At 44.2% G+C, this 912500-nt stretch overlaps 4 protein-coding genes and 1 long non-coding RNA gene across 6 annotated transcripts in view; 4 read left to right on the top strand and 1 right to left on the bottom strand.

The window, feature by feature from the left end:
- Prkca (protein kinase C alpha) overlaps positions 1-81789 on the bottom strand; it is a 399975-nt gene extending 318186 nt beyond the window's left edge. Inside the window, exons 1-2 of the mRNA XM_032914268.1 lie at positions 81114-81789; positions 78287-78318 (exon numbers count right to left, since the gene is read on the bottom strand). Coding sequence (XP_032770159.1) covers positions 78287-78318; positions 81114-81286 — 205 coding nt within the window. The 5' untranslated portion in view covers positions 81287-81789. The remainder of the gene's footprint in view (positions 1-78286; positions 78319-81113) is intronic.
- Positions 81790-135790: 54001 nt separating this feature from the next.
- Apoh (apolipoprotein H) lies at positions 135791-149161 on the top strand. 2 transcript variants are annotated; one of them, XM_032912220.1, is made up of 8 exons: positions 135791-135953; positions 136342-136518; positions 137930-138026; positions 140006-140082; positions 142937-143125; positions 144797-144976; positions 147631-147828; positions 149007-149161. In XM_032912220.1, exons 1-8 carry the CDS (start codon positions 135890-135892, stop codon positions 149060-149062), a joined length of 1038 nt encoding a protein of 345 aa, XP_032768111.1. In that variant the 5' UTR covers positions 135791-135889; the 3' UTR covers positions 149063-149161. The 2 variants fall into 2 exon arrangements, with proteins under 2 accessions (XP_032768111.1, XP_032768112.1); XM_032912221.1 differs by having other exon boundaries at positions 135890-135953; positions 136486-136518.
- A 9969-nt stretch (positions 149162-159130) lies between these two features.
- Positions 159131-595938, top strand: Cep112 (centrosomal protein 112). Its single transcript, XM_032914210.1, is given in 26 exon segments — positions 159131-159265; positions 159268-159364; positions 167931-168044; positions 171389-171579; positions 175052-175224; positions 221114-221204; positions 222842-222919; positions 239951-239998; positions 240246-240323; positions 254607-254693; positions 265385-265484; positions 267564-267682; positions 269167-269310; positions 280172-280326; positions 280595-280724; positions 281358-281450; positions 283000-283059; positions 289441-289520; positions 329712-329847; positions 365549-365731; positions 413396-413626; positions 499536-499598; positions 505606-505755; positions 551097-551186; positions 592452-592553; positions 595861-595938. Coding segments are annotated over 26 exon segments (2922 nt in total). The 5' UTR covers positions 159131-159214.
- Positions 595939-661121: 65183 nt separating this feature from the next.
- Axin2 (axin 2) lies at positions 661122-690964 on the top strand. The gene is made up of 11 exons (XM_032912351.1): positions 661122-661496; positions 663439-664390; positions 671747-671887; positions 679756-679858; positions 682319-682459; positions 682612-683114; positions 683363-683557; positions 683830-684060; positions 684571-684666; positions 685966-686133; positions 689441-690964. The coding sequence occupies exons 2-11, from the start codon at positions 663576-663578 to the stop codon at positions 689565-689567; spliced, it is 2520 nt and encodes an 839-aa protein (XP_032768242.1). The 5' UTR covers positions 661122-661496; positions 663439-663575; the 3' UTR covers positions 689568-690964.
- A 174973-nt stretch (positions 690965-865937) lies between these two features.
- Positions 865938-867467, top strand: LOC116910165. The gene is made up of 2 exons (XR_004389139.1): positions 865938-866072; positions 867095-867467. It is a non-coding gene; the product is annotated as an uncharacterized LOC116910165 (long non-coding RNA).
- Positions 867468-912500: the final 45033 nt, after the last annotated feature.

Below are 912500 nucleotides of genomic sequence, written 5' to 3'. Positions count from 1 at the left end.
GACTCTCTGGGCTGGAATGATACACTGGGCAGCCGTGTTCATAGGGATGTATATACATATTCATGTGTAGGCAGGCAAATGTGCACATACATGCACTTACATGTAGAGGCCAGAGGTCAACATCTGGTGTCTGCACAACTGTTCTCCACCTTGTCTGAGTGAAACAGGAGCTTGCAGATGCCTGACAAGCCAGTCCCCAGGGATCCCCTCCCATCTCCACCCCACTGAGAGCGAGGATTATAGGTAATACCACTACGCTCGGATATTTTTTTCTTGTATGGATGCTGGGAGATTGAAATCAAGTCTCCGTGTTTACATACCAAAAGCTTGGTTTTTCGAGGAAACTAAGTTATCTCATATATTAGATTAAACTTAGTAAATATATTTCTTCCATTATGCTGATGAGGAAACTGAGTCGTCAAACAATTGCTAATGAGATGGGTGCCTTCAATGGAGGCATGTGAGATGGCTTCAGAGTCTACCTGTTGTTTGTAATTATAATATGAGGGTAAAGTGGGTCTTATAATTTATTTTATTTTATTTTTTACTTAGTCACTTTACATCCTGCTCACTGCCTGGTCACCCCTTTCCCCGCCCCCTTCCCCTTCTCCTTCGAGTGAGTGGGACCCCCCCAGGCACTATACCACTCCTGGGCATATATCCAAATGATGCTGCAACATCCCAGAAAGGCACTTGCTTACCTGTGTTCATAGCAGCCTTATTCGTAATGCCCAGAATCTGAAAACAACCTCAACTGGAGAGTGGATAAAGGAAAATGTGCTACATCTACAGGACGAAATACTATTCGGCTATTAAAACAAAGACAGCATGAATTTTTCGGGCAAATGGATGGAACTTGAGACTATCATCCTGAGTGAGGCAACCCAGACCCAAAAGGACATGCGTGCTGTGTACTCACTTATAAGTGGACATTAGCCATAGAGTACAGGGTACACATGCCACACTCCACGGACACGAAGAAGCTAAACAAGAAGGAAGGCCCAAGCAAGGAAGCTTAAAAATAACAAAAGTTCTACTGACTGAACCATCTCCTCAGCTACTGAAAATAGTTAAGTATTACTTTAATAATTCTCATCTGTTTCCTTCCAGACCCTAAAGATATGAGACTTAGGACATCTGAACATGTGTCCTGGAATCAGTCCAGTTTCCAGCACTGTCCGTTCCTAGCTATATCATCCCAAGGAAGTTATCTGAACATTTTAAGGTTTAGCTGTATCACCCATAAAATATAAACACTGATAGCATCTGCCCTGTATACTGACACAAATATTAATGATAGAAAGAAAGCCCAGGGGTTAAAGTAATGTATGTCAATGGTAGAGCAGCTGCCTATCGTGCCTGGGTTCAGTCCCTGGTTCCAAAAGAAATAAAGAAAAGAAAAAAGAAAGTCCCGAGATCCGAATCCTGGTGTAGAGTTCAAAGTTGTCAGTGATGAGAGGTGCTAGCTCTCTTGTTAGAGGAAATAGAAACACAATGCTCTAATCCTTGGCATTTAGACAATGTCACAGGGAACTCCTGCACTGTGAAGACTCCTTAGAAGATGCGTAGAACACACCACTCAGACTGTAGTGATGTTGCTAGGAAGCAGGCGTTGTTTCTGAGTCATGAACAAGGGCACTAAGGAGGAGAGCCTTCTTGAATGGGCCATCCTCCCTCCGTGACAAAGTACAGACCTGGGGACTTGAAGTTATAGCAAAGCTCTGGGGTTCACTAAGAGATTCAAGTCTTCAGCATAAAGAGCTTTCAGTCCTAAACCTAACACCTATGGTAGCTCCAGTGAGGGAGGGAGGGAGTGGGAGGAAAAGGAGACACAGACGATAGACAATCCACCTGTTCACCACTAAACCGGGCATTTCTCAGGAAAATATTTACTCTTAGCTAAACAAGGACTTCAAGAGACTAAAGCAAGTCAAACTTCCATGCGTCACCCTGGCTTCCTCATCTTAAAAAAAATCCCAACGAAATGGTGTATCTATCATCTATCAGATTTATTATTAGTTATTATTATTTATTTATTAGTGCCATCGAAAGCATAAACCCCAGCACGAGTTGGGCTTTGAGGAGAAAGGCACTGAGCAGGCCACAAGCAAGAATGTAAAACTGTGCTGTTTGGGGACAGTAACTTGGCAGCGTGTACCTAACACCCTAAGACCCAGTAAGCAATTTCACTTTTAACAATTTCTCCTGTGAAAATTAGATATTTCTGTAGACATTTATGCCAAGACGTGGTCATCTCAGCCTCACGTGGGAAGAAGCAACGGGAAGCCTGCAATGGAGAGCTTCGTAAAGGGTTAGATAAATGACAGAAGGACGCCAGGCATGGCGGCTCCTGTGTCTGTACCCCAGCTACTTGGACACAGAGGTGGGAGGGTCACTGTTCCCACAATTTCCAGATACACCTGGGCAACATGGCAACATACACACCCCCACTAAGGAAAACAAAGACAGAAATGAAATGACAACAGAACATTTATCAAGTAAAAATATTATATACCCAACCCCTAATTTCTAGGAAAATCTTTAAGAAATCGAGGAAGTACTCGTAAGTAGAAAAAAGAGGGGTAACACTGCATACAGTTTCATTATGAAATAGATGTATGGTGGTGCCCTAAAGAGAGAGTGAGATGCAAGGTTTTAAATGGCTTCTCCCCCTTTTAAACCTGCTCCAGAGAATATGTATTCATATCATACGTCTACACACGGGGGCAGGAAGGTTGGCTTTAAGACTTTTGCTTTGTATTTGCTCTTGCCTTCTATCACACACTCCTTCCTAAATTCATTCTCCCACCCCTCACACAAACACACATATACATACATGTACACACACACATAGGCTCACATGCATATCAGATATGTACACATATGTGCACAGGCTTACATATGCATATACATACACGCACACATGCAGATGTATACACACATCTATAAGCAGACATATGTGTATGTACACACATACATGTACACACATATACACAGGTACACATAGGTACACATATATGTACATACACATATGCAGATGTTCATATGCATATACACATGTGAATACACATGCAGATGTATACACATAACTTTCAGCCGACGTGTATATGTACACACACATACATGTACATGAACATACATAGGTACACATATGTACATACACATGTGCAGATGTGCATATGCATATACACATGTACACACACATGCAGATGTATACACACATCTACAAGCAGACACATGTACACACACACATACACACTAGTATTTTTCAATTGACTCCCTCCCAAGCCACCGCTGGATTTAGGCTGCACCTGAAACTTTCAGATAGAAGGAACTTCTACTCCATTCAACAAGTAGCATTCCACCCTGCCAAAAGACTCCAAATGAGTGGGAGGATTGCTACACTCGGTAACCGTATCTTCACATCTTAAATTAATAGCTACCATATTCTATGAACTAACAGTTTAAACCTGAATTGAAATAATGCTAAAAATAGCCCCGCTCCCGGGCCAATTATTTTTCCCAGTGGGAGACGTGTGGCTGGCAGGGTTCCTTCCTGTAGTGAAGGAGAGGGGCTGGGAGGCAGCGATCTATAATACCAAGGCTCCTGGGTGGGAAATGAGGCCCTGATAAAATGGGGCTCCGGAAACCCCAAAACACTTCTCCACGGTTTATGCAACTATTGAGGCCTTTCCATGGTTAGCTCTTGTAGCAGGGTTGGTGAAAGGGAAAATAAGAGAGAATCTGGAGGGGGTTGTGATGTCATTATTTTTATTTCTGCATTTTGGGGGCTAGCACCCTGAGTCCTGGGCACGCTAAGGACGTACTCCTGCTAAGCTATACGCCGGGTCTGAAGATTGTCCGCTGTAAACTGCTAAGCAATGGTAAAAATAACAATAACCCTGATTTATGGGTATACCAGCAATAAATAAAAGGCAAAATTCGTTAGCAGTAAGAACTGTTCCTTGTTTTCCGATGTTCACTGGAGCCAAAAGCTAACTCTTACCCCTCTGCCAGCTCCCTCCTGAGGCTGCACCACACCTGGCTTAGCAAACTCTGGGCTTCCTGATACTAAACAAGCACATTCCCGATGCCAGGATTTGAAAATTGCATCATATCTTAGTTCAACAACACTACTCCGGGCCATCAGATGGCTTGTTTTCTTTAGAACACTGTCTAAATGGCCCTGTGCTCCTCTGGGGTTCACTGGCTTACCACGTGACTTACCTCCACCCACAGAACAGAAGTCTCATGAGAACGGTGCTCTCCCGCCCCGTCCACTGCTAAACACTGCACTTAGAACCCAGAGGTGCCTGCTGCCATCCACTGACTGTGAGTGATGATTCAAAGACCAGCCAACATTAGTCACTTTCACCCCCGTGGGGACAGACTCTCTTCCGACCTAATAGTTTAGACATAAATCCTCCCTTGCAAAGTCATTCTGACCTCCCTAACTGCCCCTGTGTCCCCTTCAGGTCCCAGGGTAGGATCTTGCTGGATGTGGGATAAGCCCAGCCTCCCTCCAAACTCACTGCAGAATGACTAAGAACTTCTTAAAATGCTAAGACTTGGGGTTGGGGATTTAGCTCAGTGGTAGAGCGCTTGCCTTGCAATTGCAAGGCTCTGGGTTCGGTCCTCAGCTCTGAAAAAAAGAAAAAAAATGCTAAGACACTTTGTGGATGAGCAAAGGCCTCTTCTCCGTGCCTGCCTCCTCAGGTATCACTGGAACTGAAAGCCCCACAGTGACCTCCGTCACCAGGGTATAACACACATGTCTTCTGTAGCTCTTCACAATCCTCTCGGCCTCTCTGCCTGCAGACGGCCAGCTAGCCCTGGAGTCTCCTCCTCCCCATAGGAGTCTCTTCTCAGAACAGGGGCTCACCAGCCCCTACCAGTTCTCTGGAAAGCTCGTGTGTGCATGCATAACCACACGCTCTGCAGCATGCTGGGGGGCTTCCTGTGAGAAACCATGCTTGCCCACACTCTGCAAAAACCCAGGCTTAAGCACTACTTCCAACTCAAAGCAGTGATGGCCCACTCCTGGGTAGCAAAGGCCAGCGCCAGAGAACCCAGACGCAGAGTAGCAGGGCTGCACCAAGCGGCAGTCTGCCATTCCCCGCCATTCCCCGCACCTCCCCACTCCACAGACCTGCTGCATGCCTTTCCCCAGTGACAGCACCACCTGTCAGCATGATGAACAGATGCAGAGTGGTTTTACAGAGCATAGACGGGGAGGACTTTAGAAGCCAAACACGGTGCCTGGGTTTGTCAGGGGTCACCCATCACTTCCGTAGCACCCTGAATCTTACAACAGCATTGGTTCGTGTTCTGGATTACCTCAGTCTGAAGCGAGCTATTGTTATTTCCCTCTCACACCAGTATGTAATGTTTGTCTTACACAACTCCCCCACTGTTTAGCCAACAAAGTGCCTAATGGGCCTCCCGAAAGTGCCTGTCTCCTGCTGGTCTAGGCTGTGTATTTTTCACTTGAGACACATATGCATGTAGATAGATCAGAAAGCATGCTGTCCCCGAAGTGCCTCGGTGGGGCCTTCCGGCATCTTTAAATTGAACAAAACCCTCCATTACATACACAGTAGAAAGAGCTGAAGATCTGGCTGTTTGGTGTGGCCCGTATTTCCTCTTACATGTGGATGTACAGAATTCCTAAGTATAATTACATTAAGCCACAGCTATTAATATGCAAAAGTGTGCCTGTTTGCCATCCCAGGTCACTGAGCTCTTGTGAGGAGGCCCTGCTGACTAAACATTTCCCAGGTCCGCACAATCCCCTGCCTCTCTGCACATTAATAAACCTGCTAGTGAATGCATGCAAAATTAAAGGCACTTTTCCAGTGACAGCCCCTGAGAGGCTAAGGTAGTAATAAATGAGGTTAGTTCAGAACCACAGAGGACTCACACAGGCCAAAGCCCCAAATATGGTAAAGCTGAGTGAGCACTCCACAAGACAAGTGGCTCTGTTGCAAGGCAATACCTTTCCTGGTTACAGGCGCAGACACTGCTAGCCGCTGCCTGTACACACAGATGCACTCTGGTGTCCCCTTCCCACAGAAGCCAATGCTAATTGCCCAGTCTGTTGAAAAGCACATTTTCTTGTTGTTTCCCATGACAACACTTGGGTTGCCTTCTCCATTCAACATCGGAAGAGTACCTGCTTACAGGCCATTCCACCAAAGAGGAAGATCAGAATGTAATAGAGGGGTGTATGTGTATGTGCATGTGAGCGTGCGCGCACGTGTGTGAGATGCGTGTTGCATGTGTGTGTAATGTAGTATATATGTGTGTGAGTGAGCATGGTGTGTGTGTGGGGGGGGATGGGTGAGGTGTGTGGTGATATGTGGTGTGTATGTATTGTGGTATGTGTGTATGTGTTTAGTGTGTAATATGTATATGTGAGCATATTTGTGTGTATGTGTGTGGTATGTATTTGTGTGATGTATGTCTGTGTGGTGTGTGTATATTGTGTATAGTGTCTAACATGTATGCATGTGTGTTTGTATATGTGTTGTATGTGGTATCTAGTGTGTATATGTATATGTATGAGTAGGTATGTTTGTATATGTGTTGTGTGTGTAATATGTGTGTGTGGTGTCTAGTGTGTATGTGTATATATGAGTAGGTGTGTGTGTATGTGTGTGTATGTGTGTGTAAGTGTGTGTATATGTGGGATGGACCTGTGTGGTGTGTGTATATGTGTGTATGGTATATAGTGTGTGTGTGTACTTGTGTGTATATGTGTGGTATGTGTAATATGTGTGTGGTGTCTAGTGTGTATGTGTGTATGAGTAGGTATGTATATGTGTGTGTATGTGTGTGTAATGTCAGTGTGGTGTGTGTGTATATGTGTACGGTATCTAGCATGTGCACGTGTGTATATGTGTTGTGTATGTAATATGTGTGTGTGCAGCGTCTAATGTATGTATGTATATATGTGTATGTGTGTGATATGTCTGTGTGGTATGTGTGTATATGTATATGGTGTACAGTATATGTGAATGTGCATGCAATGTGTATGGTGTCTAATGTGTGTGTATGTGTGTATATGAGTAGATGTGTATGTATGCATGTGTATGAGTGTGTGTGTATATGTGTGCTGTGTGTAATATATGTGTGTATATGTGTATATGTATATGATGTGTCTGTGTGGTGTGTATATAGGTATATATGGTATCTAGTGTGTGTGCACTTGTGTGTATATGTGTGGTGTGTGTAATATGTATGTGGTGTCTAGTGTGTATGTGTGTGTATAAGTAGGTGTGTGTGTATGTTTGTACTTATTTGTAGTGTCAGTGTAGTGTGTGTATATGTGTATGGTGTCTAGTGTGTGTGCGCATGTTGTATATTTAATATGTGTGTGTCTAATGTGTGTATGTATATGTGTGTGTATGTGTGTGATATGTCTGTGTGGTATGTGTATGTATATATATATATATGGTATACAGTGTATGTGAACGTACATGCAATGTGTATGGTGTCTAATGTGTGTGTATGAGTAGGTGTGTGTGCATATATGTGTGCTGTGTGTAATATGTGCACTGTGTGTAATATGTGTGTGTGGTATCTAGTGTGTGTATGTGTATATATGTATGTGATGTGTCTGTGTGGTGTGTATATAGGTATATATGGTGTCTGGTGTGTGTGCACATGTGTGTATATGTGTTGTACGTTTATGTGTATGAGTGAGTAAGGGGGTGGTGTTTGGAGGTGTAGGAGCTTGTGAAGGCTGAGGTAGGCGTGCATATGGTAAATCCTGAGAGAAAAATTGGAGGATTTGCTCCACTGTCTTTCTCAATCCATTTAGAAAATTTCTAAAAAAATTAAAGTGAACTAACACAGAGTGGATGCTTACGATGGCTAATTTTGATTGTCAACTCAATGGGATTCAGAATCACCAATCACCATGGTAAACAGTCCCTGTGTGAGACTGTGAGAGATTATCTGGATGGGTCACCTGGGGTGGGAAGACACACTAATTGTGTGTGACCATTCCATGGGCTTGGTAGGGTCTCAGATTGACTGAAAGGGGAAAAGTAAGCTGGGGTCCAACAGTCATTGCTCTGTGCTTCCGACAGGGTGCTCTGGAACCAGCTGCCTAACGCTCCTGCAACCGGACCCTCTCTGCCATAGTGAGCGGAAGTAAACCATGCCCTCTCTAACAAGGAGAGTCGAAGTAAAACCCTCCTGCCTTAAAGACCCTTATCCAGGTATTTTTTGTCACAGCAACAAGACAGGTACTAATACAGTGTTCCATCGTTAAACGGGCCATTAAAAAGCTGGGGGTTTGTGGTTGTATTTGTTTGCCTCTTTGTCTCATCGGCCTCATGGCTGATGAAAAGGGGCTGTGGCTCTGGCTTTTCCTTCCAGCTGCTGCCGGGCACTGTGGTGGGCAGGGCCAAAGATACCGTGAGCCTGCCCCACAGGTAATAATATCTGGGCCATCTGAGAGGAGCAGATGGGATGTATAAGGAGGAAAAACGAAGCTTTCTTCTGCTCTTGAAGAAGGAGGAGGAGGTCACCAAACCATCCAAGACACATGCCACACTCAACTGTTTACAAGACGGAAGAATGGACCACAGAGCCCGTGGAAGTGGCAGGGAGACTTGCACCCTTTGATCTCCACATGTGTGGGCTGGGTGAAAGCAACCACAATGGGAGGGATCACGTGGTCCTCCCCTCTCTGCTCTCAAAGCTCCTCCCAGGATGCACAGCATGAGAGCGGCTGAAGAGAGCCATAAGCAGCCCCAGTCAGAACCCCCACGGTGGGGAGTAAAGGCACCTGGAGGTCCCCATAAGTATCTTCGGTTCCTGACTGAACACAGACCCACCTGACCTGTCCAGTGGGAAATCCCTTTCCACCATAGACACGGGTTCCACTAAAGTCCATGGCAGGGGCTGCTTTCATGTCTGAGGTTTTTGGGGTTGCCAGGTTCCCCCATCCTCATACCTGGATCCCCAGCTCCACAGAACTCCAGAACTGCTTCTGCTTTCATCCAGGAGAAAGGGCAGGCAGACCACCTCTAGCTTCCTCCTTCCATAAGGGCATGGGAGGGGACTGCCTACTCCCCTGGCTTGGCCACTTATATGGCCGGAGGGCAGGGACTATGAAGAGAGAGGCATCAGGGTCAACAGATGACAGAATCTATTTTATGGGGAAGAAAGAAAACTGGAGGAGAGAAGCCTGTGGAAATCACGATGAAGCCTTTCGGGGCTCTCATGAAAGGGTCACTGAGCAACAAGGGTTCATACGGAGGGTAGAAGGCATCGCCGAAAACATGAACTTGATAATCACGGGGAAATTCTGGAATCAAAACTCACAGGGCTCATCTCAGCCTTCTCAAGAGCACTCCAGCCATGCCGACAATGCAGAGAGGATAAAACACTTGAAGAAACAGTTTCATCCCCAGAACACCCAGGTAGAGAGAGAGAGAGAGAGAGAGAGAGAGAGAGAGAGAGAGACAGAGACAGAGAGAGAGACAGAGACAGAGACAGACAGAGAGAGACAGAGAGACAGAGAGAGACAGAGATGATGGTGTGTGCTGGAGAGGCAGGGACTCCCTGGCCAGTCTGGCTTAATCAGTGGACCCCAGACCAGTGAGAGACCTTTTCTCAAAAATAGCTCCTAGGTCATGCTCCACTGGAAACCAACCATGCCTGTGACCCTACAGGAAGGTCAAAATTAAAGGCCTCTTTTACTGAGCTGTCAGGCATCTCCACAAGTCCAGTGCTCTCAAAGCTATCTACCAAGAGTACCTCTCACTCACTCACTCACTCACTCCTCTTTCTCCTAGTTTTGCTTCTCATTGTGTGGATCGCCTAGGCCTGACCCTGTGGTGGGTCCTGTCTCACCAGGTCCTGTGTGCACAGACCTCAGTGTTACCGCCCACGCAGTGGCCGAGCCATCATTCATCAGACACTAGAAACTCATCTAAGCAGAACTTAGCATTTCACTTGTGCCCAACCCCTAACCCCACTCAGAGAGGGGGAAAATTAATCTCACAGTGTTTTCCCATTTTACTACATGCAGGTGTCAATCACCCTGCTGGTTTTTGACACTATTCATCAAACAGGATGTACGCGCCTATATGCAAATGTCAGGCAACATTAGACATGTAGGAGGTAACCTTTATTCTCAGCCTATACTGAAACAAAGGGGAGAATTGTAACTGCGGAGTGAAGACCATTTAGAACTCGCGTGCTGTCACCGATTCTTCTGTGGGAGAGCTGCTGGCAGAGCTGCCCCAGGCTTGTTTTCGCACCAGCGTTTCTTAAGCTGCATCATTCTGGACTGAGGTCAAACTCACGATAAGTAGAAGGAAGTAAAGACCACACTTGTTTTCAGGGCCCTTGTACTTCAAGAGTAAAACTGTTCCCAGCTACCACAAGAAGAGTCGCTCCAGATGACATGTGTGAAGAACTGCCAACACACTTCAAAATTAGCATCGCCCATGTCTTCGAGCTGAAATTACAGAAGTTCTGCATTTAGGAGTTTCTCTGACTGACATGCTGTCTGTGTGCAGCAGTGGCATAAGCAGCTTAGAGGCACCGACATAGGCGGATGGGAGAGCAAACCCTGTTCCAGGCGCATCCCTAGGCATGAACTATTTCACTGCTCACACGCGACCCAGTGGAGTGGGGAGAAACCTACAGACAGACAGAGCCATGCAGACAGAAATCTAGAAGCATAAGGGGCAGGATTCCAACCCAGGAGGGTGAGGATGCTATTCACTAAAGACAAAAATGCAAGCGAGTGGCTTCGATGCCTATCAGTAAGGACAGGATGAAACTACAGAGCTATTGGGCTTCTCTGCACCAGAATGAAGAAAGGTCTACCTTGCGGGTATGACAGAACGACTTGCAGAACCACAGGAAAAGCAGACTTAGGAGGTAGGCAACCAACAAAGAATGGGGCCAGGTGGGGAGAGGGGACAAAATGCTCTGTGACATTTGCAAAATGGGCCTTCAGTAAGGGAAAGGAAGTTTAAGACAAAGAAAAAAAAAGATTATGACTTTCTACCTGTTTGAGTTTTCGAAGAGCATGTATATATCTATGCACCTAAGATATGAATATGGTATCTAAGAAAGAGGAACATAACTTCAGGCTCCATATGAAAACAGTATGTATGACTGGTGGAGGCAACATCTTACTGAGCAGCAGAACCAGCCATCGGATGCACACGGCTTTACTTTTCCCAGTAAGCGCCCCATTCCCAGGAAGACAGCACAGAGCGGGTTTACGGGCATCAGGCAATTTAATCGCCAGATTTGCTCCCCCTTTATACTCGGCTCAATGACAGGCTGAAACGGGAAGGGGTGAGAAGCTCCAAAGTGTCACCAAGGGAGGTCGGAAAAGGCCTGTCCTAGATTCAGTGCCTCCTGGGGACAGTGATGGCCTTGCCTTGCCTGTATGGCTGCCAGACCTAGGCAGGCTCACCTAACCCTAGACCTAGACACAGGGAAGAAGTCCTAATCCGGGAACACCATTGTGCAAGGGGTTAGCAAGCTTTAAAAGTTAAGGACTCATGTGGTGGATGCCTCGAAGACTAGACTAGGCATCAATCTGCACACGCCATTGCTAAGATAAGGGTAATTCCATATGGTGAAGTGCAGAGAGAAGAATTTTCAACCACGACAAGTGATTTGTAAGTGTGCAGGGGTTTGTCCTGAGGGACAAAGACCCTTAGGAAGCATAATATGAAATTATGGTATTTTAATATCAAAGAACCCAACCTTCAAAAATCAGAAGGATGCTTTTAAATCAATACCCACTGCAGTTGGGCATTACATGGACAGGTGTACAAGAAAAATGAGACCCCTGCTTCTAACAATGCTGAGCGTGCAAAGTCCTGCTCCTAACCACTATCCACTACAGTGAGCGTGCTCACCATTGAGAAGGGGACGCAAGGCCGTGCTTCTTCCTGACCAAGTCTCCAGTGCCAAGCAAACTGCGACCTGGGCCAGCCATACCTCAAAAGGTGATAGCCAGCTATACCTCACTGCCATTATCACAACGGAGAATTATACTCCATGCCCATCACATGGGCACGCATTCGTTTATTCATGTTGAATACACAGCCACTGACCACTCTGCATGCCAAACATAGACACTGAGTATGCAATGGTGAAGAGAGCCAAGGGCTCCAGAAATAACCAAAATCAGGCAAGTAAATGGAGCCCTGACTTGTCCCCGAGGTTGTTTTTCCTCTGAACCTGAGTGGTTTCATATATTCTTTCTTAGAATTTGACCAGATTTCCCATGATGCTTCGGATGACTCTGGTTCTCTTAGAAGCTCTTCTACAAAAATTGAGGCTGTAATTTAGTTTTCTTAATAAATTTCTTTGTAGCAAGGAGAGGAACCATTCTACAAATACAGAATTATTCTCCTAATAACCCCTGCTGAGTAGAAAGACGGGGGTTTCATAATGACTTCTGATGGGCCTCGTGAAAATTAAAAGGACAGTGGCTCTCCCAACAGAGAAGCACTACTGATCAAAGAGGCAGCATATTTATTTGCCTGTTGAGTTGCCAAAATAAATAAATAAAAATGAATAAATCGGGTGTTTTTGTTTTTTTTCCTCCCCAAAACATTCATATTGTGCTCTGGCAAGTGCACAGGGAAACAGGAAGCTACTCATTGCTATTGACACTGTGAAAACAGTTACATGCCAACTGGAAATGTTTACAAAAAAAAAATACAATAACTTCACCCCTTCCTCAGAAGAAAATATGAACACTTGTAAATCCCATCCCCAAAAGTCACAGAATTAAGAAAGGGGCAAATGCACAATCATCGTGGGTCAGTCACGAAACAGCCAGCTAGAGTATTCATAGCACTGGGAAAAACAAAAATTGCAAAGTTCTGAATAATGTACAGCAATCTCTTTAATTGGAATATAAGGCCTAATGAATAGATCAAGACTTGATAGCCATGCACATAATTATGTGTAATACACAGGAAACGATGAAAGGCACCAACATGCTAACACAATTAGAAGTGGGGTCACCTGATTCCTGTAGGATTTCTGCAGACTGTGTCAACCTCGGCCCTGCCAGAACTCAGACCGAATGAATCGCTCTTGCATGGGGTCTGTGTACACAGAATCTAGGCTTTACCTCTAACTGCCCAGCACCATCAAAATGTCACTGGGAGTGGGGAGTGGAGAGTAAAAGCACTCTGGCTGACAACCACTAGGTTTAAGTGGTTTAATCTTTCTTTCTCCAGTCTGTAATATGTGCTTCTGTTTTATTACATATTAAAGCAATCCGTCTTGAAAGAACAGATATAAATGGTAATCACTGAGGCCGACATTTAATCATCACTCAGAGCTGAAACCCTTTCTCTGTTCAAGAACAGAGACGTGGATCTCTCTCTCTCGAGCACAGCATTAGGACAGTCCTCTGGCCACCCTGAGAACATGTCTTGGAGGAAAGTCAGCTTTCTTCACCAGAGTGACTCTCCCAGCAAACACCTCCTCGTCTTTCCTCTGCAAAGAACTGGGGGTGAAAAACACAAAACAGCCTCTCCCCTAACACCGGAGACCCTGTTCCCTGCCATGAGTTCAGAAGACTTTCTTCTCAGCTGGGAAAACAACACATGTCTCCTCCTGTCACCGGATTCCATATCAGATGGAGCTTCAGGTCCCTCCCTAATAACTGCTCAGCTGGACACTCAGTGGTGGGGGTGCACGTCTGTAATCCCAGCACTCGGGAGGCAGAAGCAGGCAGATCTCTGAGTTCAAGTTCAAGTTCTACAGAGTGACAGCCAGAGACAGACAGACAGACACACACACACATACACACCTGTCTAAAAATGGAGGAGGAGGAGGAAGAGGAGGAGGAGGAGGAGGAAGAGGAGGAGGAGGAAGAAGAAGAGGAGGAGGAGGAAGAGGAAGAGGAGGAGGAGGAGGAATGAAATACTATTTTGACTGGTCACATACTGTTGCTCTGACAACAGCAGGCCAGAGAGAAAACACATAACAACTAGAAAGTAAAGGGAAAATAAATTAAATTATTCCTAAGACTCCAATAAGCAAAGTAATGAGATTAAGAAACTAAAAGCACAGCAATGTCCTCATTTGATTTCAGCAATGTATATCAGCAAATCTGTAATTCTGTGGCTGTGTGCTAAGTAAGGATGTCTCCTGGCAGTTCTTCTGAGTGCTTGTAGAGTGGTCAAGATGAGAGTGGCTGGGATGATGAACAAACTGGCCTCCAACTCCCTGACGAACCTACGGGCTGTAAGCCCTCAGTCGTGAGCTCCAGGGTCCCCACCCTCTCTCCCTGCTCCCCTGTACCGAGGATAGAGACAGAAACCCAAGATATATATATATATATTATATATTTTTTTTTAAAAAGGACTCTAAAATGCCCCACAGCCATTTCCCACAATGCCTCAGGAGCTTGTCTCAAATTGTTTTGAAATGTCCTGTCACTTAGTGGTTCCTTTGCTTTCTAGAAAGCAGAGCGGCTGGGTTGGCAATCCTTTCCTCCCCGCCCGCCCTGTAAGAGATAACCAGGAAGTTCACACAAGGCTGCACTTCTACCCAAGTGGGAACGTACCCCGCTCGCTTCTGACTATCATCAACGCCGATACGCAAGACCCAGCAGCAGCTCAGTCCTGTTCTGCTCTGAGATCCTGCAAGCCCACTTGGCCACTAGAGATACAACGGAGACTTGGAATCTGAGATTTTATAACTAAAGGAGGAATGTAGTGTTCACCGATAGCTAGACGTGGCGATGTGTACTTGACATCCCAATAGTCAGGGTGCGGAAGCCAGGGAATCAAGAACAGCCTGGATTACAAAGGAAGGCCTTATTGGAAAACAAACAGAAGCAAGCAGTAAACATACATCACAATCATTAAACTAATCATAAAACCTGCTATGCTTATGGTTAGAATGCATACAAGAAATATTAGGATAAATGAAGGCGATACTTAGTAATGAGTACTAAATAGGTGTTTGCTAAGGGCTGGGCTCTAAACTTCCAGTACACACAGCAGCTCTCTAACCCTCCCATGGACGCTGTGAGGGACATATTACTATTTCACCTGGTTCACGAAGGGGAGCTCCTGGGGAAGCTGGAAGGCCGAATTAGCGAGTCTCTGATTCAGATTGTAGAAACTTATTTAAACACGGGAATTCACATAAGAGCAAGCAGACATCTAAGTCGTGTGCTTTCAAATGCTTCGATGACAGACTTGTTAAACAGTGCCCCAGGGGCAGCCCCAGAATGTTTGTTTCCTGTGTTTCCTGAATCGCTCACTGGGGGCCATGTCAGACATCTCCCGAAATGGGATGTCTGAGCAGTTAGCTCAATTTCAAAATAAAATTAATTTGAGATTGAACCTTTTACTTATTCTCACAGAAAACTAAGCCTATAATTTTGGGATCCTGTGACTAGTAATTTTAGCGACAAGACAGAGCTGAATATTATAATCCAGTTTAGAAAATGTAAAGCTGTTTTTGTCAGTGTTTACGCTTCCATAGCCCTGACAAAGATGATGTTAACCCTATTCTTCTATTTTTATTGCATTTCGTGTGCACACACATGTGCGTGCACGTGTACATGTGGTCCTGCCTATACCTCAGTGTATATATGGAGGTTAGAGAGTGGAACCCTACCACAAGGGTTCCCGGCAGTCAGACTTAGATCGTTACCTCTTCGGCTGCCCCTCAAGTCCAGGATGACATTTAAGGATAAAAATTAAACATACCTCAACAGTTGATTCAAAATGAATCACAGACACGAGTATGTATGACTGACGGCGCTTTAAGAGTCCTGGAGGGAAATGACCTTGGATTTGGTGGTGGCTGTTAGATAGGAAACCCGAAACATGACCAAGAAAGTAGATGATTTAGGGTTCATCAAAGCATCACTTGAGAGTACTGGTAAGTCAGGCATGGTGGGATCCCGGCACTCAGGAGGCAGAGGCAGGAAGATCTCCGTGAGTTCAAGGCCAGCCTGGTCTACATGGTGAGACATATCGCAATTCAAATAACCCAATTTTAAAAATGAGCACAGGTTTTTGAAGAGACTATTCTTTAAACACACACACACACACACACACACACACACACACACACACAGAATAAAAGCTGACCTAGGAAGCGCTCGCTCTCTCTCTCCCTGTCTGCCCTGTCCTCTCAGCACTTCTGAGACTGCAGATGAGGTTTAAGCTCTCCCTCTTAGACCACAAGCGCCTCCATTACACTGTTCCCACCTTGAGGTGCCACTCTGTGGAGGTGAGGAAGAGTTAATGGGAGAAAGGATGCGCATGCCCGGTACCAGGCCCTTAGCAGCCATTCAGGAGAGTGGCAGTTGTAATTATGTCATTAGACCCTTCCCAATGGCTCCCCACAGAGCGGGAATCCTGTTGCCCTTTAACAGGGTCAACCGAGACCTGTTTGCTCACTTGCCTAATTGCCTGGGGGTGGGGGAGACAGTGAGGTACAGAGGGACTGCAGGATGAGGGAGGAAATCAGATAGTCTCCTCCAGGCTGGACTGGTGCCATGGTAACCAGTAAGCAGCCATGTGGGCACCAGAGACAGGACACCGAAAAACCCACCCTGCCTGGCTGATGCCAGCCCAGAGGCTAGAGCTAGCCCGAGATAAATGATCTCTTGGGAGGAAACCACCCAATCGCAGCTTCAAAGAGAGCCTAGAACCATGATGGCACTCCGAATCGCTCAGTGACAACAAGAGCTGATAACAGGGGAAGGGGAGTGGGACCAGAGCTAAAGATGTGAGTTCCCTTTTAACCAGCTTCTCACCTACATCCAAGCCTTCAGCCCTGTCTGTGTGGCCCACATTCGAGACGAATTCACTCAGGGATGGAAGATTGTGAAAGAAAGCAGGAGAGAGGGCCCGACAGCATCTCCACTGCAGTCACCCCTCATTAGGATTCTTTGCCAGGTAATGAAGTAACAACTGGGGCTTAGGAGAAACTTGAGAACAACGAAACTCATCAAACTCCTTCCATGTGCATAGATGCTGAGGCTGTTTTGGTGTATATCCTTATGGGTCTCTGAGAAAGTCACCGTGGTATGTATTCCTTTACTGGTCTCTGACAAAGTCAATGCATAGCTGACAACCCTGGAGGGGCACAGCATAGCAGTGAGAACACCTGACTGGGACGCTCAGAGGGCTCAGCAGGTAAAGGCACTGTCGCCCAGCTGACAGCCCGAGTTCCATTCCCAGGTCTCACATGGCAGGAAGAGAGAAAAACTCCACCAGCCAGCCATCCTCTGATCTCCACATATGCCCTGTATAACATACCACACACCCAGAGACACATACACAGCCATATACACACACATTCACACATATTCACACACACACACTCTCACACACATACACAAACATGTATACACTCCTACACGGAGAAATGCACACACATACATTCACACACAGAGATACACACATACATTCTCTCTCTCTCTCACACACACACACATACACACACACACACACATACACACAGATACACACTCTCTCACACAGAGAGACACACACAAACAACTCACACACTGACAGATACATGCACACATACACACTCTCTCACACACAATATACACAATGCATACAAAAAAAAGTGGAAAAAAAGATCCTAAAACCTTGATGGTTTTTAGTCGAATGTAAAGGAGGATAAATGACATCTTTTTATCGTGTGCTAAGCTGGGGTGGAGACTTTCGGGAGGCTGCCTTGCATCTGAAGAACCACTCTGAGGGGCTGGAGAGATGGTTTGGATGCTAGAAGCACTGGTTGCTCTTCAGAGGACCTGGTTCCAGCCCCAACACCCACAGGGCAGCTCACAGCTGTCTTTAACTCTAGTTCAGGGGACCGGACCTCCTTCTGACCTCTGAAGGGACCAGGCACACTCATGGTACACAGATGCACTTGTAAACAAAACGCTAATACACATAACATATATCTAAAAATATTTTTAAAAGAACTTTTAAATTCTTTTCATTCTACTCTCATGCATTACATCTCAACCCTCCCCTCCTCACAGCCTCGCCCCATCCCCACCCTGACCCAGGGCACATCTCCTCTCTCCCAGATCCACCCCTGCCCCCACAGAGGAGCAGGCCTCCCGGGAACACCAACAAGCAGAGCATAAGAAGCTACAGAAAGACCAGGCCTGTCCCGTAACATCAAAGCTATACAAGTCAACCCAGGAGGAAGAAGAGGGCTCCACAAGTGTGCAAAAGAGTCAGAGACAGCCCCCAACACACACACACACACACACGTGCACACACACGTGCACATGCACACACACACACAAGTGCACATGTACACACACACAAGTGCACACACACATACATACACACACAAGTGCATATGTACACACACACACATATATACACATACCTGCCTCTCAACACCTTTTTGTTTTTCTCCTTTCTAGTTTTGTAGCCTACACATCCAGTTACCCCAACTTATCCACTTTTAAGGTGAAAAGTCTAGCAGCCCGTTCTTTCTTATTAGCCATTACCAGGAGCTGGGCCACTGGACTGTTCTCTTGCTCTAATATATCACCTAGCGGCCTTTCAAGGGCAGTGAGCATGAAGCAGGTAAGACAGCTCGAGGGCTGCTCCAGGCAGGACCTATTCTAGGGACTTTGCACATAGTGCTGGGTTTCATTCCTAGGACAACCAGTCATCACATAGCTGGGGCCATTGACACCCATGTCTGCAGATAGGAACTGGAACAGGCAGGGGGCGAATGACATGCCAAGGTCACAAATTAAACGTGGCAGAGCTGTTCCAGGCAGGTCTGAGACTGTAGATTAAGACCCTGTCTCAAAAACAAAACAGCAGCAAAGTGTCTTTGCCAATCTGAACTTCTGGCTAGCCTGTGCAAAAGTCTGGCTGGACCTCATCAGAGACTGTGGGGTGAGTCAGACGGATGAAGGCCTGGCTCTCTGCCGATGCTAACCTGAACTTTTCCTGGGTGTGAAAATGCAATCTTTCTAACAAAGATAAGGAAGCCTTCAAAGAATAACTACACAAATGAGTGAAACCATCACACATGCACACACATGCACACATGCATACACACATGCACACACACACACAAGTGCACATGCACACGATAATTTTTAAAAATAGAATCGCTAACTATGATGGTACACATCTGTAATTCTGGCATCCTGAAGCCTATGGTTTGAAGGATGGGGATTCTAGGCCAATCTGGAGTAATATCGAAAATAATGGCACATGGTCAAGCTCCTGTGAGGTACCAAAATTTGGTAGCTAGGAAGCACCAACCTCTCAATTGTTTACCAGCATGCCTCAAGAAAGCCTAGCCAACTAATTGTTTAATCTATTCTTCCCCCAGTGAACTAGTTATGTCTATATCATCACAGAGGCCAAAGAGCTATCCCAGGGCAATCCTTACCGTCAGAAAGGCTGTGGTCAAGGACAGGTGACAAGTCTGTGCCTATTGTCCAGCTTTAATGACTAATGTTCTTCCCCGCTTCACCTGTAACAGTGTCCTAGTTTGTATTATGAACTGCGTGTCCTCTAACAACAAGGTGCCTGAGAAAACAACTGTGGTCTCTGACAGGATCTAACTGGTCCCTTCTTAGTGATGCCTCCAGGCTGAGGGAGTCCGCTAGGGGTGGGGGTGCCAGAGAGCATTCATTTCCAAGAGGCTGTCTGGAAGCTTGGCTGGTACAGGGGAGGATGTTCAGAGAAGGGATAGAGAACCCAGACATGAAGGGGTAGTGGCTGTCGCTCCACTCATCCCCCCCATTCTCCTGGAGAAGAACAGACAGAAAACAATTTTATAAAGCTGACAGACTGTTTATGGCTGAAAGATTGCATAAATGAGCCCATGGATATTATGGAGTGGCTTGGGTCAATGTTTATAGATGAAATGAGGTCCTCGAGGCTCCACGTTAAAATGTTCCTTGCTTATTAATCCTTTATCCCAGCATCCATTTCCTTAATCTGATCAGCATCCAGCTGGAGTCGGTTTCGGGGAGTCAATTTAAATCACAAGAGGAGGGGAGGAGAAGGAAACACCTGCAGGGCTGTGGGCTCCTCTCAGATCTCCTGCTCAGTCCCGTCTCTCTAGCTGCTCTCTGATCAACCCTGCTATAGAAACACTATGGCGTCTTGCTCCCTGCTGCCTTTAGGTGGAGGTGGTCACTGTAGCTCACCGAGGAGTCAGACCTTAGAACTGACAGACCCCCCAACCCCGCACCTAAAGGGTCTCACCTCAGCCTTGCTCAGTGGGACTTCAGATTAACTCACAATTCACACACACACACACACACACACACACACACACACACACACACACACACACATGTGAATTATGGGTAACATAGCTTTCTGAATGAGCAGTCTTTCCTCAGTCACTCAGGAAGAACATGCCAGTAGAGAGTAAAATGAACCGGCTAGAACAGGATGTCTGGAAGGAAAGGGCTCAAGAATCGTCGAGTCAAAAGCACTCATCTATCACACTGAGAAACTGAGTCTAGAGGTTCTAGGTATCTTTTCCTGGGGCAGATGTTTTGGGACAGGATAGAGAGCAAGTCTCAGTCAGACCTCCACCTGTCTACATATTCTAAGGCCAACTGAACCAAGAAACTCAAAATGAATCCTCAAATTTTGCATTTATGCAAAATGGACTTATGAAAAGCTTAGCGTTTTCCACTGTGTGTTTACTCGTAGGCATCTCTCCTCATTTGAAGACGAACCCTTCCTACCTTTATACTGTGAGCAGGAAACATGGCCCCGAAGTTATGAAAAGAGTCAGCAACTGAGCCTAGTAGTTTGAAACACCCAAACGGGCTCCTGTAATTTAACTCAGGATGCACAGACTTCTGCAGGCAGCAAGAGTGGACAGTACTGGGGAGCTTCATCACCCTCAGCCTGTTCTGACAGAAGCCACCGGCCCAGTGCCACTGGTTGGGTTTCTGAGTTTATTTTACGAGCCAACTGCCCACCATGTTGAGTCTCTTTCAGGCAATGCCTGCCATTCTGTGCTCCGAGTCCTAAAGTGCCCTGCAAACACAGATGCCCCTTGCTGATGACTCCTTTAAGCGCTTGTTTAAGATTAGCAGGGACAGAGGTTACTGAATACCTACTATGTATAAGCTGGATAGTTTTATGTCAACTTGGCACACGAGATGGTCACCTGAGGGGAAGGAACCTCACTGTGATAGAACTACAGGGACGACTACAGGGCGTTTTCTTACTTAGTGATGTGGGAGGGCCCAGCCCATCGCGGGTGCTACCACCTCAAGGCTGGTTGTCCTGGGTGCTATAAAAATGTAGACCCAGCAAGTCACAGGACCACAAGCAGAACTCTTCCAGGGCCTCTGCATCAGCTCATGGCTCCAGGTCCTGCCCTGTTTTGAGTTCCTTCCCTAATTGTCTTCAATGATGAACTGAGGAATAGACGTCTGAGATTGCTTTTGGTCATGGTGTTTCATGACAGCAACAGAAACCCTAACTGAGACAGGGCCTGTGTTAGCACCATAGGCTTGTGAGTTCTGTCGTGTAGTTGGCTCTGTCCCATAGTTAGCAAATGAAGCATCTTCTGAAGCTGAATGATGAAAAATGTATTTGTGCTGTGCAGGACATAATCCAGATTTAAACGTGGTCTGAGACCAGGTCCTCGCTGTGCTGCCTACAGCCTGGCTATTTCCACCTAATCTAATCAGTCCCTCCCTCAGAAGGATAAAAGGAGGCAGAGAAGAAGCAGACCTTATGGAACTACTTTATCCCATTTTCTTACGGTGATGTCTTTTAGAATCTTACAGTAAATTCAGAGAAGGGTTGGGAGAGATGGTTCAGTTGGTAAAGTGCTTGTTATGTAAGAACGGGGACCTAATTAGGACCCTCTCACCCAATCTTAACCATTGAGCCATCTCTCCAGTCTCCCAGCACCCATGTAAAAAGGCCAATGCTGCAATGCACACTTGGAACCCTAGTGCTGGGGAGGTGGAGGCAGGGGGATTCCTGAGGCTTGCTGATCAGCTCACATAAAATTGGGCTGGAGAGATGGCTCAGTGCCCAAGAACACACTGGTTGCTCTTGCAAAGGACTCAGGTTTAAAATCCAGCATGCGCGTGCACACACACACACACACACACACACACACACACACACACACACACACACACAAATGAGAAACAGGTGAGCCTCAGACTCCACGTTTTATAGCTTGCTGTAGCTTTCACCGGGTACCTGTCTCTCCCTCGCATCTGCAGTTAACAGCCTCTGGCTTCCAGACCCTGGTTTTTCACCTGCCCTGGGAGCTTTTATTAAGTCTTTTATCCGCCCTGTGCCCAGGGGCTTAGCCCAGGTTCCCAGTCAGGGAACGGTTGGCCAGTAGCCCAGGCTCTTCTGCAGAGGGACTGAACAGCAGGTTTCTTTCTTTCTTGTTCTCTTTTTGTTTCCTTCAAAGAAATCAGATTCTCTGAACCCAACATGGTCCTGTTAAAAACTTATCAAACTCCCAAACTGTTTGCAAATTGCAACCATTTATGAGTGCCCTGCTTCTGGCACCTTGAAAGCAATGTTTTCAAAGGGTTTTACTTTGGTCCTGACAACATAATTACCTGAACACCGGAGAGGAAGGGGAGAGGGTATTCTGAGCAGATCCCTCTGACAAGGAAATGATGGCTCCCTAAAGACCAACCCCCCGGGATAAAAACCCCAATATACTTCTCAAATTATTTAGTGATTTGGGGGAATAATTTAAAATTTTGTTCGCGACGAAGTTCTATTCTAAAGACTGACTTCGTAATTGCTAAGTATCTTCTGTTTTCATATTAAATTATTGGAGTCAGTGACAATTGCTGCTGTCTACAAAGGACAGAGGGAAGAGTCCATCCTCTCTAGTTAAGATAATGACCAACAGGGCAGGTTAACTCTGGCTAGTTCACTGTCCCATCCAAAGTACACCGGACCTGGGAGTGAGGCCACTGGTTCTTCTTTAACCCCCCCCACCCCCATTTCTATCTTTCAGACTTTTGGACATTACTCAACTTTAAGTTTTTTCTATAATTCCTATGTGTGCTCAATTCAGTGAAAGGGTCAATCTGACCCTCTTCTGAGTTCGGCATTTATCGGATCTACAGGACAGAAAACTGGAGCTGGGGCCAGTGCTAGAAGGCTTGCCTCGTGCTCACTAGGACCTAAGCCTGAGCCTCAGTACTACACAGAGAAAGGAGTTGGGGGCTGAGAGCCAGGTGTAGAGGTGCACATCTGTAATCCCAGCACTTGGGAGGCAGAGGCAGGACGATCCCTTTAAGTTCTAGGCTAGGCTAGTCTTCACAGCTAGTTCCAGGCTGATCGGGGCTACAGACTGGGCTCATGTCTCAAAATAACAGAGATAAGGGGAAGGAGAGGAGAAGAGAAGCCAAACGGGTTCCAACTTCCAGTACCAGGGCCCGAAATACAAATCCAGACGCAAGTGTTGAGTTTTGTCTTAGTTAGTTTGGGCACGCTCTAGATGAGTATTTTACCATGTACAATACATGGATTTGCAACCCTGGCTATTGATTTTTAGTGAGCTAGTCAGCTGCATATCCCTGTGAAAAGGATCGCTGATATAGTTCTGGGGATGCAGTCTACTATGAGCAAGGAGAGAGGGGAAGTAAGAAAAGGAAACAAAGAGGAGCATCTTCGTTCCTTTCAGATTAATGTGATGGGACAAGGCAACTTACAGAAAGAGTTTATTTAGGGTTACGGTTTCAGAGGATTAGAGTCCATGACCAACATGGTCGCCGGCAGGTAGGCATGACACTGGAGCAGCAGCTGAAGGCTTACGTCTTGAGACACAACCGTGGATTTTTTTTAAATTGAAAAGCCTGACGCAGGTGACACACCTCACCCACAAGGCTACACTCCTAACCCTTCCTTCCCAAAGGCTTCTACCAACTAGGGATCAAGCGCATGTGAGCCTATGGGAGACGTTCTCATTCAAACCATCATGGGGGGAGGGAGGAAAGAAGGGTAGGAAGGGAGGAGGAAAGGGAGGAGGAAAGGGAGGGGAAAAGGAAGGGAGACTGGCAGGGAAGGGAGGAGGGAGGAAGGGAGGGAGGGGTAATTAAGTTTTCCTTTAAATACGCAGTCCCACCTGTAGCAAACTATGTTCGTATCTATTGAGGTGCTGGTAAAACCTTTTGGCATCAGACAGAACTTTTTCCACTAAAAAGCTACATGCTCCATTATGAATAACACACGTGAAAAGGCTGTCCGCACAGACATCTGGAGGGTCATGAATATGAAAGCAACCTCAGGCCACAGACAGACAGACACAGGATTTTTCCACTGAGAAGACACCTGAGAACGTGGGTTCCGTGGCAGACTTGCAGTCACTAAAATCCTAGGAATAAAGCAGACTTCAAAAGCACGGGAATCTTGGTCGTGACATGGACATGAAATTAATTACATAAAGATTTCCATTCCTATTTGTCTGGCCACTCAGGAAAGATGACGGTAACACCTACTTGGCAAACAATGAGAAGAAACTCAATGCTGTATTTCTTTCAACACTCAGTTCTCAATGACAATAAAAGCCACAGTTCAGGTAGCATTAAATGCTGAATAAATCATGTATGGAAGGCTTCGGGGTGCATTTTATACCTCTGCTTAAATGAGAAGTTATGACGAGCAGAGAGCATTAAACATTTATAAGCCTGTTTGATTGGTTCACGTACATTGAATAAAACCAGTCATGTTATCAGGAGGGTCTTCCTTTCAGCACTTACGGTAATACAGAGTTTGTTCCAGAAACCACAGCATGAGCAAAGAGCTAGTCGAGAGGCTGGGAAGATGGCTCAGTGCACAGAGTCACGTTGCACAAGCATAAGGATGTGAGTTCAGATCAACGACGTCTGTGTGAAAAGCCAGGTGTGGTGACATTGCAACCACGGAGCCAGAAGAGGTCCAAGACCAGCAGATCCTGGGTACCTGCTGGCTGTCCAATCCAGCCAAAATGTCGAGACGAGAGGTCAATATGCAATGAGAGACTGTCAAAAATATAAGGTGTACAGTGATTGAAAAAGGTATTCTAAAACTCAGCCTCCATGGGCATCCTCACAGGAGAGAACACTCTCTCTCTCTCTCTCTCTCTCTCTCTCTCTCTCTCTCTCTCTCTCTCTCTCTCTCGTGCAAACATGCATACACCACACACACATAAAGAAGTAGATATGACCATTTACAAATAACCAGACTCTAAGGGCAGAGTTAAATCAGAGCACAGCATGTGAACACATGAGAGAAATTGTTTAAGATGCACCGTTCCTTACCGTTCCTTGAATCGGGTGCTAAGGGAACTTCCAGGCCTTGAGTCAGCCATTCACACTCTCTCCCTTTCCTGCTTCTTCTAAGGGAGCCCTTAGGAAGCCAACAAGATGTGTGCTTTTTCCTTTTTCCACCTCTGATCTCTCCTCAAGGCATACATAATGCCAAGTATTCTAAACTTCTTGCTCAAAAAAATTAAAAAAAAATGCTAAAACCTTGCTGCAATAGGATCTCCTGAAAAATCTGTACTCTTAATTCTGGTTCACCTCCTTCCCTCTACCAAAAAGAAAAAAAAAGAAAAGAAAAGGAAAGAAAAAGAAAAAAATGCTCAAAGAATTCTATGTATAAAGAAGAATGTATTCTAGGAAAATCAAGATGTAAAGACAAATGCTACCTCTCTTCTCTTCTAATATTTGGGTTATATTGGTTTTCTTAACACGCGCAACTAACACTGTTCAGAAGCCTGGTGTGATTGGATGTAAACTTCTTCAAGTACAGAATAATCCAAAAGCTGAAAATGTTATCTGAGAGCTGTTTGGGTCAAATTATTAGAAGCTTTGCAGGAGACACGTGGTGGGATGCAGAGATGAGAGAGGTATCAAAGGTTTATGTGCGCATGAGAGAGGCCAGCAGCCAGGGAGAACTAGACACCCACAAGTCAGGGGAAGGCAACCCTCTTTAAGTCCCACAGCAGGTGTCCAATAAACTTGTTCTTGGGAGGGCACAGAGGAGACAGGTGACTTAAAATGCTACCTCTAGGGGTTGGGGATTTAGCTCAGTGGTAGAGCGCTTGCCTAGCAAGCGCAAGGCCCTGAGTTCGGTCCCCAACTCCGAAAAAAAGAAAAAAGAAAAAAGAAAAAAAGAAAAAAAAATGCTACCGCTAAAAGGCAATGTTGAGCAGCACAACAAGGAAGACTGTGTGGTGCACACGCCTCTGAGGGAAGAAAGGACCATGGCACACACCTCTGAGAAGCAGCACAGGGATGAGCCAGCCCAGTGACTGAGGGAGCAGGACCAGGCAAGGCTCGATGCCAAATGGCATGTAGATGTTCCATTTTGTTCATGACTACTGCCAGCTAACACGAGGACAGGACCACTCAGGCTCGATGGCCTTTGGGAACATTCTTTCTCTCTACAGTCCAGAACCAGAGAGGCACCATTTACAAGGGAAACAATTCAGTGAAACAAACATGGTCACAGATCACTGGGAGTCTTAAGCTCAATTCTTCCCTTCGTCCATTTCGGCTTTTAATCCTCATCCCAAATGAAATGGAAAGCTAAACAAAGAAACAGACAGGGACTGCCTTGGCACATGTGGTCATTCCAGACAGAAGCAGGAGGACAGGGAGCTTGAGGCTAGGCTGGCTACCTGGTGTACTCTGTTTCAGGGAAGACGATGACTGTATCTTTAATTCCTTCGATTGAGGAGAGAGGGAGATAGTAATGATAAAACCACCGCTCCTCTAAACTCCTTAAATCTTCCTCTTCATGGGCCCCCTCCCTCCTAAGCTCCTCTGGAGTTGACCGTTCTCCAGATCAACTAGTAGGACACCCGGGTTTGATCTGGTCCTACAGAAGCCAAGAAGCTGTGTTATCCAGTGCAGGAGTGAGCTTGTAGACCTTTCTTCTTCCCACAATATACGTGCAGGAAAGATATTGCGAGTACAGCCCACTCTGACCTTCCTCCTGCCTGCCTGCCTGCAGCTCCTCTCCAGTTTAAGTGGAGAACTCCCAGTCTCTGTGCCCCAACTCCCAGCCATCCCAAACAACCCAGAACATCTCATTGTCTGAGGGAGGATTTCTTCCAAGCCAAGACCCCCAGAAACTTCTGGTCAGGGCAAAGAACAAGGAGAGCATCCCAAAAGAGGGCCATACCTGTCATGCACACATGAGAGCATACTGGGGTGATCCCCACACTAATGGGCTGAGCACACAGCTACCGAGACCTGCAGACAGAAATTCCGCTCAAAGGTCCTTCTGTAGTCAGCCCCGAGACCTGGAAGGGGTCAGCCATTAAGTGACTTGCTTCTTGACATCATTTCCAAACCCACACTGAGACCTCACTCAGCCTGATAGAGTCTCACGGATAGCTAAATAGTTCATCCAAGGCAGCTTTCCTCTCTGATTCCCAGTACTGCAAAGTTCACACACTTAGGGGGGTTCTTAGTGATCAGGTCCAGTTGTACTGGACTAGGGCTACCACACTGAAATAACGGTTTTCCTGCTGTTTGAAAGTGATATGCAAATTCCCCAACTACATATCACTCCAAATAGCCCCTCGGGATCTTATTATAGTCAAAGATGCTCTCCCCATCACTGCTACTATTTTTTAGTCCAGAATTAAATGTAATGGGTTTTTAAAAAGCAACTGAGCTGTAAGACATCTATACTGTGCACGTCTTGGTTAGAGTTAAATGGTCAGAAGAACAAGAAACAAGTATTTATGTCAGTTGTTTGAAGAATAACAGTAACGAGCTTGCTCAGAGTTCTTTGATTTTATGTGCGAGTTTGTGCCTACTATAAATATTTCTATAATTGTTTTCCATTCCCAACTATTCAAGCAAAGCCTTAAAAAAAATCCGAACTATTTCTGATGCTGTCCTAGAGTGAGCTGTTTGCATTTGAGGACACAACTTACAGAGCCGTGTGTCAGTAGCCTCCAACTCGCCCACCGTAGGTGTTCAATCGAATAGGATCACTGTACTTGACCATGAGCTCCTGAGTGTCAGACCCATGCAGCCAGACTAGAATCTTCTATAAAGAAGAGGCCTCAATCTGGTCAATTCCCCATCTCCTGAAAGGTTTGGCCATTATATGATATGATGGTTCCTAAGGAGCCAGAGGAACCAGCTTTCTGAGTATCAAAGCCAGTGCTGGAGAATTGGGAGCTGTAATAACTTTTGGGTTTGTTTAACTTTGGACTCGGTTTGGTTCGTCAGTTTGATTCAGACAGTCTCACTGCGTAGTCCTGGTGGGTAATTCGCCACATGGGCCAGGCTGTCCTCAAACTGCACCAGTCCTCTAGCTTCCAAGTGCTGGGATGACAGACATGCGCTACCACACCCAGCAGTGACAGCATCTTGAAAAGGAACTTGCAGCAGGGAGGCTTTTGAGCTCATTTAAAACCTTATCATTCTGAGGAATTAGGTCCTCAGAGAATTAAAGTAAAGCAAGCCGTGGGCTGTTCATGATGGAAGTTGCTGCCACTCAAGAACTTTCTGGAAATTCATTGTTGAGAACAATCTTAACGTGCTTCTCCTCTAAACTGGGACTGGTGAAATGGCTCCTCTGGGGAAGGTGTTTTACTGGCAAACCTGATGACCTGAGTTCAGTTTCCAGAGTGGATGAGGTAAAGAAGAACACCAGAGCTCACAAATTGTTCTCTGGTCTCCGCCCAGGCCAGTGCCATGCACAAGTGTGCCATGCATGTGCAAACTATATAAATGTTAAAAAATTAATTCAAGTAACCAAATTCACATTTTTAAATGTTCTGGCTCTGAAGAGGTTCGTCTGGGAATGGTGAACTTTTAAAAGAATAAAATGCCTATACTGGATTTCCATTTTGGTTTTAAGGTGATTTGAGTAGGTCTGCCCCCCAATAGACTCATGTGTTTGAGTGACACTATTAGGAGGTGTGGTCTTGTTGGAGGGGGTGTGGCCTTGTTGAAGGAGGTGTGGCCTTGGAGGGGCATGGCCTTGTTGAAGGAGGTGTGGCCTTGTTGGAAGAAGTGCGCACTATGGGGGTGAGCTTTGAGGTTTCCATGCTCAAGCTCCACCCACTGTGGAAAAAGCCTCCTCCTGACTGCCTGAGGAAGACTTATTCACCTTTCACCTGGCTGCCTTCTGAGCACGATGTGCAACTCTCGGCTCTTCCAGCACCAAGTCTGCCTGTATGCTGCCATACTTCCCACCACGATAACAGACTGAATCTCTGAAACTGTAAGCCAGCTCCAACTGAATGTTGTCTTTTATAAGAGTTCCCGTGGTCATGGTGTCTGTGTGAACCCTAACAATGGAAACCCTAACAAAAACAGGTGAGTTCAGCTAAGACGCAAATAAAAACCAACAGCCAGAGGAAAACAAGGACTGTGTTTATAAGACGTCCTAATGAACTCGCAACACACTTTAGACTTATTTCCTCATACTCCCAGGTGAAACACTCCCTTCTCAGAATGTTTGTGTGTGAAACGCTCAGCAATCATCTCCCTTCGTAGCCTATCAGATTGCTTTACAATTCCAAGATTGACACAGTGCAGTGAGCACCTATGGAAAGAAAGCGGGAGAGTGTGCTATCGGTGTGACATGTGAGACGCTTTCTTTGTGGGTGGGGCTGCTGGGATTGTAATCACTGAATGCATAAACCATGAAGAGGCCCTATGGGAGCAGGTACAGGATGCCAGCATCCTTCTGGACATAGAAATATTAACTTTAAAAGATAGATAAAAGGGAACTGTTAGTAGTTTTTATGTTGATGACTAAACGAACAAACAAAAGCCATAGTACAATGAACTGTGTGGCAAAGAGTAAGAGAGCTCTGTGCGTGCGTGTGCGTGTGTGTGTGTGTGTGTGTGTGTGTGTGTGTGTATCTGTATGTGTGTGCCTGTGTGTGTCTGTGTGTCTGTGTGTGTGTCTGTGTGTGTGTCTGTGTGTCTGTGTCTGTGTGTGTCTATGTGTGTGTCTGTATGTGTGTCTGTGTGTTTGTCTGTGCATCTGTGTCTGTGTGTGTGTCTGTGTGTGTCTTATGTGTGTGTGTTTTGTATGTGTCTTATGTGTGTCTGTGTGTGTGTCTTGTGTGTGTGTGTGTTTTGTATGTGTCTTATGTGTGTCTGTGTGTGTGTCTGTGTGTCTGTGTGTGTGTCTGTGTGTGTGTGTCTTGTGTGTGTGTGTTTGTATGTGTCTTATGTGTGTCTGTGTGTGTGTCTGTGTGTCTGTGTGTGTGTCTGTGTGTCTGTGTGTGTGTCTGTGTGTGTTGTGTGTGTGTTTGTGTGTGTCTTATGTGTGTCTGTGTGTCTTGTGTATGTGTGTGTTCTTAATATGACATCAACTTTAGTCTAGAATCTTCGAGAAAGGAATTATATAATTTATATCCATTAATATGAATCAGTGAAAAAGGTAATTAAATCCAGCTAATAGCTAAAAATGACCTGGCTACTTCCAGATGTGGTGAAGAGTTCCTTAGCCTCATTCCTCAAACTGTATTTTAAATATTTACTTCCTTGTTCAGGGAAAACCTCAATGCAGCCCCACACTAAGGAACTTTCTAGCCTTAAACTCTGTGTGCACATCCACGAAAACAGACCCACGCCTGATACCAACAAATATATTTTCCTCAATTTCTTCCTTTCAGAATGCTCAAGAGATCCATTACAAATTGTAAAGTATTAAATGAAGGAGACCAAAACAAAAGATAATTAGTTTAGAGCTCTGCGATTCTAATTAATGTCATTAGGCTCTGTAATGCCTGTTACTATTTTCTCTGCTTTGGGGTTCAGCAGAAAGAATGGCTTCCCAGGCGACTGGGCTCCTAGCGGTCTGCTGTCCTCTCACAGGCTTACGACAGAATTTCTCTTCCAAACGAGGACATGATATACTGAGGTCCATGGCAACGTGCCCATGGAGCTTTACATAAAACTGCTTCCTTTAACAGTCCGTCATGATAACCATCATCCTCCAAGTCCGCACCACAACATGAAACAATTGAGAAGTCTTCATAGTCATCGTCTCTCATCCAATAACCACAAGCCACTGGGAGAACTACTCTTAGTTCTAGCGTTCCCCATTTAGGGATGACAAAAGTTTGACCGATTTGCTGTTTGTGAACAGTAGAGGCAGTAGTCACTCCTGCTCTAGCTCCACAACCCACAATGATTGCACACTCCACCCATCTTTGTGTTTATAAGCCTAGCCCTCAACAGCTGAGCCTTCACTCCACCCCTCCTGTACTGTCCTTAAGAGGTAAGTGCAAATGCATCCCTGTGACCTTAGCATTTGGGAGGTTACCTAACGAGTTCAAGTCCAGTTGGGGATACATGACATCCTTTCTCAGAAACAAACAAACAACAACAACAAAAAAAAAACAAAACCAAACAAACAAACAAATGTAAAAGATCAGAAAGATTCGGACTCTACTTGTCGAAATAACATCTTCGTAAGTCCTTCAAAAGGAAATATAGAATTGAGTCATCCGTCGTTATCTCCTACAGTTTGTTTACATGACTTATTGCCTTTACTGTGGGGGTGGATTTGTTAAATATTCCAGGTTAGCTTTGCATCTACAGATATCTAAAAGATGACATGAGTGACTAAGACAGCAAGGACTGTCCGAGACCCAGTAACTTAGATCACTGTTGTTCTGAGCTCTCCTCCAACTTACCTGAGCCCCTCCCAGAACCCTTCAGACCCCACCCCACACCCTACCATCAGTTTCTGCACTTCCTGTTTAGGGCTGACTCTTGAAAGCTGAGAACAGGAAGGAGAAGTATTAGTTGGAAAATCTATCACCTTTTAGCAACCCTGTTCCAAGAAAATCTTCACAAAATCCAGTGATTCTAAACCCAAAAGGTTGTATTTTTAAGCATAACTTTTTTTATTGTCACAGCAACCACTTTTAGCTTTCCAAGTCTCCGTCGCTTTTAAATGTTCAACTATACGGTGTTGTTTATAAATAGAAATCCGATTCCTCTAAAAAATAATAAAAATGCTCAGCGGTGCAGATCCATGGGGTCTTTGTGAGATTCCACCATGGTGTCCCTGACGCTGGTCAGGAGATACAGAAGGTGACCACACAGCCCACCAACCCCATCTTCGGACACTCGCGAAATCAACCTCAGATTCCAGTGTGGCAGGTGAATATGTGGACAGAGGGTTAGATTATCGGTTTTGATGAACATACGAACCACACCTTAGATGATGCTGAAAAGACTCATTCTAAAACAAAGCCAAAAATCAACCGGGTCAGATCATGCTGAAAGGAGATATCACCGTACGATGACCGTGTTCCTACGTGAAAACGGTCAGGAAGTAAGGAGCCAGGAAGGCAATATGGCTTGTTTCTTTAAGGTGTCTTCTGCTGAGAGTATAGTTCTGAAGCACTCACTCATATTGCTCCGACGACCTTTATGTTATTGCCAGGCAACAATAAATGCTGGGGGATCAGTTTGCTTAAAAGACACATATTGAACAGTTCAGAAAATTAGAGAAAACAACAGAAATAAAACCCTCTTCCATCATTCCACTGCTTTCAGGTTCTTCCAGTGCATGAGGTATTTTTTTTTTATAGCTGTAATCATAAAATGTAATTTACTCTCCTAAACGACAGGGCGCATTTTCATGCGCGTGTTTCCATATTCATCTGTTTGCCTCATCAGTGCACAGGGCTGGTTGTGCCTCAATGTTTTCGTCTGCAACCAGACATACGGAAGGCTTCTAGCATTTGGGCCTTTGCTTTTGAAGGTGAGCAACAGGTAGGTTTAACAAGCAATAACTCCGCTTCAGTTTTTAAGATGTGTGGGAACCTCGAGCAGGGACACAGGGCTTCAGACACACAGCAGGTTCCAAGAGTGACAGGTGCGCCTGCACACTAAGACAGGGCACCTAACAGCAGAGATTCAAAGCCAGCCACAAAGGTGGGGGGTGTAGGGAAGCCCCCTATGGCTGGACGGGCAGCTCCTAGGAGCCTAGGAAGTTCTGGTTAAATCTTCCTGACTGAGGAGGAGTCCCCTCCTCCTTTCCTTAGCACTTCCTGGGCCTTCATTAGCCCATACAGCAGGACATAAAAGACTCAGGACTGGCTGCCTGTCTGCTTCTAAGTGGATTGTGATGGGCTCAGACTTGGTGCAGGCCTTTCTGTGCCTGTAAACTACAGAGAAATAAAAATCAATAAGAAAGTTTGACCTGCAGGAATCCAGACAAGGCTGCGGTGAGCAAATACCATGAAACGCGTCCATCTCTCGAGTTAATCTGGTTGTGTATTTGGAAACCAGCACATACCAAAGGTGGCTTCATTTTTACTGTTTTCTCCCCTCCTGGCAACTAGGGTCCATAATGTGCTGGCAAGATGGCCAGCAGGCATAGGGAAGCAAGCCGCCTGAGGTTATGATGCTGAAAATCAGTAGGATGTAATCAGCAACAGCTACAATTAAAAAAAAAAAAAAGCCTGTTCTTCTCCTGACTACACTACAAGACATGAAGAAATACCACAGAAAGATAAAAAGGTATAAATGAAAATTAAATTTCTTCTTAGTCATCCTTTTGCAGGGAAAAAGATGAGCATTATTTTGTGTGCAAGGTGATAGCATCTTTCAGTGACTGCGGGACAAGGTTACTAGCATCCTGTTGCCTCTCAGCTGGGGAAATAGGATTAGTGGTCTTAGAGGGAAGGGCTTAAACTGATTAGGCAAGTAGGCAGTCCTCAGGGCATCCATGCCAGAGGGGAAAAGCAGCCCAGCCTCCTGTGAGCCACTGTCCTGGGGAGGAAGAGACCTGAGCCATCCATTCCGAGACCTGAGTTTGCAATCTGTAAGACAGCTCTCCATCTTCTGTGTTCAAAATCGACTCCAAATAGCAGCTGCCAGCCTCAGCGGGGCTAAAAACACATTTGGCACCCTACAAAGCCAGTTCAGAATAGGTACCGCCCATCTATCCATCCATGGACAAAAGCAACAACACTTATGAGGTACCTGCCTTATTAGGCAGTGTATAGATAGCAAGGGAGGACCTGGAGGTCTGTAGGAAGTTAAGCTTACAGGATTCATTATTCCGTCCATGAGGTAGGTTTGTAACTTATAAGGAAAGACAAACAAATTTCTCAACCTTGAGTCCTGATATGGGGGATGGATGGATTGAAGCAGCAGTGCCCAGAAGAAAAGGAACTCCAGAGAGACACACTGAGTAACTCAGGCACAGAGCCTGAGAACAAGTGCTCATGCCCATAACCCTGACCAAGAACTCTCTAGAAAAACAGACGCCACAATTTCTTCCATGCTGAGATAGAAGAATTGCTCAAGGTGGATTTCGCATGTTCAATGGCGAGCCTTCCTAGCTTGGTCACGAGGAACCCATCAGTACCGAACATCGTAGCTTCCTGATTCAGCGTTAAAAAAAGCCAATCACAGGGTTGGGGGTTTAGCTCAGTGGTAGAGTGCTTGCCTAGGAAGCCCAAGGCCCTGGGTTCGATCCCCAGCACCGAAAAAAAAGAACCAAAAAAAAAAAAAAAAAAAGCCAATCACAGAAGGTGCGAAGGCCACATCGGTTTAGGTAGACAGACAATACACAGAGAGGTTGCAGCAACTGAGGACAGTTAGAAGGCTGAAATGAGATGCTACCGTTTGCTTCAAGACTACAGATGAGGTCCACCAGTGACACAAAACTCAGTGAACTGCAGACTAGAAACCATCTTAACCCCTTCATTTCCAAATACTTTCCTTGTTCCTTTTATGTCAAGGCTTCGACTGTCAACTTGATACAATCCAGAGTCTCCTAGGGAAAGGAAAATTCAACTGAGGGGTTGTCTAGCTGAGAGTGGCCTCGTCTGGGAGACATTTTCTTGATTGCTAATTGATGTAGGAGGCCCACCCTCCTATGGGTGGTGCCATCCCAAGGCAGGAGGTCCTGGGCTGTGTGTGAAGACAGGCTGGGCAAGCCATGGGGAACAAGCTAGTAATGAGCGGCAGGCACTCCTCTATGGTTTCTGCTTCAGTTCTTGCCTTGAGTTTCTCCCCTGACTTCCCTCAATGATGAAATCTAACCTGTGAAGTGAAACAAACCCTTCCCTCGCCAAACTGCTTTTGGACATGATGTCTATTATCATAACAGTAGAAAACAAACCAGACTGCTTTCTATAAGAGAATTCCTCAGCGTTTGCAGGACAAGGGTCAGGAGGGAATCAAATAACCCATTCTGTAGGATTATGCTGGTTGGGTTATGGACACAAGACCTGCTGCTGAAGTTGGCAGTGGGCCTAAACGGAAGATCACGGGAGCAATCGGAAAAATTAAAACAGAAAGCACGATCAACAGCGAATCACCAAATGCTTAAGCCACAGTAAAAGGCGCAGAGTGGGCTGCTGTACCAGACGCCATGTAGGGCATCCGCCTTGAACCAGGGGACTTAGCTAGTTCATGCGGTTAAAGCTCCCAGCTGCTCTCTGCACCGCAAACAGGCAGGGGGCAACGATGAACAGCCATCTTTCACGGGCTAAAATACCTGAGAAGATACTAAGGACCCATCCCTGAAGGGCTGGCGTACATGAAGTATGAAGGGCTTGATAAAACTCTCATCTGTAAGAATAGCCTAGAACACCCCTCATTGGCTCACTCGCTCCCTTTCCCTTCACCACAAAACCCTGACAACACAGCTGGAGGGAGAACATGAACCAGATGCTCCTAGTTCTCCGTTTTGCTTGCTCTGGCCCCGTCCGTGGAAGTCCCGCTACTCTGGCCGACTTACTGTCTAGACACCCTGCAGCAGAGACCTCTTGGGCCATCTGCAGAGCCCACGCCTCACTACAGAGTCGAGTTCATGCCAGCAGATGAGTCCCTTGAGATGAGCTTCAGGAAGACGCCCGGAGCTTCCCAGAAAGAAACAGGAAGATGATGAGAAAGAAGGTAAGTAGTGGAAGGATGTTCTGTTTGGGGCCATGCAGGCCTGGTAGGCGGTCTCCAGACTCCTGAAACGGTTTCCACACTGCGGAATCCTACAGCAGCCCCCTGGGCTTCATTCGGTCCTCTGGCTCCCTCTGTGTGGGTTGCATTCATTGGATCCGGGTAGGAGTCTCATCCTTGAAGTCTCTCTCAGGAACCTGAACCGAGACCTGTGTCTGTTAGTACTAGAACTTGGCATCCAGCTACTCGAGAGCCGGTATTGTCGCTTTAGACCTTAAATAGGGGGGAAAAGCCTAGCGATGCCATAGAGAAGAGGCTGACAGAGAGGCAGAAGCCGGCAGGCCCCAGGCCAGCCGAGTTCTGTCTTCTCTCTGTGCCATGAGACACCCCCACAGTCTGGCACCAGGCCCTGCCCTTGTTCCCATAAACCACCCTGGGTATCCTTAAATGAATCCTGATTGTGCTGGCTTAAGTAGGCATTTATTACTTGTAATTAACAAGACATGGCCATAAGTTTAATCATTTAAAAGCTAGCTTCCAACGGTCTAGAACCCCAGTAGAACGGCTTCTAATGCACGTCTCTCCAGCATCCTATATTAAAATAAAGTACATGTATTGACAGTTTCAAAGTATGTGCTCTGGTCCCCACGGCCCCTTCTAAACCCAACCACATGCATGGGGTATGGGGTGCAGGGTATGGGGAGGGGGACTCAGGGAGTGTCCATACTGTCTCCCTGCTCAACGTTATGGCCTATAAAATCTAGCCTTGAGCAAAGGCTTTCACTTCTAATCCTCCCACTAAAGGGGCCTCTTACGGGCTGGAAGCGCAGACGCATGGAACCAGTGTGCGGTAAGACAGTGCACGTTGCAGCTCAGAAGCAGGGCCAGTTGAACTCAGCTGGCATTTAGGTAATACACGGCTTCTAGTGACTGCCACCTCTACCCCGTTAGCTGGCACAGTCCCATCGTCTGGGGGCAGGGGAGGCAATAAAAATTAGAACAGTGCTGACACGCTGCACTTTCCTGGCCAGGAAACCCGGCTGTACTCATTCAATCAGCCAGCACCTACCAAGGACCAGCTTTCTCCCCACGTCACCACGGTGGGGGAGTGGGGTTCTAGATGCTATGAAAGTTACACTCTAGCAATCAAGAAGAAATGGATACATCCACAGTGTCTAGAGCCTACAACCGGCTGGTTGAAAGGCTAGAGGGAAAGGACACTGTTGGCTCCACATGCTTGATAGAGAGCAAGCAGGAGAAGTCGCAGGTCTAGGAGCTGATGCAGACTCGTTCAACTCTAATGATTATCAAACAGCTGGCCAGGATCCCAAGTGTTCGGCATCCCCAAGATGAAAAGCCAGAGACGTTAATGCTTCATCTAGGTTTCTGTGCCTCTTAGGAAACAAAGAACCACCTGCTGTCCTACCTGTCCATCTCCCTCACAACCCTCTCTTGAGAGAACACAGATCCCTGGCCTCAGTGGGCCCTGGGGTGGGCTGGGCCGACTGGGCATGTCAACATGTGGTGGTAACCCTTGGAGCCCTTCCTCTTAGATCAGAAAGGATGGCGCTCACTGAACATCCAGACTCTTCCCAAGCCTCCTGAATCATGGGATCAGAAGTCCCCAAAGGACAGAGGAAAGAAAATAACTAAGTGGGGCTGTCACAATGTATCATGGCTGAGCTGTAAGGAGACTCCTGCCAGCACCTGAAAGGCCATAGCCCTGGGACACTGGCCCGAGCTTTAGTTACAATATCTTCTTTCACAGCCTGCAGTGCACACCCCAAGCTCTGATCCCCGAACCCCTCGACCTGCCCACAGACAGGCCCCTGGGGTGGAGGTTTTAGTTGGTTTTTTTTTTTTAAACCTCTGTAACTAAAGAAGCTGATGGACCCACATGATAAGAGCACAGTGGCCTCAAAACCCCAAGTTTCCAATTCCAGCAGCTACGGCTCTGTTTTCATGTTTCACGCGTAGCAGACATTAACGAAGGCCCTAAAAATAAGAGGCCGTGGAGGCAGCCAAAGAGACACGTAATACTCAATCAGAGCCTCTGTGAGAGCAGAGGGCGGACTGCAGCAGGCCGGGGGAGCCAGCCACATGCTTTCCTGCAGGAGGTATGAGTTCAGCGGAGGTAGAGTTCAGCAACCCTGGAAATCAATAACCTAAAGAAACTGGACAAGCAGGAGGCTCCAGAAAAGGACTCTATCCTATCAGAGCTACCCACAGGAACAAAGGATTTGCAGCCAGGGGTTGGGGAGGGTCGGGGGAGAAGCTCTGGAAGGATGGCTGGCTACTCTCTCTTTGAAGCTGGAAGGATAATAAAATCCAGGAGATGGAAGCCAGGCTCTTGGCAAAGTGTTGCAACAAAACAGCTCTGTTTCCCCAAGATGAGTCCCCCTGACAGGATCTGGATGAAGGCCGGCTACTTCATCAGTCCTGCCGGCCGCAGGAGTGATTTCAGCCACACTGGGACAGGCAGAAACCAGCTGGAACTTGAACTTGTCTCCTCTTTTAAAGTGGAGGTCTTGGCTGGATGTGGTGTCTCATGCCAGCACTCCTACTATTTGGGAAGCCGAGGCAGGCAGGCAGGCAGGCATTCAAGACCATTCTGAGCAGCAGAGTGAGACTGTATCTCAAAGACAGACATAGCTAGGGAGGTGGCTCAACAGGTAAGGGGGCATTTAGAGTTTACTGTACAGCCTGGAGTAATTACAGAAGCCAGTGACATAGAGACCACTGTGGGGAGCTTAGGGGGCAGATTAGTAGAATACAGGTGCTATGACAGGGAAAAGGGGTGAAATGGAGTAGAGGAGGGAAATACAGAGGGAGACAAGGAAGGAAGAAGAGATAAGTGAGACCCAGTGTATTTGAAAAGGCCATAAGGAGACACATTATTTTATAAGATGACTTAAATGCATATGTGTGTGCGTTAAATATATATTACATGCTATATATTACATTATATATAATAGATTACATGCGATATAGTAAATATAATTATGTCACAAAGGGAGCCTGCTCTCTCCTCTCACAATGTGCATCCCAGGATTGAACTCAGGTCACCACTTTGGCTCTTAGCTTATCCAGTCTTCACGTGAAAGGCAGAAATGTTTACAATGTGTCCACTGCCATAGACATGAGACACTTGTTAGAAGGCCATCTGCGCCAAGTCAGGGTGACTCTGGAATTATAGGAAGAAGGCAGTACGTATACTGTTCCCTGAGCACCGGGTGCTTTCTAGGGTGGCAACCTCAACACGTCACGGTCCACTCAGTGCCTGATGAATCAGGAATTGGTAGTCAGAACAGGCAAGCAAACCCAGGACACACTCTCAGTTAAGCGCCATGTTAAAAGTTCTCGCCCACTGTCTATTAGAGGGGGGCCTAGAATTTTCAACGGTATGGTTCCTTGGCTAATGTGCTGACTACAGCCTGGCCATTTTACTGCCTCATTATTCATAGGCAGATGATTCATTCATTAGATGACCCTAACCTTAAGCTGCCTTCCTCTCTGTGGTTTATCCCACTTCCAGATGCCATCCCCATGGCTTCCGTTCCAGGATGGAGGGATGCAAGCCAGTGTGACTGCACAGCAGTGACGGGCGGTCCTGAAAGACCATGGTGGCCATGGTGTACTCTTCTGGGCAATGCTACCCAACGGCTATGGTGATTCTCCTAGTGCCTCGCCTAAGTGTGCTTCAAGGACTGCGCTCTCATTCATAAATAAGGAGTTAGCCTAGCATGCGCAAGGCCCTCAATTCCATATTTGATTTCAGGACCTCAAAATATGTAAAAGTTTAGAAGAAAAACAGTGTGTTTCTAAATATGACCCACGGACCATTACAATTCCTCTTGAGCTGATTCTTAAGTGGGTCCTAGGATCAAAGTTAGGTCATCAGCCTTGGTTAAAGATTTGGCCGTGCACACACCCTTAGCGCTGAGCCATCTCGCCAGCCCCCAGTAGATTGTTCTGGAGAATCTGGCTTTTCCTATCTGCACACTAGCAGATAGGCTGCTGCAGAGGGCAATGGGGCTGGGACAGTAGGATCTTTGGCAGGAACCCAGGCACTAGCACCCTATTAACTGGGACGCTCTACCATTCCTGCCACGGACACCTCGCTTGGTTTTATTTGTAATGCTAATGTCATGAAAGGTCTTTATTTTTTTAGGTTTATTAATTTTTATTCTATATGTATGAGTAGTTTGCATGTATGTGTATGCACCACGTACATGCCTAGTGCCTGTCCGAGTAGCAGTAGATTTCTGGTTGTGGGGGATACGAAATGATACGCCTAATAAGCTTGGCTTCTGAAAATGAATGCTGTGGGCTGGGAATGTGGGTCAGTGACAGGAATGCTTTGCCCCCGGAGCGGAGAGTGTGGAGAAGTATTGGACGTGGGATGCACGTAGGCCGGGGAGAGAGCTCATAGGCCAAGTGCCTGCCCCATAAACACGAGGGCTAAGTTGGAGTGCAGCACCTGTGGAGAAAGCTGGCCGTGGTGGTGCGTCTCAATAAATCCCAATCCGGTGTTAAAGAGACAAGATGTGGATCCCTAGAGCTTGCTGGCCGACCTGCCTCATCCACTCCAGGAGCCTCAGATCCTAGCCAATGTCAGTAAGATCAGCCACCCACCATGCTTCCCTTCCCTCTTGGGCTTAAAAGCGCTGACACTAGTCTACAACGTAACCTGGCGTGTGGCTTTGATATCCATGTTTCCTCCATGCTTCGGTTTTCTGGAAGTTAAAAAGATCTCTTCATCCTCAGCCTAGAGGTTATTGACTAATTATTTACAATTATTTAATAAAAAGAATGAAAAGAACCTATGGTAAGGACTTTGCCTCTAGGGGATGGGGAGTAACAGTGTATAAAGCACTTCCGTGGGAGTGTGAAGACCCAAGTTCAACCCCAAAAACCACATGCAAACAAAGACGGACAGAAGGCTGGGCGGCACCGTGGCATGCACTACTCTCAGTGGGGGGAGGCAGAGCAAGGCAAATCCCTTGAGCCAAACGATCCAACTTAATCAACAACCTTGGAGTCCACTGGACCTCTGTCTCAGAAAACAAGATGGCTGACCATCCTAAAGAACAATACCAGAGGCTGAGCCTTTGCCTACTCCCTCTCTCTTCTCCTCTCTGTGTCTCTGTCTCTGTCTGTCTCTCTCTCTATCTCTGTGTCTGTCTCTCTGTGTCTGTCTCTCTCTGTCTCTCTGTGTCTGTCTCTCTCTGTCTCTCTGTCTGTCTCTCCCTCTCTCTTCCTCTCTCTGTCTCTGTCTGTTTCTCTGTCTCTCTCTGTCTCGCTCTGTCTCTCTCTCTCTGTCTCTCTGTCTCTCTCTCTCTCTCTCTTTCCACCCCATGTGTATATGCATGTGAGAGCACACACCTGCATGCTCTCTCTCTCTGTCTCTCTGTCTCTGTCTCTCTGTCTCTGTCTCTCTGTCTCTCTCTCTCTCTCTCTCTCTCTCTCTCTCTCTCACACACACACACACACACACAACACGAACACATACAAAGAGAGAAATCTACCAACAAACGGACAGTAAGCTGCTTTGTTTCTAGTTCTTCCATGATTTACAAACAAACAAACAAAATAAAAAACAGAAACAAAAAAAACAAAACAGCACTTCCCCCAGAAGTTCTGAGAGGGCCGGCCTGTAGCATCAGAAGGGGACCTGAGACCACCCTCAGGAGGCTCCTGCTGTCAGGAGAACCTGAGATTGCATGGGCTTCCTTACAAGGTTCACTAGGTGAGAGACTGCACATATTAACACTGCTCTAAAAATCATTAGAGCAGACTCAAGAGGAAACGGAGACGACCGCCCGTCAGTCACACAGGCCAGGCATGAATGACCACTTTCAGACCCGGCTGCCTAACAAGGGGTTCTAATTCTATCGCACAATTTTCACACACACACACACACACACACACACACACACACACGTGCACACATACACACACACGTGCGCACACACACATGCACACAGAGGGAGATGGGAAAGTCTAAGAACACTGGTGTGGGGAGAGAAGATGCTCACAAGGATAGCAACCTCAAATCTGTGAAGTGGGTTTGTTTAATCATTCTGGAATTCTGTGTAACTTTGTTACTTTCAAAGCAGGACAGGGCATAAGGGCTCCTAGGGGAATCCATCCACTCTGAGACAGAAAGTCATTTAATTTACAGCATGACCTGAGAGACAGAGGGAAGACAGAACAGGGTTCTTAGCCAGGCATATGAGAGGCCCTTTCATACCATACGACAGACTTGTGCACACTGTAGTATTCCGCTGTTCTTTGTTTCTTCCTCACTTTCTTGGGGCTGGGGTGGGGGGAGGGGCCTCAAACTTTCTACACAGCAGAGGACCTTGGACTTCTGATCCTCCACCTAGTGTCTCCCAAGCGCTGTTAGGATCCCAAGGGTGTGCCACTGTGCCTGATAGATAGTAAGAGAGAGGTGTGACTTGGGAGTTGAAGTTCCTGGAAGGAGGCCAGGCCTTTCCAAGGCTGACTGGCTGGTCAGAACTTCCATGAAGAGAGTGGAATGATGCAGATCCACAGCCTAATTGCAATTTATCTCGGGCACCCTCTTCAGCCCCACGAATAGCTGTTGCCCAACTCTGTGCCTGACCTAACATCCTGGAGATTATCGGGTGAAACCTTTGGAATCTATTTCCTTAGCAGACCACTGAATCTCTATCAACCAAAGGCTAATGAGGTTTAATCAGTTAAGGGCTGAGGCATGAAGCAGAGCGTCCCCACGGGGATGCACCCTACCTGCCCAACGTCCCCACTAATGTATTTGAAAGGTCTTGATTTATGACTTTCTTCATTCTGTTACTATTAAAATGTCATAAAATTTTATCAGGCTAACAGGGCGCTGGGGGTTCACACCTTCAATCTCAAGCACTCAGGGGGCAGAGACGGGCGGATCTCTGTGAGCTTGAAGCCAGTCTGGTCTACAGAGTGAGTTTCAGGACAGCCAGGGAAACACAGGAAAAAAAAAAAAAAAAAAACAAAAAAACCTGTCTAGAAAGAAACACAAAGTCAACCAAGCAAACAAACAAAAGTTACCAGGTTAGAGCATGGAATTTCAACTAACCTAAGTCTGTGCTCCTCTCAGAGCTTATTTGGGCCATGGCCACTCATATTTGGCTCCTATAAAGGGACAGCTCCATTGTTTGTTGGTTTTGTTTGTCTGACTTCTAAAGAAGGAACTCAGTCCCCTCCCAACCAGTAGAACTATTCGGTCAGAACACTGGCTGCAAGACCAACTTCTGACACTTTGTAACTAGTACTTACCGAGCCTTGGTTCCCTCATCTGAGATGGGGACACTAACACTGAGCAGGGGGTAAGTTAAAGGGTATGGCGACATACTAATACCATAACCATCTCTATCAGAAAGATTAAGCTTTGGGCCAGTGAAATGGCTCAGAAACCTGAAGACATTTGCCGACAAGCCTGATACTCAGAGTTTGACCCCTGGAACCCATAACTTGTCCTCTGACCTACACACACACATGCTCACTTCGCTCTCTCTCTCTCTCTCTCTCTCTCTCTCACACACACACACACACACACACACACACACACACACACACACACACACATGCACACACACACACACTAGTCAAATGAATGTTAAAAAATATTAAAAGCTAGTGTGTATCTGATAATTGCTAGAGAGGCAAAGCCCCACAGAGGCTGCTTTGGGGGATGGGGAGTGACAGCCCAGAGAAACAGCACCAGGGAGAGGATCAAACTCTCTTTCCTGAGGCTGACTAGGAAATTTCCATCCATCAGCGTTGTTCCTCGGCAATGTGAGCCCAAGACAAGTATTTATTGAGCGGTTTCTGCGAGGGAACATAATTAGTCAGTGGTTCTTAACCTTCCCTGAGTCATAGCACTCCCTGAGAAATACCAAAGGCACCTCTTCCCAGAAAATGCTGTTGAGAAATTAACAGAAAAAAATAAAATAAAATCAGGGCAGTGGTAAGGCCCCAAGAAGCCCGCCCTTAAATACCTGCTAAAGGCACAAAATGCCGGACGTTACAATGCTATTGATTTTGAAATGAAACCCAAGGTCACCTGCTCAGGCATGATTCAGATGTGCAAACAGCAAGCTCTTCTTGTCCATCCCTTATCTCAGTGGGCAGCAATTCCATCCATCCTGCTGCTCAAGGAAGAAGCTAGGAGTCACCGTGGACACGCCCTCCCTCTCAGTGTCCCCCATATACAGCGTTTCACTGAGTCAGGTCCAGTCTTCAGGTCCAGCCTCTCACATGCACCTCCTCTGCTCAAGCTGCCCTCGTGCAGGCAAGAGTGATTTGTTAGCACCTGACTGGTGGACTCAGACACAGCAAGAGCCTCTAATGGGCTCTTGCACAAGAAGTGGCATAAGCCAGAAACTCCTTCCCCTCAGGTACTGCTTCCAAAGCAATACCAACAAGCAGGTTTTCCTGCTAGAAGGAAGTCACAGCATTCTACCGTTGATAGCGAGGAGAGATGTGGTCCAGGAACAGCTGAGAAGATGCTGAGGACAGGCCTGGCAGAGAAGTGTGAGAAGCCAGCAAAGCATCTGCAGCCCCCTCTGCATCCGTCAGTCACCTCAGAAGCCAGGGCGGGGTGTGTAACCAGTATTCAGGATGGCAAACAGAACATTCTCTCCCTTCCCTCCTTGCCTCTAATTTTAAAAAATTATTAAAAGTATGAAAAAATGAGATAGGGAGATAGCTCAGTGAGTAAAATGATTTCCATGCAAACGTGAAGACCTGAGTTCAGATCCCCAGCATACAAGTAAAAGCCAGGTACTATGTTTCAACCTCACTGCTGAGAGTCAGATGAGTGGATACTGGGGACTTGCTGATCAGCCAGTCAAGGCCACAGGATGAGCTCCAGGTTCTGTAATAGACCCTGTTTCAAAAAAAAAAAAAAAAGTGGAGAGCAACAGAGAAAGATGCCTGGCATTGATTTCTGACCTCCATAGGCATACACACATGCACATATATGTGCACAGCACACACAGACACACACACACAAAGATAGTAAAAACATCTTTGCTATTACCAATAATCAAAATTATCTTTTGACATTGTCACATATTTACATTGTCACATGTTTACATCATTAAAAATTAAAATATTTACAAGGAGTTTCAGCACAGAGCTGAAAGACGAGTGCAAAGAAAGAGAAAAAAGTCCCCTCTAATGACAGCACACGGAAAAATATCAGCATTGGGCAGAAGCCACTCTAGACATCATCCTGCAGTGTGCAGAGGTGGCTGGCTGCACAGGTGAACAGGGACACTTTTATGAAAACAGTATCTCCCATGGTTTCATTTGCTAACATTTAATCTGTTTACTATATTAACATATCTGATATATTAATGTATTGGACATAAATATTCTTGACTCCGGTGAATCAAAACTAATGAAATTTAAGATTGAGAATGTTCATGTTCAACAAACCTGACACACTGGGCAAAAAAAACAAAAAAAAGTCCATTAGGTCTCAGCCTTACACAAAGAACCACAGACAGCCAAGTAAAGCTGAGAGCAGGAGAGGTGGCCCTCCCCAGGGGAGGGCACACTAATTTTCCAGCACTAAATAACCCTGAAAGCTTACACACAAGTTACATTATATGCATGCACCAGGTTATAGTTAAAGCTACAGATATCCACAAACACATGCACGAAATAATATTTAATATCAAGAGAGCCATGAACTTGAAGAAGAGTGAGGAGAGGTATATGGCAGTTTTTGGAAGGAGAGAGAAGGGGAAAGATGTGATTAAACTACGATATCAAAACTAAACTACAACAATAAAAAGATTAAGAGGTGTTGGGCTAGGTGTGTAGCTCAATGGTAAAGGGCATAGTTCAACACCAAAGAAAGAAAAGGACAGGGGAAGGGAGGAAGGGAGGAAGAGAGGGGAGGGGAGGGAGGGAGGGAGGAGGGAGGGAGGGAGGGGAGGCAGTCAGGCAGCTGGTGGATTGATTGATTAACCAATTGACTGACTGACTGATTGGCTGAAGGAAGGCAAAAAGGCAGGAAGGTAAGCAGCTGGTTGGTTGGTTGATTGAAGGAAGGAAGGCAAGCAGGCAGGCAGGCAGCTGGTTGGTTGGTTGACTGACGGACGGACGGATGGATGGATGGATGGATTGACTGAGTGAACAGCTTGGAACAACACTCTTTAGTTTTAGCAGAGTGGATGGACCACTTTAGGAGGTGTGTTATGGACAATGGCGTCCTGACCTGAGTTCTCTTCCTACTTCTACACTTTTCTACATGGACACTATTTCTACATCATCTCAGCTCCTCACATCCACACTCCACCCTTCCCTTTAACGTCCAATGCCTGGCACCTCCACATGAGGAAGCTGCAATGCCCCCTCAGCTCCAACATTCTTACCATCCACATTCCTTACTTTGATCCAGCTTTAAATTGGACTGAGCTTAACTCTCTCAAAATGGGGAGCATGGCCGATTTAGTCACTGCTTGCACCCTTAGTTCACCTTAGGGTGAACAGCAGGTGCTCCCAAGAGCTCGGCTGAATGGCTGAGTTTATCACCGCAAAACAGTGTCAAAATAGCTCGCGACCTTTGAAGCCATGTACAGCACATCTGTGGCCTATGTAAAATAACCATGTACAAAAGTTCTAAGGAAATAATTCTCTTGAAATCTTTATCGCAATTTTACAAGCTGCCTTCCTGTGTGATTATTTTTTCCTTGGTAAATTGCAGAGATCTGCAAGGTGGGCTTTTAAGGACAAATGTCTAGGTCAACACGCAATAAAAATGGATGTAGATACATAAGAGACAGGGAAACTCAACAGAGGATAACAGGTTCAAGTTCATTTTAAACCATAGCGGCTATCACCACGGGCTGGAACCTCATGGGCACGGTCAAGTTCCGAGTTAATTATTCATGACTGATGACCATTTATAACTCATCTCCTGAAGACAGCTCCTTGTATGTGACTCTTGCTCATAAAGCATACACTTCAGGTGGCTTACACAGTGATGTTCACACTTTAGCAAGCTTCCTTCAGGTGGGATATTCTGACCTGGTAAACACTCACAGTGAATGGCCCACCTCTTCAGACCTGTGCACACATTGCAGAACATGGCTCACTTAATCGTGTAGGTAGGGAGTGCTTCATAGCGAAAACAAGACATTAGACGTATTTTAATATGTAAGACTTTGTGCCTCAGATATTAAATGCAAGGCGGAAAATGTCACCTACGGGTTGACATAATGAGACTGAATTTGAAGAACTTAGTGAACATTTACTGTCTGTGAAGTTTGCTGGATCCCAAAACTTCTACATTAAAGAGTAGGAAAGTATCAGCTTTCTAGACAAAGACCTGTCACCAGCCAAGGCTTCAGTTTAGCATGGCATCAATCAACACACACACACATGCACTCACCCACACACAGGCTTACACACACATGCAAACACACAGACATGCACACACAGAGACACACACATGTGCATATACACAGAGACACATACATGTGCATACTTATATACACAGAGACACAAACACATGCACCCACCCACACACACACATATTAAAAAGGCTTATTTTCGTATCTCTGGTATTTATCCTGTCTGCAGGCATAAGGAACATCAGGATCTCACTGGTCTGCACACTTCTGATTACCACAAGACTCCTCTGAGGCTTTCCCTGATTCCACAATTCCAGATGCTATGCCACTTTCGATAAGAGCTCACTACTATGCACAGGCTCACTCCACCTTCTTTTGTTGCTTAGTTCTGGTCTGAGATGCAGTGCCATGCAGCTCAGGCTGGTCTTGAACTGCCTGTGTAGCTAAGGATGACCTTGAACTTCTAATCCCCCAGGCTCCACCTCTCAAGGGCTGGTATTGCAGGTCTACATCACCATGCCTGGTTTATGTGTTACTGGGGACAGAACCTAGGACTTCACGGGTGCTAGCTAGGTGTTCTACCAACTGAACTATACTCCTACCTTCTTAATTGCCAAATAATTTCAGCAGGATCATTGTTTCTGAGGCAAGAGGTGACTATAGCCATGGGAATAACTTCTGAATAGAGGATTTCTGAGGGTCCATATTGAGATGGGCTTAGAGACTTGAGAACTCCTTCCTATCATTTTAAATTTCTCTCTCTCTCTCTCTCTCTCTCTCTCTCTCTCTCTCTCTCACACACACACACACACACACACACACACACACACACACACACACACACATAGCACATAGCCATGATCCATGGTCATGCTTGCACAAAATTACTATCCAAAAACAACACCCCGTCTACATGGCAGAATCACTAAATTCCTGATGACCCTGTCTACTGTGAGGCCTTCCTGGGCATTCAAGACCTAAGCCAAACTGAGGCCATGTTCTTAAAGCAAGCCGACTGCCCAGATACCACCATGCCCAAGCTGCTCCACCCACCCTAAACCCATCCCCCAAGGCCTCCCAAACTGTCTGCCATTACTGAGATTGTCACCCACCAAAAGTCCCCTGGACTTGGCAAAGCAATGTCTACGACAAAGTCAAGGCCCTGCCTGTCATATGACCACAGAATGGGCCACCATTCCTTCCAGCAGCACCAGGGCTGCCAACGTCCATCCACTAAAAGCCAGTTTCCTTCCCCAACATATACCGACCCATATTACAATGTATGTCTGAGGAGAGTGGTGTCAAGAGAAGCTAAAACTTGAGTTGAGGCTTCAATAATGAACCTTTTAGATGGATGGAGCTCGTCTGTATGGCTTAACTCTCTTTTGTTATCTGTTCCCCCAAGAGGCTAATGCAATGCATAAACGAGATGAAGCTGTTTAGGACAGAATTAATCCACACTGTGTTTTCACTGGGGGTGGGGGAGAATACCCCCCAAAAAAAAGATCCTTCTGCAAAGTGCACGGCAGATGGTAGGGCTTACACATCATAGCCCATGCAACAGGACAATGTAATTAAACCTTTCACGTCCACCTCGATTGTATAATTTTGGAGACAGCATTTTCAAAATCTGACTAAGGTGGGCTCTTACTATTAGGTTATTTTGTTGCCATTTCCATGAAGCATTGAAGTCTTTCCTGGTGGCCTTCAGGAGCAAGCTGCCACTCTGCTCCACAACTGAAGACATCAGATAGGGTTTGGGATCAATGTGGCAAAAGGAAACAGCTTTATTAAAGGTCTTTGGGGATAAGGAGAGGGGGAGGGGGAGATCAACAGATTCTGGAGTTTCAGCCTCTAAATGTACTCCAGAACAGCTGTTTTGCTTCTTCCTAAGTTCCCTTCAAATAGTAAGGCCAAAACAATATTAAGGGCTGAAGCTGAATCATAGCCCAAATCTCGTCTCCTTCATGGGAAGGCTTATCCAGAAAACAGCCAGAGTTGGGCATGAAAAATGAATGCTGTGCATGCTACGATTAAATAATAATCCTTGCAGTGGGTGGGAGGTTTCTGATCCCGGGGAGGCTGAAGAAGTTCGGTATCGTATAAAAGAATTCTGCCTTTCGAGCGGTTTTCTTTTCAGACCGCCTCGTTTTAAAGGAGATGGAGGAGACATTGGAAACTGCAGAGGCTGTAAGGAAAGAGCTCTGGCCGGGCAGGGCCAGCAGCACACAGCTCTGCTGCTGTGTGAGGCAGTAAGGGCTGCCAGCATCCAAATGCCCATCCACTCTGCAACCCGTCCCCTTCCCCAACACGTACCAACCACTCTTCAGTAACTGGGGAGTGGCCCAAGAGAAGCTAGAACTGGAGTCAAAGCTTCAACGACGAACATTTTATAAAGAAAAAGCAAAACTGAAAATCTTAGAGCAGGCGATGACTGCGATTCCATCTGCCCTGAGCTCAGGAAGTACCCGTCCAAGGGGGGGATGATCCAACTTTCTGTTGAATCTTGTTACAGTCCACAGAAATTGCTTACCATAAATAGTTGTCAGTGTCCCAGAGAAACAGCTGTATGAAACTTCTGCCAGGAAGAGCCAATTAAAATGACAAAAGCGCCTTGTTTGTTAGTTACAATCCTGCGGCACAAATGTAACCTTTTCTCTCTCTTCCCACTGCAGCCCCACGGAATCACATCTGTCAAAGTACACGGGGAACTGCAGAATCTTGATGGTGTGAAGTGAGTCTGAAAGGCTGGAGAGGTAGTTCCCACAGGAGTGTGTTTGGCTGCCGTGCACAGCACCCGAGGTTCAATACCCAGCACCACAAAAAAAATCAGGTGCGGTGGCACACAGCTGTAATGCCAGACCCGGAGGCCAGGCAAAGGTCAGAATCCAAGGTCACCCTGGCTACTTGCAGAATTGAAGAGTAGCCCTGTGCTAGAGAACAATAACTTCCACCTCACAATTTTTTTTCTTTGATCTAAAAAACATTGAACAGCAACCCAAAAGCCTTCTCTGTTTAAAACTGTTGGGAGGGAATGTAGTGTCCACTCTGGTTGTTAGACGGCTGCATAAGGAAACGAGTCGAGAAGTCAGAAAGACTAACACAAGGACAATAAATATCCAGCCCTTGCTTATCCTCAGCCCTGGCCTGGCTCATCCGTCTACTTGACGATCACCGTTAGTGAAGCGGCAGTGGGTGCTTAGCTTAGGCCGATGTTCAGCGTGTGGCAGCCGGCCAGGATGTGCTTTCTGCACAGCAAGGCAAAAGCAGACAATTCTGGAAACTGCACTGAATTCTTCCTTCCAGAGCCAGGCAGTGAGAAGCTTGGTCAGCGACCAAAGAAAACCAATGTGTTCCGGTGACTGCAAGAGGACATGGCTGCTTCAGGAATCCTTTCAAAACCACTCCAGAAGAGAGGAAATATAAAGGGGAAAGCTACGTTGGAAAGGGTAGTCAAGAGAATCTTCAAAATGCCCTTAGGAGGGGCCAGTGAGATAAAGGTTCTTGTCGCCAAGCCTGACGATCTCTGGTCAATCCTCTAGACCCACACAGCAGAAGGAGAAAACCAGTTCTGATCTCCACACGTGTGCACAGGCACATGCACACGAACCACAGGAAATTAAAGAAGAAACTGTCATCCCCAAAGGCGTAAAAGGGTTAACTATCTAGGCTAGCCTACCTAGGAATCAACCTCTTTCAGCACTCAAAGTCAAAAGGTCAGCACCAATTTCTGATACTTTCTACAATAATAATAGTAATAATAATATAATGATGATGGTGATGATGGTGATGATGATGATGGTGGTGGTGGTGGTGGTGATGATGATGATGATGATGATGATGATGATGATAATGACAATCCTGAGGTTCATCAGAAAAAGATGGAATTGGCTCAACCAAGCTTAAATGTCCCATCCAGAACAAACAATGGGTACCCTTTTGAGATCTGGTAAGGTGGAGGAAGATTTTTTTACTGTTAAGGAGAGAGAGAAGATGATAAGCCGTTTGGTTACAGGGGGCAGATGTCAGTTTCTGTTCCTTTCCTAAAGTCCCTCAGCTGTCATCCTTTCTCTCAGGACACCGCCAGGCTCCTGTGTGGCCTCCATGTTCACTTTCTTGCTACCTTCAGGAGTCTGAGTGTGACTCTGTGGAGGAAATGGAAACAGAAGCCTCTCTCTCACAAAACAGGAGCCGCTAGTCTGAGGATGGAGGTGAACGACTGCTCCCATCCCTGGTCCCACTGAGGAAACCACGGTGACTCTGATTCCTAGAGCACAGCTGCTATGCAGACACGAGTCTGGTGCACTTGGGAAGTGGGGGGGGGGGACTACCTTTGCCATAGAGCGGGGGGGACTTTGGGTCTTAAGCTCACGAGCCCTGGCAAAACAGTGAGAGGGAAGTCTGATACAGGAGTAGCCTGCCCTCCAGACTTGCTGTAGTCTACAGGCGATGAGAAAGCCAGTGGGGCCACTCCCTTCTCTGCGGCCTTTAGATGCAGCACGCTTCCTACGGTGCTAAAATACACACAGACATGGAAGCTGAGTGTTTGGTGCTGGGCTTTGGGGAAGCTCAGGGGATAAAGAGTAAATCAACCAGAAAAAGATAAATACGACAAACATTAATACTGAAGGTTAATAATATACTGCATACAGCCTGCTTTAGTATTTATGATGGTTATGTAGCTGAGTTTGAAGAGAAATGCTCACACACACACACACACACGCACGCACACACACACACCAGTTTCAACCCAAGTACTGCATAAACTAGGTTAGGTGATATATGACCTCAACACTCAGGAGGATCAAAAGTGCAAGGTCATCCTTGGGCTACCTAGTGAGTTCAAGGCCAGCCTGGATAAAACCCTGCTGAAAGAAAAGGCTAGAAATGAATACACTAATAGGAAAGATGATGATGATGATGATGATGAGGAGGAGGAGGAGGAGGAGGATGAGAATGGTGAGGATGATGATGGTGATGATGATGATGGTGGTGGTGATGATGATGATGATGGTGGTGATGATGATGATGGTGGTGGTGATGATGATGGTGATGGTGATGGTGATGATGAGGATGATGATGATTTTAAAAGGTGGTCCTGGAAGGATGGGTAGGTGGTTAAGAGCACTTGCTACTCTTGCAAAGGGCCAGGATCAGTTCCCAGCCTCCACACGGAGGTTCACAACCACGTGTGACTGCAGTTCCAGAGACTCTGATATGCTCTTCTGGCCTTTGAGGGCATGGCACATACCCGCAGTGTGCGTACATCCGTGAAGGAAACACAGTCATATGCGCAAGATAAATGTAAAAGTAAATTAAGATAGCAAAAGGTAACAGGTGGTGAAATTCTAGAAGAAGAAATAGGAATGGTTGACATCACGGTCCCTTTAGTTCCCAGGAAGCTCCCGTGTCCCTCTGCACCCTCTCACTACCTGGAGGATCCCTGCGAGATGCCTCCATACCGTAAGCCTCGGCTCACAGACTGTGTCCATGCAGAAGGCTCTGTATCCACGTGTTGGCTTAGGTTAGGTATTACCAATGTTTGTCTCCGTGGCAGCAGGCTCACTCCTCATCTACTATCTCTCTGCCCTTTAACTGACGCTGCCCCTAGACCAGTGGTTCTCAATCTGTGGGTCTCGATCCCTTTAGGGATCAAACGACTCTACTCTCTCATGGGAGTCACATATCAGATGCTTACACTATGATTCATGACAGAAGCAAAAATTACAATGAAGTAGTAACAAAGTAACTGTATGGTTGGGGTCACCACGACATGGGGAACTGTACTGAAGGGTCACAGTGTTAGGGAGGTAGAGAAGCACTGCCCTAGACCACGAGTATAACCAAAGTATAATGTGCATCCATTTTGCTGGGTATAATGGTCTGTGTATCTAAAGGAGAGTATAGTATCTAGCAGGCTTTCAGAAAATTCGTTTAACACAGCGAAAGCCCTGGTTGTATTTCAGGCATTATTAATGAAAATGAGGAAATATTTACCACTACCAGTGGGTGTAGGCTCGGTGGCTGAGTACCTGCTGAGCATGCTCAAAGCCCTGGTTACAACATAAACATGCCAAACGATGATGATGGGGATGCTTCTGATACTAACTGGAGAGGACATGTGTGACTATTTCCACATCTGCTGATGGGGAAGTGCTTGGCTGAGATGGAATTTAATAATCTGAAAGTATTGTGATGAGAAGGATCAGGAGCCTTAAAACCAATGTAGCCCAGGGGTCTCACACCAAGGAGTCTCTCCTGAAGTTCTGCAGGCCCGCCTACTGTTCTGAGAACACCATCACCCGTCTCCAGGATGTTCGTCTTCCTGCGTTAAAGCTACCGTTAGAACACCAGTTTCTCATTTCTTCTTCCTCTCCCAGCCCCAGCACCACCATTCCACTTTGTCTCTATGCATCTGACAGCCTCGGTACCTTGTATGAACAGAATCACAGGGAAACCTTTTCATGAGTGTTGTGCCTTACGGGCCCATTCATGTTGTGTATGTCAGAGTATCTTTCCTTTAAAGGCTGAATAGCACTTTACACCTTATGCATTTAAAGCTTATCTCTCTTCGCCCACCCACTGTGGACACTCGATATGCTCTGCCTGCTGGGTCCTGTGGATATCACCACGGCTATGGGAATATGGATATTCACATAAGCAAGCCTCTGCTTTCGGCATGACTGCTGCACCATGGAGTGCGTATGTCTAACTCTGTGGAGAGCCAGCATACTGTTTTCTACAGCCGCCATGGCACTTTACATTCCTTACCGACAGGAACAGGAGAGCTCCAACTCTGCACAGTCCTCAGCATTTGCTAATGGGGAGACTGAGGTCCTAACTCCTGACTTTGCTGCTATTGTTCTGGGCTTTCGCTTTGCTCTGATTTCTTTGCAAATGGTCATCCCAGTGAGTGCGAAGTGCTCCCTCCTGAGGTCTCCATTTCCATCTCCCTCACTGAGAACCATGTGGGCATCTGGTCTTGTGTCCACTGTCTGTCGGTTTGGATACCTTCTTTGCAGAGATGGCTATTTAAGTCTTTCATCCAGTTTTTAATCAAATTGTATCATCATAACATATTCTTAACTAGTTAAAAACAGAATCTAAAATACATTTTAGCAAATATAAATATAAAATATTAATATATAAAATATATAAAAATGTTTTTATATATAGAACGTTTTATATATATAAAAATAATACACACACACACACCCCAGAAAAGAAGTGCAAGTGATTGACAGAGCCGGCTTCTGGCAGGGAGTGCAGGTGTGACTTTGTTTCCTTCTTATGCTTCATTTGCAGTTTTTCTAAACTGAGCACACATGGCTGCTTTAATCAGAGGGAGAGGGGACATAAACAAATTTTTAAAACCTCAGCCCAACCACAAAGTGAAGGTTGCAACAGACTGAAGCCTTTTTTTTTTTTTTTTTTCAATTAAGAACACCAACAGGAAGAAACATTTGATTGACCTCTGCTAGTCCTGGGCCAGGGCCAGAACAGGTGCACTCTGGCCAGATGACAATCCCAGGAGACTCTCCTACAACAAGGGAGCTCCACCCACTTCACTCCCAGTCCCTCTCCCCACCATTTACATAATCCAGGCTCCTTGTCTCAGGCCAAAAACAGGAACAAAGCGCCAGGAGCAAGAAGTCTCCCTTCTCCTTGCGGAGCCTGAAAACTACCCCATGGGGATCAACCTGCCAAGTGAAGAGAATTATGTGGCAGATAACTGAGCAGCCGAACAAGGATGTGCCGGGCAAGGATAGTGGGTCCAATCCTGGTGAGGCAAGCATAAAAAAGAAACAATGTGTTTAAAAGATGCTCAGAGAAACATTTTAAAAATGCTAATGATAAGGGGCATGGATGGCTGAGGGGTTAGGAGCACTTGCTGATCTTACAGAGGGCCCAGTTTCAGATCTCAGTACCCATGTCAGGCTCCTGATAGTAATCTGCGACTGCAGCTACAGAGGATCCAAATCTCTCTTCTGGCCTCCATAGGCACAAGGCATACATGAGGTGCACATGCGTGCAGGCAAAACACTGACAGAAATAAGATAAAAATAAATAAATACATCTTTAAAACACAAAAGATAACGGGGCATCACCAGAATTACCAGTCTCTTCTGAGAGATACTCTATTTCTATACCTTGATATAGATGAGATTGAGGGAACTTCTTTCCCCTGATATATTGTGAATAAAAAGATAATTGCTTTGCTATCACTGAATCCAAAAGGGAAACACTGATCAAACCTTCAACTATAAGAAGAAAAAATAAGCAATAAAAATAAGTGCTTTAACAAAACAGAGGTGATTGTGTGTCGAGCACATTGTGTTTGAGACAGTTTCCGTTACAGAGAAGCAACAACCAAGCAGCTATGCAGGGAACACAGTTGTCAAAACAACAGAAATGATGGTGACACGGAGGTAGCATGGAGGAGAGCAGTCTCCTCAAATACCCCAGTGCTTCCCCGGGATCCAACCCTTGCTACCACACTACCCCTCAGAAGGTCTCATGGCTTGCCCCGCCTGTGAGTGACAGATGCACTTGAGAGCCCAGAGCCTAAGTGCGACCCTCCACTCTCTCCTTCTCAGGCTCCTGAAAGATTCTGCCTCAAGCTCCGGCCGTGAGATTCTTACATTTGTGTGGAGAAGCTGCCACCACAAATTCACAAAAGCACATGGGCAGCAAGATAGAAGCAACCACCTGGTGTGTTGAACCTCCGAGAATCGGGGGTGTGTGTTATCACGGCACACAGGACCTTGTCAGCCCTGAGAAACGGGACAGAAGCAAAAGCGCATCCGACTCATTAAGCAGCATCAGTCACATGCAAGGACACAGCAAGTGCACATCAGAGTCCCGAGAGGACAGATCCAGAAGGGTCCTGTCTATGCCTGATCCTGGAAGCCAGGCCGAGGGAGAAAGTGCAGGAGCCTTGGACGGGCAGGCTATCCATCCGAAACACTGAGAGCAGGTCATCAGAAGGCATGGCTAAGACAGTCACAACCCAAGTTCCCTTTCCTGATAACTGGAGTCTGAGAAACAGGGAGTTGAAATTCCAAATTCTTGCTGACCACAGTGGCCCTACCTGGAACCCCAGCACTGGAGAAGCCCAAGTGGGAGGATCATACATGTAGGAGTAGCCTGGGCTACATTGCAAAGCCCTATCTTATCTTGCCCCTACCAAACACATATACAACACACACACACACACACACACACACACACACACACACACACACACACACACACACACGGCTTCCAAGTTATCCTAACAGCCATATCTACACATTACCACAAAGCACTAAATAAAGCTTTTGTCCAGGGCCATCTTTGTAGACACAGCCACTTGTTAATTTATGATACTTCCCCAGGGATTTGAAATATGGAGCAATTACTAACACAGACAAAATTCTTGCTGAGCAAAACCCCAAATGAATGGTCTGTCTGAGAGCAGAAAGAGGGGCAGTACCTTCTGCTTGGTTCCTACCCTGACACCCGAGTGGAAACCCACTAGGCTACACTCTCACCATCTCTGTAGACAGGCTGAGTCCCAAACAGTTTCCTGTTACTATTTCATGTTCACCTCAATTTATAAAATTCTATAATCTAGTTAATATCCAAGGACATGACCCCTCCAAATACATTCTCCTACAATCACCCAGAGGCCTTCTTAACCAAATACTTGAAAATGGGGCTGAGTCTCTAATGCAATATTCTAGCTTAACGAAATCTCTCAAATGCCGGCAAATGCTTACATGCCTCGCATTTTATCCAGCTGATCTCTCCTGATGGGATGGATAGATATTACAAGCGCATAACTAAAAAAAAAAAAAGAAAGAAAAAATAGTAATTAAAAAAATCCCTTTATGGAAAGACACAAATGTCATAGCTGAACGAATAAAGGAAGAAGCCAATAGCTGGATGGGTCGCTTCCTCAGTTGCATACAAAGGCCTGAGAAAATGGCCTGCCATGCTAGCTACTTCCTTCTGTGTTCATAGCTAAGACATGCAGAGAGAACCGGTTCAGTGAAACTGAACTCAGCCTGGGTATGGAATGCATGCAAAGACGAGATCTCAATCTGACCTCTTTCTTTCTAAAGAGTGAGGACCAGGGTCCCACTCATCCTTTCCAAGGGGCCCGACGTTCCCGGGAGTCAAAGAATTCTGGTGAACACTGTTTAGCTGAGCCTTCCTCAGAAACTGAGTAGGGAACTATCACGCAGACAGTTCTCATCTCCACTGCTTTTTCTGCGTCTGACCACAGTAAAGCTCCAGCCTCCACGGACCATGGGAACAGCTCCTGTCCCCCAAACCCATGCTACTATAGCCCCTCCTCCTTCCCTGCCTTCCTAACTTCACAGCCCTGGGTTTTAGTCCCGCCTCAGGGACCACGCCCACACACCGGTGGCCACGCCCATCCGCCTCAGTGGCCACGCCCATTCTCTCTTTTGCAGAATCATCTCCATCCACATCTCCCCTTTCCCTCCAGGTCTCGCCTAAGCACTCCGTCCTGGTACAAACATAAGTGCCCTTCTCAGCTCCAGAACCTAAAGGAGACCTCTGAAGCCCTCTCCTCCCACAACATGAAGGCCACTTCCTCTGTCATTCCACACTGCAATCCTGACCTTGGGCTCTGACCTCTCCTGCCCATAACCAATCCATCCTCATCTCCAACTGATTCACCTCTTAATAGAGGCTGGATTCGTTTCTCCATCACTGCCGTTCCAGCTTCATGAGTCCAATGTCTCAAAGGAGCAAAAAAAGCGGCCCCACGGTAGGTCACAACATCCACTCTTACCCACTGACGTTTAGCTCTTCATACAGAAATGGTGTGTAGTCCTTGCCAGGGTAATTCTGACCATGCCATCTCGTTGCTGAAAGCCCATTGGAGAATTCCCACAGCTCATGAGTTGAGGGACTGGGGCGCCTGTACGCAAGCTCTCCCACCTGTAAGGCCGGTGCTGCCAAACCCGGAGCCTTCCCTTACTCAGAGCGTCCCTGGTACACAGAATTGCTTCCCAGCCTTCACTGGGGCCTTTGCTGCTCTCCCTACGGGCTCCTCCTTTCTTCTGCAGTGGTCACTCCTTACCAATTTTTGAGGTTCACTCAGAGACTGTTCCCCTAAGTAAGGTTTTCCTGATCTCAGACTCAGCCTGCTTCCTTTGTTGTACTCCACCAACCCCATGCAAAGCCTTCAGCTATTTGTCCGGGTAATTATTAAATTTATGGTTAGGTTTGTCCCTAAAAGGATAACAGCAGAGCTCAGCTTTATCTCCTCCGTTTCCGGCATCAAACCCAAGGCCTTACTCATATGGTAATTTTGAAAACAGACAGTCTTCTGGGAGTTTTTAGACTTCATTCTGTGAAGCGAGGCCCCTGCAAATGTGTCATGTTGAAACTAAAATACAAGCTCGCCTAGTCGACTTCGAATTTGAGAAGAGAGGTGCTAGTGGGGGCATGGTCAAAACCAAAAGAATACGTTCAGAGGAGGAGCCTAAAGTGGCACAGACCAGAGATGGACAGAGGTTTACAAACGTTCGCTGTCTGAAGGTTACTCGAGGAGATGATGACAGAAACATCCAGAACATTCTCAAGCTTGGGAAAAGACTATGGCAGCCAGACTGTAAGTTCCACAAGTGTGGAGGACAGACAGACAACCACAGCACAGAGCAGCTGTCTCACAAACACACAGAACCCTCCAAACTCAAGCAGAAACAGTAGAGTCTCCTGAGTTAGACTTCAACTCAGTACAAACTCTCCCCCACTCTCCCCGTGTGCCACTGAAGCCATCGGTCTAAGATCTGCCGGGCATGACTACACTCGCTGTACACTACACCCTATATGCCAGGACAGGAAATTAAAAAGCACATTCCTACAGAAGATCTCCCACGTTTTATTATGTGTGCTGGGTATGGAAAGATAACGTCTAGACTCAAGCTGTCAGGATGGAGAATTTGCTTTAAAAAAAAAAGCACAAATCCATGAGGAATTTATCTTTAAGGTGGCTTTTTAAGGAAATGTAGCAAAATCCTTATGACGAGAAGAACAAAATAAAATTCATGATCAAGAACTGTTTCAGATCAGCTGGCATGGTGGTGCTCACCCCTAGTTCCTGCATCTGCGAGGCAGAGGCCAAAGGATCTCTGTGGGTTTGAGGACAGCCTGGTCTACAAAGAAGTTCCAGGACAGCCAGGGCTATTATGCAGAGAAATTCTGACTCGGGGGTGGGGCTGGGGGTGGGGGTGTCTATTTCAGACCAGCATGTGATGTAACCCTGGAGTATGAGGCAGGAAGATCTCGAGCTTAAGGCCAACATAGGATGCCCATCTCAAAACAAAACGGGTGTGAGGCGGGGAGAGGGGGCTGAACACTCATGCCATGGCCTCCCTGCAGAGGTCGGAGGACGACTTCCTGCAGCTGTTTCTCTCCTCCCACGGTAGGGTCCTCGTGTTTGAACTCAGGCTATCAGGCTTGCACAAGTACATCCTCTGCTCACTTAGCCATCTACGGGCAAACTCGGGCACACATTCCATCTCTCTGAGATACATCCATGAAATGACTGACCACAGTCCGGTTGTAAAATTAAATTAGGAAGAAAACATGTTAAGTGTTTAACACTGAGCCATATACAAGGGGGTTCTCAATTATAGGTACTATAATTACTCCCCATAGCCTGGGTGATCCCTGGTGACTAACGTGCTAAACAATTGATAGGTATGTGGAGGGAGGATGGACGGGACCCCAGCGTCACACAGAAGACCAAATATGTTGCACAAAGGACTGGCTTTAGGGTAGGAGAAAGGAGACGGATGGGGAAAGCGAATGGTAATCATTTTAAAGGTCAAATTTGCACAAATAGGATTTGTGCATGCAAAAGCATGCCGTCCTATAAACTCCGAGTAATCCTCGGGCTCTCTTAGCTAGCTCAAAGGATTGTAAGCAGGCTTTCAATAAATCACAACTACCCACCCCTTAGGCACTTCACCCCCCTCCCTGCACTCAGTCTTAGGAACACTGGCATCCAATGTCACACACACACACACACTCTCACACACACACACACACATACACACACACACGTCGTACACATACACATGCACACGCACACACACACACACACACACACATACACACACACACATACACACACACGGATGGATCCCAGAGCTTTACACATGTTAAACACACACCTGCCATGAGCTGCACCCCAGTCCTTCCACGTATTTGTAGAAAAAGCAATCTATGCTCCCACCATCCACCATGACTGGGGAGTCCCTGCCGTAAGGACGCTATTACTTTAACCTCTCTTGTGTTCCTTTCGAAATCAGTCGGAAAAGTCTATCTATTGCTGGCATTTATTTTTATTATTGGTGGCCCAGATGTTTCAGGGACGTCTAGAATGACTTCAGAGACAAAGGTCTGTAAAAGACTGAAAACCAGTACACAGCCCCAACGCCACACTTCAGCTGCAAGGGACTCACACAAACCTGAGTGATCAACGCTGGCTTAGACCCAACACGCGTTAGAAAAGCCTAACGTTTCACACGGTGCGTGCGAACAAAGGTAACGTGCAGAAGCGAGCGGGCGCTTTGTTCGGATTTTCGTGGTGGTTGGTTGGTTAGTTGGTTAGGTTGTTTGTGCATTTGCTTGTTAGGATTTTCATCTGAAACGAATTCGGTTCTGGCTGAAGGCCGATACCCATCAGCAGCAGTCTGTTAAAATGGGAATTTCAGAATTTCAGTGGTAACATGTGTAGGTGTTTTTGTGTATGTGTGTGTGTACATATGTCTGCATGTGTATATGTGTATGTATATGTGTATCTGTGTGTCTGTGTGTGTGTATTCAGTGTAGGTTCAGATACACAAATGTACAAGTTCACGTGGTGGCCAAAGAACAACCTTGAGTGTCAAGTCTCAGAATCCACGCACTGTTTTTAAGACGGAGTCTCTCACTGCCCTGTCACTTAGTGACATAGGCTAGACAGGTTGGCCCGGAGCCTGAGGCACCTGCCTGTGTCTGCTTCCCTAGTGCTGGGATTATAAGAATGCACCAATAACAGTGAGTCCATTGTTTTCAAATGTGGATTCTGGGGTTGAGGATTTAGCTCAGTGGTAGAGCACTTGCCTAGCAAGCGCAAGGCCCTGGGTTCGGTCCCCAGCTCTGAAAAAAAGAAAAGGAAAAAAAAAATGTGGATTCTGAGGATCTCACTCAAAAAAGTGTCCTCACACTTGCAGAGAAAGCGCTTTCCAGCTGTGATGCCGCTCTAGCCCGAGTGATAATATTTTTAGGAAAAACAATTGAATACCATCTATTTGTGCGTGAGAGAAGTTCTGCATTCCTATGAAGAACTGAGAAAAAAATGGAGGAGAAGCAGGTAAGCTAGCAGCGTGCCTGAGGATCTCTCCTTCCTTCAGAGGCGGTCACAGCCAGAGGGAGCTTGGGAAGAATATACCAGGGAGGACGAAGAGTCCTCTCCTGCCAGTGCCTAGAACATGGCATTGAGAGGGGATCTGAAGTTGATGTTGGAGCAGGAATGAGCAAAATCTGCCCCGGGTGCAGGCAAGAGCAGCCCATATCTGTGCCCTAACGGAGGCCAGATTCTCCGTTTGCGAATAATATGAGGGAAGAAGCTTGAACCGAAGCCAAGACTGCTTTGTTCCCAGCGTAGACTTCACCTCTCACATTAGAAAAATGTCTGTCATTTAATGGGTTAACACACACTGGCATTTCTTTATATTAAACGACAACAACCATAAACTAAAACAAACTCTAGTGCTCTGTGAAGTTCAGTCAAACTTACCTAGCCACACGCTAAACTCCTCACAAGAGGGCACAGGCAGCCTCTTAGACACCCCACTCCAATCCAACAGCTAACAGAGGGTCTTACACAGCAGCTCTAAGCCGCTAAGCCGCCAACCCAGGAGCAATCCACACTTCACCCTCCCGTGTTTGTTCCCTTTGCCTCCAGATGTCTCCTCACACAAAAATAACTCTAAAGTCCAATTTTGATCTTGTGCTGGAAATGAAAAGACAAGAACATTAAAGAAGGCAGTGCACACAGTCACGTGGGTGATGTTTAGACAAATAAATGGCTAGATAACAGTTGGATTAGAATTTCCCCACCGCTCCAACAGACAGACACACCCACACAGAGACACACCTCTTACCCGCAGACACACTAAGTTGCAGAGAAGTCAAATGAATGTATGTGTATGTATTTGGAAAGAACCTTACCGTGTGTTCCCTCACGCAGCACACAGTAGGTACGCCATGTGTCATGTTATTTATGTACGGGCAGGCTTACCATAAACCACTTTGACTTTATGAACTGCCCTCAATTGGGTATGCTTCATGGGATGGAAAATGTCCTATTGATGCTCTTTCCACATTAATAATACACATATAACAAACAGGCAAGGGCGTTATAAAGGCATCTTTAAAACTGTATGACCCAGCTTGACCCGAGCCTGATCAATGGAACGTCTGGATCAGGTTGCGACTTGCAGAAAATACAGAGGAGTCTCACAAACCAGGAGGCAGAGGAGCATCGCCAGCTCTACCTGAGTGTGCAAAGGTAAAATTTGGACTGGAGGAAACTCTACTGGGCCCCACATCTAGCCACACATTACTTCCAGTATTGCAGTGGAGAGGAGGGCGTTGTTGATTACAAGAGACCTGAGGGCATTTCCCATTATTTTTAAATGCATGAGATTAAAACGGCAGTGCAGGGATATGCGCTCAGGTGATAAAAGGAAACATAAGAAAATAGTGATCCTCCAAGCCTCAAGCCCCTCAAGCAGGGTGGGTCAGACGTGAGTCCTCTATTCCACCTAGGCAGGGGTCGCCAGAATGTCAACTTCACGATCCTTCTTTAAACCGGGCATTTGTTTTGTATGGCTTTCCCCGTCTGTGTTTTATTGTACAGTGAAAGGTTTAAATTGTGATCCAACGCTGCTCCCCAAGGAAACACTAAAGCTGAAAACTCCAATACACATGTAGCCATTTAACTTTAAATTTTAATGAATTAAAATTAAATAATAAAAAATTCAGTTCCTCATTTCAAGGGTTTACTAGCCAGATGGTATCTGTGGCTACCGCATCGTAATAATACACAATGTGGGTTTCCTGGTGGCACAAATCCTCTGGGGGCAGTCAGTGGTCATCTAGGCAAAGGGGGCTTTGCAGATTGCCAGAGATCCAGGGATCCCTAGGCCATCTCTGCCGGCAAGTACAGCAATTCCTAGTGGTTGGTGGCTTGCATCCCTATTAATTCTTGCTTACAGAAAGGACTCTTGTCGATGACAACCAGTATAAACTCACAGTGACATCCACCCAGCAACCACATGGACAACAAGCTGACCTCGCCCAGAGTAACTTTACTCTACTGCAGCTAACAGTGAGGTGGGGACAGGACAAGTCTGCATCAACACCAAGGAAAACATCTGGCTCCTGCCCAGATGTGCCTCACCCATACAACACTGATGACAAACTGTGGCCTCCAAGACTAGGGAGAAATTGGCTAAGAGAGAGTCTAAGAAAAAAGAAATGTGGGATTCCAAATGGGACTCTGGAACAGAAAACAGATATTTGTGGAAAATTTGAGAAAAATTAAAGGAAGGTTTATAACTTAGTGACGGGGCTGTGCTACCATTAATTTCCTGGGTTTGATCATTATACAGTGGCTAAGTCAGTGTTGGCACTGGGAAAGTACCAGGAGATGTAGAAACTCCCTGCCTTCTTTATTAAAAAAAAAAAAAAGTGTGTGTGTGTGTGTGTGTGTGTGGTGTCTGGGGGGAGAAAATTAAACTAATTTAGGGAAAGAACCCCATTTCTTCTAAAGTAAACAAAGAATTGGGAATGGTGGCCCACACCTGTAATTACAGAACTTTGAAGTTTAGACTCAGGAGGAACATGCTTTCGAGGCCAGCCTAGACAACAATGTGAGACCCAGTTCCCAAAAATTAATTAATTAATAATCCATGTAATTAAAACAGAGACTGGCAGGAAAGAACTCCAGTTAGAACTAGACACGGCTGGACCACTCTGAGACAAGATGTGCTTGACACAACCAGAGCTCATAGAACAAATAAAGGTAAGCGCCCTCTCACCAAGAAACACCCAAGGATTTCCCTGCCAGAAAAGAGAGCTGCATTACTAGAAAGGGAAGTGTGCTGGGGGAGGAGGCTTCCATCCCAGAGGGACACTGGAGAATTAATGACAGTGAAAGTATCAAGTTTTCACAGTTATTCCTACACACCTGATCTACAGTGATAATTTCAAACTGTCTTTAGAATATCTTCAACACAATCTTCCTCAGTTTCATCAGGTCTTGAACATGTTTCAAAGACTGTTGGAGTGATACAGAATGCCTAAGAGAATGCCCAGAGAACTCACCAATGAAAAAGAAAGAACTATCTTTTGGGAGTCATTTTTTAAATCATTTACGTTTTACTTAATTTAATGTGTGTGCACAGTGGCACACATGTGAAGGTTAGAGGACAATCAGTGAAAGTGAAAGTCACTCCTTTTCATTCTACCAGGTAGATACTGGGGATTGAACTCAGGTTCTAAGACTTTGCAGCAAGCACCTGTCTATCCACTGAGCCATCTTGCCAACCCTGGGGCTAATTTTTAATGCAACTTATAAATAAATCTAGCACATAGGAAACATCTTTTCCTGAGGAATATTTACAAGACTTTAGTGTTGTACTCAGCTTCGGCCAGAAAATAAATATTGGGAAATGCGTGAATAAACATTGTTGTTTCATTTATCATTGGATCTGCCACTTTTGTTTATTTTGTGTGGTTATTAGCTGCGTCCACAGTTCTGAGGTCAGAACCTCAAATCTACCACACAGAAACTGTAGGAAACAAAGGCTTAACTCTGCATCTGGCTTAGATTGTTGTCTAGAAATAACTTCCATTCTAAGAGGGAGGCAACTTGGAATACTGCAAGCAAAGCGACCAAACATAAATGCTGCAGTTTGTGTCAGCCTGTGAGTCTGGCTCAGAGGATGACTAAAAATACGTGCATCCAAAGATTAAGAGAACAAAACCAATTAATTAATAATTAATTAATTAAAATGCAAAATCACTTCTGGTGGAAGGTCAAGGCATGCTAAGAAACAAAGGTATATAATTCCAAAGGGAGTCTTTCCTTTGCCCATGAACTCTCAATATAGTACAAATTCAAAGGTCTCAGTAATTTTAATGAGTTATTTTAAATAGGGCTTTATATATAATTGCCAGACTGTTTATCTATAAACTATCAAAGTTAAACATAAAATCCTAATTTACTTGGAACTGCTAGAGTTAAATGAAAGCTGCGATTCTGTTCCTAGAAGGAACTGTTACTTTCCCAAGAAAGCTAGAGGAACCTGGGGCCTGCTCCACAAGCATCGCTCGGGCTGCTGGATGAGGTAGAGATGTTGCTGGGTGGACACCCCCACTCCTAGGCAGCGGCCTTCCTGACTCAAGTCCACATCCACTGAGCACAATACAGAGATGCATGAGTTGCTGGGAGGTAGGAGGACAACACAGTGGGTACCAGGAAAGGCATGGTACCGAGACTGGACACTAAAGTGTCCACCCTGTGTGCTTAGGCTCACAGAAAGCTACTTACCTCACAGAGCCAACATCACAGCTGCAAGCATCTGGGCTAGAATCTTTTTCTTCTTGTTGCGGCTTTGCTTTGTTTTGATACAAAGTCTCATGTATTCACACGGTCCATGACGGCCTCTAACTCACTATGTAGCCAAGCAGAGCCTCCAGCCTGCTCTTCTTTCGCTTTTGTCTTCCAGGTTTATAGAAGTGCACCACCATAAGTGGGCCATGGGGGAGGGGAACCAGACACAGGGTTTTATGCATGCAGAACTCACGCAGTCAAGCCATATCTCTAGCCTTACACTCCTTTCTTGATCTAAATTCTGTAAACTTGGCTCTCCCTGACCTCATGACTACCAGAATGGCCAAGGAGGTGAGGCGTGAACTTCTACGATGCATATGAATACAGATAGCCAACCCATACCACGCAAGCATGATGTCGTGCCTTTGACTCTATCCTACCTTAAGCAATATGAAAAGCCCATGGTTCATAAAAGAACCATCCAATTATTTCATAGTGAACAAAAGTCTAATCAAGCTGATATGAATATATCCGGGGGGGGGAAGCACATGTCTTTAAGCCTAGCACTCAGAAGGCAGAGGCAAGTGGATTTATATGATATCAAGATCAGCCTGGTCCACACAGCAAGTACCGGGCCAGCCAGGACTACATAGTGATACCCTACTGGGGATGGGGCAGAGTTGAAAGTCTAAGATAAAGTCACCATATGGCTTCAGAACAGTACAACAAAATGTAATATAATTTGGCAATAAAAGAGAGACAGGTGGAAAATGCATAAAAAGCCCAAGTTCATGATGCATTTCCTGACACTGAGATAAAACAGAGGCCATCAAACAACTGTCACCAATGGTCAAGTCTGCCAAAAACATCTTATGCACAAGGGAGGCAATCAAAATTAGTCTCATAAATATGTTATTCTTCCAGAGTCCACTTATATGTATATGTGTCTGTATGTGGTACATGCACATGTGTGTGCATACCCACTCAGGCATGCACATGTGAGGACAGAGGTGACCACCAGTCTTTCTCCATCGTGCTTCATCTCTGTTGTTTTGGCCGTGTCTTTGAAGCAGCATCTCTCCCTGAGCTACGCTTGCTGCTTCAGCGAGATTGGCGGGCAGGCCAACGAGGCCAATCTGCACGTCTACCACTCAGCACCAAGGTAACAGGCAGGGGCCACCACACCAGCTTTTACATGGGTACTGAGTATCTGAACTCAGGACTTCACCCTGAGCAATCTCCCCAGACCCAGGGTTTACTTTAAATGAAAAAAAGAAAAGAAAAAGAAAGAAAAGAATAGAAAAGACATCAAAGCATTCACAAAAGCATTAGCAATATGTCTCCTTATCATATTAAATGCAAAGTTGAAGCGAATGCCTCAGGGCTTCTGAGCTATGCAGCCTTGCATTCCATTCATTTAGTTCACCAAGCTGAAGCCTCAGCACATCCACCGCCCCTGCCGCAGTCCAAGAATTAATCTTCATAAGTGATGATTTTGCAAGGTAAACCGCATGGCCTGGCCATTGGACAGCTCTGTTCTCCATCCCCATACTAACTGGGAAGGGTCCTGGGCTATACACTTAAGTCGAGTAAAGTGGCGGCTTTAGGCAGTAACCTTTACTTCAGTTCTAAAAAGCAAGTAAATAAATCGAATAAGATATGCATGTTTCTAAACTCTTTATAACTACTAACCACTTGATTTTTTTAAAATCACATGTAGTATAGAGAAATAAAATATGAAAGCCACACTTTAAAACGGAAACCAAATGTCTGTCCACTGAGTTGTCAGATGGATGCCACCAGTGCAAAACTGGAAGGACAGAACACATGGAAAACTAGATTCGTTCCAAAACAAGTTTAGGATTATTACTGGACGATGGCTCCCAACATGATCGCTGTAGTTTGCACTCTGCCTATGGAATGCCAACTATGCTTTGTGGAATGGTTATGGCATAACAACGGAATTGAGAGGTACTTGAATTTAAGACAGAACAGGAAGCACTTTAAGGTCTGCTATATAGTATAGTTAGGAATCACTATTTACATTGTTTTCAATAGTAAAGCCCCATTTCTATTTCTAGACATTCTGCCTATGGGTCAGGTTAGCTCTGGCAGTTATAGGGTTATGGAAATCCACCCACCGGAGCCTCGAGTATTAACATAACATATGAAAAAGAATTTAAGCTGAGTTCTGGTATTTAACTTCATGGTAAATGGTTGAGGGATGAGACCCAGGACCTGTGTTTGCCAGGCAAGTACTCCACCTCTAAGCCGGATGCCTGGCGGCAGAGGTTAGGTCTGGATGTGAACTAAGTAAAGCCTCCATGAGTGCGAGCCAAGCTTTCTCCAGTCCCTGAGCCTTTTGTGTCTATTGTCATAAACAGCATCACAAATCATACTTCGCTTAAAAACCTGAAGGAAACACAAATGCAGTGAGATGAGGAAAAGGGATAGGCTACAGTCTGTATGACTTCAGCTGCAAAGAAAACACTGCCCTAGAAACCCACACTGTCACTCAATCTGCCTGGTTTCAGGTCCCAGCTCCACCACTCCCTGCTGGCACGATGGAGGGTAAGCTGTTTAATTTCTCTCTGCTCCAGTGTCCCTGCTGCTGGGCAAGGGTGGCACTGCCAGCTCTCCACAGGAAGAGCACAATAGGCACACATTGTAAGCACATATGAGCTCAGGAGTGGTGTTGTGCAAACTGCCATTTCTCCCTTGGGAGCTCGGATAAAAGTCCAGGTGAAAACCCAGCTTATATTTCAACCTGGAGCCCCAGAGCTCAGTGGTATCTCTTGCAAAGTTCTCTAGTATGCTGAAAATGCATCAGACACTAAATAATAAAGCAATAGCCAATGATATTGAACGAGGAAATAAATCTAAATGAACAGCTAGTTTCTAAAGTAATGCTGCCTGTTTTGAATATGTAAATGTTCTAATTATATTTTCCCTCCCATATCTAGTATAACTGAGTGTACCATATCCAGACCTAATTTCCATGGATCAAGAGCCCTAGACTTCTAAAGTGACTCTGTAATCAGTCTCCCAGGCTTCCTTACAGCCAGCAACAGTGTGAAGGCAGCAGCAAGGGCCTTTCCTACTTCGATACAATGTATCTTTCATAAGAAGCTACAATGCCTAATCTCCCCCACTATAACATTTTTCCGGAAACATAAACTAGACACAGTAAGAAGAAAAAAAAAAAGACACAAGAGGAAACAATGTATCCTTGCAAAACAGCCACTGTCCACTGAGTCAACAGGCACCAACAGCCCCATAAAGAGCTCTCTAATCTGCTCTAGGACTTGGCGGTTGGGACTGGTAACATCTTAAATAATACAGCTCTCGTCCTGGTGTGTTTTGCTATTAGAACACAAAAGTTACACTCGCCTACCACGCATCCTGCTACTATTTCCTAACCTTAGAATGTCTGTCCCGTCATCCCAAAGAAAGAAAATTCCACACACCCTCTAAGCCCAAATCTACAGCCATCATCTAGTATGTACAAACAGTATATGCTACCTTCCCACATGCTTCCACAATTAATTCATCCAGACCAGAATGTAATATTATGTACACATTAGATGTAGAGTCATGATTCAATGCTCTCATGGAGGACTTCTTGGGCTCCATGCTGAGTTCCTAGTACAAGCTTATCCGCTGTGCGCTGAACCGCTAGAATGGTACAGGGGCACATGAGAGTCCATGCATCTAAGGTACATGAATAAAGGGTACATTGGCTTTTGATTCTTCAACACCTCCACAAGCAAGTGTGGTCAGTGAGTGACAGAAACATCAATAAATGGGGACTTGTGAGAGGCAGCACAACCTTAGCTTAGTAACATGGCATATAGACCTGGGTTTGAGTCCCAGCTCCACCACAGTCAACTGTAAACGTGTATCAAAACCTTCTCCTCTGGCATATCTGTAAAACAGAAGCAATATAGCTTACCTCTTTGCAATTGTTGAGGCTAACTAATGTTCCAAGTAATTTAAGAAAAGTACATGGAACCATGCCTAATGTTAAAACACTACATAGGGGGAGGGGGAGGGGTGGTTGTCATTGTGCATCAAGCACAGGAAAATGCCCCTCTGTGGACCATGGGCAGCGAGTACTACACAGGAGTGATGAGATACATCAGAAGAGTCATGGTTGGGACTGGGGGTGCAACTCGGTGGTTGAACATTTGCATACGGATCACACTGGAAAAAAGCAGTTTGCTCAAGTCAGACCTAAACGGATCTCTAAGAGCCTATGTCCCGTATTCACATCATTAGTGATTTCTCAAGTCCTTATTAAAGTTGCCCAGACAAGACAGATGGACTTTGCATTTCTTACGATACTGAAAATAGAAATGTGTAGATACGGGGTACAGGGAGACAGCAGGAGAAGGCGGCATGAAAGATGGACTGTCCTTCGGCTGTCTTCCTTTGTGAACTTGCCCCTAAATAATTCCAGCTTTGTGCTGATGATTAATCAAGTCATTCTCCCTCTATTCCATTCTTCACAGAAACCTATTTCCACAAGTCATTTCCCCTTTATATAATTTAATAGGGACAGTTTTTTTTTTTTTAATTTGGTTTTAGCAATTTTAACTCACCCTAACTGTTAAGACTGTGTCCCCTCCCCTGTGTTTATGGCTTAACTTCCAGTCTCCTATGAGTTTCACGGTTTGATGGAAAACAAGAGTTAAAATGAAGGGTTTGCTGTGGAAAGTCTGAGAAGGGTGAGGACTGCAAAGACCAAGCCAGTCTAGTCCCAGGGAGGTGGCTTGGTGTTTCCCTTCATGGCATCATTCTTTCCTTGCCTACAAATCCAGGCTTCACAAGCACCAAAAAGAAATGGTTTCCAGTTGGCTGGGAGGAGTGTTTCCTCAAAACGATTACAATGTGAACCCAGGCCCCTGCCCCAGGCTGGAGATGCTCCCAACTCTCTCCTTCTTCACAGGAGATTCTAAGGTGCTTTTAGATAAAATCACCTAAAATGGGAAAACCGTGATAGTGACTAGCACCTAACGATGTTAGCTTTCTCTTCTTTCTATTTGAATAAACCCTTTAAAGCTGTCGCAATCCAATTACTGACATTTCATACCACCATTCTCATCCTCTCTTTCTCACCTTGAGGCTTAAAAAGCCTTTCAAATTTAGGAAGTTTAAAAATAGCAGGATCAATGTGGTTGGGCATGACAATGTGGGGTCAGCTATTAGCGATCTCAAAGTAAAACAGAACATTGAAGTGACGGGGCCAAAAGTGCCCTGAAGAGTGGCTTCGATTTCTCACCCTGGATTCAACACATCTTGCCTTCCTAATACAGCCCATAAGATGTCCTTGATTGTATTTGTGGCGGTAAGATGTATTCCTGGTACCTGCAGATTTCTCATAAGAGAGAAGGAATGTATGCTTCACTCCCACTGTGCTAATTTATTAGGGCCAGCAGTACATACAACTCTTTAGAGATGCAAACTGGATTTTTCTGCTCTCTGTTTTGCCTAGCTACCGAGTCCTCCGAAGGTTGGCATATCTTTAGATAAGAAGCTAGCTTTAAAAATAAATAAATAAATAAATAAACTCAGCCAAAAGTCGCTATCTTTCTGGTTATGAGCCTTTGTGTCATAACTTCTCTAATATTTATATAATCACACACCCAACAAATATTTACATAGTGTCTATAAAGTACCAGGCACTGCACTAACCACTGGGGACACACACGGAAAGAAGTCCCAATCCTGCACTCTGTCAGCAGAGGAAGAGCGAGGCAGAGGGGTGTAGTGACAAGCTCCCATGATGGGCATACATCTCCAGAAGGGCTGGCAGTTTGGGACAGGCCTAAGCTACACTGCGGCTAAGACTTAAAGTCACAGATGTCACCTGGTCAACTGCAGCTTATGATGGCCAGAAGGACCAGAGGACGAAGCGTCCGTAAGTGAAGGAGGGAGACGTCCATTGGAAAGTCTGACAAGGCAGGGAATAGCCGAGTACACTGAGGAGCTGCTGAGGTCTGAGCCGCACCCGGTCAGGGCAGCCCAGAGATCAATGTTGCTCTGAAACTGGTCTGACTCTGTAAAGAGACACAACCCAAGGGCTGCTGCGTCTGAAAACTTCAGTTTGGGTGAGAGTATCTGGGAGGGTGGAATTGCCATCAGAGAGCATGATGGAATCAAGAAACCATAAAACAAAAGGAAGGGAGCCTGGTTGTCAAACTCCTCTGCGAAAGTAAACATCTGTTAGGTCCCCGCTGCCTGTGAAGGGGGGAAGCACTCCACACACTACAGCTCTGGCTTCTGGTCGGGGAGGAAGCCTGTTCATCAAACAACAGAGCACTCTCACTCCCCAAGTAAAAGAGGGCCGCTCAGCCATTAATCAGAAATCTTTTGGGGGGGGCAGCAGGAATATCCGGCACCAGCTCCAGCCTGGCACCCCTACTTATAATAAACAATATACATCTTTACTGGAGGGGGGAGGTAGCTGAGAAGAGCCTGGGCTGCACTTGCCCTCCCCCTAAGCCCCCACTCCCCAGCCCTGCAACTTTCAAGTGCAAGCTGTGTAGCCTCTGACATTGACTCTGTGCGTTGTTACAAACTCTTCTGAGTTCCAAGTTAACACCAAGAGTTCACCTACAGGGGACTAAGGAGATGCCTTGGTAGGCAAAATATTTGCCACACAACCATGAAGACCTGAGTTCAAATCCCCTGAGCCCATGTTAGAAAGCCTGAAGCAGTACGGTACATATATGTAATCCTAATACTTCCACAGGGAGATAGGAGGTAGAGACAGGGGAATCTCTAGTAGTTTGTAAGCCAACTGTCCTGACACAGCACAGTGGAAAAAACCAGACTCTGTCTCAACAAGGTGAGAGACAGGAGCACCTTCTGAATTCATTCTCCTATCTCTACATGCATGCTACCGTATGGGCACAGCTCCGTTCACAATCAAATGTGCACACATAGATACACATGCACCCAGAGTTACACTTCTCACCAGGGATTCAGGAACCTATCAGAAAGGAGATGTCAAAGGGCAGGTCTCTGCTTGATAGGCAAACGATTACAGAAACCTCTGACACAAGTGTGAAGCCCATGGGCCGCTGGAGCTCACTCTAAGTTTTAGGTGGTTGAGTTTTTGTGCTACCTATAAGATGTGCTTCCCTCAAACCTTGTGCTGGGATTACCACTTAGTGGTCCTAGGTTTAATTCCAAGCACCACAAAACAAACAAACAAACAAACAAACAAACAGAGGCAGAGATTCCAGAGCATGAGAACAAATATTCCATTCAAGTTGGCCAAGCTCTCGATTGTGCTCAGTTTGGCCCTCAGCCCTTGTCTATCTCCTGGCACCTGGTACCCACACTACTTGGCAGATGAGGACAACTGGACGTCCCTTTCCTACAAGGCTGCCAATATGATCCCCACTGCCCCATTTCTGTTAAAGGTCAGTCTCAGTCTGGGCAAATAGCTAAGCTGGTAGAGAGCCTGCCTCGTATTTAATTCCCAGCACATAAACAAAGAACAGTGTACACACCTGTGATGCCAGCACCCGACAGACACAGAGAGGCAAGAAGATGGGAAGTTTGTAAGTCAGCTACATTACAAGTTCAAGGCCAGCCTAGTGTATATGAGACACTGTCTCAAAAAGGGTCAGCCTCCATTAAGTGTCAGTGTGTCTGTCTGTCTGTCTGTCTGTCTGTCTCTCTCTCTCTCTCTCTCTCTCTCTCTCTCTCTCTCTCTCTCCCTCTCCCTTCAGCTTGTATTGAAGATAAGTATTCTTCCCCCCACCACCACCTCACCCCACAATTTTCACTTTCTTAAGGAAATGCAAAACCCATCCTGGTCAGATAGGTTATTGGGGTTTTAAAATAAAATGTCACCAGCGCAGCAGAAGAAAAGCTGACTTTTATTACTGAAAAGTTGGAGCTTCAGAGAAGTCCCAAGTAAAGTATAGGCTATGATATGCCCGTCCCTAGCAAGAGACCTTCAAGATTCCTAACTGCTTTGCAGTGGAGAGATGCAGATTCATCCCTACAGTGCCCTGAGAACCCAGGGTTGGCCCTGCAGGGTCATGGACCCTATAGTTACAAGTCCAGCTGACTTCCAATGCTCCCTCAGGGATAAAGTTCATTTAAATGTGAGATACTAAACAAAAGAGAGAGAATGGGAAAAGGAGGGAATTTTCAGAGGCCAGCTAGATGTAACAAACGCCATGAGCTGAAGCCTGGCGCTTCAAACAAGCGGGTCACATTTTCCTCTCAGAGGTTGCTTCCACCGCTGTAATTAGAGACTGGCAGGGCTGTTGCTAACTCTGAGAAGGGGAAAAAAATGACTTGGCTCAGTCCCGTTTCCAGTAGTGAAAGTAGCAGATAGCCCCAGAGGACCAGGCTCTGTAAGAGCAGCACCAAGGACCACTGTGTCCTAAACACGTGATTTTGGAAGCAGCTGATGCAAGAGAGAATCTGCCTGGAGTCAGACCTCCTCGCCCAGCAGACTCAAACTCAGTGCCACCAATGCCTGGGCCACACAAGTCCACTTCCCTTTCTCTGAGACAAAGAAAAGAAAGAAAATGTGAGTGAGGACTGACTATCTGCTGAGGTTAGGAGGATGAAAAGAGCCCTAGAGTCACCAAGTAAAAAATACAGGAAATAGTAAGCAAAAATTCAAAAGGCAGTTATGAGCCTCGCCGCCAATCTTTAAGAGCTACAAACAGACAAGGTTGCCTTGCTCTCTGAAGACGGTAAGGAAGCTGTTTCATGGTGTCAGGGCCCACTGTGAACTTTTTTTTTCTTTCCCCTAGTATTTAAGGCTCTTGGTTCCATCTCCAAGACATCATCCAGAGAGTAGACTCTCATATGGGATCCTCCTGGTATTCAGGCCTGCTGATATCACTGTGTACCCACAATGCAATAAAACTAAGAATGGCACAACATCCACTTTGGGAGAGTGCAAATAACTCAACAAACACTTCTCTAGAAGTTTCCCTGAGTCCATTTATGTTGAATCTTGGGCCAAAGAAATAAACATAAGTGTTCCATGTGTCAACTGAACTCTTTCCTGGTGAAATAGGTTCAGCTTTTAGGGCTGAAATTAATTTATTAATTTAGTATCACAATTCTTATCATTCACCAAGCAAAATTATGACAAAGATATATTACCTGTGACATGGATATGTGACCCTTATTTACAACCTATGCAAAGAAAGAAGAGGAAGAGAGAGAGAGGAAAGACACAGAAGAGAGGAAGGGAGGGGGAGGGGGAGATGGAGGGACAGGAGAGGAGGAGTAGGGTACACCTGCTCCAATTACTGAACCTATGGAGCAAATCAACAAACTGTTTCTGTAGCTAGAAAATATTGTCATCAGGTAAGAAAAACCTAATGTACCAAGAATATAAAAAGCTTCAGGGCTAGGCATAGTGACATATGCCTTTAATCCCAGCACTCAGGAGGCAGAAGCAGAAAGATCTCTGAGAGTTCAAGGCCAACCTAGGTTTACATGGTGAGACCCTTTCTCCAAAAATTTCTTCCCAAACTCGGGCTGCTATTTGGAAGAAAGGGCTATCCAGCAGTGTGGATGAGAATGAGTTAGTCTCCTGAATAGGAATAACTTTCTAATAACCAGGACCAAAGGAGAGAAAGTCGAGACATCAAGATAAAATGTATTCCAAAGTGGTCAGGTGCTCAGAGAAACAGTGAATTTAAGGAGGCATTAAAAGCAAGGCAGGCAGGATAAGTACTGCTTGGGGAGTAAAAGCACTGCCCTAGGCAGAGCATCTTTCTTAATTAAGTTACCACAATAAGATACAATATGGCCACAAGAAGTCAAGCACAGATGACGCACACTAAACAAGATGTAGCAGCAGATAGCACTTCTAAATACAGTCATCCTTGAAAAGGTTACTGTGAATTAAAATGTGTGCTTGCACTAGGGGGATTCATTACTTAAAGCAATCAAAGGGTAAATTCCTTAAAACCAACAACTGGACATAAAGCACTCTTCTCTAATTAGTGTGGTTTGTAAAGCCATTTATCCATGTTTTATTGTAAATCTAGTAAAGAAATTCACAGAAGAAATACAAATGTCTACAGCACGTGGGGAGGGGACTTTGACCTCACTAATAGCCTGGGAGACAGAAGTTAAAAGTAAGGTCCTCTTCCCCTCTGACATTAGCAAAAGATAAAGCCAATTTCTATAGCAACCTCTCTACCCAGAGAGTGCTGGGAAGGGCAAGCAGGCTTTACATTCATGGTAAACCGCGCATTGGAGTCCTTTTGGACAGTAACTCTACAGTTCCCATTAAAAGTTAAAAAGCGGGGTTGGTGATTTAGGTCAGTGGTAGAGCGTTTGCCTAGCAAGTGGAAGGCCCTGAGTTCAGTCCCCAGCTCCGAAAAAAAAGAAAAGAAAAAAAAAAAAGTTAAAAAGCACATCTCCACACATCTGGGTATCCATTCTAGAAACACCTACACTGGTTCCCAGGGATGCTCTCTATAATGTGTCTGGGTGAACTTAGTAGTAACCTACATCCCTAGTGGAGGAGACGAGAGTGAATAGCCACTGTGTAGAGTCAGCCGAGGCTGGCTCACATAGCTACTTAGCATACATGGGGGGAAGCTATGCACCCTGCACAGATAACAGGAGAGTTCAAGCTCTTACAACTAAATATGTGCAAACAGAGACTAAATGGGTGTTTTTAAAAGACATTATCCCTGGAGGCAGGTAGAAAGAGAAAGAGGTGTACTATTTCACTTTTTAAACATTTTATGAGTATATTTTTCTTAAAAGAAATCATATAAAAGGGAGTTGTGAAGGCATGAGGCTGTTCATCTGAGATTCCACTGGAAGCTCAGCACATACTATGTAGGGAATCTCACAGAACTGGTGACCTTGAACCATGGATACCCTGTGATTTTACCCACAGTACCTGCTCTGACCAATGAGCTAGCAGAGACCCAGTGACTCTAAAGATACAATTTTAAAACAACATAACTATTTTCCCCTGGACAAGTTGAGGAAATTTGGTAACTATTTTTCTTGTAAGTTTCCATAGGCTCTGACTCAAACTGAAGCCAAAATCAAAATAGTAACAGACTTAGATCTCATTTGCATGTTTGAACTACCTAAAATCACATTCAAACCTAGACCCAAGCCTAATCTACAAAATTTAGGCCCAGAACTTGGAGAACCAAGGTCTTTCTTTCATCTAATTTAAAGGCTGACACAACACGCTTTCCTCTTTGTTTAAAATCAATATCCATTCATTTCCAAATGGAGCTCTCAAAACGACTCATTCAATCAGAGGTTTAAGCACATCATGGAATTAAGAAAGGTACAGTATTAATGATCATTATGCTATAAAATGTCCCCTCTCTAATACAGTGTATTAGAAACAAGGTCACCAAATTGAAAGTTTACAAAAAGATAATCAACTTAATAATACACCATCACCTGTAAAAATAGAAAATAGAAAAGCACATGCACACAGTGTCTTTCTCTAATGCACTTAATAAGAGACAGTCTTAGGACGATATTTTCCAGGCTAGAATGTACTTTCCACTTGCCCTAATAATAAACCTATGCCCAGATGGGAAATATAGCTCGAACTAAATAAACATGTTATAGACTATGAGCAGACAAGCCAGCAGGCGAGCTAGGGAACTTGAAACACCTTCGATAGCTATAAAGGGCTTATTTATCCAACCCAACAGATAAGACAGAGAATATAAAAAGTTAGATATTTGATGGCCGCACAGTAGTGGCAGTGCACAACGCAATTGTAGGTGAGGGAGGAAAACCATTGGAGCCTGCACACAGGAGAGCATGCATGAAATGTGTACTCAGGCTGGAGGGAAGGCACACTGCACACTGACACTAGAGCTGTCAGTCACCCTCACATCACTGACGTAATGTCAAAGTGTGCATACTTTGTTCATGGTGACAATGGGTGACCTACACAACTTTCCTGGAATTACATATAGCCTAAAACAAGTTGCCTCGAGTATCCGATGTAGTGTGTGTGTAGGGGGCGGGGGGGAGTTGGGGAAAGAAGTACCACATGAATACAAAGTGATTCCTTTTTATTTTCCTAAACACCCACACAAAGACAGCAGTTTCTGACAGCAATGTTCTCGGCAAAAATAAAAAAAGAAGGCTTTTGCTTTTTTTTTTTCAATGGAAAAAAAAAAAAGGCAGTCCTGTGTCCAGATTACTAGGTGATATTATGTTTTCTTTTCTTCAAAGGAACAAACTAACATCACTTGTGCTTTGAAAATATTATCTAAGTACCATGTCTTTCGGATCAAAAAGAAATGTTGACCAGAAGTACAGTTCCTGTGTGCGGTGCTCACGCCTGGATGTTTGGAAATGAAGCCCATCGAGGCAGCTTACCTTGGCACTGGAAGCCTTGTTTTCCAAACCCCCTGGAAAACAGAAAATAAGAACAAATATCTTAGCCTCCTTTCCACCGAGAACAAGTATTCTACAGCGTCTAAAAGTCGATGCTTGAAACCCGAGAGTTCCATTAAAAAAACAGCCCTAAGTATCTAACGAGATAACCATGTAAATCTGTCTGTAAAGGATTGCTGAACTGTTATCAAGCTTCTGTCTAGCTAGTCTTTTCTGCTCTAGGATTGGTATTTTAAATTTCAAAACAAGAACATGACTTCAAACTCAAAATTGTTGGCTACAGAACTCGGATGACACAAGGGAGCTTAAATTTTATGCTTTAAAATTGGGGATTGGAGGGGGGGGGACTTCCTTTTTTTTTTTTTTTTTTTTTTTCAGAGCTAGGGACGGAACCCAGGTCTTGTGCTTGCTAGGCAAGCGCCCTACCACTGAGCTAAATCCCCAACCCCAGGGGGAATTCCTTTTTAGTCCTGAAAACAAAGTAATTTTTTTCTTCCTAAAGACAATCAAAAAGTAGCTTGTTAGAACTTTGTTTCAAATAGTATGTGTCTAAGAACTGTCATAGAGTACCACTGTCTACATCTTATCTTGGCTGAAGGAATCCGATTAGAGGAAACATCTCTGCTATAGCGTGTACTTGAGATTATCTGTGGTCTAATTTTCATGGAGAACCAAAGTCTATACTGAGGCCATTCTGTTCTTGTAAATCATTTTAGAGAACTGACTCTGTAAGCACAGAGCCCTGACGTGGATATTTGACTACAAACACTGTTCCAACAGAACGAACTGCATCAAAATGTTCTCCGAGGTGGCTCACAATCTCTTGCTTTGCATAGCATTTTAACCTTACAAAGCACTCTGCATTCCTTTATAATTATCTTAATGTCATCGCCCTACCAAAAAAAAAAATCTAAGTTCAAATATTTTCCTTTAAAATACAATAAATACTGAAATTAAATTGTAAACCAAAGACTTATAGGAATCATAATGAAGGAAAACAGAGAAATTAAATCCACTGCAAGATGATCTTGGTGGGGGATTCCCAAGCCATCTAACTGGATGCTTTCAGATTAAGTGAAGCACTTGTGCTCCTGTGGACTACATCACAGTGAACCTGGTACCCAGAGTACCTCATCAGTTGGCGGGGGACTGATCCTCTGGACAGTGATAGTGGAGACTGATTAGTTAGCGTGGTAAAAATGTAAGTCCTTTTTCTAACGTATCTACTTCCTGTAGAAGTAATTATCACTCTAGCCCCTTTGAATAGACTCTCGTGGTTAACATGGGAGGCTGCAAATCACCCAACGCAATATCCTCCCTTTACCCGGATGCTAAAGTCATCTTAAGTAGCCTTATCTATGGTCACCCACTCCTTGAGCTGGATTGCTTCAGATGCTAACTACACTACAGAAACTATCAAGTGGTTGCCTTTTTCACCAAGGTGCACTTCTGAATGATTTCTTAAAAGGAAGGAAAAATTGGGCATCTTATTGGCACCCTGATGGTGGGGCTCCCCCTTTTAATTCTCTTCTCTGGGTGGATTCAGCGCCACTAGAGCCACTAGGATACCCAGTGTGTATAATGCTAGCCGGCTGACTGCTTGGTATCTAAGTGCACTTCACCCCTTATGGCTTCCCACCCAGGAGGGAGCTAAGGAGCCCCAGCCATAGCTCTTGCTTATAAGGAACTTTTTACTCCAAATCCACGGAGAAGAGTCAGAAAAAGCTGACACTTGATGTTCAAAGTCGTGGGAGGGGGGCTGGGAGTTCCCTTAGTTCCAGATCTCTAAGCATTGGGATGGGAGGGGCGATATTGACATTTTGAAAATCTGATGAAAGCTATAATTCTCTAAAAAAGTAAAAACGTAAATCTGCATAAATACAATCTTACCTAATTTTGCAGGCTCCAGAGAGATAGATCCCTGAGCCCCTCCTTCTATCAAGCCCCTCAGTTACCAAGGCTTGGCATTCAGTGGAAATCACCTGAGCGCTGACACCTTTAGCCATTACAGTATTTTTCTTAAATAAGCCCTCTGTCCTCATCAACTGGGTTGCAGGTCTAATCTCCTGTTGACAGGGTCTATTTTAAATGACTCCCTCTGCCCTCTGCCATTTGCCTGCTGGGTTAGCCCTCCTCCCCCACTGCAAGCTTTCAACAGTTTGCTGCCTTCCATCTCTCTCCCTCCCCACCCTCCCCCCGCTGGGCTCACCCAGAAAAGTCAAAGTCTCCGTGCCCAGTAGAAACAGCCTACAGTAGGCAGGGACCCAAGGTTCCAGCGGAGTCCCAGCCCGACGCGAGGCACAAACACTCCCCGGAACGCGCCCAGCCTGGCTCGCCAGCAAGTTGGAGCGGCTCGCAGCGGCTCCCCGCTACTCCGGGGCGTGTTTCTTGCGCGTCCCGGGGCCACTCTGCCACCAGCATTCTCTTTTCCCGGTCCCTTCGCTCCCACCGGGCTGCATTGGCCGCTCCGCTTGGCGACGGGAAAGACCCGTGAGCCTACCAGAAGCGAGGGGACCTTCTCCCTCATCCGAGTCACCCCATGCCGAACCATGAGTCCCTTCAGGGCAGGGCATGTGTGGCAGCGCCGGGCCATTTCCCAGGGAGTGTCCCGCGTGGGTGCGCGCCTGTCACTCCTGGCGAGAGTTCGGACTCCGGCCGGTCACTCTAAGTTCTCGGAGGAGTCCTGGCCATGAGAGTGAGGACGCGCCGGGGCTCAGAGACGTCCCCGAGCCCAAGTCCCCGGGACAAGGAGACCTGAGCCCCGAGCAAAGGTGGCTCCCGGGTCCCCCGGGCTGCCGCGCGCACCTACCAGATGAAGTCGGTGCAGTGGCTGCAGAAGGTGGGTTGCTTGAAGAAGCGGGCGATGAATTTGTGGTCTTTCACCTCATGCACGTTCTTCTGCCTCAGCGCCCCTTTGCGGGCGAAGCGGTTGGCCACGTCCTGAGACGCCGTGGAGTCGTTGGCCGGGTAAACGTCAGCCATGGTCCCCCCCAACCACCTCTTGCCTCCGCCGGGGAGCAGCAGCCGGGGAGGGCCGGGGTGGGCGGGGGCGGCGGCCGAGGTGGCGGTGCTGAGGTGCGGTGGTGGCGGCGGTGGCCGGGGAGAGCCGGGCGGGCGCTGCGCTGCTTGGAGCTGGGAGCTGAGCCGCTCTCTCTGGCTCTCTCTGGCTACCTCTGGCTCTCTCCGGCTCTCTCGCTCGCTGGCTGGCCCCACGCTCACTGACAGCCCGGCGCCCGGCGCTCGCGCTTCCTACTCGCGGCAGCAAGAGGCGGCCCGGAGCGGCGCCGCCCACTGCGCATGCCCGGAGAGCTAGCGTGTGTATGTGTGCACGCGCGCGCGCGGACTGGAGTAGGAGCGCGCGGGGCGGGGACGCGCGCGGGGCGAGCCTAGGGCCTCTGAGCTGCGCTGCTCTGCACGGAGCTGGACACGCGTACTGGGTGGGGGGCCCTTGTGAGCCGGGCCAACAGCGGAGGGCGGCGGTCAGGGAGAGGCCCTGGAGATGCCCAGCCCAGGAAGAAGCCGAGAGGGGCGGGTCCTTCTCCTCCACCGCCCGCTTCTTTTCCTCCCTTTTCCTCTGCTTCCTCCTCCCTCTTTTTTCTCCTCCTCTCCTTCCGCTCGTCGTGCCCGGCCTCCTCCTCTTCCCCACCTTCCTCCACCCACTCACGCTTCCCTGCTCTTGCTTTCCTCTTTCTGGGATGGAAGTTGTGCCCGGGAGGAACCGAGCACAGGGCACTCCCCTGATGCCACCCCACCCTTAGCAGGTACAGAGGTAGCTTGTTGTCTAGCTACCTGGACCCACCGGCATTTCGGGGTTTGTTGGCGTTTTATCAGCCTCTTACCCATTTAACCTTTCACCTGACGAAAATGCCATTCTAGTCGTTTATGCCACTAAAATGCCCAAACCCTAACCCTCGCTCAGTTTAGAGTCGGTAAAAGGGAGCGGTTTTGAATAACTGATCGCGGGCCCTCTTACCTACCTTCGATCTTTGACCTGCAGTTCACCTGCTTATTTTATAGATTTGTACGGCAGCCGTAATCGCCCTGGAAGATGCCAGAGAGTGCTTGCCCTGGTTCGTGATGTTATTCATTGACTATCAGAGCTGTAGTGCCGATGATGATCAGGCTCTCTTGATTTTCCATGTCCAGAACCTTAATTTAGAAATCATTTTGCATCCTAAGCTAATTGCTGAGATACTGGCAGGTGTAGAGTTCAGCCAGAACATTTGTAAATTACCAAGTAAAACTGCTCGTGAAGGAGTCGCTGGAATGGATATGTATGCAAAGGGCGTGCTGGAGGCTGGGCCACCAGAGCGCCTGATGAATATTTATTAGGTCTGCCTGGAGGATTCTAAACCTGGTACTGAAGCTATCACTTCCCAGCAAGAAGTTCATTGTCCCAATCTGCCTAGGGTGGTCTCGAACTCCAGGTAACACTCCTGTTGCAGCTCCTGGGTGCTGGAATTAGAGGGATGAGCCATCTCATCAGCTTCATTTATCGTTGAGTACAAATCCATCAAGACAATGTGCACTTTAACTTGGACACCAGCGAGTGACCCCCAGAGGATCAGGAACTTAAGAGCTCAAGTAAAGATCTTAAAAGAAGAAAAATCGTCTGAGATACTAGCTCCCAGCATATCCCGTAAACCATGAAGGACTATTCTTTTTCGAGAGGCCCTATTGGTGACTCTTGATGAAAAGATAGCTTCTACATTTAAACAAGTGTAGGAGGCTGATTGGCCATCAGTAGAGCAGGCTCTTCGCTGACCCATTTACAATCTGGTGAGCAAGTGTCTTAGGGTCACTATTGCTGTGACGAAACACCATGACCAAAGGCAACTTGGATAGGAAAGGGTTTGTTTGGCTTACGTATGTATCCTGAATCACAGCTCACTGCGAGAAGCTAAGCCAGGAGAGACCTGAGGGCAGGAGCTGATGCAGAGGCCATGCGAGATTGCTGCTTACTAGTTTGCTCAACCAGAATCACCGGCCCAGGGATGGCACTACTCACAACGGGTTGGGCCCTCCTCCATCAATCACCAATTAAGAAAATGCCCTACAAGCTTGCCTACAGCCCGATCTTATGGAGGGAATTATTTTCTCGATTGGTACCAGCTTGTGTCAAGTGGGTAGGGCTAGCCAGCACAGCCAGTACTGTTGGTGCTTGGTGCTATTCTATCTGGAAAGTAAATCTCAGCACTTCCAGGCCAAGGAGGCAAGGAGGGAAGGGTCAGGAGAAGAATGAAGAACACTAGGAAAATGAATGGAATTCTCAAAAACACAGAAACCAAAACCATCATGAGGGTCTCAAACCCTCCATGTTTAGTTGATAATTGTAGTTGAAAATGGGGCATGGTGGAACGAAGCCACAACCCCTCACCCAGCCATGTTTCATAAAGGCAAGCTTCTTTCTATTTCCCTGAAGCATGGAGGGAGAGGTGGAGAGGAATGGAGGGTGGGGTTGCTCGTGCATTCTTGAACACAAATCAAAATCAGACAGGCTGGGCAGCAGCCTGGCATCTTCTGTGCACGCATTGAACTGTGCATCGATAGGAGGGAAGCCATGTCTCTTCCCTTTCGAGTTGTGGCTTTGCTCTCCTTGCTTCTGCCCTGTGGGTGTGAGGAGAAATGGCTAACTGAAAGCCCATTGATTGCTAGCTGGGCTGAGTGTGATTGCATCAACTCCCTTCATTTACCCTCACTTGGCCCAGAGAGCCGTGCACCTGGAGTGGAGGACCGTCAGCTACTGAGCAATACAGCTGCATCGTGAGCATGGACTGATGGGAAGGGTTGGGTCACCATTCACCCATGCTGGCCACCCGACAAGATTCCTTCCACCGCAGGGTGGCCAAAATGGAGATGATTAAGGAAGTGACCTCCTGGGCTCAGTGCTGGTGACTATTTTTAATCTGTTGTTTCATGGAGAAGGTACCAGAAAAGAACTGAAGATGATGGGTGGGATGTGGCATCCATGCCCACCCTGATGTCAGTCCTCCTTGGAGAGGTGACAGCTACATCGTGGTGACGTAGCAGCTTGGTGCTGGGGTCAAAGCCGGGGTCTTGAATTAACGGTTTCAAACAAGAATGGTTTACTTCACATGGGTAGTCTTGGCTTGGAGGATACGACTTGCTCTGGGAAACTGCGCCCACTCTGCTTTCGACAGGGGCCATTTTCAAACCAGACAGTAGGAACGGCTTAAGCACTGAAATAGCCTGTCGTAAAGATGAGCTCGTCACTTGGGCTTTTTCGACGTACTGCGTAGAAAGCTTGGGGAAAGGTAAGATGGCAGATTAGGATATATAACCCAGCAGATAGATCTACAGCGATTAGGAGGTCTGGAAATAAATAGACTGGGGTCTAAATGAGAAGAAGACTGGAAGAGCCAGGGGCTGTTGTCAGACAAGCTTCCAGAGCCAGTGAGTTAGGGGTCCCCACTAGAGATGAGTGCCAAGCCTTCCAGACACAGCAGAATGGGAAGCAGCTAAAATCCAGGTCATATACTCCTCAACAAGGCATAGACCTCTGTCTTCTCAGGAGGAGTTCCAATGTTCTTTTCTAACTCACAGAAAGATACCATGGAGGTTAGTCGGGATCCCATTAACACTCTACTTGGTTCCAGCTTCTGGCATGTGACCTGAAAGGACCTTCGGGTCTGGCCTTTAAAAGCAAGCCTTCACCTGAGACCTCTCTCAGCACCCTCTGTCTCACAGTGTCATTATCACCCTGTGTCTCAAACTGAAGGCCAAAGCACCTTCCCCTTCACCCCTTCAGCCTACCCCCTCATCCAGTCTAAGAGGTGTCCTGTGTGCCCCTCATCCTGGACAGATCTTCTTGGTCCATTGACTGCAATATGGTATATGTCCAACATCCACTCTTTCCTGGACCTCTGCAGAACCACCCACCTGATCTTGCTTCTGGCCCCTTTTAAAGTTTAAGCTTCACAGGCAATTGTCCTTTCTCAGATGCCTCTGCTAATTCGTTTGTGTGTTTATGTGATTGTGTGTGTGGTATGTGTGCACATGTGCAGGGCACATGGATGAAAGCCAAAGGGAAGTTTAGGCATCCTGCTCCATCATTCTCCACCTTTTCAAGAGACAGGGTCTCTCACTGAACCTGGAGAGAGGCTGTCAGCCAGGAAGCCCCAGCAATCCTCCTGCCTCCACCCCACACAGTGCTGTCGTTACAGATGTGCCTGGCTTATTCGTAGGTTCCGCTATTCAAACTCAGGTCCTTGTGGTTGCACGGCAAGCACCCTTAGCTACTGAGCCATCTCCTCACCTACAGAATGTACCTGTTGAAAACTACTTATTTGTTTCGAATAGGTGTAAAGATGTCCTTTATTTATGGAGGAAGAGATAGAGATGCCGATTTCCCTTAAATTAAGCCATAAATAAACGTGGTCAAATGAAATAGGATGTTTTCCGAGGAAGTTGGCTCTGGTTTAAAAGTGATTTGTCCCTGAAGACTTTGAGTGCTGGAAGCTTGTATCTGAGCGTGGCAATGTTGAAAGGCACTGGGACTTTTAAAAGGTGGGGCTTAATGGAAGGCAGATAGTAAGTCACAAGCCCCACCCTGGAAGAGGATTAACAGAGTTCTTCTTGGATGCCATTAGTACTTGTCTGAGCAGGTTATTATAAACTTCAGCCACCACACGTGTGTGGTCCCTTTTACACACAGATGTTTCTTTTTGTGTTTTTCCACCACATATTCAGCAGGCTTCTCACCAGATGAAGCCATCCAACCTGAACTGTCAGCCTTGAAGACTAAACTAGAAAAACTATCTTTCTTTATAATGTATTTGGCCTTGGGTGTTTTGTTACGGCTACATAGGGTAGACTTGAAAATAATGTGTGAGCTAACTCAAAAGTCCAAATAAAGAAACAAGTGAGAAATCATACCCTAGAGGTAAGTGTCTTGGCCAGAGAGTTCTCTAGCAAGATTTCAAGTATCTGGGATGATAGCTCAGTTGGGGGAGTACTTGTCTGACAAGGATGAGGTCATGAGTTCAGTCCCCAGAATCCACAGAAGAAATGCTGGGTGTGGTAGCCTGTGCTTTTGTGATCCGGGAACTACAGATAGTGGGATCCCTGGAGTTCACTGTCCAAGCAGCCTAGGCAAATTAGTGAATCTCAGGCCCATGAGAAGCCCTGTCTCAAAAACACTTCGTGTCAGACAATGTCTGAAAACCAACACTGAACTTGACCTCTAACCTCCAAACACATACATCTCTGTTCACTCTCAAATAGGAGGCTTGCATACACAAAGACGTGTGTGAGAGAAGATTTCCATTTCATAGTAAGATAAATGTAAATTAAGGTCATTCTGAAGTCACACTGTGACTTAAGATTTGGGCATAGTTTTAAAATATGAGGAAATCATTGATTCAATAAAGGGATGAGGTGACCAATTATATCATCTATCATTGGTAGGCCCCAAAACTGTTACAGAACCTACAACCCTTAGTTTCTGTTTTCTGTTGCTGTGGTCAAATACTCTGGCCAAAGCAACTCCAGGGAGGAAAAAAAACTTTATTCTGGTTCACACTTCAAGGGCATGGTCTACTGTGGAGGGAAAGTCCAGGCAACAGAAGCTTGAAGCAGCCGCACACACCCCACCCAAACCCAGGAAGCAGAGAATACGTGCATGTGTGTGTGCATGCATCCTGCTCACTTTCTCCGCTTATACAATCCAGGATCCCAGCCAGGAAGGATGCCATGCACAAGGATCAATCTTCCCACCTTAATTAAGGAAATCAAGATAATCCCCACCGGCATGCCCAGAGGCTCATCTCCCAGGAGACTCTAAATCCTCTCAATCGGGCAATTAACCATCCGAGATCTGATAGAGAGAAATGTGGCAAGGACTACCGGAATCTGAACGACTCCGAATTCTTTGACCCAGCAACTCCACTTCTAAATGTGTGTCTGCATGGGCGAACAGACAGGCACACGGGGAGGCAGCATAGATATCGATATCAAGTTAGGAGACTAGTCAGATTGGCTATGATGAATTCATAAGCCGGCGATGAATTACAGCTATTTAAAAAGGATACACACACAGATGCAGAAATAACTTCCAGATACACGAGTGGAGAGGCAGAACCAGAAGTGTGTATGCTGGCACATTTTAGAGGATCTATCTAGGACTGGGGGTGTATTTCAGAGATTTCAGAGGCAGGGTTATACTTAACATATGCAAGGTACACACACACACACACACACACACACACACATACACACACAGGAGAATGATATGGAAAGGGAAGTGCATAAGCACATACATATATAAATATAATTTCAAGAATTTTAATGAGGCATTTCGGATTTAGAGAAATCAGCCTAGAAGTGACTGAGGGTGTTCTACCGTGTTAGCTAGCTTTCAAAATGCCAGAAGCTGCCCCTAGAACAGCCAGGGAAGAAAAGTCACCAAAAATCTCACCTAGCTCTGAGCCCTGTGAGGTACAGTAGCAACCAGCCAGCAAGACGTACCCACCATTGCCATGGTGGCATGCTTATAATGGGGTAACCAATCGCTTTCCGGTTGGATTTGATGCTCACCATAGAAATATATGCCTGGTGCTATAAACCTCATTAGAGGTCCATGGATGAGAAGGTCATGGGCTCCAGGGAAGAGCCTACTACCATTGTTTTGCCAGATGCTACTACCATTGTTTTGCCACATGGATACGGTGTCAAACCACCTGCGAAGTATGTGTGTTTAGTCCTGTAAATTTGTTAGCGTTGCTCTCTCTGCTGGTCCCAGAGGCTTCTTCGGTTGTAGCTGATGGTTAATGCGGGTTAATACCTGCTCAGAGTTCTGAGAATGAGTGGCTGTTGAGTACTGCGCCTCAGACAGGCCATGTAGATCACTTCCTACCCGTAAAGGTTCGGGAAACATTGGGCTGGAGAGTGGAGAGGAGTGCTGTTCAGTGCTGTTCAGTGCTGACTTCTGGACACGGCATCTCCATTGCACGACGGTTAGCTGCATGAGACCTGCTCAAGATGGGCGTGTGACATGTGGAGGTCATAGGACAACTTTGTGGAGTCGGTTCTCTTTGTCCATCCTTAAGTGGGTTCTGGGGAATTGAACTTAGATCATCAAAGTTGTAGGGCAGGCCCTTTACCTGCTGAACCATCATGCTGGTCCCACTAGTTCCTACTGACAGAATTATTTTGTCTCACACCATAGGGAACATTTACTCATTTGGGTGCAGAACATTGAGAAGTCTAGTTTAAAACATTGTCCCTTGGGGTTGGGGATTTGGCTCAGTGGTAGAGCGCTTGCCTAGCAAGCACAAGGCCCTGGGTTCGGTCCCCAGCTCAAAAAAAAAAACATTGTCCCTTGCCCCTCTCCAACCCTAGAGTTTCTTGGTGGCAGTGACCTTAACTCCTTTCTTATAGGTTGTGGGGTGTGAGTTGCCTATCTTTCTTCTTGTTTCTCCACACAGCCAGGCCACAGAAGTCAGTCAGAGAACCTGGACTCAAGTACCATCATCCTGTGCAGTTACTGGGTTGGGTAATCAATATCAATAAATTTCCCAGGCCTCTATTTCCCCATCTAAAAGCAGAGATATCTTCTAGCCAGCCCAGGATATTTCTAATAGAAAGATAGTCAGGTGATATATATGCATGTTTATTAAGCACTCAAAAAACAGTCATAGAAATTCAAGGTCAATCATCCCCAACCTGCCTTTGTTTAAGATTTAAGAAAGCTCAGAGCCCCCACCCCACCACCCATCACCTATCCTGCCTCTCAAGCTTCTTTCCTTCCATGACACTCCCAGTGACAACCAATTAAGAACAAGGAGAGGTCACATGGGTGGGATATAAAAAGACTATCAGTTCCCATTATAAAGGGACCCGGCTCATCACCTCTCCCAAAGGACCCCAGTGATTTCCTCCAGTTTCTGTCCACTCATTTAACAGAATGGAAGCAGGTACTTAAGTTATCTATGGCGTGTTCCCAGGCTACCTGGGGAGAAGTACCTGCCCTCGCATGATGATTCAATCCTCTAGCCTGAGCCAGTAGCCTCTGTCTTCAAAGAAATTTGCATAATCAACAAATTCACATTTTACTTTGCTTGTTGATTTGTTTTGAGACAGGGGCTCAGGATATAACCAGAGTGGCCTCAAACTTGCTAGGTAGACTGGCCTTGAACTCCTGGCACTTTGACTGCCTCCAGCTTTCTGAACGCTGGGATGATCACACATGTGATGCCAGCTAACCATTTTTAATGATTTTTAAAGTAGATAGATAGATAGATAGATAGATAGATAGATAGATAGATAGATAGATAGATGATAGATGATAGATAGATGGAAGATAGATAGATAGATAGATAGATAGATAGATAGATAGATAGCACTTGAAAGCCACAAACACTATCTGCTTGTGCTCCACCGTCAACAATGACCAACTCATTATGAATCCTCAGAGTAGTCGCCACCTCATCCCTTCATCTCTACCTAATAAAGCCTGACACAAACCAAACATGCCAGCCTGAAGTGCTGGCAAGCACCTGTGATCCTAGCCCTAGGGAGTTGTAGGGTCAGGAGTTCAAAGTCATCCATGACAAATTTGAGGCCAGCCAGGGTAGATGAGACTCTATCTCAAGCAACAACAATAATTAAACAAACAAACAAAACCACGTGTTTTGAAGCCTGGTTTAGTTTGGATGTGTTGTGTTGGCGTGGTGGCTAATTTTTTTCCCTGTGTCAATTAGCCACAACTTAGAATTACTCAAGAAGCGAGTCTTAATTGAGGAATTATCTAGATCAGATTGACCTATCAGCATCCAGGTGGGGAATTGTCTTGATTGTTAACTGATGTTGGAAGACCCGGTCCCATGTGGGTGGTACCATTCCCTAGGCAGGGGGCCTGAACTGTATGTGACAGGAGAAATCTAGATGAGAGAACGCAGGCAGCCTGGGTGCCTTCATTTCTCTCTGCTGTGGATGTGATGTCACTATCTGCTTGAGTTCCTGCCTTGACTTTGCTCAGGGATGGACTGTAATCTATGAGTACAAGCCAAGTAAACCTACTTCCTCTCTTAAGTTGCTATTGGTCAGAATGTTTATCATAGCAACAGAGAAAAAACTAGATTGTCGAGTACCGAAAGAGCAAACACAGAACAACTTCTACCAAGGAACACGAGACAGACTCAAATGAAACTTGCTGAAGTGGCTCGCCAGGTGTGTTTGTCCAACATGGCTGACAGATAACTCAACAACACACAAGAACAGTCTTCCCTTAGGGCCATTTCATAGCAGTCAATGGGATAATCGCAGGTTTGTTCCTCTGACGGATGCGTGATCTTACTTGGCATACTGTCTAACTCACAGTCCCGTCTCTGGTTGGTATGACCTTCGATCTAGAATGATAACACCTACCAAAGCCTTGGAGTCTGTTCAAATGTTGCATTAAGTGCGATACTAACAAGGAGGAAGAACATGAATTGTTTGCAGAGACACATCTATAAAAAGTGATAACCGAGCGCTCGCTCTACCCTCTGAGGCAATGCTAGATGCTGGACATGAAGAGTGATCAGAACTCTTTCAGGGCAGGGTGGTCCCAGCTTGCCAGGAGGAACTTTAAGGCAAGCTGGGGAAGTGGCTCCCTAGGTGCAGTGCCTGCCAAGGAAGCCTGGGTTCAAATCCCAGGTCTGGTGGAAAGCCCAATGCAGCCATGCGTATCCACAGCACCAACCTTGGAGGGGTGGAGGGTGATGGCAACAGGCAGATCCTAGATCCGTGGGAGACTTTGTCTCAAAAAATAAGGGGGAGCACAAGAGAAGAGAACACAGGGCCTTGACCTCTGGCTGCCATGGGCATACATACTCAAAACATAAAACTACGCCACACACACATACACACACATGCCAAAAAAACCTGAAGCTGACTGGGATATAGACAATGAGACCAAAGTAAAACTCTGTGTGTGTATATATATATCTTTGTCTGTCTGTCTGCCTGTTCGTCTGTCTGTATCTGTGTGTGTGTGTAACTATGTATATGTGTGTATGTCTGTGTATCTGTATATATCTGTTTGTATCTCTGTGTGTCTATGTGTGTAACTATGTGTATGAGTGTGTGTCTGTATGTGTCTGTATGTGTGGGGAGTGGGTAACTATGTGTATGCATATCTATGTGTGTGTGTGTGTATCTGTATATCTGTATCTCTGTGTGTGTTTGTGCCTGTATGTGTGAATAACTATGCATATGTGTGTATGTGTGTATATCTGTATATGTCTGTCCATCTCTGTATGTCTAGGTGTATGTATCTGTATCTGTATGTGTCTGTATCTCTGTGTGTCTGTCTATGTGTGTGGGTAACTATGTGTATATGTGTGTATGTGTGTGTGTATGTGTGTGTGTGTGTGAGTGTGTGTGTGTGTGTGTGTGTGTGTGTGTGTGTGTGTAGAGTCCTAGTAGACTCTAGATTGTGACAATTTGACAGTAAAAACTAGCCAGCACACAAGTTTTTTAAGCTTAATTAAAAGTTGGAGAGTTTACTTCAGTTCTAACTCTTTTAAGTTGTGAGGATTGCTCAGTGGTAGAGCACTTGCAAACTATGTGCAGAATTCTGGGTTCCATCCCCAGTAGTATACCAAAAAGACTTTAATTCTTTTGTATCTGATATACAAATATATCATATGTAAAGAGCACATGGATATATTATTAATCATTATTATGTGGATATAAGTGATTAAGCGTCGTAGAACTGTTTATGTGCATATTGATTTCCACATAGCCCTTAGCAGCTATGTCTCTGACTGTAAGTTGGAAAATGGCAAGAATAGTACTGTCCAACTGCAGTTCACCCTGTGACTATGGTCTACCACGAAGAATCCTTTCTGGGGTCAGCAAAATGGCTTAGTGGATAAGGGAGCTTGTTGCCAAGTGAATAACTTGAGTTCAGTCTCCAAGATCCACATGATGGAAGGAGAGAACCAACTCCCACAGGTTGTCCTCTGACTCCCATATGCACACTAAGGCATGTGTGCATATGACCACTTATATCAATATATATATAATATATATTAAATAAATATAAATATATATATTAAATAAATATATATTATATATTTATATAAATATATATAAATATATATTAAATAAATATATATAATATATATATTAAAATAACTTTATCGGGTTGTGGATTTTGCTCAGTTGGTAGAAGAGATGCTGGGTTTTATTCCTAGAGCCAAACACACCACAAACCTGGAATAACTGAGCACACCTGAAGTCCCAGCCCTTAGGAGGTAGAAGCAGGAATATCTTTTCCTTCACCAGCATTGCATATATGAAATACTGTGTCCAAAGAATCATTTTTTGGGCTAAGGGTATATATAACTCAGTGGTAGACAAGTTGAACCACTTGCCTGGTATGTGTGAGGTCCTAAATACAATCCAAATCACTGAAAAGAAAAAAAGAATAAAAATTATTTTATTTCAAATGCCATTATCACTTCCCCTAGAAGCTTTAAAAATTATTTTTGTGTATGTGTATAGTGTGTACACATGTTCATGTGTGAGGATACACATGTGCCGTGGCATGTGTGTAGAAGTCAGAAGATAGCCTTGGGTATCAGTCTGCACCTCCCCACAGCCCCTTGTGAGGCAGAGCCTCTCTTGTTCTGCTGCTATTCCTACTGAAGACTCGCTGGCCCAGGAGCTTCTGGGAGAATTCTCCTGACTCTCCCACCATCCAACAGTATGTGGTGGTCACCATTCTCAGTGCAGCCTCTCTGTTTCCTACGTGTGGATGGAGATGTGAGCCCTCGGCAGTTCCTGCCTCCAAGCCTCAGGTCCACCGTCATGGACGCTAGCCCACTGAAACTGGAAGCCCAGTGGGGGCCTTTCTGTTTATAAGTTGCTGGAACGACAGGTGAAATCTGTAGCATGTGGCTTTTGCATGGTTCTGGGGCTCTGAACTCACATCACCCGGCTTGTGTGGTGAGCTCCTTTGATTGCTGAACCATCTTCCCGGGCCCTCCACCATCTTGTTTTAAATGACAGTGCATCGACTATGCCTATTAATGGGTCTGATGTGTTTCAGCACAAGCTTGCAGCATACATGGATCAAGGCTGACTTCTCAGGTCTGGCCTTCTGCATCAAGTCCTTCCCAAACTTTTGCAACCGCTATTTGATACCCAAGTGGCATGTCCTTTTAGCTTCCGCAGATGAGAGGGAACACGGGGTCCTTGTGTTTTCACGTCTGGTTTATTCCACTTAATATCATACCCTCCAGTTCCATCCATCTTGCTTCAGATGACAGGACTTTATTCTGAATGAGGAAAACTTCGTTAGATAAAGAACGATGTTTTTACTGCTTGTCGTTATTTTTGCTCAAACATCTCTAGTGTAATTCGTGAAGAATAACTTGCAAGCTGAGCTTTAAAACTTACAAAGTGAAGACTTTTAAATTGCTTGCCTGTGCGTTTTTTGTTTGTTTGTTTGTTTTAGGACAGAGTTCTGGGTGTATGGTACCCAGTCTGGTCTTGAACTCACTGTAGACCTCAGGATAGCTTTCACCTCTCTATTCTCTACCTCAATTTCCCAAGTACTGGGTGGTCGTAGGTGTTCTTTTGCAACCCCTTTGTGGCAAACCTCTGTCTCCAAAACTATTTCTATTACAAGACATAATAGTAGCAAATTACAGTTACAAAGTAACAATGAAAATAATTTTATGGCTAGGGAACTGCATTAAAGGGTTGCAGTGTTAGGAAGGTTGAGAACCACTGGGTTACAGTATGAAAATATGGGACAAAAAAAAAAAAAAAAAAACAAGTTTGAGTTCTGGAGACGGGACTCCGGGGGTAGAGGGCCTGCTTGGTGTGCAGAAAGCCCTCTAGCCTCACAAAAAAGCAGACATAGTAACCCCAGCACATGGGAGGTAGAGGCAGAAGAATCAAAAGGTTCAAGGCCAGCCTGGGCTAGCTAGCAAGTTTGAGGCTAGCCTGTCTCAAAAGACCCTAAACAAAAGGTTTGATTTCATTTTTATTAAAAGATAAAATAATGAAAATCTAATATTTAAAAAAGAAAACCTGTCTCACCAAATTGCTCCATAGCCTTGAACAAAGTTAAAAAATGTATAACTTAGCCGGATACAGGGCAAGCATAATATCTAATATGAACTCTTCTTATCCAGAACCAGTGGCATCCAGGGAGGCTGGTGAAAGCCAAGTCTGACTAAATTATCTCTTTGCCCTCTGGACCAGTAAAGCATAGCTTCCTAATTTATAAATGCTGCCTTTGACAAATACCTTTAGCTGATGTCAGCTGCTTTAGCTCTCTATAGCTCACTTGACTAAATTAGTTTTAAAGAATAGCAAGGGAGAAACTGTGTAAGACAAGTTAACATGTATCTGATGCTTAACTATGTCTTGGAAAGAACATCCCAGGAACAGTTCCTCCTCCTCGTAAGCCTATTGGATTCAATCTACCAATCCCTGTTATGTGGTAGGTGAGAATACCCTGTCCCTTTTGACTGGTGAGAAAATTGGGGTACCATAAGGTCTCAGAGAATAGGCCAGCAGAACTGAGATCGAACCCCCACAACCGTGCCACAAAACCACCCACTAAACTGACTTGACATCTTTGGCTGACGCCGTCACCATCATCCATGCAGAACCTCCATAGCTTGACAAGAGTTCTTTACCCAAGCGGGTCCTGTCAGAGCAGAATAGATTATTTTCCCTCTCCAAGTTCAGCAGATCATTCGGTTACGCGTGAAAGCCACTGCTGACAGGATGTAAATATTGAGAGAGTTGGAGAGAGGCTGAGCTTTCCATCTCCGTGCGAGGACGGCTCGTGGTGATTGACTGAGCAGCTCCGAGAAGGAACAAACAGATACTTCCATGTGCCTTCTGAGTCACCCCCTACTTGTCAGCTCCTTCTTTGTTTGATACAGTGTGTAATTTACTTCAGAACAATTGGACGAGGCAAAGATGATAAAAGCGAACAGAGACTCCGGTAAGTCATCATTTGTTTTTCCACAATGTTTTAAACCCGGGGCTTCTGGAAGCAAAGAATCCTTAGTGAAGAAGAATATAATTTCTTGGGTTAGTCTGTGGTCTAGTGGTAGAGCAGTAGCCTGGCATCTCTGAGGATGTGGGCTCCATTCCCAGCACCAGAAAGAGGACAGAGGAAGAAAGGGAGAAGAGGATACTGTGAGCCTTTAGCATTGGTGGCAATTCTTGTGAGTGACAAGTATCCCTCTGCTCTGTCCTCTGTTGTCCTGCTGCTCCCAGAAGGATCCTGCTTTTCCTTTTCATGGTTGGACTTACAGACAGATCATGGCAAAGATAGATGTTATTATGAACAGTGTCAAAGGTTGGGCTGAAGTGATGGCTGGTAGATTAAGTGGATATACTACACTTGCGGAAGCCCTGAGTTCAATTCCCAGTACTTGTGACAAGTGGCTCCCAAATACCTGTAGCCCTAGCTCCAGAAGATGGTGTCCTCCTTCATCCGGAATCGACAAGTACCTGTGTTCGTGTGTGTGTGTGTGTGTGTGTGTGTGTGTGTGTGTGTGTGTGTTTGTGTGTATGTTTGTGGTGTGTGTGTCCTTTTGATTGTGGTGTGTATGTATATGTCTTTGTGGTGTGTGTGTGTGTATTTGTGTATGTCTTTGTGGTATGTGTGTGTGTATGTGTGTGCATGTTTGTGGTGTGTGTGTCCTTCTGATTGTGGTGTGCATGTATATGTCTTTGTGGTATGTGTGTGTGTGTGTGTATTTGTGTATGTCCTTGTGGTATGAGTATAATGTGTGTGTGTGTGTGTGTTTGTGTATGTGTGTGTGTATGAGTATAATGTGTGTGTGTGTGTGTGTGTGTATTTGTGTATGTCCTTGTGGTATGAGTATAATGTGTGTGTGTGTGTGTGTGTGTGTATGTGTGTGAGTATAATGTGTGTGTGTGTGTATTTGTGTATGTGCTTGTGGTATGAGTATAATGTGTGTGTGTGTGTGTGTGTGTGTATGTCCTTGTGGTATGTGTATAATGTGTGTGTGTGTGTGTGTGTGTGTGTATTTGTGTATGTCCTTGTGGTATGAGTATAATGTGTGTGTGTGTGTGTGTATTTGTGTATGTCCTTGTGGTATGAGTATAATGTGTGTGTGTGTGTGTGTGTATTTGTGTATGTCCTTGTGGTATGAGTATAATGTGTGTGTGTGTGTGTGTGTGTTTTGTGTATGTCCTTGTGGTATGAGTATAATGTGTGTGTGTGTGTGTGTATGTCCTTGTGGTATGAGTATAATTGTGTGTGTGTGTGTGTGTATTTGTGTATGTCTTTGTGGTATGAGTATAATGTGTGTGTGTGTGTGTGTGTGTGTGTATTTGTGTATGTCCTTGTGGTATGAGTATAATGTGTGTGTGTGTGTGTGTGTGTATTTGTGTATGTCCTTGTGGTATGAGTATAATGTGTGTGTGTGTGTGTGTGTGTATTTGTGTTTGTCCTTGTGGTATGAGTATAATGTGTGTGTGTGTGTGTGTATTTGTGTATGTCCTTGTGGTATGAGTATAATGTGTGTGTGTGTGTTTAAATGGTCAAATAACAAAAACAATGGCAAATTTGCTTTGAGGTTGTTACTTTTCCTCTATCATTCTTGAACACAGATTAGCAAATTCACTAAAATGACTTAAACTCGACAGTTCATCTCAGGTACAAAGTGAACCTGTAGAGCCTTGGGCAGACAGACATGCCTAGCTTGGTAGGATAGGTGTGGATAAAGTGTTGCCGTGTGATCAGCCATTGTTTCTCCTGAGGAGTTCGGTGACAGGCCATCAGGACAAATGATGCCGTGTGTGAAATCGAGATACAAACACAGGCCTTGCTCACTCTGTGCACTGACTTGTTGGACGAGTTCGCTCCATGAACCTTCTTCCCAGGCCAGCGGTAGAATCCTCTCTCCTATGGCTGGGACCAGGGGGAGCATGGTTCAAGGTTCTCTGGAATGAGTAGAATCAACAGGATGGGAAGCCAGCAAAACACAAGACCCCACCAAGGTGGAGAACTGAGGCCTAACTGAGCCCTGAGCTGACAGGAATGGAAGCTTGAGGAGGAAGGAGTTTGCGGAATGGGAAGGAGGAGCTAGAAGAGGGGATGCTCGTCTGGATTGTGACAGACTAGTCTCTCAGAACCTGCCTGGGAAAGAGTAGATGGAGTCTATGCAGGCAAGATGTCCCTGGGTGACCTCAAACATAGAGCCTTCCGACCTCTTCCCTCTCTAGCAGTTAATCCTTCCTGGTTGGTAAGATTTAGTAACAGTTCCATCCCTTGTGAGGTGGAGCTAGGGGAAGCTCCTTCCCGACTATAGGAGAGATGAAGAGGTTGGCAGGGTAGATGCCAGGGTGGCAGTCGGAGAAAGCCTGATACTGCTCTTTTAGTTGGACACTTCCACACGTAGACATTCCGGATGGTCTTTTCTGATCACCAACATTAAGCAGAAGTTTTCTCTTGCTGGGTCTTTCTCTACAACCCAACAACATTCCAAGTTGTCTGTGACATAATCTGGAAACTATCTTTTTATATTGAGCCTCACTGATGCAAGCTATATTAAAACCTTTATCTTTCCTACTTTTGCATATTTATATATTTGTGTTTTTTGATGGGTGTGCATGTGTACAAGCATGTTTACGTGTGTGTGTGTGTGTGTGTGTGTGTGTGTGTGTAATGGCATCTGGCATAATCCAGACCCATTCAATCCATGGCCAACAAATTTGCCTCGAACGCCTACTACATACCAGGCACTGGGGACATAATATTTACTAAAACGAATGTCCTTTCTTAGGAAACTTCCATTCTATTTGAGCTGAGCTAAAGTAAGCCATCAAAACCCCAAATAGAATCTTGTCCCAACCTTGCTCCCTCCTTTGTTTGACCAAATTCACACACTACCTCAGTTCCCAAAGCCGATCTTAGATTTCATTTGCATTTTAAATTCATTTTGGGCAGCCCTTAAACTATCAGTCTTTCTGGCTATCTTTATTAATTTCTTTAAAATTTATTTCGAAACAAGATTTTACTACGTAGCCTAAGTTACCTTCAAACTTGGTCTGTAGCCCAGGCTGCCCTAAAATTCCATACCTCTGCTTCTGGGCGCTGGCATTCCGTGTACGTGCCGGCGCGTGCCAGACTTCTTCCAGCTTTTTTGCAAACCTCCCCAGCACCCACAGGAAAGTGGGGGAGCCCTGGGAGGGCAAAGTTGCCTGTTTGCCCTCTCATCCTTCTGGATTTAATGAGGGTCTTGGGGGCAAATCCCATTTTTGGTTCGTGTGAAATTGGAGGTTGTCAGCCAGGCTATTAATCAGTCTCTGTTCCTTTCCCACCCACATGTAGAGTCTCTTAAAATAAGTGTACCTATATCCACTGATGTCTCCTCCAGTAGCTGGAAAATGTTAGGTTAGATTGAAGTGTCAAACACCATTTTAAAACAACCCTTTGATAATATAAAATTACCTAACAGCCACCAGCGTGCCTCGTGTTGCTTCCTATGAGGAAGGCATAAATGTGTAATTTTAAGGAAGGATTTGTAGAGTGTGGGGAAACCATCTCACGCTCTCTCTGAATACTGCAGCCCCGTTGTCTGCAAGAATATGCAAAAATAGATTCCTATTGATTAGAAGATACTGTACTAGGACCTCAGATGTATCTAGTTGGGGCTGGAGTCCTTGTTCATCTACCAAGCATGGGCCCTGGGTTTTAAGTCCCTATATTGGAAGCAGCTCTGCTTTACAAACAGGGATGCTGGGGCCGGAACCTCTCAGAAAAGAGCGCAGAATTAAAGTCTATGTGGCTTTCGCCCTAAACATCCAGCTATTCATGGGGGGAGAAAGGTTTCTCTAAGTTATTTTAGGGCCATTACCTTATCATTTCTCTTCATCTTTCATGCATGCCTGTGGCATAGAGAGGTAAAGCATAGAAACTCATAAGTCATAAGCAAAGCCTGGAACTCCCTGACACCCCTTCCTACTTCACAGGTCCTAACGGCTGGGGTGCACATGCATGTGGGAGCTAGAGGTCAATTTTAAGCATTATTTCACATTGTGTGTGTGTGTGTGTGTGTGTGTGTGAGAGAGAGAGAGAGAGAGAGAGAGAGAGAGAGACGAAGAGGGAGACGGAGGGAGGGAGGGAGGAAGAGGGAGGGAGAAGGAGAGGGAGGGGGAGAGACAGAGAGAGAGAGAGAGACAGAGATCTCACTATGTAGCCTTGCCTTGGCTGACCTGAAACTCACTATGTAGATTAGACTGCTCTTAAACTTGTAAAAATTCCCCTGCCTCGGTATCCTGAGTGCTGAGTGCTGAGTGCTGAGTGCTGAGTGCTGAGTGCTGAGTGCTGAATGCTGAGTGCTGAGTGCTGAGTTTAGTTGTGTTGTTGCTGCTGCTGTTTCGTTTGCTTGCTTTTGAGATACAATCTCTCCCTGGGATATGAGGCTAACTGGGCAGGTTAGGCCCATCTCTCCTTCCCCAGCACTGGGATTTTAAGTGCATACCCTGATGCTTGGCCTTATATGGAGTTAAGGGTTCAAATTTGGTCCTCATACCGGAATGGGGGAACACTTTACCAGCTGAGCCATGTCCCCAGCCTGAGGTTCCCCTTCTTTAAAGTACCATCTCCTCAGCAATGTCACACTAGGCGTCAAGCCTCCAACATACCAAGGACATTAAACAAACACCCTCACCTATCTGTCCCTCCCACCTCCAGAGGTAACCTCTACATCTGTTTTCCTTTTAAAGAAAGGTATTTGTCCTACAAGATGAGGTGTCAAGTCAAGTTTCTTTTAGAAGTGAAAGATAAAAGACTGTTAAGGGGAACCCTCACACACTATTGGTAGGAAAATAAAATACTTCTGCCATTATATAAAATAGCGTGGGGCCCCCTTTAAAGGCACCAGAACTGCCATGTAACCCAGGAATCACACTCCATCATGGACAGCCAAAGTAATGGAAATAACCATGTTTTGGGAATAGCTGGTCTCACAGGCTGTTTGCAACACCGTCCACAATGGATGAGATACTCATCAATCCAGTGTCCATTGATGGATGAAATAGAATATCGTTCAGCTGTAAAAATCACAATTCTGTTATTTGCAGCAATATGAATGGACTTGGAAGACATCATGTCATGTTAACGTGCAGTAAAACCAATACTGCACGAGCTCCGTCCTGTGTGGATGCTGAAGTTGACCTCACAGTTCCGAGACCCTGGTGGGTGGGTGGAGAGATGGAGAGAAGACAGTGAATGGGTACAAGGGTGTGATGGGGAGAATAAATTCCCATATTCTACAGCATTGTGGGATAACTCTGGTTAAAAAAAATGTATGTGCACATAATGGGTGCACACGTACTTAAAGGTACACATGCTAATATGTGCATGAGGAGGACAGAGGTCAACCTGGGCCATCCACCTTGGTTTTGTTTTAAGAGTGTCTCTCACTGAACCTGAAACTTGGGGACCAGCCTTCGTAGCTGGCCAGTAAATCTGGGTATCCACACATCAATTCCCTCCCAGTGCTGGGGTTACAAGTGGGCACTATGGTGTCCTAAGGATTGTCAGGAAAGTACTTTACCAACAGAGCCATCTCCCCAGCCTCTATTGGATGATAATTAGCTGAATATTTAGCATAGCCAGTAGAGAAGATTTGAATGTCCTCGATCCAGACATGACACATATCTGAGGCAAAGATGGACGCCAGGTCTGTTACCGTGGCTTAGTCATTACACGTCATACATGTGCCTTGAAATGTCTACCGGCCAACGGCCCTGTGTCACCCCTTCAGAAGTTTGCTCCACTTCTGATTTTAAACTAAAGGGTCAATCCCAGCTTATGAACACTACTAATCATATATAACAATTCATTTTTCACATTTCCTCGGCCTCAAAATGATTAATAAATATTTGTAAACAAAATGGGTTGCGGTAAAAGGAGGTTACCAAGAGCAACGGATATTTAAGGCCATCCTCTGCTACATAGTGAGTTTGAGGCCAACCTGAGCTACATAAGACCCTGTCTAAAAATGTGAAAAAAAAAGCTGATTCAGCTCAGTAAGGGGTATCTCATGAGAAGATAATAAATTAGCGTGTCACTGTAACTTTTGGCCTCTTCTGCTACATAAAATATAGTTTGTTGGGTGCTTTGTTGTAAAGACAGAATCACGTTTATGTAGCCCTGGCTAGCCTGGAACTCACAGAGATCTGCTTGACCTCTGCTTCCCAACACTTCAATACCAAGAGCTGGGACTGAAGGTACCGCCACCGTGCAAGACATAAAGTACATCATGAGAGAGCTCCACCATCAGTGGGAGAGCCTCACCGGATGTCAGACATTTAACCTGCCTGGACACACAGAGAGTTAACGACCATCTCCAAGATGTCCCTAGAACGTCTCCAAGTATTCATTCTATGTGGTTTTTTCCCCCCTTTTTATTCCCACTAATGCAACTGAGGGCCAAACCCACCATCACTTTTTTACAAGATGCATTCGTGCAATAGAGTGGGCAGGGTGATTCATGCCTACGGTCGATCCCTAGACCTGGAAAGCCAAGGCAGGAGGATTGCTATGGATTTGGGCTCAGCCTGGGATATATTGGAAATGCCAGGTGGGCTTGGACTAATAACAAGACACAGTTATAAAGCAAAACAAAACAAAGCAAAACAAACAAACAAACAAACAAAAACAAAAACAAAGCAAAACAAGGGAAAAAACCAACCAAACATAACAGATTGAAAAAGCAAGAACAGAAAATATCCAAGACTATTAAAAACTCTCCCGGGGCTAGCCCTCACCTTGCTGTGAAAGTTGCTACTCTGTCGTCTGCTGTCTGAGAGAGCCCACAAACAGAAGCATGTGGCATGGCTCCTGCCCCGGAGGCTCTGCCTGAGAAGCTGGAGGTTTGCCCACCTACACAGGCTTAAGCCCCCTGACAGCCCTCAAGCCTCGAAGGCCCTCCAGCTTGTCCTTCTGAGGATGCCTGCAGCCTGTGAGTAACACGCAAAAGAAAGGCCTGGACTTGAGTGACTTAGATGAAAAAAGGAATTCCCTGTCCGAATTCAGACTCCAGAAGCAATTGACCTTTCTCCTCCACCCATCCATCTGCTTAATTTGAGTGTGTGTGTGTGTGTGTGTGTGTGTGTGTGTGTCCATGGTATATATGTAATGTATGTGGGGCCAGCATCTTGTTGAAGAGGTCAGAAGTCAATGCAAAGTTCCTCGCCATATTGCTTTCTGTTTCATTCTTTTATTTCATGTGTATGGGTTTTTGCCTATCCGATGTCTGTGCACCACACTCATGCCTGGTACAATCAAAGAACAGAAGAGGACGTCAGATCCCCTAGAACTATAGTTACAGATGCTTGTGGGCTACCATGTGGGACTGGGAATCTAATCGGAGTCCTCTAGATGAGAAGCCAGTGCTTTTAACCTCTGAACTGTCTCCAGCGCTCTTTCTGCCTGCTGTTTGAGATAGGGCCTCCCTCTGAGCCCAGAGCTCATCAGTCAGCTGGGGGCTGCAGGGATCCGCCTGTGTGTGTACTGCATCACACTCTGGAAAACAGGGACCTGGGGTCTGGAGAGAGGGCTCAGCAAGATTACAGATGTGCACTACCACAGCTGGCTCCTGTCCTGCTGGACCGGGGCTGAGTGCAAGCGCTCTACCAACTGAGCTGTGTGGCCAGCTATCTATCTATCTATCTTTCTTTCTTTCTTTCTTTCTTTCTTTCTTTCTTTTTTCTTTCTTTCTTTTCTTTTGTTTGTTTTTGTTTTTTTTTTTTTTTTTTTTTTTTATTACTATTTAACTTGTTAACCAGCAGTCTTTCTTCTGAAACACTTGCCTGGTTCTTGCAGCTTCTCTTCCTCAGCCCCTGTCAGCTGTCCTCTACCCCAGACCAGCACTCTAGTGACTCCATCTTCCCAAAGGTCACAGCTCCCCCGTGACCCACAGATCACGTGAGTGCTCGCTTCAACAGCACACATATCCAGATCATGTGAATTTCTCCCCCCTCCCACCCCGTCTCCATTTTATTTTTTCTTTTTTAAAAATTTGATATTGTATTTATTTACATTTCAAATGTTATCCCCTTTCGGTTTGCCCTCTGCAACCCCCCCCATACCAGCCCCTTACCCTGCTTCTGTGAGGGTGCTTCTCCACCCAGCCACCCACTCCTACATCACCTCTCTAACATTCCATTACACTGGGGCATCTAGTCTTCACAGGACCAAGAAAGGGCCTCCCTTCCCACGGATGCCAGATAAGGCCCCTTCAGCTCCTTCAGTCCTTCCCCTAACTCCCCCATTGGGGTTCCTGTGATCAGTCTGATGATTGCCTTCAAGCATCCACATCTGTATTGGTCAGGATCTGGCAGAGCCTCTCAGGAGACAGCTGGATCAGGCTCCTGTCAGCAAGCACTTCTTGGCATCCACAATAATGTCTGGATTTGGTATTTGCATGTGGGATGGATCCCCAGGTAGGGCAGTCTCTGGATGGCCTTTCCTTCAGTCCCTGCTCCACTCCTTGCCCCTGTATTTCCTTTAGACAGGAGCGATTCTGGGCTAAAATTTTGGAGATTGCTGGCTGGCCCCATCCCTCAACCGCGTGCTCGGGGCCATGCCTAACCTCTGGATATAGACTTGACAGGTTCTCCCTCCCACTTTTGGGGTATTCAGCTAATGTTCATCCCTGTGCGGTCCTGGGAGGCTATTGCTTCTCTGGTATCTAGGACTTTCTGGTGGCTACTCCCAGTTCCCCATCCCCCATTGCTACACACCTCTGTTCACTTTCCTGACCCTCTGTACATCTCCCCCATTCCCTCCCATACCTGATTCTGCCCCTTTCCCACTCCCCTTCCTCTCTTCCGAGTGACTTTCTAATCGTCTGTGTGAGGTTCTCATCTCTCACCTCACAGTTCACTATTCCAGTAGCTTTCTAAAATACCAGTGCCACTAAGTGCCACCCAGTTTCGTCTGTCCCCTCCTGTTTTCTTTAGGGAGCTGTCTCATCCGGGCTGAAACACTGCACTTCCAACTGCTTTGGCAGCCTGGAAGTGGCGGGTAAGCTCTAAGCAGAAGACAAGAGAGCAGCCTGGAAACAAACCTACCAGTCAGGCTCTTTGGTGGCTTAAACTGAGCTTCAATTTCTAAAGTTCCTTTACCCCACCCAGCCACACCTTTAGAGACTGGGGATCAGTGAGGACATTCTCCAGGATAACTTGGAATTCTCCCATTTCGCCAACACGGGGATAGTGTAAGTGTGGAATAGATTGCTGTCTCTGTACGTTTTCGGATTCCCTAGAAAGTGAAATGCGAAGATGCATTCGGGGAGACGAGGTTTTCTGAATAAAACATTGAGAACGGTTTTTCGTTGCCTTTTCTGGCACTCGGGATGATGTATTCAGAGACTCCGAGGCTGCGGTGGGTAGGCAGAGGAGAGTCTGATCCGTCTTAGGAAGAACCACATTACTGGGGCTCCTCTTAGCTGAAGCAGGGTGGGAAGGCACAGGTTTCCACGTGGGCAAGTTTCGGGGCAGAGCTGAGAGGCCCGCGTGCTCTGTGGAGGTCCCTGGAAAAGCAGTAAGCCTGAATTCCCAGGCAGGGTTGAGACCAGACTCTGGGGGTGCGGGTGGGGCTTGAGCAAGGACAGGGCCTTGGAGTTGTTTGTTTAACAAAGTGAAGAGCCAAGGAGGAAAAGATCTGCCCTTGAAAGTTTCTGGGGAACGCAGGTGGCACCCCGCTCTCCTCCTCCATTTCCTCCCACTCCTCCCCCACGCCCCCCCCCCCCCTGCCCCCCTGCAAAGCTCCTGCCTCCCCCACCCCAGGGCTGGAACTTTGGGCTTCAACTACCCAGTGTAGCACAGTGTATCTCTCCGCGGGGACTGATTGTTTAGTGACACATCTTCCTGATACCTTGTGGTCATTCAACTGGCTAGGCTGGAAGTGTGTGCCAGCTTACTGAGTCAGCTGCTTGGAAGGACTGTTTTAGACACGTAATCCTTCTAGAAGGCAGTGGGCAGAGGGGTAAGGAGGCTTGCAAGCAGTCACACAAATTCCTGAGACTTTGAATAATGTCTCCTTCTCTTCTGAGCCTCTTCTGTTTTCTGGACAATAATTCAGGGGCAGTAAAACCTACCACCTTTGTGCTAAGGACCAACTGAGGTTGCATACTAACTATTAATTAATTAATTAATTAATTAAATTTCTTTCCTTTTTGGAAACAGGGTCTTTTTTATTCCCCGATGACCTTGAATTCTCTTTGTAGCCAAGGGTGACCTTGAACTTCCAGCCCTCCTGCCTCTACCCACTGAGTGCTGGGATTACGGGCGTGTGCTACCATGACCCCGGCTGCAAGGTACCAGAGACCAAACTCAGAGCTTCATGCGCGCTAAGCAAACACATTACCAGCTCAATGACACCTCCAGCCCCGAGGCTCTTATTAGAGCACCTGTCACACCTCAGCTACCAAAATCTCACCTCAGCACCTGTTAAATACGGGTTACGGGTTACGAGGTGCAAGCTTCAGAGTTCCAGACTCCATGGGTCCAGGTGGGATTTGAGACTTGGCGTTTTTGTCTAAGTCTCTAGCTGGACTTGCCACACTGTTCACTGTGGAACCAGCTCTTGAGATGTAGCCCTTTAAAGCATCCGGGCCCTTTCTGGGATTTGCATGTGGTTTTAGTGAGCTCCTAGACTCTTTTTATTCATGCGACAGAGTCTGTAAGTCAATGTTTTGATTTTTGTTTTATTTCCTTTTTTGCAAAGAGACTATTCACAACTATTCTGTCTTTCAGATATTAGCCTGCTCTTCCAGAAAATAGAAACATGTCTTTTTGTAGAAACAGTAACGACAGACCTAACCTTTCTTAAAATTTAGGGGGCGGGGCAGTCAGGGGCATGTGCCAAGATACTTATTTGGAGGTCAACGGACAACTGTGTAGAGTCAGTTCCCTCCTTTCACCATTACATGAGTTCCATAATTTACCTCAGGTCCCCAGACTTTGACAGCAAGCACCTTTACCCTCTGAGCCACCTAATTCTCCCCTAACATTTATCGAAAGCTTTCGTAAGTATAATCTGATCTATCTTCATTGAAACCTCATTCTGTGGCTCAGAGAAATCAATCGCTTTAGTCAGATTCAAACAGCTAGAGAAAAAGACAGAACCTGGACTCACACGGGGTTTCCCACTCCGATCGGCTATTCTTCCCACCAAATCCTGGTGTCTTAATTTTTCTCCGTTGCTGGTGTAGACTGCTTTTTTTTTTTTTTTTTCTGTTGTCGCTACATCTCATGGGTCTTGAATGAAGCAATCGATTCCCAGCAGTTTGAAAGTTTTGCGGTTTTACGGCCAGCACCCTCGGAGCAGTGCACAGCAGCATGTGGAAGCTTCTGGTGTTTTGTTTTAGAGCGTTTGCCACTGAGGCACGTATACTGAATTCCAACCAGGAGATGGCGCCTTACTTGTCCACAGGGATGATCCTTGCCCTAGAGGACTGTGTAAGAGGCAGCGCGTCAGTGCTGGCAAAAACAAGAAACAGAGGTGCGTGTTCAATCGACGATTGCTGAAAAGCAATTGGAAATTGCATTCTATCCAGGGAAAACAAGGAAAGCCAGCTGCTCGCCAGGAATGGGAAATTTACAGGAGTAGAAGCAAAAAAAAAAAAAAAAAAAAAAAAAAAAACAAAACCAGCATTGGCTTTCTTTGCGGTAGGATGGAGAGCCAAGAAGACACTCTTACTCCATGCCATTAGGGAATTGCTGCCTTGCCGGGAGGGGCACTGTAAGGCAGGCTTGCAGGGGGCGGGGAGGTTTAAGAGCACAGTTGCTGGAACCCAACAGACTTGTCTTCAGATCAGCCTGTCTGTCCTTCCCTTACTGGACAGCCTCAAGCAAGTCACCAACCTCTCTGACATCAGCCACGTCTCTGTGGCTGTTGTGGGAATCAATAGGTTAGAACGGGTTCCTGATAGCATCGCATGCCATCGACAAGATGCTTCTCTTCTCTGCTCATCCCAAAGACCCCCATCTGCCTTTACTGAAACTGGAGAGACCACCTCTCTCTCTGACGCCTGAGAACAGGTATGTGAACAGATTTGGAAACCCACAGTTTTCTAGTCAGTTTTAACTGTCAAGTTGACACAACCCAGAGTTACCTGAGACATGGTTCTTGATTGGCCATATCAAACTGGCCAGGGGGGAGGTCTGTGGAGGATTGATTTGATTTTTAATCATAGGAGGGCCTAGACCACTGTGGGTGGTACCATCCCCTGTGTAGGTGCTTCTAGGCTGTATGAGAAAGCTGGCCAAGGATGGGTCTGGAAGTGAGCCAGCGAGCGATATTTCTCCACAGCTTCTTTCTTTTTTATTAGTTGAGAGTTTCATACATGTTTTGATTATATTTACTACCCCCCAATATTTCCCAGATTCACCCCACTTCACTACCCACCCAACTTTGTGTCAAACAAAATAAAACAAACAAAACCCGTCAAGACCAATTCGTGCCGACCAAAATATTCTTGGATGTGTGGTCCTCCACTAGAGTGCAGTTGACTTACAGGGGGAGGGGAGCTACACTCTAGGAGAAAATGGAGAACCCTTCCCCAATGGTTTACGGCTGTCAGTCATTCCACAGCTAAGGGTGCCCACTCTGCTCTCCATGCTGGGATTTGGTCTGGCTGTGGTTTACAGAGGTTGGATCGTCCTATCATAACCATGCATTCGTATGTGTGGCTGCTCTGCGGCGTCCAGATGACACACTCTCTCCACCGTCACCTCCCCCATGATCTTAGCTCCAAGCTCCTGCTCAAGTTCCTGCCATCACCTCCCTCGGACACCGACTGTAACCTGCAACAAACCCTGTCCCCCTCTAGGCTGCCTTTGGCCAGAGTTTTTAATCACAGCAACGGAACGAAGCTGGAACACACAGGGTTTCATATCCTAATCATCATCTTATCTTGGACGGTCCACAGAAAGAACCAGAGGGATGCATAGTGGGAGTTCTGCTTGGGACTGTTTCCTCGAAATAAAAGTGTGGAAACTCAGACGGGCAACAAGAAGCACAGAGACGACTGAGTCTCGGAGCCGCTCACAGCCAGGTGGGTGCTGGGCTTCGTCTTGTTGGGGAATCATATAAGACTGGTGCATAACGACTGTCATGGTGTCCCTTAGAAACAGACAGGGCAGTTCCCAGGAAAATGAAAATATACAGCTACATAAAAGCTTGTACATGATATATATATATATATATATATATATACACATATATATACACATATATACACACATATATATGTATATATGTGTGTACATATATATGTATATATTTGTGTGCATATATATGTATATATATATATATATATATATATATATATAAGCTCAAGCCATAAAGTGCCAAGTAATGAAAACACCTCAAAAGTCTTTCAACAGGTGAATGAGTAAATAAACTGTGGTATATCTATACAGAAGGAATACTAGTCATAAAAAAGAATTGAGTGCCAATGCATGCTACAAACATAGGCGACCTGTAAAGTTATTAAGTTATATATAATATATATTATATAATATATATGATATATATATGATATATGTATATATATATGATAGATATGACATAACCCTGTCACTTTATGCTTACGCTTATACTAGGTGCCCTTTCCATTTCTGTCCGCCAGTGTAGCCAGGCGTGACATTATCAAGTCAGATACAGCAATATTTTCAATGCAGAAGCAACTCCCATAAGTGTACTCCATACAGCAAAGCTGTTATAGTACACGGTCCTGAACAGAGACAGCTCCTCTCTTTGTTCCTCTCTTTGTTCCCACTTGGCTATATTTCTGGAGAACGTCAATATTTTGGTTCATGGTTTCAGAGATTTCGATCCACGGTTGGCTCATTTCGTTAGTTTTGGTTCTGAGGCAGAACGTCACGGCTTGGAGCTCATGGTAGAGCAAAAGCTGTTCCCAACATGGTGTCTAGGACGTAGAATGAGAGAGGACTGGACTGAGAGTTCTTTATCTCCTCCAAGAGCACGAGCCTAGTGATCCAGCTTCCGCTCATTAAACCCAGCCTATTATGGGTTCTACCACCTCCCAATAGTAGAAGCATTTAAGTCCTGAATCATAACCATCATAGATCGTGTGAGTCAGATAATCACTGTTCATTTCCAAGAGGCAGTGGTCACCCTCGCCTGGGTTCGCAGGACTGGAAAAAGCTTCCCAACATTCCAACTAGGTCCCTGGCTAAGGAGTGAGCTCTCTCTGTGTCACGGGAGGGATCCAGGTACAGGCTGAACAACAAGGCGCCAACGCTAATTCTGATAGAAAGTTTATTGAAAGAGCTCCCCCAGCAAGGACGTATCTTAGGAGAGCCCTTGGGGACCCAGGGATAGCTCTCTGTGTTTAGGAGCCCTGAGATAAGATGGTAGCTGACCCCTAGGATCCCCAACCAATAGCAGAGTTCTTTGATTCTGCAGCTGAAGACTTATTCTCAGCCAGAGAGGTAAGTGCCATATCGTTTTTGCTCAACGTGCCTGAGAAGCAGCGGTCAGAGGCAGGCAGTTTTGATCACGATTGGAGCACTGAAGAAAAACATCGCAATGGCAAGCACTCAGACCCATTAACGTCAGGAGACTTTGTCAGCCTGGGGAAGGAGAGATACGAGTCATTTCCAAGTTTGCAGAAGTAGTGAGCCCCACCCTGGAGCTGGGCATACACCCATCCCACTCCTCCATCTAGGACTCCCTGGTTCCCATCCACTCCAGCACTTCGCTGGCAGGGTGTGGTCATGGATGTGAGTCGATGAAGAAGTTTAGGGCAGAGGGACTGGAGATGTGGCGTCCCTTAAGCTCACTTTTGCTTTGGATACAGGCCAATCATTCATGTCTGTGGGCACAGTTTGATTGATATCTTGATGTGTGCCCACAGGGTTTGGTGGGCAAAATACTTGCCAAGCAAGTGTGAGGATATGAGTTTGGGTCCCCGGAACCCACGTAAAGCCAGGCACAGTAGCATCTGTCTATCATCTCTGAGCTCCTAAGGGAAGACGATGGGTAGAGACAGGAGACTCCTCAGAAGCTTACAGGCCAGTTAGCCCAGCACAGTCAGCAACAACCAAGTGTCTCAAACAAAGGGGAAGGCAAGATCCAACACCTCAGATTGTCCTCTGGCCTGCACACAGAGACATAGACAGATAGACAGACAGACCGGCAGACACACACACACACACACAAAGGGAGTGGAGGAAAAGAACCATCAAGTACAGGTATTTTGCACACAGGTCATTGAGGTCATTAATTTTTTTTTTCTCTTCTACTAAGCTAAAATATTCAACATGGTCAAGTTAACTGTGGTCACCTTCCGTTCACTAGAACACCAATCCTCCTTTCCGACTGTAACCATACCCGCTGACCAGTCTCTTCCTATAAGCTTTCTCCCTCCACCCCACCCCCAGCCTCCGCTAACCACTCTCTACCCTTTGAAATTCTGCATTTTCTGCAAATGCCAGATGATAGAGGTTAGCCATGCCCACTGCCTGTCCTGGGGACCACACTGTGAACAGCAACAGTGAGGGGGATCCGGAGAGTAGATTCTGGAGTCCAGGTGCCAGAGACTGAATCCCAGATCAGCCACATCACCTTGGGCAAGACGCTTGGTTTCTGGGTTCTCGGTGCTTTCGTCAGAGAGAAGGGAAATGAGTGCTCATACTGGGCAGTCTTGATAGCTGCCTGACATGAGGCCCGGAGGCACTGAGCACGGTATCTGGAGTACAGGACCAACCCGGCTGACATTGATAAGGAGATTGAAGATAGGGCTCGATAGTGATCTAGAGTCGGAAGGACTAGTGCTGAGCCTGGAGCTGATCAATGCTCTAGGGAGGTGTGAGAAGCGAGCGGAATAATCTCAATCTTGGCATCGTCCGAAGGAGCAGAACAACAAAGTGAGCGTAGTTTGGCAAGGCGATTCCGTTTTGCTTCGTTTTGGTTTTGTATAAAGGGTGCACCAAGACCCCAGCTGGACTGGCGGGCACTCTTGGCCACGGTGGTTCCCGTCTCTCATCTCTGATATAGGTGGTTGACTGTGGTTCATTCTGTTGGTGGGAGCTCAACTTCACAGCCCTGACACAGTGGGCCGATCAACACGCAAGGGGTGAAGAAGGTCCAGAAAATGTGAATCCTTGATGGGCTAACAACCTCTGATAGAAAAATGTAGACATTAACTAAATAGAATTTAAAAATAAAAACCAAGTAACTACCTTTGAGGGAAAAGGAAATAACTAACCACCTTCGATAGGAAGAAACAAACGTCTTTTCTCACAATAGGCTAGGTCTTCTTCTCTCTCCCCATCTCCCTTCAAGCCAGTCCTCACAGAAACTTCTGCTGCTTTGTGGCCTGCATCTTGAGGGGGGTGCTTGTTTGGGTGGCACTGGAAGGTCTGGGACCCTCAGTGCTAGTAGGAGCCACTTAAGGGGCTCCCTTGCATTTGCTGCCACTGTACCTGCTCAGCCGCCAACCTTCCAAGTGCTACCCTCATGCTTCAGTCCGTGTGGAGAGGCCAGCCATAAGCCCATCCTGATTCCAGAAGGAACGCTCTTTGCTTCCCAAGGTGAACTCTCCCTGATCACTCAAGCAAGGCCCAACAGGAGTCTGAAGATGTGGGATCCTGTGGTTCAGGGGTGCATGCGGCACAGAACCCTATCCTGGGCCAGCTGGCCCATCTCGGTTGCCAGCCTCTTGAAGTATCTATGTGTCTCTGAGATGTCCCAGACTCTGAGAGTTCTCTAGCTCATGTTTTGTTTGTAATTATGGATGCCTGGTACAATCCAGAAACAAGCCAACAAACGAAAATCCTGGCTAGTCATTGGCCTGCAGAGGAACACAGATCCAAATGGCACCCAGAGTACATCTTCCTCGGATCAAAATGGCAGTCGTTAAGAAAACAAATAACCCCAAACGCTGATGAGGATATGAGGAAAGAACTTGTACACACTGCTGGTGGGAATGTAAACTAGTCAGCAACCACTGTGGAAGCCAGTACGGAGGTTCCTCAAACAACAAACAGGAGATCTTTCCTATGCCCCAGAGGTACCCACCACTCCCGGGTATTTACCCAAAGGACTCCAAGTGAGCACATTATGGCAATAAAAAAACAGCCAACAGAGGAAAGGCTTAAGAAAATGTGGGACAGGTACATCCACATAGCAGGAAATGTGTTAGCCATGAGAAAAGAATAAAATCATGTCATTTTTGAGAAGACGGATGACGCTGAAGATGACCCAATTACGCGAATTAAGTCAGTCCCAGAAAGACAAACGCCATATGTTTCCTCTCACTTACGCTTCTTAGATTTTATGCAGGTGCATAAAATCATGTTTGCATGTACAGCATGAAACAAAGTAGAGGTAAAGCTCTGTGAGGGGGGCGGAGAGTTCTAAAGGTCTCGAGAGGAGGAGGGGAAAGGGGCTACGAGTATATGCTCAACATATAAACATTCATAAAAATAAGTAAATTATTTAATAAATTAATTTTTAAGAAGTTTAAATCGTAATTGAAGGGGTTGGTGATTCGGCTCAGTAGTAGAGTGCTTGCCTAGCACGGTGGTTTGAATATGCTTGGACCACGGGAAGTGGCAGTTTTAGGAGGCATGGCCTTGTTGGAGTAGGTGTGGCCTTGTTGGAGGAAGTGTGTATGGAGGAAGTATTGGCCGGCTTTGAGGACTCCTAGTGCTCAAGTTCTGCCTTGTGCAGAAGAAAGAGCCTCCTCCTGGCTACCTACAGAAAACAGTTTCCTCCCGATTGCCTTTAATCAAGGAATAGAACTCTAGACTCCTTCTCCAGCAACAAGTCTATCTGGATGCTGCCATGTTCCCTGCCGTGATGATAATGGACTGAGCCTCTGAACCTGTAAGCCAGCCCCAGTGAAATGTTTGCCTTTATAAGAGTTGCCTTGGTCATGGTGTCTCGTCATAGTAATAAAACCCCAACTAAGACACCTAGCAAGCACAAGACCCTGGGTTCAGTCCCCGGTTCTGGAATATTATAAAAACACCCAGAGCCTCTGCTAAGTAGCTGAATCAATTGAGAGTAGCAAGAGTGGCCCAGATGGTGTTTGAACTTCCTCCGCAGCAGACTGCATCACATGAAAATGCATCCTGCTGAAGAAGGAGCCTTGGCTACCTAAATCTAAACTCCAGGCCCTCTTCATGGCGCTGGAACTGAGTCTGTACCTCAGAACTTCTGACCAGGCCTACAGGTAGCAGGAGGTCCTCAAATAGTAAAACTGAACCAGAAGAAACAATGTGTCCTAAAAGGTCCCTGGTGCTATAACAGAAGCACTAGAACCTGGTGATTATAAAGGTCAGAAATGTATTTCTCACAGTCTGGAAGGCTGTGGCGCTCAATGCTCAGCAGAGTCTGTATCTGGTCCTCTCCTTTTCAAGGTGGCTGCACCGTCACTTGGTAGCCAGGGTAAGTGCTGCAGAAAGACAAAAAGGGACCAAACTTTCTCTTGATCTCTTCTGTAAGACCACTGATCCTATACTGGAAGTAAGGCCCTCATGGTTTAATTACCCCTCTAGGACCCCAGCTCTTATTACTATTGCGCTGGATATGAGAGTCCAATATGCATTTTCAGCAGACATTGGAACTATCCCAGGATGGATCTAGAGTCTGAAGAACCCAAGGCCAGCTTGGTTTGAGGCAATGATACCCCTGAGGAATATAAAAGAATTATAACTACCCCCCAAAAGCCAACCTATTGCTTATTTAGCAATTTCCTTCTTTTTTTTTTTTTTCTTTTTTTCGGAGCTGGGGACCGAACCCAGGGCCTTACGCTTCCTAGGCAAGCGCTCTACCACTGAGCTAAATCCCCAACCCCAGCAATTTCCTTCTTAATCTGTGTGTGTATGTGTGTGGGTGTGTGTGTGTGTGTGTGTGGGTGTATGTGTGCGTGTGCCATATTGTGCTCATAGAAGTAAGAGAACAGCCTGGAGGTTCTGTCCTTGCCTTCCACTGTGTTCAAGACAGGGTCTCTTGTTATTGTGCTCTGCATACACCAGACTCTAGTCCATGAGCCTCCTGGATTTCTCTTGTCTCTGCCGCTCATCCTTCTGTAGCAGGTATGTGATTACAGATGCATTCCTGCATCTAGCTTTATGTGGGTCCAGACGCAGGTCCTGACACTTACATGGCAAGTGCCCTTTGAGCCATTTCCCATCTTTTTCTTGTTACCTTTACTTTTTCCCTCCCTCCTCCTCCTCCCATTTTATTCATTCATTCATTCATTCATTCATTCATTCATTCATTCAATGTATGCAGGTACGCTGTAGCTGTCTTCAGATGCACCAGAAGAGGGCACCAGATCTCGTTACAGATGGTTGTGAGCCACTGTGTGGTTGCTGGGAATTGAACTCAGGACCTCTGGAAGAGCAGTCAGTGCTCTTAACCGCAGAGCCATCTCTGCAGCCACCTCCCTTCTTTTTTCCTTCATTGAAACTAATTTTTTCTACTTTATAAATCAACAGTCTTTCTTTTTAAAGTTTTCAGATACAGTAAAATCTCAAAGTAAACAAAGAACTATCTTGACTTTATAACGCTGAATAATAACTGTTCTTCCTTATTTACGATAAGTAAATGAGATCATCTTTATAAGACAGAACACAAGAACCCTTCCAATTATTTGTGGTTAATTTCCCCTGGATTTTGTTACCTATAATAACTAAAAACATTAGATGCAAACTGCTCAAAGCAAACAACTTCCAGTTGTAAACTGCTGGCATTCTAAAGTTGCCTGGTGACGTCGAATGACAGCTATGTCTTGCCTTTTTCTGCCCAGGATCTGAGCGTCCCCTTGTCCAGTGTCTATATCAGCTGCTCTTTAGTCCCTGAGGACCTGTCTTGGTTGTCACACTAAGTGTCCCACTGTCACTGTTCTGTTCAAGTCACCTATTCACTTAACAGGGTGCAAGGAGAGTGACTTTCGCCAGTTTAGTTAACCGAGCATTGATTGGGGTGTGGTAGCTCACCCTACAGTGCCAGCATCGAGGATGGTGAAGCAGGTGGTTGCTGTGAGTCTGAAGCCTGCCTGGGCTTGACTGAGATCCTGTTTCAAGAAAGGGCGGAAAAAGCTGTAATTCTATCTCTGTTCTAGCCGTTCCTTCTATAGATTTTCCTGGAAACACTGCACACACTGTGGAACACTCTATATACAGTGACTTTCACAGTCACCATAATCTCATACCCATTAAAGCCATGGCAGATCCAAGAGTCATTGATGTTTATCCTTACAGGACATAGCAGGAGACCTTCGGTCTTTTTTAAGTTAACCTCTATTGTTTGCTTTAATCAAAAAGCGATACAATCTTAAAATGTTTAACAACGTTGTTACCTTTTTACTAGCGTTTGCTGTCTCTTTCCAGTCTGGCTGCTTTTGTTACTTCTGCCTCTTTTCACTGAGCTTCTAGATGCCTCTCTCTCTGTCTCTCTGTCTCTCATTGCCCTCATTCATCTAGACTTAGGCTTCAAACCTGCACAATCCAGCTTATTATGGCCGGAGAGAATCCTCGGGATAGACACATGCTTAGCCAGCTCAGCGCTGATAGTTCAGAGCTTTCTAGGAGTTCATGGAAGTTGGCAGTGAGGAGTCAGATACACTAAAGTATAAACTGCTTCTTACCGGTACAGGGAGTATCAACAAATGGCCCGGTTATCCTGTGTCCCTCTGTTTGATGTGAAAATAATAATAACAAATTCTATCCTGCAAGGCTGGGGAAATGCCTCAGTCAGGACGGCATTTGCCTTGCAAGCATGATGATTTGAATTTAGTCCCCAGAACTCATATTTTAAAAAAAAAAATTACAGACACACTGTGTGCTTCTGATTCCAATGCTGGGCCATGGGGACAGGTGGATACCAACATCTTATTGGCTACCCAGTTGCACTGGCTGGTTTCTGTGTGACAACTTGACACAAGCTAGAGTCATCAGAGAGAAAAGAGCCTCAGTTGAGGAAATGTCTCCCTGAGACCCAGCTGTAAGGCATTTTCTCAATCAGTGATCAGTGGGGAGGGCCCAGCCCATCGTAGATGGTGCCGTCCCTGGGCTGGGTGTCCTGGGTTCTATAAGAAAGCAAACTGAGCAAGCCAGGGGAAGCAAGCCAGTAAGCACTACCTCACCACCACTATCCTTGCTTTTTCTGCTCTGACTTTCTTCAGTAGTGGATTCTGATCTGGAAGTGTATTCCAAATAAACCCTTTCCTCCACGACTTGCTTTTTGGTCATGATGTTTTACCACAGCAATAGAAACCCTGACTAGAACACCAATCTAACCTAATGGGCACATCTAAGGCTAATGAGAGATCCTGTCTTAAAAAACTAGGATACGGTGCATGCAGAATGACATCTGAAGTTGTTTTCTGGCTTCCAGAGGCACATACAAGTGCATGCATGCATAATATATGTGCAAGAACACACACGCACATACACATACACACACACATACACACACATACACACACATACACACATATACACATACACATACACACACATACACATACGCACACACACACACGCACACACACACACACACACCACATCAGATTGCTTGAGCTTACACCAAAGTCTCTGATACAGTAGGACTAGGTTGGTGCCTGTGAATTTGCATTTCTAGGCAACCCTGATCTTGTCCCCGATGCTCACTTTGGGGTGGTGGGACTTCTGAGAACAGGACACAGGATAAGTTACCACACAAATCTCTGCTCATCCACTCAGAAATTGTGCTACTTTGTGGTCAACCATAGCTTCCTTCTCTGAGACATGCATAAAACATTTTTTTAAATTTCTTTCTTTCTTTCTTGAGACAGAGTCTCACTGTTATAGCCCTGGCTGGTCTGGAACTCTCTAGACCAGGCTGGACTTGAACTCAAGAGATCTCCCTGCCTCTGCCTCTCCAAGGCTGGGACTGAAAGTGTGTGTCATCATACCCTGCTACCTTTGTTGTAATAAATATTATATGAGGTGACAAGTGAAGACAGCCTAGCACTTAGGTCTTCATGAAGCTTAGTTTACTGCTTTGCGGAAGGGCCTGAGTGAAGCGCATCTCCTCTTGGAGGCTTTATAAGACATCTGTCACTTGCTCAGGAATAGTATAAATACACTCTGTAGCTAGTGACTATTGATCCAGGTACTTCATTAACTTCTTACCTGTATACCATTTAAGAACATGATATGTTGATTAAAAATTACCCTCCTCAACTGGCAACTAAAAGGAGGTCTTACAAGTGAAAATATATATTGAGTATATATAGTGAACGTGTGTGTGTGTGTGTGTGTGTGTGTGTGTGTGTGTGGTGTGTGGTGTGTCTGTCTGTCTGTCCGTCCCTGGGTCCTTTCTCCATTAGTGATAGGTAGGATGTGGGTATCTATCTGTACTCACATCTTAAAGTCCATTCACGAGTTGCAAAGCAGGGATAACTCTAATTGTATCTCTTCTTGTTCAAATAGCACACTCTCTGGGGAGGGGGAAATCAACCATCTTTCTGCTGTGAAATTGGTTTGCTGGTTTCCTGCCAAATGGAAGCCTTGCCACAGTAAATACATCGACTTTAATTATTCATTTCTATTTGCTTGAAGAAATATCCTTGCGTGACACACATATGTTCATGCACTTCCTCATTGCAGCAACATGACTTAAATAAGCCGCTTTCGCACGTAGAACAACTCCAAGGGGTTGTTCCCGCTAACTTGTGTTCTTTATACTTTTTGCACTCAGCTGAAGAAAAGGTAGTGCCTGGTAACAGGGAAGACGTCTGGAGCAAGACAGGAGGTGGATCTTTTCAGTGCTCCTTCAAGTAAATGAGAGAAACAGCACCGCCAGGCATTAGAGTTCAAGTCCTTAGCCAGCTTCACGGACTGACTCTCATAACCCAGAGGTTGTCTCTTCCTTCATTAGTTAAGGCGTCACAGTATACATATCAGGGGCTGTTCTGCCATCTGGTGTTCACGGAGGGAAACACACCCAAGCCATCACACAATAACTGGCCTGTGTTTTTCTTATGTTAGTGGTTAAGTGTGAAGTGGTCAGAGGCTCAGCTAAAGGCAATCCCTGAATCTCTGCCAAGTTCCAAGAGAAGGCAACGTGAGGCTATACACGAAAGTGAAAAATGTGCTCACTCTTGGCTGTGATTCCGATTTCATGAATCGGTCTCGTGTATGTTTTTATGCAGGCATGTGTAGTTGGGTGGGGCTCAGAGGACAACCTCGGGTGTCATTCCTCAGGCACCATCTACCTCATTCTTTTTTTTTTAAGACATGTCTCTCTGTGTCTTAGAACTTGCCTACTAGGCTAGAATGATTGACCAGGAAGCCTCAGGAATCCTGTCTCTGCCTCCCAGTGGTGGGATCAACCGTGTACTATCTTTTTTTTTTTTTTTTTTTTAATGAATGTGAGTTATAAAGATGAATCTCAGTTCCTCACATCATATAGCACACATTTTACTGACAGGGCCAACTCTCCAGCCCAAAATGTTGCAGACCGTGACTGACTTTCTTTTCACTGGAACTCTTCCTCGGAGTATCCGGAGGCTGAGACAACGCACCACTTCTGTCTTGCAAGAACACTTGGCTTCTAGGATCATCGCTTGTAATTCCTGCATGATGAGTTTTGTAAACTCCTAGCCCATTGTGACTTGAAAGCTAGCAACACAGCCGCCATTTTGAAACCTCAGAACACATCACGAAGACTGCTCGAATCTGTGTTTGCCCAAACCTCAAAACTGATCGGCCTCCTAATGATTTGATTTTCATTGTCCTTGATGTGGATGATGTTATCAGTAACCAGCACCATGTGGCCAACATTTAAAATATGGAGATTTCACAATTTTTCTTTTCTCCTTTTGATTATTGCTCCTGAGAGGGGCTGTTAGGAAGGGATACAGAGAATGAAAGGGGCCGGCCCAGCCAATTGCCTTGCTTGGCATCATCAGAGACACATGAACACCAGCCCATCGGCACTCTGATCCGATATAAATGGTTACGTGACCAATGGTTAATGATATCCTTTACGCATGGAAAGGTCTTATGTCAGCAGTATCTTTGCATACATGCCAGCAGGTGCCGTCCATATCTGGGCAGGGACCTCCCTCATGCTGAGACCCCTTCAGTCTTGAAAGGGACTCCTATTTTCCAACCGTAAAGAGCTGCCTAGAATCAAAAGACGGAAAGAAACTTGACACGTCTGAGGGCACGATGAAGGGGTGGGAGGAATAACCACCCCCTTAATGAGACCACACTGTGCACTCATCTGTGCTGACTTAAGACTCAGAAAGTCCAATTCTCTCCTCCTTCCAGCTCCCACCACAGGAGCCTCTCCGATTCCAAGCATGCCTGCCTGCTCTCGCCTTCCCTGATTCTAATATTGTTCCATTCCTTTGTATGTCTATCTTAGTTAGGGTTTTACCGCTAACAGGGTTTAACAGACACCATGACCAAGGCAACTCTTACCAAGGACAACATTTAAATGGGGCTGGCTACAGGTTCAGAGGTTCAGTCCATGATCATGGAGGTAGGAGCATGGCAGCATCCAGGCAGGCATGGGGCAGGAGGAGCTTAGAGTCCTACATCTCATTCCAAAGGCAAACAGGAGAAGACTGGCTTCCAGGCAGCTAGGATGAGGGTCTTAAAGCCCACGTCCACAGTGACACACTTCCTTCAACAAAGCCATACCTACTCCAACAAGTCTACGTCTCCTAATAGTGCCACTCCCTGGGCCAAGCATATTCAAACCATCACAATGACTTAAAAAATCATTTATCCATGAGACCAAGAACCTGTAAAGGGGATTCTCTGCCCTCTAGTGACACTCTTGTCAGTCTTAAACATATTGTTAAGGTTCAAATAATATAAAACAAGGGTGTGAGATTTTTATGCTTGTCAAAAAAAAAGAGAGAGAGAGAGAGAGAAACTTTATAAAAGCATCTCATGTTATCATCTCCGTGTGGAAGAAAGGAGAGTGTGGGATAGAGGAATTTCACCTTCCCTCGCTCACCCAGTGTGTGGAGCTCTTCTCTCTGCCTGCCCAGCCGAAGATGAGTCCTAAATATTGAACTATTTTGACTTGCTTAAAAAAAATCTGAGTTTGAAGAGATTAGAGCACTTTACTGTGTGGTAATCCTGATCTTTTAACTCAGGCTTAGAACACAGAGATAGCCGGGGCCTTGAGGGACACGACCATGGAATTAGCATTGGTCATGTAGGGAAGGAAAAAAGAATTTTCTCTCTACCCTTTATCCATCCTAATTGGAGCTTTCTGGGTAGATCGACAAGGAAATGCGGAAGTTGATTAACATGTACATCTCATGAAGGCATGAAGGAAACTCAAAGAGGTTCATCTCTCTCCAGTGAATGAATCTCAGAAGGAAAGGGTAAAGCTCCCGGCTTAAGCACCCTTCCTCTTCTGAGACAAAGAATGGAGAATGTGGGAGAGAGGTGTGGGAGAGACAGATGTGTAAGACGGCCCCTATGAATCAAATGTCAGGGCTGCAAGGCAGACTTAGACCATGCCCGCCTCAGTGTCCAGTGTCTCTAGTGATGTAGGCGCCCCTTCCTGGTACAGAAGAGGAGACACTAGAAAACAGACAAACCTTTATATTGTATATAAAAATCTCCTTAGTAAAGGTGACGCTGTGTCATAGTTTCCCAAAGTAACTACTTTACAATAATCCACTCTGGCTTGAATTCTTCCCTACAGTACTATTTGGGGTCCACTGTGTCTTGAATATCTTCTCTGGGCTCACGTGTTTGAACAGCTGACGGCCCCCTGATGGTGATCTTTGGGAAACTTCCAGAACCTTTTAGGAGGTGGACTCTTACAGTGGAAGGTTACTAGAGACCGGACTTGAGGATGTTTAGCCCCTTCCCACTTCCTGCTCACAGCTTCATGGCTGCAGATATGTGACCAGCTGCATCCTGTTCCAACACGTGATCAAAAAGTGGAAGAGTTAAGATACCCATATTCAAGGATGGCCCCGAAGATACAGGCTCTTGCTCTGCAAACCTAGTGCCCCGAGTTTCATCCCCAGATCTCCCAAGATTCATCTCCTGACATCAACACGTAAGCAGTGTGGCCACACTTCTATGCGCGCTGATCGTAATATATATTTTTAATTTAACAAGTTTCCGTATCCAACGGCTGGAGCTGATTCTCACCGTCTCTCAGTGACAGAGAACGAAGCACAGCTCTTTCCTTTCATCTTTTGTTCCTTTGGGCTGTCTAGTGACAAGTACCAGTTCCCCGGGCCTCATTAGAGCTGTTTGAGTGTGTGATCCGGGTAGGCATTTCAGGTATTTTTGTGTAAGACATCTGAGGTGTTTATATTAATAAGACTGTTAATGGGGGGGTACCTTTGAGCAAGCACTGCCTATGAGCCAGTTCCCTGAGGACTCAATATGCTTTCTGGTGAAAGGGAGCTTCAGAAATCAATGGTGCCTTATGTGGCAGCACATACCTTGAACCCCAGCACTCAGGAGGCAGAGACAGATGGGTCTCTGAGTTCAAGGCAATCAGAGTCTGCATGGTGGGCTCCAGGCCAGCCAGGGTTAGAGTAGTGAGACCCTGCCCCCAAATTTTTCTTTATTCTTGAGCATTTCACACATATATACAACAAAACATGATTGTAGTTACCCTCCCCTCTCCCCAACATCCTCCACGGTCAATGACAATTCTCTGGTTGGCTGATCAGAACTACAGTGATGTGAAAAGGTTAGAATTTTGCCAATTATCTTATCTGGGGTGGCTTAACCACCTGAACAGCTTTGCCTACCTCTGTGCCTAACATCCTGTGTCTAATAGATTAAAAAAAACCCTTCGAAATCTATTAACTTAGCAGACCACTAGCTTCCACCAAACCCCAGACTAAGAATGTCATAAAAACAATCCAAAGGCTAGAAAACAGCTTCCCCCAACTTGTAAGCACCTCTCTGATGTACCCACAACCCACAGCGTGTTTGAAGCATGCCTTTGTTTCTGGCTTCAAATTCTGTAAAACTGTAGAAAAAAAATTATGAACATGAAGTTTGAGGCAACCTAAATCTATGTCCCCAGACCATGGTCATTTAAAATGGCTCCAGAATAAACTATTCTTATTCCTTTTAAGGTAAGAGCTATTTTTGTTTGTTTCTTTCAAGTTGAGTTGACACCATATTGCCCCAATGACATGTCCTGTTTCCAAATTTATATCTTTGTTGTTGTTTTCTTCTTATAACTTATTAAGGGAAATTAGTACTGTGGAAATTAGTATATATTCACAGGAGCATGGGAAGCTCACCAGTGCCACACCCTTAAAGATTCTTCTTTTCCCAGTAAATAACTTTTGCCAATAAATAACTCTTCAGAACTGGGTGGGGCCTGAAAAGCACCCCTCCCTTTTATGTTGGAATTGCAGGATTGGTTGGCTGCAAGTCTTATGCCAGTAACCGAAGGTGCTGTGAACTTGTGATTACACTAACCATGCTGTCCGACAAGACTTTTCCTGGGGAAAAGCAACACATGTGTTTACTTATCCCAGATAGGGATCCCATGAGAGTCCAAAGTATGGATGCCGCCAAACTCTAACTTAGTGAACCAGTGAGGGGGTCACACACAGGAATGTACGTGTAGGGTTATTTATAGTTACAGAAATGTCTCGAAAAGAGCTTACAATGCTGGAAAACTGGTTCACACTGCACAGCCTGCAGGCAGCTCAAGGGGTTGGAGCGTCCCTTCCAGGTGGCTCAGCTCCTCTTTGTTTGGCCCGTCTCTGCTTCCTCCAGGCTGCTAGGCTTGTTTGAGAGTCTTTGCAGCTTCTCTTACCTGAAAAGGTCTTTCCTCAATAGTCTTTTTATATATTCTTGTGGAAGGAGGGGCCTAGTGAATCTCGTCAGTTTCAGGGGCTTCCTGAGCTACTTTGAGTAGTTTTCTTTCTATCTTAATGAGCCTCCCTAGAGGATGAAGAGCTTCCATATAGAAGAAAACTGCTACACAACACAACATCATGTCCAGAAGAAGTACCGCCTCCCATTCTCTGGAGAAGTTTCCTTCTGCCTCTCTTCCTAAAATCCCTAAGCTTTGGTATGGAGGGGAATTGATACAGATATCCTATTTCCAGCTGAGGGCTCAAGATCTCATTCTCAACATTGACAAATTATACATCTCTCCATTGACTTTCGTCCACTGTAGAAAGATGCTTCTTTGATCAAGGTTGAGGGCACCTCGGGTCTATGGATACAAAGATAAAATCTATAGGAAAGGAAGAAGCAAAACCAACCCTTTTTGCAGATGATCCTGTGGTGGAAACTCCCCAGCTGTCACACGCTAAGACCAAGAAAGTTCCCCAGTGCTGTGAGTACTTTGGAAAGCAGACTAACCGAAAATCATGCTTACTTGGAACTTAATAAGATTTTCTTGGATTTGTGTGTGTGTGTGTGTGTGTGTGTGTGTGTGTGTGTGTGTGTGTGTGTGTTTCCATTGTGAACTTTGCAGCTGACTGTGTCATGCCAGTATCATGTTGGATGCTCTTGCTAAAGAGTTGAGTAGAAGATGACTTTACTTAGTGATGAATTTACTTAGGGACACGCTGCAGTCTGTCTTATGATTTCCTTCTCTCCCTGCATTATCGTGTTCCTCTAATGAGTCCAGAACTCTGTTGTTGATCTTTTTTCCAAAAGATTTTATTTTCAAAATACAAACTTCACCTTGTACCCACCACTTACTGACGTCAAGATGAGTTCAAATTCATTCCCAAGAGCCTTTGATCTGGTTCCCACACCCCTCCAGTCACACTCTCTCCTGTGTGTCACCTGAACTCTTCTGCACTAGTGACACCCAGCTGTTTGCAGCTGCTGGGGTGCCCCATGCTGTTTTGTGCTCCTTTGTTTTGGCATGGCAGAGGTACCTCCATTTTTATCACTAGATCCTTTCTTGTGAGGAAACACAAGTACCTTGCCTCGCCTTTGTTACATCTATAACCTTGGCTCTCAGACTTAATAAACCACATTTCTTATAGTCATCATGTCTTTTTTTTTTTTTAATTTCAACAAGTCCAGTAAAGTATCAACCATAAAGTATAGCTCAGTAGCAGCTTAGGTAAGTGAAATTCAGGAAGTAATTAACAGGGAATCAGGGACTGAATTCCACAGAAAGGAGGGGTAGAAAGGAGCCTCCTTTTGGCAACAGAGGGATGTGTATGATGAACTCGAGGACTTGTACACAGCATAGGTAAACACTGGCATGCTGGGACTGTAGGTCTTGACCCTCACAGAAAATGGGTTCTGTTTTTTAAAATCAGAAGCTATCTCAACTGTCCTAGACTAAGACCCCAGGCCTTGATGCTTTTTAAAAGCACTGAGAGACTAATGTACAACACAGGTTAAGAATGGTTGCCCTACTCGAGACCCCTTATGAACAACAATGCCAAGCAACCAGAGCTTCCAGGGACTAAGCCACTACCTAAAGACTATACATGGACTGACCCTGGACTCTGACCTCATAGGTATCAATGAATATCCTAGTAAGAGCACCAGTGGAAGGGGAAGCCCTTGGTCCTGCTAAGACTGAACCCCCAGTGAACGTGATTGTTGGGGGGAGGGTGGCAATGGGGGGAGGGTGGGGAGGGGAACACCCATAAAGAAGGGGAGGTGGAGGGATTAGGGGGATGTTTGCCCTGAAACCGGGAAAGGGAATAACATTCGAAATGTAAATAAGAAATACTCAAGTTAATAAAAAAAAAAAAAAAGAATGGTTGCCCTAGATACACAGAGATGGTTTAAAACAGATATATTATATTTTTCCAAGGAAATTTATTTATGAAAAGAGGATCCCAGTAAACACATGAAGCTGTTTCTGTCACGTGTGTGTTCATATGTGTGCAGGTGCTTATGTGCATGTGTGTTTGGAGGCCACTAGTGTTGTTTCTTGAACTCCCCAATCTTGTTTTTGACAGAAAGTCTGTTACTGACCCAGATCATACTGATGAGGCCAGGCCCCAGAGATTCTCTTGTCTCCAAATCAGCACTGCCATGATTACAAACCCTATCATCGCATGGGGATTTTTCCATGTATTTATGCTCACGAAGCCCTAGAACATGCTGCCTTATCCCTCTGCAAATTGCCTGCATAGCCACTGGTAGCTTTATTATACTAGGAGCAAAGGTACTCAGGTTTTTCCTTTGAGGCCTTGTGGCCGGACATCAATGTGAAGAGACAACAGTGAGAATAGTTTTGTTTTAAACTCTAAACTATGGCTAACTATGTAGTGATATGGTCAAAGTCTCTGCTTGTGAAGTAAATAAAGTTTTGAACACGTTAAGCAATTGGTTCAATGAGACTTTGGACTCTTGAGTCCAGGGCTTTATCGCTTGATGTACAAACGAGGACAGGCAAAGATATAAAGTTTCAGAGTTCCAAACACAATGTTTCCTGTAAAAACTAATGCTGCTATGTGTTCTTCAACAGAAATATATCTGTATATCTATGTATGCCTACTTATGACTGGTTAAACGTAACATGAAAGATATAACACTAAGTCCAAAGGTTCAGCAGGTAAAGACATTTGCTGAACAAGATTGGGGACCCAAGTTTGATCCCCAGAGCTTCTGTAAAGAGAGAAAAAGAAACTGACTCACCAAGTTCACCTCTGGTCTCCACATATATGCCATGACACATGCATGCCCTTCCCTCCATCTCACATATGCACATACGTGCATGTGTGCACGTGCACGTGTGCACACACACACAAGAATAATAAATAAAATTAAGAATTTCCAGGTCTCTTGGCTCGTGCCTTTAATTCCAGCACCCAGGAGGTAGAGACAGTTAGACCTCTATGAGTTTGAGGCCAGCCTGATCTACATACTGAAATCTAGGACAGCCCAGGCTACATATTGAGACCCTGCCTCAAATAAAACAACAGCAATTCAACAATTCAACACAAACAATTGTAAATCCCAACAATTCAAAACAAACTCCCCATTTCCCAAAGTAACTCAAGGGTTTTTTTTTTTTTTGGTTTGGTTGGTTGGTTTTTGTTTGTTTTTGCTTTTGTTTTGTTTTTTTTTTTTCTGAATGGTTTTTCCATTTGCCTTGCCAAATTAAACTTTGATGTTAAATCCCAACATGCCTTTAAAATGTTATTTAACATCTATTACCGGCCAGTTGATCAGCTAGCCTGGGCTAATGTTTGGAGTGTAAGCTGAAGTCTATGGAGAGGAAGATGAACAATAGATGAATAGTTCTGTGTGTGTGTGTGTGTGTGTGTGTGTGTGTGTGTGTGTGTGTGTGTGAGAGAGAGAGAGAGAGAGGAGAGAGAGAGAGAGAGAGAGAGAGAGAGAGAGAGAGAGAGAGAGAGAGAGAACTGAGGCCATGCCTGTGCCATGTTATATATGTGGCTACCAGAGGAGAACTAGGCAAGTCAGTTTCTCTTCTGAAGTTACACAGAACAATGCATCCCAAACTGGATAATAGAAACCACTAAATGGTACCACCCCATGCCTCTCCCCTCAAAGGCTTTTTCATCAGCCCCACTAGTGTTTTTGGAAGAGCTCTGGGAACAGTTTGTAGCTCTCAGTCATATATTCAAGCTGTAAAGCGCTCAGGACTAAGAATCTTCATCATTTATTAATCGCCCAGTCAATCTCAGTGTTTAATTGTAGAAAGAGAGGATTATTTTTACCAGCCAAGGAAATAAAAATAACCACAAGCACACATGACACCCTGCCAGTCTGAGATTGGTCTAATTGTTTCTTCGTTTCTCGATTTCTGTTATTTCATGTTGATGAGAACTGGAGATAGGAACTGCCTAGGTGGTTTAGGATCCTGAAGAAAAGTGACCTGTTTTTTATTTTTGGTTTCCATTTTTTTTGTTTTGTTTTTTTCTTATCCAAAAGCTGGTAATGCCCTTGGGAACTTCAGGAGCTGGACACCAGAGATGCCCAAAGTGTTTAAGCCCAAATGTCTCTGGTTCCACTCGAGCCCAATGTAGGAGAGACACCAGAAGTTGGGTCTGGTTTTTGTGTCTCTTTTCCTCTAACGAGGACCCCTTTCCTGTGAGTGGGGCTGGAAGACTACTGGTGTGGGAACTGGGCCAACCAGTTCACCCTCTGTTTCCCTTCCTCCAGCCAGGAAAGCCTTACAACACCAAGGCCGTGAGGCTCAGCGGCACCATATTTCCTGGGACCCCTTGTGCTATAGAAGTTCTCTGTTCTCTCTTCCCAGTCCTCCTTTTCTTCTTAAGTATCCACCTATGGATCTGCAATGAACTTCTCTCTAAAACTTGTCTTCTGGCGCCCATGAATTTCATTTTCCCAACTCATAAGGCAAGAACCTCAAAGCCACCAGTGTGGGAAGGTTTTAGTGGTTTGAGTTCTGGGATGTTGTTGGCTCCCTGAGAAAGGCTCCACCTCTCTGGAATATACCCCAATCACATCAACATCATTCCCCTAAGTTCAGTAGCTGGTGACAGGAACTGGGAATTGGTTGAGAAAATGGGGAGGCAGGCCAAACACAATTGAGCAAATTTTATTCATTACACTCTTTTTAGGGATGGTACAAATAAAATTTGAGGCCTCATATCACTGTATGGCTTAAGAATAGCATCTTGAGGGACTAGAGAGATGGAGCAGTGGTTAAGAGCACTTGTTGCTCTTGCTGAAGAACCATTTCCTAGCACCAACATGGTGGTTCACAACGATCCACAACTCCAGATCAATGCCTCAAGCACTGGACATGCGTGTGATGCACATACACGAAAGTAGGCAAGACATTCACAGGCATAGAATAAAATAAACAAACCTAAAAGAAAACAAATTGAACAAAATCATAGCATGTAGCTTAGTGGTAGATGGGTGCTTAGCATGCACAAAGCCCTGAGTTCCATTCCAGCACTCAACAACAACTAACCAACTAACCAACCAACCAACCAACCAACCAACCAAAGAACCAACCAACTAACCAACCAGCTAACCAGCCAGCCAGCCAACCAGCCACCCAGCCAACCAACCAACCAACCAACCAACCAACCAACCAGCCAGCCACCCAGCCAGCCAACCAACCAACCAACCAACCAACCAACCAACCAACCAACCAACCAACCAACCAACCAACCAACCAGGCAACCAACCAACCAACCAACCAACCAGCCAACCAACCAACCAACCAACCAACTAACCAACCAGCCAACCACCAACCAACCAATCAACCAACTAACCAACCAACTAACCAACCAACCAACCAACCAACCAATCAACCAACCAACCAACCAAACAAACAAACAACCAACCAACCAACCAACCAACCAACCAACCAACCAACCAAACAAACAACCAAAACAACCAACCAACCAACCAACCAGTCAGCCAGCCAGCCAACCAACCAACCAACCAACCAGCTAGCCAACCCAGAATCTCTCAAACAGAATTCACTGAAGAATGTTTTAATTGATTAAAATCTTTGACAATTTCATGAATGTATATAATGCATTCTGACTACTGTTAGTCCACAACCCCTCTTATCTCCCGCCTCCTAAAAGTATTTTTTCCATGTCCACATCTTTTGTTTTCTTCCTGATCCAATGAATTTCACCAAGGCCATGCGTGTGACTCTGGCTTTGGAACTATCCACTGGAGCCTGAGGGCTCAGTGCTGGGTGCACAACTAAAGACAGTGACTGAACCCTCTCCAGAATCCAAAGGGTATTCAAGCAAACCACAAAAGGGTCATAACCTCTTGGTTCTTTTTGAAGTCCTTAAAATAAAATAATAAAGTTAAAACTTTTTAAATGATCTCTTAAGTACTTTATAGTACCTTTCACTTCAACCGTATAGGAAAGTTGCAGGAATAGGGCAAGAGGCTTCTATAGGCTCCAAGCCCAGAGATCTCCATTCAAATACCTCAAGCACCCCCTAAAGGCTTTTCTAGCAGAAGAGTCACACTGCATAATTACCTTATATCGCCCTCACCTCCTAACTTTTCTCTGCCCTTCTTAGTTCTCACCTATTCGAAGGGTTTGCAGGAACAGTCATTGTGCACAGTGCTCCCCAAACACAGCTATGCACAAGGCTTCCTTGTGGGCACAGTGTACTTTAAACATGGCTGGCTGTGCACAAGGCTTTCTTGTGAAATGACCCAGATTTTTCTGGCTTAGCAGGACTATTGCAGAGCAGATAGAGTTTTCTCATGCAAAACAAAATGGAAGCACATCGCGACAATCAGTGCCATCGATGGTCACTTTAACGTCGATCACTTGTTTATGGTGGTGTCCCCAGAGGAATCCCCCTTTCACCCCTTTGCAGTAATGGTTTGAGAAACATTTTTGGAACCTTGTGGATGCTTCAATTCTCATTCCACTTTGCATCCCTTAGTTTCACCACCCAGGGACATTTCTTGGCGGAGTTAAATATTTTTATGACTTCAAAATCCTATTTTTCATATTCCTACTATATTGCTAGTTGGCATCCTTGTGTTAGACAAAACTCCCTATACATTTTTAAATTTCTTTTTAAGGTTTAGGTTTATGCATACATGTGTTCCCCCCATGTGTATGCCTGTGTACCTTGTGTTTGCAGTACCCATGGATACCAGAAGGGGGCATTAGATCCTCTGGAACTGGAGTTAGCTAGTTGGCAAGTCACTGTGTGGGAGCTGGGAATCCAACTCCAGGTCCCTAGCACAGCCAGTGCTCTTAAGCTCTGACCCCTCTCTCTAGGCCCTCTCTCTGTGTTTTCTAGGAAGGAAGCATGCACTGGTTTGTAATCAAGTAAAGGCATGGGTCTCAAATGTTTAGTTGGATGAGTTTGAAGATTGAATGTACTGAAGTATAGCTACCTAAGTACTTCTACTCTTCTAGAATATGCTCTCTGCATTGAAACTCATCCATTACCCAACCTTGGTAAGCCCAGTCTACCCTCATGCATCTCTTAAGGCCAGGTCCCTCCCTTTACAGCTTCTGCAGCAAGATGTGCATCGCAACCTCAACCTTGTCCTATCAAATCAGAACCCTGGTGCTATGCAGGCAGCAAGAATCCTCTTTAGAATAACAAGAGGAGAGAGGCCATCATTATTTTATGGGAAAGGGAGTTCACTTTTCTCCTTGTCATAGAACACGGTGTCCCTCAGAAGCTTGGTTTGAGGATCACTGCCTGACAGGAGCATTTCTGAAGTAATCTATCTCCAGGAAGTTTTCTCTCTCTCTCTCTCTCTCTCTCTCTCTCTCTCTCTCTCTCTCTCTCTCTCTCTCTCTCTCTCTCTCTGTGTGTGTGTGTGTGTGTGTGTGTGTGCAGGACAGAACAAGATCACCCAACCAAGAAGAGCTTGCTGAAGAGGAATCAGCTGATAACATTTGAGTTTTCAGGAGACAAAGTAAGACAGGGGAGTGGAAAAATGTACTATAAAAGAGGGAAGAAATTTTGATTGGATGTTGGCATAGCAGGTATGGAGGCAGGCTAGATTGATGTGGGGCATTTTCCATGATTGGTTAGGGTAGTGGTTCTCAACTTGATGCTGTGACCCTTTGATAATAATTCCTCATGTTGTGGTAACCCCAACCACATACTTATCTTAACTGCTACTTCATAACTATAATGTTGCTACTGTTGTGAATTACATTGTAAATATCTGTGTTTTCTGATGGTCTTGGGCGGCCCCTGTGAGAGGGGTTGAACAACCCACAGGTCGAGGGTTAGGAGATCTTGGGCTTTCTCTTGTAGAACCAATTGCTGCAAAGATGTGCATTGTCTGGCTTCTTAAAAGACTGGTTGCTACAGAGACTTGGGTCATGGTTCTGTTGTGTACAATCCAGCCATTGTCCATAAGTGTACCCATGTCTCTTGGAGTGAATGGTGTGTTAGGGTGTGTGTTGTGGTAAAAACAAAAAAGCAGCAGAACGGTACCCTGGCATCGTTAGTTCTGGCTCCAATGGGCCATTGGAACTAGTGCTAATTTATCTCAGATTAGTCTCTCTCCCGGTGGCTCTCTGCTAGGCGCGAACTCTCGGGTTCCAGCGACCAGTAAAATCAGGGTTCCAGACGTCCAGCAGCAGTTGGCCTATAGCAGCTCCCTGCCACGGACTCTGCCCACACTTCCAGCAACAGCCCCTTGGTAGTTAAAGTATAAACCCCCAACTACCGGGTAAAATCAAGACTCAACAACCTGTAACCCAACAATCAGATTTATATGTTAAATTCTCAATCCACAATACATCCACACAACAAATTCACTGCCAATTAATAAAGATAGAAACAGCCCACCTAGACAAGATAAAATTGACCCAGTCCACCTGGATCTCGATCATCCTGTTCTGTCGTCTCCATCTTGACTTTTCTCTTCCTCTTTCCTTTCTAGACTTTTCCCCGCCTACCCTTCCTTCTCATCCAATCATAGGCTTTGCCTTATCCTGGACCTGCCTTGCTGCATGATGACATCATCCTACAGGTGTGTTAGAGAGCTACGGATGCAAGACTGCTCAAAGCTCTCCCAAGTATCATCAGCATCGTGGTCTGTTCCTCTTCTCCTACTTAATGGAGTTCTGATGTGATTTCATATCAACTTCCAGCCCCTAAAAAAAGAAACCCACCTAGATAGATATATGATGCAATATGTATGAATGAATGCTTTGGCATGAATGAATGAATGAATGCTGCTTTGATGAGAAAGAAGATTGAGGGGTCAAGAACAGCTCCAAGGTCACAATCTGAGCTGCTAAGAAGACCTTGTTATGAAGAGCAGCTAAAAAAGGTCAATTTGGAAAAAAATTAGCTCTTTTGTGACAGATGTCAAATTCAGTGTGGGGTCCATTAAAGTGGAGGGTAACTTGAATATATTCTTTAGACTCCCCTGTGTACAGACTGGAACACCATTTTACATATTTTAATTTTATTTGTGTGTGTGCATGTGCGTGTGTGTGTGTGTGTGTGTGTGTGTGTGTGTGTGTGCGTGCCTATATGGGTTTATGTGTACCATGTGTGTACACCTTTGAGGACCACAAGCAGATGCATGACCCCACAGAACTGGAGTTACACGTGTTTGTGAGTCACTTGATGCAAGTGCTGGGAACAGTACCTGGGTCCTCTGTGAGCACAGTGAGTGCTCTTAATAGAGGAGCCACTCCCCATGGCCCAGGGACATTTTAGAGACATGGAAATTGAGAACAGAAGATTGTCCCTACTTCACATGTTGAGGACACCTAGTGAAATAGGAGCTTCCAATTTTTGGTGTTCCATCTATAACATACCAAAACTCAGAGCAATCTAGAGAGAGAGAGAGAGAGAGAGAGAGAGAGAGAGAGAGAGAGAGAGAGAGAGAGAGAGAGAGAGAGAGAGAGCCCAGAGACATAGTAGAGCCTGAGACAGAGAGACAGAGAACAAGAGGTCCAGACAGTGCCAGTAATCATCAGGATTCTTTTCCTTTATTAGATATTTTTTTTATTTACATTTCAAATGTTATCCCCTTTCCCAGTTTCCCTTCCATAAACCCCCTATCCCATCCCTCCTTTTATGAGGGTGTTTCCCCATCCACCCATCCACCCCTTCCTGCCTCCCTTCCCTGACATTCCCCAACACTTGGGGGTCCAGCCTTGGTAGGACCAAGGGCTTTTCCTCCACTGGTGCCCAACAAGGCCATCCTCTTCTACATATGCAGCTGGAGCCATGGGTCTGTCCATGTGTACTCTTTGGATAATGGTCTAGTCCCTGGGAGCTCTGGTTGGTTGGTATTGTTGTTCTTATGGGGTTGCAACCCCTTCAGCTCCTTCAATCCTTTCTCTAACTCCTCCAATAAGAACCCCATTCTGAGTTCAATGTTTGGCTGTGAGCATCCACCTCTCTATTTGTCATGCTCTGGCAAAGCATCTCAGGAGACAGCTATATCAGGCTCCTGTCAGCATGCACTTCTTGGCATCAGCAATATTGTCTAGGTTTGGTGGTTGTATGTATATGATCTGGACATGGGTGGGGCAATCTCTGGATGACCTTTCCTTCAGTCTGTGCTCCAAACTTTGTCTCTGTATGAATATTTTTGTTCCCCCTTCTGAGTAGGACTGAAGCATTCGCACTGTGGTCATCTTTCTTCTTGAACTTCATGTAATTTGTGGATTGTATCTTCGGTAATCTGAGCTTTTGGGCTAATAGCCACTTATCAGTGAGTGCATACTGTGTGTGTGTGTGTGTGTGTGTGTGAGAGAGAGAGAGAGAGAGAGAGAGAGAGAGAGAGAGAGAGAGAGAGAGAGAGAGAGAGTGGGTGACCTCACTCGGGATGATATTTTCTAGTTCCATCCATTTGCCTAAGAATTTTATGAAGTAATTGTTTTTAATACCTGAATAGTGCTTCATTGTATAAATGTACCATATTTTCTATATCCATTCCTCTGCTGAAGGACATCTGGGTTCTTTCCAGCTTCTGGTTGTTACAAATAAAGCTGTTATGAACACAGTGGAGCATGTGTCCTTGTTATATGTTGGAGCATCTTTCAGGTATATGTCCAGGAATGGTGTAGCTGGATCCTCAGGTAGTTCAATGTCCAATTTTCTGAGGAACCTCCAGACTGATTTCCAGAGTGGTTGTACCAGTCTACAATCCCCCCCAACAATGGACGAGTGTTCCTCTTTCTCCACGTCCTTGCCAGCATCTGCTGTCACCTGAGTTTTTGATCTTAGCCATTCTCACTGGTGTGAGGTGAAATCTCAGGGTTGTTTTGATTTGTATTTCCCTTATGACTAAAGATGTTGAACATTTCTTTAGGTGTTTCTCAGCCATTTGGCATTCCTCAGCTGTGAATTCTTTATTTAGCTCTGTACCCCATTTTTAATAGGGTTATTTGATTTTCTGGAGTCTAAGTTCTTGAGTTCTTTGTATATATTGAATATTGGTCCACTTTCAGAATAGGATTGGTAAAAATTTTTTCCCAATCTATTGGTTGTCGTTTTGTCCTAATGGCAATGTCCTTTGCCTTGCAGAAGCTTTGCAGTTTTATGAGGTCCCATTTGTCGATTCTTGATCTTAAAGCATAAGCCATTGGTGTTCTGTTCAGGAAAATTTCCCCAGGGCCCGTGTGTTCAAGGCCCTTCCCCACTTTTTCTTCTATTAGTTTGAGTGTATCTGGTTTTATGTACAGGTCCTTGATCCACTTGGACTTAAGCTTTGCACAGGGTGATAAGAATGGATCAATTTGCATTCTTCTACATGCTGACCTCCAGTTGAACCAGCACCATTTGTTGAAAATGCTATCTTTTTTTCCATTGGATGGATGGTTCCTTTGTCAGAGATCAAGTGACCATAGGTGTGTGGGTTCATTTCTGGGTCTTCAATTCTATTCCACTGGTCTATCTGCCCATCTCTGAACCATACAGTTTTCATCACTATTGCTCTGTAACACAGCTTGAAGTAAGGGATGGTGATTCCCCCAGAAGTTCTTTTATTATTGAGGATAGTTTTCGCTATTCTGGGTTTTTTGTTACTCCAAATGAATTTGCAACTTGCTCTTTCTAACTCTATGAAGAATTGAGTTGAAATTTTAATGGGGATTGCATTGAATCTGTAGCTTGCTTTTGGCAAGAGGGCCATTTTTACAATGACAGACACTACCTCAGAGTAAAAGGCTGGAAAACAATTTTCCAAGCAAATGGTCCCAAGAAACAAGCTGGAGTAGCCATTATAATATCAAATAAAATCAACTTTCAACCAAAAGTTATCAAAAAAGATAAGGAAGGATACTTTATATGAATCAAAGGAAATATCCACCAAGATGAACTCTCAATCCTGAATATCTATGCTCCAAATGCAAGGGCACCTACATTCATAAAAGAAACCTTACTAACACTCAAACACATTGCATCTCACACGATAATAGTAGGAAAATTCACCATCTCACTCTCATCAATGGACAGATCATGGAAACAAAAAAAAAAAAACAGAGACACAGAGAAACTAACAACAAGTTATGAACCAAGTGGATTTCACAGATATCTATAGAACATTTCATTCTAAATCAAGAAAACATACCTTCTTTTCAGAACCTCATGGTAACTTCTCCAAAATTAATCATATAATCTGTCACAAAACAGGCCTCAACAGATACATGGAGATTGAAATAACCCCCCTGCATCCTATCAGATCACCTCGGACTAAGGCTGGTCTTCAATAACAACAGTAATGACAGGAAGCCCACATATACATGGAAGCTGAACAACGCTCTACTCAATGATAACTTGATCAGGGAAGAAATAAAGAAATTAAAGACTTTTTAGAATTTAATGAAAATGAAGGCACAACATACCCAAACTTAGGGGATACAATGACAGCAGGATTCTTTCAGAGGCAATTATGACCTATTTGTGCTATCAAGAAAAAAAAAAGTGCTATTCCAAGAAGCTCCCACCAAAGATTTCACAATGGACCCAGAAAAGTGGAGTAAATGATTGAAGAACGGAGTTCTCTCTGTCCTTTCCGAAGCACAGCAAGGTAGCTTCTGTTTACAGAAGTGAAGGTACACCCCGAAAGTGGTTTAATATTTAAGCACCTCTGTATTTGTGTGTCTCTCTTCAGCAGAAGACACTGCTTTGGAGGAGCTAGTGGGACCCATCCACAATGATTTCTCCAGCGCTCATCTTCTTCTCCGCCTTCCTCTGCCATGTTGCTATTGCAGGACGGAGTGAGTACTTCTTGCCTTGGAGAAAAATGATATCTCTGACCAATGAGTTTACGTTGGGGATCAATTATGACGGTTCTCAAGTCACAGTGGATGCTGGAGGAATAGCACCAAACTTACTTTATTCTCCAATATTGCCATTCTTAAAACTTGTTGGTAGGACACTCAGCCAAATTTAACCCCAGCACACTGACCCGTAACATGTTGATGACAGTAAGGTCTCCTTCGAATGGTCACTAAGGTCAGATGAGATCTTGCATGGGAAGTATTTGGTACAGAATTGGGTAGACCTACAATTTGTAAATGTCTTTCTCTTACATGCTAGGTGACCTTAAAACTGTGGATTGAGATTTTCTTTTTAACTATCTGGTTTGTGTCCTACTGTGTTCAGCCTGTCCGAAGCCGGATGAACTACCGTTTGCTGTGGTTGTTCCCTTAAAAACATTCTATGACCCAGGGGAGCAGATTGTCTATTCCTGCAAGCCAGGCTATGTGTCCAGGGGAGGGATGAGACGGTTTACCTGTCCTCTCACAGGGATGTGGCCCATCAACACCCTGAAATGTATACGTAAGTCTGAGATGCCTCTCCAGTTCTCTTCCCTTGTTTGGTTTCTGGGTATCTGGAGGGAAAAACCTTCTTCATTCTGCCCAGGGTGCCCAGGGCTGGGTGTAAGGTATCATACACACACACACACACACACACACACACACACACACACACACACACACACACACAAATCACATTTAGAGAAGCAGACAGCTAAAGAAAGTTAGGGGGGAGGGAGGAGAGGGGGAGAGAGGAGAGAGAGAGAGAGAGAGAGAGAGAGAGAGAGAGAGAGAGAGAGAGAGAGAGAGAGCAGGATCGATTGATGGAGAAGGACACATAACACAAGTTAAAAAAAAAAAGTGGAGAAGTGTTGCCAAAGAGACTCACGGGTAAACAGATGGGGAACGATCATGTCTTTGAACTTTGCCTCAGAATTGAAGCAGACTTAGTATTTCCTGAACTGAGTATAAATCTATTTAAATTATGTATATGTTTACGATGAAATATAGACATGTTACAATTTGACAATATAAATTTTATGACACATTATTTCATGGTAAAGGGTTGTCTTCATTTATTCCTTGGAACATGGCTTATGATCCTGTTAGCCATTTTTCTTAACACAGTGCCGTGTGCTTTAGTCTTCTGAGAACTTCCTAGGTAGCTGAGAATGGACCTGAACTTCCTACCTCTGAGAGCAGGGATCACAGATGTGAACCACTGCAGCCAGCCCTCAGCTTAATTTCTATTGTCAAATATTAAGCAATCAACCAGATTATTTTGGCAATTATATATGGTAGCAAAAATAGTGAGATGACACAATCAGAGCTCTGATGATTTTGATTATAGAGATATGACCTATATCATATTTATACGTGATCGTGCAAGTGATTCTAGTTTGTTCTTTATTTTTTTAAAATCTAAGTGAGTTTTCTGGAAGTACCAGGGATTAAATCTAGGGACCTGTGTAGGCTAAACATGATGTGTTCCACCTCCACACTCCTACTCCTTAAGCCTTTTCCATTTTTAATGGAAAAATCACTTTGAATCGGTCATGACTCTTATCACTAATAATGTAATTTCCAAATTATTTTTTCATAGGCTTTTGCATCATTGCAAAGAGTATATATAATTTTGTGTTTTTCCATTTTTAAATCTTTAAAGTGACTGTCTCTATAACCTTTATAATCTGTGTCTATTGGCTACATAATAGTTCAGTTGGTGGTTTAGTTTGCCTAATTAAAATAGTTCCATAACAATGACCGTTTAGACTGTTTAAATTCTGTTCTAAAGGCTATCTCAATACATCTATCATTCCTCCCTTCCTATTGCTTTCTCAGAACAGTTATTAGTAGTTACTGGATCAAGAGATTGAAAGTTTACAAATCTATACTTCAACAGAGATTTACCAGCCTTTCTCTTTCAATTGCAGCCAGAGTGTGTCCTTTTGCTGGAATCTTAGAAAATGGAGTTGTACGCTACACGACTTTTGAATATCCCAACACCATCGGCTTTGCCTGTAACCCTGGGTAAGGATCGCAGCGAGATGAAGCAGCTGGCAGACAGAGCACACATCCGGGTCCTTCAGCCACACAGCACAATTGCTCTGTATTTTCTCTCTAGTCTATGGGTTGGGCTTGCCGGATACAAAATACATTTAAGTTCTGCTTTTACCAAACATTGTGGTGATGTTGAAGGTGGGGCAAGAAGTAGAAAACATATCATCAAATGCTATAGGAGACCAGCACTCCGCCTTCAGTGCCCCCTTGCTAATCACTTGTAGGAGGAGACAGAAGGGAAGGGAGTGAACCTGGACCATAATTCTTTCTCATCTCTGGGGCAGCTCTTAGCATATGACTAAAATATAGTAGGAATGTGGCTGGGATTTTAGTTATAAGACCGACTGGCCAGTGTGGTAGGTAGTCTTTTGAAGGGATTCTGTGGAGAATACTGGAATATGGTGATACAGAACCTACTTCTCCTTTAAAGAGTGTTTTTCTTAACTACTGTTCTGTTGCTGTGAAGAGACACCATGACCATGGCAACTCTTACCAAAGAAAGCATATAATGGGGCTTGCTTACAGTTTCAGAGGCTTCATACAGTATCAGCGTGGCGACCCGTGATAGACAAGGTGTTAGAGAGGTAGCTAAGTTTCTACATCTGGATCCAAAGGCAGCAGAAAGAGAGAACCACTGGGCCTGGCTTGTGTTTTTGAAACCTCAAAGCCTACCCACTGTGACACACTTCCTCCAACAAGGCCACACCTCCCGATCCTTTCAAATAGTGCCACCCCCTGGTGACCAAGCATTCAAATATGTGAGCCCATTGGACCGTTCATACTTAAATCACCACAGATCTATTTTATCAGTTTTAATTATGTTTCTGTGTTGGTGTCTGTGTGTGAATAGATACACATGAGTGGATCTCCACAGGGGCCACTGCCTTTAGATACCGGTGTTATCTGAAGAGGTTTGGAGTTACAGGTGAGCTGTCCAACAGAGGCGCTAGAATTCAAACTCTGTCCATCTGCGAGAGCAGCATACTCTTGACCAGGGAGCTGTCTCTCCAGCCTGAACCTGGTTCTGTTGGTGCTCATCGAATGCAGTGTGTCACAGTCTCACATGTCACTTGTCATGCAATCCATCTGTTTTATAAGAAGTGACACCAAAGTGACACCGTGGAGACTTGGAAACCCGTCTGTGAGGGAGAAAGCACGGGTCACTCCACAGACATGCCAAGCTGCGGGTGGGGCTGATCCCAAAGGCCCCTGGACAGGGGTAGGGTGCCGGTGGGGGCGGGGCTTCGGTGAGAGTGCTGAAGGTTCTTTGGCAATGGTGGTATGCACTCTTTACACATATTCCTGTCAGTGGAGCTAGCGAGTACCACAGCTTGCTGCAGTCTGACATCCTGTCAAAGAGCTGGTTCTCAGCTTCTCTAGGGAGCTGACAACTCAGTCAACTGGCTGCAAATAAGGAGTTTAGGGGTATCAGCCTCTACATTCCCCAACCACGAAACCTCCAGAGATTTCTTTTCTCTTCTTCTCCTTTCTCCTTTCTTTTTTTTCTTTTTTTTTTTCTGTTCTCCTCTCCTCCCTCTCCTCCCTCCCTCCCTCCCTCCCTCCCTCCCCTCCTCTCTCCTCTCTCTCCTCTCCTCTTCTTTTCTTCTTTCCTTACCTGAAATCTTGACTAGGCCACCCCATGAGTCCTAAGGACAAAGGCCACTAGAAAAACAGCACCGTGAGACAGAAAAGAGGTCACTATATTGGGGGTATAATAGCATGTGACTCTAGTGGCAGCCACTGGGGAAACTGAGGCAGGAGGATCCCTTGAGTTTTCCTATTTGGCAACATGGTGAGTCCCTGATTCAAAACAAATTAATAGAGTTAAGGGTGGGGGGTCTCAGTGGTAGAATTTCTGTCTTCTCCATATCAGTTCAGTCCCTAGCACATTTCTAATGCCAGTGAGGGGGTCACTTCACTGGTTGATACATTACATTTTCCTTTTCCAGGTATTATCTGAATGGGACTAGCTCATCTAAGTGCACGGAGGAAGGAAAATGGAGTCCAGAACTTCCTGTTTGTGCTCGTGAGTCTGTGGGTTCCACTTGAGAGTTAAGGGACACGTTGGTCTGTCCAGTAATTTCCTGGTCTTAGTACTGTCAACTCCACAATCCAGAAACGATTTGTTCCCAGATAGACCCTCCCCTGCCCTGCCACACACACACACACACACACACACACACACACACACACACACACACACACACACACAGTCCTGATTCAGTGAGATAGATGATTGGTCTCTCGTGGGAATGCTCGCCTTGATATCTCTGTACTCTAGACAATGCAGCAGCCCACCCTCGAATGGCAGGCTAGAAGCATTTTACTTATGAACTCCTTTGTGTCTGTTGCCTAGTGAGCCAGTACCTGCTGTGTTTGCAAACTACAAAGCTCCCTCACTGTTTTGGCAAAGGGAAGGTCTGGCATGAATCCATCAGGGCCTGCCATAGTTTGGATAGGACTTGGGTGGGTTGGTTTCTTCTTCTTCTTCTTCTTCTTCTTCTTCTTCTTCTTCTTCTTCTTCTTCTTCTTCTTCTTCTTCTTCTTCTTCTTCTTCTTCTTCCTCCTCCTCCTCCTCCTCCTCCTCCTCCTCCTCCTCCTCCTCCTCCTCCTCCTTCTTCTTTTCTTCTTCTTCTTGTCACGTTGGGGGGGGAGCCAAGCCAGAGTCTTGCACATGCCAGGCATGGTGTTTTCTCTCTACCTTCTCATCTACACCACGGTCCTGTCACAGAGGACTTCTGCCAGCAGCGACTTCAGACATCTTTTCCTGTTAGTGCGTTCTTCCTCATTCATTAATGAGATAACTGGTTCCCATCTTTACCAAACATGAACTGAGGCTCTGCATGCTGCATTTTGAGCTTATAAGGCAGTAGTTCTCAACCTTCCTAATGCTGCAACCCTTTAATATAGTTCCTCGTGTTGTGGTGACCACCCCCCCCCGGCCATAAATTTAGTTCATTGCTACTTCAGAAGTGTAATTTTGCGGCTGCTATCTTACACCATGAATCTTAATGTAAGTATCTGACACGTGGGATATCTGATATTCAGCCCTCAAAGGGGGTTACAACCCACAAGTTGAGAACCTCTGCTGTGAGGCTCAAGGAGAGGATATCCCTGCCCCAAGTGAACAAATCTACGAATAGAGATAAGGACAGTCCTTCATAGCAAACTACCAAGTACCTGTATCATAAGAGCAAGGCCTTCATGACTTACTCATGACTTAAGCAGTCAGTGGAAACTCTGGGTCCATCTCCATAGAGACAGTCCTTTTCAGGTATCCTAGCTTGAGGTGTATATAACTCCAGTCTTTGACTAAGAGGCCCAGACCAGTCATGGATGTGGTCCTTTAACCTTTCAGGGACACTCGTCCCAGCAAAGTAGAAAACTTAAGTAATTCTAGATAAATCCTAACCAAATTGAAAGCAAACCACGAAAAGTATTTAAAGATGAATTGAGTTCTTTATCTACAGTAAGGCTCACCAAGGCTCATGTAAATCTCTCCCTTTTAAGCATCTCTATGCCAATTATGTAAATTAACTGTGTCTTCCAATTAGGAAGAGAAAATCTACTTTAAACTCGAGCTAATCTGAATGGCCGAGTCTCGTGCTTACAAGTGCATAGCAGTCACCAGGATTGACATCTCGTAGGTGTTAACCTGTAGATGCGGACTCAGGTACCTGGTGTGGTCTGAACTTTCAATAGGCTGCCAGGCCAGTCAATGACCGCTCTCTGAGAAGCAATGACTGTGTGTAGATCATGTTAGTCATGTTTTCATCAGCAGTGTCTTTATGTTAGTACTATAAGAGTCCCTGGATTTGTGGAAACCCTATTTACCGTCAAGGCGTGCTGATAAGCCTCTGCCTGTTCTCTGGGTTCCTTCATGTCTCCATGTGTAGCCTCCAAGTCTTCATTCCCGACTCAGGAGGTGTTTGTAGGAACAAAAACTGTACTAGGGGCAGAACTTGGAGCCATAAGCAATACAGAACCAAGGATCTCAGGGTAGTATCCCAGCAGTGTCTTCTATACATTCTAGAAACATCTTTCATGGTAGCCTTTATGTCAAAGACGTGCAGGACACTGGCTATAAAAGACAAATTAACTATGACAAGAAATATATTGCTGTGATTGCCACCTCTTCCTCCTTTTCCTCCTCCTCCTCTTCCTCTTTCTCTCCCTCCTTATTCTTCCAGTTGGCATAGTTTCTGACTGGTTGGCAATTTGATTTGACTTTTTCTTACTTGTCATCAACAATGGCTTGCTTTTACCCTGTGATCAAAGTTTTCACTTCTTCAAGTTCATTCTCATATTCTCTTTCATTCTGAAATGAGCGTATTTTAATTTTTAAATTATTTCCTTGGGGGCTGGAGAGATGGCTCAGTGGTTAAGAGCACTGACTGCTCTTCCAGAGGTCCTGAGTTCAATTCCCAGCAACCACATGGTGGCTCCCAACCATCTGTAATGAGATCTGATGCCCTCTTCTGGTGTGTCTGAAGACAGATACAGTGTAGTCACATACATAAAATAAATAATTGTTTAAAAAAGATCATTTATTGGCGTATGTGTAGAGGGCCAAGGATTATCTGTGAGAGATGGTTCTCTCTTTCTGCTACGTGTGTCTCATGGATTGAACTCTGGTCTGAGTGAGGGAGGCAGCAAATTATTTTTATGTACAAAGATATCCTGCCAACCAACAGAGCCTATCTATCTATCAATCTATCTATCTATCTATCTATCTATCTATCTATCTATCTATCTATCTATCTATCCATTATTTGAGACTATGTCAGGCTGGCATTGAACTCATACATACACACCTGCCTCTGAAGAGTGCATTTCAAAATCCCAGTTTCCATAGAGATGACAGCGATCTCTCTTTGCAGGCATCACCTGCCCGCCACCACCAATTCCTAAGTTTGCAGCCCTTAAGGAATACAAGACTTCAGTTGGGAACAACTCTTTTTATCAGGACACAGTGGTCTTTAAATGCTTGCCACACTTTGCCATGTTTGGAAATGACACAGTTACGTGCACAGCCCATGGAAACTGGACCCAATTGCCAGAATGCCGGGGTAAGTGGCTAAGACAAAAATAAGACAAAACAACTGGAGTAGCATAGAAACACATCTGTGAATGTGTCGAAAGTGCCGACTGCCAGGAACATTCCAAATTCCCTCCCTCAACAAACTGAAAAGTTATTTTGATTTTTGCTTTCTTTCTTTTTTGGAGGGAGCAGGTCTTTTGAGAGAGGATTTCTCTGTGTAGCCTTAGTTGTCCTGGAAGTTTCTCTGTAGATCAGGATGGCCTTGAACTCACAGAGATCTGCCTGCCTTTGCTTGTCAAGTGCCAGGATTAAAGGAGTGCCTGACCACTGCCCAGATGCTTTGTTCTGAAAAAGGGGTCACTGGTGTCCCTTGTGTCACTTTTCCTAGGGAGACATGAATAATGAAAGGCCGAAGAAAGATACCACCTGAGTCTAGCCTAGGGAATTAGAGGTTTATTGGCGTTATTACAGGAGAGTAGGCGAGGGGTTACATGCATATTCCGTGACTGACTCAAAGGCAACGCCATCACTGAAAGCCCACTTCCGCATGCGTGGGCGATGATATAAAAAGGCTGCACCCCTGCCGCTTTCTGCCCTGTGTGCGCAGGCTGCACCACCAGCAGGAGAGTCTTCGCCAGCAATTGCCACTAGTGACGCAACCCTGGGTGGGGGCCGTGTAGTTCCCTTTGCTTCTTGAGTTATGTGAGTGCCTTTCCTCCTTTAAGGAGGGGAAATTTCAATCCTGAAGGAAGTTCTATACAATAGCCTGGGCTCACCCTAAACTCCCGACGTAGCCTGAGATGGGCCTCTAACTCTTACCCTCCTGCCCCCCAGTGCTGAGATGATAGGTGTACGCCACACCACGCTGTGTCTACCGAGTGTCTACCACGCGCCAAACAGTGTGCATTGCACCCGGGGTTTTAAGGAGAATGAGGTCAGCTTCTGACGTGCAGGGTATTAATTATCTTGCAATTAACGGTCTGAAGCGGCATTTCCAGAGGTCAAGACCCTCGACGTGTGGGCTTTGGGTCATGAGAGGAAGTTAAAGGAAAGGTGTCACTTGCACATCACTTGCAAAGCCAGAGAGGCATGAATGGACTTGTGTCTAGTGACAGCTGGGTCACCGGCGAGGTGTCCCTGGAATTAAGGGATGCAGGTTTTAAAAACTGGGTTACGGTCAGATTGGTGGCTATGACTTTATAATCTACCTACATTTAAGAATCACTGCAGTGTTTTTTGTTTTTTGGTTTTTTGGTTTTTTTTTTAATCTGATTTATTGGCTAGAAAAAAAAAGAGACTTCTCTCCCTCTTCTTTCCTATCTACTTTTTACACTTGATCTTAGCCAAAAAGCCGAGAAGCGATTCCTATCTGCTCTTTAGATAGAAGTTTGTGATGGATGACACTTCAGGATGAAAACTCAAAGCCCAAAAGCTAAATTATTTATTTTTAATGTGTTTTCCCCTAACTATTCAGAGTTCTCTGAGTGTAAGAGAACAGGGATAGAATCAAGCACTGGCTACCTAGGAACTGCTTTTCGCTCACAGGAGCTCTCAGCGGCTCTGTGCAGTAAGGGAAAGACGAATGTGGCCTTCTTTGCAACTATCAGAAAATGCTAGAGTTACTAACAGTTTTTAAAATTTCTTTCTTTCTTTCTTTCTTTCTTTTTTTTTTTTTTTTTTAACTTATTACTTTTTTCAGAAGTAAAATGTCCCTTCCCTTCAAGGCCAGACAATTGGTTTGTGAATTACCCTGCAAAGCCGGTGCTTTCTTATAAAGATAAAGCTGTATTTGGTTGCCATGAAACATACAAACTGGATGGCCCGGAAGAAGTGGAGTGTACCAAGACAGGAAATTGGTCGGCCCTGCCGAGCTGTAAAGGTATGGAAACGTGGGTTAGGTCCTGTAAGGTACTGTGAGTGGACCACACTCATTCGCCAGTTTCTTGTTCTAGTTGATCTCCATTTGTTGCTCAGACTTGTTTCATGGAATTGACGTATAAATGCCCTAAGGATTCAAAGCCCACGGGGGATTGTCACCCTTAGGAAGGTTGCTTAGCACTCGGCTATAGGAAACAAGCAGGTTGTCTGTAAGCCTTGGTAAAACCGTGGAAGACCACGGTTTTTGCTTGTATTTTTTTAATTAATTAATTAATTAATTAATTTATGTATATGAGTACACCATTGCTGTCTTTAGACACACCAGAAGAGGGCATCAGATCCCATTACAGATGGTTGCAAGACACCATGTGGCTGGGAATTGAACTCAGGTCCTCTGGAAGAGCAGCCAGTGCTCTTAACCACTGAGCCATCTCTCCAGACCGCTTGTGTTTAAGTCTGCCCATGAGTACCCTTTTAAAAATATTTATCTTACTATTTTTAAATTTGTGTGTGGGCAGGTATGAGCGCAGGTGCCCGCAGGGATCGGAGCTGTTAGGTTCCTTGAACTGGAGTTAGCAGCAGTTGTGAGCCACCTGATGTGGGTACTGGGAACAGAACTCTGGTCCTCTAGAAGAGCATCTCGTGCTCTGAACCACTGAGCCATCCGTCTCTGCAGCCCAAGCATCCCACTCACCCCCACCCCCGCGCCCCGACTTCGGCTCTTTCTTGTCAAGGCTCTCTTGTTGCAAAGATTAATCACACCTCTAAGCTAGTTCAAGGAAACAGGCTTGTTATAATAACAAGAAAAATGCAAACGAGGACCTGAGATACAGCACATCACCATCCTCTCCCATCTCTGTGTCCCTTTCTTTGTCTGAACTCCTTGACTCTACGGAAGGTAAGGCATCCATCACCAGCTGGCTTCCCTTCCTTGAGATGTCAGTTTCTTTGGAGTTGGGACTCTGTTCTTGATCCTGTCAGTGCCATGATTTGCATAATGCAACAGTTATGCAAAGAGCAAGCGTGGAGCGCTCTATCTCTGCCCACAGTGAACTGTTTAAACAGAAGAGGAAAGCAGGCACGGATCCTAAATGATGAATGGCTGGTGCTATGGGCTGGAATATCTTAGAAGCAGAGTCTGGGCGAAGTGTTCAAGTGCAGTTGATTCATGAAGCCAGTGTCTCAGAAGAGAGCAGGACAGGGAAAGTAGGGTAGGTGTTGGCTCTCAGGCTTTGCTGTACATCAGAGTCCTGGCATTTGTGTGTGTGTGTACGTGTGTGTGTGCATGTGTCTGTGTGTGTTTGTGCATGTGTGCTTGTGTGAGTATGAATGCATGTGTGTATGGGTGTATGCATGATCGTGTGTGAATGTGTGTGCATGTGTGTGAATGTGCATGTATGTACATGCATGTGTGCTTGTGTGAGTATGAATGCATGTGTGGGTGTATGCATGATCATGTGTGCATGTGTGTGTGCATGTGTGTATACATGCATGTGTGCATGGGTATATGCATGTGTGCACATGTGTGAATGTACATGTGTGTGCATGCATGTGTGCTTATGTGTGTATACGTGCATATATATATACGTGTGTGTGTGTGTGTGTGTGTGTGTGTGTGTGTGTGTGAATGACATGGTGTTACTAGACAAAGAACCTTGGGAACTAGGTAGCATTGAAAGTGGCAGTAAGTCTTCCCCAGGGAAGAACCTTCTGTCCCCACCAACTGGTTATCCAATATCATGTGGTCAGCACTGAAATTATATACATACAAGTAACATCGTATGGGCTGAACAGGTTGTATTTATATATTGAGGAGTACATATGCATACATGTATATGTAAAGAAATTAAGAATGTCTTATTTTTATAGTGTGTGTGTGTGTGTGTGTGTGTGTGTGGGTGTATCTGCATGTCTGCACATGCACCATGACCTACACATAGAGTTCACATCACAACACATTAGAGTTGACTCTTTCCTTCTGTCATGTGGCCTGGGGAAGGACATTGCACTCAGACCATCGGGTTTGGTGGCAAGTATCTTTATCCACTGAGCTCTTGCTGGCCCTGAAACAAGCTTTTGGTCAGGAGACATTGTGAGCGGTTAGCAGGTTCACCTCAGTGGCTGGCTGATGGGTTGCTGATCTGCTCCATCACTGGGGCCTGAGTGCAGCTCAGTTCTGGTTTGCATCAAGGTCTCTTTCATAGAACCCAAGAATCTGCTGCTGTTCTGACCTTACACCATCCCAGAAGGGCAGAAGTGACAGAGAACATCTCCTGCCAATCACATTGGTATCACATATAACTCGTTTCTTGGGAGCCTCTTGTCTTGGCCTGTTTAGCTCAGTTGTGCTCCCCTACTAACCCAAAAGTTTGCATGCTTTTTTTGCTAATTGTATCATGTATTTATTTTGTGTGCACGTGCGCATGTGTATGTGGGCTCACATGCATCACGGTGCCTCTGTAGAGGTCAGAGGACGACTTGATACAGTTTTCTTCCTCTACCACATGGGTCCTGGGGATTGATCTTTCAGGTCACGAGGCTTGGTGGCAGGTGCCTCGACCCACTGAGCCAGCTCACTGGCTGGAAGTAAGTTAGATTATCTTTATCAAAGAATCCATGGGCCATTGTCCTGACTGCAGGTGCTCTCTCTTTCAGCATCTTGCAAACTCTCTGTTAAGAAGGCCACCGTGTTGTACCAAGGGCAGAGGGTGAAGATCCAGGACCAGTTTAAGAACGGGATGATGCATGGTGACAAGGTTCACTTCTATTGTAAAAATAAGGAGAAGAAGTGCAGCTACACCGAGGAGGCTGAGTGCATAGACGGCACCATCGAAATCCCCAAATGCTTCAAGGGTAAGGCTGCCCTGGGCAGTTTAGCTGCCACTCCACTTGGCCCCGGCTATGGCCAGCATTTAGGTTATGAGTGACTTTGAGAAGCTAAGGCTAACTGGCTACTGGGTTTTTAAAAAGATGAGTGATAGGGAAAACTCAGATGAAGCAGAGAGCTAGGATGGTGGTCAGCAAGGCCCAGCGATCCTCCTGTTTCCAGCCCTCACAAAAGTGGTGTCGCCATGCCTAGCATTTTACATGGGTGCTAGGATCTGAACTCTTATGCAGCAAGTACTCTTAACCACCGAGCCGTCGTCTCAACCCTGATCGATGGATATTTTGTGCATGGCATAGGATAAGTGCTCAACCCATGGCATTATCACAACTACAGATAGTTAGAACCCTAATGAGTAAGTTCTCACTGCCCAAAAGATAGAAGAGCTTTGGCTGCGAGGATGGACTGGTTGGTAAACTGTCTGTTGCACAAGTATAAGGGCCTGGGGTTTGCATCCCAGAACCTATTAAAAACTGGCTGGGTACTAAGCTTATAACTCCATGGTTGGGGTAGAAGAGCTGGAAGGTAGAGAGCCTAGCCAGTCAATCAGCGAGCTCCAGGTTCAGTGAGAAACCATGTCTCAGAAAATAACGCGGATAGATAGTGATAGAGGTAAACACCCAACTGAGGTCTAGCCTCCACCCTCTGCACGCACACAAGTGAGCACTCACGCACACGAGCGTGCACACACACGCTGGAAGAACGCTACTGAGACATTAATTATAAAATTGACAAAGCGTAATAGGCTTTACACAAATCAGTAGAGAAACGCCTAGAAAAGGTTAATCTAAAAGTCAGAATTTCATCGCTGTATTTTCTTCAGGCTGATTTTGCTTGCGGCCTTCAGACAGAGGCAGTGCTCTGGATTCCGCAGGGAGTAAATAAAAGGCGGATATGATTTCTCCCCCTTTTAATCTTGCCTGTCAGAGTTATATAAAACCTTTCATTTTCTCTTCTTGGAAATAAATGGCTTATCCTTGCCCATTTTTTTTTCTGCTCCCATCGCTGAGACCTCATACTAAACGATTTTATTCCTAGAATTAAATTTATTCAACACATGTGTAAGATTTATTTGATTTGGATGAGCTGTTTAGGTGATTTAAGAAATGACTGTCTCTCTTGTTTGTCTTTTCCCCTCCTCCCACAGAGCACAGTTCTCTGGCTTTCTGGAAAACTGATGCATCAGATGTGACACCGTGCTGAAGACATTTTCAGAATCAAAATTGAATGTCTCATTTGTATCTCTGCTTGTCTGAGGAATCAACTGAAATAGCAGAATAAACTACCGAGTTGCCTCAGTCATTACAGCGTGACCCGCACCGCATCATGGTTTTTAGCTATGCTAAGGGATCCACATACCCCAAGCATCTGTGGTGTCTGTCAGTGAAGTAGCAAGGTACCCACTAGCAGGGTAGCCCTGTTCCATTATAATACTTTTTACAGACCGGTTCATAGACCTCCAAGCCATTACGATCTATCTACTCATTACAACGACAACAAAAATGGTATGTTCCACAATTCTTGAGGATGGCCTTGAGATCTATATGGAAGACATGGTTCCTAGATAATTCTTTGAGTTTGAGAATCGTGGCAATAAAGGAATAAGCACGGCTTCCAGGTCTACAGAACTGGCCTGGAATACTTGATGCTGTGTTTACCTGAGGCAAAAGCAAGCAAACAAACACCCTTCCCTTACTCCTTATCATTCTAACATCTGGCTTTGGCATCCTTCTTCTGCCCTTCCCTTGTTCTGCTTTATCTGTTGGCTGAACTCACTCAAGACTCTCGCTCTTCCCCATGCCCGCTCCTACCATCACGAGGCTAGATCCCAGTTGAAATTCATGGATGCAGCAGACGTAGGCTCTCAAATTCTGTCAGACACTTCCACAAACTGTCTCTGGTTTGCTCACCTCTGCTCTCTTCAGTGCCTATTTCTTTCCTGGGTCCTCCTGCTGTAATGTGACCAAGCAGAGGCTTCATACTCCTGCAGCTGTACACTTGCATCCATGGTCCAAGGGGGCTCGGCTACTCAAGCTGGCAGCAGAACTATCACCCACACGGCACTGGTTTTTCCTGTGTGTACATTGCAAGAACTACAAGGAAGTGGAGCTTACATCAGGGTTCCAGAGAAAAGGAAACTGGGCGGGCCAGGCGATGTTTAGCAGAGCCATACTCTCTGAATATTGACCCTGAGGAGTCGCCGTGTGAAACTGTGAAGGCGAAAGCTAGGCTTTAGTCTCCCGGGATGTTGGAGATGCCAGGAACATAGGATGTCTGCAGAGGAAAGTGGCAAGCACCAAGTTGAGCCTGCCCCAGAGAAAAGTTACAGGCATTGCAAATGCTATGCCTACAGGGGAGGGATGCGCAAGTCTTTTGGAGCTCAAATCGTATTACTGCAGACTAATACCTGGTTGCTGGACACCGGTTTCAGAATTTACCCTTTATCCTGCTGAATGATGGTATTCCTTTGGGCCAATCTTTTATTATTCTTCCATTCCTTCCTACTAGAAGGAGAATATTTAGTTTGTATTGCCTGTTATTGTGTGTTTAACTTTCTTCTTGGTTTTAGAGCTCGCAGTTCACTGATTTAAGTCTAGGAAGAATTTGCACTTGGAGCTTTGGGACAGTGTTGGGGACTTCTGAAGTTTAGTTTGATGCACTCAGTATTAGGAGAGAGTTGGCTTGAGACTTTGTGGGGGCCAGGAGTTTCAGAATGTTACCACCGGAATGTGAAACATCCCCGAGTCTGTGTGTTTGAAAGCCCAGATCCCACTTCCTGCCATCGCTTTGAAGGTTTGCAAACTCTGGCAGATGGGGCCTAGTTAGCAGGAGGAGGTCGCAGAGGGCAAATTTTGGAAGTTATGTTGCTTTGGCTTCTCCTGTTGCCATGTGGACAAGCAGAGGCCTCACGTGCCTGCTGCTGTGCACAGAGCCTTTTGTCTTTCCCACCTTGATGGACAGAGATTCCTTTGAAACCGTGAGTATGAACAAGCCCCCCCTCTAGTCCCCCACGCATTGATTTTCCTGGGTATTTTGCTGCACTAAGAAGAAAAGTAGCTAATACAGTGTTCCAGGGTAATTAGTCAGAGCCGGCAATATACACCTGGCACTTTGTTACCAATGTATTTTCTGCAAGGAACGTCCGAGAAACACAAATGTCTGTTGGTCGTCAGATAAATGATTTCCCTTGCTTTTGCCATTTTACGCTTAAAAAAAAACCCCACCTACCTTTGCATTGTCTTCCAAGTTCATCCAATCCCATCTGCTATTGTTTGGTCATCTAAAGCTGAAAGTTCAAAGGAGAAAAACGGGCTGAAAGACATCCACAAAGTTTAAATTCAGAGTTGAGATGAAAAAAAAATTCATTTATGGAGAGCTGGTCCTGCCTCTCACAGGTTGCAGTAGTCAGAAGAGTAGGCCCACACCTCACCTGGGCAGCACAGCAGAGCAGGCCCTGGTGTGGGTGGGGGTATGAGCTGAGAGCTGGTCCTGTCCCTTGCTGGGTACAGCATCAGGAGACTGGGCCTGGCACCTTTACTGGCAGCATAGAAGAACTGGTTCTGGAGGTGTGGGTGAGGGCAAGTTGGCCCCAAAAGTCTGAACCCTCCCCCTTGCTGGCTCAAGCATTTGGGTGAGCTAGCTGGGGCAGTGCTGGAGGTCACCCTGGATGTGTGGGAGAGCTGGCATTGTGACCAGTTCAGTTGCCACGCATGTCCAGACCCAGGACTTTGACTTCGCCACCCCAATCTCTTCCTCATCTGTGAACTGCTGGATTTCATGAAAGTCCTGAAGATCCAAAGCTTCAGGGTCTCCATGACAGAGGGCAACAAGATATCCAAGAGGAGTCTTGGTAAGGATCTGTATTGATGGTGTAGCAGAAACCCGAGGCCTCAACCCAGACCAAAGTCTCATTGCAATGGATATTTGCAAGTAAAGGTGTGTAGATAAAAGGGTACACTGTGTGACAAACAGTGACACACTCCAGCTTCCACGAGGAAATGCTTTTTAATGTCTTGTTTATTTTTGTGTTTTGTTTTCTTTTGCGAGAGAGGTTGCAAGGGCAGAGGACAGATAGGAAGGGGAAGGGGAGATGAGTGGGACTGGGGTGCGTGATATAAAACTCACAAAGAATCAATATAAACTTTCAAAGTTATTCAGATTCAATCTAGAAAAAACATTTGCAGAAATTTCTGGATTTTTCAACCAAGCAACACCCAAGATATTCATTAACCTGCCCTTAACCAGGGGCAACTTGTTCGTACATTTTCTTATGCAATTAAATACATAGCTTCAACAGAATCCATTTAGAATTAAGACATTCTAAGCGCCGAGTACATCTCTCCTTCCTAAAACAAAAATATTGTAGTGACATTTTTTGTTTCATTTTTGTTGTGTCCCAGTTTTGTTTCTGATGTGATAAAAATACTCTGACAAAAAGCAGCCTAGGAGAGAAGGGTTTGTGTTATGTCACACCCATCATGCAAGGAAGTCACAGTTTCGGGACCTTGGTCACCTAACACAGAAGCGCCACAGTCAAGAGCAGAGAGAAATGAACACAGGCGTCTTTGCTTGTGCTCAATTCTTCTACTCTTACCCAGTTCAGGGACCCCTGCCTGGCGAACAGTGCCAACAACGATGGGCTGTCTTCCTGCATCAGTTAAACGAGATGATGCCCACAGACATAACCACAGGCCACCCCAATGCAGACAGTGTGCCATGGGGACTCTCCCCATGTACTCTGGGAAGTACTGGGTTAACAGTAAAAGCTGACTGCCCCGTGAGTGATCGGCAGACACATGGGAAGGAACACGTCCTCCAGTGGTCAGTTTGGAGCAGGGCACTCCGTAGCTCTATGTTTTCAGGCAACTTCTTTTTAAAGGAAGGATTTTCAGGTAAGTTTGCAGTTCCACCCTGCAGACCATTAGCAGGTAGAGTCTTGTCCTTCAGTCACCAATGTCTGTTGTCCTGGTACAAAGTGCAGTCTCTCTTGTTTCAAGCTATTTAAAAAGTTTTGAAATTTGAATTTGATTTTTATTAAATAAATTTATGTATATATCACTTAGTACCAGGCCTGACAACTGGAACACACACACACACACACACACACACACACAGAGAGAGACAGAGAGAGAGAGAGAGAGAGAGAGAGAGAGAGGAAATTATGAACAAGTTTTTCTCTGTATTATTGCTGCCTCCTAGTGGCATTTATTGGGTGTATTAGAGTTGTCTGAAGAAACAGAATTGATAGACTGAATACACACATCTATACAAACCTCTCCTCAGTAATGATGATAAGATAGTGATATTGGCGAAAATGGGATTCATTAGACTGGCCTACAGGCTGTCCTCTGGGGAGTCCAACAATGGCTGCCTCGTGATGCAAAGGCTGAGAATTTGATTGTTCAGTCCAGGAGGCTGGAAGTCTCAGCAGTCCTAGAAGATCCTTGGAGAGCTGCTGGTCGTCAGTCTACACTGGACTCCTGAAGAAGTTGGTCCTAATCCAGGCAAAGGAATGCCTCAGCAACTGGATAGATGAATTTTCCATGGAGAACAAGGGCAAACAGAGAAAAAGCAGAGAAAAAATGAAAATCTGGCTTCCTTCCAGATTTAGGGTGAGTGTCCTGCTTCAAATACTCGGTTTAGGAAAATTCCCACAGGCACGCCCACCAGCCTGGGTTTTGTGCCTACAGATACAGTAAAGTTAGCAGACAATAGAGCAGTCGCACTGGGTCTCAGTGTTCACAAAAGACGTGGGGAAGAAATTGAAATGTCCTCGTGTCAGGTGCTGAGCAAAATTTTCCATATGCGCCATCCTTGTCAGTTGCTCCGTAAGGAAGCTAGAGAAGTCGTCTAACTTCTGCCTCACATCGCGAAGGAGCCTCAGAACACAGATACCCAGACTTCAGAGCTTTGGTCTTTGACTGGAGGCTGTACATCCGGTTGAGGTCTGATCCCCCTCCATCCCCCCGTAGCTTGCTGGACGTAGCTGTGTTGGAAAGCGGGGGATTTTGCAGCCTAGTGTCCCCGGAGGGCAGGTAAGATCACTGTGCAGAGCAGACTGGAGTGTGCCTTGCTAACTGGTTGCTCTTTGTTCCAACACTGGCCAGGGTGACATGGAGACCTCTGGAGGCATGAGTTTCTCCAAGACGTTGGGTTAACAGGAATAGAATCGGGAATATTGCTTAGCTCTGGTTTAAATTAAGGAGCCCAGAGTACTGTACTAAAGGTAGTGACCTTTTCAATTGTTATTAATGAGGAGCAGAAAAAAATGCCTTTTCCTTTCTGTTCTCTTTAAACTTCACCCATTTGTGGTGAAATTTATACTTTTGTGGTCTCTAAATAGAAAGTTCTGAGTCATTTCCCATCCAATTTAAGGAATTTACTGGTTATGGGGCTGTTCTGATATCTGCCTTTGATATGTTCATATAACAACAACACAGGGATGATTCTCAGTATTTGGAAGTTGCTTCCCATCTAGATAGTTAAATCCTTTGAGATTTCACTCCTATTTTAAGAGTAGATAATGGTGGAACAAGCAAGATAGTTCAGTGGATAAAGATGTTTGATGCCAAGCCTAGTGACCTGGGTTTGACTCCCACAGATAGTTTTCTGACTGCTCTTCCCAAACATATATGATACATACATAGATACAGGTAATAAAAGCTAAAAAAATAAAAATGGCGAATCATGACTAAAATTTCATTGTACAAACTACCAGCTTTACATAAAAGGTGTACAGAGCCACCGATAGTTAAATTTTAAAACCATGGAAGATCTTTGTTAATCTGTCTTAGTTACTGTTCTGCTGCTGTGAAGAGACACCGTGACCAAGGCAACTCCTATGAAAGAAAACATTTAATTTGGGACTTGTCTGCACACATCATCATGGTGGGGAATATAGAGGCACTCATGGTGCTGGAGTAGCTGAGAGCTGTATGTGCTGATCCACAGGGAACAGGCTGAGAGACTGGGCCTGGCAGCCTGGGCTTTTGAAAGCTCAAGCTCCCCTGCCCCAAGTGACACATAGCCTCCAGCAAGGCCACACCTCCTCCAATAAGGCCACACCTCCTAATTCTCCCTGATAATCCTCCAACTGGGAACCACATATTCATATATATGAGCCCATGGGACCATTCTCATCCCAACCACCACATTATATCATGTCAAATTCCTCAAAGTGAACCAGGAGCAGAAGACATTCTACCAGACTCTAGAAGACTAAAAAGGGCTAATAGGAAACATTAACATTTTCAAAGAGTAGCAAATGCTAATTAAAAAGTGATATATTTTTTAAAGATAAAATTTGTACAGATCCAAAAAGCTGTTAATGTGACTCTGACACTCTCTCAGACTGCTGCATGTCTTACAGATTTGCAAAATAATATTAATGAGTAATTTGGGAGGAAGGCTGGATTGCTTTTTTATGTCCATTGAAAATCTCTTACATAGGCTGGAATGATGACTTAGTCAATAAAGCAAGTTCTTGAAAGCACAAGGTCCTACATTTGATCCCCAGTGACTATATAAAAGCCAGGCACAGTGACTTATAACCCCAGGATGGGGTCAGTGGGGGAGGGCAGGAAGTAGACACAGCATCTTGGGCCAGACAAGCCGCAAGTTCTAGATGCAGTGAGGGACTCTCTCAAAAAGTAAGATGGAAAGAAAGGCAGCTGCCATTGACTTCTGACTGCCACACGTACACACGTGCATGCATAAACACAACACATTCAAGTGCCTACATAACACATACAAGTACCTACATATATAGGAAATAAATCTCTTTTGTGTTTGTTTTTGTTTTTGAAGACAAGATTTCTCTGTGTTACAGCCCTGGCTGTCCTGGAGCTCACTTTGTAGACCAGGCTGGCCTTAAACTCACAGTGATCCTCCTGTCTCTGCCTCCCAAGTGCTGGGACTAAAGGTGTGCACTACCACAACCAGAGAAACAAATCTCTTATACATTGGCAACTAAGACTACAACAAAGATTTTCTTACCGAAATATTCTAAGAACCAGAATTAGTAACTATAGGAGAAAATTAAATTATATCCATATGATGGGATAATAAGGTTATGTTTAAAAATGATTGTGTAAAACAGAGTATTTGAACATATGTATAAATGTATACATGCTGACCTTGGCTACTTTTTAATGGTAAAATTATGTCAATTTTCTTTTTTAAACATCTCAGCATTTTCCAGTTTACCTACAATAGCATGGATAAAGATCTGAAAAAAGATGCAATTGAAAATTCATAGCTTAGTAAGTTAAAACTCCATCTGTTTGTAGCTAATTCTCGATTATTCCAAGAGTGGAAGTGATTGATGGTCCACTACAGTGAGTCAAAGTCTGTAACATTTAGTTTTGAGTCTTGTCTTTTCAGGGTGTTTATCACTCACACTGGACAAACTCACGTTTAAGGTTTTGAAACCTTGGCCTCAAAATACTGAAGAAAAGAAAAATGAGCCATCATAACTCTGATCTCCATTAATATTTTCCAAGAGTTATTTTTGGAGAGATTTGAGGGTAGATTTGAGGGAGTAAAATTCCTTCTCTCATTTCCTCTGCTATGAACTTGACTTAATTACATTTTTCCTTTGTTCCTCCCCCTCTGTGGAAAATATGTGATGTGACTGCACGTGTAAATGCACATTTGTAGGTAGGTAGGGGTGTGTGTGTGTGTGTGTGTGTGTGTGTGTGTGTGTGTGCGCTTGAGGGTTGATATTGGGAGTCTTTCTTGATCACTCTCTCCCTTATTCACATGAGGCAGGCTGTCTCATTTGAACCCAGAGCTTATCTGTAGGACTTGCTTCACTATCCATTTTGCTATGGGGTACTATCCACACCTTCTGAGTGCGGGAATTATGGGCGGGAACTACACCCACCTGGTAGGGGAACTGAGCCATGATCCTCACACCCAAACAAGCACTCAGTTACCCACTGGGCTGTCTCTGTGGCTGAGGTTTGTACGTGCATTTACTGGTACTACACGGTGTTTTGAGATATACATGCATTGTGGACTGAGAAAACTCACATACACATCGCTTTATGTACTTACCCATTTTACAAGGAGAGCACTATAGCAATATACCCTGAGTTGAATTTTCAAGAATACAATATACAACTCTCTCCTCCTCAAAAAAGGTCAAGAGGAAGAAGATGGCCCTGGTCCCACCATCGTGAAGTAGGAGGTTTAAAAAAAAAAGTGGCAAATCCTCTGAGAAAAGACTTAAGAAGCTCAGCATTGGACAAGATATCCAACGCAAGAGAGATCTGATCCCCTTTATCAAATAGCCTGATACATCCAGCTGCAACAGCAAAACAAACCACCCCCACCTCGCACACAAAAAACCTCTATAAGCAACTCAAAGTACCTCCTGCTATTAACCTGTTCTCTGAGGCCCTGGACTGTGAAACAGCTACCCAGCTGCTTAAGGTTACCCACAAGTGTAGGGCAGAGAGGAAGCAGGAGAAGCAGTAGAGGCTGCCAGCCATGCTGAGAAGAAAGCTGTTGGCAAAGGGAAGTTCCTATTCAGAGACCCCTGCCCTTCCAGGAGGAGCTTTTAAGGTCACTAATTTGGCAGAGAATAAGAAAGCTCTGCTCTTGGTGATTGCACACAATGTAGATGCCAGTGGGCTGGCGCTCTTCCTGCCTGCCCTGTGTCATAAGATGGGGGTCTCCTACAGCATCATCAGAGAGAAGGCCAGGCTGGGTTGGCTGATCCACAGGAAGACAAGCACTACTGTTGTCTGCACACAGATTAACTCATAAGACAAATCACGCTGGCTGAGCTGGTGGAAGCTATCAGGACCAATTACAATGACTGATAACAAGAAGATCTGCCTCCACTGGGGTGACAATGTTCTCAGTCCAAAACCTATGGTTTGTATTTTCAGGCTGGAAAAGGCAGGGGCCAAAGAACTTGCCACTGAACTCGGCTAATTGTACACTGCTAAATTTTCTGTACATAAATATAAAATTAAAATGGCCTTTCAAAAGGTTCAATATAGAGCTATGGCCCATAGTCACCACACTGAATGGTGACTATAGTCCTCTTGAATTTCTTTCTTCTACTTGGAAATCCGCATCCTTAGATCAGAAAACGCCACCTCTTACGAGTGGTCTCTGACTAGACTCGTTTCTGCATATGCGGGTTTTACAATCTGATTCTTGGTACATATGATCTGGATTGTGGGACATTCCTCATCTGCGAGTGTGTTCAAATATCCTTTGGGAAACCAAATATTCTTGAAAGCATTCTGCATTCTTTCCTCTGTAGCACAAACTGCCTCTGAAATAATGAGCAATTGCTGTCTCTTCCAGGGAGGTGGATTCCAAAGTGCACCTTGAAAGAATATGGTCTCCCTCTGGAGGCTGAAAACAACTAATTGCAAACAAGCAACTCCTCCACTTTCCTTAGGTAAACTTGAGAATAGGCTTCAAACCGTGCTTCTGTGAGGCTTGGCACCACGCTGAGTCAATCGCCAAGATTCTGCAGAAGGAATTCTGTTGTGAACTTAGGTGAAGAGCAGCGGCAGGCACGCTGAATTTCATTTAAGGGGGTGTTCTTTGCAATTTAAATTTTGTTTCTGTTGGTATTTTAAATCACCCAGTTCAGAGCTTCCAGAAACATACAAGATCAAAGAACACCACTACACAGCAATGTAGACAGCCCGAGGTCCTGGAGACTTCCTGGGAAGCGCGAAAATACATTCTTTCCCCCACTGGATGGTACAGAGTGGATTCTGTACAGAGTGGTAAACAGAAAGCTCTTTAACTTCAGTTCAGGATCTTGCAGGGTTAGTGTTTTCAGACTTATAATGGTTCTAAATAACAAATGAAAATATACTGCTTCATGTCGTGAATAATTCACCTCTGTGAGTGTGAGCTACCAAGGGTAAATTCTGCCTGCTTCGGACTTACTCATCGGTGAAATGTCTGTCTGTTCAAAAGACAGGCTTTTCTTCCAATTATTGTCCAGTAGTTCCATCACTTTTGAGTTTTTCTTGTTCTTTCTTCTCAATCTTTAAAGTGTTCACAAACTACTGAGTAAGAAGCCGGGAAACTGCAGCGTCCGTTGTGTAGTCCAGGGATCACAGAAGATTAAGCCTGGAAACCAACCGTTACCCGCAGGGTGGGCTAAATCACGCGCTGGGCGCCTGCGCACTGGCCTAGACAGTTACCATAGCAACGGAGCTGCTTGCTGGGGCCATTTCCCGGAGGGTGGGGAATAGCGAGGGGGGAAGTCTCCGCCCCTGGCATGCTAACTGCCCGAAGGGCGGAAATTCCCGCCCCCTCGGACTTGAGGGGTAGTGATAGACGTACCCCGGGGCGTCGCCATGGCAACAGAGTTGAATGCCAGCCGCAGCTCGAGGGGGCGGGACAGGCAAGCTTGATAGTTCCGCCCCCCCGGCTTGCTGGACGGCGGGCAAGGATTTGAAACCGTTCGGCTGTGGCGGCGGGGCGTCGGCGGCCGAGTGGACGGCTTGCTTGTTGGGGCGCCAGGTTCTCTCTCTCTCTTGTTTCTTCCATCAGTAATTCCCTCTCCCCTCCTACCGCCAGGTTCTGAGTGGAATTTTGCGCGGGATGGAGCCCCCGCGCGTGCGGGTTGGCCCGGGGAGGGGCGTCACCCGCAGGCCCGGGACCCGCGCTTGCGGCCTGTGTGGCGCGCGCCCCGGCGGGGTCAGCAGCCGAACGATGGCCAGGCAAAGTTCTCAGAAAAGTTTGGGCGGGCGGCATGGCAGAGCCCAGAGCCCTGAGGTAGGGGCTTGCGGTTGTGAGAAGAGATCTGTGTCTTGGAGCAGGTAGGAGAGCGGCCGGGGCCTGGGTGGGCCACGCCGGCGCCGCTCCCTTTGCCCACACCCGCGGAGGAAGTGACCTCCCGGAACTTGACCCTGCAGTTCTTAAGTCCCCTCAGACCAGTCAGAGGAGGAGAATCAGATTGCAGGCCGGCTCCGAGAAAGTCTTGACGAACAGTGAGCTTGCAAGGACCCAGCCCCAGTCCTGGCCCTTTGGGGAGACATACAGTGTTTGTAGTGATCCAGAGAACAAGTCACTAGGACAGCTGACCTTTCTTTTGTGTTCCAGACAGGGTCTCACTGTGTAGACCTGGCTGGTCTGGGATTCACAGAGATTCCCCTGCCTCTGCCTCCTGAGCACCCCGCCCCCCACACCTCCATCAGTGTGCTGATGTTTTTATGACTTGTCTTTACTATTTAAAGATAAATGAAGGTAAGATCGAAAAGGCAAGCAAAATGCCAGCGAACCCCATTACACAGTGACCACCTCCCCAGTGCCGAGCAAAGCAGAGAGGAGGATAATTTTTTCTGTGTTCAGGTCCAGCTGATTGCCTACCGGATTTGGGTCAGGTCCTTCACGCCGTTAAGTCCCAGCTTCAAGCCTGTTAAGGACAACGAAAATTGTTCCCATCAAGTTAGGTGCATTGGAGGACTCGCCGGGATACGGCTATGACACCCATAGCTGCACCCGGTGTCTTCTGGGAAGGCTTCTGTCAAAACAAACAAACAAACAACAACAACAACAACAACAAAAAACCAAATGTGTAACCCGCAAAAATCGTGCCTGGGTAACCCTTGTCGATTTGTGGACATTTTAAGGCTTCTGTATTACTCTGCACAATATACTTAAAATGTAATTTGTTGGAACAAAAAGCATTTTACAAAACTTCCAGGAATATATTGTGCTTGTCAAGGCGCATGCTATGCGGATGAACTGTGTTCTTGGCTTAGTTGGGTCTCATTTTGAAGGCTGTTAATATTGGTGGTTTGCTGGTGTTTTGCTGACTTCTGTGGCAGCTGAGCACCCTAAGAAGGTCTTAGCCCACTTCAGAGCTGTCCACAAAGAAACAGAGTTTTTAAAAAAGGCGAGACTGATGAGTTAAATACAGTATAAATACAGAATATATATACAAGAAGAGCCACCCAACTCTTTTATTCCTTCTGAGGAATTCCTTTTTATTTCTTTTGTATATATAGGAGTCACATTGTAGTTGATGTCAGTGAAAGGAATACTGTGAGTAATTTAATTCTAAACCAAAAATAGAGCTTTGCTTATTTTTTAGTTTTGTATTTTTTTTTTTTAAACTTTTTGAGATATGGTCTTTCTCCATAGCTCTGGCTATGCTGGAATTCACATAATGTAGACCAGGCTGGCCTTGAACTCACAGATACGCCTGCTTCTGCCTCCCAAGTGCTGGAATCAAAGGTATATGCCACAATGCCTGGACCTTATTTTTCCATTTTAATACCTTAAATTTAAAGTTCTGATGGATAGCATAAAAACCTTTTCAATAGCAAGACATAATTTATGTGCACATAATTTATGTAGCAGGAATTCCTTCAAAATTGAAATGTTAATTTATATTTTTTTGTTGTTGGAGAATGATTAGGGGCAAGGGAAAGCAGGTTTTTTTCTTCACCAGGTATCACTTCGGCCTTATTTTTGCGTGGGTATGGGCATGCACACAGATTTGGAGACCAGGGGTCAAACTTGACCTTAGATATTTTCAGGAACTGTCCAACTTTGGACCTAGGCTCCGCGATTAGGCTTAGCAGGCTGGCCAGTGAGCTCTAGGGAGCCTCTCCAGTGCCTCACTAGGCCAAGCTTCCTAGGTGGTTACTAAAGAAGCTCCCTCCTCCTTTAGTAAGCACTTTCCTGACTGAACTGTCTCTCCTCAGCTTTTGTTTTTCGTGATGTTCTTTGAGTACTTGATTTAATTATTACATATCCTGATAGCAATGCTGATAGTCTGTCTGCTATTCAAATTACTTTTTTTTATGTTGGAGATATTGCTGATTTACATGTAAACGGCTAAGTGGTCAGATATAATGGCCGTAAGAGCTAGGGATTTCCGAAGTTTAATCTGGGATTTGCGCAATTACGGTTTTGGTGATTCACTTAACTGCTGAATTTTAGTCTCCTCTTATATCAAACACTAACATTTCCACAAAGGTCAAAGGATTTATTGAGAATTAGTGATTATGAGCAATCTTTTTGCTTTGGCCACAGCAAACAACAGGCTTAGGCAGGAATTTGAGTACATGGACGTGGTGTAGAAGCTGGAGGCACATCTAGGGCAGAGCTGTGCTTAAAGCTTTGGATCTAGCAGTTTCCATTGGTTTATTTATCCATTTGAATAGTTGTTTTCAACTTTACTTTCTAATACCTAGTATGCTAGCGTACTATGTTTTATATAATATTATACTGTACTTTTACCAAGTACATAACCAAATATATTGTAGGAATTTAAAATGAGACAAACCAAACACAATGCCTCCAAACCAGTCAACTAGTCATAAAATCTAAATCAAGTTACTTGATTTATTTAGTTTTAAAAAAATTAGTTCATTAATTAATTTAATTATTTATGCAGTACTGAGAATTGAGACCAGGGTCTCATTTATGCTCGGTAAGTACTCTGCCACAGAGCTGCCTCCCCAACCCTGAATAAAGTTTAGTTTTACCATATCCTTTTTTTAAAAAAAAAATCTATTTATTTTTTGTGTATGAGTACACTGTAGCTGTCTTCAGACACACCAGAAGAGGGCATCAGATCCCATTATAGATGGTTGTGAGCCACCATGTGGTTGCTGGAAATTGAACTCAGGACCTCTGGAAGAGCAGTCAGTGCTCTTAACCTCTGAGTCTTCTCTCCAGCCCTCTAGCCATGTCTTAAAATTGAAAAACATTCCTTCCTCTGATACACAGAAAGTAGGATGGCCATTTTTGGCAAGTGGGATCGGGAACATGTAATATTCCTGTAAGAACTATTGGGCGTTCGGAATGGAAGCATTAAAACCCAATCATTTGGGGCTGGGGAAATGGCATCCTCTGCAAAGTGCCTGCTGTTCAAGCATGAGGACTTGAGTTTGGATCCCCAGCACTGGAGTAAAAGCCAGATGTGGTGGTGTGGATCTGTAATGCCCGTCACAGGTAGATTTCTGGTTCTTAATGGCCAGACAGCTTAGCTGAATTAATGATCTCCAGGTTTAGTGCGAAGCCCTGTCTCAAAAATTGATGTGGATTGTGATCAAGGATTACATGCAAGATTCCACATGACTGTGTACACCCACATAAACTTGTATGACCCCCAAACAATTTGTCAAAAAGGCAATTAGTCATAGGCAAGTTGAACATTGATCTGTTTATGCAGCAATCAATTCTTTGGCCCTAATGTACTTGATAACATTTGAGGTGCTTACTAAGGTGTAGTTACGACCCCTGCTTTCCAAGAGTCTCCCCCAGAAGTAGAAAATATGTAAATGATGGACAGATTTATAGTAAATGTAGTGACACAGATGTATGCCTTTTACAGTAGAAGAGAGCAACAGCGTGCTGAGGACTAGTACACTCAGCAATGACATGGGAGCTGCATTTATCTGACGCAGGTCTGTAAAGACACTCGCATCAGGAGCAGAACCAGGTCAGGGCTTGAAGTGTTTGAAGAATGGGTAGAAAATGGTGGTGACAATGGGGAGTTAAAGTGTCCATTGGTGGGTTTGTTTAGACAGGCAGAGTGGTAAGAGGTAGGCTTAAGTGGGAAGACATCTGCACAGCTAACATAGAGCTTGGAAAGTATCCTGTAGTAGGCAGTAGAGAGATTTTGAAATAGTTATGATAAGCTTCACTTTTTTCTGAGGTAGAGACAAGGCTCGTTGGAAGGCAGGTCATGGGGTCATTGTAGTGTACTAGTTAGTGGTGTTCAGGGTTTTATTTGAGTATAGTAAGAATAGAGAAGCTGGATCTCTGGGTGTCTTGTCCCTAAACTTAGTTGTTTTATGGAGAGTTTAGACAGTGGAAACCTTGACATGGAAGGAAGGAAGGTGAAATAGATGATACCACCAGGCATATGGGAAAATTGTAGAGTTTTCTTTGGGATTTACGACTTCATAGCAAACAGGACATTGTGGAATAGGTCCAGGAAGCTGTTGTAAATATGAGTTGGAATTTCAAGGAGAGAGTAGAGTTAGCAATACAATTTAAGGGTGAATGACCCAAGGAAACAACGTGTAGTTCTAGGACTGATTGTGATTGCCCAGCGAGAAGGGGGAAAGTCAGAATAAAAGGAGACTGAGGAAAGGCCAAGGCAGAATCTGGACTTAGTGTTGCCTGGAGAAAGGAGCCATTGAGAAACAGCCAAGAAATGCAGTGCAGGAGGGAGCGAGCCATTGAAGTCAAAGATGCATTTCTAGGCGTGGTGAGTTCTAAGGAGGGCGAGGTGCTGCAGAGGTGTCTGACAGGGCACAGACAGAAGACAGCTGTTTGAGTGTAAGAGTAGTGGATCATGGGGAACCCTGAGAGCCTTCAGTCCATGATAGAGCTGAAGGGAGGACGACGGAGCTGGAGCAGCACAGCCGACTGGAAAGAGGGAGGCTAGACTGGGAGGGCACCCAGGGGAAGGAGCCGGTGAGGAGGGATGGGAACTAGGGGAGGAGGTAACTGCTGATGAATGGGAGGAGGAGGGGGTGTTGCAGCCTGGGCTGTGGGAATGGAGGCAAGGCACTTCCGTAAGGACGTGTCCTTTCAGAGAGGGCTGAGCTGAGAGGAGAACCGGTTTACTAGGGCTCTTACCATCTATTTTTTATTAACTAAGTTTTTTCCCCTTAAACTGAGAGAAGAGTTTCATTTCATTAATATGTATATTAAGTTTTAAAAGTTGCTTTGTGGACTGAGGAGAAGCAAACTCTTCAAAGTTCCCATTAGCGTGGATGAGAGCTACCTAACTCCAAGGCACTGCCATCCTTCTTTGGTTGCTCCTTGGATAGGGAGATACAGCTTGGGGAATCAGGGGCTTGCAGTATGGCCAAGTGGGGAGAAGCGCTCCAAGGCAGTGAGGTGGAGGTGGGAGACGGAGGAACAGAAGGAGGGAGGCACAAGTGAGCACTTGGGGATACGGTGCTGATAGCAGATGGAGGGTTTGTAATGGGACTGGAAAGCAAGAGATGTAGCCAGGAGATCGGAGGTCCCAAAGAGGGTGACTTTGGGGGTTGAAGTTGGAGGAACACTAGTTGGGAGGTGGAGGCAGGGATCTCAGCCAGTGTTTTCCCTTCTAGGTAGTACTGGGTGGAGAAAATAAAACACACATGTATGTGCAGTAGTGGGACCATAGTTCCCACTCATGGCTGTGAAGGAGATGAGGTGAATCTGAAAGGCAGGACAGATGGTCCTTTTGTAGGGAATAGTTAAGCTGTGGAACAAGATGGCTTTTAGGGCAGAATAGACCCCCCCAGCCTACAGTTTATAAATTAAATACGTGACAAATTGGTTGTTATATATTATGTAAATATAGCCTTGGTATGGTAGTTCACATTTTAAGTGGACATATTGATTATGGATGCATTTTTCTTTTTTCCTTTTTCTTCAGTTTTGTGGTTTGAACTGATGCACATGAACATGTACATGCATGCATACACGCGCATGCATACACACATATACACACTTTAATTTTTTTTAGATTTTGTAGATTGAACCTAGGTTTCAGATATGCTAGACAAGTACTGTGTTCTCTATACCTTTTACCTGTTATCTGGAGACAAAAGTCTGTATAAAATTTCCAAGCTTGCCTTGAGGCCACACTGTAACCCAGGCAGGCATTGAGTATTCTGAGTAATGGCATTACATGCTTGTGTGGCAGGTAAGGGTTGGATGTGTGTGTGTGTGTGTGTGTGTGTGTGTGTGTGTCTGAGTGTGTGTGAGTGTGTGTGTCTTGAGTGTGTGTGTGAGTGTGTGTGTGTGAGTGTGTGTGTGTCTGTGTGTGTCTGAGTCTGAGTGTGTGTGTCTGAGTGTGTGTGTGTGTGTGTGTGTGTGTCTGAGTGTGGGTGTGTGGGTGTGTGTAGACCATTTCATCCTCTTTTTACCATATCTTTTGAGACAGAGACTTCCCTGAACCTGGTGCTCATCTGTTGTGTAGGTATACTGGGTGACCTGTGAATTCCAGGAACCCACCAGGCTCTGCCTCCATTGCAGGAGGATTACAGGCACCTGTGACTGTGCCTGGAAACTTTATGTGAGTGATCCAGACTCAGGTCCCCATACTTATAGAGCAATAAGCTCTTTAGTAACTGAGCCATCTCGACATCTTCTGGACATATTTTAATATAAGATATTTTGTTTCTGCTGTTGTCAGTTTTACCTCAATTATATATTTAATATATACAAAGAATATTTTTAGAAGTTTAAGGGGAATTACAGAATTTTAAGATTTTGGTATATACAGTGCACTGAATTTTCATAGTACAGATTTCTCAGTCTCTTCTGCAATTCATATACAGAACTGTTGGTTAAGCACCCCTAGTGGGTTTTTTTCTTTCTGACACTTGTTTCTCTCTATTCAGACTGTCCTTCACTAATGACCTCTATGAACCATTGACTCTTCTCACTACTGAAGTTTTTTTCCTTCCTAGGACTTCATAGCAGCGGACTTAGCACACAACCGTTTCCTCCCCTGGAGTCGTTTATTTATGTTGGTTTGTGTATTCATTCTTGGTTGCCATGTTAGTATCCATGATTACACTACAATTTGTTGGCTATTTCCATGGTTGATTTTTCTAAAAAGCTACTCTAAGTACCACATCTGCATTCTTTGTGTCAATATAGATTTTGCATTTTACTTGAGATTTCTTTGGTTGTATGGTAAGTGCAGGACTAGCTTTGAAAGATACTGGCAAGTTATTCCGGAATGTCCCTGTCATTTCACTCTCTGGCCAGCAATACACAAGCGTTCTGTGTTCTCCATCCTCACCAGCACTTTGCATCTCTCGCCTGCATTCTGGCTGTCCTCCTGTGGTGTTGGGGTATTGCAGTATGGTTTTGGTTGAACATATTTTCATGTGCATAATTGTCATTGTTTATATTTCTCTGGTGAAGGGATCAATGTTGTAGAAATAACGTGAACTGACACCTAGAAGTTGGACATGCTTGGAGGATTCAGTACTGTATTTGAAGTCGTGTATACAATCTGCAGTGACCCAGTAGTTGGTATAACCATCACTTCAGATTTATTGATTCCCCCTCTTTACTCTCTTTTAAAATATACAACCGATTGTTGTCAGAGAGATGACCCTTGCAGCATTTTTATTGCATATTCTCATTCTTACGGCTAAATGGTGAGAGTTACTCAGTTTCTTTATTAGTTGGAATTTCGTTCTGTGCTGGGTGTTGAGCCCAGGACCTCTCAGCACACAGCACTCACAGCTCTGCACACTCCTGCAGCCGCACATGCCCTCTGATTGAAGTTGTTTATGAATTCAGGACTTGCAAGCATTTCCCCCTGGTCTCTAGTTTATTTTCTCAGTATCTTAATAGAGTCTTCACAGATCAAAGTCTGAAGGACTTTTTTCTTTTTCCTTTTTGGTGTGTGGTATGTGTGGTACGACGTCCAATATTGTGTTACAATTTTTTATTTTATTTTTTTTCTTTTCTTTTTTTTTTCGGAGCTGGGGACCGAACCCAGGGCCTTGCTCTTGCTAGGCAAGTGCTCTACCACTGAGCTAAATCCCCAACCCTACAATTTTTTATTTTGTATATAATTCTATTTTTGCCTTAGTAACGTCACGGGGATTTTTTTATTTTCATTTTTTACAGTTTACACTTAGGTCCACTATTAATTTGGAGTTAATTTACATATATAGTATAGCATTATTGTTATAGCATTGTTATAAAATTGTCATTTCTCTTTGATTATGCCTTTGTTTAAAATCAGAGGTCCAGATTTGTATTGGTTCACTTTGTGCTCCCTGTCCTGTTTTCCTGGTCTGTTTGGTCTTGAGTACTGCAGCACATTCTACAATAAGGTGATCTGAGCCCTCCAACTTTTCGCCTCTTCAAAATTGTTGCTGCTATGCTGATTCTATTACGTTTTCGTACATTTTAGATTTAGCATGTCTGTATTTATAGCCAATGTGCCTGAGTTTTGATTGTAATTCCCTGAGTATAGCAGTCAATTTAAGGAGGACTGGTGTTTAATTGACACGTTTTCTTTAATGTATTTTAATCACAGTTTCATGGCTTACCTCACACAGATGCTTAATGCTTAATTTTAATTCTTTCACAGATAGGAGTCTGGAAATGGGAAGTGAAGAAGAAAAATGGGAGAAGCTAGATGCAGAATTTGATCACTTCGTGGTAGATATGAAGCCCTTTGTTCTAAAATTACCCCACAGGTCAGGTAAGATTGTTTTGTTTGAAATTTATTTGAAACTAGACTTTGACTTGTTTTTGAGATATTCTTGCTATGTAGCTCTGGCTGGACTGGTGTTCACTATGTAGCCCAGGATATCCTCCAATATATGGCAATCTAACTACCTCAACTTTCCTAGTGCTTGGATTATATGCATGGGCCAGCATATCTAGCTGAAGTTAGATTCAAATTAAAAATAGTATTATTTAATCTGACCTGTTATATTAGCTAATAATTATTTTATCTTTGCTATGACAAAATATCTGTCAGATGCAACTTAAGAAACCCATGGCTCACAGTCTGAGAGTAGGGCTTGTCAGGGTAGGAGGGCATGGTGGCAGGGGCTTGAGTCAACTGGTCACATTGACTCCACAGGCAGGTGGAAGAGAGCAGTGGCTACCCCTTCAGCCTGCCTTCCCTTTTATCCTGTTAGGGTCCTCCAGCCCTTGGAGTAGTGCTGCCCTCCCATAGCACGGCTCTTCCTCAGTTATATCTTTCTGGAAACACCCTCATAAACTCATCCAGGAATGTGTTTCCATGGTGAATCTCAGTATCTCCAATCGAGATTAACTGTTACACAAGTGAGCTGTCAAAATGGAACTAAACTTGCCTGAATTCTAGTTTTTACCACGGCTGTAGGATTGTTTACTTTGAGCTGTCCCAGCATAAAGAAAACTTGAGTGCAGTGTCCTCTAAACGTTGGCTTTACTCTGTTGTGATGCAGCGCCATGTCTCCTGAGGTAAAGCACGGGATCGTAAAGTTAGGGACTTCTGCCTCTTCACTGTCTTCCTCCTCCTCCTCCCTTGGAAATGTCATGCATTTCATGACGACACTGTTGACCTCTGATTCTGATTAATCTGTATGGTCAACTACAAATGATTTTTGTTGTGGTCCTACTTCTCATTTTTGTCCTATTATCTCTATATTTGGATGAGAATCTTTGTTACATAATAGTGATTCACAGATATTTAAAGCATTAACGGGTAGTTTAATAGAATTTAGGGGTTTAAGGTCATCTCTAAGCTGTGGGGTCATACTGACTGTGAGGGAAATTCAGGTTTGGTAGACATTGAGTAGGGAGTGTGGAGTGGGGCGAAGAAGCTATGGCTTCCAAGTTCTCATTTCCACGAGATCTCTAAGTAGACTTATATCCAAAGTGAGGTGCTAACTTAGTACTATAGACAGCACAAGGGGCTGCATTGAGAGGCAGTGTGACATAGAAATGATACAGTCTGCTCAGTCAGTGTTCTGGAGCCTGCAGCCTTTTCTGGCCTTCCCTTTAACTGCCTTCTGCTTCTTTTCCTCCCTTGCTGGTCCTTAGCCTTCCCTTTCTTCTGTTGTTCTCTCGTATCACAGCTTCAAGTCCCTTCACATGGGCTGACCAAGATGACTTCAGATAGTGTGTAATGACACATCTGTGTTACATCCTCTTCTGATAGTCACTACCTTTTAAAAATTATCACATATCAGTTGTACAAAATAATGGTTTCATGATGACATTTTCGTACCTGTTATGAACACTGTATTTACTTTGCTCGTGGCTGTTCCCTTTATTATCCTTTCTTGCCTCCCTCCCTACTAATGCTTTTCCTTATCCCTTCTCAGTTCCATGGCCTCTTCTTTTAAGTCTAGATTTTGTGTATGAGATAAAGTATGTGATATTTGTCTTTCTGAATCTGGTTTGTTTTGCTTAACATAATAATCTGTAGTTCATTTCATTTTCCTATAGATACCATGATTTTTTTTATATCTGAGTAAAATCATACTGTATAAACATAACATTTTTTATTCATTTTCTCACAGATGGACACCTACTTTGATTCCATAACTTTATAATTACTACATTTTACTTCTTTTTGGTCTTGCATCTGCCAGTTAAGAAATTTTATACTAGAATTTCCTATTATAAATGTATCTCAAATCAAACCATTCTCATATTTTGTCTTCTTTTAAAAATAGATTTTAGGTATGTAGAATTGCTTAAATATATCCTTAGGTTCAAACACATCGTCTATATGTAACATTCATGACCCTCTTTTACTACTTCATAATGAAGATGTAGGAACTCATATCCTTTTTGAGAACTAGAAATTTGTCCCAGTGCCTCTCGTCTTATAGCTGGATCTGACAGTGGGCTTGTCTTCCATTTTAATAGAGTCAAGCTCTCCACGAGTCAGGTCGTGCCGTAGTGTGTGCACCAAATACAATGAAGACGTCATTTGGTGTAAGACATGAAGAAAACACAGTTTCAACTACGCGCTCAAGCTTATCAGTTCCAGATCTCTATTTGCTTTTTGTATAAAGTACACTGGGTATTCATAAAGTTTGTTTGGTGGCCATATAATTTTCAAAGCAAAAATGCATACTTTTAATAAAAGACCTACCTCTCATACCTGTGGTGAGATTACAAAGTGGTAAATCCAGCCTTAGTGGTTTTTCTTTTTAGACAAAATAATAAATGAACATGACCTTTATAAGCCAAAAGATTAGTGATTTGTATAATATATGTAATCCACAAGTTGAGTTAGACTGACAAAAATATCAGAGTAGTGTTCATGAGACTTAACAAATCCTGTGTTACAGCAAGATAATACACTCCGTGGGTCATTATATGTGGATTAAACTGCTACAGTTTTAGGTAGATTTTTTTAAAAGGATAATTATTTCATGAAATTACACATAAATAGTACTCAATTATTTTAGAGATAGTAAAAGAAAACCTTAAATCAGCCTCAAATCCCTTGAAATTATTGGCTTTAATAGATAAAATGTTTGGATTTAATTTTGGAGATGATGTGTACTGCTTAGCAGTCAGAGACTGTGCTTTATTTCTGTGTTTATATAGTTAGGAGGTAGGAATGGTTTTTTCACTATGTCAAAAGTAATTTTATTGATATAAAATTACAACAAATTTTTACCTGAAAGCATGTTTGATAGTATTCAAAGATTTTTCTTAACTTTCAAAGATAGATTATAGGAGTTTTATTTTTATTAAAATATGTATCCACATTTGCGTTGCCTAACTGCAATAATAATGAAGGTAAACTCTAGACTGGCAGTATAGTCTGTTTTCCAGCCCACACCCATTTGTTGTTGTAAAGTTTTATTAAAATGTAGCCATTTGCTTGTACATGGTTTATTAATGCTTTCTTGGTAAGATGGCTAGAGTAAGCTAAGCCAGAAATCACATGGCCTTGAAAGGTTGAAGTTGGGCCCTTTACTGAAGTTGGCTGATCCTGCTCTAGATTACAGTAGGCGCTTATATATGCCTTTGTAATTTATGCATTGTCATTGAAACATTGGGTTTCACATAGTTCTTATGTACTTACAGAACGGCAGAGGTGTGCTCTTTGGATCAGAAAGCTGTGTGAGCCCTCAGGAACAGGAGCAGGACTCATGGGCAGGAAGAATCGAAACCTGTATGCAAAGCTGCTACTGCATATGCTTAGGCGCGGGGTCCTTGAGGGCCCTTTCACACACCGCCCTGAGCCAGGGACACTGAAAGTCTTACCATCATACATGGTAGGCACCGTCGACAGTCGTTTTCATGTCTGTAAAAGTGGGTGTGATTTAGTATCCCTTTGGGAATGGAAGTGATAGTGAGTTATGTGTGCTGCATCAGTTGTAAGTTAAGGCTTTTCTTCTCATTCATTTTTTCCCATTTTCACTAGAAACATTCTTCTGTTATATTTTATTCATTTATATTCCATTATATAGAAACAAATTTTAAAGCTGACCTTAATTACTTACTAATTTTCAAATTTGACTTAATAATTTAAATACTTCAGTAAATTATAGCTTATTAATTCTTTAATATATTATTTAACATATTATCAGTTTAATAACTATTGGAAGTTCCTTCTAGTTTGTTGAAACAGTAAGTTAGAATTTAAAAGTGGTTTTCTGTATTGCTCTAATTATTATCTCCTTTGTTACAAGGCACTTATTTTATAGCTGGTTGACGAATTGACCCTGTCTTGCTCCTTGTAAACATAAATTTGCCTATTTGTTTGTGTGTGTTTTAAGTATGATATCTGCCTAACTATAGTTGAATATATATACATACACGTATATAAAGTTCATATATACATATGTACGTATATATATGAACTTCAAAATTATTATATAGATTTGTCTACATTTTAGCAATTTCCTAAAGAAAGTCTGGTAACATGGCATACTGCAATCAGAGGATCATTCCTTTCGTTGGTGGCTGAATGCAAAAACTTTTAATGCTGTTATCTCTTGTAAAAGGAGTCACATACATTTTGCCTATGCCAAGACTATCAGTAGTGGGGAGAATAGTTTTCTCTATGTATTTGATTAGACATTAGAATGAATACATGAGTCTCCCTGTTATCTGTGAAGCTTTTACCCACCCTCTCATGGTTCCCAAAACAGCAGATAGAATGGAATTATTGGTTCTGTACTGTACTGACATCTAAGACAGCTACTAAATGGCTATGAGTAGGCATTGCCTTAGTCAGGGTTTCTATCACTGTGATAAAACATTATGCCTGTATGTAACTTGGGGGGGGGTTATTTTGCTTACTTTTTCACATCACAGCCTGCCACTGAATAAGATCAGGGCAGGAACCTGGAGGGAGAGCTGATACAGAGGCAATGGAGGTGTGCTGCTTACTGGCCTGCTCCTTGTGACTTGTTCAGTCTGCTTTATTTGGATTTATTTTTATTTTTTATTTCATTTAATCTTTTTTTTTTACACTCCAGATTTTATCCCCCTCCTGGTCCACCCTCTGACTGTTTCACATCCCATACACCCTCCCCTCCGGCACTGACCCCCCACCCCCATCTGCACAATGATGTCCCCTTCACTTCCCATCCCACCAGACCTGCCACTCCCTGGGACCTCTAGTCTATTGAGGGTTAGGTGCGTCTTCTCTGACTGAACCCAAACTTGGGAGTCCTCTGCTGTATGTGTGTTGGAGGCCTCATCTCAGCTGTGTATGCTGCCTGGTTGGTGATCCAGTATCGGAGATCTCGGGGGTCCAGGCTAATGGAGACTGCTGGTCCTCCTACAGGGTCATTCTCCTCCTCAGCTTCTTCCAGCTTTTCCCTGTTTCAACCACAGGGGTCAGCAACTTCTCTCCATTGGTTGGGTGCAAATATCTGCATCTGACTCAACTGCTTGTTGGGTCTTTCGGAGGGCAGTCATGATAGGTCCCCTTTTCTGGGCATACTCCATAGCTTCAGTAACAGTGTCAGGCCTTGGGACCTCCCCTTGAGCTGGTTCCCACTTTGGGCTGTCACTGGACCTCCTTTCCCTCAGGCTCTTCTCCAGTTTTGTCCCTGCAGTTCTTTCAGATAAGGACAATTATGGGTCAGAGTTTTTGACTGTGGGATGGTAGCCCCATCCCTCACTTGATGCCCTGTCTTTATTTTATGCATATGAGTACACTGTAGCTGTCATCAGACACACACATTACAGATGGTTGTGACCCACCATGTGGTTGCTGGGAATTGAACTCATGACCTCTGGAAGAGCAGCCAGTGCTCTTAACCTCTGAGCCATCTCTCCAGCCCTCAGTCTGCTTTATTATAGTACCCAGGACCATAGGGGTGTATTTCCTACAGAGGGCTTGCACCTTCCACATCAATCACCCATCAAGAAAGAGTCCTTCAGGCTTGCCGTGGGCCAGTATCAAACTGAGTTCTCTCTACCCAATTAACTCTAGCCTGAATCAAGTCAGCATAGAACTAGCCAGCATAATAGTGTGCAAATCGATCTTGTGGAACAGAGTTTGTGAGAGTTTATTACCACTCAGACTAGCACTCAATTGAAAACTTACTTGTGGAATTTCCCATTTACAGTTCAGACCGTGGTTTATTGTAGATAACCAATGGAAAGAGAAGCAGTGTGTAAGCAAGAAAACCATATTTCACTAAAGAAGAAACCATCCTCCATTCTATGTACAATAAGGGCCTGTGTTACTATTTTCTGAAGAGAAGCCCCTTGAAAATTTCTGTGTAGTTGGTTGTTATTCAAGCAGAGTTTTCTTCAGGAGCATATTATGCAGCCTGGCTCATTCAAATTAATGGGCTGTTATCCCTGTATCTAAAAATGGAATATTTTCCAAAGTATATCACATGCCAAGGTATGAATATGTTGTATCATATTTTTCCATTCACCATCAATCCCATAGAGTTGTAGGCAAGGACTTTATTTTACAGATGAAAATAAGAAGGCCTGGAGCTTTGCCTTGGCTGCTCAGGGAGTGAGCAGTGTGGTTGGAACCAACTCCCATGCTTCTGATTTTGTAGTTCTCACCTCACTGAGGGATAATTGATTTTAATTTTAATTTCTAGCACATCTTAGTTTTGATATTTTGTACTTAGTACTGATATTTTGTGTGTGTGTGTGTGTGTGTGTGTGTGTGTGTGTGTGTGTATGTGTGTGTGTATGTTCACATATGCAGATTAATTGATTGTTACAGGAGTAAAAAGAGTAAGATATTATTGTAAAAGTTTTCCATTTAACCATAAAGCAGTGGTACTCAACCTGTGGGTCATGACCCTTTTGATAAACTTGTTTCCAAAAATATTTACATTATGATTTATAACAGTAGAAAAATTATAGTTGTGAAATGGCAACACAATAATTTCATGGTTGGGGGTCATCATAACTTGAGGAACTGTATTAAGGGGTCATAGCATCAGGAAGGTTGAGAACCACTGCTACAAATCTATTAACACTTCCTTAAAGAAATAATTATCCCAGATTTACCTGCCGGTAATTTTTCTGTTCATTAGGTTTCTTCTATAGTAGAACATAACTGAAATATAATTATATTAACCATCTTATTTTAGTAGTTCATAATTTATTATGTATTGAATGATACTTTTTATATATTTGTCATTGAATTTAATTGAATATTTGAAGAGCTTTTGCCAAACTTAAAAATTGATGGAAATTTTAAGTGTTTTCTTTACAGTACATTTTGTAAGAATGATTTCTCTGATGTTTAAAAACCAGTCCATCTATTTTGATGAACCAAATTCAGCACAATCAAAAGATTCAAGCCCGGAGAAGCTGCCTGACTGGGTGATGGGTGAGCTGGAGCCGGGCGAGCGGAGATTGAATGACTCATGGCAGCTTTCTTCTGGAGAAGAGAACACACTGCTGCTGTCGGCAAGTGATGCCCACAGGTATGCCGAAACATCATGTTTGGAGTTTTTAAAAGTTAATCTTCTTCTGCAGCTGGCGCACATATTAGAGCTTTTTTCTTTTTAATAATAAGTATTTGGTTTACTTAATATTTTCACTAATGTTGAGTAGATGTTTGGTAGGTAAGAATGACAGGCTTTAGACTTTACTACACAGTTGCATTTGAAGCCATTTAATGAATATATTTTCTCTCTCTCTCTCTCTCTCTCTCTCTCTCTCTCTCTCTCTCTCTCTCTGTGTGTGTGTGTGTGTGTGTATGTGTGTGTTTTGTTGTTTGGAAAGTGTGGCAGAGAATCCTAAGTAACTTAACTATCTTAGGGTTTTACTGCTGTGAGCAGACACCATGACCAAGGCAAGTCTTATAAAGACAACATTTAATAGAGGCTGGCTTATAGGTTCAGGGCTTCAGTCCATGATCATCAAGGCAGGGAACATGGCAGCATCCAGGCAGGTATGGTGCAGGAGGAGCTCAGAGTTCTACATCTTCATCTGAAGGCAAACAGGAGAAGACTGGCTTCCAGATGGCTAGAGGGAGGGCCTCAAAGCCCCCACATTGACACACTTCCTCCAACAAGGCCACACCTGCTAATAGTGCCCCTCCCTGGGTTAGCATATTCTAACCTCCACACAACTACATGTTTTCTTTAGGACAGAATTATCAACAAAATGTAACATTCCGCACACATCCATGTTGCATCTTCTGAGAAGCACCTCTCCTTCCACACACCCCTGAGTGGTGCCACTGTTTTCATTTAATGAAATAAGAATATAAATGTGACCCATTCAATTGCCTTTGTAGTAGAGTATTAAACCTATGTAGACTTTTTCATACAAATAAAAATACACTTCTGCGTTATAAAAATGGACCAAAAGACTGTTATTATTGCAGTGTAATTTTTGGCCTTTAAGAAAGAAAGATGTAAATTTTTTTTATTAAATTTTGATTTTTCCTGCTGACATTTGAGTTTCTTGAAATGTTAAAAATATTGGACAATGTCAGTTGACATGTATCACACTTTATATTTCACTTCTGGTCATTCTCTTGGTAATTTTAATTTTATAAATTTGTTTCTGTTAACAAAGCAGACTTTCTTGTCCACTATAATTTTTTTGGTCTATTTCTTATTAAATGTGGAAATGTTATTCATAATTAGAAGTGCATCCACTGTAGATGCTGTCTGCTTGTGTGTCTTTCAGACTTGAGATATTATGAAGGGGAAGAAGAGTTGAACACAAAGAACCCTTGAAATAATTTATTAGAAAAAGGAAACAATGAAGGAAGAGTAATGTCTTCAAGTTTTCTTTTTTTTCTTTTTTGGATTTGTCAAAATTAGCAATCAGTTTTTTTTTTATGCTCCTTCTAAAAGTCTAAAAACCTGGTAATCTTTTTGTAAGCTAGCCATGGGGTCATACAGTATAGATAAGTAGTTATAATTGCTTACTCTGTTAATGTAGTGTGCTATTTTTGAGTTTTACACTTTTGTATGTAATAGTGAGCATGAACCTTTTTCTTTAAATATACTTTAAGATAGTGTTTTCCTGTTTTCATATTGTATCCAAAGTGCAGAGAATAATAATAGAGGGACCAGACGACTCAAGAAGGCAAGGGCTTCTATGTGTTTGCACAAGTGCTAGGTTTGGCAGCAGTGTCACTGGCCTGGGGCCTGCTGCAGTCCTGTGGCAGCAGTGTCACTGGCCTGGGGCCTGCTGCAGTCCTGCGGCTGTGACTGATGAGTTGTTTCAGATGTACAGGAGAAGTGCACACAGAGTTCTGTTGTACTAGCCGTGTACCACTGTGCACATGCGTGTGAAGATGGATATGTGCATCAAAGAAGAATTCAGGATAGGAAGGACTTAACAGGAGTCTAGGGGAATGGACATTTTCTTCTTTGGACCACAAGATAAATTTTGAGAAAAATACAGTGAAAATATTTTTTAATTATTTTTATTTATTTGTGTGTGTGTGTGTGTGTGTGTGTGTGTGTGTGTCTTTGTTGAATGTATGACATCTGTGGGGTGCCCATGGAACTGCCTAGAAGAGGGAAATGGAGTCCCTGAGCTGTAGTCATAGTCAGTTGTGAGCCTCCCAACTTGGGGGCTGGGATCCAAAGTAGCGTCCTCTGAAAGAGCAGCATGAGCTCTAAACTGCTGAACTCTCTCCAGCCCCAGTGCCAATACCTGTGTATCACCCAGTCACTTGTTTGCAAAATGAGAACATAACAAAATCTACACTTTAAGAAGTAATCTGTCCTTTGGTCCACTGTATTGGCTACCTTTTTTACTGCTGGGACAAAATATTTGTTAAAAGCTACGTAAGGAGGGGAGGGGCTTGTTCTAGTTAAGCGTGAGGGGGTGGAGCTCGTCATGTTGGGGCAGGTGAGTTAGCAGGAACATGAGGTGTCTGGTCACACCGCCTGTGATCAGTTTTCTACTTTTCTCCTTGTTACTCAGCCCAGCCCATGGGATACACTGGTAAATCTCCCCAGTTCAGCCTCTTTGGAAATCTTTTTACAGATATGTAATATCTGAGTATCTCCTGTGTGATTCCAAATCTCATCCACCTAACCATGATTTAGCTATCACTGCTATCTGTAACTTAAATGAATTTTAAGGAAAAATAGTTACTTGATTACAGGCATGTTATTGATTAAACATTAAGCAAATGAAAAGCTGTCTGATGCTCTCAATCCTATCCGTCCTCAGCCTCACAGCCTCACAAAAGTCTGGCATCCAAGCCTGTTCCGGTTACTGTTACGTCTTCCTGTAGACCCCATGACTCGCTTTTGCACTCCTCACATTTGTAAATATCTAATGTCTATCTTTTCTGTTGGAGTCCAACTTTTTTATTGGATATTTTTTATTTACATTTCAAACGTTATTCCCTCTCCCGATTTTCCGGCCATAAGCTCCCTATCTCATCCCCTCCCCCTTCTTCTATAAGGGTGTTCCCCCTCTCTAACCACCCCACCTTCCTACCTCACCACCCTCACCACCTACACTGTGGGGGGGGGTCCAACCTTGGCAGGACCAAGGGTTACTCCTCCTATTAGTGCCTAACATGACCATCCTCTGCTACATATGCAGCTGGAGCCTTGGATCAGTCCATGTGTACTCTTTGGGTAGTGGTTTAATCCCTGAGAGCTCTGGTTGGTTGGTATTGTTGTTCTTATGGGGTTGTAAGCCCCTTCAGCTCCTTCAATCCTTTTTTTAAGTTCAATGGTTTGCTGCTAGCATTTGCCTCTGTAATAGCCTCTCAGCAGACAGCTATAGCAGGCTCCTGTCAGCATGCACTTCCTGGTTTCATCAGTATTGTCTAGGTTTGGTGGCTATATGTGTATATGGGCTGGATCCCAAGGTGAGGCAGGCTCTGAATGACCATTCCTTCAGTCGCTGCTCCAAACTTTGTCTCTGTATTTCCTCGCATGTATTTTTGTTCCCCTTTTTAAGAAGAACTGAAGCATCTGCACTTTGGTCGTCCTTCTTCTTGAGCTTCATGTGGTCTGTAGATTGTATCTTGGGTAATTCAAGCTTTTGGGCTAATATCCACTTATCAGTGAGTGTTTGCCATGTTTTGTGTGTGTGTGTGTGTGTGTGTGTGTGTGTGTGTGTGTGAGAGAGAGAGAGAGAGAGAGAGAGAGAGAGAGAGAGAGAGAGAGAGAGAGAGAGATTGGGTTACCCCACTCAGGATGATATTTTCTAGTTCCATCCATTTGCCTGCAAATTTCACAAAGTCATTGATTTTGATAACTGAGTAGTACTCCATTGTTTAAATGTACCACATTTTCTGTATCCATTCCTCTGTGGAAGGGCATCTGGATTCTTTCCAGATTCTGGCTATTATAAATAAGGCTGCTATGAACATAGTAGAGCATGTGTCTTTGTTATATGTTGGGGCATCTTTTGGGTATATGCCCAGGAGTGGTATAGCTGGGTCCTCAGGAAGTTCAATGTTCAATTTTCTGAGGAACCTCCAGACTGATGTCCAGAATGGTTGTACCAGTCTGCAATCCCACCAACAATGGAGGAGTGTTCCTCTTTCTCCACATCCTTGCCAGCATCTGTTGTTACCTGAGTTTTTGATATTAGCCATTTTGATTGGTGTCAGGTGGAATCTCAGGGTTGTTTTGATTTGCATTTCCCTGATGACTAAAGATGTTGAACATTTCTTTAGGTGCTTCTCAGCCATTCGATATTCCTCAGCCGAGAATTCTTTGTTTAGCTCTGTACCCCATTTTTTAAAATAAGGTTATTTGGCTCTCTGGGGTCTAACTTCTTGAATTCTTTGTATATATTGGATATTAGCCCTCTGTTGGATGTAGGATTGGTAAAGATCTTTTCCCAATCTGTTGGTTGCTGTTTTGTCCTAATGACAGTGTTCTTTACCTTACAGAACCTTTCCTTTTTTTGAGGTCCCATTTGTCTATTCTTGATCTTAGAGCATAAGCCGTCGGTGTTTTGTTCAGAAAAATTTCCCCAGTGGCCATGTGTTTGAAGCTCTTCCCCACTTTTTCTTCTATTAGTTTGAGTGTATCTAGTTTTATGTGGAGGTCCTTGATCCACTTGGATTTAAGCTTTGTACATGGCAGTAAGAATGGGTCGATTTGCATTCTTCTACATGCTAACCTCCAGTTGAACCAGCACCATTTGTTGAAAATGCTATTTTCCATTGCATGGTTTTAGCTCCTTTGTCAAAGATCAAGTGACCATAGGTGTGTGCGTTCATTTCTGGGTCTTCAATTCTATTCCACTGATCTACCTGCCTGTCTCTGTACCAAGACCATATAGTTTTTTTTTTATCATTATTGCTCTGTAATACAACTTGAGGTCAGGGATGATTGCCCCAGAAGTTCTTTTATTGTTGAGGATAATTTTCGATATCCTGGGTTTTTGTTATTCCAAATGAATTTACAAATTGCTCTTTCTAACTTTATGAAGGATTGAATTGGAATTTTGATGGGGATTGCATTGAATGTATAGATTGCTTTAGGCAAAATGGTCATTTTTATTATATTAATCCTACCAATCCATGAGCACGGGAGATCTTCTGATCTTCCATCTTCTGATATCTTCTTCAATTTCTTTCTTCAGAGACTTGAAGTTTTTGTCATACAGATCTTTCACTTGCTTGGTTAGAGTCACACCGAGGTATTTTATGTTATTTGTGACTATTGTGAAGGGTGTCATTTCTCTAATTTCTTTCTTAGCCTGTTTATCTTTTGAGTAGAGGAAGGCTACTGATTTGTTTGAGTTAATTTTATACCCAGCCACTTTGCTGAAGTTGTTTATCAGGCTTAGTAGTTCTCTGGTGGAACTTTTGGGGTCATTTAATTATACTATATCATCAGCAAATAGTGATACTTTGACTTTTTCCTTTCCAATTTGTATCCCTTTCCCTGTATCCCTTTTGTTGTCTGATTGCTCTGGCTAGGACTTCAAGAATTATATTGAATAAGTAGGGAGAGAGTGGGCAGACTTATCTAGTCCCTGATTTTAGTAGGATTGCTTCAAGTTTCTCTCCATTTAGATTAATGTTTGCTACTAGTTTGCCGTATATTGCTTTTACTATGTTTAGGTATGGGCCTTGAATTCCAGATCTTTCCAGAACTTTTAACATGAAGAGGTGTTGAATTTGTCAAATGCTTTCTCAGCATCTAATGAAATGATCCTGTGGTTGTTTCTTTGAGTTTGTTTACATAGTGAATTATGTTGATGGATTTCCATATATTGAACCATTCCTGCATCCCTAGGATGAAGCCTACTTGATCATGATGGATGATCATTTTGATGTGTTCTTGGATTCGGTTCGTGATAATTTTATTGAGTATTTTTGTATCGATATTCATAAGGGAAATTGATCTGAAATTCTCTTTCTTTGTTGGGTCTTTGTGTGATTTAGGTATAAGAGTAATGGTGGCTTCATAGAAGGAATTTGGTAGTGCTCCTTCTGTTTCTATTTTGTGGAATAGTTTGAACAGTATTGGTATGAGGTCTTCTATGAAGGTCTGATAGAATTCTGCACTAAACCCATCTGGGATTTTTTTTGGGGGGGGGTTGGGAGACTTTTAATAATTGCTTCTATTTCTTTAGGAGTTATGGGACTGTTTAGATTGTTTATCTGATCCTGATTTAACTATGGTACCTGGTATCTATCTAGAAAACTGTCCATTTCATGCATATTTTCCAGTTTTGCTCAATATATGCTTTTGTAGTAGGATCTGATATACTTTTTTTTTTTAATTTCCTCAGATTCTGTTGTTATGTCTCCCCTTTCATTTCTGATTTTGTTAGTTTGGATACTCTCTCTGTGCCTTCTGGTTAGTATGGCCAAGCGTTTATCTATCTTGTTGATTTTCTCAAAGAACCAGCTCCTGGTTTTGTTGATTCTTTTGTATAGTTCTTTTTGTTTGTACTTGGTTGATTTCAGCCCTGGATTTGATTATTTCCTGCCGTCTATGTCTCTTGGGTGTATTTGTTTCTTTTCGTTCTAGAGCTTTTAGGTATGCTGTCAAGCTGGTAATGTATGCTGTCTCCAGTTTCTTTTTGGGGGCACTCAGAGCTATGCATTTTCCTCTTAGCACTGCTTTCATTGTGTCCCATAAGTTTGGGTATGTTGTGCCTTCATTTTCAGTAAATTCTAAAAAGTCTTTAATTTCTTTGTTTTGTTGTTTTTGTTGTTATTGACAACTAGCCTTAGTCCATTGTGATCTGATAGGATGCATGGGATTATTTCTTTTTTTTTTTTTTTTATTATTAACTTGAGTATTTCTTATATACATTTCAATGTTATTCCTTTCCGGTTTCGGGCAAACATCCTCCTCCCCTCCCCTTCCTTATGGGTGTTCCTCCCAACCCCTCCCCCATTGCTGCCCTCTCCCCAACAGTCTAGTTCACTAGGGGTTCAGTCTTAGCAGGACCCAGGGCTTCCCTTCCACTGGTGCTCTTACTAGGATATTCATTGCAACCTCACGAGGTCAGAGTCCAGGGTCAGTCCATGTATAGTCTTTGGGTAGTGGCTTAGTCCTGGAAGCTCTGGTTGGTTGGCATTGCTGTACATATGGGGTCTCGAGCTCCTTCAAGCTCTTCCAGTTCTTTCTCTGATTCCTTCAACAGGGGTCCTGCTTCTCAGTTCAGTGGTTTCCTGCTGGCATACGCCTCTGTATTTGCTGTATTCTGCTGTGTCTCATGAGCGATCTGCACTCACATTTTGATCATCCGTCTTGAGTTTCATTTGTTCTAGGCATCTAGGGTAACTCAAGCATTTGGGCTAATAGCCACTTATCAATGAGTACATACCATGTATGTCTTTCTGTGATTGGGTTAGCTCACTCAGGATGATATTTTCCAGTTCCAACCATTTGCCTACGAATTTCATAAAGTCATTGTTTTTGATAGCTGAGTAATATTCCATTGTGTAGATGTACCACATTTTCTGTATCCATTCCTCTGTTGAGGGGCATCTGGGTTCTTTCCAGCTTCTGGCTATTATAAATAAGGCTGCGATGAACATAGTGGAGCATGTGTCTTTTTTATATGTTGGGGCATCTTTTGGGTATATGCCCAGGAGAGGTATAGCTGGATCCTCAGGCAGTTCAATGTCCAATTTTCTGAGGAACCTCCAGACTGATTTCCAGAATGGTTGTAGCAGTCTGCAACCCCACCAACAATGGAGGAGTGTTCTTTCTCCACATCCTCGCCAGCATTTGCTGTCACCTGAGTTTTGATCTTAGCCATTCTCACTGGTGTGAGGTGAAATCTCAGGGTTGTTTTGATTTGCATTTCCTTTATGACTAAAGATGTCGAACATTTCTTTAGGTATTTCTCAGTCATTCAGCATTCCTCAGCTGTGAATTCATTGCTTAGCTCTGAACACCATTTTTTGATAGGGTTATTTGTCTCCTTGCTGTCTAACTTCTTCAGTTCTTTGTATATTTTGGATATAAGGCCTCTATCTGTTGTAGGATTGGTAAAGATCTTTTCCCAATCTGTTGGTTGCCGTTTGTCCTAACCACAGTGTCCTTTGCCTTACAGAAGCTTTGCAGTTTTATGAGATCCCATTTGTCGATTCTTGATCTTAGAGCATAAGCCATTGGTGTTTTGTTCAGGAAATTTTTTCCCATGCCCATGTGTTCCAGATGCTTCCCTAGTTTTTCTTCTATTAGTTTGAGTGTGTCTGGTTTGATGTGGAGGTCCTTGATCCACTTGGACTTAAGCTTTGTACAGGGTGATAAGCATGGATCGATCTGCATTCTTCTACATGTTGACCTCCAGTTGAACCAGCACCATTTGCTGAAAATGCTCTTTTTTCCATTGGATGGATTTGGCTCCTTTGTCAAAAATCAAGTGACCATAGGTGTGTGGATTCATTTCTGGGTCTTCAATTCTGTTCCATTGGTCTATCTGTCTGTCTCTGTACCAATACCATGCAGTTTTTTTATCACTATTGCTCTGTAATACTGCTTGAGTTCAGGGATAGTGATTCCCCTGAAGTCCTTTTTATTGTTGAGGATAGTTTTAGCTATCCTGGGTTTTGTTATTCCAGATGAATTTGCAAATTGTTCTGTCTAACTCTTTGAAGAATTGGATTGGTATTTTGATGGGGATTGCATTGAATCTGTAGATCACTTTTTTTGGTAAATGGCCATTTTTACTATATTAATCCTGCCAATCCATGAGCATGGGAGATCTTTCCACCTTCTGAGGTCTTCTTCAATTTCTTTCTTCAGTGTCTTGAAGTTCTTATTGTACAGATCTTTCCCTTGCTTGGTTAAAGTCACACCGAGGTATTTTTATATTATTTGGGTCTATTATGAAGGGTGTCGCTTCCCTAATTTCTTTCTCGGCTTGTTTCTCTTTTGTGTAGAGGAAGGCTACTGATTTATTTGAGTTAATTTTATACCCAGCCACTTTGCTGAAGTTGTTTATCAGCTTTAGTAGTTCTCTGGTGGAACTTTTTGGCATCACTTAAATATACTATCATATCATCTGCAAATAGTGATATTTTTGACTTCTTCTTTTCCGATCTGTATCCCTTGATCTCCTTTTTTGTTGTCTGATTGCTCTGGCTAGAACTTCAAGAACTATATTGAATAAGTAGGGAGAGAGTGGGCAGCCTTGTCTAGTCCCTGATTTTAGTGGGATTGCTTCAAGTTTCTCTCCATTTAGTTTAATGTTAGCAACTGGTTTGCTGTATATGGCTTTTACTATGTTTAGGTATGGGCCTTGTATTCCTATTCTTTCCAGGCCTTTTATCATGGAGGGGTGTTGAATTTTTCAAATGCTTTCTCAGCATATAATGAAATGATCATGTGGTTTTGTTCTTTCAGTTTGTTTATATAATGGATCACGTTGATGGTTTTCCGTATATTAAACCATCCCTGCATGCCTGGGATGAAGCCTACTTGATCATGGTGGATGATTGTTTTGATGTGCTCTTGGATTCGGTTTGCCAGAATTTTGTTGAGTATTTTTGCGTCAATGTTCATAAGGGAAATTGGTCTGAAGTTCTCTTTCTTTGTTGGGTCTTTGTGTGGTTTAGGTATAAGAGTAATTGTGGCTTCATAGAAGGAATTCGTAGTGCTCCATCTGTTTCAATTTTGTGGAATAGTTTGGATAATATTGGTATGAGGTCTTCTATGAAGGTCTGATAGAATTCTGCACTAAACCCGTCTGGACCTGGGCTCTTTTTGGTTGGGAGACCTTTAATGACTGCTTCTATTTCCTTAGGAGTTATGGGGTTGTTTAACTGGTTTATCTGTTCCTGATTTAACTTCCGTACCTGGTATCTGTCTAGGAAATTGTCCATTTCCTGTAGATTTTCAAGTTTTGTTGAATATAGGCTTTTATAGTAAGATCTGATGATTTTTTGAATTTCCTCTGAATCTGTAGTTATGTCTCCCTTTTCATTTCTGATTTTGTTAATTTGGACACACTCTCTGTGTCCTCTCGTTAGTCTGGCTAGGGGTTTATCTATCTTGTTGATTTTCTCAAAGAACCAACTTTTGGTTCTGTTGATTCTTTCTATGGTCCTTTTTGTTTCTACTTGGTTGATTTCAGCTCTGAGTTTGATTATTTCCTGCCTTCTACTCCTCCTGGGTGTATTTGCTTCTTTTTGTTCTAGAGCTTTTAGGTGTGCTGTCAAGCTGCTGACATATGCTCTTTCCTGTTTCCTTCTGCAGGCACTCAGCGCTATGAGTTTTCCTCTTAGCGCAGCTTTCATTGTGTCCCATAAGTTTGGGTATGTTGTACCTTCATTTTCATTAAATTCTAAAAAGTTTTTAATTTCTTTCTTTATTTCTTCCTTGACCAGGTTATCATTGAGTAGAGCATTGTTCAGTTTCCACGTATATGTGGGCATTCTTCCCTTATTGTTATTGAAGACCAGCTTTAGGCCGTGGTGGTCCGATAGCACGCATGGGATTATTTCTATCTTTCTGTATCTGTTGAGGCCTGTTTTTTGACCAATTATATGGTCAATTTTGGAGAAAGTACCATGATGAGCTGAGAAGAAGGTATATCCTTTGCTTTTTAGGGTAGAAACGTTCTATAAATATCCGTTAAGTCCATTTGGCTCATGACTTCTCTTAGTCTGTCTACGCCTCTGTTTAATTTCTGTTTCCATGATCTGTCCATTGATGAGAGGGGGTGTTGAAATCTCCTACTATTATTGTGTGAGGTGCAATGTGTGTTTTGAGCTTTAGTAAGGTTTCTTTTACATATGTAGGTGCCCTTGTATTTGGGGCATAGATATTTAGGATTGAGAGTTCATCTTGGTGGATTTTTCCTTTGATGAATATAAAGTGTCCTTCCTATCTTTTTTGATGACTTTTAGTTGGAAATTGATTTTATTTGATATTAGAATGGCTACTCCAGCTTGCTTCTTCAGACCATTTGCTTGGAAAGTTGTTTCCCAGCCTTTCACTCTGAGGTAGTGTCTGTCTTTGTCTCTGAGGTGTGTTTCCTGTAGGCAGCAGAATGCAGGGTCCTCGTTATGTATCCAGTTTGTTAATCTATGTCTTTTATTGGGGGAGTTGAGGCCATTGATGTTGAGAGATATATTAAGGAATAGTGATTATTGCTTCCTGTTATATTCATATTTGGATGTGAGGTTGTGTTTGTGTGCTTTTCTTCTTTTGTTTTGTTGCCAAGAGCGATTAGTTTCTTGCCTCTTCTTGGGTATAGCTTGCCTCCTTATGTTGGGCTTTACCATTTATTATCCTTTGTAGTGCTGGATTTGTAGAAAGATATTGTGTAAATTTGGTTTTGTCATGGAATATCTTGGTTTCTCCATCTATGTTAATTGAGAGTTTTGCAGGATACAGTAGCCTGGGCTGGCATTTGTGTTCTCTTAGGGTCTGTATGACATCAGTCCAGGATCTTCTGGCCTTCATAGTTTCTGGCGAGAAGTCTGGTGTGATTCTGATAGGTCTGCCTTTATATGTTACTTGACCTTTTTCCCTTACTGCTTTTAATATTCTTTCTTTATTTTGAGCGTTTAGTGTTTTGACTATTATGTGACGGGAGGTGTTTCTTTTCTGGTCCAATCTATTTGGAGTTCTGTGGGATTATTTCTTATATCTGTTGAGGCCTGTTTTGTGACTGATTATATGGTCAATTTTGGCGACGTTACCATGAGGTGCTGAGTAGAAGATATAATCTTTTGTTTTAGGATGAAATGTTCTATAAATATCTGTTAAATCTATTTGGTTCATAATTTCTGTTTGTTTCTCCATGTCTCTGCTTAATTTCTGTTTCCATGATCTGTCCATTGAAGAGAGTGAGGTGTTGAAGTGTCCCATTATTATTGTGTGAGGTGCAATGTGTGTTTTGAGCTTTAGTAAGGTTTCTTTTACGTATGTAGGTGCCCTTGTATTTGGGGCATAGATATTTAGGATTGATAGTTCATCTTGGTGGATTTTTCCTTTGATGTATATGAAGTGTCCTTCCTTATATTTTGATGACTTTTGGCTGAAAGTGGATTTTATTTGATATTAGAATGGATTCTCCAGCTCGTTTCTTGGGACCATTTACTTGGAAAATTGTTTTCCAACCTTTTACTCTGAGGTAGTGTCTGTGTTTGTCTCTGAGGTGTGTTTCCTCTGTGCAGCAAAATGCTGGGTCTTCTTTACATATCCAGTCTCTTAGTCTATGTCTTTTTATTGGGTAATTGAGTCCATTGATGTTAAGAGATATTAAGGAATAGAGATTGTTTTTTCCTGTTATTTTTGTTGTTAGAGGTGGAATTATGGTTTTGTGGCTTTCTTCTTTTGGTTTCGTTGCCAAGAGGTTACTTTCCTGCTTTTTATAGGGCGTAGTTTCTCTCCCTGTGTTGGAGTTTTCTATCTATTATTCTGTGTAGGGCTTCACTGCGGAAAGATATTGTATAAATTTTTTTCCTCATGGAATATCTTGGTTTCTCCATGTATGTTAATTCAGAGTTTCGCTGGATATAGTAGTCTGGGCTGGCATTTGTGTTCTCTTAGGGTCTGTATGCATCTGCCCAGGATCTTCTGGCTTTCATAGTCTCTGGTGTGAAGTCTGGTGTGATTCTGATAGGTCTGCCTTTATATGTTCCTTCACCTTTCCCCCTCACTGCTTTGAATAATCTTTCTTTGTTTTGTGCGTTTGGTGTTTTGGCTATTATGTGACGGGAACAATTTCTTTTCTAGTCCAATCTATTTGGAGTTCTGTGGGCTTATTGTATGATTGTGGGCATCTTTAGGTTAGGGAAGTTTTGTTGTATAGTTTTGTTGAAGATATTTACTGGCCCTTTAAGTTGGTAGTCTTTGCTCTCTTCTATACCTACTATCCTTAGGTTTGATCTTCTCATTGTGTCCTGGATTTCCTGAATGTTTTGGGTTAGGAGCTTTTTGCGTTTTACATTATCTTTGTTGGCTGTGTCAATGTTTCCGATGGTATCTTCTGCCCCTGAGATTCTCTCTTCTATTTCTTGTATTCTGTTGGTGATGCTTATGTCTATGTGTCCTGATCTTTTTTCTAGGTTTTCTATCACCAGGGTTGTCTCTCTTTGCGATTTCTTTATTGTTTCTATTTCCATTTTTAGATCCTCAGTGGTTTTGTTCAATTCCTTCACCTGTTTGATTGTGTTTTCCTATAATTCTTTAAGGGATTTTTTGTGTTTTCTCTTTAAGTGCTTCTACTTGTTTACTTGTGTTGTCCTGTGTTTCTTTAAGAGAGTTCTTTATGTCCTTCTTAAATCCGCCATCATCATTATAAAATGTGATTTTAAATCCAAATCTTGCTTTTCCGGTGTGTTTGAATATCCAGTATTTGCTTTGGTGGGAAAACTAGGTTCTGATGATGCCAAGTAGTCTTGGTTTCTGTTGCTTAGGTTCCTGGGCTTGCCTCTCGCCATCAGGTTGTCTCTGGTGTTAGCTTGTCTTGCTGTCTCTGACAGTGGCTTGACCCTCTTGTAAGCCTGTATGTCAGCACTCCTGTTTTCAGCAGGATCTGGGCACAGAGAGCTGTGGGACTGGTTCAGCACTAGGTGCAGGCAGCAAGTTCCTGCTGCTGACTGTTCTAGGTTCCCGAGGGCACTAGGCGGGTTCCTCTCGGGCCAGGAATGTGAGCAGAAGTGGTGGTCTCCCCTGAGCTCTCAGGATTCTTCTGAGATTCCAGCTCTCTCTCCCATGGGATTTGGGCACAGAGAGCTGTGTGGAGTCCAATTTCTTAAGGTAGGAATTGTGTGTCTCATATTTGTGATTTATTTTCGGTTTCTCATATCAAATGGAGGCATGTTAGAAATTTCCCAAGCTCTTATATTCAGGTGGGTTACTCATGTGCTTGAATGAAGGTTATTAGTCATGGCTACATATTTAATTCACTGTGCAGAGCGACCTAAGGTGCATGTATTGTAGCAGATATAATAGTTCAAAAGAATTACAAAATTGAACTTTTAGAAGATGTAGAGGGGAGGATAGACTTTACAAAATGGCAGAGGACACATAGCCATGAACTATAAAGATGTCAGTACACAGTGTGAGACACAGCACTGAAGGAGCCAGAGAGGACGTGCCAAAGGCCAGTGCCATAGGCTGATGCTCACTGAGGGTCAGAAGGCACTTCTCAGTATTCTGCACTCCTTCAATACTCATGGCTTGACTTATTTTAACATTTACATTTTATTTAAGCTTTAATCTACACAAATATTACTTAACAGATATTTGTCATTTTATGTACATGGAGACATTTAACAACTAAAGCTAATATTTGTTTTGTCTGAAGTTACAAAGATAGGTTTGAAGGCTGCCTCAATGTGTGCTTCAGTTCACCATGGAACCGAGGAGCCCTCGAGGCCCAGCTTTCACTTTCGCTCCTCCAATCATGCTCCTTTTCTCTGAGTGGTCATACTGTGCTAACGAAGAAGTTGGTATCTGTTAATGTTGACCTACTACATCTAATAACTTCTGTAAGAAATTGTTTTAAAAAGTTTAAGAGGCTTATAATATTTGACACATGTATGTTTTTATAGTGAATAATTTATTGTTACTTAGAACTGAAGTTTAATGCTGCCTCATAAATTTTACAGCCACTTCAACTTGTCCTTTGAAAAACCTCTTTAATCTTAAAAGATTTTCCCCCTTAGTGTTTCTTTTTTGATCACTTTATAAAACCCTGCTTTACTTAGACCTTTTTGTATGTGAAGCATTTCTAATGGCATTTTAGATTATGCTGTTTGTGCCCTAGCCTTTTTATATTATTAAAGATGCAGAGTCCTTTTGAAGCCTTTTTGTTAGGATCCCTATTCAGGAGAGATGACACCTTCCTTTACCTTTATTCTTTTGTAGGCTTGTAGCAGCCTCGCTTCATACTCCCTAGAAGGATTACGAGGCCACATTCTAGCTCTTATTATCATGCTTCCTTTTTGTCCCCCCAAAATGTAGCATGCATTAGTATATTTAGCATTTTACACCAGATAGTAACGGTCACTCCTCAGGTTCTCCTTTGCTTGCTCTTTTTCCCTCCATATTTCTTGGTTTACATTCACATTATTACCCATGTTTTCTTTTAAGACCCACTGATATAAAAGGTATTATTATCGAAATTCTGCTATTACATTTTTGTGTTTAGCATCTGGTTTTTTTCTTGACAAAGAAATAGTGTAGTTATATTTGACTTTAGCTGGTTATGACTAAGATGTTTCTAAGGAGCTCATCACCTTGTTTTTGTGATGGGTTGTCTTTAAGGTAGCCCTCAAAACTTGATTCCTGATATTCTTTGTCTAAGTCCCTCCTCATGGACATGAGCAGAGCCTGTGACTTGTTTCTGACCAATAGAATGTGGCAGTGGTGATGTCATTCCTGTGATTGCTTTGTGGGTCAACATGGTCTTCCTGCCGCAGCCTTTGTTGACTTTGAAGAAGTAGCCACAGGGAACTGAATGCCGAGCATCATGGGAACTGCGGGTCTTTCTGAAGTTGAGCCTCCAAATGAAAATACAGCTCTCAGCAAATCATGATTGAAGGCTTGTGAGGTCACAGCAGAGGGCCTACCCAGCTTCCTAGGCTTCCACAGAAGTATGAGAAAATATATACATAGTACTTAAAATCTCTCAGTTATTGATAGTACTGCGTAACCATACATGACAGATGCAGATTTTATCTTAGTGTAGAAAGCTGTGAATGCTTGTGGAAGCCTCCATGTAAAGTATGAAGAATGAAAAGCCAAGGTTTTTATGTTCTTTCTTTCCCACTTTCCTCACGAGAGGTAATACAGGATAATTTGGCACATGCTATTCCCTAATGGATACCTCATGTCTGTGCTCATGGGAGTAAGAAGTTATGAAGTGTTAGGGTTGCTTTGTAATTTTCTCTTTTTTTTTCACTTAGGTCTCAAAACCACTGATGCATAGTTTTAAAAAAGTATACTGCATTTCATTCTTTATAAAGATGCTTTGGTCACACCTTAATGCCTAGCTCATTGTATATCTTGGTTACAATATACCTGGGATTTGTTTTAATCAAGTATAAGGTAATGTGGAGACAGCCACTTTTGAAGAAGAGCTTGCCATTCAGATTCTAAGAGGAAGTACCTTGTCCTTCAGGGCTGTGTGGAGAGGCCAAGGTTTTGCTCAGGAGGCAGGAGCAAAGGGGAATGAACACATAGGTATGAATTAAAGCACAGATGTTAGGGTAGTCAGAGTTTTTAATGTGATTTCCATGAGATATTATGGAGGTAAACAACTTTGGCTGTTATTTTGGCCCAGCTCTTACAGATACCAGTTCATCAGTTATAGCATCAAGAATAGATATACACACTTTCCTGTGTCTTACACTATAATGGATTCCTAGAAGACGCATTGCTCTATTGGTGGGATTATTCATTGATTTAATATCTTGTAGGATGGTATAAAATGGTGTACATGGGCTATCTTGGGAAGATATTTAAGATATATAAAGTTCTAAAAAGTGCCTAGAGGTATAAAACACTTGTGTAAGGAAGTGTTTTAAAGAAATTGTGTGTGTATATGTGTGTGTGTATAGACTTACTGGATGTCACTTTTAGTGAGTGGGACATACCTGGAGTGTAGAGATAGAAGCATTTTTGTATACATGTTACAGACGTATATATTGCATATGTATGTTACATACATACATATATACATATATACAGTCAAATTGCCTTCTACAACACTAACTTTTTAAGGTGTTTGGGCATACAGAATTTTAATATTGGTGCTGAAATTAATACATTTAAGCAGATAACAAACGTGTCTGTAGCTGTAGCAGACCTGTATGTGGATTTAAACATAGGAATAGAAATTTCCTGATGAGCAAGCATTCCACAGATTGTGAATTCCACTTGTGTTCTCATTTGTTAAAGCAGGAAAGCCGAGTGAGGCCATTTGTGCCATTTTTGGAGTGCCCAATCTATTGTAGGTACTGTTCTGGACATGTCTTTTAATTATCTGGTTTGTTCATCTCTGTAAGCATGGGAGGTTGACAGCATCGCTCCTTTGTATCTGTGGATGTAGTAGCAGCCTTGGGAGCTCTCAGGGCTTTCCCAGCAGAGTGTTGTCTAGTATTGGAATGGGTTGAGTTTCTAGGACACGCTTATCTATAAGTAGCTTAGGCAAAAACATAGAAATTGCATTTTTAAAAAAAATAGTATTCATGTAATATGTGTCTGGGTGCATGCATTATCTTATGTGCAGTGTGCATGTAATACTTGTAGAGGCCACAAGAGGTCCCCAGTTAGGTCCCTAGGGACTATAGTTATATGTGGTTAAGAGCTGCTATGTAAGTTCTGTGAATTGAACCTGTGTCCTTTGGAAGAGCAGCCTGTGCTCTTAACTACTGAGCCACATCTCCAGCCCTTTTGTCTGCATTTTACTCTCTGCCATCCCAGAAATCTAAACAAATTCCTTTGTCCTTTGTTGTTTCTAGTTTTGCCTTGACTCAAATCCTACTTCTGATAACTTGGCAGCCATCTGTCCTCAGGCGAGTTCTCTAAACCCAAGTGTCATCATGTTGTAAGATGTGGTTGTCTGGGGCTGGAGAGATGGCTCAGCGGTTAAGAGCACCCGACTACTCTTCCAGAGGTCCTGAGTTCAATTCCCAGCAACCACATGGTGGCTCACAACCATCTGTAAAGAGATCCGATGCCCCCTTCTGGTGTGTCTGAAGACAGCTACAGTGTACTTATATATATAATAAATGAATAAATCTTTTTTTGTTCTTTTTTTCGGAGCTGGGGACCAAACCCAGGGCCTTGCGCTTGCTAGGCGAGTGCTCTACCGCTGAGCTAAATCCCCAACCCCTAAATGAATAAATCTTAAAAAAAAAAAAGATGTGGTTGTCTGGAACTCAGTGTTAGGACAAAGTGAAACGATACATATGGAGCCTTCAGCACAGGACTTACTGAGTATCAGCTGGGGCTGCTACACTGGTGGCATGGTGGTTGCTGTTGTCACAGTTCATTCAAGGACTCACTTGTCATAGTTCGACTGTCCTATGTCGAGAGCATTGACTGTTTTCGGCTTTTAGAAGTCCGCTTGTATTCTTCAAAATAAGTAAGTTGGTATCCGTGTGGGAAGGTTCTAGTGCAACTGCACGCTCTACAGAGGTTGTTGTGATGGTTCTTACTGTTCGTTTCTGAGACAGGAGCTCACGTGCCAAGGACTGGCCTTGAACTTGCCAAGCTGCAAAGAATGAGCTTGAGCTTCTTTCTGATCTCGCTTCTGCCTCCTGGAGTTTCAGGTGTGTGCTTATGGACTTACGTGGTCCTGGGGACCAAACCCATGGCCTCCTGCAGCTAGACCAGCACCCCAGCCTGTTCTGTCTCCGCAGCCCCCTGACTGGGGAATTTAAGAGCTGATTTGTAGGCGTGTTTATTCAAGGGAACAGTCCCACTCTTTAGGACGCAGTGTGGTGCGCTGGGCTGTACATACATTTGGCTGCTGTGCAGGTCATGTGTAGATGCTACTCATGGCATTCCAGTACTCATGTTCTATCTCAGAGACAAAATATAAAGCTGACATGTTGCATTCTTACAATTCTATGGAGAAGATTTTGAAGCTTTAAAAAAGTATTATTATTATTATTATTATTATTATTATTATTATTATTATTGTAATTTTCCAGTGAAATATGTTATCTGATAGTTTGTCTCAAGGCCTATGGAATATGGGATAGAACAAGGTGGCAAAGAATACCTATTTAATACCACTTATTTTTTAATGAAGAGTTTAATTAAAAGTTTGGTGTTACCATTGCTGGCTTTCTGTGTTGTGTGTGTGTGTGTGTGTGTGTGTGTGTGTGTGTGTGTGTGTGTGTGTGTGTGTGTGCATGTATATGTTTGTGCATGTGGAGGTCAGAGATGGATGCTGCGTCTTTCTCAATCCTTTTCTACTTTATTTTTTTAAAACAGGGTTTCTCACTAAACTAGGGTCTCTTTGCTGAGCCTGGAGCTCACTGCTTGGCTAGGCTGACCAGCTCGTAAGATCCCAAGATCTGTCTGCTAATACTTCCAGAACACTGGGATTTCAGTGCTACCTCTTCAGTTTTTAATGTGGTGGTAGGGATACACAGTCAAACCATCATATTTGTACAGCATGAAATTTACCCACTAAACCATCCCCCAGCCTTACTCTTTCTGCTTTTTTAGAATGAAATACTTATACCTGTATGTCATTTAAAGTTTTTAAATTAAAAACTGGAACAAAGGGGTTGGGGATTTAGCTCAGTGGTAGAGCGTTTGCCTAGCAAGCTCAAGGCCCTGGGTTTGGTCCTCAGCTCCGGAAAAAACAAACAAACAAACAAACAAAAAACTGGAACAAAAAGAGTTAGAGGATGCACTGGATAGATAGTTTCATATCAACTTGACACATGCTAAAGTCATCTGAAAGGAGAGCATCTCAATTGAGAAAATGCCTTTATAGTAGGACATTTTCTTAATTAATGATTGATGGGGGAGGGCCCAGCCCATGTGGGTGGTACCTTTCTGGGCTGGTGCTCTTGGGTCCTGTAAGAAAGCAGTCCAAGCAAGCTTGAGGAGCAAGCCAGTAAGCAGCACCCTCCATGGCTTCTGCATTGGCTCCTGCCTCCAGGTTCCTGCCCTGCTTGAGTTCCTGTCCTGACTTCCTTAATGATGAACAGTGATGTGGAGTGTGAGCTGAATAGAATACCCCTTTCCTCTGCACGCTGCTTTGGTTATGGTGCTGTGTTTCATCACAGCCGTCGTAACCCTAAAACAGAGACGGAAGGGGATTAAAGTTAGATAATCTCTGGCCTCTGATCACTGCTTCACAATGGAGGAAGCACACCACTTCTGCTTATTGTAGATGAGTTCAATTAATTGGTGGGAAATGTATTTTTTATCAGTTTATATCTCATTTTTATCATTTTTATTTTAAGTCTAGATTATTTAAAAATTCTAGGTTTGTTGAAACATGATATGCATACATTTCAACATATCAAATTTAGGCTAATTTTATATCAATTGGAACTTATCTTTTAACTTTTATTGGGTTAGCTAAATTACACACACACACACACACACACACACACACGCACACACACACACTTATAAGAAAGGACTTGGAGAGTAATTACCCTGCTTTAAGTGATTACAAGGGACTATAGTTTTTGCGTGTTTGCTTTCATGAGGGTTTTCCATGGCCTATTTGATGGTAGCTTTTAGTTTGGAATGAGGAATATAGTCATAGTCTGTCTTTATGGAAAATGTGCTTTGCTTTACAATGATCCTCTTCACATGTGGTTTTCAGGAATGTATTGTGGTGGAAAGCTGATATTCTCTGTGCCCTTTAAAAAGGTCTCCCAGTGTAGCTAGAATTTCCTTCACACATGCAGCTTACGAGCACAGCCAGCAGAGGGTGGTGGAGTACAACGAAAACCTGTTCTGTTGCCTGATCTATTTGAACATTTTTGTTTGGTTTTGTTTTGTTTATTTGAAGATTACTAATTTGACTTTTTTAGACTGTGTTACCACAAAATGGCAGTGGAATGTTTTACTTTATCAAACTCCATTCTATGTGTAGACGACACACTATAAATACCTTGTTGCCTGATTTGGGAGTAGGGACTTGTCAGGGAACTAGTCAGTACCTTTTTCCTTAGAGAATCTGACTGTTGGCAGAAGTGTGACTAGGATTCACATAGTGGAGGCTCTTAAGTATTAATAAAGAAATACTCACTTAAGAGTCTCTTCAGTGTTTGGACAAAGATACACTTGATTGTAGTTGTGGCCAATAGATGTTTTGTTTTGGTAACAGTGGTAACTTTCTGTAGCTGTGTTTCCAATGCAGTGTGTGTTTCTCACTATGGCTGTTACGTGCTTGAAGTGAGGTTGAGGAACTGAACTTTGCATTCTGTGCATGATTTTGGCCAAAAGGCTGCAAACTATTAAATTATACATTCTAGTAGATTTCAGTGGCTGTTTGCGACTAGTGATCACTGTGATGGACACTGTAGTTTTAGACCTGGGTCTTTTGCTGAGCCATTGCAGAACTTGACCTGTATGGAGAACCGCTGCTGTGTCCTTTGTGCAGGTGGAAAGTGGGTGGTGGCCTAGAAACAGTTCTAGGATTGGGTTCTGTGATAAGAGCTGGCCAGGTGAGGGGAGATCTTTGTCTGCTTCTGTGCTGTTTCTGGACATCCCCTTGGTTGATGATCACCCAAGAGCAGTACCGAGTTGCTCTTCCTTGGTCAGTCTCTGCCTTCCAAGAACCTGTCCCTAACAAAAAAGCCCAGCCTTTCATTAATTTATTTGGGCAAAACAACTAGTATTGAATAAATTTGAATACTTTGATATCTGACTATACCTTTGATAGAATCTTGTTTAGCTCTTGCTATAAGTGTGCTATGATAACAAGTAGTGAAATCTGTCCCTTAATCATAAAATTACATACTTCTCATTATTTCTCACTATGAATGAGTTAAATGTCATTCTTAGGATATACCAGCACAGGCCAAGTGGCGACACTTGGTCCCCGAGATGATGGGACAACTGTGAAGTGGTACTCATGCACTAGTTTCCCCAACTAAGTCAGTTTTTGTCATATTTTTCTTTTATTTCTTTTATAATGAGCAAAGCTTTATAACACCGTTTTTTTCTTATAAACAAGCTTCTTTTATTAAGATATTGGTTATTTTGATTTTTTTCTATAATAACAGAAAAACCAACTGTACTTACACATGTATTATAAACTTTAATTTTAAGGCAACTAGAATTGTAAGCCAGAGATATAATAAAACATGCTAATTTAAAGGTGTGTCAAATATACTTTGTATTTTAAGCTGTTTTAACATAGGGAACAGGAAATATATTTATGGAGTCATGTTCTGACTGTGCTGAGCACTTTTTTGAACAGTTTTATTTTTGTAAATACTGAGTTTTAGTTTATTTTAACCTTTATTTCCTTCCTTCATTTCCTACCCCTTTTGATGAAATATATTTTGCCAACAGGATCTTCCTACCTTCGATGTTTTTTCCTTTTTGCCACTGTGATAGTTTGTATATGTTTGACCCAGGGAGTGGCACTATTAGGAGGTAGCCTTGTTGGAGTAAGTGTGTCACTGTGGGCCTGGGCTTTAAGAGTCTCATCCTAACTTCTTGGGAGCCAGTACTCTCCTAGCAGCTTTCAGATGAATATGTAGAACTCTCAGTTCCTCCTGTACCATGTCTGCCTGGATGCTGCCATGCCCCTGCCTTGATGATAATGGACAGAACCTCTGAACGTGTAAAATAGCCCCAATTAAATATCCTTATAAGAGTTGCATTGGTCATGGTGTCTATTCACAGTAGTAAAACCCCAACTAAGAGAAATTAGTACCAGGAGTGGGATATTGCTGTGATAGGCTTAACCATGCTTCTGTTTGGAAGAATGTGGATTTGGGGACTTTGGCTTTGGGAAGCAGTGGAATCCTTTAAGTGGGGCTTAATGGTCTACCCTAGAAAGAATATGGGAGGCTTTGTTGCTGAGAGTGATTTGAACTCTGCAGATCTGGCCCAAGAGATTTCAATGGAGAATTTCAGTCTGGCATAAAGACTGTTTTTGCGATATTTTGGTGAAGAATGTGGCTAATTTTTGCCCTTGTATGCTTGAGGTTAACTATGTTGAAGAGATTTAGATTAATTCCTTTGAAGAAGAAAGTCTCAAGATAGCCTGGTATAAATTTTGTTATGTGGTTATCATAGTTCACTTTTATGAAGAGTGTTTTAATGAAAAGGAGCAATCTGAGAAAGGAAAAATACAAAATATGTGGTTCAAGAATTAAAGGGGCACCAGGAAGTAAAATGGAGCTGCATTCTGTGTTCTATGAAATAACAGATTAAGGGAGTTATAATGGTGGTATATACCATTGATACCAGGAGACAAAGCCAAGAAGATCTCTGAGTTCAAGGCCAGTTCTGGGTGAAAAAAAGCTTAAGTCTAGGTATGGTGGTACACACCTTTAATCCTCAGAAACAGGCATGTAGATCTCTGAGTTCAAGGTCAATCTACAGAGCAAGTTCCGGGACAGCCAATCTTAGGCAGTGAGGGAGTTGGAAAACAGAAAGCTGGTAAAAGGATAAGGGGGGCCATGTTCAGCCCCAGCAAGCAGCAGAACTCAGCAGCTTTGGCCACATTGCTCTGGCTTTGGAGTCCAGAATAGAAGGGACTACTTGGACAGTTGATACTGGTTAGCTAGAGCTAAGAAATTAGTGGTGATTAAGAAGAGACCAGAATCACTGAGGTGAATTCTGGGAAGTGTTTTCTGAGAGCACAAAGAGGTCATATTCCAGAGATAGCCAAGGTTGTACCTCGTGGTACAGCTGGACTTGGTAATATGTAAGGCTCACCCAGGTAGAACGGACTTTGAAGGTATGAAGGGATCATGGAGAACAGCTGAAACATGGCACTGTGAAAGGTCAGGGGAGGTCATTGGTGAAGGTGCAGCCTCAGTTGCAGTTGATGGCCCAGGACTGAAGCCGTCATGCAAAGGAGTTGAGGTTTGGTGCTGTGAAGGGAGCCTGTGAGAGACTATTAGTAAAGCCTAGTTGCAGTGGAAGACACCTGAGTATTAGAGATGCCAGTACCATGGAATGAAGACCAAGAACAGCGCAGCAGTAGAGTGGATCAACCTGAGCTTAGAGTGCTACAGAGAACAGAGCTGGAGAAATGACGTAAGCCCTTTGGCAGATCCCAGAAGATCATGTGTGGATCTCAGACATTGGAACAAGAAGCTGTGAAGCTAAAGTTGACTTGAAGACCCAAAGATGTCAAAGATGGGATACCCGCAGAGGAAAGCTGCTCTCAGGGAGTGCAGTCCAGGAGAAAGAAGTTTGTTGCAGTCAACAAAGATGAAAAGGGAGTTGGGAGATCTGAAGATGCTTTAATACCAGACATGGAGATGCAGAGTTTGGAGTTTGCCCAGTTGGTTTCTTGTCTTGCTTTGGGAATTACAGTTAAGTGATTGGATGAGTCTAAGAGACTTTGAATTTTGAACTTTTAGCATTTTTAAGACTGCTGTAGAATTTGGGGACTTTGGAAGTTGGACTAAATATACTTCTTCATTAAGCTATGGCTAGATATGGCCCTCATAGACTCATGTGTTTGAACAAGTCCATGGGGGCCAGGGAGTGGATGTGATGGTTTGCATATGCTTGACCCAGGGAATAGCACTATTGGGAGGTGTGGCCTTGTTGGAGTAGGCGTGTCACTGTGGGCGTGGGCTTTAAGACCCTCACCCTAGCTGCTTGGAAGCCAGTATTCTCTTCAGGTGAAGACGCAGAACTCTCATCCTGCCTGGATAGCCACTGCCATGCTCCTACTTTGGTGGTAATGGACTGAACCTTTGAACCTGTAAGCCAGCCCCAATTAAATATCCTTATAAGAGTTGCCTTGATCATGGTGTTTACTGTCTGCTGTTTACAGCAGTCCAACCCTTACTAAGACAGCCACCGAGTTTAGTCCTGGCTGCTTACTGCTGTGAGTTGGCTGTCACCCACTGGAACACTAGTAAGCTTTCTGACTACTATGAGGATAGTGACATCCCTCTCCTAGGATCTGTCACAGGTCATAGTCCTTCAGTGAGGAGTGAAGCATCTAACTTTTTAACTAGCTTTTCCTTTTTATTTCTAGTAACATTTTCTTGGAAAGTTAAAAATAAGCATGTTGTGGCCATTGGTTACTTTTTGTAAAAATGTTATTTGATGCTTTACTGGTATGAAAGATTGTTGCTGTTTATTTTGTAGTATTTTGTTATTTTGCAGTATATTCAAGACTATTCTGCAGGTCGTGTATGATATTAAACTGCTGCTCAGATGAGTGAAATGACATGCATCTAAAGTCAGGACTCATTATAGCCGTGTGATCACTTGTAATTCAGGTTATTCTATGGCTTACAGCTGTGCCACATACGCAAGTCACAGTGTGTGCAAACCATATGCCCTGGAAGTTTGGAGAAGGATGACAGAGCTAACACTGCTCTGCTCTAAGCCCAGTGACAGCATGTTCTGACTCTCTAACCTGGTGCCCTTCCCAGCTGCTGCTGCTTCTCTCTCTTCCTGAGAGGGAGTAAAGCACCGGTCTGTGTTCATGCCAGTCCTGCCTTTGCCTCTTTTTAACCCTGATTCCGTCTCCTCCAACCTCCTCCTCCTCTTCAGTTCTTCTTTTCATACACTGTATATTGAGATTTGCTTCTTCTTGTTTTCAGATTAATCATTTAAAAGTTTAGCTATAGTTAATTCTTTGTCTTGTGGTAAACCTTTAAGACCAAAGTGTACATACACAGCAGGGCACACAGAATATAATGCACATCACATTATAAAGCCTGATGGAGTTCTACACAATGAAAACCTTGATAGAATGACATCACAGACCAAGACAGAGAACACAGCCAGCTCTCCTGACCAGCCCCTCTACTGCTTGTTCCCCCTAAGGTGGGCACTACTATCATTATCTCACCAGAGTTTAGTCTGAAGTTTTTTTATTTTCTTGTTTGTTTGTTTTGTTTTTTGAAACAGGGTTTCTCTGTGTAGTTTTGGCTCTCCTGGAACTCTCTGTAGACTAGACTGGCCTCGAACTCACAGAGATCTGACTGGTTCTGCCTCCTAAGTGCTGGGATCAAAGGTGTGTGCCACCACTGCCCAGCGTCTAAACTTAAAAATCAAAACAAAACAAAACAAACAAACAAACAAAAACCAAAGAAACAAAAAAATCAAAAAACAATGCATATAGTATGTTTGTTTCATATTCAAGCTCCCTTTGCTCTGTGTTGTTATACTTAGAATAGATTTATTAATTACTATGTGAACACATCACTATTTATATTTATTCTTCATTGTTAAGCTTTTGGAGTATTGCTAGTTTTTATTTACTACAGATAATTCTCTTGTGACCATTCCTTTACAGCCTTTGCAGTATCTGTGTGTCCATATGCTTTGTGTTGTGTGTTGACTTAGAAGGGTAATTACAGCAAATATTGCCAAAGAGCTTTCTAAGGTGTCATGATAATGGATAGATCCACTAGGCAGATTGGAAGCATTCTGTGGTCTCCATCCTTGATCATACTTAGATTGTTAGTTTGTATTTTAATTTTAGTTTGGGGTTGTTGTGGATGTGTACTTTTAGTTAACATTGACCTTCATCCCTAAAGATTTTGAACATCTTTTATTCATGTTTACCGTTTGAATTTCCTCTTTGTGAAATTCTTGCTCCAGGCTTTACTGTTTTCTATACATAAAAATTGTCTTTTCCTACTCTTTATTTGTCCTTATAAATTCAGAATATGAAGTTTTTGTTGGATAGGATAGTTAGAAACATCAGGGGCTGGGAGACGGCTCCGTGGTAAAGCACTTGCTGCAGGAGCACAGAGAATGGAGTTCTGATTCCCAGCACCTGTTCCGAGAAACAGTGGAGAGTGTTGGAAAGCACACACCGTGGGGTACTGTGGCAGGGGGAGAAGACGGTGGACCTAAATGGATCCCTGGGGGTTTCCTGCAGCCAGTCTAGTCAATGGTAAGCCCAAGGTCACTGAGAGAAAATGGAGTGGAGAGCAGCAGAGGAAGGCACTGATGCCAGTTCTCCACTGGCTCACGTGTGCACCTGCAGACACACACACCACACACCACACCTCCCACAAACACCTTTTCTCATCTTGACAGCTGCACTTCCATCTACAGAGGGGAGGGTCTTACTGCATTTGATGTTGCCTTAACACTGTGTTTGCTTAGATAGTGTAAGGAACAGAACTTATTGGCTTACAATTCTAGGAGGCTGATAGGTGTCATGTCAAGATGCTGGCACCCTGAAAGAGCTACTTTGCTGTAAATCCATGGTAGAATTAAGAAGGGGAAAGGAGAGAAATAGAGGGGGGGAGAGGAGGAGAGATGGAGGACCTAAGCTTGCTGTTTTATAGCAAATCTATTCTTATTATAAGGACAAACCAACTCATGGCATAGATCCCCATAGCCTAATTACTCAGCTACATTAACTGTTAACATTATTCTAGAGACAAAAATTTAGCATGCAATTAGGAGAGGGAAAGCATTAAACTATTCGTTGAACAATAATTGTGGAATGTAGTTTTGTTAGAAGTGTCTGTTGTGTCTGTTTTTGTTTTGTATTAGAGATTTTCCCCCAAGATCATCGGAATGGTTATCTATGATATTTTCTAGAAGCTTTCTTGGTTTTGCTTTTTTTTTTAGATATGTGATCTGTTTGGACTTGATCTATATGTATGAGGTAGGGGTCATAGCTAATTCCCCGAATTATCACCAGGATTTCCATTGATCTAGCATTGTTTTTTGCTTTTGTTTTTATTTGTTTGTTTGTTTTTTAAAAGCCAATCTTTCCTCATTGCTATGTTTAATGCTGTTTTTTGGAAGTCAAGGAATTTTACTTGTGTGGGCTGTTTCTCACCTGTAGATTTTTCTGTTTGTCTTTGTGTTAATGCTGTAGTGCTTCAAGTGCCTGGAATTGAACCCAGGTCCTACTGCATGCTGGAAATGTGCTCCACTGTTGGTGAGCTATAGCTCTACCTGCTGCTATGGACAAGACTTGTGTGTGTGCATGTGCGTGTGCGTGGCGTGTGCATGTGCGTGTGTGTGGGTATGTGGAGGCCACAGGTCCATGTTGATTTTCTCCCTCAATTTTATAGGATCTAGAATCACCTTGGAGACACAGTAAAATTGCCATAGTGCTTCAAGTAGTTTAGCTTTAGAACAATTCCAGAGATTTTGTTACTGCCACTGTAGCTTTTCTTTTTCTTCAAGATTACCTGTATTCTTAGTCACTATTCTTTTGTTGTGAAAAGACACTATGTCCAAGGCAGCTCTTATAAAAGAGAACAATTAACTGGAAACTTAGTCCATGATCATCATGGTTGGGAACATGGCGCACATAGTGCTAGAGCAGTAGCTGAGAGCTATGTCCTCTCTACAGATAGAGGAAGAGACAGAGGGAGAGGGGGAGGGGAAGGGGAAGGAGGAGGGTGGGGGGGAGAGGCTAGGCTTGGGTATGGCCTGGGCTTTTGAAACCTCAAAGCTCACCCCCCAGTGACATATTTCCTCCAACAAGTCCCCACCCCTAATCCTTCTAATCCTTTCAAATAGTGCCATCCCCTGGTGACTAAGCATTCAGATACATGGTTTATGGGGGCCATTCTCATTCAAAGTATCACACTCTGGCAATTCTTGTTTGCATTTCTATATAAACTTTATAATTAGTTTACATTCTATTTTCTATACATACCTCTGATGAGAATTTTAATTAGAAATGCTTTAAGTATACATAGCAGTTTGGAAAAGATTTGCTGTTTTTTTATAATACAGAATTTTGCCAGGAGTACTAGGTAAGTGTTGGTATTCATTTTTATGGGTGTGTAGTAGTCTGTGTATGGTTTATATCTTGTGATTGTAATTTATATTCACTAATAGGGAATCGGTAGCATCTTTTTTGTGTATGTATTGAACATTGTGTCTTCCTGGAGACACCCAGGATATGATGATGAGGGACATGAAGAAAAACCTCAGCAGACATTTCCTACAAGCAACCTGTGGGAGCCACATAGGATTCGCTGGAGTCTAACAGCTCCGGAATCTAGATGGGCAAATGCTAGATGTTCTCTCGTCACATTTCAAGGTCGTCTCACTGGGCTCTGTGTTATCCTTCAGCTCCCCAAGTTATCCTTTCCTAGTTGAAAAATTTTCCTAGTCTGTCTTTCAAAAGCCTTTTTTTCCCTTCTGGAGCCCAGTGTCCATAGATATCTGCGCATTCCTTTTGGGTTCACACTATCGAAGCCACATCTAATCTCTCTTAGAGATATGTCATTTTCACCTTTTGAGTCTTGGCTGAGAACACTTGAGAGAAAACCTCAGTGAGCTTTAGAGAACTCGTGTGCCTGTGGAGCCGTATGTGAAGCACACACTTATCTTAAAGGACTCTGCGTGTGAGGGCTTGCATCGCCTGACAGCCGCTCCCCACCTCCTCAGTCTCACCAAGGGTTTACCTTGACAAGTCTGCCTTTTCTATCTGGGTAGTGCTCCGACCTTGCTTGAATGTCAGGTCTTAATTTGAGCTCTTTTGTTGGTGTGAGAAACTGAGAATGAAAAATTGTTTGTTTTAAAAGCTATAAGCCCCATGTTGGGAATGTCTTTAACATGTGCTTGCTGGAAATTGAAACCTTTATTTTTCTTTCCACATTTTATGATTCAGCTAAAATAAGTTAGTTGCATTTTAGTTTTTACCTAGAATTATCTTTAGTCTCCTGTCATAAAACTCATTAAAGATACCTTTTATTTTCCACATTAAGGTTATATTTGTCTTTCTGTCTCCAAACTGTGGATTGACCTTTTATTCTACACTAAATACAATTTTCTTCCATGTCCTTCCAGCCTTCTTCATGGTAGTACATAGACTCCTCCCACCTCTGCAAGGTGCCTGTCCTACTACTGGACTGGTTGCGTTAGGTCCAGTTGTTTAACTGCTACTAGGAACTAGTTTCTGTCTTGTTGGTATATAATTCTGTGATGACCCATCTTAAGGACTTAAAGGGCAATGACTTTATTGCTTTGTCTATGTGTTAACTGACTGGACTGAGTGGGACCACTCTCTCTTTTTGATTTGGCCTGCTCTGATCTAGGGACTGGACAGAGCTGTAATGTTGAAAATAGCTCACTCCTTCACTTGGCACGTTGGAGGTGGGACGGTTGGTGGTTGGCAAACTGTCTTGGCTCTGAAGGCTGGGGTCATTTTGTCATGCAGCATCAGTGTTTTCTCTTTTCATGTCACTTTTCCACATGGACTTTCCATGTGGTAGTCTCTTCTCTCTGCTAGGGCATTCGGACTTCTGACATGGATACGCAGCATTTCATTGGGTAAAAGTGAATGTTCCAGGGCCACCTTAAGGCTTTGACCCAGCACTACTGGAGTTTCAGTTTGGTGTGTTTTATTAAAGAAAATGAATCACAACCCAACCCCGATACAGCGTGGAGAGGCATACGAGGACACAGAATTCAGCAAGTGTGAAGCACTCCATTTGGGAGATTACTCATTACAGGGCCATCACAGATAAGACGATGTAACAATGTAGTTACTAAAGCCAGCATAAACCTGGCTTAAAGTTATGGTGTTGAGGCTGTGATACGTTTATGTGTGTACTGGTGTGTGCACAGTGTACCTGTGAATGGAGTAGATTGATTGATTGATAATAATTGCATGTGTGTGTGTCTGTCTGTCTGTCTGTCTGTCTGTCTGGAGCTCACCAGTTCAGCGAGACTGGCTGGCTGGTCAGAGAGCTAAGGGTAGCTGCTCATCTTCATCTCTTCCTCTCTAGCTCTGGAGTTACAAGTGGGCCCTGTGCTGGGGATCTGAATTCAGATCCACAGTCTGTACATTGGCTGGCCTCCAGCTGCCTTTGCTGCAATCTTTTTTGCAAATTGTTTCACATGTGTTTATAACTTTCTTTTTAGAATGTCAGGTATGAGTCCTGAAAGTAAATCATTTCTGCCTCCCTCCTCCACATGTCGTCCTTCAATTCATGACCTTTAATTATTGTGTTATGCATATGCACACTTATGCACATGTGCACACATATGTGTACACTGCTGAGTCATATATGTATATGTATACATATGTTTGTTTGTTTGTTTAGGACTGATCACTTGGGATTGGATAACCTGGGAAAGGCTCTTCCCTGGAGAAGACTGATTCCCTTCTCCCAGAAGCCACTAATTGTTTGTAGCTCTTCATGTAGGGTTGGGGGCTGTGAGATTCCTCCTGTGGCTGGTAAGGTAACGGGGTCCAGAGGACACAGCTTCTGAGGATGCTGGGAGCATCGTGGAAGAGGGTGGGAAGACTGTAAGAGCTGGAGGCCCTGATGTCTGCTCTGAGCTTGTTTCTTCTGTAGATTGCAGAGAAGCTGCACGGCACCATGGCCGTGCCCACTGCAATCTTTTCTCAAGAGCAGGATCTCCAGCTGAGTTTTTGGTTTCTTGGTGAGATTGACTGTGATTTCCTCTTCTCAGCAGTCAGATTTTACTATTTTTGGTTATCTCTGGAATCAAAACCAGACAGGCATTCAGTTTCCATCCTGTTCATCCCAGGCGAAAGTGGTGTCCAAAGGTCAAGGCTTCGGGCTTCCCTTCCCTACGCAGTCATTCTTCTTTTCTTTTCTCTCTCTCTGCCTCTGTCTGTCTGTCTGCTTCTCTGTCTGTGTCTCTCTTTGTCTGTCTCTCTGTGTCTCTCTGTGTCTCTCCTTCCCTCCCCTCCCTCCCCTCCATCTCCTCCCTCCCTCCCCTCCCTCCCTCAGCAATGTTTCTCTCCTAGCTAACTTCAGCTGTCAACTTGTTACAGTGACACAGCCTGGGAATCATTGGAGGGAGCTTCAGTGGGGTTAGCAGCTTGATCAGATTGGCCTGTAGGCACATCTTTGACACATTTCTTGATTGTAAATGGAGCGCCCAGCTTCTTGGTTGGTAACATCAGCAGGCAGGATGTTTCAGACTGTCTAAGAAAGCAAGGGTCAGAAGTAGGGAGCAAACCAGTAACTGTGGTGATTTCCATAGTTGATGCTTTAGTCCTTGTCTTCAAGTTTCTGCCTTGAGTTTTCCCCTTGATTCCCTCAAAGCTGGACTGTGACCTGAAAGTGTGAGATAAAATAAAAATAAAGATACTTTTGGTTAAGGTGTTCATCACAGCAACAGAAAACAAACTAGAATGACTTCACTCTAAGCTAAGCCTGTAGCCTGTAGCCCAGGCTGGCCTTGAATTCCAGGTGGTTTTCCTGCCCTGGCCTTTGGAGCTCTGGAGTTACAGGCGTGTCCCCACGCCCAGGTCTCTGTGTCATCTAGAATGCCGTCTCATTGCTATGTTTTAAAAATTGTATCAGCTTCTATTTTGCTTTCTCCTTTCGGAATTCATATCATTCCAGTATTAGAACTGCACTATTTTGATCACTGTAGCTTTGTCCTATATTTTGAAACCAAAAGTTTTATGTCTTGAGCTTTGCTAGCTTTTCTCCAGATTGCTTTAATTATATATGATCCTTTTGGTTCTATGTAGATTTTAGTATTATTTTTTATTTTTCTGTGAAAAAAGCCATCAAAATTTTGATGTGTATTGCTTTGAGTATTATAAATCTTTTAATGACATCAATTTTTCAAACCCACGAACATGGAATGCCTTTTTATTTATTTGTGTTTATAGTTCTTTCATTAGTGTTACATAGTTCCGGCATATATCTATTTGGTCACATTAATTTCTAGATATTCTATTCTATTTTGAGACCGTTATAAACAAGTTCCTCTCTTCCTTCTCTCTGAGTTCTCTTTCTCAGACAGGGTCTGGCTGCTGTGCGCACAGTTTGCATTATTCTTTTGCTTGTTGCCTGGCCCAGGCTGGCCTTGAACTTGTATTGCTCCTGCCCTTCCTGCCTCATCATGATACAGATTTTGCAAGCTATGTATCTTCAGGAGGTTTCATTTTACCTGTGTTGTCCAGTATGCCACATGACTGACAGCTGCACTCTCTGGAAACTTCCTCATTCCTGATAAACTGGTCGTGGCAGCTCTTCCTTGGCTCCTGGTTTAGTTGAGCCTCCCTTTGCCTCAGTGTCACTTTTTTGATCTTCTCAGAAGATTAACTCTTGTTGGTTTTTCTATAATCCTTATTTTTTTAATCTCTGCTCTAATCTTAATATTTTCTCCTATTTGTAGGATTTGGGTTTTTTGTTTTTTTAATATTTGAAGGTTTAAATTTAGGTTGTTGACTTGATTTTTCCTCATTTTTTAGATGTGTATAACTCTAAATTTTCTTTGTAGCATTGCTCTCACTTCATCGTGTACATTTTATTATATTGTAATTTTCAATTGTTTTAGTGTTTTCTAAATTTGTTTATTTTTTCTTTGATCCATTGGTTAAAGTGTGCATTGTTTTGTTACCCATTTTTGCACTTAGCATGACCATTCAATGAAGTGCTTTCTATGGTTTATAGTTCCTTTCTTAATTTCTTCTTTCTTTGCCTTTCTTTGTGATTCAATTGTTTTTGGTTGTGCAGTATGCTTGGATTGTTTTTATTTATATTTGATATATTTACTACATTAAAAATTATATTACTATGCAACTTGCATAAATCATGTTTTAGTTATGATGGGCTACAGCAGTCCATTTAACCACAGTTTTACTTTCTGCAGATTCAGTCACAGTGGACTGTAGTATGAGAGTTTTAGGTAGAGAATTCCAGAAATAAATCATCCAGATTTTTACATTGTAGGCAGAACGAAGAAGTCTTGTGCATTTGTCCCATCTCTACATGGATGCTCCTTGTTGAGAATATGGTGTGTTTGGTATGCCCAGTACTTTAGTACTGTGTGTCATGGTAGGATAGTACATACTGTCCACTGTTGAAGCGTCCACTGGGAAGGTGTTGGAAGGAAGGTGTTTATTTTAAGCCTGTGATAACAACTTTGATTAATACAAGAACTCTTTATTCCTATTCCCTCCACATATCTTATTAATGTTCCCATTTTTATATTAGATATTGTTAACAAATAATTGTAGCTTGTAGTTATTTTTAAAATTTATGTGTTTATACTGGGTTTGAAAATTACTTCTATATGAAAATTACATTAACGGACTAATCTTTATTTGCCTGTATGATTGTCTTTACTAATGGGCTTTACACTTACATGCTTATTCATGTTGCTAATTAGTGTCCTCTCCTTTGACTTGGGGAGATCCCTGCAGCCTTTCTTTTGGATCAGGTCTAGTGACAGTGCACTCCTTCAGCTGTGACTGTGGCTGCGAAATGCTTTCATTCTTTAGAGCAAAGTGTTGCAGGGCATAAAATCATGGTAGTCCATTCTTTCTCTTTCAGTCCTTTGAATATATCATGCAGTCTCTCCTGGTCTGTCAGGAGTGTGGTGAAGTCTCCTGGAAGCCTTGTGGAGGCTCCACTGTATATTAGTTAGTTTACTCTTTTTATCTCAGATCCCCGCTTTGTCTTCTGACAGGATGATTCATGATGTGCTGCAGCGCGACTCTCTTTCATTTGGCTTGTTTGCAATTCTTCAAGCTACATAAATCTGGATGTCCTTTTGTTAGCAGACTCTTGCACATAGTCCTGCTGCCCGTTTCTGTCTTTTTTCTATGTGTTTTTATTGGATTTTTTTATTTACATTTCAAATGTTATCCCCTTTTCTGGTTTCCCATCCATAAATCCCCTATCCCATCCCCTTCTATGAGGGTGTTCCCTCAGCCATCCACCAACCCCTTCTAGCCTCCCCACCCTGACATTCCCCTACACTGAGGGTCCAGCCTTGGCAGGACCAAGGGTTTTTGCTCCCATGGGTGCCCAACAAAGCCATCCTCTGTTACATATGCAGCTGGAGCCATGGGGTCTGTCCATGTGTGCTGTTTCGATGGTGGGTGGTTTAGTCCCTGGGAGCTCTGGTTGGTTGGTTGATAGTGTTGTTCTTATGGGGTTGCAAACCCATTCAGTTCCTTCAATCCTTTCTCTAACTCCTCCAATAGGGACTCCATTCTCAATTCAATGGTTTGCTGCTAGTATTCACCTCTGTATTGGTCAGGCTCTGGCAGAGCTTCTCAGGAGACAGCTATATCAGGCTCCTGTCAGCATGCACTTCTTGGCATCAGCAATATTGTCTGGGTTTGGTGGCTCTATGTGTATAGGCTGGATCTCCAGGTGGGGTAGGCTCTGAATGGCCATTCTTTCAGTCTTTGCTCTAAGCTTTGTCTCCATATCTCCTCCTATGAATATTTTTATTCCCTTTTTAAGAAGGATCGAAGCCATCTGCACTTTGGTCATCCTTCTTGAGCTTCATGTGATCTGTGGATTGTATCTTGGGTAATACAAGCTTTTGGTCTAATATCCACTTATCAATGAGTGCATACCATGTGTGTTTCTTTGTGATTGGGTTACCTTACTTAGGATGATATTTTCCAGTTCCATCCATTTGCCTATGAGTTTCAGGTAGTTGTTGTTTTTAATAGCTGAGAGCTGCCTTTCCTTTTTCAATAGAGCACTGCATGGTGGTCAGATGGGCAATCCTTTCATTCCTTATGCTTCCTTTATTTTCCCTCCTCTCTGTTTGTTTTGCTTCTCAAACTGGATAATTTTAAATGTGCTGATTTGAGGTACTAATTTTTTGTGCTCTTTATAATAAATGCTCTTGAACCCCCCTAGTTAATTAAAATTACTTATTTATTTGTGTGTGTATGTGTTTGGCTGTTATATGTGTTTGTAGGCCATGTTTGTATGTGTGTGTTGATGTGTGTGTGTGAGTGTAGGTGCATATGTGTATGGATGGTAGTATATGTATATATGAAGTCCAGAAGAGGATGCTGGATCTCTTGGAACTGGAATTCAGTGTTGTATGTGGGACCTTTTGTGAGGATAATCTCTTCTGCATTGTGTGGAAGTTGTCAATAAAAAGCTGATGGCCAATGAGCTAAGGCAAGATAAGAAGGTGGGACATCTGGGGGAGAAAGGACCTCTTGGATATAGTCAGGAATGAAAGTTTTACCCCAGACTCTGAGGAAGTCAGATGTATGAAACCAGGAGAGATATCTAACCAGCCATGGTAGCAGGCATAGAATAGAATAAACAGGTTGTAGAAGTTATAAGCTAATGGGGAACAAGCCCAAGCTTATGGCCTAGGCATTTATTCATACATAAATAAGCCTACAAGTGCTATTTGGGAACTGGGGTGCAGGTGGATAAGCCTGCAGTTGTAACCTTTGGCTCCTTAGATGTGTGATGGGATCAAACGCCAGTCCGAATGATAGACAGCAAGTACTCCTCACGCTGACCCCTCTCTCTAGACCTCCCTCTAGTTAATTTCTTAGTTCAGTTAGTCCCCATTTTTGTTTTTCTTTAAAAAAATTTTACATTCAATTATTTAAATTCTTAATGTTCAATGTTTTCAAGCCTATTGAGCATTTTGGTAATACTTATATATTTTTGACAGACTTATTTTCTTTGTATCATTTCCTTGGCTCAGGCTAAGCAGGCTAGCCTCAAACTCATGACAGTCCTCTTGTTAGTAGGCTGGATTTATAGGCATGAGCCAGAACACTGGGTGCAGGTTACTCTTAGACTCTTGTTTCTTAAGTATTAACTTCAGGAGATTCATTTCTTCCATTATTTGGACCATCGTACACAATCTTTAACACTTTGTGTTTGTTTCTGTATATGTGGAAAACAATCCTCTCTCCAGTTCCTTGGACTGTTTCTTTGATCAATGAAAGACCTTTAAGAATTAGCTGGAGACTCCGGTCTCCATCTCTGGTCTCCCAGAGCTAAGGCTATCACACAGCCCTACAGACCCAAAGCCCAGAGAGAGCTGGTCTCCCAGGAGTGCTTTCACTCCTAAGTTTACAGGTGAGACTCCACTTTCACTCTACTAACTGTCCAAAGAGGGACCTGCCAGGAGTGCACAGGGCACAGGAACCACGGATCAGCCTGGGACAGGGTCCTTCTGGTCTCTATCTGTGCTCAGAGCTAAGGCTGTCCCACAGCCCTCTGGACTCAAAGCCTGCCCAGAGAGAGCTGGTTTCCCAGGAGTACTCTCACTCCTACGATCACAGGCACACAGGCCCACAGGAGGAACACGTTCCAGTTAGAGACATCAAGACCAACTAACATCAGAGATAACCAGATGGCAGGAAGAAAGTGCAAGAACCACTTTGCATCATCAGAACCTGGTTCTCCCACTATAGTAAGTACTGAATACCCTAACACACTGGAAAGGCAAGATTTGGATTTAAAATGTCGTCTCATGATGAGGACTTTAAGAAGGACATAAATAACTCTTAAAGAAATACAGAAGAACACAAGTAAAGAAGTAGAAGCCCTTAAAGAGGAAAAACAAAAAACCCCTTAAAGAATTATAGGAAAATACAACCAAACAGGTGAAGAAATTGAACAAAACCATCCAGGATCTAAAAATGTGAATAGAAACAATAAAGAAATAAAAAAGGTAGACAACCCTGGTGATAGAAAACCTAGAAAAAAGATCAGGAATCATAGATGCAAGCATCACTAACAGAATACAAGAGATAGAAGAGAGAACCTCAGGGGCAGAAGATACCATAGAAAACATTGACACAATCATCAAAGAAAATGCAAAGTGCAAAAAGCTCCTAACCCAAAATATCCAGGAAATTCAGGACACAATGAGAAGATCAAACCTAAGAATAAAAGGTATAGAAGAGAGTGAAGATTCCCAACTTAAAGGGCCAGTAATTATCTTCAACAAAATTATAGAAGAAAACTTCCCTAACCTAAAAAAAAAGAGATGCTCATGAACATACAAGAAGCCTACAGAACTCCAAATAGCTTAGACCAGAAAAGAATTCCTCCCATCACATAATAGTCAAAACACGAAATGCACAAAATGAACAATGAAAGAATATTAAAAGCAGTAAGGAATAATAGTCAAGTAACATATGAAGGCAGACCTATAGGAATTACACAAGACTTCTCACCAGAGACTATGAAAGCCAGAAGATCCTGGGCAGATGTCATACAGACCCTAAGAGAACACAAATGCCAACCTGGGTTACTATATCCAGCGAAACTCTCAATTACTATCGATGGAAAAACCAAGATAGTCCATGAGAAAACCAAATTTGTACAACACTTTCCACAAATCCAGCCCTACAAAGGTTAATAGATGGAAAACTCCAACATAAGGAGGGAAACTATACCCTAGAAAAAGCAAGAAATTAATCTTCTTTCAAGAAACCCAAAAGAAGATAGCCACACAAACATAATTCCACCTCTAACAAAACTAACAGGAAACAACAATCACTATTCCTTAATATTGCTTAACATCAATGGACTCAAATCCCTAATACAAAGAAATAGACTAACAGACTGGATACAAAAACAGGACCCAGCATTTTGCTGCATACAGGAAACGAACCTCAGTGAAAAGGTCAGACACTACCTCAGAGTAAAAGGCTGGAAAAAATTTTTACCAAGCAAATGGTCTCAAGAAACAAGCTGGAGTATCCATTCTAATATTGAATGAAACCAACTTTTAAACAAAAATTATCAAAAATGATAAGGAAGGACACTTCATACTCATGAAAAGAAAAATTTACTAAGATGAACTCTCAATTCTGAACATCTAAGCTCCAAATGCAAGGGCACCCACATTCATAAAAGAAACTTTACTAAAGCTCAAAGCATACATTGCACCACACAGAATAATAGTGGGAGACTTCAAAACCCAACTCTAAACAATGGACAAATCATGGAAACAGAAACTAAACAGAGACACAGTGAAACTAACTGAAGTTATGAACCAAATGTATTTAACAGATATTTATAGAACATTTCATCCTAAAGCAAAAGAATATACCTTCTCAGCATCGCATGGTAACTTCTCCAAAATTGACCATATAATTGATCACAAAACAGGCCTCAACAGATACAAGAAGATTGAAATAATGCCATGCATCCTATCAGATCACCCTGGGCTAAGGTTGGTGTCCAATAACAACAAAAACAACAAAAACTCACATACACATGGAAGTTGAACAACGCTCTACACAATGATAACTTGGCCAGGGAAGAAATAAAGACATTAAAGACTTTTTAGAATTTAATGAAAATGAAGGCTCAACATACCCAAACTTATGGGATACAATGAAAGCAGTGCTAAGAGGAAAACTCATAGCTCTGAGTGCCTCAAAAACAAAACAAAACAACAAACAAAAAAACAAACAAAACTGGAGAGGTCTTACACTAGCAACTTGACAGCACACTTGAAAGCTCTAGAACAAAAAGAAGCAAATACACCAAAGAGGAGTAGAAGGCAGGAAAAAAAATTCAAATTCAGGGCTGAAATCGATCAAGTAAAAACAAAAACAACTATGCAAAGAATCAACAAAACCAGGAGCTGGTTCTTTGAAACAATCAACAAGATAGATAAGCCCTTAATCAGACTAACCAGAGGGCACAGAGGCAGTATCCAAATTAATAAAATCAGAAATGAAAAGGGAAACATAACAACAGAAACTGAGGGAAAATTATCAGATCCTACTACAAAACCCTATATTCAGCAAAACTGGAAATTCTGGATGAAATGGAGAATTTTCTAGACAGATACAAGGTGCCAAAGTTAAATCAGGATCAGATAAACCATCTAAACAGTCCCATAATCCCTAAAGAAATAGAAGCAGTTATTAAAAAAAAAAAAAAAGCCAAAAAAAGCGCAGGACCAGTACCGAATCCTATCAGACCTTCAAAGAAGACCTAATACTAGTACGCTTCATACTATTGCACAAAATAGAAGCAGAAGGCGCACTATTGAATTCGTTCTTTGAAGCCACAATTATGATTATACCTAGACCAGACAAAGACCGTATAAAGAAAGAACTTCAGACTAATGTCACTCATGAGTTTCGATGTAAAAATACTCAAAATTCTAGCAAATCAAATCCAAGAACACATCAAAAAGATCATCCATCATGACCAAGTAGGTTTCATTCCAGGGATGCAGGGACGGTTCAATATATGGAAATCCATCAACGTAATCCACTATAGAAACAAACTCAAAGGAAAAAAAAAAACCCACATGATCATCTCATTAGATTCTGAGAAAGCTTTTAACAAAATTCAACACCCCATCATGATAAAATTCTTGAAAAGATCTGGAATTCAAGACCCATACTTAAACATAGCCAAAGCAATATACAGCAAACCAGCAGCCAACATCAAACTAAATAGAGAGAAACTTGAAGCAATCCCACTAAAATCAGGGACTAAAACAAGGCTGCCTACTATCACTGTACCTATTCAATCTAGTACTTGAAGTCATCGCCAGAGCAATTAAACAACAAAAAGAGATCAAAGGGATACTAATTGGAAAGGAGAAAGGCAAAATATCCCTGTTTTCAGATGATATCATAGTATACTTAAGTGACTCCAAAATTCCACCAGAGAATGCCTACAGCTGAGAAATAACTTCAGCAAAGTGGCTGGATATAAAATTAACTCAAATAAATGAATAGCCTTCCTTTACTTAAAGGATAAACAGGATGAAAAAGAAGGTAGGGAAATGACACTTCACAATAGTCACAAATAATGTAAAGTATCTTGGTGTGTCTCTAATCAAGCAAGTGAAAGATCTGTATGACAAAAACTTCAAGTCTCTGATGAAAGAAATTGAAGAAGATCTCAGAAAATTGAAAGATCTCTCATGCTCGTGAATTGGCAGGATTGATATAGTAAAAATGGCCCTCTTGCCAGAAGCAATCTACAGATTCAATGCAACCTCCATCAGAATTTCAACTCAATTCTGAATAGAGTTAGAAAGAGCAATTTGCAAATTCATTTGGAATAAAAAAACCCCAGGATATGGAAAACTATCCTCAACAATAAAAGAACTTCTGAGGGAATCACCATCACTGACCTCAAGCTGTATTACAGAGCAATAGTGATAAGAGCTGTATGGTATTGGTACAGAGACAGGCAGGTAGATCAATGGAGTAAAATTAAAGACCCAGAAATGAACCCACACACCTATGGTCACTTGATCTTTGACAAAGGAGCTAAAACCATTCAAAAGATAGCATTTTCAACAAATGGTGCTGGTTTAACTGGAGGTCAGTATGTAGAAGAATGCAAATCGACCCATTCTTATCAGTCAGTACAAAGCTTAAGTCCAAGTGGTTCAAGGACCTCCAACATAAAACCAGATACACTCAAACTAATAGATGAAAAAGTGGGGAAGGAACTTGAATACATGGGTACTTGTGAAACTTTTCAGAACAAAACACCAATGGCTTATGCTCTAAGATCAAGAATTGACAGATGGGACTTTGTTAAATTGCAAAATTTCTGTAAGGCAAAAGACATAGTCAATAGGACAAAATGGCAACCAACAGATTGGGAAAATATCTACTAATCCTACATTTTGCTTTGCTCCATCCATATCACACTGCCAATGTCTACTCTCTGAGCCTGGCAACAATCTCTCTACCTGTCTAGTTCCCAAGGCAGGTTGCCACCATGCCAGACATATACATCCCAATTCTGTGATGGCCCAGTGTCTCCAGCTACCACCCACTCTCTTGAATTCAATCAGTCACATGAAATAACACAACACAATAACCTCTGATCCAACTGATAAGATATAATTGCCCACCTAAACTTACAAAGCCCTGTACATATCCAACCCTTAAGAATAGTCATAACAACCTGTAATGTGCAGAGAGGAATCTTAATATCTGCCTCAATGTTCTCTCGATATCTTTTTCCCTGTCTCCTCTTCCTCTCTCAAACTTTTCCTTCCTTCTTATCCAATGACAGGCCTCGTTCTATCTTGTACCTGCTTTCACCTGCATAATGACGTCATCCTACAATCTTGTTTACACTGGTGTTGTCACTGTACTTTGGATCCTCTGGAGCAGTAGAGTCCTGGCCCAACTTTTTGTTGCTTTTCTATTTGTGTCTTTTCCTCTGCAAATACGTTCTACTTGATTCCATTATAACATCAAAAACAGGTTAAACAAGTCCTTTGGGAAGCTCCTGAAAAAGTTTGATGATCATACTTATTCTTGTCTTTTCTTTCACTTCTTGTGAAACTGGAGCAGTAGAGTCCCCATGCATGTAGAGAGTTCTGGCCATACATTTGTGCTTACATTATCCAGTCCCTTAGGCTCTTTCCGCAAGACCAGAGTGTTAGATAGGTGTCCCAGTTTTCTCCCTCCCTGGGAGAAACTGATGTTTGGGTGATTTAGTTGTTAGTTCTGTGCTGAGCTGGTACTATAACTACCTACTGCACGAGTGGACAACGGTGTGCTTTCTAGCAATTCATAACCTGACACCTTTTAAGAGCTCAGATTCTGAGCTGAGACTGAAAACCAACTTCTAAGTATCATCTGGAAAATCAATATGGTGGTGTGCAACCTTTCTCTTTCCTCCTCACCCTGGGATGAAACTGGAGCTGGAGACCCAGTAAGTCCCCTCTACCTGTGTTAATGCATGTGGTTGTATTGTCGACTGTGCATGAGCCTCTTTTCTGGTTTCTCAGTGGCACACCCTGGAAATTGCTTGATGAAGTAAGACAGGAAGTCCTGAACTTTCCCATTCTACCATCTTGGTTGCATCAGTTCTTGTAGAAAGTTTCTTTTGTGGAGAACATTTAATTGTTTTTTTTTTTTTTTTGAGGGGGGCTGGCTTAAATCCTAGTAACAAAACACTGTTTAGCTTCTTATAGGTATAGGGCAAACCTACATTTCACTGGTATTTGAAATAGTTTGATGGGGTTAAGTATTTTAGCACTAGAAAAAGTAGAAGGGAGTATGTGTTTTCTCTAGTGTTGCTACTTAGCAATAGTAAGAAGCATGCCAGGGAAGCTTCCTGAGATACTCAGATTTTCTTTCTGTTAGCTTTGGCACCCAGAATTTATTCACCCCTTTAAGTTGGGCACATGTACAAGCATATTTTAGTTGTACAAGGATCAAGCCAGGCATTTTGTGTGCCTTGTTATTCACAGAGACTTGTAGTGTTGGCTTCCTCCTACTCATTGTCCCATTTGCGCTCTGGCTGATCGTTCCATCACTGCAAGTTTGACATTGTCTTTGTACATACCTAAGAGTTCAAGTTAGTTGTGTTTCTAGCTGAAGACAGCTTCATGGCATGGAATTAAACTTCTGTGCCTAGTATCCTGTTTCTCGTGCCAGTCAGATTTTAGCAATAATATCAAGCTCCTCCTTTAGTTGGCGTAGTTGCCTTGACAAGAAGTTGGTTTCTGCCATGTCTCTGCTTTCCTTGGCCTTCATTCGGGCATGTTTTAGGAGCTTCCTGTGAGCTCAGTTTTGGACATGTTCAATTGGAGGCAGTGCTGTTCAGTTTGCATTTGTCACGGAACTGGAGGCTAAGAGTGATTTGAATTAGGGTTGTAGATTAGGTAAACAAAGTTTTCCCTTGCTACTTGAAGTACCAACAGTCTATTGGTTAACCAGGGGAAGCAGGTAAAACTAAAACAACTGAGATTAAACACAGAACTCTAAGGTTGTAACATGTATGGGGAGGGGAGAGATAGATAGATAGATAGATAGATAGATAGATAGATAGATAGATAGATAGATAGATAGATAGACAGACAGAGAGACATAGAGACAGAGAGATAGACAGAGACAGGAAGAGAGACAGAGCAAAGTCTGAAGGATATCTCTGAAGCATAGGATGATTAAAAGTCATTTGGTAGTTGATTGAGAAATAAATGACAAGCTAGGGTAGGGATCTTTTCAGAAAACTTATTGTGAAGGGAAAATATTAATATTATTGCTTGGTACCTAGGAACAGCTACATATGAATTACTAGTCTGTCCTTTTATGCACGTTCCTGTGCAATAAATAGATAAATGTTTCAGGCCTCCTTTTTATTAATATTTTCTATGAGAAGCAGTTTTAATATTTAACCATTTTTCAATTTTTAACTATAGCTCCTTTTATGATTGTTTAATCAATTCTCAAAAAAAAAAAAAAAAAGAATAGGCCACTGCTTAGAGTATCAGGCTGTATCTACCAAATTTTAAATGCTTGTATAAAGTCAGGCATGTTGACTAATGAAGTTATTCTCAACATCTTGCTTGCCCATTTTTATCATTTTCTTTTAACTATTTGCACAGCTGGAAGCTTACAGGCATATACAAAATAAGTAGCTTTCTTCAGAACAGCGTGGGCAGACATCCAGCATCGCTCAGTAGCCAACCCACAGGATGCTATGCTGTCAGTGTTCCCATCCCAAACCCTACATTGCTTTAGCACTGTCTTTTTGATCTTGTAGTTTGTTTGCCTTTTTGGGTATTCATTGTAAACTTCGCCTTATTTATTTATGTAGTGTGTGTGTGTGTGTGTGTGTGTGTGTGTGTGTGTGTGTGTGTGTGAGGGTATGTGTGCTACATGATAGAAGCTAGAGGAGAAACGTGTGGAACGGGGTCTCTGTCCATCTGTGTAGGTCAGGGGCTCAGACTCAGGCAGCGCTTGCAGTGGGGGGTCTTTTCTGCTGAGCTGTCCCTTCTGTCCCTTTCAGGTGTTCTTATGACTTGAGGTTTGTGAAGGAAAGAAATTCTGATATAGTTTATGGTTGAATGTTAGTGATTTAAACTCAATATATAGAGGTCTCCCGACTCACCTTTGGGAAGTAAGTTTTGAGAAACTCTGAGTGTATTCAGCTGTGTGTATACTATTTTTCTGTAGGCCCAGACTGGTGATAATATTTAATGCATTGTTTATTTCTTGACTTTTCTATTTAATAGTTTCAGAATGTGTTTAGATGGGGTAATAGTAGCTGCAAAACCAAGACTGGTAGCGTGTGTAGCTTACTGGTCCATTCCCTTAACTCTCATCACAGCCATTGCTTGGAGTGTAGGTGTCAAAGCATGTGTGAGAGACTGGGCTAACTTGGAGTTTTAGAGAGTAGTCTTTTATAGGATGTTTTATACTAGAGAGGAGCCTTTTTGCTAACATCTAGTCGAAGATTTTCTCTTTTTTAGACTTACGTTTAAATTTTAAAATTTGATGTGTTTGCGTGTTTTGCCTGCATGCATGTCTGTGTAGCAAGTGTGTAGCCTGGTGTCCATGGAGGCCAGCGGAAAGCAGCAGATTCCTTGGAACTGGAATTATTCCTATGTGGGTTCTGGGAATTGAACTTGGAATAGAAGACAGATTTCTTTTTTCTGTTTTTTCTTTTTTTATTAACTTGAGTATTTCTTATTTACATTTCGAGTGTTATTCCCTTTCCCGGTTTCCGGGCAAACATCCCCCTAATCCCACCCCTCCCCTTCTTTATGGGTGTTCCCCTCCCCATCCTCCCCCCATTGCCGCCCTCCCCCCAACAATCTAGTTCACTGGGGGTTCAGTCTTAGCAGGACCCAGGGCTTCTCCTTCCACTGGTGCTCTTACTAGGATATTCATTGCTACCTATAAGGTCAGAGTCCAGGGTATAGTCCATGTATAGTCTTTAGGTAGTGGCTTAGTCCCTGGAAGCTCTGGTTGCTTGGCATTGTTGTACATATGGGGTCTCGAGCCCCTTCAAGCTCTTCCAGTTCTTTCTCTGATTCCTTCAACGGGGGTCCTATTCTCAGTTCAGTGGTTTGCTGCTGGCATTCGCCTCTGTATTTGCTGTATTCTGGCTATGTCTCTCAGGAGAGATCTACATCTGGCTCCTGTCGGCCTGCACTTCTTTGCTTCATCCATCTTGTCTAATTGGATGGCTGTAGATGTATGGGCCACATGTGGGGCAGGCTCTGAATGGGTGTTCCTTCTGTGTCTGTTTTAATCTTTGCCTCAGAAGACAGATTTCTTAACTGCTGAGCCATCTCCCTAGTTCCCAGACTTAAGGCATTTTACCTGAATTAGCATGATTTATTTTTAAATCAACAGCTTCTGTGTCCTGAGAATTCTTAGTTTCAAAATAATTGAAACTTTAAGCAGTTAGGAAGTTTTGTTATTTTATATATTCTAAGTTTTCATCTTGAATGTAACAAAACTTGTTGAGGACAAGACAGTGTTTCTTTAAGAATGTATACTTTATTTTCTCTTAACACTGGGAAAAAGGGAAAGGAAGAGAAAGTATTTAAATATATGTGGTTAAGTCCCACTTGAAAACAGCATTTGTTTGTAAGGAAGTATATAATCTTTATGTGGCATTTTACTTACGATTTAATGTAAATGAAATAAGGTGTGAAAGTACAAATGCTTATTTATTTATTTACTTATTTATTTACATGACTTTTTTTTTCTGTTGAGTGAATCATAATTGCTATGAACTCTCATGTCAAGGAAGAAAGTAGGTAATCCTAGATTTGGGTATTTTTTGTCCTTTGATTTTTCACAGTTTGACTGTTACTCTTTTGGTCTCTTTAATAGAGAACAGTACACTGGAAAGCTCCGAATGAGGTCCCATTCTGTGAGTCCAACTGATAGAGAAGACAGACAACACATTACTTCAAAGATCTGTGTAAGACTAGGTTTTACTTCTGTTTTTCTTTGTTTTAAAAAGAATCCCACCATTTGTTAAAGTTCCAATTAGTATATAAAAGTCTGAAGTTAAAAAATGAAGTGCAAGGTTGTGTGGTGGCGGCGGCAAATGCCTTTAATCCCAACACTCGGGAGTCAGTGGCAGGTGGATCTCTGAGTTTGAGGTCAGCCTGGTCTATAGAGCAAGTTCTAGGATAGCCAGAGCTATACAGAGAAACCTTATCTTAACACAAACAAACAAACAAACAAACAAACAAACAAGTGTGAAGGTTTTGGATGTCAAATCTTATGGATGTCAAAAAGAATGGTGTGATTCTGCTTGCTCTGATGCCGATCATTTCTCCTGGATGTCAAAGAGTAACTCGGAAACATCCTGTTGTTCCTTATTTAGTCTCTTCACTCAGTATATTAATTGAGAGATTAGAACCCCAGTGATCATACAATTAAAAGGTGGATTAATTTATGCTGTTGGAGGAAATGCTGCTTTTTAAATAAAGATAACCAATGTATATATTCAGATAAAATGCTGTTTGTATCAGTGTGCTGTGTGTAGCCTGATTTGAAGAAGCTGCGTAAGGGAGAAGTGTCCTTATGTGCAGTCATTATTACCTAATGTTGGCTGCCTCGGGGTGTGTAACTTTTGAGTTCCAAGGGAGACCATGTGTTCAGAAATAAGTCAACCATAAGGGATGACCACCAGTGAAGTCATCACAATTATTAAGGTTAGAAATAATAGAAACTTCTTACATTTTGTTGATAAGAAACTAGGGAAAGTCAGTAGACTATGGGGAACTGTGTTTCAGTGTAAATAATCATAGGTGGTTCCACCCAGTGTTCAGCACCAAGATTCTTCAAAAGCACAGGCCTGTTCTGTCAACAGAGCCCATCTCAGAAGAGACTGCAGGTCTGTAAGACAGTTGTTTTTTGTGCAGCTTGACCTAGAACTTCAAGACTGTTAGTTATTTCTCTGCATAGCTCATAGGCTATCTTTAATTGATTAGCTTTAATTTGGTTGATAAATGTGGAACACTATGAATTATGCAGGAGGAAAGTAAAGAGTTACCATAATTGCATTTTTATGATGTGAGTCCTGAGTTTATTTCTCTTTTTATACAGTGTATGAATGAGAATGAATTTAAGAACAAAGAGCTTCTTGGACATCAACACAAAACTTTCCTGTTAACTAATTTTAAGGAGAGTAAATAATTCATCTTTTCATGTCCCCTCCCTGCTTTCAAGCTCCTGTGGTACACCATAGTTGCAGCTTCTTGTAGAAAAACTTAAAGAGAAAAGTCTGGATTAATTTTCAAAATATTCTTTTGATTGTTTTGAAATCTAGTTACTTTGTGAACATATTGTTAAGGCGTCTCATTGCCGTAGCCTCTATAACGAACGTCATTGGTTAGAGTGACGACTGTAGCTCAGTTGTAACGCGATGCTCTCCTCTGAGGGCGGTGCCGGTACCCAGCAAGTGCACACAGCTGTCATGACTTCCAATGACTTACATTTTCTGTTGTTTTCTCTTCTTCCTCCTACTTCCCCCCTTTTACTCTTCCTTTCCTCCTTTGTTTTTTCCATTGCTTCCTCATTTTCTCCATTTTTTATTTTGTATTTCAGGAAGTTCATCCAGAAAAGTCTCCTATTTCTTTGGATGACAGTGACATTGAAGTTCGCTTGAACAGTTGGAATCTTGGGGTAAAACCAGTATTTATTTTATATGCATGTTGATGTTGTAGAATCATATTGTATGTAGAAAATATATTAAGTAACAATTCTATTCAGTGAATATTGCATATTAAACATTTATTCTTGTTATGGCCCTGAAAGAACTTTAAGTATGAGAAAGAATTACTTTAAATAAGAAAACATTCCAACAAAATGTAAAACGGTCCCTGTCTGTGGTGAGCTAACATTCTTGTTGATAAAATCAGTCAGGCACATACAATGGCTAAATAATAATTGATGTGATATATCACAATCTACCAAAGTCAGCAATGTGGGAGCACAGTAGGCTCGCATGTCAGTAACAAGGGCGCATCCTGTGTTCTGTGAGGGGCACATCCTGTGGGCGCATCCTGTGGGCTCATCCTGTGTTCTGTGAGGGGCGCATCCTGTGGGCACATCCTGTGTTCTGTGAGGGGCGCATCCTGTGGGCACATCCTGTGTTCTGTGAGGGGCGCATCCTGTGGGCACATCCTGTGTTCTGTGAGGGGCGCATCCTGTGGGCACATCCTGTGTTCTGTGAGGGGCGCATCCTGTGGGCACATCCTGCATCCTGTGGGCACATCCTGTGTTCTGTGATGGGCGCATCCTGTGGGCACATCCTGTGTTCTGTGAGGGGCGCATCCTGTGGGCATATCCTGTGTTCTGTGAGGGGCACATCCTGTGGGCACATCCTGTGTTCTGTGAGGGGTGCATCCTGTGTTCTGTGAGGGGCATCCTGTGTTCTGTGAGGGGTGCATCCTGTGTTCTGTGAGGCGTTGTTAGGTGATTTCCTCATTGTGTGGACATCAAAAATGGACATACTTAACCAGCCCAGATAGCCTAGGCCAATCTCTGTGTGTCACCCTCATGACCTAACCAAAAGGTGCAATCAAACAAGAGAGTATTTTTGGCACAATAGCACAGCTTTATTTAAAATAAATAAATAAACTTCATTCTGTTTTTTCCTAAAGAGGCAAATGAACAATTAGGATGTCTATGATATTACTTCTATGGTAATTTTTCAGTGCTATAATAATATGGAATCATCATTTTACAAGTGTTTCACTTTTCATGATATTATATGGCTTGTGAATGTGCAGTAGTGGAGGGGGAAAAGGGGTAAGAACATGAAGAAAGTCATTCAGATTAAAACAAACAAACGAACCTCAAGAAAGCTTCATGAATGAGTAGCCATGATAGGCAGATATTTTCATGTACAAATGCCACTAAGGACATAGATTTCTTTTCCAGACTCTTGGTCTAGTAGATAAAAGAATTTAAAAATGGACACCGAAGGACTGTAAGGATGATCAGTCAGTTGGAGTCAGAGAGGGAAAAGGAGCTCAGCACAGACAGGCGAGGCAAGCTGGAGATCTTGGCAGCTCTGTGGGTACGGAGTAGTGCAGCTTCAAGTCCGCGAAGAGGCAGGTCTGCGGTGCGAGGCCGTGCAGAGCTGCTCAAATGACGTTTAGAAAAGCCCCCTGTAAACCAGGGGCTCTGGACTACTGTGACTTATGGTCATCCCGGGGTGTACCTGGGAAACAGATGGTGTCAGAGCTTTTTCCCAGGGGCCCTTCTCACAGGGGAGTGTTCGGACAGGTGGGCAGGAGGAATGGAAGGCAACAGTAGCTATGACAGAAGGCTGCTAGTGTACGTGAACCGCACTGGTCATGTGAGCTTATGTTTCTAAGCAGTAGTTAGGGTTCGAGGGCTGGATTGTGTTTGCTGCTCAGCTGAGCATTTCGCTGTTTTCATTTGCTTTGTGAGACAGAGTCTCACGGAGCTTTGGTTGGTCTAGAACTCATTATGTGGACCAGGCTGGTCTTACACTCTACTTGTGGGGAGTCCTTCTGCCTGTACATGTCTGTGGTGAGATGAAGGTGTGTTCTGCCACACTGCTGGGTAACTTCATTCTCTGGTAGTAGCTATCGTGAGACCTGGGAGTTTTCTCTCTCTCCAAGTTCTATTGTTCATATATGCAGTTCATTTGTTTTGTGGACATTAAAAGGTATTTCAAATGATTTTCATTATGCTTTTTGCCATTTAAGAATTTATATCTTGGTACTGTAAGAATAAGAAAATTAATGTTACAATTATGAAAATCAGAGGAATAAAATCTCAAAATGTTAACACAAAGATTAACATTGTTACATGGGTGAGGCTCTGAAATCTATCTGAAAATATAAAGAATAAATGGTCTCTAAATAAAATCTTGAAGCATTGTTAGCACTCAGTGTTTCAGTGAACAGTTTGGAATTTTGATTGTAGGATTAGGTGTACTCTGTTGGTCAAGGTTTTGCAAATATTCCAAATTTGAACACTTCTGAGTCTGTACCTATTACGTAAGAGATATTTGACCTGATGATATTTTCTTCTATATGATTTTATAACATTTAAAATTTAAATAAAATTGGAATATATTATGAATTCTGTATGACTTATGGCTTTTGATTTTATATAAATTTATTTTTCTTTTGCATATGTAGTCCAAAATTGAAGTATTCTGCTTTTTCTGGACAGCTAAGTTCCTCTCAGTTTGTTGCCAATGTGAGTTCTGGACCAGAATTGTTGTATTCACATTCTGTTGCTTACATTAAAACTTGGTGTCATTCAGAAGGCTTGTGCCAGTTTCAACCAGCCACTGAGCTGTTCCTTGTCGCTCATCCTAGTCTTTATGAGATGCTATAGGCGAATGTAGTTAATGGCATTATGGAGGACTTGCTAGAGCAGATCGCTTGTCCGTTAGGTGTGGATAGTGCAGCCTGCGTTAGTGTGGTTGCTATTAGAAAAGACAGCGAGGACAAATAATAACAAAAGAATAAAGGATGCCCAGTGACTGACTGACAGCAGAACTAGTGAGTAACTGAAGGGCTGCTTCTGAGCAATGGAAACATTGGCTTGGTAGGTTAATTGACTGTCAGATAGAGGGACTTATTTTAAAACTTAATTTTATTTTAGACTGGTGGAGTTCAAAGAGATGGTAGGATTAATTGCATTATTAGAGACTTGGAGCTCATGAAATTCAAGGCTGCAGGCATGTTTTGGACTCACTGTATTGGAGGTGTTGCCAAAATGAAAGAACAGTTGTAGTTTCCGGAGAGGAGAGCGGAGGGTGTCTGGGTGATGGAGTGAACAGTTAGGAGGGGGAACTGGATAGGAAGTGGAAGGAATGCAGGTCTCCTGCTCACTTGAGGAGTAGGCTCGTCACAGAGAGAAGAGGAGTCGATTGGCGGGCAGGGCAGGCAAAGAGGAAGCCCAAGGAAAGCATCTCCTCTGTGAAGGGGTTGTTGCTGTTGGAGGAGTCCTGTTGCCTGCATGGGAGCAGAGCACAGGAAACCCGCCCCACAGAAGGACAGAGGCCTCTGCCAGGACCAACAGCAAAGAGGACAGTGAGCCCTGGCGCTTTTCCTTTAAACTTGCCTTCGCCCGGAGTTACTTGGAGCTTCGGATGTACATTACTTAGTGCTTTTTCCTGGTTATTTCACTATTAAGAGGATTCAGTATTTCATAAAAGAAAAATTTAAGATATCTAAAATATTTTGATGTAATGCTTTAAAACTAGTCTTGCTTGAGAATGTATTTTACTGTTTTGTTATTTGACAGATTTACACATTATATAAAACGGAAAGACCATACTTTCTTATAGACTTATAATGCACATATATTAACCAGGCTGACCTGTATTTCTTGATCAAATGGCGTGAACTGTTGAGTTTAGTGGAAAGCTTGGGTTTGTTTTGATTTCAGGTTCGTCTGTGAATGCCTGCTTGGTTTTGTTTTCTCTGTCCCCTAGAGTTGGTCAGTGCTGTGAGTGAGGGTACATTCTCTATGGTGCTGCACCACTGCCAGGGCTTCCTTCTGACGCAGTTGATATTCTAGAATTTGAATATTCTAGAATTTGTTAAGCACATTTTCTTTCCCTCAAAATATACTCTCTTTTACGAGGCATAAATTAATTTTTTTGTAGTATGCACTTCAAGAAGAGATTTTTAAAAGAAGTAGTAATAAGAGTTTTAACTTTCATTTTAAAAATATTTCACCTTTTAACCTTCAGTTTTGTTCAGTCTTGCTTGTGATTGCTTAGTTTTTCTCTTTTTTATTATTATGTGAACAAACTGTTTCGATAACCTTATCTTAACTTCTGGGCATTCTTTCTTCTTCCTGGTCAGTATATTGGTGATGCTCTCTCCGGAGTTTGATTTTATATTGACCCTTCTATGTCTACGTTTTCCTTTCAGGGTTCATATCTCCTTTCTGATTTTTTGTTCTTGTTGTTAAATTTTTGCCCAGATCTTTAACTTATTTTTATACTTCATCATTTGTTTTATGAAAATCCTTGTTGAGGTTGATGCTGATTCTTTAAATTAGGCTTGAATTCTTAAGTGTTTCATCGATTGCCACAGAGCAGCAGCATCCAAATAAACCAGATGTAGGAACAGAGTTAGAGTGAGATAAAGCCAGCCGCTTCCTTGGTACAGACGGTTGGGAGCTGCCGTGCCAGTGCTGGGAACTCCACCCGGTCCTCTGCAAGAGCAGCTAGTGCTCTCAACTGCCGAACCATCTTCCCAGCACCAATAAACGCTGTCTTATGGGTTTCTGGAATGTTTCTGTGCATTTTCTTTTCTAAGTGGAGTAACCTTAACACCCAATGGCAGTCACTGTCATAATGTGAAGGAGTAGGCACTCCTCACTCCTTCCCATAAAGCATTTGAGTTGCAGCAGGAAAATTGTGGTTATTACTGTTAATTTAAAAGAAAAATAATTCTTCATGGGAAGATCAGTTTCCATCTTAAAATTTTAGTTATGTTCACATTGGGATTGAGCTGATAATATTTGATTGAGTGAATATTCAGAGTTCTGTTGTTCTTTTCCCTGTTTTCTCCCATTTCTTTCAGGCTCTGTTCTATAAGTCCCCTCCAGCAATCTCACAGAAGGGACTGAGAAAGGCAGTGCTGGCATTGGTTCCTAGAGTTCCGTGAGTTGGGCTGGTGTTCACCAAGGACCATGTCAGCTCACTTACCTCATACAGCTTTATTTGGGCAATTCGATTTTTTCCCAATTATGTTAGAAACCTGCTTCTATCTTATGGATATGTAAGATTCAAACTTAAGGACAAAGGCTGCCTTAGGCTAACACCAGGCAGAATTTAGGATTACACCCTGTTCCAGGAAATGAGCTAACCGCCTTAGCAGGGATCCTTCACCACCCCCTCTGTGTGCCAAAGATATTACCCCACCAAGGGCCTCCAATGGATTCAAAGGACAATAGGCAGCCACCAATGAATTCTAAAGGTAATAGGCCCCACCAATGAGAAATAACCAACTCATGCTGTAACCTAAAGCCTATACCTGAAACAGTTTAAAGGGTGTGGGCCTTTGTTCTTCTGGGTCACCTCTGTCCCAAGTACAGGGTCACCTCAGTGCACTGGATCATTAAACCTCTTGCTTATTGCATCGATCTCCATCTCTGTGTCTCTGTGAGTGGGACCTCCCAAACATAGGGCTCAGAGGGCTTTTTTCGAGTCTTACAGATGAATCTTGGGGCAAGATCAAGATGAATATGTTAACATATTAGAGTTCTCTTTTTCTGAGATGTTCCCCGAATGAGTAAATCTATCAGATTTTGTGAGGAGGACAAGTCATTCTAATGAGAGTTTTAGGGGCATTTATGCAAAATTTTAACATTTTAGTAAGATAAATTCTCTGAATGTTTAAAACTGTCAGGAAATATGTACTCAGAATATTAAGATAATTTCTGTGTGGAAAAATATGAATTATTGTTTTCTTAACATTTTAGGTTTTCTAATTTTTATATTAATTATTACTCATAAAAGCAAACACAGCCATGAAAGTATTTATAGTACTTTTCAAGCCTACATTTAGGATGTGAAACTGTCTTAAAAGTTTTATTTGAGAAATTAAAAGTGAGTATAAACTTCCGTTTCATTCCACAATGATATAAACCTCTAGAGCCTAGGTCCTGTAATTGAAAGCTCTGAACAGACTGTGGAGAGCACCCAGCTAGGATGCTGAAAAGTCAACAAAGCTGGCTGCTGGGAGAGGGTCCCAGGGAGGCTGGGGCAGCACTACAGGGGTGGCTGCTAGCGGGCCCAGGTGTCAGTCAGTAGAATTGTTTTTTTCTCTGACTCCAGGGTAGGCAAAATGGGGGATTTTGTGGCAGGCCAAGGTTGTAAAATTCCACAGAGGAACTTATCTTTTTTGGCTAGAGTTCTAGAAAAGAGACTGGGAGAGCCAGTAACAATGCTTGCTTGCTTCCTTCCTTCCTCCTTGCTTCCTTTCTTTTCTTCCTCCTTCCCCTCCTTCCTCCCTCCCTCCCTCCCTCCCTCCTCTCTCTCTCTCTCTCTTTCTTTCTTTCTTTCTTTCTTTCTTTCTTTCTTTCTTTCTTTCTTTCTTTCTTTCTTTTTCTTGCCCTATTCCTCGTCTAGCCCAATTGAAAACAGTGTTGTGTCCCAGTGGCAGCAGATTGGGCCTGTGTGTCAGTGTAACCTGGGCAAGACGCCTGTGTTACACAAAGAATTTTCTGATGCAGGTTATATCTATTTCCCTTGTATTTTCTCTTTGAGAGTCCTCAGTCAATGGAGCTATATGATACTCTAGGTGACACGAAGTTTGAGGGATCTCAGCATTCTGTCCTGTGGGACTGAGAAAGAAATGCTCAGTGCTAATGTGTGGGGTGTCTGGGAAAGAGGGGAGGAGAGAATTCTTCATATAAAACAAGACTTGGCCTTACTCTAAGGCATCTTTATTAAGAACACACTCAGAACACTCACAGCGAAATTTTAGAGACTTGAATTACAATGCAATCTATTTCTCTATCCCTGGATGATACCTCCATGATAGCTTTGTAGTGACATAGACAATAGAATTGATATCAGCACTGTCTTCCACAGAAGGGGCGATGGAATTTATGAGTAGCTCTAACACCTGGCAGTTGTCCACTGAAAACCATACCACCTTCCTCAACATTTTGAGTCTTACAACCTAACTATAATGATCGTAATTATAACCTCTCAGATAAAGAAATCAAACTAGAGACCTGTAAAAGTAATGAAATGGGCTAGGACCATGTAGTGGCCAGGGTTCTTGACAGCATCCACATAGCTTGATTGGAAATTGAGAGAGCAGAGAGGACTATCATCTTCTTAGGCACAGCTGGGCATAATTATTAGCAAAGTATAAAACTATGTGTGGGGGCTGGGGATTTAGCTCAGTGGTAGAGCGCTTACCTAGGAAGCGCAAGGCCCTGAGTTCGGTCCCCAGCTCCGGAAAAAAAAAAACCAAAAAAAAAAAAAAAAAAAAAAAAAAGAATAAATGCTCATTCGGGGCTGGGGATTTAGCTCAGTGGTAGAGCGCTTACCTAGGAAGCACAAGGCCCTGGGTGGGTCCCCCAACCCAAAAAAAAAAAAAAAAAAAAAAAAAAAAAAAAAAAAAAAAAACTATGTGTGGTAGTGCATGCCTACAGTGCCAGCACTCCAGGGCTAAGAGTTCAAGATCATTCTTAGCTTGATTATGAGTTTGAAGCCGACCTGTGCTGTATTGTATTATGTCTTAGAAACAACAGCATATTTGGAAATTCCACAAATATTTGACAATTAAACAGCATATTCCTGAATAATCCAGAAGTAATTGGAAAACATTTTAATTTAAAAAGACTGCAGAATTTTTGTAATTGAACTAAAGTAGATCTTGATGGAAATTTTACAGCATGGAATACTAAGGACAGAGAAAAGGGTAGAGGAGTCTTATCCCTTGAATTAGCAGCATTAGGAGCTATACAGACATGCTCTCTAGCTAAGCAAACACAATTGATAAAAATGTTAAGACTCTCTGGAGATCATTCTAAGGACACAGAGTGAATGATTGTATACTTAATCAAGAAAACCAATATAGCTTATTAGAAACAACAAAACTCTGTGGCACTTGGGCCATGACTTTATTTCTCCCTGGTCCCTCCAGCTCAGCTTTATGAAAGTGCCATCCTTACTAGGTGTGACCAAGAAGACAGGAGTTCTCTCTCTTACTTCAATTTCCAATCAGGAGCTACTGCATGTCCGAGGGAATGGCATTCTGTCAGCATTTTGTAGCCCTTCAAAGTCTGAGTTAAAAGAGTAAGCTTCTGGTAAATGTAGCTGAGGGATGGGGTACAGGCTGCCTTTCTTTACTCAGCTCCCATTCAGAGGGCTGATATCATACCAAGGGAGGCAAGCTGAGAACAACAGAGGTACCATATAATGGTACCAGTCTAATGCAACAGTGCTCATATAATGGTCCAAGTCTAGTTCAGGGGCCAAGCAGGCCAGAGCTCGAGATCAGTTCTCATCAAGGACTCAGTGTACCAAAAACAGTATAGAGAAGATCAAGCCTAAGCAGGCTTAAGAAAACAATGGGGGTTTTGATGGTAAACTGAAGTAGATCTACAGTTAACAGAAACAAAGAATGGAAATACTCAAATAAAATCATTGTCATCCAAAGACAGTTATGTGCATGACCTACTGAAGAGTGACACCAAGTCTTTACAATGTGAGGGAAATAAATTACACACATAGTCTGACTAAGCTACTAACTAATTAAGCAGGTAAGTAACAGCAAGTACTTCTGGACAGAGGAATTGGCATCTGTAGTTGTTATATTGTAAAATATATGCTTCTCAAGAAAACATACAAGACATAACATTCATAATATCTAGTGACTTTCTATTAAGTCCAAATGCAAAGATTATTCATGCATAGACACATTGCTGTAAAAATATTGAAAGAAAAAAATCATAAAAGCAGAATGAGAACACAGAACAAAGTACTAAGTCATTAAACTGTCTAAAGAAACTAGAGCAAAGAGGGCAAGTTAACCCAGAGCCAGCAGATGAAGGAAATAGAATGGATTAAAATAGAAACATGTGAAGTCGAACACAAAAACATTAGAAGAAATAAATGAAACTAACAGCTGGATCTTTAAATGATGAATAAACTCAACAAGCATTTAACCAAGCTAAGAATAACGACCACAAAATAATAAGCTTGCCAATATTAGTACTGAAAAGGGAGATAGACTACAGAACCTACAGATGTTCAAAGTCAAGTAAGGAATTACTGCAGATAACCCTGTGGGCATAAATTTGACTGTAGATAAAAGGGGCGAGTCCTTCAGCAACCCAAACTCACCAAAAAATTTTTGAATAGTTCTACAGCTATTAAAGGCAATGAACTTGTAGCTAAAAATCTTCCACTAGTAAAACTCCAGTCCTAGATGGCTTATCTGATGCAAATAATGAAGCAGTTAAGGGAGAAATAACAATGTTCACAGTCTTTTCAACAGACAAAAACATCACATTCCAAATTATGTTGTGTGGCCAGTGTTAGTATCAAAAATGATAGGAAATAATATGGAGAGCTCATATTTAATAAATACTTTGATACAAAATATGTGAAGAATGCTTGCTAAGAAAATCTAACAGAAAGGCAAGGATGCTACAAAGAGATATAACGAGCGGCTGTCTGTTAGATGTTAGATTTAGCAAACAGTGGAAGGTGCTGAATGCTGAGGAGGAAGAGGAGCAACAGGAGCACGTGCTTTTCTGCTGAATGCGGAGTAGTGCTTTCTAAAGCTGGACACTTTCCAAATCCAGGGACTTCACACCCGTGCTTCATGCAAGGAAGATTAATGTGTATGCTCAAACCAACCTGCATACATAAATTTGTAAAGAATCCCCTCCTCTTTATTTTATAATTGACTAAAATGCAAATATCCCCAAATGCCTCAGAGTGGAGAATGGATGAACAGATGGCATCCGCATACATACGATGGAATTTCCCTCTGTGGTCCAAAGAACTGATAGCAGGTCGTACAAAAAGGGATGAATTTGTATGGCAGAGCAAAGAAACTTACTAGGCTACAGACTAGAACAGTACTTTTCAGATTTTAAAGGCTGAAGAAGAATTTGATTTCAGTATATACAAACTTTTAAGAAGTTCGAGCTCTTTGGGTTTAAAGATTATACCTGTGCTGATTGGTTTTGGTTTTGGTTTTGTCAATTTGACACAAGCAGTAGTCACTGAAGAGGAAGACATATCAACTGAGAGCATGCCTTCATCAGCTGACTGATTAGTGATTGAGTGGATGGGCCTAGCCCCCTGTAGACAGTGCCGTCCCTGGGCAGATGGTTCTGGGTTGTTCAGAAAGCAGACTAAGCCAACCGTGAGAGCAAGCGAGTAAGCAGAGGTTCTCCATGGTTTCTACATCAGTTCCTGAATCCATAGCCTGCCTTACACCTGCCCTGACTTTCTTCATTTTGGATTGCCACCGTGAGGGTGAGGAAACCTCTCCAGAAGTTGCTTTTGGTCACGGTGTTTATCACAGCAGTAGAAACAAAGTAAGACAGCACCATTGGATGGATTTGCTCAAACTCCCAGAATTGTGGAGTAAGTTGTAACTCACAAAACTTAGGTAAATGTTTTCTTTCTGAAGCTTATGAGTAGTCAGCCATGAAGTATGCTCTTGCCTTTTTATTATGTATAGAAAAAAAAAAAAAACAAAAAAAACGACCTACACATGTACTTTCTGTTTTTTTTTTTTTTTTTTTTTTACTATCATGTCCCCAAACCTGGAAACCTTTCAGAAAATGAATTTATGTTTACGCATATAGACTTTTTCCTTTTAAAAAAATCATTATTCAGTTTGTGTTATCTTTTGAAAGAAGTCAAGAAATAGCCAGGCAAGCATGCAATCCTAGCATTTGTGAAGCTGAGGCAGGAAGATTGCATGCTAGTCTAAGCTATAGAGTAACGCTGCCTTAAACAAAACAAAACACGACAGAGCAAAACAAAACAGGGGCTGTGAAGATGACTTTGTGGGCAAAGGCACTTGTCAAGCTTCAAGCCCTGAGTTTGATTTCCAGAACCCTCATGATGGAAGGAGAGAACCAACTCTCAGAGATGTCCTCTGGATTTACATACACCCATGAGTGCACACACACACACACACACACACACACACACACACACACACACACACTGTGGGGTGTGCATACACACCCACACATAAGTCAGTAAAGTTTAAAACATCAAAAGGAAAACTAGTTTTGACGGCAACCAACAGATTGGGAAAAGGCCTTTACCAATCTTACATCTGATTGAAGGCTAATATATCCAAAATATACAAAGAACTGAAGAAGTTAGACTCCAGAGAATCAAATAATCCTATTGAAAAAATGGGGTACAGAGCTAAATAAAGAATTCTCAACTGAGGAATACTCAATGGCTGAGAAGCACCTAAAGAAATGTTCAACATCTTTAGTCATCAGGGAAATGCAAATCAAAACAACCCTGAGATTTCACTTCACACCAGTCAGAATGGCTAAGATCAAAAACTCAGGTGACAGCAGATGCTGGCAAGGATGCGGAGAAAGAGGAACACGCCTCCATTGTTGGTGGGATTGCAAGCTGGTACAGCCACTCTGGAAATCAGTCTTGAGGTTCCTCAGAAAATTGGACATTGAACTACCTGAGGAACCAGCTATACCTCTCCTGGGCATATACCCAAAAGATGCCCCAACATATAACAAGGACATGTGCTCCACCATGTTCATAGCAGTCTTATTTATAATAGCCAGAAACTGGAAACAACCCAGATGCCCTTCAACAGAGGAATGGATACAGAAAATGTGGTACATTTACACCATGGAGTACTACTCAGCTACTAAAAACAGTGAAAACAATGACTTCATGAAATCCTTAGGCAAATGGATAGAACTAGAAAGTATCATCCTAAGTGAGGTAATGCAGTCACAAAAGAACACACATGGTATGCACTCACTGATGAGTGGATATTAGCCCAAAACCTTGGAATACCTAAGAAGCTCAAGAAGAAAGAAGACCAAAATGTGGATGCTTTATTCCTTTTTAGAGGGAAAACAACATACTCATGGGAGGAAATATAGGGACAAAGTGGAGCAGAGACTGAAGAAAGGGTCATCCAGAGACTGCCCCAACTGGTGGCTATTGCTTGATGACAGGAACTGCCTGCTGAGAGGAGCCAGATATGGGTATCCCCTGAGAGGCTCTGCCAGAGCCCTACTAATACAGATGAAGATGCTTGCAGCTAACCATTGGACTGAACAAGGGGACCCCAATGGAGGAGTTAGAGAAAAGAGTGAAGAAGCTGAAGGGGTTTGCAACACCATAGGAAGAACAACAGTATCAACCCCACAGAGCTCCCAGGGACTAAACCACCAACCAATGAGTACCTATGGAAGGATCTATGACTCCAGCTAGATATGTAGCAGAGGATGGCATTGTCCAGCATCAGTAGGAGGAAAAGCCCTTGGTCCTGTGAAGGCTCGTTTCTCCAATGTAGGGGAATGCCAGGGCATTAAGGTGGGAGTGGGGGGGTGGGTGGGAATGGGAGCATCCTCATAGAAGCAGGGGGAGGGGGGGTGGAGGAGGGGGTAAAGCTGATAACATTTGAAATGTAAATACAAAAAAAAATCCAAGAAAAATAAAATTGAACAAAAAAAGAACAGGAAAAGAAAACTAGTTTTGAGGTTGGAAAAATTATAATAGTTGATGCTTTGTTTTAAAAAGGAGATGACAATTTCTGAAAGTGCGAAGTATGGTTATACAACTTTTGGTTATGGAGTATTCATAAAGTTGATCTGATTGGAAGTAAATATATTGTCAGTAAATGACTATTTTAACAAAACGAGAAATTGCCACCAAAAGAATAGTTTCCTTTTATGTTTTTACCTGAGAATAAAAGTAAAAATACAATAAATATCAACATAAAATAGCCTTATAAAAGTGGTAACTAAAGCCAAAGAGGAATGGTGAACACAGGTGAAAGTTCTATACTGTGTCCTAAGTGGTACTGAGAATCAAAGATCCACCAGTGAGCCCATATCTACCCTAAGGAAAAAAGTCAAAGCAGCAGCAGCAGCAAGCCTAAACAGTCTAAAACAACGGGAAACGAGCTCTCAGCACATAGGAACCAACACATGGAGCATGTTTTCCTCGTTGTGCTGAGGTCTAAGTTGTCTCACAGGCAGCAGACAACACCAGTTCCTGCTTGTGTTCTGTTCATTTGATTTTTTTCCCTTCTCCTTGTCACTGGATGGTGTGTTTGTATATGTATGTTATTTAAGCCTGTTAAGTGATTGTTGAAATATTTTCGGTAAACTAATAATTGAATCTTCACATGCAGTATTATTTCTGTAGAGAAATATTGTTCTTAAAAATTACTCTATTTGTGTGTGGGCTCGTGTGCATATCTGTGCATGTGCATGTTTATGAAGGTCAGAGGACAACGTATGGGAGTTGGTTCTCCTGCCATGTGGGTCCCAGGGCCTGAACTCAGGCTGCCAAGTTTCGCTGCAGGTTACTTTACCACTGACCCATCTTTGCCCCAAACATTGAGTCCTAAAATATTAATAAGATCGAACCTTGAAGCACAGCTGATTTGATGTCGAAAGCCGAATCCACAGCTGCTCCCTTCATTCCTGTAGAGAGTTTTCCTATATTGTAATTAAAAAATATATTAGTGGCATTATTAGTAAATATTGTTTGATAATGTATTTCCTTCTAAAGTTCATATATCTGGTAAAGTGCTTTTTAACCTTTCTGGAAACAAACTCAAACTATTAGTCTATCAGAAGGCATTAACTTAGGACAATTTGGCCAAAACCTGAATAATTTGAAGATCTAAGCCAACAAAAACAATTTGTAATTCAGTGTGCCTGCTAAACAAAATAAAACATTAAAAGCCAGTTTTCAGTAGAGAACATTGAGATATCTGTATCACTGCCTAGTTAAATTATCATATATTTTATTATTGCTATTCTGTTTGCTTTTGAACAAATGTGCAGACGCCTGATGCTCACATGCTGTTGGAATTCAGTTATTTGGGGCTTTGCCTTTCATAGACTTTCATCTACATCAGTGTTTTCACATGAGTATGCTGTTGCTTCCATGCTAGACATTCTTTTTGTGGCATTCATTCTTGATGTATTTTGAGAGAACAAGAGGTTTTCTGAAAGAGCATGAAAGAAGTCGGCCTTAAGACTGTTTACAGATTGCTCCATCCAAGTCTATGCTGCTGCGGATTACAAAGTGGGAATCGTCAACTTCAAAGCACATCTGGCTGTTGTTACAAAATCAGAAAATAGATTGCTTATTTTCCCTAAATAGACTCAAGAACATGCTTTTCTTTGAATATTTCCCAAACTCAGTGTATTACAAATGAAGAACAACAGAATATTGTTACCAGTTTTCACAGTTGTTTGTTGCTTTTATGAATTAGAATAGACATTTTTCTTTATTCTCTAGTTTGCAAAAATAATTCTTAATAACAGAAGGCTTTAACTTCTTTATTTAATACTTTTAAAGATGAAGGGGTAGAATAAAACTTCTGTAGAGTTGAAATGCAGCATTGTAATTAAGTAAACGAATATTTTGTGTCCTCTTGGAAATGTAGAGTTGGGAAAAAATAAGTCACAGCTGGTTTCCTTGGCTTTTGGTTTTAAATCTAAACTTAATTAGAGCTTGAGCATCTTTGAGAATTATTTTTTTTCTTGTTTCCCCTTACTTAATTATGCTTCATGAGTTAGAGTTGAGTGTATGTGTTGGTTTGTGTATGCCTTTGAAGGACTCACTTTGAGTGCCAACTCTGTTTTCACACGTGGACTTTCAGACAATGGGTACTGAGTGAGCCCTCTGCTTCCTACAAGTTCACTGGGCACGTGCAGTCAGCACCTCCTCTGAGCAGTGCTTGAGTCACTGCCCTGGTGACAGGAAGTTCCTGCTGAGACTCCCCTGCTAGGCTTCTACACAGAAGTCCTGAGCCCTGGGGACTCTGTACTTTTTTGCTAATTCGGTTGAGGTTTAGGATCTTCCTTGGCTACTTTCATGTAGATCTTGGAGTTACCATTCTCTTTTTCCTCATTGTGATGTAGGCACTTTTCTTTGCTTCCATTGTTGGTCTGTGTGGAGGATAAGGAAACAAATTTCAATTCAGACTGGTTGTCAGTACCTTATGGCATCTAGTCTCTAGGTGAAGAAAATCACTGCCCATTTTCCTGTTCTAGGTACTAAAATGCATGTATTTTTCAGAGCCTGTCTCTTGTTGTACTAGACTCTTTGTTATTTTAAATTTATTACCTCTATTTCTTTAATTGATTATTTTAATCTTTCCTTCTTATATCAAATTGAAGTTAGATACCTTTACAATTATGTAAAATTTAGCCTTTTGAAAACAAGCTAAGATTTTTGAAGATTTAATTTAATAAGTTATATGTGAAAAAGCTTGTCACTCAACTGTAATTGAATATTTCAGGGTAAAAACACTTTTTTTGGTCAGTCATAATGTTCTTGTTCAGTTTGTGATTATTGGTGTAGTAAATTGTGAGTATATGATGTGAAGAAATTAGACTTTTTTGACAATGATTTTTAATTCTTATTTTATTTGTAAATGAAACGGTTGGTATAGAAATCTTAAAGAATTTACCATTAAGCATTTCAAGCAATACTTCATTGAAAGGCATAAATATGTGCTAGGAGAGAGAGATCCAAAGCTGAGGAGACAATATCCTTGTACTCCACCTGCCCAGAGGTGTGTGTAGGAGCACACTGCTCAGCAATTTGGGTGTTACCAGGACCTTTTATGTGAACCCAGGATATGTTAGAGCTGGGGAGAGGTGGGACCAAATGCATTGCCTTCTCTCTCTCCCCTTGCTTTGAGAAGATCACAGGGCACTGGAGTGGGTTTAGGAATAGACTTGGGAACAAAAGTTTTTGTTTTAGGATCCACTTTTTTTTTTTTTTTTTTTTGAGAAAATGGAATCGGGGCCATGAACAAGAGATGAGCATCAACAGTGGCACTGCCTGATGGGAGTTAATTTTCCTGGGGAGCCTCACTCTGAACCAGTGAGTCTCGAAGAAGGTGGGAGAGTGAGTGCAGCTCACAGCAGCTAGTGCTCTACAAGTAGTTCAGTGCCACTGGAGTGTAGCCGAGGCTGGGCATAGTGAAGCGGAAAGACAGACTAGGGAGCCTCACACAGGGATTCTATGTCCTCATCGATGCTGTTCGTTTCAGTGAAAGTGCCTTGTCCCTAGCATATCTAGGGTGTAGTGACTAAACTGAGATTTAAACAGTGAATCTAAAAGGTAGAAGTTTTAAGGTTGTCCCCCCCTAGACAAAGGTTCAGAGTAGAAGAAAAAAAAAACTGGTTAGGCCCTGGAATTGTATGTTCCAGGAAGCTTCTCCTAGGGCCATAGAATGGGTAATTACATCGGCTGGTTCGGCAACTCTCTCCCAGGAACTAGCTGACCATAAAGTTAGATTAAAATCTTAGAGAACAATCTTGAGAAGCAGGAAGCCTCTCCCAGGAACTAGCAGACCGTAAAGTTAAATAATCTTGAGAAACAGGAAGTTCCTCCTTGTGATTTTTCACTGGTATTCTCGACATTTTCCAATGACGCCCTCCCTACCCCCTTGGGTTGTGGTTTCTTCCTTTAAATTCCCTTCTCTTAGCTACTGGTGGTCGAACTCCACTGCCCCTGTGTGGGATACGAGTCTCGACCCCAGTGCACTGGTTCCTATCAATAAACCTTGTGTAAATTACAGCAAGGATGGTTTCACGTGAATTCTTGGGGGGTCACGTCATCCCGAGACTTGAGTGAGGGTATACCCGCTCTGGGGGTCTTTCAAATCCATGAGTGCTCAGAAGGTTTCGACTAAAACAGTCAGGCAGAGGGGCACAAGTTTGGCACTGTATATCATTGAAGCTTTGGGCAATGTAAGGTGTGTGGTGAGGAGTATTAGATGAGACTGAGTGTTTTGGGAGAGGGCGGAATGGTGTACTTAGGCAGGCACTCACTTCTTATGGAGGTTCTGAAATGTATATGTGGCACTTCAGAAAATAGACAAAACATTAAGATATACAGAAGAAATTTTTACATAGAAACATGTATTTTATTCAAATATCTCCAGAATGAATGTCTTTATTGTAATTTTTCAGATTGAAAATCCCCGGTACCTGAGACAGAAGCCTCTTCCAGTTTCTCTGGTAGGTGATGATTCCACTAGATATTTGCTAGGGACAGCTAACTATAAATATGAAGTTTAAAATTTATAAAATAATGTTTTGTTTATAAATTCCCCATTAGGAAGCATAAGTCATTCTAATCTTGCTGCTTAGAAAGTGAGCGAATCCCCTTCTTCTCTGAAGCCAGCATTCCTTTGAAATGAGTTTCTCTTTAAAGAATCCATAAACTGACCTGAGAAGTTTAAAATAGCTCTTGTTGTTTCTACAGATGACTCCAAAGGTCAGCCTGAGGAACTCTAGCAATCTTCATGATGATCATTTTCTCTCTCGAATGCACGAGAAAGAGGTAGGACTGTGCTATTTCTCACATGCCTAGAGTTAGCACGGTTGGTCTGTGTAATAGTTCTCAGACTCTGTGCAGATGTGATATGCAGGAGTAAGAGGTTAGTTATCTGGGCTCAAAACGAGGTCGTGGTGCAGACCGGGCTGGGTTTATAATTAAAGATTTCATTGTGCATCTCCCATCTTGCACACCCCAGCTCCACTCCACCACTAGGCAGAGGTGTGTTGCCGCATCCTCTCCTGACTTTCAAATTCTGATGGTCAAGAAATAGAGGCAATGGCAGTGTTTAGTAAATCCATGCACTGTCTCTAGCTACTTACTTGTAAGTTATCTTTATTCTTAAATCCTTACTAGTTGTATCCGTCTGCCTAATTGATCTTTACTGTAGCTGATACATGACACATGATAGTCTTTTTGTGATAAGAGTATTTGAGATTTGTCCTCAATGATACTGAGATGTATGGCATTCAGTTATTAGCTCTATTCCCATTCTGAGAATCCATGTAAAAATCAAGGCCAACACTCCTACTTAAGTGAGCCTTCATGTCTTTTTATCTCAGTCATCCTGGGTCTTAGGGCCACCAGTCTAGATTGTTTCTAGAATTCAGAGTTTTGTAGCTTTTAACACATTCTTCTGACAGCCATGTCACTGAGCAGCGTGTTGGGGTGTATCACCCGCAGATTTATGTAGTTGGTTCTTTCTTGTAAGCTGAGAAACAAAAGTTTCTGATGTGGACCAAGACATTTGGAAACCTGCTGTCCCTGAAAACAAGACACAGAGCAAACTGAAGATCACCTTTCACCTCAGCTGTCAGTTTTGAGAGAAAATAGGGTAGAAACTGCTGTTTTTTAAACAACAAATTTATTTTACTTTATGTGTGCGGGTGCTTCTTCTGCATGTGTGTGTGCATCATGTGTGTGCTTGGTGCCGGCAGATGTCCTAGTGGCACTAGATCTCCTGAGACTTGGATTTGGAGATGATTGTGAGCTGTCACGCTCTGTGGGAATCAAGCTGAGGGCCCCTGGGAGAACAGCAGTGTTGTTAACTGCTGACCGTTCTCTCCAGCTCTGAAACTGCTGTCTGAAAGATAATGAGAGCACATTCAACTTTACCTGTGCAAGGAATGCTGCATGCCTCTTACACCGAGTGCTAGCTAGGCCTTCCCTCCTACGGGTTCACAAGTTAAACCTAATATTTAAATAGAGTCAAATAAAGCGATTTATATAATAAATAAAAGAACTGGCTTTATAATAAAATATACCATCACAAAACTTAATAGATAATTGTACAAAGAAATTCCACAGTAAAAATTCGGCAGGCAGGAGCTGGCTCAGTGCCGGTGTCCTAGATGCTGGTGAGTGTTCTGATGGATTGTGTCCGAATAGAGTCTAACCTCTGCTGAGACGTTCACACAGAACACCCAAACAAACCAGGTATTGATGTTGGAAGAAATGAGGAAGAGACAGGAAGTCACTAAAGGAAACAAATGCCAAGACATGTAGAGAACTAAAAATAAAACAGTAGTTTCTAGTTATTTTATTGTTTCATATAATTTGTTTTATGTATGAACAAATTTTAAAAATCAAAATATCAAAAATTAGAATAAATTATGCAAGTAATATCTATCATTTTTACTATGTGATAGGTTCTAAAACAATTATTAAGTTTGGGAGAATTTTATGTATCTCTAATTCCTGGAAATAGCATGCAAGTGAATTGTTCTGTTATAAATTGGTATAACAGATAACTTGCCCAATGAAATATTTCAAATTTGTATTTTTGAGAGAAAGCTGCACTTGATATACTATTAAAAGAGAGCTGGTTCCCGGCATGGTGACTCATCTGAGCAGTAGGGAGTCAAGTCCTCCGGAAGGAGGGTGGTCACAACTTGCCTCCTAATGAGAATGATGGTTGTTTTATGAATCAGTACTAGAAATCGATTGGTGATGAGCCTTGGGATTTAGAAATAAAGTGTGACCAAACAAGTGTGTCATTCTGGTTTTGCTTATAGCGTTTTGAAAATTTCTGGCCTATAGAGAGGGCTGATAGTGCCACGCTTGAGGTTTTGTTAATGCTGTAGAATTTAAATTCCAAATAGGGCACATTCTAAATTTCATTCAAAATCTGTAGTTTGTAGTTATTCTATATATCAGACTAACTTTTGATTGCTTTTTGTATATTTGGTTTCTTTTGATCTGCTTTAAGCAGTTCATCAACATGCCGGGACGTTTCTTGGTGTTTGATTTTACATACACACAGTCCCCCCTTGCAGGTGTGTGGCTGTGTCTCATGATGTTATCCCTGCTGCTCCTAAGCTCTGGGCTCAAGCAGCATTCCTGCCATCAGCCTTCCAGAGACTTGTTGGCTGCACCTCTGCCCCTGGCCTTGCTGGTTTAAACTTGTGAGAGATGTTTGCTTTCAGTATCAAATACTAAGTTTTGTTTATTTCAAATAGGTAGTAATAAAAAGCAGCATTTTATCTAAGCGCACAGCTCCTGTATGAATTATGTGAATAACTGATTGAATAAAACATTTGAAAATTATTTTTCAAGGAGACATTGCTTAGCATAAAGTTTGTAAACATGAAGTGGAATAGAATGAACAAATGATACTTGCAGTTAATTCTTTATTCAGTCAGTTATACTTTAAATAAAGCGTCTTTACAACCAAGGAGACTTTCATGTTAAATGAGTCAGCACATTAGTTGGGTGTTCAAGGAAATTGTCTTCCAGGCATACGTATAGAGTTTAGTCAGGAAGGGCGTTTTTCCCTATTTATTTTAACTTGGTTTTCACTGTATAATTTATGTTGGGATCAAGTGGCTTAGATGGATACTTCAGTCTCAAAGCTCTTTAAAGCTACAAGATTGGGAGAGGAGAGTGAGCCGAGCACTGGTTGGTTTGGAGAATGGAAAAGGAACTGTAAAATGTACCGTTTTAAGAAGGCTTCTTGGTTCACATGCCCCACTGGCTCACTCAAATTTTCTTAAAATTTGGCTTCTTTGTTTATTTTCATAAGATGTAAAAACTTAATTTTAATATATAATATTTTATTACAATTATAATTATTATAATATATATTGTATATAATATTTTAATGTATATTTATGCATGCATACACACATTTGCTCAACATAAAGGAGATATATGACTATAATCATTCTCAAAGTATGTTAATTTATCATTAAAAATATGGTTACAAAATATTTTTTCAATAAACGTGAGAAGGTCCTCAAACGTAACGCTTTCTTTCTGGGAAAGAAAGTGTGTAAAGCAACAGAAAGGCACTGTAGAGTAGGAAACATTGTAACATAATGGAGGAGACCTTTGCTTCTGTCAGCAGAGTTCATTGTTGATTTTATGGAGGAATTGATATTTGAGCCAAGGTTTGAATCCTGTGTGTGATATTTTAATAGCCAGCTGAAGACAAGAGGATGAACAAGGCTGTGCTTAGTAGAGCTCTTATATCCATGGTGGGTGGGGACGAAGAGAGTGGGGGTCAGAGATGCAGAATGCTGACAACAAGACCAGGCCCTCTGGAGGCTTCAGGAGAGAACAAGACTTTTACAAGTGTACTGGAGGCACTTAAATCAGCATGCTTTCTCCGTTGGATTTGTATGGTGAAAGTCGGAAAAGAGTGGAGAGGTTGTTGTAACAGTTAATGTGAGGGTCGCAGAACCGTCAGATGAGAAACTGTAAGGTTGCTAATGAAGTCAGGCCTTCTGGGATTGAACTTGGTAAGTCACTTAGACATTGAAGAGGAAGGAAAAGAGGAGTCTAAAATACAGAACGTAACTGTTGTACATAGTGAGTACTGATTTTATTGATTGTTGAATTTGGTACTCTATAGGCACTCTATAGAAGGTGTTGAGGTGACAGTTGACACAGAGGAACTATGGCCTGAAGACAGAACTGTTATTCCTCTACAGCTACAGTTGAACAGAAGTGCACGTTTGTAGGTAGTGAAGATGAATACAGGACTCATTTAGAGAGAATGGCTAGCTTAGGTAGCAGAAGAATGGGAAAACTGCAGAGATAGATAGTATAGACATTTTCTAAGCTTGAATAGCAGCTGTCACAGAAGTCAAGGCAAGCTAGTGAAAGAAGGGGTGAGAGTAGTGAGCTTCTGTGTGTTGCTCAACAGTGAATTTCTTAGATAAGGTTTCTATTGCTGTGAAGAGACATCATGACCGTGGCAATTCTTCTAAAGCAGCTGTTACTGTTTCAGAGGCTTAGTCCACTATCATCATGGTAGGAAGCATTCAGTGTCCAGGCAGACGTGGCGCTGGAGAAGGAGCTGAGAGTTCTGGGCATCGCTTGAGCATATCAGACCTCAAAGCCCACCTCCACACTTCCTCCAACAAGCCACACCTCCTAATCGTGCCACTCCCTGAAGTCAAGCATTCAAACACATGAGTCCATCAGGGCCATTCCTATTCAAACACCACAGTTAAGGATGCAGCAGCTTTGAGATTTGGTTATCAAAAGCTCTTTGTATGAAAAATAGTAGATTTGTATGAAAATCATGGGCAATGCACAGAGAAGCTCACTATTTTCGCTCCCAGCTAACCTTGGCTTCTGTGATAACCGCTACTCTAGGTGGTCTCTGGGACCTTGACAAATGTCTCTCTACTGTCGTGATCTTGAAAGTGCTATTTTAATAGAGTTAAAAATACATTATGAAAGGAGTAAAGAATTAAAGCAGAAAATATAGAATACTTACAGAAAGTTTCATTAGTTAAAAATAAGAAATATTGTGAAAGCTCAAACATTTAAACAGCAGATTTCTCTATGAAACATTCAGTTGAAATTCCATAAAGTCAATTAAATGTCAGTTAAATAAAAGGCCTCTTCCAACAGCAGGCAGGGCAGGACAGGCATGCTTGGTATTTAGTGTGGAGAGAGGACAATGAGTATGTATTTGGGCCCAGTCTCATTCTCTCTCCAGTTGGCCAGGTTTCCTCCCAGAGAAATTTTAGACCACAAGGTTATTTATTTGGAGAATGTATCTTCTTGTCCTCCTTTGAGTTCTGTTTATATGTTGAGTTATTTAGAATAGATGAACCATCTTCTAAGAGCCATTTCATACCAAGTAACCTTATCAGCTGTACACAAACCCGTGAGTGTGAGTGAATCTAGACTTTCTACCTTCCAGTCGTGAAACCCTGAGCTACTGCTCTTTGTGATTTAGTTGTGTTCTGTACAGTTGAGATAATAAAGCACCTACTTTGGGAGATTGTTGTTGGGATTGAATGAAATTATGCATGCAGATCTCTAGGACTATACTTTGTTTATAATGTGTAATGAACCAGTTATTTTTCTTCTACACTTTTTCTATATTCTTTGTGGCTGGTAGTGGTATTGTTGCTGCTCCAGTTGTTGCTACTGTTAATGTTAATGTTAAGCCACAAAGACAAGTGTCTTAGTTAGGGTTTTACTGCTGTGAGCAGACACCATGACCAAGGCAGGTCTTTTTTTTTTTTTTTTTGGTTCTTTTTTTTGGAGCTGGGGACCGAACCCAGGGCCTTGTGCTTCCTAGGCAAGCACTCTACCACTGAGCTAAATCCCAACCCCTCAAGGCAGGTCTTACAAGGACAACATTTAATTGGGGCTGGCTTATAGGTTCAGAGGTTCAGTCCATTATCATCAAGGCAGAACATGGCAGCATTAACCTTATCTATTTGTTCCTCTAATTAATTATTGGAATATCGTTTGTAATTTTTATTTACTTTTTAAAAATTTTTCCCCTTTCCCAGCTAAAATTACCTATTTGTTCTCTTTTAAAAATATTTTTCCTGGGCTGGAGACATGGCTCAGTGGTTAGCAGCACTTGCTGCTGCTTTGGGTCCATGCCATACCTGATTCTTCTCCCTTGTCCATGCCTATAATTCAAATATTTTGAAGGTGTTCTGAATGTTCCTTTCTTTAATTTTTTCATATTTTTTTGCTTATTTTGTTTAGATCTTCCACTTTATCTTTGGTTTTTTTTTTGTTTTTTTTTTTTTGATGCTCAATGTTCATTCTTTTTTCCCCATTTTTATTAAATTGGGTATTTCTTATTTACATTTCAAATGTTATTCCCTTTCCCAGTTTCCAGACCAACATCCCTCTAACCCCTCCCCTTGTATACGGGTGTTCCCCTCCCCATCCTCCCCCCATTACCCCCCTCCCCACAAGAATCCCGTTCACTGGGGGTCCAGCCTTGGCAGGACCAAGGGCTTCCCCTTCCACTGGTGCCCTTACTAGGCTATTCATTGCTACCTATGCAGTTGGAGCCCAGGGTCAGTCCATGTATAGTCTTTGGGTAGTGGCTTAGTCCCTGGAAGCTCTGGTTGGTTGGCATTGTTGTTCATATGGGGTCTCAAGCCCCTTCAGCTCTTTCAGTCCTTTCTCTGATTCCTTCAACAGGGGTCCCGTTCTCAGGTCAGTGGTTTGCTGCTGGCATTCACCTATGTATTTGCCGTATTCTGGCTGTGTCTCTCAGGAGAGATCTACATCCAGTTCCTGTCAGCCTGCGCTTCTTTGCTTCATCCATCTTATCTAGTTTGGTGTCTGTATAAGTATGGGCCACATGTGGGGCAGGCTCTGAATGGGTGTTCCTTCAGCCTCTGTTCTAAACTTTGCTTCCCTATCCCCTCCCAAGGGTAGTCTTGTTCCCCTTTTAAAGAAGGAGTGAAGCATTCACATTTTGGTCATCCTTCTTGAGTTTCATGTGTTCTGTGCATCTAGGGTAATTTGAGCATTTGGGCTAATATCCACTTATCAATGAGTGCATACCATGTGTGTTTTTCTGTGATTGGGTTACCTCACACAGGATGATATTTTCCAGTTCCATCCATTTACCTATGAATTTCATAAAGTCATTGTTTTTGATAGCTGAGTAGTATTCCATTGTATAGATGTACCACATTTTCTGTATTCATTCCTCTGTTGAAGGACATCTGAGTTCTTTCTAGCTTCTGGCTATTATAAATAAGGCTGCTATGAACATAGTGGAGCATGTGTCTTTGTTATATGTTGGAGCATCTTTTGGGTATATGCCCAAGAGAGGTATAGCTGGGTCCTCAGGTTAGTGTAATGTCCAATTTTCTGAGGAACCTCCAGACTGATTTCCATAGTGGTTGTACCAGTCTGCAATCCCACCAACAATGGAGGAGTGTTCCTCTTTCTCCACATCCTTGCCAGCATCTGCTGTCGCTGGAGTTTTTGATCTCAGCCATTGTGGCTGGTGTGAGGTGGCATCTCAGGGTTGTTTTGATTTGCATTTCCCTGATGACTAAAGATGTTGAACATTTCTTTAGGTATTTCTCAGCCATTCAGTATTCCTCAGCTGTGAATTCTTTGTTTAGCTCTCAACCCCATTTTTTAATAGGGTTATTTGTCTCCCTGCAGTTTAACTTCGTAAGTTCTTTGTATATTTTGGATATAAGCCAAGTTGTACAATTGGTAAAGATCTTTTCCCATTCTGTTGATTGCCCTTTTGTCCTAACAACAGTGTCCTTTGCCTTACAGAAGATTTGCAGTTTTATGAGACTCCATTTGTCGATTCTTGATCTTAGAGCATAAGCCATTAGTGTTTTGTTCAGGAAATCTTCTCCAGTGCCCATGTGTTCGAGACTCTTCCCTAGCCTTTCTTCTATTAGTTTGAGTGTATCTGGTTTGATGTGGAGGTCCTTGATCCACTTGGACTTAAGCTTTGCACAGGGTGATAAGAATGGATCAATCTGCATTCTTCTACATGCTGACCTTTAGTTGAACCAGCACCATTTGCTGAAAATGCTATCTTTTTTCCATTGGATGGTTTTGGCTCCTTTGTCAAAGATCAAGTGACCATAGGTGTCTGGGTTCATTTCTGGGTCTTCAATTCTATTCCACTGATTTATCTGCCTGTCTCTGTACCAATACCATGCAGATTTTATCACTATTGCTCTGTAATACTGCTTGAGTTCAGGGATAGTGATTCCTCCAGAAGTCCTTTTATTGTTGAGGATAGTTTTTCAATCCTGGGTTTTTTTGTTATTCCAGATGAATTTGCAAATTGTTCTGTCTAACTCTATGAAGAATTGGATTGGAATTTTGATGGGGATTGCATTGAATCTGTGTAAAATGGCCATTTTTACAATATTAATCCTGCCAATCCATGAGCATGGGAGATCTTTCCATCTTCTGAGGTCTTCTTCAATTTCTTTCTTCAGAGACTTGAAGTTCTTATCATACAGATCTTTCACTTGCTTGGTTAAAATCACACCGAGGTATTTTATATTATTTGGGACTATTATGAAGGGTGTCGTTTCCCTAACTTCTTTCTCAGCTTGTTTCTCTTTTGTGTAGAGGAAGGCTACTGATTTATTTGAGTTAATTTTATACCCAGCCACTTTGCTGAAGGTGTTTATTAGGTTTAGTAGTTCTCTGGTGGAACTTTTGGGATCACTTAAATATACTATCATATCTTCTGCACATAGGGACATTTTGACTTCTTCCTTTCCAATCTGTATCCCACTTTATCTTTGAGTCCCAGGATTCTTCTTTCTGGTTTGATGCATTCTATTGTAAGGCTTCTCGCAAGTTTGCTATTGGAATATTGAGTTTTTTCAATTCAACCTACATTTCAGCTTGCATTATAGTCAGTGTTTCTATCTCTATTGAATTTATTTTTCAAATTCTGAATTATCTTTGTCATTTCATTCAGCAATCTATGTATTTGTATAATCTTGGAAATCACTCAAGTGTTTATTGTTATCCTCCTGGAGTTCAGTGAAATGTTTGCTTGTGTCTTCTTTACATTCCTTAATAATCCTTATGATTTTCTTTGAAATTCTGTGTCCTGGTGTTCATCTATGTGTTTCTCATTAGAGAACATTTCTATAGGACTAGTGGGTTTGATGAGGGATGTTTATCTTGGCCACTCACGTGGGCTTTGTTTCAGTGATTTGACCTGAGCATGTGGACTTATTTCTTTGGTTGTGTCTTATGTGGTATCTGCTTTCCTTAGATTAGGCCAGTGCAGCTGATCCGTGACAGGAGTGAAACTTGGCATAGCTGGCAGGGGAGCTGTTTAGTTGGTCTAGGGAAAGATGGCTCCAGGCCTTGGAGCCAGGGCTGTGGGTACAGAGACGGCAGTGGGCAGAGGGAAGGATGGTAGAGGAAGGAGGGTGTCACCAGTCAGAGGTGGCTGTCTAAAGCACAGTCTCAAAGGCCACCGACCTTGAGCTAGGCCAGTGGGCATAGAGGTTAGTACAGTCAGAGGGTGAGGGGAGGGGGATGGGCAAGGATAGAGGGAATGGGAAAGAAAAGATGTGGCTTACTATGCAAAGGAGTTTCAGGAATAGAGAGAGTTCCTGAGCTCCAGTGCATATGCAAGCTTTTACTACTAACTTTAATCATATTTCTTGGTATGGATTTATTTACATTTTTTGTTTTTTCTTTTTGTTAGTTTGTTTTAAGTTTGCTAGGTTTATAATTTCATCCTTTTATATTTCCAAATGTTTTTTTCTTTTATTAGGTTTTTTCAGTTTACATTTTAAATGTCATCCACTTTCCCGCTTCCCCTCCTGAATCCCCCTAAACCACCCCCACCCCTTGCTTCTATGAAGGTGCTCCCTCACCCACTCACCAATTCCCTCCCACCTTCCTGCCCAGACATTCCCCTACACTGGGGCATTGAGCCTTGACAGGACCAAGGGTCTCTCTTCCCATTGATGCCTGGCAAGGCCATCCTCTGCTACATATCCAGATGGAGCAATAGGTCCATCCCTATGTTCTCTTGGGTTGGTGGTTTACTCCTTGGGAGCTCTGGAGGGTCTGGTTGGTTGATATTGTTGTTCTTCTTATGGGGTTGCAAACCCCTTCAACTACTTTAGTCCTTTAACTCCTCCATTGGGAACCCTATTCTTTTTCAGTGGTTGGCTGCGAGCATCCACCTCTGTATATGTCAAGCTCTGGCAGAACCTCTCAGGAGACAGCTATATCAGGCTCCTGTCAGCATGCACCTGTGGCATCCACAATAGTGTCTGGGTTTGGTGTCTATATATGGGATGGATCCCCCAGGTGGGGCAATCTCTGGATGACTTTCAGACTCTGCTCCACATTTTATCCCCTTCCATATTTCCTCCTGTGAGTATTTTTATTCCCTCTTCTCAGAAGATCTCACTTTGGTCTTCCTCCTTTTTGAGCTCATGTGGTTTCTGAATTGTATCTTGGGCATTCTGAGCTTTTGGGCCAATATCCACTTATCGGTGAGTGCTTACCATGTGTGTTTTTGTGTGACTGGGTTACCTCATACAAGATGATATTTTCAAGTTTTGTTCATTTGCCTATGAATTTCATAAAGTCATTGTTTTTGATAGCTGAGTAATATTCCATTGTGTAGAGGTACCACATTTTCTGTATCCATTCCTCTGTTGAAGGACCTCTGGGTTCTTTCCAGCTTCTGGCTATTATAAGTAAGGCTGTTATGAACATAGTGGAGCATGTGTCCTTGTTAGATGTTGGAGCATCTTTTGGGTATATGCCCAAGAGAGGCATAGCTGGGTCCTCAGGTCCATTATTTCTGAGGAACCTCCAGACTGATTTCCAGAGTGGTTGTACGAGCTTGCAATCCCACCAACCATGGAGGAGTGTTCCTCTTTCTCCACATCCTCGTCAGCATCTGTTGTCATCTGAGTTTTTGACCTTAGCCATTCTGACTGGTGTGAGGTGGAATCTCAGGGTTGTTTTGATTTGCATTTCCTTGATGACTGAGGATGTTATACATTTCTTTAGTTGTTTCACAGCCATTCTATATTCCTCAGTTGAGAATTCTTTGTTTAGCTCTATATCGCATTTTTTAAAAAAGGGTTATTTGATTCTCTGGAATCTCACTTCGTGAGTTCTTTGTATATATTGGATATTAGCCCTCTATTGGATATAGGACTGGTAAAGATCTCTTCCCAGTCTGTTGGTTGCCGTTTTGTCCTAATGACAGTGTTCTTTACCTTACAGAAGCTTTACATTTTTATGAGGTCCCATTTGTCTATTCTTGATCTTAGAGCATAAGCCATTGGTGTTCTGTTCAGGGAATTTCCCCTGTGCCCATGTGTTTGAGGCTCTTCCCCACTTTCTCTTCTATTAGTTTGAGTGAATCTGGTTTTATGTGGAGGTCCAAGTTCCACTTGGCCTTGAGCTTTGTGCAAGGTGTTAAGAATGGGTCGATTTGCATTTTTCTACATGCTGACCTCTAGTTCAACCAGCACCATTTTTTTTTGGAAATGCTGTCTTTTTTCTACTGGATGGTTTTGGGAGAGGAAATTCTCAGGATTTTCTGTATTCCATTGCTATCTATTGTAATCTGCCTTTTATCTCAAGTCTTAGAGTTTTGAGTGTTTTCTCTCTAGCTTTTATTGATTTGGTGAAAGGTTTGTCAATTTTGCTTTTCAAAGCAGTAACTCTTCATTTTTTTTTGTTATTTGTTTCTATTTCTTTGATTTATGCTCTCATCTTAATTATTTCTGTTTACTTGGTTTGGGTCTTATTTGATCTTGTTTTTCATATGCCTTGAGGTATGTCATTGTTGATAGTTTGAGGTCCTCCTGATTTTGTCTGTGAACATTTAGAGTTAGAAGAACCGCCTTCATTGTATCTCATAGGTTTTGGAATCCTGTATGTTCATCCTCATTCAGTTCTGGAAAAGTGTAAATTCCTTTGATTTCTTCAATGATACCATCATTATTCAGTATCATAAAGTTTACTTGAGTTTGTGTATTTTCTGTGGTTTCTTTTGCTGTTGATGTCTAGTTTTATTCTATGGTCAGATAGAATATAGAAAGTTATTTCAATTTTCTTCTTTTGGGGTGGGTGATGGGGGAGTGGGACTAGCTTTGTGTCCTAGAACATGGGGACTGGCGGGAAGAATGCATGTTCTGTAGTGTTCAGGTGGAGTTGTCCGTAGAAGCCTCTTAGTTCCTTTTATCTCTGCTGACAGTCATCTTTGATGTTTGTTTGTTTCCTGCCCAGATGGCTTGTGTTTGGTGAGAATGGAGTATTAAGTCACTTACTATTACTTTGTTGATGTTAGTCAATCTCTTAGTATTTGCTGTATGGAATTGTGTCACCTGTGTCAAGTGTAGTATACTTAGAACTGTAGTGTTCTCTTGGTGGATTGTTTTCTTAATCAGTATGAAGAAACCATTGTCTCTCCTGAGTAGTGTTGCTTTGAAGTCTGTTTTCTCAGGTATCAGAGTACTTAACCCCACTTGTCTCCTGGTACCAGTGGCTTGAAATACCTTTGCCCATTCTTCCCCCCCCATTTTTATTAAATTGGGTACTTATTTACATTTCAAATGCTATTCCCTTTTCCCATTTCCTGTCCATCAGCCCCCTAACCCCTTCCTCTCCCCTTCTATAAGAGTGTTCCCCTCCCCACCCACCCTTACTGCCTCCCCAACAATCTCCTACACTGGGGGGTCCAACCTTGGCAGGATCAAGGGCTTCCCCTTCCACTGGTGCCCCAACAAGGCTATTCTCTGCTACGTATGCAGTTGGAGCCCTGGGTCAGTCCATGTATAGTCTTTGGGTAGTGGTTTAGTCCCTCGAAGCTCTGGTTGGTTGGCATTGTTGTTCTTATGGGGTTGCAAGCTCCTTCAACTCTTTCAGTCCTTTCTCTAACTCCTCCAACGGGGGTCCAGTTCTCAGTTCAATGGTTTGCTACTAGCATTTGCCTCTGTATTTGACATGCTCTAGATGTGTCTCTTGGGAGAGATCTGTATCCGGTTCCTGTCTGTCTTGGTAAGGCATGTCTCTCAAAAAGCAAAAAGAGGGCCTGTGCTTTCTTTCTACCCCAGTCAGTTGTTGTGTGTCTGTTGATTGGAGAGTCTAGTCAGTTGTGTGTCTGTTGATTGGAGAGTCTAGTCAGTTGTGTGTCTGTTGATTGGAGAGTCTAGTCAGTTGTTGTGTGTCTGTTGATTGGAGAGTCTAGTCAGTTGTTGTGTGTCTGTTGATTGGAGAGTCTAGTCAGTTGTTGTGTGTCTGTTGATTGGAGAGTCTAGTCCACTGACATTCCAAATTGTTATTCTTGTCATTTTGTTGTTAATTTTGTAGTGTCTGATGGTTTTTAAGGCCTCATTTGGTAAATACTTATCTTGGAACCCCCCTTTGCCCTGTAGCTTCTGTAATGTGTTTGACATTCTCTTCCATTCAGAGTCTTCCTTCCAGTATCAACTGCAGTGTTGGCCATATATTGGTCAGATATTGATTTAGCCTACTTTTGTCTCAGAAAGATTTTCCTTCTCCTAATACTGTGACAGTTCTGTGAGTAGGCAGTGAGTAGGCAGTGGAGTGTTTTTCAGACCTTGAGTGTATGCTTTCATGTCCTTCTAGTGCCTAGAATTGTCATTGAAAATTCAGGCCTGCCTTTATGTGCGACTTGGTCTTTCTCTCTTGCCATTTTCAGCGCATTTTGTATTTTTCTGAATTGTAAGTGTTTTGGCCATTGCACAATATGAGGGATTTCCTTTCCTGGTTCTGCTTGCCTCTGTTTATCTGGATGCTTGTCTATTTCCCTAGTATTGGACAATTTCTTCCATTATTATACTAAATATATCTTCTATCTTTAACATGGAATTTTTCTTCTTTTTCGTCTATAACTCCTAAGTTTGATCTTTTCACAGTATATCAAAGAGCTTGTATATTTTTATAGATATTTAAATTTATTGTTGGCTTTAACAAATGATCCATATCCTCTGAGTTAATGCTTATATCTGACTACTGTGTTTTACATGTGACCCATTTTATAGGTAAAGCGCTTTACTGAGATTTTTATTTGACTTATTAAAGTTTTTATTTGAGAAATCATTTGTTTGCTTTATTTTCATTCTTATTTGAAAGGAACAATCCATTTTATTGGCTGACAACCTACCAAGTACACTCCTTATTTTGTCCAGCCAGTCTCTGGACCCTCCTGTTTCTGCTGTCCCAGAGTTGGGATGTGTCCTGCCATGCCTGGTTTGATTGTGGCTATAACATGGACTCAGGATCAAAGCCATTCTTGAATAGCAAACACCTTACTGAGCCGACTGCTAGACAGTAATTTGCCATTTATATGAATATTCTTTCTTTTAAAATGTCATATTTCAACACATAGGCTAAAAGTATTTTGAAATGAGCAAGTGGATGTGAGCAAAGAGAAAACGTTGAGAGAGACTTGTTGTCATGGCAATACTAAAGCCTGAAGTCCTGTGTGAGTTTTCATGTGAGAGCAGGACACCACTATAAAATGGCGCTCTGCTAATCTTGAAAATCTTTCCCTTCAAGTTGGACATGAAGACAAAAATGATGGAAGCGAAGTTCTCTGAAGAGAAACTTAAGCTGCAGAAGAAACATGATGCCGAGGTGCAGAAGGTAGGGCTGTGTCATGTATGTTGTCTGCAGTGTCACTGCACTCTGGGGCTTGGGACAGGCCACACATCTCCTTCTGCCCACAGATTAGGCATTTGAAAATAGTGTACGTCATTAATGAAATTTGCTGAAGTAAAATCATATAAAAATTATCTGTGAACTCTATTTGTGAACCGTGACTATTTTTGTCCAGTTCCCCCTTACCTATTACATTACCTGTATTTTAAGACTGAATGTCATAGTTTTTACTAGATCGTTACTAGTGACTTTTGTGAGTGTGTTTGTGTGGACTTGTGTAGCTGAAGAACTTAGGAGCTGTTTTAAGACAGGACCTTACTGTATTCCTCAGCCTGGCCTCGCCTCATCTCTTCTTCTCTTGCCTTCTCAAGTAGCCGGGTGACAGGTCTGTACCCACAGGCTCTGCGCCATCCTTGAAATGTGAAGTGAAAGAACAGCTGTAAATACTATAGTTTGTTTTATCCTGATTGTTTCAGCTTTCTGATTCAGTTCCTGTTTTTAATTAATGAATTAACTAGTTAATTAATTAATTAGATTCAGGATCACATTGTTTCCCACCTGGCCTCCTGCTTGTGCTCCTCCTACCTGGGCTCCTGAGTGCCAGTGCATCTTGCTCTCCTTAGATTCAGAAAGAGCTCTTGCTCCCTCAGAGTGAAAACCCAGATGCCTCTAGAATAGAGCTTTTCTTTCAAATAAACTAAATTCTCCTGAGAGCCTATAATTCACAAAGCAACAGCAAAGCAAACAAGCAAACTCTTGGACTTAGTTCTGTTTGCTGTTGACAGCATGTAGTGTGGTCCTGGCACTGACTGACTGTCAGGCTTCTTTCTGAGTAGGCCTCTCAGATTTTGCTTTCCAATTTTTCAGTATTTGTCTATTTATTAGTTTATTTATTTATTCACTCACTTACTATATGTGTTATGAGCCAAGGATTCATAAAAGCTAAGGAAGTACTATACCATTCTTAGGCTACCGTCCCACCCACTTAAAAAGTATGTTTATTTTGAGTCAGTATCTGGATCAGTGTCTAGCCTGGGCCTTAAGCTTACTCTGTATTAGTCTCTCAAGTAGTTAAGTTGTAGCTCTGAACTACCAAGCTTGGACCCAATTTTTTAATATTTTGAATTAAATTTGTATCTTTCCTGGTGTCTCAGCAAATTCAACTAGCTTTGCTATGTAGAATTTTAGTTCATGCTATATTTTTATAATTATTAAACATTTTTGTGCTAATGATGTGTGTTTTAAATGCATGATGTTTGTACAAATAGAACATTTACACGTTATTGAAAAACTAAGCCTATGTGTCTGCTTCCCCAAACTGAATAACAAAGACAGAATCAGCTAGGCATACTAACCATAGCACTGGGGGCTCAGGCTGGCCTTACACACATCTGTAGTCCAGGCACAGCATGACCTCATCTTCCTCTTGCCTTGCTCTCTAGAGTAGCTGGTATGCACCGCCAGAGTAGTCTCCTTGGCTCAGAGAAAGGGATTCTGGCTCAAAAATTAAACAAAGGAAAACAGCAGGGCAGAGGCAGAAGACCAAGGCCACAGCATCATGGATGCAAGCATCTCTGAAATAGAAAATACTTTACTGTTAAGTCAAATATTCTTTGATTTATCCTGTGTGTGTGGGGAGGTTATGAGAGTGGGCATGCACATGCATTTGTACATGTGGCATGTGTTGTTTATGCAACATGTGTATAAGGGTGTATTTCTATTGCATGTGCCTATGAAGGCAAGAGTCCTATTTTGCATATGTCCCGCTATCATTTTCCAGCTCATTTTTCAGAGACACAGTCTTTTCTATTTTTTTGTCTAATTGAACATTTCTTTCTGTTTTCATTCTTTATAAATCCAACTAAAACAGTAAGTAGTAACAATGCCACACCCCTGGCTAATTGTGCTGTTTCATAATTTTCTTTGACAAATTTGTCTATAACTGGAGCTTGGTGCTTACCATTTTGCCCCCATCCCTAACCCCAGTTACCTTTTTTTTTTTAATCATCCTGACCAATGCTTGACAAGAAACATAGGGGAAAGGCTTTTTCCTTCTTTGTCTTGGCTTATCATTTTAGAGAATATTCTCTCCAGTAGTGGAGAAAGTTAGGGGGTGCATCTCTATTCCAGTGGCATTCAACAGCGGCAGAGTGCTTCCTATTTGTAGATTAGAAAGTAGATAGGACAAGAAGTGGGGTTGGGTTATAAACCTCAATACCTGACACCAAAAGCTCTTCTTCCTCCAGTGAGGCCCCATCTTCCAAATGTTCCAGTCTCTCAAAATAGTACTATCAGCTGAGACGTAGATGTTCATATACCTGAGTCTGTGGAGGGAATTTTATATACAAACCAAACATTCCAAATCTTGGGACCTAGGACATCATGGCCTTCTCAAAATGAATTCAGTAAAGCCTTAAACAATTCCATAGTCTCATAGTTCCAGTACTGTTCAAAAGAGCAAAGACCATGTCTCTTTTTAGACTCAAGGCAGTCTCTTAAATATAAGCCCTTTTCAAGGGAAAAGTTATATATTTTCAGCACATAATGTCATGGGATAAACTATTTTCATCCTAGAGTGAAGGAAGGGAGAATAGACCAGACCAAAGTAGTAGTGAAAGGCATCATGGGAAATACAAAGCCTTTAGCTCCATGTCAGGCATATGGGGAATGGGGTAGTTATGGGCTTCTTCCTTGCGTTTTGTTAGCTTTGCTTCTCCAGCTCAGTTGCCTGTAACATAGATGACCTCTCTCTTGGGCCATTGCCTGGTCTCGGTGACTTTCTAGGATTCTGCACAAGCCTTTGTTTGTTACCTCCTCACTCTTCATAGTTGCAAAACCAGCACCACATGGAGAACATCATGTCTTCATATTGGCTTGAGATGTATCCTGGATCCTTTGGTCCAGAGCTGAATTTCATCTGTATGTCTTTGAGCTTAAACCTGGTAAAAACACTTGGCTAGGTAACCCTGGTTTAGCTGGATTCCCTGCTAGCTCTCTGTGTTTAGTCACTGTCTTTTCAAGTGGGAAATTTTAGATAACTTTGCTTTGTCCTAACCCTGCTGCTCTGGATGTGTGAAGTCTTGACCACTATGGCTCCTTTCCTGTCGGCCCAGCACTAAATCTGTGCTTTCTCTCTACTGGCACTATTCTATTGAACAAATACACATTTTGTCCCCACCTGCTTTGTCCTCAATTTTAATTAGATTTACACTTTTTCTTTTTTCTTTTCTATTTTTTGTCTAATTGTACATTTCTTTCTGTTTTCACTCTTTATAAATCCAACTAAAATAGTAAGTAGTAACAATGCCACACCCCTGGGTAATTGTGCTGTCTCATAATTTTCTTTGACAAATTTGTCTATAACTTTTTAGTTAAGCTTCATGTATTTTCAGGATATGAGCAGAATGCAGCCAAGAATAGGGTTTCTTTAGCCTGCAGCTCTAGAGTCTTCCTCTTCCTTCCTGTATACCAGTTCCAAAGACCTAAGAACTATACCATCAGGCTTATCACAACAGTGACCTCACTTCATGGTCACAACTTATGCTAATTAATTTCATACCACTTATACCAAATACCTGAGAAAAAGCAGCTTAAGAAAGGAAAAATTAGGGGGGAGAGAGCTGGACCCAGTAGCGGCGGCTACTCCTGAGAACCCAAAGGAGACAAATGCTTTCTGCCCAAATTCCTGACCCAAGAGGAAATCACCTAGTGCTATCTGTGCCCCTTGGGCACAGGAACCTAGGAACAGTCAAAACCCTTTGGTTTCTGCCTGCGCCAAGAGTTGAAAGCCAGTCACCAGGAGTGCCTGTACACCTGATAGCAGAGCTCTCTGTTTCTAGATCCGGCTGAAAGAAACAGGTATACAGGAGTGCTGGCACACAGGCCTACAGGAGTGCTGGCACACAGGCCTACAGGAGTGCTGGCACACAGGCCTACAGGAGTGCTGGCACACAGGCCTACAGGAGGGCCAAGCCACTTTCAGAGACAGCAAGACAAGCTAACACCAGAGACAACCTGATGGTGAGAGGCACAGGAATCTAAGCAACAGAAACCAAGACTACTTGGCATCATCAGAGCTAAGTTCTCCCACCAAAGCAAATACTGTATATCCAAACACACCAAAAAAGCAAGATTTGGATTTAAAATCACATTTTATGATGATGATGATGGAAGATTTAAGAAGGACATAAATGAGACTCCCTTGAAGAAATGCAGGACAAGACAAGTAAACAAATAGAAGCCTTTAAAGAGGAAATACAAAAATCCCTGATAGAATTACAGGAAAACACAACCAAACAGGTAAAGGAAATGGACAAAACCATCCAGGATTTAAAAATGGAAATAGAAACAATAAAGCACAAAGGGAGATAACCCTGGAGATAATAAAAGGGAAGAGATCAGGAGTCATAGGTGCAAGCATCAGCAACAGAATACAAGAGATAGAAGAGAGAATCTCATGGGTAGAAGACACCATAGAAAACATCGACACAACCATCAAAGATAACGTAAAACGCCAAAAGCTCCTAGCCGAAAACATCCAGGAAATCCAGAACACAATGAGAAGATCAAACCTAAGGATAATAGGTATAGAAGAGAGTGAAGACTCCCAACTTAAATAAAGGCCAGTATATATCTTCAACAAAAATTATAGAAGAAAACTTCCCTAACCTAAAGAAAGAGATGCCCATAAACATACAAGAAGCCTATAGAACTCCAAATAGATTGGATCAGAAAAGAAATTCCTCCTGTCACATAATAGTCAAAACACCAAATGTACAAACCAAAGAAATAATTTTAAAAGCAGTAAGGGAAAAAGTTCAAGTAACATTTAAGGCATACCTATCAGAATTACACCAGACTTCTCACCAGAGACTATGAAAGCCAAAAGATCCTAGGCAGATGTCTTACGGACCCTAAGAGAACAAAAATGCCAGTTCAGGTTATTATGTCCAGCAAAACTCTCAATTAACACAGATAGAGAAACCAAGATATTCCATGAGAAAACCAAATTTACACAATATCTTTCTACAAATCCAGCCCTACAAAGGATAATAGATGAAAAACTCCAACACAAAGAGGGAAACAACACCTAGAAAAAACAAGAGAGTAATCTCCTTCCAATGAACCCAAAAGAAGAGAGACACACACAAGACACCTCTAACAACAAAATTAACAGGAAGCAACAATGACTAACCTTAATATTTCTTAACATCAATGGACTCAATTCCCCAATAAAAAGACATAGACTAAGAAACTGGATACATAAAGAGGACCCAGCATTTTGTTGCATACAAGAAACACACCTCAGAGACAAAGACAGACACTACCTCAGAATAAAAGGCTGGAAAATGACTTTCCAAGTAAAGGGTTCCAAGAAACAAGCTGGAGTAGCCATTCTAATATCGAATAAAATCAACTTTTAACCAAAAGTTATCAAAAGAGATAAGGACACTTCATATTCATCAAAGGAAAAATCCACCAAGAGAAAGTCTCAATCCTAAATATCTAAATACTCCAAATACAAGGGCACCTACATTCATAAAAGAAACCTTACTAAAGCTCAGAGCACACATTTAACCTCATACAATAATAGTAGGAAAATTCAACACCCCACTCTTATGAATTCGCAGATCATGGAAACAGAAATTAAACAGAGACATAGAGACTAACAGAACTTATGAACCAAATGGACTTAACAGATATTTATAGAACATTTCATCCTAAAACAAAAGAATATACCTTCTTCTCAGTACCTCATGGTACCTTCTCCAAAATTGACCATATAATCAGGCACAAAACAGACCTCAACAGATACCGGAAGATTGAAATAATCCCATGCATCCTTAGACCATGGACTAAGACTGGTCTTCAATAACAACAAAAACAACAGAAAGCCCACATATACATGGAAGTTGAACAACACCCTACTCAATGATAACTTGATCAAGGAAGAAATAAAGAAATTAAAGACTTTTTAGAATTTACTGAAAATGATGGCACAACATGCCCAAACTTATGGCACACAATGAAAGCAGTGCTAAGAGGAAAATATCATAGCTCTGAGTGCCTCCAAAATGAATCAGGAGAGGGCATACATTAGCAGCTTGACAGCACACCTAAAAGCTCTAGAACAAAAAGAAGCAAATACACCCAAGAGGAATATAAGGCAGGAAATAGTCAAACTCAGGACTGAAATCAACCAAGTAGAAACAAAAAGGACTATATAAAGAATCAACAAAACCAGGATCTGGTTCTTTGAGAAAATCAACAAGATAGATAAACCCTTATCCAGACTAACCAGAGGGCACAGAGATTGTGTTCAAATTAACAATACCAGAAATGAAGAGGGAGAGATAACAACAGAATCTGAGAAAATTCAAAAAAATCATCAGATCCTACTATGAAAGACTATATTCAACAAAACTGGAAAATCGGGACGAAATGGACAGTTTTCTAGACAAATACCAGCTACCAAAGTTAAATCAGCATCAGATAAACCATCTAAACTACCCCATAACTCCTAAAGAAATAGAAGCAGCTATTAAAAGTCTTCCAACAAAAGAGCCCAGGATCAGATAGATGGGTTTAGTGCACAATTCTATCAGACCAATACTATCCAAACCATTCTACAAAATAGAAACAGACAGAGCACTAGCCAATTCCTTCTATGAAGCCACAATTATGCTTATACCTAAACCACACAAAGACCCAAAAAAGAAAGAGAACTTCAGATCAATTTCCCTTATGAATATTCAATCCAAACATGCTCAATAAAATTCTTGCAAACTGATTCCAAGAACACACCAAAATGATCATCCATCATGATCAAGTAGGCTTAATCCCAGGGATGCAGCGATGGTTCAATATATGGAAATCCATCAACTAATCCACTATATAAACAAATTCAAAGAAAAAACCACATTATCATTTCATTAGATGCGGAGAAAGCATTTGACAAAATTCAACAACCTTCATGATAAAAGTCCTAGAAAGATCAGCAATTCAAGGCCCATATCTAAACATAGTAAAAGCCATATACAGCAAACCAGTAGTCAACATCAAACCACACGGAGAGAAACTTGAAGCAATCCCACCAAAATCAGGGACTAGACAAGGCTGCCTACTCTCTCCCTACTTATTCAATATAGTACTGGAAGTCCTAGCCAGAGAAATCAGACAACAAAAGGATGTCGAAGGGATACAGATTGTAAAGGAAGAAGTCAAAGTATCAGAATTTGCAGATGATATGATAGTATAATTAAATGACTGCAAAACTTCCACCAGAGAACTACTAAGCCTGATCTGTAGATTACTTTTGGCAAAATGGCCATTTTGACTATATTACTCCTGCCAGCAAAGTGGCTGGATATAAAATTAAAACCAATCAATAGCCTTCCTCTACTCAAAGGATAAACAGGCTGAGAAAGAAATTAGGGAAATGACACCCTTCACAATAGTCCCAAATAATATAAAATACCTCCGTGTGACTCTAGCCAATCAAGTGAAAGATCTGTATGACAAGAACTTCAAGTCTCTGAAAAAAGAAAATGAAGATCTCAGAAGATGGAAAGACCTCTCATGCTCATGGATTGGCAGGATTAATATAGTAAAAATGACCATTTTGCCAAAAGTAATCTGCAGATTCAATACAGTCCCCATCAAAAATTTCAACTCAATTCTTGATAGAGTTAGAAAGAGCCATTTGCAAATTCATTTGGAATAACAAAAAAACAAACAAAAAAAAACAAAACAAAACAAACAAACAAAAAAGGATAATGAAAACTATCCTCAATAATAAAAGAACTTCTGGGGGAATCACCATCCCTCACCTCAAGCAGTATTAGAGAGGAATAGTGATAAACACTTCCTGTTATTGGTACAGAGACGGGCAGATAGATCAGTGGAACAGAATTGAAGACCCAGAAATGAATCCACACACCTATGGTCACTTGATCCTTGACAAAGGAGCTAAAACCATCCAATGGAAGAAAGATAGCACTTTCAACAAATGGTGCTGGTTCAACTGGAGGTCAGCATGTAGAAGATTGCAAATCAATCCATTCTTATCACCTTGTACAAAGCTTAAATCCAAGTGGATCAAGGACCTCCACATCAAACCAGATAACACTCAAACTAATAGAAGAAAAAGTTGGGAAGGGTCTCGATCACATGGGCACTAGGGAAAATGTCCTGAACAAAACACTAATGGCTTATGCTCTAAGATCAAGAATAGACAAATGAGACCTCATAAAAATGCAAAAGCTTCTGTAAGGCAAAGGACAAAATGGCAACCAACAGATTGGGAAAAGATCTTTACCAAACCTATATCTGATAGAGGACCAATATCCAAAATATACAAAGAACTTAAGAAGTTAGACTCCAGAGAACCAAAATACCCTATTACAAAATGGGTTACAGAGCTAAACAAAGAATTCTCAGCTGAGGAATATCGAATGGCTGAAAAGTACATAAAGAAATGTACAACATCTTTAGTCATTAGGGAAATGCAAATCAAAACAATCCTGAGGTAGCACTTCATAACAGTCAGAATGGTTAAGATCAAAAACTCAGGTGACAGCAGATGCTGGCCAGGATGTGGAGAAAGAGGAACACGCCTCCATTGTTTGTGGGGTTGCAAGCTCGTACAATCACTTTGGAAATCATTCTGGAGGTTCCTCAGAAAACTGGACATTGAACTGCCTGAGGACCCAGCTACACCTCTCCTGGGCATATACCCAAAAGATGCTCCAACATATAACAAAGACACATGTTCCACTATGTTCATAGCAGCCTTATTTATAATAGCCAGAAGCTGGAAAGAACCCAGATGCCCTTCAACAGAGGAATGAATACAGAAAATATGGTACATCTACACAATGGAATACTACTCAGCTATCAAAAACAATGCCTCTATGAAATTCATAGGCAAATGGATTGAATTAGAAAATATCATCCTGAGTGAGGTAACCCAATCACAGTAAAACACACACGGTATGCACTCACCAATAGGTGGATATTAGCCCAAAAACTTGAATTACCGAAGATACAATCCACAGACCACATGAAGTTCAAGAAGGACAACCAACGTGCAGATGCTTTAATCCTTAAAAGGGGGAACAAAATTATTCATAGGAGGGTATAGAGGCAAAGTTTGGAGCAGAAACTGAAGGAATGGTCATTCAGAGCCTGCCTTGGGATCCAGCCCATATATATATCCACCATATATATATATATATATATATATATATATATATATATATATATATATATATATATCCACCAAAACTAGACAGTACTTATGAAGCCAGGAAGTGCATGCTGACAGGGGCTTGATATAGCCATCTCCTGAGAGGCTGAGCCAGAGCATGACAAATACAGAGGCAAATGCTAGCAGTAAACCGTTGAAATGAGAACTAGGTCCCCATTGGAGGAATTAGAGAAAGGATTGAAATAGCTGAAGGGGCTTGCAACCCCATAAGAACAACAATGCCAACCAACCAGAGCTCCTAGGGACTAAACCACTACCGAAAGACTATACATGGACAGACCCATGACTCCAGCTGCATATGTAGCAGAGGCTGGCCTTATTGGGCACCAAAGGAAGGAGAAGCCCTTGGTCCTGCCAAGGTTGGATTCCCAGTTTAAGGGAATGTCAGGTGGTGATTGGACTGGGGGTTGAATGGGGAGGGGAACACCCTTATACAAGTAGGGTAGGAGGGGATAGTGGGTTTATGGATAGGAAATTGGGAAAGGGAATAACATTTGAAATGTAAATAAAAATATCCAATAAGAAAAGGAAAATTATTTTGGCTTATGTTTTGTGGGTTATGATCTAGCAGCCATAGGGTTGAGGCTAAAACAAGAAAGATAAAGTAGAAGGCTACTAATAAAAGCACTAAGAAAAACTACTTTGGAATCTTTCTACGTTTTACTCAAAGTTGGTTTAGGGCGTATGGAAGTCTAGCTGCACTGTGAGATCATTAGCCTGGCCCACTCACTCCTCACTCTGGCTTTCTTTTGCACTCCTGGGTAACATTTTCTACTGTTTATTAACTTTCCTATTTTAGTTATTCCTCTTTTTAATTTGACTTCTTTTTATGCTAAAGTATAAAATAATGGCTATAGTTATTAAGTACTTAAATTTGAAACAACTGGTAAAATATAAATGGTGTAAAACTTATTAATGTTTTTACATTTTGAGTTCATTTTTTTTCCTGATTCACAAAACAGATAGATAGGAATGAAGCCTGTTGTAAATCATCATCTTGGACAAGGTCTTGGCTTTAAGCAGCAAGACAGTAGGACACTTAGGGCAGGGTTTCTCCATGTCTTCATGAAGGATGCTGCACCCCAGTGCAGAGGAGGGCATGAGCCAAGAGCTGATTTCTGATGACCTCACTCCACTACTTTATGACAGTTTAATTTCCAATCCATGTTTTAGGGATTCGTGTAATATATTATCCATATTCTTCTTAATATTATCTTGAAAATTCTAAACAAATATTTTAAAATTAGTTATTCTAGTGTATTAATATTTTATCAGTGTATATAAAGTAAATTTTTTTATTTAGGTGGAATCAGTTATGGGACTGATAGAATTGCAGAATACTGTGCTCACTTATTATATATTCTATACTAATTTTATGTACTGAAGTACTAGCCACTGTTTTTTTCAGATTTTAGAAAGAAAGAATAATGAATTAGAAGAGTTGAAAATCTTATACAAAAAGAAACAAACTGAAACCGAGGAGACTGTGCGAAAGCTTGAGAAGAAAGGTGATGGTGTCTGATGTGAATCTTCCAATACCTGTGTATATTTATTTTAATGATTTAAATGTAAAAATGTAAAATTACATTTCTGAGCTTCCAACAATAGATGAAATTTGTATGGACTTTCATGTAACTAGGTAAAGTAAGTTTCCTGCATGTGTGTGTGCGTGTGTGTGTTAAAAAATCTTCAAATATATTTCCCACTTATTCATTGTGAAGGAAGAAGAAAGCATGTAATTAAATTTTAAATTGGCTGCTATGAACCAAAATTAAAATTCTCAAGGATTCACAGCAAGATATCATTTTTTTTGTGAAATTAACCTTTGTTTGAATTTGATTAGTTGAAGAGAGGAATTTCTTGTGTTGGGGTAGGAAGGGTAAAATGATGAAGTGTGTGTGTGTACGTGTATATGTGTGTGTGTGTACGTGTATATGTGGCAATGTTTGACCACTGAGCACACAGGCTTGTGGCTGTCTGCCTGTCTGTGTCCTCCTCTGTAATTTTGCAAATGCTTTGATAAAGGCCTAGAATATCTGAGTCACAATTTTGGGGTCAGTGAGTGTGGAACTGAAAGGATTAAGGTCTGGTTGATGGCAGACATGTAGGCAATGAGTAAGAATGAGGGATAAAGGGGATTTCGATCTCGGCTGCTGCAAGTTTATTGGGTTTTCCCAGAGCAAACCTAACGTGGTAGAATGGATCATAATATCCCTGACAGTTTAGTGGGCAGTTACATGTGAGAATTAACCAATAACTTATGGTTTTTTAGTTTAATTTCCTGCTTTAAATGTTGGTTAAAGTGGGGCTGGAAAAATGACTCAGTGCTTAAGCGAGGACCTGGATTCAATTCCCCCCAGCACCACATGGCCACTCACCACTGTCTGTAACTCCAGTTCCAAGGAATCTGACGCCCTCACACAGACATAGATGCAGGCAAAACACCAATGCACATAAAGTAAAAATAAATTTTAAAAAAGAAAGGATGGAGACTCTTATTCACTTAAAAATGTTGGTGAAAGCGATTAGATATTCCTTCACTTTTTGTAGTTGTTACCAGTGATAGCTAAAGTATTTGATATTTCTAGATTTTCTTTCTCACTCTTTTTCATATTGGGAACCTTAAACATCCTTAAACTTAAAATTATTCAGCCTTTTTCCTTTTTAAAAAAGAAATAATGTTTTCTTTTTTATTTTTTTAAGAAAAGAAATAATGTTTTTTCTTTCTTTTTTTTTAAGGTTTATTTATGGGCAGGAGAGATGACTCAGTGGTTAAGAGCACTGGCTCTTCGTCCAGAGGTCCTGAGTTTGATTCCCATATGGGAATCTGGTAGTGTCTTTTCTACATGCAGCAGAGCACTCATATACATAAAAGAAATAAAAAGTTTTAAAAACCCTCATTTTAAAAAAGTTTTGTTTATTTTGTATTCAGTATTCTGCCTACATATATGCCTAGAGACCTGATTTTGTGCAAATTAGAGGGGTTTCTTTATTTTCAAAGGGAAGAATCTATTCGGTTAGTGCTTTTAAAAATTATACCCTGAGCTGACACTCCATGAGCACAAAATGTTCCACAAAAGAAGAAAGGTATGAAGGAGTGGGGGCTGGAACTGGTAGCAGACCATGAGCTCGTCCCCGGGGGCCCACAGAGACGGCGGTGTCCGCAGTGCCACTTTATGATGTGGAAGACACAAGAGATGGAGCCAAAGCAGCGGGATTACGAAGAGCCATTTTCTCGGTTAGAGCCTTTGGCCCATAGCCTTTAGGGGAGTAGAACTTCAGCATGGTTCCCAGCTGGCACACCTATGGGACCTGCTCTGTCGAGTGGACTCTTTAGAGTGACAGAGGCCATATTAGAGGAGAAATACTTGAGGGTAGCATGCTGTTTAAATGTTCTAGGGAGAGAATAAAGACTAATCAATTTCATCTATGCTTATAGAAGTGGCCAAAAAGCAATGAAATGAGAGGAGGTTTTAGAAAAGTAAGTTAGTGGGAAACTATCTATTAAATGTATCATTACATTTAGATATCAAATTCTAATATGGTTCCTAGAACTGGTTTAACTATAGTCCCATTGTTTTTGACAGTTCAGATCCTTATACGTGACTGTCAAGTTATCAGAGAAACTAAAGAGAATCAGATAACCGAGCTGAAGAAGATATGTGAGCAGAGCACAGAATCTCTGAATAATGACTGGGAAAAAAAGGTAAGCTCCCCAAGTCAGCCACAGGACTGTGCATGTGAGAGGGACATGCTAGCAAGAGCAGAAAACGCTTCAAACTTCAAGAGAAACAAAGATTGCTAGTGCTGCTGTTTTTGTATATTTTTACTTCAAGGTCTGTATTCTAGAAATAGTTTTTGTTTTAAAGTCATATTTGTGACTTATTGAATTAATGTTTTGCATTTTTTGTCATAGCCAATAGGTTTTAACTAAAATGATTATGGAAATAATGGTTTCAATTTGGGATTTGAATCATTTCTCTATTAAAATGCCTGGCACCACTATATAACCCAGGCTGAAGTTGATAGTTCAAACTTTGTTGGATGTGAGTAAAATCCCTAGTGGACAGTTCCTGCTTGCATGCACTGGGGAGGCATTGGTACAGGGCTTAGTGACCATCTTGGATCACTTTTGGTACTAGGTGTATCCCTGGTGTGAAAACAGCCTTCAGAAAATTGCAGATTCAGGGGTCAGATTTGAAGGAACGCTTCCAGTAGTCAGAACGGCCTGTATTAAGTCTGCAAAGCTGAAAGGTCTTCTGGGTGGCTGTCTGAGTATCCTCACTCTTCTTGAGACCCTTTCCAGTGTGGTACTGCATCTTGCCTGCTTTCTGCTTTCGGTTCTCACCAGGACCTGGCCTCCTATTCTTCCAGTATCTTCCTTGTCAGATGGGAATTCACATTGCCTTCATTAGCCTCTGCCCTTCTCTCTGTTCATGAATAGTGAGTCAAGGCATCTCTTAGACTCTTGAACTTCTTCGTTCCCCATCCCATGAGTGGCACTAGATCCAAGGATGGTAAGTTAGGATGAGACTCCCCGGAGGATGAAGGAAGGGATGGCCTGGTCTCCACTTTCGGTTTTGCTTCCCTTACCTCATTTCACAGTGTGTTTTTAAAAGCTTCAGCCATTTAAGCAGCATAACATAAGAATATTGATTAATTAAGACTCGCACACAGCACTTGTGATGTACAATCCTTCTTCATTATCAACCTTACTCTGTGTATTCCACTTGTAAACACCATCTTCGTGTTTGTTGTTTTATTGGTTATGGAAAGCCAAGCAAGTGTCTTGGGAATTTGCATAGGTGAGGAAGCGTGTCTACATTTGTATTGTACAGCGGAAACAGATGATACAGACGCTGAGTTCCAGTTCCCAGAAACAACAAGACCGTTAGTATGTGTTCTTCTGTTGGTATTTTGAAGACCACTGATAATATTGTTTAATTGAGAAATATATTATCAATCAGGCTTAGTTAGTTTCTACACAAGACAGGACATTTCTTTAATATTTGCCTTATCTATTGAAATTTTCTTTCAAGAAAACAGGAAAAATTGTATCCTTTTTGTATGGTATTTTTACTTGTGGGTTTTAGATTCTTTATAGATATAAATAGGATATTGAAAAACATTTATTGAATTTCAAAGTGACATATTCCACGATAGTGAAAGACTCTGGACTTCATTGTGCAGCTTCACAGTGCTGTAGCGGAAATGGAAAAGGAAAAACTTGAGCTTCAGAAGCAGCACACGGAGACCATTCAGGAATTGCTGGAGGACACAAATATGCGCCTGAGCAAGATGGAGGGGGACTACATGGTGCAGACGCAGTCCACAGTGAGTGTTGGCTTCTCCGTCCGACTTTGCACAGCGATCTTCCTTCCCATGCCTCATGCCTCCCGGATGTGTGCTTTCCATAAACTAGCTATGGAATTAAAGGAAGAGCGCTCCTGTCTTACAGTAGCCAGCAGCAGTGGGCAGGCCTAGGGTTCACTAAGAGCTCAGACCCGACTCTTCAGTGTTACCTACGTTTCTCAGTCTCTTAGAAATGGTCGCAAATTTTTTTCATTAACTTTTAGTTTAGAATTAATTATGTTCTTTTTAAAATTCTTTTAAACTGAAGATACAAGTGTTTTTTAAATATTTAAAGTTAGTGTGAAGGAAATTATAAGTATTACTACTCTGACACATTTTCTTAGTAGAGCATTATCTGAAGCACCATATATATACATCACTTGGAGAAATCTCAAATCCTAAACTGTTTAGAAGTCTTCTTAATGCTTTGAATGTTAAGTTTTCTCATTTTCATAGTAAAATAATAGGAAGTTTTTGAAAATATTAAATTGATATGCAAATGAAGTTATATAATAAGCTTTCAATATTAGTTGTTGATATTATCTTCAAAAATGCAACATATAAGAAGAATAGCGTTATATAAGTGGAAAAGGCAGATGCTAAGAAACTAATTAACACTGGCGTGAGGATAGGATTTTTGGCTCCCCTTCCGTGTAAAACTGACAGAAAAGAGATGAAGTCAGAAATGAAGATGGAAAAAACACAAGAGGTTCGTATAATTTTTGGAGTTTGTATTAGTTACATTTATGTCATTGTGACAAAATAACTTATAAAAACTATGCAAGGAAAGTTCCATTTTGGCTGACTGTTGCTGAGAGTCTGATGACAGGGAAGGCCTGTGGAGTTCACGGTGACAGGAACATGTCACAGAGGCGCCTTATATAACATCAGGCTAAGAAGCAAATAAATTACTGACAGACCCAGGATACAGAAACTCACCTTCAAAGTCATGGCCCTAGTCAGTCAGGTCCCCCCTTAAAGGCTTGACAGGCTCCTGAAACAGCACAGCTACCTGGAGACAAAGCTTTCAAAACATGACCCTGTGGGAAACAGTTCAGATTCAAATCATAACAGCATTGGAAATGCAGTGGAGAAGTCGAAATTGATCTGACAGGTTCAAGAACACCCAGGACGCAGAGAGGCTCTGCAGTCATCAGGCCTTTCAGCATTTCAGCAGCCTGCAATGCTGACATTCTTGGGTCTGTAAGCAGCAGCAAGGGTGAGGGCACAAGGACTGATCACAATGAGCCTACATTTGCATGTGGTTCAGATGTCTCCGATGCGACTTTTTTATTATTTTTATTGGATATTTTATGTATTTACATTTCAAATGTTATCCCCTTTCTCCCTCTCCCTTCCCCCCTCCCCCTCTCTCTGCTTCTATGAGGATGCTCCCATTCCCACCCCCCCACTCCCACCTCACCACCCTGGTATTCCCCATACTGGGGAAATGAGCCTTTACAGGACCAAGGGCTTACTATTGATGCCAGACAATGCCATCCTCTGCTACATATGCGGCTGGAGCCTTGGGTTCCTCCATGTGTACTCTTTGGTTGGTGGTTTAGTCCCTGGGAGCTATGGGGGTTCTGGTTAGTTGATATTGTTGTTCTTATGGGGTTGCAAACCCCTTCAGCTCCTTCAGTTCTTTTTCTAACTTCTCCACTGGTGTCCCTGTGCTCAGTCCAATGGTTAGCTGCAAGCATCCTCATCTGTAAAAGTAAAGCTCTGGCAAAGCCTCTCAGGAGACATCCATACCAGGCTCCTGTCATCAAGCACTTCTTGGCATCAGCAATAGTGTCTGGGTTTGGTAGATGCATATGGATGGATCCCCCAGGTGGGGCAGTCTCTGATTGGCCTTTCCTTCAGTCTCTGCTCCACTCTTTGTCCCTGTATTTCCTCCCATGAGTATTTTGTTCTCCCTTCTAAAAAGGATTGAAGCATCCATACTTTGGTCATCCTTCTTCTTGAGCTTCATGGGGTCTGTAAATTGTATCTTGGGTAGTCCAAAGTTTTGGGTTAATTTCCGCTTATCAATGTGTACATACCATGTGTGGTTTTTTGTGATTGGGTTACCTCACTCAGGGTGATATTTTCTAGTTCCAGCCACTTGCCTAAGAATTTCATAAAGTCATTGTTTTTGATAGCTGAGTAGTACTCCACTGTGTAAATGTACCACATTTTCTGTATCCATTTTGAGGGACATCTGGGTTCTTTCCAGCTACTGGCTATTATAAGTAAGGCTGCTATGAACATAGTGGAGCACGTGTCCACTATGAGCATATGTTGGAGCATCTTTGGGGTGTATGCCCAGGAGTGGTATAGCTGGGTCCTCAAAACGGAGAGAATGAGCAGCAACAGGATGCTGTGTCTCTATGGTCTCTTCCACAGAGCCACATTGTCCAACTTCTAACTCCTCAGAAAAAAGCTGGAAGATTTCCTGGAGAGAAGGAAGGCTCTGAATTTAGTGTAGTTTGCTAAGTGTGGTGGACAGATTCTTTCCCCCAGAGTCTGTGAAGTTCTTTGAATTCCTTGAATGGCAGGCTGTAAAGCAAGACTGCCCCACCCCCTAGAGACAATGAAAACCAAGTCACTCATAAGGAAGAGTGTCTGTGGCCTTAGACGTTTACTCGGTAGATGACAGTGGGGCTTTGCTGTTAGGTGCACATTAGAAAAAGATGTGGCTCCTAGTGCTTTCCAAGTGAATAAGTAGTTTTAAACACTACCAGACTCCTAGGTTTTACATACACTGTCACTGTGGTATTCCTAAAAATGTCATTTGTCATTGTTTTGAGGCCTTTAAATATTTTTCATTTGTTAGGATAAATGAATTCCTAGAAATTCTTTTTTTTTTTTTTTTTTACAAAAGATCTTCTATTAGGCCTTATTTTGTGTTCTCCATCTCCTTGCAATTTCTCACAGTTCTTTATTTCTGTCTATGAAAGCTTCTTATCTTACTCTAGTGTCGTCTGTCCATTCTTTAATAGATGTTCTGCTGATTGCATGCTACGCTTTACTTTTTTTCATGCCCAGTATTTTTGCTTGACTCTAAAAAAGCCCTTCTAACCAGTTTCTTGGGCCAGTGTATTATGAATGACAGCATAATCCACATTGCTGTCCTGGCATGTTTCTACTTCATGTAACCTGGAGTCACCTGAGGAGGAGAAACCGCAACTGCAGAGTTGTCAAGATCAGACTGTCCTGTGGCCATGTCTGTGAGCGGTTGCTTTGATTTGTGATAGCTCCGAGAGAGTCCAGTGCATTATGGGTGGCACTAACCCTAGATAGGTAGGTGTGAGGTATGTAAGTGGCTAAGTTGAGCTGGTGAATGAAATGCTAGCCAGCATCTCGTCATAGTTTCTGCTTCATCTCGTTTGTGCTCCTGCCTTGACTTTCCTCACTGATGGACTGTGACCTGGAAGTGTGAGCTAAGATAAACCTTTTCCTCATGTGTTGCTTTTGTCTGTCACAGTAACCGAAAACAGTCTTGTACAATTACACTGTCTTTAAAAATAAGTTTTAGTGATATCCCTTCCACAAGTCCCAGTTGCTTTGGACTGTGAACTCATGTCCTTGGGGTTTGTCATTCTGACTTGTATTCGGGAAAGTAGGAGATCAGGTTCTTCCTTGGTTAGTGAGAGCTTGCACTGTCTAGTTTCATGTCAACGTGAGAAAATCTAGTATTGTTTGGGGAGAAGCAACGTCCATTTAGAAAACTCTCCCCATTCGATTGGCCTATGAGCAGTCCTGAGGTGTGTTTTCTTAGTAATGTGGGAGGGCCCTGTTCACTGAGGACTCTGCTGCCCCTGGTCTGGTGACCCTTGGTGATCTGAGAAAGCAGTCCGGGTGAGCGTGAACAGCGTTCCTCCATGACTTGTGCATCAGGTTCTTGTTCCTGCCTGGAGTTCCTGCTCTGACTTCCTTAGTGACTGACCATGATGTAGCAGTGGAAGCAGAGTGGAGCGCTTTCTCCACAAGCTGCTTTCGATCTTGCTGTTTTATCTCAGCAATGCACAGCGAACTAAGACAGAGTTTGTTGAGATGAGGAGATGGTGAGCCTCAGGATAGAGGCTTCTGAAAGGCCCATTGGCAGTTTCTCATATGTAAGATGCAGGCCTCACCAATCCTGAAAGGAATATAGCTTTGAGGAGAGATGGCGTCCCTAGATTATAACAATCAGCTAATGGGCTTTAGGGGGAGAGTGGTCTTTGAATGAAGGAAGCCTGTAACTTCATCAGATTTATGCATCCTTTAAACTTGCTGAATTTTTTCCTATTTTCCCTACTTGCAGCTTTGTTTTCTCTTCCTTCTTTATCTCCTTTCATGTTCTTTTCTTTCTTTCTTCTTAGTCTCCTCCCCTTCATTTCCCCCTTTCCTGTTTCTTGTGCCTTCCCCTTCTCTTCCTGTCTACCTTCCCCTACTCTCATCCTTCCCGCCCCTTCTCTTTCTATTTTTTCCTATCCCAGTTCCTTCCCTTTCTTTTCCTTTGTTTGAAACAAGGTCTGGCTTTACCTCAGGCTGGCCTTACCTACTATGTTGATAAGGCTAGCCTTCAGCTCCAACCTCCCCAGTGCATTGTCAGAGTCCCGCCCTGTGTGTCGTTACACAAATCTCTCCCACAAGTGCAGGAGGCCTCACCACGGCCTTGCTGGACAGTTTACAGGTTAGCTTGTGCGCAGTCTTTACCTCTGGCTTGTTGCTTTGTTGTTGTCAGTGAAAGACTGGACTCTAACTTCATTGTTTTCACGTGGATGACTTGGTTTTCCAGTTTCACTTGGAGTCTTTCTTCCTCTCCATCTGTCTTGACTGTTGCACATGTAACTTCCCTTCGGTGCAAGTTTCCACTGCTTATGGCTGGCTCCTTTCTCTGCCTTTGCTGATGTCATTACTGTAGCTTATAGTTACTCTGGATGTTCAGTGTGGCAGTCTGTCTTCCGTGTTGCGTACAGGTGTCCTGCCTAAGCCCTTTTCTTTGATGGTTACCTTTATAATCTGCTCTCCACTCTCAGAAGAAATAGGACTTGGCGAACATCTTTTCTTTATAGTATCATTTATGATATTTTTTGATGTTTACTGTTAAAAGTCGCATACTTTTGGGGGCTAGAGGGGTTCTTCAATGGTTAAGAGCCCTTGTTGCTTATACAGAGGACCTGTGTTCAACTCTCAGTACCCACATCACAGCTCACAGCTCTCAGTATCCACATCGCAGCTCACAACTCTCTGGTACTCCAGTTTCTGCATGGGTACTGCACACATGTGGTGCACAGACATAAATGCAGGCAAAATACCCAGACACATTAAATAAATAAATAAAGCATAAAGAAATAAATAATTATATATAATTAAAAGATATACTTTTGCTATAAATATTTATCATAGATTTAACCCCTTATGGATACATAACAAAATACTTTTACAGTTTGTAAACTAGAATTAATATAAAATGTTAAGTAATGGTGGGAAACATAGTTTCTAAAAACTTATTTCAAAAGATATGTAGACTCAGGATTTGAAGAAAGGCTGCTTCTCTATTGTCATTATATTGTCCATTGTTTAAATTAGCATATGAGTAATTGCTGTCATTATGGTGTATCTTGCATGTTTTGTTTTTATTTACCCCCCTTCCTGTTGCCCTCCCTCCCTCCCTCATGCCTGTCCCTCTAGCTGTCCCCTTCCCTCTTCTCCCAAAGCTCTGCTGCCCTCATCTCTCTCTCACACACTCACACACACGTGCGTGAGCACACGCAACGCATGCACGCACACATGCATACACACTCATAATGTGTATAATGCTTCCTACTTAGAATCACTTTCCCGCAAATATTATTTCTTTGTCTTTACAGCTAAATAAAAATTAATATATAGTATACAAAAGTATAAGTCCCACTGTTTCTAATGCTTCTATCAAGGAAGACACTGATTAATATTTTGTCACAAGTACGTACTTACACATTCAGCTTAGGAAAAACAAACATACATATAAAAATAAATAAAAGTGGTTTCCTTGGCTCTCATATCTGAAAATGAAAAAAAAACAAAACAAGAATACATCTATACATACTTGTTATTAAACATGTAGAAGAGACAAGACAAAAAGATAGAAGCAGTCATTAAAGGTCTCCCAACCAAAAGAGCCCAGGTCCAGACGGTTTTAGTGCAGAATTCTATCAGACCTTCATAGAAGAACTCATACCAATACTATCCAAACTATTCCACAAAATTGAAACAGATGGAGCACTACTGAATTCCTTCTATGAAGCCACAATTACTCTTATACCTAAACCAGACAAAGACCCAACAAAGAAAGAGAACTTCAGACCAATTTCCCTTATGAATACCGACGCAAAAATACTCAATAAAATTCTGGCAAACCGAATCCAAGAGCACATCACAACAATCATCCACCATGGTCAAGTAGGCTTCATCCGAGGCATGCAGGGATGGTTTAATATACGGAAAACCATCAACGTGATTCATTATATAAACAAACTGAAAGAACAAAACCACATGATCATTTCATTAGATGCTGAAAAAGCATTTGACAAAATTCAACACCCCTTCATGATAAAAGTCCTGGAAAGAATAGGAATTCAAGGCCCATACCTAAACATAGTAAAAAGCCATATACAGCAAACCAGTAGCTAACATTAAACTAAATGGAGAGAAACTTGAAGCAATCCCACTAAAATCAGGGACTGAACAAGGCTGCCCTCTCTCCCTACTTATTCAATATAGTTCTTGAAGTCCTAGCCAGAGCAATCAGACAACAAAAGGAGATCAAGGGTATACAGATTGGAAAAGAAGAAGTCAAAATATCACTATTTGCAGATGATATGATAGTATATTTAAGTGATCCCAAAAGTTCCACCAGAGAACTACTAGACCTCATAAACATCTTCAGCAAAGTGGCTGGGTATAAAATTAACTCAAATAAATCAATAGCCTTCTTCTACACAAAAGAGAAACAAGCCGAGAAAGAAATTAGGGAAATGACACCCTTCATAATAGTCCCAAATAATATAAAATACCTCGGTGTGACTTTAACCAAGCAAGTGAAAGATCTGTATGATAAGAACATGAAGCCTCTGAAGAAAGAAACTGAAGAAGACCTCAGAAGATAGAAAGATCTCCCATCCTCATGGATTGGCAGGATTAATATAGTAAAAATGGCCATTTTACCAAAAGCGATCTACAGATTCAATGCAATCCCCATCAAAGTTCCAATCCAATTCTTTGTAGAGTTAGAACAATTTGAAAATTCAGCAGGAATAAGAAAAAACCCAGGATAGCTAAAACTATCCTCAACAATAAAAGGACTTCCAGGGGAATCACCATCCCTGACCTCAAGCAGTATTACAGAGCAATAAAAACTGTATGGTATTGGTACAGAGACAGGCAGATAAACTAGTGGAATAGAATTGAAGACCCAGATATGAACCTACACACCTATGGTCACTTGATTTTTGACAAAGGAGCCAAAACCATCTAATGGAAAAAAGATAGCATTTTCAACAAATGGTACTGGTTCAACTGGAGGTCAGCATGTAGAAGAATGCAAATAGATCCATTCTTATCACCCTGTACAAAGCTTAAGTCTAAGTGGATCAAGGACCTCCACATCAAACCAGATACACTCAAACTAATAGAATAAAAAGTGGGCACTGGAGAAAATTTCCTGAACAGAACACAAATGGCTTATGCTCTAAGATCAAGAATTAACTAATGGGATCTCATAAAGCTACAAAGCTTCTGTAAGGCAAAGGACACTGTTGTTAGGACAAAAGGGCAATCAACAGATTGGGAAAAGATCTTTACCAATCCTACAAGTGATAGAGGGCTAATATCCAAAATATACAAAGAACTGACAAAGTTAGACTGTAGAGAGACAAATAACCCCATTAAAAAGTGGGTACAGAGTTAAAGAAAGAATTCACAGCTGAGGAATATCGAATGGCTGAGAAGCACCTAAAAAAATGTTCAACATCTTTAGTCATAAGGGAAATGCAAATCAAAACAACCCTGAGATTTCACCTCATACCAGTCAGGATGGCTAAGATCAAAAACTCAGGCGACAGCAGATGCTGGCGAGGATATGGAGAAAGAGGAACACTTTTCCATTGTTGGTGGGATTGCAGACTGGTACAACCATTCTGGAAATCAGTCTGGAGATTCCTCAGAAAATTGGACATTACACTAACCTGAGGAACCAGCTATACCTCTCTTGGACAAATACCCAAAAGATGCTCCAACATATAACAAAGACACATGCTCCAATGTGTTCATAGCAGCCTTATTTATAAAAATCTGGAAAGAATCCAGATGCCCTTCACCAGAGGAATGAATACAGAAAATGTGGTACATCTACACAATGGAGTACTACTCTGCTATCAAAACAATGACTTCATGAAATTCATAGGCAAATGGTTGGAACTGGAAAATATCATCCTGTGTGAGGTAACCCAATCACAGAAAAACACACATGGTATGCACTCATTGATACATGGCTATTAGCCCAAATGATCGAATTACCCTAGATCTACAGAACACATGAACCTCAAGAAGGATGACCAAAATGCGGATGCTTCACTCTTTCTTTAAAAGAGGAACAAAAATATCCATAGGAGGGTGTAGGGAGGCAAAGTTTAGAACAGATCAGTGCCTGCCCCACATGTGGCCCATACGAAATAGGTAAGATGGATGAAGCTAAGTAGTTCAGGCTGACAGGAACCAGATGTAGATCTCTCCTGAGAGACACAGCCAGAATACAGCAAATACATAGGTGAATGCCAGCAGCAAACCACTGAACTGAGAATGGGACCCCTATTGAAGGAATCAGAGAAAGGACTGAAAGCTGAAGGGGCCTGAGACCCCCTAAGAACAACAATGCTAACGAACCAGAGCTTCCAGGGACCAAGCCACTACCCAAAGACTCTACATGGACTGACCCTGGGTTCTAGATTCATAGGTAGCAAAGAATAGCCTAATAGGGGCACCAGTGGAAGGGGAAGCACTTGGTCCTGCCAAGGCTGGACCCCCAGTGTACGGGATTTTTGGGGGGCGGTAATGAGAGGGTGGATGGGGAGTTGAACACCCATATCGAAGGGAAGGTGGAAGGGTTAGGGGGATGATGGCCTGGAAACTGGGAAAGGGAATAACATTTGAAATGTAAATAAGAAATACCCAATTTAATAAAAATGGAAGACAAAAATAAAAATTTGCAAAAAGTCTGTAAAATAAATCTAATAAACAGAATATAGAAAAAGAAGAAGAAAATACCCCTAGGATTAAAAAAGAAAGAAAGAGCAAAAGAAGGGTGGGGAGTACAACTTCAAGTGCTGGCCCAGCCTGATACTTCTCCTCTTCCTCAGTCTAGTCTGCCCTGGCATCCATAACACCTTCCTCACCTGTTTCAGACTGATTTATGTGTCTTTTCCGTGTTCTTAATGGGAGAGTGGTGGTCTCTATGCCACCCCCTCCTAAGCAGTATTACCTCTACTAGGCTTCTAAGGTGGGGTAGCCTTCCTGCTTTTCCTAGACATTGTCTCCTTTTCATCAGTTCCACGCAAGGAGGGCCACGAATCCCTTTGTTGCCACAACATAAAATTGGAGAGCAAAGGTCCCTTCTTGTTTGTGTCACACAGTCACTGTGCAGGGAGGTGGTTCTGAGTGCTCTCCGAGGGGAGCTAACTTCCTAAAGGAGCTCTCAGCTCAGCAGAGGCAGAGGGGATGCAGTGGGTCAGAATGGAGCTACACATGTTAATATTATACACATGCTGTCGTGTTAAAAAAATTACCAATGTGCTGTTTTTATTTTCACATATTTGGAAGTTGTTGCGCCAAAATTTACCTCACCAATTTATTCAGTTTTATAATGAAGAAAAGGTGAAATGAAGAGAGAATGTTGGAGTTTAACAGTGATGTTTAAACTTTATCTTAACTCTTTGTTGTGGAAAAACAGTAGGAAAGAAGAACCACACTAACCTTTTCCTACTTGCATTCATTAGAAGAGTGGTTGTTAAAATGAAAACCAGTTGTTTCTCAGCTAATGCTGGCTTAGTGCAGGTTTGAATAAAGCATTTAGAAGCTCATAAACACCTTTATTCAAGCCTTAAATGCAGTCCTGCCAAAGTGAAGAATTCAAAGTAACTTAAATACCAAATAAAAAGAGGCAATTTATTTGAATGATGCTTTTGAATACTTTAGAAAAATAGAAAACTCTTTTAAATGAAATAGAAAAATCTAACAGATGAAACAAATAAGAATTTATGTGATAAAATATTCTTACATAATTTCTAATGATGAATATATCATGTGGTACTCCTGCCATTAAAATGTGGAGGTATGGGTTTTTTAAAGTTTCCTGATTGGAACCTTAAGTGAAGAGGACAAACTGAAGTGTAATGAGGAGGCACAGAGGCACTGCCACGGACCTGAGGGGAGCGCCTCTCCTCTTCACTCTCACGGAAGGTCAGGCTCAGCAGACACTCCACGAGTGAGTGAGTGGTTGGATAGATGTAAACATGCTGGCAGTTTTATGGTAAAAAGGTGGTATGTCAGGTGGTGCTGGTACATGACTTTAATCCCAATAGTTAGGAGGCAGAGATAGACAGACCTGAGTTCGAGGCCAGTCTTGTCTACAGTGAGTTCCAGGACAGATACGGCTACACAGAGAAACCTTGTCTCAAACAAACCAACACCAAAAAAATTACTTTAGAGATTTGTTTTTACTAATATTGATTATGGCTTATTTGCTCTCATAATTCTAATATGTTTCTTCATAGTGCTCATGGGCACACATGGCTGAAAGGCTAGTGAGAGGTTTTCCTAACAGAGACTTGTTCTTTAGAACCACATGATCAAAGACCTGGAGGGCCGCGTGCAGCAGCTGATGGGAGAAGCCGAGAACAGCAATCTACAGAGACAGAAACTGACCCAAGAAAAATTGGAGCTGGAACGATGCTACCAGATAACATGTAGTGAATTACAGGAGTTAAAGACAAGGTAGTGCTGACGCTGTCTGTGGGCACCCTGACTCTAGGTGACCCGCCAGTCAAACTTTGTCATGACATTCTTATCTAAGCAGGATTCTTTACATATTTTTTTAAAAAAAAATACTTAAAAACATAGTGTTTGAAACGAGTTGATGAAAATATGGGTACTTCATATATAAAAATATATTTAAATTTAGTTGATTATTAGTTTAGTTGATGTCTATTTTAGAGATTGGTTCCAAAAATATAAAACATTGTTATTTATCTTACTGTTTTAGGCAAAACTTACTACATACAGAGAAAGAACATCTTGTAAATGACTATGAGCAAAATGTGAAATTACTAAAAACCAAATACGATTCTGACATAAACATCATACGACAAGAGCATGCACTTTCCACTTCTAAGGTATTGTACAAGTCGGTAGCTGCATTTGCACACATGGTCAGCCATGGGCTGCGATGTATCAGCCAGTCATTTCCATTTGAGATTAGCCCCTTCATTCTGTTCTTGAAACCACCAGACTTGAAAGCACGTGATGCCGTTTAGGACCCTGAAAACACTAAATGGTTCATAGCCCACACAGCGCTTAGTAGCAGGTTCTGCTTGATGCTTGCCTAAAGCACTAATGTTTTAAAGAAGGAATTCTTAGAAATGCTTTCTGAAGTGTTTCTGCACGCATATAGTAGTTTACTTTGAAATGTTTGTTTTATTCTATTTTTATTTCTTAAATTTAAAAAATTTCCATAAAAATTAAACTCACTTTTACATTTTCATAGCATTAAATACTATGCAGATTTTAATTTACATTTTTACTTCAAAATACTAATTTTGGTTCAAATGTTGCTCTAGAGACTGCTCATTTTGCTACCCCTCTTACAGTGTGCTTTAAATAGACTTAAGTTTTATATTGTCTTTCAAAATATCTTTTTACTTAAATCCTGACTAAACTTTCAGGGGTAAATGGGCTTTATTTCAAACAGAACTGTGCAGTGGTACAAAAAGTCAGTGCTCTGCCTTCTGTTCTTGCAATCCTCCTAGACATCTGTTGTGATTGAAGAGTTAGAACAGAACATCCATCAATTAAAACAGCAGGTCCAGGAATCGGAGCTTCAGAGGAAACAGCAAGTAAAAGTGAGTCCTGTCCTTTTACCAAGGTCACTGGGTCCAGTTCCTTTACTGTCATGATCTTCTGTTTATGAGAGTCAGTTAAAAATTACTAGAAAATCCCTTCTGGACATCGCCATTTCTGAGTTTATTGCTGGCATTTACCTAACAAATGAAGATACTTACTTACATGTAGAGAGTAAAACTCAGTTGATCTGAAAGATCTTTTTTGAGATTAGTTTAGAATTAAAATCCTTATTTTATTAATATTCCAAAAACCAAAATACAGAAAAGACAATTGAACAAATGTTTTTATGTAAAGTGAGCATTCTTGTAATCACTGCCAAAGTCTAGGAATAGAATTTTTTAGCTACCCCAAAAATTCTTAATTGGTTCTGCCCGATCCTTCCCACTGTAAATAGTCATCTTTTTATTCGCAGACTGGCATAGCTCACTGCCCTCATCAGAGAAGTGTCTTTGAGCTACATGCAGTGGTTAATACAGAGAATCACAACTGGTCAAAGAGTCAAAGTGTAGAATGTTCTTGAAATTTTCAGGAAAATAGATGAATTTGACCCTTGTAATATAAAGTAGGGCCACCCAAATGCATAAAGATAAAACCTTGAATGTGTTCCTGCATATGTATGGAGGTGATAGCTCATAATGTGTACATCTGTGTGTGTTGGGAGCATGGGTAAGAGCTAACAAACAAGAGAGGAGACCAATACATGGTAAAGATGGGGGATGGGAAGAGCAGGGTTGACACAAGGACACCTGGAGCATGAGAGGAAATAAGTTGGGAACTGAGAACAAGGGGACTGACGAACCAAGGAGAGGGGAAGTGGGGACGACGAAATTCTACTAATATATGGGATTCAGAAATGCCATAATGATATCTAACATGTTGTATGCTAATTTGAAGTGAAATTATTTAAATATGTTAAATATATAAATTAAATATTTAACATTTTTTAAGTAAGTCCTAATATTTATTATTCGGTATAATGTGCTTCAGGGCACATGTGTGAATAGGAGCTACATTAAAGTATATAAGTATGAATATATTATTTGCTGTTTTTTCTACATATCTTATTAGTATAATATGCCATCAGGTTTTTGTTTGATGTGAAAAAAATCTCTTATGTAAGTGTATTATTTTAGAAAGACCTCCCATTGAGGTTCTCAAACTCCACTGTCTTTCTTCCCTTTCTCTTTTTCTCAGCACTTTCATTTCCTCTCAGTCACAGAGCAGCAGGAGGAGGGAATGCAGTGGTTTCGGGGTTAGCACTACCATCTTGGCTTAGTTGCTTATTCCTGGTTTCATAATCTTAAGTGTCATAGTGGTCTCTAAGCTTGAGGACAGGGACACCCTCACACAGCTGAGGGCTTAGGTCTTGGTATAGAAAGCTGCTGGTGACTTTCACAGGGGCTTAGGGTTCTCTCAATGATAAGCAAATGACGTGTATGACTCCAGTTTGACATCCAGGACATTCACTGCTTTCATCACTGGATCACTCATTTTATTGACTCTAAGGTAATATAAAACATACTAAGAATAAACATTTGTCATTTACAGGATCAAGAAGATAAATTTCACATGGAGAAAAACCACTTAAAATACATCTACGAGGAAAAGGTAAATGGTTGGAAAACATAAACATTTAAAATAACTTAAGCAGGTAAAGGAGGCTGATTTAATAAAGTACCGTATTTACCCCATCCCTTCATGGACTGTTTCTTACTAACTCAGTCTCAGCTAACCGGTATAATCAATGTTTTCATGTGTATCAACAGCTTCAAGTTCAGTTATTAATCACACCAATATTAAAGCTCTAGTTTTATATTCTGTTGGGTGAGTGAAGACTCTCATTGACTGAACCTCTCATGAACAACTTGATGTTTTTATTTCTACAAGTTTGAAATAATTGGGACTTTTCATTGTATTCCTGTGTATAATCCATGTGATAAGAACCTCAAATCTGTAGTCAAAAACCCCAAAACAGTGAGGGCATCGACTGCCTGCAGCTTAGCGGCTTCTTAGCACTCAGAACCATGCAGTTTCTGAAATGCATTTTAATGTTCCTATTATCAGAAGTAACTAAAGGTTTTAATACTTCAGACAGCAATGTATAGATGTGTGACTGATATCTCAGTTCTGAAAATGGTTTGCTGTAAGACATGGAAAGTAAAAATAGTTGAAATAACAAAGTTTTTATTGATATTTTGGTCATTATTTACTTTTAATATTTACCAAGTGAATCTGCTTGTAAAATATAATACAAAATGAGGTTTATCCTTCCATTAAAATATTTAAATTAAAGCTAACCCTGGTATGTATTGTGGTATTCTCATTGTAACCATCGTTTTGCACCTCTAGTCGCTTAGTTGACATTGTTTCAGTGCTTCTACTGGACAAGGCACCGTGTCCAGTAACAGGGCGAGGCTGGGAGCTGTCAGTCACTCTGCCCTCCAAGAGCTTAACACACCAAGAGATATGTAGAGATACGATGAATAGTGTGTTGTGACTTACAAAAAAAGGATTTCTCCTGATGTATATTGATCTGTTTTTGTGCTTTTTATAATTGTAATTATTTTCTTACTCCTGCAGTTTTATTATAATTCATTGTAAGGTGTTTAGTATATTTATATCTACAAAATATTTAGGTGAAGCTTTTTAGTTTCTATTACTGAGAAATGCAGTTTCCTAAATATTTTGCTTGAGAAAGGGAAGAGAGGGGGAAAGAGAGGGGGAAAGAGAGGGGAGAGAGAGAGAGAGAGAGAGAGAGAGAGAGAGAGAGAGAGAGAGAGAGAGAGATTGACTGACTGACTACTGGAAGCCTTCTCCATTGTGTCAGGCACTGGGTTAGCCTGGCACACTGGGAGTACTATTCATCGTTGTTCCCTGGGTAGCCCTCTGGCTGCTCTTCCATTATGGACCCTTTTCTAGTCTTTTGTTCAGCTGTGGTCTGTGCCAGTTCTCTCCCCTGCTGGCCTGTGGAACAGGATGTGCCATTGTCCAGGAGCAAGGCACACTGAGAACTGTTTTGTGGAGAGACAGATCCAGATAACCTTTGCTTTTACTGTATTCTTTACTGTATTTTAGCCACCAAGTAATCTAAGGCTGTCAGCCTTTCTCCCTGGCAAATAGACAAAAGGAAGGAAACTTGAGAATTTGCTTTATAACTGGAGCTTAGGGAAAAAGCACACGTTTTAGCAGCCGTGAAAGATAGGCTTTGCCACCTCACAACACACTACAGAGCCAAGTAGTAGTGAAAAGTAGAGCAAGAGAGATTCATGGAGCAGAAAATGTGGTCAGCGATCACACGTCCTATCTGCTGGAATGGATGTGAGCTTTAGGTTTAAATGGAGAAGAATTAGGGTGGAGGCAAGTGGTATGCATAGTTAAGCTGTGGTCTGCTTGATCAACATCTCGGCTTTTGCTCTGCATGGTAATCTGAAGAAGTCTTTACTGGAGGGGACGGAGGGGACAAGCTGATTCCTTGAAAAAGCCTGCTCTGCTGCAGTTATGATCTCACTGTCGTGGATAACTCCCCTCTTTGGAGGTGCTTGGTCCTGCTAGGCTCTGTTCTCCTTGGAGTCCAAGGTTCAGAACAGTGACTGGAGACTATTTTAGCTCTTTCGTGGGGTCTGGAGCAAAGACAGTGAAGAGCAGACAGTAAGATCCCTCAGTTCTCTTCTTGTGCTTTCAGCTTTGAAGGACTGAGGTAAGTTAGGAGCACTGGATCCTGGGTAGATTTTCCTGAGTGGTGAACCCTGACTACTGCAGAGGTAAACGAGTCACCCCTGAGGAAAAGGAGACAGATGCAGGCCAGGCTTTCATCTTGCCTTCAGTTACCCTGTGAGTTCAAGTGGGGGTCAATGCATTCCTGTAGAAAGGCAGTGTCTATGTGTCTGTTATAATTTCATTTTTAACAGTAACCTGCTGGCCGGCTCTGTTGTAGTCCACCTTGGAAAGGAGAGCTGAAATCTCTGTTAGGCATTGCAACAGCAGTTACTCATCTTCCATGAGCTGTCAGTTGGCCTCAATTTTAAATAAATAACCAGAATACCCTTTGCTGTTTTCAGTTTAAACATGACTTGTTTAAAACAACAGTCTATAGAAGGAAAATACGTATTTGTTCATGTTGCATGTCACTGAGATTGTTTATGTTAAAGAAAAGTTCCTCAGTGTGTCACTTTTTGTTTCACAATTAATTCCATAATCTCCCCTTTAAATTGACATCTGTTCTTCTTTCTTTATTAAACCTGCTGTGATCTCAAGCCTTGAAGATTTGATGTCTCCTACCCCTGAGGGAATATCCTTCTGACAGCTCAGAGGGCTAACATAAATCTCACCTATGCCGAGCTGGGTAACTGGATAGCTAATGGGTGGATAGCTTTTGTTCTGAGTTACAGGTGTGCACATTCAGTGACTTTCCCTATAAAATGTGCTTCTGGATATCTGTCCAGAGGAGGAAATGCCGTCTGAATGACATTATTTCCTCATGCCAGCTCGAAAGCAGCAGGGTGGGAGCGTAGCATCCCACCAGTCTTTGAGGTGAAAGAAACAGCATCAGATGCTGGCCCTGATTTAAGCACACACATATTATCTCGTGGTCTTTATTGATCTCTGGTGGCTGTTGCCTGCTCTTCAGATCTTCGAACATCAAACAAATAACAGGCCATAAAGCTAACCGTCATTGTTTGATGAAGTGTGGTAATCTGCTAGATCAGGAAACTGCTGGAGTGAATGATTTTAGTAGTAAGGAAGCACCTGCCTCCTCCAAATGACCTGGTGCTTGTTTTCCAAACAGGCACGGGAGTAAAGAGTGATGGTGCTGTTTACCCAACGGAGAACATGAGGCAGACGCTCACACGCACAGGCTTACCCATGCTACACTTGACTTCTCCCCAAATCACTGTCCTAACTGTTAACAAATGTGAGTTCTGAAACACTACAGTACAGTTTTTCCAGTGCTTAGCATTCATTGTACTTTATATAATTATATTGAATAATTTAACCATGTTCACAGCAGTTTTATATGTAATATATTGGATTGTATTTTTAATTTCTACTGACATAATTTTCTTTTAAAAGGATAATTTTCCCAAAGTTAAAAGAGAAAAATAAATTTGTGTTGTTGTAGTATTTAATGAAGTCATGCATTGAGGTCATGCATAGTGTTAACAGTAGGCTGTGGAGATTAGAAGAGTTCAGAGGCAGTGTTTTCCAGCCTGCTGGCTTTGGGGCCAGCCCCAGCCCTTTGTCTCTTTGCTATGCCATGATCTATGGTCTTTTTCTCATTTATATGCTTCTTTTTTGTTCCCTAACTTTGGAGGACAGAAGGGAATATAAACCATATTTAGCATATGTTCAGTCAGTGTGCTTATACCTACTGAAATCAACTAATAGTAAATTCTCATGTTTAAGAATAAACTAGGTGCCTTAAACACCTTCAATAGTATAGTTTAATATTAATTATATATTGAAAAAAGTTTAGAAATAAATCATATTAAATTTTACTTCACATTACCTTTGAGCAACATAGCTAGTCTCTGTGTAAAAAAAAATGAAAAAGAAATAGAAATATATAAGTAGTTCTTAGTCAGTAGCACTATCTTTTTGTTTTTTATTTTTCTTTTATGTAAAAATGATTTATATAACATTAAAACACAAATATTAAGTTATAGTCTTCTATCAAAATCAGTATGCATTGATTACTTGCATGGTATTTAATTATATATTACCAACAAATATATGAAATATAGATCAAACGAAGGCATAATTTAAAGGGAATCTCAATCATGAGACACTAAAATAGTCTGTCAAGAGGAAACAAACCCAGAACATCCACTAATGACTGCTGTAGTGTGGGTCAGGGATGCTGGGCACTTAGTAACATAAGTGAGAAACAGCTTACAATGGGCATCAGTGCGTGCCTTCTTGACTGAAGGGGAGCCCTTCTCCCCCATCCTGAGAGTTCCCTCTGCCTTCAGAAATGGAGCTGATAGTCTTAGAATAATTAGTTTTATTAAGGTGCCACTCACTAACCCTCATTAAGTACACACATTTGAGATTTGAAAGAGTTAAGTGTGTGGTGAGCACTCAGGATGCTTGGCCTCCAGGGGCTGCTTTCTGAAAGGGCAGTCAGCCTTGGGTACTGTGCACACCATGACTGTTACTCGTACTGACCTTACGTAACCGAGATACTTAGAGTCTCCTATCTGACTCTGTAGCTGTGATGTTTTACATCGACTGAGCATTTTAATGTTCTCATGTTCACTGCCTGAAGTAACTCACTTTACCAGAAATCTTCCTGTGGCTGTTGCCCATCCCATCTGTGGAGGGCACCGAGACACAGCATGCTAAGTAAGTTGGGAAGTAGAGAGATGACCATTTAATCTTGTCCTGTCATTCTTGCCAAAGTTTCTTTCTGCCCCCCAAATACTTAATGAGCAAAGTTTGTTTCTATTCCAATTTAAGATTCTCACACTGTGCCAAGCAGAGTGATACATATCAAAGATCTATAAGAAGTGAGACAGCAGTTGAAGTCTGAGCCTGGGAAATTGTGAAAAGACTTTTTTTTCCTATGCAGAATAAAATAAATTTAGTGGTAAAAAATTTCAAGGTGAAGTGATCCTTATCATAAGAAAATAGTATTTATGAGATATTTTAAATTGATCATTACAGTACCAAGAAGTGGGGCTTGTGTCTGTTACTTCTCCTGGTCAGTCAGTGCCTCAGAATGCAGTCTTCTCTGCCTCTCAGTCCTGCCTTGATTTAGAGGTTTGCCGTCAGAGAAAGTAGTAGAGGCTTTTTGCTAGTATCATGAAAAGTTGCCTGTCCAGCCTCACTGCTAGTTTAAAAGAATATAGTTGATTTTACTAATTTTTGCCTTATACAAAGGGAAAAATTCAAGATAATTTTATAAAAAAAGAAAGGGCAAAAGCATGGGGGATTTGAGTTAAATAGGTCCCAACCGAACTGATTTAAAAAAAAAATCTCCTTTTGTCTAGTTCTGATGCAGTGTGTGACATGGTTTTAGAATGTGTGGGTGGTGATTGTATGTGGTGTGTGTGTGTGTGTCTGAGTGTGAGTGAGTGTGTGTGTGTGTATGTGTAGTGTGTGTGGGTCGTGTGTGTGAGTGTGGGGTGTGTGTGGGGTGTGGTGTGGTGGGTGTGGGTGGTGTGTGTGTGGTGTGTGTGTGTGTGAGTGTGTGTGTGTGTGTGTGTGTGTGAGTGAGTGGTGTGTGTGTGTGTGTGTGTGTGTGTGTGTGATGCGATTCTTGTCATTCTTTTTTGCCTCACTGTCCAGCGGATTCATGTTCAGTCCTATGGTGGTGGCTAGCAGGTCTGTTACTGGTATTTTCAGATAACAAATTGAGAGCTTTCTTAGCACTCAGGGAGGCTCCGCAACCTTACTAGTGTGCAGGTACAACCATAAGTCATTCACTTTTCCCTTTCTGTCCGACTGTTCACATTTATTTTCCATATTTTAAGATCACCATCATGTCCACATGGAATATCCACACTGCAGTTTTGAATGTGTGAAAAACATCTTTCACCTTCGTGGTTAGTGCCCTCATCCCACCCATTCAAGGGTTGCTACATGCAGGTGGGAGGCAGCCATGATGGAGGAGTTTGTTCCAAACTTGGTCAATGGATGCACAAATCACGCTTAGTGAAGGAAGATTTTATAATAGTTTTTCTATATCTGCTTAATGCAGATACACTATTTATCCTAGTCTTCTCAATCATGTAAGATTTCTTTGCTTGCCAAAGCAATTGTTGCTTTTTGAAGTTGATGAATACCAAGTCCTTTAGAAGAGAATCTAATTATTAGTGTTGAACTGAAAAGTAATATTAGAAGTAGAATATTAAAATTATTCTATGGATAATCAGGTTTTCATCATGAAATACATAAGTCTGAATTCATATCACAATGGATGTGAGATTGTTGGTTTTTTGTACTTGAGTTCCTTATCGTCTAGTAAATTTCACGAACTCTCTCATGCAGGTTTATGAATTGAAGAGTGAACTTGATAAAGAGAAAGAAGATGCTCAGAGGAAGATCCATAAATTTGAGGAAGCTTTGAGGTGAGTAAAAAAGGTAGTCACAAAATATTTAATGTTTAAAAAATTGCTCTTACTTGGGGCTGGAGAGCTGGCTCAGTGGTTAAGAGTATTAGCTTCTCTTCCCAAGAACCTGGGGTCTAGTCTCAGCACCAGCTTGGTAGCTAACACTTATTGTATAGCTTGGTATCTGGAAGATCTCATGCCCCTTCTGGACTCTGTGGGCATCGGATGCATGGGTGCACTGACAAACCAGCAGGCAAGACATCCATACAGATAACAACAATCAAGTTGAAAGCAGAATCAAGAAGCACGAGTTGCTCGTAGCACACTGAGAGCCAAGTTGACCAGACTGTGATGTTGTGCTCACCATGGCCACGGAGGGTATTGCCCAACGCTGCTTTTCCAACCTGGGTCTGTTTTCAGACCTACTCTACTGGTTGATTTTTGTTTTTAGTTGAAAAAGCAGTTCAGCTGTTCTTAAGTGATAGGAATGAGAGAAAATAGAACTTAGTGGTTTCAGATGCCCTCTTCCTCTTAAGTGGAAACACATTTTCACAAAATGAGCTTTAGGCCTTTGGACCTTTAGAAATCCCTGTGCAGATTTTGTTGGGCACTAGAGTGTTTTAGTTATTATGTTCACAAATCGATTACTCTCTAAGCATTGTTTAGAAGGGTTGTATCCCCTGACCTGTCATGAGAAGGGCCTGGCATTGGAGCCTGTCCCTCCGTCCATTTACATAGGTTGAATGAACTCTTTGACTGTGTTTGGTTTTTTCTGTGTAAGTTTTAGCTGCGACACACCGATTTACTCGGTAAATACTCAGTTATTACCATGTGTCAGGCAGTGTATGAAAGCACATTCCCAGAGGACCATAAAACCATTTGGTAGGTTACTTAGGAACTTTGGCAGCTGCTATACAGGCAGACAGGATTATTTCCCTGGAGGAAAGTCATCCTAGCACCTGATTCAAGGGATTCAGGAGAGGGGCTTCCTAGAGTTTGGTGTACCTACATGCTTTTTCTTTTCTGAACTTCCAACCCAGAGTCATTTACAGAACCACCCCAAAGGATCCCTCCTGTTAAATATGCTTCCCATCACAGTCTCCCTGAGAGCTGCTGCCCGGCTTGTCCCCTTGCTTTGCTGATTAATGAAAGCATTGGCTTACTTGCTAAATGAACATCTTAGGATGACTTATGTGCTGTGACATCACAAGAAGTAATGTTTCTATCCACACAAGGACTCATTGCTCATTTGCTCACATCAGCTCTGAACCACAGCCATGAAGGGGATCAAAAGCCAGCAGCTGCACTCCTGAGAGACACTGAACTGTCCTCTTACTAAGCTGTGACAATACTAACACTCACCAAGGGCTTGAAAGGATCATACCAAAACAACACATTTTACCTGCAGTTAAAATAAACCATTTTAGACCTTTAAGTAAAATTTCCTGGTAGATTCATTCCTCTCATCCCCTTGGCAGCCGTTGTCCCCATGTTGAACATTGGCTGAGGGTCTTAACAGTTTAGCACCTGGTACAGCAGCAGTTAACCAGATGGGAGGTAATAGAGGGAGTTACCATGAAGTTGGAACTCGAGAAGAAATAGCAGAAGCTGGCTATTTTCCAAATGGAAGTATTCTAAGCACGACGTTACCTGCTTTTGATCTAAGAATTGTGCTGTTGTGTTTGCCTAAGTATGATTTCATTTTGCAGCCTGTGATGTAAAAACTTGCCTTGACTTCTTGCAAGCTTTTTTCTTCAATAAATAGTCACAAAGGTAAAAATAATCTTGTGTTTAGACCATCGTGTCCTGATGTAATTATTCTTTCTTCATTTTACTTAATAATGGCTATTCCGTATGGGCAGGTAAATGGATAGTAGAAGATGCCAGAGGAGCTAGAAGTATGTGTATATAAGAACAGCATAAGTCATGAATTTAAAGCATGGAAGCGATCATAAAAAGACAGATTGCTAATAGCAGGTCTGTCAGAGCAGCTCTTTACCTGATTTCACGGAGGGTGGGGACATGGGAGGCTCTCCTGGGTTTTGGTCTTGTTCTGTTTGGAGATCCTGCCTGCCAGCCAGGGCTGGCCCGGTCACACTTCCTTTCCATTTGTGAGCTCTTTTTTTTAATTGGATATTTTATGTATTTACATTTCAAATGTTGTCCCCTTTCCCAGTTTCCCCCTCTCCTATCCCCTCTCCCCTGCTACTCCCTCCCACCCATATATACTCCCACCTTACCACCCTAGCATCTCCTACACTGGGGAAACCAGCCTTCACAGAACCAAGGGCTTTTCTTCCTATTGATGCCAACAATGCCATCCTCTGCTACATATGCCTCTGGAGCCCTGGGTTCCTCCATGTGTACTCTTTGGTTGGTGGTTTAGTCCCTGGGAGCTCTGGGGCGGGGGGGTCTGCTTAGTTGACATTGTGGCTCTTCCTAAGGGTTGCAAACCTCTTCAGCTCCTTCAGTCCTTTCTCTAACTCCTCCATTAGGGTCCCCGTGCTCAGTCCGATAGTTGGTTGTGAGCATCTGCATTTGTATTGGTCAGAATCTGGCAGAGCCTCTCAAGAGACATCCATACCAGGCTCCTGTCAGCAAGCACTTCTTGGCATCAGCAGTAGTGACTGGGTTTGATGTTTGCAGATGAGATGGATCCTCAGGTGGGGCCGTCCCTGGGTGGCCTTTCCTTCAGTCTCTGCTTCATACTTTGTCCCTGTATTTCCTTTAGACAAGAGCAATTCTGGGTTAAATTTTTGAGAAGGGTGTGTGGTCTGATCCCCCAACCAGGGACCTTGCCTAACCTCTGGATGTGGTCTCTACAGGTTCTCCCTCCCCTTTGTTGGACATTTCAGCCAATGTCACCCCATGGGGTCCTGGGAGCCTCTTGCTTTTCTGGCATCTGGGACTTGCTGGTGGCTACCCCAAGCCCCAGTTCCCTATTCCTCTTTGCTATACATCTCTGTTCAGACTCCTGACCCTCTGTATGTCATCCTCATCTCCTCTCATACCTGATCCTGTACCCCTTTCCCCTCTCCCTCCTCTCTTCCTCCCAGGTCCCTCCCCCCTCTACCTCCAGTGAGGATTTCGTGAGCCCTTAGAGTGCTTTTCTCCCACTCCGCCTCATCTTTTCAGATCCGCTCCTCCTATGTCTTAGTTCCCACACCTCAGGTCATTTGATTCTCTCACAGAGTTCATCCCAGAATTCCGTAACCACGTAGATGTATGCTGATTATGATGCCATTAGTGGGAAATTCTGTGACTTTATCGTGATGTAGTCATGCCAGAGACTTGAAGGTCTGGAGAGTCTTTGAGAAGATGGTGCTGATCCTGTTGTTAACCAGTTCAAATGGCCCAACTTAAAGTTTGCTTTGTATTTCGGCTTGCTATTTCAAAGCTATCGTTATTGAAAGGTTCACATCTTTGTGATCACGTATCAGTTACTTTTTCATCTCTGTGACAAGTATGTGACAGGAACAACCCAAGAAAGGGAAGACCCTTTGGTTCCTGGCTTTAAAGGTCCATTCTGTCGTGTCACGGGAGAGCAGAGCAGGTCACTGGATGGCAGGAGAGGAGGCAGAGACAGGAATGCCTGTGTCATGCTGGCTCCTGCCAGCCCCAGCCCAGGGGTTGGCATTGCCCACATTCAGAATCTCTCTCTGTATTCTGTTGGTCCTCTGGAGATGCCCTTCTAGACACACACAAGAACTCTTCACCGGCCTTGTAGGTGCCTCTCCACTCCGGGATATTGATAAAGAGGATAAACCATCAGAGACCACAGTCAGTATTTCATGCTGAATGTTAACTGGAGAGCTCATTGATTGGTTTCAGGATCTAGAACTACTCTAATGTTGCTGACTACTGCCATTCTGTATTTTGTTCTGTATTGTGATCATTTTTCTTTCCTGTTTCATTTTTATTGTAGAAAGTAATTTTAATACCTTCATGAAACTAAACATTATCTGAAACTATACTGCTAATGTCATGAACTATATGTGATTTATATTTTTCAATGATAAGAATACAGGAAACTCATTGACTAACAACTAGAAAAATGCTTAGTATAACAGAACCATTTAGTGTTACTGTCTGGAGGACTAATACTGCAAGACTATTTATTGCCTCCCTCTTTGGGGCAGTTAAACTTTGTCAGCATAAAAAGGAACCTGGGCTTGATCCCAGAACCAAAATGTGTGTATAAATACATGGGTAAATAAAAATCTCTCAGCAGATATAGATGGTATCTTTTACTTCATCCATATTTCAATATTCCCGTTGTTATCAAATTTGAAGCTACGTTGTGGGTATTATAAAAGTAATAAGGTAGAGTTTGAAGTAGTGCAGAAGTTGTCTGACGTATTCAGTGAGGTGTTTAGAAATCTTTTTGATTCATAACTTTTTCAAGGTCTTTGCAGCAAAATCCTTTTAATTTCTTTGCATTTTTAAAAGCACACATGAAATATACTTTATGCTAACACTGCATATATGAATTGTGACTTTCTGGTAGTACTAGAAATATAAAGTAGTAATTGATTTATCTCACAAACATAAATGTGAAGCAAAGAATCCTCATAGAAGATAGCCCATTGTCTACTGTCCTATTATACAGAACTCAAAAGTAGATACAAGTCATAGTCTGAGGAAGGGAGAATCAGAACCCAGACAACATACAATTGTGCACGTGTGCTTTTCTGTTGGACACAGTCTTCTATCAGGCTTTCAGTATAGTCAGGACAGACATGTATGAAGATAGCCCTCCGCATACACCCTGGATCCAACAGAGTTTGACTATTCAGTGCTGTTCGCAGAGGGTCTGAAGTGACTTGAGGAAGGCCTTTCTTTTCTTTTGCTCACTTCAGACACTGAGAGCACACTTGCCATGATCAGCCTCTTTGCCTGAGGAGAATCTATGACGTCAGCCCTCTAAGTCATACATCTGCATGTTAACAAAGGATAGATAATTGAACAGTTGTTGAATGTAAAGAAACAATGTGAGATGTTCTAGTGGCTTATTGGACTAAATTCATAGACAAATATATGTAAGTATGTGCACACACACAAAAGGATTTTCTCAAAGCAAGGTTTCTGCATCTGTATCTTTCTTGAAAATGTCTATTTTCACATGTTAACTGCCATTTCAATTAAGATTTCAGTTACACATAGAGTTAATTTGACAAGGTCTAAAGGGGGCTTTAAAGCAATTCATTTCAGAGTGTTCTTGAGTTTTGTTTCTATTTAAACCATTAAAAGCTTACTCTCAATGCTAGTAGCATTCAACCAATGTTTACCATGTCACCGAAAGCCTTGTATGCAGCTGTGTGTGTGAAATTAGCAGACGACCTTCTCTGCCTACTTTTTCTAGTTTTCTTTAAAGTTAGGAATTACATGAAATATCTTTTTATGTTACCTTTCCAACAAAATGAGCTATATATTGAAAACAAATAACATGCCTTCTCACTTAATGTGCACAGTATTTGTAATCTCTTAGTGAGTGGAAAAACAGTTTACCCCGAAAGTTATTTTCAAAATAAGTTATATTTTTGCATGTAATTGGAAAAAATTTTCTGTAAAGCTGTTTTAAATCTGGTTGCTTGTTTGGTGTTTTGAATCAACATTTATAGTATTAGTAGCAATGGAGATTAATCTTCAAATGGGAATGGTTTAAAAATATTGAAGCTGCAAAGTTATAATGTTTCTGTCCTTGTATTTATTAGGAATAAGTATTAACAGAATCCTAAATAATCGTGTGTCTACTCAAAAGGGGGCTTTAATTTCAGTGAACTTTTACAGAATTTTTTCTTCTCCCATACATTACATCCTGACTGCAGTTTTACCTCCCTCCTCTCCTCCCAAAATCACTCCTCCTTCATTTCCAGTATAAAAGAGCAGACCTTCCTTGGACAGCAAACAAACGTGGCACAACAAGTTACTTCATAGATTTCATATCAGGGCTGGATGAGGCACCCATTAGGAGGAAAATGGTCCAAGCACAGGCAAAAGAGTCAGATTCAACTCTTGCGCCTACTGTTGGCTTCTCCTCTCCTCTTTATCTAGTCCAGGGCCCAATCTGTGAAACGCTGCTACCCGCAGAGTGGGCCTTCCCAACCCAGTTAACTCAATGAAGAAAACCCCTCAGAATTATGTGCACAGGCCTGTCTCCTAGGTGATTCTTTGTCAAGTTGACGGTTAACCATCACACCTTTATAAGAAATTTTAAACTTATACTTCTTAAATATCTTCTAAGGGAAGTAGAATACTGCCACAATGTGAAAGTGGTTATAATTTATAATAATTGATAAAGATGTCATGCTGATTTTGATTGATTGAAATATATTTAATGACCAACTGGAAATATATAATAAAAACAATAAATCATCTTCTATTACTATTCTTCTTGTATATTTCTCTGTGTAGAGTATGCATGTGGGTGTGTCTGCATGTTCTGTTGTGGGGGCTCCTGTGTGTGTATGCTAGTTCACGTGCACATATGGAGGCTCATGTCGTGAATCTTCTTTGATCACTCTGTCTGTCTTATTCATCGAGGCAGGGCCTGGAGCGTGCCCTCATGGGCATTCTAGCTAGATAGTTGTTCTGGGAATCCCTTGTCTCTGCCATTGGTGGTTGGGATTACAGGCTGCTGCCACATCTGTCTGGCATTTCTCCGGGTGCTGAAGATGCAAATCTCAAGTCTCACACTTATGTGGCAAGTATTTTACTCACTGAGCCCGCTCCCAGGCATTTTCTAGCACTATGATTACCAATGCTAGTAACAGATATAAATCGGAAGGTATTATTCAATTAAAACATGACATATTTTTATGTCTAGCTATAATGTAACTTAACATAAATGAGTTGCAGAGTAAGAAGAAAATATGAGACAGTTCTAAAGTCATTCGGGACTCCATTTAATTACAATGAGAAGATTTCTCATTGATGGGTTGTTTCATTGTGGAATTACTGTTAGAGCTTATTATGACTGCCATTCAAGTTCTAGACTAATCCAAAGGGGAATGTTTTTTTTCTAACAGGAGGTTATGTTTAAGCAATCTGTCCTGGGTGTTTGAAAGAACTGTGCATATTGGCAGTGTCCACCGAGAAACTGTCAGTGCATTTATTAGTAGTAAAATTCAAGTGATGACTGCATTCAGTAGCCTGGCTCCTGCTGCATCATCATAGTTACCCTGAGCGTGTGCTGCCCCGGAGCCCTGCAGAGTGAGAAGCTGCTCTTTACACCCGCCTCTTCATTTTGAATTTTACAATTAGGTTTTGCAGAAATTCTGTAGGATTTTTTGTTGGATTTGTAATACTTTTGCTTAAACTGGAATATAAATAAAAACGTTATTTCTTTTCTATAGTGAGTATAGTTCTCCATTAATTTGACTTATTAAACATTTGAAACTATATTTCATATTTGTTTTATTAAGTTATATGTAAGTCCCTCATAGGTCACATTATTATATTTTACATTTTAAAAACAATTATAGTTTTAAATTTTGTATCCATCTGAACAGAGAGGCAGCTAAATATTGAACTGCTATATTTAGAAATTTTGTTTATTTATATCTTCAAAGTTTAAAAAAATTAAAGTAATTTACCTTGGGCGTGCTTTGTACACAGTAACTACACAGGGAGCAAATAAGTATAACTTTTTCTTTCTATTTCAGTTTTTATGGTGTCTCTCTCTTAACTTTTTGCTTTGTACAATGTCCAATAAAATCTTTCATTTCATCATGGATGTAATGGGCAAACTTATGGCAAGAGAGTCTGTTTGTCTAAAGGTTTTTGTTTGGCACATTGTGGCTGATAAAAGATTTGCTTGTTTCTAGTTTGTTTAGAGGTTGTTTTTGTTTGTTTTGTTGTTAATATTTTCCTTTGGTGTCTTACTAAGAATGACATTCTGGGTTTCATGTGTGCTTGACAGACACTTTAGCCTTGCCCTGATAAGAGTTTTTATATTTTTAAAATTCATGAATCGATGTTACAGCTCTCAGAAACATTCTGCCCAGTGAAATAATCACAGAACACTGTGAACATTTTAACATAAAATAATGTAAATTATGAAATAAGTCATATAAATGCATATATATGGTTTCTAATGTTACATTTTAAATTTCTTGGATAAATCCTCGTTGATCATGGTGAATGGTTTTAAAAATTTTGCTGGATCCAGCTTGCTAAACTTTACCCGGGATTTCTGTGACTGTGACAGGTTGGCCGGTGTATGGCTTCCCTTCTTCCCACAGAAAGAAGCATCTTCTGGTCCGTGGCAGCACTTTTTCAGTCTGTCTCGGACAGCTCTCTCTGAGAGGATACTGTAGTTTAGAGGTCTTTCATGAATGTACTGCCCGTTTCCGTGCATTGTTGTCTCTGGTAAGCTCATTAAGTCCCCAGTCTAAGTACCACAGCATGATATATCTACGTCCTTTTCCTTGGCCCAGACCCTTCTGCTGTACACTAGAATGTTCATTGACCAGCTTTATTTTTCTGAGTTACTTTGGTATTCATTAGTTTTGAGGGGTTCTCAAAAATATAGTCTAAATATAATTCCTTTATTAAATAGTTGAAAATATTTTCTCCCAATTTGGGACTTTTCATTTGATTTTTCCCAATGTGTAGCCATTAAGGCATATTTACATTTACCCATAGTAACTACTACCCTATTTTCTTCATACTGCGATACAGTCTGTTGAAATAGGAAGTTAATTTTCAGTCCTGGCTTATTTCTTCAGACTGTCTTCTTCATTCAGATGCCCCTCACTTTTTCTGTTGGATGTTTTATCAAGCGATTTTTGATGGTAAATTTTTTTATGAGTATATCTCAAATATTGTTCTCTTTTCCAGGTTCTGCAGTAGCTTTCAGGCTTCAGATTTTATTTTCTCCTTCATTACTTTATCTTGAATAAGCTAGACCTGATCTGGGTTAATGTTCCGTTTATTCAGAACACACTTGGAGAGCTCCTACAGTCTGTGCACCGTCCTGTGTTCTGTGCTATACAGTCTGGGAGTACCTTGTCTTACGTGTGCTTCATGTGGGCTTGTTTAATGTCTGTGCTCTTGTAAAGATCAACGACCAGATACAAACAGTGCTTAGTTGCCAGGAAGTGCTATGTTACTTGGGAAATCGCCTGCAGGTCTTGTTTCACTCCTGATGCACCTTTTAAGAACCTATAGTTTGAGTCTTTGATTTTTTTGAATGAATGTGAATTTATAGTTGTCAGTGACTCTTCAACTCATATTCTTACCTGATTTTCACATGCATCTTTATTCATTTAGTTGTAAAGTTTGCAGCAGTCTGTGTCTAGCACACCAGTGTCAGGCAGCCTGTACTCTAATCCAGGTGTTTTCTGGGATGCCTCCATAGTGCAGCCCCCACTACCAGATAGTTTAATATTTTTAGATGCAGGGCCTTTTATTTGAGAGAGATAGGAGATATCTTTCTAGCTCCAATTCTGATACCTAAAGCAAATTTCATCTGGTTTCAGGTTCAGCAGTACACATGGGCCCTTTTCTCCATCTGTTTCTAACCTCTGCATTTACTTACTGGTGTTCTCTTTATTGAAGGGTTTCACCAGCTTACTTATGTGATTCTGTATACTGCTATCAAGATGTTGCCCTTTATTTCCCATTCTAGGTATAATAGTGATCACTTGGGGAGATAATTTGAGAGATGCTAAGCAGATGCGCGCGCGCGCGCGCGCGCGTGCGTGTGTGTGTGTGTGTGTGTGTGTGTGTGTATGTGGGTGTGTGGGTGTGTGGGTGTATGCAGCTAGAACTTACCTTTGCCCAGAATTTTGGCTAGATTTCTGAATTCGATATGTGGTATGCTCCATGCTCTTCATACATGCATAGGTAAGTCCCTCTTATGTCGGTACCATCACTTTCAGAATCAATTATTGAGGTTCAGTGTAGATTCAATTATAGATTAGTTTGTGGCACTGAAATCTAGTTGCATGCTGACCTCTTCTTGACTTTGAAACTTGATTTCTTAAAATAAAGAAGTCCTTGATCTCAGCTTGCTTTGTGGTCTTTTGCTTCTTTTTCAAGAGGATATAGGGAAGCGTGTGGAGCGCGGTGACCTCCTGAGAAGTACTGCTCGGTTAGCTTTCTGCAAAATTAATAAGAGAATCAAAGGCTGACTCACCATCTCCCAAATGACTTTTTTTTTACTCCAGGAAAATCATCATATTCTCTGTTGCCACAAGGGTTCTTTGATTTTTCACACCATTGGATGTATGCTTTATTAATATAATAGACTGCAGACAACTCCTTCTGAGCTTTTATCTCCTAAAAAAATTGTTCTTGGCATCATTTGTTCACAAAGTGTATGGTGTAGCCATTGTCATTGCTGTTAGACAGTGGTTGGTCCTTCTCCGCTTCTCTGATCCTCTGACTCTAATTACACATCAAATTGGTTCCTGGTCCAGTCTCTCGGATCTGTGCCAAAATATTGTTTCTGATTTCATTAAGGTTCTTTTCTTAAACCCTTGGCTTCTGCATTTTCTTAATTGAAGTTTTTTATGTACCAGGCTGTCCATCTATTAATTGCTTCCTATTACAAAAAATACTGCATATTTCTTTATTTTTTAATTATGATGTGAAAATGTCCCCTAAGTCTTTCAACCATATTCATCATCTTAGCATTTATAGATGCGTAATTCTCCATTTTAGAACCCCTTTCTCAATACTACTTTAGGCCTCGTCTCCTTTACTTCTAAAGTCGATTTCCTTTCAAGTATTATTTTATTAATTTCCTCCGCCTCACCGCCCACCCCTCAGCCTCATCTGGTCAGCCTTCTTTCTTCTGGTTACCAAGACTGTCCTGCCAGAGCTTCTGCAGACTTCGATGTGGATTTTGTTGTTATGGCCTTGATCTTCTTGTGTTTTATGATTCAAACCATTCTCCATTTTCTTCTTTGCACTCAGTGTCCTCTGCACGTTCGTCACCCCTCATCTGGCTCTACATTATTTCCTTAGACACTGCAGTAGGCAGTGGCTTAATGACCATCCTTCGATACCATCAGTGCACCTCGAATGCGTGTGTCAGACATGGACTGCTAGCTTCGTTTAGTTTATGTCACTTGCTAGGAGAATATTTGATTTATATTTTCCATTTATATACCTCTGTTTTGAAATTCACCTTGTGAGAACTTGTAGGCTCATGCCTTTCCATGTCACTTCCGTCTGCGCTGCTGTCCCTTGCTGCTTCCGTAGTTTACAGTCTGATTTTCTTCTCTGTTCAGTACTTTCTCATCCATTCGAGCTTTTCAGCAGACATTACGCACTTCCGCACCTGAGGCTCCTTTCTTCGGAACACAGACTTAGTTTGTACCACATTGAATTAGCTGTCAACATCATGATATTTGAGGACCACAAAACTGATTTCTGGATATTTTGAAACAAGATCTGTGAGTATTGAGCCGTCACCTCTCAGGGGCACACGTAGGTTGCATAGTTCAGAGACAAGGTCATAATGAAATCACACTTACTTTCAAAAGTCACGATTGTTAAATAAACAATACACTAAACCAACAAACAGATAATAGGTTCATTTTTAACCCTTACGTTTGTAAACTTAAAACTTACACTTCAGGGTCGGGGATTTAGCTCAGTGGTAGAGCACTTGCCTAGCAAGCGCAAGGTCCTGGGTTCGGTCACCAGCTCTGAAAAAAAGAAAAAAAAAAAATTACACTTTAAAGTAGGTTAAAAGGGGAAGCAATAATAATTGTCAAACATTTAAAATGAGAAATAATGAAATTGTCACTCATCCAGTGTTGTAGACTATCTCTAAATTTCTTTCTAGACAGATATTAGATACACTTTTCTTTCTAGCTAGAATATAACCTAAACATGGAAAATTACAAAGTAATGCGAAGGGTGGGTATCATGCTGAAGAGGCCACTTACTCAGTGGGCATCAGGCTTGCTGTGCGAGCATGAAGACCTGAGTTCAGATTTTAGCACCCAAGGAAAAGCCAGGAACAGCAGCGGTCGTCAGAGGATGGACACAGGGCTCCCTGGATAGTCAGTCTAGCCAAACTCCCTGTCCCAGGGAGAACGCCCTCTCCTCTCCCAGGCACCAGTGAAACCGAAAATACAGAGTAAAGAATCACCAGAAATAATGTGAGAAGATAATAATCAGTGAGTCAAGGCTCCATAAGAGTAGTAAAGGAACGGCCGAAAGGCACAATTAATACATTAGAGGAATGAAAACAGTCAAGTACCATAGTCACATGTGAGGCATAATCTTTAGCTTATTCTTCTGGTTTCATTATTTGGCCCCTGTAGATAGTTTGTTTCTTTCTCTCTTTTTTGTTTTTGTTTTTCTGTTTTGTTTTGTGTTTTTGCTTTTTTGTTTTTCTGACAGGGCTTTCTTATGTAGCTCTGGCTGTCCTGGAACTGTCCTGAACACCAGGCTGACCGTGAACTCAAGAGATCCCCTGTCTCTGCCTCCTGAGTGCTGGGATTAAAGGCTTGCTCCTCCACCAGGGTCCCTGTAGGTATTTGAATTAGGAAGCTTGTTGTGCTTTTTTGCAGCTAGAGTGTTTTAAATTGTTTTACATGGATGGACGTGTGCTCTGTGTGTCTGGTGCTCTAGAGGCCAGAACACCACACTGGACTCCCTGGGACTGGCCATGAGTCTCCATGTGGATTTGGCTGTCAAGCTAAGGTCCTCTGGAAGAGCATCCAGTGCTTTTGTCACTGAACCATCTCTCCAGCCACTTAGCTATAGTATTTTTTTTAACTGTGTACTAATTAAGGCCAAATTTGTGTATCATAAATTACTTTAAACTGAGCAATTTGGTATGTTCACAGGATTGTACATATATTACCTTTATATAATTCCAATTAACTTTTAGCAGCACAAATAAAGCTCTGAATACACTACACAGTTACTATATATCATCTACTCTCCACTGTTCCACTGTTCTACCGTGGCCTTGCTTTGCCTGCCTGCCTGCCTGCCTGCCTGCCTGCCTTCCTTCCTTCCTTCCTTCCTTCCTCCCTTCCTTCCTCCCTTCCTTCCTTCCTTCCTTCCTATCTTGTCTGTTTATCTATCTTTTTGTGGCTTGATATTCATGAATGCGTATATGGCATAGTACATTCTGTAGTCTTTTGTGTCGGGTTTCTTTAACTTACATAATGTTCACAAGTTTCATCATAACTTTATTTGTTTGATGGATGGATAATATTACATGATGAACATAAGTCATAATCCCTTTATCCATTACTGTTGATAGACACTTAGATTATTTCTGCCTTTTAGCCATTGTAAATAACGCCACTGTACATTATCAAAGACAGTTGTTCTTTTCAGCTCTGTGCTTAGATGCTTAGATGCAGTGTGATTGGGAAGACAGGCTGTTCTGGTACCTGGCTTCTGTTCCTGGTCTTGAATGATACTTGGGCAGCTGCACAGCTGTGTCCTTTTACTCTAGATGGAGCTGCTGTAATAGCCTTCAAAGTAAAATGTCACTACAGTTATGTACAGGCTTTCCAGGCACTTGACAACGGCACTTTCCCTAATATGTTCAACAACATGACCACAGTGAAGCGTTGTTTCAAGCTCATAGCGTTATACCTAGGGAAGTGTGGCCATGTAAACAGTATTCCTGCTGGGTTGGGTTGTTGTCCTTTCTCTACTTTGGGTTGTATCACCCTCACTTTTATGTCATGCCCGATGAGCAGAATTCTCTGATGACTAGTGATGAAACCATTCTTTTTCAGTCTACATTTATATCTATCCATGTATAATCGTCATAATAAAAATAGTAAACTAAACCAAGCTATGACCATCTTGTTCCTTTAAGATTACAGTAGAATTGTTAGATGCCGGTCTCAGAATTAATCTGAATACATATTTATTATATATATTAAACAGGTTTTACTTTAATAATATCTAATTAATTAGTTCAGAATGTTATTTTTTTGCTTTTCTTGCACCAGAATTAACTGTGTTTTTAGGTTGATGTTAAACCTGAATTTCTTGAAGGCGCTACAAGAATTACTTCCCTATAGGTGGATGCAGTCGTTCAGTTCTGCATGCCCATCGCAGTGTGTGCAATTTCGTGTACCGCATGCAGCAGGTAAACGTTGCCTGTTGTGGTTTTGAAAGTTAGAAGAGTAGTACTAATGATAATGAAAGGAAGCCAGATGTTTACACCAGCAACTGAGATGAGATGCCAGTCATCAGCCATGGTGAAAGCAATGTTCATCTGTAGTTTGTTTCACACTGAAGAGGCCAAATTATGTAACACATCTGAAATTATGAGAAAACATCCTAGTGATGGTGCCTTCTTGATTATGGTGGCTGTTAGCTATCAGAAAGAAAATAGAAATCTAGAAAATATGTTTTGTTGCTAACAAATTTTCATAAATTATCTTTTGGTCTGATATTAATTTTAGTAGTGGAGTTCTTCCCGATAAAGCCCACAAGTTCCATTCTGAACACACTGGCTTATGTGTCAAATAGTTTTTTAATATAATTATCCCCAGTTTTGAGGATTGAACTTGGGGTCTCCTGTGTGCTGGGCAAGCAAGCACACTATCCCAAACAATGTTGCCTGTCCCAGTTTATTTTATGCAGAGTTGATTTACACAGAAGCTGTAAGAATACCCCTGTATAGACATGGAGAGTGTGTGGTGTGTGTGTAGAACTAAAGGATTACTAGGAGGAACCAAAGGGTGCAGAACTGATGATTCTGCTTCCCCGGAGGGCAGTGATTAAAGAATGTTAGCAGAGTGGTGGACAGACAAAGTGACAGTGCAGAAAGATGGACTTTGCTTAGTAGTAATTGGCGATAAGCTAAATACGAAGAAGGGAATAGAAATGAGAGCAGAAGAGAGCTGTCTCATCAATGGGAATTAATATTTCAAGATCATGAATTGTATGACATGTTAATGTCCAAGCAAGAGGTCAGGAGTATAGCAAACAGACATGACTGCCTGGAAGAAGGCTTTTGTCAGATAATTATAAGCAATAGATTAAAAAAAGTTCAGTACATCTAGCATTCAAAAATATGCCTTTATTTCTCTACTCAATTTCCTTTATTTTTTCCTAAATCATAGGTCTTGAAGTTTGGTGTCATGAAAGTTAATGAGGGTTCTTTACAATTGGTAACTGTTAAATTTTAATCCTCTAATTTTTATTACCTGATATAAAATTTATTCATTTTAATTGTAGAATACACAAATGTCAAGGAACTTTGAAGAAACTTCAGTAATTTAAACCATATATCTCTGTTCTTAGTGAAAAATGAAAACACCCCAAAGGAGGTTTTATGTGGAGTAAACGAGGTCTGGAAATGGTCTGTATTGAGACCTTAATGGCCTTTTGATGTCTGATTCTTTGATTTTGCCTTTTCTTTTTAAAGGGGTGCTATGTGATTATAATTAGAAACATATCAAGTTCTTTACTTGGGAGCTAATTGTTCCTTAGCTCACGCCATTAGGACTAATCATTTACTTCAAAATGGCAGTAGTTTGAAATGATACTAAAGAGATTCACCATGTTTAGTCAAGAATGCTCCAGTTCGTCATGAAGGTTTTATCGTGTCTATGATGTATACTCTTTTATTTTGCATGTTGTGGCTTTCTTGTGTATGTGTATATCATATATTAAATAGGCTTCATTTTAATAATTTCTAGCTAATTTGTTGTGAATATTTGCTTTTCTTGAAACTAGAATTAAGTGTATTTTAAATTTCACAGTAAACTTAAATTCGTCAAAGGCATAATGAGAATACACCTTAGTAGGTGGATAATGGTTATTCAATTTTGTATTCATATAATCATTTGTATTATCTTGAGAAAACTTATCCATATAATTTAGTAAGTTCCCAAAATCTGAGCATGGTTTTCTTTTTACAAATAGCTTTCTTGAATACCAGTGTGGTGGTAAAGGGGGCCCAGCTGTTCTCTCTTCTCCACTCTGCTGGACCATCTGAAACCAGTTTAGATCCAGAGCAGTCAAAGCTTGCAGTTGATTGTAAACATTCCTTAGCTCCAGTGAGCATGCTGATTTAACCCTCCCTCTGCGAAGCTTGCAGAAGAGAGCAATATGTGACCACCTTGCTTCAAGCAGAGAAAGAAATGTATTTTCTGTTAAGTGGTTCTTTGTAGAAATGTCATCGTAGAACACTACATTTCTTCTCATGAGGACACATGGAGTGTGATGGTCAGGGAACTTCTTACTGACAGAGACATTTGTGACACTGTTTCATACTGTAAGTTTAATGTGTAACGTGAGACTCCTTTTAGGCTTATTGGATGCTTGCTTCAGAATTCAGCAAGCTCATTTTAAAGCAGCCTATACGTTTGGCTTCTTGAGTTTTATTATAGTAACAGTTCCACTTTTACAGTGAAATGTGGTGAATAAGCATGACTGGGGGAGTGGAATCAGCTAATGGTGTAAAGCTGCACTTCACTTACTATTCACAGTAAACACAACAATACTGATGCCAAGTCTTCCGGAGTCTCCTGTGTGGTCATGTTATCTCCTGGGAGAGATGGAGTTTCAGAAATGAAGCAACTTGGCTAGCATCTCATACATGATCTGTTACTGAGCTGAGCTTCATACCTGGGGCTTCTGAGTCTAAATCAGTGCTCTTATCCAGAAAAAAAATGTAAATTTTACCTTCTCTGTGGTCAAAGCGGGTTTTTTGTTTGTTTGTTTTGGTTTTGGTTTGGTTTTTTGCCTGTTGTCATTGTTGTTGGAGACACGGTTTCTCTTTCTAGCCTGGTCTGGAAGTGTTATGTAGCCAGGCTAACTCATCTTGCAGATGATCTTACTGCCCTTGCCTTCCAAATAATGGGATTCTACTCTAGGCTTGAGTTACCACTCTAAACTTGACAAAATAGCTTTCCAAATGACTTGACTTCAAATTGTTTATAAGTATGTTCATTAACCCCATGTGAGTCCATCGTACCCCGGAAAGCTGCCCACTCCCTTCTCTCCTACAGCACACCTCCTTTTTTCTGCTCTAATTATTGGGCCTAGATTGGTTTCCAGATCCAAAGGGACCGGTTTGTTTTCCCCTGAGGTACAAAGACCTTATGTTCTACAGTTGATAAAGCTTTAGGACTAACAACTTTGGATGGGTTTGACTCCAAAGTCTCTCTTGTTAGCCACTGTGTCATACACAGTCCTCTCCGACTATGGAAATTTGAAATCTAAAAAAACTGAAATCGGAAGCTGAAAGCCTGAGAAGTTACTATATTAGCCATTATTTTTGTTTTTGTGGCAAAATAGAGAAGAACTTAGGGGAAACAAGTTATTTTTGCTCATGGCTTGAGGGTGTAGCCGGTCGCTATTGCCATGAACAAGAGGCTGCTTAGATAGAACAAGGGTCAGTGAAAGGAGAATTCCGGTGTTCTGTTCTCTCCTTTTTCCACTTTTATTTAGTCTGGATGCGCAGCCAGATTAAAGTTGAGTCTTCTCTTCTTTGTTTTAGCATCTCTGAGAAACTCCTCACAGATGTTCCCAGCGGTTTCTTCTAGATTATAAGTCTTGTCATATCGACAAGGAAGACTAACTTTCCCAGTTATCATGATGAAGATTCGTTAGTCAACAGCCCATATGGACTAGAGTCATACTGAAGTTTTCAGCAGTTGCACTGATGTAAGGGAACTGGGCAAGTGCAGCGTGAATCAGGAAGTCTATAAGAGATCCAGCTGTAGATGAGGGGCCTAGCGTACGACCTTGCATCTTTATAATATACAGGCATTTTATTCAGTTACTATGAGTTTGGGGATTTATTTAGTTGAAAGTGAAATTAAAAGTAGACTAACTATGGTGAATATACTATAATTGCCACATACATTACTTTTTAGAGGGATACTTTTTCTTGGAAAGAATAAAAATGAATTTTATTTCCCTTCCTTATTGAAACTATCACAGTTTATGGCAGGATATCATATCAAAGTATGAATTAATATGTGAATAGTTTAATTCTGTAGACCCCTTAGGAAGTTTAAGCTAGAGCATTTATAAATAAAATTAGCTTATTGCCACTTAATTTAGAACATGTTGGTATTTTGTTTTGTTTCTCCAGCATTTATAAACTTGTGTAAAATTTTAAATTTTTATAACATTTTTGATTTGGAAAAGATTAGAAGCTAATATGCAACACCCCCTTTCCTGCTAAATTCAGAACTCATTTTGGAAAGCAGGAGGTCAGGAAACCTCTCTGCATGAGCTTACATGTACTCACCAGCCCATGTTCAAAGCCTTCCCCAAGAAACCATGCACTGATGACAGGCAAGTCTTGAGTAGATAAGAAAGGAGCTGAAAACACAGTTCCTCTTATTTCTTCCAGAGTTAAGGGTTGTTAGGGTTGTGTGCAAAGAGAGGCAGGGAACTTTTCTTGCTGAAGGAGTCAAAGTGCTTATTGTGTAGGCAGTTTAATATAGAAAAATTGCAAAATCCAACACACATGTTCACGTATATATAATGTTAATGCTTTATAAGTATTCATACATTTAATATAAGAAAGAATGTCATTAGGATATATCTTTCCTTTTTCTCCAGAAATAAACATCTTTCTTTGTCACATTTTATAAATCTGCCATGTTTCTACGTAATACCCAGATTAGTCTTTACTTGAATCCTTTAAAATTTTTGATACTTGTTTTATTTCCTGGAATATGATTTGTCTTGATTAATGTTCTGTGTGCTCTTGAGATGGTTGTTTATTCTCTTGTGTTGTGACATGATGTCTTATGAATGTCATTAAGGTCAGGTTTACTGATAATTTATTCAATTTCTGTTTGTTTTCCTGTCTTATTTTTCTCTGAATTATTAATAATGAAGGATATTTAAATTGATAGTTCTATTTAAGCATGTGTTTGTCTTTGTAGTTCTGTAAGTTTTATGTTTTTAACTTTTGTTTCCTATTTATAAACTCAGTTGTTACTTAAGTATGATAAAATGACCTTGATAACACTCTTTGTTCTGAAATCTATTTTGTACAATATTAATATAGCCATTCTATCTGTTTTCTTTCCTTTCTTTTTAAAGTATTTATTTATTTATTTATTTATTTATTTATTTATTTATTATATGAAAGTACACTGTAGCTGTCTTCAGACACACCAGAAGAGGGCATCAGATCCCATTATAGATGGTTGTGAGCCACCATGTGGTTGCTGGGATTTGAACTCAGGACCTCTGGAAGAGCAGTCAGTGCTCTTAACCGCTGAGCCATCTCTCCAGCCCCCTCTATCTGTTTTCTTAATGTTGATAGTTTAAAAAATAGTTTTACTTTTAACTTATTGGAATCTTTCTGTCTAAACAGCATAAAAAGTTGGTTAATGCCTTCTCAATCATTTGGACAGCCATTGCCTTTTATTTAGGATATTTAAACCATTTATATTTAGTGTTACTAATAATTTTAAATTTTAAATATGTATATACATTCACCTGCCTGGTTCTGGCTTTTTGTTTTTTCTTTAAAAAAGTGACTGTATCTTATATTCACAAATTCAAAATTTGATAGTAAGATTTTGTGATAATTTTGACAGGGAAGGATATTAAAATAAACTTTCATTCCATGAAAAAAAAATCTTTTGAAAGGAGGTACTGCATGTGGCAATGATAAAATATGGGCCATAGTTAATTTATTAAGGAAAAAGGAAAATATAGATTAACTTTTGGGTTGATTAGTTGTTGGTCTTTATTGTCTTTATCAGGTACTTGCTGTCTAGAGGTTAATTCATGATTTAGCTTATACATTTTAAAGTTATCACAGTATACCCTCAAGTACTATCAGTCTAGTTTATATATAAGAATCCTATGATATACTATTGCTTTTCTCTATTTCTGTACTATGCATTGTTTTTGTTATACATTTTACCATTATACATTATAAAAAGCCATCATTAGTTTGCCTTATTTTCATTTGAAGTGAATTGTTTTTAAAGACAATTATAGAATGAATTTCAAACTAGTCTGTGTAAATACAAATCTTGATAATACTTTTATATTCCAATCTATATTGTTGCCTTTCAACTTGGAAGACTCTCTTTTTTGTTTCTAGGAATGCAGGATGTATCAATTTCATTTAGAAGAGGGAAGGAAATAATCCCAGGAGGCAGAAGGAGGGAGAGACCTGGGTGGTAGAGGGGAGGGAGGAACAGGATTAGGTTTGGGGGGTCAGGAGAGTAGCCCAGAAGGCCAAGAGAATTATTGGAGATAAGCAGCATAGAAGGTTTGGGGGGTAGGATGTCGGGGAGTGGGGGACCCTCTAGAAAGTACCAGAGACCAGGAGGTGAGAGACTCTAAGGACTCAATGGGGTTGACCTTAGCCAAAATGCCCAACAGTGGGAGAGGAAACTCAGGATAAACTTTAGTTTTATTGGATATTTTTTTTTCCTTTTTCTTTTTTTCGGAGCTGGGGACCGAACCCAGGGCCTCACCCTTCCTAGGCAAGCGCCCTACCACTGAGCTAAATCCCCAACCCCTTGGATTTTTTTTTTTTATTTACATTCCAAATGTTATTCCCTTTCCCAGTTTCCTGTCCATAAACCCTCTATCCCATTCCCTCTCCCCCTTCTATAAGGGTGTTCCACCCACCCATCCCTTTCCATCTCCCCGCCCTGACATTCCCCTACACTGGGGCATCAAGCTTTGGCAGGACCAAGGGCTTTTTCTCTTATTGATGCCCAAGAAGGCCATCCTCTGCTACATATGCAGCTGGAGCCATGGTCTGTCCATGTGTACTCTTTGGATGGTGGTTTAGTCCCTGGGAGCTCTGGTTGGTTGGTTGGTATTGTTCTTATGGGGTTGCAGACCCCTTCAGCTCCTTCAATCCTTTCTCTAACTCCTCCAATGGGGACCCTGTTCTCAGTCCAATGGTTGACTGTGAGCATCCAGCTCTGTATTTGTCACACTCTGGCAGAGCCTCTCAGGAGACAGCTGTATCAGGCTCCTGTCAGCATGCACTTGTGGCATCTGCAATATTGTCTGGGTTTGGTGGGTGTATGTATATAGGCTGGATCCCCGGGGATGGGGCAGGCTCTAGATGGCCTTTCCTTCATCTCTGCTCCAAACTTTCTCTACATATTTCCTCCTATGAATATTTTTGTTCCCCCTTCTAAGAAGGACTGAAGCATCTGCACTTTGGTCGTCCTTCTTGAAGTTCATGTGGTCTGTGGATTGTATCTTGAGTAATCCAAGCTTTTGGGCTAAGCATTTGAAAGGTATTGCTTAAGTGTCTTCTCTTTTCATTGCCATGGAAAGTCTGAATCACCTTTTCCTAGCTATTCTTTAACATTTTTCTTTCTTTTAGAGGAATTTTATTATCATGTAACTTGTATTTTCCTGTATATTGCCTGTATTAGTAGCTCTTGACTCTGTAGGTTTGTAAATCTTGCTAAGTTAAATGTTTGCTATTATTTCTAAAAAAAAATATGTATATCCCATGTCTTTCTTTCTTTTGCATACTCTAAATATAGACATATGAAGTTGCTGACAGTGGTCATGGGCTCTCTGACTTTCCCTTCCTGTGCCCCAGCTCAAGTTCCACTGCTACACCCACACCTCTGGTCTTTTTTTTAGTGGTGCGAACTGGTCTTTAATCCAGGCTCCATGCTTTTCACTGCATGTGCAATCCCCTTTCTAGAAGTGCAGATGGCACAGCCATTCCTAGCTTTAGCACAGACCGTTGTCTCCATTCCTCCCCCAGTCTGGCTGCTGTTGTCCCTCAACCTGACCTGTCTTTCTGTCCACACTTGTTCAGCTCATGGTCCTGGGGACCATGGGGAGAAATGCTGACCATCTTTTCTTTTCCTCGGTCTTGTTCCTCCTTTAGTTAACTTTATTGCCAGTTTCTTGTGTGCTAATTCTATGAGGTTCTGTCTTTATATTTGTATCCTTTCATTTAAATCAACTTAAATAATTATAATTTCTCTATGCATTTACTAAGCCCATGGTAGCTTATGTTTATTTTTTGTATTAATGCAATGCCTTTCCCCTTGAAAGCTAGTTAGTGGATGGGATGGGATACAACTAGTTCAGAAATGCTTTCCCAATGCTTAGTATTGCGCCTGGTATTTGATGAGTAATCAGCCTGTTAATGAGAGTAATTAGCAAATATTAAATGGCTTCAGATTAACTACCAAGCTTGTCATTCTACCATGTACTTTGTCAAATTTGGAAAATAAAATTTCTAAGATTCCATTTATTTATATGTTAAAATAATAACTTTCATAGCTATTGAAATTAAATGAAATAACATGTGGACTGCCCTAACCCGTAATGAGCATAGTAGGCTGTCTCTAAACGTGACCATGTGGTTACCCTGTTAGTGTTGTAGGCTGTAGACACACCATTCATTAAAGTACTAGAAAATATCTGTTGTCACACTGAAACCATTTCTCCATCACTCAGAAATCATCCTTAATAAGCTGAAGATGTCCCTCACACGATAAATATTGCATTTGTATTTGATAAATAAGGAGAAAATATGCCTACTTAAAATTTGATCTATTTGTGCATAGTGATGAACATAAGTGAGAATATTTTCCACCTACTTTGAAATATTCAAGTGCCCAGGGACAAGGCATGGATGATGTTTTTGAAGGGAATAAATATTTCAGCTCCACATTTCAGCCTTTTTTCTTCATTCCTTTGATCTGGCTTTGGTTTGCTTGTCATTCTGCTTGAATGACTTCACACTGTCTTTCTTCTTTCCCTGGTAACAAGAAATGGCTCTGTGCCTATTCCATAAGATTTAGCCTTGACCACTTTGCAGGAAAGCATATATTTCCTTATTTACTGACATAATTCTCTAAAATTAATTGTACGAGTTGAAATGCCAGTGAGCTCTATATAGATGACGTGTAATTTCAATGGAAGTTTTAATTAGCAGCTTCTTAAGTATAGGAAACAGAAAAAGGAATGGTTAGATTGGGGTTTGTTTTGAAGTTTAAAGATTAAAATTTTAAAGAATTGTTTTTTTTCATTGTAAGGGTTATTTTACTCTTTTTTTTTTCAGAGAGAAATCTTTTTTTTTTTAATATCTCATAAGTTTTTATTAATTAGAAAATGTATGATTTATTTTTTCATTTACACTCAGGCTTAGAAATTTTTTTTTTTTTTTGTATCTTGCTTTCTTTTTTTTTTTTTAATTATTATTATTAACTTGAGTATTTCTTATATACATTTTGAGTGTTATTCCTTTCCCTGCTTTCCGGCAAACATCCCCTCCCCCTCCCCTTCCTTATGGGTGTTCCTCCCAACCTCCCCATTGCTGCCCCCTCCCCAACAGTCTAGTTCACTAGGGGTTCAGTCTTAGCAGGACCCAGGGCTTCCCCTTCCACTGGTGCTCTTACTAGGATATTCATTGCAACCTACGAGGTCAGAGTCCAGGGTCAGTCCATGTATAGTCTTTGGATAGTGGCTTAGTCCCTGGAAGCTCTGGTTGGTTGGCATTGCTGTACATATGGGGTCTCGAGTTCCTTCAAGCTCTTCCAGTTCTTTCTCTGATTCCTTCAACAGGGGTCCTGTTCTCAGTTCAGTGGTTTCCTGCTGGCATACGCCTCTGTATTTGCTGTATTCTGGCTGTGTCTCTCAGGAGCGATCTGCATTCACATTTTGATCATCCGCCTTGAGTTTCATTTGTTCTAGGCATCTAGGGTAATTCAAGCATTTGGGCTAATAGCCACTTATCAATGAGTACATACCATGTATGTCTTTCTGTGATTGGGTTAGCTTCACCAGGATGATAGTTTCCAGTTCCAACCATTTGCCTACTTAATTTCACAAAGTCATTGTTTTTGATAGCTGAGTAATATTCCATTGTGTAGATGTACCACATTTTCTGTATCCATTCCTCTGTTGAAGGGCATCTGGGTTCTTTCCAGCTTCTGGCTATTATAAATAAGGCTGGCGAAATATAGTGGAGCATGTGTCTTTTTATATGTTGGGGCATCTTTTGGGTATATGCCCAGGAGAGGTATAGCTGGATCCTCAGGCAGTTCAATGTCCAATTTTCTGAGGAACCTCCAGACTGATTTCCAGAATGGTTGTAGCAGTCTGCAACCCCACCAACAATGGAGGAGTGTTCCTTTCTCCACATCCTCGCCAGCATTTGCTGTCACCTGAGTTTTTGATCTTAGCCATTCTCACTGGTGTGAGGTGAAATCTCAGGGTTGTTTTGATTTGCATTTCCTGATGACTAACGATGTTGAACATTTCTTTAGGTGTTTCTCAGCCATTCGGCATTCCTCAGCTGTGAATTCTCTGTTTAGCTCTGAACCCCATTTTTTAATAGGGTTATTTGCCTCCCTGCTGTCTAACTTCTTCAGTTCTTTGTATATTTTGGATATAAGCCCTCTATCTGTTGTAGGATTGGTAAAGATCTTTCCCCAATCTGTTGGTTGCCGTTTTGTCCTAACCACAGTGTCCTTTGCCTTACAGAAGCTTTGCAGTTTTATGAGATCCCATTTGTCGATTCTTGATCTTAGAGCATAAGCCATGGGTGTTTTGTTCAGGAAATTTTTTCCAGTGCCCATGTGTTCCAAATGCTTCCCTAGTTTTTCTTTCTATTAGTTTGAGGTATCTGGTTTGATGTGGAGGTCCTTGATCCACTTGGACTTAAGCTTTGTACAGGGTGATAAGCATGGATCGATCTGCATTCTTCACATGTTGACCTCCAGTTGAACCAGCACCATTTGCTGAAAATGCTATCTTTTTTCCATTGGATGGTTTTGGATCCTTTGTTAATAATCAAGTGCCCATAGGTGTGTGGGTTCATTTCTGGGTCTTCAATTCTGTTCCATTGGTCTATCTGTCTGTCTCTGTACCAATACCATGCAGTTTTTATCACTATTGCTCTGTAATACTGCTTGAGATCTGGGATAGTGATTCCCTCTGAAGTCCTTTTATTGTTGAGGATAGTTTTAGCTATCCTGGGTTTTTTGTTATTCCAGATGAATTTGCAAATTGTTCTGTCTAACTCTTTGAAGAATTGGATTGGTATTTTGATGGGGATTGCATTGAATCTGTAGATCGCTTTTGGTAGAATGGCCATTTTTACTATATTAATCCTGCCAATCCATGAGCATGGGAGATCTTTCCATCTTCTGAGATCTTCTTCAATTTCTTTCTTCAGAGTCTTGAAGTTCTTATTGTACAGATCTTTCCTTGCTTGGTTAAAGTCACCCCGAGGTACTTTTATATTATTTGGATCTATTATGAAGGGTGTCATTTCCCTAATTTCTTACCCGGCCTGTTTCTCTTTTGTGTAGAGGAAGGCTACTGATTTATTTGAGTTAATTTTATACCCAGCCACTTTGCTGAAGTTGTTTATCAGCTTTAGTAGTTCTCTGGTGGAACTTTTGGGATCACTTAAATATACTATCATATCATCTGCAAATAGTGATATTTTGACTTCTTCTTTTCCGATCTGTATCCCTTGACCTCCTTTTTTGTTGTCTGATTGCTCTGGCTAGAACTTCAAGAACTATATTGAATAAGTAGGAGAGAGAGGGCAGCCTTGTTCAGTCCCTGATTTTAGTGGGATTGCTTCAAGTTTCTTCCATTTAGTTTAATGTTAGCAACTGGTTTGCTGTATATGGCTTTTACTATGTTTAGGTATGGGCCTTGAATTCCTATTCTTTCCAGGACTTTTATCATGAAGGGGTGTTGAATTTTGTCAAATGCTTTCTCAGCATCTAATGAAATGATCATGTGGTTTTGTTCTTTCAGTTTGTTTATATAATGGATCACGCTGATGGTTTTCCCAGATATTAAACCATCCCTGCATGCCTGGATGAAGCCAACTTGATCATGGTGAATGATTGTTTTGATGTGCTCTTGGATTCGGTTTGCCAGAATTTTATTGAGTATTTTTGCATCGATATTCATAAGGGAAATTGGTCTGAAGTTCTCTTTCTTTGTTGGGTCTTTGTGTGGTTTAGGTATAAGAGTAATTGTGGTTTCATAGAAGGAATTCGGTAGTGCTCCATTTGTTTCAATTTTGTGGAATAGTTTGGATAATATTGGTACGAGGTCTTCTATGAAGGTCTGATAGAATTCTGCACTAAACCCGTCTGGACCTGGGCTCTTTTTGGTTGGGAGGCCTTTAATGACTTCTTCTATTTCCTTAGGAGTTATGGGGTTGTTTAACTGGTCTATCTGTTCCTGATTTAACTTCGGTACCTGGTATCTGTCTAGGAAATTGTCCATTTCCTGCAGATTTTCAAGTTTTGTTGAATATAGACTTTTATAGTAAGATCTGATGATTTTTTGAATTTCCTCTGAATCTGTAGTTATGTCTCCCTTCTCATTTCTGATTTTGTTAATTTGGACACACTTTCTGTGTCCTCTCGTTAGTCTGGCTAAGGGTTTATCTATCTTGTTGATTTTCTCAAAGAACCAACTTTTGGTTCTGTTGATTCTTTCTATGGTCCTTTTTGTTTCTACTTGGTTGATTTCGGCTCTGAGTTTGATTATTTCCTGCCTTCTACTCCTCCTGGGTGTATTTGCTTCTTTTTGTTCTAGAGCTTTTAGGTGTGCTGTCAAGCTGCTGACATATGCTCTTTCCTGTTTCTTTCTGCAGGCACTCAGCGCTATGAGTTTTCCTCTTAGCACAGCTTTCATTGTGTCCCATAAGTTTGGGTATGTTGTATCTTCATTTTCATTAAATTCTAAAAAGTCTTTAATTTCTTTCTTTATTTCTTCCTTGACCAGGTTATCATTGAGTAGAGCATTGTTCAATTTCCACGTATATGTGGGCATTCTTCCCTTATTGTTATTGAAGACCAGTTTTAGGCCGTGGTGGTCTGATAGCACGCATGGGATTATTTCTATCTTTCTGTATCTGTTGAGGCCCATTTTTTGACCAATTATATGGTCAATTTTGGAGAAAGTACCATGAGGAGCTGAGAAGAAGGTATATCCTTTTGCTTTAGGATAGAATGTTCTATAAATATCTGTTAAGTCCATTTGGCTCATGACTTCTCTTAGTCTTTCTACATCTCTGTTTAATTTCTGTTTCCATGATCTGTCCATTGATGAGAGTGGGGTGTTGAAATCTCCTACTATTATTGTGTGAGGTGCAATGTGTGTTTTGAGCTTTAGTAAGGTTTCTTTTACGTATGTAGGTGCCCTTGTATTTGGGGCATAGATATTTAGGATTGAGAGTTCATCTTGGTGGATTTTTCCTTTGATGAATATGAAGTGTCCTTCCTTATCTTTTTTGATGACTTTTAGTTGAAAATTGATTTTATCTGATATTAGAATGGCTACTCCAGCTTGCTTCTTCAGACCATTTGCTTGGAAAGTTGTTTTCCAGCCTTTCACTCTGAGGTAGTGTCTGTCTTTGTCTCTGAGGTGTGTTTCCTGTAGGCAGCAGAATGCAGGGTCCTCGCTATATCCAGTTTGTTAATCTATGTCTTTTTATTGGGGAGTTGAGGCCATTGATGTTGAGAGATATTAAGGAATAGTGATTATTGCTTCCTGTTGTATTCATATTTGGATGTGAGGTTATGTTTGTGTGCTTTTCTTCTCTTTGTTTTGTTGCCAAGGCGATTAGTTTCTTGCTTCTTCTAGGGTATAGCTTGCCTCCTTATGTTGGGCTTTACCATTTATTATCCTTTGTAGTGCTGGATTTGTAGAAAGATATTGTGTAAATTTGGTTTTGTCATGGAATATCTTGGTTTCTCCATCTATGTTGATTGAGAGTTTTGCAGGATACAGTAACCTGGTCTGGCATTTGTGTTCTCTTAGGGTCTGTATGACATCAGTCCAGGATCTTCTGGCCTTCATAGTTTCTGGCTAAAAGTCTGGTGTGATTCTGATAGGTCTGCCTTTATATGTTACTTGACCTTTTTCCCTTACTGCTTTTAATATTCTTTCTTTATTTTGTGCGTTTGGTGTTTTGACTATTATGTGACGGAGGTGTTTCTTTTCTGGTCCAATCTATTTGGAGTTCTGTAGGCTTTTTGTATGCCTATGGGTATCTCTTTTTTTAGGTTAGGGAAGTTTTCTTCTATGATTTTGTTGAAGATATTTACTGGTCCTTTGAGCTGGGAGTCTTCACTCTCTTCTATACCTATTATCCTTAGGTTTGATCTTCTCATTGAGTCCTGGATTTCCTGTATGTTTTGGACCAGTAGCTTTTTCCGCTTTACATTATCTTTGACAGTTGAGTCAATGATTTCTATGGAATCTTCTGCTCCTGAGATTCTCTCTTCCATCTCTTGTATTCTGTTGGTGATGCTTGTATCTACAGCTCCTTGTCTCTTCTTTTGGTTTTCTATATCCAGGGTTGTTTCCATGTGTTCTTTCTTGATTGCTTCTATTTCCATTTTTAATTCCTTCAACTGTTTGATTGTGTTTTCCTGGAATTCTTTCAGGGATTTTTGTGACTCCTCTCTGTAGGCTTCTACTTGTTTGTTTATGTTTTCCTGTGTTTCTCTAAGGGAGTTCTTCATGTCTTTCTTGAAGTCCTCCAACATCATGATCAAATATGATTTTGAAACTAGATCTTGCTTTTCTGGTGTGTTTGGATATTCCGTGTTTGCTTTGGTGGGAGAATTGGGCTCCGATGATGCCATGTAGTCTTGGTTTCTGTTGCTTGGGTTCCTGCGCTTGCCTCTCGCCATCAGATTATCTCTAGTGTTACTTTGTTCTGCTATTTCTGACAGTGGCTAGACTGTCTTATAAGCCTGTGTTTCAGGAGTGCTGTAGACCTGTTTTCCTGTTTTCTTTCAGCCAGTTATGGGGACAGAGTGTTCTGCTTTCAAGCCAGTAGTTTTTTCTTCTCTACAGGTCTTCAGCTGTTCCTGTGAGCCTGTGTCTTGAGTTCACCAGGCAAGTCGTTTGTAGCAGAAAAGTTTGTCTTACCTGTGGTCCCCAGGCTCGAGTTTGCTCACTGGGTGTTGCCTATGAGCTCTCCACGGCCTCAGCAGCCAGGAAGATCTGCATGCCCCCTTCCGGGAGGTTCCGTGCACCAGGGTTCCAGATAGCTTTTGTTTTCCTCTGGGGTCAGTACTGTGTGCAGCGTGCAGTCTCTTCTGGTTTCCCAGGCGTGTCCGCCTCTCTGAAGGTTTAGCTCTCCCTCCCACGGGATTTGGGTGCAGAGAACTGTTTATGCGGTCGGTCCCTTCAGGTGCGGTGTCTCAGACACAGTGGATCTGCTGCTCCTGGGCCCTCCTCTACGGGTACCCAGAGGCCGTATACAGTTTCCTCCTGGGCCAGGGATGTGGGCAGGGGTGGGCGGCGTTGGTGGTCTCCTCAATTTCAATGGAAGTTTTAATTAGCAGCTTCTTAAGTATAGGAAACAGAAAAAGGAATGGTTAGATTGGGGTTTGTTTTGAAGTTTAAAGATTAAAATTTTAAAGAATTGTTTTTTTTCATTGTAAGGGTTATTTTACTCTTAAAGATCATTTCTTGTGATTTTTAAGTTGTACCATGAAAATATTGATCTTTTTTACCCCCAGAGTGAGGGTTTTTGCTTTATGTATTTCTTTATACCCTTACTATAGGCATGTGTATTTTGCATAAACTATTATACAAAATGTTAAATGGCGCAAGCCTTTTTTATGGTTTTTTTTTGTTGTTGTTGTTGTTTTTTTTTTTTTTCTTTTTCTTTTTTTTGTAGCTGGGGACCGAACCCAGGGCCTTGCACTTCCTAGGCAAGCGCTCTACCGCTGAGCTAAATCCCCAGCCCCTATGGTTTTATTTTCAACTATACACACAAGTCAGGTCTTCTGAAATTAGGTTTTTTGTGGTTATGTATGTGTGTGTGTGTGTGTGTGTGTGTGTGTGTGAACACATGTGGGTATATGTACTTATGCATGTTGGAGGCTGGCTGCCATTGAGTTTTCCTCTATTACTTTACATCTGTTTTTGAGACAGACGCCCTCCTGAGTATGAAGCTCACTGGTTGGTTGGACTGGCTAATGAGCTCCACTGGGCCTCCTGTTTCTGTTCCTCTAGGCCACTTGCTCTGGGCTTAGAGATGCACAGCACTGCACTGGCATAGAAGTGGAGGTGCTAGACCTCCACACTCAGGAGCTAATGCTGTGGCTGAGCACCTTACTGAGGGGGCAGCCCTCCCCACCTGAGATTAGTTTCTATGGAGACTCTGCTGCCTCTTTGTGTCATTCACACTGTCACAAGCACACTTCTGTACACACTGTAGCCTGTGAAATAGTGCTGTGTTGTTTGATTTTCTTCTTTGTTCTTTCAATTTTTCCTGAGTCTGGCTGATGTTTCTCCAAGATGAGAGTCATTTCTTCTACTTATTTTACGGGATTTTTTCGGGGGGTTATATTTAATGAATAGATCTCAGAATTTGTCACTAGGATTCTTCTCTCAGCTTCTAGACAACAGCTGATGACCAGGAGATTTGTGACAGACCCACTTGTTTCGAATCTAAATTAAAATCCAACTGACTTGAAAGGATTTATGAATATCTTAGTTGAAAATCCATATCCTATTTATAACTAGCATTTCTTTAATATTAAAGTTTGACCTTGGGAACAGGGTTTCTGAGACTGTTAAATTCATGTCAGAAGAAGATTTTATAGAATTCCTTATGTTTGTTGCTGCTTTTTTTCCTTTTTTTTTTTTTAGCATTTTGATCTCCTGAAGTCTGAGTTCATAACTAAAGTGACTTCACTGATAAACGATGATTTGAGCAGATGCATCTTAGTCTAGGGGTGCTTGGCTCTACTAATAGTCTGGAAATCCTGGGTTTTATTAACTCAGACTTGCTCATGTTTTATTTATGTAGTGCCTTTTAAAGAAAGAATTCTGTTAGGGAATTTTTTAACCTGATAATATTATTTAGATGTCAAGTCACTGAAAATCCACAAATTAAATATTCATAGAAATAATATTGAATATATTCATATTTTCTTTGTCTGATTTAACTGTAAAAATTTTCTATACCTAACTCATATTTTGTTCCCCATAGTATTTTAAAGAAGTTTAAGAATATTATGTTAAATACCTTGACCACACTGCGTCTGATAATTGCAAACATTGTACTATTTTTCTATTGTTCCTGTGACAAATCCCTACAAACACATCGTCTTAAAGTAGTTTCAAGTTATTCTCTGCTGTTCTAGAAGTCAGCAGTTCACTATGAGACTTGAGGAGGTAAAGTCAAGGTATTGTGGATCCTTGATCTTGGAGAGAGCTTCAGGAGTAAGCCCCTTGCTGTGGACATTTTCTGGGAGGCTTGTGTTGCTTGGCCTCTGACCTTGAACCCATGGATTGTGTTAACTCTGCAGGTCAGTTGGGACAGTATTGGTATATTGTCAATAGTAAAACCAATACTGATGTTTGTTTTATTAGGCATTCCTTTCTGAACCTGAAGAATATCAAGTATGGTATATGCATTCCGCATGTTTTAAAGGATTTAGTAGATCCTGTGTGGATTGAAGTCTCATGAAGAAAAGGATAAAGAGTAAATTTTAATTATGCTAAGTGAATGGTATGACATTTTGACTGACTCAGTCTAATTAATTTCAGTTCTGATTGGCAGCCAAGAAGGTAGGTGATATTATTGCCTCATGAAAAGCTTATGCTCCAAGCCCAGATGGAAAGGAGTGGAGAACTCGAGCTGTTTTCTAGGCTTGTTTGAAGTTTTTTGTTTTGTTTTGTTTTTCTTGGAGTTTCCAGTGGGGATGCCAAGCTGGCAGCAAATGAAGTATAGTGTAATGTGAAGCCTTATGTGTTGGACCATGGCCATCGTTATCAAAAGTGCAGCTACAGAAATGTGCCAAAGGATTGTCAAATTAGGGTTGGCCTGCACATACAAACGCTAGCTTGTAAAGCACAAGACAGACCAAATGGTAGTCCATTAGTCCCCTGCATTTTATTGCCCTTTCTGAAATAATCATTCACTTCAGAGCATCCTTTAATCTGAGCTGAGTTGTGGCTGGGTAAGAATGCAGCTTCTTTTTTCTTTGTCCTTTATGTACTTAGATGAGGAAAATTTCATAAATAAATCACAGCTAAAAAGCACATTTCCTTTCCACCTTTTTATCTTCATGGAAACCCAGCTTTAAGGCATTTGAGTGATGCATTAATCCTCAGCTGCACAAGTCCATGGAAAAAAATAATCTTGAAAGTCACATTTTTTCTGTTTTGCCTCTTGTGTCCTGTACTATTTGGGGTCATGGTTGAAAGAGGCAGCGTTCTTCTGACCTCCAGGGACAAACCTCTGACCGTGAAGGCTTCACGTTTACCTCTGTCTCAGTAAGACAATCTACACTAAGACATAAAAATCTTAAGTGAGTGGAGATGAGTGTATGCACCACACTGAGCAGCCACACTGGTGTGCATGGGACAGACCTGGGGCAGCTAGCTCTAACCTGTGTGGCTAGAGTAGCCTGTGTGCTTAGAGTAGCCTGTGGAGGGTTGGGAACTACTCTAATGTCTAATCGCTCCCTACGATTACCATTTTTAAAACCTATTTAAAGATTTTAATTGTGTACGTCTGTGTGTGTTTGGAGGGAAATGTGGACATGAATGCAGGTACTCACAGAAGCCAGATGTGTTAGATCCTTCTGGAGCTGAAGTTTGGCAGTTATGAGCTACCTAACATTTTCAGGGAATTGAACCCAGGTCCTCATACCATTGAGCCATCTCTCTAGCCCCTTGTCCTTGCTATTTCATATTTTTAAAAAATTCTAGTCGTTAATCTAGATAAAAGTTGAGAATTAAGGGCATGGTTTAGCACAGAGAGCTTATTTGAACATTTTAAAATGTCTATAGAATATATTGATGATGGCTGAAGTTCATGATTTTATATGTTGAACTGACTTGCAAACTGACCTTGGTAGGCAAGAATGACAAAATGTGAAGAAAAGATTTATCTCATTAAATTTCAAGTGTTTAAACACATCATATGAATTCTTACACACAAATTAAAGATAAATTTCCAAATGCACATTTCGGTTTTAGGTTGTATTTTTTGTTGATTGATTAATTAATTTACTTTATATCCCAACTACATTTTCCCCTCTGTCCTTTCAGTCTTTCTCCCACACCTCCCTTCGATCTAACTCCTCTTTTTCTCTTTAGAAAAGGGGAGGGTTCCCAGGGGTATGAAACAGTTGATATCCAGTTAGAGTAAGACTAGGACCTTTTTCTCCTGTTGAGGCTAGATGAGGCAGCCCAGTCCAGGGAAAGGGTCCCAAAGCAAGCACCAGGGTCAGAGAAGGCCCCTACTCCCACTGTTAGAAGTCCCACATGGAGACCATGCTATGCTGCACAACTGTTACATATGTGCAGAGGACCTAGATCAGTCTCATTCATGGTCCTTGGTTGGTGGTTCAGTCTCTGTTAGGTTTTCTTGTGTCTTTGACCCCTCTGACTCCTACAGTCCTTCCTCCCAGTCTTCTGCAGGATTCCCCGGGCTCCCTCCACCTAATGTTCAGCAATGAGTCTCTCTGTCTGTTTCCATCAGTTGCTGGGTGAAGCCTCTCTGATGATGGTTATGCTAGGTTCCTGTCTGCAAATATAGCAGAAAATCATTAACAGTATCAGGGGTGGGCTCCCTCCCATAGCATGGGTCTCAAACAGGACCAGTCATTGGTTGGCCATTTTCTCAATTTCTTCCCCATCTTTACCCCTGCACACCTTGTAAGTAGGACAAATTGTAGGTTGAAGACTTTGTATCTGAACTGGTGTCCTGATCCCTCCATTGAAAGTTTTGCCTGTTTGCAAGAGATGGCCAGTTCAGGCTTCATATCTCTCATTACTAAGGGTTTAAGCAGGGTTCCCCTCATAGATTCCTGGGAGTTCCCATTGCCTTAGGTTTTCTAGCTCCCCCTAGAGATGTCCCCGCCCCATGACTCCTGATTCCAGTTGTCTTTCGCACTATTCTCTCCCTCCATCCTCCCCTCACCTGATTTTTCCTGCTCTCCCATCCAGTCTCCTTCTCCTCCACCCACTGTGGCTATTCTAGCCCTTCTTAGTGAGATTCATATGACCCCTTGAGTCTTCCTTGTTACTTAGCCTCTTTGGGTCTATAGATTGTAGCACGGTTATCCTTTACAGCAAACATCCTCATATAAGTGATACTATGTTTGTCTTTCTGGGTCTGAATTACCTCACTCAGGATGATCTTTTTTAATTCCAGTCATTTGCCTGCAAATTTCGTGATGTCATTGTGTTTAATAGCTGAGTAATATGCTCCATCGTGTAGATGTACCACATGTTTCATTATCCGTTCTGCAGTTGGGGGGATATAGGTTGTTTCCGGTTCCTGGCTGTTAGGATAGAGCTGCTACAAACATAGGTGAGCATGTGTCCTTGTGGTGTGGGGAAGCAAGCCTTGGGTCTGTGCCAGGAGCGGTATAGCTTGGTCTTGACATAGATCTAGTTCCAGTTTTCTGGGAAACTGCCAAATTGATTTCCAAAGAGGCTGTAAAAGTTCGCACTCCCACCAGCAGTGGAAGAGTTTTCTCCTTGCCCCACATCCTCGCCAACATGAGCTGTCGCTTGAATTAATCATTTTTGACATTGACAGGTATAAGATGGGCTCGCAGAGTCATTCTGACTTCATCCCCTGATACCTAAGGACGATGCACATTTCATTAAGTCGGCATTAGAGATCCCACTGTTGAGACCTAAGGACGATGCACATTTCATTATGTCAGCCACTAGAGATTCCACTGTTGAGAATTCTGTTTAGAGCTGCACCCCTTTAACAATTGGGTTATTTGGTTTGTTGCTCTCTAGATTCTTGAGTTCTTTATATATTTCAGATATTAGCCCTCTGTCACAGAAGGTACCGGTGAAGATCTTTTCCCGTTCTGTAGACTTTCCATGGTGTCCTTTGCCTCACAGAAGCTTTTCAGTTTCATGAGGTCCTATTTACTGTTGACTGTCGATCTCGGTGCCTGAGCTGTGGCTGCTCTGTTCAGGAAGTTTGTCTTCTGTGCTGATGTGTTGGAAGCTGTTCCCTTCTTCCTGCTCTGTCAGGCTTAGTGTATGTGGTTTTAGTTGATGTCTTCGATCCACATGGACTTAAGCTCTGTTTACATTGTTCTACATACAGACATCCAGTTAGACCAGCACCATTTGTTCAGGATGCTCTATTTTTTCCACTAAATAATTTTGGCTTCTTTATTAAAAACCAAGTTCCTTATGTATGTAGAATCTTTGGGATATAGAGAGGCTGCAGGATATCTGTTCAGGGCCTTCCAGTGTAATTCTAATAGGTTTACCTGTATATCTTACTTGCTCTTTTTCCCTTGTAGTTTTCAATATTCTTTCTTTGTTCTGTATGTTTAGTGTTTCTTTTCTGGTCTATATGATATTCTATATGCTTCTTCTATCTTTAGAGCCATCTCTCTTTAGGTGGGGAAAAATTCCTATGATTTTGTTGAATATATTTTCTGAGCCTTTGAGCTGGCTTTCGTCTCTTTCCTCTATTCCTATTATTTTTAGGTTTGGTCTTTTTATACTGTCCCAGATTTCTTAGATATTTTGTGTCAGGAAGTTTTAGATTTAACATTTTCATGGACTGCTGTATCAATTTCTTTTATCACTATACTTTTCTTACACTCTCTCCCATCTCTTGTCTTCTGTTAGTGCTGCATGCGTCTGTAGTCCTGAACATTTACCTCGGTTTTCCATCTCAGGACTCGCTCACTTTGTTTTCTTCCTTGATTCTCTTTCCATATTCAGGTCTTAAACAGTTTCTTCATTTCCTTTACCTGTTTGATTATATTTTCTTATATGTCTTTAAGGGATTTATTCTTCCTCTTTAAAGGCCTCTGTCATCTTCATAAGGTTGGACTTAAGGTCATTTTCTTGTGCGTCAGCTGTGTTGGAATATCCAAGACTTATTGTAGTAGAATAGCTGGGCTCTGGTGCTGTCATGTTTCCCTGGATGTTGTTGATTGTGTTCTTTTGATGGCCTCTAGTCTTCTGGGTTTTGGTATTGTTACAGATTTATGTGCTCATATCTGAGTTTATCTTTGTTAGGTGGGTGGTTTTTGGATATTTTTACCCTTAATTTCTGTTTCCTCTCTGGTCTTCTGGCCTGTGTGACCTGAGGTGCTAGTGACCAGCAAGTCTTTAGGTCTAGTAGTGTGTCTCTGCTGGGTTATTTGTGGCCTGTATGACCTCTGGGTTTTGGGTGCCAATGTTGCATTGCCTCTGGCATCCCTAGAACGGGTGTGGCTTCAGGGAAACAGAGATCTTCCAAAATTATAGGTTAGAGTATGGAGCTCAGGTGCTAGTGTGCACTTTACAGCTGTTGGCTGTGCTTTAAGGGAAGTTAGCAGGTATTCTGCATTGGGTGAGGGCTTACCTGGCGTCCCTGTTGCTGGCATGGCGTATAGGAGAGCAGGCAGAGTTGTGGGGTGGAAAATGGAGCACAGGGTCTGGAATGAAGTTCATGGCTGTTGGCTGTGCTTTAAGAGGAGTTGAGCCCAGGTCATAGAGTGGGGTCTTAGGTGTCAGCCTAGATTGTATATTTTTATAAAATTGTTAGTAGATTTTTCTTTGTGATGATTAAATGGTACATAATTTTGAACTATATGGTTTTAATATTTGATATTTTCAAATATTGCCTAATACTATTTTTCCATGTACAGACAGACCAAACATAGATAAGGCTTTGATGAATTTTCAAGAATTCACTTACATAAACTAGTCATTGTAATCTCTGAGCAATGGATAAGTAGCCTTTCCCCTGTCTAACACAACACTGTAATGGGGTCACCAGTTGCCAACCATAACTGCTTCCAACAACAAACAAACAAACAACGACAAAAAACTCAAATACCCTCTTGCTGTCCCTTAGGATCTTTTTAGCAGAGAACACCCATATTTCTGCTGAAGTTTAAATTGTAGTGGCTGACACAGTTTTATGACTTTACAGTCTTCCATGTAGTTTCAATATGCAAATATTTTAGTAGTCAATTTATTTGATATATATATAACAAAGCTGTGCATATAGCTAAAGGCTCTCTGATTTTTAGGTATAGTATTATAGAAAGTATAGATACACCAGACTGAATTAAATTTCCCATAGCCATCACAGTGCTTGATCTTTTATACAAAATGATGTCTTAGGCTCAGTCTTCTACATGTTATCAATCACTATTATCTAAGAGCTTATAATGTTAAGGGGGAAAAATCATTACTAATGTAAGGGTCTTGCGACTTAGAACTCTTACCTTGAAGATATTTGTTTTAAAACATGTTAGAAAAATAGTAAACAAAAAGATCTTTTTTCTCTAGTAAATATGAACACGTCAGGGCTGACGAGATGGCTCAGTTGGTAAAGTGCTTGCCTGCTGTGTAGGCATGAGGACAGTAGGTTAGTCCATAGAAAGCTGAGGAAGGTTCTCACACTTGTAATCCCAGCCCTAGGAAGGCAGAGCTACAAGGCTCCTCTGGCTCTTGGGCGGGCAGCCCAACCTGCTTGATGAGTTTCAGAGCAGTGAAAGACACATGAAAAACGGATGGTGCCTGAGTGTATCAGAGTTGCCCTTGGCGTCCCATGGGCATATTCAACATCAGCATGTGCATCTGCAACACAGTCCACTGTGCACGTGCACGCGCGCGCGCACACACACACACACTACATAAAATGTCACCTGAAAGGAAAGTTTCAGTGTTCTAGAAGTCTGTATCCTGTTGTGAGCAGTGTCTTGTCTTCAGCCAGATTAGAATGACTTTGATCCCATGCATAGTATCACATGCCTCCATGCCTTGGAGCAGTCTTAAACTCCATAGGGCATACTAAGGGTGGCCATCATTACAAAAGAGAGGAGAAGGGATTCCAATGGGAGATAGTGGTTTGCCATGGATGTATAGTGCAGTGACTACTGTTGGTGTAATCACAGGTAGAGATTACTACTGATATAATCACAAGTGTTGGTGTAATCACAGGTAGAGAGTACTACTGATACAATCACAAGTATCGGTGTAATCACAGGTAGAGAGTACTACTGATACAGTCACAAGTGTTGGTGTAATCACAGGTAGAGATTACTACTGATATAATCACAAGTGTTGGTGTAATCACAGGTAGAGAGTACTACTGATACAATCACAAGTATCGGTGTAATCACAGGTAGAGAGTACTACTGATACAGTCACAAGTGTTGGTGTAATCACAGGTAGAGATTACTACTGATATAATCACAAGTGTTGGTGTAATCACAGGTAGAGAGTACTACTGATACAATCACAAGTGTTGGTGTAATCACAGGTAGAGATTACTACTGATACAATCACAAGTGTTGGTGTAATCACAGGTAGAGAGTACTACTGATACAATCACAAGTGTTGGTGTAATCACAGGTAGAGATTACTACTGATACAATCACAAGTGTTGGTGTAATCACAGGTAGAGAGTACTGATACAATCACAAGTATCGGTGTAATCACAGGTAGAGAGTACTGATACAATCACAAGTATCGGTGTAATCGCAGGTAGAGAGTACTGATACAATCACAAGTATCGGTGTAATCGCAGGTAGACAGATGCAGAGGAGGATCTGAGGAGATAATAGACACAAAGTGTCCTTACACGAAGCAGTATGTTCAGTCAGCCCATAGGCAGAGTTGCTTAGATACACACATGCCATGCCCCAATCCAGGATGGAGAGGTGAGTGTACACTGAATGCAGAGACTGGAGAGTCCCGCTTACATGGACGCTGCAGGCCACTTTCCCCTGCTAATCTGTTAGCCACCGAGGCTTCAGCGAAGATTTGTAGTTTGGGATTAGTAAGAAAACTTGATGTTTTGATATAAAATATGTGTTTATGGGAAGCTTATACATGCTATATCTTAGAGGGATGCTTCCAACCTCACATCTGAGTAACTCCAGGAAGTTCAAGGTTGGTTAATCGGTTGGATGGTTTTTTTGTTTTTGTTCTGGCCTTTAAATCGACAGTGGCAAAAATGGTTTGGAAAGGTCTCTTCTGATTATGACAAAGTTCATATATTGATTCACATGAGTTAAATTGCTCTATCTCCCAGCATGCATCATTGTTAGTTAGTGATAGTCAGTGTTCACTGTGTGTGTGTGTGTGTGTGTGTGTGTGTGTGTGTGTGTGTGTGTGTGTGTGAACTTACCAGTAGGGAAGATGAGCCTCTAGTCCATCAGGAAAGCAGCTTGGTGAGTCAGCCACCCCTAGGAGCTCTGGAACTGATTTCCATCTATGGAGTCCTGGCATGAGCTCCCACAAGGAGGATGGTCTTGGAAGTGAGTGTAAGCACAGTTTCCTGTTCTAGAAAGGAAAGGATAGAATAACTTCACACAGGCTTACTGTGGAGATAAATGAAAATTGATATATGAAAATATTTTGCTTAATGCACAGAACCTAGTCAGAACTTCAGAATTTGAACTCATTTATAAACTAATGACTTCATTTTTTTATGTCACCATGGGATGAGGTCTACTGCTTTATGGTTCCATTTTGCCTGCCTGGTTTCAGTGTGATGTGCGAACAGATGGGAAGCACCTTTAGTCATGGGATCGCTGTGTTGCCTTGACCATCTTTAGGGCACCTGATGAGAATGTATGTCTTCCGGTCCAATGTCATTTCTAAAACTGTCCTAGAGTCCACACACCATTGCACTCACCTGCTTAGAGGAATCTGTACCTGTTACCACCATTCCAGTCCATGTCACACTCACTGCTAACCCGCTGCCCACATGCCTTGTCTCCAGCAACAACAAATTCTTTTCAGTTCTCAGTTCTTTTACATAAGTGGGATCACATGTGATTTATTTCATTACTGACTTACTTGCCTAAACAAACACTTTGAAGATTATATATATATTATATATGCATATATATGTATATATGTATATGATATATATGTATTTGATATATATATATATATCAATCACTGTATAGGTATGCCATGTTTTATATATTCACCACAGATGGAGAAACATAGTTGTGTGGCTTGTTTTAAGGGAGTCTTAGAGTGTAGTTATGCTTTTATCAAGATGTTGTGTGGTTTGTTCTTTCTCCCAGACAGATTGCCCAGTTATCAGTTTCTGAAAGAGAAGTTTAAGAAAACACAGTCTGAATTTTGTTCAAAAGAAAGCTAATTATTATTTTTATTGAAACTTAGTTCTTTTTTTAATTTTATAAAAATAATTTTAAAAAATTTAAATTAAATATAATTCCACCATTTTCCCTTTCCCTTTCCTCCCTCCACCGCCTTCTGCATCCTTTTCTTATGTAACTTGGCGCTTTATGAACTTTGCAGGGAGAAGGAGGAGCAGCTCAGCCGTGTGACTGAGGTTCAGAGGTTGCAAGCCCAGCAGGCAGACGCTGCCCTGGAGGAGTTTAAGCGGCAGGTGGAGGTGACCTCCGAGAAGGTCTACGGTGACATGAAAGAGCAGGTGAGACCAACTCACCCCAGGACACTGCACTGTGAGACCCACTCATCCCCACTGCACTGACACTGCACTGCACTGTGAGACCCACTCACCCCAGGACACTGCACTGTGAGACCCACTCACCCCCAGGACACTGCACTGTGAGACCCACTCACCCCAGGACACTGCACTGTGAGACCCACTCACCCCAGGAACACTGCACTGTGAGACCCACTCACCCCCAGGAACACTGCACTGTGAGACCCACTCACCTCAGGAACACTGCACTGTGAGACCCACTCACCTCAGGACACTGCACCAGAGACCCACTCACCCCAGGAACACTGCACCGTGAGACCCACTCACCCCAGGAACACTGCACTGTGGGGACCCACTCACCCCCCAGGAACACTGCACTGTGAGACCCACCCACCTCAGGACACTGCACTGTGAGACCCACTCACCCCCAGGAACACTGCACTGTGAGACCCACTCACCCCAGGAACACTGCACTGTGAGACCCACTCACCCCCAGGAACACTGCACTGTGAGACCCACTCACCTCAGGACACTGCACCGTGAGACCCACTCATCCCCAGGAACACTGCACTGTGAGACCCACTCACCCCAGGAACACTGCACTGTGAGACCCACTCACCCCCAGGAACACTGCACTGTGAGACCCACTCACCTCAGGACACTGCACTGTGAGACCCACTCACTCCCAGGACACTGCACTGTGAGACCCACTCATCCCCAGGACACTGCACTGTGAGACCCACTCACCCCCAGGAACACTGCACTGTGAGACCCACTCACCCCCAGGACACTGCACTGTGAGACCCACTCACCCCAGGAACACTGCACTGTGAGACCCACTCACCCCCAGGACACTGCACTGTGAGACCCACTCACCCCAGGACACTGCACTGTGAGACCCACTCACCCCCAGGACACTGCACTGTGAGACTCACTCACCCCCAGGACACTGCACTGTGAGACCCACTCACCCCAGGACACTGCACTGTGAGACTCACTCACCCCCAGGAACACTGCACTGTGAGACCCACTCACCCCAGGAACACTGCACTGACTGAGACCCACTCACCCCCCGGACACCTGCACTTGTGAGACACCCCCACCCCCCCAGGACACTGCACTGTGAGACCCACTCACCCCCAGGACACTGCACTGTGAGACTCACTCACCCCCAGGACAGGAACACTGCACTGTGAGACCCACTCACCCCCAGGACACTGCACTGTGAGACCCACTCACCCCCAGGACACTGCACTGTGAGACCCACTCACCCCCAGGACACTGCACTGTGAGACCCACTCATCCCCAGGACACTGCACTGTGAGACTCCACTCACCCCAGGACACTGCACTGTGAGACCCACTCATCCCCAGGACACTGCACTGTGAGACTCCCTCACCCCAGGACACTGCACTGTGAGACTCCACCACGCCCAGGAACACTGCACTGTGAGACCCACTCACCCCAGGACACTGCACTGTGAGACCCACTCACTCCCAGGACACTGCACTGTGAGACCCACTCATCCCCAGGACACTGCACTGTGAGACTCACTCACCCCCAGGAACACTGCACTGGAGACCCACTCACCCCAGGGACATTGCACTGAGACTCACTCACCCCCAGGACAGTGCACTGTGAGACCCACTCACCCCAGGACACTGCACTGTGAGACCCACTCATCCCCAGGACACTGCACTGTGAGACTCACTCACCCCCAGGACACTGCACTGTGAGACCCACTCATCCCCAGGACACTGCACTGTGAGACTCTCTCACCCCAGGAACACTGCACTGTGAGACCCACTCACCCCCAGGACACTGCCCTGTGAGACCCACTCACCCCCAGGACACTGCACTGTGAGACCCACTCATCCCCAGGACACTGCACTGTGAGACCCACTCACCCCCAGGAACACTGCACTGTGAGACCCACTCACCCCAGGGACATTGCACTGAGACTCACTCACCCCCAGGAACACTGTACTGTGAGACCCACTCACCCCCAGGCCACTGCACTGTGAGACCCACTCACCCCAGGACACTGCACTGTGAGACCCACTCATCCCCAGGACACTGCACTGTGAGACCCACTCACCCCCAGGAACACTGCACTGTGAGACTCACTCACCCCCAGGACACTGCACTGTGAGACCCACTCACCCCCAGGACACTGCACTGTGAGACCCACTCACCCCCAGGAACACACTGCACTCACCCCCAGTGAGACCCACTGCACTGAGACTCCTCACCCCCAGGACACTGCACTGTGAGACCCACCCACCCCAGGACACTGCACTGAGACTCACTCACCCCCAGGAACACTGCACTGTGAGACCCACTCATCCCCAGGACACTGCACTGTGAGACCCACTCATCCCCAGGAACACTGCACTGCTCTAAAGCTGCGTTGGTGCTGGAGAGATGCCTTAGCAGTGAAAGCACAGACCGGCGTCACAGAGGACCGGACTTCTTCCCACCACACGCTTTTCGCCTGTCTCCATGACAATTCCACTTATGTGTAGATACTGGCACACAGGCTTACATGAGTATGTGTGATTAAATATGCAAATAAGAGTTGGGCATAGTTATGAGTTCCAAAACTGCCTGTCTGCATAGCAGGTTCCAGGCCAACCAGCGCTATATGGTGAGACCCCTATCTGAAGAAAAAGAAAGCCCTGTCAGAAGTAACAATACAGTGGGGTCAGAGAGTAAGAATGCAAAGGGGTCTGAGCCTGCGATTCACCTTTGAAGCCAGAATGGTCACCTAAGAGTACTAAAGTCCATCTCAAAGTGTGGTAATGGCAGCAATGTTAATACAACAATGTATAATTGTATACATGTAGGAAATGTCCAAACATTAATTTTTTGTTTGTTTTGTTTTTGTTTTCCAAGATAGGGTTTCTCTGTGTAGATTTGGCTGTCCTGGAATTCACTCTGTGGACCAGGCTGGCCTCAAAATTACAGAGAACTGTCTGCCTCTGCCTTCCAAGTGCAGATTAAAGGCATGTACCACCACGGCCCAGCAAAGAATACATTTTTAAAAGAAAAGATTATGCTAGTACTAAAAGCTTTTATCTGTTATTCTCATTTTATTTGGTACATTTAATAATATATATTTGTTTAACTAGTATATAGTTAAACTATTTATGTTTAGCTAGTATATTTTAATGGTAAATATATTTTATCATTTGAAAATGATCACATTTTAATTATCAGCTCCTTGTAGTAAGTATCTTTAGATTGCTTTCTGTCATAATTAGGGTTTCTGTTGCTGTGATGAAACACTATAACCAAAAGCAACTTGGGAAGAAAGGATTTATTTTGCTTACATATCTATATCATTTTTCACCATCAAAAGCAGTGAGGGCAGGAATTCAAACATGGCTGGTACCTGGTGAAGGACCTGATGAGAAGCTCTAGAGGGACGCTGCTTACTTGGCTTGCTCCTCGTCACTTGCTTAGTCTACGTTCTCACAGCACCAAGGACTACTTGCGCATGAGTGTGGTCACACACATGGCTGGGCCCTCACCCATCCATTACTAAATAAGAAAATGATCCACAGACTCCATTCTTCTGGAGGCCTTTTCTCAACTGAAGTTACCTCTTATGGACTGACTCTGGCTCCTGTCAGCTTGGCGTAAACTCTAGGCTGCACATTGCTGAAGCAGCATGGTGTAGTTATACTGTTTCTCTTCAGCTGCAGGTGTCTCCCCTAGGAAAACCAAGCACACGTGAGTGTTAGAAATGGCCCTGAGCAAAGCCTACACGCGTCTGTTTGAAACTGCTTATTTTGATGTGACTTTCTCAGTTCTGATTTCCACTAATGCTGACTTGGGAGTGTGATTTGGAGGACTCCATTTTTCTGTTTTCAGCTTGTTCCCTAGGTAAAATCTTTGGGGACTTTGTGCTAGGCAGCAGAGACTATCCATCCTGATGCTTGGATGTGGGTTTCACTTTCTGTTCCACCCGGACCTAGGATGTGTATGTGGTCCAGATATTTCACAGAACTGATAGGAAATTCTGTTAGGCTTCAAATTAAAGGAGTAAAGAAATTACCAAAAAAGAAAGCTTGAGGCAAGAATATGTAAACATTGCCAAGAATTATTGGCTAGATATTAGGTGTTTGGCAATGCGTAGCCAATAGTAGAACACTTTAATAAAAGCTATTATGGTCAACTTTCGGGTCACCAAGTGCACTTAGAGTTGGTGGAACAATACAAACATCAGAATTTGTATTCAGTCCTCACAGTGTAAAGCCACAAATCTGAAAATGGCCTACGTTAGAATTCAGAAGAAGCTAAAAACCATATATCTCCCCTACAAATATATATGAAAAAGAATTGAACCTCTAAAACAAAATAAACATTCTATGACTTTCTATGCATTATGATACTGGTAAAGGAATGAGAACGATAATAGTGTTTTACAGTTTGGGAAGAAAAAAGTTACAATTCAGTTTAATCAATAACCAAGGGTTTTGTTCACTCACTAGATAACAGAAAAACTCCACATGCATGCACGCATGCACGTGTACACACACACACACACACACACACACACACACACACCTTACTTCTTTTCTTCAAAAACATTAAATGAAGACATTTTATCTAGAGATGAAGCACAAGCTTCCCACACATAGGGATGCCATTATCTAAACGGTGAGGCAAAGATCCATCAAAGTAGAAATGAATGTAAATGATGTTAAAAACCTTATTATAAAAGCGAATATGAAGTGAATGGAATTCTCCAAAGAAAGTATGTAGGGGTGTGTGTATAAAACTTGTATTTTATAATACACACACACACACACACACACACACACACACACACACACAAATTTAAACTTGAAAAGGCCGGGAAATTACTCAGTTTGCGCAGTACTTGTCACACAAGCATGAGGCCTGACGTCTGGACCCCTGACAACCATGTAGAAGCCATGCTGGGTCACACATTTCTGTGCTTCCAGTCCAGGGGCCAGATATGGGGAGGAGACAGACATAGTAAATCTCTAGAGCTTGCTGGCCAGCCAAGCTAGTTGAATTGGGGAGCTCTAGGTGCAGTGAGAGACCCTGTCTCAAAAGTGAAGTGGATGTGTGGCTTGAGAGGTGGTTTCACCATTAAGAGCATTAAGGCTCTGGTCAATTCCCGTCTCCCACATGGCGGCTCACAGTTAACTCTAACTCCAGTTCTAGAGTATCCAACGGCCTCTTCTGGCCTCAGAGGACACTGTACATATGTGGTGTATGTACATAAATATGTGGTGTATTTATGTCTATAAATGCAGGTAAAACATCCACATACTTAACAACCTAAGGCAGGAAGTAAGAAAGATACCTGATCTCATTGTCTATTTTCTGCTTGCTTGTGCACACAAAACAGAGGGATGTGAACACATACATTCCTTCCATTAGCAAATTAAAATGAAATCTCCACATTAAGCTAACTAAGATTAATAGATTTATAGGACTAGGAGAAATAGCACACTGATCCAACACTGGGTAGCCTGGTTGAGACTGTGAGTCTGGGTATCCCTTAGCCATGGCAAAGGGATTGGTGGATATTGAGAAGAGCTCAGTATATAAGGTTCTTTGTCACTAATGTGAAACTCGTATGATCCCTAAACCAAGGAAACATAACATAGAGTAACCTGGACCCCTGAAGCCAGGTACATAGCTTTAGCCCAGTACTCTGGAGGCGGAGGCAGGTGAATCTCTGTGATGTTGAGACCAGCTTAGTTTACACAGTGAGTTCCAGAGCAGCCAGGGCTACATAGAGAGACTGACAGAAAAAAGAGAAAGAGGGGAGACAGGGAGGGATGGAGGGGGAGGGAAGGTGGGAGGGGAGGAAGAAGGGCCAGGGGAGGGGAAGGGGAAAGGGCCAGTGAGATAGCTGATTTTGATCCCTAGGACTTGAGTTTGATCCCTAGAACCTCGAAAGAACACCACCACGAAGCTACCCTCTGACCTCCATACATACCCACCCATGATACACACACACACACACACGTGCGCATGCTCATTTTTAAAAAAAAATTAAAACTTGATTAAAATTTACGTTCTCTTTCTGTTACAATGTTTTTATTGGGTGTCAATCTTTTAAAATTTTAAGTAGAGGAAAACAAACAAGCAAAACAACGAAGACCAGTTCAGCTTTGTAAAGTTTACTTGATCATGGGTTTGTTTTGTTTTGTTTTAAGGCTATAGAACTGGGTACCATAGTAGAATAAAATTGGTTCAGAGTCCACAGCACCCCATCCTCATAGTGTGGTGAGTGGCCTCTATAACCAAAGAGCTAGGCGTGACTAACGGCTATTTCCTGACTGGTGTACTTCTGCCACTTTGCCTGCTGCCCTTTCTGGTATTGCATGGCGGCCTCCAGCCTGGGGTTGCCTAAGGCTCACTGTGCGGCTCCCTCTGCTCTGTGCTTACCAATGGCAGGTGGTCTCGGCTCCCTAGAACCTGCCTGCGACAACTGACACTGCAGATGGATGTTCCTTCATGCCGAATTTTGTTTAGATACGAATACTGGTTTAAACCAGTTTATGATTTCAGCAATGTATAGGCACTAAATCATTAATTATCTAGGTGCACATTTTCATAAGTATCTTGAGAAGGTAATTGCAGAACCTGAGAGGGAATATTGTCAAAGAATGGGAGCTGAGGACTACAGTAGAGTACACTCATGCAGTTGTAAATATTAACAGGTTAACTTTTTCTGCTTAATAAATAGTATTAACAGACCTAAATCTACAATATGCTCTTACAAAAGACACCACTGGAATAAAAATACCAAAAAATTTTGTTAAAAGTATGATGAAATTGTTTCACTTATTTTCAGAGGAAATGAAGAACTGTGTTAAAGCATCATACAAATTAGAATTAATACAAGCCCATAAACTAGAGCAAAGGGCTTGTGTTTGTGTGTCAAAGGCAGGACTGCTTGGGCCCCCCTTTGGAAAGGTGTTAGGAACACACAGAGAGGTCACAGTCATCATGTACGTTTTTCTCTGTCTTTTAGACTGCAGAGATGAACCTGATGAATTTTCTACTTTCTGCTGCCTAGAGACAGCACATTAAATTTTTACTCTTGTAAATCCGTTATGAAATTTAGTAGACCATACACAAAACTTCATTTTGTTTCTAAAACTTGACATATCAAAAAAGACGTTATTTACCACAATGTAATAAAACTGGAAATTCAATTTGAACTGAAACTCCCACGTTGACTTCACCAAAATGAAAGGGTTTTGCTCTCTGAAAGACTCCAATAAATTACAACAAAAGGAAAGGCTGGAGAATGGGGTAAGTATTTTAATTTCTACATTTCAAAGAATTCGAGTATAAAATATGAAAGGTATCAGTACAACTCAATAACAAGACAAGTAGCCCAATCAAAAATAGACAAAGACTCAGAGAGCCCCCTCCCAGAAGATAGACTAAGGACAGGTAGGCACAGGAAAGGTGCTGAACACCTCACTGATGAGATGCAAACCGAACCCCTGAACCCCAATGAGATGTCGCTCTCCGGATGGAACGGCTAAGGTGATGAGGATGAGCCGAGGATAAGGAGTGCCATGCAGCTGGATGGAGCTCTTACACGTGGTTAGGAAACACAGAATGGCGCTGCCATTGTAGAAGATTGCCAGTAAACAGCTACATGTACTGTACGTCAGGGATTCTTGTATTTATTGAAGGGAAGTAAAAACAAGTGTAGACAAGAACTTGTGCACAATTACTGACAGAAACAGTAATTCATATGCTGCTCAACAAACGAAAAGATGACCAGGAACTAATAAATAATATGCAGAGCCATCAAAAGGATTGGGTTGTTGATAATTCTCAACAAATGGATGTCTCCAAGCCTGTGGATGAAAGAATATAAAACCAGAAAAGTCTATACTGAGTGCTTTCTAATCACTGGTTCTGTTAGAGTGCTTTAGACCATGCTGAGGCCTCTTTAAATCTCACATCAACTGAATACCTTTCAGAGCCAGGGGCTTGTCTCATTCCTAGGGAACATTTATGTTATGTAAGGTGGAGAGTTTTCCAGCATGCTGAATTGTTTTTGATTGTGCCGCTTGTGTGACTTTGAGCCTTGGTGGTGATTTTAGTCACCCGCACCCAGTGACTGCAGGGACTCATGGGACGCTCCAGAACAGATGGTGTGGCTGGCCTCAGGAGCAGTCCCAATCAGTGTAAAGGACTAAAATGATGCTCAGTGTACTCTGTTAGCCACATTACTGTAATTTAGAAATAAATGACAAAACAAATCAGGGAAACACTCAAATATTAGAAAGTTAAACAATAGACTTTTAAGAATAATTCATGGGTCAAGGTAAAACAAAGAGAATATTTTGACCCGATCTAAAGCAAAAATTAGGACATATCAATTTTTTTTCAGTTCAGGTAAAGCAATAAATAAAGAAAAATTTATAGTTTGAAGCACCTATGTCTAAAGAGAAAATTCTCAAGCCACCACCCTCACCTTCATCCTAAGAACAGAGAAAAAGTAAGGCAAGTGTGTGTCTAGAGAGGCAGGAAGGACAGAGTGGCGAGGAGCCAGTGAGGGAGTCGGTGTGGGGAAGTGGACAGCGGTCAGGACGGCCCAGACGACGGCCCAGGACGGCCCAGACGACGGCCCAGAAACAGTACCAAAGCTGGCTAAAGCTGCACTAAACAAGTAAAGGGCAGTGGGTGCAGCTGGGCTGAGAGGAGAGAGGACACCACTGCGGGTTAATGAAACGTGGCATGCAGATAGAAAGGAAAAAAATTACTTGGTTATACCATAAGCGGCAGAAGTCCCCACTTACGATTTTTCTGCAGATAACATATTTACTTTTGTTACTTTCTACTTAATAAAAATTTTAAGGACATATTTAATAGCTCGCCCCACAAATTCTTTTACTTCACCCCTTCCTAATCTTCATCCCCTAGATTAAGTTTCTTTAGACTTTCATGTCAGTACACACAACACACACACACACACACACACACACACACACGCACGATTTTATGTCTGTATCTAAAATCAAAGATCCATAAGTGATTGACGTATAAGTCTGGCTTATTTCACTTGTAAGGCAATGGCCAATTGTATTTATTCTCCTGCAAACAGCGTTCAATCTTCTTCCTCATTCCCCTCCTCTTCCTCCTCCTCCTTCTCCTCTTCTTCTTCCTCTTCTTCCTCCTCTTCTTTTTTGCTATTAATTTTATTTATTTATTTGGCAACCCAGTCATTGTCCCCTGCCGGTCCACTCTCCCACAGTTCTTCATCCTATCCCTTCTCTCTGTCTGCAAGACGATGTTATCCCTTTCCTTACACCCCCAATCCGACCTCCTCACTCCCTGGGGCCTCAAGGCAGAGGCTTGCAGATTCTCCCACTGAGGCCAGCCAGGCCGTCCTCTGCTGTAAATGTGTCAGGGCCTCTGACAAGCTCCTGATGCTGCCTGGTTGGTGGCTCAGTGTCTGAGAGATCTTGGGAGTCCTGGATAGTTGAGACTGCTGGTTTTCCTTTGGGGTCGCCTTCCTCCTCAGCTTCCTTCAGCTTTTCCCTAATTCAACCACAGGGGTCAGCAGCTTCTGTCCATTGGTTGGGTGTAAGTATTTGTATCTGCCTCAGTCAGATGCTCTTTGGGCTTCTCAGAGGACAGCAATGCTAGGCTCTTATCTATAAGAACATTATAGCATCAGTAATAGTATCAGGCCTTGGAGCCTCCCCTTGAGATGGATCCCAAGTTGGGTCGGTCAGTGGACCACGTTTCCCTCAGTCTCGTCTTCGTTTTTGTCCCTGCAGTTCTTTTAGACAGGAACAGTCCTGGGTCATAGTTTTTGACTGTGGGATGGCAACCCTATCCCTATACTTGATGTCCTGTCTTTCAACTGGAGGTGGACTCCTTCAGTTCCTTCTCCCAACTGTTGGATATTTTATTATATCTCACCTCCCAGGTCTCTGGTACATTCTAGAGGGTCCCCCCACTTTCCATCTCCCACCTCCAGGTCGCATAGTTCCTACTCATTCTGCTGGCCATCAGGGCTTCTCTCCTGTTTCCACCTGGATACCTGATCATGTTCCTCTTTTCCCCTCTCCCACCCAGATCCCTCCCTCTGTTTTCTTCTCCCTCCCAAGTAGGATTGAAGCCTCACTTGGGCCCTTTTGCTTGTTAACCTTCTTGAGTTCTGTGGATTGTATCCTTGGTATTCTGTACTTTTTTGCTAATATCCACTTATTAGTGAGAATATACCATGTATGTCCTTTCGGGTCTGAGTTACTTCACTCAGGATGACATTTTCTAGTCCCATCCATTTGCCTGCAAAACTCATGATGTCCTCACAAGAGCTGAATAGTACTCCATTGTGTGAATCAACCACATTTTCTGTATTCATTCTTCCGTTGTAGGCATCTGGGTTGTTTCCAGCTTCTGGCTGTCATAGGTAAGGCTGCTATGAACATAGTGGAGCACATGCCCCTGCGGTATGGTGGGACATCTTTGGGGTACATGCCCAGGAGTGGTATAGCTGATCTTCAGGTAGATCTATTTCCAATTTTGTGAGGAAGCTCCAGATTGATTTCCAGAGTGGTTGTACCAGTTTACAATCCCACCAGCAATGGAGGAGTGTTCCTTTTTCTCCACATCCTTGTCAACATGTGCTGTCACCCGAGAGTTTGATCTTAGCCTTTCTGATTTGTGTAAGGTGGAATCTCAGGGTCGGTTTGGTTTGCATTTCCTGTAAAGAAATGTTGAGAGTCCTTAGTCATCTGGGAAATGTAAATGATGTCACTCTCTAGGGATGAACATGGCTCAAGTCTGTACATCACAGTTCTTTCTTCCTCTTTCTCTTGACATGCACTTGGCTTATTTTGTAAGTTAGCTATTGTGGCCAGTGCTGCACTACCCATGGAAATGCTGGGAGTTCTTGGGTGTGTGTGCCTTAGAGTGTTTGAGGTGCACACGTGGAGTAGGAGCTGCTGCACAGGACAGTTCTTGCTGTAGCCCGTTTGTCAGCCATAATCTAAGAAAGGGGCCATCCCATTCTGCCTTCCTTGTTGGCCTCCTCTGCTGTGCAGAAGCCTTTTAACTTCATGCAGTCCCGTTTGCCAACTTCTCCTTTTCCTTCCTGCCCTGTTGAAGTCTTCTTCATCTAGTTCTTGCCTGTGTCTCTATCCTGAAGTGTTTCCCCTGGTTTCCCTCCTAACACTCTCAGCTCCTACATTACAGTCTTCCATCCATTTAGTTGATTTTTGTGTGGGCTGAGAGCCTAGGTTCTAGTTTTATTTTTCTTCTACTCGTGGACATCCAGTTTCTGACATCATTTATCGACAAGGTTGTCGTTTATATAATGTATGTTTTTTGGCATATTTGTCAAAAACTAGGTTGCTGGACCTGTTTGTTTAGGGTCCTCTCTCCGGCTGCACTTGTGTGTGTTTCTGGTTTTGTTACTGTTGCTCAGTGGTGTTGTTTGAGAAAAGGCATTGTGGCTGCCCAGCATTGCCGTCTTTTCTCAGGATTGCTCTGGCAACCTCGGGTCTCTGTGCTACCATAAGGACTTTCAGGTTTGTTTTCCTATGTATGCGAGTAATCTCATTGGAATTTTGGTGCCGTTTGTATTGAGTCTGTGGTTTGCTTGTGGAAATATAAGCATTTTCATGACATTCTGTCCATGAGAGTATTTCTTCCTCATGTCTTCTTCATTTTCTTTCTTGTTGTTTTAAATTTTCCATTGTAGATATCTTCCACTCATTCGTTAGATTTACTGTCCAGTGTTTTATTTATTTTTAGGCTATTGTGAGATTGTCTTCCTGATTCCTTTCTTGGTGAACTCAGTAGGTGGGGGTGGAAAATTACTGGTTTTTATTTGTTGATATTGGATACAGCTGCTGTGCCAGGAGTGTTTATCAGTGCTGCAACACTTATGGTGCACCTTTGTTCTTCTGTGTTCTTCTGTGCTGTGTGCGGGTATGGATGAACCTTGTCCTCATTGGTATTACTCCCAACATCCAGGACTGTGCTGAGTAACAGTGGGGCAAGTGGACGCCATCACTCCATGCCTGATCTCATCAGAAGTGCTTCGTGTTTACCTGTTATAATATTACCTATACATTTGTTGTAGTTATTGTTCATCTTTATTGTCATGAGATATGCGTCTCTTATTAATTTCTTTAGGACTCTCATTATGAAGAGATCTATGATGATTTTTTAGAAATTATTGAAATGATCATAACATTTTCTCTTTGATTCTAATGTGACGGGTACATTTACTAATTTACATATACTGAACCATCTTTATGATTAAATCCAAATTAACCAATTCTAAATGACCTTTTAGATTTAATTATTGAATTTGAAAATTTTTTTCATTATTCACTAGAGATTGACTACTTATTTTTAATGTATCTATATGTCCTTATTTTGTTTGGGTAACAAGGTAATACCAGCTTGGCAAAATATATAGAACTGAAAGCCCTGACAACAGTATAATCTCAGGGACCATTTTTGTTATTATAATTTAATTATTTCATTTTTAAGATTATAATTACATCATTTCCCCTTCCTTTTCCTCTTTGCAAATCCCCTCACAAAACCCTGCCTGCTTACCCTCTTTTTTTAATTAATTCATGGCCCCTTTTTTAATTAATTGTTGTTACATATGTGTATGCGCACATTCATATATATACATTTCTATCCCTCTATTCTTTCTGGATCATCCCCTTCATGTCACCCTCCCAATTTCATCATTTCTTTGTCCCATGTCTTACTTCCCCTCTCCTTCATGACCCAGTGCATTCAGTTAATGCAGTCAGGGGTCAGGTCATCCACTGAAGCATCGTCAGCTCACAGAGCCTGCACTCATAAAGGAGACAGGGTCTCCCTTCCCCAGCAGCATTGACTCTTTAGGTTCTTAGCTGGAAGTTGGGGCCTATGTCTACCATCCATGACAGAATGTTGACTGGTTTCATCTTGTGCAGTCAACCACAGCTGTTATGATCTCATTTATGCAGCAGGCCTGCCTGCCATGTGCAGAAGACAGTGTTGGGACAGTCTTCCCTGACTTACAGCCTGTACAGTCTTTCCGCCCTCTTTCTGCAGTTACCTGAGCTCTGTGGACAGGTCATGTGACATAGATGCTCCATGTATAGGTGAGCCATCTTCCAACACTTGTTCTCTGAAGTTTGGCCAGTTGTGAGTGGCTTTATTTAACTGCAGGCCACTATACAAAGATGTTTCTCTGATGAGGACTGAGAGCTGCCTTACTCTATGGCTATAGAGAAACATATTTAGAAGGTAATAGTGTTGGCCTCACCATGGGGGCCTCTGAACTATCCAGCTATAGGTTATTGGCCAGATTAACAGTAACAGCAATGAGTTTCCTTTTGTGGAGTGGACCAGAAAGCACTTGGCTGCCCCCATAACGTACATGCCACTGTTGAGCTCATAGACATATCTCGCAGTGCCAGTGCAATCATAGAGTTCACACCTGGGTCTGACTGTGGAACCATTATTTTAATAACCTCACCCATATGTAAAATGAGGTGGCCATCAGCTGTGGAGTGTTAGAGATGACAGGTAGCATTTGGAGATTTGCCTTTGGAAATACCATGTCTGTTGGATCACTCCTCAGAGCATCTCTGTTCTGTGGTACGCCAGCCTCCAGTTTCCAGTCACACCGCACCTGCCAGACCACCATAAGAGTCCATGTGCTCCTACCTTCTTCTTCTCATGTCTCTGTGAGCTGATGAGCTCACACAGGGCCCTAAGTAGTGCATGCTTGTGGTATCCTTTTACTTTTCCACATTTCCTGGCTCCATGGCCTGCTTTCAAGAGAAGCATTTGCAAGCCTGGGTTGCTGGGTGGGGCTAATTCACACTTTTGAATACTAGTAGTGATGACAAAGCAGGATGTTCGTTTGGTTGTCTCTTGTTGAAGGAATGGTTTCTATTACATAGAGTTTCCAAGTAGAATCGGATTCCCGAGATAAGAAAGCCCTGCCTGTATAAACACTAAGGGATTCCATGTGCGATGGAATCCTTACAGCTGCTTTTTCACACATCAGTCAAATGATTCTTACTGGGGAACTTGAATAAATGTTAAACAAAACGCTAAAATATATGGGAATACATGCTAGATTAGAATCTCCCATTCAATTATTATCAATTATATAAATAGTATGTGACTGGTATAGAACAAAATCTGTATGAGAATAAAGCAGTAGATTCACCTAGGACTTAACGTTTTTAATCTCTATTTATCCAAGCATATAAATACTTATTTATTGCGCTTTCTAGCACTTTCTTTTCTTTTTAATCTGTATAGGTTTGTGGTGTGCATGGATATGTATACAGCTTTTGCATATATGTGGACATGAGTGTTATGGGTGCAGAGGTTTGAGGTTGATGTCAGAGGTCACCCTTAATGGCCCTGCCACCTTATTCATTGAGGCAGGCTCTGTCAATCAAACTGGAGTTTGCTGATGTGGTTATTGTGTTAGCCAGCATCCTCCGGGGCTCCGTTGTCTTGTGAGGCTGTACTCACAGGCGAGCTGCTTCCTCCCCGACATTTCTCCTCTTCACACTGTGGGCCAAGCACGCCAGCCACGGAGCTTTTCCCCAACCATCCTTTCCGGCATTTGTACCTAGCTGTCGACCGGTCTGTGTGTCTCAATGTTTTTGTATGTCTATGTATATGAGTCTTAAAATAGTTAGAGACAATTTCTTAGCACTTTTCTAAATATTTGGTAAATAGGATAACGTATATTTCTATTCTAAATTATATAACTTTGTAATTATACAACTTAGATTGTGCGTGTTATATTACTTACGATGTAATGGGACACAGCACTTTATTGGAGAAAGATGAGTTACTTTTTATGACTGTAGTTGATGGAAAATGCTATATGCTTATCCGTTGTCCATTCTTTCTTTTTCCTAGAACCAGGTTTCATTTAGGGAATGAGGAGTCATCCATTTAAAAACTCTTCTGTTACAGAAAGCGGTGAACATTTAATGCACTTCAAAGGAATAAGATGCAAATAGGGCAGTGAAGTTGCTACTGACAGGAATTTAGGCTTTCAGGAGTTCAGGGGGAAACGGGTTTGCTTTGGCTTGCATTTTGAGGTTCAGTCCATCACTGTGGGAAGGTGTGGCAGCAGGCAGGTAAATCATTGGTCACGTTGTGTCCTCAGAGTGCAGAGAAAGATGAATGCTGGCACTCAGCTTGCACTCTCCCTTTCCTCCTATTTATCTAATCTGGGACCCCAGCCTGGAAGATGATTTTGCCCACATTGAGGGTGGGTCTCCTCAGTCAGTTCCTGTGTAACATCACTACAGACATGCGCAGAAGGATGTCTTTTAGGTGATTCCAACTATAATATTGACAGCAAGGATAGATCATCATGCTCTGGCTTAAAAGAGGAATCTGAGCTAATCCATACCCTTTTTTCTTCTCTCCTTCCCTTCACCCTCTGCCCTCCCCTTCCCAGATGTCCAGAACTAAAGAGATCATTTTGCAACTGCCAGGGCAACGTTGAAACGCAGCAGCTGTGACCCTGACAGCTTTGGCCTCCTGTAGATGGTTACTCTTGACCTTTCTTACACTGGGAAACAATTAGGTCCCACGGTACACTGTGGAAGCCCCCGGTACCTGGGTTTTCTCTGAAGTATTCCTTCCTCTGGCAGGGAGTAAGTCTGTGGATCCCATCAGGAGGAGCCAGTGCCTTTACCACTTCTAGTCTTGCTTCCGGGGCACCAAACAAACAGAAGTGCATGCAGTCCTACTCCTGCTCCTGGGTGGGCTGCCAGACTGTATTCTTGGTTTTCTTGAAGCCAGAGATACACAATAAAGGAGCTCTTGCTTCCCTTTGGTTTTGTTTGAAGTGAATGGAATTTGGAATGATGATGTGTGAGGAAGCAGAGTCCTTTGTAGTTATGGCAACTGAGAACTCTAGTTTTAGATAAGCTTTGCGAGGCTTGTTTTCTATTCTACTTAAATTGAGGAGGAAGAATGGAGTGGGGTTTGGCATTCTCGGTCAGTGTTAATTTAAAGTGAAATATATTTCATTTTTACTTACCAGCCATTGTTATTTACTTTGGTTTTTCTTAACATTTGTATTTTTAAAGTCTTTTTTGTATGTTTTAATTATTTTCTATTCTGATGACAGACAATATTGCTTACGTACATAAAGTGCTAATTTTTATTTTATATCTTTACATATTTTCAATTTTAAAAGTTACTCACTTTTGATATTCTATCTGTACTGAAATAGTAAGGAGCAAGAATCTGTGTCATGTGAGTATTTATTTGTAAGGAACTACTAATCAGACCAGGTCCGAGCTCATCGGCCAGGTCCGTGCCCGTCAGCCAGGTCTCCACCTGTCAGCCTCTTACTCTCCTTGGCTTTTTACTTTGTTTATCCTTTCACTCATCCGTAAGAAAGCTTTCAGTCTCAGAATATGAGGATTTTGTTACTTCTTCAGTTCACAAGTCCCAGTCATGTGCGTTTACGGTGCGTCAGTTCGCGTCTTTCTGTCAATGCAGTTCGCTGCAGCAGGACAGCTAGTTTCTTCATAACCTCCCTTCTCTGTGGTAGCATGCTTGAGGATCCGAGTCTGTGCTGTCAACTGCAGCCCCTCCTAGTGCTGCAGATCACTGGGACACTCCTCTTTTGTCATTGAAGCTTGTCCTGGACAACACGTCCTAACGCTTTCCCTCTCCATGGTCTCAGTAGCTGCCATGGTCCTTTCTGTTCCATAAGCTTCACTGGGTCAGATTCTCCACATAGGCGAGGCCGTGCATTCTGTCTTCCTGAGCTCGCTTGTCTCGTTTAGAATGATATCTGATTGGTGCGGTTGCAAATGCCAGGTGCCCTGTTTTTTCCAAAGGCTGAGCAAGATTCTGTTTTGCATGTGTTATACACTACCCTGTATGCATGCCCATGAACATTTGGAAAGACTCATACTTTGGCCACTGTGAATGGCTCTACGTAAACATGAGAGTGTGACTATCTCTTCAACATATCAATTTCATGTCCATGGATAATATGCACAGTATTCGGATTACTAAATCAAACGATAGTTTTTAGTTGTTTAGAGAGCTCCATGGTTTTCTACAGTTACTGTGCTGCTCCATCCCCACGAGTATCAGAAATTCCCCTTATTTTGCTTTCTCATCAGTGTCTGTGTCTGGTAAGTAATGATCATTCTGACCAGTAGAAGATGCTAATTGTGGTTTTAATTTGTATTTACCTATTCATTGGTGATATTGAACATTCTTTTGATGAATCTGTTGGCCATTTGGATGTCTCCTTTGAGATACACGTTCAAACCCTTCTCCTGGTTTTAAATCTCTGTATTCTCTTGCTGTTTTGATGTTAACCCTTTACGAAATGTACTCCATCCAGGGTCAGCTGAATTGTCATAGTAGCTGTAAAGAAACTTTTGCTTTCATGTCTCTGTTTTGTTGACAGTTCATTTTGCTGCTGCACCAAGAAATCTTTGCTAAAACTAATGCCGAGAAGCTTTGCCCATATGACTCCTCCTAATTGTGTTACAGTGTCAGGTGTAATGTTTAAATCCTTCATCCGTTTTGAATTTATTGTATATTGTGCAAAAGAATCCAGTTCCACCCTCTTCAGGTAGACAACCAGTTCTCCAGACGCCATCTTGGAAAGGCTCATTAGCTGTGATCTTGGCATGCTCGGCTGACTACGGATGCGTGTCATTTCTAGACCCATGTCCTAGTGGTCAGTGTGTCTGGTTTTACGCCAGCGTCGTGCTGTTTGATTGCTGTAGCTTCCACGTCTGCGTTGGGTAGTGCGATGGCTTCAGCTCTGTTCCTTCGGCTCAGGTTTGCGCAGGCTCGCAGACGTCTTCTCTGTTCCTTCGGCTCAGGTTTGCGCAGGCTCGCAGACGTCTTCTCTGGCTCTGGTTCTTTGGGACTCTCAGGGTTCTTATACCCAGTTCTGTGAGAATGGTACTGGGAACTGGTAGCAATGCCACTGAATCTGTGGATTGCTTTGGTCGATATGGACATTTCAAAAGTATTGATTATTCTAACCAGAGAGCGCAGGATGTCTTTGTATTCAATTATTTTCATTGGTTTCTTTTATCGGCATTTTATAATTCTGATACATATATTCTTCAGCTATTCATGAAAAGTTATAGCTAATCATTAGACTTTGTTACAGGTGGCATTTTTTCTTAAATTCTTTTGTTGGTGGCATATATCAGCGCTCCTGGTGTTAGACTGCTGCTCCGTATTGGGCAACTTTATTGAGTTAGTTACTCCTCACAGTTTTTTGTGACATTTTTAGGGGTTTCTATTTGTAAGATCAAAGATGATTTTATTTCTGTTCCTGGTGGACTCTTTCTTTTTCTCAGCATCTCCTTGCTGTGACCTGGACTTCCAGCTATGGACAAAAGGGTGGAAGTTGACACCGTTGTCCAGGGCCTTCACTTAGAGGAAGGACCATCAGCTTTCCACAGATGAGTGTGATGCTAATTTGGTGATTAACCTTATTATTGTGTTGAACTACATTCTCTCTATGTCGCATTTGTCAAGAATTTCTAATTATAAAAATGTTGACTTTCAGCTACTAGTGGGGCACACTCCTGTAATCTCAGTAATGGAGACTGCAGCAGGGAGACCTGCAATTCTAGGCCAGCTTAGGCTAAATTTGAAAAAAGTCACATCTTTAAAGGAAAGAAAAAGACAGTGAGTTTTGTTTAATGCTTTTCTTTAAACTCTTGTGGTGGTTACATAGACTTTTTCTTATTTCCTTAGTGTATGTTTTATTGTAGTTATAACATTAGACCATATTCAGATGTATATCAGTTTTAATCCCTTCTTGAAATTATCGAAGTAAACTAAAATAGTCACCCAGTCCATTCTCTTCCCAGCCTTGCTTTTATCACAGATTATTGAGTTGTTTAAGGTTGGGGACTTTTAGAGATGGTCAAAATTTAAACTATGAAATATACGTTTTTAAAATTCTTTTGACTCTCACAGATGGAAAAAGTGGAAGCAGACCTAAGTAGATCCAAGTCTCTGCGTGAGAAGCAGTCCAAGGAGTTCCTGTGGCAGCTGGAGGACGCCAAGCAGAGATACGAACAGCAGGTTGGCCTTTCATTTTCATGATACCAGTTAATTTTTAATATGACTATGACTCCTCTTTTAATCATCTCTCTATCACAGAAATCTCTGTAAAATATAAGCATGACCATTGATATATTTGAAAATTTTAAAATAATACATTGTATTAAAACTCAGACAGAAGAGTTTTTAATATTCTTCTGAAGGCTATCTTGATGGTTTGTTATACTGAACATTTAATTGAAAACTAATAAAGTTAGTTTCAAAATCACAATAAGTGATTCCTGACTCCTTCTATCCGTCTATCCTAGAATGATTTACTCAGACATTACAGGCTAGAATTGGCACCTGGGGTCTGCAGGTCTCAGCCCAGGCTGGCAGCAGACAAGACTCCTTTGCAGAGGCATTCTAGATTTTGGCAGACAGTCACCACATGAATAGAAGTTGAAGTGACTCTGAAAAGTGAGTCAAGAGGAGGAGAGGAATATGGGGAATATGGGGAATATGGCGAGAGACTGCCACAGGCGGGCAGGGGTGTGGTCCTCAGCACGGATGGATGGGTCCTTCAGATCCCTGCCAAGAGTTCTCTGGAGCACTGTGAGGGGGCTGCCAGGAGGTCTCTGAGGCACAGCATTCTCAGCAGAAAACTAGGAATTATAAGAACCCAGAAAGAGAATGAGCTAGGTGACAAAGGTGACAGTAAGCCCAGGTTAGGCAAAACACAGAGAGAAGGTTCCTAGCTGTGGGAGCAGGGGAATTAGACCCAATCGATGGTGGAAGGATTTTAGATTTTAAAAATCAAATATTCTTTTCTTCTTTTTAAAGTCTCCCACAATATTGTTAACTACAATTAATTTTTTTTTATCTAATTTGCTTGTCCTTAACATCTGGAGAAGAATTAATTGGATTTGTAACTCAAATTAATAAATTTATTTCTAAAGATTTTTGAATCTTTAAATTTTAAAATAAAAATAATTTTTCAAATCTACTTTAAGCTCCATTAAGCAGGTACTATATCAAAACTAATTAATCCCTTATGATCATTGGATTTTATTTCTCTACTAATTGATAGCAATTAGTGGTTTACTTGAATTCAGTTAAAAAAAAAACAAAAAACAAGCCTGATCTGGTATGTGTCCTGAGGGATGTTGTTTTAATCTGAATATATTAGTAAAAATAAATGCCTTGGTTAACTTCTATAGGCATGGTATAAATTGCATATGCTTAAAAAAAAAAAAAGGTGCATGTGAATGAATCTTCTTTTGTTTAGAATCTGACAGTCCTGCTCCCTGTTCTAAGCAGGCAGCTCATGCCCTCCTTGGGAGAGCTGAGCTGTGGTCAAGGCTTTTTATCAGACTTTGCATCTTTTTATCCTGTGTCATTTGTTGTTGCTGTTGGTATTTCTCTAGAACTATAAAATTTGGCAGATAAGTTTGTACCTTAAATTGTTCTTTATTGAAAAATTGTCTCATTATCTCTGTTATTAATATAAACTCAGTATAATATTAATATTACATAATAATAATTAATACTAATATATCATTAATCCTAGTTGTGAAATGACCTGCTTAGAGTACCAGCCTAAATTTTGTACTAGAGTAGTAAGCAGTGAGATAAGTGGACTGGATTAAGTCGAAGAGAGGAGGAGAAGAGCCTCCCCTACAAAGTATTTACACATGTGTACAAAAGGTATGTGTGTGTGCATGTGTACATGTGTGCATGTGTGCGTGTGCACTTGTTTGATTGCTTATGTGATCATGTGTGTATGTATGTGTATGTGTGTGCATGTGTAAGATTATTTGGAGTAATAGAAAGTTGTAAATAAAATAAATATCACCAAATCTATCTGATGCAATACTACACAGATTTATATGCTATGTTGATAAGAGGAAAAACTACTTTTTAGAACAACTTGTAGATTATCTTATTTGTGTAAAATTAAAGGATATGTATCCATGTATAAATTCTGCAAAAAAAATTTTCATAAGACTACACATTTCTGTGGAGTGAGCACAGCCATGTAGGTTAAGAATATAATGACTTCAGATTGTCCCATCATGCCCTAGGTAGCCCACTGAACCTGAAATTAATAAATCAACCTGCCCATGACATGGATATTAAAGACAGCAATGCCAACAAACTGTAGAAACTATAGACATTTATATTATAGTACATCTTAAATGATGAATTCAACCTCCTCCACCTATCCGAGAGAGAGAGAGAGAGAGAGAGAGAGAGAGAGAGACTATGAGAAGCTCAAAAGAGAAGGTAAAGCATTAGGTTATTTTCAAGGTGCTAAATCTGGGTAACATGGTATTTTCTAACTGTATAAAATATTTAAATCAGATTTTTTAAAGTTGCATATTAGAAAAGTGATATAGCCAATTTCTGATAAATATGGAATGGCATCTAAAAGTTATTCTGAGACATGCCAACTTAATAATGCGCATTTCTTCTGGACAGCACTTGGCCTAATGAGCCATGAAGGTTATTTTCCATAATCCTAACGCTCTGAGAGAGGCTCCTTGGAAATAACACTAAAAATGGAGTACAGAATATTACATTAAGCAATGGAGGCTGGGCTGGAGAGTGATGAAAAGAAGGGTGAGGTGTGTACAACACACACTTTAGGAGAATAGTTGTCAATGTGATGACATTAAAAACTTTTAAATCATTTTTAGCAGGAAAATTTATTGGCCAGACGATATTCTCAGAAGTCAGCCCACAAGTTGCAGGTTTTTCCTATGAAACTTTATCCTGAGAAACGATAGTGCAGTCATGACTACACTTGTCAGCATGAGCATGCCCAGAGCTAACCAGCCAAGCAAGCTCTTTTCCTTCTTTGGCCTGGCAGGGGCTTAGGGAGAGCTTTTCAGGAGCTACCTGACAAGGGCCATCATGAAGGTGAGAAATATCTCGGTTAGGTGACAATTCACAGAGCCATCTTTAAATGATTTGTGTCAACCTCAACTGAGACAAGTAAGTGTCTAAATCACTTTAGAATCAAGCTTCCTAAAGTTGAGAATTCAGACAGGGAGTTGATATGTAGCAGAAAATCCCTCAATTTTATGAAGCTTCAAATAGGCTGGAATTAAGTAGACTAGTAAATGGGATTCAATATAAAACGTTGTACTTTGGTTTAGAATATTGGTTGCAGAATTTGAGAGTAAATAAGAGTAAAGATGATCAGAAGAATCAGAGACCAGGAGACTATGGCACCCAGGACCGCAGACAGTATTCTAGGACCATGCAAACAGCTCTGAACCTAGTCTATCTTATGTCATATAAGGAGTCAAAATATGGGTTCTGTTTATGTAGGACATTGACAAATGTGAACATGTTCAATAAGAAATTTCTAGAATGTAGCAAGGTCTGGAATTATGTCAGAGGGAACATTTAAAGGAATAGATTATCTCACCAAGAAAAGGCAATAGTAAATAGAATTGAGTTTCTTCCATTTTTCCTGTAGGCCCACAGCTCTCGGGGCTAAGCTCTGCCCTCTCTGTTCTGACTTCGTTTTCACTGTGTGCTCGTTTTCACAGTGCTCTGTTTTCACAGTGCTCTGGTAAGGCAGGCATCTTTATGTGTTCTCCCGTTTCTAGGAGCAGAATGCAAGGCAGGTCCAATTATAAATACATCACGGCGTAGTTCCATGTGTGAGTAGATGGCAGATCAGAACTGGAACCTGACCTGTTCTCGTAACTCCCACTCTAAACACTGCTGTGAGCTCCAGGAACAGGAATAGAACCGCGAGCTGATGGCACTGTGGCAGTTGGAATTGTTTCAAGGTGGCTCTCACTGGAAAACTATCCAGACATGCACTGATAAGTCTGTGAGACGGTTTGTTTTCCAGTGTCAAGCATGTCAAATACCTGTTGTGAGGACTGTGAAGATAGGTGTGCGTTTGGGACCGTCTCATTGTGAAGGTCCCTTCTGTGTTGAACATTGCGTGGCTTTCCGCTTGGTCTGGTCTCAGCCTCTCCTTGAGAGATGTAGACTTGGGGTCCCCTGGCGGACCCATCCTTACCAGGTTTACTCAGACAACACTTCCACCTACTTTCCCAGTTACCATTCAAATCGAAGTGTGACAGGTTTTCTACTGCTTTGCCTTACTTTTCTCCACAGATGAATACTTAGACCCTTAGCCACTGCATCCAAACCCTTTCTTCTCTCATTGGGGCAGGGCGAGCGCTGATGTGGTGAACACATATGTGAGCTCCTCACCTGCTTCCTGTAGCGTTGGATTCGCATGACTGCTTTAACAGAAAGCAGGCGGCTTTACTACTGAGGTAATATTCCCATTAAAACAAACAGACTTTCTGCTTTGTGAAAATGCAAAGTTCTCACTACTTTCTAACATGAAATTGAACATTTTAAAGAAGCTTTCACTTGCCATCTGCTTCTGACTGTGGCCTCAGGTCCCTGGGGGACACTAGTCATCTTTGCTGCTGCGGGAGTCCTGCAGTGGAAGGTTTCAGGAGCGCGTCCCCAGCCAATCCTTACATTATAATGAAGGAGCCAGCATTCAGGGGACCGGTGACTTCTGCTTTCTGAGCCTCAGTTTTCTTCTCTGGGCTTGGTTTTTGAGCTCCTCCCATTATAGAAAGCATCTTACTGGGAGCTATAATGATTTTAGAAAAGCAAAGGACACTATCCTGGGCCAAATGTAGGTACAAAGTGTACAGATGTGGAAGGAGAAACATCAAACACATGGAATAAATACTCACAAATATCCTGTAAGTCCTGTAAGCTTCCTCGGGATTTCCTGTCCCTTTCCTGTGTCTGCCGCTGGGACAGAGAGACAATTCTGCCTCTTCACAGACTTCACTCATGCTGGAAACAAACACTCAGCTAGGCATGCGAGGATTTCCTGAACCATGGAAATGTGTTTTTGACAATTTTATCTTACCACTCTTTAATCTTCTATTTTATATCTTCCCTTTATACTACAAAGCCTTTAAAGAGAAATGTTGTTCAGCAGATAAACAAGTGGCCACAGTTTTCAGAAAGAATAAGTGTTTATTGTTAGCGACTGTGAGAAACAAGCATGGGGCCGTCCGCTAGCAAGGTCATGATTTGAATGATTTGAAACAAAGCCTCTTGGCACCAAGCACAGTGGCAGGACAAGCTGGCCATTCTGCAGGACACGTAAATGGGAAGTTTTCAGTTAGGACCAGGTGGGACATTGAAGGGGGCTGTTTAATCTACACGGACTAGGAGATGGAGTGGAAGGGGGGAGAGAGAAAGAAGACAGCGAGACAGACACAGGGAGAGAGAGAGATTGCGATCCACTCATTTAGTCAGTGGCCTTCGGTCCTTACCACAGGTTGACTTGTTTGCTGGCTCAGAGGGACCGGGGCCTTGCTATACGCAGAGAGGAAAGGGTGGCATGGATGTCGGCAGATTAACACAGTTATGGTGGTTTTGTCACTAGAAGTGTGTCTTTCTGCGAGAGGGCAATAATGTTTATAGAGACTAGAGAATTACAGGGGAGAAATGCTAAGTTAACTGGATTACTTTGGTGGTTGCGAGAATGATCTAAAATTAGGGAAAAAATGTTTCTTCATTATTGAGGACCGAGATGTGTTTAGTGATGAAGAATTTGTGAGTCTCCCTGAAATATTATCAAAATGTACTTTCATGTGATTTTTAAATTTTAGATGTGTATAATTCACTGTGCGTCCTGTATAGCATGTTGCTAGTTTTCTCTTTGTATTCTATTCACTTTATGCTTTTTAGAAAAGCAAAAAAAAAAAATTCTTTTTGCTTAGCTTTTCTTTTACATTTGATTGTTTGTTTTTATTTCCAATGCCAGAATGGAACCCAGGGTTTCATGTATGCTAGGCAAGTTCTCCACCACTGAGCTATATCCTCAGATCTACAATCTACAGTGAATAGTTTTTCTTCTGGAACACATTGTTCCTACAGGATGAAGGATAAGAACTCTATTTCTAGCCATTAAGCTGTCAAAGTCAGAGATCCAAGTAGTGAGGCTCCCGGGCTTGGGCATGTGGACAAGCCAAGTGCTTGGGTTTGGAGACACGGACTTCGTGGAAGGCAAGCCTGCCGTCTGCCTTTTCTTGTATGTCATTAGGAGGTAGGGAGCAGCTGACATTTTCCCACCTAGATTAAAGAATGGTAAAAAGAATGTGACTTAGGAGGGCCAGGGTGAAGGCAATGACCGAGTATGGACTGTATCTGTTTCATTTAACAATGTTTCTCCCTGGGTAGTAATGCATTGTCTGTTAGATTAAAGTATGAGCTGGAACAGTGGTTCCTTGTTATAGTTTATGTCTATAGAGAAAAGTCCCTCACTGACCATTGTTCTAGTGGTTGGCCATGGCAGTCAAGAGTGTCTTGTTGAAACTCTACTGTGTTAAGGGAAGGTGGTGCCATCGTTTTCACCTCCACAAAGCTGTGATTGTGAGGGCAGGGTGCTTTACGGGAAGAGCTGTCTGTCCTTAGGTTGGCAGCAGAGGGCTGTGATGAACTGACACCTGACTTACATCTGAGGGAAGTGAAGGCAGGACCCATTGCCCAGCCTGAGCTGAGGGACCTGGGCTTTCCTAGTCTGGGGCAGTGAAGTCAGAAGGTCAGTCCTACCCGGTGCTACGACAGACTGCATGGAGTTTAGATTCCACTCCAAGTGCAGTGAGAAACTGTGGGGATGTTTGAGCAAGAGCTGCTGTCTAGGTTTGTTTGTTTGTTTGTTTTTTCAAGTATTTTTGTGGCCACTGTAGTGGAGGAAGGAAAGAAGCAGAGACATACAGTTGGGGATGGTGTTGGCAGTCTGATAAGAGACCACTCTCTTAGGGATTCTACGGCTGTGGTAAAACACCTGACCAAAACAGTTTGAGGAGGGAAGGGTTTATTTCAACTTAGAGTTCTACCCCATAGTCCATCACTAAGGGAAGTCAAGGCAAGAAGTCAAACAGAGCAGAAACCTGGAGCAGGAGCCGATGCAGAGGCCTTAAGGGGGTCTGCTTTCTGGCTTGCCTCTCGTGACTTGTTCAGCCTGCTTTCTTACAGAACCCAGGACCTCCTGCTCAGGGCTAACCACAAGAGGTTGGGTCTTGCACATCAATCACTAACCAAGAAAATGTCCTACAATCTAGCTTGGTTGGAACATTTTATCAACTGATGTTTTCTTCTTAAATGACTCTAGCTTGAATCAAGTTAACATAGTAACTGTCCAACATAACCACCATGGCTGGGACTATGGTGGAAGTGGGAGGCAATGACAAATGGTAATGGGGATCCAGGACAACAGGATTTGTCAACGCTTATGGAATGCAGACGGAGCAAGGTGGTTCCCACTGAGCAGCTGGAGGGACAGTTGTACCAGACGCCACAATAGGAGTGCAGACAGGAAGCACCAAGACTGAACCCAAGGTCATCACACGGTTAGAGGTAGGAAAGAGGGTGACAGCAACAGAGGAGACTTAGAAAGAGCAGGGCTTGACTGTATAAGGTTCACACAGGGTTTCCTCAAGGAAGGGGGACGTGAGTAGCCTTTTGTTTCAGGCCTTGCCAAGATGGGACGTTAGATGGAAACTGAGATCTATTACATTTGGCAAGTGGATCTTTAGCCAGCTAGTCCAGTTCTAGTTAAATGTGGGGACAAAGCCTGGCTAGTGCGGGTGGCGAGAGAACAGGGTCCGAGCAGTTCTTTTGAGGAACGGAAGGGGAGCAGAGAAATGAGGTGATAGCCACAGGTCTTGTAGGGTCAAGGGAAAGACTTCAAAACTGAAATAGATTCCAAGCATACTATTAAGTGAGAATGATCCAAAAGAACGAACAATGATGTGCAGAAAGTGATGGCTGTCTTGTGAGAGTGACATTTTTATGTTGTAAGAGAATTGGTAGAAACAGTGACTGGTGAGGAGTCGGCCTAGGCAGCAGCAGATCTGCCTAGCCACTCAAACTGTGGATGGGCACAGATCTCATAGGGGACAGGTCAGTCTGGTGCTGAGAAAAGTAAAGTAGCATTGTTCCATCTACTTGTGTGTGTGTGCGTGTGCGCGTGCGCGTGTGCGTGTGTGAAGGTCAGAAGTCAATCTCAGGTGTTGTTCCTCCTCTTACTGCTCTGAAGCTCCCCTCTTAGGCCTGCCTGGCTGGCAGTGACCACTGTGGATCCACCTGTCTCTCCTCTGCCCCAGCACTAGGATTACGAGTCTGCCACCCAGCACCTGGTTTTGGTTTCCATGTTCTAGGAATGGGACTCAGGTGCTCGTGCTTACACAAGCAAACCCTTTACCAACTGAACTATCTCTCCAGCCCGGATTTCATCTTTGTTTATTCCTGGATCCCACATTGTTCAATTTAAAATGATGAATGATTATGAAGTATTGTGGGTAAAGGAGGAGTTTCTAAAATTTGACGAGTCTGTTTTTTTTCCAATTCCATACTTAGTGTCAAATGTGAATGGTTATCCCAGTTAATATTCCTCCAATAGCGGTGATGTGTTTGATTAAGGAAGGGTATGGTTCATCTAGAACAGATGTAAAATTAACAGAAATGTAACATTAAGATGTGGTCCCATCCCAAAATTGAACTCTGCCTACAAAGGGAATTCTTAACTAAGTTTGCTTATCATTCTCACTTGAGTTGAGCATTATTGAAACAAGAAACGCTTCCTGAGTTTCCACTGATATCTGGCATAGAGAAGTAATAGTTATTTCTCAGCATGCTTTAATACATAGGATTATTTTTGCTAATCATCACCCCTAGGCCTGCAAGTATTATGAAGTGTTCAGTGAGAATCTAGGGTGGGGCCCAGTTGTAGGGCACTTGCTACTCAGATAGCATGGCTGGTGCTTCATTCATCAACACTGGGAGGAAGCGCTGATGTTAACTGTGTGAGAGACGCTCTGCCTCGTCGCAGTCAGACCTGCTGCCAGCCTCTGGCTCACTCCCTTGCATGTTGAGCAGCAGGACCTTCAGGAGGTTTCTTTTCCTGGGCACTGACAATTGACTGCGTCGTGCTGCCGAGCCTTCCCCATCTCCATAACAGTTACCATGTCAACCACATTTTAACACAGAACTTTCCTAGCTAAAATGGACTGTGGTTCAACAGGTTTTATGGATGGCTCTTTTTTCTTGTAGGAAATATTGAACCCGGGAGCCTCGTGGCAATCCACAGATGATAGCTTGTGTTTCTACACTGCCTTCCTTTTGCTCTTTTGCATAGGGGTGGCTAATGTGGTGCATGTTCGTATATATGGAGATTAACATACACTCGTGCATGTGGAAAAGATCAGGCTCATATATAGCCCTCACGGTTTCTCATTGCCCTGGGACTTGGCTAGCCTGGCTTGCCAGTGAGCCGCAGTGATCACCTGACTCTCCGCCCCAGAGTCGGGATTGTAAGCGTGTCTCCATGCTCAGCTCCAAGTATTGGGTGTTGAATGTAGGTGATCATGTTTGTAAGTTAAGCACTTTACCAGCTAAGCTATATACCCAGCCTTATTTAGTAAGAAAAAATACTTTCGTGCCTATTTTTTATCAAGATTTAGATGTTGTGCATAAATATTCTTAGAACCAAATAAATGGCGTATTAGAGAATTTAGCCTGGCCCTCCATGCAAAAGGATTCTTTGAGCTGTGCTTGTCGACTGTTTATACATATTCACCCCAGTAAAGGATGGAGAAGACCACAAGACCCTCATCTGACTACTCTCTCCTACCTGTTGCATGTAACTCTGGTGTGATTACTGTGGCCTCTTGGAGGGATAAGTTTATAGGTCAGAAAAGATTAGGAGAGGAGAGCTCCATATATACAGCTCTTGAGACCTTCATCCTTGTGTGTAAAACCTTTAGGGGACGAGTTCTCACATGCTTGTAAGTGTACCTTTATCTACATTTATTAGGAAGCCCAACAAATTCCTTGGTTCTTCAGAGCGAACATTCATGGAATTGTGCCCCAGTTTGCCATTGGGACCATAGGAGACAGGGTAGACATTACTTACTCTCCCCCGGAGCAATTTTTGTAGCAGTCACAAAATTATATCACACTGACAGATTTTTGTATCACAGTGTATTTTTACTCTAACTCCAAAGATACTGAGAGGGTTTATATGTTCTGAAGGAAAGTCACATTTAAGGAAGTCATTTTCTTAGGTAAAAAAGTAGCACTTTTTGTAGCATAAAATTATTTTTAAAGATGCCAACTCCTTTTATAAGGACATAAAGCTAGTCTAGTGAAATCATGCCAAACTCACGGTGAATTTTACCCTACTTGAGCTGAATGTCTAGTGCCCCAGAGAATGTTGTAGCTCATTTTAACATTTTAGATGTGACCTTTTGCATATACAAGTTTCCCAGAGCTATAACCAGATGATGATGATAGGTCTGTGTCTCAGGAATGGAAAGTAAAAAGATTCTACCTGCTTGGTGTGGACCTTATTCTATGTCTTTCCAGAAATATAAACGTAATACTAAATTTCATGAGCAAGAAATGAAAGTTTTCTACAGAGAGCCCTCAAGTAGAATGTAGCATGGTATTGAAATGTCGCCTGGTAATCCCTATAGAAAAAAAATCTGTCTTTTAATGACTAACGTCTTAGACTATCCCTTGAACTATTAGTGTGATGATCAGAACCCACTTAACTGCTTTTAATTTGTCATTTAAAAATGTAGATAGAGTTGGGAGATAGCTTAGCAGTAAAAGCTCTTGCCACCAAAGCTACTACCTGAGTCCAGTCCCTAGGACCCATATGGTGGAAGGAAACAACAGACCCCTTCTAGATAGATTTTAGTACGCGCTTCACCGCTCTTCAGCTGTGCTGACCTGTGGTGGCAGTACTAGAACTCCCTGGCAAAATGTTGGGGGAGAGTCATAAAATTGAGGAAATGAAAATACCAGGGTAGTTTGCCATTTAGCCCAGGAAACCTATCCCAGGAGAGGCCTAGATGATGATATTACCTTCTCTAGAGGCCCTCGTGTTGGTGGGAATGCTGATCCCATCAGGCAGCTCATGCTGCCTTGCCTTCCTGTATCCCAGTGGGCAAATGCAGGAGGTTTCTTTGGAACTGGGCTGCCTACTATTAGCCTCATGGTAGGAATAGAAAAGGCCATGCAATACATGGGACACCCAGTGTCCGAAGGAAGGCAAAATGATCAGACAAGCCTACAGATGAAGGGTCTCTCTCTCCCCACAGGTTCTCCAGTGATAACAGACAGAGCATGGTTTTCCAGGAGTAAGATAGACACAGAGCCAATGAGAGGAGTAATCGATCAACTTGCAGAACATGAGGGCAAAGTCCAGAGTTGGTGAACATGCTTTAGTTGTCTAGTTAATTGGAAAATCTTGGTCCTTCACCTAAACATCATATCTATGTGAGTTTGCAGACCCAGAAGCCCTTGCTTTGGAGAGAGAGAGTGAATGCCTTGTTAAAATTCTCTTGCAGCACTCTATGGAAATATTCCTCCAATGGGAGCTGTTGCAGCCTGACATGGGAGCTTAACTTCATTCAGAAGCTCCAGAAATGACATTGTTAATGATGTCACTACATAAATTTCATGAGGTTGACAAATTTAAGAATAAGGAGGTTAGAGATAAAAACAGATTTGTAGAACAGGACCATAAACATACTTGCCAGTTTTGTTTAAATGTAAATTTTAATTTTTTGTGAATGTTGATGGAAAATAAAAGAAATTGAAACATCATTGAAGTTTAGAAAGCTATTTCTTCATATAAAGGATGAGTTCTTAGGATGTTAAAAGAGTGCTGATTATGACACATCAAGTTTACGGTGCTTTAATTTTTTTTGAGGACATTAGATATTTCCTACTACAAAACCTCAAGTGAACTTGTGGAGAATTCTTTGCTGCGTCCGTCAGTCTGCCATCTATGGACTTACCTGTCCATTGTTGAGGTCTGTAATGTATACATATGATAATATATATTGTTCTGTGGCCCTTCCTGCAGTTAGAGAGAGAGCAGTGTCATTGCAGTGTGGGTGTGATGAGATCTCGTCATTGACCATCTTTGCGAGAGCTCACAGTGTGCTCACTTTGTGCTGGCCCAGCAATCACAGTGTGTAAAGGGTGGCTTCTCTGGGCACCACGCTCTCCGACTGTCCTCCCCCACAAAGCTTTGTGTGCAGTTTCACCTTGCCTTTACCTCTAAACATTACTTTTGGCTTGTCTCGTCCTCTCACAGTTTCTCAAACCTTACCTGCCGCTCTTACTGGATGGTTTGGTCTGAGGTCGCCATGTTTGCGTTAGCGATGACCCAGAGCCGTTCTTCTCAGTTGTGATTCATTTTCCTTGCTGTGCAGTGTGCACTTCTGAGATCTGAGTTTATTTCAGGGAAGTCTTCAGTTTTCATACCTGCACACTGCATAGTTTCTCTCTTTCCACTTTCTCTCCTCCCACTTTTCCCTGCACCTTTGCCATGATTTTCTGTGGCCCTTCGTGTCCTGGTGGGATTTTTCAGCGGTGCCGCTGACTGCTGCTTCTAATTTACATTAGTTTCCTGGTGGGTTTGTCTGACCTGTGCTTAATTTTTTCCATATCTTCTGGGTTTTGAGTTCTTCTTTCATTGTACTCATCCTCTTGTTAAACTTTCCCCATAGCTGTTCTTGACTTATAAGGTATATTTTCTCCTTAAGCATGAAGGGCCTTCTTTTCTCTTTTTGTTTTATTTGTTTGATCTTTGCTAAATTCTTTTATTTTTTCATTTATAAGTACTTAATTTTATTATTTTTACATATGTGTCTGTGTTAATGTATATCATGTGTGGATGGTGGTCCCATGAAGCCAGGAGAGCATGTGAAATCCCCTGCACTGAAGACAGAAGAGCTTGTGAGCCACACTTATGCAGGCTGAGATGGAACCCAGGTCTTGTGGAGGAGCAGGGAGAGCTCTTAACCATGAATCATGCTTTAACTCTCATTTTTTATTGTGGCACAATGTTTTATAGATGTCCAACCCTGTTTTAGCTGTCCCATGCCTCTTAGGAATTTGAAACTTTCTTAGCTCTTCGTGGGGACTGCTTTGGCCAGTCTTTGTCACTGTGCATCCTATGCCCCTTTGCATATACAAAGGCCTGGCTCTCCCCACCGCCGTGACTCGGCGTCTCACTGACCTCAGAGTTCAGCCATGTGGATGTTATCTGACTTTACAGCTTGGGTACTTCCGCAGTCTGACTCCTCACTTACATTAACTCTTAGACTTTGTCGCTCCGCCCAAAGTGTCCGTGAGTCCAAGACAAGAAAGACGCCGCTTGATGCTTCTCTGAGCACTGTGCTCCTGAGTAAAGGACCACACTCAAACAGTGGAGGACCACTCTTTCCCGTTCAATTGATACGAAAGGGCCAGGGTTTAGCAAAGCTTTGGTTTCTAACACAGTTCCATCTCAGTGATGTTCTTCGTGATTCTGAATATTATCTTCAAAATATTCCCAGAACATTTGGGCTTTTCCTGTGGACTCTGCATTTATCTGGAGAAGACAGGAGAATCTGACAGTGAAGAAACCTAGGCTGAGTCCAGAAGAGGCGTAGAACATTTAGAAGTAAGCTGCGTAGTCTGTAAGTGAGCAGACAGGCCTCGGCTCTTGCATTCACTAGGATTCACTAACCCTGATAGTTATTCCTTAAGAAGACTCACTGGGAAAAATATTATACTAACAATTCATCAACATCTATTTTTACAGTTGAAATTCTAGTAATTCTTTTCTTGTTTGTTTTTTTAAAGTGATGAAACACATTTGACCAATGCAGAATAATTGAACAGGCTATCAGAACCCTTCCGATTACTGAGGTTAGAAAGGCGTTGAGGTTATATGGGAGCAGACTATCACTACATTGTAGAAGAATTCAGCAACGTCATCCTGAGACAGTAGTGTTTCATGGCAATCTTCTCCATCCTCTGCCTCCGGACTTTTTTTCAGCCTCTCTTCTGCCCCAGGCCTCAGGGGTAGGAATATAGGGATGACACGGTTGTCTTATTCAAGACTAGGTATTGTTTAGTTACTCTTTTTCGAACTCTAATGGCATGTAAGTTTTAACTGCCACCCTCTACAAAACGCTCCCTGTTTCAGACCAAAGTTGCATCAGTCTGTGGTATAAACATTTAGATGGCTGTCTGACTGCACGTTCAATCAGGGAGACTATAGCATTGTGTTGCTTCCTTGGGCTCATGCCCTCAACAACTATAGCTTTTGGCTTGATCTGTGGTATAAAGTGTGTATATTCCTGCACAGACAGACAGGCGCGCACGCGCGCACACACACACACACACACACACACACACACACACACACACACACACACACACAGCAGCCTGCATGTACAAGTCTAGCCCTCCAACTTTTTATCCTGAACAGAGAGGTGCCTATGGAGTTGCCTAGCTCCTGGGGAGCAATCGACTACAAATGGTTGCTGAAGGAAGTGATGTCATTTTCTCTAATGCAGCCACTGGGGGACTAGGTGGGAAGAAGACAATGTTCAGAAGGAAGGGAATGGAGCATACCTGAGTAATGGGGTGAACATAATCACAATATATTGTATATATGTATGAAGCTTATACAATAAAGGGACACAAGCAGTTGGACGTCATTCATTACTAGTGGCCTTACGCTGTTTCTTGGCATGTCCTTTCAAGGGAATATTCTATAATTCTTCCAGTGTAGCCTCAGGTTATTTGGTTATTTATAAATATTTTGCTTTTTATCAATTTTAAGTCATACCCATTTTCCCAATTTTCAAGTTTTCAAAGACCCTAGTAGAATGTTCTATGCCTCCCTCTGCTTCTCCTTAGTGTAAAACATGCTTAAATAATTTTAATTAATTTTTTTTCCTTTCTTTTTTCGGAGCTGGGGACCGAACCCAGGGCCTTGCACTTGCTAGGCAAGCGCTCTACCGCTGAGCTAAATCCCCAACCCCTTGATTAATGTTTTAAACTTTACTATAACAATACTTGATACTGTAACACTGAGTAGAAATAATGATGTGTCGAAGAACTAAAGACATTCTAGTTCAATAATTAATACAGTTAGCTGCCGAAAATCGGCTCTAATAATGCTCACTTTTTAATTTCCCTCTTCTGTTGGGATTAATATTATAGTTGTGTAAATCACAGAATAAAACATACATTTATTTTAAGTAATAAAAGACTTTTCTTTACTACCTGGTGTACTGGTATATATTATGAATAAATGCATACTATTTTTTCTCTTTACTGGTACATTGGAATAATATAGGGACAAACACCCAAATTTTAAGTAAATTGACTAGAATACATCTGATGCAAAATGTGTTTTCTATGTTATTTACGTACTGTTGTAACATAGGCATAAGTGGGTATGTTCAAGAATTAGCATACATTTCTTCTAACTAATATAACACAATTATGAATAATTATAAATTTATTATTGGTTTCCCAACTCTAAAGTCACAATAAAAATATTTTAAAACATATGTTCTAATCTAAAAGCAAACTTGATTTATTTTTTGATTCTTATTTGCAATTAGGGAATGAAAGTTTTAAAATTCATAGAAAGATTACTTCTGAGGTTTAGTGTCTGTGCGTTCCTGGAGAAATGGCTGCTATAGCTTTAAGATAAGGTAGTCTGGTGATTCATTGCAGGAAACAAGATCGATTTGGAGCAGACTCCTACTGTTAGCTTTTTTGAAGATGGATTCTCACGCTGAAAATAACACAACATATTCTAAATAACAGCCCCCCACCCTGAAATCCACCAAAACTGAAGAAAAATCCAAGTGACTGTTCTTAGCAGCTGTGTGGCCTGCAGTTCACTGGGGAAGCTGGCTTCCTGCAGTCCCTATTCATCACCTGCTTCAAAGACAGCCTGGCTGGCTATAGTTTGCAGGCCAGGTAGGGTGCCATTGTGCACAGTCTGGGAGGATTAGTATCAAAGCTGCGGCAACCAGGCCCTTGGTCTCAGGCTGCCATTCAGTCTAGCAGGGAGAGGCTAAGACTGGCCAAGGTCACAGTCTCCAGTGTGGAGTGGACTGAGAAAGGACCCTGAGAATAGAACGCTTTTTATGAAATGATGGCGCAGGCTCGCGGCACAGCAGGTGCCCTTCTGGAGGACATAACATCTGTTTATGTTGGTGTACCGTGGCTGACAACGAGATAATAGAGCTTTGAAGTTTATCATTTTATTTTTAAGAGACAACTGTATATACAATAATCCAGATGCGTATTTAGCTCAGATCTTTTATTGGGAAATCATAAAGGGAACTGATCGACTTAATTGTTGCTTTTTACATTGTATATATTCAAGCAGAAAGCAAGGCGTACTGACTATTAACCGTTTACAACCATTGCTGATCAGTAATACCCAGTTCTTGGGGAGGAAATACCTAGTATTCAACAGAAATTGTTTTCAATGTTCAGACATCAGTGTCAACAGATTGCACAGGATTTCCTGAATATGCCACGTATCTTGGATATTAGTTGTTTTAGATAAAATGCTCCCCATCAATTGAATGTTTTAAGGGTGAGGTAATAATGACGCAAAAATAAAAATTTCAACTTGGACAAATTAGAGAAAAATTAAGCTGTACATGAGTTGTCATGACGACAAGGATGTTCTGTTGATGAACTGTCCTCCTCATTGTCCAATCAGATAGTAGAGCTGAAGCTGGAGCATGAACAGGAGAAGACGCACCTATTACAGCAGCATAACGCAGAGAAGGATAGCCTAGTCCGAGACCATGAACGGGAAGTTGAAAACCTGGAGAATCAGCTTCGCGCTGCCAATATGGAGCACGAAAATCAAATTCAAGAGTCCAAGAAACGAGATGCACAGGTAATTATCAATAATATTTATTAAAACGGGTGTCTATCTTAAAAAGTCATCAGCGTTTCATGTTTTCTTATTCTTCTTGATGCACGCTGTTTGATCATTTGCAAAACTGACATATAAATGTGATTTTTGTTCTCCCCGCCCCACCCCCGTTTGGAGGATGAATAAGGGCTTTAACTACAGAAACCACAGGTAGCCAGATTAAAAATCCCATGGCGCGCTATAACTTGGTCCCCTTATAATCTTGTCTCAGTTCCTTTCATGATTTTTTTTTAAAGGTATGCCCCTTACCCCTCCCCTCAGCCTTAGAAAATCCCTAAGAAATATATTAGCCTCACCCTGGCTTTTTGTTTTAATCTCTGAAGGCAATCAAGTAGCTGCTTTAATATTCGCCTCTCCTGCCTATTGTTGTTTTTCTCCATGATTTCCTCCATGATTTCCTCTCTGTTCGATTACCTTACTTGGATGGTAATTGATAAAAATGACTCCAGAGAAGTGCTCTTTCCCATCAGGTCTGTGGCTTTTTCCTGCACACACACACACATGCCTCCTAGCCCCCATCTCTGTAGTCCCTGTTGGAAGCCATTTGGCAGAATAACCCCCAGCTGTGGTAGCATTTGACTCTTCAAACTTATGGATGAAATGTGCAGTGTCAGCATGGAGAATTATCTTTATAAATTTCAGATGAAAAAATCTTATTGGGTATGTATTTTTGTGGTACAATACATTCTTTAGGGTCTATATAATCAAGGGCCTTTAGTATATCCTCTTGAGCAGATTGCTGTGAAATTTTATTAAAGAAAAATTTAGGAGCAATTGACAACAATAGAAAGATAATTTTCTTTCCTAATAAAACCATATCATCTAGTAGGTCTAAAGACCTCTTTTGCCATTGAAATCCAAGCATGCTAACCACACTAGAGTTAAGCCCTGGTTATCCCTCCTTCTAAACTAATAGAATTTCCAAATGGCAAAATAAATCTTGTGTTTAAGCAATTCTGTAATTACCCAAACATCACAACATTTCTAATTAAAGAAGATGTTAAGTTTTGAGTGGAGAGCAGCTGGCGGTAAGGCAAAAATGGGAGTTGGTTCTTTTTCATTTGACCTTGGTTTGTCTTGTTTCAGAGAGTAATTGGTACAATAGGAGTATACGTGATCAGATTTTCTGTCAATAATATACATTTTTTGGGAGCGTATGTTTCGATTGCTGTATGGTTATATGCCTACTAACAGGGGATTGTTATAATGCGCATGGTCCGAGACTAATCATGTGGTTTCTACAGAATTCGTTATATTTTTGCTATTAACCTCATTAGAACCTTTAGAAAATATATGCTGTTGTTTTTTTAAATTTTTGGTCATTTGATTTTTTTAAAGACTATTTTCGAACTTACGTTCTCCTTCAGACATAATGTTAACCTTACCATTGTCCTCCCATGATAAGGGATATGAGGCATAAGATCTGTTTGCATAGAAAAATTGCATAATAGATACAATAAAATCCATTAGTTTGCTTAATTGCTGACTATTTTGATGCTGTGGTGGAAAGCCGACACACTGGAGGCCAAATTTATAGGAAATCTTTCTGATTCTGCATATGCCGTATCTGCCATGTAGGGCGCGGTTCATCTGATCATAACAAAAGGGAAATTTCAGAACTATTATGTGTAATTCAACCATAGGAATGGTGCAATATGGCTGTTAACTGTGTTTATGCTCATCACAGTGGTCACTGTGAAGACTCTGACCGTTGAGGCACTTTGCTTTAGGAGAAGTCACATACTTTGTGTTTTTCTTAAGCGTTTTACTGATTGGGATTGCTGTCCTGGGAGCCAGTAAGCAGCGCAGACTTGGAGTCATTCATTTTTAAGCAAAGTGCAAAGACTTTGGTACACATTGTTACCTAGCTGTGTTAGTATAGAATTTTAAAGAACTTTTACTAATAACCACATTTTTAAAAATCTTATCGTCTACCAAAATACTAAAAATGTGTCTGGATAGTGCTTCCCTGAGGATATTAACTCAGTATCCTTCAGGTAGCTCCTTAAGTTTTATATTATGTCTTTTTATGATTGTGGCCTAAAAATTTAATATATGATACCTTGTGGTTACTGAATTCCATTCACAAATTAAAAATACACAAAATGGCTTAATGTTTTTTAAAATAGAAAATAAAAAAAAAACTCACCATGGTATTTAATGCAGAAAAAACCACATATATCTTAAATATTAGATTGTTTAATTTTTTTATTCTCAGAGAGACTTGGTTTTCAGCTAACATTTGGGTCATCCAGTTTAGCATTGGAGGCCATTTTGTAGCAAGGACCCTTTGCAGTGTTTGGCTAGCAGAACACCACTGCAGTGTCTGTTTCGGACACCATGGCTTTGTTTGCCGCTCTCGTCCATCAGATCCCGAGACTGAAGGTGATGTTAAAGAATAAATCATTTCAGCTTTTTCCAAATAAGTAGTATATTATATACTGAAAGACAATCACAACTGCACAGTTATCCTTCTCTGCGTGAGCCTTGCCGGTTAGGGACGTTCTTTTGGTGAATATGATTATAATTCTAACACATTACATTTTATCCTAGTAACTCCCCTTTTCTGTATAAGGATATCAATTGTAATACATTGAAGGACAGTCAGTCACCACCCTCATCTTATTAGTTAATTATTCTGTGTGTAGGCATCATTTTTCATACTTTTTACAACAGATATATTATTATGTGATAATTATGCTTGCTAAAATGTACATCAAATTTTGTCACCCTTGTTTAACATGTTTAGTCTGAATTTGTCTAAGATCATGTTATAGAAAAACATCCAGATTGGTGGAAATCAACACCATGATTTATTCGAGTATTTTTTGTTAACCAACACTCTTTCACTGAAATTAGAGAACAGTTTAATTGACTGAATCACATTTTAATATAAAGAAAATTTATAAGTATCGTCTTACAAAGATTTTTCTAGTATGGTAGTTCTATATGCAATTATGCATTGACTTGTGGTTGTTGGTTGTCCATTTAGGGTGATGACCTTTTAGAAATGTCTTATCCTTGTCCCTGGTTGGCCTGAATGGGAAGTGTACGTGAATACCAAAAGGCAGTTTATGGAGCCTTAGCGACTCACCCTAGAGGTGGTGTTACCACCTTAGAAGGTCCATGTGACCTGTTTCAGGATAGACTGATTGATAAGTCAGGGGAACTGGCAACCTCTGTGAGCACCCTCAGGAGAAAGTCATTTAGCAATGACTAAAAATACGTCAAACATGTCATTTACATGTGCACTATGGGTTTTGCATGACATTGGCATACTGAATGTTGTTAATTTCTTAAATGGACAATCGTGATTGTAATCATGATAAAACAACTTCTGTGTACTGAGTAGGTAAATCATCTTAATTTTGCTTTATTGATTACACAAAGAAGTTCTACCTATTATATTTTGACAGCATTACATTTTCTATTAATTTGCATGCTTGGGCACAAGTATAAATTCCCGTTGATAATTTGGATATGTATACTGCAATGAATTAAGCATGAATATAACTCTTTGAAGGTTTTTAAAGGGCTAATTGAACAATTTGTGTAACCTGGACCTGATTAGTCTGCCTACTTACTGACAGTCTTTGGACTTAGCCTTTTTTTATCAAAAAGTTTGACCTTTTAAAATATACATGCTACTTTCAAAAGTTGCTTATAGCAACATTTTAAAACAAATTCATACTTTATGATCAAAAATAATTGTTAAACCATAGATGATGTTAGTCACATTAGAAAATCTACACTTGTAAAAATTCTGTGGCTAAATGTAAGGTTCACCTGTGAGCGTGCTGGGAGCCACAGTAAAAAGGGAAAGAGGTTGAATACGTGATTCTATTCACAGTGAGAAAAGCCATCACTTTTCTCCCTAACCCTCATTTTGGTATAAATTTGTGATATGGGGCTGAGTATAAAACATGTTGGCATGTTTTTTGTAAATTTCATATTTTCCAGTATCAGGTGCAGGAACATTGAATCTTTGAGCATTTACACAAACTGTAGTAGTATACTTCATATTAATGAGCACACAATTCATTGTGATTTTTTTGAGAATATAATTTTTTCAAATCAGAGAACAAAACTACTACGAGAGATCTAAGTTTAAGTCACTATAAATCATATGAAAGAACACTGAGTTACCAATCTACCATATTCTAATGATGTCATTTTATTGTTGCGCCTGAATTCTAATAAAATATCTTGAAGTAACAGTTTAAACCAGGCAGGGTCTGTAAGTAGTTCAGAATTTAGCTAATTTCCAAATGCTTTTCTACCTTCCATTACATTCTGTTCTCTGAACTGACTGTGAAAAAATTATTATGTAGTAAATTCAAATGGTAGTCTATGCCAGGAATAAAAGATACTTTGTATCTATACTAAGTGATTGAAGTAGTGTTACATCACCAGTTTCTATTAATGTCATTTCCTGTATTCAAAAGCTTTTAATTCTTTGGGTCACACCAACCTTATTGCCTGGAAAACCCAAACTACGTGAGGCAGCTGCTGAACTGTCACCCTGCCTGCTCCTCCTCCTCCTCCTCCTCCTCCTCCTCCTCCTCCTCCTCCTCCTCCTCCTCCTCCTCCTCCTCCTCCTCCTCCTCCTCCAGTGGCAGTCACACTGCAGTGGCCGCCTGCTGCTCCAGCTGTGTACACACCACACTCAGCTCTTCCTGACAGACCCAGCTGTTTGTATAGGCAGAGTAGAGGAGAATTAAGTGGGTTTTAAGTGTTAAGAGGATTTTGCTGCAGTGCACAAAGTTTTTTCCAGGCAGTAGACGACTGGTTGGAAAGACTTTTTACATTTCATTTTCTTTGCAAAGAAAACATGACATTTAGGGAAGATAACTGATAAAAGCACACATTATAATGATCTGCTTTCTTTAGTTAAGCTCTGTCACTAACTGCTATATCCCTCTGTGCTTTCCTAACTACTACATTTTTTAAAAAGCCAGTGGGGAAAATTCCATATTATTCTAATACCATCCTGGATCATATAGATTTTTCCAAATGGAAGTGGTGAAAAAAAATCCTCCTTATATTTTGCCATACATACACTGAGGGGAAAGTCTCATTTTATTTGTATCCAACAGTGGTTTCTTTTACAGTGATATCAATAATGTACTTACTATTTGTGTGTTCTATAAGTTAAAATGAATATCTATTAATATGATTTAATGTAGAAAAATATAAGTGTATGTCATTTCAATTAAAGACAAACCTTAATAATTTAAAAGATTTCTAGATTTCTTTTTCCATTATAATTCTAAAATTGTTCATGTTACAAAGTACAAATATACTGGTAACTAAACCATAGATAAGTCATCTTCATATTGATCATGGAAAAAGGAAGTTTAAAACACAATAATACAAGCTGAAACAAGGTGATTTATAGTGATTCATTCCTAGAAGAATTCTATAGTGTATCTGTAGTTTTCTGCATATTTTTAAAATGGGTTAGTTACCATGGAAACCACATGCTATGATATGTGGTCCACTTTTAGATAAAGAATATTCATTTAAAGAGAAACCTTCTAAATAATAATGTATAAAGTATTCCTTTTGAATTAACAACCTGGTATCAACTAATAATGACTGCTTTTAAAATTATATTCTTTGTTCTCATTATATTTAATGGGTTTCTTTGGAAATATTAAAATTGCCCTTGAAAAAGAGTTAATTAAATGCTGGATACAATTTAAATACAGATTAGAATGGGATCCCTCTGTAGTGACCAGAGGTCATTGAACCACATAGATTGTTCCACCACACACAAAGGCATTAGTCATAACTGATGTCTTAAGTATCCAATAAATATATAATCAGGTTAGGTCAGCTAGAGATGACCAAATATCCATCATTTCATTTCATAAATAAGGTATGTGGAATTCAAGGACATCTTCTTGCCCAAGGGCACAGAACTAGCAAACTAAGGCTTCTTACTCTTCACCCACTGTTTTGATCTTCTTTTATTGGTTATTTTACTTAATTACATTTCAAATTTTATCCATCTTCGCAGTTTCCCCTCTTCAAACCCCCTTCCCATCCCCCCTACTCCCTGCTTCTATAAGGGTGCTCTCCCACCCACCTACTCCCACCTTACTGCCCTAGCATTCTCCTAAGCTTGGGCATCTAGTCTCCGCAGAACCAAGGGCCTCTCCTCCCACTGATTCCTGATAAGGTAATTCTCTGCTACATGCAGCTGGAGCCATGGGTCCCTTCATGTGTACTCTTTGGTTGGTAGTTTAGTCCCTGGGAACTCTGGGGTTGGGGGATCTTGTTGGTTGATATTGTTGTTCTTCCTATGAAGTTGCAAACCCCTTCAGCTCCTTCAGTCCTCCTAACTTCTTAATTGGGGTCCCCGTGCTTAGTCAGATGGTTGGCTGTGAGCATCTGCATCTATATTTGTCAGGCTCTAACAGAGTCTCTCAGGGTTCAGCTGTACCAGGTTCCTGTCAGCAAGCACTTCTTGGCATCAGCAATAGTGTCTGGGGTTGGTGGCTACATATGGGATGGATCCCTAGTTGGGGCAGTCTCTACATGGCCTTTCCTTCAGTCTCTGCTCCACACTTTTTTTCCTACATTTTTTTCTTCATTTGTCTTCCATTTTTTAATTTGGTATTTTCTTTATCTACATTTCTTTTTTTTTTCTAGTTCTTATTTTATTTTATTTTTTTCCATCTTTATGAACTTGGGTATTTCTTATTTACATTTCAAATGTTATTTCCTTTCCTGGTTTCCAGGCCAACATCCCCCTAACCCCTCCCCCTCCCCTTTTATATGGGTTCCCCTCCCCATCCTCACCCCATTACCACCCTCCCCACAACAATCACATTCACTGGAGGTTCAGTCTTGGCAGGACCAAGGACTTTCCCTTCCACTGGTGCTCTTACTAGGCTATTCATTGCTACCTATGCGGTTGGAGCCCAGGGTCAGTCCATGTATAGTCTTTGGGTAGTGGCTTAGTCCCTGGAAGCTCTGGTTGGTTGGCATTGTTGTTCATATGGGGTCTCAAGCCCCTTCAAGCTCTTTCAGTCCTTTCTAAGATTCCTTCAACAGGGGTCCAGTTCTCAGTTCAGTGGTTTGCTGCTGGCATTCACCTATGTATTTGCTGTATTCTGGGTGTGTCTCTCAGGAGAGATCTACATCCAGCTCCTGTCAGCCTACACTTCTTTGCTTCATCCATCTTATCTAGTTTGGTGGCTGTATATGTATGGGCCACATGTGGGGCAGGCTCTGAATGGGTGTTCCTTCTGCCTCTGTTCTACATTTTGCCTCCCTATTCCCTGCCAAGGGTATTCTTGTTCCCCTTTTAAAGAAGGAGTGAAGCATTCACATTTTGATCATCAGTCTTGAGTTTCATGTGTTCTATGCATCTAGGGTAATTCGAGCATTTGGGCTAATAGCCACTTATCAATGAGTACATACCATGTGTGTTCTTTTGTGACTGGGTTACCACACTCAGAATGATATTCTCTAGTTCCATCCATTTGCCTAAGAATTTCATGAAGTTATTATTGTTTTCATTGTTTTTAATAGCTGAGTAGTACTCCATGGTGTAGATGTACCACATTTTCTGTATCCATTCCTCTGTTGAAGGGCATCTGGGTTCTTTCCAGCTTCTGGTTATTATAAATAAGGCTGCGATGAACATAGTGGAGCACGTGTCTTTTTTATATGTTGGGGCATCTTTTGGGTATATGCCCAGGAGGAGGCATAGCTGGGTCCTCAGGTAGTTCAATGTCCAGTTTTCTGAGGAACCTCCAGACTGATTTCCAGAGTGGTTATACCAGCTTGTAATCCAGGCCCATACCTAAACATAATAAAAGCTATTTACACCAAACGAATAGCTAACTCACTTTTTTATGTCAGATCCTCATCTAAGAAAGTTTTCGGTTTCTGAAAGGTTTGGACATGGCAAAAAATGTGCAAGCTTGTACATGGAGCCTTGCCCAGAGCGGGAGAGACTCCCAGGTCTTTGCTTCCCATGCTGGGATTCTCTGAGCACTTGCAGCTTGCATTTCTTTTGGTGACGGCCATCCTCAGTGTTGCAGTGAAGTTGTAATGCGATAAGGCTGTCAGCTTCATGCAGTGAGGTGCAGTAGGTCTCTACATCTCAACAACACTAGTGTAGTGATTTCTAGTGCAGTCTGTGTACCTCACTTGGTCTCTGTGAATTCACTGAGTGTTGGCAGAAATTATCTTTGTGGAGAAGTTGGGTGAATATCTTCTTCCTTCGTGTCTTAGAAAGGCCAGTTTTGGATTTCTGACCCCATCAGTTCTGTAAGGGACATCCCTGAGGCCTTCATTTGTATAGTTGAGGTAATTTTTCATGACAGAAAGGTTGAAGCCAGAATGCAAGAAATGATTGTCGGAATGATGATATCATCAAATGTTCAAAGAGCTGGCAAATGGAAGCTTCGTAAGCTGTTTCGGGTTCCATGCCAGACTTACTGGAATCAGCTGGATCTGAATGGTATCTGACAACTGAGCCATTTTATGACAAACATGACAGGAGTTGATGGAAAGGAGAACTTATATCTCAAGAGGAAAGCAAGGAACTGCAGAAAGCATTTGAAAAATATCTTAAGTAGAAACTTTTTAAATAAAATCGGCCTTATTGATCCTAAAAGTATTGAAATCAGTATTAATGAGTTGAAATTTGAAGATAATACTTCTCATTTGAAACAAATAGCAAAGTCTGTTTTTTAAAGTTCACTTGTTTTAATAATTATCTGATTTGCGGACCTTTCTAATAATTTTGGACATTTGTGTACTCAACTGTTGGGAAATAATACCAGAAGTTGTAAACTGTTAACAATTAGACTTCCAGGGTTTGGACATGCATCATTTTTCCAATTCTCTCGTGTTTTTTCCCTTAGATTTCAAACCACATCCTGAAAGTATATGTACTATTTGAATATAAAGTAGTGATATTTTAGAGAATCAAGTTGTAGACACTGTGAGACTAGATCTCAGTCTTTTCCATTGCTTGTGGGGACAGTTGTAGTGCAGCAGCGGTCTCTAGACATGTGTGCACATCTTCCCAGTATACAGAGACCCCAGTGTGGGGAGATTTCACCCAGCAGGGCACCACCAGTGTGTTCAGGCCCAATCCCAGAACATGGGAATTTTCCAATGAGAAAATTACAGGTCTTTGAAAAGTTTGAAATGTGTTAGGCAATTTGTTTCTCGTTATCTTAATGTCTTGCATGAGCAATTATTAATGATCCTCAATTGCTCAAAGATTACTACTGAGGCTGGCACTTGACAAAGACGCAGGTTCAAATGTGGAGTGTCTGAGGTTCACACTGCAGTCAGTGCCTGTGCAGATGCTTCCAGCTGTGGTAGAACATGGAGCACCGTTCTAGTGGCATGCAAGAAAAAGTCATCACCAGTACCGTAGATGCTTTTTTCTGAGAATCTTCATTCATGTATATAATGAAATATGACCACATATTTTATTTCTTCCCTTCAACTTCCACCATATACCCTCAACACATCCGCTCCCAGCTTTGTGTGTGTGTATGTGTATGCATGTATATATGTGTATATATTACATATACATGTATAAATATGGTATCTGTATATTATATGTGCATATGTGTCTATACATAAACATACACTAAGTCCAATTAGTGCTGTCTACATGCGTGTGGGTGTAGGGCCAGCCACTGGAATATGGGAAACCTACAAGTAGCCATGCTCTCAAAGAATGATTTCCCCACTCGCAGAAACAACACACTGCCAGGATCTCCTCAGGAAGAGTGACAACTAAAGATTCCCCTCGTCTATCTATGCTGGAATTTTTCTGTCCTGATCTCAGATAGGTCTTGTGCAGGTAACCACGGTTGTGTGTTCAGGATTGCATTAGCCATGTCCAGGAGACAGTGTTACACACCTCTCATCCCCAGCCTCAGCTCTGTCTTTCCCTGGCCTTGCTGGTGGGTGGGACTAATACAGCTCAGCAGCCTGGGTCTTACTCTTGCTGTTCACCACTCCATTGCTGCTGCCTCTACACAAAGAAGCTGCTCTGAGTGAGGTTGTGAGAGTCACAGGCTCTGTGCTTAAAACGTGTGCATCAAGCACCTTGACAATGTGACCATGTAGTAAAGACCAGCCATGGGCTTTGACCAGGAATATAGTACCAGGCACAAAGTGCCCCCCTGTATAGCAGGCCTCAGATCTGATCAGATGGTGGTTAATTTTCCCATTGCCGTGGTGCCACTGTAACACCAGTAGACAGTCTTGCCTGGGGTATTGGTATTACAGCATGAAGAGTCCAGTGCTGGGTAAGTCCAGGGATGTCTTCTCTCCCCTAACCTGCAAAGCACTGTGAAAGCTAAATTGTTCAGTTCAGAAATATGAAGAGTACATCTCTTAAAAACTTCAATCATTACCTATTCCAATTGCTCTTTGAAACCACATTACTGTGCATTAATATTGAAAATGGAGTACCAATAAAAGCTATAGAGTTATCACTCCTCAGAGGACAGATACATCAAATTTATTTCTATGTAAATTTTTATATAAACAGTAGCAAAGATTATAAATACAGAATTTTCCTATGGCAGCAACTTTCACCTTGATTAATTATCCCATTAGGATTGTTTAACTACCTGCTCTGCCAGCCTTTGGGTTCTCGTGATAGTGAGATTGGAGGCTGGATGACTGAGGGGGGCAAAGCTACGGAGACACGATAAGATTCTTCTCTAAAGCAGTGCCATGGAGACAGTAGATCAGGTAGGGAGAGGAGAGACACCCAGAGCAATGGTTTGATGTGTCACTAGACATTGTGGTATTGATGCCACTGAGTTATGTGGGCATACAGGACTAATGTTCAAAAGAAAGTTCTCCATCACCATTAGAAGTAGCTTGAGGTTACAGGCATGGACTGTAGTGGATACCAGTGTGGCAGAAGCAGACGAGAACTGGCAGATATGCCATGCAAAAGGGAAGGTGGGAGAGATAGAAACAGAGGAATGGTTAAGAGAGAGAAGAAGAGAACTCTAAAGTCATACTTGCCACCTAGATTGCCGAGGGATTTGAAATGAGCACATAATTTAAAACAGCCCTAACCATACTAGGCATTTATTTTGAAACTCTGGGTGTACAACAGTGCAGTATACTGGGTGTACAACAGTACAGTATACTGGGTGTACAACAGTGCAGTATACTGGGTGTACAACAGTACAGTATACTGGGTGTACAACAGTACAGTATACTGGGTGTACAACAGTACAGTATACTGGGTGTACTGTGCCAGATGAGGATGTTGCCTCCATAATCCTGCAGGTAGACATGGATTTGGAGATTAAAGAGTCCTATAAGGAGCCAAGGAATAAGCTTAGATGGATGAAAGGAGCAACCTGGGCCATTAGTTCCTGAGGATGGCTTGGATGGTGAGTAGGCGTGTTAGTAACGTAGAGAACATCACAAACACCTCACCTGGGACTCCACTGTTGATTTTGAGAGCATCAAGGTTTCCTGTCCACATGGAACTTTCCCCAAGTTGGTAGCAAGAAAGGTTTTGCATCTCCACCAGATGAACATGCTTGACTGCCAGCATTACCCACTAAAGTACAAATCCAGATCTAGCAGGAAACAAAACAGGCTTTTTTGGGTGTCCCTACAAGCCAGAGTTTAAGGAGCCAAGCAGGACTCGTTGACAAGAACTGGGTGGAAGCCCTTCTGTGAAGGGTCCCGTCAGGCAATTTAGTAAGTGAAAGAAGAGTTCCAAATGAAGCAAGCGCTATTACCTGACTGTCCACATCTCTAATCAGATGATAGATAGAGCATGCCTTCCAGAGCTGGGGGAGTTCTTAAGAAGTGAAAACATGATATTGAACTGGAAAAGAGTTACTCTAGAGGCCATGTTGTAACAGTTTCTTGAATTAAATTTTTCTCATAAGCTGAAACCCATTATACTAGAAAATGAAAATGTTATTGTGTGAAAAGAGAATTGGAGGGGAAGGCAGAGGGTTTTACAGAAGGATGAATTTCTAATAGCTTGCCAACTAGAGGTTTGTCCAGAGGGTTGGGCATATGGAGATGGTGACAGGAGGCAGCATTAGGAAGATGCAGCCAAGCAGGGGGATGCTTTAAGGAAGCTTCAGTCTGTTTGAAGTTGTCACTAAAGCCATTCAGACCAAAACTATAGGCACCTAGAGACCTGGAAGAGAAAAATGGGCCCTTCCGTGGGAAAATAACCCTCAAATTTCCCTATCACAGGAAACTTAGGGGCAGGTGGGAGGCTGCTGGACTAACTGTTTAAGCTCCACGTTTGCATCAACTTTCTGTTTCTCAAGCATTCTGCTTGGCAATGCTGTTCCCTCTACCATGCCCCACATCCTACCCTGTCTGGAGAGCAGCTGCAGGGGGTGTTACAGAGCTGGGCTGTCAAAGCCGAAAGTTGTATCCTGTAGACTTTGAGTAGCTGTGGCCATGTCAGATTCCAGAAGCAGTGATAGATGGTGTTCACAAACTACTGCTTGTGAGGCAGTGGGAAATTTCAGCTTCTGCCTTAGAAAGATGAATATGTTCATTAAAATGTGATTTTGTTGTATACAAGAATATATAACCATTTTCAAATTCCAAATGGCCTCAGTTTTTCAATACATTATTTTGCTTGAGAATGTCTTCAGAGAGGGGAAAGCAAACCCGAACAATTCTTCTTATTTGTAAAGATAGGATTTGAACCCGACCCGCCTGCATCCCCTCCCCATGAACCCTTTTCTCACCTGTACGGCATGTAAATTATAGGGATAGCGATTGGTGGGAGATGTTTCTGCTGCTGCTCACTGGAGATTTGTGGCTAGCATTCATAGATACTGTGAGGGCAGTTTCACAGAGCAAATCAAGTTGACATGTCAGAACTCAGGGATGCATGGATGCCCTGAGCCCTTCTCCTGGATGTGAGCAGCGCGCTCACCAGCACTTCCTCTCAGTACCACACACCTTTCTGTTAAAGTAAGCTTAATGTCCAGTTGTAGTTGAGGCTGCAGTGTTTCCTCTTCTGCACTCTGTCTCCTCAGAACCCGATGGTGGCCTGTGGTTGTTTAGATTGAGCTCTGGAATGCTTTTAAACATTAATTTGCTTTGACATGACTTGTGCACAAATTAATTATTCAGGCACATATTGTTCAGAGTGCATGAAAAGAAGGAAGCCGTGGTGGAACACATCCTAACTAGCACATGTGAGCATGGTACAAGCAATCTGACTCTTAAAGAACAAAAGCTGGCAGCAGTAGCTTCTCTGCCTTGAGCCAGTCCCACAAAATTAGCATAAATATGTGAGGTAATCAGAAGAGTTTGGGACTTCCTAGCAAAGTGTCCTTATTCTTATCTAGTTCTGAAAGAATGTGAAATAAACTGTTCATTCAGCCAAGTATAAAAATATGTCTGCTATGCAGTTATCATCATGTGTCATTAATCTGAAAATACTGCAGAAGCTCTGACAAATTAAAAACACAAGGATGTGTCTGCAAGGGTTTCTGCAGCCATTACAAAGCTGCTTCACCTCTTAGGCGAGCTCTTTTATGGCAACTTCTTGCTCAGTGTACTGACATCTTCAAAGGCTTTGACATCTGTCGGCCTTTGAACTACCATTAAAAAATATTATCCCATTTCCATTCTTTTATGCCCATTTTTTTAATTATAGCCCTTCTTTCAAGTTGGGAACATGGTTGGTTTAAATGATGCTGTCCTTTCGTTTTCAGCCACCCAGCTGCGGTTTGAATAAATTGATGTGGAATCAAAGGCGGGACTTTAAAGGGAAAGGTTTGATGGACTTGGACTCGGAGCCAGATGAGGCTTTATGATGAGAAGGGTTTGATCCCAGCACAGGCACCGCCTCTATCAGCTGAACACTACAAAGCAGTTCATATACATAGGCTCCTGCGGATGGTCTAGTTTTTAACAGCACAGATCTCTTCAGGACTTGCAAATGTGGCATTAGCTAATATTCAGAGAGCTGATTCCCTTTCATCCACCAGAAGCTTATGATTATGGTACAGTTCTCGAATTGGAAATGAGAGCTGCAACACAGATTTAAGCCGTGCTGTCTGATTTGTATTCAATATACATGTCACTGCGGGACAGGCTAGTCTGGGCCAAGCCAGTTCAATACAAGGAAAAACAGTTTCATCATCTGAGATTCCTGGTCGGAAATATCACCAGCTAATTAAAACAGCAGTCCCATGACTATTAGCGAGGTGTTTGGCTGATTGGAGTCTCTTACTATTTGACAAGAAGGATTTGGAGACCAAGCCTCTCTGCTATTTCGTAGTCTTTTTGCAGTCTTAATGTGTGCAAGCCTGTTTCAGGCTAATGAAGTCAAATCGATAAACTCAAACTATTTTTAAAGGGAAAACAAATTTAAAACACTTACTTTGCATTAAATAGTTTTCCTTATCTGATTATCGATCTGGAAAAGAAGCCTTTGTGGCAGTGGATTCTAACTTTGTCCATATTCTACTGAATAATAAGCAGTACCTTGAGCCATGCAACTAAGTAATTAAGTAAGTAATTTAGGAAAATTATAAATGTGTAATGTAGATTCGAGTGCACTTTAAAGTCAAAACTGATCCTTTTAATGTTCTAGTGGTCACTTAGGATAAATAATAATTCATTAACACATTTTCAAGATAATGTGTACTTGTGTTGTATTAGTAATTTATAATCTATTTCCCAGAATAATATGAAGATTTGGTACTGTTTGATGATACATAACTAATAATGTAAAATTTTTCATGTTCTTAAAATAGAACTTCAACTTTTAACTATAAAGTAAACTATAAGTCACAGAACAAATTGTTGACGAGTATGATGTTAATTGGCAAAACATAAACTCTTTAGAAAAACTGTTATTGGTGGAAGTCAATGGGATGCCACAGAATCTAGAATTCTTTTTCTTCTCTCCTTCAAAGAAAGCATGGAATAAAACACTTGCAAGCAGACTTGTCAGTGAACACATTTCATCTAACTCACATTCTGCAGACACGCGGTATTCACGGGGTCACTCAGAATCTAGAGTTCTCATGCTGCAGTCCCCCTGCTTTGCCTTTAGACATCTTTAGCTCTGAGGGTCACTGCACTGTCTGCAGCCATGCCACCTTGCACCACAGTTGCTCCGGTGCCTGGGTTGTCCTCCCTGGACAACATCCTACCTAGTGACCTGGGTCTTCCGCTGAAGCCCTAGATTTCCTGCTGCTTCCTCCTTCTCATCTTTCTTTTTTTGCCACTAGCTCCATTATCATTCATTGCTGGAAGCCAAGCCCTTCGCTTTTTCTCTCCTCATGCTTCTAGGAAGTGGTCGCCAGCATTTCATTGATTTTAAGAAACAGAAATATGCTAAAACCTCCAAGTGCCCATCTCTTTTTCAAATATCTCTCGATCCGTGCCATTTTGTTTTGCCCTCTGCAGCAGCTTCATAGCTTTCTTTGCATCCACCTTAACTTGCTCATAGACATCTTCTCGTCCTGTCCAGAGGTGGATGGCGGTGAACTCAAACTGAAGCTGACCTTGGGGGCTTCCTTGTTTTTTTCCTTTCTTTTAATCTACTGTAAGTGCTATAATATTCAGAACTCCATGTAGATCCATGGACAAGATCCATTTACTTATACATATTGCCCTAGTCTAAACCTTCACATTTATGTTCTGACTTTCTTATTCTTTTAACAGCAGCATAATGATCTTTGGTGATCGCTTTGTATAGATACAAAATATCATTATATAAGGATCTTTCAGATACACATTGGATTAGAGAACTCTTTAGAGTAGCCCCCCTTGCTTTTGTTTAGAATAAACCCCCAGTTTCTCAGCATGCCCTGTACGTTCTCTTCTTCACGACCAGGTTCTGTGGCTACTTTTCTCATCACCCATTATTCTCTGCCATAGCAGATGCCAGCGTTTGATGTTTGTAATTCTGTGTGGTAGGTAAAACTTGCTTATTCCACAGACACACTTAAAAGGGACCTTAGCAATTTGCCTTACTTCTGTTTACCCTTTACCTAAGAGATTCTGTGTGTGGACCGTGGCCACAGCAAACATCTGCAAATGACTCTCTTAATAAAGGCAGATTCACAGTTGTCAGTATGACAGCAAAGCTACAGCATCTTTGCTCATTGGGGAAGGCCTAGCAGTTGAACAAGGGTGTAGAACAAGCAGCCACAGTTTGCTGTGCTCCTCGAGGAGTCACGGTTGAGTCTGGGCTTTGGTTGTGTGCTCTTTGCTGGGTTGCAGTGTGGCTGTGCTCACCATTGCTGTCTCTCCAGCTTTTACAAAAATCTTTAAATAACAGAGACAGTGAACCCATATCTGCTCTGCTGCTCCTAGGTGCATGTCTGTCTCCCAGAGGAGGGACTTCAGCTTATCTTTTTGCACCATGAGCACCTCCTGGAGGCCCTGGCCTAAGTATCCCTTCTTAGTCAGTAAATGTGAACCTAAAGCCATGAACTAAAGCAAGCATTCTAAAGGAATTAGTTTAGGTCTGAGCTTTGCTTCTTTCTATATTATAGTTCACAAACCCTTAGCTATCTAAAATATGCAGAACACATTCATTAAATCACCAACTAACAATGACTTCAGAGTACTGACTACCATCTTGGTAGAAAGATAAAATGAAAGAATATCTATCTGACGTGTGCTGAGGGCATCTTTAGTTAGGTTTAGTCATTGGATAAAATGCAAAAGTGAGTAAGATGCACTTAATCGTGACAGATAAAAGACAAAGGAGCATGAATAGAAAATAAGGTGTGGAGTACCGTTTTAAAAACAATGGACGTCTCTGTGCCATAGAAAAGAAAGCAGGGAACAGTGGGCATGCGTGGTAATTCTGCCTTGCTCTGTGGGCTCCATTCTCCTCGTGGATTCTTACACTCCGTACACCTTTCTTCCTTTAATATTTCCAACAAGTACAAAATTATTATACATCCATATAATTTCTCCCAGCAGAAGTTGCAACGCCAATAAGAAATAGGGACAAAGGTCCCCCATGCTGAAGGTCACAAAGACTCTTCAAGAAACCAATTCTGGTAAGATTCCTAGATGTTAAAATGGCACTCTGTATGGCTTTAAAGTGTTTTCAGTAGTTCGGATGGGGTCTGTATGAAGAATGTCTTTCATTTTGTGGTGTCCTTGTGATCATGGACATTGATGTGGTTTTGTCTTGGAGACTTTTTAGGTATAGCTCTGGTACATAAACTAAACTCTGTGTAGGAATAATGCTCACACACATTGAAGTGTTGCCATGCGAGGACAAATGTGGCAACTGTGTCATGGCGAAGAGCTGCGCCACAGGACCCTCACTCGTCCTTTTTATCCATGTCCAATGGGTATGATGTTATAATTAGGGATGGTTATTTGGCAAAGGACATAGTCTGAGATCATCTTCAAGAACTCCTTTAACTCTTCTCCAGGCAATAAATTAACTTTCATGGGGGAAAATAATAAGTTGGTTGTTTGAAGCTACGTCTGATGGCCAGAGGGAAAACATGCACACATGCTTGCATGCATGCATGTGTGCACCGCCCCCTACACACACACACACACACACACACACACACACACACGGCCGTTTTGTTGTTTTGCCTCTGAAGTTAGTGTGTGAACTTGGCTATGTCTATTCTTATAAAAATGACGTCAGCTAAAATGAAGTCCCACTGGCTTGCAGTGGCTTTTGATTTCCTCTTCCTATTTTTGTTTTCACAAAATGTTTGTAATTAATAATTAATTGTGTTTGAGATTGTGTTCATTTTGCAGTTGCTAAACACTGCTCTTTTAGCCAGTGACTGTGGTCTGAGTAATCTGTAGATTTTAGTACTTGAGTAAGAAAAGTTACGATAATTAACCAGCTGCAAGCACTTGCTAGATAATGGCTCCACATCAAGGACAGGGGGACAGACTGCCCTGCCCTCAGAGCCGTTTGCCCCTTTACAGTGAATGACTCAAAACCAGAGCCTGAGGCAGACAGCCTAGCCTCTGTCAGAGCCTACAGGCTCCTGAGTGAGGCCTTCAAGTTATCACTGCCCAAGAAGGGGGAGTCATGCCTGTGGGGCTGAACTGGAAAAGCTGTTTCACACCTCATCTGCCTCTAGGAGGCAGCTTCCTCTTACCCAACTTAAGTTTTCTGTTTTTAAAAATTACTGGCTTACTCTTAGTTTACATGTTTTATTTATTTTAAATGTATGGGTGTTTTGCCTGAATGTATGTCTGTTCTTCCTGTGGGAGCCTGGTGCCCCTGGAGGTCAGAAGAGGTTATTGGAGCCCTGGAGCTGGAGCTATGGATGGTTGTGAGCCACCACGTAGGTGATGTTATCAGAACCCAGGTCCCCTGCACAAGCAGCAAGTGCTGTTACTCGCTGAGCATCTGTCCACTCTCCACCCCAGTATTACTGCCTTCTCAAATGCTTTAATACCAAGTAGACTGTGATCAGACTCTTTCTACTGCCCGTCTAATCTAGCAAAGAGGCTTTGTTAAACTACTTAGCTTTTATTTGTTTTATTGTTGAAAAATTTACTGATGTCTTTGAGTCTTGATTTGATCTCTTTGGACATTTGCTGGCACCTTCCCGTGGTAGTAGTGGGTTAAGTGCCATGAGATGCCCACTGTCCAGCCTTCTTTCCCAATAGTAAATAATTAGATTTTCCACTTCTATTATTAACCCTACTATGCTAAATAATAGTCCTAAACTTGTGTATCTTGTTCTGGTAATGTTAGGCCTTTACCAGAGGTCCTCGTTTCTATCTAGGTTGAGGGCAGGAAAGCTGTTCTTTGTTTCTTGAACCTCTTCTGCTCTCTGTGTAGTCACTTTTAGTGTGAAAGTTGATAACATTTACTTTGCACTCACAGTGAAAGCGTGACTACTTATAGACAGTGAAAGCAGGTACACATACTGAATAGGCAGAAGCAGACAAATATCTGTGGGTTCGAGGGCAGTCTGCTTTACATAGCAAGTTCCATGCCAACCAGGGCTATTAAGGGAGATCTTTCTTTAAAAGAAAAGAAGGTGAAAACAGGGTCTGGTAGTGGAACATGTGTTTCACATGCGTGAGACCCTATGCTAGATCTCCAGCACCAATAAAACCAGAAACAATATGTAAGGGTTGTATTATTAGCTGGCAATTTTGAAATGGTTGTTGAACCATTACTTCCCTCTGTGGAATATTGTATTATGACCATTGGACCACTCACAGGAAGAAGTTTTTATACCAGAGACAGGAGATATGATGGCCTTGTCTGACTTCATCTGTGTTGGTTTCTAATCCCAACTTGGCATACCTAACAGACAGGTTCATACTCTCATACTTTTCCTTAGTGGTATCTTTCTTTTTCTTAAATTAGTTGATATCTGTCCTAGTTTGCATTCCTTTTGCTGTGACTAAACACCACCAAAGCAACTTGCAGATGAGAAGGGTTTATGACATCCAAAAAGCCGAGGTCCTCATTGCAGCAAGCCAAGGCAGGAGCTCACGCCAAGACCCTGAAGCAGGAGCTGAAGCAGAGACCATGAGTGATACTGCTTACTGGTTAATATCCCAGTATCCTAGCTGTGTGTGTGTGTGTGTGTGTGTGTGTGTGTGTGTGTGTGTGTGTGTGTGTGTGTCCCAGAGCTGCCTGCCCAGGGGTGGCTCTATGCACAGTAGACTGAGCCCTCCCACACCAATTGAACATGAGAAGATGCCTCATAGACCTGAATGTGGACCAAATTGATGGAGATGTTTTGTCAATTGAAGTTCTGTCCTCCTAAGTGACTTTAGTCTCTGTCAAGCTGACAAAAATTAACCAAAATACCATCACACTTCAAATGGACAATGTTACTTTTTAAGAAGACATGGAAGTTTTACAAATAGCAGTTGAACTATTTTTGGTTTTACTGTAGTTTAATTCACAGTGAGGAACAAATGTCTCAAATGTAGAGTTTTACTGGGACAGCTGTACAGAGACAGGTTGCAGAGAGAGAACATGCTAGACACAGGGGAAGACAGGACAAGCCAGAGAGTGGGAAGCCAGAGATTAGAACATAATGCCAAAGTTAGTATAAGGCCAAGCAGAGCAATTCAGTTAGAGGTTGAGAGAGAAGCCAGCTAGGACCAGTCAGCTTGAAGATGAGTTTGAACCAGAACAGCAAAGGTGAACAAGCCAGCCAAAGCTCAGAAACAACTAGAGAGGGCTAGCATAGTCAGCAGTAAGTCTCAGAGGCTGAAAACATTCTAGGCCTAGGTTAGATTGTATGGAGGCTTCCAGGACTAGGCCTAGGTTAGCAGACAGAGGCAGTAAGCCCTGGAGATAACAATTAATCAGGGAATAAAAGCTACTTTTACATGAAGCTGTTCAAAAAATTCAATCCAAATGTAAAAACAGAATTTTTCAAAATTAAAAGCAAATTGAAATATTTTCATTGGGAAGACTAAAGCAAAACTTATGTACTAAAATAGAATTGTGAACTAGAAAATTAATCTTGAGAAGCCAACTAGAATACAGCATGGAATCAGTGGAAAGCACGGGAAAGCAGGAGCTGTGATGTACGAGAGACGGAACATTTACCTTAACCTGGATTCCGAGAAGAAAACGAAGCCAGTGTGGTATTGCTGTGATTGGTTACTGAGAATTGAAAGGAATTGATAAAAAGAGACCAAGACACAAACCCTAGATGGACAAGGAGTAAACACTAAGCCCCACCTACAGACCTCACAAAGCACCAAATGCAGAAACCAAAGAAAGCACTTGAGAGCAGCACGGCTTCAAGAGGAGGGAATGAAACCCTCAGAACCAACTTGGAGCTCTGTGCTCAGAGCTACCCTGCTCCTGGTAGCAGGAGTGTCAGGAGGGCATTGGAGGCTCAGCGTGTGACTAAACCACAGAAAAACAAAACTAGTCCAGTGGCTGTTTGTAATGTAGATAAAGGCTGCCATTTGGGCCTTTAGAGGCTGTAGGCCAGCGCCTTGTTCAGGCCCTGTTCCCCGGTTCCCACTGTGTGAACAATGCGCTTGTGGAGGTCAGTGGTTAATTTGTGGAAGCTGATTCTCTCCACCACTTGGGTTCTGGGGCTTACAGTCAGGTCATCAGGCTCGGCAGTAATTACTCTGTCCCTGAGCTATCTCACGGTCAAGATGTTCTTGATAAAGATCTATGAGGGCTAACTCTTCCCACTGTATTTTAAATCTGGCTTCTTTACATCACGAGCATGGCTAAGGACATTTTAGAAGCAGCACTTTAAAATCATGTTGATACTCACTGCCATTTTTCTTCTGGGATGCGGCTCCGGTGGGTTGCCTAAGCTTTAGTGGGTGGCTGCAATTGCATGGACATGTAAATGCTGTTTACCCTGTAACAGAGAGATAGTTCCTTAAAATATTAGAGGAAAAATGACTTTCCCCCAGCAGCCATCAAATGTAGCATCTCCTCAGCTAGGGGTTCACCTCATGAGCCCTCCCTGTCCATAAGGAATGTTGCCGGCTCGATCTTGTCCAGGTCTTACACAGGCAACCAGAGCTGCAGTGAGCCTGTGACCATGGAGACAGCACTCCCTAGCACCACTCCCCAGCCTCGCTCCCCAGCCTCGCGCTCTTACTTGCTGCCCCTTTTCTAGGATGTTGCATAGGCGTTGGCATAGATGCCTATGTAGAGCGGAATGCTCAGCAGCCCCAGTTCCAGCATTTTTACCACTGCAGTTCTCTGCATTAATCACTGCCCCAGGCACAAAGCCGCTTCTGACCAAAGCTGAGCGCCGCACTGATTCACAGGAATAAAGGTGTTTAGAACCAACAGTCTCCCCAGCAGTGGGGTCTTCACCAGGTTTGTAGTATCAGGGTTCCTTCCTGTTGTGGAGGCTCCAACTCCATCAGAAGTGGTTGGACACTGTTCAGCAGGCTGGATTGTAGCTTTTAGGGTGCGAGTCTGTTTCCGACTTCTTTCCTGATGGCCTGCAGTGTGCTTCCGTCCACTAAGGAAGCTAGCCATTAGGAAGAAAGGTTTCAGTTCATTCTAGTTTCTTTTCTCCTATGTCCTTCAACCCAAGTGTGTTGTGTCTTCAACAATATGGTATTGCCATTCAGTAACAAGAGCAATGGTAATGTTGTTTTGAGGGCTCTGGGAAACTCACTGACCAACAATTTGTGGGGAAGTATCTCGCACTGGTACTGAGATTTTTAGGTAAGGAACCATGCCATCTGAGGAGCGCTGTTCACCCATGTAGCACCTGGCCTGGATTTAAATATGAATTTAAATATACATAGAAAGCATGTCTATAATATATACACTCATATATTATATTTGTAATATATATCTTATATATTATATATAAGTATATTTTACATGTATATATTTAAAGAGAGTATATAGACATATATAAGTATTTAAGTATATTATAGTCAGATTCCTTATTTAATTCTGTATACTTATATATATATTTACTTATATATTCCCTACTTAAACATATACACTATTTATATATGTATATATATATATGCAAAGTAGCTAAGTAGTAGATCTCCCTAGACTTCTCATGCATTCTTAGTTTTATTTAACCAGTTCACCAATACCTCCTCTTCTCCGTTTTTCTCCAAAGTACCTTTCAACATTATAAAAGCTAGCCAGCTTTCATCTCCATTGAAATTGTTATCCCCCTCCAAGTCCCTATTCCCCTCAACTTTCTTCTCCTCTCCCCTCATCCTCTCCGTGCCCCCTTTCTTGCTTGCTGACTGCTGCTGACCTTTCAACTTAAGTACACAGCTCTAAAATTTTGAAGCTAGGATCCAGAAGGAATAATAATTTGAAACTCTAAAAGACATGTTTGTATTTTTCCAATATTTTGTGTGTACTTTTGTGTATTGCATGCGCATATACATGCACATGTGTGAGGGTGTGCTTCCCTGTGTGTGCATGTGTAGAAGCCAGAAGCCAGTAGCCTTCTTTGGTTGGTCTCTCCCTGCGCCTGAAGCTCACTGTCTCAGCTGGATTGGTCTCAGCAAGTCCCAGGGATCTCCTGTCCTCACCCCTCTCTGGTGGGGGGAGGGACTTACAAGGTACAGGGTAACAACCCTGCCTTTTATGTGCTGCTGGGACTCAAGCACCAGCCTTCATACTTGCACAGAAAGCATGTATCTTCTGAGCCCTCTCCCCAACCTCATATTTTTTCTATAAAAACATGTTTTTATTTTATAGATGTAATCAACTGTGTTATCTTTGCTAGTTTATGAATTAGAATGACTTTTAAGTTCTATTGCTTGAATTTATTTTTTTCCCAAAGTTAGTTGTCTTGTCTTTACCTTGCACATCTATGTTGGCTTTTCTTATATGCCTACAATTGATGCTTTTGATTTATTTTTACAAAAGGCAAATAGTGTGTGTATTTCCTGTTGGTGTTGTAACAATTTAAAGCAAGCTCTGTATCACAGAACAGAAACCCATTATTTTACAATTCTGAGGGTGAGAAGCCTGAAGTTAATCTTTCAGGACTCAAATTGTCGGGAGAGCTGACTCCTCCTGGTTCTTTCAGGGGAAAATATATTTCTTCCTGCTTTCTAGCTGCTAGTGACCCAGAATCTCCTGATGGCTTCACACCATATTTCCTACCTTCTGCTTCTGATGTGGAAACAACTTCACTCTCACTGGACCCTAGGCTGCCTCTGTTACAGAGCCTTGTGGTGACATTGGGTCCCTGTGCAGAGTCCAAGAAAACTCCCCAACTCCAGATGAGTTATTTATTTAATTATTTTGAAACAGGATCACACTGTGAATCCCGGCTAGCCTGGAATTACCTATATACACCAAGCTAGCCTCAAACTCATAGGGATCTGCCTGCCTGGTGTGTGCTACCAGAGCCAGCCTACCTCAAAGGATTTTAAATTAACTTCCTAATGTCCTTTCAGTTAGACTATGGAGGTATCACAGTTATAGGTTCTGAGGGTTATAACATCAAATTGACGTCCTTGGAAGGAGGAGGAGGTCCTTACTCAGTTTTTTGCAGATGAGATACCAACAGCTTATTTGTTGTTTAAAGGGGCTTCTCTTTCTCTCCTAGCCCAGTGGTTCTCAACCTTCCTCATGCTGCGACCCTTTCATACAGTCCCTCATGTTGTGGTGACCCCAACCATAACATTATATCTATTGCTACTTCATAACTGTCATTTTGCTACTGTCGTGAATCATAGTGTAAATATCTGGTCTCAGTCCAACCCTGTGATAGGTTGTTCATTCCCCAGGGGAATCAAGACTCATAGGTTGAGAGCCCTTGTCCTAAACGGCCCCTTCCTGAGTGAGAACTCAGAATTCTGGAGTTGGGGTAGCTGTGTTAAGATTCTTTCCTTCTGCGCTGGAGACCCCATATGAACAACAATGCCAAGCAGCCAGAGCTTCCAGGGACTAAGCCACTACCCAAAGATTATACATGGACTGACCCTGGGCTCCAACCTCATAGGTAGCAATGAATAGCCTAGTAAGAGCACCAGTGGAAGGGGAAGCCCTTGGTCCTGCCAAGACTGAACCCCTAGTGAATGTGATTGTTGGGGGGAGGGTGGTAATGGGGGGAGGATGGAGAGGGGAACACCCATATAGAAGGGGATGGGGAGGGATTAGGGGGATGTTGGCCCGGAAACCGGGAAGGGGAATAACAATCGAAATGTAAATAAGAAATACTCAAGTTGATTAAAAAAAAGAAAGAAAGAAAGAAAGAAAGAAAGAAAAAGAATAGCTATACAGCACAACTCATAAATAAATAAATAAATAAATAAATAAATAAATAAATGTACAATCTTTAAAAAAAAAATTCTTTCCTTTTGAGTCCAAGATTGAGGGAGGCTTACTTTCAGACTGTGAAATCTACATCAGAACCCATGGCTTCCTCAGATTGTTTTCTAATTTTGTTTTAGGAAAGATCCTTCTGTTTTTGTTTTGTTTCTTGCTTTTCTTTGTCAGCTACAGTGTATCAGTTGGGACGGCTCCTTTGGTGATGTGTTGGTGTCTCACCTCTGCTTGGTTTTTTTGTCAGCTACAGTGTATCAGTTGGGCTGGCTCCTTTGGTGATGTGTTGGTGTCTCACCTCTGCTTGGTTTCTTTGTCAGCTACAGTGTATCAGTTGGGACGGCTCCTTTGGTGATGTGTTGGTATCTCACCTCTGCTTGGTTTCAGAGCCCAACCAATTGGGAGGCTGCGTAGTTGGCCGTAGGCCTGCCCACTGGAGCCCCTCCCTCCAGTTAGCTGGAGCTGTCAGTCTGGCTCCTCCTTTCAGGACCGGTCCTTCAGCTTCCTGCTCCCCAGAGAGTTGTGTAAGCTTCCCAGTTAGCTAATGTTTTCCCAAGGTTTTGTTTCTCTGGCTCACTTCCCTCATGGTTCTACAATTTTTTTCTAAAGATCTCCTGTTAGAAGTTTACAAAATTAATTAATGGTTACTAAAAGCAGACTTTAAAACCTGCTATGTTTATTCACTGTATCTTCTTTTTCCCATTCTGAGCTATAATTGACAAATAACTGTATATGTGTAAGTATAGCCTGAAGGTTTTGCTTTTCTCTTCTCCTCTCACTGTTCAATGACCACTGCTGTCTTAATCCAGCAGCTACTTAGTGCTCCTAGCATCTCATCCGTCAGAATATTTTCCCCTGTTCCTGTTGTGGAAAGGACATGTGAAATCTGCTGTACTCCAAGTACACAATTCAGTGTGGTTAGACACATCAAGTACATCAGGCTGACAGAATTGATCATCGTTTGTAACTGAAAACTCTAACCTATAATCAGCATTTTCCTATATCCCTCCCCAACCCCAGCCTCAGAAAACTCTCATTTTATCCTCTGCTTTTGTTAGGCTGATTATTTTAAATTTCACACAAATAATATACTACTTTGTCTTTTTGAGTCTGGCTTCTGTCACTTAGCCTGATTCGAGTATCCTCCGGGTTCTTCAATGTTGGCATAAACTGAGGGTGTCATTTGAGTCATATAGACTCCTGTAGAGATAGACGTCTTTATCTGTTCATTGTGGTTGTTTCCATGTTTTGCTGTTATGAATAGTAGGTAGCAAACATGGTTATGTAGCCATCTCTGAGGCCCAGACGTGGGATTCTGGACTCTGTTTCTCTGAGTATCTCATAATAATTTTAAGGTTTTAATCATTGTATGGGTGTGCATGCACAGTTGTGTGTGAAGGCTAGAAGACATCATCCACAAACAGTCCTCCCTTTCCACCGTTAGATCTGGGAATTGGCCTCAGGTTTTCAGGCTTGTGGCCCATGTGACTTTATGCAGTGAGCCGCCTCCCCACCAAGCACGGGGAATTAAACTTTGAGGTATGTGATAATTAGTGATGCTGGCATCTACCGGCCATCTTTATGTATTCTCTTGAGAAATGTTAATTCACGTTCTTGTACTGTTCTTCTTATTTGAGAGGTTTTTTAAATGAGTTGTCTGAATCCCCTGTACTATTTATTGTTTATTTCCCTTATCAAGTATAAGATTTACATATTTTATCCCATTTTGTAGCTGTTACCTCTGGCAGTTGTTTACTTACAGAACTTAAATTTTAGTTTGCACAATCCTACTTGTCCATTTTTGCTTTTGTTGCCTATCGCTTTGGGGTTCTATAATCTTGTACTATTTTAAATAGTAATTATATCTATATGTTTAAATTTGCCTTTTGGAATCCTAAGAAAATGCATTCATGATGATAGACACTATGTGTTGCCAACCTCAATATAAGTACAAATGACAAAAGTAAAAAATTACGAAGATCATGAAAATACATGTATGAATTTGCATGATAACACACTGAGTAAAGGCATCTGCCACCAATGCTGACAGCCTGAGTTCAATTCCCAGAACCCACATGGTGAGGAATCCCATAACTTGTCTTCTGACCTCCACTCCCTCACCCATGTGCATGTGTACGTGCATACATACATACACAGGCATGTGCATACACATGCACACAAGCTAGGTTACTAATACACTGATGTACAAAGTGAGAAGTAAGTGACAGAAACAACACTTCCTTTATTGACATTATAATGATAGCCAATAAAGGGATTAGTATTTACTTTATTGATATTAATAATGATAACCAATAAAGTAGCTGAATGGTGATGCAGTTGTGTTTTGGAGATGGTGGTAAGAGAGCAAATCTTTACAAGCTATCTGTCTTTTGTTGCAGAAAATATCAAGTAATGAATAAATTAGTAATTCCTAAAGATTATAAAGGCATCTTGATAGTTAATTAAAAGCATGAAACTTAGAGAGCAGCTTCTGGGATGTGGAAAGGAGCTGGGAAATCATAAAAAGTACTGCATTTCTCTGCTTTGCTTTTCTTTTGTGTCAAAACTAAAAGTATTCGAGTGAGAAATCTCATAAAGAAAATGTCTAACTATTCGATGACTGCATTTTTCTGCTCTCGGGTGGTCCTCACAATTGAACAGGTCTGGGCATTACCGGCTAGATAACTCATCGTGAGTGTTTAAATGGAAATTTGGAGATCAGAATTCTTCTTGTTTATCTCTCATGTTTTGAAATGCATCTTGTGTCTTGTGAAGCAACTTTGGGTACCATCACTTACTATTATTTTATAAGAACAGTGAATAAATTTTTTGTGATGTTGATGTAATAAAAATACATGTTTTAGGATAAAGAAGATGAAAAATTAGTAATAATCAGGATGAACAGGTAAGGCTCAAAGACAAACCTTGTATTCTCCAGAGTGTTGATCACGGGTGCTTGATCAAGTTGATGCTTTTAATGATACCCAGTAGTGAAGAGTCTGCAACATAGAAAGGACCCCGGGATCGAGAGCACGTTCAGGATGGCCATGACACAGTTGTCTTCGTCAGGAGTGAGAATGCGGAGAGATGGGAAGCACATGGGAGACTGAGCTGTCAGAGTAAATCAGTACGAGATGGAGTCAGCAAACTTCATAGTAAATCTTCAACATCCTGTTAAAGTGCAGTTTGTGATGCAGTAAAATACGAGGAAAGAAGTAAAATCACGTTCAACACAACTGCCTTCTTTCAGAGGTTTGCATGGGAAGCCGTTCGTTCTGGAAGATTGGAGCATGTGCTTTATCTAAGCAGTGTCGTTATTTTAGATTTCCTTACGATTTCTTCAGTGTTAGAATATTAGTTTAATTTATTTTATTGACTTTGCTGGCAACCATTTAAAACAAAAGCACAAACAATAGTGGCTACTATGTTTCAACAAAAGGTTTTTACCTTTCCCAATCACTTGAGTTTGAACCTCTGTACTGGATCTCAGTAAGATACAAGGCAAGATGCTACAGCTGGCTGGTGTGGCGCTATCAAATAGAGTACGGGTGCAAACTCAGCCATTCCTCAACTGAAACACATAACTTAACCCATCAAGACAGCGTTTCTGTGTGTAGCCCTGGCTGTTCTAGAACTCACTCTATAACTAGACTGGCCTGGAACTCAAAAGATCTACCAGTCTCTTCCTCTTGAGTGCTGGGAATAATGATGTACCACACGTGGCAAACCACCTTTTAAAGCCTCTTTTATGGTTTGGTTTTGTTTTTGAAATAGCAATCTACAGTTTGTTAGAAGGAATTCATCTAAATATGTGAAGCTGCTTGTGAAATTTTAATCATATAGAATATATATAAAAATACTCTACTAAATAATGTTTTTTCTAAAAATAGAGCTAGAAAGAAAGGTATTTGTTTAAGTGATGTGGTTTGTATTATCTGTTGGGATGGAAATCTCAGCTCTTGTCCAAACAAACCACACCAGGCCACACAGTTCCACGTGGAGAGGTTTATTGGGATGGTGGAGACAAGGGGGGAAGGGGGAAGAGAAGGATAAGAGAGAGAAAGAAAAGAGAAAGGGAACAGGAAAGGTCTGCCTTTTATTTGAAATGTGGTGTAACTGCTCCCAGGTGCAGGTGGGAGCTGAACCTAAGGTATGCTGGGAATGTATGGCTGATACCATGGCAACAGATGTGCAGGTGATCAGGTGACCAACATTATGGATACCGTTGTAGTTAACAGCAGCTACTTTGTAACGTACATTCAATTGTGAACATACAGATCTAGGAAAATTATGCCTTTGTGATGTATAAAATTACTATTTACCTAAATTCATGCCATTTCTTACCTAACAAACAACAAAAACAGACCAGAAAGAATCCTTTATACAATTTCCTACTGTTAAACTAATATGTACTTTCTAATTTCTTTGATCACATTCTTACTTAAGTCTCTGCTTCCTTGCTGGCTACTACTTGGCTTTGGAACTGCATAGAATAAAACTTAGGTCACAAATAGAGCTCAGTTTCCATGGCAACGTACATTTCTGTTTCAATACTTTACAGGTAGTTATTCATTTGTTACTTAGTTTTGCTGGGGGTGCATAAATGGTTCAATAAATGGCCTGAGAATAAACCCAATAATGCCAGTACTTTAGGAGTGGCAGAAGATAGGACTAAAGCCTGACTACCTAGCCTGGCTGTTGATCATTGGGCCTCAGAGGATGAGTTGATGGGTCAGCAATCAAATTAGATGAGTTAGGGAAATTTTATTAGATCCTGAAATCAGGGAAAGCCTCAAGAGTCCAAGTAGCTAAAACAAAAAAACAAAAAGGATATATTTCTAGACAGTCGAGAATCTAATCCTAAAATTAATTGGGAACAGTAGTCTTAATTGAGAACATTCCTAATGGCATGAATCTAGATCCCAGATCATTAAGCAAGTATCACATATGGAGGTTATATATAGAGTCAGGCAGGACAGTGACCACAGTTGGTCGCCGTGAGATGGTTTAAAGGCAAGGCCCTTTTAGCATGGTTTTGAGGGGATAATCGTAAGTACATGGAAAAGAACAAACTTGTTCTTGGTAGTAAAGGAGAGAGACTGGATGAAAGGGATTTTTGAGTCACTTGGTTAAAGAAATCACAAATGATGTCATAGATACTTGGTCGGGTCACTGCTCTGCACACTGGTAAGTACAGCGTGTGCCATGTATAGTAGTTCTGACAGCATTAGAACCTTGGTAAAGAGTGAAGATGGTCACACAAGGAGCTGTCTAAATGCGAAATACTTGAAATGAGCTCACACTGAATTGTATAGAACATGCCCATTGTAAATAGAGCTTATGCTTGTTAATAGTTAATCAAAATATCAGTATTAAAAAATCTCATAGGCCACTGTTAGAATTTCTGTTAATCTCTAAATTCAGTGTTTCTGTGGATTTTAAAAAATCTATTGGATTTATGATTTATGGCTTTCCCACTCTGAACATAACTTTCTCTTCTCAAAACCTTTTGGTTTCCATGGTACTGATCTAGGCAGCCTTTGTTCCTTAACTTTACATGTTGTACAGGTAGAACCAATGTGTTTTGCACTTACGTATTTAAATGTCTGAGATATACAAATAGACAAAACTGTCTAGTTTTATCAGAACTAAGAATATAATGTTGGAAAGATTTCAGTATTACCTCACAAGACATAGACTTAAATTGGCAATCGAAATCCTGTAGATTCACTTACAGTCTTTATATGATCTCATCATCTCAAGTGTGATCATGTCTTGGGTATCACAGTTTTAATAGAGTATATGTGCCACTGTATATGTGATGTAGCAGTACTTTACCTCTTGACTGTATGCTCAGAAAACAGTAGGAAAGAGTGGCTCTAAGAATGAACCAGGAGAGGTATTAGAATTGCAAGTAGTGTCAAGGTCAGAAAGCCTACGTGATTAAAACTTGTATGCTGCATACGTGTACTCAGTGACAGATGTTGTGGTGAATTTCCTACAGCCGTTTTCTAGTTATTTACATTGGCTTAGACCACTTAATTTCTTTCTGTATTAGGTGAATACATTCTAGGAGTATAGAAAGAAATTCAGCAAATAACAAGATCACGGGTAAACGCTGAAGCTACTGTAGTAAATGTAGCTGTTGCCCACTGTCTCGGGGCAGGTGTGTTAATGATGCATGCACAGAGTGCAGAGTGAGCACAGGGAGGTCAGCTGATTAGAATAGACTCTGATATGTATGTATGAATGTGTGTGTGTATGTGTGTATATATGTATGTATGTATGCATGTGTATGTATGTATATGTATGTATGTATGTATGTATGTATGTATGTATGTATGTATGTATATCCCCCCACCAGAATGGATTTCCTTCAGACTGGATGTTAGCTTAAGCCTTTTTCAAATTTCCTAGAAACAAATCTTCCAAGAAATACATTATTTTTCTTTCTTTTTTTTTTTCTTTTTCTTTTTTTCGGATCTGGGGACCAAACCCAGGGCCTTGCGTTTGCTAGGCAAGTGCTCTACCACTGAGCTAAATCCCCAACCCCACATTATTTTATACTAGAGAAAATGGAGGAATATAAATTAGGTCTTTGTACTATCTAGTCTATCTCTGTCTAGCACTTAGAAAGACAAGCATTGAAGTAATATATTTACTTTCAGATTATTCCTTGAGATAAGATTAACCTATTTTTTTCTGCTATCCACTTTAAAAAAACAGTTCTCAAAATGAAATTCTGAGTTTTGTATGTTACCAACTTAAAACTTCTGTGTATACGTCTGCCTGTGTTCCAACAATTAATGCATGGAGTGCACAGTGTAAGCGGCACAGAGATGGGAGGGATTGCTGTGCTTCTGACTGAGATGGTTGGCAGGCCTGCTTAACCTTTGTAGCAGCAGGACTGCTGCACTTAATACATTTTCTTCTACTTAGTTAAGCACACACATCTTTTGAGGTCGTTGTGTGGTTGACAATAGGTAACTAGTGCTTTCCAAATGATGTGAGTATACCATGCAGGCTGCTGGGACCACATGCAGTGTTCAGAGAGGGACTGGTCCTGAAGTAGCAGAATCCACAGTTCAGTAGGACGCTGCTTTCCTGGGACAGGATGGTGGTGTAAGTGACATAAGTGTGGAGATCTGGTTCCCAGTTACCTGAATGATGAATGAGTGACATTGTTTATAGAAGGAAGTTTGTAGCAAAGAAAACAATCTACCTGGAATTTGTTTTTTGAAAGTTAAATAGGTTGCTTGATACTCCTGGAAACACTGTCAGGACAATACTGTTAAGTGTTTTTAGGTGCTGTAAATTTTACCCATCTTCTGAACATAAGCACCTTCTATTCATTAGATGATGGTGAACCAGTTATGGATGGCATGTCTGTGGGGCATATTTATTTATTTATTTATTTTTACACTCCAGATTTTATTCCCCTCCTGGTTCACCCTCCAACTGTTCCACATCCCATACCTCCTCCCTACCCCCTCTGTCTCCACAAGGATGTCCCCACCCCACCCACCCCATCAGACCTCTAAACTCCCTGGGGCCTCCAGTCTCTTGAGGGTTAGGTGCATCTTCTCTGACTGAACCCAGTCCGGGGAGTCCTCTGCTGTATGTGTGTTGGAGGCCTCATCTCAGCTGGTGTCGGCTGCCTGGTTGGTGATCCAGTGTCTGAGAGATCTCAAGGGTCCAGGTTTATTGAGACTGCTGGTCCTCTTACAGGGTCACTCTCCACCTCAGCTTCCTCCAGCTTTTCCCTAACACAACCACAGGGGTCAGCAGCTTCTGTTCATTGGTTGGATGCAAATATCTGCATCTGACTCTTTCAGCTGCTTCCTGGGTCTTCCGGAGGGCAGTTGTGATAGGTCTGTGAGCACTCCATAGCCTCAGTAATAGTGTCAGGGCTTCCCCTTGAGCTGGATCCGACTTTGGGCCTGTCACTGGACCTTCTTTTCCTCAGGCTCTTCTCCATTTCGTCCCTGCATTTCTTTTAGACAGGAAGAATTATGGGTCAGAGTTTTTGACTCTGGGATAGCAACCCCGTCCCTCACTTGATGCCCTGTCTTTCTGCTGGAGGTGGGCTCATCATGTTTTCTCTCCCCACCGTAGGGCATTTCATCTAGATTTCTCCCCCACCCCAACTTTGAGTCCTGAGAGTCTCTCACCTCCCAGGTGTCTGGTACGTTCTGGAGGATCCTCCCAACCTCCTACCTCCCGAGGTCACCTGTTTCCATTCTTTCCTCAGGGCTTCAGTCCTTTTCCCCACCCAATACCAAATCATGTTCCCCTCGCCCCCCTCCAGCCTGTCCTCTTTCCCTCCCAGATCCCTCCCTCCCTCCCTCCCCCTCTGGACGCTTTCTTCCTCCCTTCCAAGTGGGACTGAGGCGTCTTCATTTGGGCCCTTCAGCTTGTTGACCTTTTTGAGTTCTGTGGACTGTATCTCGAGTATTCTGTACTTTTTTTGTCTAATATCCACGTATTAGTGAGTACATACCATGCATGGCCTTTTGGGTCTGAGTTACTGCACTCAGGATGATATTTTCTAGTTCCACCCATTTGCCTTCAAAACTCAGGATGTCCTCGTTCTTAATAGTTGAGTAGTACTCCAGAATTCCATTGTGTAAATGAACCACGTTTTCTGTCTCCATGTCCTTGTCTCTGCCCCTGTGACAGAGTGGGCATTCTGGGCTATATTCCAAGAGTGGTATTGCTGGGTCTTTAGATAGATCTATTTTCAATTTTCTGAGGAAGCTCCAGACTGATTTCCAGAGTGGTTGTACCAGTCTGCAATCCACCAGCAATGGAGAAGTGTTCCTCTTTCTCCACATCCTCACCAACATGTGCTGTCAGCTGATGTTTTGATCTTTGCCATTCTTATTGGTGTGAGGTGGAATCTCAGGGTCGTTTTGATCTGCATTCCTCCAATCACTAAGGACTTTGAACATTTCTTTAGGTGCTTCTCAGCCATTTGAGATTCCTCTGTTGTGAATTCTCAGTTTAGTTCTATACCCCATTTTTTGATTGGGTTATTTGGGTTTTTTGGTGGTTAGTTTCTTGAGTTCTTTATATATTTTGTATATTAGTCCTATATTGGATATGCAGTTAGTGAAGTTTTTAATGTATACATTTTTTCTTTCAACACGAAATTATTGAAGGTAGATACATTTGAGACTCATCATTTTCAAGTAAAATATTTCCACTTATATAATCCTATCTAAGTACAAATGTGTACAATAAGCATTTATTTCTTGGTTCTATTATTTGCATCATCATCTTGTAGACTTAAGTGCTCCTGTAAAATCAATGACTCTTACATTCCATTAACTTTGCGTTTACCTGAAATGACATCCTCAGAGTCGTGGAGATGGTTCCGAGGTTAAAGCTGTGCAAGCAGAAGGGACCAGCACAGGTCCACAGAGCCTCTGTGCTTTCTGTAGGCTCTGGGGCGGTGTCACCCCTATCATTCACACCTCAAAGGGCCCGGAGAAGGGATTCCTGGACAAAGGGGTCGCTAAACTCTGGGATTGAGCATGACTTTTAACTGCTGTTCAACGAGTGAGGGGAAGAACAATCGGGGAAACATTCTAGACCTCAACATTTTTTCCACATGCATGTACACACATGTGCTCATACACAGGTGAATACGAATACACACACATACACACGAAATGACGGGGGAAAGCACATTGGTATGGTTTTTAACTTATTTTCCTCAAAATCTAGTTTCAATTACATACTTTGAAATTTTTTAAAATAAGACAAGTTTAAACAACAGTTCTAGATTTTTATTATCATTACAGAGAACAAATGCAGCTGTGCTTGCTGGTCATGTGACGTGATCATATATTGTATTACTAATGAAGGTTGATCTTTCTCTAGAAGACATAGATTAATGAGGACCCTTTGTATTGCCCTTTTTCAGTTGATTAAAACAAAAGCCCTCTGTAGAATACTTTTTCCTTTGCAAGTAAAAGCAACATTTCTTGGCCTTAGCATTGGGGAGTGTGTTCCAAAGCTGCCTGTTTATTGTTCTAAAATTGTAGCCTATTAAAATTTCCCCTTCCCTCTGTGGTAAACTCTGTCTTCTCATTGATCATGTAATTTAATAACATCTTCATGAGCAACAGAACAGCACTATAATCTCATGCATACAATTCTTTCCAGAACTTTGCTTTTTAAAAGTGGATTGAGGGGAAATTTAAGTTTCCTCTCATCTGTAGAAGTTCCGAGTACACTGATATTTAACTGAAATACAGTGGGATCATGGTTTTCTTCTTATTTTCTAGGACTAGAAACAATAAGATGGGAGACTGGAAAACTCCAAGGTACTTTAATGCCTCTAGCATGCATGTTGAATTTGGCTATTTTAAACTTGTTTAAAGGTAAAGCTTCTGGTCCATTTCTAAGCACCTCTTGCTCCTTTACAAGCTTAAAACCATTTCCCACTTGATAGAGGCTCCGGTATTATCAGTACAGAAGATTTTTTTCGTATCAGTTAAAACTAGAGCAGATGTGGCCCGAGGAATCTGAGCACCTGCTATCTGGCCCACGCTTTCTTGTATTCTTTAATGTTTCTCTTTTCTATTATTATCCATTACGTCTACTTCCTGTGGCACCCAGGACAAACCTTTAATGTTTTATAGAGTTTCTGAAAAACAGTAGCATAAAAACAGGACTTTTATTCAGAAAGTCAAATAAAAAAAATACCACAGCTACGAATAATTTTTCAGGACTTAGTTTAAAATAATAAATTTCGAAAAATACTAAATCCACATGATCATCTTGTTAGATGCAGAATGAGCCTTTGACAAAATCCAACACTGTTTGGAGAACATCACAGAGGTCCTTGTACCCACAGATCTCCAGGAATACTGGGATGCCAAGTCTACAGGATTTTCTTTCGAATGGGAAAGATGTTTTTCCATGGAGAAAGCTGGGAGTTGGAGGTGATTAATAGCCCAGTGATCTGCATTATCCCTTGGGCCAGGGGCTCCCCCAAGCTCCCACAGCCAGGACCAGAGTTGGCTTAATAGCACCGATGACCTCTGTGTTATCTGTATCATGGAGACCAGGCCATTCTCTTCTTTAGGCCCCTAATAGCCCATCTTCATGGCAGAAATGACATATATGCTGAGTCAGGTTTTGATGTAATTATACTTTCTCATGCACTGGGCTTTGTATTACACCAAGAAACCTTTTTTCAACAAATTGTGACTGTGTTTAAAAATGTTGGGAATAAACTGCCTGGGACCAGACTTCCCAAAGTCTTGAGCCTGGTTAGAAAAGTCAATATGAATGGAGTTGTCTGATCACTTCACAATTCATTTTCCTGCCTGCCTGACACCACAGTTATTAAAACAGTTAAGTTAATGGAATTGAATTTAAAACCTGAACATAAGTTTACACACCCACTACCACCTTGACTTTGGAAATAATATACACTGGAGAAAAGACGGTATCTTCAAATCATCTGGTCAAACTGGATAACCACATAAGAGTGAAACTAGATCCCATATCTCACCCTGCACAAAACTTAACTCTAAAGTGATCAAGGACCTCAATATAAGACTTGATACCTAGAACCTGACTGAATAGAAATAGTGGAGAATGCACTGGAACTTAGACACAGGAAGTAACTTTCTGAACATGTTCTAGATAGCACATATAGTAAGACCAATTGATAATGGGACCACATGAAACTAAAAATTTTCTGTGCAGCAAAAATCCCCAGCATCATTCAAGTAAGGAGGTAGCCTATAGAATGGGAAAAATCCTTACCAATTACTGATATATCTGATAAAGAGTTGTTATCTAGAATATATAAAAAACTAAAAAGACTAAATATCAAGAAAACAGATAACCCAATTGAAACTGAATCATGGAATTAAACATGAAATATGAAATATAAATGACCAAGAAACACTTTTCAGAATGGCCAAGATAAAAACAAGCAACAAACAAAAAACAAATCACAGGGGGATGAAAGGAAGGGTAAGGAAAGGGGAACCTTCACACAAAGTAGCCCGGCCACTGTGGAACACATGTGGATGCTCCTCCAAGGCTGAAATTAGCTCTACACGAGGTCCAGCTGTAGCGTTCTTGCACATATATCCAAAGGACTCTGTCAGTGCAGATACCTATTTGTCCACATTCATTGCTAGTGTGTTCACAATAGCCATGACATGAAAGTGGGTGGCACTGAAACAGTCATTCTGAGTGGAGTATCTCAGACTCAGAAAGAAAACCTTTCCTGTCTGCTTATATACGGATGTCGGCTTTTAAACTTTAGATATCTGTGTTTCATTTGGATTACCCACAGAGGTTGACTACCTAGTAAGGGGTTATGGAGAAGAGGGAATCTTTCAAGGAAGGGGAAATAGAAAACAGTACTTTCAAAGGGGAAAGGGGCAAAACAGAAATGATTAAATGGGGTAGGGAATGGGAAAGGGGGATAGAGGGGGGAATATGTGAGAGGGATATTACTAACACCAGAGACTGTTTTTAAATCCATATAGAAGCCCACTACTCTAAGAACTTCCAACAAATCCAAGAACCTGTGGCTACGGAGGTCACGTTTCCCAGGGGAACCTATTATTATTTATTATTTTACTAAATAGTTACAGTGACAGAAGGGCTCATTACTGCAGCCATAGATGAGTGCCTCACTCAGCCCTCACCACAGAAACTGCTTGGAGCAGACAGCAGCTAATAAAAATGCCCACAAGAGGCCAAGGGGCAGAGGACAAGCGACTGTGGAGTTCTCAGTCCACTTGGGATTTCGGCGTTGTTGTTCTCCCCTCAAAGCCAAGAACCATTTGAAGGATGGGGTCGAAAGATTGGAAGATCCAGAGCTGTTCAAGAACGTCAAGGAAACGGTGTTGTACAGACACAAGGGGGCAGCTGAACATATGACCTCCCAACAATTGGGACAACATGCACATGACAACAATGACAAGGTGAAACCAGACACTGTCCCACCAAGGAGAGGAGAATGCAGTCATGAAATCCTACCATTAGCTGAAAGGCTATTGGCATTGGATAATTATTGGGAAAGACAGAGTCTAGTCAGGGGAGCAACACTTGCTATCAGCACAGGCCTGGGCAAGCCCCAGACCCAGGAATAATCAACCCAGACAGACGGACAGACAAAATGTGAAGTTTGGTGGCTATTAAGGAAGGAATATCTAGAGAAAATTTAGGAAGAGGTTAAAATGATCAAAATGTATTTTATTAATTTCAAAGAATTAAAAACATTGTTTTGAAAATATATTTTAACGTGGTAGGTTATAACCAGAAAAACCTGCTTTTTATTTTGAATGTTCACTTAAAATTGAGTTTTGAGTAATAAGCATATAATATATATATATAGTGTTATGTATGACATAAATTTATTCTTTGTGATACAAGTTGATATAATAAATCTATCCAAAATATTTTTGTTGCTATAGTTTTCAAACATATAGTATGACTGATTTTTTCATTTAGTATATGGCTGTAATCTGAGATCTGAATCTCTACTTTCAAAAAATCAATATTGTATGTTTAATAGTTTAATAGAATTACAAAGTGCTTTTGTATTTAATGGAGTGAATGTTCTAGATGAATAAGAGTATGAAGTTTTAGCTTATTAATCTCGATATAGAGTAATCATTAAGCAAATATATAATGGAAATATGTATTATTTATATTTTGATTTTAGAATTATTTAGTAATAATGATAAGTAGCATAAACTAATAACAAGTGTGGTGCATAGACAAGACACATATCTGTGTTTCTGATTCTGGTTATAGGGTTTTTTGTTCATGAGCCTGTCTAAGAAGCAGTCCTTCCTCCTCACCTGCCTGATACAAAAATAAAGGCCATTTCCCAAAATTTTCATTGTAAATAATACAAACTAAAACATTAAGATGGAAAATATATTCTAGTCAAGGTATGGTGTTATATAATGATTCTTAGTGTTAGGGTCTAAATAAAATGAAGGAAGTGGGGAATTTTTATGAATATCCATAGCAATTAAAAATTAATAACAATGGCAAGCACTTTTCTCTCTAAAGGACTTACAGGGTATATGTCTGGTCACCAAAATTTAACCCAAAGCCTCTATACCTATACATGCATTCTTTCACAGTGATGTTTATGTTTATTCTTACCCTTAGTTATTTTATGAATTCTTTCCGTTAAAACTAAAAGTAAAATTGCAGTGGGCGCGCACACAGCAGCTTGCCCTCCTTGGTACAGTGCTCACTGCCTGCAGTGTTGTATTGATGTTTGTCAACTGTGCCATTAATATGTCACTCATGTAGAATCACTACTCGAGTCTCCTCCGTATGAGGTAAAATGAAAGGGCCAAACACGTGAAAGGTAGCAATATCGAAATAAAAACACCAAACACAGGGTTGTTACAGTAAAACTGTATGCTTTTTCAAGTCACAGTTCATCTGTAAGATCTCATCCCATGGCACTTAGGACCACCTCTGATCTGTACTCCATCATGTATGTAAGAAACAGGTGTGCCTGAATTCTCTATGTATGCTGTCAGAAGAAGAATTTTCTTTTTCTGAAGAAAAGAAGAAGGAAGAAGCATTTGTTTTTTTATTTTGTTTTTGGATATTTTATGTATTTACATTTCAGATGTTATCCCCTTTCCCATCCCCCTTCCCCTGCTTCTGTGAGGATGCTCCCCCTGCCACCCACCCACTCCCACCTTACTGCCCTGGCATTCCCCTACTCTAGGGAAATGAGCCTTCACAGATCCAAGGGCTTCTCCACCTATTGATGCCAGACAATGCCATCCTCTGCTACATATGCAGCTGAAGCCATGGGTCCCTCCATGTGTTGTACTCTTTTGTTGGTGGTTTAGTCCCTGGGAGCTCTGGGGTGTCTGGTTGGTTGATACTGTTGTTCTTCCTATGGGGTTGCAAACCCCTTTAGCTACTTCAGTCCTTTCTCTAACTCCTCCATTGGGGTCCCCGTGCTCAGTCCGATGTTTAGCTGCAAGCATCCTTATCTGTATCTAAGAGTCTCTGGCAGAGCCTCTCATGAGACATCCATATCAGGCTCCTGTCAGCATGTACTTCTTGGCATCAACAATAGTGGCTGGGTTTGGTGGCTGCATCCCCAGGTAGGGCTGTCCCTGGATGGCCTTTCCTTCAGTCTCTGCTCCACTCTTTTTCCCTGTATTTCCTTTAGACAGGAGCAGTTCTGGGCTAAATTTTTGAGAAGGCTCCATCCCCCAACCAGGGACCTTGCCTAACTTCCAGATATGGTCTCCACAGGTTCTCCCTCCCCTTTGTTGGGCATTTCAGCCAATCTCATCCCTGTTGGGTCCTGGGAGCCTCTTGCTTTCCTAGCATCTGGGACTTGCTGGTGGCTACCTCCAGCCCCAGTTCTCTAGTCCCCTTTGCTACACACCTCTGTTCAAACTCCTGACCCTCTGTATATCATCCTCATCTCCTCTTATACCTGATCCTGTACCCCTTTTCCCCTCCGCCCTCCTCTCTTCCTCCCAAGCCCCTCCCACCCTCTACCTCCAGTGAGTATTTTGTTCTCCCTGAAGCATCCACATTTTTTCCACTGGATGATTTTTAGCTTTTTTGTCAAAGATCAAGTGATCATACGTGTGGTGTGTTCATTTCTGGGTCTTTGATTCTATTCCATTGATCTACCTGACTCTCTCTATACCAATACCATGCAGTTTTGTTTTAGTTTTTGTTTTGTTTTGTTTTGTTTTTTATCACTATTGCTCTGTAATATTGCTTGAGGTCAGGGATGGTGATTCCCCCAGAAGTCCTTTATTGTTGGAACTAGTTTTCCCTATCCTGGGTTTTTTGTTTTTACAAATGTATTTGTAAATTGCTCTTTCCAACTCTATGAATAATTGACTTGAGATTTTAAGGTTAATGCATTGAACTTGTAGATTGCTTTAGGCAAGATGGTCATTTTTACTATGTTAATCCTGCCAATCCATGAGCATGAGAGATCTTTCCATATTCTGAGATCTTCAATTTCTATCTTCAGAGACTTGAAGTTCTTGTCATTCAGATTTTTCACTTGCTTGGTTAGTCATACAGAGGTATTTTATTTTATTTGCGACTATTATGAAGGGTGTCATTTCCCTAATTTCTTTCTCAGCCTGCTTATCCTTTGAGTAAAGGAAGGCTACTGATTTCTTTGAGTTAATTTTATATCCAGCCACTTTGCTGAATTTGTTTATCAGCTGTAGGAGTTCTCTGACCTAATCATATAGCATGATGACCTCTGGTTGCCTCCATTTTCTGGTGACCGACATGACTTTATTCGTTGTCTGTCTGTGTTGATAGACTGCATTGTATTTACCCGAGCTGCTGTTTGCCAACGCTGTGTAGATTCTGCAGCTCTTCTGTTGTGAAGAAGTCTGCAGTAGATGTTGATATTCAAACACCTCTGCAGTGTGTTGGCTTGGACTGCTCAGACGGTATAGCTGAGACGTTAGGCGGGTACAGTTCAGTGTTCTGAGACGCTCCTGTTGACTTCCATAGTGCTGGGGCAATCCATATGCCTGCCAGTGTATCTATAAGAATTGCCTTCTGTCCACATACTTATCAGCACACATTTGTGACATGGGCTCTCAGTGTGGTTTGGGTTTCATTTCTCTGATGTCTGGTGAGACCGAATTTTTCATCTTCTGTTGGCTAATTTTGCTTTATCTTTGGAGAACTGGCTGCCCTCTTCGTTTGTCCATTTATTGATTTTGGTTGTTCATTTCTTCTTTGGGGGTGCAGAGAACTTTATTGATGGTATTCAAGAGAGTAGGGAGGGCTCCCTAGGCCTTTCCTAATATTATGGAGGTCTGGGATGGATCATGAGGGAGATGCTCGGTGTTGGGGGCCAAGTTGGGACAGGGACTCCTCAGCAACTGAGGACCTCTCTCTTGCTGTCAGTGTCCTTACTGGGGTGGGTGGTCCAGGGTTCCTTACTCCTTGGAGGCCGTGTAGGCCATGAGGTCCACCACCCTGTTGCAGTAACCATATTCATTGTCATACCAGGAAATGAGCTTTACAAAGTTGTCATTGAGAGCAATGGCAGCCCCAGTATCAAAGGGGGAAGACTGGGAGTAGCTGTTGAAGTCACAGGAAAACCTGGCCCTCAGTGTAGCCCAGGATGCCCTTTGGTGAGCCCTTGGATGCCTGCTTTACCACCACCTTGATGTCATCATAATTGGCAATTTTCTCCAGGGAGCATGTCAGATCCACAACAGATACATTGGGGATAGAAACATGGAAGGCCAAGTCAGTGAGCTTCCTGTTCAGTCTAGGATGGCCTTGCCCACAGCCTTGGCATCATCCGTGGATGCAGGGATGATGTTCTGGGCAGCCCCATGCCATCACGCCACAGCTTTCCAGTGAGGCCGTCCACAGCCTTCTGAGTGGCAGGGTAATTTTATTCCTGTATTCGTAAGTGATTTTGCTAGGTAATTTTATTTCTTCTACTGCCCCGTCATCTTTTATTAATATTGTACTCGCATTTACATTACTTTGTGAATAGTTTTGCCTTTTTCTGTTTTATGAGTTTATAACAGGTAGAGTGATATATATGATCCTTCAAAAATTTTAAAACTCAACCTAAAATATATAATCGCAGTATTTTCTTTGTGGAAAGATTTGTAGGTGCTAATTTATTTTTTTAATCAAATTGAATTTGCTTAGCTTTCAGTTTCTTATTTTGATATTTTGTATGTTGCAAGAAATGTGTTCATTTCATCTAAATTCTCCAAGTATTGTCATAATGTTTTAAAATCTTTCAACTCTGATAAATCTATATACCTTGTCCTGATTTGTAGTCTCAGTTGTAAGTCCATGTTCTTGTAGGAGACTTGGCCAGTGCTTTATTTTTGTCTCTAACATTGCTTGTCCATGCCTTCTTTTTGCTTCCTTGGTTAATGTTGCCAGGACTTGTTCTCCTTATCCAACTTGTTAATCTATTTTGCTCTATCATTGATAATTAGCATTTCAAATAAATAACACATCAAGACTCATTTTCCTGGTTTGAGTTTCATCCTCTAAGTTTTAATAGGGAACTTTATAATTATCAGTCATTTATAAACATCTTACTTAAATGTTTTGGATTCATTTGGGCTAGGAAATAAGAAACATCAATCAGAATTTGTAAGCTACAAAAATAGATAGAGTAAAATACTTTCCACTCACCCCCTGACCTGCTGTAACCCACCCTTTCATTCCTATCTAAAAAAGTCCCAGTGTAAAAAGGACCAATGCCCTTCACAGAGCAGGTCTAGCTCCTCTACATTCCCTTTTGGTTTTGCCTTCGTTAAAGCGAGCACTTTCAATTCTGAAGTGTATGGGAAGTGTCTTCGTTTGCTCCCATTTGGCCACTGATTGGCAGCTAATTCCGTTTCAGTGTCGTAGAGGATAGCCCTCTGCTGCTGTGTCTGTGATGCCAGTACTTTAACCTCATAAAGACATCTAAGTTCTATTCCGGGATGAACTTTCCCTGAGGCTGTGGGGTGTGGCCTTTCTCCCAATAGTTCCATGCCATTTGCTGTGTCCTCTGCTGTGCACTGTGGGTTATCTTGTCATGCTTTTAACATATCTTAAATTTAAGAAGATTGTTCCTTGGATCCTTTTTATTTCATAGATTTTGCTAATGTATCTAATAACAAGTTATCAAGGCCCGATACACTTCCTCCTATTTTTCCTCCAGTACACGTGTGTGTGTGTGTGTGTGTGTGTGTGTGTGTGTGTGTGTGTGTGTGTGTGTGTGTGTGTGTGTGTGTGTGTGTGTGTGTGTGTGTGTGGTGTGTATGTGTGTGGTATGTGGTGTGTAGGTGTGTGTGGTGTGTGTGTGTGGTTTGTATGTGTGTGTGCATGTGTGTGTGTGTGGTGTGTGTGTGTGGTGTGTGTGTGTGTGTGTGTGTGTGGTGTGTGTGTGTGTGTAGCAGTGAAGATCATTGAGGCTTTGTGATGCAAAGCAGTGATCATTGCTCTGTACACTAGCTCTTTGTTCTGAGGGTTTGCGTTTTACCTTTATGTCCACAGTACATCTATATCTAATTAATTTTTATGAAAAATGTGATGACTGTAGCTTGGCTCTTTTTTTTTTCCTTTTTTTTTCTTTGTTCTTTTTTTCAGAGCTGGGGACCGAACCCAGGGCCTTGCGCTCGCTAGGCAAGCGCTCTACCGCTGAGCTAAATCCCTAACCCCAGCTTGGCTCTTTTTTAATGTATATTTAATTGTTCCAGAACCATGAGTTTTGAATTTTTTCATTGAATGGCTTTCCAGGCTTTGTAATGGTCACTGGTAGTTTCTCTGGGCAATGTGCCATTCATCAGGCTATACGTGTGGTCCTCGCTCAGTCTGTGCGGTCTGTGCCACCCTTTATAGCAAGTCCTGAAATCAGGTGCGTGACTTCTTCAGCCCTGCTCACTCCTTCGTACTGAGTTGGTAACAGTTTCGTAACTGTAGACTGCTAGCAGCCCGTTTTGAACGTCTGGGATATTTTAAGGGCACCAATGAGAACAAATGTAGAAAGAGGGATCAGAATGCATTCCTAAAGTATGTCAGTGTGCCATGGTGCAGAATGAAATTGGAATTTAGGAAAATATGTCAGCAAAGTTCTACGGTGCTTATCATGCTTCTGTTTCCCTCTTCCTTCCCTCAGTCTCTCCTTGTTTTCCTTTTAAAAACTTTCCATTAAGTCTAGTTACAACAAACAAACTGATGTGGATGGGAAATGATGACGAGATGATACTATACTGAAGTGAATTCACACGCACAGTTGCCTGACTTTGTGGCATTGCCCGTAAACCTGCGACAGTCAAATCTTCACGCTGTGTGTACAGAATGAAGCTTGTTCACTGTATTCCTCTCTACTCTGCCTCTGACCTCTGACCTTCCAAGTCCCCATTCCCCTGCCAACCCCATCAACATCCCTAGTGACCACTGTGTTGTTCGCTCTATGTATTGGAGTCACTGACATTTTTCTATCTCGCATGTGAGTAAGGCGGTCCCGCGTTTTCCTCTTGTGTGGCTGGTCAGTTAGCGCCCTACTCTACTGGAAGATGCAGCCCATCCTCCTCCCTTGCTTCTCCCTGCTGGCAGATGTGCTGCTCCCTACTTCCCACTTTGAGAAATTCTCCTGTCTTCCAGCTGGACCCTGTTATCATCTTACTCCTCCAACTCTAATTAGGTTCTCGTGTATCCCTTCCATGGCTGAACCAGCTCATTCATTAGTTGTTATTTTCTGGGTTACTGAGCTGCAATGTGGCTGCTTTATTAAGCTCCCTTCTACTTTTACCTGTTTGCTTCCTCTGTGTTTCAACTGCATTAAATCATCCATTCTGTCTGCCTGCACCCATTGTCTTGCTGGTTGTGTCCCTAGCTCTTTAGTGAGTATTTGTTTTCTGTTTTTTCTGATTATTCTGGGGAATGGGGGAATTTGTACATCCTTCCCTTAACTCATCTATAGGGGTTCCCAACCTCAGTCCAGTGGTTGGTGGTAATTATCTGTATCTAGCTTGCTCAGCTGCTGGTATAGCCTCTCAGAGGACAGCCATACTAGACTCCTGTCTGCATGCACCACATAGCATTAGTAATAGTGGCAGGGTTTGGTGACTGCCTATGGAATGGATCCCAAGTTGGACCAGTCAGTGGTTGGCCATCCCTTCAGTCTCTGCTCCATTTGCCCTTGAATTTCTGGGTCAAAATTGTGGGTCACAGTTTTTGAAAGTGGGTTGATGTCCTCATCCTTCTACTAGGAGCCCTGTCTAACTCCTGGAGGTGGTCTCTTCATGTTCCGTCTCCCCACTGCTGGGCATTTCAGCTAAAGTCACCCACATTGGGTCCTGGAAGCCTCTCACATACAAGGTCTCTGGGACTTTGAATCTCTCTCTCTCTCTCTCTCTCTCTCTCTCTCTCTCTCTCTCTCTCTCTCTCTCTCACACACACACACACACACACACACACACACACACACACACTTATATATTTGATCATATCCACCCCATTCCCTCCCTCCAGTTCCTCTCAGACTCTTCTCTGTAACCCCTTCCCAACTTCATGTCCTCATTTTTTCTTTTAATAACAAACTGATCTCAGTTAGTACTGCACATGTGCACTTGGGTATAGAGCCATCCACTGGAGCACAGGCAACCTACCCGGAGCCATGTCCATGAAGAAAACTAAACTCCCCTCTCTAGCAGCCATCAGCTACCAAAGCACTTAAGCTTCCATGTTGAAATTTTGATCGTCTGATCTTGAACATTGCCTGATATTGTGCAGATCTTGTTCAAGCAAAAGCACAGCTGCTGAGAGTGTATGAACGCACGTTGCGGCCAGGTCACGTACAGAAGACCCTGGTTTGTAGCAGTCCTTTTTCAGTCTCTGGCTTTTACGGTCTTTTACCTCTCATTAGCTGCTTCTGCTGCTGCTTCTTGTTCATCTCGTTCTTCTGCTGCTTCTGCTTTTCTCCTCCTTTTCCTCTTCCTCCTTTTTTTTTTTAATTTTCAGGTCTCTGAGTGGCTGGTGTGTATATTTGAGCACACCTATACCACAATCTGCATGTGGGGGTCAGAGGACAATTTAGGTATTGATTCTCTCTTTGTACTACATGGGTTCTGGGAATTAAACTCAGAATATCAGGCCTGTGCAACAGGTACTTTATCCATCAAGCCATCTTGCTGTCCATAGCTTTCTACTTTTTCTTAGCATGGTAATAATATTTTGTACTGATGTCATTTTTGTTTGGGTTTCCCAGTCACAGGAATACTGGATTTTGCAATGTTTGTTTTAACTATGATGTCATAAATAAAACAGTTACTGAGGTATTTTGGGAAATGTTGCATTTATGCCTAATAGAAATTAAATGTTTTCTTTACTTTTACCTTTATATTTTATGTAATAAATTTTCTCTTTATTAATTTATTTTCATAAATATATAATGTTCTTTGATCATACTTTCCAAGATGGGGCAGCCAAAGCACTGCTAGGGAAAAATAAATAAAACTAGGGGTTTCACTCTACTTGATTTCAAGGAATATTACGGAGCCAGAGTAACAAAGCTAGCATAGGACCAGCACAGAGACAAATGTGGACCAGTAGGGCAGAAGGTACAGATATAACACAGGCTGCTGCAGGGCTTAAACCAGTGCTCATCTGGTGCCCTGGCAAAACAGGTTCCCTGGTCAACTTCCATTCAGCAAAGCACTAAATGTGATACATGCTTTTTACAAAGGCGTTTTTGTGGTATCCACAAGCTGTTACATTAATTAGGATAGTCACTGAATGAAGACAGAATCTATAAGCAAAAGAGGAAAGGAAGCTTCACTATGAAAGTAGTTTTTAAATGGGGTAAACCTTTTGTTTGGCAGCATTGTTTTCTTCTACTCTCATGAGGCGTAGGAATGGAACATTCATGAGAGTCTGGGCCTTTTGGGCAGGGAATCACTTAGACATCAACGTGCATAAACTTGGTCCACCAGGGGCTATGCCCAGAGTTGATAGTTGGGTGAGTCCTAAGAACTTGGTGTTGAGTATTGAAAAAGCAGGCTTCAGAAGAATACTCACAGCAGCACCGCATGTGTGTTATGAGCAGGTGAAGTCGGCAGTGTGATGGCGGTCATGGGAAAAGCAGGCCTCAGGAGAGTACTCACTCACAGCAGCACCGCATGTGTGTTATGAGCAGGTGAAGTCGGGCAGTGTGATGGCGGTGATGGGAAAATGGTCCTTGGGAACAGGGTTGAAGGACACAGACAGCAATCAACAAGGGCCCTGGGTGGGGACATGAGGACAAGTGAACATCTGACATGTATACTCAGTGGCCTGTGGAGTTGTCCCTTTGTGACTTCCCTCTTTATATCTCTGCCGTCTCTCCACTCTAGGTTATTGCTGACATGGAGGCCCAGGTTCACAAGTTGAGGGAAGAGTTGATCAATGTGAACTCCCACCGGAAACAGCAGTTGGTAGAACTCGGTCTTCTTCGGGAAGAAGAAAAGCAGAGGGCTGCAAGGGACCATGAGACTGCTGTCAAGAAGCTAAAGGCTGAGTCAGAGAGGGTGAAGATGGAGCTGAAAAAGACGCATGCGGCTGAGACTGAGATGACTCTGGAGAAGGTGAGGAATGTCTGGTAGGACTTGGGTGAGGCCACAAGTGCAGAGGTAAACCCCACTGTACCTGCTCTGGTGTTTCATCTCTGAAAGGTGGTGGGCATGGGTATACTCTTCAGACTTAGAGGAGCAGTTTGAATATTTACTGTCTTAAGCACTGCAGAAATGCTATACGGAACTACCTAACTCTACCCTGGACCTTATGGAGGGATTCTCTGGGTTGTCCCCTTTCTTAGGAATTCAGTACAGTGATAGATCGGTCTTGTACACTGTCACAGACCGTGTACTGTAGGGATATTTGGCTTTAGCTCTGAATTTTCTCAAGTTTAGAATGAGTTGTGCATTTTCCCTAAACTGTTGTATAATAGTTGTTTTTAGACTTCGTAGTTTCCCTTTAATAACACTAACATAAGTGACGATGTAGTCTCTAGGTTATTATTTTAGTAGAAATAAGTTCATAAATAAATTTCAATATAATATTTACACATTTGACTCAGATTATATTCAAGTTACAGTCTTGAATGTTCTTTTTAAAAGTTTAGATATTTATCAGGTAAAAAGTGAGTGGCTGTTCATCATAGCAGCTGTAATTGTTCCCTGAGCTCTTTCATTAATGCCAGTCTGTATAAAACTTGTAACAGATAATTTAAGAATCATCTAATTCTGTTCATTTTCTACTTCTCTTTTCCCTTTCTTTTTCTTTTTCAAGTAATGTTGAGCCCCGAAAGACTGCACACAAACACGCTAGGCAGCACTGCTCAGATTTCACAGACTGTGAGCCTAGGCCCTTGCCTTAGTGCCCGAATTCACATGGGAGTCAGATTTTAACACACTTTGCCCTTAGCAGAGTAGCTCTGAACTCACAACTAAGTAGTAAGTGTATTCTAAAGAGCTAAAAGTGTGCCTGGCTTCTCAGAAAACCAGTGAGGGTGCTAGTGTGGCAGCAAATGTGTCCAAGAAGAATCCAGAGAGGAGGCCTCAGGGCCCCAGCCCAGATCCTGAGGTTGCCATGGGCTTTGCTGTGACTATGAGAAGAAGTGGCTTGCATGCTTGAACAGAGCAGTGGTGAGTGGTGTGATCTGACTTACCACTGTGTGAAATGGCATCTCTCCATATACAGTGCGTGAAGTAGGATCTCTATAGGGACACTGTGTGAAGTGGGATCTCTCCATGGACACTGTGTGAAGTGGGATCTCTCCATGGACACTGTGTGAAGTGGGATCTCTCCATGGACACTGTGTGAAGTGGGATCTTTCCATGAAGAAAGTAGACTAGGAGTAGGGCAAAGGAAGAAGGGGAAGACCAGCAATAAAGAACTACAATAATCAAAACAAACCAGGAGAGGCTTGGGCCTAAGAATTAGAGCAGCAGCAGGCTTGGTTTTCTTTCTTTTCTTCTTCCTTTCTTTTTTTTTAAGTTAACCAGGGTATGTTTGAAAGGTAGTGCTGACAGGATTTACTGTTAGTTTATATGTGAGAGAACAAAAGACAGCAAGCCTGGGGCAGTCATGGTGAAGTCTGTGGACAGATGGAATCTCTCTTTGCTGAAAAGAAGAGCATGAGAGCAAGAGGCGAGGCCCTGAGGGGTCCAGTCAGGCTGAGGTGCCTGGCTGAGGAGCAGGTGTGCGGGATTTGGTGAGCCTGCATCAGAACAGTTCAGGTAGCAATGCTGGTGTCCTCACACAGTTAGCCGAGCTCTTGACTGTCGAGAGGCTGCTGGAGAGTAACTTAGAGAGTACTGACGAAAATAGAGCTTTGGACATTATCCTCAAAATGATCATCTTAAAGATTATGAAATAATAGACCACAAGACAAAAATGCATGTAGATGTATGGATATAAGTAATATAAGGGGAAATGCAAAACCAGAGGAAATTATTATCCATTGAGATGAAGATGCCATCTATATTTAAAAATTAGATATAAGCAAATTGAGGAATTCCTGACAAACAGATATGGAGTGTGGCATTCCAAGACATAGGAAAAACAAATTCAGTAGAAAACAAAACCATGTCCATGATATACAGGCAGATCCCAAGAGGGGCAGGTTGATAATGCTAGACTCTGGCTCGTGGAGCTTGGGGTCTTTACTACGTGGAGTAAGTGGCAAGAAGCCACCGGAGATGCTGAGGAACGAAGAGTCAGGATCTGGGGATCACTGGGAGAATCGGTCTGTCAACAACCCTTTGATGGCATAGCAGCAGATAGAAGGGTTGAAGGGAACTGGTCTAGCCCAGGAGAGATTCTAGAGGGCTTGCTAGAGGTATGTATGAGGGAGCAGAATGTCGCAACAAAGCAGAAAGGACATGCTTGTGAGTCGCTGCAGAGAAGGCACTGTGAGTCTTATTAAAGGCAAGTTAGCCTTAATCATTTACAAACATGGAAGGAGTCTTGACGCTGTGGGAAGCATGAGTTCAGTTAGCATTGTGTTGGACTGAGAGGGCGCCCAACCATGAGCTGTGGTGCTCACCTGCGATTGGAGGATATTTCTGGGCTCCTGAAGAAAAGGCAGGCCTGGAAAAAACAGATGTAGGAGTTGACTACAGAGAATGCCTGCCTCACAGCCTTGGGAGTGAGACTGCTCATAAGAAGGTGAGGAAGAAGGAGAAGCAAACAGACAAACCATGAGGTGGAGGGCACAAACATTTCAGAAGTTAGGAGGTAAGTGTCAAAGAAGGGTCATCAAGGTAGCAGAACTCTCTATAGAATAACTTTTCATGAAATGCCAAAAAAGAATCTTTGGAAAGCAGGCCTGTCAAGAATTTGACAGAAAGTCAAGAAGGTTGAGGGTTGAGGAGAGGTCACTGTGTTTGAAACTGAGAAGTCCCTGATGATCTTGGACAGCACACTGAAAATGACAGTGTAGAGGCAAACCACATTTGCCAAAGTTGAGTGGGCCTTGTGGGTGAGGGAGCCCTCTGTTGACTGGGAAACTGTGACATTAAAATCAGGAAGTTAGATTTTCAAAGAGCAGCAGGAGTGAATGCAGAGTGTCACTTTACAATGAGCACATCATGAGCATTCTGAGCAGGAGAGGGGACTATTGGAGATAATCCAAGCTGGAGACTGGCAAGTGATGACTGATGGCAGGCTCTCTGGCAGCAGCAGGGTATGCAGCTGAGGGCCACACCACCTCAGACCTCAGCCACAAGGGAAAGAAGCTTGAGATACCAACCTGTTTCTGGAGTATGCCACTCTCTCCTGCTTCTGGGCCCTGTATTACCACCTTCTGCTCATAATGTTGTATAGTTATCTAACAGCTGGTCTTCCTCCTCCTGCCTGCCCGGGAGGGTCCTTCCCCACATTCTTTATCTACAAGCTAACTTACTTAACTACCTCTTTTCTAATGTCTTCCTAGCTCATCTCATGGTATAAACCATGCTTGCATTTGTGCTTGCTTGTTTGTTCTCTATTTCCTCCAACCCACCAGAGTGTAAGTTCCAGGAGCAGAGAGCCTTGTTCAGTTCAGTCACGTACCATTGATGCTAGAGAAGCCTGGCACCTGGTGGACACTCAGCACTAGTGTATACCGTGTGAGGGTCGAGACATGCCCATCACTCACAGGAGAAGCAGAAGGAGCTTTGATAATGATAAAATCTCAATGATGGAACTTGAAAGGAACTTATAGGTAAAAAATCATGCATGTTGCAGAATCATATCTACTTGTGTCAGGAGTTTCAAGAAGCCTGGAAGTGAGATGCCTGGGAATACAGGGGATGCAGGACTATGTTCCATCCACAGGAGGGGTGGAGCAGTGTGAATGTGGAAGGATGGAGTTCCTAAAATGGACTGAAAATGTGAGTCAGGCAGGACAGCTGAAGTGAGCGCATCCAATTGACCCAACATGAAGCTTCTCCAGCATGCTGGGGTCACGGGCACAGAGAAGAGAGCATGCTGGGAATCACAGGCACAGAGAAGAGAGCATGCTGGGAATCACAGGCACAGAGAAGAGAGCATGCTGGGAATCACGGGCACAGAGAAGAGAGCGCTCTGAAGAAAGGGGAGAACTAGACCCTGTGCAGAACTAGGCCACTGTACTGTTTCAAAGTCTGTGGTAAAATCCAAGTAGTAGACTCTTGATCCTGAATTATTTGTCTTTCATACTAAGAAATGTTTTACTTAATTAGTAAAAACAAAAATTTAGCAATTTCAACTGTAAAAACTTGCCTGAACTAAGTCAAAAGCATACCTTGTGGAATATTACTTTTTAAAGCTCTAGGATCAAATATAGGGCTCTTCACAAAATATATTCATTAAGTGTTATATGAGTGAATCAAAGAATTCAGAATAGCTTAGTGTATGACAGTGTGTATCAATAAATTATAACTCATCTAAATTTGATTTTAATCCATTATAGATACTTTGAATAAGGCAAAATTTATCTTTGTATTCAAATATTCATTTGTGTCTCAAAAAATTTCCTCCATATTTCCTAAATAACCTAATCATGAAGCATATTTAGACATAATTTTGATATTTCTCTATAATTAATAAACATTTGAATTTCTTCTATGAAAATTTAAATCAGTACTAATAAGCTTGAAGTTTAGTTGCTAATCATTCTGCAAAGTTGCCAAATTCTTCTAACTCGATTATAAAGGTGAATGTAGTGTTGGAAGATGTTTCAGTGGTCAGGGCACTTACACAAATATGAGGACCTGAGTTCAAATCTTCAATCTCTCGCTAGAAATCCAGTACAGTCATTCAGAACCATAACTCCAGTGTTGCAGAGTAGAGAAAAGTGGATGAGCTGGGGCTCATTGGCTAGACTGCCAAGCTGTAATGGCTGCCTTAGGTCAGTGAAAGGCACTGACTGAAAGGAATAATACCATGATAAGACAGGACACCAGTTCGGTCCTCTGCATTAAGCACATGCACATGGGCATGCCCCACATGTGTGTACATACACGTGAAAGCTCAAATATTTGCTAGCAACTCAAAATCTAGTCAGAATCGAGATCTTACTGTTTACTGTAAATTTAGATTCAAGGAGATGCAGGCAGTAACTAGAATAGTATGCAGTCTAAGGAGTCCTGTGTGTAAGCCTGGATCCCTGCAGTAACACAGTATGAGGGTTAGAGCAGCCGAGTCTCGGGTCCTACCTACCTGTCAGCAGTGATCTCTTCCCTGGCCTTGAGTTACGGAAAACATGAAGTACTTCCACAAGGTCAAGTCCTTGAAGCAGAGAATCCAGGAGAACACACGATTGACGTTTGCAGAGTGAAAGTTGCTGTTTTACACTCCTAAAATCCGTCCATGCTGTAGGGCCCTCTGGGTGTTGAAGAGCAACACTGTGCTGATGGTAAATAATTTTAATGTCCATTACAGAAAACTCTTGAGCTACTTGAAATAAAGGATGTTTAGAAAATAGGAAGAATAAAGAATTGTGGGAAGCTCCTGTCCCTGACCCCCTGGGGTATAACCAGTGAGAGCAGCTGAATGTGTATGGGAATTAAGAGTCCAAGTTAGCTGCCTGAGACTCTTCCTGTTCTTCAGATTATGCTGAAGATTTGTCATTTGCCTTCTTTAAAATGATAACTTGTTTTATGGTATTTTATTTGTGAACATGGCATAATTGATTGTGTTGCTTAACTGAGATATTTGGGCTTTTAATTTTTTAATATGGATATTAGCATGTCCACAGATTTTTATCAACACTTTCAATTTTTCTTTCTCCTTAGTTAAAATTCCTATAAAATCATGAGGTCCTGTTGCAGTTCAGTAAGCTTAGCTTATCCTTCATCTCCCCTGTCGGGCATTGGTGTAGCTTAGTATGCCCTTAGCATTATTTGTATTTCCTTTATTATTTTACATTCTTGTGAAAAGCAGTTATCATCCAGAGACCGAATATTTATTTTTAATCTGTAGTATGTATTTTTCATTTTCTGTAGAATTGTCTGTTGGTGCTTGTCTGAGTCGGGGTTTCTATTCCTGCACAAACATCATGACCAAGAAGCAAGTTGGGGAGGAAAGGGTTTATTCAGCTTACACTTCCACATTGCTGTTCCTCGCCAAAGGAAGTCAGGACTGGAACTCAAGCAGGTCAGGAAGCAGGAGCTGATGCAGAGGCCATGGAGGAGTGTTACTTACTGGCTTGCTTCCCCTGGCTTGCTCAGCTTGCTCTCTTATAGAAGCCAAAACCATCAGCCCAGGGATGGCACCACCCACCATGAGCTGGGCCCTCCTACTCTTGATCACTGATTGAGAAAATGCCTTACAGCTGGGTCTCATGGAAGCATTTCCTCAACTGAGGCTCCTTTCTTTGTGATAATTCCAGCTTGTGTCAAGTTGACACACAAAACCAGACAGTACAGTTGCTTCTTTGGCAGTTTCTCTCCCTTATTTTTTTTCATAAACATATATAAACTCCTCCTTTTAGTGATAGAAGTCTTACCATTCTGGCAAATATTCTTGGTACATGCCTTTTAGTTATATGGTGTAGAAATGCTTTTATGCGTGTTGAGTCTAGTATTCCTGTCTTGCCCTTTTTATAAATGCTCACCTATAAATAATTGTTTTAAACTTAACTTTTTGATATTCTAAAATATATGGACAAATGATTTTCTACAATATACAAAATGAAAACCTCTTATGGATTTGACATACATTTACCAGGTTAGATCCCCAGTCTATAATTTTAAATGATACCTGAAGGATTATTCTGGAAATCTGCCAGCCTAAAGTCATTAAAAGATTCTGAGCAACAATTCAACATCTTTTTCAAATTTAAGAAATGTCTCACATGGCATAATTACCCAAAGCTAAGGTCATAGAAACTACTCAGACCTTTGAAATTTATAATTAAAGGATTAATATTGACTTATAAAGACATTGTCATTTTAGCTTTAAAGGGATTTCTAATTTCAGTTCTTTCTTTGATCTTTTCCCTGACTTTTTCCTTTGATTAAAATTTTTAAATTCAATATTGAGATTTGTATAAATTGATTGACAAATAACACCCAGGCTAATCTACATTATATCCTCCAGATAATGAACTTAGAGTTGTCCTTTTCCTGTGGGTCTATGAGTTGTAATGGACTACTATGGCACCTCAAGGATTTGTGGAAGAAAAAATTTCACAATGTAAACTTGGAAAATCTAGGAATGATACAGAACTCAGATACAATAAATTAGTATTCACTTATGGTATGGTGTGGATTGTGTGCATGTTTGTGTATGTGTGTGTGCTCACATGTAGGGCTAAATATGTGAGTGTAACTGCATTATTTGAATGTATGTAAGTACATTTAGAAGCTAGAGGTTATGGTCTGATATTTTCCTAGATTGCTCTTATATTTTGAGGTAGCATCTTTTGTCACACCCAGAACTCTATGTCTATATCACACCCAGATCTAGTCTGAGTACTTAGTTTGTTCTAGAAATTCCCTATCTCCATTTCCTGCCTGCTTGGATTATAAACAAACACTATCCTTACCTAGTTTTTACTGAATTCCGGGGATCCAAACTCAGGTCTTCAAGCTTGAGTGGCAAATGCTTTACCCACTGAGCCATCCCTCCAGTCCCTAAGGGCTAGAATTTTAAGTGTATGGGTGACTTCCATGGTAAGCCTCCTCTGAGTGCTGAACAAGTTATTTTGTCTTACTAAAAGCTAAGGTTTTTATCGTTTTGACAGGATACCAAGTCAAATATTTTAACTAAATTAGTTTATTATCGCCTCTGTAACATGAGGCAATGTGTTCTTCTTGTTTATTTCCTCTTCTTTTCTATCCCTTTTTGAACATCACTTCTCAGTTTCCTACTTTATCCTGTTCCTGTGAAGCACCTGTCCCATAGGAAGTCCCCTAAATCAACACCAGAGTCATTTCTGAGCATTCATTTATTAAACAAAAGAGAAGGGTTTCTTTCCGTTATGCTTTGTATACAAATGGTAAACATACTGAGAAGACATCAGGGGAACAGTGCTTTTCTCAATAGCTTCCAAAAAAGGAGAACCGCTAACCAAGCAAGTGAATGACCTATATAGTAAAAACTTTACAACAGTGGAGAAGCCATCCGAAAATAGGAGGATCTGCCATGTTCCTGGATCTGTAGGAGGAGTACTGTGAAGATGGCCATCCTACCAAAAGTAATCTACAGTTTGAGCGTGACCCCTATCAAATCCCTACAGAATTCCACACAGAAATTGAAAAAAAAAAACTGTAAATTTATCATAGAAACACACACACACACACACACACACAAAGTAAACAAAAAACAACAGGATAGATTGCTAGGTAAAAGAATCTTGATTAATAAAATAACATAACGGCTGGGGATATCACTTCCAGATTTCAAGCATTGCCACAGAGTTATAGTTAGAAAAACAGCAGGGCATTGGTGTAATAACGTCAGGTTGAAATAGAATTAAAGACCTGGACATAACTCCATATACCCACAGACACCTGACTGACTGATTGATTGATTGATTGATTGATTTAACAAAGAAGCCAAAAAATGTTCATTGGAGTAAAGACAGCATCTTCAGCACTGGCATTGGACAAACCTGATAGCTGCATGTAAAAGAATGAAAATAGAGGGGTTGGGGAGATGGCTCAGTGGTTAAGAACACTGACTGCTCTTCTAGAGGCGCTGAGTTCAATTTCCAGCAACCACACAGTGGCTTACAACCATCTGTAATGGGATCCAATGCCCTCTTCTGGTGTGTCTGAAGACAGCTACAGTATACTCATATAAATAAGTCTTTTTTTTAAATTTTGTATTAGATATTTCTTTACTTACATTTCAAACATTATTTCCCTTCCAAGTTTCCTGTCCATAAGCCCCCATTCCCTCCCCTTCCCCTCCCCCCTACCAGTATACCCCCCTATATATCCCCCTTATTGCCCCCATATTCCCCTGCACTGGGGGTCCAACCTTGGCAGGACCAAGCACTTTCTCTTCCACTGGTGCTCAAACAAGGCTATTCTCTGCACATATGTAGTTGGAGGCCTGGGTCAGTAGTGGTTTAATCCCTGGAAGCTCTGGTTGGTTGGCATTGTTGTTCTTATGGGGTTGCAAGCTCCTTCAACTCTTTCAATACTTTCTCTAATTTCCCCCAAGGGGGTCCTATTCTCAGTTCAGTGGTTTGCTGCTAGTATTGACCTCTGTATTGGACGTGCTCTGAATGTGTCTCTCAGGAGAGATCTATATCTGGTCCGTTTCAGCATGCATTTTCTAGCCTCATCAATCATATCTAGTTTTGGTAGCTGTATATATATGGCCACATGTGGGTCAGACTCTGAATGGCCATTCCTTGAGTTTCTGTCCTAAACTTTGCTTCCATATCTCCTCCTATGGATATTTTTTCCCCTTTTAAGAAGGAGTGGGAACATCCACATTTTGATCATCCTTCTTCTTGAGCTTCCTGTGGTCTGTGGATTGCATCTTGGGTAATTCGAGCTTTTTGGCAAATATCCACTTATTAATGAGTGCATACCAAGTTTGTTTTTCTGTGATTGAGTACCCTCACGCAGGATGATATTTTCCAGTTCCAACCATTTGCCTATGAAATTCATGAAGTCATTGTTTTGATAGCAGAGTAGTACTCCATTGTGTAGATGTACCATATTTTCTGTATCCATTCCTCTGTTGAAGGGCATCTGGGTTCTTTCCAGCTTCTGGCTATTATAAATAAGGCTGCTATGAACATAGTGGAGCATGTGTCTTTGTTGTATGTTGGAGCATCTTTTGGGTATATGCCCAGGAGAGGTATAGCTGGATCCTCAGGTAGTAAATGTCCAATTTACTGAGGAACCTCCAGACTGATTTCCAGAGTGGTTGTACCAGTCTTCAATCCCACCAACAATGGAGGAGTGTTCCTCTTTCTCCACATCCTCGCCAGCATCTGCTGTCACCTGAGTTTTTGATCTTAACCATTCTGACTGGTGTGAGGTGGAATCTCAGGGTTGTTTTGATTTGCATTTCCCTGATGACTAAGGATGTTGAACATTTCTTTAGGTGCTTTTTGGCCATTTGATAATCATCAGCTGAGAGTGTTTTGTTTAGCTCTGTATCCCATTTTTTAATAGGTTATTTGGCTCTCTAGAGTCTAACTTCTTGAGTTCTTTGTATATTTTGGATATTAGCCCTCTATCAGATTTAGTGAAAACTATACTCACAATAAAAGAACTTCTGGGGGAATCACCATCCCTGACTTCAAGCAGTATTACAGAGCAATAGTGATAAAAACTGTATGGTATTGGTACAGAGACGGGCAGATAGATCAGTGGAACAGAATTGAAGACCCAGAAATGAATCCACACACCTATGGTCACTTGATTTTTGACAAAGGAGCCAAATCCATCCAATGGAAAAAAGATAGCATTTTCAGCAAATGGTGCTGGTTCAACTGGAGGTCAACATGTAGAAGAATGCAGATCGATCCAGTCTTATCACCCTGTACAAAACTTAAGTCCAAGTGGATCAAGGACCTCCACATCAAACCAGATACACTCAAACTAATAGAAGAAAAAGTGGGCAAGAGTCTCAAACACATGGGCACTGGGGAAAATTTCCCGAACAAAACACCAATGGCTCATGCTCTAAGATCAAGAATTGACAAATGGGACCTCATAAAACTGCAAAGCTTTTGTAAAGCAAAAGACACTGTCATTAGGACAAAATGGCAACTAACAGATTGGGAAAAGATAAGTCTTTTTTAAAAGGAATGAAAATAGATGTATATATATATATATCACCATGAAAAAATTTAACTCCTAATGAATCAAGGACCTTAACATAAGACCAGATATTCAAAATCTGATAGAGGAATAGGCTTGAACATTCATAGTACAGGAAGAGGCTTTCTAAATAGGACACAGTGCAGGCACTAAGACCAACAGTTAATAAATAGGATCTTGTGAAGTAGAAGTTTTATGCATAGTAAAGGATACCGTCATCAAGGAAAGACGTAGGCTAGGGAATAGGAAAAGATCTTTACCAATTAATTAAACACTTGGCAGAGAGTTCATACCTAGAATATACAAATAACTCAGATTGCTTCCATATTCGTTGTGCAAAGGGTCCATCTTACCCAGTGGGACTGCCAAGCTCAGTGCTAGTGGGAGTCTCAGACGGAGGTAAAGCAGGCTGCTGTCTTCCACAGGGTTGCATGTTCTCTGTCTGCTGCTCTCCTACCCTCTGCCTCTGCAGGAAGTTAAAGAGCACTCTTCTCCTCTACAGACCCTGGGGAACAAATCAGTAGCCCCTGTCCTTGGAAGGTATAGGCCAGAGGACCAGGAATCCCAAGTTCATGCTTAACTATGTAATGAGTTCAAGCCAGTCTGGGATACATGAAAGCTTACCTCAGTACAAAACAAAACAAAACAAAACAAAACAAAAAGGTCCTGAAGTATATGTGAGTGAGTGTTTAATTTTAAATTAAGCATTGAAGTTTATAAATCAGAGAATCCTCATTATTCTCCAGCCTACCTTTCTAAGGTTCTGGTAAAACCACTTAAAAATGAGGAATCTGCCCTTCATTAGAAGTCTCTGTTTGGGTGCCCATAAGTGAGGAATTAATAGCTAGAATAAATGGAAATCTTTTAGGTTAATGCAGTAAAACATTTTGTTTTGACTTGGGAACTTACTTGAATTCATTTTTTTATCTTCAGGTTTTAGTTCAAATTGAAAGAGCTGCCATCAAATAACAGAAATAAGCACTTGTGGGTCATGCACACAAAGTTTTTGATTCTTGGAATGTTTAAGATTAACACTAAACTGAGTGTCTCTTTTACTTCTATGCAATGGACCTGAGAAGTACCCATCTCCTTGACTGGGACCTAGTCCTTGGCTAACATGGCATAGGTCATCAACACTTCAAAGAATATATACCACTAGAAATGATCTTAATTGTGAACACTTTTTGAATTCAATGAACAAAATTTATTTACATTTTTATAACCTCATATACCACAAATCACATGGCTTTCTTTTCAGGAATGCAAAGATGGTTTGATATCAGAAACAGTTAGTGTAAGTCACTATATTAATAAGTTCAAAGAAAAATTTTTTACTGTTCCCTCTGTAATAGAGTGAGACCAAGTAAGTTTTTGTAAGTAAGTAAGTAAGTAAATAAATAAATAAATACATAAAATCCAGTGATAAACTAGACACAGCTTTTATTTCTCTCTCGTATAACAGTCTGGAGTTGTTAGGTGACTGCTGTAGAGGAGCCAGAAGAGGCAGGGAATACTGCTGTGAAAGATCACCTAAGCACCTAGTTTCTTGGTGCATATCTCTCACCCCCATGTAGTGAGTCATCCCCGCATCAAAGGCTGTTTTCCAGCTAGTGAGGAAAAGTAGTCAAGGACAGTGAGGAAACTAGTAATTTCCTTTTACGGAATTGTCGTAGAATTTTCCTGTGTAGTTCTAAGCCACTGACAAAAACTAGGTTTTAGGATTACAGCTAAGAAAGCATGAGTCCTGTTGCCTTGCACAGTGCTAAAAGGCAGAAAGATGCTATCATTGGAAGAGGAAAGAGGATATAGGATATCATAAAGGAATAAGGAGATGAGGGACAACATACCCCCCTTCACACACACACACACACACACACACACACACACACACACACACACACACACACACACACTCTTTCTGCATTTGATAGCTGTGTTGTATACAGCCCTGGTTAGTTAGGGTAAAGCAGATATCCTGTCACAGTTATCTAACAGGAACTCTCGGCTGTAGGCTGTGATTTATATAGGTGACTTACATAATTTTAAGTTGTCTAATGTAACGATACAGATTAATATCTCTGAAGTACCAGGAACAGAACCATTTAAACTGCATGCCTATACTTCAGTTCATTGAGATGAAGTTGTTATGGGCCATGTCAGTGTCTGGATAAAGGGATCACTAAAACCTGAACGGCCATTTGAAGACCCCGAGGCAAAAGGCAGAACTTGAATGGCCAAGGAGCAGCTTGAAGCAAGAGTGGTGTGTGACAGAGAGGACTAATTGGACGGGACACCACCCGAGTTCCAGAACACTGATCTGTTCTTCATGGGAGACGAGGATTTGGATTTGACTCTGAGTAAAGGGAGACATGAGAACATTTCTCCTTGAAGGGAAAATCTAGCTGTCTGAGAACAATGTAGGGAGCTAGCTAAGAAGCTCCTTTGGTCATGCAGGTGACAAATGTCAGTGGATGAGACCAGAGTGTAGAAAAAGGCGGTCAGATTCTAGGTGTATTTTGAAAATAGACACATCATGGTACACACTGCAGAGCAAGGCATGGAGAAGTCCCCACAGAAAGGCTCACACATGTGAACATGTGGAATGTATGGTTGGTGACACTTTGTGTGATTTTCTGTCTTTCTAAATGTATATTATAGGTACTTTGTAAGCTGAACAGGGATATTTAGGAGTCACTGTTTGTTCATATTGTTCCCTGTCCCAGCCCTGGGATAGCTTCACCAGTTTCTGACCTTTCCACTCTAGAAGATCAAAATCATGGAGAAAAGAATGTGCTGGCCCATAGGCACTATTATGTGAAAACAAGCAAGGTGATTGTGATGTCACTGAGATGAGGGATTTCTCAGTAGTGTGACCCATAGATGTAAGTCACTTGTCAGGGTAAAGGCACATTGAAGAAAGGCACCATAGCTTTGCCTGCTCCATAGCCTTATGGTGTTGTCAGGCCCTGGAACTAACAGGGATAAAAGAAAAGAAGTGGAATGCCCCAACAGCCAAGCAGGCAGACAGAATGAGACCCCTGAGGAACACAGGACCATCCGTCCCGAAAGAAAATATGGTAAGAATGAGAAACAGATACCTCAATGTCTGAAGTGGGGATTTTTAAAATACCCTAATTCTCTTAATAACCTAAATTAGACACACAGGTGATATGAACACAGCCCTCCCCATTAAAAAGATTAATTTTAGTGGGAGGGAGGCTTAATATTAGAAACAACCATCCTTACATTTAACTGAAATTAAAGTCATCATGTAACTTTGTTGGACTGAATTGCCTTGGAAACATCTAGGATGGCGTCTCAAAGTCAAGAGTGAATGGAAGTAATTGAGCAGAATTTTCTAGAAATGATAGGTTGTAAGCTAATTGTATTTACCTATTACTTAAATTTTTACAAAGTGCCATTGCCCAAAACAAAGTTTTGCTACAGTTTCATGCCTTTTGGAAAAATATTTGCATAATACCATTTCTTTTTTCTACCCTTTCTAATTTTTTGCATTTACTTTCATTAAATGAATATTAAATTGTATTTAAATATATGACAAATATAGCATTTACAATTTTATTACATAGTATTTTATCACCATAGCATTGAGTACACTTAAGTTGTGTGCAGCGGTTGCCATTTTCATCTCCAGAACACTTCATTTCACAAAACCAAATAGTCTTTTTCGAACAATAATTCACCATTAATTCTCCCCAGCCCTTGCTAACCACGACTCTAATTGTTTCTGTATATTTGACTCCTCTAGGTGTCTGGTACAAAGGAATCATTCAATAGATACCATTTTGTGACTGATGTATTTCACTTGATACTGGGGTGCCATAGCTTGTGTCAAAATTCATTGTGTGGATAGACCACATTTTATCTATCTTTATATCTATTTATGGACATTTGGCTTGCTTCCACCTTTAAGCAATTATTAATGATTTGATGATGAGCATGGTTCTATAAATAACTACTATGGGTTTTGTGTTTAGTTTGTTTTATAACAAGATCATCTACATGATACAACAAGCTGAAATATAAAGGAAGATATAAAAGTATAAATATATTTCTTGTGACACAGTCATTTTACTATATTACTGTAGCTAGTCTTTGCTACTTTGTGGGTTCTTTTCTTTCCCACCATTCATCTTTTACCCCTATCACTAGATAAGAGAGAAAGGAGGCTAGAGAAGAGTGAGACAGAGACAGACAGACACACACACACACACACACACACACACACACACAAACACAGACGGAGGGAGGGATGGAGGGAGGGAGGAGGGGGAGGAGGAGGAGAGATAGAGAGACAGAGAGAGAGAGAGAGAGAGAGAGAGAGAGAGAGAGAGAGATCACTGAATCTAATTTCTCTCCTATTGTTTCTTCTTTGACCATGACTACTAACAAACCTCAGCCAACCCCGTGAATGCCTATTCACTAGCCATGCCTATTGTGGCTCTATATTATATACTACACATGCCTGTTATATACTCTATAAAATGTTCCCAGAAGTCCAAACATCACACAGTCTAGCAACTATCTGCAGCTGGCAGAACCATGCTTCTGCTAGAGCACGAGGCCAATCATAGTCAGCTGCTGCAGACAGTCTAAAACAGCCCACCTCCTTACACCTTGGAATAAAACAAAAGCACATTCTTCCAATATTTCTGTGTGTTTTAAAGAAACCAAAATCCTAGGATCCTCAAATCTGTCATTTCATTCTCCCTACCTTCTGTTTTAAGCCATTAATTGTGTTGTGTGTAGCAGGAAATTAGAAAGAGACATTTAAAATGAAATAAGCGGTTTCTAAATTAGTGACCAAGGTTTTCAGGAAACTTCTGCTCAATTCTAATCGTTACCTGTTTCAATGGTTTCATTAGCTTTTTATCTCCTGCAGATATATAAACAAATACTTACCCCAATGGAAAATTCACACTGGCTTCCATTCTGATGTTAACACATCCTTATAATATATAGGTTGATTTAATTCCACGTGTTTTTTTCTATAACACAATGTCTCTCTGCTGATGTTGTTCCTTTCTCATTACCATTCAGAAAATTTAAAGTTTACAGAGCACTATTAATCTATCTCTAGGGTTTTTATTTTTTCTCTTTCTCGCATGTTACTCCTTGACTGAATTGACTCATAATTCTTGCTCTGAGGCCTCGAGACAAGGCCCCAGTGCTGTTTCCTGATGGTAAGAAATTACTTTGAAAAACTCTCTTGAAACCAGAGCAGCCTTTGCTGCATTGCATACGCTCCCCAGAAAGCCCAGGCATTCTTTCTGTTTGAGATTTAGGAAAACCATTGCCCCTAGAAATGGCTTGTTTACTTTTCCTGCACAAAATACTGTATTTCTTGTAGTTTATGTAGTTAGTAGGCATTTTGAGATCTGAGGCTTCTGATGTGGTCCCAGCCTCTTTGCAAATGATTGTATTTCCTGTGATGGAAGCCCCGGGCATCTTGGTATAGCAGGCCTCTAGCTATAGCTTGACATATTATATTAGCATGGAACACTTTGGAACCAGTTTTGTGCTCATCCATTCGTACATAGGCATTGTTAGCACCTTTAATACCCTTTTTACATTCAGTATTCACACTTTCAAATGCCCAGGATGCTCTTAACACTTGTCTGTCATCAGGGTCTAATATTGGCTTTCTTACGCTGAGATTAATCTTTGTTAAAAACAAACAAACAAAAAGAAAAAAACCAGTGAAGGCCTTATACAATCTTTATAAACAAGGTGGATGCTTTCCCAGTCTCAACTTTGCCCCAAGCTCTTAAAGCCACTAAGCGACATTGTTCTACAGTAGTGTCATCAAGTTGAATCTGATCTTGTACTGTCCTTCACCCAGCAACAGATCTTTTACTATATTCGTTCCCCTTGCTCTATTTTGCTGTTCAATATCTGTGGCTTCTTCCCTCCACCATGTAAACCATTGCAACTGCAAACTGGCCTCTAGTACAGCTGTCACTAATCCCTTCAAGTCTTGGGAAATAATTCTATTTTGAGTAGCCCAGTTATTTAGAATTTGTTTCACATAAGGCAAGTGCATCCCATATGAAATCATAACCTCTTAAAATACCTCATATCAATCATTTCTGTAGGATGCTATTCTATCTCATCATAACCTTGTTCCACACTATTAGCAGGCTTTTGGTGAACAACTACTGAAAACTCTGATCGTGATCTCATAACCCTGGGCTGCCAATCCTCCCACTCTGGTGGTGAGATTGGTTTGATATAAGATTGTCCTCTTACGTTTTCATGGCAAAACCATACTTTTTCTCTGACTTGACTGCCCTCCAGCAGTTTCTTTCTGATTTTCCTCCTGCAGGAAACCCCTACTTTGTTACTCAGTCACCAGGACAAAGCTTTTTTGCTCTGTTTTCTGGTGTTCCTTGCTTTTCAGGTGCTTCCACTTTACCCAAAACCTCTCCAGTTGCACCAGAAACTACAGCCCTTTCAGAAAGAGTAGAGTGACCCCTTTTGTTTTCCCATTTCATATATATATATATATATATATATATATATATATATATATATATATATATATATATAATTTGTTTCTTAAGCCCCTGCATTTCACCCACAATTTTCTAACTGCTCAGCCATTCTTCCAAACTTTTGAAACAATATAGGAAAACAACAACAACAACAACAAAAACCCAGAAAATCCCCTCTGGGAGGAAAAGATATCCTAGTGGTAGCAGCTGCAATAAATTTTTTATGGTGTCCTTAAAAAAACAATCCTGCATCCTCTGTCATTTTCTATGTGGCATTTGAAATCAAATTATTCGTCTTTTCTTTATTTAGCCCAACATTTAGGCACCGCTCGTAGCTGGTCTTTGCAACTTTGTATGTTCTTCTTTTCCCTAATCTTTTTTTTTTTTTTTCGGAGCTGGGGACCGAACCCAGGGCCTTGCGCTTGCTAGGCAAGTGCTCTACCACTGAGCTAAATCCCCAACCCCTCTTTTCCCTAATCTTATCCCCACCCCAGATTCATCTGCTGGCACTAGACTGGAGAGAAGGAATAATGGAGGGGAAGACAGACATTCTTGAATCTAATTACTTTCCTTTTGTTTCTTCTTTGATCATGACTACCTCAATCAACCCCTCTGAATGATCACCAACCACACCTATTCCAATAGCATTTATATACCCTCTAAAAAGTTCCCAGGAATCCAAATGTTACACAGTTGCAGAAACTATCTGCAGCTGACAAAACCATGCTTCTGATAGAGCATGGGACCAATCATAGTCAGCTGCTGTGGTTATTCTGTGTAATATTTCTGTGGTTCTTAAAGAAACCAAAATTCAGAATTTTCAAAACTTACTGCATATTACTTTCAATCCATGAACATAGGATGACTTTTTTATTTAAAATTTTTCATACAATAAATTTTGATCTCATTCTTTTTCTTTCCCCAACCCCTCCTAGATCTTCCCTATACCCCAACCCATCCAACATCATGTTCTTCCTCTTTTTCTCTTTCTCAACAACAAAAAAGCGCACACACCACCACCACCACCACAACCACCATCACCAAAACTATAGAATCCATTTTGTGTTGATCAACTACACGTGACCATGAGACTGACCTGGACTGTGATACCCAGAAACATTGCATTGGAGAAAACCGAGTTTCCCTTCCCCAGCAGGGATGGATTACAAAGAACATCTTTGTTAAGAGTGGGGACTTGTCTGCTTCTCTTCCTCTGAAGTGGTATTTTTCTGGTTTAAACTTGTTAAAGTCTTATGTATCCTGTGAATTCATATGTGTATCAGTTTTGTTGTGTCTTGAAGACAATTTTTTTTGGAGTTATCCACTAATTCTGGTGCTTACAATCTATCTGCGTCTTTTCCATATAGATCCCTGTGCCTTGAGGGGAGGAATTTGATAAAGACATCCCACTTAGGGCAGAGCACTTCAAAGTTTCTCACTCTCCGCCATTGTCTAGTTGTGGAAGTCTAGTTAATTACCATCTACTGTGAGAAGCTTCTCCGAGGAGGATGGAGTGATACTTTGATCTATGGATATAGAAGTATGTCATTAGGAGTCGTGTTATCACTTTGTTCCTTTAGCAGAATAATAGTAGTACATTTTCTCCTAGGCCCATGAACTGTCTAGTCTCATGTTCTTGGTCATGTTAGCAGTTTCAGGTATGGGTTCGATCTCATATAGTGGGGCTTAAAAGCAGACAGGAAAGTGCCTGCTTATTCCCATAGCATTTTGCTACTATTGCACTAGTGTGTCTTGCAGGCCAGTCTCTGTCATAGATCATAGGGTTTGTAACTGGGTGGTACTGATGATTACATTCTCCTTGGGTATTATGCAAACCATGAGTTCCACTCAGTGAAGGGATGAAGCTTCTATTTGGGCACCAGCTCAATTTTTCCATGTTTAATGACATAAGGAAGTGGTGTTTCTGGCAATAGGGTCTTACAGTCAGGTTGTAGAGCCTTTACAATAGCTCGTTATGTTGTGGGTATGGCAGGGCGTCTATAATACCCAGTTGACCAAAGACTCAATAATATAGAACCCATTCCTGGCACTTGAGATTTTACTTAGTGGCTTAAGATATCTAGCTGGGGCATGTTCTCCCCACGGGAGGGCTTTTCAACTTCTAGTATATTCTTTAATTACTTTTTTCAGTGTTTTAAAATTTTTATTATAGATGTCTTTCATTTCTTAGTTATCTTTATTATGTATTTTAAGGTATTGTGAATGTCTTGTTTTCCTTATTCTTTTCTCACCAACTACATTTTGTATGCTAATGGTTTTTTAGTCCTACTTTACTGAAAGTGTTTATCGGTTCTAGGTATTTTAAAGAAATATTTAGGGTCACTTATATGTGGAACCATCTCATCTAGAAATTAATGATTTTCTGTTTTCTCTATATGATTCATTTATTTTTCTCTTGTATTTCTCTAAGACTTCAGAGACTGAATTGAATAAAAATGGAGAAAATAACCATTTAAATCTTAGTCTTGATTTGAAAAGAAATGCTTACAACTTTTGGCCATTTAGGATAATGTTGGCTATTGTTTTGTCATTTACAATCTTTATTCTGTTGAGATTTTTTTCTGTTCCTGTTTCTTCTGTGTGCAAAGGCATTTTATGACTCTCTTCAGATGATCATGTGACTCAGCCTTCAGCTTACTCATGTGGTGCATTATAGTCATTGACTTACTTATATTGAAACATCCTTGCATCCCAGGAATGGAAACCATTTGGCATGATAATTTACCTTTTTGATATGTAGTAGAGTTAGGTTTGCAAGTATTGTTCTGGATTTTTTAGAGATTTTTTAATGTATACATGTGGATGTGGATATGTACATATGAGTGCAGGTACACAGAAGTTACAAGTGCTAGATTCCAAAAGCTGGAGTTAAAGTGGTTATGAGCCACCAGACACAGGCGATGGGACCTGAAGCTCTCAGGTTCTCTGTAAGACTTGTATGTGCTTTTAACCACTGAGCCATATCTTAGCCAATGTTGTAAGTATATTTTATTCAGAATTTCTGTTTCTATGCTCGTCTAGGAGATTGTTCTAATATTTTCCTCTTTGCCATGTTTTTATCCTTTTTGTGTATCAGAATAGTACAGACTTTAAAAAACAAATTTGATAACACTACTGACTTTCTTTTTTAATGGAATTTTTGATGATTTTCTGTGTGAGCATTTCTAAGGTTTGGTAGAATTCAGCAGTGAACCCATCTTGACCTGGCCTGGTTATAGTTGAAAAACTTCTATTACTGCTTTACTTGCTACAGATCTCCATATCCTTTAGGCTTAATTTTGGTAGGCCATATGTATCTAGAAAGAAATTGATCTGCTCCTTCTGTTTGTTTTTTGAGACACTAGGTAGTTTTGGCTAAACTGGAACTCATCCTGTAGACCAGGCTGACCTCAAACTCACAGAGATCTGCCTGCCTTGCCTCCCAAGTTCTGGGATTAAAGGGGCGCACCACCATCAACCATCTGATCAATTCCTTCTTTAATTTCCAATTTATTGAAATTGTTTTCTAAATCATTGTATGTCACTTTGATGATAACAAATTGATGAGATTTAGGATCCCTTGGAGACAAATATCTGAGCATGTCTGAAAGATTTCTAGACTGTTATTTGAGGTGGCTAGACATCCTAAATAGGGGCAATATCATTTTGTAGGTTGGGATCCTGGACTGGATAAAAGAAAGAATAATGAACACAAGTGTGTATTTACTTCTCAGCTTCCACCTCATGCCCTACCCACTGCTTAACATGATTGCCTGCAGCTCTGATGTGAACCAACATAAACCCTCCTTCTTTATACTGTTTTGCTCAGGTAGTGTGTGTGTGTGTGTGTGTGTGTGTGTGTGTGTGTGTCCTCCCATTGATGCCTGACAAGACCATCCTCTGCTACATATGCAACTGCAGGCATAGATCACTCCATGAGTACTCTTTGGTTGGTGGTTTAGTCCCTAGGAGCTCAGTGTGTGTGTGTGTGTGTGTGTGTGTGTGTGTGTGTGTGTGTGTGTGTGTGTGTGTGTGTGTGTGTCTGGTTGATGTTGTTGTTCTTCCTATGAGGTTGCAAACCCCTTCAGCTACTTCAGTCCTTTCTCTAACTCCTCCATTGGGGACCCAGATCTCAGTCCAATGGTTGGCTGCAAGCATTCTCATCTGTATCAGTAGGACTCTGTCAGAGCCTCTCAAGGGACAGCTACATCAGACTCCTGTCATCATCCTGACTCTTGTCTTGGCATCCACAATAGTGTCTGGTTTTGGTGACTGTGTGTGGGCTGTATCCCCAGGTAGGGCAGTCTCTAGACTTCAGTCTCTACTCTACACTTTGTCCCTGTATTTCCTCCTGTGAGTATTTTGTTTCCCTTTCTAAAAAGGACTGAAGCATCCTGAAGCATCCATACTTTGGTTGTCCTCCTTCTTGAGCTTTATGTGGTCTGTGAATTGTATCTTGGGTATTCCAAGCTTTTGGGCTAATATCCACTTATTAGTGAATGCATATCATGTGTGTTCTATTGTGATTGGGTTACTTCACTCAGGATATTTCCTAGTTCCATCCATTTAGCTAAGAATTTCACGAAGTCATTGCTTTTAATAGCTGAGTAGTACTCCATTGTATAAATGTACCACATTTTCTGTATCTATTCTTCTGTTGAAGTACTTCTGGGTTTTTTCCAGCTTCTGGCTATTATAAATAAGGCTGTTATGAACATAGTTGAGCATGTGTCCTTGTTACATGTTGTAGCATCTTTTGGGTATATGCCCAGGAATGATATAGTCCTAAGGTAGTAAGTACCATGTCCACTTTTCTGAGGAACCGCCAGACTGATTTCCAGAGTGGTTGTACCAGTTTGCAATTCCAGCAACAATGGAGGAGTGTTCCTACTTCTCCACATCTTTGCCAGCTTCTGCTGTCACCTGGGTTTTTGATCTTAGTAATTCTGACTGGTGTGAGATAGAATCAGGGTTGTCTTGATTTGCATTTCCCTGATGACTAAGGATGTTGAACATTTCTTTAGGTACTTCTCAGCCATTCAATATTCCTCACATGAGAATTCTTTGTTTAGTTCTGCAGCCCACCTTTTAATGGGGTTATTTGGTTCTCTGGAGTCTAACTTCTTGAGTTCTTTGTATATATTGGAATTTAGCCCTCTATTGGATGTAGGATTGGTAAAGATCTTTTCCCAATCTGTTGGTTGCTGTTTTGTCCTAATGACAGTGCCCTTTGCCTTACAGAAGCTTTGCAATACAATGAGGTGCCATTTGTTGATTCTTGATGTTAAAGCATAAGCTACTGGTGTTCTCTTCAGGAAATGTCCCCCTATGCCTATGTATTCATTGGTCTTCCTCCACTTTCTCTTCATTTAGTTTCAGTATATCTGGTTTTATGTGGAGATCCTTGATCCACTTGGACTTGAGCTTTGTACAAGGCAATAAGAATGGTGCGATTGCATTCTTCTACATGCTGACCACCAGTTGAACCAGCACCATTTGTTGAAAATGCTCTTTTACCATTGGATGGTTTTAATTTCTTTGTCAAAGATCAAGTGACCATAGGTGTGTGCATTCGTATCTGGGTCCTCCATTCTGTCCCACATATCTGCCTGCCTGTCTCTGTACCAATACCATACAGTTTTCATCACTATTGTTCTGTAATACTGCTTGAGGCTAGGGATGGTGATTCCCCTAGAACTTCTTTTATTGTTGAAAATAGTTTTCCCTATCCTGAGGTTTTGTCATGCCCAGTGAATTTGCAAATTGATGAGAGTGGGGTGTTGAAGTCTCCCACTATTATTGTGTGAGGGGCAATGTATGCATTGAGCTTTAGTAAAGTTTCTTTTATGAATGTAGGTGCCCTTGCATTTGGAGCATGTTCAGAATTGAGAGTTCATTTTGGTAGATTTTTCAGTTGATGAGTATGAAGTGTCCTTTCTTATTTTTTTTTATAACTTTTGGTTGAAAGTTGATTTAATTCAATATTAAGATGGCTACTCCAGCTTTTTTCTTGGGACCATTTGCTTGGCAATTTTTTTCCAGCCTTTTACTCTGAAGTAGTGTCTGTCTTTGTCACTGCGGAGTGTTTCCTGTATGCAGCAAAATGCTGGGTCCTATTTATGTGTGCAATCTGTTACTCTGTCTTTTTATTGGGGAATTGAGTCCACTGATGTTAAGAGGTATTAAGGAATAGTGATTGTTGTTTCCTGTTATTTTTGTTGTTAGAGGTAGAATTGTTTCTGTAGCTAACTTCTTTGGGTTTGTTGAAAAAAGATTAATTTCTTGCTTGCTTTTTCTAAGGTGTTGTTTCCCTCCTTGTCTTGGAGTTTTCCATTTATTATCCTTTGTAGGGCTGCATTTGTGGAAAAATATTGTATAAATTTGTTTCTTTCATGGAATATCTTGGTTTCTCCATCTATGTTAATTGAGAGTTTTGCTGGATATAGTAGCCTGGGCTATACCTTAGGGTCTGTATGACATCTGCCCTGGATATTCTAGCTTTCATAGTCTCTGGAGAGAAGTCTGATGTAATTCTGATAGGTCTGCCTTTATATGTTACTTGGCCTTTTTCTCTTACTGTTTTTAATATATCTGTCTGTGTTTGTACATTTTGAGTTTTGACTATTATGTGACAGAAGGAGAATCTTTTCTAGTCCAGTCTATTTGGAGCTCTGTAGGCTTCTTGTATGTTCATGGGCATCTCTTTCTTTAGGTTAGGGAAATTTTCTTCTATAATTTTGTTGAAGATATTTACTGGCCCTTTAATTTGGGCTTCTTCATTTTCTTCTATACCTATTATCCTTAGATTTGGTCTCCTCATTGTTTCCTGGATTTCCTAGTTGTTTGGGGTTAGGAGCTTTTTGCATTTTCTTTGACCGTTGTGTCAATGTTTTCTATGGTAGATTCTCTCTTCTATCTCTTGTATTCTGTTGGTGATGCTTGTATCTGTAAATCCTGGTCTCTCTCCTAGGTTTTCTATCTCTAGGGTTGTATACCTTTGTGATGTCTTTATTGTTTCTGTTTCCAGTTTTAGATCTTGGATGGTTTTGTTCAATATCTTCACCTGTTTGGTTGTGTTTTCCTGTAATTCTTTAAAGGATTCTTGTGTTTTCTCTTTAAGGGCTTCTACTTCTTTACTTGTGTTCTCACGTATTTTTTAAGGGAATTATTTATGTCCTTCCTAAATTCCTCTATCATCATCATGAAATGTTATTTTAAATCCAAATCTTGCTTTTCTGGTGTGTTGGGGTATCAGGACTCCCTGTGGTGGGAGAACTGGATTCTGATGATGCCAGGTAGCCTTACTTTCTGTTGCTTATGTTCTTGTGCTTGCCTCTCGCCATCTGGTCATCTCTTATGTTAGTTGGTCTTGCTGTCTCTGACTGGACCCTATCCCTCTTGTGATCCTGGTTTTGTTAGGATCCAGCTGTCTCTGTGATCCTGTTATTCTGTGATTCTCTGATCCTGAGATCCTGGGTGTTACAGAGGTCTTGGGGGTCAAGCTGCCTCTGGGATCCTGAAATCCTGGTGTGACCAAGCTCCTGAGATCCTGTTGTGTCAGAGCTCTTGGGAGTCAAGCTTTCTCAGGGTGTTGCAGGAGTGGGTGAAGAGCCATAGCCCTGGGTTTGCTCATGGCACAGGTGCAAGCTGGAAGGAACCCGTGCCTCTGGCTGAGCTGTGTTTGAGTTTCCCTGGTTCCTGTGGTGGTCCCAGTAAAGCTGGGTATTGGGAAAGATGTGGTGGCCTCAGCTGTGATCTTGAGTGTGTCAGAACTCCAATGCCCCTGGTTGTGTCCCATCTCCTAGGAGTTGAGCTTCCTCTGTTATCCTGTGATCCTGGAGTTTCAGAGCACATGTGAGTTGGGCTCCCTCTGGGTGTTGTAAGAATGGATCCATCACCCCAGGTCTGTTCCAGGTCCAGGTTCAGACTGGAAGAAACCTATGCCACTGGCTCTGAGGGGGTTCCTGTGTCCCTGGATCCTGGAGGACTTAGTTACTTTGGGTGTTGGGGTCTCCTGTGATCCTTGGCATTTCAGAGCACCTGGAAGTCTGGTTTCCTCTGGATGTTATGGGAATGGGTGCAGAGCCAGTGCCTAAGACCTGCTCAAGGCACTAGTTCAGTTGGTCAGGTATTTTATTCCTGCAACTGTTAAAGTGACTAATACTCATGTGATTACTTAAAAATGACAACATTATATATAAAAAGAAGATAGGAAAAGTTATACTTTTAAACCCCTGTATTTAAGTTACAGATTATACTTTAAGTATTGAAGTCATTGGTATTTTGAAAATTTAAAAAATGAAAATGTTATAAAAATTTTAGATTGTATTTACATCTGTTATATTGTATTCATTTTGGTTACTTGTGAAGGTTTATAAATCACACTTTAGAAATCAAACTCAGCATATTTTCTTTTCTACCATCCAGTCAAATGTACTAATTTCCCACATTTAAAAAATTAGCATTTTTAAAAATATTCTTGTGATATTTGGCATTCTCAGTGAATTAATTCTTCTAAATATTTTTAGATATTGGTTTGTTCAATGAGAATTCTTCAAAGTTTTTGAGTCCCAAAATTGTAGGAAGTTCCTATCTGTCTCTTAAGTTAAACTCTTCTAAATTTATTTTTTTTTCTCAAGTGGTTGCTTAGAGCACTAGAGTGTGTTTGAACTTTATATTCTTCTTAAAAAATTTTTTACAGTGTTGCAATTTTTCGCCCCCAGACACACACACACACACACACACACACACACACACACACACACACACACACACGCAAAATGCCAAAAAAGACTTACTAATATTTACACATATGATATACATACCCCACAGTTCAGGTTGAACTGACTGAGTCTTGTGACTGCATAGCCTGTAGCACTGTATTTATAATTAGTAGCTCACCCAGGTGTAGAATATCGTATTACATTTCTCTGTGTTTCAGAAGGTATTACAAATTACTATTGAAAAAAAGAAGAGCTGGAGTTTAAGTGTGTACAGATGTGAATTTTGGCTAGCAGAAGTATATTTAATATTCATCTATGGTATTTTTTGGCAAAGAAAATACGTTTGTTTCTACTGCATAATTTTAACAGATCAATAGACATCCTCAGAACATTCTAAGGAAACAACCCAGGGTCATGGAAAATACCTCATAAAATATCAGTATCTTTGAATCTGATTTTTGAAAGTTGGATATATTACTGGTTTTCAAATGGGAATTTTAGCAGATTTCTAAATGAGACTTTAAGAATTTGTAGTTTAGTCCTATATTTCTCAAAATTATAATTTTACATAATAAGGATTAAGGTGTTTTTAACCCCAGCTACTTTATTAAAGTGAAGTGATGGAAATACATATTCCTAAGTAGAAGAAGTGATCATAAGTTTCATGCATAAATGATAACTAATGGTCCATTCTGCATTGTATTTGAAGTTTAACAGCACTCACAGAGAGAGGTCATAAGTGGCTGATGTTAACCCTCAGATACCTATTTTTTATAACAATTTATTAGTAGATGAGTCAACATATATTTTAGCAGTATTTACTGTATACTTTCTTCAGCTCTGAAAAAGATCACAAAAGTTAAGTAACTTTGTCATTGATTAATCAGAGCTTTTCTTATTCTTGTGAAAATAAGACATAGCAATTAGAAAACTATATAATGTGCAAGAAAATTCTACATCAAAGTAAGAGCTGGGGATCAGAGGAAAGCTATAGTGATAAATGTGTTTGAAGGGAGAACAGGCTTTAATGTGCAGCATTGAAAGACATTAGACTTTAGGTGTTTCCTATGTCTGGAATCTGTGACCTTAAGGCTAATTGCAAGAAAGTCAAGTAGTAATTGTTTATGAAAACCTCACTTATTTTAAAGACTACTGTGACTTACCATTTTAAGAGTTTGTTTTTACTTACTGCAGACAGTAGTACAAGTGCCTTTCTTATAAGCTTCTCTTATCTTAACATCTTATTTGTGCAAATACAGTTACTCAAACCAGGAGACTGACCTTCTACTGTGTAAAGTTATGAACTTTCCGTTGTAAGATGTGGTGTTGGGTATTTCTCATTGATGTGACTAGCTACTGTACAGAGCAACCAAATGGAAGGATGATTTACTTTGTCTGTTTATAATCATGACAGAACATATGGTGGCACACGTCTGAGGCCGCCGATTATGTGGTATCTGATCCACGAGCTAGAGCATCACTGCTCAGTTGTCTTCCTTCTTTTTCTCTTCATATTTGGTCCAGAATCTCAACCTAGGAGATGGCATCACCCTCATTCAAGGTGGGCTGTCTCTCCCCATCTTATCCTCTCTGTAAATTCCCTCAAAGGTGTAGCAGGATTGTCTTCTTGGTAATTTTAAATCCAGTGATGCTGGCAATGATGACTGACCATCACAAGTCTACCCTCCCCATCTCTGGTTGACTCCCGTCACATTACTTTTTTACCCTAAGCTTCCATTCCTTGTCATCAAAGATGAATTGTTCTCTCATAGTAAGACAAAATGCATCCATCTTACTTGTAAGATTCTCCAACAACATAACAGATCTAACAATGTTTAAAGCCTAGAATTGCGGGCCTGGAGAGATGGTCCAGTGCTTAAAGAATATGTTCTGCTCTGGCCAAGGACCCAAGTTTGGTTCCCAGCACCAAACTTTCAGGGGAATTTCAGCTGCTTGTAACTCCCATTCCAGAGAGGCCTGGCCTCTGCAGTTACTTCTGTTCACACGTTCATACCATACACACATATACACGTGTGTATTTTAAAAAAAAACAGAAGCTTATATTTCAAAGCTTAATGCTCAAAGTGGTCTCTTAATGTGAGCCCCTATAAAAGAAAAACTTACATCATAGACTTCCAGTCTTCATTCCACAGAGTAAACTTTTCCATTCCAAAGAGATATGGAAAATAACAAAATCAAACAAAACAAAACAAATATGATTGAGGCAAAACAGAAACCTATTAGGGCAAACCAAACCCTCCAGCTCCATGTCTGAAATCTATGGCTCATGATAGGATATTCTGGACACCATTAGCCAAGGATAGCCCTGGCAGCACACATGCTCTCTCTCGATCCAGCTCCGTGTCCTTGGTACAAGACCCATCTTACTGGCCTCTCTAACATCCTAGCATAGCCATTGCAACTGAGGTTTCTCCTTTAGGAAGTCACACAGTGGGCTCGAGGCCTCTCTCCCCTGAATCAGAAGCTTTCACACATTGCCTGGTCTCAGGTTTTCAGGTTCTTTGGTGCAAGCCTCTACTCCTCCACTCTTGAAATTTGTGTGTGAAAGTCAGCACCAAGTTGATTGTTGTTGGACTTTTCTGCCAGTTTATGGTGTAGCCTGTGTCCCTAGTATTATAACTGCGGTGGCCTGTGAGCCAAACCTGGGAAAACACTTTCCTAGGGAACTGGCTTTCTTGGTGGTATTCTCTGTTCAGTGTCTCCTTTCCAGTTACTGTGTGTGTTTTAAATCAACTCTTTATAGTAGCATTTGTAAAGAGAAGATACGCTTAACACAAGAGTCAGAGCAATAGACTTTTAGAAGATATTAGTTCTACTTCTCGGACTTGAAAACACTACAGAAAACTATATGGTGAGGTTTCACAAAGAGGATGAGTTATTTAGCTTTCTCAGAGTCCTCACTGAACACCATTTATCTGTCTGTCTATCTGTCTATCAGTGTGAAAACAGGGTAGGTTTTGCTTAAACTTAACTGTTTAGAAACAGTGATCTTATAAGTTATATGGATTGTGAGATTTTGTTGAATTAAAATGTAATAAGCAGATAGTACTTTGCTCAATAAAAATACTCCTAGGTCAGTGAGATGGCTTACCAGGTAAGGGCTGCTACAAGTCTAACAGCCTGTGTCTGACCCACAGACCCCGCTGTGGAAGGAGAGATTGAACTACCACAAGTTGTCCTCTGTTCCCCACGTGTGTACATGTATACTTTTCCAAATAATCAGGCAACCAACACACATCTGCACACACAGATACATGTACACATTCACACACACATACATATGCATACACATGCACATAACACACATTATGCACACATCTGCACATGTATGCACACAGCACACACATATGAAGACAATGATATCAGGAAGAAAATTAAGAATTTTGAAAAAATTACATCTGTGCTATTTGAATGCTATTGTGCAAAAGAGCTAAGACCTTGTTATATGGCATTTTTCCTGATGTAGACACTTTCCTCTTAGATCACTCTAAAGGAAATTGCATAGAGATGCCCTCCAGGTAACCTTGTTTTAAGATAATCCCATATTAACCTTGAGGAAAAAGGGATAACAAAATAGAGGTTTGTCTTCCAGATGTAACTCTTGCGGGTTTTTGCTTATTGGTTGGTTGGTTTGAGTTTGCCTCACGCTTTGCTCTGACAGCTGTATCTGCTGAGAAGGGGGATTTGGGGGAGAGGATGGAAGAAGGTACAGAAGTGCTCAGTGCCCCCCACAGGTTATCCTTTACATTTGTCTTATTAAAAAGCTAATGCTATCCTCTTTAAAAATACAGCTTTTGATCTTGTACAGTGAAAGCATTGTTACACAACAAAAAATTCAAAATGTCAACAGTATTTAAATCAGTGGTTACATGACAAAGTTGTGCAGTGCCAGGATTGGTACCTGTAGGTTTAGCATCACCTCTGTTAGAGGACAAAGGAAATGCAGATACATCTTCACTGGGTCCTGATGGTGTCTGAGTCGCTGGGTTCTTTGCAAGTTGCTGAATTACAAATTTGACCAAGTTATTTCATATTCAAGTAAAGCTTTTATTAAGTACTAACTACATGAGCAGGGAATTATAATAAAAACTGAAGATGCAACAAAAGAAGTCATTGACCAACACCTAAAGGATTAAAATAGATTTTTATACAACTTTTAAATTACAATAAGCTTATATCTTATAAATATAGCCAGTGAGATACTAGCTCATTCCATCATGTCTTAGGTCAAATTGGCTAGAAATCTTACTCAGAGTAATTGGGCTCAATTGGAAACGACTATGGGATTCCCATGTTGTCCAACTTTATTAGGTTATAAACTGAAAATAAAACAGTGTAAAGTTTCCGAGTACTGTTTGGACATGTTTTAGCTTCCCTGTAGTATCTAATAAGTGTGCTTAGGTGTCCAAGGAATCAAACAGCACTTTAGTCCAGAATCCAGACATTGAGACTGGTGTCTATTTTTAAATATTCTGCAAGACCTCAGAAATCAAAGCAGGAAATCAGATTGGTTGGGTGTTAGAAACCTAACTGATTGTCAGGCACAGTGGTGCAAACCTTTAGTCCCAACACTTAGAGGCAGAGGCAAAAGAAGGCATGGTGCTGTGAGTTCAAGGCCAACCTAAACTACATAGCAAGTTTCAGGACAGCCAGGCCTACACAGAAAGACCTGGTCTCAAAACAAACAGAAAAGAAAGAAAAAGCAGAAGAAACTTACTTAATCCCCACTATCCCAATGCAGGAAATAGCACCATTTTTGACAAGTTATTGGAGAGATTGCAGTTTTATAAAAGACATGCTTACAAGATTTACACAGGCATAAAAGGAAGCCAGGTTTTCCTTTCATTTGACAAAGAAAAGAATGAAGTAATTCAGGAGGCCATTTTGTAATCTTTCTCAGTAAAATAGCTCCTAGTTCTTTTAGCTTCACATTTTCACATCACCTTTCAGCCAGTGATTTGTAACAGTTTTACATCAGGTAGTGTATTTGTTTTGCCGTACTGATTTTGTTCTTTTGTAACGCTTGGCTTAACTGGCCACCAAATGAAATGAAGAATATGGATGTGTATGTGAAATGTCTCCATGCTTGAACTGATTAGAAAGCATCCCCTTGATTAGTTGTACTTTTAGACAATCTCTAAGTTTATACTGTATAAAAAATTAATTAAATATACGCACATAATTTACCACTTATATCTTCACAACAGTATTCATAATTGACATAATAAAAGAGGAAGGAAATTTTAGTTATTTTCAGAAATCTGTCAATGTCTGTATTCAAACAATTGGTAATATTCTATGAAAGAATTATAAAGTGCTTCCATGCCCTTTAGAGAATTACCCTAGGAATAATAAATGATTGTATGAGCAAGTTCATTTTAAAGAAGATAACTATAATGGTATATTCTATAAATATACCATTTATAGGAAATCATACTAATTCAACACAGTCTGCTTCAGAGATTAGTGGAGAAACACTTCTTTTTTTGGGGGGAGGGGGGTATTCAGCTTACACTTCCAGATCATACTCCATCATTGAAAGAGGTCAGGACAGGAACTCAAGCAGGGCTGGATCCTGGAGGCAGGAGCTGATACAGAGGCCATAGAGGGTGCTACTTACTGGCTCGCTCCTCCTGGCTTTCCTATAGAACCCAGCACCACCAGCCCAGGCATGGGGCCACCCACAATGGGCTGGCCCCTCCCCTATTGAGCAGTAATTGAGAAAATGCCTTACAGCTGGACCTCATGGCGGCATTTCCTCAACTGAAGCTCCTTCCTCTGATGACTCTAGCTTTCGTCAAGTTGAAACACAAAACCAGCCAGTACACCAACCTTTCCAGCTTCTTTTTTTTTTTTTTTTTTTTTTTTCTTTTTTCGAGCTGGGGACCAACCAGGGCCTTGCGCTTCCTAGGTAAGCGCACTACCACTGAGCTAAATCCCCAGCTCCTCCAGCTTCTTTTTAAATGACCGAACACAGACTTCCTTACCACATCTTACTTGCCCAGCGTCCCTGAGATCTAGTACTTTTTGAGTCTGAGCACCGTGGCCTCTGAAAAGGCTGTCTCAGGCCCACGGGCCATGCTGTATTTGGGATTTCCACAGTGGGTGTCTTCTTGCATTGCTGTTTGAAAGGCACCTTTGCGGGGTGTGGTGCACCAGGAAATGCTCACAGTGTTAAAGTTATAGGAGAAGCAACTTGGAAGGCATTAAAATGGCACCGGACTTGGTGTGTTACCCTTCTTGTTGCTGCAAAAGCAGCTCCTGGTAAATGAAACTTAAAGAGGTAGGATTCATTTTGGCTCTTGGTGTGAGGGACACAGACCATCAGGACAGGCAAAGAGGGGCGCTGGGGGTGGCTGCGGCTTCCGCAGTAGAGCAGGAACACTGAGTCTGCAGCCGGGAAGCTTCTGGAGATGAACGCTGGGCTGAGCTCAACTTTCTTTTTCTTTTAATTTATTCCAAGGACTCCTACCCATGGGGTGGTGCCACGTGGCCACACTTCCTGACTTACATCATAAAGCTCAGCATTATACCCTGACGAGAAAACTACACTGATATAAGAAAAAAACAAAACAAAACACTCTGCATTACAGGCACAGATGATCCTTAACAAAATAGCACAGTCAAACCCAACAGTATACAGAGTGCATGATGATTTGAATGAGGATGGCCCCTAAAGGCTCCTGTCTTTAAATGCTTGGTGCTCAGTTGGTGAAACTGTTTGGGAAGGATTAGGAAGTATGGCCTTATTGGAGGAGGTGTGTCGGTGGGTGGGATTTGAGGTTAAAAAGTCTACCCCAGATTACAGATATGATGCTGCCCCAGTGCCATGCCTGCCTGCTGCCATGTTCCCCATCACTGTGGTCTTGTAACCATTAGCCCCAAAAGGCATTTTTTCTATAAGTTACCTCAGCCACGCTGTCTTTTCATGACAATAGAAAAGTAACTAAGACAGAAGGTAAGACAGAAGGATAGCTGATCAGAATACAAAGTTGGTTCAACAATTAATACCATATTAACTGAAGATCAAATTATTTCAAAAGATGCAAAATAAGCCTTATATGAAATATAGCTCCCACCCAAAGAGAAAATAAGAAGACAACTAGAAAAAGAAAATTCTACAATTAAATTTTTACTTAGTGGTAATGAAACTGTATTTCTTCCAAAATCAGCAGCAAGGCGAGGATCTTCACCTCCACTGCTGTGTCACAGTTCTACTAGCCAGTCTGAAAAAGCAAGGGGAAAAATACACACACATGACAAAGGAAGAAGAGAATTTTTTTATTGACAAGCAAAATAATCTAATATGAACTAATCTAAAAAACCCACTTGAACTAATAGGTAAACTTACTTACAGGTCATACTGTTAACTTGTCAATACACAAAATCCCCTATACTCCTGTGCACTGGCAATGAATAATTTGTAAGTAGATCGTGAAGTCATTATCATCATTTATAGTGGAATCACAAATTATAAATATTTTTACAAGCATGCTGGTACATTCGAAACTACAAAGCTTTCATGATATAAATTAAAGAACTAAATAAATGAAAAAAAATCATGTTTATGGGTATGGAACTAAATTAGTTATATTATTTCTCCTATGTTGATCCTTACAGTCAGCAGAGGTCCAGTCTAAACCTCAGCAGGTACACATGCATATGCATACATGCACACATGTGCGCACGCACACGCACACACACACACACATACACACATACTCACACACACACACTGAAAATGGCTGTAAACTTTATTTGAGCATTAATTGTTTCAAAGGTACAAATCTGAGGGATCATATTTGCTGACATTGTGACTATAGAGCTGTAATCTTCAAGAACGTGTCACCAGGGTGAAGGTAAATATACCAATGAAAGAAAACTAAACAGACTTTCACACTTCTAACTAACCGAGTTTTTCTCATTGCTTTTGATATTAAAAATTTAAAAAAAGGGAAGGAAAGGGCAAGAGAGAGATCTAAGATAATAGGTGTGAGAATAGTCTTCCTATAGATATATAATACTGGGAAAATGAGCCTTAACTTTTATCATAGGCTTATGCAGAATTCAAGTTAAAATGAACCATGGTTCTAAACATAGTTCAAAATTCTAGGAGAATACACAGGAAAGCTTGCTAGTGGTCTTGAGTAAGCAGAGCACTTCTTTCGTATATAACATGTGACACATGGAAGAAAAGGATGACAGAGACAGACTTCATAAAAATTAAATGTTTTTGTTCTTCCCAGACATCCAGAAGGGCTGTAAAGATGGCTCAGCCATTAAGGCCTAGGCCGACTGTAGGAAGAGTACAGACCCTCACAGTGGGAGCAGGTCCAGGCCAAGAGGGAACACACAGTGTGTGCCTGACAGTGGCTGTGTATTCCATGTAGAAAGAACTGCTGGGGCTCAGTGAGACATGTTTAAAGATGAGAAACTGTACCCCAGAAACTATACCTTGGTGATGGAGGAGCTTTAAACAGTGTTTTTGTGAAATTCATCTTATTGGACTAAACTGAACACTGAAATTAGTGCAGGTTGGACTCTGCAAAGGCCTTTAAAAATGGAATCATAATTACATTCAAATATGGTTGAGTAGATAGGTATCAGTTCAACTAGGTGTCTGAGAAGGAGCACAGGCCAGCCCATGTGGTTTAGGGAGCAGCATTCTGTGGTTGTCATTGTATTTGATACTAGACTCTGCCCTAATTGCCCTCAGTGACATTCGAGGGCCATGTTTATTGAATCGTGTCTTGATGGTCCTGTAAAGGCTTACCTTTGTCCTCACATCAAGCCCATAAGGTCAAAGGCTTAGATGTGCTCAGCGTTTGGAGAGCTGGCGTTCAATCTCAGTTTGCCAGCGTTAGCTCGTCTGTTAAGCACATGGCAGCAGTGTGCATGAGGACCAGACTGAGAAGGGAAATAGAGGACTCTGAGAACAGACCAGAGCACACAGATAGATTTTGAAGCCTCAGAGACTTCCCTGAGGAACTAATGCTTACACCACTTGTTAACATTAAACCCATGTGCAAGGAGACGTGTGTGCTGTAGCAAAGCCTGTCTGTTACCAGCCACAGCTCTAGACAGGCAGCTTCCCTAGGATCCTGCCGGTCTCTTCTGTGGCTTCTGTCTTTGCAGACTTCAGTTTTTCATGCTTTCTCATTCTGTTCTGTTTCAAGGAAAGGCTTATTTGGTGGATAAAGGGATTTATGATCTGGGTATAAGTTTACAGATACTTTTTTAAATACCCCTTTCCCCTTGTCATTTCTGCCTCAACAATTTAGTGAAGAAATGCAAGGTGTTTTGTAGAAGTTTTATTAGAAGTTGACACTGTCAACGAATGATTAACTGCATTTTTAAGGTCAGATACTCCAGGTGTTCAGGTTAGCTCTTCATTTGTTCAAAGAAACTCTCAGAAAATGATTGACATAAATTAAAAGAGGTGACCACCCATAATCTGAATCTGTTGGCCTCCTGAACTTTTGTGCATTTCCATGTGTCAGGCACCTTGGTGTGTTACCCCTTAAATTCTCACAACTCTTTGAAATGACTACTGCTGAGGCTCTGGGACATTAAAAAGCTTGCTCAGTACAGGCAACTATAAGGGGCTAGTTCTGCATCTTTCCTTTAGAAAACCCCGTGAGGAATTGCTGGGGTCCCAGGCCATTGCCAGCTAATCCAGACATCTGTTAGCTCCAGGAGGTTGCCATTAGCAAAAGATAGACGCTCCTCCTGAAGGACAAGTATTCTATGAGTACGTGAGAACTTGTTACACATTCTCCATTCTCCAAGCCAACTGTGATAAGGGCCCCACTCCCGCAGTTGCCGTAGTGCCTTTATACACCAGCTCACTACCCTTTTTCTTGGTTCCCCTTAGTTGACCTTTCAGCTCTTTTTTGATGACCCTAGACTTAATCTAAGATTCTCTTAACTTACGAGATCAGTCGACTTTTCATGGGCTCTTGCCAAGATTCATCTGTAATGTGCTGTAGGCCACCTGGGTTCAGGGGAATGATCACCTGTGGACTATTTTAATCCTTTTGTTCTAGGTTTATGATTTATATTTTAGTTTACACTACGATTTTGACTTCTCTGTAAATAACCTTTCTATTTCATAGCTTTAGAAAAACAGTAATTGATTTGATTTTCAATCCTAGCAATTTTTGAAACAAGTTTCTATTCCTAATAAATTCTGTAGAAATGTGCTTGTTTTTAGTAATACTCTCTTTAAATATCATTCTGATATCTGTGGAAATCCATGTCAGCTTAATAGAAATGCATGCAGGTCACTGCATTTAAAAGCTGTCAGAATATGTTATCATTGTCTTTGACAGATTAGCGTGTTGGTTTGCAAAGTTGCTTTTTTTTCCTAAATAAAAATGGTTTTGTTGTTGTGTTGTAATATTTTATTTTAATCTAGTTGTATTGTGGTAGAGATAATATGTATCAGGAACCAAAAATAGTTGAATGAATCTTCACTTAGAAATGGATGACTGACTGCTTTAGCTGTCCTCGTCAGCCTCATTACACTGCCGCTTTCCATAGCTGAGCAAAGTGTGGCTCTTGGCTATTGGGTCCATTTTGATGGGTAGAAGTCATTCCTATTCTTTTTAAACTTTGAACCATCTATTAGGAAAAATGTCATTTTTAAACATTTACATGTTCGGGAGAGCAAAAGTCTAGAGATTAAGATAGTTTCAATAAGTAAAATTGCTTTTGATACATATGGTTATGATTTTAAGCAAAAATGACAGAAAGTTATGCATTCACAATGAAAAGAAAATAAAAATTACATGTGTTTTAGGAGTAAAGTACTTCAATTCAGAGCTGCAGACCAAAACAGAAGCATTCTATTATTTTAGAAAAATCTACATCTATTAATTTGGTTTTCATTTTAAAATAGGATACTGGGAGATAAAAGCAACTAATTTGTTTCATTCAAATAAATGACACTACTGAAATGCCGGTGTTAATTCACACTCGTGTGTGTAAGGCTTCTGTGTCTATAGCTTGTATGGGATGAGTGTGGTGTAAAAGCCATAACCACCATCATTCCTTAGCATCAGGCCCCTGTGTGTGGCTGTGCTCCAGAGTCCTTGAAATTCCCTGTAGCTGTGCCACCTTCCAGTCTTAGTTTTGGGCATTCCTCTGTCTACCCGTCCTGCTTTTATCTTTAGAACTTGTACCTCCTCTCCCCGGCAGGTTTCTGCCCTGTGGGGCACACAGTCCATTAACTCTCCATTTTTCTCTTTGTCACTTGCCTCCTCTCTGCCTCACAGCTTGGATGCCATGACCTATCACTGCAATCACTCAACTTCCTTGCCTCTCACCTCTTCGTTGCTAGCAAGATCCTAACCTTGATTAAATCAAATGCTCACGTTCTGTCCCACTGTATCTGAGCAGTTAAACACGATTCAAGGGGAGAGACATGTTAACTGTGCTCAGTCAAGCTCAGGGCCAAAAGGCTGAGAGAGACTACAGAGTTGGTTCATTCTGCTGCTATCTGAAGCAATCCTCTGCTTTCCTTCTCAAACCTAGTCCTCCTTTGAGACGATTACCTGGGTGTCATTGAAAAAATGGAAGCGAACACCAGAGACCATCTTATCAGTCAACCCAAGTCTACTACCTCATTGTGTCTTCTCCACACAGTCTGCTCTCCTTCCTTTAGAGCCAAGGGGACTTGGCTTAGGAGGTGTGCTTCTTCCTGACCCCTGCATTGGTATGTTGTGCTTCTCTACCCTGTCCAGTAGCCATCCTTCCTCATCTGTATTTCTTCTTTCCAAAGTCATTAAACTATGGAAGCATGTATTAAAGAATTGCTCCATGCTAAGTTAGGGCTGACAAGACGGCTCAGGGTGTAAAGGTGCTTTCTTTGCAAGCCTGACAATTTGATTTGGTTTCTAGAACTCAAGTAAAGGCAGAGGAAGATAGCAACTCCTCAAAGCACCCTCCCTCTGTGTTTACACCATGGCATGCACACATCCCACACATGTCACACATGCACATACACATAATAATAAATAATAAAGTTAAAAATAAAGTATCAAATTTTGCTTAACTATATTGAGGTGATAAACTGACCCCCAAATTTTCAGTAGCATAACAGAACAAAGTTCTCTTGTTAAGTTAATATCATTTTATAGATTAAACCGATTGTATATTGATCATTTGATTAGTTAATGCTTCCCAGATTATAGAGTGTTGATGGGCAGAAAAACTCCATTATCTTACCTAAGGGTCATTGGGTGGCTGGATAAGAGACAGTGTGAAGAAACCATGCCAAGTTCTTTGTGCATTGACCTAAAGTGACACATTCTACTCAAAGCCTAAGTTAGCAGGACTAGACAGAGACTGTCCTTGCAAGAGGGCCGGAAACTATTTGGGAGGCAGCTGCAGAGCCAGATAGTGCCTGCTCGGTTTGCAGCCATGCTCTGCTGTCATCCGCCCTGCCCTTCCTTCACTGCACTGGCTCTGTTTCTTCTCACAGCAGCCTTCTGAAAGACCACCTTCTCACTTCCTGTCCCACTGAGCTCCTCCCTTCATCAGTGGCAATGAGGTCCTTAGTCAGTGCACAGAAACATTGGTCTGTCTGACCAATGCCCTGAACTAAACAGGACGATTAGTCTTCATCTTAACTGACCCCTCAGTCTTCTGGGCCCACCTGGTCACCACCCTCTCTAAAGAACTCCATCCCATCCACTCAGCAGCAACCTCTTCATGAGCCTCTCTTTGATCAGCTTCACCTACTCTCGAGCTTCACCTCAAGTGGCCCTGCCTTATCTTCACATATCTTTAAGGTTTCTTTCCTCACTTGTTGAGGTAGCATGCCCAGTCTCAGAGCTTTAATTGCCATCTACAGGCTGGCACTGTCCTGATGATGTTCAGTTTGGGTCTCTAGTCCTTTTCCCTGAGCTCCAAACTTGTGGACCCAACACTCTTCCTGAAGTGTTGCTGTGAAATGTACTAGGCCTCACCCATTTAATCGCTCTAAAAGAAAGCCTTTGATTCTACAGAGCTCACAGAGGTCTGCTGGCCTCTGCCTCCCAAGTGCTGGGAGTGAAGCGTGCCCTCCACCACTTGGCTGCTTGCAGTCCCTCATGCCACCTATCAGAAAGTCCTGCTGATTCTTCAGACTTCACACATAACACCAAACCGCTCCCCGTCCTTTGTGGCATTATCACCCTGGTATGACACATCATTAGCTCTGGACTGGACTGTTAAAGTGGCTCCTACCCAGTTTTCCTGCTTTCACCATTGCTACCTTTGACAGTTTATTTGCACATCAACCATGTTTTGGAAATAGAAGTGATCATGTTATTTCCCTGCTCCAAATCTTCCTGTGGCTTCTCTTCATTTTAAGAGGAAGATAGAAATTCCTCTTTAACCTTTATCCTCCAAGTACTCGGCTCTCCAACTTACCTCCTCCCTCTTTTCCTTCACTTACAAAGTCCAATCAAGCAGTTCCGTTGCCATTCATGACTGGGCCAAGCTGACCCAAGGCCTTTCTGCTTTGTCCCTGTCTGGAGTTCTACCTCATCGCTCAAAACCACGGACTCTGCATCATACTGCTGCCTGTGCCGTCACTGTGCTGTGATAGCCTACCTTTTTCGTCCACATAGTTCTCAATCATTCGAATGTTTTTATTTGGGATGAGGGTCTTGTGTAGATCAGATTGGCCTATCACTACCTCATGAGTGCTGGAGTCAAAACCTGTCCCCCACCCCTCACCCCATGTCTGGCTACATTTCTCAAGTCTTAGGTTTTACTGTTGTAATTATTTTTACTTCTCATTGGTTGTAGATTGCGCTGTCTTTAGAATGCTGGCTGGGGTGTGATAAAAGTTGTTGACTAGACAGCTGCCTAGATCTTTAATGTTCTCCCTAAAGTGATACTGAAAATGTTTCAAAAAGAATGATCCTTCAGTTTTGATTTCACAGGAAAGTAATACTATATAGAATAAAAAAGTAAAATATTTATATGCTTTTACATAAAATATGTGGCCTAAATTTTTTAAAATAATGCATAGCTGCTAAAAACGTTTGGGAAAGGGATTTGCTGTGATGCAATGATAGAAGACGCTTCTCTGTGAGAGTTCAGTTTTGATTTGGGGCAAATCAAAGTCATATTTTCTAACATCATGTCTTGATTAATTCTGATTATTTTTTCAACAAGATATTGTTTGGATGAATTTCAAAGAGATCACTCTAAGCCAGGTGAGAGGAAGTACAGAAATACTTAATATGTCAGCTGTTTTCCAGGAATAAAATTTCCCATGTGTCATTTTCCATGTTACCTCTATGTGCTCGTAAGAGTTCACCATTCTAAATGATATTTTTTCTGACATCCTTTACATGCTAGCCTTGTTCTTTCAAACAAAAAAAAATGCAAAAGTTATCAATCCACATCAATATTATAGTACAACATAAGAGATTCCCTGTAACAAATGTGGCTTTGGTGATCCCTCCAGCTCTTGGTCCTTTCATAATTCACCAGCCCTTCACTTGCCCTACTTCATGCTGCTGACAACTGCTTTCTACTTGATTGACTTTTATAATCCATCCATGGGCAGGGCAACCCTTACTATCACCAGAGTCCTGACAACTCTAGACCACTGCTGAAAGACTTTTGTACTAGTGATAGAAATAGTGAAGTACTTAAAAACACATTAAAGTGATGATGTAGATGAGAATTTTATATCTTTAAGGATAGCTCATAAAGGACTTGCCTTTTGATAAATGGACTGGGGCCTCACACTGCATAATCGTGTTTACTATAACTCAACAGAAGTTGAAGATATGGCTCCTATTTAGGATGGCTGTAAGTCCTAGTTTCAATAAAAATTTATTTTATATCCCAACATCATCCCCCTTCCTCCCAGTACCCCCCACTGCAGGACTAGGCACATCCTCTCCCACTGAGGAAAGACAAGACACCCAGCCCAGCTAGGGGAATGGGATCCACACAGGCAGGCAGCAGACTTAGGGACAGCCCCCACCTAACTTGTTGGGGACCCACATGAAGACGAAGCTGCACTTGTGCTATGTATGTGCAGGGGCCTAGGTCTCGCCCATGCTCTCTCTTTGGTTAGTGGTTCAGTGTCTAAGAACCCCCAAGGGTCCAAGTTACTTGACTCTGTTGGTCTTCCTGTGAAGTCCCTGTCCTCTTCAGGTCCCTCAGTCCTTCCGCCAGCTCTTCCACAAGACTTCCTGAGCTTTATCTAATGTTTGGCTGTGGGTCTCTGTATCTGTTTCCATTGGCTACTAGGTAGAGCCTCTCAGAGGACAGTTATGCTGGACATCAATAACTATTTTTCAGAGTGAGTGTGTGTGTGTGTGTGTGTGTGTGTGTGTGTGTGTGTGTGTGTGTGTACTTGTTTATATACATACAGAAGCTAGAAAATAACCACATGCTTTTCTTTAGGAATCATTTGCCTTTTATTCACCATAAAGACAGAGTTGCTCATAGTCCTGGATCTCAGTAAATAGTCTGGCCTCAGAGCCCCAGATCTGCCTGTCGCCGACCTCACGTGTTGGGATAATGAGCGCATGCATAACACCTGGTATTTTTCAAGCTCAGATCCTCACACTTGTGAGACTGACTCTGCTGATGGACCCATTTCCCCAGAGGCAACTCTCTCCTCCATAACCTTTTTAGAGACATCTCATAGAGCCCAAACTAATCTAAACTCAAGATGATCTTGAGCTGTTGATCCTCTTTATTCTTCCTGTTGAATGCTAGCACTCCAAGTGTGTACCACCAACTCTAGTTTTCTGTTGTTCTGGGATGAACCCAGGATTTGTACATGTTAGGCACATTCTGCTAACTGAACTGCATCTCTAGCCCTTTTCACTCTGATTTTTAATATCAAGTGTTACCCAACTGTGAGTATAAATATATATATATATATATATTACATTGCACATACATATTACATATAAGTATATTTTAAATAATTTGTAAGCCATCATAATTTTTTTCGCTTGTTTTCAAATATAGCTCTTTGTAATTTAAATTTAGATAAGGGATTTTTATATGATGTCATCAAGTGTATACTTAGTAGAAAAAAATTAAATTGATTATGTTAAGTAAAAACAAATATGAGTGAAATATTTCCTCATGTCTCTTCTAGAGATTTTGTATGATACAGTGATCCAAACATATGTGCCGAGTGACTAGATTTATTTACCTATATTAACAAGGAAAACTATCTGAATACCATTTGGTTTAAGTTTTGGGGCCGAGGTGCCTCAGTGAATAGCACATGTGATTAGCATGTGTCAGGCCCTGGGTTGGATTCCCAGCCACAAACAAAACAAGCTTCAGAGACAGAGTACAAAAGTGTCGTGAATGTGGAGGCATTTTTTAATTTTGTGAAACATAATTCAAATCCCTCTTGTGTTTACTTAAGCTAACGTATATTTTGGCTTTGATAGACCCGATAAAACGTATTTTTAGAAATTTTAGGTAATTAATTCAGCTCTTTCTAAGCTACACTGAGAGGTTTGTAAAGGTGCAGATTGTTCCGTGGGAGCCCTGGTGTACGCCCCTTTCATCCCGGCCGAGTAGCCAGTGAGTCATTGCAGCTCAGCGCCGAACCCTGAAATCAAAGCACATCCCTTCTTGTGGATTAGCTTGCATCTAGGGTCTGTAATCCGCAATAGCATTTAACTTTATTAAATTTAATTCTGTGAAAATTCAAACTTAACAACACTTCTCAGTATTTCACAAAACTGCTGTTTCCATTTGGAAACTAAACAAAACCCTAAGACATTGAACTCAGCGAACATTGCCTAAGAAAAGTCAGTGAGTGTAGCTAAGAACTGGTCATAGGAATGACCTAGAAAATATCCTTGAGATAATATGAGAGATGATAGCATGAACAGGGGTTTACTTTTTGGGATATCATGTGGCACTTGACTAAACAGTGCAGTAAGCTGTGTTTCAAGCAAAGACTGTAACTCAATGCATTGGGAGCAAGGGCTGCCTTGGTAGATGTGAGGTCATTTCACACCTTGTTTGGCTTCACCTGGAAGCATGAATGCGAGACACTTTTAATTTCTTGACACATTTTTCTACTTTAAAGTGATAAGCAGGATATGATGGTATATACCTGGATTCCCAGCACTTAGGAGGCAGAGGCAGGAGGACTGCCATAAGTTTGAGGACATCCAGGGCCACATAGAAAGATCAAAGGATGAGTGGTAGGGAGAGAAATGGTACTATTATGCACATACCAAGATACACCTCTGCTAGAATCTTCTGTCTTTCATTTGTTGTTTCCCTGGTCAAATGCATAATAAAATTATTACAAAATAATACATCCTACTGGGGTTGGGGATTTAGCTCAGTGCGCAAGACCCTGGGTTTGTTCCCCAGCTCCGAAAAAAAGAAAAGGAAAAAAAAATAATAATGCATCCTGACTTCAAACCATAATATTCACGCTTAACCATATTGTAGGCTGAGAGTTTAGGAGTGGGTTTGAAGCTGGTTCAGGATAAATCTTGCCTAAGATGTGTTGTGGCTGCACTCAGAAGTTAGTCGTTGCCAAGCTTATCTCAACATCCCACCTGCGCTCCTGGTCCTTGGGCAAGGAAGCTACAAATAGCTGAACTTCTCGCACCTCCATCGAGATGTGGCCCCTCCTGATAGCTCTCAGGATAGGTGAGTGTCTCCCGTGTTGGTTCACTCTTCACAAGCTCCATGTCCTGGGACATAAACCAAATGGAATCTACATCATCTTTTGAATGAACCTTTGAAATAAATCTATATTATTTCTGACCCTCTTTTAATTATGGTTTTGTTCTACCAAAGTCAAGCAATGAGAATGCCTCATGGAGTATAGAAGGAAGAGTGTACTCATCTCTTCAAAGTGCAGTCTGTTATACAGATGAAACTTAGAAGTGACTAGAAAGTCAGGCATTGCCCACTACCTAAGCATGTCTACCCATGAGATCCTGACGGTTGTCCATCAGCCGAGCATGGACTTCAGTTGCTACCTGTGACAAAGAAAGCAGACTTTACAGTACTAGTTCAAAAATGGCTCAATAAACAGTGACACAGCATAACTCCCCAAGAACAGCAAATAACTAGTGGAAGGGAGAAGAAATCACATTTTCAGAATTACTGTTATAATATTCCAAATGGCAAGTTTTCAGTCAAATAATTGTGAGGCACGTGAAGCATCTAGTGTAAACTTGGGGTGAGAAACACGGGAATCAATAGGGCTTGTCCCTGAGGAGCCTACTCTACATTTAAAGAAATAAAAGGAAATTTCTGAAGAAATGAAGGTCAGTTAGTCTGCTGGTATAGGACATTAACCCTAGCTTTTCAAGAGACCAAAGCAGGAGGACCACAGGGCTGTAATCCTAGCTACTAAGAAGGCTGAGGCAGGAGGTTCAAATTTTGAGGCCTGGTACCTACCTGAGCAACTTCGTAAGATTCTCTCGCAGTAAAAAGCATGGGGGCACAGCACTGTTCTAGAGAGAGCTCTGCCCGGCATGCACAGGGTCCTAGATCCAATTCAATACTCCAAAAACTAGACAGAAAAAAAAAGATTTCTCATCAGAAATTAACCAAGATCCTGCATCAGCAAAACCCACCCTTTAGAATAAGATACATAAAAATGTTGCCAGCATAAAAAGTGAATTTGTCAGTCTCTTACCAGACTTGTCTATAAACTAAAATTATAAAGATTTTCAAAATAAACATATTGTAAAATCTTCATTACCTTGAACAAAGCAACAGTTATTTATATATTTCAGTGATTACAAAAGCAATGAAAGAAAATAAATTAGGTTCCACCAAAGTTTAAAGCCTCTGGGATTCAGAGACTCCCAGTGCTGTAAACTGAAACATCGCACAAAATAGAGGAAATACTTAAAAGCTTTCTGTGTCGTAAAAGTCTGATATATACTGAAAACAACTTTACAAAGCAACATCATGGATAACATAAAAGTAAGCAGAGGGTCTGAGTAGACTTCTCTCCAGGAAAACCAACTGGAACAAGACGCACATCTAGAGATGCTTAGTGTCCACGGTGTCCACGAAATGCAAATCCAAACAGGCAATAAGTGCTCACACCCACCAGGACACACGTGCTCTGTGGTAAGGTCAGACTCTGGGGAAAGTGTGTGGAGAAGTTACCCAGATACTTTGACCACCAGAGTATCAAGTGGTATAGCTTCTTTGGAAATAGTTCAGCAGTACCTCAGACATTTTAAAGGCTTACCACAGGACTGGGCGCTTTGCTTCATATATGTATTCCAAGAGAACTGAAGACACAGGTACACAAAAATGGATATTCATGTTCACAGCAGCATGATTCCCAACAGTAAAAAGCAGAAACGACCCAGATATCCCTGTTCTGATAAGGTCACAAAATGTCATAAACCCATGCAATGAAATAGTATTGCTATAAGAAGGACGGAATACTGATGGGTGCTACAATGTGCTAAATCTTGAAATTGTAATGGAGAGGAAATAGCTAGTCAGGAAAAGTGACATATCAGACGCACCCTTTATATGAAGTTCTGTGAACAAACTCACAGCAGCAGGAAGTAGAGCAGGAACGTCGGGCAGCGGACTGTCCTGGGAGGCCTAGCTGTGGGCGGTTTCTTTTAGAATGAGGAAGAGGAGATTTGGGTACTGGTGAAGCCCTCGCAGCTCTGAAGTCAGAGCGACTGGGCTTTGTTGTCTTCGGGATATTTAGAGTTGAAAATGTAAGGCAACTTGTGAGACTGCTCTTATGTCTAGACAAAGGCAATGTGCTATCATCACTTTCTGAGGGGCACAGATGACTGCTGTCCTCAGATCTGCCAGGACCTCTTCTACCTGGTTCTCTGACAGGGAACCCAGAGCTGAAGCTCTGTCCTCAAGAATCATGGGGTGGGGTGGGGAGAGAGTACACTCATGAGTCTGTCTGGATGTCAGGAAACTTCGCAGTAAGGGGGATAGTAGGGATTCACAAAGCAGTTTCTTTTTTGGTTTTCTACAACGTGGATTTCTAAATGTTAGACTAGCCTGACTTTACGTCGTTTTCTTCTCGAGACTGTGGTTTCCTTAGGCCACAGCATCCTAGCCACTGGCAGCTTTTAATGCTTGCCACTGTTCCCTGCTCTTCTGTCCACTTCCCACAGTTCCGAGGTTTCATTTCCACATCGAAAGACTGTTTTACTCCTTGCTCACAGGCCTCTAACATACCCCACGATGTCCATGATAAAAACTAAATTCCTTGGCTCAAGATTCCTTGAATTGGCTTAAACCTTGAATTGTTGGCCTTTATGCCAGAGGTGGGTGGGAGGCTAGGTAGAGCAGTAATGAGGTGAGTCTGGGGTGAAGTCCAGGGACTGCTGCCAGCTACATTCACAGCTCCCTATGCCAGATCGCAGCTGCTTGTCTGAACTGTCAGGGGAAGTGTGCTTTAGTAACAGGTACTTACATAGATCTTTGTTGGCTGCCAGAGGCCGTGGGAGTTGAGCTTAGAAAACATTTTCTCTTAATTTCACATCAAGTTAGAAGTGACAGGAGAATGGATGAGTCAAAGAGACCTTCATTTTTAGGAAGAGACATTTGTATTATAGCTTTGGAGAGTCAATGGAACTTAGACAGCGAGTTCTTGCCTCTGCAAGCAAGTAAACTATGAAAAAGAGAACAGATGTGCCTGTGTTCCAGGCTGCTGGCAAGTCTGGGAAATTATAAAAACTAGAGAACAGTATGTCTGTGCTCCAGACTGTGGGCAAGTCAGAGTCAGCTGAGCTCTCTCCACCTGTTACCTTAAGGGCAGAAGAGTCAAAAGAGTGACACACGCACACACACACACACACACACACACACACACACACACAGGGTGGGGGTGGTAAACATGCAGGTTCTTACAGGAATCTGAAACAAGTTTTTAAAAAGTACCTAGAGTGAGAAATTCCTTTGATAATGGTAAAAATTGTATTTTTCTGCCCTATTTTTTAAGCCACGTCAGTAAGATATAGATATGGCTTGTTGTCAGCAGCGCCAGACCACTCCAGACGCTTACTACTGTACAGACTGTAAGTGCAGTCCAGTGCTATTCTAGAGCAGTGTCCAAACCTTGTCTGAGCATCAGAATCAAAGAAAAGCAAGTCGTTTTCCCCCCAGACCTGTTCTCCATGCGCCTCTGGAGATGGGAGGTGCCAGTGCACAGGCAAAGCCACTGATAACAAGTATGCAGTAAGAGCCAAATAAGTGCATGCTTACTAATTCACAGGAATTCTTTTCACTTGAAGTTCAGACCTCAGAATGAAGATGGACGATTGGCATCTCCACACAGGCAGGTCAGATTTGTCTTAGAGACTTGTCTTAGAAAGCCCAGAGACTGGTCTAGCCTAGGTTGTGCAGCCTCCTCCACTGGACCCATTGAATTTATATTCCTGTCCCTACTGTAAAGTGGGCGTAACTTTAGGAACTTTCATTTATTTTGTACATTTGCACATGTAGCTATAGACATTAAATTTCTCTCTTTAGAAAGAAAACGCAGGCAGAGAACTGACTCGGTAGGTAAGCACACTTGGTGCTCTTGCAGAGGACCACAGTCTAGCTGACAGCACCCAGAGGCTATCTGTCACCATCTATAAATTTAGTTCCAGGGAAAGTACCCTCTGCTGCTCTAACAGGCACAAAGAACACATATGGCACACATTAGATATATGCAGGCAAACATCTTATACATAAAATAAACATAACTCAAATGTGTTAAAGAAAACTGACTTATATAATAAGAAAACTGCTAAAATCTTAAAGATCAGAGAAATTTCAAATTGAAAGAGGTCTGGTCTGATGTTAATTGTCTGATTGCAGATTCCTGATAGAAAGCTTATGTCAGTGAGACTGTAGCTAGTGACTCCTCAGAGGAGGCCTCATCCCATTGCCTTCTCACAACTATATATACAGTGCCGAGTTACCTCATTTCTTCCCATGGAGAACATGAATGTAATGTACTTTGTAAAGAATCTTCTGGATTCCCATGTTTCATGACCCTTTACTGAGTTGAAATTAAATGTAGGAAATTAGTATTTTTTGTTGAGAAATGGGCATCAGTCTATGACTGGTCCCACATTGTTTTAATGAGAACAAAAGCAAGATGTTCCAGAATGACTTGCTTGCAGCTACAAAGCATGTTTAAGGAATAAAAATCTCCTTCATTAAGAACATAAAAAAAAAAAAGAATTGTTTTTGAAGTTCTTAGGATCGGCTTGTATAAGCATCATTGTAAACTGACACTAAAGAGCCCCCATTATGATCCGTATACTTTGGTGCCAGGAGGGTTTTTTTCTTATGGTAAATTAGTAAGTTCTGTCAGCTGCTGGGCTGTCATGCAGAGATACAGTAAATCACATTACATTTTGTCATGGATTACACAGAGCAATAAATTTGGGAATAAAGATCAAAGCACTTCTACAATCACATCTGAGTGTAGGAGGGATGTTTAACTTGTAGAAAACTGATTTAGGTGAAACTGTTGCAGTTTTTGTGTGAATTGGAAATGAATTTGAATATTTGGTTGAAATTGAATGAGGATCAAACCCCAAAATGGCTTTCCATTTGAGTAGTTAGTCTGGAGAAGTCTGTTCTTAACAGAACTGCATGACGTAAATTAGATAAATAATTACATGCTGAGAGTGGTGGATTCAGTGAAAACTTTATTTTCTGGTTTTACTTGCTCTTATGATTAAACAATGTGTCCCATGTCTCTGTGTTCGTGTTCAGGAGGACAGGTAATTAGTTAAATAGTGCTGTAGTTATTATGCTCTGTGAACTGACCCGGTTGCTTCTGACTGCATATAAAGCTGTTTAAAGTGGATCTGTTTAAGCTCAGAGCAGCAGTGAGTAGATCCTGGTTGTTAATGTGTCTATGCCCACTACAGAGACTCTTGTGGTAATCAGAATTGATGATTGTCTCTTGTTTAGGAAAACCAGTCTCAAGTGGTTGGGCTTTTTTCAAAGAAGAATCAATGTAGCAGGATTTATGTAGCAAAACCAACAGGCAGAAGTCACAGGTTTTATGAAAACTGTTGTTCCTATACTATTATTTAGAAAAGTGGTCTCTGTATATGTCCAGTTAGTAGAACAGTGGTTCCCCTGTTTGGAGGACCATCAGACAACATTGAGGAACACGTCATACTGTTTCCTTAACCAAGAAGCTTCATGATTCCAACTGAGGAGATTCAGAAACTCAACAGTGCTTTCCTTTCTCCCCAGCAATGTTTTCTTTCCTCCTCATTCTAACCCGTGAGAGTGTCTGTGAGCAGATGCGAGTTTACACGTGATGTCCCAAGATTTTGGGCCCTTGTTCTGTGTGTAGCCTTCTGCTGTCATCCTCTTTTTGATCTTTCTTCTCTTCTGAAATCTAGAAGGTTTGCACTAATGCTGTGATAAATCAGACCAAGGTTAGACTCACACAAATCCCTACCAGAAAACCATATGAAGGTTAAGACCACACCCCCTTTCCAAATGGACTCATAACAAAGTATACGTGGGGTATGGATCTGACAGCCAGAGGTGCTGCTTTTGTTCTGAAAGGAAATAAGGGGTCACGTTGTGTCTGTGTGTCAGCTACATCCCAAACGACAGTACTAAGACAGAAGTGGTATTGCTGCCAGGGCCTAAAGGAAGAGCCCCACAACTGGAGAACTCTGCAGACAAGCATGGGGATGGTATTGGTGAGCCCTGAGTTCTCTAACATGCTCTTTTTTGGGGGGTATCTTTGAATAACACTGTGGTGCCTCCCAAATCCAATTGAGAACATCACTATAAAAACAAAAAGTAGATCGCTCTTTGAGAGAGTGACCTAAACCCAGATGGGTGGAAATTATGGGTCTTTTTTTTTTTTTTTTTTTTTTATTATTAACTTGAGTATTTCTTATATACATTTGAATGTTATTCCCTTTCCCGGTTTCCGGGCAAACATCCCCTCCCCTCCCCTTCCTTATGGGTGTTCCCCTCCCAACCCTCCCCCATTGCTGCCCTCTCCCCAACAGTCTAGTTCACTAGGGGTTCAGTCTTAGCAGGACCCAGGGCTTCCCCCTTTCACTGGTGCTCTTACTAGGATATTCATTGCAACCTACGAGGTCAGAGTCCAGGGTCAGTCCATGTATAGTCTTTGGGTAGTGGCTTAGTCCCTGGAAGCTCTGGTTGGTTGGCATTGCTGTACATATGGGGTCTCGAGCTCCTTCAAGCTCTTCCAGTTCTTTCTCTGATTCCTTCAACAGGGGTCCCGTTCTCAGTTCAGTGGTTTCCTGCTGGCATACGCCTCTGTATTTGCTGTATTCTGGCTGTGTCTCTCATGAGCGATCTGCACTCACATTTTGATCATCCGTCTTGAGTTTCATTTGTTCTAGGCATCTAGGGTAACTCAAGCATTTGGGCTAATAGCCACTTATCAATGAGTACATACCATGTATGTCTTTCTGTGATTAGGTTAGCTCACTCAGGATGATATTTTCCAGTTCCAACCATTTGCCTCTTAATTTCATTGAAGTCATTGTTTTTGATAGCTGAGTAATATTCCATTGTGTAGATGTACCACATTTTCTGTATCCATTCCTCTGTTGAAGGGCATCTGGGTTCTTTCCAGCTTCTGGCTATTATAAATAAGGCTGCGATGAACATAGTGGAGCACGTGTCTTTTTTATGTTGGGGCATCTTTTGGGTATATGCCCAGGAGAGGTATAGCTGGATCCTCAGGCAGTTCAATGTCCAATTTTCTGAGGAACCTCCAGACTGATTTCCAGAATGGTTGTAGCAGTCTGCAACCCCACCAACAATGGAGGAGTGTTCCCTTTCTCCACATCCTCGCCAGCATTTGCTGTCACCTGAGTTTTTGATCTTAGCCATTCTCACTGGTGTGAGGTGAAATCTCAGGGTTGTTTTGATTTGCATTTCCCTTATGACTAACGATGTTGAACATTTCTTTAGGTGTTTCTCAGCCATTCGGCATTCCTCAGCTGTGAATTCTCTGTTTAGCTCTGAACCCCATTTTTTAATATGGTTATTTGTCTCCTTGCTGTCTAACTTCTTCAGTTCTTTGTATATTTTGGATATAAGCCCTCTATCTGTTGTAGGATTGGTAAAGATCTTTTCCCAATCTGTTGGTTGCCGTTTTGTCCTAACCACAGTGTCCTTTGCCTTACAGAAGCTTTGCAGTTTTATGAGATCCCATTTGTCGATTCTTGATCTTAGAGCATAAGCCATTGGTGTTTTGTTCAGAAACTTTTTTCCAGTGCCCATGTGTTCCAGATGCTTCCCTAGTTTTTCTTCTATTAGTTTGAGTGTGTCTGGTTTGATGTGGAGGTCCTTGATCCACTTGGACTTAAGCTTTGTACAGGGTGATAAGCATGGATCGATCTGCATTCTTCTACATGTTGACCTCCAGTTGAACCAGCACCATTTGCTGAAAATGCTATCTTTTTCCATTGGATGGATTTGGCTCCTTTGTCAAAAAAATCAAGTGACCATAGGTGTGTGGATTCATTTCTGGGTCTTCAATTCTGTTCCATTGGTCTATCTGTCTGTCTCTGTACCAATACCATGCAGTTTTTATCACTATTGCTCTGTAATACTGCTTGAGTTCAGGGATAGTGATTCCCCCTGAAGTCCTTTTTATTGTTGAGGATAGTTTAGCTATCCTGGGTTTTTTTATTCAGATGAATTTGCAAATTGTTCTGTCTAACTCTTTGAAGAAATTGGATTGGTATTTTGATGGGGATTGCATTGAATCTGTAGATATCGCTTTTTGGTAAAATGGCCATTTTACTATATTAATCCTGCCAATCCATGAGCATGGGAGATCTTTCCACCTTCTGAGGTCTTCTTCAATTTCTTTCTTCAGTGTCTTGAAGTTCTTATTGTACAGATCTTTTACTTGCTTGGTTAAAAGTCACACCGGGTATTTTATATTATTTGGGTCTATTATGAAGGGTGTCGTTTCCCTAATTTCTTTCTCGGCTTGTTTCTCTTTTGTGTAGAGGAAGGCTACTGATTTATTTGAGTTAATTTTATACCCAGCCACTTTGCTGAAGTTGTTTATCAGCTTTAGTAGTTCTCTGGTGGAACTTTTGGCATCACTTAAATATACTATCATATCATCTGCAAATAGTGATATTTTGACTTCTTCTTTTCCGATCTGTATCCCCTTGACCTCCTTTTGTTGTCTGATTGCTCTGGCTAGAACTTCAAGAACTATATTGAATAAGTAGGGAGAGAGTGGGCAGCCTTGTCTACTCCCTGATTTTAGTGGGATTGCTTCAAGTTTCTCTCCATTTAGTTTAATGTTAGCAACTGGTTTGCTGTATATGGCTTTTACTATGTTTAGGTATGGGCCTTGGTTTCCTATTCTTTCCAGGACTTTTATCATGAAGGGGTGTTGAATTTTGTCAAATGCTTTCTCAGCATCTAATGAAATGATCATGTGGTTTTGTTCTTTCAGTTTGTTTATATAATGGATCACGTTGATGGTTTTCCGTATATTAAACCATCCCTGCATGCCTGGGATGAAACCTACTTGATCATGGTAGATGATTGTTTTGATGTGCTCTTGGATTAGGTTTGCCAGAATTTTGTTGAGTATTTTTAAATCCAATGTTCATAAGGAAATTGGTCTGAAGTTCTCTTTCTTTGTTGGGTCTTTATTGTGGTTTAGGTATAAAGTAATTGTGGCTTCATAGAAGGAATTCGGTAGTGCTCCATCTGTTTCAATTTTGTGGAATAGTTTGGATAATATTGGTATGAGGTCTTCTATGAAGGTCTGATAGAATTCTGCACTAAACCCGTCTAGACCTGGGCTCTTTTTGGTTGGGAGACCTTTAATGACTGCTTCTATTTCCTTAGGAGTTATGGGGTTGTTTAACTGGTTTATCTGTTCCTGATTTAACTTCGGTACCTGGTATCTGTCTAGGAAATTGTCCATTTCCTGTAGATTTTCAAGTTTTGTTGAATATAGGCTTTTATAGTAAGATCTAATGATTTTTTGAATTTCCTCTGAATCTGTAGTTATGTCTCCCTTTTCATTTCTGATTTTGTTAATTTGGACACACTCTCTGTGTCCTCTCGTTAGTCTGGCTAGGGGTTTATCTATCTTGTTGATTTTCTCAAAGAACCAACTTTTGGTTCTGTTGATTCTTTCTATGGTTCGTTTTGTTTCTACTTGGTTGATTTCAGCTCTGAGTTTGATTATTTCCTGCCTTCTACTCCTCCTGGGTGTATTTGCTTCTTTTTGTTCTAGAGCTTTTAGGTGTGCTGTCAAGCTGCTGACATATGCTCTTTCCTGTTTCTTTCTGCAGGCACTCAGCGCTATGAGTTTTCCTCTTAGCACAGCTTTCATTGTGTCCCATAAGTTTGGGTATGTTGTACCTTCATTTTCATTAAATTCTAAAAAGTTTTTTTAATTTCTTTCTTTATTTCTTCCTTGACCAGGTTATCATTGAGTAGAGCATTGTTCAGTTTCCCGCATTATGTGGGCATTCTTCCCTTATTGTTATTGAAGACCAGCTTTAGGCCGTGGTGGTCCGATAGCGCATGGGATTATTTCTATCTTTCTGTATCTGTTGAGGCCTGTTTTTTGACCAATTATATGGTCAATTTTGGAGAAAGTACCATGAGGAGCTGAGAAGAAGGTATATCCTTTTGCTTTAGGGTAGAACGTTCTATAAATATCCGTTAAGTCCATTTGGCTCATGACTTCTCTTAGTCTGTCTACGTCTCTGTTTAATTTCTGTTTCCATGATCTGTCCATTGATGAGAGTGGGGTGTTGAAATCTCCTACTATTATTGTGTGAGGTGCAATGTGTGTTTTGAGCTTTAGTAAGGTTTCTTTTACGTATGTAGGTGCCCTTGTATTTGGTGTAGATATTTAGGATTGAGAGTTCATCTTGGTGGATTTTTCCTTTGATGAATATATAGTGTCCTTCCTTATCTTTTTTGATGACTTTTAGTTGGAAATTGATTTTTATTTGATATTAGAATGGCTACTCCAGCTTGCTTCTTCAGACCATTTGCTTGGAAAGTTGTTTCCCAGCCTTTCACTCTGAGGTAGTGTCTGTCTTTGTCTCTGAGGTGTGTTTCCTGTAGGCAGCAGAATGCAGGGTCCTCGTTATGTATCCAGTTTGTTAATCTATGTCTTTTTATTGGGGAGTTGAGGCCATTGATGTTGAGAGATATTAAGGAATAGTGATTATTGCTTCCTGTTATATTCATATTTGGATGTGAGGTTGTGTTTGTGTGCTTTTCTTCTCTTTGTTTTGTTGCCAAGACGATTAGTTTCTTGCCTCTTCTTGGGTATAGCTTGCTTCCTTATGTTGGGCTTTACCATTTATTATCCTTTGTAGTGCTGGATTTGTAGAAAGATATTGTGTAAATTTGGTTTTGTCATGGAATATCTTGGTTTCTCCATCTATGTTAATTGAGAGTTTTGCAGGATACAGTAGCCTGGGCTGGCATTTGTGTTCTCTTAGGGTCTGTATGACATCAGTCCAGGATCTTCTGGCCTTCATAGTTTCTGGCGAGAAGTCTGGTGTGATTCTGATAGGTCTGCCTTTATATGTTACTTGACCTTTTTCCCTTACTGCTTTTAATATTCTTTCTTTTATTTTGTGCGTTTGGTGTTTTGACTATTATGTGACGGAGGTGTTTCTTTTCTGGTCCAATCTATTTGGAGTTCTGTAGGCTTCTTGTATGCCTATGGGTATCTTTTTTTAGGTTAGGAAGTTTTCTTCTATGATTTTGTTGAAGATATTTACTGGTCCTTTGAGCTGGGAGTCTTCACTCTCTTCTATACCTATTATCCTTAGGTTTGATCTTCTCATTGAGTCCTGGATTTCCTGTATGTTTTGGACCAGTAGCTTTTCCGCTTTACATTATCTTTGACAGTTGAGTCAATGATTTCTATGGAATCTTCTGCTCCTGAGATTCTCTCTTCCATCTCTTGTATTCTGTTGGTGAAGCTTGTATCTACAGCTCCTTGTCTCTTCTTTTGGTTTTCTATATCCAGGGTTATTTCCATGTGTTCTTTCTTGATTGCTTCTATTTCCATTTTTAATTCCTTCAACTGTTTGATTGTGTTTTCCTGGAATTCTTTCTGGGATTTTTGCGATTCCTCTCTGTAGGCTTCTACTTGTTCTCTAAGGGAGTTCTTCACGTCTTTCTTGAAGTCCTCCAGCATCATGATCAAATCTGATTTTGAAACTAGATCTTGCTTTTCTGGTGTGTTTGGATATTCCATGTTTGTTTTGGTGGGAGAATTGGGCTCCGATGATGCCATGTAGTCTTGGTTTCTGTTGCTTGTGTTCCTGCGCTTGCCTCTCGCCATCAGATTATCTCTAGTGTTGCTTTGTTCTGCTAATTCTGACAGTGGCTAGACTGTCCTATAAGCCTGTGTGTCAGGAGTGCTGTAGACCTGTTTTACTGTTTTCTTTCAGCCAGTTATGGGGACAGAGTGTTCTGCTTTTGTGTGTGTAGTTTTGTCCCTGTACAGGTCTTCAGCTGTTCCTGTGGGCCTGTGTCTTGAGTTCACCAGGCAGGTCACTTGCAGCAGAAAAGTTGGTCTTACCTGTGGTCCCGAGGCTCAAGTTCGTTCGCGGGGTGCTGCCCACGGGCTCTCTGAGGTGGCAGCAACCGGGAAGATCTGCGCTGCCTCTTCCGGGAGCCTCCGTGCACCAGGGTTCCAGATGGCCTCCGGTGTTTTCCTCTGGAATCAGCAATGTGTGTAGAGAGCAGTCTCTTCTGGTTTCGCAGGCGTGTCTGCCTCTCTGAAGGTTTAGCTCTCCTTCCCACGGGATTTGGGTGCAGAGAACTGTTTATCCGGTCTGTTTCCTTCAGGTTCCGGCGGTGTCTCAGGCAGGGCTCCTGCCTCACCTGGGCCCTCTCCCACGGGAGCCCAGAGGCCTTATACAGTTTCCTCTTGGGCCAGGAATGTGGGCAGGGGTGGGCAGTGTTGGTGGTCTCTTCTGCTCTGCAGCCTCAGGAGTGCCCACCTGACCAGGCGGTAAGGTATCTCTCCCACGGGTTCTGGGAGCAGAGAGCTGCTGCGGGCCGGGATCCGCGGGTGTGTCGAAATTATGGGTCTTAATTCACACTGCCTCTGACCAAGGAATAAAAGGAGCTGAAGACACTCGAGTTTAGAGCACTCTGAACCAGAACAGAGTAGGCCATCATTGAAGTTAGGTGAGCTCCGGCTGCTTCATGTTGCGGGTAAGGAGATATAATCTGTTTATTTGGTACCTACAAGGCCTAGGCCAGACGAGCCTCCAAGGATCCCATGTAGTCACAGTCACATCTTCTGTAGTCTTACCATCTACTCTTGCCCTCATCCCCATCCCAGCATAAATACATGGTAGATCTTTGAAATTGGCCCTAATCTTTATCCTAGTTTATGTGAAACCCTGTTTCAAGTTCTTCCAAAACTGAAAATGGCATTCTCCTTGAGGGCACACATGTCAAGAATTGTCCTTGTCTGGAATCTCCATTTCCCACGTCCTACATTGCATTCTCAAATCATGCTCTTTATGTAGCAAACTTTCTAATCTCTTTTCTGGGATTCAAATTGCAAGCTCCTCCTACAGGCAGGGATGGGGAGGGAAGCGTCTTAATTTCCCTGAACCCCACTGTCACTTCAGCTTCTGCTCTCCACTGAGACTCCAGTGCCTCCTGTGGTGCTCAGGCCATGAAATGAGAAGAAATGTGACCATGACCTCCACAGGCACAAGATGTGCACCAGTGCACAGACGTACGTACAGCAAAATACTAGTACACATGATATAAAAGAAAATTAAATCCCTCCAGGATAACCAGGGCTTCATAGACCCTGTCCTCAAAAGCAAACAAATCATTTTTATAAATAAGCTAAAACTTTTAATGAAATATATATAAAATGGAGTCTCGTATGAAGACCATGCAGGCCTCGAACTCATGACTCGATGATGTGTATACCTATGGTGGTTAGAGTAGTCTTTGTCAGCAGGTCAAGAATCACCTGAAAGGGAGCCTCAAAAAGAGACTCGGGTTGTCCTGTGTGCATCTCTGAGCATTTGTCTTGAGTGTGTTCATTGAGGTGGGCAGAGCCACCAACTGTGAGTGACAGCCTTCCTTAGGCGAGGAATCCTGGATTGCATGAAAGAAGCGAGCGGATAACTAGTGTGCACTCTCACTCTCTCCTGACCGTGGGCAGAATAGATGCTGCTCGAGCTCATAACACCCTGCCTTCCCCACCGTGGCGGACTGTAACCGAGTCTGAGAGCGAAAAGAAACCTTTGCACCCAAGTGCTCCTCTCAAAATATTTTATTATAACAGTGGAAAAAACCAAGACAATATTCATAAAAACTGAAAAATATATGTGTATGTGTGCATGCGTGTGTGTGTGTGTGTGTGTGTGTGTGTGTGTGTTTCCTGAAGAAGTGTCCACAAGAATTTTACAGTAGCACTGTTACTGTTAAAAGTGAAAACAACTTAAGTGTTCGGTGTTAGTTTCTGATCACCTTGACTTAAAGAAGAAAATATTTCACATGTGTCTCTATCTCTAAGGCCTCAGGCTATACTGACTAGCTTTGTTATTACGGGTCCTGTGGTGAGACAGAACATGATGGAACATGGTGGAACGGAGCTGTGCACTGCACGGTGACCAAGAAGCAGAGAACTGTCTCCTGTTCCCGTTTGCTCTGTCCAAACCACCTGTCCTTGGAAGGTACCGCCCACATTGAGGATATGTCTTCGTCCCTTGGTCATCTCTTTAGTAGCTCCTCAGTACTTAAGAATCCAAGCAAGATGACAAGGACAATGAACCCTCACATTCATTTCCTGTAACGTGGATAAAGGCGCTGTACCCATACAGTGGACTTGGCAATGGAATGGCATAGTGATCAATGTGCTATCACAGATGGCTCTTGGACTTGGGCTAAATGAAAGAACGCATAGTCCATTTACAAGTACAAAGTTGGAGAGCCCATTGAGACAAAAAGTACAATCATTGTCTCCGGTGTCAGAGGGAGAAAATGGAAGTGACTGTTTTTGTGTATCCAGCTCAAAGAAATAGCTCTGTGAGTATACTAAAACTACAGAGTTGTACAGTTTAAAGTTCCCATTGTAAAGCTGTTAAATAGGAAATCTGACTGCTATGTGTGGTTGAGGGTATGGAACAAAAAGCGCTTCTGTGGAGCGTGTCTACAGTGCTGCTCGGGAGATGACCAGGCATCCTGGGGAAAGCCAACTGTCTAATTTATGAAGCGTCATTTCAGCTACATAACACAGGCTCTTTAAACTCAAAAACACGACTTGCCCTGGACTGTGGCTCACCAGGAGAAAATCTAAGAGCCCGAGTGTACAGAGGGATAAGTGGATTTCATCTGTTCACATAATTGTTACGCAGCGAAAACAAGAAAAATGCAGCTTCAGCTGTGACATGAATAAATCTTATAAACAATGTTAAAAGAACTGTTGTAGGCAACGACACAGAGTAGTTGTTGAAACCAAGCTAAAAATAGTAAAACAAAACATGTTAGAGATGCTTACACACATGCTCACTTTTAAACAATAAATAAAACATGGGATAGTAATTAGCTCTCAGAATGGAGATGATGAGAAGGAAGTGCTCATAAATGCACTTAAACACTATATACTCCAGCTGTCTTACTGTTTTCAGAGGGCTTGTGGTGGGGTTGTGTGCCTGTGTATATATATATGCATGTTCACATACTCTGTACATACATGTGTGTGCCTGTGTATGTATATGCATGTTCACATACTCTGTACATACATGTGTGTGCCTTGTATGTATATGCATATTCACATACTCTGTACATACATGTGTGTGCCTGTGTATGTATATGCATGTTCACATACTCTGTACATACATGTGTGTGCATGCGTATAGAGATCCAAACCTGACGTTCTCTTCCTTGATGATTCTCCACATATTTCCTGAGGCATAGTCTCTCACTCAACCTGAATTTTACCAATTCAACTAATCTGGCTACTGTGGATTACAAGCAGTCTTCGCACCTGCCTGACTTTTACATAGATTCTGAGGGTTTACTGCGTCTCCAGAACTAAGTACTAGGGTCTTCATAATGCATGACCATCTCCTCAGCCCTAGGATGCTTCTTTAACCTCAGATAATATTATACTCCTTTGTGCATATGAACTATATAATTTTAAATTTCTCAGGTTTAAAACAATTGATTGACATTGTTGGAAGCAGCAGAGTGCCCTAGCCCTAGGGACATGACAGGAAGAAAGTTATTTCCCCAGTGAAGAAGCTGAGGCAGTGTTTCTCGTGGACTCGGAGTGGAAGAGTGAACTGGGAGGCGTAACTGGAAGCCACCCTGACTGATGTCCGTGGGCAGCTTTCCTAGCAGGCCGTGCTGCTGTTCAGCTTCTCTGAGCTGAGTAAGTCCTGTCTTGCTTTGACTTTAAACATGGAAGTGCAGCCATGCCTTGGAGCTAACATTACTCAGCCATTCACCTCTAAATCTCAGTCTGTCAAATGCTCCTTTTGATCACTCTTGCCTGGCCTTTTATTTCTTCCATTTTCTCACGCATAAAGAACCTGGACCCTGTCCTCATTCCAGTGCCGACTCGCCGCTCTCAGATGCCTTGCCATCTGAACTTCTACCGTTCTTATGGTGATGCACCTCAACTACACTCAGTCGTTATTGTCCACTTGATGTGCGCATTCTATGGAATAATGTCCAGGAAAGCTCCATGATTTGCCATGGTCACACCACCCAAGTTGCTTGAACTTCAAAGTCAGTACAGCTAAGAGCCAGGCTCAAGTGCGTACCACTTGGCGGTAGTTGTTGGTATAGTCAATCAGAGCGGCTCGAATGTGTGGAGAAGGTGGCTGAGTAGCTTTTAGGGTCTGGGTGGGGGGTTGGGAAATCAACTACAGAGTGACATCATCAGCTGGACACACTGTTTACTTGCACACTGAGCGAAGAATAGGCATCATGTCCATTGTTGTCAGCCGTCTCTCTAAAGGAATCAGCTCAAAGATTCGAATTATCCTGTTATCTAAAGATGACTCCAAGTCAAAGTGACAAGTATGTCATCTCACAGGGGGCCTACTGATTACCTCTGTTTTGAACAAGTAACCAAAATGGAGGATTTTTCAGTGTAAGTGAAATATTCTTGAAATTTCTGAGTATCCCAGGTTGGGATATTAAGACCCTAATTTAGCGTTAGCTTGGCACTGTGTATTATTATCTAATCTATACTTGAATTGCTGCCACTTGATCATGGAACCATTTTAGAGTTTGAAGGAAATATTCTACTACTGAAAACAATGTGCCACATATCGTAACTCGTGTGAAGTATGTTAAGTACATTTAAATGTATATTATGCTTGCAGATTGCCCATGTTAATATTTGTTGGCCTACATTTTCACACATAGGCATGTGAACATCAGAGGTGGAAATCGGGTGTCTTTATACCTCTCTTCCTTCTCACTGTACCAACTGGATAGACTGGGGAGTTACTCATTTCTGGGGTTCCCTTGCCGCTTCCATCTCCACACTAGGGATACCGGCACAAACCACTACCCCTGGGCTTTGCCTGACCGCCAGAGGCCCTGACTCGGTTCCTGGAGCTTACACATCAGGCACATTGCCAGCTGAGCCCTCTCCCCAGCTGTATGCCTGCTAGATTTAGCTAACTACAGTAGTCATTTTCTATTGACATTTGTCAAATCATTAGATTTTGGTGTAAAGTATAACAGTGTCAAAGACATGTAAAAACATTACAGGAGGTAGAGATTCTTAAAATTAATTGGCCCCATTTCCATTAGGTCTTTGATGATAAATTCTTTTTTGCACATCAGAGAATAGCTACCTCTTCCCTAGAGCAAACTAAAGCTTCCTCTCCCTTTCCCTTATTCTTAAAGTTTGTATTCCTGGCCAACTAATAAATGAGTTTCAGTTTCTGTGGCCTTTGCTTCAGTGAGCTTCTCTGAGGGTGAGCTTTGAAATATGATTAAATCTTAATTCTTTAACTGTTTCCATAAGCTTGTTTCACAGTTTGCCTTCTTTTTCAATCAGTGGGGAGAGAAAATACACATAAATCTTACGTGATCATGTATGGATATTAGCCATCTGAATGTGTGCTTCAGTGGTGAAAACATTAGTCCTCAGTTAGCAGTGTCCCGTGTTAGTTAGGTCATCTCCCATAAAATACACATTATTTTAGCCCGAAGTATTGGGCACAGTGACTAATTCTATGTAGTCAAAAAATACATCAAATGCTAGTTGGTATATTCAGAAGTAGGGCCAAATTCAGGAGTGGCTCTTCTAAGAATGAACAGTTAATATTTACTGAGTAAACACTCAGTTGACAGTAGCATTGAGAATACCATAGCCCTTTCCATAACCTAGTTTCATCCTTCTCTGACAAAGGGCTTGCCCTCTCCATGGTGACTCTCCGAGCCCAGTCCCCAATTTCTGACCGTAGGCAAAGAAACTAGGACAACTGAGTGTGCTGGAAGTTAGTCAGCATTGAGGGCTCATTGAGGAGGGGAAAATGGCATTTGCACTAGCTTACCATATGGGCATCTAAATCTAAGGACAGAAAAAGACAACAGTCTGTAATTCGGGAATATTTTCTTCTAATTGTATCAAAGTGCTTATCCTCGCCTCAGAATAACTTAAAATCTTTTAAAAGTTTAAGATGTATCCACGGGAACTTTGCTCTGTTTTTACTGCTGTCTTTCTGGCATATAATAGGAAGTCAACAATTTTTACTTCTCTCTGTTGCCTCAATCGCCAGTTTCAAAAAGGGTCTTTAAAATGAGAGCTCTTGCCATCACAGTCCTGCTGGTCAGCTAAGGAACTGATCTTGAGGAAGGCCATATGCAAAGTAGGATGATAAAGTCAATGGTGGGTTAAGCCTGTTTTCAACATTCATTGAAAAGTAGTGTTTGATAAATGCAAAGCATTGTCTTATGAAGTAAATGACAAGCAGGACTTCATTACATTAACTTTTTCTCTATTCTTCTCTCATTCACTGAACCCTGACCTTAGCCTTTCCTCACTCTCTCCTCTAAGTCCCCCACCTCCCTCTCCTGCAGATCCGCTGCTCTTCCATTTCCCTTCAGAAAAGAACAGGCCTCCCAGTGACGTCAGCCGAACCTGGCTAACAAGATACAGTAAGACCAGGCACAAGCCCTCATGTCAGGGCTGGATGAGGCAACCCAGTGGGGGTGAAGGGGCCCCATGAGCAGACCAAAGAGTCAAAGATATCCCCACCGTTAGGAGTGTCACAAACCCCAGCTGAACAACCACAGCATGTATGTAGAGGGGCTAGCAGACACCCATGCAGGCTCCATGGTGGCCGCTTCAGTCTGTGTGCTCCTAGGAGTGTTGCTCAGTTGACTCTGAGGCCTTGTTCTCCTGGTGGCCTCTGGCTCCTCCAGTCCTTTCTCCCCCCCCTTGTGTGGGGTTCCCCGACTCTGCCTAGTGTTTGTCGTATTAGGTTCTACCCTAGGTCCTGAGCCATCCAGCTTCTGGATCCTGGCCATCCACACTGTGTGGGGCTTGAGCTCAAGTTAGACCCTCCACTGGTTGGCCACTCTGACAAGCTCTGAGCCACCATCGCCCCAGTGTAGGCAGGACAGGTTGTGACAGATCATAGGTTTGTGACTTAGCTGGTGTCCCTAAGTTAGCCAAATGTTATTCATGTTTGTTTTTTTAAAATAATCAACTGATGTTACAGGACTTTTCCAAGAGAGACATAAAAATTTATTACCCCTCATAGGGCACAGACAACAGATCAAAGAAGCAATTCCATCTGAGTCCAGCTTAGTGAACCATGGGTTTTTGGATTGGGGTTACTGCAGGACTATCAGAGAAGTATTACCTTCATGGATGTCAGTGAGAAGCACACCGAGCATGAGTGACAGCTTACAAAGCTGTGTCGCTGAGCCATGTACCACTTGCAGGCTCAGGGCTCCTCTTCCCCAGCAGGCGTCACTGCTTCCGAAGTCACAAGGAAGAGCCTTTTGCGTCTTTCAAGTTACAGAAACTTTCTGAGACTTGGGAAAAAGTGGTTTCCTGAGCCCTGAGTAAGCTTTGTTCACTTCCTGTATCTTAAAGAACCTTTCCCTAGGATTAGATGTTTAAATCTGGAGGAAAAGGCTACACAATTTTCTTTAAATATTTGATAAATATTGATTAAATATTGATAAATGTCTTGCATTTATGCCATATGAAACCAATAATATTTACCAGGATCAAAAATAACAGACACCTTTCCTCGCATTTTTTGCCCAGTTCCCATTTACCTTAGGTTCTTTCTCATCCCCTCCTCAGCCACACAAGGTGGATAGAAAGGAATAGCTGAAGTGGAAACTTAAGGGTTCTTTGGAAAGTCGGTTGGATAGTGTTTGCGGGGGCAAGCACGTGAAGGAACGTTTAGCTTAAACAGAGTCAGGAGAGATGTTCTGCTAAGCAAGCAGATGAAAGGACACGTGATGAGGGATTCTTTGCTAACGACATTCATCGTGTAGTTAAGCTCCATTTGTCGGGACTCCATAGAGAGAAGTGCATCAAAAAATTTCTGATGGTGTTGGACTGATTGACAGAGTGACATCAACTGAGACAGGACACTTGTGCTGAGACAAAACCTATAGAGGACATGTGATGTTAGCGAGAGTATAAAAGGACTCAAGGGACAGTGATGGGGAGCTTGGCTTACTGGTACAGCTAGCTATGTAACACTTGTGGGTCGCCCATCTTTGTTGATTTTCACTTCCCTGAGAAAGGCAAAGCCAAGAACTTCTCCTGATGTTCCTCCCTGTTTCCTCCTGCTGACTGGAGGCTGAGGCATGGCTCTGTCTGCTAGGTAGTACTACTGATTCCTGTTTGCCATCCGGACTCTACCAAACTGTACTGCGGGTGTATCCACGAATTTGCTGATTTCCAGACAACAAAGATGGGAGTTACTCCAAAAGAAAACCTTTCTAAACAGGTCCACTTGCCCATATCCTTTCTTTCCCACTACCTCTGGTGAGTAGTGGACTAAAAGGGAAGTTAAAGTGTTTAAAAACCATCATTAAAAATAAGGTTTAAAAGATTAGTTATAAATAGCTCTTCTCCAAATTCTATTTTTTAAAGTTTTACCAATTTACTCCATCCACACCTCCTTTACCCATTAGTTCATCAATATTTTTCATTCAAAACCACTGACAGCAAAGGAATGAAGCCAAGATAAGTGTCTGGAACCTGTTAAGATATGAAAGATGTCCCTAAAGCCCACAGAAGAACCATTCATATTGTCAGGACTCTGAATATTAAAGGATTACAAAGAACACCTTCTAGAGATGCAAACAAAAGTAATGTTGGTGTTTGAACTGCTCTTTATGGGTTGGTAAGATGAGGGGGAAATGGCAGAAAGGCAGACTCAAAGCACAAAATATGGTCTAGAAAACTCTATTAAGACATACTACAAAATGGATTTTTATTCATTGAGTAATTATTGGCTGCAGTTGGTCTTGAGCTGTATCAGTGGTCAGACTAGGCAATGGTTTCTGTCCTTGAAGAGTTAATGTTCTGGTAAAACAAAGGTAGAATTCAAGGCTGTTAACAGAACAATGGTGTGGACTCTGTATCATCAAAGACATTGCTGTAGGAATTGTCACTGAGATCTAGAGTAGACTAGAGACAAACTAAATATGAATTTGAGATGAGGTTGAAAAATGAAATGGTGAGAGTGTTAGAGACCAGTTCTGGAGAAAACGGATATGTCTTAATCCCAGAAGAGGCTCAGAAGAGGTTCTGTTGTAAATACACAATAGGAGTAGACCTTTCCAATTTGATGTTATTTTCTTCTTTGGAACTATGTTAAAATACTTGAATCCTCTTCTACAAAAGAAATAAAAAAATTCTCCATAAAACATAAGGGAATGTCATGTAATCTTACACCGTATGCATGGCCCCAGATGAGGAATGGCCATGAAGTGTGGCGGACTTCATCTCTGAATATGTACTTTGAAGATCATCTAGCCGTGGTCTGGGTGGGGAATAGGCTGGGAGGCTGATAAGTGCCTGGAGCACGATACCTACTTTCAACCTCACACAACTGTAGAGAGCTTTAATTTTGAGGTTACCAGGGTATGATTTAGATTGAAAGGTCTAGCAGGCAGGCCATCAAAGCAAAGTGGAGCCGAGTAGGAGTGGGTGGGGAGCCCTTCAAAGCTGTGACACCAGGAAGCATGTGACATCAAGCCTGATGGCCTGGCCCTTAGACCAGCTGTTTTGTAGAAGTAAGATCCTGGCAACTTTGGGATTATAGAGGAAGCATACTTCGCAAAGTGAGTTGTCATTAATTAATTGTGTGTCTAATGATTCTGATTGCTACTCAATTCCATGGCTGTAGTTAAACTGGTGTTATCATCACTTTGTGGGGCATTTACTTTTATTCTAAATCTATATGGTGAGTTAGTAAGCTTCTAAAGTAGATTTTGGAGTAATGTCTGTGCACAGAGTTGTGACGTAATACAAAGTGGGGAAGCTGATCCAAATCTGATGATGTGCTATGCATCACCTTTCTTCTGTCTTTTTATTCCTTATACAGTGGCAGTGACTAACCCTATAAAGGTGCCACCCTGTCCCTGTTTGCCTGCATGAGACTCAAAAGCATTTGTCTTCTATGTTCCCTTCCATGCTGCATAGGGTAAGATGGCTGGGCTGGGTCCATCTGTCTTCTGCCTCTCATCAAGCCTAAGGCAGCTTGCTGTTGCTTCATGTTCCTCCAGCCCTGTAGTTGACCAAAGGATGGTTAGATGTTAATTCAGGCTTGGTAGGAAGGAGTCTCAACCTCAGAGGCACAGCCTCTAGTCCCACCCACTTACCACATCAAGGATACTGGGCACCCTCACAGCCTGTAATAAAGTAACTTTTGTCTCTCCATTGTTGCTGCCGCTTTCATTCATGTCTCCTAAAGAAGGGGAGACATGATTGATGGCAGGCTAGGATCTAAGCTAAGCATCAGTACTGTAACCCTCAGTGAGAGCACTGTCACAGATCTGGGATCGCCCGCTCAGACGTTAAAAGCGTTCTGCCATTTAAGTTCTGTTTGAGTCACCGTTTGACTGTGTGGCAGTAGACACTCAATGCTTTCCCTCAGCTCCATTACCCCATGCTTCCCTAGGACAGCAGGTCAGTCCCAGTGGCCGTCATGAATATGATGGATGAGCTGACAGCCACTGTGAAATTGAATGTGACTTTAGGCTGCCAGCTTGTGTCCCTGTTAGCCTTTCTTCTTCTTTGAAAGACCACAGAGCCAGAATTCTCTTTGCTACAACCATGCTGCTCTCAGACAGTCAGGATTTGGATGTTCTTCCTGCTTGGGAGGAGAAGTGAGCTCCTGGAGAGCTATGACCAGAGTTCTTAGTGGCTGCTGAGACAACTACCAAGCCTCTGTCTGCCCATGAAGTTAGTACCCATGCCAGTGTCACTAAAAAGACCAGGCCCCTTCTTCCTCAGAGGAACCTTTCCTACATAGGCTTTCTGGTCTTTCCTCCTCTCCAAGACTTCTCTCCGGGGTGAACACATGAACTTCTTTCAATAATGAACCCACAGAGAAGCGTCTCAGTCTGTACGCGTTTTCTCAGCCTGGAGACTTTTGTTGTCTGAGGTTTGGGGAAGAAGTAGAAGCAGGATCTATAAAGACTGTCTGGTAGACTTTTGTACCGGGGCCCAGTGGGCCAAGGTCATGCTGAAAAGCAGCAGTTGGACTCCTTTGATTACACTATAGCTTACGGTGGAGGCACTTTGTTGTGGGTTGTGAAGGCCTTCAAAGTTAGGAGGTTTAAAACTTCAGAATGTCATGGAACATGCAGAAACATACAGCACAGGACACTAGAATGCCCATGTTGCTGCGCTGCAGAGTGAATAGCAAGAGGCTTCTTCGCCCTGTGCGGGCTTCTTCCTTAGTTTCATACAATAAGCATGCACTTACAGTTTTCAAAAATAGCTTGCATAGTAATTTATATACCCAAAATATATGTCTAAAAAGATAGTTTCTTATTACATTTATTTTGTGTTTTCTGTTTTCATGCCTCACTGTATAACCTTGAACATATTTTCTAAGTCATCTCTTGGTTTCAGTGAAGTTAGCAAGAGCTCCTGTGTGAGAACCTCTATCTGTCAGTGTTTATAAAGTACTCAGACTAGGTTTCCATGGTGTAAAAAATGAGCGTCCTGTGGATGCTGTTGTAGTCACCACTGTCCTTTACTACCTAGCGCCGTACCACAGCCATCCCTATCAGGTATCTCCTACTTCTCCCTCCTGACATGCAGCGTCTTAGTGATTCACTGTCTCCTCCCCAAATGCACTGAGGCTTGTACTTCCCTGCCTAGCACAGAAGAGAAACTAAGGAGACGTCTGTGAGACTAGTCATGTTCACAGATGTGTGTCCAGATCTCAAAAAGACCGTGCCTCTGTATGTGCGCGCACTGTAGCGAGTGTGTCTGGAGGAGGAAGGCCAGTCGGTCAGTGTAGAAGACAATATTCCTGGTATGAAAGGAAGAGAAGCTGGGCGTGGGCGCTTTTAACCCTAACACTCTAGAGACAGAGACGAGTGGGTATCTGTGAGTTTGAGGGTAGCCTGGCCTACAGAGCGAGTCCCAGGCTAAGCAGGGTTACTTTGAGAGGGTGTGCGAATGAGAAACCCTGACGTTTGGATATTTTCAATACTGAGAATACGAGCAAATCAGCATTACTAAAACAGCATACCTCTTCATTTACACACACACACACACACACACACACACACACACACACAGGTTATGATGTGATTTCTACTCATGGCTTTTATGCAAAATTCTGAATGTAATTCATATTTCTTTTTTGATGCATCACAAGTAAAACCACTCGGACTTGGATGTAATTGTTTTGTGAACCTGTGTCCTCTCATATGAGTGTATGTAACAAATACAAGGATCTTGGGGGTTTTATTACTTTATGTGAGTCATTTTGAATTATTTGTAGTTCATATTATTTAAGAGAATCAAGTACTTTGTCTAAATTATGAAAAATTTATAAATGTTTTTATAATATTGTCTTACAATACAGTAATTTCTATAGAATCTGATAGTGTTCTTTTCTCCCATCTGATATTGGCAATTTTTATCTTTTTCTAATCCATGTTTCAATGGATTTATCAACTCATTCTTAATTTATAAGTTTTTATTTTATTGATTTTTTTAATCTTCTTTTTCTGTTTCTGTTTCATTAGCTCCTGCCCTTCCGTTTTATTGGCTTTGTATCTAATTTGCTATTTTTTTAAGCTTCTGCAGGAAAGGCTTATCTATTCTGTCTTAGATCTTCTTTCTTTACTAATAAATAAATTCAAATCGAACTTTATCTAAGTACTAACATAGCCAAAGTCCACAAATTAGTCTTTAACCCTAACGTTGTCACTTATTTCAAAGCATTTTACAATTTCCTTTTAAAATTCTTTGACTTATAGATCACTTACCTGTATATAATGCCCTTCAAATACTTGGGGCACATCAGAAGCATTTCTGTGACAATGTGCTCAATTTCTTTGTATCAGAGAGGGGCTCTCTATGAAATCAGTTCCCTTTAAACTTCTCAGTTGTCTTAGGCCAGGAACATGGTCTGTCTTGATTGTGATTCAGCTGGCTGGTAGTAATTTTCAGGTTATCTTTGTCCTCACTATTACTCAGCTATTGATATCGATTACTAAGAAAGAAATACTAAATTTTCTTTGGTTACAATTTATAAATTTGCCTATTAGTCCTCTTGTTCCTACCTGCCTTTGCTTCGTATGTTTTGAGGTTCTTGAAGTTGGTATCTGCTTATTTAGGATTGCTGCATCACTGAATGGATTAAAGTTTTCAGTTCTTACCTCACGCAGCTCCTTGGTCCTTCAGTTGCCATCTAGGCTCTGCAGTATGTGTGTTAGTCACAGCCAGCATTTACCTACTGTTAGGCCAGTTGTATGGGGCGGGCAGGCGGCCCTTCATAACCGCGTGCTTCACTTCTCCATTCGTTCTCCTGTTTCTACAAATGTTATAAACCTTGCAATGTGCTGCTTTTTATTAATGCAACTGACATTCAGTCTGTGTTTGAGGAGACTTTAAAATAAGGGCATTTTGTATTCATGCATGTACTTTCTATAGCCAATGCAATTTGTTTGTTTTAGTTCATGCAGGCTTCTGTTCGATGTCTTTGTGTTTCTAAAACGGAATGATTCTTTCAACCATTATGTATGTGGAGGGGTGCACATGAGTGTGCAGATAGGGGACGCACGCACACATATGTCTTCCTCCATTGTGCCCTACCCTGTTGCTATTTAGAGACAGTGTCTCACCAATCAAGAAGTTCACCGCTTTGGGAAGGCTGGCCAGCCAATAAGCTTCTGTGAACCATCTGTCTGCAAACACCATACCTAATGTTTACATGGGTGCTGGAGTTTCCACCTCGGGTCCTCCTGGGTGTAGAACATGTGTTCTTAACAGTGGGCCTTCAGCCCTCCAGCCTTCTGTGTGGCAGCCTTCTGTGTGGCATATACCGCTACTGATGAGACTCAGATTTGTTTTTGTTAATCTGTTCTTCAATTTCAGTTTGAAAGGTCATTTCCATTGTGTGCCACTTTAGATGAATGCGTCCCTCAACTTTCATGGCTCTCTAATTTGTATGGTGAGTAAGAACTTGGTCATTATTATCTTTCCACTGTATCTGTTTTCTCTGGCTGCTGTGAGGGTAATAGCTTTATTTCTTGTCCTTTCAGAGTTATCGTGCTATGCCTTGATGTGGTTTTCTGTGTTTCTCTTGTATTGTGTTCAATGATCTTCTGACTTGTGGTTTGGGGTTTCTTTTTCAGTTTGGAAATCTTCTAGCTATAGTATCTTCAAAAATTGTTAGCATTTTTTCTCCATCTGTACTATAATAATTATGTGGATGTGATGCTGTCTCAGAGATTATTAAGACTATTCATTAAGTTTATCTTTTGACTCTCTGGAAATAATTTAGATATTATAAATTCAATTTCTTGTCAATTTAAAGTTTCCTCTCAGGTATAGAAGGTAGTCGAAGGAGCCACTCAGTCTGTTGAGTTCAGACCTAAACAAAGTAAAAAGTCAGCAGCCTTTGTTCTGTGTCAGAAGTGACCTCATAGGGAAAGTTCCTGGTCCAGATTTTGGAGAATGAACATGGGGAATCACAATGTACCAAAGCAAATCCTACCTAGAGAAACCTACCAGAGCCAGTGTTGGTAGGACAGCTTAAAATGGGATTGGTGGATGATAGGGACTTGGTCAGGGGAAGTCTGGAAGATAAACCTCTGGTGAATTTACCTCCAAAAGCTTCACCAGATTGGCACAGTGAACACGAGAGGAATATCTATCTATGCTCATTATAGAGGTGGGAGGGTGACCCTTCTGATACAGCTGGGCATTCTGGTACCTTAAACCAGACCTTCCTTCTTAAGGGGCAGTTTTACCAGAGCCCAACCTAATGGAGATCTCTCAGATCCTACGAAACCTAGAAGAAGGGAAGTGATCGACACTAGCCCATTCCAACCTTCTGCATGGGGAAAGAGAAGTGCACAACTCCAGTTCCCTCCAGCCACCCTGCCTGCCCTGAGACGAAGGGGCTGGGAGACACCAGTGGGATTCGTAGCTCAGTGACACAGTAGATTTTCTGTTGTCCTCTCCAAAATTGAAGTGATTATGCAGTGAAAGGAAAACAAACAAGGAGATCGTTATTGTCCACACGAGAACATTCTAGATGGGAGTTGGGAACTTGAGTGAGAAGGCAGAAACAGGAGGCTGACAGCTCTAACTCCTCACCGCTTCAGGCCAAGTACAGGCTCTGGCGGATTAGTCAACTAAGAACAGATGGCTGATGATGGAGTAGCCGGCAGCAGGATTGAAGGCAGAGCAAGCCCTAGAACTGGAGCAGCAGCTTACTGCACCCAGGATTCTCATTAGCTGTGATCTCCATTCCTGGCTGCCATTTAAGTGACAGCAGGGACCTTCCAACCCCTACACTAGAACCCCCAAACACTTTCTCCCCAAGCAGACCCGTGCCATACTGTAAAGGACTTTTAAAGATTTATATTAGTTTTAGCTTTGTAGTCTCCCTGGAACTGGAGTGTTATATTCAGTTGTAAGATGCCTAGTGTTGGTGCTGGGAACTGAATTTAGGTCTTCTACACGAACAGTATATGCTCTTCCTTAAACCCTGAGCACCGTTCCTGCCCCTGTGAGGGACTTTTATGGAAAAAATTTACACCCGAAATATAGTATCTGGTTATCAAGAGAATATCAGACAGTATAACCAAAGACAAAAAAAATCAAAAAACAAAAGACAATTTGAAGAAACAGCAAATATTGAAGCCAGTTTCAGATATTGAAGCAAGATTTGTAATTAATTGTAATTAATCAGATCAATAATTTAAAACAGTTATGTATTAACAAATCTAATAGACAATATATATAAAGAAATGAGCATTATAAACAAAGTGGTTGCAATTCTAAGGGAAAACAAAAGACAAAAATGCTAAGGCTGGAAAACACAACCTGAACTGGGCACGACAGCATATACATGTTATCCCAACAGTCAGGAACTAGAGCAGGGATATTGACAGCATATACGCATTATCCCAACAGTCAGGAACTAGAGCAGGGACATTGAGTCAGGAACTAGAGCAGGGACATTGAGTTTGATACCAAGCTGGACTTACACAGTAACCCTTTTCAGAAAGGAAGTAAGAATATCTTTAATGAGTTTATTGGTATATTGTAAAGAATTAGTAAAGACCTGCTGAGCTTGGAAGATCTCAAAAGAAATGTCTAAAATTGTAAAGAAAAGAAAAACAATACCAACACCTTTGGGACAGCACAAAATGCCTAAAATTTGCATAATAGGGCTACAAAAGAACAGGGAGAAAGAAAGAGGTATTAGAGGAAATAATGACTCTAAATTTCCAAAATTAGCGTCACCTACAAAGCCACAGTTCAGGACGCTTGTAGGACATTACTTGGAATAAATATAAGCAGTAACTACAGTGGACATATTGACAACATAAGAAATCAAAAGTAATTGCTAAGATGTGAGAGTGATCTGAATGCAAAACGTCATAATGTTATCAGGACTGATTGCCTCATCTGGCTGCCTGTGAGAGTAGCCTCTGCCTCTCTCATTGATCCGTTTGCCTCCTGAAGCACATGCTTGGTCAAAGAGCATGCCTTCTTGATAGGAGAGGACCGCTCTTTGGCCAGATGTATACTGTAGCTGAACTCCCCTGCTAGAATATTCTAAGAAGTTCTCAATGGAAGTTTTAAAGATGCTAGGGGATGAGAAACAAAGATCAAAAACAGTAACCATATCCTCTTTCTAAGAAATCCTGCAAGCATAAAGAAACTATGATAAAATATTTAGAGCACAAAGTGTTGAAAGAAAAATCCTGCGGAAATATGAAATTCTTCATTTTGAAAGTTAAGGAGAAATTGTTTCTCAGACAAGAATTAATGAAGTCTGCTGCTTTTTACAATGGAGCCTTTCCTTTAAGAAGTGCCAAGGCGCATTCTCTATAAGGAAGGAAAGCCTGTGGGTCAGAACGTGGATTGTGTATTAGTGGAAGAATACATGAAATAATTCATAAGATGTTTGTTTTGTTTTTCCTTGAGCCAGAGTTTCACTGTATAGCCTACCCAAGTTGGCCTTGAACTCATGATGTCCCACTTACCTCATCCTTCCAGGTATTGGAATCACAGGCCTGTGCCTGTGTCGCCAAGCTCATCTTAACAAAGGCTTTTAACAGATTCAAAATAGCAGTAGCTTCAGGTACTCAATCAATACTTATGTATCATATTTGCATGTGAAATAAATAATAATTATTTATAAAAAATGGGTAGGCAGAAAAAGTTGGAATTATTTTGTTATTGTACAGTACTAGCTACCTATGAAGTGATATTTGAAAGAATTTATTATAAGCTCTAGGGTAAAAATTCAAAATTATGTTTTAATGTAATTGACATGCTAAAAAGGAAAAAACATGGAACCATACAAGATGTTCAGTTTAAACCACAAAAGATAAAAAGAGTGAAAAAGAATATGAAAAAAGGAATCAAATAAAAAAAAACAAATAGTTTTGAATGGTAATGACCTAAATATACCAATTAAAAGGCAGAAATTGTCTGGGCAGGCCAAGATAAAATGCAGTTATATGCTTGCTTTCTACAAGAAGCCTGCCTTGTATATAATTCACATATAGAGTAAAAGCAAACCAACGGAGGACGATATGCCATCCTGATTTAATCAGAAGATCTGTTATGTTTTGAGTAGACTTCAGAGCAAGGAAGGTTTTCAGAGATAGGGGCATTATATAATTTCAAGAGAATAAGTCCTCCAAGAACACAGAGGAATCCTAAATGTGTATGCCCCTAAAGTAGGTCATTGAATATGTGAAGAAAAAGTGATCAAACTCTGAGCAAGAATAGATGAGTCCATATATTATATTTGGAGACTTCAACACCAGCTGTGGTAACAGAAATATCCGGTAGACAGGAAAATCAGGATATAGTTGAACTTTATGAAACCATCAATCAACTGGCTATAATGAGCATCTCTGAACCACTTCTGTAGCATACGCTAGACCATAGCTTCTCAGACTGAATTGTGATTCTCTGTGGGGTTATCTGACTGAATGAGAGGGGCATACTCTAAGCCATAGCTTCTCAGACTGAATTGTGATTCTCTGTGGGGTTATCTGACTGAATGAGAGGGGCATACTCTAACCATAGCTTCTCAGACTGAATCGTGATTCTCTGTGGGGTTATCTGACTGAGTGAGAGGGGCATACTCTAACCATAGCTTCTCAGACTGAATCGCGATTCTCTATGGGATCATATGACTGAATGAGGGTCACAAAAAGGTTGGCAACAGTAAAGGTTTCTAAACACACCAAAATAATTAATTCAAAATAAAGCACAGAATGGACTAGTGTGTTTCTGGTAGCATTTGTGTGTTGCTCATTGCATGTGTTTGAATGTGTTTGCATCTGGTGCCATGTTACATGTGCTTGCATGTGTTTCTGTGTCTTATGTGTCTGCATGTGCTTACATGTGTTGCATGTGTTGTATGGAACAACCTCACTCAGCCTTGGTTCTCAACACTGAGCACACACACTTAGTATGTGTCTTAGTTGGGGTTTTACTGCTGAAAACAGACACCATGACCAAGGCAAGTCTTCTAAGGACAACATTTAATTGGGGACTGGCTTACAGGGTCAGGCTGGCCGACAGTCCAGTGTCATCAAGGCAGGAACATGATGCGTCCAGGCAGGCATGGTACAGGAGGAGCTGAGAGTTCTACGTCTTCATCTAAAGGCTGCTAGCAGGATATTGACTTCCAGACAGTTAGAATAGGGTCTTAAAACCCACACCTACAGTAACACACTTACTCCAACAAGGCCACACCTCTAAATAGTGCGCTTCCTTGGCCAAGCATATACAAACCATGACAGGATGGTATCATACCACAGAACACCAGTGAAAAGAGCCCAACACAGCTCAGCTCAGCTTCCACAGTGTCGTACATTGTGAAGCTAATGGGTTTACTGCACATGCAAATTTTCTGCTCTTCAACGAACAACAAGGTTAATTATGGAGAACAAAGTGTTTCCTATTGTCATTCCTTATCATGTGTCAAATTAGTGCGTCTTTGAATGAATTGTTGTAGAATGTTTGATTTTTAAAATTGCTATTTGGAAAACAAGTGAAGTGGGTTGCATCCTAATGCTCAAGAGGTAGTCAGGGGATCAGGAACTCAAGACGCACAGGCTCACATAGGGGACTCAAGGCCAGCGCTGCCTACACAAGACCTTTCCAGTGTGTGCGTGCGCGTGCGTGCATGTGTGTGTGTGTGTGTGTGTGTGTGTGTGTGTGTGTGTGTGTGTGTGTGTGTGTGAAACATCATTTGAATAATTCTTTCGAGTTTTATAAGACTTAGTAGTAGAATATTTGCTTAACACGTAGAAGAGATTGTTTTTCTCTCTCCACTGCAAAAAAGCAAAGGGAAAGAAAGAAATCCTCACATAATAGTCTCAGTTGGTCTATATTTTTTAATAAATTTTTGAGATTATAGTATAATTACATTATTTCCACTTTTCTTTCCTCTCTTCAAACCTTCCCGCGCACCACCCCCTGTTCACTTTCAAATTTATGGCCTTTATTCTTTAATCATTAATGGGTGTGTATGTGTATATGTGTACTTGTCATGTATGTGTGCAACCAAAATATAAAAATACAACCTGTTGAGTGTGTATAAAGTTACTCGTATGTACGCCTTCAGGGCTGACCATTTGGTACTGGATAACCAATAGGTGTGCTTTGTCCTGCAGAGTACCTCTGACCTCATCATTCCTTAGCCGCCTGTAGTGCTGTGTCTAGGGTTAAGGCATTCCTGAACGTTCTTCAGTCCACATCAGCAAGTCACTTGTGTCTTCTTGTTGAGTTGTGTTTACGCAGCCATGTTGGCGAGACGTCATTAATGCTTCTTCTCTGACATTTCCAGAGAAACTGTCTCATGACGACTGATGCCCTCTGGCTCTTACCAGCTCTCTGCTCCTTCTCCACAGACCCCTGAGCAGATGTAGAATAGGTGTGCCTTTTTGGACTGGGCTGCACAACTCTACATTGTGACCGCGTGTGGATTTCTGTAGTAGTGTCTTTTGCAGAGAGAAGTTTGATTGATGGGGGTGAGAACTGGAGTCGTGTGTGGCTGTAAGTATAAATATTCAGAATGTAGTCAGGGATTGTGTTGATTTAGTAAAGTGGCAGTTGTGGGTTCTCCTCTAAGATCATGGCTTCCCTAGCTCTGGGTAGCTGGCTAAGTTCCCAGTACCAAGCATGATTTCTCTTACTGAATGGAGCACTATAGCTTTTAAAATGACTCAGCGGGTAATGGCCCTCCTCTTCAAAAAAGGAGGCATTAGACTGATATGAGTTAATCATAAATTCTACCAACATGTGGGGAAGAGGCTATATTGATCCTCTGTGGTGTTTTTGTAAAGTTAGAAAAGGACAAACTATTCCCTAATACACCCTGCTAGGTCAGCTTGACCCGGATAACAAAATTGTACCAAGACTCTACAAGAAGATGACAGGACATACCTCTCAGAAGAAGCAGAGGTTTTAAATTAAAAGAAAAAAAAAAAAAGACAAGTCAAAATCCAAAATCGACAAAAAACAAAACAAAAAAAGGAAACAAACAAAAAACCACACCTTGACCAAATGGAATTTATTCAAAGTTGTACATGACTTGAGTCAATATTTAAAAATTAATTAAAACAATCAAATATAAAAATATAAAGAAAAAATCATGTAAATCATATTGAGAGATGACAGAATTCAACATTCATTCTGGGGAAAAAAAAGTTCCACAAACTTGTGTGTGATGGTTCATCTCACTTATCAGCTGGAGGGCTCAGGGGCCAGAGGTCTGTCAGCACTTTTTCAGAAAAGATGGCTAACAGAGGAGAGGATCCTCTCCCCAGGCTGGGCAGCTCCTTCAGCTGGGTGACCCCGTAGGAAGAGGTGCTGGAAGGCTGAGTGCCGCTTGTCTGCCTGCGGACATTTCCCCCTTAATGCTGCTGCCGTCCCTCGCCTGAGTCAGAATTTGCTCCTCCCTGTCCTTCAGGTGTGAACTAAAGGTTAGTAAACTCCCTGCTGGTACTGAGGCATCCAGCTTCATGGAGTGAGCGGCTCCTGAGCTCTGAGCATGTGCAGGGTGCAGAAGGCCACTGTGGACTGCCTAGGTCTGTCCTTCATAAGCTGCTATAGTAAATGTGCTTTGATAAAACGTCTGATTGTTTCTTTAATTCCCAAAATTTCTGGTTTTGTTTCAATTTCCATTCCTTGCTGAATTTGCCTTCTGTCCTTTGTGGTTTCTCCTCCCATATGCTGTTTTCTTTAGGAACTACCTTCTCAAAGTCTCAAATAGAACCTCTTAATTCAAACACTAGATTATATGACTATTCTTTGTGGTCAATCCTTTTCAAAAGCAAAATTCCAGAGCCCATAATATGGCTCAGTAAGTAAAGGCACTTGCTGCCCAGCCTGAGGACCCAAGTTCTTAACCCAGAACCCTCATGGTGGAAGTAGAGAACCAAAGTTACCTTCTTACCTTCACATGCCCACCATGGCTTCCATAAGCCCACAGAGTCAGAGACAGATCATGTGTATACAAAATAAATAAAATGTAAATTTTTAAAATGTTGGTAGCGTTCTGAATTCGTTCACAGATCATTTCAGCTGAGTGGCTATGGTGTCCATTCTAGGATAGGATAGGATAGAATACAATGACCTCACATTCTTTGTGTGCCTTGGTTGTGTGTTGTGTATCTGTTAGACTGGATATGTCTCCCAATTTTACATTGTCCCTTCATCATCCTCCATTGTGTGGCTGTTTGTTTCATTTTCTGTGAGTCCCCTTATGGGACTCTTTGCCTCACTTTGTGTTCCCTGAAGCTGTTTGGGGAGGGGGCTACCGTGGTGCTTCCCTGACTTACCGGCAGTGCTGGTTTCCTAGCTCTAAGAAACCTTTTAGTACACTTGTTTTTAAGAGTAGATTGTATCAGTACTTAAGTAATGGAATAAAGAAGCAATGCAGAAGGAAAGAAGACAGGATGCAGTATGAGATGGGTGGAGTATGGGTTGGAAGTAGCAGTGAGACTATATTAGATGTTCAAACGTCGGATTTTATGTAGAACAGTCCGGGGCTGTCATGAATGCGACATAGAGGTTTAAAATACAGTAGGTAACATTGTACAGAATTATAAATGCTAGTCAAATAGAAACTAAACTACTACAATGTTAGAAAGACATTTCACAAGACACAAGTGCAACACTTATATATTATATGTATATCTATATATAATGAAAAGAAATATACATGCAAATAACCAACAAATACTTTTCATCCAGTACACACTCTAGGGTTTTTGTTTTTGTGTTTGTGTTTTTTAGTATGAAGGAGAGTTTCCCAAGGCCACAGCTAGGTGAAGTTCAGAATAGAGACAGTTGACGCTGCCTTTTGTTGAGGCTGGGGGATGGCTTCCCATGCTTCACGTGGAGCTATTGCGGGCAGGACTGCAGTCTGGTTACATGGCTTGTGAATGTACACATATTCCATCAGCCCTCTTCCCCAGTGGAACCCCAAGTACTCCATAGTAATGGAGGTAAATGTCAGCTCTAGAAAGAACATCTACCAAAGTCCCATGGGTAACATTTCACTCATGACTTGAAGTGTCCCTCTGTAACACCAACATGGCTAAGAAGTCTCCTTTGAGCACTCTTTCAGCATCATGCTGCCGGCTGTTTTAGATGATGCAGTCAGACAGGAAAAAGAAATAACTACTCAGATAAGGGAGGAAGAGATAGGGTAGGTTGGCTCAAAGAGGATATGATGGTCTTTGTAGAGAATCCAACAGAACTAGCAAAGCCCTGGGATTAATAATCAAATATAGGAAGGTCTCAGGATGCAAGATTCACATATAAAAGTCAGCTGCTTTCCTGGATACAGCAATGAGAAAATGGAATTTTAAATTTACGACATAATAACATTTACATAGCCATCCTCCAAAATTAAATACTTAAGTACAAATATAAGAATATAAGAAAATATGGAGCAGGTTTATATGTGGGAAACCACAAAGCCAATGACAAAAAGCAAAGAAGCTAGTCAGCCAAGGGAGAGGACAGCTGACCTCATCTGCCTCCGTCCCTGGGCCACAGGCCTGTGCTTACTGATGGCCAGTCTCCTAAGACTATTTCTCCAAAATCCTGTTGGGTTTTATAACTTTACCATTTACCTCATCTTGGTCAGAGTAGAAACCATGACTCTTACCTGTGTTCCACAAGTGTGTGTCTTCTCCTATTTTTTGTTTTTGTTTTGTTTTGTTTTGAGACATGATCTCTGTACATAGCTCTGGATGTCCTGGAACTCAGTATGTAGTCCAGGTTGGCCTCAAACTCAGAAATCCACTGCTTCTGAGATGAAAGGGACCTGTCACCATGCCTGACCAAATGTGTGCTTGTATTTGGAAGTAAAGAAAGTGATTTTTGAAGCTCAGCTGGTCTGCATGTATTTTAAATTAAATATGGTTGTGAATTCTCTCAACACTTTATTGGTAGAGTGGGTACAGTTTTACCAGGATGGTCAGATATGCCTTCACAGTGCTTTAAGAGATTTCAGAGAGGGGACTGAGGAAGTAAATTACTTCCCGAACCTATGTGAGTCTGACACAGTCACATGTTGCCTATGAAGACATGAGATGTGGGGACAGCTGAGTGGAGCTTACAGGCCAACTTGCTTCGTGTGGGCAGTGTGAGACCCTGTCCCAAACAAGATAGAAGGTCAGGACTCTCTGACCACCACTTACAAAGAACCCTGAACGAAAAGGTAGCACACTAACCCTGGGCCATTGACACTGATAAATTCTTTCTCTACCAGAGAAATGAGCAATTGAAGCAACATTTAAGTAAATAAAGGCAGGTTTATTGGGAAACTGTTCTCAGGCCTGGTTTGCTGGTCTTAAAGAAGGAGACCAGGGAAGATGCTGTGGGGAAGGAGACAGTGAGGAAGGGAAAGAAAAAGAAAGTGCACCTCAGACAGTTTGAGAGGAAACTGGGGGATTCTGGGGGATTCTGGGAGATCCTGGAAGCCAGGTCCACTTTGGTAGGTCAGATATTCACCCCTGGACCTGAAACCAAATGGGCACCTTTGAGAGAGGTCTTGGGACAGGTGAGGGGCCTGCTAGTGTTTGTTTTTTGTTTTTCTTTGTAAATGAGTTTTGTTGTGTGGGTTTTCTGTGGGGGATACCTGGTTCCCACTGCCATATCACTGTTCATCATCTAAGGAAGTCAGGACAGGAATTACAACAGGGCAGAAACCCTGAGGCAGGAGCTGCTGCACAGATTTTCTTAGAAACTGCATAGGGAGGGGGGACCAGCACACTGGGCTCTGGTCTGGGAGTGACCTAGAGAAGCAGCCTCTGAAGGCAGAGGACTAAGTATGAGGGGGAAGTGCATGGCCAGTCACTAATGTGGGCACTGACAAGGGAGCCAGTGAGAGACAGGGCAGCAGGCTCTACAAAAAGGCTGTCTGTAACCATGGTGGGCTTTCTCTTCTGTGGGTTTGGTTTGGTTTGGTTTGGTTTGGTTTGGTTTGGTTTGGTTTGGTTTGGTTTGGTTTGGTTTGGTTTGGTTTGGTTTTTATCTGTTCAGGCCATGCTGAGGTGGACTGAGGAAACAATGGTTTCACATAGAAAGTGCTGCCTATAAAAGTAAGGTTTGTTTTTTGTTTTGTTTTATTGAAAGAAAATACTGCTTTGTAAACTAGGCTGGTCTCAAATTTAGGATTCTCATGGCTCAGCTTCCTAAAATCTGAGGTATAGGTGTGCTCTGCCATGGGCAACTTCTAAGACTTGGTTTGAAATACTTAAATCTTAATTTTATATATAGAAATGAAATTTACAGTCAGCACTACCTTGAGAATAGAAAACATCCAAAATGTTTTAAGGCCAGTTTGCATGGTAAATTAGCTTTTAATTTTCAACCATTCTTACCAAAAGCATTTTAGACTTATTTCAGGGGGTTAAAATTCACTGTGAATTAGATTCAGAAAAACAGTAAAATCCTCAAAGGGTGATAAATTAATTTTGTCTTTTCAGATATTCTGTCTCCAGTGTACTGAGTCTTCTCCTCTATGCTATTGGCAAGTTCTAGAGGTGTTTGCACAGCACAGGCCAACCTTGCTTTAAATTCAACATTGGTAATTCCAGATGTCTCCTAGAACCCCCGAGACCTGCCCTGCTCCCTGTCTTGTCTAGATGGCCGCTCTACGTCTTTCCCCACTCCTCACCTCCCAGTGCTCTCCCTCCTTCTCTTACCCAGCCAATGCATCTTTCCTCCTATTTCTTAGAGAAAGCATCAAGAACCTCTGTTCTGGGCATCTCCTCCCGAGGTCTGCGTTAGTCTATGGCAGCTCTGTCACAGACCCCACACACTGAGGGGCACCATTCCCTCACACGTGCCCTAGAGTCTGGAGGCCAGGACTCTTCTGATGGAACCTGCCTGACTGGTAGAGCTTTCTGCCCACTGCATGCTTACCTCCATTCCTCCTGGGGAGACGGGTGGGGAAGGGAGAGAGGGGAAGAACGGTTAGATGTATTATCTGTTCTCCCCTTCCTTGTGGCCTCCCCTTAGTGCCTTTTTAAAGGCTCTGTCTCCAAATTACCTCTGAGCTTCAGCCTATGCTGTGCTGGGACACAGTTCAGATATGCCTTCAGGATCTAATGCCTTCCCTCATCCACTGGATCAGTACTCCACTTACCTCCTTCCTCCGCAGTGCTCGTCCCTCGTGTCTTTCTTTTTAAAATTCTGACAATTATTTCTATCCCACTGCAGTGCCTACTTCTGCGTTCTCTCGAGCTCCTCCTGACCTGCTTCCATCCCTTGCGTTACACCGACATTTTCTTTTTCCACATCAGCAGTGAGCACTGTGTGCCTGGTGTAGGTGAGCGTCTCTCAGTCCTCACTGGACATGACCTCCTGCAGCACTTGACAGCTAGACCTCGAGCTGGCCTTCATCCTCCACATGGCTTCCTGACTCCGTGTTCTTCTAGTTACCTCTCCCTGTCCATGTCTTCCTTTGCTTTCCCCTCGTTGTCTCGCCTCTGGAAGTCTGCAGTGCCAGGGCTGAATATACTTACACCTCCTCCTTTTTGGTGTCTACTCAGTGTCTTGCAATCTCACGCGGCAGCGTGATTTCATACACTGTACATCTCGGGACGTTCTTGCTTTGTAATTGTAGCCTACACGTCTACCACAAACTCAAGACTCAAACACCCAGTCACCTCAACCATGATGTCTAACACACATTTCTGAGATTAATAGTTCCAAAATACTCATTTGATCTTCCTCCCAAAATCTATTCCACTCATGGCTTTTTTATATCACAAGTAGTAACTTCATTTTCTACTTATTTAGGACAAAAATCTTATTTTTTTAACGTTTGTATATGAGTGTTGGTATATGGTGAGCTTACACCATGGTATGCATGTGTATGGATGTATGTTGGTACATATGGTAGGCTTAAACCATGATAAGCATGTGGACACCTTGTTTGAATCTCTTGTTGTTGTTGTTGTTGTTGTCGTTGTCGTTGTTGTTGTTGTTGTTGTTGTTGTTTTGTTTTCGTCGTCGTCGTCGTCGTCGTCGTCGTCGGTGTTGGTCACCGTGTACAAGGAGCTGGTTGGCTTACAGGATTCCATGGCTTCTCCTGTCTCCCTTTCCTATCCCGATGTAGGGGTGCCCAGTGTTTAGCTGCCACACACACCAGCTTTATGTGGGGTCTGTGGCCTGAACTCAGGTCCTCACACTTGTACATCCAGTGTCTTCCCCAGCCCCAGAAGTCACTCTTGCCTCATCTCTTTACTTCAGTCAGTGCATCATCAGTCCATTCTTCTCTCAGGCCTTTTGCAAAGTCAACCTGCGTCTCACCCCCCTTTGCATTATTTGCTGCAGCAGCTAAATGGCCTCTTTGTTTGATGCTTGCCCCCAACAAAATCTTGAGTGATCTTATTACTACCTAAAATAAATGATATGTTCTCCTATACAGAAAACACTTCAGGAACGTCCCCTGTTACTCATATTAAAAATGAAGTTCTTTGCAATCACATGCAATACCTTAGGGACCTGGTCATTTTCTCTCTCAGAGCTCAGCTCTGTCAGTGCTTACTGTTAGCTTACTGGCCCTGCACTGGGCATTTGTAGTCTGTGCTCCCCCAACTCAGGGCCCTTGTACCCATGACTTCCTGAGCCTATCAGGAGGTGTTCAAGAACTTGTGTTTTTTACATTACAAACTTCCCTCTACCTTTCACACATCCCCCTTTTCCTTCCTTTATCTTTCTCATGGACAGTCAGACCATCACTTTTTAAAGAAGCAGAGAGAGATTCGTCTGTGCCTTATGCACTGTTGTAGCCCTAGACTGGATGGGTGACTTGGAGATCTGTCAGTGGAGGAGCGCGTCTAGTTTGTTCGGGTCAGCTGGCCACAGGTCCTACAGAGAACTGCAGCTAAGACACAGCCTGAAAAGGAAATTGGTCTTCACAGCACTGCAGTTAATTTTTAGGTTCTCTAGTGGGCAAATATTTTTAAAGCACTTAGAACAGTGCTTGGCACATGGCACGAGCTCTGTGTTTATTTTAAAAGCAACAAATACTTCATCAAGCATTTTGTGATAAGTAACATTAGCAGAATATGAACCAAAACCAATAAACCTCAAGAGGTTCAAAGTGGCCCTGATTCTGGGATGGAAAGTTGCTGTGTTAGTCACAGAGCGAGGATGGAACAAATAGCAGTAGTCACATGCTCTCGACACACTTGAACAAAGTTAGAGTATAAACCGGATGGGACAACAGATGTGGGGATGTGTGGAGTAAGCTGCAAAGAGTTGTTTTTAACTTGAACCCAAGAAACATGGTTTTGAAAGGATTGCTTCAAAAGTAAGGGGTAGGAGATTGCACAGGAAAAGGCTGGGTGCTGTCTATGTCTCCACTGCTAAGCAAGCACTTCTTAGCAAGCACTTTGTAGGGATGGGAGCCAGCCCTCTAGGATCTCACAGGGATTTTCACATCAGCCTCAGTGCTGTGATTAGAAGAACCTGCACAGATTGCTCCCCCATTCCATTACGATAGCCAAATAAAGAAACCATTTGCTGACTGTAAACACAGTAGACAGCACTTGCCTAGCTACCTCCACGTCTTGAGGAAGTACCATCAGAGCTGAAAACTGAGAGGTTGGTGATACAGCTCAGTGGTACAATATGATGTAATGTAATGTTTGTAATGTAAAGCATGAAGCCCTGGAGTCATTTTGGGGGTTTACTTGTTTTTAATATAACATGATTTTCATTGTTTGAGAATTTTATACATGTATAAAATGTGTCATGACCGGGCTGGAGAGATGGCTCAGTGGTTAAGAGCACCCGACTGCTCTTCCAGAGGTCATGAGTTCAATTCCCAGCAACCACATGGTGGCTCACAACCATCTGTAAAGAGTTCCAATGCCCTCTTCTGGTGTGTCTGAAGACAGCTACAGTGTACTTCTATATAATAAATAAATAAATTAAAAAAAAAAAAGAATTAGTTTCTCGGGGTTGGGGATTTAGCCAAGTGGTAGAGCACTTACCAAGCAAAGGCAAGGCCCTGGGTTAGGTCCCAAGCTCCAAAAAAAAAAAAAAAAAGAAAGAAAAAAAAAATGTGTCATGACCAAGTCTACCTCTCATTTCCAACCCTGTAATGCTTCCTGTGTCTCCTACCACTGTTCCCTCCCAATTTTTTCTATTCTAATAGTGCTGCCAACATGTGCCTGGGTTTAGGGTCATCACTGGAGCATGGAACCCATTCTATGCTCCCCAAAGAAAACCAATTCTTCTCTTCTTCGCCATCAGTTGCCAACAGTTCCTCAGCTAAGGGCACAACTGCCCGATACCTCCCTCCCCGTCTGCCTGCTGGGATTTGTCTAGATTGATCTGGTGCAGATCTCGGGCCTGCTGGCAAGACACTGAGTTCACGCTTAACTGCCAGTTGTGCCCAGAGAACAGTTTCACTCTAGTCATCCACCTCTCCTGCCTTTACAGTCTTTCTGCACCTTCCTCCTGAATGAGCCCTCGGCCTTGGGACAAGGCATGTGACATAGTCCCATTTAGAATCCCTGGGTTTGAACAAAAGCATGAAAAAAGAAAGAAAAGGCATGGACTTATAGTTTGGGCTGAATGTTAAAATAGCTACAGAATTTGACATGCGTGTGAGTGTGTGTGTGTGTGTGTGTGTGTGTGTCTGCATGTGTGTGCGCGCGCGTGACAGATGTTAAGTTTCAGCTCAGTCATTTTTTGTGCTAGGAAAATGGTGTTAGGCAGGTTACTAACACTCTTTGTGCCTCAGTTTCCTCACTCATAAAATGGAAGTTCACAATGATGCTGTTTCAAAAACAAGAAAGAACCCATAGAAATTCCAGCTATGTTGCCAGTTTTTTCTAATCCCATAGAACATTAAAGTGAAAGTTTAAGAAACTCTAAGAGAAATCAATTCAAAGATATGGAAAATAGAAACAGTGAAAAGAGATGACAAAACAGAGGCAGGCGGATGGATGAGCAGACAAGAGTACTAGCTAAAGCCCTTTCCGAAAGCCGAGGGCCTATGTGCTTGACTGGGAAAGGGCCCTGGATAGGACAAGTCACTGAAGCCTTTCTGAGCACCAAGGAAAGCATGAAGATCCCAAGCACTCCCAGAGAGCAGGAATAGGGTCACATCTAAAAGACCAAGGCTTGAGTGGCAGGAGTACAATCACGTTCTAAGCAATGTGGACTTAATCTGGGAAGGCTACCCTAGTTCCAGGATAGAAAACTCTTTGATTTAGATATATTTGTCACTTCAAAAGATTGCTCTTGTGTGTTCAGCCAAATAGGGGCTCAACTCTGCTTAGTGGTTTGAACTTTTCACACCTGCATTTGTCTGAGAGCTTCTATTTTCTGTTTCAGCTAAGGTGAAAAGTATTCAATTTACCCCCTTCCTTCCCTTCCTCCTCTGCCAGTTCCCTGTCCCATTTGTCTCTCTTTCCCTTCCTGTTCTTCATTCTCCCTTCCTTTACCTTTGAGCCGTCACACTTGCTGTGTCTATTTCTGTCTCTCCTTCTCCCTTTTTCTTTCTATCCACAGAAGTCTTATGTTTGTCTAATAATTGGCAGGAGAGATCTTTTTTCTTGCTTGCTTCTTCAGTGATGAATAGTTGGCATCAGATCAAAGGCGAGCCCTGTGGTTTTCTGGCTGCCCAGAAGGGCGGCGCAGCTGGCACTCATCCCAGCGCCTGGTGATAGGCATGTGGAAGAGATACCAAGCTCACAGGTCACTGTGTGTGTTCATGTACGTGTGTTTTGCAGGCCAACAGCAGGCTGAAGCAGATCGAGAAAGAATACACTCAGAAGCTTGCCAAATCTTCCCAGGTAAGCATGAGCCAAAGACACAAAAGAAAACAATAAATCCAAAACAAAAATGCAGAAATGAAACCAACAAACACAACAAAACCTTTGTACTTCAGAATTGAATTGGATTCTTGTCAGTTTTTCATGGATGAGTATGCTATTTTTAGTAGATAAAATGTTTTTAATATTTTAATCTTATTAAATTAGGAACAATCGTGCATATTGAACCATTTGAATCAACATACTACAGACACACACCTTCATGTTCACACACACACACACACACACACACACACACACACACACACACAGATGTTGTAAAACTAGCTAGCACACCTGAACAAGCCCAGGCCAAAACATATTTCACACGGGCAGGAGATACACACCTACGTCTGTGACGTAAGCAGGTTGATAACATCTGTACTTTCCTTTCTTTTTTTTTTTTCAATATTCTAACTCGTTGCACCCATGAGCTAGCTTGTTGACTAATTCAAAATGACATCCAACTCTAGGTTAAGTCATAAGCTCAGCGGCTGGCTTCTTCTGGTGGGTGGGAAAGACACTGGCTCGTTCCCTCCAGCAGTCTTCCTACAAGGGAGACCAGCAGTTCACATCAACCTCTGCTCCAGAGTGGGTGCCTGCAGATGCTTTTGCTGCTCGAGTTGATCCATTTCCCATAGCTTTGGTTAGGGAATGTCAACCTCTGGAGTTCTGCGAGTTCTCCTAGAAGAAGTAACCAGTGGTTACGTTCATTCGGTAAATGAGTAACTAAGCCATTTAGTTTTACAGTTTTCCTGTCTAATGAGTTTAAGATGGCATTAGTGTCATTGCCTGTATGCAGTGGCTTCTAAAGTGAAACTCAGGAGACATTTTCTGAGGGCCTCACAATAGGAGCAACAGAACAAATGGACACAAACCCTGTGACTCACTCACTCTTCCTTACTGGCTGCATTTTTCCAGTTGAGAAAACAGAGTTAAGGGCAGAGGATGCAGCCAGCAGTAGAGAGTAGAAAACGGAGATCAGAGAGATGAGCTCATCGGAGTTAGCAAGTGACTAAGCCAGGACTCAGCCTGGATCTGACTTCAAAGTGGCAGTCTTGACCTTTGACATAGCAGTCTGCCCCAGTGCTTCACCTTCCTAATTCAGCAAAACTTTGGATGTGGTTATCAGGAAATGTCAATTCTGTAATTATTTCCAAAATGGGCATATTATATAATTCTCATGCCACTAAGAAAAACCAAAAGTCTTCAATTGAATAGTCATAGGTGTTTATATGGAAGAGGATGATGACATGGCTGCCGTTATTCCAGCCTTTCAGGAAGAAATGCCCTTGTCATTCTGCTGAGATTGATGCTTACAACCAGCTGAGAGAAATGTTAGCACTCCCGAATTAGAGGTTAAACAAAAACATGAAAAATTGCTTTGACTTACTTTGCTTTATTTGAAATGAGGGATACAGAGAGTGAAGTTGGAAGTTGGCTAATAAAATGCTTAACTTACAAGGGTGTAAACAGAAACTTTAAGCTGAGCTACCGGAATGTGTGCAGAAGTCTGATTAGGTGACATTAAAGCAAATTAAATGTTAGCATATAGGAAAGCCCGGGTGTGGAATCCACAGGCTGGATTGGAAGACTAGACAGTCGTGCCACCTGTGTGTCCTTGAGAGAGTTTACCGGCCACCTTTGGAATTCAGTTTCCTCATTAGTCAAGGGAAGATTATCACCTACCCCTTACGACAGTTTTAACTAGTAAGTAAAACTAATAGCCAAGCAGTGTCTTGTATGTACTAAAACATTCAATAACCATTAGTAACCTTAGTTGTGTGGATATTGCAGTAGGAAAAGGAAGAAGTCAAGGAGAAGGTCTAGAGGAAAGTGGAAATTTTTTCATCAGATACCATGCTCTGAGGTGTTTATAGACTGATGAAATTTCTCTACAAAAGTTGGAAATGTGCAAGTGTGCTACTTTTCTTCAAGACATTAAGGGAAAGGCCGTGGGAAACAACCAGTAACTATCACACACTGTAATCATTTCATAAACTAAAGATCGATTGATGCCAGAAACACACACACTGAAGGAATGTCAGATGGAAGATAGCCTTATTCTGATAACTGTGCTCGTCTCTGCCCATCTCTGATACAGTGAGTATTTATAGCCATGAACTGGCATTTGAAAGCATTAGGCTACAGTGCCAGTCACTGCTGAGAGACAGATTATGTTTAAATGAACATTTTTTAAAAACACAGAAGCATGGGCTGTTTGTGCCTTCAGATGCCAGTTTGTTGGAATCTGCTGCTTATCTCTTCAAGCTCCTGAGTGCCAGAAGCAAAGCTGCTTCAGTGTGTTTATTGGGATTTAAAATCTCTCTCTTGAGAGCAGTGCTAATGCGAATACATTACTGATGGGCCCATTGGCGCTCAAGAGAACAGCAGTTTAAATTTAGAAAATATTTGAAATCTTTTCCTCCTGTAAAGGAAGTTACTTGATCGTTGAGATTGTAGCAAGCTTTGGACCTAGTAGAAAACGTGCACTTAACCCCAGCACACTCAGAGGCTGTGCCCCTCACGAACCACACAGCATTCATCATAGGAGCAAGGGGGCATCATCTCTGGCAGGGTATTTCTCTCCGTCACATATTAGACAGAGACCTTGCTTTCTCAATCTTCTCAGTTCAGTTCCCTACTCTTCAGATTCCAAAACAAGGTCTTAGTTTCCAAAAGTATTCATAGCTGAAGAGGACCCGCTGCCAGTTGAAGCCGCCCACTGCCGATCAGCCCTCATCACTCCCCTGGCTTGCTTCCCTCCACAGTGCAGATTAATGCCCCAACTGTGGCCAGGGGCCATGCCAAGAAGTCGAGGGTAGCAAGGGTCTCTGCCTTCCTGCATTTTGTGAGGAGCCCCAGTTCCCTCTGTCTTTTTGGTTTATGTTGGCTATTGAACTTAGAGAAAGAGTTTCAAACTGTACCAAAATCTGGAAAAACGGTAGAATGATGTAGCCTTTAGATAAGATCCTAATATCTGTGTAAAGTTTCATTGCTTAACCATTATTAGCAACTATTACTGCTGTCATGGGTCAGGCTGCTTATAGCACCCTCCTGAAATAGCCCTGTCGCTTGCCAGAGTGTTAATTTCCCATATCTACATGAAAAAGTCGTAATCCACTCCTTACTCTGAAGTGGATACAGGTTGAACATTTAGTGATATTTTGTGTTCTTTATGATTCTACCCGAAATGGACACTCCCAATTATGATTATTTGTAATAAATTCTTTTTTTTCAGAAATTTTTTACTATTATTTATGGACTAGCTAGACTGTGTCCATAGTTTTCCAGGCGATGATCGTTTCTTATTTACCGTTATAATCACTACTTAAATACTTAGTGTTAGTGATCTAGCAATGAGCTAAGGTGAGGACACATGTTTTCATACACTCTTAAGTCTACAGTGAGTAGATGTGTCTGTTGTGTTCCTTGGCTACACTATGCTTGTTAACCCAGTGTTCTGATTACCTCTTACTCTGAAGTATTAAATCCTTTTGGTGCCAGTCATTCTACCCACGTGTCTGACCACAGTGTTTCACTCCAGTGTCCTGACATTTTCTTATGCTACCTTTATGAGCTTTGGAAATAGCTTTCCAAATATAATCCCATTTTCCCCACGCAAGTCTTTATTTCCCTCCCCTCCCCTCACTAAAGAATGTAAAAGCAAGTGTGCCTTCCTTGGAACATTGCATATATACAGTTCCTTCCCAAACCTACACTCATTTCTTTTTGTATGCATTGTCCAGAATCTTTTTTTTTTTTTTTTTTTTTTTTTTTTTTCAGAGCTGGGGACCGAACCTAGGGCCTTGCGCTTGCTGGGCAAGCACTCTACCACTGAGCTAAATCCTCAACCCCCAGAATCTTTTAAAAATTAGGAATATCTTGGTCTTGACCCCTTAAAATCATTTGAAATATCCCAAATATTTTTGTTTTCAATCTTAGCTACTAATCTCAACTCAACTTTTTTTTTTTGAGGCAACATCTCATGTCCACGTTAGCTTCAAATTCAACATGTAGCTGACATTGTCCCTGAACTCCTGATCCTCATGCCTCTACTCGCACTACTGATTTGCTCAACGCTAGTATTTTAAATCTATTTTGCACTTTAAAAGTAGATTACATGTTGTGGTAGATACACAAATCTATACATGTGATAAACTTGCATAGAACTAAACACACACTACAGAGTTAAACTCCCACTTCTATGAAACTGTGACTTGCTCAACTCGAGACATTGGCTCTGTGTTCCTATAAAATATCAATTTTCAATTTCATGATAGGTTGAAGAAATCTGGCTTTCTTATCCCTAGGTCCCCCACCCTATAACCAGGAGCTGATCCTTGTGCGCTTCAGTGTTAACATTTGCTCTGTAAACTTCACTACTTCGTGGAAGTGCTGTGAAGTCATCGAACAGATACATTTGTTGGATAGACGCAACATTTAAGCAAATTTCTCAAAATAGATGAACACTATTCTGAAGTGAATCCCTCCACCCACTGCAGAGGAACATTAATATTCTCATACTGCTCTTAGGAATTCTATCCTTTCAAAATAATCTTAATGTTTGATTACATTTTAAACTTTGTTACAGCAAATTTATACATTAAGCATGAACAATGTTATTTACATCCATTGTAACAACTAATATTTCTTAAGAACTTAGATTTTATGGACTTTCATATAGTTGGGTTTTTTGGGGGTTTTTTTTGTTTTTTGTTTTTTTGGGTTTTTTTGTGGTTTTTTTTTTTTCCTTTTGATGCTGTGCTCCTGTTTTGTGGAAAACTGAAATCAAGAAAGATAACTCAGCCCAATATTTCTCCCCAAGTACATTCCCTCTCAGAGCAGTATTGTGAGCTCTGATACAGCTTCTCTTATTCCCTCACTCTCGAAATGGAAAGGAAGCATCCCAGAGTGTCCAGTGTCTCCTCATGAGGTGCTCATTTGAGAAGCTGGAGGGAACTAACACTTAGGAAAGTGTGGAGAAAGCTGCAGACTCTGTGAAAGGGCACGGTTTGAGCCAGAGTAAACTTCGTGCTTGTGCATAGTTAAGAAGGAGACAACCGATTTGGAAGTATGAACTTCTCTTTGATGCCAAAGTTTTATTAAAACTGAAACTGGCTCACTGGAGGATGAAGCTGACCGTGGGCTTCAGCTCTTACCTAGCTCCATAGCTGGAAACCATCTTCAACAGGGTAAGGTATCCGACCTCACTTTGTACCTGCTTCATCATTTTGAAAAGAATAAACTATTCTTATCTCACAGTAGCAAATAATATAAAAATCTTTAAATCTCAACACAATCCATAAACATTAGTTAATACCCAAAGCTTACTGAGTGGAATTGGGTGACCATGAAGAGTGAACTTAACTCAGCTTGCTAGGAATTTGTTGGTGGTGGTGAGTAGGAGGTGGGGGGGGTGGGGATAGGAGGTGGTGGTAGTGGGGGTGGTGGATAGGAGGTGGGGGTGGAGAGGAGGGGGTAGGAGGTGGTGGTGGTGGGTAAGAGATGGGGGGTAGAAGGTGGTGGTTGTGGGGTAGGATGTGGGGGTAGGGAGGTGGTGGTGGGTGGGGGTGGGGGGGGTGATGGGGGCTGAGGGAGTGATAGGTGGTAGTGGTACAAAGTCTTACAAAAGTCAGACCAGCCTTTCTCACTCTTAAGTTTATTTCTTAGTAAAATACAATCTGATGCTTTTCATTTTTTTGAGATCACAGATGTTCTTTCTTCTGATGAGTAAATATTGTGGAATGTTAGAATGAAAATGTCTTCCAAATATATTTGGTTCAGCAGTTGCTCACCATTCACAGTTTTATTGGAGTCTCTTCTTGTGTGGAATTTGTGCATTATCCTGAGTGATATGTTAATTGAAAATGTTCAGTTTGTGGACTAGAGGTTTGCCAAATTCATTCTTTTGTTAAGCATAAATACCTATAAAATAGACGCCCCTCGCTAGAGAATTTGAAGTTACAGCATGCTGTTTTCATTTTAGATCATAGCAGAACTTCAGACAACCATTTCCTCTCTGAAAGAGGAGAGCAGTCGGCAGCAGCTTGCTGCAGAAAGGCGGCTCCAGGATGTTATACAAAAGTTTGAAGATGAGAAGCAGCAGCTGATTAGAGATAATGACCAAGCAATCAAGGTAATCTGAAGACTGCAGCAACCGGGGTACCAGCTGCTTTAATGTAATTAAAAGGAGGCTGGAGTCCCAGCAGTGGGCAGATGGACGCAGGTATCTGGCTTGCTCACACAGCCTGCAGTAATTCCATTCACTGGACTCTACCTTTGATGTAGCCGGTGACTCAGGCTGACTTCCCTCCAAGAGATCGAATGCCAGCATAAAAAGTCAGTTTTGGCAAGCCCTACCCATTCATATTGAACAAATATTTGAAAAATACCTCGTCTTTCTCTTGAGAACTACTTTGGAATTGTCTCTTGAAATTAGAATGAGTGTTTAGCCCAGTGCTAGCACATCCAGAAATCAGGTCCCATTTACACTCCGCTCTTTGCCCACATCCTTTCATCATGCATCAGACCATGAGCAGTAGTATCTGTCCGGAACTGGAATGCCAGCCATCTGATGTGCTCTGACATAGCGCAGTCTGACTGTTGCTGCTGAGAACTTTGGCTGTTTCTAAATGGCTTCAGAGAACCAGTCACACCTTAGCAACAGAGAGCTCGCTGGACCTGAGCTTCTGGGTTAGAGGCAGTTAAAGCTCAAAGTAGCTTTGTCCTTGGCTTCCTAGCAGCGGATGCTATTGTAAGTGTCTGCATCATGCTGCGCTTCATCTGTGAGGAGCAGCATCTGGAAACCTTTATAAATAAGGCTGGAAGGAGAACAAAATTGTTTTAAAGGATGGCCAGCAAAAGGTTATTTTTCACTGCCTTTGCTATAACAATACTTAAAGCATGTAGAGTAAGCATCGAGAGCAGGGAAAAATGTGCTGTGTGTGTGTGTGTGTGTGTGTGTGTGTGTGTGTGTGTGTGTGTGTGTGTGTGTGTAACTTAAGCCTAGATGGTACTGAATTTATTTCTACTTGTAACCCTCCATGGGTTATGAGACAAAAAAAGAAAGAAAAGCCCATTTCCTTTCATGCTCTGGCTGCTGAGTGTCCACCTTCCTTTGGCCTCTGGCCTTTGAGAGCGTCCATCTGCCAGCCCCTTCTCTGGATACCCCTTCTCACCGCAGTCTGTGCACTAGCCTGGTTCTGTCTCCTGTCTCCGAAGCACGACCTAGCTGTAGAGTTTGTTTAAACTGTTTCAGTTACATAAAAGTTTCCTTTTAAGTGGGTTTCTCTTCCGCTTATATCCAAATAACCAAGTGGTTGGTAATTTTCAATTTTCAAATAAACAAGTGGATCCCATTTATAAGCAGGAGAAGGCATGAGTTAGGTTACCCCAGCAACCATCCTAGCATTGTTTTTAGAGAATTAAAGATACCTTGAAAGAATTGTAAATAGGACAATTACCCATTTTTAAATATTTATTCTTATAGTTTTAATCCATTTGCATGATAAAAGGGAAAAGCCTTTTAATCATAACTTCAGACCCATCCCAAATCACAGACTGAACTTAAAAATGGCAGTCGATATGTATATAATGTGCATAAAACATATGTAGCTTTTTTCCCTGACAATACCAAATTACAGTTACAATACAGTTAAAAAGCCAAGTGTGGTGGCACATTACTGTAATCTAAGCACTTTGCTAAGGCAGAGGGAATTATGAGTTCAAGGCCAGCCTGAGCTTTATAGCAAAATCTTGTCTGGGGAAAAAAAGAAAATGGGGAATTAAAGAAAAATGAAAATGCAACAGTAGTGGAAATACAATTCAGTTTGGGATCTGTTACTTAGTATGTAGAGAAAACATTGTTAACCTACCTCCATCAGCATCGCTATAATTGATTTATTGGCAGTCGCTTTTTTGACCCTCCCCCACACACACACAATAATAATAATAGGATATTAATTTAAGTGGCACTGTGTTCTGGCTTCTCTAACAAATATTTTCATTTATTTTTGTTCCATTACATCACTTAGCCCTTAAAATTTGTTTTGCCTGATTCATACTTTTTATCATCTGTAACTTTTGGAAACTAATCACATGAAACAACAAAATTAGCAAATGTCTTGACATCTATACATATAGCCCAAATTAACTCTTATTTGTCTATTCATGTCCTCCTCAATTCTCAAAAAATACAGAGGGGAAGGTACATCCAAAGACAGGCCTGCAGACTATTGACAAGGAACAATCCCTTTAATTTTCCACCGACCTTACCCCAGTTCCATGTCTAGCACTTAGCTCGTGGTCATAGACGTTTCCAGGAGAGTTCTCTCTCCCTCACTGAGCTTCCAGCTCTCAGGCAGCTCTGAGAGGAGGCAGCACTTGGGAGGCCAGGCTGAGGGCACTGCAGTGCTCTGCCTCAGCCCAGCTTCTGGAGGCCTCTCCTCTGTCTCCCTCTTGTCCGTCAAAGCTTCTGCTCCTGAATGGATTTTGGAGCAAGAGTAAGCACCATTCCTGTCAACTTAGTCTGAGCTTGCTGGATGTGCGGAGGAGTCTCGGTCACCTCAACACTTATGGCAGCCCCTGTGGGTTTCCCCAGTTCATCTCCCACCCATGCCCTCTGGTCCTCCAGTCCTCCAGCAGCTCCAGGGCCTTGTGCCTTCTCGGCTTCCTTCTCTGCCTCCCCCCTTGCTCACACTTTAGTTTCCCCAACTGTTAAGGGAATCTTTTAAGAAATGGATTTACTGGTCATAACTTTGGGGGGGTCTGATTGGATAACCAGACCAACACCAAACTGGTTGACAACTGGTGTGCAAGGTTCAAGACGCGGTCTGATTTCCTAGAGAGCCTAAGCCGTTTTCCAGTGTTCTGCCTTCCCTCGGTGTCCTTACGCCAAATCTCCGAAAAAGAATGAAGTAACCAAATGCCAGGTGGGGATCCTTACTCCACTCTTCTGTCTGTCTGGATGACGGAACACATCTAAGCATTTTACATTCTAATTACACTGAGGGCTCTATACATCCAGTTGCAGATACAGGGACATCTGTAGATAATTACAGAGAGGTGGAGCCACCATGAGACTAATTTTCTGGAAGCCAGTACGTCTGTCTGAAGCAGCAGTTAGCAATGGTGTATAGGCAGCAGGATGCTAACTGTGAAACCTGCTCCAGCACTCAGTGTGATGAGCTGAGCTTTCTCAAACTGAGGACCAACACTAGAGATGATTAGTGAACCTGGTGCCTGCCCCTGAGCTAACTGGATTTCTGTGGGCACTTAAATCATGCTGTAGAGAACATGTGAGGGAGAAAGTGGTCTCAGGTCCACTGAGGACACCCATGCATGCACTGTAGCTTGGTAAAATACTTTTGATAATAATCTGACCGTGCTCATCACCATTAAATTGCTTAGGAGGCCTGCTTAGCCTTTGACCCAATTCTAGAATTCACCCCAATATGGATGATTAAAGAAACATTCTTTGCTTTAGTCATGAAATGCTTGGCCACGGTATTGCGCTGTTCTGTCTCAGGCACTTGTGACGCCAAGCATTCTGTCTCCCCCTCGTATCTCTACTGTAGGAAGGAAACTGAACTCCTGTCATAGAAGGCAGTTTAAGCACACTGAAGATGTTCACAGGTGCTTTACCAGAAAAACTCAGGTTACAAAGTTTGTACATAAAGTTAAACATGTCTGTCAAGAGTATGATTACATATCAGAGCTGACTTCCTAGATAACTCTGAAAAGTAAATTTGTAGTGAAATTATTTTTATTGTATTTCACGTGTATGGGTGTTTTCCCTGCACAGTGTCAGGCTCCACATTCCTGTCTGGTACCCACATAGGCAAGCAGAGAGCACTGAGTGCCGTAGGACTGGAGGTGCAGGGGAGTGTGTGGGAGCTGGGAATCAAGCTGGGACCTCTGGAGGAGCAGCACGGACTCTTTACCACTGAGCCACCGCTCAGCCTGTGAATCGTCCTGACGTATTTGAGTTATAGCATCACTAATACAATAAAGGCGATAAAATCTTTACCACTTACTGCTTTATCTCAGTTATCTATTCTACATCTAAAACGATACCTGCAGGAAAGATTATCCCTGGGGCTGAGAAATGAATCAGTGGGTGAAGCCACTCACACGGGGCCTGGTGACCTGAGCTTTACCTCTAGAACCCACACTGTGGAAGTCTGCTGCCCACAGTGGATGCCATTGCTTCGGTTCATGGTACATTCCCTCCAATGATGGATGAGTGAGGGTAATAATACTTTTAAAAAGATTATCTCTGATGCATTCCCAAAATCACATCAACTTGATGGCTTATAGCAATAACTTCATTCTATGCTTAGGGTTCTAGGGATCTAGAATCAGGCAGGGAGAGAGGTGGCTCCTTTTCATGCAGTGCATCGGTGGGTTTCGTTTAGGAGAAAGCTTGACTGTGGCTAGGGTACCTGAGATTTAGCCTCCTCCCTGAGTGCACAGTGGTCAGACTTTCTCTCGGCAGCTGGTGTGGCAGACGGAGCCCCAGAGATGTGTGGCAGAACCTGCACTTGGCATGAAGCTGCACTAGGAAGATGCAAAATCACTCCCACCACATTCTGCTGGCCAAGACAGGGTGCCAGGCCAGTGCTGAGCCAAGTGAAAAGAAGTAGACTCTTTTCCAGTGAGGACGGCAGGGATTATATGGTCAAGGTACAAGTCATAGCCATCTATGGGAAGCAAATGGAGTGTTAAGTGAGTGTGCACTGTTGACATGAGCACCACCATGTCCCAACTCCAGTGCTTCAACCATGGCAATGGCAAGGCCTTGTCCACAGCCAATACAAATGTGGACAGCGTGTGCAGAGGGTATTCACCACAGCTGTCGCCTCCCAGATGACTGTGGGACTGTGGGACTGTTGACACCGTTCCCCTGCAGAGACCCCTACCAAGATTAGCTCACCTGCCTCCTCCTGCAGCTTCATAATAGACCCACCTCCTGGACCAGCTGTGTGTGTGTGTGTGTGTGTGTGTGTGTGTGTGTGTGTGTCTATCTGTCTGTATGTATGTATGTCTCTGTCTGTCTGTCTCCTTTCATCATTCCCCATGTCAGGTCAGATCAGTGCCAGAGACCTTCAGGTCACAGCAGTCATTTGGTACCAAGGGTTTAGTTTCACCATTCATTCTTCAATTGTATAACAGCTCTGAAAACCCACTGTTAACTTCACCATAAAGTTACATCTTTTTCTTTTTTTAAGCAAATTTGTTTGGTAGTTTTGTAAAAATATGTAATTTACACTCATGACAAATCCTTCAGAATTTCTTTTAAAAGTTAAAAAGTTTTTCAAGTCATCCCAAATGTCACTAACCAAAAATAACCAGGATAGAACCAATGCGGACATCAGTTCAGATACGCTGTTACACATAAATGGGGGTTAGGAGTTGGGAGTCGGGGAGATACAAGTAGATTCATAGTGAATCCCATTTCAAATACTGCTTGTTTGTTTGTTTGCATGTTTGTTTGTGAAACACTTACCTTTAATCACTCAGGCAAAGAGAAGGGAAAAGTAAATCGGAGTGTTGAACTATGGAACAGAGTTGATGACATAGGGCTGAGAAGTGGCTGCATTTGCACGTTCTCCTCTCCACGCCATCCCTTCCTGCCCACTCACTACCTTGGGTGGTGGGTGGTGTTGCCCTTCCCACTCTGTTCGGGTCAATGATGCTTGGTCGTGCTTAGCCACACCCTTTAATTCTCATGCTGTACGGATGCAGTTGTGCACTGTGTCTTTCCCTCAGCACCGCAGTTCTAGAGCTCCTCCTTGACTTGGTGCTCAGTGACAGGTGGCTCTCAGCGGTCCTCTCCTCAGAATGCTACTGGCCAGGCCTTGCATTTGAGACGTGTTACACAGACAATATATTTTTGCTCACCTCTTCTTCCAGTGTGTAACTCACCCATACAGTGTTTTGGGGTTTATTTGGCTTTGTTTTGGGTTCTAGTTTTTTAGACAGGGTTTCTTTGTATAGGCCTGGCTGTCCTAGAACTCTGTAGACCAGGCTGGACTTGAACTCAGAGACCCGAAGTAGGCTTCCTCTAAAGTGCTGAGATTAAAGGCATGCACCTCCATGCCCAATTTTCTGTAACTTTAATATTGCTGGAAGGAAGGCTGGAAGGACCTAATGTTCCTCCATATAAATGACTGTCATTCGTGAGGGACTCCTAAAGAAGGCTTTCTCAGGGAAGTTTGGGTAATCCAGGGTGTATACAGATATTAAGGTGGTCAGACTTGATTGCAGATACGTTTGAAGTGTAGTGATCTCCTCTGTGGAGAGAACTGGCCTCTGCTCTTTTCCTCCTGTCCTGTAGCTTGAGGGAAGGGAAAGGAAGAACGGGGATGGGACGGGAGGCGTGCGTGTTGTGGAGCTGGCTGCTCGCCCTTGGACAGTTCGTTAAATCAGTCTTTCAGGGTTCACGTTACCAAGCTGCAACAGGTTGCTTCTGCTTCTGTCCCCCTGAGCTCAGACTTATTCCCTCCTGACACCCAGGAGGTAAAGAAAAGGTTGTCTGCCCTGACAGAGCTGCTGCTGTCCTCACCTGCACTACCTCTTCATCTCCTCCTCCCGTCCCACGAGGTACACAGTGGGGCTCCACAGTCCTTGTCTCTCCAGAGGTGAGAGTGGTAATGAGAACACTTAGAATCACAATCCAAAGATATTCTACAGACGGTGCAGGCCTGGACCACTGTGAATCTCTCCAGAGTGTTCCAGAGTCATCCTTTACCCAAGCACAGGCTTTTGATAGTGTTTTGTATTTTATCAACATTACTGCTCTTTATTTCTGTTAGTAAATCTTGGATAGTTTCTGCTTAGGTTTGTGTGGGTTTTGTTTTGTGTTGGGCCTTAAACTCATGGCCTTCCCCAGTCTGCCTTCATGTGATGCCATCGAGCTGGCCCCTGAGCATCCTGTCTTTGCTCCCGTTTACTGACTCTATTGGTACTAGAAGGAAACTACCAGTGATCTGAACTGAAAATCCTGACTGATTTTGTTATAACATCTAACAAGTAGCCGGTGTTGGTCAGCAGCTGCTACGATGATAACAGTCTCCCAGACTCAGAGGTTTTTAATAATAGCTGGTTTTCATGCAGTGTGGCCGTGGGACACTGGCGGAGGGTTCAGGCACTGTTGGTGTTTGACTCGGGTCTTCAACTGGATATGGCTGACTCTACATCTGTACCGTCGTTTTGGATTTGTGGCTGCCTGGGATGTGGCTGGGTTTGTGGCTGCCTGGGATGGTCGGTAGATCCCAGAAATACAAGATGATGAGTGCAACTGTCTCTGCAGCCTCCACTCGCTTGTGTCTGCAACTCTGGGGCAGGGAAATTATATTCCCATTCTCAGGTGTCTGTCAACTGTGGCTTTATAATGTACTGAAGCTGGTCTCTAAGCGCTTCTGTATTTCCATAGCAACACCTTCCCAGGTCCTCTAACTTACAAATCCCTCATTTCTGTCTCTAGTCTCTCCCTCTCCTCCTCCTTCCTTAACACTTAGTAATAGTTTTGTGTGTGCCATATGCAGGCCTCTTGTCTGTGCTGTCCCTGATGATCTCAGCCCTTCATGGGAACTTCCACACAAATGAATTTTCAATTTTAAGTTTTTGTGCCCTGAACCTACAACCTTTGTTTACATGTTTATTTTTCTGATAATTTATTTGACCAGGGTCTTCTTAAGTAGCCCCTACCTCAGCCTTCTAAGTATTGGGATTGAAATACTGGGCTGCCACACCCTGCATTGGCCAGCATTTCTAGTCACCACTAACATCTCCATTCAGATGGTCCACAGGCAGCTCAAAGGAGACAGCTTATGAGACTGAATTTTTCTTCTCTTGCTCTACCCAAGCCTAAGCTACTCTCCTTGTGCCAGATATCTGAATCAAATCACCGTTGTCCACCTCATTACTCGGGTTAGAGCCCTGGAAACTTGACAGGATCCTCCTCTGCCCTTGTCTCTCATAAATCAGTCCTCAGGACAACTCCTCAGTATATGTGGGCACAGCTCATTCCACACTCACTAGCTCCTACCCTTCCTCAGAATGCACCCTCCCTGGAGTGACTGCCCACAGAGCTGTCCCTCACACCGATGATGCCACAGCCGTTCTAGAACACCAGTGAGCATGGCATTTCCAGCTTCAAGTCCATCAGTAGCTTTCCCTTTCCCTTTCCCTTTCCCACAGGCAACATCTTTTTTTCCCCATCTTTATTAACTTGAGTATTTCTTATTTACATTTCGATTGTTATTCCCTTTCCCGGTTTCCAGGCCAACATCCCCCAACCCCTCCCCCTCCCCTTCTCTATGGGTGTTCCCCTCCCCATCCTCACCCCATTACCGCCCTCCCCCCAACAATCTAGTTTACTAGGGATTCAGTCTTGGCAGGACCAAGGGCTTCCCCTTCCACTGGTGCTCTTACTAGGATATTCCTTGCTACCTATGAGGTTGGAACCCAGGGTCAGTCCATGTATAGTCTTTGGGTAGTGGCTTAGTCTCTGGAAGCTCTGGTTGGTTGGCATTGTTGTTCATATGGGGTCTCGAGCCCCTTCAAGCTCTTCCAGTCCTTTCTCTGATTCCTTCAACGGGGGTCCCGTTCTCAGTTCAGTGGTTTGCTGCTGGCATTCACCTATGTATTTGCTGTATTCTGGCTGTGTCTCTCAGGAGCGATCTACATCCGGCTCTTGTCGGCCTGCACTTTTTTGCTTCATCCATCTTGTCTAATTGGATGGCTGTATATGTATGGGCCACATGTGGGGCAGGCTCTGAATGGGTGTTCCTTCTGCCTCTGTTCTAAACTTTGCCTCCCTATTCCCTCCCAAGGGTATTCTTGTTCCCCTTTTAAAGAAGGAGTGAAGCATTCGCATTTTGGTCATCCTTCTTGAGTTTCATGTGTTCTGTGCATCTAGGATAATTCGAGCATTTGGGCTAATAGCCACTTATCAATGAGTGCATACCATGTGTGTTTTTCTGTGATTGGGTTACCTCACTCAGGATGATATTTTCCAGTTCCATCCATTTGCCTATGAATTTCATAAAGTCATTGTTTTTGATAGCAGAGTAGTACTCCATTGTGTAGATGTACCACATTTCTGTATCCATTCCTCTGTTGAAGGGCATCTTAAACTTGATCTCCTAGAAGAGGAGGCACAGTATCTAAAACTGCTGTTCTGGGGTTGCTCCCTGTCCTTCGGTTCCTCAGGGTCCAACTGTTTTCATAAGAACACAGACACATCTCTGTGTGTGCATTTCACTCTTTGCACAGCAGCAAACTGCAGAGATGAGACTGCTGGTCCCAATCAGCCATCCTAGTACTGATTTCCACATGCACATGCTTGAAACAAAGAGGAAACAACCAAATATCCACCTTATTATCTAGATCTTGAGACACTTTATAATAATGGGAGAGCACATCAAACCCTTCTGCCACCTACTGAAGCAGGGCGGGTGTGTCAGGGAAAGGCAGGTCTGCACCCACTGTGGAATGCACTCTGTTGTTCTGAAAGGACTGACAGCCTGTGTTTGTGCACACTCTAGTATCTGACATTTTCTAGAAAATCAATGAAGTAAGCCTGACATGCCAAGGATAACAACTGACTATATTGTTGCTAATAATAACATTTGCCCTTTCAAACAGTAAGTTAGGATTTGGGAAAAATTGGTATCGCTGTTGTGAGTTTGACAGCTTGGCAATGCCTAGTTTTCTGATGAGATCAGTGACTTTGCAAGTGGTAGGAAAGGGGTAGGGAGAGAATGGAGCATCTCTAGTTGAAAGAGTCATCTGACTCATGATTCATTATACCATGTATTTCAGATGATCAATCCCTGATGTTACAAATCCCTTCATGACTAAAAGACTCATCCAACGCATAAAAGAGACCAAAGGATTTTAATGGGCCTACATGCACAGTTCATGCATGAGAGTTGCAGATTTCACATTGCAGGTAGCTTCAGAAACCACCACTTGCTGCCGTTTGGTATTACATAATAGCAAAATGCTCCAGTCATTGGCAGGGCTGCTGAGAGACCCCTCTGCCCTTTTCTGACCAGCTTTCTGTGTGACTGAATTTCTTTTCGTGTTTCATTGGGAGCAATGTTTTTGCAGGAGTTTTAAATACAGAAATAGATGAGTCCAGTTCCCCCTGTTCAAGAGATTTGTAGAAATATAAAACACCCACATATCTCATTGATTTTTTTAAGCTCAAAAATAAACAATTTAGGATTTGGAGAGATGACTTAGTAAAGTAGCTGCTAGGCAAGCTTGAGGACATGAGTTCAAGTGCTCACTCAGAAGACCGGGCACAGCAGGGGTGTCTGTAAACCTGGTGGGGAAGGAGAGGAGCCAGACAGATTTCTAACGCTCACTGGCCAGGCAGTCTCGTTGAGACAGTGAGCTCAAGATTCGGTGAGAGAGCCTGTCTCAAAACCTGAGGTGGAACGGCTGGAGAGAGGGCTCGGCGGTTAAGAACACCAGCTGCTCTTCCAGAGGAGCTAGGCTTGGATCTCAGTACCCACATGATGGCTCACAACTATGTACAGCCCTGTCCCAGAAACGTGATGCATTTTTCTGGCCTTCTTGGGAACTATATACATAAGGCATATAGACATACATGCAGACAAAATACCCATACGCATTAAATAAATTTATAAAATATTTAAACCTAAGGTATAAAAATAAATTACAGTGGAGAGCAGTCAAAGAAGACACCCTCCACACATGCACATGTATGCAAATGGTCATTTGTATTAAAAATAGTCTTTGTATGTTCACTCTCAGTGAGTGTATTTCTACTATTTTAAAGCCAATTAAATGTTTTAATACCTTATTAGTCTTAACTTCTAATGTATCAATAGATATAGTCTACATAAACAAAACTTCTTTGAGGTTATTTTTATTTTCAAGTTAAATTTTAAATTTATTTAAGAAGAGTATGAATTATTCAATAATTTTGGTTGTGAAGCTTAAATGTATATTTTTTGGGCAATCACTGTCTTATAGTGCCTTTGAACCATATATAATATAGCTTAGAACTATTCAAAAGTTAATTTTTAAATACCTATTACATTCTTAAATATTAAAAAGCTAAATAATCCATATATTTTTTAGTTCCTGGTTAAACACAGGCCGTTTTTATTTGGACAGTGCAGTCCACACACAGTCACTGCAGGCGCACAAGGGTGCAGTGGGCCAGGCCATCGATTCGAGGGAGTCGGTTGCTATTCTTATAATTACGCCCCGCATACCCTCACCATTCGCTCTTGCTTATTCTCTGGTTTAGAATATACCAAGCAGTGTTTTAAGGGCTCAAAGTATTTTCCATGCAACTTGAAAGATTTCTGTCCACTGAATAGAGGATCTTTTTCAACAAGTTTTAAAATGAAGTGAAAATTGGGCAGAGGCTAGAACTGGAGGGAAGCAGGGTGAGCCCCTGAGAGCTGCTCGTGTCCCCTGTGCTCACTCCCTCGCTGTCACCGCTTCTCCTTCCTCGGAAGCAAGGTCAGAACTGCCACACTGGGACCGAGCCTGTCTTCTAGGAAAGTGGCTCTTGGGCTTCTGTTCGCACAAGTGTCCCCCCTTTTGAGTTAGCAGGCAAGTCTTCCTGGGTGGGATAGATGGAAAGACTCCCTTCTAAGCATCATTAATTCTAATTCAGGGGGCACAAAGAAAATGCCACTTTTTTCTGTGTCTTTAGGACATGCACACAGGAAAAGCAAGAATTAAATAACGAACAGGTCCCTAAGAAAGCCATCTGAGGCTAGGCCGAGATTTCTTTCTGTGTCTCAATGCTACTAAAACCCCTCAAAGAGGCTTGTAATTTTATTCTTTGGAAATTGATTCATATAAGCTCTTAGCACAGTGAGAACTGCCCAAGCTTATGAAATATTCCTTTTTCCCCTCAAGCCTTCTGGTAACACAGAGCAGATTTCTCGGTGTCCTACTGGCAGACGACCTTTTCTCGTGAACTCCAGTCAGTGGCCAAGAGAGAGAAGCATTGGTTCTTTAAAAGCTCTTTTCTATGCCTACAAGCAACATTTTTTACAATATTTCTCCTTGATATGAAATCTCTGCTTGGACATCTGGCCTCACAGTGAGAACTTTCAATACTCAGGCTTCAAAGAGAGGACTTCGCTCTGGTGGTGCAGAAGGGCCATAGGAATGTTCCATAGTAGCCTGCAGAAGAGTCCCCAGCGTTTCCTCAGACGAACTTCTGTGAGCTAAGTGGGTAGTGCCAGCTAGCACTCAGGAACTCGTCTCTAGCTCACAGCCTTCTGTAGGAACTCCCCAGGAGAACATAGGGTTGCTCTTCAAGGACATATAAGGCAGAGAGTACTCTAATAGATTCTGCCCGGTAAAGCAAGATGTGGCACAAGGTTTCTCACATGTGACATGTTAAGTGAAAAGAGGACTTCTCAGGGTGTGGAAAGGTGCTTAAGGAAGGGAGCCCATAAAGACCACTTGTTAAAATAACACAATGACCCTATCACCTTGTTGAAGAACATTTAAAAGATCTAAGTTCCTTTATCATATCTGTTCTATTACCACAAACATTTACCAGCTCATCGCCATAAGTTAAACCTGAGAATCCAGTGATATCACTGGGTACTAGGACATTGGTTTCCAGGGAAGCAGCACTCATTTATCCAGCAGACTTTTAACACTTCCACCAGAGGATACATAGTAAATGCATGTTCTTGAGAAGCTCAGAGCCCGAAAGTTATTAAAAAAAAAAAAAAAAAAAAAAAAAAGAACCGAATCAGATTTTACAGGCCCACATGTCCTATTCTGAATTACCAGAAGTCTAGAAAGGCATAAATTATTTTCTAAAGGCTGTGGTTAACATACTTAGCAACAGATCTGCCTGGTGCTGAGGGCATTTATTAGAGATATTAATGCATTAATGTTCATTTTTGTTTGTATCTAAGGATGGTGTGTTGTCCCAGTTGCCCCCTGGGGAAGGTATACTATAACCTCATGGATTCTGCAATATCTGGTTTCCACCCTGAAGATCTGTATAGAGGGCTGACTCAGTACCACAACGCCCCCAAACACCCCAGAGAAAAGGAACACAGTCCGCATGGACTGCTCACTCTTTTTAGGGGTCACAGAAGAGGCAACACTTAAGTCTTCAATGGAGAGGGTATATGCACAGAGCCCATGGATGTATGCATCCAAGACCACCTGCCCAAGGGCAGCAAGCACCACCTATGGCAATACCATACCAGTTGCTAATCACGAAAGTGCCCTACAGATTTGCCCACACACAGTCTGATGGAGGCATTTTCTCCCTTGATGGACCTCTTCCCAGAGGCTCGTGTCAAGTTGACCCAGGATCTAACCAGGACACTACCTCTTCATAGTAACCATCATTCATCCTATCTCTTGCAGCCCAGGATTTGTTCCTAGAACAGCACGGTGGCCTTCTTTTCTCATACCTCATGCCTCACGGCTAACACAGCATCCAGGGGTTGTCTTAACACCAGTGATATGCTGACGGCAGTCTGCATGGCTGAGCCAGCTGTGGCTCTGCTGTCAGAAGCCCTGCAGTAGTGCATGCTGGTTACTTCCCGAGACGCAGGTGTTAAGCCCAGGTATGCTGCTGCCGCAGTTCTCTGAGGCCCCCTTCTTTCTTGATGAAACAGCAGGCAAATGGTTGTGCATCCGGATGGACCCACTCTACCAGGCCTCTGCAGCTCCGAAGAGCTACCATCTAACCTCTTGACCTTCTCTGATACAGGTTTCACTTTACTCTTATTTTTCCCATTTTTAAAATCTCCTTTGTAATCCGTATAATACAGAAACTTTGCAGAGCAATGTGGTACATGTTCTCTAAGTGTTTTAGAGAAAGTGTTTCTGTGTATAACCATCTTTCTGGTTTTACGTGCCATTTGACTCTACCATACTATTCTCTTTCCCAACCAGGTTATCAAACTTCCTGTAAAGGGATGGATGGTAAAAGTTACTGGCTCTGTACACCGCACACAGTGGCACACTGCTAACCGTGTCGTGGTAAGAGGCAGAGACCGCAGTCTACCAACAGTTGGCTGTGAGGGCGGGGTCACTGCTGTGTTTGGTGAGCTGGCTGTACTTGCAAACCCCTGATCTGTGAGCTCACTGCACTCTTGCTGTCCGTGTGTGCTCACAGGACACTCTGGGCTTCACCTCTCCTCCTCACTACCTCTGGGACATCAGTCTCCCTTCTTCTGTGGAGATGATCTTCAGAAGCTGCAGCCTGGCTCACGGCTGGGTCCTGGATCTTGCAGAAACTGTGAATAACCTTCTTGGGCGTGGGGGAAAGGTGCAGCGCTATGTCAGTCAGAGACGCAGCACTGAACTCCCTTCCTCTCTACTGGCTCTCCCTCTCCATCCATACAGCTTTCTCTCAGACTTCCTGTTTCCCACTAGGAATGTGGAGATCACGGCTGTCCTTTTCCTTTCACCGCGGTTTCTCTTGCTTATCACCAGAGTTCTTAATCTCTTATTGTCTGACGTGACCCTGTTCAGAGCATTCCTTGATTTGCGGTAGTTTTAAAGCTGCCTCGTCTCCGCTGACAGCCAAACTCTCAGGGACATTTCAGGGTGAAAGAAATCTACCTGTAAATTCTTAAACGACTGTGGCATCCTACATTCCAAAGAGCGCTCAGAAGTCAGTAGGAAAATACGAGCAGCCCATTCCCCCAAAGAGCAAAGGATATGAAGACCGATCACAGGCAGAACATCAGTATTTAGCAAACATGAAAAATGTGCTCATTCTCATTCATGAGTAAAAAGAAAATTAAAATCAAAAGTGTACTTTCAAGGGTCCAACTACCATCAGATTTGCATAAATTTGAATTTGGAAAAAACTCAGAAGGTAAAGGTTGAGGAGTCACGTGGGCTCATGCATCATTAATGGGAGGAAACTCAGAATAGCCTAGAACCTTGGTCCAGCAGGTCCACAGACAAGAATTCATCTTCTAGATGTACTTGCAAGTGTATTCGATGTCTTTTCAGTATTTCTAGAGCAGAGAAATGGAGAAACAACTGATAATGTGCCTGTACAGTGACACGCTTACAAAGTGGGTGCTGGTGGGGTGCGCCAGCACTGACAGTCTGACATTAAAGCAGGAGGGCCAGTGTGCGGTGAGCATAAACCAAGAGAATGCAGAGGTCGCGCTATCCATTCAGATGAGTAACCAGAGGGGCCCGGGCTTGTTTCCTCGTGTTGTAACGATGTTTTAACCTCTCAACGGTGGCATCTTACCAAATGATCAGACCTCAAGATCAGAATGTCCCTCGGTTGTCAAGCCGTGCGGCCTCCTCCGGTCACATGATGCCCATGTTGTCTTATTCAGACTGTCTGACCACCCACAAGCATGTGCTCTGTGCCGACACTTGCTTCTGAAGCCATCCTCCTCCTGCCACAGCGTCTTCCCTGGTAGAGTGCCATATTAGCACAGTCGCTCCAAGGCCACCCCACATTTGTGGTGAAGCAGTGCTTAGTGCCCAGTGCGTGGAGACCCTTCATCCTGAAATGCCGCTCTACTAAAGGTCCTGTGCCTTTCATGCCTCGTGATTCCAGTTCTACACAGTAAAGGGCACTCAGAAGACAGCTCTCGACTGACTTATAGAATAGTCCTTAGTTAGTAAACATTTTTTACCTGTAGGGGATCAGTATTGGCCCAGGACACCCCAAGATCAAGTTCTCAGCATAGATTTATTTGCCCCCAGAAGATCAAAGAGTAGAGAATAAAACAAAGAAAGGAGATAGAAGATAAGGGAGGAGGGGAAGGGAACAAGGGAAAGGGGGAGGGAGTATTCATGCCGGAGGAGGGACAAAAGATTGCCTCTGGAGAGAGAGGAGACAAACATGGCCCATAGGAAAATGGTGGTTTATAAAGGTACAGGGGGAAACCCGTGTTAGGATGAGGAGTTTAATTTTAATAGGGTGTGTTAATCAAATGAACCAAAGGGGGTTTTGATTGCCGGACTTCAATACTTCGATAGCTGGCCCTGGTAGTCAGCCTCAGGAGGAGGAAGTGGCCACATAAGGGGTAGACCTTGGGGCTGGTTCACTTTAGGGATGTGACCTAATGGTTTTTCCACAAGGCTGAGGGGAGAAGGGCGAGGACTGCCAGCGCCATGCTTGTTTTGCTTGAGCTGGCCAGAGTCTCTTCAGTACCTACGATGACTTTTGTAAAGGCAGCTGTAACTACATCAGTCCTCTTCTGGGTTTCATGGAAGTGGAGGGGCTGGTAAGATGGCTCAGGGGTAAGGGCACTTGCCACTAAGGCTGACGACTTAAGTTCAGTTCCCTTAGGACCCACATGACTGGAGAGAACTGATTCCACAAGTTGCCTTCCAAGCTGGACGCGCACTATGTCATGCGCCCATGCTAATATGTGTGTACCCTAGCACATGCTCTCATCCACACATGTGCGCCCACATAAATGAAATGTAATGATTAATTTTGAAGAGAAGATAGTATTCACACCTCCTTTACCCTACAAATTTGCAGTGAAATCATGAGTTTAGTTAGCAAACTAAACTGCAGACATCCTTGATGTGTTAGCATTTTTAACTGCTTGAAATAACTCATATATGCTATAAATATAAAACATCACAAATCGTTCATTTCTAACAATCTGGTGAGGATCTTCCCACTTGAAGGATTAGGAAGTAGAATTTGGAGGGAGATGGGAAGAAGATGGCTGGAAGAACTATAATAACCTGAGGAATAAACGTGAAGGCGGCTCCAGGGATGGCATGGAGAGCCCTGAGGACAGCAGGATCACCTCTGCGGAAGACAGGAGGGGTTAGGTTGACTTGCAGAGGAACCAGGCTGGAGCCCGTACCTGCTGGTGGACTTGAGTTCAGACAGAGCTTACACACCTGACTCAGCATGGAGACGCTGAGATACATGGCTACTGTCAAAAAGGAAGCACAGAGCATGGGGACGTAGGTTGTGTTGCACACTTCCCCACCAACAAATGCAGAACTAATATCTAGAGATGTATTCATTTGTGAGGTTGCACAATACTAGTGAGGAAAACTAGGGTGTTAATAAACAGTTCTAGTACCATGCCTACTTCTGCACAAATGTGCTTTCTAACTCAGGAGAAATGGCTCAGTTCTAACTCATGCTTTTATACATTATACAACAGGAAATGATGCAGCTTTATATGAAATTTTCTAAGGAACTAAATCAGAAGCAATTAAACACACAAATTGTATAATATTTTACGCGGATCATTTTTTTTTTCAAAAATCATATCATTGGAAAATCAATTCAGTGAGTCCTGCCACCCAAAAAGAGGAAAATGGGGTTTCAGAGGGGCTGTCGCCATCACAGTCGCCACCACAGCCGCCTGACAGAAACGAAAGCTTCGGAGCCGCCCAGGGCTGGGTGCAGGGCCGGGTGCAGGGCCGGGTGCAGGATGCTTTCGTGTTGGAAGCACAGAAGAAAGAGAGCTCTAAAAACAAAGAAACTGCCCCTGTTTTTTTTTTTTTTTTTCAAGAGACTTAGAACCCTTTTCCTTTTATGTCTCTGTCACTTGCTCCAGGACTCTTCCTAAAGCCCTCTAACCACCTACATAAATATTCATATGGCTGTTCAACATCTCATTAATAAAACAAGATTTGGTGGTAAAATGTTTCAGAGTAACAGATGATTTGCATCTCACCCTTGTTTAACTTTAAATCTCAAGCAATTAATAAATTAGACTCGAGAGCTTTTTAAGAAGTTACTTGTACATGCACCACAAATTGCATTATTTTTATGTGTAAATAACGATGAAAGGGGAGATTGTTCCTTTGATGTCTATAAACTACACTGTAAAATATGCAGAAACATTCTTGAGTTTAGTTGGAGCCAAAACAAATAGGCTCGTTCATCAAACAAGGCAGCAGCGCTCTCAGAAGCCTGCGAGATCTTCCTCCTCTGCAGTGGCTTTTTCCATCTTTTATTCTCTTGCCATTCCTAGCGGCAAATTCATTCCAAGTTCAAAAGTGATGTTAGTCGGCATTTCCTCACCCAGAACACTGATCTCTTTGCGGATTCCTCCTGATAAAATTGGCTTCCTAGACCAGGCTCACCCGAGCTCAGCTGGCCCTTGGCTTTCCTGCAGTGAGTCATCCTTGTCCTGGAAATCCACCATTGCTCAGATACTGAATACTCCAGACTTTAATGGACACTGATGTCCCTGCATGAAATGTTTACCTCCTCTTCTCCAAGCTGACTTATTTCATTTTAAAATTCATACCCTATTTGTTTTATTCTGTACACCTCGCACATTGGAGGCTAGGGGTTAATTGGGGGTGGTCAGTTCTCTTCTTTTGCCATGTGAGTTTAAAGACTCGAACTCAGGTCCTCGTGCTTAGCAGCAAGCACGGTTACCGCTGAGCTGTCTCGATGGCCATCATTTGTTTTTAAATTGTATCAGCAGACTTTTGTTTACAGACTCATTGAGTTGGGCCTCATCCTTTCTTTGGTGTGGTTAATAAATGGCACCTCTGCCTGGCAGTGGAGGCACATGCCTTTAGTACCAGCACTTGGGAGGCACAGGTAGGCAGATCTCTGTGAATGTGAGGTCTATAGAGCAAGTTCCAGGACAGCCATCTACACTCTCTATGAGGCTTGACAGTGGCCCTTCCTCCATATGTCCCACCTTGCCTGGTTTCAACCCTATTGCCAGTAAGTCTGCCTGTTCACTCCTTGGCCTGGTGCCTTTTTGAGAAACTCCGACCTGCATCTCTGATCTCTTCAAATAGCATGCTTGTCGTCAGATTCTGTGTCCCACTCTGGTCAAGGTTTTATTCAGAGTCTCTTCCTTCTTGATGGCAGCTTTCTAACCAAATCCCCCATCCCTCTATCCTTGGACCTCACTCTTCCCAGCTCTTCCATAATTCCTGTCTATGTCTTATGAGCAGAGCACTAAGTAGATGAATTTCTCTGCGTCTGTTTCGTTCTCTTAATGAAAAGAATCTTAGGGAGTTGACCCTCTGACCTCCCTTTTCCTCTCTCCGGTCTCTCATTTCACAAGGGCAGATCTTGAGCCTTGCACAAATCTGATCCTTTGAGCGTAGCTCTTGGCAATGTCATGTCTCCAATCTGAACTCTGAAGCCTTTGCTCAGTCACTCATTCAAATATACATGAGAATTGAGATAGTGCTTTGACCAAAATATATGAGTTGTGTGACACTGTCTACAGTGCTTCCTGTGACTTGGGCAGAACCTCTTCTTATCTTAGCGTGGAATTTGGGCGAGCCATTTCTTCTGTATACTAAGAAGTAAGTATCTCCTTCAATAATTGGCTGTGGAGGGGTTGGGGATTTAGCTCAGTGGTAGAGCGCTTGCCTAGGAAGCGCAAGGCCCTGGGTTCGGTCCCCAGCTCCGAAAAAAAGAACCAAAAAAAAAATAATAATAATAATTGGCTGTGGCTTTTTTGTGATCCTTCCTCCTCAACATCCTCCCCTTTCTTCTCCTCTCCTCCTCCATTTTCTTATTCATAAACAGAATGTTGAAGACCAACTTAGGAAAGAGGTCATACTTTGAAAGGCAGCTTTCTGGATAGTTCATCGAATTTAAAGGCCATTCCCAAGGAAGGAAATGCTAATCAATAATGATCTCTTGCTGGCTCCCCAATGTGGACATTCCACAAAGACTTAATGCCAAGATTGACTTGCAAAAAGCCTGAGGAATTTGTTTTCTAAAACGAAACCAATTATTCTGAGAATTCAGTTCAAATGACATTTTTTATGATGTCAAAGGATCAATGTGTAAATAAACAAATCAATATAGCAGTGTTCTCTGTTTTCAGAAGAACCAAAAAATGGTAGCCTGAACAGCACTCTTTAAGCAGTTGACAGAGCTGATGTGTCTGGGAAACCCAATCTTCTCAGGACTCCTGCCTCTTCATGGTTCTCAAGCTTTAGAGGAAAGCTCCGGATTACCTTGGATGTGGTGCACTAAACAGAGACCTGGGGCCTTACTATCATGGAATCTGGAGTCGTACTACCTGGGTTCAAGTCTTGGCTCCCCTGCTTAGAATCTATGTGCCTCAGGCTGCTTACTTAATCTCTCAGTGTTGCCATCTCCATAATGAGAATAAGAACTAAGCTTGTCTTGTGGGAATTGTGAGAATTGGGTGAGTTAATGCTTAGAAGACATTTTAACAGTGCCCTCCAGTAAGTAGGTCCATAGTTCCCCCACACACACACAGGAAAACAGCCTGTGTGGTCAGAGCTGCCCCATAATAACCCATATTGGATACATATTTCTTGATCCTATTTCCTTTCTACCTACTGTGTATCCGTAATCCCTGATGATTCCTTACTGCTTTTCTGTCCTCATCGTGCTATAGAAACTGTTGGTGATATGTCCTTGTCACTGAGTCTGCACAGCCATCTGCTTTTGCCAGCTTGACTCTCCTGCATTGCCTGACACAGTGGGCCCTCTGCTCTGCTGGCAGCTTGCTTTCTGTCTGTTTCTGGGCCTCTTGGTCTCTCCTGCTCCCCATCTGCTGCTCAGGTAGACTGTGTCCGCTCCCTTCTCGTTATTCCTTACAACCCACATACCCTATCTTGCCTTTCTTCTGAGACCTGCAGACATTCCTTCTTTCTGACACTGTGTTCTGGACATTTCTGGAAACTTTCTAGATCTGATAGTGTTCTATAGAAGCCCGGACCCCAGTAGGCCCCAAACTCTATCAGACTCTTATAAATATAGAATATTACCCACATGTCAGTCATGGCCACCCATGGAACCCTTCAGCCTCAGCCTTCCTCTCTCCTCATCACCACATGCTGGCAGCTACCCAGTCCCCACTGCTCACGTTGGCTGGTCCTCCTCTCTGTAAGACCTTCAGGAAAGTTCCAGTGCACCTGTTTCTAGGCAAGCTCCCACTGCAGGCTGCCCCTACAAGTTCCCTTCACACACATGGAAAAGTACTTCACTGGGTCTCCAATGGCCTTGAGGATGCAAATGTGGCCCATCTGCATCCTCAAGGCTTTCCTGTCCCACACCGGACACAGTCAGCTTCCTGCTCCCCCTACTTCCACAAGACTGATCTTTTAGATGCTTTTCAATCCATAAGCTTTCTCTCATTCCAAGCTGACAAATGCTGTTTCTCATTGCTTTGCCTCCTTCCTCTCCTGTCTAACTCCTAGGTTGTCTGCAGTCTCTTCTTAGACATCTCTCTCCAGAAAGACTTCCTTAATCACCTGGCCTCCCAGCACTGGCTCGGGCCACTGTGTGCTGCCTTTGATCTTCTGATCTCACCATGCACAGTGTCATGGCTGCCATTGCTTCTTTGTGACTCAAAGTGGCTCCTGAGCTGCCGGAAACAGGGTCATAGATGTTACCTGGGTAGACAGTGCACCACCAAGTTTACCTAGGTTTGGTGTCCACTTTTGTGTGACATATAAAGAACAATGAAGGCCAGAGTTGATCTGAGAAAGTACATTTTAAAGGGCGTGTTTTGGCATGTCATCCTAGGCACTTGAGCTCTCTGGGCAGTGGCACTCACTATTTTGAGTGGTGTTGGAGCTTTAGTGGATGCATAGGTCAGAAGTAGATCACTGGGAGATGAGTCTTTAAAGGGATAAGGCAGGCCCTGGTTCCACCCAGCTGTCTCTTTCCCTTCACCAGAATCATCAACCCATCATCCCTTCCTCACTCTGATAGGCTGAAATCCCATGAAGTAGTAAGCCAAAATGGCGCATACACCCTTAGCTGGTTCTATTAGGTATTTCATCCCAGTGATACAAAAGTGCCTAATGCAAAAAAACTAGCACATGCACAAAAGGCCTGTCATAACCAGCCCTACCCTTACCACCAACCTGCCTGCCCCCTCCCCCTCCTCCCCACCTTTCCCCCTAACCCCTCTCCTGCTTACCCCCCTCACCCCTCTCCTGCCTACCCTCCTCACCCCTTCCTACCTGCCCCCTTCATCCTTCCCCTGCCTACCTCCCTCACCCCTTCCCTGCCTACACTCTTCCCCACCTACCTCCTCACCCCTCCCCTTCCCTTTCTTTTCCTTCTTACTTTCCTTCCTCTTCTCTCTCCAATCTCACTGAGTTCTTCCTATGGAAACATCTGAGGAAATTAGGACTAAGGGAATGGCCAGCCTTTGAGGCTTTACCTCAAGATAAGAACATTTTAGTTATTCCTTTCTTACCCTCAGTCCTTAAGCCTTCTAGAAGCTCTGTGGGATTGGAATGTCCTTTCCTTTCTTTTGATATTTATCCAAGGTTTTAAAAAGTATGTTGAAACTATACTATTTCAGGATGTAAAAATTCCTTTTGTTTTATCAATTAACTCCCTTAAAGCCTTAAATGTAGAGACTTTGGGCTGAGCTCTATCCCCTCAGAGAAAGTTAAACAATGGAGTTTAGTGTGCACTCATTAAAGGAACAGGGTGTCAACAGTATGATGCGAAAAGAGTTTCTTTGTCCAAACTCATCATTGAATATATTCTACATAAATATAGTAAATATATTACTACAAATAAATATTTATATCACTATAAATGTAGTAAATACTTGACTGGATATAAAATAGTAAATGCTATGCATTTGATAGCAAAATACTACAGTTCGCTTGAGCTTAGGCAGAAGGCGTGGGGTTTATACCCATGTTATGCTTGGTTATGTATGGTTTGTTGTGGAGAACTAAATTTTAGATCAGTAGAGAAACAGCAGAAAAATATGGCTAAAAAGATGAGTTTTTCTACTTTCTGTGTGTTTTATGGTGTGCGCCTGTCCCTTTAGGTGATTGTCAGTGGTCGGGACTATTCAGTTAGCTCTCCTGCTGTCATTTACCCTGAGCCACCGCGTCTGCTTCTGCCAGCTTGACTCTCCTGCAGCACAGACCCTCTGGCTGCCAGCTCTTCTGTGGAATAGTTTATAAGGAAAACAGACATGGATAAGCCTAGAAATAAGAATTCAAGAAAAGAAAAATGAAAATCAGTACTTTGTATTTATTATATAGCATCTTTAATACATGTAATATAGTAGGAGATATTGAATTAAAATATATACTTTCAAATATCTGTTTGTAAGTTAAAGCCTGCAGCCAAGAGAAGGAACCAGGATTCAAAGCTCGGGGAGAAACTGCTCATCAAAGAGAAAGAAAGAAAGTAGGGACAGTGGTTATAATATGGCATTTCTGGAAATAAGCAAATAAGTTTCGAAACCTGACTTTTGTTCTGTTTCCAGAACCTTTCTCTCTCCTGAGTCTCACTGGGCCCATGTCTGTGAGATCACGGCAGATTAAAGGGAGTACATGTGTGCTCTGTGCAGCCCACCCAGCTGCCTGCCTGAGGCACAGGGCATCCAGTGAAAGGCTGCTTCAGGGGGCAAGGCCAGTTTTTAAATTCATAGCAAACACTTTTAAGTGTGATGTGGTTACAAATCCTAAAATATACACATTTTTTTAGCTGAGTAAATTATATTCCCCAATGAGAGCCCAGTCATAAAGGTTAGCATTTTCTAGGAATTAAAAAAAATGGAACATGTAAATATAAATTTACGGCAGCTGAGAATGTCTCTAGGCTTGGATCCTTGGCACTGTTTAGAGCCTCCTACCTTTTAAAGGCTCAATATACAAAGTTTTATTTAAAGGTTATATCATAAAATAGATAATTTTCTAGAAGTCAGACGCAGTGAGTTTCATACCCAGTGCATTCCTAACAGGGTGTCAGAGCCCCACAGTTCACCCTTTATGCCATTGTGCCTTCATACTGGCTTTTTCCTTCACAGTTGACTTAGTCACTGTTCTGTGGCTGTGAAGAGACACCGTGACCAAGACAACTCCTATACAAGAAACCATCTCATTGGGGGCTTGCCTGCAGTTTCAGGGGTACCCTCATGTCAGGGGCATGGCAGACAGGACAGGGCGGTGCTGGAGAAGTAGCTGAGAGCTACACGGGGACCCCCAGGTTGAGGGGTTTGGGGAGAAAGAGAAAACTAGACCTCAAATGGGCTTTTAAAACCTCAGAGCCCACCCCCAGTGACTTGCTTCCTCCAACCAGGCCACTCCTACTCCAGTGAGGCCACACCTCCTAATCCTTGTAATGCTTTCTAACAGTTCCACCTATGGTGGCCAGGCATTCAGGTAGAGGAGCCTCCTGGGACCATTCTTATACAAACCACCACAGTCGGCTCAGCTCCTTCTCTTGTCTGCCATTGTCCTTGTACTTTGACTTGGTCCCTACCTACACTGCTGCAAGGAGAGAGGTGCACTTGGTTTCCCAAACTCTGGACACATTTCAACAGAAATGGCGTTAGAAATGCTAGGTGGGTCCCATCCTACAGTTACTATATACAACATTTGAGGCATACAAAGGTTAAATACTTTTTTTCCAGGTTCATTTCTTCTCCAAAAAGTAACTGTTGACTTGACTCTGAGGATCCCGCTTTGGCTGCTTTCTCATTCCAGCCTCTTAAAAGACCAGGCCCATGCCTGTCGCCTGTCACCGGTGCTCTCGCCGTGCATTTGTTTCTTGTTCTGTGCTTTCTTCCCTTTCCCAGTTTGATATTTGGCAAATGCTACACACTCAGTAAATTTTTGCTGAATGATGAAATGGATTTGTATTTCGTCTGCCAACCATGAGACCACACTCTCAGACGTGAGCAACTCCCTACATACTTTGAGTGTTACCAGCAGCAGGAATGACTAGGAGCATCCACTGTTGTTGAAGTGGTGACCGTGCTGATGGTGACGGCAGAAGACAGCAGTTATGATCTTCCTTCCACTTGGATCCTCTCTCCTCCCTCCCTCCATCCACTACCTTAAAGTTCTCTCTCGGGATCTCTGAATGTATTTTCTGCTCTAGAATACCACAGTATTGTTCCCTGTCTTTCTGTTAACAAATTCATCCATTCCCACTGCTCACAAGCTAACAACTGCAGAAGAATCACAACTTGACCTCCTGGCCCTCATATCCTTTCAGATACCAAAATATATGTAAATATACATGTATGTATATATGTATGTATGTACAAGTATGTATTGATATATCTATGTGTATATATGTATATACATACATACATGCATGCATACATACATACTGTCAAGGAGTATACTGCTGAATAAATACATACCAGGAAGAAGTATGCCTGTTTATGTATTCATACCTATCTATGTATCTATGAAAGGAATTATGTTGGAGCTCAAGGGTCACAATTCTTGGTGAATTTTGCAGCTGTGGAGAGTGAAAACAGCTGGGTTTGGAGAAAGTCTACCAGTAGGGTGCACTGGGTGCAGAGGGTGGTTAGTGTTTTAAAAATAATATAGAGGGTATTTGCAGAATTTAGTCAAAGGGCATATTCAGAGGTTTCTTTAGAAAAGTGACCAAAAAACTGTTTTACACAAAGACAAAGAGGTCATTTGGTTATTCTTCAGCTCCTTGAAGATGGACTTATAGAAGTAAGAAAACAGTTTGTCAGCATTGAAGGAATGAAATGTTTACAGTTGGCTGCCTTCTGTCAGCTCCTGTACCTAGAGGCTGGCCTCTCACCCGACCCAACCATATTCTCCCCTCTCGCTGACACTGGGGTCTCTGTTGTAAGGCAGCTACAGTGGTAATGATCGAGGCTTGGTTAGGAACCAAGCAGTGCACTGCTTCCTTCTCAGCACAGTCCCCTTGAGCTTCAGGACCCTGAACCATATTGCTCACATCTGGGATGGCCAAGGATCTGAGACACATGGAGACCAAACCAAATGTGAAAGACTACCTCTGACTCGAGCATTTACTTTGCTGCCAGACTTCTTGAAGGGTGGAGGTGTGGTAGCAATTCCAGCCCATGTCCCTAGGCATGACACTGGGTGACCAAAGGCATAGTTGTATGTCAGCATTGCTCCGAAGCCAATTCACCATTCTCACTGCAGTGGAAGTTTTCAAGATGTACAGCACGTGCAGTACCAATAAGACCTTCAGTGTAGTTTCCCTCGATATCATCAGAACAAACAGTTGTGGCAGATCTGGAGGGTTTAGATACAGTTTGAGTTAATGTTCTCATCACTGGCAGCCCTTCCTGGAAAGACGTATCCACCACTGAGGCAGAGTTTCCCCCCAAACCATGCTCACTGCAGATCCAGGAAGAGGGGTGTTAGACTCACGGCTTAAACAGGACGTCACCTTGCCCACAGCATGCGCCATTTTGTCTTCTTCCCAGTGAACGAGTGTGGAACAGGAAGGAAGGAAGGAAGGAAGGAAGGAAGGAAGGAAGGAAGGAAGGAAGGAAGGAAGGAAGGAAGGAAAGAAAGGCAGTTTGCCATGTGTCATTCCACTCTTAGGCCTTAGAAGCAGAGCACCTATCTTCACATCTCCTCAGCTGTGTCAGGTGCCTCAAGAAGAGACTGGCCGTCAGGCCGGAAGAACTTTGTCAAGGGCGTAAAATGAAGTGGGTTTGTGAGCACAGCACTTCCTTAAACTTATTCAGGCATCTCGTCATCCCGTCATCCCGTCATCCCGTCATCCCGTCATCCCGTCACCACAAACCATTTCTGAGCCTCATACTTAACAGGCTTTGATGAGGGCATTGTATGAGGGTTACTGTATCCTAAATCATGGCTGGCCTGTTAATACAACAAAAGCTTACTCTGAAGAGGAAAATGAGGAAAGGAAGGAAGGAAGGAAGGCAGGTAGGCAGGCAGGCAGGCAGGGAGGGAGAGAGAGAGAAAAGGAAGGAAGGGAAGGGAAGGAAGGAAGGAAAGAAAGAGAAGAAAGAAGAAAAAGAAAGGAAAGACTGTATTTATGAAATATCTTAATTTGCTGTCACCTAAGTACATCTGTTTGGAGCCAGTCTGCAGCACGATTTGGCATAGCTCCTAGGATAATTTCTAAATTGTTCTTTAGACAGTATAGGTTTTCCTAAAATAGCTCTATTTAGGTTTTCCTATGCTCTTGTTTCTAAAGTTAATATAATTTGTGTCCTTTGCAGACTTGGACTTGGAGTTGCCTAAAATGAAAACAACAATTTCAGCAGCTGTGTAACAACTCTAGCTGTATGAGCAGGCTCTAGTTGTCTGCATACCTGGTCCCCCCTCAGCCATCACTAGCTGCTGGAAGGCCGGCCGCTTGAGTCTCTCTCCTAGCATGGATCTCTGTAAAGCTACCTAAGCGCCCAGGTTCTGGGCTCAGAGAAGAAACACACATAAGAAAAGTGAAAATAATTGGTGTGCAGAGATTATAGTGTGGTTCGTGTGGTCAGGACTTTGTGTTTCCCATTTATTTTGTGCCTCATCTCTGCTCATTAAAAATAAGAAAGGCGTTTTTAATGATCAGGGCTTTTCCTGCCTGACCCAGCCTTAGCCAGTTGAGCCCAACACAGGTGACTTGGGGCACTGACTCAAGCTTCATTACTGGTATTGTACCACACTATGCACAGCCATGTACCCCACCGAGCCCCTGCTCCAAAGCGTCTCCGGCAGAACCCACCTACACAGAGGACAAACTTGCTCACATCTTCTCGTCAAAAGCAAAAATTAGAGCAGGGCCCAGACAGTCCCAGCCCAGCTTTCTTTCTAGTACTATTCTGGTCACTATTTACATTTGCTGGTGAGAAAACAGAAGGCTTTTTTTGTTGCGCAAAACCCTTTTGAAGCCCACAGCACAGCAGAAATTACATGTTTGTGTGAGCTTTGCTGGTTGGGTGGAAGAGGGCGGTCACAGATGGTGGTGGTGCCGAGGTCCTGGTCCTGTTTGATGTTACTCCTGCTAACAATTTTAATATGCCATATTTCAAAATTAATTGGGACTATTCGTGCCTGAGATATAAGCCATACTGGACAGCATTTCTCCAGGGTGCTTTCCACCTGACCCAGAAATACAGTGCTTCAGTTTCTTCCAGACCTAGAAGAAATGAATGTGGGGGTGCTTATTTTTACCGTATCCTTCAACTTCTGTATGTCATGTCCATGAATTATGAAAGAAAGAATTGTCATAATTGCCCTATGGAGGCAGGAACCATTTCTTTCTCTGTTTCCCTTATTTTCAGCATCTCCAGTGTTTCTCTGTTGAGTTCTGTGGGCATCTGGTAGCAGTTAAATGAGCTCAGAGTGGCAGTGAGGCTCTTTCTCAGTGCTCAGACTCTCAGATGTTGGTGAGAGGGTGTCATTGTCCCTGCTGAAGGAAGGGATGTGGGAGGGCCCTGGGCACCCAGCATTGAACACACCCTGGTGCAAATTAAATTAAGCAGCAGGGTCTCTGGGGTGTGGGTTTTCTCTTGTCTTGCTTCCACCTCTGCTTCACTGTGTTCAGGAGTCACAGTCTTCGGGTCATGGGGCAGAGCAAGGTGCAGGTAACGGCAGTGGAACATAGAACGGAGGAGAACCTGTTCTGGATGGAGAGGCTTGGGACAGCCTCTCTGCCCTCTTGCTGTTTATTCCATGGCTGTAGCAGGGGCAGAAAGGGAAAATAGGAATCTGTGTTTAAAATGATCCAACTGCAGTTTTGATGAGCACTGCGATGCATTTCCAAAAGGCTCGAGAGTCCTTCTGTGCCCATTACTGTACAGTTAGGCATACTTAACATCCAGTACTCATGAGAAACATAGTAACAAGTACTTAACAAAAGGAAAAGGTAGTGCACAGTTGCAGATGTAGCCAGCCACTTCTGGTTGCCCTGTGGCGATCGAATAACGGTACCTGTTGAGCCCCTGTGTGTAACGCCGTGGTTTTCTGTGATAGACAACAGTGACACTGTTACTGCTGTTAGTCCTTTACTGACACTCCCACAAACTGGTATCCATGGAAGTTTGAGTGTCCAAACTTGTAAAAGTGACAGAGGTGACACAGCCATGAAAACTCAGCCAGGAAGACTAGAAAGTACACACACAGACTCACTGCAGTGACATCGTCACCTCCACACTGGCTCTGCAGTGACATCGCCATCTCCACACTGGCTCTGCAGTGACATCACCATCTCCACACTGGCTCTGCAGTGACATCGTCACCTCCACACTGGCTCTGCAGTGACATCGTCATCTCCACACTGGCTCTGCAGTGACATCGTCACCTCCACACTGGCTCTGCAGTGACATCGTCACCTCCACACTGGCTCTGCAGTGACATCGTCACCTCCACACTGGCTCTGCAGTGACATCGTCATCTCCACACTGGCTCACACACCTTTATAATAGGGAAGTAGAGTCGTGTGACAGCTGAACTTATGCTAACACATTGGCAGGTCATTTTCTCCAACATCTCACTGGCATGCACGCAGAAACAGGTTCTTGGAGCTAAACAGCCAGTGGTCATACTCACTGCAGGGGAGAAAACAGGGTACTGGGTGCCCAGACCACTCCTCCCAGCGAGCCACAGGCTCACCCAATGGTGTCTTTCCAAGCAATTAACTACCATTGCATCACCGTTACATCACAGACATCCAGTGGAGACTTTCTTCTTTTGTCCTGTTTTATGGCTTGACTTGAATTAAGTTTCAAATAGAAGACTTCTTTTTCCACTCTTTAGTGCAAGACTGTCTCTTTGAGGCCCAGTTCATGATGGCTAAGACCAGCCAGACAGCATTCCTGGTTTAGAAAGGTAGAGAGACACAGAGGAAGGTGAGTCAGGATAGACAGCACAGCTTCCATTGCAAAGAAATCTACCTCACACTGCCGTGTGGCCCGCCACAAGCCTTTTCTCAAATGCTGGCATCCCTCAAAATCCCGTTTTTCCATAGAAGGTTCTATGAACTTCCACTCAGGGTTTGTAGTTAAGTGTCTTATGCTGCAGTTCCACATGTACAGACAGGCTGCACCAGAAGCTAGGACTAGTTTATACATGCTGTCTAGGACAAGTGAAGTCACAGAAATGCAACATATGTTGGCCCCATTGCTTCCTTGCTGCAGTGCCCAAATACAAATGCTACCAACTCTCCCTCACCTCATTCCAGTGAGCATTTCAGATAGAGAAGCATGTCGTTCCACAGAGTTAAATGTAATTAGTGAGAAAATCAAGGTCAGACAGATAGGGGAAATGCTACGGAGCCAAGAGTAGGTGTAATAACCATGCCAGTCATAAAGTCTAAAGTTGCCGAGAGTGGCCATGCCCATCACAGTTGAGCTTCATAGCAGCTAAAGACAAAGGACGTAAGTTAGAAACTAAATCAAGGTCTTGGAAACACAAATGCCTCTCTGTGGCTCCAGCTGCTCCTTTAATTCTGCTCAGTGGACGCCGCTCTTCTTTGCCCCTGGTGAGGACTCAGAAAGGAGCCTTGGGTTCTCAGGTCATTCGGCCTACACTCACTTTAAACTGCACAGTCTGAATCTGTTGGGTCATTCGCAGAAAACTGACTGGTTCCTGGTTAATCTGAGGTGGAACATCCCTAAAGTATTCCAGAGTGCCACTCTGCAGCTTGCGCCAGGATACTGCTGCCTAAGGCCAGCTCCAAGGCCTCCCAGCTGAGATCAGGGGCCGGGGCCACGGGAGGTTTTCTCCAGCAGTTTTGCTCTGAAAGCAGGAGTTGGCTTTTGCTTGCTGGGAGCATTCCCTAGATGACCAGGGCTTCTCACACTCCAGGATGCCAGCAGGTCGCCTGAGACCTTCCATTACGATACAGCGGTTCTTAAAACACACACTGAGTAACAGGGATATCCTCTGTGCTTGGGATCTAGAAACCTCTGTAGGTAGAGAAGAACTGTTACGGTCTCAGACAAGCCAGGCTAGGAAAGACCCTTAGCAACCATGTGTAAGAGAGCTTGGGAAGCAAAGGAAGGTGCTTTAGGGTGGGAGGACCTTTATGGTACAGCAGATTCCCAGCAACATCCCTACATGAAATCAGCCTCAAGCTGCTCAAGGCCGAGATGGACAGGGCTCGATGGAAGACGTTGACTAGCGCCAGTAAGACTAGTCAGTTGGACCAGGGCTAGAGGCTGTTGCTTAACCCGGGGTCTTTTTTGAGGTACTTTGTATTGCATCTTGGTGTCTTTATCTCTAAAACAGCTGGGCATACCTAACAGGCCATGTGATAATATTCGCAGCAGCCCAGCACACTACCAAATAACAGTGATGTAGTGAGCTTATATCTCCTCCATTCCTACCCCAAAGCTGGACTCGCCAGTCTCTCAGCCAGTGATTTTTGCTTTTAGGGCTAAAGACTCTGTTACCTATTTATCATATCCCCTTGAAAGAGCTTAAGTTTTCAGTTCAGTAAGTTGAAACGTAATGATCTTCCCGTGCATTCTTCTTTGGCTTAGAAAAGATCTCATGGAACACAGCAAGAGCATCTTTGTTCTGTTCCAGCCCTAGGAGTGGAGTGGGAGTAGGACTCCCTCAAGGCTATTTCGAATAACCCTCTCCATGAGGACCAATGAGATGTACCCAAGTGAGGACTGTGTCTCTGAATACAATTTTGAATATTTACGTACTGTGATATCTATCTTACAAATACTTTTGACACTTTGCTCATTAATCACACTAGACTTTTACTGCAGAAAATGTGGTAGTTCGCAGTCTTGCAAGATCCTGAAGTTCATATGTCACATCGCCCACTTACAGGGGGAGTGTCACTTTTTGAGCTTCACCTGCAGAAAGTGAGAAGAATGAAGAGGCCCTCATCCAACAGGCAAAGAGCAGTTGACAGGGAGAATAGTGGCAATCTGCCGAAGTCTGGGAAGGCAGGTTGAAGATAAACATTGAGTGGTCCCAGGGAAGAATAAAATGATCAGGGATCATCATAGAAGAGAGGGTGGGAAGATTGTACAAGTCAGAGGTCAAGAAAGACCAGAGAAAAACAGTGTCTTCTGGACAGGACAGGAACACTGTACTCAAGAACGCTCAGCAGCTGTGTGGCCTGCATGAGGTCTGCACAAGACCAAGCCGATCAGCATTCCAACATGGAGCAGGGAGGGGCTCCTGACCCCCACCACCACTAGCTGAGGAGCTATTAATTGATGGACCCTGGGGAGGGAAAGTCAGTTTCATTAAGGGAATGAACCCTGGGGACAACCATATTTCAGTGGACAACACCACACCCCATGACAATATGGGCAGCAAATTTAAACTCAGTGGATTATTCTTTTTGAGAATTTTGGAGAGGTGGGAGTTGATCTGGCAGAAGTTAGAGAAGTAATAGAAGGTGAATATGAAAAAGCATTGAGTAAAATTCTTGAAGAATTCAAAATATATTAAAAAATACAACTAGGAGGATGAGGTCAATGGACACCAAACATCCAGTCTAATCCCTAGTCAAAGACAAGGGGGACCCAAAGTCCCTCAATAAGAAGCCACGGAATGGCAGTCTGGGACACTTTAGGTATGTTATACTCTAGAATAAATTGCTTCTAGGAAGCATTCAGAAATCTCTTGAGAACGACCCAACAGATTCAGACTGTTCAGTTTAAGGTGACTGTAGGCTGAGTGACCTGAGAAACCAAGGCTCCTTTCTCAGTCCTCACCAGTGGCCAGAGAAGAGCAGCCTCCACTGAGCGGGATGAAAGGAACAGCGGGGCACAAAGGTTTTTATGGGTACACCTGAGTCCCCAGGTTCATTATGCCTGCTTTGTATGCTTAGGGGGAAAGATGTGGAGAAGAAGACTTTGTACTAATTGCGTTATGTCTGAATATAGTGATTAGGCAACTTCAATTCTCTTAATTTTTTTTTTGTTGTTGTTGTTGATATTATTTTTTCTAATTCCTGTGTATTTTGTAATCCAAAGTGAAACACAATTTTAAAATTGATATTAGTCCAGAAACAGGGTTTATCTACCAGTGGTATACCAAATGGCCTTAGCTGTTCAGAAGTTGGACTGACAAGCAGTGCTAATAGTACATTGATAAGGAAACATAACTATAACAAATTAACTAGGAGCAAGAGAGCTGGCTCACAGTATGTGAGGGTGCTTGCCACAAACCTGATGACCTAACTTTAATCCTTAGACTCTACAGGGCAGATGGAGAACCGAGTCCAAGGAGTTGTCCTCTGACCCCTGTACTGCCCCATGGCATGTACACATACAATAAGTAAATGCAATTCAAAACTAGATTAGTTAAAATCAGATTTCCACATGAGGTCTACTTTAAGATGCCAAAAGAGTTTTGTCTGTCTGTAAGAGAAACAACATTGTATTTTAAGTCTGAGATGTTTGGTTTGGAACCATTTATTTAAACAAACAAACAACCCACTAGATTATAATTTTGTCAGAGTTTAGTGGTACAGAAAGCCTTTCAAAAGTTAAGGTTTAACAGATTTTGAATAACATTTGTAAAATTTGGGCAAAACTACTAAGAACCAGTTGTATTTTTGCTTAAAAATAGGTTTTGAGCTCAGTGTGGTGGACCACTAGACTCCCACCTGAGGCAGGAGGATCACGATTGCAGTCAGCCTAAGCAAATGCTCATTTCCAGAACACAAAAGGTAAAGACTGGTCTAAGAAACCATGTACCTTCCTGCAGTGACTACCGCCTACATTAGATCTTGTGCTGTCCAGGGAATCTTAATTTACTTTACACATTACCAACTGTGATTAAAGTTACTTCAAAAAGTGTTAAAACATTAACTTTTTCTTTGTGAAAGACATGTTTATTATGCAATATCATTGCTAAAGGAGAAAAAGGCTTACATGGCCAATCCAGTAATTTTTTTTAAAAAAAAAAAATCTAGTTAGAAACTTCTGAAATTTTCATCTAAAGCAAGCAATACAAACCACATCAGAAGCCTCAGAATTTCATCATGAGTGCAATGCTTACTCTGTGGTTAGGATCATAAGCATTCGTGATCATTGTTGTACATTCAGACTCGAAAGTGCATGCATGTGTTCTTCTCTCACTCCGTGAATTTCATTTCCCAGAGTAGCTCTTGAAAACATTACCTTAAAAGCTGTTTGTTGCCAAGAACGTCACTACTCATGCAAATAACAGTGGGCAGAACAATAGATGGTGTGCTCTCCACTTGTCATAACCTAGGATCACAAGGGAAAAGGGTCTCAGTTGAGGAATTATCTAGATCAGTTTGTCAGTTTGGTCTGTGAGTATATCTTTGGGGAATTGTCTTGATTATTACTTGGCTAAGCCCACTTTGGGTAGCACCATTCTCTAGGCTGGGCCATAAACATATGAAAGTGAGGAGAGTTAGCTGAACGAGCAAGCAAGGATACCCACATGCACTTATTTCTCTCTGCTCTTAACTACGGACATGATGTTACTGGTTCCTTGAGTTCTTGCCTTGCCTTTCCCCTCAGTGATGGACTGTAACCAGAAATCACAAGCAGAACAACCCTTTCCTCCCCTGTGTTGCTCTTTGTCAGGATAACACAGCAACGGCAGTAAAATTAGGACATATACTGGTCACCTGGGACTATGGAAGGACCAGAGCAGACTTGACAGGAAAGATTGCTCTATGAGGGAGATGTTGAAAGTTAGATGGAAAAGATGTGTCAAGGGAGAAACTAACTATAAACTGTGCAACTCATGCTATAGATAACAGAATGTACAAGTTGTTCTTACTGAATAAAAGGCTTCCTGAGCCTCTGCTCAGCCTTCCTTTGCAGGACTACTCAGCCCCTGCCACATGGACTGTGCCATCCTTGCTCAGCTCACCCTGTTTTCTCTTTGTTGATCTCTACAGTGTTATTCCTGGGAAACAGTTCCTCCTCCTCCTCCCTGCCTATTGCCTGTCAAAACTAGCTGTTCCTCAAAGCTCTTCCTAAGACTCTCTTGCCATCATACCAAAACCCCATGCCTTTTTACTGTGTGCTGGACTTGAGCACCTATCTTCAACATCTGTCAAGATTTGACCACATTGAAGCTGAGGCAGAAAGATTGCTGAGTCCAAGGCCAGCCTGGGCTAGCTACTTAGAGAGTTCTAGAACAGCTTGGTCAACAGAATAAGACCCTGAGTTAAAGCCCATATTTCCTTTCTTTTTCCTCTCATTTTATGCTAACCTACACTGAAGGAAGCTACAAACATCATTTTTCCTTGTGTACCCCCAGAATTCATCTGAGAAAACATGGTTCACACAGTCCTCAGTCTCATTGTCATACCCAGGAAAATTAAGCTGTCCTTTAGCCTTATTTATTACCTGTTTCATAGTTAAGGGTCCCCATTGACTTCAAATTGCCACTTTATGGGCAACTTGTCTGAATCAAAATCCAAACAAGATGCAAACGTTGCATTTGATCTTCATCTTTTATGTCTTTTTTAATCTAAAGCATGCCTTTCTTTGCTTTTGTGCCATGACATTGACTTCTTGCAGAAAGCAGGTCAGTTGTCCTGCAGAATGTTCCACATTCTGGATTTATCTGCTTCCTTCCTTGTGGTGTCTTTGAACCTCTTTCTCTGTTCTTCTCCTTCCTTTTGTTCTCAATTGGCAGCTTAAGACACTTACTGTGCCCTCCTGCCTTTTGTCTTTATCACGTGGCTTGTATGATAATGTCAGCTGCCTAAAAGATATGACCAAGGCTTAACCCACTTTGTGCCTCCCATATAATATCGAGCACATCCTATATGTACTCAAAATTTTTAAATGTAATACGAACTTAATGTATTCTTACTGTATTCTTAGAATATATTTCACTTATTCTTAATCTGAAGAAATTTACATTAGGGGTTAAGTTGCCAGAGAACTCACTACCTTAATGTAGGTCTCCGTTTCTTGGTTTATAGCGAAAGAATTCCATTCACCCGGACTTAAAGTGCTACATTCTCATAGTTGAACATTCTGAAATTTTGGAGCATCATAAAACACTTAAAAAGAGATTTCCAAGACTCTTCTGGCATTCTTCCTGAGTCCATACAGAAGTGATTTTAGAAATCAGCTGGGTGGTGCTTCCAGCCTGAAAACTAGGTCACTAATCATCTTTCTGATCAGAAGAACTGAATTCTGCTTAGTAGTTCAGAAACCAAACGGCTGACTATAAAGACAATCACGTGTTTGCTCTGTTGTTGATAACTAAGTGCAAACTGAGCTTTAATAACTAGAAAGGAGTGGGAGAAACTTCAAAAGGTTGCATGATAAATGTTTTTGACAATGTGTCAGCTGAACATTAAACAGGATCTTTGTAAATCCTCTCATTCTAAGTGCTTTAAATGGAAAGTTTTAAACTTCTTCCCTCATAAGTATGGGCTCCAGATATCCGAGAATCCTAAGGTTAAAAAAAGAACAACCCTTTCCTGACATAGATGATTTGCATCTCCTGTGTAAATGTGGGGGGATGGGAAGCAAGCACACCTCAGGCTCTGCCTTGCCATGCTAGGCGTCTCTCTCCATCTAAGCATGCGTCATTGCTGTTCTGAAACTGCTTCATTTATGACACGAAATGGCCATGTGTGCAAACCATAGAAACACTAAAGAGGGAGTACGACATAATACATTCCCCTAGTGCTGTTCTCCAGATTGTCTGGGTGAGTACACTGCCGCTCCTCACAAGGACAAAATGACCTCTGGTAGAACTGGGTCCTATGAAAGCTTTTGGTTGTCGTGTTAGCCAAAGGAAGTGAATACACATGGGAGAAAAAAAAGACCTCCTATTTTTGTGTGTGTTCCCTCTCAAAACACCACACACACACACACACACACACACACACACACACACACACACACACACACACACTTTCATGTGACCCAGATGGGAGAGGCACAACTGAGTCAGATTTTTATTTCCTGCATCCATTTTCATTCTCCTAGAGATGCACTTCCACCCTTTCTGTGGAGGGACACCTGTCTTCCCTTATCATTTCCTAACCTGGAGATGGAACTAATTTTATGGTTCATTATGGTACAAGCATGTGACTCAACCTGCCAGTCAGAACATCCCGTTCTTCTGTCCTCTGGGACAAGCAGGGGACCTTACGAGGGCCAACTGATCTCTGATTTATTTCCGTGGAGGAGGGGTGTGTGTGTGTGTGTGTGTGTGTGTGTGTGTGTGTGTGTGTGTGTGTGCGCGCGTGTGCATGTGTACACACTATGGCCTTTGACAGTTCTTGCATTGAGCCTCACTTGAAGCAAGATCCCTGTTCACTACCACATACATAGGTTAACGGCTCCATGAGCTTCCAGGGATTCTCCTGTCTTAACTTCCCAGCTCCCCACAGGAGCATTGCAATTATAAAAATGCCACTACACCTGGCTGTATGGTTTGGGGGATTCAAAACCAGGTTCTAATCCTTGCACAATAAATAAGCCCTCTAGCCATTGAGCCATTTCTTGAGCCCTACTCAAGTGTTTTAAATAAAAAGCCATTTGATCTTTACGTAGCTGGTTGGTATTACCAGCACAAACTGCTACTATAGGGTAAATAATAATTGTCCAAGCATCTCAGAGATCACTTTAAAGATTGGGAGAGGAAGTTGTTCCCCTTATGAAGCAGTCTATACAACAAGAGGAAGCAGATGAAATCCCAAAAGCTGAAGCATGGGTGTGTTGTAAGCGCACAGCCTTAACCAGTAGCCTGAATTTTCTTGAATCGAGATTTGAGACGTATCCTGGGAAAACCCTTGAATATGGGGATTTTAGATCAAATGTGTGAATGGTTAACATTGTAAGAAAATTGAAATTTAAATGAATGGCCGATGGGTCTACTCCCTTTCTTGGGCTTGTACAAAAGAGTGGTGGTCTCTAATGATCTGACATTTCTAGTGATGTGTACTCTGTTCTGCAAAGGGCGAACTCAAGTATGTGCGTGGTGAAAGCACTGGCCAGAGGAGGAAATGCCCTGTGCTCCTAAAATTCCCAAGCTGTGGTGCTTAAACTTGATCCTGGATTTTACCACCCAAGATAAGAACTTGTTCACAAGTGAGGCTGCCTGAGAAGGAGAGGGGCGGATGTGCTTTGAATTTCCTGGGTAGAAATAGACATGAGGACTGTCTGTCAGTGGTCCGCTGTGTGACAGGAGCATTGATGAGGTGTGTTGAGGGATTCCAGCCTCCTTAGATCATCAAAGTCCTGGAATAACATGATTTCTTTTCCTGGAACTTCTCTGAAGACCAGGAAACACTTAGCTTTTTTTAAAGTGCATTTTTAAAGGAAATCCTATAGGGATTTTAAAGGACTGAAAATAGATGTGAGAAAGAAAGGGGGAAAATTTGTCTTATTCTTTCCAGAAAACACCATTTTTGTTTTTCACATTGTCCATAATATTTTTGTTTAGTGTTGAATGGGAGACCTAGCAGGTTCACAGTCAAATGCTGTTCTTACACGTGTGGCTTAGAAACAGCACTAAAGGGGAGGGGAACACCCATAAAGAAGGGGAGGGGGAAGGGCTAGGGGGATGTTGGCCCGTAAACCCGGAAAGGGAATAACACTCGAAATGTAAATAAGAAATACTCAAGTTAATTTAAAAAAAAAAAAAAAAGGAACAGCACTAAAGTTTTTCCTGAGAGGAAATTTAATGTACGTGCAAAATAGCATATGTGTTGGATTAAAATCCCCCAGCATCCTCTTTTCCTCACACCAGTGTCACAAGGCAGACTGATTATGAAAGGTTTTTAGAAGTGGTTTCTTGGAATGCAGGAGTGTGGGACCGGAAACGTGAATGTCACCATGACAGGAAAAATGATACCAAGTGTCGGGGATGCTTCAGTGGTCCCCACAGGAGTTGGAGCTCACTGTAAATCTGTAGCTGAGTGCTGCCCCATCCCTCACTACTTCATGGTTCATCTCTTCAACTTCGAAGCTATGAATGAAGCGACACTACAGGAGACAGCTTGAGTGGCATTTCAGCCAGCAAACTCTTGTTACTTTTGTTCCTAGACTTGGCCTATTTAAATATTTAGTAATACAGCAGGAGATGCAGTGGCCTCCCTCCATAGCCAATGAAACCAGCCCATTAAAATGTCACATTCTGCCATCATGGCACCTTTAGTAGCCCTAGCTGTGCGTCTCCCCACATGAGTGATAGGGCTTGGCCTTCTTCCTTTGTTTGTTTATGATATTATTTACTAAGATAAAAATAAAGAAGGAAATCAAGTCCAATCTTATGCCCCACTTGTATTTTATCTTAGCCTGAAGTTAGCAATATTAAAAAGAAAGATGTCTATCGGTTCTGTGTCAATTTGCATGTCAAAGAAAGCCTCCTCCAAGGAGACCACATCAGCACCATTAGAGCTGGGTGTGAGTGAGTCGCATAGACAAACATGGGCATCATTACATAGGCAACTAAGTTGAAGGGAGAGTCACCCTCATTCCCCATTTGTCACCATGGTTTCTACACTAGCCAAAGACTGTCATTTCTGCCTAAGATCAAAACTAAAGGATATATTAAAACTATATAATAGTTTACAGACTTTAACGATAAACTTTAAAAATCATCTTTCATGTTTCAAATGGAAAATACACCACCACTAAAAACGAAACCCTGAACTTCACGTTTACCTGAATTGGAATACAAGCAGACCTCTGGTCTCTAGTTGTCTTCTCACGAAGGAGCAAAGCATAGTCTAAGTCAGCAGAGCGGGTGCCTCAGGTGTGGTGGCTCTCAGTGCTTCCAGAAGCAGGCGTATTGGAGGCCAGCGCACACTGCTGATGGTTCTGTTTGCATTTGCAAGTAACTCCCAGTTTCACTTGAGGTTTTTATGTCAGGATGAGAAAAGGAGATGAAAACGGTGTTGTCATATTGTCGTGATGACAACTTGGAGTACATTCTGAGACAGCCAGGAAGGGACAGTGGAGGCACGACACTCAGGCGTCATAGGCAAGGTCAGGGTTCTCTAGGAAGACTCTGGACACAGTCAAATGCTGTGCTGTCAGAAAGCTCTATCTATGCCAAGCTCCTGGGACATTTTCTTTTTGGAATCACTATTCCATGGTACTCTCTTCCAATGAGCTTTTTCTTTATTGAATGATTTTTAACTGCTCTGTGATTGAAATAAACTATTGTTCCATTTATTTATGATTAGAAGGTATGGATCTACCCACTTCCTCCTTGTTTAATTAATTCACAGCTATATGAGGAACTTTGGATTTACATACAATGGCACATATGTTCTTACTACATGGTTTACAATCTAGGGAGTGCCTCATGCTAAGTTATGGTCGCTAACGTCATAAAAACAGCATTGAGTATTATAATCCCGCCTCCTGTCCCTGGACAACCCACCCAATGGGAAGGCCTGGAACACCAGTCCTTCTCCTTCTCCTGAAGAGCCCTACAGATCCATAAAATCCTTCACACTTGGCCTTGCTCTGATTGTTTCCATGTTTTAAACAAACAAAGCAACTTTTCTCCCAGGCCCCTCACTGCTAGGGGCACACCCTCATTGTGCGTATAGAGAGAATTATGTCATTTACATTTTTCTTCTATAACATGTTCTCCTTTGCTCCCTACCACAAAATACCAGAACAATTCTGCTCTCTGCCAAACTGGCCTACAGAGTAGTTAAAAGCAGATATAATTAAAGAATCATCTCTTTAGTGACGATACCAGCTGACAAAGCAGAACTAACACAGAAGGAGTAGTCCTGCAGGATACAGACTTAAATGTTCGCAATGAGGATTGGTTTCCTATTTTTGACCTAAAGGGACATTCTGTTCTTCAACTTCTTGAACTTTTCTTTTTTTCAGGAATAAGCTAAAGGGGTGTGTGTGTGTGTGTGTGTGTGTGTGTGTGTGTGTGTGTGTGTGTGTGTGTATGCCACGTGTGTATGCAAGTGTATGTGACTATGTGTTTACAAGTGTATTTGCTCAAGTGTAGGTGAGAATGTGTATGTCTGAGTGTGTGCATATCATATGTGTGTACACGTGTGTACATGTGTGTATGATGTCACAACTGGTGGTTTCTCAAAAACAAAAAACAAAAAACCACAACTTAAAAGAAACCCCACTGGTTGTACATTCTGAAAAGCTGTGGTCATTTCCCATGGTCTTCTATGTTATAATCAGAGGTTCAGATTCAAATAACAATTGTTTTAGAATATTCTTCTGGGAACAGTTGCCAACAGAAACCATCATTTTCCTTTCATGTGCTACACTTTAATTGAGAAAGAATATTTTTGGCTTACTTTTCAATTTTTACAATGATTTTTTAATAGATAATAAAAGTCATTTCAGATACAACTTTCTCTGATTAACCTCTGAAAAGATTTTTGTGCTTTACATTTTTTAACTATGAGCAAGTTCTAAGCACTACTGGTTTTGAAAAGCAGATGTAATTGGAATTCTATCTTGATAATAATGATAAAACCTGGTGGGCTGAGGAGACTCCCTGTGTGGGGTGTGAGGACAATTCCATTTGACTTCCCGCACTGTCTCACCGCTGCCTCCCACCCTCCTGATCTCACAGCTCTCTGTGCTCCGTTTCCCTCCCCTGCCTGCTCTGCTTCGTGGCCATCATGAAGCCCAGGTTCAGGACACTCTAATTTGCTCGTTTTCCCAGACAAGGGTCCCCCTGCACATGGCGTCTAAGAAGCTCTCTATCCTGCTCAGACCTAACTGTCAGGTCACCTTTCAGCTCAGGGGGCTGTGACTAGAGTTACTGAGCTACAGGGCTATGAGCGTCACACATTGGTTACTCTCCGTCACAGAGGCTGGACCTTCCGCCATCAAGACCTCAGCAGAGGGGGTGTCCGTGAGACTGCAGTTCGTCTCTCGGGCGGCTGTACTTGACTAGCCTCCTTTTTAGCATGATTCCAATCAGTATGGCACACGAGCACCCAGGACTGGAGCCACAGCCATTGTCCCAGGACCCTTGTGTAACATCTGAGAAGCTCAAACTGGTACCATTGCCTTGGGTGTTAGGATTTCCATGTATGAACTTATTGGATATAAATATTAATATCACAGCAATGGGTCCTCCTTGAAGTCCCAGTAGCACTTTAAAATCAGCATGTTAAAACCATACTGACCCAACATTTCTGAGTTGCTATTCCCAAAATCCTTGACTCTCGTGGTCAAAGCCCTGAGATAGCTAAGTCCCTCCTCTCTCCCAAGCCGCCTTTCATGGTTCTACCACCTAAGTCTGCTTCTCCATAGCCACAGCTCCCACTCAAGGTCTTGTATTTGACTATCCATCCTGAAACAGCCTTCTTCCTTCCCTTGCCTTCACTGGGACAATTAGTTCCTCAGAATTCAAAAGAAAAACACAAATAGACGTGAAATGCTGCCACAAGGAGAGAAGCACATTAGCCTCAGGCACTGGCATTTGGAGGTAACAAGTGATTGGTGAAGTGAGACCAGGAGAATGGTGAGGAGAAGAGGTGTGGAGAGACTGGCAGGAGGAGACACCGTGCAGAGTATGGGGCGTACTAGTGAAGGGGAGACGCAACCAGGAGGAAGGAAACAGGCTTTCCTTTAAGACAGGGGAAATGCACACGTTTATATTTTTCTGTGAGTAAAGCAAAAACTGGAAAATAACCCACTTTTTTGTGACAGAAACCAGACAACATATGAGTATAATCACCACTATGTGTGTGTATGTGTACAGAGATGGCTGTGCATATTACAAAATATAATATGAACATAGATACAGTCTGTATTTCCAAACACAAGCCTACCACTGGTTAAATGTGCCTGATTAAGGACCGCCAGAAGCCCTGATGGTTGGAACGGACTTCCTTAGGGAGTGGAACTCCACCGTATACGACTCAGTTCCCTTTACATTGCAGTTTGGCAGTCACCTGTGCCAGGCATTGGCCTGGCCAGGCACTAAGCCTGCGGAAGTGACAGGGATCCCACAGCTGTAATCATCTGCAGCCTCACACAGACAGGTATGATAGTTCTCTTCAACAGCAGGTTGGGGAAAGCCCAGAGGAGTCCAGTGAGCTCTGCCCTGAGTTTCAGAACAGGGTAGGTGAGACAAAGAAAAGAGAGAGCAGGCACAGAGAAAGAGGTGCAGGGCGCAGCCTGGACATTAAATTTGAAGTTAGAGAAACGTTAGTGCCAGCCCAGTGCCTCCCTCCTGGCCATGGGGATTTGAGCACACTGAGCCCCCATGATTTCCTAAGACAGAATGACTTGCTACAAAGATCTTCATGAGAGTTGTAAATACAGTCCCCACCCCCACCTTAGCTTGTTATTGATGGTAACAGTGGCCCCGGCACAGCACACCAGCCCCCAGTCTTCCTCCATGCTACTAGTCTAAGGCCCTGTTAGCTGGACTGAGGAAGTCAAGCTAGATCACAGAGGTGGGGAGAGCAGCCCCAAACGTCAGTGGGCAGACATGGCCATTGGATTGGGGTTTCAGAAGGTCACTGGCAGTAGTGAAGTGACTTAGCAGCAAAGAGCTGGACAGGAAAGTGTGTGTACATTTTCTCCACAGCAGAGGTTGTTACTCTCCACAGCCATGCCATTTTATCACACCCTGTCTCCTGAGAGCCATCACAAGTAAAAGAATGCTACAGAACTGACAAGAATGGGAACAATCTCCTCTGTCTTTTTGGAATCAGACCACAATAGTATAAGACGAGATAAAAACTTGAGGTTTCCAAGCTCATTCCCAGACCTAGTCAGATTGTAAATTCACAATGTTTAATATCAAAAAGACCCTAAAACCATATATGCTCATTTAAAATCATCTTACCCTTTAAATTGAAAGTGTTTAATATGAGGTCTGCCCACGAGCATGCTTCATACAATCTCTACACTCTGAAAAAACGTCATAACCATGCTTTTTCCTTTTTGGAGAGTGACCATGTATATAGCTTTCATTAGATTCTCAGAGAGGGAACCCAACCCCCAAAATAAAAACAATGGTTTTCGTGTGTGTGTGTGTGTGTGTGTGTGTGTGTGTGTGTGTGTGTGTGTGTGTGTGTGTAGAAAAGCCTAACCTTGTGTTGAAGTGTGTGTTGTTGCTGGGTTTTTTGTTGTTCTTTCTTAAGACAGCGTATCACACTATATACCAAGACAACCATGAATTTATGATCCTCTTGCCCCAGCTTCCTGGGTGCTACAATTACAGGCAGATGCCACTGTTGCCTCATACATTGAGTTTTAGTGAACCCTAAATTAGACATTACACCTGTGGCACTTAGATATATGATAGGCATTTTAGACATATATGCCAGGCTGAGCTCCAGGGCTTCTCCTGACACCTGCCCCATCTCTTAGAACTAACTGGTCAGACTCCTCAGGGGTCCTCATTTATTCTCATGCTCTGGACCTAGCTCTTCAGGACCATGACCTCTACCTTCAGAATCTACCTGGAATCCAGCATTTCCTTCACCAGTTGATTCTACCCTGTTCCAGTTCTCCATCACTCTTTCCCAGGAAACCAACAGGTCCTGGTCAGCCTCTCCACACCTGCCTTGCCGACGTCCAGTCTGCAGCCAAAGTGGTGCCTACTCAGAGTCCTCCAGCAGCTTCCTACCTCAGTGGAGCCTAAACGACTCCACTGACCTGAGACACTCACTCCATTTAGCCTGAGACCGCATTGTTCCACCTCTTCTCCATCTCTGCAGTGACCTCTGTGGCTTCCCCAGAGCTTTCCCATATGCAGTGGCCTCTGCCTTAATGTAAGAACGGCTTTCCTGGCGATCCGTGTGGCTATATTCTCCCCGCTGGTAAATATCTGCTCAGATAACCTTTCTTGTGCCATCCATCTTAACATTGTAACTTTTCCCCGGAATAGCCCCTCCTCTGCTGTCATTTTCCTCTTCACTGACCAAGGATGTGTATCTCGATAATTCTTCGCTACTTCCCCAGCATTGTAATGTCGGTCTGGGGAATCAGGAGGGTGTCTTTGTTTCTCCTGACTGTCACGATCTCGGCATCATGCAGTAACAAGAACTGGATGAACCTGGTTTTTACATTACCATCCCTGCTGTTACCATGCCATGCCTTCTCTTCACTACAGCTTTCTGTGCATTGGCTCCATAAGAGTACAGCACACCATACTGTGCTCTGTCCTTCCTAGTCTACTCTTCGCTTACAGTGATCCAACTGCGGACGGACGGGAGTGGCTTCTAGCCTCCCCATATTAACCAGGATCTGCTTCTGACAGCTACTTGGCAACTGAAAGGTCCTCTCTCTCCACAACTTGCAAAGTCTTCAAATTCCACACCATCCTCTCAGTTTCTATGGAGATTGATTTAAGTTTGCTATAAATTAATAATTATAATCTTTAAATGTCATGTTGACTAGATGTCACAATACCTACAGATTTTGATGCTTTTCATTGTTACACTAGTAGGGCTGCTTTCATTAAAAATGACTTCCTCCCTTATCACATGGTTGGAGCCCTATGCTGGATAGGAGACATTTTGGTAATAACTGAAACTTGCTAGTTTGTCTATTTAATACATTAGGACTTCTTTTCTTTTCTGTGGCTTTTTGGGAATTTTGAGACAGGATCTTGGTGTATAGCCTAGACTTGTCTCAGCCTTTTCAGATTGCAGTCATGTGCCACCACACTCAGCCACATTTGCAGGTTTTCATGCTAGGTACTCCTAGCTCAAATGCTGTGGGCGGAGCACCCAAAGCCTGGGCTTCTGTGCCTGCGGAAATCTTGGAAACAAAGTATTAAGCTGGGACCTGAGGCCTGGGTGATGCCAGTTCGTGAGGCAGGGCTCCAAGTGTGCTAATTTCTGATGTTGCTTTTATTTTACTGTTTCAGGCTTTACAAGATGAGCTAGAAACCCGCTCTAATCAGGTGCGAAGTGCAGAGAAAAAGTTACAGCACAAAGAACTGGAGGCACAGGAACAGGTAGGTCCTTTCCGCCTTGCTTGTTCCTTCCCCAGCTCAGGGGCTGCTTCCTGTGCCAGCTAGGGCCTCTGGCTTTGAGGACAGAGCGCCCACTGGATGGTCAAAACCGAGGACAAATGTTACCACTCAGAACAAGAGGTCCAGGGATAATGAAGACTGCATCTCTGACCTTCTGGTGGCTCTCCCTCCTTTAGTGGCTTAATTCTCAAAGCAATTCCAAGATGGCTGAAGCAACACCACATATCCTACCCATTCTGCACTCTCTGGATACACAAAGTCATCAGTTTCTGGAATCTTGTGAGGGGTCAGGAACTCTTAGACTCACTTCTGCCTCTTTTTATTGGCAGCAGCAGATCACTTGCTTGACCTAGCATGCCCAATCAAAGGCTAGAGGACTGAGATACGCCCAACTAGCCAATCAGGACTCACCAGCTGATGATGAACTTAGACAAGGAAGGGAAAGAAAAACACAGAAGTAGAAAAAATAGATATGGAGTAGGCATCTGACAGTGTCTCTATGCCATCGTTTAAAAATAAGTGGACATACAACTCCATAACATAAATGGACATTATTTAGTTAACAGACAAAAATCATGTTCTCTTTTCAATCTTGATGTTCTCTTTCTTTTCATTAGGTTAATAAAATAAGCCATGACAGTAGCCATTAACCTATTTTATTTTCAAATGACAAGCTTATTTATACTCAACCCTTAGTTTTAGTGAATTATAGTACCTGGCCATGTTGACCCTTTAAAAGCTTTAGCAGTGGACCAACACAGAGCCTGAGTGTTGGTGAGATCCAGGGGATACATTGTCCTCTGCCCCTGGGTACAGTCTTGCTACCCTGTCCTTGGCGTCACCAGACACTACCCACAAACCACCGTGAGTGTTGCCACATGGCCATACCTCAGCTGTGCCAGGAAAGTTCAGTACAGGATCTCAGGATGGGTTGCTTTGATTTTTGGAAAATATAAGTGTTCCAGTCTGGTAATGGAGGCTCTGTTCATCTCTGGAGATATTGACAGAAAGGGGCTCAAGGCCAGGAATGTGGCCAAATGGTATGAGTTCTAACAGTGTCTGAGTTGTACAGTTGTCAAAGGCTTCCCCAGGTTCTATAGCTTATCTCTGCATTCTTTTAACAGACTCATCAACCAAAAGGTTTCAGTTAAGTTCAGTTTATCAGCTTTTGTTCTTATGGATAATGTTCTTAGTATCAATCTAGAGAACTTGTTTCTAACATTAAATTTCAGATTTTCTCCTTTTTTGCCTTAAAGTTGTACCATTTTTTTAAAAGTATATTCAAGGATGTGATCTATTCTGTTATTTTTTATTATTTTACTTATTTAATTTACATCCCACTCACTGCCTCCTCCCAGTCAGCCCTCCCACAATTCTTCCTCCATCCCCCTCCCCTTCTCTAAGAGGGTGGGGCCGCTGGATATCCCCCAACCCTGGCACATTAAGTCTCTGTGAGGCTAGGTGCATCCTCTCCCAATGAGGCCAGACAAGGAAGCCCCTCTAGAAAGACATATCCCACATTCAGGCAACATCTTTTGGGATAGCCCCATTCTAGTTGTTCAGGGCCCACATGAAGACCAAGCTGCACTTCTGCTACATATGTGCGGGAGGCCTAGGTCCAGCCCGTATATGTTCTTTAGTTGATGGTTCAGAGTCTGAGGGCCCCAAGGGTGCAGGTTAGTTGACTCTGTTGGTCTTTTTATGGAGTTCCTATCCCCCTGGGGGCTGCAATCCTTCCTACTGTTCTTCCATAAGAGTCCCCAAGCTCCATCCACTGTTTGGCTGTGGGTGTCTGCATCTGTCTGAGTCAGCTGCTGGGTGGAGCCTCCCAGAGGACAGCCGTACTAGACTCCTGTCGGTAAGCATAGCAGTATCATTAATAGTGTCAGGGACTGATGCTTGCCCATGGGATGGGTCTCAAGTGGGGCATTTATTGGTTGGTCATTCCCTCAGTCTCTGCTACACCCCTATCCCTGCGGTTCTTGTAAACAGGATAAATTTTGGGTCGAAAGTTTTGTGGGTGGGTCGGTGTCCCTATTGCTCCATTGATGTTTCTGCCTGGCTATAGGAGGTGGCCTCTTTAGGTTCCATATCCCCAATGCTGTGAGTCACAGCAATGGACACCCACGTTGACTCTTGGCTACTTCCTTTACCCCAGGTCTCTGTCTCTTTCTGGGGATGCAGGTTTCCATACATTCTCATTCCCATTCCCCTCCCACCCCCTCTCCCTGCCCCCCAGTTCCCTCCCTCCATCTGCTTCTTATAACTATTTTACTCCTCCTCCTAAGTGAGATTCAAGCATCCTTGTGTACTTAAAAGTATTAAGAATCCAGGCATAAGGTTTCTACCTGGTTTAGACCATTTATGTCCCTGGATGAAGGACACACACAGCCTCCATGTTTTTAACATGCCTTAAGCATGCCACAGCTGGACAGCTGCCTGCCCTCCATGCAGTTAGAACCCATTTCCCTGTCAATGACCCCAAATTACTATTTATTATGTTTCATCTGGACTGCTCTCTCTCTCTTTCTCCCTCTCTCTCTCTCCCTCCCTCTCTCCCTCTCTCCCTTGTCCCTCTCTCCCTCTCTTCTTCCCTCCCACTCTCCTTCCCTCCCTCCCTCCCTCATGTTCTTCATCAGCTTCTTCTTTTTCTAGTAAAAAATATTTTAAAAGTCCAGTCCCAGGGCCTCATTTTGCCACATCCTTACTTGTACCTTCCTTCTTGTTTAGCTTCTTTGGGTAAATGGAATGTAGCATGGGTATCCTGTATTTTTTGGCTAATATCTACCGATAAGTGAATATATACCATACATGTCCTTTTGGGACCAAGTTACCTCATTCAGGATGATATTCTGAAATTCCATCCATTTGCCTGCAAAATCCATGCTGTCTTGGCTTCAATAGCTGAAGAGTATCCCACTGCATAGATGTACCACATTTTCTTTATCCATTCTTCAGCTGAAGGACATCTACGTTGTTCCCGGTTTCTGGGCATTACGAATGAAGCTGCTGTGAACATAGCTGAACAATGTCTTTGTGGGACGGAGGAGATCTTTTGGGTATGTTGCCCGGGAGTGGCATAGCTGGGTCTTGAGGTAGAACTATCCCTAGTTTTCTGAGAAACCACCAAATTGATTTTTAAAGTGGTTTGTACTCCCACCAGCCAAGGCAGAGGATGCTCCATATCCTCGCCAGCATGAGCTCCCTCTTGAGTTTTTAATCTTAGCCGTTCTGAGGGGTGTACGATGGAGCCTCAGAGCTGTTTTGATTTGCATTTGACTTTGAACATTGCTTTAAGCGCTTCTCCACTACTGAGAGTCCAATCTTCTCCACTACTGAGAGTCCAATCTTCTCCACTACTGAGAGTCCAATCTTCTCCACTACTGAGAGTCCAATCTTCTCCACTACTGAGAGTCCTCTGTTGAGAATCTTCTCCACTACTAGAGTCCTCTGTGGAGAATCTTCTCCACTACTAGAGTCCTCTGTGGAGAATCTTCTCCACTACTGAGAGTCCTCTGTTGAGAATCTTCTCCACTACTAGAGTCCTCTGTTGAGAATCTTCTCCACTACTAGAGTCCTCTGTTGAGAATCTTCTCCACTACTGAGAGTCCTCTGTTGAGAATCTTCTCCACTACTGAGAGTCCTCTGTTGAGAATCTTCTCCACTACTGAGAGTCCTCTGTTGAGAATCCTCTGTGTAGCTCTGTGCCCCATTTTAATTGGTTGCTTGGGTTGCTGGTATCTAACTTCTTGAGTTCTTTATATATTTTGGATATTAGCCCTCTGTCAGATGCAGGGTTGGTGAAGATCCTTTCCCAATCCGTAGGCTGCCTTTTGTCCTGTTGACAGTGTCATTTGCCTTACAGAAGCTTTGCAATTTCACGAGGTCCCATTTATCAACTGTTGATCTTAGAGACTGAGCCACTGGTGTTCTGTTCAGGAAATTGTCTCCTGTACTAATCGTTCAAGGCTTTTCTCCACTTTTTCTTCTTTGAGATTTACTCTATCTGGTTCTATGTTGAGGTCCTTCTTCCACTTGGACTTGAGTTTTATGCAGGATGATAAATATGAATCTATTTTCATTCTTCTACATGTAGATATCCAGTTAGACCAGCACAGTTTGTTGAAGATGCTTTCTTTTTTTCCATTGTATGGTTTTGAATTCTTAATCAAAAATCAAGTGACCATAGGTGTGTGGGTTTATTTCGGGGTCTTTGATTTGATTTCATTGATCAACATGCCTGTCTCTGTACCAATACCATGCAGTTTTTATCACTACAGCTTGAGGTCAGGGATGGTGATTCCTCTGGAAGTTCTTTTGTTCTGGATTATTTTGGCTATCCTGGATTTTTTATTTTTCTTTATAGTGTTGAGAATTGCTCTTTCAAGGTCTATAAAAAATTGTGTTGTGATTTTGATGGGAATTACATTGAATCTGTACATTGATTTTAGTAAGATGGCCGTTTTCACGGTCTTAATCCTGCCTATCCATGAGCATGGGCGATCTTCCCATCTTCTGATACCTTCAATTTCTTTCTTCCGGAACTTGAAGTTCTTGTCATACAGATCTTTCACTTGCTTGGTTAGAATACACCAAGGTATTTTATATTATTCAAGGCTATTGTAAAGAATGCTATTTCCCTGATTCTTGGCCAGTTTATCATTTGTATAAAGGAGGGCTACTGATTTTTTTTCCTGCATTCTACTCCTCTTTGGTGTGCTTCTTCTCCCCAAACCCCTCCAGGGCTTTCAGGTGTACTTTTAAATTGCGGTTATGAAAACTTTCAAATTTCTTTATGGAGGCACTTGGTGCTGTGGACTTTGCTCATAGCCCTGCTTTCACTGTGTCCCACACATTTGGATATGCTGTGCCTTCGTTTTCATTGAATGCTAGAAAGTCTTTAATTTCTTTATTTCTTCCCTGACCCAGAGATCATCAAGTAGAGATTTCTGGTGTTTCTATTGATGTTGAAGTCCAGCTTTAATCCATGGTGGTCTGTCTGATAAGATACAAGTTATTTCAGCTTTCTTGTATCTGTTGAGGCTTGCTTTGTGACAGACTATATGGTCAATGAAGTGCTGAGAAGAAATTATATTCTTTTGTGTTGGAGTGAAATATCCTATAGGTGGCTGTTAGGTCCGTTTCATTCATAACGTCTGTTAGTTTTATTATTTCTATGTTTAATTTTTGTCTGGATGATCTGTTAATTGATGAGAGTGGGGTATTGAAGTCTCCCATGATTAATGTTTGGGGTTCAATATACAATTTAAGCTTTAGCAATGTTTCTTTTACAAATGTGGGTACCCTTGTGTTTGGGACATAGATGTTCAGAATTGAGGTAACATCTTGGTATATTTTTCCTTTGTTGAGTATGAGGCGTCCTTCCCTGTCTCTTTGGATTAATTTTGGTTGAAAGTCTATTTTATTACATATTAGAATGGCTACTCCAGCTTGCTTCTTGGGTGTTTTTGCTTAGAAAGCTTTTTTCTGCCCTTCACTATGAGATAATTATCTTTAGAGGCGAGGTGTATTTCTTGTATGCAGCAGAATGATAGATCTTGTTTTCACCTTCATTCTGTTAGCCTGTGTCTTTTTTATTGGGAAATTTGGTCCATTGATGGTGAGAGATGTCAGTGACCAGTGATTGTTTCCTGTTATTTTGATGTTGGTGGTGTTAGTGTGTTTGTGTTTGTGTGTGTGTGTCTCCCTTTTTTTCTCATATGGAATTACTAATTTCCTGTGTTTTCTTGGATGTAGTTATCCTCCTTGGGTTGGAGTTTTCCTTCTAGTATTTTTTGTAGGCTGAACTTAGAGATAGATATTGTTTGAATTGGGATTTGTCTTGAAATATCTTGTTTTCTCCATCTATGGTGATGAGAGTTTTGCTAGGTATAACTAGGTTAGCCTAGGTCGGCATCTCTGGGTTTGGTTTTGTTGTTGTTGTTGTTGTTGTTTTTGTTTTTTGGGTTTTGTTTGTTTGTTTGTTTTTAGGAGTTCCCAGGTATCTGTCCAGACCCTTCTAGATTTTAGAGTCTCTGCTGAGAAGTTGGGTGTAATTCTGATAGGTCTGCCTTTGTATGTTACCTGAACTTTTTCCTTTGCCACTTTTAATTTTCTTTCTTTGTTTTGTAGATTTTCTGTTTTGATTATTATGTGATGGGAGGAGTTTCTTTTCTGGTCCAGTCTGATTGGTATTCTGTAAGCTTCTTACATGATTGTAGTTATCTCTGTCTTTAGGTTGGGAAAGTTCTATGGTTTTGTTGAGAATATTGTCTGGGCTTTGGAGCTGGGAATCTTCGCCTTCTTCTATCCCTATTATTCTTAGGTTAGGTCTTCTCATGGTATGCCAGGTTTCCCGGATGTTTTGTGTCAAGAATTTTTTAGATTTAACACTTTCTTTGACTGATGTATCAATGTCTTTTACTTTATCTGCTGTGCGTGAGGTTCTCTCTCCATCTCCTGGATTCTGCTGCTGATGCTTGCCTCTGCTCTTCCTGTCCTCTTCCTTAGGTTTTCATCTCCCTCAGTTTGTGTTTTCTTTATCGCTTCTATTTCCACTTTCAGGTCTTGCACAGTTTTACTTGTTTACTTCACCTGTTTATCATGTTTTTCTGTACGTCTTACAGGCATTTATGTGTCTCCTCTCTAAAGAATTCTACCTGTTTAATTGTATTTTCCTGCATTGCTTTAAGGGATTTAATCATTTCTCTTTAAAGGTCTCTATCATCTTGTTAAGATTAAACTTCAGACCATTTTCTATGGTTCGGCTGTGTTGGGATAACCAGAGCTTGCTGTGGTAGGGCAGTCGTGCTCTGAAGATGTCATACTGCTCTGCCGTTTGTTGATTGTGTTCTTTCGGGGTCCTTTAGCCATCCGGATGGCTTTTTCCCTGGATGTTGCTGTTGTTGTAGGTGTTGGGAGGAGGGTTAACCTCAATGGTCCTGGTGTGGCAGGCCTCTGATGGGTATCTTGGGCTGTGTGGTTCAGGACCTGTAGACCTATATGGCTCAGGATCTGCAGGTCTCTATGGTTCAGGAGCCTCAGATCTGATGAAGATAGGCAAAGTGGTGGGGGGAGAATGGAGGGCCACCTGGGCAGTCAGCCTGCTCAGGGCAGCTTGGTGTGCACAGAGGACTCAGCCAGCAGGGAAGATGGCTAGGAGAAGGGAAGCTCACTGGTATGGTTCAGGATCCACAGGTCTGATGAAGGTGAGGTGGGGGAGAATGGGGCCTGGGTTAATTTTTATAATATTAATGTAATAAAGTTAATTTTTTAAGAATTAAAACTTACTGCATGACATGACTTCCTATAATTTCTTGCCATGCCATAGTGTCTTCCCTGTAGAAGCTATTTCACATAGATACTTCTGTTTTCATAAATTCATGTGTGTGTGTGTGTGTGTGTGTGTGTGTGTGTGTAGTGTAGTGTAGTGTATTATATGATTATATGTTGTCCTTGGCATACAGTTGAAAACAGGTAAGATGCTCTGATTTAAAAAACACCCACAATTTCCGAATGTATCCAAGGGACAGACATTGTGCTAGAAGCATTTAATCTTCTCTGTGCCCGAAGAAAGTCGGCCCTGCCATCCTTATGGCACCAGTGGCCATATAAGCCCACACTTAGTGGCTGTATCAAACACGTCACCTGACTTCTAGCCCTTTGTTCCTACCGTGACGACTTCACAGTCCATGTCTATTCAGTATAAGAAAGGAAGAAACAAACAAGCTGGTGCTGGTTCCAAATCACAGACTCCCTGAGGGTGACAGGAGAATAAACCCGGATGTCAAAATGCCCGTGACAGTAGCTACTGCCATTGACCTTTTACTGGCGGAGCAATGTGCCGGGCAAAGGAAGTGAGCTCAGGGCAGACTTGCTCTTCAGTGGGAGTACAGTGACAGGCAGGCCCAAGCAGCGTGGGTCTACTTGTGCAGAAGGTCACCTGACAAAGGTCACCTGAGCACAGTTCTCTGTCCAAGACACTCGTGACAAAAATAATTTAAAAACAAGCTTGTCAAAAACACAAAACTTTCTGGAGCTCCCTAGAGGGCTTCGGCCTCTCCACTTTGTGGTAAAATGTGACTTCAGGTAAAACTTTGTTGACACCACTTAAATTCATGGCAAAACTTCACACAGAAAATTCCATAATATGTTGAGAGTTGGGAACTCCAGAAATCCCAAATGCACAATAGGGAAGGATTCAGGAACTACTCTCAGCCTTTTCTTCTTGACTTCTTTTTGATCATCAAAGTTGCTTTCATGTCTGCAGTGACAATGGCTTTAGAGTGTTTCTTACACTAACCCCTGATATCTCCCATTAGGGTACAGTTTACCAAAGACACATCGGGAAATACCCACAGGTAATGCTCAGCGTTCCTTAGTCACTGCCACCTCAAGGTATTAGCTTCTTTCCACAAGTTTCTAGAATGTAGCTGGAACAGAAAGGCCAGGTGTTTCAAGAAAAATGAGTAACGAGGAATCTGTACTTAATAAATCTTAATAAATAAATAATATTCATCTGTAACTTAATTTAACCTTTTATCAAAATTTGACTCATGTTCCCCCTTTCAGTTGATGACCCCAAGAGAATCATTCAAAAGGACTAGGGCTCCCTTGGTGATGGCTTCCTAGGGTCTGCTTCTGCATGGACCTCTGGTATCTGAAATGTTGACAGCATCCTGATAGGCCTTGCCTTTTCATCACCCATCAAAGTGGCTACAGTAGCAGCAGCTGGCCCTACATCACCAACCAAACAACTGAGCTGAACGTAAAACAGCTACTTAGAGCTTTCTTCTTTTTCTTGTCGACTAAATATTATTATCCTGATACTAGTTGCATAAAAAACCAAATTGAAACTGGCAGAATTACAAAAGACAATTTCCTAGGCTGCTTTTTATAACTTACTTGCTTTTTTAAAAAAAAAAAAAGTTTAAACTGTCTCTGGTTTTCATTTAAGAAAAATTCCTGTGTTTTGATTTTACAAAAACAAAAAATGAATGAGGCATTTTAAAAGCTCTGTTTTTAATTAAAAACAAAAGGCTGCTTCTCACCAGGTCTTGATGGGTGGTATCCTTTATGCCCTGGTGCCATCGGCTCTTCTCTTCTCCCCACTGGCAGATCAGCAAGCCAGGCATAGCTGCAGAGAGCACACCTCCATCAGGGCGTCCAAAGGAAACCCTGGCCCACATGTGCAGAGAACTAGGATGAACATTTACTAGTTCCCTAAGTTAATCTTACAAAACTGTGATCCACCCTGTAATCCTCAAATAGTGAAGTAGTGAAATAAATACACCATTGTATATATCCGCACCAGGAGTTAGCATTGTTTCCAATCCCAGGTAAGACCTGGGCAGTAGACCCACAACTGCAGGAAAGGGTGAGCGAATGGAGCTCCAGCAGACTTCCTCCTTGTGCAGAGAAGCGCTCCAGAGACTGTGCTGCGTCTGATGAGTGGTTCTGAAGTTGATGACCCAAGGAGGGCTGGGTGTGCTCCGCTCCTCTCTGGTGTTCTTCTATCGCTCCAGCTCAGGTATAGAGCAGAACGTTGTGGCTAAAACCAAAACTCATCTTTGGGACCAAATGTTTTAAAATTCACAAGGAGAATAGATTATTAAACTGATAAATTATGGAGAAAAGAAGGAAAAAAAGAGATAATCTAACCTCTTACTTGGTATTTTTAACACTGTGTAAAGCATATTTTTCTAACAGTATCATGAAACAGTGTCAGATTCTGCCCTATTACAGTGGGTTCCAAACACATGTAACAAGCCCCCTGTTTCAGACTGGTGATCTGAAAGTTGAAAACATAATTAGCTTTCATATTGATTTCATTGATTTTGCCAGTGGCTAAGGAAAGATTTTATTAGCTCTCATGGTCTCTTGATACATTGTTGACTTTCTCCTTTTTCATATTTGATTTCATTGACCACTTTGTTTCTCAGAAAAAAATATTTTAAATAAGTTAGCATTTCAAAGCCAACACTTCAAAGACTTCCTTATTAGTCATCTTGTGTGCTAACCGCGTGAGGAAGAGGTACTCTTTTCCCGCCTACTACTGCTTCATATGTTCTCCCTACCTGGTGGTGAGGACGGAGCCCAGAGCCACTAAGCCATTTTAGTCCTCACAGGCACTGCAACCAAGACAATGCCAGGTCTGAGAAGACGTCAAGACAGATGATGGTGGACCCTGCCATCAAGGGTCACAGTACTAAGAAGCTGATGTCTGTGTGGACTTCGGGCAGGGACTCAAAGTGGGGGTTTGCTTCCACAAGGCTGCGGAATAGAAAGAGCAGGACCCTGTGGCCACCTCACATCCCCAAGGTCCCTGGGAGAGGAGGGTGAGGAGGATTCAGACAGGAGAAGGTTGGACTCCCAGGCCCTGGTGACAGGGTGTGGTCTCAAGAGAACCAGGAGCAAAGCAGCTCCTTCCATGGCTGTGGGGAGAGAGCTAGCGCTGCCTCTCCAGAAGCCTCCAGTGAAAAGCTCCTGGCTCCCACCTTCCTACTGCCAAACTAGCTTTGTGGCCAGCCTTTCTGATTGCCATTGCTCCTAATAGTATGTGATGTGTCCAGGTCTAGACTGTACAGGCACAGGTAGTCAATAAGCTATTTTCAATTATGTAATTTCTAAAAGTCACTCACCCCTTACTTGTCAGTCATAGTTTTGTAGGCCCAGCTAAACATACTGGTTAATTCAAGAGAGAATTTAATGACCAAAGCCAGTCTCAGTGGTGACTATGTGCTTATGTCTGAGGGTGTCCCAGAGACCCCATCAAGACCCAAGGAGAGGAAGTGATGCAGCAGTAAAAGCATTGTGGTTCTCACCCACCCTTGTCTCTACAAGCCTTACGTTATTGGTCAGGTCCCTTCCTCGTCCATTAACTGTTCTTCCCACAGGGTTCTTGGTAACATCAAACAAGATGGCGATGATAAAACATGCACCGCAGTGTGCGCAGTTAGCTGTTCATAGCAGGGGAGGGGGCCTCTGAGCTGGACACTAAATGAACCGAGAAAAGGCATTCCAGTCAGGGAACAGAATGGGAGGAGTTGCGAGCAGAGCTACTCTGAAGTGGTCAGAGGATGCTAAGTAATGTCTTGGTCAGTAAAGAGGAAAACAGGACCAGAACACTGCTTTCATTCATTTGTCAACAGAGAGAGAGAGAGAGAGAGAGAGAGAGAGAGAGAGAGAGAGAGAGAGATCTGCATTGTCACTGGCTGCTCCTCACTAAGCACAGGTGTGTGTCAGGGTAGTTGGTGACCACTCTTAGGTGGGGTGCTCGGGGGTTTCAGTCATTGTCAGCACTGGAGACTTCGTTCAAATGGAGAGCGCTACACAGTCTCGTTTAGCTCTTGCAAAGATTAGTCAGTAACAGTAGATGGGAGATCCATTCGGACATTTTAGCATTGAAATGCACATTGCAAGGTCTAAGAGAAACATGAAAGACTTGATGTCACAAAGAATGGAAAGGGTAGATAGGAGGATTTACTCACAAGGGAAATTCCTCAAACACAGATGTGGAAGTGGAAGTAAACGCTGTATCAAAACTAGCTAAGGGGTGGTTGTTGTTTTGTTTGTTTTTTCTAATGACAAGATGACACGATAGACTACTATGGTTATTTCTGAGACGTTAGGATCAACACTCAAGTGGAAACATGGAGTTTGAGAAGTACCAACTCCAGAAAGAGCCCATGTGCTGTGAGCATGAGTGGGAGTGCAGCAGAAACCCACAGCAGGGGCGTGGGTACCAAGAGGCCCTGAGCGGCCATGGTCAGGACCAACTCAAGGGTCTCAAGAGACAGGCAGGTACGAAGGAGTCAAGTGGGTGTAGAAAGATAGGAACTGCATTCTGTTGGATAAGGACTCCCACTTTATGACATCTGCAGACCATTTGGATCACTCTGTGGAAGCATTGTTGTTTCAACCCCATCCTGAACCTTGCTTCCCCTCCGCCCCCATCCCCTTCCCCTTTCCCTCTGTCTTCTGTGCTGTGTAGAACTTCTGTAGTCTCCATTGAAGGTTTTCCCATCCAGCTTCCTTGGATGCTGACTATGCGCTGAGGGTAGGACTATGTGTGGAACCATGCTGGGTCTGTCAGCACTTAGCCCTTTGCCCACACACGCAGTGCTCTTGAAGTGTGATGGGAGAAAGGAAAAAGGAAGGAAGGAAGGAAGGAAGGAGGGAAGGAAGGGAGGGGGAGAGGATTCAGAAGACAAAGCAGGAAGGAAGGTTAACAGCATCACATGCTATGGGGAGTCTAAAGCAGAGGAGTTGGTCTAAAGCCACAGGACTTGGCTCATGGCACCTTTAGTGTAAGCCTCCTGAACATACCCTAGGTAACTCTCTAGGCTTCTGTCTGTCTAGACTTTTGTGAAAATACTACTGCAGCTCCATCTGATGTGGTCATTTCATTCGCTAAGATCATCCATGGCTCCTCGAAACCTCTGGCCCTCAGTTATTCCCCAAACATTCGAGCACAAAGGTTGGGAACCAGGGAAAACTAAGATGGAGATGCCAGGACCCTCTGCATACTGCCCTCCTGTCTGCTCACCTCTGAAACACGGCAGATCTTCCTCCTGAACTTCTCTTAAAAGAGCATCTCAGGAACCAATGAGATAACTCAGCAGATAAAAGCACTTAGTGGTCAAGCCTGATGACCTGAGTTCTATCTCTCCAGCACAATGGAAGGAGAGAAGCGACCTCAAAATGTTGTCCTCTGATTTACACATAAACACACACACACACACACACACACACACACACACACGCACGCACGCACACACGCACGCACAGAGAGAGAGAGAGAGAGACAGAGACAGACAGAAAGAGAACACTATCTCACAGCAGACTCCTGCCCATGCACATAGCATACACACCCAATAATAAGAAAATATGTTTAATGTCCTGAGCGATGCAGGGTGAAAGGACATTCAGGAGTCCTTTGTCATTCTGCTTCTTCCTTCTCAGGTCCGGGAGATGGAGGGAGTCTGGGCTTTTAGTGTTAAGTGGCTTTCAGGTGGTGACAGCATGGCACCCCTACAGTGTCTCATACCCTTCCACCTGTTGCACCCCTACAACTGCTAGGGCCTGTTTTTCCAAGAAGTCTGCTTGCCTCCCACAATGCTCGGTGATATGCCGGGGAAACGTGGGTAGAGCAGACCTCAAGTCGGTGTGTTCAAAGCTCTCAGTTTACAGCATTCTTATCGTTAACCCCCCCACCCCCGCATCATCACGGGCAGCCAGCAAATCCATAGAGCCCAGTAAGGACGGCCCTAAAGAGCCGGAGCTGTGAAGACAGAAAGTCGATTAAGCAATAATCGTGACAATTGTTAAAAGGAAGAATTGGTCTTCTACAAATTTCCAAGCCTTTAATTTCCCCATTTTCCATAATGGATTTTAAAACTTCCCAGTCTTGGCTGCTGTGGGCTAATTCATCTGCAGTGAACTCTATTTGAAAGTACTAACAACACTAAACTCTGCTTTCTCCCAGAGCACATTATGAAAACAGGAATAATAATTGCAACAGAAATATAATTCAAAGGCTTTTATTGACTTTTCATGTTTAATGGTTATTATTCTGGCTTGTTTCAAGTAATTTTAATAACCACAGTTTATTTACAAAATTGAGACTGCTTCTTTTGTTCCTGTGCCAGCAAAGTGCATTTGTTCCCAGACAGCGGGCTGAGGCTTCCTCCTAAGGCTGGGGTTGTTATGAACGATAGAAGCGCATTTAGTTTTGGCCACATCTTCTCAATGAGCTTGACTAACGTGTGTCTCAAACACTTGAACTCGGTGTCAGGACAATATATTTTTATGACAATACACATCTCAGAATGTTCCTTATAAAGCACTTTGTCCGGGAGACGTCAGTAGTGAGGCAAGTCAAGCACTTGTCCCTAAACCCCTCACTAAAAAGAAAAATGTTCACAGCCATCACAGTGGTTTTGAGGCAAACCGAAAGCTGTCTCCTGGTGTGAATATGCTCTGTGTTTCCTCCTTCCTTTCCAGAGTCTCTTTGTTTTGAGCCTCAGTGGACCTATTGTGCTGGGGACAAGAGAGGGGGCGGGACCCCTGCTGTGCTTGCTGCGTGGTTTTAATCCTGTGCTTTGCTGACATATCAGCTGCAAGTATCAGCCCGGCACCCACCACACCATTGCAGCTGTTTGTCCAGAGAGCATTTTCTGCATTGCTGAAGTGGCTCTGTCCTTGCAGCCCCAGCACTGCACGGGCTCCAACGTGGCTCTGCGAGGCTGTCTGTCTAGGCTGGTGCTCATTTTATGCCCTTCTAATGAAGTAATTTGACGATGTTTTCTCACTTCTTTTATTAGATAGTTTGGGTCTAATTTTAGAACTTTTTAAGACATTTTTTAATCCTCAAATGATTTATTCCAAACCAATAAATATAGAGACTTTAAAAATTATACAGCAGAAACAAAAACCAAGTTGCTTCTTTACCATCTTTTAAATTCAATGGGTAAGAATTGTGAAACATTCACCTTGATATGGAATGGGGTCTCTCAGGACGATGGGAAGGAACCTATGTCCCTGAGCCCCACCTGATCAAGGCTTAAGTTTCTGGCGGTCACATAGCACTGAATTTCTGGAGTGGAGTGAACAGTTGGGAAGAGGAAGTGAGGGAGAGGTAAGCAGAGATGGTGCAGAGGCTGGGGTGAAGCAGCCTGATGAAGAAAGACAGCAAGGTGTTTGGGGACCACCTACCCGCCTGTGTGCTCAGAAGAGAGAGCACCCAGCACTCAAAAATGCCACCAACTCTAGTTCCCTTTTCACCTTAGTGCAGCCAAAAAAATCTCCTTTTCCTGTCGGAAAAAAAAAGCCATCAGGAGTAGAGGCTATTGAGGTTGACCAGCTGTGAGTCAGCTAAAGTAGAAGTAAGGATCAGTGAACCGTTTGCAGGCAGAGGCTGCGATGCATTACTAAGTCATCAAGGATCAGGTACAGTGGCCCACGCCTTTAAAGCCAGCACTCGGGAGGTAGAAGCAGGCCGATCTCTATGAGTTTGAGGCCGGCCTTGTCTACATAGCAAGTTCCAAGCCAGACAATGAGATCCTGCCTCAAAATAATCAAAAAGGAATGGAGGAAAGGATAGATGGATGGATGGATGGAAGGAAGGAAGGAAGGAAGGATGAAAAAGAAAGGAAGGAAGGAAAAGAAAAGAAACACTAGAAAGGGAAAAGAAAACTCAATGAGTGGGAGCATGTAATACTCTAACAAAGAAGTTGCACCCGTGTCTTGTGGCTTATAGCCACCTATAACTACAGTTCAAGGAAATCTGAACTCCTCTGGCTTCCATGGGCACATATCCTTGCACATACACACACACACGGGGGTGGGGGTGGGAGGGGGGAGAGAGAGAGAGAGAGAGAGAGAGAGAGAGAGAGAGAGAGAGAGAGGAGAAAATAAAAGTAAAATCTTAAAAAAATCAGGATAATTACAAGTAGAAAAATAGTATAAATAGTCAAACACTGAGTTAGATAGGGGAAAAAGAGCTAGTAAAGAATATAATATCACAGGCATGATTAAGATGTTAATAGTGGCCTGTTTTGAATGAAACTGCCTAGTACTTCTATAGACATGGCAAGAAAGCTTGCTTATGCTGTAAGGGTTCCTACTACCAAGGAATCAGGTAGTTAAGATCTCCACAGGTTTGTGATGAAGGGGCGAGGAGGTGTCCTGATGATTGAGACAAAGAAGACATTTTTGGTACTGACCTGGCAAAGGTGTCATGAGCTCTTCCTATACCGTGGGAAAGGCACAATGTGGCTCTCTGACCCTGTTCTCAGAGAAGCAACAGCAGCGGAGGCCGGGGGCTCCAGCCCTGCACCCTGCAGGAACCAAAGCAGGAACTCAACTTCCTGCTCTGCCCTTCAACTTCAGATTTTACGTGAATGGATGCAGTCACATGAAAGAAAAAACAAATACTAGTGTGGATGATCTCTAGTGTTCCATCCAGTACCTATGATTTTGAAGTTCTGTATGACTTGGCAAAGACAGAAATCACAGGATGCCATGATACTCAAGGACAACTGAGAAACCTACCACACTTTACCACACACTCAGCAAGCACCTGCCGCGTCATGGCACACGCACTACCAAGCCTTTGTGATGCCTTTGTGTACACGCTCCACAGTTTTCCACATTCCTATATGAACCTTAGACGGGAGGGTTGGGGAGATCACTAAAGCAGTTGAGTGTTTGCTGTATAAGCCCGAGTTCAGATCCCCAGCGTCCACATAAAACAGCCATGCGCTGTGTATTGTGTACTTCAGTACTGGAGGCTGAGACCTGGTATTAATCCCCAGTACCAGGATATCCAGTACCTTCTCCCCCCTTGCAAAGTCACAGACATAAATGCAACACAAAATATTCATACACAGAAAATAACAAAATAAAATATTTTTGGATGTACTTGCCAGAGAGCTGAGAAAGTTCAGAAATAAAATCCCTGCCTAGTGGCCTTGGGTTTATCCCTCAGTCTCATTCTGGGTCTGTAATCTTTCATGTTGAAATATTTTTAACAAGTTGTAAATATTCTATAACAAGTATAGTATTACTGTGTGTGCACATCTACATGTGTGTCTATATGTGTGCCTGTGTTCATCTTGCGTCTGAGGAACCCTCCAACCCTGTTTTCTGAATCTGTAGTTACTCTGATTACTTTTTCTTTATCTAGCTTCTAGCTCACTAATTTTCTTCTTAGCTGTATCTAATCTACTAGGCCCATCTTAAATATTGATTATATTTTTCAGTTAGAATTTCTACTTAGTTTTTTTTATTTTTTTTAATCTTATACCAAAGTTCAAAATCATTTTCCTAATTCTGTTGCACATATATCTTGATTCTTTTAAAATATGTGTGTGATCGCCATAACCTAAAGCAAAGTTGGGCAGGGTCATTTAATCACTTTTCTTTTGAACTGGCTGAATTGAGTGTCGATGCTTCATAGGGAGCTTTGTAGAAATGATTTAAGATCTAGGATGATGTTAATTTCTTCCTGAGAGAATTGACATTTGTAGTCAGGTAGCCGCAGTCTCAATCTGGAATAACTCCACTTCATTTTCAGAGACAGAGATGATCTAAAACCAGACTTTGTCTGTTTCCAAGTCAGTCACTCCTACTCACAGAATGTAACCTTTTGGCATATGCCCAAAGCATGGGGTTTTACCAGACCCTCCCCCTTAGAAAGTCCCAGACTGCAATTTCATGTGTGAGAGACTTAAACCACCTATTCAGTTTCCCATCCACAACTCTAGACATCGGCCAAGCCCACTACATGAGCTGCTCCCAGTGCCAGTCCTGGCTCTACGTGATCTTGGCCGGATTCTTCTCTGCCCAGTCAGTTCTCTAGGGATCTGAAGCAAACTGGGAAAGGATGGTCTAGGGGTCCATCGCTCACAGTGTGAGCCCAGCATCTGCTCTTCTACCTAATGCTTCCCTCTCCTTTCCTAGTGTGACCTATTGGAGCTTTAAAGACATAGTCAGTACATCAAGGATCTGTTAGTTGTGTACATTGCACGTATTCCTAGTTGCTATTCTTTTAAGAGGTGTGTGTGTGTGTGTGTGTGTGTGTGTGTGTATTTGTATGTGTGCACTGAGAAAGAACTTAGTCTTTACCTATGCTCAACACTCATCCACTGAGCTGTATTCCCACCTCCCTCCTTTTGCCTGAAGGTCTTGCTAAATTGCCCAGGCCATCTCCTTGCTTCATCCTAGGAAGTCCACTGAGTAGCTGCGACTGTGACACAAGGCCCAGCTGTCTTTCTCTAGGTGACTTTTTAGATGATTATTTAGGAAGGCTCTCTGATCCAGGTAATGAAGTACAGAGCTCTGGTTGGTACGTTTACCATTTACTATATACCTGTGACGTAAGGCTGTGAGAGACAGAATGGTTCTAGTAGAGATGATTTTCTTAATCCCTGAAATCTGTAGGTGTGATTAAAGAAAAAAGACTTTACAAGTGTGAGCAAGGTAACCTTAGAAAGAGATTATCCCAAGTGCTGTGCCAATCCAAACAGAAGACTACTGTGGGCAGAGAACTTCCTCTGGCAGAAACAAAGAGCAGGGCAATAGGGCGTTCATGGCCAGGGGCAGAGGGGGCAATAGTACAGCCGGCCAGAGTGCTGAGAAAGGCCAAGCACAGCATTCCCTTTGAAGACCAAGGGGACATCAACGCATACAGCTTTATGAGGAGGAGCATAGGCCTCTGAGCTGACAGCCAGCAAGGAAACGTACCTGTGAGGAACTGAGCTTGCCCACAACATGCATAGGCAAGGAAAGAGTGCTTTTCAGAGGCTCCAAATAGGACCGTGGACCAGATTTTTGCCCTTGTGATACCCATATCCCCAGCTGATCCCCTCAGACTTCTGACCTGTAGAACTATCAGATAGCAAATTCATGTCAGCAATGACTATCAGGTCATTTGTGATGATAGAAAATTAATATAGGAATGTTACTTTATTAGTATTATTTCCAAATAGATAGTTATTAATATCATTTTTGAGACATAATTCCTACATTTAAGAAAAAAAGGCATCTTTATCAAACATTAAATTTGCTGTATAAATGTGAATCTATTTGGAACTCTTTTCCTCTTTCTCACTTGTTTATCTCGTGCAGATCCCAGTTATATGCTACAAGTGCTGAGGAACACTGCTCGGTTCCAATCCCAGCTCTGTCGCTCCCATTGTAGATCCTCCAGCAAGCAGCTCCACTTGTCCCTTCCATGTCCCTACCCTGAAAGGGTTAATGCCCACCTCACTGAGTTTATGTGCAAGCCAGCTCAGTTCTATGGTTGGAAGAGCACAGATGTGGAACTGACATCATCCTGGGATGGCTCCTCCCTGCATTGTCTTGATTACTCCCAGGCCTTCCTCTTTGTGTACTTCATGATCTAAGCCTCCGGAGTTTCTTTTCTAGAATCCCTCTGATGGGCTGACTGGTATAACACTGAGTTTATGAATTATTTTAGGATAATCGGTGTCTTTGCAATATTGACTCTTCTTGTCATGCCCTTCACAACTCTGCATTTTATGGGCTATTCTTCAGTACGCTTCAGGCCAGCTGACCTGTGTCTCCAGGTGGAGGTCTATTTATACTAAATTGATTTCAGCTATTGTGGAATTTTCTTTTTTCTTCTGTGGATTTCCCTTATATTTTCTGCATGGCTACCACTTACACTTGAGGGAAGTATTCAGAGTTTTTGCAAAGGAAGTTTTTGAGTTATTACAAAGGAAGAGAAAGAGGATGTCTTAGTTAGGGTTTGACTGCTATGAACAGACACATGGCCAAGGCAAGTCTTATAAAGGACAACATTTAATTGGGGCTGGCTTACAGGTTCAGAGGTTCAGTCCAGTGTCATCAAGGTGGGAACATGGCAGCATCCAGACAGGCATGGTGCAGGCAAAGCTAAGAGTTCTACATCTTCATCTGAAGGCTGCTAGCAGAGTACTGACTTCCAGGCAGCTAGGGTGAGGGTCTTAGAGCCTCACTTAATAGTGCCATTCCCTGAGCCAAGCATTACAAACCACCACAGAGGAACAAACAGACAAATAGACCTGTGCTATATAAGCAGACTCAGTCTGGTATTCAGTTTTAGGAGTTTTCACTATGTCTGCTGAGTTTTCTAAGTAAACGTTTCCATTATCCCAACTAGCACTGTTTCCCAGCTCAGGCCTGCAGCGTGGCATCGAGCCTCTATTCCATTGGAATAGTGTCCTTCCTAAGGGCTTCTTTTTTTAAAGAACAAAAGATTTTACTTATTAGACTGGAGAGTTGGCTCAGTGGTTAAGAGTATTTGCTGCTCTTCCTGAAGACCAGGGTTCAATTCCCAGCTCCTACATGTTGGCTCACAACCATCTGTAATTATAATTGCAGTTCAACAGAATCCAATAACTTCTTGTGGCCTCCATGGTCCACATACACATAGTGCACAGATATACATGCAGGCAAAGTATCCATACATGTAAAAATAAATTAATAAAAATTAAGACTTTATTTCTTTTTCATTTGTGTATGTGTGTGTGTGTATCTGTTTTTTGCCTGAATATATGTCTATGCACTGCATACTTGGGGGAGGGGGGATCAGAAGAAGGCATTGGATCCCCTGCTGGGAAATGAACCCACATCCTCAGGAAGAGCAGCCAATGCTCTCAACCACTGAGCCTCTTCCTGAGGGTTTCTAATAGCTACCATTTAGGGATTTTAAAACATCACCTTTGTTATAAATACTTGTAAGAATATTTTCTCATTTCCATTAAACTAAGACTTCTTTGGAGCAGAGAATATATTGTAGTAAGAATAACACACACATGCGTATATATCTCATAAATACCTATGTACATCATAAATACGTCGCCTCACAGCCATCTTTAGCCATATAGGAGATGAACAGCTCCTCTCGTGCTGGCACGGGAGCTCCTACCAACAAAGACACAGAAAGCTATGGCAGGTGTAAGGCAGGAGCCTCACTTCCTTCAGCTCCTCTTTCTCAGAGGGACCTTGTGGCCCCTTCCTCTTGTGCCCATCATGGAGTCTCAGACACGGAGCAAAAGGCTATCTCCAAAGTACAAGATTCTCCCTACTTAGAAGCTAAAGAAGTGTCTTCCCCACTGCATAATCGCACGTACCCCTGCCCAGCTCCCCTGCTGGAACTCTTGGACTGTAGCATCGAGGGCTGTCTGTCTGTCTCAAATAGGGTTTCTGTTGCTGTGAGAAGACACCATGCCCAAACCCAGCTTGGTGAGAAAAGGCTTGGTTTCATCCCATAGCTCGTAGCTGTTCATCATTGAGGGAAATCAGGCCAGGAATTCAAGTTAAGTGAGCACACAGAGCTTCATTCCCCGAGTGGCCAGACTCATAATTCTGAAGTAGGTTCTACTGAACTTTCATTAACTTTAAAGTAGCTTATTTTTTAGGATCTTACTGAACTTTTCTTTTATTGGATATTTTTTAATTTACGTTTCAAATGTTATCCTGTTTCCCATTCATAAACCCCCTATCCGATCCCCCTCCCCCTTCTTCTATGAAGGTGTTCCCTCCACCCACCCCTTCCCACCTCCCCGCCCTGACATCCCCCTACACTGGGGGCAGGAGATCCAGCCTTGGCAGGACCAAGGGCTTCTCCTCCCATTGGTGCCCAACAAGGCCATCCTCTGCTACATATGCAGCTGGAGCCAAGAGTCTGTCCATGTGTACTCTTTGGATGCTGGTTTAGTCCCTGGGAGCTCTGGTTGGTTGGTATTATTGTTCTTATGGGGTTGCAAACCCCTTTGGCTCCTTCAGTCCTTTCTCTTAACTCCTCCAGTGGGGACCCCATTCTCAGTTCAGTGGTTGGCTGAGAGCGTCCGCCTCTGTATTTGTCATGCTCTGGCAGAGCCTCTCAGGAGACAGCTATATCAGGCTCCTGCCAGCATGCACTTCTTGGCATCAGCAATAATATCTGGGTTCGATGGCTGTATGTATATGGGCTTTTAATGAAGCTTGCTGAAAATTGACTGCGATCAATGTAAGAATTGTGTTGGTTAACCTCTTTTTCTCCCCTTTTTCTTTGGTACTAGAGAGCAAACCCATGTACTCTAGCATGCTTCAGCCACTGAGCTACAACCCCAGCCCTGTGGTCAGTTACCACTCCTTCTTCACAACTGTGACATTTAGGAAAATCTGAACTGGGGAGAAGGTGAGGTCAAATGAAGCCTGAAGAACACAGCAGGTGTTATAAACTTAGCACTGTTGTGGAGTTCAGCTTTTAGACGGGTGACTCTTCATGATAAAACAGTTTACAGTTTATATAAGATACTGCCACAAACCAAAACCTCCTGGACATAGCAGTTTTGAGGAATTTTTAAAATTGCAACCATTACAAAACAAACAGAAAGTAGCAAGACAGTGGCACGTTGCTGTCCTGCCAATGAGAGAGTCCTGCTGTGACAGCCACACCTGCTAGAGTCTGATTAAGGTGCACTTTGAAATGGACAGAGTGCAAACGGTTTTGAATCTTCTTTTAAGTATCAGTGTCTCTCAAAGGACATGCACCACACTAGAGGGAGAAACGAGTTCTTTTGAACACTTACAAACAGTTACTGAACACCTACTCTGGGCTAGGTTAACATTGTTGACTGGTTCTAGAAGATGCACACAAGAGTCTTCCTCTGAAGGGTGGTGACCTGGAAGAGGCTCTTCTAAGTGAGCTTGCAGTGTGCTCCTGACGCGGGATATCCCGGTTTTCTTCCTCTCAGAAGCTCCCTCTACCCATCTCTTTATTGCTGTGGACTTTGCCTGCCCTGTGGTCTCTGCTCCCCACTGCCTCCAGCTGTTCCTTCTCTCTGCCTTGCTGATGTCACCTTTCCTCCTTGAGGGAGTTAATGTGGTCTCAGTCATGTTATCCCCTTAACCTTAGCTCTCACTCACGTCCCATCCCAGGCCACACCTCTTTGCCCCTCCCACTGACTCAGCATTACTAGTACTCAGTCTGGTACTTGAGATTTAACTTTAATTTCTTGCTTCAAAACCCAGGTTTCCAGGGAGGCCTCTGTGTGAAGGCTCGGTATCATGACAGTTTGTTTAAGGAAAAAACTAGTCAGTACAGCCAAACAACAGCACTGGTCTTCCCCTCATCATGTGACTTTTAAGACAGACAGATGGAAGGGCCATCTGCCTTTCTCCCAAAATGACCCCTGCCCGACCCCTAATGGAAAGTAGAATTATAGGTCATAGTAGGAATATTAGAGAACAAAACTTTTATTTTTCAATTGGATTTTCTATTGTAATTTACACCTTGAAATGGCTAAACATTAGACCTTCCCTGAAGAGTTTGCTAGGAGAACGTGGGTTGAAAAATAAAACAATCTTTCTAAACCACCACCCAAGGTGTATGCATGGGCTGGTCCATGGCTCCAGCCGCATATGTAGCAGAGGATGACTTTATCTGGCATCAGTGGCAGGGGAGGCCTTTGGTCCTGTGGAGGCCAGATGCTCCAGTGTAGGGGGATGCTAGAGTGGTGAGGCGGGTGTCTTCAGGTGGATAGAGGAGCACCCTCATAGAGGCAAAGGGAGGCGAGATGGGAGGGGGGTTGCAGAGCGGAAACCAGGAGAGGGGACAACATCTGAAATGTAAATAAATAAAATAACCAATTAAAAAAAGAATTAGATATAATCAATAATTATCTTAAAGAAATATATGACAGTTATGAAGATCAAATTGTTACAAAAAACATAAATTGAATTATATTTTTATTTTGTATATCATTTTTATTGCTGTTTTGGTTTTTTGAGACAAGAACTCACTATATAACCCTGGCTGACCTAAAACTTTCTAAGTACACCAGGCAGGCCTCATACTCAAAGGTCTGTCTGCCTGTCTCCCTAGTGCTTGGATTAAAGGCATGTGCCACCATGCCCAGCTATATGCATGTGCCACCATGCCCAGCTATATGCATGTGCCACCATGCCCAGCTATATGCATGTAACAACAACTTTAAAAAGAGGTCATGAATTTGAAATAGAAAAAATTAGGGTATACGGAGGGCTTGGAGGGAAGAAATGGGAGGGGGAATGATACAACTATATTACTATAATCTCAAAAGAAATAAAAAGTTTTAAAATTAAAAAAAGAGGGCTGGAGAGATGGCTCAGTGGTTAAGAACACTGACTGTTCTTCTGGAGGTACTGAGTTCAAATCCCGGCAACCATATGGTGGCTCACAACCATCTGATGGTTGTGAATAAGATCTGATGCCCTCTTCTGGTGTGTCTGAAGACAGCTACAATGTACTTTTATATAATAAATAAAAATCTTTTTTAAAAAAAAGAATCTTGGGTGTCGGAACATGTTATAGAAGACGGAAAGACCAGCAATGCTAAGCCATTGAGGCCAAGGAGAGCATCATTTGACAGTTCATGTCAAGTGCTAGCCTAGCGTCAGACAGAGCCTGTCCAAACTTGTCTTTGGCTGAAAGGATGGGACACACTTCAGGGACTGATGGGCTGTATCAGATTGTATCAGACACGCAGAGGAAAGGGCGTCCTCCAGTTCCACCCAGGACAGACGGGGATGGGCCTGTGCTGTCAGAGGGACTCCAGCTCTCAGTACAGGTAACCCCAGCAATGTCGACCCTAAACAGCTACATGGAGCCAGGTAGCGTCAGGGTGGTTCTGTTGGGTTGCTTTCTGCTTTACCCTGTGCTCGTGTTATGAATTATATAAACATTTAGTTCTGCAGAGGATTTCCCAGGTGAAGGATATCAAAGTCATGGAAAGAAGAGCAGTGAAGTCCAAGTCACTGTGGTAATGAGGTCTCAGGGATGGGTAGAAGGTCCCCAGCTTAGCTCAGAAGGCCGGCTCAGCACGTGTATTGAATGGCTGCTCATAATTAAAAGTACCCTGAGACAGTTGGAGCAGACAGCACGGTGTTTCCAAGGTGTGAGTTGTAGACAACGTAAACACAAACTAAAGAGCAAAGAGCAGCATTTCCACTGCTATTGGTTGGTTTGAACAGGGTGTGTCCTTCCCAGTGCACACAGGAGGGCCACAGGCTGGCCCCGCTCTGGAGGGCAAGCAGCTTGCTACTGCACCACCAGCTGAACTGCTAGGCTCCCGGGTGATACCACGTCTCTGTGTAGTTTGTTCTTCTAGGTTTTAGATGTTTATGTTTATACTGTGTATACAGACCTTATACTCTGATCTTTTATATTTTTGGTTGTGAGCCTAGTCTTTAACAGCTGAGCCATCTCTCCAGCCCTTATACTCTGATCTTAATCTGCCTCCATTTTAACCTAGTTACATGTGAGAAATTAAAATATACTTGTACTTAAATCTGTTGACCACTCTAAAATGCCACTGCTCTTCTTTAGCCTCTCTGAGATTCCTCTCCAAAGCGTATGTTTGTGTGCATTTGTAAGAGGGCTGTGTTTAAAGCTCATAGTCTTGATATAGTAACTTGTAGATGTACCAGGGACAGGAATATAAAACTTTCCCTTCTTGGACACTACAAAGGATGCATAGCAGTGACCATCCCTGTGTCAGACACCAGCTCAGGAATTGTCATCTTATCCCCTCACCATTGCTCTCTCTGTAATTCACCAGGCTTCCTTTTGGTTCTCTGGACATTTTCCCAAGCTTGTTCAACCATTAGCCTTCTGGACTTCTGAGTTTAAGTACTGTCAGATCAGATTTAAATCACATGTTAAGGCTTGGTGGGTCCATCATTGTCCTCAATTTAAGAAGCATTATAGAGGTCACGACATTGCTACAAAGAAGGTGGCATTAATCCTTCCCCTTATAAAAAGGAGCACCATGGTGTGCATTACACCAAAGGAACCAGCCCCACCAGCGTGGAGCCCAGGGCCAGCAGCTCATCCCCCAATCCCAGCTACAGCCTTCCAGGGACGGGGAGTGGAAAACCAGATGTAAACTGTTTTTCAAATCCTCCTCTGACTTAGCATTAAATTTCCCTTGGACCAGATGCCTGTGTTTAAATAATGTCCTGAAGGAGCCAAAGAGAAGAATTAGTCATCATGTTTCATTCATATAAAATCTGAAATAAAGGAGAGAAAAGTACAAAGACTCCAGAGCACCTTGAGCGTGCCTTGCCAGACTATCATGATTTATAAAGAATGTCGCCTCAATTACAAAGCTGCAAGTGCAGTGTGCCGCTCTCTAATCACAAATCGACGGTCCCAGTCGTTATTAGTGCTTTTCAGGAAAAACAAAGCAAGCCATTCGAATTTCTTTTGCAAAGCAGTTGGTTTTGTTTTTGGTAGCTTGAGCACTTCTTTTTTTAAAGTGGCTCTGCCTTAAGCACTCCCATTTGCTACTTTTATTGATTTACATGTTACTCCCTACGGTTAATTCTTTGATGGCCTGCATCAGGTAAGACACACAGCAAATAACTGACCCTCCTGTCTTTGCATCAACTTATTTTCCGTGGTGTCCCCTGGGTACTTCCAACAGCTTCCACCAAATGATTGTGATTGGGCCCTGAATGGTACCAGTCATTAAGATCAACAGCAGTACTGGCTTTCCAGACACAGGCGTCCCACAAGATAAGTGCACACACTTAAACTAGAGGCCGTGAGCGTCCCGCAGTAGAGCGGGTCCACCGAGCTTTCTAGTAAAGGTGTGCTGCTGTTCTTTACTCACTCTCTGTAGCAAGCACATGACAGCAATGGGAACTGGACCGGAAGACCCCGCATCAGAAGATTTTAGTGTTTGGAGCCTAGGTAAAGGCAGCAGGGTCAACAGGAGGAAAACTAGCTCAGGAGTTCCATTGAGTGGGACAGACGAGCATGGAAATGGTGAGGCAGCTGAAAATGTGAGCGTGGGTTTGGAGATGCAGCATTAGGGTTCAGCTGCCTTACACTGAGAGGTTCTCGTTACCTCACGGAGGGGTTGGTTGGGTCAGCCCATAGCGGGCGAAACCTAGGCTCTTGGCAGGGAACCTTGGCCCCAGTCAATTTATTAGAAATAACTGCTTGAAATTCAAGCCGGTTTAAGCAATGAGACATTTTGACTCGTGTAACTGAGCACTGTTGGCTTCAAGGGAAGCCTAAGGCGATAGTTCAAATTCTATGACCAAGAGCCAGTTTTTCTTCATTTCTTTCCTTTTCTGCCTTTTCTTTTCTCTTTCCTCAGCTTCCTTCTCTTCAAGCTATCTGTCTCAAAGCTGCAGGACGATTGCTCTCAGTTCTTGGACCTATTTTCCCAGATTCAGATCAGCAGAAGAGAGAAAGTTCCCCTCCTCAGAAGCTCCTATAGATGTCCTAGGCTCATAGACCCCAGCAGGCCCTGAGCAGTGAGTCAGGAGACAGAAGTCCTGTCGGAGAACTGATTGACGGCAGCAAAGTAGCATGTGAGTCACGAGGCCACAGCACACCCAGTCTGCAATTGTGAGGAGTCCAGTGCTCTCCAGCAGCAGGAGAGAGGCTGCTAATGGCCCCCTTCTTACACAGCTCACCTCAGCAGCTTGATACGGCTGGGCCTAAAAAAGACAGTGAGGAGCTCAAAGTATTTCTAGCCTGTAATGAAGCATTAAGATTGAGAGATGGTGTGGACCAAACTTGTTTGTGTCCCCACACACACACACACACACACACACACACACACACACACACACACACACACACACACACACACACACACACACACACACACACACACACACACACACACACACACACACACACACACACACACAAAACACACACCACCACCACCACCACCACCAGCAACAGTATAGCATTTGGGGCCGTCATGATGAAATTCGAGCCTTTCTAAGAAGAGACTGGAGAGGAATCTTGTCTCTGACTTGTGAGGACCCAGGAGGAAGACCTGCAGCCCCTAGAACTGTGAGAAGCAGGTTTATGGTTTGATCTGCTTCCATTTGTGGCATTTTACCACAGCACCCAAAGAAAGTAAAGGTGGAGGGTAGAGGGTGTGTTGCCTAATCCTTTGTCAACTTGACCCAAGCTGGTTATTGGGGAAGAGAAACCTTGGCTTAGAAAATGCCTTCATCAGATGGCCTGTAGGGAGCCCCCTGGGACATTTTCTTGACTAATGAACGATATTGGAGGGCCTGGCCGACTGTAGGTGGTGTCACCCCGGAAAGGTTGTCTAAGAAAGCCGGCTGAGCTACAGTAAGTAGCGTTCCTCTGTGGCTCCTGCTTTGGAGCCCCTGCCCTGACTTCCTTGTTCCCTGGCGGTTTTATCATCTATGTCACCATCTAGCTCTGTCACTTCATCAAAATATCACCTCAGTTCTGTTCACCAACCCCTTCTCCCCACTGACATCTCTGATCCCTAAACTCTTTGTGTCGGATGAAATGGCATCTTCTCGGCCTCCTCCAGTATCCACGAGACGTCCTGAATCAGAGCTGTCATCCTCCCACTCCTCGCTCAAAACAGACGGTGCCAACCCATGCATCTGAGCCCTATGCCCACTCTTCAAAGTTCTTCTCATTCCTCACTCACCCTGGGCATCACTGGGCTAGCCTGCGCTAGCCACACTCATGGCGCCTTAGTTCACATCTTTTCCTTCACCCAGAACTCACCATCCAAGTGCTACTCCCTTTTGGGGGCACACCTCAAGACTCACCTCTTCCCTTAGATTTTCCAACCAATTCGTGATCCAAAGACGATTTCCTTCACCCAAATTTCCAGTCTATTTACACTTTCCCCAGAGCTGGATGTGTAATGTTTGTGGATCCCTTTTGTTTTCTATGCAGAGTCCAGCCTAATTCTCCTCACCCAGTTGTTCAGCATTGATCAAGGAAATGAAGAGGGGTATCCTGTCAAGTATCCAATTGAAGGGGTGTAATGGTGGGGTCTCCCCTGGCAACTCCACCATCCTAGCCATTTTCACCAGACCCAGATACCCGTCTCTACCAGTAAACTAGGATGAAATCGATTAAGAAGAAGAATATATCCCCAAAGTCCCAAGATGTACTCACAGGCCTCCATGTCTGAGAGCAGCCAGCCCACCTGACCTGCTGCATTGCCCACCGGATCCTGATCCAACCACCCTGGCCTTATTTTCTCCTACACTTCTTACAGCTACCACACGTGAGCCACAAACTAGCTCAAGCTATATTCTGTGTAGACTGAATAAGAAACTTCAGAACGCCTAAGGAGTTACAGTTCCTTCAAACGTTTACTTTGCTTTAAGGAGCAGCTAAAGTACAGATTAAACTAAGTTCATAATACAGCAGTTCTTATTTCAAGATCACTGAACATAACAAACATTGCATAAGCCACCTTTGTACTGGGTCTTGGGCTCACTTGTCTTAGTCTTAAAACTCTTCCTATGACAAAGAGGAAATATAATTTAACTCATCAAAAGAAAGGAGAGAGAAAAAAACAAAAGCAAAACAGGTTTTCTCAAAGCTAAGGTGAAGGAAAGTTAGTATACCATAATACAAAATAAAATGCTATCCTTAACCACCATCCCTGCATCTTAGAGTTTCTGCTGCCAATGTTGGTTTGAAATGCATATGCAGGATAAAGAGAAAGAATTAATTCACTGTGGAGTCCGAAGTTACCAGTTCCCACATGACAGCCACACAGGCCGAAAAACATGGAGAGTGACAATATTTAGAACTTTTTCTTCCCCTAGTTTTAAATAGTGAATCTTTCACCATTGAAGTCAAAGAAAAAGCTACCCAGTGAGGCTCCCATGGCCCTTAGCCTCCACTGATCCTCAAGTGCTTTTTGCTTTGTCGATTCTGTAGCCTGAATTCAGACATCATTAAAATTTGTTTCTAGATTTCAGTACAGTTTTTAATATTAAAGAAATGCCTTCAACTGAAAGAACAAAATATGCCTGCTCTTTATTTGACCTTTGTTGGTTTGATGTGTTTTTAAAAGATCTGGGCAACCGTTTTATAAAGAATGCAGAGACATTCCTGAAAGAGCACACAAGTAGACAGGATCATGAAATAAAGATCAGCCAATGAAGCCTCTTGCTCAGTCTAAAGCTGAGACTCTCTCTCCCGGTGCAGTCTCTTAAGGCTGCCCTGGCATTATCAAGTCAAAAGCAACGTGTCTGTTGATGGCTTTCACTTTCATTACTGGCTTCCTGAGGCCGTTTCCACCCTATAGCCCAGGATATCCTAGAACTGACTATGTAGCCTAGGATGGCCTCAAGCTCATGGTCACCCAGACCAAGTCTTCCAAATGCTGGAATTACAGGTACACCTATACTTACATCTTTAAAAGTAAGGTCCTAGTACCTATCATACTCTCATACTTCTGAGTAAATCTAAGTCTAGTAAGCCAAGTTAGTATTCATTACCAGTTGATCTAACTTGGAAAAATACAAACATCGTCCTCTCTTAAAAGAGACTCCCCCTCACCTGGAGCAGGTGATTCAAGAGGCCAGATGCAGGGGGATGTTCTGCTTCATGTGCACTCCAGCTTATAGAAAGTAAAAATGCCTCTATGCTGGCAAAAACAATCCATATAATTCTTTCAAACTTCAAAGAAATAACGATTTAATCTTATTTACTTCTTAAATACCATTGATCTCCAGTTAAACACAGAACTTCCCCTTAGGGAACTCGCATTGCTAGTAGAAGAAAGGGGTATGCAAATCAATCATTACAATAGTATGTGACAGTGAAGTAAAAGCAGAGGCTTCAGGGTAAAGAAGACCTAGTTCCCGTTCCCAGCACAGGTACTAAGTGTCTTTGGATGAAGCAGTGACTTCTCCAGCCTACTGTCTTCACTACAGCTGTCAGTATACCCTGGGGAGTTTTCAGGAAGGTTCCATGAAGTATAAAGTTTCCATGAGAATGCAGCAAGTTACCTAGGACTTAGAAAACACATTTCAGTCATCTTCACTGTGACAGTCATAGTTGTGAGATGATCCAAACACCAGGGCATCATAGTAGAGGGTACAGTCTGTGAGCATGGAAAGTTCTCTCGCTACTTGAGAGGTAGAAAGGCATAGAGGACTCAGAAGAATAGACAGAAAGTCTTGAAAAAGTAGTCAAGACTATGCTAGGAAATGTCATTGCGGGGTTGGGGATTTAGCTCAGTGGTAGAGTGCTTGCCTAGCAAGTGCAAGGCCCTGGGTTCAGTCCCCAGCTCTGGAAAAAACAAAAAAAAAACCCCAGGGCCTTGGCTATGCTAAGAATCTGGGCCTGAGCCAATAATGAACCAGAGATGGATAATTATGTTAAAAAAAAAAAAAAAAAAAAAAAAAAGGGGTTGGGGATTTAGCTCAGTGGTAGAGTGCTTGCCTAGCAAGTGCAAGGCCCTGGGTTCAGTCCCCAGCTCTGGAAAAAACAAAAAAAAAACCCCAGGGGGAAATGTCATTGCTTGAGCATGAGGCTGGGGAGGTGGGCTCAGGTTATGATGACAGTTTGGATGATGTGGACAGAGGAAGTAGTCTTTAACCTGGAGCTAGAGGAAACCATTGTTGTGTTTTTACTTGAGTGTGACAGATCAGATCAACATCTGATAGATCAGTGAAAGAAGAAAAAGCACAGTAAGGTTTCTGTTCCTATCCTGAGGATCAGGACATCAGTCCCTAATCAGAAATCATGAGTTCTTCCACTTCCTCAGAACAAGGAGGCCTGGGTATGAGCGCAGTCCTAGCTATCATCCCCAGCCTGCTTACTCCTGACCCCATCCCCCAAGCAAAGGAAGCCATGGGCATGCCCTGTCCTGCTCCTCCTCACTTCCTCAGCAACAGCCTCTCCTATGCCCATCCATCTGGAGGATCCACTTAGTCTTCTGTGCCCAAAGCAAATGTCACCTCCTGGGAGTTTCCGTTATCCCTCTTATTTCATTATTCCTGATCAGGCCTGTTTCCAGAAGGATAGATAGAACATTTGGAAAACGCTGTGCTCCCAAACTTTTAACTAAAGGCAGATCCTCTTCCCTGTGTTGTACAAAAGTGACTGGCCCGTGCCTTTATCCAGTGACTGTTTACAATGGTATGTTGAAGTTGGCTGCTGTGAGGTTGTGGATTTCTGTTCCATTTAGTGAGGAGGTAAGGGGATTCCTGCACAAAATCCTCATTAATGTTAATTGGAGCTGCCTAAGTAAGTCCTGGGTGCATCAGTGAGTCAATGGCTGCCTTTGTATTCTTGTTTTGTGTTTTGTATAGGATACCATATGCCTTCTCAAACATAAGAAGATAATTGGTAATTTGAGGGAGAGGTTTAACTTCTTTATAACTGTCAAGAATTTAAATATGCAGAAAAGAAAGAGCAGTCATAGATTGCCTCTTGAAAAATGCCTTTAAATCAGGTCAAAAATCTCTGACTAAATCAGGTATTCTGAATGAAAGTTGACTAGCATTTAGACAGGGACCTTTTATTTTAAGTTTTGCTTCAAAACAGGAAATACTTTATTTATCAAGATTGATCCCATCTTAAAACCCCTTTATTTCTAGCACCACTGCTCACCAAGGTCTCCTGTGAGTAATGTGCCCCCTAGGTCGCTGTTTCTCCTGTGTAATGACATTCAAGGCACATGATAGACAATCACCAGGATGTTGTTTGGGTTTTGCTGTTGTGTGTATTTGTTGTTTGCTGTCTTTGGTTTTGTTTTATTTTTTGCCTCTTTGACCTCTCAGTTGCATCTGTGACCTGCCTGCCCCTGTTTTTTATGAGACCCCAAGCCATGCACTTCACTGTCCAGACACATATGCCCATCCTTCCTCTGTAGCATTCCTGGCGCCTCTTGCTTCCCTCTCTCCTCCATTCTAAATGTGGATGTCTCCGTGGAGTCCTGTGCTGTCCTTCCTCAGTCAGAGAGCACTTCCATTCTCAACTTCAACCCCCTCTTCTAGCTTGTAGCTGTTAAGTCTCTACTTCTGGCTGTCCCCATGTCCTGTACTCATACTCCCTCATGACCATGTCTCCAGAGCATCACACAAAGGCAAGGCAGCCCCACATATGTCATTTTAACACCACTTCAGGCCAACTTCACCTACTGACCACTCTGTCCTATAGTAGGTGCCGTGTAGACACTAGCTAAGGTGTAGACTCTGCTTTCACTGCCTCTTGCTGTTCTCAAAGCCACTGTCAGTTTCTACTCTGTGACCTCGGAGGTGACATCCCTGGGGAGATGACAGTAGCAGCTACCCCTGGGATCCCAGGCTAACCCTCTTGTGAGACGCCTTCACTGTAATTCTAGCTTCATTCTTTCCTCTCCTTCCTTCCCAGTTAGCAGAGGACAGTGCGGGGTTAGGGATCGTTTCTCTCCTCTTCTAGCAGCAGCTACCGCTGTGAGCCATTTCCTTGTTGGCTGTAATGATATCTTATCTTTCAGATTTTATGCAAAGATTTAAAAGTATTTTTTACAATCTGTGTGTAAGAGTATATGTCCAGTGCTTCTATAGTATCTGGTATGTAACAAATATTTGTGAATGCAGTTTTCTTTCACTCTCTGAACTTCTTCCTGATTCATTAAATCTAGCCCTGTTGGCATGACCTTTATTGCCCATCACAACTCCAAGGTCCCACTACTTACTCAGCTGTCCGTTTAGCCTCTTGCACATTTACTGTATATCAACTGTTCTGACCTACTTCAGCACCCAAGAATCAATGGAATTCCAAGCTCCCCTCAGCCACACTGAACACCAGCTTCAGCCTGCAAGTCTTTCAGGGTCCTTTACTAAAAGTCATTTATGAACTTGAGGAGTCTTCCTCCATCTACTCTCCATTTGCTTTTAGATTTTAGATAACAGAAACTACCTTAACAGGAAGTCTAGTCTTGACCAGCTAGAACTAGCACTCTCTTAAGAAGATCAGACTCTGTAAATAGAAGTAAAAGTCACTATGTCCCTCCTCCAACCTTTATTGTTCTCAAACCTTTTCTGAGCTGTGCTTTATACAGTTGAGAGATCATTGACCTCTAGCTCATAGAGACTTGACTCTCCAGGTATACAAGCCCTTCAGTGTCTACCTCCCAGCATGCCCTTCAGTGTCTACCTCCCAGCATGCCCTTCAGTGTCTACCTCCCAGCCTCCATGCATCATCCTCATCTCCTCTGCAGATAGCACTCCTGTGCATAGCTGGGGTCTTTAAGACCCAAGTCAGCCTTTCATGGAGAGAGGGACGTGCTCACAGGACACGCCAACCTAGGCGAAGAAGAAACATTGAGAGTGATATTATTAGGAAAAGAAACATGAAAAATGAGAACAGAAAGAGAATTCTAGGCAGAAAAGATCTGGCATTTTGTCACAGAAGAAAGAGGCCTGGGTCATCTCCTGTCACCCCTCTGTAGAAAGTCTGATAGTCGTGAAGGCAAGGCTGGGTGGAAGGAAACTGTGGATGAAACCAACTCCGCCTTCCCCTCCTCGAATCTCCAAGATCCCTTTTGATCTCAGCAGCTCTGTAGGCCTGGGTGTTTGCCTCCAACTTTCTCAGCTTTGAAGCTGGCCTACTTATTAATAGCCACTGTGCTGATTAAGAACTGCAATTCCATGATGAAAGAAATACTCTTTGTATTTAGGGAGAGCTTTTGTGATTAATTTACCCTAGACTTTCTGAGGATCCTGTCATTTTCCGATAAAGACCGACTTAGCACCAGCAGTTGTGGGAACAGAGGATTGGTTTCATTCAATAGCAGCCACCATATGCCAGGCACCATGCTAAGCCTTGGGGCTTCAGCCATCAGCAAAATTAACACAGCCTCTACCCTGTGCCACTGACAGTTTATATAGTTTAGGGAGTAGCCAGCCACCTTTGTATGAAGAGCCAAGTTGCAAATATTTTCAGGCTTAGGAGCCATAGGGGCCCTGCCGTGACTATTAAATTCTGCCCTGGTCACTCAGAAATAGCCTGTGTTCCAGAAACACTTTATTTACCAAACTGGCAGGTAGCCAACTTGGTCTGCAGAATGAAGTTTTGGTTTGGTTTCAGTTCGAATGGGTTTGTTTGAGTTTTTGATTTTTATGTATTTGTTAAGACAGCTCTCTCTATAGCCCAGGCTGACCTCGAAGTCTTAGCGATTCTGTCTTAGGATCTTGAGGCTGGAATGACAGGCGTGCACTACCACACTGGTAAACATGCAAACTGAGATTCACAGACCTTGGTCTAATGGATGCACCATGTATGATGCGAGTTAATATTTGCTTGTCTGCATTGTTTTGTTCTAGACTATTCCAATCACAACTGACAAAACCTAGAGTAGCTCAGAAAAACCCCAGCTTCGGGAACAGTCTGTTAAAGAGCCCGGGTTCTCGCTCTGGTTCCTGCCCATCTTCCCTGGAGTGGCTTTACCGCAGGTCTCTTTTTCACTCCACTATGGCAAGACAGCAGTGACATTACCAACATCCCCCGGGGGAAGGCTGGTGGATGAGGTCAGAGAGCCCATGCCTTGTGCCGCTCGTCAGTTTGGGTGCCAGGACTTGGATCATGTGCCCAAGCCTTAATCAGTCATTTGTGACATCACACTCTTCTCTCCAACCTTGGGTGGGACAGAGAAGAGAGAGGAAAGATGAATTCCAGTTGCTAGAGGACTGGTAAGTGTACAGCAACGTAATGTGTCCCTGTTGCTCACCAGGTGAGACGCTGCCAGCTGCTTCTGGTGCCGCATATAGCCATGTGCAAGCACTCAGTGAGGCCCAATTGTACAGCTTATATGCAGCTGCCTCAGATTTTAATATGCATGTATAATCTTTCATGGCCTCAATGTTTATTATGTATTTGAATCTTTGGCTCATGAGCAGGCTTGGGCAGTTACTAGTCAATTTCTCTTTGAACATCTTGCCACTCTCACATTTTCCTAAGAGGGTTATCATTCTAAGCAGCCTCAACAGGCCTCCATTTTCTTTTTAATGTTAGCGAATCATTTGACTTAGAGCATTTAGCAGTAATCAAAGCACTAGATCCAAATGACTGTTACTTTGAAGCCACCATTCTTTCCATAGGACCAAAACACTGAAAAGGTCACCATTTCCCAAAACTATCCCATGCTACCTTTTAAATATTGAGGTTAGCAGCTGCTTAGCTCTCCAGCCACTGGCTTGCCTGCAGGGTTGGGTGGTGTCTGGCCTAACCAGGAACTGCTTCCCTCCCTCTTGCTGGAAACTGGTCCCTCTGCACAGGCAAAGGAGGACTTCCAGCGGCTGCACGCAGGGAGACATCCTTTAAAACAAAGAGCCCAGAGTGTACTGCAGAAAGAGCTGGGAATGAATATTTAAAGGTTAAGAAAATTATGGTTCTTTTACGTTTCACTTTATATTTGAGATTCAAGCCATATGCGCTGTGCTGCAAAGGGAGCAAGCACCCTTCCTAAAATGGATCTTCCTTGGCAGTTGCTGTGGCAACACAGCACACCTTAACCCCGATAATGATGACATTTCTTAGAAGGCATTGCATTTTCTCTGCACTGCAGTTTTTTGTTTTTTTTTTTTGCATCATCTTTTACACTGTTTCTTTCATTTTTATTCTTCAAACCAGAAAGTCAGACATGTAAGTTCTAAATTCTCACTCCTCTAAAGTGCCAATGCAGAAACTTCTTTGCTATACAAAGACAAACCCTCTGCATTTCTGTTTATATTATCTCCAATAGCAGGTAGCTAACCTCCCTTCCTGTGCCCTGCTCCTGCCTATTCCTCTGGCCTGCCCTTCAAAAGCCCCGGAAAGCCTGCCCACCACAGTGCTCACTGTGCCTCCGCCCACCGTGGTGCTCACCCATGCCCCTCTCTTTAAAAGCACAGTATATATTGTGAGCCTGCGTCTCCTCCTCCTCTCTTCTACCCCCACTGTGATCCACACACCAGTCACAGTCTGTTTGCTTTACAGCCTTCTGATAAGCCAAGGACGGGTTCACGAGCAAATCAGTCCACAATGACCAAAATCATCAGTTCTTCTCCATGAACCTCCCTGTGTTTCTAATTGGTAGAAATACAATCCAGAGATGGAGTTTTAAGTTGACATCCTTCCCTTAAACCCAGTCACATGGCATCAAATAATGCCACTTACAGACCCAAGTTGTAGGCAGAGACCTGAGACAATCTGTCCATATGGACTGAATGCCTGCTTACACACATGTGGTGAGCCCTCAGTCCTCAGTGAATTTGCAGATAGGACTTTTGGGAGCTAATTAAATCAGGATGAGGGCCTATGTTATAGAAGAGGAAGAGTCGAGAGCTCACTGTCCGATTGTATGTACACAGCAAAGAAAGACATGCATGGACATCACCAAGGAGACGCTCTTTATACACTGGGCCATGCAGCCTCTGATCTCTGACTTCCAGCCCCCACAACTAGCTTTCTTACCATTAACCTAGAAGAGAACCCTCAGGATCCAGAGGGTGGGGGCAGACGCAGCAGCAAACTTCCCTGAAGTAAGAAAGAGTCTATGGGGTTGGGGATTTAGCTCCTAGGAAGCGCAAGGCCCTGGGTTCGGTCCCCAGCTCCGAAAAAAAAGAACCAAAAAAAAAAAAAAAAAAAAGTCTAGCGCTACAGAGATCTCTCAGACGGTAAATGCACTACCCGAGTTCAATCCCCAATACTCGCTAAGAAACAGAAGCCTGATGCAGCGGTCCACATCTGTAATCACAGCATGCCTGCTCTAAGATGGGAGACAGAGACAGAGTCACCCACATACAGACAAGGAAGCCTGGCATAGCACAATCTGTCCTCTCTGCCATATGGGGACATGGGGATCAATGCAGATCATCAGACTTGGTGGCAAACATCTAACTAGCCCATCCCACTAGCCCATCTGTATGAGTTACATGTGCCAATTTTACCCTTTTGTCAAATGCTGTATGTCCATCGAGCCCTTTGATTAGGTCAGTTCTGCCTTCTCTTGCTTCTTAGTCTATTGTAAGGGAGGTTTATGCCATAATCAACATTGGAAGAAATGTCAGGAGGCAGAAAGGAGAGAGTGGTGTAGCAGCACTCAATGTCTCATGGTTGGCCTAGAGGTTTATCTCATTATTTCACACCAAATCCACTGAAGTATTTAGCTTTCATTCTAAACCTGACACAACTTGGAAATGTGTATTTAGGGAGATTTATAAATCTCTTATTTTAGATTAATAAGTACAGCGCAGTATAGATTTTTGTCATGTTCAAATCTTTAGTATGTTAAATTTTTAAAGCAATAGGACAGTAAGGGGAGTGACTGAGAAAAGAGCTTTCTCAGTGGTTAGAGTACTGGCTGGTTTTCCAAAAGACCCGAGTTTAGTTCCTAGTACCCACAGGGCAACTCATAGCCATCTTTCCATTCTTGGGGATCTAATGCCTTGTTTGGCCTCCACAAGCCCCAGTCACACACATGATGCACAGATATACATGCAGGCAAAACAATCATGCACATAAAATAAAAATAAACCTTTCTTATATGGATACAGGAAGGGTATCAGTTGTGCATGCCTGTCTCTCCTATGCTAGGAAAGACAGAGGTGTGTAATAAAGGACGCTATTCTAATAGGCTGTGACTTCCTTTTCCTTTGCTGGTACAAGAAATATTTTAGCATTTGAAATGATGTATTAAACTATAGAACAGAGTATATAAAAATAGGTGCCAGGGCTGGGCTTGGTGATGCACGGCTTTAATTCCAGCACTCAGGAGGCAGAGGCAAGCTAGTCTCTGTGAATTAAAGGCCAGCATGGCTACAAGTTGAGCTCCAAGCCAAGAATAAAAACATAATGTCTAAAGTTTTTCATGATTTTTATTAAAGCAACAAGATTCTGCTTAATATAATGATGCAAATGCAGAGTAGTAATATTTTTCTGATGGGAAGTCTCTCTCTTAAGTGAGGTCATTTTACATTTTCCAGGGGCTCTTTTTAATTCACTCAAATTCCCTGAAATTATAAGACAAAGTATGAAGTTGCAGTACGCAGAAATACATGGATAATCACTAAATGTTGAAAAATGTCTGGGATATAAGCAAATAAATAAATATAAATTTAAAAGAGGAAAATCTCACACACTGAGTTTTAAAAAAGAAAGACATGGGTGGGGAAAAGATTTCAGAAAGAAATAAAGTAGAAGTGAAGCATTTTTATACCCAGCCAAGTTGCCCTTTACATATCCTAGTAAGGAGGCAGACCTTAATAGAGATGCACAAAATAAAGCATTTTAGTCCAGTTTTTAAACTAGAACGCAAAATTTCAGGTGTTGACGAAAACTATTAGCCTAAGAAATCTCAGCAAATGCTGTCCAAAAGACATGGTTTATAAAGTGTATATTTTGTTTTTCCCCTGGACACATATGTTCATATACATATGCATATACACACAAATACAAATAACAATTTTTTAAAAGAAACTTATATTATAAACTTTTATTCTTTTCCCTTACATCCCTTTTTACCTGAGAGATTTTATGTAACATTAGTTATATAGATATGTAAAATAGATATACAAACATTTACCAATATTAAATCAAAAATAAATTTACTTTAAAACAAGTCTTTGGTATACATGTAATTTTACCATTTACTAAAGACAAAAGCAATTTTACATACTAATGAAATAGATGTGATTATTTACTTGCATATAAATAGTTCTATCTTTGCTAAATATTTGATACAGCATGATATAGAAAATCCTCTTATGTTTTTCAAAGTATCAATTTTTTTTACTTTATAATAGTCAGTAATGAGAATTCTCACCCTATCAGAAATTGCTGGAAATTCTATTTTAATCCTAAGACAAAATTTGTTAATGATTTTTCATGAAAGTCAACAACTGGACAGTTTTTAAGATCAGACATTCTAACCCAACACAGTTTAAAGTATAGTAAACTGACAGGCCACGTGGCTTAGCAGGTGAAGGCTAGTGGCGGGTACCATGGCAGTTGGCCACCTCAGTTCAGTATCTGGAATCCAGATAAAGGTGAGAGGAGACAATCGACTCTGCAGAGCTGTCTTCCGACTCTACATATGGAACATGGCCTGCACCCACCACACTTACACATGAAGAAAGGGTCTGTAGGGTTAGAGAGATGTTTTAGAGGTTCAAATCACTGGTATCCTCCAGATGACCGGAGTTCAGTTTTCAGATCCCATGTTGTAAGCTCAAAACCATCTGCAACTCCAAGTCCAGGGCCGTCTTCTGGCCTTCATAGGAACCCATGCGCAAGGGTTATATACTCACACAGACACACTGCACATAGATAAAAATGCATCTGTAAAATATCTTTAAAAATAATGTTTTCAAAGATACTAATTTAATACATGCTGAGGAATGACAATAGTAAAATACTAAAAGTCTTTGTTTTCTGTAATCAAATCATTGTATCTCTGTAAGAGCAGAAGACTGTATGTGCAGTGCAAACACTGCATATGACAGCCTTGACTCTGAGCCGTTGTTGTCTCCGACAGTGTTGAGGGACGCTGGTGTGATGTGCAAAGGGTATCTGTTATGTGTTCAGAACCAGGGCTGCAGGGGTCAAGAGATGCAGCACAGGCAAGGGCTGCCCAGCGCACCTTAGAGGGCTTGAGGTAATGTTACTGTTGCCAGATTTTGGTCTGTTTGTGTGTTTGTCTGTGTGTTTGTGTGTTTGTTTGTGTGTTTGTCTGTGTGTTTGTGTGTTTGTCTGTGTGTTTGTTTTCCACGATCTCCTCTGAGATCACAGGTTAAAAGCGTTGCTCTCGCACAGCTGCCAGGGGACTTAAGGTGATGGAAATAGTCGCTGTAACACATGTCTTCCTGAACTCATTTAGTGAAAGAAGAATTGGACTTGCAGGACAGTCAGTGACTTTAAATTAATCCCAGCAAATCTGTAGGCCTGCCCTGCCCTGCCCACCTGAATTCAGGGGTCGCATGCATTTCCCTGGTGTAACTCTCTGTTTCCAGTTGTTTGATGGACTGTGGATAGGGTTCCCTGCAATTCAGCTTTAGCATTATGTTAACTCACACAGAATGCGTAAAGTCAGTGTTAAAATAACGTTACGTCTTAGGCTACAGGGAAAAGGGCTGTAGGAAGCCACTGCTATTTGTACATGCACATTCGTGTGATACCCAGGCAAGTCTTCCAAAGCTGTCACTTCCACAACCCTCATTTATCCTTTAGATCTTGAAGGTTAATAGAGCCACCAGTGCCCAGTGATGGGCACACCACCATTCCGTCATGTTGGAGGCTCGGGGACCCTGCTGTGCAGATCCCACAGCGTTGGCATCCTCAGCACCCCGTGAATCCCCCAGTAATCTCAGAGAATGTCAGTCAAACCAAAGGCATGCTATGAGTTGTCCCCAACTACAATGAAGTCCTGTCATCCTGGTGCAGAAAAGGCCTCAGGGTTGGCACAGGGTTGCCCCGTAAGCAGAGATAAAAGAATGGTGTTTTACTTAACAGAAAACTGAAAACTGTGCTAACAGGGACTTGCCCTTTTTGAAGATTCATTTGTTTTTATTTTACGTGTGAGTGTTTTGCCTCCATGAAGGTGTGTGCACCATGTGCGTGCCTGGCGGAGGCCAGAAGAGGGTGTGGGATGCCCTGTAAGTGGAGCTGTAGAGGCAGTAGTAAGTCTCACATCCGCACTGGGAGCTGAATCTTGGCTGGATACAAGAACTTCAAGTGAGCCACCTTAGTGAAGAGGGATTTAAAGAGAAAAGGAGTATCATTCCAGGGTCCATCTGGACCAGAATCTCATGCTCAAGCCAGGCGACTTACCAACGTATAAAATTCTTTAGTTCCATGCCATGTTATTAGATACTTTCTGACAATAAAGGTAGGAAACTGTTTGGGGTAATAAATATTTTTCTAAAATGTCTCAAATTCAAAGCAGTCATGTGTGGTGTACAGACGATATTTTTCCATTTTAGATGATGTACATCCGACAAGAATATGAAACAAAGTTCAAAGGCTTGATGCCGGCATCTCTAAGGCAGGAGCTCGAGGACACCATATCCTCCCTGAAGTCGCAGGTAACTCCCGGAGCAGAAGACTGTTCTAAGGTGTAGGTGGGGCCCGCATTCTGGAAAGAGCTTGCCAACAGCCCGATTATGCCTTGCTACCGGGAATCACTGTGATCCCGTTTCCCCATCCCCAGCATGAGCTGGCTTCTCTCCTGAAACTGGGTCAGGTGTGGCAACTTTGATTCATTCACAGCCCAGTGCCGTTTCACCTTTTCTTCTTGGTTCAGGGTCCAAAATGCCATTCTGTGGTGCACTGCTGGCTCCTTGCTATGCTAAGGTACAGTGGGACAGAAGTGTCACTAATTTAGAAGCATTTTCCTAATGTTTTATATGGTTTTCAAAGGTATATGCTTAAGGCCAAGGCAAAATAACACGAAAATATTCAAACAACTAAATTTAATGATCCTTACTGAAGTACGTGGTTCTTAAAATGTAAGTTGAGAAATGAACACTTGGGAACTGAAGCAAGAGGATTCCAAATTCAGGGCCAGCCTGGACTACATAAGGAAAATCCTTTCTCAAAGCAAAAGAACAAAGAACCCAACATACTTCTGTACTGAGTGTTGTTTAAAAGACTGTTTGCTTTTGTTTTTGGTGATGGGGGTGGCTTTGGGGGGTAGGTTTACCCTGTAGCACTGGCTGGCCTGGAACTCATCCTGTAGACCAGCCTGGCCTGGAACTTCAGCACTGAGATTAAAGGTGTACCCCACCATGTAGTGAGTATTTTAGGTATTTTTGTATGTTGGCGGGTGTTTGTTGTTTTGGGAGTGATTTTTTGTTTGTTCGTTTGTTTATAAAATGTCTCTATATAGCTCTTATTATTCTGGGATCTGCTGTGTTGGCCAGGCGAGCCTCAAACTCACAGAAATCTGTCTGCCTCTGCCTTCCTAGTGCTGGGATTAAAGGTGTGTACAACCACATCTGAATACTTATGAGTTTACAATTCCTACGGGAGGAGTCTTTCGTAGTCCCATTTCCAACACACTGGGAAACTCAAGATATACAAATTCATGTCACCACCTGGGAAGGGTTTCTGCACCCTGAATGCTAAGGACCGTACCTAGTACATACAACTGCTCATTAGATAATAAAACAACCAGTGTAGCTTGGTAATACTCACACTGAGTGTTTATAATATGTAAAACTGTATGGAGCCAAGCACCGTGGGGCACACCTTGAATCCCAGCAGTAAGAAGACGGGCAGCTGGATCTCCGTGAGTTCAAGGCTAGATTGGTCTACATAGCAAGTATCTGGCCAGCCATGGCTACCTAATACGGGGAGGGAGGAGAGAGAAAAAGAGTATGAAATTTGTTTGGGGGCAGACTGACCTAAAATTTACAAGGAAACATAGGCTGGTTCCAGCTCCTGTCAGCCCTGCCTCAGCCTCCCAGGCTTGCGCCATCATGCCAACCTGAAGCAAATTTGAGGTGATTCTTCTCTAGCTCCCTCAGTGAGCTGGCTGCAGTGAAAAGCCCTTTCCCCCAGTCCTTCAGAGGCTGCTCCTCGACTCCGCTGCTTGCCTCTGCATGTGAAAACAAAGGATGGGGCAGAACACAGTGTAAGGGCAGTACTGAATGTGGCTTCACTGGAGAGTGCCCATGGGGTCAGCTGGGAGGGCCTGACACCCTCAGAGGAGGGAGATTCGTATTCTGTTGGTGTGGGGGAGGGGAGAAATCCAATACCCACCTGCATAGCTTCTGTTATCGTTCATATCATTTCACTGTAATAAAAGCTGCTTCAACCTCCTGAAACTGGATGTTGACCCGGAGAGAGAGAGTGCTGCCAGCTGCATGAGGGCCTCAGAGTTGGCAGCTGCACGGAGGAGTCGCAGGCCTTAGAGTGAGCAGATTTAGTTTGAAAGCACAGGTGCCTGTGTTTTTGAAAATTGTTGGAATTCCAATCGATTGCAATGCAGGGTGGGGGAAGGAAGTTAAAGCAGTATGATCCCTGCATCTGTCAAAATTATCAATTGTCCTGTGGCTCGTGTGAGCACTCGGATGACATGAAGAGCCGGTCGGTCGCCATCCGGCGAGCAAACCCAGGGACCACTGTGATACACATCCACTGAGCAGGCTGCGCCTTCTTCTCTTTCCAGCTCGCTTTCGGTTCTTCCAGCTGTACTCTTGCATAACTATGCCTCAGAACCAGCCGTTGCCATGGTTTCCGCTCAGACCAAAGAACCAAGAGTAAACAGTTCTGAGCAGATCAAATGCCCCTGACTCTTGATCACATTGAGCCATAGTTAAGCTGTCCCCAAACTGTTTTTATGTGGTTGGATAAGGTGTTTGGAATTGATGCCTGATATATAGGTGTCATTGATCCCATAGACATTTATACTGCAAAGTAGTCACATGTACTATAAAGACCTCATTGAAGAAATCATGCCAGGGCAATAGCTTCTGTCCCCCAGCCCTGCACTCCATGGTGGTACCTACTGTGAAGCCTGTACTAGGCATTTGCTGAGAGGCACAGCTCATCACTCCTAACCCTGGGAAGCAACTGTCCTGAAGCCCATTTCACAGATGACACAGCAAGAGCTGAGTAACCTTCCTAGGGCCTTAGAGGCCAAGCCAGGGATGGAAGTGGAGTTGGCCTAACTCCAGAAAAAGCTCAGACTCTTTCCACTCCCAAACCCTGTCTAACCTCAGGGAATCCCCAGGATGGATTTGAGGTTTCCAGAAAGCAGTAATTTTCTTTTCACTCACTCATTCGCTCATTAAACAGCCAGTGCATACCAGCTACATGCCCAGCCCTGTAAAAGAAGCTGGGGACTGGAGATAGGCAGTCGTCCCTCTCCTGAAAAACTGACAGGTTTGGGAACAGCCATGGAAGCATAACCACAAAGCGGTGTGAGGAAGTCTAGAACATCAGGTGCAGAGGATAGGCCTCTGGCTTGGGACTCAGCAGGGCCTATGTGAGCAGTTGGGAAGCAATGGGAGGGCTGACTTGTGAGGCAGCAGCCGGGGACAAAGAGACTTTTAGTCGATGTTCCAAAGTGAGAAATGGCCCAGGCCAAAGGGTGACAGTGTGAGTGATAAGGTGGCAGTCGTAGGAAGGTCATGAGGAAGGAGGCAGGCACAGAGACAGAATGGCACCCAATCAAGATGGCCGCTAGGACACAGCTTATAGTTGGTTCTGTAGCCTTGGGTGGATTTTCGGTGGGGACAGAATGTAACCAGATACAGGAAAATGCATCCTTAATATTCACTTCCTCCTAGTGTTATCCAGGAGATTGTCTTAAGTAAAATCCTAGCATAGTGTGTGTGTAATGTTGACATCTGCACTTCCCTTCTCTCATATAAGATGTCTTTCTAGGTCAACTTTCTGCAAAAGAGAGCATCTATCCTTCAAGAAGAACTGACTACCTACCAGAGCAGAAGGTATGAGCTGTGATGAAATGCCTTCTGGTTAATTTGTGCTATATACCCCTGGAGTCCTTTACCTTGACCTGCAAGACTTCACTGAAATGTCTAGACACAAGATAAGTCTTGAAAGGAAGACATTTTTAATGAACAGCTTGTCTTTCAGAAGTCACCCACCTCTTTAATCACAGAGCTTAGATTCATCAGACCAAGATTCGGGAATTTCAGGGTGTGGCAAGTAGGTAGGGACCTCACCTGGGCAGTCGGGCAAGGTGTAGTCTTGAAGCCCAAGTGTGGACTGAAGGAGACATCATCTTCCTTTAAGACTGGCATGACGCAATTCTCTGTGATGGCTCACATCTTCAAAGTCCCATATCCCCAGGGGGTTGGCACTGTTCTCCCGACCAGAATAAGGCAATGGCTTTGTGGTGTTAAACATTCACAGAGATGGAGTGTCCCAGAGTCCAGAGCTGTGAGATGCAGGAGACCTTCCTAAAGGTTCCCAGTGATATCACCGACCAAGGTGATGTTTGCTGATGGTCCAGTTCAGTCAGACAACTTTGCTTTCAAGTGCAGTCACAGACGGAGCTGCTCCCTTGGCATCACAATAAAAGGAATGAGCTTGTGAATCATTTACTTTTCAAAAGATTCTGTGTGCCCAATGATGATAAGATCAGTTGCTTATAGGCATAGGTGATGAAATTTTGAGAGCAAATACCCTTTTGAACCTCCAACTCCTTCAGAATTGTAACACGTTTTACAGTTGACTAAAACCCTAACTCGGAGTTTTGATTTCCAGGTAACTGAGTGGTATAGTGTGATATGTGAAAGTGATCGGGGCTGCACTGAGGACGTCATCCAGCAGGTTTGAAGATTTGGATATTGTAAACTGTGAGATCAGTGGCTTTTTTTTTTTAATGCTTAAGTATAATTAAGATCATAAAAACATGCATCATCCAGACACTGGGTTGGCTTTGTTTGTGTCTACCTAAGTTATGTCTGACCATCTCCTTCCTGACCCCATGTTTGTACTGGAGTACATGCTGAAAACTGCTGATGTTGGAGGAGTTGTCTGCTTGTGGTATGCCTTGGTGATGCTTTGCAAGGGTCTTACAAGTTGTGAATGATAAGAATCACGATTGTAGTATCATATCAAAATGCTTAACTTGTTCATGTTATCCCCGTGTTCATTGTTCATATATTAAAATGTCATTTTTATACTATTCCGTTTTCTTTCTACATTTTATCTCACCTCATCTGCTTAGTATGGCATATACATGGTATTTTCCCCCCAACAAATACTGATTACCTCAATTTTTGCTTTGGAGGAAAATACCTCATACCATGTCAAACATCAATTCATAATTTCAGCATGAAACGGTTGTCCAGCATCAGATGACTGGGTCATACTTGTGTGAGTCTCCAGTCTGGCCCTGGGGCTGCAGAAGTGTGGGGTGGGAACAAAATGCAGGCAGCTCTGGTTTCCTGTTACTTTCTTGATGTCTCCTTTGTGGCTGTTGCTTTGATTGTCACATCTGTCTATGATCCTTAAGCAATTGGCCCACATTTTGAGGACACAAGCTGTGGGCAAGCCACCACGCCTGTCCTTTGCTCTTGTTTGTCTGCAGTGTGCTTGCTCTTATGAATGGTGTTTAAACCTGGGTTTCTTTTCCCACATCAAGTCCTGCCCTGATTTGCCAAGGAAATTCTGGTTGCAATTGCAGAGATTCTCTGGTTTCATTTGAGTGAGCCTGGGCCTTCTGAGACACTGAAACTGTGGGAAGTGGGAGGGGTGGGGCTGCAGTCACCTGGTCTACTGTACAAGGTCGGGGAGAGAATTTATATTTATTCAGCATTCTTGTCTCTTTCCCATGCCCAAATATGCCCATTGCTTGCTGTCCGGGATTAGGTGTCCTTTCTTGTTACCTTGTCTGAGACATGGGGAAGATAAGAAAACCAGGTTTTACAGCCACTTTCAAAGCCATCAGTAGGAGGCTGGCATTGTGCACTCAGTCGTCTTTGTGGAACCACCAACCTCCTGGTGCCTCTCAGCTACCCTCCTCCCCAACACCTTCTCCAGGGAGATAAATTTGTGTCCTGCGAATGACCACACAGGTTTTGAGAATATTCACATTAAGCAAAATCATAGCCGCTATTAAAGCCACCTAGCCAATGAGGACAGTTGATACTCAAGGAGTGACTTAGCACTTGGGACAAAGAAGGCCGTATGCTTCTGTGCTTCTGTGGGGACCATGAAAAGCAGGTTGAGGTCAGACGATTTCAAGGTTATTAGTGGCATGAAGTGGAAATACTTTCTGAGTTGTTTTGTTTGCTGGGATTGGAACTCCCACTCAAGAATATTTGTATTTCATGAGTAAATATCAGTAGGCGTTTTGGAAGCTTGCCTGCTGTTCTTTCTTTTCCTTATTTCAAGGGTTATGAAATTACAAACACTGGTGAGCCTCTGAAATTACCCAGATCCCATTTCCCATACAGTGTGCCCATTAGCATGTCTAGGGTAAAGTGGGCGAAACTTTGGGTCACTTTGATTGGATGTGATGGGAGTGGGGAGCTGACCCTAGTGGTTTTGCGACATTCTCTGATAAAGGGAAGAAAGAAAAATGGCATTTGGCGTGTGTGAAGAGCTTGACTGGGCACGGAGCACGGTGACTACTGAGACAGAAAGCGGATGCCCAGGAGATGAGTGATAAGCACTGCAGCTTAGTATAAAATCCTCTAAGAGCGCAGCCTTCCAGTTGCTCATGAGTGCCTAGTTACGTCGCCAGGTATCATTGCTGGCCGCCATGCTTGAGTTCTCACTTGTGCATTTCCTATTCCAACTCCTCGCTGTCAATAGGACAGGGGCTGTGCTGTTCTGCAGGGGTCGGGGAAGCTGCAGGGCAGTGGGCAGTTGCGTCACCTGGCATGGATCATAGCTCCTGTCAGTTCTAGTTCCCCAGCACTGAGACCTCTTGGGAGTCTGACCCTGATTCTGCAACCTCCCCACTCACCAAAGAACTCCACAGAGGGCAGCCATCAAGGGAGACAGTGGAGAAAGAGGAAGTCTAAGACAGAGGGAACAGAGGACAGACTTGCTTCATAGACTGCACAAAAGCATCGGTGGTGGCAAGGTGGCCAGAAGAGAGCGACTCGTGAGCTGGGCTCATTCTGTAAATGCCGCATATTAACAGTGAGCCGTCCGAAATCACCATGTGCTTACAATGGCAAGCAGCCTCATTAAAGGAGTCTGTGGAGGAAAGTGCAGAAGGAAGAACTGGGAATCTGAATTAACAATTAACAGCATCCTCATTGAAGTGCATCACCAGCCAGGAAAGGCAGGGTGCCTGTGCTCTCTGTCTAAGGGTGAACAGAAAGGTAAAACATCAAAAATGCTGCGAGAAAAGTTTCAGAACACAAGGTCATTTGAATTCAGTTTCCTCAAAAGAACTCTGTCTTCTGAGCTTTCATATTTTGTTCAGAAAGGTCGCCTCTTTTAAGCCTTGTCATTAAAGACAGTTTGCTCTTTAAAGTGAATTATCAAAGGGTATAGAAATTGCAAGTTACTGAAACTAAAATGCATGATCAATTTTAAGTCTGCTAACTAAAGCCTGCTTAAATTTGGATGTGCTTTTGTGCTGGCAGCCGCTTTGATAAAACCAGGAGAAGATACGTGGTTGGCCAATTCAAAGTAGGGAAGGAGATAATTAGACAAAACTTTCTCAACTCTCAGAGTGGTCCGTCCCAGCCTTAGAGGCTTCCTCAGGAAGCTGTGGCAGAGACCCTAAATGACGTTTGAGGAGCGAAGCCGAGTGCTCCAGATTTACAGGGTGAATGTTAGCCTTCTTCATGTATTGTTTTAAAAGCAGAATCAGACTTCAGGTCGTTTGCCTCAGACAGAGGGAAAGAATTGAAATCAGTGTCATGAGACCAAGGAATTCGTAATACTGGTTCCTTCCCCAGGATCCATGGCAGCTGGAAACCTCGATCCTCAGACACCTCAGTTCTAAGTCGAGGTTTCCACTGGGCAAACATTTTTACATCAGAGACCTAAATAGTGCTGTAGATGTTGTCATTGATTGTCACTGAGAAAAGGCAGCTTAGTCTAGTCTTAAGGCTAACAGAGAACCAGATGAACTCTTTGGAGTCTGAAATTTAAGACGAGGTCTGGTGGAGCGTGGCAGGGAGCACAAGGGCCTCATCATGAAACAGCAGGGCTACCTAGGGAGACCCTGGCTTCATCTGACTAGCCAAAGGTAGTGACCTGGATAAAGCCACTTTGCCCACAGTCTGTCCCTTAACCGAGGAAAAGAATTGAGCACAGGCGTGGGGTGACGTCTGCAGTCTGTGTCCTTGGTGATTCTCTTTACCTGCTGGGCCTCACGTCTGTATCTAAGACAAACCATCATATGTGGTGTGACTACCATTCCCAGCGACATCACTTCAACCCTCTCATTTGGTGTTTCTCAGACTGGCAAGGCATGACAGTGCACGCCTTTAGTCCTTTAGCACTTAGGAGACATAGGCAGGCAGATCTCCGTGAGATCTAGGCCAGCCTAGTCTACAGAGTGAGTTTCAGGGCAGCCAGGCCTCCACAGAGAGACCCTGTCTCAAACAAAAAAAAACAGAAACAAAACACAAAATAGTGTTCCCCAAACCAGTGTCCATCAAGGTCTGTTTGGTGTGACCTATCTCAAAATGTTCTGCTGTCCCATCTGACAACTCTGCCATGCTGTATTCCCCACATGAAGATTCCCACGCTTTCCCTGATCAGCTAGTCACTGACTGGTTCCCGATTATCAACTGGTAACTGATAACAACAGGTAAGCCCAAGCCTGGTGGCATTTGTTATAAAACTCTAGTGTGTGATCCCCCTTCAGGCTGGCTGCTCGCACGTGGGTTCCCAATAGTGCCATCAGATGCAGCTCGGAGGGCAGTCACTGGAAACATGAATATGAGCCCACAGTGCTCCCTCAGATTCAGGAAGCTAATGCTCCCCATTGACGAGGTGAGGCAGCTGCTTAGAGCCTTCTGATGGAGCAAGAGACCAGACAGACACCAGAAGCCACATAAGCTCTGGGCCTGACACCAGCAGCACTTCCACTGTATTCCACCAAGGACAGAGCCTGTCTGGAGTCCTGCCCAGCTCTAGTGTAAAGGACAGAGCTCCAGTGAAGGCAGAGCCCCTGTGACACCTTGACCCTGCCATAACCTTCGGTTAAAAACAACAAAAACAAATAAACAAAAAAACTGTTTAATTCTCTTTAACCTGAAATTCCCTAAAATGATTTAGCCCACATAACTATTCCTTTTTATTTAGATTTTGGCTTAAGCTTCTGCTGAGACCTTGTATTTTATTATAGATTTCTATGAGATATTGATATCTTTTATTATAGAGTTCTATGCGATATTGATGAGAGAAATCCCAAACAAATTGACTAGTTTTTTTGTTTTTTTAAGTTCCTTGCTATTTAAACCTCCTGCTGATGTGTGTTAAATGTCTACAATCACAGGTTAAATTGAGGATTTAGAAGTGCATTCTGGGAAGCCCTGAGTTTGGAATATTCAGTCAGGTCATGTTCTCTTCTGTGGGTCTTTTCAATGATGGAAGCAACTGTAGTTTAATCTCCACGCCCTGTCTGTTATGTCCTGTGTATTGTAGCCGTCTTAGCCTGTGTATTATTTTAAGGATCTGCCAGAGCCCATTCCCTCTACTTGGGAGGGCTTTCCCTTCTTCTGGGGGAGTCTCAGGCACAGGGAAGGGTGTGCGTTTGATGAGACGTGAGTGGGAAATTTCCTGAACCACAGATCTTAAAACTACTCAGCTAAATTGAACATAATCCTCTAGATAAACAAATGAATCCGCCTCCTAATGGCCCCGTTAGCTTTCACCCCACACTCCACGGCAGGGGAGCCCCCTGCTTGTGCTGCTGGGCCCCTCTCCTGTATCTGACCTCTCAGCTGAGCCTGGGTGGGGAAATGTGTGTAAATATGTAAACAGAGCCAAGTACAAGGAGGCAGGCTGCCTCTGATGTCTAAGTCCTCATCTTCCCACACGCTGCAGACCATCGGATGCTTCCTGGTTGCAGAGTCAACCCAGTGAGGCTTTAAGAACATCAAAGGGTCGACTTGACTACAGTGAGTAAGTGAAGCTAGAGAATTTGGGGGTGAAAGGAAAAATAGGGGGAAAAAATCACCACTTCCTTCGGAAGAGGGAATATTCTCTTGGCAAGACAATGACGAACTCTGAGACTCTTTTTAAATAAATGTGTTGAGATCCACCAAGACTTCTCTGGTTTTCTGAGTCTCCCAGTTTTGCTCCATGCCAGGTGACAGAGGCTGTCATTTGCTTGCCATCAACCCTGATGCAGCTTCTCAAGTTGCATGTAAACTGGTCCTTGCCTGGTTTCCCTCGAACACCTCGCTATTTCCCAATGTCACAGTGTCACAGATGTGTGAGAAACCCTCTCCAGAACTGGTCGTTTGGCCCATCAGTTACCATTGTGTCTGTAACAAAAATATTTATCCAAGACGGCCACCGTGGTGACTGTGTGAAGCCTGGCAGTGCTGCCCTGTCATGTCTCCACCTGCCCCTTCTGAGTTAAGGATCTCTGGTAGCAGTTGGCTGCCTAGAGTGACATTTCCTGCAGTGTCGGGGGAACCTTTCTCTGACAGAGTTCCCACTTGCATTATCTTACCATCTCCTGCATTTTTATTTATGCGTTTAAGCCTGTGAATTTGGAAGCTGCTAGCATGGAAATTGGGTGTACTTAGGATTTTCTTTAAAATTGCTTTCTGTGATCCCATTTGGATTCTCTCTCTCTCTCTCTCTCTCTCTCTCTCTCTCTCTCTCTCTCTCCACAAAATTTTAAATCTGTACACCTTCAAAGGCAAATTTTCTTTATAATGCCCCAAATCTTTCTTTAAATAGGCCAATTAAGATAACAAACCTAAGGAGCCCTCCCACTGCTGGCCCCTGCTGTTAGATACTTCGCCTAAAACTATATCATGTTCACGCTCTGCCTTTTTATTGATAGAAAAAAAAGATTAATTGGCCTTATCTCCCTCTCGCAGTGTAATTGTAGCCTGTGATAGCACCTCTAACTGCACTTGAGCGCCACTCTTCAAAACTTGAATAATTTGCTCAAATGTTTAAACATTCTGCAGACCTTTGCTGAGGGTCTCATCTTTCCAGACTTGGTTATAGGCGCCATGCAAGGATGAAGACCACCTTGCCAACCAGCTCCTTGTCCACACCGAATTTCTGACCCACTGGGGAAGATAAAGTAAATACATAAAGGAAAAAGAAAGCCCATCTGTCACATGGCGGAAGACAAAGGGAATGGATTAACTGATAGTCACTCTCCAAGTCAGAACTAGGTAGATTCCTTAGCTTCTCTTGAGTCTCGGCTTCCTTATCCTAAGTCTGGAGGAGAGAATTCTGGGCAGAGGGTTTGCCGCCAAGCCTGACAACCCTAATTCAATCTCTGGAACTCATGTGGCAGGAGAGACCCAATTCCACAGCTTGTCTTCTGAGCTTCAGATAAGCATTGTGGCACAAGCTCACTAATGTACCTACACACACACACACATACACACACACACACACACACACACACACACACTAAATAATAAATGTAAAAATAATTTACTGCAGAACATGCAGATGGAAGGAGCTAGTTGTAGCACGTCTGTAATCCCTAAGGCAAGAGGACTGAAAGTCAAGGCCAACACCATGGACTTCGTGCTAAGACCTGATCTCCAAAGAGATGGTGGAGCAGAGCCTAGGCAATTAGCTTATCTGGTAAAGCACTTCCAGGACCTGGGCTCCACCCAGAGGACTCATTGGAAATGCCAAATTCGGTGGCATGCCCATGTGATCCCATGGCTAGTGAGGCAGAGCAGACAGAGGCCAGGACTCTCTGTCTAGCTACTCTGTGAGTTCCAAGCCAATCAAGTGTAATAACACTAGAGGCTTTCCTCTGGGCTCCACATGCATTCACACGTGTGCCTAAACATACACACCCCCAAACACATGATCTTGCATACACACATATACATAAAAAGATTAAATGAGATGACCCATTTTTAGAAGTCTAGCATGTAATAAACTTTAAGTAAATGAAGCCTATTTTTACTTTATGCTAATCTCTAATTTCATAATTATTATTTATATACGAGAAAGCTAGAGCAAAGAGAAATCTGGAAATTTGCCCAAGGCCACTTACCTAGTATGTGGTAAAAGCAGCAAGTGGAACGCCTGTGTCCTCAGTCCCTCGTGTCTGCTTTTTCCACTGTAATGCATTGCCCATGTGGCTGAGGGAAAATTCGGTTTTATAAGCGACAGGGGCAATTAAGGAAAGGACCCTTAAATGGGAAATGACTCCATGAGAAGCTGTTATGAGCCCAGTCTGGCAGCAACATGAGGAGGACAGGAGAAAGGAGACAAGAGGCTGGAGGCACAGGAAAACTAGGGGATGCCTGAAGTAGTCCCGTAAATTGGCCCAGGTCTCCTGGGGGAGAATGAGTTCTCTGTGAATGGAAAGTGAGTGACTGACTCCACGGCTACTGTGGCACATGAATGAATGGGACGGTTGTGGAAGACAAAGAAACATGTGATCCAAGGGTTTCACCTAAAAGATGTGTGCCAGGGACTTGAAAAGGGGAAAAAATGACTTCGGAATAAGCTTTTTCAGGTGGCCGGAGGCCTGCGTCGGGCCCAGGAATGTGCCAAGTCCCACCATCTGAGTTAGATTGAATTAGGAAGCCATGGTTTCCTCTAGAAGGGAGAAAAATAGTTGAGAGAGAGAGAGAGAGAGAGAGAGAGAGAGAGAGAGAGAGAGCGAGCGCAGCAGTGTGGTTCAGTAGGTGGAGTGCTTGCCTTGTTTGCAACAAGTACCTGGTTTAGTCCTCAGCACTACCTGAACCCGGTGTGGACCCACAGCTGTAAGCACTGGGGAGGTACAGGGAAGGAGAGCAGTTCAAGTCATCCTTGGCCACATTGTAAGTTCAAGGATAGCCTGGGCTACATGAGAATGGAGAGGGTGAGAAAAGGGAGAAAGAGAGGAGAGGCTATTCCTTGTGCAGTGACAGTAACAAAGGTTTGTAAAGGAAAGGCCTAGTAGTAAAGGTGGAGGTGGCCGCAGGGTTAGATAAGGGTAGCCCTTTAACCGTGAACCCTGAGTGTGGCTCATCTGCAGTGAGGATTCAGAGTGAAAGGTGTGCTGTCCGCCACTCCTGCGCTGTCTGGGATTAAAGGGGAGGGCGGGGGACAGACCTCTAGCTGTTCCTTCAGGGTCTGAGGCAGGTTCCTTCCTCGGACTGTGGATGGCAATGGCCCCGCTCCTCCCCGGAGCTCCGTGAGGGCGTCCTGAATTATTTATGAAAGTTCACAGAAATGTTTTAAAGCTCAGCTCTTCTTTCACCCTACGGTCTGAGCAAGCCATCCCTGTTGTACAGTGACTAAACAAAAGTAGCCACTTTGCAAGCCATCCCCCCGGGTAAATTGTGATGACTAGAATTGACCCTCTGTGAAGGGAGTTCCTCTGCAAAGCCTAGTCAAATATTTTTGTTTCTGATCCTTACTGATAGGAAATTCTGGAATTTTCATTGGTTTGCAGATATTTTTATTCTTACCACCACTACCAACAACATGTCAACTTTAACTTAGTATTTAGATAGAACTCGACCTTGGCCTAGTACACTTAATCAAGAAATTATACACTTCCACAGCTAGCGCCCTTCTCTGAGAGCACAGGCAAACGACAGGGAGCACATATTTGTGGTAAAAAAAAGATGGCATAAAAACAGCAGTTTGGGGCCACAGCGTGGCTTCGCCAGTAAAGGTGCTTGTTGCCAACCCCGACAACTTGAATGGGATTCCCCAAGACCACATGGTGGAAGAAAAGAATCTACTTTCGTGAGTTGTTTTCTGACCACCATATACATGCCATTGGATACACACACACACACACACACACACACACACACACACACACACTATTTTTTAAATTAAAGACTGTATAAAAATAAAGAATACAAGGGCAAGTATAGAATTTTACTATTGAACACCAAGAGACTAAACAACATTTTGAAAATGAAAATTGTCTGGTGTATAGGTCAGTGTTAGGAAAACTAACAAAAATGTACAAGGCCCTAAGTTAGCTCCCTGGCAGGAAGAAAGAGGCAATGGGAAGGAGAAAGAGAGCCTTAAACTTAGGAAACCTTGGAGATAGAGGTGAGACTGTAACTACACAGTAGCATTTGGATTCCATAAAGTTCCTGGGCAGATTCTGTAAATTCATATGGAATCTGGCTTATAATATCTGAAAGTCCAAAATGTCTTTTCCTTATTTTGTAAAAATGTGGCACCAGCATTTCTTTGATGCCAACCCTTAAAGTTACCATTGCCGTGGAAGAAAATCAGGGGAGACGTGGCTCACCGTCAAGCAGCTCTGATTATGGGCTCTTTGTCGAAAAGAAAGGGACAGTGGCCTTTTACTGCCTAGAAAAACTGATCATTTGAGTTGTGTTGGGGAAAAAGAAAAAAATCAGCAATCATTTTTGGTTTGCTGAGTGTACCTCCCACACAGAAGGAATCCTGCTTTTCCTGAGGCCGTGAGCTATAGGGAGGACCTGGTCAACCCAGACAGCCCCAGAACATGGATGCGGAAGCCTGCTGAGGCAAGGCTTCTGCTGGGATTGTCAACAGCAGTGACAGTGGCAAGTAGCTGGCAAAGACTGAGGGGACATGTCACCACAGGGATAGTAGTTCTGTTTCAGTAATAAAACATGTACCTCCCTGGCCAGGAGATGGCAAGGCAGAAATAAGAACCTTAAAGTATGTCTTATGTGGGCATTCAGCTCAGCAATCCCTTTGCAGAGACACCAAAAGAAAGGGTGTGATGGTTTGTGTGAGCTTGGCTCAGGAACTGGCACTATTAGAAGGTGTGGCCTTTTGGAGTGGGTGTGTCACTGTGGGTGTGGCTTTAAGACCCTCATCCTAGCTGCCTGGAAGCCAGTGTTCTGCTAGCAGCCTTCAGATGAAGATGTAGAACTCTCAGCTCCTCCTGTCTGGATGCTGCCATGCTCCTGCCTTGAGGAAAATGAATTGAACCTCTGAACCTGTAAGCCAGCCCCAATTAAATGTTGTCCTTTTAAGAGTTGCCTTGGTCATGGTGTCTGTTCTCACAGCAGTAAAACCCTAGCTAAGACAGAATTTGGTACCAGGAACTGGGGTATTGCTTTGATAAGCCTGACCATACTTTTGTTTGGAAGAATGTAGATTTGGGGAATTTGGATTTGGAAAGCAGTGGGATGCTTTAATTAGGGCTGAATAGGCTATTCTAGTAGGAATATGGAAGACTTTGTTACTGAGAGTGATTTGAACTGTGTGGACCTCGCCCAAGAGGTTTCAGTGGAGAATTTCAATATGTGCCCTAAAGACTGGTTTTGTGGTATTTTGGTAAAGAATGTGGCTACTTTTTGCCCTTGTCTGAAGAGTCTGCCTGAGGCTAAGGTGAAGAGACTCAGATTAATTGCATTGGCAAAGGAAGTCTCAGAAACACCCATCATAGACTTTGTTCTCTGGTTAAGTCTCATGAAGAACATTTTAAACAAGCATAACAAACTGAGAAAGGGCAAATATAAAATATATGGTTTGAGTATTAAAAGGGCATCAGGAAGTAAAGTGTAACTGAATCCTGTGTTCAAGGAGATAACAAATTATGGGAGTGGGGCTTTGGGACAAGATCCTACCTAGCTAAGTTTAGATCCCAACACATACCTTTAATCCCAGGAGACAAAGCCATGCAGATCGCTGAGTTCAAGGCCAGCCTGAGACAGAGAAAGTTCTATGTGGAGAAAAGCTTAAGTCCAGATATGATGATACACACCTTTAATCCCAGGAGACAGGCATGCAGATCTCTGAGTTCAAGGTCAATCTACAGAGCAAGATCCAGGACAGCTGAGCTTAAGCAATGACGGAGTTGGAAAAGAGGAAGCTAGGGATAATGTAATAGACAAGGGGGCCATGTTCCAGCTCCTGCAACTGACTGAAAACAGCAGCTTTGGCCATGTGGCTCTGGCTTTAGGGTCCACAATACAAGGGACTACTGGGACAATTAATGCTGGTTAGCTAGAGCTAAAACATTATTGGTGATTAATTAGAAACCAGCATCATTGAAGTGAAATCTTCTGGGAAGGGTTTTCTGAGAGCACAAAGAAGCTGTGTTCCAGAGAAAGCCAAGGTTGTACCTCGTGCTGCAGCTGTACTTGGTAATGAGTAAGAGTCACTCAGGTGGTACAGGTTTTGAAGACATGAAGGGGTCATAAAGAACAGCTGACGCTTGACACTGTGAGAGTCCAGGGAGAGTCCAGGGAAGGCCATTAGTGAAGGTGCAGCCTCAGTTGCAGTTGATAGCCCAGGTCTAAAGGGGGCATGCAGAGGAGGTGAGGCTTGGCACCATGAAGAGAGCCTATGAGAGGATATTTGTAAAGCCTAGTTGCAGCAGAAGACCCCAGCATAGTGCAGATTCCAGTACCATAGGACGGTCACCAAGAACAGCAGCAGCAGTGGAGTGGATCAACCTGAGCTTAGAGTGCCATCAGAGCTGGAGAAGTGACACTAGCCCTTGGGAGGAGCCCAGAAGATCATGTGTAGATCCCAGACATTGAAACAAGAAGCTTGCCTTGGAGGACCCAAAATATTTGAGATGCTAGAGCCATGATCTATCTACTGAGGAAAGCTGCTAATGGGGTGTGGAACCAGCCCAGGAGAAAGAATGTTATTGTAGTCAATAAAAATGAAAACGGAGTGGAGATCTGACATTGACATCAGACACGGAGATGCAGAGTTTGGAGTTTGCCCAGCTGGTTTCCTGTCTTAATTGGGAATTACAGTTAAGTGATTGGATGAATGTAGAAGAGACTTTGATCTTTGGACTTTAATATTGTTGAGACAGCTATGAGGGCAGTGGGGCTTTGGAAGTTGGACTAAATGTTCTTTTTTTGTTATGCTATGTTTACATATGGCTCTCGTAGACTCATGTGCTTGAACAAGCCTATGGAGGCCAAGGAGAAGAATGTGATGGTTTTCATATACTCAGCCCAGGGAGTGGCACTGTTAGAAGGTGTGGCCCCTGTTGGAGTAGGCGTGGCCTTGTTGGAGTAGGTGTGTCACTGTGTGTGTGGCCTTTAAGACCCTTACCCTAGCTGCCTGCAAGTCAATGTTCTACTAGCAGCCTTCAGATGGAGATGTAGAACTCTCAGCTCCTCCAGCACCATGCCTGCCTGGATTCTGCCTTGACGATAATGGACTGAACCTCTGAACTTGCAAGCAAACCCAAGTAAATTTGTCCTTTACAAGACTTGCCTTGGGGTTGGGGATTTAGCTCAGTGGTAGAGCGCTTGCCTAGCAAGCACAAAGCCCTGGGTTCGGTCCTCAGCTCTGGTCATAGTGTCTGTTCACAGCAGTAAAACCCTAAGAGAGTGGGATTAGGCATGGACTGGATCTTTCCAGCAACTGGTATCCACTCATCTGCCAGACGGCACCTGCCAGGAGCAAACCGAGAGATGCTATGAGTAATCGTGAACTTGGCTGGACTCTCCCCACTCAGCAGAACAACCCATCCTTCAAACACAAATGGAGAGGGTTTCAGCCCAGGAAAACTATCACAATGACATGTTCAAAGTTTGGCTCCTGGAAACGTGTGTAAAGTTGAGAGTGTATTTCTCATCCTCTGAAGAGGGTTTAGGCAAAAAAAAGAAATACAGTCTGGTTTTGCATTCACCTGACTGAAATACAATGTAAAGAATTCCATTTTACATACTTTCGCTATGATATAATTTTGACTTGATCATAATTGTTTTATCTGTACTAATAAAGTAACTATGCCTCTTAGGACAGTGGAATGTTATTTCCTGCCTTCTGACTACTGAGAAGAGGAAGGGTAATTCTACTGTGTCTTCGGACGCATCATTAAATCATTTATTATAAAAGAATAGCTCATGCAACTTGATTTAAGCAAGTGTGTATGTTGATAGCCAGGTTCATTCGCTCCACTTTGGTTAAAATAGCTCTGACAGTAGACACTCAAACTGTGCTCACCATCCAGACGGGGAGGCAAGAAATAATGACTGGTATTGTCAAACTAACAAACTGTATAGTGCGAAAATTTCAGTGCTCAAGGTAATGTCACCTGCAGCTGACACTGGTATACACAGTCCTTGCTGCTCCGCTATTGGAGTTGTTTCATTCCCCATTTTAGGATCATTTCTTAACTTCAGTAAAGCCCCACCCCCACCAGAGTGGGTATTTAGTGTGGCCTGCATATCTCTCTGTCCACTCAAGCTTGAAGCAGTAGTCCTAAATCCCATGACTCCTGAAGGGGGACAGGTACATCATCTTTTTAATAATTCCCTTTTTACTTTTAAGTACTAGAGGGGTTTTCTACCTCAGCATATCTAAGCAAAATAAATATGATGTGTATGGATTCTCAAATCTATGAAAGGATGACGAAAAAAGCCACAGTTTGGGAAATAAATCATTTAGCCAGAGGAAACTTCTCATTCGATTATGAGCACAGTTTTGAAGGATGGTAAAAAGTTATTTGAAGCCAGTAGAGGGCCAGTTGCTGGTGCTGAGAGAATGGGGTGGGCTGATTTGTGAGGGCGGGCAGAAGTGTCAGGACTTGGGTGTAATCCCCACATGCCAGGCAGCAGTGGGAGCTGACGAGCCAGTTCTGTGCTAAACACATAGGAACATGAAGGCAGCTCTCGGCACCAAAGCTCTGTTTCATCTCCTCCAGAAATGAACCTGTTGTTTTGATGTCAAAAGGACAAAGGAAGGCTTAAGGACCTATTGAGAAGTTCAAAGAGCAAAAGTCAATGAAAGAGGAGCAAAGGAAGCCTTCCCGTGTGACAGAGACCACTGGGTGGGCCTCTGCAGTACCTGGTACCTTAAACCCACAGAAACGGTTTTCTAGGGACGACTAATTTAGAGCACAGTTTCAAGGCCCTAGGAGCCATGAAGAGGAGCAGCACAAAGGTGCTCTTCTCTGTCCCACATCTCCAGCCTCGTATTTTTAGAAAACTTGGTCAGCTCTGCTCATAAAGGAAAACCTTCAAAAAGGAGCATAAATAACCTGGTTTTTAATTCAGTTGTTGCTTCTGCCTACTTACTGTGCTTTTATATTTATTTTCGAGGCCACTTTTTCTTTTTTTAACATTACAAATTAAGTTCGCGCAAATGAAGTAGTATTTGGTTCTAGGAAGGTACTTACAGGGGGGTAAGGGTGTGGCTCCTTGGTAGAGTATGTGTAACCACACCTTGGGTTCAGTCCACAGGCCCACAAAGCACTTGGGGGAGGCTCAGTAACCAGTTACCTTACCTCATGAGTCACTTGGCTTTCTAGTAAATTCTAGACTAGGAATTATATATACTTCCTTCAGCTTACGACCCACCATGTAAATCTTTTGTACCAATAATCCAAAGTGGAAATTTACCAGACAGATAGAAAGAGCAAAGTTGCTGAATAGCCCAAGTAAATGTCTTTTCTGAATCAAGGACTTTCCAAGAACATGTCCAGAAGATTGATTTCCTAAAAGTAAATTATCAACTGGCCCGTGCACCTGTCCAGAATGGTTGGTTTGAGGAGACTGATTGGATGAGGACATGAGCTGTCTGCAGTCTCAGGGCATAGCAGTTAACAACTTCACAAACAGTAGCATAACTATGTCTCTCCTCCAAGACCACAGCCAATGCCCTGCCCCCACACCCTCGCTAGCACACACTGACTAGAAATTGAGTGACAAGCCTAGGCCTCCAACCCAGACAGAGGAGACAATCACCTTCCTCATCCTTTGTGGAAACAGAGCCTCCCACATTGTGTGGCTTGCCTTACCACAGGTATGCCCGCCATGTCCAATTCCCTAGCTCTTCCACTTAGAGGACCTGCTCATGCTCGCACCCTGATTACCCGTCTTGACTCCATAAGAATATCATACGGTGCTTACTTTCATCCAAGATTCAGCCTGCAACCAGGTGGAGTGCGTGGCTATGCCTACAGTTGCCAAATTGTCCAGTCACAAATTTGGGCATGATCATAATTATGGAATGGTCATGGTTTCTCCTCTCTCCATGGTGGAGTGAATGATTCTGCATGGGGGCTGTTCTTCCTTTGGGGTAGCTTAACCTGGAAACCACTACACAGCAGACTTTAAGACTCGGTAATTCATACCATGTATATCTAAGACATCCTCTGTAGGTCGACCCTGGTTCCATGCCTGAGATGGTCACCATCTAGTAGAGAAGAATAAAATAGCATATAAATGCCTGCAGTATATACTGGTTTGTTTGTTGTTGTTTTGGTTTTTTCATATAAAAGTCTCAACTAAAAACTAGGAGAAATGTTCTGAGCTGAGAGGCTCCAGGAGGTGGGTAGCAGTTCTCCAGGTTTCGGGACACAGGACACTGTACTGGAACAGTGCCAAAGACAGACATATGACACCTTAAAAACTGTCCCCTTCACTATTAGCTATGCAATAAACAGGACAAAGAAGTCCTCTTAACTTAGATAGACCTGTACCCATCCCATCAGTCTGTGAAAAGCTCCCCTATGGTAGAAATTGTTTAATCTCATCCTGAGGGGTTCCTACCCCACCTTAGACCATTTAGTTCCTGGATAAAAGACACACACAACCTTTAAGACATGCATTTATAATGTCTTAAATGGTACAAGAGCTGGGCAGATATTTACCCTCTGTGTTATTAAAATCTATTTTTAATTGATAACCTGAGTTATTACTTTGGGCTGCTCCTAACTCCAATTGGCCAGCCCTCATGGCCACATTTTTATGGCTCACCTAAACTTATGGTGACTTCTCCTTCCCCCTCCACCTTCTCCTCCAACCCCCAAATCCTAAACCCCACCTATGTCTCTTCTGCCCACCTACCCCAACATCTTTATTTACCAATCAGAAACACTTAGGGACAAGGTTACACAACGTCACTTGGTTCTACATGCAGATTATCTGGTCTCTGGGGCAACCAGGTCTTGGGGACCCAATATTAACATTAAATACAAACAACACCGGTCCAACCCACTACACCCTCCTCGCCCTCCTCCTCTCCCCTCCCCTCTCTCTCCATCTTCTTAGAGCAGGAGCAATCAGAAAGTCCATCTGGAAAGGGAAGGGGCTATCAGGCCTCTCCAGCTACCTCCACTGCTCAGTTCTGAGAGTGTGAGACTGTGCCCCTGCCTACTGTTGGCATCTGTGAGCTCCAGCCTGGGCACCCATGACTGGGTATGCGCCACAGCTTCCGGCTTGAGCCTCCACTTGCTCTCTCTTCTCCCTGCAGATCAGGTCACTAAATAAATTTGTATACCAGATCTAAGATAAGCTATAGGCATTTCAACTAGACACCCAGCTCAGATGAGGGTCATTTTGCCATAGATAGGGTCAGCATTCTCTCTTGGGACTGTAGAGTAGAAAGCAGCAGATTTCTCTTTAAAGGCCCAGGCTTAAGTATTTTATGCTTCAGAACATGGATTGTGAGACAACCACTCAGATTTGTGGTCATAATGTAAAAGCATCATGGAGAATGTATGTCTTCAATCCAATAAAACTTTATTGACAAAACCATGTGCTTGACAGGCAACAGCTAGCAGAGGGCCTCTTGGCTTTTTTACATGCCTTTAGTTAAGAACTTCTTATGTTCATGGAATCTGTCAGTTGCCAAGAGCCTTTAAGGACACTTCTGGCTCCCACCCTCTGTGGAGCGGAACCCTGGGTGGTTAGATGGAGGATGAGTAACATGCTCGTACAGCGGCCTAATTTCCCCCTCTCACCACGTCCTGAGCTTGACTCACCTAAATGCTAGTAGAGAAGTCAACTGTTAGGGGCTGGGAAATGCCTTAGTGGATAAGAGAGCTTGCTGTGTGAGCATGAGGACCTCAACTTGACTGACATCTGAATTTAAAAAAAGGAAAAATATAAAATCCAGGCACAGCCTCTCTGCCTCCCATTTCACCATCCGTCTGAGGGGATTACAGGGGGCTCACCACTGTGCCTGGCTCTTATGTGGGTTCTGGGGATCCAAACTGTGGTCCTTGCACCCTTAAAGGAAGCATTTTGCTCTCCAGCCATGTCTTCCTCCCTACTACCCTTTTGGTATCAAGGCAGGATTTCTCCGTGTGGCCCTGGCTGTCCCGGAACTCACTCTGTAGACCAGGCTGGCATCAAACTCACAGAGAATCCACCCACCTCTGCCTCCTGAGTGATGGGATTAATGTACCACCACCACTACCCTGCTCTCTCCTTTTTTTTTTACCTGATGAGAAAACTGAGACTCTCTTCAGGTATTAAGATTTTTAAGAAATCAAAGACCAGATTATTTGCCCAATTCAGTCTAGAACACAAATTCTGGGTCCTTCACCCCACTGTTTATCCCACAGCATACCATAGTCACACTAAACTTACAATCAAAGGACCATGCCTCCCCAACCTTCATCATTATCATCATCATTATTATTATTATTATTATTATTATTATTATTATTTATTTTTTTATTATTATTATCATTATTGTCATTCTTGCCTCACTATCCGTTTACAAGTTAATTTCTTCAGCGTTTGATGTGTCTCGTGATATAGTAAGGTTCAAAGGCTTCACCCTTAGCTACCCTGGAAACAGTGTTTGTTTGGAATTATGCTATATGGCAACAAAGCCTAATTTCATAAACCATCTGATAAGACATTTATAGGGGAACAACACTTGGCCAGAATCCCAAAGAGCCTGATGTTGGGCAAGAGTTTGAAAAATGGGGTGGGAATCGCAAGTGAGGAGTCCTGGCCTCCCTTCCAAATGGTTTGTGTCTCGGGTCACAAGCAGTCCCCTTCTTTGCAAAGAATCTGGGTTTTCCTACATGTTCTCCTAGACAGTGGGGAAAGAGTCCAGGAAACAGCCACCACATTCCAACATCAGCCACGGTCAGCTGATGAGGAAACGCTTTCTCTGGAATTTCACGTCTCTGCTATTATTTCAAAAGGTGAGCATAGCCAGCCACTTAGGAAGGCCCCCCTTTCTCTTGAAGGTGTGGTCCCTCCTCCCTCCAGGCCTGCAGGTTGTGGTTCTGGGAAATGAGAGGCAGCAGGCTGCATTGGGTAAACCCTTCTTCTGTATCTCCCAGTACTTCTGTAACTCTGAGATTCCAAGACAAAAGCTTAGGAAACCGATAAGTAGCTATTCTGAGGTGACTGGGGGATAAAATGTGGAGCAACCAACAGCTCCTTGATGTCCAACCGGTGAGACTGAGTGTCTCACTCGAGGCCCTATTGCCGCCATGCCGTGGGCACTGAGGATCCGGTCTCACATGGCTGATGCCTCTGCTTCTCCGTTGCAGATGGTGGATGGGATGGGAGTGGTCGGGTAGTCTTCTGAGCTGGGGCTGCAGAGGGAGGCAGAGCTGCCTGCTCTCCCAGTGGGGTTGTCCCTGTCCCTGTCTCCTTTTTCATTTGTAAAATAAGATGCTCTCATATAGCAGCATGGCCAAGTCATGTTCTTGGCCAGTGGCTTTCGGATCCCTTAGAGGTATGCAGGTGGTAGGATGACTTCAAGATAAGCCTGGGGTCCCCCGCACCCCCTTCACTTACATAGGTAAAAACAGGATTTAAACCATTGTTGAGAAAACCTAACCTTAGTCATTGGCTGAGTTTACTCTTGAATAAGACAAAACCTGCGAACTTTGAAACAGAAAATGCTCACCTGTTGAACAATGATGTTGGTCCATTTTCAGAGGGCAAGTCCCCGTGACAAGCATGGCTCCTTGAATCCTCACTGTGGCCATTGAGGACAGAGCCCACTGTCTCCTCTTTACAGGTGAAGAGATGTGTCCTAAGGTGGTCTGGGTGGTACAGAGATCTGATGGAGGCTTCTGCTGACTATGCAAGAGGGAACATTAGATCCTCTAGGAGCTCTTAGATTCATACCCGGCTCATTGAATCACAAGCTCGGGGCTATTTAAAGTTTCTTTACAGCACTCAAGAAGCAGAGGCAAGCAGATCTCTGCGAGTTTGAGGACAGCCAGAACTATACAGAGAAACCCTGTCTCAAAAAAGCAAGTAAACAGGGGCTGGAGAGATGGCTCAGTGGTTAAGAGCACTGGCTGCTCTTCCAGAGGTCCTGAGTTCAAATCCCAGCAACCACATGGTGGCTCACAGCCATCTGTAATGAGATCTGATGTCCCCTTCTGAAAACAGCAGCAAGTGTACTCACATACATAAAGTAAATAAATAAATCTTAAAAAAAAAAAACAAGCAAACAAACAAATGTGTGTATGTTTCTAGTGAGAAACACCCAGAGAACCTTCTAATCCCAGGCTTAATAGAGATTTATCTGACACTCCTCTAAAGAGTGGATCAGCAGATATCTGGGAGGTTGAAATTCCTGTCTGTGCCAAACATGGCCACTAGATGAAGCCTGCTTGGCACCCTGAAACATTTTCTGGTGGATGAGCAAACATTTCCTTTGCACCATAGGATGAGGTTTCCTATGAACTGTGGACTGGGACATGTCTTTCTCAACTGTTTATACTGGAAAAATAGATCTGTGAATTTAAGTGGTGTCTTCTGGGCTGCAGAAATGGCTCCATGAAAGAAGTTCTTGCCACACGAGCATGAGAACCTGAATTCAAAGGCCCAGAACCTGCACAAAGCCAGGCATGGTGAGGAAGGAGGCAGAGACAGGAGAATGCCCGGAAACACGCACGCCGACCAGCCAGGAACACACCATGGCGAACAACAGAGACCTTGTCTCAAAAGCCAGACGGAAGGTGGGGGCTGCCACCCAAGATGGTTCTCTGACCTCCATGAATGTGCCATGGCAAGTGCGCGTGCACACACACACATACACACGCACGCACACACACACACCTGTACACCGTGGGTACATGGCTGCCTTAGCATGAGCAACAGGCACCTGACCTGCTCTAAGGCTCGATGCCAACCAGCATGAGCTTCACTACCAAGTGGTGGCATCTTCCCTACAGACATTAATTGCTCTCTTTGCCCCTTGCTTTGGGAACAGATCAAACATGTCCTTAACCCTGCCCCTCCCAGCATCTTCCACAAGAACCTTCTCCCCCACACTCCTTCCCCACCCCATCTCTCCTCGAAAGTTTACTTATTAGGACAGAAAATTTGCTTCATGTGGATATGAAAGGCTGAAGTCTAGATCTACATGTACTGTGCTGGGCTGGAGCCTGACACTGGCAAAGCCCACCATAAATGATAACAGGGTGATTGACACAAGGGGATTTTTGTTGTTATGGATTTGGGATGTAGTAGAGTGCTTGATTAACATGTTCAAAGCCCTAGCGATCCCACCTCCCCAGAAAACTAAGGGGGGTGGTGGTGCACACCTGTAATCTGCTAAAGGCAGAAGGGCCAGAAGTACAAGGTTATCCCAGGTAACAGGGCAAGTCAGGCTGGTCTCGACTACATTAGACCCTGTCTATAGATAGATAGATAGATAGATAGATAGATAGATAGATAGATAGATAGATAGATAGATAGGGTAGGTAGGTAGGTAGACAGAGACAGAAAGACACAGAGACAGACAGCAGGGGAAGAAAGAGTTTGCTTCAGTCACATCTTGAGTATACAGTCCTGTTATGGTATTGTGGCTGGAGTGTAAGGCATCTGGTCACATGGCAGTCACATAGTCAGGAAGCAGAGTTGGATGTTTATGCCTAGCTTGCTTTCCCTCCTCCTCCTCCTCCTCCTCCTCCTCCTCCTCCTCCTCCTTCTCCTCCTCCTCTTCCTCCTCTTCTTCCTCTTCTTCCTCTTCCTCCTGCTCCTCCTCCTCCTCCTTCAACACAAGGGGGAATGGCACCCAAATTCCGCATGGACACTCCCTCTTCAGGTCTTTCATCTTTCCGAAAACATCTCCATAAACACACCATGTTTCCACGGTGACCCATACTACATCCAATGAAGATGAACCTTCCCAGGGAAGCCATTTACTTCCCTGTTTTCTCTCTGCATTGGTGCTCCAGCCTTCCTCATGACCTTTGAGTCTTTCTGCCATTGTCTTACTCATAGACGGGCAAGTACTAAATCCAAAACCCTCCTGCCATCCACCCTTCCACTTGAGCTTTTCTGGTTACTTGGTCACTCCCAGCTCAACTTGGGACTGGCTCATTCCTGACCAAGGGGTAGTAGGTGCTGAGTGACCTGAGGCACCCACTCTTCCTACCTAACCACCTGATTAGAGCCAGGGCAGCCTACGGATCCAGACACAGCTTCCACCAGCTCAGCAACCTCATGAGTTGAGACAGACTGAAGCTAGTCCCCTCCTGATATGGTCATAGTATATCAACCTGACATGGAATGGTATTGAGCCTAGCCCTACTCTGTACCCCTAGTATGATATCCCCTCAATTTAGGATATTACAGTCTCATTTCAGGATGAGGAAAGTCTAGGTTTACTAAGCAACTGTGTCTTCCATCAAAAACCCCCAAGAGTCCTTTTGGCAGTCCCCTTCATAACTCCTATTCCAACCTCAGTCTGTCTCCACTTCCATTCTAGAGCATTGCCTTTCTTTTTCCAAATGTAAGGCATCACTCCCTGGCCTCAGGAATGTTGTATAACAACGCATTGAAGTAAGAATCATATCATAGCAGCTGCGCACCTATGATCCCAGCATCCAGAATGCAGAGGCAGGAGGATAACCATAAGTTAGAGGCAACCTGGCAGGGCTAGATATTGAAACCCCTCTCTGGAGCAGCAACAGTCCATTCTATCATCCAGTTCATTGCGTCTCTGAAATGACTAGAGAGAAATTATGAAGTTTTTCTGATTTAAAATCAATGGGAAGGCTGGAGAGATGGCTCAGTGGTAAAGAGCACTGACTGCTCTTCCAAAGGTCCTGGGTTCAAATCCCAGCAACCACATGGTGACTCACAACCATCTGTAATGAGATCTGATGCCCTCTTCTGGTGTGTCTGAAGACAGCTAGTGTATTTATATATAATAAGTAAATCTTTAAAGAAATCAATGGGAGTTTTCAATATTTTGTTTTTGAAGAGCAGCAAATATTGCATTAGACCAATGCTGTATGTAGCTAATTGAAATGTCTCCCCTTCAGTGGAAACATTGTCATGGGTGACCCAAGAATTATGATCCCCCGCTTACAATAAGTGCCCTTTGGTCATGTGGAACTGTCCAGTGTGGGCATAAGAGTTTGCACCCCTCAGGCCTCTCTGTGAGTTATTCCCCACCGTCTGATCCCTTGGTAAAGTGGAAGGGCTGCTCCCAAAGACCATGAAACCAGAGGTGAGGCATTCTAGCTAAAGGGACCACAAAATTACATCATATTTGTAGACAGAAGCAAAGCAGAGCTGGTGGCCTCTCATGATACCTTCACGCCTGAGCTAGTCAGGATGGCTAGCGGGAAGACAGTGTCTATGGCCTTCATGAAGGGAACATTGTCCCATGTTCACAGAATGAGAAAATTGCAGATCTGAGCTCAGGCTGACCTGGAACCATGGTCTGTTGATTGATCCATTGAATTAGTGGACAACTAGAATCCCTTTTCCTAAAAGAAATGGCTGTACAACTATTGTTGAGTTCCAACCCGGCACCTGAGAGGGCAGGCACAGCACCGGATCCCAGGGGTAAATCGACTGGGGTGTGAGCTCTTGATAGTACGGCTACTGAACAGAATACAGAAAATCAGGGGCCGCTGCAGAGTGATTGGCAGAAGCACCTGGGGGCATACAGTTGCTGTTCGTGAGATATGGAGACTTAACTGAAAGATGGCAAAGTAGTCAGGAGCTTGGTGGAGTGTGATACTTAGATCCCCACTCCACGTTTCTTACCCTGTCATGTCTGTGATGTGCACAGCACAGGGGGCACATGGTAAGCGATGGCTTATTATCTGCCCATTGTCACTGCCACCACTCTTCCCCTAATGATTGACACCCAGGAAGTCCAGGAGCCCCTTCCCTCAGAGGACACAGGCCTACCTGAGCTGAAGCTGATCAATTGATGATTCTTTATGCCGAGTAGCCTTTTGTGTGACCAGGACTCTGGCCTATACAGGACTTAACTCAAGCCAAGGTCGCCCTGTAGCTTTCAGGACTCCATGTTTAGTGAAGTCACAGGGACCCTTCTGCTCACTATAAACCACAAAGAAGTTGGAGTCCTTCACAGCGCTGGAGCTTGGAACCACAGGGATCCTGGAAACACAGACAGGGTCTCCTCAGCCATTTGGAGAAACTGATGCAAATTATGAAACTTCTACCATAATACCACATAGCTGGATTAGACGTGCTCCTTGTTTTGTATATGCAGTACTAAGGATGCCAGACGTGAACTCTTATCCCTGGACGAAAGCTCCAGTCCTAGGTGCTGTTTTTAATGTGTAGGCCATCTCATAGGTGGTTGTGTTTCTGGGTGAAATGTTGTTGCCATTTTGATGAGCATGTCACCTTGTGAGCTCTTTGAGCAGGGACATGAACTGGAATTCAGATCAAGTCAACATGTGTCAGCCTTTCACTTGGCAAACCTTGTTTTCTTGGCCCTGAGAGCTGGGTACAAATGCTGTGATCTTTGCCATGAGCATCCCTTGGACTTAGCCCAGTTGCATCCCCCACAGATGCTCGGGAAGTTTCCAAATAGAGGCTGGGGAGATGGCTTATTTGGTCAAATGCTTAGCATGGGAGCATGAGGACATGAGTTGTCCTGGGGGGAGGAACAAAAACCAACGTGGTGATAGATGCTGTAACCACACTCTGGGGTGGAAGTAGCCCTGGGGCTTGCAAACCAGCAAAAGCCAGCCTCATCTCAGCAATGAGTTCCAAAGTGAGGGACCCTGTCTCTAAAATAAGGTCTTCTTAGCCAAGGAGTGGCACCTGAGGTTGGCTTCATACTCGTGTGTGTGAGCATGTGTATACCCACCCCCCAAAGTACCCCAGGTGTCTCCTTGAATGACATTTTCCTTGCAGCCACCACCTCCACATACATTCACAGAGACAGCCACCAGGCCAGCTGTTCCAAGGCATGAGAATCACTGTCAAGCCACAGTCTGTGTTGTTAGTCTTTGAGGTAAAGAAAGATGTTCATTAGATAAAAGATCAAGATGTAAAGACCAGGAAGACGGCTTCAAGTTCTACTTCAAACAATTGGTGTGCACTGAACTCCTGATCTAACATAATGGTAATAAACTTGACAAAAAATGATTTTAGAAACCCAGAGGCGAGAGGCTAAACCGAAAAGCACCCAACCTTTGAAAGAAGAGAGCCATGTTTATAGCATCTTTCATTTGAGGACAGTCAGTCTATCCTACATGGGGAGATAAGAACTCAAGACACCATGGATAGCAAGCTCCCAATTCTGCATATGAACGTCCTTTAACTCCTTGGATGACCCCCGAACTGTTGACCCCTGAACTGAGTCGCTGTATGAGAGACCCCAGGAGCTGGAGCTGCAGAAAACAGTAGATGAAAATAGAAAATGGAAGTAGCTATATTTAATTGTGCTGAACACACACATACACAACACACATATACACGCCTTAATATCCACCCACATATACACACCACATACCGCACACACACATAGTGTGAAGTTTTGAATACACCAAGTGAGTTTCCTTCTTCCAAGTGAGCCTTAAGGATCTAAAATCCAGTCTGTTTCTATGGTGTTTAAAAAGCATGCACTGTAGGCTGCAGGTATGTAACTGTGCTCGACGGTAGAGTGCGTGCTTAACAGGTGTAAGGCCCTCGTTTGAACCTTAGCAGCACCAACAAAGCAAAAGTGTAGCAAATAAACAACACGGTACGCAGGCTGAGGCAGAAAAAAAATGTGACTGTGAGGCCAGCCTGGGCTACAAAACAAGCCTCTCTCTTAAAAAAGGAAGAAAGGAAGGAAGAAAGAAAGAAAGAAAGAAAGAAAGAAAGAAAGAAAGAAAGAAAGAAAGAAAGAAAGAAAGAAAGAAAAGGTGAGAGAAAAGAGGAGATTTTCAAGCCATTTTCATAAATGTGTTCAAAGACTTAAGGGAAAATATAGTCGTAATGAACTTTAAAATGATGAATCTCTGAGAAAAAAAATAAAAATTAAGGATGAAGGCCCAAGGTCTAAGAGAAAGGTTTCCCTCAGTGGCTTGACAACAGCAGGTCGGAGGGAGTGAAAAGTCACCCCTTTTCAAGACAGACGAAATTTCCTGCAGTAAATGGACAGCGTTTTCCATAGCTTCTGGAGTGATTACATATGTGTGATTATGTAATGTGTAAGAGAACACAAGGGACAGGAGCATGGGGACAGGAAGGTATTGGAAGAAATGGCAGCTGAACGCTGCCATGTGGGGAAAACCATCAACTTACAAAGACAGTCAAAGAGTCATCAACAAAACAGTAAATACGACAAAGCAAGCCACGCTAGAGGCCTCAGAGGCTGGCAGAAACCACCAAACTGGAAAGGCACGAGGAAGGAACCACGGCTACAGGCTACGAAGGATTGTGGACTTGCAACCAGAAACACTGGCGCCCAGAAGGCAACTGGGCATCCGTGAGCCACAGGACAGAGATCACCTCAGAAACAGCTTTCCCCTTTGTGTGTCCGCGTGTGTGCATTCATGTGTATGTGTGTGCATGCATACATATATGCATGTGTGCATGTGTCTGTGTGCATGTGTATCCATCTCTGTGGTTCTATGAAATTGTTCACAGATGTGCCCAGTTTTCCTCAGGCTTTTCCTTTGTTTGATTGTTTTTTGAGACAAGGTCTCATGTTAGACCCTATGCTGCTCTGGAACCCCAGGCACTCTTCCTCCTCCAGCCCCCCAAAACCGGCTGACAGGCGGTTTGTTTTTATTACAGCTGTTTGTCAGCGTCAGGCATTGTCTACTTTTAGGTCTGTTTTTGTCCCTATGTGGTTCCTATGTTTTGCCTGTGTGCCACGTGCAGACCTGGTGTCCACAGAGGTTGGAAGAGAGTGTCAGATGCCCTGAGACTGAGGTTACAGACTCTGTGGGTGCTGGGAATCGAACCTGGATCCTCTGGACGAACAGCCAGTGAGTGCTCTTAACTGTTTAGCCATCTCTCCAGCTGCAGGACATGGTTTCATAAAGAAAAATTTGTGATCTGGTTAAGAAGACCAAGGAAGTGCAAAAGAAAACAAAATACCTTAGCTAAGGGGTGATTTTCAAGCAGAACAAATCGCAAAGTTTATGTGCAGAGTTTAATCGATTTATATATGCCGGTCAATATGTGATCATCAGTCTAAGCTGTAAACCTTACCCTGGAAGGTCTTTAGCTGGTGCTCAGATCAGTGCTGTGACTTCCAAGGGTTAGTTTTGTCTCACAGCCCATACAAACAGAACCATGCAGATACCCTTTTGAGCCTGGCTCTTTTGTTCAACATAACAGCCGTGAATTGTATCTGCGTTTGTTTGTATTAGTAGCTCATCCCATTTATTGCATGTAGTAGTAGTCTATTTATAAATTTTCATGATTTATATTATTTTTATTTCTATATAATTATTCATCCTTGTCTTTCTTAGGCTTTTACTGCTGTGACCAGACACTATGACCAAGGCAAGCCTTATTATAACAGACAATATTTAATTGGGGCTGGCTTACAGGTCAGAGGTTCAGTCCATTATCATCAAAGCAGGAGTATGGCAGCATCCAGGTAGACATGGTGCAGAAGGAGCTGAGAGTTCTACATCTCCATCTGAAGGCTGCTACCAGAATACTGACTTCCAGGCAGCTAGGATGAGGGTATTAAAGGCCACACACACAGTGACACCCCTACTCCAACAAGGCCACATCTACTCCAATAGGACTACACAGTACCACTCCCTGGGCCAACCATAAAAACCATAATATTTGAGTCCCTAGCCTTCATTCACTTGTTCAAACACATGAGTCTATGGGGGCCATACCTAAACATAGCATAATTCAAAATACATTTAGTCCATCTTCAAAAGTCCCATAGTCTATAGCCATCTCAACAATGTTAAAAGTCCAGAGTTCGAAGTCTCTCCTGGGATTCATCCAATCACTTAACTGTAATCCCCAAAGCAAGACAGAAAGCCAGCTGGGCAAACTCCAAACTCTGCATTTCCGTGTCTGCTGTCAAAGTGGTCTTCAAATTCCCACTCCTTTTTCATCCTTGATGACTGCAACAAACTTCTTTTTCCTGGGCTGGTTCCACTCCCTGTTAACTGCTTTCCTCAGTAGATAGACCACGGCTCTGGCATCTCAAACATCTTGAAGACTCTCCAAGGTAACGTCAATGTTACAGCTTCTTGTTTCAATGTCTGGGATCCACACATGACCTTCTGGGCTCCTCTCAAGGGCTGGTGTCACTTCTCCTGCTCTGCCCTCCATGGCTCTCTAAGCTCAGGTTGATCTAGTCCACTGCCACTGCTGTTCTTGGTGACTGTCCTATGGTACTGGAATCTACAATACGCTCGGGTCTTCTGCTGCAACTAGGCTTCACCAGTAGCCTCTCATAGGCTCTCTTCATGGTGCCAAGCCTCACCTCCTCTGCATGACCCCTTCAGTTCTGGACCATCAACTGCAACTGAGGTTGCACCTTCACCAATGGCCTCTCATGGCCTCTCACAGTGCCCAGCCTCAGCTGTTCTTCATGACCCCTTCATGTCTTCAAGACCTGTAACACGTGGGTAACTCTTACACATTACCAAGTACAGCTGCAGCACGAGGTACAACCTTGGCTTTCTCTGGAACACAGCTTCTTTGTGCTCTCAGAAAACACTTCCCAGAAGATTTCACTTCAATGATGCTGGTTTCTAATTAATCACCAATAATGTTTTAGCTCTAGCTAACCAGCATCAATTGTCCCAGTAGTCCCTTGTACTCTGGACTCTAAAGCCAGAGCCACATGGCCAAAGCTGCTGTTTTCAGTCAGTTGCAGGAGCTGGAACATGGCCCTCTTGTTCTATTACATTATCCCTAGCTTCCACTTTTCCAACTCCTTCATTGCTTAAGCTCAGATGTCCTGGATCTTGCTCTGTAGATTGACCTTGAACTCAGAGATCTGCATGCCTGTCTCCTGGGATTAAAGGTGTGTACAACCATACCTGGATTTAAGCTTTTCTTCACCTAGAACTTGCTCTGTCTCAGGCTGGCCTTGAACTCAGTGATCTGCTTGGCTTCGTCTCCTGGAATTAAAGGTGTAGATCACCATGCCTGGATCTAAATTTAGCTAAGTAGGATCTTGACTCAAAGTCCTACTCCCTTAATATGTTATCTCCTTGAACACAGGATTCAGTTCCACTTTACTTCCTGGTGCCCTTTTAATACTCGAACCATATATTTTATATTTGCCCTTTCTCAGTTTGTTATGCTTGTTTAAAATGTTCTTCATGAGACTTACCCAGAGAACAAAGTCTATGATGGGTGTTTCTGAGACTTCCTTTGCCAATTCAATTAATCTGAGTCTCTTCACCTTAGCCTCAGGCAGACTCTTCAGACAAGGGCAAAAAGTAGCCACATTCTTCACCAAAATACCTCAAAAACAGTCTCTAGGTCACATGCTGAGGTTCTCCACTGAAACCTCTTGGGCCAGGTCCTCACAATGCAAATCACTCTAAGTAACAGTCTTCCATATTCCTACTAGGATAGCCCATTAAGCCCCACTTAAAACATTCCATGGCTTTCCAAATCCACAGTCCCCAAATTCACAGTCTTCCAAACAAAAACACGGTCAGGCCTATCAGAGCACTATCCCAGTCCCTGGTACCAACTTATGTCTTAGGGTTTTATTGCTGTGAACAGACACCATGACCAAGGCAACTCTTACAAAAGACAACATTTAGATGGGACTGGCTTACAGGTTCAGAGGTTCAGTCCAGTATCATCAAGGTAGGAGCATGGCGGCATCCAGGCAGGCATGGGGCAGGCAGAGCTGAGAGTTCTACATCTTCATCCGAAGGCTGTTAGCAGGATACTGGCTTCCAGGCAGCTAGGATGAGGGTCTTAAAGTCCACACCCACAGTGACACACCTATTCCAATAGGGCCACACCTTCTAATAGTGCCACTCCCTGGGCACTATACAAACCATCACAATCCCCTGATAGATATTTAGGTTGTTTTAGAGCTTTTATGGTTTTTATTGTACATGTCTTTTAATGAACATGGGCAGCCATTTATCCTAAACACATTTAGAAAAAGAATTACTGAAACCTCGTACATGTGTTCATGTAGTTTTAGTAGATATTACCAAACAAGTTTCCAAAGTGGTTGAACCAATTGCTTTTCTACCAAAAATGGATCCTGAGTTTCTCTTGCCTTAAATCCTTTTCAACACATGCTATTGTTGTTTATAGTTTTTTGTTGTTGTTGTTTTGTTTTGTTTTGTTTTGTTTTTTCATGTTAGCTCTTCTGGTGGATGTCCAGGGTTAGATCATGGTGGTGTTAACTTACATCGCCTTAGTGAAGAGCCGTTGGAAATGAAGAACCGGGCGTGTGTGTCAGCAGCCGGTATCCACTCAGTGTGTGACAGAACTCGGTGTCTGTTGGATTGGAGGGAGTGCTCTCTTCCTGGAAGCTCAGCTTGTCAGGAACATGGGATAGACCTGGAGTGAGAATTGGCAACTGGGCAGATATGGAGCTATCCCCAAAACTACAAAGAAAGGAATAACTAATTAAAAACGAATGAATAAATACTTTCTTAAGGAAATGGAGCTGCCCTACCAGAAAGCGCTGCCTTTGAAACAGAGGTATCCTGCCTACATCTTTAATCCAGGCGACAAAGGATTGAACATTGTCCAACTGCCCTGCACTTCCTAACTTGGCCACTGGCTGGGGGTTGCCCTCATACACTGGCTCTGGGAGGGGAAGTAGCTGTCCATGGTCATTAAACCAAGATGGTGGCAGGACTACCTCAGGTCACATGGCAGGCACTCAGGCCCACCCTGTTGGATCACAGCAGCTTGTTGCCAGGTGGCAGATTTGTGGGAGGATTTGCCTGGGGAAGGACCGCATTTCTCCCCCACCTCAACATTAATCACTTCTCAAGCCGCCAGCCTATTATGAGCTGCATTCCTCGACGGCCAGTGTTTTAATCAGGCCTGCGCTCTCCTGGAAGGCTGGAACACAATGTGCGGATTCACCAGACAGGATTACAGAAGGGGCTTTTCTTCCCTGCGCCGGGGCGAGGGGTTTGTGTGCATTTCTGCTCCAGTGCAGCATCTCCAAGGAGGTTTTCACTTTCTAAGAAGGATGCTACCCACTGAGCTATTCAGAGTGGGTAAATGAGAAAATGGGTTAATAAAATACATGCCAGAGAGAAAGAAAATAAGATTAGAGGGCTGATGTTTAGGGCGCGGGTGCTTTGCTGGGCCCAGAAAAAAAAAAATAGAACAAGATGATTTTTTTTCTGATCCAAAGGACACCATGCTCAGAACATCACCACTAATCCAATTTCTCTATTCTCTCAAGGATTCTACTCTATAAAAGTTCAGCTCTCAGACCAGTTCCCAGTCCCAAAGACAGGGCTTGACTACAGGACACCATCCGCCCTGACACGAGTGTGCTGCGTTCAGTGTTGTTTTCGGTCCTAACCATGGATTTAAGGTTTCTCACCTCAAATGGTTCCAGAACTATGAGCTCATGCTATAGAGTAGTGTTTCTCAACCTGTGGGTCGCGACCCCCCAAAGCCTGTCAAAGCCACAGATATCTACACTACGATTCATAACAGTAACCAAATTACAGTTACGAAGTAGCAACACAAATAATTTTATGGTCAGGGATCACCACAGCATGGGGAGCTGTATTAAAGGGTCACAGCAGTAGGAAGGTTGAGAACCACTCACTGCCTTAGAGAAAACACTGGAAGTTGCCTACAGGAAAGTTGACCTGGAATCCCAGCACTCTTTGGAAGGCTATGGTAGAAAGATTGAGCTCTAGGGCCAACCTGTGCTAGGCTTTAAGCTGATGATACATCATCCAAGAAGTATGTATGTCCAAGTCGGCAGCCAGCACCACATGCCGGCTGCTTCGGTGAGCAGGCGATAATAATCTTTCTCCCTAACGCAAGGAGAGGAACGCAAGCTATGGGGAAGGAAGTTGAGAGCTAAGAGTTTCATCCACTAAGACTTTCCTGCAAACTTTCAAGCTGAAAGGTTTTTGAAGAGTTTCAAGCATGTTTTTTGCAAAGACGTTAAAAAAAGAAGAAAGGTTAAATATAAAAATTGAAGTTTGGCAGGCAGTATTCCCCGAACTCAATGCATTGCTTGTGGTATTTTGAAAAAAAAAAAAGAAAGAAAGAAAGAGAAGAATTCTGCTTTGAAAATGTCATACACCAAAGAAGTTTGGGAAGTTTTTTTCTAGAGGAGCTGACTCCGATTTAGCTGAATGGAAGGCTTGACTCTCCTTTAAAGCCACTGCTGTTCCAAACGCTGCCTCTTTCTGAGAACAACAGAAGACCTACCCTACAGGATGTTCCAGTAAAACAGGGTAGGTGGGAAGACATTTCCATTTCAATGGAAAACTGAGATAATTACAAAAAAATGCCAAGGCACTGAGGCTCATACCCAAACAGCTCCTCAAAAGCCGAGGGGACAGGTGCTCTTCAGCGGATCCCAGAAAACTCCCCAGTGTGACATCACGTGATTCACAGGAGCCCCACAAAGGCAAGGGGCGTCTGGGTAGAGTTGCCAGTGTCCATCCAGTCAGTGTGGCTGCTTTAGGGAGAGCAACAGGGCCTATATTCTCCCATCCCTCATGGCCATGCTTCCCCCTTCCTTCACAGTGCTCTCAGAGACCAGAGAAGGTGCTGGCTGTCACGTGGCCGACTTGTCTCCCTTGGTGTCACGGGACAGGCGTGGAATGGTACTAGTCGTGGTCAGGTGCTGGGGATGTGGGAGCAGGGCTTTCCCAGGGAAGAGGACGACGTAGCAGAGCAGCTTTGTGACGGACAGTGCAGTCTGCTTCTGCACTTGGGCCGTTGCTCACACCCAGAAACAGCAACTGCCCCTCCCACCCCGTGTGGATCAGGTCGCCTAGAGTATATCCGACTGCAAGGGGCTTTGGAGATGATTCCGTCCACCTCCCTCACCATATGAGAGAAACTGATTGACAAAGAGTTTAAATGTCATGGGCGATGGTAGCCCACAACTCTAATCCCAGCACTCTGGAGGCAGAGGCAGGGGGATCTCTGTGAGTTCAAGGCCAGCCTGGCCTACAGAGTGAGTATGAGGACATCCAGGGCCACACAGAGAAACCCTGTCTCAAAAACAAATGAACAACAACAGAAGCACTTCAGAGGCCTGGCCAAGATCCAGCAGCTAACAGTGATGAGGCATCTTACTGAATTGCTTGGGTGGTCCCGACACAATCGTTCCCCCTTCATTTTAACAGCTCTTCATCCTAGCACAACACTTCTCACACAAGAGGTGTTCCAGGACCAATACCGGAAGCAAACAGGCAGTCAGAAAGCTATCTGCTTGTCTCTCCCTCCAGACACCAGGGCTAACACAGAAGCACACCATGTGCAGGGTCTAGCAGGAACAACAGAGAGTGAATCCTTGGGCAACTTAAATTGCAAGGCCAGAGCCACTGATGGTGCGAACCTCCCTGACTAATTCACTCTACACAGTGCATCCCCTTCTGACAAGGTTTGATGCGTCAAAACCATCTTCTGGCCTGTCCTATCTCCCATGTCCTACCATGAGAGAGTAAGCCCCACCTGTCGTTTCATGCATTTGAATCACAGAGTTCAGAACATCTAGGAGGACAGAAGGTAGCCCATTCATACAATTGCCTGGTCATATCAGATCCCCCTCAGGCAGGTAGTCCATGGCATGTTCTGTCAGAAGTTGACAGCCTGCTAGGGTTGGACGCCTCCCAAGTTAAAAATGTCTGGTTCACTTTCATTTCCTGGTCTGTTGATTGTAGGGTCAAGGATCCACCCATCTGAAACTGGTTTTCCCTCTTTGGGCTGTCTGCGATGCCTAATAGAATTGGGCTGCATTTCTGTTCTCAACCAGGAGGTGTCGCTATTCAGTTCAGTCCCCTTAAGTTTGGTACCTGTGTTCAATAAAACTCAATATTCCATTTAACAATCCCTTTTTTTTTTTTAAACAATCCTATGCTCTGTAAAGCAAAGGACACTGTAATTCTGTTTCCTCCACCTTCTGTGGCCCCAACAGCAATTCTTTAATGGTCCATAACCACAAGGTTGTATCTGTGCCTAGGGCTCCTAGCAGCATGCTGGAACTGAAGCGGCAAAGTGAGCAGTCCCTGTTCTCAGAGAGGTCACAGGCTGCAGAAATCCATCCTGACCTGCTCTGTTCTCAGAGGAGAATTAGCAGGAAAATAATGACTATTCTCATTGCCTGCCACAGTGTACTAGAGATGTCCACCACCCCCTAACATCCACAGCATCTCCAAGCCATGACTCATCCTCTCTCCCCTTACAGCCCATTAGACTGAAGCGTAGAGAAACTGCTTGACTTGTCTAAGCAAAGTTACCTTCAGACTGTGGGGCAGAGTCAGGCGTAGGCTCAGATTACACCTGATAGATAAAACTGCCAGCCCCAGCCAGACAAGACAGCCATTCTGTGAGCGCTGTCCAGGGCCCGTTCCTGCTTGAGGCCAAGTGCTGGTGAAAACTTATTAAGAAAATGTCCCTGGCCTTGGGCTGTTACAGCCCCGCAGCAAAGCCACCCTGAGTAGGAGCCTGTCCCTGACGAGTCCTCTCATCTCTCACAAAGCTTGCCTCTGAAAGCAACATGAAAGATAAGCCTTTTTCTAGGTTTCTAAGGTAAGATTTCGGGTTTGGCCTGCAGCTCTTGCTGGAAAAATCTCTTGGTAAATTCAGGTTTAACTCCAACTACTGATTAAGACCCACTTTTCCCAACTGCAGAAATACATCATATAAACAAACCAACCCCTCCAAGACGCAAAGGATGCGTTCCCAAGAAAGCTATGGTCAGTGACATTCAAGCCACCGAGTCCCTAACCCCTAAAGTGTTCAAACCCCCCACCCACCCTGGGTCCCCAGCCCCTGCTAGCCCACTGCACTGCTTGTTACCCAGTCGGGTCCAGCCTAAATTGCACATCAGAAGACAGACTTAGCTTTTCCTGAACCGATAATTAAAAATATTTTATGTGTCCTATCCTCCTGTTGGGAGGTGAGAACACCAATGCATTCTCAGAAGCATTTTAGAATAACCTGGGGCATTTGCAAACTCTTTTCAAAATCAGTCCCTCCATAATGGTTTCTCCCCCTCCTGCTGTAAACATCCCCAAGCATCTTACTTTGCAGTGTGCAAAGATTAGAAAGGCGCTCTCAGGTGGAGGAGCACGCGGTGAGGAGAGATTAGGACGATGCCCGATGCCCGGCGTGGGCCGACTCAAGCTTAAGGTGCTTTTTAAATCTTTTCATTTCGACGCAGAATGTTAAGCATTCCGAGTCTTGGCAGGAAGGCAAATGAAACCCTCCGGTCCAACTCCAACTCCCTCCAGGGCCTACACAAATCACATTATGAAGCAGCCTTTTCAGATCTGCAATAATTATGCTTAATTCGAAGATGTTTGTTTTCTGTTAAGCTAACGTTAGCCTTCACGTTAATTGGGAGCAGACACATCCCAGACTCTTGAGCACCTTGGCCTAAGAGATTATTCGTGAGCATCTCTGTGAGGAGTGAGAAATCTTCACAATCCGGGACAACCCCCCCCCCCCCCACCCCCACTCCCTTATCCCCCTACCCCCCATCCCCCCACCCCACCCCACCCTACCCCATCCCCAGCTCCCCAACAGTTGTTTTAGCAGTTTACATTTCTAAGGCTTCTCATTGGCTGGGCCTGAGCACGTGGGTCTCTCAGCTGGCCAGCCCCTCTCAGTCTCTGTTCCAATCCTCCTATGGATGGGTGCACCCCATGGTTCACTTTGAGTGGCGTGCCCACGTCTGTGACCCTTCTGCCTCCTTTAAATCCAAGAAATGGAGGAGTGACCTAAAAGAAATGAGGGCCGAGGCTTTCAAGGATTACTCTCTCAGAAAAAGTTCAGTCCCTGGGAGAAAAGAGCCCTGGGCCTTTGGAGAAAGTATGAGAAACATTTTGATCTTTTCACATAAACCTCTTTACTTTTCCAAGCCTGCTGCCTTCACCCCCTCCCCCTCGCCAGAGTGCTAGCCAGCTGAGTGTGTGGATAAGAAATAAAAGCCCCAAGACTGGGGCCATTTGGAAGCAAAACCCCAACGGGCTCCTTTCCAATCGGATATCCTAAGCCTCAGCCTTGAGGTCTCAAAGCAGTCTGTCCTGCCCGGCGCGGACTAGGGGGCCTGCTTCCAGAGAGCCCTCGTCCACAGAGCACTGAAATCCCAGGTTCCCGAACCCAGGGTGGGGGATTCTGGGTTCCCAGCTCCAACAGCCAGCAGACCTCGCTAGTCCTGCTTGTCTGACCCCTCCCAAGTCTCCTGGACTGGACATCCAGCGCCCTCAGCTCTGTGACAACATTACAGAAGGAGCCTTTGGCTTTGTGGTCAAAAACTTTGTCAGGGCCCAGAGCAGATGGAGAAAGGAACTTTCCAGATGTTGAGCACAATAAAGGGAGTTTTTATTTTATTCTTTCTTTTTATTTTTTTAATGAGGATCGGGAGAGTCGTAACAGGGCAAAACGTGAGTTTGGCAGCCCTCCGCCGGCCGGGTGTGTACTGTGTGTGCGGCGTGGGGGTGCGGGCTGCGGGATCCGGGATCCGGGGTCCGGGGTGGGGACGGTTCCTGCACCGGCAGCCGGGCGAGTTGTGCCTCGTTCCCGGGGTAGCTCTTTGCACCTTCCGATGCCACTGCAGAGAAAGGCTCTTCCTCTGGCGTTTTCATCTTCCCTGTGTAGACAAGCGTTCCAAATGGGATTAAATGAAAAGGAGAAGTGAAACATTTCCAACGTTAGTTAGCGCGCGCACACCGGTTTTCTCTCACATGCCCCCCCCTTTTTTTTTTACAGAGAAGCGGGCAGCATAATGATCCTGAAACAGCCACTGCCTCCGGGAACCCAGATTTTTGGAGGCGGGGGAGGGGGTGATGTTTTTCCTGCTAGCTACGTTCCATGTGAGCCTGACTTTTCCTTCTGGTAGGAGAGGCCAGGATGAAAGTTCCTCCTCCTTATGCAGCCTCTTGAGGGACAGATCGTTTTAACAAGCCATTTCCTGGTGCGTGAGCGCTGTAGTCCCTTGCCCCCTTGAAGTGTCGTGCACCATCTCAGACATCAAAGCCCTAATTAAATCCATTCTTTAATTGTGTCTTTTGCTTCATTAACTTTCTCTCCTCCTTTGATGAGGGCTGCACCTCTCTGATCGGGCCCCAAATTATCGCTCTCTCTTCGTTTTCCAAAAGATCTGAAAATTACTTGCCGGATTGTTGTTGTTTTACACACACACACACACACACACACACACAAACACACACACACACACACACTCCTTTCTTTTTGCCTTTTTATGTTGAGGACAGAGTCTTCTGCCCCGCCCCACCCCCCATCTGCCCTGAGTCAGCTCCCAGTTGAAGGGATATTCACACCTTTTCCCCGCCTGGTTCTTCTGTTCTTATGAAGTTTCCATTGATTATTGTCCTGAAGTTCCTTGGTCCAGTCATAGATAAAAGGATAATGACTTCAAAGGGAAGACTTAAGAGTTTAACCCCAAGCTAAGAGAGTGGACAACTAGGTAATTGAGGGTAATAACCCATCACAGACTTGCTTTCAAAGGATCGCCAGGCTCAACTCTCAGGTGGCTTTAATTTTATTAACATTTGTAGCCACCGACTTGAGAAGCCGGTCTGGAGTCATTATGGGTTTCAGAGCTTCAGGTAACAAACACTCTGCCTGGCCCAAACCTGCCATCAATCTGGGACCCAGCGAGCGCTTCCCGGATGCGCACAGCAGCGACGGCGGCCGCAGCTCTTCCCTAACTCTTACGCGGCCCTTGGGGGGAGGGGAGGAGATCTAAGGTTCCGCTGAGGCCCACCCTTTGGCGACCGCAATCTAGAATTCAGATCAATGAAGAGGCATACAAAGAGCGAGGTCTGGGAGGGGAAAGCACTGTTTTCTTTTCTCTGTGGGTGCTGGAGGGGAGGGCCTCGGTCTTCTTGAAAATTTCCACCCAAGTCTGGTGCCTCTCTGGGGACAGAGGTGGGAAGCAGACTTCAACGCTCAGGGACTTCGCTTCTCCCGCGCATCTGAGATGTCCCTGGCTCCCTCCACAGAGCAGCAGACCCGGTGGCCAGGTCAAAATCTTTATCTTATGAATGAGAAGATAGTGTTTCAAACAGGTGAGAGGACTTTGCCTGGAGCCCCCAAATCATCAGCAAATTGGTTGCATTGCAATTCCTTCTCCCACAAGCAGATAAGGCAGGGGTGGGGGTGGGGGTTGGAGGTGGCCGCATTGAACTAGAGAATTGCCCCAGGGAGACCCAACATTCGTGAACAAAGGCAGCAGCATCCTGGTCAGCCTGTCAGTCACTCCCCTGCCCTACACACCTGTATGTGGCCCTCAATAAAGGGTGGGGGGCTCCTCCTCTCGGTCATAGCGACTCTTTAGGACCCCGCCCTTGATTTACTGCGTTGGCTGCAGAGCTCTGAGCTCCCCATTCTTCTGGGCTGGAGGGAGATAGTCTTCCAGGTCACTGAAATTGCCAGGCCTTCCCAGTGAATGGCCTCGGGCAGTCCTTTTGGCTGTTAGAAGTTTAACAAAAGGCCTTTGAAATGGACTCCACACTTGAACAGCTGCCCTGGGCAGTTAAAGCCTCTTGCCTGCGCAGGCTGCAGGGCAGGACTCTCTGACCTCCTTCCTGGCTTTTCTATTGGGGGAGGGGCTGTTCCTAGAGTTCTTCACCCCTGCCAGCACACCTCTGGCCACCCACCCTTTCTCCTAGGCTTGCACAGAGCACGTCCTGAGTCCTCCGGCATGGCCCGGAGCTGGCACAGTGCAGGACAGCTAGCGAGACTTCATACATGTTTGCAGAGGGCAGGGGTCTGTGTTCAGGTCTCAGAGGCATTGGGCTGAGGTCTGGCAGGTCTGAGACTATTTCAGGGTCTGGTTCAACGGCGGTCCTTCCTCCTGTTCCCCCCCAAACCTCCCAGCCTTCATTAAAGAAGTACGAGGGCTGTCCTGGCAAAGGTCTGTGCAGGACTTCAAACTACAATGGGAACTCCTGGAGTAGAATGTCATACTTGGCCCAAGGGGAGGCCATGAGTCCTCCGGAGACCCCTGTAGGCCCCCCTACCCCAGTCCTGCAAATGTCCCCTGCTCTGCATATCCAGTCCTTTGCAGAATAACTGTCTTGGGAAGCTAGTGACCCTTTGGTTTTAGCACTTCCCAACACCTGGGATCTAATCAGCTGGTCAAGCTTGCTCCAGCCCTTTCTCCCTCCCTCTTCTTCCTCCCCCTCTTCTTCCTCATCCCCCCTCTTCTTCCTCCTCCCCCCCTCTTCTTCCTCCTCCCCACCTCCTCTTCCTCTTCTTCTTCTGTTTTCTGCCAGGGATGGAACCTACAGTCTTGTGCAATTCCAGGCTATGCCACTAAGCTCCATCAGGTCGTCTTGAAGTTGTTGGGGTGCCCGCCTCACAGTCTTCCTGTCTTGACCCCCCCAAAGGCTGGGGTTACAGATCCATGTCACCAGACCCAGCGTTTTGTTGTTGCTCAGAAAAGGACACTCGGTTCGACCAGCTATTCCTGAACCATCAGAGATCACAGTATCCCCTGAAAAAGAACTGGGACCCTGTGGCTGTTGAAAGGACTCCCTGGGGCTGGAGACCTGCTCCATGGTGAAGGACACACACTGCTCTTTCAGAGGACCCAAGCTTGGCTCCCAGCACCCATGACAGGCAGCTCACAAACACCTAGCACTCCAGCTCCAGGATCCCATGCCCAGATGCCCTCTGGCCTCCTGGGGCACTGCCCTCCTGTACTCAAACCTATACCAAATGCACACATATTTACATAATTTAAAAATTAAAGTCTAAGAAAGAAAGAAATCAAGCCTGAAACCACTCGTACTGTGTGTATAATAGAAAACACACCTCTCCTTGGTTGGTCATTTGTCATTCACCTTCCAGGACTTTTGGGGGTGTTTTGTTTTGTTTTGTTGTTTTGGTTTGGTTTTGGTCTTTTGAGACAGGGTTTCTCTGTGTAGCCTTAGCTGTCCCAGAATTCACTCTGTAAACCAGGCTGGCCTCAAACTCAGAAATCTACCTGCCTCTGCCTCCTGAGTGCTGGAATTAAAGGTATTGCCACCACCACACAAAGCTTCTAGGAATTGCATGTGTGTGGACACATATATGTTTATGTGTGTGTGCATGTATATATACACACGTGTATGTGGAGGTCAGAGGCAGGGTACCATCTCCCCATGGGATCGGCTTGTGCCTGCCTCCCAAGCACACTGCCATGCCTAATTTGGTTTTAGCATGCCTGCAAAGCAAGCACTTTGCCAGCTTGCTATCTCTCCGTCATAGCAAATTATTCCTGTGATATTTGCTTGGTCAGTTCCCGGCATTCCGTTTGATTTTGAGAAATTATGGTGGATGGTGGTCAGCGTAGCCCACACAGGGGAACGTGGTGTGATGTGTTCCAGAATCAAATGAGACTTCTAAAATGCCCATCTGACAGTCTGTACATGCACAGCAGTCTACGTACTCAGAGAAAGGACAGCATGGAAGTCACCAGAAATACTCTCAGGACACTGTGTGCACATAGCCTTCTGCGTGCTCTTACCAGAACTCCTCGTCAGCAATGATGCCGAGGTCAGGATTCTTGTCTCTGGGACAGAATTAGCCCATGTAGGAAACTGGAGGTTGGGAATGTAAGCATTACCTGCCTTTTATTTGTATGATGTCCTAACCCAGGATAGTTCAGAGCTGTGCAGTATATTAAAAGGAGCCTAGATATTGAAGTAAGCTACCCTCGCATTTAGCTTTAGCCTCTCTCTCTCTCTCTCTCTCTCTCTCTCTCTCTCTCTCTCTCTGTCTCTTTCTCTCTCTCTCTCACACACACACACACACACACACACACACACACACACAGCACCACGCAGGACATCTGCATGTATACACATATGTGCATACCTGCATGTGGAAGCCAGCAGTTAACTTCCAGTATCTTCCCCATTCACTCTCTAGCTCATTTCTTTTTTAAAAAAAAATAAGTTATTTTATGTATATGAGTCCACTGTAGCTGTCTTCTGACACACCAGAAGATCCCATTAAGGATGGTTGTGAGCCACCATGTGGTTGCTGGGATTTGAACTCAGGACCTCTGGAAGAGCAGTCAGTGCTCTTAACCACTGAGCCACCTCTCCAGCCCCTCTACCTCATTTCTTGAGGCTGCCTCTCTCACTGACTCTAGAGCTAGACCCAAGGACCAGCAAGCTCCAGGGATTCTCCCTCTGCCTCCCAGTGCTTACATGATACACGGGCTGCCTGCCTGACTCTCTGTGTGAGCACTAGGGATCTGAGCTCCAGTCTCCTTTGGGCAGCAAGCACTTTAGAGACTGAATCATCTCCCCAGCCGTCCCATTTCTCCCTTTGGAGATAAGATCTTGACTGGTCTAAAATTCATGACCCTCCTGCCTCAGCCTCCTGGGTTCTGAAGTTATAGGCATTCTGGGTCATACTTTGACATTTTGACTGACTGGCTCAGCTCGGCCACACCTCAGAGCCTTTAGGACTCAGCTTGCTCAGGAGATGAGTACTGAAACACAGCCGGTCATCACTAATCTGACCTACTTGGCAGGTGTTCTGGGAGAGAGAGGAAGCTGGACCTTGCTCTTGGAAGGTTTTAGGGATCAGAGCTTTTGGCAAAGGCAGCTTTGTCATCCAGCCGGATGGGAACTTCAGCAGAAGCACCAGGGAAATCCCATACAATCTGGAGAAAGCCACAAGGTCTCAAACCCCTTACTCAGTTTTCCACAGGGAGGTGGGGCTCTGGATCTGACAACAGGGCAGATCTCACAGTTCTGCCGACAAGTGACAGAGGGTTCCGTGAACAATTCAGGGGGTACAATCAGAATTCTGATTCTTGCCTCCCAATCTTGAGGGCCCAAGACAAACAAGACATGACTAAGACATAGACTTGGGTGTTTATTTAGAAGGGTACATATCAGAGGGTCCGCCAGGGTGAGGTCTGGCTGCTGTAAGGATATCAAGCAAAGTGCTTATCTCCCAGGAGCAAGATGGGGGCTTCCTACCTCCATGGTAACAGGAAAGAGATTAGCTGGGAAGCCAAATGGTTCTGGCTGACCTGGCCCTGGAGGGTGGGGTAGGACTCATGGTGAGCCTGCTGTGTGTGACGTGCTGAGCTGGGTGGACAGGGAGCTGGCTCTTTGAATGGCTGCCTTTGATCTCTCTGGATCCTCCAGTCTGAATCGTAACTCATATGCTTGTGATTAATTGCATCTTGGGTGGAGGCCCCATGCCTTCCTGATATCTGTGGCTACAGAGAAGATCCAAGGTCTCTGTCAGCATCCGGCTTTCATGCTCAAAGTCCAGTCAGTGTCACTTCTCTTTCTTTGCATGAAGCCTGCCACCGCGTCTTTGGCCCCCAGAGAATGGGAAGCAAACATCGCCTTTCCTCGTTGCTTGCCCTCGCCTGACATTACTCACATAGGATGTGGGGTATGATGTGGGTTTACAACACGCCTCACACATTCTTGGAGAACTTGCCCAGACTGGAATCCCACTTTTCATCCTTGTAACTAACAGTCAGAAGGGTGTGTGGGATGGGCAGAGCCGTCCTGCTGGAGGAGATGAGGAACCCTGAGTCACTGTGGACTGGGCTCGGACCTAGCTCCCTGCTCCCTTAAACATCACTGGTGGCCTTTGCATGGGCTCAGTGCAAAGCCCTACGGTAGCTACTGATGTGGTTCCCAGTTCACTGGGGAGGTCAGTACAGGGGCCAGCACCCCCATCTGTGCGAAGGCCCTTGCCCCGTCCCACCGAGGAAGTCTCTAGAGCTACAAGCTCATTGCAGTCCTAGAAATGGAGCTGGTATGCATGGCCTGTTTGGGGATTTCCTTGACTGCCATGTTTGAAACCCATTGTTTCTTCCCAAGCACCCATTCCCGGTTGGGTAAGCATGACTGAGGTTGATGTTCATGGGAAGCCCCTTAGGCAGTCTCGTAAGGGTGGCAGACTCCTGTGGGGCTCTGTTAAGGACTGCCTGCCCCCTTATCTCACTCTGTCGTCATGCTTCGGATCCTGCATGTATGGTGGAAGCTACTAGAGTCTACTTAGCCTGCAGCTAGAGAGAGCACTGAAGCACCTGTGCCCTATCACCTCCCCAGGGTGGTGACAGACGCTAGTGTGTGAGCCTCTAGCTCCCTCATCCCCTGGGGAACTGCTGTCTTAGATGTGCTGGTGGGTGGACCAGAGGTACCCTTGTGAGATTGTCACGTCCTATCGGCCTCCTGTGTTCCCTTCTTCTTCCTCATCCCTTGGCAGGTCCTTACTTTTTCCTTCTGAGACCATTTTCTAGAATTCACAAGGTATCAGACCCCCAAGGTCAGTTTCTGGGGAACCCGAGTTGCGGCAATCAAATACAAATATCTGAATAGCATCTCAGACCACTGTAAAGGACTCCCATGATCCCCTATTCCCCGAACCCTATCTCATTTAACCCCGCCCTACACTCCGGCAATAGAGAGCTTCCAGAAGCTCACCTCTGATCATGAAGCACCCCACTGCCCACTGTAAGGAAATTTATCCGGAAAGCCAAGACGGTGCATAATCCTTACCAAGCTCCGGTCGTGCCAAACTCCACTCCTTGCCTCTTGTGCAGCCTGCAGTGTGGCCGTCTGTGAGCTGCCTCCCACCCCCACCCCCATTAAGGCTTTGCTCAAACTGTTCCACTTTCCAGAGGTTCCCTCAGGCTGGCCAAGGGCTGTCCTTGACCTTTTGTCCCCTTATCCAGGGTGGACTCAGGACCTTTCACGCCCCAGAGCCCATTGCCACATTAGTCACTGCTACCAAGTCGTCTGGATTTCTGGGCCCATCTCTTGGACAAGGAGGACTCCTGTAGGCTGAACGAAGCCCACGATCACCACTGTCACCACCCATGAGCCAAGGCCAGTGCACCACATGAGGCAGACACCTACTGAGGGGAGTCGGGTGAAACATGGAATTATGGGTTGAATGCACATGGCGGAACCCCAATCCTTGGGAATGAGGCCTTCGGAGAACAGTAGGCCAGTGCGATGGGGTCAGTGCCCATACAAGGCACAGTGTTGGAAGTGGCTCTCTCCGTCCGCCATGTCCACAGAGAGCCAAATTGGTCATCACCTTCATCTTAGACTTCCAGCTTCCAAACTATGAGAAATAAATTCCAGCTGTGTAACCCAGCTAGACTATGACATTTTGTTATGGACTGCAGGCTAATGACACAGGAGTGCAGACAACCCAGATAGGTCTACTTCTGCATACCGACCCACGTACCTCTACTAAAATCCTTCCTCTAGGATGTACCCAAGGCACTGCTGCTGTCGTTTTGTGTGTTGTGAGAGAAGAAGCAGATATCTCTGCCCCTCAGTTTTATCTATATGTAATGACGACCCCACCATCCAACTGTTTCAAGATTCCTCAGTCCGGGCTCCTCTAAACCCCCTTGGGCTAAGCTGCAGTCCTTTAAAACTGACCCGCAGAGTTTCAGCGCTCCAGATCATGGACTTACTGAGAACTGCCCAAGGCCCCCGGAACCAGATAGTAAGGGCTGCCCACACCAGATGCTCTCACCCCACCAAGCCACAAGATTCTTGTTTGGGGTCTAGATTTTATGCATCGTTTGCATGTGGCATATAGAGCCGGCAGGAAGGCAGGCGTCCCCCAACAGTAGAGTGTGCTCAGCAGAGATGAAAGGAGAAGACTTTCCAGGCTGGGGATGCTAGCTTTACTTTTCTATGCCAGGGCCACCATTCTCCGTGTTTCCTTGGGGTCAGCTACAGGGCAGCAAACACACACACACACACACACACACACACACACACACACACACACACAGAGAGAGAGAGAGAGAGAGAGAGAGAGAGAGAGAGAGAGAGATACACACACCACATGTGCACTCACACACATACATATGCACACATGCCCGCTCACACACATTCACATGCCCGCTCACACACATACACACTTGCTCGCACACACGCGTGCACACACACACACACGCACACACGCACACACATACCCTTTCTGTCCTGGATAAGGAGCAGGAAAAGTAGGATGTCTTGGCCCCTAGCCTGCTCCATCTGCAGCTCCCGAAGCCAGCATCTCCTGGGGCCCACAGACTCCCTGGTGGCGCCACCCGCCCTCCCTAGCACCAGCACATTGGCCTTGCTTTTGCTGCCCCTGCCAGCAGCTGGCACTGTCTTTGCCAGGAACTCTTAGCTGTGGTCCACAGCCAAGGCTGTGTAACCTCTTCACAGAGGGAGAAGGCAGGGCTCTGCAACCCCTGCAGAGAGAGAGGCCCAAGGGCTCCACAATTTCCCAAGAGCATTCATTGTTCCGTAAGAGACACGCTCAGGGTCCTCACAGAGAGCTCCCAGGGGCCGGTGAGGAAGGGCTGGAGAGGCAGAGGCCTTGGCGTGCAGGACGCTTCCAGGCAGACGAGCTGGGGGGATGAGCAGAAGAGTTAAGCTTTGGGCCCAGGCCGCAGTGTTCAATTGCCGCATTTCCTGTTGATGACATTGTTGCCTTCCTGCAACCACGGACACATGTTGCTTTCATATGTCTCACTTCAAGACATGAGAACACTCGCTGGAAACTATGCTTAATAGCTAAACTCAAAACACTTGCTGCCCTTCTGCTGGGCCGGTATGCTATATTCTCTTGTGAGGTGGTTGGGTGGTGATGCATGTTTTTCCCAGTCACCATTTTCAACCCAGTAGAGAGAAGCCACCCGCTCCCTGGCTAACAGCCCCAGGCCTATCTGCTACTATGGTACATGTCTCTTCCCTGGAGGAGGCTGATGGTTCACCCAATAATGGTGGCCGGCCAGTGCCTCCCAACTCCCCTCTGTCCAGCTCCTTCCCCACCTCGTGGGGGAAAGGATACCTGATCAGAAGCTGGATGGCTAGGTGGGGTCTCCTGGATGTTGCTGGTCCACTGACCCCACACCTGCCCCTCTACTCATGCCCAATGCTGCCAGGCTCCTCCTCCATGGCTGGATCTTCTGAATGGAGCCTCTGGAAGCCCTGGTTAGAACATGATGGAAAGCCAGTTGGTTAGAGCCAGGCCCATCCCTACCACTTCCCCGGGGCCAGAACAGCACTACCAATTGGCATCATCTGCAAAGCACACAGTAGGTCTGTTCATGGAGGAACCTGGAAGATGACTACCTGCCCCACAAGACCACGGACTATTTTCTCATAAAGAGGCCTGAGCAGAGAGCTGAAGAACTACCACAGCCTAGTTCTACAAGATGAACTCCTGGGCACCTACTGTAGCCATTTTCTTATTTCACCCTTCTTTAATAAACAAACAAACAAAACAAGAGTAATTCATTCCCATTTAGCAGTTGGAAAAACTGAGGTTTGTGAAGGCTGAGCAAATCTGGCAAAGCTCATACAACATTTTTGGTGGCAACACTAGAACAAAAAGCAGAGACTCAGGCCTCCAACGCCAGTTTTCTCTGACTGCAGAAGAAAGCCAGCCCTCTTCCCAGAAGCCAGGGTGGAGACCTGGGAGGAAGGACAAGGTGCACTGGGTCTGACTGACCTGACACCCTCCCTAACCTGCTTCAATTCCTTCCCTTATTTTGTCAGCTCTTGGCCTCTTCCACTCAGAGTGTGGACAGTTAAGAAGGACGCTCCCCGGAGCTTTGGGCAGGGACTGACAAGATGGCACAGCAGGTAAAGACGTTCGCCGCCAGCCCTGACCCCCGGACTCCCGTCCCTAATACGCTCTTGGTGAAAGGAGGATGACTCCTGTGTGTTGTTGACCTTTGACCTTCACCTCCAAACACATACTGCACACAGACACCACAGCAAAAAATGAATGAATACACACCAAAAATGAATGGTTTTGAAAATAGCTAACGGCAGCCTGGCTCTACGTGCTCTGTCCAGAGGAAGAATGTTCAAGGCCATCTTCTGCCTTTTTCAAGTCCTTCCATCTGGCCAAGAATCTGAATAGCAGGAAATATGGAGAACACAGACTTCACGGAGTGCCCAGGAGATAGCAATTCTGAGATTCAGGACACTTTTCACACTCTCTGTTCAGGTTAAGTACATGTATGTACTATGTGTGTGTGTGTGTGTGTGTGTGTGTGTGTGTGTGTGTGTGTGTGTGTGTGTGTGTGGTATGTGTTTGTGTGGTATGTGTGTTTGTGTGCTGTGTGTGTTTTGTGATGTGTGTGTACGTGTGTGTGTGTTTGTGTGGTGTGTGTATGTATGGTGTATATGTATGTATGTGTTTGTGTGTGTATGTGTTTGTGTGTTTGTGTGGTGTGTGTGTGTATGGTGTATATGTGTGTATGTGTTTGTGTGTGTATGTGTTTGTGTGTTTGTGTGGTGTGTGTGTATGGTGTATATGTGTGTATGTGTTTTTGTGTGTATGTTTTTGTGTGGTGTGTGTGTTTGTGTAGTGTGTATGTACGTATGGTATATATGTATGTATGTGTTTTTGTGTGTATGTTTTTGTGTGGTGTGTGTGTTTGTATGGTGTGTGTGTGGTGTGTGTGTGTTGTGTGGTGTGTGTATGTATGGTGTATATGTGTGTATGTGTTTGTGTGTGTGTGTGGCATATGTGTGTGTGTGTGTATGTGTGTGTGTGTGTAGTGCTAGAAAATATATAGGAATCTCAAGTCCACCAACTACAGTCTAAGAATGCGGTCAACACGAGGCAAAGGACATCATACTGCTTTTCAAAGACAATTCCAAACTGGACATGGTGGTGCACTCCTTTGATCCCAGTACTCAGGAGGCAGAGGCAGGTGGATCTTTGTGAGTTCAAAGCCAGCCTGATCTACAAAAGAAGTTCCAGGACAGCCAGAGTTGTTATACAGAGAAACCCTGTCTTAAAAACACCTGAATAATTCCAAGTGGGACAGGACCCTGTTGTGGAGGGAGCATTGACTGGGGTGATGCCGTTACCCTAAAGAGAGATCCTGGGCTGCACAGGTTCACGTGGGCCTTGAACTGTAGTTCCTCTGAAATCCAGGCTAAAAATAAATAAACAAATAAAACCAGGCCAGGTTGATTTTAAACGAAGACCATGCCAGCCTCACAAGAGAGGTTCTTCAGCTTCACCATGGTGTGAAGGCAAATAGGTGCAGCCAGCACTCTTCCCTGTGAAAACGGCATTCAGTGGACCATGTGAGCTACCCAGCGCCTCGCTACAGAGACGCTTTGTGCTCCACGGTGCTGAGCAGCTCTAGACAGACAGAAGTTGTGAGCACAGGGTAAGGGAGTCAAGACGTCAGCTACAACCTGACATGTTGACACATGCCTATAATTCTACTCCCAGGGATGCTGAGGCAGGAGGATCACAAGTTCAACCCCCGTCTGGGTGGTGGGTGTAATGCAGTAGGTCATGTGTATTTGATGCATTTTTGACTTGGGATTTTTTAATTTAGCACAAGCTTGTGCTAGAACTCCATTGAAGGCTAAGGAGCATTTGTGTTAGGGTCTAAGAAAACATCCCAGAGACCGGAGAGGTGGCTCTGTAGGGAGAGTGCACATTGCTCCTCTGGAGGACTAAGTTCGATTCCCAGCATCCACATCAGGTAGCTCACAGTTGCCTATAACTCCAGCTCCAGGGAGGTCTGGCCTCTGGTCTCCATGGGTACCTTCAGTCACACACAGACAAACGTCTCCACAGACAAACATGCAATTCGAAAAATATAGAAAGAAACATTTAATTTCTTTTCATTCAAAAGAACGTCCCCAAATGGGAGGGCCACCCAAAGGTTCTGTGGAGTCCCCCTCTTTGGTGGTCTCTTATTAAAAATAAGATGATGACATAGACATTTTGGAAAGTGTAGGGTGATACTTGTCACCTGCAAGGATGTCTGGGACTCACTCGAGGTACAGCATGGGAGACGGAAGTGCGTTGTAAGAATAAAGTCCCTTGATGGGAAGTTGGAGACCCAGAAAGGCTGAGCCAGGCAGTCACCCAGGGGCATGGCTCCCCCCCCCACCCCCTTTCTCTTCTTAACTCCTGTCTCTTCCTAACCTCTTCAAGCTTGTCGTCCCCAGATGCATGCATCCATCCATCCCACCTCACTCTGGTCCCCTTCAGCCGCCTCCGCCCTTTGGAGTATAATATCTTTGTTTTTAAATATTCATATTTCTGAGCCCCCAGAAAAGATCAACCCAGATCATCCCCATAGACTCGTCTACTCAATGTTACGGTGCTGGCCAGAGTAGAGTAGAGTGCTTGTGAATGACGTGGCCAGAGGCAGTCCAGTCAGCTGAGTCTGAACAGGAGTGGGCCACAGTGACAGTGTAGCCATTATCTCTCCAAGAAGCGTGCCAAGACAAACATTAAAACCAAGAAAAAGCAAGGCGCCACTGGATCTTCATTTCTGTGTATTTCGCTTCATTCGGTTATAGTTTGTATCCTGCAGTTTGGAGCACATCTCAGGGCATTTCCTCCACAGACAGCTCCACTATTTTTCTAATCACTGTAACATTCCTATAACTACCTGGGAAGTGCGGGTGACTTGCTTAGGCAATCCCTTACGGACAACCCTGCATTTCTTTTTTGTTTTTAAAGATCTATTTATTTATTGTATATAAGTACACTGTAGCTGTCTTCAGACACCCCAGAAGAGGGCATCGGATTCCATTACAGATGGTTGTGGCCACCATGTGGTTGCTGGGAACTGCTCAGGACCTCCGGAAGAGCAGTCAGTGCTCTTAACCACTGAGCCATCTCTCCAGCCCCAATCTTGCATTTCTATATAACCTAAACACTTGGAAACTTTTCAGGAACATTCGAGATGATATCCTGGGCTCACTGGAAGCTGGGTCCTTTTCATAAGTGGGAATATGCTGGCTCCTTGGAATAGGTCACAGGGAGAGAGGGAATGGGTGGTAAGCCCCTGCCTCTTATTATCGGGGGAAAAAAATTTCATCGTCCTTGTTTGTTTGGTTGGGCTTTTTGAGACAAGGTCTTACTTTGTAGCCCAGGTTAGCCTGGATCTCACGGCAATCCTAACTCAGCCTTCCATGTGCTTGCACTGCAGGCACAAACCTCCACTTGGAAGTTCCAGAACTGAAAGCTAGTCCCGAGGCCACGCAGACTAGCACTCTCCCTTCCGGGGCCAGTCTCGGGCGACACCAAGACAGCACAGGCTACAGATATCATGCAGACATGGGCAGGTGGTAGCCCGCCTCCCGTCCAGTGAGCCTGCCTCCCTCAAAGCTGAGGCCTACAGAGGGAAAGGAGCACGAGGAGACAGGAGCTGGTGAAATGACTGGCAGAGCCGCTGATATCCAAGCCCTTCCTCATCGCTGATGAGGTCCAGGGTGGCCCTAAACGGCCTGAGTCACAGAGACAGCAGGAGCCAGGGCTGGAATACAGGCCACTGGGCCCAACCTGGGTAGTCACCACGGTCCTGATTATACACGCTCACGGTAGGAACACGTAACCAACTGGAAAAAGTAAAAACACTTCCTTATGTTTTTGGCCCCGGTCCTTAAAAACAGCAGCTCGGGGGCTGGGTTTTGGAGCTCATTTGGTAGAATGCTTGCCTGGCATGCACAGAGACCCGGGTTCTAGTCCTAGGATGATCAGGAGTTCAAGGTCATCCTTGGCTAGTTTAGGCCAACCCGAGGCCTCAAGGACAAACTGCTCGTTTCACGGGTTTGCGTCTACGTCCTGCCACTCAGAGAAGAATGTATGCTAAGGCTGCAGCAGGGTCCTAATGAGTCTCTTGTCTATGAAGGAGGGCCCAGGATGGGCAGTCATGAGCCCTAACCTTCAAGGCAGATGAGTTCTTAATAGCAGAGCCCATCCACCCAAGGAGGAAGGACATTTACGCAATAGTTCCTCCAGTTCCGAATGCTTGCCCTAATGCTTGCCCTACCCAGGGCGGCATCGGTTCTAATCCTCTGTCTTAGGGAGGCAGTTGGGGGACCTTGAACGGCTCACATTTCCTCTCTGACCCTTTCACCTTTGGCCAGTGGCTGCTGTCCATCTTGTACAAGGACCGAGAGGAACTGAGGAACCAGCTCGGGTATAGGATGGACACGGGATCACCTAAGGACCCCTGTGTGCTCCGGGGGGCCCTAGGCTGGGTCGAGTACTCTGCAGCCTCCATATTGGCATCCCTAGTGTTGAGTAAGGCAGTCCACACTGGACTCTCCGGACTGCATCATGGACTGCATCATGGGCCGCATCGGGCTGCCTCTGTAGGATGGCCTAGGCTACAGCTCAGAAATGTTACTTGACAGCAGTAGTGTCTACCCCGGGGAGTGGCTGAGAGGGAAGGGAATGAGGTGATTTGTAAGGCCAGCCCACCGGAAGCATCTCTTCACCTTAGCTGTCCCTACTGGGCTATTACCTGGAACCTTCTGTGGCCTGTGCCTTGCCCTTGATCCGTGCACCCCTCTGTTGTCGCTCCCGCCGCCGCCACCCCCTTGCTTCTCTTCCTTGATCCTCCTCCCCGTGAGCTCTGAAGTAAGGATTCAAATATCTCGTAGGGAGGGGGAGAAGGGAGGGACCAGGCTGTCTGCTGGTAGCCCTTGAAGCTCTTATCAGAAGGGAACTGCTAATGACTGTGTCTCCGGTTTATGCCAGCTCGTCCCACTCCTTTATGGTCCTTTTACTGCTCCCTCGGCCCGCAGGTTCAGACAGGGCCGCCGTTTGTGAGAGAAGATGGCGCCAAGGACCGGAGCAAAGTTGGCCTCAAGGACAGAGGGCTCTGCTGGTGGATGTGACTTATAAGCCTCAGACACACCTTCCCTCTGAGCAGACTGCAGAGCGGTCAGCTTAGAAGACTCTGGCTACACTGGTTCCATCCGGGACCACACTTACTGGGCTGCATTTGCTCGCCCTGCCCAGGGCTCCAGGTTGCTCCTTAGGTCGGCTTAACACAGTCCATGCCTCTAGTCACTGTTTGCAGGGCCAGCAACTGAACGGTCCCTATTCCTACTGTATTATCTCCGTGCCCAGGGGTGCTTGGTGTGCAGGAAACGTAAGAAGGTTAAAGGTCGCTTTATATAGGTAACATTTTCATGAATCGGTTATTGGTCCTTACTGCTACTTTATGGACCGAGAAACAGATGCTGAAGAGCCACACAACTAGGCTTGGGTTTAACTCAGTTTTGTGTGGCTTGTTTAGCGCGAACAAAGCCCTCGGCCCCACACTTAACACCAGATAAACCATATATGATTGGGATACATTTGTAGTCCCAAGGCATGCACGCCCAGAAGGTGGGAGCAGGAGAATTTCAAAGTTCAAGGTTATCCTCAGCTACATCATAAGTCAAGACCAAGCTAGGAAACATGAGATCTACCTCAAAATGATAATAGTAATAATAGTAATAATAATAAATAAACGGACATACCACTTAACACAACGCAAAAGCCATGCACATGGTTGTAATGCTGTGTTGTTTGCAGGGAAGGATAAAGACAAGAAATAAAACCTTCACGTTGAACACAGACACAAACTCGTTTCCAACCTGGAATATTTCCCACCTGGGACTGGCTCCATCCTAAATACAGATCGTAAGCACGCTGAAAGCAGAAAGGTCTCCTCCGCGATCATGGCTGCGAGCCGTGGGGGTGGGGATGGTGCAACTCCAAGCTGGAGGCAGGCAAAGCATGAGAAGGCTGGCAGTATGCCACAGAAAGATAAAATGGAAGCCAAGAGCTCCCCCGCCTTGGGAAGCCACTCACTCACTAGCAGGAAGCTGGGAACTGGCCGCTTCCAGGAAGTGAAGTTGCCAGCCGGCTACGGTGGCCCATATGCCTTTGGTCCCAGCACTCGGGCAGATCTGAGTTCGAGGGCAGCCTCGTCTACAGAGCAGGTTCTAGGACAGCCAGGGCTATGCAAAGAAACCCTGTTGGGGGGGAAAGGGGGGAGAGACTGTTCCCTGGGAACATCATGTCTGTTTGGACACCACCCCTTCATCACTTCAAGCTACCCTTTTATTTCCACTTTAAAGTGAAGGGAAGGAGGGGGGATCCCCTCCCACCACCCACAAAACAAAACAAAGTAAAACAAAACACCCTGGAGGAGTATCCCTAGTGGGGAAACAGAACCCTGCCAGGATGACACCCTCAGTTTTTGCTCTTTTTCTCTTTCTCTAAGATGGCTAATCCCAGCCTAGTGTCCCCAGAACATCGGCTGGGCCCTAAACACCTCACTTTAACAGCCAAGCTTCCCAGCATTTTACACCAGGGAAACCAAGGCATAGAGGAATGGTGGGGGCTCTGCACAGGGGCTCCCATGCATAACCCTGAGCCCCTCTGCTGGGCACAGAGTTACATTTTCACACAAAGAAAGTACCTCCTGCCAGGTGTGGGGTGCGGTGCTGGGGCAGAGGCAGAAAGATGGTGAATTCCTTAATCTCAACAATGAAAGGAAGGGAAGGAAGGAGGGCTAGCAGGAAGGGACCACCTCCTGGGCTCACATTCTCAAAGCCAGGGCTTCTCGGCTTTCCTAGGCTGTGACACTTTAACACAGTTACCCACGCTGTGGTGACCGCCTCCCCCGCAACCATGACACTGGTTGGTTGCTACTCCATAACTGTTAACTTTGCTAGTATTAGGACTCATGATGCAAATACCTGATATTCAGGAGGTGACCCCTCCGGGACCCACAGGTTTGAGAACCACTGCTCTAAGCCTTCTCAGAGTAGCCTTGCCCATTTCTAGAGGGTTCTAGAAAAGGCAGCACTTCCTCTGGCCTGGGCTCTCTGGCCTCTCCTCAGCTTCTCAGGGCCATATCTGGTGCCCTTCTAGTCCACCCCACCCCTTACCCCTGGCATACACACACACACACACACACACACACACACACACACACACACACACACACCAAAATTGGCCACGGGGTAATTGATGGTCTCCTTCACACCCTCACCCAAATGGCAGGCTGCAGGGGGCAACCACGGCTCCAGACTCCTTAGGAAATGGCCAGGCCAATCTTTCGAAGAACTACCAGCCTAAGAATGTTCGGGTCCCCCACCTTTTCACCTGCGCCTTCAGAGGAGGGGATCCCCTCCCCCGCTTCCAGAGAAGGTTTAGGGGAAGACAGGAAGTCTGCTTTTGTTAGGGTAGAGAAGGGCAAGACTCTAGGGTTAGGGAAGGTCACGTCAGTGAAAGATGAGCCCAGTTTGGGTGAAGCAGGTGCATGACCTTCCCCAAGTGGGTGGCCGCCAGAGAAAGTGGAACTAGACCGGAGACCTCCAACGTCCTACCCAGCTCACACTCTCTCCCTGGGTGGTAGGGCTTTACTGTGGGGCATCTTCCTCAGTCTTGACCACGACAGGCGATCCAGCAGCTGGGGGTGTCCCCAGGGTGCCCTGCAAGTATACGGCACCTGGCCACCGACCCGTCCCTCCCCCACCTCCTGGGCAGGGAGCCGTCTGACACCGGGGCCTCTCACCTCTGTGCCTCGGGAATGTCCTGCAGACTCTGATCCCTCCCTAGACCGGGCACGCCCACAGGGAGGGAACTTCCTCACCACACCTCCAGTTCCCCGGTGACCAAATTCTGGCTCGCAGACCCAGGATCGTTGTCTGAGCTGTGAACTAAACGGAGGACTCTTGGTTTTACCGAGGCAGGCAGAGTTAGAACACCGAACACATCGATTTCCAAGTCTGTAGAAAGGGGCCATCCACCCTGGCGAGAGGGAGCCAGTATCGCCGGCTAAGCTTCTCTCGCCACCTTGCCTTCCTCGCCAGTCCGGCCCCAGAATTCCTTTCCTGAAAAGCTGGGCACACTTGTTTATGTTTATGCCACTTAACCACCACCCCACACACACCCCCACCGCCACACACACAACATCCTTTTAATGCCGGGATGACTCGTTGAGCAAGGTTTTATAGTTTCAATAATTAGTCTATTTTTTTTAATGCCCTAAAGTTATCTGTGAAATTATTTTTTGAGGAAGTACAGGAGGTCAGGCTCAGCGCACACATTTATGAAGCTAATGTTTTGGCTAAGAAAACCAAGATGTTCACCCATAGGGACCTTGGGACAATTGTTTTTTCTCCATTCGGAGTATGCAGTTTGAAGGAACTTATTCTTCTAAAAAAAAAATCATCAAATAACAAAGGCTTCCTCAAAGTCTTCCTGGGCCACGCCCAGCTCCGTCTCTGCCTCTGACTGGCACTCGAAGTTGTTTTCCCTAAGATCATCAACCCAAGTATTAGCACTTCCAGCTCTGTTCTTAACACTGCATTTAAATCAGAGATACCCTCCTTAGCATCTTTTGTTTCGGGTCCAGCATCCCTCCAGTGAGATCAGCTCAGGAGTAGCTGACTAACAATACCCACCTTCTAAAACTGTAGGTTCTACCCCTCCGAGGAGTGCAGTTCCACGAGGAATTTAGGCAGAGGTGGGGTTTGAATGGGCTCCCTCCCGCTCTCGTAATCAGTGCGATCTCCAAATGACTTGGTTTTCTTTTCATAATCTCTTTGGAGAGTTCTGATATACTTTATAAAGGTCCAGAAGAAGCCTTTGAAGAGCTTCAAACACACTTTAATTGTTGCCAGGTCACACTGCAACCCACCCCCACCCCTCCCCCCCCAGTGTTCGCTTATCTAATAAAAGTACAGGAAGGGTTCACGCCCCCAGTGTGCCTTGCAACCTGGCTCTTAGCTTTTGCAAGATGAGCTGACAGGGCAAAAGTCTTATCTGAGAGATCTGAGCGTGCCGCTCCCCTCCCTGAGGGATGGGTCTCAATCTGTGGCTTCAGAGTCTGGGCTTGGCTTGCCTGCTCAGGGTTTCCTGTGAGATTGTGAGTGGCTGGGCCTGCAGGGCCTTCTCAAGGCTTGGCTGGGGGCTGGCTTCCAGATCTCTCACACGGCCGGTGCTGCGAAGGTTGTCTCCTAATCCCACTGAAAATATTACAGATAGACGTTACATTTTGGAGACACAGTGGGGGAGTGCTTTTCATGCCGGCACTGTGAGGTAAAGTCAGACAAATCTCTGAGTTCGAGTCCCATTTTGTCTACACAGAGATCTAGGCCAGCCAGGCTACACGGTGAGACGGTCTTTAAAAACAACAAAGCCATCCACAACCGTTTAAAACCTAATCTCGAGCAGGGACGTTCCATTAGTCCTTCTACGTTCTATTTATTAGAAGACAGTGAGTAATTCCCACCTATGGTCCAGGGATGGGAATTCCACAGGCCTTGGATGCTAAAAAGTGGAGATTGAGCTTAGAAACAGTACAGGGTTGGTCCTAAGGAGCAGCCACTAAAGGCTCAGCTTTGGCAGCTCCCCTCCCCGCAAGATGAATTCAGCACAGAGGCCAGCATCAGTTCTCTCACAGCATTCACTAGCCATTAAATATTTCCCATAATGCGCTTGCCCACAACCGACTTCTCTCACTGCTTGAACCTTATGCCAGGCACCTAACCCAGGATGCAAGCTCATAAACCCAGGTCTGAGACTGGCCCCAACTGAGTCCATGGGACAGAAGAGTTCAGGGCCCGAGTGCTGCAGGAGTTATGAGGGTAGGCATCTCTCCGGGCCCAGGGGCACCTGTACAGGACAGGAGTGAAGAAGCCAGAGAGTGGCTGGCCACTCAGGGGATCTTGAAAAGGAGGGGGAGGGGAAGATATGAGCCACATGGTGAGAATGGAGAGGCAGGAATGGAGCTGTAGATCGCCCAGAAAGGCCCTCTTGGGGCGATGTTCAGGGTTGGGGCCTTACACAAAGGTACAAGGTATAGGTAGACAGGGGAGGATTTGAAACCAAGGACGGACAAGGCCAGCTTTAAGTTGTGTAACGCACACTGCGATGGCAATATGGAGTGGGAGATGAGGTGCAGGCATGGAAACCAGTTAGGCGCTGTCGGTGCGAGATGTCGAAAGCCATGGGAGTGGCCGTGCATGTGGGAAGGAGAGTGACAGGAGATTTTTAGGGAGTGCATCCAACAGGATTTGGGGTAATGAATGGAGTGTTTGAAGGAGAAAGACCAGTCAAGACCTGGACCGCCTTCCTCAAAGATGTCCGGCTCCAGTGAGAGGCGTGGTGGAACAGTGATATGGGTCTGTTGTTCTATACATCACATTCAGTTTTCGGATGTTAAGTATGGAACCCAGGTCTCCTGCCTGCTGGGCAGACACTGAACTAACCAAACCACACCCGGAGCTTAGCTCTGTCCTAAGTTTGTTAAATTGGACAGAACTATGGCTGGCTTAGCCAGATATGATGGTGATGAACTAAGACCGTGAAAGATGTTAGAGTAGCAACTTCGGAGACCCTGGGCTTTGTACAGTTCAAGGGACTCTCCCGAGAAGCCTAGGGACAGAGACCCCAGTGAGAGGAAGAAGAGGTGTCTTTAGTTAAGGGAGGGGGGACAACGGAGAGAGCTTCTGTCCCAAAGGCTCATGGCTTCACAAGTAGGATTTTTCTTCTATTCTTTCCTTTTTTTTTTTTTTTAAAGACAGTTTTACTGTCTGGGACTGCTGTGTAGATCTGGCTGTCTTTGAACTCACAGAGATGCCCCTGCCTCTGTCTCCTGAGGCCTGGACCAACATGCTCAGCCAGATTTTTTTTTTTTTTTTTTAAACAGCTTGGAAATGGTTTGCTTGTGAGAGAGACTATAATGGGCTCACCAGACCAAGAGAGGAAAGGCAGTGTAGACCCACTGAAAGGAGCTTGGCAAAGCCATCTACTACCTCACTCAGTTACACCCAGTCAGATGAGAGGTGGGGGTTGGGGCCCAGCTCCACCGTTGGCAGGTTAGGTAAATAGACAGAACACAGGGGATCAGATGTAGACACAATTCTGGGACGTGGAACAGCAACACATCTAGAAGGTTCTAGATTAGGTTGGGATTCTGTAGAGCAGTCTGCCCTTCCATGCCGAATCCTTCAGTGCCTCATGGAACACGGCCAGCCAGAGTACTACAGCATACACAGTGAACCAAGAACCAGCCAAGAGTCAGGAGGTGCTGGTGCTTTAATCCCAGAGCTTCAGAGGCAGGTGGATCTCTGAGTTCAAGACTAACCTCGCACACAGAGTGAGTTCCAGGACAGCCAAGCCTACACACAGAAACCCTGTCCAGAAACAAAGAAACAAACAAAAACAGCAAAGTCAAGCTCATCTTATTTTTACTCTCCAGACCTTTGTTTAAAATTAGCAAATGGGGGGTTGGGGATTTAGCTCAGTGGTAGAGCACTTGCCTAGCAAGCGCAAGGCCCTGGGTTCGGTCCCCAGCTCCGAAAAAAAGAAAAGGAAAAAAAAAAAAAAAGAAAGAAATTAGCAAATGGGGTCACTTTTAACCCCAGCACTCGGGGGGTTGGGGGGGGGGGCAGAGGCAGACAGATCTCTGAGTTCAAGAACAGCCTAATCTACAAAGAGTTCCAGGACAGCCTGGGATACACAGAGAAACCTTGTCTTAGGGGGAAAAAATAGCAAACAGGGACTACCGTGGGGGGTTCAGGTCCCCTGGAGCTGAAGTTAAAGCCTTTTGCAAGAGCAGTGTCAGCATTAAATTCTGAGCCATCTCTCCAGCCCTCTTCCTCGTTGATTTTCAGATTGTTGACATCTCCGGTTTACAAGTTCAGGCCAACTTTAAAAAGCCAGACTCTTAAAACCATGAACAGGAAGCTGCTGAAAACACTCAGTGGTCGGTTCGTAGACTTACCTAAGCACAGCCCCTTCCAGACAAACTCGATTAGCATCTGGGAGTTTAAAAACGTTATCTTCTGAGGTTTCTTAATCTAACCTATCCATTGATAAATTAGCTTCTCTAACTTTCTCAGAAAAACCACCCTTCCCCCCTTGTGGCTTCAAAGTCCTCAGCATCCATGTTGCTTCCTCTGCCAGGAGAAGAGAGGTAGGGAGAGCGTCAGGAAGTTGGGTCCACGTTTTACTCCGTCTTCCTCTGGGGCTGGTGAGAGGCTCCCCTTCCTCAGGTGGGCCCTGCCCACTGAGATGCCCCTGGATATAACTGCTTCCATGAAAGACTTTGGAGTTACGCAGGGGAGGCCGAAAGACCTGAGTTCTCAGGGTCAAGCAGCTGAACGAATTGCACTTTGGAGACATTTCAGACTGCACTTTTAGGAAAGCATCCCGACCTCTGTCTTGAGCCTGCTGTGGAAGCCCTGCTGTTAGTGGCTCTCCCCTAAGTCTCCCTCCCATGGTTTGGGAGGAACAGTGCTGCCAACAAGACTTCCGAGAAACTAACATACGTCTAGTATGGACGTGATGATTGACTTAGGGTGTCACTGCTGTGAGCAGACACCGTGACCAAGGCAAGTCTCATAAGGACAACATTTAATTGGGGCTGGCTTACAGGTTCAGAGGTTCAGTCCATGATCATCAAGGCGGGAACATGGCAGCATCCAGGCAGGCATGGTGCAGGAGGAGCTGAGAGTTCTACATCTCCATCTGAAGACTGCTAGTGGAAGACTGACTTCCTAGGCAGCTAGGGTGAGGGTCTTAAACCCACGCCCACAGTGACACACCTACTCCAACATGGCCACATCTCCAAATAGTGTCACTCCCTGGGCCAAGCATATGCAAACCACCACAATCGTCCTGGGCAAATCTCTTCACCGTCTGTTTGAGTGATTGGCCTCGCCTTTTTTAAGTGGAGGGTTAGATTAGATGATGTTTGAAGAGTCGCCTGAGCTGGATGGAAAAGTGTTGCTTTATGGGGTGTAGGGGTGTGAGTGGATATTCAGGCACACATGACAGAGATCAGAGGTTAGCAGTAGGCACCTTCCTCAGTTGCTCTTCACCTCTTTTGAGGCAGGGTCTCTCAGTGAAGTTGGAGATCACCTATTAGGCTAAAGTTGACTGGCCAGAAAGTTGTTAGTTTTACAGATTGCACTGCCATGCCCAACCCTTTTGTTCTTTTACATTTAGTGTGTGTGCGTGTGTGTGTGTGTGTGTGGGTGTATGTGTGTATGTGTGTGTATATATGTGTGTGTGTATGTGTATGTGTGTATGTGTGTATGTATATGCATGTGTGTATATGTATGTGTATGTGTGTATGTGTGTGTATGTATGTGTATGTGTATGTGTGTGTGTATGTATGTGTGTGTATGTGTATGTATGTGTGTGTATGTGTATGTGTGTATATGTGTATGTGTGTATATGTGTATGTGTATTTATGTGTGTATATGTATATGTGTATATATGTGTGTGTATATGTGTGTGTGTGTGTGTGTGTGTGTGTGTGTGTGTGTGTGTAAAGGATCTTGCCCAGGATCTCAATGGGTTCTGTTCATAGAAATCAGGTTGTCAGACTTGGGGACAGGTACCTTTTATTCACTGAGTTCAGTTACCCATTCACACAGGCTTCTAGAGGATCCCCATCCTTGTGTGACAAGCATGTCACCAACCAGACCATCTCTTCAGCCCTGTTGTTGTTCTTCTTAGTACTGGGTAGGACAGTCTTTGAAAGATGGCGGAAAGGCAAAAGATCCTATATTAGAGTTACTTCCCATCTGTTTCTGTGGAATGCTGTCTGTCCCAGCAGGGAGGGTATAAGACACCAGGTGGCTAGTCACACTGAGGCTAGTCAGGAAGCAGAGCTAATGACCGTTCTCAAGGTAAAAAGGGGAACCCTCCTTTGGTCATCTTTATTCGCTCTGGGACGCCTGTACATAGAAAGGTACCACCCACATCCGGGCTGGGTCTTTCTTTCTTAATGAACCCTTCTAGAAACAGCCTCCCAGACTCACCCGAAGGTGTGTCTACAAATCCGGTTAAGTCGACCAGGAAGATCAACCACCACTGTCTCCTGTGGCTTGTCTTCTACAAGACCTCCTGTGGTCAGCTTCCGGGGTCATTATTGACTCCTGACTGGATAATATTTTTCTTCAGAGGTTGAGCGGTGTTAGAGTTTAAATAGGAAATGCCCCCAAGTGTTTTTGAACACTGGCGCCCCAGCTGGTTCCCCATTTGGGGTAGCTATGGAACCTTTAAGAGCGACGCATAGCAAGTGGAAATAGATCACAAGTAACAGCCCTTTGAAGGTAAAACTGGGTCTTGGATCTTAGCTCTCTCTACTTCCTGCCCGGCTGTGGTGTGAACAACTACTACACATTCCCACCACATGAACTCAGCGACTTCCTAGCCGTGATGACCTGAAGCCCTCCGAAACTGTGAGCAGAGATAAATCTTTTACCTCTCAAGTTGCTTTTGTCGTGCGCCGTGCTGCAGAGACACAAAGGAGACCAATAGGAAAGTCTCTTTCCAAACCAGAAGCGCTCTGTCGAGGGAATAGGGTAACTGCGAAAATAACCATTATGGGGCTGGAGAGATGGCTCAGTGGTTAAGAGCACTGGCTGCTCTTCTAGAGGGCTGGAGTTCAATTCCCAGCAACCACATGGTGGCTCACAACCATCTGCTACTCCAGTTCCATAGGGATCTGATGCCTTTCTTCTTCCTTTCTTCAGTGGCATCAGAAATGCATGCAGGCCCAGGACCCTTATTAGTAAAGCTAGGAGAAGATCTTGAAAATCGAGAGGTGAAAAGTATTGAATACATACAGACTGCCACATGTGTGTGTAGTATGTTCTCATTGCCTGCGTTCACTACAACCTTCCCGTGGAGCACCACCTGTCTCTAGATTCATAAATAAACGGCACCCGGCGTGATCAGCTAAGCAGCCATAGTTAGCCGCGTCTCCCTCTTCTCCCCCTCAACAAAGGAACATTGTGTAAGGTGGCACTTTTCCCCGAGGAGGAGGAAAAGTCAGAGTTCCTGGATCTCAGAGCAATATCCCGGGTCTCAGCCACTCTAGTCCCAGCTGGCCCGGCTTCCCCTGCACAATGGTTTCTGTGAAAGCTGCCATGGGTCAGGGATCTGGCCGGATGCCTCCCATGGAGCAAGCCTTCAGCCTTGTTTTCTGGTATTCTAGGATTTCAGCCCAGGACAGAATTCCAGAAAAGGACCCCTCTCTGCTCTATTAAACTGGTCTACACTTAAGCCAAGGGGACTGTCTATCCTCTGTGAGATTTTGCTTTAAAGGGGGGCTGGAGGGGGGTGGCGCGCTGAGTGAGCATGTGCAGAAATCCATCACCTTGCTTCCCAGTTTCCAGGCAACCACGCAGGATGACAACAAGTCACATGATAACGCTGCTGCCAGGGCGAAGAGGAAAATGGCAAGCTGCTATCTTGAGGAAAGGGCTGGGGATGAGCGAAGGCCTTCGGATGCTCCTCTAATAATGTTAGCAACAAGTGAGTCGAAGACCCGGCACCAGAGAGGGCTTCCAGCCTCTCAGGGCTCTCCCAGCCTCTCTGGCTGGATACAAAGTGTTCCTGTGTACGTGAAGTTGGGTGAGATGCTAGAGACCGTAGAGGAAGTTGTTGGCCTGAGGTGACCCTAACACCTGCTCTGGAAGCCCAGCTCCCAGAGGGGTTGTTATGGAGAAGATCCCAACCACAAGGGACTCCCCAGGCTGCACTTCCGCTGCCCAGCCCTGGGATAATGAAGGAGCAGCAGAGCTCTCTGGTTTAAAGGCAGCCTGTGATGACTGTGGGTGGCTGAGGGGCAGTGAGGGGTCAGTGGGGACAACTTGGAGGAAAACCACCCATGAAGGCCCAGGTTCCACTTCCTTTGTGAAAGCCTCCTCTTTTTCTGAACCTTGTTTATTTTGATTTGGGCTGGTTCGATGATTCTAATGTCCCCTCTCCCCTACCCCCAGAGGAGGGGGGCGGTGAGTCAAGAATCAGGAGGGTGGGGAGTGGCTCACATGTGTACAGCTCTGGGTTTTTACATTGTAACTGTGTCTATGAAGTTCATGCCTCTCTTACACTTGTTTCAGTCTGAGGACCTCCAGGTAACAGGTTTTGTTGAGGTCCACTGAGCAGGTCTGCCTTTGGTCCAGGATGCCATATACCATCTCAGAGCTGGAAGACAGAACTTAGAGCCACCCAGTGTCCTCACACCTGGTAGCTGTCTCCAGATACAGATGCATCATGGGAACACACTCCCTCTGGTCTTCCCAGGAAGGACCCCATTTCACAGCCAGGACTGCTGGCTTGATCTAGGTTGGCTCCTGGTTGCCAGGCAAGCCAGGTGCACTGACCATGGACACAGAGAAGGGTGACGTGACCGCCGGGCCTTCTTTTCTAGGCTATGGAGTTTGAGGCCTGAGCTGTGAGACTTCTCTGGCCTTTGAGTATAGCCCGAGATTTTTCTCCAGTAGAACATGGTGATGACTTTCTCCCTTTGAACAGTCGTGTTTCTCACCTGTTTCAAAGTCCCCAAAGCAGAATGATTGTCCTCCATTCAGTTTTAAGTTAAACAAGGAAGACAAGTAGGTTGAGAGCCAAAACTGTAAGCCAAGACTGTAGGTTGAGGGCACTGTAAGGCCAGGGCCCTGCTTCTCACTTCTTTCCTTTCTTTGGTTTTACTTCTCTGTGGGCTTTGCTATTGATATTTTATTGTTGCTGTTCTGTTATTGCTTTGTTTTTTAGAGAGAGAGAGAGAGAGAGAACATGTGTGCTTGCCTTAGGTAGCCCAGGCTGGCTTCAATTTTACTACGTTGGTCTTGGAATTCTCATTCTATTAGCTCTACCTCTGGGGTGGCAGCCATGTGTCACCATCTCTGGTTTATGTGGTGCAGGGGTGGGGGCGGACCTATCAGGCTGCATACTCACCTCCATCCTCCCCCCCCCAAAAAAGCTGACAAGTTTATCAGCTCATCCATGGAGAAATTCTCTATGACAATAGATGGATGAATAAGTGTTCTGGGCTTATGGTGTATTTTTTTTAAGGCCTTATAAACATTTTGGGGAGAAGGTGGGAAGGAATTCAAAGGTGACAGTGGGGTGAATTTTTATACTTTAACACTGCGTGTGTGTGGGAGACATTCCACGGCTGTTTAATAAGTAACATATGGGATGGTGGCAGCCTTTTGGAAGAGTGGGATGGGCATGAATTTATTGGGGAAAGAGGTCCATGTGTGTGCAAGGAAGGTTCGGAGTGACTGCAAAATTGGGGAACTGAGGGGTCTGTGGATACAAATTCACACCCCCATTTTCACCCAAACACAAACTATTTCTATATTAATGCAAACATATACTGGAGCACAAGTGCGCGCCTAAAGGCGCGCGCGCGCGCGCGCGCACGCGCACACACACACACACACACACACACACACACACACACACACACACACACGCAAAGTCATGCCTTTTGAGTTTCAGAGTATGTCCTAAGAATTGGCCAGCAGATCCCGGGGCTATAGCTTCTACCAGAAGGCCCTCCCAGTCAAAATTCCCAGGGAAATTTGAAAAAAGGTAGGAACGTGTTTGATGGAGGGGGTTGGGGGGTGCTTTATTGCAGTTCTTGCAGTGGCCAGAGAGCCACAAGAAACCGGCGTTCTAGAGCTGGAGAGCGCTAGGCAGGCAGGGGGAGGAGGCATGAGCAAAGAGGCTGGAGAACTTGAAAGATGAAATCAGAACTCCGGCCGAGAACACCCCGGGGCCGCCCGTAGCCGGCGGGGGGCAGACGAGGGCCAAGGAAGGGTTAACGCGGGAGCTGAGTGTGCGACGGGGGCCGGGCCGGGGCGGGGCAGAGCGGGCGCGCGCTGTCCCTTTAAGGCGGGCGGCGCGGGCCGGCCGAGAGCCGCTGTGATTGGCGCGGCGGGATCACTGGCTCCCTGAGCCCGGCCCGGGGGAGTCGGCTGGAGCCGGCTGCGCTTTGATAAGGTCCTGGCAACTCAGTAACGGCCCGAGAACCGGGAAATAAAAATAAGCCGCCGATCGCGATGGATTTGGGGGCCACCCGGAGGCCGAGGCGTCCGCCTCCCCAAAGGAGAGCTCTGCTGTAAAAGGTGGGGTCGGAGGCTTAGTCCCGCCGCAGCCGCTTCCAAGAAACCTCCGTGCGGCCGGGGGCGGTTGGCAGCGGGGCGCGGGGCCGCGGGAGGGGGCGGCCGGGAGCAGGCCGGGGTAGTAGAGGGGTGCGGATTGCACGGCCCCCAAAAGGGGCGCTGGAGCGCGCTGGGCTGGCCCGGGTGCGGCTCGCATACCTCCCTTCCAGGACCGTGCGCTCGGCTCGCGCCTTTGAAGTGCACAGTTAAATCCACAGCGCAGTTTTTGTTGGAAGCGCCCGGAGGACATTTGGTGCGCCTAGTGACTGCTGGAAACTGGACCTGGGTTGAAAGCCGGCCGGGCGGGGGCCGGGGGCGGCCGCGGCGGGGGCGGAGGCCCACTCGGATCTTTTGCATAAAAGGGGCAGCGGGGCGCACGATCTCCCCCCCCTCCCTCCCCGGCGCAGAGCTCGCTCTCGCCTCGGGATCGTTGTTTTCCGCGCACCCCCTCCTCCGCCTCTGCGAGACTCCTCATGTTCCCCACGCCCGGGAGGGCCCGGGGGGGGCCCGGGGTAGCCTCTGCGAGTCCAGCGGGGGACCCGGGCAGGGGCCCTGCCCGCGGCGCCTGCGAGGTCTCCGCAAGGAGTGCGCCAGCGGATCAATGGTGAGTGCCGAGGCCCCGGCGGTCCGGCGGCCGGCGCGCTTTGATGTGCGGGGCGGCGCTTTGAAGTTGGCAGGCCGGCTATTTCGGGGCGCGCTCCGGGCCCGCGCGGAGGGGAAGCGGCGGGCTCGGCGCCCAGCGCTCCGGGGGGTTTGGCCGGGCGGCCCTGCGCGCGGTGAGCTGGAGTCCCCTCCCCTGCTCGGGGTCCGGGGTGGCGGGGGGCCGGTCAGGGAGACTTCTTCAAGTGGCGTCGGGGGCGGAGGCGGAGACGGGCAGCTCGCCCTCGGGGGTCGAGTCGCCGTGGGTGTGGATGAGTTGGGGTGTGCGTGTGCACGCGAGTGCTTTTGGAAGGTGGGATAAAAGGGTGGCGGCGCCCCCCGCTTGCCCTCCCCGCCCCTCCCCCGCCCCCTCCTACTCCTCTCCCCACTAGTCTCCCCCTCCCATCCGCGGGTTGGTGCTTAGGTGCCTGGAGCTCTGGCAGAGGCTCAGTCTGAGGGTAGAACCGGCCGGAGCCCAGGGCGCTCGCGTCCCCTCGCCGCCCCTTTTGCGGAGAGGCCGAGACTCCGCGCGTCGCCATTTCTAGACTAGGCGGTTGCTTTCCGTGCCTTTTTCTGCGGGAACCTCTGCGAGGCTTGACACCAGGGAGTTACCCCGATCCGGGCTCCGGGGTCTCCGGCCTCGCTCCTGGTGGACGGCGTACCGGGACTCTGGAGGCGTTTGTTTGTAGTTGGGCCGGGGAGGGACGGGACAGAAGGGGCTCAGAGGAGATGAGAGCCTGGCGGCCTTCATCTTCCAGGTAACGGCGTCTCGCCACCTTCTCTGCGCCCCGGTGCTTGGCACTACCCTGCCCCACCACTTCGGGTTTGTGCCCAGCCTGGCGGCCTGAGCTCCGGGACTGGGGCGGGGTGCATCCACCCAGACCCGGGGTCTCGGGCAGCTGGCCCGGAGTTTCTCCCTGTCCCCCGGTCCACCCCTCCTTAGTTTGATCCTTCCCTGGCTAGGGAGAGCAGCTTGTTTATTGGTTAGATAAGACTTCTTTTCTTTTGGAGAAAGACTGGCTTGGGATCAATGTAGTTTGGGATTCTTGGCACAGGCGGTAGTAGCGTGAGAAGCCTTCTGATCCGGTTTTGTTGGGTTCGTGGCTCTAGGAGGTGGATTGGGGAGCCGGGGGCGGCGGGTCTCGAGGTTTCTTTTCTCTCTTTAAAAGTTTGAAGATCAAAGCCTCTTACTTAGTGAACTGTTTTCTGCTTTGGGAAAGCGAAGAAGACACGAAGTGTAGACTGAGCCACGTTTTTGGAGAGTCTTGAGTATAGGCAACATCGTCTGGGATCGGGGGTAATGGGGGGGTGCATGCGGAATCCGCGAGTTGCTGACCCCCTTCCCGCCGATGCTGGGCGGGCTTTTTTCAGGCGGGGATCTTCTGTAAGAAGTGGGACGAGGGAACGCAGAGGGAGGGGTGGGTGGGGGAATGGGAACCAGATGCCGGGGAAGGGCACTTTGAGAACTCGAGTTATCTGTGCAGAGCAGTGTGGGGAAGTTTACTGAAATTGGTTTCACCTGCACGCAGCCGGGCGGCTGGCTTGCGTGCTCTGGTTGTCGTGGGAGGGGGTCCGGCTAGGTTGCCCCAAGTGTCCCTGGGCCTCGTGAATGTGGGGAAGGTTGTGTCTTACACCTCCCGTGTCACTGTTTCTGCCTCACCTTCCCCCCTCCCGCCCCCCAGCAGCCCCCCCCCGCGGAAAAAGTGTGTGGGGAGCTCAGATTTCGCCTTTGAAAAACCTGTGTCGGATACTTGAGATGAGCACCTCGCGGATAGCTGGGTTGCTTGATTTGAATTTGAGGAGTTGAAAAGCCTGTTTACTTTCTTGCTTTGATGTTGGGTAGATCTGGTTTTGATTAGATCAATACCCTTTTCTCTCTCCCACCTCCCCCCTCCTTTTCTTTCCAGAGAGGAGGCTCACATGAGCCCCTGCTGACTTAAGAGAGACCAAGCCGATTGCTGAGAGGAACTGGAAGAAGAAAAAGGAGGAGGAAAAAAAAAAAAGCCAAACAAAACCCAAACTCAGTGAGACGCTCTCCCTCACCATGAGTAGCGCTGTGTTAGTGACTCTCCTTCCAGATCCAAGCAGCAGCTTCCGCGAGGATGCTCCGCGGCCCCCGGTTCCGGGAGAAGAAGGGGAGACCCCACCGTGTCAGCCTAGCGTGGGCAAGGTCCAGTCCACCAAACCTATGCCTGTCTCCTCTAACGCTAGGCGGAATGAAGATGGGCTGGGGGAGCCCGAGGGGCGGGCCTCCCCAGATTCCCCTCTGACCAGGTGGACCAAGTCTTTGCACTCCTTGTTGGGGGACCAGGATGGTGCATACCTCTTCCGGACTTTCCTGGAGAGGGAGAAATGTGTGGATACCCTGGACTTCTGGTTTGCCTGCAATGGGTTCAGGCAGATGAACTTGAAGGATACCAAAACTTTGCGAGTGGCCAAAGCAATCTACAAGAGGTACATTGAGAACAACAGCGTTGTCTCCAAACAGCTGAAACCCGCCACCAAGACCTACATAAGAGATGGCATCAAGAAGCAGCAGATCGGCTCGGTCATGTTCGACCAGGCGCAGACGGAGATCCAGGCGGTGATGGAGGAAAATGCCTATCAGGTGTTCTTGACTTCTGACATATACCTCGAATATGTGAGGAGTGGGGGAGAAAACACAGCTTACATGAGCAATGGGGGACTGGGGAGCCTAAAGGTCTTATGTGGCTACCTCCCCACCCTGAATGAGGAAGAGGAGTGGACATGTGCCGACCTGAAGTGCAAACTTTCACCCACCGTGGTTGGCCTGTCCAGCAAAACTCTCCGGGCCACAGCGAGCGTGAGATCCACAGAAATGGCTGAAAACGGATTCAGGTGAGGCTCTGACTGGGCTGGGTTGGGGGTGGGGTATCTCCCCCCACCCCCCAGTGGGGACGGGCTTGGAGGATGTCTTCTGTCAGGGCGGGTAGGTGGATGGCTAGGCTGGGGAAGCAGATAAATGTTGATGGAGAGCCGGGACTTCTGGCTGGGGACCCTTTGATCTTACGTTTTGTTGTTGTTGGGGTGTGTGTGTGTGTGTGTGTGTGTGTGTGTGTGTGTAGGGGGCGTTGCAATGTACGCACAGCTGAGTACCTGCAGCCTTCCACTGCTAACTTCAAACAGTGGCAAGCAGTATTAATGTGGTGACTTCTTATCCCAAGCTGTCGGGAGGGAGAGAGAGGGAAAAGAGGGAATGTGGATGCTGCAGCTTTTGATGCCTCTGAGTCACTAGACCCACTAAGCGCCAGTTTGGGAAAGGGTCATTTTCACCGCTACTCATCAAAGTAGAATTACTCTGGCTTGGGGGGAGGGGCCGCTGGGCTGTGGCGGAGGAGGCACGGGGGAGGGGAGGAGACAGGGACAAACGTGCACCTTGGAGGGATGAGTGGTATCCATCTCACTTCATGTTCAGAGCCAGCGGGCAGATTAGCAAGTTTGTGGTCCCCTTTGTAGAATTAGGTATTTCCCAGGGAGGAAGACTTCTGACTAACTTGGGGAAGGCCCCGAGACTTCCTCCCACGAAGGAGACTTCACTTTGGAGTCTGCTGGCTATTAATCCAGCTTTCAAATGCTGTTGAGCTCCAGGGTCAGACCTCAGTTGCTCAGTGCTGATAGAGAAGTGTGGGTGTGTGGTGGCGGGGAAGGGACTGCCCCCCCCCGACCACTTTCTCTCTTTAAAGCTTCTAAGACAAACTGCCCATTATAGATTTAGCCAAGTCTCAAGGTTCTTGGCCTTTGCAAGCAACTTCAGACCTGTTAGAATGCGTTTCTCCGTTCTCCTTCTTCTCCAGAGATTCCCCCAAAGAGGAGTGCACCTATTAATTTTAGTCTGTTGCTTGTGACATGTGGGGCGGGAGGTGGGGGTGACACCAGATTGCTATCTGCATGGCTTTATTCTTCTTGTCCCTGTGCATTTCTCTGTGTCAGGGACCCAGGATATGTGTTCTGCACACAGGTTCTGGAGATCTCGCCGGCTTCATGGGGCGTGGTCTCCCATGCCCCGAAGCATCGGGAGGGGGCAAGCCCCCATTGCTGCTCTGTGGGCATGCATGGTCTTCAGTTTTGACTGCTGTGGCAAGTAAGGGAAGGACTTGCTCTCTGGTCACCAGAGGGCGCTCTTGCAACTTTGGAAGCAAACTTAACCAATTTTCAGACATCTGGTCTACACCTAAACGGAACTGGCTTGGGTTTTTGAAGGCAAGCATAGGGTCGCAGGAGGGAGTGGTTAGAGGCACTGAGCTTGCAGAACCAGGCTGTTGGGGCTGGGTACAAACAGGCACCTGCCTCTGTTGTCCTGCTCCGTGGCAAGGGCATAAAGTTCGCTATTGGTCTCCGCACCCTCCAGCCTGGCAGCCAGTGACGAAGAGTCCTTAAGGCCCTTGGTAAGGCTGCTTCTCCACAGTGGGTCTTCTGTGGCTTCAGTGGCAGGCTCAGAGCGTCACCTTTGTAAATAGCACAGGGCAGTTTCCGAGGCCAGCGGTAAGAAGGCACTCTCCAAGCCACACTGTGCCTGGACTCCTCCTTGTGGGTGGGCAGCCTAGGCGAAACGTTGAGCTGCCTCTTCCCAGAGGCTTTATTAGGATGTAACCAATGTTAAGTTTGCAGAGTACTGGGTCCCCAGGGAGCAGTGTCCGTTGGGCTGGGAACTGTGAATGTCACCGATGAGTGGATAACAGCTCTTGAGTGACCCCGTTAGTTAGCTTCCACACTAGATCAGCTGTGCATCCTCTCACTGTTAGGTTGGAAGGAAACATTTACCTGGACACGCCCAGATGGCCCTTACTTCTTTTTAACACGTGCGAGCTCTCCTTCTAGTCTGGTACTGTGTCAAGTTCCAGGCCTTGTCATAGTAGCATCCCTTGTTTTGAAAGTTCCTCAGCCTCACGTCCCCATCCGTCAGGTAGGTGGGCACTGTCTCTCCCGTCCATGTCCTAAGGTTGTTCTTAGGATCAAAATAATAAACATGAAAGGCTTTTTGTAAAGGGAAACATTTTGAAAAGATGCTAAGTGTTATAATTAGTATAATTAACGATAATAATTGGGTCTCCGAAAAGGGCAGCGAGGTTAGCACACAGCCGTTTTAAATAGTAACTCTGAGGGTTTAGCCCAATTCTTCATTATAATGTTTTAGAGGCACCCCCCCCCCTCGCTACTTTCTGAGCATTTAAAAGTCTGCCTTTCAGCATATTCTTGGAATGCAGGGACCAGCCCCATTCCCCCCCCCTTAGAGTTGAGGCTCCCCTTCTCCCATCTGCTCATGGCTCACCCAACCCCCCCAAACCCCCAGGAGCCAGGCTGAGAAAGTTACCCAGTAAAGTGTACGAAGCACCTTGAACCTGCTGAGGGGCCGTCTGCCTCAGCTGCACACAGTCCTCTTGGCCACTGGGGTGCCCAAGGCACCGGCCAGCCTTCCAAGCCAGTGTTTATGTGGGCACTCAAAGGAGCCGAAGATTTTAACGACTTGTTTGTACCCTCACCGATTTGGTGTCGGGTTTAATATAAATAGTAGGGCGGAAGAGCAGAATTTACCCTTGGAGGGATGGGCTCTGGTTTGTGCGTGGTCGAGTGGGATGCCCGGGCACTTGATGGTCTCTATAAATAACTAAGGGCACAAGTGACCTGGTGGTGGGAGCGTGTGACCTAACCCCTCATACAAACAACACCCCCACCCCCAACCCCCAGTGTTGAGGTGTGTCAGAGATGTGTGAAGCCAGGGCTGCTAGCTAAGGCGCTAGGCCCATACTTATTTTAAGAGGGAGGACAGTGTTGAGCATACAGAGAGCTCCCTGTGTGCACCCCTTTCTGCCCTGGCCTTGGGCAGGGTTCATCTGCTTCCTCTTGGGCCTTCTGCTCTGGCCTGGCTTAAAATCCCAGGGGCCCAGCAGGACTGTCCTGTGCTGGCCGCAAGGGCTTTCTGTTCTCTGAAAGAACTCGCTGATGAGGCCCGTGTTTTCTGTGAGAAGACATTGGACTCAAGCTTGGCTTCAATTATCACAGAAAATGATGCCACAGGGAAGCTGTGCTGAGAACAGTGGTCAGCAGTCAGAGGACGAAACGCCAAGGAACGCAGCTGGCCAAGAGTCACTTGCCAGGCTTGGTTACAGAAGACACTGACCCCTCACCATCCACCCATTCCTCCATCCTGCCTCCCAAAATAAGCTCAGCCTCAGAAGGTGGACCCTCTCGTTGCTCTCTTGGGAGAGGGTCCTCAGAAAGGGGTTCTGTTGACTCCCCCATAGCTATGGAGGAGCAGAGGCGGCCCCAGCATTTCCTCGAGAGATGCGAACTGGCCAAGCACACACACACACACACACACACACACACACACACACACACAAACACACACACACACACTTCCTCCCCTCAGGAACCATGAAGCCCTGTCAGCTTGTCAGCTCAGTGGCAGAGTGGCCAGTCCACACAGTGCGTACCACCCCAAGCCTCGGAGCTCTGTAGGAACGCAGAGACATTGGGTGTCATCAAAGCATCCGGGACAAGTAAGGTGGCACGGTCCAGTCCCCCACCCCTTTTTAAGTAATCACTAGAAGACAGACAGCCCAAACCAATTTCCTTAAAATTGCGTGGCACTTTGGAGAAAGTTCTAAGCTCTTCAAACTGAGTTTCTGCTGTGTATCTCCCCACCACCCTGCCTCTTTCTCCGCCTGTCTTGTCATGGTCGTAGCAGTATCCAAGCGCTTCATTGCAGTCAACCGAGTTAAGAGCAGTGTATTCCATTTTTAATGACCGATCACACAGTAGCCCTCTATTTTAAGTGGAGGGAGACAAGTTTATTTTGGGAGTCATGTGCGAAAGGTGCGCGTGCGCGCGCACACACACACACACACACACACACACACGCCCTCAGGGTTTGACTTGGGCTTCTTTTTTGTTTCGATGGCGAGGAAGGAATTTCTATTGAGTCATTTTCTCCTCACAGAGCCTGGAGTATAAGTCTTAGATCTGAGACACTGCTGATGTGTTAATACCACCAAGATAGCAAAGACGGAGGGGAGGGAAGGTGTTTGAAGGCTATTTAAGGCCGCTTTCACTGGTTTGATCTCACGCCATGCCTCCCGAAAACCTTTTCAGCAACTCATTTGATGGATGGAGGCCTTTGAAGGAGGCTCAGCCAAGATTGGAGCTCCTGCCACGGGGCCACCCCCCTGCGTTTGGTGTTGGGGATACACGTGTGAAGGCAGGTCGTACCCCCACAGAGCACGCAGTCTGGGGCTCAGGACATGCTTTCCGCTGTGATACATGCTAAATACTACAGGACTGAAAGGGGGAGAGGTTTGGGGGGGACACAACATCTCTCCATTTTTGCTGGCACTTGGGAACTGGGAGTCCTACTCGGGCTCCCCCATTCCAATGTCCTTGCCTTTAGAAGCTTCAAGGCAAGTGGCCACATTTGAACTGCCCCCCCCACTCCTGCCCCTGGCACCTAGGGGAGCTGTTCCTGCCCCCCATTAACTAAGTCAACACCAGCTCTAGGTCTCACCAGCTGTAGTCTCTGACGTCTGCACCCTATCATGAGTGTGCAGACTGTATGCACCACTGCATTCCCAAGGGGGGGATCCCTGTGACAGGCCCATCCCAGCAGGGGACTCCAGGCTGCTTTAAATAAAGGCCTGTCTCTGTCCCCTCTCACCCCACACGGTGCCTGTTGTTTCCGATTCAGCCTCTAGAGGCGATGGTGAGCAGGGACTCACTGTCTTCCTGTGCTCCCTCCCTGGCCAGGAACCTGGTGCCACTGGTCGCCCCCTCAGTCTTCTCTGGCCCTGTGCTCTCCATCCCTCTTACCATGGGTGACTGGGAACCCCAGAGTGAGGAGGGCAAGCCGGTGAGGAACAGGCAGTCTTAAATTCTCATTAAAAAGTACTGGGAAGTGACAAGTCTCCCTGCCCCAGTAATAGGGCAGGGCCAGCGGCCTAGGGGCAGTTTAGAGCCACTCGTCAAAAGTGTACGGACAGTTCACACGTAGCACCCCTGGCTTGCACTTGCAGGATTTATTTCTGTTTCTGAGTGATATGTCCAGACTCTCGCAGTGGGTCAGAAACGTGGCCCCAGCCAATGACGTCCTGCAGCTCTCAGTGGGTCTCTGGTCAGTTGGTCCTGATGCTCGGCTTTGTTGGGCCCCTCGTAGGATGGCTGTAGAGATTCCGGATAACGGGCAGCAGCTGTCATGTGACCACGGAGTAGCCCTGTTCTGGGTGCCAGGGGAGCAAGGAGGTCCTCCACCTCAGGTCACTTGGTTCTTATCAGCATTTCAGAGTAGAGGACACTAGGCGAGAGACTCAGGGATCCAGATAGAGCAGAAACTCTTTGAGTAGGGCTTCATTTCCCCTTCGTTTTCTAGTTTCACTGCCACATTGAAAGCCTCACCAGAATGGACAGTGGTTCACTCCTGGGCTTCTGTTTGCACTCCCCCCAACCCCGCCTCCCTCCAGTCCAACCCTGTGGCCCTCTTGGGCCCCCATGTTCAGCTAGTGATTACTGCCCGTGATACTGTCCCCCAGACTCCTGACCCCTCTCTGTCCTGTTAGGATAGACACTGGCCTTACCAAAAAGGCCTGCATGGCCCTTGTACCAGTCTTAACTAGTATAACTAGTTTTAGCCTAGCTGGTTAGAGCCCACCCTCTTCTCAGTCTGGAGAGGACTCTGCAGTCTTCCCTGCCCACTGTATTGTAAGTGTCCTGAGCCGTCTCAAATTCCCGCTCATCTGACACGATGCACCTGGTTCCCTCTGTCACCGGGGCCATTTCCAGCTGGCCTTGCCTAGAAACCTCTCCGTCTTACCCCTGCCTCGAACCCTACATTCTAGAACGTTCTAAAGCATCATGTGATAGGCAGAGAGAGGCAGAGCGAGAGCCCACCAGTCCCAGCTCTGCGGAGTGGTTACCGTATGCCTGGCACCACTCAGGGTCTCATCCTGAACATGGACACTGCACCCCGTGCCTTCTGCCTGAGAGAACGCTGCTCGATCTGATAGGCTTTCGGCAGCACCCAGCCCCCCCCCCCATGACCACCCCTTACATTATGGTGACATGTCCCAGCCAGAACCCGGGTGCCAGGAGCCCGAAGCCCAGCATAGTGCAAGGACAGAAACTTGGTGAGCAAGAACAGATGGCTGCCCATGACCTTTCCTAGGCCCCTCTCCTCTGCCAGCCCCACAGTTCTCTCTGCAGAGCAGCTGCTGCGGGCTGGAGTGTGTGTCTCCTTTTGGAGCTCTTCCCTCTGCAGTTCAGGTCTGCTGCCAGCTAAGCAGGACTGTTGCCAGGGGCTGGGTAAACGGAGCCTCCTGCAGCTTCAGGCTGACCGAGGGTCCTTCCCGCAGCGGCCTGCTGACCTGTCTCCCCTCCCCCTGTCTCCCCTCCCCCTAACAGAAGCTCCTAGCTGGCGACACAAGTGGAATGCAGCCCAGGAGGAGACGGGCACGCTGGTGTTCTGGGAGGAGATCAAGAGAGGGGAAATGGGGACCCACAGGCCACTGAGACAAAGGGGCTGGAGACCCTCAGAGGAGGGGCCGGGCCTGCCTTGGACACAGCTGCTCATTTCAGTCCTGGCGCCTTAGCCAGCCCTGAGGGAAGGCAGGCCATGGTGGGCGGGAAGGGCACGGTAGGCACGGTACCATGGCCACCACTGGACACCTGAGTGTCTGTGCCACCTCCCTGGCTCACCGTAGGCTTGGGTCAAAGGGGGAAGGCTCACCCAGGCCTCTAGGCTTTAGCGTCTGTGGACTAGGCTGGCAGGCCTCAGATTACGGGAGTTATTCCTGAGCCGGAGAACTGGCTTGGGTGCAGTGACCAGGAGAAGACAGACAGCTGTCTGCTGTCTTCTTTCAGCCTCACCCCAGTCCCCAGTCCTAGAACACGGTCCTAGTCTCCAGGCCTGCCACAGTCAGTCCCTGCCACTCTGTGTGAGCACTGAGGAGTTGGTAGCATTCCCTGGCATCCTCTGCAACACGACTCCGGAGGACCCCTCATCTCTTGAGGGTTGGGGAACCCAGCCCAACTCCTCTCCAAGGGGAGGGCGTCTATTGTGTCCATCTTCCCAGGCTTGCAACAGGGCCAGGACAGCACGTTGACACGGGCCAGATGTGGGATTGTTCACTGCACCATTCTGGGGTCGCCTGATGGCCTGGGTTTCCAGTGGGGATCAGTGACCACGGTCCTCTTGTACTTTCCCCATAGATCCTTCAAGAGAAGCGACCCGGTTAATCCTTATCACGTAGGTTCTGGCTATGTCTTTGCACCAGCCACCAGCGCCAACGACAGCGAGTTATCCAGCGACGCGCTGACTGACGATTCCATGTCCATGACGGACAGTAGCGTGTAAGTATCCGGCGTCCCTCTCACGTGGCGCCCTGGGGAGCGGCGGAGGTGGGGGGGGGCGGCTGTCATCTATCCTCACCCAGCTTTGCAGAGCCCATCTCTGAGTGACCATCAGTTTCCTGGGCGGGATGTGCTGGCCTTGATGCTGGTAAAGAGTAGCCTGGTGCATGGTGGTCCGGGCGGGTTCAGCGAGATCCTCGAAGAGACAGCTGGGGTGGTGTCCTCACTGGAATCCAAAGTATATAGTGGAAGGCTAGGATGAGCGTCTGGATTTAAGTGTGAAAACCATCTTCTTTCTGGTCATGCTTGTGGGAGAACCACCCTGCTGGTCCTGAAGTGAAGTGTGCCCCCTGCAAAGCCAGCAGGCAGAACACAGGACATTATCACGAGGGTTTCGTTTTAGTTTGGACTTTTGAGACAAGGCTATTAAAGGCAGGGAGCAGAGAGCCAGACCCTCTCCAAAGGGCCAGCTGCCTACATGTGTGTGAGCTTCAGTGCGCACTCAGGCCTGTGTTGATGACGTCCCGAGTCTGTGCCAGGTGTCAGGGACCCGAGGAAGGGACCCTTCACAGGACTGTCTGATCTCAGACCCTTGGCCAACAGACGGCTTTGATAGATATTTTTAAAGCAACCCAAGTCATTGAAGTGGTCCGACGAGGTCAGCAGACTGTCGGGCAAGGTCATGCTTTGAGTTGTGGGTCATTTGAAGTGAAGTCAGAGAGATCTGTGTGGATAGACAGCCTCAACTCTCCATGCGTCTCAGAGTGGAGTTTGGGGTGTAGTGGTGGCCGCAGTGCCCTCCTTCTGGCTACCCTTTGGTGTTTGATTCAGCAGAGTTGGGGTAGAATTTGGCCTGGCCAAAACACTCAAAGGCTTTTCTCACCCAGCACCCAATTGAGAATCGGTATTTTCAGAAAGCCCTTTGAAGCCTTTCTCCCAGCAAGCGTTTTAGATGAGGATTTCCCCCCCGCCGAGCGAATGACCCTGAAAGACAGACCGCCCATTAAGCCAGCGCTGCTAAATTCTGGGACACTCTCTGAGACTTCACTCATTTCAGCTTCTTAAAACTGAACTGTCCATTCTCTGAATGTTTGAAACTATCTGGCTTCTGTTGGCTGGTGTCCTGTAGCCTGGCTGGCCGCACCTGACCAGTTGGAAAGCTGGGAAGGTTAGTTTGGGGCTCTCGACCCTAATACGCCCACCCGCCCGCCCCTGGTCAGCTTTTATTGTGTTACTTCAGCCTTTCCCTGTCAGTAAAGTGACCTATTCTTTAGCGAAAAGTTGAAGTTATTTATTTAAAATAACTTATCCTTTTAGGTGTGTGTGTGCGTTGGTGTTTTGCCTGCATGTGTGTCTGTGAGGGCGTCAGGTTCCCTGGGACTGGAGTTACAGACAGTTGTGAGCTGCCATGTGGGTGCTGGGAACTGAACCCAGGTCCTCCGGTAGAGCAGCCAGTGTTCTTGACTGCTGAGCCATCCCTCCTGCCCCAGTTGAAGTTTAAAGAGAGGACGTCATTTCGGCATGAGTGAGAGTAGGGTGCGCATCCATTGTTCAACCACCAGGAATGAAAGATTTCAGAGCACTGGTTCCTGCTTCATAATCGGCCGAGCTCCTCAACTGTCCACACAGGGTGTGGGGAATCCGTCGTCTTTATTTTATGTATCCGAGCGTTTTGCCTGATGCATGTCTGTGTGCGCGGTGCTCACGGATGTCAGGAGAGGGCACCAGATCCCCAGGAACTGGTGTTAGGGATGACTGTGGGTGCTGAGAACCTAACCTAAGCACTGAACCCCACCTCGGCAGTGTCCCCCACCTCCTACCCTCAAAGAACCCCCTAAGACCCACATTATTCTTTAACAGACCTAGTTGTGTTGTTCTGTGTTTTGTTTTGGGGACTGGCTCTCACTATGTAGACCAGGCTGGCCCCTGAACTCACAGCATCCTGCCTCCCAAGTGCCGCGATCAGAGGCATACGTATGCTACTCTATCTGGCCCTAGTGCGCGTCTTTGTAGCTCGAAAAGTTATACCAAGGTGGGTTTCATGATGTTTTGTATTTTGTAGGTCTCGGGCCGCGAGGTTGTGTAGGACCAGCGTCCCTGTGCCTAGTGCTCCCATCTCTCTCTGCTGTCCTGTTTGCTCTCAGGTCTGGGCTCGGCCTCTAGGAGCCATTACTCCTTCAGGACACAGTGGTTAAGGAGCAAGCTGGGTCTGAATGAAGGCATTGAGGGACTCTCCAAAGTCCGGCGCCCTTCACGTAAGACCGCGGGGCTTCTGTTTGGATTTCTTAGAGACTATTTTTGGCTTGCTTCCTGGTCCTTGGCTGAGTTTCAGTCCTCATCACTGAGGTGTTATTCTGGGTCCGTGATGAGATAACTTGGGTGTGGTCCCATGCTTGTTTCTGTCTGACCTCACAGGACCCGATGATCGGGATGGTAGGCAGTGACCGAAAGCAGGCAGGAAGTAGCATCGGGAGTCCCTAGCCATGGCAGAGGCAGAACCCAGACCCAGAATGGATGTGGCGCCTGCCCTGCTGCGCCCTCCTCGTCCACCATGAGACGTTAGTGAAATCAGTTGTCTTTGAGGCCTTTAAACCTCCTTCCTTTCTTTCTGTTGGTCACTGATCATAACGATTTGTTTTCTCAGTTGGGGGAGGGGTCCCTCCCAAATCATTTCTTCTTTTAATCCTTATTTCCAAGGATGAAAAGGCCTCACGTAGCCCAGGCTGGTCTTGAACTCATTGTGTAGCCAGAGATGTCCATGGCTATCTGCCTCTATCTCCTAAGAGCTGGCATTATAGTTAGGTGAGGTGCAGGAGTTCACACCTGGGGACTTGACAGTGCTAGGCAGTAATCATAAACCCAGCCCTCCAACTCATTTAAACATTCCCATTTCACCTAAAGCACTTGGGGACGGACTTAACTCCTCTGAGGCCCAGACAGACCCTAGGGAGCATGGGGCCAACAAGGGCCACCTGAAGAAAAGGGACAACAACCTGTCACTTGGCAGCTTTTCTGTTCGGGCCCCTGGTGGCCTGTTCTTTGGCCTTGTAACAGGACGTCATGTCATGGTGGGTAGATGTCAAATAAACCAGAAAGTCAAGAAAAGGTATTGTGAGTCTAGGAGTTCGAGGGTCCGGGGTATCAGCCCAGAGCCTCCCAGCCAAGCGGGCGTTCCATCAGATCCCTCCTCACAGATGTATCCACTCGTGCACGGTCGGACTGACTAAAAGCACAGTGGGCATCAGGGTTTCCCCCAAGGGCTCCTGGGATTTATCTGGAGCAACCTTTGGGGGTGTGGCGAAGGGGTCCTCACGAACAAGAGCCCCCCTTCAGGACTTGCTTGTGCCTAGAGCCTCCTGCGGGTGTCCGGCTACATTCAGCTGCCAGGAATAGGGTGGTCCTTCTCCCCCATCCCCGCCCCTCAGGGTGATCCCCAGTCTCCTGCTCAACAGACTTGGCTTGGGGTGGTGTGAAGCACTCTCTGGTCAGCCCCAGAGTGTGTGTGATCTACCCCGTGTTGGGCGGTCACCCCGGATTCCCAGGGCTGGGATTAGACCCCTCCACCCCACTTCAGAGCTCTGCCAACTGTGGGCCTTGTGCAGATGAGAGAGCTAAGTGAGAAATAAAGTGTGTGTTGGGTGGGGGGGATGGAGAGCAAAGCTGAACCGTTTCAGCCCATTGTCCCCTGGGGAAGCTTAGAGGGGAGAGGGTAGCAGGCCCCTTTGAAATGTGCTTGCACGAGTGAATGGGAGCTCCCCATCAAGCATGAAAGAAGAGGCCTGGCTGCTTCTCCTCCTCACAATGGCCTGCGTGGGCTGCTGGGGGCTGAGGGGCTGGGGAGCAGGGCAGGCTGCCCTGCTGCGATCTGGGAGGGGACAGGGACGAGGGGTGTGTGTGTGTGTGTGTGTGTGTGTGTGTGTGTGTGTGTGTGTGCGCGCGCGCGCGCGAGCGTGCGAGGGGAGGGGTCAGGCAGCTTTCAGTAGACTCCAGAAGGTTGGAGTTCATCAGACACAAGTCGGGGAAGCAATCATCTCATTTGCGACAGAACCAATTAAGTCGCCTTGGGCCTCTGCAAGAGATCTGGGTAGGGGCCGGGCGGGGCTGGCCAGGCCCTGGTTCTTCCTGGGACCTGCACGGCTTGGCCTGGGTGCGTGCAGCCTCCGCCCAGAGCCCAGCGCTAGTGCAGACTTTTCTTTTGCCACTAAGTAAAAGTCCCTCCTAAAGAAGGCTGCGGGGTTCGAGTCTCCACTTTAGGCCCCCCACCCCCACCCCCAAAAGGCTGTTTTATGAGCTTGCTACTTTGAAACCTGCATTCTGGGAAGGAGTGGCTCTAATTTCTAGCCCCCTCCTTTGAAAGTTACTGCCAGACTTCCAGCAAAACCTTAAACCCGAGGCCTGGGAGGAGGCCATGGGGCCAGGACAGAAGGAGAAGGACAGAGTACCTGGTTTAGGGAGGGGGAGCCTGGGAGTAGCTGTGCTTTACTCCCCAAGTTCAAGGACCCTCGACAAGGGTACCAGGCTTCTCCATCTCGCCTTTTTGTGGGGAGCCATTCCTGTGATCGGGTTTGGCTGCATTCAACTGTAGCTTACTTCTGATCTGTGCGTCCCCCACACAAACACAAGACCACTTTTCTCCGTCCCCACTCCGGCAGTTGTTGGTTGATTTATTATTTTTATTTCCTCCTATCTTAGGTGGTTGGGGGGGGGGGTTGGTCTGACACTGGGGAGTGCGTCCCAGTGAACTTCAAATATCACCTTATCTTACAAACCATGCTTTTGATGTTGGCTGTGATCAGAGGCCGCTTCAGAGTGCCTGCCAAACGTGGGCACACGCGTGCGCTTACGCCTGCTGTTTCAAAGCCACCGGAAGAGGTGACATTCAGGTTAGGTCAGGCACAGTGGAGTCAAAGGGCTGAGCTAATTGGCTCGCCTTAAATGGCAGCTAAGTGGAGTCTACACTTCAAAATCCGTGCGCCCCAGAAACAGCTGGGCCCAGCAGCAGGCTCGTTAGCCAAAATGTTTGTAATTAAAGGAGACCGTAGAGAGACCAGAACTCTGGCGCTCTTCAGCCCAGGGTTATGAGCAGCCCGGACACTGGTCGTAAACTTCTGGAGCCCAAACAGAAGAAAGGAGAGGCCCCTTGTGGAATGAGGGGCTGTTTTGGAAGAAGATCCCTGGCTGGGGGGAATTAAAGCCATATTTCCAGGAAGACGTCTCTAAGCCTCTGACTTCTCCAAGCTAAAATTCCCGCTTTGGGTTCTGGGCAGAGGTTGCCTTTCCTGTGGCTGGGTCCTTCACCTGCACTGGGTGTTGTGAGAGGGCATCTAGGAAATCACTTACTCCTCTTGTGGGTCGCTCTGGCTGTCACCTGCCTCCCACCCCTACTCCCTACACACACACTCTCTCTCTCTCTCTCTCTCTCTCTCCTACCTTATATGGAAAAAGCATACAAAATACAAAGGCCTCCCCACTGATTTATATCTGAGAGGAAAGAAAGATGGGTAAGATTGCCGGTGCAGATGAAGGGCAGAGTTGAGGGGGGCGGCTGGGAAGCCTCTCCTCAGACTCTATCACGTGTACATGTGTGTGGCTCAAACTCAAGTCTTCACCACTTACAGAACCACCTCACTGGACTCTTGAACCCTGTTACATCTTATTCCAAGGTAGGGGTGTATGAGTAGCCACCTCCCACCATGAAGACCCCAGAGGAAGAGCTGGTCATGAGAGATGTATGGTCACTCATGAAGATCTGGGACAGGAACAGAAAAGCCTTGTGGGTGACCCCGACCCGGCATTCCCTCAGCCAGCGAGTGCTAATGGTGGAGGATGCTGTCTGTCTGTCTGTCCTCTCATAGTCTGTCTTCTTACAGCGTCCTGTGGCTTCTTGAGGCTTAGGAGCTGGGACCCATGTTCAGACCATCAGGTGCTTGGGTACCAAAGGCAGGCTGCTGAGTTAAGGGTATCTGTTCTAGAGGTCAGTGGTGGCTTGCTTGGCTTGGGGTGGCTTGCTTGGCTTGGGAGCCCGAGGTACTATTTCTGGTCACCTAGAAAATGTCGTTCTTTAAGGTCCCTGTCAGAACAAAACCTGGTGGCATGTCAGGTGTTTACAGTAGCACCTGAACTTGATCCACAGGAGCTAGAAGCTCCAGGCTGTAGTCCCTGGTCTTGGGTGTGCTGGTAAAGAACCCCAGATTACTGTGGAGCTTAGACAGTTGTTCCAAGGTGAGAGAGCAGAATCTTTGTAAAATTAGCTTTAGATGCAACGTGTTGCTGGACTTAAAACCCGTATAGCCCTCTTCATCTTCAGGGGCCTTGTCAAGTGAAGTCCTTGGCAAGCCAGATACTTACCAGTTTCTGTCCGCTTCTTTTACCTCCTGGAGCAGGACAGGCAACTTGAGCCACGCCACGCCCCCCTTCGGAACTTTCTTCTCCCCACCTCCCAGTATCCCTTGATGTAGTTACCCCCTCCTCAGTGCTTTCAAGGTTGGAGTTAGTCAGACTGTTGGCCTAGTAGGAACTTCACTCAGGGACCCTGTTCTGTGGCCCAGGCCATCCACCTTCCAGAAAGGAAGTTAAGATTCTGGAACATACGGAACCGCAGGTCAGCCATTCCTCCTGGCCGCTGTTTAGACACTCGACTGGCACCTTCCGCTGAGATGAACAAAACGCCAGAGGGAAGGGAAGGGAAGCCATCAGACCGTAGTATTTATTTAATATTTAGCCTAGTTTTAGTATCACAGCCACAGAGTGTGGACGCTTGTGACCCCTGGGGTCTCTGGAGGGGATATCAGTGGGAGAAGTCACACCTTGGCCATAGCACTCCTAAGTCTGAAACACATTTTTTTATTTTGTTTTAAAATGGTATTAGCTCTTCATTCTTCCTTCCGCTTGCTAAGAGTTTTGTTTTTGTTTTTGGTGAGTCAGGGCTTCCTAAAGAGTGGGTCTGGAACTCCAGAGTGGATTAAAAAGAGTGGGTCTGGAACTCCAAGAGATCCGCCTAGGATCAAAGGCTTGTGTTGTGTCTCACGCCTGGCCCATGTCTTGTTTTTTAAACAGATTGAAAAACATGGGCCTCAGAAGCTCACCCAGTTGGCCATACCCCAATTTTAGATTGCACACCCTCCGTCCCTACAAGACCCTCCCCCCTTATTTGTACCTTGTCACAATGGCTGCCACTTTCGACCATTTGTTTTTGCACACTACCCTGAGACACTCTACCAGGATACCAACCCCTTAAGAGGAATGGAATCTTCCGTCCCTCTTGCCCAGAGGGAAGGTATCTAGGTGGTGTCTGAGGCGTTGCAGATACTTGGGTGTTTGGGTGAGTCTTCGGTGCCTCGCAGGATGGGCTTTGCTCTTACGTCCTTACATTCTGTCTCTTGGAGTCTCTGTTGAGATGTTGATTTATATACAACCACTGACGAGAGAAAGTTGGACCTGCTGACTTGACACTGTTGACATTGGACCTGACTGAACTTCCGTGCACCTTCTCGAAGAGGTGGCTGAGCCCCTAGGCTCGGTTCCTAACCTGACCCTACAGCCTTTTACCCTGGCACTGTTCTCCCAATTTAGACCCATAACAGTCTAGAAGGACCAAAGGAGCCCACGGCTCTTTACTTGAGGACACATAAGCCGGCCAGCATTCCAGCATCTTGGGGAGAGCCATGTTTGCTGCGGGTGGCAGTGGGCGGCAGGGTCTTGGATGGGTCTTTCCCTATAAGATTGCACCCGGAGATGCATGGCTCACTCCCAGGGAAGCACGTGCGTGGCCTTTCCCATTGGCAGAATCTCAGGGAGGGTCGTGCAAATGATGTCACGCGCCGAGATCACCTTGGTGAGCCTGTGTGGATTTTTGTCTTTCCCCTTAGAGATGGAATCCCTCCTTACCGCATGGGGAGTAAGAAACAACTCCAGAGAGAGATGCACCGCAGTGTGAAGGCCAACGGCCAAGTGTCTCTACCTCACTTCCCGGTGAGTATAGACGACAACAGGACACGGTTTGTGAGGCCCTAAATCAGAACAGGAGCTGGGAGGTGGGGGCAGTGCCTGAGATCTGCTGGAGTGAAGAGACCAAAAGAAATGGCCGGACTGAAGATATTAAATGGCTCTTTTGGGTGTGTTAGGAATGGAGTGGCATTCCTGAATCAAAGAACAGACTGCATTCCTGATAGACTAGAAGCCCCCTGAGGGCAGGGAGCTTCAAAGGAATCATTCATTCATTCATTCATTCATTCATTCATCCATCCATGCCTGGTGTATATGCATGAGCTCATTGCCTCCATATATGTGTACCATGTGAATGCAATACTCATACATGCCAGAAGAGGGCGTCAGATCCCCTGGAACCGGAGTTACAGGTGGTTGTGAGCTGTTGTGTGGGTGCTGGGAATTGAGACCGGGTCCTCTGAAAGAGAAACCAGTGCTCTTAACTTCTGATGCCTCTCCACAGCCCCAGAGTTTTGTCTGTTAGCGTCTGTATCCGGACCTGCTACCGTTCCTGTCACAGACAGGTGTTCACTAAGCGTGAAGTGGATGAGTTGAGGAGAATCTCAGTGTGTTACGTCCTTCTGCCCTGCTCACCATGGAAAGAAACTAACCTCCCAGGACACTCTGTCCCTTGTACAGCTCGGTCACTCACTGTCCATCTGTTTCCTTGACCATTTTACTAATGGATCCCCCAAGAGGAGAGCTGAACAGTCTTACTGTCTCACGTTCCAGATCTGGGCTCTCTTGAGCCTGTGTCTGATGAATGTGGATGGGCAGGGTGTCTAGAATGAGGCTCCCTGGAGAAACCTCCTCCCATGGCTGAGAGAGGGTGGCAGGTCCTCTGGGACCATCCCAAGCTCAGTACACATCCCTGAGGGCAGTCAGCACAGCTCACCCAAGAGCTCTCGTGCTCTCCCAGGCCTGGCTTTCTTACAGCAGCCAGTGTCTCTGTAAGGCCGTCTTTCCTGGCAGCTTCAGACAATCCAGCTGGTTCACGTGGCTGTGCTGTATTCAGAGAACTAACACATCAGACTTCCAGTCCCAGGTCACCCGAGTAGCATTACAGATTGTAGCTCTCCTTGGGAACTCCTGGCACAGACAACGGCAGACTTACCTTGTCTAAAACTAGCATATTAAGATGGCTTTGGGGAGTGACTTCTATGATTTCCCCCACCCCAATATTATAGATGACAAGGATAGTTTATTGGAGAGGTGGGGTATGTGTTAATCAGAATTCTATTCCCCAAGTCTATGCACTGGCTGATTTTTGTCTTGGGTTGTGCAAATCAACGTTTGAGAGAGAGAGAGAGGAGAGAGTGTGTGTGTGTGTGTGTGTGTGTGTGTGTGTGTGTGTGGGTGTGTTTCCCAGAGCCAGCCTTCCTAAGAACAGCCATCTACACGGGGGCCTTTGCCCCCCACCCTCCCTCCCCGCTCACTTGGTGCGGCTAAATGGTTGTTGTGCTGAGGGAGGCTGGCCCTTCAGCCAGGGAGAGCAAGTTGGCTTTCTGCTCTCCCCCACCCTGAAAGAAAAAAGGCAAAGCAAGGGGGGGGGGAGAAGGAGGAGAAGGAGGGAGGAAGAAGGAGGAGGAGGAACAAGTGGAGAGGTGGGGAGGGCAGAGTGGGGGGCGAGATGACAGAGAAAGGACAGAAAGCCGGGCGGTGGGGGTTCTCGCTGCTTGCTGCTCTTGGCAGGCTTTCCCGACGCCTTTTTATATTCCGTACTTGGTTTGGAGATGTTCCGTTTTCCCTTGATAGATCAGCTTCAGGCAGCCAAGCTCAGCAGTGCTCTGCTGCTAGCCGGCAGCAGCTTTCTTCATTTTCTGTACAAAGAGGAGGAGGAGGGGAGGAGGGGGGAGAAAAAAAAAAAGAGGGAGATGGAGGACAGTGTTGAGACAACACTACCTCAAAGGTGCCCAGTGTGAGGCCAGGAAATAAATTACCACTTCTTCTCTGATCTGGGGCCGGTGACTCTCCCCTCCCCCCTGCCTCTTTTCCAATCTTTTTTTTTTTTTTTTTTTTAATTTTCAACTCCCTTTCTGTTTAGATTCTACTTTTTATTCCTTGAGTTGGTTTCTCTTCCCCTCCTCATCTCAGAGGGCTGCCTTTTTTTTGATGTTTGACAACAGTCTTTGAAGATTTTCTACTTCAGAGTAGCTACTGATGGGCTGGTTGTACTACAGAGAGAACAAGCAGGGCCTCTCGGAGTGCGACCAACTGCTCCTGCCCAAGGCAAACGCTGGTGGGGACCATGGCTCTCCATGAGGCCACAGAGCCGGTGCATAAAAGTCCTGAACGGCGCAGGCCGTCTCGCCGTCCGCTTTCCACTCAAACACAGGGACTCGGCACACATCCACGGGCCCCACAAGGTCCACCCGAGCTGGTATGGCCGGTGCCTGCCGGGCCTGCTAATGGTGCCCGTTTCCTTCCTCCTCCCCACACCCTCAGAGAACCCACCGCCTGCCCAAGGAGATGACGCCCGTGGAACCTGCTGCCTTCGCCGCAGAGCTCATCTCCAGGCTGGAGAAGCTGAAACTGGAGCTGGAGAGCCGCCACAGCCTGGAGGAACGGCTGCAGCAGATCCGGGAGGTAAGGACCAGCTGTGGATCCTCTCTACCCTGTGCATGTGCACGCACACACCTGCACGTGCACACGCGTGTGCCAACCCAGGGGCACATGAACCTGGGGAGCAGAGGGATTGCTTTCTTGTTCACCTCCCCCTCTGGGTCCTCTGTTTCCAGGATGAAGAAAAGGAGGGGTCTGAGCAGGCCCTGAGCTCACGGGATGGAGCACCGGTCCAACACCCCCTGGCCCTCTTACCCTCTGGCAGCTATGAAGAGGACCCACAAACCATCTTGGACGACCACCTGTCCAGGGTCCTTAAGACCCCCGGCTGCCAGTCCCCTGGTGTGGGCCGCTACAGCCCACGCTCCCGCTCCCCCGACCACCACCACCACCACCACCATCAGCAGTGTCACGCCCTTCTTCCAACTGGGGGCAAGCTGCCCCCCGCGGCTGCTTGCCCGCTCCTCGGAGGCAAGAGCTTCCTGACCAAACAGACGACGAAGCACGTCCACCACCACTACATCCACCACCACGCCGTCCCCAAGACCAAGGAGGAGATCGAGGCAGAAGCCACACAGAGAGTACGCTGCCTCTGCCCTGGAGGCACAGATTATTACTGCTACTCCAAGTGCAAGAGCCACGCGAAGCCTCCAGAGCCCCTCCCTGGGGAGCAGTTTTGGTAAGTGACCAGGATCCCGCCCCAGAGGTGGGGCTTCCCTTCCAGCCTGAGTCCTGAGCAGGTGTGAAGAGGGTCCGTGGGGTCTGCTTTAGCCTCCCCGAGGGGCACGCATGGGTGGGAGTTGTGGTACGTACGGGGGCCGCTAGGTGCAGTGGAACGGCCCTCAGTCTACCCTCATGGGGTTGCCCAGTTCCAGGAGCCTTGGAGTTTTAACGAGGTGTCTGGATCGGGTGTTCTTTCTCCTGCAGTGGCAGCAGAGGTGGCACCTTGCCAAAACGGAATACGAAAGGCACAGAACCGGGTCTGGCACTGCCGGCCAGGGAAGGAGGGATGTCCAGTGCAGCAGGGGCCCCTCAGCTTCCTGGGGAAGAAGGAGACCGGTCACAGGATGTCTGGCAGTGGATGTTGGAGAGTGAGCGTCAGAGCAAGTCCAAGCCCCATAGGTAAATACCACTCCCCAGGGCTCTGACACAGAGGCCACGGTGTGGGGGCAGCCTGTGGAAAGCAAATGTGACTGCCCTGCCACTTCGGTGCTAGACACTGGGCCGAGGAGACCACAAAAATGTCATGTTTTGGCAGCGACCCCCCCTGTTCGTGTTATGGTAGAGTTATTTTCTTCTCTCTCCCTCAGAGGAGAATAGACAAGTTTCTGTCGAAGTCACATTTTCCAGTTTTCCTAACCCAGTTTTTCTCCTACCCTTCCTGTCCTGTTCAGTACCCAAAGCATAAGAAAGAGCTACCCGCTGGAGTCTGCCCGCGCGCCCCCAGGCGAACGAGTCAGCCGGCACCATCTGCTGGGGGCCAGTGGACACCCCCGCTCAGCGGCCCGGGCTCACCCATTTACCCAGGACCCTGCCATGCCTCCCCTAACCCCACCCAACACCTTGGCGCAGCTAGAGGAAGCCTGCCGCAGGCTGGCCGAGGTGTCAAAGCCCCAGAAACAGAGGTGAGTGGAAGGGAAGGGCAGGAGGAGCTCAGAAGAGGGTGGGTTTGGAGATGGGGAAGGGAAGCTCTGGTCTCTCAGACTCGCCCAGGGAGGAATTGATTGCTTCTGGTTGAGCCAATCTCCTTTTCAGCCCCCATAGGTTGTTCTCTTGGGTCCTGTTCCATTGTTAGAGTTCAAGCAGGGTCTTCCAGGCAAGGCAATCCTACAAGTAGGATGATTTCCTTGTAAATCCCATTCCTTACGTGTCCACACTCCACGTGAGGCATGTTAGCGAGCACGTGTATAGCCGTGACGGGGAGAGTCCTGAGTCCTTTGCCGACACTAAGATGGCCCTGTTGTGGGCTGTTCCAGAATATCCTTGAGCACAAGGTCTCGTTGGGTCTCCGCAGGGAGGGAGTTGGTTTGGGTCCACATCTGTTTGGGAGGCCAGAGTGGTTTCTCTCTGCTCCCCGGTTACCGCAAGGGTGAGGGCCTACCCCCTAAGATTTCTCCACCCTCCTCCACCCTCAGGTGCTGCGTGGCCAGTCAGCAGAGGGACAGGAACCACCCAGCCACCGGTCAGGCAGGACCCACGTCCTTCTCCAGTCCGAGCCTGGCTCCGGAAGAGTGAGTGTCTGCCTCTCCTGCATACTCGGGCACTCGGAGTGGCCTTATATTCTGGGGATGTCACTCTCCAGAGTGGGGTGTGTGTGTGTGTGTGTGTGTGTGCGTGTGCGTGTGTGTAATGCCATATTTGAACCGACCTTTGCATCCACACTTAGCGATGAGCAACGTGAAAGGCAAACCTTGCCATTAGTGAGGCTCACGGGACATCACCTCCCAAGGATTCCAAGTCACAACACAGGGTCTCCGGGAGGAGGAAGGGACACAGTAGTCAAAAGTTAGACGTGAAGCCGCTGTCAGAAGGGTAGAGGGGCCGAATCTGGAGGCTCGAGTTACTTTGTAGGACTCGGGAGCTAGCAGAGTTGGACGAGTGTTCGTATCCTCAAGAAGCAAAATATTCTCTGCTTCCAACATCCCAAATTCCCCAGAAGTTCACCTCCTTGTCCCAAAGTGGGACATGAGCCTTGCTGAGAATTTGCACTTGGAGAGGGGACTCTGAACCCTGTCCTGTCTGCAGGATTTCAACTCTGCCAGTTACAGAATGGTCCAGATAAAGTTCTCTTAGCAGCGTCATCCCAAGCCGTGACTGACGTTTGAGGTCCCGAATAAGGCACCTTCCCAGATCCTTTCCTTGTTTTAATTGGTTAACCTCAAGTCCACCAGCTGTCAACACTGGTGGCTTTTATAAAAGCCACTTCACAAACAGAATAAGTGGCACAGTTAAAATGACACTGGGGCCGGGGCTGTAACTGAGTTGGTAGGGTGCTTACCTACCATCTACCACGCACCAAGCCTTGGGCTAGCTCCCTGGCACCACAGAAGTGGAGGTGGAGGCGGGGTGTGTGACCGTCCGTAATCCCTAGGTCTCTGAGGTGCAGGAAGGAGGTTGTTTGGGGCCAGCCTGGGATCTGTGAGACAGGCTGTCCATCAGTAATGTGGTTCTGCGGGCATGACAGGTAGGCCTTCAAGGCATTTGAGCGCACACTGTCCATAAGGAACCCTGGCCTGGGATTGCCTCCACGGTATTCCCCGGTCTCAGCAAGCCTCATGGGGGCAGCTTCCCAAGACTGTCTCTTCTCTGGCCTGTACTGGTGAGCACTTTGCTTGCTAGCCAGAAGGAGTCCTCCGCGCACCCTAGATTAAAGGCACTGAGGGATATATGGTATCAGTTTACCACCAGAAGACAACCGTCCGTCTGTCACGGGCGGCCCTAGGCCTCCTTGGCAGACCTCATGCTGTGTGGGTGTCAGCGTGTATCTGCTTTGTGAGGCCGGGTTTGTGACACCTTGATTCCATTTTCAGTCACAAAGAGCCAAAGAGACTGGCGAGTGTCCACGCACTCCAAGCCAGCGAGCTGATTGTTACCTACTTTTTCTGTGGAGAAGAAATTCCGTACAGGAGGATGCTGAAGGCGCAGAGCTTGACTCTGGGCCACTTCAAGGAGCAGCTCAGCAAAAAGGGAAATTACAGGTAAGGGTCCCGCCTGCCGCTCCCTTGTCTGTCTGCTCTGGAGTATGCTCAGAGCTCGAGGACCCAGCCCCCAGAGCGCCTTGGTCTCTGCAGGCCTCGGATGGGTTGGAGACATTGCTGCTGTGGGTCTAGGGTCCTCCTTTTGCCTCTCCCCACTCGGCTCTAACGAGAACAGCTATGGGGAAAGCTGAAAGGGAATGGTTCTCTGGAGAGCCAGCCAGGCCTTCTCTTCCAGGTGAACAAGACTGAGGACCAAAGAAAGACACAGCCATTTGTTTATTTAACCATGAGAGCAGTACCAGGCTATGTGGTGGGGGCTCAGCCTGAAGTTGGAGGCTCCCTTGTCCGTTTGGGTTGGGAATTGATAAGGGAGAGCCCAGTCAGAGGCCATGTTGGAAGCTCAGAAAAGCAGAGCCCAGGGCCAGAGTCACCAGCCCCTCTCTTGCTCCGTCCGCCCCACCAGGGTGATGCCTGGGTTTGGCAAGTTACCTGTAGGAGCAGTGTTTGTCAGTAACTAAGAAGGGGCTGGGCCTGAGGGCGAGTAGGGCTGGCCAGGGCCCTCACTGGGCCTGGGCCTCACTGTCCTCTCCCTGATGCCTGGCCTCCACATTGGCCTTGTCAGGAGAGGATCCCAGAGCTAAGGATGAAGAAAGCCATCTATCTCTGAAGCATTTGTTAGCCTTCTTACCAAGGCAGGGGGATGGCTTTTGTCTTTTGTCAGTTCACTTAGGGCTCGGCCCTCCCTGGGATTGTAGTGTGTGTTCCGCCCACTGAGTCCCAGTCACAGAGCACCAGGCCTGGACAGTGAGGCGAACAAGACAACCAAGGCACATGAGGAGATGCCCATTGTTTAGCTTCCTATTCAAGAAGTGTCCCCTCCCCAGTTGAATGTCCTAGGCTCTAGGTAAAGGGTGCAGTCCACATGTGTCTGTCCCCAGGACCCAGATGTGAGAGGGGAGAGTCTGAACAATGCTCAACCTCCAGGGTGGGCCCTGGCTCCTCAGGGAGCCTACTTGAAAGATCTCGGTGTGTTGACCCGTCTTCTCTCCTGGGCCCTGTGTGACTACACCAGCCATTCTGTCATGGAGTTCTTTTGGTGGCACCAACAGTGACCTTTTGCAGGGAGAAAGACCAAGACCCCCGCAGGTGACAGCTTCCTGGGGTGGCAGGTGTGCAGCTGGGCATAAGTCATTCTCTGTTGACGAGGCCATTCTGAAAGTTATCAAAGGGTCTGGGGAACAGGCCCGGCTGCTGCCTTTAATCTTGACAGAGACACAGGTGAAGCTAATTACAACGAGTTTGCCCCTCCAGGGATTCATTTTGATCTTGGCTTTGACTCGGCCCAACTTTGAGGAGAACCGCAGGTGACCTTCAGGGGGCGAAAGTGTCACAGTGCACCATGTAGGGGCCTACAGGGAACAGCCTCATTCAGCCACTCTGACCACATCTGGCTCTGATTTTTTTTTTCCCCCCCTAAGGCACATTTAATAAGCCTGACTTTGAAGCTCTGGCCTCCCCTTTAATGCACAAAGACTTGCACAAATGATCCCCTCTCAAATTCTTTCCTGATTGGATCAGGCTGCCGGAAGGCCCTCCCACCCTCCTTATCTCTGCAGTTGGGCTTGGTGTCCTCCTAGAGGTGGGGGCTGGGGCATGAGAGTACTGTGTCGGTCTCCCCGCCCTCAAACCAGGGCCGTGACCCCCAGACCCCATCCTAATAAAGGATACCCCAGTGAGGCTGGGCCTGTGGAGCCAGGACCTGGGCCGCATTGAGTAATCTCTCCGTGGCAGGAGTTCAGAAAGCAAACAGTCTCCCCAGACATGCCAGACGCCACCGCCGCCTTCGGTGCCAGATGTCAGAAGGAGGCAGAGTTTGCCACATGAAGCCTGGTGCTGTGGAAAACCCAGTTCTCAGAGAAAATGCGGGCGGGCTAGGCAGCGTGTTTGAAGTCCTGGGGGGTTGGGGCTCGGGAATGTAGCCTCCGTCCCTGCTGGAAGAGGTTGCAGCTATGGAAAAGGTCACTGTGCTTGCCCAGAGGTGCTATGAAAGCCCCAGCCCAGCTTGGTAGCTGCCACTGGGATCGGAGCTGGGGACCTCAGTGTTGGTGCTCCCTTCTTTTTATTGGGAAAAAGGAGCCCCTGGCCTTCCTGGCTCTCCCTCCCTTCTACCCTCCCTCCCTACTTCCCCTCCCCTCAGGCTTCCCCTAAGCATCTTGGCTTCTTTCATACGCAATGCCGACACCCTTAAATGGCTGTCCCTGGTTAGGCCCCCTTCCCCTCCCTCAGCCTCTCAGTTCAGTTCACCTGCTCTAAAAAGGAACGACGGACACAGCTCTCATCAGGGGAGAGCTAATTTTTCTTGTTTCCCAAGAGAAAGTACAGAAATGAACCCTCAGCCGTAAACACAGGACAGGATTTTTATGATTTAGCAGTTCCACGGTTCCATGGGGTGGTGACCTCCTCCCTGGGAGTGGCCTTTAAAGGCTGGAAGGTACAATCCCCAGCGAAAGCTTAATTCAACTCAAGGGGGTCCTTGCCTGCTAGGGACAAGGAAGGTTGAGGCTTTGTTCTCAGTCCTCTGAAAGGCTTGGGTAGGCAGAGCGTGAGGGTGTGAGGGGCTGTCGTGTTTGTTTGTACAGTCAGGCAGTCCTTGAAGGAGAAGAATGTTGGAGAGGGAGAAGAGGAGCTTTTAATTAAAGGCAGGAGGAGAAGACATGAGTGTTAGACCCTGGCAAGGTAGGGGGAGAGGGGGCAGCCATGTAGGGACAGAAAGAGAGGGAGGGTTCCATGCCCGCTCCACACAGATGGGTCCTGAGCTGTCCCCGCCCACCTCCCCTTGGGTTGGTACTTGGGGTGAGTGGTCTCTGGCCTGAGCAGTCCCGAGCCAGTCAGCCTTCCACTTCTACAGGCTGAGCAGAGTCCCAGGTCTCTGAAGGGATCTCCCTGCCCTGCCTCTCCATCAGAAATGAAGCCTGGGCCCTTGCTCTTCCCATTCTCCTCCCTCAGAAAGGGGGGAAGGAAAGTGTTGGCAGGTGGCAACGATTCTGACTAGAGAGAGACAGAGACAGAGAGACAGCGAGAGACAGAGAGATAGAGAGACAGACAGAGACAGAGAGAGAGACAGAGAGAGCCTGGCCTTCCTGCCCACCGAGTGCATCCGCCTGGTCCATGTGGGCAGGCGGGCTGCCCTGGTTAGTCTGGGGTGAGCCATGGTTTGAGGGACACCTGTAAGCAAGGATGCCCAGCGTGGTTCTCCATCGGCAAGAAGAAGCTGTCTCAACAAGCTTTCTTTCTTGTCTCTCTTAAGGTATTACTTCAAGAAGGCGAGTGACGAATTTGCCTGTGGAGCAGTCTTTGAGGAGATCTGGGATGATGAGACAGTGCTCCCCATGTACGAAGGCAGGATCCTGGGCAAAGTGGAGAGGATCGACTGAGCCTCGGCCTCCGCGTGCACCGCCGCGTGCACCTCCGCGTGCACCACGGAGCCGGAGCCCAGAGAGACCTGTCTCAGGCCTACACAACAGCCATGAAATATTTTGAAGGAAAATGAAACCAATTAAGAAGACAAAGCCTAGGGAGGGACTGGCCCCTGGGCCTTCAGGAGGGCGGGGGTGGCTGGTTTTCAATATCCACGAGCTGGGTACTGAGATCAGAAAAGCCCGAACTATTTATTCAAAACATGACCACTCTGGGCTATAGAAGATGCTGAGTGCTCGAGAGACTGCCATACATAATAGATGGCTTCCTAGGGATCTGAAATCCATAGACTAAGAGAAAACTGTGTATAGCTTGCCCGAACAGGAGTCCTTACTGATATTTATTGAACAGTCGATTCCCCTACCCCTACCCCACCCCCACCCCCAACCCCCAGTTTATGCTGCTTTAAACCTGGAAGTGAGAGAGAGAAGTTTGGTTTGCTGTCTATGCTTAAGAGCCAAGCCGGGAACGCATTAATCATTTCTTCGTTAACAGAGGAATCCGCTCTGCATGGCATCTCTCCAAGTGAAGACAGGCTTCTTTACAAAAGAAAAAAAAATATATATATATATATGGTGCCCACCCATCAACACATGCAGAAGTCGGTCACCCCCACCCCAGCCATGCTGCTCTGCTTGTCACAAGTCCTGAGGGGTTGATTGTGACAGCATCCTCACCACTTTGGGAATGGGACCACCCAGAGTGGGGGCGTGGGGGAGCCTTCACCCCGGAGCCAGAGGCTACACCATCCCCGTAGCTTCCACTCACTGAGTCCTGGAGCCCGTCACGGCCCTCTCCATTCGAGCTTCCGCCTCTTTAGGAAGCGAGGGTCCCTTGTTCTCTTTTAAAACCAGTCTCTAGACTACGGCCATCAGGAATCTGCCCTCGCCCACCTGACCCGGCGAGGACAGGGGCAGGCACCTAGCAGCACCTCTCCTCCGTTAACCTTCCCCTTGGCGCTCGCTTGGGTTTGTGTTAATCTGTATGTCCTGTTTGCCAGCGTTCCCTGTACTATAAGCCCATGTATAGCGTAGGGCAGAGCGTTAAGAACCCACTGGCTAGTGCTTGACTTGGGAATCAGTACAGTACCTGTACGGCACGGGGACCGCTCCGTGTGCCGCCCTATATTAAGGGCTCAAGCTCTCCCTTGGTTTTTGAAAGGGGTTTATGTATAAATATATTTTATGCCTTTTTATTACAAGTCTTGTTACTCAATGACTTTTGTCATGGCATTTTGTTCTACTTAGACTGTAAATTATACATTATAAAGAGTTCATTTAAGGAAAATTACTTGGTACAATAATTATTGTAATTAAGAGATGTAGCCTTTATTAAAATTTTATATTTTTCAAAATGTCGGCCTCATCTTTGGATTCCCCCACCCAGGGCGGGTGTAGGACCAGAGAACCCATTTTGTACAGGAATGTCTGGGCATGGCTTTCCCTTGCTTAAGCTTGGCTCTGAGGGGCCTGGAGCCCGCATAGAAGCACGGTTAAGTTGTACAGGGCCTGACCGAGGTCGTCTTCTCGTGGGGCAACTGTGTTGGAGGCTTTGCCCTCACTCCCTGCGTGTCTCCTGCCTGGCAGAGTGGTCTTCTCAGTGTTGGGTGAAAAGCCTCTGGGAATGGGTTTGTAGTCAAGGGATGGCCATCCACCCTGTCTGTCCTGGGATCTGAGGACCTCAGATCATCCTCAGGCACCGTCTAGGTTCTGGGCAGGTCAAGTGTTGGCACCAAATCTGAGGTCCTCGGTAGGAGGGAGAGGACAAGCTGGCCATTTGGTGGACAGGTGTTACATGACCGTGCACATGAGCTAGCCTCTGCTCACCCCGTCATGTGTTCCCCACCTGCGCAGCTCAGAAAGCCAGGCTGAGGCATTGGACAGACGAGTCCACTTGAAGTCCCACAAGGTGAACTGTTAGGAAGTCTAACGATGGGCTAGGGTGGTAAAGCTTGGTTAGGCGTGAATAGGCCCAGGGTTCCGTCCTCAGCAACAGATGGGGCGTGAATCTGGTGGCGCTTGGTCTTTTCTTGGCTTCCTGTTGCTTTTTCGGGCCATTAGACTTACCAGTGGGTCGCATTGGACTTTGGTCCTTCTTGTCAGTTAGTTATTGTTGGTTCGAATGGAAGAAGATGGATCCATATGTGATGCTTCCAGTGGAGGTTGGAGGAGTAAGGGATCCTTCTGGAACTTTCTAAGAAGGTGAGGGAGGCTCCGTATGCCCGAGCCAGGTAGGCATGGAGGTTTAGGGCTGGTCAATTGCTCTACATCTTCAAGCCATTGATTCTGCCATTGAAGAGAAGGTGGAGGCAAAAAGGGCTTAAGGCCCAGGGTTGAGTCCCAACACCACTGCCTTCTGGGTGAGGAGTATAGCTGGGTTGGTCAGTCAGGTAAGAACATTAACGTTACACAGCCTCGAATTGTCAAGTGCACAAGGTTACTAAGCGCATCAGTGGCAAGATTGTGCAATTAGAACTTCTCTCTGTGTGTGAGTCGTATCTGTACTTGTGTGCACACAGGTGCAATTCCGGTGCAGGCGAGACGTCAGGTGTTCTGCTCCATTAGTCCACCTTCTCTTGAGACGATCCCTTACTGAACTTGGAGCTCTGTTGGCAACCAGCAAGTCCCAGCCATCCTCCTGCCTCCGTTCTTCACGGTGTCAGGATTACTGATATTTGTGCACATACTTGGCTTTCGAACTGGTCACTGAGATGGGAACTCAAGTTTTCACGTTGCACAATGACCCACTCTGACCCACTGAGCCGTCCCTCACCCTGCATAATTAAGGCTGTGTGATTACCGGATGCCTTCCTCTGACCACGACAACCACTGTGTTACTCTGACCGTTCTCTAGACTATTTTATGTGTGTGAGGATGTATGTGCACCACGTGTGTGCCTGGTGCCGAGAGGTCAGAAGAGGGCATCAGATCTCCCAGGACTGGAGTTGTGGATGGTTGTGAGCCACTATGTAGATGCTGGGTACCCATCCTGGGTCCTTTGTAAGAGCAGCCAATGCCCTTAGCCACCGAGCTGCCAGCTCTCCAGCTGATCTCTGACTATGATAAAAGCATCTAAGTGGAGTCACGCAAACCATATTTATCCTGTGACTAAATGTGGCCCCTGGGACTTACCCATGTCACACTGACATCTCGTTTTTCATTGCTGAGTAGTATTCCACTGTATGCACATACCACATTTTCTCTACCTTGTCACACAACAGTGAGCACTTAGGCTAATTCCATATCCTGGCTCTTGGAACCAGTGCAACTCATCGAGATCTTGGTTTTAATACCTTTTGATACAAGTCTCCAAACGTGAATATTGCTTTTTTCTTATTTAAAGAAATTCCCATGCTGTTTTCCAAAGTGGTTCCACCATTTGCTTACCAATACTTGACTTTTTTTATTTGTGCACGCGTGTGCGTGTGTGTGTGTGTGTGTTCACACACGTGCATGCACGTGCTTGCATGCATGTGTGTATCTGTATGATATGCATGTGTGAGTGTGGCACGTGTGTCATAAGTGAGAGGACTGTGTGCATGTGAGCATCTGTGTGTGTGCAGATGCATGTGTGTTCAAGCATGTGTGTGCATTCTGTACTTGTGTGTGTGTGTGTGTGTGTGTGTGTGTGGTAGGCATGTGTATGTGTGGCAAATGTACCATAATGAGTGAGGGACAGTGTATGTATATATATGTATGTGTGTTTGTATCTCTGTGTGTGTATGTATATCTGTGTATGTACGTATGTGTGTGTGTATCTGTGTATGTATATGTGTGGCATACATACCATAGTGAGGGACAGAGTGTGTATTTATGTATATGTGTATGTGTATGTGTATGTGTGTGTATGTATGTGTGTATGTGTATGTGTGTGTATGTATGTGTGTATGTAATACACATGTGTGTGTGTCACATGTGCCATGATGAGGGAGAGAATAACTTAGAATTCAAGTCTCCTCTTCCAGCTGTTATGAGGCAGGGGTCTCCTTTGTCGCTTCCATGTGGCACACTCCAGGCTGACTGGCCTTCAAGCTTCCAGACAACTCCTTTGTGGCCACCTCCCATCTCCTTAGGAGAGCTGCCACTGCAGAAGCAGTGCACGGCACCCAGCCTTGTTTGTTGAGACAGGGCCTCACTGTGTAGCTCACCTGTCCTGGAACTCACTGTGTAGACTAGGCTGGCCTCGAACTCAGAGCTGCACCTGCATCTGTCTCCCCAGCGCTAAGATTAAGAGTGTGCCATTACATCTGGCACTCCCAGCTCTTTAGTTCTGGAGACTGAACTCAGGCCGCCATGCTTACCTGCTGAGCGTCTCTCTGGCCCTTTCTGGTTTCCTAGCAGCTACTCTAACAGGTATGAGAAAGCAACCTCATTTACATGTCCCGGAAGGTTGGTGGTATCAATCTATCCTATTCCTATTGATGATTTCTACGTCTTTGGCGAAGTCTCTTTAAGTCTTTGGAACAATTTTATTTTAAAATTTATTATTTTTATATGCATGTGTGTTTTGCCTGCATGCATGCGTACCATGTGTGTACCTTTGCTGGTGGAAGAAGGCATTGGATGAACCAGCATGTTCTACGGGAGCCTCAGGGAGGGGCTTCCAGGGCAGTTCCAGCTCCATTCCTCATGTTCACAGTGTGTGGTGTCTTCAACAGAGGTTACAGCTTCATGCTATGGGAGGCAGACAAGGGCAATGGTCTGTACTGGTTTTGGGGGCCCTTGAACCATCCCATCCCAACCAACAAGTCAAAGGGAGGCTCAACATGACGGCCATTGGAGAGAGTCTGTTAGTCTGTGGTTCTGGTGTAACTCTATTCAAACTGTATATGTGTGTGTTTATGTACACATGCATTTCTAAGAGCAGGCTTATAAAAGGATGTTTCCTTATAGCTTTCGAACATCCATCATGTTATTGAGCCCCAAAATTCCGCCGGAAAACTTCTAGAAATGACCACACTTTCAGCTATGCTGCAAGAGACAAAACTTTAAGACAAACAAATGAGCAAGCATTTCTGAGTACCAGTGACAAGCAGATTGAGGAAGAGGTCATGGGAGCACACCTACTCACAATAGCCTAATGTATATTATATATGATGCATATTATAGTATTATAAATATGTATTATATATTATATAATATTATATCATATTATGTTGTTTATTACATAATAATTATATTATTAATTATATTAGATATATTATAGAAGATAGATTATACAATATATTACAATATAAATTATATATATATATATATATGAATAAGCCTAACTGAGGGGGCAAAAGAGCTCTACAGTGAAAAATTTAGATCTTTGAAGAAAGAGACAGAAGAGACTTATAAGTGGAAAGACCTTCTATTAATTGGCAAAATTAATAATGTAAAGATGACCATTCTACCAAAAGCAATTTACAGAATTAATGCATTAGCCCCAAATCAAAATCCTATGACATTCTTCACAGAAGTAGGAAAAGCATTCTAAGGTTCATATGGAAGTAGAAAAGGTCTCAGACATCCAAAACAATTCTGAGCAAAAAGCACAATCCTCTAGAGATTACCACACCGGATTTCCAGTTATATCCCCGAGCTACAGTAACTAAAACAGTATGGCACTGGTACAAAAACAGATATATGGATTAATGGGGGAAAACAGAGGCATCATAAATGCATGATACCACAGCCCTCAGATCATTGACAGAGATGCCAAACCGCACAATGCAGGACAGACAGCACCCTCAACAATCGGTGCTGGGAAACCTGGGTGTAGATGGGTACAAGAACGGAATTAGACCCAGATCTATCATCTTGCACAAAACCCTAACTCCAAAGGCCTCATTCTGAAACTGGAAACAAGGAGACTACTAGAAGAAACATACACAGTACGACTATGTGCCTCAGGCAGGAGGTGACTCTCTGAACTGGACGCCATTCATTTAGGAATTCAAGCCAACAGTTGACAGATGGGTTGCACAAAACTAAAAAGCTTTTGTAGAGCCCAGGATGCAATCAGTCGAACGAAGAGGGAGCCCACAGAATGGGAGAGGATTTTTTCCAGCTATGTATCCAATACAGGATTAATATCCAGAATAAGTAAAGACCTAAAATAAAAATAAATAAATAAGTAAATAAATAAATAAATAAATAAATAAATAAATAAATAAGAAAGATTAAGAAAAGGGAGGGACTCAATTTGAAGAATGGGCTACAGATCTGAACAAAGAATTACCGGAAGAAGTAGCAAACATGGCTAAGAATCATAACGGCACCTGAGTTCTTAGCGATTAGGGAAAGGCAAATGGAGACAACTGCATTTTTGCAATGATAAAGATCAACAAAACAGCGGACCAGAGCTGGAGGGGCTGGAGGAGCAGTGGGCACCTCGCTCCCTGGTGGGGTTGCAAGCCTGTGCAGCCACTTTGCAAATCACTGTGGAGTATGCTTGAAAAACTAGAGCAGACCTGCCTGCCCTATGACCCAGCTGTACCTGTTCCTTGTCATATGTCCAAAGGACCGGATACCCTACTCAACAGACGCTGGCTCAGCCACATTCACTGATGCTCCATTCACAATAGCTAGGAAATAGGAAGCAACCTAAATGTCCTTTAATGGATGAATGAATAGTATAGATGTGGTCTGTAGATGCTATGGAATACAGAGATAGAATATAGGAAACTTTACAGATGAATGGATGCAACTAGGAAGGGGTACACTGGGTGAGCTAACACAGACACAGAAAGACAAACTCCACATGTCCTCTCCTGTTTGTAGGTCCTGGTTCTGAACCGTTACGTGTAATTATATGACCTGTAGTAACCATAAAAGCTAGGGAACGAGAAAGGGACCATGAGGGTAGAGAGAAGGGGCTGGGCTGTGTGCGTGCGTGCGTGCGTGCGTGGACATGGATGCTATGAAGTTAGAGGGAGGGAGAGCTTTCTTAATCTCCACCCTGCGTATTTTAATGTGTAATATTGTAATTACTTAATTGCTTACTAATGTACTCACACAGCAGGAAGTAAATTTCACTAGTGTACGGATAACACGTAGCCGGGCACTTACCACTTCATAGGCACTCGCTCAGTTAACGCTGATGAAATAGAAGCAAAGCAAAAAATTGTTTATGGGCATAGCACCTTGGCATCGTCCTTTTGGATTAAACACATACCATATGTTCGTATTGTTTTGTAACATGCTGTTTTCATTCAATAAAGTTGTTGGGCATGTTTCCATAGCAACAGGAGCCTTTCTGGATCACTCACAGGAAAAATTAAATGTATTTATTTAATCGTTTCTGATGGGATATTGATGTAGTTTCTAGTTTTTGTGACTCTGAGTATAACTGAATTGCTAAGGCTAGATCTTCCTGAATTTCACCACGACTCCCACCACACTCACGGCTAATGGTCTCTGGCATGAAGGTTTCCCATGTAGAATTGTCAAACTGAAGAAGGTCCTTTGAGGACTTTGCCCACATCCTGCCAGGCTGTCTGAGGTGGTGACTTTTTGAATCTCCTCTCTTGCACCAGTCTTGCACTGGTTTTTGCCGTTGGTTGGAGTCTCCATTCTGATATTCAGGGCTTTGCACCCTGGGCCAAGCTCCTCTTTGTGGTCCTAGACTGGCATTGGCTTTCTATCCAAGGACCCTCTCATACCCTTAAGTTGTTGCCAGTCAAGAATGCATTGAAGGCACCTCATCTACTGGCCAGGTGCTCTGCAGGGATCTGGTGCTCCCTCTGCGCTTGCTGGCTGACCTGGAGCAACTTCTATTTTGAGGATTGAGAGTCTATGGCGCTAGCCCAGAAAAACACAAGTCGGAAATATGAAGCAGTTTTTACTGATTGTGGACACACCCACACCCTTAAAAAGTGAATCGCAAAAGAAAAAATAAATTGTAAGATGAGGCAGGAAGACCAACACACTCAAGGCCAGCTTGGGTTATATAGCAAGACCTTGTCAGAAAAAGAAGGGTATGGGAGGGAAAAGGAGAAAGAGGGGAAGAGAGGAAGAAAGAGAGGGCGGGAAGGAGAAGGAGAAAGGGAGGGAGAGGAGGAGAAAGGGAGGGAGGGAAGGAGGAAGGGAGAGGGAAGAAGAGAGAGAGAGTGAGAGGGAGAGAGAGAGAGAAGAAAAACTAAGTTGATCCAAGGTCAAGATATAAACAGGATCATGTTCTCAGAAAGAGGTGGAGGAAGAACCTTCTGCAAGGACCCTCTGCCCCTTCCAGCTTCTCCCAGCTTCTCCTTGGTCTGTGGTAATGCAGTTTACCCTCACATGACCCCTCCACGTTACTTCACATCTTGTCATCTTCCCTCTGCACATTCTGTCTCTGTGTCTGGCTTCCCAGGTTTTGAAATATTTACTTTCGGTGTAAGTGTGTACACCTGAGTGCTATCCATGCACAAAATGTGTGCAGGAGCCCTCAGAAGTGAAAGACGGGGTTAGACGCTCTTAGAACTGAGGTTCCAGGGGGTTGTGAGCCTCTGCGTGGGCTCTGGGGGACTGAACCCAGATTCTCTGTAAGAGTAGCCGGTGCTCTTAGCCTGTGCCATCCGTCCATCCCAACAGATCCCCTTGTGTGAAAACACAAGTCATCCAACTACTGCCTATCCATCCGGTTGGGCCGTCTAGAATCTATAAAGACTCTACTTCCAAATGAGGTGGATTTCTTAGGGGGAGAGAGTTAAATCTCATTGTTCCGCTGTGACAAGAAGCCACCACGTCATCTGTCTCCCTGCTGTTTTGACCTCAAATTGGGGGAAAACAGAAGAAAAAAAAAAAAAAAAACAGTCCAGTGTGATCCTGAATGCCAGTCTGTGAGTTCAGGGTCAGTATGGAATACTTAGTCAATTCTGAGGGTACCCCTGTATTACACACAACATCACTCCTAGGAGAAAGACTCCCCTCCTACCCATCCTTCCTGTCTGTCCATCCTCCACACTAACCAATACCCATCAGAGCCCATGAAGGTAGCTTTCTTGAGCATCTCCATTCTGAACAGTTTTCCTTTCCACCCAGGCAAGGTCAAATTGGAAAATGGTAGACTTGGACCTTTCCACTTGGTGTCCACAAAGGCTGAACATGATGGAGGCAAGGGGACATGATTGCCCCTCCACAAACCATCCCCATGACCAGGATAGAAAATTCTGGAACAGGTCCCTTGGAGCACCATGGAATCCTGAATTTCTGTCTCTGAAGACTTCTAGGGAGAGCATTCAAAACCGGGGGTCTCCTTTGTCACCCGGAACTTTTCCAACCTTGAGTTACATGTCCTCGGGCCGAGCTGTCTCTTCTGTCTAACTAACTGAGGGAAAGGGATCCACTGCCTGGCACCCCCTTGTGCCAGGTCGGAGGTGGGGGGATTTCTATTGGGATCTTTGTCACTAGAGTCTCAAGTCTCAGTTCCCTCCAGTCAGGCAATGGGTGTGTGGCACTGTTTCCACCAATGTCAAATGTTTTGTGGAAATCCCTCATGGAAATGTTTTGTGAATCCTTGCCGAGCACTTGGCCGACCGTAGACAGTGAGAAGCAATTAGTCTTCCTGTCAACTTGGTTTGTCAACATGAAAGGTTGGGGGGGGGGAGGGCGGACGGCGATGCTGGCACAGCCTCCAGATGACACCCATTTCTTGGCAAGGCTGAGATGGCCACAAGGCCTTTGTTGTTCATTCATCCAGCCTGAAAATGCCCCGGAGGTGAGGGAAGGGGAGGGGTCTGGGGTGGGGGAGGGCCACAGCTGCTATGCATCTGAGCCCTGCTTCTGAGCCCTGGCCAGGTCCAGTGGGATGCAGACCCAGCCTCTGCCTCACCCAACCCTTCTGTAGCAGCCGGGCTGCATCAGCCACCTGCTTCCAGCCAGCCCAGAGGCAATTGTCTGGACTGAGGGACAGCCGGTCATATGTGTCCACCACCCCCAACACCCCTAAAAATGAGACAGCGAAATAAATGGAAAACTGCTTGTATTAGAAAGTTTGTTTTAGTGTGTTTTCACACGGGTCACTTGGGAATTTTGATCCGGTAGTTTTATTTTCCTTTGACTCTTCCCCCAAATAAATGGCCATGGTAGAGAACTTGAATAGCACACAGAATTTAATTTCTTTTTTTTTTTTTTTGGTTCTTTTTTTTTTTGGAGCTGGGGACCGAACCCAGGGCCTTGAGCTTCCTAGGCAAGCGCTCTACCACTGAGCTAAATCCCCAACCCCAGAATTTAATTTCTTTAAAGGCCAAAGAAGCACACCTGTGATCTTATAACTCTAGGATGCCAAATGGTAACACCGTTCACATTATCCTCCCGGCGTGTGGCTTACTGGATTGCTCAGAAAAGTCAGTTAAGATGCTCACAAATTTCCAGGAGGACTCTGTCCCCTGCAGATTCTTCTTGGAATAGGTGGGCATCATGGTATTACAGAATTCTTTGTGATGCCTTCAGCGCTCCAGAGCTGGGACAAAGCACAGAGCCTCATGCAACTAGTTAAGCTCCCAACCGTCTTTGTGGCCATTTCTGAGCACAGTCTCTGTCATGGCCCAGACCTGCCTGGACTCTTCCCTCCTCTTCAAGTAAGAGACAGGACAAAGCCCCTCCTACTCAGAGGCAGAAAGCAGGCTTAGGCCACAGTGAGCTCCAGCTTGAGGATCTGTAGCTGTGTGCCAACCCCTGGGAGGGGAGGGAATTGGCTTGGAGAGGGAATCAACTTGGTGTTCTGTCTGCCCTGCCCCACCCCCTGATCACCTTTGGGCTCTTCCAGGACTCTCCTGCTGTTCTGGTTTCCTTTGTGTTGCTGTGACAAACACCATGGCCAGAAGCCACTTGGGGAGGAAAGGGCCCATCCTTGAGGGAAGTCAGGGCAGGAGCTCAAGCAGGAACTTACGGTAGAATCCGAGGAGGAAGAGTGTTCGCTGGCTCAGTCAGTGGCTTATGCTCAGCCAGCTTTCTTGAGCATCCCAGGATCACCTGCCCAGAGAATTCTCTCTCTCCTCCACAACATGGGTTGAGCGCTCGTGTATCAGGTCAACAGTCAAGACAACCCCACACAGACATGCCCTCTGGCCAATCTGATATGGGAAACCCCTCAGGTGAGACTCCTTCCAAGGTGACTCTAGGCTGTGTCGCGCTGACACTTAACACTAACTAGTACTCTGCCAAGCCATGCCTCTGCTGAGTATAAGACTGGCCAAGGTCTTCTTCCTAGTTTATATCCACCCTGTCACCAGCAGCAGGGCAGTCTTCTGAGTCCCCTTCTTTTGAGAGACTCTACATGACACCACAGTGACACGGGGTTTTAGAACGCCAACCTGCACGTTCTCATTCTGGGGTAACAGCACCTCAGTTTTTGTCCAGGGAACACCTAACAGCTACAAAGATGAGCGCAGGACCAGTTAGTTAGTCTATCGTTTTTTGTTTATCGTGATTGGCTCATAGATGGACATGTGACTTAAGCTGGTCCAATGAGAGTCAGCCCTGGGACTTTTGTAGGAATTCCAAGAGTGAAGTCGTAACGTTTTATTATATTTATTTATTTGTGCATGTGGAGGTGGGTGGGTGTGCCCTGTGGAGACCAGAGAACAATCTATAGAACTATTTTCTCTCATTTGGCTGTGTGAGTCTCAGCGATCAAATTTGAGTCCTCAGGCCTGGCAGCAAATTCCTTTACACAATGAGCCAGCTCCCCCTCTTTCTTGTTTGAGACAGATTCTTACTCTGTAGCCCAGGTTGGTCTCAAATTCGTTATGTAATCTCGGTCAACCGCAAAGTCACTGCAATCCTCCAGCCTCAGCCTCCTAAATGCTGGTTTACACGGATATACTGCAGCACCCGGTTCCTGAAGTGGCCTTTTCTCCCAGGTTATTAACGTGTAGAGTAGTCTGGAGTTTCCGGCGTGTGGTCTAAAGAGCAGCCCCTTGAGGTTGACAGGAACAGACCCACGAGAGGGGCGATGGGGGAAAAAAGACCCTTTCCTGATACATTTGAATCCTTGGTTTCAACTGTTCTGAAAGACAGTTATTATTAAAGCTTATTAAGTTATTACTATTAAAGCTTATTATAAGTCAGCTTGGTGTGGGCTTTGTTGTTGTCTGTCTTGGTAACTGTTCTGTTGCTGTTCTATTGCTAAAGAAGCATTTAATTGGGACTCACTTACAGTTTCATAAGTTTAGTCCATTTTCATCACGGCAGGGAGCATGGCAGCACACAGGCATGGTGTTAGACATGGTGCTAGAGGAGTAGCTGAGAGTTCTACATACAGATCCACAGGCAGCAGAAAGAGTCACAGGGCCTGCCCTGGGCTTTTGAAACCTCGAAGCCCACTTCCCAGTGACACACTTCCTCCATAAGGCCACGCCCATTGCAACAAGGCCACACCCCCTAATCCTTCTCAAGTAGCGCCACCTCCTGATGACTAAGCATTCAAATATATAAGCCTATAGGCATCATTCCTGGTCAAACCACCACATTGCTTTATCATGTCTAACCTGAAGAATTCTATCAATATGGCTCCAGTCCTGAGGTGGGATCTGTTCTTAAGACTACTTTGGTTCTCACAGAGTCCTTGTCCCTGGGGGATGAGTATACTTACTGGCTGGTCCAAAAGTGGAAAGGAGGCTTAAGAGGAGAAACTGAAAAACAAGATGGGAGTGATAAAGGGTTAGATAACCCAAGTTTGAGCCACAGAGGGCACCATGCTCACTCAGAGGTGGATAACAAAACCCTAGGATGGATCACAGGCTTTATTTAAAGAAACCTGGGAGTCATGGTAACCACACAATGGCAGCATCAACCTCATCCTCTGAGAAATGCTGTGTGCCTGCATGCTAGAATGGAACACAGATGTTAAAGATACAGCCCCTCACTAGTGGGGGATCCTGGTTGAGAGGGCAAAGCTTTGACTGGAGCCTGTTGGAGACTCCAAGGCCTGTGCCTGACTGGGTCCCCAAGAAGGGACTTTAGAGACTTGAAGCAGTCTGAGAATGATCAAGAGAAGACACCCTAGACAAAACCAAGAGAACATGAAAGACCAAAGCTGTAATTCCTGGGTTCTTCTGAGTTAGGGTCTCCACGATGGAAAGGTCCTTCACCTTTTTTCTTGAAATGCTGGGTCCTGGGGTCCTAGAAGGCTTGGCAGAGGGAGAGATGAGAAACCAGTGGCTGCCAGCTAGCTGCCCCTCCATACTCTTCCCCTCTACCCCACTCCTGGTTCTTTCTCTTCCTTCCCCACATTTCTTCCCTCCCACTCCTCTTCTTCCTAATATTTTTCCTATTTTCTTTTCTTTTCATTTCTCCCCCACTCCCTTCCTCTCCCTTCCCCATTTCCATTACCTCCTTCTCTCCATTTCTCCTCCCTTCCCCACCCCTCCTCCAGCCAGTCTCCCTACCCTCCCTCCCACTCCTCCCCCATTCTTCCTCCATTTTAATTTCTGCCCCTGCCTTTGCTAGGGGTGGCCGCACAGAGAAAGGGCATAGCCCTGGCCTCTGCCCTCTAGTTTATTTTGGCCAAGAGGTGCCTGGGTTACACAAACCCATTCACCTCACAGCTCCAGAAGGAGCCTCGCAGTGGAGAGGCCTCCACTGCAGCCCAAGGCGAGGGCCTAGAGACCAGGGAGCTCAGAAAGAAGGGAAAGCCACACATCAGAACTCCAGTGCGGGTCCAGCTGATTTTCCTGTTATTATTTTTCTCTCTTGGGGGCCACAAGCAAAGACTTCTGGGCTTGGAGCCTTGATTCCCACTCCCCTGGCAACCCAGCGCTCCCGTCCAACCTGGAGTGATTAATTACCAAGGAAAAGAATGATTTTTTTTTCCCTGAGAATCCATTTAATTATTTGATTGCACAGTAACCAGAGAGTGTGAGAGGCCTGTAGCCAGAAGGGACTTCAAAGCAATACCTTGATGTTGCTGAGTGGGGCATTAATGGGTTCTGAAGGCAGGAGGCTGCTAAAAAGCCGGGAAGTATTCAAAGCCTACGATCCTGCCAGCAATCGCGAAAAATGCATAAACACAGGAATGCTGTGCCGGAGAGGGAAGGAGAGTTCAAAGGGACTGCGAGAGTTTTCATGTAAAGTTTAGAGTTTAAGGCGTGACTGTTGGCTACGGAGACTCAGCGTTTGAACTCTTGTTTATTAAAAACAGTTTCCCAGCCATTCAGCGGCTTCCCAGAGACAGCCGAGCAAAGCAGAGCCTTTCAGCGGGGAAGGTTTAAAGGCAGCATTGATTTCTACCTGGGGTTGGCCCCTCCTGTTCTTTTGTGTCTTCTTTTTTTCTTTCCCTTTTTCTTTTTGGATCAAGTTTTTAGAAATCCCACTAGCAGAGGGAGCCAGCAGAAGGAGGGGAGAGAGAGAGAGAGAGAGAGAGAGAGAGAGAGAGGAGGGAGGAGGGAGGAGGGAGGGGAAGGAGAGAGGGAGGGAGAGAGAGGGAGAGAGAGAGAGAGAGAGAGAGAGAGAGAGAGAGAGAGAGAGAGAAGACAAGTCTCCTTCACTCTCTTTTTTGGGGGTGCTCAAGCTATGCTAATGGCGATCCTCCCTCCCTTGGGTCCCATAGGCGTTCTAGGGGCACCGGTGTTCTTTGAAGGGCCAGAGCCTGGAGTCTGGACTCTGGCCGCCTTCCTCTGGCTGGCCCAGCAGGGTTGCTGGCTGTGGGCCTCTGTAGCTGTCTGTTCTTCCTTGCTTCCTAGGGTTCCAGGAGAAGGCCTGTCATTTTTTTTTTTTTTTTTTTTTTTGTGGGCTCAAATTGTCTTGTTCACCTACCCAGGTGTACTTTCTAAGTTCAAGGTCACGAGGCAGGTTTTTTTCTTTTTAATTACTTTATTTTATTTTATTTTATTTTATTATTTTTAGGGCAGTTTCTCCCTGCTTCCCAGGCTAGCCTCTTGTTCTTTAGCCCAGGCTGGAATCCTCTTGTGCTAGGAACAAGTACTAGTTCCCAGGTACTAGAACTGTAGACGTATACCATTATACTCAGCTCAACACTACCTTGATGAGGAAAAAAGGAAAAAAAAATCACATTTCAAAGATGAGTTAAATCATTCTGCAAGGTCCCTGTAAGCCCTAGAAAGCTCTACGGCTCCCACCTCTAAAGCCCCTGCTTTGCTGGTGTTGACTGAGCCACCCTTGGGATATCTGGTCTTAGTCTTATGGTAGGAACTACAGTTTGCCCTATGAGCTAAGCTGGCCCCCAGCAAACGGGAGATGGCCCAGAGTAGAGCCAGTACCCACAGTGAGCCCTGAGTCCTTGCCTTGGTCCCTTAAAAAACAAAGGCGGAGAATGTGCTGCCACAAGCCGCACAGGGAGTGGGGTTTGAACCTTGCTGGGGCTGCCAGAGACTGCCTGTCAGACAGAAGGCCTTCCCTCCTTCCTTCGAGAACCTGGCTGAGATCAAATTCACTTCTCTCTTACTGGGTTTCACTGATGACCAAGAACAGTTCTGTGTGTCTGCATGACGGACGGTGTTGAATTCCCTGGAGTCACAGAAGTTCAAGGTCAACCAGCAGAACGGACTACATCAGACCCTGTTGGGAAAATAAAGTAAAAACAGGGCCGGAGAGAAGGGCCAGCGGTTAAGAGCACTCACTGCCCTTCCAAAGGACTCGGATTCAATTCCCAGCACCCGCCTGGCAGCTCACAAGTCTAACTCCGGGGACTCCAACGCTCTTGCACAGACACACAAACCCGTTCTTTGTCTTGTGCAAGCACTTGACCAGCTGAACTACATCGCCAGCCAAAGAACGTGTCATTGGATTAATTAGCTAATCGATTAAGTGCATTCGCAGCTCACAGGAACCTTCGCTCTTGTCCGGTAAGAGGAAGGGTTTAGAGTGGCCTTCTGACTCGCTGGGTCTCAGTGCTCTAAACTGTGTATGTACTCCAGGGACTGCTGACCTCCAGGTTTCTGGGGGGTTGCCCAGTCCCTGCCTCCTGTCTCACATTAGGAGTGCCGAGATTACAAATGCAAGCAACTGCCTCGGGCTTTTTACATGACTTCAGGGTGGGGGTGGGGGTGGGGGTGGGGGTGGGGGTGGGGGGAATCAAACTCAGATCTTCCAGCTTTCATGTTCTCTTCCTCAACCACATCTCCCTTGCTCCGAGAGCAGGTTTCTAAAGTAAACAATTTGTTTTATTCAAACTGAAGGCCCAGTATTACCAAACTACTATTTTCTTTTAAACTACTATCCATGGAGTCCCACCAGGCTACCTCCCCACCCCCACCCCATCCCGTTTCTTTTTTCAATAGGAAGATGGATCTTCGGGGGTAGTGGCAACTGTCTCTTATGACCTAAGAGGAAAACTCATAAATTCCAAACCACACTGTCTCTGTTCACACCCATGGCTCCTCTCTTTGGGGTGGGTATGAGTTTCATTTCCCTCTGAGTCAGAGAGGCTGTGCGCTGGCGACCTTGACCAAGCTGGTCTCCAGAGGAACTCTCCTGTCTTGGAGCATCTACTGATTTCCATGGTATAAACATTCCCACGGTCATCAATTTCAGGCTACCAACCTCAGACGGCTTAGAGGAGTTGTCCACCAAGACCTTCCCAAGGGGGTGGCTTGTTCTAGCGCACGCCAGAACAGGATTATAAAACTCTTGTTTCTAAGTCGTGTCTTCTCTTCGATTCCTCTCTCCCAAAAGTTTGCTGTGTTCTTGGAAGGGCAAAGAGCCTTTGGGGTCTGCTGGAGGACCAGGGGATGTAAACAGACATGAAGAGGGCAAGCAGGGCTGGTCAATGGTTATTACGCAGCTGTTTTCTTGGCTCTACGTAAGTGACGTCAAACCGCTGTGTGTCCGCACATGCGCATTTGTAGGATAGCAGGATACGGAAGCGCTATTGCTTGACCAGAAGTGTTTGTTTCCCACCTCTAGTTCTGTCCTCCTCTGATTTTAATTAGGAAACACGGATTCAATTTTATGTGACGTGCGGGCTTTCCCCACCATAACTAAGTTCCCACCCTGTGAAAGGCTCAGCCTTACTACTTAGAAATCCACTTAAAGGGGCTCAGGGACAAGCCTCAGTTGGTAGAATGTTTGCCTTGAGCACAAAACCCTGGGTTCAATCGCCACCACGATGCAAAACGGCTACAGTGAAAATCCTAGTATTCTCGTCATCATAGCATCTGAGAGGTAGAGGCAGGAGGGTCAGAGGTTCAAAGTTAACCTGGGATCCCTGAGACCCTGTTTAAAAATGAACTCTGCCTTAAGGTAATTTAATCATGACCTTTTCATTACGAGCTGAGTGGGGGTAGCGAAGAATGTAATTTAGAGAGGCTTCCAGAGCTATTTTCCTAAGCATTAGTTTTATTGAGATACAATTTATGTGAAATATGATGTTTCCTCTCAGGGGCGGGGAAATGGCTCAGCTGGTAAAAGTGCTAGTCCTGTGTAAACCTGGCAGCCCAGGTTCTGTCCTGGCAGTATGTCCAGGGTCGTGCTGACGAGGCTCAAGGGACACCAGCCATAGAAACAAGAGAGACCCTGCCTCAACCACACAAGGACCAACCAAAGCCTGAAAGTTACCCTTCAACCTCCGCACCCACTGTGGCCGTGGCACGCGAGCACCTGTGAGCACACACACACTCAAAATGTTAAACCCATTTTAAAATGGCGTCTCCTTTGACCACAGTCCAGACGTAGAACCTGCCTTTCACTCAAGGCCTGTTGCAATCAACCCTCACTTTCCCACCGGAAGCCAGAAACAATCACCAAGCTGCTTCCGGTCACTGGAGTCATTTATCGCAGGGTTTCCAGCCTTATTGACTCCTTGCTGTGGAATCTGCCTTGTGTACTGGTGAATGGCTAGCATCCTCCCTGGCCTCTACACAGCCCAACCCCGATTGTGTTCACAGAAAACTGTTCCAGACATTTCCAAATACTATCCCCGAGGAGGGGCAAAACCATCGCCGATGAGAACTGTAGAGTTTCCTATAAATGAATCACACAGTCCATACCCTTTTTGTGGCCAGCTTGTCTTGTTCAGCGTGCTCTGTGGGGCTCATCTAGGTCCTTCCATGTTCACGATTACTGCTTATTAGCCCACTGTATGGATATACTATGATTATTTACTTGTTCCTTTATTGATGGCTGGCTTGCCTCCAGTTTAGAGATGTTATGAACAGAGCCGTTATTTTTAGCCAGACGTCTTCATCCATTGAGTTACAAGCCTGGATGGCCACATGATTTCACTTAAGAGTGAAGTCATGGGGTTGTGTGTTTGTCTCCAACGCTACATGAACTTGCCAAACTGTTTCCCTAAGCCGTTACACCACTGCTCACTTACACTGGCAGGTGTGGAGACGTGTGCACTCTGGTTGTTCTAACACCTCTCTATCATTCTCTGTGATTAATTGTAATTATAAACACTGGGTTGTCTGTGGTGAGCATTGAGTGGTACTGGCCAGCATCGAGCGAGTTCAGACATGAAGCTATTATCTCCCCCATTCACTAAAAATCTTTTCTGTATGTGCAGTTTTGGTCTGTTATATTTCTATATATATTATGCCATTTTGTTCATTTCTACCTCGATTTCCGTGGGATGTTGATTGGAACTCACTTGAATGTATAGATCAATTTGGACAAAACCACTCTGATTTGGGGGGGTTTTCTGGGACCCGAACTCGAGTTCTCAAGCATTTCAAACAAGCATTCAACCACTGAGCTACACCCCCAGCCCCAAATCTATTTTTAAATTTTCTAACCCTGAACACAGCTTATTTTATAGTTCACATATACCTTTAAATTCTTTCATTGGTATTTTCTCTTTAAACATGTTTATTTATGTGCACGGATGGGTGTTTTGTCTACATGTATGTCTGCATACCACATGCATGCAGTGTCCAAGCAAACCAGAAGAGGGCATCAGATCTCCTGGGACTGGAGTTGCAGATGGTTTTGAGCTGCTACGTGGGTGCTGGAAACCCAACCTGGGTCTTCCGGAAGAGCAGCCAGCACTTTTTTTTTTTTTTTTTGGTTCTTTTTTTTTGAGCTGGGGATCGAACCCAGGGCCTTGCTTCCTAGGCAAGCGCTCTACCACTGAGCTAAATCCCCAGCCCCAGCAGCCAGCACTTTTAACTTCCAAGCTACCTTTCCAGACTCATTTTTTTTAAAAAGATTTTTTTATTTATTGTATATGAACACACTGTCGCTGTCTTCAGACACACCAGAAGAGGGCATCGGATCCCATTACAGATGGTTGTGAGCCACCATGTGGTTACTGGGAATTGAACTCAGGACCTCTGGAAGAGCAGTCAGTGCTCTAAACTGCTGAGCCATCTCTCCAGCCCCATTTTCTCATTTTTAATATGCATATGTTGGGTTTGATTTAATTTGTCCATAAGTACATTTTAAAAATAATACCAAGGATCACATTTTCCAATTATATGCTAGCATGTAGATGGAAGATTGATTTTTTTTTTTATATTTTTGGTTGTGAGCCTATCCTTTAATAGCTGAGCCATCTCTCCAGCCCACAGACTGATTAAAAAAAACAAACAAAAAAGCAAAAAAACTATGCTGAATTCCCTTATTATTTCTGTACAAATAAAAACCTAGTCAGCCATGATGGAGCCCACTTTTAATCCCAGCACTTGGAAGGCAGAGGCAAATGGATCTCTGTGAGAAGTGAGCTCCAGGTCATAACTATGGTACTGTGGTAAGATGTTACAATAACTTCAAGTCATCAAGTTTGTTGCTAAAGGTAAGAAGATGGTGGACACCCTTCATCTGTTTAAAGATGCGCCTGGCTATTTCTGGCTTCCTGAGAAGTTTTACCATGAGTGAAAATTGCACTTCATCAAGTCCTTTTGATATAGCTATCAAGTTGAACACATATTTAAAATCTGTTTATGTTCGTAATATGATCGTAAACATTGATTCTTATGATATATACATAATTGATTGCTACTTTATTATATTTAGTTTTCCTTTGTTTCATTTTTATCCCTGGCTGGCCTGAAGCTATCTTCTTAGACCATAATGACCTTGAACTCAGAGATCAGCCTGCCCCTGGCTCTACCTCCAAAGTGCTGCTATTGAAGGTGTACCACTCTGACTGGCCTGTGGTTGATTAAGGGTTAATTACCTTAGAGGTCCTTTCTGTCCTGATGTACTATCTATTTAAATCATTGTGAGGTTTAATTGCTAAGATTTTTATGTGAAAATTTTTTTTTTTTTTTTTACCCATTTTGGCCTGTGAAGTAAATAGAGAAGTGTTTATTTGTTTGTTTTATTTTGTTTTCTGAACAAAATCATGGCTCCTTAAATGTTGCATAGAACTTGCTGGTGCATCAACAATGTAGCTTTCCAATTATGTCTTGTTTCTATTGCATTTACTTATTTATTTGTGTGCACAGGCATGCACATATTCCACAGTGGCCATTCACAGGTATGCACAGAGGCTTGTCTCCTAGGCGATTCTAGATTCTGTCAAGTTGACAGTATTTACTTTCAGAGCAATGTAGCTCAGGTTGGCCTTGAACTCACTATGTAGTCCAGGTTGGCTTCAAGATTCACCTCAGTGGCAATATACATCTGTTACTCCAGCTCTGGGCAAGTGAGGGCGGGCCAATCCCCAAGCTCATGCACAAGTCAGCAGAGCAAAGCCATGAGCTCCAGGTTCCAGGAGAGACCCTGTCTAAGGGATTTGATGTCCAGTGCTGACTTCCAGCTTCATGCTGCATTGACTCAAGCACGTCCACATCCACAGGAGATCAACGAACAGAACTGTTAGTAGCTGGCTGTGGTGCACTTCTACAGTTCCTCCATCACTTGGGAAGTAAAAAGCAAGGCATATCAGGAGTTCAAAGCCAGCCTCACCTACTTAGAAAATTCAGTTAGTATGGACTACCTAAGGCACTATGAAAACCCCGCCAAGCAATCAAAATACCAATCAATTCAATGAACCAACCAATCAAAATCTCTCTCTCTCTCTCTCTCTCTCTCTCTCTCCCTCTCTCTCTCTCTCTCTCTCTCTTTCTTCTTCTTCTTCTTCTTCTTTTTCTTCTTCTTCTTCCTCGTTTCTCCTTCTCCTCCTCCTCCCCCTCCCCTCCCCTTCCCCCTCTCTCTGTCACACACACACACACACACACACACCTGGAGAGATGACTCAGTGATTAAGAGCACTGACTGCTCTTCTAGAGGTCCTGAGTTCAATTCCCAGCAACTACATGGTGGCTCACAACCCTCTGCAATGGGATCTGATGCCCTCTTCTAGTGTGTCTGAGGACAGCAACAGTGTACTCACATACATAAAACAAATAACTCTTTTTATAAAAAGTGAATTCCAATGCATCAAAAAGTTGTGTTTTATTTTACTTCTCACACTTAAGGTACAGGGTATTTCTTTATGTTATTATATATTCCTTGAAATAATCATTGCTGTTTGCTGCAGTGTATCCCTTCCGATATGCTCATGCAAAGCTATACTAGGTTGTTTTCCTATTTTCAAATGTTTGAGCTGTTCTTAATTTTAAAATTATTACAAAAAACTCTGTGATTCATGTATTTACATCTGAAGGTAAGAATATAGTTTCAATTATTTTCTTAACAGACACCCCTTAAACAGGATCTTCATACCCACTGAGCCTCCAACACTCAATATTTTTACAAGTTTCAAATCAAGGTTTGGTTCTCCCAAATCTTCACAACATTTAGCATTTTTTGATTATTTACATTTTAGAAAAATATTTAAGTGGTCAAAGAGATAGCCCAGAGGTCAACAACACTGGCTGTTCTTGCAGAGGACCTGGGCTAGATTCCCAGCACCCATAAGGCAGCTCACAACCATCCGTAACTCTAGCCCTAGGGGATCTAATGCCCTGTTTTAGCTTGTGAGGGCACTGTACTCAAATGCACATAACTCCACCCCCACCCCGCACATTCTTTTTAAAAAGTCTTTAAATAACAGTTGGACACAAGCTTCTTTGCAAATTAACCCAAAATCTTTAAAGGAAAGAGAAAAGAAGGGTTGTCTGCTGATCAGAACAAGAGTAGGGAAGCTGGGTGTCACAAATGATTTCCATCTTGGGGACACACACATCCCCACTCCTGGTTGTATTTTTGAAGAAAGCTAGAGAAGGGAGAAATCCCATCATCTCTTTCCACCTAAGAAATGATGCTCCAGGAAGAGGGAGGTTTAAGAATCTCAGGGATGGCCACCTCAGCCAGACCTCAAACCAAACTCTTCACTCTCTTCTTCCTTCTTTCCTTCCCAGTCACTGGTAAAGTCTGCAGAGTGAGGCTCCAAGTTTCATTGGACACTATAATCTTTCCAGAGAAGCAGCTGTCATAGGAGGAAGAGAGATAACATGTATAAAGACCTACATACACCTCCTCCTCATATATATATATATATATACATACACATATATACATACATATATATGTATATATATACACACATACATACACACATACACATATATGTAAATTCATTTCGGCCCCACAGCCACTGCAGCTATTGTGAGACAGTGTCCATCCATATCCAAGGCTGCTGAGATGATAGGTGAGAGGGTGGGAATCAGGACAGCAACAGACAGATTCATTTTCATAGGATGGCTGTGCGCAACTCCTAGACGCAGGGATCCGGCGAGCAAAGCGCATGCGCAGACCAAGCCAGAGCGAGGTCTTTCCTAAGCCGCTGGAAAAGTTAACCAAACAGCCTCCTACCTTACCATCTCTGCCTCCCTTCTCTCTTACCTTCTTTTCTTTCATGGTTTGCTCTTTTTGAAACAGGGTTTCTCTGTTTAGCCCTGGCTGTCCCGGAACTTTCTTTGTAGACCAGTTTGGCCTCGAACTTGCAGCGATCTGACTGCCTCTGTCTCTTGAGTTCTGGGATTAGAAGTGTAAGCCTCCACCAACTGGCTCTGTTTTGCTCTTTTTTGAGATAGGGTCTGACACTGTAGCCTGGAACTCACTATGTGGCCCAGGCTGACTTTGAACTCAATATCGAACTGAATATCGAGATTACGAATGCATGAGCTACCCCCTTCCCTCCCCTCTCTCCTTTCCCCTCCGAAGCTCTTCCCTCCTCTCCCCTCCCTTCTGTTTCTCTCCCTTCTCTCTCCCATCTCCCCTCCCCCTCTCCTGACAGCTTTAACTGTCAACTTGACCCAGCCTAGAGTCCCTGGGGGGAAAAGACTCTCAGTGGAGTAAGTGATACAGGTTGGCCTAAGGGCACCATAAGCTGAACCAGCAAGCCGTGCTCCTGCCTTCACTTCCCTCAGTGACCCACAAAGGTAAGCCAAAGGCTGTTCTGGAACCCCCTCTGGAGATCAGGCTGGCTTCGAACTAACAGATCTGCCGGTTTCTGCCTCCTAAATGCTGGGATAAAGGTGTGCACTGCTATGCCCATCCCCTTTTAAACTTCTTAAACATTCTTACACTGTTTGATTGATTGGCTTTTTGAGACAGAGTTTCTCGGTGTAACAGCCCTGGCTGTTCTGGAATTGGCTCTGTAGAGCAGGCTGGACTTGAACTCACAGAGATCTGCCTGTCTTTACCTCCTGAGTGCTGGGATTAAAGGTGGGTGTCACCGTTGCTGCCTCTGCTGCCACATGGTTTGATTCTTTGAGACTACGTTCTACTGAATTTACTAGGCCGGAATTGAACATACTCTGTAACCCCAGCTAGCCCTGAATTTATAGTTCTCCAGCCTCAGCCTCCCAAGTAATAAGACTACAGGCTGGACAAGCAGGCCTGGGATGTTTTCTTGACAGCCATTCCATCATCTACCTTTGAGACAGGAGAGAGCAAGGTCTCCCTCCACCTTCACTGTCTGCATCCCCCCAGAATAGGGGCTGAGAGTTACTTCACACAGAGGTTCTGTCTCATTGGAGGAGTCTTCCCCCAAGTAACCAGATTAGGGGACAGGAGACCTGTGTACCTAGGGGGTCCCACCTACCTGTCAAAGTCAAGCTGGTTCCCCTCTAGCAGAAGGGGCCACCGGCCATGTGGGCGAGCCTCTGGCTTTTGTCCTCTGTGGCTGTCTCACTTTGCTGAGCTTCTAGGCCCAGAGCAAGGGTGGCAGGAGGTGCTGCCTTTGGGATGGACCAGCTGACAACCCAGCATACTCCAAGACTCCCTTTGTGCTGGGTGGGGTGGCTAGGCCTTCCCTGGAGATCTTAGCAGTCCAGGACCAGAGAGCCACACAGCTTCTCGCGAAGCCTCAAAGCGTTCTTTGTTCTGCAGCTGAGGACCCAACCTTTGGCTGGTTGCTTGGAGGCTGCTGGGAGATTCCCTTAGTGAAAGAAAACGGGGTTTGGATGGAGATCACAAAGAGAAGTCAGTTCTTTGCTGCTCTCCGCTGGAGAGAGGCTCTGGCCACTTCCATTCTGCCGCTGCCTCTGCTGCTGCTGCTGTTTTTGGAAGAGCAGAAGCTGAGGCAAGTCTGCTTTTGGTGTTAGCCAGCACAGTAGCCCCAGGGAGCCTTGGAATCCTTGACACCTAGGTCTGCCCCACAGGGATTTGGACTTACAGGACAGGTGGGACTTCCATGGGGTTCCAATGTGGCGTCTGATTTGAGGACCCCTGGCTTATACCTGAACTTTACTTGGTAACTTCTTCCCATGATGGCAGGGCATTGATGCCCCTCTTCTCCTGGCAGGGAGTTCAACAAGGACCTTTGTTTAGTTAATGTGAGGCTATACTGCTGCAGGACTGTAAGCCTGCATTTCCTCATCTGGAAGGTAGACCCAGTGTTCTTTCCAAACAGTTGCTGTTCTGCTCTGAGCTGCTGTCCCAAGTGCTTTGTGTGAACTAAGCCACTGGGTCCTAGGAGACAGGTACTATCACTACCCCCGCATGTCAGGCAGGGAGTAAGAACACAGGAGGCAGTGGGAAACCAGCCCAGGATCCTGGAATTGCCTGGCCTGGGAGGCTGCCTGCCTGGTGTTCTTCGTGGGCTTCATCACGTACTGCAAGAGTGTCCTCTCACCAGCCGCTAACACCTGTTACTGTTAGCTCCCCACTCCACCCTTCTACCCCAGCCTCTCCCTCTTCCTTCCACCCCCTCCAAACAACAATACTGACTACCGACAAGGGTGGCAAATGGGTGGCAGGTGGGGGGGGGGCTCTGTAAGTTAAAGGTCAGATATGACTCCTTCAGATGTGGTTTCTCTCATAGGGTCGGGTGTTCTAGCCTGTCCTTCTTCCCTCTCATTGATGCCCTTCTGGGTGAAGTCCCACGTCTCTTGCTTTCTTCTTCCCATGGGGCCCGTAGGCATCTCTAGATGGGCTTCTCGGCATTTCAGCTGACACGAAGTGTGCCCAGAGGTGAATGACAACCGGCACCGTTGGAAATCAGAGTGGGAAACCTTGGCTTTGGGAACACTGGCTAGCCGGAAAGACTCACAGCCTAATTCCCACTGTTGTTCACAGCTAAGCTGTTCAGGGAATGTGGGTATTCGCCAGTGGTGGTAGCGACAGTCCAGGGATCCGGAGACTACATTAGAGGTAGTCACATTTATGGGACGTCGTTGGGAGCAGAGCAAGAGGCATCCAGGCTGAGGGAGGAGTGTGGCGAAGGCCGGGATGTGGAGGAACTAAAATGTGCAGGAATTCAGGATGTGTGTTGCAGCATGGGACTTACGCAGAGAGCGGAGCCGTTGGGATGAGGGAGTCTGACCCAGGATCTCACATACTTGAGGACTTGGTATTTCCATCTCACAGAATGGGGTTTCACATTGAAGCTGTAGCCTCCTTAGTGAATCTTGAAGCTAAGATCTTGAAGCTAAACTTCTGGCATTTAGATAGAGTAGAAAAGGGGCCAGGGGCGTGGTTCAGCGGGTAAAGTGTATGTGTGAAAGTACAAGGTCCTGAGTTCAAGCCCCAGAATGGGCACAAAGAGAAGCAGGACACAGAGTTTGTAATCCCAGCATCAGGAGGTGAAGACAGGAAGACCCAGTACCCGGGTAGCTTCTCCTTAGCTCCAGTCCCTCGAGAGACCCTGTCTTGAAGAGGTGCATGACACCTAATAACCAACGCTAGGAAATTGTCCCCTGGTCTGTACATGCATGCATATATGTGTCTACACGCCTGAACACATGCACAGTAGGAAACATAGACGCATTGTATATGATAGTGGGAAGAACGGTTTTGTGAGACACGATCCGAGTTCTCTGGTACTGATGCTTTCAGGACTAGGCTGGGTCCCTGCAGAGGATGCCTTTCCTTCATGAGGGTGGCTCTGCCAAGGGTCCCTGCATGAAAGAGGCCCAGGGCATGCTCTGGGGAACCCCCTGGGCAACTTGTGATGGACTGTCTGGGTACAGAGTGGGAGGGGCCGCAGTTTGCACCTGTGGCTGCTGGCATTTCCCCGAGGCTGCCTGTCCTTTGAAGGCTTAACTGCGACCTGCTGCGGCAGCTCTTGCTGAGTTGCAAAGCATTTGAGGGGGTGGGGGCGAGCAGGAGGACTCTCTGCTTAATTAAAACAGGGAGAAGTTGACTTGAGGGACCTTTACTGGGTTTTGATCTGGGCTCCTGCTCTCTCTGCCGGTTCTCTAACTTGACGGGGGAAGAAAGCTTTTTCCTGCTCTTTCTTCTTCAACCCTTTCTGTCTTTCGGAGCCCTGGCAGGTGCTGCTGGGCATTCTGCCCTCCTCCTCCATCTTGAAGGGGCTGGACTCTGGGTCAGTTGATACACAGGTTACTACTTGTTGAAAGGGGAAGGTCGTCTGGTCATCCACTTCAGTGACCGTGATCTTGACCTCTTCAAGGGTTTTTCAAACCATACCTAGTGTCCCTACAGAATGACGTGGCAGACTCTCATGGCAATTCCAGAGAGTTTCTGTGTTGCTTGGCTAAAATGAATAATCACAGTGGCCTGTGAATAATTTCCCCCAGAACCTCATTCCTCACCTGTGAAACAAGTAGTGGAGGGGTGGGGTGGGGGGCTCCAACTGAGGGCTAGGCTCTCTTACCAGGGTAATTTGGCTGACCAGATAGACTAGCTGGGTTTGTGGACATGGTTAAGTCTTTCAAATATAATATAGACACAGAAAGTCAGGGTCAAAATCATCCACTGACTGTCATTTGGGGAAACACTCTCTTGCTTACATCACACAACAAATAGATCAGTGTCATACCTGAGCGGAGCTGCCTGGCTGGATTTATAGCTGAGCTCTCCAGAAATAAACGTAAGAATATATCCAAGGGATGTGTTTCACCTGCCCTTCACTCCACGGAACATGGAGTGTGCTCATAGTAAGCTGTGTGCGATCAGCCGACCTAGGGACGAGGGCTTAGGGCAGAGCAGGGTCCTTTTCCGAGTTCTTCCATTTTTTTTTTTTTTTTTTTTTGTTCTTTTTTGCCCACCAGTGATGACTGCTAACATGCAGGTCTCCACTACAAAGGAGCCCGGAGCCATCTGTTAAACAAGGGGCACCTCAGCTATTGGTTAAAGCTTGAAGAGGGAAGGGAGCAGTCAGAAGCTAAACACTTGAGTAACAACAGTAGGGGTTCAACCCAGGAAGCTACTGTCTGGTGGTTTCCAATGAAAAACAAACACTTCCACAAACCTCAGCCTAAAACACCTAAACGAGAGTTCCCCTGAGGCACCAATGTGGATGTAGCAATACCAGCAGACTCATTTGACTTTTAACAACACCCTTGTCAATGAGGCAATGCATTAGGGTGAACTCCAAAGAGTTGAACAGGGAGTGTCTAACTCGGGCTGCCATGCTGGTCTACTTGTTCCTCAGATGTTGGCCCTACCTTAAGGAGGCAGAGCCCAATTAGAGAAAGTAGGTTACTGGGGCAGCATCCTTGGGACTATATCTTGTCTTGTCCCCTTCCTACCCCAACCTCCATTATGTGTTTCTTGTCCATTACTAAGTACTCTCTGCCACACACCCAGCTGCCATAATGATTCATCTTATTTCAGGCCTCAAATGACTAGAGCTGAGGACTGTGGACTGGAACCTTTCAACTGTGAGCCAAAATAATTTTTTTTTTCTCCTTTCAAGTTGTTTTGTCAGATATTTTGTCACACTAACCAAACTTGTATAATCCAGGGAGAAGCAGGCTAGTTCTCCGCTGGTGCTGCCTTCAGGGCTAACTTTCCCATGAACTTTGTGTGCTCCTTTCTTTGGGACCATGTCATCAAGGCCACGTGAACTGGGAGTCACGTGAAAGACAGACAACCCCAGTGAGTATCAGGCCCAAGTGCTCTGAGCTTGGCCCAAGCTTTCAAGGCTGGTTTTCATGTTAACCTACAATTGTCCACGCTAATCTTAGTTTCCTGAATTCTTCCAGTGGCCAAAGCCCGCTGTTCACAGAGAATCAATCCTTTAGGGCTGGACACACTGTCTGGGAACCATGTGTGAGTTCATTTCTTCTCACAATGTTAGGTCCAGTTTTCCACACAAGTCTCCGGGGCTCAGAAATAAGAAGTCAGTCACCTAAAGTTCACACAGCTAGCAAGTGATGTAGTCAGGACTAAGGGAGCCACTGTGGGGGCAAGGGTCGTGAGAAAGCATGCCCTTATTTCTAATTGGCTCCTAGCAGTTAAGAGGCAATTGGGTTTGTGGGGTGGGTCTACAGGTACATTGGGAGTGACAGTTTACAGGATCTATTTAAGCTGGTGGCCTCCTCAGAGATTAAGTCATCAAGTCCAGTGAAGATGAAGAAGGCTTGGCTCCTGCCAGGTCGGGCATATGGGAAACTTATTAGTTATTTGGTTCATTTGGTATAACCAAATACTGAGAAGAAAACAATAATTTTGAGGGGATCACGGTAGAAGGGCACACTGGTGACTTCTTCCTTCAGTAAGGCTTCACCTACTGAGGACCAAGTGTTTAAATACCTGAGCCCACATGGGGCATTGTACATTCAAACCATAATAGCCAGCAATAGGAGGGACCTGTGTATGGGAAGAGAGAGTAGGAGCCAGGGCCAAGGTATATCCAGGCCTGGGCTTACCTGGGAAGCTGAAGAATCTATGGAGAGACCCATTCACATTACACTTGGGAAGACCCAAATTTCGGTCTCAGCACAGCCTCTGACTAGGTGTGTTTGCTTGAACAAATTCTTAAACATTTCTGAGTCTCAGGGCTTTGGGATGTGGGAGGAATGGAGACTACTTCATATATAGAATATACTCCATAACTTGCTAATTCCTGTCTCCACCTGCTCCCAAAATGACTTCACATTTGATGAGTTGGGTGTGTGGAAGCTATACAGTCATTTGTGTGTGGCTCTACACATACACACACGCACACACATGCACATGTGCACATCTGGAGGCTAAAGGAAAATCACCACTGTGATGGCTAGTTCTAATTGTCAACTTGACAATAATCTAGAGTCACCCGGGAGGAGAGTCTCAGTGAAAGACTGTCTAGATCAGATTGTCCTGTAGGGGTGTCTTGATTATTAATTAATGTAGAAAGACTCAGCCCACTGTGGGCAGCACCATCCTCTAGGCAGAAGGTCTTGGACTTTATAAGTGTGGAGCAGTAGCAAGCACACATGAATTCATTTCCTCTCTACTCTTGACTGTGGATGTGACTAGCTTCTTCAAGTTCCTGACTTGACTTTCCCAAAGTAAGACGTGGTAACCTGGAATTATAAAGTTTCTTCTTAATGTCAATTCTGTCAGTGTATTTTTTTTTTATCATAGTAACAGACAAAACTAAAACAGTCCTTCATCTTAATTTCTTTGGGATGTATTTATTTATTTATTTATTTATTTATTTATTTATTTATTTATTTTGCCTGCATGTGCACTATGTGACTAGTGTCCATGGAGGTCAGAAGAAAGCATCAGATACCGTGGAACTGAAGTTATAGATGGTTGTGAGCCACTGCATGGGTACTGGGAACCTCACCATGACCCCTGACTAATGTACTGCCCGTGATATGATATATTAAGAGGTACAACATTTAGGTGTATGGCTGTGCTCATAAATGGAATGTTTACTGTGATGGCTATTCTTGGTTGGCAACTTGACCACATCTAGAATGAACTAAAACCCAAGTGACTGGATACACCTGTAAGAGCTTTTTTTTTTTTTTTTTTTTTTTTTTTTTTTTTTTTTTTTTCAATTAAATCATTTTGACATGAGAGGACCTTTTTAATCCAGAGTTTTGAAATGGAAAGAGCCACGTTTAATCTGGGTCACACCTTATACTGTCAGCCTATACAAAGCACACAGAAGAAGGAAGCTTTTGCTCTTTACTTGCCTTTACTCTCCTGGTAAGTTCATTCCACACTGGTTTTTAGGGCATACAACTTTAGGACTTTAGGGCATGTGCTGAAGACCACATGAGACATCCAGCATTGTGACCTGAACAACTACTGGATTCTTGGTCTTTCCATTGGCAGACAGCCATTTTGGACTAGCTGGCCATAGCCCATAATTTATCCTAATAAATCTCATCTATCCATCTATCCATCTATCCATCTATCCGTCTATCCATCCATCCATCCATCCATCCATCTATCCATCTATCCATCTATCCATCTATCCATCTATCTATCTATCCATCTATCCATCTATCCATCTATCCATCCGTCTATCCATCTATCCATCTATCTATCTATCTATCTATCTATCTATCTATCTATCTATCTATCTATCTATCTATCTTTCTATCTTTCTATCATCTATCTATCATCTATCCACTGTCTACACATTCTGTTCTGTAGAGAGCCCTGACTAGTACAGTTACCTCTGTACCAGAAGCTATAAGGAGGTCTAGCCACTGGATAGAGAAAGTAACAGGCAGCCAACGTTAGAGAGACAACAAGCTTTCATCACACTCTGAACATGCTGGCACCTGGATTTTGGACTCTCTATCCCCTAGAACTATAAGTAAGAAATTCTTGTTTATAAACCACCCGGCCTAATTAAAGTAGACTGAATAGACCAAGGCAGTCACCAGAATGAATAAGGTAGGTTTCATGGTGTAGACGCCTTCTGACTACAACTTGAGGGGTGAGGGAGATGGCTCAGGGAGTGGGGTACTTGCTAAGCAAGAATGAGGAACCGATGTGGGATCCGTAGCGCCCATGTTAAAAGCCATGTGTGGTGGCATGTGCTCCGTTCCTGTAATCCTGGCACCGGGGAGGAGAGACAGGAGGATTCTCTGGTAGTTGGTGGCCAGCCAGTGTAGCCAAAGCAGTGAGCTCCAGTTTCAGGAAGAGACTGTGTCTCAAAATGAGAGGAACCGAGGAAGACACCGGAGTAGACCTCTGGTCACATGTGCATACACACGCATATGCCCCTCCCCAAACATGAATATGTACATAAAAATAAATGAATGAATAAATAAATTTAAACAAGATGAAGGAGGGGGCTGGATGGCTGGAGGAGATTCTAGGTAGATGCAACGGCCAAGGGGAAAGCCCCAGGGACTTCTTCCGAAGAGATGGCAGGTTGCCTGAGAGCGGGGGAATTTGATTCCCTTCTAAACCTAGTACTTGCCATGCTCGGTATAGGGTGGGAGAAGGCCCTTGAAGTGTTTGCTGCAAATTGGCCCCTTTAATCTCCTGGTGCTGAAGTCAAGGGTAGCCAGCATGGAGGGTTGTGTCGAAAATCTCTGGACGTGGTCTCTAATCTAACCCTGAACCCCGTGGGAAATAGGTCCCGGACTCAGGCACTGCTTTTTCCCCTGCATCCCATCTGCGTCTTTCCCTGCATCCCTCTCAGGCAGCCCACAAGCCACATGTGGCTGTCCTCCGACTTGGAGTCCTTATCATGGCTCCCTTTTATGTTGGTGCCAAGCTAAACATACTTGGGGACTGTTATGGTTTTTTTCATATTTCCTCATGAGTCACTCTCCCCGACTTTTTAATCATCTCTCCCCTTGTGAATGGCTGGCAAGAGGCAGGGGCCCAGTTCTCAGCTTGGAGACAGAAATACGCTTGGCACTCAGGCGAGGGCTGCGGCCAGATGGTCTCCCACCCACCTCTCCTAGAGCTTGGGCCCCGCCTGGGGACATCAGGCTCAGGGCCACCTGCTGGGCCCGAGTGCCTCCTGCTCTGGCTTGTACAGCTTCTCTGGAGGGATCTCCAACCGACTTAAAAATAAACTATAACGTGTCCCATCTTTCAAAATAGCTAGAAAAGTGGACCTGGCATCGTTTTTTTTTTTTTTCCTTTTTGTGAAGAAGCATAAATATCTGAGGTGACATAAGGATTATTCAGGTTCAACCACCGTGTGCTGTGTGCATCTGTCAAAGGATCACACTGTACATCTATGTGTTCATTAAAAATAATGTGTCTGTGCCTGACAAATGATTCACACGGCAAATGTCCTCAAGCCCATCTTGGTGCCAGTCTGCTCTCACCAAGGCTGCAGAAATGACCAAGTGACGTCCTTGTACTCGAGAACTTACATCATCTGTGGAAGCTGCCTCCCTGTGAGGTTCTTGTTGCCCGGATGCCAGGACTTTGTAACCACTACAGAAATACCGTGGTGCCGAAGCAGTAGATTGCTACTTTATGAGCAGACCTAGTTGGGCTTTCCCATACATTTTTTATAAACTTTTCCCTTACTCTCCTGCTGGAAAGAGAACAATATAAACAGGGAGGGAAGGAAAGAAAACTCAATTTCAGACTGGCTTGAGAAAGGGGGGCCCGGCTTTGTGGGGCAGAAGAGAAATTCCACCACTCCAGCATTGGCTGGAAATCTACTGTGTTCCATTCAGGCATGGGGTTGAGAGCTGGGACTCGAGATGAAAAGGGAAAGAAAGAATTAAGATTGGGACAGTCAGGTACTTTTAAGGTCATTCTTGGTGTGGGCTGCCAAGAAGGGGACAGCATGGGGGGTGACAGAGAGGGAAAGGTTTCCGGAACAAGAACATCGGGGACAGGGTAGAGGTGTAGCTCTGTAGGTAGAGTGTTTACTTAGCACTCTCACTAGCTGGGTTGGATCTTCAGCACTGCATAAAGCCAGCATGGTGGTATGGATCTGGGATCCTCGCACTTGGGAGGTGGAAGCAGGAGGATCAGAAGTTCAAAATCATCCTTGGCTACACAGTGAGTTCAAGGCCGACCTGGGCTATTTGATCCTGCCTTAAAAAATGTCGAGTGGCAGACAGGTATGGCTTCAAACCTTGACTCGTCTTCTTACCCAGGATAAAGCCTTAGCTAATTAGACTGGTTGAACTTGAGGACTTTTATGTATGAGATGGACTGACAATGTCAGCCTCACCTGTTGCTTGCCAGAAGGAGTTGATGATCACGCACCTTCTCTGCAGCTCTGAGTGTGGTCAACAGGACCACAGCACCTGCTTCCCCATATCTGTGAGAAATGCAGAGTCCTAAGCCAGGACCAACCCCTCTGAAACACTTAAGATCCCTGGGGGGCCGTAGGTCTGAGGGGATTGTGGTATCTTACCTCTATTATTCAGAGATTTGCCTGCCCCTGCCTCCCTGAGTGCTGGGATTAAAGGTGTGTTTCCTGCTAGGTGTGTGGTCACAGCAATAAGAAAAGTGACCACAGTCTCGGCCCTCCTGAGTGGCTACAACAAAATACCAGAAGCTGGTTGGACTTCAATTTCTTGTAATTCTGGAGGTGTTGTGATACTGCCAGAACCCGGGTGTTGTACAGCTCTATTTTCTGAGTCAAACACCTACCATCTTTATCAGATCCGTGTGCATAGTACTTGTAAGAGTTTATCGTGATGGGGCCTGTGGACTGTCGACACCCCTTCGGAAGAGGGAGTGTGGAGGTTCATCAGCCCCTAATATTCTAGCCACTCCTTCAAGCCATTTGTATGTAATGTATGCTCTGCCCTAATGTGGCCTTGGGGTCTTGGGAAGGGCTCAGCTACTTGGGGACTTGGGAAGGACTCAACTACTGTTCTATCGCCGTGAAGAACCAGCAGGATGAAGGCAACTTATGAAAGAAAGCATTTGATTGGGAGTTGGTTTCCCGTTTCAGAGGGGGAGTCTATGATCATCGTGGCGTGGAATATGGCAGCCGGCAGGCATGGTGCGGAACAGTAGTTGCGAGCTTACATCTGATCCACAAGCATTTGGCAGAGAGCATTAAATAGTCCTGGCATGGGCTTTTGAAACCTCAAAGCCCCCTATGCCCTACCATGCTATACCTCCTAATCCTTCCTAAACAGTCTACCAAGTGGGAACCAAGTTGATTTATATGAGCCCATGGCAGTGGGGGGGTGGGGTCATTCTCATTCAAACAGCTAGAGTGTATAGGATATGGCTTGGGAATAGTGCTGAAGATCAGAGAGTGGGGACCCACCAATGAAGAAGCTAAGGGGAAGCCCTCAACCATTCTAGGTGAGGACTTTCTAGTGTGGCCACATTAGAGTCAATTAACCACATTACTATTGGTAACTCATCTATATTTTCCACAAGCAAGCTGAGGAAATTCATTGGTTTTTCCAGGGTGATCTTGGGTGGAATTGAAGTTTGGCTTGTTGTTGGAACCTTAGGAAGAGGAGGGTAGATTTCGTTAACATCTATTCCAAGAAGGAACTGTCTCACATAGTGGATGAGTTTGTCTCTTACCTTGTTGGTGGATAGGAAACTGTTACAAGGTTTGTCTCAGCCAAGGTGGTATTCAGTGCCTCTGGGCTCTTCTTCTCTGTGGTGGGTCCCTTCAACAGTGACTCAGTTGCTCTGGCATTAGGAACTGTGCAGGCATTCATAACGTGCCCTTTGGGAACATCCCACGTGCATAGTGTTTGAGACCTTGACCTGTTGTGGATTACAGTCAACAATGTTTACTTGAGACACATGGATATCCAACTTCTAACCAGTAGGGAGTGATTAGCCTACCAAGCCAGTCTTTCTAGAAACGTGTCCTGAGACCACCATGGTGATGTCCTGTGACATGCAGCTACAGTGAAAAATCTGTGTTACCTTGTGTATTTTACACTGAATGGGTTCTGATCTGGGGTCTGCTTTCCAGTCTGGAATCCTAGGAATCTTTCGAAGGAGAGAAAGACGATTTTTAATCATGCTACCCAAGAGCAAACATGATGACCAGAGACTCTAATGCCCAAGAAAGCCAACCTATAAGATGCAAGATTGGATGTCTAGATCCAGGCTACTTATCTAAATATTTCTGAGAGAGAGAGAGAGAGAGAGAGAGAGAGAGAGAGAGAGAGAGAGAGAGAGAGGAGGCTAGAGGCTGCTACTGAGTCTCATCTTCAACTTCTTTCCACATTATTTTCCAAGGCCGTGTCTCTTTCTGCATCTTGAGGTCACCCATTCAGCTACACTGGTTGTCCAGCAAGTTCAAGGTTCCTGCTGTCCCCACTGCCCCTTTCCTGGGCACATACATGACTGTGCCTGGCTTTTCAAGTGTGTTCTGGGCAATGAAGTAAGGTCTTCATGTTTCTCTGGCAAGCACTTTATTAACTGAGCCACGTCCCCATTACCTGGAAATCTTTGAACTCTAGAGCTTTTACCTGTCAAATAGGGTTCATGACTTCATATCTTTATCTGGTCCCTGGGCCACTGAGAGAGCAGCTGAGAAGGGCAGGGGACACTCTGAAGAACGTAGCAGCAGCTGGCCCATGCAGATCGGACGTGACAAACAGCAGTTTGTTGATCGAATAGACTTATGAAGCCTGGGGGAGGGGATACCCTCAGCTCTGTGGGACCACACAAGGGCTGCCCTCAGGTGGCACAGAATGAGCTAAGAAAGCAGAGAGTGAGCAGCAGACCTTGTAGTCGTAAGAGGGCGAGGAAGCCCGGTTCCCATGAGAGAGCGTGATCCGTTTGCTTGTGTAATAGCAGAGTCAGAACTGAAACTCACTGCTCAGGGCTAAGCTGGTACTGCACCTGGTCTCCTCAACCCTTGAGGATGCATGGGGATGATATTGGGAAGGGAGACTCCTCAGCACCTTCCCAGTCTTTCTGGATGTCACTTGAGCCTTGCTTTTCAGTCCTGTTTTCACAGCAGGGACACCTTTTGGTTTGTTCTATACTCTGGAAACCACACAGGATCTCCTTACCACACACACATCCAAGATCCCTTGGTTCGTGTGGAATTCAATGTGCTGTCTCATTCCAGGGTCTGAGCACCCCCTCTCCCCCTCCCCTCACATGATACAGATTTTTGTAAGAGGAGGTATGTCATAAACATAGGTGACCAAAATTTCTTTATGAGCTATGACAAATTCAGTTTACTTCTCCTGATACAGAGCCCGAGATATGGTGGCCGAGTTCCCAATTCCTTAGCACGTCAGGCTTCCCAGATGGCTCTACAGTGGTTCAGGCTCTAGACTGGAGGGTACAGCTATTTGTTATCACCCAAACATTTGGGTCATTATTTTTGTCTTCTGCACAGGTTGATGGCTGAAGCGTGGGGCTCAGGAGAGCAGTGGTAGCAAGAAGGGTTCTTGCTCTAAATTGAAGTGCCTGTTGGTCTTGTTAGTACTGGGTGGTTAATGCTTAACTTTGGACCTGCATATGTGTTATATGTAAAGTCTCAGCACTGGTCTGTTAAGTGATGGAAAGTGGAAAAGTCCTGTACAAATACACACATGCATGTGAAGACCCAGGACTCTCGTATGACTGCACAGAAAGAGGTACAGCTCTGAACGGCAGCCTTAATTTCCTACCCATTTCTGTTTAACACGAGGAAAAGAGGCCTTTAATAGCTCTCAGTCTTTAGTTGCAGGTCAAATAAACACATGTGCACTGGCTCATGCCTGGCGGAGGGCTGTTTTTGGAAATGAAGACAGGGTCAGCTTTGTTCTCCCAATCTCTCTCTGCAGAGCGAATCAATCCTAATGGTTTTAAATGACACTGATCGTGTATTGCTTCTGGACTTGTAATCTGCATGGGACTCAATGGGGAAGTCTGAGCTCTGCTCCATGGGATGTCTCCTGGATTGTTTGGGCAGAGACTGGAAGGGGCTGCTTTCAGGATGGCTGTCAGATAGGCATTGAATAACTTGGCCCCCTACCACCGCTACAGACTCCTCCATGAAGCCCATGTCTCCTCAGAGCACAATGGTTGTGAATGTCTTGAGGCAGAACTGTGTGGAAGTGGCATTGTACCTATGACCAAGTCTTAGAAATTAGTGAGATATCTGCAACATTCTAATCACATGGGTAGACACACAGAGTTGCAAGTTTTGAGGGGCAGTGATATCTCTGTGTCAAGGCTCTGGAAAAACACATGGAATGAGAAATAAGATATCTGCCCTGAGCAATCCCAAGTACCATGTTAAGCATGGCTTGGAGCCTGGGAGTGTTGGCAGCAAAGCTCATTCTCTCTCTGGTCCCTTGCTTCTGGTTTCCTTGAGTATTGTTTTCTTTCTTTTCTGTGTTTGCAGACTATCCTTTTCTACTCTTTGGTTCCCATGGTGGTTTTGGATGGGCGTTTATATCCATCTGGTTTCTGCTGAGAGGGACTCTCTTGATCACAATTCCCAAGAGAGGGAGCTAGTACTGAGGAGATGGCTTGGTTGGCAAAGTGCTCATCTTGCAAGCACGAGGATCCAACTTTGATCACGGCCCTCCTGTAATAATCTGGATGCACCTGTAATCCTATTGCTAAGGAGGTGAAAAGAGGTGGATTCTTGGGGCCCATTGGCCAGCTAGCCTGGCAAAATTGGTGAGCCCCAGGTTCAGTGAGAGACCCTGTCTCAAAAACTAAGGTGAAAAATGGACCAAGGAAGACAGGCATTGTCAACCCTGGCCTCCACATGCAAGTGCGAAGGTGTATGCACACACATGTTCACATACATACGCATATACCACCAAAAGTATGAAAGGGGCTGGGAGAGAAAGCATGCTTATTGGATTGGCTTAGATCTGATTAGAGTCTGTTTCCAGACCAACCAGTTCTAATTGGTATCATTGTCATGAAGCAAAAAGCAGGCCTGTCAGGAGCATTTCCATGAAATGGTAGGCCTTTTCGGTGGATGATGTAACAGGGACCTAAGAGAAGGACAAATCACAGACTCTTAATGCTGTTGACCTCTCTAGGATGGCTTTGATATGGGTGGAGCAGAAATGAGGGTGTGTGTGTGTGTGTGTGTGTGTGTGTGTGTGTGTGTGTGTGTGTGTGTTTATGAGGAGAGCATATGTTGTTCGTTGCCCTTATGAGATCAAACAGGAAGAAATGGCCTTAATTAAAATAGAAGAATCTTTGACTAGACTTTGATGGATCTGGGTGAGACCATCTGGTCTACCCCTTCTGTCTTCAGTCAGTAAAATAGTCATGTCCTCAGATGAGAAGATTGAGCTGTAATTAGCAACTGGCTGAGACCAGACAAGAACCAAGCTCTCTTGCTACTTGGTCTGATTTTCTCCCCTCCATGTCTAATCGTCTTAGTATTTTGAACAGGATAACAGTATAATGCAAGAACTGTTGAGGATTTATGGGACAAAATCAACTCAGACAAACTTAAGAGACTTAAGGGGGAAAAATCAAAGAAAAGAAAAATAAATCTAGCTCAGGCATGGCCATTTTCTGGGTCAGGGGATAACTTTCTCTTATGCATTTACTAACCAGGATGGACAGTGCTTAGCATCTAAGAGGGAGAAGACCAGCATGTTTGGAGTGGCATGGTCATAGACTCGGTTCAACACTGTGAGAGTTGTTCCCTACTGTGTCTGTGCCATGCAGGACAGGAACTGCTAGCTCATATATGACTGGGGATTAAGACCTCATGATTGTGTGACAGGTCCTTTTCCAGCTGAGCCCTAGCTCCTTCTTGGGAACTGTGGCGACGAGACTCACTCCAACAGAGGCCTTAGAGTTGTGGCTCAGTGAGTAAAGGCACTTGCTGCCACACCTGACCACCGGAGTTCTCGATCCTCACACGGTGGAAGGAGACCAACTCCTACAAGTTGTTCTCTGGTCTTCGTATGTCCCCTTTCCCTACATTACAAACGTAGTGCAAGTCTCTTTCAATACAAAATGGAACTAAGGCTGAGATAAGGTCAAAGGCCAGAGGTGGAGCACTTACTCACCAAGCGTGTGCAGCACCTTGGGAACGAATCTAACCATTTTAAAGAATTTTATAAACTTTATTATCAAATGGAGTGCGTGTGCTCTGCTCTATCCACAGAGCGAGGCAGTTGTATTATTACCTGTTTGCCGTGGATGAGTATCGGTAGCAGTTCACCGAGGCCACCGTCAAAGAGCAGACTGCAGCTGGCCTGCATCTGGTCTCCTTTCTTGTACATTTACCCTTCCTACCATGAGATGACCATCTGTGGCTACGGCAGCTCTGGGCAGTCCCTCAGAGTCTCCTCTTTTGGAGTCTGAGCTGGCGATGTGAAGATGGTGTGTGGAGCAGTTTGTCAGGGAACAGAATTACGTCCTACCCGGGCGCTAGAGAAGACGCAGAGACAACTTGCCTGCTTATGCGGTTCAGGGCCTGCTCTTTCCTTTTCGGCACTGAATTACATTTGACCTCAGAAACGGGACTGGGGACTGTTCTAGAGTTCTTGTGGGGACCCCCTTTCTCACCCACTTAACGGTTCTTTGAGTAAATCCCTCTTATGTGTGACAGTTCAAGTAAGTTCTGGATACTTGCCAGTGTTACCAAAGGCATGGTGCAGTTAGGGTGTGGGCAGATAAGAAAGAGTTGACTGCTGGGCAGGGATAAAGACGAGGAAGGACATGCTTAAATTTAGCACTCCTTGTGAGACACCTCTGTCTGTCTGTCTGTCTGCCCTTAAGAAGCTATCAGTATCTGGAAGGAAACATATTTGCCTAGCTGAAGGTGGAGGATGGACTAGCCGATCCTATTAGATGTGGTACTTACTCAATGGCCCATGTGCCAATAGGTGCTTGACTGGAAAGAAAACGGCCCTAGGTATCTAAATGATGTCATTTGATGGCCTTTAGCTTCCTGGGGTGTTTGCTGAAGTGTAACTAGTCTTGTGTTTGTTAAAATTCTTTTTGTTTCTATGTGACAGGAACTAAAGTGAACTCACGAAAACGACAACCAAATGCAAAAGAAATTTGCTGTGGTCTGGCTCAAGAAAGGCCACATCTGGGTCAGGGAGCTCAACAGTACCTTCTAAGGCAGTAATAATTCCCTGTTGGATCTGCCTAGGACAGTAGCCATTAGCCATGTGTGGCTTTGAACGCCGAACTATGGCTAGTGTTACTGAAACAAATTTTGAATTATGTTTAGTTTTAATTTACATTTAGTTTAAATTTACATTTAAATAGCTACTTGTGGTGACTGTCACATCAGATGGCACAGACTTAGGTGCCCAAGTCATACTGTCTTAGCAGGATATGCTTTGATTGGCTCTCAGCTTCCATGATTGGGTCTGAAGCAATTATTTTAATTTTGTGTGTGTGTGTGTGTGTGTGTGTGTGTGTGTGTGTGTGTGTGTGTGTGTGTGTGTGTATTTGTATCTGTGAGTGCAGCTACCTTCAGGGGCCAGAAAAGGGTATGAGATCCCCTAGAGCTGGAGTTACAGGCAGTTGTGAACTGCCAGACTTTGGTACTAAGAATCGAACTTAGGTCCTCTGGAAAAGCAGTACATGTTCTTAACTGCTGAGTCATTCTCCAGCAACTTGATTTTATTATTATCATTAATCATCATCATCATCATCATCATCATCATCATCTTAATAAGAAAGCTAGCCATGACTAGACATGCTGAATAGTGACTTCTGTATTTCTTCTTTGTATTTCAGTTTGCAGATAGAGATAGATAGATAGATAGATAGATAGATAGATAGATAGATAGATAGATAGATAGAATAGATAGACAGACAGATAGACAGAGAGAGAGAGGGACAGAGAGAGACAGAGAAAGACAGAGAGACAGAGAGACACAGAGACAGGTAGAAACACACACAGAGAGACAGAGAGACACTGAGTAAATGAAATCAGAGAACTGAGTCCAGTTTTGGAGAGAGGCCCAAGCCTGTCAGATAGTTAGACATGAGCTATCTAAAAATAGAGTGAAGGCTGATTAATGACTGTCTTTAAAATAGAGATCAAACCCAGAGGATGTTCGGACAAGGCTGGCGTGTTCTCCTCAGGGACTTCGTGCTTCTTTAGAGACTTGCTCAAAACGGAGTTACCCAAGAGTTTGGCCCGAGTAACTGTCTCATGTAATGCCTGGCTGCAGACACTGGGGATTTAAGGGCTGGCTGGCTTCTGTCTGGTCAGCGTCTACAAGTAACTGTCCTCAACCTACTGAGACCCCTTGAAGGCCAGGACAGGGTGGACCAGCATTCCTCGCTTTGGGGAAGCCTGTCCATGTGTGCTAAGCTTAGGGCTTGGCCAAGGTTGTGCCAGGCAGTTAAATGTCAGGGTACTGGAATTATTTATCAGCTTCTACACGTTATCATTTTGTGTAGTAGACCTTTGTTAACAGGTCGAAACAGGAGCGTGGAGGCACCTGATTCTAACAGTTTACAAGAAATCACAGTTTATAAGTGGAGAATGGAGATTTGAAACCTGACATTTGATGGCTTGCCTACTACCCACGGTGCTCTCATTATGGCCACAGTCATCCCATCCAGAGACAATTCCCACCTCCATGTTTTATGTGCATGTGTGAGGTCAGGAATGTCTAACCACAAGGTATATGGGAATCGGGAACCCCAGATCCTAGCCTGGGCTCTGGGGTTGTTATTCATCCTCTGTGAGAGTGGTAGTGTATTTGGCTTGCCTTAGTCTAGCCACTGCTATATTACATGCTGGGCCATACACTAACCACTTTATATGCATTTCCCTCTCACCCCCTTCTTTCCTCCCTTATTTTCTCCTTCCCTTCTTGCCCCTCTCCTTCCCTCCCTCTCTCTTTTCCTTCCCTCTTTCCTTTCTTTCTTGAGATAGGTTCTTATGTGTCAGAAACTAGCCTCACACATGCCGAGGTTATTCTTGCATGCCAATCCTCCTGCCTCCACTTCCCAGATGCTGGGCCCACAGACCTTTTCTCACACTACACACATTTTCTCAATCTAAGGACACCGGGGACACATCTGGAATCACCTTAACAGTCTACGAAGCAGCGGGGTCTGAATTCAACGCCGAATCTTTGGTTATAAAACAAACAAACAAACAACAAACAAAAACAAAAACAAACAACAAACAAACAAACACTCTCTCTGCCCAGGGTCCCTCTGATTGGCAATATGATGCTCATATAAAGTAATAAGTCTGAAATAGGTCAGGGCTATCTTTGGGCAAGTTGTGGGTACACACAGTGTTGTCAGTATAACTTGTGGGTCATCTCTATTAGAAGGTACTCAGAGACGTTCTTTACAGATGAAGTGGTACATGGGCCAGAGAAACTCACTGTGGTCAGTTAAACTGTTGAAGGGAAACCTGAGTGTTCCGATGGGCTCCGTATTCCATCTCCTCATCACCCCACCCCCCAGTGGAACCGGACAGATAAGGAGGAGTGTGTTGGTCTCCAGGCTGACTGCAGCTACTGTAGAAGTTTACAGTCGCTCTTTCCCTCCCCACTCATAGTAGGTTGCTTTCTGGTCATCTCCTGCCCTACCCATCAGTTTTCTATCTTGAGGCATTCTCTGCTGCAGAAAGAATTCATTTTGTCCCTTGAGGACACTAGTCCCGGTATAAACAGTCTCTGATAATAAATGCTCTTTTCCTTTTCATGGGATAAAAGTCTCCCCGGACGCTTTCAAAGTGAGAAGGATGTTGTGTGAACATTATGCAACTGAGAATTCTGAGCAGTCAGAAGGGCCTGATTCCCATGGGCTTCCAGGCCCTTCTAGAGGGATGCAGGACCTGGCCGAGCAGGTGGGAAGAGACTGGCAAGAGGGTTAAGTATAGATTCAGCATCCAGGGGTAGGAGAGGACATCTTGGCGTCTGTCAGCAGCTCTTGGAGGATACTCCTAGAAGCTGGGGTGGCTTTACCTGGAGCACGGGGGCAGCCTGAAGTGGGTAAGGCATATCCAAAGAGTCCCCACTGGTGCTCTGCTAAGTCCAAGCCTGGAAAGGAAGCTCTGAGTGCTAAGAACGGTCATGGCCACTGACCTGAGCTAGAGGCTTTCAAGCGGAATGGATGGTCCTTCCTCTGAAAACAAGAAGGCGGTATCCAGATGCTTGTTACTAATCAATAGAGCAATCCTCTGTTCTGAACTTGCTTTGCTCTGGCTTCAGCATCCAATATTGTGTCTTCACAGGTGGTCCTTAGGAGCATGGGTCTCAGGACCAGGCATACCACAATTACTTCTTGTTATTTTGGGATGAGTTCTTCATGGCTTCATTTGTTCATGTATGATATACAGCACTTGGAAATCTTAAGGGAGATTCATTTTCTCTCAGTTTCTGTGGGTTAGGAATTTGGGGTGAACCCTTTGGGTATGGCTGGCTCAAGACTGTTATAAGAAGGTGAAGGATCTGCTGGTGGTCCATTCATGTTGGTAAATCAGTGCTGGCCATTGAACAAGCAGCCTTTGGCTCTTTATCAGGTCACCCTTCCCAAAGGGCAGTGTGAGTGTCCTAAACACACAAGAGTGAGTTTTCCAGAGTTGGTCATCTCCAAAAGCAAGGTAGAAGCTGCCATGGCTTTTATGAGCTGTCTCTGAGTTCGTGCTCAGCTCCACACTACTTCACTGGTTATATAGGTCAGCCATATTTGATGTGGGCAGTTGAAGAATATAAATGCAGGGAGTTGAGGAATCCCTGGGGTCATCTTGGAATCTGGCTACCCCATCCTCTCTTGAGGTTCATTTCTTTTTCGTAGTATTGTAGTTAGTGAAAACTTCACCTCAAGTTCCTGCCAAAGAATAGACACTGAACAAACTGTTACCATCTTTCATGATCTCCATGGAATTTCCCATCCATGATGGAAGGGGTTGTTACATTGTACTTGCCCTGGGTACTTTGCACTTACTAATCTGTGAACTTTTCATAACAATCCCAGGAGGTAGACATTATGGTTACATCTTCTTTATAAGAGGAAGCTGAGGCCCTGGAGATAGTGAGATGGAAGAACAGTGTCAACCCATTGGCCTGACTTCCCATCCAAACTCAGCTTAGCTCGAATCTGAGATGCTCCTACTTTGAAGTCATTGTGGAAATCTGTCCCCACCAACCCAGCATCCATCACCCCCACCCTGTGTTATGTTCATCTAGATGGAGAAATGAATCACAATAGAAACCCATAGCTTGCCTACCTCCTCAATTTGTGATCCCCAACAAGCATCTCTCCCTCTTGATTTTCAGACTTCGATATGATTTGGAACTTAAATGTCCCCTGAAGGCTCTTGTGTTAATGACTTGGGCATCAACCAGCAGGCTTTGGGGGAAGTGATTGGATTCTGAGAGCTCTGGTTTAGTCAATGAATGGATCCTGTGATAGATTCATAATATGGCAGCATTATTGAGAGATGAAGCTCATTGAAAGGAATTTGTCACCACTGAAGGCATGCCCTGCAAAGACATACCTGTCCCTATCTCCTGTCTGCCGTGAGGTGATCCCCCTCTCTCCACCACATGGTCCCACCATGACACTGTAGCTCATCATACTCTGTCCTGAAGCCAAGTGACCAAGGACACAAACCCCGAGAATCATCACCCAGACATTTTGTCAAAGTAACCCAAGGTGACAGACACAAATTCCTTGTCTCTGAAGTAAAGACACGAGTCACATACAGTCTGTTGAGGGGAGGTGAAATAAGAACCCATGAAGCCACCAATCAAATGACGAAAGTCAAGGTAGTCAGCCCTCATTTGTTTGGAGTGGCTGACCCTTTCCACCATTTTGTCCCATTTCTTGGAATGGGAACCACCCGGATATCTTCTGGTCATTTAGAGATAAGGCTCCAAAGGAAACTCTCACTACCCATCACCAAGGATTGCAAAGCTTGACCTTGGGCTTAGTGGTTAACCCGGACAAGCAGCTGGATGTAGGGAAGGGGGCAAGAGTTGGGAGAGACCCTGACCCAAGTTTCTAGAATTCTTTGTTGATTGGTGGATGATAGTGCCCTAGAAGAAAAGAATAAGGTGGGCTAGCTGTCAGCACAGGGGATAGGTGTATGTCCTCTGCACATTTCTCTTTCTCTTTAACCCTTGCTGCTCCCTGATCTATGACCGAGAGACCACATTGGTGTAATTTCTGTTCCCACTCAGCTTCCTCCACCACGCTCTGAGACGTCTGCACTTGCCCATGGAACAAAATTCACAGGCTTCTGCTGTGGAGTCAGCTGGGGTAATGTGTCTAAACTCAGTTGTCAGGTCATTCTGGAAACTATCCAATGAGACACTGTTTACTTAACACAGTATTCAAAGCTAACTCATCACAAAAAGACCCGATAGACATTATTGAGTCCTACTCAATGTCTAGTGTGTTAGAAAGTATGAGAGCAGGGTGGGATAGGCTGTGGAGGGGCTCAGGCAGCCTCCCTCTCCCCTCTCTCTCTCCTCTTCTTTCTTTCCCCCATAGAATCTCAAAAACAAAGTGTCCTTTTCTTTGGTTAGACAGCCAGTTGCTCCAGGCCTCAGCAAGGGCAGCTAGTCTCCTGGCCTCCCAGTAGGAATTGCCCTGGAAGACAAGGCCCGACTATGACCTTTCACCTTTTGACCTCTGGGTGAAGGACCATTAACCAAACTGCTTTCCCCACTCCTTTGTGGAGGATAGTCCTTTGTCCAGCTGTCCTCTAAAAAGAAAACGTGTGGAGTGATGGCTTCTATCCCCAGGCTGTGTGTGAGCATGGGTTGCCATTTTTGTTTGCATAGTCGTTTATAATTTATAAAATCCTTTCATGTGTGGGATCTCATTAGGTCTCCAGAGAGGTTATGTCTCTGGCTCAAGGTCACCCAGCTGGCAAATGGCCAGACAGGACAGGCTCCCAGGTCTTTTGATTTCCCAACTTTGCCTCCATCTCCATTTGAGCTCTGTGTCAGTGGCAGAAGGGGTTTGGGAACAATATACAAGGATGATTTTGATTTGTCCCATTTCTGTCCCACATTTTTTTTTTTAACTAGGCAGGCTTTCTATCTAAAACAAGAGGAAGAACATTGCTATTTATATTCAGCCAGTCTCTTCACTCGATGTGTTACATAAGTTATCAGATTGGTTTCAGTTTTGTTCCCATGGGAAACTCATGAAATGGGCATTCTTTGTTCTATGAAGAAATCTGTCTGACGGCCAGGAATGCACCTACAGTCACATGGCTGTTGAGTGGGGAGCAGGGACTGGTATCTCAATCTCCTTAGAGCCGTGAAGCCTTTTCTTTTCCTATCACTTTGTCTTTCTCTGGTTGTGGGGGTCTTGTAGACACAACTCGCTCAGAACAGTTTGTGTGTGACTCTGGGGGTTCATAGTTTTCTACAATAGCAAGATGGACATAGGGTTTGGAGGATTTAAATACAAGTTTAGGGTGGGCTCTGGCTATGAAACCCAGCCAACATCTTCTCAAAGCAAAGAAACACCAGTGAGAAGTGGGAGTGGGGGTCCCCTGGCCAGCAGGCGACTGAGCCTGTGCTGACTGATGTCATAGTAACTGTCTTCCTCTGGGGAGGCTGGCAGAGGGATTGGTCTGATGTTGGGAATGGCTCTGCTTTTTCTATTTCTCTCCATATTTCTCACTCACCTTCATCAATCTAGAGGGAACAAACTACATCATAGGCTTTAGGAATATATTCTGCCATGCTCATAGGAGGGCACCAGGCTCTTCTTCTGAGTCACAGGCTGCTTGCTACTCACACAGGGACATGGGTCTGAAGGAACAGCGCTGGTCTCTCTGCTGTTCTTCGGCAAGACATTCAATTCCTAAGGCAGTGAAAAGTCTAGAAATGGCTGCCAGTGAAGACAGGTCTCTCAGTCTCTCGGCAACACCAAATCTCATCTAGCAAATCTGAAGTGATTAGTCACTTATGGTAAGATAGGGAAGGGACCCATTTGTATTAGTTTGGATTCAGTTCAGTAACAGATCCACAGTGATGGTGTCTCAGCCAAGATACTACTTATTTCTCCTTCCCATGAATGTCCAGAGGAAGATGGTCTAGCATTAGTGTGGGGATTGTGAGCGAGAGAGCCCTGAAGATCAGGTCCTTTTTAGTTTCTTATGCATGCCTTTCAGCTTAAGATGGCAGCCGTAGCGTCCACTGTCTCCAAGACGGCAGAAGGGAGATGGAAGAAAGGCAGAGATGACACATCAGTTTCCCTCCTACCTGCTGCTTATTCACGGGTGCCACGGGCCAACCTTCATCATGACCACACTTAGGGAGGCTGTGGCTAAGAAGTTGTAATTGTGGGGTTGGGGATTTAGCTCAGTGGTAGGCGCTTGCCTAGGAAGCAAGGCCCTGGGTTGGTCCCCAGCTCCAAAAAAAGAACAAAAAAAAAAAAAAAAAAGTTGTAATTGTGTCTTTACTTGGAAATAGACTAATCGCAGATGTAATTAAGTCAAGATCCTATTGGACGATGAGTTCAACATGGCTGGTTGTGTGAGAATGACAGATATGCAGAGTACGCCATATTGCTGGGAAATCAGAGACCAGGGGAATGCTGACAAAATTAAGGAGTTATGCGGAAGATCCAGCAGCTAGGCATACAGTATGGAGATCTCTCTCTCTCTCTCTCTCTCTCTCTCTCTCTCTCTCTCTCTCTCTCTCTCTCCTCTCTCTCTTTCTCAGCCTCTATAGGAACCAGACCAAACATATACCTTGAGATTGGCTGTCTACCCTCTAGAACTGGTATAAAACATTTGTGCTGTTTGTATGGTATTTTGTTATGGTAGCCCTAATAGGCTCGTGCAGAGGCAATGGTTTTTATATGTTTTTTTGTGATGGAAATGTCTTTCAGTGACTGGAAGCTATCATTCTCAGGAAGATGTAAGCTTTGGTTTCCCTTACAAAGGGAGTGAACTAATGGCCCCGTGGTGGCTGTTCTTTGGTTTTATTAAAGTCATCAAGTTCAATGCAACTTTTATCAACCCCCATTCCAGTGTTCCAGGCACCAGGCCAGATGCATGACCCAAGGAAACCAGATAGGACTGAGAAGAAAATCAGAGTATGGGGGTAGGGGTGGAGGTGGGGACTACCATCTTGGTTCTGGGCTCCACTACTTAAAGTTGAGATATTTCTGGTCACTGGCTACCTCGGTACCTTGGCACTGGGAACACTGAGCAGAGCAGCCCGGGATTCTCAGTTCTTCTGCCAGGCGAGAGTCCGGAGTTGAGGCTGATGTGAGGAGATCAAGTCTTCTCCCAGTGGGTGCTCAGCCAAACTGTCTTGGTATTTGAGTTACTCCATCTGCGGCTGCTTATCTTACTGGGTCAGAGCATGCTACAGCTGCAAAAGCCAAGTCCCAGTGCACTCAGGGGCTGGCTGGAGCATCTTGTTCACAAACTCCTGACTCTAGTGGCAGATCACCAACAAGTCTGTGCAGGGCTGAGAGTGTTTTGTTTCCATTTTCAGGCATTGGTCCTGTCACCCCAGCTTCATGGTTATCTCTACCTACAGTGTGGGGGCACATATCTCCTGGGAGGACACAGATTATCTTCCCTCTCCCATCACCAGTTAGTTCTAGACTCATACAACAATAAGACCCAAACTGACCAATTGAGCAGTGAATAATGGCTTTTTTCTCCTATTATGGTGCTTCCTTTCTTCTATCCAGTGAATATCATTTAAGTTTGTATAGTTTCTGAGACCAGCCCGAGCTAAGAGATATATTTTCCTATGCATCAATTTAAGATCATTACTGCACCAACATGGCATACCAGCTTTTACACATGTGCACCATCAATATAACATGAGTTAAGATGAAACAAAGGGCCCATGTGGAGTCTTCATCCCACCACTATCGTTGAGATATATTATCTGTATAGGGGGATATAGGGAGGCTCTTACTGTAATAAGGAGGACACATAAACAGGAAACAGGTCAATTTCACTTGAGTCAAGGTCCTCAAAGATTAAGGTATAAGGGTTGGGTGTCCACAGGGATAGGGTGATAAGGGGGCAGGAAGGAGTTCTCCTCTGGATCCAAGGGGGATAGTACTGCTGGCTTACGATTCTTTGGTGGCTTTGTCCCTTTGATCTGTAAAACCACTGGGGTAGGAGGTAGGAACAGTTTCAGCCAAGGGGGAGGGCTCTCTACCACATACTGCTAGACAGTGATGTATGTGACCAGAATGTCCAGGATTTCCATACGCAATACCTTTAACCAAGTAGATAATAGGGAAGTAGAAAGTGCCTCCTTCTGGCCACCCCACGTTGAAAGCTTTCCTGCAAAAAAAAAAAAAAATCAGTCTCCCCTACTATACAGTTAAGCCCAAATTCCCCAATAGGCATTTGAAGTACTTGAAGTGCGACTGGACTTCAATGCATTCCAGTGGAGCTTGTAGTCTGCTCTATGGTTGTTCTCAAGAAAAAAAGAATGAAACACAAACACAAAAACACAAAAAACAAGCCTGCAAGGATCCAGAAAAGAAATCAAAAGGAAGCTGATGGCAGCCAATCAAAAAAGTGGGTTCTGCCAATCAGAAGGCTCCTGCCAGTCTCCAACAAAGCCTGTGTCAGACTGGTGTTCTCTGACTCCAACTGAAAGGAGTTCAGAAACAGCAGCCTATCTCTGGAGTGGGCGCCATGACTGAGAAGAACCTGTTAGCATCCAGGAAGAACTGGGTTGGTTGGTTCCAACTGAAGGAGTCTGGTAAGTATCCTCTCAACCCCTCCCCCTCACCAGGAGGGAGTTAATGGCCTGTCTCTCTCACCTCTATTGTCCTCCAGGTTGTGCAGACAAAAGAAAAGAAGTCACCACACACTGAACAAGACAAAAGACTACTCAGAACATGACAAAGATAAGACACACACAGCACAAAGAGGCATGTCCCCAACTCCTGATGGATCAGCGGAGAGTCAATTGATCTTTAAAAAATACTCTACTATCAAGTCAAGGGAAACCAAAGCATTTCTGGCCAATGCACCAAATGTAAGGGTTCAAAATTCACTGAAGGAAGACCCCAGACTCAGATAGTATAGAAAAACAAAGAGCTTTAATTGTGAAGAAACAACTAGCATGCTAGGGTCACCATCACTTCAGAATGGTAACACAAAGGCATTTGAGCCCCTTTTATAACAGAATTGCTTAATTGCTTCTGAGATTAAAAACTAGAACATATTCCAAAGGGTTATACAAACCAATAGCTGAAAGTCATAAGAAGATATGCATCACAGGTGCAAAGATAGGAGATTAAAATATTGACTGGGTTTATCTATACAAAATTTCAAGGACAGCTTAGTTATGGTTATTTTCCATGAACCTGTAAGCTAGGAACAAATGATGAATGTTTAGCCAGATAATTACTCCTGGTGGATTGCATATCGACATTATCTGTTATAAACTTCTTATTCAATTTATCACCTGAATTTATGTGCAAACTCGTAGTGAACTTTTACCATGTGATCACGCACTCTGAGATTCATACAAGTGCTGAGAGCAGAGACAGGTCTCCCTCCCCCTTTCTTCCAGAAACTTAGAGCAGCTCAATTCCCTGTAGATATAGAACAAAGGCTGCTTTACCTAGACTCCTGCTGTTTTACTATGAGATGCTAAACTAGACACTGCAGCTTGTTGTCTCAGAGAACCCAGACAGGCAGATTAGCTGTGGAAGCAAAATATCTTACACTTAGGATGGGTAGCAAGTGGTCTATGGCCTAGTTTCTGAATGGAAACAAAATGGGATACAAAGGACCCTTCAAAGGGAATTCCTTAGACTGCCAGTAACAGCATAGAGCTATGTCTTTATCCTTGCCACAACTGACAGGGACACCAGATACTGATACTTGCTTGAGACTGAAGGACACTGTTCCCAGCTACATGTCCCTTCCTCTTTCATTCCTGGATGGTCTTGAGCAGGAGATAACATGCATGGTTTCTTGCTTTAATTTGGGACAATACTGAGAGTTCATTCAGGTTCCAGTGCTTTCCATAAGGTGAGCAGAAGCCTGGTCAGCAGTCATACTTGAATCCTTCTCTCCCTTTATCCTTCCTTCCTCTCCTCTTTCCAGGAAAATCCTCTGATGGTTTGGTGTTCTGTTTTGAGCTACTTTATTGGGTTCTTTTATTTACTATCCTTCCAACCCTTACCCCTTCCTACTCTCTTCCAAACCCCCACACTAGGTAGGAGAGAAAGAAGGTTAGAGAGGAAAGGGGCAAAGTCTTTCTGCTGATTAGGATGTTGAGTTCTTTGGGGCAAGTACAATCTACGTCAAGATATCCAACTTCTTCTTCTCATCTCTTTGCTGACTACCACATGACAATCATGGAAGCACAAACCAGCAGCAGCTGGGGGAGCATCAGCCCCTCTCAGGACTCTGGTATTTATACCCTTTGAAAATTTCCCAGAATCCTAAACCTCACACACTGGTCGAAACTATGTGCAGCTGGCAAAAATCACACCCTTGCTAGAGCATAAGACAAATTGCAGTCACCTGCTATGAAGCAGCCTCTTATCCTACACCTGGGATTAAAGCAAAAACATACTTACATAACATAACTGGGTTTTTAAAGAAACCAAAGTTCTCACTACATGCTGATACCTCAGGGACCCCTTTTTAGGCAATGCCTTGTCTCACCATCTATGCATAGAAGTCGGACTACACAGTGAGACTTAGTTAACTTAGGATTCCATTGAAAAGACATGAAGCCATTCTTTAACCACATTTTTGAATTTTTGGATTTAAAATGTGTGTGCACATGTGTATGTCTGTCTGTCTTCACATATGTGCAGGTGCATATCCATGTGTGGAGAGCTCTTGGTGCCGCTTCAAAGATATTGGCAAACATTTGACACTGGGCTAGGACAAGAATGTAGGCTCAAGGTTTTGATCATCTTGGTAAGCCCCTGAATACTATGGGACCTTTGTTTATGCCTTGTTTGTTCCTTGACTACCTCATTTATTTTTTGGAGCTGACTCTGTTCTTTGCATGTACCTTGAATGATATAAAAGCAGACTGGGAAAAATTAAGCTCATTTCAGCATTTGCTGGGGTCATACTGTAATGTTGTCTAATCCTTTTTTTTTTCTTTTTAATCCCTGATCCCTCCCTTGAGACACGATTGACTGAGCAGGCTTGGTAGAAGCCAGAGGCCAATCATGAGTTTTACCCCTCAGATGCTCTCCACCCTGTTTTTGTTGAACCACAATCTCACTAAGTAGGCTAAGCAGTCAGGTCAGCATGTCCCTGGGACTCCTCAGTCTCCATGTTTCCATGCTTGGATTGCAGGTTCATGCTGCTGCACACAGCTGTTTACATGGCTTGTGGGAGTTGAACCTGTGTCTTCCTGCTTACATGCAGACACTTTAGTGACAGAGCCATCTCCCAACCCTAGCTCCCCCTCAGGAATCTCAAGATGAGCTGCTTGCTTGGTACAAAAAGCATCCTATCTTGTCTTACAATTTGGTAGAAGAACTAAAATATCCCAAGATACATGGACATGAATCCATAAAGCAGATGCACAAGTGCATGTATGTATATGTATGTATATGCATGTGCAGATGAGTGTTTATGTGTAGATGCATATGCACATGTGTACACACATGTGAAAGCTATAGTCAACCTTGGTTGCCATTCCTCAGATGACATCCATCGTGTTTTTGAGACAAGGTCTCTCACTTGGCTTGAATTAGTTAATTAGGCCAGTCCGTACCATACCTGGCTTTTAGAAATTGTGTGTGTGTGTGTGTGTGTTTCTCTTGTTTTTTTGAGAATTTTATGTGCTTTGATCAATTCATACTCTTCCCAATTCCCCTCAGATCTACCTGCCTTCCTTACCTACCAAACCTTGTGTCATATGTTTAAGAAAAAAAAAATCAAACCAACAAAAACCAGCAAGTCCAATTTGTGCTGCCTAAATGATCTTGAGTGTATGACCTTCCATTGTAGGGTGGTTGATTTATCAGGGGCTACACTCTTAGAGAAAACCAACTCCTCCCCTCCCAGTAGCTGTTAATTGCCAATAGTTCCTTTGTTAGGCAGGGGATTATGCACCTAACTCCCCTCTCAATGCTAGGATTTGTTCTGGTTTGGGTGAGCACAGGTCTTGTGTATGTTGTTCTAATCACTGAAAGTTCATATGAGTATCTGCCCTGCTGTATCCAGAAGATACTGTTTTCTTGTAGCCATCCACTGTGTCTGGCTCCTACAATCTTTCCTCCCCTTCTTCAGCGGTAATCCCTGAGCTTTGAGAGGAGAGGGTGTTGTATAAATGTTCCATTTAGGTCTGAGCATTCCACAGTGTCTTATTCTCTATACTGCAGCCAATTGTAAATCTATGTGTTCATTACTATTACTGCAAATAGAAAACATCTCTTATGGGGTTCGAGAGATGCATTACTTTTTTGGGTATAATGATAAGCTATTAGGAATCATTTTAAAACTACGTTCACTTAAAAATAATAGTAATAGGTCCCCCTGAGCCCTAGGCCATGACCTTTATCGCCATGGTTCTTGGCTTGATAACGATGCCAGGTATGAGTTTCATTCTGTGGAATGGAACTTAAATCCAATCAGAAAGTGGTTGGTTACGACCATGATGCTTATGCCACTGTTGTGCAATGAAATCATTTTCCAGACAAGTCATTATTGACCCTCACAGTTCCAGAGTTCATAGCAGGTTAGACTGATGGCTATTTATCTCCTCCTATAGAGTGCATAGAACCTTCTAGTACTATGAAGGCCAGCCAATAGGAATGAAGCTTCCAGATCAGTACCATCCTATATCCCCTTTTCTACCCTCCACTCCTTTGTGCCAATTTAACCCATTCTGATCACTATTCCTGTTTAGTCCTTTATAGCAATGCATTCTACCTGCACCCTTCTGCCTCCCATTTTCAGTTAGGGATCCCGGATTCATTCTATCACCACCCACACCTGGCTTTTAAAAAGTGAGTTCTAGGGATCGAATTCAGGTTCCCCTATGAGTACTTTACTGACTGGTATATTTTTACTCAACAGAAACTGGAAACAAAGTTTGGGCTGGAAAAACTCAGTTAGATCGCTCCCATCACCTAGAGAAACAACTCTGAGTTTGCTGGCTGAGGCCAGAACTGGCCTCCAATTTCAATACAGGGGAACTCTAAGGGAGAAAGTTCACAACTCACTGAGGAGCAATTGGTGCTAAAATGCTTGATCCTCAGGGTGGGATTAGGGAACGAGGTGTTTCTAGTCCAGTCAAACAATCTTGATCGGCAAAGTGTTATGCAAAGCAAGTGTCCTCTCTGTTCAGCCCGTCCTGCTCCAGAAGAGCCAAGCTAGGCCCTTGGGGAATCAGAGGATGATCCATCTGCTCTTCCTTACAGTGAAAACATAAAAAATTAAGAATAATAAAAATAAAATTCTGGAAGGTATGACTCAAACAGACCTTTCATAAAGAGGCCCATTGCTGAGCACAAATGTCCCAGAAGAGGCGATTTGAAGGCGGTCCTGATCTGAATGCCACTTGAAGTGTTGGGCCATTGTGATTTTTGAACGGGCCCTACAAAAGGTGCTTTTCAACTACAAGAGAGCAAGAAAGGGCCAGACAGTGTCTTCATTGGGAGGGAGGTGAGTTTCAATTATAAATACCGATCTAAGGCATTAACGTTTACAAATATTTCTTTTTTTCCTATCCTTTTGGGGGGAGGCATGCTTTTCAAATTTTAAGTATTGTTCTAAGGTATTTTTTTTTTTTCGGAGCTGGGGACCGAACCCAGGGCCTTGCGCTTGCTAGGCAAGCGCTCTACCACTGAGCTAAATCTCCAACCCCGTTCTAAGGTATTTTAAAAAATTGTTTATTTTGTGTAATAAGTAGTGCGTGCGCGTGCAAGCAAACTCCCGGATGCCACAGTGCGCACGTGGAGGTCAGAGGGCAACTCGTCTGAGTCGGTTCTCGTGTTGAAACTCTGGATATCCGTCAGGGCAGGAAGTGCTTTGTCCGCAGAGCTACCTTGCAGGCCCTGATCCAGAGCGTTTCTGGAGAATATGATGAGTATTCAGCAGCCTTAGCTTAGATTTTTTGATTGTTCGCTTTGCTTTGTTTTTAAAGCCTAGAGCTCTTCCAGAAAAATGCCGGAAAACCAGAAACTCCGGTGAGCTGGAAGTTAGCTTCCGGGAGACCCTTCCTGAGGCTGGTTCTCGATCGAGGACGGATGCCAGTGGGCTGTGTCTCTTTCGAATCCTTGTTGGAGGTAGGGCCTGGGCAGTGATGGGTCTGCCTTTGGGAAGTAGTTCCAGTCTCGCCCTTCTGGAGGGAAGCCTTGCTTGCTATGGACTGTAGTAACCAGCAGGCTGATCTAAGCAGGTAAATGCAATCGCTTCCCAGCAGCCACCTGCTTTCTCTCCTCTGGGGTTTCTTTCTAGAACATTCTACCACCAGCAAAACTGGAATTGTGATAGACTTCTTGCCTCCTTCCCCTGGGGCTTGGTGTGGTCTCAATAGAGGCTCTGTCTTCCCCTCTCCAGAAGGAGATTTACTTCTTGGGGGAGCTCCCGTGTGCCTGGCCTAAGTGCTATGCCTCCAGTTGGGTCCCTGAACTCCAGTAGGTGATTCCTCTGTAGGCTCAAGAGTTTTGCTTCTAGAACAAAAGGCGTATTTGGTATGTTTGGAAGTAGCCCAGTGGTCTACAGAACACTTCCTCACAATTCTTGTGGACCAGAGGAAATAAAAGAAGTTCCCGGGGTTGGGGATTTAGCTCAGTGGTAGAGCGCTTGCCTAGGAAGCGCAAGGCCCTGGGTTCAGTCCCCAGCTCCGGGAAAAAAAGAACCAAAAAAAAAAAAAAAAAAAAAAAAAAAAAAGTTCCCAATTGCTTGATGTGGTTATGGCCTTAAGGATTCACAGCAGCCCTGGGTTTCCCTTCTCATCCTTTATGGCTGATAATGTTAATTGTTACTCTTCTGCACAGGCATGCTTTTCTAGAAAGTGAGTGTGTGTGTGTGTGTGTGTGTGTGTGTGTGTGTGTGTACATGTGTGTGTGTGTGTGTATGTGTGTGTTTGTGTGTGTGTGTATGTGTGTCTGTGTGTGTGTGTGTGTGTGTGTGTGTGTGTGTGTGTGTGTGTGTGTGTGTGTGTGTGTGTGTGTGTATATATATGTGTGTTTGTGTGCTTATGTGTGTGCATTTGTGTGTGTTTGTGTGCTTGTATGTGTGTGTTTGTGCTTGTGTGTGAGTGCGTGTGTGTGTGCATGTGTGTGTATGTGTGTATGTGTGTGTGCATATGTATGTGTGTGTAAATGTGTGTGTGTATGTGTGTGTGTGCGTGTGTATATGTGTGTGTTTGTGTGCTTATGTATGTGCGTTTGTGCGTGTTTGTGTGCTTGTATGTGTGCATTTGTGCTTGTGTGTGTATGTTTGTGTGTGTGCATTTGTGCGTGCGCACAGGCGTGTGTGTATGTGTATGTATGTATGTGTGTTTGTGTGTGCATTTGTGCGTGCACACATGCATGTGTGTATGTGTGTGTGTGTTGTGTGCCTGTGTGTGTGTGTGTGAAGTATGATAATAAGATCCTAGGCTTTTGCGTTATGATACATTGCCTGGAAGATCTGGAGATCCAGCAACACAGATGACTCTGGTCTGGAAGGCAGAGCGGTTTGCCTTATGTGGCACAGTGGGATGTGGCTAACTTCTTTAGAGTGGGGTTCTTTACAGTGGAGAGTTATGCAGGCCGTGGGGCTCACATTGTAGAATCCACCTGTTCTAGTTGTTCTGGAACCTTCTGGGCTTCTGCACTAAACGTTCGACACAACCCTTTCTGTTTGGCCCTGGGCAATAAAGCTGCACGCTCACTTTCTCACCAGCCCTGGCTTCCACATCTGTCTGCATGAAGGTCCAGAGGTGGGCAGCTCTTCTCCTGAGGAGGCTTATGGAGCCCAAGGTTAGCTCCATTTGAGAAAGGAGAAAAATGTTTAGACTGGTGCTCAGAGACCAGGGCTAACCTCTGTGTGTGTGTGTGTGTGTGTGTGTGTGTGTGTGTGTGTGTGTGTGTGTGTGTGTGTACAGGTGCAAATATATGTGTACAGGTCAGAATTGACATCAGGTTTTTTTCTTTAACCATTCTCAACCTTCAATATTGAAGCAGGGTCTCTTGCCTGAACACAAAGTTTGGCGTTTGGCTGGTCTAGTTAGCCAGTTTGCTCCTGGGGAATCCCTGTGTTTCTGCCTCCTGAGAACTAGGATCACAGGTGGGCTACTATGCCTGCAGAGCACTTGCCAGGACCCGAACAGTTCCTCACGCTCATGTAGCAAGAACTTCATCCTCTGAGCCACTTTCCCGAATTCTACTCACACCTGCCACCCAGGCTTACCCAATGCGCTTCCTAATGCCCTCCAGCCACAGGTGGGTGGTGATGGCAGTGCCAATCGCTGACCCCTGTTACAGGTGCACAGACACATTTATTTTTCAGAACACCACCACGAGGTGAGTCCGGTAATAAACCCATTTCCGTCTTGATCTCGGAGAAGTTGAGACATGGCCAGGTGGCAGAGGTTTAAGCAGAGGCGAGCCAAAAAAAAAAAAAAAAAAAAAAAAAACAAAAAAAAAAAAAAAAAACCTCCCTAAGGTACACTGCAAATGGGGTGTTGACTGCCGTTTGCAGGGTAGGGCACTACTGCTGATGGAAAGGGCATGGGCTAAACTACCCCAGATGAGGTGTTGGGTACACTATCATATATTTAACACACCCCAGTTCCAACCTTGTGGGGTTCTGTTCCAAATCATGACCAACTCTGTTTATTTAATCCTCACCATTACTTCTGCCTGCCCCCCCCAGGAAGGCTCTTCTGTAACCCAAAATACCCTTGAACTCCTTAAATAGCTAGGATGACCTTGAACTCCTTAAATAGCTAGGATGACCTTGAACTCCTAATCCCTGCCTCACCCTTCTGAGTGCTGGGGTAAACACCACCATGTAGGGCTTTACCTTTGCCCTCTAACAGTTTCTATAAATGAGTTTCTCAACTGGAGGCAATTTTGCATAACCCCAGGAGGAGAGCTGTTAGCAAGATTGAGTGCTGGTTTTGTAACTGCTGCATAAGCTAAGGTTGGACCTCTGGCCCCAGGAGACGATACCCTTATGGATCTAAGTTTTCTGCCTTTAGAAAAAAGGGGTACGTGGTAGAGACCTGGGACACTGCTAAATCTTAACTCTAGAGTAGAGTCCCCCCTCTAACACAGGACTATCTGGTCACCAAGTTGTTGGTCTAAGGGCTGAGTTCTAATGTTGTTCCTCCATGCCCTGGGATGGCCAACCCAAAAATGCTGGTCTCGACTGCGCCGTCCTTCGCCAAGATCAGACTGGCGCTACTTCCCTGCATGCCTACACTTTGTTCCCGAGGGTTCTTCCAGAGATTTAGATCTCCTTCCTATACACTGTTGCAGGCAGCTGCATGCCTCTGGCAACAGCACCCCACTTTGTTCTGGTTTGTTAAGACAGGGAACGGGATTTTACAGTTATTGCCCATGAAAGCCCCGTAAACGGCATTTGCAGGCATTAGCGGGCCCGGATTTGCCAGCTCGATAAGCTCAACTTTTCTGGATGACTAATACGCATGCCCTCTAGGGGGTAAGCATCCAGCTGCAGAGCAGGCCTGGCCTCAGGCAGACCAAGATCCTTTGAAAGACTCAACTAGTCAAACAGGCATGGCGTTGTTTGTGGGAACAACTCCTAGCTTTTGCTAACTTGTTCTGGGCGAAGGCTGGCACCTGCTGTGGGGCCCAAGACCCATTCTTTTGCCTTAGTATTTGCTCCTGTTTCCAACCCCAAGGGATTTGGAACAGCTGAGGCTAAGGAGGTCAAACCTTACATGACAGGATTCTCTTTAAGCAGGACTACAACACTCACAGGGCCCGGGACAAAGTTACAATACGGAGGACTGGAGAGATGGCATGGTGGTTTAAGAGCACTGACTGCTCTTGCACAGGGCCTGGGTTTGATTCCCAGCACCTACATGACAGCTCACAGCCACCTGTATCTCCAGTTCTAGGGCATCTGGTGCCCTCTTCTGGCCTCTTGGACATCAAGCATTCGTGTGGTAGGCATCAGGCTTGCACAGATATACATGCGGATATATCATCCGTACACATAAAACAATAATAGCGATACTATGGGGCTCCACGTTCAAACGTTATTAATGTCCACATGATTAGGCAAATGCAAACAAAGCTTGTTTTCGGTCCCACCTCACTCAAGTCAGAACACCTGACATTAAGGAGGTCAACGGCAACACCAAAGGCTGCAGAGGATATGGAGAAGAGAGCCCTAGTCACTGCTGGTGGGAGCATAAAGCAGTACAGCCACTGAGGATATCAGCATAGGGTTCCTCCATCACGACCAGGAGCAAAATGATCATAGAATAAACCTGAAGGCCCAAGCCGGCACATTACAGAGATGTATGTGCATCTGTGTGTATCCTAGGAAACAGAAATGACCCAGATGGTGGTCAACAGATACGTTCTAAAGTATGCATATGTAATAGAATTTCATTCAGTTGTGAAGAAAAGGAAAATCATGGCATTTGAGGGGAAATGGACGCAACTAGCATTTATCACGGTAAGGAACGTTACCTGGTCTCAGAGATAACCCAGACGCAGAGAGACAAACGCTGTACACCTCTGTCCTCGTGTACGGATCTTAGATCTTAATTTTTAGATGCGTGTTGGGGATGTCTATAGGTCATGAAACCAGAGAGGGAATCATGAGAGGGCACAGAAAGGTCTGAAGTAAAGGAAGAGAATGAGAACAAGGAGGATCATAGAATACATGTGACGTGAAGTATGTAGAAGGTTGTGTGTATGGGGGAGGGGGGAGAGGGGCAAAGGCACCCAGCATAGGGTGGGCAGAGGGATGGAGGAGGGAGCATGAGGATCAGCAAGAGCAAAGCAAGTGATGTAAATGTCACAGTGAACTCTGCTGCCCAGTGTGCCAATCAAAATAAATAAACAAAAGGCCAGGCGGTGACGGCACACCTAATTCCAGCAGTCAGCAGGCACAGGCAGGCAGAGGTAGAGGCTAGCCTTGTCTACACAGTGAGTTCAAGGGCAGCCAGGGCTACACAGAGAAACCGTGCCTCAAAACCAAACCAAAACCAAACAAACAACGGCACCAACCAACCAACCAAAACCAGAACTACTTCTCGTGGTACCATCTAGCCAGCCAGTCACAACAGGGTGAAGCGTAATATCTCCTTTCTAGTCACCTGCTGACAGAAATGCACTGGTGCGGACAGGGAATGCAAGCTTCGTGCTTTTCTCTGAGAAGGGTATGGCCCCAGAAGTAGCTGCTCATGCTCTGGGTTGAAAGTGGGAGGGTTGTGTGGTCTGATTCAATGGGAATGACAGATGAGGTTTTCCCATGAAGCAAGTTATCCTGACCCACAGCAGAGTGTACCTGACATTGAGTAAAGGCGATTATTTTTTTAAATGTTTTGTTAATTCTTTGTCAGTTTCACATCATTCACCCTAGTCCTGCTCATCTCCCTATCCCCCTGCTATCTGCCCTTTGATCTTGACACACACACACACACACACACACACACACACACACACACACACACACACACAGCATAGCAAGCATCTCATCATGGAAGCTGTACTATATCACAGCATGTCCCACATCCCTCTGTCCACACACCTTCACTTGCAAATGTTCATCGCAATGAGTCATTTGTCTGGTTCAAAGTCTCTGGTTTCTGTGACATCATCAATATTGGATCCTCATCAGCTTTGGATCTGCAGGACTGGCCCTGAATAAGGTTATTCTTGTTATAGACCAAGCGTCTATTTGAGGATGCTGTGGAGGCCAATCTGAGTGTTCTTAACTTGGTTATTGTATAAAAGGAGACAAGCACATTCCTGGACTGACAGGTCCTACTGAGCCTTGGCAGTCGGGGGCTCCAAAAAGCTAAAAGAATCTGAAAGCGGTTCGGTCTCCCTAAGGAAGATGATGTCCTCCAGTAAACAGTCAGAAAGTCCTTAAAGAAAGATGAGAAGCCCAGGACCAAAGTGCCCAAGGTTCAGTGTCCTGTCCGTCCACATGTCCTGCAGCACGCACACTGTGTACTGCTCTGAAAAACAACACACTAAGGGAAACCAGGAAAAGGCTGTAGAGTAAGTGAAACCATTGGTCCAGAGAATGAAGAAAGCCAAAGAAAAGCACCAGGAACAGATTGCCAAGAGATGTAGGCTGTCCTCCCCGAGAGCTTCTACATCCAAGTCTGAATCCAGCAAAAACAAGCCTTTAAGAGTCACAAATGAATGATCAGACATTGAGGGGGCGGGAGGGGGGAGGAAGGCATTTATTTACTTTTCTGTAACTTAAAGATTACAATTTTTCCTTCTTTTATTTCGACCAAGTTGTTTATAATGCCCCAAAGTACTTCTGTGTGTTATCAACTACTGAATTGTTTTAGAAGTAGCGCTGAAAGCCGACACAATGTAGCACGAATGTTTATCACCACCACCAGAAGAAATGACCGTGAGATACAATTACACTGGCTTCTGGAGTCAGAGCCAAGCATGCGTGCTGCTTCAGAAATGAGAACAGAATGAATGAAACAGTTCCTGTAAATGGCATTACCATTCTCAGAACAGTGAGCAATAAATGATTAAGACGTTTTGCAACTCGAGGGGCGAGGCTGGGGAGAAGGCTCAGTGGGTAAAAGCATGTGCTTCCTCCTGAAAGCACGAGGACCCAAGTTCAAATCTCCAGCACCCATGTAACAAGCTGGCATGACCGTGCATGTGCAGGAACCTCAACACTGTGGGAAGAACAGAGGCAGGAGGATTACTGGGACTGGCTGGCCATCAGCCTGGCTCCAGATTTGGTGAAAGACCTGTCTCGAGGGAATAAGGTAGAAAGTGATAGAGAAAGATCTGATGATCTCCAAGGGTGTGCATGTGTGTGAACCGCACAAATGCACATACAGTGTACACACGTGCACACGTTCCTGTGAAACCGCCTTTGCTTTTGCATTGTTTTGTGGCCAGGGTCTATATGACTAAGATTTACTGTTAATATCTCAAAACAGCACACACACACACACACACACACACACACACACACACACACACATGCACATATGCACACATGCACACATGCACGAACGTCTTGGGGAGGGCATTCCTATAGTTTAGATTGGCCGTGAACTCCATATGACCTAAAGCTTCTGCTCCTATCTCTACCTCCCAAGTGCTGGGGTTGCAGGCATACACAGTCATGCCCACTTTTATGTGGTGGTGGGAATTGAACTCAGGGCTTTCTGCCCGCTAGACAAGTAACTCTACCAGCTGATCTACACCTCCAGCATCTCAGTGTAGTTATTAAAGTATTGCTTTCCCATTATCAACTCTGTCCTGGCTCAGGCAAAGTTACTTCAAAACTTCTCAGTAACCTTCTAGGTGTCTATTCTGATATAATGTCATACAAAGCCTAGATATTTATGTCATTTAATTTGGGGGAAATAAAATATCAATAACCTTTCTTGTTAACTATTTTAATTGAGCTTGGGTTCAGATCCTAATCTCAACCCTTGATATGTACAGAAAGGGTTACATGTCTGCTATAGAGCCAAGAAGGGCTTAGAGGAAGCATGCTGTCTTCTCAAGGGCACCTGCAGGTCAGTAAGTAGCAGAACTGGGAGATTCATGATGGAACAGTTGAGTTTCTACCTGGGGATCAGTTGCCCCAGCTTTTCTGGAGTAAGAACATTCTTTCAGTGCGAGATCTCTCATTTTAAAACTGGGAAGTCAACTGGACATGGCGACACATGCCTCTAATTCCAGCACAGGAGGTAGAAACAGGACGATCACTGCTGGTTCAAGGGCAGCCTGGTCTACATAGTGAATTTCGTCTATATTGTGAATTTTGGGCCAGTCAGGACTCCACGGAGAGACCCACCCCAAAACAAAACCAAACAAGGGCATAAACAAAAATCAAGAACACAAATCAGGACGAAGTGGTATTCAAATTTGGTAAATCCAGTCTCCCAAACCATTCAGGATTCATGAATATTTTTGAAAAATTAACCCTATGACTTCTGGCCAATCCTTTGTAGGGTTGGACTGTCCTTAAATACTAAAGGAATTTTCATCATAGCTGGGGCTTAAGGCAATAGGCTCAGAGCAAGAACGATCCTTACATAATATCAAGTATCCCCCAGTGAGATGAAGCATTGCTCTACGGACCAAAAGCAATGTATAGATCCTGCCCATATGCCAGAGAGATCAGGAGCAGGGACCACAGGACCTCTCAGTGTCATCCTCCTCAGCATCTGTCCTCTGCTGCTTCACTGCAGCCAAGTTGATGACTCTTCCTTTTGATTCACACCAGCGCATCTGCGACCATGATGTCTTTGAACTGTGGTATGCAAACCCCCAAATCCTTCACCCCGAGAACTTCTGCCCTTCTCTGATTGTATCCCAGGCATTCCCATTGCCTAGAAAAGAATGGAGGGTTCATTAGAGACTGGCTACTTGTCGTCGAAGGAAGATGCTGGTGACCTTAAACTTAGCAGCCAGGCACCTCCACCATGTCCCCTCCACAGTTGACTCTGGTCACATCGTTTCACCCACTCCATGTCCTTCAGCCTTGCAGTTATCTGACACGGTGCATGGTGCACGGAACAACGCGGCCACAGTGTTCACTCAGTGCTTCCGCTGCCGAGTCTCTTCCACTTCATTATGAAGCTGCTCTTGGGTTGGCTCAGCTCTAGCTGGAGACTGACGGCCAGAATGGCAGCAGAGACTTCTTGGAAACTGAGAATCATTATCACCATGGGTTCATGTCCTGGCTTTGCCCTGTGCTGTCTGAGTAGCCTCGGACAGGTTACTTACTCCCCTTCGTTGTCTCTGCTTCCTCATCTCCAACAGGAGGATGGGAGCAGTCCTCAGGTCCTAGTTGTTCATCTATGCACAGCCTTTTACGCAACCTCAGTGTGAAGAATCCTCAGGCCGTGCCAAGTCCTGTTCATGTCCCTAGCTGGATGCCTGCCTGAGGTCAGTCATCCTCACCCGACTTATATCAGGAGACCTTCTCTTATGGCTGACATGGTCGCCCTTTGCCAGCCTTCATCTTTCCCCTGTGTGAACCTGTATTGGGTGTAGAGGGACATGGACAGCAACACCGACTGTGGCCCCAAGTTGAAGGTTCAGACCCAGTGCACCATGCTGCCCGCACACGGAGTATGCTTGGCTTTCCTAACATGCTGCTACTTAAGTTCTTCACGTTAGTTTCCTTTTACCAAAAGATTTGTTTCACTTTCTATTTATGTATATGTCTGTATGTTTGCGTACATGTGTGGGTGTCTGTGGAGTCCAGAAAAGGGTGGTGGATCGCCTGAGGCAGGAGTCACAAGCTGTCGTGAGCCACTTCAGTTGGGTGCTAGGAACTGAAAGTAGGAAACCTTATCCGCTGAGCAGTCTCTCCAGTCTGAGCATTAATTTTCTTAATGAAAAATTCCATTGACCGTGACAGTACAAAGTCTTACTCCCTTTGCTTAGTTGGAATTATTGAATTTGGATCAATTTGAGAAGGTTTTCTTACTTCCAAGGGCTTCTTGTGACTCAATCCAGGCTATCAAATGTTGTTAAGGAGAAATCCTGCAGATCCACCTCTGTGAATGGATCAGCGTCTTTTTATATAATGTCATCACGGGGACTGTCGACAGGCCCTGTAAAAGTGTTTGAAAATTCGTTCCCTAGGGCAGATTAAATATTGCTCTTTGTTCTTGTTTTTTATTATCTCCACTGGCTTAGCTCATCCTTTCTCCCTGAACAAGGTATTTCAGCTCAGTCCCTGTTGGCTTCAGCACGAATTCTAGACCAGATTTGAAGCCCACACAACTTGGCTGCTAAGAGCCCCTTGGAGCCTCTAAGACTCACAACTCAGGGTTCCTAGCACGCTCAGCAACCTTGAAAGTCCCCTGCCACTGTTACCCAGAACCTCCCAGCCATGTCTGGCCCTCAGCCTTGTAGATCACAAATGGCCAAGGACAGCTATGAGAGTAGTCCAACACAAATCCACAGTCAGCAAACATTTATGACAACTTTTTAAAAAGAACTTGATCGACAGGTTCTTAAGCATTGCTTGGTAGCCTCAGACTCAACCCCTCACTTCAGGCAGACGACACTCCGGACATTTAATTCTTTGAGGAAACCCAGGTTGCCTGACCTCTCTCTCTTTTTTTTTTTTTTTTTGGTTCTTTTTTTTTTTTTTGAGCTGGGGACCCGAACCCAGGGCCTTGCGCTTCCCTAGGCAAGCGCTCTACCACTGAGCTAAATCCCCAACCCCTGCCTGACCTCTCTTGACCTCTTGCTTCACACTTACACACTTATCTAATGCTTGACTCCCTCTCTCCTTTCCCCTGCAGCCCTCAGAACCCTAGGGCAGTCCTACCCACTGCTCAGAAGCCTCAAGGGTCACACAAACAATTCCAAACTTTTTACTCTTTTAAAATAACAACAGTCTGAGCTAAGCCCCAATTCATCCCTCCATCCTAACATCTCTCTCTCTCCCCCCCCTACATTCTTTCCTTGCCAAACTTCATAAAACAGTCATCTCTGGTCACAGAGGCCATGTCGTCACCTCCCGTCCATCTGTCCAGTAATCGTCCGCTGGCTGCTGGTCTCACCATCTCACTCACATGCTTGCCAACCGGACTGAGGACATCTCTGTTGTGAAATCCAGTCAACACTGCTCTGCCCTTATCTCTCCAGGTTTCCCAAAGGCTCTGATAATTAGTCTCCTCTAAAAGCTTTCCTTCCCTGGCAACTCGGACATCCTCTCTCCTGTTTCCTTTACACCCTCCCGTAGCTGGATCCAAGACTGTGCAGGTGATCTGTTTCTCGTTCTGTGAACTGCTCCCCAAGAGGTGCTCTCAATCCCACAGCTCCAATGGCCACCGAGTTTGCTCTCATGGGATGCTCAGGGTGCGTCCTTGCTCACTGTCCAACCTGGGCTGCTCCTAAAGGCTGGCTCTCTTGAAAGCTTTAGGCTGCTGACTTCTGTTGTATTCCTGTGCTCCATGAATCTCAACCAAGCTCAGAACATCTCAACATCCTTTTCTTCTGGTCCCCATGCCCCTTCCCTGGACAAGGTGACCAGCCTCAGATGCAGTTGCCCCTGGTTGCCTCTGACTCTGTTCTTCACGGTGGGTCTCCCACATGCCCTTTTTTTTTTTTATGTCTACCCAAGTCACCCTCAAATCTGAGCATTTTCCTTTTCATGTCCACCCTCCCTCTCTGGTCACCATAATTTCGAGGGTGACTTGAACAGCATCCTAGTAAGGCAGCTGCCTTCAGATGGCTCACCTGCAGGCCTTGACTGTCGTACAACCTATAGACATTAATATCAAAGTCCATATCCACTTCTGAGGCCAATCGCACTGCAGGGTGAGGTGGAATGAACGGCTCTGCTGCCATTTAAGCCTTCCTAGACTCGTAGGACACACTTGCTAGAGCTCTCCACCCTGACTTCATGAAAACTCTTTCCATACCCAGCTGGGTCCAGAAATGGAAGCCACTCCTGAGCTTCACCCCAGGACCTGCTCACTTGAGTCTCCCCTGAATGTGTAGCTCTGGAGGCAGGACCTGTGTCTTCTCTGTCAGGTTCTGAGATTGGCAAGTGCAGGGAGGCCCTGGCATCTGGGAAACGGGCCAGCAAACAAACATAAACTATTGATTGAATAAATTCAACGGCGGGAAGGTTTACAACTGTAAACATTGGCTTGAGTCATACAGAATATGAGATAGCCCTAACCTCAAATGACTTCAAGTTATTCCACCTTGGGACAATCTCTTTGTGGGATTCTGGCCTTCTCTGTACCCAGCAGACGTGAGACAAAGTTCAGTTTTATTTTGTTCTTTTCCAGATTTATTTTTTGTTTTCTGTGTGTATTTTTTCTTGCATGTATGTACATGCACTACATGTGTTCCTGCTGCCTGAGGAAGTCAGAAGAAGGCATCGGATTGTTTAGAACTGTGGTTATGAGTGGTTGTGAGTCACTCCATAGGTGCTGGGAACCAAACCTTGGTTCTCTTCAAGAGTGTCAAACGATCTTAATTTCTGAAGCCATCTCTCCAGGTCTAGACAGAAATTTTTTTAAATTTAATTTTATATATCTATTTGATAATTCCATACACATGCATGATGTGTTTTTATATTTATTGGCTTTAAAATAAATTCTTTTCATACAATATATGCTGATCATATTATTTCTGCTCCCATAACTTCTCTCAGATCCCTATATCTCTACTTACCCAACTGTCAATCTCTCTCTCTCACTCTTTCTCTCTCTCTCTCTCTCTCTCTCTCTCTCTCTCTCTCTCTCTCACACACACACACACACACACACACACACACACACACACACACACACCTCAGAAATAATACAAAAAATGGAGTCTGTTTTGTGTGTTGGCCAACTATTCTTGAGCATGGGACCTGCCCTGGAGTGTGGTGGATCAACCTAGCGTCACACTATTGGAGAAAACCCATCTTTCCCTTCTCCTAGCAGGTATTAATTGCACATTGGAAAGAGCTTCTTGGTTAGGGTTGGGATTTCATATCCACTTCCCCTTCTCCATGCTGGATTTTGTCAAGCTTGTGTGGATATTTTTTATATGTTATCCCCGTGAGTTTATTTGTGTATCACCCATCCTGTGTCTGGAAGATGCTGTTTCCTTCGGCTCACCCTCCACCTCTGGGTCTCACAATCTTCCCTCTTCCTCTTCCACATAGATCCCTGAGCCTCAAGGAGAGAGGTTTGATAAAGGCATTCCGTTTAGGGCTGAGTGCGCCAAAGTCTCTCACTCTTGCAAGTTTTTCTGTCATTAGTCTTTGTGCAAGTTACCATCTCATGCAAGAAGAAGTTTCTCTGGTAAAGGCTGAGTGAGGCACTGAGCTACAGCTGCAGTAAAATATCACCCAGTAGGTTTTCCCCTAGGCCCCAGGCCTATAGTCTCAGGTGATTGTCCATTTAGCAATGTTGGGTATGAGTTTCAACTCAGAAAGAAGGCCCCAAAATAAAAGAAAAGAGAAGAAAGGAGGAAAAAAAAGAGTCACTGGTTGCTTCCATTCTTGTGCCACTACTGTATCAATGTATTTTGCTTGTAGGCCCCAGGGTCCCATCTTCTTTCTTATTTAACCCTTGTAGTTTCTTTACAACACAGTATTCTATTTCCCTCTCATTGGAGGAATACCTCCTTAACCCTGGTTCTTGACTAGCTACCTAACTTTTGTGGTTATTCCAAATTAAACACACCTACCTAAAGCGTAAAACCTAACATCTACACATTAGAGTAAACATGCAATGTTTGGCTTTCGGGGTCAGGGTCACCTCATTCAGAATAATTGTTTCTAGCTCCTGTCCGTTGACTTTCAAATGTCAATTTTCTTAACAGCTGAATAATATTCCATTGTGTAGCTGTATCACACTTTCATTATCCATTCATCAGTTGGTAAATATCTAGGCTGCTCCCAATTTCTGGTTATTATGAGTAAAGCAGCAATGAATGTGGATAAGCAAGTATCTCTGTGGTTGAGTTTCTGGAAAAGACTCTGTAGGGTCCTTTGGGTTTGTTTCCAAGAATGATATCGCTGGATCTTATAGTAGATCAATTTTCAGCTTTCTGCCACACCTCCTATGAATGAAATCACTATGACATACTGATTTCCATAGTGGCTGTACCAAATTATATTCCCACCAGCAATGAGTAACTATCCCCCTCTCTTGCATCCTCACCAGCATCCGTGGTCACGTATTTAATTAATCCTGGCCGTTATGACTGGAGTGAGATTAAAAAAAAAAATCTCAAGGTGGTTTTTATTTGCCTTTCTTCTATGCCTAAGGATGTTGAACATTTTTAAGTTTTTCTCAGCCATTGAGAACTGTGTAGTTCTATATCTCGTTTTTTAAATTGGGTTGTTTGTTTTGCTAATCGTTATTTGTTTGGTTATTTTCTTAAGTCTTCATATATTTTAGATACAAGCCCTCTGTCAGATATATAACTGATAAAGATTTTTTTCCCACTCTAGAGACAATTGCTTTGCTCAAATGATGGTGTCCTTGGCTGTGAAGAAGCTTTTTTACTTCATTAAATCTATTTTCTTCTATCAGATCAGGGCATTTAGTTTTATTGTAGGGCAATTTTATTAATCTGCTCTGAGTTCCCAGAGGGTATCATGTGGGTCTTCATGTTCCTCTGGATTTCTGAATGAAAGACATACCACACATGCCAGTTAAGTTTGATATGCCTTGATTATGGTTCTGCACTCTTAAACCTCCCCAAAGATAGCAAACACTCCCCTCCATTATACCTGAACTGACACCCTCCAAATCTACATTTTGTCTTTGTTGCCCTATTACCTTCTGGATATCCCCCCCCAAACTCCTGGTAGGGCTGCTTTCCATTTCTACTACATTTCAGCTGTTTCACCCTCCTCTCCATCACAGCATGGCCCATCCTATGCTCCTCTCAGAGGGATTCTTCGTCTCCCTCCCTGTCCCAAGTCCAGCAATCTAAAAGTCCCGCCTCTGTCTGCCCTGCCTTGCCATTGGCTGCCGGCATCTTTACTTACAAATTGGAACCAACTGGGGGACAGTGTCCCTCAATGTCTTACCTGCAGCCACCCGTGTAAGCAGTTTTGGGAACCAAAATTAACAGTACAATGCAAGCAGCATTAGGCCAAACCCACTTCATTTCCCCCTTTCTGTCCAATTAAAAAGGCTCTTTTCTCTCAGACATAAATTGAACACAACCATAACAATTATGTAAATTACAAAGTGTGATATACAATTAACATCCAGCCCGTCATATGTGTCAATTAGATAAAGTACTCTACCATCTATCTTAATTTACGTTCTGACTTTAGCTTGTATTACTGCCTGAAAACCATCCTTTCAAATCTACATCATCTTTCTAATACTAAAGACCTTGAGCTTGACTATGAGACTATAACTGGACTTCAACCCTAAGAACAAATTATTACCTGAATATATAGGAAAGACAAAAACATAACTTCTAAAACTTAAACAAATTGTAGAGACAGCTGACTACCTGGACAGCCCCTAATTTCTTATAACATTGGAGCATCTGTCTTTAGCCTTGAACAGACCTTGAAATGAAGCAGGAATTATGAAGGACTACTTTGCTCTGTCTTGGCAGAACTAAAATGTCAACTATCCCACATTGCGGATCCTTTCCTGGATAGGGCAATTTTTGTCCAGTGGCTACCTTGCCATAACTGGAGTAACTCTATATGGAGGTTTGGATGCTCAAATCCTTCTCTGAAGGGCAATGGGGAAGCTGTCAGGAGCAGACATGGCTCATTGTCAAGTGATCCTTAATAATGAAATTACATTAAATGTCACATTCTGTGGATTTCTGATATTCTGAAGGCTATCTAGGTTAAGTATATCTGAACTATTAAACCTTAACTACTCTTAGCCATTTCTATTTGAATAAATTGAAAACACTTAAATCAGAATCTAATGTGAGTTCACTACCTGGCCCTTAACTTGTGTTCCCTAGTCATCTTAAACAGTTTGTAAGAGCAGCTATTAGAAGGACTGGGTCAAAACCTTGTATTTATAAATGAGTTGCATAGACACAGTGCCTCTGAGTTTTTTTTGTTTGACTTCCTGACTCACTATTTCATTTTGGCCTTTTAAGTGATTCTATTTCTTTGTTAAGTCCTACTTTCATATGTTGAACTGTTCTCATTAATTACTTCAATTTCTTTGTTTGTGTTTTTCAGTCTTCACTGAGGCATTTCATATCCTCTGTAAAGTCCTCGTACATATTAATACTTGATATTTTGAAGTCCTCATCTTGGGCTTCAGAATGGCTTTTCTTGGGTTTTATTGAGGTAGGGTTGCCGGCCTCTGGATGACACACGCTGTCTTGTGTTTTTGTGCTGGGATCTAGGCATCTGGAATTATTGTAGTGAGAATTTTTGACTTCCTTAAAAACCCGGTTCTGTTTTGTGGCTATGCTTTTGTTTTAATCCCAGGTGTGGGATGCAGGGCTGCTTCAGTCTGTCCACAGCCGTTCACCATGATTGTCTCATGCTCTAGAGGGGTGTGATTTTTGCCAGCTGCAGATAGTTTAATTCTGGGGACTCTGGAGAAGGTACGAATGTGAGAGCCCTGAGAGAGCCTGTGGTGGTGGTTGCTCCCCTTGCTGCTGCTGGTTCCTCCTGCTGTTGCGTTTGCTGTTTGCTGGATTGCTGGACTGCTGGATATCCTGATGATGAAGATTGGGCTTGCCCCCAAGGAACCCAACAACTCTAGCAGGAGGTAGCCTATAGAGGTCTATGTCCCCTTTCTCCTCTAACGGTCTTTCTTTCCTACCTACTGGGGTGGGCATTTGGAAGGAATTAGGGTGGAATAAGTGTTAGAAGTGAGTAGAGATATAAGAACCAAATAAAATAATAAAACAAATATGCCAACGGTGTTGCTTGGTGTAGATATCTGGTTTCGCCTTCACCAGGTGGATGTCTGGTTATTTGGTTAATTTGCCTTGGTCCGACGGATTGTAAACCAGAAGAATGATGCTTTGTTTTTAGTCTTGGGTTTGTTCTGGGTATTAGGGTTCAGACGGTCTGATCTGAAGTTCTGGTTGGAGCTCTGGTTCGGGTTCCAAACAGTCCAAGATGGATGCAGTGGTTGGCTGGGTGGTAGGCTAGTAGGTAGGGGAAGGAAACTAATTCTGAAGTTCTAAGTAAGACTTGGGGTCTGGTTCCACGAAGAGTGGCAGAGACAGGCTTAGAGGCTCCCTGCCTCTGGTCACAGGTAGCAACAAACCTGAAAGGAATTGAGATGAGCTAGGGGGAGGGGCTAAGGTAGGCAGACAGCTGTGTGGCTCTTGGTAGAAAACAGTTTTGTGGGTTATCAGAGGATTTAAAAGAATGCAGATGGGCTAGCCGGACTGAGTGCCTTGGAACGGTGAAGAATACAATATAGTTTGACCTTATCCACTCCCCAATCCTCCTTGCAACGTCCCCCAGACCCCCAGGTCTCCCCCTGTTTCACACACTCTCTCTTTTTCATAATAACCCACCAAGTTCAACTAGAACTACTCAAATATGCATGGGTTCAGGGCCACTCACTGGGGCACGGACAGCCACAAAAGAAGCCACACACCTGAAGGAAACAGGCTCTTTCTTCCTCAGGAGCCATCGGCAACCAATCGCTCTCAGCTCCCAGCCCCCACCCATCCTTGCTAGAAATTTGACTGGCTTGGTTTTGTGCAGGCAGCCATACAGATTTTGCAAGTTCACGAGCGCAACAGCCTTGACATCTCTAGAAGACACAGGCTGCCCTGTCCTTTCTGACTTCTACCCCTTCTGTCTTTTGTCATCCTCTGGCTCCTTTTGGGATCCTTTTGGTTCCTTGGGGGAAAATAACCAATGTTCCCCAAGCCCGAGTGGCAACGTTTTAGGCCTCTGGTAGGTGCATGTGGCTTGGCCTGAGGACGGGGAGCCAGAGTCCAAGTTTGGGCACAACGATAACCAGACTGGACCCGATGCAAATCAGTCAACCTCCTTGACCTTTGTTTCTGCCTGCGTGAAATGCCGATTAAAAACAGAAGCAGAGGCAGAAAATAAAACACAAAGCCTCGAATACAGAAATAAATGCAAAACGGTAAAGCCTCTGGTCAACATTTGCAGAACGGCATGGCGGCAAGTTTCTTTCTGAGAGAATTAAGGACTAATCGATCTCATGAGACATTTTGAGCTAATCTTTTCCCCTTAAGGCTAAGTCTCTTCCTAAACCTTAATGAAGTGTGTATTCCTCAGAGATAACAACCAAGCCTTGTAAACTCTTTTTTTTTTTTTTTTTTGGTTCTTTTTTTTCGGAGCTGGGGACCGAACCCAGGGCCTTGTAAACTCTTATATCCCTCCTTTCCCCAGACACTAAATGGTCAAAAAGAGATGTCAATGGGTGCCCCCTACTCAGCTGGCATGGGCTACTTATTTTTAAAATACTTTTGTAAATAAAAGATAGAAAAATTTGAATTTAATTAAATTTTAGTTTTTTCTCTCTCTTTCTCTCTCTTTCCATTTTCTGAGACAAGGGTCTCATGATATAGCCCTGACTAACCTGAACTTACTGTGTAGCCCAACCTGGCCACATCCCCCAGATATCCACCCATCTCTGCTTTCTGAGTGCTGGGATTCAAGATGTGCACCACCATGCCCAGCTATTTAAAAAAAAATTATAATTATAATTTACTTGTGTGTTTTTGGAAGGGACGGCATGTGGTGGGTGTATAGAGGTCAAAGGTCAGTTTGTGGGCGATGGTTCTCTCCTTTTACCACATGAATTCTGGAGGTCACACTTGAACCACCAACCTTTGCCATTTTTATTGGCCCCTGGACTTTATACCTGGCGTGCGTGTGTGTGTGGTGTGTGTGTGTGTGTGTGTGTGTGTGTGTGTGTGTGTGTGTGGGGTGTGGTCTATGACACTGAGCTGGGATAGAAGAGTAAAGCAAACTCAGGTATGGAGAGCTGGGCTGGGTCCATTTCCATTTTAAAGTTGTACCTCTGCTTCTTCTCTGGAGGAACACCCGTCTTCTACTCTCAGTTCCTAATCTGGAGATGGACTTGGTTTTATGATTCATTCTGGTATAGGCATGTAAGTCAACCTGCCAATCTTGTTATTCTGCATTCTAGAATGGGCAGATGACCCTATGAGGGCCAATGGCCAGTGAATATTTGAGATCTAGTGTGTTTGTGTGTCTGCGTGCGTGCGTGCGTGCGTGCATGCGTGTGTGCGCGCGCGTGTGCGAGTTATGAAGTGCCTGCAGAGACCAGAAGAGGGCACCAGATCCCTCTAGAGCTGGATTTACACGCAGTTGTAAGCCGCTTTACTTGGGTACTGGGAAACGAAGTCAGGTCCTCTGTAAGAGAATCAAGTGCTCTGAACTGCTCAGCGGTCTCCTCAAATCCCCGCAGGCCAATAAATCTTGAGGAGCCTAGGAAATGAAACTGTGGAGACGGACATATCTTTCCGTTAGACTCAAACATGGGAAAATCGGCTTAAATTTGGCCACAAAGTCACCACATGCAGCCGGAGAGAAAAATAAATGTGGTGTCAGACAGAGAGAGGGGGGTCCTGGTGACATCTTCATTGCTCTTGGAGGGCATCATACCTGAAGTTAGATGGGTCTTGGCTTCTCAATGAGTGGCGTCAATAGGCACCCTCTTTTGCCTGTCATTGTAAAGTAGGCTCTTTTCTTTTCAACTTTTAAAGTGACATTTTGTGTGTGTGTGTGTGTGTGTGTGTGTGTGTCTGTCTGTCTGTCTGTCTGTCCGTCTGTGCATGCGTATACAGGTGGGCTTGTGTGTCATGAGTGGGCATGCATCAGAAGACAGCTTTCAGGGCTCAGTCTTCCCCTCCACCATGTCCTGGGGATCAAACTGAGGCAACCAGATTGCTGACGGGCACCCCACAGGCTGAGCCACCCTGCCAGCTTTGGATTAAGCTCGGTATGATCTGTACCCAGTGATGGAGAGAGCTCTGCTTGCAAGGCTGAACCCAGGGCAATAGAACACTCATCTCACTGCTGACTTCCCTGGTGTCTGTGGAGAAACTGAGAGCCAAAAGACCACTAGGAATCCAGCCGCTACCTCTAAGACTATTTAAAGGGAGAGACCGGCCTGGGAGACCCTTGGGAAAGTCTTTTAACCCTGAGGTCCCAGAAATGTACAAACACACTCAAGGACTGTAACCCCACACCTTCAGTAATGCTGAAAAAAAAAAAACACCCCTCATCTGGATGTGGGTCAACCGCCAGCCAGCCCTCCACCGCTGGCTTGCTTTGGTGTCAAATTGTAACCTTCCTCTTTCATCTTCCCCAGCGATTCCTTCTGTTTTTCATTTCTCTTGATTTCTTTCTGTGGGCTTTTGATCTGTTTTCTATTGTTATCATCCAGGCATTTCAGGCCTGAACTTTCCAAGTTCTGTAATCCAACCATAACAACATCTGGGATCTGTGGTCGTGGGTTAACATAAGCTCCTCTTCATGCATCGGGACCGGGCTGATTGTTTTCTATCTTGTTCCACGAAGCTGATTTCCCTCCAACCCCGAGCCTTGGGATTTTCCAAGGAACTTTCCAAGGTGGGCAGGACACCATGAGCTCTCGGAGGAACTGGCTTTGGTGTTTCACCTTGCTTGTTTGACGCCTCTGGGTAGGCTTCACACGCTGTGACAACCGACTCCTTGGAAGGATACGTCCAGGTTTCAGAGATCCCTTCTGGGCACCCAGACATGGGTTAGGTCCTCTAGATGTAGCTTAAATGACAGCTCTGCCCTTCTTATGTTGTAATTTAATTAATTGATTAATGGTTATGTTTGGGTTATGTGGCATGTGTCTATGTGTGTGTGTGTGTGTGTGTGTGTGTGTGTGTGTGTGCGCGCTAGGATGTATGTGAATGTGGATGTCTTAGTTAGGGTTTTACTGCTGTGAACAGGCACCATGACCAAGGCAACACTTATAAGGACAACATTTAATTAGGGCTGGCTTACAGGTTCAGTCCATTATCATCAACTCGGGAGTTATATGTTGTTTATGTTGGATTAGGTATTATACATAATACAAAGATCACTGAAAATACACAGGAAGATATGCGTAGGTTTATGTGACCGTGATATTATTTTATACGAGGCACTTAAATATCTCTAGAATATGGTGTCCTTGGGGGACCCACAGATGCCAGGAGCACCTGCCTGGCAATGGTTGTCTTAGCTTGGGTATTTGGTTAGATAGGTCACCCCATAGACCACTTGGACTCTGGGTGATCCTGTTCATGGGGCCGTTATTATTTTCACATTATAGCTGAGGAAATGAAGGCTTGGAGAATCCAATACCAGGGTCTTACTCATCTTCCCTCCTCCTGATCTGGAGTAGAGAGATGCATTGTCCTCATCTCTGACGTGGGCACCACCTCCTCTCCATTTCCTCACCAGAGTTGCTATGGCATCTTGGGCCACAGTGTCACCTCCCGGAACTAGAGAGTAAAAGCTGTCTGACAAATTGTGGAACTGTGGTCACTTACCTGTGTCAGCCAGAGCTCAGCAAGAGAGCAAAACAAAGTCTAAACAGCGCCACCCAAGGCAAAGACAAAGGTAGGGAAGACTGAGAGGTAGATGTAGAGGCCGCTGGGTGGTCCCAGGGCTACCTAGGGCCACCCAGGGCTCCCCAGGGCCATCACAGGTCCCTTGTCTCAGTGTTAGGACCGGCATCCCTTGGCAGAGGCACATGCCTCCGACAGTGCTCTGCTTTTCCCGAATCCCAGCAAAACGTATTGGGAGGTCTTCCTGGTCCACTTGCAGCACATGTGATCTCTCGCCTTAGGACAGTCGTGATGGCTGGGCCAGCTCAAAGTCACCTTGACATGAAGGGATAGAGTCATCTCCACCCGGATCACCTTGATTTGGGCAGCATGGTCATGATACAGTCTGAAAATTGTCCATCTTTTCTACTGTGTGGTCCTGTGCACCCAGGGCTTGGTTTTAAACTATGATGCTATGACCAAGTTTGGCTTGGTCCCCTTAAGTGCATAACAATGAAAATATCTGTATTCACTTATCACTCACAGCAATTCTCATGTCAGCAGCAGCTGGCCCACACTTTGGTAGCTATTGATCTCATTGATCTCAACTAATCTCACCCTTTTCTAGACAAGAAAACACCCCCCGCCCCCGGCAAAGCTAAGTGCTTCACACAAGGGCGATTTGAAGGTGACAGAGATGGGACAAGAGCCTGATTCCACCTTTTCCTCTGCTGATTTTTATTTCCTCAAAGGAACATGGTTTGTTATCGCTCTGTCTCTTGCCAGCTCTGTGTCCTTGGCTGTTACTTCTTTTTTTCTGTGTTTCCATTTGTATGATGCATGTGGAGAGAAGGGGGCAGTCATAGCTCTGTCTCAGAAGTGCTATGAAGATTAAATTAATTCATATAAGCTGCTTAGGTCAAGGCATGGTAGGTAAGTAGGTACAGATAGGTATGTATGTAGGTAGATAGGTAGGTAGGTAGGTAGGCAGGTAGGTAGATATGAGATAGGTAAATAGGTTGATAGGTAAATAGGTAGATAGGTAGATGATAGATAACAGGTAGATAGATAGGTAATAGATAAGTAGATAGGTAGATATGTAGGTAGGTAGATGATAGATGGTAAATAGGTAGATAGATAATAGATAGGTAAATAGGTAGATAGATAGATGAGAGATAATAGGTAGATAGATAGGTAATAGATAAGTAGATAGGTAGATAGTTGATGATAGGTCATAGGTAACAGATGATTGATAGATGATAGATGACAAATGGATAATGGATAAATAGATGATATATATTAATATGACAGACAGATCTATAGATAGATGATATAGAGGTGACAGGCAGACAGAGCATAAATATAGTTGCCAAACAAACAGGATATGTGTTGTTGTACCAGGAAGGGGGTGCTTATAGTTTGTAGTCTCTGGAGGAGGAGGGAATTCAGAGTGTTCGGAGGAGGCTTACTCCTAAACCAACCAGCTGTGGCCAGTGGGGTGCTGTTAGATGATGGGAAAATGGTTCTACTCACAAAAGTTACGTGCAAGGGTGTGGAGACATAGGTAAAGGGAGGGAAAATGAGAAAGTTGAAGATCCTAGCCCCTTGGCCTTATGGGATTTGCTCTCTTTGATGCTGGAAACAGCATCCATTGTGTCAGTGTTGAACTCTGTATGAGTGTGTGCAATGTACCTAGTATGTGGGCTTACATGTGTGTAGGCATGCACGAGGTTCGTGCAGGGCTAACCTCGGATGTTGTTCCTCAGGTGCCGTCTGTCTTATTTCTTGAAGCAGAGTCTCTCATCAACCCAGAGCTCACCAATTAGACTAAACAGCCCCCAGGACCCACCATCTTTACCTGCTCAGCCCTGGGATTGCAAGAGTGTGCATTGGCTCTGAGGATTGAACTCGGGTCTGGCTTAGCTATCTCCCTGGCTCCTGAGCTTGAACTTTTGAATGTCTGGAGGCAAGTGGGGGCAAGCAGTAAAGGGCAATAGTCTTCTTCATTTATCAGGAAATAGCACCAGTAGCTTACAGATCAAAAGAAACGAGCAAAGAGATGTTTCCTCCTGATGTCTTTCACCAAAATGAAAGAACAGGAGCCTGGAGATTCTGAGGTTTTTCTTTAGGGGGCCATGGGCCACAGGAAAGAGGAGGAGGAGGAGGGGGGGAAGGGGAGGAGGAGGAAGAAGAGGGGAGGAGGGAAGAGGAGGAGGGGGGAAGAGGAGGAGGAGGAGGAGGAGGAAGAGGAGGAGGAGGGAGGGAGGAGGAGGAGGAGGAGGAGGAGGAAGAGGGAGGAGGAGGAGGAGGAGGAAGAGGAGGAGGGGGAAGAGGAGGAGGAGGAAGAAGAGGAGGAGGAAGAGGAGGAGGAAGAGGAGGAGGAGGAGGAGGAGGAGGAAGAGGAGGAGGAGGAGGAGGAGGAGGAGGAGGAGGAGGAGGAGGAGGAGGAGGAGGAAGAGGAGGAGAAGGGGGAGGAGGAGGAAGAGGAAGAGGAGGAAGAGGAGGAAAAGGGAAGAAGAGGAGGGGGAGAAAGAAGGGAGGAGGAGAAATATTCCTGGAGAATGAAAGAATTGCAAGCTGCCATCAAAGCTGAGGTGAGGTGTCTGAGGAGAACTGAGAACTTGTACTGGGCATTGCTTTCTGAGGCCCAGTGGGGTGCAAGGGGACCCATGCCTGACCAAAGATCCTCCCTCCCAGGATGCCTCCTTTGAGTTGCTCTTCTGACTGAGAGCTATGTTCGGTGCCTAGCCGACATCCTGTATTGGCTGAAAAACACACATCCTGGCTCTGCAAACAGACGGAATGTCCAATTGTTTCCGGTCATTGTTACTATGTAGCGTTTGGGTCAGAGCCGGTCAGTGTCAGCTGGGCAAAACACAGTAAAGTGACAGAATCCTTTAATAGACTTTTACCACTTGTTATCTTTCATTTATGAATCTCATTCTAGCTAACAGATGTCTGAAAAGGCCGGATTAAAAAAAAATGACCCGTGCTGACGCTATACACAGAAACAACGGGTGACAGTGTCATCCACTGTATTGCAATAGTCTCAGAAGTTTTTCTGTGACTCAGACAGGCTGTGAGGTTAGTGAGACCAAGTGCAACTGAATTCTAAGGGGATTCTTTGCTAGGAGGTTAGTCCTGTTAGTCTAAAAAAAGAAAGAAAGGAAAGAAAGAAAGAAAGGAAGAAAGAAAGAAAGAAAGAAAGAAAGAAAGAAAGAAAGAAAGAAAAGAAAAGAAAGAAAGATGAAAAGAAAAAAAGAACTCTCCGTATTTTGTCTTGTCTGAGTTTGTCAGCATAGTTACTGATACAAGGGCCATTTTAGGAGCAGGGACACTGGGCTGCAGGACCTTGTTTAGATTTCCTTGGTAGATAGGTGGCTCACAACCTCAGTCCCAGGGGATCCCACGCCCTCTTCTGGCCTCTGACAGAACTGCATGCACGCGGTACACATACAGAAAGGCAAAACACATACATTAAAAAAAAAAGAAAGAAAGAAAAGGTAATTTTTTCCCCACCAAAAGCAGGGACTTTCTGGACATGACATGGGTTCTAGTTAGCATTTTATCACTGTGGTAAAGGCCGTGACCAAAAGAAACGTGGGGAGCACAGGGGTTATTTCACCTTACATGTCCGGGTCATAGTTTATCCTAAGGGAAAATGGGAGCAGGATCTCAAGGCAGGACCTGAAGCAGAGGCATGGTGGTCTGCTTACTGACTTGACCCCCTGGCTTGTTCAGCTGGCTTTCTTGTATGACCCCAGACCACCTGCCCAGGGGTAGAACCACTCTGCTGGGCCTTCTCACATTAACACTGACCTGGAGAATGTCCCACGGATTTGTCTATAGGCCAGTCTGATGGAGGTGTTTCCTCAGCTGATGCCTTCTCAGATGACTCCAGATTGTGTCAAGTTGACAGAAGTCTAAGACTTTGACGTGACCAGCACTTAATGGCACCTCCTTTTCTGGTGACTTCTCTCTAGATGAGAAGCCACATAGAAACTTGGATGTCCTATTTAGGGTCCCCGCAGAAAGTGTAGCAAGAGCGCATGCATAGTAACTTGTTGGTGAGGAGGTGCTGCTCTTTCTCTTTGAATTAACGTCCCTCCTCCTTAGCCTCCTCCGCCCTTTAAACCAGAGGGTTCAGAGGTAGGGAGAATGTACCTATAGAGACATTTGATAACGCCTAACTTGTAGGCACGTCCAACCTCTCTCACTGTGTGTGTGTGTGTGTGTGTGTGTGTGTGTGTGCATTTGTGAGAGACAGTGAGAGAGAGAGAGAGAGAGAGAGAGAGAGAGAGAGAGAGAGAGAGAACACATCTGTGCTTGTTCATGTGGAGGTCAGAGGTCAGCCTTGGCTATTGTTTTTCAGATCCCATCCTCCTTTCTTTCTTCTGAGTAGAGTTTTCTGCTGGCCTGCAACTCAGTAGAAAGCTCAAGGGACACACCTGTCTTCATCTCTCCAGAGTAGGGGGTTACAAATTCATGCCAACACATCCAGATTTTGAAACACGGGTTCTGGGCATAGAATTGCGCTACTTGTGCTGGCGAGCTGACTTCTTCTTAGACTGAGCCATCTATCTCCCTAGCCCGTATCCATCCTGGGGAGATCACAGGGCAAGTTTGCCATCTATAAAACGGCACGCTTAAGAATTGCATGAGTCACTTGAAAGAAATATCAAAAGGCCATCTCACTGTGTTTTGTGCTTAGTTTCATACCTGAGCAAGGCTGTATGCAGTTTCATAAGACCCATAAGTTGGATACACATGATGAAGGCATCTTTGATTATCACAGCTGAAGGGCTGCTACTGTCCTAAGGTAAATAGAGACCAAGAATATTGTTCAACACTTTATAAAGCACAGTTCTCCCTGGGCAAAGACAATTTCAGTCCCTGGTGCCACATACTAGCCAGGTTAAGCAGTGCTAACTTAGGGCGACAGCTGCAGCAAGAATAGCAGGAGCAGCAGAAGCAGCAGGAGTAGCAGCAGGAGCAGCTGGAGCAGCAGGAGCAGCAACAGAAGCAGCAGTAGCAGCAGGAGAAGCTGGAGCAGCAGGAGCAGCAGTAGGAGCAGCAGCAGGAGTAGCAGGAGTAGCAGGAGCAGCAGGAGCAGCAGGAGCAGCAGGAGTAGCTGGAGTAGCTGGAGCAGCAGGAGCAGCAGGAGCAGCAGGAGCAGCAGGAGCAGCTGGAGGAGCAGCAGGAGCAGCAGGAGCAGCTGGAGTAGCTGGAGCAGCAGCAGCAGGAGCAGCTGAAGTAGCTGGAGTAGCAGGAGTAGCAGGAAAAGCAGGAGCAGCAGGAGTAGCTGGAGCAGCAGCAAGAGCAGCAGGAGCAACAGCAAGTTGGGAAATGCCCAAACATATTAGAAGAGAACTAACAAGATATTTAAAAAGTTGTTTACATCATTCACATTGTGCATACATATATGCATGTATGAACAACACAGTGTGCGTGTGTAGGTCAGAGGAAAACTCATGAGACTTGGTTCTTTCTTCCCACCACAACGGTCCTTGGGATTAAACTCAATCAGGGTTGGCAGCAAGTGTCTTTACCCATGGAGCCATCTCACCATCCCTCAAGTGGGATGTTTAAAAGTCTCCCCCATTCCCAAGTGCCCTCCAGAACTCGGTGGAACCCCTGATGCACAAGCAACAGGAAGAAACACGTTTCGTTGTTCCCAGCATCCTCTAAGAGAGGCCGCTCACTCGATTATCCTGGATTAGCCCTGATTTGCTTTACCTTTGGGCCTGAACGTCTCAGGCACAGTTAAGAAGACTTCGTTTATAACATCTTCTTGCTAATGAATTCCGGCCTCTCTTCCTGAGCAGATTTGCCCATGGTCTCTGGGACAGAGGACACCTGCCAAGAGAGGAAAGGCTACTAGCAATCATTGTGATTCTGAGTTACCCGGTTGCAAACTCCTTTGAGTCCGGTGCCAGCCTTGGCTAAATCACTGTCCCCTGAACAAATGCTGTTTAAAAACCCAGAGGCAGCTGTGGGGGAGCACAGTCCAAGATGGCAGCAAGGACAATGAGCCCCTGCTGGCTTCCCGCCCGCTGTGTTTTGATCAGCCAAAGGCTTGATTCTCTGTCCCTTCTGTGTGGAGCCAGATGAAAGCCACCGTGGGCAAGCATCCTGCCTGGGATGAAGGGGTGTTTACTCACAGAATGTCACTGCGGACAGCCTCACCCAGGCCTCCAGCAAATGGCCAGACCTGGAACCGTTCGGAGAGGACAAAATGGATGAAGCCAACAGGGCGGCGGCTGCTGGTGCCTACCGGAATGAGTCGGTGGTGGGGTAGCGCTGGGTTCCTGTGCCCTTGGTTTGTGTCATTGACAGACCTAAGGTCAAGGTGGGGGTGCAGGGAAGGAGGCATGAATGGGGGGGGGAGAGAGAGAGAGAGAGAGAGAGAGAGAGAGAGAGAGAGAGAGAGAGAGAGAGAGGAGAAAAGGAAGAGAAGGAAGAAAAGAGAGAAGAGAGGAGAAGAGGAGAGAGGAGGGCTGAGGAGATGGCTCAGTCAGCAAAGTGCTAGCCAGGCATTCATGAAGATCTGAGTTTGAGCCCTAGCATCCATGTACAAAAACTAGGCTTGGGGTCAGCAAAATGGCTTCATGGGTGCTTGCTGCCAAGTCCCAAGGCCTGAGTTCAAGCTCTGGGACCCACATGGTAAAAGGAAAGAACCAACTGCAAGTCCTTTGACCTCCACATGTGCACACACACACACACACACACACACACACACACACACACACACACACAAATGAAATTCAACAAATGTGAGCTTGGTGGTACCCGTTTGTGATCCCAGCACTGGTGAGGTCGCAACAAAAGATTCTGGAGTTCACTGGCCAAGAAATCTAGCTGAATCGGTGACACCTAGGCCAACGAGAGATGGCCTCACAATCACGGTAGATGGCACATGAAGGGGCAACCCCCAAGGTTGATCTCTGGCTTCCTGTTCACACATCTGCTCCTGAACACACGAACATGCACACATCCACATATCATACACACAGGGTGGGATGGGGGTGTAGGGGAGACCATAATATGTAGAAGGCTAACCTGGGCGGGACACAGAGGGGCTTGTCACCAAACAGTGACCCATCAAGCTCTGAGCCCAGAGAAATACAATGCTGCCCACGAGCGCTTCCTTAATCAGCTGTAGCCACCCACCTGCCCTGGCCAGGATCCTGATCTGTGTCATTCGTCCAGGCCTGACCATGCTTCTGTTAAGGCCACTGGAACCTTCCTCCCTTTCAGAAAGACAGAGTGTCACATTCTTAAACCAGGTGAAACGGTAGAGCTGAGGCCATCCCTCTGTTATCAGGGACCCAGACCCCAGAGCTGCCTTCTACAGGAGCCCAATAGTGCATTCATCTACTCTAGAGAACAAGGTACCAGCCCAGAATGGAAAGCCTCCAAAGAAAGGTTCTGCCATCCATCCAGTTGCGAGGCGGCCATGACGTCTGTGTGAGGAGCTGGCCAGCCGCCACGGGCAGAGCGGAACAGTGCAGAAACCCCTTCCTTCCAGGCCTGTGGCTGGAATCTCCACTCACCTCCACCAGTCCCCTCATTAGAGAGATTCAAAGGGGCTTTGGAACATTTCCTTCTAACTCAAAAGCATCAAAGAGGGCATGCCCATAATCCCACCAATCAATCACACACGCTATTTACATTCCTCCACGGCCCCTTCCATTTTTCATCTGTATAAATACACGTTTTGTGTATTTATAGTTGTGGGGGGGCATATATACTTCATTTGGCGTCACTTCCTCTGTACCCCCCACTCCCAAATTGCTACCTAGTTTCAGTTGCCCACTTCTAACACTGAGGTAATCACACTGATTTTTTTTTTTAATGTCCCAGTAGAATTCAATGTTTCTTTTGCTTTTAACTTCTTGTTACTTTTTGTTATTATAAAGATGTAATAAACATCTACATACAACTAAGGGTTTTTTTTTCCTTTCTACTTTGAGTTATTTCCCTGGCATAGATTCCCAGGGGTTGGCGTATTGGGTGAGAGGGAATGAGTGTTTTTATAGCTGCTAATATATATGGCCAAATTATTTTCCCAAAAGGATGTATCAGTTTTCATAGTTGCAAGAGATGTAACAGGAGACAGACTTAAAATTTTTGAGATTGAGTGTAATAGCTCTTTTCTTTTTCCCACTTTTCATGAATTTCAAACTCAAAGCTACTCTCTAACTCAGCTTCCCATGGTTTTCATGAACAAATACTGGTTTGGGTTTGTTTTTGTTTGGTTGGTTGGTGAGGGGAGACAAAGACTTACTATGTAGCCCAGGCTGGCCTTATATTTATAATCCTCCTGCCTTAGCCTCTCTCCAAACCCCTGCCCAGTGCTTGAACTATAGACGTGCTCAGCCACATTCAGTTAGAATGCTATCTGAACCTCTCAGTCAATCTCTATAGTCTGTCTATAGTCTCCTTCCTATCCGTTCTTTCCTCCCTCTTTTTATTCCCTTATTCCCTCTCTTCCTCATTCTCCCTCTTCCCCCCAGAAAGGACAGGGTCCCTCGTCAAGCCTAAGCCAGTCTTGAATTTGTTATATAGTCGAAAATGACCTTGAATGGTCTTACCAGCCTGCCTCCCCCCATCTCCCATATGCTGAGATTATAGACCTGCATTTATGAGGCGCTGGGATCAAACCCAGGGCTTTGTGTGTACTAGGCAAACGGTCTACCAACTGACATTCTACTCTGAATGTTTGTCATGCACGCTCTCTCTCTCTGCTTGTGTCTTTGCACTTCTATGGACCATTATCAGAGGAGGCAAACAACAACGTTGGTTAGTAAGAAAGGACTTAAAGAAGACGTGAACTGGAGACTGATGAACGTGGCTGCAGCCAGATATTGAGATGAGATGGGATTCAACCAGAAGATGTCCTTTGTGTGTGTGAATGTGAGTGTGTGTGTTGTGTGTATGTACGTATGTGTGTATGTACATATGTGTGTGTGCCTATGGACACACATATTCATGTGTGCACAGCTGTGCATGTGCACACAGAGGCCAGAGGTCGACCTGAAGTATCGATCCTCTGGAGTTGTTCACTGTTTATAAAAACAGACGGGGTCTCTCACAAGACCCGGGGCTTGCTTATTAAACTAAGCTGACTGAACAGCGAATTCCAGACCTGGGATTACAGACGCACACTATGTGCCATGCCTGGCTTCTCACATGGGTGCTGGGGACTGAGCTCAGGTCCCCACGCTTTTGAGTAAGTACTTAACTAACTGAGCCATTTCCCCAGCCCAAGAATTCAATTTTCTTTTCTTTTTTTTTTTTTTTTTTTGGTTCTTTTTTTCGGGGCTGGGGATCGAAGGAATTCAATTTTCTAACAGGGTGCAGGCAGGATGGTGGGGGCCTTACCTAACACCAGGACATAAGAGAAAATGACCAAAGAGATGTGGGTCCTTAGGGAATTACATCTGTGGTCACAGGAAAGAGGGTAAGTTTGAAACCTTGGATTTACATTCAAATTCTACCCCTCAGGAGCTGCATAAAGCTGGCATACTAGTCCATAGGACTGTAATCTCCTTTTCTGAAAAAAACTGGGTGAAAGTGTATGCCTGATAGAAATGGCGTCAGGGTTAACAGGTTGAAGGAACTAGGCAGCTAACTAGCAAGAGAATGTAGGCTAGTGTCATGATGCCACAGTGTGATCGCTAATCTCGGTTGTCAACTCACCTGGGAGAGGGAAACTCAGCCGAAGAATTGCCTCCAACAGATTGTCCGTGGGCATGGCTACAAGGGCATTCTTTTGATTGACAGTTGATGTAGGAGGGCCCAGCCCACTGTGGGTGGTATAATCCCTAGGCAGGTGGGTCTGAGCTAAGAGAGAAAGGTAACTGAGCAAAACAGAGGGAGCAAGCCAGCAAGCAGTGTTCCCCATTGGCCCATTCTACCGTAGGTTGATCAAAGGATTACAGTGACAAGGTACTTTTCTTCTTTCTGTTTTCTTTTGTATATGTGTGTGGGCATGTGGATGCCAGAGGTTAATCTCAAGTGTAATCCAGAATGCCATCCACCTCTTTCAATATGGGATTACAGTGTGCCTATTTGGTTAGATTGACAACTAGGGATCTTCTAGTTTCTGCCGCCCCTAGTGCTGTGGGTAGCAGAGAGCCTGGATTTTTCACATGGCCAACCTTTGTCCCCAAGCTTGCGTAAGAAGCGTTTTACTGATTGACCTACCTCTCCAGCCCCCAAGTGAATTATCCCTTTGAAAGTCTGAATAACTGAATATCATAGTCTCTAGAACCAACTGTCAATACCACCCTCGATCTGCTGATTGGAAGATTCAAATCTCTTGTCACTGGACACTTGATCAGCAACCTTCTGAGAGGTGGGTAGGAAGCTGATGGAGAGAATATGGACTAGGAGCTCCAGGGAAGGATGGTTCAAATGTAGCCCTGCCATTCCCTGGCTCAGTGCTGATGCACAGTCATTCAGCCACTCCAAGTCTCAATTTCTTCGCCTGTCAAATGGGTTAACACGGTACCTTCCTCTGTGGGTGGCTGTCTAAGTTAAGGCTTTACTGCTGTGCACAGACACCATGACCAAGACAAGTCTTATAAGGACAACATTTAATTGGGTTGGCCTACAGGTTCAGAGGTTCAGTTCATCATCATCAAGATGGGAGCAGGGCAGCCTTTAGGCAGGCATGACTCAGGCAGAGCTAAGAGTTCTGTACCTTCATCTGAAGGCTGGCAGTGGAAGACTCACTCCCAGGGAGTTGGGATGAAAGTCTTAAAACCCACACCCACAGTGACACACTTCCAAGTAGTGCCACTCCCTGGGCCCAACATATTCAAACCATGACAGTGCTTCTGAAATGGAAGTCTTATTATGCGTGAAACTCACAGTAGGCATCTAATCTAGGAGCTAAGCACGTTCTAGTTCTTCATAAAGCAACTTGCCTTTTAGAGGGGCTGAGCAGGCAGGCAGGCAATGCTTTCAAAATGACATCTTCTTGATGTCAACATAACTCCCCCATTTACACGTGGATTGAGCCAATGCTAAGGCTACTTGGTACAGGTGGTGCCCCCTTCAATAGTTGATATGAGTGTGGCTTTCCCTTTGCAATGACCGGTTTAGGATGGAGGTGATCATCTTGACCCTTTCACTTCCTGCTCTTTCCGTGGGCATGGACTCTGGAGTGACGAATGAAGACAGCTGCCTGCAGTGGCCAAAGTTCTTGCATTTAACACAGAGACTCAGTTCTTTCTATTAGGATTAGACTTAGGGAGCAGTTGGTGGTATTTGGAAGGACCACCCAGGCGGATTCTCCCTAGCTTTGCCACCCGCTCCATCACACCGGCCCAGCATCCTCCTCTCTCTCTCTCTGAAGAGCTGGGTCTTAGGCAATGAGGCCCCTCTCGGATTCCCTAAGTGAAGCATGGGAAATTATTGGAATGGTCACAAGAGCAAGATGGGACTGGGAGAAAGGCTTTGCTTGCCAAGTGCTTGCCCATGATGTCCTGAGGCAGACTCCAAGGGCTTGCTGGTCTACCAGTCTACTGGCCTAATCCACAATAGGAGATACTGACTGAGGAGGAACAGCACCAGAGGTTCCTAAACGGCACTCTGGCCTCTGCATGCTACCCACTAGCACATTCAACACACACACACACACACACACACACACACACAAAGAAAATGTTTTTTAAAGGTGGGACTAAGATCTGACACAGTGGTTCAGCTTCTGAACCGGCTGCTGTCACCCCCACCTCTGATCTCAGATCCCAGCAAGAATGGACTTGCTGGCTCTAAGCCAGTTAAAACGCCAGGTTAGAGTTTCTTTGGAGACTAGGGGAGAGTCACCGCCCTCCACTTCTCTTGGATGAAGCTGCTATGGGGGCGTTAGTGGACTGTGTGTGCAGCTTCTATGACGGTCTCAGCCACACTCCTAATTAATCCCCTGGAATCCTGGGCACTTTTTCCTCCTGTCCTCAGCTCAGAAGAAGGTGTGTTAATGACTCCTTGCCTCCGAGTTACCAAATGAGCCCTACACCCTCCACTACCGCTGCTGGAATGGGCCCGTTTCCTTTGATCTCCTAGGGTTCTTAAACCCAACAGTTGTGTGTCCGAACATCAATAGAAGTGGGCTTTTAAGCTTCCTCTTTCATTATCTTTTTCAAAGATTAAAAAAAAAAAAAGAGCAAAAAAGGGGAGGAAATGTCCTTAGCTTTGTAGATGAGGCAATGTTTTTTCAGTAATTTCTTTATCTGATGTCATCAGATCAACAAAGCTGTTTATTAATACAGAACCCACGCCTGCCTCCCCATTTTAAAGATGAGTCCTCTTTATTTTGGGTGAGAGGATGAAACAGGGTCTTCCGTACCCAGAATGGCCATGACTTCCCTGTGTAGCTGAAGATGACCTTGAACTCCTGATCCTCCTGTCTCCCTATCTCAAGAATGTCCTAATGACAGGTATGCACAAACATGGCTGCTTCCAAAGGTGGCTTAGTCCTAAAAATGAAATACATCTCAAACCGTCCTATGGACGTGGCAGTGTGCGTGTGTGCATACACGCACCAGTGTGTGTGTGTGTGTGTGTGTGTGTGTGTGTGTGTGTGTGTGTGTGTGTGTGTTCCTGCCTTGCCCATGTTGTGGGTGAGGAGTGGTATCTCCGGTTACAAGCTTTGGAAATCCTGAGGGGTCTGAGCAACTCTGCAGATCAAGGATGAGACTCAACCTTTCCCGGGATCTAACCTATTTTTCAAAAGGGAACTTTCTGTTCTTGGCAGTGTGAGGAGAGCAGACTTCTAGATTAGGATAATTAAATATCTGACCCGTGACTCCTCAAATGCCTGTGGCTTCGTAGGCTTTGATGTGGGCAGCTTCCTGTAGGATGGAAAAGTACAGCTTCTTCCCAAGGCCCTCGGCATTGGAGAGGAGGCCAGGCCAGCAGGGTCTTGAAAATAAGCAGACAGAGACCCTAGGCAGAGTGAGGGGCAGGGAGAATGGGAGCCAGCGTGAGCCCTGCCGGCCCGGCGTCACTTGGCTGGTGCACAAATCGTAAAGTCTGGCTTCCACCAAGCGCCACAGTCTTATCTTGAGTCTTCCAGACTCATACGGTACCTCCCTGTGCTCCCTCCCATCGCACGGGACCACTCTCCTACCTTGAGAGGGGTTTCCACCTCCTCCTCTGTATTTAACTGCCAATCATTCATCTGCTCCATTGCATGGTTGGGATAAGCTAAGGCTGCGTCAATAGCCCGTGATAGCTCAACGCTGGACACCACAAGTCTCTGCAACAATAGCCCATGATAGCTTAATGCTGGACATCACAAGTCTCTCTTTTGCTACTATACCCATCACACGGCTCTGCCTTCCTCAAACCAGGGAAATGAGCATAGAGGTGTGTGCTGGCCTTGCCTACAAGAGTCTTGCCTCATTTCTGTCATCATCACATCGATGGATACTGGGCACTGTATCCTGATACAATGTTTAAATGGCCTGTCGCTGTCCACTCCTTGGGACAAGGCCAGGCAGAGGTGGCCCCTGCTGCTACCACAGACTCTGCTCCTGGATGCTCCGTGTTTACACAGGAAGCCAGGTGTCTACACAGCCATCCTTTACATAGTGAGTCCTGTGCCATGCTCCATGAAGGTGCTTCTGACCAGCTAAGTCAAGATCTTCTGATTTTTGCCTGCCCTGCAGAGCAATCTGGGAAAGCATTTATGACCACTGAAGGGGGGAGAGGCCCAGATATCATGCATGTTGTCAAAGGTTGTATGTGGCTTAAAAGGAGCGATTGTCCCCCGGGGAAGTTGCTGGTCTGTTAGGAGACTGGGTAGGGTTTTGGATGATATTAAGGGGACAAGAAGGGACTAAATAGAGATTCCTAGAGCTGATGCCAAGTGTGTTAAAAGAGTAGTACAATTTGTTATTCTTTTTAAAGTTTGACGAAAACCATAGGATTATGAAATTCAAGATGATAAAAACACATTTTTTTTCCTTTTGGCCAGACTCTAAACTAAATATAAATTCTTCCTTCATACTGTTTTTTTTTTTTGTTTTGTTTTGTTTTGCTTTGTTTTTGACAAGTTTGCTTTGTTTTCCCCTTGAACTTATTTAAAAAAAAAAATCAGACAGCAATAGGAACTCGGCACAGCAGATGGTGGGGTGAGGAGTTTCGGATAAGCTCTGGCCACCTCCTGCCTCCCAGGCATGGAGCCCAGCTGCTTCTGCCAGAACTGGGGGCCTCTGTTTCTACTGGGCAAGACAATGGTCTGAATGAAGCCCCTTGGTTGTTGGTGGGGTGCTGTGAGCTGGGAAACCAGCAGCATGAAGTTTTCTCTTCTTTCTGCCTGGCAGGATATACGTTCAGGAATGCCTCAAACACAGTCAGCCCGGGGCATCTTCCAAGGATGCTCAGTTAGGCAGGGAGGGGGCCGGGTAATACGGTGTGCACCATACTGACAAAGCACCGGCCTCTTTACCGGCCTGCAGGAGACAGAGGATGCTGCCTTGCGTGTGCTGTTAGCATTCTGGCTGGGGGTAATGTCGGGGTGGAGGTCCTAAGAACAGCAGACTTGAATCTGGCTACAGAAGGCTGTCTCCAAGTTACCCTCCAGATGTCTGCGGAGAGAGAATGGGTCCAGCCGAAGAACACGGAAGGCGAAGTTGGGGAAGGGTGTGGAGAAGGACAGGGATTAAAGGTCCAAGTCAGCAGAGTTTTGTCATAAGGTCACGAGGCTTCAGGAGACAAGGGAATGGAACAAAGTACTGACGTCATTCTCCCAACCGCTCTTCCTTTGGTCTTTCATAATGCTCCTTGGAGATGCCTGAATGTTCCGTCTGTCTCTCCTCCCATGTCATTTAGGAGAGACTAGTGATACTGGGGTAATAAACGCTTCCTCAAGTCGTAACGGCCTGACATAACAACACCCATGCTTCCCAATTTATTTCACAAGGCCCTCAAAGGCACGGCAGGTGCTGTGGAATCACTTTCCACCAAATCAAAACATTCTTCGAGGGAGGAAGGTAACTTAGAAGACTAAGGACACTCATAAAACTTACAGACCCCCAGTGGGCTAGAAGGTCACAAGATCCACCGGGATCCTCCCCGCAGTTCCATAAGAGTAGACATTTCCTTTGGTGGAGCTGCCTGCAAGCCAGGAAGGGAGCTCCGGGGTGACAGCTTTCATGGGTTGTTGCCCATGCTGGGCTGGCGCTTTTGACGATGCAGCTGCCTTTGAGTCATCTCTGCTTCTGTAAGGCATCTCAATAGCTCGTCCGCTCACTGAGCTAGACTCAAGTAGAATTACGTTCTAGCATCGTCTTTGGTGCCCTATCTGCGGTGAAGACAAATAGATTCACACCTCTGGTCAAAACAGCATGTTCTGCTAGAGTAAAAAGAGCCAATGTTGTCATCAAGGCCACCACACCAAGGGAAAGAGGGACCCGAAGGCTCTCCCATTGAAGTCTAATGCTCCAGCAAATACAGATACAGGCAGAAACCTAGAAATGTTGAAACTGTAACCCAGAGTTTTCCATTGTCTCCAGCACTTCATGAGGTCTCGTTTTATGAGAGAATTTAAGAGAGGGATCCTTTGGGATGTAGGATGATTCTTATCTTTACCCATAAGCACTAATAGAAGAGGACATCTTTAAGTTTTCAGAGCTCAGCATCTCCAGATGAAATATGGTTAAGTACAGAGCTCCTGGAGCAGACCGGTGTGTCATTTGGTGGTCTTTCCATTCTCTTTCTTCTCTATGGAAAATTGTATTTTTCAGAAGTGGCCCAACAAAAGCTTCCATCTCATATGCTCTTCTTTATAGAACTGCGGGGGCCCATGTCCCTTCTCTTATGTCTGGGAAGACCTGTATTCACTCCCTCAACCAGTAGGCTAAGGCAGCGTGGCTATGTGGCTTCTGAGGTCAGAGCTTGAAATGACCACATGTGTCCACTCTGCTGTCTGGAGATGCTTGTTCTCAGGACCCATGAAACCCAGCTGCCAGGCTGTGAGGAAGTCCTCACTAGCCCATGTGGAAAGACCACATAGAGAGCCAGGTGTTGATCAACAACCCAGTCAAGGTCCCAACTGACAGTTGTTGTCTCCCTCTTGGTGTGTGGGATACCTTTAGATGATCTCTGGCCCAGGTGGCAAGCATCTTTGGCTCTCCAGACTTCCCACTCAAGGCAGCAGACAGTTTGGAGCTGAGACCACTGACTTCTCGTGCTCAAATTGCTGTTCATAAATGTCAGGATGTAAGGGCCGAAACTGTATGCCATTATTTGGGGATGGTTTGCTCCACAACAATAAAATAAATGGATATGCCCCTTACATGTTGACCAGAGAATGTAACCATCCTGGCCTTTGCATACAACAGCCAAAGGGCAGAAGGTTGGGGCAGTTCAGATGGAGCTGAGAAAGAGAGGCAGAGCCCATTCTGCAGGAGGCTGGGGACCACAGAACCCTAAGAAGTAAATAATGAGAGACCACAATGAACAGCGATAGTCTTTGGCTGGTCACCAAGAGAAGGCATCTCCTGAGGCAATCGGCTGGCTCGCTGTGGTAGTTTTATACTCAGGACAGGAGTACAAAGAGAGGCCAGCAAACCGTGAGCCTCGATAATTAAAAGCAATAAATCAAATCCACACGCTCTTAAACACATTCCGTTCACCTATCATGACACAGCTAAACTCCAAACAACCAGGAAGGTCTGACCCTTGGACTCTTTGCAGTTCTTTGCTGGAAGATGCTGACCTACAACTCCACGGACCGTCGCTTCCTGGACCGTCGCTTCCCATCCCAGTCCTGCCTTGGTATCCTCGATTGTAAGACGAGGGTCCGCCTGCTGGCTGTGATGAAGAGGAGGAGGAGTGAGAATTATGTGTTGGCACGGAGCGGTTACTCAATAAACAGAGATGGTAATAATAGGACTTTGACTTTAAATATTTCAAGTGCTATCATGTGAGCGAAGACTTTGATCTCCTTCACGTAGCTCCAGGGTGTATAATTAAGAGCAGTGGTTAGAACTTACAGGAAAAGCAGATTTTGGTTCAACCTGAGAAGGTTGTTTTGTAACGGACATGCGCGTGAGCAGGGAGTTGGGGTGGGGGTGGATGGAAGAACTTTGGAGCAACGGTGGAGTGTGGCTCTCAACTTGTGGGCCGCAACCCCCTTAGGGTCACTTATCAGATATTCACAGGACTGTTCATAACTAGCAAAGTTACAGTTATGGATAACAACAAAAACGTCTGGTGAGAGTCATCACAGCATGAGGGACTGCATTAAAGGGTCTCAGCGTTAAGGTTAAGACTCACTGGTGGAGAGGAAGTTCATTCCTTGGGTGAGAACTGGATTAGGAAGCTGAAGTTAACTTCTAGGACTGGAGAGATGGCTCAGTGGTTAGGAGCTCTTCCTGAGGACCTCCAGTCCCAGAAGATCCAACGCCCTCTTCTGGCCTCCCTGGGCACTGTATGTATGGTGGTATACAGACATATGTGCAGGGAAAATACCCATGCACATTAAATACAAATAATATTCTTAAGGCTTATTTTTTACTGGATCCACATGAAAACTACCTTTTATGTTGGGTTCGAATTTGTGTTTTATCCAACGGTGTATCTTCGAGATGCAAGTACCACACTATTCTACACTTTAACCTGCAGTGTTCAGGGATTGTGTGCCCACAACTAACCTTATATCATGAGTTCGATAGAAGCCTGGAAAACCTTAAAAGATCAAAAATCTTAAAGAAAATCTTAAAATAATCAATCTGCCATCCTAAGCTGTCAGAATATGTGGGACATTTCTAACTAAAGATAGTAAGACCTAGGGAGGGAGGGGAAAGGGAAGGAACAGAGTTGAGGAGGGGGAGGGACATAGGAAGGGGGAGGGGAATGGAAGGGGAGGGGGAGGGGCATGGGAAGGGGAGGGGAAGGGAAGGGGAGGGGAAGGGGCATGGGGAGGGGGGCATAGGGAAGGGGAGGGGAGGGGGCATGGGAAGGAGGGAAGGGGAGGTAAGACAAAGGTAAGAATGTATTGGAAGGATGCTGAGGAATATCATGGAATCTGAAGAGAATCTAAGTAGCCCATTGGGACCAGGAAGCAGACAGGACTCTGGCCACCTGAAATTGGGAACTATGACATTACTTACTCCATTTTCTCTGAGCTTTCCTGCCCTGGCTTCACCCTTCCCTCTCTTTCCCAATCGACTTTATTCATGTGGACCCAGGCTATCCTGTCTCCACAGATTGATGTCCTCAGCCAGCCTACCCTGTCTCCACAGAGTGACATCATCCTGCTTCCGCTACAGACAGCCTGGCACTCTTTCTAGCTTTAGAATCAGGCAGTTCTCAGCAAGGTGCCATGATTAGCCCCTACTGGACAAGGCCTGTTCTCAGCCAATCAGAATGAAGCTGTATAAAGTGCTTGCTCCCAAGATGCTCTGGAGCGGAGAAGCAGGATGGGTGGGTTGGACGGTGCTTGGACCTCTGACTGAGGGACTGGTAGGATGTGTTCCCTCCATTGAAGCTGGTTCTCGCTCCCTCCCTGAGGAACCCTTTGTTTGGAATGGGGGTACTCTTCTAAATGGGCTTTATAGAGTTAGAGAGATAGTTCAGTCAGAAAAAATGTCTGCCTCACAAGATATAAATTTGTAAAGGGTCTAAATTCGAGCTCCAGAACCTATGTAAGATACCTGGTGAGGTGTTTGTCATCCTCAAGTTGAGGAAGCTTAGAAAAGGGGTTCCCCAAGGTTCGCTGGCTTTCCAGTCTGGCCTATTTGGTGAGCCCCAGGTCAAATGAGAGACCGTGATTTAAATCAGAGGGATGGCATTCCTGAGTTGACACCTGAGGATGCTCTCTGGTTTTCATAAAATGTCACACACACACACACACACATACACATACATACATATACATGCACACACATACACACATACAAATACACACACATACACACATACACACATGCATACACACATACAAATACACACACATACACACATATATAACATACACATACATACATATATAACATACACATACATACACATACACACACATACATACACACATACAAATACACACACATACACACATATATAACATACACATACATACACATACACACACATACACATACATATACACACACATACACACATGCATACACACATACAAATACACACACATACACACAACACACATATATAACACACACACACACACATATAACATACACACACACACACACACACACACACACACACACACCTATTGCCAACACCTAAAGGTTTGCCGCTCAAACCTTGTCAAAGAAGTAGACTGTTTTTACAATGAGGGAACACAGTAAACTTGGAGTCCAAACGGGCTTTGCAGAGAGGCAGGGCCATTCTGACTACTTTCAGGCCAGGGGATGTTTTCACAACGGGTCATGTCCTGACATCAAAGAGACCTCTCCTACTCTCCCGCTGGCTCTCCTCCTGTCCTCAGCACCTTTAATTCCCACCCTTCAATGACATTTCTGTGTGGGCAGCGTCATCCCTAGAGGCTTCCTCAAGGTTCAACCCCTTCTGGGTCTCCACAGGACACCCCTATGTTTATCCTCACAGGGACCCTCCCTCTGTGATCGGCTAACAGTCTAGAAATTGGGGAGGAGCTCTTTCTTAAGAAGAAGGACCCAAATGACAAATGCAGCATTAAAAAGCAAGACCAAATATTTTCAAAAAATGATTAAACAAGCCACAAAAATATAAAATTTTAAAAGTTGGCAAATAATACAGGTTCTTAATGAATTTTCCTAAACTTCTTGAATGCTTTTCCGATATTTTGACTGCATGCTTTGTCTATTCATCATTCAAAATGATTTTAATTTTAGTTTAATTAATTAACTAATTAATGAATTAATTTTGAGACAGAGTCTCATGTAGCCTAGGTACCTAGCTTTAGAGTTGCTATGTAGCCCAGGATGACCTTAAACATCTGATCTTCCTGCCTCTACTTCACTCCTCTGTCCCAAGTACTGGGACTGCCTGTGTGTTTCACCACACTCAGCTGATGGTGACTTTTAAACGTTTATTATTTAAAAAAACACTTTGCCTATATGCATATAATGTAAATACATTCTGGAACCAGGACCTGGGAATGCATGGAGACCAGAGGACAGGCTTGGGGGTTAGACCTTGTTTGAGACAGATCTCTTGGTTTTCTCCTAGACTAGCTGGCCTGTAACTTTCCAAGGCCCTGAAGGTACCAGCTTGTCTATCTTCTATCTCAGAAAAGGCCTTTGCTCACTGCACGCCCACAAACAGCCCACCAGTGCCTGCCACCAGTTGAGACATATCACAAGAGAAAACCAACCAGGCACAGACACCAATAAACCACACCTATAAAGACTGTATGATATGCGACCTACGAGTAAAGAGCCAACTTCTGCCAACAAGGTCTCATAGACAATTTCCATCTGTTTCTGTCAAACGCTGGCGCTTGCAGCCTATGCCCACTTGCGTTGGAGGGAAATGTAGTTTTGACACAAGTGCTGACCAATATTTTCATTCATGAAATAAGAGGAGAAGTGCTGTGCCCAGGGATACTCCTTGTTGGCGACGTCATCAGTGAATTTTTGCTGAATTAGATAATAGCTTTTGAATGATAAATTCTCTGTCTTTCTGTCTCTCTGTCTCTCTGTCTCTCTGTCTTTCTCTCTCCCTCCCTCCTCCCTCCCCCTCTCTCTCCCCCTCTCTCTGCAATTAGTGACAGAAATGATGTTTTCTCTATCACATCCTTTAGTCTAGATGTCAGTCGAGCAGTCAATCAAGTCTTGACCATTAGCGTCCGCCCATTCCCGTGGTATAAACACTCCTGGCATGGCTGATTCCAACAAGCCCTTGGATATCTCTGAGCGGAGAAACAGGAAGGGATAACCTTCTGTTCGTGCCATGTAACATCTCTACCACATGGTAAAGAACCTGAGAGCAAGAGGGCAAAACCGGGCAAATTCTCAGTAGTGAGACATTTTGAGTTTTTATTCCTTTGTTTTCAATACAATTCAGTTACCCATAGTAAACCTAATTTTGAACAGTGGCTTTGTTTCACAACTGGTTTACTAACTTCCTGAAAATTTAATAACCGGGGCTCGCCAGCTAGTCCTGGCTGGTCTCAGCACACCATAGGGATGTCCCAAGTACTTCACAAGAGACTTTTATGTAGAGGAGGCACTGAAAACACGTCATCTGTCTGATAAAAGGATGTCATTGTGTGTGTGTGTGTGTGTGTGTGTGTGTGTGTGTGTGTGTGTGTGTGTGTGTGTGTGATTCTCTGAGGGCCCGGGCAAGTCTCCTACCCCTTCTTTCCAATGCAAGAGGCTATTAATGCTGACTTCATAGAGGTGCTGGGAGGGTTAATTAAGGTTCGCTAAGTGCTTTGAAATCCGTGGATGAAAGGCCCAGTGGGGAGAACTTTATTATTATTATTCTCATGCATCAGTTTAAGAAGTATATGATGATGATACCCACCTGGTACTTTTCATCTTCAAAGCGTTCTCCAGACATTAGCCAATTAAACGTCACACACAGTTCCCAGCCCGGTCAGTGGGTGTCCTCCATCAAGGAGAGTGCTCAGAGGAGCGGGTGACTCCTTCTGCCCCTGGTCTCCAGAGAGTTGGGGACCAAGCGAGGTCTCAGTCCCTCCCACTGTGTTCTTCCACTTAGGGGTCTACACTGGTCTTTACGGCCTTGGTTCATCCTGGCTTGCGGATGTCAGTAAAGCCCACAAGGCTCTAAGGCTTAGGGTACATTTTTATCGCTTCGTAGCTTTGCGTGACGCTGCCTACCGATTAGTCTTAGATGCACTTTTTCACATTTCAAAAAACGACACAAATCCCCTAGATCTACAGTGTGCACCTTGCAACTACTTGAGGACTGTAGTGCAGTTGAAACCGAGTCCCTCCTTACTGACCAATGGGATGAAAGAACGCTGACCACGTGCCATCTGCCAATGGTTGTTGAAACACGCCGTGGCTACTCCTTCGGTGCCTGGCAGCGGCCTTGTGGCTTATTTCTTGCCATTTTAGAAAGAGAAAACGCTGCTCCTCCCGCTCTCATTACGAAGAGTAACGCGTGGTCGGTGTGTTACGTAGAAGAGGCAGATAATTAAAAGGAAGGCCGAGCTACAGCGATCCAAAGTCGCAAGACTCAGAGATCAATGATAACAGCATGTGGCCATGCTTGATTCCGAGTTGTTTTTTTTTTTTTTTTTTTTTTACCTTAGAGACATTTCCCTCTGTGGTTGTAACAAGATCCCATGCCTACTGTGAGAGACTCTGCAAGCCTGGGAACTTCTACAGCAGTCAACAGCAACCACCGATGACCCCATAGCCCATAGGGGATGGGGTTAAAATGGATATTAACTCGTTAATGGATTAATTAATTCAGAGCAGAGCTAGGGATTGAACCCCGATTCTAGGTGTTAGGCAACGCTCAGCCCCTCAAGCTTCATCCTCTGCCCTTGACTATTATACTTTTCTATGAAACATGTCAATTATAAATAATAGATTAAAAAATCTACAGATGACTTCTAGACTACAGATGGCTTTCAATTATGTGCCCACTAAAAGTATTAAAACTTACTTTATGCATACGGTGTCTTGTCTGCCTGTTTGTCTGTGTACCACATGTGTGCATGAGGCCAAAAAGGACCCCTTAGGGACTAGAGTAACAGGTTGTTATTAGCTACCGTGTGAGTACTGGGAATTGAACCTGGGTCCTTTGGGAAAGTAGCCCACAGTGCACTTACACACAGCATTTCTCCATCCCCCATGTGCCTACAATTGTCTTTACTTATATCTGGAAATATATGCATTTATATTTGTGACTATATGCACCCATGAAATCAGAAACATTAAACATGATTGGTTTTCCCAGACTTTGAATTTTAATTTATATACTTTTTTCCATTAATTTATTCCCATTTACATCCAAATTGCAGCCCCTCCTTCCTCTCCTCCTCCCAGTCTCACCTTCACAAATCCCTCCCCCACCTTTTTCTCAGAGAAAGGGAGGTCCCTTTGGGTACCAACTCATTCAGGGACATCAAACTACATCAGGACAAGGCACATCCTCTCCCACTGAGGCCCCACCAAGTAGTCCAGCTGGGGGAAGGGGATCCAACGGCAGGCAACAGAGACTGAGACAACCCCTCTCCAATCGTTAGGGGACCCACATGAAGACCAAGCTGTACATCTGCTACATATGTGTAGGGGACCTAATGCAGTCCCTGTATGCTCTTTGGTTGGTGGTTCAGTCTCTGTGAGCGCCCATGGGCCTGTTGCTCTGTAGGTCTTCTTGTGGTGTTCTTGATGCCCTCCGGCTCCTTCAATTCTATCCCCTATTCTTCCACAAGACTCCCCGAGCTCCACCTGATGTTTGGCTGTGGTCTCTGAATCTATTTCCATCCTCTGCTGGATGAAGCCTCTCAGAAGACACTGAGGCTAGACTCCTGTCCACAAGCATGGCAGGATATCATTAATGGTATCAGGGTTTGCTCTCTCCCATGAGATGGGTCTCAAGTTGGGGCAGTCATTGGTTGGCTGTTCCCTCAATCTCTGCTCCGTCTTTTTCACTGTGCATCTTGTAGGCAGGACAAATTTTGGGTTGAAAGTTTGTGGATAGGTTGATGCCCCCTTCCCTCCCCTGGAAGACCCACGTGGCTACAGGAGATGGCCACTTCAGTCCTCATGTCTCCAGCCACTAGGAGTCTCAGGTAGGGTCACCTCTACAGATTCCCAGGAGTCTCCCCCATCCCAGGTCTTCAGCTAGTCCCAGAGATACCCCCAACTGACTTCCATTCTTTCTCCCTGCCCCCTCCCACACCGGATCCCCATCCTTTCTCACCCTATCCCCTGCCCAGTTCCTTCCTTCCCTCCACTTCCAATGTTCATTTTATTTCTCTTTCTGAGTGAGATTCATGTACCCTCCCTTGGGCCCTCCTTATTGCTTAGTTTCTTTGGGTCTGTGGATGGTAGCATGGTTATCCTGTTCTATATGGCTAATATCCACTTATAATTGAGTATACACCATGCATGTCTTTCTGGGTCTGGGTTACCTCACTCAGAATGTTACTTCGTAGTTCCATCCATTTGCCTGCAGATCTTATAATATCTTTGTTTTTAATAGCTGAACAGTATTCCATTGTGTAAATGTACTACGTTTTCTTTATCCTTCTTTATTCTTTATTGTTTATTGTTTCTTTATTCTTCCATTAAGGAACATCTGGGTTGCTTCCAGTTTCTGGCTATTATAAATAAGGCTGCTATGAATATAGTGGAGCATCTTTTGGGTATATGCCCAGGATTGATATAGCTGGGTCTTCAGGTAGAGCTATTCCCGATTTTCTCAGACCCTGCTACATTGATTTCCAAAATGGTTGTACAAGTTTGCACTCCAACTAGCAACGATGGAGTATTCCCTTTGCTTCACATCTCTGCCAGCATGTGCTGTCGCTTGAGTTTTTGATCTTAGTCATTCTAATGGAATCTCAGGTAATTTTGATTTGCATTTCCCTGATGACTAAGAATGTTGAACATTTCAATTTTTTCTTGGCTGTTTAAGAGTGCTCTGCTGAGAATTCTGTTTGGTTCTGTACCACATTTTTTTAATTGGCTTATTTGGTTTGTTGGTGTTTAATTTCTTGAGTTCTTTATGTACTTTGGATATTAGCCCTCTGTGAGAAGTAGGACTGGTGAAGATCTTTTCCCATTCTGTGGCTGCCGTGTTGTCCTGTTGATGGTGTCCTTAGCCTTGCAGAAGCTTTTTGGTTTCCCAAGATCCCATGTATTGACTGGTGATTTTCCTGCCTGAGCAATTGGTGTTCTGTTCAAGAATTTGTCTCCTGTGCCAATGTGTTCAAGGCAGCCCCCCACTCTCTCTCCTATTAGATTTAGTATGTCCAATTTTGTGTTGAGGTCTTTGACCCATTGGACTTGAGTTTTGTGCAGGGTGATAAATAAGGATCTTTTTCCATTTTCTACACACAAACATTCACTTAGACTAGTGCCAATTGTTGAAGATGTTTTCTTTTTTCCCATTGTATGGTTTTGGCTTCTTTGTCAAACATTAAGTGTCTATAGATGTGTGGGTTTGTTTCTGGGTCTTTGATTCTATTCCATTGATGAATCTGTCTGTTTCTATAACAGTATTGTGCATTTACTATTATTATTATTATTATTATTATTATTATTATTATTATTATTATTATCACTTTATTATTATTATTCTGTAGCACAGCTTGAAGTCAGGGGTGATGATATCTCCAGAAGTTCTTTTGTTGTACAGAACTGTTTTAACTATCCCGAGTTTTTGGTTTTCCCATACAGAGTAGACTATTGGTTTTTTAACGGTCTGTAAAGAATTGTGTCAGACTTTTGATGGCAATTGTGTTAATCTGCAGAGTGCTTTAGGTAAGATGGCCATTTTTACTGTGTTAATCCTACTGATCCATGAGCGTGGGAGCTATTTCCATCTTCTGATTTCCTTTTCAGTTTCTTTCTTCAGAGACTCAAAGTTCTTGTCATACAGGCCTTTCACTTGCTTGACTAGAGTTACACCGAGATAGTTTATATTATTTGAGGTTATTGTACAGGGTGTTGTACAGTTGTTTCCCTACTTCTATCTCAGCCAGTTTATTGTTTGTATAAAAGAAGGCTACTGATTGTGTTAAAGTTAATTTTCTATCCAGTCACTTTGCCGAAGATGTTTATCAGCTGTAGGAGTTCTCTGGCAGAATTTTTTGGGTTGCTTATGTATACTATCATATCATCTACAAATATCAATACTTTGACTTTTTCCTTTCCAATTTGTATCCCCTTGATCTCCTTTAGTTGTCTTATTGCTCTGGCTAGAACTTCAAGCACTTATTGAATAGGTAGGGAGAGAGTGACAGCCTCGTCTTGTTCCTGATTTTAGTGGAATTGCTTTAAGTTTCTCTCCGTTAAATTTGATGTTGGCTATTGGCTTGCTGTCTGCTGCCTTTATTATGTTTAGGTACGCACCTTGTTTCCCTGATCTCTCCGAGACTTTTAACAAGAAGGGGTTTCGGATTTTTATCAAAGGCTTTTTCAGCATCGAATGAAATGATCATGTGGGTTTTTTTTCCTTTCAGTTGGTTTATATGGTGGATTTTTGTATATTGAACCATCCCGGCATCCCTGGGATGAAGCCTATTGATCAATGGTGGTTGATATTTTTGACGTGTTCTTGAACTTGTTTTGTGAATATTTTCTTGGGTATTTTTGCATCAACATTCATAAGGGAAATTGGTCTAAAATTCTCTTTCCTTGTTGATTCTTTGTGTGGTTTAGGTATCAGGGTGACTGTGACCTCCTAGAATGAGTTTGGCAATGTTCCTTCTGTTTCTATTTCATGGAGTAGTTTGAGAAGTATTGATATTAGATCCTTTTTTGAAAGTCTGGTAGAATTCTGTGCTAAAACCATCTGTCCCTGGGCTTTTTTTTCCTGGTTGGGAGAGTTTTAATAACTACTTCTATTTTCTTACCAGTTATAGAATTATTTGAGTTGTTTACCTGAGCTTGATTTCACTTTGCTAAGAAAATCATCCATTTCATTTAGATTTTCCCAGTTTTGTGAACACAGCCTTTTGAAGTGAGCCTTGATGATTGTTTGAGCCTCCTCAGCGTCCGTTGTTATGTCTCCCTTTTCATTTCTGGTTTTGTTTATTTGGATACCGTCTCTCTGCCTCTTAGCTAGCTTGGCTAAGGATCCATCTATCTTATTGATTTCCTCAAAGAACCAGCTCTCGTTCTTGTTGATTCTTTGTATTGTTCTCTGTTTCTAATTAATTGATTTCAGCCCTAGTTTGATTCTTTCCTGCCATCTACTTCTCTTGGGTGTGTTTTCTTCTGTTTTTTTTTTTTTAGTTTAGTTTTGTTTTGTTTTGTTTTTTCTAGAGCTTTCAAGTGTGCTTTTAAGTTGCTAGTATGAGAGCTCTCCAATTTCTTTCTGAAGGCACTCAGTGCTATGCACTTTTTTCTTAGCACTGCTTTCATTGTGTTCCAAAAGTTCGGGCTGTTGTGCCTTCGTTTTCGTTGAATTCTAAAAAGTCTTTAATTTCTTTGTTTCTTCCCTGATTCAGTGGCCACTCAGTCTCCATGAGTTTGTAGGCTTTCTGTTGTTGGATTCCAGCTTTGATCTACGGTGGTCTGATAAGATGCAAGGGGTTACTTCAGTTTTGTTGTCTCCATTGAGGCTTGCTTTGTGACTGACTACATGGTCAATTTTGGAGAATGTTCTTAGAGGTACTGAGAAAAAGGTAGATTCTTCTGTGTTTGGGTGAAGTGCCTTGCACTTGCTAGGCAAGCGCTCTACCACTGAGCTAAATCCCCAAACCCTTGGGTGAAGTGTTTTATAGATACCTGTCATGTCCATTTGATTCACAACCTCTGTTTCATTATTTCTATGTTTAGTTCTTGTCTTGATGACATATCTGTTGGTGCGAGTGGGATGTTAAAGTCTTTCACTATTAATGTATGCGGTTGGATATACGATTTAAGCTTTAGTTATGTTTCTTTTACAAATGTGGGAGCCCTTGTATTTGGGGTATGGGTGTTTAAGACTGAGATATCATCTTGGTCAGTTTTTCCTTTGATGAATGTGAAGTGTCCTGTCCCATCTCTTTTGATTAATTTTGATTAAAAGTTTATTTTATTAGCTATTAGAATACTCCAGCCTGCTTCTTGGGTCAACTTGCTTGGAAAACTTTTTTTCAGCCCTTTACTCTGAGGTGGTTGTGGAGGTTTGGTTCTTGTATGCAGCAGAAACGAAGGATCCTGTTTTTGCATCTATTCTGTTCGCCTGCGTTCTCTCGTTGGGGAGTTGAGTTCATTGACATTGAGAGATATTAATGACTAGTCATTGATATTTTGATGGTGGTGGTGGTAGTGTGTGTGTGTGTGTGTGTGTGTGTGTGTGTGTGTGTGTTTGTGCTCGTGCCTCCCTTCCTTTGGTTTGCTGGTGTGGGGTTATTCATTTCCTGTGTTTTCTTTGATGTAATTAGCCTCCTTGGGTTGGAATTTTCCTTCTAGTATCTTCTGTAGGGCTGGATTTGTGGATAGATATTGTTTAACTCTTATTTTGTCGTGGAATATTTTGTTTTCTCCAGCTATGGCGATTGCTGGGTGTAGTAGTCTGAGCTGGGGCATCTATGGTCTCTTAGAGTCTGCAAGACATGTGCCCAGGATCTTCTGGCTTTTAGAGTCTCTGTTGAGAAGTTGGATGTAATTCTGATAGGTCTGCCTTTATGTGTTACTTGGTCCTTTCCCCCTTACAGCTTTTAATATTCTTTCTTTGTTTTGGACATTTAATGTTTTGATTATTATGTGGCAGGAGGATTTTCTTTTCTGGTCCAATCTATTTGATTTTCTGTATACTTCATAAATACACACACACACACACACACACACACACACATTTTTCTCTAGGTTAGGGAAATTTTCTTCTACAGTTGTATTGGAAATATTTTCTGGGCCTTGTAGCTAGAAATCTTTTCCTTCCCCTATTCCTATTATTCTTAGGTTTGGTCTCGCCATAGTGTCCCAGATTACTTGGGTGTTTTGAGTTATGAACTTTTTAGATTTAGCATTTTCCTTGTCTAATTTTTTGATTTGTTTAATTGTGTCTTCTCTGCCTGAGATTCTGTCTTCTATCTGTAATATTCTATTGGCCATGCTTGAGTCTGTAGTTCCTGGTCTCTTCCCTAGGTTTTCCATTTCCAGGGTTGCCTCAGTGTGTGTGTGTGTGTGTGTGTGTGTGTGTGTGTGTGTGTTTGTGTGTTTATTGCTTCTATTTCCATATTCAGTTCCTTGGCAGTTTTATTCATTTCCTTCACCTGTTTAATTGAATTTTCTTGTATTTCTTTAAGGGATTTATTCATTTCCTCTTTAAAGGCCTCTATCATTTTTATAAAATCACATTTAAGGTCGTCTTCTTGTGCTTCAGCTGTGTTAGGGTATCCAAAGCTTTCCGCAGCAGGATAGCTGGGTTCTGGTGGAGCCATATTGCCCTGGCTCTCATCCATTGTGTTCTTATGCTATCCTTTGGCCATCTGGTTGTCCCTGGTGTTGGCTGTATGTTCCTGATGCCAGCAAGGCTTCTCAGGGAGGCAGGCAGAGTCTACCAAAGGGTCTCAGGGAAGAGGATGCTGCTCACCTCTACTGGCTATGGCCCAGGTGGACCTAACTGGCAGGGGATTGGTAATGGATTAGTGGGGGAGAGATCTAAACTGGATGTTTCTGGACTTCCTTCCCCCACAGGTCTTCTTGGGAGATCAGGGAGATCCTTGGGTCAGAAGATGAAGGCCAGGGGACAGCACACTTCCAGTTTTAGCAATATCTACCAAAGACAATTTATGTATCATATATATTTATGTAGACATCACCAGACACTGGGGAGAGGGTTTAGCAGTTAAGAACTCTTGCTGATCTCACAGAGGACCTGAGTTTAGTTACCAGCACCCACCCATATTAGGCAACTTATAACCACCTGTAATTTCAGCTCCAGGGGATTTAAAGCCCTCTTCTGGCATGTATTCACACACTTATGTACATACACACACATACACACACACACGTGTACACATGCAGGCACATTCATACATATACACACACGTTAAAAAATAAAAGTATCCATCAATAGAGCTGATCTCAGATGTATGATCCATACATACATCCATATGTAGATGACTGGCTTATATGTGATTGGCTCTAGTAGACACTTCTGAACAGCTTACAAATTGAATATACACTATCGACCAGAGCCACCCCTACATATATCATGCATACACACTGTACATTACACATATGCATAGTACACAAATATGCATATGTCTATATATTTTGCACTTAATCAGCTCAAGGAGATATGCTGGGCAGCTTATAGATTTTATTTCAATCAGTAGAAATTATGTGGATAAACACCTTGTGTTTATAGATAAGTGGGTGGTTTTAGAACACAATAAATATAAGACCACATTACTTCTAGTCTTAGCATATAATATGGTAATTTGTCTGCTATGACAGAGTACCACAGACTAGGAAACTTAAACGGCAGAAATGAATGGGATGGTTACTGCCGGAGACAGGGGGTATGAGGGAAGAATTCATTCCCAGGCCTTCTCTTTTGCTTATCAATACCTGTCTCCCTTGTGTATTTGTCTATAACCAAATTTCTGCTTCAGATAAAAATCCCTAGTCATGGTGGATTTGGAACCAACTTTATAGCCTCACCTTAGCTTAGTCAATTCTTGGTAGATCCTATCCCCATATATAGTCACCTGGAAGATTAAGGCCGCCAAACCTTCTATGTTGCTGGGTTTGTGCTTGGGAAAATGAAAACTGAAGTTCTACCCATGTGCTTGCATGTGTATGCTGTATCATACAAATGTAGACACACACACACACACACACACACACACACACACACACACACACACACGTTGGAACTAACTTTTTTTTTTTCAGAGCTGGGGACCGAACCCAGGGCTAGGCAAGCTGAGCTAAATCCCCAACCCGGAACTAACTTTTTAATTCTGGTCCCTCTGGATGTTAGAATGAATTATAAGAAGTAAACTCTTTTTTCGAACATCACCACAGTTCCTGTGCTGTCTGGTGGCTTCCTAGAACTTCATTGCTTTGACGCCAAGAGAAGGATGGCCTTCTTGAACCACGGGCCAGCAGAAAGTCATAGCAATAGAGTTTTAAGGTTTTCTTCTGTTTTCTAGTTGCTTCTGCTTCCACACGCTCCTCTGAGAAACCTGACCTGAGTTCTTGACAAATTCTTTCTTTGCTCCCAAAGAACTTTTGCTTGTGTTAGATTTGATGAAAGGACAGGCATTGGTAGCTACATCAGCCTTCAAATGACATCCCATGATCGCTGACACAAAATCCAGAGGCCCTAGGTGTTGCTGAGATCTCACTTCTGCACCAGGCAGGATGCCTGGCTGGGCTGGGCTTGGTTCACCTATCTCGGTCCACGTCAAAGTCTCTCATACACTCACTGCACACAGAGCTCCTGCACAGTTTGGGGTGAACTCTGAAACCGCATCCCCCACATGTCCTCATGTTTTCCAGCTCCTCAAAGTCTGTGTGTGGCAGGGCATGTGTCTCCGCCAAAGCCTTTTTACTTCTTAAAGATTTTATTTTTAATGAATATGAGTCTTCATAGGCAAGCATGCAGGTGTGGAAATGCAGGTACCCACAGAGGCTGGAAGGGAATCCAATCCCCATGGAGCTGGAGGTCCAGCCACCTGACATGGTGCTGAGAACCGAATTTGGTTCCTCAGCGAGAGTAATAAGCGCTCTTAAACACTGAACCAACTATCCAGTGCCCAACTGTGTGTGTGTGTGTGTGTGTGTGTGTGTGTGTGTGTGTGTGTGTGAGAGAGAGAGAGAGAGAGAGAGAGAGAGAGAGAGAGAGAGAGGGGAGGAGGGGGGGGGGGGGGAGAGAGGGGGGGGGGGGAGGAGAAGAGGGAGAGGGAGAGGGAGAGAAGGGGTGATGTGAGCCACCCGTAGTAGTTGACTCTCTCCTACCTCCACATGTGTTCCTGAGAATCAAACTCAGGTCAGCATGTTTGATAGCAGGCTGTCTTTTTCTTTTCTTTTCTTTTCTTTTTTATTAAAGATTTATTTATTTATTTTATGTATTTGAGTACACTGTCACTGTCTTCAGACACACCAGAAGAGGGCATCGGATCTCATTACAGATGGTTGCGAGCCACCATGTGGTTGCTGGGAATTGAACTCAGGACCTCTGGAAGAGCAGTCAGTGTTCTTCACCTCTGAGCCATCTCACCAACCCCTTTTTTTTCTTTTAAATCCATCTTGCTGGCCTGCCCTCCCCAACTTCTATTTCTGTAAAGTTTCTACTCACCAGAAACTCCGCATTCTTCACCTCATCCTGCCCCCTGAACTCACCGTTTTTGTCGAAGCTAGAGGCTCGTTGGAGAGCTGCCCTTGTTGCTATTGCTGCTTCCCATAGTCATCCTCTCAAGGGAATAACTTATGTGAGGGGAGAGAAACTTCAGCTGCTGGACTCAACCTCTAACCTGCCCTGGGCATGCTCCTGCCCAGCCCGCTATACTCCATTGAAATGCATTCCTAAGTAACACTGCTTAGACCCCGGGGAGTCCTCCTGAATAGCTGAAGCAAGAAATGTGACATCTGTGGATGTCAAGTGTCCGGAGTAGCCACTGGTAAGCTTGTTTTTCCCTGTGGAGATCAGACAGTAAATATTTTTGAGCTTGTGAGGTATGTGGTCTCTGTCCCAACGACTCCATTCCGTCACCGTAACCCGGAAAGCAGTGTCAGACAATACATAAACAAATGCTCATGGCCGTGTTCCAATAAAACTTTATTTACAAAAACAGAGTGCTGGCCCAATTTGACCCGAGGGCTGTGTAGCTTGCCATTCGTGGTTTGTGCCCTTGGAATGGGTCTTCCTGGAGCCCAGTGGCTCAGAGCGTGACGACGGACCACAATGGAGACAGCCCAGTTCCATCAGGGATCTGCTGCGTGACTTTGGGCAAGTCACTGACGGTCTCTGGAACGCTTTGGTTTTCCCTTCAGTAAATTATGGGGTGGATCTGCATCAGAGGCTGCAAACTGGCAATCCGAGGTTGTGTCTGGCTTGCAGATGTGTGTCACTTGGCCTACGCAGGAGCCAAGACATTCTGAATCCATTTCCAACATTTCAGATGGGGAGTGTTCATATGAAAATCCAGATTTCTGGCTACTCTTGAAATAATCAGAGAATCTGGCACCCCCGGACCCACAATCCCTTGGGGCAGTCCTTGGCCACGGCTGAGTGCAAGGTCTGGTGGCCCTGGTGGGTGTGCACCCTAACACAGCAACCTCCCCTCTGACAGGTTTCAGCTGCTCATGCTGACTTGACACCTAAGTATTTGGGTTTGTGACCCCTTAGGAGGCCTCTGTGCCTTTGAGTTTAGTAATCCAGTGTCTTTCACTTAGTCCAGACTGGCCTATCCTTGTGGTGCAGTGGGTGTTTGTGTCCCGCGTTGGCCCTCAGTCCACGGTCCTTGCTCGACAGCCAGGTTGCCATTGGAGGACGATCGTAACCCACAGCATCGTGCTAGCCAGCACATAGCCCTTTCTGGTGCCATGTCTAGCTCAGGGTGCATGACAAATAATTCAGAGTAAATCCTGGTTTTGTTTGGGATGCTGCCATCCGAGGGGCAGGAGAGTGAGTGGGAGGACTTGGTTTGACTCGGTTGGCATTTCTGTTCACGTGCGAGAGACCAACTTTTCAACCCATAACTACCGGCGGGAACCTGTAGATTGATCCCCTAGCCTCTTGCATGTGTTTCACAGTCTTCCTGAGTTTCCTGGTATGATTAAACCTCTGTTGTCTTCGGTGGTCCCTTACCGGCTCCTTGTGTTAGCTGCCTGCCATTCCCTGACCCATGTCACCCACCTGCCTCTAAGAGGGTTTCGGAGCCATCTCTCAAATAAACCACTTATACTAGATGCCTAGTCTCAGCGTCCCCGCCCCTCTGTAGGGCGCCCTCCAGTGGTGAACAACGGTACTGCGCATGCGCAGGTTTTGCACCTGGTGTCAGTTGGCCAGTAATATGCTAATGAGGGCGATGCCATGCTAGTGAGGGTGATTCATTCCTCTGCCAATCCTGGAGGACAAGTAGGGGTGATAGGGGATGACAGTGGGGTGATAGTGGGACCCGTGCCTGCCGAATCCCTGAAGGATTATTAGCAGACTGTTGTGTATATAAGGCGAGCGCTTTTGCTGCTCGAGTCCCCGTATCAGCAATGAAGGTGTCCTGCAATAAAGGCTGTTGACAAGAATCCAACGGCGTTGCGTCTTCCTTGCCGGACGAGGTGGGCGCAACACCCCTCCTCCTCCTGATTTATTTATTTATTTATTTATTCATTCATTCATTCATTCATTCAATATATGCAAGTGCTCTGTTGCTCTCTTCGGACACACCAGAAGAGGGCATCGAAACCCATTTACAGATGGTTGTGAGCCATTGTGTGGTTGCTGGGAATTGAACTCAGAACCTCTGGAAGAGCAGTCAGTGCTCATACCATCTCTCTAACCCTCGGGGTCCTGCTTCTTAAGACACTCAATGTATTTTTTTTCAAATTAATCATTTTATTTGTTTATATTTCAAATGTTATCCCTCTTTCCGGTCTCCCTTCCACAAAACCCCTACCCCCTTCCCTTTGGTTCTATAAGGTTTCTCCCCCACCCATCTACCTACTCCTGCCTCGCCCCTCTAGCATCCCCCTTCTCTGAGGCATCAGACCTCCACAGGACCAAGGGCCTCCCCTCTCACTGAAGCCAGGTGTAGCACACATCTGCTACATATGTAGCAAGAGCCGTGGAGCCAACCCATGTCTACTCTTTGGTTGGTGGTTTAGTCAGACACTCAGTGTTTTAAGAATAATGGCAACACATTATAGAGGGTGGAGAAAATAGTCAAGAATCCTGAGTCAAAGGCGATTTGAATAGCTGGATCACACCAACCCTGAAGCCCACATCACAGTCACAATTTTTATTAGAAGGTCCAAGAAGTTACCTTGGTGTTTAGGCTGTCTTGATAGGGGTTTTCTACTATTTCCCCTACACAACCTATCTGCTAAAAGTGCCATAATGAATACCACAGGAAATTCTTAATCTAAATGGATTATATAGTCTGTATAAAATTCTGTCCTAATGAATTAGGCAAAATTCAGGACCAGAGACATATTTTTTATGGATTTTTTTCTAAGTTGTCTAATCGCAATGATCTTGGTTTGATTGTGCTTGGGATATCGTGCACCTGGAAAGTTCCACACACCCAGTGGACTTTCAGCAACTGCCTTTTAAATACACCCTATTACAAAGAGCATGGCATGGTGAACCGTTATTAAAAAAAAAAGGTGGTTGCCAATGTCAGGACTGCCACTGATGGTCAGTTCACACACGAAGGAGCTTGGCAGTGTGTCCTGGGAAGGCTGACCTATCCGGGGGAGTCTGAGTAAAAGCAGTTTCCCTCCTAAATGGAGGCACTGGGCATTGGAGGCTCCTCTGCCTATGATCTCTCTACTCTGTCTTTCAGAGCATAGGAATCACTCAGCTACTTGTGTATAGGGACCTTAGAGAGAGCAGCGCCTCCCCCGCCCCCCCCCCCTTTAAACGTGAGTGTCCAGAGAGACCTCTTTGCTCACCCAGCTTGTTGCTGGAGAAGAGCCGTGGCTTAAAGTTCTGTTACCTAATAGTATTGGCTTTCCTCAGGGCCAGCTTTCTCTGGGGCAACATATCTAGAAACTTCCAGTGAGGAGCAGACATGGGGCTTGAGGGTTTCTCTTTAAACGAAAGAATGTAAGATTCAGGGGGGAAAATTAAAATATTTACAGAAAGATTCCTCTTGATCACTACCTGGCTTCCCTCCTCCGCTAGAACATTCTAGAACTTCAAGCACCTGCCAGTACTCAAAGGAGCTCAGGTTAGTGGGTGGTCTTAAAACCTAAGCCCCGTTCATTATTCTGCTTCTCAAGTGAGACAAATGGGGTGGGGGGGACTGCTTACATGCTCCCAGCTTCCAAATTCCCGCTTGGAAAATATTTACAACACAGTTCAGTTCCAGCCTAGATGGCTCAGAATGGAGGCTGGCGTCCTAGAGTCTCCCTCACAGGTTGCCTTGGTTACCTGGCATCTTTGATCTCGTGTGTGTGTGTGTGTGTGTGTGTGTGTGTGTGTGTGTGTGTGTGTGTGTATGAGAGAGAGAGAGAGAGAGAGAGAGAGAGAGAGAGAGAGAGAGAGAGAACAGAGGTCTGTACCACAGAGCTTGCAGTGAACACACGAAGGACAGGCGTCTCTGTGACAAGGCACGGGGCAGGGAAAGAGAGGACATAGGGCCAACTGGAGGACAGACAGGACTGTCACAACATCCTGGTAATCTTCTAAGTGTGTGTCTGTCTACAGGGATATGGCTGTAGAGAACATACATGAGGACTTTCCATGTTCATAGTCGTTAACACTGAGAGCGCACCTCCTGGTGAGCAAGCAGAGGGCACTCAGTACGTTTGAGGCTACTGTTGCATAGTCCTCAAACAAATGAAGACAGTCGCTGCGTGCCTGTCATGTGATGGGAGCCTCGTGAAATATGTCACATGTCCAATCTCTCACTTCATCTTTGTCCCAGGCCTTGGAGGCTGGAGGTTAGTCATCTCATCAAAAAGGGACAACAGGCTTAGAACTCGCCAGGATCATCAAAGTCTGAGTCTGGGCTCCTACGTATACTGTCTCCCAGTGTGTGACTCCAGGAGGAAGAGATGTGTAAGTAGTGTGTCAGAAGTAAAGCTGGGTGGTGTTGAATTGACTGGGGACATGGTTTTCTCTCCACCCAACTCTTTTGTCATGCCATGGATCTCAGCAAAGGAGAGAGCATCAACCTGAGGCTCAACATCTCTCTAATCTGCTTGTCCCCCCGACCCTCAGACAACAAAGATGGAGATCCAAGTTCAGAACTGTCCACTGAAACAGCGCCCAGGGTCTGACTGAAAACAGTTAGCTCTTATTTTTGTCCTTATAAGTTATATGCCCTTTGCAGTCTTGCACATACAACCACACAGAAACAAAGAGGACGTCACTTTAAAAGAAATATTTAAATAGGATTTAAAGTAGTGGCTCTTAGTTTTTCTGATGCTGCAACCCTGTGATACAGTTCCTCATGTTGGGGTGACTCCCCCCCACTCCCACCCCCAACCATAAAATTATTTTAGTTGCTACTTTGTAACTGCCCTTTTGCTACTGTTATGAATTGTAATGAAGACATCTGTTTTCTGATGGGTTAGGTTTTGAAATTCCTACATTTTAAAACGAGCATTTGAAAACATCGGAAGAGTTTCAGTTTTGTGATAGTTCCAAAATAAAAATACATCTTTAAGTAAAATACTCCTGTTTCAGCTCCCCCACCCCCCAACTGTGAGGATACAAAGTAACTGTGGCCTTGTCCCTCCTCAGAGTCCAGGGATGGAGCGTTTTGGAGTGGGATAGACCAGAACCTCTTCTTTCAAGGGACCAGCTGGAAATGCTTGCTTGGTTCTGGGAAGGAGATTCAAGAATCAATGTACAGAAGAGATGGAAGGGTGAGCCAGACTCTGGGATTCATCTGGGGAGAGACTCACAAGGGGGCAGGGGAGGTGGGGTCTACCAGAGCCTGGGGCTGGACACTGAGGACAAAGACTAGGGAATGATAGCACCTGACTTTAGGGCTGAGGAGCCACTCAGGAAGGTTCTAGGAGCGTGATGAAGCCATTGGCACATGCCGATTTCTCTCTCTCCATGAAGTTTGGTAACAATGACTCAACCCAGACCAGGGCCGAGCTAGTCAACCTTTCCAACGCAGGCCCCATGGCAAAGGACAGCTTTGCTGGGCTTGACTGTGCAAGCATCCTTCAACTTGGGCAAGCAGCACCACTTACACTCTTGTATCTTTTGCTAATCAACACAAAAACCATGTACTTATAATCCTGGCACTGGGGAGGTGGACACAAGTAGACCCCATCGGCCAGCTAGCCTAGCTGAATAGATAGGTTCCAAGCTCAGAGACAGACCCTCTCAAAACCTAAGACAGAGAGTAACCGAGGAAGACACCTGACCAACCTCTGGCTTCCATCCATCCATGCAGAGGTGTGCAAGCATACATGTGCACACCTATGTGCAAGTCCCCCACACAAACACACAGGAATGCACGCGCCATTCCTAGAAACCAACCAGGTCTGCTCATAGGTGTTAGCCACCAAAGTGTAATACATCCAAAATAGTGATGTCATCCTTACAGTCCCCATGGTCTCCTGGAACTTCTACTCAGTGTGTCATGGGTCAGAGAGCAGGAAGTGGTCTTTTTCTAAATTCAGACTCTGGTCATTTCCTCACACAAAACCACAGCTAGTGTGGGCCCAGTTCCATTCACAGACCAGCGGAACTCAGGCAACATCTGCTTGGTGCATGTTCTTGGCATTGTCTTACTGTGGGTTGAGTAGCAGCGTAACTGGGAAATGTGTCACGTGCTATGACCTGAAATATTGTATTTAGGGTTTTTTTTTTACCCTAATTAATAAAGCTGCATCATTCGTTTCTCTAAACAGGAGTGGGGGTTGTAAGCTACAATTAAATATCATGTATGTTTGAACTTGGAAATGAAATCTCAAACTATTTCCATTTTAACTCTTCAGATGAGTTGAATTAAAGTGTGTCTTACAGCTGTAAGGTGAGATGCGTGGAAAAGAAAAACCCACAGTGTCAAAACATGGTGGGTGTGAATCAGAAGTTGTTCTTGCAATCAAGGTGGAAATGTAGAAATAATGTATACAGTAGATACAGAGGCTGGTGTGGAGATGAATTATCACCTAGACCAGAAGTAGGCAGACTTTTCTACAAGAAGCCAGACATTGGGTACTTTTGGCTTGGAGAAGGTAGCGTGTCATCTTTATGGTGGATACATGGCTTTGCCCATCAAATGAAAGCATAGCATCTATGTTCATGGCTTTGTACACCGTTTGCAGACCCTGAGATCTAAATTATATACAATTCCCCCCATGCTGTGCAATACTATTTCTCTTTTAAATATTACCCAAAGTTTACAAATACAGAAACCGTTTATAAATCATGAGCCATCATAACTTGCTGTTTGAATCGATAACCTTGAACTGGATGTTGCTGTCATCAATCGAGTGGTGATCAACTCCAAAAGATGGATGTAGATGACACTGGAAAGAGACAGGGCCATATGAGGAAGGAAGGAGATTGCTTCAACTACTGGCAGTGTTTGGCTTCTTCTCTTGGCCGTGGTTACATACATGTCAACACCGTAATTACTCATGAAACTTCGTAGTACAGCCTAGGTTTTCTTTCACGCCTATAAAATGCTTCATAATGCAAACATTTGAAAACAGACAGCATGGAAATTAATATATTAATCTATTAATATATTAATTAATATATTAATTAATATGAGGGTGGGGACAGCACTGCTGTGATGACTCAGTTGGTACAAGCCTACGAACCTGAATTCAGATCCCACATCAAAAGTTTTGGGAGGTGCTTGTAATCCCAACACCAGAAAGGCAGAAACAGGAGGATACCAGAGCTCGTTGGCCAACCAGTCTGGCTAATCACCGAGCTCCAGGGTCAGTAAGAGACCATGTCTCACAAATGAAGTGGGGCTGGTTGAGAAAGACAGTCATGGCTAACTCCTGCATCCAGATACACGCACATGCATGTACACCACCCCCGCATGTGCATACACTCCAGCACATACAAGCACAGAAATGAGCTTTTCACCAATTGGGCAATTAGCAAACATTATTCATTTGACTTCAGATCGAAACCCAGTTGAAAGCAACTCATTTGTTCATTTTCAACACGGTTAAGTTTCATGTATGATTTCTATGGGGCGGGGAGAGAAAGTAATTCTGCGGCTATGTTTTACAATGAGTGTCTTGTCAACCCTCTCCAGTAGAGCAGTCCATGATGCTAGGAATGCTCTACCTATCCACATGGAGGCTACTGTATCCAACAGGGCAAGGATTATTTGCCTGTTTCTATTCTAAATGTAGATTCAAGTTCCAATCTCAACTGCAACATTGGGTAGCGACATGACCTTAGGCAACGTGGGTGGTTTCCCGGATCGTCCTTTCTTGTTGCAAAATGAGTAAGTTTACTTCGTTGCCAGCACCACCACCACTATCATCATCACCATCATCACCATCATCACCATCACCACCACCACCATCATCATCATCATCACCATCACCACCACCACCATCATCATATCATCACCCTCATCACCACTATCACCACCACCATCATCACCATCATCACCATCATCATCACCATCATCATTATAATCATCATCACCACCACCACCATCACCATCACCACCACCACCATCACATTACCACATCATCATCATCACCACCATCATCATCACCACCATCATCATCACCACCACCACCATCACCATCACCACCACCATCATCACCATCATCATTACCATCATCATCATCACCATCATCATCACCATCATCATCACCACCACCACCATCACCACCATCATCACCACATCATCATCACCATCATCACCATCATCACCATCATCATCATCATCATCATCATCATCATCATCATCATCATAATGCCTTCATGACTGTGGAGCTGAGAAGACTAAACAGGAAGAAGAGCTGGGCCAGTGAGATGCCTCAGTGGGCAGAAAGTTTAGCGCTAAGCTTGATGACCTCAGTTCAACTCCAAGAACTCACACGGTAGAACAGGAGTGATTCCTGCAGATTCTCCTCTGACCTCCACATGCACGACGTTGAGCATGCATAGGTCTGCGCTCAGTTTCTTAATAAAGTTTCCTTTCTAAATATGTCCATCCTTAAAACGATCTCTCTCTCTCTCTTTTTTACCTTTGTGAGCGTGCACCGGGCACGTGTGTATGTGCCACGGCGCGTGAGTGGAAGTCAGGGGACATCCTTGAGAGTCCGCTTTGGTCTGCCATCTAGAGACAGGGTCTCCGGCACTGCATGCTCTAGGCAGGGTAGCTTACAAGCTCCCAGGGATCCTCCTGTCTCCACTACCATCTCCCTGCAGAAGTGCTGGGATTCCAGACGGATCTGTATCTGGCTGTCTCCAGGTTCTGAGGACGGAAATTCAAGTCTTCAGGCTTTTGTGGCAAATGCTTCGCCCACGGAGCCATCTTCCCAGCTGCAAAGCGAAAGAGGAAACCAGGGCTCCAAAAGCTAATAAATGGCAGAGCTGGACTGTAGTCCCATCAATCCAGGTTTTCATGGACTGCTTTGAGTTGCCAATGGACCCGATGTGGTTATAGAGCAATCAAAGCCCTCAAAACTTCGAGGAGTGGCGTATTCTATTCATGTAGAACAGCCTTGAACTCTCCTGGGTGTCTCTCTGTGTTTATGTGGAAAGAAACTCGGTCCTTAAATGCTGAACGAGTAAATGAATTTAAAGCAGTGTTAACAGGAAGCTGCCTGGAACCCCAAGTCCTATACACTTGCCCATGAGCCGGGCGGCCTCCCCTCTAGCAGGAACTGAAGTTAAAAGGCAGGAAAAACGAACCGCTGAATCCTAGTGACAAGCAAGCTTTTAAAAATTGACTTTGACAAGCTTGTTTCCCCTTGAACTTTTCCCAGGCCGGCTTTCTCAGAAAGTAATGACACTTGTCCTGAAAGTCATCCCAGAGTCTGCAAACCGCACTTGGCCTGCGCACGTTCCTAACGGGCGGGCGGGGTGGAGTTGGGGGGGTGGGGGGTGGGGATTAAAGCTCCCAGGGTTTTAAAGACTGGTGTTTATGACTGTGTCCTTAGTGCTTTGATGTGTTATCCTGGATGGATGGCGCAGCCAGCCGCATTGTTTGTGGGAGTGATTGAGTTTTTGTTTTATCAGATTCCTACACAGACTATCAGGGTGGAGAGATTACAGCGAGTGTTTGGAATTCGGATGGGTTGGGTTGCTAGTGGTGTGGGAATTTGTCAAGCTTGAGTTTTGCTTGTGGGAGTTGGATGCTGGGTCTGGGAAGGGTCTGGGGCAGATGGACCACTGGGGACTCAACTCCTCGACCCCGGGGCCCCATCGGCATGACTCTCACGTAGCCGAGATCCTAGACATGTGGAGAGCCCGAGCCAGGCATAGTCAGGACTCTGTTGGAGGCCAGAGGGCCAGGGAAGAGATGAAAGGGACAGACTGTCTCTCTACAAAGCACAGAATGCTCCCGCCCCCCAGCTGCTCCAACAAGGAGCGGGAGGGTTCTCGCGATGGGCGTCTTGTTGGCTGATTCAGCCCCTAGCCTCAAGTTCTGGCATATGGCATTCTCCTAGCCCAGCACTGACCCTGCCTACTCTGGCCACCAGTGTCTGTCCCCACGGCGCAGTGCCCTACCATGGTAACCACTGAGGAGGGGGGCGCTTGCCTTGCCTCGTCTGCGGACGGCCTGAGGTGGATAGGCTACAGGCCGAGCGCCAGAGGGTCCCCTCCCTTGCTTTCCTCAGGCTCTGAAGCAGAGCTGGAAGCAAAGCCCCAGCAGGTGAGGGGCAGAAAAAAAAAAGGGTATGGAGTGTGGGGAAATCTTCACCCAAAGCAGGTGTCCTCAGCCACAGTCTTCCCCAACCCCCCGCCCCCCACTTCTGCATGCCCGTGGAACCAAACAAGCCCCGGGTTAGCCAAGAGATGTTGAATTTGGTTGGAAGTACCTCAAAGGGAGGACTTAGCGCCGCAGTGACTCACTTGGATCCAAACTGTGCCAGACCCAATTTCTGAGCAGATGACCTTTTCCCTCCTGACTCCCCCTCCCCTGAGGAGATAGAGGGCAGGTGGCCCATCTGTCCTTTTACCTCTGCGGTCATCAGCTGGGAGAAATTGAATGGGGGGCGTTTGACTTGCAAATGTGAGGAACCCTTAGCCCAGCTGGGAGGTAGAACAGAGTCAAGGCTGGCCTGGGGGTTGGGGGGGGGGTGGGAATAGGGTGTGGTGGGAAACTGTGTTCCTCTCCTCTGGTACCTCTCTCAGCACCCGGCTGAAAACCCAGCCTCGACACATTTGTTTTCTGCTCCCTGCATCTCCAGGCTTTTGATGAGCAAGGACCTGTAGGTTTACCCAAAGGGGAAAGAAGACCGGGGGTTTAAGACTTATTTATTTACCCAGAGTGGAATATTAGAAATAATGTTGGGTACCTAAGTCAGCACCCCAGTGGCCGCGCTAATTTTGCAAGTGTACTTGGACATCGAGGTCAGGCCACGAAGCCCGACACCCAGGTGACACTAGTGGGTTAAATCATCATTAGGAGCACAGGTGAAGGAGTTCCAGTCCTTGCTTGGCTCTGAATGTCGGATACAGTTTCCATCTCGGATTTTTTGGGCGGGGGGGGGAGGGGTGGTTTCGTATATACATTGAGATCAAGGTCAACATTAAAGTAAACCAACGTCAGATAAGCTGGCCACCTTAAAATTAGAATCCCCTAAAAAAAATGTAGGGTAAAGCAGCCTTCTATCCAATGAAGGGATTTTTTTCCGTTGACGGGAGAGGCCGGGACTCGACAGAGACTCAGGGCAGTTGTTGAGAGTTCTTTGATAGGGGCCCTTAAATGAAAATTATCAAATGGCTGTTTAAAACATGCACCCTTTTGTTTGATTAGCCCACTGCAGATAACCTTTATTAAACCTGATCTGAAATTACAGGCGCGGCCGGGTGCCCCTTTGATGCTGCGGCCGTCTTGCTTCCTGTTTATAGACTGCTGCACGTTGCACCCGGAGATAAAGCTTTTCTGAGGGATATTAAGACATAAGAGTCCCTTGGCTATTTGCTGGCACTGTTTTGATGTTTTCTTGCTCTCTAGAAATTAGCATATCCTTTTCAAAGGCTGTCTCTGATGAGGGTAATCCTTTGCCATGATGTATTTGCTGAAAGTCATCAATGATAGTGCATTGTGGAAGGAGATGACACTTAAAAGCACGATCCTAGATTATTGATAAGGAAGCAACTTGTGGAACGGCTGCTCTTGGCCTCTCTGAAACATTACGTCGACGCCGTAAACATACTGGGTTTGTATTAATGAGGATTTAATGCTTCAGAGATTTTTAAAGAGACTTGCACGGAACGACTTTGCAAAGGGGAGAGCTAGTGGGGAGCAGGCTTAACATTTTCGCTAATTTTACCAAGTTAAGTTCAATCAAAACATGTTATGGCCTCGAAAGTAGGAAGCGCTTAGAATCCTTTTGTTGGCGCAGCTTGGAGCTGATGAATCAGAACAACAGCATGGAACAAATTTAGGGAAAAGGCTTCTTCTGCCCACATGCCAAGAATGTTTTTATAAAGAAAACAAAGCAAGGGACAGGGAAAAATGACAGGAAAGCGGAAGAAAGAAAGCCGCACGGTGGTGGGGTGGTGGTGGGGGACTGGGAAGGAAGTGGAAGGAGGAAGAGAAAAAGGAAAGAAGGAGAGGAATCAAGGAAAGGAATAATAAAAAGAAAATAAGAAAGCAAGAGCACGAGAGAAGAAACAGAGGAGGAAGGGAAAGAAGAGAAAGAAAAAGGTCTGAAGGAAGTGGGGGGAGGGGAGGGAAGTAAGAAGGAAGGAGACAGAGGTGGGGAGCTGGAAGGAGAAGGAAACAGGGAGGAAGAAGGGAGGGGGGAGGCAGGCAGCAGGCAGGTAGGAAGGGGCATTCTATTGACCTGCATGTTCCTAGGTTGTACAAGGAAAGAGTTGTAGCCAGACTAAGCTCCAAAAGCGCTTTAATCCATCTAACATGAAGCATTCTATAGATCCCTTTAGTTTATACTTGGTTCCCCTAGAAGTTTAAATTTGCAGGAAGCTGACCGCTATTTCCCGGACACCCGCTGCTTCAAAGCAGCACTGTCTCCAAACTTACTAACCTGAGACAGACAGTTCTTGAATTCGGGCTCTTTCTATGGAGAGCTGGTATCATGAGATTTCTCTTGGGAGTTACTGGAAAGTATAGAGGGGAGTGTGCAAAGTCCTGGCTAAAGGATGCTTACCACCTTCCCAGTGATGCCCACCCTCCACTGACCCCCACCGTCCACCGACGCCAAGCTAGCAGCTAAGACACCCTCAGCAGGAATTGCTTCTTAGAAATCTGTGTGCTTAAGAAGAATGAAACGTTTCAAATGGTCAGCCTTCTTTTGTCTGCTTCCCTCGGCATTGAACATCTGTGGGCTGGTCTATTTAAAGATCCACAATCTTTTCTTAATTAAGGGCCCATTGTTCTTGGGCTGAGGTTTTGAATGTTTCTCACTTGGACGTTTGATTCCAATTTCATAACTGGAAGGCACAGAAGGGGGCGGGACATAGCTTAGAGGTATCAAGGCAAAGGATGGTAAACCGGAGTAGCCCTCTGGGTACTGAAGCTTTCTGGGGACCCTTTTGTGGTCCTGTCCCAAAGGCTACATTGGTGTGGATTTACTTGTACAAATTCAGACCTAAGATGGAGACCAGGAGAAATTATTATTAGATTGATCATTAGCCCATCAATGCTCTTTAGTACCTTTGAATCCTCTCCTGGGTGAACATACCTGCCACAGGTGTTCTTTTGTTATGTGTGTATGCATGTGTGCATATTCGTGTGTGTGTGTGTGTGTGTGTGTGCAGGTACACGATGTGTGCAGATATACATGTGCACGCGTGTATTGTGTACATGTGGCGGTCTGAGGACAGACAACCTTGGGTGCTGTTCCTAAGTGCTGACTGCCTTTGGTTTTTTTGGTTTTGTTGTTGTTGTTAGAGACAAGGCCCATTCACTGGACTGTAACTCACCAGGTAGCTTGTATTGTAGTCTCTGGAATTCAACAGTCTCCACTTCTGTAGCATGGGGATTACAAGATAACGTGTGTGTGTGTGTGTGTGTGTGTGTGTGTGTGTGTGCGCACACACACACACACACACACGCACGCTCATGAGCATGCAGAGGTCAGAGGCTAATGGGTTTTGTTTTCCTTAATCACTTTTCTCCCTTAGCTTTGAAACATAATCTGAAGAGCATCGATACAGCTAGGAAATGACCACTGAGCTTCAAAGGGTCCACTTGTCCCACCATCCCACCCCAGCCCACCCCCGCAAGCCCCCAAGCGCTGGGATACTATATGGGGGGGAGTGTCACCACTATGTTGTCTTTCTATTTCAGACTCCTCAGGAGCCATTCCTAACGTGACTCACACAGAAGCATTCGGGAGACAACCGGGCCTGGTGTACAGGTAAGAAGTTCAGTCGCTCGTTCTGGGGCTTTCAAGGGCAGTAAATGATCTGTGTGTGGCTTCATTCATTCACCCATCATGATATTCAAGATGTCAAGGCCAAGCTAAAGGATTCCATGGGCCAGTGTCTGCGGACCACACCCTGCATATCCTGAGCTTGTGTAGGCTACCCCACCCCGTAGGCCTTGACTACGTTGTGTCTCTTCTATTAGGAAGAGGCTGCTTGCTGTTGCCAGGATGGAGCTGGTAGAAAATGGCGGTGAAAGAATAGAAAATCTTGACTCAGTGTAATCAATGGCTTGGGACACATCCAATCTATTGCTATAAAAGTTCCCAGGTCTTCACAAGCTACAGACTGATGTCACCTTGATAGCCGGGGCAGCTGTGATTCATTATACTGTGTGTGGGTTGTAACTTTGACAGTGACAGCTCATTTTAATTTGCCCGTGAGTAACTTTTCAGAAAGAAGGACAGAGAAAGGGAGAGGAAGAAATTGTGAGCAAGAGTAGTGTTACGTGTGTGAACATATCAAAAATGTTTCTACAGTTTTTGTCCATTTGTTGGTTTGTTTGGCCACATTAGTAACTGAACTTAGAGTCTCGTGTATACCAGGCAAGAACTCTACCCCTGAGCTACGTTTCCAATTCCTCTTGTATTTTTTATTTTGGGACAGGAGCTTGCTAAGATTCCAGGTAGACATTGAGTTTGTTAACTCTGTCTCTTGAGTAACTGGGATTAAAGATAATGTGTCAATAGACTTCCTGCTAGTATATGTGTGTGTGTGTGTGTGTGTGTGTGTCTGTGTCTGTGTGTCTGTGTGTATGTGTTTATGTATCTGTGTGTGTGTCTGTGTGTGTGTTTGTGTATCTGTGTGTGTATCTCTGTGTATGTGTTTGTGTATCTGTGTGTGTATGTTTGTGTGTGTGTCTGTGTGTATGTGTTTATGTATCTGTGTGTGTATATGTGTGTGTGTCTCTGTGTATGTGTTTGTGTATCTGTGTGTGTATGTGTGTGTGTGTGTGTGTCTGTGTGTTTGTGTTTATGTATCTGTGTGTGTATATGTGTGTGTGTCTCTGTATATGTGTTTGTGTATCTGTGTGTATGTGTATGGATGTGTGTGTGTCTCTGTATATGTGTTTGTGTATCTGTGTGTGTATGTTTGTGGGTGTGTGTGTGTCTGTGTGTTTGTGTTTATGTATCTGTGTGTGTGTCTCTGTGTATGTGTTTGTGTATCTGTGTGTGTATGTTTGTGTGTGTGTCTGTGTGTTTGTGTTTATGCATGTGTGTCTGTGTGTGCATGTGTGTATGTATTTGTGTGTGTCTGTTTGTGTGGATGTGTGTGTGTCTGTGTGTATGTGTTTGTGTATCTGTGTGTGTGTGTCTGTGTGTATTGTATGTGTTTGTGTATCTGTGTGTGTGTGTGCATGGTATGCATATGTGCTTGTGAGCTTGTGTATAGGTGTTCATGTAAAGTCCAGACGCTAACATTGAATGTCTTCCTATCATTTACCACTTCATTCATTCATTCATTCATTCATTCATTCATTCATTCGAGACAGGGCCTCTCCGTGAACCTGGGACTCACCAACTGGACTAGACTGACTGGCCAGCAAGTCCCAAGGATCTTCCTTCTCTGCCTTCCATCTATTGGGGTTACAGATTTGGACTACCATTCCTAGCTTTCACATGCTTGTGCAACAAGCACCCTATCAACTGAGCCATCTCCCTAGCTCCCTGCAAGTAGTCTTTATAAAAGACAATCAATTAATTCTAAACCTGCCAGGAGACCGTTTCAATAGGTCAACGCATGATGAGGAGAATGAACCGGAAGCCATTTATGTTCACCTAATGGTCATGGGATGAAAGCTCCCGAGAAAATCCAGCAGTAGATCTCACTACAAAACATGACAGGACACTTGTTGCACACAAGGTATTGCCATGTGGCACACCCAGCAATTAACTCCCTTACGTGTAATAGAATTTATAAATAGAAATATTAACAGGGCAGCCTCTCGGGGAAGGATCATGGTATTCACAAAAGCACTTTATGGGCCTAGAGTAATAGAATAACCAAGTTCGGACATAAAAATTGTCCCAGGGCAAGGGAAACTGACTAAGGCAGCTTAACGGTTTTTTTTCAGAATAGTAAGCATTTCTTCAACAAGTGTCCACATCTGTACACCACAGGTAACTTCAGAAAGCCAAGAGTGTGTGTACCACTGAAGAATGAGAAAAGATAAATATGGCGTGACTTCAAAATAATGACAATCAAGGGTTTGGAGGATGGCGTGCAGTCGGCAATGTGTCTGCCACGTAATAAACGCATGCACGCGAGCGTGCACAAGGTGCTTCCACAGGGAGGCGGGAAGAAGCTAGAAGCTTGCTGGGGCTCACAGAGGATCTGTATAAAGACACAGGGGGAGGGAATATCTGCTGTGGCTTCTACCCCGAGCATAATTGATGTCAGACTCAGAGGAGTCCATGGAAAGAGGAGGAAAATGGGTCCCTAGACAATCTGGATCACAGACGGATGCTTGGTCCTCTTGTGGTCCTACTTCAGACCCTTGACTTGATCACTTGAACTCACCTCCTCTCTCCATTCTTCCACACACAGCACAAGCTTCTAGAAGAGTTGGGAGAATTTTAATTCATTTGGGCTCATCAAGGACATGGGGGTGCCTGGGTAGGAGTGCAAGGTCCACGGAGCCACAGTGGGTTTGTTGAATGGATGTGCTGGTAGACCAGTAGGCTGGTCCGAAAGCAGGATGAGTTCTAGTATGGTCATGGGCGGGGTCCTTCACCATTCTGCTTTCTCATCTGCACAATCGGGGTGCTAACTTCACCGGAGCAAAGGGGAAGGCCAGGGTTCACTCTGGCTGGCTTTGTGCTTTCATACAGAGGGCTTCTTCCCACTGTGACTCTCCTGGCCTCTGGAGAGGCCGTTGTTGGCAGGAGTCCCATGGGACTTTCTGGGAGACTGGGTACCAGCAATCGGACTCTTTTGTACACAGAATTCTGTTTCTTGGATGGTGCGATGCCATAGACTGGGAAGGCTAAGGCAGAAGGACTACAAGATCAAGGCTGACCTTGGCAACTTAGAGAGTTCAGGAGCAGCCTGGGTAGTTTCAGTGAGCACCTGTCCCATAATAAAAAGTGAAGAGAGAGCCAGGGATATAGTGCAGTGGTAAAGCATTTGCCTAGTTAGTATGCACAAGGCCCTGGATTTAATCCCGAGAGAGAGAGAGAGAGAGAGAGAGAGAGAGAGAGAGAGAGAGAGAGAGAGAGAGAGAGAGAGAGAGAGAGAGAGAACATGAAATAAATTCTTTTCTTCTCCCTTCTGGTCATTTCTTTTTTTAAAATTTATTAAATTATCTATCATCTATCTATCTATCTATCTATCTATCTATCTATCATCATCATCATCATGTGTAGTTCTCTCCTGAGTGTGGATTCTGGGGGTGAAACCCAGATCTGTAAGACTTAGATGGCCAGCACCCATACTGAGCCAGACTCCTTTGAAAAGCCAAAACTTTAGTCCTTTGGTCTGGAAGGAAGAACCCAGTGAGCTCTCTTCTTTTCTTAGCCTTTGCTAGGATTCTTTCTCAAGTTCCTGTCAAAAGCAGCTAAAATGAATTTGGTTTGTTACACAATTTAGCACATCTCCCGGGGCCCAAGGTAGGCACCCACATGGTGCTTATGACTGTGCACTCCTGTCCCTTGTCTGGCAGTCTCAAACATGTCCCTCTTCTTTCTTCTTACTTAAGTCAAAGCACACACACCCCCTCCCCCAATCTTCCCCACTGGCCTCTACTGCAGACAGTTTCCCCAGAAGGTCCCACAGGGTCTCAGAGCAGGACACAGTATGTCCTACAGCAAGGTCAGGTAGCCTGCTTCCCACACACCTCTCCTGGCCTTGTCTGTCAATCGCCTCCCATGAGGGTGAGGCTGTTCTTTGGGAGCCTTGAGCCTCGGAGTTTGACACAAAATCAAAAACCTAATCGCTTTTTAGGAAGGAGAGAAAAAAAAAAAGCAATCTCAAAGTCAGACTTGCAGAACAGCACACACAGGCCGCCCCAAACCAAAGAAAGACACAAGAAAGTCTTTCCCTTCCTTTCAGCATTGGAGCATGGTAATTATGTAACTTTCTCCCTCCCTCTCAACCACATCTAAACAAGGGTAGGCAGCTGGAGCCGGTAGCCGGCATTTCACACTCCAAACCAACCCCCCGACTGGAGTCTTCAAACCTGTTTCAAAAGTTTCCTTTCAACCTGGACCATTCAATTCAGTCTTTCTTCCTCGCCTTTAATCCATGTACCTGTGGCAGTCCTCTGCGGAGGAGAGAGGGAAATCAATGAGTCACCTGCCTACATGCCAGACTCGGGGAACCAGCTTGAAAGGGACATCATTCTCTCGGTCTCCCTTCGGCTGCCAGGAGCACTTGACTTCACAAGGGAAGAAAGCACGCTGGCACTCTGCAGCGGACAGAAGATGGGGGTGGGGGGCTCATTTGATAGGAGACTGACCTTTCCCAAGGGTCTTGGTTGAGTTAGGAGGCTTGCTCTGCGCTCACAGCAGTATTCTGTATGGCCGCAGATTTTGATAGCTCCGTTCTCATGATCCAGATTTACAAAGGCAGTGCAGTTGCTGCCTGGCTGGGTCTAATCAAACGTAGTGTCTGCTGGGTCTTTTGGGCAAGTGCACCTCTTAGCGATGTTACAGTGGTGTGGTTAAGGTGGCTATTCTAGATTAAGGGGGGAGGCAGAGGCAGGCGGATCTCTGTGAGTTTGAGGCCGGTCCAGTCTACAAAGTGAGTTCTAGGACAGCCAGGGCTACCCAGAGAAACCCTGTCTCGAAATAAAACCAAACCAAATCAGATTATAATCAGTCTCTCCAGTACCTTGTCTCCCAGACAGTCTCATGTAGTCTAGGTTGGTCTCCAACTCACAATGTAGCTAATGATAATCTTGACCTCCTGACCTTCCGGCCTTCCCCTCCCAAATGCTAGCATTATAAGCGCAGGGGGCAGGTTTAAGTGGTGGTGGGGATCAAAGTCAAGGGATCTGTGCTTTCTAGGTAAGCCTTCTACTAGCCAAGCTACAAACAAGACCACCTTTTCCTTTGTCTCCCACCATTGGTGTGTGTGTGTGTGTGTGTGTGTGTGTGTGTGTGTGTGTGTGTGTTTACAATCTTGTGTGTAACTCCAGGTACATCAGAGGTCAGAGTTCAATAACAGGTGTTCTTTCCTAATTGTCCCTCTTGTTAGTTTTAAAAACAGGGCCACCTCCTGTTTTGGCTAGACTGGCTGGCCACTGTGCTCCAGGAATCTTATCCCCCTCTCCGCTCTGGGGTAACAGATGTGTCACTGTATCCAGCTCTATAAATGGGTTCTGGGGATCGAACTCAGATCCTCACGCTTGTGTGACAAGCGCTTTACTGAATCATCCCTTTAGCCTCTTAAGTTATGTTTCTAAGGCAGCTAAACTTTTCCTAAGAGGGAAAATTTGCACTCTTCTCAAGCTCCATTGTTGCCTTGAGCTCCTGGCTGTGAATTAAGCTGCAGACATTTGTAAGAACACAGGCCTTCTCTGCCCCATTCCCCTCTCCCTTCCTCCTCCCCCTCCTCCCCTCTCAGCTCAGCGCACAGTGCTTCCCTTCTTCCTGTAGCCACCTCTTCGCCCATGTCCTTTGTAAAGCTACAGACTTTTCTGGTGGGATAGCACCTTCTCTCTTCCTCCAGAGAGCCCGATGGTGGTCCCTGCCTCCTCTTACCTGCGGTGGGAACTCCCTTTACCACCTGCCTGCTTCAGACATCTGGGTTCTCTGTTTTGCTTTTTGCCTGGGTGTTTCTATCTCATGAACTCCCGGGGGAGAAGATCCCAGCTCTGTCATTTTCTGAGTTCAGCTTTGATGATGGTGATGACGTGTCATACCCTGAAGGGAATCTTAGCTTTTGATGAGCATAAGGGGTTTGCTGTTGACAGAGGTCGGCAGCCAGCATGGAATTCTCGAGTGAGGACTCTTCTCCCCATCCCACCCCCTGAATACTGCTTCTTATGCTTTGCTCTTGTATTTTCAACACAGGGTCTCACGAAGCTCAGACTCTCTACCCCCTACTTGTTCCAGTCAAAAATGACCTTAACTTCTGATCCTCCCATCTGTTTCTCCCAAGTGTTGGGGCGGCAGGCATGTACCCCTTCTTGTTTATCTGGTATCAAACATCAAAGTGAGGGATTCATGCACTCTGGGCTAGCACTCTGCATCTGAGCACTTCCTATTGCATTATTTATTCTTCCAAACCATTCCCTCTGAAGCCAGACTTCTGGGATTGCTTGGCCACCTTTTTCTTCTTCGTTTTCTTCATCTTCTTCATCTTCGTCATTATCATCATCATCATCATCATCTTCTTCTTCTTCTTCTTCTCCTTTTTCTTCTTCTACTTCTCCTTTTTCTTCTACTTCTCCTTTTTCTTCTTCTTCTTCTCCTCTTCCTCCTCCTCCTCCTTCTTCTCCTCTTCCTCCTCCTTCTCCTCCTTCTTCTCCTTTTTCTTCTTCTACTTCTTCTCCTTCTCCTTCTTCTTCTCCTTCTCCTCCTCCTCCTTCTTCTCCTTCTCCTTCTCCTCCTCCTCCTTCTCCTCCTCCTTCTCCTCCTTCTCCTTCTTCTCCTCCTCCTTCTCCTCCTCCTTCCTTCTTCTCCTCCTTTTTCTTCTTCTTCTTTTACTTCTTCTTCTTCTTCTTCTTCTTCTTCTTCTTCTTCTTCTTCTTCTTCCTCCTCCTCCTCCTCCTCCTCCTCCTCCTCCTCTTCCTCCTCCTCCTCCTTCTTCTCCTTTTTCTTCTTCTACTTCTTCTCTTTCTTCTCCTCTTCCTCCTTCTTCTCCTTCTTCATATACTTCTTCTTCCTTTCCCTTGGGCAAAATCATTCTTCATCTCAAGCTCAAACAGCACTACCCAACAAGCGCACCAGCCAGGGTATCTAAGTGGCCATTGTAGTCTTGGATTCTGGGCTTAACTTTCATCCTTCCTATTGTCTGTCCCTTTGGTCCAGGATGATGCATGTATGACTAAGGAAGGTGGGTTTCATTGTGATAGTAAAGGAGACCCAGCTGGACACAGGGCATCACACTGACGTGGTTCGATTCCATCCCTGGAAGATTACATGGCTGTGCCAAAGCTTACTCACAATTCTTCACCCCAGTCTTGGTCTTAGAGTGGGAGGGATGTGCTCCCACCTTTTGATTGTTGGACTCAGCGACATCTGTTTCCAGTAAGGAGTTGCTAGTGGGTATGATATCAGCAAATTAAAAATGTGCCAGGCACGAGGCAGAGCTCACCGGTAGAGCACCCCACCGACCATGCATGCATTTTAAGTCCAGGGTTCAACTCAGCATTGTAAAAAAAAAAAAAGAAAAAGAAAAGAAAGAAAGAAAGAAGAAAGAAAGAAAGGAAGGAAGAAGAAAGAAAGAAAGAAAGAAAGAAAGAAAGAAAGAAAGAAAGAAAGAAAAGTGAAGTGCTTATACACTAGACTGGTCCTCTGGTGTCTCTGCTTTTGACACAAGAAGAGAGAGCATGCTCCAGTGAATTATGAGTGCTTGGCAGGACTCCAGAATGGGCACACATTGAGCAGATCTGAGCCCGGCCTCTGATGAGAAGCCAAGCCTGGCTGTGCCAAAGCCAAACCCTCCCTAACTGTCCAAAGATGGTGAGAAAGGATACACGGTTTTTATTTGAGGGTGTTTTTGTTATGTAGTAGCATTACGTGGCTGTAGCTAGTTCTGACTGAGGGTGGAGAAATATCCCTTGTATGGAGAATCCACTCAGTTTGTCGTGACTGAGTAGGATGGTCTACTGGGTTCAGAAGGACCGCCAACTTGAGCTCAATGTGAAGAGTTCTGGAATTGATTAGTTATGTCTGCCACAGAAAGAGTCACAGTGTTACAATTGCCACATGGTTTCTGTCCTATATTTAAACCTATTCTGGTGAGTTATTTTGGGGCTTCCCAAAGACAGCCCAGAGCACAGGAGTGGGGTTCACTGGGAAGTACTCACACACAAATAGGAGCTCATGACATATTCTCTTACATTTACACGTTCATCTCTTGGACTATCAACAGTTTTGCAGGCGCCCCAGGCACCAACAACTTCTTGGGGGAAAATTATTTCCTCTGAAAATAATAAAATCAAATCAGTGAACAATTAGCTTCTTTACTAGAGAATAATGAGGTCTTTCTTCTTTCATATTTAAATATCATGATGGGGTACCTGACTTGACAAGGGGTTACATAGCCAAGATTTCAGTTCCCACTTAGTTTCTTGCCTGGGCATTTTTGTGTAGGGCAAAAGCTGTACCCCCGTGAAAAGTAAGCAGATCTACCACTGATTTAAACAAACAATCAAAAATGAAAATTTAGAGACTAGGATGGGAAGAAAGTTCCGCCCCTTTGTGGTGTCAGCCATACCCATCTCCTTTGCTTTGGAGTTTGAAGGACTCACTTCAGCGCTTATGGACTCTAGACCCATAAATTGTGTATATTCTGGAAAGTTAGAGGAATGGTTTAGTTAACGGTAAGTCAGACTACTGCCTGACTGAGATGTTCTATTCTAAAAGAGGCAGCATCTGCCCTGCTGTTTCTCCAAGTGTTGGAAGCAAGAAAACAGTAAGGTGAGAACCAGCTTCTTCAAATTCCGCCCACTCTTGCTTCTTAGGTACCTTGAAAAGACAACCGCTGTGGAAAAGGGGGTCTTTTTCTGGAGGATAACAGAAAATCCAGGCAAAGAGATCTTGGGAATTTAACTGCTGGGGTTTGAAGAGCTGAATATGAAGTCACATCTGGTTCCATTTTGCTTGTGAAATTATCTCACACTGACCAAGCAGGTCCTTTCCCGAGTCTATAAATACAGAAGACACACATACACACATGGGTGTTATCAAACGGTACTGTGCAACACTGAAGTTGGCTACTTCACTGTGCAGTGGAGAAGGAGGGCAGGCCTCTCTAGCACATGTGTTTCTCTTTATTGGGCCTGGAAGCAATCATTCGTGAAGACTGCTACTTTATCTCTAGAGGAAGACCATCCTAGAAGAGGTATCATGTTGCATTAAGACCAATGTCATGGTCAAACCTGCAGTGAACAGGAAGGCACAGAACCCTGACTGCCCACATGATTTAGGGGAAGCACTGTGTGTTAACGACGGAAGTCCTGAGCCCTGCCCCACCCAAGTCCTGATGTGCTCTTTTGAACGAGGTCTCTAATGTGCTGACCATATGTGGACTTGGAGCCAAAGGGAATGGGCTCCGTGGGATTCTTTTTTTCCCAATTATTTTTAAGTTTCAGAGTCTTGATGCACTTTTGCTACCTGGTTCCCACTTCTCAACAGTTCCTGGTGGGGAATGCACAAGAGATGAGAACTAGAAATCAAGGGGAAAGCCCCAAGCCTTAGCTGGGATGAGCCTGGAAGCTGCCCCAAATGGAACCAGACAAGAGCAGATGAAGAAGGAGGAAATGACCCTGTCAGCTGGGTATTTGACTGAGATCTCCTCAGGCAGTGTCATTCCAAGGGAACACAAGTCCGTTTCCAGATGCGGTTTCCCACAGACCTATGTGAGCAAAAGGACCTGGGAAGTAGAGGAAAGACTGAGCAGAGGGACTGCAGAGCAATAAAAGATTATGAGGGGGAGAGGGGCCGTGAGATCACTTCCCCGACTGCCCTGGTACTCCCAGCTGTTCTCATGATAGGCTGAACTATTGAAGGAGAGGCTCCCGGGACACCAGGGTGCACAAACCATGTAACAATGGACCACAAAGGAAGATTCCTGTGTCAGGGGTGAGATTTGTATCCAGAACTAATTCTACTCCTAAACTGTGGTGTCTCGGAACTTATAGCTCTTGTGACACATTTTGTTACTGAATAGTCGGATACCTTGTAACATTCTGTAACATTCTTGTAACAATGGCAGACTACTTGTGGGATTTTGGTCCCATAAGGTTACACTGCCTACTGGCGTTGTAAGCTATCTTAGTCTGAGGATGTGATGACGCCATATAAGCCCTGGGCAACCATAACACAGACCACTCCCTTGTAATTACAAGGTGGGAACTGTGGAAAGAAATTAGTTTATTAAAGCTCAGATTTCCCTGAAAGGGTCCTGGTGGGAGATTTGGAAGAAAGAACCTGTTTTATAGGTGTGGTGCACTGGGGGTAGCACTGGCTTATTTTTCCTTGTTTCTTTGGGTTGGTGATGATATGTGGGAAGCTTAGAGCAGAGTTCATAGCTATCTGGCTTGGGGTGGGTTGCAAGTCAATGGAGCCACTACAGAGTTGCGCTGGTCTCTGTGACTCACAGAGCAGCGATATTTGTCCATCCAGAAACCCTAGACGTTATCATTTCCCCTGATGTGGAATAAGAGAAAACTATGAACTCTGCCGCTCTTACTCCACACCTATGCTAAGGATAGCTCTGAGGGTCTTGGCGTTAATATTATTTATGGCTTTGGGTGTTTGTGTCTGCATACAGCAGGTGATGTGTGGAGGTCAGAACTTATAGGAGTCTCCTTCTACTATGTAGGTTCCTGGATTGAAATCCCATCAACCTTCGGGTTTGCCAACAAGCCCCCTTCACCCGCTGAGCCATCTCTTCCTTTGAAATATTACTGATGTTGAGACAGAGTCTTGCAATACAGCCCAGGTTGGTCACAGACTTAGGATTTTTCTCCCCCAGCCCCCTGAGTGCTTAGATCACCAGTGTAGCACCATCTCGCTCTCTATCTCTCTTCCAAAAAGATCTAGAAAGGACTGAGGAGTTCATATTTTTTTCTGAGGAGGAATTATCTTACGCTTAAAATCTGCCAGTTTTCAAGACAGTAACCTCTGCAGTGCGAAGTGTCCTCTGCCTACGAACACAGCAGAAGCCCAAAGACAGGGAGCAGGCAGAATAACAGGCGCAGAAAGGCAGTATCAGGAAGAGCTCTGTGCCTTGGGTGAGGAGCGTAACGTGTGCCCCCACCTCTACAATAACCAATGTCCTTGCCGTTCCCACCCTCCCTCTTGTCTCCACTACATGCCTCAGAGAGGGATCCCTAACATGTCCCAGTCCAAGAAAAGCAGGGCACTGATGTCTGCCCGGATCCCAAACAGCCCTGGGAACTTGCTGCTACTCCAAGAGGAAGAAGTAAAGTTTAGGAGACCTCAGTGCTAAATCCGCAGGGTGTTACACTTCACTCCTCTCGCCTTTTATTGGCACGACCTGGAGAATACAGATTCAGATGAACTGCAGGTGTCTAAGAAGAACTTTGATTTTTCTAAACATTTACAATTCTCTTTTATGTATACAGTCAAAAAGGGGGCGAGGAAATCGAAAATGTAAATCTTTCAGCAAATGCGTGTGTCAGGGAGATGCTGGGTGCCCTTCAGAGTTGCACATTACCTGAAAGCTTACCCAGAGAACAAAGAGGAGAAAAATTTCCAAAGAACTCTGGTCCCTGGTACTATAGAACCAGGAGCAGAGGTGGCTCTCAGTTGGGAGGGGCCGGGCCACCGACGATCAAGGGCAAGTCTGAGTCTGGTGTAGCAAATGAAGGCTGAGGAGAACTGTTTATGAGTCCTCTGTCTCTCCTGGCTTGGGGACTGTGCCCTTAAGGGTACGTGGTTCTTTGTATGGTGTCCCTAATAGAACCTTCCTGAGGATGTCCTTAAAAATATAGGCCTAGGGAAAGTTATACGATGTATCACACTTGCTCCCCCCCACTCTTTTTCTTCTGCTCCCATGTTCTATTCTAACAAAAGCAGTTCATACTGTGTAAATAATCAAATAGAAAAATTTATCACTATCATTGCTAGGAACACGTTTAAGTAGAACCGTATAAAAATGTGCACAAGGAAAACATGGGGGATTGGGGATTTAGCTCAGTGGTAGAGCGCTTGCCTAGCAAGTGCAAGGCCCTGGGTTCCGTCCCCAGCTCCGGGGGGAAAAAAAAAAGAAAGAAAGAAAGAAAGGAAAACATGGACCAGCATGAACAGGGGAACCTAAAGAGGGAGAGATCCCTTTGTTCTTGGAGCACCCTATTAAGAGCCCTCGCTCCCTAAATACTTCTGAAAGGTCACTGCAGAATGCATCAAAAATCTCAAAATCTGTTTTGGGGGCCAAATAAAAACAAGTAGAATTGTGTTGGAACGGTGACACACTGGGGACTGGGGGATCCTTAAAAAGGGTGGAAACAAGGCAGCATTTGCCTTCATAGATAATAAACCACATTATAAAGTAGCAGTGATTTAAACAGCGTCCTACCAGAAAGGGGAGGGCGGGATAGTGGAACAGATTTAGAGTTTCCAGAATTATAGCCATGTAAATCTCACAATACAGTGTGTGATAAAGGGCATTTTTCAAACAAGCAAGGAGAAAAGATAATTTATTGAATGTGTTCAGGACAACTGGCTAGCTGTTTAGGGGGAAAAAATGCCTTCGCCACCCCCCCAAATAAATTCCAGACGCTCTAAATGTGAAAAATAAAGTCACACGAGGTTTACAGGAAAGTGTAGATGAAAAGTCGCATAATCTTGAATGGAAATTTCTAGCATGGCAAAAAAAAAGAGCCATAAACCATAAAGAAAATGATTGGAACATGTGGCAACATAAAAATTAAAACCGTCTGCGCAGCAAACACTGTCAAGAAAATGAAAAATAAGACACGAGCAAGAAAAAAAAATGTAGGGCACATGCCAGAGGGTTAGTCTCTAAGATGAACATCTCTGTACTAATCGGACGCCAGACAATGGACTAGAACAACATGAGCCTTCACAGTCGATAAAGTGGCTTCAAGCCTGGGTTGTCAGACAAAACAACATTCGAAACACACTCGCGCACACACACACACACACACACACACACACACACATCGCAAGGAAAATGTATTTCTTGTTTACCTAAAACTCTAATTGAGTTGGGTAGCTTCTATTTTTAGGGGCTGGGGCTGGAAACCCCAACTCTAGGCACGTGACTAGAGTTGGTCCTACAGTTAGTGAAGGAGAAAGAACTCTTGACTGACCTCTCTGACAATGGTTTCCTGGTCCACCAGGTACTAAGCATCCAACGGAACAGCGTGTGTACTACTTCAGAAAATGATCAGCCACACGGAGCCCCCCTCTTCTTCATACAAGACTCATACATGAGAAACCAGAGGTTCACAGAGACAAAGTTCCTGGCCCAACTCCACTCAGCTAAGAGGACAAAATCAATGCAAGCATTCTCTACCGGATGACTCTATTCCCTGTTTGTGCCTTCCCTGAGTCCGCCGTCTTTACCTTTAACTCTTGGGTCTTACTGAATCTGGTTACCCTATCTCTGTCCCAGGGCACCGACCCACTACCCTTCTTATTAATGCTATACCAAGTGGCAAGGATCAACCCCATCAGCATTGGCTGTAAATCTTGGTCATGACCTTGATAGGGAATTAAAATCAGCTAAGAAACTTTGTGATCTTCATGCTCCAGTCAGAACAGGCCAACTAACCTAGTAGATAGGGTGTGTGTGTGTGTGTGTGTGTGTGTGTGTGAGTGTGTGTGTGTGTGTGAATGTATATCTTTGTGTGCACATGTCTTCATATGACCATGTGCACGTATGTGTGCATGTGTGTCTGTGTGTGTATACATGTATGTGTGTGAATGCATATATATGTGTGCCCATGTGTGGGCGTGTGGGGATCAGAAGTTGATGTCAGCTGGCTTTCTCCATTGCTGTCCACATTACTCTTTGAGATAGGCTTCTCACTAAACCTGCAGCTCACTGTTTGGCTAGGCTGACTGGCCGGGGAGCCCTTCTGATCCTTCTCATCCCATCCTACCTGTGCAGTGGTCACCGATGTCACAGTCATGTCTGGTGTCTACGTGGATACTTGGAGTTGAGCTCAGGCCTTCATACTCATAAGCAAACAGTTTACCCAATGAACAATGGATAGTTCCAGAAATCAGTAATTTTTTTTTTACATTAAAACTCCACAGAACGTTTTGACGTATAGCTGTAATTGGCAACAATGGTGAAGAAGTTTCCATGGAGACCTTGTCTGGTGAGACTATCTCACCCAACCACCTCCCCTTTCAGAGTAGATCATGCTAAGGCCCAGAGAAATAAGAATGGCTCTGCATAGAAGGGCCAGGCCTTGAGAGAGGCAGAAAGGACGACAAACATAGCCTGCTGCCATCCTAATGGCTGTGTTTAGAAAATTTTCAATTTGTCCCCAAGCACAACTTCTCTTTTAACCATAAGAAGGACCTGGTTTAAGGAAGGATTAAGGGGCAGGTACAGGGGCATTTGACATCAGCCTGTATCAGTTAGTTGCATTTCTGTTGCTATGACCACATTGTCTAATGGAAGCAAACTGAGGGAGGGAAGGACTTATGTTGGCTGGAGGGTTTAGAGTTCTCATGGCAGGGGAGTCTGGAGGCGGTGACTGAAGGTGCAACCGGAGTATGTGTGGGAGGCTCTTCACTGGGAGGCTCTTCACGCCATAGACTAAGAAACAGTGCAAACAGCAGGAACCACAGGCAGGTGCTACCTTCAAAGTCCCTTCAAATTAATCCTCAAAGGCAGCCCTGCGGGCATGGGCTATTCTACCCCAGTGAGCTCACACCCCCACACCCTGAGTCTGTGTCCTCTATAGAGTTTAAGTTCCCAGTATACTCAGCCCTTTAGAAGGTGATAAATCTAAACCAATAAGCTGACATTGTCTTGGGCTTTAGTCACTGTTGGCTGCTTATCCTTGGGGCATTCCACTTCTGTTTCCTCTTCATCATTTATATGTCTAGGAAGTCTTCTTGGGGGCTGCAGAGGTGTCTCAGTAATAAGACATTTGCCCTGCAAGCTCAGGGATGTGACGCAGAGCCCCAAACTACATGTAAAAGTAACATTGGGCATAGTGGTGTGTGCTTGGAATCCCGGTGCTAGAGAGGTGGAGAAAAATAGATCTGGGTCTCACTGGGCAGCCAATCTAGATGAATCAGTGAGTTCTTCATTAGTGAGAGACCAGAGACCTTTTTATGTGTGTTGGGGGGGTATTCGCCCCCGTGGAAGAACACCGAAGGGTATTCTGTGACCTATAAAACACACACACACATACACACACACACACACACACACACACACACGAGAGAGAGAGAGAAACAGAGAGAGACAGAGAGAGACAGAGAGAGAAGAGACAGAGAGACAGAGAGAGACAGAGAGACAGAGAAAGAGACAGAGAGAGGAGAAGGAGGAGGAGGAGGAAGAGGAGGAGGAAGAGGAGAAGGAGGAGAGAAACAGAGAGAAAGACAGAGAAAGAGAGACAGAAAGAGAGAGGAAGAAGAGAGACAGAGGGAGAGAGAGGGAGAGAGAGAGGAAGAAGAAGGAGAGAGAGACAGAGAGACAGAGAGAGACAGAGAGACAGAGAGAGACAGTGAGAAAGAGAGAGAGAGGAAGAAGGAGAGAGAGACAGAGATAGAGAGTAAGAGAGAGGAAGAAGAGAGAGACAGAGAGAAAGACAGAGACAGAGACAGACAGTCACACACACACACAGAGACAGAGAGACAGAGAGAGACAGAGACAGAGCGACAGAGACAGAGAGAAGAAGAGGAGGGGAGAGATGCCTAATTGAGCTTATCTAGGTGCAGTGGTTTGTCGGTGCCTGCACCGACAGTGTGTGAGTATCGGGCGTAGGTCTGCGGGATTGAAATAAATCAAGTACACAGGTCATCCGTTTTCAGCGAGTGCCACCAAGGCTTTACTGAGATCTCCTTATATACCCCAGGCAAAAGCGGAGGAAGGTAGGTGAAAATCCCCAACCAGGAAAACAGGAAAAGTCTATGTGGTGAAAGTTCCGGCCCAATCAGGGGCATAAACAACTTCTTAACAACAACAAGCAGGAAGGCTCAGTGGGGAGGAAGGGTGCCATGGAGAATCCCAGCCCCAAATCAGGGGCTAAGAGCAGCTCCCAGAGCAGCTCCCAAGGGTGTAAACAATTTCTTGCTATAGCAGGCTAAAAGGCTCAGCGAGGGGGGAGGGAAACACCAAGGTAGGGCCCAACAGTGGTTCTCAGCCTCTGGGCCTCTACCCTTTTGGGGTCATACATCAGAGACAGCCTGCACATCCAATATCTACATTATGATATATAACAGTAGCAAATTTACAGTGATGAAGAAGTAATGAGATAATCTTATGGTTTGGGGTCACCATGACATGAGGAACCGTATTAAAGTTTGCTGCATTAGGAACGTTGAGAACCATTGGTCTAGGGCCTGTGGCCAGAGAGTTACAACCAGTGGTCTACGAAATGCCAAGGGCTCCAAAATTCCAGAGGCCTGTGAATGCGACTGATACCAAGTACATCTCTGTTTCCAGGAACAATGAGATATTCTTTCCATGAACAAGAACACCTCTTTCTTTTCATAGATGTCTATGGGTGATTGGGCCAGGGCTTCAGTTACAAACATGGACAGCAAACCACAGTATCAACAGCAGCATCTTTTACTCCAGAAAAAACAAAAAGATGTTTTCATGTTTTTTTTTTCTTTTACAGTAGTAGCAAATATCTTCCATGGTTATGTATACTCAGTGCTACGACTTTTAAATTGTGGTAGGTACTAAACCCGGCTCTACAGTTTCTTAATGTACTCAAAGGTCTTGCGGTAACTGTGTATTTCAAAAAATATTTTGATAACTGTGTCTTCGGGCTAATTGGCCTCCTTTGTCGGCGTGTGTATTTTCTCTTCTGCTTTAAAACTATTTAAAGCGTCCAAGAGCTTTATTTTGGGAAGAGCTCGGTAGAACAAAAACACCCCCAGAATCCTTGTATTCTCATCACTGGGATGTGGGGGAAGCACGTAGCTGTGGACATAGTCCCTCTGAGCTCGAGTTATATCAATGGCTCGGAGCTTTTGGAAAGTGGGTCTCTTAATGTCAAGCTCACTCAGGATGAATATTTGTCATCTTGGGGGTAGCTCCTTTATTTTGAGAGTCCAGCTTCCTTCCACAACACTGCCATCTTTGTTATGGGACTGAGGTTGTGGAACCTAGGGCTCCTCGCATGCCACACAAGTGTCTTAGTGCTTAGCTACACGCCAGCCCAACCAGACAGTCTGAAAGTGCATGGCGTATTGAAGCAGTATTGTTAATAGCAAGCGTGAGTCAGTGCAGTGGGCCACTTGAGAAGTGGGAAATCGTCGGAAAGGGAAGTTCCTGCTGTCTGTATCTCTTAGGAGCCAGCGACTCTCTGCTCTTTTCCCCCGTATCTGCCCAACTTTCTCTTTTCTAACTATCCTTTCTTCTCTTACTGCTCTCCCATCATTCTCAGTACCTATAATTCCCATAATTCCTAGTGCCTTCTAGCCCTGAAGGGGCGTGGCGTTCCAGCTTCTTGCTGCTCACTTCCCTTCTAGGGTCTTGTACATGCCTCTGCCATTGCAGGCCGGTAGACCCATGTGATTAATCCTGGCCAATGAGCTGTAAGAGGGCGGAGCTTGCGCCATTTGCCTGTTTGAGCGCTTAGAGGCCAGTATAAGCCACTTCTGTGGTTTCTTCTCTTGCTGAGACAAATCCTGAAGTTAAGACAATAGTTTCGTAAGATTGCCAAGCCTCTGTCAGCCAGGAGGTCCGAGTGAGTGGAAGGAACAGAAAAACTCATTTTCTGTTGCTCCTCCAACAGCCTTCCGTGGCCTGTAATGCGAGGAATGGGCAGGCATGCAAGGAATAACTCAGGAGTATTTTATTTTATTTAATATATTTATTATATACTTTTATTATGTTTACTTTAGAGTTATTTACTGTCACAGCAAATCCTATATCTTCCTAACAGGCTGGCTTCTATGTAGTTATAAATCATCAGGAGGAAGCAACTCTGGTCAGTTGTCTACCTCAGGTTCAGTCAGACACATGTCAGAGTCTGAGTTCATTTTCTGATGCTATCATGTAATATCTTGTACTAGGTTGCACATAATGGATGTAATTTTTTTTATAGTTTAAGAGGATGGGAAGTTCAGGATCATAATGCCAGCATCTGGTAGGGGCAGGAAGCATCGTGTGAAAAGAGGGAACGGGCTGTGTCTTCATCTAATGCTAATTACCTCCCAAAGACCTGACACACACACACACAAAGAATACATGGATTTAGGGATTGTTTCTAATAAATGAATGTGTGTGTGTGTGACACACAATAACCTCAGGTATGGCAGGTATAGTTCCTTAGACATTGCCTATGTTTATTTTGTTGTTTGTTTGTTTGTTACAAGGTCTCTCATTGGCCTAGAGCTTGACAGGTACGCTAGTGTGACTGGCAGTCAATGTGACCAGCAGGGATAGCTGTGGAAAGCAACCTCCCCAGCCCTGGGATTATAAGCACGGGCTGCCGTGTCCAGCTCTGGGTCCTCATGCTTGCACAGCTACCTCCCCAGCCTCATTACATGAATTTTAAGGGGACACGTTTGAACCAGACCACTGGAATGAAGTTGAATCATGACCAAAAATGTTCCTTTCTTTCTGGCCGATGAGTCTGTAGGGGTGCATTGTTATGAAGGGAGGAGGCACCCAAAGTCTTCAGTGAGGCCCATGGCCATGATCGAGGGAAGGGGGCTATACTGCCCGGGAGTTAGAGTTGTCACAAAAGTTCATGATAGATGTGCACATAACCTGCATTTGGGGTTTCTCAACAGTGACACTGTTGACTCCCACGCTGAATAGCTTTAGGGTCAGAATCCCGGTTCTGTAGAGTGAAAGGTGATGAGCAGTGCTCCTGGCCTCCATGCAGGTCTGTTTATGCAGAGTGCCTGTCCCAACCATGGAAATAAAAACTGTCTTCAGACATAGCCAGATGCTGGGGACCATCACACTGTAACTTCAGGACTGGTCAGATTTAAGAGACACAATCCAGTTGATTTAATTTATACTTCTACTTGCGAAGCCACTTTTTCTTCTACCATCCCCAGGTTTTTGATGCATAAATTAAGACCAAAGTCTGTGGGTGTATCTCATTGGTACAGCCCTTGCATGCCCAGGGCATGTAAGACCCTAGATTTGATTCCCTGAAAAAGTTACAAAAATCATATTTTAATGTTAACTTATCCTGAGGGGAACATCACTATTATTCATTATTTAGGTCTCCAGTATTTTACCTCTGTCTCTGTCTCTGTCTCTGTCTCTGTCTCTGTCTCTGTCTCTCTCTCTCTCTCTCTCTCTCTCTTTCTCTCTCTCTCTCTTCCTCCCCCCTGTGTTTATCGTATGTGCATATATGTGTCTGTGTGTCTCTCTGTGTTTTCCTCCTTTCTGTGTCTGTGCGTATGTGTATATGTTTGTGTATGTGTATATTTGGATGTGTATTTCTTTGTGTGTGTGTATCTGTGTCCGTGTGTGTGTCCGTGTGTGTGTCTGTGTGTGTGTGTGTGTGTCCGTGTGTTAGCTAGAAGCTGATATCAGAACGTCTTCTTCCGTTGCTTCTCCACTATATTTTTGAGACAGAGTCTCTCATTCAACTTGGAGCTTGTCATTTGGCTGGTGAGCATGTTCTCCTACCCCGGGACTGGTGTTACAGACACACACATACCCAATATGCCCTGCTCTTTACATGAGAGCTGAGGGTCTGAACTTAGGTCCTCAAACATTCGCCCATTGCTTATTTGTAAAACAGTTTTCTTAGTTAGCAGAGCAGACGACACCCATGCAGTAAGCACTCATCGCTCATTGCTGCTGAGAAAATGGCCACACAGGACACCATCGGGAGCTCCTATGGAGACAGGGGGGTGGATGGAGACCTTGTGGTTAGGCACGGAGGAAATGACTGCCCATCCTCACCCCACATGCTCTCTCTTTCTCTTTGGTTTTGTTTTCAAATGAATCACAGCCACCAAATTTAGCTTCTCCACGAGCCTCCTTGCCCTTGACGTTGTCAGAACCTCCCAGGGCTTCTCGACTTCCTCGTTGCTGCTTTAATTAGAAGGCTCTCCTCTCTGCTCTGTCTCAAGCAAAAAAAAAAAGAACTCGAAGGAAGGAGGCCTCTACCGAGAGTAAACATAATAGGCACCAGATGAAAACAGTCACCTAGCGAATGAGATCCTTGGAGGGCCTCTGGTGTGAGTCCAGTTCAAAGTGGCTGCTGGCTGACCAGTAATTAGCTTGGTTGAAATCTGCACAACAGACCTGGGGAACTACAAAGGGCAACTTTGGGGAATGTGCTTCTGCTCTTTAAAGGACCTTGGTGAGAGGCACTGCCCAGCTCTCTCCTGTGATCTTGCACAGTGGAGCTGAAAAGTGGATTAAGTCAGGGAACCATCAGCTCCGTGTGTGCTCGCACACAACACATTTCTGCACAGCTTTGTGTGCTTATTCCTTCTCTATACGAAAAGGCCCGCTGACCTCCGTGACCTCCCCTACCTCAGACTCAGAAGACACCGGTACGCTACATTTTGACTTTAAATGCAAAGGAGAGCTTTGGAAAGACCAGGAATTAGCTACTTACGGACTGAGGGACCCAAAGAGACCTGAAGAAGGAAGGATGCGCCTGAAGGAACTTCCTGATGTCACTGAGACCTTGGGCTCCTGTTTGGATGCACAGGTGGTTTGATGGGGCAGTGAGAGGGGGGTCAGGGTCTTTCTACCCATCCCTGATTGGGTTCCCTGTCTGAACCGTGTGCTTTTCTTCTCTTGTCTATGTCCTGTCAAATGGGATTGAAGACCTGCTGTATGGAGATGGTGACCCTTGAGTCTTCCAGAGCTTCTATTTAATGACAATAAGGGGACCAGTTTCCCAATCATCTTTCCTTCCTTTTCTTCAGCATATAGTACCAGCGAGCCCTTCATCTTTTCCACAGCTGCTTCCCAAATGGAAAAGATTAAAATGATGCTGTAAAGTTTGTTCCAGGTGCCCCAGCTCTACCTTGGGGGTGGGGGGGATGAGCGTTTACTCTAAATCCCTGATGTCCTCGAGGTTGTCTTGATCGTAAGGAAGGAACCCAGACTATGAGTCTGTCTTCCATAAATGTAACAAAATACCCGAGGCTTGCTACTTTGTAAAGAGAAGAGGTTTCTTTAGCTCACAGTTTTGGAAGACTGAGAATGTGATGCTGGCTTCAGCTTAGCTGTGTTGGCAGCATCAAAACATGGCAGATGACACTGTGGTGGGAACATGTAAGAGGGAGAGAATATCCAGCAAAGCCAGCAGGATTCCTAGGTCAGCCCTGCTCTTCATGATAACTAATTCATTTCATAACTTTAGCATTAATCCTTTCTGAGGGTAATACCTCCTGATAGAATGCACCTCTTTGAGTTCTCCTACGTCTGAGTAACATCACTCTGAGGCCCATGATTCCAACGCATGAATCTCTGAGGGACAAATTGGAGCCAAACCATAGAACATACTTAAACTACTGAGGTAGCAACATTTAACATTACACAAGAAACCACAGAGACGATGGCACTGACTACAGGTTTGAATTGATCCAGAAACTTAAACGCTGCCAAGATTTCCTCATTCCCAAACTTAGCCCTTCATGTCTGTCTTGTTCTCCACACTGGCCTCATCCCTGCCTGTTGTTCAAGAAATATCCCTTACACAACAGGAACAGAGCAATAGAGCTGTGTACCAACAGCCCCAGAGGCAAAGAAAAAGTAAACCTCTCAATGCTTGTAGTCAATCAGGTCCTACAAAAGGACTCTGATTGGGCTAGCCTGGATCACAATTCACCCCAAGACAGATCATTGTAGTTCAGGGACTAGGCTCTCTGATTGACCATATTAGAATGTCAAGTTTTTCTTGAACCTAGGGTAGGCCACCACAATCCTATGCAGAAGGTGTATTGGGGGACAGAACAGGTCTATAAAGGAAGTGGGGAGCTGTAGTCTGAGAAAAGGACCAAGGAACGTGTGCATGAGACTCGTGGGTACTCACTTCCTCTTTGGCGGGTGTAGGACATGGTTAAAATCATTGCTTGTGCTAATGATAGATTTATGCATGTGGTTTATGTAAATCAGCAGTAACACCAGGGATGGGTGATCAAACTCTCTGATTATCAGTGATTAGATTTCCTCCTATTGCCTGATCTGCCTTGAGTCTTAAGAGTTAGTCAGACTGTCCCAGGCCAGCACTGGCAGTGTGCAACACCCAATAGATGTTGTGAATGTTGGTTGTCCTGGTTCCCAAAAACACAACCTTAGTCAGGGCTGTTTGAGACTCTTTGTCCCCCTCCCCCAAATTACAAGCTTCAGTGAACAATTCCACATGGACCAGAAGTGAGCCTTTCTCATGATGGTGGGATTACATGACAGGACGTGAGGCTGTGATTGGTTTAAACCCATCCAGTGGTGCCTGATGGCAGGATCTGACCCCTCATGGGAGAGCATGTCCGCTCCTGGGAGATCCCATTTGCGACCCCAGTTCCTGAACATTCCTGCGTGTGCCTCAGTTCCTCTATGCTGTCCTAACAGAGGGAAGAACCCAGTGTGCTGACATGGGCCACTAAGAACTAAAGGAGCAGTGGGACAGGCTGGGAATGGCCAGAGCAGGAAGGAGATGGGGGCAGAAGTAGACATTGGTGAGAGGGTGCTTGAAGGAGCCACAGATGATGACGGACAGCCACGGTCAGATGGCACAGCCAGTGGGCTCAGAGGCAGGGCTGAGAAGCATAGTACATGTAGAACTAAGAGTCTTGATAACCAGTGTATGTCTGGGAACTGTAACCATCATTTCTCTTACACCGTGAAGGCTCATCCCCAGTGTAGCCTGAGTTAACACTTCCTTCCTTTGGATGGTCGGACAATATTTCTTCGTCTGGGTATCCATTGATAAACAATGGACCAGTTGTTAGGAGTTGATAGTCATTTGGTAGAAATGGAGGTCGACTCCACTTCCGAGCTGTTATAGATAACGATATTAGGAATATTCACGGGTAAGCTTTCCTGTGGATGGGGTTTCGGCTCTCCCGCATACGCTTCCCCAGTGTAAGTGCCAGATCCCAGGCAGAGCCTTGTTAGAAGCAGCTCTCCCTTTTCATGTGAGACGAGAGGAAAAGCAGAGCTGGGGTGGGGCAGTAAAGGGTGATGCCCTCTGTGGCCCCTGGACCACCTTAGCAGACATCTATTTTTAATATGAGACTATTAAGGGAGACAGGAGGAGTCCTGCCTCAGCTTAAAAGTAAGCACAGGTCCATGGGCCTGGCTCTGTGTTCTCATTGTTTCGTTGGATTGGAGGACAATGACGTTTGACTTTTCCCATATGACTCTGACTCTGTGGGGGCACAAAAGAGAATCATCCCTGTGAGGAAGTGAACCTTCAAGGAGACCTACGGTGGACTTCCCACTGAAGTCACCAGAGACAGCTCAGGACCTGCTGTCCACAGGAAGGTGGGGGAAGAACTCCCTCCAAGGACCTTGATTGGGATCTTTCTGAAATGTTGGTACAGCCTGGGCATGCTGGCATAAACCTTTAATTCTATCTGAGTTCATGGTGATCACAAACTACATAGTGAACTCCAGGTTAGCTAGGCCTAGACAGTCAGACCCCGTGTCAAAAAATAAGACATTGTTTCAGGGGATAGGGAGATGGCTAACTGGGTCAGATCATTGGTTTCACAAGTGCGAGGACCCAAGTTCAAATCCTCAGCACGTGTACATTTGAAAACAAACGGGCTGGGCGTAGCCATACGTGCATCTGTAAACCTGGAGACAAAACCACTGGGACTTGCTAGCTGCCAGCCTAGTCCCAGGGTTGGTACAAGGCCCTGTATCAGGGTAATAGCGTGAAGAGAGCTGGAACAGGACATTTAACACCCTCCTCTGGCCTTCACACGTACACACATCCACGCACACACATCCACCACTCACACATCTATAAGTAAATGAAATAAAACCTTAGTTCATGCTTTGGGCCATGGCGTTCCTATATATGCCCTTCAGCACGTTTGCCAGTTGTAAACAAAGCAGAGGGGACAATGACTAGACTCTAACCTTCAAATCAAGGATACTCACGGTTACTATTCAAGGCATCAACTGTCAGGCATGAGTATATAAGTCAGCCCTCCCCTCCCCACTGTGTGTGTGTGTGTGTGTGTGTGTGTGTGTGTGTGTGTGTATGTGTGTGTGTCTATCCGCCCGTGTCTCTGTGTGTGTCTATCAGTGTGCGTGTTTCTGTGAATATATGTCTTTCCCACTCTGTGTGTATGTGACGTCTGTCTATGTCTGTGTTAAAACGATGGGGCTTTTCTCTGTTAGGAAACAGATTTCCCTGTATTTGTGGTAGCATTCAGGTCTCCATCTGAAAGAACTTGGGGTCACCATTCTGGTAGAAGGGAGACTGGACAATTAGCCTTGAAACTCTGCTTTCAAGACCCTAGATTCGTTGGGGCGCGAGCGCTGGGTTACTTTGGAGAGGAACCGACAGAGCTGGGGAGTGCCCGTTGTATTTTCTGTCGAAGTGTAGAGCCCAGACCCAAACCAGCAATTACTCTTTTTCTCTCATGTTTCCCACTCAGCTGCTCAGTGTCCTAACTGAATGGTGATTCCTGCTGGTGTCCTGGCCGAATGATGCTCTAGCCCAGTGTCCTGGCCAAATAGTGTCCCTCCGAGTGTCCTGGCTGAATAGTTTTCCTCCCAGGGTCCTGGCTAAAGTGTCCCTCCCAGTGTCTTGGTTGAGTAGCACTCCAATATCTGCTGTCTTAGCTGAGAGATGCTCCCATCTCTGCTGGCTGACCTGGCTGAGTTGAGAGCCCAGGAACAGAGGAAGGGTCTCAATGAGTCCAAGTTAGGGACCAGCCCCACCACAACCTTATCTGAGCGTGGCCACCAATGAAGTATCTAACCATGGGAAGCAACTTCTGTGTCCGGTTTATACTCTTTATGAGACACGGTCCTGTTCAGTTTCAGTGGTGTGCACTGTGAACAGATAGGATAGGACCGGAAGTCTGAGCAATGTCCCTGAGATGGCAGAATAGGGAGAGGTCTTGGGCCAGGGGTCAGGAGTCTTGGATCCTCTCTCAGCCAATAGTGAATATTGGCCTCAGACAAATCTGCTCATTGGTTTCTTTAGCCATAAATAGAACTATTCATCTAGATGTATCTCAAATTAATGATAAAATATACACAAAACCACTGGGATAGGCTAATGGCAAAAGTAAAATCCGACCAGGTTTTAGTGCTGGTGAAGGTGGGGTTGCTGGGGGTTGCCTGCAGGATCTGCTGGGGTCTGGGAGACCCCCATTCATAAAAGCAGAAACCAAACTCACTGGACTGCACAGGTCGGCTTAGGAACGAGAGGACAATGGCTTTAGTGGTAGGAGACAGAGGGAGAAGGGGGTGTTTCTATAATTGTGACCTCGGGAGGATTCTAAGGAAAAAAAAAAAAACAAAAGAGGAGGGCATTCATTAAGAGAATATCAAGAGAATATTTTAAAAGGATGTGGCTGAGTTACAAGCTGGGGAGCACAAATGGCATTGAGCCTGCCTGGTCTCCCAGGGAAGCTGGCTGGCCCCCGGAGCCCGGGAAAGGGAGGACGGAGACCTGGGGTTCCCATGGCTCTGCAAAGCAGGCTCAGCTTCACAGATGGCCATTGTTCTTGACACCCCTTTGTTGTTCTTTCCCAAGCGCCAGGCAGGTGGAAACTGGGGGAGGCACGGGCTACCCAGAGATAAGACCTTTTTATGAGCTTCCTGGTTTAGGAGCGAGGACCTTCTCCAGCTGGTGAGAACACTGGCTGATCTCTGCTTGGCTCCTTCTGGGAGGATGAAGCTGTCCGGCTGACACTGCAGGGCTGCCACTCTCCTTATGGAAGCCCAAGGGACAGAAACATTAGCTGTGGTTGCTGTTGTCATCCCAGGCAAGCATACACCCAGAGAGACAGCACACTGTCGCTTTTGGAACTTAAACAAATAGGCCACTCCCGAGGTTTCTCTGGAAGCTTCTGAGTGCGCGAGGGAAGAGGAAGGTGAAAGGGATTAAAAATAAAACCCAGTGTCACGAGTTCAAGACCTGCCCGAGTTACATATTTAGTTCTAGACCCATCTGTGCTTGTATAAGAAGAGCCTGTCTTGAAAATTTCAGGAGAACGTAAGGAGGAAGAGGGGGGAAGAGGAGGAGAAGTGTGAAGGAAAATAGCTAAAAGAATTTTTTTTTTAAAACAGCCTTCAATATGCTTAGCTATCAGGGAGATGCGAATTAAAATTGCTTTGCCATTCCATCTCCCTTTAGTCAGAATGGCTGTTACCAAAACAAGTGGTAACAGACGCTGGCAAGAGGTGAGGAAGGAGGGAGAGGACCCTCCCTCACCGACGGTAGGAGTGCAAACCTGCACATCAGAATGGAAATCAGACTCGCCTGGATTCCCAGGGTGTAGACCCGAAGGACTGTAAATCAGCGGAGCATAGAGTTCTCTGCACATCCATGTTTACTGCTGTGCTATTCACAGTACCTAGGGAAAGGAGCCAGCCTAGACATTCATCAGCGGATGAACAAAGACAGCGAGGTGTGTACACACAGTGACATTTTATTCCGCACAGAGGAAAAGGAAATCAGGACGTTTGCAGGAAAACGGATCAAGCTGAAAATCATTTTTAAATGATAAGCCAGCCTTAGACACAGACTACGCACGCACTCTCTCTCATATGCACACCCTAACTTTAAAATTACAGAGGGAAGGGCATTCTCAGTCCGGAGAGTACCTGCCGAGCATGCAGGAAGCACTGGGTTCAAGCCCTAGCACCACATAAACTTTAGCACAGGTCTGTGACCCAGCACTTGGAAGGTAGAGGCAGGAAGGTTAGGAGCTCAAGGTCATCCTTTGCAACCTCTCAAATTTGAAGCCAGCCTGGGATACATGAGATTTTTGTCTCAAAAAAGTGTGCATGTGTGTGCATGTGCACGTATGTGTGTGCACATGTGCCATGCCTGTGTGTGCATGTGCATGTATGTGTGTGCACATGTGCCATGCCTGTGTGTGTGCGCCCATGCACGTGTTTGTGAGTGTATGTGTGTGCGTGCGTGTGCGTGTGCATGTGCGTGTGTCTGTGGTGTGGTGTCACTACAAAAGGAGCATGAGACAGTGGAAGAAATTTCAAGGGATGGGAAAGAGAGGTAATGGAATACAGATGGCATGAAAGCCGAAGGGGAAACTATGGGGCGGGGGTGGGGAGGGAGCAAGAGGAGCAGCCAGAGTGGGGGCAGGGAGCACAGGGATGGGAAGTGAACGGCAACAATGTATATATAACACACAAGTGAAAATACCTTAAGGAAGCCCGTGATGTTGTATGCTAGCTTAAAATTAATTTAAAAAAAGCACTTTGTGGAATTAAACAAGCAAATAGACAAAAATTCTGAGAGAACAGCCACATAATTTTGCATAAATTCCAGATACACAGGAGTAGGCCTTCTGGTGAGGCCTGAGGAAACTTCAAATGAGACGGTTTGAAATGTCCATACTGGCTTCCATTTCCTGAGCATAAATTGGTAGTGGGATCTCAGGGACAATTCTATTTCTAGGTTTTTATGTATTTTTTTTTTTTGGTTCTTTTTTTCGGAGCTGGGGACCGAACCCAGGGCCTTGCGCTTCCTAGGCAAGCGCTCTACCACTGAGCTAAATCCCCAGCCCCGGTTTTTGTGTATTTTTATGACAGTTATTTATACAGAAGGAGGCGCACACACAGAGTACAGGTGTGTAGGTGAGAGAACAAGGAGTCCACTCTCTCCTTCCGTGTTGTGAAACTTGGGGATTGAACTCAGGCCATTGGCCTTGGCGGCAAGCACTCCTACCCACTAAACCATCTCGCAATCTTTCTAGTATTTGGAGGGACCTCTGTATGCTGCCCCAAGATGGCTTTACTAGTTAGTATTCATACACAGCAGCTGTGCCCAAGAGCCACGGACTCTTTCCAGCTCCACCGACATTTGTTGTTCTTGGTTTGGTTTTGGCCCAGTTGACAACAGCAAGATAAAGTCACACTCGCTTTGTGTCACATTCCTGCGTGATTAGTGATATTCAGCTTTTACCGCTCTCCATATCCTTGTTGGCTAATCTTCTATTCCCTTTTAAAAACTGTCTAGTCGAGTCATCTGCCTATTCTCTGTTGAGTTGTTTAGTTCCTTAGAGCTTCTTGATATTAGTCACTTGTAGATAAATAGCTCGCAAATATTTTCTCCCACTCAGTAGGTGGTCTTTCCACCCTGTTGGCTTTCTCTTTTCTGCACGGAAGCTTTTTAAACTAACTAGGCTCTTTTCTGCCACTTTTCGCTTTTGTGATCCATGTTTTTAGGGCCATATAAAAATATTCTTGCCTAAACCAGTATCCTGAAGGATGTTCCCTTCTTTCCCACTCTGAGTAGGTTCCATTGGTCTGAGTCTTAAATCTGAGCAGAACATTCTCTTGGCCCCTCATTCCTCCATGTTGTCGTTACGCTTTTTTGCTGATGGCTTGGGCACTGGATAAACTAAGAAAAAAAAATGTCTTGCAGGTAGCTGTGAGGTTGATGAAGGGTTTACTATCCAAACAGAGCCCTAATTTGTGGGCGGAGCATAGGACCCTGCTCTCATGAATGTGAGTGCTAAAGAAATAAAGTTTTATTTACACAAGCAATAGGGCCAGTTGTGGGCCAGGGGGTGAGGGAGACCAGCGACAAAAGAACAAATTATAAAAATGAGACACTGTTAAGTTCTGTGCAGAGAACAAGCAGTGGGGGCATTGGCCAGTGACTGGTGCTCACTTCCGGTCTCTCACGGGAAGGTGACTTTTCAGACGGAGATATGCATCTGAGTGGTACATCTTCCTCTGTTTCTTCTCTGAAGAATGTGAAGATGAGAGGCGCCTGATCATGTGCTCGTCTTTCATTTATACAGATACTTACCCATTAACAGTCAAAGGAGCAGGCAGTCACCGTGGGTCACCTCTTGCTCCTTCTCACTCCTTCCTTGTACCTGCCCCACTGCCTACCTGCCACCCCCGCCCCATGCCATGCACCCCCACTCCGTCTGAGGAGTCTGAGTACAGGACGTTGTACGTAGGAAACGCACAGTGCATGTTGGAATTTGAAGGTGCGGGAGGACGCCCAGAGCTCGGCTGGCCTCAGTCTATCCATTCTGTGATCCGCTTTCATTCCGTTTCTCAGAGGAACGTAGAAGGAAGGAAGCCAGTGGAGTGAGCACTGGGCTGGAATCTCTTGGCCTTTAGTAAGTGTCCATCCGGCTGTTGCCAGGTCGTGCTGATGACGTAAGGACCCCAAGACCGTGGGTAGTCTCACACCTTGACCCGTATCTGCAGTGTGCCAGCTCTCTGAGTCTTATTCACCTGGACCACTTCCCTTCCACACAAAAGAGAATGCTCAGTCATTTCCTCAAAACAGTAGTATTTATTTAAAGGTACTTAAAGCCATTAACTGTTGCTGTTATTGTTTGGGGTGGGGTGGGAGTGGTGGCTACGACGGTGTGAGTGTGTAAGACAGAGAACAACTTTCAGGAGTCAGTTTTTCCTCCCACTGTTTGTTATTGGGGTTAAGCATGGATTTTCAGGTTTGCACAAGTTTAACCACTGAGCTACCTCTCCCCCTCCAGCCTCTACTTCTTATATTATTAAAATTCTTATGTATTAAGGGACTGGAGAAATGGCTCAACGGTTAACAGCACTTGCTGCTTTCTCAGAGGACCCAGGTTCCGTTCCAGCACATATGTGGTGGCTCATAGCTGTAACTCCAGTTCTAGAAGACCCAATGCCTTCTTCTGGCCTCCTCAGGCACTGCGTGCATGCGGTACACAGACGCACATGCAGGCAAGACACCTATACACGTGAAATAAAAGTAAATAATAATTAATTAAAATATTAAAAATTAATACATCTTTAAAAATCAACACACTGACATTCTTCTGTATTAAAGCCCCGCCCTCTGTCCCTCCTGAGGTAGCTGCATGTCCGGGCGGCTCTCCCTGCATTCCTGCTGGGGATCATAGAGCGCCGTCCCTGTCTCCTGGTGCACCTGTGGGACTGTTTCCAAAGTAAACTCCCAGGGATGGAACTGTGGCGCAGTGTGCTAAGAGCAGGTGCAACCTCTCCAGATAAGACACAGGGTTTCCCACGGAGAGACGTCACTCTAACCACTTTCTCCATCCTGACCGTGAGGAGCTCAGGCCCAGGTGGGCTCCTGATTGCCTTCTGTAATCACCATACAGGAGACTTGTCGGCTTGTTAAAAGTAATGGTAAATTCCTCTGTGAGTGCGTGTGTGTGGTGTGTGTGTGTGTGTGTGTCTCTGTGTGTGTGTGTCTGTGTCTCTCTCTCTGTGCGTGCGTGTGTGTGGTGTGTGTGGTGTGTGTGGTGTGTGTTTGTGTCTGTGTGTGTGTCTGTGTGAGTGTCTGTGTGTGTGTGTGTGTCTCTCTCTCTCTGTGTGTCTGTGTGTGTGTCTGTGTGTGTGTCTGTGTGTGTGTGTGTGTGTGTGTGTGTTCCAAGGATTGAGCCCAGGACCATAAACGCTAGACAAGTGATCTACCACTGAGCTTCATCTGCAGCTCCCTTTACATCTGTTTTTCAGACAGGGTCTAAATAGCCCAAGCAGGTCAATCCTCCTGCCTCAGCCTCCCAAGGAACCAAGACAGCGTGCCTGTGCCACAAAGCCTTGTACATAGAAGTGTTTGAATTCCATTTTGGGGGAGACAGATATGCTGCTTACAGCACAGGACACGCGTGGAAACCAGAAGTCAAGCTCCTGGGGTCTGTTTACTCCCACCGCCCTGTGGGTCCTGGGGATTCAGCTCTGGTTATCAGTCTTGATTATAAGTGCTCTAACCTTACGTCCATCTCAACTTCAATGTAGACTTAATTCAGATGAACAAGGATGAACACACAATGAAGCGTTTGGTTTCAGGCAGAGGGAACACCCTGGGCGGGACGCACTCTCTGGACAGTCTGGATAGAACGCTCTGAATGGGACTCTCTACGGAAGCAAGGCCATTGTGCATTTATGCCCTGCCCTCCATGTCACGTGTCATGGGCTCCCCATCTGGTGGTTCAACAAAAGGGTAGGGGGGCGTATTCATGCATGTGTGGAGGCCATGCGTGTGGCTCCTCAGACACTCTCCTCCTTTCCACTGTGTCTCTGAAATTGGCCTGGCGCCTTACACTGTTTGGCTAGCTTGCTGGAGCAGTGGGATCCAGGTTAGGGAGGGAACAAACCTGCTTTTCTCCGTCAGCTCACTACTGGAGTTACAAATGCCTCACCCAGCCTTTTAAAGGGGCTTTGGGGGAATCGAACTCGGATGCTTTTGCTCGCACAGGAAACTACATTATTGACTGAGCTATCTCCCCAGCTCTAGGAAGTACTTGTGAAAGTCATGTCTACACTGAGCAGGTACCTTTCCTTATCACTGTTCCCCTAGAACAGTGCAGCCTGGCTGCAGTTTCTATGCCACTTACTGTGTGCTCTGTGCTATCTGCAACCTAGAGATACGTCAAGTGCACAGGAGGCTGCATGTAGGCTCTGTGCCAATCCACCGATGCTTGTAAGGGCTTTCTTTAAGCATGTCTGGCTTTGGGTATCTTTGACAGATACTGGAGCCAGTTCCCAGAGGATATACAAGGATATACAAGAGTAATGTATTGGGGCTGATACCCAGACAGAGGGGGATCGTCTTCAACCTGAAAACAGATAGGGTTTCTGACTTGTCACGGGGCTCTGCATAGCAGGAAGCAAGATACTGGGGTCAGGTCCCACTTTCTAAGCACTGTGTTTCGGGGACCTTTATCTTCTCATGTCTCCCTCCTCTGCTGGCTGCTGCTTTATTGGCAGCCTGCTGAGACCCCCTAAAGGTGAGCCCTTGGCATCTTTGTCTTTACGTTTTTACCGTAGCCTATCTTAGCTGGATCATCCCGGCATTTTAATTCTGAACGGTAAGCAAGAGACTACAGCTGTGCTTTTTCATTGTGGTTGGTGGTGGGGTTTTGTGGTTTGCTTTGTTTTACTCATAACGATGCGGGGAGGAATACAGATTCATACATGTACGAAGAGGGAAACAGAGGCCACTGTTGACTGCAGATGGGTCTTATGTTAGTGTGCGTGAATGGACAAGGGTATACTAGTGCATGGGGGGCCGGGGAGTCCATGTAACTGGCCTTCTTCAATTGCTTTCTACTTTATGTGTTGAGACAGAGTCTCTTGTTAAACCCGGAGCAAGCCCGATCAGCTAGACTAACTAGACAGTGAACACCAGGGATCCTCCTGTCTCTACCTCCCTCGACTGGGATTACAGCCAGATGTTAGCACACCCAGCTTTTCAAGTGAGTGCTAGGGTTCCAAAACCAGGTTCTCGGGCATAAGTGACAAGAACTTTACCAATCAAGCCACCTCCTTGGCCCCACTTTTATTTTGACTTTAATACAGAGTCCCATGCACCCTAGGCTGGCCTCAAACTTGCTAAGTAGTCAAGGATGGCATTGAACTTCCGGTCCTCCTACCTTACCTCCTAGGTGCTGGGATGGGGGCATGCACTGCTACTTCTCGTTCCAAATGGACTTTACACAGAGCATCGACCGAGATGAGTCTTAGTAAACTTACTTCTGGAGATGAAATCTTTTTTGAGTGCCCACATAGGGGCTTCAAGGTCAGGCTGTCTTCAACTGTGTTCATAAAGTGTGCAGAGGAGTTTTCATTTTCTGACTGGATTTCATAGTGCCAGGGAATTTGCGAACCGTTTCCTGTAGCATTGTTTTATTATACGGCCATAACTTGATGGGAGAGGAAGACAGATTGCCTTCAGTTATGTGGAATGAAGAAATGAAGCCCAGAGAGGCTGACAGAATGACTGTGTCTTTGAACTTTTCCCTAAGCATGTGGTGGGATCTCCTTTGTTGAGATCGGGTGTAATGATGGCCGTGACCAGAGGCCCCATCTGCTTAAACTTGCCAGGGCTCCAGCCCAGGTGGCGTATGCCTGTAGTGTCAGAATCTTGGGAAGCTAGGGCAATGCATGCATGAGCCCAGGAATCGAGAACCAGCCTAGAGTTAGGAGTGCCTTCTCAAGAAAATAGTAACCGTACCTGAGCATAACACTGGGAGGCAGAGACAGAGTATTCCTTATAGGCTTCCTAGTCAGCTTAGCCAACTGGTCAACCTCTGGGTTCAGTAAGGGACTCTGTCTCAAAAAATTGGATGGAGAGAATTTGAGGAAGACATTCAACATCTTCCTCTAACCTACACACATGCACACACACACACACACACACACACACACACACACACACACACAATCTTTCCTAGTTAGAACCTCTATCTCGCAAAGACAACTGAAGCATTTCACTGTGGCCTGACCCCAGTAGTATCCTCCAGAGACCTTTGCCAGTCCACAGAGAAGCCATGAGCTCCATAGCAGCCATCACGGCATAAGAGAGGGGAGCCTTTTAGCCTACCACCTCACTGTGATGCTCAGGTGTATGTTCTGTGGCTGCAGGTAAATACCCCCAAGGTAAACAACCCCCGCTGCAGCTGCCTTCGGGGAGATGTGCACTTCAGAGATAAGACCATCCGCCCCTGTTTTATGATCCTAGTTGCTGAGAACAGGATGTTCACTCACAAACACACCACCCCGGCCCTCCCAGACTCCTGTGCTGATTAAAATGAAACCCTTTGCTTATGAACTCTCTCTCTCTCTCTCCTTGCAGAAGTAAAGCTCTGGGAGTCATTTTCCCCCGGGGGAGAAAATCTAATTTCTGGAAGGTATGGTTTTCCACAGCAGGCTGCCATGTGGTTTAGACAAATAATGCAAAAATCTCCAACATCCCGACAAAGAGCCCGCTCTCATTATAGGACAGCTTTTTAGTTTAGTTTAGTTTATTATATCATACTTCATTTTTTTTCATCCTGCTAATAAATTTTGGCTCCTTCCCCCACCCCCACCCCTTAACTCTAATATCTTCTGTGGTACAGAAAAGTAAGTCTGAACTGTAAGCTAGACCTGACCTAACTACTTATTAAAAACACTAATATGCTTGACGGCTTTGAAGTCTGCCGCACAACAAAGGGAGCGAGTTAGTCTGGGCCACTGTAATCCATGGTTTGTCACTAAGTTATGACACCCAGCAGAGCCGTGTGACAGTGCAAATCAATCACCCCTCGCGCTCTGCGGGGCCTTCCCTGCCTCCCCGCAGAGACTCTGCAGTTTAATTAGCTTCCTTCACACCACCTCAGTGTACATCTGCAGCTTCAGCAAGAAAGAGACGCGGAGGAGGACGGGTTCTTGGAAAGTGGGGGCCATAAGAAAGTTCATATCGTGGAAAGGGAAAAAAAAAGTCTGGAAGAAGAAACATCAGAGACCTTTGTAGTTTGGGCTTTAGATGAGTTAGGCCTGAGATACACAGGCGTGGGGTCCCCGGTATTGTTAAATTCGGACTTTCAAAGCAATGGCGTGCAGCCTTTGCTGAAGAACTATCAGATGGTAACAAATGGTGGTTTTTTTCTTCTGGGTAGTCTACGTGTGTTTTTTTTTTCTTTTTTGTTTTTTCCATTTTTCTTCCTTCCACTCCAATGCTGCTCCTTTGGTGGCTTCTGCAAGAATTCTTTGCACCCCAGTTCTCTGGAGCCCAGCGGCATGAAGGAACGAGGCTGCTCGGTTTCCACAGAACTGTGGACGAATTCCTGTGGGCGAATGGCCCTCCTGAGGGCCAAGGCTTGCTTCTCTGTTCATTTCACTGCAATAAATAACGTCAGCCAAAGAAGAAAGCAGAAACGAGGCCGGGAAGTTGAGAGTCATTGACAGGGACTGCAGGGGTGAGAACAAATCAGGGCACCGTGTCACATGCAGAGTGACACTTTTGTCCTGGCCCTGGGGGAGTGGGACAGATGAGATCAAACTGATCCTGCCTGGGTCGGGGGTGTCCAGATGCTGCCTGGTCCCTCTGAAACACCGTTTACTGATGGAGGACGGCAGAAGGCAGTGGGGCAGCTGTTACGGCCCGCTGGCCTCAGCCGTGCTGATTTAAGGCAGTCAGGGAGTGATCTTTCACCTTTGAGAGTTCGCTTTCCTTGCTCGGTTTTAAGGAAAGGGTAACACATGGCAGAGTCCAGGAGGGTTCCTCATGTCCCATTGTGTCTGTGCTATTCAGGTGACAGGCTGTGTCTCCTACAGGGGGAGGGCGGAGGGTCTAATGTGTTCAAGGATATGTCTTCGTTCATGCATGTGTACATGTTCACGCACGTGTATATGGAGACTCGCCATCCGTATTGGGTCTCTTCCTCAATCACTCCCTTCTCTATTTTTTTTTTTAGAAAGGCCCTTTCTGGAGGTCTCTGATTCTGCTAGGCCGGCTGGCCAGGAAGCCCCAGTGATTTAGAACTGTCTGCCTCCGTCTCCCAAGCGCTAGGTTACAGGGGCACACACATGCCGCCTCTGTCAGACGGAACTCAGATCTTCCTGCTTGCATAAAAAGCATGAAATGGGCTGAGTCTCCCCAGCTCGTGGGAGAATGTGTCCTTCCGAAGGATCTCCCAGGCACTCCTCCTCCATAAACCAATTGCTACAAACTAACAAGATGTGGGCAGCGGAGCGATGTTGCTTTTCCTACCTCTCATTTTAGTACATCCTTCGCAACATCTGTCACATCCCCTTGGCACCTTGCAGCTGGTGAGCGGTTGACTCAACTGCATCACTGTTGAAGACGGTCTGGCCAGCACACTCCTACTTCTGAGCTTCCAGGAGATGGCAAGTAGGAGCCTAGCCTGCAGAGTTTTCTGCCCCACATCAGAAGGTCACATGGTCGTTGCTAAAGAGAAATGAGTCGATAAGCCATACAAAGACAAGATGCATATTGTTCACTTAAAAGAGGCCAATCTGAACATAGGCGACACAGTACACGAACCTGAGTTCTTTCTGACGTTCTAGAGAAGGCAAAATTGTGGAGGCAAGGAAAAGTTCTTGGGAGATGGCTTACTTAGTAAAGAGCCCACCTCCTGTACCGGAGTGGGGGCTGGGTTCTGATCTCTGGTGTCCGCATAGAAAGCTGAATGTGGTTGGATCTGGGAAGGAGAAGCTAGAGTTAAATGGCCACACAGCCTAGTGAATCAGTGAGAGATCCTGACTCAAAAAATTTAAGGTGACGAGCAATCAAGGAAGACACCCACTGTTACCTCTGGTCTCCACAGATAGTTGCACATACACTCGCCCCCCACCCCGCACACCACACACACACAAACACACACACACACATACCATACACACACATACACACACCACACACCTACCACATACCATACACACATACATGCACCACGCACACCACACACACCATACATACACACACCACATGCATACACACATACACCATACACATCATACATACCACACACATCATACACACACACATACATGCACCACACACACCACACACACCATACATTCACACACCACATGCATATACACATACACCATACACCCCATACATACCACACACATCATACACACATACCACATGCATACACACATACACCATACACATCATACATACCACACACATCATACACACACACCACATGCATACACACACACCATACACACCATACACAAGATACGCATACACACCATATACACCATACATACCACACACACACCATACACACCACACACACACAAACACCATAGACACCATACACACCATATACACACACCATACACATCACACACACACAAACACACACACACATACACCATACACACCATATACACACACACAAATATCACAAACACCACACACACACACGAACTTATGCAATTGCACAATACTACACACACACTACATACACCTGCATACACATACACACATGTACATACCATGCACACACACACCACACATGCACACATACCACACACACACACACACACACACACACACACACACAGAAAGAGAGATCAGGCATTGTCAAGAGCTGGAGAAGTGCAAACAGGTAAGAGAGCCAAGACATTTGTATGTATTTATAATATTAACATTTTAGCAAATTCATGAAATAATTGATTTTATCACAACATTTTCACACACATCTTACTATTTGCTTGCATTTACCTCTCAGTACCCTTCCCTCGTCCCCACTCCTTGATGGGGCACAAGGTGTGTTTTGGACAGCAACCCTCCTATAAACCATTAAATTTATATGAGTTATCAGCACAGCATGAGCCTTAATGGGAACCCTGGTCTCCAGCTAATGACGGTGCGTCCACACGTACCATCTGTCCCAAAGCTATCACAGGACTGCGAGCTGGGAGTGACAGAGAAGGAGAGTGGTGGGCGCAGTAGAGGGACGCTGCGGCTTCTACCCTTGTGTGCGTGCGAACTTAAACTGTTCAAAAGAATAAAGTCTGTTAATTAAAGTTTGTAAAGGTCAAGGGACAAAAGGCGCAAAAGCAGGAGGTAGGGGAGAGGAGTGTGAGCCTGCAAGCCTTCTCTCCCTGTGAGGTCTGTTTTGTAGCTCTTTGCCAGAAGGGAGCCACCAAAACCGTCCATTACCTGCGAACTGTCTTTGCCTCTAGTAGCCGGCTTCCTTCTGACTCCCTTTGAGCGTTTAGCAGCAGTGGTCCCGTGTGCGACACCTGAGTCCAAAGGATGACCTCATTCTCTGTGACCTCCATAAGAACCGAATTTCTTACGATGGGTGGATGTCAGCAGTGCTTTAATATTCTGAATCAGTCCTTACTCAGGGCCGTTAAGACAGGGTCTCACTATGTAGCCCAGGCCGACCTCAAATACTGGTGTTCCCACTTCTTCCTCCTGTGGGTTGAACCTACAGATGTGTGCCGTGGTGCCCAGATCTTGAATCATGATGTGTGTGTGTAAGTGCACATACAATGTGTATGCACACACGGTATTTGTACAGGTGTTTGTACAGGCTTACCCATGTGTATTGGGGCATTAGGTATATTCTTCCTCCAGTAATATATAGCTTTGTTTTTTCAAAGACAACTTCTCTCACCTAGACATGGAATCTAGTCTGTCCAGCTTTCAAGGCTACCTGTCCCTGCACCTCTAATACAAAGACGGTGTTATTAGCATCCATAGTGTCATTAGCACCCGGCACCATACCTGTCTTACTTAGATTTTGTTTTTATTTTATGCATTTGAGTGTTTTGCCTACATCTGTGCACATGTAGTGTTGGGAACCTGTAGGGTTGGTGTCTTTATGCAGGACTGGCACAGGATGGGTCAAGGCCCATGACTGGCAGTAAGAAGTAAGGTGGGGACAAAGTTTTTTAGGGCGGGAGAGAAGAGGAAAAAAGAAGGACCATGATGGAGGCAAAAAAGGATGACCCAGATCCCTGTTGTCTTAAATGACCATAAGTAGTTATGAATTTTTCTTAAGGAATGGATTTCTATGGGTCAGCTTATCTGGGTGGGCGGTTTATATCTTTATCAATTGGTTGTGAGTTTATTGTGTAGATATATTGTGGATTGAGAATTTAACATATAAGTCTGATTGCTAAATTACAGCTTATCGCGTCTTGATTTTAACGGGTTGTCCTGAGTTTATACTGTAACTACCAGGGGGCGTTGCGTCGCTGGGAGTGTGGGCAGAGTCCGAGACAGGGAGCCATGATGGACCAGCCGCTGCTGGGATCTCTAGAGTCATGATTTTACCGGGTTGCGGGGACCAGAGTTCCCGGTTGGCAGAGAGACAGCCGGGAGAGGTTGGCTAGCATGGTTGGGAGGGCGGGGGGGGGGGGGACGGAGAGACCGCCTGAGGATAGCTAGGGGTAACGCGGCATGGTGCCACACTAGAACCCGCTGCCTCTGAGATGAGAATATCCCGCAGATGCCGTGTGACCCTACGGTGCCGGCGCTAGCGCGGGATAAAAGACTACATTTATTATGTATTACTTAACCGCAACAGGAAGCAAACCCAGGTCCTCTGTAAGAGTAATAAGTGCTCTTCCCCATTGAGCCATCCTTCCAGCCCCCATACCTGGCGTTTTGCATGAATGAGTTCTAGCGATCAAACTCAGGTCCCCTTGCTTGTGTGCCAAGACCTTTGGATTCTGACGCATCTTCCCAGCTCTGAGTCATCTTTTGAAGTGCGCAAAGAAAATAGCCTCCAGTGAAAGCTTTGGTATAACATTTCAGGACAGAAACTATCCTTAGAGGTTAAGTGAGCCGTTTGCAATCACGCGGTAAAACCTGGACAGAATCATCACTCATTTCAGGACTCCCAAATTCCTATGAGCTTCTCATGGAGTCCCCTGCTACTGATCTCTAGGAAAAAGGGGTGATTGGCTGAACTTTCTTTCAGGAGGCCAAAGTCGTCCTGTATCTGTTATTCAGGACTATTTAATTTTATTAAGTCTTAGGGATCTCTCTGTGCCTCCATTTACTTCTTCATAAAACTCTTCCAACACAAGCCCAGATTCATTTTCTTGTCTCCAAAATTGCAGTAGTACTGGGGACAGAAACCCTTGCAAAGTAGAAAGTGTCCTCTGCAGACTAATGCCACCTTTGCTTGAACCTCCTCCTGCCACAGTGGAGAGGGACCTCCAATATGACATAGCTGTGCCACTCCTGGCTATTTATCCAGATGTCTCCAAGTCAACACACCTCAGAGACACGAGCACATCGGTGTTTCCTGTGGCACCATTCACAACAGCTGAGCAGCGGAAGATAGGTGTCCAGCAGTAGAGGAATGGTAGGATGTGGTTTGTGGTGGTTTGGAAGGAAGATGGTTTCCTTTAGGCCCCTGTATGTGAATGTTTGGTTCCTAGTTGGTGGACTGTGTAGGAAGGACTAGGAGGTGTGGCCTTGTTGGAGGAGGTGTGGCCTTGTTGGAGGAGGTGTGGCCTTGTTGGAGGAGGTGTGGTCTTGTTGGAGGAGGTGTGGTCTTGTTGGAGGAGGTGTGGTCTTGTTGGAGGAGGTGTGGCCTTGTTGGAGGAGGTGTGGCCTTGTTGGAGGAGGTGTGGCCTTGTTGGAGGAGGTGTGGCCTTGTTGGAGGAGATGTGTCAGTGAGGGTGGGATTTGAGATTTGAGGAGGGGGACCATACCAGACCCAATCTTGCTCTCTCTCTTTCTTTCTGCCTCCATCTCGAAGATAAGATATAAGCTCTCAGCTACTGTCCAGCACCATGCCTATCTGCCTGCCTGCTTGCCTGCCTACTGCCCTGCTCCCCACCATGGAGGCCATGGGCTCACCCTCTAAAATTGTAGGCAAGCCCCCAGTTAAGTGTTTTCTTTTATTAGTTGCCTTGGTCATTGTGTCTCTTCACAACAATAGAAGAGTAACTAAGGCAATTCTCAGTGAATGCTGCTGTCAGTCAGTGACTGAGTGACAAGCACCCCCTGCCCTAGTTTACTTCCTTTTGCTGGGATAAATGCTCTGACCAAAATCAGCTTGTGGAGGAAAGGAATCCTTCATCCTAACAACTCTCACATCACAGTCTGTCACTGAGAAAAGTCAGGGCAGGAACTTAAGCAAGAATACTGGCAGGAACCGTGGAGGAATTCTGGTTACTGTCTTTCTCCCCATGGCCTGTTCAGCCTCATTTCTTATACAACCCAGAACCACCTGTCTAGGAGTGGTGGCATGGTCCACATTTATCAAAAAAAAAAAAATGCCTTATAGACATACCCACAGGCCAATCTGATGAAGGCAATTTCTTAATTGAGGTTCTTTCCTCCAAGAAGATTCTAATTTGTTTCAAACTGACAAAAAAAAATTAAAAAAAAAAACAAAACAAAAAAATGGCACTCCCTCTATAGCCAACTCATTTCCTGGGGGGATCAGATGTATTTATTGTGCCTCAAACTTTTGAATTTTATAAATGTTTCTATTTTAAAAAATGTTTAGCTTGGCCACTGTGCATACCTTTGACCAGTTCTCAGAAGATTCCTAGGCTGTAAAGAATGAAAACACCGGAGACTGGTGGGAAATAACTTGAGTTGTCTATAGTGGCCTCTATCCCTGCATACACACACACACACACACACACACACACACACACACACACACACACACAAGCCTGTTGATGCTGATCGTCTACTTTGTTTCCTTTGAAAGCCAACCATTGCAAAAGTTGCTACAATAGGTGAATGTGTGCATGTTGCCAGTATTTTAGTCATTTAGTAACCTCCAAGCATGGTTCACCGTGAGGCTTTCCAGATCTTTCCCCCAAATTCACAGGTGCCTACAGGCAGAGAAAAGAGCTTGTATCATACTGACTCAGGTGGGCTCTCTCCTTCCCATTTTTCTTCCCACCTCTTGCTGTCCTTGGGGAGAGCTGTCACCATGGAAGCAGAGAACAAAGGGGTCGGAAGCTTGGCATTTATGTACCCAAAAGTCTAAGAGGGAGTCAAAAGATGTGAGCCTCCTTCTTGAAGAGCTTTTCCCCACCAGCATGGCAGAAGCAGAGGGAGAAGGGGAGGTAGAAAACTTGGGTCTGATAGAGACAAGCTACACACACACACACACACACACACACACACACACACACACACACACACGCACATCCACTTTGAATTTGTCTCTAATGGACTGCAAAGAAACACAGGGCACAGTGACTCCTAGAGGCTTACGTTGAAGAATCTGCCAACAGCGGGGCTCTGTCGTCTACTCCCTATACCGGAAGCAGCTGCTACAGGAGCCCTTAGTCCCCTAGTATGACAGAAATAAAGTATGACTGAGGACGGGGTACAAGGGCCCGGAGGAGCCACTGAGGAGCCCAGGGTTCTAGATAGAAGCAAGAGAGGCAACCTCAAGGGGTCTTGCCACTGTGAATATAGAGACTCCGCACCAGCTAGAAGCAGGGTAAGGAGACCCAGAGGACACCACACAGGGATGGTGTCTCCCACCACACTCACACAGCACATGTGTGAGCCCCCGCTTGAGGTCAGGACTCAGAAGGCTATCAGGGGAGTTTCTGGTAAAGATTGACACCTCCAAGCCACTTCCCTCAACACTCAGACTCAGCTCTTCTCTACGCACTTCTCTGTGCTCCTTCCCAACGGTGTATGCTGTCACCTAAGGCAAAAGCAGGAGGAAAACTGGGTTTCCTTACAGCTGATTTGTGCTACCTTTCTTGACACTGGATTGTCTTACAAAGTAGTCATTTATTTTGAATGCCTGACCACAGTTTGAGTAGCCACAGTATGTGTAGACATACTCAGGAATCCTCTTGTTGCATAACGCATAACATAGGTCCCTGGTCCTTTGGGAGTTGTCCTCTGCAAGGTCCCCTCCCCTTGCCTTTTACAAGGCAACAGCCCCTCCCTTAGGCCCAGTTTTTAAATTCTAAAGAGTAGCTGTACCTAAATGATTAAGATCATGACTGGTAAGTAATCCCTTTGGCTTACAGAGCTGATAAACTAACAATCGAACAATAATCACAGAATGTGTGGCATTCTTGCTAATTCTTTAGCTCCCGTACATCGCGGACACAAATCACTTAAACTGCAGTCAGATTACTTGCAGAAAGTCTCTGTCTATCAGAGAACCACAGAAACTTGTCACAGGAGGTTGAGGCCCATGTAGATAGGCATCACCATCAGAAAAGAAAAGTAGAGATAACAATTTTAGGACAGTGCTTCTCAACCTTCCTGATGCTGCCACACTTTAATACAGTTCCTCATGTTGTGGTGACCCCAGACCATAAAATTATGTTTATTACTCCCTCAAAACTATAATTCTGCTACAGTGATGAATTGTACTTTAAGTATCTGATATGCAGGAGATCTGACAGGCGACCCCAAAGGGGTCACAACCCACAGGTGAGAACCACTGTTTAGAGGATATAGAACACAGTCTCCTGGCCATTTCCCTCTGCATGACCCCAGGGACCCCTTGGTGTATGTCAGGTTTCCTAGGATGGAGTTTTGAGAATGATAGTTCCTCCTCCAAGGAGCCAACCTTGCGGAACATAAAAAAGCAAGCTTGTGTCCTTCCCACAAACTCTCTTGTCTTAAGTGTTGGCTTTCTTGGTGTAAGTAGTCAGATCTGGGTCTGCTATAAATACATATTTGTATGTCATCTTGTGACTTGTTTCTTTAAAAAAAAAAAACCAACAACAACAACAAAAATAGGTTCATTGTGAATCTCCGTGCCAAAACCACAGACCCAAGCCATACCACAAACCTCACTAACCCTGGATGATTCTTCCCTCCTCAGCAAAACAACATTTGGTAACCGATTCTTTACACACATTCCGCAATCCATTAATAGTTTTTGCTGGTTTGGTTTTTGAGGTTTATTTATAGATTGAGTAATGTCGGATATAAAAGAATGTATCTGTTTGCATTTGGTTTCTTTTTTTAATTTAGAAAGAAAAGCACTCCATATATATATATATATATATATATATATATATATATATATATGTGTGTGTGTGTGTGTGTGTGTGTGTGCACTAGAATGTGCATGACACTGTGTGTGTGCAGGTTAGAGGGTAATCTGTGGGAGTCAGTTCTCTCCTTCCGCTATGTGGGTCCTGGAGATCAAACTTGGTGTACAGGCTTGACAGCAAGCACCTTTGTTCATGGAACTCTTTTGCTGGCCCTCCATTTGGCTTCTTGTATTTAACGACGCTACTTCTGTGAGACTTTATGTTGCAATGGGCAATTAAAGCTATTCAAATTACCCTGTTGGCAACATGCATTCTTTGCTGCCCACTCCAGAGTTCTGGGTTCCTGAATGAAACACACACACACACACACACACACACACACACACACACACACACACACACACACACACACACACACGGCCTTAAATTTTAATATGCCTCAAACAGCTCAGTGACTGGGTCACTCTCAAACTTCTACATGGCTAACACTCCCCTCCCACACTTTTGAGTTATTACTTACTAAAATCTATAGTCTATCTTTGTTTCCCTAGGCCTGATGGGGGGACTTGTGGGGCGGCTTTTCTCGGGCTCTTACATGATCAGTATGTTCCGTATAGGAGGGCAGGTGTTAGCCATAAAGACACTTGAGAATGGTCCAACCATCGAGCCGTTTAAGGCATATTGAAATTTAAGGCAGCGTGTTTTGTGTTTGTCTTTCATTCGGGGACCCAGAACTTTGGGGCAGGCAGTGTACTCTGCTACCACTGCTGGGGCGATTTGAGCAGCGTTAATGGCCTACTGCATGCAACACTTATGTATTAAACAGCGTTGAGTCTTCATGGTCAAACAGCATTCCATTGTGTAAACACAACTGATGAGAAAATCTGATCTACTTCTGACAAGCACGTGGTTTCCTTTCACTTGGGTACAGCATTAGTAATGTTCTTGAAAACAGGCGCATGTAAGTTTCGTGGTGCGTATACTCTGTCAGCCTTACCCTTAAGAGTAAAGCCGACCGTGGGCTGTGCCTGTCTTCAACCTCATTAAGCAACGCTGAATTATTTTAAGTGATTGTAATAGTTGACATTCTTACAAGGCATGAATAAGGGTTCTGGTTGTTTCATATTCTTTCTCTAAGATTTATTTGTTTTTTAATGATGGAAATACGTGTGTGAAGGCATAGGTGCACCTGAGGCCAGGAGAGTGTGTCAGATCCCTTTGGTGCTAGAGTTACAGGTTGTTGATGTGGGTGCTGGTGGGTGCTGGGAGCTGAACTCGGGTCTTGCAGTAAGAGCTCTTAACCACGTGTCTTCGGTTACCTCAGATTCTTTTAAGTCATTGATATAATTGATTTTTCTTAAAATAGCTGTTTTGGTGTATATGTAGAAATGAGTCATGGAGATTTTTAACTAGCACCTCTCGGTGACAAATGAAATTGACTCACCTGGCCCTGCACTCCCTGGGGGGTTACTGTGATTGGCTCCCCTGCCCCCTGGGGGTTGCTTGTTGTTTTAAGCACGTTTCCACTTTTGTAAGCTACCTGCATTCATCTTGGAGCATTTTTCAAAGTTTTTTTCTGTAGTTCCTGATTTTGTGCTCTAGCGTACGTGTTCTTATGTATTTTGAATCAAAGACTTTGTCGCTATATTTCATGCAAGTGTCCTTTCCCTCCACATGCCTTTTCTTCTTGCTTTCTGATAATGTCTTTGAGGGGTAACAGGAATGTTCTAAGTTTTCAACTGTTAACTTTCACCTGTGTTAGGCTGAGTTCTCTGTTAAAAATACCTTTGTTTATTTCCATTATCCAGAAGGTTTTCCCCCACCCCATGCTTGGATCTAAATTCTACCTAAAATTTGTCTTCATTGGCCATAGGAACAAGACTCAGATTAGCTTTATTCTGGGGTTGGAGAGATGGCTTGAGAGCATTTGCTGCTTTTCCTGAGGACCTGAGTTCAACTCCCCACCCTCATACCTAGTAGCTCACAACCACTTGTAACTACTCTAAGTAGTCTGATGACCCTCTTTTGGCCTCAGTGAATACATACCCTTCCCCCGGCCCATACACACAATTAAAAAATAAAATGAAGCTTAATTTATTCTGTTTGGAGATCCAACTGGCACGGCACTATTTAAATGGGGTTATTATCATTTTCCCATTGTTCTGTGGCATTACCTTTATGGCAAACCAAACGGTTGTATCGTATATATAATGGTTAATCCTGTCAACCTGATTGGTTTGGGAAGTGGCTAGGTCAGGAGTAAAGCATTGCCCGTGTCTCTATGGGTGTTTCCAGAGGAGATTAGATTAAAAGGGCTCTGACCAAGTCAATGAATTAACTGTTAATTTTGATGAATTCATAATTATAGGCATGCTATGGAAGGCCCGAGGTGAGGTAAGAGCTGGAGTTTAGTTGGAGCACGTAGGTGTCTGTGCACGTGTCCTTACGGAGCTATTCTTTGCCCTGCACACTTCCTGTAAGTCCCTTCCCGCTGCTTCTCGACAACCACGGTGTGAAGGGTTCAGCTCTGCTATAACTTCCTCATCGCCACCATGATGAGCCGAAATGTCTGATGCCACGAACATACACAATCCTTATCTTCAAGATGGCCTCAGATGTTTTGGTTTCAAAGAATACAGACTTGACTAATACAGCATGACTCTGTCCTTTCTGAATCCTCTGATATTTTGGTCCATTATCTAACCCCCTTACTGTTCAAATTGCTGTGGTTTATGTCTAGAATGTTCCCTAAAGGACATAAGTTAACGTTGACCCCAGCCCTTAGTGCTACTCAGAAGCATACCAGTCAGTGCCTTTAACGCTTGGATCATGTTGTCCAGTCAAAGGGCTTGTCTTAGTTAGGGTTTCTATTACTGTGAGGAAAAAAAAACCCATCATGACCAAAAGCAACTTGGGGAGGAAAGAGTTTATTTCAGAAACTCAGGTCAGAAGCGTGGAGGCAGGGGCTGATGCAGAGGCCAGGGAGGAGTGCCTCTTACTGACTTGCTCCTTCCTCGTGGCTTGCCCAACCTGCTTTATTATATTATACAGGACTACCTGCCCAGGGATGGCCCTGTGCACAGCGATCTAGGCCCTCCCTGTCAATCACCATTGAAGAAAATGTACCACAGGCTTGCCCACAGAAAATGCCCAGCATTTTCTCAATCGAGATTTCATCATCCCAAATAACCCTAGCTCGTGTTGGGTTGACTTTCAAACCGGCCAGCACTGGGCGCATGTCCTTGAAGAGAGTCGTCAGACTCTAGCCCCTTTCTCTTCTACTTCCCCTGGTCAGCAGCAAAGCCAGTATTTTGCTTCACCACAGACTCCCCACCGTCTGTCTGGCTTTCCCACCAACGTCCTAAAAATCAAAGGGCCAACCTCGTCACAGTCTGAAACGTGTACAACTGTGAGCCGACAGAAACCTTCTCTCTTTCTAAGTTGATTGTTTCAGTGGTGGAAATCTCACTAGCATAATCAAGGCCACATGTCGTGTGTGTGTGTGTGTGTGTGTGTATGTGTGTCTGTCTGTCTGTCTGTATGTATGTATATACATATGTATGCATGTATGTATATATGTACATATTGACCAGAGGTCATCACTGAGCGTTTTTATCTCTATCCACCATGTTTTCGGAGGCGTACTCTCTTTCAGACCCTGGAGCTCCCTGATGCACCCACACTAGCTGGCCAGTAGCTCTAGGATCTTCCTGCCTCTGACTCCCTAGAGCTGGGATCACAGGTGCACACTGCTGAGCTCAGCTTTTTATGTTGGTGCTGGGGATCCAAATACAGGTAGGCCCTTCTTTGCATAGCAAACACTTTACAGACCAAGCGTCTCCCCATCCTTACATGATCTTAATTAGGGCAGTTGATACCTTCACGGCAGCCTGGCAGCCACCTCCTTACATTCTGTTGTTCATAGTTACCTTCGCCCTCGGATCTGTTTGCATTCCAATATAAATTACAGGAGCCTCTTGTCAATACACACACACACAACACCATTTAAAAAAAATGGGATTGCATTGAAACCGGAACTGAGATCTTTATAAAATGAACGCTCAATGTGCTGTGTTTTATGTCACCTTGGCCCAGGCTATGGTTATCTGAGAGGGGGGAACCTTAATTGAAAACAAATATCTCCATAAGATGGGACTGGAGGCATTTTCTTAATTAGTGATTGATGGGGCGGGGCCAGCCCATTGTGGGTGGCGCCATCCCATGTCTGGTGGTCCTGAATCTTATAAGAAAGCAGACTTAGCAAGCCATGGAGATCAATCTAGTAAAAAGCATCCCTCCATGGTCTCTGCATCAGCTCCTGCCTCCAGGTTCCTGTCCTGTTTGAGTTCCTGCCATGACATCCTTCAGTGATGAACTATGATGTGGAAGTGTAAACCAAATAAACCCTTTCCTCCCCAACTTGCTTTTGGTCATGGTGTTTCACCATAGCAATAGTTACCCTGACCAAGACACTCAGTAAATATGTAATTTTCTATGACTAGATTACCTTTAATTTCCCTTAGTTATCTCTTATATCTTTTATTTTTCTTGAACATTTACCAGTTCTAAGCTTACTTGAATATTTACAATTTTATATGCTTGTAAGCATAAATTTTAAAAATATTTGTTATTTTTAAATATTACTTATTCTTGACTGGAGTGGTGTGTGTGTGTGTGTGTGTGTGTGTGTGTGTGTGTGTGTGTAGCAGGCAGAGTCTTTCTTGTTTCTTCTACTGCACAGTACACCAGGCTAGCTGGCCTGTGAGCTTTTACTGTTTCGGTCTCCCATCTCACTGTAGGGATGCTAGGATAACAGAGGCAAGCCATAGCTTCCTGCTTTTTGCATGAGTTCCAAAAGTCTAACACAGATTGTCAGCCTTCCATGACAAGTGCTTTTGCCCACTGAACTTTCTCTCCATCCCCAAGGACACTGGTTCTCAACCTGTGGATCACTTTGGAAGTCATGACCCTTTCACATGGGTTGTCTAAGAACATTGGAACACACACACACACACACACACACACATACATGCATATATATCATAATATATTGCATAAAACAATGTATATAGTTACATATATATGTAATATGTTACATTATATATGTATATTACGATTCATAACAGTAGCAAAATGAAGTTATAAAGTAGCAACAAAAGTGACTTTAGAGTTGGAGTCACCACACAGTAAGAAACTGCGTTAAAGGGTTGCAGCGTTAGGAAGGCTGAGAACCACTCTCTAGAAGTTTTATTTTCTAATTGTTGTTGAGTTACATAAATATAGTTAATTTTGTATGTTAAAATTCTACCAAAATAACTTTCTGAGTTACTGCTCTTTTAGCTTATCAAGCTTATTGGCATTGATTCTCTATGCTGTTTGCAAATAATAATCCCTAGAATCATAATTTGTTACATTGAATCACTGCGTTCTCACAGGAATGCTGGGTAGAAGTAACTACAGCAGGCACTCCTAGCTTTATTTCTAAGGAACAGACTTCTACTTTTTAGTGATAAGTGGTTACAAATTTTGTAAAGTTCTGTTCACCCATAGAGACAACGTGACTCCCCTGCTCACAGGATCAATTACATTGGTGAGCTAACTAGTAGTAAACAGCCCCTACACTTACAGAAAAAATTGTGTTATGATACATTATTATTTTTGAAAACTAGGTCTTTGGAGGTGGTTTTCCAACCTAGTATATGGAATTTTTGTCTTGGGGATGGAGAGACAGCTCAGCAGGCAGGAGGCCTGGCATCCTGCCTCTGCATAGGACCTGGATTAGATTCTCAGTACGCACGTCAGCTGGTTACCAACACCAGACATAACTCTAGCTCCAAAGGATCCAATGCCCTCTTCTAGCCTCTGAGGGCACCTGCATCTTGGGCACGTATGCAGATTCATGAGCACATACCCCTACACACACACACACACACACACACACACACACCCCTATACACACACACACCCACATACACACACCCCCACACACACACCCACACACACACACCTCAAACACACACACACCCCCACACACACCCCTACACACACACATACCCTTACACATATCCTTACATACACCCCTACACACACATTCCTGCACACACCCCTACACATACACATATACTCCTGCACACACAATTACCCCTACCCAGACCCCTATCCACACTCCTACATACATATAGGTAGATTGATTCCTACACACCTATACACACACCTACATATATACACATTCCTACATATTTATACACATACTCCTGCATACACACACACCTATACACACACTCCTACATACACACATCCATATACCCACACACCACCACACAACTACACACACAAACCTATACACACACATACTCCTGCAGCACGCGCAACACACACACAGACATCTATATTATATACACGAACATCCTTACACACACACAGCTACATTATACACACATACACACACACACACACACACACACACACACACACACACACACGCCCCTAAATAATAGATTTAGAATTTGACTCTGTTCATGTGACATAGCAGCCTGTAATTTTCCATTTTACACATGCCTTGTTGGGCTTTGGTATCAAGTTTATTCTGTCCTTAGAAATTAAGTTAGAAAGCATTGAGTTTTTCTTATTTCTTGGAAGAGTTTATGAGAAACTGGTGTCATTTCTTATTTGAATGTTGAACATAATTTACTGGTGACGCCATGTGGATCTGGGACTTTCAAAATCTTGGCATTTCTGTATCAAAGATTAATTTTAAAGAAGGGTTTAGGGGTAGAGATATTTTGTAATTCTTCTAGTATCAGTTTGGGTAAACCAAATTTTCTAAAATGTTGTCCATTACATTTAAAATCTGTTGCTATAGTTATTCTTTATTTCAAAGAAAAAGTCTTTGAGACTGATGCCTAGCCTGGCCTTGAACTGTGAGAGTCTTCCTCAGGGGATCCTAGACATGTGCCATGCGCATAGTAGGTGCTCAAGAAAACATCTGTCTGATCCTCAGCGAACACAAGGCATTGTCTCCATTTCATGGAAAAGGAAATAGAATACAGAGGCTTATTCAAGGTCACACTGGGTCAGAGGGGCTCAGAGCCAGGACTCCTAATGCCCAAGGCCAGTCCCACTTGCGCTACCCAGAATAAACAGCTTTTTGTGGTGGCCCCCGCACCCCACCCCTGCACTCCCCCAAGTTTAGTGGAAAGACAACATCCCCAAAGAGCCTCTCATCTCCCGGCCTCCCCTTTGTGTGTGCCTCCTGCCCCTAGTGGCAACTCTCCAGCACTCCTGTCCCTCATCGTCCTCTCCCCAAGGAGGCTGACTCATCTGGATCCCAAGCAAAGTTCCCAGACTCTTCCTGGGGAGCTGACCAGTTCTCTGATCACTGTGGCGGGGAGAACGAGCTTCCCCCATCTGCAGAGCAGAAAGTAGAGTGCAGCCAGCCACTCTTGGGAGTGGATGGATGTCTGACGTACCCAAGGTATCGCTTTCAGATGGAAGATTTTTGCAGCATGAAATGGTTTGCCCCTCATAGAACCCTTTTTTTTGGAAAGCCGCAGGTCCTAAAAGGGGATCCGCTTAGGCAGTCAAAAAGCAGATTTTTTTGGTGGTCTTTTTTCCCTCTTTTCTTTATTTTTAACCTTCTGCTTCTAACTCCACCAGTCTGTGTCTCTCCCTTACCCCTGGAGCTTTCTTTTCAATACTGGTCATTCGTGGAGTCGGCTCTGCCCTCTCTGCTTGTGACTGGTGGTTGGGCACTGCCGCCTCCATCTAATGAGGGGCCCTCCAGGCCCGGCTGCCCTTGTGTTTGATACCTGGGGAGAGGATGTGCAGGCAAGGAGCTATTGGATCAGAAGGGCCTCAGTGAACAGACATCACAGCCAAGCTCAAAGAGGGCAGGAAGTAGAACAAAGAGCAAAAACATTTACAGAAGTGCAACAGTGTAACGGGGAGAGAGCTCGCAACTCTAACAAGGTCAATGGCGATAGGGAAAGAATTGAAAGGAATTGCTGAGGGGAAAAAGAGAGAGAAAGAAACCTCAAAAAGAGGCTGAGGACTCCCTGAGTTGGGCTTGCTGGCCAGCTCCTAGAACATTTTCCTTGATATCTTCCCAGGAAGCCCCGTTCCTCCAAGACTTCAATACACTGGAAAAGTTTGTGCAACCGGCTAGAGGCGGTTCAGAAGCTGTGAGTCACCAGCAGCGGTCTGTGTGTGTCTGCTTTCAACACCGGCTTCCTCTGGGACCACATCAATGGAGCCTTTGGGGTTCTTTGGCATGTGAGCTCTCTCCTCTCTCTTCTCTCTCTCTCTCTCTCTCTCTCTCTCTCTCTCTCTCTCTCTCTCTGTGTGTGTGTGTGTGTGTTTTGTGGGCACGTGTGTGTGCTGGCCAGCCTATGTTAGGGGAGTATAGTGTATGGGGCTTCTGTGGCTGCCAAGAGCAAAATAAATGAGTTGAGAGCATCATGTGCTTTGGTCTCTAACGTTGAAAGAGAGCAGGGAGGAGCCACTGGAAAGCCATACTCATCTCCCATAAGTATAAAAGCATACCAATACAAGCAAGGTGCAAGGGTCTCGGGTTGAGGGGGAGTGCATGTGTGGTTCCATGCATGTGTGTGCACACACGTTTGGTGGCAAGGGATCACCATTGTGTGTCACTCCTCAGGGTGCTAGCTGCCTCGTTTTGGAGAACTTGAGCATTCATCTAGGCTGGTTGGCAGGTGACCCCAGAGATCTGCCTATGTCTCTCCAGCACGGGGGTTTCAAGTGCCCTCCCTCACACCTAGCTGTCTTTCATGGGCCCTGGGGACTTGAACTTAGGACCTTGTACCTCCAGAGAAAGCACTTTACAGAGAAAGGTTTGTAAGCACCCTAAGTCTCAGTTAGTTCATCTATAAATGGGTTACAGTGTCGTCTCATTGCAAGTTGATCTGAGACCGAGGCCCAGTTTGCAGGCCACCGTTCCCCACAGGAATGTTGAAATAGAGCTGCTACTGTGTCCCGGGTTCTTTGACAGCCTGTTTCTCCTGAGACTTTGAGAAAGGCACATACCCTTGAGACCTGGATGTGCTGTGCGCACCACCTTGTTTTATAGGCTCTCTGTCGGAAATATTTTAATTGTGCTTCTGTTTGCCGTACAACGAATCTTAGAATTATTTTCCTGTCCCTTCTGTTATGAGTACTTTATATTTTGAAATTGTCCTACCAAAATATCCAGAGTGCAGGCTGCCCCATGTGGGCATGCATTTCCTTCCAACCCAACACATAACTTACATACATTTGTTTACTGCTAGTTGACTCCCTCCCAAACTCTGGAATATAAATGCATGAGGCTAGGTTATTTTTAAGTATATATATATATACATATACATATGTTATATATGTGTGTGTTTATGTATATATACATAAAGTTTAGATTTGTAGAACATTTGTGAAGATAATAGTCTTCCTGTACACTCCATACATGCTTTCTCTTGTTGTTAGCCTCTTGTATTATTGTGGCTGTCATATGCCAACTTTTTTCATGTTATAAGGCTATGTAACTTACAACAGGAAGAAATTTATTTGTGGGACCAGAGGCTGAGCCCTGGTCGTGTACATACTTGGCAGGTGCTGTACTGCTGAGCTCTCTCCCATCCCTGAGGGGAAGAGGTTTATTTGGCTCATAGAGGAGGAAATTGGGAAGTCCAAGGGCGTGACAACAACATTATTTTTTTGGTTGTTGTTGCCTCATGGTAGAACGCAGAATGGAAATGAGGACCTGCAGAAGAAATGCAGTGGGGGAGAGAACAGCTTTCTTTATAGCACAGGCTCTCGTGGTGACTAACACACTCCTTACATGATGACATTAACCTGCCCTTTCATGCATGACCCATGACCTAAATACCTCTCATAGGCCCCACCTCCCAACACTACCACATTGAGGGATCAAACTTCCAACACATGAACCTGAGAGATACATCCAGACCATAGCTTGGGCATCTCCCATGGTTTAAAAAAATTTTATATTACTTTAAAATGTAGGCTTTCAGACTCCATTATCTCTTCCATAAGTTCTTATGTTAGCTGACTTTCTATTACTACAACAAAATATTTTACGTAATACATTTATAAGGAGAAACAGCTTATTTGGGCAAAGAGTTGTGCAAATCTTGACCTATGTTTGAAATTTCTTCTGGCCCTGTGGCTGAGATCCAACACAGCAAGAAAGAAAGAACTGTGGGCTAAGTGCTTATAGCATGGCAGAAAGAAGAAGGAAGAGACCAGTGTCTCATAGGCCCTGAAAAGCATCTCCCCAAACACCTAAAATTTCCCAGTAGATCCCTCTTAATGGTTTCCACCACCTTCAGGCCAAGGTCCAGAGAATATTAAAATCCAAACTGTAGGGCTGAAGAGATGACCCAAGGAACAAAGCGCTGGCTATACAAGGTGAGGACCTGAGTTCAGATCCCTAGAACCCACGTAAAATCTGGGCATGGCTGTAGACATCTCTTACTCTTGCACTGACAGTGGGGTAGGGTGGACAAGTGGATTGAAGGGGCTCACTGGCCAGCCAGTCAGCCTAGCCAAAATGCCAACCCCCAGGCTCAGTATGAAAGCCTGTATCGAAACACAAGAATGATTGAGGAAGACACCCAGTGTCAACATCTGACCTCCACATATATGCGTCCCACACACATGTATCTGACATACCTGATGTTTTTCTCATGGTTATATAAGAGTTCCAGATTCCCATAACAAAGACCAGAGGGGGAAAAAGTGCTCCTATCCTCACCCACAGTGTCATGGCTTTATAGAGTCCTTAGTGAGATAAGGTTTGCCAGGTGTTGGACAAGGTTTGGCTCTGTGGCCCAGGCTGGCATTGAACTCCCAACAATCCTCTCAAGAATACAGATGTGAGCCACCAAACCTAGCTACCAACTTTTGGAGTCTGAAGCATCTTTTATTTTGAATTTTTGGATTACGGATACTTGACCTGAGTAATGTCAAAGCAAATACGACAATCATATGTGAAACTCTAAAAATCAGAAGGCCTTCTCATCCTAAGCAGTGCAGAGAAGGTGCCCACAATCTATATAAAATCTCACCCCTCATCTTCTGCAGGCTACACACTGAGCACATCCATTGAAGCCCTAAGCCCCAGGGTCTTGGAATGCATGCATGCTAAGAGAAAGTCTTTAAAGGAGGTCATCAAGCTTTGTGTAATGGGAAGTGGTTAATACAGTGACTCACGCCTGGTCCAAGGGCAGAGTGTACATGTCTGGGGCTGCTCTGCCATAAATGGGACATCTAGATCACATACTCACCTGCCAGCACTCAGGAAACACTGCGGAAGAGTGGGTGGAAAGACTGTAAATGCCAGAGTCAGGGAGGACTGTGGCAATCTGGTGTCTTCTAGACGTGACCAGACTACTGTGCTCACGAACTCCCAACTGCTGCAGCTGGTTGAATAAGACCTGGATAAGATCAAGCCAGATGACATTCCAGCATGAAGGGGAAATATATGAGCCTCACTGCTAGCTGAGGAGCTATGGGACATTGGTGAGTTCTAGGGCAGTCTATTTCCCTTAGGGGTGTTGTTCTTGGTAGGTTGACCGTATTCCAGTGAATGGTTCCACGTCCACACACAAGTGAATAGCATTGACTGTGTGCAGAGGGTTTTTGAGGAAAAAAAGAGAAAGAAAGAGAAGGAAGGGAGTGGGGAGCGAGCAAGAGGGGAAGACAGGAAGACAGGAAGACATGGATATGCAGTTGGGCATATGGCATGGGGAGTCTAAGATGAGTTAGCAGGAAGGAGTAGGGGTGAATAAGATAAAATTACATCGAATACGTGCATGAAATTCTCAAAGAATAAATAAAATATATTCTTAAGATATATTCTTAAAAGGTAATCAAGTCAAATTGAAGCCTTTAAGATGAGTCCTGAGCCAATACAGCTGTTGGTATTACAAGAAGTAGAAGTTGGGCTGTGTAGTTCAGTTGGCAGTGTTCTTGTCTACAGAGGACTCAGAAGGCCTCCACCTACCCGACACTTGGCTATCAATTTTCCAGACTCAGAATTGTGGGGGAACCTGTAGTTTCCTCTAACTACCGAGTCTATAGCTGTTCTTTAGGGCAGACCTAGGAAACTAATGTCCTCAGGGTAGTAGGTTTTCTAGGCGTGTGGCTTAGTATTATCTTATATGGGGTTCTTGTGTCTTCTTTAAATTATTCATCTAGTCGTTTTTATATTGGTCTGGACTCATGAAGATTTAGTTTATGCCCTAGGTTAAAATCCTCTGCCCTCTTCATATCTCAGATTACTTCTGCCTTGGCCAGTGCGAGTCCTTTCTCATCATTTCTTATATACCTGTTAGTCAACCATCAATTCCTGCATGGTGATTATGCGCACAGGAACCTTGTCCTTTTGGCACAGGAGGAGACATCCTTGGCTCCTCTATCCTTTGCCCAAATCCTAGAAGCCATCCTTTCTCCATGGGTCCCCAGATCCTTGCATTGAGAAATGGTGTTAGAAACCCCAATCCTGGCTCTGGTGTTGCTCACTGAGCTCTCTTTGCTTCTAGGGCTGCGTCTTCAGAACCTGCCACAAACTCAGCAAATGTCTTAATGAATTAATGATTAACAATCATGCCGTCATCCTTCACCATCCCAGGAATGGACCTGACTAGGGCTTTGAGGGAAAGAAGAAAAGACAGAGATTCTCAGAAAAGCTGGATCAGGCGGGCTGGGCTCTCTGAGGGAGACACTGCAGCACCTTTGTGTGGATAAGGTTGAACACTGTGTAAAGATTATCCTTGTATCATTCAAATGTTGATTTCTGTGCCCCCCATATCTGGTTGCCATCCTTATTCTGAGAATCTCCTGTCTTAGTGTTGTGTAAACATTGCTCCCCAATTACTCCATGATTGATCAATAAAGACGCTGATTAGCCAATGATTGAGCAGGGCAGAGGGTAGAGCCAGACTTCCTCTCAGCCAAGGAAGGGCAAGGAGAGAGCAGAAGTGGGGATTCATGATGGGGAGAATCCAGGAGACACCATGAGAAAATACTGGAGCCCAGAAAACCAGATCAATACTAAAATGTAAGTATCATGGGAATTTTGACTGGGAGGATCAAAATAGAGTAATACTGCTCAGTTGCTGTGTCCTTAAAGCTTGTTAAATAAATACAATAATCCAATCCCAATTATTTGTGAGCCAGCTGGGTTAAGAAGAAAACTGTGAAACAAACTTACCAAAAAATGCCACTCACACACCTCGGAAGCACAGAGTGTTTACTATATATAGTAGAATACGAGGGTAGAGTTATTACACACAGTTGAACACAGAGACAGGGCTATGACATACAGATAAATAAGGAGGCGGGGTTTATGGATACAGAGACAGATCAAGGGGACACGCTTAGCTAATCTTGGTGAGAAGCAAAGTTATAACCATCCAGGGAGGAAGCTACGGTGGACATTTTCTGTAACGTTATCAACACCTGGTGTTGATAACCTAAGCCTGCTTGGGGTGGCACCGCCCACAGCGGGTCGGGCCCTCCCACGTTAATCATTAGTCAAGAAACACCCTACAGATGACCTGATGTAGGCATTTCCTCCACTGAGGTTTCTCTGGGTCAGCTTGACAAAGATCTAGCCAGGGCCACATGCATTCTCATCTAGCTCTTGTGTACCCTCCAATGTTCTTTAAACCAACTTTAGACTACTCGTAATACAGAACGCAAGGTAAATGCTACTAGAAAGCTATCCTGTTGCGTTGTTTGCAGAGCAAGAGTCCAGTGCTGTCGTAAGTCTTTTTTAATTCGGTATTTATTTAACATATAAAATTAAGATCACTAAAATGTCCCTTTCCTTCATACTGTTTTCAAAATCTGTTCTTTTAAAAATTATGTATTATTATTTGAGAATGTTGTATATGGGTATACTGTTTTTAATCACTTCCTCCCACCCCCACCCCTTATACCTGACTTCCCCTACACCCTCTCAACTCCATGTCCCTGTTTTACTTTAATAACTCACCGAGTCTACTTGCTGCTCATAGACACATGGATGCAGGGCCATCCGTGGAGCACCAGCAGCCTAGGTTTGAGACATACTCCTGAGGAAAAGAGACTCCTTACTTTTCATCCAAGGCTAGTTGAAGCTCCAATGTGGAAACCACAGCTGCAGTTGAGAGGACTACACTATTGTCTTTTATATTTCAATTATACATAGACGGTATCGTGAGTCATAAAACACAATTCACTTTTTGAAAACCCTGATAAACTGAGAGAGCTCCTACTTACTACTGCTGCCATTGTAACGAGATCTATTTAGCATAGCCTCTTCTACACTTGTGGTCCTACCAAAATATTCCGTATCAAGAGATCCTCCCCTTTCCAGTAGTGTTCACATCAATTTTTAGAGATTTTATGTTTATGGTGACTCGCCCTTGCCAGCCCTGCTGCTGTGCTTTCAAACCACACCTCTGTTCCTTTTCTTACCTTTTCCGTTGGCCCAGATCACCTTTGCGGCACAGAGTAGATGTGTGAGGCAGTGACGGAAACCGTCATTATGTCATTTGCTGTTTAATTTTTGTTGATTTTCTCCTATTGACATGTCCTGCCTGCATTTACATGTGTGTCACATATGTGCCCAGTGCCCTCGGAAGTCAGAAGACGTCAGAACCCGTGGAACTGGAGTTACAGGTTGCAGTGAGACGCTGTGGGACCTGGGAACCAGACCCGAGGCCTCTACAAGAGCAGCAGGTGCTCTTAACCAATGAGCCATTGTGTCAGCCCTCACCTGTGATTTTAAAGGAAAATACAATGTTCCAACATTAGGCACGACTTATTTACGTGTGAAAAATAATAGCATTAAAATTATTACACGAAAGGAAATTCCTGTATATTACTTATTTGTTTATGTTACATTTATCCACTATTTTATTTGTATTTACTAAGTTCCAGTGGTGACTTTAAGCCTCTTACTATGCTGGGCCACATGCCTAGAACCACACTTTTAGGCTGCCCTTTTTGCTAAGTAAATCTTGTCACTTTACTATTTTTTCGTGCATTTGGCATGCTAGTATTTTGAATATTCGCAGTACCTCTTTTATGTTGTTACCATGACTGTCTTACTAGAATCTTATTAAGTAAATGTCGTATGATAAACTGCACATACTTACATGTACTTTGCTAACCCTCAACGCTACGTGTCTATCATCCCTCAGATTTTCTTACCTGCCTTTATGTTCCGGTTTTCCTTCTTCTCTGCCCCCATCCCTCCTGGTCCCCACGCAATCACGAATCTGTGATCTGGCCCCTCTACGTCCGTTTGCATTCCCTAGAATTTAGATTCACAAAAGTCCCATGGTAATCTTTCTTCTCGAGTTCTTTTGCTCAGCATAATTATTTTCATATCCACGTATGTCACAGCAGCGCTGATAGTTTATGTTTATTTCATTTGAATGTGTGTGTGTGGAGAGGGAGAAGAGGAAAAGGGAAGGGAAGGGACTTTACAGGTCTGTAGAAAGAGCTAACAGGTTCCTTTAAACTCACCCTGCCACTGAGTCATTGCGTGTTGGCCGTATTTTAAGTTATACTAAATAAGCAATGGAACACCATTGCATAGGAAGTCAAACAACATCCTTGTCCTCGCTGTATTAATTCATATTCATTATTTCTTCCTCCTCCTTCACCTTATTTTTCTAGACAGTCTCACTATGAAGTTCAGGCTGGCCTCAAACTCATAGCAAGCCTCCTGCCTAGGCTACCCAGGTTCTAGGATTACAGACGTAAGCCTCAGCACTTAGCTAATTCTTTAGGACAGAGGAGTCAAGTAATCACACCAAACTGTGTAATACCAACCTGAGGTAAATGTTTTACCAGAAGCAAGTAGGATTTGCAGAAGAAACTGAGCCTTCCTTGTGGAGGTAACCCTCCATCTCCTGTGTAAACAGATCACCAGGAGAGCAAGGAGGTCGGCCATGAGGTCGCTACAGCAGATGACCAATGGGTTTCAAATGGATTTTGGTTTCCATACAATTTTTGACAAATTTTATTGTTGTTTGTTCTCCGTTGATGGGGATTGAATCCAGAGCCTCGGACTTAATAAACAAGTGCTGTGTCACCAAGCTGTACTCCCAGGCCTTAGCACATTTTAATTGTATACATGACTGTTTAAGACAGAAATGCAGTTTCCCAATCTCTTTAGTATTTGGGTGAGACCATATGGCAAAATTTCCACAAGCAGATAAAAGTGCTGTGGGCATCTCCCTGGAAGTTTCTTTATAAATTATTTTGTTGTTGCTGTTTGTTTTTGTTTGTTTGCTGAGACAGTGTTTTCTGTAGAGTTCTGGCTGTCCTGAAACTCACTATGTAAACTAGGCTTCTCTTGACCTCATAAAAATTCTCCTGCCTCTACCTCTAAAGTGCTGAGATTAAAGGTGTGTTCCACCACCACGCCCAGCCAGTAAGCGTCTTGAAACAGGAGGCTGTAGTCCCTGAGAGGAGGGAGGGAAGGGAGGAGGAGAAGAGGAGAAAGCAGCAGCAGCAGCAGCAGCCTGCAGGCTTGGTTGTCTGGAAACCAGCGGTGTCTTTGTATCACTGTATTAATTGTGTTTCTGTTGAAGTGATACAGTTGCCTGAGAAAAGCAACATGAAAGAAAGGGGGTCTGGCACCTAAAGTGTAGCTTGGGGTTGGGGTAAATATCAGGTTGCACTCTATCATTGCAGAGAAGTCAAGGCAGCAGGAACCCGAAGCAGCTAGTCTCATGAACAGAGCCAAGAAGAGAGAGCAGGGCTAGAGAGATAGCTCAGTGGGTAAAGGCGTCTGCTACGGGAAGGAGATAACTGGCTCCCGTCAGTTGTCCTCTGACCTTCAAATGTTGCTGTGTGAAATGTGCTCTCACACACAACACACACACACACACACACACACACACACACACACACACACTAAATAAATACAATGTGAAAGAAGGTAAAACTAGAGAACGAATGAAATGAGTCTGCTTTGTTCAGCTCAACCTTTTCACTCTTATGCAACCGAGGGTCCTTGCCTAAGGATTGCCACCCACAATGAATAAACCATCTATCCTCTGTCAAGATAGTCTCCCACAGATATGTCTACCAACCTAGATCATCCTTCACTGAGACTCCCTTTCCACATAATCCTAGGTTGTGTCAAGAAGACAATTAAAGCCAACCACCATAGGCTACTTACCAGAGTTTTCCATGACAGCAGTAAGTCCTTTGCAGTGATCCCTGCATATCTGTAGGATATGCATGTCCAGAGCCCCTCTGAAACCATGAATAGTATTGAGTCCTGTATATTCTATATTACTTTTTGTTCTGTAACAGACATGCTTATAATAAGGTTTAATTTATAAGTTAGGCACAGTATGAAATTGATAATAGGCTGGAGAGATGGCTCAGAGGTTAAGAGCACTGAGTTGCTCTTCCTGAGGTCCTGAGTTCAATTCCCAGCAACCACAGGGTGGCTCACAACCATCTGTAATGGAATCTGATGCCCTCTTGTGGTGTGTAGGCATACATGCAGGCAGAATACTGTGTACATAATAAACAAATCTTTTAAATGTTAAAAAAGAAATTAATAACGAATGATAAAATAGAATAATCATAAAAATAGACTATAAAAGTTATGTGAACGTTCTCTCTCTCTCTCTCTCTCTCTCTCTCTCTCTCTCTCTCTCTCTCTCTCTCTCTCTCTCTCAAAACTTCTTATATTCACAATGCACCTTGTGCTCAGGTGAGCCGGTGTGATCTAATGTGAGAAGCCGATGAGGTGACCTGAGGGAAATGGTGTAGGGGTCGTGATACAAGCACTGTGTACTGTGTCAGCAGATGTGATAGTGCTTACTGGGAGGGTAGAATATACAGCGTGGATATTGATCAAGGGGACACCACATTCCAGGGGTTAAAAGGGTGGGCGAGCCTGAGACTTCATCACGCTCTCCAGAATAATGGACAATTTAGGATTTATGCTATGCTTGTTTCTGGAATTTTTTCATTTAATATTTTCAGACTGGAGTTGGTTGTAACCAGGTTACCTAACCTGGTTGTTACCTAAACCAAGAGGGTGGGAGGATGTAGTCAGTATATCCTTCAATGCTATTTTGTTTCTATTTTGTTCTTGTTGCTTTGGGTCTTTTCTCTCTACAGCTGGATCAAGTCTTACCCTGAGTCAGCATCAAATCTTCAGGAAGTGGAAGAGATAGATTCCAGGAGCTGACAGGTCAGTAGGACAAAAGTGCCGAGGCTAGCCCTTTGCTCTTCCATTTTGTAAACAAAGCATCTAGTTCACTTGAGCTCCGTCAGGAGTCCCATTGATTGATTTCCAAGTGAAGTGTCGACTGCCTGTCAGATATGTCCAGTCCGTTGCCTATCAGCTCATGCATCCAAGGATAGTTCTGGGTACGACCTAACACATTTATAGATGACAGCACCGTGTTGCAATGTCAAAGGGTTGGACAGCCCGTGCCTGGTACTGTGCTAGACTTTTATTAGACCCTTGAATCCTAACAAGACCGAGACATTGTAGCGTTACCCCACTTTTGACAGCGGAGGGCATGATGTCTCCCTCAACAGCCGAGTCCCAAAGTCACACAGCTGTAGGCACCTGGGCAGAGACTTCAGACCTTTGTTTGTTTAATTTCAAAGCTCCTTCCCCTTTCTTTTTTCTTTTTTCTTTTTTTCTTTTCGCCTGCTTGATGACTTCCACCCCGCTGTGGTTCCTTCTGTTGAGAAGTCTCAGAAGTAAATAGATAGTCTGGGCTGATTATTCTCAATTTGATGATTTGTCAATCTAGCTCTAGAAGAGAAAAATAGACAGAGTCGGGTTGTTTCCTCCCCTGTGCCAGCCCACTCCCTGCCCCAAGTCATTCTGGACTTTGCTTAAAAATAGTTGTGACTGCTCATTTAAAAGCCATGCTGCTGCCTTCCTGCCTCAAATGGGACACAGGCGTGTTTGGGAAAGGCAAGATTCCATAAGAATAAAAATAATGGTTTTCTGTGTAGGATAGACACATCAGGAAAACTTAACTGTAAGCTCTGCCCAACACCTAGAGAGGCTGGGATGTCAACATGACCTGAACTCGCCAGGAGAGATTTCTCTCCGCACCAAACAGAGCCAGGTAGGTCTGGTGGTTGAAGCCTAGCTTGGAAGTAGGATAGACCCACTCTCATGGTAACAGCCCTTCTTGTTCACTCACAGCAGGTAGGACTGTGAATGCTGTGCTATCAAGCATGCTAGTAGACACTGGAGATTTTAAAATATGAGAATTTTCTCAATAGGCCGTTTGGAAGAGGGGTAACAACTTACCGTTACAGTGTGTGGTGATAAAACGAGCCGTACATCTGGAGATACTGGTAGAACTGTTAGGAAAAGGGAATAGAGGGATGGCTTGGCCTACCTTGTAAACATAAACACCTAAATTCAATCCCCCAGCACCCACAGAAGTATCACCCTGTAAAGCTAACACTGGGAAGGAAAATACTGGGAGAGCCTTAAGGCTTCCTGGAAAGCCAGACTAACTGAATCATGATCTACAGGTTCAGGGAGAAACCCTGTCTCAAAATATCAGGTGGAGATGCAGTTGAGGAAGACACTTGACATTGATCTCTGGCTTACACACAGACACGCATGCACACATACACACACACAGGCATGGACAGACGACGATGATAATAAAAAAGGAAAAGGAAGTCAATACTGTTCTCAAGATTGGGCATCTTCTATTGGAGGCCATTGGGATAGCAGGTATAAAGGCTTTTCTTTATAGCCTTCCTGCTTGTCACCACTAGTTTGAGCGGCCAAAGGGAGCAAGGAAGTGTGTGTGTGTGTGTGTGTGTGTGTGTGTGTGTGTGTGTGTGTGTGTGTGTGTGTTGACATGTCAACATTTGGTGGCTTGCACCCAGAAGGGTGATCTCCAGGGCCACCGGTCTCTGACTCTGCTGTACTTAACCAAGGCAGGTATCTTGAAATCCAGGAAGTCTGAGGTGGCACCCTTCCTCATTCTGTCTGCTTCCTCTCACAGGAAGTCGGCATGCAGAGTTTTCATACACAACAGAAAGTATCTCTAGCTTCTAACCCCTGCTGGACTCAAGGTCCCTCTGGCAATGAGTTTTGGAAATGGGAGTTTTGGAGGGAGGAAGAAGGTGGGCAGGGAGCGGGAGTCTGTGCAAGCCATTGGAATGGATTTACCTCATCCATGTCTTAACACTTTCTAACATCCAGTATTCCTACACCCAGTCCTTCCTGTGCCTCCACCTGACTTCACATGGCCTTTTCTAATTCCAGCTTTCTTCTCTCTGTGTGTAAACATGTGTGTGCGTGCATGTGTGTATAATGTGTATGTGGAAGTATAGACCAGCCTTGGCATCATTCCTCAGTGCCATCAAACTAGCTTTTGAAGTAAGGAGTCTCCTTTTTTCCTGGATTACTCTAATAGGCTAGGTTGACTGGCCAGCAAGCCTGAGGGGTATACCTGTGTCTGCCAACCTAACACTGGCATCACACTTGTGTGCCACCACACCTGGCTTTTTAAATGTGGATTCTGGGTAGTCACACTAAGTCCTCATGCTTGGATGGTAAGGACTTTACCAGTTGAGCCATCTCCCCACCTTCTTCCTTTATGGGTCATGTGATGATCCTGGGATACTTGGGGCATGCAGGATAGTCTCATCTCAAAGTTCCCAATTTACTCATTCTCACCGTCTTTCCTGTGTTAGGCAACGTGTTCTTGGGTTCTATGGGTTTGGGTGTGGACTTTTGGGGCTGATATTTTTTCTGTCAACTTCAGTAAATGTTTAATAAGACCAAACTAATAAGACCACTGGTTTAGTTTCAGATGCATTCAGGAGGCATGAGCAGGGAGGCCCTTTTCTCAGATCTTACTTGAACAAGTGGCAAGGGATTCCCACAATGGCAAAGCATGGAGTTCGGAAACAAAACAGAACAGAACAACCCACAATGAGGGGCTGTCCCCTCAGACTGTGAGCTGAAATAAACCCTTCCTTCCTTACCTCTGTCTTCCTTCCTTCCATTTTTATTTTAATCCTTCTTTCCTTTATTCCCTCCCTCCTTCTATCCTTTCGTTCTTTTTTCCTTCCTTCATTCCTTAGTTTGCCTTTCTCAGGGACTTTGTAACATCAATGGAAAAAGTAAATGATGCAGTTTCCTATAGTCATAATCCCTCTCTCTCTCTCTCTCTCTCTCTCTCTCTCTCTCTCTCTCTCTCTCTCTCTCTCTCTCTCTCTCTCTCTCTCTCTCTCTCTCTCTCTCTCTCTCACACACACACACACACACACACACACACACACCAACATTATAAATAGTGCTATAAACCAAAGGTGGAAACAACTCAGGTGTCCATCATAGACAAATTGTAGTCTGTACAAAAGTGGAATATTATTCTGATTTTGAGAAGTAAGGAAATTCTGACCTATGCTCCAGTATAGGTGAACCGTGAGGACATTTTCTAAATGAAACAAGTCAGCCTCAAAAGGACACATGCTGTAGGAGCTTACATATAAGTTCTCTGGAGTAGCCAAATTCATGAAGGGGGGAGGAAGAGGAGGAAGAAAAGGAGGAGGAGGAGAGGAGGAAAAAGAGGATGAGAAAGAGGAAGAGGAAGGAGAGGAGGAGGAGGAAGAAGGAAGAGGAGGAGGAAGAAGGAAGAAGGAAGAGGAGAAGGAGGAAGAAGGAACAGGAGGAGGAGGAAGGAAGAGGAGGAGGAAGAAGGAACAGGAGGAGGAGGAAGGAAGAGGAGGAGGGAGAAGGAAGAGGAGGAGGAGGAAGGAGGAAGAAGGAGGAAGGAGGAGGAGGAAGAAGGAAGAGGAGGAGGAAGAAGGAAAAGGAGGAGGAAGAAGGAGGAGGAGGAGGAAGAAGGAAGAGAAGGAGGAGGAGGAAGGAGGAAGAGGAGGGAGAAAAGGAGAGGAAGGGAGGAGGAGGAGGAAGAAGGAAAAGGAGGAGGAGGAAGAAGGAAAAGGAGGAGGAAGAAGGAAGAGGAGGAGGAAGAAGGAGGATGAGGAGGAGGAGGAAGGAGGAAGAAGGAAAAGGAGGAGGAAGGAGGAGGAGGAGGAAGAAGGAAAAGGAGGAGGAGGAAGGAGGGAGGAGGAGGAAGAAGGAGGAGGAGGAGGAAGAAGGAAGAGGAGGAGGAAGAACAAGGAGGAGGAAGAAGGAAAAGGAGGAGGAGGAAGGAAAAGGGGGAGGAGGGAGGAGGAGGAAGAAGGAAAAGGAGGAGGAGGAAGGAAAAGGAGGAGGAAGAAGGAGGAGGAGGAAGAATAAGGAGGAGGAGGAGGAGGAGGAAGAGGAGGAGGAGGAAGAAGAACAAGGAGGAGGAGGAGGAGGAGGAGGAGGAGGAGGAGGAAACCAGTGGCACCTTCACAGTCTGTAGACAGTGGGAAATGAGAAGTCTATTTGATGGGGAGCATTTCCGTATGGAAGGTAGGAGGGAGATGGGGAGCAGTAGTTGTGACCTTGCCCAACAGTGTGAGTACAGTTAGTCACCATATGCCCACTCATGGATAAGACAGTATATTTCGGGCTGTGTTTAGTACAATGTAATCTTTTATACTTGTTTCAACAGCCAAGTCTAACACAGACTATTCTGCTCTGGATGACGAGATGTAAACACACTTCGCAGAGAGCCAGTCACATAGCAGAGCTGAAGAAAGGGTACTCCCATGGCTGGTGTCAGGTAAGGACATCATTCAGGGCTGTGTGGCAGGCCATAGGACAGGGGAGTGGGGGGGGGTCGGTGCCACTGTGAGTTGGGTGAGGAGAGAGCGAGTGGGAGGCCGGTGGGCTCCATCCCTTCCTCGCTGCATGTTTCTAAGGCTCTAACTGTGTCAGCCTGCTGAGGACCAAGGATGTCAGAGAGACCCGGGTCACTCTTCCCAGAGTTGGTCTCTCCTATTCCCATCCTGGGATCAAAGGGACCCTCCCCTCCACAGGAACCCCTTGTTTATTTCCCCAACTTCCTGATGACCTAGTTTTGTATCTCTGTGCTTTCTTCCTCCTCTCCCAACCTCTGGTCCATCCCACTCCAGCTGTGTTGGAAGGAAAAGGCTCTGACCTTCCATTCCAGATGGTGGCCCCTGGGCCACATGCCGGTGGGAGCCTAGCCAGGTCCTTGCTCCCTGTTAGCCTTTATTCTGTGTCTGTGGGGGATCACAAGGATCAGGGGCAGGAGTGTTTCTTTGTTCTTCCAACCTCCCTGAGTAGGGTCCCTCCTGGAGCTGAGGCAATCGGCCATATGTTTCTCTCTTGGGAAAAACAATCTGAGTTTATTCTGATCATAAGCGATAAGTGCACACACACAGTGAACAGACTTGGATATTACAGAATGCAAACAAACAAACACACACACACACACACACAAAACCCCACCAAACCCAAAACACCAACACAACAAAAAAACTACTCTTAAAGAATGAGCCATATTGTCTTATATGAGAAAAGTCATCGGCATTTTCTGAACATAGGTGTCTCTTGCTTAGCATGTGGACTTGGTTCTATAAAACCTTATCCCTGTGTGCCCCCAAATCTGGGAAGCTCGAATCTCATATCAATGATATAATATTGGCATATAACCTGGCCCTTCCTGGTGTGCACTTTAAACATGTCCAGATCACTTATAATCTCTGATACAATGTGGAAGCTATGTAAATAGTTGCTGTATTATATTGTTTGGGAAACAGTAATAATAAAAAGGGCCCTTCGGTGCTCCACACAGACATGATTTTTTCCCCAAATATTTTCCCCAGTTGATTGAATATACACATGCAAACCCCACACATTTGGAGGACCAGCTGCTCCCTCTCAATCTGTTTATATCTATCTGGCTGTGCATGGGGGGGTGTATTTTTATCATTCGTATATTATATACACAATGACAACATACTTAATAACATAAATAATAAGTACTTGTAATATATTTGCTCATATAGGTCTGTTCTCTTAGAAACTGTTTACTATATCTTTCTGTCTGTCTATCTGACATTCTACCTGTAATTCTATCTATCTATCTATCTATCTATCTATCTATCTATCTATCTATCTATCTATCTATCTGTCATTCTACCTGTCATTCTATCTGTCTGCCTGCCTATCTATCTATCTATCTATCTATCTATCTATCTATCTATCTATCTGTCATTCTACCTGTCATTCTATCTGTCTGCCTGCCTGCCTATCTATCTATCTATATCTATCTATCTATCTATCTATCTATCTATCTATCTATCTATCTATCTATCACATGGGTAGTAAGTATTATGTTGTGTGTGTATGCATGTTTGCACATGTGGGTGTATTGTGTGCGGGCGAGACGGTGAATGTGGAGGCCAGAGGTAGGCATGGAGTATCTTCCTTGTTAACTCCCCACTTTATTCCCTGAGCCAAGGTCTCTGGCCAAACCCAGAGCTCACTGCATCTGCTAGTCTTGCTAGCTAGCATGGTCCTTTGTCTCCACCTTCCCAAGTGTTGGGATCACAGGCAGCCTGGCTTTGACCCGAGTACCAGGGATCTGAACCCTGGTTCTCACGCTTGTACAGCAGGCACATCAACCACTTAGTTATCTGCCCGTGCCCATCAGAGCTGCCTTCTTGTTTTAATCAGCAGTGCATTGTCATGAACACAGCTCCTTGCCTGCCATGAATTGCTTTTGGCAGGACCCCTCGCTCTCCTTTCTCCTCCCTCTCCTCCTGTCTCCTTAGTGCTGGGGATGGAACCCAGAGCTCCTCATTCACCCTAACAAGTGCTCTAACACCCGTTAGAACTAGATTCCGAGACATGCCGTAGGCCGTCCAATGATTGTACAGAACTCTACCCTGTGGACAGTGGTTCCTGAATCCCTTGAGTATTTATAAGGATTCCCCTGTTAATGGCAGGAACTTTCGTGGCCATGTTTTATGAAAATATGAGCCGAAAGAACCGGGTAGAGAAATCGGGGAAGAATCTTCCAAATGGGTAAAGAACATGTATAAGGTTGGAGTTTGAAATGAACATCAGGCATCTGGCTCCTGGGGGAAACATCTTTCCTGGTGGGCTGGAGGGGAGATAACTTTTGTAGGTGGAGTGAGAGCCACCTTGGGCTATCGGCCGTCTTCCTTTGTTGTAGAATGGAATTGGGGTGCATTAATAAGGCATGGGCAGTTTTGTCCTAGCAGAGCTGAGCCGCAGTAGCTATTGGGTTATATCCAGGTATAATCAGATATATCCCTCTGTTGCCTGCTCCTTATTGGCTCCATGCATCAAGCATTTACCCAGGATGCATAAGTGGTATTTTTCTATGTAGCCAATCACTCAAAGTGGAGCAACTTAAATGACAATAAATATTATCTTTCCTGATTTCTCTGAACCATGATTTCCAGAGTTTGGTTTGGTGGTCCTGGATCAGGGTCCCACATGAGACAGAGCTCATGAGGTCATGTGACACAGACTCAATTCAGTCTTCAGAATCTGCTTCCACTCATGGGTTGGCAGGATGCCCCAGTCCCTCACCGTGTGGCCCTCTTCAGAGGCCTGCTTGAGTGTCTTTACAACATGGTGACTGGCCTGCCCTCAGTGGGCTGAGATGCAGCCAAGACAAAACAAGAGTATTTTGGTGACCTTGCCTGGGGAATCACACTTGTCATTTCTGTAATATCTTACTCACCAGTGAGTCACCCTCATTCATGTTGGCCCCATCAACCGTGTGCATGGATGTGATTATCAGAATCCAGGGATAACTGGGTACCACCCCGGAGGCTCTCTGTTACGATGATAGGCCAGGCTGAGTGCTAAGGACAGAAGTGGAATGAGATGGTCTTGCACCCGGGAAAATGATGGTGATGTGCACAACTGTGGTGACATTCCATCTCTGGTTGAAGGTCACATTTATGGTCTGGCGATAGAAATTGTCCCTAGCCTACAGGCTAACTCCTGCCTGCTGTGAGCATACATCACTGAATTGCTAACCTGGACTGTTTGTGATGGACAAAGTCAATGTTCATGTTTATGGTCTACAGGTTATTTCTCTCTGTCTCTCTGTCTCTCTGTCTCTCTGTCTCTCTGTCTCTCTCTGTGTGTGTGTGTGTGTGTGTGTGTGTGAGAGAGAGAGAGAGAGAGAGAGAGAGAGAGAGAGAGAGAGAGAGAGGTTTCACTCTATAGCCCATGCTGACGTTTTAACTCGTCGTATAAACCTAAGCCAGCCTCAGAGTCAAAAGTGTCCTCCTTCAGCCTCGTGGATGCTGCAGGGATTACAGAAATGTTCTATCGTGCCAAGGATAATGCTAGTTCTTAATGCAAAGGCCATTTGTTTTATAGCAGGATATTTGGTGCAAAGAATCTGAACTCAGTCTGTTGCTGGGGTTCTGCACCTCACCCAGAATCTGCTGACTCATGCCCCGGGGGTTCTCGCCTTTGTGACACTTTCTAGAACAGACTTAGACCTCCAGGACCGCAGGCAATCACCTGGCACTCCAAGATCCCCTCTTTCCTTTGGGACACTAGAATGGACTTTTCCTCCAGACACTGGAAGACAACGTTGTATTTCAATGTTTTGCGTAGAGATCCCAGTCCATTCTGAGAGAAGAACTGTTTCTTACGTTTTAGAATGGAGAGTGTTCTCATGACTTGGTGAGGAAAGTCACCTTTGTGGAAGTGTGGCTCACTGAGCTACATGAGGCAGAAAAAGAGGAGGTGTCTCCTGAGGTCCTTGGTGGAGAAACCCCACCTTTGAAACTGGTTTGTCTTGTTGACGTCTCCTAAGTCCCCACTGGCCTTGGCCCCCTCCTCCTTTGATACAGTGTTCCTTACAGCCCAAGTTAGAAGTTCGTACGTGGCTCTTTAGTTTTAATGGTTTCAAATAAATAAATAAATAAATAAATAAATAAATAAATAAATAAATAAATAAATAAATAAATAAATGTATGTCACAGCTAACTCTCACCTGGGCCTTTTCTGCATCCCATCAGCTGTGTCCCGAGTCTCTAATGGCCACCCATTTCACAGTCAGATCACTTCCATCCTGCTGCTCCCAACTTTCTGTCTACAGGGGTGAGGTAGTCCTTCCCCAAATCTGAGACACATTTGTACAGTGTCTGAAGGGTTGACTAAACTCTGGCTCTTTGGAAGGTCTTCTTCTTCTTCTTCTTCTTCTTCTTCTTCTTCTTCTTCTTCTTCTTCTTCTTCTTCTTCTTCTTCTTCTTCTTCTTCTCCTTCTCCTTCTCCTTCTCCTTCTCCTTCTCCTTCTCCTTCTCCTTCTCCTTCTCCTTCTCCTTCTCCTTCTCCTTCTTCTTCCTCTTCCTCTTCCTCCTCTTCTTTCTTCTTCTTCCCTCCTCCTCCTCCTCCTCTTCCTCCTCTTCCTCCTCTTCCTCCTCCTTTGGTGTTATCTGAGACATCCATTTGAAACTCCCCAGATAGCAGAGCCCAGGAGTTACAGGCCAGGACTGCTGCTCTCTTAGAGAGGAGGAAGCCCTAACATCTTTAGCAGATCACTCTCCATTTGAATTGAATCCCTTTGCCCTCCTTGCTGCAAATCTCTCAGTCATCCATCTCTGAGCTTTCCCAGAACCAAGGGCACAGCTCCAGCTGCTGCTGGCCCCAGCAGAACGGGATCTGTTCCCCCTGGTGAAGCTGAAAATTCCTTCTCATCTTGGCAACCACATCTCAACGATGTGTGTTTGCTGATCTGTGGGCAACAGAAACTCTACAGCATTTCCCCTCTTACCACATGCTTTTGCTAAGTCATGTGTTCTTGTATGGATCAGTCCCTGTCCCCCTCACACCCTGCCCAAGGACATGATCTAACGTTTGTTTACCCCAGTGCTCCTCTTGCATAACCCAACCGTAGTCTCTGTCTCTTGAAAGGATTGAGAATCGAGAGTTGGCCATTCAGCTGTCTCTCTGGCTTTGGATCAGTAATCAATTTGATCCTCATACTTTCTGGAGTTTAATCCAAGTCATTGATAAATATGTTGAATAGTAGTGGACACATGTCACAGCCCCGTGCTACTGAAAATCTTTCTGGGGTCAGAGTTCACATATTGATGGCCTGGCTGCCAAATGAGGCCTGCAGATGTGCTGTGTTCGGAGTGAATAATATTTTATGTTTCTTTTTTATTTTACCTTTGAATTAGTGGCCAACACTGGATTGTTTTTTTTTAAAGCTTCTCCTGAACGATTGAAGCTATGTCAACACCAGAACCACAACCCAACAGCTGGAACAGCTGTATACAGTTATGTAGGCTGTAGACCGCACACTCTACCTGGGACTTGTGCGATGAGCACATCTGGTAGTCGATACACAGGCTCTCCACTTGGCCTCTGTCCCAACTGTCCCCTGTTATCGGGCACAGAGCCCACTCCTACTTATTGACGATATCTGTCTCATTCCTGAAGGTCTCCATTTAGCAGATTCTATATCCTGTTTATCAGCATCCTTTGGGTACAATCTGTCAGCCGGCCATAAATCTAACTAATTGCACCATTTCCCAGGCCCTGTAATCTCCCTGGATTTTATGAGTGCCTTTGCCAGATGCCGTATAAAGCTTGATTATTAGCGTCCATCGCATGTCCTTGGCGTGCTAGGCTATTAGGACCGAGGGAAACGGAACTGCAATGGCGTAAGCCTGGCCTGCTCTCAGGAATCTGTGTATTTACTTCGTGAGGAACCAAGGCACTCTCCTGAAAACATTGTTTTGGGACCTTGGAATTGAACCAGGCATTTGTAGTGAATCCACAGAGCAAGCATGCAGAGCGATACCCTCCATCCTTTGGAGCTCTTAGAGAGAGGCTTTACTTCCCTTCCTTGTCCAGGTCCTTTGGCTATTCTCTGTAAGGTCTAATTGGGAATCATGCCAGCAGCTCATCTTAGAATCCTTAAGATCGAATCCCATGGCTTCAATAGTCTGTCTACTAGAGCCAGTAAGTATTCCCTGCCGGTCTCCAACTGCTGCTTCCTTGTCAATATCCTCTGCTCCAGTCAGGCTGAAATCCTCCATAGTCATTCTCTTAAGTGTGACTTCCCTCTGTCTTCACAGGGGCCATTTGGACCCCTAGGACCATCATCAGGGCCACAGGTTTACAAGCTCTCAAAGGGCTTTTCAAGTTACCCTCCCTGCTTATGAATAGTGTCCAGGACTCCAGCACCCTGCTTCCGGATGCATGATTCATTGTACAGTCTCTAGGAACCTCTTGAATCTGCAACATGGAGGACCTCTGCTACTGCATGTTAATCAAGACAGCATCAGATGCTAAGTAACCCCCAAGAAAAGAAAAAAACGAGGTAACCATCGCTTCTTGACACGAAGTCAAAGCAGGCTTGTGCAGTCAGTCAGCTACTGGCTTCACCCAAATGAAGACACAGGGCTCTCTCCCTCCACCTCCAGGCTGTGCTCTCTTCAAACCTGGCTACCTGGAGGTCCCCACAGTCGGGCTTTGAGTCCCACCTCTTCTGTGGCAGCAGCAGAAGAGGCTGCTAGTGTTATCTGACTGCAGATCCAGTAAGCAGAGTAGGTGGCAATGACCAAATAGCTAAGTCTCGTGAAGTTTCTCTATACTTTGAAAACCACTTTCACCCACGCTAGCTCATGTTCTCCTTTCTTTAGTCATCCAGAATACATCAAGCACCTACCGCATACCCCAAGATCTGAGGTGAATGATCCTCTATATCTCCTCTTTGCCCCCTGAATAGCTAGTGACACTGCTGCTCTTGTTTCCCTCTTCCAGGAGTTCCCCTGGCTAAGCTGATGAGAGCTGATGCCTGCCACCCATACTGTGACTTGGCCCATCTCTTGGACTACGTGGTTTTAATGTCTGTGTTGCCACAATTTTTTCCCTACACGTGGATCCTATTGCCAGACACTGTGAGAGCCACCAGGGTCACCACAGCAAACAAGAGAGAGTCCCTTTAAGGATCTGCAGGTGCAACAGATCCTTTCGTTTCGACTTGGAAGCTGTTGAGTCTTTCGAAGTCAGAGACAAATGGGTTGCCTGAAGTAGTACCTGAAGTGACCAGTACAGGGAGGCTAGGGGAAGACCTCCTGCTTGGGATGGTGCACATAAGACGACAATACTGAAAACTCCCCTGGGGCCAATTCCAGAAAGACAAAAATCCTGAAGAGCAAATAGTGAATCATGGTGTCTGGGCTGGATCCTGTCCTTGAGTCTGACACAGTGATGAACTCTCTAGGCTCCCCTGCTTGAGGGGTGTGGAGCTGAGAGGCAAGCGGAGACTCCCTGTCTGGGCCACCCACTTGGAAATCACACCTCATGGTTTGGCTTCAAAGTTTCAGCCCGTTCCAATATGGTGAAGTTCTTTCTCCTCTCAGACTTTCATGCTGTGGACCCGCTGGGATCCCGGCTAAATGAAGTTCTGAGCACTGGTTATCAAGTTACCAGCGCCTTCCTTCATGTGCTTTGGTTCTGGTTCTAAGTAGTGTGGCTGCAGAAAGGGTTCCATCCACCAGTCATGGCCAGCACGCATGGCCAAACATACATTTGGGGATATCGGTCCTAGAGCGTCTGTGACCTGGGCTTGTCTCAGGCCAACCAGAGCAGAAGGAGACAGACAGGGCTACACGTTGTAGTGATGGTATCCTATACATTAAGGGATGGGGTCAATGGACCTTCCAGAGGTGAGGCCTATAGGATTTATTCAGATAAAATGGATTAAAGTCACTTGTAGCAAAAAGGTTTGATGTTCAGAAACATTTTTTTTTCTTATCACCCCAAAGACGTATGTATGCTATAAAAAGATTTGCTGAGAGAAGACCCAAGAATCCTTTGTTGTCATCTTTCTGCTGGCCGGCCAGTTCTGTGACTGACAAAGACCCAAGAAGAGAAATTCAAAGGAGGAAAGATTTATTTTAGCTCATGGTCTTAGAGGTCTCTATACAGAGTGAGCTAGCTCTGTGCTGAGGTAAGGCAGCAGGAACAGGCAGCTGAGAGATCGCACCATTTTACCACAAGTGCATGACAGAGCAGGATAGTGGGAGGGTGTGGCGGGACCCAGATATTCACTTTACAACAGCCAGAAAAGAAAAGGTAATGGGAGTTGTCTCTTCCCAGGGCACATCTCCTAACAGTCCCTTTAGCCCTGAATTCACCTAGGGGTCAACCCATAAATAAAGATAGAACACTCATGACCCAGGGGTCCCTGATGAATGGCTTTACCAACTGGGGACCCATCCTTCAACATATGGGCATTGTGTATTAGCTAGTTTCCCGTTGCTGAGATAAAACACTGTGAGCAAAAGCGCCGTATGGAGGAAGGTGTTCATCTTGGTTTAGTCCAGACCGGTAATGGTCTCCCAGGATCAGGAAGCATGGTCGCTAGGGCCAGCCATGGCAACAGGAGCAGAAAGCACCTCTTACCACAGGTGTGAAGCAGGGAACACAAGCTGGCTGTAAAGCAAGGCCACACGCTCTCAAACCCTGCTCCCAGCGACACACATGCTTCTCCCAGCACGGCTGCACCCCCTAAGCCTTCTCCCCATTCCTAAACAGTGCCACCAACTGGGCACTAAGTGTCCCAGTTCCCAGGCTTATGGCTGAGGCTTTTCGCTCACATAGACAATAGCAACAATCACTTAACTAGAGTTGCTGTCAACGGCGCGATCTTCCTACAGACCGATTTCAACCTCCTTCCCCTCGGCCTCAAATTCATATGCAGAATACATTTCACAAAATGGAACTGTATTTGGAGACAGGGCTTTAGAAAAAAAAATTAAATGGAATGAGGTCATGGGGTGGGGCTCTAACCCATAGGATGGGCACCTTTAAAGGAGGAAGAAAGTTGGGTGTGGTGGTGTAAACCTAACACTCCCGGGAAGCTCCAAGCCAGCTAGCCTTGGTTACAAAACGAAAAAGAAAAAAGAAAAGAAAAGAAGAAGAAAAAAGAAAGAATGAACCTCAGTAAAAGTGCTTGCCTTGCACACACATGAAGCCCCTGATTTCATGGCTAGCATTGCATAAACCAGTCGTGATAGGGCATGCCTGTAATCCCAGAGCTCAGGAGGCGGGGCCAGTCGTGATAGGACACGCCTGTAATCCCAGAGCTCAGGAGGCGGGGCCAGTCGTGGTAGGACACGCCTGTAATCCCAGAGCTCAGGAGGCGGGGCCAGTCGTGATAGGACACGCCTGTAATCCCAGAGCTCAGGAGGCGGGGGCAGGAGGACTGGAAGTTCAAGGTCCTTCACAACTACAGAGTTCGAAGCCAACCGGAGACTCTGTCTCAGGGGGGAAAAAGATGACAAGAACTCGAAAGAGAATAAAGAAGCAGAGATCCGTCTGAGCACATTCACGCATGCGCGCGTGCACACACACACACACACACACACACACACACACACACACACGCCACACACATACAGATAACACGAGACACAGCAAGAAGATGGCCATAAGCAAGGAAGAAAGTCCCCAGCAGGAAAAGTCAGCTGACACCTTAATCTGGGAGTTTTCAGCCTCCGTGCATGAAAGAGTAACTTCCTGCTGTTTAAGCCACCCGTGGTCTACTACCGTATCTTGCGATAGCAGCCTGAGCCTCTATCCCCTTCTTCTACGTGAATGCTTGTGTTTTAATTACCAAATAACATTAGCTCCGCACGCATCAAGCTGCAGATGGCCTTTTGTCTTAATTGTAGTTTGAATTGTGTTCTCTGGCTAAGTATTCTTTTGCGTGTCATAGGTCCTGGCTCATAGTATGTCGCATGCTAAATACTCACACATAAACGTGTGTACGTTCTACGCTCAACGTACACAGTTGAATAAAGGCAGTTCAGCATCTACAACATATAAGAAATATTCAGGGTTTTTTTGGGGGGGACATCTAGGGAGTTTAAAATTTCTCATCAATACGGCAAGTAGCACCCATGTCTAAATTCTGCGTGTCTGTGTGCTTCTATATGAACACATCCTTAGGTGTGCAATGCACACATTTTGGTGCAATGTGTATGTGGTTTTAATTGCCCTACAGAAAAGTGGCATTTCTTTTTACCCACCCCTAGCTTATGGGGCTGTTCCCACATGTTCAGTCACTCTTAGCTTTATCCTTTTTTTTTTTTTTTAATCCAGAAGGGCAGGGTGGCACATGGGGTTTCTTCGCTCAGGTACTTGCCCATTTTTGGTGAGCCTTAGCGGGGCTGATGCCAGCTCATCCTTGCTTGTGGTCTAACCTATCCTTTGGGTGGTGATTTCAACGTATGAGTCACCAGGACTCCTTCCTGGTTTTGTTTGAATGGTCCTCATCTGTGGCCTCTTATGAGATTTTTCTGGTGCATTCTTCAATGCACTGGCTGGGTTTGTGTGTGTGTGTGTGTGTGTGTGTGTGTGTGTCAGCACATGTGTGTACAAGAACACAGAAAGGCCAGAAGAGGGTGTCAGACCCCCTGGAGCTGAAGTTAACAGGTTGTTGTGAGACACCAAAGGTGCTGGAGGGCACCCAGTTTAGGTCCTCTGGGAGAGCAGCAAGCTCTCTCCGTCCACACTGAGACTTCTCTCCGACCCCGCATGAGGATCTCAAGAAAGAAAAACAACCCTGCCAAAAAGAAAGGGCTCGTGTTAAGGACATTAAACCCACGAGTATGAGTAAATGGCAATGTTTCTTATCCTGGAGAATCTAGTTATGGGGACAGAGGCTGGGGGGTGGCGTAACCCCTGTTTCAACCCCCTCTTATTAATACAGAAAGAAAGAGCAGCGGAAAGACCACCGCCTCTACGCTGTCAAACAGAAAAAACGCCAGATTTTAAAATGTTCAGACTTCGGATTCCTTAAAAGGTAACTTTAGAAAGCTGTCCACCCACCCATCAAAGAGGGGAGCCGTTTGAAGCCGCCCCCTCCCCAGTCCCTACCCGCTGATTATTCTGGAAAATATTATATTGACATAAGCCTATAGGACACAAAGGCTTCTCAGCGTTTGGGTGCAACCCTGTACCTATCTTGCACTCGTACAGATGGGCAACTTTGAAACAATCAAATGCATTAGAAGCTTCTTAATGAGCCGCTATCGGAACGGAAGCACAGCAAACTTCAGACAAGTGCTTTTGTGGAAATCCCGTCGTCTTTGATCCGGGAGAGTCACGGCAGGGTGGATTTATTTCAAGTTTATTATTATATATTATATTTTTTTTGGCATACTGGTCCTCCCGAAATATTGGGAGATATCTTTCTTAGCAAGATGGTGGGAGACCACAATGGTGCCATCTCTTTTCATTTATCTGCAATTTGACAGGAGTGCAGTTTATTAACTTAAAAAGAAGCAGAGACATTATCTGAAGCCTGGTGACTCTACTGGGGATTGCTTCCCTCTTGTACCAGTGGGAGTCAGCGACATTTTGAACTTCCTCACCATTAAATGCCTTCATGAGTGGTGGGAGAGCCTTTACAAAGAAGGCTGCTGCATTTATGATGTAAATTCGTTATTTTGACAGTCTTTGAGATCTGTCATATTCACATCCAATTTAATGCCTGGCCCAAAAAAAAAAAAAAAAAAGTCCCTTTTCTTTTAGAACACTTTAAAGATTTTCAAAGCCGTTTTCATGTACCAAGCTATTGTTATGCTTAATACATCCTGAAAGTATTTTAGCAAAGGAACTTACAGGATTCTGTTTTAAGTCATGTTGAGTTTTAAAACATGGCAGTCTTCAAATAGGCTTTGACCAGGCTACCTCTTTTAGAGAAGTTAAAAGCTACCCTTGATTTTCTTGTATACAATTAGCCAGCCCAGATGCGCTCAGCCGCAGAGGCGAGCCTTGGGAGCTGCCACATATGTCACCGCATATATGGGGTCACGGGCTTTTCTGGACTGTTGTCTGTGAGTCTCCTACAGTTGTCTTGGGATTCTAGAATACACCTGGTGCTCCAACCGGAGGACCCTTTGCCTCCCAGAGAAGCCAACCACTGTTAGGAGGTGGACGTCATCATCACAACTAGAAGCAGTCCTCTGGTGTCTCCAGGGATGCTGCCGAGAGTCCTAGGATGTCCGGGTCAGCCCTCTGCCACAAGAAGCGTTCATCTGTGATGCTGAGGTGGTGGGAGGAAGACACAGAGGCAGGCAGTGCAGGTCTCTGGCCCCTAGGTCTACACGAGCTCTGCCCAGGTCTATGCACCTACCTAGAAAACAGAGATTCTCAACCCCACTCCATTCTTACTGAGACAGGTTCTCAAAGGAGGAGCCGTGGGATCCTGTAGGAGTCAGACGCCTGCCCTCACTGTGCACCAACTCTGCTATAGTTAGTACACTAGTGAGCATCCGTCGAATGTCACATAGAATCCTGGGCATTTTTTCTTCCGAGTCTCTGCCTTGCTTGGAATGATTAACTTCTACTGGGCACACCATTTTAACAAGCTTGCTTTTGGTTTTCTGAGTTTGGGATATCTTAATAATCCTGTGGCTGGCGGAGGTAAGGGTCCTGTCTGTGTTGAATGAACAGCCAAGTATAAGGAGAATGGGTACAAACATATACGTGTGTGTGTGTGTGTGTGTGTGTGTGTGTGTGTGTGTGTGTGAGTGTGTGTGTCTCAGTTGGTAAAGTGCTTTGTCTTGCAAGTATGGGGACCTATATTCTCTCCTCAGAACTGAAGTTTTAAAAGAAAAGCCCGGTGTGCTGTCCCTGCAAGCATAATTTCAGTGCTGGGGAGGCAGATACTAAAGGACCTCATGGAGGGGAACGGGAGGGGCTGGAGAAACGACTCAGTGGTTGAGAGCACTGACTGCTCTTCCAGAGGTCCTGAGTTCAATTCCCGGCAACCACAACTATCTGTAATGGGATCCAATGCCCCCTTCTGGTGCGCCTGAAGACAGCAATAGTGTACTCATAAAAATAAAAATCTTTTTTAAAAAGGGGGGACACCTGGGGCTCAGTGATTAGCCAGCTAGCCTACTTGGCAAAATCTAAGGCCTTGAGAGACCACATCTAGGAAAAGAGGGTTAGTGGTGCCTAAGGAACATCACCCACAGTTGACCACTGAAAAGTACACACAGATGCACTTTTGTCCAGTAGATCCACCACCCTCCGTGCATCCGGGAGCTGGTGTGTACTTCAATGCCAGAGGTATATGCAGAGAAGGGGATGAAGGTGGATCACAGGCAGCAGCCAATCAGAGCAGACAGCACCTCAGCTGCAAGGGCAGGGACTCAGAGACCCTCTACTGGGCCCTGAATTAACTCTTCGGTGCCTGAATTATGGGGAGGCCTAAAAGGCACCGTGGTGGGGCAGACTAGCTAGGCCATCTGGCAGCACTCAGAAAACTGTAGGCTGTGATTGTTAATCAGCCATTGCCCCAGTGCGGTCAGCCCCAACCAATCAGCAATCAGCAAATACTTGCTTTAAAAGATGTCACTTATAAGGAATATACGAGGACGTTTTTTCTTGTCTTCTTCCCTAATGATACAGGACGACAAGAGGAGCATTTGTAGTACGTTAGGTATCGTTCATGCACTGCACCTGGAGAAAAGGTGTGTCTAGGATGGGCATGAATTTTACACAAATACCAAGCCATTTTGTATAAAGAGCTTGTGATTCTTCAGGCTTTGACATTCCAAGATGTCTTGGACCAGACCCCCCTGGAGTCCAAGGAATAACTATTTTTCAATATTCTTACCACCAGTACTAGTATGTACCTCAGGACCACAGCCTTGGGTACATCGCTGGAGAAATGATACTTAAAATTGGGTGTAGACAGTAAGCAGCCCCTGGGGTCTTAATCAAACTCCAGTTTACTTGGTGTATTAGTTATTTCTTCTTATCACTTTGACCGAATACCTGACAAGATGCCATTTAAGAATTGGGCTTGGGGCCTAGAGAGATATAGCTTGGCCGCTAAAGGCTGGGCTCACAACCAAAAATATAAGAATCGGGCTTGGTGGTGCATACATATTATCCCAGCACTTGGGAGGTAGAGAAAAGAGGATGGGGAACTCGAGGCTGGTCTTAGATATGAAGGGAGGAAGAAGAGGAGGAAGAGGACAAGAATCAAAAAATAACCGAAGGGAGAAGGGATCTACTTTGCCTAGATTTGAAGGGTGCAGCCCATCACCATAGGGAAGCTGGGCAGTAGAAGCGTGAAACCACACGCTCACAACTCAGCAGACCGGAGTGCGCAGATGGGGCAGGAAACAGGCGATCCCAGTTTGCTTTCTGTCGCTGTGATAAGACACCATGACAAAAAGCAACTTGGGGAGGAAAGAATTTATTTCTGATTCATAGGTTACAGCCCCCATAAAGGGAAGTCAGAGCAGAAACCTGAACTAAAGAAGAGAACATGAAAGAACACGGCTTACTGTTCTCTATGGTCTGCTCGGTTTGCTTTCTTATATATCAGGCGGGACCACAAGACCAGGGGTGGCCCCACCCACCTTCAGTGGGCAGGACCCTCAAGAAAATGCCTCACACACACATCCATAGGTCAGTCTGGTGGGAGCGTTTTCTCAGTTTACGTTCCTTCTTCCCAGATGACCCTAGATTCTCTCAATTTAAGAAACAAAGAACAAAACAAAACAGAACTACCCAGCATGCCTCACCAAACTATAACCCTGAAGGTCTGCCCCGTCTAAGATCTACTTCCGCTTCCTCCAACCAGGCTCCACCTCCCAAAGACTGCGCACCCTCCCAAAACAGCACCACCCGGCAGGAAGTCAGATGTTCAAACATACGAGCCTGCAGAGGGCATTTCCCATTCGAGCCATAACGCCAGGTTGCAAACTGGACTGTGGAAGTCAGACCGTGGCGGTGACAGCTCAGCATCTGCCTGCAAGCAAGTCTGTCTCCAAGTAGGCTGTGCCCTGGCTGAAACAGAAGTCGTAGGGATTGTCCCTAAAATTGAAGGACATCCTAGATCAGGGAGTGGATGTACGTGGTTGAGCACCCACACCCCTGGGAGTGGCAGATGAGTAGCCAATGAAGGAAGTTTGGGTTCTTTTTCGGTAGAATCCAAAATCCGAACCTCATATTTTTCACCTCTGTCTCCCAGCCAAACCAACCTCCTCAGGTTCACTAATCCCCACGAGTGAGAGGTATCAGTGGGGGCCTTGCTCCTTTATCAACTGGCAAGATATTTTCATCTCCTATGAAGGTCTTTCTGCGACTCTCCTTCAAAGCCCAAGTTTACAGATGTCTTATCGCGTGGTTGGGGGTGGGGAGGCAGAGTCCAGGAAGCCAGGGATAGGAGCTCAGGTGCTCTCCTCAGCCTAATCCATCCAGGCGATCAGATCAACCTTCACTCAAGAGATCTGAAAGATCTCTCCTACAAAGACAGATGAAATCCTCCGCTTCTTCACTCACCAGGATCCAGGCTGGCAATTTCTGAGGCAGAGAACCGTCCTTTATGGGGTGTTAATTACTGGATCTCTCTCTCTCTCTCTCTCTCTCTCTCTCTCTCTCTCTCTCTCTCTCTCTCTCTCTCTCCATCATCACCATATGATCCCCCACAAAGGTCTTTGCATGAGTGTGTGGTTAGGGTCTTTCTTTCACCTGTCTGGAGTTGCGTTGGGGATGGGATGGCATGGCCAGCCAAGGGTGGGTTTTTACCAAGCCCTTGCAATTCCTTTTGTTGCCTGTCATGACGAAAGTGCAAGCATATTATGGTGAACTCTGTTTACCGTGATTCTCCTGGAGAAAGGAAGTGTTGCATTCCAGAGACTCAGGAAGGCTCAAAGGAGGAGGCTAGTGAATGGAGAAGAGGCACCGAAAGGAGCTGGTGGTGGGTGAGAAGGCAAAGTCCTCAACCCCAGCCCTGAGCCGTGCACATGCTCAGGGACAGAGCCACCACGCTGTGGGCTTCTGCTTGGCTTAAGTGAGGCCTGCTTGGAAAATAACCAAACACTCAAACAACTTTGGAACTTGGCCTAACAGACTTGGGTCAGCTTCAGAACGGCACATACCACATAAACCACTGTAACAGTGTTTAGGAGGGAGAGGGTGCCCCACAGTTTGGTTAAACCATGGGGTACTTCCTCTCCAGAAAGCATATTTAATCATGCGTAAGTATAGGTTTCTTGTGGCAGGGGACCAGTCACTATCATCCTTGCCTTTCCCACAGAAGGGCCTGGCTTTCTCAGTGTTGATGCCTCAAGAGTTAGAGGCTTCCCCAAAGTTATGGGGTTCTGCCTGGCTTTGCTGCACAGTGGGAACTTTCCTCTCTTTGAAGTGTCTGCATTTCTTGATGGAGCCACTGGGTGTAGAGACAGTGTAGGCTGGGCAGAGCCCAGATTTTGAAGGACTTGCGGATACTGTCTAAGCTGCCCCGTGGAATGAGATTCAATAGCTCACACCCCTGACTTTGTTTCTATCCAAGGGGTCTCCCAGGATGCTGGCCCACTTCCTGTTCCAGTTTCCTTCTTGTCAAGTAGGGATAACAACAGTGGCTGCCTCCTAAGCTGAATTGAGGACCAGATAAAGGTTTGTTCATGAGAAATGCTTGCAAGAGCGATAGAAGCCAAGTGCTGTAATCCTAGCACGCGGTAGGCTGAGGCAGGAGGATCATGAGTTCAAAGCCAACCTGGGCAGCTTAGCAAGACTCTATCTTGAAGTAAAAAGCGAAACTAAAGGGATGTCTATTATAAACATGGACTTCGGGTTCTGGCTCCCCAGTAACCCCAACAAGAAACAGTGCTGGCACCAGCAGGATGACTTTATCCAACAAGCTTGATAACCTGAGTTCGATTGCATGTTCTCCCATAGCAACAGGAAAGAATCACTTCTGTAAGTCGTCCTCTGACCCCCACATGTGCACCGTGACACGCGTTTATCCTTACATCCCCACAAAATAAACATTTAAAGAAACCTTTCGAGAATGCTAGTATGCGGAAATCCATAAGACATTAGCAACCATATTATTCTCCTCTTGCCTGGCACCCCCGTCCTTGTGTCTTATAAAAGGGGACAGAAGTTCACAAAGGCCTTCAGCTCAGTGGCCCACAGTGAGAGCAAATGGGGCTCACCCTCGAGAATGATGGAGGGAAGGGCCCTGGGGTGGGGGTGGGGCTATGCACAGTGACAGAGGCCAGTCTGACCTTCATCTAAGCAGGGTGAGGCCATCCTGATGGCTTCCTATGGCCCGTGTCCCATGTCAACAGCATGCTCAACTCAGTAGAGTTTATCTCTCTGTCTATGCCCTTATGCACTCTCCGACATGAGATACACAAACCCCCCCTTACATCCCTGATGAGTCCCTCAGGCTTCCACCTCTGTGTGTGTCTCTCTCTCCACAGAAGCTAACACCATCTCCCTGGAGCAAAAACCAGTGTTCAACTCCCTGCTGGAACCGCTTCTGGAAAGTGAGACCAACGCCTTCAGACGCTTCCCTCATGAAGCCTCTTCATGTGTGCATCCCTTCTTGCCACAGTTGGCCACTTCCTTGGCTTGATAGGCTCCATCTGGCCTCTATGTCTTCACCTTGCAGTACCAGAAGTTCTGCTTCTCCAGACTGATTCTTCCTTCCATGTCTCAGCCCAAGTGTTACCACCTCAGAGTCTGACTTGCCAGGTGCCTGTACCTTCTCTGTGTGTGTCTGCCTTGCGCTCTATGAACTTCAGCCATGCCTGTGTATCTCCATCTTAAAGTAAGCCATAGGTGCCTGTGCCATATGAAAGCAAACGCTTGTCATCTGCTTGTTTGTTGTTTAAACGTACGGCTGCCCTCAAAGTTCCTCAAGTAGCCAAGGATGACCCTGAACTTCTGATCCTCCATCCTCCGCCTTCCAAGTGCTGGATTACAACATGGACCGCCATTCCTGGTTTAGTATTCTTAAGTGAATGGATAAAATACTACCTTGCAACCATCCTGTGGGTTCTGTGACGTGTCTTTGACTTAAGCGGGGAGACTCACAGCCATGTCTGGGAACTGCTTGACTCTATCCCAGCAATTTAGATCCCCTGAGCCTTGGAGTCTTCATGTGTGAAATGAGCGTCAGCTAGCCTGTCCTCCATTTTGGGGCAGGGTCAGCCTAGTGGTGGTTTGCAGTTAGCGCTCACTACGTACTCACTGGTTGGTGTGGGATAACAGTTGGTCCCAACACTTCCCCTCTCAAATACCAATAGTCTTCAGGTCTCCTGTTGATGACTTTCCCAAACCCTGAATTAACTGCAGCCATTTTACCTGCAGGGGAAAACCTAACTACTGGATAGCAGGCACCAATCTTAGGGTTGGTGGGCTTGCGGGCTAAGAGCAGAGGGTTCAAGAAAACTGGCCCCAGATATACTCGAGAGTAAGACAGGGAGGAGACAGTCCGAGGCAGGATAGTCTCCTCTAATGGGATTTTCACAGACTCGCCAGCATTGCAAACACTGACACAGAGGCTTATTACTATTTTAAAGCTTCGGTCTTTTGCTGGGCCATCTCCCGGCTACTCCAACCCAGCTAATCCTGCCACAACGTCCCCCCACGTGACTAGGTCTACCCCTCTGCTCCACTGTGGTCTGTCAGTTCACCTCCATGTCCAGAATCTTAATTCTTCCCAGAGTTCTCTATCTCTGCCTAGAAGTTCTGCCTTCCACTTCCTGCCCAGCCATTGGCCGTCAGCTTCCTACTAAAGCCAATCAGAAACAATTCTAGATTGCATAAGTCAGGTGAAGAAGGAATAAATACACAGGAGTCCAATGATGGCCATTAGCTCTCTGCTGGTACAGAATTAACACGTGAATAGAGAGGGACACAAATTTGCACGTTGTACCGCGACAGAACACCACGTGTCTTCCACCCCAGAGACCACAAAGGCACCAAGCTCCGATCTTGCAGGCAGCAGGTGGCAAGGCTAGACCTGGGCCCTGACTCCTCGAAGCTGAGGATGGGACGGTTTGAAAGCTGCAAAGGGACTGTGACAGAAAAGTAGGCAGAGCTGGGGCAGAGCCCAGCTCGGAGGTGACTTGAAAGGTGAAAGGCTCCACTTTCAGTCTAGGACCTGGTTATTCACCCCATCTCTGTCACACACACACACACACACACACACACACACACACACACACACACACAGATACATAGACATACACACACAGACACATAGACACATACACAGACACAGTTACATACACATAGACACACACACACACACACAGAGATACATAGACATACACACACACACACACACATAGACACAAAAACACACATAGACATACACACAGACACACACAAACACAAAATAGATACACAAAAACACACATAGACATACACACACACACACACATAGACACAAAAACACACATAGACATACACACAGACACACACAAACACAAAATAGATACACAAACACACATAGACACACAAACACACATAAACACACAGTAAACACACACATAGACACACACAGATACATAGACATACACACACAGACACATAGACACATACACAGACACAGTTACATACACATAGACACACACACATACAAAAACACACAGACACACATATAAACACAAAATAGATACATAAACACACATAGACACACAAACACACATAAACACACAGTAAACACACACACAAATACACACAGTTACACACATAGACACAAACACACACACACAAAAACACACAGACATACTCACAAATACACATACATAGACACAAACACATGCACAAAAACACACATAGACATACACACACACACTAAACACACATATAGACAAACACACACATACACACAAACACATACATAGACACACTAAACACACACATAGACAAACACACACAAAAACACACAGACATACATACACACATAGACACACAAACAGACACGTACACAAACAGGCACATACAGGCCCACAACACACACATATACACACAAACACACGTAGACACATACACATAGACACAAACACACACAGAGACACACAGACACACAAACACATGGGTAGACACACACGTAGACAAACAAACACATACACACACAGACACACTTACACACAGATACACACACACAGATATACACCCAGACACACACCCACCAGACTCATACAGACACACATAGTCTCTCAGTCCCTCAGTCTTCCCCCACCCCTATTTGCCTCAAGTGCCTCTACTTATCCTAGGTCACAGCCCAGCCTGACCTCCAAGAGGAGCCTGGGGATGGCCGAGGTCACCTTGACCATGTTCCCGACGAACCTCCCTTGCTGTGTCGGGCTTGGGCCTCCTGCTCCAGGCCTTATCTCCACCATCACCTGCGTCACACAGCGGCTGCCTGGATTAAAGAACTCAAGTTGGGAAAACACTTTGAACTGCACGGATGAAAGGCCTCGAAGAAGAGTGTTGGAAAAAAGCAAATTAATGAGCCTCGGAATAAAGGGCCACTCTCTGAGAAGTGGTGCCAGGAAAGTCCCTTGACTTCTCGGAACTCCTGTCACCCTTCAATTCACAATTTCTGCAGCAGCCGTGTTTGTCGGACCGCCCCAACTCTGCCTGCTCACCCCCCTATACACTTCTGAACAGGACGCAAATCCCCCTTGCGCCCCCTAAGCACATGGGATTTCTGTGGACTAAATAGGGCAATGGTGTTGACCTTTTCCTGACTTAGAAAAAAATACCCATTAGAAGACTCAGCCTCCATTCACCCATCGAGTTCAGGCTAGAAGACTCTGGGGAGACAAGCATCAGTGGAAAGAGACAGTGGAGAAGAAAGACCTCCATCCAATGTTTGCTGAGGAAGGAGACCTACGGGGTCATTTTTCCTTAAAGCATCTCAGAAGGCAAGGTTGTGTGTGAACCCGCACGCGTCAGGGTGCGCGATGGGCAGGGCAGGGACCAGGAGCAGGCAGGGGGGGGGCAGGGGCAGGGGCAGGGGGGCAGGGTGGGGGCAGGGCAGGCAGGGGCAGGTGCGTTCTGGGCTCTGAAACAGGTTCCTAAGGGACAGAATAAGTGTTCTGCTGGGTAGCTAGGAACCCGGGTGTTCTGTGCCCTCCTGGAAGGGTGTCTCAGGATTGTCATCCGGTCACGTTGGGAATTAAAGTACAGAGCAGGCAGATTATAAGCCCCCCCTTCCAGAGTTGTCTGGACCGACAGTTTTTGGTGGGGATCCCAGCCGAGCACCCTTTAACTGGGATGGAGGGTGAAACATGGTAGAGTGTAAGGGAGGAGGGGTGCTGGGCTGGGGGGACTCATGGTCCAGTCGAAGTCACCAAGAGCAAAGCCAGTGGAAGCACTGACCCATGATTCTAGAAGAGTTCACCTTGCCGGCAATCTCTCCTTCCCTTCATCTGAAGTCCAGAGTGCTTGGTTGCATTACAAATGTCAAGAAGTAGAGGCTAGGAGCTGGAGGGATGGCTCAGCGGTTAAGAGCACTGACTGCTCTTCCAGAGGTCCTGAGTTCAATTCCCAGCAACCACATGGTGGCTCACAACCATCTGTAACGGGATCCGATGCCCTCTTCTGGTGTGTCTGAAGACAGCTGCAGCATACTCATATACAATTAAAATTTAAAAAAAAAAGTTGCCCTGTGTCCCCACACACAAATAATAAATAAAAAAATTTAAACAAACAAACAAACAAAAAAGTAGAGGCTGAGGGGGAAAGCTGATGCTGTCTCTCCTCTGGATTAATAAAAGCTTCCAGAAGAAAAACACTGAGAAGTTGAAGCCCTTTGCTGATGACCTAGATGGGACATCTGTATCTATGGCAACACCAGAGGCACAGGTGGACGGTGCCTAATTGTCTGAACACAGTTCCTCCCCTAGTTCTTCTAAACTCCATGTTTCCTTCAGTATTCCAGTAGGGAATCAGGGCGCTCCAGGATGTGGGAAGCAGAAAGGAGGAGTTCAAAGAGAAAATAGAAGACAGAATGGGTTTTTAAAGAGGCCTCCTCTTAAAAGGGCATCATTGAGCAGGGGTGGGGCCATGACTCAAGGGGTAAAAGTCTATGCACGCCTGAGGACCTAAGCTCATCTGCTCAGCACCCATCTCAAATCCAGGCATAGCAGTGTACCGCCGGTGCTGGGGCACAGAGGCACATCTCCAGAGCTCACACACCAGACGGTCTGGCCACACACAGACACACACACGAAAATGTCTGTTCTTTGAAAATACATGACAGAATATGAAGAGGTAAAGAGGTACTGTGTGTGTGTATATGTGTGTGTGTGTGTGTGTGATTGTGTGATTGTGTGAATGGATGGATGTTTGCACCTGTTATCCCACTTGCTTGTGGAGGCCAGAACAGAATATGGGTGTCTTCCTCTGTTCATCTCTACCTTATTACCTCAAGATAGGATCTCTCACTGGACTGGAAAGTCACATGTTTTGGCAAGGCTGACTGGTCAGCAAACTCTCTCTATCCACCTGTATCAATTCTCCAGTGCTACAGTCACAGAAATGCTTCTCCTCCTCTTCCTCCTCTTCCTCTTTCCCCACCCCCTCCTCTTCCTCCTCATCCCCTCCTCCCCTCCCCTCCTTTTCTCCCCCTCCCCCTGCCCTCCCTCCTCCTCTCTTCTTCCCCCTCCTTCTTTCATATGGATTTCAAGAATTTAAACCTAGAAACAGAGGAAGAGTAGATGGGGAGGGATGAGGTGGGGGGAGGATAGGGGAGATGGAGAGGAAAGAGAGAGAGAGGAAACAGAGGTCAGGATGTAATATATGAGAAAATAAATAATTTTTTTTTAAAGAAGGAAACTAGGGGCTGGAGAGATGGCTCAGCGGTTAAGAGCACTGATTGCTCTTCTAGAGGTCCTGAGTTCAAATCCCAGCAACCACACGGTGGCTCACAACAACTATCTGTAATGTGGTCTGATGTCCTCTCTTGGTGTGTCTGAAGACAGCAACATTGTACTCAAATACATGAAACAAATAAGTCTTTAAAAAAAGAAACTAAAAAAAAAAATACATTAGATTCATTATCATCTATACAAAAACAAAAGTAAAGAAATAATTTGAACCTGGGTGCCCATGCTTGCACGACAGGGGCCCTTACCCTCCAAGATGCCTTGCAAGGTTCCATTTTCTTACATACCATAATAAATTACCAAATTTAGGAAATCCCCGATATGCCAGTACTTTCTCTAGTCTCTAGTCTGTACCGTATAACTCCCTGACTATCCAAGCAGTAGCCCTCAATGGTCTCTGGTTCACGGTCCACCCTAAGTCATATAAAGCAAAGGCGACTTCTAGGCCTAAACAGAATGCTGCCAGTTGTCCATTCTGTTCTGGGTATTGTGCCCTGCACTGGGTTTCAGAAGGGATTTTTGGCCGGGGCTGTGGCTCAGTGGATAAGAGCTCGTGGTATGAAATCATGAGGACCTGAGTTTAAATCCCCAGAATTCCCATTGAAAACAAAGAAAACAAACGAGGCTTGGCTACCACGTGCCTGTGACGTCAGTCCCGATCCCCAGAACCCACATACAGTCAAATGCAGTAGCACACACCTGCCGTTCCACCCGGTGTTCCTAGGGGCAAGACGAGAGGCACAGAAAGGAGAACCCTTGATTCAAGGACCAGGAAGCCTGGCATATCCAGTGGCCTCCACGTCAGACGAGGTGGGAGCTGAAGAGCCGCACTCAAGGTTGTCTTCTGACCACACCCGCACCGCGCCACGCCCACAGACGTAAGAGTGTACTTACGCGCACCGCATACATAAAGACCAAAAATTCTCCACAAGATGCAGTTTATAGGAACAGATGTGAATGGGATGGTACTACAAGAGAAAGATGAAATATGACAGGGGAGGAAATCCTAAAGCTGGGGATAAAGTTGTTTCCCGAGGACTTACTAAACGTGCCGCGGTATTTGTTGCTGTTAAGCAAATGGTGCTTTGCCCGAAAGCTTCCTAAGAAAGAAGCGAAGAAAAAAAGGAACGGGATTGAATTGTCAGGACCACAGGATGGTCCCCAGTGAGAATCTCTGTCTTACAGTAGCCCTTTCTTTGTGACACTGGTGTCTGTAGTTCTGGATTACACATACTCTCTTCCCATCTTCTCCAAGCTCATGCCTCCTCGAGCTTGGGGCTAAAGGGAAACAGATGCTAGGAGACGCCGCAGAGGCCCTGTAAGTGGTGACTTCAGACATCTGCGTGTGCCTTTGACGGTTGCTTCTCCCCTGTGTCGCAGAATAAGTTTTCCCCGGGACCAGCCTCATCTTTCTGCCCCTCAGTGTCCCTCTAGGGCTCAGAACAATACCGAGTACAGAGTGAGTGCCTGAGAGCCCATGTTTGTCCATGAATGCCCGGAAGAGCGAGTCTCTCCTCTCTACGGAGCTCATTCTGCTGGCCTTTCTTCCCCGCTGTGGACGCCTCTTCTTGAATGGAATTCAAGCCTTCCCAAGACAGCTGGGCATCTGGTGGACACTCTATAGCCTTCGCTGAGAGATAGACATTGGGACTGGTTGAGCTGGACTGGCGCAGCGGCTGGCGTGGCACAGGAGGTATAGGACACCCTCCTGCCTCCTCTCTGAGCTGCGGCTGCACCAAAGAGCCATCTGGGCCACACCCGCCTGCTGAGGAACCAGTGGCGCCAGTGAGCCTTGTAAGTGAGAGTGGGCAGCCCTCAGCCTGGCCCCATTGTCTTCCTCCCCCGGTGCCCAAAGCTTACACAGGCGCCACGTGGTATTAGGGCTTCTGCTCTGCACCAGATGCTGGACTCCCAAAAGCTCATAACCACACCATCCTCAACACCTGGGGATCCCTCAGGGCCGGGGGCAAGCATCTCACCTGGCCTCACATACCTCTACAGTCACCTCAGTGTCCTGGCGCTCTCCCCTTCCCCAGCCCCAACGCTAGGCTGCCTCTTGTTTCCAGGGGATTCAGTCAACCTCCACCACATCTTTTATTAATATTAATTCTAAAAAAATATTTTTTAGTGCTATTTACCATCTGTTTTTCCCCCTTTGGCTGAAAATAATTGGAGATGAAACGCCCACTGTTCATCCCCCGCATCGTCTCAGAAGGAACAAGAGACACAGACAATGACTGCATTTTTTTCCCCCCAAGCAAAACAAGTTGCAGTTAACATGCCTAGCTGGGCTGCCGAGCCACCCCGCATCACATGGTCCTGTATCAGCTGCGGAGTTGAGGTTCCAGTACATCCCGGTCCCGAAAACGTTCGCTGCCAAGGGGCTCTTTGCTCTCCCGTTAGGCAGGTTTGCTAATTTTCCTCTGTCCTAACAACATGTGGCTCAATTGATGTTCCGCTAACATGTGGGCCATCTGTAAATATAAATAGCCCAGTCTTGATTCCATTAGAGGCCCGTGAATGGAACAAAAATATTCCAAACTGACTCTGCCACAAGGCTACGGGTCTGACAGGATTGGGCTGCAGAGAAAGGAAGGAGACACCATGTCGTTTACTTACTCTCTCTCACTCTCTCTCTCTCTCTCTCTCTCTCTCTCTCTCTCTCTCTCTCTCTCTCTCCCTCTTGTACTCAGACCTCTTGGATTCCCAGAGGATGGGACGTAAGCCTCCCTACATCCCTTTAGAAGCCCAGAAACTTATGTTAACTGTTGGAAGGGACCTTAGAGAGGGGCAGAGAAATGGCATAAAGCTTAGGCCGGAGGCTTAGGGGGTAAAATGATGGCCAAGCAAATGTGAGAACCCGAGATTGGATCCCTGGCAGCCATTTTGAAATGGGCATGAGGCACATGTATGACCCCAGCACTGAAGGGACACTGGAGTTCAGGGAGGGCCAACCTGAAGGGATAAGTTCCAGATTCAAGGAGAGACAAGGTCTCAAAGTAGGACGGGGAGTATGGGAAGAAGGCACTCAACTCAGCATCCATTTACCTTTGGCCTCCACACAACCAAACATACAAAGACATGCACACACACAGAGACATGCACTCACACACAGACGTGCACACACACCTCACCCACACGAGCACATATATACAACACACAGACACATACATCTATTCCATACACACACCCACACCCACACCCACCCACACACACACACACACACACACACACACACACCCCAAAAAGCAAACAAAAAAACCCAACAAAATAAACAAATAAAACAGAGACCAGAGCAGGCAAGGAAAGATCTACCAGATTGGGCCAGCATTACTGAGCTGGGTTGAACCATGCTAGGCCCAAGAGCTCAACAATGCAGAGAGTAACAGCCAGCAAAGTCACTGAGGCTCTGATGGATATTTTGTAGCCATGATGCTGAACCGTCCTCCTCTAAGCCTACACAGCAGCTCTGCAGCCCGTATCCGGAGGAAAAGCTTAGAGCAGAGCAGTTTCCCACAGCTCCACAGGCTCTACACAGCCAGGGGTGAGATTTGACTTCCACAGGCTGGGGATTTTCTCCGGAACTGGCACCCTTTCCAAAGGGTTGTCTGCCTCTTACCCTCAACTTGGGGAGTCACACATCTAGATTGGTTCCCCATGGATGTCTAAGCTTGACCTTCAACCTCTGCCTTTCTCTCCACTCCTTAAGAAAAATAAAATTAGGATCTTTTCACCCTGGGTATAGACTACAGGCTGTGCCCTTCCTTTCAGTATCTTACATTGGGAACTGATCTGTAATGTGATGGGAATTGGAGGGGGAGGGTGTTTTGTGAAAGTAAAGTTCAAGGTGGAGCCCTTGTGATGTGTGTGTGTGTGTGTGTGTGTGTGTGTGTGTGTGTACGTATTCGAATACATGTCTGTGGGGATATGCACACACATGTATGAATTTGGAGGCCAGAGGAAAACCTTCATGCATGCAAAGCACGAAATCTCAATCAATTTGTATCTCCCAGCTCCCTCCTTTTGCTTGGTTGTATTTTAGACAGAATCACTCGCCAGTCTGGAATTCTTTGGGGCCTGCAAGCTCCAAGGATCCACCTGTCTGTCTCTGCCTCCCCAGGGCTGGCATGACGAGTGTCCCCACTCTGCCTACTTTGGCGACGTTTTTGTCTGTTTGTCTGACTGGTCTTTTTTTAAGTGTAAGTTGAGGATCAGACTCAGGTCAAGCACTTTACCAACAGGGCCAACTCCTCAGTCCCGAGATTAACGACTTTAGAGAGTCAGGTGAACCTCATAGCTTTCAAAACTGAGAGAAACACACGTCGGTGTTTAAGCCACCTGGTCATTTGTGGGTTTGCTGCAACAAACTGAGCTGCCAAGAGATTTCTCTCAGCGCAGGGAGAATGTACCTTTGCTGGGTTACTTAAAGCTTGCCCTGAGAGTGGCTCCAAACTCTGTCTGTACCTTCCCAAAACCTAGGCATCCAATCACTGCACCTTCCAGAGTCCCAAACATCCTCTGGATATTTCTCTGCAACTCCTAACCTCAAACTCCACTCTACACCATGAGCCTTTCCAAACTCCAGCCCTGAGGGTTTGGAAAGCCAGGCGGTGTTAATACACACCAGCCTCTCTGGAAACACGTCTCCCAGAGTACAACAGCGTGCTGCTCTATGCCAAAAAGGATCCTGTCTAAGGACTGGAGAGATGGCACAGGGGTTACAAGCACTGGCTACTCTCAGAGGACCTGGCTTAGGTTCCCAGCATCTACTGGTGTCTCACAACGACCTGTAACTTGAGCTCCGTGGGACCTGATGCCCTCCTCTGGCCTCCCTGGGCACAGCACACACAGGATACATGTACATACGTACACATACACATAAATACAACCTTTTAAAAAAGAAATTTGAATAGATATGTAAATACCAAGGAGGTCGGATCGGTCTTTAAATTTTTTTAAAGGAATTTGTTTAGACAGACAAGCTTGAGACACCGGATGTTAGGAGCAGAGTGTTGGAGTCCTATAGAGTGGCTGTGTCTGGAGTTGGTCCCTAAGTAATTAAACCGGTAATTACAATTAAATGAGATGGGCTCTGGCCCTGTAAATTCAGTGTGCTTCTTAGAAAAAAAAAAAAAAGTCAGCCTTCCAGAATGCTCTTATCGCTTTATCATGTCTCTTTAGTGCTCCTCCTCTCCTCCCTGCTTTTTCTCCTTTCATCCATTCCTGTCCCGCCCCCTTTGCCCTCTGCACACCCACCATGGAGAAGTCATGTGACTGCAGTGAGAAGACAGCCGTTTGGAGTCCCCCAGGAGGGAATCCATCCTCCTTGACCTTGACCTTGACCTCTAGCTTTCAGAGCCAAAAGAAATGTCAGTTAAACTTGCTGTTTCAGGAAAACCAAACAAGTCTTTAAAAAGAACTTCATCCATTTTCCCTCACTCATTTGATTCATGCCTACTTTCTTAGCGCCTGCTAGATCAAGTGCTGGGCTGGCCATCCGCTGTACCTCAGGTGTCCTTCGACGATGTTTGTCTGAGGATGTGCAACGTGGTTCTCAGATGGATTGTGCTACACTCACTCCTCACACCCATGGGACCAGAGTCATCACACACACGCTTAGGGTAGCATCACTGATTGATGTTTTTGTCCAACTGGGAGGTGGCTCCTTGAGACGCTCTGCCTGTCATCTGATCCAACAGAATTGGGCACAGAGACGAGGCACTAAGGGCTAGGCTGAACACTGAGAAAGTTCAAAAGCAAAAGGAAAGCAAGCGGATTGCAAGATCGTCGTGTGTCGGGAAAAGGCCCGAGCTTTAGGGTAAGACCGACCTGCCCTGAAGATTTGAGTTGAGACCACTACCATCTCTGGTCATTGCTCGACATAGGTGGGCTTCCATTCATTCCCAAGTAAAATAGGATACTTTGGATGCTGCCAGCCTTCAAAATAAAGTTCTTGGTACCCACAGTACCTGACAAACATGGAAGCCACCATTAAGGTGTGCGTGGATCATGCGCTCGATGGGCCGAAATCAGACACATCACAACTGCTCCAACTGATCCAACACTCCTATATGCTAAGCAAGATGCGTAGCCCCCTCCAAATGCTGCTTCCCCACTTGAAACCATCATTCTACCAAGGACTCTATTCGAGGATTATATGTGAGAGCCCCTCGGAGCCCCTCAAAGCCCCTCACATCTAGGGATATTTTCTCCTTCCTCCACATGGGAATCCATGGTGAGTCCACAGAACTCGATTCCCAGTTTCCATTAATTTGATGCTAAATTTTATATACCAAAGCAGAGATCTGATTTCAAAAGCCAAATTCCACATGCCCCTGCGTCTGACAGTAGCCACTCTGCTCTTTGATCTACAAGAATCAAATGAGCTAATATTTGTTTCTAAGCTTTGGTCTGCTCTGTTGTGCCCTGATGGGGCTGGCTGGGTTTTTTCAGACATACATGCCTCAAAGAGAGCCTTGCTGGTTTCTCTGTTCTTGGTTCTGGGAAAGGTACTCAAAGGCTCCAGGTTTGGGTCTTACCCTTACACCAGTGGGTAATAAGGTTATTAAGAAGATTATAGCTGGGCTGGAGAGATGGCTCAGCGGTTAAGAGCACTGACTGCTCTTCCAGAGGTCCTGAGTTCAATTCCCAGTAACCACATGGTGGCTCACAGCCATCTGGAATGGGATCTGATGCCCTCTTCTGAAGAACTGTGTCTGAAGACAGCGACAATGTACTCATACATAAAATAAATAATTCTTTTAAGCAGAAGATTGTAGCTTATTTGAGGCTTCCCTGAAAAGAACTGGGAATTTTAAACTACTGACCCATACTGGCTTACAAATCTGGAGCTAGAAGTTCAAGCCCAAAGTCTGGGCAAAGCTGGTTTCTTTGGAGGCCTCACTCCTGAGTTTAGCTGTCTACCTTCTCCCTCTGGTTCCACATGCTTTTTCCTTTGTGAGGGTCCCCTTATAACAATGTATTTTTCTTACAAAGATACCAGTCACACAGAGTGAGGACCCAGCCCAGGGACCGCCATTAAAGTCTCTTCAAAGACTCCATCTCCAAATACAGTCACAACTTGGGGTCTCAGAGGTTAAGACTTCAGTGTATGAATGAGGATGGGTAACAGGACCTAGCTCAAAACTCTGATAGGGTACAAGGGGGATAGTTATGTGATATTACATGAGATTACTAGTGTAAAAAGTCCGGTGGAAGTCAGGGTTTTAGTCATTCAGAAAGTTCTTGAGGCATGATGGTACACACTTATAATCCCAGCACTTGAGAAGGGAGAGGCAGGGCGATCAGGAGTCCAAAGCCACAAGTTCAAAGTCAGCCTGTGCTGTCTCCAAAAACTGAAAGGAAAACCAAGAAAGTTCTCATTATTAATAGCCTTCTCCGGGGCCCTTTGGTGCAGCATGGGATGAGAAAGACTTTTTCAAGGACTTGGTTCCATAAAGGACATTTGCTGTTGGAGCCAGGGCTGAAATACCACAAGACCCCCTTAGCTTGATGCCGGTGTCTACTGCCCGCTAGGGAAATGAACTCCAGCCATGACAGAACGCCTGTGTCAGACCCCGGCTTCTTCGTATCAAAGGCTGGATCATGATAGGACCACTAAGTCCTCTACCGAATGCCGGAGACGGTCATATGAAGTGTACAACCCATGCATGCTATTGGTTATTACTTCCAGGTGACCCATGGCCAAGTCACAAACGGGATGAGAGGCTGGGCTAAGGTAACATCGTATGTGCTTCCACTCTGGCATGGGTTATTCAGACTTTACCCGTGTTGTTCTACCCAAGGCGGAATAATTCTCATTCCTTTAGCCTTCCTACACGAAGCCAGTTTCATCTCTTTGAGCGTGTCTGTGGCTCTTGCCTGGACCCACTCCAGCTTCTTCAAGCCTTTTCAGGAGGGGGTGACACAGACTCCACTCATCATTGTAATGAGGAGCTAACTGACATGGGACTGACAAAGGGGGTCACTAGGGGGCTCGTGGCACATCATGGTCCTTTTATGTGTGCGGAATCCAGCCAGCTTTGAAACAGGCAAGGCGCTTACTTGACTACCACCAGATGCCCCGGATTGCCTAGGACAGGCTCTTTGGAACTGCTTCAGATTTCAAATAGTCTTCTTGACTGACGCCATAAACAAGTAAAGCGTCCCAGAAGTTCTAACTTTTCTGCCCTACACTAGAGGTCCCACAGTGCCTCTGACACATGGCCGCCACACCACAACGTTCCCATAATCTGTCCCTGAACAGACGACATCCTAACATGGTAAGGTCACACAACGGCATTCCTGGTAGGGGAAGGGCTACTCTGTCCCAGAGATATTTTCCTTCAGTGAACTGGAAGTCGTACCTCATACAAGATTATTCTAGTAGGTTCCAGAATTCTAGTAGACTTTCAAATTCAGAAATGAGGATCCCTGGGGCAATCTTGTTTTGGGGTGCTTCTACCTTTAGCGTAGAGCCTGGGAGGGACTCACCTGGTAGTTGCTGACTGATCATCGGGTGTTGGACCCATTTTTTATCCGTTAACATATGGCGGCTGCTTTTAGCTGTATGTCACCTTATAATTGTCCTATTGAATTTCATCCGGATTCTGTAGGGCCGTGTTTTCAATTTGTCACGGTTGTTTTGAATTTTATTCTTGGCTCGCTAAGTGTGAGCCATCCCACCAAATTTAGTATCGTGTGAAGATCTGATGAACACATCCCCCACATCCCTTTGTTTTAAGGCATTAGATGGGACCAGTAGCTAATCCCTAGAGAAGAGGCACTCTTTCAAGTAGATGGCTCATCGCCGGTTACGCAATGAGAGTGATCTCTGGGGCTGTGGACATGTGCGTTCATTTGGGAACAGACATGGAGTGCAGATAAACCCAAGACGAAAGGAAAGATAATTCATTTTCCCATCAGGCAGGTGGAAGAACTGTCCTTTTGTATGGATCTACGTTCAATACGTATACATCAATCAGCACAGATTAAGGGGCATGCGTTGTACTGACAGCCTTATTTGTAGATTCGATCATGGAGAATGAGCAGGTAGGTAATTACTCATACTTGGCTACATAGACGTCCCACATGAAAACTTGCTTCATACAACGATTGTGTTGACAATACAAACTATATTCTCTGCTGCTAGCTCCAGAAAGCATCTAAGAGAACTGTGTGTGTGGCGGGTGGGGGGGTTACTTAATTTCTTCAAGAATAACATTTCAGGTGGGACGTGGTGGTGTACACCTTTAATTCCAGCACTCGGGAGGCAGAGACAGGCAGATCTCAGCCTGGTCTATAGAAGGTGCTCTAGGCTGTTGAGGGCTCCAGAGTGAGACCCTCCCTGTCTTCAAAATAAACACGACAACAACAAAATAGAAAGGCTTCTCAGAGCAAAGAGATGGCTCGTGAAGTAAAGGCACTTACCACCAAGCTCGACAACTGGAGTTTGGTCCCCAGAATCCATATGGTGTAAGGAGAGGACCAATTCCTATAGGTTTTCCTCACGGTGTGCCATACATAGCACATGCCCACTTCTGCACATGCACACGCAGACACGCAAAATGTAACTTTAAAAGTGAGTTTTCGCTACACTGGCTGCTGGGAGTGCACTTCATTTATCGTTGTTGTTGTTGTTGTTGTTGTTGTTGATGATGATGATGATGATGATGATGACGACGATGATGTGTGTGTGTATGTGTAGTGTGTGTGTCTGTCTGTGTGTGTGTATCCAGGATGGTTTGCTGTGGTATAGATAGGACAACTCTATGAAGTTGATTCTGTCCTTCATCTTTTCATGGATACTGGGGACCCAACTCAAATAGCCAGCTACCTTTACCCGATGATCCATCTCAGTGGCCTGAGTTATAACAATTTTCTGAAACATTTGACTTAAAGTCAAGAGACAAGCCCCACCTCCCCTGACTCACCATGAGTAATAACTCCGCCTGGGAAGAAGGTGGTGTGTGTGTGTGTGTGTGTGTGTGTGTGTGTGTGTGTGTGTGTGTGTGTGTGTGTATGTATTAAATTCCCTTCACAGTTCTGACCTGCTGTGACCCTCCCTGAAAGTGAAGGTGAATTAAAATGAAATTGTTTGGAACAATGAGATCTTAACAATCCTCTTCACTTCCTCTGCCTCGTGGCAATGTTACACTCTACCTGGCACTACCCAGGCTGACTCACTGATGACTTACAACTCCTCCATGGCAGGCAGTAAACGCTAAAGGAGTTTTATGTCACTTGCCCGACGGCCACATGACCAGTGGCAGGGTTAGGGTGTGGATGCTAAGACCCCTGAGCTTCCCTAAGCCAGAACACCTCGGGCTCCCCTGGAGGGAGCATGCTCCTGTCCACACATCTTCTCAAGAAGGAGGAAAACTCAGCTTCCAGGCTGTGGCCTCCTGTCTTTCAAAGTGTTCCCCACCCACACACTCCTCTTCCCTGTGATAAATGGTGGTTCCTCTTGATGCCCTGACACAGGCCCGTTCTCAGTGACCACACACCCACATCTCCACAGCCTTTCCAGTTTGAGAGAATCTGGTTCCTGAGTTCCCTAGTTGCTTCTTTAGTGGGGCTAGGACAGGTGACTGGTGGAGGCCGCACAGGTCTGTAGACAATGTCTCCTCATAGCCTGGTCCCCTGCTGATAAATAAGAGTCCCCGAGTGCTCACAAGGCTGTGTGCCTTGCCACAGTGCACGCTGCTTAGTTCATGCTGATTAACTCATGTCCAACAAGGTGCCATACCCAATGACACTTCTTTTTTTTTTTTTTTTTTTTTTTTTTCCGGAGCTGGGGACCAAACCCAGGGCCTTTCGCTTGCTAGGCGAGCGCTCTACCACTGAGCTAAATCCCGAATCCCCCAATGACACTTCTAACGCCTATATGGCGGCAGCTCCCTGTCTCCTGGACTCTCATTTATATGGTCCAACAACCCTGTAATGGCATTAGAGCTTCAGTTCACAGGGTAGGAGACAGAGAGACTGGGGCATTTGCCCAAAACGCCACAGCCAAAAGAAGATCGGGGAATCAAACCCAGACCCTGCCTTACTCCTGAAGATGTGTGCTTCCCTTCGTACCCGGCCAACTTTGGCCATGTTCCCTACAGAGCTGGCCCTCTCATGGAGTTTCTCCAGCTGCTGATTCCTCTCCACTGTGCACTCCTGTCTGTCACCTTCACTTCGTCTTGCCTTTCTAACCTTCACTCCTCCTCCTGAACCCTAAAATGTCCCTCTTCCCTTCTACCAAGAAGGCAGCCCTCAGAACCCTCTCAGGCAGCCTAGAAAGCTTTTCTGTGCCCGCTTCTGGTTCGTATCACCTCACTGTGCAGCAGAGCCACCTGCTGGCTATCCTAAGCAAAGAGCCCCGAAGCCCTGGGAACCTGCCCGGGTTCTTCAACCTGGTGCACACAGCCGTTTTATACAACGTCCTCCTCATTCTTCCCTATTCACAGCCTGAGCCAAGGACACCGGAGAGGACCTTTGTCCTTTGTCTTCGTTGTCCTGCCCTAAAGACAAAAGGGAAGGGACGGCTTTGATGAGACAGCATCAGCCGCTGAGTGAGCTTGATCACAGCTGGGCCAAAATGTGCAGAAGGCCCTGGGAGAAGCACTTACAGACAGATGGACAACGGGTGATCTTCTGGAATGCAGTTGGAGCAACAAGGTGGCTCAGGGCAGGCTGACCCGATGTGGGCTGTGTGCTCTGAAAGGGAAAAACAATCCTCTGGGCCATGACGTCTCTCTCTCTCCCTCCCCTTGATGAGGTTATAGTCTTTCATCTAGAACCCAGGGCATGTGGCACAGAGCAGTAAGTCTCACCATTCTGGTTGGCTGATGTAATTTAAATAGACTCCAGTTCCAGTGTTGATCTACCAGGAGGGGGAGAGAGACAGCCACATCCTAGGAACTCACCAACCTATAAGACATCCAAGGAAATAGTGTCCTAGACACCTTGCCAAAGAACAATCACCGCTACCCCTGCCCCAGAGCCACCAATATCCCCATGACCCCTCACTATCCTCAGTGAAAGCCATCAGAGCAGAGGCACATTATAATACACAGGTGTGGTAGGCAGTTATTTCTAAAAACGTATCCACCCTTTGTCTAGCCATCTTGAACTGCCTCCAGTATGTCTGATTCATTCTTAACTGGGGTTCCATTCTCCGTTCAGCCAACTAGTAAGTACCCATGGTTGCCAGACGTACCATGGGCAGTGGTGAGAAACAGTAGGAACCTTACGCTCATGACGACCGCCACTCTCTGAGCATCCCGTCTAACGCTGGAAAACATGGTCATAGAAGTCAATCCTGTGGAAAGGTTCTGAGTGGCTATTCGGAGA

Source organism: Rattus rattus, chromosome 9 (assembly GCF_011064425.1).
Source record: "Rattus rattus isolate New Zealand chromosome 9, Rrattus_CSIRO_v1, whole genome shotgun sequence".
Lineage (NCBI taxonomy): Eukaryota > Metazoa > Chordata > Mammalia > Rodentia > Muridae > Rattus > Rattus rattus.
The sequence above is the reverse complement of the archived record's forward strand: the minus strand, read 5'-3'. Positions and strand labels throughout refer to the sequence as shown.

Excerpts from the sequence above, each read along its gene's own strand:
- Axin2 (XM_032912351.1), top strand. The coding sequence starts at position 663,576 with ATGAGTAGCGCTGTGTTAGTGACTCTCCTTCCAGATCCAAGCAGCAGC. Across the intron at positions 664,391-671,746 it reads ATGGCTGAAAACGGATTCAG|ATCCTTCAAGAGAAGCGACC; the intron begins GTGAGGCTCTGA and ends CTTTCCCCATAG. Across the intron at positions 671,888-679,755 it reads TCCATGACGGACAGTAGCGT|AGATGGAATCCCTCCTTACC; the intron begins GTAAGTATCCGG and ends CTTTCCCCTTAG.
- Apoh (XM_032912220.1), top strand. The coding sequence starts at position 135,890 with ATGATTTCTCCAGCGCTCATCTTCTTCTCCGCCTTCCTCTGCCATGTT. Across the intron at positions 140,083-142,936 it reads AGAACTTCCTGTTTGTGCTC|GCATCACCTGCCCGCCACCA; the intron begins GTGAGTCTGTGG and ends CTCTCTTTGCAG. Across the intron at positions 144,977-147,630 it reads GGCCCTGCCGAGCTGTAAAG|CATCTTGCAAACTCTCTGTT; the intron begins GTATGGAAACGT and ends TCTCTCTTTCAG.